The 1,001,339-nt window shown below is 47.6% G+C and overlaps 22 protein-coding genes, 10 long non-coding RNA genes and 2 other non-coding genes across 120 annotated transcripts; 15 read left to right on the forward strand and 19 right to left on the reverse strand.

Annotated features, from left to right (window-relative positions):
- Positions 1–13,898: 13,898 nt before the first annotated feature.
- On the reverse strand, positions 13,899–340,247 carry ANO2 (anoctamin 2). Of its 4 annotated transcripts, none has more exons than XM_070269789.1 (25): positions 340,134–340,247; positions 328,330–328,514; positions 326,755–327,081; positions 270,711–270,809; positions 250,016–250,167; positions 246,655–246,709; positions 244,057–244,108; positions 232,797–232,852; positions 231,604–231,645; positions 221,740–221,804; positions 183,605–183,739; positions 177,933–178,093; positions 173,200–173,282; positions 166,631–166,741; positions 99,049–99,123; positions 88,574–88,769; positions 64,876–64,987; positions 62,292–62,349; positions 62,026–62,126; positions 48,041–48,186; positions 30,201–30,353; positions 29,819–29,871; positions 27,680–27,861; positions 17,224–17,329; positions 13,899–14,866 (listed from the first exon to the last, which is right to left on the reverse strand). In XM_070269789.1, the coding sequence occupies exons 1-25, from the start codon at positions 340,210–340,212 to the stop codon at positions 14,594–14,596; spliced, it is 3,057 nt and encodes a 1,018-aa protein (XP_070125890.1). In that variant the 5' UTR covers positions 340,213–340,247; the 3' UTR covers positions 13,899–14,593. The 4 variants fall into 4 exon arrangements, with proteins under 4 accessions (XP_070125890.1, XP_023498781.2, XP_070125891.1 ...); XM_023643013.2 differs by lacking the exon at positions 340,134–340,247 and adding an exon at positions 339,973–340,013; XM_070269790.1 differs by lacking the exon at positions 17,224–17,329 and having other exon boundaries at positions 340,134–340,220.
- Positions 340,248–352,323: 12,076 nt separating this feature from the next.
- VWF (von Willebrand factor) lies at positions 352,324–536,645 on the reverse strand. 3 transcript variants are annotated; one of them, XM_070269189.1, is made up of 54 exons: positions 536,325–536,645; positions 524,185–524,332; positions 505,541–505,718; positions 504,276–504,330; positions 502,615–502,779; positions 495,128–495,230; positions 494,690–494,898; positions 481,165–481,289; positions 466,058–466,274; positions 464,228–464,350; positions 463,220–463,331; positions 462,211–462,257; positions 454,104–454,240; positions 453,210–453,348; positions 451,975–452,075; positions 447,723–447,918; positions 446,846–447,061; positions 442,742–442,982; positions 436,667–436,761; positions 434,171–434,331; positions 427,052–427,155; positions 425,657–425,795; positions 423,012–423,146; positions 421,228–421,374; positions 419,574–419,714; positions 419,268–419,381; positions 417,602–417,758; positions 416,810–416,968; positions 415,991–416,126; positions 412,659–414,040; positions 411,338–411,454; positions 411,105–411,245; positions 410,665–410,808; positions 408,647–408,808; positions 407,647–407,690; positions 407,157–407,334; positions 389,267–389,487; positions 387,901–388,093; positions 387,364–387,705; positions 385,409–385,608; positions 379,948–380,050; positions 379,458–379,532; positions 378,133–378,237; positions 376,801–377,006; positions 373,360–373,509; positions 368,986–369,096; positions 366,496–366,676; positions 365,715–365,755; positions 365,037–365,153; positions 356,562–356,660; positions 355,759–355,887; positions 355,201–355,240; positions 353,162–353,259; positions 352,324–352,651 (listed from the first exon to the last, which is right to left on the reverse strand). In XM_070269189.1, exons 4-54 carry the CDS (start codon positions 504,328–504,330, stop codon positions 352,463–352,465), a joined length of 8,442 nt encoding a protein of 2,813 aa, XP_070125290.1. In that variant the 5' UTR covers positions 505,541–505,718; positions 524,185–524,332; positions 536,325–536,645; the 3' UTR covers positions 352,324–352,462.
- LOC138924761 (uncharacterized) lies at positions 531,867–535,159 on the forward strand. The gene is made up of 2 exons (XR_011439958.1): positions 531,867–532,668; positions 534,265–535,159. It is a non-coding gene; the product is annotated as an uncharacterized lncRNA (long non-coding RNA).
- Positions 536,646–553,487: 16,842 nt separating the features above from the next.
- Positions 553,488–585,790, forward strand: CD9 (CD9 molecule). Its single transcript, XM_023643014.2, has 8 exons — positions 553,488–553,755; positions 574,524–574,626; positions 580,756–580,853; positions 581,573–581,647; positions 583,132–583,230; positions 583,366–583,455; positions 584,062–584,145; positions 585,293–585,790. The coding sequence occupies exons 1-8, from the start codon at positions 553,690–553,692 to the stop codon at positions 585,356–585,358; spliced, it is 681 nt and encodes a 226-aa protein (XP_023498782.1). The 5' UTR covers positions 553,488–553,689; the 3' UTR covers positions 585,359–585,790.
- Positions 585,791–639,235: 53,445 nt separating this feature from the next.
- Positions 639,236–640,580, reverse strand: LOC111773906 (uncharacterized). The gene is made up of 2 exons (XR_002808618.2): positions 640,454–640,580; positions 639,236–639,522 (listed from the first exon to the last, which is right to left on the reverse strand). It is a non-coding gene; the product is annotated as an uncharacterized lncRNA (long non-coding RNA).
- Positions 640,581–651,413: 10,833 nt separating this feature from the next.
- Positions 651,414–669,576, forward strand: PLEKHG6 (pleckstrin homology and RhoGEF domain containing G6). 5 transcript variants are annotated; one of them, XM_070269792.1, is made up of 16 exons: positions 651,414–652,452; positions 654,432–654,661; positions 655,934–656,089; positions 656,656–656,820; positions 657,147–657,242; positions 657,497–657,547; positions 657,827–657,976; positions 658,882–658,992; positions 659,145–659,294; positions 659,513–659,650; positions 659,935–660,054; positions 660,443–660,575; positions 660,689–660,804; positions 667,600–667,745; positions 668,445–669,143; positions 669,348–669,576. In XM_070269792.1, the coding sequence occupies exons 2-16, from the start codon at positions 654,524–654,526 to the stop codon at positions 669,355–669,357; spliced, it is 2,379 nt and encodes a 792-aa protein (XP_070125893.1). In that variant the 5' UTR covers positions 651,414–652,452; positions 654,432–654,523; the 3' UTR covers positions 669,358–669,576. The 5 variants fall into 5 exon arrangements, with proteins under 5 accessions (XP_070125893.1, XP_070125894.1, XP_014596120.2 ...); XM_070269793.1 differs by having other exon boundaries at positions 651,773–652,452; positions 654,456–654,661; XM_014740634.3 differs by lacking the exon at positions 651,414–652,452 and adding an exon at positions 652,839–652,977.
- Positions 669,577–669,781: 205 nt separating this feature from the next.
- TNFRSF1A (TNF receptor superfamily member 1A) lies at positions 669,782–682,179 on the reverse strand. 2 transcript variants are annotated; one of them, XM_023643019.2, is made up of 10 exons: positions 681,720–682,179; positions 674,553–674,706; positions 674,174–674,302; positions 673,808–673,966; positions 673,496–673,574; positions 671,857–671,930; positions 671,624–671,737; positions 671,307–671,335; positions 670,838–671,114; positions 669,782–670,704 (listed from the first exon to the last, which is right to left on the reverse strand). In XM_023643019.2, the coding sequence occupies exons 1-10, from the start codon at positions 681,756–681,758 to the stop codon at positions 670,397–670,399; spliced, it is 1,362 nt and encodes a 453-aa protein (XP_023498787.1). In that variant the 5' UTR covers positions 681,759–682,179; the 3' UTR covers positions 669,782–670,396. The 2 variants fall into 2 exon arrangements, with proteins under 2 accessions (XP_023498787.1, XP_070125906.1); XM_070269805.1 differs by having other exon boundaries at positions 674,534–674,706; positions 681,720–682,006.
- Positions 682,180–685,819: 3,640 nt separating this feature from the next.
- Positions 685,820–708,844, reverse strand: SCNN1A (sodium channel epithelial 1 subunit alpha). Of its 8 annotated transcripts, none has more exons than XM_070269797.1 (14): positions 706,013–707,329; positions 705,478–705,848; positions 696,301–696,565; positions 695,279–695,472; positions 692,519–692,622; positions 692,000–692,163; positions 691,463–691,561; positions 691,143–691,260; positions 689,993–690,031; positions 688,230–688,308; positions 688,042–688,099; positions 687,829–687,884; positions 687,599–687,674; positions 685,820–687,242 (listed from the first exon to the last, which is right to left on the reverse strand). In XM_070269797.1, the coding sequence occupies exons 2-14, from the start codon at positions 705,831–705,833 to the stop codon at positions 686,862–686,864; spliced, it is 1,989 nt and encodes a 662-aa protein (XP_070125898.1). In that variant the 5' UTR covers positions 705,834–705,848; positions 706,013–707,329; the 3' UTR covers positions 685,820–686,861. The 8 variants fall into 8 exon arrangements, with proteins under 8 accessions (XP_070125898.1, XP_070125897.1, XP_023498785.2 ...); XM_070269798.1 differs by lacking the exon at positions 706,013–707,329 and adding an exon at positions 708,076–708,779 and having other exon boundaries at positions 686,768–687,242; XM_023643018.2 differs by having other exon boundaries at positions 686,768–687,242; positions 707,219–707,301.
- Positions 706,513–709,612, forward strand: LOC138924641 (uncharacterized). Its single transcript, XR_011439665.1, has 2 exons — positions 706,513–706,606; positions 709,132–709,612. It is a non-coding gene; the product is annotated as an uncharacterized lncRNA (long non-coding RNA).
- LOC138924640 (uncharacterized) lies at positions 709,541–715,482 on the reverse strand. 2 transcript variants are annotated; one of them, XR_011439663.1, is made up of 4 exons: positions 715,343–715,482; positions 715,036–715,210; positions 712,119–712,223; positions 709,541–711,276 (listed from the first exon to the last, which is right to left on the reverse strand). It is a non-coding gene; the product is annotated as an uncharacterized lncRNA (long non-coding RNA). The 2 variants fall into 2 exon arrangements; XR_011439662.1 differs by having other exon boundaries at positions 715,036–715,214; positions 715,343–715,474.
- On the forward strand, positions 714,454–721,110 carry LTBR (lymphotoxin beta receptor). Of its 2 annotated transcripts, none has more exons than XM_005610856.4 (10): positions 714,454–714,890; positions 715,007–715,103; positions 715,350–715,475; positions 715,554–715,706; positions 716,086–716,182; positions 716,322–716,413; positions 718,623–718,730; positions 719,046–719,071; positions 719,671–719,899; positions 720,219–721,110. In XM_005610856.4, the coding sequence occupies exons 1-10, from the start codon at positions 714,774–714,776 to the stop codon at positions 720,458–720,460; spliced, it is 1,287 nt and encodes a 428-aa protein (XP_005610913.1). In that variant the 5' UTR covers positions 714,454–714,773; the 3' UTR covers positions 720,461–721,110. The 2 variants fall into 2 exon arrangements, with proteins under 2 accessions (XP_005610913.1, XP_001492220.3); XM_001492170.7 differs by having other exon boundaries at positions 714,488–714,869.
- A 34,625-nt stretch (positions 721,111–755,735) lies between these two features.
- Positions 755,736–786,072, reverse strand: LOC106783291 (uncharacterized). Its single transcript, XR_011439664.1, has 5 exons — positions 785,935–786,072; positions 762,148–762,265; positions 761,363–761,471; positions 760,740–761,254; positions 755,736–756,314 (listed from the first exon to the last, which is right to left on the reverse strand). It is a non-coding gene; the product is annotated as an uncharacterized lncRNA (long non-coding RNA).
- Positions 780,245–787,172, forward strand: CD27 (CD27 molecule). 7 transcript variants are annotated; one of them, XM_005610858.4, is made up of 6 exons: positions 780,245–782,646; positions 782,838–782,969; positions 785,568–785,741; positions 785,954–786,127; positions 786,312–786,431; positions 786,688–787,172. In XM_005610858.4, the coding sequence occupies exons 1-6, from the start codon at positions 782,511–782,513 to the stop codon at positions 786,807–786,809; spliced, it is 858 nt and encodes a 285-aa protein (XP_005610915.1). In that variant the 5' UTR covers positions 780,245–782,510; the 3' UTR covers positions 786,810–787,172. The 7 variants fall into 7 exon arrangements, with proteins under 7 accessions (XP_005610915.1, XP_023498794.1, XP_023498795.1 ...); XM_023643026.2 differs by having other exon boundaries at positions 785,954–786,043; XM_023643027.2 differs by lacking the exon at positions 785,568–785,741.
- On the forward strand, positions 787,064–796,763 carry TAPBPL (TAP binding protein like). 7 transcript variants are annotated; one of them, XM_070269802.1, is made up of 8 exons: positions 787,136–787,401; positions 787,527–787,803; positions 788,610–788,831; positions 788,975–789,247; positions 791,535–791,873; positions 792,492–792,794; positions 793,978–794,061; positions 794,252–794,686. In XM_070269802.1, the coding sequence occupies exons 2-8, from the start codon at positions 787,743–787,745 to the stop codon at positions 794,317–794,319; spliced, it is 1,350 nt and encodes a 449-aa protein (XP_070125903.1). In that variant the 5' UTR covers positions 787,136–787,401; positions 787,527–787,742; the 3' UTR covers positions 794,320–794,686. The 7 variants fall into 7 exon arrangements, with proteins under 7 accessions (XP_023498789.2, XP_023498791.2, XP_070125903.1 ...); XM_070269803.1 differs by having other exon boundaries at positions 787,152–787,401; positions 788,613–788,831; XM_023643021.2 differs by having other exon boundaries at positions 787,064–787,803.
- On the reverse strand, positions 789,247–802,546 carry VAMP1 (vesicle associated membrane protein 1). 2 transcript variants are annotated; one of them, XM_070269810.1, is made up of 5 exons: positions 802,215–802,386; positions 799,094–799,220; positions 798,733–798,891; positions 797,974–798,025; positions 789,247–790,487 (listed from the first exon to the last, which is right to left on the reverse strand). In XM_070269810.1, coding segments are annotated over exons 1-5 (369 nt in total). In that variant the 5' UTR covers positions 802,217–802,386; the 3' UTR covers positions 789,247–790,458. The 2 variants fall into 2 exon arrangements, with proteins under 2 accessions (XP_070125911.1, XP_005610918.1); XM_005610861.4 differs by lacking the exon at positions 789,247–790,487 and adding an exon at positions 795,379–797,574 and having other exon boundaries at positions 802,215–802,546.
- A 15,074-nt stretch (positions 802,547–817,620) lies between these two features.
- Positions 817,621–818,907, reverse strand: MRPL51 (mitochondrial ribosomal protein L51). The gene is made up of 3 exons (XM_001495918.7): positions 818,568–818,907; positions 818,373–818,483; positions 817,621–817,936 (listed from the first exon to the last, which is right to left on the reverse strand). The coding sequence occupies exons 1-3, from the start codon at positions 818,644–818,646 to the stop codon at positions 817,740–817,742; spliced, it is 387 nt and encodes a 128-aa protein (XP_001495968.1). The 5' UTR covers positions 818,647–818,907; the 3' UTR covers positions 817,621–817,739.
- On the forward strand, positions 818,883–846,378 carry NCAPD2 (non-SMC condensin I complex subunit D2). 4 transcript variants are annotated; one of them, XM_070269811.1, is made up of 33 exons: positions 818,883–819,372; positions 819,410–819,711; positions 820,486–820,635; positions 828,123–828,198; positions 828,477–828,535; positions 829,002–829,183; positions 829,469–829,611; positions 832,228–832,355; positions 832,428–832,551; positions 832,733–832,880; positions 834,562–834,759; positions 835,110–835,244; positions 835,343–835,430; positions 835,512–835,692; positions 837,350–837,474; positions 837,739–837,975; positions 838,293–838,467; positions 838,725–838,809; positions 840,400–840,533; positions 840,866–840,998; positions 841,094–841,178; positions 841,256–841,423; positions 841,679–841,848; positions 842,653–842,764; positions 842,836–842,959; positions 843,040–843,195; positions 843,537–843,714; positions 843,798–843,892; positions 844,350–844,430; positions 844,577–844,760; positions 845,466–845,592; positions 845,691–845,846; positions 846,052–846,378. In XM_070269811.1, the coding sequence occupies exons 3-33, from the start codon at positions 820,509–820,511 to the stop codon at positions 846,135–846,137; spliced, it is 4,200 nt and encodes a 1,399-aa protein (XP_070125912.1). In that variant the 5' UTR covers positions 818,883–819,372; positions 819,410–819,711; positions 820,486–820,508; the 3' UTR covers positions 846,138–846,378. The 4 variants fall into 4 exon arrangements, with proteins under 4 accessions (XP_070125912.1, XP_001495990.1, XP_070125913.1 ...); XM_001495940.6 differs by lacking the exon at positions 818,883–819,372 and having other exon boundaries at positions 819,394–819,711; XM_070269812.1 differs by lacking the exon at positions 818,883–819,372 and having other exon boundaries at positions 819,394–819,711; positions 835,518–835,692.
- Positions 828,599–828,925, forward strand: LOC111774090 (small nucleolar RNA U85). Its single transcript, XR_002808932.1, has one exon. It is a non-coding gene; the product is annotated as a small nucleolar RNA U85 (small nucleolar RNA).
- A 2,600-nt stretch (positions 846,379–848,978) lies between the features above and the next one.
- On the forward strand, positions 848,979–853,337 carry GAPDH (glyceraldehyde-3-phosphate dehydrogenase). The gene is made up of 12 exons (NM_001163856.1): positions 848,979–849,014; positions 849,285–849,325; positions 851,102–851,201; positions 851,284–851,390; positions 851,510–851,600; positions 851,728–851,843; positions 851,949–852,030; positions 852,272–852,423; positions 852,507–852,585; positions 852,690–852,773; positions 852,860–852,957; positions 853,064–853,337. The coding sequence occupies exons 2-12, from the start codon at positions 849,303–849,305 to the stop codon at positions 853,131–853,133; spliced, it is 1,002 nt and encodes a 333-aa protein (NP_001157328.1). The 5' UTR covers positions 848,979–849,014; positions 849,285–849,302; the 3' UTR covers positions 853,134–853,337.
- A 921-nt stretch (positions 853,338–854,258) lies between these two features.
- On the reverse strand, positions 854,259–867,452 carry IFFO1 (intermediate filament family orphan 1). Of its 7 annotated transcripts, none has more exons than XM_070269815.1 (9): positions 866,622–867,452; positions 862,424–862,484; positions 862,191–862,286; positions 861,250–861,390; positions 860,111–860,292; positions 859,869–859,989; positions 859,509–859,601; positions 856,636–856,766; positions 854,259–855,355 (listed from the first exon to the last, which is right to left on the reverse strand). In XM_070269815.1, the coding sequence occupies exons 1-9, from the start codon at positions 867,392–867,394 to the stop codon at positions 855,256–855,258; spliced, it is 1,698 nt and encodes a 565-aa protein (XP_070125916.1). In that variant the 5' UTR covers positions 867,395–867,452; the 3' UTR covers positions 854,259–855,255. The 7 variants fall into 7 exon arrangements, with proteins under 7 accessions (XP_070125916.1, XP_070125915.1, XP_070125918.1 ...); XM_070269814.1 differs by having other exon boundaries at positions 859,509–859,604; positions 866,622–867,451; XM_070269817.1 differs by having other exon boundaries at positions 859,509–859,604; positions 860,111–860,268; positions 866,622–867,450.
- A 524-nt stretch (positions 867,453–867,976) lies between these two features.
- NOP2 (NOP2 nucleolar protein) lies at positions 867,977–878,364 on the reverse strand. Of its 3 annotated transcripts, XM_005610863.4 has the most exons (17): positions 877,457–877,586; positions 877,059–877,168; positions 876,135–876,263; positions 875,961–876,006; positions 875,695–875,783; positions 875,286–875,515; positions 873,903–873,958; positions 873,630–873,781; positions 873,333–873,532; positions 873,093–873,182; positions 871,896–871,983; positions 871,679–871,819; positions 870,947–871,086; positions 870,707–870,796; positions 870,398–870,520; positions 870,065–870,293; positions 867,977–868,750 (listed from the first exon to the last, which is right to left on the reverse strand). In XM_005610863.4, exons 5-17 carry the CDS (start codon positions 875,741–875,743, stop codon positions 868,098–868,100), a joined length of 2,241 nt encoding a protein of 746 aa, XP_005610920.1. In that variant the 5' UTR covers positions 875,744–875,783; positions 875,961–876,006; positions 876,135–876,263; positions 877,059–877,168; positions 877,457–877,586; the 3' UTR covers positions 867,977–868,097. The 3 variants fall into 3 exon arrangements, with proteins under 3 accessions (XP_005610920.1, XP_001496238.1, XP_023498801.1); XM_001496188.5 differs by lacking the exon at positions 876,135–876,263 and having other exon boundaries at positions 877,457–878,364; XM_023643033.2 differs by lacking the exon at positions 876,135–876,263 and having other exon boundaries at positions 877,017–877,168; positions 877,457–877,611.
- Positions 877,662–885,734, forward strand: LOC138924644 (uncharacterized). The gene is made up of 2 exons (XR_011439670.1): positions 877,662–877,987; positions 885,232–885,734. It is a non-coding gene; the product is annotated as an uncharacterized lncRNA (long non-coding RNA).
- On the reverse strand, positions 878,460–906,280 carry CHD4 (chromodomain helicase DNA binding protein 4). 15 transcript variants are annotated; one of them, XM_070269819.1, is made up of 40 exons: positions 905,966–906,280; positions 904,950–905,127; positions 901,288–901,409; positions 900,874–901,089; positions 900,536–900,654; positions 900,173–900,414; positions 899,803–899,930; positions 899,404–899,539; positions 899,072–899,250; positions 898,635–898,874; positions 897,786–897,989; positions 897,464–897,669; positions 896,958–897,089; positions 896,781–896,877; positions 895,645–895,836; positions 894,959–895,159; positions 894,638–894,775; positions 894,255–894,376; positions 893,955–894,128; positions 893,425–893,566; positions 893,200–893,331; positions 892,971–893,088; positions 891,694–891,818; positions 891,121–891,358; positions 890,781–890,956; positions 888,064–888,244; positions 887,893–887,979; positions 887,718–887,806; positions 887,484–887,617; positions 886,994–887,138; positions 886,714–886,879; positions 886,351–886,448; positions 886,118–886,247; positions 885,540–885,611; positions 885,088–885,225; positions 884,723–884,831; positions 884,482–884,614; positions 880,143–880,338; positions 879,261–879,424; positions 878,460–879,079 (listed from the first exon to the last, which is right to left on the reverse strand). In XM_070269819.1, the coding sequence occupies exons 2-40, from the start codon at positions 905,047–905,049 to the stop codon at positions 879,062–879,064; spliced, it is 5,739 nt and encodes a 1,912-aa protein (XP_070125920.1). In that variant the 5' UTR covers positions 905,050–905,127; positions 905,966–906,280; the 3' UTR covers positions 878,460–879,061. The 15 variants fall into 15 exon arrangements, with proteins under 15 accessions (XP_070125920.1, XP_014596046.2, XP_070125926.1 ...); XM_014740560.3 differs by having other exon boundaries at positions 880,140–880,338; XM_070269825.1 differs by having other exon boundaries at positions 880,140–880,338; positions 888,064–888,241; positions 899,072–899,211; positions 905,966–906,229.
- Positions 886,533–886,674, reverse strand: LOC111774088 (small Cajal body-specific RNA 11). Its single transcript, XR_002808930.1, has one exon. It is a non-coding gene; the product is annotated as a small Cajal body-specific RNA 11 (non-coding RNA).
- Positions 895,057–898,151, forward strand: LOC138924645 (uncharacterized). The gene is made up of 2 exons (XR_011439671.1): positions 895,057–895,185; positions 896,627–898,151. It is a non-coding gene; the product is annotated as an uncharacterized lncRNA (long non-coding RNA).
- Positions 906,281–912,495: 6,215 nt separating the features above from the next.
- Positions 912,496–914,070, forward strand: LOC138924648 (uncharacterized). Its single transcript, XR_011439676.1, has 2 exons — positions 912,496–912,636; positions 913,702–914,070. It is a non-coding gene; the product is annotated as an uncharacterized lncRNA (long non-coding RNA).
- An 11-nt stretch (positions 914,071–914,081) lies between these two features.
- LPAR5 (lysophosphatidic acid receptor 5) lies at positions 914,082–926,195 on the reverse strand. 3 transcript variants are annotated; one of them, XM_023643040.2, is made up of 2 exons: positions 925,891–926,195; positions 914,082–917,938 (listed from the first exon to the last, which is right to left on the reverse strand). In XM_023643040.2, exon 2 carries the CDS (start codon positions 917,721–917,723, stop codon positions 916,608–916,610), a length of 1,116 nt encoding a protein of 371 aa, XP_023498808.1. In that variant the 5' UTR covers positions 917,724–917,938; positions 925,891–926,195; the 3' UTR covers positions 914,082–916,607. The 3 variants fall into 3 exon arrangements, with proteins under 3 accessions (XP_023498808.1, XP_023498809.1, XP_023498810.1); XM_023643041.2 differs by lacking the exon at positions 925,891–926,195 and adding an exon at positions 919,653–925,126; XM_023643042.2 differs by lacking the exon at positions 925,891–926,195 and adding an exon at positions 920,765–920,924.
- Positions 926,196–927,431: 1,236 nt separating this feature from the next.
- On the reverse strand, positions 927,432–935,310 carry ACRBP (acrosin binding protein). Of its 4 annotated transcripts, none has more exons than XM_001496520.5 (10): positions 935,113–935,310; positions 934,572–934,790; positions 934,291–934,385; positions 933,673–933,790; positions 932,575–933,043; positions 931,973–932,105; positions 929,783–929,962; positions 929,493–929,660; positions 928,297–928,380; positions 927,432–927,772 (listed from the first exon to the last, which is right to left on the reverse strand). In XM_001496520.5, exons 1-10 carry the CDS (start codon positions 935,153–935,155, stop codon positions 927,650–927,652), a joined length of 1,632 nt encoding a protein of 543 aa, XP_001496570.1. In that variant the 5' UTR covers positions 935,156–935,310; the 3' UTR covers positions 927,432–927,649. The 4 variants fall into 4 exon arrangements, with proteins under 4 accessions (XP_001496570.1, XP_005610924.1, XP_014596214.1 ...); XM_005610867.4 differs by having other exon boundaries at positions 934,572–934,730; positions 935,113–935,266; XM_014740728.3 differs by lacking the exon at positions 934,291–934,385 and having other exon boundaries at positions 934,558–934,790; positions 935,113–935,285.
- A 798-nt stretch (positions 935,311–936,108) lies between these two features.
- ING4 (inhibitor of growth family member 4) lies at positions 936,109–943,724 on the reverse strand. 10 transcript variants are annotated; one of them, XM_023643044.2, is made up of 9 exons: positions 943,599–943,663; positions 940,312–940,383; positions 939,715–939,820; positions 938,153–938,319; positions 937,860–937,974; positions 937,585–937,693; positions 937,188–937,335; positions 936,856–936,917; positions 936,109–936,747 (listed from the first exon to the last, which is right to left on the reverse strand). In XM_023643044.2, the coding sequence occupies exons 4-9, from the start codon at positions 938,279–938,281 to the stop codon at positions 936,708–936,710; spliced, it is 603 nt and encodes a 200-aa protein (XP_023498812.1). In that variant the 5' UTR covers positions 938,282–938,319; positions 939,715–939,820; positions 940,312–940,383; positions 943,599–943,663; the 3' UTR covers positions 936,109–936,707. The 10 variants fall into 10 exon arrangements, with proteins under 10 accessions (XP_023498812.1, XP_070125944.1, XP_023498811.1 ...); XM_070269843.1 differs by lacking the exon at positions 943,599–943,663 and adding an exon at positions 943,510–943,559; XM_023643043.2 differs by lacking the exon at positions 939,715–939,820 and having other exon boundaries at positions 937,869–937,974; positions 943,599–943,717.
- A 2,242-nt stretch (positions 943,725–945,966) lies between these two features.
- Positions 945,967–965,679, reverse strand: ZNF384 (zinc finger protein 384). 11 transcript variants are annotated; one of them, XM_014740610.3, is made up of 13 exons: positions 965,488–965,545; positions 965,233–965,288; positions 964,303–964,362; positions 958,294–958,364; positions 957,759–957,996; positions 957,476–957,523; positions 956,940–957,273; positions 955,990–956,082; positions 952,087–952,311; positions 951,205–951,387; positions 949,600–949,678; positions 948,183–948,341; positions 945,967–947,595 (listed from the first exon to the last, which is right to left on the reverse strand). In XM_014740610.3, exons 4-13 carry the CDS (start codon positions 958,357–958,359, stop codon positions 947,197–947,199), a joined length of 1,824 nt encoding a protein of 607 aa, XP_014596096.2. In that variant the 5' UTR covers positions 958,360–958,364; positions 964,303–964,362; positions 965,233–965,288; positions 965,488–965,545; the 3' UTR covers positions 945,967–947,196. The 11 variants fall into 11 exon arrangements, with proteins under 11 accessions (XP_014596096.2, XP_014596094.2, XP_005610931.2 ...); XM_014740608.3 differs by lacking the exon at positions 965,233–965,288 and having other exon boundaries at positions 965,488–965,679; XM_005610874.4 differs by lacking the exons at positions 957,476–957,523; positions 965,233–965,288 and having other exon boundaries at positions 965,488–965,679.
- Positions 965,680–965,794: 115 nt separating this feature from the next.
- LOC102147794 (uncharacterized) lies at positions 965,795–969,614 on the forward strand. The gene is made up of 4 exons (XR_290426.4): positions 965,795–965,939; positions 966,262–966,388; positions 966,810–966,887; positions 969,470–969,614. It is a non-coding gene; the product is annotated as an uncharacterized lncRNA (long non-coding RNA).
- Positions 969,499–976,716, reverse strand: PIANP (PILR alpha associated neural protein). Of its 3 annotated transcripts, none has more exons than XM_001496868.7 (6): positions 976,209–976,716; positions 973,985–974,044; positions 973,208–973,722; positions 972,098–972,179; positions 971,077–971,298; positions 969,499–970,786 (listed from the first exon to the last, which is right to left on the reverse strand). In XM_001496868.7, exons 2-6 carry the CDS (start codon positions 973,999–974,001, stop codon positions 970,765–970,767), a joined length of 858 nt encoding a protein of 285 aa, XP_001496918.1. In that variant the 5' UTR covers positions 974,002–974,044; positions 976,209–976,716; the 3' UTR covers positions 969,499–970,764. The 3 variants fall into 3 exon arrangements, with proteins under 3 accessions (XP_001496918.1, XP_070125939.1, XP_070125940.1); XM_070269838.1 differs by lacking the exon at positions 976,209–976,716 and adding an exon at positions 975,738–976,121; XM_070269839.1 differs by lacking the exon at positions 976,209–976,716 and adding an exon at positions 974,287–974,324.
- Positions 975,910–999,887, forward strand: COPS7A (COP9 signalosome subunit 7A). Of its 4 annotated transcripts, none has more exons than XM_023643046.2 (9): positions 975,910–976,011; positions 992,602–993,018; positions 993,502–993,706; positions 995,039–995,114; positions 995,356–995,444; positions 996,467–996,669; positions 997,577–997,682; positions 997,835–997,986; positions 998,154–999,887. In XM_023643046.2, the coding sequence occupies exons 3-9, from the start codon at positions 993,545–993,547 to the stop codon at positions 998,191–998,193; spliced, it is 828 nt and encodes a 275-aa protein (XP_023498814.1). In that variant the 5' UTR covers positions 975,910–976,011; positions 992,602–993,018; positions 993,502–993,544; the 3' UTR covers positions 998,194–999,887. The 4 variants fall into 4 exon arrangements, with proteins under 4 accessions (XP_023498814.1, XP_001496931.2, XP_070125941.1 ...); XM_001496881.5 differs by lacking the exon at positions 975,910–976,011 and adding an exon at positions 979,263–979,450 and having other exon boundaries at positions 992,585–993,045; XM_070269840.1 differs by lacking the exon at positions 975,910–976,011 and adding an exon at positions 979,346–979,450 and having other exon boundaries at positions 992,585–993,018.
- On the reverse strand, positions 991,516–992,726 carry LOC106783270 (uncharacterized). Its single transcript, XR_001380950.3, has 2 exons — positions 992,435–992,726; positions 991,516–991,930 (listed from the first exon to the last, which is right to left on the reverse strand). It is a non-coding gene; the product is annotated as an uncharacterized lncRNA (long non-coding RNA).
- Positions 999,888–1,001,339: the final 1,452 nt, after the last annotated feature.

A 1,001,339-nucleotide genomic window follows, 5' to 3' on the forward strand; every position in this document is an offset into this window, starting at 1 on the left:
GCCAGAGGCTGTTGCGTGGTGGATAAGAGCCTGAGCTTTAGAATCAGACAAGATAGGAAGGAAGCCAGGCTTCACTACTTATAACTTTGACCAGACACCTGACAGCCTCCAGTTCTTCATCTGTAAAAGGGAATCCATAAAATCCACCTCATGGCCTTGATATTAGGATCCAATGAAACCATGCATATAAAAGCACCTGACTTTGTGCCTGGCACAAAGCAAGCCCACAACAAAGGAAACCATCCCACCTGAGGCTCAGGAACCTTGGCCAGAGTCTCCCCATTGCTCTTCCTCTGGCATTCAAGGCCAGTGATGTTCTGGCCCCTTTCTGTACAAGGAGTCTCACCTACCCCTAGTGCTTCTGTTTCACGCACCTTCAACTTCAAGCTAGACCTCGTCTCTCCTTATTTAAAAGTCCAGGAGAAGTAAGTGGAGGGATAGGGGCAGAGAGGACTAATCGTCTCTGCAAAATCTAGTTTCCTCTGTTCCCTCAACAATAGAACCTTGACTTTGTTGGGACATGGGGCAATGTGGCCAGCAAAGAAAACTGCATTTCCCAGGCTCCCTTTCAAATAGGGTGGCCATGTGACTAAGTCCTGGAAAATAATGCATAAACAGAAGTGACAGGGTGGGGCTTCCAGAAAGCTCTAAATAAAAGGAGGCTGACTTAGCTGGCTGTCTTCTTTTACCTCCCTCGTTTCTCCTTTTTCCCTCGAATAAAGTGATGGCTGGAGCAGAGGCCGTCTTGCACCTCTGAGGTGGCCTTGAGGAGAGAAGCCTGCCTTGAGCCTCTGGATCCTGCGAGGGAGCCTTGCGTTTGTTCTGGCTGTCTGCCAGCCACACCCATCCCCACGCAGCGAGGAGTACCCCTTCTAGACCACTATTCTCACCCTTACCATGGCTATAATGATCTGGCCCTGGGACTGGCCACCCCTGGCCGTGGACAATATGGTGTCAGAAGGCTAGTGTGCATTTTCTGTTCCAGTTGCCATTCTCTCATTCTTGGAACATGGTTTCCTTTCACTGGACTGATTTATTCTCGGATCCCGGCTTGTTTGCCCAGTTGATCTTTGGCGTACTCGTCTGCGATGAGTTTGATATGGTTCTTAGCCTGAGGGCGGGGGATGAATGAGGTGACCTCCAGAGGAATCTACAAGCCCCAGGAATTATCAGTGTGTCTCTGACTCATGCCACCACCAACCAGGCCTGAGTTTGGCACGTTTTAGCATCTTGGAGTCCTTTCTCAGCAGGAGGGAGAAAGGGGATGGAAACGAATTAAGTATAGGCAAGGAAAACAGTGTGAGCACTGTCTTCTCTCTCCTGGAGAAGATTTATTGCACAGAGAAGATAGCAGGTGTTCATTAAAATGGGCTTCTTGGTATTTAAATACATTGTACAGTGTTGAGAAAACATCAGTTGCCATGAGTGCAGATGCATCTTAGCCACTTAATCACCTTTGGAAGGACCCCGAGGGGCTCAGAGGATAGTCACCAGGACATAAGAAAGCCAGGGGATCTCCAGGGCTTTGGGGGTGTGGTGAAGGGCCAGCTGTGATTAATACATTTCCTCGGGACTAGATTAGGAATGACAATCACCTCTTCCTTTAGGAAGACACTAGGATTTGGGGAGACAGGGGAGGCAGAGAAGGGGGGCCTTGAGGAAGTGGAGACACACAAACCATTGCCTTTGCTACACTCTCATCAGGAAATCTGGAAGACTTTTTGATAAGATTTCCACAGAGAAGCCAACTTGACAGACGCCCAAGCCTTTCCCATCTTGGATCTCACTTGTGTTCTGGAATCAGGCAAAGGTGGGCAGCACCCGCTTGTTTCCTTTGGAATGAACTCAGGCAAAGTCCTCCCGGGTTTGTTTACGTTGGCCACCTGCAGTGACAAGAGCCTTGAGGCAAATGGGGGCAGCCTCCATTCAGAGGTTCTGAGTAAATTCCAAGGATTTTGAGCCACAGAAGGGGAGTTTCTGGGCGGGGTGGGATGGAGGGCAAGTGGGAACTGAAGAGATTGCCAGAATTAGGCATCCAGGAGCTGGTCCTTTTATGCAGAGATATTTAAATATTTTCACTTTGTGTAGCCTGGACAGATACCAATTATAGTGTCTTGAGGTTTCCTGCTGTGACAAGGATCACACTTTTCTTTAGCTCCAGGATCATAGGGAGGACCAGGGGGCCTCAAGGGAGTAGCTGGGGTGGCCTAGGAATACACTTGGGGAATTTGGAGGGGCAGTGGTTATTTATAATTTAACACAAAATTATTTCAATGTTTTAGTCCTCGGTGCAGCGCTGCTGGTGTGTCAGTGAAAAGTCAGCTCTGATTCTCTATGATGTAACTGTGGAGAGAGAGGCAACGAGGCATGGGAAGGGGAAGGCAGTGGCTGGTCTTTGGTCTTTTCCAATGAAAGCCTCCTCCTGAATACAGCAGCGGTGCTCCAGCCCCACGATGCTGCTTACTTCCCTCCCTCCGTTCCTGCCTGCCTTCCTTGCAGCAACCAACCTTTATCGAGTGCTGACCATGTTCCAGGGACTGTGCTAGGCTTTCGATCCTCAAAATAATTAACATGTGCCCATTTTCCTTTAGGGAAGTCAAGCCCATGTGTAAGGCATACATGCATTTCCAGACGGTGATGCTCTAACACTGAGCCTGCAGGTGCACAAGCAAAGTTGCAGCAGTTTGAGGATAGAAGAGCAAGGAGCTGGGGGTGGGAGAGAGAAGAGTGTCTATGAAATACAGTATAAAGAAAAGGCTGGCTATTCAGTGTGTGTAGCCTTGAGTAGGAATCAAAGGTCAGGAGTAAGACCATGGATTTTCTGGCAGTAAACCAGAAATGAGCATTCCAGATGTAGCAAAAGCCCAGGAAAGGAACACGGGAACATATAAGAGATGATAACAGATGGGTCTGGCCAAAGTTGAGAGTTTATATAATTAAATAATGGGAAAAAAGGCTGGGGAAAAAATTGATGGCAGGCTGGCATAGAGGAAAAGGCATGGCCTTCAAGACAGATCTAGGTTTGACTTCTGGCTCATGAACGTATTGTCTAGGTGTCCTTGAGTGAATTAGAGAATGTCTTAGAGCACCAGGTTTTTATCCATAAAATGGTGTTATTGTTATGGGTCGTTGTCAGGATTACATATAATGACTATGAAGTGCTTGGTCCAAAACAGATCCCAGTGAGTGGCTGTCACATATGTACATATCCACGCCCCTCACTTTCCCTATACCCCTTCAAATCACAGATCTACAATTTGTAAGTAATTCTCCTTGAGGAAGGAAAGAGGTAACTAGGAAGGTGTTTATGGAGGGAGTTAGTGGAACTCTAGGCCGACTGCCAAGTGGGCATGACCACAGTGGACCAGGAGTCTCGCCACATGTCTTAAGAAGCACCATGGAAGAGCATGCCCAGGAACAACGGATGAGGCTGACGCAAGCTTATAGAAGCAGCCCTGGGCATGAGAATGGAGGGAAGGGCGTAGATCTCAGCTGACCAAGGTTGTGCAGGTGAGGAGACAAGTCAGGCCAGGGCTGGGCACCACATGAGACACGAGTGTGGAAGTCAGGCAGCTGGGAGCCACAGCGAGTGTGGAGCAGCGCTCCTACTCAAAGAGGACGGCTCATGTAACTCAAGGGGTCCAGTTAGATGTTAAGTGAAACTCTGCAGCTTCTGTTGTTTTACTAATTTAATGAGCTGATAATTCTTTTCTTGTCCGTTACCTGACACATTCTGCATATAGTTTCTGATCTCTCTCTCCCTCTCTAGTTTAACTATCTTGTATATTATAATAGCAACTTCGAATCTCTTTTGAAAGTGGGTGATAGATAAAGAAACAGAAATATCTTCTGTTCTTAAAAATTTCTTTACCAGGGCTTTTCTCTGAGCCCTTGCTTTCCAAACCACATTCCACTGCCTACATCCCCACCAATGAGGGGCAGAGAAGAGCCTACATAATATTCTTCCAATATACATTCTCATCTGCGTTGGTGCTTTTCAACGTGCCTCTTATTCTTCATTTCTACCCTTCCAAAAATAGATTTGGACTTCCACCGATAGATGAAGACACTTTTCAGAGAGTCTATGCTTGGTTGCCAGCTCCCTAAAGGTCCTTTGGCATTTTCTGACTTAGTGATCTTAGAATATAATTGCTTCCATGTGGCATTCAGAACAGGCAGTAGTACAACCAGAGCTGCCATCTTGGATTCTAGATGTGCTGCGAGGCCATGAAGAAACCATCCAAAGATCAATAGAGAAACCAACTTTCTTCTGAGAGGATTTCAGTCTTGACATTGAAGCATTTCAATCCAGAAGTCTACCCTGCTCCCACAATAAACTCTCCTTTCTTTGGTAGACATTTGTAAGGAATCCTTCAAGGAAACCACAAAAACCATGAAAAATTAGTTTAGATTAATGCATTTTCTGAAAATCATGGTCTGGCGACTGAAACTTATACTTGGGCATCACTTGATATGTTTTTAATGGAATTGGTACAATGTTTTTTTAAAAACCACTACATACTTATTCGACGTCAAAGCAAGGCATTTGTTTTAAAAGCCAAGGCACGTTAACAGAAGTGGGGGAAAAGACAATCATTCTTTAGTGAATCCTGGGCAGTGACACAGCGTTTGAGGTCTTCCACAATAGTTTACTCATCTGGAAACCCAGCCCGAAACAGAGTTTAGCAAACATGCTGATGTCAAGAATACTAACCAGGCGGTGCTGGGTAATCTGCAGAGATTGTTCTGGCACGTAAACCTCCATTTCCTGGCATCTGTGCCAGCTTCTTAGAATAGCCCCACCTGGACTTCAGGTTTACTGTTGGCTACAACAGTATCTACCAATGGATCTCATACTAGACATCCACTTCTTTCAGGCACAGATGATAATGTTTGTCTTCTTAAAAATGTATACGTTATTTGTAATACTACTCCCTGATATTGATCTCATGCTCTGTGGCTTACTGAGGACAACTGTGAGAAGGAGGCAGGGCAGGTAGCATTTCCACGCTCGGATGGACAAAGCAGCTCAGAGAAGTTATGAAGCTGGCCCCACGGGGAGAGTGGGCACTAGAACCCAAGTCTGGCTCCAAAGTGGAGTGCATTTCCCATTAGAGTACCCTCCCTCAGCATCACACAAAAGATGCTCTCCCCACGAAGTCTTCACCCAAACACAGACAGCTGAGAACGTGCCTTCTCCCTTTTCTCCAATGAGTGGTTAAGAGTACAGGCTCTGGGGTGAGGCAGCTCGACTCCAGCTTGGCCACCTCCTTGCTTTGGACCCTTGAGCAGAGGCAAAGCTTCGCTGAGCCTCCAGTTCGATCTCTGTGTGACAGAGGGTTAGCATCCTCTGCCATCACCCCACACACCATCTCTACCAGGTCAGATTAGAGGCCCTGGATTCAGTGAAGGCTGACACAGAGGCTGCCTTTTACGTAAAAGATCCCAACAAAGTCGTGTCCAACTGCGCCACAGGGGCTGCGTCCCCAAGGGCTTTCAGCCTCGCTGCGTCTGTGCCCAATTAAGCCCCTCCCGAGGAACTCCCATTTCTTTGTCTAAGCCGGGCTCACCAGCCTGGCCTTCCCTTCCACGCAGGGACATCGTCTCGGAGGCCCTGATGGTCTTTCCTGCCACATTGATCCACTCTGTTAAATGCCGATTCTGGATGATGACTGGGGGCCTCAGAGTGTCCAAAAGCATCAGCCCGTTTTCTTCCCTCCAAACCAAGCTGAATGGAAGAGGGCCTCCCTCAGCATGAGAAGCTTCCATTCTCCCTCTGCTCGGGATCTGAAGCTTGGTCAGCAAGGTGTCGATGTGGAGTGGCAAATATCTCCAGTAGCATGAAGGTCTCTATGGGACTGGACAGGGGCCCTCCTGTTGGTCACCTGGGGTCTCCACTCCCGTTTCGATTCAGCAGCTTTGTTTTGACCTGTTTGAGTTTCAACTGGGCATAGAGTTCTGTTGCTATCAAGTAAACACTTGAAAATCTCCAATTTGGCTGAACCCAGTATCTGACGTTTAAGGAAACCTTAGCCAAGGAGGACTGAACACTCCCCGGCTGTTTCTTCAGGGGGTCTCTGAAAGCCCCTTTGGGTAAAGTAAGCCCTGGAGAACTTGGAGGAATCAAAGATGGAAGGCGTCCAGAAGGAGATAGCGATTACTATAGATTCTGTGGGCGCTCCAGGGGTTAACAGGGAAAAGAGGGACCTGCAGTCCAAGTCGGTGGGGTGGCTCACACTGGTTACGTGTAAAAGGAAGAGTGAAAACACCTCACAGGAGGTTGTGAGGACTAAGCAAGGTGATGAGCATACAGGTCTTAGCGCAGAATCCTGCTCCTCGCGAGTGCTCCACGGGTGTGATTACCATTACTGTTGTTGCTATTATTGGCCTCTGTCGCTCGCGTTACCCCATGGGCCTCAGGCAGAGCGCCCAGGACAGTGGGCTTCTAAGGGAGGTGTCATGATTTCAAAGAAACACAGGCTGGAATCTGCACCCCAGTGTTGCAGTCCTGGTAGTTGTGTGAACTCCAGGCCTCAGTTTTGGCGACTATTAAAGCTGGGCTAATGCGGAGAGGTCCCTGGACAGGGAAGCTGATGCAGTTTAAGCTTCAAGGCCCCTTCCAAGGGGCCCAGGACCATCAGGATACACGGAGAGTGGATTGAATGTATGGAAAGTTCTTTCAAATCTTAGAGCTTACATATGAAAGAAATTTGATAGCAGCTTTCTCAAATTTGATAATAATCTTAAAACTCACATGAAATCATCAAGAATAAGTTGTGGAGCTGAAAGAAACTTCTAAGTCTCTATTTCCTATCAGAAATAAAAAGCAAATGTTGACCACACTCTTCTCTTCTCTTTATTGAAAACATTGTTATGAAAAGGCAGTCAGAGAGCATGCAGCCAAAGACATGGAGGGAATGGTATTATAATATGATAAAGTGAGTGAGTCAGTTCATTACTCCAAAATGAAGCTATTTGTTATGGATTTCATGATGTTTCTGATGTTAGGCCAAAAGATGTATTTTGTTGTGATTTCTCTTTTCACGCTAAATAAATATTCACATTTGTACCTAATTTTATTTCACAATTTGGGGTACTTTTTCTTAAAGAGAGTCCCTAAAATTGTAGAAGCTTCTGGCCCACCAAACCAGGGTCTGCTTGTTCATGATACTGCTTTTGCTATAATGCTGCTGGAGAGTGCCCCACATATGCTGCCCACCGACATGGAGAGGAGCTTCAGAGGGGCTTCTGGAAGGAGACAGGGGCCACTGAGAAGACAGATAAAGGGTAAAAAGCCAGCCTAACGAAAACACAGCGGGCGATAAATTGAGGCAAAGAAAAAAGAATCAAAAGAGACAGGTGAAGAGCAGCAAAGTCGAGGGTTGGCAGGTAAGAAATCCATGTTTGAAGTTGATGAGGCAGACACCAAGAAAAGTTTCTGAGAGTGTAGCAGGAGTGAGGCCCACGGAAAAGGGTTGAAGAGGCCTATTTTAGGGGCCTCATCTGTTTCTCAACTAGCAGCTTCACTCAGACCAAGTAGATGTGGTTCTTGATAGAAGTTGACACAGACTCTCTGAAGAATTAGATGCAGGCCAAGCAGAGTCCACCGCGCCGGGAGAAAACTAGGAGCAGGTTATGATGTGGGATCCACGTCAAAAGACTGCCTCTTTCCCTTAGGGCCTATGGCTTCATTTCCCTAATTGAGGAAGACATCCTGGCTCGGAAGCCTCAGTCCTCTGCTCCTTGCTCTGTTAGGCAGACAGGAAGTGAGAGAAAAGTGAGGCAATAAAACATGAAGCTTCCTGAACTCATATGTAGAGCTGTCTTTTTGAATTCCCATCTGGCTTTTGCCTTGCACTTCCTCTCTGCAGAGAAAGCGGCGGGAGCCGTGGGAAGGTCGGAAGAATAAATGGGTTCCCCTGCGTCTGGGTGAGAGTCCTGGGGAGCGCGTCTTCTAGCCTGGTTCCGAAGGGATGTGGTTCTGGGGGCACTGCCATTCACTGCTGTGCAGGAGAACAGAGAAGAAGAGGATGGGGTGCAGGAGGCTAGCCCGCTGCGCAAAGAGGGCTGCACTCTGAACAAATGTCTGCTGTGTTTTCCAGGATGTGCGGCTAAGCCTTGAAGGGTGGGTTCTGCCCTCTGGCGCCCTCTACTGTGGCAGAGCAGAGCAGATCCTACTGCGGGCCCAGACAATAGTGGAAATTCAGGCTACACTTACCTGGGCTGAATTGGGTTAGGATATCTGGGAAACAGCTGCCCAGGGCCTGGGTTGCGAAAGATGAGTAGAATGGTACCGTGGAAGATAAGACTGAGTCATCCAACACTGATCCATACTCTTCATTTCTGCCATGCTGTGGTGTACGGGTCAGGACAGGAATGGATGTGAGCACTTGACCAGTCCAACCTCTTCATTTACTAGCAGGGAATGTATCATGGAAAATACACACTACGAGTCAAGGTGAGGCCATCAGAGGCACAGGAAGTTCAGAAGAGTAGGATTACAAGGAGTTAGAAAGAATCTTCACCTCTCTTCCAGATTATCCATGAAGGATTCATATAAGTGAGAGCTTAGAAGCTGCAGGAATAATCTGTTGGAGAGTACAGATGGATTGATTCTAGGGGGAAGGGGCAGAGAAAAGAGTAACATGGTCTTCTGGGAAGGGCGTGCTCCTGAAGTGACAGGATCAGGACAAGGACTTAAAATGTTGAGAAAGAAGATGATGGACATGAAGATAAGAAACTGGAAAACCAAGCTAAAACTCAAGTATTTTTCTAAAGTCACCAAAACAGCTAGAATGGATATGTTGGAATCCATTCCTGTGCTGAGAGAACACCTTTCAGAACTGAGAAAGAAGTGAATGCGCAGACTGAATGTGACCATCTTATTTCAGGCACGTTGAATAAAAGACACTCATATCAAGACTAAATTATGGTAAAATTTCTTAATTGCAAGAACAAATTTTAAAATCTTATTGGCACCAAGGCAGGAGGGGGAAAAAAAACTTACAGAAGAATATCAATCAGGCTTATTGCAAAGGTTTTTCCTCTGAAACCAGGAAGAACACGGATTAATTGCCATAGCCACAGTGTTTCGAGAGAAAGGATGGCGACCTGAGAATGGCAAATCCAGCCAAGTCATTATTCCAACACAACAGGAATGCCCTGCGTCTGAGGTCAGGTTCTCCAGGAAGCAGACTCTGAGACCGGGACCTGCATACTTGGCACGCAGGAGGTTTACTGGGAAGCGTGCTCCAGAACAATGCTGGAGGGGACTGAGGAAGGCAGAATCGGGCAGAGGGAGGAGGTGAGCTGCAGTGAGTTGCAGGGGAGACCTCAGCCATCCCATATGACAAATAGAAACGGTCAGCAATAGGATATATTGGAGAATATGAGGAAGCCATTTGGTGTAAACCTAATTCAGCCTAGCTTTGTTTTTTCCCAAAGGGCCTGACATGGCCATCGAGCATGCGTTGTATGTCTGCTTTAAACATTTCCTATGGCAAGAACAAATGACCTTAAGACAAAGGTGCAACTTCCCACCACATTGGCATTTCCTTAGGGATAAGCATCTTCCTTAGGCTAGGAACTGATTGCTGTGCTCACCTTTGACCATCCAGCTCACCTGTGACCACCCAGCTTGAGACAGCAGACCTGCCACCCTGCTGTGCCCACCAAGACAGCAGACCTACCTGCTGTGTTCATCAATCGCTGTGCCGACAGAGCAGTCTCGGGACTATTGTAAAAGGGACATTTCAATCATATGTGAAACATCCTCTTTGAGGGTATATAACCACTCTGTGCGCCCCACTTCTTTGGTGCCCTTTCTTCCTTCAGGAAGAAAGCCCCAAGGCCATGGTCCTCACATTTTAGCTCAGGATAAACTCACCCAAATTTTCATTTATAGAATGGTTATGGATTAATTTCATCGACACATAGGAAGCTCCAGAACTGAGGTAGCCCTTTAGTGTTGTCCCAAATTGGGGCAAGGTGGGCCTCTTCCCCCCGCAGAGAGGAGCTGCTGGATGGGGGCTGCCCCAGAGTAGAGGAGTGGCCGTGGCCCATGCAGCTCCCTACTGCTTAAGGCAATTCCAAGAGGGACTCAACTCTGAGAGGCAGCAGCTGGGGAATGAGCACCTCAGTCCTGAAGGGACCTGGGTGGCACCTGTAACACCACCTTGTTAAAAACGTTTCACCTGAAGGAGCACTCTGGCCAACTAAGGGAAGACTATGGCAATATGAAAAGACAGAGCGTTTTTCCTAGTTCATTTTTAACATCAAGCCCTGTTGGCCTGTATATTTCAAGCAGCCATGGGGCAAAGATTGGTCCCTGGGTTTCCCCATCTTGTTCTTGTCCTTGCTTCTAGAAATGCCTTCCACAGCCCGGTGGAATCTCCTGGTACAACTTATGGCCACTTGGAAGAACACCTGGTACGGTTCCCTCCCCTTTTTCTTAACAACGGCTAATCTATTTACAAAGTTAGGATACTACGCTGGGAGGATTAGCAAACCAAAAGACTTGTGTTTCTCTCACAGAAAAGCAAAGTTAGGTATGGCAAAGTGATGGCCGTTTTATTGAGGAGAAGTCTAGTGATGATTTTCTGCATCTTTAAAACCCTTGCTGAGGATAGCATAATTCCATTTCACAAGGGGGATCTTACTACATGCTGCAGGAGTAGGGAGTGAAGGAAAGGCTCGCCTTTTATTTCATATTCTTCCTTTTACAAGGAGCACACACAAAAAATAACCATCAAGATTATTTATTTACATCAACCATCAAGTTGATTCCATTTCTTTTTGTTCTTTTTAATTTTTTTGCTGAGGAAGATTGGCCCTGAGCTAACATCTGTGCCAATTTTCTCTACTTTGTATGTGGGTCACCGCCACAGCATGGCTGCCAAGAAGTCCATGGCCAGGAACCAAACCTGGGCCACTGAAGTGGAGCATGCCGAACTTAACCACTAGGACACGGGGCTGGCCCCTCTTTTTGTTCAGAGAGATTGTTGGACTGAGTGGCAGACACTTCACCAAGCCCTTCTTCATGATGCCCTCCAGCAAGGGCTGGGGCTGAATCTCTATTAACTAAGTGTGAAGATTAGTGCACGCAGCGTGACCTGAGCTGTGCATGAAAATCAGTGAACAGAAAAAAAGACTGATTGCAAAGCATCTCTTGGAGGTGAAAATTTAAGTGATTTAAACTTTTTCACTTACGTTTTACTTTTTTGGCATTCTCTAAATCTTCAATGAGTAGGTGTTACTTTTAGAATTAAACAAAACAGACACTATTACAAATCAATGTAAGTGACTGCATATATACCATAGGAATGCAAATAAACTTAAAATAAACCAAAATATTAACTTTTATTATTTGTGGAGAATAGAAATAACTTTTATTACTTGTGGGTAATGTTTTTTTTTCTTTTCAGTGTTTCAGACATTTGGTTGCAATTTTTGTTGTATTTCATAATAAAAGTTATTATTTTCTTAAAGAGCTCAGAGGAGGAGGCTTTGTTTTTAAATTAGGACTGCATTTTCCATTCCTCTTCCCAGCTTAACCAAGGCGTTGGAAAGTTCTCCTTCTTACTCGGCCTGAATCCCTATTGCTGCTGTGTATGGCAGGCATGTGCGGAGGTCCTGTTAGTCACATGGATGCTACTGAGATGATTCGGGCCTGGGGGTGGAGGCAAATCACAAAATTCCCAGTTCACCTGGAGTGGGAGAGAGGGAGAGATCTGGGTCCTTTCAGAGCGGAAACCTGTAGATGGTCAGATTAAACCTCCCTTCCTCATGCCGTCTAGACCTCCCCAGGCGGCTCTGTCTGACCTGGTCCCTAGGACGTGAGCTGTGGCCACCACGGTCTTCCACACCCACTCTGCACTCCGCAGCATGGTGTGCGGCAAGATGGAAACAAAGAAAGACCCATCTCTACAAGGGAAATAAGTGGCGGTCTACCCCACTCCTAATCCCCATCACCTCGCTTTACTCTTTCTGTTCTCCATAGCACTTATCGCCTTCTAACAGACTAACAGCTTATTGGCGGGTTCCGTGTTCACAGATTCAAGCAACTGCGGATTGAAAAGCCTGCGATGGTTGTGTCTGTGCTGAACATGTACAGACTTCTTTTTCTTGTCATTATTCCCTCAACAATACAGTATAACGAGTATTTATGCGGCATTTACATTATATTAGGTATTATAAGTAATCTAAAGATGATTTAAAGTACACGGGAGGATGTGCACAGGTTACATGCAGTACGACTCCACTTTATACAAGGGACTTGAGCATCCCCAGATTTGGCATCTGTGGGGGTCCTGGAACTAATCCCCCCTGGATATCGAGGGATGACTGTATATGGTTTACTTGTGTTGTCTATTACCTGTCTCTCTGCCCACCCACCAGAGTGTAAGTTCCACGAGGGCAGGAGTCTTTGTTGTGTTGAGTGATGTATACCAAGTGCCCACTACAGAGCCTGACACACAGTAGGTGTTTAGTATGTACTTTTGACCAAATGAAACTATGTTTATGAGATAAAAGGATTGATCAGATACACGAAGTGAAAAAAGGTAAGAAGACAGCATAAATAGCATAGTTGTAATAAAACATATGGATATGCTTGAGAGGGAATGAGGGTCTTGAAGAAAACACAGCCATTGTCGATTTTGATTGTAGATTTGGGGATTGTGGGTGATTTTACTTTCTTCTTCATTGTTCTGAATCTTTCTTGGTGTGCAAGTTTCACCTCTGGATCATATAAAAATGTTTAATTTAAAAAAGAAAAAGGAAAAAAGGTGGGGTCTTGAACCAGCCATGGGCAGCCCTGGACTTGGGTGTGGCTCGGTCAGTGCAAAGTGGGTGTCTTGGTGATGGAGACAACCTCTGGCTGTGGCCATACTACTTCCTGGAAATATCAATGCCACCCACACGGGAGGAGTCACTGAGGATATTCTCCTTTTTATGGGCCTAGAATCTCCATGCCATTAATGCCCCTTGAAGTGAAATTTTCCTCCCATTGGCCACTTCGGCCAAATTAGCTGAAGCCCATCATAAGATGATGCAATGTTTTTGTACCACTATCGTTTGAATCTAGGCTCATATGATAAGTTTGAATATTAAGATGTGATGTAATTAAAATTAATTGTAGGGTTGCATGAGTGGCCTGGGACATGGTTGCCTGCTGCTCTTCCTAAAAGCTGAATCCATGTCCCTGTATTCCCTTAAAAGAAGGGGATCACCTTCCAGAGCAAGGGCTGATAGGCAGTGCAATCCTGCATGTGCCCAGGAGGAAACAAGAAGCCATGGCGAACAGCACCAGTGACCAGCCCAGCACCTATGGGCCCTGGCATTACCACGTGTGCTGAAACATCAGAACGGTAACTCTCATTTCTCCCCTGGAGTATGGCCCTCCTTGCAGCTTCCATTCAGGCAGGGAACAGGGGACAAGTCCAGATCAAGGGGATTGTGCAACTGGTTTCTGGGCAGCAGCGGCAGTTGAGGGATGTGAAAGACAATGATAAATGATGTTTGACCCTTCCTTCCAACTATACTTGAAGATTTCACTGTAGGGCTCTGGGAGGCTGCTACCAATTGATGATGTTAGCATCGCAAGACATAACTTCTGAGCCATGTTCAGTTTGTCATTAACTTGTGTATAATATGGTAAACCCCTCACTTCCTGTGCCCTCACACTTCCTGTCTCCTTTATCCTACTTTACATTTCTCCATAGTACTATCACTATCTAAGATATACACATATCAGCTTATTGTCTGTCTCTCCCAGATTGTAAGGGATTTTGTCTCTTGCACTCTGCTCCATCTCTAGTCTGAGAACAATGCCTGGCACTTAGAAGGCATTCAATAAATGTCAGTAGGAAGAGAAAGAGAACAAAAGACGAGGAGAAGCGTTTTTATAAAGAATGTTTCAATTTATTTTATTATTTTAAATCTGAACCTGCATAAAATGATGGTTAGTTCCCTTTAGCTCAAAGCATCCTGGTGACATGAACTGAAGACCAGCCCAGATTCGGACATTTGTTACTCACCATCAGGTCCAGTGGCCACAGCAATCAGCCCTGTGACTTAAGGTGCATCCACTGAGGCTGTGACAGCCCCAGCAGCAGGTGACTCAGAGGGTTTTCTTGGGGTGATGGTGGGAAGCGGGTGGTGATCACTTACAATGGGTGCTAGAACAGGGCCCTCTCATAGCCTGTGGCCATCTGATGAGAGGGTACCTGAAGGGACATAGGGAAGGGTCCTGGCGCCTGGGAACTCTGGGCTAGAGAGACCCAGTTCTTTCACTGATGGACTCAAAAAAGGGTACCAAACTCCCAAAAGGATACAGCTCAAAAGAGGACCTACAAGAAACTTAAGCTTCGAGTTTCTGAGAAGCAGCATCATTTCTCTTCCTTCCTGTGCTCATTCTCTCGCTTGCTCTCTCTAATTCCTCTGTCTCTCTCTTCACACACACCCGCTTCAAGACCCCCTCAGGTCAGATCCAAGCAGACTGGCGGATGGACACCACACCAGTGTGGGTGCACTGACGTGCTTGTGCGTGGTCTCTCACTGCTGCAGCACCCCCTCGGCACCGAGGCAGGCTCGCTCACACGTTGGTGTGCTGAGAACCAGACGACGCGAGGCTGCCCGGCTGGCTCCAGCCTGAGAGTGCCGAGCTGGCGGCCCGGCTCCTCCTGCTGTGCTGCCCCCCTCCCTGGCTCCTCTGGGCCAGCTCATCCATCACCTTGAGCTTCTCATGCTCCTCTTTCAGGAAGAAGTCCACCAACAAGCTCTTCTCTTTCTTGATCTGGTCGCTGATGTCCGTGGGGATATCCGGGATCATCCAGTCCACGAGGACGCTCAGGAACATCACAAGGTTCTGCCGAAAGCAAGGGAGGGGAGTTGAGAGGAGAGGCCTGGCCCAGTGGGACACTAGCGCGCCACTGTCCACCCTTGTCCCATCAGAGTGACCGCCTCAACAGTGGAGCTGGTGGTATGGCACAGGGGTGAAGAGCACAGACCCAGGAGTGGAACGCCTCCCTGCTCTTCTGGCTCCACTACTTACCAGCAGGTGATCTCAGCCAATGAGCACAATTATATCTGTACACGGGTGTCCCTTGTGGTAAGTGGAATAGTTACAGTACCTACCTCCTGGCGTGGTGAGGATTAAATGAGTCAATGTCTCCCACATAGTGGAGCTTGGTCAGTGTTAGCTATTTCTTCTTCCCTTCTTCAAGTCCATCTCACATGTCCTCTTTTTGCTTCCCGGCCTCTAAGCCTCCAGACATGCCCTCCAGAGATCCAAGGGAAGAGGCACCGAGGCCCGGTGGCCTCTCCAGGGCTTGCTCTGGGCCATCTGCTCCTCTCTTCCTTCCAGCTGACCCTCTGTCCTCTATATCACAGATGGACCTTTGATTTCTGCCCTGACTTCTGGCCTCAGCCAACCTCACAGCCCCCTTACCCTTCCGTTCCACCACTCTAGTCACATTGGCTTGTCTGGGACCCCAGCCTCCAGCCTTCCTTCAGCAGTTTTAAGCTTTTGTGCACACTTAAAATTGGCTTTCTTCTCCCATCTGCTGAGCCCCATCCCCTCCCTTGTAAACACAGGACACCTTGTGTCATTGCGCTTCATTTTATTGTGCTTCACAGATACAGCATTTTTTGCAAGACCCTCCACCAGCAAAAAGATTACGACTTGCTGAAGCCTTAGATGATGGTTAGCATTTTTTAGCAATAAAATATTTTTAATTAAGGTACATTGTTTTTTTAGACATAATGCTATTGCACATTTAAGAGGCTACACTATAGTGTAAATATAACTTTTATAAGCACTGGGAAACCAAAAAATTCTTGTGACTCGTTTTAAAGCGATATTCGCTTTATTGTGGTGGTCTGCAATGGGACCTGCACTATCTCCGAGATATGGTGGCACAGGCAAGGTGAGGCCACCTTTCCCAGGGAGCATTTTCTGTCTGAGTGAGGGAATATATCACAACAGTGCCAGCACGACCCAGTAAATGCTAGCTACTTTTATAGTCTGATTCCCATTCCCTTCCCCTTTCCCCACGCTCTACCCAGCATTCCCCCGGGTGTGGCATTCTTCTCTACCTGCCGACTATATGCTCACTGTCTTCTCCCCTTTGAGATCCAGAGGACAGTGACTGAGCCCAGAGGGGATAGTCAGAGCACCGCTGTCTTCCATGCTGTAAACCTATTCCCAACTTGCCCTTGAACAATCCATGCTCCTAGGGGACCCAGGGAAGACCTTGGGAACACTCTGCTGCTTCCAGAGGCTCCCAGGTGCCCTAGAGCGGCTTCATCAAGCCATACACTCTTCTTTTAAAGCAACTCCTTCCTGTGTGCATGAATGTTACACGCGATGTACGGTAAAGTGAGGAGACTCCTCTGGGCGGGGCAGCAGGGGGATGTCTGAGCGATTTTTCAGATTTATCGCCCCATCTCTCCAGAGGAAGAATGGCTGTCTCCTTTAGGTGAAAGACTAGCCGATGGGCTTCTCCACTTCCTGGGCTGGGGTCCGGGGGCTGGATATTTTAGAGCTCTCCAGAGATTTGCCTTCGGGGAATACAAAAGCCTGAGGGAGACGGAGAGAAAAGGATCTGGGCTCATGCTGCAGCCCCGCTGGAAGGCCGGCAGGACCCCGAGTGGGAGCAGGGCCTCGCGCAGAGAATCTCGGCAATGCAACTGGAGCTGCAGCGATTGTGGGAGATAGGAATCGCTGAGCTCAAGTTTGCTATTCATCCAGGGATGGAGGGATGGCTCCGGGGGCCCTTCCCACCAGATGTCTCAGGGGGTCAAACAGCACTAACAAAGGAAGGAGCCAGGCGGAGCGCTAGAAGAAAGGTTCAGAACTCAGCTGGGGTTATTTGTCTGCTCAGGGTCGAGACTCTGGTTTCCACAGCTCTTCCCACTTTGTTCTCTTGTCTTAGGTTTAAATGGGAGTCTATCTTCCAGCCTGCAACTTACTCCACATCTGTCCTGTAACCTTACTCTGTGCTTTATTCTACTTCTTGCAAATCCATCCGTTAATGGAAGCCCTCTCAAGACAGCTTCCCGCCTCAGCCAGGGAAGGGAGCACTCACTTCTGCCTGCGCCATGCGAATGCCCCTCATGTCACGGAGTGCCATGGAAACTGGAGATGCAGGGCCCGGCAACAAGATGTGGCTGTCCCACCCCCGCACCCTGGCTTCTGGTTGACTCTTCCTTATCTGAACTCACCTGGAAGATTATGACAAATGCCAAACGGGCAGACAGAACGGACCAGTACTGTTTAGAAAACTCATATGGGTTTGGGGCCCACGGCGGCTCTCGGTAATCCTTAAACCTGCCCAAAGAGAAATGTGGTGTTAAACTCGGGCGAGATGGAGGGAAGGGGGCTCCTCTGGGCGAGCTCTCAGGGGCAAAGCAGTAGCAAGCCCTTGGCTCTCAGACTTGGGAAATAGGGGAGGAGGAGAGGAATCCACGGCCCAACCAACATGTGTCCGTGGAATAAAAGGACCAACGTCCGAAAAAGCCACTGTCAGCCTAGAAATGTCTTTTTCTTACTCTCTCTCCAACATCCCCCAAAGCTAGCTCTGGTGTCTGGATTCTCCTTCCAGAGAAGCCCAGGAACCATGAGAGGAACCTAGGACAGTGGCTCCCTCCTGGCTCCCCCTAGCCTGTGGGCTGTGGAGGGGAGAGGGATCCAGACCTCATAAAGTGCTCTGCAGTCTGTGGGCTCAGTGAAGACGCAGGTACTAGCAGACAATCCTGGGCGTCGTCCCTGGTCAGCTGCTTTGGGATTACAGCCACAAGAGGGGCCAGCCTTGCTCGAATGCTGCATTCTTACACCGAAAGGAGGGCTAGTTCAGACCCAGCTGAAGGCTGAGTGAATTTGGAGGAGGGGGTCGGTAGAGGCAATAGTCACGGTTGGGCAGAATCCTCCTTTACTAACCATCTTTATAATCTGTCCATGTGGTTTATGAAACAAAATGTCAGTGCCTGACGTGAGCTCATGCCTCCCTCTCAGACCCATGGAGAGGTCTAGGACTTTTCCTCATAGCTGGCTTTTCACTCCCATCGTGGGATGACTCATGTTAAAAATGGCTCTTTTTCTCAGACTCACTTTTTTCTAAGCCTGGAAAAATGACAAGAGTTGGTACCAGAATAATCATGACCCCACGTGGAACTGTTTCCTCCGTGGAAGTCAACGAATCTTTGATGCTCAGTAAAAGCAAAACAAGCCCTGGGCTGGGGGGGGAGGAGGTGGGGTGGCATCAGGCCACCCAGCAGGGTACATGGCTGTCAAGGAGGGCAGGGTGGGGACTCTGTCCGAACACCGGCCAAGGAAGAAAATGAATGCATACTGAACACACAGTAGGCGTTAATCCCTGAGCAAGAAGCTTTTCTGGAGGCTTTCTCATTTTATCTTCACAACAACATCATCAGGCAGGCATTGATATCCCCATATAACACAGGGGGAAACTGAGGCTCAGAGAAGTTCAATTATCTGGCCAAGTCCTCATGGCCAGCAAGAGGTGGGGTCAAGGTGAGAATCCAAGTCTGGCTGAATTCAGGCTTTTCAGTCCTAGAGCACCTCACCAATAGCTGCAGTTTGGGGTGGGGGACTCAGAAATGGATGCTCTCTGCCCTGAAGGGACCAGCTGCTCTAAAAGACCCATGTTAAAGTCCAGTGGTTCCCAATTTCCCAAGGAGAGACAAGAGAAGAAGAGAAAAAAAAAACGAGGAAGCTGAAAAGAGATGCACACAAACAGATAGAAAAAGACATCGCTACAGAGTCAGCAGCAGAAAGAGACAAACTGAGAACTGGATGCTAAGCATTTGACTAAGGCTGGGCAAGAGGCCAGGAGCTGCCCCCTCCCCACCCAACTCCCCCTGTTCCAACAGCTGATCACAGCTGTTGCAAGCTTGGTTTGACATCCGGATGAAAAGCAAAGCTAACTGCAGCCCAGCAAAATACCACGGGATTCATCAGATCCATCCGTGGCTGAGGACAGAAACATGGCCAGCTCCAGATTACGCTTGCTAATGGGAGAGAGGGAGAGCGTGGCTAAAGGAATAAGGACATCTTGGGGTGGGAAAAACTCAGACTCACCCACCCTCCTGCTGCCCCACAAAGGACCCCATGGCAGAAGGGAATTCATCCTAATCCTCTCAGGACCCTGGGAGGAGGGGCGCGACACACACGCCCACTCCTTCCACGGGGAAATCCTTGCCCGGTGTAGCCCAACGGCTCCTGCCGAAGCAGAGTGTGTCTCTCTTGTCCTCGAGCTTCATCTATGAAGGAACAGCTGCTCACTGACCTCGGTATGACAGCCATCGCTCACCCCTCTTTTCCAGTCAGAAAAGAATCCATAAATAATCTAGTTCTGCCCACCTCTGCAACGAACTCGCCACAGTTTTTGGAAATGTCACTTTTCACCTTTCCCTTCCTGAGTGTCCAAAACATGTTTTGAATCTAACAGGCACATCCGTCTAATCAAGGATGTGGGGAGAGATTAACACAGAGATACGTCCAGAAAGCTCTATTTGAAAACACCTCTGTGCGACAGACTTCGGGTGGTGCCGTTAGGAACTACGTGGCTCTGTTTGGAACTGGAGGGCAAGCTGTCCACAGAAAAGAGCAATCAGTAATTTAACGAATGATGCATCTGTTCCCGATTCTCTTTCCAAAGCCAACTTTTTAAAAACTGTGACCTACGGTAGTAAGAAATACATTTTGCATTAATGCACACATAATCTATATCACTAAGACAAAAATTACACTTGTTTTAAAAAAAAAAAAACCCTTATCCTTGCTGTGTGCAATGCACTGATGCTCTCCTGTTCTGATCTATCCTGTCTTATCCTATTCTACTCCTTAAAATGCTGATCGTGACCCGCCAAAGGGATTTCATAGCCCACTGACGAACACTGACTCACAGTTGGAAAAACATTACGTCCATAAGCCCCCGCCACCAGGTCAATAGTTGGTTGTTTACATTCCAATGTAAGTTAACTTTCATAATTTTTTAAAAATTTCCTCCTAAGAAGTCAAGCCTATCAAATGTCTTCACTGAGTACCTAGAAGATACTAATTTAGACAAAGAGAGAATTAGCTTTAAGACTAGAGATGTCTGCAGAAGAAAGAGTAGCTAATAGATTTAATTGCGTCCCCCAGGGTGACAGTTGTCTGTTTCGCACCTGAGCCCAGTGCATGGCATTGGTGAAAGCACGGGCTTTGGAGTCAGCAGGTGACGGTTTGATGCCACCTCTGTCTCTTTGGTTCTATGTTCTCCAGCAAGTTTCCTAACTTGCTAGGTTCTGATGGCCAAGGTCCTCGTCTCCGGAGTGGGCCTTAACTTCCCATCTCACGGAGCTGTAACGGAGATGAAATGCCAGTGAAGGGTGCTCAGCTGATCTGTCAGATACATACCCAGTAAACGCTAGGTGTTTTTTCTCCTCTGACTGAAGGTGAACCATGAAATACAGCTCTGCTCTTAAAGAGGACAGACCACATGTGCCCCTGCTCCCAGTTCCTCCTGGCTTTCCAGGAAGACTTCTGAGCACTCAAGCACAGACGCCCCAAGTTTCCCATGATGCTGATACGAAACGAAAAGAGTCAGCCAATGCCCCAACCGTAAGGGGCTTCTCTCAGGATCTAAGCCCAGGCAAACAGCACAAATTAGGCAAGTATCAGGGGAGCGGCAAGTAGAACTTCTGCTCCATTACCCTCAGCTCAAATGCTTTCCAGAACCAGACCGCTTCCCCTGGTGAGGGGGCTGGCACCTCCCAAAGTCCTCCTGAGTGGCCAAGCACCAGGTGAACCCCCACATCTGGTCACCTTCTGCATCTGCTGGCTGGGACTTAAGCTTGGGGATGTAATTGCAGGAACCATTCCTGGTTCTCCCCCTCACCCCTCCAAGTCCTCCTTTATCTTCTTTGAGCCATAACATTAATTTTGAGAGTTTCCTTGACCTTCTAATAAGGAGAGTCTTTCAATAATAAAACATTATTATGGAGGGTCTGAAAAGCAAGTGCACACTTGAGCAGCTGTCTCACTTACCAACCATAAGACCCTGGGGAACCTCAACATTCTCATCTATAAAGTAGAAATAATAGAACATGTATCTCAGTGCTGAGTACACAGAAGGTGCGCACTCCGGCTCTCTATCCCAACCATGAGTGAGAGAATATGCACGTGCACGCGCGCGCGTGTGTGTGTGTGTACATCGAATGTTAAAGGAAAAGACAGTGATAATTAAATAAGACAACACACGTGAATGTGATTTCTGGAAGCTTCCACAGAAAATGGACATAACGGTTTCTTCTAAGAGAGAACGACTGGGGTGTGGGCTGAGAAAAGAGTCTTTTCTTTTCCTTTTATATACATATCTAGATATACAGAATTACTTTTATAATAATAAAGGTTAATAATTTCTAAAGAAGAGTGTAATTAGTAGCAATATTCAGTTGACTCAAATATTTTGTTTTTGCTGAGGAAGATTCACCCTGAGTCAACATATGTTGCCAATCTTCTTCTTTTTGCCTCAGGAACATTAGCCCTGAGCTAACATCTGTGCCAATCTTCCTCTATTTTTTGTGTGTAGGACGCCACCACAGCGTGGCTTGATGAGCAGTGTAGGTCCACGCCCAGGATCCGAACCTGCAAACCTGGGCCGCCAAAGCAGAGTGCACCAAACTTAACCATTACACCACCAGGCCAGCCTCCAAATACATTTTTATACTAGGCTTTCAGGAACAAAATTATGGTGTTAACTGAGACAGACTCACATTGAATAAGTGAAACTGGTACAAAAGTCAATGTTACATTGTAGCTTTAAAATCACATTAACATTTTATCTAGACTTCTCTGACACCAAAAAATCACTCTGATTGAGTTGAATTTACACATGATCTAAAGAAATAAGGTTCCCACTAACTCAAAATATATTTCGTTGTTATAAAACACACCAGGAAACAGTGCCTTAAAGAGTCTACAAGTTCATTTTACGTTAATGCACGAAATACTGCATTTTCTTAGGAAAAACATCTAAGAAAGAGTCACATAAACGTATCATTGTGGTTATTGTTGGGAAGATGCTCAGGACTGTGCAGCTGGAGGCGGGGCAGAGCTGGAGAGTCTGCCTGTAATATTTATAATTTTTATAGGAATAGATTAATATATTATGCGTCATTAAATATTAATTTTTTAAAAGAATCTTTGGAGATGATTTATTCCAAGTTCTAATTTTTCCAGATGGGGAAACTGAGGTGCGGAGACAGAAGAGAGACTCCTGGCTCAGATGTTTTCCTCCCAACCTCACTTGCAGGGGTGACCAGTGACAGCGACATTTGCCACAATTCACCACAATACAAAATCATGGTGGGCACGCGGGTGCCAAAATAACAAACTGAGGAGCTGATCAGCAATAGTCAGTAAAGGTTTTGTTAAAAAATGAGATTTTAGTTACATTTAGTTACAGTTAGTAAATGCATTTCTCAGCTTCAAAAAGGGCTATGAAAATAATTTTTTTTGTAATAATCCCAATGGAAATTAATGTCATATTAAGGCTGAACACAATTACATACAATATTTTCATACTGTCTGAGCTACTTAAAACTGCCTTCTGAAATTGGCCTTTAACAAGGGAAAACAGTACAACAATGAGGAACTAATGAGAACCATGTTAGTTCAGTGCTTGATAAAAATCAGGAAAGGCAACAGCCAGAAAACCCGACTCTCCCTTGGGTTTCAGCTCGGAGCAGATGAGAAGCAGCCATGGACTGGAAGGAAACTCACCTCTTCAAAGACCTTTCACAGGACCTTGGGATGGGAAAGAACTTAGGCTTTGCAGAAAGACCCAACAGGAGCTCCCCAAGGACGCTTTCTGGATGCTCAACACCTCCAAACAGACCCAGTGGGTTGACCATGCCCAGTAGGCTCTTCCAGCTCTGGGACCCAGATCCCCGGTCAGGCCCTGCCCTGCTGATGCCTCTGGTCCCATCCAGCTGAGCCAAGAGCCTGAGCCGCCATCCATCCTCCAGGATGCAGTGGCCCTTCGACCCCGGCAAACAGTCACTAATCGTGCCTACAGACTGACGTCACGGGACTGTTTATGGAGCGGCCCTGTCGGAGCAGTGAGATGGCTGAGGCGAACGCTGCTCCAAAAATGCTTGGAATGCATCTCGAACGGGCAGCCAGAGGCCTGGCCTAACTTTTATGGCTATTTTTAAGATACCTCTATCCCTGGCAAGGCTGGGTCGGAGCCTGAGACCTCAGTTTTATTTGACCACATTTATCTCCGGAGGTCACTGAAAGCTAAGAATAAGAAGGGTCATCGAGTTCCCAACACTATTTGCCAGCAAATCAGGGTAAACTGCTCATTTCCCACCACAGAAGTGGTTTTAAAAGCTGGCTTTGGGGCTAGCTACAGAGCTGTGTCTGTTTCTCACAATCCCTCTCCTTCATAGTCCCTTCGCCATTCCCGATTTCTCTCTCTCTCCTTCATTTCTATTTCTCACACTCACTGATAGTTCCTGGCTTAGAAAGACATAAGTGGATCATAGTTCCATTTCCTAAATCTCCAGAGAATTTGGTGATGCCGACACGCCTGCACAGCATGCAGTGAGTAGGACCCACCTGAGCTAGGGACTCCCGTCGACAACTCTTCTCTTCTAGGAAAGGTCACCCCGAAGTACACTTCTTTTATTGTTACATCTAGGTGATATGCTGGCCCTGTTCTCTAGACATCTGCTTACACTGCAGAGTAAGGCATCTCACAATTTAAAATGTAACCCGCTGGTCTTCACACTGCAGTCAGTGATGCCACCAATGAAAACTTCAACTTCATCCCTGCTCCCTTACACCCCTTTGGGGGCTCCCCACTTCCCTAAGAGGGAGCCCGCACTCCTCCCTATGACCAACATGCTCTTCTTGGTCTGGCTCCTGTTTTTTCTCGCAGCCTCATCTCTCATAGCTTCCCCTCTCACTGCAGCTCTAAGCACTGAGCATGAACTAGCTCCTCTACCTGGAAAACACTGCTCTCCCTGGACCTCCTTCATGCCTTGACGCACCCCTTACCCTCCACCACCGTTCCTTCCAGCCTGCTCACCACCCAGGCTGGCTTGGTCATGCGAATGAGGAATATCGTCAAGATTATCTCTCTGGCCACCCTGCTGATTCTTCAGGTTTCTCCTCCCTTGAAGCTTCCCCTGAACACTGAAGTCTGGTTTTGGTGCATGGCCTCCTTCCTCAGGGCTCCCAGAGCTCCCTGCCTTTACCCTATTGTAAATTATTAAAGCTATTTTTAGTTGCTTGTTTACTTACTCATCTCCTCCATCTGGACTCCTTGAAGGAGGCGCTGGGTCTTGTTCCCTTATATAACCAATGCCAAGCCTATAGTAAGGTCTCAAAAATAGTTGCATAATGAACCCATAATTCTCACTGGTACTAAGGAAAAAAAAGTTTGATGTTCCAAGAGTCATTTTTTTTTTTTGATCCTGGAATGATCTATTTTCTGCAGATAACTTTTCTTGGCAGAAATATAGAATGTACTTCCTATGCAGGCACCCAGTGATAATTCAATTCTGCCACTCAGTGGCAGAATTTTTTTTAATGGGCCAAACATAAGCCATGATCCCATCTACTTAAATGGAAACAACGAAGAGAAGAGTTACTGAGCTTTGTAGCTGGCTGGAAGATCCACTGACTTTGAAGGCAGGTACAAGAAAGCCCGATCTGAGCCATGTGTGCTAACAGTACCTGGGGTGCTGGGCATGAGTTGTTTCAGCTGAGTTGTACGCATTCATCTTGACTTCTCACGAGGGAACTATCTCTTACTCCAAGATCACATGCTTCAGATAGAGGTGATTTCACTCCAACCCCCAACCCCAAGGGCCCCAACGGCCATTAAAAGCACCACATTCCTCCGGCTACAATGATTGGTTCTGGGTAGGTCGTGCATACTGATCCTAATCAGTGATCTTCAGTAAGACTTTTGCTGGGGTCATTGGTAAAGAGGTATGGGTCTTTCCTCACTGGACTTGGATCCAGTGTGATACTGGCCTGTAACTGCTGGTCTCCATATGGAGCTTGAAACTATAGTCAACATTGACTGGAGTACAGTTGGGAGAGGGAAAAAGATTTGAGAAGACCTTGACTGAATCAAGTGAGGCCTAAAATTAGGATTATCCTCAACTTTCAATATGGAAGCCATTAAAGTCCGTTTGTGGTTAGGGCCGTTTAAGCCACTGATATATCTGGAAAGCATTTTCATTGTGTTACTGGAAGATCTGTGGTCAAGCGCAAGGTCAGAGAACCTCGGTGCTCTGGATAGACATGTGCTTCTAGACCAACTAAAGAAACAGTGTGAGCCTCGTTTCATCACAAGACAAGTCATACTGGTGTTGCTCCCCACTGCACATGAGGTGGAGCCTTGTGTTCTTGGATAGATGTGAGTTTCACTTCAGAATCTGTCACTAGAAATCTCTATAATGTTGGAGAACTCTTCAACTTTCCAAGCCTCGGTTTCTTTCATGTAGAATGAGGAGTTTCAACATGATGATTTCTATGCTTTCCAGTTATAAAAATGATTGTAAAATTCTCATATTTCAGTGTCTGCTTGTTTAATGTAAACCTGTTGCCTAATTTCATGGACCCTGCTGGAGCAGATCTAGATGCTACAAGGAAAGGCTTCAAGCTGGTACAGACCCTCTGTACAATGGAACTATATCTTTTGGATCTAGCAGACCCAAATCCAGCACCATGGACAGACAGTCTGGCATGCCAGCCACACAGAGAAGTGACCCCCGGGCAGTGCATAATCCAGCAGCAAGTCTGCCTGGAGATGACTTAAGTCCAAGAGCCAGACTCTTTATAGCCCCCAGATACGAAAATACTTGAAACATACAAGCTGATATCAATTGATATCTATGAATAAATTTACTCATTTATTCTTGAGTCTGGCCCCTGATTTTGAGTCTTTTCTCAGTTGGCTAGAGTTGAACCCCAAAGTTATTGATCTTGGGGCCAGAATACCCTTCTATTTAAATCACAAATTGGCAAAGTTGTTTAACTCAGTAATCTGGGTTGGGAAGACCAATTAGGTTTCTCTCTTTTGTGGTCTCAGCCTGTGAATCTGAACCTAAGCAACTGTCTCACAAATGGCTGACCTTGGGTACCAAGGTGTCCCAGGTGGGCAAGCATGACAGACAAGCCCAAGGTCATCAGTGCTGCGAACACAACTGAAACATTGCTTCTTCAATGGAGGCATCGACAGCGTTGACATCTGACACTATCGGGGATAGTCTAAGGAAGCCCTACATTTTCCTAGCAGTACCTTTTCCTAGGTTTTTGTTATTGTTGTAGTTATTGTTCTGTTTTTAAAATATATAAGGTGTGAACTTTGATCAAGTCCTTCATGGGGATTATCACTTAACCCGGGTACAAAAGGGTTAAAGAATTGATTTCCCTCTGCTTGTCTTCTCTTTATTTGCTCTTATTGGGTACATAGTGAAGTTTTATGTTTCTTGGCTTCAATGATCCCTGTGCTGATGGCTTTCAATCATGACTGTAGTCTGGATCTCTCTAGAATTCCAGCTTAGTGTGACTAGGAGTTAGGTGAAAATTACTCCTTAGATTTCCTACCGTCATTTTAAATACAATATGATTGAAATCAAATTCATCATATGTACTATAAAATTAGATTCTCTTAGCATCTTCCCAATCCCTGTCAATGGACCCACAATTTCCCAGTCCTCTGACTTCAGCCCTAACTTTGGAGATCCTTGACTCAGACTCTCTCCAATGTCTCTTGTCACGAACTTTGCAATATATTATATGATATAGCTCATCTTCTCCCTTTCTCTTAATTCCTTCCACCACCCCTGTCTATGCCCACCATGGCTCATGTCTGAACACTGCAGCACCTCAGTTCCCCTCCCTGAGTTCCCCTAATTCTAGTCCATCTTTCTCTCTGAGACCAGATTAATTTTCCTAAGCCAACGTTTCCCTGGCACTAAAAATGTCAGTAACTTCCTATTGCATCACTTTAAAATTGCTGTAAGATTTCCCATTATCTACTTCATCCTACCTATTCAAATTCAGCAATGTGTTGTCTTATATGATCCTAGGAATTTCTACATATATTGTATCTCTGATATTATTCCCTATTAGTACCTCTCGAGCACTCTCCTTGCTAACTACCAAGCCCCTAAGTGTTATCTAACACCCCAAGTTCATGCTCACCCCCATGACTTTGCCTATGCTGACTCCCCATTTAGGATACTCTCTCTTTCTGTCCTACAACTCCTCGTGGCCCCTCCAGGAAGCCTATCCTTTCTATTCTAGCCCCCACCAACCTCCCTCTCCTCTGAACACCCACAATATTCATGGTCCATACTAGATATAATCACTGAATAACCTGCTATGCCTATCTGTTCTGCTTCTTTTCTTCCCAACCAGACCATAAACCCCTTAATAGCAAGGACGAAGCTATATACTTCTTTGTTCCATAGTGTCTAGCAAAAGGCACTCAATAAATATTTGCTGATTCATCAAGATTGATTTATAGCAATGAGGAGGGGAATAGGAGACAGAGGGAAAGGAGGATGACATCATTCTAGGTCATCCAGATAATTCCTTGGATCCACTGCTTCTGGTCCTCCGCTGCCCACCCCCTCCTGATTACTTTACCTGCAGAACTGAACTTCCCGGTCAAACTGTGAGTTTTCTGGCTGCGTTCCCTCCTTCAGCTGGCTGACATTGAAGAAGGAGAGGGTGTGGTTGACAAAGCCATGCAGAGTCCCGTTGTGACTGTAGGTGTACTGGTACACAAGGCGGGGGATAAAGTCGGAGGTGACGGCAATGACAAAAGCCTGAGGGACAGAACCACAAGCCCTTGAGGAGTGGTCAGGAGGGATGCTATCCAGGTGGCACAGAGTCCATCTGGCTGAGACTGTCCCCTTTTGGGCTCCCCATCCAGTGGTGCTACTCTGACTGACATGGATGTTTTTATCCCTGAGCTCATGCAGCTGACTTTCATGGCTCTTCCATCCTTGATACGTGTAAATAAATCTACCAGACAGTAGCTGTCACGAGAGTGAATTACAACCACTGCGGCAAAGGACGCTACGTCAGTGTGAACCGTTCCGTGCTCCGGGGATTAAATCACCTCTGAGACATGTGAATTGACACCGGCGTTGGCCAAGCCAAAACGGAGTGGAAGATTTTCTGAGAAAATTACTGACAGGATGAGAATGCCACTTCAGTGCAATGGGAAAGGACACTGAATGACCATGTACAGCTTCCCTGAGTGACACCAGAAAGCCGGGAAGACCAAAGACATGGTTCCACAGTTCCCTCAACTTGACCATCGTATCTCAGCACTTTTTAGCACATCGTGTAACGAAAGTTGTTCTTTCATCCATTTTACTGAGGAAAAGGGAGACACGGGGGGAAGGAGTGGGTCCTGCTGGATGGAACCACACATACCCAACATTGCGTCTGGCATATCTAAGCACTCTATAAATGTCTGTGGAGCAAACCAAATGACAAATGAATGATTGCATGTTTGAATGTGGAGGTACTTTCTGGAAAGAGAATCTTAAATCTTTTTGGCAGGTGTTTATACTGTATTCTGCACCAACAATTAAAGCCCTTTAAAAAACGTAGTTTAGGTAGTGTTTTCTAAATGTATATACGAGTGTGGATGGCCCTAACCATATTTGAGAATGAGTAACAACCTTATAATAATCATAGCTACCACTTACAAAGCACTTACTATATGTCCTTTCATCATCCCATTTAATTTCCAGCATGATCCTATCTGGTGGATACTCTTATTCTCTCCCACTTTTACAGATAAGTAAAGAGGTCTCAGAGAGGCCAGGGAAGTCAGCCTTCATGTCTTTCTGCCATGTAGATGGAAGTGCTTGGTGCTCAGGGCCTCTCTTCCAGTAGACATAACTCCAAAGTAGCTACGGATCTATTTTCCAAATTGCACCTTATTTCTCAGCCTCAAGATGTGTGCTTCCTACATCAAACATCCAAAATGCGATGGGCTGATTCTCTCTGCCTCTCCTCACCCCTCTCCAGCCATTTGATGTGTTTAGGGAACCAGGTCACAGCCAGAACCAGGCTTCTCTCCCAAAGGAGAATGGGCTGTGGCTTTCTTTGCGTGCACTGAGCTGGCTGATATTTTCTTGGGAGGTGGAAGAAGAGCCTCTGCTTGGCCACCACGCACACAGAATGCAGAAGCAAAAGGAGATATTGGCTTGGGCCCAGCAGGATTTCCTCTGAAATGTGGACATGTCTGGCAAGGCAGTTAAGGAAGTCACAACAGGTAGGACCGCTCTTCTTCCATGTCCTATCTTAACCTATGCAGTGCCAGAGTCCATGGGGATAATGAAGACTTTGCATTGACAACTTGGAGGAACTGTAATTAGGAATTGCAGCCTGGGCAACACTCCAGGTATTGTTTAGCTTAGGACTAGAAAAAGAAAGGAAAGAGACGGGTAGATATGTGGAATTCTTTCCTCATTATTCTTGGCTCTGAGGAAAGATGTGATTTTGACTTTTAAGGCCAAGGTATGCATTCTAGTAGATAATTACCTTTCTCTCTCTCAGTGAAATTAACGATAAAGTTGCACAGCCCTGGTGACAAGGTGATGAGTTAGAAGGCATGTATGAGCTATTAACCAGGCGACTGTCTTAAATAGAGCTCCAAATGGAAAAGGCCAGGAGGTAACAGGGGCTATTTCCTGCTTTGAAGCCCTCAGCTCCGTTGGAAAGCCCTTCCCACAGAGCTAGGGTGTCGTGAACGTGAGCACTTACATTGATGATAACAGAGAACTTGCCAATTCCGGAGAGAATGTCAAACCAGATCCCTGGAAGACAGAAAGGAGAGCGTCTGGCTCACTCCGCCCTCCGTGCAGTGATGACAACACTGCAGCTCAGGGTGAAGCTGTGCAGGCAAGTTACCAGTGGAAGTTTGCCGGGCCCCCCAGGAATGGGCTTGTCTGGAAAGGCTTAGGTGCCCCTCTGTCTGGAAACCAGGGGGACTAGGAGGGGAGGATAATGTGGCCTCATAGGCCTCCCAGCACCTGAAGATATGAGGATGAGGGGCTCAAAGGGCTGGGGGTGGGGAGAGGCAGAGGGAGGGCCGGGGGGGAGGGCGGGGGCTGGGCCTGTCACAGTCCTTCAGCAGGGAACATACCAATGTCTTTGGTTCTCACAGCATCTGGCCGTCTCAGCTCGGTAACAAACTTCTTTGCGTCAAGTCTCACTTCAATGACGTTGTTGAGTAGGGCAAACACAGGTGCCAGAGGAAAGGAGGCCACAAAGAGGGTGACGAAACCAAACTGGATGACTAGGAGAGAGAACAGCAGAAGCTTCACCAGGAAGCAGCAGGATTTAGATGAATTTTGCCTGGCAGCTATGGCGCCTTGTCTCTTCTTTTTTTTTTTCAGATTTTTTTATTTATATTTTTTTAAAGATCCCAGTACCTGAGCTAACATCTGTTGCCATTTTTATTTTCCTTCTTCTTCCCCCAAAGGCCCTAGAACATAGCTGTATATTCTAGCTGTGAGTGCCTCTAGTTGTGGCATGTGGGACACCGCCCCAGCACGGCCTGATGAGCTGTGCCCATGTCCGCATCCAGGATACCAGCGAAACCTGGGCCGCTGAAGTAGAGCCTGTGAACTTAACCACTCAGCCATGGGGCCGGCCCCCTTTGTCTCTTCGAACCAGGGTCTCTTTTCCACCTTGGCCTCTTAGCTCCTTTTTCCTCCTGCCCCACCATCATGGGTCTTTCTTTCTCCATCCTTGCAGGCCTAGTGCTCAATGCCAACGCTGGGGAGCAAAGCTCTGTATTAGGCACAGTGAGGAGATACGAGAAAAGGAAGTCTTGACTTTCCTTCCTATCACCCTGTAGCTCCAGTCACTACTCCTGGTCATCTAGCTCAGAGGTTGACAAACGTTTTCAGTAAAGGGCAGATGGTAAATATTTTTGTATTTGCAGGCCATATGATCTTGTCACAGTGACTTAACTCTGCCGTCGTAGAATGAAAGCAGCTATAGACAAAACGTAGACAACTGGGCTTGGTTGTGTTGCAGTAAAACTTTATTTACAAAAGTGGTAAAGAAAGTGGGCTGGGTTGGGCCTGTGGGCCGTAGTTGGTCAACCCCTGATGTAGCTTTAAAAAGATCTCCCAAATTTGGCCTCTTCTTTCCATATCCATAGTCACTGCCTTTATTTAGAAAGTTTATTCATTCATCACACATTTATTGAATGTCAGGCACTGTGCCAGGTGTTTAAGGAGGCAAAGGTCTGTTCCTGCCTTCAAGGAGCTGGGTGTAAAGTAGGAGACAGAAATATACACAAAGAAGCACAGCAAGGTTTGATGTGTGCCAAGAGAGAAAGAAGAATGCACCGGAGATAGCAGAGACCGAAAGGAGGGAGAGCTCAAGCCTGTCCAGGGTGGAGACTAAGAAAAGTCTCCATTTCAAACACCTAAGCTTAGTCTTGAAAGATGGGCCTGTCATTCCAGGAAGACTGGATTAAAGAGAGCCTTCCAAGCCACAGAGGCAGTGTGAGCAAAGGAGCGTTGGCAGCCTGTGCCCAACGGAGGGCTGTAAGGAGTCCAGGCCCTCATCATTTCTACCTGAACAATCACAGCAACCTCCTGACAGGCTTCCTTGTCACCAGAATCCTATGCTTCCAGAGTCTATTCACCCCAAAGCCCCCAGTAACCTGATCCTGTCACTTACCCACTCATGCAAATTTCTGTGGGCTCCCCTCTGTTTACTGGATATAATCCAAATCCTTACCTTGGGATGCAAGTACTTTACAATCGGCTCCCAACCTGCCTCTCTAGCCCCGTCTCCCAACATCTCCCCCTCAACCATCACGCTTCTGCCTCCCAGCACTCCGAACTTCTCACCCTCCTGATTTTCCCTGAACACGTCAGATCCTTCCATTCATTTGTGCACAAGCACTCATTCTCCAGCTAGCAAACGTCTATGCATCCCCCACACCATCCAGAAGCCATCTCGCTGGGAAAGCCCGTTCCCCCTCCTGTGCCTCCCCCAACTTTGTGCACGCCTCTGTTACACCCATCACCACGTGCTGCTGTGACTGATCTGCTCACCTGTCTTTCTTTCCCACTAGAAAGGCAGGGGGTCCATTCTTTCTAGGGGTTCAGTCCATATTTCCTGATGCCAACACAGTCCTTGAGTCCCAGGAAAGTCACAGTTGAATAGGACTAAGGGCAAGTTATTTAACTGCTCTATGTCTCAGCTACTTCAACTATAAACTGAAGATAATAATACCCACCTCATAGGGTTGTTATAAGGGTAAATGATATTGCATATATAAAGTGCTTAAAACAATGTCTGCCTCTTAATAACTGTTCAATAATATTACCTGTTACATGTAAGTTTAATTTTTTTGGAATAAATATAAACATGTGGTGACGGCTGCAATATATACCAAATACTTTTATGCTAAACAGACACAAATTTAAGGTGTAAGCACTGAACGAGGATCAGCCAGCCTGACTGCTAGCCTGGGTGTTTCTCACTAGCCGCATGTCCTTGGGCAATTCTCTCTGTTCCAGTGGGTTTCGGCATCCTCATTGATAAACTGAAGAAACCGGTTTAAACTCCCTTCAGGTCTGATTTGCTGTGATCCTATGATTCTCTTGGACAAGCTTCAAGATTCTAGGATATTCAAATAAAGAATGAAAAACCAGGATCCAAACTAAAAAAGAAAAATTAAAAAAATATATTCACAGAGGGATAAGCCTAACCACAGTAGAAGTTTCAAGAAACAGAACACTCATGGAACTTTACCCAGCACAACTGCTTTTGACGTGGCAGTTTGCTGGGGCCCACAGTTGTGGATTATGCTCTTGCTGATACAACTCTGTCACGGCTGTGGTTCTGGATGCCCGATGGATGCTCAGCAGGCCCTACGAGACTAGCAGGTGACAGTTGGTGGCACAACATACCAGAAGGCACAGATTTGCCAAGGTTGGGCCCTTGGAATGGCCGCCTTGCTAGCTGGCTGGCCAAAAAAGATTGGGGTGAGAGGTGGGGAGGAGAAATCTTCAAATACAAGCTCTGGGAGCCAGGTAAAAATGCAGGATCTGTCGCATCTTTTAAATGAGGCATTGCAAATGAGGAATTCTCATTGGAGTTGGGGGAGGGGGGGCGTTGGGAGGGCAGAGGGGGTGGAGGGGAATGGAATTAACAAGGAAAGCAAAACAGATGTTAGACTAGTTTTCTAAAACCTGTAAAATGCATGTCTCTATTTAAGTATATATATATATATATATATATATATATATATATATATATATATATATGACCGTGTCGTTATTTACGGAGTTCTAAGTTGGTCTTCTCGATTCTAACGAGCTCAGTTCTACAGGGCAAATGTTCTTCTCATAAGTGACTTCCTCCAGCAAGGCTGTGCAAACTCTGCAAAGCCTCAGCAAGAGCATGGCAAGGAGACTGATGGGGGTGCGAAGGGGCAGGTTCCTTCTGAGTGAGCAGGCCCTCACCACGCTCTTGCAAGTGGCGCTCAGAAATCCCATGTCCTTCCAGGATTATAAGAAAAATGGGACTCTCCACTTGCTCTCCTTTTTTCACAGGAACTCCAGAGGCAGCCATGAACCTCTCCTCTGGGGCTGCCCTGACGGTTTGCTTTTTTACCTTCACAAACTCTCCAGACACAGGCTTTCCTATATCCCTCTTCTGTTGACACAGAAAATTTCCAGTAGTGGCTCTCGAATAGTGCTCTCTACCAGTGTTCATAAATTATGCCGACTCCATAACACAAGTTCTCTTTCTCCTTGCCATGTAAGTCTATGTGTTCAGCACTGGACAACCTCAAGGGAGCGGGCTCAGCCAAGGTCAGTGGTGCTGGGCCTGGAGTGACAGGACACTCCTGTCCCCTCCTCTGATGTCCCTCCAGGGTTTCCTGGGCCAAGAAAAGCCACTCTCTGCAGATGTCCCATCACTGCAGGTGCTGCCTGCTTGGCCTGGGTACCCTGTGCATTTCCAGGAATCAACCCAGAGGCAGAAACAAATAGGAAGCTTTTTTTTATCTTGGGGAAAAAGTATAAAACCATAACCCTCTAGCATACAGATGCCAAACCCAAGACTTGCTCTTTTTAGTCACGGGTTTGAATGCTGTATCAGATGGGCGTCCTTCTGGGTTCACTTCAGAGGACAGAATGATACTGGCCTTCCCCAACACCAAGATTTGCTTCTAAAAACAGCCAGCAATGCCAGAAATCCTCAGGGCACTGCATAATAGAAGCCAGCTTGCCTTGACCAATAACAGGTTAGACCTGGCCAAGCCAATTAGGGAGGAATCTATAAGTTGATTTTCAACTAAATCTTTACAAAGCCTGCTGTAAATTGCTCCAGAGAGGCTGAGCTGGAAGCACAAAGACTGGAAATACTCCTAGGCACAAACCCCATTAGTTTCCTCTTCTCACCACCAGCTCTGTACTGCCCGATGCTGGAGACAATTAAAATCTGGGCCTTGATTACCTGGGCTTAGGTTAAAATAACAAGAAGGAGTGGATTAAACTAAATAGGATGGCATCCAGCAAGGACATTCCAGGACAATCTGCTCAAAGAAGAAAAATAGTGTATTAGGTAGAATAGAGTGGATCAGCCAGGACTGGCGGAAAAGCTCTTGATGGAACACAACTCTGATTATTTATTTAAAATTCTTCAGTGAAAACATCTACCCTCCTCACACACGCACACACACACACACACACAACACACACACAGCCTGGCATTCAAGACCCTTTGTGATATGACCCTAATTTACTTTTCTCCACCGTTGCTCTGTGCTTGGGGCTGACATTGAGCTGGTATGCTCAGAGATCAACTCTGCCTGCTTTCTAACCATGTCAAAACCATTTGTACTTCCCCAAGCTCACCATGTTTTCCACATTTCTGAGCCTTTCTACAAAGCACTGCTGTCTGTAACTTCCCTTCTCTTCTTGTCTGCTGGATGAATTACGACTTGTCTTTCAGGGTTAACTCAAACTTAACCTTCTCTACAAAGACTCTCCTCCACCCCATTCCCCACTGGGTCACCCAGGCAGAACTGGGCACTGTGGGCATCTCGCCTCCTCACACCCATAATGCCTTGCACATGTTGCTCTATTTGTTTGTTTGACTTGCTCCCTGGAGGGGAAGCCCCGTAAGACCACAGACATATTTGATTCTCTTCTGAGTCCTCACAATTTTGTGTGTGCCTATTCCATAGCAGATGGTCAGATCTGTTTCATAAATACAAACTTATTTTCACCAGCTGTAAACACAAAACAGAAAAAGAGGCAGAAAACTAAAATGCGTGAACTGAAAGCATTGTACTTAGTGATGGTGAGGCGAGGCGGAGGCGTGAAGTACTCACACCTACCCATCACAGTTCTCCGTGCACAGAAGATTTTAAGAAAGTTGGAGCAAAAACAGTCAGTTAGGAGAGTCCAATTCTAATGAAAATAATTATAGCTTTTTTTTTTAACTTTCTATAGTGTAGTAAAAGCAACACAGTTAGCTTAAGAAGAATTGAAAACTGGGGGCTTAACAATCCCCCGCTTCATGAGCCACTAATAAGCAATGCAAGGAAACAACTGAGGGACACGCTGGTGTGAGTTTGTCTCCTCACTCAGGAGGCAGTTACTGAAAAGACTGAGTTAGAAACAGCCCATTAAAGTAAACCCTTATGTAAAACACAGCAAAGAACGGTCATCCCTGTTCATTTCATCAGTTCATATTTCAAGGCTGTGTCCAGTGATCTCCTCCTGCTAAGGGCAGGGGAGGCCGACTGTGCTCAACACGGAGAGTGTCTGATGGAAGAAAGAACTGCAAGTGTTGATTGATCCCATAAAGAGGAAGAAATAATGAGAAGAAAGGGCATGAGCTGGTTCCTCAGCATGAGCCTCTATTGCTTAGGAAAATTGTAGAAGTCTTGACAGAAATGTAAGAAGATTCTCAATGCCCATCACTCACCATTCATTCATTCATTCATTCATTCATCCAACTAGCATTTATTGAACATAGTTTATATATTGGGCACCATGCTTGTTGCTGGAAACAGAGATGAATGGATAACTATGTCATCCTTCCAAAAGCTCAGAGTATGCCCTGGGGAAGGTAGACATGTAAACGGGCATTATGGAGTTAGAACTCCAATGGCAGCACTGACAGAATGCAGTGCAGCACCAGGCAGGAGTAACTCACTCTCACCAGCAGATCTGTGGAGGCTTCACAGATTCACAACCCCTGGGTTTGACTTGAAGGACAAGTAGAAGTGGCATCTGAAGATTGGCTATATGGTTGGGGGTTAAGATCTTTCTTGCAAATCCACTGATCCAAATTCAGAAACAAACCACTTAGGAAATAAAGACAATAAGTGGAATTCCCTTTCAATCTGCATGGAGTCACCTGGGGTTTATACAATGGATGAGGTTCAAATTCAGAAACCCTGGAAGTCATAACAGGAAGAAACAGGCTTGAAGTTAACAGCTAAGTATTAAGAGTTTACTGCACACATATCAGCACAACTTTGAGACAGATCAGCAAGGCACATTTGGCTCTGGCTTTTCTTCATTTCTTTATGATTAAGGGGACTCAGTCTCCACCTTTTCCTCACCCCACATGAATGGTGAAATATTAGCTTCTTCAGATGTAGAGAGAAGGACCAATGACTTCTTGAGAGTCCTGCTACGCAAGAATTCAAAGTCTACTTATAACAGTGGATCTCAGGTCGATCCTGTGATATAGCCAGTCCATAAGCAGCCCTCTTCTCTGCCTTGGGAACAGAGGCCAGGGTCATGGTTGCCTTCAGAGGTGGACCCTGCCAATGGTCACAGAAAAGGACAGGAGAATGTGGCTCTCAGCCGCAGGAGGCTTTAAAGGCCTGGACACTATGGATTTCTGGAAAAATCTACCCATTGCTCCCTTTCCATAGCCTCTGCTCAAAACTCCAACCCCTCAGAGGTCATGGTGCTTCAACCAACATTTCCTAAACATCTCCCATGTGCAGGCAGCATGTTCTCTGGTTCATAAAATCATCTCAGTGTCAAGTATTATTATCTCCATTTTATAAGCGAGAAAACTGAGTCTCAGAGAGGTGAAATAATTTTTCCAGGGCCACACACCTAGCAACTGAAGATGGTTTCTGATGCCAGTCAAATTCAATGTCCTCTCACCACACAAAAATGTAAATACTCAACCCAGGGCAACATGGTCCCTCCCCCCACCCCAGTTACTCTCACGCATCTTAGGTTTCCTTTATTTGATCCTCCAATCTTATTTCTAATCTTCTTGTCAAAGAATGAACTTTTACTGATACCAACATCACCATCAATATGAACAGATATTTTCACTCTTCAAAGTACCTTCATTCACCTATACCTATGTTCTACAGCTGGCACATTGCAGCTGTCCCTGCTGTTTTCTGTGTTATTGCTCCTGTCTGGCCTGCATTTGAGCCACCTCAAACATCTTACATCAATGGACCTATTTTAGCTTTTTAAAACTAGAAAGAATCAAGTTGGCGAGATGTACTGATTCATTTCCGATTTTCAGAGGACAGCTTGGTGAATTTCCAGTAAATGTTTATTGAGTGAACAAATGGATGACCTGGCTTACTCACTCTTGCTTACTTTATCCACCTGCAAAATGGGAATGTGAAGGCCAGTTATTCATTCATCCTTCTTCCCATCCATCCATCATCCCATCCACCCATTTGAGCTGTGGTAATGCAGGCAGTGAGGTGGAAGGGCAATGACACTAGTCATGATTGTAAAGAAGTTCCCAAGAAACAAAGCATCACTGAGGACCTTTGCTTTATTCCTTTGCCCTTACATCTTCCCAAAAGGCTGTGAAAAAGTCAAACAAAGAACACACAATTAGGTTTATGGAGTTTTAGAAAAAAGGTAATAAAGAACAGAGAAAGGAAGGAGAAAGAAATATGCAAACTTAAGGAGCCATAATGGGTCTATGGTTGAGCGATGGAGTTCACTTTGAGCTTCCTGGTTGTTAGAGCAAGAAGAGAAATGGGAAAGTGATAGAGTTCTCGGTAAGTTTTAACCTAAAAGATGGCCTTCAATTCATTCATTCGCTCATTCATTTCTCAAGCACTGACTGGACATATGCTGTATGCTGTATGTCAGGAGACTCTGTAGTACACTGAGGGGTATAGTATCCAGACATTCCATTGCCTTTTTTCTTAATTACTTATGGGGGGTGGGAGTCCGAGCACAGATGATGCAAACAGCGTATGCTTCAGAAGCAAAAGGAGAGAAATGACCTGTGACTCACCCTACTTCCCAGAAATACTGGGATGAGACCCTGGATGCTGCCTAAACTGTGTTTAAATGCCATTTGGCGAAGATGGCAGGTGCGTGATTATCCAGTGGGATGACTCAGTTTGTATAAACAGGATGGCTCAGGGAAAGTCATTTCCTGGTCCTTTGAGCCATTGACTTATAGCATAGACACTTGGAGTTCTGTGACAGAATATGCAGGCTTCAGTGCTGATGGCTGTGTGGCTATTCTGAAACATTTCATCACTTACAGCTAAGACACCCTTGGGACTAGTTGTATACATCCAGTCTCTGATGAAAACTTGGAATTACCCAGTGTGGGCTCTACCATCTATGACCAAAGAACATCACAATTGGAAGGAATCTTGGGTGTCACAAAGGCATCACTTATCTGAAGCCTCAGTCCCTTTACTCTTTCTTTAATAAGTGGCTGCTTTTACTTGCTCATTTCCAGAGTGGAATATCCAATGATGTCTGGGGCCAGCTGTTTCCATTGCTCTTTTTTCTCTGTCTCAGTTGTAAGTCACTGAGACGTTGAGGTGCTTGTTATAAAGCATTCTCATAGCAGTAGTTGACTAATACGTGGGGTATTTTGCCTGAACTGCATAGATAATTTTATAAGTCCATCAATTTGTATTGCTGTAGGAGACCTGCCCTTAGGAGGAGAGCATTCCCTGATTATGAGCACTTCAAAATAAGGGATCTTGCCCCCCCCAAAGGGGGGGGGGTCAGAGGTGGACTGTCCCAGTTAAATCAATACAGCCAGGGTGTCCGGAGAGCTTTGATAGTGGTGATGTCTGTAGAGTTCAATCGTCACTTTGTCTTTAAGGTCCTCACTATAGGATCATCCCTTTCATTCTTTACTCTTCTTCCTTCTTTATCAAACATTTATTGAGCACTTACTATACGTCAGACTTTGTGGTTAGATGCTCTGAATGAATAAGACACAAATCTTGCCCTCCAGAAGCTCCTATCATGAATAACATGAACCTAGGCCATCGGTCTTCAATCGAATCACTTATTTACCTGATAAAATGGTGATAAAACTTTATGAAGTGATTTTTTGGGAACTTGCACTAAACTCCTCTTATAGGATTAAATTCAGGCCTACGTTTTAATGGCAAATTCCAATCTGTAAAGGTCAAATGGCTGCAAGTGTCCAGAGAACGTAGCTTGCAGCTCTTAAAGCAACTGAAGAACTTCCTTTCCTCAGGCCCTGAGGAAAACTCCACAACTGGGCTGGGAGGGGCCTGCGGCAAAGCAGCCTTGAAGCCCAATTTTGAGGTTCGAGACAATGATGATTAATGTCATGGTCTGCTCCTGGGCCAGCATTCTTTCCTCCCCTCAGAGATGGGGGTGGCGGACTCCCCTTGAAGTCCTTCCTAGTAAGCTCCTCGGGAGAAGGGTTTGATATTGGAGATTCCCTCGAAAGCTTGCTGCTCCCCTCACAGGTTTTTCCAACTTAATCCCTCACTCTCAGGTTTCTCTTTGTCTGGAGCCAGCCCATCCCCACCACCAATCCTGCCCAGAGGTAGCTCCCTACCCCCAACACCCCTTCCTCAGGCTGACTTCCAGCCTTCCCCCCCGACCCCCAGCTTCCCCTTCACTTCACGGCCCCTCCCCCGTGCCGGCTGGGCCCTGGGCCCTGCTTCCAGCTCAATTTAGAAAAATGTAAATATAATACATCTCTCCCCGCTGCCTCCCTCAAGTGATGACCCGCCTCGCCATTACAACTGACAGGCTGGGAGTGGGCTCAGTACACTTCCTGTCTGCATGGGTGGTCCCGGGGATCACAGGGAAGGAAGCTGACAGCTGAGTGCAGGGCCAGGGATCACCATGTCAGGCACACCAGAGGGAGCGGGCAGCTTTGGTTTCACTGCTCTCATTTTTGTTCAAAGCCCAAGACAAGGGCCTTTCTGGAATTGGGGAAGTCTAGCCTATTGGGAAGGAAAGAGGAAACCCCACTCCACCCCATCCCTCCACCAAAGTCCAAGTTCCTATAGGTCCTGATGAAATTCTCTCGTGGAATGCTCTGGAAAGGGGCTCTAGCCTCAGCTCCACTAAGAGGTCTCTGGAGTGACCTTGGTTTCAAGGTGCATTGCTCAAGCTGGTAGGTATGAACTGGGAAGCCAGCATGGGAAGGAAGCCTGGAGGTTACCTGGTCCACTGGTTTGAAACTCTTTATTCTTGTCAAGACACTCAACAAAAAACGATTGTGTACACCACTCACTTCTGTTGGTGTAGTCAGTTCTGTGCATATTGAAACCTCCCTTGCTCTTTCATTCAAAAAAAATCTAGGAATACAAGAAAGTGAGGGTGCCATTGACTCTGTTTTACCTTACATTTTTAATATATACTAGTAGTAGTAATGCATTATTTGTGACCCATTACAGTTGATTATGACCACAGATCAGTGGGTTGTAACTCTGCAAAGAAAAACTCATCATCTGGTCTAATTCTCTATAATGATCAAGGAAGAAAGTGAAGCCCAGAGAGATGCTATGACATGCCCAAGGTCACACTGCTAGATAAAGGCAGAGCTGGATTCGTACCCGAGTCTCACCTGAGACCCTGGGAAGATGGGAAGGAGAGAGATTGCTTGCTCTGCCCTACAGTGAACATCTGAAGATAAAACAGCCTTTCACTTTGAAGACAAGGGTGCAAAGAAATCAGTGGTATGTAGTAAGTAGTGGTATGATTACTATCTCCAAGTCTTCGCTATCCATGGGGACGGCAGAAACTATGGCTTCCAGCAAGGTTTTGACATTGGTGGACTTCAGTCTTCTCTCCCACCGAGCTGTTTCCCAGAGCTGCTACCTATGAGCAGCACGGACGGCTTCACATTACGCCTTCTCTCATTTCACTGGCTTACTCACTGGAAAGGAGTACATAATAGGCCTGGGATGGGGGAGGGGAGAAGGCAGAAGGGGAGGAGGGAGAAGGAGAGATATGAGAGGAGGAAGTGGCAGAGAAAGAGAAACAGGGATAACCACTATTCTTGATAATCCGCTCCCCGGATTATCAGCCCATTAATAAATGAGAATTGACGGCAGCATTACTAGAGTGAGATTGTTTCAGCCTAGATAAGACAAAAGTGAAGCCAGAGAAATGACACCCTCACTTACTCAGTCACTCCTTTCCAGGTTTATCCAGTATGTCTTCAGTGCCATGTGTGTCAGGCACTGCACGAGGCCCTGCAGTTGGGGAAACTGCCCTTGAGGTTTCTCAGCTAGGCGCCTGGAGGGTGATGGGGCCACAAATGCGGCATAGAACTCAGAAAATAGTCATGGGAATTAAGTCGCCGGGCAGAAGAGCTGAGAAATGGCTCTCCTGAGATGGATTCTCCTCCCAGCCTTGTCCGAAGTCTCAAAACAAGCCTGAGGTGGCGGCTGGGAGACCGGCCTCTTGTTTCCAGTCCAGACTTGGTTCTGCCTCAGTAGGTGGGTACTCAAACCCAAAGAAGTTGGAAGAGCGGGTAAGTAGAGGCCAAAACAAACAAGAGGAGGGACAGTTCTCTATAACACACCTGTGCTTGGTCCACGGGAAGCTGCGGAGACCTGGCTGCTCTGAAGCAAACACAGCTGTATTTTTTCCAGGACAATGAGGCCTTTTCTTGTAACCGTTTGCACACCTTTCTCTGGCCCTAGACCCTAAGGTCCTGGAGGGCCCAGGCCCCATTTTTTCCCTCTGTGCCCCCAAGGCCTGGCTCAGGTCCTACACAGCACTGCCCCCAAGGACGGCCAGGAAGCGGGCGCTGCAGAGGGAAAGACGTGAAATTGGAGTTGAGCTTAAACCCCAGGCTGAGGGAGCGCATTCCAGTCTGTCCACTTCCACGACAACTCCATCTCTGAAGGCAGAGAAGCAACGGAAACCAGAAGTGACTTTTTCTTTGACTTTTTTTCATAACAAACATGGTTCACTTTTGTTTGGGGAATGAAAATTGTTGCATATAAAAAAATTCTATAAACATGTCCATGGTGAAAAGGGAGGCCAGCCCAAATAAAAAGGGATAAAGGGAAGTGAGGCGTCTAGTTCTCTGTCACTCAAGAAATACTTTACTGAGCAGTTACTATGTTCTGGGAACTGTGCTGAGTGCTATGACTGGAGAGCGATAAGACTCCGTCTCTGCCCCCACAGTGCCCCTGTTTTCTTCTACACCAAAGCAGGTACAGAAGAGGGGAGAGGACCCGAGGATGGGAGAGCTAACACGGGCTTCCAAGAGATGTATGTGATCCTGAACCTCTCAGCGGGAACTGGCTGCAGGCAGAGAGGCCGGCACAGGCAGGTGCAGACTGGTAGTCGGAGATAAGCAGGTGCACAGGAGCAGAACTGTGAAGGGAGGGCGGAGCAGGAGCAGCTCATGATACCCTGGGATGCTACGCTAGGGGATTTGGAGGATTTTAAGTAGAAAAGCGAATGTGCTCTGGTTTGCCTTTTTAAAAAGCCATTCTAAAAAGTGAGAAGGAAAAAGAGGGAGTGAAAAAGGACGCAGGGAGACAGGTTAGGAAGTATTTGCAATAATTCAAAGGAGGAATGGTAAGGGCTTAATGGGAATCCGAAATTCTTAGTAGAGGCAAACTCATAAGGAGCCACGAATAAAAAAGACTCAGAATCATCTTGAGCAGAGCTCTCCCCAGCTAGAGTTGACTCAAAGTCAGGGAGGCATCATGGAGAAGACAGGGTCTATGCCAATTCGTGGATGCTCCCCCTGAGCACAGGAGTTCAAATTCGCAATTTCATGGGACAACTTGGATGCAGCTACAAGGGTGCTGATGCCCTGGTCTCTGAGGGGGCCGCGTCACAAGCATTTCCATCAGCTGAGTGATTCTTACGGGTCTTAGTGGACATAGCCAGAGATTAGCGGAGACTGACGGCCCTTGGCTCTTCAAAATAACTATCCAGCTTTCACTCCAAATAAATGAATAAGTAACTATAATCACCAATGCACCTCCCTTTCTATGAGAGTTTGGCAAGATGCAACCTCATTACTAAGAAAAATGAGATTTCCTCTAATGACTATGTGAAGGACAGAGGAAATTCATCTCATCCCCCACGTTAATGGCCCCAGGGCCTCAACGCTGGGGAAGCATTTAAGAAGCTGGAAGAAGGTTCTACAGCGATAATTGAATTCCCAAGTCAGGAAGATAATAGTGCTTATTTTCTGGATGACTAAAGGAACAAAAGTTTGTGGGTTTTAGATGAACAGATGACAAGAAGAGCCCATTTGAGATGCCAGACTTGCCAAGTAGAGCCCCAGGGCGTAGACGTCTCCGAAAGGGCAAACATCTTGGAGTGTTTATGTCTCAGGCTTCTGAGTGTGATTCTTAGATTTGCCTTGGAGTCTGGTGCCCTCAGTTTTTAAACATTACTGCCCAACCCTGCACTAATGGGGCGAGAAGATCCTCCAGGGCTCACTACATTCAAGGGCTTCAAGCTGTTTTTAGTCACTGCCCAGATTAAAGAGAAAGAAATTGGAGTCTTGACAATAACGATGGTGGCCATTATTCACAGAAAGCCTATGCACACTGAGCACCATTACGTGACTACTCTATATTCATCGCTTATTACTTCTCAGAACCATCCTATAAGGCCGGTGCTATGATCACCAAACCCACTTTTTAGAGGAGGAAGCTGGGCCTGGCTGACTTTAAGTGTCAAGCCCAGAATCACGTAACTAGCTGCAGCAGGCTTAGGACTGGAAGCCCGGGGGTTTGACTCGAGGGCCCAACTCTAACCACACTTAGCCTGCACTGCTGGATGAAGAAATCATTCGGTAAAGTTTATTCTGCCGCCCAGTCTTTGATTGTACACAGGAGCAAATACTCCCTTAAAGAGTGAAGAGGATAATCTAGCGATAAAAGGAATGAAAGGAACCTGATTCAGAAACATCATGCTTGCATGTATACAAAATATGAGATAAAACAGTCATGTCTCTGAAATGATTGACAGCTTAGCAAAATGGCCTAAAGAATTCTGTGAGTGAGTTTCTGTGGAACCCAGCTTAGAAAACCCATGTATGAGCCAGGCTTCCTCCTTCAGACAAGACTGAATCAACATCAATTGAATTGTTGACTGAATTAATATCAACCTGAAATGTTGAAGAGATGGTCCTGGTCTCTAAACTTGTTCTTCCCTCTAGGTGCTTAATAAATGTTTGGTGAACGAAAGAAGGAATGAATAAATGAATGAGTCCACCTGTGTTTCCCTTAGTCTCACTATCCCCCTTCTGCACTTTCTCCCGATTTCCTCAAGGAAAACAGAGTTCACACGTGGTCACAGTATTGGCCAAGATTTTAAAACTGCTCCCTACGACCTGGTGTGAAATGCAAACTTGTCTGATCTTCAGGGTTCTCCATTAATCCCAGATCTTTATCTGACCCCCCCCCCCCCACCCAAAAACCACCATTTGCTTTGTCAACAGTTACTCATGGCCATGACACTCTTTGCATTTGTCAGTCCTTTTCCTTGGAACGCTCTCCCTTACTCTCATTTTAATCTGTAGACACTCAGAACCGGAAGGGACTTTGGGGATCAAGTCCAGCCTCTTACCTAGAGCTGGAAACCTCTTCAGAACATCCTTGACCCACCATCAACCAAATCCTGCTTTGAAATGATCCTTCATTTGCCACTTAAAATTATTAAAAACATCTCTATTAAGAAACCTTCCCTCATTAGTTAGTAAACTCATTCATTCACTCATTTTTGTTTATCAGACACGTTGAGTGCCTGTTACATGCCGGGAAATGTGCTGGGCTCTGAAGGATATGAAGATGAATAAGCCATGGTCCCTACTCATTGCTCTTTAGCATCTAATAGACTGGGTCTGCAGAAGAACAGATATGTCAGCCATATTACCATAATTCTGTAAAATATACCAGCAGTGTGTGTAGCAAATGCAACGCTGGACCAGAAAAGCAAATAATGATTCCTCTCAGGAGGAATGGGGCTTGGTCTAGGAAGACTGCACAGAGGAAGCACGGAAAAGCCAGGTCTTAAAGGATCAGCTGGAATATTCATGTCAACAAGGTAGAATGAGGCTGGCGTAGGCGGCTGGGAATCTCAAGCTTATGGTACACGGACAATTCTTCATATCATGTAACTTCAGGATACGGAGTCATTTGTACTCACTAGAAGAGTATTTCGTATATTGCCTGTGGCCAGGTGAATTGATCTAATCCTCTCAGAAAGCAATTTGGTAAAATAAATCAAGAACCATACAATAGCCATACCTCAGATCTAGTAATCACATCTTTGGGAATCTATCTGGAAATAATTACTAAATATGGAAAAGATTATATACATGAAGATAATATATATTCATTCACTAAAATAGGGGAGATTTTGGAAAATGGGCCTCCAATACGCTTCATTGGAAGTCAGGCAGATAAAAGTACATTTATTAGAGGGATTATTTATTATGCAGCTGTTTCGAATACTATAAGACAACTTGGAAATAATTATTCACATAACACTGATAACAGAGAAACAAATGTGTGCATATGATCACAACTTCATTTTAAAGATCATATACATAACAAAAAGGGTGCAAGAAATGGCACCAAAATGCTAATAAAAGTTGGGCTTGAATGAAGGAAGTTGTGGGAGACTTGTTCCCTTCTTTTCTCTATTTTCAAACTTTCTTTTATATGGTTGTTTTGCTCCCTTATAATCTGTGAGTAGTTTTTGTTTGTTTTTCTGACCTACAGTATGAATTTCACTCTCCACAATCTTGTTGGATGAACTTCTTCCAGAAGTCACCAAGTCTTCTGGCTCTTGTTTTTTTCCTCTTTTCATTACTTTGTAGGTGCCCACATTTGAACACATAGCGGGTGTCTATTCAGTGACACGGTGGCAGACAAAGTGCATGTTCCCTGCACTCTGCCTTCCTCAGGCCTCAAGACTGTTGAGAGAAACAACACTTGACACTTAACACAGATTTTATATGTGCTAGACACTCTTCTAAGCACTTCATAGGTATTAATTTATTAAATACAACAATCCCTTGAGGCAGATATTATTTTTATTGTACAGCTAAAGCAGATTGAGACACACAAGGTTAGCCACTCACCCAAAGCTGTACAGCTAGATGGTAATAGAGCCTGAATTTGAACCCAGGCAAGGAGCATGGCTCAAGGGTCGCTGCTCTTAATCACTCAGAAGAGGAAGCTTGGAAATAGCCAACTATCTGGACAGATAGGCAGACAGGTGTGTAACACCTACACAGATAATTGAGAGGTGGGTGGGGGACTGGAGTTGGAGGGCAGAGGATGAGAGACAGAGCTTAAGGATTTCTAGTGTAAGCTGCTTCCCAAATGGAGCCTCAATCTCTGGCAGCAATTTCTTTGTAAGAGGATGGCAGACATAGAATGGCATCTGAAATATGAGCAATCATCTCTGTGTAACTGTCTGGTTCAGTGTTGGAGAGGGACTGGAGGCAGCACTTAGCTAAAGACGAGAAGCATGAAGGAGCTATGGGTTTACATAAGCTGGGCTTTGATATTTTCTTTGCCTATTGTTCCAGAAGCAGACATAATGATGGTTTCTTCTCTGGTGAGTTTATTTAGAGTACAGAGCTCAGGCTTTGCCTGGAATTTTAGACACTCCAGGGCTAGAAGAGACATTTTGTGGCCATCTAACCTAGACCCTGTCCATCCCTCTACTCAACGTACATGCACACATTCTCATAAGCAGAAGAGATATAATATCCATTAGAAATAATGAGTGAGGTACCTGGTGTACAGGTGGCCCCCTACTAAAAGTGACTAACCCAAGGAGGCAGGAGCCATTATGCAAAGACAATGACAAGTCCAATGATATTAAGTATTGAGTGATTCTTTTGTTGGCTTTGATTGTTGTTTCTCCAAACACTCTAGATTGAGTAGATGTTTAAATGATATGTCTGACCTCTTGGTCCTATGTTTTCAATTCATTAGTTCCAAGCCTTGGAGAGAGGCTTCTCAAATATCCACTCCAGCAAAAAATCAGGATTATTCACAAATAGCCAAGAGTTTGAAGGCAGCTGTTCTAACTTAGGACACTTCTCATAATGGAGAACTCATGGCTTCCAAATCACAGCTGAAATGATTGTGTTCTATCAGCCTGTACTACACGCACTCCTGCTCTCAAGCCTTATACAAGAACAACCAGAGGCTCTGTACCTAGAAATCTACCCCCGACACAGAACATCCTCGACTTTTTTAAAGAAAACCTGCCATTTTACCCAGACCCACCTAATCAGAGTGGGGGACTCTCCTGTATTCTCCATATCAAAGATGTACATATCCTTCTCCCAAGTGTCATAAATCTACTTTACTCTTCCTTAATGGAAACTATATTCTTCAATTGCAGGCTTTATTATTTCCACTTCAGCTTTATTAATGATGGAAACCATGGGAAGGGACTCGAGAGACCAAACTTCTCATTTCCCCACAGATGAGGTTAGGAGGCCCAAGGAGAAGAGGGCATCATCCTCGTAACAAGTTGGTGATAGAGTTGCTCCTGGTTCTCATTCCAGGGTTCTTTCTGCCTCACCCTTCTCAAATTTCATGTGGCACTGAAGGTGCATTGTGCAGCCATGAAGGCCGAGAAGCAGCTGAGGCTCCCCTGGTCATTTCCCTAACCCCCTCCCCTTGCCCTTCTCCCAGACCCCTTGTCTGATCCTGCCCCAGTGGAAGGAAAGGTCATGGGATCTTACTCATTTCCATGTACTCTGGAGTCAGTCCAGTGTATGGTTCTAAGCTGTAGTCTAGGTCCCACTGCTCTGGATGCTTTGAATGGGCAGAATCAGTTTCTCCAGGTTCTGTCTCATCTTTCAGCTTCCGAAATAGTTTCTTTAGCTTCCTGGAATAGAAAGGGACCAGTCACCAAACCTGGGGAGGATAGAGTTAGTTCTATAGACAGAAAGAAATAAAACACTAAATTTTGACATTGAAGCCATTTCTGATCCAAACACAGAAGAACACTAAGGAGACTACGTTTCTCTTAAAGACACCTGAGGGTTCTTTATCAGGATAATGAAAGGCTGCCATGACAAAGGATCAGGTTTCTTCAAACCCAAAGAAACTGAATTCTTCCTGCTGTTGGATAAGCAACAAGAGAGTTGGCCTTTCCTGTCAAATACTGAGACCGCCCTATCATCTAACAGGTGATTTATCCACTCTCTTCATGAGAAAGAAGGGATGTCCAGAAAGTAGTAGAAAGATGCTCTACTCCCAGCTCAAACATTTTCAGGTCTTAATAACTTAAACAGCATCATATTTCCATGAAAGCCAAGCTAAACGCTGTCCACTACTGCTGTGGGTTTAATTGTACCCCCTCAAAATTCATATGTTGACGCTCCAACCCCCAACATGACTGTATTTGGAGATAGGACTTTTAAGAGGTAATACAGGTTAAATCATAAAGGTGAGGTACTAATCCAGTAGGATTGGTAGGCTTAGAAGAAAAGTAAGAGACAGTGATCAATCTCTCTCTCCACCATGTGAGGACACAGTGAGGAAGTGGTCATCTGCAAGCCAGGAAGAGGGCCCTCACTAGGAATGAAACTCTTCCAGTTCTTGATCTTGGACTTTCCAGCCTCCCAAACTGTGAGAAAATAAATTGCTACTGTTTAAGCCACCCAGTCTATGGTATTTTGTAATGAAAGCCCAAGTAGACTAAGTTAACCATATTTAGGATTTATTTTGGTCTAGAATGATAACAAGATAATAGTGGCCCAACCTCTCAGGGTGAGTATGATGATTAAATGAGACAATGTTTATATAATCCTTAGCACAATATCTGGACATAGTAAGCATTCAATAGGTGATAGCTATTATTATTTTTAATATTTAATGCTAAAATATGCTTGGGGGTATAGTCTTTTCATACTTCTCATTGATACACAATACATAGAGAATGAAACTAGGTGAAGGAGCAAGGTGCCAATTCTGCTGATAAATCTCAGAGAAAGCTTCTAGGAGATAGGAAGAGAACTAATAGAAGAAGAGTCAGAATCATAGACTTAAAGATGTTAAAGGAATTCTGAAATCCTTGCTCCATCCACGTGTAGGAATCCACACACACAGTTCTCACATGAGATCATCCAACCCCTGTATAGCTATTTCCAAAGGAGCACTCTTGATATCATTAAACATCTCAATCTATTCTTAGACAGTGTTTCTGACGGTTAGTGGAAATCTAAGGGTTCAAAATAATGTTTTGATCAGTGTCTTCTGTAATATCATTTGCCATCAAAAAGATGTAGTACAGTGTACGGGGTAAAATTCTGATTTTTTATGTCATAAAATAGTTGTTTAAAACCCAGTTTGACAACTCACCAGGTATATTTTCTTGGGAAAGTTATTAAAACTCCATAAGCTTTAATTTTCTTATCTATAAGGTGATAAAATAAATATTAACTAGCTCATAGAGTCAGTTAAAGGACACAATCTATGTAACATGCTCAATTTGGGACTTGTTACATGCTAAGAGCTCAATAAATGTATCTACCAATATCCTTATCATCATAAATAAATATATCTATCATTATGCCTATCATCATCATCATCATCATCAACATCATAGAGGATTTAAAGAATGAGTTGAGATCCATAGAAGCAGCAGTAAAATAAAATATTTCATAATAAAATAGCAAGCAATAATTCTGTGATAAGAAACTGAGAAAAACCTAGATGGAGACTAAAGATTCTGAAGCCAAATAGTGTGGACTGGCTGAGACCTTGTCTGTAAGTGAGGACAGAAGGAGAGGATGAAGAACAAAACTAAAGAAGAGAGAGAGAAGAAAAGAAGGAAAGAAAAGAAGGAGAAGAAGGGCGGGAAAAAGGAAGGAGAGGTCTAGAACCAGAAGTAAAATTGAGACTTTTCCTCAAGTACCAATAATTGTAAAACTTGGCCAAATCTTTAGTGAAGAATAATGAGTAGTTTTAAGTAAACATGGAAAATTGAACACATGTGTATATCCCTATCCACTTCTGAAATGCTACTAAAATGACAGTGAATGAATTAAAAAATGTATAAAACCACAAGGTTAAAGAAAATAGTCATGAATACAGTAGTGTATGAGAGATGTTAATAAATATCTTGGAAGATGGACAGTGGATGAAGGAGTTAGTAAAGCTGTGATAGCTGAATACCAAGTACCTATAGTGAAAGATGGCAGGGAAAAGCAAGCCAAATCATGCTGCGAAATTTCAAAAAGGCTCAGGACTTGCAGGTGCCAAGTGTCATCAAAGGCAGGGGAGAGTGACTGATCAATGCACTGTTTAAGGAACAGTAGACCCTACTGTCTCTGTCCACCTATATTGCCCAGGTGACTATCACTTCCCAACATGAGCAGGAGCAAAAAGTTTATTCAAAGGAGAAAACGAACTGGGGAAATTCTAGATCTGAAATAAATCCAATAAAATGACAGAAAGTTAAAAATCCATAAACTCTCAGGAAAAAAACAGAACAAAAGACAAATAAATGGACAATAGGAAAGAAAAGATAAGAAAACCAATCTAGGAACTCCAACATTTAATCAGAAAGAAAAGAAACAGAAAATGGTGGAGAAGAAAATACAAAAAAATATATAGTAAAATGTCCCAGAGGTGAAGGACATGCATTTTCTGATTAGAAGAACCTAGTGAGCATAATGATGAAGAAACAGAACCTCCACCAAAGTGCATCACCATGAGATTTCAGAACTCCAGGAAGAATGAAAAGGATTCTGGTCCACGGGGACAAACATAGATTCCTTAAAATTTATTTGGAATCAAAAAGATATTAGAATTCTCAACACCAGCCCTTGACACTAGAAAACTCTGGGGAAATGTGTTAACCTTGAGAAGCCAAATGATTCTTAGCATAGAATTCTATACCCAGCCAAAGTATACATTAAGGGCAAAGGCAAAATAAACACATTTTCAAACAAACAAAGTTTCAGAAAAGATATCCTTCCATGCATCCATTCTCATGAAGTTCCTGAAGGATGAATTTCACCAACCAAAGACATACAGCAAGAAAGAAAACAATATGGAATGCAGCAAACAAAGAATCCATCAGAAAAACGTGTTGTTGGATTTAACTGGGATTGGTAGTTGTCTAGAAGGTTTAGTGAAGACACAGTTCTGCTTTGAACAGGAGAATGGAGGGCTCCTAGAGCAAGGTCTCCAGGAAAAAATAAGACACCTGATGTCTTATCTAATGACCAAGAAGACACCTGATGTGTTTAATGAGGTGATCTAGCTGGAACAATGGACACTTAAACAAGTGTTACTGACAATGTGTAATGAGTATTATGAGGGGAGAATTTAGGCTAATTATGAAAATATAAAACAAAGAAACCTAACCCGGCCTAGGGCAGAAGTTTTCCCCAAGGAAGAGATGTGTAAACCAATCGAATGATGTAAGATGATAGAATAAGCCTGAGAAAGAGGGAGAGTGAACTGATGGGTAAAGGTATGTTCTAGGCAGAGGGAATTATTTATGCAACAGCCAAAGGCAAATATGAGAATGGCTCACAGAAGAGACTGAAAAGAGTTCAAAATGCTTGGAGCACAGAGTAAGAGAGAAGAAGTGACGAAAGATAAGACTTAAAAGGCAGTGCAAGTTCCTGGCATCGAAGGCCTTGTAAGCCATTTCATGCAGTGGTTCAGGTGAGAGAATATGGCAGCAGAGTCTAGGGGGATTGCAATGGACATCAAGAGCAGTAGACAGATTGAGACAGGCTTAGGAGGTCGAGTTGAGAAGCTGGTGGTGCATTGTACGTAGGGAGAGGAGAATGAGGAACCAAGGATGATCCCCAGGGTCTTTGGGCGTGTGTGTCCGTGGTGGTACAGCTTGCTAAAATAGGGAACACTAGAGAAGATGAGAGAGAGGAGGAGTTGTTGAGGTGGAAGATCCCATGGGACAACTAAGTAGGGATGTATAGTAAGCAATTTTATATATGGGTCTAGAGCTTTGAAAACAGGTCTGGGTTGGAGTTAGAGATCTGAGAATCATCATGGAAAGAGCAACTGAAACCCTAATAATGATGCTACCTGTGGCTGGAGCAGAAGGGAAGGACTATCAGCAGTTAAGGCTGGGAAGAGGGAAAGGGGACTTCAAAGGGCCGGGAAGGAGCAGTCAGAGGAACAGAAGGCCACTATGAGGCCACGTGGCAAAGAAGGCAAGGGCAGCAGGGGAGCTTCAGGGAGGACTCTGCGGTCAGCATGCAATCCACTGTGGGGAGGTCAAAAATGATGAGGGGAAAAAAAGCCACAAATAATTCTTATGAACTCCTCCTTCCCAGAAGTTTCCCTCCTGGAGACCTCAGTGACCATTAAAAAAAATTAATAAAGAAAGTCCCTCGAGAGCAGGATTTAACAGGAATCCTCCAAGTTGTATAACATACAGATGGGCCGTTTGGAAAACTTCAGATTATGATTCCGACCGTATGATGCACTCGCTCGTTAAAATAACTCCTTTGATGTTACTCCCTTATCCTTTTCGTCTGCTATTTTTCCATCCTTTTTTAATGACAAGTCTGAGAAACTCTGTCTGGAAGGCCCAGGTCCTTTCCTCTGCTTGCATCCCATGGGGTCACCACAAGCCCGTGGTGACTGTCACATTGTGGGCCTCCCTGCTGAGGGAATCTGGGCCCCAGGCAGCTCTTCACAGAGGCTGGCTCTACTCGCCTTGAGCCCCATCAAAGAAGGCAGAGCCAAGCCCTAAATGGGCCAAAGAAGAGAAACACATCAAGCTCTGAGCTGTGTATTCCCTTTCTTGACACCTGACAAGGTTCAAATTTGTTCCTTAAACCATTGATTCATGGCCGGATTCCACTGTATTTGAGAATACAGACTTCTGCCCAAGATGGCTTTAAAGAGAGACTGTTTTATGTCTTGAAATGTAATATTTATCACATTTACCAAAAAAAGAAGAAAGTTTATAAAATCTTACTGGCTGAGTCCAGGGGTATCTCACAGCTATTTTGGGATGTGATTCGGTGCATTTAGCAAGAATAGCGATGGGGGAACATTTTGTCAGTGGAAATATTCATCCGTCTATCTGCTCTGTCCATTTCAGACTTTGCCCAGGAGAAAATCTGGCACTTGAACAAGATAGCATTTACCTTTTTATACACACGAAAATCCATCTCTGAATAATAGAAGGCCCAATTCCAATTTTGCTTCAAGGAATACTGAAGCTAGTTTGAGATAAATGACGGCGAGGATTTGGGTTGTGGTGAGGCATGTTTAAGGGGCACCATGCAGTTTGGATCCAAAGTCTACAGGGAAAGGCAGTGGCGGCGGGCAGGGGAGACGAGGGCAACCCCACTAGCGGACTCGGGTAATAAATAGCACGAGATCAGATTCCATCATGCTGCTCGCCATGTCCGAAGTCATCTCAGAAGGAGCTTTCGATGAGCATTATTCTGGGGCCTGCAATGTTTAAAACATCCTCTCCAGAAAGCATCTGCCACCACTGTGTCAGCCCCAGGAGCCTGGGGTTGCGTGAGTGGGGACAGTTCAAGGCTAGACCACACAACACAGATTTATCTATTATCCTGTTCTCATTAGTCTCAGAGCTGCCTTTAAAGTGCCCAGTGCCCCAGTTTTACTGCCTCCCTTGGAAGCATTTTGTTTTTCCAACTCCAGGGCCTCTGAACCAGGCCTGGCAAAGGTGGGACATGTGGCTGCCTGGTAGAAGGTGCCTGGACAGAGTTGGGCTTCTGCAGTGGCCCTGTCTGGAGCACCTGCCAGATTTAGGGGTAGGAAAGGGACAGGTCTGAGAGAGCTGGTGAAGCTTATTCAAGATCCCAAAGGGCAGCTGTACAGAATTCCTGGACATGTCTGCCATCTGTGTCAGCTTCGTGGAGACCTGTGGGATTAAGAGGTGATAACAATGCTCTAAACCAATGTTTCCCAAGCAAAGTACACAGTCCACTGGCAGTCCATGTGAGCCCTTTGGAAGGCCTCTGCGCTTGGCCTTACATCTCATTTGAGCACCTGGGAGAGTTATTTCCTTTCCTGTTCTCATTTCGTCCCTCTGATGGCAGTCAGGAAGAAAATCCCAGTCTGCTGCTGGGATGCCGTTGACAACTCCCCAGAGCTTGTATGTCTTCCTTTTTAATAAAGAGAACGCAGATTTAGGCTAATGTCATTGGGTAATAATGTTTTGTTTTCATTTTATTTCTTTCTACTGTTATTTGCTATTCATGGTAACTGATAGTGTTAGTTTTCCATTTTCAGAAATGTTGTGGATTTAAATAAGAAGTGAATTGGTTTAAAGGAAATTAGTATGTAAATAGCTCTTTAGGTAGATGTGGGGAAAGAATTTAAATATGGGCTCACAAATGACTGAAGACGGGGAAACAATCTGATTCAAGAAGCCTCCTGGACTGTAAGATTCTCAAAGCCATCAGAATTGTAGTTGTGGTACTTTCTGCAACACACACACACACACACACACACACATACATGCACACAGAATCTAATGAGAACGTTGCACTGGCAGGGAGCTAGATAAATTATAGCTGACTACCTGACGTACTGAAAAGGTCAACTCAATGGTCTCTAACATTTTAAACTTTTCTTTGGAAGAATCTTAGAAAATTGCTGTCAGAAGTAGATGATAACTCTAAAGATGGTCAATCTTATAACCGTATTACATTATCCTATTTTTTTTACCCCAAATATTCTTATCTAGTATGATCACCTACATAACTCCTCAGTCTTGCTTCAATTTTTAAAAATCAAGTCTTGCCTTTAAGATTAATATTTATCTCCTTGAGGAAAAACTTTGATGCAGGCTCTGAAGGACGTAAGAGCTACACTGTGAACCGAAAGCCATTAGGCCCAGAACAGAAGAGAAAGCAGTGTTCTTGAGGTGGTCTTTACTGTCTCAGTCCTTGGACTTGAAACACTTGGAAAGCCCCATTTGTAAACACAAAAGCCAATGACACTCAGTAACACCTTGGCTACCTGTAACGCCCAAGAATGGCTCTTCTTTTCTCAGATGTCCATATTTTCTATTTTCTAGATGGCTGGGCATAGACCCAAACTGCACTTTTACATAACCATGTTGGATGAAAATCCTTCTAGAACAACTTTCCCAAGGTCACACAGTAAGTATATCATAATGCCTGGATTGAAACCCAGATGTGTTGACAATCTCTGCCGTACACAGACGTGCTACCCCCACCACTCCAGTGAGTCTAATTTTTATAATTTATACTACCCTTTCCTCACTGTCAGGCTCAACTGTCATTTCTCATTTGACTATGAAAGACTTCTTTTTTTTCTTGCTTCTTTTATGTTTCTCAGCTGTGTCCTACACAAGGATATTACCAGGTGGTTGAACTCTGGATTGGACTGGTCTAATCTATTGAGAGTGGGCTCTGAGTAGGGAGTGAAAGATCCAATAATCATAATCATAGTAATTTCATGTGACCAAACTCCAAACCCAACCTGTAGAATGACAGAGAACGTTGGGGATGAAAGGCCTTGGTCTTGAAGGTGGATGAACTTTAGCTCTACATCCCTGAATTTAACTACACAACTATGTTGTATGTGTCCTTGAGCAGACTAGAAACTAAAATGAGAAAAAAGTCTTTTGAAATAGAAATGACCTGTATTTGACATCAGCAGTGACTAGTTTAATTGAATAGAAGAGAGATTCATAGAACGCTAGCACTAAAACGAAAGCACCATAGAGATGATGACAATGCCATCGTGTTCATCAAGAGATGAGGACAGTGAGCCTTAAAAAAGTGACGGGCTCACAGATTTATGAGTTAACATGTAATTGCCATCAGTTAAAATGTGGCATATTAAACACACATCAGGCATAAGCAAGAAAATTCAGCCTTCAAGGCAAACAGCCATGTTAGTTTTATCTGTTATGGAAGCGATGGAGTTGATGGGTGAGGAACATGCCAACACACTGTCCAAACATATGTCTGAGTTCTTGCCTCTCTCACACTCCATAAAAGGCTTCTGGGTCCAGAGTAGATGGGCTAAGTGGTAGAGCAGATGTCCACGAATGAAAAAAGGGCATCTCATGCCCACAAGCTGTATACAATTCCGTCCAGAGCAGAATAGCAATGTACTGGAAGGACAAGTGTCTTCTCCAGATGTTTGAAAGGGAATGGAGACTTTCCTTTGTAGCAGCAGTGGAGGGGCTGGTGTCACAGCTTCAAAGGGGCCAGATGTGGCTTTGGTGCGTCTTTTTTGGTCTGTATATTTCCTGGATGTTTGTCCATAACAAATGTGGTCTCTCTGAGATGGTAAGCTCCTAGAGAAGAGCGACCATGTGCTTCACCAGCTTTGTTTGGTGACTATCACTGAGCGACTTTCAGTCATAAAGTTGGGAACAGGGCACAGTTTCAGAGGGTTGAGTTTCTCAAGATTGGTGATTTGCTGAGTGATGACCAGAGGCTAACTTACATAGAGTGGTGGAATGAGTCGCCCAGACACCAATGTCCTCACCAATCCTCTTCCAAGAAAAGCGCATGCCCAAGTGTCACCTGAGATTGTCCCAGTGTGGGGGCAGAAAAACACCCTAAGCATTCAGTCTAATTAACGTTTGGTATTGATGAGACCCATTCTGAGGATGGGGATGGCAAAGGGTTATGAGCGAATACTAAGGATTCTCCTTCCTTGAAGTAGGGCTCTCATTAAAAAGGGTTTTTCCTTCTAGGTAAACTAAATTTTCTCCACTATAACTTTAGCTCTGTAAGTGTGTTTCTGAGGAAGACCAAACAATAGCTTTTTCTGGGGACCTTTCAGACAGTTACAGCCCCCCATGGAAGCAGTGAGTCTGGTATAGTTTTCCATGGAGAAAGGAGTTGGATCATATATCCTCCAATGGTTCCATTCAACCCAAGGAGCTTAGGACTCAGCAACCTTTAAACAGATTGAGAGAGATTGTGGGCTCTTGCCTTTGCCATGACCCTGGAATGCCCTAAGATTTTGGGCAGGGAGCCGCCATCTCTCTGGGCCTTGCTTTCTCCATCTGTAGCCCACTTGGGTCAGGAAGTGTTTTGATAAGCTCGACTCAGTCTGTTGTTTGTTTAGAAAATATATCCACACCCAAGGGAAACTGCTTCTTTAAACAAAATAATGGCAGATCAACTTGTTACATATGATGGTGGCAGTCTTCTTTCAAGACACAGACAGAGCCTGGAGGAAACCCTTCTGCTTACAAAACCTTCTTTAACCGCTCGTGGCCTGACCTTTGCTTACTCTGAATTCTGAGTTTGTACCACATAGAGAGAACGCAGTCACATGTAGTCTATTTTATCTCCCAAACTAAAAAACTAAGCTCTGAGAAGATAAGGGCTGCTTCTTATATATAATTCTTTATTTAATTGAATATAAATCTTACATATAAGTTAAAGAAAACAGAGAGGCTGGTGGTATGGACTGGACATTTGTGTTCCCTCCAGAATTCATACGTCAAGCTCTAACTCCTAAAGTTAGGAGTTGGGGCCTTTGGTAGGTAATGGGGTTTAGAAGAGCTCAGGAGGATGGGACCCCCCATGATGAGATTAGTGTCTTTAAAGGAGAGGAAGAGATGCCAGAGCTCGCTTTCTCCAAGCACACACAAAGAGGCCACATGAGCACACAGTGAGACGGCGGCCCTTAACAAGAACCAAATCTGCTGGCACCTTGATCTTGGACTTCATAGCTTCCAGAATTATGAAAAGTAAATGTCTGCTGCTTAAGCCACCTCATCTGTGTTATTTTGTTATAGCAGCCCAAGCTGATGCAGACAGCTGGTTAGGCTCAGACTGCAGTTTTTGTGGATGTGGCTCTTTGGTATGCAATTCTCATCTTTGAATATATGAGCCATATGAGCCAAGATATGGAGGCAGTGGTATTCCCTGCAAGCCCTCCTGCAGTGTGGATCATATTATTCCTGATTATTGTAGCTCAGAGTCTGGCCTTCTGGCCCTTAAAGAATATTCTGTTAGCCACTTATTATTCTTAAATCCCTTTGCTGCTTAAACTAGCCAGGGTGAATTCCGATGTCTGCAGCTAAGAACCGTGGCCAATAGCATGAACAAATACAATTGGAAAGAAAGAAATTATACAAATGTCTTTATTGCAGAACTTCTCAGAACCATTAATATAATGTGAATAATAAATCTCCAAGAGGGATATAGAGTGTGTAGCAGTATCTTCACCTACTCCTATGGGCACTGTCTGATGATTGCATCTGAGAAGAATTAGCCTTGCAAGGGGTTTGCAAACAACCCTGGGCCTGGTATACATTGTCCATCCTACCCTCCTAAACAGAAGTGGCCCAGCCTATAAGAGTTACCTCCAATCATCTGTGTTCTTCCCTGGCTCGCTAATGCCAGGCTGGCTGAAAATATCCCCTGAAACAGACTCTTTTTAACACCAAAAAGCAATATAAATGAAAGGCAGAGGGGGTTACATTTTCCTTTGACCTGAGGGTAGATTTTCACTTGTTGTATCCTCTTTTCTTTTAGGTTCAATGCCTGTGAGTCAGTGTTCATTTTCATGACTATCTCAATGCGAAACTTAATTGAAAGAAGTTCTTCTATAAAATTTGTAAAACTACATGGGAGGGAAGGAAGAGAGAATCCACATGAAAATCCATTCTGTTTTATCAACTAGGCATCCTTCCCCTCCTGAGATCATATATTCCACAATTTCTTAGAGATTTTTCTAAATGATTACATTATGTTTCGAGCTTTCATATTCATCTGTCTACCACACTGAAAGATTCCTTTACTTATTCACTGAGAGAACAGACAGCACATAAAATTTTATGGATGGATAGTAAGAGACTACTATGAACAATCATGCATGACAAATTGAACAACCTAGAAGAAATGGATAAATTCCTAAAAACACACAATCTTCTAAGACTGAATCAGGAAGAAATAAAAATCTGAACAGACCAATTACTAGTAATGAAATTGAATCAATGATCATAACTCTTTCAACAAACGAAAGTCCCAGACCAGACAGCTTCACAGGTGAATCCTAACAAACATTTAAATAAGAGTTAATACCTATCCTTCTCAAACTATTCTAAAAAATTATAGAGGGAGTAATACTTCCAAATTCATTTTATTAGGCCAGCATTACCTTGATACCAAAACCAGACAAAGATACTATAAAAAAAGAAAATTATAGGCCAATATCTTTGATGAATACAGATGCAAAAATCCTCAATAAATATTAGCAAATTGAATTCAACATTACACATTAAAAGGATCATAGGCCATGATCAAGTGGGATTTATTCCAGGGATGTAAGTATGGTTCAACACTCACAAATCAATCAACATGATATACCACATTAATAAAACATTGTATAAAAATCATAGGATCATCTCAATAGATGCAGGAAAAGCATTTGACAAAATTTGACACCCATTTATGATAAAAAAAAAAAAAAGGCTCTCAACAAAGTGGGTATGGAGGGAAAATACCTCAACATAATAAAGGCCATATATGACAAACCTGTAGCTAACATCATAGTCAACTAAGAATAGCTGAAAGCTTTTCCTCTAGGATCACAAACAAGACAAGAATGCCCACTTTTATTCAACATAGTATTGGAAGTCCTAGCCACAGAAATCAGACAAGAAAAAGAAATAAAATGCATCCAAATTAGAAAGGAAAAAGTAAAACTGTTACTATTTGCAGATGACATGATACTATAAATAGAAAGCCCTAAAGACATCACAAAAAAACTATTAGAACTAATAAATGAATTCAGTAAAGTCGCAAGATATAAAATTAATATACAAAAATCTGTTGTGTTTCTATATGCTAATAATGAAATATCAGAAAGAGAAATTAAGAAAACAATCCCAGGGCTGGCCCAGTGGTGTAGTGATTAAGTTCCGGTTCTCCACTTCTGCAGCCCAGGTTTCACAGGTTCAGATCCAGGGCATGGACTTCCACACCATTCATCAAGCCATGCTGTGGCAATGTCCCACATACAAAACAGAGGAGGACTGGCATGCATGCTAGCTCAGCAACAATCTTCCTCAAGCAAAAAGAGGAAGATTGGCAACAGATGTTAACTCAGGGCCAATCTTCCTCACCAAAAAAGAAGGGCGGGGAGGAAGAGGAAGGAAGGAAGGAAAGAGGGAAAGAAGGAAAGGAGGGAAGGAAGGAAGGAAGGAAGGAAGGAAGGAAGGAAGAAAGGAAGAAAAAGAAAGAAAACAATCTCATTTACAATTACATCAAAAAGAATAAAATATCTAGGAATAATTTAACCAAAGCGGTGAAAGACCTGTATTCTGAAAGCTATAAGACATTGATGAAAGAAATTGAAGATGACACAAATGAAAGGTATACCATGCTCATGGATTGGAAGAATTAATATTGTTAAAATGTCCATAACTCTCCAAAGCAATCTACAGATTCAAGCCAATCCTTATTAAAATACCAATGGTATTTCTCACAGAAATAGAATACATAATCCTAAAATTTGTGTGGAACTACAAAAGACTTTGAATAGCCAAAGCAATCTTGTGAAAGAAGAACAAAGCTGAAAATAATAATGTTCCTGATTTCAAACTGTAGTACAAAGCTATAGTAATCAAAACAGTATGGTACTGGCACAAAAATATTCACATAGATCAATGGAACAGAATAGAGAGTGCAGAAATAAACTCACACTTATATGGTCAATTAATCTATGACAAAGGAAAGAATATATAACAAGGAAAAGACAGTCTCTTCAATAAATGGTGCTGGGAAAACTTGACAGTTAAGTGAGGAAATTAAAAATAGAACTACCATACAATCCAGGATTCCACTTCTGTATATTTATCTGAAGAAAATGAAAACAGTAATTTGAAAAGATATGCACCCCTATGTTCACTGCAGCATTATTTACAATAGCCAAGATACGGAAGCAACCTAAGTGCCCACTGATAGATGAATGGATAAAGAAGTTGTGGCATATACATACAATGGAATACTACTCAGTCATAAAAGTGAATAAAGTCTTGCCATTTGTGACAACATGAATGGACCTACAGGGTCTTATTCTAAGTGAAATAAGTCAGACAGAGAAAGACAAATACCTTATGATTTCACTTATGTGTGGAATCTAAAAAAACAAAATAAACAAACAAAACAAGACAGAAACAGACTCATAGAGAACAAACTGGTGGTTGCCAGAGGGGAGTGAGTGGGGAGGCAGGCAAAACAAGTGAAGGGGACTAAGACGTACAAACTTCCAGTTGTAAAATAAATAAATCATAGGGATGTAATGTACAGCATGGGGTATATAGTCAATAACATTGTATTAATTGTGTATGGTGACAGATGGTAACTAGACTTATTGTGGTGATCATTTCATAATGTATGTAAATGTTGAACCTCTATATTGTACACCTGAAACTAATATAATATCGTATGTCAACTATACTTACAACAATGCTATGCACCTTGAGGTCAGAGATACATGATTCTTTGCTCTGCCACTTACTTGCTATGTGTAATTAAGCAAGTAAGCCTGAAACAGCCCAAACCAGATTGGCAAACAAGGCTTGTGGGAGGAGCCCTGCATCATGGGAAAGTTACTGGCAAGTGGACAGAGGAGTAAATAGCCAAGCTATCTTAGAAGAGGAGAAGCCATAAAAATCCTGCTGAAAGTCTGGCACTGCTGGGCTAGGCCCTGACAGCAAGGAGGAGAATGAGAAGTGTTCATTACATACGGGACTCCGATCTCGAAGATGTTGTTCTGGATCAATTGCTTTCCCAACATGATGATGCTGAGCTGAATGCAGAGCTCCATGAGGCAGCCCCCTGGAGCACACTGCAGGGAGGAGAAGATAAAGGAATAAGCAGTTAGATCAAGTGGAGCTCAGAGAAGCAAGGATGTGAACTAAACCATGCTGCAGTGGGGATAAGGATGGGACTGGGGGAGCAGGCGCACCTACAAACCACTAGCCATGCATGAAACACCAGTGGCTGTACTTGCCTCTTCCATGCGGTAACCATCAAACACATAAACATAGCTTCCAGGTCTGCCCACAAACCTGAAATCGAGAAGTGGGGGAAGAGTTAGGGAAAGACAAAGTCAGGACTGCTTGAGGGTATGTATATCTTCTGAGTGGAATAGCCATCGCCCAATGTCCTCTAGGAAAGTACTGCCAGGGCGGGTGCTAAATCACCCAGGGACAGGAATTCATACCCTGTCATCAGCTAACAATCACCTATAACATCTAGGGCTCACCTCTTAACCAAGTCAAATTCCAAGGGATAGGGGCTGAGGATGGGGCTACTGTGGGGCTGGAAAGGTCACAAATGTCTGTGTGTGCGTGCATGTGTGTGAGTGTGTGCGTGATAACTTCTGAGCCTAAAGACCATGAAGTTTGGATTATCTCTAAGTATACTGTCTGTGTACCTTTTTCCCTTAACTGGTGTCAAGAATTGAGTCCTGATTGCAACGCCTCGGTGAGGGCATCTGATTTCCCAGGAAATGAAGGATAAAATGGTCTAAAGTTGCAATTGGAGATTCCTGGGGTCAGAAAAGAAAAAATCTAGACTTCTTACTGAAAATACTCAAAGGAATGGAAGAAGCCTACCTCGTTCCTCTTCTAAGACCTAAGTGTCTATTTTATTGGGGGATAAGAAGACTGGGCAGGAGGGGGAAGGAGAAAGGTAAGAGACAGGTAATCAGATGAATCCTACTGAATTCAAATGTCATCCCTTGTCCACCTGTTGAAATACTACTCATCTATTTGAGGCTCAGCTTAAATCCTTGCTTCTCTGCAAAGTCTTCTTGTCTTTGTTCATAACTAAGTGTCCCCCTAACACTTTTTCCACGCGTCTTATTACAACAGTTACTGCAGACTGCAGTGTGCTGTTGATAAGACTTTCAACATATGACAAGTTTATCTAAGGGTCAGGGCTCTATTTTTTTTTTTTTTTTTTTGGCCTGGAATATCACACCTATGCAGTTTGCTACTGATGTTAAATCCTGGAAAACAACAAAGAAGTATATAATCATTAATACGGACAGTTTCTCTGCTACTATAATTTCATGAGCGTCAAGGGCAGAGGTCCTAGGAAGGGGACTATGTTTTGGGTCACAAACACATTGATGAGAAATTATCAAATGTAGATGACGACAGTTCTTGCTATCAGTGCCTGGTTGATGAGCTTTTAGTTCTGGCGAAGCTTTCCTAACATAGTTGATGCCTATGGGGAAATCTCCTTATAGGTAGCCAACTGACCTGACCATGAAAAATATTTATCAGAAGGGATTTTACTTCCAGACCTATTGTACAATAAAGAATTTGAATGGCCCTTGTCCCTGGTTCCTGGAGGAGCCTCTAAATCGTTAGAGTTTCCCAAGAGGAGTGTCTTTGTTATTCATGGTTGGTCCCTGGAACTATACCTAAGTTTATGCTAATGAGATCATTCAAGATGGGGGACGCCATGCCAGAAAAACCAACCATGTGATTAGAGAGTTGGGGCTTTGAGTTAAGCAAAAGCAGCCTGACCTCAAGGGAGGGGCGGAGGACTGGAGATGGAGTTCAATCACATGACCAATGATTCAATCAATCATGCCTACATAACGGAACCCAATAAAAACTCCAGACACTGAAGCTTGGATGAGCTTCCTGCTTGGTGGTATACATTGATCATTGATGAGCCAGGAAGCTGACACACCCTGAGGACATGGAAGCCTCTTTTTAAGACCCTACCAGACCTTGCCCTATGTGCCTCTCCTATTTGCTGGTTTGGATTTGTATCCCTTTGCTATAGCAAAACTATAATTTTTTTTTGAGGAAGATTAGTCCTGAGCTAACACCTACAGCCAATCCTCCTCTTTTTGCTAAGGAAGACTGGCCCTGAGCTAACATCTATGCCCATCTTCCTCTACTTTATATGTGTGACACTTGCTACAGCATGGCTTGACAAGCAGTGCGTAGGTTTGCACCTGGGATCCGAACTGGTGAACCCCGGGCCACCAAAGTGGAACATGCGAACTTAACCACTGGGCCGGCCCCAAAACTGTAATTTTAAGCATAGCACATTCCTGAGTTCTGTAAGTTGTTCTAGTGAATTATCAAACCTAAAGGGTTACTGGTTGTAGCCAGTTGGTCAGAATCATTAGTGGCCTGGGAACCCCAGAGCTTGCAGCCAATGTCTGAAGTGAGGGCAGCCTTATGGAAGACTGTGCCCTTAATCGGTGAAGCCTGCACTAACTCTAGGCAGTTAGCATCAGAATTGCATTGCAAGACCTAAGAGTCACTGGCTATACGTGAAATTCCCTCTCCCCTCATCCTCAAAGTTGGGAGACACAAATTATTCTAAGACTAGCCCTGCAGAGCCCAAAACCAAATCCCTTTAAAGGCTCCATGTTTATCAGAATCTGAAGCCACTAATCCAAAACGATTTAGTGCTAATGCCACTGCTTCATGAACAGCCAGGTGGGGATGGGAGTGGGGAATGGGGCTGCGGATGTGAATTAACAATGGGGACAGGCTGACTGTAATGGAGGACTCAGTATTAGTGACCAATTGCTCTTCCATGTATGACACTAATATACTCACCTCCCCTTGAAAAAGGCCACGTAGAAGATGGGCGAGTAGGCATTGACAAACTTTAGCAAGAAAGCTTTGAGTATCAGACGCTCTTCAAAAGTCTGTTCTGTTTTTGGAACCTCTGAAAGAGAAGAGCAAAGTTGATAACACTGAAAGACAAATTTCTTACTTCTCCAGAGTTTTGACCCCGTGACATGAGCCATTGTCTCTCAGCTTACTCCTTCAGAGTAGAAACCAAGAGATCCATCTTCCTGGCACATTACAATTGAACTCATCTAGAAGGTCCCAAATGGCTTACCAGGCTACAGAAGGCCAACGGTACATATGATCATCACCTTTCTCCTTTCACTTCCTTTCTCTTATCCACTCAAGCCATGGTTTCACACTGTGCCCCTCAAAGAGGAGTCTGAGCAAGCAGAACTTCCTCCCACCCCGGCTGCTTCATCAAGGGGAATTCACTTTTACTGTATAATTGCCAGTTCTATAAGATTTTACTTGAAAAAAGGTCCCTGATTGAAAAGGCTTGTTCACCACTGAACTAGAGTCAAGAAGCAGTAAAGACTTGTCTTGGGCACCATGGCATTGTTCCTCATTCTCTTCTCCTTCATTTTTAGCTGGCAAGTACTCATCTGCATGTGCTCTGGATAGTTCATTGACTCAAATGATGAAGGATCATCAGATGAGTGAAATAAATGCAGCCTGAGCCTAATGTCTCAAACTGGGGCTCATAGAGCTGGTGTGTTCCATCAGGTCCAAGCAGAGGAGTCAGTCAATGCTCTCTAAAAGGACTCTGAGAAACAATGAGCAGAAACTTCAGCAGTGCCTTCAGAAGATTCGAGATCCAGGGCATGCTCCAGTGGACAGATGTGCAGAGTGCTTAGTGGTGTCTCCATGGACCATAACAAATAGCTTGGCAAAGATAAGACATTACTGGGCCACACTCTTCAGTGGTAGAAGGAAAATACTGATCTTGCATCACGTGCACTGATAAATATAGCTTGAAAGCGTGCTGAGCACAGGGCCAAAGAGCTGGGCTCATACCAGCCAGGGAGTTGTGTGTCCAGATGAGACCAGTGTGTAGACCCGCCTGACTTGTGTGCCCACCTGAATCACAGACAGTTTTGTAGGAATTATTAGAAAAGTGGCCATAAGGCCCTGTGGTCTCCTCTTGAATGCCCTTCCTTGACCCATCTCTTCATACACAAATCCTTCACATCCTTTAACATCCAGATCAAATGTTACCCATAATCTCCTTCCTGAAGCCTCCCCAGATGCCTTCAGCTGGTAATCTCTCTGTGTTTTCTTCTACAGTATTTTATATTTCTGTACATTAATTACCTATATCCATGCCCTTTAAAAATCACAATAGAGATCTCATCAAGATGGCAGCATAAGCAGCCTCTAAACTCATCTCCTCCCAAGAACACAACCAGGTTACAACTATTTTTGGAAAAATTACCCTGGATAGAAAACTGAAAACTGGATAAACAGAACCCCCACAACAAGGGACAGTCCTGACTAAGGTGGAAGAGGCAGAAATTCCTGCTGGAGAGAAAAAAGTCACCTTCAGGAGCAGCAGAGTTTCTCAGCGGGCCAAGCAGGAGCCACCCTAAGGCACGAAGCCCTCCCTGGAGGACTGAGGTCTGGAGCAGGGGCCAATATGGCTATAAGCATCCTTCAGACTCAGCACAACTGAGACGAAGGTCTTACTATCTGGCTTCATTGGCTATTAACTGCAGCAGGGATACCCCTAGAAAAGCTATTGGATGAAAGACAAAAAGACCCAGGTCTTAAAGGGCTCACACACAAACTCACCATCTCAGCAACCTAAAATCACTGGAGAGAAGGCTGACAGTCCTTTGGTGAAAAGACACTCACCTGGTGGGCTCTGGGTGCATCTCAGTGAGAGGAGAGATTGGGAGGTGGCCATTGTTGTGACCTGGTCCAGGCGTGCTGACACAAACCCCGGCAGACACCATTGAAATTCTCCCCCTGGCCTTTTAGCCCAGGGGGTCTACTAGAGCACAGATTTAATCCAGTTCAGCCAGGGCAAGCAGCCAGCCCTAGGGACCAGTGCTACCCAACAGCAAGCCCTCAGGCTACTTGTTGGCCTGCATTGACTGGGTATCTTGATCCTCTACAGGCAGGCAAGTGTGTCCGCCTCTGTGGCCTGTGTGAGGACCAGGTGAACTGTGGGGGACATTGGTGGAGAGGTGGGGGCTTCTGCAAAGGGGTGTCAGGGTATGCTCCAGGGGGTTTGGAAGTGTGCACAGACCAGGACTGTGTTGACAGTGTGTGTGGTCCTGTGAGGAGTGAGGCTTATCAGTGGCAGAACAGCTGTGCTTCACAAATAGCCATAAAAAGGATGAGCCCCACCTTCCAAAACCTGAAACAATTGAGTGCTCCCATGCCTAGGGCCAGCCCCACTCGGCTGCACTCCTAAGAGAACTGACAATAGCCTTGTAGGCTTGAGACCTATAGCAACTGTAAGCCCCTGAGCCTAGCAACAAGCTACACTGGGTACCTACCCAATTAGAAGGAAAACTGCAACAGAAGTGTGCTGTTAGACCTTGTAGCCAATGGTGCTGAGGCTCCCCAAACTGGATTTACAAACAGCTGGCCAGGGAAGGAAAGACTAGACTCCCTGGGTATCCACATTAAGAGCAACCCTGCCACAGCAGAAGGACACAAGCAGCCCACAAAGGGGTCACTTCTGGATCATTTAGACTGGTGATGAGAGGGAAGCACACTGCTGGGCCTCAAAAGGCATCTCTTACATAAGGCCACTTCCCCAAGATCAGGAGACATAGCCGACTCACCTAATACATAGATATAAGCACAGAGAAAGAGGCATAATGAAGAGACAAAGGAATACATTCCAACCAAGGGAACAGGACAAAACCTCAGAAAAAGGACTAAATGAAACAGAAATAAGCAACCTATCCAACAAAGAGTTCAAACAGAAACTCATTAGGATGCTCACAGATATTGGGAGAAGACTGGATGAACACAGGGAGCTCATCAACAAAGAACTGGAAAATATAAAAAAGAACCAATCAGAAATGAAGAATACAATACTGGAAATGAAAAATTCACTAGAAGAACTCAATAGCAGAGTAGAAGATACAGAAGAATGGATCAGCGAGCTAGATGAAAGACTGGAGGAAATCACCCAAGCTGAACAGAAAAAAGAAAAAAGAATTAGACAGAATGAGAACAGTCTAAGGGAACTCTGGGACAATATAAAGCGCACTAATATTCGTATTATAGGTATCCCAGAAGGAGAAGAGAGAGATAAAGGGGCAGAAAATTTATTTGAAGAAATAATAGATGAAAATTTTCCTAACCTAAGGAAGGAAACAAACATCCAAGTACAGGAAGCACAGAGAGCTCCAAACAAGATAAGCCCAAAGAGGCCCACACCAAGACACATGAATTAAAATGTCCAAAATTAAAGATAAAGAGAGAATCCTGAAAATGGCAAGAGAAAGGCAACAAGTGACATACAAAGGAAAGCCTATAAGGCTATCAGCAAATTTCTCAGCTGAAACCCTACAGGCAGGAAGAGAATGGCATGACATATTTAAAGTGCTAAAAAGAAAAAACTTACAGCCAAGAATACTCTATCCCTCAAGGTTGTCATTGGGAATGGAAAGAGAAATAAAGAGCTTCAAAGACAAGCAAAAATTAAAGGAGTTTATCATCAAGAAACCAGTTCTACAAGAAATGCTGAAGGGATTTATTTAAGCAGGAAAGCAATGACCACAAATAGGGATAAAAAAGTTATCAAGAAAATCTCCCAAAAAACCAGGCAATAAAATCACTGATATATGTAAAAATATAGTAAAGGTAACAGATCAACCACCTGTGAAGATAATATGAAGGTTAAAAGACAAAAGTAGTAAAATTACCTATTTCAATGATAAGAGGGTAATGGATAGACACACAAAACAAGAGATTAGATATGATTTCAAAAACATAAAATGTGGGAGGAGGGGAGTGAAAAAGTAAAGCTTTTAGAAAGAGGTCAAGCTAAAGAGTCTATCAACTCAATATAGACTGTTATATACATAGAATATTATATAGGATCCTCACGGTAATCACAAATCAGAAACCTATAATAAATAAGTAAGATAAAAGAAATAAAACATTACTAAAGAAAGTCATGAAACCACAAGGAAGAGAGCAAGAGAAAAAGAAAGGAACAGAGAAGAACTACTAAAACATCCAGGAAAAAAAAAGTAACAAAATGGCAATAAATACACATTTATCAATAGCTACTTTAAATGTCAGTGGACTAAATGCTCCAATCAAAAGGGATAGGGTGGCAAATTAGAGAAAGAAACAGGACCCATATATATGCTGCATACAAGAGACACACTTCAGACCTAAAGACACTCACAAACTGAAAGTGAAAGGATGGAAAAAGATATTCCATGCAAATGGCAAAGAAAAGAAAGCAGGGGTAGCAATACTTATATCAGACAAAATAGACTTTAAAACAAAAACTGTAACAAGAGACAAAGATGGGCACTGCATAATGATAAAGGGAACAATCCAATAAGAGGATATTACACTTGCAAATATCTATGCACCCAACATAGGAGCACCTAAATATATAAAGCAATTACTAACAGACATAAAAGGAGAAATAGACAGTAACACAATAATAGTAGGAGACTTTAACACTCCACTTACACCAATGGATAGATCATCCAAACAGAAGATCAATAAGGAAACACTGGCCTTAAATGACACATTTGACCAGATGGACTTAGTGGATATATATAGAACATTCCATCCAAAAAAACCCAGAATACACATTCTTTTCAAATGCACATGGAACAGTCTCCAGGATTGACCACATATTAGGCCACAAAACAAATCTCAATAAATTTAAGAAAATCAAAATAATACCATGCATCTTTTCTGACCACAAAGGTATGAAACTAGAAATAAACTACAGGAAGAAAATCAGAAAAGCCAAAAAAATGTGGAGATTAAACAAAGTGCTACTGAACAATGATTGGGTCAATGAAGAAATCAAGGGAGAAATAAAAAAATTCCTAGAGACAAATGAAAATGAAAACGTGACATGCCAAAATCTATGGGATACACCACAAGCTGTTCTATGGGGGAAGTTTATAGCAATTCAGGCCAACCTCAACAAAGACGAAAAATCCCCAATAAACAATCTAACAGCACATCTAAAGGTACTGGAAAAAGAAGAACAAACAAAGCCCAAAATCAGGAGAAGAAAGGAAATAAAAAAATCAGAGCAGAAATAAATGAAATAGAGACTAAAAAACAATAGAAAAAATTAATGAAACCAAGAGCTGGTTCTTTGAAAAGATAAAGAAAATTGACAAACCCTTAGCTAGACTCACCAAGAAAAAAAGAGAGAAGGCTCAAATAAACAAAATCAGAAATGAAAGAGGAGAAATTACAATGTAAACCGCAGAAATACAAAAGATAATAAGAGATACTATGAAAAGCTATATACCAGCAAATTGGATAATCTAGAAGAAACAGCTAAATTCTTAGAAACATACAACCTTCCAAAACTGGACCACGAAGAAGTAGAGAATTTGAATAGACCAATGACCAGTAAGGAGATCAAAACAGTAGTCAAAAACCTCCCAAAAAATAAAAGTCCAGGACCAGATAGCTTTCCTGGTGAATTCTATCAAACATTCAAAGAAGACTTAATACCTATCCTTCTCAAACTCTTCCAAAATATTGAAGAGGAGGAGAGGTTTCCTTACTCATTCTATGAAGCCAACATTATCCTGATACCAAAAACCAGACAAGGACAACACAAAAAAAGAAAATTACAGGCCAATATCACTGATGAACATCGATGCAAAAATCCTCAACAAAACACCAGAAAATTGAATACAACAATACATTAAAAAGATCATACATCAGGGGCTGGCCCCGTGGCTGAGTGGTTAAGTTCGTGCGCTCCGCTGCAGGCAGCCCAGTGTTTCGTTGGTTCAAATCCTGGGCGCGGACATGGCATTGCTCATCAAACCACGCTGAGGCAGCGTCCCACATGACACAACTAGAAGGACCCACAACGAAGAATATACAACTATGTACTGGGGGGCTTTGGGGAGAAAAAGGAAAAAATAAAATCTTAAAAAAAAAATCATACATCATGATCAAGTGGGTTTCATTCCAGGGATGTAAGGATAGTTCAACATCCACAAACCTATCAACATGATACATCACATTAACAAAATGAAGAATAAAAATCACATGATCATCTCAATAGATGCAGAGAAAGCATTTGACAAGATACAACATCCATTTATGATAAAAACTCTAAATAAAATGGGTATAGAAGGAAAATATCTCAACATAATAAAGGCCATATATGACAAACCCACAGCAAATATCATTCTCAACGGAGAAAAACTGAAAACCATCCCTCTAAGAACAGGAACCAGATAAAGATGCCCACTTTCACCACTCTTATTTAACACAGTATTGGAAGTCTGAGCCAGAACAATCAGGCTATCCCTCTAAGAACAGGAACCAGACAAGGATGGCCACTGTCACCACTCTTATTTAACATAGTAGTGGAAGTCCTAGCCAGAGCAATCAGGCAAGAAAAAGAAATAAAAGGAATCCATATTGGAAAAGAAGAAGTGAAACTGTCACTCTTTGCAGATGACATGATTTTATATATTGAAAACCGTAAAGAATCCACTAAAAAACTTTTAGAAATAATAAATGAATACAGTCAAGTTGCAGGATACAAAATCAACATACAAAATCACTTGTGTTTCTAAACACTAACAACAAAGTAGCAGAAAGAGAAATTAAGAATGCAATCCCATCTACAGTTGCAACAAAAAGAATAACATACTTAGGAATAAACTTAACCAAAGAGGTGAAAGATCTGTACACTGAAAACTATAAAACATTATTGAAAAAAATCAAAGAAGACACAAAGAAATGGAAAGATATTCTGTGCTCCTGGATTGGAAGAATTAACATAGTTAAAGTGTCCATACTTCCTAAAGCAAAAACAAATCTTCAACCCATAAAATTGTGAAGCGGGGGGCCGGCACCGTGGCCAAGAGGTGAAGTTCATGTGCTCCACTTTGGCGGCCAAGGGTTTCGCAGGTTCAAATCCTGGGTGTGGACATGGCACCGCTCATCAGGCCATGCTGAGGCGGCGTCCCACATACCACAACCAGAGGCACTCACAACCAGAATATACAACTATGTACTGCGGGGCTTTGGGGAGAAAAAGAAGAAGAAGAAAAAGAAGATTGGCAAGATATATTAGCTCAGGGGTCAGTCTTTAAAAAAGAAAATTGTGAAGAAGGAAAAAGAAATTTGTTTTAGTTTTGCTGTCACACCTTAAACAAGTTTGTATAGGGAAAAAACATAGCATATATAGGGTTTGGTACTGTCCACAGTTTCAGGCACCCACTGGAAGTTTTGGAATGTATGGCCCCTGGATAAGGGGAAATACTGTATTATGTCTCACTTTCACTGATAAAGGGAACTAAGGCCCAGAGATGTTAGAGGCTTGCTCAAGATCACACAGTCAGTAAGTGACAGAGGTAAGATCTGAACCCAGATCTGTGGGTCTCCAAAAACAGTTTCCACTACACCACACTGTGAAATCAGGATCTTTGATGGATTAATGTTTACACCGCACATCCTCTTTCACCTCCCCACCCTCCACCCCCCGCCTAACATGATGCACCTAAGAAAGATCTGTCACTGTTCTATTCATTGAGCACCAGCTGTGTGCCAGGTGCCATGACTGGATGAATGAAGAATTCACCACTTCCTTCAAGGAGCTGCGTTTAGCAAGTCTCTGTGAAAGTCTTTTTCAAACATCCAAGTCTCTTCCAGATTTACTCTGAGCAGCAAGGTGTCATCTCCCTCTCATGGCCGAAGAAGCTCCCGGGGAGAAGAATGCTGCATTTCTATGGTCTGCTTCCCCACCCAGCACGGTGAGCTCCTCACTCATTTGCTTGAGTATTAGGAGATGATGCCCAACAGCATCAGCGGTGGCCCAAGCAGGAGCAGAGGCCTACTAAGGCCACTGCAAGAGGAAGACGTGAGCCCCTGGTGCCCCGTGGCCCTGGGAGGGGACATGAGAATGGGAACACTTAGAGACCCTATAGGGCTACTATCACAATGGTGATCCTGGCCTTGATTTCTCCCTGAGGCTGGAAGGACCTGGGGAAATGAGAGGTACTCACTTGTCCTGGTCCCCATGAGCCCTGAGAAACATGGCAACACTCCTACAGAGTCAGCAACACTGAATACTGGCTCACTCTCCATGCGCCCCTTCATCCTGAAACCCACATTAGGGCACATATGTAGGTAAACAGCCCTGGAGGCCATGGCAGGCCATGCTGAACAGACAGAGCACCCCGTCACCCTATTTGTGGCTCAGCAGTGTGTTGAGGGGAGGGATTATTTGCTTGCTTTGTTTTGCTACAGAGATGGTTGTAAGGTGCAGATTTTAACATCAGACATATTTGAGCTCAAATGCAGAAAGTAATTAGAGGAGAGAAGTTATATAAAAATGAAAATGACACTGCCTCATAGGGTTGCCCTGAAGACACAATGGTAGTGCTTATAAAGCACTCAGCCTAGAGCGTGGCACATGGTGGCCCTCAGCAAACAATAGCTCCTCCTGTCCCGAACATCATCATCCTCACCATCATCCAGGTCCAGCAGCCTTGCTTTCAACAACACAGTTGGGTCGTCCATGCCCAGATGTCTGTTCCCATGTCTAGCCCCCTGAGGCTCTGGGCATCATTTCCATGTCGATTACTGATCACTTTCTACCTATCAATGGAGGGCATGGCTGGTGGGTGACACTGCTAGCACAGAGCTGGGAAAGTTTAATCAACAGGGCCCCTGTCCCCACCCCCACAGAACCACAGCCCAAGCTTCCTGAGGTCCTCCAGGCAACTCTGTCAAATCATTGCCTGCTAAGGAATCTGGAGACAACCTCATAATTCTATAGGAGACAAAGCTGGAAAAGTCTACCACGGTATTTCTCAGTTGGTAGACAGCCCTGTGGTTTTCTCCTTCCTGCCACGCCTGGGTGGACACACACACAGCCCATGAGCCCATGCACAGTCCTGGGCAATCCCACACTGCCTCGCCCAATAAGCACTGGATAAGGATTTGTACTTACTATTTACAGGTAACACTGCCCCTTGTTAGTTCTTCCTTTGTCTACATATGTTAGCAACACCCCTCAGAACTTCACCTTTAAGGCCTTTCCCATCCCCTCTACAAATCCTGCCCCTACAAAGAGGGCAGCGCCTCCCTGTTGATTTGTGCTTATCAGGTCCTCCCTGAGCTCAAGATCCACATCCCTTCTTCAGTCTGATTCTTATTCCTCCCGACTAAAGGAAACAGTTCCGCGGCCCAGGTGGAGATGCCTGCCATTGATTTCTAAGGTCACTTTCAGTTTTAAGATCTCATAACTCCGAACCCCCACGTGGCTGCTAACCCTATTACCTCCCTGACCTGCATCCCACCCTGGCCCCACCACGTGCAGTTTGGATGGCTTTTTATACAGTGAGCAAGGTCAGAGAGAGACATCTTCTGGGAGGACCACAGCTGTTGTCAGATATACTCTACTATGCGCACTTATCGAAGGAATGAATGACGTGAAAAAAACACTGTTTGAAATACTGACAAAATATTTCTCATCTACTAAAAATTCCCTGTCACCTTCCAAGGAGGGCAAATCCTAAGGAGGAAACTTTGCCTGTTGAGCAGAATAATGGGTATGAAGATACTAGAGGGGAGCTCCCAAAGCAGAGTTAAATTTCCCTTCTTAAGACAAGAGATGCGGGTGTTCGAGTCAGATGCAGGACCCAGAAAAGGCTAGAGCCAGTGCGATGGGAGGGGAAGGGCAGAGAGGGAGACGAGGTGGCTGCCGCCAAAGAAGAAGAAACATAAGTAACCGGGTGGGAGGCCCGAGATGCCCCGTAGAAATTTTCATTAACTTCTGCTGTGTAATTTGTGGTGTGACTCCCTCATTTGCCTCTCCACAGAATCTTCAGTGAAGAGTCGTTCAAACCCGCTTTCCTTACGAGTGCGCAGGGAATCCTGGATTTGTTCTTGGGAAGGCATGTGCTGAAGGACCGAGTCCTGCTTCAAGATGGGCACAGGGGCATGGACAGAGACTGCCCATGGTGTCCTGTCGTATCTGGGTTACAAAGGACAGAGACTGAGGAGAGAGAGAGAGAGAGAAGGAGGAGGGAGGGGGAAGAGGAGGGGAAGAAAGGAAGGAAAGAAAGGAGGGAGGGAGGGAAATTTTTCAATAGGAATTTGAGCTCTGCTCAGTATGCCTGAGGCAGCCGATTCAATCGTAACTTAACTGCATCTTGCCTCTCACTTTTAAATATTTTGGGGATAAGGAAATTAAAACTGATGTCATCTGAAAAATAAGTAATCAGGTCTGAGGACCTGAAAATTTGGAAAACTTAGCTTGTAAATGTGGCTGGAAGGGGATTAAGGATAAGGCACGGAGAGGCACGTGTCTTTGATTTTCTTTTATAATCTCCTTTGAACTCTTTGTACCCAGATCCCCCAATCCCTACAGGAACTTCCTCCAAGTTCTCTGGAAAGAGAATCCAGTCCCTTCAGAGCTCTTTGCTCCAACTGGAAGTGAGTGGCTCCCTTCCTCCATACTGATAAATCATGGGCCAGATTATTATTTATTAGTCTTATTCCTAAAAACAGCCTGTGCCAATGCTTTTAGGGCCATGAGCCACCATAAATAATGGGTATTTCCAATAAACAATCCAAATCCACTTGATAGGCCACTAAATCATCTAGGGGGTCCCACCTCAGAGAAGCTCCGTGGCAATGTTCTGGGCTTTGCTGAGCTTTCTGGGGAAGGAGGGCCTCAAGAACACCTCACGGGCTGTGAGAGAACGGGGGGCAGTGGGGGCAGCGGTGGGGAAGGGCAGAATGTCAAAGCCCTGGAGATCCAGTTGGACTTTTGGATCCCTTTTAACAGCCGGCACAAGGAGCCTCACCTGCCTACGACAGAGACTATGTGACTGAGAAATGGAAGAAGTTTTCGCAGCATCCACTTGGTGTGTGACGATGCCTATAGGATGGGTGGGGCAATTTGCACTTCAGGCCACCTGGTAAGATCCCCTCACAAGACATAGACCTCTCAAGCGGTCTGGATCTGAGCCCCATGGGAAAATGGCCTAGCCTGTGCTCCATGAAACTCCAAACAAAGTGCCTTTGGTATCAATCGCTACAGGGATATAAAGGAGGAGAGTCAACATGGAGAGAGAGTGAGAACGTAGAAGCAGCCATCACTCACATGCTCCTAAGATCCCACCTCCCCCAGAAAGCCACCCCAGGGCCATTAGAGGCCATCTGAGGTTTCACCTGCTCCCAACCCACTGGAACAGATTTCCAACAGAGGGCAGCCTCCAGGACCAGGGAGGACAACCAGATAGGATTCCTGTGCAGAGCCATTCCCCACCCCCTTTTCCGTTAAGTGTTAAACCTCTGGTGCATTGTGTCATGAAAAAATATGTGTACAAATGACCCAGCTGTAAACTGCCTTGGAAAATAATTAGTATGAAAGCCCAAGTTGGTCCCAGGCGGCAGCTCAGAGCTCAAAGTCCCCAGAGCTCCATCCTAATCATATGGAAACAGCATGGCCAGCAAGAGGATGCCAGCAGCAGAATCTGAATTTTGGAAAAGCAGCTCCTCCTAACTGATGTCCCCGACAATCCAGCCAGCAGATACATAATGATGGTGACAAGACAAAATGAGAAGATGTCCAAGTATATATTTCAACCTGTACCAGTCTTGGCCCCGCTCTGGGCAGAGGGATGGAGGGCCTGAACCTGTGTGGCCAAATCAGAAAGCAAAGGTGCATGCTCCTCTCCCTGCCTCTCCCCCAGGGCAGATCAAGCTTTTGCAAACAGCAGTGTTTTCTGACAGCCCAACCATCTGGCATTCCTTCCACTTGTGTATGTGCGTGTGTGTGCGCGCGCGGGGCCCAGGGGTGGGGGGTGCGGTGTGGTCACAGCCTCCTGTGCGATATTGTGGCCTTGTTTGCACCATGAGGAGGGAATCACCCTAGGAGAAGCCAGCCAGCTGGGTAATTAGGCAGCCAGTGCATTGCCTAGGGGAGCTGAGAACCCAGAACTGGAGATTAAGGATGGGTGTTCCTGAGATACTCCTGTAGCCCTAGAGAGTTTCTTAGCACAAGGGACCCCTCCCACAGAGTCAGGAAGGTGACTCTTTCTCCCAGACAAGGGACATGAGACCTACTGTGCTGTCTAGCAGCCTAGCCCAAGGTGACAGCACCCTAAGGCATCTCATTTTAAGGGAAAAGGAAGCTACGTAGGAAGGGAGCCACGGAAGAGAGAGAGAGGAGCTAGCAGCGGTGCGAGTAGCGTTCTGTTACGGGTCAGTCATGAGAACTCCATGCCCCGTGCCCACTGTGTGCCAGGCACTGGCATCGAATGGGATTCCTCATTTGATTCTTACAACTGCCCTGGGGATTTTCTACCCAAGGCAATGACAAGAGCAGGGAGAGAGCAAGTAGGCACTCCCAGCTTCAACTGCAGACACAAGACCAGTGAGTCATCTTGCAAATGCGCACGTGGGTCTGGAAACCAAGCCCCCACTGAGTAGGAATGGAGTAATTCCAACCTCTGTCCATCCCCTCATGTCTTCCCAGGGGAAGACCACTCAAAGAGAATGTTTTTACCTTTTCCATCATTATCTTTTTTGACTCAACAATTATCTATCAAGTACTATTATGTGCCAAGCTTTGGGCACTGGAAATACAGTGGTGGGCCAAACCAGTAAGCTCCCTGCCACGTGCAGTTTACAGTCTAGAAGAGAGAGGTAGACAAATAGGACCATTTCAGAGAGCACTGAGTACTGAAGGAACATGCAAGGACGTGAGAAGGAGAAGGAAAAGGTGACAGGAAGACTGCGTTAGTCAGAATGGTCAGGAAAGGCTCTGAGGAGGTCACCTCTCAGCTGTGACCTGAAGAATAAGGAAGAACCAGCATGAAGGAGATGGGGAGGGTTCTAGGAGGTGGCAACAGCAAGGGAAAGGCCTGGGGACAGAAGAGACCTAAGGATGTACAAGGAAGAGATAGGGCCAAGTGACTGGAGCATTCGGAGCAAGGAGGAAGTGTCAGGCAGTGGAGCTGGAGGGAGGGCAGGGGCTCGTGAACAGGGCTCTGCGGGCCACGGGACTGACTCCAGATTCACTGGAAGCACAATGAGAAGTCACCTTAAGGCTTTGCATAGGGGAGAGGTATAGTGACAGTAAATTTTAAAAAGATCACAGAAAATGAACTGTGTATGTGTGGTGAGGGTTGCAGGGGTGGGCAGAAGTGGAAGCAGAGAGAAAAAAACCAAGTGTAGAATTGTCCAGGCAAAAGATGACCAATATTAGGATGGAACCTGGGAAAAGTGATCCGATCTGGGATATGTTGGAAGGTGGAGTAGACAATATTTAACAGACTGGATTCTAGGGGTGAAAAAGAGAGAGAGAGCTCCAGGATGACGCTTGGATTTTGATGAGCGCATTTGAGTGGCTGGCAGTGCCATCGCCTGAGATGGGAAGAATGATGCAAAATAAGAACAGAAGAATGATGAACAGTAACAGGCTTAGAGGAAAAATTAAGAGCTCAAAGTTAGACACACTGAGTCCTTGGACCTCTGTGCTTTGGTCCCCCCTCCCCCACTGAGTCATGCCACAGGGCTGGTGGAGCATTGTATAAATTGAGAACTATCCTTCAAAGCACCTGGCCAGCTTTAAGGACTCAGAACCTCGAGCAAGTCTGGGCCTTGATGTGGAGGTTGGACTGGGTGATTTCCCAAGTCCCTCCTGCTTCTGCTCTTCTATGTTCTACGATACAATTCACAAGGCCATTATAGAAGAATACAGGAAGACTAGGCTGGAACTCATAAGCCCTTTCTGTCCCAGTGTCCCCAGGTAAGTGACTTACCTTTCTGAGCCTTGTCATTCTAATTACTAAAATGGCACCTTCCTTAAACATTTATTGTGAAGACCAAGTGAAAGAAAGTATGGGATGCACCGAGCATAGTATAAGGTCTCAAACATTTGCTTTCGTTATTATAGTTTAGCAAGGCACTCTATTAGACATTTCATCTGAACAGCTGTTTCTTCTTCTTTAGTGAGACAAATGGCACAAGGTACCTAAAAATCTCTGACAGAGCCCTCTGAGAAGGTCAGGGTGGGCACTTCGGCATCACTTGGGGTGCTGAGGGCCCCTGGCGTCACTGGGAACCACCTCCCTCAGAGAGAGGTGAAATGGGGTATCATCAGATGTATTGTCTTTTGAAAGTTTAAGAAGACAAGCTGTGGCTGGCACGGTGGTGCAGCGGTTAAGTTCGCACATTCCGCTTCTCTGTTGCCCAAGGTTCGCTGGTTTGGATCCCGGGTGGGGACATGGCATTGCTTGGCACGCCATGCTGTGGTAGGCGTCCCACATATAAAGTAGAGGAAGATGGGCACGGATGTTAGCTCAGGGCCAGGCTTCCTCAGCAAAAAAGAGGAGGACTGGCAGTAGTTAGCTCAGGGCTAATCTTCCTCAAAAAAAAAAAAAAAAAAAGAAGACAAGCTGTATGCAATTAGAGTGGATTTCCAAGGAGAGAAAGGAGTCCTTGGTTCTGGGTCTCTGTGGAGGATGATATGCTGGAAGTGAGGGTGTTTATGTGTCCTGAGAGCTGCAGTCCCTAGACTGAGCTTACTCTGAAGGACAGGACCAGGACCATCCTCCCTTGAAGAGCCTGGTGGCCTCTCCGGGACCTGCGGTATGCAGGGACTATCTCAGCAGCCTCCTCTGTCTGATGGGACAGGGCCAGCACCCAATAGCAATGTCGTGTAGCAATGAGATCTGAAGGAGTGAGGGCTGGTCATACTTCAGGCATTTCCTTGTTTAAGTGTGGATGTTGGCCTGACCTCCTCTATTAGTCAGGGTGCCAGCAGGAAATAGAATTCACCTCAGACGGTTCAAAGGAAACAATTCTAATGAAGGCACTACTTATAGCAATGACGGGACAAGGAGAAGAAATGGTGTTACTGGAGCCCAAGAAGGACCATGAGGGAGGCCACATCCTGTAGAAGCTGTAATTGAGAAAGGATGGAGTTTTGCCAGAGGTGAAGGAGAATCAGGAAAGAAATAGCCCCAATCCCTTCTCCTGTCCCCTAAGCTCCTTCCATTGCTTCCTACGGGCTGAACCCAACCAGAAGTCAGAGTCGGGGAGCTCAGGTGGCACGATCTGCTGGGGTTCGGGGGCAGAGAACCTGGTGAAGAAGAGATCTGGAGAGAGAACGTGGCAAACAGAGAACGAGCACCGCAACTCCTTTCCTTTGTCCTGGTTTGCGTCCCTGGGTTCTCAGAAAACTCAAAGAAAGGGAGAGGAACATATTGGACTTCTTGCTAATAGGAGAGAGAAGCGCTTTCATGACTAACTGGGAAAATGAAAGAGAGTTGTTCATAGTTACAGCTCAAATTTGGAAAGGAATTCTTGCCAGTTATATTCAACTATTATAAGTAGCACTGTTACTAATATTAGCTTCATATAACTGGAATGAATTGTTCCACAAACTTGGGCTACAACCATGAGTACATCTTTTTCATTATTAGTAGCAGCCTCCCGCCTCCTCTCTCCTTCCCAGACAGCATTTACAGTACTTTATCCAGCATCACTGAGGCGCCCTCAGACAGTGGTAGAACGCTCTTGCCCCACCCTCCCCTGGCCCCCAGATGGGCAGGCAGGCGGCGCTTCCTCCCCAGCTGCCCAAGGCCACCCAGGGAGTAGGAGCTGGTGGCAGAGCAGGAACACAACCCCGGCGACCTGACTCTCAGGCCAGATTTCAAATTACCACCACTATGGTCTCCCTCCCAGGAAGGCATAGGTCCCAGCCTGGCCCACACGCACCCACACACACCCACACGCATCCACATGTATCCTTGCTCTGGATGTAGGTTCCTGAGCAGCCTCAGGCTGCAGTGAAGCCGATGGCTCGTCCCCATGTTCTGAGCTAGTACAGCCAGCACTTCGCCCTGCGCTCTAAAAACATACCGCCCACATCTGATGGAAATTAGATCCATCCATATATACCCAAAGTGTTCTTCTTTAAGGAATTTTTGACATCCCGGCAGCCTTTGGTGCAGAGTTTTCCCCTCCTTTTCCCTTTCTTCCTTCTCTTCTCTCCTTAGTGGTAAGGTATTGACTTTTGCTGAGGATAGCTTAGAACTAGACACAAAGTTTTAGACTCAGGACTTCCTGGTGGCATTTCAGTTCTTTTAAAAATTTTTATTTTTTTTTAATTTAATAAAGCAGTGGGACCCCAAAGTCTGTGAAGCTATGGAGGCCTCCTCATGTACATGGACCTGGGAGGCAGGTGACAGTGCACTCAGAGCTTGCTCCCGCTGAGTGTCCCTGACTGTCCCCGGAGACCCCTACCACCTGACATTCATAGGGTGGGTGTACTGCATATGCAATCTTCTGGCTCCTCTGGAGTGTCTTATTTCGCTTTCCCAACACATTGAAAATTTTCTCAGGAACAAGGACAGCTACATATTACCAGGCAGTAGAGAGCCACGGTCTTAGCAAGAATGCTGAGGATAGACTCACTTACTAGCCACGTGACCTTGAGCCTATTATTACCTCTTGCATCTCAGTCTTCTCATCTCTAAAATGGAGGTGTTAAGACTACCTGCGCCATTGGGGCCGTTTTAAGGATTAAATATACTGATATACATACATAAAGTGCTTAAAGCAGTGCTTGGCACAGAGTGTGTGTGTGTGTGTGCATGCACGCACGTGCACGTATACGTGCATGCTTACACTACCTCTATTAACCATGTGCCTTGGTCAAGTTTCTAAACCCTTTCAGCTTCTCATAAGTAAAATGAAAGAAATGACCAACTGCCAGCACCTATGGTGAAAATCACGTGGGACACTGTATGTACAAGGCCTACCAGTGTCTCATACATGGCGGGTGCTCAGGAAAAATCAGGCTCTTTCCCCCATCTCTCCTTTTATTCACTTCCCTGCCCCCACTTCAGTAGCATCTGGGGCAGCGACACTCAAGAGCAGGATATCAACAATATTCAAACGACTCACAAATACAGCCATTTCTATAAGAATCAGAGACTATGATTACCTACAATAATCATTTTTTGAGTACCTACAGTAAGCCCAACCCAGTAAGTAGGAAAGGCTCTATGGAGAGCAAAGGACGAGTTGTACAGCTTCACACACAGCCCAGTTGTTTGCACGCAGTTTTGAACAGAAGAAGAGGGGGCTGTGGCTGCAGAGCTGGAGTTAGGGAATGATACTGATAAAGACAAGCTGATGGCATCTTGATTATTTGGCTTAGAAGCCTAATGTCAGCCCTCGTTCCTCCACTCTGCCTCTAGCTAGAATTCACGGAAGCTAGTGTGCACACAGGCCCCTCTCCAGGCCAAGCCTGACCTAGGCCTGTGTCACTGTGTTAAGACCCTACAGTTTTCAGGAGCACTAGAGAAGCTGCTCCCCAGCGTGTGGGCTCAGAAGCTCACTGCCTCAAAGGCACAGTATATCCCTGTGCCCAACTCAAGGAAGAAGCTGCTATGGTCTGAATGTTTGTGTCCTCCCAAAATTCACATGTTGAAAACCTAATGCCCAGTGTATTCGGAGGCGGGGCCTTTGGGAGGTGCTGAGGTCATGTGGGTGAGCCCTCATGAATGGATTAGTGTCCTTGTAAAAGAGGCTTGAGAGCTCCCTCGCCCCTTCTACCAAATGAGGACACAGTGAGAAGTCTGTGACCCGGAAGAGGGCCTTCACCCAACCCCACTGGCACCCTGATCTCGGACTTCCAGCCTCCAGAGCTGTGAGAAATAAATTTCTGTCATTTATAAGCCACCCAGTCTGTGGTATTTGGTATAGCAGCCCTAACCGACTAGGACAGAAGCATGCCTTGCACTGGTCTGCCCGGTGGCCACTGTTGACTTGCCTCATACCCTGGCCTCCGGCATATCTGAGCCCTCTCCTTTTCCCTGAGTATCTGGGGTCCTGACGTCTGCCCAGCTCTTGCTTCCTACCCCCAGGAACTGGATCCTTCCCCTATAACCACCACCAGTGACCCCTTCAGGAATGAACAGGTCATGGGGTGGAAGACAGTCCTTGCCCTACCCATTCACTGGGATCCTCACTAACTTCAATTACTGATGTTTGCTGAACTGGGCTACACATGTGGTCCAGTGTGCCCTGGACGAGAAGGCTCCAAAGCTTCCTTCACTTCCCTTCCCTAGCACCCCCAACCCACCAGCGCAGGTTTCAGCCCAGCCCCTGCTCCACCAGTGCTGCGTAGCCTCCAGATTATGTCGTCTTGCGCTCAAGCCCATGACTATTGTTATGATGGCAGCCAGGGAGACAATTACTGTCTTTATCTACCACTGCTCAGCCCAACACTCTCGAGGCATTTAACCAATTCTGCCTTTGGTCCTAAATATTTGTGGCAAGAATGAACCTCAGCTAGGCCTGACACCCAGGCCTCTGGAAGGATGCTCCGAGGAAATCGGTCTCCCATCACCCAGCCTTGCGGGAAACACTTGGGAACTTGTTGGGTTGTTTACACCAGCTGTTTGCACCTGGTGAGCCAAGCATGCAGTCCCAGCCTCTTCATCAATCAGGAGATCTGGGGCAGGAAGCCAGACGGGAATTAAAACCCAGTGTGAGAATGGTGAAGGAAGGGCCCTGAGCCTGGCGGAATCCTCATTCCATTAGGTGGCATTACCACAGCTTTATGTCTCTGTGGAGGCCTGGGGGACTCTGAAATCACACCTCTGCCTGCAGGTATGCTGGCCACCCCCTGCTGTGTATGACCAACTCTGCTCATGTGTGTACTCTTTGCCATGAAGGAAAATTCAAGTCTTCTCTTATCTTTGTTGTGTCTTTCAGTCACTGTCCCATTGTGACAAGTCTGCATTTGCCTTATTCATCTCAGTATTTCCTCAAATCCTTTTGCAAGCAGGCAGAGTTGAAATAATGAATACATGTATACTCACTGTAGCCTCTGCCATGGCTAACAGGATGCCTAGTCTATGAACACTCTGAAAAAAATTTTTTGAAAGCATGAATGACGAGAGAGATGTATTTCACCAATGATGGCATCTTGCAATTGCAAACTTGTGCTAAGATCCGCCACGGGGCAGGCACTGTGTAGGAGATAAAAAGACACATGAGACAGAGGAGCTGTTCTCTAGGGCTTTGCAGCCTGGTCGGAGTAAGTGGCAGAGACCTTTCCTGCTCAGGGAACGTCTGTGCACTTCCACATATTTTCCAACCTCTTCATGATTAGGCTGGTTCTAGCCAGCACGCTTTGACAGAAGTGATGGATGACACTTCCAGACGGAAGCATTTCAGAGCCTCTATGTGACCCTCCAGCTCTCTCTTCCCTTGACATGGCATCCATGTGGCCTCCATCAGTCTGGGTCCTTGAACAACTGCATGAAGCAAGGACCCCTGCTCCATCACATTAGACATGTAACGTGAGCAAGAACAAGTAAACAACTTCACGTTATGCAATTGAGATTTTAAGATCACTCTAGTACCTTAGCATAGCCCCGTCTATTCTGATGCTGGGAAACACACACACAAATACAGGAACGATATAAGACAGGACATGATAAACTTCCAGTGGGCTGAGTAGATAATCCTCCCCAACCTTACTCCCCCTTGCTGCTTTATAAGCCACCCTGCTTGTGGTATTGGGTCCTCTCTGCTTTTCCCTTGCTGTTGCCTCTTCTTGGAGTCCTCCATCCCGATCTCGGTGGGGCTGGTGCCCTCCTATCATTCAGGTTTCACTGTAGTGTTACTACCTCCATGGGCTTTTCCTGACCACCTGATCCAAAGTGGGCTCCCCATAGCCACTATCACACCACCCTGTTTTGCTTTCTCACCCTCTGTGGAATGCTGTTATTTACGCTCCATCTTGCCCTTACTACAGCGTAAATACAAGGAGAGCAGGGACCGTGTCTTTCCTATTTACGGCCATGTTCCCTGAACTGTGTCTGGTGCAAAGCAGGCGCTCAACCCACATCTGAGGGATGAGCAAATGAATGACCTGTGCCCAAGGAGTTCAGAAGTGGTGGGAGGAAATCCACTGAGGGCTGAGCGTCCCGAAAAGGATTCATGGAGGAGGCAGGCCTCCAGAGGCCCTTTAAAGGGAGGGTCCCTGGGGGTGGTTCCAGCAGTCATGCAGCCTGAGTGAGGTACAGGGGTGGGGACACACAGGATGATGTGGGGTGACCACGAGTTGGGTGAGTCAGCTGGGATGGAGGACAGTGAAAAGATGGTTGAGAGCCTCAAGTGCTAATTTATATCTGATCTCAGGGCAAAAGGAAGCTTTCTGCAGGGGCTGAATGGGCGTGATGCCTCCCCCCTAATCCAGCCTTGAGAAAGGCTTCCCGGGTGGGGATTTCCAAGATAGAGGCCCATTGAAAGAGGCTGAAGACAAGAGCATAGTCTTTAGGCTGTGACAATAGTCCAGATAGGAGTGATGATCCATGGACAGGAAGCAGGAAATAGTGAAGGAAAAATTAATAAAACTTGGTTCAGAGAAGTTCCATTTGTCCAATGCCACACAGCTGGGGGCAGGAGGGAGAAAGGAGCCAAATCTAGAACTCAAAGTTTCTTTCCACTGAAAATTGAATTCAGTGTCCTACTCTACAAAGGCAACTCTCCGAGCCCTGTGGGAACACCTAGGCTAAAGATAGACACGAGCAACAACCCAGGACAATTCCCACAAGGGTTCCTGTGTGGGTTCCCGAGTGGAGACCCAATACACCACTTCAGTCCAGATAGTAAGAAACTTTCAGCAAAACAGCATGGAAGATATTTGCACCATAGAGGTAGAATTTAAGTTTGAACCTTAGTAAAATGAGAATATAATGCTTCCCCTGCTGACCACACATTAGTTTTTGTGAAGATAAAATGAGACAGAATTTGTTTTCAATTTAAAAATGCTCTATGAGCATCGCTACCACAAAGAACAAAATGTGCTTGTTAGAATTTCGCCTCCTCTCCAGTGTGCAATTTCTTCTAGTGTCTTGGTTTAACAGCACGAAGGGGCCTGAACTTTTTGGGTGAGGGAGGGTGTGCCATCAGGAAGAGTGGATGAAGCCTCAAAGTGTAGAAACTGCTTTATGGCCCAATGCAAGGAGACCTTGCCCAGCCTTGTACATGAGACGTGTCCACTAACTAACCTACGTGTTAATGAGTTTTGGACTGTTGACCACTGTATTTATCTTCCATCTTTACCACTATGGAGCTGTGCAAGAAAAGTGAAATCAAGTAGTACAAACAAACAACAAGAGGACATTTCTACAGCATCGCTGATTCCCCGTGCCTCTTCCCCACCTCCTGCCCACACCCTCACTAATCTGCTTTATGTTGGGGACCCCTGCCTCTCTCTGCTCTGTGGCTTCCTATATCCCTACCAGAACAGTTGCGCAAACATGCAGCTCCCATCACGTCACACTCTTCAAAAAACCCCCAGTGGTGTCGCGTCAGGAGCCGTTGGGGAGATGGGGGACATTCCACCCTTGATGTTTCCCCATGTGGACCAAGTGAGATTAGCTGTAACGCCCTGCCTTGTTTCCCCACCTCACTCATTGCTCCTCTTGGGTGAGAGAAGGGACCATAGCTTATCCTACTGGTGGATCTGGAAGGTGACACTGGCATCCTTGTCTACCTACTTCCTCTGCCCTTCCTTTGTGGCACAGAGGGCCTGCAGCAAGCATGTGTTCTTCTGTGCCCCTTCCCCGCGTCCTCAACTTGCAGGGCTGTCCAGTCCCATGTTGTCTGCCACTGGGAGGGTAAGTCTGTATGGAAGCCCGTATGAGGAAGCCGATTTGGCTTTCTTGCAAAGCTGCTTCCTCCATTGAAGCCTTTTTCAGCTATAAAAATGAAATCTTGGTTTTTATCTATGTCTGCCTCTGCCTTATTTCTCAGCTGGTTCAAGAATCAGGCCAGGAAGGTGGGTACCTTTTGTTTGATGCCCCTTTGAACTCTGGTCAACAATTTTCCATTGTCTATGAAAATAAGCAGAGCCCTCAGCCTGGCATTCAAGGTCTTCCACCAAAAAAAGAGGTATTGTCAACTCTCTGGGCCTAGTCTCCCACTGCACTGTGGCCTGCCTGTGTTTTGGACCCTCGAGCAACCATGGCACTGAGCTCTCTTGTGTCCTGGACACGCTTCGTGGTTTCTTTCTTCCGTATGCTGGGCTCTGTTCCTTCGACTCCCCTGGCATTTAGACCCACCGAATCCCACCATTGTACAAACCCAGCCCACATGCCATTTCTCTGTCTGCCTTTCCTGCCCCGGACGGAGCCAATTTCTCCCTTCATTGCCTTATTTCTCATTCCATTTCCTCTGCCAGGAAGCTGCTTCTCATCCTGCCCACTCCCACCTCCCTCCACACAGGTCTGTCTGGCTACCACTTACCTCTGAGCTCTCCAACTGGACGCCTTCACCTCAGAAGCCTGCCCTGGGCCCCTGGACTGTTGGCTGCCCCTCCTAAGTGCGTCCAGAGAATCCTGTACACCACTGAATACACTGATGTGAAAGTCTCTGCTTACTTTTCTTAAGAAACTTATGAAGGAACATAGACAACACTTATAAATATGTACACGCCTAAAGAGAGCAGAACTGCCACTCTCCATGGTCAATTGCCTACATCCACATAGAAACCCAAAGTAGACACCCACTGTGAGCAGAGGCCACGCCAGGAGAGGCACTGAAGGGGCAACTGGAACCAGTGAAACCCTTCTGGAATTCTCTGATCCTTCAGGGAAAGCTCTCTTGAAGAGGGGGTTATCCTATCAACCGTCTAGCTTCTAACTGGTCAGTGGATTAAAGACATCATATCACGAATTCAGCTTCCCTGAGGTCAGAGAGGCTGAGACTCCTAGTGCCCAGACCCACGAGGGAAAGGGGTGCCTCGGCCACCCAGCACAAGCACAAAGAGGAGAGGGTCTTGGCTCTCAGCCTCCCCCCAGCTAATAAGCACAAATGCGGAAAAGTGGTGCTCAGGGAACAGCAGGTTGCGGCTCAAATGACGGGTCTGAATGGGTCTGAATATGAGGCCACTGCATTTTTCTCACTGGCTTGAAGCTTAGGAAGTCTGATACGCCTCTTTGAAGTCTGCTCAGTGCATGGGGAGTGTGTGGATTTTCTGGGCCTCTGACAATATGGGCATAGATAAGACCCTCAGGCTCAAGTGTCGAGAGGCTTTCCCAACTTGATAAACACTGCTGGGAAAATGAGGGGAGCTAACACTCTGCAGTTTTTAACAGGAAATGCTGAACCTGTCTTGCTTCTAGGTTTGGCTACAAAGAATAGACCCTGTGGATTATCCTCAAGGGAAAGTGAGGCAAAGGACCTGGGCCGGAGGACTATTGACAGAGAATGTCACAGGAAGGATTTCTGCCTTGAGGGGAGGCCCTTGGTAGGCCCTACAAGTAGAGAACTACTGTACTTACTCATTTATCCAACTAAAACGCACTGCACGAAACGTCTCCTTCCTGTCCTTTTATTCACTTTGGGTCTTTACCACCCAAACCCTTGCACATAGTGAATTGACCACATTCACAGGAGCCTAGGGCAAACATGGGGTTTGGTGACACAGTACCGATTTTGGTGAGCCACTTGGCCACGGCACCATAGATCTCGTCCAGGATGAGGATGACCACGAGGTTGATGATAACCGCCGTTGCTGTCACTGTCACCCGGACATTGGAGCGAGTGGCCTTGTTGAGAGACAGAGCAGCTGCAGTGGTGATCCGATACACAATGACCCCAAAGACAATCGAGAACGTCAGGGCAATCTGTTCAGGACAAATAGGGAGAGTCACACCTCAGCGGACAATTATTGAGCACCTGTTATTTGCTCAGCCAACAGTACTATCTGCTGTGTCAAGTGTATTAATCTGGAGGCCATGGGTAGGCAACAAAGAAACTGCAGACCCTCTGAACTCCCACGCAAATTCTCAGTGTGGGTGCGTTTTCCAGGAGAGAACGGCTGCCATTTTCTATCAGATTCTAAATGGCCGATGACACACCACGAAAACTAAGGATGGAAACGCTGGAGACTGTGGAATGTACAACACACACATGATTTCTTTAATTAGGGAGCTTTCAGTCTACTACGAAGATAAAGTGAACTCCTATTAAACCATAGTAAATAATAACCAAGAATGAATTAAGTGGTAAATGAAGACTGTAGCCATTAAAGGAACTGAGAGTACAGTGTGGCAAGCAGATGCGGGTGGTCAGGGAACAGCTGAACTGGCAAAGAGTTAGCCATTGATGATTAAGTAGCTAGGAACTAAAGGTTTGTTTCCTTTTTGCAATTACTGATTGTAGCTTTTAGCTGTTTAACCCGCCCACTGTTAACTGTGCTGCTTAGGCACTATGCTGTCTGCCTCCCACTAGGCTCCTATAGACAACATCTCCCTGGAGCCTGGGTCACCATGGTAATGGGTGTCTGAGCTGTTTTTCAGGAATTAGAACTCCTTGTCCAGCCCAGGCCGGTTGAGACCACCAACCCATCAACTGGGCTCACGCAGATGTCCAATAGGCGACCTTTTGACGTCAAGAGGCTAAAAACTCCACCCTCAGATCATGCTCACGCCGCCATTTTGTGAACATGGGTCCCATGAAGAGACATGAAGTCTGACTATGCTTGTGTAGATCATCAATTCCCTCACCTGTCCTCACCTCCAACCACCTCTCTCCACACTTCAGACCACCTTGCCCCCCATCCCATAAATATCCCTGAGTCCCTGTTTTTGGGGAAGTAGATTTGAGACTCGTGCTCTGGCTTCCACACATGGCTGCCTTGTGAGTAAACCCTCTCGCTGCTTCAATCTCATCGTCTCAGTGTCTGGCCTTCTGGGCAGCAGGCAAAAGTGAACCCGGTTCTGTAACACGTGTGGAGCAAGTGGAATTTAAAGTGGGCCTTCAAAGAAAGGAAATAGGGAGCCATTGAAGGGGTGTGAGCTGAGAAAGGGTGAGTTCGAGCTTAATGGGGTGGGTGTGGGAAGACTGCCCAGAGGAGAAAACGGGGAGAAATCAGAAATAAGAGATTTAGACTCTTAGTCCTCAGGGCGAATAAAATATCACTCTAAATTTCTCTACCAAGCAATTTGAAATGGAGGACTCAGATTTCTCATTTGGTGCAGAAATCTCTGGCTGCTGTGTTTAAAAGGAAAGTTTACCAGGCACTTGACCTCAAAGGGACCCCCCATTTCCTCTTTCTAGAACCTAAGAGTAATGAGGCGCTCTCCCAGGCAGCTCCCTCTCCTCTCCCATCACAGCCAAGGAAGGGCCATCTGCACAAAGCACAAGGATGTCAGGAGAAGAAAGTGCCCTGAGTGAGCCTTCGAGAGGGCAGAGGGAGGAGAAGGAACTGCGAGGGGTGGAATCTACTCAGAGCAAAATTCAAATTTGTCTCCATCAAGTGAAGTCTCTTTCTTAGAATTCTTTCTGCAAAGGACACTGTTCAGGTCCTGTTGCTTCTGGGGTCTGGGAATGGGGGCAGCACTGGCTGTGAAGGGCTAAGTGGAGAACATGGGGAGAAAATAGGACAGGCAAAAGGTTCCCTCTGATGAAACAAACTGCCCCTGACCCCACATCCCCTTCCTAGACAGGAGGGGAGGGGAGAGGAGGGGAGGGGAGAGGAGGAGATGAGAGAGGAGGGGAGGGGAGGGAAAGGGAGGGGAGGGAACTGTGTCTTGGGCAGTGCTTTGCAAGCAGTGTGAGTGACACTGTGGGCTGCCAATGGTGAATGGGTTGCAGACATGTCAAGGTATGGACGTCTTCAGGGTGCCCGGGGGTGCTGATGCCTGGGGTGTACTGGTGGCAGCCTCAGCTGTTCCTCCCGTGTGCTTTACGAATAGTAGTATTTGCCCTGTGGGCCATGGGGTGAAAAAAGAAGCCCTTGGTAAGAAGGCAGGAAGGCAGTTCTCTGGGTGGCAGGAGGGTGTGTGTGTGTGTGTGCACACATGTGTGTGCATGTGTATGTGCATGCATGCATGTATGTCAGGGTGGAGGAGAGGTTAGATGGGAAAAACACCCTGTGGGAGGCCCCTCTTCTGGTGCAGTGTCAGGCCGGAGCAGCAGAAGGCCCAGCCTCCAGGCCGAGGGAGGAATGACTCCCATGTAAGTGGGAAAACCTGGACATGACATCACCCTCTCCAACAATGTAGACATTTTCACTTCCTGGTCCTCTGGGATTGTCACTGCCAGACACTAAGGGCCTGGAAAATGTGGTGTGAGATTCTTTTCCCCCAAAATCACTTTTGCAGTGAAGGCCAGCGATGGAAGTATCAATGAGGCGGGGGACGCCAGGGCACCGAAGAGTGAGCGAGCGTATGTGTGCCTTTGGGATTGTGATGGGGGAATGACTTGGGAAAAGCAACAATGGCAAAAACATCCTTTGCTTTAGGGTCCCGGGGGTGGGGCATGGAGGGATGAGTAGGGAGGAGATCAGCTCTATTCTCCTTCTCTGAGAGGCCCAGCTGCTCAAATGGGGAAGAAACACTCTTCTTGCCACTCAGAGTATGATCCGGAGACCTGCCGCGTCAGCTGGGAGCTTGATCAGAGTCTCAAGCACAACTCCAGACCTACTGACTCACCACCTGCCTTTTAACGAGATGCCTATTCAAGCTGGAGAGGCACTGCTCCACTCACTTAAGAAAGCCCTTTGCCCATCCTGCCTTCCGCCCGGCCCCGCCTCCAACATGCTCCTCCCCAGCCCTCCAGTGCCATTCTGTGCCATCTGAACTTCTCTGGTCTTGATTTTCTATCCCGCTATATAGAAATCAGGATTTGAACCTCTCCCTCAGTGTTTCTCACAAGCACCTCAAGATTCACAATTTTAAAACTGGAAAAGCGTGGAGAGTACCAACCCAGTCCCATGATCATTTTGCAGACGAAGGAAGAGGTGTGGAAAGTGAAGTGATTTGTTCAAGGTCACAAAGCCAGGACTACAACCCTAGTCTCCTGAGTCATGGTAGGAATTAAGGAATTTTAGCATTTAGGGATCGTCCATGTCCAGCCTTTGCTCTCATATAGCATAAGGAAACGGAGACCCAAGAAGCAGCAAGTGGACTGGTCCAAGGTCTGGAGGGCACACGGCAAAGCTGAGATGCTAATGGTGGTAACAACATCATCAACAACTGGTAACCTATTTGTGCCGTCTCAATGTCATTGTTCAATGCACATCTTAGCTAGCACTAATCCTTGCAACAATCATGCAAGATATGCCTTTTGTAGATGCGATTTAGTGACACCCAGGAATTGAACGATGCTGCATGGCTCCACTCTATAACCTCATCTGAGTCATTAGAACTCAGTCTTTTGGCATTAAGTCCTGTACTATTTTCACCACTTGTGGCTGCATTATTGAAATTTTTAATTAAATTCAACAAATATTTTCCAATCACTTACTGTGCAAACCACGCGCTGGGTATATTTCATGTTTGTGATCAGTCTCCCCCAATTAGGCCAAAAGCAGGGATTAGTCTTGTGCTGCATTCTGTGTCTCACGCCATTTTAAAGAGGTGCCTCACGCGTGGAACCAGTTTGGTAAAGATTTGCTGATCCGTGTACATGGTCACAGTTTCATTGTCTCTGTTACTTATGGTGTTTTAATCCCATAGCTTTACTTTTGGGTGTAGCCAAATTGCAATGGAAGCAAGTCCAGACTCCTATTTCACACTACGAGACAGACAGGAAGGAGAGCTGGCCAGGTCCCTACCCTCCAGGACGTGCATTCTGAAGCAGAGTTGAGAAAACCATTGCATGCACGCAAGGATGAGGCTGGTAGAAGCTGCACAGAGTCACAGGCCTCAGCTGACCAGCTGCTGCTATGCTCTGAGCAGAGGGCACGGGGATTAGACAGAGAAACTCCACAGAAGCAGCTTTTTGACAGTTTCCTTTGGAAAAGGCTTGGAGGAAAGAATAAGGAGGAGCAAGTAGAAATGCACAAGGCAGAAGCCACCTCTACTGAACCAGGGGACAGTGCCCAGTCTAGGCCGTGGCACATGACAGCAGCTCCAGTCAAAAAAATGCACACACTAATGATTTTATCATTGACATATTAAGCTGTCTCTGGCATCTCTTTAATTAATTTATTTTCTCATTCAGTCATTCAGAAAATATGTCTTGAGTGCCTTCTAGGTGCTAGTCACAGTTCTAGGTGTCAAGGATATAAAAGTGAACAAAACAGATGGAAATTTCTGCCCTCATGATGTTGATCTTCTAGCAGAGAAAGATAGACAGTAAACTATGTAGTATATCTGGTGTGATAAATGCTATAGAAACAAATGAAGCACAGCACAGGAGCACAGGGACAGGCTGCAATTTAACACAGGCTCGTCAGGAAAGGCCTGGGTGAAAAGGCGACATTTCAGCAAGGACCTAAAGGAGGAAACAGGAGAGAAAGCTTCAGGCAGAGGGAGCTGAAGTAGACGGAGCAAGGGGCAGAGATGCAGCTGGAGCAGGAGATGGGGGCGGGGTGGACAAGGAGGAAGGTCAGCCCTGTAGCACAAGGATGTCGGTTTCTACACCTCAGGAGATGGGAAGCCTCTAGAGAGTTTTGAGCAGAGGGGTGACATGATTTGACCTAGACTGTAAAAAGGTCAGTAGCCTGCTGAGCTGTAGGGCACAGTGTAAAAGCAGGGAGAGCAGTTAGCAGGCTAGGAGGCTAATAACCCAAGTGACAGAGGAGGGTTTCTGATGGCTGGTTCCCAAGAAGTAAACACAAGTAAATGACTGTCATGGGCATAGGAAGAAAGCTCAGGCACCTAGCTCTAGAGAAAGGACATTGCCTCTGAGAATCCTTTCCCGTATAAAAAGAAAACAAAAAGAGGGTTAATTCAAAAAGGAAAGAAACTTTAGCTCAATACACTGAGTTGGAGAAGAAAGAGTAAATTCATCTTTGTCCATGCTGGTCTGTACCACAGGTGGGAAGATGAACACAGCCCCAGGGCATTTCTTTGCTCTCATCAGCCCATGAAAAATACCCGCAACTGATCTGCCAGACTGGCATCTGGAGAACCTTCCTCATGGCCATGGTCTCGGCATCTTCTGCCAAGGTTGAGTCACAGGGCGTGGAGGAGGGACAATATTCGACAGTAGATGCCTTTGGCTTACTCTGATTCCATAACAAAAACAATCTTTTATAAACACCATCCTGACCTCTTTATCTCACACCCCACACCTTATTCTAGGGAAACGCCAAGTCCTTTTCTTTAGACGGTTGCGGTTTTTGAAAAAAATGAGAATAGTGCAAAACAAGGACTTTTTAAAGTTAACAGGTGCAGACTATATAGTTTGTTGTCTGAACTGGAATATTTTTGAAAGTAAAAATGAGTGCTGTTAGTGATTCTCTCAGTCAATGAGCCTAACCCAGGACTAGCCTAGAGCACCTGATGGACAGCTGTGAACTTTGAACGGGGCTCTGCCCTATTCCCACCGTTCTACTCCCAGCTCCTGCTCCCACATTCCAGTTCTCACCACTTGCTGGTTACAGCTGGAGGACCCCAGGCATAGTGCGATTTTCAATTAGTTCTTGGTTCTGATACAGAATCTTATTTGCATCAAGACTTGGAGTTGGGTGGGGTTGGGAAAGGGGAGATAAAAGAAGAGATAATTATATATTATTTCTAAACAACACAGAAAGTTTTCCCACCTTCCAATCTAGGTTTAGGAAGTCTCCATGGAATTAAAAACAAAACTAGACTCTGGGGGAGAGGACCCACCACTGACCCAGTTTTCAGTATTTGTCAATGGGGATGCAGTCATCTATCTGCTGTTGACAGTGCTAACGATGACGATACAAGTTCTTCCCTCAGACAGCAGAGAAGCTTCTCTTTTCAGTCCTCTCCTCTCCTGACCTAGCAGTAGCATCTGACACAATAGACAGCCCCCCGCCTTGCCATCCTTCCTTGGCTTCCAGGAATCCCCACTCTTCCCTGGCTTTCCTTTGCAATCTTCTTTTTGGCTCCTCCTCATGCTCCCAAACTTTAACATTGAAGTGTCTTGGGGCTCAGTCCTTGGGCCTTTTCTCTCTCTGCTCTCATTTCCCTGGTGATCTCATACAATCTCATGGCCTTAAACACCATCTCTACCATCTGATTACATGATTAGGTCCCCAGCTTGGATGTCTCCTCTGAACTCCAGATTTATATCTATCAAGAAAGCAACTCCAGAATTCTTCCCTCTCTAAGTCAAGAATAACTCCAGCTTTTTCATGGCTCAGGATAAAAACCTTAGAGTCATTCTTGGCTTCTCTCTGTTTTACACCCCATGATGAAATTCTTTCAGGTCTCCTTTCTCTCCACTCATATGCAGTGCCACTTGCATGGATCTAACTCTTGATCTTCTGTTTTGTTGCCTTAATCTAATTATCTCTTCCCACAATAACACCACATTGTCATACTTACCGTTGTTTTCTAATGTTTCTATTTGATAGAGCAGCACATCCCTCCTTATTCCTCTTCAAGAGCGTCTTGACTATGCTTAGTCTTTGCACTTCCATATAAATAGTCAAGGAGATGATATAAGAACCTTAGAATGTTATTGTTCCATTTATTGCCCACCCAAATTATATATTATTGTTGTGTATATTTTAATTCTACTCTATTTTTAACCTCATGAGACGTCATCATTGCCTTCACAGTCAAGGTTCATATTGGCTTTCCCACATATTGACCACTTTGATTACTCCTCATTCTTCTTAAAACTATGGTTTTCCATATGGGATCACATCTGAAATACATTCTTAGAATTTCCTTTCATGAAAGATGCAGTTGGTGGAAAACTTTCAGTTTTTGTTTGTCTATAAATATCTTCATTTTATCCTCATGATATTTCTACATGATATTTTTCCTGGGGACACAATTCTGGGTTAGCAATTTTTTCTTTTCAGCACATCTAGAGAGTGTGTCACTGTATTCTGACTTCCAATTGCTCTGAGAAATCAACAGTCAGTCTAATAATCTCTTCATTGAAGGTAGTTTGTCTTTTGATTTCTGACCTTGTTTGAGCTTTTTCTAGTGTCTTATATATTCTATGTTTTCACTGTGATGAATCTAGATGTAGATTTCCTTTTTTCTGCTTGAGTTTCATTGGTCTTCTTTGACCTGTGGATTGGAATTCTGTAGAAGATTGGGAAACCATCAGTCATTATATCTCATTCACTAACTATTCTCTTTCCTCTTTTTCTAGTAGTGCGATTAAATATATGTTAAATCTTCTCACTCTATTTTGATTTCTCTTCTGTATTTCCATCTTTTGCCTTTCTATGCTGCATTACGGATAATGTCTTCTAACCTGTGTTGCAGTTTACAAATTATCTCTTCAGCTGTGTCTAATTTGCTATTAAGCCTATCCATGGTCATATATATATTTATTATAATATATGTTATATATATTCATTATTATATGTATTATAATATTCACTTCTAGCAGATTTATTGGTGTTTTCAAATCTTTCAAATAGTTTCTTATTCTTTGCAGATATTTTCAAGATTATTGTTTTAACCTGTGACTAATATTTCAATATCTTTAGTCTTTGCTGTCTATTCCCACTGGTTCTTTCTTATGGTGCTTTAGCTTCTTGTGTAATTGGTTATTGCTGACTCTATTCTCTTCATTGCCCTTGAAAAATTCTTTTGGAGGACTTTTTGAAGCCTAGCATAAATATGGCTCCCCACAGGGAGAACTCGTATTTGCTTCTGCTGGGCACCTGGAAGCACTCCTAGTCCTGGACCAGGTTCACACCCTGAGGCTCCCTGGCCCTCTCATGTGATGAGCCAGGCTGCAAATCCACAATGGGCATTTCCCATGCCCACTTCTCAGGGACAGGGTTTTGTTTCCTTTTTCCTCCATGTTCTACTTAGAACATAATTTTCTCTGCAGTCCCATAAGTAGGGAGGAGGTGGGTTTAGTTCTATTTCATCTTTATTCTGAGAGCACAGCCCTTTAAATTTCCAATTAAATTTGGTGAGGACTTCCTCTTAGAATCTCTACTTTGAGCCAGCCATACCCCATGACTTCTATCCTCGTTGCCCCATAAAACCACCAAAACCAAAGCTCAAGCTCGCCTAGATGGGAAGATGTCCTCGAGGTAGAAGCAGCATTAGCGCCCGGGTCTGTGGTTCCTCGGTTCCCATTTCCCTTAGCGTTTAGCCTAGTTCCCTACTATCCTGTCAGCCCTCGGAGGATTTCAGAAGATTGAAAAATATATTATCCAAATTGTTTTGTTATTTTCAGCAAGATGAGATGTTACAAATGTCCCACCCTACCACTACTGGAGATAGACGTCTATGTTACTATCTACTTTCTTATTTAAGGGCATATTTGTTATCTATAAACTCCTTAAGGGAGGGATTATTTTATTTTCTGCTCTATCCCCAATGCCTAAGAATAGTAAGTACATAGTTGGCACCCATTAAATATTTCTCTTTTGTTTTTTTTTGTTTTTTTAAGAGAATCATTCCACTTACAAACTTTTTTTAAAAAAGATTGGTCCTGACCTAACATCTGTTGCCAATCCTTTTTTTTTTGCTTCTCCCCATAGCCCACCATTACATACTTGTATATTCTAGTTGTAAGTCCTTCTGGCTCTGCTATGTGGGATGCCACCTCAGCACGGCTTGATGAGCGGTGCTAGGTCCACACCCAGGGCCCGAACAGGGGAAACCCTGGGCCACTGAAGCAGAGCGTGAGAACTTAACCACTCAGCCACGGGGCTGGCCCCTAAATATTTCTTGAATGAATGAATAAACTCTTTGACATCAATATGCATATTGTGGGAGGCTTCAAAGTGCTAAATTAAAGTTTATATCATTCCAGGTTAACACATTGCAATTACCCACGTATTCTTGAATAAACTCTACATGCCTTGCTTTTGTTAAGCAGTAAGAAGATAACAAACATAGCCTTCTAAGTTTTGGCAGGGCACCCATCACCTCTGTACTTCGTCTGCAAAATGAGGAGTTGAATTAGGTGCTTCCCTCACTTTTAAATTTCTGAGACTAGGACACAGTTCTTTTGTCCTCAATGAAGGACAATAATAACGGCAATAATAACCTCGGGCTGGGGTCAGAGTTACCTCTGGCCAGTAAGTCCAGAAAATTATTATGCTTTCAGCCTCAATTTTTGGAGTAAGCAATCCCTCCCCCAGCCACAACTAACGTGTGGTCCTGTTTAAAGACGCTGTAAGGACACAAGTCTCCTTTGTAAGAGAGAAGCTCCAGTCTTGAATACCGGAAGGAGTCTACCCATAAAAGGGGGCAGATGACTTAGTGACCCAAGGTGAGCCCTCCGAGAGGACTGCGTCTTTAGCTACAGTCAGGACCTCCGTCTTCAGTAACTGTTAGCTCACGCATCCTGGGTCCCAAGAATAATCTGCTACCAGTTTATGGATCTGACTCAAAAATGAATCACAGACTCCGTCCTCGCCTTCCCTGACACGGCTGAGACCAGCTGGGTCTTTCCAAAAGGCCTTCCTCAACTCTAAGGAAAATAAACACAGTAGCTACAGGGAAGCTGAATAACCAGGCCTACAGAGCCCAGGCTGGCTGTCTCCTGTGGCTTCCAGACTCTGTTCTATTCCACAAACCATTAGAGAGAGCCAGCTCGCACCCCAGACAGGCTTCACAATTCTGCAGCCATCTTACCTGGTTACTTCTTCCAAGGTTATGGTCTGTCTCAGTGTGGAAGGCACCATCTCACAACCCACCCCCTGGAAGTTCCAACTTCAAACATCTGTGGTCAAGGCTGGGAGGATAGAACCCCCTTCTACCCTCTTTTTTCTGGAAATCTAGAAGCCCCTCCTATAACCAGTGAAGACCACTAACCCCTCCCAGTTCTGGTTTTCTGTCTGGGGGAATCACCTTCCCCTCTTCAGGTAACTGATACCAGCTGTGGACTCACTATCAGATAAGATCCTACCCCTGTATGTAGGACTGCGGCTTCCTCTTTGCTAACCCCTCACTATGCCCATAGTGTAATACAATGACACACCACAGCATTCACAGAACAGGATCTAACATGCATAAGTCATAGGCAGTCATAGTTCCTCAAGGAAATTACCATGAACAAGATGGAGGCAAAGTTCATCAAGTAACCTGGGAAACGATCTTTCCAGGTCAGCTTATCTTCATCATCCTGGGGAGAAACAGGAGGGTAGACATAATCAGAAGGTACAAATAATAGATATTAATTTTCTCTCGATTTTGCATAAATTTGCATATTATTTATCATTCTTCACTCTAAATGGGCATTTTTCTAGTCTCTGATGCCTTACTGTCCATATCAATAATACCCTTCCTAATTTTGTGATTTCTAGACGAGCTGGTATAGCCTGGAAAAACTATGGTGAAAAGAGGACGAATTTGATTTCAGCCTCCTTTTGGGTTGAAGTTTTAATTCGAGATCAGCTGTGTGATCTTGGACATGTCTCTTAACATTTCTGATCCTCTGTTTCTTCATCTGTAAAATGGGCACAGTCATGACACCTATCCCGCCTACTGCACAGGATGGTTTTCTTTGTTTTGTTGTAATGAGCAACACGTGAACTTGATAAAGCAACGGCCAAATGACAGATACAACCCAACTACAGGGAAGCATCTTATAAATAGATTATCCTTTAAATAAAACATCAACCACTGCTCTTAAATCCTAATAATTGTGCAAACTACCCACAATTTTTATTCTTCAAAGAACCTTTATGTGGTATTACTTATTTCCTCTACAATGGCTGTGTTCTTCTGTGGTCACAGATGCAGACACTGCAAGGTACAGGTCAATCTGATGCTTTGCAGTCAGTCTGGCTGCGAATCTGAACTTTCCCCCCTCAGACTGGATCTGGTTCACACAGGCCGCTAACCCGGGACAGTCATATCACTGACCACACTCCTCCTTCTCTGCAGACCCTCATTTGGTGGGGTGATGCCCACAAGGTATGAATGCTGAAAATTTCTGCAAATTAATTGCCGTATAACTTTAGTCTGGGTGCTTGATCTCTCTGGGTTGCGGTTCTACAAACTTAGAATTGATACAGTATTCTGCCTACTGCCAAGGTTGTTGTGAAGCCCATCTGAAGCCATGTTTGTGAAGATGCCATGAAGATGGCCAAGCCCTCTGCTGGTAAGGTGGGAGTCCCTCTGCATTTCTGCAGTGAGTCTGAACCAAACTCAGCAAGTGAATGTGCAGGCCCGGCTCTATTTTCGCTTCCCTCCTCACCACTATTTCAGAACATCCCTGATTTGGCGCTAGCAACAGTGCCATCTAGCCTTGAAAGCTTGTACTGTAGACTAAGGGCCTTCTTGGCCTAAAAGACTTCTTTCCAAAAACCTCTGTGTGCCCGCTGTGTGCAGACTTTGGTACTAGGCTCAGTGGGGAGACAGAAGAAAGTGTATATAATCACTGCCCCTGGGGGCTCACAGTCTAATGAAACACAGGGAGCACCCACACACTCCAAGGATTCGAGAATCACTAGCTGGTTTGGGAGTGAGGGTTACCTTGGGAGTGAGCCTGTGGGGACCTTGAGGAAAGGAATGATGCATCTATCTCATTGCATGTCTGGAACTGAACACAGGGCTGAGCTGGCTTAATAAATGGGGGTGGAAATGAGTGTTAAGGCTGAAGTCATTTAGTTATCAGCACCTTCATTTACAGATGATGTAAACAGGGATACTTACTTTTTCACAGACTTAGTGATAGAATCAGGTCTCTAGACTGCTAGCCCAGCAGACTTTCCATTGCACAATGAGAATAAATACATGTTGTGACCGTTCTGACTGGCAGGAGCACATAAACTTATTTCTATTGGGACTAGAACAAGACTCATTCATATTCTTCTAAATTAGGCCAAACATTAAGAGAGAGCAGCATTTCTTTCTTTTTTCTTTCATATTAATTCTTAGTTTCATTCACACTAGTGGTATTTTCCTCTACGATTTTGATGCAGAAAACTGAAGATGGGCAGGTGGGTAATAACACTCAATAGAGACTCTGAAAAGAAATATGGAGATGCATGGTGGGGCTCTTCCTGAGGCCTCCCTAATTATAGTGAAGGATTTGAGGATTCTCTGATTCTTTTTCTGCCCTCTGGTCTAGAGATAAGAAGTTCTGCCTTAAACTCCAGCAAACCAGGTACGTTCTGAAATATCAGTGGTGAGTAGGGAAGAGAATAGTCCGGTTAACAGGGTCCATGTTACCCGTTTCTCCCCAGTGGGGCTCCCTGGGTAAAGAGCAGAGCAAAGAGAGGGAGAAAAACTTATGCTTGGTCCATGAGATGAGGGCGAGAAACACCAGTGAATAAGGTGAGACTGGGTTCAGAGTGGCCCTAAGAGTAGAGTTTATACAGTCCTGGGAGAAATGGGGTAAAGAGAAGTAAGTACAAGCAGAGAAGCAGGAAATATGGCCCCAAATGAAGTGGGCGCAAAGGAAAAAGGACAATTGTGTGAGATGCCTAACAAACCCCTGGGGGTAGTATGGCTCTGCGATGGTTTTGGCTAAGGTTTCTTGCCAGGTAGTTGTCAACCTCTTTCAGGCCAAGGGCCAAGGACGATGAGATGTTTTTAGACCAGCCTCTACCCTGAAGTGACAACTCTGTCCTGGAGAATGAGTTTTGGTTTGGTTCCCCTCAACAAACACAGTCTGGAGCACCTTGGATGGACTGGGCTTTGTGTCTGGATCCTGGGGACACAGTGAGGAGCAGGCCCAGCCCTGCCCAGAGGGAGCTCAGAGACCACTAAGGAAACAGGGAAGGGATTTCAGACCCAACTTTGGTAAGGATGGTGGTATTACTATTTTACACAAAAAGGAGACATAACTAAAAAGCAATCGAATTGGATGTCTGTTGAAGCAGCTATCTTACAGAAGAATACTAATTTTGATATAGACGTTTTGGCGTTCGTTGAAAAATCTCCCCCTCTCATGTTTATACCGATGAGCCCTTTTTTCTGAAGTCATAGCTTCCAACACACACACACTTCTCATCCATCCAGACACTATCCAAACACAAGAGGCCCGGAGAAACACAAAGATCACAGCCTGCCTTCCAAGCTCCCAAAGTCACTAATAAAGATGACAGGGAGCAAAGAAGCCTACGGATAATCACTGGCTCTGATGATGGAGGCTAATTAAGACTCTCCACTCACTGGCACGTCAAAGATGTGAAGATTCATGGCAAAACACCATTAATAACCACATCTGCATAAAAGCCGTGGAAGAATAGGAAGAGGAGTAGACCTGGAACCAGAACATCTGAGCTGAATTCTTGGCTCTAATACTTACTGGCCAAGCAACCTTGCAAAATTCCCAGAACCTCAGTTTCCTTATCTATAAAGTAATTATATTCCTGATCTGTAAAATGGTAACATCTATCAAGCCAAATTACCATGCATTTTGTATTAATTAGGCAACCTGTGGAGAGGGCCCAGCCAGTACACCTGCACAGAGAGGTCAGAAGTCTTGGCGCCACCCTCTCCTTTTAAACAGAGATGACAACACTTGTCCCACCTAAGTGGCAGAGGGATTGTGCAGACCACATGAGTTCCTGCTGCGAGAGAGCTCTGTCAACTATAAGATGTCATACAAAGTAAGGTCTAACCAGCTCGTGATTATATCAAAGCACACAGCTGACGTCACCATTGTCAGGACACGGCCCCAGCTGTGGTCTGTGCCTGTTTCTTTGTCTCTACTGTCTGGAGTCTGTCCCTGGACTATGGCCACCACTTCCAAGTCTTCAAACAGCAAGTCACCCAGTGACGTTCACGTAAAACCACAGGTGGCAAACTGAACGCTTCGAAATGAGATCACTGAAAATTCAATAGGTGAGAATACTATTCAACAAATCCCTTGGAGAGCAATTCTAAAAGTGGGCAGTCACCCTCGAGTTGGGTTCTTTGTTTCATTTTTAAATTAAGATATAATTTACATATAGTAACATTCACCTTTATTAACGCACAGTTCTGCGCAATTTGCTAAACATGTACGTTGTGCAACCACAACCACAATCAGGAGGTAGAACAATTCCATCACATTCAGTTTCCCGCCATGTCCCTTTGTAGTCTGTCTCCTCCCCCAATCCCCAGCTCCCGGCAAGATCTGCTGTCTGCCCCTTTAGTTTTGCCTTTTCCAAAATGTCATAGAAGTAAATTCGCACAGTGTGAAGCCTTTTGAGCTGACTGCTCTCACTTAGCGCAATGCATTTGACACTCATCCATGCTGCATCCCCAGGGGTTTGCTCCCTTCCGTTGCTCGTAGTGTCTCACTGGATGGATGCACCACAGTTCACGCACCGGTCACGAGCTGAGAGACGTTTGCATTGTTTCCGGTGTTTGGAGATTCTGAATAAAGCTGTTATAAGTATTTGTGTACAGGTTTGGTGTGAGCATAGGTTTTCATTTCACTTAGGTAAACACGAATCGCTGAGTCATAGGGTAAGTGTATGTTTGATTTTATAAGCAGCTGAGGGACTGTTTCCCAAAATGGCTGCGCCACTTTGCATTTTCACCAGTAACATGCGAATTCCTTCCTCTACTTCCTTTCTTCTCTTTAAATAAACTTTTTATTTTGGGATAGTTTTAGATTTACAGAAAAGCTTCCAAGATGGTAGAGAGAATATACATATATATCTCATTTATATATGTGTATATACACTCTGCATCCAGTTTTCCCTATTACATTAGCATGGGTACATTTTGCACAACCAATGAATCAATATTGTACATTATTATTAACTAAATAGTTTACTTTATTTGGATTTTCTTAGTTTTCATCTAATATTCTTTTTCTGTTCCAGGGCCCCATCCCAAATCCCACAGTATATTTCATCATCATGTTTCCTTAGCTCCTCTAGACTGACAGTTTCTCAGACTTGCCTTGTTGTTGATGACCTTACCAGCTTTAAGGAGTACTTGTCAAGTAATTTTAGAATGTTCCTCAATATGGGCTTGTCTGAAGTTTTTTCAAAGTTAGACTGAAGTTATGGGGTTTTGGGGAGGAAGACCACAGAGGTAAAGTGCCGTTGTCATCACATCTTATCAAGGGTACAGTCTGTAATATGACCTGTCACTGATGATGTCAACCTGGATGGCTTGGTGAAGGTAGTGTTCGTCAGGTTGCCTTACTGTAAAGCCACTCTTTTTCCCCTTACGTGCTTTACTCTTTAGACAGAAGTCACTATGTTCAGCCCACATTTAAGGGGTGGGGAGTTACACTCCACCTCCTGAGAAGGTAGTTATCTACAGATTCCCCCTGGGATTTAATCCAGATTGTTATATTCTGGATACACTTAAAGCAAGGCTCTGGAGAAGAGATGCTCAGTCATACCAATGTTAAACAATGCAGATTAATCTGAACCAAAAAAAGAAGAACAAAGATGAAAAATGCCTGGTGATCAGTAAGCATCATGCTTGGGGCACAACTGGATTGGGCCTCCGTGGGAGCAGGCTGTGGTCCTCTTTCTTTAGGGAGGCCTACAGCGGCAGGAAACTAAACAGCAGCAGCTTCATCATCATCATCTGCCCCACCACCTCCAGCTGATAACAAGTGATTAGGAATACACAAGGTCAGACCCATTTCTACTAGACTGTTCATACAATGAGCCTATGTTCCTGCAAATATTTCAGGGGCAGTGTCAAGGAGAGGAAAAAACAGTGGATTTGGAAATGCAAGACCTGGGCTTCATTCCCCGTCTCTACCTCTTTATTAGCTAAGCAAGCTTGGGCATATTATCTAATTTCTCTGTGCCCCCATCCTCATCTCTTATGGGAAGACTGGTAAACTTGCCCTACTGAGCATTCAATGAGTATACCACATATGTGATAGTTCTTGGAAAATTTTAAGTTCTGTATAATTGTGAGTTGTTAGTACTCCTGTTTCTATACAGGAAGCATTCACTGAACATCAGCTGTGTACTCAGCATTGTTCTTGCACTAGGCACTAGTGATATGCACAAAAATAGCTCATATTCTTTGCCCTTAAGGAATTCCCTATCTAGTGGAAGAAACTGAGAAAGATGAACATAAATTGCAACATGATATGACACATGTCAGGGAACACGGAGGAGGGAGTGACTACCTGCCTAGGGGAATAAGGAAAGACTTCAAAGATGAGCAGACATTTTACTTGTGATTAAAGGATGATAAGAGTTTTCCAGGATGAAAAGAGAGATGAAGGTATTCCAGAGAAAGAGCCATGTGCAAAAGCACTGAGCAGTCACAACATAGCCCTAACAAGTGGTTCAGTGTAACAAGAGAGGAGAGTGTGGACAGAGCAGGGTTTTAGGCAGGGAGAAGACTGACTCATCTGAGCTTCCTGTCTGTTCGGAGAGATGTCTTCCCCCTCCTGTTGACTGCCTGTCTCGATCTTTGCGAATCTCACCGTCTCCTCAAGGAGTTTGCTCTTCTTTATTTTAAACCAGTGTTCTCAGACTTTAGCATGCATTTTCAAACTCACCTATAGGACTTGTTAGAATAGATTCTGGGTGCCACCAAAGATATGGATTCAGCAGGTTTGGAGTCGGCCTGAGAATTTGCATTTCTAACATGTTTCCAGGTAATACTGGTGCTGATGGTGCTGATACTGTTGGTTAAGGGACCACATTTAGGTAACCATAATTAAACCATTTCCTTTCGGCTGGTTTTTGCCATCTAGCCTACAAACACACCAAACAACAAACACCACTTTTAAATTGCTTACAATGTGACTGACAATCAGCTAAGTGCCTGAGACATCTCCCATTCAATTCTTCTTGCAATAACCCTTGAAGTCATGATTATTGTCTCCATTTTATAGCTGGGGGAAGCAAGCTCAGAAGGCTGAGGAACTTGGTCCGTTGTTGCAGCCTGGAATCCCCTCGTCTGAGTCCAGCACCCTGCACTTTAAATAATGCTGCCTCTGCAGGGCTCCGTCATCTAAAAAATAAGTAGACCAAAAAGTAGCCACAGCATAGGAAGGAAACTAGAAGAGAGTAGTGCCACCAAAGCCCAGGGAGGGAAGTTTCAAGAAGAGAATGCAGGTCTTCTTGACAGAAATCAAGTAAGCCAAGAGCAGCAAAGCATCCATTTGAAATCGCCATTAAGATCATCTGCGACCTGTCAAAATTTTCAGGTGAATGGTGGAGAAAAACCAGGACTGCAGACCATGAGAAAGTGGATGGGAGGTAAGAGGAGTGAGAGCTGCTACAGTCTGCTTGCTCAAGAAGTTGGAGGCAACACTGGGTTGAAGCAGAGTTTAATACTAGCCTCCTTCATGAAATTATCCCTTCGCGGGTAAAATCATGGCTTTACTGACCACCCACCTGTTGAGGACTCTCAAATCTTTATCACCAGCTCAGATTTCTCAGCTGAGCTCCAAACACATTTGTCCAGCTGTCTAGTGGACATCTTTAGTAGAATGTCCCAAGCTCAAAATGCCCCAGAAGAATGGATCATCTTGCCCCTTAAACCTTTCTCCTCTTCTTTTATATCCCCTAACTCAGTGAACTGAACCATGACCCTTTGAGCAGGGAAAGCCTGCAACTGAAGTATTTACTTAGGCTATTTCCTCCCACATACTCACCTCAATCAGTCCCAAGTCTGACAGAGTCCACTTCCTTAAACATTCTCCTGAATTGCCCCTCCTCTCTTTTCGACAGCCAATGCCATAGTTCAGGCCCTACGCATCTCCAGTCTCATACCTTCTGCTATAACTATTGACTTTTTTGTCTTTCCTCCTCGTGGACTGCCACCTCCAGAGAGCAGAGGCCATGCTTTATTCATCTTCATGTACCTGGTGTTTAAGCACAGTGTCAGGTACCAGTGTAAGCTCGAAAAATGTTTGCGCAATCAACGTTCACGGACGTCAACTCTGAAAACAAACCTTGGTGACCTTTAACCAGCCTCACCAAGTCCCTCTCTGGGCAAAGAGGCAAGCAGGGCATGACCTACATATTATTAGAACTCCTGAGGGCAATGCTAGGTGAGAATAAGATTGACAGTTCCTCATCTCTGTCTTAAGGGACACTTGGTCTGCCTTGATTTTCTGAGACAAGGAATCCAACTATTACAGCATATGGAGGTCTTCTCTCAGCCTGGAGTTAACTGAAACCAAACCCCTTTCTGTCACAGGCAACACCATGGAGGACTGAAGATGGGGAGAGTCTGCAGTGCCTAGGTGGGGTTTCTTAAGGAAATCATTTGGAGAAACTCCCTGTTTCCCATAATGACTTGGGTAAACCAGGGCTAGTTAAATTGTGTGACACATGGGAGCTGGTCCCAGACAGGGGCCTCATGGAGGAGTAGGACTGAGAGACTGACTTAAACCAGGGATTAGGCAGAAGATTAAAGTCTTGATCCAGGTTCAACTGTGTCTGAATAAGGGTCAAATGGCAGTAGTTTGTTCCAGTATCGTCACCAAGAATACAAGCTCTCAAAGTTGAGCAAGCGCCGCTCCTGAGGTTCCTGTGCTGGATGCCTCCATGATGTATCATTATCTGACATGGCTGGCTGGAGGAGACACGAATACACAGAAAACCTGGAGCACGGTGGGTTGAGGGGGCGGAAAACTGGGGATAGAGGGACAATGAGAAGAAGGGCAAGGTACTTTTCCATTGGAGGGTCCTTGGGACACTGTCAAAGACAAGAGTCCAGGAAAACCCAGGGACTCCTCGGCTCTGGGAGAAGGAGAGGGGACACAGCCTGATTGCGTGTAGCTGCAGATCTCGGGGTTAAGGAGTTTTATGCGTTTTCCTGAGCTGGCCCATTGTGTGTATCAATTGCCCTGGGTGTGGGGAACACCTCAGTGCAGTTTCATGTGGAAATTAGTAACTGAGGCAGCCAATGTCATAAATTCAGCCACTCACAGGACAGCATGTGTTAGAGGGCAGAGATGGAATTTGGGTAACTTTCACTAAATGAATGAAAGCCATAAACTGATAGGAGTTATGTTGTGAATTTCCAAAGTCCTCTGGATATATGTTGAAGAAAACAAAGAAAAAGATAGTGAGGCTCAGGGTTGGGGCCAGCAACCTGTGAAATGGGGCCATGAAATTGCATTGGAGAAAAAACATTCTTTGCTCATTTATCTTCTTTCTCTCCTTCTCTCATCTCCTTTTTCTTTTTCCCTGCTAGAGCTGAGCATCCCGGCATCCTGGCTGGGGGAGCCAGTGGTACCCCAGGAAATTTGCAGTGTAGTCTAGCCTGGAGGCAGCTGCCTGGGTTGGACTCTCAGCTTGAATACTTATTGACCACATGTTACCAACTTCTCTATACTTCAATTTTCTCATCCTTAAAAATGAGATTGAAAATAGTGCCAACTATTAAACAATAATAAACTATTTAAACAATAAACCAACTATTAATAATTAAGATTGCTGCTGTGAAGGTGAACTGAGGTAACACATAGGAACATGCACAGAGCCATGTCTGGCATATAGTTAGAACCCAGTGCTTGTTACCTAATACTATTATCATCATCATTATTATTGTCTCATCCGCCAGAGACCCTGGCCCTAAGTGGGACACATCGGGTGAAGTTTCCTTGTCAAAGTGACAAGGGAACCCCCACTTCAAGTTGGGCAATGCTACCCACAGAACAGATCCAGGAGCCACTGTTCCTGTTCCAAAGCCACACAGCCATCCTGTATGACCTCATTCTGCCATTCTGGTCCCACTCTGCCCTCAGACACAGCTGCTCAATGCTCTGTCTCCAGAGGGAGCCTTCAAGACCTCTCACAAACAACACCTACTCCAGGAACAGAGATCCCCACCAACTTCACCATCTTCTCTCTCTCTTTAGTTCTCTCTTCTAAAGTAGCTCCTCTTCCAGGAAGCCTTCATGGCCTGACCAGAGGAGTGAGGCCAGCTTGTGACCACATACCCCTCCCTTCACTGAGCTTGAGTCCCCCATAGCTCCTGTCACCTTGATGTCAGCCCCCAGAATGGTCCTGGTCCCCACAGCCCAAGCACAAATGGCCTCTCAGGCTGAGCCTCCAAGTCTTGCCCCTCAGACCTATAGGCTTGCCCAGGACTGACTCCCAGAGCCATGTAGAGAGTCTAGAGACAGATAAATACATTTAGGGACAGGGCCTCAATCTAGGAGGGGAATCTTGGCAAAGGGGCATGAGGCAGTCACATGGCACAGCACCTAAGTCTACAGGCATGCCTGAAGCCCAGGACAGAATGCAGTGTAATTTGTGGCTAAAATGGAAAATATTCTTTATTCCTCCCACTGCTTGGTTTTCCCAGAAGACACAGAAAAACAGATTCCATCTCCCACTCTCCCCCACTGAGGTCCAGGCTTCTTACTCTTCTCCACCTGGCAACCCAGACAGCTTGCTGCTTCCCTTCTGTTTGCCGGCTAGCTGCCTTGGCCTTCCTGGGTCCCAGTTCTGGACTGAGCATCTCTGCTTCCTTTACCCCAATCCCAAACATTCTAATGCGTGCCCTGCCTGGATTCAGATTTCAGACAATCCCTCCTCACTCACCCTCCCAAAGTGAGACCCTTCTATATTGTGGTAGTGGTAAAATGAGTCTTAGATGGGCTACTCCCAAGAATGTATAAGAGCCTGGGGCAGGTAAGTCACTGTCCCTCTCCAGGCCTCCTTGCCTGTAAAGGAGGAGGCTGGCTAAACCCGTCAGTGCCCTCCACCAGTACTACATGCATGGATCCTTAAGATATAACCTTAGTGAGAACATCACACAAAGACCTAAGCTGAATGACCATGGACATGGAATACATCTAAACTCGGTGTCATGGCCTCCAAAACTTGACAAGCCTTGGACTCTGGCTTCTCTCAAACCTCATTTCCTACCATTCAATCCCTTGCTTATTTCATTTCAGCCACACTGGCTTCCTTCCTCTTCACCAAACACTCCACACTGGTTTCTACCCCAAGACCTTTGTAAGACCCATCTCCTACCTCTTTACCCAGCTAGATCCTCTCTCACCTTCTGTTCCTCAATCTAGCATCACCTCCAGTAAAGTCCTTCCCAACACCCCAGTCCACCTCCCAGCCCTTACTATTCTCTATCACAACATCCGTCACTCTCTGAAATTATCTCACTTATTTATTTATCTCCTCTCTGTCTCCTTTAGGAAAACATAAGCTCCACGGGCGCAGGCAGCCTCTGAGTCTAGCTTACCATCAGCCCTCGCGTGCTGTGATCAGCCAGGTCTGAGGAATTCACTTGCATGTATGACTCAGTGGGTGACTATCAATTTGGAAACAATAGACGAGCTCATTTTGGTAGCACTCAGTGCTCATAAGGTTGAGAGTGAGTATTTACTCTCTGGGTGGGTCAAATCTAGTTTCATACAGGAAGAACCCACCAAACAACTCTGTGCCATTGCCTCAGGTTACACACCAGTGCCAAAACCTAAAGGGAAAAGGCATACATTTCAAGGTAACCTTTCAACACTTTATGAGAACTAGTCAAGTGTGTGTCCCACAGGCATGTGCCAATAATAGCTTTTCAAATGGAAAACAATACAAGGAAGACTTTTAGCCTGTGAGTGATACCCAGCTGTGTTCTGATCTACCCTCCTGCCTCTGGGCAAGGAGGCCATAAGCCACCCTGTGCTAAGCATGAAAACCTCTGTGACAGAGGACACTCAGTCATCACCTCCTAGTGTGTCTTGTCCCTTTAGGTCACATATGATTTCTTAGTCTAACCTACAAGCCTCTAGCTTCAATTTGGGGCCTTTTCCTTATGTTCTAGCTCACAAAATGGAGAATTGACGTGTAGAACATTGTTTATAAACTTGAAGTTTCATGAAATCCTCCCTTATTCTTGCTTTCTTCAGGCTCAGTACTCCTAATTCCTTTTTTTTCCTACGAAACAAATACAGAAGGAAATCAGTGGCTCTACGCTTCTCTCTGTGTCTACTCTCTCTGTGCCAGGCTTACACTCTAAGGAGAATCCACACCTAACTGTGCTGGGGCAAGTGGGGGGACCGGAAAGCAGGTCCTCAGCCCTGGAGAACGGAAAGAAGTGAGTTGGTGGCTCAGCCCCTCATCGATGCTTGGGACAGAGGAGACAGGTTGCCACAGTGCAAAGGTGATGTTGGAATGGGGCACTGAGGGCAACGTCACTGGCTCCCACATTAGCTAAGTGTCAGAATCACTTAGGGGACTTGTCAAAATATGCCGATTCCCAGCTCTGCCCCAAATCTACTAAATCAGAATCTTGGGGGTAAAAGAATCTGGTTTTGAAAATGCTTCATGGGTGATGCTGTAGATCAGCCTAATTTGGGATACCGTTCTTCAAGGCTCCCCCCTCCCTTGCTGCTTTTGCTCCAGGGTCTATATTTTTGTGGCTTGTCCCTTTGTGAACAGATTCTCTGAGAGGAGCTCACAGAGTGGAAACAAGCTTGGAGACAATTCCCTCACGCACAGTGTCCACACAGAATTCATCACGTCAGCTGCACTGCTGGTCCCGCCAACTTTCCAACTGGCTCCCATCCATGCCTCCTCTCCCGCCACCCGCAAGCTGATTGTAGGGCCGGAGCAGGCACTGATCAGACTTGAGTCCAGGAATAAATTTCAGGTCCACTGTGCTGTCTCAGTAGCTCATGGATAAGAAGGGCAAGAACTGAAGGGGAGACGGCTGCCGGGTCCTAGCCGTGCTGGCGAGACCAGCACCGAGGCATGGTTTGACTTTCAAACATTTGTTTGACATGCCATAGAAGGCCTGACAGCATCTGATTATCTAACTTAACTTATGTAGTTACCTTGCTTTTCATGAACTTACTGGGCTTTAAAATCCCCCACTTTGCACAGAGCACTGTAACAAGCGCTATATTAAGACACAGTCACTGCCCTCCATTCAAAAGCAGAGGTGGCAGGCTTCTCAGTGTGAAAAAAATGACATTTGGAAACATGTTGGTAACTTTTATTTAAAGACTATGCCCTTTGAAAGATTTCACATGCAAATGAATAAATAATAAATCTTTTCAGTACCCATGTGTTCTGGTCAGAAGAGGAAAGGCACTGTGTTCATTGTTTTGTTGACATCAGTCACTCTGGCTTCAACCTGCTGACGGAGCCGTCCCTGTCATATCATGGTTAGACAACCTACATCTAAAATAGTGTTTGTTTTCAACTAGGACTGCATGAGAAACAATTTTCAGCAACTTGCAGCGACACTCTACTGGCAAAAAGACTATGCAATTAACTCTCATCATGGTATTTGGTGACACTGGCTCCTTTAGCAGGCAATGTTTGCTGGTTGGTTTGATTTCAGATTTTGTTAACTAATAGAGAATAGTGGTTAGTTGCTCCTCCTCTTCACTAAAAACAAGGGCCAGAACAAATGGGAAGAGACACCAGTAAGAAAAATAAGGTAAGACATGCAGAAGCACTTCGTAGATCTTCCTCAAACCTGGGGCCACTGGTGAAAGAGGCATCCTCCACTTCGCTTCAGGAGAATGGAGTGTTCTCCACAGCTGGGCCCTGGCACTTCCTGTAGACACGCCCAGGCCACTATGACACATAATGTCCAGTAACCTGATCTGAAATTAGTAAGTGACATCATCCATAAAAGGGATTGCTCCTTCCATTCAGACTGTAGGGGAGCTGAGATCCTGCCCCCGACACTCATGCCTTGTCTTTGGGTTCAGTGCTCTCCATCACCAGGAGTTGGCTCGGTCTTTCTAGATTGAGTTCATCCTGGACAGAGCCACAACCACAGTGACAGAAGTCAGTGTCTTCTGCATGCTCAGGTTTAGCTGGGCATGGGCCTCAACTCACTAGACCCTGGGACAGAGAGAGACGTGGAGCCAACAAGAGGAGGAAACATCCAGAAAGTGGTGGAAATAGAGGAGGAAGGGAGGGGATGGTTGCTCTGTGGTTGAATGTATAGGTGGTCTCTGCCCAGCTTCCTCCTTTCTTGCTATCACCCCACAGAGCCCAGGAAGAGGCTCTGCACACAGAGGGCTACTGAGTAGACTCAGCGTGTGCAGGCCCCAGCATGGGAGGCTGGACTGGGCCGACTCCACAATCCAGCTCAGACCCATAGCAACTGCTACATGTGACTAACCACCTCGCCAGGCAGGGAAGGGAAGGGCCTGGGCCCAGCCAGGAGTCCAAACTCCTGCCCTGTGGTGCTGATGGCAGAACCCACTGCCCTGTGCAGCGCATCCCACACTACATACACAGACCTTGTCATCAGCCCCTCCAGCTGCCTAGTCATCCCTGAGTTCAAAGGATTTATTGTTGATGCTCAAAGAGGGGTAAAGATACATTAATAGGCTGGTGGGGTCAGGCCTTTCAGATGCCCCTGGTGTGGTAGCCCTACCTGCCCAGACAATTGAGAAGGGGCGCTGACAAGTTCTTTTACAATGATTTTATAAGCAGCGACTGTGTTCCAGGGACTGTGCTGTGGCCTTTGTGCTTCAAGACTCAGTGCTGTGACAGAGACAGATGGGTAAATAGTTACAGTGCAGTGAAGAAGCTCCTAACTTTTATATCTTTGGAAAAGATTCAGAAAAATTCATGTATGAGTGCTCACACACACATGAGCACGTATGAAGGTGTATAAGCATGCACATTCACACACACACACGAACTCACGCTTGGTGGTCTAGGTGTGTCCCAGAACAATGACTCTGCCTAGCTAAAGTCTGGTTGTTCTATCTATCCACTCATCTATCCATCCCTCCACACATCCATCCATCATTTTCTGTGTGCTCACTATGTTACAGACTTTCTTTTCAGGATTCTTTACATATATCATCACATTTATTCCTCACAATAATTTATAAGACAGGAATTATTAGTCTTATTTTATTCACAAGGAAATTAAGACCCAAGAAGGTTAGTTACTTGAGCAGAGTTACACTAGGACACTAGTAAGTGGCTGAGTTGGGATTTTATCCAGATCTGAATAATTCCAAACCAATGTTCTTTTTATCTCTTCCACATTCCCCTCACTGTGTTCTTCAGAAAGCTGGATTTTCTAGGTACTCACAGATACTCCACACGCACAATCTCTTCTCTTTTAGGAAATTAAATATGCCAGTGCACATCAGAGGTTCCGAGAAGACCTGTAGTGTCTCGGTTTAATCCAGCATTCACTGACTCAATCATGGAACCTCTTTGATGACAAACTACCCAGTTCCATGGAAGTTTGAGAAAAGTTGCTTTATTCCCTTACCTGATCTAGGATCACAACCCACGACTTCTGCCCCCCCACCAGGGTATTTTCTTTCTTCAGCCAGGAAATAATGATTTGACCTTGAGCCAATCAATAATCCATCCTGTTGCATCTCAATGATGTCCTCCTTCCACAGATTCTTCACCTATATTCTTTCCCCAAGCTTCAGCATAGCTCCACAAAACACAGAGGGTAAAGGGGCATTAGATCCAACAGAAGTGATAGGTTTGGTCTGCAAGTTAGTGCTGAGCATACACTGGAAACTTATCATCCTGCTTCCCAGCTCTGAGTCTTAAACTGCTACTGGCCCACGGCAAGGACCCATCTTCATGGTTATTCTAGCTTCTTACCATCCACCTCAGACTCTACCATTGGGCTGTTAAGACAACAGCCTTGCTTTCTACAATTGGTCTCCCAATCCCCAGCTTCTGCGTTAAGGAGAATGTACTTATTTCTCAACATTCTCTTTCCATCCCTTTCACAGTTCTATTCCTGAAAAATGAGACAGACTGGCAGGATCAACCCAGACATGAGCAACCCATGTCCAGAAGGGATTTTACCCACTGCCCCAGAAAGAGAGACCGGGCCCGATCTCTTCCCACCTGGAGCCAGGAACCAGGAACCAAGGGTAGCACAGTGGTACATCCTCCTGGGGGAACCGCCTCCATTCTGCAGCCTGCCCCACATCCCTGTTCTCCCCGCCCCCACCCACAGAGCAAACACACGTCATCTCCTTGCACTCAAGGCCCTGACTCACTGCATTGTTGAGAAGTGACTGCCAGGAAATCTGCAGCCTCAGCTGCTCCAGTCAGGCTCACTGCTCTGAACCATAGGGTACAGCCACTTCCCTGTGTCGCCGGCTAGGGGATTTTTTTTCCAATGAGCTCAAGTCATCCCAAATGCTTAACCTCCAGGAGTGGCTGGAGTTGGCCCCCAGAACATGCACAAGACATCTTTTACTTACTGAACAAAATGCACAGCTTAACGTTAGAGCTTGCCTTCTCCTTGGTCTCACCGCCATTTATTATCTCCAGGCCAAGTGGCTAAGCACCCAGGGCTCTCTGGGATCCCACACAAGCCAGATCAGAATTTCTGAATGACGCATTACATTTTGATTGTTTCTGCTGCTGAAACAGAATAGTGAATATTGAGGCTGAGAAGGAGAAAGGAAATCTACCTCCCAGAAAATGGTAGGCAGCCTGGAAGAAAGCTCCCGGGACAACAAATGCCTGAGAGAAACAAGGAGACTCTCCTCCTTCCTCTCTCTCTCCCTTCTTTCCATTCTTATTCACCATGTAGTCAATAAATACTGATGGGAGAGAAGGAGGGAAGATGAGAGGGAAGGAAAGAGAGTCTCAAAATCTCCTGTTTGGCGGCATCCCCGCTGTTCTCTTCTCTCATTCCTTCTTGAGTCTGGGGAGAAAAACATCAGGCGGTTACGCTGGGGGTGCCCAGGAGTCGAGGGAGTTGAGGGCTCGTCGCCATCAATGATTTGTGTTGATGACGACTCTTAAAGTGGGGTTCTAGCCTCAGTTCTGCAATGTGTTTGCTGTGTGGCTATTCATGAGCCAGAAGGAAAAAAATTGTTTAAATTCCTCACTACCACATTTTACCTTGAAAAAGTAAAATGATTTTCAGAACTATGATCAGTATTATGTCCACCTCCTTCCCTCCTCAAAAGGTCCAGCTCCCCCCGAATCTGGCCATTGATATGCTCTCAAATGGGGACTCTTTGGTGGTTGTGTAGTAAGGAATTAACCTTAACCAAAGAGAGCTCTGGCCTTTCCCTCGGCTGCTTAGAATGCCATGCCTGATGGGAATGTCTTTGTTTGCCTGGGGGATTTGGCCACCAGGGAGTCTAATAACGTGATTCAGGGTGGGGCCTTTGGGCCACACAGTATCAGTTCTACCCCCAGAAGGGCTGGAGACTAAAGGGCAGCCACGCAGGTGGAATGCGATCAAGCCCCAATACAAACTCTAGACACTAAATTTCAGGGGAGTTTTCCTGGTTGGCGATACATTGTGAGCATTTTCACACATTGATGCTGAGAAAGTGATACTGTCCTGACTCCACGAGGAGAGGACACCAGAAGCTCTGTGTTTGGTCCTTTCTTGGACTCCACATTATGCACTTCTTCCTTTGACTGATTTCAACCTGTATCCTTTGCCTGTAATAAACTGTGACGTGAGTATAACAGCGTTCAGTGAGATCTGTGAGTCCTTCCAGCAAGCTACTAAATCTAAGGGTGTTCTTGGAGACCCCCAGACTTGCAATTGGTGTCAAAAGTGAGAGTAGTTTTGTGCAGACTGGTCCTTCCAGCTTTTCAGTTGGCTAACTCTTCAGCGTTGGCCTAAATTTTCATGGCAAATAATATTGATTAATAGATTAGAGTAGATGGTAGTTCCACTGGTGGAGCTAATCTTAATCTAGTGGTCTATTAAACTGATCTAATGAGGACTCTTAGTTCATGAAAAGATTACACGAATATCCTTAAATCTAGCAGTCAACTTTTACAATCGTTTAAGTGAAAGCACAGATTGCCACAGTGCCAGGGTTGCAATCTGTGGAAGTATTGATAATCCTTAGTGGAGACAACAGCCAGGCATTCCACACCCTTCGTCCACGCACCCTCAGCGCTTGGCTCATCCTGTCAACATGCACCCATCGCTTTCTGCTCTGTTTGGTTAGCTGTGTGCTGTGGTGCGTATGAGACTGTAAGCTTCCTGAGAGCAGCAATTATATCTTACTTATCCTCTGCTTTCTGGAGGTCAAGGCCAAAAGGAACGCACTAAGTGTTTGATAAATTGAGCTGGATTTGCTGATCCTTCAAAGACAGTAAGCGGTTTTGTCCATGGACATGTAGCTATTATACTCCCATAAACAGGTTCTCTTTAAACTGTGATCCACATAAAATTTTACAAGTCTCCTGCTCCTCCCTAAGAAGGTAGCCAGAAGGAAGAATCAACACAGAGGCAGCAGAGCCTGGAACAGCAAGCATGTGTGGAATTTGGGAGACCCAGGTCCTGATCATAGCCTCATATTCCTTGGCTGCATGACCTTAGAGAAGTCACTTGACCTAAGAAGACTAGGTCTTCTCATCTATAAGACACAAAGTAATATTGTGTCCTCTGGCCACCACAGATGCGCCAAGAGGTAATAATTATAAAGCTCGTTCTATTACAAGTTCAGATTCCACAGACATTTTCTAAGTACCTGCTACCTGTTAGGCACTCTAGCAGGCAACTCCCTGCCATTGTTTCATTCCATTAAGTCCTCATATTCTGGCACTGGGGGGTAATAACGGGCAGGGAGTCATGGGTGGGGGTATCGATGACACAAGATTTGTCATGAGTTGATAATTACTGAAACTGGCTGAGGAAATATGAAGGTTCACTCTACTATTTCCTCCATTCTTTGCATGTTTAAATGTTCCAATAAAATATGTATTTAAAACAATCCTCTTGGCAACAATGTGAGGTGGGTCTTACTAGACCCACTTTACCCATGGGGAACCGAGGCTCAGAGCTAAGGACATGTGAGGGTTCCACGGGATGCTGGTGGCAGAGTGGAGTCTAGGACCTGGCTTCCTATCTCCATGGAATTTCCCACACCTCCAGCTCCCCATCACTGAGGAGGATAACCGTCCCGTGTGGCTGCAACCCACTCACGCAGAACCACACTTGCCCTCAGAAAGGGGCTCTCTGAAGGCCTAGGTTTGCTTCCAGGGAGGTGAAGCGATGAGGAAAAACAACTTCCACCTTCCTTTCCTGTGCCAGGGACCCCTTGAGAAATTCAAGGAATGTAGGGACTCCCCAAAGTCACAGTCATCATCTGCAAACTTGTGCTGAGTCCCCAAGGGCACTGGGCATGTGTCACTGGAGGCTCCAAAAGTGTCTAACACACAGGCCTGCCCCTCGGTGACTTGCTGCAATCCGCTCACAATGACATTTTAAAATTTACTAGCAAACGGCACAAAGAGACTAAAAATATCATCACAATAGTCTTCAGCTTCCCAAGGATTTGCTCTAGCATGATGAGAGAGAGGCTGCCCATCTCTTCTGCAAAGGAAGAAACAATGCATGTATGTGTGTGTTTGTGCATGTGCACGTGTGTGTGCGTGTGTGTGTCAGGGCAGAGGAGGCAGATGAAGCTGAACAAAAAGAAACATGTATCTGCAAGGTCATCCTAAGGACATGCCAATCAAAGCTGCTGGGCTGGCTGCAGCTCAATTTGTTTGGAAGTTCCAACCTGGGATGTATGCAATTCTCCCCAAATAACCCCTTGAAGGGAAAAATGACAGAGTGCAAGTGACACCAACAATATTCAAAAGCATGGAGACATACTCAACCATTTTCTTTACTATGACCCTATTTTGCCAAAGCTCATGCCTAGAAATCTTTCCCCCTCTATTAGAGGAAAGTCACAAATAACCATGTTTTCTCATCCCATGTTTTAACTTTTTCTCAAATTCTTGCAGCAACACACGGGTTGGCCAAACCAGAATACACCAGGGAGCTTGGAAAACATTGCCCAGTCACCTCTCCAACCTCAGAAACTCCCACTGATGCCTGTGGTGTCACATGCCACTTCCACACACATCACTGTGCATGGCACTCCCAAGTGTCTCATCCTGGCTGGGGCTCGAAGTGACAGCCCCTAAAGGTTTCCTCCATGCGTCCACTATAAGCTCTATCTTGCTCTCTAAGTCAATGAACTCTTCAAGCCTAGCCTGGATTCCCCATGCACCAGATTCTCCATGGCGTCTCCAGGGCTGTCACGGAACCGAGAGATAACCAGCGATGCGACAGCTAATCCCATGACCCCGCCCTCTGCCCCCGTGCCAATCCAAGGGCTTGTAAAAATGTATCAACTGTAAAACACTGGGGGAAAAAAATCAAACCCGAGCTCTAGAATTGTGGTCCATTTACTAGGCATGTTGTGTTGTCAGTGCATTCTCGGAGAGGCTGTTCATGCCTCACAAAGGCAGAGACTGTGGACCATAACAGAGACCTTGTAATGGTCTGCAATCTGTGCCCTTCTGAACACTCTTGATTTGAAAAGCAGAGTCCTTGGGGTGAAGAATCAAGCTCTTTGAATAAATGCTGCCTTAGGCTCATTTTCCTTCAGGTTAAGTTCGGGCCCAGTGTGGAGGACCCCTGGATGCCATTTAAGGGAGTTTTGGTTTAAGGGACTCACCTTTCATACGTGGTGGGGAGGGGGGCGGAGACGACAACATGCACAAGTGTGTGTGTGTGTGTGTGGGCACACCCACACATCAACACACACGTTTGTAGGAATAAGGGAGTAGAGAAAGCAGCAGAAACCCAATACATCAAAAATCTCCACCAAGGAAGCTGGCCTTGAGGAATAACATCCACCTTGGGCGAGAGTCTAGAAATGAACCAGTTAAAACATAGTGTGAGAGCATTTCAGAAAGAGAAACAATGATCAGAAACAGCCAACGTCACCATCTTAGAGCCAAGGCGACTTCTTTTTGGTTTGAAAGTTCTACATAATATTATATCTGGATTTCAGGAAGGCTTTTTTCGTGAATCTAATTTTTAAATCGGTAATGGATTTCCGCGGTTCCTGGTGAAGATGTCTCCACGGTGAAGCTCTTCCTCCCGCCCAGGTCCACCTCTGTCCCGTTCTCCCTCTCTCTCTCTGTCCCTCAGAGGCAGCCACCATTGTTCACTTCTTGACTAAGCTGACAGAATGTCTTATGACTAGAGAAGCGAGTACAAATGCGCGTGTGCATCTGTTCATAGTTTCTCCCTTTTCCACACAAATGGAGGCCCACTACACACCTCGTTTAGTGCCTCGGCTTTGGGGAGGGCTGTGCTATCTCCACGGACAAGCTGGAGAAACGGGGACTGGATGGCGCCGTGCAGTGGCCGGGATGTGGCACAGAACCAGCACTGGAGTCTAGTTCTGTTGCCTTTCTGTCCCGGGTCCTTCCCACTGCATGGCCCTGTCTCCTGGATCTGCTGTCTGTGCACGTAAGCGAGCGCTTCTGAAGCACTGGCAGGCGTCTGTCCTCTTCAGCAGGTTAAATCAGCCCTGGCAGTCTTGCGCACACCATTCATCTGCTTAGTAAACCTTTTTCTCATAGATCATGCAAGGGTAAACTTTGAGCCCTGTGTTTTTAAATGACTACGTGACCTAACTCTGTGAAAGCCCCAACCTAGTACTTGGCACAGAGAAGCCACTTCATAAAATAAATATTAGGGGACTCTGAATAATCACTAAATTCCAATTTAATGGAACGTGGGTTAGGGAGATGAATCATGAAGAAGGAACTGACAGAAGCCAGTTGAGGCCCACGCAGTGACGGCTGACTTTGAGCCTTTCCTGAGCCAGTGGTCCCTTCCTAGGCTCCTGCCGGAGAAGCAGAAATAACAGTTTTCTTTGAATTCAATATTCATTTGGGGACCCCATGGATCCTAATGGTTACCTGCTGGCAGTCCTCAGGCCACCCACTGATAAAGCTGACTGAAGAGTAAGTGGGTAAGTAGGGGTCGGGGACAGAGCGAGGTTTGGGGAAGGAATGGGAAGTGCTCTCCCAGGGCTGCCTCTCCTCCCCTCCACGTGGTCCAGGGATGACCAGCCTCCCCTCTCTGCCTGTGAGGGACCCTCCCGAGGTCCTCATTCTCTGATCAGATTGATCTGGGCACGTGACCCTTCTTTAGGGCTTGCTTCAGCCACATGCAACAGAGGCTGGAGAAAAACATATTCACGCCCAGATCCCAAAAGTGAAAGCGAGTTCCCTGGGCAGTAGTGGTTGCTTCAGTTGTAGAGCGTGACCTCTCTCCACTCACCGCTGCAGACGATGGCAAATCTGCCGAAGAAGCTCGGGCAGAGGAAAGGAGAGGAGGCAGGACTGCCGTGGGCCGGGGACTTCTTTAACTAGCCCGCAAGGTACCATCTTTTCCAGGCCCCAGAGAACCTCAACTCAAGTGCCCAGACAGTGAACTGGGCTCTCACCCTCGCTTTTCCTTAGAGACCCAACACAGTCCCCAGGCACAGTCAGCCCTCCCCACACAGCCCTGGGGAGTCTCCCCCAGCCAGAAGGAGGCACTCACAGCTCTGGCAAGCACTGTCTCCAGAACAGAAAAGGGCTGGCACGAGGCTCCCTCCAGGGTCCCAGCTTCTGTCAGCCGTGGCGGCTGCCTCTTCCTAGAAGCCCTCCCTGGCAAGAGTGCGGAGCTCTGCTCAGACACGGCATCCCCTCAGCTGCCGGCTGCCAGCCACTCCAGCACACCCCGGGTGGACCACCTTGCGTGTAGAGGTCATGAGTGCTGGGTTTGAATCCTGGCTTTACTGCTTGATTCTGGGTCATAGTTTAGTTGCCTGAGCCTCAGTTCCCTCATCTGTAACCCTCTGCCTCCCAGGGGAGATGGAGAAATCAATGAAATTATCCTTGCAGACTGTTTAGCAGAGTACCCAGGAGGGTGCTGGTGCTGGATAAAATCACTTATTTTATCGTCATTATAGCTCTTAGGAACCCATAGCCTTTGTCCAGAACAGGACACCACTACCACCCCTCCACCACCCACCCCACTGCCTACTGCACCAGCTTGGACCCCGCTCACTGGCTTTAATTCTCTCCCCACAGGCCTTTCTCCAGATACCAGGGGAGTGCCTACCTTCCAGCTCTGGTTCTCTAATAATAAGAATAATAATAATATCATCACAAAAATGACAGTAATAGTGATAGCCTGTGGGTGACATTCACATGTGCTGGGCGCCCTGAAGGGCTTTACACACGCCTTCTCACTAATCTTCATCACACTTATCTGGGTCACTCAGCACGACCCTGTGAGGTAGGACTCAGTACTCCTGCTTTGAAACCGAGGGAGGCAAGGTTGAGCTGCCCAAGGTCACTCTGCCACTTCACTGGAATGTAAGCTCCATGAGAACAGGGGCCGCTGTCATATCCCCAAACCTAGAACAGTTCCATAAGTATTAGTTGAGTGAGTGAAAGAATGAATGAAACTGAGAAGCTGGAATCTGAGCGGAGGTCCGTGTGACTCCGTGGGCGGGTGCAACACTCCTCCTGCTACTAAGTGTATGTAAATCCTATTCATCCTTGTAAGACCAGCTCCTTCCGAAAGCTTTCCACCAGCTGCAGTTCAGTAGTACCCGTCTTTTTCTGCTGTGCTTCCATAGCATGCAAAACCTCCACCACACAACGTAGCACGTCATTAAACTCTCTGAAGGCAGGGACCACTTCTTAGTCACTGGGCTTCTTAATCTCAGTCTCAGTTTAAATCACTTCCTGGTTGACCGGTTTGTTTTAGGGGAAGGGATGCCAGTCATCACTTTCTCTGGGCCCCGACAACCCCAAACCCTACTCTTACAGAAAACAGGAAGTGAACTGAGCCTTATTCTTGCTGTTTTTCAAGGAGGGGCCACACTTGCCCTTGGCCACCTGCCCCAGTGCCCCACCAGCAGTCAGGACAGTTCTTAGATCTGCTCTGACACTGGGCTGCAGCAATAACTCTGTCCTGGGAGCCAGGAGTCTTTTCCCAAGCCCGAGGTCCACTGTTACTTGGTATAAGAACTTCGCCATTCTGGGACTCAGTTTCCTGTCTGTAAAATAAAGGTTCCATGAGCTCTGCCTTCTCATCTGCCTCAGCCATTCGTGCAGCGTCTGTGCTCACCCATCCTCAGGGCCATGGAGAGCAGGACACATCTCCTTCTGGCTGAACAGCCCTTTGAAGGCTGGGACGTCTGTCTTGTCCCACCCCAGGCTCTTTCGTTTCTGTAGCTGCCACAGAGATTTCTCTCCAGACTTCTCCCGGACCTGGAGCCATATCACTCCTCCCAGCATGGTGCTTCTGTGACCCGTCCCTCTCCCCGTCCTCATCCGGGCCTCTGCCTCCTCACCAGGGAGCAGACGGGCTGCTTTTCCCGGTCACAGGGGCGACAGGGGGCGCAAGGACAGCAGGGCCCTTAGCAAGAGCCACCAATGACCTCTCCAGAAGGGCAAGAAGCTCTCTGAGCACCAAGATACAATGATGAGAAATACATCTTGGAAAGGAATCAGCCACTGAAAGATCTTACAGATATAAAGAGAGAAAGGAAAAAAACACTCAGTCACGGCTTGGCCAAGAGACAAACACACCAGGCCGTCATCTTGTACAGATGGGGGATGAACGACAAGCGCGGCCGCTCTGTTTGGTTTTAGAAGCCCCATACCAAAAAGCAAGAGGCAGAACGGCTCCCTGTCCACAATAATTATAGGGTGAAAACTCAGGTCACAAAGTGTACAGTACATCCCATTTGATTTACATTCACAGACACACACATGCACACAAAGAGTAAAAGGAAATATACCAAAATGCTAACAGTGGTCACATTAGGAGTGATCATTCTTTGATTTTTTTAAAAACTTATCTGTAGTTTCAAATTTTCCTGCAGTAAACAAGCATTGTTTTATAAAGAGAAAAGATACAATAAGTTATTTTTAAATGTCCCTCATCCTAAGATTTTGAAAATAAAGATGCTAAAAATAAAAGATTTATCCCTTTACAAATGTACTGCAGGGGCCGTCCTGGTGGCGTAGTGAGTAAGTTCACTTGCTCCACTTCAGCAGCCTGGGGTTCGCAGATTCAGATCCCAGGAGTGGACCTGGCACCAATCATCAAGCCATGCTGAGGCGGCATCCCACATAAAATAGAGGAAGATTGGCACAGATGTTAGCTCAGGGACAGTCTTCCCCACAAAAAAAAAGAAGAAAATGTACTGCAAAGTTGACACCATATTGGAAAGATGCAAACATAATCTGCCGGCATGAGAGAAGAGATAGCTTCTCAGGACTGAGGGGGGGCACGATGCAGGAAAAGGAAGAAGCTCCAGGAGACATTTAGAGAAAGTGAGGTGGTTCTGGGAAGGCCCCTGGCACCAAGTGGAAAGGAGAATAAGGTGTGGAGAGCCAATTCTGTTCATACAGAAGTCAGATCCACAGGAGACAAATGGGAAACGCAAACCAACACCCCCTGGAAGGCAACAGGGTCAAGCCACTCACCGCTTCAGAATATAAGCAAAGAGAACATGATTTCACGCATTAAAGTCTGGAGGTGCAAGAAGGTATTATCCTTTTATTATTTATTTACTATCCTGTCAGTATTCATGGGGATCTGGAGTCCTCCTCCGAGGAAGGAGAAAGCTCACAGCATCCATTATCCCCCTCCACCCCTCCTCTTCTCCCCTTAGCAACGGGCGACTTTGCAGAAAGGAGAACAATAGATGTTCTAGTTCTGCCAAGGTCCCTGGTGAAGTGTCCCAGTGCTGCTGTGCCCTCCTCTGAAGTGCAGAGGTCACAGGAGTCCCACCCAGCTGCACCCCTTGCCTCACCACTGCACTACCCACATGATCCTACCCAGGGTCCTCTCCAAGCACTGGGAGCAGCGGAAGGCTGGGCCACCCTAACCAATGGCAATGACCACCCGTGAGGACTCACATCTTTCTAGAGGCACTTTGTTCCTAGGAAAGAAAGAAGGAACACTTGTCTCATCTTTTCTTCAATGGAAAATATGGTGCTCTTGCCTGGGGCAGCAACATCCCTAGATGGCCTCTCCTCCACAGTCCACACTCTCTTGGAACGTTGTGGAGGAAGCACAATGTACAGAAAGCAGAGTCACGTTTCAGAATGAAAGACTGTGAAAACAAATTAGCAGCGTTTGCATCAGATAAGCAGGAGGGAAGATCAGATAGAGGTAGGGGAGAAACCCACCCCAGGGAAAGAGTGAGAATGCAGACCCATTGCTTTCCTCCCCAAAGCCGTCAAACCCCTGGGCCCTGACTGAACCCGGCTCCCTGCTGAGAAGCTCCACTTTTCAGTCTCAGTTCAGAGGTAGTGGTCCCTGGATAATGGAAGCTGGCAGATTTCGACATGTATTTCCTAGGGGTGGCCTTGAGGATGTTCTGATGCTAATTGAGAAAGACTCTCAGTTGGAACACTAGCTGCATAGCTTGATCCCTATACCTCCACCGTCCACCAGATTTGACAGGATCATTTATGTTAGGAATTCTGAAGGGCTGTCCAACCAGACCCCTGGACTGGTGCCTAGAGGCTGGCTCCAAGCCCGCTCACACTTGAGCCAAAATCCTCAGGGCACCAACTAGGCATCTCTGGGCTCTGGATTAGGAAGCCGAATCGTCAGCAGCCCCCCGCCACAGGAAAGGCTGGCATGTCTGGAACCACAGTCTCCACGTAAACAGATGTATCAAGGCAAGCACTGAGGACTGAGGCTAAAATTTTCCAAAGCATTTACTGGAACACATGGCTGAGGTGGGCGGAACACCATCTTCTATGTAGGAATCTTCTGTACTACGAGGAATCAGATGAATTTGTAATTGGTTGAGTAAAAATACCCAAGGAGTATTGATTAGTGAAATAATGAAGGAGGGTCCTTGATTGTGTGCCACAGTCCTTTGCTTTTTCTTGGTCAATATTTTTATCAATGATTTGGATAAAGACAGAAACAGCAAGCTTAAAATGTGCAAATATCACTAGGTTGGGAAGAGTAGATAACACACTGCTTGGCAGGAGGAGTGTCCGTAAAGACATCAGCTGCCTAGTAAGATTGGCTGAAGTCAACAAGTTGCATTTGAATCAGACAGCTGACTCATTTACTGCCTCCAAAAAGCATGTGGGTTTGTACAGGCCATGCCAATGACAGCTCACATGAACAAGACTTAGAAGGTCTGTTGAATCTGAGCTCAATATAAGCCGAAAGCGTAATGTGGCCTCTAAAACTTACATTATGCTGACAGATGTGTCATATTTGGAACTAATCGGAATCTAATTGTACACACTTTTGGAGTTTTCTCTGGCACCCTCTTATTAAAAGGGACATTGACAAATAGGAAAGAGTGACCAGAATAGGAAAGGATCTGGAAACACTGTCAAGTAAAGAATGGGTGAAATAAATAGAGATGCTTTGCTGGGAATGGAACACTCAAGGGAGGCGGGACAGCCGCCTTCCAACATCTGAAGAACTGCCTTGTGAAAACAGCTTTGCCTCTGCTGTGCGGGCTCAGAGAACAGCACACAAGAGCACTGTGTACAAATCGTGGGATTCCTGATCAAAAGGGGGAGCAGGATGCATTATAAAGTAGTAAATTCTCCATCTCTAAATGAGCACCTGTCAGAGATATGGTAGAAATCCTACTGGAACCCCTAAGTTGTCACTTTCAGCTCTGGGGCTCTATCAACTCAGGGCCATGTAATGATGAAAGGAAAGATCCCAGGGAACAATAAAGCAGAGAGGGGATAGTGGTGGCTAGCCACCTGCTGGAATTCTGATCAGGTGGGATAATGGGAGGTGGTCTCAGGGTAAAGGAGAGAGAGAAGGTTAATCTTCTAGAAGCACTAGCCTCTGGGTGACAGACATGCTCTTCAGTGAAGAGTGGAAAAACTTTTCACTCCAGGCTCAAGCTGACACACCCAGCATGGAGGGGACATGTGTTACTTGTCTAAGGCCCTGGTGCCACTGGCACCTGTCACAGAACCTGTGCAAAGGGCTTTGCACAAGGGCACTACTTGTGCTCCGTCTGGAAAGGTGATCCCTCAACAGGAAAGAGACCTCAGATAAATCAGAGCAACAGGCAGCATTCCCATCAACAGACCTGGGATGGAGTCAGCTCGGCAGCCACGTGACATCAAGGAAGTGACTTCCCCCTTCTGCCCTTGGCGTTCTCTTCTGCAAAGGGAATGGGGGCTGGTGATGTCTAAGGCTGCTCCCTTCCCCCTCTCACACTTGCTATGAATTTTATGGATTTTGTGACTTTTGTTTCAGTGACATCAAGGACAGAAGAATCAGGGTGAGGTATAGTGTCCAAGGTGTAATCAATTTCCCACAAGCACAAAGCCAAAGCAGGGTGTTCCTGGAGAACCGCTCCTTGAGGACAGCTTTCGGAGTTGGGGCCAGGCACAGAGGAGACTCAGTGGCTGAGAGACTCGACCCTGTTCATCTTCCCACTCACAAGCCTGGGAATAATGCTAAAAGTGCAAATCCCACTGCAAGTTCATGAACAAATTCCCTACTCCTCTTGGGGTCACTTCCACCCAGGAGGAAATTTACTCTCCTCCTCTAACCTTTTCCTTCCTTATTCAGTCTCATATCCTCTTCTTACTCCCTGGAGCCCATTACTACGTATAGGCCCCTGTGGCTATTTTTCGCATTGACAGGCTATTTATTAAGCTCTTACATCTCTTCCTTGACAGTTCTCCTTTTCCATCATTTCTCTGTTCAACCCACAAACCTACACTTCCTTTGACCAACCCCCAGGAAAGCAGAACAGTCAGTCTTGCAAAGTTTCCTCCATGGGTCTGGAAGATAAGAATAGACTGTGTTGGAAAACAGCAGGGTGGGAAGCATAATTAGAGAAAATTATGGAAGAAGAGGCCCATTGCTTTACTTTGTAGATTATTTTAAAATGGTATCAGTTCCTTGTCTTTAATGGAGTTTCCTTTTTCCAAGGAAGAAGGGAGGAAACAGATGCGTAGAGCTAAATTTAGATCAATGGTTCTTGATTTCTTTATCCTAAGACCTGGGCCTCTCTTTCTAGGCTTCCTAGTCCACCATTTTAGATTCTTAAATTTTCCCAATTCTTGTATTCATCAAAACGAAAAGATAGGCTGGGGATTCTGGTCTTTTGAGATTTTAAGAGATAACCCAGTATTTCTACTAGAGAAATATTTAGGCTCTTGACTGAATTATAGGCTGTATTCTCTCTTCCCTCCCCTCGCCCCCTCTCCTCTCCCCTCCCCTCCTCTTCCCTCCCCTCTTCTTCCCTGCCCCTCCTCCCCTCTTATCTCTTCCTTTCCTCTTTCCTCCTCTCCTCTCCTCTCTGCTCTCCCTCTCTCTCTCTGTCTCTGTCTCTGCAGGGCTAGGCAAAGGGGAGGAATGTGGAAGGTCCACGATGACAATGGAAGATGGAGGCCTGGGCAGTGGTAGGTCTGGGGTGAAGAGAACATGCTCACAGCAGCCACAGGCAGCGGCTGGAGGCTAGGCTAAGCGGTCCTGCAGCCCAAGCTGTTCAGTTCCAATCTCCCGGGAACTTTCTGTCCCCAGCTCAGGTCATGTCTTGCAGGCCAAGAAATACTGTGTTAGGCACTAGAAGAGTCCTGTTTTTGTAAAGGTAGCTAAGCATAGGAGCAGATGACAGAGAAAGACTGGCCATCTCTTTCCCTGTGTATTAAGGATTTATTGAATTGCTGCCACGTATCTACTGCCGTGACAGGGATGGTGAGAAATGAACTGATAAACTATTGTTCTCCATCTTCAAGGAGCTAACCGTCTGGTTGATACCATCTCTGGGCACTCAAGAAAGATACTCACTTGAGTAGAATGGGTGGAGTTTGCTCTTATTTGGAGGCAGATGGAGGGAGAAGAAGACATTGAGTTTTTCTTTTCCACACCGAGATGTCTATACTTACCAGAAGAAGCAGAGAGGAATGGTGACCTATAGGACCCTGTGAGCATCGGAGCTGTGATGATGTCACCAGTATCCCCCAGGGCTGTCTCCTCTCCGCTGAGCTCTTGGACCCGTCTCTACCCTGTGTGTTCTAACACGTGTCCGATCCTGGACCGTGAGACACACTATCTCCAGCTCTCACCCTATGATCATTGTGAGCCTTCTCGTGCCCTCTCTCTTCATAACCCCACAATTAAAGACGGAAAACACAGCTCAGGCAAGATCTTGAATTATCTTACTTAGGGGGAAAAAAAACAAGAAACAGAGGAAAGACTCAGATGTCTCTCTCCCGCTCTCAAAAGCGTGGATGAACCGGCAGAGATCTGCAAGAGATTCAAACCATAAAGGGAGTGCAATGACACCCTCTTCCCTGCAAGATTCTAACCCAGTGCAGCAGACAAGGTTCAGACAAGTGAGGACTTTAAAAACAAACAGACATCAACAGATTTAAACGGGTAAATCAGCATCGGAGGGGGGCTGTAGAGTCATCTCTGTTTGACCACATCTAGTGCATTTTTCTGGACCACCTCAATTTTAACTTTCAGTTTCATCATTCAATCACATGTCCTGGTTTTCGGGTCATCAAATGGCCACCATAATTGTATGCCAAAGAGTCAAACAAATGAGACGTGTAAGAGAACTTCAGAGGAGGGAGGAAGGAGCACCCAGCGTGGCCAGGGGAGGTCAGAGAGGGCTTCATGAGGAGGCCACGACAGGACCTTGGAGGATGGTGCCGGTCCTTCAGTGAATACACTGGCTAGTCTCACTCTTCAAGGCTCGGTCTCCCATCTGTCTTGCCTCCACTCCTACTTTCATCTCTCTTGAGTACACTCCACTTGGGTCCTCCCTCTGCCCCTTGTGGCATAGTGTCCCCACATGTATAATTCACTGTGGCAGATGTGTGCAGGCACAGGAGGGAGTAGAGAGAAGACTGTAAACAACCCTCCCCATCACCACCCCAGCACACTCAAAGCATGGGCAGGCGCAGCATGTGCCCTGGGGCCCTTCATGCCAGGTGTCCCTCCTACACCCCCGCCAGGCCCTGGGGCTCCTCGGCTTACAATGTGGCACCAAGATCTAGCAGCAAGCAGCCCCGCCAGAAATGCCAGCTGATCTCGGGTTTTCAGCATCTTGGTCGTTGCCAACAGTGGGACCACTGTTCCTCTGAGGGATCAGAGCACTAATTCACAAACATTCCCTGGGTTCCCACCATGGGCTAGTCAAAGACAATATAGTACTGAGCCGGAGAAGGGATCTGCCATTGAGGATTGATAATCCACTGGGGGAACAGTTGAGTAACAAGAACTTGGTGTATAAAGCCTGGGCACCGTGCATGGAGCTGTCCCTCTCTGCAAGGCCGTGGGAGGGCTGGGGGTCTTGGCTGAAAGCTAGCCAGCTCCCTCCTGGGAATATCACTCATCGTTGGAGCACAACTTCTTCCCAACAACTCTAGTTGCCTTTGAGCTAGCCTTCAGTCTTGCTCAAAAACATGACTTCTTTTAGGAAACCTATCCTACTAACCACATTCCATGCTAAACCTCTATGTCCCTCTGAGCATGCAGAACATGGCATGCCACACCCATCTGCAGATATTTCTGGTGCCTCCTTCCCATGTGATTACACTGGCTCCCATCCCAACCATTAATCACTTGAGAATAAAGTCCATATTCTTCACTCATTTTCATCCTCCCTCTGGAGGTCCTAGAGAGGCTGCTGCTGAAACAATGGTTCGAAGCACAGGCTTTGGAGTCACGGGCCCTTGGTACAAATTCTGGCCCCACTACTTATTAGCCTAGGAGATGTTGGCACATTACTTATTCTGGTGAGCCCCCATTTTCTCCTCCATACAACGTATATAGTTAATCTACCCTGGAGATGATGTAAGAGGGATTAAGTGAGAAATATAGGGAAAAGCTGTAGTTCTGCGTCAGGCACACAGTAGGTTATCAAGAAGCCAGGGTTCTTTTGGGACCAGATCTGTATACAGTAGAGACTCAGTGCAGCCTGGAGACCGTGGTGCTCACCTTGGCTTGGTTATGAGGAACAAGCCTTCTCTACTCCTGGGATGGCTAGTGGGAGGAAAGGCAAAGAAGGCTCCAAAGATTTGCTAAGCCGCCCTGGAAAAGGGCCTGGATTTCAGAGTAGTGAGGCACAGGGGCTGTCTCTGAACTTAGCCACTTAGCAAAAGACTGGGGAAGAGCCATAGGAAAGCTGGGGGCTTACAGGGGACCAACAAGATTCTTAGCATGTCCCCAAGAGTCTCCGTGAAAATGAGAAAATATGGGAGGAGTAAAGTCAAGTGACAGCCCACCCGTCCTGGTCAGATCAAGTTCTTTCCTTCTCCATCATTCCCTTCCTCACCATTCCAGCTCCACCTATACCGAATAGAGGAGGGAACCCCAAGGGAGAGCCAAGGGCTGGACAGGACAACTGCCTGCGGCAACCGTCTAAAGCCAGCCTGGCTTCTGGAAATAGCTGCTCTGCCCACAGAGAAGCTGGCCATTTCTCTGAAGCTTCAGCTAGTGCAGCACTCCCCTCAAGTGGCAGAAGAGATAATTCTACTCAAACTGGCTTCTTCTCTTCTGGAAAACGGACAGTTTTGATATTAGGCATAGAGACAGGCAACGCCCCCAGACGAGGTGGGACAACCTCTACAAAGCAAGCAGGTGGGCAGATTTCCCCTCTCCTTACAGAGCCCTTCACACCTGTCCACTGCACCCCCAAGAAATGAAAAGCATACTTGAGTTTTCATAGACCATCAGCCAAATTTGTCAACCCCTGCAGAACTACTATCTACATCGTCTGCTTAAAAAATCCTTCTTGGGGGCTGGCCCCATGGCCTAGTGGTTAAGCTCAGCACGCTCTGCTTTGGCCCATGTTCAATTTCTGGGTGCAGACCTACACCACTTATCGGTGGCTGTGTTGTGGCCACGACCCACATACAAAACAGAGGAAGATTGGCACAGATGTTAGCTCAGGGACAATCTCCTTCAAGCAAAAAGAGGAAGACTGGCAACAGATGTTAGTTCAGGGTGAAACTTCCTCAGCAAAAAAAAATCTTTCTTAAACACTCATCCCCTTGTGATGCTAACTAGGTACCATGGACAGGAATTTCCAGAGCTCCTCTTACGGGCTTCGATATATAAAATTTCTATATTTCCTCTTTCCTTCCCAAATATTCATTCAGCATTTACTATGTGCTGGATTAAGGAGAGACAAAGACAAATTAGATGTGGTTCCACCCTCAAGGAGCATGTGTTCTAGAAGGAGAAATAGACTTATCCTAATAAACAGTGCCACAAATGTAGTCAATTGTTACTAGCAATAGAACAGAAGTACATTTAAGTACTGCGGAAGCACAAAGCGAGAGCATTTAACTCTACTGAAGGCCTAGGGACATCTGAAAGGAAGGCTGGGGCCTTCCTCCCTTGGGCCCTCTGCGAAGCCAGCATGCGGCACTGACTTCCAGTAGGCTGGGTCCCCATCAGTGGTGGGAACACTGTTTTCCTGAGGGTTTGTAATACCATTCAATGAGTATCCTTTAGTCCCTTCCTTGTGCATATGATGGAAATACAGTGATTCTACCCTGCTTCCTTGGCCTCGTTTGCATCCACCAAGTCCCACTTAATGTTTATGGAAATCTGGGTGTTTTGCAAGACAGTCTTGACAGCAAGGGTGAAAGAACCAAATTCAAGTGGAGGAGGCTCAGGAATGTGCGCGTGCGTGTGCATTCACTCTAACAGAGATGGAGGTAAAGGGGGATGGATATAAACACCGTATGGAGGAGAAAGTGAAGAAAAATAAGGAGGCCGTCTAAAAAAGTTTAAAAACATTTTAACCAATGGAGTTAAGCCCTTGGCATGTCTTTGACTGAGAATAGTTAAGAAACATTGTTTTACCGACTGAGTTAAGCTGGGTTATAAATGATTGGACAGGGCACGGTCTCCGCCTATCGGAATTACGCACAGTTCGTGTTATGCACTCTTTAATTATTTGCCTTTTCCACTCTTCCTCAGCTCAGAGGGTGTGTCCTGTTCACCACCTAATCCTTCGCCTGGTTAAGAATAGCTGCTAAACAAATATGAATGAATGACCTTCAGCTATGTCCCACTGACGATGGAACGAAAGGAAGTGAGAGTTCGTGTAGCCCCACACTGGGAAGATTGCCCTAAGCAAGGACTTCTGGAACCCTGGGATAGGCTTCCAATGAAACGCGTGCGATTTCCTTGCTTAAGAAACGCTGTGAATGGGATTGGCACTCATCAGTCTGGGCCGGTCAGCCGGGGCCCAGCATGGAGGCTGGGGGACACCCAGTTCCCCTTGAATGTTATGGATGCTCTGGCTTGATGCCGAATGTCAGCAGCACGCAAGGTGTCCTCTGCACGAGGCTGTGCTTCCAAGAACTTGGAGTCCTGCGCAAATACCCAACATCTGTGAATTTCCTCAGTACCTTTCTCCAAGGAATTCCACACACTTACAGACATGATCTCATTCATCCTCTCATTCCCTCTGAGGCAGGGAGGGGACCAGCGTGATTACCTCTATTAAACATGTGGGGGACAGGCACAGAGAAGGAGAGAAACTTTCCCAAGGTTACACAGCAAATACAGGACTGCTGAAAAGGAAACTAGGAGGTCTGGCCCAATGCCCACACTGGTTCCCTCTTACGTCTTTACCTTGACGTTGTGCTGAGAGGTAAAAACATTGAGGAAACGTCCATATTATGAGGATTGTTGTATTATCATCATGAATGTCCGGTAAAATCTGACAAGACTGATGCGGGGTTGGTGAGCCAAGGAGTCGAAAGAAAGATTTCTTAGACTCTTAAGATCTGGCAGTAATGCTCTTTTATTTAGAGAATAGAATAGCATGGGGACAGGACCCATGGGCAGGCAGAGCCACTGCTGCTGCCCCAAGTTGAGGGTTAGGGCTAATTTTATAAGGCCTGGGTATGTGAGTCATCTCTTCACAAGACAAAGGAAAGAACAGGAAAAAATAGTTAAAATGGTATCAGTGCAGGTGGGGTCTGGTCACTGGGTGATCCCATGACTTTTAGACAAGAATCAAATCGGATTAAGTAAAGGTCAGAAGCCACCACCCTAAATCAGTTACAGGAGATTGCCAGACAGCAACCAACTTAAGTTCTTGCCTTCCCCATTAAGAGTTTCTCGGGACAAGGTCATCTCTCTTCTTATTCCTGGTACAGAGAGGGAGGCACCTTTTACAGATAGAGATTTACCTTACAAATGTAAATGTGACCTAACAAAGGGCAAGTTCCATTCCTCAGAGCCTCCTTCCCTGTCCCAGTTTATCGAAAGCAATCAGCCCAAAACAATCCCGATGCCAAAGAGACATATCCTGGGGTGGCCAATTTCAGGTACCTACAAGGTTCATCCCCCCTTCCTTCACAAATGCAAATATTTCTCAAAGAGCAAGCAAATTCCAGTCCTCAGAGCCTGCTTCTCATCTTCAGTTTTTTAAAATTAACCAGCCTAAAATCCTCATCAAAGACCACTAAAAAGTAGCATTAATCATTGCTCCTAGCTCTCTTCTTCTTCCAGTTTCCTACTTCAATGATTAGGACTTTGTGGGGGAACAGAAATGAAGAGTAAAATGCAACTCAGGAACAAGAACTGTGGTGGGGAAGATGCCAAAACTCTACCCCTGAATCGGGGCCTGAGCAGTGGGGCTGAACCCATTACTTCCCTGGGGAGCGGGGATGGCTTTGGAACATGCAAAGCTCTGGGAAATTAGCAAAGGGAAGGAAGTCTGGCCAAGAGGAAAGACCAGCTGAGCGCTACAAGAGGCGTGGGGAAGGACAATCCTTCACAAGGAGGACCAGTCACCCCTCTCTGCTTTAATCAGCAGACTCTCTTAATTAACCCAAAGCCCGGGCTTTCACTATCAGCACGGATTTTCTTCCAGTCAATCCTTAAAGCCCCAGCTGCCTCCAGACAAAGGCTCGACTCCCACACTCCCTTTGGAGGCAGGTTTAAAGTATCGACTAATCTAATCCTGTCCGTATCTACTCAAATCCTTGGGAACCTGGATAAAAAGGGCTGAGACCCAAAAGGCGAGAATCTCAATTAGGCCTGCTGCTTCATCCAAACCCGAGGGACAACGACACATAGTTTAATCCAGATTTGCCTACTACTCTGCAAACAGGTCAAAGTATAACAGAGCCTGGGTGGCGCCCGGCTTATTCTTCTACTCAGTCCTTCTCATTAAAGAGAAAACTCTGACCCGTGCCAGCGCCCCTCCCTTGTCAGAGCTGTTCATGTGCCAGGAAGACTCCTGCCTAACATATTTTTGGGTGACCGGCACACCAGTCTCCGAAGTCCTTATCCTGCCATCCCACACAAAAAGTGCAAGTCTTCAGGGGCCAAGGCCACAAATCCATGATTCGATCTCTCAAAACCTGAAAGGGAGAGGCAGCGAGGAACAAGGAGGAAAGAGAAAGTGGAGGCCACAGGGCGTATTGATTAGGAAGGTGACCAATGATCGCTAGAGAGCCAGTTTCAGAAGACTTTGGGAGGGAAACAAATTGTAAAGCTATTAAAGGGCAGACGGGATGGAAGGAAGCAAAGGTGGGAACGTGGAGAAGAACAGCAGAAGGAAAAAGGGAGAGAGCGGTACTGAGGGCAAGGTAGCCTGAGGGAGGTAGATATTTGAGGGAGAGTTTGATTAGGAGAGAAGACGCTTTGACCTGATTCTGGGGATAGGACAGGAGATATTGAGAAGTTAGAGATCATAAATGTGAAAGAAAAGGGATCGTTTTTGAGCAAAAGTCCAGGAGCAGACAGGGAGAGAGGGGGTCATGAGCACAGAGACAGGCCTTCAGCACGAGGTGGGGGTTGAATCATTTCAGTACCTTCTTGGTGGAACCTGGGCTCTGCTGTTCTAATGAGGGCCTGGCCCCTTGGCTCCTCACCAGGTACGACCTCCAGGGCCAGGCTCCTTAGCTTGCCGATGGCGACCGAGATTCTGCTGCTATGATTCTGGCCCACTCCCATGACTGGCTCTTACTTTCCTCAAACCCACCTGGCATTTCTGAGTTTGGCTGTCCCACACCTCTGCGACCTGTTCCCCTTCAATCCCAGTGCAACACACGAGCAGGCGAACGTAGACTCCTGCAGGGGTCCCGTGGTGATGAGCAGGTCTAAGAGAGATGCTTGCCCTGCCGTGGACTTGGTGTTCCCTGTGACCTACCTGGGATATGACCTTGTCCAGTCACCAGCCCAGTGCCTGGCACATAGTAAACAGTCAAGAAGTAATTGTTGAACTTAAGCCTATAAGCATTCTTCCTCCCTTCTTCTAGTCTTTTAATGGGAAGTGATGCTTCCCAAGCAGGGCCACTAAAATGTCGGTTGCTAAGATGCTGACAAAAGACAGACTCCCAGTGTGGGCAGTGCGTGAGTCTAGTTGTGACATGTTTACGTCTCAGACCACTTGCAGAAACCAGCTGTCCACAGGCCCTGCCCAACCAGACACGACAGCGCAAAGCCAATTCTAAAACTACTCAAGCGGATTTTCTCTCTGACAATCAATTGATCAGTTGGACCTAATGATGAAGTCACTCCTTAACACAGGCACTCATAACAGAACTAACTTACGGGACTGACGGATACACCGAAGGGAAGGTGACAAGGGTCTCCAACCACTCTGAATCTAGTCCAAAGTCAGGATCCAAACCTGTGGCTTTGGAACTGTCCACCTCTAAGCCTCACTATATCCTCATTCAAGATTCCCCTGAAACAATAAACTCTTAAAAGAAAAAAAAGAAAGAAAAGAAAGCCAAAATAAGAGTAGCGAGTGCTCTGAAATTAGGGAATCACAGTTGCTACTGACTTTGGATCTCCAGGAGGAAAATGAGGCAGCCAAGGCTCTTGGCCAGCTTTGTGCTAACATAACTTGGCCAGCTGTGTGGATTCCTGAAAGTCTGCATCCTGCACAGGGTGAAACTCTCCTTTGCTCTGTGCCTGGCCTCTTCTAGCTCAAGCTGGGGCATCAGCCAATTCATCCTGGGGCAGGAGTTCCAAAGCGTGGCTGCCTGAGGTTTCGTCCTCTTCCAGGAACACTTTAAGCACCCCAGGTATCACCTCACCTTGTGGCATTGGTTGGTGGGAACCCATGGGCTGGGAGGTGAAGTGAGTGTACCCCACGACTCCTACCTTGGGAAAGAATGTCCCTCACACTAGGCCTCAACTGGCTCAAATGTTCAGGCAGAATCACCAACTTTTATTATACTTGGAACAAGTTACCCCATCCTGAGCACAAAAATAAAGCTGGAAACCTAATGAAAATCAGAAATCAGACCTAAAACTAATTTTGTCAGTTCAGATTATCAATCAGTCAGCAGTCATTTTTTGAACACCTACTTAATGCTCTGCACTGCTCCAGACATGGAGCACATGGCAGCGACAAGTCTGACAGACTCCCCTCTTCAAGGAGCTTACATATAGAGGCGACAGGCAGTCAGCAAAGAAGTAGGAAATTAATGAGATCATCTCGGGTCCTGATAGGTGCTATGAGGGAAATCACAAAGGCTAAGGCAGGAGGGCCACTATAGCTAGGGATGGGAAGATCTCTTTGGGAGAGTAATGAGCTGGCAGCAGAATGAAGAGAGCAGGCAGCCAAAGCGAACACTTAGAAAGAACTTTCCAGAAGAAGGAACAGCAAGTCAAAGACCCTGGGATGGATATGAACCGTTGTACTCAAGGGACAGATAAAAGAGCGAATGCAGCTCAAGAGTGATGAATACGGCGAAGCACCGTGGGAGAGGCAGAGATGGGGGTCAGACCTCGTAGAGTCTGATAGGCCATGACGGGGGAAGCCTCTGACGGGTTTTATGTGGGTGAGTGACTTGATCTGATCTATCCATCAGAAAGCTCACACCAGCTAATGTGTGGCGACTGGACTACAAAGGAATGAGGCCCCAGACAGAGCAGGCAGGTGGTTCTCGTAATAACCCGGGCAAGAAGTGATGAGGGGCCGGGCTGGATTTGCACAAGTGAGGAGGGTACTTATTTTCCTTAAACCACTAACTTGTTAGTTGGTTGACATCAGTTTAGTAGGGGGCATTAAACTCAAGAATATTTATAGACTCCTGAATTTATGTTGCCACTATGGGTTCACTGAAGCCCTTCCTCTATGAGATGGGTTCAAAGACGCTAGGTCCAGGCCTGGGTCAATTATTCGAGCCAGGCCAAATCAGGCTCAAATAATCGCAGTAATGTAAGTTCAGGTACTGGCAGCGATTCACAGTGCTTCCGTGTAGGGTGCCATGTTCCTGTTGTGCAATCTTAGTGTGAAACCAAAGCATCCAGAGCTGGCCTGGTGTTGTAGTAAGATGTCAATAGCCTTGGTGGTCTGCGAGTGATGACAAGAGGTCATTCCCTGTGCCCATTCCCAGACCAGAAGGTCGTGAGGCAGATAGCGCAAGGGAACAGCTCCACCAGGGAAAGGAGAAGACAGATTGAGAAAGGAGGAGAATGACAACTGACATTTTTGAGCACCAATCACACTGTAAAGTCCTGTCTAACAGCAACAATGGATGCAGTCAATGGCCCCTTCCTTCCTGAGACATCTTCACCTGACCCCCCAGGACTCCACTCTTTCTTGGTTCTCTTCCCACTTCCCTTGCCACTTCTCACTTAACTTTGATTGTCCTTCATCCTCTCAGTCCCTAAATGTTAGACAGATCCAGGCTTCGTTCTTGGGCATCTCTCTTCTCTAGCTTTATTTACCCATTTGGTGAGCTCAGAGAATCTCATGGCTGAAAAATCATCTAAATGCTGACGACTCGCCAGGCAGAACATTGCCCTGAACACATCCAAGTGCCTCTCTTCATCTCTGCATGGATGGCAGCAGCTGTCACAACGCAGCATGTTCACACTAGGATTTCCTCCCTAACCAATAGTCTTCCAATTGTCCAGGCCCAAACCGTGGCATCGTCCTTGATTTCTTTCATTCTCTTACACCTCACACTCGCTCTGTCAACAAATATTGAGGGATTTGCCTTGTAAATATAGCCAGAATATGGCCACTTGTTGCCATCTCCATAGCTCGTCCTCTAGTTCAGGCCACTATCTTCTCCTCTTGGACCACTGAAGTAGCTTCATATCAGTTTCTTCACCCTCCCCTTGCCCCCCATAGTCTAGTCTCCACAAAACAACCAGGGCGAACATTCAAAAATGCTAGTCTGATCAAGGGGGCCAGTCCCATGGCCTAGTGGTTAAGGTTCTGCGCATTTCGCTTTGGTGGCCCAGGGTTCACAGGTTTGGATCCTGGGTGTAGACCTACTCCACTCATCAGGCATGCTGTGGAGGCATCCCACATCCAAAGTAGAGGAAGACTGGCACAGATGTTAGCTCAGGGCTAATCTTCCTCAAGCAAAAGAAGAGGAGGATTAGCAATGGATGTTAGCTCGAGGTCAATCTTCCTCACACACAAAAAAAACAAGAAAATGTTAGTCTGTTCATACCAGTCCTTGCTCAGAGTCCCAGTGACTTCTCACCTAATTTAGAGTAAATCCAGTGTTCTCAAAAGGTCTAGAGGCCCCCCGTGATCTGACTCCAGCTACCTCCCTGCCTTCATCTCCAGCCACTTCCTCTCTCAAGGACTCTCTGGTCCGGCCACACTGGCCTCCTTGCTGTTCCTTGAGCACAGCAAGCTCACCCCACACCAGGGCCTTTGCACTTGCTGCTCCCTCTGCTTGGAACCTCTCCACCCACTGCCACCGGGTTTGTTCCTTCACTTGCATTGTTTCTGCTCAACTGTCAGTGTGCCAGAGAGGCCACTCCTGACCACTCCATCTGTGTCTTCACTGTTCACCCCTTACTCTGCCTTGTTTTTCTTCATAGTACATATTTCCACCGAACATATGATATGTTTGTTTGTTTACCCATTTATTGTCTGTCTCTCACTATTAGACTGCAAACCCCTTGAAGGCAGGGATTTTGTCTCTTTTTGTCACTGCTGTATTCCTAGAGCCTGGATCTGTGCCTGGCATAAGCGGGGCCTCCATCAACATGTGTCATTGTTGTTGTCGTCGCTGTTGCCATGAACCAGCAGGCACTTTACAAGTGTGCTTTCATTTAGTCCTTGCAAGATTCTACAAGGTCGGTATGATTGTGCCCCCCTTTACAGATGAGACAAATGAGAGGATAATCAGCCACACAGTCCAATATGAGAAAACCAGAGCGTGGCAGCTCTGGGGCTTGGACCAGACCCATTTAATTCTAAGACTCTCTCCACTACAAAAGAATGTGCCCCCTATCCCACACCAACCCCCAAAGTTTCCAGGATCTCTGCTTCAACTCCTTAATGGTAGACTTTACTTAGGAGACAGAGAGACAGACGAACAGAGAGAGACAGAGATAAAGGGACAGAAGGATAGAAAGTCAATAGAGGCAGTCTCCGTGGATTCTGTTTGGGGAAGGACGAGCTGCTCAGAGCCACACACAGAGGGGTGGGCCAGCTTCCTATGGCGACGCCAGGACTGCAGAACTCTACCGCACCCTCACACAGAGCGACAGCGGGGCAGGGCTCAGGGAACCAGAGTTTTTCTTTATATGCCATTAACTAGTGAACGAATCTCTTACCCTCTCTGGCCTCAGTTCCTCCATCTGTAAAATGAAAGGAATGGCCTCACACTGGTTCCAAAACTCGGCTACACACCAGAATCAACCTGGAGACATGCGACCACTATGGTTTTCAACGCTCTGTCGCTGGATGGATTTTGAAACTGGAATTCTATGGTGGGGCGAAGGAATAATTATTTTTAGCAAGAGTTTAACGTCAGATCTGTGTGGCAGGCAGCATCGTGGAACCACTGAGAGTGTGGTCCCTGGGATCAGAGGCTGCCTAGAGTCAATCCTGACTCTGCCACTGTTTCTGAAACCTTAGGATTTCATCTCTCCGTGGTCCGGTTTCCTCATCGGAGAAATGGGGACAATAATGATAATTCTGTCAAGGGCTGGTGTGAAGATCAAGTGCATTGGTATTTGTAAAACACTCAGAATGGTGCCTGGTACATACTTAAGTGCTACATAAGTGTCTGTTGAAGAATTACCCAAGCAGCTAGGTTGCTTCCAGCTGTGGACAACCTCTAACGGATTCTTCTGGTTTTGATATTCCAGAATTGTCTGCCACTACTCTCTAGAAGAAAAAGGGGACTGGCGCTCATTAAACCTGTCTTACAGTGGAGAGCTCCTAAGAACCACTTCACTCACCACTGAATCAGCCACAATGTGAATTAAGCCCTTTTAACTGCGACTTCGAACAACATGTCAGATCAGGCAGGGTTATTGACATGGACATGGAACCACTGAATCGCCAAGTTGAAAAGGGTCCTAAGATCATTGGTCAGGATTCTTTTCAAGCACACATGGAACTTTTACAAAAAAAATAAAAAACACATTCCAGGTCACAAAGCAAATCTCCAAAGTACCCCAAAAATCAATATCATACACACCACATTTTCTGAACAAAAGGCAAGTAAATTAGAAATAGCCAAGATATCAATCTCCCCATCCCACATCAATGGAAATAGAAAGCATAATTCTACCAAATTCATGGAATAAAGAATTGAAATAGAATTTTAAAATGTGAGGGCCAGGCTTTTTGGTTGTATTGTCCACTGATGAATTCATAGAACCTAGAACAGTGCCTGGCATGTAAATATTTGTTGAATTAAGGAATGAATGAATAAATGAACAAGTTAAGAGAAATTTATATGCTTTTATTAGAAAAGAAATAAGATCAGACATTAGTGAGTTAAACATCCAGAGATAAAGAACAACAGAGTAAGCCCAAAGAAAGAAGGAGGAAGGAAGCAATAAATAGTAGAAGAGCAGGAATAAATGATATAGAAGACAAACACTAGAAAGGATAAATTAAACCAAAATCTGGTTTTTTTAAAGATTAATAAAATAGATAAACTGATCAGATTTTAAAAAAAGAAAGATGACACAAACCATGTTTGGAACCACAATGGCAATGCAACTGCAAACACAGCAGAGAGAAGCAACTTCAGAAGGCAAATCCATGAAGAATGTCGTACCCCTAAATTTGAAAAGACATAAGAAATGGACAGTTTCCTAGGAAAATATAATTTAACAACATGGAATCAAGAAGAAAATAAAAACCTGAATAGAACAAAACCACTAAAACAAAGAGTCCAAAATTAAAAATCTACCCATAAAAACCCAGCAAATGGCCCAGACATTTTTTAAATGAGTTTTATCAGACTTTGGAGAAACAAATAATCCTGCCGTTCTATAATGAATTGCAGAGAATGAAAAAGAAGGAACAACCGACACCCATGACATGCAGGTTTTACAGTCTTGGTACCAACACCAGAAACACAGTACAAGAAAGGAAAACTCTAGTCCAGCCTCACTAGTAAACATAGATGCAAAAATCCTAAATAAAGTATAAGCAAACCAAATTCAGCAGCATACTAAAATAAGTACCAAATAATGACCAAGTTAGTTTTTGTTGGGAATACATGTATAGTTTAACTTAAGAGCTATATTAATGAAGTTCAGTAAACTCAAAGGTTAGAGAAGAAAAGTCACATGATTATTTGAAATTATATAGACAATGCATTTGGTCATTTAAATTATTCCAGCAAAACAGGAACAGAAGGAAACTTCCTTTAATCTAATAAATGGTAACAAAAAAACATAGCAAATATCCTGTTTATGGGTAAAATATTAAAAGCATTCCATTTAAAATCGGGAATAAAATAATAAAATGAAAAATCATGTGTTTATTCAACACTGTGCGAAAGACACTGGTCATACAGTAGGACAAGAAAACAGAAATAAACTGTAAGAAGTAGAAAGGAAAAAACCAAAATTGTCATTATTTGCAGAAAACATGACTGTCTACAGAGAAATGGTAAGAGGCCCTTCCATTTCTGGCAGTGCAGCAAACTCCATGTGAAGGAGACCCTTCCGAGTGCAGAGAACATACTAATGCTGCTTAGAATACATTAAACAGCATTTTCTTCAAGCATGCCCGAACAGTGCTACAATAAGGAAAGAACCAGCTGTAAACGAACGTGCCAGTCTACCAGTTCTAAATGACTAGGCAACTAACAACAATCAAAAATTGGTAGAACGACATGAAAAACTGACAAATTCAATATTTGACTATTACTGTTTTTTTTTTTTTTTTTTGAGGAAGATTATCCCTGAGCTAACATCTGCCGCGAATCCTCCTGCTTTTGCTGAGGAAGACTGGCCCTGAGCTAACATCCGTGGCCATCTTCCTCCACTTTATATGTGGGACGCCTACCACAGCATGGCTTGACAAGCAGTGCTGTGTCCGCACCCGGGATCCGAACCAGTGAACCCCAGGCCACCGAAGCAGAACACGCAACTTAACTGCTGCGCCACTTAACCACTGCGCCACCGGGCCAGCCCTGACTGTTACTGTTTAACTCCAATTGCTTTCTCATTTTCTTTTTTGACCCATGAGTTTTTTGGAAGAAATTTTTTTAGTTTCAAACATAAGGGGGTAATTTTGGTAATATTTAAAAATGTATTTCTAAATTAATTGCATTGTGGCCAGAGAATGTGATTTTCGTAATACAAATTTTGTAAAACATATTCAGATCTGCTTCCTTCTTGGTATGGTCAATTTTGGTAAATTTCCACCATAGAGGAGGTTTCAACATAACACGCTCAGTAATTGATAATGCAAACAGGCAAAAATTCAGCAGGTTATAGAAACTTTGAAAAACACAATTAGCAAACTGGATCTAATCAATCAATAAAGAACACTGCACCACTGCTATGGAATGCATACCCGACCCATGTTTTACAAGGAAAGTCTATCAAACAATCAACACAATGCCAATATTCATCATACGATGTCATAATCATAGTAAAAACAAGCCCCAGACTGGAGAAGATATTTGCAATGCATATGACTAACAAGGATAGTATCCATAATACATAAAGATCCTTATAAATCAATACACAAACAATTCACCAACAAAATGAGCAACCTAGAAACATGGCCAATAAACATAAGATGTTCATTCTTACCAGGAACCCAGAAAATGTAAAATAAAACCATCATATAGAAAATCATGAAAATTGGTCCCTACTGCACTCTATACACAAAAATAAATTCCAGGTAGTTTCAAGATTCATGTGGAAAAGCAATCTCTTAAAACTTTTAGGAATAGGGGCTGGCCCCACAGCCAAGTGGTTAAGTTTTCGCGTTCCACTTCAGTGGCACAGGATTTGCTGGTTCAGATCCTGGGCGTAGACCTACACACTGCTCATCAAGCCATGATGTGGTGGCATCCCACATAGAAGAACTAGAATGACTTACAACCAGGGTATGCCACTATGTGCCGGGGCCTTGGGGGAGGAAAAAAAGAGGAACATTGGCATCAGATGTGAGCTCAGAGCCAATCTTCCTCACCAAACAAGTATACTTTAAAAAAAAATCAGCAATAAAATAGAATATTTTTATGATCTTGTCGGGTAGAGAAGGATTTCTTAAACAAAACACAAAGGGGGCACAAATCAAAAGAAGATACTTTTGATTAAACTTCAATTTAAAACTACGAGGAAATGCCATTTCACAATCATCAATCGACAAAAGTTAAAATCTGCTATCAGCAGGAGCTGGTGGGGATATAAAAATTAGCGGAAGTATAAATTAGTTCAGCTATTTTGGAGAACACTTTGACTATATCCTGTAAAGATGTGTATCCTTTAGAGTAAGCAATTCCATTCCTAGAGAAATTGTCACACAAACGCTCCCAAACACACATGTAAGAGGATTCCTAACCGCATCGCTGGTGGCAGAAAATAAGGAGCCAACAGCGCCATTAAGCAGAAAAATGGACACACAGTGATGGAGCCTCATCTAAGGAATATGGTAATTCCATTCAAATGAATGCACTAGAGCTACACATCTCAAAATAATCTATGTAAAAAACAATGCTGAGCAAAAAAGCAAGCCACAAAATTATATGTATACCACGACACCATTTAGATAAAGTTCACAAACATGCAAAAATACCGTATAGTATTTATGTGCCTGTATGTTCAGTAAAAGCACAAAAATATCCTTGGAAATGGTAAACACAAAGTTCAGAATATTGGGAACCTCTAGAAGGGAAAGCGCAGGGTGTGGAGGGAAGGGTACACAGACGCTTCAGTTATATTTGTAATGACATTTAAAAAAAAAGATCTGAAGCAAATATGACAAAACGTTCTTTATGACAAAACTGTGTCACAGTTACATGGGTATTCATTAGCTTATTCTTTAGACTTTTCTGTGTGCTCAAAATATTTCACAACTTTAAAAGCCTATTACCAGTTTCCTCTAACCACTCGAAACAGAAATCCCTCATTTAATGTTTCTGGCATATCTCTTTGCCTTCTATTTGATCCCTTACAGAAGCGGGGAGCTCACTGCAATAGATCACCTGTTCAGAACGCCCAGGGCCTGACCTGACAAGGATGAGTGCTGTTTTTAGAATTTTTCAGCCTTAGATCTAAAAGACCAAAAAGGTTTTTTTTTTTTTTTTTAAAAAAAAAAGAGGGATTCATTGCATACAACACATTTGCAGAATTGCAATTAAATATTTCAAAGTATTAGTTACTTGCCAGAATATATAGACATCTGAAACCCCTGGTGGCCCCTGCATTATCAAGATTGCTGTCATCGTCGATCACAATCTGCAGCCACCCCGGCAATGTGGCTCCTGCGACATCACCACCAGTCACTCCCAGCTCAGCAGGTCATGCTCGCCATGTGCCATGACAGCAGCTCCTTCTTTCCTTTTTAGAACAGCATGGTTTTTAAATGGGCAGGCATGAAATAATGCTCTTTTTATAACAATCCTGTCATTGGAAGCTTCTGGTATTTACAAAGTCCTCAGAAAAAACAGCCTTTTACTGAACTTTGTGATGCAGCCAATTCTGTTGGTGGACAGATTTGACTGTTAAAAAAGTTCTTCCCTAAGGAATCTGAAATCTGTCTTCCCGGAAACTTCCACCACTTGGACCTGATTCTGCCCTTGGAATCCCCAGAGTGAGCTGCTCTAGCAAGAATAAGTGTGTGAGTGTGCGTGCGCGCGCGCGTGCGTGTGCGTGTGTTTTATATATACACCCTATATGTATTTCCTACATATTTTCAATTGTAGCCCTTGTTTTCTGTGCTTTTAGAGGAGATCTTCTCATTTCTGAGTCTGCCAAGATTCAGATATGAGTGAACTGCTGACAAAGAAACCTTGGAGGAGAACAAGAATTATTTGAAAAATACATAAGCCTTAAGGTGGTTATGTTTTCAAAACCTACCTACTTAAAGTAATTGAAATTGGAATATCAATTGCCTGTCACTTCTGGGAAAATCGTACCTGAAACTGGAATATCAATTGCCTGTCACTTCTGGGAAAATCGTACCTGTGATTGAGAAACATGATTTCACTAGCAGATTGTACATCATTATAGTTTTTATACAGTTGGAATCCAACAAAGTTTCATTAAAGAAAACTATGACACTTTACTTTCTTAAGAGCTGGTGATTTACAAGGACCACTTAGTAGGTATATAGGGTGTATTTTATGGGGAATGGAAATTCTGTGATGATATTTTCACTTAGGGCATAGACTCTGGGGGTGTGAAATGTAGGTAGTTATCTTATGAACAGTTATAATTTTAATAGAGGGTAAATCAAACGTTGGTTACGGTCCTCTGCTCATGGCAAGAGAGAACAAGGGAGGGAAAAAAGAACAGAGAAAGAAGAAAAGAGGAGGGCAGAGAGAAGAGAAAGGAAAAGAGGAACCTCAACCCATCGTAGACAAACAGTGAAGATCCTGGACTCCACAGCCAAGAACTAGAGCGTGCTCCCCTCCTCATCCTACAGGATCACACGAGCCGGTCCACACGGAGGAGAGCCAGGCAGAGCCCTCGGCCAGATGTAATCATCTACAGGACCAGCTGGTCCTCCGGAAGGGTGTGCAATGCAAGGTCACATCTGGGTACCCCAATTCACGCACAGTTACATCTGCTTAACCCATGCCTAATACTACACAAACAACCAGGAATTCTTACAAATTCTGCCTCTATTGCTTTTGGCCACTCTGTGGCTTCTTAAACAGATATTAAAGGAATTCTACAAAACCTATCATAACTGTTGGTTTTTCCTCTGAAGTCCTGATGTTTTAGTTTCTCTAGTCCAGCTCCGAGCAGAGATCTGTGTTTAATTTAAGACAATGTCTGCTGCCCAGGCTCAAAATGCTTTGGATGTTTGCAGTTCCCTTCTTTCTACCCGTTTAAGATGGCAAGCCCTCGGAGCTCCTCCCAAAGTCAAATGCTGGCAGGTCAGTGAGGTCCACAAAGCTCTTCGGCTTGAGAAGGAGAGAGTGTCCTTGACCTCGCTCAAGGGTCCAACCTGGTCCTAGATTGACACTGCGCCCCGTGCTTTCTGAGGGAGAGTCAGGATGCCGTGGAAAGATGGCGGCCTGGGGACACTGTGTTCTATTCTGGCTCTGCGGCTGCCCAGTCAGTTATACGACATGGAAATATTCTTGACCCTAACTTTCCGGTTCATAAAGCAATTTCGTGTGTATTACCTCATTTGCTTCTCACAGAAACTCTACCAATAGGACAAAGATTGTCACTTATGTCCCTGTTTAAAACCCTGCAGTGGCTGCTCACCCCACTCAAAACAAACGCCACAGTCCTTGCTGTGGCTAACGAGGTTCTACGCCACCTCTCAGACCTCATCTCTTCCCACTCTCCCTTTTGTCTTTTCTATTCCTGTCACACTGGCCTTAGCCTCCTGACTTCCTCAAACACATCAAGAAGGTTCCTGCCCCAGGGCCTTTGCACTTACTTTTCTCTGCCTGTATGCTCTTTCCACAGATATCCATAGTGTTTGCATTCTTACTTCGTGATGATGTCTGCTCAAATGTTACCTTACCAGAGAGATCTTCTGTGGCCACCCTATTAAGACATGGTACCTTTCCCTCCACCCGCTGTGACATTTCTCTCTGTTCCCTTACTCTGCTTCATTCTTCTTCGTGACACTTATCACTCTCTGATACATTATACATTTACTTCTTTATCTCTGCCATCCCCTGTCCTCCTTAAGAACAGGCCCTTTGCTCTGCTTACCACTGTAACTCCGTGGTCTAGAGCAGTGTCTAGCACACAGCAAACATTCAAGGAATAGTTCATACTGGAGTTAATGGTGTTACCTCCTAACTTCTATGTGGGGAAAAGGAGAGTCAGAGAGGTCAAACACCTTGCCCAAGGACATGCAGCCGATGGCCGCAGCAATGCACATCCATCTCACTGAAAGTTGGAAGACCAGGGTCTTCCCAACTCCTGCACCCAGCAGCCAGGTGACCTGGGAAAAATGACTTATCCATTCAGGATCTTGAATTTTATTTAACAATATAGCTGTTTAAATTTGCATAGCTTTGCAATTTCCATAATTCGTTTAGGTCTATGTCTTGTTTGTTCTTCGCAGTCACACCCCCTGCGAGTTAAATGGGACAGCTGTGTATCCTAGTCTTTCAGAGATGTCAAATGCCCTTCCAAGGTGACTCAGTTAGGAAGTGGCAGATCAGTGTGATCTGACTGTGAGGAACTCTGGGGGTGCCCAAACCTCAAGAGAAAGATGGCGGTGCAGCTCCAATGCCTTTGGCTGGTGGACAGAACTCATGCCCCTGCCCAACTGTTGTGTAAGGCAGAAAGCATCTTGGACCAGAGGGGATGAGCCATGGATGAAACTGCAGAAGAAAAGACATGGAGTGGGTGAGGGTCCGGGGGCCTGGGACAGTGGTGGGAATTGGAAAAATTACAAAATGAGAGTGAGAATGAAGCCAGAGGGCAGGGCCTTGAACACCTGTTATGCTGAGTGAGCTGAGTGGGGTAGCTGGGGGTGAGGTTTCAGTAGTGGAGGACAAATAATGACCAGGAGGCTGATGGCAAGGGAGTAAAGAGAGAAAGGTGTTAAGAAGAAGAAGTTGAAAGAGAGATTAGTGTGATCACAAGTTTTCCATGTGAAGCCCAAGATCCTAAGGCTTTGATTCCAGAATGCTGGCCAGTTGGTAACAGCTGATTGCCCTGGAAAGCGAGGACAGGTTGTGTCTGCTGCAAGAGCTCCTCAGAGATACCAATGGTTCAGTCAGCTCTACAAAGAGAAAGAGGCCTGGCACTCAGGACCCTTCTCTGTCGGTGACATAGGGCAGACATGAGTTGGAACACTTAAGCCCTTTGTAAATAGTTCACCCAGCATTAAGAATTAGTTGCATCTTCCCTTTTCTAAAACAGCTTGATTCTATAGGTTATCTCATATAAACGGTCTTGTTAATGTGGGTCGGGACAGGAGGTCTCAAAGAGGGAAGGCAATGGTTAAACAGGAGCTAGAAGTCACCTGCCAAATTCTTTTCACATTCGCCTTCTGTAAGCAAAGATGAAAACCCTCTGGATGATGTAAGCTTCATATTTCCAAAGGGTTATGAGATATTCACACGATTGCTTTATTTATCCAGGCCTGTGGATAAGTATGTGGCACATAGTAAGGCCACGTTAATTATTTGTAGACTGATTGGTAGATGGGATTTTGGACTCCTAGGGCAAATTCTAACCACAAGCAGACAGAGAAAATCAGGAAGTCAGAAGTTATGTTCTTATCAATTCAAGAAAAGAATCAAGTGAAGCCCAGAGAATAAAAGTTGCAGGTCTCATGAATGCAGAACACATTAATTTACTGACCAATTCCTCAAGGCCTGCTCCGCCCTTGAAAGCCAAGCCCTCATCTGAAATATGGGGAATGCGGGCAATGTCTGAATGTGCTCAAAAGTGTGAAACTGCTCCCTTTCAGCCATTTGGTAACTTTACAAACATGTGCATGTAATCATCATACACTAGACCATGCAGATTAGAATGTAGATGAACTAGTTTGGGTTCCTCCCTATGATTTGTAATATCCAAGGTCTTCCTTTGAATATTCTTTGAAATCAGTTAGTCTAAAAATGTGCTTCTGACCCAAACAAAACTGCAGGAACAGGTTTCTGGAGCTAGATAGGCTTCCCAGAGTGATGTCGTCCAAGTTCCTGCCTCCAAGCCTGCCTATATGGGCCCAAGCTAATGAGAAGAACGTCCTGATAGCCCATAGCTAGTTATTTTTTAAATGTAATGAAAATGTCATGCTGAGATGCAGCCAGATCCTGTGCTAGAAGCCAAAGATACAAAGTCAGAGAGCTGCCCTCCAAGAGATTTCATCCTGGAAGAGAGACAGGCATTTCAATTAATGCTTGAAAACGTCCACAGAAAACGCCCTCCTAAAAGGAATACACAGCGTGCTACAGGGCTACACCAGCTTGAATTGCGGCTCCCAAAATGATATGTCCAAATCCTAACCCCTGGAACCTGTGAAGGTGACTTTATTTGGAAAAAAGGTCTTGGCAGATATAAAGAAGTTAAGGATCTTGAGACGAGATCGTCCTGGATTTAGCATAGGGGCCTAAATCCAATACCCAGTGTCCTTATTAGAGACAGGAGAGGAGAAGACACAGACACAGGAGAGGAAGTCACGTGAAGACAGAGGCAGAGATTGGAGTGATGCTGCCACAAACAGGAAATGCCTGGAACCACCAGAAGCTGGAAGAGACAACGAAGGATTCTCCCTTAGAGCCTTCAGCGGGAGTATGGCCCTGCTGACACCTTGCTTTTGGATTGCTGGCCAATGAGAGAAGAGATTTCTGTTGTTTTACGCCACTCAGTTTGTGGTTATGTATTACAACAGCCCTAGGATATAAATACAAGGGCCAACAGCTGAGTGTGATAGATGGCCTCCCAGCAGAGATGACATTAGCCCTAAGTTTTCTAGGACAAGAAGGAGTACCCTGAATAAAAAGAGGCAAAACATATTCCCAGGAAGAGACTTGCGTGTACAAAAGCCACTGAGGCATGATTCAGCAAGATGTGCTCAGAGAAGTGCAAGTAGTTTGGAAACGTCTGGCAGAGAGGTTCATGGGGGACAGCGGGAAGTGAAGTTGGAGAGCTGGGTCATGCAAGGCCTTGTGGGTAAGGCCAAGAAGCTTGAAAATAATCCTGAACGCTCTGGAAAGCATTAGAGGATCTTAAGCAAAGGGGTGTCATAATCAGATTTGTATTCTGGATGGATCCCTCCAACACAGTTGGAAGGGGAGCTGACAAGGAGTGGGAGACTAGTTAGGGGGTCACTGAAGTTGTCCAGGCAAGATGTGATGAGGGCCTGAACTCAGGGGATGCAGAGGAAGGGGTAAATACAGGAGGCATTGAGCAGGTAGACCCTGCAGACACTGGGTTCACTAGATGAGGGAGGTGATGAGCAGGGAGCAACTGAGGACAGCTCCAAAGTTTCTAGATTAGACAACTGAGTCTTTCAAGATTTGTGTCACTTAACAAGAATAAAACACATACATTTATTCTTGTTTTACTTTTTTACTTATTTTTTAACCCAACAATATATATATTAGATAAACATTTGTGTTTTAAGGTCTCTTTGTGTCTCAAAGTTTTCTAAACATTTCCTTCCAGAAAGCAGACGGTCAAGTCATGGTTCCCATTTGGGGAAACCTTGGCAGGTAGCAAAGGGGAACACTAAATCCCCTTGACCCCAGGCGCCAACATTGTAATCAGCATTGCGACAACACATGAATTAAATAGCCAGCAGGGGTCAGCGCAAAGAGGGAAGTTCATGGAGCTTCCTGGAAGAAAGATGGAAGATGACACATGGTGGGCTCCAAGGAATTGGGAACGCCTGGCTTGTGTATAGAGCTGTTGTTACCAGGTCCCCTGTGGCGTGACTCACACTGGCAGCCACTACCTTCCAGATTTCAAGTGGTCAAACTCCTCTGCCAGCCCTCAAACAAGGAAAACTCAGACTGAATCCTTCTTCGACCACCTAGCATCCAAAATATAGGCTAAGAAAGCCTGGGGCCGGGGGCATCCCCAGCTCTACACTTCCTCCCGGGGCTCAGCTGACCCAGAGACACTAATCTCATTTTCTTGGGGACCCACCTCAGGCACACCTTCTGACTGCCAGCTCCTCACCTCTGCCAGAGAAAGGAGACAGAGGGAGAGATGCTAAAGCGGAAGAAACAAGATCCAATATCAGGACCTGGCTCAGAGCCTGCTGACTTTGAGTAACCTCCCTGCTTCTCTTAGGCCCGCCAAAGTTCTGGCCCGTTCTTTCCACTTTCCCACGTGTGGATTATCTGCCACTCTACCAGATCACTGTAGAATGACCTCTGTTTGGCAAAGGTTCAAAGGACACAGAATCATTTTAGCCAAATTCACACTGGTCCTCAATCTCTGCTTATGTGTCCAAGTCACTGAGTCCAAAGGAAGGTCAAGAAGGAACTTCAGATAAAGACTCACTCCACTTTCTGCCAACCACACACGGATTAAACAAGAACAGAGAAGGCAGGGAGACTGGCTCTCAGACCTCCAGCTGGGTTTGAGGCCATGGCTGGCTGTACACCACACCCAAGAAACATCAGCCAACCATTAGGCCTGACGAGCTTGGTGTTACTGCCAGCCTTTTGTCCTGCCTGGACCTCCAGAGAGCTTGAAATAGCCCCAAACAGTCCATTTATGGGATAAAGGCTCAAAACCATGGAGAATGATGTTATATTGTGGTGCTCATTGTCATCCCTGAGTAGTAACAGCCATTGTCCTTCCTACTGCTCCTCTCTTCCTCTTCTTTCTCTTTATTCTTCTCCTCGTCCTTCCTCCCGCCTCTCCTTACTCATATTCTTCTTTTCTGATGAGGTCTACTTGTTTTAACACTGATTAACCATTTACATTTTTTAGAATTTCAAAGGTTCCCAGTTTAGAATCGCAGCGTGAACTAGTTAGAAGCCACTAGCTTAAATTACATATGATTGGAAAAGCACAAAATGCATTCCAAATTCAAAGAGACCTAGTAGACCAGTTTGGGGGCTAATATTGCATTTTCATGATTCATCAAAAGGGTGTGAAGGTGCACCCTTGGTACCACAGGGAGATAAAGTAAGTATCAGTGGAAAGTTCACAGTCAAATGAAAAAGGTACTAAAGCAAAGAACATCATATTAAAGTATTTATCAAGTGCTCTTCTGTGGATTAATAACATTTTCCATAGGTCAACATTGTTTGTGTGTACATGTTGCAAAGCTGAAAAAAAAAACAGCATCTCAACAATGAGAAAAACTTTCCCTTTCTTGGAAGTTGGAGTGACCCTACTTGCCCTCTAAATTGTTTCCAGAAGTTTAAGTTATCAAAGGAAGTTTCATACTTTCTTGGTTGATCATTCACCAACCAGAACACATTTCCTCTCGGAGCTAAAACCATAGCTCACAATTTGTCCCACTGATTCCCCTGCCAAAACCTGGCCTTAGTTCAACAGATGAAATATCTTCATTGGAGAAGCAGTCATGATCCATCCATTGTCCCAGAATCATTTTTCCACATTAGTAACAGGGTTGAAAGATGGGGACAATTCCAGGATTTTATACAAGTAACCCACCCATTCCCAAGAGGTGACAAACAGATCCCTGGCCAGAACTGGACCCCAGAGTGCAAGATAATGACCCATCTATGCTCCAGAACATCTGCACTCCGATCTCACACACTAGACGAACAAAGGCCTTCTGCTCTCCCAGAAGGGGCACCCAAGTCAATGGGAGAATTCCAGGACATGGATTAAGTGACCTGACTGAGCCACACTCATAGTGAATGACTGAGCAGCAGCAAGAGAGGCAATTACTCTGCCTCTACATACTGGTCATGTGTCAAGTGCTGTGTCTATGTAGTTCCTTCACTAAGCACAAAATCCTGTGCAGCTAGGAACCCAGTAAGTGAATAAAGAGCTTCTAGTAATCTCCCCCATGAATATAACCCTCCTGAAATAACCCAAACCCTCCTCCTCTTGAGACAATAACTACAAGTATGTTCATCATATGTTCAACCATAGGATAAGGACTAAGAAAACTATAATACGTTCATATTATGTATTAATGCAAATAATACAAAATTCAGGAAAAAAATTGTAAGTACAAGTGTGTTCATCACATGTTACCTATAGCATAAGGACGAAGAAAACTGTCATACGTCTATATGATGAAATATTAGGCAATTATAGAAATGATGCTCACAAATGAAATTTAATAAGATTGGGAACTTCTTATGCTCTAAGACTAAGTAAAAGAATCACGATACAAAATTAAATACATGGTATGATTTTTTTCAACCATGTGACAATATATATTAAAAAGTGGTTTACAATAGTTTTTCTGGGAAATAAAATAATGGATGATTTATCTTTCTTCGTTATACTTTACTTCCCTTTTTAGATTTTCTACACTTAGCGCATATTACTTTTACACGTAGAAAAAATAAAGTTAGTTAATTTGACTCATTGATGGTTTTAGGGGGCTGATGATGAAGACACTGAAGGAGGATGTACTGAGCTGGAAGGTGGCCGGCCAACCCCAGAGTTGTTGTGATCATCACTGACCCCCCATCCTGACACTCCAAACACTGGAGATAGAAGAGTCTGGCGTGGCCCCGGTTCCACTCAGGGCTCTACAGTCCAAACTCTCTGGTTGTGAGCAAGCTCTCTATGACTCAGTATAGGCCCCTGGGCTGGTCACTTCCCTTAAAATAATCCAGCTGGCAAAGAGCTCACAGTGGTGTTGGGAGGATTCATTCATTCATGTTTACAGACAAGCTCACTGAGATTCTTGGATGGCAGTCGCTCCAAGCTAAGTAGTGCGAATATTCGGCTAAGTATATTTCCAGGGCAAACTTTTTGCCACGAATTCTCTAAACTAGATGCAGATGCCCAAATTCAGAATACAATTTATGTAAGTTGGCTGGTAGACTGTGCACCATTGTAATAAAAATGAATTGAGATGTCAAATGTCTACAGCCAGCTGAATACCACCACGTCTGGCCTTCCTGAGGAATCATAAGGTTGGGTCCAACAAGCCCAGAGGTGGGCAGAATTTGAGCAAGTGATGAGCAGGACTGCTTGACCCTGGTTGGATATTGACTGTTCCAAAGTTACGTGCATCTCCCGCAACAAGGATATAAATGGCCCAGGGTTCCATGGAAAGCAGCACAGGCCAACTGGCCCTAGACTAAGCATAAATAAAATTATGATGCAGAAAAGCACAGAAGTGGCATCAGAATGCTGGGAAAGCTTGCGTACTGTTGAAGAAAAGCCGCAGCAGCAGATGAAGAATTGACTTTGGACAATCTGTGGATGAAGAATGGCTCGTGGAGTGAGCTGCCCTTTTGCAAAGGCCGGCACTCAGTTCAGGCAGTGCTGCAGCCAGCTTCTGACAGTGGGAAGCAGCAATGTGAGGCACGTGTGGGAACTGCGCAGCGGCCTCGGGCACTCCTCAAGACTTGGAATACTGTTTTTCCTTCTCCATTCTCCTATCAGTTGGAGGACAAGCAAGTGCTCATTTGTCAGAGAAAATGGAATGCCCAAGTTAGCACAGAAGATATGGAATTGCGTTTCAGAACTTCTCTTCCAACCACACCTCAGAGATTTCAGCTGAAAGCCAAGATAACAGAAATAAGAAAGGCCCATAGAGAATTGTTTTGGACAGCTTCTTTCAAAGAAGTCTGATTTACAGAAATGACAGGTATAGAAGGCTAATTAAATCATGGCTTGTCTCCCTCTCTGCATCCCTCTGCGCCAGTCCCCTAAACGTGAAGACGACGTAAGACACTGAATTAAGTTAACATCCTCTGCTCGCCTCTCCCATGAAAGGACCACTTTCTTTTGCCTCTGGGCTTGGCACATCTACTGATCCCATTTTGGTGCATATTTCACCTTGAACTTCAGATTTGGCCTGCTGGGGACAGCAGAACATCATTGTCATAGCAGGTAGTAGTCTACGAACATTAAATACACCTATTAATATGATCATAGATGTTCAAAAAAATAGGAATATGGATCACTGTGTCCTCGGACATGTTATGAACTAAGTCTGCTATTAACTGAAGCCAACTCAGAAGTGGTAACCAAGGGACATGGGGACTGCCATCAGCTTTACTCTGGACTTTGTACACGTTAGCCATGAAAATCTCCCTTGGGCTGCCCCATCTGAAAGAACAGGGGACTGCACAGACGTCCTTCTTTCCAGGAAGGCTGGGAGATTAAATGGCATAACCACTAACAGCACGGGGACTACTGGGGGGTGGGGGGAAGGTTAGCATGGGTTCAGACTGCTATTTCCAGCAAATAGAATACTGACATTTGGTTTTATTGACCAGATAAAAGCCAACATGTATAAACGGCAATAACTCGAGAGAGAGAGAAAGAACACAGCATGCTCCAGGTTCTGAAATGTATTCTTCAAAATGTAAGGAAAGCTACCTCACTGAAACAGCAAAAACCAAACCTTGGCAAGAGTAAGGAAGGAGGACACAGACAAAAGGGTGTATTTAAGATGTGCGGCTTCTTCAACAACCCCAGTGACGAAGGCAGAGGACCTAAGGTCTTCCACCACTGAATAGAAGAAAAACAAAAGACACAGGGACGGCCCCCGGAGACTTCAGGTCGGGGTGAACAAGGGTGCAGAATATGTCCTTCCTCCTATCACCTATCCCTTCCCAAAATGGAGTCCTTGCAAATTCCTCAGAAATTCCCAGGGTCTGCTTTGGGGAACGACAAACCCAATACAGTCGTGCGGCAGAAAGAGCTGTGAGTTGGAGGGGAAAGACATGATTACGTCAGGTGAAGGGTTATGACTAGTGCCAATCCTTTTCCTGTTCCCTCTCAGATCTGCCCTTTCTTTGCACTAATATATAAGGTAGGGAAAGTGATTCCTGAAGACACATTTCCCAGACTCCCTTGCTAAGTGGCTTCTTAGATTCAGCCAATGGGAGGTACTGGCAGGAGACAGGCAGGCGGCTGGAGGGGAGAATCCAGGGTATTTCTCCCCTCTCTCTATCTGCTTCATGCAGTGACTGCCACTCCTCCATATTTCCAGCACCTGCCGGCCCGCCCTTTCCTTGGTGGCCCAATCTCCTACCTTGCAGCGTCTACCATTGTTCCAGTTCCCACCAGATAGCCCTGGACTCTGGTAACACCACCTCTCATCTTGGTTTCCCCGCTCTTGCTGCCGCTTCTCTCTGGGCTGCTTCACCACCCTGTTTAGCTTGTCAGCTCTTCCGACACCTTTCTAATTAACTCCCTGTACGGATTCCCCCTACTGAACTCCTGGGCTTCTGATTCTCTGACTGGACACACTTTAAGACTTAGGACCCCACACTCTTGGTGTCTACCCTAAACCTCCATGGGCCTTACCATATAGTTTAGAAGTCCGACTTGCAACTGCCAGCATCTCTCTCTGCCTGAAGACTTTTTTGTTGGTGGCCTGAGCCTTCTTCTCTGCTCATGCATGTCAAGGCAGGCCAGAAGTGCAGGAGGATTACCACACACACACAGACGCACACACACATATGGAACCTCTCTCAGTGGTGACTGTTGGGAGCTAGTGTATACCCAGCTCTCTCACCCCTCAGGCAGCAAAACTGTGAAGTGCTTGTTCTAGATCAGCTCCAGAATTTCCCAGCGGAATGAAGCTCCAGTAGCCGACTGCTACAGTGACTTGACTGACAACGTGTCCTTATCAGCCACCTTCCCTTCTCTGTCTCACTTTGCCACTCCACTGCTGGGGTTTCCGCCTCCCAAATAAATTCTGTGCTTGAATCACTGGCTCGAGGTCTGCATCTCGGTGAGGGAAGGATGCTTTTTTCTTTTCCTCTTAGTTCTTTATTCTTTGTGAAAGTTAAGAAAGTAATGTCTGGGGAGAAGACAGTGACGGGGCTGCAGATGCTCCGGGTGAGAAGCCCTTGCTCACTAGCAGGAGCACGGTGCCGAGTGGAGAGGGCGCATCCTGCACCCTCTTCCAGCTGGGGTAACAACTGTTAGAAGGGCACAATTCCGAGGCCTCTGTCTTCTCAGTCCGCGAAAGAGCAATTCCACCCATTTTTTTTGAAAGCTCCTTTTGACCATCGTATCACAAGAATCACAGGGACCCAGAACACCTTTTGACCCTGGAGGAATTTTTCTAACCAACACTTTTGATTTTCTGGCACTTGAAGGGAAAGAGAGCAAGGGAACTTGAAGGGCTCGTGTGTGCTTCCAGTGAATTCTATGGAAGTGAAATAATGACCTTGGCCCAGACAGCAAAAGACAAATTTAATTTACATGCTTCAGACCGTATTTGGAAAAATCATTTAGACCAAAAAAAGAAAAGTTCAAACTGCAAGTCAATAGTGGCAAACATCACACATCCCAGTGGTATGTGCTGGCCCCCATTAGCAACTCCGCTGTTCCAACACCCCAGTCATTGCACATATTTAGCCCTTGTGTTTTCCATGAAGGTCTGGTCTAAAATACCATCCTGAATTCGCCCAGCCTTAGCTCCAGGCTTGATCTGCTGCTTCTCCTTCCCCACCGCGCTCTCATTTCACGGCTGCCCGTTCTCCTAGCTTCTCCTCCATAGCCCAGGCCTCAGGGCTCTCCTTATTTGTAACTTCTTAATTTAGATCCAGGCCAGTGGAAATGTATACAACGAGCAGAGGAGAAGGTCTTATTTTAGCCAGAACTTCTGATGCCGAGAATGGGCTGTCAGATGAAGAGGGCCAGAGCCCCCAATCTGATGGCCTGGGCCACCCGAGGAGTCTCTCCTTGGGATGAATAATTCACAGGGCCCACAAAGGGAGATGTTTATGGACACAGTCTATGCTTCTCTAGCATCCTTCTCTATCGAGTCGAAGCCACCCTGGAGACCGTAAGTAAAGCAAAATCTTCTGGATAAGAAGCTATCAAGTTTATTTTTTAAACACCAAGGATTTAAAAGAATGTCCATAATCAGAAACCCTCAATCCCCTCCTAACACACATACACACACACAAAGGTATATACACACATGCAGCGACACAGAGAGACAGAGACAGAGAGATAAAAAGAGAGAGAGAGAAAGTCAGAGGCAGAGAGAGAATACCCCGGGGCAGATCTACTTTACAGCCCAAGGACGGAGTCGGTGGGGGCCCAGAGCAACTGCAGAAGAAAGCAGCCCACATGGTGCCTCCTGGCACGGACTTCGTCATCTCCAAATAAATTCCTGCAACTTTGAAACTCACTGTTGATCTGTGTCAACTTTTCCGCTCTTGGCTATCTGCGTTACTCCTACAGCTCTAGAGAACTTAGGAAGGCTTTTACGCAGCAGTTCCCGAACTTTCTCGGTCCACAGAACCCTTAATGTCTCAGCAGTGTTCACACAACACCCCTAGGCTAAAAGAAATACTTAACAGGTCAATTTACTGAGTAGTTAAGTTTAAATAATAAGTACTTATCTCCTAACAACTGAGTGGCCATTTGGGGAAAAATACATATAAATCGAAAGAAAAACTAGTATTTTATTTCATTCTCAACCCTCATTGCTTATTAAAAGGATGTGTTCATCTGCTGGACACTGTCCAGCTCCTCCGAACTGGGACCCAGATTGGATGTGACCGCTCTCACTGCCTGTTCCACGATGACTGCGTGCAAGTTGTACGGCAACCAGTGAAAGCCCAGCTTCACCACGATACGGTGACATTGAAAAGCACACCCACCGTGTGACCTAACGCTGACACTACTGAGTGGTTAGTTCATGTGCTGCTGACAGATGTGTGGACCCAGGTTCAAGCCTCACCTGATCTCCTCACTATGTGGCTGTTTGGCAAATCAAGTCCTTTCTGTTCTCCGTGTTTCCCTTTGCCAATAAGGAACCTTCTTAATCCCTAAGAAGAGTCTGAGAGAATTACTTCGATGTATTATTTTTTTTGACTCTGAAATGGTCATTAAGTCATTTATAGACCTCAAAAGAGGACTGAGGGCCCTTTAGTCTGTTCCACAGAACATTCTGATAACCTGCTGAGGGCCTCTGGGGAAAGCTGGGCCATATCCCCTTGGTCCAGAGTGAGAGCCCAGACAGAACCATGCACCCCCGCTCTGGGCCCCCTCCTCCCCTGCACCCTGACAGTCCTGAGCCGCCTGCTGCTGTTGTCCCAGCCTCCTTCTCATCAAAGGCCCTACAATTATGCATAATTTATGCCAAATGTTTATTTGTTGCGCCTGCCAGAGGCATCTCTTGTAAATGTTTCAATGCTTTAACTTTAGATGAGTTTTCTTTTGAAATAATTGTCCCGAGGGTGGTGCACTGAACAGTGAATTAACACCCATCTATCCACCGGCCTCCTCTTGGCACATGCTCCAGCTTCAATGCTCCACATCAAACATTCATCGAGTATGGCATTGCAGGCAGCACCGGTTCGTGATGGGAGGCCAGGTGGCTGCATCCACACTGGATAAACACTTGGGTGACAAGTCCCATGAGCGAAACTCCTGGGACCAGTTAAACAGGATTTTGTATTAAAGTCCTTCTACTGATGTGTTTTATAGGAGAAGATTCTTTTTAGACTCACATTTGCCATTTCCCCAGCTTGCTACATGCTCTTTGTTCCTTGACACAAAAAAAATGTTTTTCCCTCCTCGTTGAAGCCTTCAGATATCTGGTCTCACCTGTGTCATTCCAATGACACCATCACACACACTCACGTGTGCTCACACCACTAGCGCACATCCCCTCACTCACACAAACATCCTCAACAGCTCAGGAATGGTCTAAACAACTGGTCATTCACGTATTCATTCATTACATCAGTGGTCAGCATTCTTATGCTTTTCACCAAATTTGTATTTCTGTTCCCCAATAGCCTCTCAACTCCCCGATACAAGGACCTGGCTTAAGTGATCTGTGCCTTGTAGGTCCTGAAGTTATGCTGACTTACTGGCTGGACTTTTGTGCCAGTCCTTTGCCACTTGCTCTCAGATCCACTCTCTGCCATTCCCTTTCTCTACTCGGTGTTGCAGAACACTGACCCCTGAAAACATTATTTCCCAGAATAACTTATCAACTGACTTTTGGTTAGATTGGACCAGTGGGGGCACAGATATGAGACTGGAGGGCAGGAGGGGGAATTTCAGGGTGTTTCTCCTCCACTCCCCGATCTGCTTCAGATGGCATTTCCAGAAATGGCTGCCCCTCCTGCAGGACTCCAGCACCCATTCGTGGTCCCAGATCCTGGGTTCTGTTCATACTGCCTCCCTCCTTGTGCTTCCAGTCTTAAGAACGATAGCAATTCCTTGCAGCTGCTAATCTCTGGGCTGTCTCACCATCCCCTGTTTGCCTCAATTTCCCCAATTCTAACACCTTTATAATCAGGTCCTTGTATTATTTTCCCTCTATTGAACTATATGGGATGAGCTCTGTTTTCTGACTGTATGCTAACTAATACAAAAGTTACTGAAAGAAAAGGAGTTATGGGCTGGAATTAGAAGGGGCTGAGTGGAAGGAGAGAGGGACAAGAGGCAGAGATCAGGACTGATCCCCAACCCTGCCATCTACAAACACCCTGCCGTCTATACTCAGAGTTTTATCATCTTGTAGAAACAGAAAAATCATGCCCTTGAGGGAAACTTGAGAAAACCTCCAAATCTGTCCAGAACAGACTATTTCAGAAAAGATTCACACTGATCTAGCAAAAAGAAAAAAAGAGTCTACTCTTTTCTTAAAAGTTCCAGACCCTATATTCGTCATTGGAATCATAATCCATGTTTGTGTTGATATTCCTGAATTCTCCCTACTGTCTGTTGAACGTCTTGCTATAAACTGAGCTAACTCTACTCACTGTTGTCCTCACTGGAAATAGAGCATCACTCCACCAAAATTTATACAAAACCACTAAAGAAAAAGTGGGGTAGCAAATTTGTCTTGTACTCATCTTTCCAATGAATACCATAGTCCTTCCTGCCTTTACCATAAGAAAGAGAACTAAGCATGACTTTCTAGGAGTGTTTGAGAGTCTGTTGGAAGAGAGCATCTGAGAGACAGAGGACCACATGGTGAGAAGCGTTCATCAAGTGAATAGCGGTGCACAGAGGAGCTAGTGGTGAAGACCATTGCTCTCAAGTCAGATCGCCTGGTTCATGCTCCAGCTCTGCCACATATTAGCTTTGAGCAAGTTACTTATTTCTCTAAGCCTCAGTTTTCTCATCTATAAAGTGGAGATAATAATGGTTTTGAGACTTAAATGAAATAAAGCATTGAACACTGTGAACACTCCATAAATATTTCTTATAATTTTATCGTTATTACCATCCTCACGATGCCCACATCCTTAAAAGTCATAAGCATAGATTTAAGAATAGCCAAATTACCACCATCTAAGATAAATAAGGGACAGTCTACCTGCCAAAGTTGTGGGCTAACAACAAACATCATCTCTCACACCAGCAGAGAAAATCACTGACTCTCAGAACCACAAAGGCTATAATCCAATCTCCCCATTGATAGCTGAAGCAGAAGAGACCCAGAGATGGGCTCAGTTACCTAGTGAAAGCACCACAAGCCTGCCAAACTTTGGGCCCATTGCCCCTCCCCCATATGCTCATGTGGTTATCACCTTATTACAGTAGAGAACATTTCATTTCAGATCAGTATCATGTTGACGTGGTGAACTGTTCTCAAGGAAGCTTAATAGAGAGAGTTAAAAAGCAATGGGCCACAGCTAACATCATACTTAATAGTGAAAGATTAAATTTTTTTCTCCTAAGATCAAGAACAATACAAGGAAGTCTGTTCTCATCACTTCTAATCAACATTGTACAAGAGACTCTAGTCAGACCAATTAGGCCAAAAGAGAGAGAGAGAAATAAAATACATCCAGAGCAGAAAAGGAAGGAGTAAAACTATCTCTAGTCACAAATGACAGATCTTGTAAATAGAAAATCTCAGGGAATCCATTAAAAACTATTAGAATTAATAAATGAGTTCAGCAAAGTTGTGAAATACAAAATCAATATACAAAATTCAATTGTATTTCTATATACTAGCAATGAACAATCCAAAATTGAAGTTAAGAAAACAATTACACTGGCAATAGCATCAAAAAGAATAAAATAGTTATAAACAAATTTAGCAAAAGATACGTAAGACTTGTACACTAAAAATATAAAACATGTTGAAAGATATTAAAGAAGATCTAAATGAATAGAAAGCTAGACTATGTTCATAGATTAGCAGACTTATTATTGTTAAGATGGCAATACTTTCTGAATTAATCTACAAATTCAACTCAATCTCTATCAAAAACCCAGCTTGCTTTTTTTTTTTTTTTTTGCAGAAATTGACAAGCTGATCAGGAAATTTATACAGAAATGCATGGCATCCAGAATTGTCAAAAGAATTTTGAAAAAGAAGAACAAAGTCAGAGTCACATTCCCAATGTCAAAACTTACTACACAGGTGGGTGCAGTAAACAAGACAATGTGGTACCGGCATAAGGACAGTGATCCAGATTAGTGGAATAGAATTGAGTGTCCAGAAAGGAACTCTTACATTCATGGTAAATTGATTTTTGATGATGGTCTCAAGATAATTCAATGGGGAAAATAGTCTTTTCAACAAATGGTGCTGGCACAACTGAATATGCACATGCAAAAAGTGAATTTGACTTTAACTTACATCAAACACAAAAATTAACTCCAAATGAATCATAGACCTACATGTAAGAGCTAACACTATAAAATTTTGGAAGAATACCTAGGAATATATCTCTAAACACTGAATTAGGCAATGGTTTCTTAGATATGACACAAAGCACAAGCAACAAAACGAAAAATAGATCTATTGAACTACATCAAAATCTTTTGTGCTTCAAATTGTATCATCAATTAAATGAAAAGACAATCCACAGGATGGAAGAAAATATCCGCAAATCATTTCATCTGATAGGGGATTGGTGCCCAGATTGTGTAAATAAATCTCACAGCACAATAAGAAAAATACAACCCAATTTTAAAAATGAGCAAAGGATTTGAATAGACATTTTTCCAAAGAAGACATACAAATGGCCAATAAGCACATGAAAAGATGCTCAACAAAATTAGTCATTAAGGAAATGCTGATTAAAATCACAATTAAATACCACTTCACACAACTAGGATGGATAAAATAAGAAAGATAGATAATAACAAGTGTTGGGAAGGATGTGGAGAAACTGGAGTTCTCATACATTGCTGGCTGGAATGTAAAATGGTGCACTCACTTTGGAAAATAGTAGAGCAGTTCTTCAAAATGTTAAACATACAGTTGCCACATGACCCAATAATTCCACTCTTAGCTATATATTCAAGAGAAACGAAAACATACATCCACACGAAACCTTACACCCAAATGTTAAGAGCAGCATTATTCCTAATAGCCAAAATATGGAAAGCATTCAAATGTTCATCAACTGACAGATGGATAAATAAAATGAGGTACATCCAAAAAAGTGGAATATTATTTCGGCAATAGAAAAGAATGAAGTGCTGATAAAGCTACAATATGAATGAATCATAAAAACATTTTGCTAAGTGAAGGAAGCTAAAGGCCACATTTTACATGATTCCATTTACATGAAACTCTAGAATAGGCAAATCTATAGAGACAGAAAGTAGATTAGTTGTTTCCCAGAGCTTGGTAACTATTGGGTACAGAGTTTTTGGGGGGAGTGAAAAAAATACTTTAAACTTAGATTGTGAGAATGCACAAATCTGTGAATATACTAAAATTCATTCAATTGTATACTTGAATTTTTTGGTATGAGAATGAAATCTCAATAAAGATGTTAAAAATGGACTTGATATCTTTTTAAATTTAAAAAAATCAATGGGCCTTGAGGATCAGGCAGAGTTGAGTTTGATTACCAGCTCCCCCACAACTAGCTCCCTGGTCTTTAGCAAGTTCCTACAGCATTCTAGACCTCAATAAATGGTAGCTGTTTTCATTCAAAAGGAAAGAAAGTAAGAAGAGGTGAGGATATGCACCCTCAGGGTCACAATGAAGGCAGAGCCAAGGTGATCCTCTGGAATGAAAGAAGCATATCCAAGACCCTCAGCTAGACTTTGATTCCTATTCCCTGTCTATTCCTCAGAAGAAGGTGCCTTTCCTAAATATGCCACACATGATGGTGCCCCCGGGCCATGGTATGCAGTGGGTGTTAACCTCAACTCCTCCTGCAGGCGAGAGCAGCGTCCCTCCCACCGCACAGCAGCCTGCACTCCTCCTTCCTCTCCGACCTTTGGCTAGATGGACTGCAAGAACAGAAGCATTTACGATCCTAACAGAACCAAGGGAACACAAGAAGGATGCTGACAATCAAATTTGGGCCCATTTTTATCTTGCACTGCTCATTTGTGAGGGTCATTTTTCCCCCGAGTGCCCATGAGGTATTAGATGCTTTGAGCTTTGCATTCTCGACAGCGTAACGAAAATAGATGTTGAACATAAACATATGTATCATTCATAATGCATTCAGATGTTTTTCAATTATTCATGGTTCCTGAAAGTTATCTGACCCATCACGCATATATATTCAGGCAATGTTTATATCAGAACCACAGCCTCAATGTACGCAATTCCAGCTCCTTGGCATTCCCGTCTATGGAATTAAAATTAAATGAGTCAGCGGTCAATAAAAGTTACATGTGATTTCCATAAAATTATCCATTGTGTATTGCTCTAGGGTGGAGAAAGAAAGTTGCATGGAGTTGCCGAAGCTGAGAGAACACAGACGCTCACTCTCTGACGAGGGTGGTGGTGGTGATTAGTCTTTCCTAAGAATGAATTCATTGTTTCCCCGAATAATTGGTGGTCTTGGACTTAAATTTTCATCTAGGAAAAAAATAACTCAGAGGGCCACCCTCTTTCTCTTCTGTTTAAGTCATGTTTTCTTAAAAAAAAAAAAAAAAGCCAGTGTTCTGGGCTCAAAAACACCACTTCATTCTGTTTTGGTGCTTGAATAAATTTGCATGTTAATGTGAATGGTTCCAACTTAAAGAATGTAAAATTAAACGAAATTTGAATTCAAATCCAAGATGGGGAAAAGACACATGTAAAAACAACAGATTTTCAATCTTGTTGACTTTTTTTCAGGAATCAGATTAGGAAAGACACAAACACACACACACACTCTCTTGGTTTCAAAGAAGGGTGGCACTCGGAGGAAACAGGCGCTGCCAAAGAGAAGCCCCCCACACACCCCGACTCACACTCTCACTGAGGATTTATGGATCACAGCACAGATTCTGAAGCTCTATTTCAATGTCTGAATGCCACCATCAAACTCAGAAATATGACTCAGAAGACATGTTCACCATCACGTTCCTGCTTTTGGAGGCCCACCCAGATAAGATGAAATGTAAGGAACATTGGATGAGGATCTCAGGCAAAGGCAGGCGTGGATTTGCCTCTGCTGGCCCTGAGAACCACTTCTTGCTTTATCCTTTGACATCCCCATTGCTCTTGAAGGCCAGCATCGCATAGAGGTTAGGTGCACAGACTGTCAGAGACAGACCTGGGTTGGAATCCCAGATCCACCCACCATTGACTGGCTGGGTGACCTCTGGCAAATGACTTAATCTAGGGACATAACTTTTTTCATTAGTTTTAATTTACGTAACAATAGTGCCAGCCTCATAAATTTATTGTGAGAATAAAATAACATAATGCATCTAGAACAGTGCCTCGCCCAGAGCAGGCATTCCATAGGGTCGGCTGCCATTGTGCAGGCTGGTCTGGTGGTGGTGGTTATTATTATTAGATATTCAGGTAACAGAGTCTGGAGGAACCAGGCCTGAAACTGTTTTCTTCTTCTCCAATCTTCTCTCCCATTTTGTCCAGACACTACTACCCATGAAAAAGACACAAATTGAGTCATGGCAAAAGCCTGCTACCCATGAGCCCTTCTTGCAGGACAATGACAGATGTCATGCTCTCATTCCATCCTGTCCCACCCCTGTCACCTCTTCTCACAACCCAGGCTCTGCCCACAAAGGCGTTTCAAACGAAATGACGACAGGATCTTAAGAAATAAACAGACAGTGAGCAACAAGCACCAGCATCTTACCTCATCCTCACTCTCAGTCGTATTGGCTCCCAGTTTCTGGACAACTGACTTGTCACTTTCCTTTAGCATTTTCTCTCGAACTCTGGTTTCATACTCAGGCCGGGAGTGTTCCTAAAACCCAAGCGTCAAAGAGTGGTTAGTAAATAGACAGAAGAGGGACCTTGGCCTGTGGGTTATGACCAGACACCACAAGTACAGTAAAGTCAGGACTCAGGATCAGATGCTACTGGATGTGAACAGCCACACCACACACAATCACAAGGAGTCTAGACCAGGAACACAATCTAAGGGAGAGAGGGGGATACTCTCAACAATTGTTACCACACTGAAAACCAAACCTGGGCACGTTCCTGGGGATGGCGCCAGTGTTGAGAAAGGAAAGAGGACATGTTAACTGGGCAGCTGATACAAAGAAAAGCCACATGCTTTGCATAGCAGTTTGACCAAAGGCAGAGGGATGCATCTGGTCATCCCACCAACTATCCTCATACCTCAAACTTTAAGTTTCAATGAGCCAAATCCCAGCTGGAGAAACAGATGTGCCCCACAGCTGGGAGTTAAGGCAATGACAAAACTTCTTCCCTGCTCCACTATTCTGCAAGCTAAAATGGTGACCAATAAACATCAAAGTTAAAGGTGGCCATAGGGAATCTTAAAACTCACTTGCCTGGACCTGTTTCCTATACCGTCTAGGTGAATAACTTATTGGCACGTCCACCAATGCTCAAGAGACATCACTGGGCCATTCAGGAATACAGACCTGAACAGTGAGTCACCAGGCATGGAAAAGAGCACCTAACTAATCAAGAAGACCAGTCAAATCCATGCAGATGCCGACCGGGAAGACGCATGACTTACTTCAAAGAGAATTTAATAATGTACACCTGGCCTTATTGGCAGGTCTTCCCCGTAGTTTCCAAGGACGAATACCTACAGATGTAAGGACTTCACGGTCCTGCATCGTTTACTGATAACTCTGAGGCAGGGATTCAGGTGCCGGCTCACAGTGGACTCAGGGAACACACATTTCCTAATTGCTGCTCATAAGCCAGAGATTCCAAAAGCCACTAGGCTCCTGACCTGTCTCTGGCTTTCCCAAAACACACCGTGATGTTGGAAAGAAGAAACTATGCACTTGACTAATAAACACAACCAGTGTGACAGGAGGTGATGCTATTCCAGCATTTTTGTGGCCCCCCCTCATCCCCCAGTCTCCAAGGATGTAGCAGTCCCACTCCTTCCAGGAAGCCTTCTCACTGCGGCAACCCACCTGGTGGGGTCTCCTCCTTCTCGGATATCCGAGAGTTTTGTAGCTTACACCATGCGTAGTTCCTGATTGCATATTTTTCTTTTATTATTTCTTAGCTGTTTTGCATGTGAGAGTCTTTTTATCCTCATACAAAGATTTGCTACCTGGTCTGTATTATTTTGTGTTTCTCACAGTAATTAGCACCATATGGAGCGTCCAGAAATCTTTAAAAGTTTGTGAAGTTCATTTGATTTTGTCTCTCACCTTCATCCACTCTCCAGTACAGCATTTCCTAATGTGTGTGCCAAGCGAGTTTTAGCTAAAAAAGGATTCCAGGGTCTAAAGATTGGAAAATACCACATAATGTATCACCTGAGAGCCACAATAAAAAAGTGTAAAGACACTTGCTTAATTTTCTTAACCCATCATTTCCCACAAAACTCCTTTTGCCTCCAACAGTTAATGTCCGGCAGGAATCCTTTGAGAAACGTGGTTTGAAATTTTCCTCCATGGCCTCAGAAATTTGGTTGCTTTTCTTCTATAGTATTCCAAAGGAAGACTTTAATTAAAAAACAATAATCGTACCTTTTGGGTGAGTACCATAATGTGGGTTCTAAACCACTTCCAGCTGGAGGAGCTTCTACCCTTTCATACGCTGCAAAGGGGCTGAAGAACCTTCCCAGCTGAGTGGCAGGATGCTCCTGACCCACCTCTGGCTTTCCAAAGACACACCACGACATCACACAGAGGAGTGTCTTCACACCCTTCTAGTTGTGGCTGAGGCCGACCGCACCTACACTGGGCCCCAGTTCCGACCCCCATCATCTGTTTAGAACCCGCAGAGCATTCTTGACACAGAGACAGGAGTCCAGACTCTCAAAGTAGAGTCTTAGGCTGCTCTAACATTCCAGCTGAAGCAGGTCAGACAAAGATCTCCCTGTCTGTCGCCAGGAAGGTCGGGTGAGGTTACAGAATTCCCCAAAGGCAGGGAACTAGACAACTGAGCTCCTGGCCAAAGCAGAATCTAGACGCTGTGAGGGTTGCTCCAACACACTCACCCGACTCAGCCATGGGCAGGTCATCCTTATTCCTGATGCTCCCCAAACATGGCTTCCCTGGCTGAGAGGTCTGATGCCAAATCATCACAAATACATAACCCCTCCCACCAAGACTCCGGGAAATATTTCCCAAAGCCACTTCCACCAGGTTGGTTGCCTCAGGAGCTGGGCTGAAAGAAGGACCGTGGCCTGCTCAGGACCAGCCTTCACTGATCTAAAGAGGTAAATCCAGAGATCCATTCGACAGACTTATCAAGCACCTGCTGGACTCTGAGCTCTTTTCCAGGCTCTGAGGCTACAGCACAAGGTCCCTCTTCTCATGGAGCTTACCTTCAAGTGGAGGAAGGTGACAGTAAGCAAACAAAGACACAAGAAACTAGCAGATGGGGATAAGAACAACAGAAGATATAAATCAGGACGGCTGCTCCAGAATAAAGATTCAGGGAAGGCCAATCTGAGGAAGGTAATGTTTTGGTTGGGATGAAAAAGCCAAGAAAGAAAAGGCCATGTGGAGATTGGAGCATCCTAAGCAGAGGGAACAGCCAATGCAAAGACTGGAATGAGCTTGGGAGAGAAGGAAGGCCTATGTGGCTGGAAGGTCCGGGCAAGGCGGAGAATGACACGTGCAGAGGTCAGATAGGTATGCCGAGGATTTAGCTTCTTATGTGATGGGAAGCCATTAAGGATATCTAAAGCTTGATGTGTTAGACGAGGGGTGGCAGAGAGATGGAGGGAAGGGCATCTGTGTTCAGATAAGGCCACACTCTCTAAGAGCTCCCAGGAACACCTGGGGCCTGACAGAAGCTAATCAGGCAAGAGAGGCCCACTTCAGAGGAAAAGGCTTGAGGTTTGGCATGCCTTCCTTCAACATGCACAAACAGGATCCAAGGCGTCTTTCACTGAGTCCCTCTGCAGTGTCCCAGCTGGTTCCACTCGGAGGGCCAGCAGGCAGGGGCACTGACCCCGGAGCCTGGTTCTCAGGTTTGGTTCTTCACTCCTGTCCTTGCCCTGGTAAGAAGGCAGTCTCCTGGGGCTGGCCCCGTGGCCGAGTGGTTAAGTCTGTGCGCTCCGCTGCAGGCGGCCCAGTGTTTCGTTGGTTCGAATCCTGGGCACGGACATGGCACTGCTCATCAAACCACGCTGAGGCAGCGTCCCACATGCTACAACTAGAAGGACCCACAACGAAGAATATACAACTATGTACTTGGGGGCTTTGGGGAGAAAAAGGAAAAAATTAAAAAAAAAATCTTAAAAAAAAAAAAAAAAAAAAAAAAAAAGAAGGCAGTCTCCTGTCTCCTTGCACTTCTCCTTGGTTTGCAACCTGGACTTGGACCACGCTGCTTGTTCCACCCCTCCTGGACTGCATGTTAGGGGCACCACAGGTGGGAGGAACAGAGGGTGAATGGGCTTCAGTCTCTGTGTGAGCCAGCGCTCTCCTTCCCCCTAAGGAAGTAAGTGTTTCCTAGTGAAGACCACAGGGAGGAAAAATGTCTTAGGGTTACAGACAGCTGGCCACAGGAGTATTCCTGACATTCCTGATACCCGGAGATGGTGTCTGGTCAAAACAGAAAAACTTCTAATCGTGGACTTCAAGCACTCCTGCCCGCCTCTTCCCAGCACCCAAGTAGTATCTGCCATCCTCTCGCTCCTCACTGGAATGTAGGTTGAACCTGCCCACGACACCGCATGTAAGTCCTGGGACGCTTGTACAAGTCAGGAATACTTTCCCGTCTTGCCCTCCACGCCTTCCCGTGACCAACAGGAGACACAGACCGGCAATCAGCAGCCCCCTGACCTGGCCACCAGACTGTGTTTGCTGTTTTGTTCCCCACTGCATCCCAACCCATCCCCTGCAGCCAACTAGACTTTCCAGACATCTCAGCGGTTCTGACCCACACCCCCAGCTTCTCCGGATCAAGGTTTCTGCTTGCTGTTTCCTCCTTGCGGGTGCCCATTCTTCCCCCTGCTGCCATTTTAAAAGCCATTTCTTCTTCCTGCACTAGCCAGAAGGAATTTCTCTCACATGCTCACTATTGTATTCTAAATATTTAGAAGCCAGACAGCACCCTAGAGGTGCGTGACCCTTTGGAGATCAGAGACTACACCTGAGGTGGTTCCATATTCCATACTGAAACCAGGCACATAGTAGGTGCTTAATGCATATGTTCAGATTGAACTGAATTTTAAGAGTTTGATATCCTGATCCAAAATATAAATACGTGAAAGGAAAGAACAAGGCTGTCCTCCCTTCCTCTCAACCACACTTGGCCCTGGGCTTGCACACACAAGGCACACCAACCACTCTGTAGAACTGACCAGCCTTGCAGGAACCTCACACAGAAAGCCTACCAGGAACATCTCCTTGCGCCACGGATAAGCCCAGTCTCCGCCAGACCTCTCTCAGCCTGCACATGAGTTCCTCAAATCAAGTACCTCCCATGAAGTTACCACAGCTCGTTGAGTTAAACAGAAAACAGGAAACGTGGCTACAGAAAGAAAATGGATTATAATCCCCCTCCTGCCAGGGGCCTGAGACTGAGATTTCAAGGCATCATGGACGCTTTTCTCTGTGAGAGCGTGTTTATACTTCCTCTGTAACAGAGAGATTTGCTGGCTTCCTCAACTCTGCTTAGCGGATGCACTTAGCTTCTCTCTGGCCCCATGCAGGCTTGGATGCCAGGAGCTTTCTTATTCTCTTCTCTGGAGTCAATCTGGCCCTGCATTAGGAGAGTAGGAGCTGTACCCCCACCCACCTCACCATACCCAGCCACGACTCTCTTCCCTTTCCCTCCCTTCCTTTCCCTTCTCTTCTTCCTTCTTCCTTCTTCCCCTTTGCTCCTTCCTCCTTCCTCTTTCTCTCTCTCTCTTGAATCAAATGGAGCCAACAGGACAAAAATGTCTTAACCAGATCATCCACACAGTCCAGTTTCTACAGCTCTTTCTGCTGGAAGCACTAGTTTGGGCATTTTTCCTCAAGAAATGTGATTGCCTTTATTATTCTGTTGCTTATCTTCCTAACTAATTTGTATCCCCTACGAAGGCAGAATCCATATGTACATTCACTCATTTGCCACAGAATCCATGATGCTGTTAGTCTCCGGGCATATACTCAATGCAGATGACTAGAGTAGAGTGAGGGCCGGTAGTCAAGACATGGTGATGGAATGCCCATCTGCTCAAGGCGAGCTGACTAACTAGGGCATTCAGGAGAAGAAGTGATGTCACACCAGAGACATAGGCAGTCACATAGGCTTGAGAACAAGACTAAATTGGGAATCTCATTTGCTTGGTCATAAAACATCAGGGCCATAACACCCTGGCAAGGCACAGCGATTACTGTAGGAGTACAGAAAAGGTCTGCTCTCCATGTAGCCACCATAATGCCTGTGGCCAGCCTTTGCAAATGGGTGCTCAGGCAACTGGAAGTGCCTCCTGGTCCTTCCAGATACTACCCCCAGCACCTCATCGATGATGGCCACAATACTGGAGTACCTATTGATATTCACATTTGCTGTTCAGTCAATGGTAGCACGTAGGAAGAGACACCTGTGAGCAACCAGGCACACACTACTCATTGTCAACTTGCCGACATCGAGACTGGAGCCCTAGTTCTCAAAAGAGCACAGGGGGGAGGCTGATTTGCTTTCATCTTTTGAACATCATCTGTCCATAAAACTAGACTCTAGAAGAACCTACCCTCTGCCCTTAGCTCATGCTCCAGTTTCACACATGCTGTACTGGCTTGCACTGTAGTGCTTTAGTGGTTCTTTCTTCTTCTGTCGGCATCAAAGGCAACTGGCATCTGGCACCCATGCCTCTCCCTTGACCCTCAGTAGGCTCAGAGAAGCATTCTGACATATCCATGCTCTGCGTCACATGGGAGTGATTCCTATTCTCTGGCTTCATGTCCACTAGTACCAGTGAGGCAGGAAATAGAAGAATATTGAGTTAAATCTCATGGCTACCACAAAACTTGCCTCTGATGCCATCTCTTTTTTAAGAAAGTGTCACTAGGACATCTGGCCACTGATCAGGTCTAATATCTTACAACTAGAGAGAAGAGAGGGGAATTGAACTCTTGGCTTTGGTGCACATCAACCATGACTCAGCCCATGGAGCCAAGCTAGAAAAGCAGCCACAGTGAGACTCAGCCAATGACTGGCTGATGTGATAGCAAATGTATTTGGTTATCTCACTCAAGACAATCTATTTCCAGGGTCAAAGCAAAGCAAGCACCCAGAGAAGTATGCAAGAGAACTCACTTGTTCCTCTTCTATACCAGTCAGGTCCCAGAAGTAGCCCAGTCGCATCTGTAATCTCTTCCAGTTTTCGAGAAACATGGTAGCTTAAAAAGAAAGAAAAATTACTATTAATTTTGAAGACTAGATTTTGAGTACCCTTTGGGTTCACCAATGGAGGTGGAGGGTAAACTTATAGATTTCAAATTTTAAGGACTTTCCTTAAAGCATTTATTCCCTTCCTCCTTTCTCCTACTTCTAGCTGGAATTGCTCAAAATATTCCACATCCATGAGAGCCCAACAGATATATTTAAAGAGAGAGAGAGAAACACACACACAGACACACACACACACACACTTTCCCCACTTCTAGGTTTTGAGAAGAGAGTAAACCCTGATCTCAAGAAATGAAGGAAGGATGAAGAAAATAAGAATGGAAGGGTTTGTAGTCTTTTTTGACAAACCTCATCTTCCCTATACATACATTCTTTCTTCTCGCACCTTCCTTAGCACTCCCACTTTTTTCCCATCTTTCTTTCTGTCCCCAGCACCACTTCCCTTTTCTGGGCACTAATCATCTTTCTGAGGTTAGGTAGCAGTCTCCTAGTAGTCTTCCTGAGTCTGGACTCTCAGCCTTCCAACCCAGCCTGCATGCAGCTGATAGACTAATCTCTCTTAAGCGGCATTCATTCTTTCTTGCATTTGTTTAGCAAATACTGGTTGAATGCCTACCATATCTACACATTGGTCAGTTTGCTTGCTCCAACCACAGCCCCTTGAAGGGCCAGCCCAACATGCTCCAGAAAGAACTGACACCCTCTACTCTATAGCCATGGCTTGCTATACCAGGATTGACCATCTAATCCACAACCTGCTGATGGACCAGTCAGACACTCTCTTTTGAAAATTGAAACTAAGAGATACAAAGAGAAGCAGAAATGGGACAAACCATGCAGCCCTTGAAAGAAGAAAAGGATATGATTTCTCTGACAGCTTCTCCAGCTCCAGTTCCCCAGAGGCCTGGCTATATTTCATTTCTTGTATCCATGAGCTTGCTTCTTTCTTTCTTACAATAAATATCTTGTTATTTGAGCAAGCTTGAATGAATTTCTAATCCTGCAACAACACTAGGCCTGACTAAGGTATCTGCAATATACAAAACTCTGTTCTAGACATCATGAAAGAGATTAGGTGACTCTGATGTGGATTCTGCTCTCAAGTTGTTTATAGTCCATGAGGAGAGATAGCAAACAACTACAATCCAAGGCATAAAGTGACCGGGGCCTTAAGAAGGACACAGCTAAAAAGCTGTGGGCATGCAGAAGAGGGAGTGCTAGCTGCTAGAGAAGACGTCTGAGCTGAGTCTTGAAGAACAATGAGATCTGGGCAGTGAAGAAGCTGTGGGGACAGGAGGATACCAATACCCCGCCGCCTAAACTTTCAGTGGCTTCTTATGGTCTAAGTTCTCTCTGGCTATTGGGACTTTGCATATCTAGCCAGACCCATCTGTCTAAATCTATTCTCACCATCTGGCAACACACACCTCACACTGGCATTGCTGCTGACTTCATCTCCTCACTGTCCTCTTCATCCCCAACTTGTGCAAATTGTCCCCCTCTCTTATGCTACCCTCATCTGTTCCTGACCAGCTCAAGTCCCATCTCTTTCATAAGCTCAGGCTCACGGGCACCCTCTCCTCCACACTCCCTTGTGGCCTGGCGCCCTGGAAAGGGAAGAGATGTGACACACCCAGAGGCCACCCCTATACCTCTACACCACACCTGGTGAGGGCCAGGCTGTCCTTCACTGCATGCTGCACTGGACTGTTGGCTGCCAGCGTGGTAGAAACAGGAAGACAAACTCCTCCTCCGCTCTTAGCTGTCTCTGTCTACCTCGGACACAGCACAGAACTGAGCTTAACAAATACCTACAGACCGGCTGAATATGCAGTTACTTAAAACTAAATCTCTTTTATTTGACACTACATTAAAGTGCACTAATTTGTGTGCTTTCTCCCTTCGGTTTAAAGCTTTTCCATATGAGGGCGTGCTGACCTCCCAACACCAGCATTGGCCTAGGGATGCTCTGAGAACAAGGGGGCCGTCCCTCCTCTTCCTACGCTCCTCTCAGAGCCTGAGGAGGGCTCTGCATACAGCAGGGCTTGGAGTGCTTCCCAACCATGGTCTCCATGAAGGAGAGAAGTCAGACTGTGGGAACAGATGAGACACGCAAGAGTCACTGAAGAGGAGTCATGAGGACAAGGGAGGACCACCATAACGATGAAGAGCAGCTCACAGTTCCTCGTGCGTATTATGTGCCAGGCACTATGCTAAGTGCTTTGCACACATATCTCATTCACTTGTCACAAGAACACTATGGGGTAGGTATTGCTTCACCCTTTTTACATATGAGGACAGTGACGCTCAAAGGTTAAGAACCATGCCCCAGGTTATATGGCACCTTGGTTAAGAGTATTGACTTTAGTGACACTGAGCTAGATTCATACTGACTTGTTGGTATCCACAGCTGGTAAGGGCAGAACTGAGACACACCTTTAGGACTACCTGCCCCCTAGTCAGTGTCCTTAACCTCTGTTCAGAAAAGAGCCCAGAAACCCGGCCTTGCACTTCCCTTTTCAATAGGGCTTTACTCTTCTTCCAAAGTTCCCTGGGGTCTGAGGCCAGAACCACAGGGGAGCTGGGCCTGAAGACTCCAACAGACCAGGTCCTGCTGACCAGTGCCCTCCACGCGGTGCCTGTCTCGGCCACCCCCACTCCCACTCCACCAACAGCCTGAATCTCTCTGAGGACCACTTCTTCTTCCCAGCCTTACACCTGACAGGCTTGGGCCCTGGCCCAGGCCCACCCAGCACAGCACCACTGATCATAACAATCATGGTAATGAGAGGCATTACTATCATTTTTAATTGTAATTTGTAGGCAATAATGCCCAGGGGCTCTTGGCTGCTGTAACTGAATACATGATCACATAAAACACAGCAAGGCTGTTAAAAAAACAAAACCAAACCCTACCCTAAGCCAGGAAGCTCTGACATAATCCCACCCTTTTTCTTTTCTTGCAGGACTACAAGAGGAAGAGAGAGGAGCCAGAGGTGGGGGGAGTTAATCATTGCTATCTCAGAAGGGGTGGGAAGCATCTGCCCATCACAGCTCTTGAGGAAAGAGAAGAGGCAGTTGTTGGGGCTTGAAAGTGGGAAAGTACAATTGAAAACCAAGTTTCTCTGCAACAAGGAATTATTCATCCCAGGAAAGTTCTTAAGGGATCAAGGACCCACTGTTATTAAGCTTCAGCTACTCAATTATGGTAATATCTGCAAGACAAATTAATGGGAATTAGGGTTGCAATATATCAAACAATGAATGCATATTCCAGGTTCCAGATCAGTTCAACTGGATTTGGGGGTAATTACAAGATTCCCCTGCTTGACCAGGAGACAGAGCTGCCCATGACTTCCCAGGCAACAAGCTTCAACTGCAGTCTGTTCTCCTGACCCTTCCTGAGAACAATTCCAGAGCTATATGTGTATGGTCACAAGTGCCATTTCTTCCTACTCCCTGACCCTACTTCTTTGGGCTGACCACTGTTCATGTGTCCCCTGGTAGTGACTATTCTCCCTAAGAATAGAGAATAGAGTGTCCCCTGGCAATTTTCCTTGGTAGCCTAGTCATATGGAAATCTTTCCAGCCTGGTTCTATCTCCACCCAAGCAGAGGTCCCCACAGGGAAGGGAGGAAGGCTGCATTCAGTTCTCCCAGCACTGTTGAGAACAGACCTCTCCTCCTCTCCTCCTCAGACTTTCGGGGGTGTGTGACTCACAGTCCCATCCTGACGTCCTCCAGGCCCCACGGAGTCAGTGATAAATGAAGAAGCTTCTGCAGCAAGATCGTGGCCCTGCTGCTCTGTGATCCAATCAGAAAGCTAAGAGCCTGCACATCCAGCGATAAGTAAAAAGCAGGTGGCTATTCAAGATGAGTTGAAATATGTTGGCTTGGTCCTTTTTTTTAATACACGTGGGTGTGTCCTCTTGGAAATCTTCAGTTACCATGGGGTTGTTATTCCAGTTTGTGAGACTAGAAGTGTGTGTGTGTGTGTCTGTGTGTGTGTCTGTGTCTGGTGTGTGTGGTCAGATGGCTATGGCCCAGAGAAAGTTTATTACCCTGATACTCTGGGGGTAAGGGAGGAGGAGGAAAATGAAGGAACTATTTGTTCTTTCCTTCACAAATCCCTGTAGTGGGAATATTGAGAACACCACTCTGGCATTAAGTAAAATGTCTATAGTCTACACTCATGATGTCCTGGAAATTGCACTGAACCTGGAGTCATGAGACCAGGTTTGGACCCACCTTTACCACCAGCTAAGTCTGTGACCATGGCAGTCACCCCACCACTCTGAGCATTATACTGGATGATATCAATGACTTTACCTGTCGTATGGCTGTGCTATGGGTTTTCAAAACATGCACTGGTTCAAATTCTGAATAAATCATACACAATATTAATACGAGATTAACTTCACTATATCTTTTTAAAAAATACATAAAGCCATGGAGGATACTCCTAGTTCTATTCACAGATATGAGAGTAAAGGGGAGAAATCTACTATCCCTAAAATACTTCTTGAGACAGAAGGACTAATACTAAAGGAAGGAAACCAAAGGATATTGGCTTTAGAGCTTGGTCACTAAACTCACTTAAAGGTACCACCCATATAAGCAAGCCTCATGATGACCACTTACCCCACAGAGCCATGAAGATGGAGAAGAAGACAGTGGCAGGGTTGTCAAACAGGTGGCTGGCTCGTGCCGTACCACAGGCTGAGCTGAGGTTCCAGTAATCACAGGACTTGTCACAAAGGGGACACATGGTAAAGGCATTCTGCTGGTCACACATCTCTTTGCTGCAGTAGACAGAGACTTCTGGGTCAGGTGGAGCTCAAGCAAGACCCATCCTAAGCACGTCACTCCCAAAACATCTCCCACGTCTGAATCTATGGCTGAGCTTATCAACTCTGTAAGTGAGGTGTGTTAAAGAAGTTGGATAGGGTTCTTCACCGTGAGAGGGTGATTCTTGTATTTTGTCCAAAAAAAATGGAAAGGCTGCCCTCTGAGGTATGGAGCCCATTGTCACTAGAAGTGTCCCAATAGAAAGTTAGTGACCATATGTCAGAGATGTTGTACATTGAATGACACCTTATAAAGTCCCTTCAAAATGTGTTGAGTCTGTGAGGCTGATGAGGAGCATCAATAATTATGACTAGATCACTCATCTGAAGTTAGATTTTATCATCATCGTTCAAGTATAGGCTGTCTTCTTAAACTCTACTGGCTATCTCACAAATGTGTGAGACTGGCCACAAGGAGAAACAAACACGAGTGTGTGACTGGACCAACACAAGCTCTTACTTCCAAAAGGAGAAGCCATGTGAAAAATAGAGTCAAGTCTGGGTTAGAAGCCCCTTTCTAAGTGCATCAGCTGCATGACCAGTTGTAGAATAGGATTAATAGCCTTAACCTAATAAGAATTATCATAACCATGAAATGGGATTAGGGAGAATGAAAAAATAAGGTGAATTCTTCCAAAGCCTAGATTTTATGATTCTTGGAGAAAGAAGCATGAGTCACATAAACATCCCTATATTCTAATCTATTCTCAATATATTTCTATTTAATGGACTGATGAATATATTTGAAATTCCATTCATTCCTTAGGTTATTAGCTGGGTCCAAAAAGTTTAGGCTCATATGAGTGCTTACAAATAAGAACCAAGGAATTACCAGCCCTAACTGGCTTCCCCAATATCTCTCCACACTATATATTGGTAGGAAAAATTAATGAACTCATCATTCTGGTGTGTAACATCCCCCCAGGGGAATGGGTAGATGGTTAAGCTCATGGTTTGGGGGAAAAGGGTGGAGAACTCAAGGTTTCCTGAAAATGAAGAATTGGCTGTTCTCACAGACCAGCTGAAGACAGAGTGATGGGGAGGCAAGGGATCCTATGCTGAAAAGCACAGCTGTGTCTTCTCCAGAAAGAAGCAGCAGAGGGTGCTACAGAGCATGGCCGACCCGGGTGAGCACGCTGGCACCCTGTGTGCAAAAGCAAGCGCTTAGATGAAACCCGGAAATTAAAGGGATGCCTGGGTCTAGGTCCCCTTCATAAAGAAGTTGAAGGGTTTGACCGAGGGCCGTCACTGTGTGTCAAGTCCCAGCTTTCAGGCTTGCATTTAACAAGCTATTAAGTCCACTGCAGGGAAAGGCCTTCTGTGTGAGAGAATGGAAACTCTCGGTCTCCGAGGATAAACCCCAGTTCCTCCACCGCCTCGCTGCTAAGCTCTCCATTGGCAAGTGTCAATAGCAGTGACTCATTCACATCGACAACATTAAATGGTAATACTTAATAATACGTTCAGCCGTGCTAGTCTCACCTGAGCATGTTCTCACTGGTAACCAGAGAGCAAGGTTTATTTTAAGCCTTCTGGGTCAGACAAGTATTCACTGTGCAGTTGAAAAGGAGTTGCTACTTTCAGGGAAGAGAGTCCCCTCTCAGAAAACAGATTCTCACAGAAAATTATTGATCTGTATAATGCTAGGAAAGAACTGTGCGTTTCTCTCCAAGAACATACAAGTTCTCAGTGCTGCCCTTCAAGTGTGTGCGTGGGGGACGTCGCTTTGTCGGTCAGGGTCTTTTTACACATGGACCGGGGGGAGGGACAATCCTGTCAACTCCATCCTAATCAAACCTAGTCAATGCTAACAGGTCAAGAATGAAAAAAGTATCAGCAACCAGGTTGGTACGACACACTTTGAAACACTTGTGCTGCGTAAATTATTAGTTTCTAAATTAGAGTATAGTTACTATCAATCATTTGTGCAAAATGGCAGCCATTGTAACATGGATACCCCCAAATTATTTAAATTTTAACTCAGAATGCTTTATATGTATTGTGCTTTTTGTTTTGTTGGTTGGTTTTTTGTTAGTTTTGTCGACGCTAGCAATTTGAACAGAATTCTGGAGAAATTTTACCTCAGAATGGCATTAAAATGACTTTGTATTCTCTGAGAGAGGCTGCCTCCAGACAAGCTGAAAGATGAAAGAGGCTCTCCTAGAACTGAAATCATTCCTGGGTATTCACCAGCTGCATAACCCACAGATTTCTAGCTAGAAGTAACTGGGGCTACAAATCCAACGGCGTATTTCTTCAATCTATCACTTTTTCTAGAAAGCGTAAAAAGTCTGATAAATGGCCTGACAATCAGTTGAATCAAGACCCCAAACCAAGTGGTGTTCTTAACGAGTGACTCATTGGTCAAAAGTTAGTTGACACAGGGTTGGGCTAGCACAAAGGGAGAAAGTGCAACGAGGCGATTATTCAGGAAATTCAGACGTAACATCTGCTATTAAGGTATCAGACTTAAAGTAAGGAATTTTTTTTCAATATGGTTTAAATTAATCAGCTTTATTGTTTTTAATGCTCTGGTCTTTCCTACCCATGTAAGCCAATGCCTAACAAATGGAACCAATCCCTTGGTAAGGAGAGGAAAGTTCTATAGATGTATCATGCACATATGGAATTACTACTTACAAGTAATACGTGTAGCTCACATATCAAAGTTATTGGCAATAAAAGGTACCATTTAAAGTTCCACATAATGTAAATGTTCTGGTTTTGATGTTGTGCTATCGTTGCATAAGACATGCCCAGTGTGGGAAATAGCATGACGGGTACACGGGGCCCCTCTGTACTATCCTGGCAACTTGCTGTGAATCTATAGTGTTTTCAAAAGAAAAAGCTTTTAAAAAGTGATACATAGATTGTAAATTCTGGGCTCACTGCCAAAATTGGAAACCTCTGAAATAATCCCAGGAATAGTACGAGTTTTTAATCACGCTTAGGGGTGGCTGCTAGACACAGATCCTGAAAGGGTATGAATTTGTTTAGATTCAGTATTAGAATTCAGAGACTAGTAAATTGATTCCATAATCTGCTGATGGGTTGCTATCCACAGTTTGTAAAACATCACACACTCTGAGAGGCAATATGATACATCTGCAATGATAGTGATTGCCTTTTACATGCATATATGCCTGCACATATGAGTGTGCGTGCGTGTGCATAGATATTTATCATTGAAGCATGTGTAGACAATAGTCATTTCCAGCTGCAGTGGCCACTGTCACATGTATTCCCATGTGGGGAACCAGGGCACAAATTCTAAGTCCTGACGTAAACCAGCACACTGATGCCCCACCCACTATACTGGCTTCGGTTCTCTGTGCACAGCATGGAGTTTTCCACTTTTGATCAACCTGAGGCCCAGCTCTCTAGGAATCACAACTGGCCATGGAAAACATAGGAGGCGTGTTTCCTGAGAACGCAGCACGCAGGGCCAGTTGAAGCTACTGGGCTGCTGAGGAGGATATGAACACCTTGGAAGATTTCACAGCTTATTGGAAAAAGCAAAGCCTTTGGAGCAGAAAGCAACAGAAATCAAATCCCAACCCTGACAAGAATTAGTTGTTGAAGTTGTTGGACAAGTTACGTGACCTCACTTAGCATCAATTTCTCCATCTCTGTTAGGTGAAAATAGTAACACTTATCTTATGGAGTTTATAACGTCAATCTCTATAAGATCAAAGAAACTAATACATAAAAACCACCTAGCACCATGCCTGGCACAGGTAGGTATTTGGTAAGTATTAGTTCTTCCCTCATGCTAGATGGCCTGGGGAAGGAAGAACCCCAACAACGTATCTACTGTGATAAAGGTCCCAGAACTCCCAGTCAAGAACACTGGACAGATAATACCGGAGTTCTATATACAAAACATCTACTCGCTTGTCTCTTATACCAAGTTATTTAGCTTTATTCTAATTACTGGCAATGCCATCTCCAGTTTCTCTAATTTGCAAGACCATTTCTGTAGACTGACATAGTGCCAAGAAAAGCCACCAGGATTCTAACACTGGTAGATACACTTTCCTCAAAAGAGCCCAGCTCCTGGCCCTTCCTTCAGGATGGCCTTTACTTTTCCCATTACTATCCCCAACTCTAGCGGACACCCATAGTCTGACCAGTGTCCTCATCTACCAGGCTATTGAGGGAACATCCTCAATGTTACAGTGTGTTAAGAGTACAATGGTAGAGTGTGATCCTGCCCCACGGCAGCAACTGGTTGGCCCAGGGCCTGAGCCAAAATGAGCCAACAGGACTTTTTCACTTGGGACTAATCAAGTATGAAGCTCTAAGATGTAACACCCATGAGCTATTAGCAGCAATGTTTATATCTAGGTGGAAATCTTTGGTGAAACAAATAAATAACAGAGAGAATCAGAGACAAGAGATAAATAGGAGTCCCCATTTCCATTGTTACTTAGGCTGGCCACATGGCCGCCATGGGGTTCTCTGAGATACCACAGAATCCTTATAATAAATTCCCTTTTTTTGCTTAAGCTAGTTCAAGTTGCATTTCTATCACTTGCAATCAACAGAATATTAAAATAGACTAATCAGGCTTCAGTTTGCAAGGACAGTTCTGAAAATGGCGAGAGATTTACATCTATATATTGGCTGAGTGTCTCTTTTGTCTCTTGTACTCTATTTCCACATACGTTAATTCATTCAACTATCATTTATTACTCCTCTGCTATGTGCCAAACAATGTCTCCTTTAATTCTCATGACACCACCATGAGGTAGATGTTACTATTACCATCTTACAGCCAAGGAAGGTTAGACTCAGGGAGTGAACTATCCAGTCGCATAGCTCATATATAATGCTGTCAGTCCTAAAGGATGCTATTTTTAAGTGCTTATTTTCTTTGTGGGCTCTCTTCCCCATCAGGACCAGCCTTTGTTCCATCTCTTGCTCTCCAAGAGCCCCACCATGGGGCCTGTTACTTCCTGCAGTTTCTGACTTCCTGAACCAGAGGCTGAGCTTTCCTCAGTTCCACAGCTGCCTGCTTCTGCAGACAGCTTCACAGTATTTTATCCCAAAAGCCTTTGACCATATGGAAACGTGATCTCTACCGGATGCCACTCAACACTTTCTGCCTTGGGTCTTACGGGAAACCAGAGAAAAAAGTCACGAAGTTGAGGGAAAAAAGCATTTCTCAGGCATTATTTTTGTCATCAGGTATTATCTACCTGCCCACATCGACCCTGGTCCCGGAGAAGAGCTTGACCGGGGAAGGAAGTGGGCCACACCCAGCATGGCTCTGAAGCCCTTCCCAGAATCTGTAGCTCCCAGATCTGTCTCTGGAGGGAAGTTATGTGTGTGGTAAGGGAAGGAGAAAGAGAGTGAGGAGTTTGGAAGGAGGCATGTGAAACGTACTTGTAACTGGGATGAAACTCCGTATGCAAACTGATGCAGCATATGGAAATTGAGCCTTTTTCTTTCAAACCATCTTACCTGGGAATATCTTCTTCAATTGTTGCACATCCATAAAGAAACACAATCACCCCAATCACAGAAGACGGGATGAGGAATGACGTATATAACCCCAGCCAGGCAAAATACAGTCCAATTTTTTCTCCAAAATACTTTCTGGAAAAGAAAGAAAATAAAACACATATTAAAAACATTATATACTTTGTTCATTTCTATTTGTTCTAAACCTGACAACGGGCCAGCATAATTGAAAAGGAATGGAAGCTACGTAAGGAAAGAGGGACCTCAGAACAAGGAATCTACAACTGGTTTTTTCTGAAATGAATTACATTCCACTGGAATCACATATACACACCTGTCCTGGCTGCTCATGTGAAATAGCTGTGAGAAGGAATCCAGCCCTAACAGCAAACTAAAATTATGCCATAAATTTTGGCATCTTTACCAGAGAAACATGCATAACACATCATCATTTCATGAGTGCCGGAGTACTCAACCCACAGAAAAACACACCTTTTTGGAACTAGCTTATATAAACAAAACACACAAATTATATACTTCATGAAAAAGTTTCCAAAATTAATCAAAAATAGCAAAACACATATCTAAGAACTCCAGAGAACCCCAAACAGAATAAATACAAAAACAAAAGTAAACTTCCACATACCTAGACACATCAAAAACTTCTGTAAAATGAACATAGAAAAAGAAAATCTTTAATTAAGCTGGGGTGGTGTGGATGGGGGAGGGGAAGATGAAGAAGGAAAGATATTATATACAAAGGAACAAAGGTAAGATTTACAGCCAATTTCTTGAAAGCCAGAAGATAATGGAATGACAACCTTAAAGTATGGAAAGAAAAAGAACCAGTCAATCCAGAATACTATATGCAATATTGCCCCTAAAGGAGATAAAACTGATTCTTTGGAAGCCAAAAACTATCTTAGTTATGACAGTGATTTTTAGACCGCCAAAGGGCCACAGAACATAAATTCAACTCAAAAGAAGTAGAAGGAAAGAAATAACAAAGAAGAGAGAAGAAAATCAATGAAATTGAAAGCCAAAAAACAGAGAAGGTCAATGGAACCAAAAGCTGGTTGTTTGAAAGGATGAGTAAAACTGATAAATGTTTAGTCAGATTGATCAAGAAAAAGATAAAACACAAATTACCAATATTGGGAATGAAAGAAGGGGCATCACCATAGTTCTTATTTTCCATTACCATGTAATAATGTTAGTTCTCCTTTCATGGGCACTCACTTTACCCTCTCCACCAGTCCACATTACCCATCTCTGGAAGAAGACGGAGAAGAAAGAAAGCAGGAGAGAGACAGAAGGTGTAATAAGCACAAACTGACCTATTGCTTTCATCTGGATTGTTTTGTTTAAGCTCACTTTTAACTCTCACAACATCTTTTCCAGGTGAGAAAACTTCCTGGATAAACAGACTTGTCTAAGGTCACAAGGCTAGTGCACGGCAGAGCCAGAGTTCTATCGCTTGCCATCCGACCCCAGGATGTCTTGTGCTCTTGCCAGTATAACCACAGTCGCAGTAGAAACTGACGTTTATTGAGGACTAATTATTTGCCAAGTTCCGCTCTAAGATTATGAATATTATTTTATTTTTCAGTCCTCACGACTCCAAGGGGTAGTATGTTACTATCCTCAAATTATAGATAAAGAAACTGATATACAAAAAGATTAACACCCAAGGTCACACAGGTAGTAAGAAGCAGAGACAAGATTCAAATCCAGTGCTTCTAAGTTGAGAGTCCAGTTCTTAACCTGCACATCATACTGACTCCCAGGAGGGATTCAGAGAAGGAAAGAAAATGGTTGGGCAGAGGATACGCCTGGGGAAATTTGCTGAGTTGGAGAGGGACCACACATAGCCACCCATCCATCCCCCAGCCCCTGCCATGTTCCCGTGCTTTTTCCAGCTCTGAAGCTGTATCACCACAGCGGCCAATCTGAGGCATTCAGACAGTCAGAGACACAAGACTTCCCCAACCACTCTCTCAACCCATACAATCTATAAATCTTTTCTCCCACTGCCTCCTAGGCTTATGTTTAAGGAACCTATCTGATAAATTAAACCTTACTGGGGTACTTTGTCACTTCTTCCAGGAAAACATTTGCATTCCAACAGAAGCTTTACGGAGATACAATGCCGTCACCTCTTAAAGGATGGGGTAGGATATTTTGAAGAACTCTTCTAACTGCCCCACATAAACAGTTGATTTCTCTGTTTACCCATAAAAATGCTGCTGGCAAGAGAGGTGGACAGGGAGCCTGACCACAGAGCCTGGATACCTGGAAAAGGGAGGGAAGGAGGGCAGAATGCATTAAGATAGGAACAGATGGAGTAAAGAAGGAAACATAGTCAATTATGTCATTTAAGGAAAAGAATACAGCAGAGTTGAAAATTCAGATGCCCACAGGAACCGGGCGGGAAACATAAATGACAGAAGCAGGCCACGCATGACCAACCATAGGATCTCCTGTGGAAAACCAGAGGGCTCAGGTCACATTCGAGTGATGTGAGAAAATGGGGCCAGTGTTGCCAGACCCGACAACTTCTCCCCCCAAAAAGCTGGAAATCTGTATTTCTCCTAATTTTTAAATGTTGGCAACCAATTCAACTGAAAGAAAAATATACAACACAAACAAAAGACATCTGAGGACTGGACAAGGTCCATGGTATGTTAGCTGGCACCTTCTGTGGTATAACAGACATCACAGAACATGGGTTCTGGAGTGAGAAGAGCTGGGCATGAATCTGGCCTCTGCTGGTCTGCGATTTGGGAAAGTCTCTCAGCTTCTCTAAGCTTCATTTTTGCCATTTAAAATTATGTTAATGTGCAAGTTAAACGAGTAATGTCTGTGAAGACTTAGTAAGCAAGCAATAAATGTTAACTGTTGTAGATATTATTCCGAAAATTGACGCGACCTACGACATTAAAATGAAGAACTTCTGTTCATCAAAAGACACTAACGAAAAGATAGGCTACAGAATGGGAAAAATATTTGCACACACGTCTTCAACAATGGACTTGTAGCTGGAATACATAAAGAACTTTTACAGATCAATAAGAATTAGGCAGACAAACCAATAGAAAAATAAGCAAAAGATTTGAGGGGACACTTCACAAGAAAAGATACCCAAGTGACCAATAAGCATATGAAAAAGTGCTCAGCTTCCCTAATCATCAAATCATCAGGAAAATGCAAATGAAGTTACAATGCAATACCTGTCACACTCATGAGAATGGCAAAAATGAAAAACAGGGAAAACACCACGTGCTGGAATTTCTCCACATTTTTCCAAATGTGGAGAAACCAGATGCTCACGTGGTCCCGGTAGGATGTGTATAGGTAGAGCCACTTTGGAAAAACTGCTTGGCAGTATCTGCCAGAGCTGAGTACGGGCATCCTCTGGGACTCAACCACTCTACTCCCAAATATATGCCCAACAGAGATGCGTATCTGTGCACCAAAAGACCAAAAGACACATACAGGAATGTTCACAGCAGCACTCTTTATAATAGCCCCAAGCTGGAAACTATCCAAATGAGTATAAGCAATAGAATGGATAAATATGTTTTGATATATTTGCTGAATATCATACAGCAACAAGAATGAACAAATTACAAGAACACACAATAATATGGACAAATCTCACAACACAATGTTGAACAAAGGAAGCCGGACACAAAAGAATATATACTATATTATTCTATTCATATAAAGCTCAAAAGCAAAATAACTGTGCTAGAAGTGCAGATGGCAGTTAGCCTCAAGGAGGTAGTGACTAGGAGGGGGCAGGATGGGGGGGACTTCTGGAGTGCTAATAATGTTTTCCTTGATCTCCTGCTGTTTGTATGTGTGTGTTCAGTTTGCAAAAATTCAGTTAGCTGTATATTTATTGTATATACACCTTTCTATATGTATATTATCCTTTGATTTTAAAATAGGTTTAAGGAAACACCACATGTCCTATAACCTGCAGGCCAACGGATTCCCTGAAGGTCGTCTTATCCTTCCCCTTATCTTCAAGCCAGGCGGCATTCAATGCATGTCAGGCATACATATCACTCAGGCTCACATGTCACCAGATCTGAAAGGGGAGTTTCCACCTGTAGGAGGCACAGAAGGAAGAAGCCAAGCTAACAATAGACAAGGCTTCCGGAATGGGGCAGCCAGCCCTTAGATGCAAGGTCGGTGTTTGGCAAGGCAGCCCGAGGCAGTGATGGAGGCTGAGTGATGCCCGTGCCATTCTCAGGCGATCAGAAGTAGGACAGGAGATGGTTATTGTGGAGCAGAGGTGCCAGCAGGGTGTGTTCCAGGGAAGCCGGCCCTGTCAGCCGAAGGGGCAACCCCTGCTCTCAACTCCTGCCAAGCCCACATCGGCCTGGCAGGATGGCAGGCACGGCAACTTCCTTCCTGGTCTTACAAAAAGCTGCCAGGCTTTCCCGGTCCCTCGGGAGAGAGATTAAAGGCAAACAGATTCTGATGCTTCTAGCAGCATTGTGAGCAGGTGCGGGGATGCTAAAGAAAAGTTCTGAGCCTTTAATTAAAGTTCATGATAGTCGGTTTTCTGGAAGACAGCCTAGAAATTCCCAGCCACAGAAGAAGCCAGGCAAGCCAGCAAAGGCCTCTCCTTGGTGAAACCATGAGATGGAGCCAACATGGGTTTTGCCTTCTAAATCACCAATGATCCCTCCCTGGCCCCTCAGCCCTTGGAAATAATGTAAGCGGACTATGGTTGATAAGGTCTCAGCAGTGGAGAGCAAGGGGAGAAATGCATTATTCAGCATGTACCACATGCAAAGTTCCGAGTTCAATGCTTTATACACAGTATCTCATTTAATGCTTACGAAACATTCCAAGGCAAGTTAAAAATTAAGTTTTAGGATTAAGGTTACATTCAGATGTGCAGAACAGTTAAAGGTGACTTGGTCTCTTCAGATTTTTAACAATAGTCTCTTTGGGATGATTAGTCAATTCAAGGTTCAAGCTCACTGTCAGAACGGTCTCTCCCAGCTCAAAGAGTCTCCCCACCAAAGGCCGTCCCCTGGGAATTTCCTGGTCTAAAGCTTGGAGCTCTGCACTGCTCTCTGCTGCTCAGCTGCTGAGCTGGGCTGGGCTGGGTTGGCCCCCAATATTGTGTGGGCATCCACCAAGGGGTGCCAGGCCAGCAGGGTCCTACTGGGGCATCCAGCTGGCACCTACAGCATGCACTGCCTCTTTTTGTCCCAGCTCCAGTCTCTTCAGGTCTGCTGGCTCATGAGAATCTCTGGATGCTCCAGACGCTATCTCTGGGCTGTAGGCTGGAGGGGGCGCTATTTCAAGCTCATGTACCTAGACACCTCCTTCAGCAGTTCCTAATCAGCTGCCTGGGCATCGTGACGCTCTGGCATCATGCTGGATGCTGGGCTTCTCCAAAAGACTTGTAATTTCCTAAGGCTGCACTCTGATTTGTGAGACACAAACCCTGGGCACCAGGATTCACCCCCAAATCTCTAAGTGGTTCTACTCCTCTTGCTTCCACCTCCCGCTTCTATTCCAGAAAAGTTTGACTGCAAGATAGGAGGGGCCAGAATAATGACCTCTCAACCCCTACCCTTCTATACCCCTCTGTTCCTCTCCTTATAACAACCTTCCCTCTTTGGGAAAGCTTATTCTCCCTTCCTGGCTATTCGGAATTTCCCCCTGTCTTATCTCCTCCACCCCTCACTCCCCACCCCACTCCTAGGGAGTATTTGCCTTCCTTTTACCTTCCCTGGGGCGGGGAGGGGAGGGGAGGGGGTGGCAGAAAGGTTGTGGAGGGGGGGAACCTAAGAAGAGAATCCACGTTAAAAGGGATTTCAAACATTCTCTATACAGATATACTTTATATTCATTAAAGAATGGTGCTAATCAGTTTCTTTTCTCAGGACCCACAATCCCAGGACCTGAAACCCATGGTCCTTCTCTCCAGTGAGTACAGAATGCCTGTGAGGAAGGACCCACGGTCACAGGATGTCAGGTTCTCCAGGCCTCTCCCTTATCCCACCCCCCAGGTTCTGCTTTCTGATCATCAGCCTGGCAATCCGGGACCTGAATCCATCCCTGTGGGTGGGTCCCACTGGTTGGGGAACAACAGGTGGATTGTCACCCCTCTGCCAAAGGTGACACCAAGAACCAGGCTGCCTCCCTTCTGCCAGGCACAGGCCAGCAGACACCGTAGCTGACTCCTCTGATCAACAGTAGGAGAGCCAGGAGGCTCTGAGTTCTTAGTTTTCCCAGGGAGGCCAACAGAAGGTCCCCTTCTGAAACGAAAATTTTGCTTCTATGTGGCAAGTTCAGAAAGGACAGTAAAGAAAGGCCTAGGTTCAGGAAGGCAGGGCTTTGAAAGTAGGCTCGGCTCAAGTCCTGACATTAGGAGACAACACAGATGCCCCGCAATAGGATGGGAACCATTCAGAAGTTCCAGAGGGGAAAAAATACTACTTGGAATCAGAGAACCCTAAGTCTATGACACTCTCCTGGGCCACTTCTGTCAAGTGTCTCCTTCTCGCTGACCAAGTCCTCTTGTTTAAAAGGTTTCCAGATAAAGAGCTGTTGGATGAAGCATGGGAAACAGCAGGGCTAGGCTGACGGGAGGCAGGGCCAGGCCCAGGAGCCAGAACTGGCTGGGCCGATGTGGTCCATCACAGGCCCTGCAAGCAGCAGGTGTGTTCAGAGGAGCAAACAAGCCTGAAGACCAGGGAGGGCCAGGGAGCAGATGAGGGAGACACTGAGTGCAGGGTCAACCAGAGAAGGAAGATACAGGTGACAGGTGGATAGGTTAGGCAGAGAAGAAGTCAGAGCTAGGAAAGGAAGGCAAAGCAAGAAAAGCAAGGCAGGAAGAAACCACGCTCCAGAAGCCAGAGCGTTGGCAGGATGCTCTTCGTAATCCAGGAGGAATACTAAAGGTAAGTTCTGATCCTAGTCTTTCTGCCTCTTTGTATATTCCCTTCAGTGGGGGGACTGCGGTTAACACCCATGCCTCCCCAGCCCAAAGGAGACACAGAACTAAAAATATAAAATAGCTCTATTTCCGAGTGCCCACTTCATTCCAGGGACCCTGTCGAATGCTTTGCCTGCATCGTCTCTTACGATCCTCACAAGAATCCTGTGAGAGGATACAGGGCATGGCAAGCAAATGGTGTCCCTGTGTGAATGAAAAGATTCCTTCCTTTAGGAATACACAGCCCCCCATCACGGTACAAGGCTTGGAGAGCAGAGCATGGTCTGGATTTCAGCCTCTGCTCGCCCCTCAGCCAGGGATCTATGGGCGAGGCACAAAATTCATAAGCCTGAGTGGCCGTCCTAGAAGAAGCCACAGAGCAGGGGCTTCATAAGCACGTGTTTAATGGATGACTAAATCCTCACAATAACCCCACAAGGTGGGTACTAGGCCTGTCTCTCTGCTATGCATGAGGTGAGCATGGCTCAGAGAACTGAGTAACTTGTGAAAGGTTGCGCAGCTAACAAGAGAAGAATCCGGACCCAACTCAGGGCTGCCTGATTAGAAACCTAGACTTTACCCATGACATGTATCTCTTAAGTAACAGGGTAGAGGATAATGCAGACGGAAGCCTCCCAGTTTACAAAGTTTTAGGATTTATTTTCTATTTTAATGAAAAACTGGAGGGAATCCGAAAGATCATCTAAAATGGAGTTCTCCACTCAATGGTTTATAAAACCCTATGCCTCCCAGAAGCACATTCACACAAGAAAAGGCAATGACGGCATCCGTCCCAATTTCTATTTGTAAAAAAGCAATAAATAAAATGATTATTTAAACATTTCTGTTTCTTAGTGAGCAGCGTGAGAGCTGCCAGACACACATCAGGTGGTGATTAGAGACACATGCTCATGCCTAGTCCCCCACCATTTATCACCTAGGGGTTTGGGCCATTTTATACTGTTTTTATTTTTATTCTTAAATATTGTTTACTTTTTACCCACAGCCAATCTTTAAATAAAGATAGAAACATAAGGAGCAATGCTGGTGAAATATCACACGTTAATGCAGAGCCTAACAATGGGGAGAAAGAATGCAACAGATTTGCCTCCAGATCCATAAATTGCACACAACTGATGAAAATTATTATACAACATAGAAAGATGTTCTCATTACCGAATCCAGTGTTAAAAGGGAGGAGAGCTATTGTCTCCAAATATATCCAATTGGCTTTTCATTTACTGGGAGTTAAGCATTGTCCCCAACTACTGTGCATAAGCTACTGAGAAGTCCTTGCAAAAGTAGCCCAAAACTTTCTCTTTTAGCTCATCATTTGGAAATTAAAGACAAATATTAGATAATAAACCAGTTAAATTTTTAACTCGAAGCACAAACATACCAAATTTCAGGTCATGAAAATGTTTTGTTGTCTGTTTTGAAGCTGGAATATGATGATAAATATTAATCAAAGATTTTATATACATCATTACTGAAACCAAAGATGACATACTCTGCTATTTAAAAATATATTTGTTGTCCATGTCCATTCAAAAGCAGGAAAATACACATTCTTCTTAAGGACACATGGAACATTCTCCAGGATAGACCATATGTTAGACCACAAAACAAGTCTTAATAAACTTAAGAGTGAAATCATATCAAACATATTTTCTGACCAGAATAGTGTGAAATTAGACATCAATTACAAGAAGAAAACCTGAAAATTCACAAATGTGTGGACATTAAACAACATGCTTCTGCAAAACCAATGGGCCAAAAGAGAAATCAAAGAAAAATCTTAAGACAGATGAAAATGGAAACACAGCATACCAAAACTTATGGGATACAGCTAACGAGTTCTAAGAGGGAAGTTCTTAGTGATAAATACCTACATTAAGAAATGAGAGAGATCTCAAATAGACAACCTAACTTTATACCTCAAGGAACTAGAAAAAAGAACAACAAATTCAGCCCAAAGTTAGTAGAAGGAAGGAAATAAAAATAAGAGAGGAAATAAATGAAATAGAGACTAAATAGACAATAGAAAAGATCGATGAAACTAAGAGCTTGTTGTTGAAAAGACAAACAAAATAGACAAACCTTTAGCTAGAATCACCAAGAAAAAAAAGAGGACATAAATAAAACCAGAAATGAAAAAGGAGATAAGACAACTGATACCAGAGAAATACAAAGGATCATAAGAGACTACTATAAATAATTATATAACAACAAATTGAACAACCTAAAAGAAATGGATAAATTCCTAGAGATATACAAAGACTGAATGATGCAGAAACAGAAAATCTGAACACACCAGTTACTAGTAAGGAGATTGACTGAGTAATCAAAAACCTCCCAACAAACAAAAAGTCCAGGGCCAGATGGCTTCACTGGTGAATTCTACCAAAAATTCAAAGAAGATTTAATACCAATCTTTCTCAAATTCTTCCAAAAAATAGAAAAAGAAGAAGCACTTCCACACTCATTTTATGCAGCCATCATTACCCTGATACCAAAACCAGACAAGGGCACAATAAGAAAAGAAAATTATAGGCCATAATCCCTGAAGAACATAGATGCTAAAATCCTCAACAAAACAAGAGATAAAAAAGGGATCCAAGTTGGAACAGAAGAGGTTAAACTGTCTCCGTTTGCAGATGACACAGTGTTATATATAGAAAATCCCAAAGCCTCCACCAAAAAACTGATAGAACTAATAAATGAATTCAGTAAAGTTGCAGGATATAAAATTAATGTACAAAAATCAGTTGCAGGGGCTGACCCCATGGCCGAGTGATTAAGTTCGCGCACTCCGCTGTGGCGGCCCAGGGTTTTGCTGGTTCAGATCCTGGGCGCAGACGTGGCACCCCTCGTCAGGCCACGTTGAGGCGGCATCCCACATGCCACAACTAGAAGGACCTGCAACTAAGATATACAACTACGTACCAGGGAGGATTTGGGGAGATAAAGCATAAAAAAAAAAAAATTGGCAACAGTTGTTAGCTCAGGCGCCAATCTTAAAAAAAAAAAAAATCAGTTGCATTTCTATACAGTAATAAACTATGAGAATGAGAAATTAAGAAAACAATCCCGTTTACAATTGCATCAAAAAGAATAAAATGCCTAGGAATAAATTTAACCAAGAAAGTGAAAGATCTGTACACTGAAAACTATAGGACGTTGATGAAAGAAATTGAAGAGGACACAAATATATGGGAAATATTCCATGGTCACAGACTAGAAGAATTAATAGTGCTAAAATGCCCATACTACTCAGAGCAGTCTACAGATGCAATGCAATCCCTATCAAAATTTCAATGGCATTTTTCGTAGAAATAGAAAAACCAATCCTAAAATTTGTAAGGAATCACAAAAGACCCCAAACAGCCAAAGCAATCTTTAGAAAGAAAAGAAAACAGGCCATCACACTTTCTGATTTCAAAGTATATTACAAAGCTATGGTAATCAAAACAGTATGGAATTGGCATAAAAACAGACACATGGATCAATGGAACAGAATAGAGAGCCCAGAAATAAACCCATGCATAAATTGTCAATTAGTTCACAACAAAGGAGCCAAGAATATACAATGAGGAAAGATACTCTCTTTAATAAATGGTGTTGGGGGAAAAATAAAACAAAATAAAAATGTATTTGTTGGAACATGTTGGTTTTCTCTTGCATAATTTAATGTGATAATACAAACAGTGTGTGCCACCTCTCTTAAAAGGAAAAAAGATAGACTTGTCTTTATGTGCCATGAATTGTATGTAATGAATTTTATAGTATGACATCCATTAACATATATTTAAAATAAAATATTTATACTTAGAACCATCTCTTCATCACATGCCACATAATATTGACTTAAAAACAATTGCTAAGGATGTTCAACAGATTAAACGTGTTCTGCCATGAAGGTGGTTTGTGTGGAGCTGCAGACCCCCTCTCTACCCTGCTCCACCTGGTCTGTACCCCAGGAAGCTGACCTGTGTGGATTGCATCAACGAGGCCCCCTGGCTCTCTGGATGATGGGTTGGCCAATGGGGGGCACCCGCAGGAAATTGAAGGGTGGGAGAATAAAGATAATGGGGCATTGATACCCTCCGCTGTCTTGTTGTAAAGCCCAAGGTTGGCAGTTGGTGCCACCACTCCTGTCAGAGTTCTCCCCTGTATGGTAGCTTCAGCCACAGCTCTCTCTGGGTTCTGCAACCACAACTTCCTCTTGCCATTTTGGGTCTAGAATTGCTAACAATGCCCCGCTATTCCCATACCTGGAGTGCTTCCCCATCCCTTGTGGATTTCCCATAATCCTCAATTATCCATTAAAGTGTGTCACCTCTTTCCCAAATAATACAAGGTTCAAAACTCAAAAAAGGGAGTGAGGGGAGTGAGAAGTTACTGATCTGTTATAATCCTCTCACTTTACCATTTAGGGAACTGAGGCTGATGGACATTACCAGATTTGTCCAAAATCACCACCAATAACAAGGTGGAGCCACAATTAGACACCAGACCTAACATGGGAATAATAGAGACCATCCATCGTCAGGGTTGGAAGAGTGTGTGAGTTAATATCCATGAAGTGCTTGAAACAGGACCTGGCACACAGTAAACACTCAGAAATGTTAGCTAGCAGCAGCAGCATGATCATTGTCATCGCCATCATCCTGTGCTAATTCCCAATCCAGGTGAGAAAAAAGGGGAAATGGACTTAAAAATACACGGAATTTCTAGGATAGAAATTCTAAAATTAATTCTATTTGGTAGATGGAGGAACCAAAGCCCAAAAAGGTTCTGTGCAAGGAAAGGCCACGGCCCCTTCAGTATGAATGAGAAAGAGGCCCCGGGGCGCAGCACTCACTGAGAGCTCCCCTGTACCCCCTCGGCCAGGGGCCTGTTCAGTAAACAACCTGCACAGCTGTCAAACAAGGCCCTGATTCAAGGGCCCCCAGCAGATTGTCGTCACTGTTAAAGGAAAATGACCTTCATCTCATCGAGTTGTTACAAATTTCCACTGAGACAGCATACAAAAAGTGCTTTAAAAATTGAAAAGCAGAGTATTTCACCACAAATTACCATGGCCTCCTTACTCCACATTCTTCCAAAAAGAAAGCAGCCCAGAGACAAGAATAATAGGAGGCTGAAGAACTGTTTTGACTTCGCTATTCCATAATGTGTGCGGGTGGTAGAAAAAAATAAACTTGTTTTCCCTTGCAACAAAAATATGTTCTTTGGTGTTCTTCAATATTCTCAAGGAGAAATAAAGACCAGCACTATGAGATGTAACAATCACACCAAAGAAACAGTTATATTTTACACAGAAAGGTTGATAAAGAAATGTCTTGATATAAAGCACAGCTTTTACCAAAAGCTCACGGGCAGTGTTGGTGTTGATGTTTTCGGGGAACGCCTGATGCCGTGCTGGAACCTCTGTGAAAGCTGTGGGAGAGCCCACCCCTCCCAGAGCGGGGGCTGCTCTTCACCGAGACACAGGCCAGGGCTATCCTGAGCTTCTGCAGCCCACGTTCCCACCTCAGTGTGCATCCATGTGAAATCTCAACTGGGCTCTGGTTGTTTTTCTTTGAAATTCAAGATGCATTTCTCACCTTTAAAATAACCCTGTTTGTTCTGTTGCTGGGCATTACACCTCTTCTTGATGACTTCTCTTTTACCAAATTTGTTCCTCTTTCATCCATCAAAGAAGGAAAGCAAAGAACATTTATTGAGCACCTACTCCTGATTTTACAAACATAGATGCTTTAATCTCTACCCTATGAGTTAGGAATTACTCCCCCAATTTGCAGATAAGGAAAACAAGCTTCAGAGAAGTTAAGTCTCATGTCCAAGGTCCACATGCAGTTACCTACACGTCTGAATGTTCAACCAAAGCCTACCTATCTTGAAAATCTTTTATCCCTCCCACTGCCCCATTTTTCACTAATTCTAAACCTTTTCTTTCCACTGCTAATTGTACATCCCTCCTCCAGCACAAGAATATCATTAGTGGATAAGAGAACAGGAATGATTATTTATCACACACACACACACACACAGAGAAAAATAAATCCTACAAAACAGCAACAGTCTCCATCATCTCATCTTGGCCCAGAAGATCACCATGTGCCCATATGAGTCACATTAAAAATTATGGAAGAGTAACAATGAAAAACTTCCAAATTGTTTTTCCAACTATTAAGATGCATTACCCTGAGCACCATAAATCTTTCTTCAGGAGTTTGTCAGAAAAGTTTTCTCCCTCGGATCTCTCCACGATGGACTCTCTTTGCCCCCGAGAAAGTACACTCCCTCAGCTCAGAGAGCCTTCCCAGCCAATGTCCTGCCCGGCCCCGACTGCGGCCTGGTGTGGTGAGCAGTAAATAATCGTAAGGAACTGAGGAGCATGAGCTCAACATTTTCACATAGAAGTAGCTTTAAAATTTGTCAAAACCAGGGCCGGCCCCGTGGTCGAGTGGTTAAGTTCATGCACTCCACTTCGGCAGCCCAGGCTTCGCTGGTTTGGATCCTGGGCGTGGACCTACACACTGCTCATCAGGCCATGCTGTGGCAGCGTCCCACGTAGAAGAACTAGAATGACTTACAACTAAGATATACAACTACGTACAGGGGCTTTGGGGAGAAAAAAGAAAAAAAAACTGTGAAAACTAACACCATCTGAACCCCATCCTCACATATCTGGATTGAGGTTAAAGAAGCTTGGGCATGCCAAGGCCACATGAGACTCAACTAAAAACTCCTCTCCAAGCCCACCTCAGCTCTCCAGTCCAGGCTCTCCCTCCTCAGACCCCACACCAGCAATGGGTACTGTTGGCAGACACGTGTCTTCAGACCTTATCTGCTATGCTCTAGAACTTCCTTCCTCTGCGTTGTACTTCTGCTTTGTTATTAAGATCAGCAATACTGAAAATCTGCACAGCACTTTACAGTGTATAAAGTACCGTCACGCACTCTATCATATGCAATCCTCCCAACCACTCTTTGGAGAATAAAGTGAAGGTGATGGGGGTTAAACAACTGCCCTAAAGCCAAACAGCGATGGCAGGGATGCTGGGACTGATACTGTGTCTTCTGCCCCAACCGCCCGAGCACTTTCAGCTCTACTGCTTTCTTGTTACTTAAGTGATTGTGTCTTGTCTCCCTAGACTTACTGCAAGCACCTCCAGAGTTCATACAACTTTCCTCCCCATGTGGGCCTTGTACAAGGATCTGCCCTTCCCCAACACTTAAATCCCTGTTGAATGCAAGAATGAATGAACAGGGGAGGTGAGCACCTTCTCTGTGTCAAGTAATGGCAAGTAGAAGAAAGAAAGCTTCAGGTGATCACATGGGAGCCATTTAGGAACAAAGCCACTCAGGGGCAGCACCAGTCTCTGTGACCAGGCTCCTGATTCCTTAGAATAATCTTCACATGGGTAGGCTTGCCCCCCACGGCCTTTCTCCCAGCATCTTTTAACTTAAGGACTAGAGGATAAGGAGCTCCTTTGAGCTTAGATGCAATCCTGGCTCCAGCGCCTTCTTCTCATTGGCATACAAATGTAGAATCCTAGCAGAGCTTGAGCTGAAGCTAAAGGTTGCATGCTTTCAGATCCTTGGCAGGGCTCCTGAGGTGTCTGAGTGTAGAACAATGTCACAACCTAGAGGACCACTCCAAGGTTTGAGGAGAAGAACACCTGAATGTGGCAAGCCCCAAAGAACTCAGCTTCCAGATCTTAGGGAAAGGTCGTGAATCCCTTATGCAAACCTCCCCAGAGTTCTTTCAGAACCCAGGACACAAGACAGCAAACACATGAAGGATAAATATCTCTTCAAAGTATATACAAAAGGATTGAAGTGAATGAAAGGAAATGAGCTTAAAAATAATCAGATGTGGAAACTGGCTTGAACTTGGAGGAAATAAAAAAGCCATCGGAGTTAAGGAGTTCACAGGGGGCAATTAGCTGTAGCTTGAGGCACCAGCATTAACCGAGAATCCTCAGTGTTGCAGATGATAAAAGGAACGGTCTCTATAAAGAATCCTAAAATTCATATGGGGCAACCAAAGACCCCGAATTGCTAAGACAATCCTGAAGAAAAAGAACAAAGCTGGAGGTATCACAATCCCTGACTTCAAAATGTACTACAAAGCCATAGTGATCAAAACAGCATGGTACTGGTATAAAAACAGGCACACAGATCAATGGAACAGAACAGAAAGCCCAGAAACAAAACCGCGCATCTACAGACAGCTAATCTTCGACAAAGGTGCCAAGAACATACAATGGAGAAAAGACACTCTCTTCAATAAATGGTGTTGGGAAAACTGAACAGCAACATGCAAAAGAATGAAAGTAGGCCATTATCTCACACCATACACAAAAACAAACTGAAAATGGATCAAAGATTTGAAGATATGTCCTGAAACTATAAAATTCCTAGAAGATAATATTGGTAGTACACTCTTTGACCTCGAACTAAAAAGGATCTTTTCAAATACCATGTCTTGTCAGACAGGGGAAACAAAAGAAAAAATAAACACGTGGGAGTTCATCAGACTAAAGAGCTTCAGCAAGGCAAAAGAAACTAGAATCAAAACAAAGAGACAACCCACTAATTGGGAGAAAACATTTGCAAATCATGTATCTGACAAGGGGTTAATCTCCATAATGTATAAGGAACTCACACAACTGAACAACAAAAAAACAAACAGCCCCATCAAAAAATGGGCAGAGGATATGAACAGACATTTTTCCAAAGAAGATATACAGATGGCCAATAAACACATGAAAAGATGTTCAATATCACTAATCATCAGGGAAATGCAAGTCAAAACTACACTAAGTTACCACCTGATGCCTGTTAAAATGGCTATGATCACTAAGACTAAAAATAACAAATGTTGGAGAGGGTGTGGAGAGAAGGGAACCCTCATACACTGCTGGTGGGAATGCAAACTGGTGCAGCCACCGTGGAAAACAGTATGGAGATTCCTCAAAAAACTAAAAATAGAACAACCATATGACCCAGCTATCCCACTACTGGGTATCTACCGAAACAACTTGAAATCAACAATCCAAAGTAGCATATGCACCCCTACGTTTGTTGCAGCACTATTCACAATAGCCAAGACATGGAAACAGTCCAGGTGCCCATGGACTGATGATTGGATAAAGAAGATGTGGTACATATACACAATGGAATACTACTCAGCGATAAAAAAGACAAATTCATCTCATTTGCAAATAACATGGAAGGACCTGGAGGGAATTATGCTCACTGAAATAAGCTAGTCTGAGAAAGACAAACACCAGATGATTTCACTCATATGTGGAATGTAAACAAATACATGAACAAAGAAAACAGTTGAGTGGTTATCAGGGGAGGGGGGTGGGGGGTGGGCACAGAGGGTGAAGGGGAGCACTTATGTGGTGACGGTCAAGGAATAATGTACAACTGAAATCTCACATTGATGTAAACCACTATGAACTCAACAAAAAAATAAATAAAACAGACACTTTCACACCATATAGGAAAAAAGAAGAATGGTCTCTAGATGAGGTAGAGATAATCAGCTATGGCCTCATCGAGGCTTCAGAGAGAAGGGAAAAGTCAGTCGTTTGTCCTTTACTTCATGCTGATGATACAGAGAAGACAAGGTCTTAGGGAGAAAGGCAACACGAAAGAGGACAAGAGAAGAGAGCAGTGTCCCCTTGTGAACTTGATCCTCTCAAAACCTGGCAAGTGGCAGCACGGCCTGAAGAGATGAGGCGTTCAATATGGGGCTTGTAAAAGTGGCTCCTAAGTCATCCAGAGGCTCTTTCTCAACAATGCTGTCTTATTATTTCAGGGCAAGTGCATCGCAAACATATGGGTTTGATTGTACCTCCCCACCCCTATCTTCCTCTCCCCATGCTGGAAAAACACACACAGATTTCAAAATGAAAAGGAAAAAAACAAAAGAACAGCCAGGGACCAAAATGCATAGTATGGTTTTAAGCAAGCTTGGCGCATGCTAGGAAAACAATTGTAGCTGGTCAACAAATCCAAATGGCAGTGGCACTCAGCCCTGTCATTAACACTGACAGCCAGGAATGTAACTGCAATTAGGTGGGGGCAGACATGTGGTCTACCAGAGAGGACTAGAAAGAAATGGCCCCCAAAAGTCTAACACTTAGTTGGGTAAGGTAACGCATCAGTTCCCCACAGTTTCAAGACAAATGTGCAGGGGTGACTCCACTTCTGTCCTCAGACGTTATCAAAGGGTTAGTGTCCAGCTGTTCTCCATCTCCACTGGAAATGGAACAAAACAGCTTCCACCAGAGCCAAGGACATGCAATTTAGACATCAAAAGGAACGACCAGTTGTAACACATTCTCATGACAAAGCATACTAATTGCGTGCCTATAAATTAATCTATTTACAAATATTTATTGAGTGCCTACTCTAATAAAGATTGCATTATCTGTCAGACACTAAGCTAGATGATTTTCAAATGTTACTACCGATCCTCACAACAGTACTACAAGACGGGAATTATTAACTGCATTTTGTAGATGAGGGAGACACAGAGACGTTAAATGAGTTTCCTGAGATCATACAGCTAGGAAATGGTGGAACCAGGACCAAATTCAAATTTACTCTATTCTAATTTTTATTCTTTATTTCCTTTAACTTCAGCTAAGTGCAGAAGGGGATTCTTTGTACCTCCCTAAAAGTACTAGTACACCATTTTATGTTGAATAATTGCTGAATGAATGAATAAATGAACAAGCACAAATGACGGGTTCTACTACCCTTGTTCTTGTACCATATTTCATCATTTGAAATAGTCACTCGTTTCCACACCTTAACATCTCTGAAATTATAACGCAATTATAATAGGTGGCATAGCATAATTTAATTGACAACGTTCTCTTTTTTTATTACATGAAATAAATGTGCATCTTACAATCAGCAGACTCTTAGAATCAATGAAATATGACCATCTCAAACCAAGAACAGTTCCACATGAAAGCATAATGAACAATACGGGACTATGTTAAGTGCCAAATAAAATAAGTGTCATAGCCCAGACAGAGCAGTCCAAAAACAGTGGGATCAATTTTAGATTTAGAGGCTGACAGAATGCTGACGAGGGTAGGCAATGGTCATTTGAGGCAGCTCTCTCAGAAGTACATCGGTTTCTTAAAGGTAGGAATCTCTTCTGAATTTTTTTTTTGCTCCGCAACTTCCCACTTCTGCATTATAAAAAAAAGAATGGTGATATCTCCCCTCTGGAAGTATTGGAAAGGGAAAGAAAGCCCAATCCTTCTGACACCTAGTAATTCCTGTCCAGAGGCAGAAGGTTGAATCAGATGGACTCTGGAGAACCCTCCCAGAACCAGGATTCTCTACCTAAAACGGGAAATCTGATTGGTTGCCCATTTGATAAACCACAGAAACTTACTAAGCATTGACAGCATCAAATCAAGAGCTCACCCAACAGGAGATTTTGCTTATGCCTTTCTCTCCAGCCAAGTTTTTTCTCCCATTTCCACATTTCTGCTCACTTCCTGTCTCCCCAAACACACACATACACACAGTCATTTAAAAGTAAATTAATCTCCCTTCTCTATTCTCAATTTAAATAATCTTAAAAAGCCTACTTTCTTCAGGAGGTACTCCATGGTTTTAGGGGACAGGGACGCAGAACAATCACATACCAAGCAGAGCCTTTAATAAGAAGTGTCCTGCGGGCTAACAGTTATGGGTGAAAACTCGCTGAGGAACAAGATATTTATACAATCTCAAAGACTATCCTCATAAATTTCTTAATAATTACAAAGGAAAACCTGTAACCTCACAGTAGAGGCATCTGGTAGACGGCCCCATAACCCAGTGGTCAAAGCTAACATCACCACAAAAGGGATACACTGACAGCATGGGCCTCCTGTTGTGATTTATTGAAAAGGATTCCTACGAAATACACATTATCTGAATCCAGTCATGAGAAAACATCAGACAAACTCAAACTTAGAGACCGTCAACAAAATGATCCCTCATTCTTAAAAATGTCAGTGTCATGAAAGACAAAGAAAAGACTCCAAATTAAAAGAAATTAAGGAAATAATACCAATTATAAATTGTAATACAGGACATTATTGGGACAATTCAAATTTTAATACGGAGTGTGGAATAGAGAATGATATTGCAGCAATGCTAAATTTCCTGATTTTGAAAATTGCACTGTAAGAAAAAAAACCCTGTTTTTAGAAAATACACACTGCAGTATTTAGAGATAAAGAGGCATGATGTCTGCCATATTCTCTTAACTGGTTTAATAATAACAATATATTCATACATAGAAAGAAAGAGGAAATGGTAGAGCAAATGTGGCAAAATGTAAACAACTTGTGAATCTGAGTGTTAACAATAGGGATTTCTTTGGATTATTTTTGAAATTTTTCTGTAAATTTGAAATTATTTCAAAATAAAAAGTAAAAAGCAAATAAAACCAATTTCTCCTCATTTTACAGGAGTTATTTAGCCCATGTCTGGCCTCTAAGTAGCAATGTCTGATTTCTTAGACTCCAAAAGCCTTCACAGAAGAAAATGGAGAAATTTCCATTAGCACGTCAACACGTCCAGGCCTCCTTTGATTTTAGTGGAGACTCCAAGTAACAAAGTGAGAGTTGGAAATAATCATCTGAGCATAAAACAATTAGCGCAACAACCACAGAGAGAAAGTTAATAGCCACTTACGTGGCTGCAGGAGGATCCTTCGCTTGTAAACACACCAGCAGTGAAACTCGGCCAAACCCAGTCTCTGCCCTCAGGAACTGCAAGTCTTAAATCAAAGTTACAAGGCCAGGCAGGCAGTTGGGGCTGCACACATTTTGAAGGAGGCTCTGAAAACAGGAATAAAGATGTTCCTGGAAGCAGTCTTGGAAGAGGAAAAGGAAACCTTGATGACTTCTCGAGATATTGGAATAGGTTGAAAGGGGAGGCCAACAGGCATCCTTTCCTGGACAGCTTTAAAATAAGGGGAAGCCATCTAGGAAAATGTTACAATGTGTAGAATTTACTTTAAATACCTCATCATATGAAGTGTGAGAGTATGTGTCTTACATGACTGAAGCCACAACACAGGTAGCAGCCAAGATAGCCCAGGTGTTCAGCTGGCGCTCTATTCAGAAAAAGGAGATGGTGCTCATGCTCACAGGTGGCATTTCTGCTCTCCCTGCCTCTATCAACAAGCACAGCTTGGTTAATTAGCATAAAGTGTCAGAATTGGATTTTCGTGGGTAAAAATAATGGCCTGTTGACTAGCGTAACAAATGTTAGAAAAGGGCTCTCATTTGGTGAAATTAGAGGTATTCAAATAATGTGGACTCACTAGACATATTTCAGATGTACTCCCTTGCTTATAAAACCCTTGATTATAGACATCCATGGAGGCCTGTATCCACATTCTGGAGATGATGCCTTAGGCCAAACCCCTGAATGGCCCTGTGTCTAGCTGAGTCTCTGGATTCTGTTCCCCTGGCACTGGTTATAAGGGTGACACAATTCTGTGTCTAGAATTGAGGTGTTTGCCTGGAGTGAATCATTCAGGCAAGGAGATGGTCAGAAAATATAAAAGAGTGGTAAACCGGGACATCCTAAACAGGTTGTATGAGCTATTTCTTTTTTTATGCTTGTTAATATATGTATAGTTAATAAATGTCACATTTCAAGAATTCTTTAGAGGCTACCATCAAAAAAGAGTTGTGTATGACTGAATTGGATTAGATCATCTTGCAACAGATGAATGAGGTGTGCTTCTGCATAAATGGAGGGGCAGAAGGCACCATGAGCTGTGGGTAGGCCTTTTTGTTAATGATTTCTAACAATTCCATTGAGGTCTGAGGATATATGTCATATGACCTGAATTTTTAAAAATCATTGGAACTTGTTTCATGGGCTAAAATATCATCTATCTTGGTAAACAATCCACGTGCACATGAAAATAATGTGTTTGCTGCAGTGTGAGTGCAGGGCTCTACAAGCAGCAATTAGAACAAGTCCATTCTGAACGTTGCTCAAGACACTATATCTTTAGTGGTTATCTACTTGTCTATCAATTACTGAGAGAGTTGAAATCACCAAATATAATCGTGGATTTGTCTATTTCTCCTTTCTGCTTTGTCAATTTTTGCTCCATGTATTTTGAAGCTCTGTTATTAGGTACACACAAATTTAGGACTGTTACATCTTCTTAATGAGTTGACCCCTTTATCAACATAAATATTGTCCATGTCTCTGATAACATTCCTTGCCCTAAAGCCTACTTTGTTTGGTATTACCATAGCCACTTCAGCTCCCTTTTGATTAGTATTTACATGGTATATCTTTTTTTATCCTTTTACTTTTAATCTAGCTGTGCCTTTATGTTTAAAGTGTGTTTCTAGTAGACAGCATATAGTTGGGTGTTGCTTTTTTATTCAATCTAACAATTTCTACCTCTTAATTTTGCTATTTAGGCCATTTATACTTAATGTAATCACCAGTATGGATGGGTTTAAGTCAACTATCTTGCTATTTCATTTTGTACTTGTTCAGAGAAACTATAGGGCTAGCCTTATCCTTTCAGAAATTACCTGCCTGTTGTCTAATGTGTGAAAACAGTTATCACATATATTTTAACTAGATTTCTCACTGTTTACAGCAGAAAAACTAGCCCTATACTAGATACTCCCTCATGGCCAGATGTAGAAGCAGGGAATCTGTATTTAAAAGTTTCTCAGGTGATTCTGGTGTGCTGCTAGAATTGGGAACCACTGCTCTAAGTCAATGGTCACAAGTTGAAATGAGTAGGGGAAAGGCAAATAGTGGAAATGTGAGCTGCTGGATATAAGATGATAGGGAGTATTGGGAGCTGTGGGAAACCAGAGAGCATAGTTTACAACTGAAAATACGCACAGTGAATGTTTTTAAAACATCTTTTGAACGAAATAAAATGTGGCTGAAATCTCCCCTGGCGTCACCAATTTGCAACATTCGTGTATCTTCTCTAGTGTCAATGTACCTTTTAAACTAGGGTGCCCAGAATTGAGCACCATCCTCACAGTGGACTGACAGCTCAAGGTTGGTGGTGACACCATAATTACTCACAACTCATACCCCTGGAGTTCACTACTTCAGTGTAAAACAAGTTCACGCTTTGGCAACAAACTGAGAGTTCACATGAGGCTGCGGTCAACTCACCATTACTCTTCATTTCTCTCACACAAACGCCTGCCAAACCAGGTTCTCTCAGTCCCGCACTATTGTAACTGACTTTACATTTACCACTATTAAATTTCACATTGTTGATTTTGGTTCAGGGTTCCTTCTTGTTGAAACATTTTCCATCTTGATTCTGTTATTCTTCAAGGTAACTACTTTACCCAGTTAGGTACCGGTGGGAATCTGATAAGCATGCCTCCCATTCTCACAGACCCAGAGCTAGTGACTAGCTACCATGACACAGCCCCCTTGACTGATGCTGGCCAATCAGTGCTGCCTTTGTTCTTCATAATCTCTATCCCCAGGGGATCAGGGAACAGAAGGAGATGAAGCACAAATAAGTAAAACCAGCTCTCAGAAAGTATCATGGCAAAATGCCAGGGTGATGGTGAATTTGCAGTCTGCATGCAGATTCTGTATAAATGTTCCCATGAATACTCCTGCCGCTCCTTTCCACAGGTAACGGGCAATGTTGAAAATAGAGCAGATAGTGCACCCTAGGGTGAGGCTGTGAGCTCATGACTCCCTCACTCAGAAGCTCCAGTTCTGACACTAACTAGCTGGGTGGGCTTGAGCTACTGAGCTGTCTTCTCTGATCCTCAGTTTCCTCAGCTGAGGCCTCCCCCTCCACGAAGCTTTGCTTCTCCCAGCCTGGCATCCTTTCTCCACTGGAGACCCAGCCTACGCCCCATTTCCATGAGGCCTTGCTTTGCCTTGGCTATGACAGACTTCCGGGTGAAGTGGTTCAGGGAACTTTCTCCATCCTTCCAACAACACTCTTCAAGTCTGATCTTGCCAGTTTCCTACTTAAAACCCTTCCACAGCACTCGAGCTAAGCATTTAAGGCTGGCCTTATGGTCTGATGCCTATCTACCTCCCCTGCCTCACATCCCGGCCCACCCTCACGTCTATTCTTCATCCCAGCCATACAGCTCCCTGCAGACCCCTGAATCACTGCTTCACCACTTCATGCCTTAATTCATGCTGCTCTCCCTGCCTGGAGTGCCCATCCCCCTCTTCCACACCCAACTTACATCAAGTCATTATTCAAAACTCAGCTCCGTCATTGTATCTTCCAGGAGGCCACCTCTGACAGATTCAGGAGCCCCTCCTTTGTATCTCCTAGGGCCCACTGCACATATTCTGTCTGAGCATTCGTCACACATTGGTAGACATCAGCTGACTTATCTTTTCTCCAAGTTAACCATAAGCTCCTTGAGGGCCAGGGTTTTTCATTACCACTGCCTAGGACAGCGCCTGCCACAGCATGGGTGCTTGCTGAATCACTGCGTAGACTGAATGATGAGTGAATCAATGAATGAGCAAGTTACCTCGCACAGGTGGCTGCCCACCTCCCCATGGCAGCTCGTGCTCAGGCTCCTGGGACTCCGCATCACAGCACAAATCTAAATACAAGACACCTCAATGTGACTCCCCAGGCCACTCACTCAGCTCTCCACCCTCTTTCCAAACCTCCTCTCAGAACAGGACAAGTTAAATGGAAGAACGACTAGGAAATCCTCTCTTCTCTCACAACCAAGGAGGAGCCACACTCCCAGATGTGCTGCCCAAGAGAGATGCTCCGGTGCCTGGAATCCAAGAAGTCGGGAAACCTCCTGGAAAAACATCAGTCAGAAAATCCATCCCCGGCCAGCCCTCAACAGGCCTGTCTCCTGCTGAGTTTGCTCGCTCTTGAAGTCTACAACCCACGAGTTGTTTACGTTCCTAACCCTGAGCTCAGGGGCAGCTGCAACTTAATTTGTGCCATGAGTTGACAGGGCTGTTCTCTGTTAGAGTTGCAAGAGCATAAACAACCTTCCAGGCTGAACTCTGTGTGGTGTTCCCCAGGACCACCCCTACCCTGGGCCTATAAATACCCTCTATCACTTTCCAAGGTCACCTGCAGCAGGCCTGGATGAGAATAACTTGTCCCCTAGTCTGGAAGACGTCACTAGGAGTGAACAGGTATAGAGTAGGTGGGATGGACTGGTAAGGAAAGGAGATGAAAGGGAAAAGGATAAAGCCTGAGGGTTCTTGGAGGAGGGAGAAGGAGAAAGTTCAAGGGGACCAGAGAGGCTTAGAGGGAGATGGACACAGCTGTGTAGCCTGCAGATAAATGCTTCAGTCCCTGGGAGGGTGTGAGAAGTGCTGAGGAGCAGCCTCTGGGGCACCATGGTGAGATCTGAAACACCTAACCAGGAGTCCAGCTCTGAATGAATGGTAAACAGAGTTGGCTGGGCACATCCACCCTTCCCCTCCACCTACAAAAAGGAGAAAGAGGAGGGGAGCAAGCGTGACCTCAGTCCTTCAGAATCCCTCTTGCACAGTCTGTCTGCTTCTACCACCACCATTCTTCCTGCCAAAAGGATCTTCACCTACGCAGAATCATGCCAACACCCTCCTGCCCATGCCCGGGATTCTGGGGATTAAAGGCCAACACCGAGGGAGGGGGAATGGACCGCAAAGAGAATTCTGGGCATGTTCTCAGCCCACTCACTTGGGAAGACCACTTTGTATCTTATCCATCCTCATTGCTCACTGGTCCTGCCGGGCAGCTCACTGGAAATTATTGTCACCTTTCACAGACAGAGCACCACTTTGCCTTTCTGCGCCATGTCACATTCATCGCCCATTGTCTACCTATAGGGGACATACCATTGGTTTGTTACCAGACATGCAGATAAGAGCCCCAGTTCTTGGGGAGCAAAGCCCTGAAGGCAGCATCCCACAGCAACAAGGCCAAGGGGCACTTTCAGTCCTCTCACACACACACGCATGCACACATATGCATGCATGCGCACACACGCACATAATTCCAACACACCAACCCACTGGGACAACTCAAAGCCATTTGGAGCAGTAGTCCCCAGGCTGGGCCTCTGGGTCTTCCCAGAGAGTCAGCCCTCATGCCAGGTCCCCTGCCATGCAGCTGCCACCCACCCTCCAAGGCCAGCAGCTCCTGAGATGCCACGCAGACTTTTCCACTTGTCCAAAGCTTCTTAAGTGCCTCTGATATACACCATGTGTCCCAACAGGAAAACACACACTCATCAACTCTACAAAATGCTCCAGATGTGATCAAAGCCGAGAAGCAAAAGCAAAGAGAGGTGGGGGTGTCCAGGAACGGGAAGAGGTCGGGGGAGAGGAGAGAGATATCCTGGGATATGGCGGTGGGGGTGCCCCAGGCAGAGGTGAGTTCAGTGGACAGAGGCCAGAACTGGGGTCCAGGCTCCTGGGTGCTAAGCCCTAGTTCAACTTGCCTCCTTGTGAGACCTTGGGTCTTGCTCCTAGACCAGCTTCAAGATTCTATCCTGTGGAGCCTAGAAAGTTGCCCCTGGGAGGGATGTTATAGATCACCTGGACTAACCCCTTACTGTTAAGTGAGGACAGTAACAGGTAAGCCAGCCTGCCTGGAGCATCATCCACCACCTCTAATCCACACATCCTCTAGCTCTCAGCTCTGTCTGCATCAAATGTCAGTAGGTTATAGGGCACAGATTAAAGATTCCTTATTTAGAAGTGGCCTCAAACATGACACCTCTGTCTCTCTGCCTCGTTAGTTCTGTTGGAGGGTTTTCGTTCCTTTTTTAATAAAATGAGAGGATGGCTTTCAAGGACTCCCAAATCTAAAATTCTTAAGTCCCTACTATCTATGACAACACCCCCTTAAGGAACCAGATCTGTTTTATTCTAAAAAATCCCAGAGTCCCTTCACCATCCCATGTGCATGTCTGACCTCGCTTGTCCACTATGCCCCACCATCGCCGTGGGGCCCCTTCAGAAAGCAGTGCATGTGTCTCACCAACACGGTTTTCAGCCCCTAAAGTGTACAAAGGCAGTTAAGATCATGAGCTCTGGAGCCATACAGCCTGTGACTTGGAACAAGTGACTTATTGACTCTGTGCTTCGGTGACCTCAACTTGAAAATGGAACAAAGATTGTGCCGACCTCGCAGGGTTACCTTGAAGATTCGACCAGATCCTACACAAAAAAGGGCATGTGAGACTGGGACACGGTGAGTGAGGGGCAAGTGCCATGTTAGTGATGCTCATCAGCATGCCCACTGAGACATCCACCACTGGTGAACAGCGAGAGACAGTTCCCATCCACTGTTACAATCTAGCGCAATCTGTGGGCTAGTTAGGATGTGGAGGGTGAGGATAAGAAGAGAAAAAGAGACTCTGGGTTCAGAGTCATATGCCCAGAATGCCCACAAGTTCTCTCGGAAGAACAGGGGACATCCAGGAGGACATGCTGTTCTTCTCCCCAGACTCCCCACCTCTCCCTTCCATCCTGTTTGGCATAAAACGTACAATCTCGGGTCCTATCTAGTGCCCCATGCAGAAGAGCCTCAGGTCCTTCAAAAGTAAAAGCCAACCATGTCAGCTCAGGGATGCCCACACACGTCCAGCCACACAACCAAACCCTCCAAGGACATACTCTTCTCCTTAGAATAAAGCCCCAAATCCTCAACTGACCTATAAGACCCCTCCAGGACATGGCCCCTGCTTTCCCCCAGCCTAGTCCCCTGTAACTACCCCCACAACAGACCTAATGGTCCAGCACCCCCGGCCCCCTCTTCCAGCAGTAGGGCAGTGTACACAGCGGCGAAAATAACTGACTCTAGAGCCAGACTTAGGAGTTCAAATCTTACCTCTTATTTACTAGCTGTGTGACTTTGGCTGACTTAAAAACCTTTTTGTGTGTCAATTTTTCATCCGGAAAATGAGGATAACAGCATCTATTTCGAAGAGCTGTTGTGAGTTAGCAAACGCAGAGGCACCCAGGAAGTGCCTGGCATCCAGGAAGTACCATGGAATGTTAGCTACTGTCATTATCCCGTTGATCTTTGCCTGGCTCATCTTTGCTTTCTCTCATGCACCAAATCTTAGCTCCTCAGGGAGGCCTTCTCCAAATAGGTAGATTGTCCTCCATCTGTATTCCCATTATACCCCATACTTCCCATGTCACACTTACAATTAACTACACATTATCTGACTTCCCCACTAGGTCATAAGCTCTATGAGATCAGACTAGGGTGGGCCACAGGTCCAGATGGTCCTGGAACAGTCCTGGTTTACCCCTGTTGTCTCAGTGGAGTAGGTTAGATTGGAGTCCAGCAAATATTAACTCCTCTCCCCTTAAGAAAAACTGTCCTGCCCAACAACATGGATTTGTGCTTGTCCATGTGACTTCTTTGGCCAATGGAATACTAGCAGATGTGATGGTAGCAATGCCTTAAGAGGGACTGTGTGTTTCCATTTCTTTCATGCGCTCTTGTGATTGACCATGAAAGGAACATGCCCCAGTTCGCTTCTGATCATAGGAGAATGTGCAGACCTGTGGAGACCTAAACACAATCTGAAGCCTGGAGCCAAGCCCAGCCACCCCTCAGCCTGAAGCAGAGCTTTTCCACTCAACCTACAGACACATGAGCAAGAAAAATACATGACTGCCCTTGTAAGCTGCGGACTTCAGGGGGTTGTTATGCGGCATTATTGTGACAATAGCCAACTAATATACTCAGCATAATTATTAACAGTGTCATTTTTCACTCTCAAAAGTGCCCTGGTTAGATGGTAAATTGCCTAATTACCCAAGGTCAGTCCATGCTATCTTTTTCATCACTTTAACTTTAGCACCTAAAATAGTGCCTGGCACAGAGAAGGTGCTCAATAAATATGCCGGGTGAAATTGAACTGAATTATGTTTTCTTAGATCTCTTTCCCAAAACATTGAGTTTTCTTGCCAACTGGATGGTAAAAGGTCTGAGTTTGGGGGCTCTGCCTTCTATTTCTTTCACATTGTCCCCATAGAGATGCTTCTGGCAGGCCGCTGGACCATCAGAGTGCTTAACCTCACAATTCACAGATGTTACACCTTCAGAGAAGGGCTAGTATGTCCAAAGGGGGATACAGTCCCCCAGGACTTGACAGAATGGAGAAATAGAACGTGGGGTGAGCATGGAGAATGAGCAAGTGTGAAAGGGAATGAACCCCAGCAAGAGGAATCTACCTGAGGCATCGGGTGGAGCCTCCAGGGTGTGGAGGTCCCTACCCGGGGTGAAGAGACATCGTTAGTGTCTGGTAATTCACTTCTCTCCACTGAGCAGCTGCCGTCCTGCCCAAAGGCTGAGAACTGGGTAGAACATCAGCCTAAGGAAATACTGCCATTTTGTTAGAATTGATAACAGCTGGAAACCAAGCCATCGTCCTTACCCTCCTCCAGAGCAAAATGCCCAAATAAGTTCAAAATGCCAGTCCTCCATTCCCTCTCTGTCTCCCTTGACTGTGTTCAGTTGAATATGGATTCTATGAAAGAAACCGACAAGGTCGAGCCAACAACCCTGACGCCTGAGCCCTCAAGGAGGATTCCCTGAGTCCCTTTGATGGGCTGGGTGACTCAGGCTGAGTTCCACAACCTCTCCGCATCTGAGTCAATCACTCTGCCAGGGGCAGACAGCAATCCTTGGCAGTTACCCCACATCTTTGAATACCTCGAGATAATCCGGAGAATGTACTGGAGGATGGCAGTCTCCCAGGCAGGGATCTTCAAGTTTTTTGTTTTGGTTTTTTTCTTGCTTATGTCTGTGACTTCCAGACCCACAAAACGCTGTAGTTTTCCGTTTCTAAAACAGAGGCATGTGCCTGTGCGAAAAGCCTGCGTGTGCCGGGCTGATTAAATTTAGCTATCCTGCGGTTGTTGTAACGTGTGTTCCCATGTTACTCAATGTGTTAAGAGGTTTTCTGTTTATGTTGGTTACATACCCATGTGGGGTAGGTGGAGAACATCACTCAAAGGAACATCATTAGCAGGAACGGGGAGCTCATGAGCTCCAGAGAAAAGTGGTGAAACCGCGGCTCATGGGATCAAACAGTCAGGCTGTGTCCATGGAAATTCATCCACGTGCTAGCCCTCCTTCTAGGACTAGATCAGTCCCGCAGATCTACCTGAGGTCCTCAGCTCCCACAGACAGAATTGCACCTGCTATCGCTAACTCAGAGATTTTGTGGAGGAGATGCAAAGATCCCTCTGTCAGGGAGAAGAACTTCACAAGGTCCAAATGGGCTCAATGACTTGCCCAAAGTTTCCCAAGAGAGAGAGTGAGTGAAAACGGAACCTCCAGGTGTCCACTCTCACCTCACAGCTAGGGGAAGTCCTCAGACCCTCACAAGCTCTGTTTTGCTGCCTGCCTGGATTCCAGAGAAACCACCTGACAGCATCTCCTCTTGGTCCCCATTGTCATGATCATTTCTTCTGGACTTTCTTCCCCCGCCCTGTCTCAAATATTGTCTCCAAGCAATTCCTGAAGCCCAGTGCTTTCTTCTCAGCCCTTCAGCCACAGCCCATTCTTGAGTTTCTCCTTCTTTCAGCATCTCCTGACCAAGAACGCTTCAATCTGAATCTTGTGAATCTCCCAACCATATTTCTCCTCTCCTTCAAATCTCTGCTTTCTATTCAAAACTCACCTGCCCCACAAGTCTCCTTTTCTCTCATCAACCACACTAAAGCTTCAAAACCTTTCACTGGCCTTCCCCCAGCACTTCTCTGTACAGCTCTGTGCATCGGTTACCCACTGGGCACTGTCCACAGCTCCGTGACCACCTTCAGAAGGGTTCTATTGTGCACACGTATACCCCATCCTTACACTTCAACCTTCCTGTTTCCCCCCTTCTTTTGGCTTTGACACCACACCCACGACAAAGCTCTGCATCCAGTGGACCCTTGATGTAGGAACTGACTCTTGTGTTGTTAACAGACTCTTAGCTCTATTTTAAGAAAAATCTTTGATGGTATGGATTTCTCATGACCTCCCAAAACAAGCAAGAAGAACAAAATGCAGCTCTTGATGACAAAGGCACCTGCTGTAGCACATTCTGGTCCAGTCTCTGGGGTCACCCAAGCCTCAGAAACACCATTTCACTCTCACTGGGAAATGAAAAGAAGATATTTCCATGACAAAGACAGACCCTCCAGGAAATCCCACACCTACAGGAGGCAGACTCTGGGACAGGCTGCGGAAGGGTCTCACCTGGTGCACAACGCTAACCTGCACAGGTGTCTGCTTGCTAAACCTGTGACTGAGACAGAGCAGCGAACTGGAGTCTCAGCTGACAAAAGCAAGAAGTGACAGCTGACCACCTGACAACATGGAAGAAGTCAGAAAGAAAGGACTATAAAAAATAGAAACGAGAAGTCAAAATCGTGGCATTCTTGGGTCGCTTAACAGAGGCACTAATAACTACATCCAGCTCAACAGGCCCTGAGCGCGACGTGTCACTCCTGCTAAGCACAGAGAAGTGTTCAGAAGGGTGGCCCCATCATAAAGCATGGGCTGACCACGGTCGGTCGGTGAGCTCCACTTACCAGCAGACCACACCAGTGCTCCTTCAGAGATGGCTAATTGAAGGGATTAACACTAGAGAGCCGGAAACCTAGCCCGCCTGACATCCAGCTGGGTGGAGCTCTGCCACCTTCAGCCACAAAGTACAAGGGAAAAAACAGTTTCTGGAGTCGGACAGGCCTGGGTTCAGATCCCAGATGGACTGGCTTCATGGCTTTTGGGAAGCTTCTTATCTCACTGAGTTCAGTGTCCCCATTCGTAAAATGGAGGTAAGAGCAGCCACTTTGCAGGGTTGCTGGGAGGCACAGAGCGCACACATACAGAGCCCATAGTTACAGTGCATTGATTTATAATAAAAAGTAGAGTCTTATGATTAAACAATATTTGTCAAAATTCACTAGCTAAAGAACTGCACAAAATCTTGCTAGTTTAGGGGATATTATAATCTTCCCCCAGGGAGCAGATAAGTAATAGCTTTACTCAGCCCAACCTAAGTCCATCGCCACACTCTCTGTGCAACACTTTATCAGAATCCTCGCAGTCATATTGTGGGGCAGGTAGGACAGTGCTATGATCCCTATTTCACAGCTGAGGAAACTGAGGCTCAAGAAGGATGCCCAAATATTACATCAACTAGAAACAAAGCTGGAGCTAAAAGTGAGTTCTTTCCATTCTTAGCCCTCTGCTCCCACTCTAAAGGAATGTCCCTAGATCCCTAGGCAAGTGCCTCCGGCTCTAATAAACACGTGCACGTCACTCTACCCATCTTTGAATTTAAGAAGTGCCGGCCCCACTCCTCCATTTTCTTCCTGGAGAAGGGGGCTCTTATTTGTTTAAGTCTATCTTCCTATGGATGCCTCTCCAAATCTTTGATCACATTACTTTTCCTTTCCTGAAATACTTCCCGCCTGGCAGAGTTTTTCTTTGTGCACGATGACCTGAGTTGGACACGTGAGGTTTTGCCATGATTCAGTAAATCCCTAAGTGATGTGATTCCAGAATGTTTTCTGAGAATTTCTGGGGTCTGTGGATGCTGCAACATATCACATGGATGTTTCTAGAAAGAGTTAGTCACCCCCAACAATCTTTGCCTGAGGCATAGCTGCTACCCATGAACCCAACATCACATCTGACTGGTTTGAGGGTCAGTTTCCCCCATCGTCTCTTCCATATGCTGTTTTTCTTCAGCCTCAGTTACATGTTGAAAATTCTCTCCATGAGCTTGTCCCTTCATTTCCCAGAAAAGCCCAGTGGTCATATAGGAGCTTCGAGATTTGACTTTGAACTTCAGCTCCTTGAGAATGAGGTCATGCTTAATTCATCTCCAAACCTCCAGCACCAGTGTCTGACATACGGTCAGCACAAAATAAAATGTGTTGGCTTAGCTACACCGGGTGAGGTGTGCGGAAGGACCCTGCTCTGAGTTTCCCGGGCCAGTGTGTCCCAAAGAAGACAATCATGATGATGAGGCTGTTTGAAGACCCTGCGTCACATGAGGACACGCAGAAAGGTCAGGAGCGTTTTGTGTGAAGGAAAGCAAGCTGAGGTCTGTGAGAATTATCACGGACACAAGAGGTGTTTTCAAATACTCAGAAAACTGACGTACACCACAGGGTACTCTTGTTCTGTGGAGCTCCAGCCAGCAGAACTGGAATCAAAGGGAGGGAAATCAGCGGAGTTCTGGCTCCAGCTCCATGACCACTTATAGTGGCTAAAAATGTCCAACAAATGAGCCGCCCCCGAGGCAAAGCACTCCGAGGGCAGGAAAATCAAGCAGGGGCTGGGCATTCGCTAAACAAATGTGCTGTGAGAGGAAGTCTGCATCCCTTTGCTCCAGGCCTGGCACTGAGGGGATTCACCTCTACGCTCGGTCCGCCTCTGTGACGCCAGGGTTTGGTCTCAGGGATTCTAGATAACTGAGAATTTACTGCACACAAGGGCCAAGGAGACATGAAATATATAGCTTGTTATATAGTTTTAACTAAAATCACCTTCTCTTCCTCCTTGAGAAATAGGACATGACATAAGAAGTCAAGGAGGCAATGAACTGGGGAGCCAAATAGCTCATACCTTCCCAACTCTGCCCATGGAATTCTGGGCGGCCATGGGGAGCGTTTGCAGCCTCCTGGTGCCTTAGGATCTGCCATCTGTACCATATGGCTGATGCTACAGGAAGGAAAATTAAAAGTTGGATCTAAAACAGGCGCCACGATCTATGGAGGGCTGTTCTGAGGCTTGGGAGGCCTCCCTCAGAAGACCAAGTCAGCCTTTGGGTGCAGCCTTGGGCTGGAGCTGAGAGCACCGTACTCCAGCTCCTGACCCACTGGCCAGCCCCAGGCCAACTGCCTTCCCTCCAGAAGGGGACAAACCAGAGGAAAGTGGCACTCAGCGGGGGAAGCAAGAGAAAGGAGAGTGGGATAGAGCCTTTTCAGAGCTAGATTTAACAAACAGCCTGACTTATTTCCTGATCTGTAAGATGGGCCAGAATATAACAGCACAGAACATTAGTATCCTTATTTCTGCCTTGCTTCAACCAGCTCCTGCCTGCTTTTCTCTGTCCACTCTGCTCCCACACTCTCAGAGGTAAAAGAATAATATTCTCAGGCTCGTGAGATATTATTTATTTCCAGCCTGCAATACGTTTCCCAGTTAAATCAAAAGCTTCAAATGCTGAGATCTGTGCAAATACCACAGGTATTTGCAAATCCCAAACTTCATCTCTCCTTAGCCTCCTCTCCTGGACGCAGCCTCACCTCCTTCCAACCCTGGATTCTCTGCTAACTTACAGGGCAGAGCAAGGGGCACGGGCCAGGCTGGCACAGAATCCGTACAGATGATCTGACAACTCCCAATCAACAGTCAGGAAGGATGTGGCTTTGGGTCCATGTGATCTCTGGCCGTCAATATCAGGCTAAACAATAAATCCATATATGGGGCAGCCCAGGCTGGTGATGAAGACACATATAGGACCTTTAACCTCAGTCCTTCAGAAAACAACATTTCTAATTCAAGTGCCACCTCTTCCAGGAAGCCCTCCCTTATTCTGCTAATAGCAATAACTTTTCATCTGTTCTGGACTATCACGTCTGTACTTACATCATAGTCCTTATGAGCCCTCACTTCTTCCTGCCTTGCACATGTCATTCTCCCTACATAACTGCTGGGTCCTTAAGGGCACAAACTCCACCTTACTCATTGCTGCACCTCCCCATGCTGCCGAGCACAGAGTCTTGCTCACTGTACGCATCAGTAAATGTTTATTGTGTTGAGCTGAATTGCTTTTATAAATCCCAGGGAAGGATCAAGGAGGAGGCAGCAGGACGCAGGAAATAATTAATCACAGGTTGATCAACATTTTTTCCTCTCCATTCCCTCCCCCAAACCAGCTGTGGCCAGTCCTTCTCGAGCCTGGCCTGCTAAGAAGCCTCCTGAGAAAGAATGTGGCTCCCTCTGTCTCCCTCCTGGAGGCATTTGGATGAGCCACCTTTTAGGAGGGTAGAAGTGGGGCCCAGGGATGGATCAAATCACACAGCCTTCTAGCAGCCATCCTGGAGAACTCTGACAAGGACTGGGGCCTCTGCCTTGCAGTAGGAGGCGGGACAGCCATTTCTGGGAGGCCAGGGTCTGGATGAACTCTGCACAGATGGGGCTGGAAAGGTTGGGAGTCTAAGATGGTAGAGATGTGTAGCAACTTGGGGACCACTCTTGCTGGCCACAGATGATGTCCAAAGGCCATTCGGATGGTAGGACCCTATGGACATCATTCTCCGGTCATTGTGGAGGTATTCATATCTCAAAGCGAGGCATTCCAAGGGGACTCCAGAGCTGCCACATGGGTTTCATGCCCAGCTCCTGAATTTAAGGAAGCCTCACCCATGATGTGGGCATTCCTGAAAGAGGTGGGAATGAGTAATCGCCATTTACCCATCTCTAGGCTGTAATTCCTATGTGATGCAGTGAATGCTACCCATACACTATGCCCTTGGTGAATTCCCCAAAGTCAACCGGCTGCAATGCCCCTGAGCCTAGTAGACTTCTGGACCCCTCTCTTCCTCATGCCGTCATAGGTAGGCAGTGGCAGATGCTAAAACATAAAATTTGTGTACATCAACTTCAGCAAAGTATAGTTAGGAGCTAAATCAAACTCACATGTTTAAACCCTATTGTTTTGTCTCATCCATATCAAAACCTCCAAGCTAAGAAAATCCGCCTGTGAGCAGACATTAATTTTAGTGAAAAGACAGGCCACGGCCCTAACACTTGATCACATCTGCATGGATCCAAAGGCCCCAAGCCCCTGCTTCCCAGAAACGAAAGGCTGTTTCCGCCCAGGAGGTTGGGGAGTTACCCAGAGCAGGACAGGCAGAAATCTGCTCTTCTGGCTGCAGGGACCCTTGTACGGCTCCCAAGGGACTAGAAGAGCCATTTCCCTTCAACTAAGACATCATCTCCCTCACTGTCCTAATCACAACCCTTTCTGCCAGGGCACAAGTGCTGCTGGCTGGAAGTTCCGGGAAGAATCTACTGGAAGTGGGGTCCCTGCTGGATACCTCTGCGGGAACTTTCCAGGCAACACAAACACTCACACACACACACACACACACACACACAGAGCTCAGGCTTGCAGGCCCGAGGTTTCTAGAGCAAAGGCAGGATCCAGGGTGGAGAGCCTGTGGGCTGGGAGAGAGCCATCGGCAGTCTCACAGTGCAGCCTGCTGGGCAGGAACGCTGGTGCAGTGCAGGAGGCGGGGGGGAGGGGCAGAGAGAGCCCAGCCTCCCTCTGTCCACTTGCAACACCTGGGGAAGCAGGCTGGCACACCAAATCTCGAGTTTAGGCTCGAAGCCTGCAGAAGGAGAAGAATAGCTAGTCCCAGAGCTTCAGAAACGCACACAGGTACCTCCCCACCCCCACCCCGGCTGAGCTCTCAACGGCTCAGTGCTTTAAGAATGCTCCAAATGATGGGCACAGGAAGGAGCAGCAGGGATTCATGGGAGAGTCAGAGGCTCAGCGCTAAACACTAGAAGCTGAAAGCCTAAGGAAATAGATGGGAAAGACCTCTGCCAGGCCTCTGTGTGAATTCTTCTCTCCTTGTATAAGACTCCGCTGCTTCTGTCAATCTTTCCACACAGACCATATGGTTGCGACTTCTACATAAAGGCACCAAGAGGGTACAGTGCACATTAGTAAGTAGTAACGAATGACACTCTCACAGTGGGAGGCCAGTGACGGTTCAGGGAAGGTGGCCACAGGCTAGGTTGTGTGGGCCAAGTCGTCCTGACAGGTGGTGGCAGGAAAGATGGAGAAGAAACAGTGGAAGAGAGAAATGGTGCTGAAGAAGCGAGCCTGGACCTGGTGTCAGACTAGAGGCTGGCAGTGCGAGTGCGGGCAGATGGTGAAGGAGAGGAAGGAGGTGACTTTGACCGCAGCAGGAAAAGCAAGATGGGCCCTTTGGAAGGCAGCGTGAAGCGAGTTTAGGGGGAGCTGCTGAGTTGGGCGGTTCCCCACACCCTCCCCCGGCCCCCGCCCGGGGTTTCTCTACCAGCCCTCCAGGTGCCTTTCCTTGGCTTCCCTGTCTCTGTCCCCTACCTGTGCTCATAATGCCCCTACCCCTTCCCTCTCCCCACTACTGTCACTTTCTCTCTTTCCAGCAGCTCCTTGAGGTCAGAGAGCTCCTTGTACCCCTGTTAGACAACAGCCCCCCACTCCCCCCACACACACTAGCCAGTGTCCCTTCCCTCCAGCCAATATGTGAGAGATGCTGGAGGCTGCAGCCTTCCCCACTCCCAGCCCAGCCGCTGGCCTCGCCCAGGGGCTGTGGGAGCTCCCTAGCCGCCTGATCTGGGAGGAATAGTGGACAGCCTCCAGCTCCGCAGCACACTGTGCCCCGTCTAGACAGATCTGAGCTCTCTGTGCTCAGGAACCGCCAGGCCCCAGAGCAGGGCTCTGCTCCAAAGGCAATTCTTCCCCTGCAGGTGAGCCTGCTTTGGTGGCCAAAACTGAGAGCATATTGGAGCCATTTCCCACTTAGCTGGCAGCCAGTCACCTGAAGTCTCTGGGGAAAAGACAGGGCTCTCTGGAAGGGAGATTTTTTATTTTTTAATCACATTTTTTTAAAACGAATGAGTAGTTGAAGAAAACAGGCGACAGAGTGGGTGGCCACTTGAGATGCAGAGAAGAAGATCAAAGCCCACCAAGCATGGAGGAAGCAGCCTTGGTGTGGCCCAGAGAACAGTCTAGGTGGCCTGTCCCTCGTAAAAGGCAGGCAGAGAACGGGAGGTGCTGGGTCAGGGAGCCTCCGTCACAGGCACCCATGGCCCTGCTCCCTGACCCGAGCGCTTCAGTTAACGGTCTTCAGCTGGAACAAACACCTGCTGTCAAGAGACATCCAACCGAGCTCCCAGTTCCCTGGGAGGGCTGTCGCATCTCCGTGTGGGCGGCGAACCTGCCCTGACTGTGGCCCCCAAGCTGCTTTCTTCTTCCAAGAAGAAGCTGGAACTCCTCCCTCTGCACTCAATCCTTCTGGCTGCCACCCCTCTCACGATCCCAGCCCAGGGCAATCAGCCAGGAGCACTCTCTGTGTTTGCCGGCTGATTAATGAGCTCATTAGAAGAGCCACAAGTGACTGTGTGGCAGTGTGCCCCTTATGCCAGTCACGGGGCTGAAAATCCCCATCTTTTCCAAATGAGCATGCTCTACCCAATTTCCTCTCAGAGCCCTCAGTTCAGCCTCCCAATTTAGGACTGCAGGATCCTGAAGACCAAAGAGGGAATGTGACTTGCCCAAAGAAATAATAGCCCGCAGTGGCCAGGCCTGGACGAGAACTCAGTCTCCAGACTCTCAGCCCAGTGCTTTCCCACTTCACGATTAGCCTCCGACATTCTAGCTGGGAAAGAGGCTGGGCTCTAAGAGCCCATTGAGTTTCTAGAGCCATCAACCCCCTTTAGACTAGTCAGACCTACTGCATTCTAGTAAGTTCTTTAAAAGGACTTTTCACCCAAGTTCTGTAGAAGCTGGGGAAATTCTCAAGGTAACGGGACATCATTTTAGGGGCAGTACTGAAAGAAAGGATTTTAGGATCCAGTCTCTCCTCTCTTCTAATTTGGAGAAGCCATGAAAAGTTCACAGTCCCTCTCAGACCAGCCAGTTTATTCCTCGTGATTTCCCAGGTGTTCCCTTCTCTTGGTCAACACTTGGCCACTTGGACATAACCCAAGCATCTGCTTCATCCAGATCCTACTCTAGGACAAATTTGAAGGGCAGTATAAGAGAGAGAACTCCATTCACCCCTTTCCCTACAATAGGGCAGGCAAGAGAAGAGAGACCATAGTGCTGAAGACCCCAAGATGGAAGTCACGGCACATCACTCTACATTATCTGCTGCCCCACAGCCTCCATCCCCCTAGCCTGTCCCTGAGCTGCTTCCCCATCCATCAGACATGGAACAGAGGAATCCTACAACTTAGAAAAGCAGATCCCTCTGCCTAGCCAACAGACTGCCAGTGGCTGAGAGGGTCAACACATATCTTTCAGGATTTGCATCTCTAGGGTCCTCCCAAGAGTCCCCTCCCATGTCTTACCTGATGAGGTCTATAGGTTGAAACTTATAAAACACTCCATAGCGTGCCCATTCTTGATACAGCAGCTAAACAGAAAAAATAGGGAAATAGATTAGAGGTAGAGGGGAGCCACTGTTCACCTTCCTTTGTCCATCCTAGCAAGTCAAAGTTGAATCCTCAAAGCCCAGCGTCTAGGAAAATTCTCGTGAGACATCCACAGGAAAGATGTCCAAAGGCAGGAGAACTGACTTCTCCTTCCCCAAATAATAAAGCTGACCTTTATCAAACTCCAAGGCAGTGCTACAGCTAGTAATCATAATTCCTCCTTTATTCCCTTCTCTTGCTTAATCCAGCTTAATTCAGCAAAATGAGCCCAGGGATTCATTTGTTCACTCATTTAACAAGAATTTATTGAACATCTACTATGTGCCAGGCACTGTCCAGACACTGCATACAGCAGTAAACCACACAAATTCACTGCTGTCATGGAGCTTGCACCCTAGTGTGTGGAGACAAATACAAACACATGAACATATAAGACATATAAATGCTATGAAGAAAAATAAATCAAGGTAAGGGAGTAGAATATGAAGGAGGGGACAGCAGGGCACTACTTTAGATGGGAAGGCTTCTCTGAGGAGGTGACATTTGAGCTAAGACTTGAAGGAAGTAGGAGAGTGTTCCAGGGAGAAGAACACTTTTCCTGCGCAAAGGTCCTGAAGAAAGTACATGTGGTATCTCCTGGGAAGGACAGGGAAGCAGTATGGCTGGGACAGAGCAGGGGGAGAGTAATGGGAGATGATGCCAGAAAGTACTGGGGTGGCCAGAACATTCAGGGGCTGCTAGGCCATGCTAAAATTTTTGGACCTTGAAGGAAGCCATTAGGAGATTTGTGGCAGTGGGGGAGAAATGATTTTAACTGCAGATAGCTCACCTGGCTGCTGTGTGGAGAATACACTGAAAGCTAGCATAGGAGCAAGGATATTACTGTAATGGTCCAGGGAGGAGTTGATGGTGGCTTGAACCATGAAAGTAGTGGGAGAAGTAATGAGAAGTGTTTGATTCTGCTTATATTTTAAAGGTAGAGCCAGTAAGATTCACTGTTGCATTGGATGTAGGGTGAGAGAAAATGAGAATGTGGCCTGAGCAATTGAGTAAATGGTGATTCCATTTACTGAAATGGGGAAGACAGTGGGAAGAGTAGGCTAAGAAAGACAGAAGCAAGAGTTCAGTTTGGGATGCGTTGGTTTACGATGCCCTTTAGGTAGCCACATGGGGATACTGAGTAAGCAGCTGGATGTAAAAGTCTGGAGTTCAAGGGAAAGTCCAGACTGGAGATGCAAATTGGAGAGTTATCAGAGAAAAGATTATTTGTGAAGTCATTAAACCATGGATGCAATTGCCAAGGAAGAGAGAGTAGGAAGAGAAGATGTCTGCCATCTGGGCCCAGGGTGCTCCAACGTCTAGAGGTCAAGAGGGTGATGAAGAACAGCAAAGGAGGCAGAGGAGCAGCTGGTGATGTGGAGGAGAACCAGCAGTGTGTGGTGTCCTGGAAGCCAAGGAGCGATGGGTTTCTCAGAGGAGAAAATGACCAGCTGCGTCAAATACTGCTGATGGGTCAAGTCGGATGAGAACAGAGAAGTGACCATCGGATTCAGTGACTTAAAGGTCACTGACGACCTTGACAAGAGTGGTTTCAGTGGGAGGGTGGGGGTAAAACCTGAGTGGAACACGTTCTAGAGGTTAAGGGAGGAAACGATGCACCAAACACATCAGGCCATGCCATCCTGTGATGTTTTCACACTACCTTTATCAGAACGAACATGTGGATAAAACCTGAGCATCAATCCCAGGGGCAAGCCAAATTTTAGTTCCAAACACCTGGCCAGCAAGCTTCACAGATTGTCCACAAGTAAATTAAGTAATTTGGTAATGAACCATCATTAGACATGATCTAGACATTCATGTTGAATAGACATAAGCACATAATCAAATCGTATATCTAGAATTGACAGACTTAGAATACAGTTGCTATCTTGTTATGTTCTTTCTTCTCCTTACACATCACATCTCCTTACACTTCACACAGAAGTCACATGGAATTCTGTCTAGGAAAAGCTACTCTAATCAGATATGTTGGATATCCAGCTGAACATCAGCCCCACAGGAAGCCATCCTTTTCACCTAAGACCCTGTAAAGACATGATATTAAAACTGAAGTAAGAACTGGCATTCCTACTTAATGGCTATAGACTTTTATTGTCATCATATCTCCCATCAACCACAAAATAGAACCAGAAATTATGTGGACCCTGATAGAGCAAACCGCATTCACAGTTACCACCATTTGCAAAGGAGGAAACCCAGACAAAACAAAAAGTGGTCGCACAGTGCACAGTGGGCAGAGGAAGGTCTCAGTTCCTGAGTTTTGATGCTGCTCATTCCAGGCAGGTGACTGCTAATCTAATCTTGTTATTACATCTCCTCCTCCCCCTCATCTTGGGTGCTTCCACTGTCTTGGGTTTTTATTCCCTCTCCCCAGTGCAAACCCTGGACTCACCAGCACCTGGTTGTCACAGTGACATCATTTGTGGCCCAAAGGGAGGCCAACTTGCATCAAGAGATACAAGCAAAGACTCCTTTGAGGGCTATATGACATCACCACCTGCCTCATAGGCTCTGACCTCTAGAGAAAATTACTCTCCAAGTCACAGGTCCAGGAAAACCTGAGCCTGAGGAACACCTATCTGCCACGGCCCTGGAGGGAAAAACTAAAAATGCTCCAAGAAGCCAGTGCGGCCCAGTTGGCTTGGGCCCAGACTGAGAGCCGAGCTCACAAGCCTTAACCCTGGTTAGATCCCGAACCTGCTGTAAGAAACCTCCAGAAAATCCCCTTCTCAGAGTGGCACCTCTAAGCACAAAGCTACATCCATAGTTTGTGGATACAGATGAGGATGAGCCAAGAGAGCTGTCTGAGCTCAGTGCAGACGGGCTAGATGGACAGAGAGGAGGAAATCATTAGGCAGCCCCTGCACAAGAGCTGGAGCTACAGAGCCCCAGATCTGAGAACGATGCAACAATTGTGCCTGGACGCCCAGGCCAGCTCACATATCCTTGCCAGGGAGGCAGGTAGAGGGGAAGAGAGTGCCATAGACCCTTTTCTATCTCTACAAATTTTTAAACACACGTAGTTCAAGACCAAGTGAATCATGCTACACTCCAGGTTACAGGGCTCCAGAACAGACCAGCAGTCAGGGTGAGGAAAGGCATGCTCTGGAGTCTCTGCCCCATGGGGTTTAGCATGCTGTGAGTGAAGTGCAGGACTGCCACAGTAACCCATAACAATCCCCTTAAACTTGCAGAGTCTAGAACCTTCTAATGCAGCTCTTAGCAAATCCATTTTCTCCCTTAAAGCTACGTTATGTTCTCTTCACCGACTGGCCAAGCCTGCAAATCGAGCAGGGTGGGTCTGCAGCTCCTTCCCAAACGACAGTGCCTTATTTCAGAGGCCCCGGATATAATTCCAGGCACGTCAGTCTGACCCCAAACCTTTGTGGCAGGAAGCAACAACCCACAGGGACCACCCCATCTAATGGCTCAGAACATACAAGCGGCCAGTTCGGCTGGCTAGGGATCACATTTGACAATGGGTCTGTTGATTTAAGTATTTCATGAGACTATAAAGGAACTCAACTGTTATAACCATTTGCAATGCCAGAGAATGGCAAGATATCTGAGACCCATGGCCCTCTGTGAGGCCACAAGCTCCTCAGCAAGCAGCTGGACCTGTGACAGGCAGAAAGATGCCAGCAGTAGCCAGCTGCGAGGCCTTGACAGGACAGGGAGGATCTGAATGCGAGAGGATGGAATTCCACTCCCAGATCCTGCAATGACCTATGACTTTCTGGCAAGTCACTTCAACCATCCAGGTCTCCTCCGTCAGTAAAATGGGAGCCGTGCAGGATGGGAAAATTAATCCTCACGGGAAACCAAGAAGAAAAGTACCCTTCTTGTCAGAAAGACAGGACTGACTCTCTTCCCTCACCTTTTGGTGGGTCACTGTATAAACGTTCACTGGAGCAGACAAACATCTGCAAAACCCAGGACCAAGGGTGTAAAAGCTACTACAGAAAAGCACATTCTAGTGTTGTGCCGGGTTCCCCATGTAGGAGGGTGGGGGAGCCGGAGGGAGCTAACGGGTCAGGAAGGCCTCAGAAGATGGCAATAGTCATTTCCCTGGGACACTTGAGAAAACCTGGCAGCTCTGGCTAATGTGGAATTAGGTAGCTGCTGGCAGCCAGGAGGGACCCATCCACACCCACACTGCTCCCTCTTCCTGCTGCCCTGCTTTCTGGAAAGGCGGGAAAGCCCTGTTCTCCAGAGGGAGGGAGCCTCTTCCTAGTTACCCTCCAGGAGGAGGGAGAGAGACCTGCAGCCCGGGCCTGAGTCATCACGACTGCACAACTGCACCAGGCAAGCTGGAGGGAAGGAGATGGTACTGCAGGGGCCTCTGGGCCTACCTGGGGTCTGCCTATGAGGAGCCTGGCCTCAGGGAGATCGTGGGAGCAGCCACAAACTGCAGGGAGTGAAGCGTGAAGAAGATCCAGGGACTGGCAGGGTAGGCAGCTTGGGATGCTCCTGCAAATCACCCTTAAAGGCCCCAGAGATCCTGGGAGATCCTGCACTGCAGCGCCCAACTCTTCTCCACGTGCTCCAGCAACAAAGGCAGGAGTTCTCCCTCGCATCCAGCCAAAACCCTTCTTGCAACCCTCTCCAAGAACACTAGACTATTATAACGTAATAAAAATGAAGAGAGTACATATTCAGAGGTTTGGGCTCTTTCTTCTTTAGGATACCCTTTAGGTCCCACCCATATACCACTGAAACTACAGGAACGAATCCAAGTGGCATGTGAAGTCCCCCTGCCGTACACAAGAAGCTGTGTCCACATGGCTGCAGAAAGCTGGCGGCACTTGGACACTGGGGTTTTGGTCCTGACTGCACAGTCATTTACGGACATCAGAACCAGTTTCCTCACCTTGCTAGGCATCAGTTTACCAACCCAAATGGACAGAAAAAAGCTTTCACTCTCACTCATGGTTTCTCTCATCCCCCATCACAGCAAACTTATTTCCCTAACCATGGTTCTAGAAGAGAAAAATAAGGACACCAGGACTGGCCAGCAAAACCAAGAAAAAGCTACAAAAACAGGGTCTCTTGTCTTACGAAGACACTTGTCCCCCCTCACTGAGCATCCTTTGCACATCAGCTTTGGGAATTATCTACCAAGATGCAGCTCTGGCCTGGCCGTCTCTCCCTGCCTCCTAGACTTGACCCATTTCACCAGCTGGAATGCACGCTGGGAATAACCATGGGCCTAAGCAAAACATTTCCTGGGAGGAAAATTTATTGTTAAAAGGTTTTGCTGTTAATAACAGTATAACATCATTCCAAAGACAAGTACACACGTATTTTGAACAGTCTACACTTTGCTTCTCTCTGCCTCTGTGCACATAACAGAAGGCTGGCTGTGAGTTTCTGTGTGTTCCTTATCTCTGGAATGTTCCTGTAAAGCGCTCTACCTTGAGAGGCTGGGGTCACCACCCACCAAGCAGGAGGTTTCTTAATGGGCAGTGGTGGTGATCACTCTTTAAAGGGGAGGAATGTGAAATTAGAGAGCGGGAGGACAGAAAATGGTCTGGGTGAAGGAGGTGAAATGTGGGGAGAAATGCTTCCTCCTTTTCCTTTAAATCTGATCCGGGACTTTTCAGGAAATTAAACACCGAGACTATTAGCATCAGATAGAAAACAGATGAGGTTAAGACATTGCAATACTACAGCAGATTCCCTGGGCAGGCAGAGGGGGACATGTGTAAGCAATCACAGCAGTATTTCTGGAAAATACCTTTTATGTTTTTAATACTTAACACTTCATAACAGCGACTAATAGGCAGGATAAAAGAAGGCTGCTCAAAAGGCAGCTTGGGGGATGAACGATTTTCCAGACAACAGAGCTTGGGGGAGGGAAACTTCCTGGGCTTCAATTCCTCACCCTCCCACCCCTGCCCACCCTCCTCTGCTTGGCAGAGTTGCTGAAGGCTGGGGGAAGCCAGGCAGGAGGATGGCATGAGGGACTGACGGCCAGACAGGACGGTCCCCACTAAAGAGACTATACCCCACTTGTCTGCCTAGAGAATAAGAGGAATAACTTAAAGATGACCCCTCAAAAAAGCCATAATGGCATGGATAATAATACATTTTTAGCAGGGACACTGGATTTGAGAGTGAGGGGTGTTCCAAACCCCATCTCTGTTTATTGTGGCAGTGTTATCATGGGCAAGCTGCTCAGTCTTTTGGTGTCTCAGTTTCCCTGCCTATCAGTTAAGGAATCTGGACTCAGCGTTTCTCAGAGGAGGCCCTCTTGTCATCAGGGGGTGGGATAATGCTTTTGTGTGGGACTGTCGGATATATTTCAGGATGGTTAGCATTGCGGATCCACCAGGCACTAAATGCCAGTAGCACCCCCATACACACAGTCGTGTCAATGACCAGAAATGGCCCTCATATTTCCAAATGTCTGGAGGGCGGGGAGCAGTGGAAGAAGTGCTGAAAGTATACAAGCAGGTAAACACCCAGAAGCGGAGCAGCTGGACCGTATGGTAGTTCTATTCTCAATTTTTTGAGGAATCTCCATTCTGTTTTCCATAATGGTTGCACCAGTTTGCGTTCCCAGCAGCAGTGTATGAGGGTTCCCTTGTCTTCACAACCTCTCCAACAGTAGTTATTTCTTGTCTTGTTAATTACAGTCATTCTGACGGGCATAAGGTGATATCTCACTGTAGTCTTGATTTGCATTTCCCTAATAACTGGCGATGTTGAACATCCTTCCATGTGCCTTTTGGTCATCTGTGCATCTTCTTTGGCAAATTGTGTGTTTAAATCTTTTGCCCATTTTTTAATTGAGTTGTTTGGGTTTTTGTTGTTGAGATGTATGAGTTCTTTACATATTTTGGCTACTAACCCCTTATCAGATGTATAATATCTTCTCCCAATTGTTAGGTTGTCTTTTTGTTTTGTTGATGGTTTCCTTTTACCTTCCTGAGCAAAACCTTTTTAGTTTGATGTAGCTCCTTTTGTTTATTTTTCCTTTTGTTTCCCTTGCCTGGTGAGACACGGTATACAAAAACATACTGCAAAGACTGGTGTCAAAGAGTGTACTGCCTATGTTTTCTTCTAGAAGTTTTATGGTTTCAAGTCTTATATTCAAGTCTTCAGTCCATATTGAGTTAATTTTTGTGTATGGCATGAGATAATGGTCTACTTTCATTCTTTTGCATGTGGCTGTCTAGTTTTCCCAACACCATTTATTGAAGAGACTTTCCTTTCTCCACTGTATGTTCTTGGCTCCCTAGTTGAAAATTAGCTATCCATAGATGTGTGGTTTTATTTCCAGGCTCCTTATTCTGTTCCATTGATCTGTGTGTCTGTTTTTGTGCCAGTACCATGCTGTTTTGATTACTATAGCTTTGTAATATATTTTGAAATCAAGGAGTGTGATACTTCCAGCTTGTTCTTTTTTCTTAGGATCCCTCTGGTTATTCGGGGTCTTTCATTGTTCCATATAAATTTTAGGATTCCTTGTTCTATTTCTATGAAAAACATCTTGAGACTTTGATACAGATTGCATTGAATCTGTAGATTGCTTTAGGAAGTATGGACATTTTAACTATGTTAATTCTTCCAATCCATGAGCACAGGATATCTTTCCATTTCTTTGTGTCTTCTTCAAATTCTTTCAACAATGTTTTATACTTTTCTGTGTACAGGTCTTTCACTTCTTTGGTTAAATTTATTCCTAGGTATTTTATTATTTTTGATGCAATTGTACATGGGATTGTATTCTTAATTTCTCTTTCTTTTATTATTTTGTTAGTGTATAGAAATGTTATTTTGTATAAAAGTGTTATTTTGTTAGTGTATAGAAATGCAAGTGATTTTTTTTATGTTGATTTTGTATCCTGCAACTTCACTGTATTCATTTTATTATTTCCTTTTTTTTTTAAAGCATTATTTTTAAAGTTATGCTTTGGTGAGGAAGATTGGCCCTGAGCTAACATCTGTTGCCAATCTTCCTCTTTTTTTTCCTCCCCAAAGCCCAGTACATAGTTGTATATCCTAGTTGTAAGTCCTTCTAGTTCTTCTATGTGGGACACCACCACAGTATGGCTGGATGAGTGGTGTGTAGATCTGCACCCAGGATCTGAACTGGCGAACCCCAGGCCGCCAAAGCAGGGCATGCAAAATTAACCACTACACCATTGGGCTGGCCCCATTTATTATTTCTAATAGTTTTTTTGGTGGATTCTTTAGGGTTTTCTAAATATAAACTCATGTCATCTGCAAATAGTGACAGTTTCACTTCTTCCTTTCCAATTTTGATCCCTTTTATTTCCTTTTCTCGCCTGATTGCTCTGGCTAGGACTTCCAATACTATGTTAAATAACAGTGGTGAAAGCAGGCATCCTTGTCTGGTTCTCATTCTTAAAGGGACAGCTTTCAGTTTTTCACCATTGAGTATGATATTAGCTGTTGGTTTGTCACATATGGCCTTTATTGTATTGACGTACTTTCCTTCTATACTCATCATATTCAGAGTTTTTATCATAAATGGATTTGTATTTTGTTGAATGCTTTCTCTGCATCTATTGAGATGATCATGTGATTTTTATGCTTCATTTTGTTAATGTGGAGTATCATGTTGATTGATCTGTGGATGTTAAACCATCCCTGCATCCCTGGAATAAATCCCACTTGATTTAATGTATTATTATATTCAATTTGCTAGTATTTTGTTGAGGATTTTTGCGTCTATGTTCACCAGTGATACTGGCCTATAATTTTCTTTTTTTGTGTTGTCCTTATCTGGTTTTGGTATCAGGATAATGTCAGCCTCATAGAAGGAGTCAGGAAGCTTCCTCTCCTCTTCAACTTTTTGGAAGAGTTTGAGAAGAGTAGGTTTTAAGTCTTCTTTGAATGTTTGATAGTATTCACTGGGGAAGCTGTCTGGTCCTGGACTTTTGTTTTGGGGGAGGTTTTTGATTACTGTTTCGATCTCCTTACTGGTCATTGGTCCATTCAAATTCTATACTTCTTCTTGATTCAATTTTGGAACATTGTATGATTCTAAGAACTTATCCATCTGATCCAGCTATTCCACTTCTGGGTATTTATCCAAAGAGCATGAAAATTTGAGTGCATAAAGATATGCATCCCTATGTTCACTGCAGCATAATTCACAATAGCCAAGGCTTGGAAACAACCTAAGTGTCCATCAGTGGATGAATGGATAAAGACGATGTGGTATATATACACAATGGAATCCTACTCAGCTATAAAAAAAGATGAAATCTTGCCATTTGAGACAACATGGATGGACCTCGAGGGTATCATGCTAAGCAAAATAAGTCAGATGGAGAAAGTCAAATACTATATGATTTCACTCCTAAGTAGAAGATAAAAACAACAATAAACAAACAAACACATAGATACAGAGGAGAAGGGGGGAGAGAGGAGGGTGAAAGGAGTGATGGGCACATGTGAACAGTGATACATAGTAATTAGTCTTTGGGTGGTGAACATGATGTAGTCTACACAGAAATCGAAATATAATGATGTACACTTGAAATGTATATAATGTTATAAACCAATATTACCTCAATAACAACAATAAAAAAATGAAAGCTAACTAAATTAGAAATAATATATCTATTCATATATGTATATGTAAGCAGATAAACAGAACATTTAGGACACTTCTATCTAGTTCCACACTCATCCATGGTCTTCTGTGCCCCAGGCACTCAGTGCAGCATGAGGCTGGCTTACCTTTCTGTCATTCATGTCATCACCTGGACTATCATATTCACCCTGTAGGAGAGAGAGAGATGCTGGATAAAGCCAATAGACACATCAAAAGCAGAGAAAGCATTTTCTTTTTCATTTTATAATGTCATCCCTTTTTTCATTTCCATTTGAGGAAGGTCAAAAGCATGACACGGTAAGAAGCCAATGTTCCACTTTCTTAGCCATCAGCACTTGCAATGTTTCCTGTGGAGAGCTGCTCACACAAAGATGCCCGACGTGTATGCTCCAGAGATCAGCCTGTGCCTCCTCAGAGAAAGTGCAATGGCAGGGCCTGTGCCCGTCAATGGGCTAGCATATCACATGAAATCACCCTATGCCGTGTCACGCTCACCCCGTCCATAACTGGCAGAACCTCATAGATGCCCACAGTGAAGATGTCAGTGAGGAGAAGATTGCCATTTGAAAAATTCCTCAGGCACTCAAGGATCCGCCCGCAGTAGCCTCAGTTGGCATTACTAGTGTGACAGATGCCAAAGACCGATCAAATGTACAGAGCAGCTGTGGGGGCAGGTGGTTCATGGGCCAGTTAAGTTCTTTGTGAATCGTCTTGAAGAATATCATTGCATTGTATTATGGGGTGTTTATAGCCAAGGAAAGCTTTAATCACAGTCTCTCTCTTTTCTTTACTTAACCAAACAATACTTTAAGGAATTTTGAGAGATTTCCTTCAAAATGTTAAAGTAAAAAAAACCCTACACTTAATATGTACTTGCATGTTAAGAACAAGGAGTTCCACATCTGCACAAAACTATCACATAAAAATATGCCCTTCAGTCACTGAAGGGTGTGGCAGTCCAGGTTGTATATTTCCAGGCCGTCAACTCTCCTTCTCCACCACCTCCTCCTGTTAACCACTTGCACGCCAGATCTGTCTTCTCACACCCTCCGCCCACAAAAGGCAGGGAGTGTAGGGAAAGCTCAAACAAAAACCAGTGCATTTTGCCACTGGGGAAATAATTAGACAGACAGTTTGGGACAATTAGCAAAAACCAAATTGGGGATTTTTGTCAGTCGTGAGCAGTCCAGAGTCGGTCAAGGCATTTTAATATCATGCTCACTCCTGCCTCGCCTCGCACACATTCACCCACTGTGTCGCCTGTGGTTTTCAACTTTTTGAAGACAAGAGGGAGCATGACGACGGAAATGGTACTTACGTCATGAAGAGGGTAGGCAGCCTCATAGATGTTGTTTGCTATCAGCGAGTTAATGCCTGGAAGAAAGGAGGATGAAAATAGTAACTCTAGGGCAGGGGTTTCTCAACTTAACCTTTGTCTTTTGATAAATATTAAGCCCCCACCCACCCCTCAGCTGGGAAGCACTGCATCCTCCTCTCCAGCCTCCCAGTCTGGAAGTTTTTGTCAAGTTTTAGTTCTTAGTATAAGACCAATATTTCTTTGTTCCCCAAATACAAAATTATGTTTTAATATCAAATATGCTCTCTCAGACTTCACACTCTTCCTGTCCTCACACATTCAGATCGCTCCAGTCCGAGCACTTCCACCTCCACCACCACCTCCACAGCCACAACTGTCAGTTGAGAATATCTGCTTGGTGACAGCATGAGAACGATGACAGGGGTTACTGCAATTGTGATCAACAAAAGTAGACATCACAGCATCCCACAGCACTTGATCTGAACTGGTTTCTGGCGCCTTCTTGTTCCTCCACAGGGGCGTGCTTATAACTGTCCATGACCCATCTGCCTGGGCCGTCGGATCCCTGAGGTAGGGACAGTAGGGCAGGAGTTCTCAGAGTGCAGTCTGGGGAAGCTGGGGGTCCTCAGGACCCTCTCAGGGAGTTTATAACGTCAAACCATTTCTATAATAGTACTAAGCCATGATTTGCTTTTTCACTCCTGTTTTCCCACGAGTATACAGTGGAGTTTTGTGACATGATGACATCATCGCCCTGACAGAAATGGAGTGTGTGCTTGTGTATCTTTGTGCTTTAAAATCTCCTCAGCTTGAACTTCTAGTCCAATAAATATTGATCGATATAACCCACCTAGACCAAAGCCCTTTGGGTGCTCTCAATAATTTTTTAAAGTATAGAGTGGTCCTAAGACCACAAAGTTTGAAAACCACACAAGGGATTCATTTTTTAAATCCCAACAGTACTTCACACCACTTGCTCACAGCAGACCCTACGAAATACATGTTAACTGAATGAACGGCTCTGTCCCTATAATTCCAATATACTCACAACGGAGGACCTTCTGCTCAGCACTGAGTCATTGCTGTTTTCTTGTTTCATTCATGGTTTTATTCAGAGACCATAAAGCGGTCTGTATGTTCTGTCTGACTCAGGAGAGTCTGTCCTGGCTCCCAGATGGGAGGGACTATATCCCACCAGCTTGCAGTACGGCGGATCCTGCCATGTGAGGATGCACAGTGAATCACGGAGAGGGAGGAGGAGGGCAAGTCTCTGGTACTCAGTGATTTCCACTGCCTCAAACACACTTTCTGCCCTGAGAGACTTTCTTTCCAGGGAGACTGTAGACAGTAGTGAGATGATGAGAAAATTGGTCTTGGAGGGAAATACGTATGATGTCCGAATGCTAAGTAATCTACATCTGCACCGCTCCGGATAAGACAACGAGGTTGGATAACAAATCTAGCCAACGGTTACTCATTTAAATTCATGGTTTTCCACCCCCTGTTCCCACTCAGTGCCCTACCCACAGGCTCAGAGACTGCAGAGGCTCTCAGACAATCCTCTCTCCTCCATCAGCCTCCCCTTCCTCAAACTTGCCCCTATTCACCTCAGTTCTAGGAGGCTGGATACCAGAAAGACCCACCATGGGCCCCACCGTGGGAGCAGAGGCCCTTGGATGCTGCAGGGGGCGCTCAGCAGAAAGAGCCACTCTTCCGATGAGTTGAGAGCTGAGTGTTTTGGTGCTGGGGTGTCACCAAAGGGCCAGCCCTTTCCTGATTTTAAGTTTCCTCCTCGGCATGAACAGAAAACATCAGAAACAACTTCGGGGGGAGCAGAGGGTGTGTGAAGGGACTGGGGACACGGGGAAGGATGCCCAGAGGCTGACGAGCTGCAGATTTGTCTTACTCATATGACTACAATTTCACTCTGAGCATCATTAATCAGTTCAAGAGCCATAACCACAGCAATGTGAAGCCACCCTACAATAATCAAGGGGAGGAGCCCCAAGTCGGGACAGGGGGTAGTAGTTCAAAGGTACAGAAGAGTAGCTGACATGGATAGAGACTGAATCATCACTGGCAGATAGAGCTCCAGCAGGACTGCACCCAACTCGCTACCCCACCCCATCTCTGCAGTCACGCCTGTGGTTGCCACGCCAGCAGCACCTACCTGAAGACAGGCCTAAAACTGATGGAAGAAGTTAAGCAGAACTCTTCTGCTAATCCTCAGCTTTGCTTATTAAAGCACAGTAGCCGAGAATGTAAGAGCATTAGGCTGACAACCTGAACTCCTAGCTCCTGCTGCCAGATCCTCAAAATGACTTCAAATCGTTGGAGGTCTAAAGCTACGCACACTCCCGCCCATCCCAAGTAAAGCTTCCTTTGTGCCACACACCTAAAGCGGGTAGCTCACTTCACTTCTACGACGTTGTCTGCCCATTGTTTTGTGTCCCCCAAAGGCCTACATGGTATCTGAAGTCAGAGGCACCCCCCCCCCCACTTGTGTCTCTCTGGCACCTAGTTCACTGCTGGGAACACAGACGGGATAATGGTCGTTACGAGCAACCAGCTCTGTGGCTACAGTTATCTCAGTATCTCTTCCCATTTACCCTGGGCACCCACCCTCCTTGCTGCTTCAGTCTTTTTTGGCAATCTATGCTGATGCAGAAACTTTAAACTCTGGTTGATTAGTCTGCTTGCTTAGAGAGGAAGCCCAGACAAATGGTTCTTTGCCTTGAAGCCAATACAACTCAGGTCACCAAATCTGAGTCGTCCTAACCCAAACAACCAGAGCCCCAAAATGCTGTAACTGAACGTGTCTCTGTCACTCAGGGTTGTGTACCTCCTCTTTTTCAGGGAGTATCATATGTGTCACCCCATCAGTGGCCGCTGGATGGAGGGAGTGGATAGTCCGTAAAAGGAGGAAGAATGGGCAAAGGGGAGGCAAGTGGAAAAGTAACTATTCTCTCCCCACTTCACCCAACAACGAGAATTTCTCTGGCCTCTTGGTTCACCCACAGACTTCACAAACCAAGATTCTACCCCGACACAAGCATGGAAATCAGTTTGAAAGAAGAAGAAAATAATCAAACGTTTTTTAAAAAGAGTCTTCGCTTTGAAAATTGAAATTCTGAATTTTTTCCTTTCTTTTAAGCAAAAATGGGCTAATTAGTTCCATCATGCACCATCCACGTGGCCACCATGGCAAAGCTTTCTTCTTCAGGATCGCATCCGTAGTCTTTCCTCTCTGCTCTAGACCCAGGGAGAGAAAGACACCCAACCTCTCATCCTATTACTCCAGGAGGGGGGCTGGGGAGGAGGAGACAGCTGGAAGGACATTTGCCTTTCCCTGTCCCTATGAAGGGAAGCGGTGCCTCAGCTCGAACAAAGCAGAGCTCACTGAGGACCCCTCACTGGTCCCTAAGGCCCTTCAAACCACCAGGTACATCATCCCTGTTGCTGTTAGGACTATAATCCCCAAAGGAAAAGGCTCAGACTTCCTCTCTGCCCAGCACTGACCACATTCGCTACACGGCCTGATCCATCCAGGCCTAGCAACACTGGTCCTCTGCATCGATAGTGTCAGGCCACCGACAGAGCAGGGCAGACTCAGGCCCCAGGACAAATACCCGAAAACACATACTCACAGCGCAAAACCTGGGGCCTAGCATTCAGCTCCAGAGACATCTCTGGTTTCCTGGGCACAAAGGATCAACCAAAGCACAGTTTATGGCCTGCCTCCCGAAGGGAGTCTCATCAAATCTCCAAGGGCCACTGGGGACAGGGCAGGGCTCTATTCCCTCCAGGCCAAATTCAAAGGGAACTTTTATCCATTGGGACAGGTACTTAGAGAAATGGTGCTGAATTCCTGAAAACCCATTTGGTTTTGATTCCCCGCAGAACAGGGCCCAGTCCGCCCGGCGTGCTGCTTTCATCCCCGTATTCCAGCCGGACATAAATCTAAACCAGAGCCCCCAGACACTGCATTTCACAGAGACTATATTTACCCATCACCAAATTGTCTCGACGTGTGCTTAATTACCTAAAGGCCTTTAATCCCAAGGCTTTTCTTCTAACAAAATATAAACCAGTTCAGCTGGATGAATGATAAACCAGATGTTTACAACGCACGACATGGTCTGGCTTCGGTCAAAATAATTAAGACATCGTCTCCTGAGAGGGGAGGGGAGATGCCCAAAACATACGTTTGTTTAAATGATGCTCTGACACAAAAATGTCTATGAAAATGTAGCTCCACCAATCTATAGCCGTCCGTGAAAAGGCAACAATAAGTTGCATAGGAAGGAGCAGGGAAGGTGTCTGTCCTTCTCTGATGTGCTCAAGGAGGCTTGGGTTTCTTTCCGCGGTAAAGTGCCCTTTAAAGGCATTCCTTGATGGGGTAAACTGGCAGGGCCCTGCCCACTGACCTTATGTTATGTTGAATAAGGAGACACTGTGGGGCTGGGCCAAGTTTGTGATCATTCATATGCTACTACCACCATGAGGAATGCAAACTCATAAATAAATCTGTCTCTGAACATCGTGTGTACATTAGTCCGTAATGCCTCACTTCCAGCGGTAAATAAGAGGGAAAGGTTGAGTTACAGAAAGTTACCGAAGAAAGCTAGGGAAGAAACCCCCAAAATTAAAAAATGAGACCAAATGCCAATCTACCCACACTTTTTCAAGGTCAGTTCCCCTTTCTTTGCCTTCTGATGCTAATTCTCACCCTCCTGCCTCTCCTTCCATGAAAGGAAAAAGAAGAAAAGAAAACAGTGACCGAAAGTCCAAGAGATCCTACTGCTGGCTAGGACATTAAAAGGGACTGAAAATCCATATAACAAATGTTAGAAAAATAACAAGAAAAATTAGGCCCTTTACAGAGATGACTTCATCATCCTCACTACTTCAGAAAGCCAAGGCTCAAATGCCTGCAAGGCAGAGCACTCCATGCCCTCCTCACATCCCCAGATGTAAGGAGGACAAGAAGCCTGTGACAGCCCGTCCTAAATTTATCTTCATCGAATGTTAGAGCTCCTAAGAATCACCTGGGTAGCTTGTTAAAAATGCAGATCTTGGAGCCTTGCCCCTACAGATTCTGATTCAACAAAGCTAGCGTGGGATCCCAATAGTGAGGTCTTGAACAAGTACACCAGGTGATTCTGACACAGATGGAGTATGACCACACCTGAGCAACGTTGCCCGTGGTCACAGGGCAAAGGATCAATATAGAAGCACAACCTTTACTTCCACCCCTCCTGGCTAGCAGTCCTGAACCCTCCCTGTTCTCACTTTCCCTTTCGCTGTAATCATCTACTCCCACGCTCTCTGAGGTCCACAAACTCTGTGCAACCGCAAGTCTTGGCTATGGCCCCAGGCCTACTCTCTGTGAACTTATAGGAAAGCCAGTCCCCTCTCTGAGCCTGGTTGGCTCATATGGAGAAAAGACCATGTTGCTCCTGCCTATCAAAGTCTAGAAAATGCTGGACTTAGAAAGAAGCTTCAAGAACACTAAAGGTGCCGCCCCCTCCCCCCTTTATGTTAAAAGGAGAGAAACAGGCCCAGAGAGGGAATGTGACTTGACCTAAGTTTCTCAACTTGTTTGTCCGAGAACTGAACTGACACCCACTCCTCCCCCCTTGCTGGTGTATCTATCTTCTTTTTGCCCCTTCTGGATATGTTCTCTCCCCCTCTCTATCTGACGTGAGTGGGCTCCCTTGCTCTCTGGCTCTCTACTGGGCTCAGCAGGCCAGAGGGAGGCGGGACAGTGTAAAGACTCCTGGCCTCCTCCCTGAATGGTCACCTGCTCCCCTCAATGCCACCTCCTCTACTGAATTCTGTCCATCCATGTTCCAGCAACCTCTCTCTCGCCTCGTGGATCTAGAGACAATAACAGCTGTACTGTCGCTAATTCTGGGTTGCTACACCATCCCCGACTCCCTGTCCACACCGTTGTAAAGGGTCTCTCTATTAACATTCCACCTTTGAATTATCCTAATTAGAGTGTCATTTGTTCCTGTTGGGGACATAACTAATTCTCTGGAGCGGCTCCCGCCGTGTCTTTGTCTTATTTGCTTTCTTTCGTGTCTCTCTCTTATCAGACAGGACATGGTTTAGCCCCTCTTCTCCACAAATGTCACCTGAAATGGAAGCCGCATAAGGGCAGGGGTTGGTATCTGTTGTGCCTGTTTCATTGACTACTCTATTCCCAGTTCTAGAATATGAAGGACACAGAGTAGGTGCTCAATAAATATTTGTTGAATGAACGAACAGAAGTTACAGTGAGAAGCCCTCAGCTTTCACCTCTCTGGAAAACCTTTCTCAATAACTTCATCCACCTATCAGTTGATTAATTTAAAGAGCACTGAAGAAGACCCAAGAAACCTGAGTTCTAAATCTCTAACCTTGGGGACTCAGTTAATCACTGTTGTGAAATGAGTTAACATCTGTTGAAACTATTTTGTATGGCAGTTTAAAGGATCAAACAAGATAATGAGTGTGAAAGTGCTTTGAAAAGCACACAGCTACACACGTGCGAAGTGTCCTTATTATTTAGTTACAGTAATACCTTATGTGTATGGAGATCTCTCAGCTGGTCATCCCAGTTCTCACCACAGAGGATCCAGAAGATGGAGAAAGTATCTAGATCTCATAAAACCTGTTCCCTAGTGTTATGTACCTTAACCACAGCAGAATCCATCAGGCCCTCTTTCAACACATTTTCACTCTCTCTTTACCCAAAATTTTAATAAGCTTGTCTTCCTGTCTTCCAAACAATAAAGCAACACTGAAATAGCAACACTCAAGGAGGGAGGTTATCAGAGTCAAAATTCAAGAAATCAGAGAATTTGGGGCAAACAACTCTAAAAATACTTTGAAGAAATATAAAAAAAAGCTTATGTTCTTTATGACGAACCTGATTCAGAAAACGTTACATACGCATTTATGTGGAGAATATGTGTTGATTCTATTCTATGTAAGAAGGCAGAGAACAGTACGAGAGACTTTAGAAAAATTTCCATACAAAAAGATGTTGCTGAGGACATCAAGAACTAAACCGCTAACCATATTCCCCTCTCACTCTGGTTCAAGGTCAGATGTGCCGCCCAACTGCAGAAGCCAGAGGGCTCTACGGTTTGAACATTTGTATGCTATTTTTTTCTCCTAGTTTTGACATTCTATTTTAATTTGTGTTTTTCCTGGTTCTTATTTAATTTATTATTTATATTTTGCTGCTTTATTGTTTTTCTTGTAAGCCAACTCAGAAATTTTGTGGAACAAGAGAGGAACATAAATAATTCAATACATACAACTTATATACAGCTTAATGCTTTGCAAAAGTAGGCACTGAAAAATATAGATACTTTCTACAAAGAAAAAAGGTGGTATTACTAAATAAACTGGAGTATTTCTGGATTACTATTATTTTTAGTTTATTTTCCATCTTCTGATTTCCATTGTAATTGGGTACAACGGGAAAGGGAATAAAGCTTTGTAAGTTGGTCACAAAAGTAATGACCATATAAAAGGCAATTCTAAGGGTGAAGGATCAGTAAAAATACCTTGAAAGATATGCCAAGCACTCTCTTGTTGTCCCTTTTTCTCTTCTTTTTACGAGGCAACAATCCTTGGGAGGAATTTAAGTCAATTCTAGCCACTTGTGCTTCTCTATAAACCAGAGAGAAGGGCAATAAAATCAAAAGTGACCCCATGGCTGCAGGTCCATATTGTCTTGAGGCTTCACACCGTTATCACGTTCCTCAGTCTCTCTGATTTCCTGAGTAAGATGGTAAGTTGGCCAAGGAGCTTAGTGGGTACTTGATTTTCCCAGGCCAAAGTCAAATTGAAAATTGGCCTTCAGGACTCTCGTCTGCTGGGAGGCAGAGTTCAGTCATATGTCCCTTGTCACAAAGCTACGAAGGAAATCAGCAGCTAACATGGAACTAACGGACATCGAAGACTCAGCATAATTCTACTGCTAGTTTGTAGCATCCCAAAGGCAGTGGAAGTAGGACTGGAATAAGGGAACCCAAGCTCTAGATCCGATTCTGACAGTGACCCAGCATGTGACCCTGGACAAGTCACTTATCCTCTTTGTACCCATTTGTAATTGAAGACGATAATTACTGACATATCTACTTTCCCTCAGAACCATGAAACTAATATTAGATCATTTATGTTGATACATAGACACATACAAGAAAGTTAACTGCTTCCTCCTCTGTGTCCTTTTGCACTCTGTCCCTGTCCCTCTTATTGTACCACCAGATTACTTCTTATCTGTTTACATGTCTGTCTATATGACTAAACCGAGAGCCCTTCAAAGGTATCAACTGGGCCAAATTCATCTCGGGATCTCTTGGTTTCTATCATATCATTTGACTTATAGAGGTGCTCAATAAATGTTTTCTGAATGTCAAAAGAGAAAGAAATTTGGGGCCAGCCTGGTGGCACACTGGCTAAGTTCACACATTCCACTTTGGCCCGGGGTTTGCCAGTTCAGATTCCAGGTGTGGACCTATGTACCCCTTGTCAAGCCATGCTGTGGCAGGCATCCCACATATAAAACAGAGGAAGAAGGGCATGGATGATAGCTCAAGGCCAGTCTTCCTCAGCAAAAACAAAAGGAGGAGGATTGGCAGCAGATGTCAGTTCAAGGCTAATCTCCCTCAAAAAAAAGAGAAAGAAGTTTTTGGAAACTACTCAACAACAACAAAATCCTTATGATGTTTGACTTTGGGACATCACAAAAAAAATGCAGATGCTCAAAGAAAAAGAAAACTTCAGTGTTAAAGCAGAGGGTCTCTAATAACTTTCCAACAATCTGGAGACTGTCCCCCACAATAAACTTTAGTTTTTAAGGACTTTCCAGTTTACAAAACAAACTAACAGCTTCCTATTTAATCTTTACAAAAACCTCTGGAAGATAGATATTATCATCCCCACCTTACATAAAAGGAAAACTGAATCACAGAGAAATTAAGCCACTTGTCCACAGACACATGTAGTCAGGAACTCACCAGCAACCGCTGTGGGCCTAGCAGGCCAAGCATGTCTAATTAATTCACTAAACCAAGTCAACTGACTAGAACATGCAAGGCAGACAGCTCGGTGCATTGGGGCATAAAACGTGATTCAGACACATCTCAAGGACTGTTTTGGGAGTCTGAGCCGTGGACACAGATAATCAGCAAGAAAGAGACTGGGTTCAATGGAAGCTCCGAGGAGAGGGGATTAAGGGCAAACCTGAGGGACAGTGACGTTTGGTCTGGAGACGGGCATGTGTGAGATTAGGGGACAGAAAGTCAGGGAAAGGGAACAATATGAACAAAAACAGAGAGGATGGTAGCTACATTAACAGGAAGAGAAGCAGGAGAGAGAAGAAGAGAGAGAGAGAAAGGGAATGAGATAGAAATGGACACGTTGATATACTGATTTGAAGGTTCTGGTAAACAGCTCAGTGGAGGTATCCATCCAGCAGTTGGAAATGCCGGGCTGGAATCGGTGAGAGAAGCAGGAAACAGAAATGCATGATTGCAAGTCATCTGTAGAGAGAGAATAAGGTGGCCAAGGAGACACAGAGAAGACAACATCTAAAATGTGGGAGAGGGAAGAGGAACCAGAGAAAGTGTGGTCCGTGAGGTAGAAACAGGACAAGAGCAGATCAGTAGAGCGGCAGCACCATCCTGGATACCAGCTGCAGAAGATGGAGGTTCGTAAAGAAGGTGTGGAAGGATGCAGGGAGCTAAGGAAGATGAAGACTGAGAAAAAGGCCATGAAACGTGGGAAGTAAGAAGTCACCTACAATATCTGAGGGAACACTTTTGGTCAAATTGGGGAGGGTGTGAGAGAATAAAAGGCAGGTTAGTGGAGTTGAGGAGTGAACTGGTCAAGAAGTGAGGGTAAATTCAAGAACTTTGACAGAGGTCATGAGAAATTACAAAACACACTCTAAATCTCTCGACTCCTCTGGTTGTCCTCGTAACCAGGGACAAAGAGCCACTCAGAGGGAGGGCTTTAGTCTGTTCCATGGAATTGAGCTGGGCTGATCAGTTACCTCGCTCGCTCACGTGCTCACCTCATCAGCCCCATGCTCCAGACAAACAACATCACATAGAAGATTTGATTTTTAACAATCGGAGGGTTATTTGGGATTGCGCGGCAAGATGGATGCATCAAAGCAAACAGAGCCATACATAATTGCCCCCTTGGGAGGTCCTGCGCTATTCTAAAAACACTATCACCACCCAAGACCTGTTCTGACTCCTTCTTCAGGACCATCCCCTTGGTACTGAGGCAGCTTATGAGCCCCACAATAACTCTCCAAGATTAGCTATTATTACTGTCATCACTGTTGTTATTTCTCAGCTTGATGGCCTACTCTGTTCATTAGACTTGCCTCTAATGACTTTGGACTCTTTTCAACTCAAAGCTGCCTCAAACTTATTTGCCACCAAGAGCATATTCTGACGGAAGTTCTCTCAAAGGTTTCAAAAGCCGTTCTGAGCGATGGAAAGAGTTCAACCTGCAGAGTGAGTCCCCCAGGAAGGACACGTGGTCTTGGAGGTAAGCTCACATTGGTACCTCTGCCATCGTGTGTGTCTTCTAAACAATCTGTCACAATCTGGACTGCCTGCCTTACACTGCAAGCTCCCAAATGCTGAGGTTCCTGCTTCAAAGACAAATACCCTCAGATGTAAAAACCAAACCACAAGGCAGATTCAGCCGGATTTGGTGATGAGAGTGTTGAACTGAGGAGAGGCACGTTCAGACTGCTGTGTGGCCTTAGATAACTCAGTCACCCTCTCTCAGGGGCAGTTTCCTCACACATAATGTGACGGAGTTGGACTAAAGGACCTCTAAGATCCTTTCTTCTTAAAAAACAAATAAATAAATAATTTGCCATATTTTGGGTGATTATCAAAAACTTTTGGAGATTCTGTAAAGACAGAGGCAGCAGAACTACCAGGACAAGGTGAAAGATGCAGGCACTTCAGGGAAAGGAGAGGACAGACGAGAGACCTAGGAGGCAGGTCTGGGAGAAGTTACCGCAGCCTGGGGAGCAGCCCCAGCCTCCCCCCAAGGAAATGGGGCGCCCGCTGCTACTGGGGGGAGCCTCCGTGGAAGCAGCCTCCTCCCCTCCGTGTGGGGCGTCTGTTTTGTTCTTTGCTGCCCACCAAGCGAGCTGTTGAAAGGACAGCCCCGGCCCCCTGGGCACCCCGTCAGCACTCGGCCCACGGTGGGGGGAAGGGGCTCTTACCCATTGTGTTGTTGGCTCGAGAACAGGCTGTGCGCTTCAGAATCTCATGCACCTAAAACAGACGACAGCAGGGCTGTGAGCGCCTTGACCACATGTGTCACCACCCTGGGGGGCAGGCGGTGGACCAGGCGGTTTGACCCACTTCGAGGGAGGAGGAAGCCAAGCATGTGCTGAGCTCATGGAGTGCATGTTAAACCCATTCAAACTTGAGTGCTTTGAGGAAACAAAGAATCTAACCCCCTCACACACACTGCCCCCCTCACTACGCCCTGAAAAAATAAAGAAAGGAAAGGCTACCCACTGACTGCAGTTGCAGGAGGTAAGGAGAACACGCCAGGGAGCCCAGACCCTCATTGCCTCTAGAGGGCCAGGGAGGAGGCGTCTGGTCTGGGCCAAGGACGTCAGGAGGGCCAGGAGAGGGCGCCCTCTCCACCAGCCCTGATTAGTGCCATTCTGGGGAAAGCGCAGGATGTGGAGGCAGACGAGCCGGTTCTAGTCCTGGCTGCTAGCCACAGGGTCCTGCGCAAGCTCTCCAAGGGACCTGGGGGTCCGCTGCCTCCTCTGTAACGGCACTATCTCACAGACCTGCTTTGAAGAACCATAAACGCACTTGGTAAACTGCAAGAGGCTCCCCCACATTTTGGCCATTGGTACTGTTCTGTCTCTGCTTTTCCCTGAGTCCTCATCTTATCTCCCCATCAGAGCATGCCAGACACTTCCTCGAGTCTCCCTGTCTCAGAGCACAACCTGGGCACGTGCAGGCTGCCTGCTCAACGTCTGCTGCGCGCCTAAATAGGCCGACAGACCACTGGATTCCGGGGCTGCAGGGGGCTCTGTCTCTCGTGTGGGAGGGAGGGGTGCTGAGAGTACTCCCTGCCGAGGAGACAGGGATGCAGGTGGGCCACGGCAAACCTGCTGGCCAACTAGTGCCCTTCAATGGGGCCCAGGACGGTGCCAGGCTATAAAGAGATGCCCAACAAGGCAGACTGCTCTGGGACAAACAGCTGGACTGCGCAGATGCCCACAAAGAAGGGGGCACAGGGAAGATGTTTACAGATGTGGACAAGGTCCTCAAACAAAAGTCCAGGGCAGAGTAGACCCCAAGACAAAACTCAAGGCTCTTTTCTTCCCCTTTTCACAGTGTGGAGTGGACTGGGGAAAGGGCAGGAGGGGAAAAAAGAAGCTTCCAGAACAAAGAGATGAATGAGAGAAGATGCGTTGTTCCATCATCATTCACAGTCCCATATTCCAGCCACAGACCTAGAGGGAGTGGTATCTAAATAACTTCCACCAGAATGGGGCCCAAGAATGTGTAATTAGCTTACAATACAATGTAGCAATTCAACAGCAATAATAATTAGGACCAGCATTTATATGGCATTGTATTATTTTACAAGCACTTTGAAATTATCGGGTAATCTCTATGACACCCTGTAACTCCCCCACAGATGGGGGACCCAAACCACAGGGAGATTTAAGTGGCTTGTAGTAGCACCAACCAAGAAAATGGGAAGTTTACACTTTTAAACATAAGAAGATAAAAGAAATCGTATGCCCATCTTAAACCTTCCTAAAACACTAGGCTAGGGGGCCTGAGGTGTTTTCTTGTCCATCTGGAAAGCAAACAGTCAAGGCCACGTTTGTAGCATGCCTCAGAATTGTTCTGTAGCTTCCTCTAGTCCTGTCTCTTCTTACCCTTCTTATCCCTTCTTATCACCCTATTGACTTGGAAGTCCTTCTAGATACCTAACCCTTATTCCTCCTCCTATTGAAACTTATGTTCTTTCCTAGGAATCAGCGGAAACAATCTGCCATGTTTCCACTGAGGCATGAGTAAGTGTCCAGCCTTCCTTGGGCCCTTTTCTCTCCTCTCTCCATAGACTGAATGATCTCTAGGTGGGTAGAGAATAAACTGATCAGTGCCTGGAGACACCCTGCAGCTCAGCCTGGGGCCACAGGGGCACAGGCCATATACAGATTTTCACTGGAATCAATCATCTGCAAAACTCAAAACCTATACGTCAAAAGGTGAAAAGACTGCAGAAGAACACTATGGTCAGGACTGTTGGCTTTCTATAGAATGGGCTGGAAAGTTTATTCTTGGCCAAACTGGCTAGCTGTAGCATTCCCTGCGATACAAATGCACAGGACTCTTTAGGGGTAAAAGAAAGACACACAGTGGCCCAGCAATGAGTCCACATTCAGACACTGACAATTGTATAAATTTTTTTTCAATTTGTTGTTTCTCAGAGCCTCAGCTTCCTCAACTGTAAAGCAAGGGGTCACCTGACTAGCTGAAGTCCCTACCAGCTCTGACATTCCCCGTTTTCATGATCCAAGAAGGGCCTGGTGGAGAACCTAAAGAGAAGACCCTGCTCTCAACCGTGAATGAGAGCAGTTGTTCGCTGTTTCCTCTGCTACCGGGATTGGGAAGCTCCTGGATACCCCTCTCTGTTGCTAGGCAACTCCAAGCAAACGAAGATGGGGGGTAGCAGGGAGAGCAAGGGAAAGCCCCACCAAACTGGGTACTCAGCCTTTCCCCATCCCTCCCCGAGCCCACCACACCCGGCTAAGCGCCGGATTCACCTATTTACTTACAATGCGGCTACGAGTGGCATTATCAAAGAAGGTGTCCTTATCCTGGATGTTGTACCTGGAGACACCAAGAAAGCAGAATGTCAACCCATTTCATTACCCTCATCCTAAGACCACTGTCACTCCCAGCCCAGAGCAGTCATAGCAAGTGTGTAAGACACACTCACTCACATACACACGTGTATACTCCTTTTGACCCAGTAATTCCGAAAACTTCTCATAGAAATGTATCATAGGGACATAAATTCAACAGAAGAAAAAAGTTCCATAAATAAAAACATTCATTACAAACTCACTTATAATAAAGATTACAGAGATGATACAATTCCAAAATCTGTATGATATGATAGATTATCATGCAGCCATTGAAAATTGTAATTATGAAACTTTATAAATAGAAAAATTTTGGACAATGATAGCTAACTATTATACTGTGATAAGTTTACAAAATGAAAGGATGTAAAAAGGATTCTTGTGCATGGACCAAGACAGTAAAAATACAATAACAACAAAAAAGAGTATAGTTTCAGGGTGTTGAGATTATCATAACTCTTCGTTTTTCAAAATTTCATTCAATGTTTTCATTTCAGTTTGATACCAAACTCCTAATTATGCAAAACCTGTGTCTGAAGACATGGAAGCAACCTAGGTGCCCATCAAGGGACGAATGGATAAAGAAGATGTGGTATTCATACACAATGCAATACTACTCAGCCATAAGAAATGATGAAATCCGGCCATTTGTGACAACATGGATGGACCTTGAGGGTATTATGCTGAGTGAAATAAGTCAGAGGGAGAAAGTCAAATACCATACGATCTCACTCATAAGAAGATAAAAACGATGACAAACAAACACATAGCATTGGAGATTGGATTGGTGGTTACCATAGGGGAAGGGGGGCCGGGCAAAAGGGGCGATTAGGCTCACATGTAAGGGGATGCACTATAATTAGTTTTCGGGTGGTGAACACAATGTACTCTACACAGAATTCCAAATATGAATGTACCTCTGAAAATTAATTAATTAATTTAAAAAATTACCTTTAATAATCATATTTAAAAAAAAAAAACCTGTGTCTGTTCTAAATTTTAAATATTGACCATTCACTCAAAAATACACGTGTTATTAGCTATACTTGGGGCACTGTGCTAGTGGACACACAGATCCAGGAAACATGCTCCCAGCCAGCCCGGAGCCCAGTCACTGGGGGCTGTGCGTTTCCTAATAGCCGAGGCAGAATAACACCTGATGCTGTGTAGACCATTGCTATAAAGACTCAGAGGATGGCGCACACTTTGGCTGGGAGAACGGAAGGTTCTTCAAGGAGAAGGCGTTTGGGAACTGGCCTTGGAGGATCACAGAAAATGAATGAATGGAGATGTTTTGGGAGGTGGCAGTTCAGATGTCAGCACTGGCATGAAGGAAAACCCAGAGAAGGGGAAGCGTGGAAGAAGCACAGGGGAAAACAGAACAGCAGGCCCGGAGGTCAACATGCCAGCTGCAGCCCAGACACTTAAGGCTGTGTGATCTTGGGCAGACCATGGACCGTGGTTTCCTCTCTATAATAAAGAGATGCTTATATCTTACAAGGGGTGTGATACTGTGATTTATAATAAATATATATTTTGGTCTTCATCCACTGTTCCTGGCACACAACTCCCAAAACCCTTGGAATTTCCAGAGTAATAAGAGCAATGGGGGCATATTTGTTATATTTGGTCTCTTGTCCTCAGTTCCTGAAGTCACCTCAGAGCTATAAAGGTGAAATGAGCATCTTGTTATTCATAACAAGTCCCTTTCTACCACAACTAGGTTTATGCTGATAAGGTGACTTTTGGAAATCCCCTAAAGATGAGGGGGCTGGTTATCAGGGGAACCAACCATGAACAAAGGGTTGGAAGTTTTAATCCCACCCTATGATTTCTGGGGAGGGGAGATGGGCTGGAGTTTGAATCCATCACCAATGGCCAGTGATTTGATCAACCACGCTACATAATGAAGCCTCCATACAAAACCCAAATGGAGAGGGTTCGGAGAGCTTCCAGGTTAATGAACCAGACCACTTCCACATGTCACTGTGCTGGGCCCCAGACTCCAGGAGAACAGAAGCTCCTTTGTTTGGGACCTTGCCCTATGTATGTCTTCATCTGGCTGTTGATTCATATCCTTTGCAATAAGCTGGTAATCTAGTGAGTAAACTGGTTACCTGAGTTCTGTCAGCCACTTTAGCAAATTAATCCAACCCAAGGAGGGAGTTGCAGGAACCTCCGGTTTACAACCAGTTGGTCAGAACACAGGTACCAACCTCGACTTAACGACTGGCATCTCAAGAGGCGGGCAGTCTTGTGACGCTGAGCCCTCAACCTAGGAAATTTTATTCTACCTCAGGTAGACAGTGTCAGAATTCAGTTGAATTGTAGGACACTCAGCTGGTGTCAGAGAACTTCTTGGTAGCGTGGGAAACCCTCACACACATTGGAATTGGTGAGCAGAAGTGGTACCAGAATCATTACAGGGCTAAGGATCTAATGAGGGGATACATGCAAAGGCACATCATACACATGTGTATAGAATTATTATCTAACAGGGCAAAGATGAGCAGGAGATATTCTCCAAGGAACGGCAGAAACACAGCTCCATGAACGCCATCTCTTCAAAGGGTCAGATCTTTGTATCTCCTCTGCCTTTCTACACCCCTTCCTTTCTCTTTCTCTTTTGATTCTCTTATCACTCCTGACAGTCTTATATTTTCTCATTAGCTCCTAAAACAGAATTAATGTTTGACTGCTGCATCTCCCACTTCTCAACCATGACTCCCCCTTCCAAACGTTTCCCAAATGGCCAACCCTGTAAAGAGCTCTGATTCCTTCTGCCTGGGTGAGGTGTGGGCAGGGGGGATCCCCTCAGAGTCAATGAGTGCATAAGTAGGCAGCTGAGAGCATAGAAGTCCAGAACTTCTCCTCTCTTCTCTCTAATTTATCACAATCTGTTGAAACCCTATTAGACTGGGAACTGGGCAGAATAGTTTCCACACAAAACGTAAACAGGTATCTGACCATTTTTCTCAGAGTCCCCAAGTATATGGTTGTCTGCACCCTGGTTCTCCATCCATCATGCAAGATGACTGAAATGACGGGTTTCCCCATCAGCCACTGGACAAATATTCGTGGGCTATTCGAGACAATCTCACTTAGGGAAGGAGATCAAGAAAGGAGACATAGACTATTTCACCATGAGAGCACACTTCCATCCCTTCTCTCCCAGGCACCGAGGACTTATTTTGTCAGCTGTTGCTCCGAGGTGCTTGATTTTCCCTCCCATCCTCTCTCACAGCCCTACCCCCACAGCTCCAATACTCACAGGTACATTTTCTCCCTGGAGAATGGGTAGGAGAGGTTTTTCATCTTGTTGTCATTGTGGTCTGGAACTCTGGGCTTCAGGGGCGAACTCAGCCTCTTCAGGATCTCGTTGAACTTCTTCGCAATGCTACCTTCTGATTTGATCTCGTACATCTATGAAAGGCAAACCCACAGGTCTGAAAAGGAGGCCACCTCCAACACTCAGAGCAGAATGACCTCACAGCCAAAGCTGCATGGGGCACAGATCCCCCAGAGGGGAATGCTCTGGGGAGAGGAGGAGACTGGAACAAACAAGAAGTAGAGTCCTTCCCTTTCCCCATTGCTTTCAGAATGACGTGGGCTCTGGATCCCCTCTCAATTATTTGTGTAAAAGGAGGTGACCAACGTACAGAAACAAGTGAGGAGTCCAAACTTTCTATATGATTTTGTTATATCATCTTAAGAGAAATGGAAGACCTACTAGGTGACAGTCACCATACTAAGTACTTTACATAAGTTAGCTCCAATGCTCACAGCAACCTAGCTAGGTAGATAATATTATTCTTATATGATGATGGGGCAATTAAGGCTCAGAAAGGTGAGATGAGTCAATAAAGTTCACACAGATAGTAACTGGGTAACAGCTTGGGTTTAACTCATGTCAACCTAATCCACGCTCTATACTCTACAACTACACCATGCCCCTATGTGATCATCCAGCTTCACTTTCTTTGTATGTTCCCCTTAAGAAATATCTGATAAATCAGTCTACTTTCAAAATATTAAACATCTAATGAGTATCTGCCTTGAACAAGGCATGGAGCTAGTACCAAGATAATTATTGATATTTCTAGTACATATAGCTTTTTTGTAATGCACAGAGTGCTTTCGCATACATACAGCTTTTGGTCTTTCTAATTTATAGATGTAGTCATTGAGACACAAAGGTCGTACTTCTCATAGCAAAGCTGTGATGGATTAATGATCGCCACAGGTTTTTTTACACTAATTCTCCTTTCCAGAGGTGGCATCTCTGTTCCTACTCCCCTTGAGTCTGGGTGGGCTCTGTGGCTGCTTGACCTGTATAGCAGAAGGGACACTATGACTATTCCATCCTTTAAGAAGATGGGCAGCTTCTGCCTTGGTGTGCCTTGGTCTCTTGAGTCCCTGAGCCACCTGTAAGAAGTCTGTGGAGAGGTGCTGAGAAGACTCAGAAAGGGAAAGGACTAGACTGAGCCCAGCCTTCCGGCTGCCCTGCCAGCATCAGGCATGTGAGGGAAGCCTTCCTGGACCCTCCTGTCCAGCTCCACCCCAAGCTAAATACCACCAAATGACCTCAGTCGACACCACATGGAGCAGAAGAGTCACCCAGCCCAGCTCTGCTCAAGTTCCTGACCGAAAAATTCATGAGAGAGAATAAAATGACTTATTTTAAGCTAATAAGTTTGGGCTAATTTGTCATGTCATAATAGAGAACCAGAACAAGAGCTGACATCCAGATCTTCTGCCCTGAAAGCCGGTTTTCTTCTCTATCATGATATCCGCAAATTGCTTAAATCTAGAGAGACCACAAAACGTGCGAAACACTTATAAAATAGACGGAGAAAAATGCCACTAAAGACATGCAAAGAGCTTTCAGGGTTCAAAGAAAGGAAATAGCACATCCAGTTTAGGAATCGGAAAAATGTTTCATAGAAGAAGCGGCATTTCTGTCAGACTTTAACAAAAGGTAACCTTCTTTGGTTATCATTTTTTTCTCTAATAAAATAATGTTAAGTTGGGGGCAAGGGAAGAATCTCCCCAATCCAGCAACTGAAACATAACCATAGTTTATTTATTTCTTCTAATAAATTTTTCCATGCATTTTTATTTAATTTTAATTACAAAATTAACACAATTATACAAAAGAACCAAAACCATAAAAGTATATTAACTAAATGTTAACAGTTTCCTTTCATTTCCAACCGAATCCTACCCTCCTCTCTGGAGGAAATATCTATTAACACTTTGGAGTATATTTTATCCCTACTCCTTCTACACATGTGTGACCGAATCCCTCTATAAACACAACTGTGATCGCACTGCACATATTGCTCTACGGTTTGCTTTTTTCACTTAAAAATACATCATAGATATATATCTTTCCAAGTGAGTTCAGGCAGAGCTGCCTTAAGAAATGCATAATATTACACATGAGACATGAATCCTAATTTGTTCAGTTATTTCCCTAGTGATGGGCATTTATTTGATTTTCTACACACGCTTTATCTTGTTTGATTATACTTCTATTAACATTACCTTATCAATAACTTGTGATGAATAAGGCTTGGACAGATATAGGCAAAGACATTCCAGGCGAAAAAAAAAACAAACAGAAAAGTTCAAGCTGGGTTTAAGAAGGGTTCAGTGGCCTGGTTCCTTTGGAACACAGGGTTCTGATGGGGAGATAGTGACAGTCATGGCAGAAAGGCAAACTGAGACCAGTGCATGGAGATGCTGCTGCACAAGGCAACGGGAAGCCAGCGAGGGGTGTGAACAAGGAAACAACAGCTGTGAATTGAGCAGATGGTCAAGTATGGTTGTGTAAGAAGAAAAATGAGCCAGCTTTCTGAAACAAGGCAATTTCTTGGAGCACATACCATTATAGTAAGCATCTCTTCCGTGCCTGGCTCTTGATGGACATTAGCACTAATCTCAAAGACATGCTGCAAACTAAGAGAGGAGTTAAGTATCTCAATCAAGATCACACAGATAGTGGAATCAGATAGTAATTGCCAGAACATTTAAGCCCCCTGGGGAAGCCAGTGTCCTTGACTGCTTTACTGGACTGCTCCATTTGCTAAAGCATGAGTTATCGTGGGGGAGAAAACAGTGTGCAACTTACAATATTGCCTCTATTGTCAGGTGGTCTTGACCATCCTGCCAGATCTCTCCTTCACACATCCATTACTGCAACCCAAGGAGCTCACCTCCCAGGCATCTTTGGGCCTGGAGGGATGGGAGCAGAAAGATGAACCCCTCTCACTGTCCCCGCACACATCTCCTAGGTCATTCATGGCAGGTTCTGACCAGGCGCACGCCCTGCACTGAGACTGCAGTGTGTTAATCAGATCCATAACCACATGTGTTTAAATGGCATGTGCGTGGAAGTTCAAGCTTCAGAGCAGGAGGGAAGCTGATGGACTCTGTCCTCCAGATGCCTTGGAATGACAGACGTGGGCCAAGCAAGAGTATTTCTTCTTCATCCACTTCTCTCCATTTCCACCCCTGGTTTCCTAGTCTAAGGAGCCTTCAACTGCAGCAATAACTGGTCTCCCCACATCTTCTCTTGCTTAGGGTTGCCAAACTTAACAAATAAAAACACAAGGTGTCCAGTTAAATTTGAACTTCAGATAAACAATGAACAATTTTTAGTATGAATATGTCCTATGCAATATTTGGGACATAGTCATACTAAAAAGTTATATAAGAACAGCAATAATTTTTTAGTGTATGTCCCTTGCAGTATTTGCACACACTTACACTAAAAAAGTATTCATTATTTCTCTGAAATTTGAATTTAATTGAGCATCCTGTATTTTATCTGGCAACTCTGCCCTTGCCCACCTTTAATTCAGTCTCCAAACTGGATCCAGAGCATGTTTCTGAAGCAGAAGTCTGATCCTGTCACCTCCCTGCAAAAAAGCCTTCAACGGTCACTCACTGTTCAAACGATAAAGACCAAACTTCTTAACACAGCCCACGGGACCCTGTAGAACCTCCACACAGCGAGCCCCTGGCTCACTGCACCCAACCACTGGCCATCTTGCAGTTTTCCCAAAGTGCTGACACCGTGTGCTACACTCTTCATCTCCTACCTCCCCCTTCCCCAACTTCTGGTCACACTTGAGGTCTCACTCAATTGTAACTTCCTAGGGGAAGTCTTTCCTAGCTTCCAGATAGGGTTATATCCCACCTTCACAGTATTTCATGGGCCCGAATTCCTCGCCTTCATAACACTTATCACAGTTGTAATTTTAGATTTATTTGAGTTATTTGATTAACGTCCAGCTCCCCATCAAACCACAACCTCCATGAAGGCAGGATACTGTCCACACTATTCCATATCTGTGAATGAATGAATGATAAATTTCTGGGGAATCAGCACAGATGACATCAGTTGCTGCCACTGGAGGAGCCCAGGCTGGGGACAGAACAGCCATAAGGTAACAGACCTTGGTAGAAATAAACCAAGCTGGAGAATGAAGCCAAAAGCCTAAAGCCGCTGGCTGGCTGAAAGGCTTCCCTCCCATCCCCCGAGCTGTGAAGGCACTCAGGATCCAAGCCCCAGCAGAGACCAGGAAGGCCTGCATTCAGTTGGTGCACATTAATAACCCAGCGATTGTCTCAGGGTCTTGCTCTGGCAGAAGGGTAGCTGAGAACCTCCAAGTCCTTCTTGACCGTCATCCTGGCAGTGGATCTGGCAGAGCTCACTTCGAGAAACAGGCTAAAGGGAGTGGGCGCCAGCGGTAGGTCTTAGAGGTGCCAGAAATGGGACCAGAACACATTTTGACTGTTTCTTGATAGGTGCTCCAAATCACTGAAAGTAATATCGTCTGCCTCCAGGAAAAATGTAAAAGGTGGAGAAGGCGAGAGTCCCACCAGAAACACCAAGGAAACACCCACTCCACAGCCCTTACCAAGACCCCACACGAACACGCCTAGGCTGAAACACCACAGCCAACTTGTGTTGGAAACAGGGTTCCCAGACTTCACGGACTCTCTGAGGATGGACAGACACGTACTCACCATAAAACACTGGTGCGTGGCCCCGTCGCACAATACCATGGACACTAAGCTCAGGGAGCAAAGGACCTGCTTGCTACCCCCACGCCTTTGCACGTGTTGTACCCGTTCCTGGAACTTCTCCCCTCCTTTTTCACTTAAATTATTCCTCCTCCTTCTTCACCCGTAGGGTCAAGTATCAACTTTCTCAGGACATCTTCCTTGGCCTCTCACCTCCTGTCATGCTTCCTTAATACTCTGTGAACAAATACCTGTGTAACAGATCATGGACTTCTGGAGAGCAGGGACCAGACCCTGTATGCCTGGCACCCGGTAGGAACACAATAATGTCTACTGAGTGAATGACCTGGGTCCTGGTCCTTGCTGACACTAACGAGCTGTATGACTTTGGGCAAGTCACTCCCCCTTTCTGTTTCTTCATCTCTAAAGAGAGAACTGGGGAACTTCCACTTCCCACTACAGTGGAGTAATAGGGCCAGATTTACCCCATCTGAAATGACCAAAATACCCAGACAAAAAACATGAAATAATGGTTGTTGTGGTCTGAATGTTTGTGTTCCTCCAAAATTCAAAACTTGAAATCCTAATGCCCAATGAGGTGGTATTAAAAGGTGGGCCTCTGGGAGGTGATTAGGTCATGAGGGTGGCGTCCTCATGAATAGGATTAGTGCTCTTATAAAAGAGATCCCACAGAGCTCCCTAGCCCCTTCCACCAGGTGAGGACACAGCAAGAAAGTGCCAGCTATGAACCAGGACAAGGACCCTCACCCAATCATGCTGACACCCTGGTCTCAGACTCCCAGCCTCCAGAACTGTGAGAAATAAATTTCTACTGTTTTATAAGCCACCCAGTCTGTGATTTTTGTTACAGCAGCCTGAACTGACTAAGACAATGGCTTTCGAGGTAGTGGACTTCAGGCAACAAGAGTTCCTGAGAGATGGGCACAAGCAAACTGACTCCCATACTAGCTGAGGGTTGAGGCCACCGGAAGCAAGGAGAAAGAAGTGGAGCCCGGCCGCCTCCCTGAGCCGAGGAGACAGAGCTCTAAGTCTGGGGAGACCAAGGCAGCCAGAGTTCACCGGACAGAGCACCCAAGAGGAGAGAGCTTACAACGAAGCCCAGAGTATTCAGCAGCACAGGTGTAAGGAAACCACCCAAGACTGGAGAAAGAACCTCTGAAAGGATTGGGAAGAGCACCTATTCCCACCAGCCAGAATGGAAAATCTCATCACTCACAGGGCACCAGGGAGAAGACTCAGGTCAACGGAGAAGTGGGGGATGGTCACCCTTGACTCAGCGCCGCTCCAGAACCGCTTAACAAATCATAAAAGAGAGAACTGGGTGGAATGGCTTTTCAAGCATTGTCCAAGTCTCACATTCTATGGCTTTAAACATTTAATGAAAGAGAAACATTCATTCGCAGCACAAACATTTCTAGGCACCTCCTAGATGCCAGGCGCTGAGCTTGGTGGATGCCTGTGCCAAGTGCTGGAGAAGCGCAGAGATGGTGATGAGGCTTTCCGTACCCAGAATACACACATTCTACACTGGATCCAGTTATTCCACAGCCCCGTTCATCAGGGTCCGTGACAACACTGTAAGGTGGGCCTGCCAAGTGGTATTAGCACCTCTATTCCACAGATGAGAAAACTGAGACTGGGAGGGGCAGGGACTGCCAGAGGCAGTGGTGAAACCAGGCCTGGAACCCAGGTTTCCCGACACTCCCATCCAGGGCTCTTTCCCTAAACCTTCCACCCTGGGCAGGGCGCCACACTCTGCCCTGAGAATGAAGCAGGCCGAAGCTCCCTTTCAGCCCCCACCAAACCCGCAGGCTGGGCTCTTCTCTTGTGTCCACAGGATCCAGGAAAGGTACCCCCCATCCTCTTTATTATTATTATTAGTACAATCAGCAATGGCATCATTATTACTGTTATTCTTGGACATCAGAGAATTATGAACATCCTCAGAAACAGCAAGGCACATGTCACCCAGCTGTTCCCCATTATGCCCTCCCTGGGTACATGATACGCCTTTCATGTGCTTAAAATCATAAATAATTTTTAAAGTATGTTGCTCTATTTTTTATTCCAGGGCTCAAATGTGGTTCTCATCAAAGCTCACTTTGGCCTCCTTGTCACAGTCTGAGAGGTTTACCGAGATTCCTCTTTTCTTACTTCTTTTCTCCCCGTGTCTCCCCCCGAGAGGGGCACAGCAGTGTGGGCTGAGGGCTGATTTCTTTCCTTTCTGCACTGAACTCACGTTCCTTCCCGGGATGCCAGGAACTAAGGCTGCAGTGACATCTATCCAGACAGATACATGTTACTGTCTCCATTTTACAGATAAAGAAATCAAGGCACAGAGAGTTTTACTAACATGCCCAATGTCACACAGACGTTAGGAGATCCAGCGACCTCAAAGATCAGGGAATAGGTGTAACCAGATGAGATACAAGCAATATAAGCTTGATTATCCATGAGCCACTTATCTGCAGTGACCTAAAACGACGTCTCCTGGCAACTGGTAGGAAAAGTCAGCAGGAAGCACACAGACCAGGCACAAACATGGAGAACGAGCCCGCCTGTGAGCACGTGTGTCTGCTCACATCACCAGACATGGCCCCTAACCCCTTCTCTTATCCTGCCTAAACTCTGACCTTTGTGTTTGACCGAATCCTCTCGTCTTCCTGCAAGGTGCAGGTGTCCCTTTATCCAGCACCTCCGGGCCTTGAGCTTATGTGGTTTTCAGCTATGCTCCAGGAAGGAGTTCTAAGCAGCAACCGCCCTGGACCCAGCTTCTCTGAAACAGACCAAAACAGACCAGCCCAGACCGCAACCATGAGACTGGCACCTGCATGGACAGGCAGAGAGTTGGACTAAAGTAACCTGCCCTCATTAACTTGGTAACTTCCCCTCCTCGGGGAGGGGCAAAACAGCCATTTTTAGGTCATGTGATGTACGTAAGAGCATGATTTCAAACCATGCTTGTGCAAGCTTTTGCCTACCTCTACATGTGATGATGAAACTCCCCCTGTGAATATTATCCCCTACTCCAAATACAGATACCCCTCTCCCCATGCTCGGGGAGGCATAGCTTTGTGAAATTATTCCCTATGGTCTCTTTCTTTGCTGCATGCCGCAAATAAAAATTCTGCTTTGTGAGACAATTACTTCTGGTGCAGTTTGATTTAACTCGCCAAGGAGGGGCCCACATTTGGTCTGGCAACACTCACACCCTACAGCCCAACAGACATTAATTCAGATTATTTGCCCCTTTTAATTTATTTGTGCTTTCCTCTGCTCCTTCAGTCGCTGAATAATTGAGAGTTCACTGTTCTTACTTACAGCATCTTGCTCATCTAGAGAGGTGGGGCTAGGCTAAAGATTATCATCACACCTACCTACTCACTTTTAATTTCAAAAGGTTCAGACATCCAGAAGTGTCAAACAGTGTGGCAGGTGGCACCACATGCCTCCATCTGGACAAGGATAGAAGCCTCTGGACTCGAGAAGTTACAAGGAAGAGAAGCTAAGGATGTGGCAGAATTCATCCACTGTTCTCATCCTCTGTTGGTGCCTGAGAGAAGAGAGGGAGGTACACATACACACACACACACACACACACACACACACACTGAACTGGACCTGAGGAGTTCCACACACAAGCACATTTACCCTGGCGAGTGAGTGTTAAGCCATTCACCAGTCAAAATGCACACAACACCGGGAGCCACTAAGATCAGCTGCATCCTAGAGCCCAGAGGGAGACTCTGCAAGCCGAGAACAGGAGCTAATCAGTCTCTTCATTCCCTACCTGTGCCTACAGGTGAATTTCCTGCCCACAGCAATGCGGAATGTGGACAGTGATATATTTACAAAATGCACGTTCTCTGACGTCCAACTCTGTGTTCATTTACAGGTTTTAATTCTGTTTCAGTACATCCTCTACACATGAATGAATGGTTGCTGACTTTAAAAATGTGGGATAAAATCCAAACTACTTACAGGGCTGACAAGGCTCCTATGAGGCGTGCTTCTTGCCTCCCACCACAGCCTCAGCCCCCTCTGCCCACAGTCTCTGTGCTGCATGCACACTGGTGCATTGGCGTCCTCTCAGTTCCTTACACAGGCCCAGGCTCCCTTACCTTAAGGTTAGAGGACATGTCCTTCTCTCTTCTGGGAAGGTTCTCACCTGCCCTCCTCACCCAGAAAACTCCTATCCAGTCTTCAGGTATCAGCTCACATGGTACCTTTCCTCACCCTGCCCTGCATCTAAATTGGTTTCCTCTGGTCGGCTCTCTGTCCACTCCACTCTTTTTCTTCTTTGGGTGCCTCCCAGCTCATAATCAGCAATCTAACTTCTGAATTCGCACCACACTGAAGCCACATAGGGCCAGGACCAGTTGTAGTCACCACCGAATCACCAGTCCTCAGCAGAGTATCTCATACATAGTCACACTCAATAAATATTCATTGGATAGATGGATGGATGGATGGATGGATGGATGGATGGATGGACAGATGAAAAATGTGAACTTCTAAAGGGCTAGGATCCCTTATACACAACCCAACCCCATTCCAGGTACAATTAGACTCTTCATAAATGTTTTTTAGTAACTGAAAGGGCTATTGAGGACCCAGGTCAGGGATGGCTACTAGGGTACATGTACCACTGTGTTGCCACCCCCACCCTGTAGACAACCCTAAGAGATCACAGCATTCCTTCCTGTTGCCCTTGGATGGGGCCTCAGAACCCATCTCCATATCACTCTCCAACAAGCCACCTCCAAAGGATTAGGTCTGGTACATAGGATCCATTCTTTCACTCACTAACAAATATTGATTTAGTGCTTGCTCTATACCAGGCACTTCGAGGTGTTGCTGATACAGCAAAACAAAATCCCCTCCCTTATGAAGCTTCCAACGCAGTGGGTATACAGACAATAAAACAAAGACATGAACACGTGACTCGGTGTCAGGCAGTGCTGAGTGTTAGAGAAAAGAAGAGAAGGGGATGGAGAGTGCCAGGGGACCTGCCTCGCACAGGGGGTCGGGGAGGTCCGTCTGAGGAGGGGACATTTGAGCAGAGATCCCAATGAAATAAGGGAGTGAGTTTATGAGTATCTGGAGACGGTCTCCGGGCAGAGGGAAAGGCAAGCAAAAAGGGCCTAAGAGGGAAACACGCCCAGCATTGTGGAGAAACAGCTAGAAGGCCAGTGTGGCTGGAGCAGAGGGAGCACGTGGCAGGGTGTGGGTTAATTTCTGTATCAGAGGTGACAGATACATCATCCATTTGGAGTCGCTGACATAGACATTGTCATTCCTGGCCCCTGGCTGACCAACAGCCCTTTAACGCACACAGGAGAATCACCTAACACACTCAGCTTCCACTTCCACCTTGCCCCCGCCATGGGAAAGATCTGGTCAATGGTCTCGTTCTGCCTTTGCACCCAGTTCCCATTCTTGGGGTTGTCATCCATGGAGTTCTGGTAAATGCTTACCAGCCACCTTGGGGAAGGGGGGTCAGGGTTGCTGATTTGAAACGTTTGCTGATTTCTATGGTGTAAATATTCCCGTGGTGGCCAATTTCAAGGCTATCAGTGGTGTAACAACCAGCTTTCAAAATTCCTGAACATGTAACAATCAGACCTCGAGAGCCATGATGAGCCAGCACACCACTGACCCCAGTTCACACTGGGTAAGAGGAGCTCTCCCCAAGAGCCCCAGGTGCCAAAAGCTGACTACCCCTGCCTGCTTCTCTGCCTCTCCCTTCCTGCTAGCCCCTTCCCATACATCCACGGGGCAACCATGGCCAAGCTGGGCCCCCTTCCTCCTCGTCTCCTATTGGGAGAGTGACCACATACCCCAGTTACTCAGAACAGTCCTGAGTCATAATTATCAATAGCTCTTTCACACTCAAAAGGGCCCCACTTTGGATGATGAATTCCATGGTCTGCCTATGCACTGCCTTCCACTCTCAGTGCCACAAGCACTGGGTCCAGCGTCCAGGACCCTGCCCGCCCATCTGGCATGTGCTACCCTCGTTCAGAAAGACATGACTTGAGGGTTTAAAAAAGAAAACCAGCACTTCTATTTCAATTTTTTTACTCATGAGTCTAAAAAAACTTAATTTAAAAAATTTAAATTCACTTCCCATTTTCATATTTTTAGCGTCACAGTTTTTGAGCCCTGAGTCAGGCTTATCTTGTCGGCCAGGCCTGTAATCTTACCAAGCCCTACATCTAGGATATGGCCACGTGCCATCTCAGGTTCCTCACTGAAACCACAGCACTCAGGTGGCACCAATTATTTTTTCTGATTTTTGAAAATGAGAACATTACAGAAAACAAAAAAGAAAATAAGTCAAAGCATTCTGCACCCTTCCCAGCGTATTTAAACAGCAATCAAAGAGCATGCACCAAAAAGCATAGAGATATCAAATACAAACCCCACCCTCTCAGCCGTGCCTCTATTAAAAACAAATGTTTGGGAACAGGCGACGACCACAAGATGGAAGGCCCCACCTACCGCCCCCCATGTGAACAGCAACGGTTCTGGCTCACTGAAAAGTTACTGACGATAATAATAAAAAGAATTTATCCTGAAAAGCATCTTGAAGGCCGAGTGGACAGCGATGCTTCTCCCCATGACTGAGGATCTACAAGGACTTCATCCTTAAAAGCTCATGGAGTTTCTCCTGCTTCTTACTGTCTGGTCACCAGGGAGGAGTCACTAACCCATCAAAATAGCCCCAAAGAGGAATTCAATCACCACCTGATGAAGGAAGGCATCGGTCAGGGTGAGGAGGGAAAAGAGTGTGACTCCTGCTCCCGAATTTCGCGTGGCCATGAGCTGAAATTCCTCCTGTTGGGCTGCGGATCACAGCCGCAGGAAGAGCCCAGTGCTGGTGGCGCAGGAATTATTTGGCATCAGTCCGTCAATCTAGCGTTCACTGAGCATCTATTATTTATGTAACACCACACTAGAGTTTTCAGGGAAGACACAGGAAACATAAACTATAGTTCCGACTCTCGGGGGGCTTATGGTACATTTGGAGACACAAGAAGAAGGCACTCAAAGCAGTTAAAGAAAAACTAACGGGGAGGCTGGCCCCGTGGTGTGGTGGTTAAGTTTGGTGCACTCTGCTTCAGTGGCCCCAGTTTGCAGGTTCAGATTCTGGGCATAGACCCACACCACTCAGCCATGCTGTGGCAGCGACCCATGTACAAAATAGAGGAAGACTGGCATAGATGTTACCTCAGGGCAAATCTTCCTCAGCAAAAAAAAAAAAGAAGAAGAAGAAAAACTAATGGGTAAGAAAAATACCAACTGTAGGTTGACTAAGAATCCAGAAAAGGTGAGATCTGTTCAGCTTAAGGAATAGAGGAGGGTCCATGAGGGAACTGAGATATGAGCTTGAACACCAAAGATGAGTTCTTTATTGTTTGTTATTTAGGGAGGATGGGGAGATCATTCTAGGCCCAGAGGCTAATAGTTAAAACATTTGAAAAGGCTCCAGCCCTGGAAGAGGAAGCAAAGTTCTCTCCTTTGGACAAAAGTCTAAATTAGAGAGCTCAGTGTAGACTCCACAGAGAGGCCTGGTTTGGAGGAGAGCGGTCCAGCATGTGCAGGAGAACTCAGAGAAAACCCAGTGATGCTGTCAGGCTCAGGGACAAAGGGCAGCTCCAGATGAGGATGTGGCACCACAGGCTAAGTGTACTACCTCATTTAAACACAGTTTGAAGAGGCAGCAGATGCTGGACATTCTTACTTAGATATTTGGACACAATCAGAGTGTGAATGACTCCAAAGGGTATCTGTCCCCAGCTAACAGCAATAGCAGAGGGACAGAATTAACAGATTCACAAGCTGTCATTCAGCTTACATGTGGACCACAGCATTTTAAAGTTATGACAGAGAACTTAGGGTCCAACCTCCTTACTTTACAGATAAGAAAGCTAAAATCCAGGACTGTGAAGTGACTCCCCGAGATAGTCCATAGCAATGACAAAATAAAAATGTTAATGCATTGCCTCTCTCAGTCCAGGAGCATTTCATCTAGGGTGGAATATCCCAGGATATTAGTAAGTATCCAGCAGGACAAAGGTTGAAGAAAATGGAACCATTTCCTTTACTGTGAGGCCTCTCAGAACTTTTAATTGGTCAGATAAATTATAATATTTAGTGTTTCTAGAGTGTGTTAGACCATGGGTTATCACTCTACAGTATAGAGTTTGAGAAACGCTCTTCCAAACCACGCCACCTCAGCCCAGTCATGGATTCTTCAATACAGTGAGAGAGTGGGAGTATGGCTTTGGAGTCAGGCAGAAATGAGTTCGAGTCCTGGATCTATCCTCTTGAAGCCATGTGACCTTAGGCAAGTTTATTAACCTCTCTAAGCCTCAGTTTTCTCATCCATAAAATGGGGCTAAAGCTAGTACCTACCTCACATTGTTGTGAAGATAAAACAAATAATGCACATGAGGCTCTTATCAAAGAGCCCATAGGAAGCACTACCTACATTTAAAACCTAATTAATTCAGTTACCCATTTATCAACATATCTGTGGTTACAAGTTTTTTATTTTAAGATATTTCATTTTGATTGACATTGTTGAGCATGGTTTTATGACCCTTCTCCTCAAAGTCAAATATAAGAATTATGAAATGTGGACAAGCTAACGTCTTTATTTACAGATACCCCTTACCAAGGCAGAAGCTTTTACTTAATCAAACCAATGACAATCTTTGGAAACAGAAGTATAAATGGGAAAATAACTGTTGAATTGAATAAGTAGCTCCTCTTAGCCACTAGGTCCCCTTCCAGCATGCGTGCTAAGGTGAGCCTCCACCGGACTCTCCAATGGCATCAAACCAGGAAGGGACGTGAAGCAGATGCAGACAGGCCATGGTTGTGCTGCAGGAGGATGCTACACAAAGGCTGCTCCAGACAACCCCAAAACCCAGTGTCAAAGACTGAACAAGGCCATTTCAAACAATCCTGGAAGAGGCAAAGTGGATTCTTGGGATGCACAGCCAGCCAATACACCTAGCAGAGACCCAGGTCGTGAACTGTTATTGCTCTCTGCCCAGAGGAAGAGGGTATTCATTTCCTAGAGCTGCCATAACAAATTACCACAAACTGGGGGCTTGAAACAACAGAAACTTACTCTCTCACAGTCGTGAAAGCCACAAGTCTGAAACGGAGGTGTCAGCAGGGCCGCGCCCCTCTGAAGGTCCTAAGGGAAAACCCTCCCTTGCCTCTTCCAGCTTCCAATGGAGTCCCTTGGCTTGGAGCTGCATCACTCCAATTTCTGCCTCCATCTTCTCATGGCCTTCTCCCCTATGTGTCTGTGTGCCTCAAATCTTGTTCTGCCTTTCTCTTAGGAGAATACCTCCTCCTCCCTGACTGTTCGAACTGGGACATTGGTCTTGTTCTGCCTTCAGACATCAGCTCTTCTTTGGTCTCAAGCCTGACGGGCATTTGGCCTGGAACTTACACCGTTAGCTCTCCCGAGTCTCCAGGTCGCCAACTGCAGATCTCGGGACTTCTCAGCCTCCATGATCACCTGGGCCAATTCCTTATACAGACACACACACACACCCCCTCTTAGTTCTCTTTCTCCAGAGAACCCTGATAAAAGCCTCAGATCTGAATAACTGAGAAGCAAGAGGTGCGGTGCTCCAGGCCAGGCAGAGTCCCTGAAGCTGGGTGGGCACCAGGAGCCAGAGGGAGGGTCTTTCTGTGGAACTTTTGCAACAGCCCTGGTTACAAATCAGAGCCTCTGGAGAGGCAGCAGGCGTATCTGAGAACCACTTCCAACAGTTCACACAGCTCAGTGGAATTAATATCTTCCTCCTAAGGGGCCAGTCAGGCTAACCAAAATGTCAAGTTCCTCTGCTTTTTAACTGAAATTATATTAGTTCAGCATGGTAACACTGATTCTCTCACACTGATCAGAAAATTCTTCATGGCAGTTATGTATGTTTTCAGTTAATGAAAATGAAAAGATGAATTATTCTTTAATAAATGCAGTTTAGTAGGTAAAAAATATTTCAAAACGTGGATTCCATGGAGACAAAGTATGAATGACCTTTCTGCTCTAATTTTTGTCTTTGAATCCTTTGCTTACCAGAAATTTACACGCATTGCTTTGTAGTGCAACTTTATATGTGGGACGCCTGCCCCAGCATGGCTTGATAAGCGGTGCGTAGGTCTGCACCCAGGATCCAAACCAGCAAACCCCGGGCCACCAACGTGGAGCACAAGAATCTGTAACTGCTATACCACCAGGCTGGCCTTTTTTTTTTTTTTTTTGGTGGGGTAGATTGGCCCTCAGCTAACATCTATGCCAATCTTCCTCCGTTTTGTGTGTGACATGCCACCACAGCATGGCTTGATGAGCAGTGTGTAGGTTGGCATGCGGGATCCAAACCCGTGAACCCCAGGCAGCTGAAGCAGAGCACATAAACCCAACCACTAAACACCAGGCTGGTCCCCATAATTCTTTTATCTGTCCTTTTAAAAAATGACCCATTTGTATTTCTGCTTTTGGTTGTAATCCATCTCAAGTCCTGTTTTGGAAAAGAGGCTAAGACATGAATCAAACCCAGGTTCACAGGGGCAGAGCCAGTAGCAGAACTCAAGTCTCCACTGCCACACCTGCCGTCTGTCCTTGAAGTGGGCCCGTCAAGCTCTGCCCGCCGCGCTGCGGGGCCTGAGCAGTCTTCCTACTGGCTTTCCCAGGGACTGCCTCGCAGCCCTCACACATGGAGACATTATGTTTACGGACACCCCAAGGACCCATGCTCTAGGAAACAGAAATCCCCCAGCACACAGTCCAAAGGCCATCTGTTCCCGCCTCCCCACCAATTCCGTGTCTGGGCTTCTGGCTGCCTTGGCAGATTTCAAGGACTGGGCCCGTTTTCCCTCAACACTGCAGATGCTGGCTGGGAAGGGCAATAGCAGGAAGGAGCAGCCCCGATCTGGTGCCAGCTGCGCTGCCCTACACACGGTTACCTATGTACAACAATACCAACAACAGTAGCAATGGCGGTTATCACATGTTGAGCACGCTTCTACGCTAGGCATCCTGCATACCTCGTCACTGCTCCACCACAGCCTCCACGACACTTATTACTCCTGTTTGGGGGATGAGGGGAGCTCTGAGCCTGCCTTCCTCAAAAGGTATGACTTGCTGGAAGTTAACAGCATCTACTTGCAAGCAAAGTACTCATCAGCTAAAGTCCTTCCAGGCTCCTGGGAACAGCAAACGTGACCCCCGCCATGTCAGTCACTCTATTAAGAACAGCTACAAAAGCTGTGACTGAGTGGACAAAAGTGATTTTCACCCATCCCAGACATGTCACGTTTTCCAAATTTACTGGACTCTGGCTGGATCAGCACGATTTCATTGACAAGAATGGACTCAGTTTCCTCCCCCTGGTCCATTTCCCACCTTGTCTCTGCAGGAGGCAGCACTTGGAGAATAAGTGAATGTAAGGGGTGAGAAAGAGGGGTGTTCATTCATAAATATAGAAAAGCGAACGAGAAATAAATGTGGAAGTTGACCACAATCTAGAAGGGCCACCGTGGTAATGAGCAGAGGAGAGGAGGCATCCATTTCAAATCTTCCCAAGCTGCTCAGGGACAAAGGCCCAGCCTTCCCGCCGCTTCCAGTGCATGGATGTTGAGTGTCCCTCACAAAACACTGGCTCTTCTGTTGTTGTTTTTGGAAAACAAATGCTTCCTTCCAAGATTCCCCGTCCCAGTTAATATCTGTGCTCAGAACTCCGAGTCCCTGGACGCATTACTATGGATTTGTCCGGGTTTGAGCTCTCGATTTCGTGACTTCCTCCCCATCTTCCTGGTCTCTCCGGACCGGCTGAGCTATGATGCAAACTTCCACAGGCCCGGAGGATGCTTAGCTGATCCCAGGCCGTGCCTCATCCTCCTCCATGGACGCCCTGCCGCCAGGATGTGGCTTTCTGCAAATATAGTCTATTCTCGCTGTAGTCATTCCCTACACCCACTAAAAAAGAGGAAAAATGCCACTGGACCTAGCGCCAGCCCTCTGCAGACTACGCTGCCTCATCCTCCCCCTCCATGCTCTTTTCTCATCTCAAGAACTGGGTTTAATGCCCACCCCCACCCCTGGGGTCAGGTTGTCAGGTTAATTTTTCCAAGCATATGCAACCCACGCAGCATACCAAGTTATATCTCCCTCTCCTGGTCATGACACCCTCTGTGAGCTCAACTACAAGCCACTGCATTCTATGGATACAAAGAAAGCCCAGGGTCATGCGGCTGGACTGCAGAAGGATGACAGAACAGGCCACCTGGGTTGAGTCTGGGGCTGAAAAGCTTTGGAGAAAAGATCTTTCTGTTATGTCTGAAGTCTTGTGGGAGCCACCATCCAGCTTTGCTCCCCTGGCCCACCATATTTACATACAGAATCTCCTCTGTGCTACCAGTTGCTATTTGACACAGCATTTAACTGGTGCTTTGATGTCTCAGGATGTGTATTTTTCCTGTTGTGCCCTTTGACTGTAAGCTCTCTGAGGGCATGGATGGTTTCTGTGTCCTTCAGTGTCTCTCAAAAGACTCTCTTACAGAGGGAGCTCCAGTGATGTTGGCTGCCTATTCCGTCAAGAAGGAAGTTGATTGGGGGAACAGGAATGGAGAATACACATACAAATATTTGAAAACACAGACACAATAATAAACTCCTGTATTTCCATAGCACTGGTTAAGAATTGGATTCTTATAACAACCTTCTAAGAAAAATAGGGCAAGTATTATTATGCCCATATCCTAGATGAGGAAACTGAGGCTCTCAAAGACAAAGTGACATCTCAAATCACACTGGAAAAAAGTGCAGAACTAAGGCTGGAAGTATGGTCTTCTGAGGACTCATCCAGTGTGGCGTCTACCACCCTATGCCACCAAAATGAAAGAGAAGGAAGTATGCAAACAACTTAAGTGCCCAACAGAAGAATGAATAAAGAAGATGTGGGATATATATACAATGGAATATTATTCAGCCATGAGAAAGGACATCCTGCCATTTGTGACAACATGGATAGACTTTGAGCACATTATGCTAAGTGAAATAAGTCAGACAGAGAAAGAAAAGTGCTGGATGATCTCAGATAGGCAGAATCTCAAAAGTCAAACTTCTCAAACCAGAGATTAAAATGCTGGTTACCAGGGAATGGGGGGGGTAGCGAATAGAGAGATATTGTTTAAGGGTACGAACTCGCAATGAGTAGTAAATAAGTTCTGGAGATCTAATGCACAGTATAGTGAATATAGACACAGTTTTGTATTATAATCATCAACCTCGCTAAGAGACTACAACTTAATTATCCCAAGCACTAAAAAGAATAATTATGTAACATGGTAGAGGTGTTAACTATCACTACAATGGCAATCATATTACAATACATAAACGTATCAAATTAACATGTTGTACATCTTAAATTTACACAAGTAATATGTCAAATATATCTGAATTATAAAAAAAATGCAAAGAAGAAAGAGGAGAGAGACTCAGAGATGGCCATGATACAGTGCGTCCTTGTCCTAATCATCTCATCTACAAATTCAAGAGCAGGTACTACCTAAACTACAGATGGTAAGTTCCACCAGGCTAAATGCCTAGGGGCACAGCAACTCTGAGGGCAGACCTGTCATTTAAGCAGAATGATGCTCTCAAAGATAAGAGCTTGTGAAAGGACAAGAGAAGACTAGAGGGCCTGGAGGTAGGCACTCCTTGAGGCTGAATCTGAATGAGGAGGAGAAGAAGGTGGTAGAGAAGTGAGAGGTGTGGTAAGATGTCCAAAGAACAGAGAGGGAGGCTAGGAGAAGGCATCAGGAGAGGGAGGTGGAAGGGAGAGGGAAGAAGTGACGGAAACGCATGAAAGTGAAGGAAGAATGGGAAGGAAAGCAAAGAAGAAAAAGAGGCAAAGAGGGGAGAGTAGAAGAAGGATGCACACGTCTATGTTTCTAGAATTCTTGCTAAAAGGATCGTCCAGGGGTATAGTAGCAATAGCATGGGCATTAGAGTTTTGCTTACCTTCTTTCCAGGGATCAGCCAGCAGAGATAAAAACATAGGAAGCAAGGTACAAATAGAATGAAATTAAGAGAACATTAGATATTCAAATAAACCAGAGAACGTAGAAGAAATATATATTGAAGTTAGACGGAAGACAGAAGAAAGAGAAATGAAATGGTTGGCCAAGTTAGGACACCCATAGGGAAGCAGAGGCCTCCATTCAAGGCTGACTTGGGTCTTACGCTCAGCAGACTGGGAGACCATCAGTGGAGGAGGAGCGGAAGCTCAGAACAAAGAGGACGCCTGCATTTGAGGACGGTGGCATTAGGAATGAGAGGTCCAAAACCAGGAGACAAAGAACACAGCAGTGCAATTGAAGGAGAAAAGAACACAGTGTGGCCCTTGTGAAACCAAGACACTCAGGCATGTGACCCCAATACATTTACCTTTTACTGGCAAAACGTTTGTAGGTAGTATTCATGTCTCTGTTTTATCATTGTTTAATGATCATTTGTCAACTGCCATGGAGGCATTATCCATCTTAATAAACCTATAAGAACAGAACCCACAGACTTTACCCTTCCTGAATAGGGGATTCATGTTACAATGGTATTTGATGAGTGATTTCAGATGGGGACAGTAGATCTGTTGGTAGTGAAGATGGTGTGAGCATAGCCAATGATGTTAATCACGATGGTGTTGCTACCAATAGTGAAGATGGGGATGAGAAGGCAGGTGAGAACAGTGGTGGTGCAGAAGGCAACAAATACGGAATTCTGTTAATAATGGGGAGGGTGGAAATTATGGTAACGGAAGTTAGAATAATGAAGATGATCTCCTCAAAGCTGCTCACCACTTGTGAAATGACACCACGGATGTGTGTCAGTGATGGGAGAGAGACAGAGACAGAGACAGAGAGATCACCCATAGATCACCCATGGTTAGACTAGAGTATCATCTGCCCCAGGACCCTGCCTAGAGGCATCTCAAATGATCAAAGCCCATAGGCCACTCCTTTCTCCTACAATGCCTAACAACAAAAAAAACGGTGAATCTGTAGACACCTTGCTTTTCTCTTTGGAGATGTTTGCTGGATTTTGTTTTACAAAGAGACTGTGACCCAGGAATTCCCTAGGGAGATTTTTAAATTATACATAGACCATATTGGCTGAAAAGGACTTCAAAAATCATCTAAACTGTGTGGCTCTTAACCCAGATGTGCCACAGAACCTCCTGTGGAACTTTTACACAGTACTGATGCCAGAACCTCGTTCCATACCCACCAACTGAATCAAAATCCCAGAGGTGAGCCATTGGCATGAAAATTTTGAAAACACTCCCCAGATTATTTTAACCAACTCGCCTGATTAAGAATCTTCTATTTTACAGAAGAGACAAGCAAAACCCACCATCACACAATACTTTGTGGCAGAGTCACAACCAGAATAGGTGTCTTCACGGCAAGTTTGGTGCTATTCTCCCTGCACGCTGCTGCCCGCATCAGCATGGCTTGCTGTCTGCTCTCCTTGCTACATTCACTCTAAAGAAATGCCTGGCAGTGTTAGGACTCCAAGAAGAGGGAGAAAGGAGGCATAACAGAGAAATCAAGAAGCTGGACCAGGGCAATGTTTGGGGTTTCTCGTGCAGCACATCCCAGGTGGAGCTCTGAGGTGAAAAGATCCTCCAAACCCCTCTCCTCTCCCCACCCCAAATCTCTTCCCCATCCCACCCACAACAGTGCCCCATACTTAGGGTCCCTGGGGAGGCAAGAGGGATTTCAACTTCACAAAACAAACATCCCACCTTCCCTGTTCCCAAATTATTTACATCCATCCAGCCCTCGGGAGGCCCCCAAACCCAGAAGAAACATGCTCATACTTTCTTGGTGGGAACTTTGATCTTCAAGAATTCTGCCTCTCTGGCCAGCACCTGCCACGGGGCATGTATCCGGACAAAGATGGATCCCTGGCTTTTACTCTGCAAGATACAAAAGAAGAAGAAATAGAAACACTTAGAAGGACATAGTTTACCTTCCTGGCTCCCCAACGCTCCCAAGCTAGAAGCCCAGACCTGTTATTTCTTCGGTTTCTGTTGGTTTTTTCTCTTCAAACTTCACCAGGGCTAGTCCCCTCCCGCCTACACCCCATTCACCACTCTTATTCCAGAAATGCTCTCATTAAAAACCATAGGGTAGTGATCCCAAAGCGTGGTCCCCGGAGTTTAGTGGCTTCAGAGGAAAAGAAGAGTTAAAACCATTGTGCTCACAGATTTGAAATGTAAGCAATTGTGATTTTCAGAAATCCCATTAGACTCTCAATATCCGTCAGTTTACCTCCACTAGCATTCGGTGAACAGCCTACAACTTGTCTACATTCATGTATTTTCATTGTTTATCGTTAACTTTGTATTCTTGTTCTACCATTGTGCTGTCACAGCCCCAAATCGCAAAAGGGGTTCACCTAAGCCTAAAAGTAAAGCTATAAATAACAATTTGAATAGGACAACTCAAAATAACACCATAAGCATAAATCTTGAAGAGGGCTCCCATATGAATATAGAATATGAATCTATGTCTCAGGACAAGTGATTCCGTGAGCGCATTAATTTCACCTGAAAAAGGAAAAGTAAGAAAAGGAAATGCAGTGATGAGCATTTAAAATTAAGTCTCATTGACTCAGCAATCCATTTGGCCCCAGTCGCAGTGTCTGTTACAAAAATTGGTCAGATTATGACGTGAAGCCATCAATTTCTTCTCATCTTCAAATAAAACCTCAAATTTTTTCAGGACACGCGCACACAGATAAAAAAATACTTTCTAACATCAATTCAATTAATTTTATCACCAAAGAATGAAAGGAGACCAAAACAAGTAGGAAAAACAGGCAAAAGCCCCCTTATTAGTGAGAAGCTTCGAAACTACCTGCAAAATTAGTCACAAACACTGTTATCCACAGAGAAAGCAGAACAAACTGACAGCAAAATTCCCTCATCAACTGAGTATTGGAAATCCCAGGAAAGCCTGCCCCACAGTGGGGAGGTGCCGGGGTGCTGGCTAACACGCCGCCTCCATTAAGATAAAGCCACTAAGGAGTGCAGTGAGAATCGGCCCTAGCAAGTGTGCTCGCAGATTCTCGCTCTGTTCACCCCCTGACAACCCAAGCTACAGAAGAAAGGGGGCTTTTATTGCATTGCTGGGTATTTTGTGAAGCAGGATGCATGGACACCAGCACTGAGCAGAGGTGGTACTGCTCACAGAAAAGCAGTCGTCCCTGGTGTTCAACAACCTGCCCTCTGGTCCTGAGTGAGGTTCAAGGTAGCAGTGGAAGCCAGCCACACACAGACTCTGACCACCTGCCTTTCCCGAGTGCCAGGCAGAGAAATTGCGGCCAAGAGAAGACTGCTGTCCACACTGCAGTGCAGACTACAACGTGCGCACGTACGCATCTGAAATGTGAATAACGTAAGGTGTTTCACGATGCTCCTAATGCAAGTGGAGACTATTTCCATGACTGTGAACGGCAGCTCCACAATACCTTCAGTAATTCAAACATCCAGAAGCCACTTTCACTTAAGAGATGAAATGCTCTGATTTATGAACGAAAAGAGTGAAGAATAAACCAGGATTTAAGACTGAACTGTGGTAGAAAGTCTTGGATAGTCAAGAGTTTGCAAATACCTGAGAATAATAACAGTACGATGCCTAGATACTGAGTGTGTATCATGAGCCAGGATGGAGCTAGGTGGTTATCTGCTTCAGCTCATAGAATATTCACAGCCATGCTGTCACGTAGGTACTGTCACTATCCCTATTTTACAATTAAGGAAATTAGGGCAGGGAAAACTTAAATAATTTGTCCAAAGTTATACAAATAGCGTGATTTAAAAAAAAAAAGTATTTGAATCCAGGCAGTCTATGCTCTATCTGCAATTTCTCTTCTCTCATCAGAGACAGACATGCCATGTTACTGAGCAGTGTTGAAAACCACATCCAAGGGTTGGGACAGAACATAAAGACATGCCTCTCAGACTAAAGTTGGATCAAAAGATGGATAAGGAATCTTTGAGGTCATCCTATGACTTTCGTCCCAGCTTCCAAGTGGACATAGTTCTGACAAAACGCTGGAAGTGGCCTTCAGCAAGAAATTTCCCCAATTTCTGCACCCATCCATGGTTGTGATATCCAGGACTACTAGACAGAGTCATCAATCACTTGCTGCCATTTCTAACTGTAATTCAAGCTTCTCTAATTTAGTGAAAATAAAAGGTAAGAAAAGAAACCATTTGTGAAGCTGACCTGCAACCCCACCTCTCCATCACGGCCCCAGAAATGATGATTTTGGTGAAAGATGGCAAACAGTACCATCCCTCTCACTAAGATGAAATCATGACTATTACTGATTTTAATATATTATGTTTTGTCTTTATTTTTAAATTACGATGAACCCTTTTTTTCTAACTCTAGAATTGGTGGCTTAAGTGTGTACCAAATGTCCACTAAGTGGCTACAGATGTTCAAAGTTTGAGAAAGGTTTGGGAGGACCAGGGTCTAATCCCATGGCCTTGGTGGCAGACTGCTAGCTGCCACCTGACAGCCATTCTCATTTTTTTCATTTTTTTATCTAAGCACGTGGCCATCCAGGATGAACACTACAGCTCCCTGCAGTTAGGTGCAACCCTAACACAATTTCTGGCCAGTGTAGTGTAGGTGGAAGTGTTGGGAAGCAGCTTCTGGCAACTCTTTTCAAAGAGAGCAAGGAGGTGCCTTTGGCCCCTTCATCTTCTTCCCTGCCCTTAACCCACTGCATGGAACATGGATATAAGCATCTGACACCTTGATGGCAAAGTCAAGGCCAGAAAGAGCAGAGAGAAGTGGGTCCTCACCTCACAGAGTGTCATAACAGCCCTGGCTGTCTCCGAGACTTTTATGTGAAAGATCTAATTCTACCTTGTTTAGCCACTATGGTTTTTAGAGGTTCTAGAGCTGCGGCGCAACCTTACAATAACTAATGCAAAATTGTTTCCCGATGTGGAGACGTTAGTTCCCTCCAGCGAAGTATGCTTGTCCTCCATTCTCCTCAAACAGATTTGTTTTAAATGACAACAAAAGCTGGAATGCAATTTTGTGGTGCTAACATCCAGTCATGTTCCTTTCATGCCATGTAATATTGTCACCTTCTCATAAAAAGAAAATCGTGCAAGCTCATGTGAAATATTAGCTGGTGTGACTGGCTATGTCTTCTAAAGAAGAAACAAATACTTGAAAATCCCTAAGCAGAGCCATCACCAAATGCAGAAGCTCTTTTTACTAACCCAAGAATCTAAAATTGGAGGTAAACATAGATTGAGCTTAAAAAAATTTCCTTGTTCCATAGGCCCAACTGACTTCCACTCTACCCATTCAAATTCAAAGAATTTGAATTCTTTCAGGCAAAGCAGGGGAGTGGAAAGAGCTTAGGTTTCAGATAAAAACAGATTAAGATTTTAAATCTGGATTTTACAGCTGTGGGATGTTGAGCAAGTTACTTAACCAAACGAGCCTCAATTTCTTTATCTGAATAAGGAAGAAGAGAAACACTGCAGGACTAATGTGAGGATTCAAGATAAGGTATGGGAAGTCCCCACTTTAGTGCCTGGAATACGGACATTATTCAGTAGATGTCGGCCATTACCATGGGGATGAGCTCTACCCAACCAAAATGATGGCTTCGTGACTGCAGTGTCAAAATGCACATATGCCTAGTTGGTTCTGTTTGGATCCTGTGACCAGTTCCTAAAAATCAGTAACCATAGCCCAGAAAGTAATTGGTTAACTTTGGCCAACAGAATTTAAATCTAGTTCAGTTTTGAGAGAATAATTCAATACCCTTAAGGGTCACTTACGAATCTTTTTCTCATGCCAACAACTAAACTTATTCGATCTTCCACTTGATCAGGAATTTTATGAAGACCCTGCAGGAGAGCCTCCCCATTCCTATCAGTCGCCCCTGATGCTCACTGCATTTGCAGATCACTGCTCCCTTTCCTAGGCACCTAATGCACCAGCACAAACTCATTCTGGTGCTCATACAACACAATGAAATTGAACCAGAACTGGATATATCTGGAATCTCTCTGCCTTCTGGCCTGATAAGGGTGTGGTAGCACTAAGGAGAAGAATCAGGGACGCTCTGGAAAATAAGAGACTTCAATTGTTAGTCTTTGGTATCTTTACTCACCAAGCATTAGACTTCCTTGGTGCCATTCAGCATCCTCATGCTGATAGCTCAAAGCAGAGCCAGCTGATGGGTACAGTGAATTTCAGAAGACTGAACTGATGTGATCAAAGGACTCTCGAGTTAGAAAGACCTCCAAGGATACCTACTTTCTTTCTCAAGTAACAAATGAAGACCTGGAGCTCAAGAGACTAAGTTGCTTGAGTTTGGATATATAGCTAGTTAGTAGCAGAACCAGACACGGAATCCAGGTCTCCTGAAGCCAGGGTCCATCACATACTACATGTGAGGGACAGCATCACATATCCCTGAGGGCTCCCAACCCATCTGAGGGCAACCCTGCAGCCCCTCCCTTCACAAGAGATTAGGTAGATGAGGGATGGAGAAATGAGGGGGAGAGGGGGAGAGCTGCACTCCCAGCCACCTCTCACCGGTACTCCAGCCACTGTTCAAGGCCCTCAGCAGGGACCAGAGGCCCACGTACTCCTGGTGAGATTATCCGTATTGTTTATGTCTTCTTGTTGTTATCCAAAGATTGCATGTGGCTTCGCAAGACCGCAAACTCCCTCTAGAGACAAGAGTGAATGGGAGGCAGCCCCAGCCAAACACTGGAAACCGATACTCCACAATCCTCCTTCCCACACAGTCCTGCCAAGCCACTTCAACGCTGACCCCAGACGCCTGAGTGTACTCTGGTCCCGGGCCCTGCTGTGAGCTGAGAACATCAGCTGCAGTACATTGTGGCCCAGGAATGGGGCTGCCAGAGGAAGGGTGGGGAGATGTGCATGTGGACAATGGAGAGGAGCAGAGAGGGAACAGGTTCCTCTAAGATATCACCAACCCAGATCATCTTGGATCAGCAAGAAGCAAAGGCATGTGGTCCCACAGTGAGGGTAAGAGAAACCTCCAGGGACTCCTACATTCTCAGATCATCATGGTTGATGTCCACAAGCTAAAGGAGTTATGCCAGGTGGTGCTGAGACTGTGGTCCAGGCAGCCATCATCACAGACTAAGGAGGAGTGGGGAGCGTAGCCTTGAGACTTTTTAAATTACAGCAGGAAATGAGATAGTCCTCACAACTCCTCCATTTGAGGAACACCATGGGCTATCCCTGTGTCATCATTAAGAACAAAGCCTTGACTTCCCTTCAGCTATCAGGAACTTCCAACCTATGACCAGGGAGCAGGCACTGCCTGGACCTCCCAGAGACAGAGTGGCTTGGAATTAAGCACACGGAAGAATGTCCCAACTGGAGGAGGAAAGATGAAAACTCACTTTTCTGGGAGAGCCCAGAAGAGAGCAAGGGAATCTCCTCTCCAAACCAACCCTCCCCAGGCCAAGGCCAGGATGGGTTAAGATCAGCAAAAGGAGATAGCCGGACTAAATGCCCATTGCACCCTGTCCCAGAGACCCAAAAGGTACCAGCAGCGTGACCCCTCTTATAGAAAAGGCTTCACCTAGTCCCCAGCCAAAGACTGGGGACAACCTACCCAGAATCCTACAGAAATGAAAACTCACCTCATCTTGTACTTTTTCCAAAGCAAACAGCCATTGCCAAAAGTCCCTGAAAGGGAAGGGCATTCTTGGCTGGGAGGATCCCTTGGGTTAACCACCAAAATGGACAGGCACCCAGAGGAGATGCTCTCTGGACCTGCTACCATAGTGTCTACTCTGTGCATTGCACCTCACTGCACTCCAGACAGGAGCCACCTAGAAAACATGCTCAAAGCCCATGTGAAGATGAAGTAGCGAGGGAGAACTCAATAAAACCAAGTCAGTGTCCCCTCCACACCAAAGGTAGAGAGAACCTGCTCCCCACCTAATAATCCCTGAGCCACAGAGGCCCCAAAGAGCAGCACAGCACCCTGGAAGGAGCACCATATAGGGAGTCAGCAATCGAGCAGGTTAAGTGTTCTCAGAGCTTTGTTCTACTTCAAAAATCCCACAGAAAGGGCTGCCTCATGGCCAAGTGGGCAGCCCGGGCTTTCACCAGTTCAGATCCTGGGCACAGACATGGCACTGCTCATCAGGCCGTGCTGAGGTGGCGTCCCACACAGAAGGACCTACAACTAGAATATACAACTATGTACTGGGGGGCTTTGGGGAAAAGAAGAAGAAGAAAAGAAAAAAAAATGGCAACAGATGTTAGCTCAGGTGCCAATCTTTAACAAAAACCCAAAAAATCCCACAGAAGAAATGAGGAAGAATCTTCACCATGTAGGATAGGTCATGGGAAGGCCATGGGTAATAGGACCTGAGGACCCTGTCTTGGGGCCCAGCTCTGTCACTTACCAGCTGCACCATTGTTGACAACTCACCAAAGCTCTTGAAACTCAGAGGCAATGTTAAAATAATTATAATGATTAATAACAATACCATCTGGAGGAGAGAAAGATGGGCACTGCAAAGGGACAGGTGAAATTGTTGGGGGGAGTAGATGTGTGCATTATCTTGATTATTATGATGGCTTCACAGTGGGTACATATGTCAAAACTCAACGGATCAGATACTTTAAATATGTACAGTTTATTATACATCAATTATACCTCAATAAGGCTAGGGAAAAAAGATTTGCAAAAATATAAAACAAAGCCACATTTCTCATAATTTATTTTTGTTTTGAAAATTATCACTATTTTTCATTAAAATATATTATTTGTCAAACATTTTATTTGTTTAATAATATGTTGTATATTGTTAGGTTTTAATTAAGAAATAAACATTCAAAAGTTAATAATGATTCCATGCTATCCCAGAATCAAACAAGATTATATACACTAAAATATTCTACAAACTATAAAGTATATGTAAAAGGATTTTTTAAAGAGCAAGACCATGGGCAGCCAATGCCAAATCTCTGCCGTGGTACTCAAAATGCAGAGCACGCACCTGCCATTTGGATCACAGAACACATGCCCTTGACCTCTACAGGGATCCTACCATGCTTCTTGGATCCCACCTGAGAGAAATCATAGCTGAGCCCTCCTTGGCAAAAGCTCCTGGCATGTACCTGCAAACACCGAGTGAGGTTAAAGATAAAAGAGAATGTTTCTCTTGGGAATTTACAATGCAGAAAGTAACAGGCTGAACAGAATCCAGAAGCCAGAGACCAAATTTCTACCATAAAAAGGATGAAAATCGGGGCTGGCCCAAGGCCGAGTGGTTAAGTTCGCGCGCTCCACTGCAGGAGGCCCAGTGTTTCGTTGGTTCAAATCCTGGGTGCGGACATGGCACTGCTCATCAAACCATGCTGAGGCAGCGTCCCACATGCCACAACTAGAAGGACCCACAACGAAGAATATACAACTATGTACCAAGGGGCTTTGGGGAGAAAAAGGAAAAAAATAAAATCTTTAAACAAAAAAGGATGAAAATCCATAAGCCCTGGAGATGTTGGCAGAAAGGAAAGGGCCTCTTCAAAACTAAGAAAGGCTGATGACCAGGCTTCAGGCACACAGGCCCAGTCCCAAACAGAGGGGGAAAGGTCATAGATAAACCATGAGGAAAGACCAGAGGGAAATGCCGCCCTTTCCTATTCATCAGAGTATAACTATTTCAGACAGTTGACATCCTGCAAGTGGAATCAGATGCTGCAGAATGCTAACTCTCAGCAATGTGTGCTTCCCACTCACCCCTACCAGGAGACTGTGAGCATTTCATTGCCCAGAGGAATGGAAGGCAGAGGCAGAGTGGTAGGCAAAGGGTGGTTGAGAGTTGGATGGTTGATAGTTACTCAAGGCAAGGATAATCAATAGGTCCTGGTTGGACTAGGTCAGTCCCGGTTTATTTCCTTGCCTCATCATCCCATCCAGCTTAGCAATTTAGGATTAACAAAAATGTCCCAGATTGGACAATAAGTCATAGGGTCACCCTATGGATCATCATGAGTACCACTAAATTCAATAGCTCTCAAACCTTTGGACATGAATGCCCAGTATCTCCTTCCTGACCTTCATTCCTCTGGCCTATATGATAAATGTCCCAGGGAAAGAGAAAGAAGCATTTCCAGGCACATCAAAGCCCACCACATCATCTCTGAAAGTTTCCCTATTTCTGATATCCCTCCTAACTCAAAACTTATGTGATCCTTTGATTTTGATACTTTTCTTCCCTCCTCGAGACACTTCTACAAAACCTTCATACTATTGGTAATTAACTCCCCTCCCTCCCAAAGGTGTGCTGTTGTTTCGTCTTAGTGGTGACTTATCTCTCCCTTAAGGAATAATTGCACTATTTCCTAGGATTTAATCATCTCAACATATTTCAATTCAACAAGTATTTATCAGGCAACAACCATGTGCTCAGCAATGTGCTAAGAGTTAAGGGCATACAGAAGAAATATAAGCCATCATACCATCATATGACTTTCAGTCTCTTTGGAAACCAGATAAATGGTAGCTAATACACCAGACAGATGAATAACACCATGACTGGAATGACTAATGTCCAAATGGACAAGACAACTAGTGAATGCTCATTTGTTTGTTGTCTCCCTCTCACTCATCAACAATTGCCAGATTTTGCTCCTCCTGGATCTCAGCCACATGTTTTCAACAGACTTGACCTCACTACCAACTCCAAGGATAGGCCCACTTAGCCTGAGCCAATCAGCATATCCATCCCCCTGGCCACAACAATTGGTCTGGAATATGTTTGTAATGCAATCAGAACCAATAAGATGCGAGGAAATGTTGGCTAGAGTTGGAGAAAGCAGCTTTCCCTTTCTGCCAGAATTCAGGAGAATAGCGGCAGTCAATTTGTTCCATAAAGGGAAGGCCTGGGTCAGCCAAGGGACCATTGAGTAAATAGAGGATGAAGTAGAACCTGCAGAAGGTTGAGCAGAAAGATAGAGAAATAGGGGGTGTTTGGAGACATCATTTGACCTGCTGGATCAAGCCTCACCAGACCTACTTATGGGCTTCCTAATTACATGAGCTTATAAACTCCCTTTGTTGTTTAAGCTAGTTTGAGTTGGGCTTTCTATCAATGCAACCAAGAGTTCTCACTGAGATAAGAAACCAGTGGAAGAGCTGACTCTGGGCCAGAGGAACCAGAAAGGATGTCATGAAGGAGAATGAACTTGAGTTCTACTTTGAACATCGTATGACCATATTTACACACACAAAAAGGGTTGTAAGTGGCAAGGAAGGGAAGGAATGGGATAAGCAAAAGTGTAAGGAGAAGTGAGTACAGCATATGGAGACCAGCCTGCCTGAAGCAGGGTGGAAGCTGGGGAGCCGGAGGGCTGAGATGTGGCTTTTGCTGGCCAAACTGCCCACTATGTTGCTGTTGCCTATGAACTTCACAACAGTGATCTCGGTGGGTCAACCCTGTGTGTTCACTCAGATTAATTATATCTTCAACAGGATAAAGAAGGACAAAAGTCCCCCTATCAGGGAGCCCTGAGAGAGTGCCTTCCTCTTTTCTCAATGGAGCTCAAGGTGGAAACTTCTTCCCATTCTCCAGTGAGACCAAGAAATGCAATAGATGGGCAGTGACTATCCATCTGCTCTGGGGTTGGTCTAGGCTGTGGTCAACCTAGAGAATAGAGGGGCAAGCCTCCCATGTGCCACTGTGACCATCCTCAGGTCAGAGGAGGCGGGTTCTTGAAGGTGGGGCTCTGGGTCTCCCTTCTAGGGGCCAATAATCCTTCATAACTGAGATCTTCTGTAGGGAGGCCAGGTACACTTTGAATATGTACAAAGAAGCCATGAAATCTTCTATAACACTAGCTACAAGCTTTCTTCAGCTAAAGGACCCTGTCTTCAAACCAAATATTTCAAGGGGCTACCCTTTGGAGAACCAGAGCTCCACCTGCTCAGCCTCCTTTGGCCCTGAGGTGGGCTTTGTGTCACTTTATGCAAACCACAAGAGCTGCACCCTTCCCCTTGGAAAGAGATGGGAGCTTTTGACTGTCACAATGAGTGGGGAGCACCACTACCATTCAGCGGATGGAGGCAAGGATGCAAACATGCTTGTATGTACTGGAAAGTCCCGCACAAGGAAAAAATCATCCCTCCTGAAATGCATAGCGCTCCATCGAGAACCACCACCCACGGCTCAGGGAGTGAAGCTGAAAACCACTGTGGGGCCCACAGATGTATCAGACGGGACATAAAAGCCGGTGTCAGCAATTATCACACCAGCCCCTGCTCCCACCACACCAGACTCAGACTTGAGAGATATTAAGGTGGAGCTTAAAGAAATTGGTTTATGAATAAAGGTTATTAAATTAGCTCAAATCTAGATCTTGGATCTGATATTGATGAGCTCATCAGGGACACTCAGGAAAAGACCCATCACTGTGATGATAAAAAAGAATAGAGCAGTTGATTATTTTGTGGGCTTCCCAAAATACCCAGAATTAGCCCATCTGCCAAGGGTGCCACGAAAATAACCCATTAGCCTTAAGGTCCAGGGGCCGGGGTCTCTGAAGTAGATGGGGGTCTTTGAGGAGCAGGGTACATTAAAGGAAGAGCTCAGAGAAACTGAGCTTAACATCCCAGCTCTGCCATTCACCCCCTGTGTGACCATGGGTATGTTATATAGTCTCTGAGGCTCAGTTTCCTTTTTGGTAAAATAGAAAAATACTACTCCGGAAGCAACAGTGACCTCGCAGAGTGCTTGTGAAGATCAGCAATGATACCAAAAAGGCATCAGCACAATGTCTGGCACGTTATAGGTGCCCGATGCTAATAATAATTGGATTTTGCAGATGGTGTCTTCTGGCCAGAGGAATTTGAATTGAAGGGGTTTGTGCAATCCAGTTTCCAGGAGCCTCCCTTTTTTCCCAGAAAAACCTGGCTCTTGGGGCATTTTTTCCCCTATATGAGGCGAGAGCCCAGTTTGGAACAAATCCCCTTTATGCAGCCAAAACAGGCTTTTCCACAGCCGTGACCCTGCACACATGCACGGCTGTCGAGCTGGCCCTGCCTGAGACCACCCATCCCTTCCCATGGTGTCCAGTCTAGAAGAAAAGGGGTCATCAACCATGCTAATTAAATCTGCAGATGATAACAAACTGGGCGGTGCTGCAAACAGCACCAGAGACGATGGGGAAATAAATGAGAAGGGACCTGGGGAGTTTAGAAAATATGGGACAGGAAATAACAAAATGAGATTCAATGCGGAAGAATGCAAGCAACACTAACTGGGGGGAATAATCAGAAACATAGACACTGGGGTGGGGGGAGAAGGAAGCTGGAAAAGGCTGAGGAGATGAGGGCTTGGGGTAGGGTGGATGACAGAGGGCAAGTGAGAGAGTAGGGAGCAAGAGGTGAGCAAGAAGGAGGGGTGAGAAGCCTAGAGGTGAGACCAAATGGAGAATGTGCTGGCCACGGCTGAGCTGGCACCCCAGGTCCACCCGCAAGGCCACGAGAATTCTCTAAGGCTCCCTTCCAAAGGTGGTCCTCCACGCATGCTCTGGCTCAAACCACACCTTCTCCAAAAAGTCCTTCCAGACTCCTAAAGTGAGTGCTCCCAGTCTCCTCACTTGTCAGTTGTCCGTGACATGCGGCTCCATGTTTGTCTATGGACATCTTTCCATGTCTGACTCCCTTGTCTCCAGGGGGACAGAGATCCAGCTGTGCAGCTCACTGGGTTCCTCCCAGCATCACCACAGAGCTAAGCCCAGTAGGGTTTCAACAAAAAGGAGGGTCAACATCATCTCAAACAACACAACAAAGAGAAGAATTTCTCTCTCCAAGCTCTCAGGGGTCAACATTATTTCTAAGGCTTCTCCATCTTTAACTCTAGTCCCTTGATGCTGGAGCAATGCCACGTGATTGGTGGCCCTGAAACAAGTGCATGTTGTCTATTTAACCTTTATTCAGGCCAGAACACAAGCCACAGGTTGCTCAGGGTCCAGGGGGAAAAGAGAATAAATGAGTCTGGGGAACACAATGAGGCATGTGCCCCTCTCGAGTGACGATGACCCTTCTGATTCAGCCGTGATGCAGGGAGTGGCTTGTCCAAGACAACGGTGGTCTCCCTGTGGCACCTGCTCCCTCTCAGCTGAAAACTTCACAATCAGTAATCATAATCAACAACAATCAGGAGAATAAGGTATAACTCATTCTCAGGGAACCTGAGTAAGGCTCACTGGCCCTGGAGAGAAACCTAGCTGCTGTTGGGGCCATTGTCAAGTCAAATTCCCGTGAGGAACAGCGGGAGCCCTCATAAATCCAAGATTCTCATAGTTCTCACTAAACCTGTGTGTTTGAAGGGATAAAAGAAGTAAATACCCAAAATTTATTTCAAAGTTCAGCCTACCCAGGCATTGAAGACAATAGGAAGGGAAAGTAAAAAGCCAAACGTGCTGAGAAATCCCCTTCAGAGAGGCAGACAGACGAAGGCGTTTCCAGAGTGCCTTCTGCACGGAGCAGGTTCTTTATGTCCCAAGCGGACAGGATACCCCGGTATTCTGAGGGGCCTCTGGAGAAAGGTGGCCCTTTCTTGCTCATCTGGACCAACACTATTCCAGCATTGCTCAGCCCCCAGGGCAGTGGGAGAAACCAGGGACAAGTAGATGAGACGTACAGACCCAGGTCGTGGGGCAAGCTCCGCACTTCCCATCTGCGGTACCTTAGGAATGTCACACCCGAGCCTCCCTGGGCCTCTGCTTCCTGCTTACCTGTAAAGTGACAAGGCTGAACTCAGAAGGTCCCCTCCCTCTGAAAGACCCTTTGACTTCATGAAGGGTGGGAATTCTCCTAGCACTTCAGCCTGAAGAAGTGGTCCTTCAATCATTCTACCGCAAATGTGATTCCATGGGCTATGAAGCTCCCAGCCTCCTGGGGAAGCCCAGGACTGAGCTACAGCGGAGTCACAGAGACTTCCGCCAACTGGATAGAACTGGGTTTCTTCTTGTCTTCCTTCCCCAAGGCTCCCATCCCTTCTTACATCCTAAAACTTGCAAAGAAAAAAGGTCCTACTCAGGGTGAGGCCCCTCTCCTAGACAAGAAATGCAGCAGACACCAGCCAGAAACGGTATTTCCTGAGCTCTAGTGCTTATCCTAACCCAGGTGGCCTCATGCAATTGTGCAGGCCATGCACTGCACAAAGATGCTACATGAAGGGGGCACCAACCCTAGTGAACACGCTTTAGAGGTGTATATGTGTTATGACAGTCTTCTGACGAATGGCAGCAAAGCGTCTTGATCTAACAAAATCATCAAATTAAGATGACTTTCAAAAAATGGAAATAAATCACCTTGAGAAAAGGAGAGCTTTTTCTAATTGGCACAAAGATATGGTTTAAGCTAGCTGTGACACCAATCTTAACCCTGGATGCCGACCCACAAGAAGTCGGCCAGAAAGAGGGACAACAGTACTTAGTTTCCTTTCCACTGCCCCAAAGCAAAACCTGCTCTCAAGAATATAATCCGAAAAAATCATCTGATGGGTTTTAAATAACTACTAGGTCAAAGCAGAACGCCTCTTGGGGATATCTATATTTTTTAAAGGATCAAAAAAAATCATGGTTTATTAAAGACTGGGTCCTTGTCTTGTTCATCAAGCACCTAGTCACCCAACACCATGCCCAGAGTAGAGTAAGGACTACAAATGGTTCACTGGAGCAAGTGGAACCAATGGGGGATTCCAGAAACCCATCAATGGGTAGAGGAGGAATCCGGGTCTCCTAAAGTCTTAGCCCATGAGGAGACACACTCGGGCCCCAGCTGTAAAGCCCAGCATATCCCACTTAGAATCCTCCACAGGCCATGCACACATTCTCGGGAAGCTTCGTGAATGTTTCTGAGACCAGAGAAAGCTGGAGATGTACAATCTTCTAAGCTCGTTTTATTCATCAGAGAAGAAATCCAGAAACCAGGCCCAGGGTGGCAGCCAGCTTCAACCAGGACCAGGTAAATGAGATAAGAGTAAACTATGCTTTCACTTCTCCCTCTGCTGGTAGCCACCTGTTTCTGAGAGATCTCCATGAGATCCTCCATCTGCCTCTGTCTTGCTCTGAAGGCTCTGTGGCCTGTACATTCCCTCATCCTGGCTTACCTGTCATATAACCCACATCCTTTCCAGCTAAGGGAGGTCTTGGAATGTCCTCAAGAAGCTCATAGTCTAAGCTCATGTCCCCTCACTCGGGAACTACCAAGTGACTAGCTAGTCCATCTATGACAAGGCAACCCTTTTGGGGCTGAAAGCCTCAGCCTGGTGAAGACCTGAGCCCACCCAGCCGAAGTGCGATGGGCTGTGAACGCTTTATCCCACCGGTCACTCCCAGCAGACACCCAGGCACACTAGAGGGCTGGTGGGGAGAGGATAAGGGTCCCGGTGTCTTTCTAAAGAGGCTCAAAGCACGCCGCCTGGTGATGGCTGCACAACTTTGTGAATACACTAAAAACCACTGGGTTGTACACTCTAAAAGGGTGGATTTTATGGTATAAGAATTATACCTCAATTTTTTTAAAAATCATGCTACCTAGACCTTCACTTCTGCCCACAAAGAGGGCCAGCCCTGTCAAGGCTCTGGACAAGCTTCCTAATTAGTCCTTTTCCCAAGAAAATGATGCACCCATGGTCCTGGGAGGAGGCACGGTATAATGAAAAGACACAGGCTCCAGAACCTGAGAGCCCTGCAGCTCTGTGTGCACGGCCTTGGTGGTTACTCAACCACTCTGAGCCCTGGTCCACAGAAGGGAGCACACGACCTCCTGCACGGGGCCGTTGTGGCGAGTCGGTGTGAAGAGTTGTGGGAAACAGTGGCCATGGGCATGCACATGGCAGGTGCACATACTTATTATTTCCTTTGGTGGTAGGGCAGTATTTGCACTGGGGGCTTTTTTTTTCCTGAACATTTGGTAATTTAACCTGGGCTGGACAGCAAGGCTACTGTTAGTGACCGATTGCTATGCTGCTATAAATAAAAAGACCGGATAAAGCAAATGAAAGAGAAGGGTGGGGACTGAGGAGTTTATAGGCCCTGCCAGGGTCAGAATTGCATAATTTTTGCCTAAAAGTGCCTAAAGCAGCTCTCTTTTCTGTCTGTCTGTCTGTCTGTCTCTCTCTCTCTCTTTGTCCCATGACACCTGGTGTCCCGGGCTCCTGAATTTTGGCCCATGTTCTCTGGCCCTACCACTGGGCCGGCTAAGCCGCTGACTCTGGACAACTTTTGGGTTGCTGTAGACGTGACCAGCAAGTCTGGGACTCCACGGGCAATACTGTCCAACTCACTGTGTACCACATACCTGCTGCATTCTCCTGCCCATCCTCGTCCCTGACCCATCCCTGCCTCTCTGGAAGGATCGGGCTGGGGCCGTCCAGCATGCTGGGGGAAGCCAAGGAGAGACTGCTCAAAGAACGAAGGAGGCTGAGAGGAGCATGTCCTGTCGATTAGGGATGGGCTGAGCTGGAGCGACGTCTCTGGCTGCTCTTCTAGCCTTTCTGTCAGCACATCAGGACGAATGAGGTGTTTCTGTCAATCGCCGAAGATATATGGCATCCCGGCTGAATCCTCCCTGAGCTGATGGGACTGCTTGGGAGACATCCAGTATTTGAAGAAGCTCCTTGTTCAGGGGTGGTGAAGCGTTTTGGAGGAAAGTCTCTGCAGGTGGCCAGAGTGTATGTGACAAACTTCATGGGGAGCTGCAAAGCCGGCTGGGCTCAGTGACAGCCTCGCAGCCTTCTGGAGGGGCCTTTCAGCCCCAGTGACACTAGCCATCACTGTTGAGAGGTAACATTGCCCTACTCACACTCCAGTCCAGGGACACCCACGGAAGCCCAGACCTCCCACCTGCATGCCCAGGAAGATAGGGACAGATGCCTCAATGCTCAGTGCTTTCACACATCCGGAGTCCTCACTATGAACAAGGAGGGACTCGGAGGGGAACCAGACACAGACCCTGCCCTCAAGTAGCTTACAGACTGGGAAACCCTACAGGAGGTAGGAAAAAAGACTAAGAGCCTAAGGGCTGCAGAAAATTTAAAAGAGGGGAGCCGCTGGGGAGGAATGTGAGGCTCCCAGCCCCTTCCCCTAAACAGCTAGATCATACAGTCAGTGTCTCAGGGTTCGGTTCACAACTGGGGAAGGGAGACAGGACTTCCACCTGACCTGCCGTTCACTAGCTGCATAAGCTTAGACAAGTCACCTCTCTTCCCTCCCTTCTCTTCACTTACGCAGTGAAGGGTGGGGTGAGACGTCTGTGAGGACCCTTCCAACGCCAGAGTTGTGAGCTTCTTTGATGCTTTGCATTGGGTCCGCGCAGCCCCTGTTATCACAGTCTCCTGTCTTGCTTGGCCGCTGGCCTTGGATTCCTTCTCAGCCCTTTCATTCACCTGTGAATGTTCACTTCCGGGTACACAGCTCCCTCCGGTCTTCATGCCTCATGCTCACCTGCCATGTTTTCTGACATCTCACTTCCAGTCAAAACCTTACACACGTCTCCAAAGCGGTGCCCCAGCCAGCTCCTCCAGTTCACCTTTCTCAGAATTCTGTGTGTTAGTTGCACACACAAAAGTCCAGAAAACCACTAAGAACAGGGTCTATGTCTATCTTTTATTCAGAACTCTCACCTGCTGGCCCATTGCCCAGGACAGGGGTCAGCAAACTTTTTCTATAAAAGGGCACATGGGAAATATTTTAAGCTTTGCTGGCCACCTGGTCTCTGTCACAGCTCCTCAACTCTGCTGCTGAAGCCCAAAAGCCATAGTAGACCAAACATAAATAAAGGAGCGTAGCTAAATTTCAGGTAAATTCTTTTACCAAAAGAGATGTGGACCGCATTCGGCCTGCGACCAGTTTGCCAACCCTTGACCCAGAGCAGGCCTTACTATGGATGCATGTCTACCTGCCCTTCTCTCATTACTGTGACTGTTTACATGTCTGTCTGCTATACTTGACTGCAAGCTTCCTGAAGGCTGCCTCTGTGCCTTTCAACTCTCGAAGCCCAGACTAATACTGTGCCTTCATGTAGTATGTCCAGTCAATGTTTGTCCTTTTACTGCTCTGATCTCAGGGTACATGTTTCACATCTCCTGACCTAGCGAGATCACCACTAGGACAGACTATGAGATTTCAAGAGGCAGACAAGTGCCAGTGGGAGGATGGCCCAGGGCCAAAACCCAGCCACACAAGTTTGTAACGCACCTACCAGAGAATACAGGGGAAGGCGAACTGGCCTGCTGGCCTCAACACTGCTCTGGGAGGAATTCCATTCTGGTACATCAAAGGGTACATCTCCGGATCAAAAGTTTGGACCAGACACTCCACCTCCTGGATCCATTCCGCTACCCCTCCCACGCTAACTATCCCCACTGACAGCCCTCCAGGGACTGGGATCAACCATGGAAGGCAGACATCTGCGAGAGCTTCCAGTCCTTTCATCTGAACCTGTAGCAGATGCCTAATATCTGCCACTAACACATTCTTATGCTGCGCAGGTAAGAGAGAGCATCCAAACACATCAGGCCACTTGACTCACGATACCCTGGTGATTACGGGTGATGATCCCCATTCTACAGAAGAGCAGGTGAGCTCAGGGAGGCAATGACTTGCTCAAAATCACTGTCTGGAGCAGTAGAACCAGGCTAGGGCTTCGCATGATGTGGCCACCATAAAAAGCCAATGTGGCCTAGGCCACATCTAGAATGACAGAGAGGAAGACTCCGCTTATTCTCACTGATGCATTTTAAGCGGGCAGACAAATCAGAGCCCACTCAGAGCAGAGAAATGAGCAAAGTAAAATAACTCAAAGCCACATCAGATGACAAATGGATGAAGGTATCTGACTGATGAGATAGAAGTCCAAGGCAAGGGCATGGGGAGGCATCATGGTGTCTGGTTTGGCCAAGGTCAGGGCTAGCTGAGGGGACGTAAGCGTCCATCTTAGTCCACTGTCTGGCCATGGTCCAAACCAGTCAGAATCATGTTCTAAAATATGATTAGATTCTCGGAGCATTATTTTAATTATTTCACCTGCCTTTTGGAATGACAGTAAATAAACATTCCTTCATCAATTTCCATTTTCAAGTAAAGAGCAAATGGTTGTTATAAGGTTGAATACAGTCTCTCCAAAATTCATGTCCATGTGGAACCTCCGAATGTGACCTCATTTGGAAATAAGGGTGCTGCAGATATAGTCAATTAAGAAGAAGTCATACTGGATTAGGGTGGGCCCTACATCCAACGACTGGTGTCCTTATAACAAGAGGAAAGGGTGCACAGAGAAGATGGCCATGTGAAGACAGAGACAGAGAATGGAGTGATGCAGCCACCAGCCAAGGAAGACCACAGATTGCTGGCAACCATCAGAAGCCGGGAGAGGGCCGTGGGACGGTTCTCCTTCAGAACCTCCGGAAGTTACCAATCCTGCCGACACCTAGATTGGAACTTCTGGCCTCTAACACTGTAAGAGAATAAATTTCTGTTGTTTTCAGCCAACACATTTGAGGTAATATTTTATGGCAGCCTTAGAAAACGAATGCAATTGTTAACTTAGAAACATTATTAGACTGAGCATTTTATGGAAAAGCAGTATAATACAGTGGGTAAGAGCATGTAACATGAAGTAAGGCTGCCTGAGTTCAAATCCCCAGCCAAAACTTCACCAGTTGTGTGGCCTTGAGCAAGTTATTTAACTTTCTTATGCCTCAGTTTCCCCTTCTACAAAATATTAAAAGTATCTACCTCATTTGATTGTTGTAAGGATTAAGCGCATTAATACATGTAACGCACTAAAGACATAGTCTATACCAGGAAACGTACACTATAAATTCTAGCTATTACTATAAGCTACAGCAGACCAGAGGGTTTGGGTTTTGTATTTTACTACAATCACTACTGTACTAGTGGACAGTTTTTATGACTCTCTGTTTACTACGTGTAAACCTACACCAACCGGATTATGTTTGATGTATTTGTAATTCTCACAGTAACACTGTAAGGGAAGTAGAATAACCCCCACTTTATAGATGAAGAAAGTGAGGCTCAGAAAGGTTGAGTAACTTGTTCAGTTACACAGTAAGCAAGAACACAGGACCACACAGTAAGAACTGAAGCAATCAAGATTCACACTCAGGTCTGTCTGACTTTCATGCTTTTCCATAGTATCATGCTGATCCCTTGGGCAGAGACCAACTCTGTTCCTCCACTGTATTACCAGCCCTAGTACAATGCCTGGATAATAGTGAGTGTTCCCCAAACACTGGATGAAGTTATCGATTCATTAACTATAATATGAATGCCCTGGATATTAGCCTTAGTGATTTTCTCTTAAGCTCAGTCCACGCAGCATAGAAACATGTACACAACACCACAAACCTAGATAGTGATCCCTCAAGGAGCCAACAGATTTATGGGAACATGACATTCCCGCACTGATTTATACAGCATCCTATGTGGATGCACAAACTTGCTGGAAAGGGTGTATTTTGTTACTTAGAGAAGCCAGAGAAGGTGGCACTGAGATTTAGCACTGCCCTGAGGGAACACACTGCCCAGCAACTTCATTAAGGGTTCAATTTTCCATGGAAAAGGAGCAGGCAGCACAGGCATACCTTCTAAAATTTTATCGTGAAGCAGATTGCTAATCACGTTCTGCTCAGGCTTAACATTTGGTTGGAAGAAAGCAAGTGGAAATGGCCATTGGGAACATTAAAATTGGACAGTTGGTGCACCCACAAGCGCAGAGGGCCCTCAAGAACATAACAGTGTTTCTTCATCTTCTCCATGGAAAACATGGCCTGATACTAAAGCCATTTGCATTCCTGCTCCCAGGCAGGAGGATGGAGGCAAAAGGGAGGAAGAAGCACCAGGGTCAGGGCGAAGGAGCCAAGTCATGCCACGTCCACATTAATAATTTTTCCTTCAAATAATGAAAACAGAAGATGAAGCTGCACACAGACAAATAAGAGGCGACTGTACCCAAACACAAGAAACAAAGCTAATTTCGGAAGTCCTCATGTTTTCTGATGGATTTCTGATACGGTAAGACAGATGACAAATCACTAAGTCTCTGCAGCTCAGATACAGACCAGAGAGGAGAAATGATCCTAGGGGGCTGCATAGCCATAAACACTTCCTGAGCCCTCTCGAGGTACAAGACCTATGTGAAGCGCTCAGCTTACAGGGATCACAGACCCCATCCCTGCCCTCCAGGAGCTCACTGTCCAGTGGGGAAACCAACGCGAAAGCAAAGTATTACAACATTTGCAGGGTGCCGTCGAAGTGGGGAGGTGGAAACCTAAGGGGCCAAGGAAGGCCTCATAGGAGAGACCAAGCTTGAGCCAAGACCAATACATCAAAGGAAGAAAGAGCATTCCAGGCAGAGGGAAGAGCACAGGCAAAGGCCTGGAGGCAGAAAGCAGCATGACAAGTGGTTTGCTATGAACGGAGCCCAGGGTGTGTGTCAGAGATCAAGTCAGAGAGTGGAAAGACTTGACGGAGATAAAGCAAAGGCACAGACTTGCAACTAATCACAGAAACCTGCTACAATGTGCTTAAGGAGTGTGCACGTCATCTTAGCTGCTTAGAAGCCATTGAAAGATCTTAAATAAGGGATTGACTTGATCAGATTTGCATTTAGAGAGCCCACTCTGATACAGCATGAAGAAGGTTTGGAGGGGTCAATGCGGGGACCGGTTAAGAGATACTGCAATAATTCAAGGGGAGATCATGAGTGCTGGAACGAGGATGGTGGCAGTGGGTAAGGTGACATGGAAATAGACATGGGAAATGGGACTGACATGACTTGGTGTTCAACTGGACATGAGGAGAGGGAGAAATGTAGGGAGGCTTCCAGACTCTGGCATGGTTGAGAAGGAGAATGGTTAGGACAACCCCCAAGACAGGGAACCAGGAAGGAACTGAATTGAAGAGAAGTTGCTGAGTTCACTTATGAGTTTAAGATGTTTCTGAACATCCAGACACTGGAGCACACAAAATAAGTGTAGGTTAAGTAAGAGTAAATGAGAGTCACCATGTGTAGGTAGATAATAACTCACACATGGCTGCAGGGGTGAAATTGCCCAGAAAGAGTGTTTAAAGAGAAGAGTAAAGGAAAGGGAAAAGAAGAAAAGACAGAGCTCTGAGAACGCTGATATTTCCACGGTAGATAAGGAGGAGGGAACACCTGAAAGAGAATTGAAGGATGCTCACAGAAGCAGAGGAAATGCAGGGGCCAATCATGTTATAGACTCTAGAAAACTTAGGAAGAGAAAATATCAAGTAGGAAGAAGTGGTCACCTGTGTCAAACACAAGAGAAAGATCAAGTAAAAACAGAATTGAAGTGTTCTTCTATTATCACTGAATAGAACTACTAAAAGAAATTAAATAATAGAGAGCATAGTTTCTAGAATTTAGTAGGCATTTGATAAATGATGGATGGATGGATGGAAGCACTTCCATATTGACTACCCCAATTGAACTCACTATCTGCATCACGGATTGTATTTATGCTGGTTTTATCCAGAGCCAGAGAGTTGGACAAAGGTGACCTCAGGGCATCCCTTCTAGTCTAAGTTATATAGCATTCTACCTATATCTACAGAAAAAGGAAATGTACAGTCCGCAAAATAACAAGAAAATAACTCATAGCTATTTTACCAATAAGAGTCTTCCAAAGGTCATTCCATCTATCCCCCTGCCTCTGGCAGTAGGTCAAGAGCAACTTTTAACACACACCATCAGGAACATAAAGAAACCCACATATGCATGAATCCAAATCAGACTTTCCAGAAGGAAGGGAGGGGTAAGTGTGTGTCTACCCTACCACCTCTTGCATCTGGCGGGGGGAACGGAAAACTCTTCATCAGCATAGCTGCTGCCCCTGGAGCCAACAGCACAACGGCAGAGCCAAGTTTCTGCGAAATGCATCAAATCAAACTCAATGATCAATAATAAAATCAACAGCCTTCCCAAAGCCAAAGGGGTTGAAATTCAGAAGGGGCAATCCTGTAATTTCTCCTGGGGCCACACAGCACACTCATTTTTGTGAGATTTACGGCTTTAACTAATTCTCTGACGCAAGACAATGTTACAGAAGTCAAACCTTTGGACTAGATAAGAGCCAGGGTCAGAGGAGAAGTGAAATAACCATTAGAGGAGCTTGTGAACCCCCAGATCCCCTTCTCCTGCCAGATCTAACAGAGAAATCCAAACCACTTATGAAGGGTAACCAATGAAACCAGAAAATCCAACAGCCATACAGCTCAGCTGGAAGACTGTTCCTTTATTAAACAAACAATGTGCCTGGAACACTTTTGGTCTCATTGTTCCATTCCAGGCTGGAGACTGAAGCTATAGAAATAAATTAGCCATTTCAATAATGCTCATCCCGGGCTGACTCTATTGGCAAATAGAGACTTCCTGGCTGGGGCTGAGAAGTGAATTAACTCTTTCAGGCTACAGTTGGAGGTGAGGGGTGGAGGTGGGGTGGATGGCTAGGGAGGCAGAGAAAGAGACTTCAAAATGTAAACAACTATTGAATGGCACCAAGAACAAACGTGGAGCCTTTCTCTTGAAGGGTCTTTAAGAATGGGACGGAAAGGAAGAGGCAAACATCTCTGGGTTCATACTGAGATTTTCCAACGGCAATTACCAGTAGGCCCTCACCTGCATTAACTCAGTCACTGCAATCCATCACTTCTGCTATGGTCTGAAAGAAATCATGCCCATCTCCAACTCAAGCTTCCATCAGGGGTCCAGACACACCAGAAGGAGGTAGACGTACACCATTAGGCTTGGGGTCTGCACTTTACAAACGGGAAACTCAAGTTTGGAGTGATTTCCTGGGACTGCTTGACATCAGAACCTTCTACTCTGCTCTATCTTCTCCACTGCCAGGGGGAGGAAATTTGGAGAGCTGTGGCCCTTAGTGATACCTTCAAACGGAAAGGCTAGGAGCTGCACTCCTTCCCACAGGCATGAAGTAGGGACCGTGCCAGCTTCAGGTCCTGGCCCACCGGCTGGCCAGAGGACATTCACAGCTTGGTCAGACATCAGAGGGACTAGTGGCCAAAGGACTGGAGTCATGTGACAGGTCTTCTTTTCCAAGATTCAGAGGAAACCAAGATCAAAGATGGGAGAGGCATTAGCTGGGTGGTCTGAGAGAGCAACTAGGGAGGAGCAAAGAAATGGAGAGCCTCGGTCACTCATATTCCCAAACACGGCCCCAGACAGAGCTGTCTTTGTTTTCTTAACTCAAAGCCCAGCAGCAGACGAAGGCCGAGACTTTGACAGGACTAGGGTCGGAGCACGGTCTAGTCCTCTCTGGGGAGATGATGGACAGGAGGGCAGAAGAGGAGACAAAAGTGAAATTCTCAAGAAGAGGATGAGGTCAGGAGCCGGATGGGGAGAGAGGAGAGCAAAGAAGTGCGCATGCGGGCAGAGATGCCTCCCCGTGGCTTCCCTGCTACCATTCCTCATGACCTTCCTTATCACTAGGAAGCGTTAAGTGCCTACCACACACCCTGCTGGAAACCCCAGGGCCACTAGCACACACAGCTTGTGCTGGCCTAAAATATCATGGCTCAGGTTTCCCTTCCCCGGCTTCCTGTCAGTCCCCAGCTAGGGTGCTGAGACTGAGATCCATTAAATAGCTGAGGCTCAGATAAGAGCCTATGCTTCCTCCAGTAGAACTGAGGTTCACCCAAGGAACAAGACACCCAGCCCCCAGGGGCAGGTCCACCTACTCTATAGCTGAACCAGACCTGGAGATGCTGTCTGCCCCAAATTTACACCCATTCTGTACAAACACTCATGGAAATGTCACTTAGCTGTTTGCTCAGTACGCATCCTGAGTCACTTCTCTTGCTCAGTCATTTACGCCCTTGAGTAGGAATAGCACAAACACTTGGGTGGGTTTGTACATGCATATGTGTTTCACGTCTGCTCAGCTGTCGGGTCTCTGGCTGTTCTGCAGGACTCTCCCCAGGCCTGGAGAAGAGGGCCCCGCGGGGAAGCAGTATGAGTGCTGGGAACTCAGGTCTTCACTCCAAGTCCCTACTCTTCCACTGCCTGGAATTGGGGCCTTGGCAAGATATGCCTTTCCTGGCCTCGGTTTCTCTATGAAATCAGGAGTTTGGATGAGACGACTGATGTCATAGGTCATTTCTAGCTCTGACATTTTCTGGGTTTATTTAATGCACTTTAAATAGTGCCAGCTATTTATAGTTAATAATTATAATAGCTAACCTTGATTAACCACGGCCTTTTACCTAATTAAAAGGTTTGAGCTCTGTAACATTGTGCCTGCATGCGGAGAATTGGTTAAAGCCATAAATCTCACAAAGATGAGAGCACTCTATAGCCCCAGGAGGAATTACAGGACTGATCCTTCTCAATTTCAACCACTATGTGGCAGCCACTTCTCTAAACCTCCTCCTGCGTTACCTAACTTAACCTTAACACCAGCTCCAACAAGCATATATCATAATCCCCATTTTACAGAGAAAGAAATTGAGGCACAGAAAAGTTTAAAATACCATCTAAGGTCACACAGCTAGTAAAAAATGGAGAGAGGAAACCCAAGTGGTCTACCTCCAGACACTGACCATTTAACTCTGACCTTATACAGCCCCTCTGGCAGTACATAAAGGGAAGGGCATTTTGAATCTGGACCTCTCACCAGTCTAGGTACCAGGCAACCCTAGATCACAGCTAATACAGGCAGTGAGTCCAGCTGCTGCCACAGGACATGGTATAATTCATAAGAGAAGAGGATGAAACTACTAGCATCCATTCGGAGTGCAAGGGCAGCTTCAGTTTCGGAGGTGTCATTCTCACCCGTCTACCTGCCCAACTTCCTTTATAGACTGACACGAATGCCTGTACAGTACAGACCTGAAAGCCTGTTCTTCTGCCTTCCTCCCCACCACTCCTTTCTGCTGCTATCACTGCAACTATCTCCTGATGACAATCACTGTGTGATGGCAAGGTGGCCTGAAGGCAAGGTCAGATCGCTGGGACCCAGAGGCCATCTTTTTCCTCTCCCAGGACAGCCTGCACTTTCTGCACCCTTCCAGAGGTGGCAAGCAGGCAACGGGAACTCCAGTGCCAGGAAGCTCTTCCTGGGGCCCAGGTGAAGGTGTCCAGCCTGCTTCCAGAAGGTGCCTCCACCTTGCCTAATAGCATGCATTGGAAGGAAACAGCAATCACTTAGGTCCTTCTTTCTAACCCATGACCCGGGACAACACACTGGACCTGCAGATTGCTCTAGACCATCTGGAGAGAAGACAGACAAAACAAAAATGAAAGGAAGCCAGCAGGCAGACCAACAAACCCACTTTCCTCCCCAGGCACGGTGAAGAAGGATGAACACAGCCCCAAAGCAGGGCTTCTAACAAAGAGGAGAGGAGATCCCAAAGCACGAACACCGCCTTCCCTTCCACCACCATCAGAACCATGTTCAAAAATCTGGTTCCTATTTGCTGCAGTCTTCCATTGCCTGATTCCACCAGAAAGCACTGCATTCTTGCTCTGCTATTTCATCTCCCTCTGGTCCAGTCTGCTCTGGCCTCATGTCAGATTAATATTCCTATTCCGTGGAAGCCGGACGAAATTTTCTTTGGTGGGGATGACCTCTCCAGTTGGCCCCAGCTGCCTCGAAGCTTACAAAAGCCAGTGGCAGCCACCACCCCTTACCCACCCCTGGGGTCCGGAAGTGTAAACACTCGGGGTGGCCCCTGACTCATATAGAAAGTTATTAGGAAGGAGTGAGGCTTTACAAGGTGTCAGAGCTTTCACCAAGCTTTCTGGTTGGGTAAGCTGATCTTGGGGTTTTACAGAAAGAGAGCAACTGACTGGAAATACACCAAAGACACAGACCAGGCTATATCTGAGGTTCGTGCTTACTGAGTAATAATCAGGGCTCACAAAGAGAGGTGACTATAAGAATAAAAGCAGATGATAATAACAATAACTAATATTTAATGAGCAACCTACCATATGTTAGGCACTGTACTAAGGGCTCCAAATAGATCATCTCATTTAATTCTCTCAACAAACCCAGCAAGTAGATACTATTCTATTTCCTACTCTACAGATGAGAAAAAGTGAGCTTAAGAAACATTTGGCAATACGCCCAGAGTATCAGTAAGTGGCAGAGCCAAGACTTGAACCCAGACAGTCAAATCCAGAGACCAAGTTTTTAACCACTTGCCAACACTACCAGTATGCCTGAGTTCTTTGGAATGTCCCTCAGAGCCTTGCAATCCTTAATCAGTGACAATGGGAATGATTTTGAGGACTGTCCAGGGCTAGTTAGGACCCCTGACTAGTATAGTCCTGCCGCCTCCAACTGGCTTACAGACCCTGACCATGAATCAACACGTACTCAAGAAATGGAACACCAGTCCATCAAGGCTAACTCCATCCAAAGCCAATGCAAACTTTCCCTTGTTTCTCTTTCTGGAGATTTGTGCCACTGTCCCTCTCCATGAGCAGGGAAACTAGAAGTAAGTGCAGATCCCACCACCAATGGTGCCCAGCAGATGCCTGGAGTGGGCCAAGAGGGCTCCGAATAGAGTCCTGATCTGGGACTTAAAACCTGCAGTTTAGGAGGACAGGCCCTGGACAGACAGCCTCTCTCAGGCCCTTCCCAGCTTACAAATCTAAGCTGCCCTGCTCCTTCCAAGTAAGTCTAAAAGCGGAGAGGAAAAGTAAGGACTCAAATGGATATTTGCACATCCATGTTCATAGCAGCATTATTGACACTAGCCGAAAGATGGAAGCAACCCAAGGGTCCACTGACAGAAGAATGAATAAACAAAACGTGGTATATACATCCAATGGAATATTATTGAGCCTTAAAAAGTAAGGAAATTTACACGCTACAACATTAATGAACCATGATATTATGCTAAGTGAAATAAAAGGACAGTCACAAAGTCATATGACGAATGATTTCACTTCTATGAGATACCTAGAGTGGTCAAATCCATAGAGACAGAAAGTAGAATGGTGGTTGCCAGTAGGAGCAGAGGGAGTGAACAAGGAGTGAGCGTTTAATGTGCACAGAGTTTCAGTTTGGGGAAGATGGAAAAGTCCTAAAGATGGATGGTGGTGATGGTCGCACAACAATGTGAATGTACTTTATGCCACAGAACTGTACGCTTAAAAATGGTTAGAATGAGCCACCCCTGATGGCCCAGCGGTTAAAGTTTGGTGTGCTCCGCTTTGGTGGCCCAGGTTCGGTTCTTGGACGCAGAACCTCACCACCTGTCTGTCAGGAGCCATGCTGTGGTGGTTCACGTAGGAGAACTACAAGGAGCTACAACTAGAATATTCAACTATGTCCCAGGGCTTTGGGGAGGAAAAACAAAAAGGAGAGAGAGGAAGATTGGCAACAGATGTTAGCTCAGGGCAAATCTTTCCCAGCAAAAGAAAGAGAAAAAAAAAAACAAGAATTTCTTATAAAGACTTTGGGGGAAAAATGGGTAAATGGTAAACTTTGTCATTTGAAATTGTATTTATAACGTTATGGTATGCATATGTTATCCAAAATATGTATATTTAACCACAATAAAAAAATTCACAGTAAATGTTATGTCTCTTGAATCTAATAATAATTAAGAATTAGGCTTGAGTCTGGAAAAAAGCAGAAAGGAATGAGAAATTAATAAAATCCACAGATGGAAAAGAGCTACCTTCACTAGCCTCAAATCCCAGTGAAACGGAATGATGGATTCACTGAAATATGGGAAAGTGAAAGTTAAATCTTCCAACATGAAATTATTTAAGTAACTCTACCTGACATAGCAGTGCTCTCAGTAAAAACACATGATTCAGGGCAGATCACACACACACAGGGACCCTGAGACCGACCCTGAGAATCCCCTGCTTCCACAGTGGGGATGTGGGTCCCCGGGGGCGGCCCCATTCCTCTACTCTACAACACATCGTTGTCACCAGTGTCCAGGGAAAGGAGGGCAACTATCCCAAGAGACCCAACTACCCATGTCACTGGATCACAATCAGTTTTCTTTCTTCAGTCATTTTCTTAGTCACTCAACCAACGTTTTATGAGTGCCTTCTCTGTGCCAAGCACTGTGTGAAGCTCTGGAAGCAAGGAAGGAGGAAGAGAAGGAAGGGAGGAGAGGAGCCAACTTTCTTCAAGCACTTGCAATATGCCAAGCACAGTTCTAAGCTCTTTATAAGCATTATCTTCCATAACCCTCAAAGAAATCCTGTGGGGCAGGTACCACTGACATGCCCTTTTTTCTTTTTTAATGAAAATGGAAAGTCTTAATCAGAGAGATAAAGAAAGCTTTGGGCAGATATATCAGGATTTGAATCTCCAGGCCTGTCTGGCCCCAAAGCATGAGTGCTTAACTACTCTTCTACACTGCTCGTGCCTAGAGATGCGGAGATTAACTCCACATGACCCCTGGCCTCAAAGAGCTTACACACAGCTGGGGACGGTAGGAGACGCAAGCAACCACACACCAAGAAGACACTTGCTAAAATATGGGCCAGGGTGCAAGTGCCCAGCATCCAGCGTCCTGTGGGGCATCAGGACAGCTCCACAAGGATGGAACTCCTAAACTGTAAGTATCTTATAAACGGCTTTATCTCCTTCCCCAGACTGTGGCTTTCTTGGGAGCCATGTCTCTTCTTCTCTACACAGCGCCCTGTGCCACACTGAGAGGGCCAGACTTGGAGTGTGCTGCCACTTAACAGACAATCAACCCAGGAATGACAAAGTGGGGTTCCCAAGTAGAGGAAAAATAAAGCCTTTTAGGTCAGTGCCTGACTGAGAAGTTAAGCCTTCCTTAAAAGGGGCATTAACTCTTTATGGCTTGTAGGGTTTCACTTAGTTAAGCACCCATCCAAGGCTCTTTACTGCCTCCTGGTGGCCTGGAGGACTCATGTCAGTTGTGCAAATAATGCAGGCCCTTGGGGCTGAGTTCATGAAAGACAGTCAGAGACGATGCATCTGTGGATAAGCAAGAACGGGTACACAGATGGAAAAATAGGACTCACCAGGTCTGTGCCTTCTCTGGTCTGTGGCCTCTGGGGCTTAAAATTCCACTCTTTTTTTTTTTACTTTTCAGCCCAGATCTGCATCTTGGGAAAACCAGTTCTGCCCAGAGGTGATAATTCCCACCAGTATTGAGTCCTTGGTAGCATGGAAAATTTTCCCCAGGGGTCTGGGGAAGGTGGCAAGGCCTCTTGTGGCTGCAGAGCTCATTCCTCTAGTATGAAGCTGCTCTGAAATGCTGGAAGTTTCCATGCCAGGCCGCAGGCCAAAGTAGAATGTGCCTCAAGCTGGTCGCACTGGAACAGCACACTGGATCATGGAACAAGACCCTATCTTGAGCATTCTGGGGCCCCAGCAGAAGAGTGTCTGCCACACACAGTCCAAGGCAAAGGTGCACATGTCAGAATAGATCAACAGACTGCTCTGTTTTTATAAATAACAAAATCTGAGTTAATTATTCTTAAGCAGCTCTATCTTCTAGGATTTTCCTAAAGTCACACATCAAAGTGTGAGACTGAAAGAATTCAACCCAGCAATCATTTACCAAGCACTGTGTTAGGGACTAGGGATTGGTACTGAAAAAGACAGAGTCCCCATCCTCAAGATGGAGAGGAACATGCAGTTTAATTACATGCAATTCAATCAGGTCCATAACAAAAGTGTGTATAGGAAAACATGGACATCACAGAGGCAGAAGGGAGAGGATTCACAAAGGTGCAACACCCGAATTGGCATACCATTGGTTCACAGTTAATGCTGGGTAAATACCTTGTGTGGCCTCATACACAAACCTGGGCTCATGTCCCTTTCCTCCAGCGACTGTGTTTCTCTCCAGTACAACAGAACGTCCAGCTATTCACTCACAGGCCAAATCACCTGCTGTTTCCTTTTGCAGTGACACAGAAAACACTGTTTGCCTTTACCTCATTCACAAGCTGCATCTCACACAGGACACGGGCCTCCCTAACTTCCTTCATTGTGTTTGCCTTTTCATTTGCATTAAGACCTCATCATATTCTCCTCTTTCTATCTTTTTCATATGTCTATTTACAATCCAGATAATGTTGTATAGAGCACGTTTCTCTTCAAAGCCTTCTCTTTCTTTGCCACCTCAGGATTACTTACCATTATCTGAATTTCTTTTTTCTAAAATTCCTATTCCTATGATACACATTCAGGTAATAGCTACCTTTTCTTTAATTAAAAAGATATATATCTACATGAAATTCTGGTACGTATATTTGGCCAGCAAGATGGCATGGACAACCGGGGTTCCTCTTTTGCAGTCAGCTTTTCCTTGTTATTCAGAACTGAAATGAAAATTTAGGTCCTCTAATTTTCTCTCCTATATTCAAAGACATAGCCCACAAACTAAGAAATTCAAGAGTTACTAGATGTTCCACGATGTTCTGCTTTAAAAAAATTATATTTAAAGCAGATATCTTAATAATGGAAATTCCCCATCACAACATTTCCACAAGTTCAAGTTCAAGCTTGTAAAGCATCAGCCATAGTTCCTATCTGGCCAAGTGATCTCTCGTGTACTCCACAATCTTCTACTTCTTTTAATCTCTTCATCTGCTCAACCAAAGGATTTCCACTCTCCTTTCATCCTCATTTTATTAAATAGTAAACCATTAGGCACTTAATATTATTAAAATGAAGGAACTTGATTTATATTCTACTCTGAATGAAGTTTCCCTGTCTTTATTTAATGACAGACCATGTCAGTGGTTCTCAAAATGTGGCTCTGGGACAAGCAGCATCAGCATCATCTGGGAACTTGTGAGAAGTACAAATTCTCAGGCCCTACCTGAGACTAACTGAATCAGAAACTGTCAGGTGGGGTCCAGAAAGTTGTTTTAAACAAGCCTCCCAGGAGTTCTAGTTCCAGGTAGATGAAGTAAGCACACTCTATGTGTCTTTTCCCCTGAATGCAGCTATAAAAGCTGAACAGAATTTTTGGAGCAGCTATTTGAGAATTCTGAAAAGTAAATAGTAGTAGGCAGATTGAGGAAGAACAATAGACTTTGAACTAATGCCAAACTGGTGTTTTTTTCCCTCCAATATCTTCCAATTCAGACTCAAGGCACTCCAAAACCCAAAAGTGGGCATCATTAGCATCAACAGAAAGAGCCCCAGGAGAAGTCCTCTAGTTCTGGCTTGAGAAATAAGAAAGGAGTCTCTTAACACAAGAGAGGGGAAGTAAGCACCCATTTTTGCCTTTTCTCCACTCTTCTGCACCCCAGCCCACAGGGCCCTAAAATTCTGAGGAAGAGGAAACTTCTTCTCTGAACAAAGGAGCTGTGCTCCCAAAACGGTGGAGCAAACCCCCCTTGCTTTTTCTCTCTCTGTCCTCCACCACTTGGCCACCAAAGAAGGTGCAATTGTAGGAAATGTATGGCAGAGGAGGGTAAGTGAATTCCAAGGTTTCTGGCTGGAGGATGACAAAGGGCATCCTGGCAAACTGAAAGGTACTAGGAAGATCATGGGGAGGGAGGAGCTCAGCAAAGTGACCCCAGAAAGCTGTTCATGAACTCTTTGGCTTACCCCTGAGCTGTACATGCATGGTTCTGACCCTAAACAGCATAATGCATACACTAAAGACTGAACTATCTGATAGATCCCTGCCCATGTCCCAAACTAGCCACTTGGTAGCATCTGTAGGACAGATCCAAATAGCGCAATGCTTTGAAAATGAAACTGATATTGAAACCAAAATCCACAGAAGGCTAGTCAGAACTTGCATCCTGAACCCAACCAGATAACTGCCTGCTAAAAGATGGACAGAATTTAAACAAGACCCAGAGTCTCATAATATAATATTGAAAATGTCCAAGGTACAATCAAAAATTACTGAGCATACAAAGAACTAGGAAATGTTTTTATGGGAAAAGACAATCCACAGATGGCAACTTGAAGACAAAGATATTTGAAATATCTGACAAACACTTTAAAGTAGCTTTTATAAAAATGCCTCAAGAAGTAAGAGGCAAATTCTCTTAAAACAAATAGAGAGACAGCAATTTTCAACAAAGAAATAGAAGACATAAAAATAAACCAAACAGAAATTTTAGAAGTGAAAACAATACAATAACTGAAATAAAAAGCTCGCTGATGGACTCAATAGAATGAAAGTGAAAGAGGAAAGAGTAAGCGTACTTGAAGAAAACAGCAGAAATTATCCAATTATCTGAACAACAGAAAGAAAAAAGATTAACAACAATGAAAAGAATCTCAGAGACCTGTGGGACAATACTAAAAAAGATCTAACATTAATGCCACTGAACCTCCAAAAAGACAGAAGAATAAGTGCAGTGCAGAAAAAAAAAAAATATTGTAACTGAAAACTGCCTCCCAAATTCAGTGAAAGATATAAACTTACAGATTCAAGAAGCTCAGTAAATTACAAACAGAATAAATCCAAAGAAATCCACACCCAGGCACATCGTAATCGAACTGTTGAAAACTAAAGATAAGGGAGAAAAAAATCTGGAAAGTAGCCAGAGACAAATAATGCATTACTTATAGGGAAACAATGATTTGAATGAATACAGGTTTCTCATCAGTAATCACAGAGGCCAGAAGGTAGTGGAACAACATTTTGAAAATGCTAAAAGAAAAGAATTGTAACCCCAGAGAATTATACAGCCTGTGAAAATATCATTCAGGAATGAAGGTAAAATAAACACCTCTCAGATGAAGGAAAACTAAGACAATTTATTGCCAACAGATTTGCTTTAAGTGAATTGCTAAAGGAAATTCTTCAGAGAGAACAAAAATGATATCAAAAGGAAACTTAGAACCTCAGGAATGAAGAAAGAGCCACAAAAATGGTAAATATCTGAGCAAATAAAATATATTATTCTTCTCATCTTGAGTTCTTTAAAATATATTTGACAGTGAAAAGCAAAAATTGTAATACTTTGTGGTGAGTTTTTCAATTTATGTAACTGTAACACACAAGAAAACCACAACAAAAGGCAGGAGGGTAAAGGGACTCATCAAACGGTAAGCTTACCACGCCACTTGAAGTGATAAATATTGATTCTAAATAGACTGTGGAAAATTGTAATCCCCAGAGCAACCACTAATAAAACCATACAAAGAGATATAATCAAAAACAAGTTCTCCAGGTGATTTGATAATGCTCAAATTTGAGGACCAATGGACTACAGGAAAGAACTTTAAGTCTAATTGAAATCCTGATTAGGATTCACTTATGACACTGAAACGCCAGTTTTAAGAGATACAGGGGATGATTTGGGCCTAGAAAGGATCTACAGTGATTATGAGGAGCAGGGCCTGAGCAGCGAGCAAACAGACCTGCTCCTCATTCCTACTGTGGAGTGAAAGGGCGGCTCTTTCCCTCCTCTTTTCCTCCCCTGGACTAGTACTCAAGCTGGGAGATCAGACGTTTGTACCTTGATGTTTGGAGGATCACCTGCGTTCTCTGTGACGGGACTTTGATGGAAATAATTGAGGGGCCATAGTCTAGGTTTGACCAGCAAGTGTGGTGGGAGGAATTCACGTGGTGTTTCTGCGCCTTCATTTTCCCCTCCTTTTAAGCCTCACACTCTAGATGGTCAGAATGAAGATGAAAACAGTAACACTGAAGATGAGGGGAACTTTAATAGAAAACTAAGTGGGATGACAACTAACATTTTCTAAGGATATTTTCTGTCTCTAAAGAGAGCAAAAAAAATTACAGAAATAATTCAGGTAATTCTCTCAACTTCCTTGTGAAAGAGAGAAATAATTCCTCTCAATTAATGACTTTTGGCAACTGAACCTCAGCTAGATGCAATCCCCTGTCTGAAGCCCCAGATGGCTTGGATCTAGGTGCATAGATAAGAGAAAGGAAGGTAAAGAATTCTGGATTCAAAAAATAATTTAGGAAGAGATCCTCTGAGGAAAAAAAATCTGATTGAGATAGTCTAGGATTTTGAGCTCTGAAGAAAATTCTAACTAAAGATATAAATTTGGGAGCTTCTCACCGTAAAGATGCCATCAGAAATGTTGGAAATAAAATAAATCATCTAGAAAGTAACTAGAAAATGAGGAAAGAAGAGAGCCCAGGAATGAGACTTGAAGAAGCCCAACATTTAAAAATCAGATAGAGCCAAATAACCCAGCCAAGAAGACTTAGAGGAAGTGGCCAGAGAAGTAGGAGGGAAATGAGAAACGTATGGCATCGGGAAGATAGTGTTTCAAACAAGAAGGAATTGTCAACTGTGCTGAATGTTGCTAAAAGTTTGGGAAGCTGAGAACTAAAATATTTCTGTCAGGTTTAGCACCAACTGGAGGACTCTGGTCATCCGTACAAGAGCCTCTGGGGCAGAGTGGAGGGTACGGAAGGCAGATGGAAGGAGCTTGACTAGGAGGTTAAGAAATGGAAATAATAAGTAAAAATAACTTTGATAGTTTGTGAGATACTTATTATAAAGTGCAGTTATTAAGATAATGAGGCATTAGCACAAGGATAGGGACACAGACCAATGGATACAATGGAGAGTCCAGAAGCAGCCCACACACTCGATTTATGACACAGGTAATGCTGCAGGGCAGTGAAGGATGATTCTTTCCATGAATGAGGCTGGGTCAAGTGGATAGCCATGAGGGGAAAAAGTTAATCTTGACTCGCATCTCATGCCATGAACACAAAAAATCAATTTTATGGGGACTGTAGATCTAAGTGTGAAGGGTTAACCAATAAAGGTTCTGGAAGATATCACTAAAGAATATATTCATCATTTGGATAGGTGATGATTTCTTAGAATACAAAAAGCAGTAATCATAAAGAAAAAGATCAATAAATTGGACTAAAATAAAATTAAGAACCACTGTCCACCAAAAGGCACAATTAGAGAGTGAAAAGGAAAACCACAGAGTGGAAAGAAGCTATTTGCCAAACAAATATTCAACACACGACTTTTACCAAGAATACATGAAGAACTCCTACAAATCAATGAGGAAAAGGCAGACAACTCATCTTTTAAAACGGTCAAAAGGCTGGAACAGCCACTTCACAAAAAAGGATATCCAAATGGCTGGGGAAAAAAATAGATGAAAAGGTTTTCATCTCATCCGTCATGAGAGAATGCAAATTAAAGCCACAGTGAGAGTCCACTACGCATGTACCAGAAACGGCTAAAATTAAAACGACTGACAATACCAAGTATTGCCGAGGATGTGGAGAAACTGGAGCTCTCATACCGCTGACGGGAAGTATAAAGGGTACAAACACTTTGGAAATTATTCAACAATGTCTATCAAAGCGAAACAGACACATACCATATGAGCCAGCAGTTCCACTCCTCAGTATATACCCATCAGGAATGCATTCACCAACAGACTTCTAAGAGAATAGTCATAGCAACACTACTCATAATGGCCTAAAACACAGAACAACCCTAACGTCCATCAACAAAATCGAGCGGATAAGTAAATTGTGCTACATTCAAACAACAAAATAAATACCATTACAGTAATGAATAAACCACCACTACACACAATAATATAGATGAATCTCACACACTTAATGTTGAGCAAAAAAAGCCAGACACAAACTATGTAGGGTATGATTCCATTTATGTAAAGTTCAAAAACTTTTGTGTGATGCTAGTCAGCAAAGTCATGACTTTTGATGGGGGCCTATGACGGGGTGGAGGTCCAAGGGGGGCTTCTGGAAGGCTGGAAACGTTCTATTTTTTCATCTGGGGGGCAGTTACACAAGTGTATCCACTTGGCGATAATCCATCAGGTTGTACAATTACAATTTGTGCACTTTTCTGATATATGTTATACTTCAATAAAAAGCTTATTTTTTTTTAAAGTTTGGCTATAAAGGGGAGGAGTGAGCAGGTCATAACTGGAGGGGTGATAGGGTTGAAAGAGGGATTTCTAAAGACCAAAAAAAAGGTGAGCATGGAAAATCAAGCCGCAGCCAAGAAGCTGGCTGTCTCTCGCTACGGTGACAGAGACTCCCCTGCCGCCTGCCCGAGCTGGGACTCTGCAGTTCCGCCCAGCACACAGCCATGCCCGGGAGGTGCACAGTAGACTCACGGATTCAAGTGACCCCTCAGATGACTCTTTCAGCTAAGAGGACCAGCCAAGATCTAACTGTCATTTCTGATCACATCTCAGGCAACTACATGCTTCACGTTATCAAGAATTCTCACAACTCAGCCAAATAACCAAATTGCATGATTTCCATCTTCAGAGAAAGAAACAGATGCACTTAGTGGGTTAATAGCTATCCCCCAAATCACACGGTCCATCAGAGACCGTGGATTCTGAGATCCTCAGTCAGCTAAGTCCCCAGAACCCAGGGGAACAAGAAGGTAACACGATGTCATGGAAAGTGCACGGCTCTGAAATGGAGTCCCAGCTTAATCTCTGAAGCCTCCGTTCTATTAAACGGGAATAATAATTTCACAACTGCTACTTCATAATAATTTTGTTAAGAAAATGTAAGTCTGGCATGTACTCGGAGGACCATAAATGTTTGTTCCCTTTCTCCTCCCCCTTCCCTAGGGAAGCAGAAGGGCCTTGGAAGAGAGAAACAGTTCTGTCTTGCAAAGAGCTCCACAAACCGGGGATGCAAAGGTCCCCAGGATTCCAGACGTGCGTTCTTAAGACAGTGCCGTCACCTGGCGCGGGACCTGCCAGTCTGCAGGACAGTTAATCCCTTTTCCTTTGCACTGTGGTCGCTCAGGTCATTCGTAGGGGTCTCTGTGTTTCTACAAGGTTCGGGTGTGTGTGCTTCTCCCAGATCAGGGAAGGAGGGACGGACGAGGGGTGGGGGGACACGGCAGCACAGCGCGTGTGTTTGTGTTTCGATCTGCAGCTGTTTATTTCCCCAGATGAATTTTTAAATCACTCCAAATTCATCAGCATCTTCTGAGGAAGCCTCCTAACTAGCAACATGTCTGAATCTCAGAGCCAGGGTGGAGTCGGGAGGAAGAGAACTCGGAAGGGGGACAGGATGCATGACTTCCCTTTTTAACCAGTGCCCCCTGCCACTCAAGTTCTGACAATCTCTCAGGAGCAGCATCCAATTCACCTCAATTCACACCCTTGAATTTCCATTTAATTACGGTGAACCAAGAGCACCGGGAGGCTGGAGAGGTACCACTGCACCCAATTCCACCTTCTAGCTCTGGTTCAAGGTGAAGAGCGAGGGAAGATGCCGGCAAGTGGAAGACACGGTTGTCTGGATAGGCATCCATTTCTGAGTCCTTCCTAGTCACCAGAGATTTAACTTTCCATGCCTGATACTTAGCACCCAGCTAGAGGGCAGCGGACCCTTTAAAATGCTTTTGTGAACTTGAGAAAGTTATTGAACTTCCATGGGCCTCCACCTGCAAACTGAGATGCACATTAAATGCACATTAAAGGCTCTCAAAGGTCTCTTCCAACGCTGACTTTGAGAGTCATCAAGGGCTTACAATAAAATAGAATAGAAAAAGCTAAAATAAAATAAATCTCTCTTTCAAAAAACTGGGGGAGCACTCACTCTCCGTCTGCATTTAGCTTGTGGCCCCTGCCATCCTGGCCCAGCCCCCTCTCCGGACAGGAAACGGCCCCGACCCTCTCATCTGGCACTCAGTCCCTTCATCTGCTGAGTATTTAATAAGAACTGGTGATGGCTGTTTGGAAAGAGTCAAGGCCAAGAGGGCAGAAGGGCCTCTCCTTGTTCTCGGACTCCGGAGACCAAGAGAAAGCCGGACAGCTGAGACAGGCCCCAGCCTAGGTCGTCCCCCTGCTGGCAGCATTTGACGGCTTTGCTTTCTGTGTTCATCAGTTCAGATGTTCTCCCCGGGAAGGCCTTGACTTCAGATTGGGTGGAGCTCCCCTCAGCAGGGGACCTCGCTCTCCCCCGCCCACTCCCTGCACAGTTTGCTTCCCGAAGGCTGGAAATCCACATTTCCACCCCGAGCAAGCCTGCAGCAGCGGCTGCAAAAGGGACCTGGAGATGTTAGCAAACCCAGGCAGGAAGTAACAAGGAGCAGATTCAACCTGGAAAAATGCAGCCGTTGCATCTGGGGATGAATAATCAGAAACACAAATACTCAGGTGGGAGGGACATGCCTGGAACAGGAAGCAGCCAGACAGCATTTGGACAGGAGCTTGCAATGTGATCTAGTGACAAAGAAATTGCTGGGGGATTCACGAGCTGGATCCACGGAGGTGAGACCCCAACGAGAACCAGGAAGGAACAGGGTGGGCCCAACAGCTGTTCTTTACCTCCCTAGGGGCCAGGACTAAGGGGACCAAGGGGCTGCGATGGCAGCAAGAGAAGTTCAAGTCAGACTCCAGAAAGAAGCTTGTCACTATGAAGCACAGGGAGATGTTGTCCGAGGTGATGGAGAAGGCCCTGCCTGGGAAGACGTTTGAAGGACTGGGACACAGGAAGCCTGTTCCAGGCAAGGTCATGGACAAGGTGACCTCCAGGCTCTCACGCAGCCCACCAAGGGACATGTAATTCTGCAGAAAACAGCGAGCTGACCTGCCTGTGGATGCCACAGGAGACAGGAGATGCAGGAACACTGAAAGGCCGAAACACTGAAATTCAAGATCGGAGATAGCACACAACCTGTCCTGAGCCTGAGAAAAAGCCAGGAAAAGTGCTCTGATCTGCAGACGGCCAGACTCCCTCCTCCTCAGGCGCACGAGGAAGAGATTTATCAGTCCTTTCAGCGGCTCCATTGCCTAGGTCATGGGAGCCTCAAAATGAGGCTTCCGAGACAAATCCCCATGCACTTTAGACCCAGTGGGGCCCACAGACGCCTGCCATCGCCCTGTTACTTCACCAATGCACGCTTGCTCTGGAGGGAGTTAGGCCGGAACTCAAGAAGCACTTCCTTTCTGAGTTTAGAGACACTGCACAAGCAAGCAAAAGAGGCCGTTTATACTCTCTCTTCCTCTAGTGGGTTCCAAGGCTGGACTGTGCTGAGAGTTGTAGGGTGTGTGGCATTTCTCCCTAAAGCGGAGTGAGAAAGGAACGGTGTGCCTCACTTCAAACCGACTTGAGGTGTGAAAGCCCAGCTTGAGAAAGCAGATAAATCAGGCTGAGTATTCACCTTAAGAAAGGACCCGCTGCAGCAAGCTGCCTTAATACACTTACAACTCGATGAGAATTTTAAAAATAGGTATCCCGTGTAGCAGACTAGACTTCCAGCTCAAACCAGGGCTCAAAGATTGAGGACCTGTTCATGGGCGCTTTCATGAAATGAAAAGGTCTCCAGGATTCCAGATGAGTCTTCCTAGGACCATTCAGCCTTCCCATAAGGTATTTGATATGGGGTCTTAGCCCTTGGGAGAGCTTTCCAGAGACTCCAGAAAGAAGAAAAGTGCCTTTTGAAGGGAGCTCTCCAGGGTATGTGGACAACAGGCAGGTCTTGGAGTCTCACACTGGTCCACGACCCATGACACCAGGCCAGAAGGGGAATGGGACTCATTAGGATGGGGGAGCGCATCTGATTTATAGACGGGTCAGCCTAGAGGCCAGAAGAAGACAACCGTTTTGGGGATCCTTGGACCTGAGATTAAGGAACTAGAATAGCAAAAAACTGAGCTTCTGACATATGCCAGGCACTGCGCTAGGCACTTGATGTATGTTCCCTCATTTAATCATTCGTTTCCTTGAAAAACATTAAGGATCCACAATGCACCAGTCTTCTTTGAAACAACTCAAAGGATCAGATGAGAAAACCAAAGTGGGAGGAGACATCACGTGATTTGCCCAAGGTTATACACAGCTCTGTGGCTGAGCCGGGTTTCAGATTCAGTCCTGCATTCCAGCTTTGCTTTATGCCAGAACTTTCTCCTTCAAGAAACCTCCCTGCCCAGTTCCAGTCACTATAGCAAGAGAGTTAGGATGTGTGCAGACGTATATATGCAGACGAGGTCTGTGCAGACCATTTGCATTCACCCAAACCAGTGAAGGGGAGTGGCGGCATGGCTGAACCGCAGCCCTCCGGTCCTGGAGGGAACCGCACTCCGTGTCTGAGGGAGGAAGACCCCAGCATGTCTGCCTGACTCAGCTTGGCTGAAGCTCAGATTCATGACTGAATTAGCCTCCATTTCCCGAGCACCCTAACAGCAGGAGGGAATGACCCAGAATGCAAGAGGCTGTGAGCAGATTAACAATTCACCCTCCATAAGCAGCCCACACACGGAATAAACCTGCACATTTACAGGCATCATCCTGCACGACCCCAAGAAAGTCTGCCTTCTGTTTCCTTCATGAAACACTGACCTCTCACATGTGCTGACTGTATCCTCATCCTCCTGCTTCATCCCAGACCAGCAGAGGGCTCTGCACATAAGGGGTGCTCCATCCCAAATGCTGCCCGGTTGTCACGGCATTAGGCTCTAACGTAAGCGGTTTAGGACGGCTGGGGTAAAGGAAGGAGGGAGGCCTGTCTGGGGCCATGATCCTTGAAAAGAGCACAAACCAATGCGGTGTGATTCCAGAGCCCTGCTCCCGCTGCTGGTGCCCAGTACACCACCACTGGCTAAAGCTTTGATCCCCGTTGAAAGTGCAGCTGCTGCAAAGCAGGGTCACACTGAAGGATCTGAGGAAAGCCCGGGAGTGGATGTGAAGGAGGCAGAGGAACCAGGCGGGGACACGCCACAGAAGAGGAAGGCCGAGCACACCCAGATGAACGCCTCCTGGGCCCACCATCTTCTGTCCTGGTGCCCTCCCAGTGCTGCTCCCAGGGGAGCTGACATCCTGCACTGGCTCAGTGTCCCTGCCAGGGCCTCCAGGTGGCTCCGGACATCACACCGGCCTGCGCTCCACAGCACCCCGTGCTCTTTCTAGTTCTTGCAGTGTCATCCCCCGGCCTCATCCTCCCGGGAAGCCCTGCCGCCTCTCACCCTTGCTTGCTGGCTCCAGACCCATCCAACTGTCTCAGGGGTAGTCCTGAGCAGATTGATTCTTGCCACAAACACAGCCCATGGGTAATTAAAAGGAACCTGCGGGGACTGAGCTGTTCCCCAACCCAGGAGCTCCCACCCAGGCAGGTAGGAGGGAAGACAAGGGTGGGCAGATCAGAACAAAACAGCAAGTAGAGGATACTCTGAGTTCAGAGGCTCCTTCTCCTCTCCCGAACCTGCCTTAGCCGCTGACCATCCCCATGGGGAGAATAAGGACCCCCTTCCCCACGCAAAGCTCAGATGGCAGAAGAATTATCCCCGGAGAGGCGGGACCCTGCAGTGTGTGAGAGCACACTGGCTGTGTGACCTTGACCAAGCTATGTAGCCTCAGTTTTCTTATCTGCAGAATAAGGGCAGTAATAGTAAATACTTTATAAGGTTGTTATAAGGATTAAATGAGTTACTTTATGTCCCTCTCACAGCAGAAGCGTTTGTCGTTGTCATCACTAGTAACTTCGAAAGCAGCAGGAAGATGCTCAGGGAAGGAAGGGTCCAGATTCCTGAGGCCCCGCAGCAGGAGGGAGAGAAGACGTTCCTGGCCACACTGAGGAGACTCCTGGCGACTGGATGAAGGCAGATCCCAATGCCAGAGAGGCCTCAGGAAATAGCACGGGTCACGCAGACAGTTCTTGACACACTGTCCACAGGAAATTGTGTCTTTTTCTGAAGAATTTTCTATTTACATCGTGGAGACTAGCCTGGCATAAACAAACATCACCAAGTCCATAACAACAGTAATCATTTGGGCTGTGGAATTCACCAGACAGCACAGAGCAGAGGAGCTAAAAGAAAGGAGAGAGGGAGAAGACCAGAGGAAGGAAGGATGGAAAGACAGAAAAACAGGCTAACAACCCCCAGGGCTCAACCTCTTCCCCCAGCTCAGCAAAATCCCCTCAACACTGGACCAGAGGGCAGCCTGTAAGGGCTCAGCTTACCCCACAGGTCTCCTGGCCCCCAGCTGTCTCTCTGTCTCTCTCTCCCTCCCTTCCCTCCTTCCTCTTCCCCTCCCCACTTCCCTCCCCTTTCTCTCTTCCTCTCCCTCCCACTCTCTCCCTCCCTCCCACTCCCCCTTGCAGTTTTTGCTCCCCTCAGCACTCTCCTCAGAGTGGGTGGCACTGAGGGGGCTGCAGATTGCTATGGTGCCTTCTTCCCTGGTTGGGGAAGGAGATGGGAGAAACAAAGGCAAAGCTGCTGCGGGAGAAGAAGTAGGCATGTGAGAGGGCTCAAGTGGAGAGAAGGGCGAGGAACTGCCGGGTGAGGCTCCAGGCTGCTGGGAGAGGGGGCGAGGCTGGGAGAAGGGGAGAGGGCTCCATCTTCTCTGGAAAGCCTTCCCTGCCAACCCCAGCTCTCGGGGATGTCTCCCTCCCCTGAACAACTCTACAGGCTATTGCCTTTGCTACACATCATGCTTTGAATCAGTTCAACGAACACTGTTGAGTATCTACTATGTGTCAGGCACCATATGAACCAACAAGAAAAAAAGAACAAAACACAATCCCTGTTCTCAAAGTCTGCAGTCTGTCTGGGGACAAGTGAAGCTCTGGGTGGTGTGCTAAGCATTTTGGTAATGCTGCCAAGCACCGAACAAGGAGCGTTAGATTATGGACAGATACAACAGAACATCAAATAACATTTTTAAATAATAAGAAAGTCCTTTGTCAATTATCTTGCAAAGATAAAGTCTCAGTCTGATGCTATGTCTTTAACCTCTCTGACACTAGCTAAGCTTCCTTCTCATGAAGAGAGAGCAGGCCCCCAGCCTCAGACCTTCTGCAGCCAACTGCATCCAGCCAGAAATTAGTGATGTTAATTTGTTTCTGCTGTAGTGTACTTTTGTACTTATTGTCTACTTATTGGCCAGTGAAATTGGTTCTCCATTTATGATGATGATATAATATTTCATTTTAAAATAAATTTAAGTTAAAGAAGTAAGCCAATTTAGCAAAAATACTCAGTAAATAGCAATAGAGATAGTAAATGGCTATGACTAAAAGCATTAAACTGGTAAGCAGTGGTATTCAAAATCATGATCATTTATTCAAATGACTGACATCGTGAGACCTTTTGCAAGGGGAATCCAGAAAAGAAGCAATCAGCCTACGTGCCTTGAATTGTAGGCTGTCTGTTCAGGAGCATCTCTCTCGTTCCCAACTAGACAGTAAACTCCCCGCACCTGGTCCCTTTGGGGACGCCTCATCCACACATTAGGCACGTGCATTCACTCAGAAAATGGGAAGGAAATTCAACTCGGTTCAAAAGGAAGGTAAAAATTTGGAACATTAAGGCAAAAAGTGGACAGGTGGGAGAGCCAGCTTGGGCCCACTGGCCAAGCAGAAAACCCCAGGCAGGAGGAAGCCCCATTCCATTCTGACAAAGAGCTGTGAAGACAGTGACCCTTCTTCATTTGATGACATTCTACAACCTGTGAAGCATTTTCACCCAGGAAGGTGTTGTCCAGATCTCAGATAAGAAAACAGACCCAGCCTGGCTAAGAAACTTGCACAAAGGCACACGACAACGAACTCTGCTCATTGCCTGCACACAAAGTTCTTCCCGCGGCACCGGGCTGCTGGAGAGGTCTGGAGGATGGGCAGGAGAGCACTCCTACCCATAGCCACTCGTTTCAAAATGTTCTGTTAACAGAGCTGGGACCCCCAGGCCAAGGCCGGAGTGGGTCTGAACGCATTCTCTGGAGCTCCACAGTGCACAATGAGAACAGTACATAGCAACACACACACCATGGTAACCACGGAGGGGTAGTGTGTACAGGGAGCCAGCAGCAAACCCACACAAACTCCGAGGGCCCCGGGGCTTCAACTCCAAAGCCTTTGAGGGTTCCTGTGCCTGCACTTGACAAAGAAAACACAGCAGAACAGCACACCCATCAAATTCCATTCCTCCTGACTTCCTGCTCCTAAAAAGGTGTTAAAACCCCACAGGCCATCTCTGAGGCCTGGGAAGCCTCGACCCTCCAAAAGCCTGTGGATGAGCTAAGCGTAAGTTCCCTGGGCTGGAAGGGCTCCGAGAGAAGGGAGAAACACAGCTTCGGTTAAAACATCTTCAGCCAGACATACCTATCCCTCAACACCTGACAGCAGTGGATCCCCACGCGGAAACTCAACAAGACAGTTCCAAGAATACCAGCACTTACCCAGGCCAGGCCCTCACTCCAACCCCTTGGACTGCCGAGCTGGACAGAGAGTCCAGCTGCTGGCCATGGTGGGGTGCTATGCAGCAGATGAGACCCCCAAACCAGCAACGCTCGAGAGATCGTAAACACGTTCTGGAAGATGTCAGAATGGACCCAGGATTCTCCAGGAGCCATCAGGCCATAAATGGCAATTTCCATGAATCTTGCCTTGGCTGAGCTCCCAGGCAAGTTGAGAGGGATGGGGGGACGAGGGAAGGTGGGGTCTCCACTGTGCACTGTCCACTCCAGTACACAGTGCCACGGCTAACAGCCCTGCCGGCTCCTCCTCCTTTCACTTCCCCTCTACTGTTAGCCTGTCCTCCTTATGGTCACTGTGCACAGAACAGGGCAGCTGGAAACACCTAGGGGGCACCACTGGTTTGTTTGAGGACTAGATGTAAACAGGAGCATTTTCTCCTAGAAGATAGGAGGAGAAAGGCCGTCGCCCCCTCAGACTCACCAACCTACTGCCCCCTGCTCATCCAGAACAAAGGTCAGCCTTCCTAGCAGAATGTATGGAGAGGCGCTAAATGTTCATGATTGTCCGAGCAGGCAGGGGCCTTGGAGACCCGGAGGAGCTGGGATTACCCACCCAGGTCACAGTGCTCTTTGCAGAACCCTTTACAATGGTCCTTAAAATACCGACGTGCTTAACGCCAACATTCAAACTAGGAAGGATTTCAGTGGAAGACAGAAAATCACAACCAAAACTAAGTTGTGAAATTAAACATGATTGGCCAATTCTAGGTTTTCCCATTAACATTCTTTTACTTCTCATCCACTTCTTTCGCCCTCAACAAGTACTTACTGGCAGACAAGGAGTAACAGCTTCCACAGGTTTAAGGAAAAGATACGTAAGAACAATTTTTAATTGAGAAAATTATCTTTAGCAGTGCAATTTTTCAGTAAATTGAGAAAACACTATCAATTTTTATTTTAGCACAGACTACCTCAGTCTAAGTCAGAAAGCCAGTACTTTTGGGTACCTAGTTTGAGAATCCCTGATTATGCCCAACCTTCTCCTTTTCCAAATGAGGAAGCTGAGGTACAGAAAGACGCCAGTTGGTGGCAGAATGAGACCCGGAACCCAGGTCTTCTGGCACTTGGCGCAATCCCCTTCTGCTCCATTTCCTTCTGGGATCCCAGCATACCATGGGCTGACCCCCAGGCTTCCAAATACAGCTAGCCACGCAGGCCCCGAGCGCATCAGCCACAGCACACGAGGCTCAGCTGATGTGAGGGGTGCTCCTGACATGCCCCACAATCGTGCCCTGCATCAGGACTCCCCGGGAAACTTCCCTGAGCCAGGCAGTCTCAGCGAGCAGGGTGGGTGTCCACATCTGGTCTCCCTTCACGCAGCAGCCAGGTAGGACTGCCACTCACTGCCTGAGGCTTCTTCTAGGTTTGGGGGTTATGTTGAGGTCTCCTCATCTTTTTTGGGCCATGGAGCCCTAGGAAAGTCAGATGAAATCTAGGGACCTCTTCTCAGAATATGTGAGATTTACACCTTTATTTTAAATGTGTAAAATAAAAATACAGAATAACAAGGAGACTAAGCATATAGAAATATACTTACCAAAATATTTACATATAAATTTGTGATATAGTAATAATAATACACTTGCTTCTTTGTCAACACATTAAACAGCAAGACCTAGCAGCACATCTAAAAGCTGTCATAATTTCAAGGGAGTGATGAGTGTCAATGCTTTTGGAGATTGTGCAACAACTATCATGTAACAGGAAACCACGTGTGATTTTTACAGGTGACAAACTCGCAGGAACTCCTAGTAAGGCAGATTTGTGCTTCCACCCTTAATTGAAGTGAACGGTAAGTTTCAGTTAAATTTTGGTGAAAATAAAATGCAATCTTCTACCATTCAAGCTCACGAATTCTACCCCTGAATTCCATTCACAAACCCCAAGGTTTAAGAACCCCTGATGCTGCCACAAGCCCCAGGGGTCATCAGACACAAGGTACTGCGGCACCCTATTGAGCTGGCCAGTGGTAGCGGGGAGATTCGTCTGCAGTGAAAACAAGGGGCTGCTCAGGGCTGCAGCAGCCCTAGAACCATCCTCACCATCTATCCAGCACCAGGTATAACCTCTGGGTGTCTCCAGACCTCAAAAGCTCAAGGAAAGACCCTGTCACATACAACACCCGCTTCAGCTAATCCTTCTAAACTTGCACAGGCCCGGCCAGCATTTCAGCCTGCAGAGGGTGATGCTTCCTGGAGACCTGATAAGAGTAGGAGAGACAGCCACTCACTAGTGCTGGGACCAAGCCTCTGGGGGCGAGGAGAGGGAAGATGATTTAGCCAAGAGCTTCAAGGTGGAAACAAGACTTCTCCGAGCTGCCCAGACCACGGCTCACTCTCCAAGCCCTCTCTGCCCACCACCGTTACTGCACTTTTAGACTCACTATGTGATTCTCCGTGGTCAGGTCTGTTTCTCTAATGGACTACGAGGTCCTCGAAGGCAGGGACCACATCTTATTCACCTCCATGTTGTTGGGTCCCAGCTGGGATGTGGCACTTAGTAGGTGCTCAGGAGAGGTCTGTAATGAGAGGCAGGAGTCCGGCAGGTCTCCCTGGCAGCTGCTTCCCTTTGGAGTGTCTTTATAGCTGAAGGGACTGCTCAAGCAGCCACTGGCTGACAAAGACCTTGAACTTATTAAATGACAAGTGGAGAAGGTTGTTTTTTCCTCCATGTTTGTCTCAGGACCCAAAACATCTAGCACTGCCATGGAAGGACGATTAGCAGGATAGTTTCCTAAATCCCTCTTCACCAAACACAGAGATCGATGTAAATGACAGTAGGAAGCACACGCGATACTCAGAATGTTTAACCACCAGCACAGCATATTGTTTGACAGTCATACCAGGAGCACCAGCCAGACCTCAGCGTCACAGGAAGATGACAGCAGAGCCACAAGGAAGACGGACCTAATAGAAGGGAGTGAGCCCCCTGTGACTTATTTGTTTGCGCAAACTCTCTAGAATCAACGCTTCATTACACTAAGGCATTAACTAGCGGAGCGGCCTCGTCCCAGTCACATGCCCTCTCGACCAGTTCCTGCTCTCTGACAGAGCTGGAAGAAGCGACCTCAAGCCCTCCTACTCTACTATCCTACGACCCCATTTTCTCGTACCTCACAGATGGCTCCTGGGAACACAAAGCCAGCAAAACACCAGCAGCTAAAGCAGTACCCAGGCCAGATCAATCACTGATCCCTGCCCTCAGCTACTGTAGCGTGGGATACGGCACATCAAAGCCCAGAGACCTCCTTCCAGCCCCTTTGGAGGAACCCTGGAGACCACTAGAAGCCCTTGTCCATAGAAGCAAGACCCCAGACACAGAGGTCTTGAGAAAGAGCCACAGCCCAGCTCCCTTCCACCTCTGATTAAACCCACAGCCCGCCTGTCACTGGACCCTGGACAGTGCTTATCTCCACGGCTGGGTGACCGTGTAGGCTAAACGCCACCCCTGGAGAGTCACTTGAAGAGAACAGCGGGAGCAGGAGTTAGAAGACCTAGTTTCAAGGCACAGCCGTGCTCCTTACCAGCTTGACAAGGCACTCTCTAGTTCCCATGAGAAGGGGAGAAGAGCCGCCTCAGTGGGGTTGCCATGAGCATGGAGTGAGAAAATGGAACGTTAATTTGTTTTTAATTTTTTTTAAGATTTTTTTTTTTCCTTTTTCTCCCCAAAGTCCCCTGGTACCTAGTTGTATATTTTTAGTTGTGGGTCCTTCTAGTTGTGGCATGTGGGATGCCGCCTCAGTATGGCTTGATGAGCGGTGCCATGTCTGCGCCCAGGATCTGAACCAGTGAGACGCTGGGCCGCCAAAGCGGAGAGCGCAAACTTAACCACTCAGCCACGGGGCCCGCCCCTGAATGTTAATTCTTTAATTATAAACTGTTTGAAAAAGGAAACAGATGTTGGCCCAGATTAGGGCACTCGGCTTGCCCTCCTTTGCTTCTCTCTGCACCCCACGCCAGGCCGCTGAGAGGCTGCCCCTGGGAGACCAGATCCAACCAGCCACGGGGCCTCTGCTCCACTCAGCTGTGCCATCCCAGGGGAGGTGCTGCTGGGCTGCCTTTGTTGTTCCCTGAACATCCCATGGGGTGGGAAAGAGAGGCAGGTGAGGAGCGCCAGGCTCCAGCGTGCTGCTTCAGGGTGCAGCAAGTGGGACAGGAACACATCCAAAGCCAGGGGGAAATCACCGCATTTTCCCCAGTGGTTAGTGCAAGCCAACAGCAGTGTGACTCCACCCACACTCATGAGAGCAGAGCAGCCATCACCAAGAAACAGTGTGGCCTTGGCATCACTGACTTCCACATTCGTATTCCCCACATTCGCTATAGTCTTTCCTAAGAATGCAAACCGCTTTCCGGTTCCTGAGGAGGAAATAAGCTAATCTTACAACCGGGTCAACAGGAGTCTGGGGACCACTACCCCACAGAAGTATGGCACTCCCCTCACTCCAGCACCCAACAACCTGCTCGATGCCTGAGGCAGAGCGGTGGACAGGAAGACCTTCAGGGACACTGTCACCCTAGAAAACCAAACAGCAAGGTTTTCCCAAGGACTCAGAGATTTCCTAAGTCCCAGTTTTCCCAGCAAAGCAGGATGTGAGAGTTATAAGAACACAAGCTCTATAAGCTCAACACCAGCTCTGTCCAGGTAACAGAGAAAACAGCGGCAGGGCCATGTTTCATCTGTGGGGCTGCAGATAGATACCGTGTAAGGAAGAACAGCCACCCAGGGCTGGCCTGGTGCTTCAGGAAGCCAGAGCAGCCTCCAGGAGAGCAAAAAGCCCAGACTGGTGGTGCTCTCTGCTCTGACACCCACATGCTCCTATAAAGGACGATGAGTGACCCTTAAGTCAGCCCCCTTTTGGATAAATAACTCCTGGTCCCTGCAGAGAACTCTGTGGATATTGGGGAAGGCAGAATAGGACACTGCTATCAAGGGCTTGGCAGTTCTCCCTGGGAGGACCAAGACCCCAGAAGGCAAGAGCTCAGATGGGGTTCAAATCCCAGCTGCACCACTTGGCAGATGTCACTATAGCTGAGTCACTGGCCTCTCTGAGCCTGTTTCCTCATCTTAAAAAGATGGGAACAGTACCTTCCTTGCAGGATATTAATGAAGACTGAATGAGGGAGCACAAGGGAAGGAAAGATCCCATATTATGAGACACACACAAGGCACTTAGGAAAGTCAGCTTCCTTCCCTAAAACCATAGATTAAATCAAACTCCAAAGATAGAGCAATTTCCCAAAGTCACCTGACCTCCGTCCAACAGCCTAAGAGGACAGATGGTCCTATCAGATGTATAGAAACTCTTCCCGAAGAGGAGGTGGGGAAAGGGGGTGATGACAAAGGTCAGGAAACAGTGGCCTCCAGTTTTAAGAAAGTGAGGAGATGTTCTGATATTCCTGGCCCACAATCTTCTCCTCTAAATGAGCCCTAGTACGAGGTCATGATGTCCCACATATCCCAGATATCCCCTAAACTATTCCTTTGACTCAGTGTGTAATTCAGGTTGAGACGTCAGATGTCCAGGCCTACAGGGTGAGCAGTCAGGTGTCAGGGACACCCTATGGCTTGTGGGGGGGGGGGGGGCGGTCTCCTCTCTGCAGAGAGACAAGGCATTTGGTCATTCCTGGGTTCCCACCTGATACCAAGTCAGAGTGGTGAGCACTGCCTTCTGAAAGAAGCTGTGGGTCTCTGGGGCCTCCCAGCTGGCACTCTGTCCCTTCCATGCCTGACTCTGTCAAAAGCAGCGCATAGATCTGCTGGAGATGCCAGACCATGCTGAATAAAGGCAGCTGCTGCTATCCATTCTCTGGTGCCCTAATCCCTAGAAATCTAGCACCGAGCATGGGGACACCTGGCCTCCTTGTCAATGCCCTCTCTTCTATTTCCAGTTCAGAAGATCCAGCTGCCCACAAAGATGAAGTTTGGGGCCATGCTTCCTGAAATTTCAGGGCCTGCATGGTAGGATAGGTCTTTACACCCAAGTCCACAAATATGCCCTCCATACCCATTCAGTACGTTGCACTGCACTTGGCTGTGGGGCTCACCCTTCCCCTAGATCCCCCTAGTGCCACCTGTATACCTGAGTCTCTGCCTCTGTCCTTCCAGCTCTCTGGGTCAGGCAGGAGGTTTGGGAGAGAGTGGGAGGAGGTATGTCACAGGAGGTGTGTCATAGGAGACCTGTTCAGCCCACCTACTCTACAGCTCCATCTGGAGGCTCAAGGCTGGGCAAGACCCTCAACTGTTTGCACTGGCCTCCCATTCGGCATTGATGCCCATCTTCAAACAGGTTGTCGTCTTTAAATGAAATTTTAACCAAATGGCCAAATGTAAGAAAACACACAGGCAGACTGTGATTTAATCATGCAATAAATACTGCATAGTCTTTAAAATATGAACATAGATGTGGAAATATGCACACAAAATGAAAAAGTCAAACACCAAATGGAAGGTATGCACCAACTACCATCCTGTCTAAAGCATGCCCAGCTATCAGCTAGGGTCAGAAATGAATTCTACAATATTGTGTCAATTAGAGTTTGGTGCATGCAAAGTTTTTTTGATCTGTAAGGCTAAGTGAATAATTTTTAATAGGTCTCTGATAGAAACCCATTTCCTCTCCATTTATCTCAAAATCAAAGTGAAACCAGAGCCTAAAAGACAGCCTAGCCCAAAAGGATGGGGACAACTAGGCTGGCGGGGCCACTGCACCTGCTTTCTAAACGGCCACCAGGTGCAGTCAAGCAACACCCTGCTCCTGTGAGGTGCCAGTTCCAGGCTGCCAGAGCATGAGCATCCTGATGCAGAGAAGAGTTGTTCAGAGCCCAACAGACCCCTAGAAGAGTTGTTGAGACTCTCATAGGCTCCGGGTGATGAATCTCCAACCAGCATTTAGCACCAACATGGCATGGGGGGGTGGGGACCAGGGAGAGAGATGGAAAAGATCAAGGACTGCTGGCCCTGAAGGAGGTTAAAATTCATTCTCAGTCTTGTTGGGGTGCACACAGGTGGAGACGACCTGGGTGCCCATTATCATTAGGAGAGTGACTAGGGAAACTCTGGTGACTGCACACTGCTCATCCATTACAGAAAAGGGATTAATGCACTTGCAGAATGTGAATGGTCTCAAAAATATAGTGCTGAGGGAAAAAACTAAGAAACAGAACAGGCTATAAAATAGGGTGCCTCTTACGTAAATTAAAAACGGATACAGTTTTGAGAGACTGTCATAGCCAAAAGGAGCCCAAGAAGGCACAACAACAAAGGTAATGGGGATCGTGGATGGGATCCAGGAAGAGAAAAAGACCAGTAGGGAAAAACTAAGGAAATCTGAATAATGTAAGGATTTCAGTTAGTGATAGTAAATCAATATTGGTTCATTAATTGTAAGAAGCGTACCATATTAATGTAGATGTTAATAATGAAAGAAACTGGGTGTGGGGTATATGGGAATTGTTTGCCCAATTTTTCTGTAAATCTAAAACTATTGTAAACAATGAAGTCTATTTTTTAAATGAAACAAACGTATAAAGCAAAGCCACACTATACATTTCCCAGAAACACCACGCATTGGAATGATTCCTTGAGGAGGAAGCAGACAGTGAAGAGCAAGGGGATATTTACATAAATAACGAGAGGGCTTTGTGCAGACCAATGATTACAATGTGCGATGACCGAGAAGCACAATTAGCTCAACTCTTTGCATCAGGTCCCAGAACTAACAATAATAATGAATTTTTAGAAAAATGAGAGAGAACACTGCAAGACGGCAGGTCGTGACGGCTCCGTGAGTGGTGGAGGCTCCAGTGAAGGTTGGCTTGAGGGAGGCTGACCAATCTGGAAAAGCCCCATGAAGGAAAGAGTTAAGCAAGCCTTGAAGCCAGGGATGGGGGCTGGGAGGGAGGAGCTTTTGGTGTTTATACAACAGGGACAACAATCCAGGACGCTCTCCATGTCCCCATCTAACAATGATCAGCCCCAAGAGCTATCTCTGGGTCTTCCTCATTCCCAACCAAAGCCAGGAAAATCCAAAAGCAATCAAAATGAAATATGTTGGAGAGCAGCAAAGATGGGCAGGGATACCAGTAGTACTAGTAAGAGTTTCCAGGACAGCGACATTTGAATTTTAAATCAGCAACAAATAGTTTTTTTAGTATAAGTATGTCCCCAATATTGCATGGGGCACTTGTGCCAAAAACATTATTTGTTGTTGATCTGAAATTCAAATTTAACTAGGCATCTTGAATTTATTAAATCTGGCAACTCTAAATAATAATAATAGCAGAGACATTTACTCATTGTTACTGTTCTAAGTACTTTGTTTAGTTGTCTTGCTTCTTCTTCATAACAACTGAATGAAGAATGTTTTGTTAATCCCTTTTTAGAGACATGGAAATTTCTATGAAAAAGAAGTCACAGAGCTGCACCCAACAGCAGGGATAGGCACCAAGCTCATCTATCCTTACACGACAGCCATGACCGCACCACAACAAGAGGATGCACACAGTCCACACAGGGGACACCCCTTGAGAACCAGGCTCTGGTGGCCAGAGGGGATTGTGCCTCTGGGCCCCACAAGACATCTCCTATCTAAGGCCACTCATTCAAGACTGAGATAGGTAGCTGATTTACCTAATATGTAGAAACAAACACAGAGAGTTAGGCAAAATGAGGAGCTAAAGAAATATATTTCAAACAAAAGAACAAGACAAATACTCATAAAAAGAACTAAATGAAATGGAGAGAAGCAATCTACCTGATAAGGAGTTTAAAGTAATGGTCATAAAGATGCTCACTGAACTCAGGAGGAGAATGGATGAACACAGTGAGCACTCCAACAAAGAGACAGAAAATACAATAAAGTACCAAACAGAAGCATAACTGAACTGAAAAATACCTTAAGGGTTTTAACCGCAGACTGGATGAAGTAGAAGAATGAATCAGCGAGCAGGAAGACCACCATGGGTTTCACTCAGACAGAGCAGCAAAATGAAAAAAGAATTTAAAAAAGCAAAAATACTTTGAGGATCTCTGGGACAACGTCAAGCAGAATAACATTCACATTATAGAGAGGGTCTCAAAAGGAGAAGAGAGAGAGAAAGAGCCAGAAAATTTATTTGAAGAAATAATGGCTGAAAACTTCCCTAATCTGGGGAAGGAAAAAGACATCCAGGTCCAGGAAGCAAAGAGAATTCCAAACAAGATGAACCCAAGGAAACCCACACCAAGACACATAATAATTAAAACAGCAAAAGTTAAGGACAAAGAGAGAATCCTGAAAGCAGTAAGAGAAAAACAACCAGTTACATACAAGGTAAATCCCCTAAGGCTATCAGTCAATTTCTCAGCAGAAACCCTACAGGCCAGAAGAGGGTGGTGTGACATACTCAAAGCACTGAAAGGGAAAAGCTTCCAACCGAGAACTCTCTCGCCAGCAAGGGTTTCACTCAAAATTGAAGGAGAGAGAAAGAGTTTTCCTGACAAGCAAAAGCTAAAGAAGTTCATCACCAAAAGCAGCCTTACAGGAAATGTTGAAGGGACTCATTTAGGCTGAAAAGCAATGGTGCTAATCAATAAGAAGAAAAAACACGAAAGTAAAAATCTCACTGGAAAAGATAAATATATACTAAATGTAGTGGACCAATCTCATATAAAGCAAGCACCAAGGTTAAAAGACAAAAGCAGTAAAAATTAACTAAAATTACAACAAATAGTTAATGCTGCATAAAATAGAAAGATGTAAAATGCGACGCCAAAAACATAAATAGTGGGCTGGGGAGCATAAAAAGGTAAAGCTTTGGGATGAGTTCAAATTTAAGTTTCTATCAACTTAAAACAGACTGTTATTTACGTAGGAAGTTATATGTGAACCACACGGTAATCACAAGGGAAGATCTTATAGTAAACATACAAAAGAAAATGAGAAAGAAATCTAAACATAACACTAAAGAAAGCCATCAGATCACAAGGAAAGAGAGGAAGTGGCAGTTCCACCCACAGTGGTAGTGCCAAGAGCTCCTTGTACAGCCCCCAAAACGTGCCACTACCTTGAGAAACCTTCCCACCAGACCCCAGTGAGAGGCACCAAGTGAGCTTTGGGTTTCAAAAAGTTAAAAGCAGCAAGGGAGCCCCAACTAGCCCTAAAAGAACATGCTGTCCTTACACTGCTGGAAAGAATAATGAGAGGAGTGACCTGACTAAGGGTCTAGATAGGCAGCATAGGTCAGCACAACAAGGGTCTGAGCCAGGCCACAGGCCATCCTGCCTGGGGACAGAGATATGGATGAATAACCTCTGGAGGTCCCTTCCAGTTTGGGGACAGTATTAACTTGAGTCTTACAAAACAGGTTTCTGATGAGAATGGAGCCCCATCCGTCAGCATTAAAATAATCATAGTGAGCACTTATAGGGCACCTACTATGTACCAGACATTGTGCTGGATGTTTTCCTTGCCCCGTCTGATGATGGGGCATATAAAAGTACAATCTAACAGGGCATTTATTATTTTGCAGATGAGAAACCTGAGACTCAGGGATGTCATGAGTTTATTCAACTAACACTTGTTAAGGTACCTACTACTTTATTGTTTAAACTCTGTCCTAGGTGCTGGGAACACAGTGGTGAACCAAACAAGACCCCTGCCTTCATGGAACTGGTGAGGGCACAGATAAAATCAAATAAATCAATCATGCTATTTCAGGCAGCAGTGCTAAGTGTGATGAAGAAAAGCAAAGTGGGGTCAAGGAATAGAGTGATAGAGGAGGGGATATTTTAGCTAGGATGGTTGGGAAGATGTCTGGAAGAGGGTAACACTTGAGCAGAGGTCTGAAGTGAGAGACTGAGCATGCACAAGAAGGGTGCCTGAGGTAGAGGGACAACCAGTGCAAAGGCCCTGAAGTGAAGGTGACCAACCACAACCAAGATAAGGCCAGTGGGCTGGAGCAGATGCAGGAGGGTAGAGGGGTAGAAGATGAGTTTGGAGGGGATGGTGAGGGTAGGTCATTTTTAAAGGATCACTGTGGTATGGAGACATGGATGCATAGCTGAATGAATAAATGGATGGATGGATGGATGGATATACAGATAAATGGATTTCCTTAGGCTGGCTACTGACTAGAGGTGAGACTATATATAGCTCACAAGTTGATAAAATATGTCCAGTGTTCAGTTCCGAAACAATCAACTGCCTCAGGGAGCCCCAGGCAAGCACATTCCTTAGAGAAGTAGATCCCCTATAGAGGAATTTTGATCCCAAGTTCAACAGGCAAACCAGGTCTTCATCCCAAGGAAACCATCAAGGAGAAGGCCACAGGATGGGGAGCCAGGAAGAAACGTCTTGCCTTCAGGTTCTAACTAGGCCAACTCCCCTAGAACAGATTGGGGCACCCATCCCCCACTACCTGAGATCACCTAGACGGAGACTCTAGCTATACCCAGACTCTGCCTCAATTCCTTAGGCAAGAAAATCTGCTTTGCCCCCCAGAAAAAAACATGCCACCTGCCAGAACAAAGCCGAGGCTCCCTGCTGGTGATGCCGATCACCAGGAGCCCAGCCTTCAGGGCCGTCCCAACCTGCAGCCCTTGGCGCCTGCCCAACCTCACCTCCAAGTCCTTCTCCAGCTCCAGCCCGGCCTCCATCAGATTGTGCTCAAACTCCTCCCGCTGCTCCTTCCTCTCCTCCTCCAGGGAATCGAGCGGGCCCAGCTCAATGTCGCCAGGGCCCCCAGCATGGGGCTCCTTGCCTGTCTCCCCATTGGAGACGATAGCCAGTGAGTGGCCGGGGGAGCCGTGGCTGGGGTGCGCGCCACGTTTCCGGTAATGGTAGGCGAGCACGTAGTCAACCTTCCTCTGGTTGTCATGGAAGTGCATGCGGCTCAGGCGGGCCTCCGAGGACACTGGCTCATTGGCATCCAGGTAGTTGTTGATGACCTGGCCAGAAAGAAGAGGTCAGGGATGGTGAGGTCTGGGAGGAATGGGTGAGAGACAGAGGGGGCTGACCTTGTGCTCTGGGCCCAAGTAGATGGACTAGGAAGCAAGCCCCTCAGGCCCAGAGGTCCAAGCCCAAGGCCATCTGCCGCCCCCCACCCACACAGCCCTCCACCCACCCACCCATGGACTGGGCATCCCACTCCAGCATCCATGTACACACGTATGCTGATACACACAGACTGCACACACAGCAGCAAACCCCTGCACATCCACACTGCCTGGCTCCACACACGGAGCCCCATGCCCACTCCTACACAGGCACACACAGTCACCTACCAAGACTCTGTACCAGCACTCCTGCACACACACCCATCTGTGCACACATACACCAAGTGCACTCAGACACACACACGCAGCCCTCCGCATGCACTGTGGCACACCCACACACATCCACCTCCTTGCAGATCTGCAGGCCTGCCTGAAAACACATGCATATTTACACACACAGAATACTCACTGGCAGGTGCTCTGGATCCATTGGAACAAAGGCCAATTCTTGTCACCTGGCTCACCCCCACCTCCCACCCCACCAGGATTCACTACACACTACACCCCTCAGAGCCCCACATCCTCCTCCTCCACTTCTTCTCCAGTCACTGGTGAGGAAACTGCCAGAGCCTCCTGCTCTCATCCACTCCCAGAGACGGGAGGGTGAGAGAAGAGGAGGAGACAGAATGAGGCTGAGCAGGGGAGGGACCTGCCTCCCCCTTTGGGTGTTTCCCTGTTTATTACTGGTTTGATACCCAGCTGCCTCTGCAGCCACCTGAGAGGTCACCTGGGCAACCAGCTGACACACCAGGCACAGGGGAGAGCCTCAGAGCCACCACAGCAGAGGTTTGGTTCCTCAGACCTGTGGGAGGGGAGCCAGGCAGTCTGCAGACCAACAGGTGGGATCACCTGGCCTGGCACACCTCCTCCTTCCCTGAGCTTCCTCTGCCCAGAAGGCTCCAGTGATGCAGAGACACTGTGCTGTCACAACTTGGAGAGAAAGGAGAGGAAAAGGCCCTAACAAAAACCCTGGGCCTCTCTCTCTCTCTCTCTTCCTCTCTCTCTCTCTCTTACACACACGCACACACACACACACACACACACACACACACACCTGCTCCCCAAGTGAAGGGTCCCCAGTGGAGAGGCTCCCTTGGGGGGCCCCCAACAAGGTGGGTCAACCCCCACCCTAGTACTCACAGAGCAGCTGTGGGAGCTCCCTCCACCGAAGAGCTGCTCAGAATCTTGGTTGGAACTGCCCGGCAGCCCCGGGGCTCGGGGACCCGGCACCTTGAGGTTTTGCTGTCCATGTTTGGGGCCCTGGCCCCCTCTGGCCACTGCCCGAGGGCTCAGCCGGCGTGGGGAGCCGGGCAGCAGGGGGATATCTGCAAGAGGGAAAGACAAAAGACAACGGAGGCAAAGCAGCTTCAGGTGATGGGAAACCGAGACGGGGAGACTGAGGCACTGAGGGACTGACAGGGTGGCCCCGGAAAACGGCCACGTCTCCTCACAGCTGCCTCCTCTCAGTCGTCACAGCTGTAGTTAGCCAGGGTCACACTGGCCACAGGAGAGGGGAGGGTGTAGCAGGAAGCGGGAGACGGTGGGGGGCGGGAGGGACTGCCCCGCTAAACACGTGTGCACTCGCTTGCGCATGCGCACACACACGGAGTCTGGAGCCACCAGCGGAGCTCCTTCGGACAATGGCTGTCATAATCTCTTATAATTCCCAGACAAGAGGAGGGGGTGGTGTCAGACGAGCCAGGGTGGGTGGGGCAGTGCCTGAAGAGACACCTTGAATTAATGCCAAAGGCTTAGGCTTTGGGGCCTCTCCTGGGGCAGCCAGACCAGCTGGCCCCCACGCCGGCCCCCACGCCCCTCGAGGAGAAACCAAGGACAGACAGACAGTGGGAACGCTGACGGCAGGGGCATCCTCTGACAAAAGGGCTGCCTCCAGGGCCCTTGAGTGTCCCCATGCACCTGCCACCTCCGCAACAACCCACAGCAGGAGCACAGTGCGATTTTGGAAAACTTCCAGCATCACCCCTGGAGGGAAAGGAACCCCATGGGTGATGGAACTGCAGAGCGTTCAACTGAAGGGGCCTGAGAGGTTGAACACTCCAACTCTGCTTTACACCAAAGCCCCAGACGGGTCTCAAGGCTGGTCAGACTCAATGTATTCCCACCTTGGAGAAACACTCTTTCAAGGAGAGCAGCCCAGCCCAGGGCACCTGGACTCAGACCTCAGCCCTGCCACTCGCCCGTCCTGAGACCTCCCTGAGCCTGTTTCTCCAACCACAAGTGAGGAGAATCCCAACCTTGCAAGATTGTAGTGGGAATGAGAACAAGAGATGTGCGTGCAAAGCACCCAGAACAGTCATTAGCCTATGGCCATGCAATAACAGGTGGTTATTATAATTATTCTTAGTATTTTCATTTTAAGCTCCCTGTGAGCAGAAATCACACCTTGTACATCCAGCTCAGCCCTTAGCCCCTGCTGAATGAAGGAACGAAGGAATGAACAAAAGGCAGCTCTTCTTGGTCTCTTGAAAAGCTTCTGGTCAGTTGCCAGGTTGTGGAGCCCCTTCTGCACCCAGCTCTCTGCTGAACAGTTTCAGTAAGCCGAGAACGTCTGATCCCTGCCTTGAGAGACTTAGCATCTCTTTACAAAGACAGAGCTGACATGCAAGAAACACGATTATGACCACCAGAGTAAAGCTTTCACAATTTATTTCTATATTGTGGTGGGTGGCTTCTGGAAGGCACTCCTGGGGACAGAATGTAGAAGGCCAGGAGTGGGCATGCATGCTGGTGGTGCAACAGGGGGGCCTCCAGCTGGGGATATCAAGGAAGGGGCTTCCTTCCTTCATCCCTAGTCTTTCCTCATCCCTCTCCCCTTGTGCCTCATGCCTGAAAACAGGAAGGCCTGAAACTTCCAGATGCATGTCTAAAAAGGCCAAGACCATCCTGATACGTAAGTGGGCAGATGATAAAGTGATGCCCGCTCAAGGTCAGCCCTTCCTTGACAGCTGTATTTGCTTTCACAATTGTGACTCGGGGTAGCCCCAATTCAGTTAGCCCAAAGCTTTAGTCAAACCACTATCCAGGAGCCACCAGCCCCCAAAGGTGCCACCTAGGGTTTGAGGCTGGCCTCCAGGGCCCCACTAGCCATCCTGGCTGCTCCCTCTGCTTGCCCTCTGACACATAGATCATGGCTGCCTGGGACCCTGCTTTCATGCCCACTCTCTCCCCCAACCAATGATTAGAGCACAGCATATGGTTCATCCTTCGGCTGCAGAAAGACATACTAGGTACTAATGACACAGATGTGGAGCGACCCGAAAAATCTGGGTTAAGCCATGAGATGAAAGCTAAGGGGCAATATGGTGAAGCCTGGCCATCAAGAAGGATAGGGCAGGTGAACACGCTACAAGGGAATCCCCTAAGAAGCTGAGAAGAGGTGACTTGAGGTTGATCAGAAGTAAAGGCCTCCAGACAAAGCCTACAGAATGTGTTATTTGGAAATCATGTTTCCTTCATTGACCATTCACTTGCCTCTTGGCACATGCTGCCTTGAACAACAGATGCCTAGTGCTCGTGAAATGGCTACCCTCGTGGATTATGGCTGCCATGAGACAGCAGCATGGCTTACCTATCTCTGGATCCATTAGATGGATTTTCACAAGCCTTGGAGCTGGAGCCTCTTCTCTACACTCTAACTCTTTCCCTGGGCACTCTCATCCACTCCCATGGCTTTAATTATCACCTACATGCTCATGGCTCTCAAAATCTTACCTTTAACCATGACTTTTCTCTAGCCACCAGGTCATACATTCACCTGCCCACCTGGCATCCCCGCCTGGATGCTTCAGAGCCCCTCAAAACCAGCATGTCCAAAACCAAACTTAGAATCTTCTCCACAACATGATTCTTTTTCAGTGTTCCCCAGTGCTATGGACACTGCCACAGTACGCTCAGTCCACAAACCAGAAATCTACAGACAGCCTTCTTCCCTCAGACCACATGTCCAATTTGTCACCAATGCCAAGAATTTTACCCCTGAATTATCTCCCAAATCCATCTCCCAAATTCACCACCTTCATGACTACCGCACTAGTCCAAGCTGCCTCCTCACTCACCCGGATCACCCCAATAGCCTCCCAAAGCCCCCTGTTCCCATCCCTGCTCCCCTTCACTGTTCTCCACAGTCAGGTGGTCCTTTCAAAATGTCAATCTGGCCATGACACCCTCATGTGCTTCCCACCGCCCTCGGGCTGTGAGACCCTGCATAATCTGGTCTGCCTACATCTCCGCCTCTTCTCTCTCATGTCCTGCTGGATCCCTGAGTTCCAGTCATACTGTTCTGCTTTCAGGGTCTTCAATGCCCCATACTCCCTCCCAGCCCAGGATCTTGTGTATGTTCTTCTTTCTGGCTAGAACACACTTCTTCATCTGGCTGTGGGCTCCTCCTATTTGGGTCATTAGACCCAGAAAATCAAATGTAGTTCATTCTTGTTTCAAAAACCTGCCAATCAAGGTGTGACAGGAACATTCAGATACTACTAGCAAAGCTAATTTCCTTCTATCCCAGATATGACTGAAGTTCCACAAGCTGAGGCGGTACATGGAGGGCTAGGTGGAGGTGTGGGGCCACGGGGACATATGTAAGGAGGTCATAGGAATGCCTTTGAGCTTCATCTAGTGTACTTCACTGGTCAGCCGGTAGCCAGAGAGAGTGGGGCTCAAGGAGCAGCATCTACTGTCTAGTGTCACTGAGTAAAGATAACCCATTGATGGCAGCCCATTGATTGTCTAGTCAAAGTGACTCCTTCTATGCCCCAAGCCTTTGTCTGGATTCCCAAATGACAACCCCAACTGGCCATCTCATATATGACTAGACCATCTTCCAACTGTCCAGACCCTCATGGCCTTCTAGAGCAATAGGGTGGGGGGGAAAGGCGAACCCTGCTCACCTAGTCAAAGTGTGACTGATGCGGAGTCGGTGAGCCGAGGAGTCGAAAGAAAGATTTCTTAGACTCTTAAGATCTGGCAGTAGTGCTCTTTTATTCAGAGAATAGTGTGGAATAGCATGGGGACAGGACCCATGGGCAGTCAGAGCTTCTGCTGCTGCCCCGAGTTGAGGGTTAGAGCTAAATTTAAGGCATAGGTCTGTGAGTTATCTCTTTACAAGACAAAGAATATGTAAAAAAGTTAAAATGGTATCAGTGTCCGTATGGTCTGGCCATTTGGTGGTCCCACAACTTTTAGATAAGAATCAAACCGGATTGAGTAAATGGCAGAAGTCACCGCTTGAATTTTATCCTCGGCTAAAGACAAAGGAGGATTTGTGGGGGGGAGGGTCAGTTACATGAGGTTGCCAGACAGTAACCAACTTAAGTTCTTGCCTCTGGCATTGATTAAGAGCTTCTAGAGATAAGACCATCCCCCCCTCTTCCTGGCACAGAGAGGGAGGCATCTTCACAGACAGAGGTTTCCCTTAGAAATGTAAATGTTTCCCAACAAAGGGGCAAACAAATTCCACTCCTTGGAGCCTGAATCTCATCTGTAGTTTTAAAACTAACCAGCCTAAAAATCCTCATCATAAGCCATTTTAAAATTAAGCAGCCTAAAAATCCTCATCATGACCAGATGAGACAACCAGAGGCCTCCCACTGAGCATGGACAAAGGGCAGCCCCACCTTGGCGGCAGCACCTGTCCACATCCACGTCTGCCCCCTAATCCATTCTCCTCCTCCACCCTCAGAGTGATTATTAGTATTCCACACATTATTCCATCCTCCCAATCAAAGCCCTTCAATGGCTCCCCCCTGCTAGAATTTAAAATCTTTACCGCAAACTGATTGCATGATCCATATAAGGTCCTCCAACCTTATTCTTGCCCTCGTCCCCATTGTGCATCTCTTTGAATCTAGAGACTTTCTGAATGTTCTTATTTGCTCCATTTGTGGGGACCTTGAGGCATAGTGGAGCCTTAGGGGCACTTGATGGGGAGGGAGGCTGCACTTTTTGAGGATGGGGAGCACATGAAGGGAGGAAGGGCATTCTGGTCTTGCTCAGCTGTTTGGAGGCACTGCAGCCTGTCTGAGTGGTCCAAGGCCACAGTTGACAGTCTTTGTCAGGCTGCTAACAAGAGAATCAATAAAAGCCACGGGGTCATTTGGGACTACATGGGTGTGGCACAGGGTGGGGTCTACCCCCACCTGAGAAGCACTGGGGTCCACTGACTGATGTCTCCTCCCCACTCTGCACCCCCCAGGACTGGCCATAGGTACTCTGGGCCACAAGGCAAGCCCCAAACTGAGCCAGGAGTGAGCTCAGCCACACTGAGCCTTGGCGTCTAGTTTTAACATTACCACAATTTGGGTAAAATAATATATTTTCTCTGAGCTTTGTTATGATTTCCATGATTCTGGGAAGGGTGTCATTATGGTAGTTTTTCCTCATAGGGTGAGAGTAATGATACGGTAAGAAAAAAGATTAAAAACCCGTGGAAGTACAAGAGCTATGGAAAATGCAAGAGATAATTATCAAATCCTGCCTCGGGGCCTCCTTGAAGTTTCCCTCATGGTTTTACTACCGTCTCGTAAGTAACCACAGGCAGGTGAAGTGTGAAGTGCCCTGAATAATATGCTAGCCTCTGTCACCAGCTTTTCAAGGCCACCGCTTCTGGCAAAACCAAACAAGCCAGGACTGTCCTGCCAGAAGACAGAGCGCCCACACTCTCTGAAGCCAAGAACAGGACCCCAGGCATGGATGGGCCTACTGCCAGGCAGGCCCTCTTGGAAGCCTCAGAGAGACCTGGGCACTTAAGATTTTGAAGGTGCTCACTCTGGACCCTCCCCAAGCATCCTAGGATGGATGGATTACATTTCAGTTAGGGTCAACATTTATGCTGAGGTCTCATCTTACTTTCCTGCATGAATCTGACCCAGGACAACAGTCAAAATTTGAGGCACAAAACTTGAAATTTAGACCCAGTGGCCCTGCTCATCACCCCACCCCTTACCTACAGTCCTGCTGAACAGCACCTTTCTCAGCCTCTGCATGTGGCCAGAGTAACAGAAGGATGACCCTCCAGTTCCATCCACACAAAAAGGACTATTTGCAAACCTGCGTCCTCAGCTCTGCTCTTCTTGTAGCCTTGGCTCAAAAACATCCTTCTCTCCCCTGAGGCTCAAACGTCCCCTTCCTGATGACGACACTGCCACAATTTGCACCCTCACCTTGTACCTGGATAAGAGCTAGCTGGCCTCCCTGCTGCCAGTCTTGCTCCCCTCCGATCCTGAGTTCACACTGCAGCCAGCATTACCATTTTCAAACAATCTGACCAAGTTACTCCCACCCAGTGGCTTCCCACTCTTCTTAGGACGAAGACCAAATTGTGTAGTATGGCTTACAGGGCCTTTCACTATCTGGCCTCTGCCCACCTTTCTGAATTGCTTCATCTCCCAATACCCACATGGCCAGCCCTACCCCTCCTGGCCCCTCCCTCATTGCACACACCATCGTGCCGTGCTCCAAGCACAACTGGACATTCTTCGTGGGGAAGAGGGGAGTGTGTGTGTGTCTATATACATAGATATAGATATAGATATATTCTTTCACATCTCCACTCATTCATGCCAGAACCATTTACCTTCCCAGGCATTGTATAATACATTGGAAATATAAAGTTAAACAGAACTTGGTCCTTTCCACCAACCCCTGGGAGCTCACAAGGAAGGTAGACTAATAAAGAAGGAAGAGGGACTAATAAGGAGATAATCTTAGGCATGAGAGGAGATAAAGTTGGAGTGTGAACAAAGACCTACAGAAGCAGAAGGCCTCATATCTGCTTAAAGATATCAGGAAAGGCCTCCCAGAGCACTTGAGTTTTGAGGTGCATCTAGAAAAGATAAGCATGCATCTTTCAATGGTCAAGAGAGGATAGGAGATTCCAGGAAGAAAGACAATCATTTGCATTGTCCTTTGCAATCAGCTGCCAAGCTTGGCTGCTTCAGATTGTCACCCTCCTGAGAGCAGGGACTGCCTCACTCCTTCTCCTCCTTTTCCATCCACGTAGTCCCAATAAGTGAGGACTGTGTGGTGAGATTTGAGAGGTATAGAAAGGACTCTTCTGATTTACACCACTCACTTTTTAACATGACTTACAAGGCCCTTTACTATCTTTCCTATCCATCTTCCCAGTATCAATCATCTCCTACTAGTCACTCTCCACTCACAGTCACACACAGACCCCCTCTAGAAAGACTCACCCACCTGCAGCTTCCAGAAGGAGACCTGATTTTTCTTGTCTTTTGTCTTTCAAATTGTTCTCCCTTTCGACCCTAAACATCTCTCCTCAATCCTATATCCACCCCCAATCCCACTCTGTTAACATGCAGGGTTCACAAGTTATAATAACAAAAAATTTTAAGTGGGAGAGCAACATGACTAGAATTACATTAGGAAGATCACCTTGGCTATAGTGAGGACAAATGGGGTGTCAGGGGAAGGAAGGATGGGTGGATGGATGGATGGATGGGTGAATAGATGGATGGATGATTGGATGGATGGATGGATGGATGGATGGATGGATGGATGGATCCCTAACTTCTTTGCTGCTACAGGTGACCTTTAATAAAACTTTTATTTCACTGGTCACTCTGCTACTCAAAGCAGCCAAACCCAGATTACTCTTACTTAAAACCAGATGTGTCCTCATTTGACTATCAGTGAAGTTTTGATCACCACTTTCCAAAGGACAGCACTAGAAGAAGTAGTTCTGGAGAAGGAGAAACAGAAGCACACAAGAGCAACTCTGTGGGGAGGAGGAGATAGGAAGCCAGACTTAAAATATTAGGATTCAGGGGCTGGCCCCGTGGCCAAGTGGTTAAGTTCGCGCACTCCACTGCAGGCGACCCAGTGTTTCGTTGGTTCGAATCCTGGGCGCGGACATGGCACTGCTCATCAAACCACGCTGAGGCAGCGTCCCACATGCCACAACTAGAAGGATTCACAACGAAGAATATACAACTATGTACCGGGGGGCTTTGGGGAGAAAAAAGAAAAAAATAAAATCTTTAAAAAAAAAAAAAATTAGGATTCAGCAATTGGGAAAGTGACCACAAATTGGGACACAGGGTGATTCTCAACCCCAGATGCACCCTGGAATCACCTAAGAAGCTTAAAATAGTGACATCTGGGTTCCACCTCGAGATTTGGACTTCGTTAGTCTGGGGTGCTCTACTGTGCCACCAGGGTTAAGACCACTGGTCTACAGCACCACTAACTTGTAAGCCTCCACTGTCTTGAGGCTTACAAAAAACTTGGCATTCCAAGACTCCCATATCTGGCTGTTATATGTCTCGGCTGCCTAATCCCTCCATCAGATAAGAACATTTCTCTTTAACCAAACACGTCTCCAAATTTATTCTCACACCGTGCCTTTGTTCATGCAGTCACCCCTGCTTGGAATATTCTCTCCACTTGTCTAAGTTCCATCAGCTAAAGTCCTACCCCTACACCAGCCGTCCCTAACCACTTAGGGAAGTCCACAAGAAGTCTAGAAGATTTGCCTTTTATCTTTGTATTCCTAGCATAGGACTCTAGATGCAATAGAGGCTTAATAAACATTTTGCGGTAATGATGTAGAGAATTAGAAAACCCATTCTTATAAGGGAATTTTGAAACAGAAGAGATTCCCCTCTGAACTGAACACAGACTTGCCCTAATCATAACAACAACTACAACACTAATCGCTGACACCTTATATGTGCTAGGCATTGTTCTAAGCACTTACCCGTATCAACCCACTTAATTTTCATGATAACCCTACGAGGTAGGTACTATTGTCTCCATTTTACTGACTGGAAGAAACTAAGGCATAGAGAGGTCAAGTAAGTTGCCCACGGTCACCAGCTAGTAAGTGGTGTACTCACAGTCCACACTTTTAACCACTAAGCTATCCTATGCAGAGGGAAGAGGGACAACCAAGACAGCTTGATAAGTCCCTTCCAGACTGGACATTCTTGACATCCCTCACCCCTTTAAAAAGGCCTTTTTACAAATAGTATTTATAGTCAATGCTCAGACCCAAGATCCTCAAAGTGAAGACCAAGGAAAAGAAAAGAATAAGAAATTCATTTCAGGAAGTGCTTCTCTCAAAGACAAAGTCCACGGATTGGGCCTTGAATGAGTGGCCCAAGTGAAACCTTCTCATCGGCAGCCCATTCCACACTGTGGTTTGGAGTACAGCTGGTGAGATTAAGGTACTAATGTCCCTGCCTCATATAAATACCACGAGAAAGTAGCCAGTCCACAATATAATTGGTCAAAACTGTTCCATTAGCTAGTTAATTATAACCTGTTTTGCAAGTACTTTGACACGAAAGAGAGTGATGAGGCAATGGTGAGCAAAATGCAATCCTTCCCCCAGTCCTTCTATACACAACACAACACACACACACACACTCACACACTTTAATGAGGTCGACTGACTCTTCTGTGAATTCTTAGTGGGTTCCCTCAATGTCCCTCATCCTCCTCCACCGCCCATAAACATCTCCCATCTCTGACCCTTCTCTTCCTCCCGGGTGTAAACAAGATTGATGATCTCTTTCTTATTCCCATCTCTCCAAAGAAGGTGAAAAAGATTTCTGTTGCCCAAAATGGACTGGGTCTGAGGTTAAAGCCTAAAACAGCTCTTCCACTCATAGCTCTCCATCTTAGGCTGTTGAGGTCTTCAGAGCTGGGTGAGATGCTGAGGATTATAGGATTCAGCAGATGTGATGGATATGGATGAACCTGAGAATTTTACAAAATATCTCAAAAACATTTATAGTCTACAGGAAATTGCTCAGAAATCTTCTCCCTTACAGTGTTGTTAACTGATATGAGTAAATTCATATCATACAGACAGCAAGCTTCATCTGCTGGGCTGTGCTCTCCTCAAAGAACAGAATAGTGCCTATCTTGTTCACCACTATATCCTTAGCCCTGAGCATGGGGACTGGCACATACTCAGCCTTGGGAGTGGGGCAAGTGCCTTCCCACAGCTTGGAAAAAGGGAAGTCTCAACAGCAAGCATCAGCTGAGATGGTAACACCATGTAGAATCTTGGAGAACTGTTCATAAGCACACTTGAGACACCCCAAGGGACTCTGATAATTACTGAGTGGGACTCTAAGGGAGACTGGCGATCCCATAATAACTAGTCAGGGAAAAGCTTGAGAGACACATGTTTTAATTTCTCATAACTTCACCTCTACCAGGCTGCTGTGGCCTAGCCAAACCCAGATTACTCTTACTTAAAACCAGATGTGTCCTCATTTGACTATCAGTGAAGTTTTGATCACCACTTTCCAAAGGACAGCACTAGAAGAAGTAGTTCTGGAGAAGGAGAAAGAAAAGCACACAAGAGCAACTCTGTGGGGAGGAGGAGATGGGAAGCCAGACTTAAAATATTAGGATTCAGCAATTGGGAAAGTGACCACAAATTGGGACACAGGGTGATTCTCAACCCCAGATGCACCCTGGAATCACCTAAGAAGCTTAAAATAGTGACATCTGGGCTCCACCTCGAGATTTGGACTTCGTTAGTCTGGGGTGCTCTACTGTGCCACCAGGGTTAAGACCACTGGTCTACAGCACCACTAACAGAATCAAAAAAGTGATCTCAGACCTAGCACAAAGTCTTGAAATATTAGAAAGAAGAAGCACCACCTGAAAGTTGAACAAGGGAAGCTTAGGACAAACAAAACAAAGGGCTGCTTAGCACAGTGAAGGTAAATATTTAGAACGAGAGACCTGCCTTGCCCTGGATGTCAAAACCTTGGGTGCTGCATGACCCCAGAAGCCAGGGAAGTCTGTCACTGGAGAAGAAGGAACAGCTACCATGCTTGGCAATCCATGAGCACACTTTGGCCCACTGGTTACAGAAGCTGTGTGTGCCTCAACCCGGGGTAGGACCCTCCCCTTTCACAGCTTCAGTTTGGCTCCCTGACTTCTAAAGCATACTTTAGAGCCTTGATCACGGTACCAGCTTGATAGTCAGATGGGATAGGAATGGGTTCTACACAATCCAAATAAATTCAAATGCTAAGTGTCATTAAACGGAGTTAACTTGTGCCTAAATGATGTGATACAGTTCACAGATGAGCTGGAGGCATGTCTACCTGCCACAGCAAAGAGGAGGGCAAACATCTTCCTCTAAATGGACAGCATAGACATGTGACACTCCAGGAGGAGCCTCAAGTTAAGTCTATAAGACCACCATAACACAGCACGCATTTAAAAAGCAACTTTTTAAAAAGATGACCCTCAGGTAGGATTTCATCATTTCACCTAAATTCAGAGGATCATAGCCAACTCTCATAACTAAATACCTTGTTTAAATCTTTCATAATGAAATTTTTATTATAAGAAAGATTTTTTCAATGTGCAACTGTATCTTTAGTTCGTATATTATTTTTAAAATTTCTCTTTTTGTCTTTCCCTTAACCTAATATATTCATTTCATAAGGATATGTACTTAAATTCTGAAAAAGATTGAGTTCCCCTGAGGAGAAATCAAATTCATACCTAGTGTCCCAAAGAGACAAATTCCTTGGGTTTCAAGGACAGGTGAGGTATGACGTTCACAGTAAAAGGAAAACTCACAATGTCTTCACCTGCTTTCTCTAACTCATACTAGGCAGAAAATTTTAAAAAAAATTTAAAGGAACAATTTTTTTAAATATTTTCTTAAAAAGAAGCAACTGAATCTGTTAGCCAACTACTGTCACACCAGCTCACCATTAATTAATTCATTCATTCAAAACCATCTAATAAGTATTTACCACATACCCTGTCTTGTCCTGGGTGGTGAAACTTGAAGATCTCAGAACCTACTTGGGGAGACAAATGCATAAATCTGTAACTTTAATACTGTAAAATAAACATGAATATGCCACACCAAACTTACCATTTTTGATAGGCCCCTATGACAGAGACTACTAGCTGCTTACCAAAATCCATGTTCTCTTCTTCTTCCTGAACACACGCTAGATCAAATTTCCCAGCCTCCCTGCAGTTAGATACGGCCATGAGACGGAGTTCCAGCCAGAGGAATGTGAACAGAGTGATATGTGCTATTTCTAGGACTGACCCACAGAAACCTTTCACGCATGCTCCTGCGTGCTCCCCCATGCTCTTTTCTCCTTTCAAATAATTGGAATGGAAACTCTCAGGGCCACCTTGGAAGTCATAACTGAAATTGGCTGAACCTCCATCACCCTAGGTCCGGAAAAGCCACATGGAAAAGAGCCACCCCGCCAACTTGTTCACCCACCCAGGACTATTATTTTAGGAGGAAGTGAACTGTTGTTGTGTTCTGCTCATTATTTATTCTTTAGTCTATTCATTAGAGCAGCTAGCTGAGCATTACCCTAACCAATATAGTACCCTTCACTATCGATGTGGATGATAATAAATAATTCCGTTTACAAGTGGAGTAAGTCAGTCCACTGAGATACCATCCATGTCAAATACCCATACTTCAGAGCCTTGCTCAACACAGCCTTTCCCAAACTTTTCCCAACCTGAGATTTTAACAACCCCCTCACACTTCTGCACACCACGAGTGAGGAGAGACACTCAAAGGTAGAGACTGGACGCCACCTTTGACCCTTACTGCAGCCGGACACATAGCAGGTGCTCAGTGAAAGAGGGGATGGAACATCGAGATGCTGAAAAGATGAGCAGAAAGGGCTTTCTGGGCAAAGTCCCCTCTTCTACGCTTTGTAGAATTCTGGAGCTTTGATTACATGGAGTCCAAGTATTTTTGAACAATAAGTAAGTTGTCTTTAAAGAAAAGTTTGGGGCTTGTCTGCAGGTAGTCCCGTAGTCTAACTCTCCATCAAGGCAAGATTAAGGTTTCTTAGCTTCCCATTAAAAGTAAATAAATAAAACAATTTCACTCTCTTCTAAATCGTGAGGATCACTTCTGAATTAACATTAGAGGGTCCTGTCATTTCTGGCCCTTGCCAACGGCTCACATCTAGAACTGTTTGCTAACAAAACACTTTTTGATTAAAAGCCTGTTGACAAGGACTTCTGCTTCCAGTAATGATAAAATAACTGGTACTGGGGTAGATATTCTTCCACAAACAAATAAAAACAGGACAAAATATATGGATCAACCATTTTCAGGCACTGAACAACCACCAGCACGGATCTGCATCACCCTAGAGAACAGGAACTCACCAGCGTAGCCCCATCGGGACAAGTTATGGACTGGGGTTCAGGGAGCTGGGATCCAACTAAAGCAAGGAGACCCCACTGAATCGAGGAGGCAGAGATCAAGATCTGGAGTGGCTAAAACAGCTGGAAGTTATGGGGTGGAGCACAAGAGAGGAGGAATCTGCCCAAAGGAAGGGCCCCAGAGCTCTCTGGGGATTCTTCTTGAGTCCTTGGCTGAGAGCAAGTCTTCACGGGCATAGACTAAGATATACGAGCCCCACCAGAGAGAGGCTGCCACAACACTGAGATCTGAACAGAGATGCTGGGGTCGAACAGGACGGGGAAGTGTTGAATCTTCATCCCATCTGAGTGGCAAGACCTCGTGAACATGTCCTAATGCTGCAGACATCCAGCTGAGACACCGGGGGCCTCATTTCAGGAGTAAGAACCACACACTGGAGAAAAGTTTACTCCAGACTGTCCCTAAAAGTTCTGAAGGCCAACCCCTGAAAAGATCAATAGGGGAGACAGAGTTGAGAGGTTGAAGCTTGCCAAGTTAGAGAATCTTGGGAAATACCTTGGATTTTCCACAAATATACTCTAACAAAGGAGAAAATCAAACCTAGATAAGCCCAAAGTGATCAGCCAGTAATTGAACTGCCTGCTGGAATTTTTAAAAAATTTTTCTTAACCTTCTTGAGAGGAAGATAATGTCGCATCACGTACAACATCCATTTTGCCATCAAAACTTACTAGACATGCAAAGAAACAGGAATAAGTGACCCATAAAAGACAGAACAGAAGCAGTAAAACCTGACCTCAGCCCTCTGGCCTTTTGCACCTGGTCCAGAGGGATCGGAAGCCAATTCACCCCAGCCCCACCCTCATGGAAGATTCACACCCAGGCTGTCCTCACAGCAAGAGGCTGGTGAGGCTGCTGAGCTGGCCTTGATCACACACACAGACAGAGCCTGTGCTGGATCTGGCCCTGTCAACAGACTGGTATCTTGTTCTCATCACTCCTTCCTAGTTCTGTAGTCTATGCTCCTAAAATAAACAGGGCTTGATCACACACACACACAAACTTGATCTCAAGAGAGCCCAGATGTAGGGTTCAGCAAACAAAGACTTTAAAGAAGCTAACATAAATATGTTCTAATAAGCAAAGATAAGCATGATCTAATGTGTAAAAGATAGGGAAACTGTGCAGAGAAATAGAAACTACAAATGTTACTATCCTCATCCTTCCTGATTCAAAACCCACTACAAAGCTCTTGTGGTACCGGCTTGTCTTGTGGACAGACATATAGACATATAGATCAATCGGTAGAATTGGGATTCCAGAAAGAAGCCCTTGAATTTCAACAAAGGTACCAAGAAATGGGGAAGGAAACGGGGAAGTGGTGCTGGGACAAATGGATATCCCATGCAGAATAATGCAGCTCGGCCCTTTCCTCATACCACACAAAATTAACTATTTCAAAACGGGTCATAGACCTAAATGCGACAGCTAAAACTGTGAAACTATTAGAAGACAACATAGGAGCAAATCTTTAGAGCCTTGGGTTAAGTGATGGCTTCTAAGCTTTTATACCAAGAACACAAGCAATCAAGGAAAAAATAGACAAATGGGCTTCCTCAAAATTAAAAAATGATTCAAAAGACACCATTAATAAAATGAACATACAGAATGGGGGAAAATACTTGTAAGTCATATGCCAGATAAACAGAGTATATAAAGAACTTTTACAACTCAACAATAAAAAGACAAATAACCTAATTTAAAAACGAGCAAAGGATCTGAATAGACATTTGTCCAAAGAAGTTAGATAGATGGCCAAGAAGCATGTGAAAAGATGTTCAAAATCATTAGTTGTGAGGAAAATGCAAATCAAAACCACAATGAGATCCAGTTTACACCCACTAGGATGGTGAGGATATAGAGAAATTAAAACCCTCATACACTGCTGGCAGAAATGTAAAATGGCACAGTCACTTTGGAAAATAGTCTGGCAGTTCCTGAAAAAGTTAAACACAGAGTTTCCATATGACCCAACAATTCCACTCCTAGGTATATAACCAAGAGAAATGAAAACATATCTACTGTCATCATTGCTTAATGACAGGGATACATTCTGAGATGCACACCATTAGGCAACGTCATCATTATATGAATCTCATAGAGTGTACTTACACAAACCTGGAAGATATTAGCCTACTACACACCTAGGCTCCATTATAATCTTATGGGACCACCATCATATATGTGATCCATCATTGACCAAAACATTGTTATGCAGTGCATGACCATACACACAAAAACTTTTACTTGAAAGTTCATAGCAGCATTATTCAGAGTAGTCAACAAGTGGAAATCCAAATGTCCATCAATTTATAAATAGATAAGCCAAATGTGGTATATCCATACAAGGGAATATTATTCAGCCATAAAAAGAAATGAAGTACCGACACATGTTACAATAGGGCCAAATGTTGAAAATATTATGCTAACTGAAAGAATTCAGACACAAATGCCACATAGTGTATGGTTCCACTTATATAAAGTATTCAGAATAGGCAAATCCATGGAGACAGAAAGTAGATTAGTGGTTGCCAGGAGTTAGAGAGAGGGAGGAAAGGTGAATGACAGCCAATGAGTATGAGATTTCTTTTTAGGATGATGAAAATATTCTAAACTTAGCGGTGATGGTTTGCACAGCTCTGAATACATTAAAAACCACTGAATTGTACACTTTTAAAGGGTGAATTTTATGGTACGTGATTGTATCTCCATAAAGGTGTTATTTTTTTAAAACAACAAAATTCCTTGAACTGAAAATTACAATAACTAAAAAGAAAAATTCACTGGATGAGCTTTACAGCAAACTGGAGAAGACAGAGAAAGGATCAGTGGAGTTAAAGACAGATGAATAGAAATTATCCAATCTAGAGATCAGAGGACCACAGATCGGAAAAAAGTGTTAACAGAGGCACAGGAGCCAGTGGGACAGCATCAAACAGCATGACATACACATGGTTGGAGTTCCAGAAAAAGAAGTGAATGAAAATACAGCAGAAAAATAATTGAAGAAATAGAGGCCATTTTCATCCTTACATTTGATAAAATACAATAACTTCCAGGTTCAAGAAGGTCAGCAAACTTGAGTAAGAAAAATACAAAGAAAATCGCACCTAGACATATCATAGTCAAACTGCTGAAAGCCAAAAATAAAAATGAAATCTTGAAAGCTACCGGATTAAAAAGATATTATACACAAGTAAAGTAATGAATAAAATACAAATATGAATTAAGGCTGACTTCTCATCAAAACAGTGGAGACCAACATAGTGACAGCTAGAGTGATGAAAGGAAACAAAACTCTCAACCCATTATTCTATATCCAGTGAAAGCATCCTTCAAAAATAAGGGTGAAATAAAGACATTTTCCGTAAAAACACAAGCTGAGAGAATCTGTCACCAGCAGAACTGCATTTCAAGAAATGCAAAAGGACGCTCTTCAGACTGGCGGGAAATGATAACAGATGGACACTTGGATAAGAACTGCTCCCAATGGAGGGTCTCATATCCATTTCTTACATAGTTGAGGTTGAGAGCCACTGGTCTAAGTGGATGACTAGCCATTGAGTTTTCTGCATGCTATATGCCACTACTTTCCCACTTAGAAGTTTAACCCAATAGTTAGTTACCTAACGGTTTGCAAATAGCTTTTTTTTAATACAATAGGGTGGAATGGACTAGAAAAAAATAAAGTGGAAATATCTCTTTTTTAAAAAAAATCAGAAACAGTATAATAAATGCCCATGTGATAAACAGTACTCTTTCTAAAAACCTACTAATGAAACTATAGCTCATTATGCTGGGCAATGTCTTATAAATATCACCAACATCACTGTGACTTTCTTCTTAAAGTTCAGTGTTGATAAATTAGTCCCCTTTTATTAGACAATGAGAAAAGGTAACTTATTGTCTCTTTTCTGGACTGCCTGTCAAGATGCTCATAGGTAGGTTTTGCTCAATTACAGTAGCTATTCTTAGCCTAGGTTTTGTGATATGACAATATGCCCCAATCCTTCATTATTCAACATTTGTTAATTTATCCTTGCATTAAGTTTTATTTTATCTAGGTTTTCTTTTTTGTAAATTGTTTGATGATTAATAAATAATAAATAGAAATAGAAATATTTATCGGATACACGCAAAAAGCAAAATGAGTTAAAAAGGAATTATGGCAAATAATAATTACCAAAGTACTAAAAACAGGTAGCTTTTACTTTTATTATTTATTTATCATTAAATTTTTTTCACAATGGATGTGTATTATTACTTTATTTTTTAAAAAAAGCTATTTTTAATTAGCTTATGATGCATAACAACCATCAATGACTGCTAGAAAGTAGGAATTACCCCTTTGTCAGTGAACAGTCAGAAGATGCAAGGGTAGTATGCTTTATACTTGTGTTTGCTAAACAAAGGGAGGATCTGAACCAGCTAATTGTGAGCATTGCAATTCTTTAGTAGTTTCAGCAGAAGTTAACCTAGAAGGAGAGTGGTCAGTCAGACAGACTTAAAAGTTATTTCCTTGAAGTTTTTGGAGAAAGAGCAGGATTGTCACTAGAAGCCAAAGACCTCTAGTACATCTTGAAATACCTGCAGTATGAATGGAGCTAATTTTACTGGTGTGGTCTGAACAAGACCATGCTTGACCCCGCCTCCTCCTTCCCACGTCCCACAACAGTGGCTGCAGCTGCTAAAGTATGAAGATCATCCTAGGCTACCAAGAGTCTAGAATGTAAGGTCTTGACAGGGAGCTGTGTGCCTTTGTACAGGGAGCTGGGGCTCTGTAACTCCAGCACAGTTACATGGCATACAGTCAGGCTCAATAGGTGTCCTCTCAACCGACTGGAGCCGCACTTAACAGGTGCGTAGTATCCAGATCAACAGAAATGATGATGAGCAGGGTTTGCTAGAGCCCATAAAGACACTGGGCAATTCGTCTGCCCCCTGTGGTCACTAGCTCAGTTTCCCAAGTGTCCCAGTCCTAGATGTGGAACTGAGGTAATCTGTGCACATTGGGGCATGTCCCCAGTGCAGGTCACAGTGGCACATTTCCTTGGGAGCTTGGTGATGACAACCAGCCTTCTTGCACTTGATCCCACTAAATAAACTAACCATGATGACTCCAGATTGGGAACATTGTCAAGGCACAGCCTTGCCTGGACTCTGACCTCAGCATTTACCTAACAGCCTTGCAAAATTAAGATCCCCCTTAAGGCCCCCATTGTCCCCACATTTCCCACCCCAATGTGCTGGCATCTACACTTCCTTCTAATGGCTTCTTGTGAACAGAACAAAAGCAACAAGGTGAGGTGGTGGGTAAAACAAGTTTGAATTCTGACTTACTGCTTCTGTGACTATTCGGTGGTTAACACAACGTCACAGGCATATTTCTTAACCTCTCTGAACCTCAGGTTCCTCTCCAATGAAGTGGACTTAATACTGACCTCCAAAGTTGTTGTGAGCCAAAGCGCCCAGCACAGTGTCTGGTACACAGTAGATGCTTGATAAACACTAGTCTCCCCTTCCCCTTTGAATGCCAACGACACGTGCCGTGGCCTGAGATGCAAGACTCTGCGTCATCACCGCTCTCCTTGCTCACTCTACTCCAGGCCTTTGGCTTCCCCACTGTTTTTGGACAGCCCAAGCACATTCCTGCCAGGGGTCTTTCACCTCTATTGGCTTTGCTAGATCATTCTGCAGATAGTGGCATGGTTTGTTCCTTCATTTAGTACAATCTCTGCCCCAACTCATCTCCTCAGAGAGGCCTTCCCTAATCACCTAATTACAAATAGAGACTGATTCTATTTTGTAACTAGAGGCAAGATGCTCATCTCTAGCAGTCAAATTTCTGTTCTACATGTGCTCTAGGAACGCCATGCATAGGGTGGGACAAGCTTCTCTCAGCCAACAGAAGGGTCCACAGGATGGGTGGATTTCCAGAAAATCAGGTCCTCACTACAGAAAATGAAAGACAAGCTCCACTTTAGGCCCCAACGCCTCTGGCTGTCTAGCCTTGCCCCACAATGGAAAATGGCAGAGAAGGTACACATAGAAACTGGACCAGAACCTGAGGCTGGTGTTAGGAACTCACGCCACCCCTCACTCAGCCTCTTCAATCAGCCAGCACACTGGCCCAGGTTCCTACATAGAGGCAACTCAGAGAGCAGAAGAGGCTCCTGGGAAGGACCACATGGGGTCCTTCGCTCCCAGAATGATGGGTGCCTGGCAAGACACAGAGAGAGAAGCAAATGGGTCCTGGATGCCCGGCAGCTGGGGCAGGGTGACAGCAGACAGCTGGGCGAGGGTTCTCATGTCAAGTCTCAAGAATAAAGTCCAGGCAATTGGAGGGGCCAAGAGTCTCATAGTCCTCTGGGAGAGCCCCCACCATGTCTATGATTCTCCCTCCACTTGCCACTTGCCATTGGGCTTAGAGCCAACCTTACTCAATGAAAGCTTCTGTCCTGGACCAGGGTCCACATGGTCCCTGGGCATATCTCTCCACACCTGCTCACAAGGTCTCAGGACTGTGACTGACACCTACCTTCCAGTCCCTTCAGCTCATTGCTCATGCCAATGGAGGGGGCACCTTCCCATTTCATGCCTCTCTCAAGAACCACCAGAAACAAAACACCCAACAAAATCCCTGTTCTGGGCAAGGTCTCTCCCGCCCAAACACACCTGTGTGCTCAGTATAATTTGGGAGGTGCAGCAGAATAACGTCCTCCTCCCCAAACTCCGCCACAATTGCTTTTCCTCAAGGAAGAGCCCCTGGGAAAGACGTGTCTGTGTTTCCCTGCGCCTGAGGTGCAACTGCTGCCATTCGCCCTTCTGGAGGGCAGGTGTGGGCAGGAGCCAGAGGTGACTTCCTAAAACTGAGCACAGTGCAGGGATGCCAAAGTCAAAGTTGCTGGGGGTGAATCTGAACCTCTGTCCTCAGCAAACTGTTTCTGAACTAAACTCCAGTTTGCTTGCCCTCAGACATGCTAAGCCAAACATCCAAGGACTTGTAACAAGGAGAGGCAAAATCGCAGGGGTAGGAAGCGATAAGCCATCACCAACAAGCCGCCCGGCCCCAATGCTCTGCCTCCTGTCCTACCTTCTCTCCCCTTGATAAAAAACAAATGTGCCCACAAGTGCTCACGTGTCCTTCAGCTTCCCTGCTCTGGGGGAAAAGGGATCAGCTCTCAGCATCATCCCATCCAGGTTCACTGGGGGTCACCAATCCCAAAGCACAGGAGTGAGGATGCCATCTCCTTCATCCCCAGGCCTTCTCCCTCCCACAACTTGCCAGATGCCCAGGACCTGGGACCCCAGCAGAGGAGACTCACCGCGCGGCCCCGGGGTGGCCATGGTACGAGCACATAGGACACGAAACACGACTGCCCCGCGGCTGCGCTCGCCGGACAGGCTTATTCCGCTTATTCCATCGCGGCTCAGCTCCGTCCGGACGCGCCCGCCCCTTGCCTGCTGCCGCCTCCTCTTCTCCTGTCCCTCCCCAGGCCACCTGGCCCCACGCCAACAGAAGCCGAGTCGGGGCTCCCCCGCTGCACCCTGGGCGCACAGGTGCTGGCAGTGCACAGGGAGTAAGGAGCGCCTTCCCACGGTCGGGGTGAGTCCAGGACACGCTCGAGTTAACGAAGCTGAGGGGCGAGTGAGTAAGTGCTGCCCGCTCTCCTCGACCCGGGGAGGTGCCACATAACCTGGTTCCCTGGTTCGGGTGTGAACATTCAGCCGGATTATCTCGTGAACAGTCTGGCTGATTAGTTTCCAATGCCGCGCGCAAAGCCTGCCTCCTGCGCCCTGTCCAGGGATTGCCCGGGCGGGGGAGGCTCCCTCCCACGGCTGCCTTCGCTCGACCTCGAGCCAGCTGTCCCACCCTTCTCTAGACTAAAAGGAGCAGGAGCGGAGGAATCCTACACAGGGACGGCTAGGGCAGGAGGAGGGGCAGCAAGGGGCAGGAGGAAGGGCAGGTTTTCAGGAGCTTCCCCGGGGAGACCCCAGGACTGGGTCGGGGAGCAAGACTGTGGAGGTTCCATCCCAGAGAACAGAGGCGAGCCTTGGATGGAAGAGAAGACCTCTGAAGGGCCGTTCTGGGGGACAGAATCTACAATTCTAAGACGCCCTGAAGCTAAACAAGTTCATTAATACCAAGGACCGAAAAAATGAAAGGTATTCTGTGCAGGTTAAGCAGGCTATCTATTCTTCAGTGTGAAGAATATCTCCAGCACCCATAAGGTAGGCTGGCCGTGACTGCTCCCCACTTTGTAGATGAGGAGCCTGAGGCAGGAAAAGGGAGTAGGCAACAGAATGAGTCAGGAGAAGGGCAGAAGGAAACCCGAAAGCAGTCTGTCCCAACCCAGGGCTTTATTCTGGCCACGAGGAGTAATCATGGCTTAGGTCTACACAGCGCTCCCCCTTCCTCAGGCACCCTTCTCAGAGCGGGGCCCTGAGTGATTATTTATCTAACAACAATTCCACGAGGTAATTACTGCCAGTACGCCCATTTTACAGATGAGGAGACTGCAGCGTGAAAGGTCAAGCAACTTCCTCTAAGAGGAATGCCAGGATCTCAAAGCAGCGCCTGCTCTGAGTCTGTGCGGGAACAATCTTCCTTTGGACTCCTTTCTCTCCCAAACAGTGCTCCTCTCGCCACTCACTCCCAGGGACCCTCCTCCAAGTCTTTTCAGTGACAAGAGGGGCGGAAAACTTTCCACCATGGTGCCTTTATCCATTCCTTTTCTTCTCTCCCTCCAGCACTTTCTTAGTCCCTCAGTCCCTGTTGACTCCCTCCTTGAGACTCCCCCTAAAGCTCTCTCTTTGGGGGACCCTATCTCCACTGCTCTCAGGGTAGGCACGAAAGGGTCCTCAAGACCAGAGGCAGACCCTACCCTTGGAACACCTGCAGAGGAGGGAAAGCGGCTGAGACAAGCCCACCGCCCGTTTCTCCTTCTGCACCCTTTTACCCTGCTCCCTGCCATTTTTTAAATCAAAACAGGCAGTTTTTCTGATTCAAGTTTTTCTTGATAGTGAATTGTCATGTGAGTAAAGATGAGCAGAAATGCAGGCTGTGGAGGCCCAGGCAGTTGGAAATCGACACCTCATGCTGAAGAGGTCGGCTCCCTGCCTGCATCTCTCCGTGGCCGATGGCTCCCATAACACCTCGTCCCCAGACCCAGGGTTAGGCAATCTGTCAGGAGAGAGACAGGCAGTTCCCTGCCCCTGGATCTGCTTTCCCATAGGGACCTTAGAGGCCACTGAAAGTCGGACGCCGGGTGACGGATGGAGAGTTAACAGCCTTTGAATTATTGGGCAGTTATCTAAAACTCCTATCCACTCTTCCTTCCCACTACCCTACTAAACTCCCCACCGAACCTACTCAACACCATCCGTGCCGTTTGCCTGTAACATATCTTCCCTGGAGGTTAGTCCCAAGCAGTAAAAGAAGTGCTGGAGATCCAGAAAAGCAGCAGTCACGGGTTCCCATGACAGCAAGGACTGGATCTGCAGGCCAGAGGGAAGCGGTGGCTCTGGGAGAGCAGCCTGCGAGTTCTTCAGGTGCCTCTGTCAAGGCATCTAGGGTCTGAACCTGGCCCTGCCATCCAGCAGCTGTGTGACCTTTGAAAGTCACTCGAGTTCTCTGAGCTGCTTTCATCCTCTATAAAGGGGCAGGGGAGTGGCAGCGGGTTGGGTGATACCTAAATCCTTTCCAGCTCCATCATCCAGTGCTTTCAGTGAGTTGAGTCTCTCCTGTGTGAAAAGGATCTGGAATGAAAATCATTTCTCCGTCGAACTCCTGCTGCGCATCCAGGACATCCCCTTAATCCTCACGGTGTTCTCTCTCCCACTAGAGTCTCCGCCATCTTGCCAGCATGTGCACGTGAACTTTTTTCAGAAATTTTAAGGAAGGACAATCTCTCCTTGAGAGTGACAGCACCTGTTAGTGATTTGGGGACCAGAGGAAGTTTGGTGTTATCTCCACACTCCCCCTTCCACTAAAGGATGTCTGGAGGGGGCAGGGACTTGTCATCCAGCATCCAGCCCAAAAGCAGCTCATTTCTTCCACCCCTTTGAACAAAGGGAATCCCTAATGCTCTGCCACTGATGGTAGCGACACTTATGCCCCTCTTTGAGCTTTGACTCCCCATTTTTATTCTTGTCACTTCTTATATTACTATAGAGCAATTTACAGCTGCCCCCGACGCTCAGGCTTACTTTTACTTCCCAACCCCATGAGTGAGACTAACATTCCTATTTTCCAGATGAGGAAACGAAGTCTGAGCACCACTAAGGGGCTTATTTGAGGCCACACAGGTGAGCAAGGGCCACGTGTGGAACCAGGCCTGCCCCCTAGTCTGGGACTCACCCTCCCATGGCTGAGCCTGTGTGGATGGGACCATGTTCCTGCCCCTGTCAGCACCCCGTTTGCAGGCCCCTTGGTCCTCAGCACCGCTCCCTCCCACAGGGGACACTGAGGGTACACCGGAACTTGATCGGCCAAGGGCTCAGAGAACCCCTGCACACCTGGTCGAACTCCTTCTCCAGAACATCAGCCACACTGACGAGAGCCGTGTCTGTCCTGGCAGGAGCCTGGCTCCAGGGCTGCCCCTCTGCTCTGCTCAGAAGCCCATTGCTTCCGAGATTAGAGAACCCAGTGTTCCTGACCAAATCCCCTTTACTTCAGGCCACTGAGCTGAGTTTCTGAGGAGAAACACTGTCCCCTCCCCACCCTGGGGAGGCAAAGACATCACTTTTTCCCAGAGGTGTCAGCACCTCCCGCAGACACTGGGGCTGGAGTGTTTGCACATGGGGCCTGTGCTCTCTCTCTCAGAACAGTCTCAGAACCCAAGCCCAGCCTACAATTGTTGTCTAAGCGTGGAGGACGCAGTGAACCATCAGTCTTTTGCAAGATGAGAGATTGACCTTTATTATGGGCCCAGGGGGGCACAAGAGCAGAGCATGCAGAGGACCAGGCAGCACCCTGGCCATCAGGCCGCAGGCGGGTGACAGCAGGCGTCCACAGCAGCAGTGGCAGTGGCCTCATGTGCTGCACTTCCTGGGGTTGCACGTGCACTGCATGGCGTTGAGGACCTCATGGTAAATGACGGAGCCATTGGTGCAGCGCAGGGGCACATGCATGGGCTGCTTCCGCGTCGGCGAGCAGCAGGAGCACTGCTCCTCCACATCCTCCGTGTCGATGGAGTACACGGCTTTGCTGGCACATTTACCCTGCAACGGAGCAGAGAGAGGAGAGGCATGGCGATGGTGGAGAATCCTGGGGTGCAGAGAACTCAGGCAGCCTGCTTCCGCCACCTGCCCTCCTCCAAGCAAGGGAGCCCTCGCCTCACCCAGAGAAACCCAGGACAGCTGGGCAATCTGTAAGGGGAGACCTCAGGGAGCGCCTCCATCCGATGGCACCGTCACACCCACACCCCCTCACTGCAGCTCCATGCCTGTTTGATTCTCCTTCAGGAAATGTAGCCCCCATCTTCCAGAAATCACTCTCCATTCTCTTACGGGACTTGTTAAGTCTTTCCTCAGTGTTTTTTTCTTCTGGGGTCAAAATTTCCCAGTTACTTCAATAACACAATTGCTTTAAAAAAAATTGCTTCCAGTTCCTTTCACTTCTCCTCTCTGTGACTTTTCCAGATCCTTCTAAAATATAACTAAAGAGATATCTCTAAACAAGGAGACTCAGCCCTCCCCACCCGGGCCTCAGTGAAGTCGGGGGCCCCTCACCTGGCAGTAATGAATGTCCACTTCCTCTTCGGACTGGCAGTCTCCCACTTTGACATACTGCAGCGTGGCAGTGATGTCCCTGCATTCGGGCGCCTCACCTACAGGACAGGGGAGAGGAGAGACCTGGGGCCTGGCTGGGTTCTGTAGAACATTCTCCACCCAGTTCCCTCACTGGGCTGGAAATAGGTCAATTTACTAACCAAATCACCAGACCCAGCAGCAGGGAGGGAATTCAGTTGTTCTGGTTCACCTCAGCTGCTCCCTGCCCCTCATATTCAGAGATATAGTTGTTGCTGGGTTTAACTCACTTAATGGGACAGCTTTAATTGCAAGAGGAGCCTAGAGTCACTGTGCTTTGAGGATGGAGATGGATGAGACTTGCTTTTATATAATTGTAGACTCTCAAAACCGTAATGACTGGAGCCATCCTTCATGCTTATAACATATCCAGAAGCTAATGGGCGATGAAGTAGCCAATAAATATGATAGCTATCCATCCCTGCCTTTGGGTCAAGGAAAGGCAAAGGTCCTGGCCATGTGAGGGCCCTCACTGCCTCTGTGGGGCCCCCTGTGGAGTTTCCCTTCAGGTATAGCTGTCTCCAGGTAACCGGCATGGGTTTCTTCACATACAGGGCTAGTGGCATTCAGATCTGAACCTCTACTTGGCCACCAGAGAACTCAGATTTAATGCCAGCTCACCATTCCTTATCCAAACCCTGGGAGCTTTCCATTCTTGGATGCCTCCAAGTCTAAATCACCCCTAACTACACATTAGCCTGCTTCCCAGCTTCCAAATAATTCCAGTTTAAAGTGAGAGCCTCCCAACTCCATAAGAGGATGAATAAGGAAAACACATTTAGGCCAACATACTCTCTTCTTTCGCTGTAGATTTAAATCTCTGAGCCTGGCTTACTTTCCCTATGAGGAGTCGCAGCCTCCTGAATGAGCTGACCAACAAAGGGCCCTTGTTGCTAGTTTTGCAGGTAACAGTCTCCTAACCAAACTCCATGTGCAGCGCGCCTAGAGAGAATTCATCTTCTCTGACGGTTTCCTGACTCCACGTTCTTAACCCATTCATACAGGAATCACAGAAAGAGATGCTTTCAGAGTGCCTTTCCTCAGGCTGCAGCTTGGTCACAGCAAGTACAGGGAGTGTCAGAGTAAGCCATCAAGAAAAGAAGGAATGATGGAACACTGGAGGTAATTCATGTGTTCACTCATCCTTTCTCTACCCAAAAATGAACATGAGCCCATGAACCCAAAACCAAAAGAAAAACTAAACTAAAAACAAATATTAGTCCAGGAAAGTAACTCTATATTCTGAGAATACAGCGTTAACACTGGGATTCTGAAAGTTACTTGTGCTCACGAACACAAGAATGTGTGCTAAGAATGCCGTCTAATGTGCAGACGTCTTGAGCCCGTCTCCAAAGCTCCTGCTATGAGCTATTAAGACCAAACAGTGTAGCATCACTACAAGGTCAAGAGGAGCTGAGAGTGAAGAGAGGAGGTTAATGCACTGAGACCCGCCTTATGAATCCTCGAGAGGACTCTGTGTTCCCTGCAGCCCCCACAGCTCACAGTGGGGGGCTAACGTTGGCCAACTGGTGGCTCCCCGTCTCTTCAACATAACTGTATGACACTCAGGGAATAGATGTGTATTGAGTGTCTGCTCTGTCACGATCAGGGACCAAGGGTGCCTGTCTTCAAGGAGCTCTGGTTAGAGAGAGAAGAGATTCTCTCATGATAGGACTATGGACAACCCAAGACTCTATGAGGGCAAAGGCAGATAAGAGGCTAGAGACAATAAGGAGTTTGGAGGAAAGAGAAGAGAGACTGTATGACAGGCATTGAAAGGGGACTGGAGCAAGCAGCAGCCTAACGCCACTCAGGGAGGGGCGGCACTTCCCTGCAGAACTGAACATAATGACTGGCCAGTGATCAAGAAGTATCTTTCTAGAATAAAGCTTACTCCACAGACCAGTCCCTGGACCTGGTCTCATGGGTTTCAAGGGACAAGCTATGGGTAATGTACTTACACGTGTGACAGCAGGTTCCTGGGACGCTCATGATTTTCCCCTAAAAAAACAGCAAAGTCCCACATTAGGCACAAATAGTGGTCAGATTACAAGTCCCTCTTCAGGCTGATTCTTGGCTCTGGACTTAAGCCCTGAGCCTAAGTTCCCAGACGTAACCTGTGTTTTCCCATCACAAATGTGAGCAGAATGACCACTCTACCTGACCAGGCTGACACAACTTTGATTACCCTGAATTCTCCTCCAACTGAGTCATCAGGGTCAGCATTCCCACGGGAGACTGGAATTCAGTTTGATCTCTCACCTTCCCATTCAAGGGTCACAGATTCAGTCTCCCCCAAAGGAAAGGTATTTTTTAAAGCATCATATAGTGCAGAGAGTCTGTCTCTCCATTGGGCTTTGATTTTGTAATTTCGTGGATTCTTAAACCAGGTCAGGGACCTCCCTTGGACACTAGGAAATCATGTCAGAGCTGGCCTGCATGCTGTTCAGGACTCTGTTCTTACAGTCAAAGATGGAGACAGTCAAGTGGAAAGCAGGACCTGAGCTCCAACTACTCACTCCCTCGGCCAGGCATTTGTGTTCATCGAAGGGCGGGCAGCTCATGATCCTCTTCTCCCAGATGTACTCTCCTCTCTCACTGACCTTGCAGAAGTGACTATCACAGCCATCCTGGAGCATCTCATCACGCTGAAAAGAAATAGGGGAAGTAGGTAGAGACAGTGTTTGGGTTACAAAGCCGCTTCAAACTGTGACCTTGACTCCTGGGAGTCGTTGAAACAATTTGGAGGACTATGGGACAAGAATGAGACAGTATGAAGTCTCCATACCCAGAACCCAGAATAGAGGTGGAGTCCCAGTTTTACGACTTATTTACTGTGAATAGGGCTGCATAAATGTAAAGAGTCCCCAAACTCTCCTGAAAGCTTAAAAGCTTAAAGAATTAAGATAGAAAGAGGGTAAACTGGTTAATCAATAACTGAACTAGAGGTGAACTAGGGTATCACCGCCCAGCCCTACCAGCTAATTCTGGCTTTCATAGGTCAGACTTTGTTTCGCCCTGATTGCCTGTCCAGTCTCATAGACAATCGAGGCTGGGGAAAACCTTAAAGATCAACCAACTCCAAATCATGGGGCCATACACCACCAACTACACTCTTGTCAAGAAAAGTGACAAAGTAACTAAATCAAAGAGAAAATTCTGTACCTTCTATAGATTATCCATCTTCTTTATAAAATCAGAAATAGATGGGAAAAGAAGCCAATATTGACCCAACCTTAGTCCCTCTCTCTTGATGAACAGATCCCAAAATAGGAAACCAGATGGTGATATGAGGGAACTCCTAAGTTCAACTTGCTCCCACCTTCAGTGTCATGGTCTGTCCTCCTCTTAGCTGAATGGTGCAAGCTGTAGGCAGACATCTCCCACAGCATTCACCTTGAATCTTCTCTTCCTCGTATCCCTGTATCCAGGAGAAAAAGCAGCCTTAGTTAACCTCCCCAAACATCCCAATTGTAAATAGGCTTTTTTTCCAGCTTCTTATCTCTCCTATTCAGCAGTTTCACCTAGAGTTCAGAAAGTCAACATCCAACTCTTAACCAACCTTTGTCAGTTCTAAATCCCCTAGAGAGCATTCCTTGTCCCTACATATGCATGTCTTACTCAAGTTCTAGCAGCCAGACCTATTAAATTAGACCTCTCTCCTGAGCTCCAGGTTTATAAATTGTTTACTTGACAATTGTGTATCTTATTGTCATCTCAAGACAGATACAGAATGCAACTTGATTTTCGTCCCAAATCTCATCCTTCTCCTGTCTTACCTATCTTGGTAAATGGTTTCATTACTCAGTTGCTCAAACCAGAAATCTGGGAGTCATCCTTGACTTCTCTTTTTCTCATCCTGCCACTCATCACCAAATCTCGCCAAAAATGCATTCAAATTCATCCACTGCTTGTCATGACCAGTGTCATCTGTCATCACCTAGTCCCAGCAATCATCGTCTACCACTGGACTCTGGTAATAGTCTTAATTTGTCTTCCTACCTCCATTCTTGTCCCTGTACTGTAGGTCTCCACACAGCTGCTAGAATGACCTTCTTAAAATATAAATCTAGTCATGTCACTGTCCTGCTTAAAAACCATCAGTGGAGTTCAGCTTCTAGCAATGTCAGAGTAGCTTATATTGGACTGACCCTCTGCAGATAACAATTATAAATTCCTGAAAAAATATTTAAAACAATTGTTTAAAGGTATCAGATGGCAAAAATCAGAGATAAACAATACGTTATTTGATTCTTGAAAGAGGAAAGCATAATGGACAAGAATTATGCTTAAATGGCTTTTCCAGTGAGAGCAATCTGTACAGCACTGGACAGCTGGAACTTGACCAGGAAATTATAGTTGTATTTGCCTGAGGAGTCAGAGGACAGAGCTTGAAACTGCTGAAATAGCTGGAAACTAAAGGGAGAAACCTCAGAAAAGAGGAAGTCAGGAAGGGAAAGCCCCCAAATCTGCATATAAATTCCCTTCAAATCCTTGGTTGGTCCCTGTATTATATATGCTCAGAAGAGCCTACGAGGAACCCAAGGACAAAATAGTTGGACAGCTGAAAGAGCTGGGCAGAAATTTCAGCTGCCACACACCACGGGGGAGCCAGAGTTTGGAGTGTGAATCCCACCAAGCAGAAGAGGCTAGATAAACACCTCAGGTTTCCATTGAAATTTCAGAAGGATCAAGCCTTTGGAGTAAAGACTATGTCTTAGGACTAAAATATTCACCCCTGGACTAAGAGAAATATTGAAATAGACCCTCCCTAAGGTAGTTTAAAATCTAGCCTTCTTTAGTTCAAGATGAACCAGCACTAATCTAATCACCTGCTAGAAGCAAACTTAATGTTCATCAGAGGAAACAGCAGAACTGAGACTCTTCAACACATCTTCCACCAGTGTCTAATACACAGTAAAAATCTTCATTCAAAGGAATGGAAAATTTTGATCTTCAGTCAAGAGAAAAATCACTCAATAGAAATAGACACACAAATAACCCTGATATTGCAATTAGCAGGCAGGAATTTTTAAATAATTATGATAAATATGTTACAGAGTTTAGAGGAAAAGATAGATATAATGGGAAAAGAGATGGGGAAGTTCAGGAGCAACTTGGAAACTTAAAAAAAAAAAATCAAATGGAAATTCTGGAACTAGAAACATGGTACCCTAAATCAAAAACTCAATGGATTAGATTAACTACAGAGAAAAAAGGATTGGTGATTTTAAGACTGATCGATAGAAACTGTCCAAACTGAAGCACAGGGAGGAAAAAAGATTGGAAAAAATATTCAGAGCCCCAGTGACCAAAAGAACAGTATCAAGTGGTCTGATATACATGTAATTAGAGTTGCAGAAAGAAAGACAGGAGAGAGAAAATGGGGCAGAAAAAAAATTAAAGAAATAGCTGAAATTTTTCCCAATTTGATCAGAAAATCAACTCTCAGGCCCAGGAAGTTCCACGAATTCAAAGTAGGAAAAGTGTAAAGAAAACTAAAACTTATGAAAACCAAAGATAAACTGTTAAAAGCATCAAATTGGAGGGAGTGTGAGGGGTGGATACAAACAACAATAAAAATGGCAGCTAACTTGTCATCAGAAACAATGCAAGCCAGAAGACAATGGAATAACATATTTAAGGTGGTAAAAAAAAAAAAAAAAAAAAAAACCCTTCCACCTAAAATTCTATATTCAGTAAATAAAGGCAAAATAAAGATATTTCCGGCTAAATGAAATCTGAGAAATATAATGCCATTTGACCCACACTAAAAGAAGTGCTAAAAGAAGTTCTTTAAGTTGGAGAGAAATGATATAACGTGGAAATTCAGATATACAGGAAGGAAGAGCACTGGAAATTATAAATATGTAGATAAATATGAAATACCATTTTTAGTTCTTTTCTTAAATTCTATGAAAGAAAATTTACTGGTCAAAGAAAAAATAATAGCAATGGCTTGTGAATTTATCTCATGTAGAAGTAAACCGTGTGACAACAAAAGCACAAAGTATAGGAGAAAGAGCACATTATGCGTGCAGTGGGATATTATTCAATCAAGGTAGACTACGATAAGTCCAGCATGCCTATCATAATCTCTAGAATAACTATCATTATCTCTAGATCAAAATATTGTCTATTTTCACTCGTGATTTCTTCTTTGACTCATGGATTATTTAAAAGTACTTTATTTAATTTCCAAATTTGGGGAGGGAAGTGTTTCTAAATACCTTATTGTTACTAATTTCAATCTAATTTAATTGTGGTCGTAGAATACACTCTATATGATTTCAAAGTCTTGACATTTATTGACTTTTTTTATGGCTCAGATTTGGGTCAAGATAGGTGAAAATTCCATGTGTACTTGAGAAGAATGTGTGTCTGCAGCTTTGGAGTGTAGTAGTATATTATTCTCAATTAGGTCAAGTTGGTTGGTATAATTTTTCAAATCTTCTCTGACCTTTCTCTCTACTTATTTTATCAATTACTGAGAGAAAAACATTAAAATTACCAAATAAATATATGGATAAGCCTATCTCTCCCTCTAGTTCTGTCGATTTTTGCTTCATGTACTAGAAACTCTGCTATTGGGTGCATACACATTTAGGATTCTCACGAAGGACCTACACTTTTATCATTATGAAACAACCTTCTGTATTTTTAGTAAGAGTCCTCATCTTAAAGTCTATTCTGTTTCGTATTAATATACCTATCTCGGCTTTCTTATTTTTAGTATTTGCCTGGTATATCTTTTTCCATCCTTTTATTTTCAACCTGTCTGTCTCTTCAAATTGAAAGAGCGTCTCTTGTAAACAGCAAACTAGTTGGCAATTTCCATTTTTAATTGGGATTTTGTTATGCACATTTATATTTAATGTAATTATCAATATGGTTAGGTTTAAACCTATCATTTTGCTGTTCATTTTATTTGTTGTCTTCTCTGCTATTTGTTCTATTGTTAATTCTTTTCTGTATTCTTTTGGTTTAATCAAGTTTGTTTTGGTTTTTTGTTGTTGTTGTTTTTTGCTGAGGAAGTTTTGCCCTGAGCTAACATCCACTGCCAATCTTCCTCTTTTTTGTATGTGAGCCACCGCCATAGTACGGCCACTGACAGACAAGTGGTATAGGTCCGTGCCCAGGAACTGAACGCAGGTCACTGAAACAGCATGCCAGCCAAACTTAACCACTAGGCCACTGGGGCTGACGTTTTAATCAAATTTTTGTTTTTCTAGTATTTTATCTCCTCTATTGGCCTTTTAGCTGTATTTCTTTATGTTACTATTTTAGTGGTTACACGGGTTTATACATTTATTAAACCTCATCAAACTATATATTTAATATCCATGCATTTTATTGCAGGTAAACTATACCTCATTTAAAAAAACAAATTTTACAAAAATTTAAAAAATAAGACCTTCTATGGCTTCCCATGCATTTAAAATAAAATCCAATCTCCTTAGTATGTCCTATAAGGCCCGACATGGCTCTTTCCTAATTTTCTGACCTTATCTTATACCGTTATCCCCTTGCTCTCGACCATCCACCCCCGTGCATCTTCTAGGACCATAAACATGTCAACCTCCTCACCTGAGAGCCTTTGCATGAGCTGTTACCTCTGCCTCGAATGCTCTTCCCCATGCTCTCTACAAACAGCTCTTTCTTGTCCTTTAGTAATCATTTTAAATATCATTCCTCAGAGAGGTCTTCCAAGACACAACACACACACACAACACTCTCTCTCTCTCCATAACACTTAACACAACTTGAATTTTTCATTTGTCTGTTTATGTGTTTTGTTCTCCCCGAGAGGCAGATAAATTCCAACTCCATCTATGCTGCTCATCACCCTATCCCCAGCACCTGGCGCGTACCAGCCAGTCCTCCGTTCACAGAGGAGAGGGTGCAGCTAGGAACCCCTTGACAGTGGCTTAAAGTGAGAGTCCTTCATTTACATCCACATTGGAAAAACAGCAGCTTCCAGACAGCAGGATTCCACTGTCTTGCAAAAATGCCCCCAAATCTGGGAGCTGACATAGGGTAATCAACTTTTTATTTTGCAAAGTAACAGTATTTTAAACAAAGTTAATAAAATAAAAAACCAAAAAGCTATCAGCTGTCTCATCATTGCAGTAAAATTACAGCTCTTTTAACTCTCCCCAACACTCCAAAAACAAGAGGAAGACAAGAATCTCAAAAATTTTTTAAAGAATAAATTTAGTTATGTGGGAAACCTACTATGCTGTCATTCTTTTTCTAATTTTGCCACATTTAATAATAACCACTTAGAGACTCCTTCACTGGGGTCTTGAGAGTTCTATGACTCTCCCAGGTCAGCTGGGAGCCCCGGGCAGAAGACTTGGTCCTCTCCACATGGCTCCCTTGTTCACTGCGTCACATGGGCTGAACGCCCCCCACCAGCAGGCAAGGTTCGGAGGCAGTAAGCTTGCTTAGAGACGAATTTGAACAATTTGCTACTCCTAAGTCAACCTTCTGAACTTGTCTTCAGGGTGCACGCAGTAAAGAAAGCAAGTGAGTACAGAGCTCAGACAAAAACTGGGCCCAGGCCACACATGCCCCTGGGAAAGATACCACTGGCAGTGTTTCACCCGTGAGCTTTAACTGTGTTTTCAAAAATGCACAATTCCCGGAAAGTATAGGACCGAGGTAAACGGCAGAGGAAGAAAAGAGTGAATACGAGTGGCCACAGCCAGAAGGAAATCAAATAGGGCTGAAATCAGGCAAGATTTCACGGGAGCTTGGATTTGGGGATTTTTTAGTGAGTGTCAGGAGAAGAGACCAGGAAATACCCTCCCTCCACTCAGCAGGCCCAGGAGAGAAAAATGCACGAAACCTTTACAGGAAAAATGAGGGGGTGGGGGACAAATGGAGGAGGGGGTTGCAAAGGAAGGGACAGGGGCGGTAGAGGCAAAATCCACCCTCCAGAGAGGCAGAGAGCAAGAATAGGAAAAGAGAGAGGGGGTCGTGGGAGGAGAAAGAAGAGGAAGAAGAGGAAGAGGGGAGGAGGGTAATAGGAGAGGGCAATGACTTGGGAGGTGTGGTGCGGAGTTGGGAAGGAGGGACGACGGGAGAACGAGAGGGAGCAGGCAGAACCCACTCACAGGAGCAAACAAAGAACACAGACCCTCTGGCATGTCCGCTGCCCTGGAAGGTGACAGTGCAGCTGCACCAGGTGACAGGCTTTGCTGGAGCCCTGCTGGGCTTCCCGGCCACTGCTGACAGCAGTTTGTATTCCATGTCGCCGTACATACACACGGAGAAGGGCAGAGCCGAATGGGCTTTGGCTGGAACAGCCAGTCAAGAGCAACCACTTCCTCCACCTGCCAGCCAAGTTCCCAGCCAGCCAGGGTTCACTTGTTTAGGTCTGAGCAGACAATTTGTCCTGCTCCCCCGACCGGTTATGCCCTGAATATTCTGCCTCGCACAGGTCTCATGGCCCCCTTTCATAAATTGCTTCGGCTGCTCAGGGCCCTTCGGTCTTCTCTCCCCTGCTGCTCTCCTTTTTTCTACCTCTTGCTTCTTTCTGCCAGTCTGTGCCCCATTCCCCTTCCTGGAAGGTCTTCTACTCTACATTCAACCCACTGCTCAAGGTCAGCTGGTGTCATGCCCTCCGTGATGCTTTCTCAATGTTCCATGTCAGGGTGACCGCTCTTCCTCCTGCTTTCCTTGAGAGTTCATGTGTCATCCTGACCACCCACCAGCACAAACCACTTTCTGCTGGTCTCCTCTTAGGTATAAGCATCGTCTCCCCTGGCAGCAAATGAAGGACTCACATCTCCAGTGATGCTAACACTCCAGTCTGATGTAGGCAGCTCAAGCAGACCTACCTAAGCTGAATTCACTGAAGCTCCCACCTGCAGGAGCCCTCACTGAGGCCCTTCACGGCAGAGGAGCATGTCAAGACCAGTTAAGGATGCTGAGCTAGAATGGGGGCAATTGAGGCAGTTTTCAGCAAAAGTTGAGAGATACATAGAAGGAGGGCTAATCTAGAGGTTCTCAAGAAGAAGGAGTGGGTACACTGCCCTGGGGAGATATGAGAATTTTAGAGGAAAGAAGAAAGAGTACACAAACCAAAAGGGGCCATGTATTTTAAAATATTTAGAAACCTACATCTAGATGGATCCTAAAGCTGGATTTCCATGGAACCAGAGCAGGTCACCATGCTGCCTCTGACCACCAGAGGGTGCTGGTAGAGTCTGCAGACCGCCTCCCCCCCCCCTCCCCCCCCCCCCCCCCCCCAAGCTCTGCTGCAGGACAGGTTGGTGTGGACCTCCCTGCGGTGATCCTGGTTCAACCGACCTCCAGGGTAAAAGGGATGCCACAGACTCCAGACAGCATTATTTCATCCCCTATGCGTGCCCAGATGCACTCAAGGGGAGTTGTTACACGCACACACACATGCACCTAAAACCCTAAAACATCAACTGGTATTTAACCAAAAAAAACCAAAAACACGTACTTAGTGGGCTTCTTTCTAATTGAGGCAGGAATGTTCTCTTTGGACCATTCTGTCAGCAAGAGCTGTCCCCTATAGACCCACTCACTCCACACACATTTTATTAAGCCCCTACTTAGTGTGACAGTGTGCCCAGTGCCAGGAAGAACACAAGTGCAGAACACTCCCTTATCTTCAAAGGCACAGAAAGCCCCTGAGCGAGTGTTCCTCGTCCCTGTCCCCACCCCCTCCTTTTGACCCCTCACCCTCGGCCCCCCAAGGACTCTGCCCCAGGCTCCAGCCCAGCCTCCCTGCCACCTCCCAGAGAGGAGGGGAGGAGCCTCCGACGGGGCCATCTGAAAGAGCTCCTGCTACACTCCATGCATCTTGCCCACAAGAGCCTCGTCCAACCAACTCCGTTCCCTAACACAGCAGGAGCCAGGCACAGGCGGCCGCCTGAGGTGTCCCCTCAGCCTTAGGTCCAGCTCTGCGAGTGGGCTAAGAGCCACACTTAAAACAGCGACATGCCAGGTTTTCTCTACCAAACTAGAAAGACTGATTCCGCTTCTCGGAATCCAGCCCCAGAAGGTATTCAGAACAAACATAATCACCGTGACCTGGCAAAAACAGAGTGAAATATTTTAAACCACCTAAATGTCCAATAATAAAAGCACACGTTGAGGCACATCCATTCCAAGGCATATTGGGTAGAACCTTGCCCATAGTAAGTGTCTCATAAATATCTGTTGACTAATAATTTTTTTCCTGAGGAAGATTAGCCCTGGGCTAACATCTGCCTCCAATCCTCTTCTTTTTGCTGAGGAAGATCGGCCCTGAGCTAACATCCGTGCCCATCTTCCTCTATTTTACACGTGGGACGCCTACCACAGCATGGCTTGATGATCGGTGTGTATGTCCACGCCTGGGATCTGAATCTGTGAACCCCGGGCCACCAAAGCAGAGCACACAAACTTAACCACTACACCACCAGGCCAGCCCCTTGACTAATTAATTTTTAATGTTTTCAAAGAATAGTAGTGATGTTTCTTAAAATGTTGTATAAAAAAGAATATGGAACTGTGAATATGGTATCATAAGCCTTGCAAATAATGTTTATTTTAAAAACACCATAAAAAGGGTTTAAAATTTACAAAACTAAATTATAATTATTTCTGATAGACACAATTTGGGTGGGTGACTTTTAGTCTGTTCATTACCATTGTCAAATATTGTCAATAACCAGAAAATCATGAAAGCTTTATTTAAAGACCCCAGCGAGGTCCTATTGCTTGGGTCCCACAAGTACCAGTCCATCCCCTGGGTGCCCGACAGACCCTCTCTTACCACGGGGCACGCCTCACAGGTGATCTTCCTGCACTCCAGCTTGAAACCAGAGATGGCCCCCACCTGGACGGTGCAGCGGCAAGTGGTGCATGGGTCAATCATGAGGCTCCTGCCGGGCTGGAACCAGAGGCACGAGTGTCAGCCCCCCAGCACCCCGACCCCTGACCTTCCCACTTGCCTCAGCCCCAGAAGCTGTCTGCCTTACGAGTGGGGGCCCGGCCACCCATGGCAGCCGTGAGCCACCACCGTGCCACTCCTCCTGTCTGCAGTGGCTGCTGCCTGCCCGCCCTGCCACCTCCAGTGTGGCAATGGGAAGAGTGAGGGCCTTCATTCACGCCAGAGAGGGGGCTGGAGCAGGAGGAGAAGGGGCAGATTGAAATGTGCACCATGACTGCAGAGCGTTTCTCTGTACATAGAAGAAATGCTCACATGCCTGGGGTGGGAGCCGGGAGATGAGTGACAGATAGCAGGGCCCCGCGCTAGAGAGTCAGGAAGACTGTGGGGGCCTGGGCTCCGGGATGCCTGGGAAGCCCAGGCGGCAGGGGAAAGTGCGGCTGCGGTAGGTCTCCCTGGCTCCTCTCATTTCCACTTTGGAACGAGCTGCCCACCCTTCCCACAGCATCCCCATTCCTGCTGCCCCTCCTCCCCCCCGCCCTGGAGAAGAAGGCAGCAGCTCACCCCAATGATGGTGCCGTTGAGCATGCAGGCCTGCACGGGCTCTGGGGGAGAGAGAAGGCGGGGTCGTCAGCGTGCAGAACACATGCCAGCAAAACCCGGCACGCAGCCCCTCCCTCCAAGGCCGTCTCCTCCCCACTGGGCCCCTCTCCTACATCTGCCTGTGCTTCTCCCCACCCACCCCAGCGCGCGGGTCCCACTGCCAGAGCCCACGGCGGCCTCGCGTCCCGCAGGCCTGCTGAGGAAGGGCAGGCTGCCTTTTCCTTCCACAGGATCCCTGTGCGCCTTTAGGGCTTGGCCCTTGTTGAAGTGATTTACACTTAAGGGGTGAGTGGGAGGATGTTTGGGCTCATGAAGGAATGAAATTCTCCTCTAAAAACGTTGAGGCCCAAGATAGAATCATGCAAAGAATCCAGAGCAGGCGGTGGTGCGTGTTTGCTCTTGTCTATTTGTTTGCTGGGGGGGTTGGGGTGGGAATCTGGAATTCCTCCCCCAGCAGAGGGGACACAGCGCTGATCAAGAAGGTGTCTCTAGAATCAGAGAGGCCTGTGGTCAGCCTCAGTTCCACCCTCACTAACTCACGTGAGCAATGGAGGTGCGAACAGAGCCTGCCTCACAGGGCTGTCGTGAGGCCACACGAGACAATGGTATAAAACCATCACCAAGCACCGAGCTGACCTTCAGGAAGTCGCTGCATTTCTCGCATCGTATCTGCTTCCTCACAGAAGCATGAGTAATAGATGGGAAAGAGGCCTGAAGATGGGGCCGGGACGGCATGCCTTACCGCAGTGACAGCTCGGGCAACACTCTGAGGTCCTGCAGCTCAGCTGGAAGCCCGTGGGGCAGGTGGTGACGTCGAGCTCGGGGCAGGAGACGTTCCTCTGCTGCACGAAGACCTCCTCCTTCACTCGGACGCACTCGTTGATGAGGCAGGGGTTCTCAGGGGAGGCCCAGTGAGAGCCCACCTGTGGTTAGAAAACCGGCGTTGGGCAGGGCTGGGACCTGAGGTCCCAAGGGGGATGCGCTGCTCTCTCAGGGAGCCAATGTGGGCCCTGGAGATGAGCCTGGGCTCAATGTCTAAGTCCCTCCCACAGGTAAGGCCCACAGAGGGAGTGAATGGTGCTCATCCCAGGTCCTTCAGTGAGTCTGGGCCAGTCGCCCTGACCAAGACCCTAGCTCAGAGTTATGTGTGCTCCTACAGACGTGGTCCTCAGCCACCCGAGGAAGCACCTGAGGGAAGCCTGGGGGCCTCCCTTCCATCCTCAGCATCAGCTGTGAGCTGAGCTCAGAGACTCTCAGGTCCTCTGACCAGGAAGCAGCAGCATGGGCTGGCATGGGGAGAGGAGGAAGGAAAACTCAACCACTGCCCAGCCTGGGGCCACTTCCCACTCATGTGGGGAGACAGCAGGAGACAGGGGATGCTGGTGTCTGACGCCGACAGCCCCACAATCTGCCCCTCCAGGGCTGCAGGTGGGTGGCCTGACCTCAAGGGTTGGCTCCACAGGCAAAGAGCACTGAGAGTGTCCAGAACATGGTTCAGAAAAGTCACTATGGAGGTTGTGCCTGGAGAACGTGTCCCAGTGAGCGCTGCCTGTGTGGGCCAGCTTCCCGATGCATAACTAGGTGCATGCTGCCCGCCCACTTCAGGACCTGCCCTACTGCTCTCAGCTCCTGCTCACATTCTTCTCTTTCTAGATGAGGAGCAGAAAATGCCAGACACCTGCAGCCACTCTCTGCACCCCCACTTCTGACTCACCCTGACCAAACCTTCTGACTGCAGGCCTGACCCCAACCTCCAGACCTCTCCCCGTTCTGATTATTTACCTGCTGAGCCTCGGCCACCCTACGGGCCCCTGATGTGGTCCCAGCAGCAGGGCCAGAGCCATTGCTGGGGCCCAAGTCTTGTAGGTAAGATGCAGACTTGGACTGGGGGAGAGAAACTCAGGCCCTCTTATGTTTTGTAAACGCTGAGGTGAGTCAGGGCTGTATGAGCCCTGGATGGAGATGAGAGATGGGGGGGGGGGGGGTGGGCGGGGTGGGGCAGGGTGGCTGGAGTACTGAGCATCAAAGGGACCAGGTATCAGCTCCTCCCAGGATGGAGCCGCCCCTCTGATCTGAGCTGGACCCTGGTCCAGGGGAGCAGGGGCAAAAGCTGCCTTATTTCAGGATGGATGAGGAGCAGAAAAACTAAAAGGGTGGGAAGGATGTAGGACACAAGAATCCACAGGTAACCTGGAATAGAAGGGGAGGTGGGACCCCTGTGGAAAAACTCAGCGAGTCACTCTGTTATCACTGAGGAGGAGAAAGGCTATGAGCCTGGGTAGGAGATGGACAGGTTCAGGGCAAGACAGCCAACACTTTGCCTTCCCTTCTAAACACAGTGCACTGTGTTCTTACTGGAAGGATCCGGAAGGGGAGGCCCATGGGGCACCTCAGACTCTTCCAGCACCAGCCTCCCCAGGCTTCCAGGGCTCAGCGCTACCCACTCCTCCTTATGGATCAGAGTAAAAGAACTGTTACTATCCTGGCATCTGGACTGAAATTCCCAAGGAGGGAATCCTTGTGTTTCAGAAAAAATCTTGATAAGCATCCAAAGCGAGAGCCTGAGGGCCACCAAGGAGACAGTTAAACTGCTGTGCTTTAGGAGAGGGAACGTGGCTGGCATGGGGGTCCAGGCGGGCGAAGACAAGAGTGGGGAAATGCGAGGCTAGCAACTCGGCGAGATGCTACAGCCCAAGCTGCAGAAATACCTCGGGGACTCTGGGGACAGAAACACAGCTTGCTTCTCTGAGTTATAAGTTTCTCCAATGGAAACCAGTGACAAGCTGAGAGGAGCCTGCCTGGGTTAATGTGCACAGAACAGTACTCGCAGCCCATGGGCTCTGGAGGGGTGGCGGGCCCACAGCACAGGCAGCATGGTGAGGCCAGCTCTACACCAACCCGAGAGGCAGCAGGACCTCAGATTCACAGGTAAACAGGAGAACATAAATCCCCCAGGAGTGCACAGAACTTCTAGGCAGGGAACTGGGCTTCTCCCCAAATTCACAAAACGGGAAGTCTGAGGCAGTCTTAACTAGTTCCTCAGCGGCAAGGTACTCCCAGCTGACACCTGGATAACACCAGCAGCCGGATTAAAGTCCCTGCGGGGAAAGCACAGGGCAGGGAATGAGCTTCTACTGCACAGATGAGAGGAGGCCAATGCTGGACCGCAGAATGGACTCCCAGGCTGGTAATCACTGCCCTCCTTCCTACCCCACCTGGGGTCCAGACTTACATTCTGCCAGTAAGACTGAGAGTCCCCCCGCGGTGAGCCAGTCACCACCTCACAGGCAGACGGCAGGCACCTTCCACAGCACTCGCCTTCGTGGAGCACATAAGTGAAGCCCTGCACAAACACAAAGAACAGAGAGTGAGGAAAGAGAGGCCAGCGGCAAAGGCACGGGTGTTCTGATCTACCCGACGTGTATACTGAGCCCTGGGGTCTTGCAGAGATGCATCTTCATCTTGGTCATCCACCAGCCTCAAGATCATGCTGAGAAGTGGCCAGGAAGCATCAACCATCGAGTGACTAAGCTAGTCTTACACCTGCTGAAGAGGCACAACCCTGCCCTCTGAAAGCTCCCACTGTGAGACCAACATCCAGTCCATAGGAGCATTAAAGACAGCCCAGAGGTCCCCCAGCAGCAGCCAAGCCAGCTGGCCTGATCCTCAGCACGGCCAAATCAAGGGCATCTCATCGACTGGGGAGAACATTCAGGATGCCTGGGCTCTAGTCTCTGCTCTAACAGACTTAACTACCTATACAAGATGAGCACCTTGATCCCAAGGCCTCTCACCAATGTGCAGAGTTGGGCCTCTCCAGGTAGTTACTTGACACCTACCTAGGAGTTTATGGGGCACAGTGAGATGAGAGAGCACCACAGACCAACCTCCCCAAGAAAGCCTGCCAGGAAGACCAGCGTCCTGCAAGTCTGCCAGCCCATCTTGCCGCCTGGAGGTCCTCCAATCTGGCCAAAGCATTAGGAACTTGGATTGCACCCCTCCACTGAAAACTCTGAAGCAACATATATGAATAGGCAAACATGGTTGTCCCGGGAGCCCAGGGGAGAAATTCCAGGACTGTGCTTCATCTTGGAGCTCTGTCCCTCAGAGAGAAGGAGTAACTGTAGCTGTTCAGGATGAGCGTGGATGCCAACCCTGCTCTGTGCCCCAAGCACGGCCACGAGCCCGGCCAAGTCCGAGGTGCACACGACACTCGCTGTCAGCCTAGCTGGTGCCTCTCTCTGGGGGAAGACAAACGCTCCGGAGACTTGGCTCAGCTTCACACCATCCCCATGAGACCTGCTTACAACCCGACTCGCGTCACAGAGGTGCCCAGTGAGCTGTCCCCAGTCTTTCATCAGCTGAGATTCTAATCCTTTATTGTGCATCTGTGACGTACTAGGTGGTTTGGAGGAGCCAACAAGTTAAGATGATACACTCTAGACATCCTCCACTCTAAGGCAGAATATACAAGGTGCCATAAAAGAAACAAAGTCTCAAGGGAGCACAGAAGAGAGTCACCAACACCTTTCGGGATCTAGGGTCACTCTCGTGTGCCTCTCTGAGAGTGCTCAGGGATCTGGATTTGCGCATCGTTCATGTTTTCTGCTGTCCCCCACCATGGACAAACACACTGTCGAAGTTATGATTGCCTTGTTCCCAAAACCCCACCAACGTCTTGTGCTCAGGAACTCCTAGCCATGCCACCAAATCCCCCAGCTGCCATCTCTCTAAGAGTCCCTCCACACGTCCAGCATCCCCATCTTCTTGCTGCACAGCCAGGTTCATTCTATATTTTCATCTCTCTTTCTTTTCCCACACTCCTCCAAATCCTCTAGTTTATATCTGTTCAAAATATACATCTCAGACCATTCTCCTAACTCTCTTCTCCATCCTGTTTTCACCGGTTTTCCAATTAGGAGTGGAACTAAGTGGGTCTAATATCCACCCAATCTGAAAACAGATGCCACCAAAAAATAAATTCCTAGTTTATTTAGCAGCACAACCCTTTAAGCACCATTGCCATGGCTGAAATGGCGGTGGAAGGCACAGAGCGCTGGGTCCCTTGGGTCTCTCCTGGATCAAACTGGTCCTTGCAATGCTGGTGTTACCAGTTGTGCTAGCCTAACAGAATGGGCCGTGGGCCAGGAGTCAGGACATTCCCATGTCCCCTGGCTTCAAGTGAGCCATAGAGCGATGGTCAACTTCCTTCCTGCGCTCATCCTCTGCTCTCTACCTGACAGGTGTGAGGAACAGCCCTGCCTCATCTTCCTTCTGGAGGAGTAGCATGAGGATGAAGAAAATGTAAAGCACTACATGCAGTCCCTCAGAACACAGTTCCTAAAGGCACGATTTGATGTGATTCTGGGGTCTAAGGGTTGGCGATCACGTGATCATAAGCCTTCAAAGATAAACTCCTCTAAGGTGTATACAAAGGAGCAAGAATTCCTCTTGCTGTCAACGTGGAAGCAAGGCCATGGGCATGTGGGCACGCCTATAGCATTCTCTGGGAAACCGGCAATGCTCTTGCTGCTTTACATTATCTTTCTGACATGAAGAACAGAGAACTATGGAGGTGGCGGGGGAAAGCGCACCTCTGCAGACTGGCTTCAGAAGGCAGGAATCAGAGGGTGATGATGACAATGTTGTTCCTTGTTTTTTTTTTTTTTTGGTCACAACCTAGACAACAAATGAATTCCGATAAGTGAGCCCAAATGTCCCTGGAGTCTGACCAGAGCTGACACTACTCTCTTTGAAGAATGAACTTTGAGGCCACCTCAATTCACTGAAGCTCCTACCTCAACTTAACACACAGCACAGACCAGAGCCCAGCCTCCCCCATCCCCTCAGCTTTAACTAAATCACGAGGCGTCCTCCTCCTCCCTAGAAAGTGTGAACCTTCAGTCTCTAAGAGAAGCCACTCAAGTTCTTAAAGCAATCATACAGTCAAGAGTCTGGACATGGTGCCTCCCCCACTCATTCACCTGACCTCTCTACCCGTCTTCTTTTTGAAACTGCCTCCAGCACCACAGCCTCTAGACAGCTGGGTTTATACCACATGACCTGCACCTTCTCCAACAGCTGACTGGGCCAGAGTGGGGACTGGACAGAGGACCCAATCCATAGGCTGGGCTGAGCTCATCAATTTTCTTCTTGAGAAGTTAATCTATGGCACACAGAGATTGAATAAGTCAAATGGACAGGGATGACCCCTGGATCTGAAAAGCCATGTTGAGTTGAAGCCAGATTCAATAAAGCCATGTGCAAATGAAATTTGTGAGAAAGCAAATCTTCCTTCCCAAGGAAGCTGGCCTGCCGTGAGGAGCTGGAGCAGACGGGCAAAGAGAAGCAGAGACAGGGGGCTCATGCGACAAGTGGAGAGAAATGTATGACACAGTGCCTACCCACATATCCTGCACTTCAGTTCTGAGAGATTTCCCCCGTCTCTTCCATAAATCCCCTGTTTATTTTAGCTAACTTGAGTGCATTCTGTTCTTCACGATCAAAACTCCCTACTGAAACACAAAATACACTGGGTGTGACTTCCAAACAATAAAATGACCTCTGCAGTGCACTCTCTTTACTTGATAGCAAGTTATTTCCATGCCTCCCATGGCCTGTGGGAGGAGATGGAGACCAACAGGTTTCCAAAACTTAGTGTTCCCAAAGGGCACACCTGGATACCACAGCATCATCCTCTCCCACAGGTGCCCATCAGCTCCAATCCTCCTCCACGCCAGCGAAGCAGGTAGAGAGTAGATGAAGTGAACGCACTCTCCCATTTCTGGATTCACATTCAGGACCTCCCTGCCATCATCAGACCACACACTTCCAAAACAGCATCAGGAGCGTTATCTTCACTGCTGTTAACATTTACAAAAGCAACCACGAGATGCATGGACTTGCCTGCCCTGACCACTCTTTTGTTATCATTATCTCCTGATAATATTGCAGTAATGATAACACTAGCATTAAGCCAGCAAGCAGAATTTGACCCACAATTCTCCCTGAACGCCATTGCTCCCCTTTTCTAGGGTCTGATCAGTCTTAAATGTGCAAGAATAGAGTGCCCCAGAACACAAAAGAGCTTTAGGGGCAGACCACCACAAGAAGAATTAAAAACTGAATTGGGATAACAGTGATCATGTTTTCTGTACCTCAAATTATAAACATGGTCTGAAAAATCATCAATCATCAACCTATGTGGAAACACTGAAGTACATTGAAACTGGGACAATCTCAGAAAATTTGGAACATGTATCTGTTCTAGGAATAGACTAAGGTCATGTCTAAAGTGGGAGGAGATACGAAAGAAATCAAGTCTTCTTTTCTAGGCATTTGATCCACATCTCTGCTCAAACCAACTCCACAGCCTTCTGGACTCAAGCCCATACAACAGACATGACCATTAGCTAAGGACCAAATCACAGAAAGGTGACAGAGCAATCCTTTTTTTTTACCCAGCCCCATTCCTCTCCCTTCCCCCTACCTTTAGCCTTGAACCAGAGTTTACCAGAGGGGCTGTGTTGCCCCTTCCTGGAATCCCCTCCCCTACTTCCTTACCCTGATTGCCCCATGTAGTGCCCAGCCCCTCTGCCCTCCTTACCGACCGGCAGCTGTCTTCACAGGGCTTCTGAGAGCACTGGGCCACACGTAGGCCCATCACAGCGTCCTCCATGTCAGTGCAGGTGCACACGTCACAGCCCTCCTCCCAGAACTGGCCCACAGGGTAGATGGTGCCTCGGTGGACACACACCTGTAGACACAAGGTTTCTGTGAGTGAATTCATTCAGTTCCTTTAAACAGGAGGTTAGTGAGCATCTGCTATATGTCGGAAGCTGCTCTAGGTGCTAAGGATACCGCAATAAACAAAACCAACATGGTCTCTGCCCACACAGAGGGATGCTGATGAAGTAGATTTTTCCCTCTTCCCTTCCCTGCCCACCGACCCTAGAAAGCCCATCCCCGGTCTACCCTGAGAGTGGCCCCTTTTGAGTCCTTTGTGGCCCACAGGCTCAGACATAACATACTGGCTGCCTGGATCTGGTTCCATCGCTGCCTTAACTGCATTTAATTCCTTCTATGTCACACAGAAAGCTGTACCCTAGTTCTTAGACCTAGTAATGTCCTTGGACTTGGAACCCATTATGTATAGCCCTCTGTCCTATTAGGAGTGGGGTGAAGATGAGGGGAGATTGGGCAGGGGCTCTGAATAACTGCCAATAACTGCTCCCTTGAGAGCCACAGGGAACATATCCAGTGAAGACTCTGAGGCACAGAGTACAGACACGTTTGAGAGACAAGGGATCCCATTTGGAAGCAGTATAGGCTGTGGAAGGGCGGTGGGAATGAGATAACAAAGCATGGCTGGGATCAGAATCTGCAGAGCCCAGAATGCATGCCATATACTGTGATCAGACTTTAGTTTTTAGTAGTGAGGGACTCAGGAAGCTGTTTGATCTGGAGCCTTAAAGCCAGTTTTAAAATTATCCCAAGTCTGCCCTCCCCAGCTACAAACAGGTCTCTACCCTCATTCACATAATAGCACTACAAATACTCTTAAACCATCATCTTATACCTTCCCAGTCCTCCAGCTTCTGTATAACAAACTCATTGAATGAGACCCCTTGTTCTTCTATTAAGAGGCTTGCTAGAAAACGTTACCACCCAGAATCTCACTTCTAGGAAGCTATCACAAAAGATACAGTGGCAAAAATACAAAATGACAGATGTATAAGGCAATTCGTTACAGCATTATTAATAATAGCAAAAACTTGAAGCAACTCAAATGTCCATCAATAGAGGACATGCTGAATGAACTAAGGTGCATCTATGCAATGGAATAGTACACAGCTGTGAAAAGGAATAAGGCAGATCTCTACATACCAATATAGAATGATATCTAACATACACTGTTAGGCAAAAAAAGAAAAATTCAAAACAGAATTTGTAATATGCTACTCTTTCTGTCAGAAATGGGAAGAAATATATATAATTTGCTTATATTCTCAAATAGAAAAAAAATAAAAGGATATGCCAAAAACTCAAGAAAATTTTAAATTACCGAGGAGAGGGAAGGAACAAGGTAGAGGAAACAGCGATAGAAGTCAGACTTCTGGGAATGCATCTTGTTTTATAATTTCAGTTTCAGAATCATTTGTGTTACATAAGAAAAATATTAAATCAAAAAGGAAATAAAAAGCATTCCATTCTAAAAATGTAAAACAAATTGAAATATCTGATTAACTGGATATCAAGTCAGTGGCACAGGGAAAATAATTACTTCAAATGATTTTAAAACTCCTTATTTCTACCATATATCCCTAATGGGTTATATTTTTAGGACAAGGAGAACTGCAAAGAAATCTTAAACCTCTCTCAATGGTCTTAAATCATTAGTAGTAATAGAAGCATTGTTATTTTTGAGACTATTACAGGTATATTGTAAGATAAAGCAAATAAGTACTTATGTTAGGAAACCAAAGTTTTCACCTGAGAAGAGAAGTGATACTAGTATAAATCAAAGAAGTGAAGACAACCCTGTAATCAAATTTGAATCAGAATATCACCATGAACATATGATATGTGTTTCCAAGCCCTGTTCACCAAAAAGGTGTAGAGGCAATGACAACCCACGAGCAGTAAACATCATTAATGCCAAGACTGCAGTGTCTAAATACTACTTTCATACAAAGGTACCAGGACTCTGGTGAAATGGCTGGTGCAAGGATGGGGGCAGGAAATGTCCAAGAGGAGCCTGGAACACCCTGTTGTTTCAGAAAGCGAGAAAGCAATCAAAGGCTAATGAGGCCATGCCAAAGGGCTCCAGAACCAACTTGAAGGGGCTCCCACTGATTCCGGATAGGAGAATTTGAGTATTAAATAAATGAGGACCACAAGTATCAAGACACATCAAATATATCAGCATCCGTGAGTTCATAATGACACTCAAAACCTCTTTGGTCACCATTGAAAGTTGCTAGGGCATCAGTTCATTACTCTGAAAATTGGTAAAGGAAAAGAATCAAGCGTTCATCCTCCTTTCCTAAAGTAATTCTATTTCAGGGTAACCAAAGGTGGTTGGGGGAAGTTCTTTCTCACAGAAGAAGCCCAACTAGTAAATGCATAAGAATGATAGAGTAGAGAAAAGTTGCCATTTTGCAACTCCTAATGATGTAATGAATCTTAGAAAGCAAAACATCCATGAGTATTAAAACTATAATTAAAATGTTCATGGGGGACCCTGCATAAGGGAGAAATGGTCTGATACCACCTGAACCCAGTAATGAGTCCTACCTTTAAGAGTGGGACAACGGAACATGACGTGCCTCATGGTACAAAGCAATCGGAAGCAACCAGTATCCTTTGTGCTGTATTCTAGTCTCTCCAAAATTGAACTTGAATGTAAGTAATTTCCTGGGTCTAACCTCTAGTTTACTGGAAATACAGGGGAAGGGGAACCCATTAAGCAATACCCTGAGGAAGCTATCAGGCAAATCCAGAATGCATGACCTTCTATAGAACAAATGACCCAGACTCTCCAAGAAATCAAAGGCATAAAAAATGGGGGTGGGGCTGCTACAGATCAGAAAGACATAAGAAACATTAATAGAAGAAGGGCAAGTAGGGGAGGCAAAAGGAGAAAGAACAGAGACATAAGAAGCAGCAACCCCTGCCTCCTAGACCTGCTCCTGCCTCTCCAGAACCTGGGGGCTTAGAAACTTGGAGCTGGAAGAAACTCTAGAGGGGACCAGAGGTCTAGAGCATTCCAGGCAAATGAATGTGTTCCAGCTCTGACAAGCTCTGGGCAAGATAACTCTGGCTCGTCCTTGGCATTCATTCCAGGGCTCACCCTCAATAATCCAGTAGCTGCGACTATGCTCAGGTCTTCCGGCTGCAATTCTGGCTCCAGATAGCTCATTCTGGTGGATCTCCACAATATAAGACTGCTATTTGCATTTGATATCTGTACCATCCATTGACACTTTATTGTATTCAGTTGATAGATTATCATCTTGTCATCTCACCAGAGCTGAGCAGCCCCTACCTTGTCTGGGAGGCAGGTGGTGGTGGTGCATCCGCAGTCGTTGGTGACAGTGGAGGCCAGGTACCCCAGCGGGCAGCTCACCGTGGAGTTGACACAGCTGCAGGCGCACTCATACTCGTCACAGCACTGAGTCTTCCGAAGGGTCGGGGTCCGGTGGGGGGGGCAGGCTGGTGGGGACTGCCTTGTGCACTCCTCCTTCCTGCAGGCTGAGGGGCAGCACGAGGTGATGCCCTAGTCCTGCCACACTGAGCACTGCACTCAGCCAGGGTTTGTAAGCACTCAGCTAGGATGTAAGGTCCCAGGAACGCTAGACCCCGAATATTACACCAGAAATGCACGTGAGCCCAGCCCGGGGGCTGTGGGATATTCAATCATACAGAAAAAGCAGTTAGTCTGCAGAAAAATAACAACATTTATCAAAAAGAGCTATGTGAAGCTAGGAAATCTAATGGAGGAGAAGTGAAGGCTGCTTTGCCCCCACTCTATCACCTTCCCGTGCACATCTGGAAGGAACAGGGCCCTTCTACCTACTGATGCTCAGAGACAGCAGATGTAGAATCTCTAAGACCCAGAGAGGCCTGGGCACACCACGGTCTGGAAAGTGTTTTTACATGCTGACAGCTTCGGTGATCCTATCCCACCTCAGTACCTAGGACAATACCCTACAGTTTTAGGCCCTCTAACACTGTTGAGGGAAAGAATGACAGCAATCCTGTCAAATCCACGATGTCGTTTTATAAAGGCCAAGTCCCATCTCTGTGTCCTTCACCTGTCCCCACCTTCCTTCAAATCCAGCCTGGTCTCCTCTTACCCTCGAGGTCTTAAATCTAGGAACTCAAGAACACCACCGGACTTAAAGTGGGTAGGTCCCAATTGCTAAATACAGAATTCATTTTCTTGACATGTCTTACTTTAGTCCAACCCTGTGCTTAAATTATAGTATTTAGAAATTAAAATATAAGCATACAAAGGGAAAATTATCTATAAATTTGGGAATAAGACTCAACGATGAGGATAAGCCAAAGTCACACTTCTTCTCCTCAATGGCATATGGGAGCATGGGAATAAACCAAGATTGGGTCTGGAGCCTTCATCTCAGACGCAACTGCCTCTTGCAACAATCCAAGAGGGAGGGCCTGCAGCTGCGCCCACACGGGCACACCTTCAGCAGCACGCAGCGGGGAGGGTTCCCAGAGAATTCAATCCAGGCAGGATTCTAACCCCCCCTTCCAGATGTACTCCAAACCTGGACTCAGGTAACTAGAATAGGATGCTTTCCCCAGGCCAGAGAGAGCGGCCACACCACCCCCTCCCCATCCACGGAGGCTTTACCGCAGGCGAAGTTGGGTCTGCACTCGCCGGGATTGGTCAGCGTTGGCTGGAGGCCACCTTCACAGTGAGGCACCAGGGGTGGGTCACAGTTCACCAGGTCACACACTGAGGGCCAGGAAAGAGAGACATCCACTCAGACTTCAGCAAGGTTATTCCTGTATTACCTGTAAGTGCGAACCCACATTCCTGTTCACGCAGACTTCTACTGCTCTAGGTAGACGCTGGTGATGAGATAGAGGCAGAGAGAGATGTGGTGGAGGGAAAGGTAGAGAAAGAAAAGAAGAAGAGAGGAGAGAAGAGAAAGAGGTAAATAGATGACACATAGATGGATGGATAGATAGATAGATAGATAGATAGAGATAGACTGATCCAACTCATCTGAGTAAGCTCATATTAATGACTCTTGTCATCTGCTACGACTTCCAGATCTCAGCCAAGTCACTTGAACCCCTCTCTGCCTCAGTTTCATCTTCTGTGAGGTGGGAACTCTACCTGATAGGGCAGTCTAAGGCTGTCATGAAGGCAAAGTGCCCGGCCCACTGCAGAAGCTTAATACTGTTTATAAAATGAGGGACTTGAATGAAATGACCCCTCCAGTTCTCTCTACTGTTAACATTTTAAGACCTATTCTACACAAATTGTTCTCAAGTCAGATGCCCCCCTGCCCGCCTCCAGGACTTCTATTCATCCCCATAAACTTCATCAGCATAAAGGAATTTCTCGGATGAGTGAATTCCTGGACCGCCCCTTGATCCATCTGCTCTCCCCCGAAGAGCTGCATCACTGCGAAGTTCACAAGCCTGTGCTTTCCGTCTCCATCTGCACAATTAATAAACGCAGTGGACAGGGATGGAGCACCGGCATTTCCCGTCATGTTAACCATAATTCCATCAGCCCTGGATTCATCTAATTATACCATTATTCCACCCATTACTCACTACGTAGTTTGCAGTCTATGATGAAACCTTCTGACAAATAATTCGCTGAAACCAGGGTGCCCTGTGCATGGCATTCTCCACATCTAGTGTCCTCAGACTCTTACTGGCATAGCTTTTCCTTCAGTAAGTCCCTGTGCACCCTCCCTACCAGTGATTACCCTATGCTTTTTTTAATGCTTTCAAACTTTACATTTAATAATTCACTGCAGGATTTTTCTAGGAAGCAAATCCTATTTTCTAGAGATTACTCTTTCCATTTTTGGGCAATCCAGTCAGCCTGTACCCACTCCTTTCGTACTCCCGGTGCCTGAGGCCCTATGCCCCCTTCAGCACCCACCCCTCGCCCCCGGCCACCTGGGCAGGGACCCGAGGAGGTGGGACACATACCGCACTCGTACTCCGGACAGCACTGGCCTGCGTTCTGGCGGAGGCGGGTCACTTCACATGGGCCGCATGTGGGAGCTGGAGGAGGAGAAGGCCATGGAAGTCAGGGAAGAGAGGATCATAACGGTGCAGCCTGGAGACTCTCGTCTCCTGGACCAGCACGGGCCCCGCACAGGAGGCCCACGAGGAGTCAGGCCACGGGACTCTGACAAATGGGTCTCCTCAGTGCATCCTGTGGACTCCTCAAATGTGCCCTCAGGAGACTCTGAGTCTGAGGGCCAAAGCAGGGCCAGGAGGGTGGTTAACCTCTGAGATGTCCACCCCCGGGGCAGCAAGGGGACCGGAGCCCAGCACAGTAAAGGAGGGAGGGGCTGACAGGGGAATGCAGCTGGCTGGAGGAAACCCACGTTCAGACAGTCCACGGGTCTGAAGGCAGCGGTTGCAGGGCCTGCGGGGGGCCCTTTGCCCCCAGGAGCGCAGGCAGCGGGCTCACCTCTGGCCGTGGGGCAGGGCTGCAGCGTGCAGTTGACCCTCCGCCCGCTGAGGCACATGCAGATCTGGCAGGGCTGGTGGGCCGGGACCCAGGTTTCCAGGAACTGAAGGAGAACGAGGTTCAGGGAGGGCCCAGGACGCTCAATACACAAAGCGCCGGAGTTCTCGTGGGTCAGTTCCCCCCACCTGGGGAGACTAGGTCTCCCTCTAGACTCAAGCACCAAGTTAAATGCAAAGTTACAGTTAAATTCAAGTTAAACTGCTCCTTTCGTCAAAGGAGAAGGCTGAGGCGTCTGCTCAGGGTCCCACTGTTGCAGCGGCAAAGCCAGGGTTTGGACCGGGAATCCATCTTTGTAAGACTGTGCTCTGCCGCCTCCCAGTAATAACGAGCATTAAGCATGTTCAGGATGTTTGTCTAAGGGCTTTACATTAATTCACTTTACATTCCTTATAATAACCCTATCAGGTAGGTACTGTTATTATCTACACTTATGAATGAAGCAGAAGGTCCACAGAGAAGGACCTTGACCAGGTGGTGCATCCAGGACTTCAGCCTGGCGTTCTGGCCCCAGACACCATGAGCCCTCCATACTTCAACTGCCTCTTGTCAGTAGTCACAGTGCCTGCCACAGCGGGTCACACTGTGGGGGTGACAGGCCCTGAACACAGTCCCAGCCCTGAAATGGCTGACAGCCAAGTCGAGGAAATAAGACTCACTCATGAAAAGTTGAATGAGATAAATAAGTTGTGATGCATCCACATCCTGGAATACCACTCAGCCACAAAATAAACCATCGAAACACACAGTGACATGGATGGGTCTCAAACGCATTATGCTGAGTGGAAGAAGCCAGGCAAAAAGGGAGCACATACTGCATGATTCTGCTTACGTAACATTCCAGAAAAGGTAAACGAAGCTATAGTGACAGAAAGCAGACCAGTGGCTGCCTGGGGATGGGAGATGGGGCTGGGGGATGCCTTAAAAGGGGGCATGAGGGGGATGGCCCCGTGGCTGAGCGGTTAAGTCTGCATGCTCCACTGCAGGCGGCCCAGTGTTTCGTTGGTTTGAATCCTGGGCGCGGACATGACACTGCTCGCCAAGCCACGCTGAGGCAGCGTCCCACATGCCAAAACTAGAAGGACCCACAATGAAGAATATACAACTATGTACCGGGGGGCTTTGGGGAGAAAAAGGAAAAAAATAAAATCTTTAAAAAAAAAAGGGGGTCATGAGGAAACTCTTGGGGGTGATGGAAATGCTCCTTATCTGGACTGCGATGATGGTTTTTCAGGTGGGTGCACATGTCAGAACTCATTGAACTTTAAATAAGCGCTGTTTGTTGTCTACCATATCTTGACAAAGCAGTTTTTTAAAAATGAAAAATAAAAGAGCCCCAGGAATGCAAAAGAAGAGTTCACTCGGGCTGCGGTGTTCCAGAGAGGCTCTCGAAGGGGCACCTGTGAAGGTGGGAAGGATGCGGCAGAGAGGAAAGGAGAAGGAACTCCAGGTGGGGAACAGGGTGAACGAAGGCGCAGAGGACGGAGCATCCTTGTGGGCAGGTGGGCTGTGGCAGAGGCACTTCAGGAAGTTGTGCTTCACCTGGTAGGCAAGGTCAGCAGGACCCTGCCTCAAAGAGACGAGTGGGAAACAAGGACACGCCTGGTGACAGCGAGCAGGATGGAGAAGGGAGGGCCTCCGAGGCTGGCAGCGGGAGGCTGGGCCCAGCAGACAGGGTTGGGGGAGAACAGCTCACATTCCCGCAGCCCGCTCTGCCCGGCCTCATCCCTGCTTCTTTACACTAACAGTAACGCCAAGAACACGGCAAATCGGGGCATCTGTGTTTAGACTTTTAAATGGCAAAAGTGATGAGATGAAAAAGGAGAGGGTTATAATTTTGTTGTATGTTTTGAGGGGTTTTTTCTCTTTTTAAAGAAACTAAAGAGTCTCTTGGGGCCAGCCCCGTGGCCGAGTGGTTAAGTTCATGCACTCCACTTTGGTGGCCCAGGGTTTAGCTAGATCGGATCCTGGGCGCAGACATGGCACTGCTTGTCAGGCCACGCTGAGCCAGCGTCCCACATGACACAACTAGAAGGCCCCACAGCTGAAATATACAACGAGGTACTGGGGGGACTAGGGGAGAAAAAGCAGGAAAAAAAAAAGAAGACTGGCAACAGTTGTTAGCTCAGGTACCAATCTTAAAGAAAAAAAAGGAGTCTCTTTTCTGTGGACTTCAGATGTCTAAATTCAAGCACAAATAATAGAACTTTCTAACTATCCCAAGAGTGGGCAACACCACAATAGGTGACCAAAAGCAGGTGTTAAACATCTTTTCCAGGAATTTTCATTTTCCCAGGAAGTTTTAATCGATCCGCCGTAAACAGACCACAGGATCCACGGCCCCTGATAAAGCCCTTTCAGGCCCAGGCTAAGCTGGTAAAAGTGCCAGCAGCCCCTCCGCAACCCTGGTCCGGTCGGGTCGGGCAGCAAACAGCCAGCAGATGGCACTGCTGCAGCAGCACAGACCAACTCCGGCAGGCCTGGCTTACTCCCCAGGTTCCCTGTCAGGCGTCACTATTACCAGGGCAGGAGAACAGGTAAGAGTGCTAGCTGGAGTTAAAGATTAAATAAAGATGACATAAGGATGGCCTACAGAGAATATGGCAAGGGAAAAGTGACATCTTCAAAGCCCAAGGTCAGAGAAGGCACACAAGCAAGTCATCACGCACCACCCACCACAGCCGAGGAACTGATGGAAGATGCAAATGAAACGGAAGGGCTGAGCCCACCACAGAACACCAGAGACCAGAGAGGAAACGGAGGCTCGAGGCGCTCCGTCCTGAGTGATGGAAGCAGTTCAGGCTGAGCTGCAGCCTGCTTGCCCAGCACAGCCCCCAGCCCCACCCGCCCCCAACACTGAGAGGGAGACAGCCAGTGCACACGGCTCTGGATCCCTTCTGAGCCGGCTGCAGAGAGAGGCTCACGTCTTTAGAGTGCGTATTGTAAAGTAACGAGAGCTATGGAAACTGGTAAATATTTTGCCCTTCAAGTTACCACAAGAGATTTATACCCTGGTTTATTTCCCCGAAGAAAAGTGTTCTAGGCTTTATTTTTCAGTTAAAAAAAATTTCATTTAACAGAAATGTTCTTCATGCTAGATTTTTATTCTTTCTCTGCTTTGAAAGTTGAAATTGCAGGTGGCTGGATAGGATACTTGTTTTCATCCATTTAAACTGTATTTTCTCAAATAACTAAAACTGACTGTAGTCCCTTCATAGTTTTTGATTAATTTTATGTCACTTGATTTTAAAACATATATAAGACTGTTTCTAAGTCAAAAATATTGCACTATTTGGAAGCAATGTGTTGGACTGAAGGTGAGGGGAGCAGCAAAAAGGGGAAATAGAATCAGAGAGGAGGAGTGTGGGGGGAGTGGAGAAACTAAGATAACACACACAAGCTCCCTGCTTTCAGCACCCTGCGGACCTCTGATGCTCCTGGAGCCAGAAACACTTTGCAAAGGAGCTTCCTTCTCATCACAGAATGCCAAGGAAGAGGGTAGAGACCATTTCTGCCTCCCTCTGAGAGTACCTTACCACTCCCAGCAAAACCAGTCTGAAATTGTCCCTGGGTGCCAGCACCACATGTAAGTGGTACCTATCATCCGAGCCCAGCAGGAGGCCAGAGCTGTGCAAATCTGGGAGAGCAATGTCAGGTTTGGTGAACTTGTTTGGAGAATATCATGGTTCAGGCAGTTACTAAATTTGGCAAGTTGAAACATGGCAGTAGAGTGTGACTGGGCTTCCCTCCTAGTTGATCCATTATACTGTGAGAACAAAGCGGATCCACTAGGATAAAGCCCAACAATAAAACAGAGCAGGTGGAACCATCCAAGTATAGCCTAATGGAGGCCATGCCTACATGGACACTGGCTAGTGCAGAGTTCCAGAGAGATCGGTGGCAGGGCTGGGACACTATGGGGTGAACTGCTGTGGTGAACAGGAAGCCTAGTTTTATCAGCTCATGCCATCTGAGCCTCAGTTTCCTCATCCATTCGATGGGACCTGTAAAAATTACCCTGTGAGGCTTTGGGGAGAATCAAATGAAACGGTCCATTTCTTGGCTTACAATGTCAGGGTCAAAATAGTATAGTTACTGGAATTATTGTTTTCATCATCCTCCAGATTGGATAGCTGGCTTTATCATGAGTTCACCTAGTTGTGATTAAATATAGTTTTAAGTCCACTGGTCCACCTAGTGAGAAAGGTCCTCCTTGGGGATGATGGAGATGTTAGGTCTTGGGTGGAGCCCATGATCCTAGAACACACTCTCCTTTGTTGGAAGCCAAACGTGCTCCTCCTTCTACCATGCTCTGTAATATCACTGTCAAGGATGAAGGACAGGACCACTGCACACATTCACAGGGGCACAGACCCACACTGCCCAGATCCTACAAATATATGTGTTGCCAGCCTTGAAGAGACATGACTGCCATCTTAGGCCTGGATGGAAGAATATCCTTTTGAGCTGTGCTCAGTAACTTCTAAAGGGCTAAAAGAATTGATGATTCAATGACTTGCAAGCAAATCAACCCAAAGAAGACCTAGCAAAAGGGAAATTTCATATTATTGAAAAGAGCAAGCTCTTTGGGGTCAGATAGAGCTTAAAATTCTGAGTCTAACTCCCAACTCCATCACTTACGAATGGTGTCCACGGGCAGGGTGCTAAGCTCTCTGAGCCTTAGCCCGCTCATAGAGGCTTTGTGAGTATTTATGAGATGACGTAAGATATCCCAGCGTGTTCTGTGGAACCCTAGTCCAAGGGGATGCTGCACACACACACACACACACACATACACACACACACACACACACACACATTCACTCACTCCACCACACATACAAGTTCCATGGTCAAATAAGTTTAAGCAGCAAAAACCCTCTTAAATATTTACAATGTCTATTAAAATCTCTAAAAGTTCCTGCAATAAATAAATTGTGTTTAGCTAGTGTTCTTTAAACTCTCTTGACTACAGGTAATTGCAAAACACACCTTTGAAAAACATTGAGATAATGAATATATAGTGCTTAGTACAATGCGAGGTAAGTAATATATCCTAATAATGGTAGACATCACCATATAAAATACTCTTTTCCCATTCCCTTCTGGGTTCCTATAGCATTCTTCTTGCATGAATATGATGATGAAACAGTAGTAGTAGTAATGTGTTGCTAACACTTTGGTATCTGGTCACACAGCTAATACATGACAGGCCTGGGATTTGAACCAAGATCTGTCTGACTCCAAAACCATTATGCCATGCTGCTTCCCTATCCCTCAATGATCCCGTGAAGCATCCACGCCTGCTGCCAAAGTTGGAAGGGGCCAATCACTGGGGAACACCTCGTCCTACTGACCCCAGAGGGAAGCAGCTCCATGAGGAAGTGAGAAGCCAGTCTCCTACCTGGTGCCGGACCCCATCCTCACTGACACACTGGGTGCAGGCCTCTTCGGGCACACAGCTGCCTTCCAGCATGACTTGGTGTTGGGGGCAGAAGCAGCCTTCCGAGGGATGATCCCCACAGGAGCTCGTATTGCCCTCACAGTGCCGGGGACAGCCGTGCTCACAGTGGTTGTATACCAGGGATGGTGGGCACGACATAGCTGCAGATAGAGAAGGAAGTCACTCTCATGGGTCCACACCAACCAGAGTGAAACAGGCATAGCTAATTAAAGGTGGCAAACCATCTGACACACTTGCTGGGGCAGAGAAGGCTAGTTTCCAACAATTTTTATTCTCCCTGTCTTCCTTAGAACTAGAACTTTTAGCTGGGCACATGATCACCCAGAATAAAGACTACATTTCCCAACCTTCCTTGCAACTAAGTGTAGTCATGTGACTAATTTCTGACCAATGAACTGTAAGAGGAAGTTTGGAAACCTACAGCAGCCTCTGGAATCTTTGTTAAAAGACAGCTATGCATGCCCTTTGTCCCTCTTCCTTCCTTCCCTCATCCTGCCTCTTGGCACATGGATGTGATAGTTTAAACCATGAGGAACAACCACACCCAAGTGAGGGCAGAGCGAAAACGGAGAATCCAGTTTAAGGCCAGGAAACAGCTGGAGTCGCCTCTCTGATCAGCTGTGAGACTGAATCTTACTTCTCTGTCACTTGTAGCCAAATTTAATCCTGATTATGCGAACCTGTGTGTCCTTAGGAAGTCTGGTGGTTTTTGCCTTTTGAATACAGGCATATTTAATGCTTTTAAAATCCTCTTAAAATTAAATAAGGAATCCACAGCTATGAAGAGTTGCCTTAGGAGAGAAGCTACAAGGCCACTCACTTCCCCAGCTCTGGCCCTGCTCAACCCCTGCCTCACGTTCTCACGGTGCCAAGGCAGGTGGCAGAGGAGGTTTCCAAGGATTTAGAGTGCCACGGGTTTTCCTGTATATGCACAATAAATAGCCAGGAGGTAGAAAAAGAAATTAGAAAGCAGAGAAGTTGCTATTGGTAACTCAAAAACTAACATTTGCCCCCTTGATCTGCGGGCGGATTAAAAGGAGGCAGTACCATACACATAGACTCAGAAAAGCAGAGCTGGAAGGAACTTCCGGGTATCTAGTCTAACTCATTCTAAGATGCAGAAACAGAGGTCCAGAAAGACTAAGAGAACAGCCGATCACCAGCTGAGCAGGGACTGGGAGGCCCGAGGCCTCCAGCCCCAGGTTAGAACTGCTGACAGCTCTGTGATAGACGACTATAAGACTCCAAGATGCTGGTACATATTGATTTGCCGCAAAAAAAAAAAAAAATTCAGGGGTTATATTCCATAATTGAGGATGTTGACATTCAGTATTCTTTTCACTCCAGCATCCCTTGAGGGTAGAAGCCATACCTGATTCACTCTGGTGTCCCCCACATGTTAAATGATCAATAAATGCCAACTCCAAGTAGGGAAGCTGACCTTGAAGGAGACATTTGTACCCTAGCAATCCTGTGGTATTTGTAATTAAGAAGCTTTTTGGTATTCAAATGGAAAAATTCCACTCACCCTACAAAATCCCGCTCAGGCATGGCCTACTCTGGGAGCCTCTGCCAAAGCTTGGTGGAATTTCCAATTCAATGTGATTGGTTATTCTGTATTTTGATGATGCCTATATGTGTCTAATACATGAAAATCACATTTGAACTATAGAAATACTAATAGAAAGGATCGTGTTTTCCTTTACCTAGAAATTCTACATTCAAGTTACTTATATATCTACCATCTTATTTGATCCTAACTGGAATCCTAGGTAATGGGAAATAAGGGATTTTGATCTTCATTACCCAGATAAAGAATTTGAGGCCCAGAGAGGTTGAGCAGGCCCATAATTAATTGGTCTTCGCAACTTTTGGGAGTCCATATGGAGACTCACCACAGAAATCAGCTGTTCTCCAGTCAACACAGACACCATTGGTCCGACAGAGGTGGGCATAAGAAGCAATTGCCTCACACACTTGCTCCTGGTGGCAACTGTCCTGCTGGCAGATGGCGTAAAATGTGGCTGGAGCAAGAATCTTGTGGCATTCAGCAAACAGTGCTGAGAGGAGGACCTGGCAGTGGGAGCTGCTGGAGACAGGACACTGCTCCTCAGGAACAGGCTGGCATGTCTGCCCTGGCTGCTGCACAGTCCATTCCTGGATGAGCCTTTTCCAGTCGGTGGTGATCGTGCCATCCCTCAGCATGAAGTCATTGGCCCCATTCTCATCACAGATCCCTAGAGAAACAAAGAAAGACAAGAATGGTAGCCCTGGGTGCTAACTTATAGATGCCAAAGACCCGGCCATTCTGCATCCCCACCAGAGTCTGAACCTTGCTACTGGACCAGAAATATAAGCACCCAAGAGTCTTGAGAGTAGAGTAAGGAAGGTTTATTACTATAAAAGGGGGAGAGCAAAGAAAATGTTCTTACCACAGAGACCAAACATCTGTGAAGCAAAAGTCTTGGGGCTGAGCTGCAGCTGAAACTCATTGTTTACTGGAGTGAACGTGAAGATGTGGCCAAGATGGTTGAATCTGATCTCAAACATGATGGCACCATAGACGCTGACTTCCATGTTCCCACCCACGTAAGGGACAGGGACCAGTCTCCCATTCACTGACACCTGCCCGAAGAAGAAATGACTCATCAATAGTCAGAGCAATAAGAAACCCTAGAATTTCACTCTTAGCTTCTTCCCAAAGTTACTGGCAGTCCCTACACACTCCCCACACTCAACTCCAGTGTTACCCACAAACCCTAACATTTGGCAGCAGCTCTTCTAAGATAAAGGGGCTTTGCAGAGGAGACTTGACAGGAGAAACGACGATTACAATACTGTACAGACGGCCATACACCTGGAACCTGAAAGCCTGGAGTTAGAGCGAACCTTGAGTCTGTGTGCACACAACAGGGAAGGCTGATCCCTCCAGGCAGGCTGGGAAAGCGCCATTTTGCCGACTCATCAGGGTAGTGTCTCCAGGAGCACCTAACAGGACTATTCTAAGTCTTTTTGGTTTATTTATTTATTTACATATATATACTTTTTGGTCACTAGCTCTTTGGAGGCCCTACCATACATCATATCAAACATATTAAAATGCACTCATATCCCATGAGGAATATAATATTTGCTGTAAAAATTTTGGAAAGCTTCTTATCCCTTTGATTTTAAAATTTTTGGCTAGGTGTTACTCATTTAATATATGACTAACTGCGATTTTTCAGCAATTACTCTACATATTCAAGAATTCTTACAAAATGAGAACATGTAACCTATAAGTCATTTTCAGGTAATGAAATATTTATGATTTCTAAATGAGCAAGTAAAGAAGTTGGCATAATGTAACCTTTTATAAACTTTTAATCAAACATTTCTTTATATCAGTTTTGTAGTTTTCTTCTTGAATTTTGGATCCATACATTTTGTTTAGGCCCTAAATATTTTCCTTTGGAAAGCTCACAGGGCCTAGGCATTGGGCTTATAACTCCTGCTGGGTAAACAGTCCTGGTGTCAACCCCAATTTTCTACCAGTGCAAGAAACTGACACAAAATTCACAATTTAATGCTACCTAAAATTGACCCTTTCTTCCAAATCTGGGCCCAGAACAACTTGGAATCATGCCAAAACAAGGGAGAGGGCAAGAAGCCCCTCCTAAGAAGGTGGTGCTCTCCCCATTAGGCAGAAGGTTGAGACCTAACAAGAGCACCAACTCAAACCAACTGCCACCAGGTCCACGTGTTTCCCCAAAGTCCTGCTGCTGCCTTGCCATTGGACCCGCAGAAAGCACCTCTCACCTCCATGTCGCTGTGGAGCTCAACCGAGAGGCCATTATGCTTCACCTCGATGGACTTCATGCAGGCCTGCCTCGCCCCAGGGCCGCAGGCACCATTGTGGAGAATCACCTCCAGGTCCTGCTCCTTATTTTGAAGTAGAACATATGAACAGTCTCCAGTCAGCTTGAAATTCTGCCCATCAAAGGTCACGATGTGCCGGGTAGAGCTGCCCATGCACGCACCTGGACAGGGAGAGCAAAGGATGGGTGGGACATTATCCAAACTCCCATAATGCAAGGAGGCAGACATTACCAAGTTGCACACCAATAAAAGGAGCTGAGAGCTGAATGGGCCCTTTGAGTTCTTATAGTCTAATTTCCTCCATTTTACAGATTAAGACACTGAAATTCTAAGAGGTAGAGGGGCTCAGGTAAGTAACACTTGGCCATTAAATAGTTTCCTAGAGAATGTTTGGAGGAACAAGCATTACATAAAAATGTGGCAAAATATAGAACCATACTTCCAAAAACTTTAAATGTGCAAAGTGAATGATCTACTCCACAGGGATCCCTTGGCACAGGACACAAAGTTAAGTTCCAGGGGTGTCCAGAACTGTTGAAATCACAAGCAGCTACACAAACCATGAGCTCATAATCTCATTGTAAAGAAAGTTCACCTAAAGACACACGTGTCCTTTCAGCTGCCAAGTGACTAATGGTACAAGTGGCCATGTGTCTCCATCCCTTAAGATGTCACACAAGAGAAATATTTCTGAAGCCAAAACAAATGGCTGGGTCTCAGCACTGCCTCATTTGCCACTCATTCATTCACATAATCAGCAAATTCTCAAGGTTCCCATTAAACATCTTTTGGGAATGCTAATCATCTCACAGCTACATAAGATGCTTATGTAAAAATCCCCCATGGAAGGCACCACTGCCATATATGATTTGAAAGCTAATCTCGGACCTAATGAAGTTGGAGATGAGCTTTCCAGACAAACCATAAGCACATCTACGGTGGTGGGTAAATGCAAGCACAAGAACTGAGAGGCAGATTCAGCGGGTCAGTAAGGCCACACTAATGCCCGCACTCACAGCCAGGCCTGGGCAATCTCTATCTGCACGTGTGACCTATATATCACGGCAGCGTGGTCACTGACAAACGATGAGTCTGGATACACCATTTGTCAGAGCTAAGCAGCCTCCCCAGGAGTTCTCTCACTCGGAATCTCCTAAGGCCCTGAGCAGTCAATCACTTCCAGTGGCAGTACTCAATACGACTGGCCTAGTGACATCCATGCTTATGCTGCAAATTACCCCAATACTCCAGCCTTAAATATTGTCAAATCTTAAGGAGTCCAGCCCAAATGCTCTGAGAAAGTAGTAAGTCACCATGCAAAGAAATGGTTCTAGCTCACACTTGGCAAGTTAATGGGAAGGGTTTGCCCACCATAAGATAAACTATTACAGTGAAACGGATACTTCAGAGCCAAAGGAACTCAGGATTGAATTCTGTCGCACTACTTATTTGCACTGTGATCTTGGAAAAATTACCTAACTTCCGTAATCCTCTCCTATGTCCTCTGCATAATAGGATTATAATAGCTACCTTTTAGGATTATTCTAAGAATTAACTGCAATATAGATCCAATGCCTGCCTAATAATGCATGACACACATGTGCATGTTTGACAAAAAAACCCCTACAAATCTTATGAACAAGTCAATGCCACAAAGGAAATCCAATAATTCATAGAAATAAGAAGGCTTCTGGATTGTAGATGTATGGAACTGGAGGTCCCCCTGCCCCAGAATACTGAACAAAATCACCTCCCAACAAACCATCACTTTGTACTCCAGTTCATTGATCAGTGTTAACGAAACATATTCCTGAACACATTCTAGTGTTCAGGACACAGAGAAAGTTAGGCTGAACCAATTACAATTAATCTCTGAGAGGAAAACAGTTCACTACAGAATAAAGTATATCACTTATAAATATCTCCTGAAGTCATTTATCTCCTCTCTCTCCTTTTCTTCAACGTCTTCCTACTCATCCTCTTTCTGAGTAACAACAGATCCATCTGTGACAGAATATTACATTAAAACTTTCAGCTAAAGTGTCAAAATAGGATGGATACCAGATACTGAAGCAAATTTTTAGACAGACAAAAATGCAAATGTTCAAAAAGACATCCAACCAGCCAAAGACAAAGGCAACTGCCCAGGTCCCCATGACCTTGTCAACCAAACCAGTACAGAGCAACAAGAGGAACAAACTTAACTTCATAGAAACCACGCCTCCAGCACAACTAGAAAACACAGAGGGCCCAAACTTTAATGTAACTGTAAATAAAATAGGAAGAAAATAAACACCAATCCCAGCAAACAATGTCTCATTCTCCTGCCACCAGCGTTCGTCATGAGCAAGGGCAACTGAGGGAAGTTGTAGAGAAGAGAGAAGAGAGGAGCTAGCAGCAGGCCCAAAGTTTCTCTAATACCAGCCCTAGAAAGAGAGTCCTCAGTGCAGAAAGACTTAAGAAGCAGCTTAAAACAAACCCAGGGTTAAGAGACCATCTGACAGGCTCAGCTTCTGGGGGGAAGAGCAAAAAGGCATGGGAAGGCGCTATTTGGCAGTTGAATGGTGATGTTAAAAAAAAGAAGTAAAAGGGGAATTCTAGGAAGAAAAAGGACTAAAAGTCAGAGGACACACAACCCCTCAGCACATGTGTGCACGCACACACACACATCACTAAGGAAACAATTTTTCTACACTGACAGAAGAGCACGTCAGTGAACCAGAAATCTTGTAAAACCTCAAGTACATAAAATGAACAGAAGAAAATTAAGAAAGTCTATATAAAGTTACTTCAAAAAATCAGAAAATGAGAATCAATACTCCTCAGCTAAGAAAATTCCACCAAAACAAACAAACCATGAAACAGAAGAAACCTGTAAGACAGCACTCAAGCTAACTTAAATATACTCAAACATTTGCAAAAATGAAAACCGCCTTGAATGAGAATTTTTAAAACTAAGAAATAGACAAAAATAAGAATCAATAAAAATTGAGCTGCTTGAACTCAGAGAAAAAAATGGAAGCAAAAGGCAACATCATCTCAGAAATAAAGACTAAATTATAAGGGCCCAAGGGAGAAGAGACCAAAAAAGAAATTTAGTGAGGCATAATTGAAGAAAAGCAAGAAACAACAAAGAGAATGAGAATGAGTTAATGACAGGAGTAAAAGAGCCAGAAAGAAAGTAATGAAAATGTAACACAGACAAAAAAAAATCAAAAACAGAGTCCTTGAAAAACAAAAACAAAACAACGGAACAGAACTAATATTTAAAGGCTACAATCCATGAAAAGTTTCTTGAAATCAAAGAACCAAATCTACATATTGAAAGCACATGCCAGATGTCCGGAAAAATTAACCGAGAACAGTCAACTCTGAGACATATTATGGTAAAATTGTTAGATTTCAAGGATAAAGAAAAAATTCTCTAAATCGCCATACAAAAAAATCAAATAACTTACAAAGGCAAATAATTAGATTGTATCAGAATTCTCAAAAACAATATATAAAGCAAAGCAACAATGAAGTAGCATTTTCCAAAAACTCAATGAAATAAAGTGCGAATCAAGAATTTTAAAGTGGGTGGTCCTGTAGCCTAGTTGTTAAGTTTGGTATCCTCCAGTTCAGTTCCCGGGTGAGGACCTACACCTCTCGTTGGCAGCCATGCTGTGGTGGCAACCCACATACAAAACAGAGGAAGAGTGGTACAGATGTTAGCTCAGGGAGAATCTTCCTCAGCAAAAAATAAAAAGAAAAGGAAAAAAAAGAATTTTATAACCAGCCAAGGTGTTCTTCCAGTATCAAGTCTATAGAAAAAGAGTTTTAAACGGACAAAAACTTTTGGCAATCTGAACCCATAAGCCCTTCTTGAGAAATCTACTAGAAGACAAGGTTCCTCCAACTGAAAGATGACTAAGACATGTTATCAAAACAACGGAAGATTTTATTTATGTCATCACAGATTTAAAACTAAAGCAAAGGAAGAGAGGAAGACTAATGTGCAAATGTTACGTGCTGTAACAAAGTAGAAATAATGCAACTAAAAAATGGGAGGAGAGGGAGAGAGAATGCTGCAAGCAGAATAATCTCATTGATGACGTATAAGCAACAGGTAGAAGTTAACGGATGCTATTAAAAGTTAACAAACCTGTTAATGAATGATTAAATAAGAAAACAAGGGACTGGGATCATTAAAAGAGGTAAAAGTACAAAGGTAGAGACTAGAACAAAAATATAAGCCTTCCTAAACACCAGAAAAAGGAAAAATTAAAAGACAAAGAATACACACCATGTAGAGAGAGTAATAAAATAAAATATAACATAACAAACATATTTATAAAATATAACAGAGTAAGACTAAATATAATTGGCAATAAATGAAAATATGCTTAACTTGTCCATCAAAAGAAAAAGATTTTCAATTTGGCTCAAAATCAAGATCCAACTCCACATATACAAAGGACATACGTAAAATTCAGAACAGCTAAAGTAAAGGGATGGACAAAGGATACCAGGCAATCAGCAACTAGGAATAGAGATTCTGATATCAGACAAAGGAGAATTCTAGCCAAAAAAAGTTGAAACATGACTAATGACAGCATTTGTGAATGCCAGAATTCACAATGTAGACATAACAGTTGTGAATATCTATGAATTGCAACCATCTTTATGAAGCAAAAACTACAGGAGATGCAAAGAGACATTGATAGACAAACTAATAGTAGGAGACGTTTACATACCACTCTCAGTATAAGACAGATGAAGTGGGCAAAAAAAAGTAAAGATATAGAAGACCTAAGAAACAAAATTTGAAAAGGTGTATCTTATGGATTATTATGGACTGAATGCTTGTGTCACCCCAAAATTTATGCTGAAATCTCAACCCACAATGTGATGGTTTTAGGAGGTAGGGCCTTTTGGAGTTAATTAGGCCATGAAGGGGGAGTCCCCATGAATGGGATTAGCACCCTTACAGGACTGTGAGAAAAAATTTCTGTTGTTAATAAGCCACCTATGTGTGTTATATATGTATGTATGGATGTATATATCAAACTCTACACCCTGATAATAGAAAATACACCTTCACAAAAATTGATCATATATTAGGTGACAAAGAAAATAACAGTAACATACCTAAAGTAGAACTATTACAAACAACACTTGATCACAGTGCAGTAAAACTAGAAATTATTTTAAAATTTAAAAGCATCAAAAACCATTACATTTGGAAATTTTAAATTCTGTTATATAAATCTTGGATGAAAGGGGCAATACAAACTGAAATTACAGAATTTTTTTTAAAAGTAATGATAATGCTGGTGCCAGCCTGGTGGTGTAGTGGTTAAATTTACATGCTTCTCTTTAGCAGACTGGGGTTCAAGTGTTCAGATCCCGGGTGCAGACCTACACACCGCTCATCAAGCCATGCTGTGATGGTGTCCCGCATACAAAACAGAAGAAGACTGGCACAGATGCTAACTCAGAGATAATCTTCCTCAAGCAAAATGAGGAAGATTGGCAACAGATGTTAGCTCAGAGCCAATATTTCTCATCAAAAAAAAAAGTAATGATAATGAAAACTACATATCAGACTCATTGGGATTCAATTAAAGTGACCATAGAAAAATTCATAGCACTAAACACGTCAATAAAAAAAAATAAACAAAATTCCAAGTTCTAAAAAACAGAAAACCACAAAAATAATAAACTAAAAGAAAATTCTAGAAAGGAAATAAAATAAAAAACATAAAAGCATAAATTAATGAGTTAGAGGATAGGAAATAGACATAATAAATTGAAAACTTGACTGTTAAAAACATTCACAACGACAAACAATGAGTTACCTTGAGCAAGAAAAAAGAATGAACGAATACACAAAATAACAAATCACAAAATAAAATAATTATTAAAAGAGAATTCTTAAAAATATATTATAAAAGACTACTTTCCAGACCTCTATGCAAGGAACTCAAAAATCTAGATGAAATGGATAAATTTTTAGGGAAATACAGATTACAGTAGTCCCTCCATCCACAGAGAATATGTTCCAAAATCCCCAGTGGACTCCTGATATGACAGATAGTACCCAATTCTTTTATACTATGTTTTTCCACATACATACATACTTATGATAAAGTAATTTATAAATTAGGCACAGTAAGAGATTAACAACAATAGCTTCTCTTTGGTGTATCTGAATTGCCAGCATCACTACTCCTGAGCTTTGGGGCCGTTATTAAGTAGAATAAGGGTGACTTGAACACAAGCGCTGTGATGCTGTGGCAGTTGATCTGATAACTGAGGTGGCTACTAAGTGATTAATGGGCGGGTTGCATGTACATTGTGGATCTGCTGAACAAAGGGATGGTTGATGTCCCAGGCAGGACATGGGACAGTGTGAGATTTCATCATGCTATTCAGAACAGTATTCAAATTAAAACGTATGAATTGTTTATTTCTGGACTTTTCCATTTAATACTTTCAGATCATAGTTGACTGAGGGTAACTGAAACTGCAGAAAGCTAACGCATGGATAAAGGGGAACTACTGTACCAAAATTGACTTCATTAGAGATAAAAATCTTAAGCAAACAAATTTCCATGAAATATTAGAAAAAACTAGCAAGGAACTACTATCTCCACAAAAAGTAAATAAGACAAAAATAAATAAAGTAAAATCCCTCTAGACCCAAACGTTTTCACAAGAAAAGTTTACTAAACTTTCAAAGACTTGATAGTCACAATGCTCTATAAATTGTTACAGATAATTGAAAATGAGCAGAAACTTCTTAAGGCTTTTTATGAAACAAGTCACAACATTGCTAACTAAACCAGATAAAGATACTACCAGGAAAAAAACAAAACTACAGGTAGGAAGCACCAGGAATGTGTTTCCCCACCTAGACAACAACTGCAGTAGCAGAATCTGTCTGATGCAATAAATCAACAGAAACTGTCCCTGAGAAGGACCAGATGGTAGACTTACTAGACAAAGACTTTAAAACAACTGCCCCAAAGATGCTCAAAGAGCTAAGAGGAAGTGGACAGAGTTGAGTAAATGACAGAGGAACAAAATGAAAATATCAATAAAGAGAGAGAAAACATAAAAAGAAATGAAAATGAAATTCTGGAGATTATTGTAATTTTAGTTTGTAACTCCAGTTTTTGTTTTCTATGTGATTTAAGAGACTAACTCATTAAAAAATAATTATTAGTCTATGTTTTTGGATACGTAACGTATAAATATGCAATTCTGTGATATCAATAATTGAAGGAGGGTGGGGATGAAGCTATATAGGAGCAGAGTTTTTGTATGTTATTGAAGTTAAGCTGGTATAAATTCAAAGCAGAGTGTTATAACTGTAGGATGTTAAATGTAATCCCCATGATAACCACAATGAAAATAGCTATAGAACACACACAAAATAAATGAGAAAGGAATTAAAACATTTCACTACAAAAAAAATCAACTAAACACAAAAGAAGACAACATGGATGAACCTCGAAAAGATTATGCTAAGTGCAATAAGCTAGTCAAAATAGGAAAAACACTGTATGACTTACATGAGGTACTTAGAGTCATCAAATTCATAGAGACAGAAAGTAGAATGGTGGTGGCCAGGGGCTGGGCAGAGAGGGAAAGAGGAGTTATTGTTTAACGGGTACAGACTTTCAGTATTGAAAGATGAAAAAATTCTGGAGATGGATGGTGGTGATGGCTGCACAACGATGTGAATGTACTTAATACCACTGAACTATACACTGAAAATGGTTAAAACCGTAAATTTCATTATGTATATTTTACCACAAGCTTTTAAAAATAAGTAATTTTAAGATTACACACAATATTGCTTATGAATATCAAAGCCAATGTACTAAATAAAATATTACCAGTTTCCAACACCACATTAAGAAAATAATATACTAAACCAAGTGTGATCAACATTAGGAAATTCCTTCAAATACTATACTGTATTAATATACCTAAGGGAAAAAAATCATATGATTAGCTCCACAGATGCTGAAAAAGCCTTCAACAAAATTCCACAATCACTCCTGATAAAAACACTTAAGAAAATGAGAACTGAGGGATACTTTCTTAACATATAACAAAATATATGACTCTGTGTGTGTTTGTGTGTGTGTGTGTGAGCACGCACATGTGTGTGTGCACTTAGCCCTAAAGTGAGTATCTTAGTGGGGAAATATTAGAGACATTTCCACTAAAATCAGAAACAGGCAAGGATATCTACAATCTCTACTACTATTCAATATTGTACTAAAAAATTTGTCAATGCATCAGAGAAGAAAAATTAATTGCAGACACAACACTGATAAAGAAGAAGTAAAACAATTCTGTTTGCAGATGTTACAACACTCCACCTGGAAAACCATAGAGAATCCATGATAAAACAAACTCGATAATTAAAGAATTCAGACAGTAGGATATGAAATCAATACCCTTCATATATGCAAACAATAACTAGTTAAATAACATAATGAAGAAGAAAATAATTTTAAGTAGCAACAAATAAATTTAAATATTTGGAATAAACTTAACAAAGAATGTGCAAATCCTACATGAGAAAACTTTAAAACACTCCTAAAAGACAGCAAAGTCAACTTGAGTAAGTGGAAAGATGCCCTCTGTTCATGGATAGGATGATTCAACATCATAAAGGTGTCAGTTCTCTCCAAGTTAAAGTATAAGTTTAACGTAATCTCAATAAAAATACCAACAAACTTTTTATGGAGCTAAACAAGTTGATATTAAAGGTCATGTGAAAAAAACAAACATGAAAGAATAGCCAGGACACGCTATACAAGAAAACTATGTGAGGTACTAGTCCTACTACACATTGAAACATACTATTGAGCTTCTGTGATTAAGACAGCATGGCACTGGTACATGAACAGCTCACAACCAGAGGAAGCAAATAAAAAGTCCCAAAATAAACCCACACACAGAAATTTAGTACATGATGAACGTGTCATCTCAGATCACTAGGGAAAAGATGGATATATCAATAAACGGTGCTAGGACAACTGGGTAGCTATTTGGAAAAGATGAAATTAGATCCATACTTCACACCATACACAAGAACAAACTCCAAATGGATCAAGAATTTAAATGGAAAAATGAAACTATGCATGTACTAGAAGAAAATATGGGTGAATTCCTCTTTAACCTCACAGTAAGGAAAGGTTTTCTATCTATAACTCAAATTCCAGAGACAATAAAAGAAAAGATCGATAAAATATTGACTACATAAAAATAAAAAATTGTATGGCAAAAGAATCATCATCAACAAAGTCAAGACAAGTGACAAAAATGGGAGAAAATATTTGTAACACATATATCACAGACAATAGGCTAATATCTCCATATAAAAAATGAAGAATAAGGATTAAAATCCAACAGTAAAGAAATAACGTCCAAAAATGTCCCAAATCTAGGGAAGGAAATGGACGTCCAGATTCAAGAAGACCAAAAGATTCCAACTAGGATGAATTCAAAGAAATCCACACTGAGACGTATTATAAACAAATTGTCAAATGTCAAACACAGAGAGAGACTTTGAAAACAGCAAGAGAAAAGCAACTCTTCGCACACAAAAGAGCCCCCAGAAGATTATGAGCAGATTTCTCAGAAGACGCCTTGCAGGTCAGAAGGGAGTGGGATGATACATTTAAAGTGCCACAAGGAAAAAACCTGCCACCCAAGAATACTATATCCAGCAAAACTGTCCTTCAAAAATGAAGGAGAAATAAAAACATTCCCAGATAAACAAAAGCTGAGGGAGTTCATCATCACTAAATCCATCTTACAAGAAATATTAAAAGGAGTCCTTCAAATTAAAATGAAAGAATGCTAGACAGCAACACAAAGGTATATGAAAATATAAAGCTTGCTGGTAAAGGTAAATATATAGACAAATACAGAATACTGTACTACCGTAATGGTGGTGCATAAAGCACTTTTAATTCTGGTATGTAACTTAAAGACAAAAGTATACAAAATAACTATAAAAATATATTAATGGATGAAAATATAAAAAGATGTTATTTGTGACTGATAACAAAGTGTGGGAGGAGAAGTAAGAGTAGAGTTTTTGTATGTGACCAAAGTTGTTGTTATCAGCTTAAAATAGATTGCTGTAACTATAAGATTTTTTTATATAAGCTCCACCGTAATGAAAAGAAAATACCTATAGATGGTACACAAAAGAAAATGAGAAAGAAATCAAAGCACGTCACTACAAAAAACGTCAAGGAAATTGCAAAAGAAGAAAAGAGGAACAAAAAAGCTACAAGACAGACAGAAAGAAACTAACAAAAAGGCAATAGCAAGACCTTCTCTATAAGTAATTACTTCAAACATAAATGGATTAAATTCTCAATCAAAAGACAGAGTGGCTGAATGGATTAAAAAAAGAAAAAGCAAGATCCAACTATATGCTGTCCACAAAAGATCCACTTTAGATTGAAGGACACCCATAGGCTAAAAGCGAAAGGATAGGAAAGATACTCCATGCAAATGGTAACCAAAATAGATCAGGGATGGCCATACTTACAATAGACAAGATAGGCTTTAAGTCTAAAGCAGTCACAAGAGACAAAGAAGGACACTACATAATTAGAAAAGAGTCAATTCACCTGGAAGATATAACAATTATACGTGCACCTAAGATCAGAGCACCCAAATATGCGAAGCAAACATTGACAGAATTTAAAGGAAAAATAAACAGTGACATAACAGTAGGAGATTTCAATAGCCCACTGTCAATAATGATAAAACTTTCAGATAGAGAACAATTAAGGAAACAGAGGACATGAGCAACACTATAACCAAATGGACCTAACAGACATACACATAACACTCCACCCAACAGCAGCAAAGTACACATTTTTCTAAAGTGCACGTGAAATAATCTTCAGGAAAGATCACGTTAGGTCACAATACAAGTCTTAACAAATTCACGACTATTGATATCATACCAAGTATCTTTTCAGGCCACAATGGAATGAAACTAGAATTCAGTAGCAGAAGGAAAACAGGAAAATTTACAAATCCGTGGAAATTAAACAACACACTCTTAAACAACCAATGGGTTGAGAAGAAATCAAAAGGAAAATTAGAAAATGTATTGAGACAAGTGAAAACAAAAACACAACACACCAAAGCTTATGAGATGCAGCAAAAGTAGTACTGAGAGAAGTTCACAGCAATAAACACTTACATTAAAAAAGACAGAAGATCTCAAATTAACAATGTAACTTTACAATTCAAGGAATTAGAAAGAGAAGAACAAACTAAGTTCAAAGTTAGCAGAAGGAAGGAAATAAAGATCAGAGTAGAAATCAGCAAAATAGAGACTAAAAAAAATAAATCAACACAAGTAAGAGTTGGTTTTTTTAAAGATCAACAAAATTGACAAACATTTAGCTAGACTAACTTAAAAAAAAAGAGAGAAGATGCAAATAAATAAAATCAGAAATGACAGAGGAGACATTGCAACTGATGCCACAGAAATGCAAATGACCATAAGAGACTACTATGAATTATATGCCAACAAATTGGATTATAAGTAAGAGGACTGAATTAGTAATCAAAAGTCTCCCAACAAACAAAAGTCCAGGGCCATTGAAAAAAGAATTAATGCCAATCTTCTCAAACTTTTCCAAAAAATTAAAGAGGAGGGATCACTTCCAAACATATTTTATGAGGTCTGCATCACCCTTATGCCAAGGCCAAAGGAAGACCAAGAAAAGAAAACTATAAGCCAACATCCTGATGAATATAGATACAAAAAACCTCAATAAAATACTAGCAAACCAAATTCAGCAGCACGTCAAAAGGATCATGCACCATGATGAAATGGGATTTATCCCTGGGATGCAAGGATGGTTCAACATATGAAAATCAATCAATGTGATACACCACTTAACAGAACAAAGGATAAACCCACACGATTATCTCAATAGATGCAGAATAAGCATTTGACAAAATTCAACACTCTTTCATGATAAAAACTCTCAATAAACTAGGAGTAGAAGGAAATTACCTCAACATAATAAAGGTCATATATGAAAAGCTCACAGCTAACATTATACTTGGTGGTGGAAAACTGAAAGCTTTCCCTCTAAGATTAGAAATAAGGGAAGGATACCCACTCTTGCCACTTCTATTGAACATAGGACTGAAAGTTCTGGCCAGAGCAATTAGGCAAGAAGAAGAAATAAAAGACATACAAACTGGAAAGGAAGGAGTAAAATTATCTCTGTTCACAGATGACATGATCTTACACAGTCATGCATCGCTTAATGATGGGGATACATTCTGAGAAACGCGTAATTAGGCAATTTTGTCAGTGTGTAAACATCACAAGGTGTACTTACGCAAACCTAGATGATACAGCCTATTACACGCCTAGGCTATATGTTATAGTTTATTGTTCCTAGGCTACAAACCTGTACAGTATGTTACTGTACTGAATACTGTAGGCAACTGTAACATAATGGGAAACATTTGTGTACCTAAACATGGAAAAGGTACAATAAAAATATGGTATAAAAGATAGAAAATGGTACACCCGTATAGGGCACTGACCATAAATGGAGCATGCAGGGCTGGAAGTTGCTCTGGGTGAGTCAGTGAGGGAGAGGTGAGCGCATATGAAGGCCTGGGGCATTACTGCACACGACTGCAGACCTCACAAACTCTACTCACTGAGGCTAAAGTTATTTTTAAAAATATTTTTCTTTATTCAATAATAAATTAACGTTAGCTTACTGTAACTTTTTTGCTTTTTAATTTTTTTAAGTTTTGGACTCTTGCAATAACACAACTTAAAACACAAATACATTGTACAGCTGTACAAAAATATTTTCTTTCTTTACACCCTTATTCCATAAGCTTTTTTCTATTTTAAATTTTTGTTTACTTTTTAAACTTTTTTGTTAAACACTAAGACACAAACACACTCATTAGCCTAGGCCTACACAGGGTCAGGATCATCAATATCACTGTCTTCACCTCCACATTGTCCCACTGAAACTTCATCAGGGGCAATAACACACTGAGCTGTCACTCCTATGATGACAATGCTTTCTTCTGGAACACCTCCTCAAGGACCTGCCTGAGCCTCTTCCTGAGGAGGTGTCACTCTTTTCAGAAATATGTCCATGGTGATTTGCTTGCTTTGTTCCTTTTTTTCATCATATCTTGCCTGTAAGCAGATAATGCACCATGAATGTTCCTCTCTATTAATGAAAACCTTTCAGCATCGGGGTCCATGTTTTCAAGCTTTTTAAGGAGCTTGTTGAGGTCTGCAAAAGCTTCTGCTAAACCCTTCACTGTAAATTGTCTTGAGGGGGTTCTTCACTTCACATTTGTTAGGATCACCATTATGAAAAAACAAACAGGGGTCAGCCTGGAGGCTGAGTGGTTAAGTTCGCCCACTCTGCTTCCGTGGCCCAGGGTTTCACCAGTTCGAATCCTGGGTGTAGAGATGGCACCGCTCATCAGGCCACGCTGAGGCGGCATCCCACATAGCACAACCAGAGGCTCTCACAACTACAATATACAACTATGTACCGGGGGGCAGGGGGGAGGGGGTGCTTTGGGGAGAAAAAGGAAAAAAAACAAAAAAAAAGAAAATTGGCAACAGATGTTAGCTCATGTGCCAATCTTTTTTTAAAAAAAGAAGGAAACAAACAGAAAATAACTGCTGGGAGCCGTGGCTACATCATTTGATCGGCTGTTTGACAGGGTCCAGCCGATTAACGCCGAGGGGTGCAGGGTCGCCCCTTGGTGAAGAATAACCGGCCAGCCCCTCACATAGTTCTGAAACCTGTGCTGCTTCTAATTGCCCTTCATTCCTTTTCCTTTCTTAACCTCCAGTTTTCACTCCTTTGGGTGGCTGCTTGGGAGGCACTACCTCCTGGGAAAATTAGATATCTTAAGAGAATGTGACCACCTGCAGGTAACTTTCAAGATATTTTTCAGTTAATTATTGGAGGAGCACACAGTCCCATTTGAGACAATCAGAAAGGAATCCTGCCCAGATAAGATGTCGAATCAGGTTTATGGCCTCTGTCTGGTTAATGTTTCCTTCTCCCTCCAGTTCTTTGTCTAAATATATATATGCATCGTCCTTCTAAGTTTGCTGGTTAATTGGATGATCAAGAAGTATCTACATATTATTCTTGACCTTCTGCTTTCTGTTAAAATGTTATAGAGGTTTTCTCCTAAAAGCAATAAATAATGAATAATTGATGAGTAGAAGGGCCGAGGGGTGCAGGGATGCCCCTCGGTGAAGAATGGCCGGCCGACACCCCTGATATTTTCTGAATTATATGCATGCTTTCTATCAAGGTTACGTGTATACTTATTTCTGTTTTTTATTCTTGAAGATATATAGTTTAGCTTAGTTTTTCAGCTCTTTGCTTTACTAACAAAGTGATACTTTCTCTGGCAGTGTGCTTAAGGGACTGTTAGCTCCACAATCAAAAAGACAAAGGAATGCTTCCACCCCCTAAAGGGCGCGAAAAAGTAAAGATGTTTAACTGCCCGCTGAGAATGCAGATAGCCCTGGGGATAAGACACCCTGGAGTCGCCTTTTGTTCCCATTAACCATCTACACTAATGGCGTAAATGATTGAGGGAGGCAGGGATGGCTCCACCAGGATGTAACCAGACGGACTGCTGTCCTGTCCGGAGGCCTGGACCTTGTCTCTTTGATTTAACTTTACCATGAATTACAACAGACGCCTAGGTACCTATCTCCTTTAGCTTAGAGACAACAAACACTAGTTAATTGCGGAGAAGACTACCATTAACCTTATGCTCTATAGAATAGAATGCTAATAAACATTCTTGTGCTCGTTTTTTACTTCCTTATCTCTCTGAGAATATTTGCAGAACTATTTCTGTACTAATCCTGAAAAATATATAAATGACACTTGTGCACAGTAAAGTCGGACTTGCTAACACCAACCCAAGTCTCACCTCCCCTTTATTTCCCCCTCACTCATCGCGCCAACACCGTCCATCCCTCAGGAACCTGGACTCCGCCGGGGCGGGACCCCGGCAAATAACAAGTGTTGACAAGGATGTAGAAAAATCAGAACACTTGTGCATTGTTGGTGGGAATATACAACGGTGTGGTCACTGGAAAATAGAAGGTGTACTCTGGGATTAAGCCAATATATAAACATATTGTGGATAATGGGAGCCAGGCTTCTCGCTGTCTGAGAAAGGAAGGAATAAGACATGTCAAAAGGACACAAGAGTCAAGTCGGAAGGCCTCTCAGTGGCCAAATCTGGGACCATTTGAACAAGAAAATAAATAATGCTGGTAATTCATTACACCCCATAGAAAAAAAAGAACCCATGAGTCCATATTGATACAAATAATTGAATTAATAAATGACAGAGCAGGAAAAACTCTTCCTTTCAGTGGAATTCCAACTAGTAAGTGGGGAGGGAACGACAGAAATCGAAATCACTATCTGGCAAACACCACAGTAAAAACTGTCTCAGGCAAGAACCATCAATGCACGCTAAACTGAGTGAGTAAAAGTATATTTCCACAGTGTCACAGTATCTCAGTATGTGATAATTATTAAATACAAGGAGGAAAATAGTAACTTTACTGTGGAGAAACCTGGTACACACCACCTTAACCAAGCGATCAAACTGAACATCACCAGTACTGGGAGAAACTGGTATCATGCGCCTCCTGATACATCAAAAAAGACACAGCATGTCTTCTGGAGTATTCTTGACAAAACGTATAGCCTGAATTTAACCAAAATTGAGGAACATTCTACAAAATTACCAGATAGAACTCTTCAAAATGTCAAGGCCACAGAAAAAAAAAAAAAGACTAAGGAATTGTTGCAGATTTAAGGAGACATGCAACTAAATGTAATGTGCGATTCTGGGTTGAATGCTACATTTGAAAAAAGGATGTTAGGACAATTGGCAAAAACTGGATAAGTTAATAGCATTTTATGGATGTCAGTTTCCTAATTTTGATCCTTATATTGTGATTACATAAGATATTACAGTCTGTTGGAAGGTATACAGGAATTCTTTGAATTATTTATGTAACTTTTTAATATCTTAAATTATTCAAAATAAAAAGTTTAAAATGTTTTTCAAAAAAATAGCCAAAATCTAGTCTCCTATCTAATCACTTCTGAAGACTTTCACTCATTTTAAAGGTATAAACAGAGTCAAGAAGGGTACTGAGGGATTGGATCTAAGAAGAGATTGATTTGAAGAGAGCGGCTACCACATTGTGAGTCTCACATCCCACATGCCCCACCAGGGACAAACGGGACACCCAAGCCGAATGAGCAGGACTCTCAGGAAGCCACTCCAAGAGATGGGTTTGTGTTCCTCACGGTCACAGAGAACACTGGACCAGTGTCTGACATGTGCCTGAGGAACGTAAAAGAAGGAGGCTCTGGCTATTGGCTAGAGGTGGCCAGGCAGCAAGAGAGAGATGTGCTGCTGTTTCAGGAAGCAGGTGTGCTCCACTCCAATGGGGGTGCCCAGGAGCATGAACCTGGGGTCAGATATAGGATCGACAGAAGTAATGATGGCCCAGGGTTGTTCTAAAAGTGGCCCTGTCTAAGAGAACTCCTGCGTTAGGAGAAGGAGGATCCCAAAAGATAAAGAGAACCTGTGAGGGGTTGAACGCAAAAAAACCCCAGAAGCGTGGCAGGGAGAAGCAGCAGCCACTCAAAGGATATAGACTACTTCTTCCACCGCACATCAGAGAAACGCAGCAAGGGAACATCTTAAGAAACCTCAAGGGAGCAGGCAGGAAAAGTGGCTGCCTTAACCACCCGCCAGGCCAGAGTGCAGAGCCCTCCCACAGAAGCCCCGTCACACAGGAACCTGAACCCCCTTCCAGCTCCTCCCTCCCCACGTTCTAAGCTGGGAGAGAAGCTGACCACGCCCCTTTCCCAGGGTCAGGCAGCCCTCACTGGGATAAGGGAGGTGTTTTAACTCTCACTCAAGTTCAAAGTCTTGATTGTTAGACAGGAGTGGTGTCTGATTATCAAATTGAGACTTTGTCTTATGACTTAAAGTGACCATAGAATTCTTTATGAATCAACAGAAATGACATGAGGTCTAGTCGAGTTCTCATCGAGGCCAGAGAGAAACTGTATCCCACTAAATAAATTCTAAAGGGAGAGTGAAATGTAAATTACAGCTTTGATTTCATCCCACAAGTTGTTTCTGTTCAGCATCGTAATTATGATCTATCCCCTGCTGAGTAGGGATTATCATGAACAGTCATCTCTCCCAACCGTGAGACAGAGGGCTAACCCACCCCCATGGATGAATGCTCTCCACAGGTTTGCACGAGATGGAGTTGACTATGTCCTCCTCTTAAACCAGGCTACTGTGACAATATAGCATTGCACTCAACCCACACACAGCTATGGATGTGATTGCAGCTTTCTGGGGGCATCTCGCCCACCACTATAATTCTACTGCCTAGATTCCTAAAGGCTGACTTGCCAAGAGCCAAGCTGAGCACTGAGCTCAGAAAACCAACTGTTCCTTTTGCTTATGCATAATCTGGGGAAGTGCCTTCCAAGGACACAGGAAGAGAACTGTGATCCCTGAGACGGAATGAAAGCCCATCCAGAGAATGGGAGAGGATGGGAATATGGGTGAGCGTAGCACGGTGCATGTGGTGAGGAGGGAAAGGGTGCCTCTGGCTGGTCAGCTTCTGGTCTACCTTTGTGCACAGCCAAGCTAAAAGCGCTGCCCCTTTAAACTGTCCAGGCTGGTGAAGCAAAGGACTCACAGGGGCAGGTCCAGCGGCAGCCACAGGTCTCTTCCACCTTCATAGGGGACTGGCCGTTGGGGCATGAAGGCCTCGGCCCTCGATCACAGTTGACCCGATGACTCTTCAGCAAGGTCTGGCCATCTGGCAGGCAAGTCACCGTGTGGCACTGATCTGGCAAGGTCCAGACATCCCCAGGCTGAGGAAGAAAGAACCAGATTCAGGCAGGGAATAGGATGAGGCACTCCAACTCTAAGCCCATCCACCAGGCAACTGACCCCCTCTGAGGATATAGTGACTAGGATTTGGACACGAGCCTAAATGGCCAGACACAGGAAGCAGAAGGCAAGATTTACAGGTGGAACCCACTTCCCAAAAAATAAAAAACAGGATATAACAGTAAGAGGGAGAAATGGACCAAGACCAGAAGAAGCAAAGTTAACCAGGGGGAACATGGGCCCCAAATATACATTTCTGATCTTTCTTTCAAGGTCAACAGAAAGGAACTTACCCTCTTCTCATTCCCATCCTCATCCATGCAGACACTAACAAACCCTGAAACAGACATGAATAAGGTCTGAGTCCCCATCGTCACCCAGAAATTCTAAGCTGTACACAACGTCTGCTTGGGCCACCTGGGCTAGTCCTTGAGTCGACTTAACTCCAAAAAGAATCTGTGTGCGCTTAGCAGTGAGGATGCAGGTACCCTAGATTGAGAGATGGCCATCCCATGCTTCTTCCCGCATGCTTTGTGGTTATTAATGATTATGGTGATAACAACACTGACAATATGGCAAGAACTACAGTTCATGATGCCTTTTCACAGTCAATATCTCCTTTTCCTCTTTCACATGTAGCTCAGTGCCCAGTGCAGGAAGAGGGGAGGAAAGGAGGCCATGAAAACTTGAAAGAGATCTTGGAGATGCCTACCAGGAAAGCTATCATGTAGCAGGAAAGGGCAATACCTCTGCAGCAGGTTTTGACTCATAGCTAATTACATTAGGAAAATACATAAAACCAGGTTTTAAAAAAGCACATATATGGTAAAAAAAAAAAAAAAAAAAAAAGTTTCTAACCTTAAATCAACTTAAACTGTGGTACTTTGATATGAGATCCTATGTAACTATATTTCTAAAGCCCTTTATGCCCATGCTGAGGGTGAGCACTGGGCATGGGGTAAGACCATGATGTGCAGGATGTTGGGGTTCCTGCTTCTGTCTTCTACTTCTTTTTCCCAAGATCCCTCTGCATAAATAAGCTTGGGCTTTCTCTGATAAAGTTTGGATGGACGGTTAGGATGGAAGGAGGACTATGCACAGAGAACTTTCTGGTAGCACCTTGGAGGTTTGTAGCGCAAACCTCCCATCAATAGAAACTTAAAGATCCTGGTCTAATCAGAATCTTCATTCAAGGTCAAATCTCGTGCATGGGCACCCTCTGGTCTCTAGAATGGGTTTTGCTATCTTTGGTTCTGTTTTTGAGGGGGTTAAGAAAGGTATTACAATACTCACCAGAGCACAGCTTGCGGAGGAAGGAATTGCCCAGCAGGACGGTGGAGAGGTCTTCAATTCGCTGGAGCTTCACCAGGTTGGAGCTGGCCCCTGAGCCTGCCAAGATCCTCAGCTGGGCCTCATCATACCGATCCCCAATTCCAATGGGGAACACTCCCACTCCTAGGGTTAGCAGAGAAAGAAGAAGGGGTCTGTATCCACTTGCTTTGGTCAGGTGGGCTCAAAATACAGTGGCCTGAAGTCATACCCAGCATCTGTCTACAGCCTCATGTTTTCCAGACTGGCCACATACACCAACCCTGGGAGAAGGACATTCGATCAGTCAAAAATGCTAACAAGCTCCCACTCTGTGTCCGGTACTATTCTAAGCTATTCTAAGCAATGAACCTAGCAGATCAATTCCCTGTCCTCATGGAGCTGACACCAGGGAGAGACACAACAAACACAAAAATAAGTAAATATCTAGTATTTCTGATGTGGATAAGTGTTTAGGGAAAACCAGAATGGGATAAGGAGGATGGGAGTGCCCCAGGGTAGGGATGAGGGTTACTGTTTCATACAAGGTGGTTGCAGAAGTATTCAGTGAAAAGATGATATTTGAGCAGAGACCTGAAGTGAGGGTGGAAGGAGCTAAGAGGATACCCCAAGCAGAGAACAGCGAGTGCAAAGGCCCCAGAGCAGAAGTACAGTTGCATACACCAGGGTGGCTGACACAGAGCAAACAAGTGGGGGAGTCAAGCACAGATCATGCAAAGCTTCATAGGCCACACTAAGGACTCAACGTGCTCTCTGAATGAAATGAGGAGCCAGCCAAGACTCTGGAGCAGAGGAGTGTCATGAGCTGACTTCAATTTTAAAGAGTCACCACAGCTGCTGTGTTGATCGTGAACTGCAGGGGACAAGGGAGGAAGCTGGGGTCCCAGTTAGAAAGCTACGACAATAGTCCGTGGGGGCTGGGGTCAGAGTGACAGTGGTAGAGGTTGAATGGTGTGGTGGGATTTTCAGTATAGTTTGAAGATGGAGCTATACTTTGCTGATGGATTGAATGGGGTGAGGAGGGAGGTATGAGAGAAAAAGAGAAATCAAGGATGCTGACATTTTTGACCTGAGCAACTGTAAGGATGGAATTGTCATTTTCTAAAGTGGGAAAGACTGTCGGAGGAGATTTGGGCGTGAAAGTCAGGAATTCTGTTTATACTGAGTTGTCCGCTAGAACATCTAGGTGGAGTTGAGGTGAGAGACCCAGGCTGGAGATAAGAATTTCGAAGTCAGTGGTATATAAATGTGTTTAGAACCATGATACTGAATGAGACCACCCAGGGGGTGAGTGTAAGAAGAGAAGAGAAAATGTCACAGGGCTGAGCCTGGAGCACGTGTGCGCCCACTTACAGATGAGAAACTGGGGCTCTGAATGGTTCAGTGACTCGCCCTAGATCATGTCTGTTTCCTCCAGACCACAATTGCTCCCTTTCTTGATGAAAGCCTTTCTTTGGATCCTCGATACTAAAGGAAAAACATCTCCATCCTGAAATTCCCCCAATTAGTTCTCCAGAAAGTTCCAGGTATTTGCAGTTTGCTTAAGGTTACAGCTGATTTTCTGCTAGCAACTTTTCAGCTCCTGTAAGCTGGGTGAATCATCCAAATATATATCCTTTCCCTTTTAGGGTCCTTTTCCCTAAAATAATCGATTTCATAAATATGTCACATTTATTCAAGAATACCACTTTAAAAACGCAAGGTGCAGAGGTGTGACCCACCCCTGGACACAGAGGGAAAATATGGAGAAATTAAAGGTTACAATCTATCTAAAGCATGCAGACAAATGAAAGATAAACACACATTTATTACTCTTTGGTTTCCAAATAACACAGGTATTGGACAATTTCCTGCTGCTTGAAACCAGCCCACATGTGGGCGTTAAGCATTTAAACTCAGCCAGGACATCCAAAAGTAACCCCCGCCCACTTTCAATCCCCTGGTAGTTTAGGAGGCCTCGGGATTGTACGCTGGACACTTACGGTTGGCTCTGGCCGCGTCGGCTGCTGCATCCACCACGTCCGTGGAGACATCCATGACTAGGATGACCACCACCTTAGAGGCTCCAGGCCTGGCACCATGGATTTCTGAAGTGACATATCGCACAGCAAAGGCCAAAGCATCCCCTGAGAATGGAGAGTAGACCACACCATGTCAGTCCTGACTGCAGGACACGGTGTTTCTGAAGCCACTGCGCAGCCCCCCTCACCATGGGTCCTTAGGTCATCGAAACTGAATGGTTCAGAGACTCAGAGAAACCTGTGAGTGAGATGTGGAAGGGCAAGAACCCCTAGGCCCTCACTTTACAGAAAAGGAAACTGAGACCAAGGAGCAAAGTGACTGGCTGAGGTCACCCAGACCCTTATGCCAAGAATTAGGACCAGATGAAGCTCCTGCATCCCACCCCGAGGCACCACGTTACCAACTTGGCTGGGGCCTCCCTCCCGCTGCATGAGGTCCACGAGGCTCAGTAAACTGGCTTTCTCCTGGGGCACGTTCCACGGCACGTCGATGGTGGTGATGCTTCCGTACTGGAGCACTGACACCCGAGTGAGCTGAGGACCTAACAGGAAAAAGAATATGGGAATCATGCTCAGGATCAGGTGGAGCCCCAAGACAGCCTCTTCCTAAACCTACTTCCAGAGCATCACTCACCTATATTGGCTTTTGAAATGAAAGCCTTGGCGAAACTCTTCATTTTGTCAAAGTCAGAAGCTGGAAAGCTGGAGGAGCCATCCAAGAGGAGGACCACATCCAGGGGCTGGCTGCAATCTGCAAAGAGACCAGGATGGTGAGCACACAAGCGCCAGCAGAGGGACTGGCCACCAGGCCCCCTGCAGCAGACACCTGCATTCACTGGGCTCCACGGGGCGCCACCGACTACACAGCACTGCAGAGGGAGGTGTCTGCTCTGCTTCTGCATGGTGGCAACACGGGCCAGGGATGAGGGAAGGGGACCCGTGAGCACCCAGATGTAGAGGCATTGGGAAGACTTCAGCTCCACCCAAAGGCTGTTTAAATGTGTGCAGAGGAAAGCAAGCGGTATCGCTCCCTCAGGCACAGAGTCACAATCACAGAGAGGAAGCAACGCTGGCCTGAACGCCATTCTGAGATCTTATAAGATGATGCTATCACTGTTCTCCACAGAAATATCACAAGAATTTAAATAAACCTGTGATCAAAACAAAAACGAAGATGACAAGTGCGAGGATCAAGAGACATTAAAAGAAGGCTAGTTATTCTGGGATGGTCCCAAACACACCAACTAAAGATATTCAAGAACTAGGAATCGATTAGACATTAGTATCAGTTAAGAGGGCAATAACAGTAGTAGCGGTGATTTGCTGAGCTCTTGATCTGTGCTGGGAACTATTCTGAGCATTGTACAAGTAGGTCCCATTATTATCCTCATTTTACAGAGGAGGGAACTGATATACACAGAGGTACTTGCCCAAAATTACCCAGCTAGTAGGTGGCAGAGATGAGGTTCACACTACGGCAGTCTGGCTCCAGAATCTGAGGGCTAAACCTGCTGTCACCTGACTTCCTGGCCTTGCCCAAAAAAATGTTAGCTACTGAGAATAACTGTATCCACCCAGTGTGGTCAAAAAGCTGACAGTCACCAAATTTAACAGGCTACCTTCTTGGCAGGGAGTGAGACTGGGTGGGGATGAGGCTGTGTGATAAATTAAGACTCGTATTTTTTACTCCATATCCTTGGTGGTGTTTAAATTTTAACAATAGATTTGCATTACTTTTGAATTTACAAGCACACACCTAAGAAAAGGTCGTCCCCCAAAAAAGGATGACAGATGCACCGCCTGCCTGGGAGGCGAGGAAACACAGGCACTCTGAAGGCAGTGGTTTGACGGAAGGCACAGAGTGGGGAAGCCAGGATTAGAACCCAAGAATCGCGGCCCCGCCAAGGCCACCTCCCCTCCCTCAGTCCTTGCATCTTCACAAGGCGCCCGCATACCTGGGGCAGGGGGGAGGGTGGGGATCTGCAGCCCCTCTCCAGAACAGCACCTCTGCAGCACCAGATCCGGAGCCTCTCGGGGAAGCGTCTCAAAGTCCTGGATGAGGATGGGGGCATTGGGCCAGCCGATTCTCTCCAGTTCCTGCACATCCGCATGAGGGCCCACTCCTATGGGCACCACGTGGATATCTCCAGGCATCCGCTTGATCACATCAGAGGCAGGGTTTCCTGTGACCATGTAGACCAGGTTAGGTGCCTGTTCCCGGTCCCCCTGGCTGGCCAAGAAGCTGTGCTCAGACAGGTACTGTAGGGCCAGTCCGGTGTTGGTCCTGTTGCCGCCCTGGTAGCGGATCTCACGCACACGCTGCAGGACGTCCCTCTTGGACTGTGTCTCAAGGAAAGTGTACTCCATGGTCACCCTGTACGAGTACTGCAGCACTGTGATGTGGATGGTGTCCTGGCCCACATCCATCCGCTGAATCACCTCCTCCATGAATTCCCTGCTCCTGTTGAAGTTGGCCTCACCAATTTTGTCCGACCCTTCCAGGACAAACACCACATCCAGAACCATGGAGTTCCTCTTGGGTGCCAGTGACGAGATTCCTGAGATCTCCGGACTCTTGGTGACTTGTGGCATACGGGGGCGCTGAGTAGGGGCAGGTGGTTCGGGGGCAAGGTCACAGAGGTAACTGATAATGTCGTCCCTTCGCTGCTCCAGCTCGTCCACACCACTGAGCACAAAGGCCTTGTTCTCTGGGGCCTGCTTCTCTATGAGGCGGATCTGTTTGACATTGGCATGGGGCCCAATGCCCACTGGGATCACGATCACCTGCTTCTTCTTCTTCAGGTTCCGGACGTAGTTGACCAAGTTCCGGGCCAACCTCGGGGGCTCCTGACTGGCCATCAGGAGCAAGGCGATGCGAGAGGCTTCTGGGCGGTCAATCTTGCCAAAGATTTGGTACAGCGTGTACTTCAAGACCTCAGTGGTGGAGGCCACCTCGCTGCCCGCGTACTTCACCTGGCTGGCAATGCGCCGCAGCTCCGAGGGCCGCTTCCGGTCCCTGAGCTCGATGTAGGCGTGGGAGCCATCATGGTACTCGACCACAGCCACGCGGATCCGCTTCTGGGAGATGTGCAAACGCTCCATCATCCCCACTACAAAGGCCTTCAGCACTTCGAACTCAGCCTCAGACAGCTTGGAGGAGCCATCTAGCAGGAAGACCAGGTCCAGCAGCTTGCTGCAGTAGAAGTCGTGCAGGGGTGGCTCCGGGGTGTCCTCCACATAGGCGGTGGTGGGGCCGACCGGGCCTTCCGTAGGAGGCACCTCTAGGACGCCAGCTTTCCCGCAGGCTTCACACATGAGGCTGACGCCATCGCAGTGACTGCAGCAGACAGGGAGAAATGGAAATGGCTCAGGAGGGACCTCTGGGCACTTCTGAGTCCTATTCGGAACCACTGCACATACTCCCATGGAACTGCCTGCCCACCCGAACCTGAGCTCCCACCATCACTCGCCACCCAAGTGAGACACCATTTTTTAACATATGTCCCCAGTAGCACTCCTGGACACACACACACACAGTTACAACAAAGCCTCCCCTTGATTCTAGAAGCCAAAGCTTTAATCCATCCTAGGACCTGAAAAAGCATCTTTCTGGCTCCTAGGCCATCCACACAGCCATTCAACGTTGATGTCTCCTCAGTGTACATCTCTAGCAATATAAACGTTTAATTATAATTCAAACCTTCTTCCAAGTATCTCCAAAGACAAATACTGCCCTAAAATGTTGACACTGATCAGGACTTATAAATGTCCTATTGAAGATAAGTGCTTTACAGTATTTATTATAACAGAATTGAAGCTGTATGAATTATGTACCTTATTTAATACATTGGGCCTCAAGGAATAGAAGAAAAACTGGAGCAAAAACATTTTGGAAAGATGACTATTCCAAACCCCATCTTTATCTAGCAGAACAAAGTACTGGGGAGTAGAATAGGGGGGTCTATGAAATGTTGGGGGAAAAGACAGTGGTTCATTCGTTTGTTCCTCCAGCAGACTTTCAGTAAGTCTATCACGTGCCAGGGGCTGTCTAACCCTCCGCCCAGCCCCAAGCACATCTCACCAGGCTGTAGCACAGCAGTGTCCCCACACAAACTCCTACACCACCAGGTGAATCAAGTCGCCCATGGTGGAGACCCACACAGGCTAGGACCTTCTCCTCTCTGTACCCTCGGCCTTTGAGGCAACTTGCCTTCAGCACCCCAGTAAGGAAAATAGGGTAGCAGCATGTTGAGCCCTGGGAAGTGTCCCCTGTGGCTTGCCTCTCAAGTGATGTCTCTAGCCTGCCTTGGAATTACGTCCACCCCTGTTTGCAGATGCAGTATGTGCCTGCTAGTTTTCCCCCCACAAGCCAACGGAGGAAGGCAGGGAGAGAGCTCTAACCTCCCTTGCCTTGTGGCTCAGAACCCCAAGCCTGCGTTGGGCTCACCCCTTTCTTTATTCCTCACAGTCTCCATTTCATAGAAGAGTGGACAGGCAGGGTCTAACTGGGAAGTTAATTCCTACTTCCTTGTGGTCCACATGATTTATTGCTTCAATCCTTGGTTAACAGTGTGTGAGCGACACTTTCTAGTTTCCTGTGTTTGCTAGAAAATCCACCCCAGGCAGTGTTCACTCTTGTTTGTACAGATGGCGGCGGCAGGCTCTGACTCTGGCAGCCGTGGCCACAGCCCTTCCCCAGCAATGTAAGTTCTCAAGTTTAAGTTCCCATATATCAGATCTGAATACATGTTCCCTACTTAGGAGCAGGACTTCAGAGGGCTTGGAGCTCACCCTGAGGACTCCTTCTCACCTCCTCAAAGGCCAGTTCCCAGAGGCAAACCAGGTGAGAATCAGGGGTGCAGCAATGGGCGTCTCCCTCCCAATTACAAAAGGCCCATCCTGGGGCAGTGGCTGTGGCCCCGTGGTGTCTCTGTTGCACTGAGGGGTCAGGGTGCCACCTCACTTTCCTCCGCTGCATCCCCACCTCCAGTAAAAAGAACTCTGACTTTCACAGATGCCTGCACCCAGACTAGATGTGACCTCCAGGGACAACAGGAGACCATACCCTTCCTCCAGTGAGAAGAGGTCAAAAACCTAAACCTCTTAAGAGAGACTTCCTGGGGAAGCGATCTCGTCTGCCCTCAAAGGAAGAGAAACAAGCTGAACAAAAATACTTTATGTCAACTCACATAGCAAGGAAGTTTCTCCCAAAACCTACACCTCTGAGCGGGCCCTCAGAGAAGACAGTCAGACCCATCCCTTCAAAAAACCACAGTGGCTATTTTACCAAATCTGGCAGTGCTGAGGGTCACTGGGGTTCAAGGTGACTTTCCTTCCGGGGGCTAAGCGCTGGCCGGCCACCTCACACGCGGGACAGTCTTCCGGGTCCACGCAGGTCTGCAAGAGCTCATCCAGAATCTTCCCTGTATGACAGACCTCTCATGAGGAGCCCAGATTCATCTCCCCACGAGAAGACTCACCTTTCAGGCCAGGGGCCTGCCCAGGAGCCAGCTCTGCCTGCCTCACCCAAGGGCCACCCGGCCACCTAGGGAGCAACCTCCTTCCTGGGGCTTCGATTTATCCCCCTGCAAAATTGGGAGGGGGATTGCTTCACGCTACCTCACCTCCCCCAAACCTCAGGGTAATTGAAATCTTATCTCCAAGGGCCTTTTTGCTCCACCAAAGAACATATTTGATAACTCTAGATCTGTGCTGTTCAATACAGTAGCCAGGAACCACATGTGGCTAGTTAAATTTAAATTGAAATTAAATGACATTGAATAAAATTGAAAATTCTATTCCCAGGACACACAAGTCACATCCCAATAGAACTTTCTCATCATTGCAGAAAGTTCTATCGGAAAGTGTTGTGCTAGATGATTAACCCATAAACAGGCAAATGGAAGCACCGGTATACGAGCTCCACTTGACAAAAATCACAGCTGGCCTGGCTTTGATGGAAGGACTCATGGAAACAGAACCTCGAGTTGGAGGGTTGGGGAAAGGGCGCCCCCAAGCGAGGCTGAGATGCAGAGAACAGGGAATCACCTCTCTGAAAAGCTCTCCCATCTCTCCAGCCTGTCCCCACCCAGGGGAGGTGCCTCACCTGGAGGGCAGTGCGCGTGGCAGCCATCCACACACTGCACAGGGCACGCCAGGGGCTCGGGGTGCTGGCATGTGATGGGACAGGCAGGAGCACAGCTATTATAGCGCCATTCACACTCATAGCCATTCTCACGGAGATTCCTCTCCTCGCAGTTCTGGGCTGTGGGGACAAAGAAACAGGCATGACCATGAAGGCACCAGGCAGCCCTGTGCAACCTGAGAAGCCAGGACTGCACCGAAGGCCCCAAACAGATGGTGGTGAGACCATCGGTGGTGATGGCTCTAGGGGAGGCAATGACTGTATTGGGGAACTAAGAAACTACAGAAGTCCCCAATATTAGAGACTTCTGGGTTATTAAAGCACCTAAACCAGGAACCTAGGGGTTCTGAATCAGTTTTCCATATAAAAACAATCAGCTGCATACATGCAAAGAAAGAAGACGTTACGTAAATGTGCGAGTTGATCACTCACACGGGCAGATATGACAGTGTCTAATTAAAGACATCTATTGGCCTCCTTCTCTTCTTCATCATTGTTCCTTCTTCTCCCTCTTCCAGAACTTCTCCAGATGAAAAATCTCCACATGTCAATGTCTTGAATCCCTGTCCCTTCCCTCCTCACTCACATCAGTGTCTTAACTCCCGTCAGCCCTCGGCCATCCATCCCCATATTAGAGCTCTACCTTCTCTCCCTCAAAGGTGCCCTCCTGCACCCCACTTTAGGGTCTTAATGTCTAGACATGTGAGGGGTGAGGGGAGCAGGCCTGGGATCCTGAGGGCTATCAGCACTCACGGCACAGTGTGGCCGTCCTCCAGGTCACCACCTTGCCGTGCTGGGCACACACGTGGGCGTAGGCAGCAATGGTGTCGCAGAAGCAGGCGCAGTCCCCAATGGACTCACAGGAGCAGGTGTCGTAGATGCAAACATCCAGGAACGGCTCGGGGTCCACCTGCAAGGGAGCCTCAGGGTGGCCTAGGCCTGCGACTGGGACTCAGGAACCCTGGCTCTGGGTCTGGGTGAGGATGTTCTGGTGGTCAGAGGAGGGAAATGGGAGCTCCAGGGCAGAAGGAGAAATGTAGGCCAATGCTCCCAAAGAGGGAAGGGTAAAAAGGCAGAATTCCCAGGTTCTAATCTGGATTCCAGCAAAGAAAAGTTGAATAAAGGAGTTTTGCCAGCTTTTCACAGAACAGATATGCCCAAGAAATTTTCCAAAGAACTTTCCCAAAGAACATTCCCTTCTGTCCATCTGCTCAGGCATCTATCCATCCCCATAATCCACTCCCAACCTCATTGGTGTTTGGCATTTTTACATAAATACACACACGCTGGTCACTTTCTTTCTTTGCCTCAATTCAGCAAAGAGAAAGAGGAAATACATCAGGACCCACTCTGGTCGCCTCCCTGAGGTGCTGTGAGACCAGTACGCTGGTTGCAGGATCAGCCTGGGTAGTCCTGGACTCTGATCCAAATCTACATGGTGCTGTCACCCCCTCCCATCCATCTTCAATCACAGTAACCACTTCCCACCTTCTTTTGCCCCCAAACATGCCACTGCTCACTCCGGCCTTTTTCAGAGTCGTCGTGATAGAATGAATTCAGATATTAAGTGGGTCATTGTTTCCAAGACACTCCAATGATCCAGATTCCCCTGACTCCTCTCACTTTCTTCACCATTCCAACTCAGATGCCCAGGGTTTCCACCAAACCCGGGAATCCTAGGTACCCTTTGGAGTCCTCAGGGACCACAAATCACTAGACGGATAGAAAGAAGCTGAGATACGTATTCAACCAGGCACTCCCACAGAGGTGGTGCCGCATGCCTTCGTACGTGGTTCTATGTGTGTGTGTGGACATAGACACATACGCATACCCACACATACGCCCAAATACAAGTGTGTGTGTACATTCACATAGAGACAGAGAGAAGACTGCATTTAACTTTGGAGAATTGCTTATCACCATTTGAGATAAAGACACAAAAAGAAGTCATAATACGAGAGCTCAGAATCAGTGGAGCTAAGGCCAGAAAAGAGTTTCTATGAGACGAGAAGTGGGAGCTAAAGAGTTCTGTGAAAAAGGGGTGGGGGTGCTCAGGTCTGGACACATAGTGAGTCACAGGAAAATGACATCCTTGGCTTGAGTGTTGGAGAGAAGATAATCTGGGGGGGAACAAACCCTAAGACTGAGGCCAGAAGAGCAGCATCGGCAGATGCCCAGAAAAGCTATGCCTTGCACAGAAGAAAAATGATTTGCCAGGCATCGCTCGCCTCATAAACTGTGATTATCCTTTTTGTTTCCAAGCCTGAAGCCAAGAAAGGGGGTAAAGAGGTGACTAGATGCAGATCATTTCGAAGGCAGCGTCCACAAGCAGAGGCTCACGCTCGGAGCGCCCAAGGCCCTGGGCCAACCCTCAGCCTCAGTTAGCCTCCTCTGTCTCAGTTACCCTGGCAGCCCTCACCAGCTTGTTGCAGTCCCGGAAGAGGTCACTGGTGAGGATCCTACAGGAGGAATCCACTATCGTCTGCTTCATGATGTTGTTGTGGCAGGAGGCAGGGGACGAGTCCAGTGGCACCTGGGGAGCAGGGCAAAAGTGCACAGATGAACCAAAAGACAGTCAACCACAAGGACCCAAGAGACCTCCTTCCCAAGCCCTGCCCACTGCAGTTCACGCCACCCACCACCCACCCTCCACCCCCAGGAGATGGAGTGACATTCCAGGAAGCAGGTCCCTCAGGCTCAGTCCACACAGAGATGCCAGACGTACTTTCCTGGTGTCAGCACACTGCGGGCTCACTTTCCAGGAATTCCCAAAGTCTACAGGGTTCTCCTCCACTTGGAGCCTGCTGCTGGTGAAGTCATTGTTCTGGATGCCATCGAAATTCCCACAGAGGCCACACACCTGCTCCTGATGGACAAGTTGAGAGCATGAGCATGGCCAATCTCAGTGCAAACTCTCTGACTCAGGGAAAGGAGGGTTCCAGGAGCAAAGGAGGCTTGGCTCATCTAAAGAAGAGGAGGACGGGTTGGGGAGAGGGCTGGAGACCCAGAAGGAAACAGGGTGATCAGCAAATCTTTGCCCTTCCAAGGCCTTTTCCCGGGCTTCCTCACTGACCATTTTCCATTTTAAAGCTAAGGACACAAAGGTCATTCACAAAGAGCGGGAACCTGCCCATGTCACATAGTCGGCCAAGGGCAGAGGTGGGAATTATGCAGCCTTGGCCCTGGAATCTCCAATATAAACCATCACCTCCTCACTAAGGGTCTGAGCAGAGAGAGGAGCTGGTTCAACACTACGTCAGCGTTGAGTGTAGAGGCCCAAGGAGGGACCCTTATAGTACTACTTCACTGTGGAACAGAACGGCAGCCTGCTCACAGCAGGCTGGCGGGATTCTGCTTATACCACATGCCATCAGGGCTGGCATAATGTCTTATCCATCTCCATGTTCACCTCCCACGGTGTGCAGCACACAACAAGTCCTGAACAAGTAATTACTGAATGAATGGAAACCACTATATAGAAGCTACGGGAAGAACTGGAAACATCTGGCCTGGAAAAGAAAAGGTTCTATGCTCTTACAACATATTTGGAGCCCTGTCCTGGGACAAAGAGATGTGATTTCTTCTATTTTGCTTCAATAAGGAGAATCTGGTTTGGTACAATGGATCTAAGTTACTGGGAAACAAAGAAGAATGTTCCCACAGTTGGACAAAAGGCCAAAGATCTCTATGTGGCTTAACATCCCCCATGGGATGGCCCCTGCCCACTCCCCGCCCTTGTTAACTACCATTCACTCCAAGTCCCTCCTCTCCAGCCACACTGGCCTCCTTGCTCAAACACTGTCCACCTTAGGGCCCTTGCACGTGCTATTCCATCTGCCTAAATTCTCTCGTCCAGATATTCACACGGCTCCCTCCCTCCCTTCCCTGAAGACTCTGTTCATATGTCACCTCTTGAGACAAGTCTCTTCAGACCAACCTACCTAAAGCAATCTCCCCACAGGATATGATCTCCACCAGCATTGTGGTAGGCAAAACTTGGCCCCCCCAAAGATGTCCACGTCCTAATCCCCAAGACCGGGAATATATTACCGTACATGGCAAAAGGAACTTTGCAGATGTGACTGGATTAGGATCTCGTTATAAGGAGACTGTCCTGGCTTATTTAGGTGGGCCCAGTGTAATCATGTGGTCTTATAAGGGGCACAGGGGGACTCAGAGTGAGGAAGGTGAAATGGCCAAGGCTAACTCTAACCTTCAGTCCATGGTCTTATCTGCGTGGGGAGGAGGCTGGACGACATGATGGCCCACCTTCCCCAAGACAGTGGGCAGAGGCAGCAGGCTGCTGCTTGGGAAGCTGAAGAACGTCCAAACAACAAGTCACAGACAAGACGAAGAAGAAGTGCAGAAACGCCACTGACCTGGTACGTCTGCTTCAGGACCACAGAGATGCCCAGGTGGTGGTCCCAGACCACAGAGAGTGCTTTGTTGACCAGCAGAATGATGTACCGGCCTGACTCCACCACCTCAAAGTGACTGTCATCCCTCATGGGCCTCTTCACTTTCACCTGGACGAGGATAAAGCGTGAGAACAGGGAGGTGAAGGACAGGCCTGAGGGTCCAGCTCTTCCCTCTGCCCCACACCCACGCCTGTCTCCACAGCCCTCCAGAACCACAAGTCGTTTGCCCCAGCTGGTCAGAGCTCACCCCTTCAGGGCCAGCAACCTGCCTGGATGTTTTTGTATCCATCTCACCTATCACTGTTCAAGAATCCTATGACTAAGGAACAATAATCGAACTGGTAGCAAAACCATAATTATGAGATTAAAATTACAATGAAACCAACTAGCAGAAGGCCACCCATCGCTTCACAAAAAGAATTTTTTTGACACTTGGTCATTAAATACATGTGGTTCCCTAAATAGGTTTTTAATGTGGCAATGATTTTAAGCACCTCTAGACAATTGATTTAAAAATCCATGCCTTTATGAACACGAGCGGGAGACTCTCTCCTCTCTGTCCCCCACCTCCACTCCCCAGAGTCGCTGCCATCAGGATCAGAGGTGACAGAGGACAGAGAGGCTGAGGGGCTCTCTTCAGCTGCTCAGAGCCCATTTCAGCACGCTCAGCTGACTATCGCAATTGTAAAATTGAGGCTGATGTTGAGAACCTGTCCACCACTTCACAAAGGTCCTCTCCTTGGTGACATACAGCATGTAGAGCTAATCATATGTGTACACCTCCTACTCAACATCACCACTGTCATCTGCCCTAAGTAGATCTGTCCTTTGAAGTGGAGATGACACTGCTGCCCCACAGCCCATAGTCACACTTCCCGAACAGTTTTCTTCCATAATGGAGGGGAACGCACTCCTGTCCCCTGATGTCAGTGGTAGGTATTTGCAAGAAGGCAGGGATGCAGGCTGGGGCCATAGAACGAGATGAAGACACCAGGACAGGTTTGAGCCCAAACCCTGGGTCTCTCTGGCAGTAGATGTAGTCAGACCAATGGAACCAAAACTACGGTCTACAGACTACCTGCCACTTTAAGTGCAGATCCCTGGCCCCACCTAGACCTACTGAGTCAGGCTCTCGGGGGGAGCCCAATAGCAACACCTTAACCCACAGCTCCCAGGTGGTTCTGTACCCCCTTCTGAGAACCACTCCCCAAGCTCTTGCTACACAGGGACTGAATCAGGTTACTTCTCTTTTGAGCTCTTTTAAAAAGATTAATCTGAAAAGAACTGAAAAACATGCAAGAAAGTAAAAATCCCCCAAACACCATCACTTCCCTATATATATATATATATTTGTGTGTGTGTATTTATATGCATATAGTATGTATTTTACATATACGCATGGTACACACACGCATGTAAAGGGATGGTCTGTCTGCCTGCGGCCTGCACTCCGCCCGCCAGAAGTGAGCGCTGATTCTGCCTCAGCTTGTGCAGACAGACACACATCTTCCCCGCACACATCTCTGAACTTTGTTTTACTAAAATGGGATCGTGCCATGTCCATCTGCAGCTTGTTCTCCTACAGACGTCGTCAAGGGCAGACGACACAGCTCTGTCTCATGCTCTTTAATGGCTCAACCAATTCCATCCACACAAGTTTTCAATGAACGCTCGACACATGCTCGTAATCAGGTGACAGAGGAACAAGGGGACGAGAGGCGGGAGGGGATGAGGCTGGCACTCACCTCCCCGTTAAACAGTTCAATCTCTCCTTCTTCCACCAGGATGGTGACCCGCTTCTTGCATTTCACTGAAGGGTAGACGCACCCCTCATTCGCTACCAGGATCCGGAAGGTTCCAGAGTTACTGCCACAGTAATCCTGGAGAAAAGGGGTGCCAGGAGAGAAGCATTATCCATGCTACCTCTGCCTAGATCAGAAGATTGGCATCTCAGCATGCATGCTTTTGAAGAATATGTGTTATAGGATGTTACCATGTCCGTGCAAGTGTGTATGTGTGTGTCTGTGTGTAAGAGAGAGACAGAGAGAGTGGAGGGAGGGACACTCCCAGGTGAACTCCCTCAGGTGTGTCCTCCTCAGCCATTCCGTCTGATCCAGGTGTCTGCAGTCAGTAGGCAGGGGCGGTGCTGCACACAGGTAGAGAGGGCAGGAGAGAGGGACCGGGAAGGTGGCATGCGGCGTGCTTTGCTGGAGACATCAGCCTAACGGCCCCCACCTAGAGCCCATTACTTCTCAGTCTCACCCAGGTAACTAAGGCAGTGGTCAACACGGCACTTTGCGGCTCTAAATTCTGGTTGGATGTCCAGGCTGCTGGACTGTGGGCCCAGAAATGTAACCCAAGGTCCTTTGAAACGGTAACACAGGTCCTGAGCCACCATCTCTAGTTGGGAATAGAGATGAGGGAACGCTGGTCCTTGATGGTCAATTGCATAGAAAATTAAGCAAAAGGGGACACGTTTCTGACAAATACCTCCTCATGACGGCTATCACTGTGGTGTGATGAGGGGGAAAAAACACTCAACTTAGAAAAACTAGGTGTGAGCCTTGGTTCTGCCACTATGGAGTAACACTGAGTAAGTCACTTACCTCTCCACCCCTCCCACTCACACACACTCACACATACAACACACAATCTGTGGCTCTAAAGATGCGATCAGCCGACTTAACGAGATTGTTAGGGTAAACGGGTTGGTGTTGGGTTAATGGGATTGCGAAGGTTAAAAGATGAGACAGAGGTGCAAGTTCTTGTCTCCAGCTGAGATTTTTCCAAAATTGAAAGAGGTGAGTCTTGATAATACCTTCTAAAGGAGGAAGGGAGAGAGGGGAGGAGGACCCATGGCAAAGTCTCAGAAGGGACAACAGCCCCAGCTGTGGGGAAGGGAAACAAGCAACCCCCAGAGGGTCACCATTTGGAAGGGGACTCTGCAACTGGGCCCGCCCAGGAAAGCTTTGCCTGGGCAGGGGAAGAGCTGGGGCGGTCCATCTGACCGGCTGCTTCTCGTCGCACTGAGTTAGGTTTGTTTGCTGGCTGCTCCAATCTGAAACTGGCCAGGTAGTTGAGCCCCAGAGCCAGTGCCACCCATCCTTTGCTACCAAGGTTGGGACACAGATCACCAAAAGACAGGCTTCCATGTATGATCTGTGGGAAAGGTCTAGAGAGGGACATACTGCACCAGGTTAATAGGTGTTGATGAAACCATTTCCATGGTATGCACACCCCGACCCCTCAACACGCTGCCCACCTCTCTGGGGCCAGACTGGGTATGGGAGGTGGAGGCTCATGGCTCACTCCCAGCATGCTCTGCACACGGCTGCCTGGTGCTGCTCACTCCCAGCATGCTCTGCACACAGCTGCCTGGTACGGCTGCTCACTCCCAGCATGCTCTGCACACAGCTGCCTGGTGCAGCAGCTCACTCCCAGCAGGCTCTGCAGACATGCGTGTTCAGTCACCCTCAGTGCCTGACTCACAGGGCCCTGCAGCTCAGACTCTGGGGCTGAGGCTGCTATGGGTTTGTGGTCCTCCCTTCAGGCTACACCAAGCCCCCACCCCTCCTCCTCCCAAGAATGGAGACAGAGAGACCACACTTGTTTAAAGCTTCGCAGAGTCAAGTCATCTCATTCCTTGTGAGAAAGGCACCCATAGCTTCTTGCTTACCCATTTTGGTGTCAACCCACAAGAGAAATTTCCAGGAATCCATGCATGGGGAGAGGGAGGCAGAGGGGCCAGTGCCCTCGCCCACCAGCTAGGGTTTCTTGGGCTCTTTCTCATCCTGCTGGGCAGTATGACTTTTCTGTGCCCCCGCCCCCACCTCCTCCCCATTCGGAATTGCACTAGGTTAGAAATGAAAATGGTGGAGCATGCAATACCATCATAGGGCAGGCAGTAAACTCCAGGGGTCATTTCCACCATCCCCCTGCCCAGGACAGCGGCACAAAGCTATGTGGGCTGTTCACTGCACAAGGGTAGAAGCAGGGAGGGTGAGCAGGGCTGAAACCCAGCCTGGGCTCCACCCCTCACTGTGCATCCCGACTGAGGCTGTGTCTGCCTCTATCTAAGCCCATTTGGGTGCTAATTTGGGCTGACGGTAACCTTGCCCACACACAATCCCAGTCAACAAATCAGCTTCCACCCTGGCAGCAAGTCTCCAGGTGAACTGAAGGAAGATGGACAGTCACTCTGAGTTTCAAGCCCCTACCTCTTGAGACACTTCTCTCAGGGGCAGGAAAAGTACTCCCACAGAAGCCAGCCCCCAGAGTTTCTCTGCAGACAGAACAGCAGAAGCTGACCTGGGAGCCCCAAAGTTCAGTCAGCACCTCCCACCCCTCCTAGAGACCAACAGTACCCTCCCCGCCTCTCCCTCACTCTCACCTGCACCAGGATGTACTGGCACTCCCCAGGGAACATGTACTTGAGCCCGTCGAAGGTGAGGTAGTGGGCCATGCCGATGGCGGAGCACGTGGCGTCGCACACGTGGTCCGTGCAGTTCCACTTCCGGTCCCGACAGACACTAGAACAGTAATGGCAAGGATGACCAGTTGGGCCCCTTGGGTGTGAGGGGCTCATCCAGGAAATGAGGAGACGATGAAGGAAGACAGAACGCTCCAGGGCGCCGCCCAACCCTCCTGGGAACCTCAAGAAGTAGAAGATCTGCGGCCTGTGGAGCCCGGGCCTCACAGAGTCCCGAACTGCAGTCCTGAATTGACACATTTTTAAAGCACGGGGCCCAGGAGGAGAGAGGGAAGCCATGCTGCTCTCCCTTTACAAGATGGAAACCACGGCAAAGAAGGGACTGGATTGTCCACAGTGATCCAGGCAGCCAGGGGAGGAGGCCCAGACCCTCTATAGACCACCTGCTGTACATTCACTCAAGCTCAGCCTTCCAGGAAGTTGCCTGAGAGCAGCCACGGGGTCATCACAAAACCAAGGCACTGAGGTTGAAAGGCCTCTGAGGCTACTGAGGAAAACTCAAGAGAATACAGGGAAGTTCCGAGCCGGGAAAATAGTGAGCACTGGGAACTTCTTCCAGGAGAGGTTTGGTGTGTACACAGCTACATGTTTAAGTCCACAGGGATTTGCCAGCTGCCACATGCCCCGTCCCACCTCCCCGTAACCAGAGCTGACCTCGGGAAGCCCTCTCTGTGCGTCAGAGGTGGTAAGCTCAGACCTCAGGCCCAAGAGACAGCAGGGCGCTTTCTGGCTCCCAGCCTTTCCTGCCCCTGTCCACACGGGCCTCTCCCTGAAGCTTTGCCCAGCCCCAAAGTCAACGCAGGGTGAATGAGCAGAGCAAAGGGCTGTGTGACGGACGGCCAAGGAGAAGGAAGCAGGAAAAGCAGCCACCCTCACAAGGTCCCTTTCCACATCATGCTAGTATAAGCACACTTGTGATATGCTTGGGGGCAGGAAAAGGCCAGAGAAGGAGCCTCCAGATTCCACGCCTTTGGCAGCTCACTCACATGTGCAATGACAGACACAGGGCAAGGTCCTTATCTTCCCCAGGCCCCATCCCCCTGAACAGAACACTTCTCTCTAGGAGAGGGTCCACGCGGGGTGAGCACAGGTGACGATAAAGTCTCCCCATTTCACAGATGGAGAAACAGAAGCACAGAGAAAAGGGAAAGCGAAGCCACGTTCCCAAGGGTGCGGGAGGCAAGTGCCAGAGGCCCTGTGCCCACGTCTGCTTCCACAGCATCTTGATCTGCGTCCCCGCTCCCACTCACTCCACCCCAATGGCTCTGTCCCCAGAAAGGCCCTCCAGGGCCTCACCAAGTGTTGCAGTCGATCTTCACTGTCTCTCCCGGGGCGTACTCTCTGCCCTGATGGAAACAGGGGCATCTTTCCAGGGCCACACATCTGTTCTCGTGCCGGACCTAGGGAAAGCAATCCAAAAGTCTTGGGGGCCATGGTGAGCGACCTCGAGGCCTGCTGGGACACAGCCTCGGCCACAGGCCAGGCCAGGGCAGCCACGCCCAGACTGGGGCTTGGCAGACACGGGCACCCGTCTACACAGATCCCCGACTCTGCCCACCCTCTGCCCTCATCCTCCGCTGGGGCAGTGTAACCTGGACCTTGGTGAGGACTCTGGTAACATGTGTCGGAAGCCCTGGAGATGTGCACATCCTTAGGCCCAATAACTCCACGCAGAGGATTTCTCCAACGGATATAGAGTTGTGGGCACAGGTTCACATAGAATTATTTGTCGTTGCAAAAAAATGGAAACAACTAAGTGTTCAACAATAGGAAAACGATTGAATTCACTGAGGAATCTCGATGGTGTCCCATGGAGCTGTTAGAATGGCCTTTGGAAGAATCTTAAATGAGGTGAGAAATACTTGTGCTGTTGATTTTTAAAACAGGGGACAAACTGTATACACCTATGGTCCCAATTATGAAAATATATATATATAGTTTCAAAAAAAGACTAGAAGGAAATACAGAAATTGCCTCCAGATGATAGGATTGGATGGGGAATGGGGAGATTTTATTTTCTTTTTCGGTTTTTAAATTTTTTTCCAAATGTTCTTCAATGGACATGTATTTTGTTTATAACTGAAGAAAACAAACAATCTATTTAATGAAATTAAAACGTGCTTAACCCTGGAATTGAGAGCTGAATGCTGGCCATAGGCAGGCATGGACCAAAACCGGTGTCTCAGGCTTCTCCAGCCCCACATGCCCCTCCTCCACCAGTCCCCGAGATTCTGACCCACCCGCCACGGGGACGCTCTGCTTCCCTGCCTTCCACCCACAAAGAAGTTACTACGTGAGCATGTTATATTCGTCAGGTCTGGAGCGGCCAGGAGGGAAAAAGAACCAAGACCCACTGGGCCCCGTGGGCTCAGGAAGAGCTGGCCAAGCCCACTCCCACCCCAGCATGTAGCTCTCCTCTGTCCCAACCCCAGGAAGGCAGCCCTGGACGTCTGCTCTGGTGTGGCCTAACCTCAGGTGTCTAAAAGAGCCCTGGGCCACCCTCAGGTGAAGGCACCACGGCACTTTGGTGCCAGGGCTACGTGAGGGGTGAGAAGCTCCTGTCTGGAGGCCTCAGGATCCGTGGGACCCAGTCACTCCCCCGACAAGACTAGACAAGGCCTGGAACTGGACAAAGCCCTGGGAACAGAGCAATCTTGGGCTGAACAAAGGACTTCCGTGTCAAGGACCATGGGCTAAAGTCATATGTGTGCACGTGCACAGGCGTGTGTGTGTGTGTGTGTGTGTGTGTGTGTGTGTGTTAGAAGGGGATGGGAAGAATAATCTCCACGACTTAGCCACCACCTTCACCCGACCTCAAGAGTGTCCTCAAAGCCTAAGCGACGGGCAGGATGGGAGTGCAGAGCAAGGAAGATGCAGGTCAGCCGCATTCTCCGCAGCTCCTAGGATCACTGTTCTTGGAAGACAATGAGCTTAGGCACCAAGCAGGGAAGATGGCAGCGCGGTACGAACAAGGAGGGGGTGAAGAGCATCTCTCTCCTGGAGCGTCAAAGGCTGACACAATTAGGGCTCATTCCCACACGCCCCTAAGCTTTGTCAGTCAGCACTGACTGAAGTCCGGGGCCTGCCACCTGGTGGCTCCTCTAGGAATGACCGGTGCATCCGCCCAGGAACCTTGACCAGCTGTCCAACACTCGCTCCTCCAGTTAACGGAGACGGGACAACAAGCCCCACTATCGGAAACATTGCATGAGACAAGGCAGTGCAGCAGGCACAGGGATGGATCCGGGAATCCCAGCCCGGCTGAGCCCCCCTCACCTGGGCAGAACACGAGCTGCCCGTGGCCTTCAGCAGGCTGAGCAAGGGCTCCCAGGCCTCTTGGCCTCCATGCTGGATGTTTTTCCCTCTCTCCAGGACACTCAACCCAGTAACAGAAAGTTCCGCACGCCCATGGCCCAGGCAGCCCCTGCCCTCGCCCAGCGTGAGTCCCTGGGAGCCCAGCCTCCTCCAGGAGACTGAGACTCGAATCCCAGCTTGGCCGTGAGGCAGTACGGCCACCTCTCTGCCCTGTCGCAGACACACCACCTGGCTCCTCTCTGCCCTGTAAAAGGAGATGCTAACTGACGGATTACGCCATTAAAATAGGACCCTGATGTTGAATGAGGGCTGTTATAAAGACAGCAGGGCGTGGGATTAGGACCCTCAGGCAGAGATGGAGGGAAGGCAAAGCATGACTTTAAAAGGAGAGGCAAGGTCCGGGCCACACCTCAGCAGCAGCTCCAGACTTCGGAGAGAAGATCGAATCACACCGGAGAGCCCTAAAGCCTTAAAGAAATTCAGGAGACGAAAGATAAAGGGCGGTGCAGGAGACAAGCAGGATCTCCATGAGATCTCCATGAGCAGACAAGTAGGGCCGGCCAGTGGGGCAGCACCTAAGTGGATATCGTGGCTAGTCACTGAAACCTCGTGTTTAAGATGGAGAGAACCACCTCCACTAGTGTTTGTCCCTGTGGGACACCAGAAGGATAATAAGACAAAGCCGACGAACGTCCTTCAGAAACTTCCGAAGAAAACAAGCAGCAATAGTTGTCACTATTGTTCATCAACTCATGACATCTGGAGGACGAATGGCTCAGGCTGAGAACATGCCACTAGGTATTAGGTCAACCCCAAGAAAAACTATGAAGGAGAAAAAAATTTGGTTTTGTTACTCCTCTCTGAAAAGGCCTCATCTTCCCCCCACCAAAATACCTGAACACCATACTGACCCGTTCTCCAAAATCCTTTTCGCCTTCCAACTGTCCTTTGTTCGTTCTCCCACCCCATGAGTACTTCCAGTTCAACGCAGCTGATTTCAACTAGATGTCTGCTAGGAGGGAAGAATCTAATCAAATAACTCATACTAAGGTGTAAATGACTTCCTAAGAGGACTTATAAGGTTGTAAGCTTTTTTAAAGCTGGTGCTTGTTAACCAAAATGAATTTATGCCTATAATATTTCAGTAGGCCTTCTTCAGTGACAAGCTGTAGGACGTGTAGAAGATATTTTTGAGACAGGAGGGCTTTCTTGGACGCTTTTGAAATTACATCTTGTAGGCTTTACAATGCCCACATGTGAGGTCCACTCTGGACGGGCCCCTGAGCCCAAGCTCTAGATTTCAAGAAGTGGCGCCAAAGTGAGAAAACTGGGCATGAAAGGACCAGGGAAATGAACACACTGCCCAGCTGCCAAGTGGCTTCCTAACACCAGCAGAACTGGGTACCAGTTTAGAAAATGTGGCCCCTAGATGTCAGAGGGTAAGTTAGCCTCTCCCAGACAGCGGTACCACATTTTCCCGGGAGCACCTCGTGGCTTCCCAGTGGGAGGCAAATAGGGCTGAAGGAGCCCAGGTGGGGGAGTCCGGAGACCAGCGTTTCCACCAGACATGCAGCCTTGAGTGAGTCTGACTGCTTTCTTTCCTCAGTCTCCTCTTGTGTGACAGAAGGAGTTGAAATCGCACCTCTTTAAGGGTGCCTTGTTGCTCTGCCACTCGATGGTGCTCCTGGAGATAATTGCGGCTGTAGCTGGAAAGAGGCAGGAGCGGGGCAGTGGGCTATGCTTTGCTGTCACCTCGTGGTGGAAACAGGTAATATTCTAAATTAAGGACAAGGAGTTCCCTCAAATTTTTGACCTATAGAAAAAGACTTGGGAAATTTTCTAGTGCAGCCCCCTCATTCTATTGACCCAGTGGGTCTCAAATGTGGACCCTGAGGTCCAAAATATTGCTCCCAGTGTGTGCTAATTTCCTATAGCATCTCTGTTTATAATATGATTCACGGCTTTCCTCCATGAGCTTCTCATAACCATGGCCATTAAGCCACCACTCACTAAGCAGCTTCCATGTGCCTGCCACTGTCACCCCCTGACCTCCAGTCAACCCTTCCAGCCCAATTTTACACCTGAGGAAAAGGAGACACAAAGATTTTAGGTGACTTGCTACTCAGTTGAGCAAACACCAGTAACCAGGATTCACACCTAGAAGTATGGGACTCTGATTCAAGGCCTTTTCCACGCAGCTTCTCCACCACCAATTTGTCGTGGTGTGGACCTTACGGAAAGCACCCCTTGCTCCACGCAAGCAGACCTTTGCACCAGTCAGGAGCAGGCAGAGGCTGTGACTCGTGGAGCTGACCAGAAAACCTCTGCTCTAAGCAGGTGCCAGGCCTGGAACAAGCTGCAGAGAGAGGGACTCCTTCACTGTCCCCAAAATCTTCAAACAAGTGCTGCTGGCCTTGCAATGGTCATTGGAAGCTGCCTTGAAAAAGGGAAGGAAGTTGAAAAAGAGCAGCATTGCTCCAAGTGTGGCCCTGGCGGGTGCCGGTCTGAATGATAGAAGGACAGAAAAGGAGAGCAGGCGATTGGAAAGCCATGTAGCAATCTGACTGAGTGAGATATCACATCCGCTGTATCTAATAAAAATTGGCAGGGGGGTTATATTTTGTAAGTCATTGCTTTTTCTTTCATTTTTCTATTCATTTCCATTCATTTCTATTGTATTTACAAAGCTTTGGTCCACGACAGACTGGAATTCAAGAAAACGGGCCCTTGCAGGCGTGGACAGGAGGAGGAGGTGATGGCACAGCCTCTGGGGAGGAGCCTCGCTTGTTTATGAAAACAGCAATGAAAGCTATTCCTGGGATTCTGTAGCATTTTGTGTTTTAACAGTGCTTTCACACACAACTCCTTCAGGCCCACAGCCAACAAGTGATGCAGGCGGAAGAGGAATTATGCGTCCACGATGCAGGTGAGGTGACTGAGGCTCAGAGAGAAGGAAAGATTGTGCAAGAGCCCGAGCCCGGAAGTGGAGGAGCCTGGCCTGAGGGCATCCCTCTGCGGCTGCCCTGCCACTGCCCCTGCTGGGGGCTCTTCCTGCTCTCAGCTGGTCTGCCCCCAGGAAAGAGCTGCTTCCTCCCCCCTTCAAGTCCTCAGAAGGCAGAACCCCTGACCTCCTCCCCCAGCCCTCGGCAGCCTGCCATACCCTCGCCACGCCACAGGGGCAGGCCCCAGGGAAACCCCGCCTAGAGGGTGTCTGCAGTGTCTGATGGCCCCAACAGGGGGTCTCCAGCTCCTTCTTCTTTGCCTTGTGGCCAAGAACACGTGTCCCGGGCAGCAGCCAGCACACGGCACACTTAATAAATCACCCAGACGTTTCTGCTTGGTGGAACCTGGCCTCAGCAATTTGCACATTTGTCGGCATCGTAATGAAGCAGTTGTGAAAATAACCCAATCTCTTACACCACGAGCTTTCAAGTTTATAATCCCCTGCCGTTGAGGTGAGAGTCACTTCGTTCTATGACGGATATCCCAAGACAGTGCTGAGAATGACGCCAGAGGCTTCAGGGGAGCCAGTGAGCCCTAACGGTGCATCCACATCCCATGCTTGTGCTCCAGGCCTCGCTGTCCTCTGGGAACTTGGGGCAATAATGCAATTATCATGGTTATAATATAAGACTATCTCTACTGTTTCCTTCATGAAAAAGAAATTCATTTAAAAGAATCCCTGATGCTGACATAACCTCCTGAGTGATGTCCTTTTTCTTGCCCGAGCCCCCTCTAGTGCCAGAAGAATTTCTCCTCTGGGTATGGTGAAGGGGTTGTCAAAGTAAGAGACCCTCAGGGTGAAAAGAGCAATAAACAAAGGGGAAGCTTCCCCTCCCCTCTCCTATTTCTTGCCCCTACCCAGGTCCTTATTAAAGGACTTCCTTGAATAGCCTCCTTCTAAGGCGCCAAATAAGACCCTCCAGTGTGGGGGTGCTCCCTGGCCAATCTCTAGCTCCCCCATTAGAAAAGACAGTTTCTGAGTCCTTAGCAGCTGAGACAGAGGGAACACCAGGGGAGAATAAATAACAGCTAGTCTCTGTCTTGCGGGGCAAAGGGTTGGAGAGAAAGGAGACAGACCATCTGCCCTGCACACACCCCAATCCGCAGCCTTCCTCGGGCCACTGGTGACGGGCCCAAGCTCCCTCTGCAGAATATTGGCAGTTCTCACTGCCCAGGACACTGCCTGAAAGCTGAGGCCTGGGCATCATTAATGCCCTTTACGGCCATATGACAGCCATCCTGCCCCAGCCCCTCACCACTCACTTTGGGTACGGGGAATTGGAGTCAGGGAAAGCAAGAAGGCAGGATGCATTTGAAAGAGAAAAATCAAGAAGTTGCATCCTTCGGGGTGATAAGAATAATATATGCATAATATATTGAATACAAAACAACCTAAGATTAGACTTAAGAGGGAGGTAAGGAGGCTTGGGCATGCTCAGACCGTTGCCACCACCAGGAGGCACACAGGAGCCAGGTGGCTGCAAACTAGCGTGGCCTTGGACCACTGCGGCCTCCAAAGAACTTCTGGCCACAGTTGCCTGTTTGTAGCCCCAGCCTCAGAATCAGAATGCTAGGAGCTGGCCAAGACCTCATGACTCACTTTACAGATGAGGAAAACAAGGCTCAGTGTGGGGAAGGGACTTGTTGGACCCGTGGCTTATTCATGGCATAGCAGGGATATCAATGTCTTCTCTTGAAATAAAAAGTTATACACATATATGCAAATCATATGCAAATATGTGTGTGGGTCCTCTCATCTTCATCCAATGGAATGCAGCCCTTGAGAAAATTCTAATGAAAATGTTCGCTTTCACTTGTAAGTATTTCTGGAAATACTTGTCTGCTAAGTTCTTGTATTTCTGTCAGACCTCATCAGGATCAACCCCAGGCACTGTGCAACCATCTCCCTCCCCAACTTTGGCAGCTAACCCAGCCACAAAGGACTCTCCCCCACCCCTGCCCCCATCCCCACCGCCACCCCATCACCATCCTTGTTTAGCTCTTGATTCTTCATCTCTCTGGCTCCATAGCCAGACTCGCTCCTCGCCTGCAGGAAAATGGAAGGCTGCCAGCCCTTTGCAGCTGTGGGTGGCTCACCATGCCTGGGGGACAGAGACACCCGGAGACACAGCCCATGCTCATGCACTCCAGGTCATAGTTCTGGCAGGTTTTGGCGCACTCGAGCCCTTCAGCCCTCGGGTTGTCAGCAGGACACACCAACTTGACCATGGGGGGCCGACAGGATAGGCTCCTTTTGCCTTGGGGATGGGAAAATCAAAGAGGAGATTAGTGAAGGATTCATGGATCTACCTTCTACCCTGTCCTTTGCTCCCCTAGGTGTAGTCGCTCAATTCCAGAGACTCAGAGCTGCCCACTCCCTGGGATAAAGTACTGCCCGACCTCCAGCCAGGTCTAGCCCTGAGCCAGGTTCCTTGGGTAGACTGGAACGGCAGCCTCATCTACCCATCTGAGCTTCTGACCTTGGCATACGCTGAAGGCGCCTCTCCTGACCTCAGCACCCCTCTGACGACCCACACTCTCAGCCCCCAATCCTGCTGTAGCAGGTTGCAGTGAATCAGAATGCATTGAAGAAACGTGCGGAGCCAGGCTTCAGAGGACCTGGGTTTGGGTGCTAAAAAGGAAACTTTGCAGGCACCAGCAGGACCATTCCTAACATGGTTACAACTAATTTAGTCACAAAAATTTTAAAGGGGCCTTTGCTCATCCTCTGCCCAGCCACTGACCATCCCAGCCACCCTACTGAAATCTGCAACATTCCCTCTCTTGACACCTCTACCTGCCCTCCCCGCTTTGTCACTCCGTCTGATCACCATCTGACATCACCGTCTGATGTCTGTCTATTTTACTTATTTGTTGATTGCCCACACCACCGGGCCCCACCCACCGGAATGTATGCCCCATGAAGGCAGGGGTTTTGTCCGCTCTGTTCATTGATATTTCATATTTCCTGACACTTAGTAGATGTCAACAGCTGACTGAATAAATGATGACAGCCGATGGGTGATAGAGCATCTTTCTTTCAAACACCCTGATGCACCCAGTAGCATTTCTATCTTAGTATATAGAGAGCTTACTGTCTCCTGTGGACTAGAAAGCTGGAATTTTCAGCCTTATTTTTATATGGAAACTTTTGTTAGAAAACTGACACCCTAAGAGGCTAAATGGCTTTTCCAAATCACACGAAATTCTAGGATTTTTCTGACTTCAAAAAAGATGACACTTTCCAGCGACTAGGTTAGAGGACTTTGAGCAAGAAGAAGCACAAACAGATCTAAGAGGAAGAATGCAACAGAGAGGGGTGGGGGCGTGGGAAAATGCTATAGACGGGAGAGAGCCAGAAAAAGAAAGAGGCAGAAGGATTTAGTGACCTTGAGGTCTGCTATGGTCTGAATGTTTTCGTCCCCCCAAAATTCATATGTTGAAACCCTAACCCCCAAAGGTGATAGTACTAGCAGGTGGGGTCTTTGGGGGTGATTAGGTCACGAGGCTGGAGCCCTCATGAGTGGATTAGTGCTTTCACAAGAGACCTCACAGAGCCCCCTGGCTCCTTCCACCACGTGAGGACACAAGAAGTCTGCGACTCAGAAGAAGGACCCCACCCAACCTTGCTGGCCCCCGGCCTCAGACTTCCAGCCTCCAGAGCTGTGAGAAATAAACGTCCGTTGTTTATAAGCCGCCCAGTCTGTGGGGTTTTGTTGCAGCAGCCCAAACAGAACAACACAAGGTCACGAGTTCCGATTTCACCTCGTGAGCCCCGACATGATCGGGAACTTGCCCCAGCCCTAGGCTGAGATGCTCCCCAGTCAGGCCCTCAGGGGAGCCAGACTTCTCTCCCAGGACGAGCTGAAGAGCAAACTCCTGGCAGGGAGGTGGGGCACTTGGAAAAAGGGCGTCTTGAGGAAAGTGAGAGGCAAAGAGAGAGGAGGCCAAGCTGGAGGTTGAAAATTTCCCATGTGTCTGCCCAAAGTCCCTCTCCCTTCTACTAGGAGAGTCCTTCCCAACCAAGGATGATAGACCCTTCTGGAAGCCAATAATGCCCCTGATCCATAATTGTGAATATGGTCCCACTAGCACCGGGTCCCCTTCTCCCTTCTGTGCCTTGTCCTTAAACAGTACAGTAACTGTTAGGACCTTCAAACAGAGAGCAAGGGGTCCAAACTCCCTCGTTTCAAATCCATCTGAGAAGCTTTCTCAAGAGGGGTCCTGGTCAGCACGTCCCTAGGTCAAAAGAGGCCACTGAAGGAGGGCCATTTTCACCACGATCAAGGCGACCAACTCACTCACGGCTGCTCACTGGGTTAAGGTCACCGTGGACAAAATACGGGTCTCACCGAATCTGTCCTGCAGTCTTTCCCCATCACAAAACAAGCTTCTTCCTGCCTCAGTAATGTGGACGTACACATGCAAAGGCATGTCTAGGCTTGAAAGTCACTCACCGGACACGGAAACTGTGCAGTCCCAACACGTGCCCGATGCACACACACATCAGACAGAGCAGCCAGCTCTCTCCCCGACCCCATGGGGCGCGGTCTGGGTAGGGGATGAGGAGCCCTTCCGGGAGACAGTACTCACTGCGATGAGACAGGGGACTGCTGAGGACCGCATCCGGCAACAGGCTTCCTGGGGCCCCGCTGGTGGAACAGTGCATGAAGCCATCCTCACAATAGCTGCAGAGAGAAAAATCACCGCCCGACTTCAGGAGAGCAGCCACACCTGCCATCTCCATTCCCTGGCCTCCCACTCCTCCGCCCTCTCCACGTGGGCTCCCAGGGCCACACACAGCTTGCTAAGGCCACCAATGACCTCCATATCACTAAACCCAGTGGAAGTGTCTCCAGTTCTTTTCTCACTTGATCCCCTCCAACAGCATTCATCACTGTTGACTTCTTCATTCTTCTAGAAGAAGAAAAAAATTCTCTCCTGGCTTGCCTCCTACTCTCCTGGGTGTTCCTTCTCAGGTTCACTGTAGCTCACCCCTCCTCTGCTGACTCCAGCCACACTCTCTCTTCTATTCATACGATGTGTCATTCACTCTTCCAGCCACAATTACGGAGATGACACAAATTTACGTCAGCAGCTCGGATCTCTCCCTTGAACCCCAGATCCACATATTCCAGTGCCTACATGATAGCCTCCTTTGGTGTCTCAAAGACACTTCAAAGGAAGTGTGTCCGAAACCGAGCTCAGACCCCCACCAAGGCCAGTCCTCCACCAGGGCTGGGATTCATTGCATGATACCACATCCACCTAGTTTCACAAACCAGAAACCCAGGGACCAGCCCTGACATGGCCCTCTCCCCACCCCCTCTATATGATCCATCACCAAGCCCTTGGACTTTGTTTCCGAAATGTCTCTGGAATTCACACCCACTTCTGTCTCTCCACTGCCACAAGCCACTTTCACCTCTCACCTGGCTGACGCAAAAGCCTCACAACTGTCCCTGCACCCCTTCCTGCCTCTCTCCAAACACACTCCTCTTAACGAAGCACCCTTTCAAAACCTGAGCCTGATTCCATCACATCCCAGCTGGGAATCCTTCAAGAGCCCCCTCAATAGGCCTTAGGACAAAGAGCAAACCTCCACCAGGCCTCCCAGCCCCACTGAGCTGACCCTGCCGACCTCTCCCCTCCATCCCCCGGCCTGCTGCTGATTTTAAAGGTGGCTGCTCCCTTCAAACTCAAGGGCTTTTGCACACACTGGTCCCGCTGATCTAACGTCACTTCTGCCCACCACACACACACACACACACACCCCGCGACACACACACACACTTAACCTGTGTCCCCATCCCATTTGAAGCTTTCGTAGACCATGTATTTCTCTTCCTACCACACTTGTAACTTTACACTACTATTGTTTGATGAACCTCTCTCTCTCTGTCACTGGCCTATAAGACTGAAGGGGTCAGAAGCCACGACTGCTCCTGATCACCATTATATCCCCAGCATCCAACAAAAGGCTTTGCATTTTCTTTGACGCCTCTCCTCCAATCCCAATCCCCCACCCTAACAGGGGCAGCTATTTTTATGCTATCTGGTCTCCTCAGTGGCCCCCAGTGATCCCTACATCCTGGTTCACACCCCTGTGGAATCTCCCACATTGTACCAAGTGTAGTCTGCGTGACCAACAGTACATGGCAACAGTGACATACCATATGTCACTTAAGATTAGGTCATAAAAGACTGCGGCTTCCATCTTGTGCCCTCTCTTGGGTTACTCACTCTGGGGAAACCACATGATGAGCAGCCCCATGGAAAGGTCCACGTGGTGAGGAACCAAAGCCTCCCGCCAACAGCCACGTGCATGAGCTGGGAACGGACCGTCCATCCCAGTCAAGTCTCCCGATGACTGCAGCCCTGGCCAGCAGCTTGCCTGAGACCTTTGAGAGAACCTGAGCCAAAACCACCCAGCTAGGCTGCTCCTGAATCCTGACCTTTAGAAACTGTGTGAGATATTAAACGTTTGTTGTTTTAAACTGCTAAATTTGGGGGCAATTTTTATTGCAGCAATAGATAACTAATACAATTTTATTCTGTTTAATACATAGCTGACTGTGTATATTCTTATAAAATACGTGATTGTTTGGCATGCATGCATGTTTAATGTATATAAATGGTATTAGCTTATATATCACACTGTGTTTTACTTTCTTGATTCAGCACCAGGTGTTTAAGATTCATCCCTGTTAATACATGTCCTATTTGTCTGGTGCTTCTAAGGCTGCACGTGTTCGTACTGAGCAGTGTGCATCCACTACATCTTACCTCTTCACCTGCCAGTGATGGACACAGGTGGTCACTTACTCTTCACCACCACAAACAAGGCTGTGCCCTTAAGAACCTGTGTGAGAACTTCTTTAGTATATATGGCCAGAAGCAGAACTGTGGGAATCATATCAGGTGTGGATATCTAATTTGCATACCCTGTGCCAATTGCTCTCCCAGGTGCAACTGACCTTGCGTCTGAAGGGAGCAATGTACCTTCAAGATTAAAAGAAGGCCAGGATGCTGGAGAGAGGAGAGGTAGGCAGGGGTCAGACCACATGGAGCCTGGGAGGCTGTTCAGGATTCGATCTTTATCCTGAGGCCTGTTGAGGGGAAGGTATTGAAGGATGCCAGGCAGAAATGTGACACAGTCAGACTTATATTTTGAAAAGAGACTGGGATCTGAACAAACCTATGTCCTATCACTAGCAGTTCAGGGTCCCATGTCCCACAGCCCGGCCAACACTTGGCATTATCCAGGGTTCTTATTTTCCCAGTCTAATAGATATGAAGTAATACTCATTGTTTTAATTTGTACTTCTCCGATCATAATGATTTCGAACATTTTTAATATTGCTGCTGTTCAATCAAAATTTGTTGAATGAACAAGAAAATCAGCCCTTCCTCCTTGGGCATATGCAGAAATTGCGCCTTCTGGTTTTTAACTAACTCTCGGTTAAAAAATATCCTCCCCCAAATGTCATGCTCTGTCTGTCATTTGGACATGACATAAAAGCTTAGTTTTACTTAAAAACGAAAAACCTTACACATGAGTTAAAAACCAGCTCCTGGCACACAGCCTGGTCCAGGACAGAGTGAGCCCTCCACTGGGCTGTTTGAAGGACCACGCGAATGATCTGAAGCAACTCCCAGGCCATGTGTGTTTGTACCACCCCTCCCACCACATTTTCACGGGCATCACTAGCATTTGCTCCAGCCGGACTCATTCTTCAGTGTATTGGCTAAGGAATAGAATAAAAATAAACAGCCACAGAGTTCTCTCAGGCTCATATTCTCCAATTTTCTAAATGAAATCCAATTTTCTAAATGAAGTGGAGAGACAGGACAGTCAATAGCTTTCAGCCCTGGTGCCTGACGGGGAGACCAGGAAGGGGAGGAGGTCATGGAGAGGTCACTGATGTGCAAACCCTGAAAACAGCCTGAAGCCAAGGCTGCGTTCACCCAGGAGCTTCCACACGCCATCTCTTACCTTCCTTCTGCCTCTGATATGGTCAAGTAACCACAACACTTGCTGCCCTCCAAGTCACCCCAGGCCCCTACCCTCTGGCTTCTTTCCTCATCATACTGCTGAAACATAGGGGCCACTATGACCTTCTGATCGCCAAATTCAACAGGCTATTCTCCATGTAATATGAAGGGTTCAAGAATCCCTGGGTTCTAGTCACTTGCTGGATGATTTGGGAAAGTGATGGTCTCTCTAAGCCTCAAATTCCTTACTGAAAAAGCAAGCCCTGGGCGCCTATCAGCGTTGTTTTAAGGTCCCAGAGAGAAACATTTTGAAAACTGTAGCCAGCAAACTAATAAAGCAACTACTGGGCTGAGGCCCAGTGCTCAAAGCAAGAGAAGACGTCATTACTCCCTGTCCCCTCAACTTCCATGATATGGCACCGTCCTGGTTCTGATGTTTTCGCTGGCCTTTTTTCTTTGGCCTGTCTCATGGGATCCTCCTTCTCCTCCCCTCGCCCTCTGAACGTTCCCCCAAAGTCTGGACTCAGATCTCTCTTCTGCTCTTCGGTCCGCTCCCCCTAGCAAGTGTAGCTTTCCCACGACTGTAACTGTCGCTGCCACTCAAACCTTTTTCTCCAGCCTCAACCTCTCACTCAAGTTCCAAACCCAAAATGCCAGCTATTGGTTCCGTTCATTCACCAAGATGCCCTTTTGGTAACTCAAAGTCATCCAGGCCAAAGCCAAACTCATTGTCTTCCCTCTGCCCACACAGAGCCCTCTTGCTGTTCGCAGCCTCACTGTCCTCCCAAGCATTCACGTTCAGATCCCTCGGGCCATCTTCAACAAACCTCGTCCCCAGCATGTTTACTTCTTCAGCGTCTCGAGCTTCTGTCTCCCTCTCCATTTTCGCTGCCATTACTCGGCCCAGGGCCTTACCACCTTTAGACCAGACTGCATCAACATCTTCCCACCACTGATCTCCCAGCCTGTTCTCATGCAGCTTCCAGAACCCACTCCCTAAATCTACACTTTGACCCCACTTCCTCTCTGCCCGAACATCCCAAGGTCCCCACTGCCTACTGCTCAAGCGTCGGTCCTCACGCTGTCTTTCAGACACCTCCGAGCCTGATCCCAACTTCCCTCCAACCTTTCTTTCCTCCATACAACACATGTTCCCCGCAGAGGACTTCCCTTGGTGACTGTTGAGTACCCCTTGTGCGTTTCAGTCCCTGGACCTGGACTCCACCCAAAAAGCCCTCCTCTCATCATCCCGCCCCACTCCAGCTGTCAGAATCCTCCTCAAAGTCAAAGCTGCCCCCTGCACTGAGTCCGCTCCAAACGGAAGCCATCCTCCCCTGCTCTGAATGAGTGGGGTTTTTCCCTCTCTGATATGGTGAGTCTACCAAATGTTACAGTTACTTCATCTCAGTAACCATTTATTGTACCCACTTTTTGCCAGAACTGTCAGGTGCTGGGATGGGGACCTAAGATACAGTCTCTGCTCTTGGGGAGGTTGCAATCTAGAGGGGAAACGCAAGTACGATAGCCATAAATGTTTTAGTACAGCGTAAACAACCTGCTTTGGGAGCATGAGGTGGGGAAGGGCTGTAAATTAACCTCACTGGAGGGATGAGAAACAGCTCCATGCCAAATGCAAGGTGCAGACCTTGTTTCAATCTGGATTTGAACAAACCGATTATAAAAAGATGTTTTGAGACTATCAGGAAAAAGTGAACATGGATTGAATGTTAGACATTATTTAGGAATTATCGTTAACGTTTAGGTTAGTAATGGTGTTATGATTAGGTTTTTTTAAGTGCTTATCAGTTAGAAATACATACTGAAGTATTTTCAGATGAAATGATATAAAATCCAAGGCTTTCTTTAAACTCTTTCAGACAAAAGGGGGAGGAGAGAATAGATAAAAGAGGAATGGCAAAGTGCTCATAATCGTTGCAGCTGGGGACGGACTCCTTAGGGCTCCTTACACTATTCTCTCTCTTTTATGTCTGTTTGAAATTTTCCATAATCAGGACATTGTAACTGCTCTCCCTAGCAGACTGTCAGCCTCTTTGGGGCCCAAACTGTCTGGTTCATCTTTAGATCACCGATCTCTAGCCCAGCATCCAGGACACAGCCGGTGCCAAGGAGGTGTTTGCCCAACAAAAGTTCCGTTTCAAATTTCTTCTGAGACCATGAAAGCCCTGCGTAAACTGACCGTGACAGAGGGCCTGGGCAAAGGGCTGCAAGAAGCAGGCATGACCGGCAGCTACTTCAGGGAGAGCATGAAGCAAGTTGGGACAGCAATGTACACGGAGGCAATGCCACTCGTTAGATTTTCTTCTGGCTCAAATGCTTTAGCCTGAGAACACTGACAGGAGGCTGAAGGGGAGGGGGACAGGGAGAGCTCCCATTTCCTGTCCTAGGAAAGGAAGACTGAGACCTGGGGCAGGGAAACGGGGCTCCCACGTGACACTGGCAATAAACCGCAAGAATTCCTACTGCCAGCCTGGAGTTCTAGTTCCCTGCACAGTAAGGAAGACGGAAGACATGGGTGAGGTCCCAGCTCTGCTTCTCACTTGCTGTGCAAATCCGGCCAAGTCACTCCCTTGCTCGGGCCTCAGTTTACCCATCAGTGAAACAAAGGACTTGGAGGGCCGTCCTCCTTTCCCTGGCCCTGCTGCTGGTACTTACCACATGGTGTGATGGTCTGAGAAGATGTCTTCGGGCTGGAAGATCTCGCCATCGTAGTAGCAGGGGCACTGGGCCTTGGGCACGCAGTCCCCCCTCTCATCCAGGTAGAGCCCTGGCGGGCAGAAGCAGCCCTCAAGGCAGACCTCGTCGCATTCCTCATCCGGGTGAGAGAGGGAGTGGCAGGTCCTGTTGCACGGGGTCCCACACTGCAGGTACACCTGGCCCTGTGGGCAGCTCAGCGCTGGAAGAGGGGGTGGGGAAAGAAGGCTTCAGTGGAAACATTAAGAGGACAAGGACTGTGGCTCTAGGTCTTGGGCCACCACCCCTTGCAGCTGTGACCCCTATTATATCTGTATGTTCGCTGCCTTCCTTTCCCACTATGAGCAAACTGTATTTTTACATGCACAAATATATATTACAATGAAGGAGGCTCAGGCTCCCTCTGCTTAACCAGAGGGATCATGCTCAGTCGCCTCTGGAGTCTCAGAGCCTAGGACATAGTAGAAAGCCTGGTGGGCAGCGAAGCTGAGGATATTAAAAAGAGCTGGGAGTGACAGGCAAGCACATTTCACCCGTGATGTTAGTAACAATCATGGCCACTCTTTATTGAATACCTACTGTATACCCTACTCTTCACACAGGTTTATGCCTCTTACTCCTCTCCCAGGGAGTTAGAACTCTTTAACCCCTTTCCACGGGTAAGAAAACTGAAACCTAAGCTAAGTGACTCATCTGGGTCATGCCTCCCAGGAAGAAGCAGAGGCGGGATTTGAACCCAGCTCTCTGTGACCCAAGAGCTCATGCTTCTAACTGTTATGTTCTAAAAAGGATCAGGCATGCCTTTGAGGACATTCCAGTCTAAGACACGCCAGGATGAGGGCAGGGGCACTCTTGTATCTGCCCCAGCAGAGTGGGCAGCACCCATGTACCCGCAGCCTTCACTCTCCCTGGCCCCCCACTGTGAAATAGCACAACAGACAGAAGCCAAGAGGAAGCACAGCGAAGTGACAATGCAGTACGAGAATGGGCTCTGTGTCCCCAAGTCGTGGTTCGAGCCCCAGTCCCACCATTGACCTCTGCTATGTGAGCCTGAGCAGCTCCCTCACAGGAATAAGATGATAATATCCACCCGGGTTGTAGCTCACTAACCTAACACGTTTAGAGTAATGCCTGGCATAGGGTAGATGTTTACTGCTATTATTACCATTATGATGACGGGGGAAACACAGCCCCGGTCAGCAGGCTGCAGGTGGGAGGGTTATTCCAGAGGAGGTCTAGGCCTGAGAAGAGCGGGCACTCCTGGATTCTGGCTGACACATACCCTATTTCCAGCTAACAGGAGTCTCACGAGCACCCTGACAACGGAATTCTTTACTGGGGTGTGGGGAGCACTTTATCCCTTCCAAATACTTTCCCGTTGCTGATCAGCTGTTGTCCAAGAAATGAGAACCTCACTCTGGGGACACCCCTCCTAGGACCATCCGAATCCATCCCCTCTCTGTTAGAACCCGTTTCTATGGCAGAAACCCACTGCAGAGGGTCTACAGAAGCTGTAAAAGGAAGCCATGCCCACAAACCTCAGAAATGGGGTGGGGGCCTCTAGAGAGCAACTGCTCTGGGCTTGGTATTTGGGGGGTAGCTGAAAAGGGAGGGGCTCCCTAACCACACGAGACACAGATTTTTCTCTGAACCAGCAGAGAGGTAGGGCCCTGGATAAATATTGAGAGAGGGCATGCTGGGCAATAAAGATGGCAATCCCTTTCAATCCATTGAACCTACATGATAAGGGCACATTTCACCCATTAAGGAGCAGCTCGAGCTGAGAGCTTTGTTTTCCTCTGACTGTCTCCAGAGCTGGCTTGGAGCCGTATTAGATTTCTCCTTTGGCCTTCTTCCCCAGAAGTAATGCACCTCTCCATTTAACAGATGTTTATCCTGTGCCCACTGTGTGGGGGGGCTGTGCTGGGCTCAAGGATGCAGAGATGGGGAGACTTGGTCCCTGCCTTCAAGGATCCCACAGTCTTGTCTTCCCAAAGGAAACATAACCAATTTACAAAGAAAAAAAATGTATGTGTGCTTCTCCCAAATCTCCTCACAGCATACCACAAAGCGGCCACGTGATCAGTCCTTGCTCAACGAGTGTCCCCAATTGGTGTGACCTCTTCTTATGGACAGAGTCAGTGGTGTAGGGAGCTCTGTGCATTTCTCAGGAAGGGAAAGTGAGGTACGGGTCCAGGAGAAAGCTGAGCCTGAGCTCCTAAGCTGGGAAAGGGGGGAGGCAGGAGCCCTGGAGTCCTGCCCACCCTCCTGGGGCTCAGAGGAGCAACCCAAGGCCACCTGGCCCTCCTTTCCTCTGGTTCACCTCCACATAAACCCGTAGAGACATTTCTCTCTTGTCCTTCAGTCTCCGGGGACAGCTCCCTCCCTAGGCCCCACACTTCCAGCTGATCAGAAAGGCCCAGAAGTCAGGAAACTCCACTGGAACCTCAGGCCCCTCTCTTATAGTGTCAGCCCATTCCCTCTGGCCCCATTCTCAGGGGAAGTTAAGAGCAGCTGCTCTTGAGAGATTAAAGAATCTTAGAGCAGACCCTCAGCCTTCCGGGAGAGCATCCTAAATTAGGAAACCCTTCAGATGCCGCAGCACACCGATAATGTGTAGTTTCTAACACGGGTGGACAACTGAAGCATGTCAACGATGGGACGCCAGCTACCCCACCCCGCGTGCCCGGACTTCTAAACAGCAAACGCGGAGGATGAAACCAGGGTTTGCAGGGCGAGGCAAGGGGCTCAGGTCACACAGCTGGGAAGTCACAGGCAAGCGGCCAGCAAGGCCTCAGACTCAGTCCTTCCAGCCACTAGCCTTGGACTCTCTGACATCCCAGAGCTAGAGGGACAGGGCCAGTGCATGTAGCTAGATGCCTGCTCCCTTTCGTCCTGACTTTTGTCTCGGCTTCTCTTTTTTACATGACTGCTGAGACTCGAAACATGAGTTGGCTCATTGGACCCCAAATAGTGACACTTCTGGAGCCCCATACCTCAAGCTCACGTCACATACATGATATTAAGTCCTTTCACTGTTTCACGTAGCTCCTATTTTCCTGCCTTTGTCAGGACCACTGACATTAGACTCCAAACACATCTACTTCACCCTAAAAATCAAAACGCCCACTACACCTTATCCTCGACGGATGCCTTCCTCACTTCTACGTGTCACTGCTACGATTCACCACTGGAAACAACTCTTTCCTGACAAGAAAGCACCTTTTCAAACCCTGGTCAAGTACACCACCTCTGGAAAGCCTTCCTGGGTTGCCCCTGCCTTGATCTCATTATCCTTGTGCTCCGGGAGAGGCTCCCAGGAGGGAGGCAGCTTCCAGCGCTGCCTCAGAAGGGAGGGCAGGCTCTCCAGCACCGCCAATGCCCAAACACTCTGGGTGTTCAGCAAATGTGGCCGGAGCAACAACAGCATGGTGAACACAGCCCAGCCGCTCCAGGACGAGAGTGTGGGGCAGATAGCAGTTCTGGTGCCAGGGACCCAACAGTGCAGAGGGAGGCCCCAAAGTCAGCCGGGGACAATGATGTCATTCGACCTTATATAACTGGATACAATGCCCGAGATTTGGGCCAGGAGTCCACCAGCGGTGTGCCTGAAGTTGTCAGCAAAGGATTGGTCCGTGCCTTTCCCATTGCTGTCATCAGACCCTCCAGGGACGCGGGCACCTGGGGCCCACTCGCTCAACCTGGCCGTGCATGGCTCCAACACTAGGTGGCAGCAGCCACAGGAAATCTCTTGGCAGGGACGCCAAGGTTCTAGGCCTCCAGGTAGGGCTCCAGCGTCCCTCCTGGAACGGGCCAGAGCAGCCAGACTCTCCTATGGGAGAGCCAGTCCCCGCCACCGTGTCCTGCTGGGGGATGAGAGGAGGAAGTGGCTGCAAATGAAATGTTCCCGCAACTCATGCTTGTCAAATGACCCTGGCCCATTTATGAAGACCACGATGTAGACAGGGCTTTGAAAAGGAGGCGAGCGCAGAGCGCGCGGGGCAGCCGCGGGGACTAGGCGGGGTTGCGTGGAAAGCTGGAGGCCGGGAGGGAGGGGGCACCCACCACAGAAGCCCGGCTCCCGCCAGCCGATGTGCACGCCCTTGCGGGCGCAGGCGGCGGCATAGTTGGCGACCGCGCCGCACAGGCAGTCCCTGCCGTCGGAGCAGGAGCAGACGTCGTAGCGGCAGTTGCGCAGGTAGGGCCCGGGGCCCACGGCGCCGTGGCAGGCCTCGAACGTGGGGGACGTCAGGAGGGCGCACGCCTCCTCCGCGAACCTGCCTGGAGAGAGAGAGGAGCGAGCGGCATGGCCACGGCCCTGCTGCCGGTCTCGGGGCCGCACCCCGGGGGCAGCTACAGACGCGCCCGGAAATCCTCGGGAAATCCTCGGCCCACCTTCCCCCTCGGCAGCAGGTGCTGCCAAAACAACTTCTCTCGGCTCCGGGAATCATTGCGATTTTCTTCCCCAGCCGATATACTTTCCTAACGACGTTTGGCTTAAATATGTAAGAAACTGCATTTCCAGGGCACACACGCACCCACAGAAGGGAGAAATCGCTCCATGATGAGTTGGGTAAGAGGGATAAGTCAATGTAGCACTGAAATGTTGCCGCAGATAAATCTGCACATGGCCACCTCCGGTGCATTCATCTTAGGATAATCTAATTCTGAATTTGCGGGCCTGCTGCTCCGTCAGACGGAGAACGTCCAGGGGCAGGAACTCTGTACCACTCTTTCCGTTCCCAGGGTTTGGCCCACGGAAGGGGTTCAACAAAGGGACTTTGAAGGATAAAGGATCCAGGTGCAGATAATCAAATGCTGATGGTAGTAACAAAGACCCCACCACCACCACCACCACCACCCCCGGTGGGTGCACTGTCCCCTGGAAGGCGCTGGAACGAGGGGGGCTCCGCGGAGCTCCCCTTCCCCCAGGGGCACATACTCAGGCGTGGGTTGAGGCTGCACGGATCGCTGTGCTGTTTCTGCAGGTCTTCGCAGTCCGCGCGCAGCTTCCAGGAGTTCCCGAAGGCCTCCACCAGGGCCTCCACCAGGCCCGCGGGCGTGAGGAAGTCGTCGCCCTTGTTGCCGTTGTAGTTCCCGCACAGGCCGCAGGTCTTCCCGGCGTAGAGGGGGGACAGCTGCGGGGAGGGGAGAGCACCTTGGAGCAGCTGCCGCCAAGCAGCAAGTGTTTCCTTTCACTAATGAGACGGTTTTAATCAAAAAAGCTCCCTGGGTGACAAATAGATATGAATTTAATAAATCGTAGCTAAGCCCCAGGCTGCAGAAGAGGAAAGAAGCTAACTGCCTATCAGTTTGCCGCCAGCAACCTCCCTGCTCTTAAATCAGTCAGAGACCTGTCATGTGGGAAGGGATTTCAGGAATCATCCAGTCGCTCAGAGATGGAGACACTGAGTCCCAGAGAGGGAACGTGACTTGCCTAAGGTCACAGATGTCGTGGCCCCGTCCAGTGTGCTGTGCAACCCTCGCCTGTCAGAGGAGAGACCCAAGCCAACGGGCCCAGACACCCATGGGAACCAAGTGCAAAGTCCGCATCCCTTTACTGAACACTCACATCGGTCGCACACTCGGGCAAGGCAGGCTGAGTCCGTTAGGGTGCAAGTCCTCTCAGGGCTCACATTTGGTGACAAAGAATAACGCCTTCCTAACTGTCTGAATTTAACTGAGCATCATTGAAGAGAAAAGGCCACCAGCCAACAAGGACTCTAGGGGCTGTGATTGGAGGAGGCGGGGGTCAGTGAGGACTCTGGGGCAGCCTGCTCTTGCAACCAGGAGGGGTACAGGGGCCAAACTCCAGGCCACTGGTACATGGCTTGTTCTCCATCCTTCTGAGCCCAAAGTGCACGTTCAGGGACGACTTGTTGAACAGAGCCTGCCTTTCACACTCTACAGCACCAGCATCTGCTGGTTCTGCTGAGAGGGCCCTGATTCAAAGATGGAGCAGGGGCTGCGACCCCCGAGCCCTGACACCTGTTCTGTGTGTAATGAACGAGGCTGCATGACCCCAGTGTTCTCAGACCTCCCCAGGCTGGGCCTGGGCTCCGTATGGTCATCTCCGGAGCCCCTTCCCGCTTCCAGCTCTGATTTTGCAGGATGCAGGATGAACAATCTAGTGGAAGGTTCTGGACCTATGTAAAGTGTACCCAAGGAAATATCACTGAAAGACAGAGGATGGAGCCCCACTTCCCTGTTTGCTTTACAAATGTCAAGTGCTGCCACATCAAGCGCCAGGCCTGCCCTGACCCGCCCCCCCCCGCCCCCCACCCCTCATTTCAAAAGTAAATCCTCCCCACCCGGCATTTCCTGTCCCTTCTCTGCTTTGTTCATCTGGCCAGGATTTATCATCTTCTCATACGCGATATAATTCACTTGTTGGCCTTGTTTATTGTCTGTCTCCCCTCATTAGAATTTACACTAATTGAGGCGAGGATCCTTGTCTGTTTTGTTTCACTGTTGTGACCTCAGCCTCCTGGATGGTGGCTCTGCACACTCAATAAATATGTGTTGAAGGAACAAATGGTTGAACAAATGATGGGATAAATTTGTGAATGAATGAGGGTCGCCTCTGGACGCAGCTGGAATGCAATGCCAACAGGGTGGGCCAGCCCTGAGCCGAGCAGCAAAGTTGGTGATGAGTCCTTGTTCTCCCGACCCGCACCTCAGCACCCTCACTATCCTCCTCGGTCTCAGACCCTGAGTGCGCTCCTGCTCCCCAAGTCCCCTCCCATCCACCCCCAGGACTGCCCACCATCCCCCACCCCCTCAGACTGTATCTTCTTCCATCCCCTTGGCTCCTCTCACAGGTGGGCTTGCCCGGGGTTAGAAGGCTGGACCACGGACCCCAGGCGGGGCTGGCCACGGGCCCTACTTGTCCCGAGATGGGGACTTGGAGAACGCACTTGGTATTTGAAATGAGCCTCAGCTCAGTGACACCTCTGATGAAGTGAGGACTGTCAGTGGGTCTTTTCTACACGGCTCTGCCTGAGGCCCAGCTGGGCCCACATCACAGCCAGCAGAGCCCCGCTGCCTGGACCGCCCGGCCCCGCTAGGACAGGGCGTCCCTTCCTCGCCCGGGACGGGGAGGAGACCAGAGGCTGCTGGCAGCGCCTCACCCAGCCTCCTCTCAGGTGAATGTGCTCGCTCTGCTTCTCCCCGGGTCCTGGTTCCAGCTGGTGTCCTCCACTTGGCAGACCCCACAAACCCCAGGAGCCAGCATGACCGCACACCCCACCTCTCACCCCATCCACAATGCTCCCTCCCCCCCCCAGACCCCCAAACATTAGGACATTCCTACAGGCCACGAGGTCATCTGACCGTGTCCTGAATCGTGACCAAGGAAATCCTCTTCTTGTTAGCTACACTGACCAAGCCTGCCCCCAGAGCTAACCCGACGTCACATTCCCACGAGAAGAAGTCTCCCCTTCTCTCCTCAGAAGAGACAAAGGATGGGGGGACCCGAGGAGGAGGACAAGGGCCGCCCAGGATGAGGCGGCACGGGCTGCCAGCTGAGGGGAGAACCGCGGGTCTAATGGCTGATGGGGGCACCTCCCTCGAAGACGGGGGTGCAGGAGGTGACATCAGACAGGAATCAGGAGGCCTGAGTCCTGGCCCTCACTCTAACCGTGTGACCCTGAGACCCGGGGCAAGTCACGTTCTTGCTCCTGAAATGATGGGCCCTCATTTCCAGCTCTCCGTGAGGGGTTGACAAGAAGACCTGCAAGACCTTCATGCTGTACGGTTAGAGGTCATAATGTTTGTTTTTTGTAAAAGAAAAAAGGTCATTTATTTGGAACTCGGGCAAGGACTGTAACACAAGAAAAAGAACATGACATCATGAGGATGGAGGAACCCAGGGTCTCATCAGGGACACCCATCACAGGATTCTACCAAGGACCCTGTGGACCAGTGAACCCCGGGACACGAGAGGGGGACTCTCCAGCGATCCTAGGGATGATCTCGGGCAGTGGTTCTCAAAGTGTGGTCTTGGGCCCCGCGGTGGGTCCCTGAGGCCCCTTCAAGGGGTCGGCGAGGCCAAGACTATTTTCATAATAATACGAAGACGTTATTGGCTTTTTCCCTCTTCTTCTCTTACAAGTGTGCGGTGGAATTTTCCAGCAGCTACATGACATATAATATTGTAAAAGATTGAAGGCAGAAGTAGCTGTGAGACTCCAGCTGTCTGCTATTAAGCCAGCTATTAAAGAAATTGGCAGAAATGTAAAACAATGGTATTCTTCTCACTACTTATTTTTGTTTTGGGAAACATAATTATTCTCAGAAAAAATGTTGTTTATATTAATGGGTAGTGTGTTGTTACTGTTATTTTAAAATGAATTAATAAATACATATTTTAGATGTCTCTGATTTAATTTCTAACCTAGTAAATATGGGTAGGTATAATCTTCATAGGAGATCTGGAGTTTTCAATCGTTTTTAAGAGTGCAGAGACATACAAAGACCAAAAAGTGAGAGGCCGTGGTCTAGTGGGGAGGACGTCGGGCAGAGAGCTGACCTGGCTCTGCCGCCAGTCAGGTGTGTCGGGCTGGGCACGTCCCCACCCCCCTGAGCCTCAGATGCTTTGTTTATAAAGCGGCAGTGATAATGTCTGCACTGCTCACCTGCCAGGGAAATTTCCACAGGAAAAAAGTGTACGGCAGCCCTGTGAAGTATACGGATCGCTATCCAAATGTGACTCCAGGCCACAGAGGCAAGGGGATGTGGTCCACAGTCAGCAGAGGCCTGGGAACCAGGGAAGGGACGTGGCAGCCCTGTCACAGGCAGCAGGGCGGATTTGTCCCCCAGGGTGCACCACCCGGTCTCACTGTGAGTCCCAATCTGGCTCTTCCCTTGCCACCCACAGTGGGCATCCCGGGGGACACCCCCTGCTCCAGGCCCTGTGGCAGCAAGGAAGCGGGCAGCAAGTCTGCCACCATCCCAGCCTGCAGGAACCCACCCCATCTGGAAGCCCCAGAAGTGAGAACCCCCAGGCAAACAAGGGGCTTCCAGACAGCAAACACCAGCTTCCTGTAAACAAGAGGGGCCTGTTCCTTAGTCTGGGGGCGTGTGGTCTGGGGAGAAAGGAATTCTTCTCCCACCGCACCAGCCACTCTGCCCAGAGCACAAGGGGCGCTTTGTAAGGGCGGCTGCAGGGAGGCGGCGCTGGGGAGGGGACCTACCTTCACCAGCAGCCTCCCACGGCCATCCCAGTCCATCTGCAGGTCCTCCCCGTAGCTGAGGCGCACAGAGCCCATCACCGTGTGCTGGATGCGGAGGTCACCTGGAACCCATCAGGCATGGGATTTAGGCTGAGAAGGGGAAAGGGGGAGGGTAGGCAGGCAGATATATCCTGGGGAGAAATGGGATATCTCACAAAGGACTGCAGCACTGAACAGCAAGGAGTTAGAGGGCAGATGGGAACCTCCATGAGGCTTTTGGGGGTCTCAGGAGGAAGGGCTCCCCAGGAAGGAGCCCCCTACCCCTGCTGTAGCTTGCCATTCCCCATACTGCCACAAGAGGGCGGCAGAGCTCCTGCATCCTTAGCTTGGCTGGTGCCCTGAGGTCAAGGGATCTGTGTCCCACTGAACCCCGATTCCACAGCATCTCCAGCCCCACTGCTATCGCACATCACTTCCAGAATGAGTTACTCAGTCCTCACGGCCGAGCAACGCCGTTTGCAAAGCCGAATACAGCAGTCCCCGCTGGAGATGAGGTAGGAGGCATGCCTTCTGCCTGGAGGGAGGAATCATCTCACGGGAAGACCCACACAGCATTAGACACACACAGACATGCTGTGTGTTCACTAGCGCAAGTCCACCTGCAGTGTGCAATGTCAGGATAACGGGCCACAGGTGCCTGGCGGTCCCAGAGAAGAGGAGGGGAGGGTTCGAAGGGCACTTTGAGGGTGAAGGTGGGGATTATGCTATGCAGAACCTGTGGTACAACCTGGCAAAGGGAGGTCCTTCCCACAGGTCACAGGGTCACCTGGCTTTGCCCCAGTGACATCCTCTGGTCTGACCTATGACCAGCCACCCCTGCAACCTCTCAGCATCAGCCTCTGCTCCTTTCCCACCTCAAAGTAAAACCAGAACCACCATGCTCAACCCTTGCCTCACTCCTTTGGCTCAAGCCAAGTGAAAATCGTCTTCGTTCCCTTTTCCCATCTAGGCTCTCTCTCACGCCTGGAGCAGCCTCCTAGTCCCCAGGCATCCAGTCAGCTTCCTCTGCTCGTCTTCCTCCTCCAGGAAGCCTTCCTTTCTTACAGATATGCATGCCAAGGATACCCAGCCTGCCCTCCAAAGATAGCTCTCCCTCACATTCCATAGAAGAGGTGGGCAACAGGCACTGCTGAGGGGTGGGGGCACAGGTGGTGAGCTGGACCAGCCCTATGCCTGGTGGAGGAGGATGGGCCTACCTTGTAGGAGGGGGATCTGGACGTCCTGGCCATCCATGGCAACTCCTCCACCGTGCTTCAGCCTCACGAGGCTGTTGTGCGGGCTGGGCAGGCGGATGGTGACGGAGCGGGTGCAGACAGCATCGGGGTCGTCGGCACACTGCCAAGAGGGGCCCGCAGAGTGACGTCACCACACCCCCAGCCAGCCCAGAACCCCAGCCCAGCGCCCATTTACTTGAGAAAGACCCCAGCCCCAGATGGCCTCTGGTCTCTCACGCAGAACAAGTGCATTCTCACAGAAGGACCTCTGAATGGGGCGCCTGGAGGTTCCAACCAAAAGAACCCGAGCCCGGCCCTCACCCCTGCCCATCTTCCTGTGTCTCCCACCCCCTTTCCCACCCCGGGCTGCTCTTTTCTAAGGGACTCCAGGCCTCCAGCTCATCTTCTTGTTCCTGGTGCTTCTTGTTCCAAAGGGAATCAGGGACTTCATCCTCGGGGCCTGTGCTCTCTATCTACCTGTTGCTCCGTTCCCCAGGGAAAGGAGTGCACACGTGCACCTCAGCAGCTCAGTTAAGGAGACAGACCCTCTTTGTCCCCACCCCGGTCACCCCCAGCTCCAAACAGCAGAGGTTTAGCCATAGGGACAATAGACTAGAGCTGAAGGGGCTGCTTCTCCTGGGTGTGGAGCTGAGGCCCCTGAGTGTGCATCATGGGTGGCAGGACGCCTTCTACCTCATCCAGGGATAGAGGATGGGCTGGGTTTCCGGAAGAATGAGGGCTAACTGAAGTCTGGAAGAAGGGGCCTCCCTGCTACGCAGGAAGGAGCTGCCCATGCTGCCCCAGGGAGCTCCCTCTCACCCTGGCTGCGGCCAGCTCCTCGAGCTGCCTCCTGCTCGGCCGGCCGGCAGAGCTCACCTGGACGGTCTCTATGACGATGGAGAAGGAGTGGTCCTGGCAGTCTCGGGCCAGCAGGTACTGGCAGACCCCACTGAAGGTGAAGTATCTGTTGTCAAAGCTCTTGAAGTGGGATTGTCCTGTGACGAGACATTCCCCTGGAGGGACACAGAAAGGGGGAAGGACGGGAGGAGGTGAGGAGGTCTCCTGGGGGCAGCAAAGGAGGAACGCATGGAGGAGCTGAGGCCCTCTCACCAACACGCCACAGACGTCCTTTCCCCACACTGGTCTAGAAACGTCTGCTACAGGAGGACCCCAAGTCAGGCGCCACTCCTCAAACTGTGAGAGGTCAGAGCTGGATCACTCAGTTCAACCCTCATTTTACTGACGGGGCAACTAAGGGATGTGCCAGAGCCACACCCAGCCGGTGGTGGAGCCTGGACCAGAACCTGCAGCTCCTGGCTCACGGTTCGCTCGGCTCCCAGCCTTCCCCACGGCTGCTCCCATGGGTCTGGCTCCGAGGGGTCAGGCGCGAGGAGCTTGCAGAGTGTTCAGTCCAGGGAGAGCCCTGCCCCGCACCAGCACTGTGGGGGTTCCTGGACGCAGCCCACCAGGGAGAGCCCTGCAGGCGAGCGGGCAGAAGGGCACCCAGAGGGATGATGACGGAGAGGTGAGGCAGGGAGCTCTCTGAGCTCGGCAGTGAAGAGGTTGCAACCCCATCCTCACCCCCTCAGCTGAGGGGTGGCTCTAAGGCCTCCCCATGGGCAAGTCGATGCTGTGACTTCAGTTGGGGCCAATGAGGGGCCAAGAGGCCATCTGTCCATGATCTCACCACCGCCCAGGCCAGCTCCCCAGCCCAGGCTGACACATCTGTGGGGGTGTGAGGACTCCCCTTCGTCTCCCAGCTGCCCAGGGCCCTCAACTCACCCCTCACCCAACCACCACTCCATCCTCCCCCAGGCGCCAGCCCAGGCCCCCTACTGCTGGCCCAATGCACCTGGGCCCAGAGCTCACACATCCTGGGAAGCACCCATGAGGCGGGCTGTCTGCCAACATCTCCAGTGATTCCCCGTCAGCCCCACCCCAGCTCAGGGCAACCCCATCGCCAGGGCTCACAATGGACCCATTGAAGCTGAAACAGGCATCTGGATCCCTTCCAACCTCCCTTTACGTATTTCCTCTCATCTTTGCCTTCTACTCCATAGAAAAACAAATATGTACACACACCACGGCTGTCTCTAAGTAGAGGGCCCTCCGCCCCGACTCAACTCCTGACCTCCAAACAGCACAGACATCTTGTCCCAGCTCTAATCCCCCAGAAGGGGCCTACAGCCAGTCCCACCTAGGCCCAACTCCAGGTCCTGATGCCGGGCCCTGCCACACAGTCAGGGGTCCCCAAAGGCCACAGGGAGATCCCAGCTTCCCATCCGTCAAAGCCAAGCCACACAGGCCCCCACTGCCTCCCACCTCATGCCCATACTTGCCCCAAAAAGCACCGCCGGCACAGTCAGGGGCCAGACCAGACCTCATAGCTCTGGATCCAGGCATGGCCCTGTCTCTGGCATGTGTCAGAAGGCGGGGGTGGGGCTGAGTAGCCCCAGGTTATGGTGAGTGTCTCTCTGCTTGGTCCCAAGGGCAGCTGACCCCTTCAAGGATGGCATCGGCCAGGAGAGCATGCTCAGCCCAGAAGAAATTAGGAAGAAGTAGGGAGGACCCAGATCATTCTATTAGCATCACCTTCCATGATAATAAGAAATATGGAGTTGGTCTTTGTCTCTGATTCCTGACACAGAGCTTCTAAAACCCTTGGAATTTCTTGGCTGACAGTATCTTTCGTTCTAATGAAGCCACTCTTGATGGGTCCCCAGATAGCTTCAGGATGGCAGTGCTCACCAGAAAGAAAAGGCATGACCAGAGGACTGGCACTTCCAGCCCCATCCCCCAACCTCCAGCGGGGGCAGAGCGGCCAGAGATTGAGTGAGTGATTGATCACGCCTACAAAATAAAACCTCCATAAAAACCCCTAAACAACAGGGTTTGGAGAGCTTCCTGGATGGTGAACATATCTACATGTTCACCGTGAGGTTCATCCTCCCCAGGAGGGTGGTACATCCCGACTCCACGGGGACAGAAGCTCCTGCACTCAGGACCCTTCGTGGACCTCTTCATCTGGTGGCTCACTTGTATCCTTTACAATATCCTTGATGATAAACCCGTAATAGTGAGTAAAGTGTTTGCCTGAGTTCTGTGAGCCGTTCTAGCAAACTGTCAACCTAAAGAGGGCATTGTGGGAACCCCCAACTTGTAGCCAAGTCAGAGAGAAGTGGGTACCCTGGGGCCCAATACTTGTGATTGGTATCTGAGGTGCAGGCAGTCTCGTGGGGTCTACACTAACTCCAGGAAGTGCCAGAATGAATTGAATTGCAGGACACTCGGTTGGTATCCAGAAAGTCAGAGAAAAAAAAACCCACGTCTTTGAGTTTGGGGTCAGAAGTGTTGTGAGTAAAAATAGATCATGCCTTCCCACTGCATGGCCCTCCGAGAGGGGCAGGAGTGAGGGGTCACTGTCTGTGGAAGTCAGAACAGAACGGGCAATGAGGTGGGGGCCAGAGTCACCGCTGACTGTGAATGTGCTGGAGCCCAACGCCGCTGATGTCACAGGAAAGCCTTCTTCTGATGGCCGTTTCTCAGAACCCACTATCATTCTATAAACAGAGTGAGGTGGCCCTTTGTGTCAAATGTCTTGACCCATCTGCAGTAAAATAGGTGGGAGTTCTTCCCCCAACCTTCCTCTGTTTTCTCAAGAGCACTCTTATCTGAGTAAGAAGTTGGACTCCCATTATCTTTGACAATGCCCAGGAAAAGACAGGTCAACGAGAAAATGTGCGAACATTCGAAAGCAAAACTTTCAGGGCTGGAATCTAATCCTCCGATCTGATTTCCTGCTCTGCCCCTCATTGGTCTGTGTTCCAAAGTTCCTCAGGAATCAGAAGTCTAAATATTATATTTAGCTTATCTCCCTGGTACAATTGAGGGATGGAGCTGCAAGCACAGGAAACCCAGGAACGTGGATGGGTGAGCTGCTGGGTTGCAGTTGGCTCCGGGAGCTGGAACAGTAGCCAGAACGATGGGCCACATGACAGTGCTCACCCATCGTCTGGCCAGAGAGGGAACCCAGGACGTTCCCAGTCAGTCGGTTGATCAGCTAAAGGCAGCCCCCAACAAAGAGCTGGCCCACCACCAGACACAGCAAGTGGGCAGTAAAAGTTTGATGAATGAATGAAAAGCAGGTAATTCTTAAAATAGCATGAAAAGCACAACAGCTAGAAGTTAAACAGATCCACTCCTACATGAATAAAGATCTCTCTCAACTGATGGAAACACATTACCTCTTCTGCACAAACACTGTGTTGGCAGTGAGTGGGTCCTGATGGGGCTGCTCTGCTCGGCTCCTTTGCTGCCGTCCTTCTCCACGTGGCTGCAGAAACGCCAGCCCACAGGCCTAGAGCAGAGCAACTCAGACTTCCTCCCGACGTAAATTTTCACCAACGCCTGCCTCTAAATCACAGTAACGTAATCTCCACCAAATATGCGAGATGCATTGCCAAGTGCTCCATGGGAACCACTGCATTTCCTGCTCCCGTGAGGTGGTCGCTGTCATCCCCACTTTACAGATGAGGAAACTAAAGCACAGAGAAACTCTCGCCCAAGGCCCCAAAGTGGTCAAACAGGACGTGGGCATTCTGTCCGCCTCCAGAGCCCAGAGCACTTGACACAACCCAGCACTGCCTCATGGGGGGCTCCTGCAGCTTCTCATAAGCCAAATCTTTAAGGCCAAGCCTCATGTCATCCCGATCCTGGGCACATGTGCCAAGGGGTATAAATACAACTGGGTCTGGATATGGAGCCTGAGCGGAGGAGAGCCCTGCCTATGAAAGCGGATGCGCTGGCCTGGCCTGAACAAGGTCTGGTGTGACTCCAGAAACCTCACATGGGCCGGGGTGGGCCACGGGAGACTTTCCATGGGCAGGGAGGGTCAGATCCCCCAAGCAAGCCCAGGTCCCTGGAGACATGTCTTCCTGGAGAGGCATCGGCCCTGGTTACTCATCGCTGTCTCTGATAGCCAGGGAAGAGCTTTGTCTTCCTTCCTGGAGGCTTCAGAACAGACAGCTGGAATCCCAAGGTTGAATTACAGGGCTGTGCTAGAATGCATCAGAAATTAGCCCAAACCAAATGAGGAACAAGCTACACCAGACCAGGCAGGTCCTTGGGCCTCCTCCCCACGCCCTGCCCACCCCTCAGCCCGCCAAGCCCGAGGAAGGCTCCAGCTCTCTTACCCTCCTGCCACCCCTGCCCCACCTGCCCCAGCCTCCCCCCACCTCACACCGCCTCTCCCCATTCCAGGTTCCTTTGCGCCTGTGTCCAGTCCTCCTGTTCCTGCTAAATGAAACAGCCGCAGCTGTGAAGATGGAGACAGCTAACACTTATTGAGTGCTTGCTGTGTGCCAGGTAACAACAGCTGCCAAGGGATGCAGATGCTGTCTTCACCCCTATTTTACAGATTAGGAAACTGATGCTGCCAACAATTAAGCAGTTTGCCGCCCAGGTAGTGAGCGGTGGGAAGTGGAATCCCAGCGGGCCACCAAATCCACAGCCCAGGCTCCAGCCCTAAGACTATGTGACCTTTCCACGCTCATAGGATTCGGGCCACTAATGAGAAGCCTTCCACTCACATCTTCCCAGCTCCAGAAAAGTACCTTCTGCACTCTTCTGGCAGGAGTTTGAAATTCTATAACCAGAGCTTTATCTGTTGGAGGAACAGTCCCCGTTAACAGGAACCCTTTCTTCGGCGTTGACCCCAACCAAAAAGTCATTGTCCAATGGGAATTGAACGAGCAGAGCGTCTCTGGGCAGCACGCTTTGCAGAGAAGGGAGGAAAGGCTCAGAGGTACAGAAAGGGAAGTCCCCAGGAAATGGGGAAACCACAGCTTTGCGGGGGGCTGCCCTAACTCCTAACCAGAGGAGAGGTGAGCAGTGAGCAAGGAAAGCCTAAAGTCACAGAAGCTCCACCCCTCCCCATACAGACTGTGCTCCCCCCGGGGAAATTTTCTCCCTCCCACCACCCATACCCAACATCTTCTGTGCTAGGCAGCCTCTAAGATGCCCCGCCATGGTCTCCACCATCTGTATTCATCTCTTTGTATGACGCCGTCACCTGAGTGGAGACTGGACACACTGACTTGTTTCTAGTGAATAAAATACAGGAGAGTGAAGGATGTCACTTCAGAGGTTAGGTTTTCAAAAGACGGTGGCTTCTGTTGGCTGCTCTCCCTCACCCTCTCTGAGGTCACTCACCCTAGAGGAAGCCAGCTGTCGTGTCATGAGGCAGCCCCACAGAGGGGTCCACACGGTGAGGGACCAGGGTCTGCCAACCGTCACATGAATGAGCTTCACAGTGATCCCCTCAGCCCCAGTGGAGCCTTCAGATAAGACCACAGCCCCAGACAGTAGCCTGACTGCCACTTCCTGAGAGACCTTGGGCCAGAAGCTCCCAGCTAACCACACCCAAATTCCTGACATAAGGAAACTCTGAGATGATAAATGTTTGTTGTTTGAAACTACTAAGTTTGGGGGTAAGTTGTTACACAGCAATAGACAACTAATATACTCTCATCTTATTCCGGAGAATCAAAACCCAGCTCTCTATTTATAAGACTCACAATGTCAGCTCCTCCAGGGAATGTGGAGAAGCCCCAGCCTGCTCTTTGTTTTACAACAGAGCCAACTATATACCCTTCCAGAGCCTTCCCATCAGAAGCTTTACCAGCAATGATCATACTGGGGGCATAAGACAGCCCCACTGCCAGCTGAATCATGTCAAGTTGTAGAAATACAGTCATGCACCACGTAATGGCATCTCAGTCAATCACAGACCACACATATATGACAGTGGTCCCATTAGATTAGTACCATACAGCCTATGTGTGTGGTAGGCTATACCATCTAGGTTTGTGTAAGCATACTCTATGATGTTCACACAAAATTGACTAACGACGCATTTCTCTGAACATAGCCCCATCATTAAGTGATGTGTGATGGTATACCTGTTTGCTGTAGGTAGAAATGGATTGGAACACAATAATAAATTAAACTCCAGAACTAGAAAGAGGGTCGAGAGGCTTTGAGTATGCAGAGCAAGAGCTTAGTAGTTTTGTTGACAAAATATCAAATCACCCAGTAGTCCACAGGGTTAGAACTGGTTACGTTCCCATTGAGGCATGAAGAAAATTTCTTGCATCCTTAGCAAAGCTATCTTCTATATTTTGAATTGAAGACCAGGGGATTTTATTGTCTCCCCAGACCAAGCATTCCATCATGTACACAGTGTGTATTCAAATAATTGTTGGATGGATGGATGAATGGATGGATGGATGGATGGATGGATGGAGGGAGGGAGGAAGGGTTAGATGAATGGATGGATGGAGGGAAGAGGGAAGATGGATGGATGGATGGATGGATGGATGGATGGATGGATAGAGGGATGAATGGAGGGAAGACCCTCCCTATAGAAAGTGGTTGTTAAGAATTCCTAATCTGGTAGTCAATCTGACAAAACAAAATAAGTTGAATTCCTAATTCCATTCACTGTGGTTCACAGATCTTATACAACGAGGGTTTATTCTTTAGATATTTCTTTTTTTCACAGGTTAATTGAAGCAACCTCATAGGTCTTTCAAAGGGCTCCTTAGGTCTTTCATAGGGTATGATTATGTTAAATTGGAGCACTGATATCACTTGCAAGAGCAATCTTTTGTCCTTCGTGCTTCCTTCAAGAATTGCGCAGAAGATAAACTAGTTGTCTGGTCATCCTGGGGCTAGACTAATTGATCTAGCTGTAGTGTCCACTTTCCATCTAGTTTCAGAATTTTCCCAGTATAGCAGGCCCTGGGTAAGGTCCAAAGTGACCCTAAAGCCATAGACCCAAAATATGAACCCTGGTATCCAAGCTCAACGCCTCCCAGCCCACCAAAGTCAACATGGCCTCTTGGGACCAAGGGGAGGGGAGCCTGTCGTCTGGTTGTCTGCTTTGCAGTTTTTTATTGCACTCGACTAACATGGGGACCCAAGCAGTAGTGTGGACCCATCCAGTGTGTGAACGGAGGCCAAGCTGGTCTTTAACTAAATGCAGGCCGTCTCCAGACCTCGTGAAGAATGGCTAACACCCTCCTGCAAAGGGACAGATCAAGGCCTCGGAAGGAGAGCTAGTGGAAGGGCAAAAGTAGAAGTCAGGCAGTTGTGACTGAGTCCTTCTCTGTCTCTTAGCAGCTGTGTGACTTTGGGCAAGTCATTTAACCTCTCTGAGTCTGTTTACTCTTTTGTAAAACAAGAATAAATTGTCCCTGCCTCATAGGTTGTTGTGATGAGGTGGTATATGCAAACTGCTTAGCACAGCGCCCAACACATAGCAAATACCACGAGTGACCACAAAGGGGAAACCATCAGGAGAAGCGCTGGGCCCTGGGGCTGAGGCACAAGGGAGCTTCACGGGGGCAAAGTTCGCAGTAAATAGAATAGGGCTAGGGCCAAACAGAGGAGAAAGTGAAGGGCAGGGATTATAAGGCAACTTTTCCTAAACAGATTTTTCCAGGGTATGAACAAGCTAGGGGGAAACATTTGGTGGCCTAATTTTCCTAGCTCTTAGACTATGCCAAGATCTTCATATCAGGCACTCCAGAAAATTCTCACTTCAAGTTTAAAAAATTACCAGGCTCTACTTCCTCTTAATTTTCCAAAGGATTTGCATCATCTTTGTTTAGTCAACCATGACTGTACAGTTCTTACAGCTCATTCAACCTAATCCTCTGCGCAAACAGGTGATGAGAAAAAGACACTAAGACCTTAGCCCAGGTGCATTCTCCCCTTTCAGCAACTGCAGGGCCTCCCCCTGCTGGCCCACCAGCGGTGAGCACAGCTGGTGTCTGAGACCAGAGTTGTGGTCGGGGGTTGTACGCAGCCTGTGCAGAGAGGCCACCTTCTCCGTGCCTTGACGTGTGGCCCTCCCGGTCTTGCAAGGGAGGACCTGCCTCTCCACTCAGAGCAGGGAGGGAATGACCGAAAGATCCCCTACCTGGGCACTCTTCGTTGCTGCAGATCCACAGGCTATTCCGGCAAATGCTGTTGGGGAGAGAAGCACAGGTCATGGGTAGTTCTGCAAACACAGAGACACGAGGGGTTTAGAGCTCATCACAGGTACACAGCCCCCAAAGGAAGGGATCTGAGAGAGGAAGGAGCTTATGCTAGAGGCGTCTTCATGAGGTTAAAGGTGTACCAGCCAGGGCTTGGCCACAGAGGAATTGTAGAGATAGTGCCAAGGGGATGAAACCCTGACAGAGATAGAAGAAAAAACCCTAGAGGATCCACTGCCCCTGAAAATCCACCCAGGCACTAAGCAGGCAAACTCCTACACACACACAGCTGGGGCAGAGAGGGAGGGAGGGCTGCAGAGAGGGTCACACCCAGAACCACGCTGGGCAGCCCACGGAGACTCCTGGAAGACTGCAACAGGAAAGACAGCAGAGGCAAGAGGTCTGGAGATGAAGCGAGAAGTTCTTTCCTCATGTGCAAGGCACGGCAAAGTTAGCCAGAGGAAACTTCCAGAGGAGCTTCTTGAGGAAATGCCTTGAACTAAGCAGCCCTGGCCAACTGCAAAGAGCCATGGAGGGCAGCCTGCTGAGCCCCGGCTGGGCACAGCTGCCTCCTTCCACCCAGTAGTTAAACGATCTCAAGGAGAGAAGAATCGCATGTGGCTTGGTGACCTTCATATAGTCCCTGTTCAGGGAGAGAGAGTCATCTATCAAAGCACAGTGTGAGAGGAAAGCTAGAGACGTTCTGTGCATGTAGAGTCCTTCTCTCCCTGACCCTCCACCTCCCCTGGGCGTATCTGTAATGTAATTCTTGCTCCCTATCATTGATTTCCACACTCCTCCCCAAACCACCCCCCATCTCAACCTCTTCGCCCTCAGCCCAGGCCAGCTCCTGTTCCACCTGCCGCCACCTCTGCTGCCCCAGCTTCCCCTCCCAGGAGCTGAAGGAGCCCCTGGCAGCTCGCCCAGACCACACCGCGCAGCCCCAATTACCAGGTGTTGCAGTCTTGTGAGAGGGAGGCGCCTGGAGGATACCGTTTCCCAGAATGCACACAGGGACACTCAGCACTTTCCACGCAGCGGCCTTCATCAAGGAGCTGTCCCTCTGGGGTCAAGGGCATTGAGGCAAAGACTCAGCCTTGTCATCAAGATTACTCAACTCACAACTCTAGAATCCCCATGGGTGATCGTTATTTAGGGCTCCTTCCAGGAAGTTCAAAGAACTGGTTGCGTGACGTTCACCTTTCACATTAGTGCCACATGAGGGAGGGAATTGTTAGTCCCCGCTCTACCGGTGAAGAAATGAGGGAGAGACTTTTGTTCAAGGTCTTGCAGTAGGGAAGCCGTGAGTCTAGGCCGAGGGCTTCTTCCAGGAAGCACAGGGAACTTGTGGGACGTTTCCCTTTCACATTAATGCCATGGGAGAGAGGGGGAAGATTATTCACCTCCATTCCACAGATGAGGAAATGCAGGCAAGAGTTTAGTGCAAGGTCTTCCAGGAGGGAAGGCATGAGTCGAAACGCACAGGACTCACCCTCAATAATTAAACAGACTTTTTCACCAAAAGCTCACAAAGTCTCTCCCGAGAAAGACATTCCAGTGCAAAGCTCCTCTTCAGCTGAGCTCTCATGGCAAACCCAGGAAACGTTTTAAAACATCTTTCTCCCAGACCAGTTCCCTGACACTCAACTAAGAAAACAAAGCCGCAGCTCAGATGGGGACCTGTGCTCCCCAGACAAACCTACTGTTGGAGCCCAGACCATCCTTCTATTCCTTAGTCACACGTGATTTCATGGATACAGTACACACAACAGGAAAACGTAAATTAAAAATAAATACGAGCTCAATCCTGATCCCTCTGTACAAAGACTTTTAAAAAAGAAATAAAAGCCCTCTGATTTCAGCAAAGGGGAATAAACACAAGTGGCCTTCATCTGGCTTCCCCAAGCCAAGGGCACTGGCAAGGTCTCAGATCTGTAAATAAAGTGGGAAGTTCATTACCAGGGCAGCTGCAGCCATCTACGCATTGCTCCTGACACACTTCATTGATGTGAAGGCTCTGGCAGGTTCTGGTGCAAGGGGACACACACTCCTTGTACTCCATGCCAGCAGGGCAGGCCGGTCCTGAAACAGAAAACCAGTGGTCCCTCCAGGGCAGCTCGCTCCAGGGCAGCATGTCACCAGCCACGCTGTACACAGAGCCTCCGTGCCCTCTTTGTCCTCTGTCTTCAGGGCCCCAGGGGCCATCTCCACCCCAATGGCACCCCAATGGCCAACATCCCCTCCAAGGCCGCCCCACCCAACCTCCCCTCCCCTGAAAGAACATCTTCCAGCTCAAGAAGCCCTGACTAAGACTCAGTGGGGTCCCCTGGACCACCACCCCTTCCCCTTGGTCATCTGCTCTTCGTGAACAACCTGCATGTTTTTGCTCCTCTCTCCTCTGTCTCTTTCACCTAAAACCCTCTCCAGGTGATACCAAACTCTGCTGGGCTGAAAATGAATGGCCTCCTGGGACCAAGCAGGGGGTGATAGTGTCCTCCATCACATCCCTGCTCTTAAGGGCTCCTCTTCCTGATGAGATTGGCCCCTGTCAAATGCCCCACCCGGCGCGGGGCACACTCCTTCACGCCTACTTTCCCCGCACGGTGACAGTCATCCCGTATTTAATCCCACTGTGGAACAGGACTGCCTTCAGAGCTTATCACCTCAGCATCTGTGCTCCCTGCTGGCCTCGCTCCCTGGGGTCAAGGACTGACTCTCCTCTCCCTCTCCACCCCGGGGCCGACTGACGCTCAGGCCATCTGAAGGACCGGAACATGCCAACCCTCTTTACTGGGCTTCACAACACCAAACAAGTGCCCCAACCCCCTCTCCTCCAAGACACCTCAGGTACTCCTGACCCCACCTTCAAAAACCAAAAAAACAGCCACTCAGCCTTACAGAGGAGAACCCAGCTGCTAATAACCACCCTTCTCACACCCCCAGAGCAAAGATGAAAGCCTCACATTTACAAGCTAAAAAAAACACAAACTGGAAAAGGTGTGCATAGTGTAAACATTTGGCCTGCTCTCCGGTCTCTATCAGTCCAGACGATCTGCAAAATTATTGCAAACTGGCTGTGCATGTACACGTGGAAGGTCTAGAGAGGGAGGAGGCTTCTTGCAAGGTGACCCCGGAAGCTCCACCTTAATCGTGATAATTTGGGGATGATGACAATGACAATGACTAGGATCCATGAGATTAGAAGATCAAAACCACAGGCACCAGGAAGTAAGGGGAAAGGAATGGGGAGCATCATGCCTGGAGGAGAGAAGGTTGGTTTAATGAAAGGGAAGAACTTAACCAAAGCCAGCCCAGATCTCCACGATCACCCCTGGGGACAGGCTGGCCAACTTGCTACTGCTTGTCCAGTCAGACAGGCAGTCAGTGGACATTAAATGATTTGCACAACTGTTGAGATTCTGGTCGGAGGCGGAGCACGTTTTCGAGTCCAGGAGATGGATTTCCTGGGGGAGTCACGGGGAAGCAAGAGAGGAGAAATGACACGGGAAACTTGGCAAGGTCTTTCAAGCCTCTCTCCCATTTTTAAGGGAGGGGACTCCCTCTGCAGGCCAGTGGTCTATGACCAGGTGGCAGAGGGCAGCAGCAGGGCAGGAACCGGGCCCAGGGACGTGGCGGCTTGGCAGGCACTGGCTGGCTGGGGGGTAGGGGATGTGGTAAAGGCACATGAGCGTGACACAGCCCGAAAGCTTCCTGAGTGACACCCCAGAACAGACACCACTCAGCCCCCACCCCAGAGCACCTCCCAGCGGGGAGGAAACCCTGACTTACGGCACGCGCTGTGGTCCGTCCAGCCATACAACACCATCCCCTGCTGGGCGCAGGCCCGCGCATACTCCAGGAGGGCAGCGCAAGAGCACTGCAGCCCCTGGGCACACGGGCACAGCGCCTTCTCACACAGGGCCACGAAAGGTTCAGGGTCCACCAGCGGGTGGCAGCGGGCAAACACCGAGACAGTCTTCAGAAGTTGGCACTGCTCCCACATGTCCTGCAGGAACGAGATGCTACCTCAGCAAAGGCGCAGCCAGGCGGCCCTGGCTCCTGGGTGCATTCGCATAGTGTCTCCCTGAGGGTGGCGCTGTGGAGACCTAGCCCTGCCTGGAAACCAAGGATGCCCCGCACACCGAGACGGTGTGGGGCTCCCAGTAGGTGCTTATCAACATTTGTCCAATTAAACAGTCCATCCTCAAAGGAAAGCTACTGGACTCCTGCTAGGGGAAACGGACCGACACTAAGCTATGTCCCAGAGCCCTGGAAATGCAGAGTGCAAGGCCCTGGGACTGCCCGCGGCGCAGGCAGCATCCTCTGAAGGGAAAGAGCAGAGAGAAGAGTGAAAGGAGTGCTGGACTTGGAGCTCACCGGAACTCCGCAGGGCCCAGGTATGCTGACCAGCACCTGTTCTGCACTGACCTGGTCACCTCCCCTCCCTGACCTCGGTCTGCTCCACTATAAACAAGGAGGTGGGACAGGAGTTTGACGAAGTCGAGATCCCCGGGCCTTGCCAGAGACTTAACCTCGGTCCGTTGCGGGTGCTGTTCAGCAATACATTTTTTTCACACATTCCCGAGGTGATTCCCGGGACCAGTTCGGACCAGTTCCCATCAGCAAAAGACATGCTAGGATCCTACGAAATGTCCCGGAGACACTGCCAGGCGATGGCTATCTGGGGGTATTTCCGCTTTGTTGATACCCTCAACTCAATAACGCAAGGCAGGTTTGGAATTGTTGTCACTGATCACTCCTGTAACACGGTAGTATAAACACTCCTCTGTGTTGTATTTGTAAACATCTCTGCATTCTGTGCTTTAATGATGCTAAATGCACATCTTTTTCACAGTTTAACATCTCAAAAACTGGGGCGCATCTTACAATCACAGCTTTAATTGGCAGCTTTTTCCTTCTTAGTGATACATGGAGCAAGGACGTGTCTTAGAATCGTCAATGTCTTGGATCTGACACAATCCAGTATTGTCGCTATAAGTGATCCCCAGTGGCTGCATTGGTTCCTTCATGCAGAGGCATGCTCTCCAACCGGAGGCCAGCAGTTAGTGAAAGGACTTCAGACAAAAAGAAAGACGAGAGTATCTCAACAGAGGGCTGAGTCCTGAAGGGGAAACCTGAGCAAATCAGTGTTCGTAAAGGGGACAGTGAGAAAAAAAAGAAGACAGAAATGACCAGTTTTGAGGAGAGGGAAATCCAGTCTGCTGGAACTGTACAAAGTACAGCCAGAGCAAGCCAGGAACCAGCCGGTGGAGCTCGTCTTTTGTGGCACCACAGAAAGCCTAGGGGAATGGAAACCTCACCCAGGGCTGCTCACCATCCACAAGAACCAGCCGGCAGCACCAGGGACGTGCTGTGGTCCCAGGGACATCCCTGTCCTGCCCACTGGGACCCTGCCCCCCGCCCAGGCTGCACAGATTCTGCCATCAGAACCAGGCAGGCAGGGCAGAAGGCTACAGCCGCACCTTGATCATCGCAGGCCCTGGGGGGATCCAGGGCAGGTCTAGGGCCCAGCAGGCCCAAGAAGTTGGGCACGGCTGGTTCCCTCTGTGACTCAGAAAAGCAGCAGCCGCCCAGGCCGCTGCACTGCAGATCCGCAGCTGGCCGACTCCCGGGCGAGCACGGTTAGCAGCTCTGCACACTGGGAGCAGACTGCTGAGAGCAGCACTCCCTCGGTGACCCGCCCTGCTGAGTGACCCCTCTGGGTTGGAGACTCCACACCTAAAGTGAATTAGAGAAGAAGTACAGGCTTAAGCCCAGCTCTGCCACTTCCTGGCGGTGGGGACTGAGGCAGATCTCCTCCTCTTGTTGGAGAAGGGTGTCCTTGAGTGAATGGGGACAATAGCAACAGGCACAGCCTCGTGGGTGGTGTGAAGATGCACAGAGCCTGGCGCCAAGCATGAATGGGGCCAAGTGGATGAATGAAGACTGCTGTCACAGGTACCGTGACCAGTGAGGTCTCAGGTGATGACACCCATCCTTCCATTTGCCATCTTAAGCACTTGACACAGGGGAAACTGAGGGTTCTGAGACAATGCCAGGAGGAGTCCTGCCCTGCACTTGTTGGGACTTCACAGCCCGATCCAAGTTCCGCCCCTTCCACAGGCTAGCTGTGTGACCTTGGGCTGTTGACTTGACCCCTCCTCCTCTGTAGAATGGGGCTAATACTGACAGTGCCTACCTGAAAAGACTGAAGTGAAGATGGAATGAAATAATGCACATAGAAGGTTTAGCCTAATGAATGGGGACCTCATATCATCATCATCATCATCGATATCCTGGCCACCAGAGAGATCCCTTCCATTGTCCCTCCTGCCATTAGGCTTATTCTCCAGAATGGTGAGCATGTCACCAGTAGGACAGAAGGACACCTTTGTCCCTTTCCCCATCTTGATCTCCCTGGGCTGTACAGGGATGAATGGTTGCCCTGGCAACATTATCAGTTCACTAGGCTCTTGGGGGCTCCATGGTGAATAAAGGGGCTTCTCTTGTTAATCTTTTATTTGGGAGGGTCACACTCCCCCAGGACACAGTAGGTTTCTTTCCAGTGGGGCATGGGTCAGGGTCCCGCTCTTCTTCAGAATAGGTGGGTCTAAAGATCTTCATCGTCACCGGCAAGTTGCGCTGAGGCCAGCGTCTGGTTCTTTCCCTTCTGCCATACCACCTGCCCCATCCCATCAGAAACACCCACAAAGTGAGGTTACTGGACTCCTTGGGGGCAGCTGAGGACATCCCCAAGGGGGCCAGAGGCTTGGGCTCTTGCCTACCTGCTTCCCTACCCACAATTTAGAACCAGAGAATAACTCTAAAAAGGCAATGTTATAGGGTTTTTCTAGTGACTGCTGCCATCACCTGGGCTGTAGGACTGTGGCTTGGAGCAGTCCCTGCACAGGACCAACTCCCTCAGGCACAGGGACCAGGTCGCCAGGGCTCTCCCCAGCAGACCCAGTAGAGCCAGAGGAAAGGAGAGACCCAGGAGCCCAGGTGTCCCCTCCCGTCTCCGAGCAACGGTGGGCAGAGCCCAGCATGGCCTGTCTCCAGCTGGCCCGCATTCATCTTTTTCCTGCTCAGAGGAAAAGTGGGAACAGTGCTCCAGCACATTTTCCGGGAGGTCCCTTGAGGTATTAAATGGTTTATAGAAAGCCTTAGCAAGAAGGGTGTTTTCTGCTTATTTGCCTGCAGGATAGGAGTGGACTTCTGCAGAAACACCACCTCCCTTCTTAGAACAATTCCTTCGGCCTCTACTGTACGCACTTGAAACCTGGCTAGGATTTCTTTCTCAGCAGAGTCAAAAGGAAAAGTCTGTACCCCCATCTTGCCCTCGAGTCTCCCTCTTCTCAGCCTTGGCCTACTAGAGTGATCACAGTCTGAGGGTCAGGCAGGACTTCCAGATGTCCGCCAACCCCTGCGGCCGGGCTGCCCTCTGCCTGTGGCTGCAGCTCGGTGGCACATCTGCCTCCCTGTCAGTGCCCCCCAGGCTTCCCCGTGCTAGCCCAGGTGGCCCTGCCAGGCCAGGCCAGGCCTCGAGACAGGACGCCTCCAGAGAAATCAGTCCAAGATGGAGCCGACATCAAGTCCTCTCAGACCAAGAGTAAAGACGCGGACCAGTAGGAGGTGACCAAACCTTCGCTGAACCAGCCTTGCCTGTGTGGCCTCTAGGTCTCCAGCAGTGTGTCTAGGTTGATACAAAGGCAACTCTGACTATGCCCCACTCCAGCTTAGAGGGCAAAGCGCCGGCCCATTAGCGAGGCAGCAAGGCCAGGCCTGCCACGATCTGAGCCCAGCCTAACTCTCCAGCTCATGCCTCCCCACCCCCACCTCCTGCATCACTGATGGCGTCCTGAACGGCTCCCGACACCGTGTTCAATTTGCTGCCCTGTGCCAGGCACAAAGGATACAACAGAAAGCAGACTTTCCCCCGGGCCTCACGAAGCCTAACAAGGGAACATGGCCCTCTTCCTCTCCCCATGGCCCTCCCCTAACTCCCCCTGCTTCGGGCCAGCTAACTCCTGCTCAACCTCTCAGCTCAGGAGCCACCTTTTCCAGGAAGGCTTCTCAGATCAGTTCCCCGTGTCCCCACCCCACCGGGTTAGATGCTCCCTCTTGGTGCGTCTACTCTTGTCCTGAGATTATCCATTTCTGAGGCCATCTCCCCCATTTCCCTGCAGTTTTTCAAAGACAGGAGCTTAATTCCCAGGGCGCACAGACTAGGCAATGAGGCAGTGCTGGATCAAACCCCCCAGTGACGAAGACAAGGATGTGTAAGTCACAGTCTCCAGTTCTCAGGGAGCTTTCAATCTACCTGAACCAAGTGTTTCCGTGGGGAACGTTCACAGAACAGTCTGAAGACATGGACTCAACGTAAGGGTGACCCCCCAGTGACACGGCCAACTGCAGCTGGAAGGAACCTGCATCTGAGATGCCAGGGAAGGCTTCCTGAAAGGAGGCGAAGTCTGAGCTGGGCTCTGGATGCTACACAGGCCTTCGGCTTCAGGGCAGGAGGACGGCCACGCAGGCAAGGCCGACAGCATAAGTTCAGGCAGGAGGAGAAATAGGGTAATTAGGGTCGAACCAAACCCTGAGACTGAAGCTCAGTGTTGCCAAGACACCACAGGAAAGGCCCAGCTGGCCCTGGGGCACCGTGCTAATGGGTGAGTGGCCTCAGCTTGTCTTGGCAGATAGTTGTGGCCCCTATCATATCACAAACCTAACCAGACTCTCCAGATAAGTTCAGGTTTCCTGCCCATGCCAGTCTGCAGACCCTTCATTTGCTACTCGCTCACTGAAGTTCTCATGGGCAGCTTTCTCTGATTCCCAGGTTACGCCACCTGCTTTAGGATTTGGTGAATGGACTTGTGTTCACTTTACCCAAGCCATCCAGCATTTTGGCACATCTCTACCCACCTCCCCCTTCCTTGGGAACTGGGCATGGTTACACACGGCACTGTGTCAGGTGGGCAGAGCAGCAGGAGACAAGCTCCTGGAGAGCTGGGGCAGCCCCTCTGGCTTCTCGCCCCCCGCCTAGCCATGGGAGGCTGTGACTCACAGAGCCCCCAGGCCAGAAGGCCCTCCGCAGAGTCTGCCCATCTTCCTGCTTTAGGGAAAGGCAGACACAAACCCTCCTCCCTCCACAGCTGAGCGCACTCTCTCCTAACCCAGCTCAACAAAGCGCTTCAGGGACACATCATCACCCCCTCCCAAAACCAGCTCTTCAGAAGCCTGAAGACGCCTTCGAAAAACACAAACTTCCCCGGGGAAAGGCTAGATAAACACAGTCTTTCAGATTTGAAACTGAGGCATGGAGAGAGTGAAGAATTTATTAGGTCGACGATTCTCAAATGTGGTCCGGGGACCCCCTACAGATTCCTAAGATCCTCTCAGGGGTCCACAAAGTGAAAACTACGTTCATAATAATACTAAGATCTTCTCTGTCCTTTTTGCTTTCATTCTTTCCTAAGTGCACAGCGGAATTTTCCAGAGGCTACATGATGTATGATGTCACAACAGACTGACTGCAGAAACGGATATGAGAATCAGCTGATTTCTCTGAAGCCAGACAGTAAAGAGATTTGCAAAACTGTGAAACAATGTCCTTCTTCTCCCGAAACTTTTTTTATGTTTGGAATGTATAGTTATTTTTTATTAAAAAATGTTATTCATGTTAAATATAATGCGTTTATTATTTTTAAATGAATTAGTATGCTTTAAACTTTTCAGTTGTTACCTCTAATATGGTAAATATCCATAGCTATCACCCACATAAACAAACCTCTTTGAGTCCTTATCATTTGTAAGAGGGAAAGGGTTCCTCGGACTACACAGTTTGCTAACCGCTGCACTAGTGAAGGGGTGACCATCAGGACTCAAACCCTGATTCCACCCCACAGGCCAGTCACCTGTCATCAAATCAGTGCCCAAGGTTTTCCTCGCCCTCGATGCATGCAGCCCTCCGTGCCTTGTTTCCTAACAATCATGTCAGAAGACAGTGTAGTACAGTGGATACAGCACATGCGTTAGAAACATGGGTGGGCTGGAGTCGCAACCCCATCACTTCCAGTGTGTGTGACGTTAGGAAAATCGTCTCACTTCTCTGCACATCTGTCTCCTCACCTGTTAAGGAGGGAGAGTGCAGGAGAGATTGAAAGGGACCCAGTATGTTCTCTTCTTTCTTCATCATAGGAGCCTCTGTTTTCAGTTTTCCCCTAGGCATACAGCCACTGGGAAGTGAGAACCCATTTCCCAGCCTCCCCTGCAGCTGGGGTAGCCATGGGACTAAGCTTTTCCCAGTAGGACATAAGCAGAAGGGTCATGGGCAACTTCCAGGAAGTGCCCTCAAAAGGAAAGGGCACTTCTTTCCCCATCCTTTCTCTTCCTACTGCTTGGAATGTGGTTGTGATGACTGAGGCTTGAGCTGCCATCTAGGACCATGAAGTAGAAGCCCCATGCTGAGGACAACAGAGAAACGAGACAGAAGGACCTTGGATCCCAACACCATGGGGTCCTGTACTGGCCCTGGACCTCCCACTCCAAGCTTCTTTACAATGGGAGAGAAATAAACTTCTATACTGCATAAGTTGTCGTTACTTTAGGTGTCCTGTCACTCACCGCAGAACTTAACTCCTAACTCAGAGAGAAATACCTACTGCAGAAGGTTGATGCAAAATAAAATTAAATGGGATTACGCAGGAAGGCACTCAAGTGCTTGTAACTATCATCATTGGCCAGCTGTGAATACTAGCCAAACAGTTCGAAAAGGCTTCTCCTCAGCTCTCTGCTAAACCATTCTGGCAGCGAGACAAAAAGATGGTCAGCTCATTTGCACACTTCCAGCATCTCCCTGGCTCCAGTGCCAGGCAGCAGCTCCTTCTATCTTCCTCCATCTCTTGTCTGCGGTGCCAGAGTCTGGCGAGAGCACTCCAGCCGCAGCTCCATCAATCCATGACCTCACCCTGCCTGGGTGGGGGTGCAGACCCAATTGCGGCCCATCTTAATCACATTTTCAGCTCATTAAAGAAGAGCAGGCCTCTTCCCCGGAGATGCCAGCCAGTTGGAGGGAGGGAGAGAGAAAAGAAGCACATCTCCCTGGTGGCAGGAGGTATGGGGGAGGAGAACAAGCAGGAGCAAGAGAGCTGAAGCTTAGCTGTTGTGTTTGTTCCCAAACAGCTGACAAAGGAGAAGGGAGGGGCGCATTCCTAGGGCTGATGTGAGCAAAGAAAGGAGAGGCTAACATACAAAGTGAAAGATTGTTCAGCCAAGCCCCGAGCTTTCCAGCCCTGGGGTGGGCGTCCTGCACTGCCCCTGGAGGAGGTATGGAGGCGCCTGGTGACTGAACTGGTCCAAAGAAGTGGGTTCAAGAACTCACCCCGGTGACAGGGCACAGTTTCTCATTGGTCAGCCAGCAAGAATGGATGCAAGAGGCTTGCTGATTCTATTTATAACTTCTGGCTGGACTCAGATTCCCACCCACATTCCACGATCTGGTTCACAAAGACCCCGTGAAACTGACTGACGGATTTCCTGCAAGTGGATGGTTTTCAAGGAGCTGGACGTTCCTTTCTCTGAGATAGTTAAGCAAGAGCCCTCATGAGAAGTAGGGTAACTGAATATGTCACAGAAGTCCCCAGAGCCAGAAGAGATGGCACCGAGGCCTCCAAAGGACCCGCCTCACCCTCCGCACTGGTCTCCTGGAGGCATTTGAACAATTCTCAGGGATCAGGACAGGCCTCAGCTGGCTGGGAGAGCAAGGGCCAAGTGCCAGCCCTGGGCTCCTACTGTGGGGTCTGCTGGAGCTCTAGGATGGAACCACTCCCCCTTCCTGCCCCCAGCAAGGAAAGGTGACAGCTCTGTGATAAGAGCTGATGCCCCTGAGCTGCCATGCCACTTACCATTCTTTTGGCAATTCCTTGTTTACTGACCCAAGATAGCATTTCTGTTGTTCTCTTTCCTGGCGGTTCAATTTCTCATATGTGTCTTGCCCCTTGAACAAGATTGCAAATCCACCTTGCACAGTTTTAGCATCACTCAAGCCATACAAAGCATCTCAATAAGTATGTGTGAATGGTACCATTAGATTCCTGCTCATTCTTGTCCTCACCAGGGGAAAGGACAAGAGAAAGAAAGCCACTCAGGGCATATTTTGTTCAAAGATTTTGAGATTGTTATGTTAGGGAGGCTTTTGAACTGAAAGCCTGAGTACACAGACCTTAGCTGACCATCCTCAAGGACTTGTCAAATAAGTCCCCTAAAGACCATGTTCGACTTAATTTGAGGGAAATCTTTGAAACCCTATGGCAGCCCCTGATCTCTGCCGTAAGGCTAGGCCCTCAAAGACACTGTGGCCAAGGTCACTCCTGTCCCACCACAAGCACATGGACCCACTGCCCCTTCCACCCTGCACTCGGTGAGCGAATTTGCTCTAAACGAAAAGCCTGCTCATTCGGTCAGGTGTAGGTAGAGCTCTGTTCGCCTTAGAGAGGGAAAACTGAGCTCCAGAGCGGGAAAGTAAACACATGAGGACACCAGGTGAAACTGGGGACAGCACCCTGGATGCCTGGACCTCAGCAAAGCACACAAAATAAATCCTCTCTCCTTAGCCTACACGTAACTCAAAAGAGACTCAAGAGGGCAGTTCTCACTCTGCAAATGGGAGAAGGGGGTGTGTGTAGTTGTGTTCACATCCCAACTCTGAGCTAAGCATCCCTGGGATACAGTGGGTGGACACCGTGTCTGTAAAACCAGGTCGGTCACGGTGCTGTCATCTGACGACTAACTCCTCTGGAGGTCCTGGGTCACAAGGGTCTTTCCTTGAGAACTGACCTTCCCTGGACCAGACTCTCAACCACAGTCTCTTTATCAATCACAACTGTTCTACCAAGCAAATGAATGTAACAAAATTTTTCCCAATCTCTGAGAAAACTCTACTCCAGGCCAAGTCACCCAATTAGGTGAATGGAAGAGGCTGAGAGAGGAAGGAGGAATGCCAGGAGTGGGCCTGGCCAGGGAGCCCCCAGCTCTGCCAGGGCATTCAGCACCTGGGCCAAGTGCCTTGTGCTTAAATCACCTCCCTCCAGGCCTGTGAGCTCCCTGCCAGCGTGCAACTGCGAGCAGAAACAGTCGAAAGAACTGGGTGTATACTTTGCAAATAAAAGGCTTGGGCAATTTTCATGAGGACGTGAAGAGTGAATAGCGTTGTTCCCAACAGAATGAGTCTTTTATGTGCCTCTTTGTGCTATGGAGGGGACGCATTATGGTTATTCAAAGTAAGCATTCAAAGTATTTACAAATGTTAGCTTGTGCCGGACAGGTGACTTCCTGGTGGAGAGGAATTACGGTGGACCTCACGCTGTTCCAGAGGAAGGGGAGAGGGAGAAAATGTGCAGACAGGAACAGCAAAGAACAAAGGGAATAAGCATTGTGCTCACTGAATAAACACCAAGTTCGGAGCCCGGGGAAAACAGGCGATCAAGGACTGTTAGGTGACCGATGGGAGTACGATTAGACGTGGACACCTCAATAAGACCCAGAGAAACCAACCTGGAATGATCTTGCTCCTCCAGTATTCAAGGCCATGAGGAAGGACTTTGTCTTCAAATGGGGATAAAAAGAAAGGAGAGACTTATCAGAGGCCCAAGAAGGCCACCTGGGACCGAGCTCTGCAAGATAGCTGGGAAGATTCCAGCAAGGACGTCTCAAAGACTTGACTCTTCAAGTCAAGGTTACAGCACCACCTGTCTACCTGGATACAGTTTGTGGAAAGCGTTCATGCAGGGGGCAGGGGGCTGGACTGGAGAGCTTCTAGAATCTCTCCCCACTCTGAGTTTTTATGAGCCTAAGATTCCTAACATTGATGAAAAGAAGTTTCTTCTGCTCCAGACGCCTGCCTGAGGTTGATGCAGTGATGGATGATTCCCCATGGGAAGGCTGAGTAATAATAACTGGCGCGCTCAGTCTGCTCAGGAGACACTGGTCATCTTGAGGATGAGTTCTGACGAGGTACATGGAGAGAGCTCTGCAGCCAGAGGCATGAAAGGGTCCTCACCTTCAGATGGCAGTAGCAAAAGCAGGATATGACCTCCCCTCGACTCAGGGGGAGGTGATCCTGAGCAGGAGAATGGTTGCAGGGCCTGCAGCTCCCAGCAGAAGCAAAGCCAAGGCCATGGCCATCGAGTATAGCTCCACAGGTCACACAATACATGGTGGCAACACACCACAGACGCTACTGTTCACATCGTAGACACACACATGCATACTTACATTCTAGGTATATTTTTAATTTTTATTACGGCAATTTCCCCACAGCTGGTGGTAAAGTGTCCTGAGGAAGGGGTGCCTGTTCTAATGAGCTAGAGCCCTACATAGGCTGGCTGCAGCCCGGTCCAGCTTCCTGGAGCCTTGGGCTTCGTGTTGCAGACAGGACTGCAGGACAAAGACAAGGTCCCTTTATGAGGTTCAGCCCTTGCTGACAATCCCCAGACGGACAGAATTTAAAAAAAAAAAGGAAAGAAAGAAAGTGACCTAAGGATCTTTCTACAATGCCCATTGTGTAGTAGAGTTACCTGCAAATTAACGTCAATTATTTGAGCATTTACGGCTTGGAGCTTTTTATTACTACGTCTACACCCTGAGCTCCAGACTCCAGTACTCTGTCTTCTGCTCGAAAAGCTGAAGAAACTGCAAATTTGCATGCAATCCAAACAAGCCATCATCAGCCCCAGGAGAGAGGCTCCGGGTTTTGTTGGCATAACAAGGAAATATTCATCCCCTAATGTGATCTGGCTCTCACAATGAGCAGACTCCTTGCTACCACCTTGGAAAGATGGAAAGTGCCAGAGAAGTGAGAGACTAGGCTCTCACAGAAAGTCCTTAGGTCAGTGTGGGCTCCCTCACAGAGCACTGTCACTGGGCCCTGGGAGCCACACAGCAAATGCTTGTCAGCGATGCCCATTTACCAGACCGACTTCTGACCCAGGGCCCCCTGGGACGGAGCAGGCTGTGAACAGTTCCAAAGACCAGGTTAATCACCTCCCCGGAGATGAACCATTGTGCTTCCCAGCCAAAGAGGGCGCCCTTGTCATGGGCAAACACAACCTGACCAGCTGGGACAAGCCAGGCCTCTCTTCTCAGGTAAACAATCTGAAACCAGGGGTTCTGAACTTGAAGGAGCTTGTGCCTTGGGAGGTCCACATGTTTGGGGGCCTCAGCCCAGCACGAAGAACTTGGTAACCAATTTCTTAAGCTGTTCCCAGGACACCGGTTAGTAAGGACTTGAACGCACCCTGGAGACAAAATGAGTAGCGAGAGCGCAGCTGGAGCCTCCAAAAAGCACCCCAGGAGACAAACAAGGCTCTTGGGGCCTCTCCCTCTCTCCCTCCACCCCTCCCTCCCTCCTCTTTGTCTCTGGGAGACAAAGCACTCAGTCTCCCTCCTCCACTGGCCTCAGTATCAGGTTCTCCATTTGAAAATCCTGTCTTCACCTCCCACTCCCTATGGAATAGTGAGAGTGTTCCCGTGTGCTCCCAGGGCCCAGGGACATTTGTCCAGCACCGAGTCTGAGTTGGCCTGTGTTTGCCAAATAAAGTGAGACCAAGCCCATGCCCTCAGTGTCAGAGGTACACACATACACAGCCCCCACCCGCCTCCCCAAGGAGGCCGCCCCTTAATCCCAGCCCTACCTAGAGAGCATTAAAGGGCTAGGGAGGGTGAACCACCGGCCAGCTACAGAAGTGTAAGTGTGGAGACAAAAGAAAGAAATGACAAAACTCGCTCCACCTCCCCTCCTCACTGCAGTGGTTCCTGAGCGTGCTCACTCTGCAAGTCAGGGGGCGAAGGAGCGGCTCCAGAAGAAGAGCTGGCTTCTGCCGCTGAGCCACCCTCAGTGTGCCTGTGTCTAGGGACCTTGCTCTGCTCCCAACCTCAAGCTGGGCTCAGCTCCCCAAAAGGATTGGGGTTATAATTAGGAGGAGGGGAGGAGAAAAACAATGAATTTGGGCGTCTATGCTTAACGTACTGTGTGTGCTTGGCCTGCTTCTCCCCACTCCGTCTCTTAAAGTGTAGGCACTCCAGGGCAAACAGACAGCAGGAGGAGACCAGGAGTCAATAAGCAATAATAACACAGCTCAGACACAGAGCCCCACTGGGCTAAACTATTCCTATGTCTACTTTACCCATTTGGAAACTGAGGCTTGGAGAAGGCAAGTGTCTTGCCCAGAGTGACACAGCCCGTAAGTGGTCTGGCCCCAAACACATACCCTCAGCACAATGCCGAGGCCCAAGGATGAGAAAAAATTCAAGGGGCCACCAAGGGCAAGCTTCCGGTGTTTCAAAGTTTTCCTGAAAAGGAGAGGAAACTACCCCTCTTCCTCACGACAACACCTTCCTCCCAGGTGTTAGAACTGGGTCTCCCTTTGTGAGTGGCTGATACTGGGCTACATTCCAGGTGACACAGATGTTTATGGACTAGCCGGAAAATCTAGCACAAGTGAAGCACTGGAAACCCAAGAAAAAGAGCATTTGGAATATATTTGCTTGTAAATTGGAAAGTGTATTTACAATCTAGGCAGCCAGGTTGAGCATCAACCCAGAATATTTTCCTGGGCCTGACATACTCCCTGGTTCACGAGACCAAATTGTTCCATGAAAATGGAAAAGACTCACTGAGTGAGAAACCAGCTAATAATGAAGCTCTCTCATGCTAAGTTAGGGGTGGGGGGTGTTGTGTGGGTGTGTGTTTTATTCTGCTTCTAGAGTAGGAGAGGGCTAGAGTTTCTCTACTTATATGCAGACTTAGGTAAATTAGACTTCTACGAGTGAAGGATTCGGGGTAATTATTGTTGGAGGTAGTCCCGATCCCTAGATAAATAACACCACCTAATTTGCATTCATCCATCCATCAAATATTCATTGACACCTATTGTGAACTGTCTCTCCAGCCCAATCCACAGGAACACACAATCAAAGAGTTTTAGAGCTGAAAGGAACCTTAAGAATCATGGAGCCCAATTCCTAAAGGAAGACACAAGGGCCACAGGTAGCCTGTGGCGATACAACCAGAAGAGAAGCAGGGGAGCCAGGCAGAGTGTGAACTCTGACTCTGCGACTTGTTAGCTGGTGACTTTGGGCAGCTACTTAACCTCCTGTGACTTCGGTTTCCTCATCTCTCTGTAGAATCATTCATGCCCAGACAAAGGGTTTACTGTGGCCTGTCAAGTCCCATCATGGCGGTGGTCCTGGATATAAGTGGGGGCCACCCTCTTCCTGTATGGCTGTAGGTTGGAAGAGTGTGGTTGCTCCCTGGATGAGGGGCAGGGAGGTAACACTGTTAAGTAATCAGCTCTGCAGGGGATGCTGGGTGCAGCGTAGATGCCCTTCAGAGCTGAAGGACTCACCCACCAGCAGCCAGGAGTGTTGGCTGCTAAGGCCTCACAGCTGAGTCACTCTGCAGGCACCGCCCTGAGTCCAGGGGAGCTGTCCAGCCTCCTCACCCAGAGGCAGTTTGCATCCAATGACTGACTGGTCAGCGTGGGCCCTCTTGCCCACTGGGCACCACCCTAGCTTTCAGAGCCCCTTGAAGGATCAGCTGGGCCCCAGTTGTAACTACATGGTGGTGCATCTCCTGCCCCCGCCCAGCACTGCTTCTCTCATCCTCTTATAGATGCTGCAACTGAGAGCCTCGCCAGTAACCCAGCACCCAGACCCCTCACAGAGTCTGCTTCCTGAATTATGACACCTCCAAGGAGCCTTGTTCCCCAGACGGTGAGTCTCTGAGCACAGCCTCAACAGAGAAATCCGTGCTAACAAGGGCCCTCCTTCATCCGGGAGCCATGCTGTTCCCTCCTCCCTCAGCCCAGGCAGCCTGACCCCAAGCCAAGAGAGGGGGTTGTCCATCACATGAGGTCTTCCCCTCCTGAAGCGTCATCCTCCCAACACCCCACAGACAGAGGTACAAAGGCCATCTCTCCCTGCAGAAGGTGGAGGCAGGTTCTGGTTAGTAAGATCCTAAAGGGCAATTCTGAAGGGAAAAGAGCTGCTAATGAGCTACCATCCTGGTAGAAATAGGGACTGGGTGGGAAGGGATGGGAGGTGCCACGTCTGTACTGAGTCTCAGGACAGAAGCACACACAGACAAGAAAGAGGCCATGTGACCACAGAGGCAGCAACTGGAGGGATGCGGCCAGAAGCAAGGAATGTCGCAGCCACCAGAAGCTGGAAGAGACCAGAGAGAAGTCTCCCCTAGAGCCTCCGGAGGGAGCGCGGCCCTGCCGAGACCTTGATCTTGGCCCGGGGAAACTAATTCGGACTTCAGGCCTCCAGAGCTGTGAGAGGGTACATTTCTGTTGTTGAAAGCCACCAAGTTTGAGATCATCTGCTAGCGCAGCCTTAGGAAATTATTACAACGTCCAGGCTGGTCACTTCAGGCCCATCCCTGCCCCTCCCCTGCTGACGTGCTGGTGAGACCTTGGGGCCCTGTGCTCCTGTTTGTACTTCATAATGACACTTATTGAACACCTAAAGAGGAATGGTTTTCTATTGCAGAATTTCAGACAGGTGGCAGGTGACGACGGCGATATTTGGGGAAAAGAGAGGGTGCTGGAGTGTAAAACAGAAAAGTATAGTCGCTCACTATACCAACTCATTAGACCAGACCCATTTTTAAAGTCCAAAGACAAGAGCAGTGTTAGAATACGTGTCAACCAGACTGCAGCCTCAGTTGGTTTTCAGGAGGAAAGGGGCCTGTGGGAACCCTACATTGACCAGCCAGAGGGACCCACAGGAGGCCCACTCCTCCCCCACATGGAGGACCTCAGACCAGATGTCTTCCTGCCTCTTAATTCCAGAAGTCCCACCCCAACCAGACCACACACAGCCTGGGCTGTCCCCACCTTCTGCATTTCCTCAGAGGAGACGTTGCATGGGCTGCTGGGAGGGGATGCCCGTTTGCACCGTTCTTCTCCACTGCTCAGGGCCCAGGAGTTGGCAAAGTCGTAGGGGTCCGAGGTCAGGGTCCCTGTGGAGAAAAGTTTCAGGAGAATGAAGCCACAGTCACGCCTGACCCAGGACTTCCAAGTGAAAACTCTAGGTCTGTCGTCACCAGAATCAACTTCCATTAGACTCATACATAAGCATCTGGGGTGGGAGTAACTGCTGTGCAGCCCTCAGCATAACACAACAAGGCACGGGCATCAGAGCTCAGCCAGTGTTTGGTGAGGGATGGCTAGATGGATGGGCACAGTGAGGAAGATGACACGAAGACGATGAGGAACATGCCCATCCACTCGCTGACATGACTTTGCATGCCTTACTCCCTCTGTGTGGAATGTTCTCCACCCCCATGTTACCTTGACCATCTCCACTCATTCTTTGAGATGCAGCTCCAGAACCATTTCCTGCAGGAAGCCCTTCTAAACTAGCTCTATTCCCTGTGGCCCACCCCAGCCTGGGTTGAGTGTGCCCTTCCCCTCTGCTCCCTCAGCACCCTGGCCATCCCTCTATTAAAACTCTCGTCATCCTTTGTGTTAGTATTCTTTTTGCTTGTATTTATCCCCCATTCAACTGTGAGCTCTTAATTCAGGGCACAAGCTATGTCTCTTATCTCTAAATTCTTATCCGGTGGATGGTGGGTACTTGAAATATTTTTGCAGAATGAAGGCAAGGATGTGACATGGAGCGTAAGGCCCGCAGTTGCAGCATCCCCTGTGCTCTCACAGCATCTATGACTCACAACAATCATTCCACTGTCAGCTACCCACAGTAGACTGAGAGAGCCTCATGGGCCTACATGGCCTGGTGCAAAGTAGATGCCTGATGACGCTGCTGACCTTTCACGAGCATTGAGGAAGCAGTCCTTTTGCATAGCCAGGTCCATAAGAGTGAAGCATGTTTCAAGGTCAAATAATGTACTTGGGAATAGGAAATAAACTAACCCTGGGAAAAGGAAAGAAAAGCAAAACCTTGAAAGTATAGGCAGTTGACATCTGGGGTGTTTTAAGCAGACAAAATGACCCCCCAACGTTATATTTACTTCCTAATTCCCAGAAGCCATGAAAATTACCTTATATGGCAAAAGATGTGATTATGTCAAGGATCTTGAGAGGAAGAGCTTATCTTGGATTACCTGAGTGAGCCTTAAATGCAATCACATGTATCTTTGTCCGAGAGAAGCAGAGGGGGATCAGACATACACACAGAGAAGGTGGTGTGGAGACAGAGACAGAGACTGGAATGATGCAGCCACGAGTCAACAGTGATTGGAAGAAGCAAGAGACAGATTTTTCTCAAGGGCTTCTGGAGGGAGTGCAGCCCTGCCAACACCTTGATTTCAGACTTGTGGCCTCCTAGAATCGTGAGAGGATAAATTTCTGTTGTTTTAAGCCCTGGAAGAAGCCAAGGGAAAGGAACTTAAATTTATGGATTTTCTACTGTGTGCCAGGCACTGCAAGAGGTGCTCTCTGGGTTCCTGCTTCGTGCCACACAGGCTGGTCCACTTTCTAACACGCCATACTAAGGAAGAGACAGAGAAGAGACTTTGTGTTGAGTGGGGAAAGACCTAGAGAGAATCAAGACCCTTGGGGTCTGGTCTCAGCTCTCCTTCTACACCCTACATGACCTTGAACTGATCTCATCATTCCTCTGAGCCCAGTTCCTCATACATAAAATGAGAGGTTAGACTAGGTGACCTCTAACCTCCTTTGCATCCCTCACCTTCTCTGAAGTGGAACTCTACAGGCTCAATCTGAGATGAGGCATAAGGATGTCTTATTAGATGCAGTTACAAATGTTCTCACAGAAAAATCTGAGGGCCAGAGTTACAGCCCAGCTGGGCAGATTCCCACGCTGGCAGGAAGCAAGGTTAACTGTTTGGGGACAAAAATTGTTGAATCTTCACCAACCAAACAGAACTAAACCCACAATCCTCTGAAGATAATTTCCAAAATGTCACCAGAGCCCTGACTTCTTGCCAACAGCACCACCTTCTCCCCATCAGCACAGGTTCCATTTTCAGTTTTTTAAACCCTGAAGCGTGGAATAGGAAAAAGATATCTCTGGGTTGGGAGTTCCATTTCCAGCAATATAGCAGAATAAAATAATCTGAAAACTGTGCCACTGCAAAGGAAAAGTAGCCTGTTGAATCCATGGTTAATCTCACAAAAAAGTAGAGGGACTTACAAGAGACATAAAGGAAGAATGAGAAAGAGAGGGAGACAGGAAGGATAAGGAAAGAAAGTTGAAAACAGAACTGGCGAGTGTGACTTGATGCTCTGACTGCAGGGTAACAGAGTGAGGGTGGCAATCCTACCAACCAAGGGGCCTGGGTTTGAACAGCTCTGTGGAGATGGGAATGAGTCTTGAGTCTTCATTATGTGGGGAGGTGGGCTGGAGATCCCCTTGTGAAGCTGGGACTCTTGAAGGACTACACCCTCCATGAGAAAGTTGAAAAGAAAAAATTCACTCTGAGAAACAAGGAAATAATAAGCAAGTTTGTTTCCTTGGTCTGGGCTCTGGAAAAGGAGGAGTAAAAAGTCTTCTCTGAGAATTTTTAGTGGTGGGAAAGTCCTTGATTGAGATTCCAGTTTATACTTCTTGTGAGATTCAGTAACTCCATATTAAAAAAATTAACATAAAATCCTTCTAAATATGAGCTCACAATCCAAAATTATGAAACATTGGAGACAATCTGCTTTAAGCAAGAGTCAGTAGACACAAAAATAGCATGATTAGAGCTCTCAAAACTTCAGATAATAAAGTTTTTGTATAGAAGTTATAAAACAAATATATTTAAAATTATTGTTATAAAGAAGAAATTGAAAAAGTGACATCAGCACCATGGCAGAATGAGTTGCCCCCTTTGTCTCTCTCCACTAAGTTATAGCCAGTAGGACATCCATAGACCAACAAAGGACTCTCTGCACAGCACACCAGAATGCCTAAGAGATCCAGACATCTATACACTGGAAGGTGGCTGGACAGGATCTAGGGGAGGCAGTGGAGCCAGGAGAGCACTGGAGGTGGCTCCAGAAACCAGAGGCTCCAGGAACTACAGCAGTACCCAAAACCAGAGGCTCCAGGATCCATGGCAACACCATGAACAGAGGCCCCAGGAACCAAGGTGGTGCCCACAACTTGAGGATCCAGGAAATACAGCACAGTCCATGACCCAGCCTCCTTCCCTCTCCCATCAGCTATGCCTCCAACCCCAGCCCCCTCAGCAGCAGGGGCTGCATCTGAGACTCTAGTCCCTCCAGAAGCAGGGGCAGTGCCTGTGCAGAAGCAGGGGCAGTGCTTCAGGAATCATGGCAGTGCCTGCAACACAAGTACCTCTCCCCCTGTGGAGGTGGCAGAGTGCCCACAATCCCAGCCTGCCCAGCAGCAGCAGTGACACCCACAAACCCAACACCCCCAGCAGTGGTAGTGCCAACACTCCCAGAAAACCTAGGAGCAGCAGCAGAGGCAGCATGTGCAACAGTGGCCCCCAGCTTTAGCAGGGCCTGAGGCCATGGAAAGTCCAGTAACAGTGACAACAGAGCCCATGAGCCCAGTCCCCACTGGCTGCCTTGGTGCCTGCAACCCTGGCCTCCTAACCTATGGCACCAGCACCTGCAAACCCAACATCCCTGGATGTAATGGAGGTGCCCTTGATCCTGGCTCCCATCCCACCTTTCCCCTACCCCCATTGCAGTGTTGGAATCCATGACCCAGGTGACCCTGGAAGGAGGAGAGGTGCTCACCAGCCCAGTGACTCCAGTGGGATAGCACATGACCACAGTGACACCAGAAGCAGCAAGGCACCAGCAACCTCAGAGGCACAAGCAGCACAATGAGGACACTGACCATACCTCTGGTAGAGGCAGTGGAGAGCAGAAAGTGTATGTTCTCAAATACAACCAGAACCAGCTCAGAATCAAAGTAGACAAAGCCTTATCTAAATAAGAAAGGTGTTTGCTACTACAAATGCACCAGCAGAGAAACAACTCATCAAGCACCAGGAAAAATTATGGTAACACAAAAAGAAAATGACAATTCTCCAGAAATCAAACTTGAAGTCATGGGAGGTTGTGATCTAACTGATACAGAATTCAAAATAGTTGTCATGAAGAAACACAACAAGCTACAAGAATACTCAGAAAGACAGTTCAATGAGCTCAGGAATAAAATTAATGAACAGAAGGAGTACTTCACCAAAGAGATTGAAACTCTAAAAAAGAACCAAACAGAAATTCTGGGTATGAAGAACTTGATAAATGAGACGACTAAAGTAGAAAGCAGTGGAAATAGAGCAGACCATATGGAAGAGAGAATTATTGAGCTCAAAAACAAAAATCTAGAAATGATTCAGGTGGAAGAGGAGAAAGAACTAAGATTTTTTTTAATGGATAAAAATCTATGAGAAATATCCAGTTCAATTAGGAAAAGCAACAAAAGGATAATGAGTATCCCAGAAGGAGAAGAGTGGGAAAAGGGAACAGAGAGCTTATTTAAAGAAATAGCAGCTGAGAACTTCCCAAATCTGGAGAAAGAATTGGATATACAAGTATATGAAGCTAATAGGATACCTAATTATTTCAATGCAAAAAGACCTTCTCCAAGACACATTATATTAAAACAGTCAAAATTCAATGATAAAGAATATTAAGAGCAGCCAGGGAGGAAAAACCAGTAACCTAAAAGGGAATACCCATTTGGCTATCAGCAGATTTCTCAGTAGAAACTCTATACACCAAGAGAGTAGAATGACACATTCAAAATATTGAAGGATAAAAACTGTCAGCCAACAATACTCTATCCAGTAAAGTTATCTTTCAAACATGAAGGAGAAATAAAGGCTTTCCCAGACAAACAAAGCTAAGGGAATTCAAGCCACTAGACCTGCCTTACAAGAAATCTTGAAAAGAGCACTCCTACCTGAAACAAAAAGACCTTTAAGCAAAGTGACAAGTAGACAGACCGAATCAGAAAATTGCAACTCTATATCAGAATAGGTTGGTAAACACTTAATTATAATGGAAAGGTTAAAGGGAAAGAAAGCATTAAAAATAACTATAACCACTTCAGTTTGGTAATGAATTCACAATACAAAAAGGAATAATTTGTGACAACAGAAACATAGAAGAAGAGGAAAAGGACAGAACCTGTATAGGCAAATGAAGGCAAGATGCTATCAGCAGAAAAATGACTATCTCATCTATGAGATCTTTTAAACAAACCTCATGGTAACCACAAAACAAAAATTCAGAGCAGAGCCACAAAACATAAAAAAAGAGGAAACTGAGAAACACATCACAGAAAACCAACAAACTAAAATGGCAGGCAGAAATACAAGGAAAAAGAAACAACAGAAATATATAGCAACAAAGAAGACAAAGATAAAATGGCACTATAAAGCCCTCATATATCAATAATTACCCTAACTGCAAGTGGATTGACTTCACCAATCAAAAACAGAGTAGCCAGATGGATTAAAACACAAGACCCAAAAATATGCTGCCTCCAGGAGACATATCTCAGCTCTAAAGACAAACGCAGGCTCAAAGTAAAGGAGTGGAAGGTGATACTATAAGCAAATGGAAAACAGTAGAAAGTGGGTGTAGCCATACTCATATCCAACAAAATAGACTTCAAGCCAAGAAAGCTAACAAAAAACAAATAAGGACATTATCTAATGATAAAAGGGACACTCCATCAAGAAGACAAAACATTTATTAATATATATGCACCTAACATAAAAGCACCAAAGTATACAAAGTAATAGACCTAATGGGAGGCATTGACAGAAACACAAATAATACTAGGGGAGTTTAATACACCATTTATGCCAATGGATAGATCATCCAGAGAGAAAGTCAATAAGGAAACATAGGCCTTAAATAAAACACTAGATCAGACAGACTTAATGAATATATATAGAACATTCCATCCAAAAGCAACAGAATACACATTCTCCTCAAGTGCACATGGAACATTCTTAAAGGTAGACCATATGTTGGGAAACAAGGCAAGCAAATAAATTTAAGAAGATTGAAATCATATCAAGCATTTTTTCCAACCATGATAGTATGAAACTAGCAGTCAACTACAAGAAAATAGATGGAAAAGTCACAAATAGGTAGAGACTAAACAACACACTACTGAAACACTATTGTATCAATGAAGAAATCAAAGGAAAAATCAAAAAATATCTGGAGACAAATGAAAATGAAAATAGAACATACCAAAATTTATGGGATGCAGTAAAAGTGGTACTAAGAGGGAAGTGTATAGGAATACAGGCCTACTTCAACAAACAAGAAAAACCTCAAATAGACAACGTAACACTACACCTAAAAGAACTAGAAAAAAAAGAATAAAGCCCAAAGTCAGTAGAAGAAATGAAATAATAAAAATCAGAGTGGAAATAACTGAAATAGAGACTATAAAGACAATAGAAATGATCAATAAAACTAAGAGCTCTTTCTTGAAAAGATAAACAAAATTAACAAACCCTTAGCCAGACTGACCAAGAAAAAAAAATCTTCAAATAAATAAAATCAGAAATGATAGAGGAGAAATTACAACAGACATCACAGAAATACAAAAGATTACAAGAGAATACCATGAAAAGCTGTATGCCAAAAAATTGGATAACCTGGAAGAAATGGATAAATCCTCAGAATCATACAACCTTCCAAAACTGAATCAAGAAGAAATAGAGAATCTGAATAGACCAGCACAAGTAAAAGAGATTGAAACAGCAATTAAAAACTTCCCAAAAAAATAAAAATCCAGGACCAGACAGCTTCTCTGATGAATTCTACCAAACATTCAAAAAAGTTTTAATACCTACCCTTCTCAAACTATTCCAAAAAATTGAAAAAGATGGAATGCTTCCTAACTCATTCTATGAGGCCAATATTACCCTGATACCAAAACCAGACAAGGACAACACAAAGAAGGAAAGTGACAGGCCAATATCACTAATGAATATAGATGCAAAAATCCTCAACAAAAATATTACCAAATCAAACACAACAATACATTGAAAGGATCATACACCACAATCAAGTGGGTTTCATTCCAGTCAACATTCACAAATCAATCAGCGTGATACACCACATTAACAAAATGAAGAATAAAAGTCTCATGATCATCTCAATAGATGCAGAGAAAGCATTTGACAAGATTCAGCATCCATTTATGATTTTAAAAAATCTCAATAAAATGAGTGTAGAAAGAAAGTACTTCAACATAATAAAGGCCATATATGACAAACCCACAGCTAACATCAATGGTGAAAAACTCAAAGCCATCCCTCTGAGAACAGGAACAAGACAAGGATGCCCACTCTTACCACTCTTATTCAACATATTATTGGAAGTTTTAGCCAGAGCAATTAGGCAAGAAAAAGAAATAAAACGAATCCAAATTGAAAAGGAAGAAGCAAAACTGTCATTATTTGCAGATGACATGATTTCATATATAGAAAACCCTAAAGAATTCACAAAAAAAACTATTAGAAATAATTAGCAAATATAGTAAATTTTCAGGGTACATAATTTACAAAATCTGTTGTGTTTCTATACACTAACACCAAACTAACAAAAAGAGAAATCAAGAATACAATCCCATTTACAGTCACAACAAAAAGAATAAAATACTGAGGAATAAATTTAACCACGGAGGTGAAACACCTGTATGCTGAAAACTAAAAGACATCGTTGAAAGAAATAGAACAAGATACAAAGAAATGGAAAGATATTCCATGCTCATGGGTTGGAATAATTAACATAGTTAAAATATCCTTATTACTTAAAGCAATCTATAGATTCAGTGTAATCCCTATCAAAATCCCAATGGCATTTTTCATGGAAATAGAACAAAGAATCCTAAAATGTGTATGGAACAACAAAAGACCCCAAGTAGCCAAGGCAATCCTGAGAAAAAAGAACAAAGCTGAAGGTATCACACTTCCTGATTTCAGAATATACTACAAAGCTATAGAATTCAAAACAGCATGGTACTGGCAGAAAAACAGACACACAGATCAATGGAACAGAACTGAGAGCCCAGAAAAAAATCACACATTTATGGACAGCTAATTTTCAGCAACGGAGCCAAGAACATACAGTGGAAAAGTCTCTTCAATAAATGGTTGGGGAAACTGGACAGCCGCAAGCAAAAGAATGAAAGTAGACCACTACCTCACACCATAAATAAAAATTAACTCAACATGGATTAAAGACCTGAATGTAAGACTTGAAACCATAAAACTTCTAGAAGAAAACATGAGCAGTACATTCTTTGACATCAGTCTCAGCAGCATCTTTTTGAATATGTCTCTTCAGGCGAGGGAAACAAAAAATAAATAAATAAATGGGACTACATCAAACTAAAGGGCTTCTACACAGCAAAGGAAACCATCAACAAAACAAATAAACAACCTAACAATTGGTAGAAGATATTTGCAAATCATGTATTCCATAAGGGGCTAATATCCAAAATATATAAAGAACTTATACAACTCAACAACAACAAAAACAAAAAACCCAATTAAAAAATGAGTAGAGGATCTGAACAGACGTTTTCCAAGGAAGATATACAGATGGCCAACAGGCACATGAAAAGATGGTCAACATCACTAATCATTAGGGAAATGCAAATCAAAACACTGAGACAGCACCTCATGCCCATCAAAATGGCTATTATTAAAAAGACAAGAAATAACAAGTGTTGGAGAGGATGTGAGGAAAAGGGAACGCTTGTACACTGCTGATGGAATGTAAATTGATGCAGCCACTATGAAAAACAGTATGGATATTCCTCAAAAAATTAAAAATAGAACTACCACGTGATCCAGTAATTCCACTTCTGTGTATATATCCAAAGAAAACAAAAATACTAATTCAAAAAGATACATGCACTCCTATGTTGATTGCGGCATTATTCACAATAGCCAAGACTAGGAAACAACCTAAGTGCCCACTGACAAAAAAATAAAGAAAATGTGAGATATATATCATACAATTGAACACTACTTAACCATAAAAAAAAGATGAAATCTTGCCATTTATGACAACATGGATGGACCTTGAGGTATTATGCTAAGCAGAATAAGTCAGACTGAGAAAGACAAATACTGTAGGATTTCACTTATATCTGGAAGATAAACACATAGACATGGAGAACAGATTAGTGGCTACTAAAAGGGAAAGGTATTGCGGGGAGGGAGAAAGGGGTAAAGGGGCACCTGTGTACAGTGAAGAATGGCAACTAGAATTTTGGTGGTGAACACAATGTAGTCTATACAGAAGTTGAAATATAATGTTGTACACCTGAAATTTATATAACGTTATAAACCAATGTGACCTCAATAAAAAATAAATAAATAAAAATACGAAACAAAAAAAATAATTGAAACGATAAAAGAACATGACAATAATAAAAAATAATAAAGGTGAAAAAGAGCCATTTACCTCCTAAAATTATAAATACAGTCAATGAAATAAAAGGAAAACTCAATTGGATTAGACATCATCTGTCAATTACAGAGTTGAGAGAGAATTAATGAACTAGAAGATAGATCTCAGTAGTGATGTGCTGATAAGCCAGCTCTCTGGGTGAAGAGCAAAGCCCTGATTTGTAGGATTTGCTGCTTTCCATGGTATAAATACTCCCACCATGGCCAATTTCATGTTACCAACATGACATTCCTGAATGCAGAATTGGAAACGATGCACACAGTTGGTTCTCACGAGCCAGCATGAGCACTCTTCATGATCTAAGCAAACTACCCAAAAAGCAACAAAGGGGGATAAAGAGAGAAAAGTGGAAGTAAGGTAAAGAGGAAAAAAAAAAGAATGGAATAAAAACATCCAACATATGTCTAATCGAAAGAAAGAAAATGACTGAAACTTTTTTAAATCTGATGAGACAGGAATCATCAGATTCAGGAATCACAATAAGTCTCAAGCAAGATAATAAAAATAAAGCCCACATCTAGGCACAACATAGTGAAATTTCAGAATACCAAAAACAAATAGATGACTTATACATAAAGATAAAAGACATCTGATCTGCAAAGAAATAACAATTAGACTGATAGCATACATCCCAACAGCAAAAATGGAATAGCATGCTCAAAGTACTGTGAGAAGTAACTGATGCTCTAGAATTCGATGCCTAGCTAAAATATCATCTAAGAATGAGGAGTGTTTCATTTATCACTACCAGACCCTGAATAAAGGAACTACTAAGGGAAATTTTTTAGAAAAATGGAAATTGAATCTAGAAAAAAGAGTAAGATGCAAGGAGAAATTATGAGCAAAGAACCATGTTAAACATGAAGGCATATCTAAAGAAGCAATGATTGTGTAAAACCATAATAATAACACCAAATTTAGTGGTTATTCAAATAAGGTGGAGCAGTGAGAGTAGTAGGGAAAGAAGTAGCTTAGAAAAGGCAGTAACAGTAGAAAGCACAAAATAAGATGGTTAATACAATCCAAATACATTAACGACACAATTTAACACAAAATGAATGAAAAGAAGCAAAACTTTCAGTAAGAAAACAGAAAAGATTAGGTGACGTTAAAATAATAATAACGAGATACCGCTACTCATCTATTAAAACTGCTAAAATTAAAAAAAATAAGGTGACAATTTCAAATGCTGGCAAGGATAAAGAAGAACTGGAACTCAAACATTGCTGGTAGAAATGCAAATGATACAATCACTTTGGAAAACAGCTTGGCAGTTTCTTATAAAGTTAAACGTACACTTGTCACACCATCCAGTAATTCCACTCCTAGATATTTTACTAGAGAAATTACAGCACATGTCTACACAAAAACCTACATGTGAATACCACCTCACACTTATTGGGACAGCAACTATCAAAAAAACAGAAAATAACAGTGTTGAGAAGGATGTGAGAAATTGGAACCCTTGTAACTGTTGGTGAAATGTAAAATGACAGAGCGGCTGTGGATAACAGTGTGACAGTCCCTCAAAGAATTAAAAATAGAACTACCATATGATCCAGCAATTCCATTTCTGGGTATATACACAAAAGAATTGCAAGCAGGATCTTGAAAAGATATTTGTACACTCAGGTTCATAGCAGCATTATTCCCTGTAGCTAAACGTGGAAGCGACCCAAGTGTCCATCAATGCATGAATGGATAAGCAAAAAATGGTATGTACATACAATGTATATTCAGCCCCAAAAAGGAAACAAATTCTGGGCCAGAACTGGTGGCCTAGTGGTTAAGTTCAGTGCACTCCGCTTTGGCAGCCTGGGTTTGGTTCCCAGACACAGACCTACACCACTCATCTGACAGTGGCTATGATGTGGTGGCAGCTCACCTACAAAGAGAGGAAGATTGGCAGTGGATGTTAGCTCAGGGCAAATCTTCCTCAGGAAAAATAAAAAAGAAAAGTAATTCTGACATATGCTACAACGTGGATAAATTTTAAGGACGTTATGCCAAGTAAAATAGGCCAGTCACAAAAAGATGAATACTGTCTGATTCCACTTACAAGAAGTATTTGGCATAGTGAGAATCACAGAGACAGAGAGTGGAATGGTAATTGTCAGGGGCTGGAAGGAGAGGAGAACGGGGAGTTACTGTTTAATGGGGATAGAGTTTCAGTCTTGCAAGATGAAAAGAGTTAGGGAGATGGATGGTGGCAATGGTTGCACAACACTGTAAATGTACTTAACGTCACTGAACTGCACACTGAAAAATGAATAAGATAGTAAATTTTACGTCATGTGTATTTTACCACAATTTAAAAAATGGAGAAAAAATATCTATACAGGAAGATTTATAGGGGCTTTATTCACAATTGCCAAAAACTGGAAACAATAAAGTGTCCTTCAAATGGTGAATGGGTAGACAAATTGCAGTATTGCCCCTCAACAATAGCCAGGAAAGACAGCCATGTGACTGCATGGATGAATGCCTAGTGGAGTGTGTTACGTGAAAGAAGACAGACTTAAAGGGAAAATACTCTAAGTGCTATATGATTATACCTGTGGGAATTTTGGAAAAATCAAAACTATAGGAACAGAATAGTAATAGGAACAGATAAAAGATGAATGGCAACCGGGGCTAGGAGTTGGGGGAGAGTTGACTGCAAAGAGGCACAGGAATTTTGGGGGTGATGAAACTTCCGTAGATTGATTGTGGTGGTTACAGGGGTCTACGCTTTTCAGAAGACTCATAGAACTATCCTCTGAAAGGGTGAATTTTACTGTCTGTAAATCATACCTCAATAAATCTCATTTTTAAAAATAATAAAATCTGGCTGTGTGCTACTTTCATGAGACACATCTGAAAGAAAGCGACACAGAAAGGTTGAAATTATAAATATATATATATATATCAAGCACACCCTAATCAAAGAAAGATGGAGTATCTATATTAATATCAGAGAGATCTTAAGGTAAAAGGCATTGTTAAAAATGATGAGTCATTACATAAAAGGAACAATTCACCAGAAAGAGTCAACATTTTTAAAATCTAATAACAAAAGCTCAAAGTATAAAAAGCAAAACTTGAAAGAATTACACAAAGAAATCGACAAATTCACCACCATTGCAGAAAAATTTAATATAACTGTCTTAGTAATGGGCAGATGAAGCAGGCAAAAAAGTAGTTAATATATAGACGATTTGAATAACAATTAACAAACTTAATATACTTAATACTCAACAGGTATATATAGAATCTTGCAGCAATCAGAGAATAGTTCTTTTGGAGCATACATAGAACAATTGCAAAAAAGATCATGTACCTGGCCACAAACAAATATCCTCAAATTTCTAATTTAAATTAGAAATCAATTTAGTTACAAAAGATAACTTCAAAAATTTTAAACATTTGGAAATTTTTAACACATTTTGTAGATTAAGAATGAACTTAAAATGGAAATTAGAAAATTCATAGAACTGAATGAAAAAGAAAATACATTACATATCAAAATTGCTTTGGTGCAGCTAAAGTAATATGTAAGGAAAATTTATAGCCTTAAATGTACATATTGGACTATAAAAAGTTTGAGAAATGAATGTTGGAGAAGACAGAAACAAATGATCTTACTATTATGAAATCTTACAGATTTCATCCATGAAGTTTCATTGTAGTGGCTCGGGAGGGTCTGTTCAAACCATCCAGCATTTACCAACCGTCTACCATTATGAGTTGCTATGGGGAATTCAAAATTGAACCAAGTCAGGTTGCAGAAGCTCCAAGATCTGGTTTGGCAGAGGTCTAGGCAGTGACCAGAATGCTAAGAGACTGGGTTGGCAGGATAAACTCAGGTGAGTCATGGGAAGGCTGGAATGCCAGGAGAGGAGTGGTGGTGAAGGTTTGTGAGCAGAGAAGTCACAGGCACAACCACGCCTTAGAGAAATGGCATCCCAGATCAACTTACCTTCTTGAGTGATAAAGTCATCTTCAGCGAAGATGTTGAAGTTGCCACACAGCCCACAGGTCTTGTTGAAGTATCTGTCTGACAACAGGACTTGAAAGTTGCCGCCGCTGTCAATCCTGGCCACAAAGCCATAGGCCTCACTGGACAGCTTGTAGTACCCAGCCTCAGTTTCTAGATAGAGCCCTTTGGAGGCATAGGGCATGGAGACGCTGGAGGGACAAGGATGAGTTCAGGAAGTGAGGTTTTCACACATTTTCTGGATGTCCCTCTCACCCTTCAACCCCAACCCCACGCTACAGGGTTCAGCCTGTCGCTTCCTCTGGGCACATTTCCTTCCTCTCTCTGAGCTCCAGCTCCTTCATCTGAAAAATGAGGGGTATGGGCAAGGGGGATCCCCAGGGTCCTTTCTAATTCAGACATTCTGGGCGTCTGACTTACCTCTGGTCCCCCTGCAGCACGGTACCGTTGACAAACAAATGGATGTCAAAGAATTCCCCGAGATACACAGAGAGACTCACTCTCTTGCCATTTTGGAAGGCTCCTGAAAGAGAAAAGAATCAGCAGTGGTGATTATTACCCAAAAAACGTTCATAAATTTATTTATAATCATCATCCCTATAATCTTATCTCAGTGAAAAACTCCCAAAAAGACTTACATGGGCATCAAAAATCTCCCCAAAAATCTCATTTACTCACTCATCTTTCCATTCATCTAAAAATAACTGTTGAATGCCTTTCAGATACAAAGTCCTCTAATAATTTCTAATATTTCTCAAAAGGAAAATGTAAAAGCATGACTCCTTCCTTCTGCAAGTTTGTGATCTAAGTATAAAGATAAGATCAGTGTTAGAAAATGTTCTCTCGGGACAGCCTAACTCGGAGTCCCTGGGATCTTGTTTAAAATGGAGATGCCTGAGTCCCACCTCAGTTGACTGAATTTGATTCTCTGGGAGAAGTTTAGAGACACTGTAGGTAAAGTGCCTCACTCGGTGTGGGGGACTTAATCAGGACGCAATAAATGATCCACGCTGCCATTAGGGACAATTGAATCGCCAAACGCATGATAACGTAGTCTCTGACAACAGTCCAGTTGTGAGGGGCAGACACAGAGACACGGGTGATGGCAGTTGACATGAAAGCAGGAAAACAATCAGGAGCCCCATCCTGCAGCGTTACAAAGACTCAACAATCCACAGCTAGCCCTTGAGAACTGAGGCTTGTGCTGGGCCCTTGACATTCAAAGATAAGCGAGAGGCCATAGGAGATGAAGGCGCCAGGAGGAACAGGGTAGAGTCTGAGGCTCAAGCCTTCAAGACTGAGAGATTGATGGAAATAGGGAAGACGAAGGGCAGCCAGTGAAGACAGAGACGGAAGATGCCGGAGAAGGAGAGGCAAATGTGGGGACACAGTGCCTTAGGGTTCCTGAAGAAATGGGACCTAGGACCCAGGTGCAAAGGTTAACCTTGACCATGAGGAAATGTGCCTTCTCAGGAGAGGGTGGGCTCCAGGTCCTCAGCAAAGAGGAGGCAAGAATGTCTATGGAACTAAGCCTAGAAGACTCGGGACGGTTTGTTGACGTGAAGTGCTGCTGCCACAGCTGGGGCCACTGGTAAAGAGAACCAAGGAAGGGGTCGCCTCAGTCACAGCCTGGCAGGTCTGAGAGGGGGCCTGTGCTGGACCAAGGCTGCTGGAGGACGTGACCACCTGGTACACACACACATGCGCACGCGCACACACACGCACACACACACTCCTAACTAACTGGAATGAGCCAGAAAATAGACTTGTTCCTGGTGAGATCACAGTGAGGGCCATCGCATGTAAATAACCAGCCCATTCTCAGAACATGCTTGAATGATAAACTGCCAGCAGCTCAGAGACCACCAGGAAAGGCCCACAGACCACCCACAGTCCACAGCCACGTTCCACAGAACTGTGGACCAGCACCGTCAGGAGGAACAGGAGATGCCAACCAAGCGAAGGGGTTTGTCCTATTCGACTGAGAAGTCTTGCCTGCACCGCATCTTCACTTAAAACAAGCAAATCCTTAAAAAGTTAAGCAAACTTTCTGACAGCAAGAGATTAGCCAAGAAAAACAGATAGAACCAGATAAATCAGTGATTGAACAAACTAAAAAGTTAATGGCAGGGGCCGGCCTGGTGGCGCAGTGGTTAAGTTCGCACGTTCTGCTCCAGAGGCCCAGGGTTTACTTGTTCAGATCCCGGGTGTGGACCTACGCACTGCCTATCAAGCCATGCTGTGGCAGGCACCCCACGTATAAAGTTAAGGAAGATGGGCATGGATGTTAGCTCAGGGCCAATCTTCCTCAGCAAAAAAAGAGAAGGATTGGTGGCAGATGTTAGCTCAGGGCTAATCTTCCTCAAAAAAAATGTTAAAATAATAATAATAAAGTTAATGGCAGAATCTGAGTGATGGGCATATGAGGGTCCACCCTGGATGGCTGAGGGAGGACCTAAGGGCAGTCAATCCACATACAAGGCAGGAGGGTAGCAAGGGGATTTTGGAAGTGGGTCCTGGAGAAGTCTTCAATTCAGAAAAACATGCTACAGCAGCACAAAGGATCCTGGAGATCATCTAAATAAGCAGCTTTAAGACTTTTTGCAGAAAACAGAGTAAAAACACAATTTACTTCATGACCCAGTCTGCACACACTCACACATCTCACATAACAGTACCAACTCCTCCCATGTGCCATGCACACAGATACTTTCTGATGTCTTCTATTCCATTTAATTTAATTTTTTTTAATGCTGGTTACAACCATTAATTGATTTTAGGACGCCTAGGTTGTGACTCAGTTCGAAAAACACTAATCTAGACTAAATCCATTTTACAGATGCAGAAACTGAGGCCTTAGTTTACAACAGGGTTTCCCCACCTTGGCACCATTGACATGTGGGGCCAGACCCCTCTCTGTTGCACTCTGTGCGGGGTGGGACAATTAGCAGGATCCAGGGCCTCTCCCCACCAGATGCCAGTAGCGTCCTCCACCCCGCAATGTGACAACTCAAAAATGTCTCCGGATACTGCCAAACGTTCTCTAGGGGAAAAATCACCCCGGCTGCGAACTATTGGTTTACATGTTAACACGGGGCAGAGCCCACACTAGATTTCCTGACTCCAAGTCCAAACCTCCCTTCACAGCACGAAGCTGTCGCACAGGCACCTGAGTGCTCTGGGCTCAGTGAACCACTAATGCGGGGAGAACTCTAGCTTAGCCTCATATTTTATTTGTTTCATTCTCTCCCGCAGGACTCAGGGAGCATCTGATGACGTGCAGCCATGAGGAAGACGAGCCATAAGAAAGTGCCGGGGAGGGAGGAGGAACTCCCACACTCCACCAACCCGCAGGTTAGCACGTCCTGAAACTGCTAGGAAAGGGTGGGCTGGGTGTCCACCCAAGAGGCCAGAGCAAACCAGAGAAGTTCTCCCCTGTGGCCTCGAGTCCCGTCTGGGCTCTTGGACGCCATGACTGAGGCGCTAAGCGAGAAAGCAGGGCTCCCCAGCGTGTTGGAGTGAGAAGCATCCCGGGAAGCAGGCCAACTGTTGGAAGCAGATCAGATCTGGATGCTTTCTCCAATTTAGGGTGTAAACCCACCACTCTGCGTTTCTAATGAACACTTCACCCTCCACGCCTGTGATTCTGACACAGGTGAACACGGTCCAAACAGCGAGAATCAGCGATCTGGTCTAAAGGCACCATTTACTGACGTAGAAACTAAGGCTGCAGATGGGGAAGTGACTCAGCACATTGTTGGCTGTTTCTGGCTCTCTCTGGGCTGGTCTGGGAGCCAGGTCCTGCTGCAGGGCTTAGGAAGAGCAGTCTCTCCAAGCAGAGGGCACCAGGACTCCCGCCGTCTCTCCCTGGTCCCCGTGCTGGCAGGCTAGGAGACCCATGGTCTTGACCTGGGACCCTGGGGCCTGCCTGACCAGGAGCAGAGATTGAGGAAAGGGGACTTCCCTTTGCACCAGGTGGTCCTTCACGCTCAGACATAAACACTTTACCCAGGATGTGAACAAGGTCCACAGGCACTCGAAGAGGAATGTGAATTTGTGGTTCGGAATCGAGGAAACAGGATGTCATTGGAAAACAATGGAGCAGAGGTGTGTGCAAGGACACAGTCACGTGTGGGGAACTGAAGTGCGGCTTCCAAGCACGTTGGACCCCTTCCCCTGGGCTCAGGGCCACAGGCCCCTGAAGCAGCAGTGCCAGCCCACCCTCACAGGCCCAGCCTCCCAGATTATTCCTCTCCTCCCAACAACCCCACCACCACCAAAAACAGAAATGGTGCCACCCATTCTCTCTGAGGGTAGCAGCACGGTTTTCGGTGGGAATTAAACCAATCCACATTAAAGTGTGACTGACCCATAGCCCGGTTCAGGCCAATTACATGCCAGAAAAGTGACACGTAACAAGAGTAAGTTGTTAAAAGAAAAGACTACTGGCCCAGTAGGGTGTCCCCCTGGGATGTTTTGATGTTTGACACAGCCCCACAGTTCCTCCTTGACCACCAAAACTCAGGAAAGGATGGACAGAGAGGTCCGGCCTCTGACACAAACCCACATGGGTGTGTTGGAGGGTGTTACCCTGACCTTCATGGAAATGCCCTTGAGGTCCCAGCAGCCTCTCCTCTCCACCAGGTTCATGTCCAACAAGTGGACGCCCTGTGTCAAGGCAGCTGCTTCCAGTCACTAAGGTTTGGGTAACACTTCACGTTTGCAAATGAGGTATCTCCCCTAATCCTCACAGTATCTCCACTTTAAAGATGAGGAGATGGAGGCCCAGAGACGCTGAGTGGCTTCCCTAAGGCCTCTCAGTGAAGAGGAGAGCAGAGATGAGAGCCCAGTTGTCTGACTCCAACTCTAGCTGTTTCTATGCTTCCATTTCCTGCTGGGGCAGAGCCACCAGGTCATATGGGATGGAAAACAGCCCATCAGCACAAGTTGATGAGCCCAACGTTGGAGAGGCCCAGATTGGTCAGGGGAGCTTCATGGAGGAGGTGACAGTGACAGCCCAGAGGCACCAGCGCAGCCTGAGTCTCCCCGCCCACAAGGGCTACCCTTTAGCAGGGAGGGGTCCCAAGTTTGGCTTAAGTAGGGAGAGGGAGTTTTCCAACGTGCTGCTCAACTGCCTGAGCCCAGAATATGAACTCCGTGTCTGGTCCTAAGATTTCGCTACGTGCTGTTTACAAACCCGTCTCTGGGAGAAGGAGTTTGCAGCAGAGCCGAGCTCAAACAGATCATGGATCAAGACAGTAACCCCCTCCAGGGTACGCTAGTGTCTCCATGGGGTCCGCCTCCCTGGAAACTCCACTGAAGCCCAAAGCCATGGTGTGGAGACGGTGTCACTATTTCTTCTTTCAAAGCCTTCCTCCTGTCCCTCCTAAGCCTCCATTCCCAATGACACCCCCAGAGCCGTCTCAGGTAGAGGGTCTGTGTTACCTCCACTATGACTTCTAAGGTGAAGAAATTCACTTAAAGACAGGGGCCACCTGAGGTGGGAGGAGCTGAGCCTCCAGCTTCCCAGAGAAAGTGAAGGGGTGCTTTTTCTTCCCAGCTGCTGCCTCTGACGCAAGGTGTGTCCCCAAAGTTCAGTGTCCAGAATAGCTTCCTCGATTTTTCACGCCCTAGGGATGTCTCTGGTCCTTTTCACTGCTGCCCGGTTACCGTGGCCAAGGCCACAATGCCTCCCACCTCTCTCCCTTTCCAGATCATCTTGGCAAAGTACCAGCTCCCTCCGAGCCTTCCCCTTGTACAAGACTCTGTGCTTCCTCCTCAGTGCCGCCGAATCGAGAGACAAACTGGCCGTCAGACCATAGGACGCGGCACTCAGCCTCACCCTGTGACCCAGCATGACGTCCCAGTGATCCCCAGCCCTCTGCTTCTCAAAGCTTGGTCCCCAAACCAGCAGCATCAGCATCAGCATCAGCATCAGCTGGGAACTTGTTAGAAATGAACACTTCAAGGCCACTCCAGATCCACTGACGCAGAAACTCTGGGTGTGGAGCCCAGCAACCTGTTACCAACCAGCCCGCCGGGAGAACCTGTGACCCGTGCTAAGGTTTGAGAACCATTGCTCCAGCCACACTGACCTCCCCACTGGGCTGCATGGAATGAACATATGCTCCTTCTAGCCCCTTCCCCATGCTCAAGCTGTCCCCACTGCATGGAGCCCCGCCCCGGTCCTCTCTGCCCAAACAAAACCCCTCCCCGAAGGCTCCTCACCCACCATGCTTTTCAGAAATCAGCTCTTGGGTGCCATGGAGAACCAAGCTTCATGGATCCCCCCATCCAGTGTTAACAGAGACCCCTGGGAGCTAAGCACTGGCAAACTAAGATGAGAGATGCAGTCTTTGCTCTTGAGGGACTCATGGAGGAGTAAGAAAAATGGCAGTCCCCTGCAGTTCAGTCCGCTGAAGTCACACTGCCATGGGTTTTCCAGTAGGGGCAGGGCAGGCGGGGAAGACAGCACAACCAGGCAACCCAGAAAGCAGGAGAACCTCATAGCTATGGCCAGCAGACAGCTCGCTCAGCTCCCAAGCAGAGCCTAACCCAGCGCTGGACACAGAGGTTGCTGCAGCCAGCCTTGTTGACTGGCAGAGTGACAACCCCAAGAGCCCTATTGCCTGCCTCTCACATAAGGGTCTGGGTGTTGACAAACACTCTCTCCTTGATCAGACCTGAGTCAGGCTCCTCTGAGCCCTCTTCTCCGTTAGGTCCTCACCTTGGCTCTGTCCTTGGTCTGCTTGGTCCAGTTTTAGCAAGAAACCTGCTGGGTCAGTTTAGTGGAAATCCCCCACCCTCAATATCTAGTCAAATTCCTCACACCTCCCCCCAAAATCATATCCCCCTGACCTGCCTTCAGCAAGAATCCTGTCAAGTTGGCTTACCAGAATCCCCACTACTCCTGGTGCTTCCTCTTGATCATTTTCCATCCACTGACCCCCACCCTGCTCCTTGGTTATAAATCCCCACTAGTCCTTGTTCTATTAGATGGGGATAGAAGCCCCATCTCTCTCTCCCCTACTGCAAGCCCCCCTATTGAGTGGCCCCTCTTGAATAAAGTCTGCCTTACTGTCTTTAACAAGTGTTATGAAAAATTTTGCTTTAACAGTGTGGGTCTGTCCACTGCCATCTCAACTCCCGAAGGCTGAGAGCTCCACATTTGTAGGTTTCGAGGCATCCCTCCCTCACACACCACACGCATCTGATTAATTCTTAGAGAGTGATGGTCACCAAACTACAATTTTCCATCACCACCTCCAGCCCTACTCCCGGCCTTGGAAAGTGCCTTCTCTCCTCTCTTGACCTGAGAAGCCTAGGATCAAAATCCAGCTCCTCCTTTTATCATCTGTCAGCCCTTGGGAGAATCATGGAACTTCCTTGGGCTTCAGCTCTTCATTTGTGAAACAGGGGCGACTGTACCTGTCCCTACATCTCAGAGCTGCTCTCCGGGTGCAGAGGTAACATAACAGTACCAGCACTTTTCCAGGAACACAGGAGGTGCTCAACATCAGCTGGATACTCTGAATTCCACCAAGAACCTACAACGATCCCTCCCTTTTGCTAGGAACTTTGTGTGTTGCAATGCACCTTCTGGTTCACCATTTCTCCTGATGCTCCAGAGCTCCCAGGGTGGTGTCTGGACGCAGAGCAATGGACACACCCACTGGAAAAGCGTGAAGACTCTCTCCATCCCACCGTGCTCCCATGGGGAGAGACCCAGGGAGAAGCCAAGGGAAGCCCTGTGTCGTGGAAAGGCCATTCCCCTCCACACTCTCCACGGGGATCTTCAAGTTCAGGCAAGAATAGGTACCCTCACCAATTCCTGGCAGCGCCTACCCCAGGGTTGAGCTCAGCTGGTCCCCCAACTCTGAATTTCTCCCTCAGTGCCCAGAACTCACCGATAAGCGAGAAGGAGCGTTTCTGGCAGTCCCCAGCCAGGAGGTAACTGCAGTCTCCCGCAAAGCTGTACATGCTCTCATCAAAGGTGTTGACGAAGTCACCTCCAAAGAGGCTGCATCGGCCCATCGATGACCTGCCAAGAGTCCCTTCCGCACAAAAGGTCCCTGGAGGGAGAGGCCACAGGTGAGCACAGCTGGGACCACCAGCCCAGACCGCTCCAGCCTTGTAGAAATGAGGCCACATCTGACAAAAACTGGGCTGCGGGGAAGTACTTTCCATCCTAAGCAAGACTAGAGCTGTTGCTTTCAGCCCACAGATACGGCCCAGGACTCACAGAAACAGTGAAGGAGCCGTTTTTCAGGAAATCTATTAGCTCTAATGACATTTACTTACTGATTTAAAACATAGCACATGTTCATTATAGAAAATTTGGAGAAGATAGAAGAATAATACAAAAAAGTTAAATCATCTGTTACAAACATTTATCAACAACTGGAGTTGACATTACAGTGTTTGTCTTTCTGTTCTATTTTACAGCATATATACAATCAAGGATTTTTTACAAATTTGTGATCATCCTGTGCAAATTATTTATAACCTGTTTATTTCTCAATATATTGTAAGAATTGATCCATTGCATATACTTCCAAAACATGATTTTTAGTGGCTGCATTATATTTTGCAACTAAATGTGTATAGTATAGCTCCTCAATTTTAGGTTCTTAGCATTTTTCCAAATTTTCTGATATACAAATAGATTGCATATAAATAAATAGATTGTAAATAAATATATAATGAACATTCTTGTACATTAATCTACTTGTATATCTTGAACAGATTAACTTCTAAACAGATCAGCCTGTGTGCCTGACACATAGAATCTATGAAGTGACTTCTGCAGGGTCACATGCTAACTTCGAGGGGACCCGCCTGCCACTTTCACACTCTGTATGTGTATGTGTGTGTGTGTGCACGCGCATGCACAGGACACCTAGTAGGAAGATGTAGAAGGTGTGACAAATGTACATTTTGCCCTGGACCAACCTCAGCAGTAGGCTGGATGCTGCTGGCTTGAGCAGGCTAAGTGGAGCAGGCCAGGGTCAGAAAAGGGTCCTTCCTGCTGTTCACAGACTCAGATTCTCCACCAGGGAAGGAAGGCAGTGTCATGCAGAGAAAGGGGGCAGGCCTGGGACCCAGGAGAACTGACCTCTGATCTTGGCTCTGTGTCACTTTGGAGCAGTCATTTTTCCTCTCTGACCCTCAGTCTCTTCATCTGTACCAGGAGAGGTTCAACTAGATGACCTCCACAATCCCTTCTAAAACCAATAATCTATCCAAATCTTGGATTCCTTCTTCCCCATCCCCCATCCCCATCATATAGGACTGTTGTGTGTGGCCCTTGTGCTTCTTAATTCCCCAATCGGAGAAGACATTTACAGGCACCTGCTCCTTGAGAGACACAAGTCAAGGGCAGAGGGCTCTGCAGAACCTTCATAAGAGGAATTAAACAGGTAGCCACTGATTGTGGCAGGCCCAACACCAGCCTAACATGGAGCAGGGCACACAGGTGAGCTCCAGACACACCTGCTGATTCCTGGAAGAAAGTTGTTCCCAATGGCCCTCGGGCAGGAGGGAAGAGTGGCAGCACTTTGGTACCTACCTGGCAAGGTGAGGGCCAAAGCGAGCAGCACCCTTGCGAGCCTGGCAGGAACCATCTGCAGAGAAGCAGGAGAAATGAGCCAGTGGTCACTACCTGTGTAGGTGGCTGCTGGTCTGTGCTACTGCCTGTGTGTGACGTGGGAAGAACATTGTTTTTAAAGCAAGATAAGAGATTGACCTCTATTTGCCCCTTGAACGTGAACTGCTGGTCCCCAGAAAAAGCCCATGGCTAGAGCAGGGCTCAAGAGTAACAATCACCTGGAGCCAGGGCCCAGGCCACCTTCCCCCAAACAGCAGTCCCAGAGCCAGGAGAGGGGCGGGGAGCTCTGCCTCACCTCCATATGCCTCCAGACCAGCCTAACCTCTCATTTCCCTGCACTCCCGCAGCAGCTGAGAGCTGCTGCCCACCTGGTTCCTTCCTACCTCTTCATCCTTCCACACTTGGCAGCAAACTGAGAAGTGGGAACTGTCTTATGCTTCTGTTCCTACCACCAGCACCCAGACTTAGAGGACGCTCGGGAACCACGGATTAGACCACGGTTTGCTGCTCAGTCACCCACAGGGTTCCAGGGCTGCCTTGCTTCTCATCCCCAGCACTGAGCACGCTGGTGCCCGGCACCCAGGAGATGCTCCAGCAATGTTTGCTGAGTTGATCTGATAAATAGACAAGAGTCCAGCAGCCCTGGACCCAGGCAAGGTTCCCCACTATGCAGTCCCCCCGAAAGGGACGATTGACCCTGGTGGGCAGAGCACACCCCAAGTCCCCTAGAGCCCCTGCTCAAGGTTGCTAAATTAAGTGCAGAATCTGTCACCTGAGATTCACTGGGGGTGACTCCTTTCCTACCCAATGCCCCACCCCGCCAAACAAAGGAGAGAGAAACCCAATCAATTATGCATCTGTGGAAGGAACACTTTGATGTCATACGACCAAGTCTTGGACTCAAAGCAGCGTCCCCTCCCCTACAACCTCCCAGCACACAGGTGCATCAGGCTGCTCCCAGAGGGTACCCAGAGGTGAGGGCAAAGCTTGTTCCAGTCTCATCTGGTCAGGTATTACAAGCTGTGAAACCCAAGCCTGAACAGGAGCAGCCACAGGACCCCTCAGAGGCAAGTGGAGGAGGGGGCATTAGGATGGTCTCTAGCTTTGAATCACCCCTTAAACAAAGCCCCTCTGGTCCAGGGACAGAGAATCCCAGCCCCCCAAGAGTAGGATCAGCCCTGCATCTTCTCCCACAACTGAGCCAGCCCTTCTCCCCAAAGCCATACCTTCCTCTGCAAATGGGGGCTGCAGGGGTCTCCAAGTTCCCTGGGAAATGGCCTCGGCCACGCAGTGGGGCTGCCAGCCCTAGGCCATGCTCCCCAGTAGCTGCTGCTGCTGATGGGGTGGCTGCGGCTCCGGACTGTCCTGCTGTTGACTGACCCAGGGACTGCGGACTCCCTGCGGCTGGGGGAAATGAAGGCCAAGTTGTGACGTCCACCAACCCCCTCCTTCACCACCACAATAGCTGTGAGCTGCCACAACAGGGGACTGGCCTCCTCTTAATTGCCCAGAGGAAACAATGAACGGAAATGGTATTAGAAGCACCTCCAAGCTGATAAGGCTTTGAACAGTTTGGTGGGAGACCTCTAAGCAGCTGCCATAAGGAGCTGCCTGCTCTCCCCATGGCCCCCACCCCAGGTCCCTGGTCCTCCCCACACACTGTGCTCCATACACGGATGGCCAGGAATGCTGCTTGTACCGGGCAGGCTGGTCCAGGCCAGAGAGGAATCCAGACCAGACCAACACAACTTCAGGATCCAGCTTCCAAGCCAGACCCCAGGGAAGTCTGGAAAACACCTCCGCCTGAGCCAACGCAGCAGCCATGTTTGGAGGAAGGAGAGAGTTAATGCTTCCTGTCCACGCCAGGTGTGAATGATCCAGTCCTGGCCCCTGACAAAAACAGCCCCTTTGGGGCCTGGCTGGGGCTAATGGACCAATTAAAGATGGGGGGCCTGGTCACAAGCCCAGGCCTCTGTAAAATGATGGCTGAGTTGTGTGATTCCAACACTCTCCCCAAAGACTCTTCCACCCTCTCCTGGTGCCCTGCCTCCTCCCCGACCACACACGCACACACACCCGACACACACCACACATAGACCATACACAACACACATCACCCACACACACACCACATATACACCACATACACACACCACACACACACCACACATATTACACATATACCACACACACACACCACACATATTACACATATACCACACACACACACCACACACACACACAAACATACACCACATACACACACACCACACATACACCATACACACACACACCACACACACACACACACAACATACACCACATACACATACACCACATCACACATACACACACCACATATATACCATATACACACACCACACACACACCACACATATCACACATATACCACACACACACCACACACACACACCACACACTCACACACCACGCACACAAACCACACACACATGCCCATCCTTCTTCCCAACCTCCAGTTCCCAAGAGCCAAATTCTCCACATCATCTGGGAAACGAATTCCTGCTGAAAGAGGTGGCTGATAAAACAGGGGAGGAGGGGCACTCTCTCCTGGTGGGACTCCAGGCACTGGGACAGGCCGCCTGAGCCATAGTCGGGTAAGGAAGCACCTCGTGGCTTCTCCCTTCACATTACCTGCCCTAAGACTTTGGGAAACCACATGTCCCCAGCTACCCTTCCCCACTCACATACCTCACAGTCCACCATCCCTTGGCCAGCCCCGGAGAGGAAGATGAGCATCCCCAAGAAAGAAATGACCCAGGAGAAAACATAGAAAAATCAGGTCAAAGAGCTCAAAATAAGATAGTACCAAAAATTCAAACACTGATAATCAACAGTAAAAAGAAAGAGATTACCAGAATGAATGTCTTTTAAAAGACTCACAATCCAGTGTTGATTAACAGACAGGCCTAAAACACACAGACACAAAGACTACACGGAAAAGCAAAGGATGACCAAGAGAAGGCTGACGATACTACCATCAGACAAGAGAGACCTTAAAATAAAAGTCATTATTAGAGGGAAAGAGGATAAAAAGGTGAATGCACCAGGAAGAGATAATTATAGATTTATATGCACTTCTTAAAATAAGCTCAAAATTTATAAAGAAAAAAGTGATTGAATTATAAGGCAAAGCAGAAAAGGCTTTGGGTAAAAGTCAACCACATCCACTTATGGAAAACAAGCACACAGAAACATCTTAGTAACCTACAAAAAGAAGGAAATGTCCTTGACTGAGAAATAGAGCAAACTTCACAATTATGGTAAAATACAAGCGACTTTCCCTTTAAAAACTGGAACAAGACAAAGACGCCCCATATTATCACTGCTAGTCAACAATGGGTCAGATGTCCAGGCCAGTATGGTAAAAAAGAAAAGGAAATATAAGATATATGGTTTTGAAAGGAGAAAGCAAAATACTTATTATTTGAAGATATGACTGTCTATATAAAAAAATTCCAGAAAATTCTGCATGAGTTATGAGTTCAGCAGTTTGCTAAAACAAGATTAATTTTCAAAATCTATGATGTTCCCATATAATTATAAAATGAAATCTTCAAAGTGACCCTATTAGTAAAATAAATACTGTAAGGCACTTAAGAATAAATACAATAAAATCTACATAATACCGTTATGCAAAAATCACAAATTTTATTGCAAGACATAAAAGAAAATCCAATGAGGAGATACACTGTGTTCGTACCTAATAAATCATAATATTGTAAAGATACCAATTATCCTCAAATTAGTCTATAAATTAAATGCAATTCCAATCAAACTGTACCAGGGTTTGTCACGAAATTAGATAAGCTGACCCACAATCCATATGGAAAGAAAAAGACTAAGAATAGTTCAGACTATTTCAAATTTAAAATTGTCAACAAGAAATGGACAATTGCTACTGTCAAAAAGACAAGAAATAACAACTGTTGGCAAAGATGTGGAGAAAAACGGAACCCTAGTGCACCATTGGCAGGAATGTGAATTGCTGCAGCCACCATGGAAAACAGTATGGAGGTGCCTCAAAAAATTAAAAATAGAACACCATATAATTCGGCAATTCCACTTCTGCCTATTCATTTGAAGAAAAAGAAAACACTAACTCTAAAAGGTAGATGCACTCCCATGTTCTTTGCAGCCTTATTTACAATAGCCAAGATGTGGAAACCACCTAAGTGTGCAACAATGGATGAATTGATAAAGAAAATGTGAGATAGATAGATAGATAGATAGATGGTGGATAGATAAATAGATACACACACACACACACACACACACACACTGGAATATTATTCAGCCATCAAAAAGATAGTGAAATCCTGACATTTAATGACAACATAGATGGAGCTTGAGGGTACTATGCTAAGTGAAATGTCAGACAGAAAGACAAATGCCAGGGGCTGGCCCCGTGGCCGAGTGGTTAAGTTCGCACGCTCCGCTGCAGGCGGCCCAGTGTTTCGTTGGTTCGAATCCTGGGCGCGGACATGGCACTGTTCATCGAACCATGCTGAGGCAGCGTCCCACATGCCACAACTAGAAGGACCCACAGCGAAGAATATACAACTATGTACTGGGGGGCTTTGGGGAGAAAAAGGGAAAAAATAAAATCTTTAAAAAAAAAAAAAAGAAAGGGAGAAACAGCCCAGTGTCATTAGATAAGTGATATAAAAAGGCAACTCACAGAAAAGGAAGAAACCCTGTTGGCCAGTAACATATGAAAAACCATTCAACCCCACTGGTCATCAGGGAAATCCAAAAAGAAACCACAGTAAGTTATCTCCCCACCAGACTGACAAGGATGTGGGACTACCGGAACCGCCTGCTGTTGTTAGGACAAATGGTGTATCACTTTGGAGAAAAATGTGGAAGTAGCTATTAAATTTAAAGACGCTCTCTGTCATGGCCCAGCAGTTGCATCCCCTGCATATGCCCCTGGAGAAACTTCCATCCATGTGCACCAAGCAACTTGCATAGAATGTTTACAGCAGCGGCGAATGTAATCACAAAAATGTGTAAGCAACCTAAATATACTTCAACAGCGTGACTAAATAAATTGTGGTACATTCATCCAATGAAAAGGCAAACAGCAATTAAAAAATAATCTAGGCTGCATGTACCAACACGGATAAATCCAAATAAGCAAAAAATAAACGCAAGTATCCACTTACAAAAGTTTTAAACGTTTCTCTTTGAATCTGTTGTGACGAATGTAGATCTTAGTCCACAAACTTGTATTTGCAAGATATGTCACGTCACTTTATTTCTTTAAAGCGAATTAAACCCAACCTTCCTCATAGTCAGGGTAACCCAAGAATCTAGAAGGGTGCTGGAGCGCTCAGAAGCAAGGTCAAGGATCTCAGATTCCTGGTCCTCCCTCTGGCTGTTTCCTCCTTCTCAGGCCCTCACGACTCCTTTAAAGACCAGCAGTCCAGCAATGTCCAGGCCCCGTGGGCGTGACCTCTGGGTCAGGCATCCTCTACTCCCCAGGCCGCTGCTTCAACTCCGTCATGAATGCCAAGAAAGTGTAGGCAAGGCAGGAGCAGCCCCAGTGCAGGGATGCCAGCAGAGGACGGCAGCGGGCTGAGCCAGAGCCCCCACCTCTCCCCTGTCTGTGGCCCCTCCTTCTTCTCGGGCCTCAGGCCCCCCAGTCAGCGCACTCAACTGCCTCCTGGACCCCCACTGAGCACACACCCACCCTAAGCCCACGATGCACTCCGGGATGCTGCTCGCCACCCACCGGCATCGCTCCCCAGACCAGACGGGCCTGTGCTTGGCTCACACGGGCCCATCACCTGAAACGCCCTGCCACGCCTCCCACACCTGCTCTCTGCTACTCGTCCTGCCATGTCCCTCCCCTCTGCAAAGAAAGGATTTGTCATTTGGTGAACTCCTCTGGCACTCTGCTAGGTGCTTCATATACATTCTTTTACTCAATCCTCCTATATTAGTCTCCTGGGGCTGCTGTAACAAATTCTCACAAACTGTGTGGCTTAAACAACAGAAATTTATTCTCTCATAGTTCTGTAAAAGAAGTCTGGAATCAAGTGTCAACAGGGCCACACTGGCTCTGAAGGTTCTGAGAGCTTCCTTGCCTCTTCCAGCTTCTGGTGGCTCTGGACGTCCCTTGGCTTGTGGCTGCATCACTCCAGTCTCTGCCTTCATCTTTCCATGGTCTTCCCCTCTTCTCTCTGTGGGTCTCCCCTCTGTGTGTCTCATACGAGGACACCTGTCCTTGAAGTTAGAGCTCACCTAAGTAAGTTAGGACGATATCACCTTCATAACCTTGATTAATCTGCAGACTCTTTTTCCAAATAAGGTCACGTTCACAGGCTCTGGGGGTTAGAATGTGGACATATCTTTTGGGGGCGTGCATTCAACCCACTGCACCTTCTAACAACCGTTTGTCTTACAGATGAGGATCCTGAGGTTCAGACAGGCCGAGCAACTCGCAGAGGACCACACGGCTACAAAAAGGCACCCAGCGTCTGAACCCACTTCCATCTGATGGAAAACCCATGTGTCTTCCTCTACACTTGTAACTCTTCTAGGAACCTTTTCTCCTTTCCTCCCTCCCTCGTATCCCACTTTCCTGACTAGAAACCGATTTCCTGCCTTTGAACCACCCCTGGACGTCTCTAGTAGAACCCATCTGGTCATGCATCTTCCTGTTTGTCTTATCTCCTCTATAGCAACAGCTCTGCTAGAACAGGGACCATGCCTTACTCATCCCCGCATCTCCCAAAGTGCTTGGCATGGAGCGTGGCACATGATAAGTGCTCCATAAATGCTTGGTGAACTCCCTGTGGTGTTTAATTAACATGTAATATTAAAATGTAGCTCCAGGGTTGAATCTGCAGAGAAAGAATTGCTCAACACCTGAGGAAGCTGTCAGCTGCTCTCTGATTCATCAGCACCAGCACCGAGGTAAAAAAGCCCTCACCACTGAGGCCAGGGGGATGGTGCACAGGGGAAGTCACAGGATTGTGCTGCTAGGGGACAGTGACGTCAGCCCAGGGTCATCCACCCATGTGGCATTCTGCAGCCGTAACTCGTATGACACTAAGGCGCTGCCTGTTTCTAAATGACACTGAAATTTCTATTTTATCGGAGTATAACACCCTTGACTGGAATATGAAGACTGCTTTCTCCAAATATAGGTGAACATAGGTGGACACAGCTGGGAATCCGGATCTGCCCAGAATAAAGCTGCGTCAACCGCCCAGGGCAGCGGAGGGTGCGGCCTGGCAGAGAGGGGCGCGCACAGGGCCGCGGGTTACGGACTCCCCAACCCCGACTCCGCTCAGCACACCTGGAATCGGCCGTCACGACCTAGACCAAGTCAGAGGCCAAGCCACCACGTTTTACATTTGACGGTCTAAGCCCAGTGATTTTAATGGATATTTTATATATTAAATGCAATTGATCAATTAGTAAATTTGAAAATTGCCCAGGGAGCCTTTCCTGAGTGAATACTTCCACCGAAGTGATTGGTTTTCCTGGGATCGTGTAAAGCTCTTGGCATGTGAAAGCATGCTACTGGAAACGACAGCCATAGACATTAGCCAACACGCTGAGCTATATGAGTGTTTGAGGTAGGTCTGGGGGCCTAGTTCCATTGGCCTGATGCTCCAACAGCCCAGAGCACACCTCAGCTGTGACCTGTGGTGACTTCTCCCGCCTCCAACCTCATACTACTCATGTGGCAAGTACGTACTATGCTTTTGGGCCATTTTTGTATTTTTTCATGAGCATGAGATGTACTGATGGCTTATCTTCTTCATCAGACCATCAGTTCCAGGAGAACAGGAATAGAGTTTTAAAAGCAGCTTGACTTCCCAGACTGCAGCCCACCTCCAGACACAGGACCAGGACCCCTAGCAACAGCGACACTCCATATCGCTGAGCCTCGGTCACCCCGCCCTGCGCTCTGGCTTCCTCCCGCGGGTTATGGTGGACGGGATATATGAGCGCTGCCGAGGGCAGAGAGCAGCCGTGCAGCCTCACACTAGGGAGACGGAAGTCTACACCTGGAGGTCGCTCTGTGCCAATTTCCTAAACAAAAATAAAGGAGGTCCACAAATGGTACTCAAGGGTCAACAGAGAGAGCGCCCACCTTCAGCCAGGAGGACGCTAGGAAAGGCTTCAGCAAGGGGCAGAGTTTAAATTGGCCTGGGTAGGGTGGGTAGCATGATTTTTTAACTTTAATCGCTCTTTTATTATTATAAAAATAATGTGGTAATTGTAGGGAAAAAAAGTATGGACAATTAAAATTAAGAAAATAAAAATCACCCATAATCCTACTACCCAGAAATAATAGTTTAGCGTGTTACTTTCCTTTTTTAAAAAATGTATAATTTAAAAATGTAATACAATTTTTAAATGAAATCTTCCTATACAGAGGGTTTTGTAATCTGCTTTTTCTGCTTTTGAATATATGATAAATATATTTTAATTCATTAACACTTCTGTGTTTTTTTGCTTTTGTTCACCATATTTCACTTCATGATATTCCACACATTATATAACCAGTTCCATATTGATGGATGTTTATGTAGGCTTGTTCTACTTTTTCTTTGTATTAACAATGCTGCAATAAACATCTTTGAAGCTGTATCAATGCACAACCCTCAGGATTATTTCCATAGTATGAAATTCCCAGTCGTGGAATTTCTGAGTCAATGGTCATCCACATTTTTAAAGTCTTTGATGATAAGGCCAAATAGGATTTTGACAGGTGAAAATGAGGGCAAAAGGCATTTCAGATGCAAAGAAAGAAGTGAAAGCATAGAAGCAGAAAAGGTCTGGGCATGTTAAAATAAATAACCGACTGAACAGGCCAGTAGTTAAAGCGCATAAAGGAGTCTAGCGGGGGATAAGACAAAAGGAGTGGTGAGACAGTGCGTCAAAGACCTTGAACCAGGGGAAGGGTTTGTGTTTATCCCGCAGACCCTGGGTGAGACACTCCAGCTGCAGTGGACACGGAACGTAGAGGAGCCAGATGGACAAAGGGAGCCCATTCAGGTAGCTGATGGACTCTCCAAAGAGGCACAGTGAGGGCCTGAGGGGAGCCATGGGGCTTGAGAAGAGAAAAGTAGATACAGCCAAGCACATTGTGGCAGTATGGAAGGCAGAGTGACGTCCCAAAGACATCCTCATCCTAATCCTTAAAACCTGTGAATGTCACCTTACTGGCAAAAGGGACTTTGCAGGTGTGATTAAATTAAAGATGTTCAAATGGGGAGGTTATCTTGGATTATCCAGGTGAGCCAATCTAACCCCAAAGGGCTTTATACGAAGGGGCAGGCAGGTCAGAGCCAGGGAAGCAGACGGGATCACAGAGGCGGAGGTTGGGGGGTAAGGGTCCTCGAGTCAGGGAATGAGGCCAGCCTCAGAAGCCAAAAAAGGCAAGGAACAGATTCTCCCTAGAACCCACAGAAGGACGGCAGCCCTGCCGAGACCTTGATTTCGACCCATCTCAGACTTCTGACCTCCAAAACTGTTAGATAATCAATTTGTGTTGTTTTAAGCTGCTAAATTTGTGTGGCAGTTTGTTACAGCAGCAATAGGAAAGTAATCCAGGCAGAGACCACATGCCACACAGCCCTGCTCTCCTGAAGGGTGTCCCAAGGAAGCTTTGCTAAATTAGTGTTGACAGGGGTCAAAGACGAGGGACCCCTACAGGCCAGGGTTAAGGGCCCCTAGAACTGGGCCTGACAGATGAGCCGAGGCAGAGAACAAGCACACATGGGCGGGTGTGACTTTTGGGGACAGTTGGGGCAATGCTGCCCAGAGGCAGGAGGGTGGACGAGTTGACCTCTGCCTGCCTGTGGAGCAAGTTCTCTAGGGTGTAACTAGCACAAATGCAAAACCTCAAGGGAGAAAAGACTTCCTAGCAGGGCTCATCTTTGCCTTTTCCTTACAGTTCTGTAGCATCTCTTCTCCTATGTAAGATAATAAATCTGTATTGTTTAAATAAATTTGTAAACTCCACAGGAAAGAGACCTTTCTTGGCAGTTCACTCCAAATAAACAAATGCACCAAATTTCTCAAGCCAGGTTACCAGCTCCCAGCACATACTGCCAGCACCTCAGCTGGAGGGGAACCCTCCCCCTCCACGTCCTCTCTTCTAGGGACCCAGACATTTATGGGCAAAACAGCATGATCATTTCCCTCCTTCACAATCACCAGCACAGTGATGATACGCCTGCTGTACAACGTCAAAAAAATGGTCCAACTTTAGACTAATCTCCTTGTGGTCTCAGTAACCATGACACCACACTATTATTGCCACAGAGTGAGAGACGGCTCACACCTCTGGCCGAGTTTCTGGTCCTAGTAGCACAGAAGGGTTCCCGAACCAAGAACCACCATCCCAGGGCCTGAGCTTCTAATTTTACAGACAAAATGTTATCACAATTCTAAACTCGTATGCCTCTTATAAAATACCTTCAAAATACATACGTTGATAAATTGACTTCAAAGTCTTTCTCAGTTATCCATAGGTCAAGCGGATAAAATCGCTAAAGATAGATTTTTTAAACAATTGTTAAACCCAGGAATTGTACTCTTGGGCATTTATGCCAGAGAAATGGAAACAGGTTCACACTAAATCCTATACATGAGTGTTTATAGCAGCTTTATTCACAATAGACAAAAACTGGAAACAATCAGATGTCTTTCATTGGGTTAATGGTTAAACACGCTGCAGTCCATCCATACATGAAATACTACTCAACAATAAAAAAGAACAAACTATTGGTACACACAACAACGTGTATGGGTCTCTAGGGAATTATGCTGAGTGAAAAAAGGCAACCGCAAAAGATTACAGAGTGTATGATTCCATTGATATAACACTCTTGAAATGACAAAATTATAGAAATAGAGAACAGATTAGTGGTTGCCAAGGGTTAGGAACAGGGGAGAAGGGGAGGCGGGTGAGAGAGAGGTAGTTAAGGTTATAAAAGGGCAACGGGAGGGATCTTTGTGGTGACGGCCATGTCTTGATGTGGTGGTAGATAACAAACCTACACACGTGATAAAATTGTACAGAACTAAATACACACACACACACACACACAAATGAGTACAAGTAAAATGGTGAAGTCTGAATAAGATGAATGGCCTGTACCAACGTGATTTCCGGTGGTGATATTCCATTATGGTTTTGCAAGACGTTACCATTAAAGGAAATGTGTGAAAGGGGCGGTGGATCTCTCTCCATCGTTTCTTACGACTGCATGTGAATCTACAATTTTCTCAAAATAAAAATTTTAACTAAAAATTGTTTTTAAAAGACAATAAATAAGTTTGATCTAATGTATCTGTTTGGAACTCTGCACCCAATAGTTAGAGAATCCATGTTCTTCTCGGGGACACACAAGGTAACCAAGTCAGCCCACTTTGCCCAGGACTTCCCTAATTTTAGCACTGAAAATCCTTCATCCCAGGAAAGCCCGCAGTCCCAAACAAACTGGGATGGTCGAGCACCTCAACATTTACAAAAATTAATTACACACAGTTCTCAACATAAAACAATTCTCAACATATTTCAAAGAATACGTAACATATATACCATGTTCTCTGACCACAATACAATTAAATTGAAAAGTCAACTTAAAAGATTAAAAAAATCCTCCTACATTTGGAAATTTTAAAACACTCTGAAATAACTCACAGGTCAAAAAATAAGTCAAAGAGAAATTTTGAAATACTTAAAATCAAGCGATATGAAGATACTCCATATTAAACAATATCCAAATTGTGTGAAGGTGCAAAGAACCGTGTTGGCTCTGCTGTCAGCTGCTAAAGCGGTGGGAGCATAAACACGATGCCTTTCTGTAAGGCAACTCGGCAACACGGGATGCACCAGACTGCTTTAAAGTGTTCATACTCTTGACCCACTAAATTCTACTTCTAGGAATTAAGTTAAGGAAATTATCTGCAATGAGGACAAAGATCTACCTCCAAGATAGCCACCGCCCATTGTTTCTAATTGTCAGAACGAAAGTGGAAGCATTGTAAATGTCCCAGTCTAGGAGAGCAGTCAAATAACTTCTGGCATACATGGGATGGATTATCACGTAGCCAGGAAAAACAATGCTGAAGAACAGTTATGGATGACATGGGGAAACACTTATGGTATAATCTTAAGTGAAAGGAGATAATATGCATGTGCAGTGCAATCTCAACTATATAAAATACATATCCAAGAAAACACGAGAAAGAAATAGGCTAATATATTTGCTCTATTCTCTAGAGGGCAGGAAGTTGTCATTTTCTTATTTAAACTCTGTTCTTTCCAATTTTTTCACAATGTGCTTGTAAGAGTATCTAATGTCTCTAAAATGAAGTTTACTTTTTTAGCGTTAAAAAAAGAGGAAGGAGGAGAATTAAACACTGAAAGTTATGGAGAATTCAGCTCACAAGGCAAGTTGCAGACGAGAGAAGGTGGCAGAAGGGGCGCCCTGTGACTTCCAAGGAAAAGGGATAGGCTCTTACTTGACCCAATCAGATTCTCACTTCCCTGGAGAAAAATTTGAAAAAAAATACTGAAAGAGCACAGTAAAAATTAGCTTGATTTATTTTCAACAGCTCTTTACAACAAACCAAACTAAACAATGCTTCTGTTGGTAATAGTACCAAACGGGAAACTACCCAAATGCCCGTCAACAGTAGAATGGATAAATCCATCGTGGAAACGCAATGGATTCTTATATAGCAGTGAGAATGATCTACAGCCGCACAACACAGTTTGGCTGAATCTCACAACTGGAACATTGAGTGAAGGAAGCGAGACCCAAGAAAATACTCACTGGATATTCCATTTACATAGAATACAAAAATTGGCAGAACTAATCTACACTGTTAGAAGTCAGGAAGTGGTTTCCCCGGGGAAGGAGGTAGCGTCCAGAAGGAGCACGAGAGGAGCTCATGGGATGCCAGTCATGCTCAATTCTTAACCTGGGTGCTGGTGACGACAGGGGCTGTTTAGCTTGTGAAAAAGTATTGAACTGTGTGCTTATGATCTGTGTACTTTCTCTAGGAATATTATATCTCAATATAAAGTTTTCAAAATGAAAAAGAAGAAATAATGGTGCCTGGAAGCACACTTGGAATTTATCTTTCCTTAATTGGATAAAAGTTCCTGAATAGCTACTGAGCTTCCTAGAATTTTTATTAATAGTTCAAGTGTCCCAAGCACTGTTCCAGAGAGAGCAGCATCTACTAAGATACCTTGTGTTCCTTGTTCTGAAACCCACTTCCCGCTCTGGCTGCCTGTTCTCGGGACCCAGAGCTGCTTTCCTCTCCCGATGGACAGAGGGTATCCCCTGCCTGCCATTAATAATTAGTTGCCGTAATTTGATGTAGACAGTACATATGGACATCAACATGACATCACCGAGTGGGACATAGCTTGGCTTAAAGGGGGAGGGGTCGGGGAGAAAAAAGTGCAGACACAGGGCTTATTGAGAGAGGATCCTCTCCTTTCTGGATCGCCTCATTCTGAGCATCCTAACCCAGGTACTTGAACCCAGAATCCCCGCCACCTGGACTTCTGAACGTACTCTGCAACTGAACCAAGTCTGCAATCACCCGCGTTTATTTGGTATCTGGGCTAGGCTCTGGGGAGACGAAGTGAGCAAGACGACATCGTTCTCTGCCCTCATGCAGCTTATGGTCTAGTCACAAGGGCTGACAGAAATCTAAACAAATTATAACTGCAAACAGTGATAAGAGCTCTGTCAACAAGATAGCGGTGCTATGGAAGCATAAATGTAACACAGCACTCCAACCGAAACTGATTGTGTGGGGGAGGGAGCCGACTAAGCTGAGCTCTATGTAAGGAGTAAGAATAAAACCAAACAAAATGATGTACATCCAAAAATAATTAATTAATTAATTAAAAAAGCAAACAAACAAAAGACACGGGGAGCACTTCAGGGCATAGGACCAGCAGGTGCAAAGGCCCAGTGGCAGGAGGAAGCTACCTACAAAGAAACTGAAAGGCTATCTGCATGGCTGGAACACAGACTACAAGGGGAAGCACAGGAAGTGATAGAGCCCAAGAGGTAAGAAGATGCCAGATGTAATGTGAATCCTTTCTGTGGTGCCCTTCAGTTTTCAGGGCACTTTCACAGACAACCTCTCAGAGCCTTATACCACCACCATGAGTCAGCCAGAGCAGGCAGGATTATTCCCAATTTGCAAATGAAGAAGTGAATTCTCAGTAAAGCGACTTGCCAGAAGCCACACAGAAAGGAAGTGGAAAAGCCCACGTTGGCCCTTTGCCCTCTGACTCCTGGTCCAAGGCTCTCTGCCCTACACCACCATTGCATCCCCCTGTGTCCACTCCAAGCTGAGCTTTCCTTATGGCCCAGCCCTCAAATCCCAAAGTGGAGACATCAGGTCTTACAGCTGGACGGGAACTTAGGGAGGGGCGCCCTCTCCAGGACCCTCTCAGTTTGCATCTTGGTAGAGCTGACAGGCCCCAGGATCGCTGGTAAGCGTCCCCAGTTTACTGTGAAACATGGACTGGAATCCTTTATCTCAGCTCCATTGGTGGGAAAAGGCTTTGGGATGCTATGATTTGGCCTGCCCAAGCAATCCCCGCTTTTAATTCAGTTAGTCCACACTTCCAGGCATCTGCTTCAAGACACAGAAGATGCCTCTGTGACCCAGCCACGTGCTCTCACGGGAGCTTTTACCCACACACTCACAAACCACGGGAACTTTCCCCTTATCTTTATGCCTTCCTGAAATGTAAACATTATCTATCTGAAATGACCTCTGTCATACTAAAAAGTGTTTGTTGATTTAGAAAAAAAACGCTTATCTCTTTCTTCTTCCCCAAATACTCAAGACAAATTCCTCTGTCCTAAACCTTCAGCTTCTCTCTTTCTGAGAAACGGAATTGCCTGCTATAATTTGCATGAAAAACTTCATGCAGCCTAAACTGTGGGCCTTGAGCCAGCTGCCACGACCCCTCCCTCAAGGCATTCACCCAGGATGGAGCCTCTTGCTCCAAGAGAAAGCCACGGACATTTAGGACACTGACCTTGTGGCAAGCGAACAGGGGATATAATCACGCCCCCAATTTGCATTAATAGCTGCATACGCTTAACCACAGAATCTCAGAAACAGGAGTCGGCTCAGAGTCAGAATCTCCACCTACTTCCTCCTCCACCTTGAGAAAGGGATGGAACTTCCCCGGCCTCGCTTTTCCCCAGAATAGTCAGAGGTGTGTGTGTAACCATGTGTATGTGTGAGCGTTTGTGTGTGTGCACATACGCATGTGTGTATTTAACTCCTGTCTGTGTTTTTAAATTTTGAGCCAGTATTAAAAACTCAGGATCCTTTACACTAAGATGTGGATTTCTGGTTCCCTGGGAAGACCGGCAGCTCTCCTCACTGGGCCACATTCTCGTGAGGGAACCATCAGCTGGAGAGGAGGGTCTTGTCTCTTTGCGTGGGCAGGTTCTCTTCAATTTGCCAGGCCTTTCTATGGGCTATTATGTCTCCAACAGTGAGTTTCAACACCAGTTGCCATTTATTATTCCACTTGCCCTGTCATTTTTTCCAGAATATAGAAACATTTCTTTGTAGCCACTTCTCTGTCAAAAAGTGGAAAAAATAAGACACACCAAGACAGCTGATTTTCAAGGAAAACAAGAGACCATATTTCTTTGTGGAAGCTGAGAAATATTCCTCTGCATTCCTTTAGCTTCTTAGTGGTTCTAGCTTAGGGTCTCTCAGATGCTGGCTGGGGCCCCAGTCATCTGAAGGCTTGACGGGGGCTAGAGTATCCACTTCCAAGATGGCTCACTCACAAAGCTTGTAAGTTGATGCTGTCTGTCATCAGGAGGTCTCAGTGTCTTGCTGCATGAACCTCTTCAGAGGGATGCTTGAATGTCCTCTTATCCTGGTGACCGGCTTCCTCTGGTGCAAGTGATCCAAGAGAAAACAATGTGAAAGACACAAGGTCTTTTATGACCTGGCTTCAGGAATCAGACTCTGTTATTTCCACAATATCCCACTGATAACACAAGTCAGCCCTATTCTGTGCTGGAGTGGACTACACAAGGGGGTGAATACTGGTGGACTAGAATCATTGGGGGGCTATCTTGGAAAGCTGCATACCACACATTTCTATGATGTTTACAAGAGACATACCTAAAATACAAAGACACGGAAATGTTTGAAATAAAGCTGGGGGTGGCTGTATTAATATCATAAGACTTTTGAAAAAACCACTATTATGGATAGAGAATGAGATTAAATAATGATTAAAGACAACTTATTAAGAAGATATGAGGGGGCTGGCCCCGTGGCCGGGTGATTAGGTTCGTGCGCTCCGCTGCAGGTGGCCCAGTGTTTCGTCAGTTCGGATCCTGGGCGCAGACATGGCACCACTCATCCAGCCACGCTGAGGTGGCGTCCCACATGCCACAACTAGAAGGACCCACAACTAAGAATGTACAACTATGTACTGGGGGGCGTTGGTGAGAAAAAAAAAGAAGATATGATTATTATAAAATAAACTTCATAAATTAGGTTCAAAATATATAAACCAAAAATTAATAGAACTCAGGGAGAAATTGATAAATTCATCATCATAGTGGGAGATAGCTGCACATCTCTCTGTTATTATTGGATCAAGGAGACAAAAAAATAGAAAAGACAGAAAATTTGAACACTAGAATTAATCGGTTTGATTTATTGGACATATACAGAATTCTGTATCCAATAATTAGGGATGACACATTTGGAACATTTATAAAAATTGACCAAGTACTAAACCACAAAACAAGACTCAACAAATTTCAAAGAACCAATATCAATGTGTTTCCCAGCACAATGCCATTAATTAGGAGTAAATAACAAAATATAACTATTTTTTAATTCCTATTTGCTTAGAAAATTTTAAGCACACTACCAACTCATGGGTCAAAGAAGAAATCATCATGAAAAATATAAAATTCAGTTATTATGCTACAATGCATGTAAAATTCAGAATATTATCAGTTGAATATGAAAGTCATGAAGGTTCATATGTTTAGGAGCAAGCTTTCTTATAATTGAAGAAAAAGTCTAAAGATATTTTTTAAAGCTGAAAATGTTTCATAATTGACATTCTTTCGTGCAAACAGTGGCTGACTTCAAGAACTGATATTCTTTCCAGTATGTTAAAGTATCTAGAGAAGTTGCAAAGGTACATCAAGAAGCAATTAAGATATTTCTCTAATCCTATTGCAGTGTATAAAAATATACATATTAAGATGACTATCTACTAGATCATATTTCTAGTTTTATTGAAACTAATCACTATTAGAAATAAATACCCTCAAGGACCTATTTCTCAAAGTAGGAATTATTAGTCTCAGGATTTGGGTCTACAAAGAATTGACTTCCTACGGCGCTGATGAAGGGGTACTGGCCAAAACTTTATTACGTGAAGGACTATGAGGGAGGCTGGGAAATACAATCTTTAGCTATATGTCAAGCTAAAAATTGCAGTTCTGCTGTTAAAGAGGGCCAGAAGAACTATCAGAGAATCATCAGCAGACTCTGCTGAAAAGAAAATTATCCCTAATTCAGACTATGAATCTAATATAACCTTGATGCCAAAACCAGACATGAACAGGATAAAAACAAGAAAATCCCTGACCGGACTTACGCATAAACACAGAGTAAAAAGTAAAAAATCCCAAACAAAATATTAGCAAGTGAATCCCATAGTATGTAAAACAGATAATACATTACAACCAAGTTTTATTTATTCCAGAAAGTTAGGAGGGGTTTAACATTAGAAAATCTATTATCACTAACAAATTAAAGAATAAAAATATAAGCATCTCAATAGATGCAGAAAAAGCATGTGACAAATTTATTCATTCATCATAAAAACTCTTAGCAAACTGGGAATAGAATACTTTAACCTAACTAAGATTAGCTAACAAAAATCTATGGGCTACATCATTCTAATGAGGCAGTGTAAGAAATTAAGGTCAGTCCCTTTAAAATAAAAAACAAAACAAAGATGCCCACTCTTACCACTTCTGTTTAAACTACATTTAAAGTCCTTGCCAATGCCACAAGACAAGAAAAATAAATTAATTAAAGTCATAAAGATTAAAAATAAAGAAACAAAACTATCATTAATAACATATGATTGTCCCAAAAGTATCTACAGACAAAATATTGGAAATCAATATAAGTTTTGATAAATTGTATAAATATTTGAAATATAATATATTGAATGTAATCAATATTTGAAAATTTACTGCATTTACATACACCAGCAGCAGTTAGAAAATATAATTGTAAAAAAAAGAAATTATTTCACTATAACATAGAACTGTAAGTACATAATAACAGATCTAACAAGAGATGCTCAATACATATGAGGAAAAAATAAAATATTATTAGAAGACATTAATTAAGACCTAAATAATTTGAGTCATAACAATGTCAGTTCTTCCCAAGTTGAAATATAGACCCAATACAATGCCAATCAAAATCCTAACATCTTTTTGAGGACCCCAAACAAGCTAATTCTAACACATACAGAGAGAGAGAGAACACAATGGGCCAAAACTGGCAAGATACTCCTCAAGAAAAAGAGTGGGATGGGAGGACTTACCCTACAAGATATCAAGACTCACTATAAATCTATAGCATTTTAGACTGAATGGTATTGGTACAGATATAGACAAATTGATCAACGGACTTGGATAAAGAGCCAAGAAACAGACCCACAGATATACAGGAATTTTACATATGACAAAGGTGACATTGTGGATCAATTGGGGAAGTTTGGCCCGTTCGACAAATGATGCTGGAATAATCAGTTATGCATATAGGGGAGAGAACAAAATTGGATCCATACCTCACACGATACTAAAAAATCTATTCCCAACGGACTAGGAGATTAAACACGAATGGCAAAACTTTTAGAAGAAAATATCTTTATGACCTCAGAGTAGGTTTATTTATTAAACAAGTGAAAATACTAGTCATAAGATGATTGATATATTTAGCTACATTAAAATTTAAAACTTTTGTTTATCAAAAAACAAGATACAAACCGGGAGAAGATATCTGTAAAACGTATAACCAACACAGAACTAATATCCAGAATATATAAAGACCTCCTGCAAATTAGTAAGAATATGACAAACAACATAATTGAAAAAGGGCCAAAAGATAAAAGTAGGTGTTTCAAAGAAAAGAAAATTCAACTGGTGAATAAACATATGGGAAGATTTTCAACCTCATTAATAATGAAGGAAATGCGTACAGAGGCAGGCATACAGAACAGGGAGAGGGCACACAGGCAGATGCAAACAGACTGACAATGCATTCACAGACGTTCATTTTGTTAGTATGTTTCATAAGATATATTTTACTTTTATTATTTCATACATAGAATTTGAAAACAAAAACATTTCCTTCCAAGAGAACAGTTACCACATTCCTAAGAAACAGATAAGGTCTCAGTTACAAAAGGTGAAAGACTTTAAGTTCCTGAAGCAAAAACTTCCAGCCAAATTTGACGTGGATGCTGCATTTGGCTGGAAGCCTGGGCGGCAAGATATGCAGATGAATCAAGCCAGAAGGCAGAGGATCATTCTGTACCCCGGGAAGTGGAGCAGGGCGTAGGTGCCCGCCACCACACAGCTCACTGACAGAGATTCAGAGTTCGTGGACTGACCGGCCATGTGCAAGGAGTCAAGAGGGAAGACGTGAGGGCTGATCTGTAGCACCAAGGCCAGCCAGCTGGGCAAGGCTTGGGGCTGCCACCAGCTCTGGAATGCATCCCAAGACTTACCACAATCGAATTCCTTCCAAAGCAGAGGAACAGGGACAAGCAGAAGCCTCGCAGGTCCAGTTGAGCCTCAGGCAAGAACCAGTTAGAATGTCTTTCCTCTTTGGGGATCAGGGTTCCTCAAAATAAAGATGCCAGAGACTGACTAGACCTGGAGAAAAAAAGGATGGAGGGGAAAAAAAATCTCACTTCAGGTTGGTTGTTAAGAAAAGGGTACCCATTGCACCTGATTTCCTAGCCTCTGGGGCTCTTTTCTCATCCCACCCCCACCTCCAGCAACCATGAGCCTAAGGCCGACAGTATTATCTCCTCCGTCTAATGGGGCAATTTGAGGGCCTAGACAAGTGGACACCTCCCCACTTGCTGGTTAATGCCTCTAATGCCACTGGTTTCTTAGTTAGGTTTTTCTCCCTTCCCTTCTATGTTCTTATAGCACCAAAGGGGCTTGTAACTGTTCTGTATCAATCATATGTTGTGATATTATGATATAATTAGAAATACATATTTGGCCTTCATCCACAGTTCCTGGCATGAAATTCCTAAAACCCTTGCTATTTTCTGAGTGATACAGATGATGGGGCATCTTTTGTTATAATACTTGGTTTTGGCCCTTGGTTCCTGATGGCAAGAACTTCTAAGACCTTTGGAATTTCCAGAGTGATGAGAATATCCTTTTGTATGCAATCGAGATGACCAGCGTCTGGGGGCCCCTGCACAGCTTCCGGTGGGGACTGACTGCAGAGACCACAGCATGATTAGAGGGTTGGAACTTTCAGTCGCACCCCTTCCGACCTCCAGGAAGAAGAGAGGGACTAGAGATTGCGTTAATCCCCGGTGGCCAAGGATTTAATCAATCGTGCCTATGTAATGGGACCTCCATAAACACCCTAAACAATGGAGTTCAGAGGACTTCCAGGCTGGTGAACACATGAAGTAGTGGGAGGGTGGCGTCCTGGGAGAGGGCATGGAAGCTCGACCATTGCCCTATGCATCTCTTCCATTTGACTGTCCTTGCATTGCGTCCTTTGTAATAAACTGGTAAATGTAGGTAAAGTGGTTTCCTGAGTTATGTGAGCCATTCTAGCAAATTATCAAACAAGAGGAGGGGTTGTGGAAACCTCCAATTTATAGCCCGTCAGTCAGAAGTGCAGGAGGCCTGGGACTTGCAATTAGCATCTGAAGTAGGAGCAATCTTGTGGAGTTGAGCCCTTTAACTTGTGGGATCTGATGCTAACTTTAGGTAGATAGTGTCGGAACTGAATTAAATTGTAGGACACTCAGATGGTGACTGAGAGTTGGTCGGTATGGGGGGCGGACACACATATGTGATGTCAGAAATGTTCTGTGGGTAGCAACTGATCATAGCATATGTTTTTCCTCATTTTATGATTATATGTCCACAGATTGCATTCCTTTTGCTGCGCTGTCAGTATTTTAAAGTCAGAGCCATATCTAACCTCTTTATATTCCAGATCAGCTTCCTTAGAATCTTATGCATAAATATCTCAATAAATATTGATAAAGTTTAATTAAACTTTTTAAATCTAGGGAAGTAAGACACTGTAAACTATGACTGTCATTCTCTAACCCTTTAGTATAAATTAGTTTTCAGAATTTTTAAAAGGTAGATTTTGATAAATCTGAGAACTGAGAGAAAGTTAAGGAAAAAAATGTTAATATGAGATTTCTTGAAGCAAAGGGGGAAAAAATATGTGTCCATTAAGAGAGATGATTTTTTTAAAAAATCATGATTCATCAATGCCCTAAAAATACTGCGGAGACATTAAAAATAACTAGATCTCTGTAGACTGACATGGAAAGCTATCAGATAGATTATTAAGTGAAAAAAGAAACTTGCAAAACATTTACAACATGATTCTATTTTTATTAAAAAATAAAACAAAACAAAAAATTACATGCATCTATTTAGAGCAGTGAAGCTAATTTGTACAATAATATAATGGTAGAGACATGTCATTACAGATTTGTCCAGACCCATAGAATGTACAACATCAAGAATGAATCCTAACGTAAATTGTGAACTCCGGGTGATAATGATGTGTCAGCGTAGTTTCACCAACTGTAATAAACGTACCACTCTGCTGGGGGATGTTGATATGGGGGAGGCTGTCCATGGGGGGTGGGGGGGGATGTGGGAAATCTCTGTACCTTCTGCTCAATTTTGCTGGGAACCTAAAACTGCTGTAAAAAATAAAGTCTTTAAAAATTATTTAAAGAACAAGCCAGAAAAACATCATGAAAAATTACATGCATCTGTGCTATGGAAAAGTTCTAAAAGATATCAACAAAATCTTATACAGTGGTTACCTCCAGGATCACATTTCTCAAACTCGAATGTGTATACAAATTACCTGAGGACACTGTTTTAAGTATTAAAATCCATATTCTGATTCAGTAGGTCTGGAGTAGGGCTAAGATTTTGCCTCTCTGACAAGCTCCCAGGAAGCGATAAGCTAGAATCAGCGCATACAGGCTTGCAAGAGCTGACTGTTACATTTCCAGGAATGTTGTCAATCAGTTATTAAATACAGTCATTATTTAAAATCAAATAATATAAGCTTATAATTAAATGACATGTTTAAAACAGAGATAATAAATACTCAAACTCATCACTTCCAAATTATTTTACATGTTACTGTTATCTCTACTCTCGAGATCAGACTACTGTATCTGTATGGAGGAAATATTGTATAATGGTGTGCCACTGTGCAACTCTTCCCAATTTTGCAGTCAGTGACGTCACTTTGGTGGCATGAAAATGTAGCCACATGTAGCCACATGTAGCCACGGTGGGAGTATTTACACCATGGAAATCAGCCACAGATCAGGGCTTTTTTTCCAGAAAGGAAGCAGTTAAACATTTTCCAGTGCACCACTGCTCCCAGACATATAGCACCGGCCTAGGGGATGGGATTAATGTGGCGAAAGGTTTTAAGAGCGAGAGGAGGAGAGAGTGCAGTACAGGGAGGCTGTGAACATTGATGTAAATTTTGCCACAAGAAGGTTTTCTGTGTTCCTCGCTTGTTAGTGGCATGTGGAGCTTAATAAACGTCTGCCAGCTATACGAGCAATGAATGCTGTGAAAAGAGCCAGGAAGAGTTTCCACTGGAAAACACAGGAGTGCCCACTTCACCTCCCAAGGGACTGGGAATGATGGAGCTGAGTGTGAGCTCCTGGGGCCCCGAGGGCGGAAGCCCAGGCTAGTGCTCTCGCTCCCTCCCACCTCAACATTTCCTGGATGATTCTGGTTCCCGTATCTGGGAGCCAGTGTTTACTTAACTCCTCTCCTAGAGTTCAGGAGAACTATCCAGCAAGAAAAGCCCAAGGCTGCCCAAACTACTGGCCAAGTAAATAAACAGCCCAGCCTGGAAGCAGACAGCAGGCGCCGCAGCAGAGTCCAGGGCGGCAGCAGCAGCCATCGTCTGGAAAAGGCTGGCCCACCCCCTACTCCTTCCGCCCACCCCCCCACCACCTCCTGCCTCCTGCCCCTTCCCTGCCACCAGAACCCAGTCTCTAATCCTCTCTCTCCCTCCTACCCCTACCTCACTCCTCTGACCACCCTGGGCACCCTCCAACTCCTGCCTGCCTATTCCCTTGTCACTCATCCAAACTCTCCAGAACTGAGGTCAGAGCAGTGGCCTGGCTGGCCTGGTGGTGAGCAGACCCAGGCTGAGCATTAGCCCACCCCCCCATCCTCCAAGTCTCAGGTCCACCTTACCTTCTCGGAATCCCAGGCAGAGGCGGCTCTACTTCCGCGCTCTGTTACGACAATTCGCCCAGCACTCCCCGCTCCCCATGCTGCAGAGGTCGGCTGAGCCCCGACCATGTGCTGGCAAGGTTGTAGGAGATGCAAATCCACAGTGTCTGACAATCCACTCAAGGAGCTTATGCTTAGTGGAGGGAGGAAGTCAATGAACAAGCGCCATGGACAAAATGTTCGTGCCCCCCAACCCCCAACCTTCATGTGTTGAAACCCAAACTCCCACTGTGATGGTATTTGGAGGTGGGGCCTTTGGGAAGTGATTAGGGTTAGAAGAGGTCATAAAGTGGGGCCCTCCTGATGGGATTAGTGCCCTAATAAGAAGAGGAGGAGACATGAGATGTCTTTCTCTGCGTGCACACACCGAGGAAGTCCACACGAGGACACAACAGCAAGGCAAACCAGGAAGAGGGACCTCCCCAGAACTGAGTCTGTGGCCCCTTGATCTTGGACTTTCCAGCCTCCAGAACTGTGAGAAATAAACGTTGCTGTTTAATAGACCAAGTCTATGGTAATTTGTTAGAGCAGCCTAAGCAGACTGAGATAAGAAACCAAATATAAGTCAGAGGTGATCCATGCTGGAACAGGATACAGGTGATGGTGTGCGCGGTGTTAATGCAGGGCAGTCAAGAGGGCCTCTCTGAGAAGGTGACAGGGGAGCAGAGGCCTGTGGGACGGACTAGTCGTGGAATATCTAGGGAAGAAAATTCAAGACAAAGAGAGCTGCACACAGAGGCCCTGAGGGGGGTAGCAGCCCTGCTGTGCCCAGGGCAGCCCCCTAGGGGAAGCACCTCCAAGCTGAGGCCAGAGAGGCCGGCCATCAAGCAGGGCCTTGGGCCACTGGAAGGAATTTGGAGTTTACTCTGGAGACGTAAGGAACCAGTGGAAAGTCTGGAGCAGGGAAGTGACATGACCTGGCTTGGGTTCTAAGAGGATCATGCTGGGTGCTCTGTTAAGAACTGACTATGGGTGAGGGGGAGGGAGGGAGGGAGCAGGGAGGGAGCCAAGGCAAAAGTTTAGGCAAGAGATGGTGGTGGCTTAGACCAGGATAGTAAGGGTGGTTCTATTTTGAACATAGGTCTGACAAGGTGTGCTGATGAATTCTTTATGGGGTGTGAGAGAAAGAGAAAGGTCAAGGATGCCCTCAGGGTGTGACTGAGTGGCTTGAGTCTGTATTACGCTATGCTGCGAAGGCAGGAACTGTGCCTTATTCTTGCTCCCTGTGTTCCCAGGGTACAGTGTGAATACAGTGCCTGGCCTACGATAAGGGAGAGAGGAAGACAGCCAGGAAGAGAGGGAGACATGGGGGGAGGGATGGGTGCCATTGATAGCCCTAAAGTCCTGTATCCCCCACCAGGTCTTTCCACACTGACCCAAAGAGGGCTGGCAGCTGGCTGGGCCCTTCTAAAGGGAATTCTCATACCCACCTGCCCTTCCGACTTCCCAACCCCACCTGCCATCCTTGAACAAAAGCAAAGCATTAGCAACTAGACTGTTGAGAACTGGCGTACCACGTTTACTTCACCATCGGGTTCACCTCCATATGGCTAGGTGATAGATCTGACTGCTTTAACAGGTAACGCAAATAACCATGATGTAAATGAGATGGAAAGCATTTCTCCTTCGTGTAATATTCTGCACAGAAGTAGTCCAGGCTGCTACAGCAACTCCACATGGCAGAGACCAGGCACCATCTATTTTTGCTCTGCCATCCCCGGGGGCTGGCCATATCGCATGGGCTCAGACAGCTTATCACCATATCTGTGCTCTGGACAGCCAGGAGGAGGAAGGAAGGAGTGGGCCAGGGGGAGTGGGTGGAGGGAGAGGTCCTGCCTTTTAAGGACATGTTCAGATATTGCCCTCAGCACTTCTGCTCATATCCCGTTGGCCAGAACTAGGCCATTTGCACATCCTGGCTGTAAAGGAGCCTTGGAAATAAAAACTTTATTCTGGGAAGTCATGTCGCCAACTAAAATCCAATGACTGTGGAAGAAGGGAGGGAGAATGCGGGGGGGGGGGGGGGGCATGTGGCAATTCTGCCACATGCGTATCCAAAACAGTTCCAACTGACCTCAATGTCAAGTTCCTGCTCCCTGCATGAGCCTCTCAGGATAGGGCCCAGCGCAATCCCTTTCATTTCACGTACAGAATTTTTCAACATGGGAAGCATGCTCACCCACAAAATTGTACTTGATCTTCCCAATACCCCACGAGGGAGGCAGCTCTATCAGACCTTACCAGCAAGTGAACCGCAGCTTAGAAAGGAGGGAGGACTGGCATGGGGCTGCCGAATACCTGGGATCTGAACTCAGACCTTCTCTCCAGATTCCTACCCTCACTGCTCACCAACAGGGCACTTAAGGGATAATTATTGTGATGTGAGGGAGAGGTATTAGAGGTGACTACTAATACCACCACCACTAGAATTTTCCAGGAAAGACAGTATCTAAAGAAAATGCAACTTGATAAAACAGACAATGCCATCATTCTTGCTGAAGAGGACAAATCCCCCCATCCCCGCCCCTCAGTGTGTGACCAGAGGCAGAGGAGGCAGACTCGAGCGGCCAGAACAGACCCCGGGGCCTGGCCGGATTCAGCCAACATCCCCAGCGCAGGTGGCCTTCTGGTCTACAGCAGCATCTGGGATTATGGGTTGGTGTCATCCTCCTCCATGACATCTGTTCTGGGTCAGTCCCAAAGTGTCCTGCCATCTTGGAGAAGCTCTCTGAGCTTCAAGTTCCACTTCTACAAAGGGGAATGAGCCAATCGTACCCCTCCCAGCCACCCCAGCTGGTGAGGACACAGCCCTAAAGACGTTGGTACAACCAAGAGAGGTGACAGCCACGCTCCTCCCCGGGCTCCTCTGGAACACCACCTGAGCCCTCGGCATCTGTCACCCCAGCAAGCTCCCTCCCATACCCACAGCCTGTCCATCCCAATTTCCACTCCCGAAGATACAGCACAGGGCAGGCTTGGAGGAAGTGGCAGAGATCACAGGGCCTTAGAATATGAGCGGAAGGGACATTAGAGACCGTTCAATCCCACAGCCACAGTGGCCCGGGGCGGGGCAGAGCCTTGCCGGGAGCACACGCTGTGCGGGGCACTGCCTGAGCTCTCTGCATGTTGCTTTACCTAATTCACAAGTGCTGCCTGGCTTTGAGCCCACCTCTGCCACCTGGAGCTGTATGGCCTAGGACAAATTAGGCAACCCCTCTGTGCCTCCATATCCTCATCCATGAAGTATGGATGATGAAGAGTGCACTACCTCACAGGGAGGTTGTGATGGTGAAGTGAGTTGATCCAGTCGGTTCTCATACTCACAGTGCGATGTTCTGTAAAGTCTTTGTGAGCTGAATGCGGGCCACAGCTCCCAGGGGGAACACAGGGGTGGGTGCCTGCGATGCTCTGGCCACCTTTTCAACAACCAATCACATAACCTGGCTTTATGTGTGTTTCTGTTTAAAGAGACTTTATTTAACATATATTAACATTGAACTCATGGCCAACAGCAGCACAAGTCATGCCTGACGAAGCTGATCTAATGCACACAATCTCCATAAGGCGCATCACAGCCGTTTGCACTGAGGACCACAGACAGCACTTCAGCACTGGGCTTGGGGGCATTTTAAACAGCGAGGTCACCAACAAAAGCACAACAACAAGAAAACCCGGCACCACATAGACCGTGAAAAGGACAGTGTGAAGCTGAAACAGGAAGGCAGCGTGTCGCCCTGTGAGACCTCAGCTGGGAGCGAGCGCGTCAGGCAGCTCCGATTCCTCACCACCCACACGTGTTCTCCAATGACCGTCCACAAATATGGACTTGGGGAATTACAAACAAATTTCAGCAAGTAGGCGGATTCACAAATACGGAATCTACAAATAGTGAAGACCAACTGTACGAGGAGAGCCCTTAGGAGGGCGCCTGGCGTGTAGGAAGTGGTGGACAAATAGTGTTGCTTTGCACGCTTTGCAACACCTGCTGAGAGAGCGCTTGCTCTTCCTTCACAGACGAGGAGAGGGAGGCTCTGAGAGGCGGAAGAACCGGACCTGCGTCAGGTCGTCGGCCCGTGGTGGTGTCAGGACTTGAACCCAGGTGTAGGCCTGGCTTAACTATTTTTCCTGCTGCCCAGAACCCAAGACCCCTGCTCTTCCCGCTCTGACCCGGCAGAGATGCATGGGCGCTGGCTGGATGTGACACAAACGCAAGGCAGGCCCCACACACATAGACAGAATCGCCTGTTTACACAGGAGCTGCTTTTCCCAAACTTCCTTAACTGTGAGACGCCTCAGGAACAGAGAGGTTTCCCAGCTTGGATTCCTGCCCGGCCATGGCCTTCCTCCCTTCTGGCTGCAGCCCTCCCATGCCTTTTCTCCTCCTTCTGCCTCACATCAGCCACCAAGGCAGCCTGGCAGAAAGGCTTGGGGACAAGTAGCCGATTGCGGATCCTCTCAGCTGGCTTTACCCGACCGAGAACAGAAGTCGCAGGAGAAAGGAAAGCCAGATGGGATGGTGAGGAGGCGGAGAGGCCAGCCCCACACAGCCCCCACGGGGCTCTCCACAGAGTCTGGAGCAGCAGGAGGCTGGAGAGCCAGAGGGGCAGGTGTGAGGGGCATGGAACTGCCCGTGGGGCCAGGCGCTGAGAGAGGCCCCGCAGCCACATCCCACTGGGTCCAGTAAAGCTGCATCCGCCTGGACCACACAGGTAACCCTGCCCGCCTCCTAGGCCCAGGATGCTCCGGGTGGGTTTTAGACCCCCTCTGAAATCTGGGAAGGCCAGCGGTTCTGCAGAAATTTGCACTTCTATTTACTTGCTATCAGGGCTGGTGAACCATGGCTGGCAGGCCAGATCCAGCCAGCAGCCTGTTTGTGTGTAGCTCACAAGCTAAGAATGGTTTTTACATTTTTAAAGGGCTGAAGAGAGAGAGAGGGAAATGGATACCACATGTCATCCACAAAGCGTAAAATACTTATTTTTTGCAGAAAAAGTCTGCCAGCCCTGACCCAGACAGACCTCGCTGTAGAGGCCCTGATCAAACAAGCGTGGGGCAGAGTCGCAGCAATGGCCCTGCCCCCGCCCATCCCTGCGTGAGACCTTGGGTGTGTTATTCAACCTCTGTAAGGCTCCGTTTCCCCACTGTGAAGTGGAGCAATGACAGTACCTACGTCCCAGGGCGGTGAGAGTTAAATCAAGGATTACCCACGCCAAGCCCTCGGCCCAGAGCCCCCCGGGCTCCTGCACGTGGCAGCTGAGCGCAGCAGTGGCGATAGCAGTAGAGGCATGGGGTACGTGCGGGAAGATGAGGAAAAGGGTCCCATCCTGACCACCTGACCCATCTCCATGTTACAGAGAAGTGGGGGAACTGAATCATAGGGGTGACTCATCTGAGGTCAGCTGGCTATAAATAGATGTCACCAGGGCAGCTTTCCACAGACTCAAGAAGGGCCTCGGTGCCTCCCTTCCACAGCCCCTTTCTGTATCTCCCTCGCCTCTGCTCTCCACAGCTCTGTCCACCACCCTTCTCCACACTTCTGTCTTGGGTCCCCCTCCAACAGGCCTTGACTTCCTCTGTTGTATTAGTTGCCAACTGCTAAAGTTATTTCATATTCTAGGGTATTTTCATTGAACAGGTAACTCCTAGACCCCCAATATCCACAGGTATTTACCTCTGATGGTGTGATGGCAGGCAGGGTGACAGGTGTTAGGAGCTGTGCTGAAAATGAAAGGTGCCACCTCAAACCAAAGTGTCCTTCATTTTGCCAGCTTTCTCCCAACACTGGGACCAAAGCCTCTCAGATCAACTATCCAAATTCAGTCTCACCCATTTAGCTCACACTCTGGAACAGACAGAAAAATGCAAGTGTGTGACACGGCCACAGAGTTCAGCTCAGCTCTGGTACAGCTGGCTCCCTGAGTCCTCTCAGGCCCCCAGTTCACTCTCACCAGCCTCACCACCTGGTGCTTGAAGGAGGCAGGGTCTCTCAGGGGTCACATGAGGGGGCCCAGGCCACTTCCATCTTTTGAGGTTATCAGTACATTCATTTTATGAAACAAAGACATGCCCAAACAGGGTTACCGAACTTGTGATCCATTTTAAATATTTACATTGGAAAATTTACACTTTCAACCTCAAAGTATACAGCAAACTAATGGTGCTAATCTAAAAAATAATTTCAGCATTTATAACAAATATTCCTTTATCCTGAACTCTTAGGGAAAGTGGCTCAGGTAAGATAGATGGGAGTTTAAAGTCGGACAGCACACTGCTTCTTTCAGTTCTGTCACTGTGTCTGATTACAGCATCACTTTATTGGGAGATGAAGTCTGTGAAAATGAGACCCAAGCCAAGTTCCTCTTGCCTGGCTCTCCAGGGAATGTCTACACAGCTCTCCTACAGCTGGGCTGGGCCGCGTGGCCGCCCTTGCCCGAATCCTGGACCTGGACTCTCTTCTCTTGCATCAAGCCTGACTCAAAGGCACCAGCTTCTCCTAGTCAAGTACAAATTCTTTTTCTGTTCCAAGAGAGCTGCCATCACCCTGCTCTTCCCTCTCTCCCCGCTCCCTGCTTCTAGGAGAGTCACTGGCTTCTTCTCCTCCTAGTGCTCAAAAAATAACACGTACAGTATCAGAAAGGAAGGGTAATTTACAGTAGACAAACACTACCTCGGCCAGGTGGTCAAGGTCAACATCAACTGTGATAGGTCATGTTGATAGTATGTACCCTTCAGATGCAATGAAAATGGCACTTTACCTCTGTGATCTTCTTCCCCAAAACCCATAACCCCAGCCTAATCGTGAGAAGAACATCACACAAATCCCAAATACGGAACATTCTACAAAATTCCTGACCAGTACTCCTCAAAATCGTCAAGGCTATCAAAAACAAGGAAAGTCTGGGAAACTGCCACAGCCTAGGGAGAGATGACTGCTAAATGTAAGGTGGTCTCCTGGATGGGATCCTGGGACAGAAAAGGGAGATTAGGTAAAAAATGAAGAAATCTGAATAAACCATGGACTTTATTTAATAAAATGTATCAATATTGGTTCAGCGATAGTCACATTTGTACCATGCTAATGGATGATGTCAGTCATAGGAGAAACCAGGTATGGGATATACATGAATTCTCTGTACTACCTCTGAGCAATAACCCTGTAATCTAAAATTGTTCTAAAGTAAAATATTTATTATAATAAAATGAGTCGTGACTGAATGGTTCTGTTTGATCCTACTCACCTCAAAAGCACAAAGTACCAGGCTCACACAGAGGGGAGGGTGGCGGGGTGGTTAAGAACATGGGCTCCAGCCTCAGAGATGTGGGCTCCAGGCCGGCCCTGCCACTCACTGCTGATTTTTCCTTGGGGGTGTTTCTGGGCCCTCTAAGCTTCAGTGTCCTTCATATTAACGGGAAGAGGGTGATAACAATAGCATTAGTTTCACGGAACTATTGGCAAGATTACTATGTAAAGCTCTTAAGCAGTGCCTAAGCCAGAAAATATTCGCCTGTGATGTTAGCATTTTGAGTGGCCAAGAGATAACATCTGGAAGGAGGGCTGCCCGTCAGGAGGAGAGCCATGTGGTCAGAGGCCCTCCCACGCCCCTCAAATCACACCACGAAGTGGCCGTCTCCTGCTGAAGAGGATGGAGTCCAGGAGAGGAGGAAGGAGGTGTCTGGGAGACCTCCCATAAGTGACCACACTCTGGAGCCTCCTTGGAATGCGGGGGAAGTACAGGCTGTTGCTGTGACTACTACAAAGGCATCCTGGTCTCTGTGTTCATGACCCGGAGCACTGGGGAGCACAATGGCCGGAAGAGCCACTCACAGCCCAGCAAAACACACAGTGTCTGCCACCTCTCCTTGCCGCCCAAGAGAGCTGCTCATCAAATCCTGCTGGAGCATCCCCCCCTCCACCAGGAACACCGGACGCACCACCCGCAAACAAACCACGGGGTAACCTGGGCCTCCAGCGCCCCCACCAGCCAGGCTGCAGCAGGCCATCTCAGAACGGCCAGGCCAGGCACAGCCCTGGGGCACCCTGGTTTCCTCTGAGCCCATGCCTCAGCATTTATGGAGCACCCTCTGTGAGCAAGTCCCTGAAGGGTGCTGGCTCTCCTGACACGTGGAGCAGAGGCCTGTGCTGGGCTTGATCTGGAAGTCATAAAATTTGGGTGTGAGTTCTGCCACAGTCTCTAATTAGCTGGATGGCCTTGAGCGAGTCAACTTCTCGATGCCTCAGCTTCCCCTCTGACACCCAGGAGACACGGCGCCTGTCTGAAATACTGTACAGCCTGGGAAAATCAAAGGAAATCACGTGGCTGAAGGTGCCTGGGGAGCCCTGAGGCACCACAGCTTTCTTACTCACCCATCGCTTCCAAGCAGGACTTGCAAGGCGGCCTTGCAGCTTTACACCTCTGCCTGGGACGCCGAAACGCACTTGTAAGGCATTTTGCACTCCTCAAAGTACCTGCACGTAGAACCCACTCATACTTACAGGTGAGGATTGACCCTCCCCAGCAGGGTAGTGACACAGCTGGCCCTGGGACTCCCCGTCCAGCAACTCGTCATCATCTCAGAGGGATGGAGCTTAACTGTTGGCTTCAGTTGAGTCAGGACACAGGATTCCTGGGTCTGCACCTCGCCTGCGGCTTGATCCTTCATCTCACTGTGACTCCATTTTCCTCATCTACAATACGGAGAAAACAAGCACAAAGAGCATTCAATTCAATTCAAATGAAAGCTCTGCGTATCTGATTGCCCACCTCCTTGTGTGAGGCACTTTTCCAGTCTCTGTGGACACACAAAACAAACCCTCAGTCACTTCCCTCAAGGAACACGTCACATAATAACAATACCCAAAACTTGAAGAGCACTTTACAGTTTATCTTTCCTTTTCTCACTTTTCCTTCAAAATGAGAGGCAGGTGTTACTGGCTCTGTTTTACAAACGCAGACTGGAGATGAAAGGACCTAGCCTAAGTGACGATCTGTGATATTCTGACCAAATTCCATTACACTTTCCAAGAAGGCACTGTCTCTTAAAAAACTAGAATATAAGACAAACTTTGATGATGATGACTATTGTTTCATTTATGACTCTCTTAAATGCAAGTGACAAAAAAAAAAGCAGAAACCAAATACGAGTTCATGCAATTGAAAAGTGAAGGAGCAGGGTCGTGCTGCCTTCTGGGTCAGCCTGACTGGGGTTTACACCCCCGCAAAGACAGGGTTTCCTCTCCATTTCTCAGCTCAGCTTTATCTCCTCCCTGAGCTGGTGTCTTCTCAGGCCACATGATGACAAAATGGAGACCGTGGTTCCAGCTTTTATGCTTCCTGGTTCAAGCTCGGTGGAGAGGAGCCCCTGCCAATCTCCCAGAAACCTCAGCCCAAGTCTCATTGGCTCTGGTTGGAGCCCAAGTGCCTCCCAGAACTCATCCCTGTGGCTTTGAAGACAGAACATGGCTATGGCCGATGGGGCGGCTCACAGAGCTGGACCAATCCCCCCAAACCACAAGGGCTAAGGGTGTGGAGGGGGGGAGGTTCTTAAAGGAAATCTGAGATACTGTTTTCCCCAAAGGGTGAATGGACTCTAGATGGCCTGACCGTGCACATGTGTAAAAACAGATTGGATGCAGTAATCTGCCTTGTTTTGACTCAGCGGCTGTGTCTCTGATTCTCGGAACCTCCTCTCACTGAATAACAATTTCGTCCTATTAGTATGGAAACCACAACCTCAGAGGGCACCTAATGCTTTCAAGATAGGAGAGAGAGGTGAAAACTTCACAGTCCTGCATTTGGACTGGAAATACCAGATTTTATAGTTTATTATGGAGCAACCATGGACCGATACTTTCTGTCTTCCAAGCAGAGTACCTGTAGGGGTTGGGGGGCGGGGTCCAACTTTCCCTTCTGCTCCCCCGTCTACCCAGTAAGTCACCAAAACTTGGCAGTCCTAATTCAGAGGTGCTTCTCACCTCTGGTCCCTTTCTCCATCCCAACTGCTGCTGCCTTGGTGCCTGCCCATCACCTCTCTCCTGACTTCTAACAGCCTCTTAGCTGGCATCCCTGCCTCGTCTCTCCCCTCTCCAGTCGACACCAGCACCAGGGCTAGCTCCCCACCAAATGCTGCATCAGGCAGCCTTCCAGAGAGAAACAGGGGCAATCCCCAAGGGTTTTCTAAAGAGAGTTTACTGCAGGGACGATAAGTGAACCCACAAGGGTGGAGCAGCACCAGGGACGAGGGCAGCAGGAGGCCTCTTCCTCCCTAGGCCTGAGGGACAAAGAGAGGAAGCCATGGTACCAGAGCCAAGGACAGCTAGAGCCACTGGAGAGGGTGCCTGCCAGGAGCTGTGGCCACAGAGGGATGCAGCCACCGCCCAGAATGTGACCAGGCAATGGGAGGATAAATATCCCAACCTCCCTCTCCTTCTGTCCCCCAACCAGAGGATGCACGGTATACCAGGCATTCAGGCCATGCGGTCTCCCTACGCCCTCAGTTCACGTTAGTCACCTCCCACCGCCCCCATGCCCAAGCCCATTACCCAAGACCTATGTAGCCTTTTCACAACTTCCCGCCTTGTCAGGTGCTAGTCCCTCTGCTAGAATTATGCTCTCCCAATTCCCCAAACTTTCCCCTTCTTTACATGTCAAACTCCTATTCATCCTTCAAGGCCTTTCTCTGATGGCACCTCCTTCATGCAGCCTTCACCACATCCCACACTCAGAGTATATCCTCTGCTCCCACAGCCACGTGCATAGACCCCATCAGAGCAGTGTGGCCTTGTCCTGGGAGATTTATTTGTCTGTCTCCCTGTCCAGACTATGAGCTCCTTGAGGTCAGGGATTGGGTCTATTCATCTCTCCATCCTTGGCGTAATCACAGTATCAGGCACATCATCAGCCCATAAATAGTCATTGAATCTATGAATATAAGATGAGTAGAAGACTTGTGTTTCCTTCTAATTCCACACTCCCCACCCCCCATTTTGTGCTCCCACAACAGAGAAACAGGGTGGGGCAGGAGTAAAAGGAAAGAAGAACATGTACCCCAATATCCACCCCATACTTCTCTCTCCCGATCCAGTCCCAGGCTCTGCCTTATACAGTATGGGATGCCTTTCTCCTTGGCCTTTCTATTACTGGACAAGTGCTAGCTTTGAGTTGAGTGGACCAAAGGAAAAGGCTTTATCCACCAGGGCCCCCGCCCTGCCCCGCAGAGCACAGGGCTGCCTGAGCAGCCTCTGCAGGACTTTCTGCAATAGCATCCACCCCGGCCGGGAGAGGCCCCAACCAGCTGGCAAGGTCATGAGAGGGACACTACTGCCCTTGCTTATTATAAGCACAGACATTTTGTCAGAGCATCTCTGACCAGGTGCAGGGAGATGAGGCTTGTTCCTTCCTCCTTCCTTCACGTATTCGTTCATTTACAAATATGGACTGAGTACCTCCGAATTGCCAAGCCCTGAGCACACATCAGTGAACGTGCACAAAAGGTCCTGGCTTCCTGGACCTACAGTCTAGTGTGGGACACCAATATTGAACGAGTTACAATACACGTGATGGGATGGGAGAGAAGAAGGAGGCGGCAAAGGAGGGAAGAAGCGACCGAGAGAACACATGGAAGAAAGCAAGCCAAAAGCCAAAGGGTCTTCACAAATCAACTCCTCCTCTCTCTTCCAGCTGAATTCCAGAAATCAAGGGACCTGGAGAGGAAGCATTAATGGACCAGGAGAGGTATTGTGCTCATTTCCTGGGTCTGTCATAGCAAAGTACCACAGACCGGGGCTTAAACAACAGAAATTTACCGTCTCACAGTCCAGAGGCCAGAACCCTGAGACCAAGGTGTCCGCAGGGTCGGTTCCCCCTGAGGCTCTGAGGAAGCATCTGTGCCCTGCCTCTTCCCCAGCCCCTCATGGTTTGCTGGCTATCCTTGGCACTCCTTGGCGTCCTTGTAGATGGCGTTCTCCCTGTGTCTTTGCATCATCTTCCCTTTGTACGTGTCTCTTTCTTGTCATGGCATTTGTATGTGTGTATGTGTGTGTGTGTGTTAAAATATGCACAACAAAGAAATTTACCATTTCAACTATTTTTAAGTATAGAGTTCAACGGCCTTAAGCACATTTACAACGTTGTGCAACCATCGCCACTATCCATCTCCAGAACTTTCCCATCACCCCAAACTGAAACTGCACCCATTAAACACTAACTCCCCACTCCTCCCTCCCCCAGCCCCTGGTGACCACTATTCTGGTTTCTGTCCCTTGGACTTTGACTATTCTAGATACCTCATAAGTGGAATCACACAATATTTATCCTTTCGTGACTGGCTTACTGCATTTAGCATAATGTCTTCAAAAGTCGTTCACGTTTGCTTGGTGTTCTTTTTACAAGGACGCCAATTCTATTGGACTAGGGGCCCCTCTAATCCAGTGTGACCTCGTTTTAACTTGACTAATTACATCTGCAATGACCTGATGTCCAGTTGCAGTCACACTCTGAGGTTCTAGGGGTTAGGACCTCAACACAGGAGTTTGGGGAGACACAGTTCAACCCATTACATACTGACCAAGACAGAAATGAAAGATACAGTAAAGGCAGCTCTGAGGGGCGGAGTGGGAGGGGTGGATGAGCAAGTTCTTGTTTTGTTGACCCCTAGCCCCAGTGGACTCCTGACAGGGGCCAGCTCCGTGGCGCATTTCCCCAGCCTGGCTGACTCACTGGACAGGAAGGGAAGGGCAGGAATGGTTGCCTGCTGAGCCAGGGACCCCTTACTTCTGGCCAGGCATAGCACAGCTTCCTGGGGAGTCCCACACACCAGCCCTCCCCACTCTATGTGTCCTGCCTGCCTAGCAGGTGGCCACTCAGCCCTCAGAGGCAAGCCACTGTCACATTCTCCTTTGACAGTGTCCTTATCCAGAGGCCCAGATGTCCTGGCTGAGAAGCTTCCGCTGCAAGTCACTCATCCATCCATATATACTAAGCACTCGCTTCCCTTTTAACAAAATTAACACCCCCTGTCAGCCCGGGCGAGGCCCTGGAGATATAACAGCAAACAAAAGAATAGCCATTGCTCCCTCGAAGTTTACAGTCAAGTGAAAGGAGACAGACAAAAGACAAAAAAATCAACGTGCACCATGTCAGGTGGCGATAGGGCGAAGGAGGGAGCAAGCAGGGGAAGGGGGTAGGGAATGGATGGGTGGGCTGGGCTGTGTCCTGTGTGAAGCCAAGAAGCCATCCCACAAGGATACATTGGAGCAGAGCCCCGAAGAAGGAAGGATCCTGGGAGAGAGGGGTCCAGGTTGGGGGAAGAGTGCGTCCCCAGGCCGGAGGGGGAACACCCACGAGCCCAGGGGTGTGTGTTGGGAAGGAGGCCAGGGTCTGGGTATCAAATCATAGGCCCTAAGCAATTGGGGTTTTATCCTTAGGAACTGGAGATAAAAAGGGATGAGAACAAAACTTTCCACGCCCTCCAGGAACTGCCCATCTAGGCTTCGGAGAGGAGCAACCCCCAGAAGGAGCCACGTTGCCAGTAGAATTCATGTGAAAGACCCCTGGAAGCCAGCCGGCCTCAGGAGAGAGGACCACACTCCACCAGGCCTGGGGAAACACTGCGTGTCTCAATTTAGAAGCCTGGCTTTCTGTGCCGGTGTTGGCTTGAGACTCTTTGTCCCAAGAGGATTTGTTTGTTTGTTCGTCTTAAATTTAAATTGAGAGGGAAAGTACAGTAATCTCTGGGTTAACCACTTTTGCCTCGGAAAGCAGGCTGACCCAGCCACAGCCAACCCCATGCCACGGAAGGCAGGCCAGTGTGTGTGTGTGCACGCGTGTGTGCAGGTGTGTGTGTGCACAAACACACCCTCCCCAGCCGGCCTCGCAGGCCAAGAAGCAAATAATGTTCCCTCCCACCATCTTCCTTTGTCCCCTCCAGCTTTCGGGTTTTCCTGGGAGAGTACTTCTCTGCTGGAGGCAGGGACAGGATGTGGGCACAGGAGATGGGGAAGGAATCGAGGAGACACTTGGGAGAGTATTTGTAGAAGAAATAGATGTGTACAAGCAAAAGAGGTGACTAGAGGGAGAGAAATGTGGGCAGAGCCCATGTAAATGTTGTGATCCCAGCACATTCCTGCGGCTCTAAGGATCTGGGAAAACAACATGCAGATCTGGACAAGTTCATGCAGAGATGGGTGCAGTGTGATGGACTGGGGCCAGAGCTAAAAATAAGGTGGTATTTCTAGGCCGAGCAAAAGCATTAGCATCTGAGGTCTGTGTGGCGGGGAGAGGAGGAGAGCCTCCCCGGCTGCCAGGCACAGGGAGGCCAGAGAAGCAGGAAGGGGCTGGCCAGGCTCGGGGCTCTGCAGTGCAAGAGGAGAGTGCTTCCCCTAGAGAGGAGAGGGGGTGCCCAGCCGGGAAGCCAAAGCAGAGAGACAGCCCAGGAGGAGTGGGGCAGCGAAGGACTGGGGCCAAAGACTGTCCCATAGCAGAAGAAAGATTCCATGCAGGCATGGCCGGCCCACCCTGGAGGCTGGCCCTATCAGCGGTCAGCGCCCTGCACTCCCAGAGTACCAGAGCGGGTGGGGCAGCCTCCAAACCTCCTCCCCAAGGAGCCATTAAGGAACCCAGAAGATGTGGCCTGGAGCCAGAGGGAGGGAGGAAGGCAGCATTTGCTGGGTGTTCACTACTTGTGGGATGCCTTCCGTAGGGTCCCACAACAATCCTGAAAGGTATTTTCATTCCTTTTTTACAGATTATGAAAATAAGGTTCAAAAAAGACTCACATAATCCCAAGGCCACCCAGCAAGAAAGCGGCAGAGCTAGGACTGGACCCTCTCATCTCTGCTCCCCAAGTCCTAGCCCTCCTGCCACCCCTCCCTCATCTAAAAGGCAGAAGGACTGCCATCGGGACGGGAAAGCAGACTCATTCCACACTGCTGTGGACGGGGTTAGGGGCGAGGGGTAGGAAACCTTTCTGATAACCAGAACTTCCCAATAGCAGAGCGGCCAGCCTCAGGAGTGGGTGAGGGCATGCAAAAGCTGGCTGCCGGGGACACTGAGAGGGATCCTGGAGGTTCCCATCACTCTGAGAAGCTAAGTCACGTGGGAGCAGCTCAGGCGCCTGCCAGGCTCCAAGCGTGCCCTTGACATGCCCTTAGCGTGGTGAGGAAGGAACCCCAGCTTTGCAGAGAGAGAGGGAGCAGGCTCTGGGAAGCTGCCTGTTCACACATCAAGCACTCAAGCGGTATGCAAGCCTAAAGCCCCAGCACCAAGATATCTGACCAGAGTCCCGGCCTCACACTGCTGTGTAGGGAGACAGGGCTCACACACACGGGGAAGCAGGCACGCAACAGAGATGGTGTTCACCGCAGAAACAACGGCGAAGAGATGGCCCGCCCCCTAGGTCTATAGGGAATCAAAAGAGAGGATGATGAGACCTGGAGAGCCCAGGGAAAGCTCCTTGTTATAATAATTACAATGTTAATAATATTATTAACAGCTGTCATTTTTTTGAACATTTACTATGTACCAGGCACTGTGCTCAATGCTTTGTATGCATTATATGATTTAACCCTCAGAGCAATCCTTGAGGCACGTGTTCTGATTCCCTTTTCATAGACAAGGAGACAGGCTCAGAGAGGTGATGTAACTCACCCAAAATTGCACAGCTAATATGTGGCAGAGGCAGGAGTCAAGCCCAGATCTGTGAGGCTCCAGACCCAGTGTACAACCAAGGAACTAATGCTTCTGCACTCTGCCCTGAGACAGAAACATCCCCGGGATAAGATGTGGTGGTTTTCCAACACTGCTGTGACAAATTACCACAAACTTAAACACAGTTAGCACATTGCCTCTCTGGAGGTCAGAAGTCTGAAGCATGGGTCTCACTGGGCTAAAACCAAGGTGTCTGCAGGGCCGCATTCCTTTCTGGGAGCTTTACGGGGAATCCATTTCCTGACCATTTCCAGCGGCTAGAAGCCGTCCTCATTCCTTGGCGTGTAGCCCCTTCCTTCAGCTTCAGAGCCAGCATTGTCGTGTCCCTCTGACCTTTTGTCACATCTCTCTCTGACCACAGCCAGGAAGGACTCCCCGATCTGAAGGATCCAGATGATGAGACTGGGTCCACCTGGATAATTCAGGGTAATGTCCCCATCTCAGGTCCTTAACCTTAATTACATCTGCCAAGCCCCTTCTGCCATGTAAAGTGACACAATCACGGGCTCCAGCAATTAGGAGGGGGCCATCTTTGGGGGGCCATCATTCTGCCTACTGCACGTGATGAAGAGGAGAAAAGCCAGCACACCAGTAGCAAGGTGCTAAAAAGGGGGAGAGGGGGAGTGAGTAATCACATGCTCTAGTGTCTGCATAAGGAACAGCAGGTGAAAACCAGTATTGGTCATTGGGGGAGGGCTAGACTGGCAGGGGACAAGGCTGGATGGGGATTTACCTTGCTATTGTGGAAGCATTCACACACACACTGAGAGAACAGTGTAATGAATCCCACACATCAGTCACCCAGCAACAACTCTTACCACCATTTTGCCATTCGAGTGTCGTTTCCCTCCCCACTCTTTGGGAAGGGGGCTGAAAAGTTTAAAGCAAATGCCAGACATCATATCACTCCAGCCATAAAAATGTCAGTACGTAACTCTAAGAGATAGCCTTTCTTCAAAAACATACCACAATGCCATTATCACACCTAATAAAATCAGCAATATTTCCTCAATATCATCTAATACTTAGTCCATATTCAAATTTCCCTAATTGCCTACAAAACATTTTTTTTTTGAGGAAGATTGGCCCTGAGCTAACATCTGTGCCAATCTTCCTCTATGGTATACGTGGGATGCCTGCCACAGTGTGGCTTGATGAGCAGTGCGTAGGTCTGCGCCTGGAATCCGAACCGGGGAACTTAATCACGAGGCCACCAGGCCTGACCCTACAAAACTTTTTTAAAATAATTTTTTAATCATGGATGAATGATGTTCATAAAAGGTAAATTTAGAGGAAAATGTAAATCTAACGCCTCATGAAGAGTTAGCCTCTCAAAGGGCCCCACAGGATAGAAGGTGAGAGAAAGCAGCCCAAGCAATGGGGACTTGGGGGCAGAGAGGATGGGGGGCAGAAGGCCCCACCAAAGCCCCAGGTGGTGGATGGAGTTGGGGAGTCTAGGAGTCTGGCATTCTGGGGGGTTTCCTGGGCTGTTTGGCACTGGTGGTCGGAAGGGTGGTGGGGACACCAGTGATGATCTAGCCCGGAGCAGCCTGAGGAAAGTTCCCCGAGCCAAGGATGATGCAATCATTCTAAATATGCAGGGTGGTGAGATATGCAGGAAACCCACCACCCAGCACACGGAGCCAAACCTTACAGCAAAGCACACCCAGACCGGAGAACAAAGGAAAGTGGAGGCAGCAAAGCACTAAGGATGAAGGGAGCCGACGAAACTGGAAGTCAGGAGACAGCTCAGATTCCAGCTCTGCCATCAGCTGCCTGCACTGCCCTGTGCAAGTGACCTACAGACACATTCGATTGAACAACCACGCTGGGAGAAGAGGGAGTGAGTCACAACATATTAGCATTTGCATGTATTTTCATACAGAAGGATACGTAAAAAACAAACAAGAGTCAAATGAGATCCTGAACGTGGAAGGGGGAATGGCAATTCTCCTCACTTAACAATACTGTGAAGAGCCAGATCCCCCAGCCCCACTGCTACCAAGTACCCCACATCATCCCTGATCTAAAAGAGAGGTTGCTGCAGGATGAACAGGAGTTTGATGGGAACAGGAAAGTTACTGGAGACAAAGAACATGACAGGGTCAAAGGAAGAGAGACAGGGGAATGAGCCGAGTGAGTTCAGAGAATTAAAAGGAATCCGAGTACTGAATCAGCATGGGATCTTGGACTGGCCTCTGGAACAGGAAAAAGACCTTAGTGGAAAAATTGACTCTGAGTGATATCTGAACAAAATCTGCAGTGTTAAGAGTATTGTCCCAATGTCAACTTCTTAGTTTTGACAAATACGCTGCGGTTATGTAAGATGTTAACAATGGGGGGAAGCTGTGCTATCTTTGCAACTTTTCTGTAAACCAAAAATTATTCCAAAATAAAAAGATTACTAAGAAAGAGAGAGAGAGAGAAGGAAGAAAGGATAGTGTAAAATGTCTAGAGCATATAAGGTGCCAGCAGGGGGTATGGGCGGCGGTAGCAGCAGAGGCGAGATGACCAGGGGCCTCCCGTGCCACACAGTGGGGTCCAGGCTTCATCGATCTGCAAGCAAGAACTCCATGCAATATTCTCCCTCCCTCTGAACCCTTCCCACAGGTCCCAGGTGGACATTAGTGACAGCTTCTTACCTTCAGGCTCATCTTAACTATATTTCACCTGCCCATATCTGCCAGAACCCACACACTAAGGTCCGAGGTCCTCACACACAGACGCACACGCACGCACACTGCCCCTCTAGGAGGAGCCCATGTCCAGCCCCTGGTCCTCCTCCTGAATCTAGTACCATCACCCAGAACAGAAGTCAGCAGCCATCCGCACTCCACGTGGTGCAGGAAAAGCAGTAACTCTCCCCTCTCTACAGCCGCGGAAAGGGGGGCTCAGAAAGACAGACAGCAGTAGAGGCAAGATAAAGGCGCACACTCACAGTCTGTCATCAGCCCCTAAGACTCAGAGAGTCAGTTTGCTGGGAGGCACCTTCAAGATGGCACAACCCACAGGGTATCACCTGCAGCCCCTTCACCCACCTCTAAACCAAAGGGCAGGGGGTTGGCCTGGTGGCCAAGTGGTTAAGTTCACATGCTCTGCTTCAGTGGGCTGGGGTTCTCCAGTTCAGATTCTGGGTGCGGACCTACATACCACTCATCAGGCCGTGCTGTGGTGGCATCCCACATAGAGGAACTAGAAGGACTTACAACTAGGATATACAACTATGTCCTGGGTCTTTGGCGAGAAAAAAAGATCTGACGACAGATGTTAGCTCAGGGCCAATCTCCTTTAAAAAAAAAACAAAAGAGCATTTTAAAAAAATGCAATAAATCAACGAGGAAGAAAGGCAAAGAGCAGTGCCAGCGTTAACACGTCCACTCACCCTGTGAAGAGGGAGTTTAGCACCTGGCTCTGACTCTGGAACACATGGGTTCAAATCCTGGCTCTGCTGCTCCCTCGCAAGTTAATTAACCCCCTCGTGCCTCAGTTTCCTGATTTGTAAAATGGAAATAATGAGACGATCAACCTCATAGTGTCGTTTGTGGATTAAATGAGCTCATACATAGCATGTGGCACATCATATGTGCCCACCCAGTTTAGTCCTCTAGACTCATTTTTTCATTAAGCGTCTGCAGAATACCTACTGCGGGTACTACAGAAGCTGATAATCTGGTTGGGGAGATAATTTTAAAAGATGCATGAAGGGGTTGGCCCTGTGGCCGAGTGGTTAAGTTCATGTGCTCCACTTCAGCAGCCCAGGATGTCGCTGGTTCGGATCCTGGGTACAGAGCTAGCACTGCTCATCAGGCCATGCTGAGGTGGTGTCTCACATAGCAGAGTCAGAAGGACCTACAACTAGAATATACAACCACGTAGTGGGGGGCTTCAGGGAGAAGAAGAAGAAGAAAAACAAAAGAATATTGTCAACAGACATTAGATCAGGCGCCAATCTTTAATAAATAAATAAATAAAATAAAATTTACTTTAAAAAAATGCATGAAACATGCAATTACCACCCAGAACAACATCTAATCAGAGTCTAGTGGGTGAATCAGAAAGAAATTGCTACAGGAGTGCTAAGAGGGAGGGTCAGAGTAGACTGGGATGACCACAGATGCTAGGGGAGGCAGGGTCCATGCTGGCCTCTAAGATGGGTAGGCTGCACACAGGGGAGAAGATAGGAAGATGGGCCAGGGGCCAGAGCTAAGGAAAGGGGAGGTGGGAGGCCCTGCATAGAGGTGAAAGTGTATGCAACATCCCAAGAGAGGTAACAGAATTGTAAATATAGGTTAAGACGAGAGAGCAGTGGGCTTTTATGATGATCTTAGAATTGGGACATTAGCTTTTCACACAGTCAATAGGTATTCATTGTGCACCTGCTGTGTGTCGGGCACTGTTCAAGGCACTGGGATCCATCCAGGAACAAGACAGTCAAAGCTGCCTGTTCTAGCGGAACTTACATTCCAGTGGGAAGAGGCAGCCAAAAAACTAGACACATACCAAGAAAATGCTCCACTCTCTTAGAAGGTGGGAAGTGCTCCTGTAAACAATTTAGAAGCAAGGGAAGTTGGGAGGTTTTTGAGCAGAAAAAATGAGTGGGAAAGAGCAAAGCAAATCTTCAGGCGTAAGACGAAAGGATGATATCAACTATTAGTTACTTACCACTTCTCCCGCCACCCAATCTTCTAAAAAGGGCAGATCCTGAGACCCGTGATTTGTTTTGCTGAGCTTGGGTAGTGAGAGGTGGAAGGTACAAACTGGAAAAGCCAGGTGAGAGCTACCTTGCTGCAGGACAGGGGAGCGAGGGTCAGAAGGCTAGCGGGGCTGGGCTGGTGCGCAGGAGACAGGCAGGAGTGGCTGCCATAGAACGGAACTTTGAAGAAAGAGACATCTAAAAGGGGTTTTTAGAATGGTGTTCTCCAGCATGCGAGCTCTCACCCCTCATCCACCTCTCCATGAAATCCTGATAAACTCCACACTCTACAGGCAGCCTCCGTGTGGACTATGCACGTGTTTAATGCAATGAAAAGAAGTCCTGATGAGAGCAGAGCTGCCCAAGCCCAATGACATGACGAGACGATGGGTCCAGTGACGTGTGCAGGCTGCACAGGAGAATGACAGGGAGACAGGAGCGAGCAGAGAGCGGTTGTGTGGGCTGAGGAAGAGTTTCGAAGACATGGCCCCCATCATGGGTGGTGGCAGGAGGAATGACAGCTGAAAACAACAAGGGGCTGGAATCACAAGTCCTGAGGTCTGACCTTTACTCAGCCACTAAGGCACTATCTCCTGCCTTACGCTTGCTTCCTCATCTTTAAATCGGACAGCCTCTGTGGTACCTCCCAGCAGGGACGTGAGAGATACTAGGAGGCGAGGCCCACATTCACGAAGCAGGTGTGGATTCGGGGGAGAAGGAGTCACAGGTGAGGTACCATTCAGTGCTGACGGATGGGAGAACGGGGAGGGCCAGGGAGAGAGGAAGTCGGCTCCGGGTGTATGGAGGCCCTCGGAGAGTATATGAGTTCTGATCTTGAGGTTTATTTTATTAGTTTCCTATTGCTTCTGTAACATTACCACACATTGACTGGCTTAAAATAACACATTATTCCAGTTCTGAAGGTCAGAAGCCATGAGCCAGCAAGCGCCACAGGGGTTCCTCCTGGCAGCTATAGGGGAGAACCCGTTTCCTCACTATTTCCAGCTTCTGGAGCCTGCCTGCATCCCTCAGCACGTGGCCCTGCATCACGGGGATCTCTGCCTCCACCTTCACATCTCCTTCTCTGGCGCTGACCCTCCTGCCTCTTCTTATAAGGACTCTTGTGATTACCTTGGGCCCACCAGTATAATCCACGATCACCACCCCCTCTCAAGATCCTTAACTTAATTACACGCACAAAATCCCTTTTGCTGTGTAAGGTGTCATCTTCATGGAATTAGAGGATTAGGACGTGGGCATATCTGGGGATCCAGTAAAGTGGAGATGCCCAGCAGGCCCTCGGATATCATGACAAATTTAGGGAGAGGTCAATTCACAGGAGACACGGTGGGAGGATCGAGAGGGGACGAGTGTCCAGTGAGAGATCTGAGAGAGGGGAGCAGGGGTGAAGGACCAGCCGAGGAAGAACCACTCCCTTCCGCTTTTCCACACGTCTTGGCAGAGAGCCTACTCCGGGCCAGCAAGGGACTGGGTGGGTGCCAAGGAGAGCACAGAAATTAATCAAATGCAAGGGCACTTTCGAGGAGCTCACCACCAAAATGTGTGCACACAAGAGAACAAGATGACGCTCAATGAGTCACGCAAGTGAGAGAGTCCAACACGGTCCTCCACGGAGCAAAGAGGAGTGTTCAAGGAAGCGTTCATGAAGTGGTGGTGTTGGAGCTTAGTAAGAGGAGGAGTACAGAAGTTTCTAGAAGGGAAGGGAGTGAACCAAGATGGTAGAGGACCGGGGACACGGATGGAGAAGTGTCTAGAAAGAAGGGATGGTCAGCAGGGTCAAATGCAGCAGCATCAAGGAGAAAACAAGCCCTAAAATGGCCACTGGTGTGGTGGCTGGGAGGGACTTTGTGGCCTGTGGGCGGGTGGGTCCTGCCTGTGGCCTCCCACAGCTGAGGGATGAGCAGTCCCAGGGCAACGGGTGTGGCCGGTCATTAGCTGGCGTGGCCCCTGCATGTTCAAATCTTACCACCAGGGGGGGCACAAGAGCCAAAGGGGACCCTAAGCCTGAGCAGAGGGCAGGGGCAGCAGCAGGAGCAGGGGCAGGGGAGGGGGCAGGTAGTTCCAGAAACAGGAAGCCCTGAGGGGAGGGAGGAAAAGTTTTCCCACTCTTTCACCGCAAAGCCTGGAAGCCCTGGTTGCCTCCTTGTGATCTCTGACTCAGGGGCTTACCCATATTTTCCCATTCCAGTTAAAGCAAACCATATTTTTTCCATCTCTCCCTTTCCTGGTTGCCTTTGGAACTAAAAGCCTATAACAAACACACTGGCCCAGAGGATCACTGCACCACAGAACGTCAGGATGGAGGGGACCTTGACATCTAACCCAAAATGATGCTCACTGTACCAGTGAGGAGACTGAGGCTCAGAGAGAGGAACTGACTGGTCCCAAATGAACCAAAGGGGAGGATCAAGGAGAGAACTCATGTCTCCTCACTCACATTATGAGGACCCCCTCGGGTGGATGTAATTTCGCGCTCAGCTACAGGCCCCCCCCCCCAATTGTTTCCTGAGTGTCAATAATAACAGAGATAGTAACAACAGCCAACATTTCTCAAGCACTCCTGTGGCAGGCACTGCACGAAGCCCTTCTGGTGGATTCCTCATTCAGTACTCACAATTACCCGAGAAGCACTTTCTGTTATAAGCTTAAATATTTACTAAACTCTTCCCACCTGTGCTTGTTCACGGTGGGGCTGGGGGGAGGAGAGGAGAATATAAAAAGATAAAACTCTTTTCCTTCCTTAGATCTGTTCTCCCAAGATCGGTGGACTGGCCAAGAGCGGCACAATGGGACATTGTCTGTTTCTCTACCTCCCCACAGTGCCTCACACACTGCTGTGCCCAGCCGTCCTCTGGGACACTGGGTTAGGGTGACAGGCTGAGGTAAAGCAATACCGGAAGTCCTCTGCTTGCCACCTCTCCACATTAGGCAACATTTAAGGGAACCCTGTTTTCTCTGCTTCTCCTTCCCGGTCCTCCTTCCTTTCCTGTCTCACCCACCACTGGAGTTTCCCCAGCGCGGACAGCTACCTGTGGTTTCATGCTGTGCCTTTGCACATGCAGTTTCCTCCGCCTGGAACTCCCTCTCCAGCCTTGTCTGCCGACCCCGCCTTCCAAAGTCAGTGGCTGCCGTGTCCCCAGCACTGGCAAGCCTCTCCTGACTCGGGCAGACTTGAGGACGCCCTCTGTGCCCCTACTTGTTCCTAGCCGCACCCGCCCCCCCCGCCCCCCGGCAAAGATTCCGTGGGCTTGTACCTCTCTGCCCTGCCCTGCGATTCTTCCCGGCGGGACGGAGGTCATTTCATCTCAGCGTACCTGGAGGCTCTGAAGAAACGTTAGCAGAAGAGCAAAGGAACGATGCTAATCCGGCTCCTGCTGCGCTGACGCTGATTGCCCCACAGACACATACACCTGGTCCCCTCCCCGGTTCTGCCACATGCTCTCCAGCCTCCCCGGTTGCCCCACCTTAGTTCGCTTCTCTTCGCCTCTATTCAACGGCCTCCTAGCTGATCACACTGTCCTCAGCTCACCTCTCATCGCCCGCTGCTTCCCTCACATCACCCAATTGCAGGGCCCCAGAAACAACGCCTCAACTTTCAGCCTAATCCCCTACAGCTCTGAGCCAAGGCCTGGAGATACAAACAATGGTCCTTATCCTCAAGGGGCGTACTGCCTGCCCCTTCTGCCTCCCCACCCAACCACCTAAAGCGCAGGTAGGGGTCACCCAAATCACAGCTGATTGAACCGCTCCCTGCTGGAACCCTTCAGGGGCCCTGCTTTCCCACAGCAAGGTCCAGGGCTCCTCCTCACCTCATCCCTAGCTAGGTTCCACCTTCACCCTCCGCACACCTCCTCACGCTGTGAGCTCCAGCCCACACCCCAGACACCCCCAGCCCTAGCCTCTCTCTAAGATTCTCCCGTGATTGCAACAACTTTCGCCGCGGTTCTGCAGCATCGCTTCCCAGTCTGAAGCCCCTCCTTTGAGACCCCGCCCCCACTCTCATCCCGGGGTCGGGCTGCCTGGAATCCCGCCCCCAACGGACTCCGAGCCCCTGGCGGGCAGAGACAGGATCGCCTCCCGCCCCTGAGAATGCGCCCTCATAAGCCGCTACTGAAAATGTTTTTGAATGTATGACTCAGGGAGACAACCTAACAAGGATAATAAACGGAGCAAAATAAGGGCTACACTGCTGAAAGTTGGAGTTACGTTCTTTTTGCTTGTTGGTATCCGCTGATGTTTCTGTAATGAGTAGGTTTTGCTTTTGTAATAAAAAGAACGCTCAAGGAAACTTCATTTTGGAAAAAATACAGAGGGGTTTTGACACTTCGAACGAAGAGGGAATCCCCGCATCCTTTGGTGTGAAACAGGAGAGGAATGTTTAAGGAGCCACAGAACTTCTACAGGTGAAGAGGGGAGGGCCAGCCAGTCAGAGGGCACACAGCACAGGCCACACGCTGGGCTGGGCCGCGCAGAGCTCTCTTTCCCCTGCGGGCGTCTGAACCGAAGTCCAGGAGAACTCTCGGACTGCCCGCCCCTCAACGTACTTTCCTCGGCGATCGGTATTTGAGAATTACTCCCATAAGCCTCCGACCCATCTTCCCACCTGGACTGCAAGCTTCTAATTCCTCCTGTTCCACAGAATGTGCCAAATAAGAGCGTGCTACATGAGCGAGCGTTTGCAAGGAGCTGCCCCAAGGAGAAATCCAGCCAGGCAGCTTCCCTTCAAACGGAGGCCCCAGCAAGAAGACCCCTCACTCTGCGGGCAGCGGCCCTGGGTACAGGGACTACCCCGATGACCCAGGGAAGGTCTCCCAAAGTAGAGGGCTCGGGCGAGAAGCCCAGAACCAACAAGGCGAGGACCGGAAGGGCGAGGCCTCCATAGAACTCCTAGGTAAAAGCAGCAGGGGGGGCGGTCTGGAAAGACCCCAGGACGGCGGGGAGGATGGCGGGAAGAAGCTTAGGGCCAACTGGTGGGAAGAGGGCTGAGCTGGGGGCAGGCGGAAAAAGAGGGAAGGGTGGGCTCAGGGGGCAGAGGGCTGGGGCCGAGTCCCCCGGAACCTGGCGGGGGCGGGGCGCGGGCTGGGGGCGGGGGCGGGGGCGGGGCAGGCGGGGCCGGGGGGGGGGGGGGGGCGGGTCCTCGGCACATGCGCACCGCGGACGGCCGCGCACCGTAAGGAGTGGCACTTTTTAAAAGTGCATCCTGGAGGCCAGCCCGCAGCCGCCAGCACTCCGGTCCGAAGCTTGATCCCGCCCGTCCCGACCGCGCGCCCTAGTCCCGCACCAGTCCGGCCCAGGCCAGTCCAGTCCTCACCATGCCGGTCAAAGGAGGCACCAAGTGCATCAAATACCTGCTCTTCGGGTTTAATTTCGTCTTCTGGGTGAGTGAGCGCGACTGCCGCCTCGCCCTCCTCCCCGGGGCCACCTGTTCGCCCCGGGGACCCCGTGAGCGGTCGGGGGCGCCGGTAACTGGCACTGCTCGAGCCGGGCAGATTCTGGCGGGAGGAGAGTGGGCACTGCGGCCGCCAGCTGGCTCCTCGGCCACGTCCGAGACGGGCGGGGCGGCCACGTTCGCAGGGGGCTCCTCTGAAGCCGAATGGGCAGTGGGACGCGGGTGCCTGGTGACCTGGAGTCTGGGCACAGGTCCCGGCCCTCTCCTTCACCGAGAGTTTGGGGTGGGGTTTGTGTCCGCTCCCGCCCCGAGCCCCTCCGAGTGCAGGAGGGGAACGCGCCAGGGAGGACCGAGCACTCCTCTTCTGGGACTCAAAACCTGGCAAGGAGACTGGCGGGCAGTGCAGTCTGTGAGCGGGGTGCGGTCTCCCAAGTGGCAGGGCCGCGAGGAGAGGAGCACGCGGGCGCTCTAGGGGACTTCGGCGGGGTGGCGCAGGCAGAGCCCAGCCAAGAGCCGCTGGCGCTTCTCCCCTGAAAAGGAAGGGGCGCGCCGGCCCCGCGGTGAGAGTCGGGGGCCGCCTCCACCCTCGAGGAGGAGCCTTCAGGCCCCGTTCTCTCGGGCTATGATTCTGAGCCTCGGTGAGAAAGTCCGAGCTCCCTCGGAACTACCTGAAAGACTAGCTTGTCTTGATTTTTTTTTCAAGCGCGATAAGTATCTGAACTGGAGAGGACTCCGGGAGAGCTGAGGAGGGCGGGCAGATGCCTAATGCAACTTTGGCTAGATGAGCCCTGTGTTTCTCCATTTCCGGGGAGACCGGGTGCCCGCCTCAGGGCCTCCGGCCTCGCCCCCACCCCGCCAGCCCAGCCAACGGCCAGGCAGGGCCACAGAGAGAGGACGGTCACCTGGAGAGGACACCAGGCCAGGGAGCTCCAGGACTCCCGCTGCTGGCCACGCTCAGCCTCTTGGCAGATGGCAAGTTTGAGAAGGGCAGCAGAAAAGGGGAGTGTCCCCTCCACACTTTCCCTTGGAGCTTAGGGGACCTCTGTGTCCTGGTGTTTGCCCCTCTGCAGTCAGGAAGGAGCTTGGAAAGGCAGCCCCTTTGCCACTCTCAGGAAAGATGGCTGTAGAAACAGGAGCATGTCACCAGAGGCTTGTAACAAAAAAAAAATGTACTTATTCCCCTGGGAGCTGGTCAGTGGAGTCCCCACAGACCTTGGTGGGGCAAATCTCCTGAAGTTTAATCCTCTCTCCAGAGCTGACGGGGTGAGAGACTGACCTGCCCTTTTGAGAGTTACCGCACCCAACACATGCTCTGGTGAGGATGTTACCCTCTGTGCCCCGCCCAACCTTGACCTGCTTTCGGGAGATCCTCCTGCAGTGGGCACCCCGCTTCCTGGTGTTCCCACCAGCAGGCCAGCTAGCTGCCAGGCTCGGCTTCCTCCTCTCACCAACCCCTGGCACCAGAAAAGAATGTGGAAGGCGGGCTGGCCCCACCCTGCCCCACCCTGTCCTCTGGGGAGTTTTCCTCTCCCCTCCCAGCACAGTCTCTCCCCTCCCAGTCTGTTGGTTAGTGCTCAGCTATCTGCCTCGGCTGCATCAGGGTTTGGGGGTGGAGGGTAAGCACAGAGCAGCAGTGTGCGTCCGTACCCCCATCTGCCCCACAGCACACGCAGGAGCCTGATGAGAGGCGCCCACAGCCACCCCAGTATCTGCTCAGGCTCTTAGTATCTCCAACCTGCCACCCCTCCCAGATTCAGAGCCTTGGCCAGCTGCTAGGTGATCAGCATAAAACAGAATGACTCACTCTGGGGTTGTTTGCATTTAGAATTAGGAGTGACTTTAGAGAGCATCCAGTCCAGCCCTCGTACTCACAGTGAGGAAGTAGAGAACCAGAGAGGGGTGGTTTGCCCAGGATCACAGAGACGGAGCCAGTACTGCAGCCCCTGGCCCCTTACCTCAGTCCTGTCCTCGTCCGTCTCCATCACAAAACCAACAAGGGTCCTGGCAATGGGTTGGTGTAGGGGGTAAGCAGTAACTGCGTTTTCCTGAGTTAATTATTGTTCAGTAGTCTTGTATTAAGGTCCCTGTAGAGGTGAAGTCTTCTGAGCTAGAGGGTGGAATAAAGAAATATCACGATCCGCTTGTGCAGCATTTTGCAGTCTGCGAAGTCCTCTTCCAAGTCCCCTGACAGAGCCAGAGCAAGAGGCATTATCCCCATTTTACTGATGACCAGGAAACTAGTCCCCAGAGAGGTTAAGTGACTTGTGCAGGGTCCTGTGGCGGCACAGCATCGGAAGTAGGTTTGAAGACAGATCTGTTTGGCTTCAAGTCCAGCGCACTTTCCATCCCAACCTGCTGCCATGCCCCGCTGGGTGGGAATGGAAGACGGGTGGGAACAGTCTCAAAAAACATCTTTTAAGGGAAGCTGTGATCCAAGGGGACTGCTTGGACTGATAGAAATCACCACCTCTCTTTGTCTTTTGAGACCAGAAATTTGTAAACGTGGCTCTTGGGACCTGATGTGGGCCTTGAACAACAGGAGTTGTGAGGCCCCGGGCCACCAGCACCTCACGAGCAGAGGATGCTGAGAGGGCTGGTCTAGCAGGGATCCAGCGAGAGGAAGCCCATCTCAGTGGCAGTGGGGTGATCGGGGCGGAGCGGGGATGGGGTGTACCTCTTCCCTGGCCCCCGCTCCCAGCCAGGCACCCTTGGTGTCAGCGGAGCCTGTGCTGCCTGTCCTCCCCAAGCAGGGCCTCTGATGCCTACGGCAAACCAGCAACCGGTCTGCTCTTCCAACGCCCCGGAACCCCAACTTCCCAGCTCTGATTCAGTTGTCGGTGGCTTTCCTTCAGACCTCCTGCCCGCCCGCCTCCAAAAGGGGCTGAGAGCGAAAACATCTTCCTGATGTCGGCGTGGTAGGCTCTCAAGCTGTAACCTGGGCAGCCGGGGCTAGGGCCAGGTCAGGAACCTGTCTCTCCCCACCCCTTCCCCTCAAATCCTAGGCCTGCATTGAGGGCCTGGTTCCTATCCCAGCTCCCTCTGCCCCCCATCTCACCCCTCGCCCTCCCTAGCTGATGGAAGTAGCAGGGGATTTCTCTTTCCCAACACACGTCACCTGGACCCATGGAGGCTTCAGGGAAACATGGACAGAGACCTGGGCTGGGAATTCAGAGACCTGGTGTTGGGCCAACTCTGTCCCCAACTCACTTTGAAACCTTGGGCAGGTCACTTTTGTGCTGCAAACCTCAGTTTCCTCATCCGTAAAACCAGTGGGTTGAACCAAAATGTCTTGAACCAAAATGTCTCAAAAGCTCCTTCAGCTCAGTCTGTGAAACCGGCCTCTCCCCTACTGCCTACAGCAGTAAGACCTTCCCACGCAACCCAGAATCAGAGCCAGGAAATGAAATGAGCAGTGAGTTCTGAGGTTTGTCCTCGGAGCTTGGCATCGTTTGACCGTTACCTCTGGGGTCTGCTTCGTGTGTCTCTTTCCTCACAGTTCCCTCTACTCGCCCTGAGTGGAGGTCTGTGTTTGGGGGTTCTCTGTTTTCATCAGCCATTTTTGGTGGTACTGCCTAGTGGTCAGAGCACCAGCTCTGGACTCAGTTTCCCCATCGCCAGATGCCTGCCCCATGGGCTGCTGCGAGGGTAAATGAGAGAATGGATGGGGTGCACTGAGCATAGTAGCCTAGTCGTAGATGCAGCGTTAACGTCCAGCTGGAGCTATTTTTATTCACCAGTTGAAAGTAGATCGCTGGGTAGGGTGGGTGCAGTTCCCTAAGAAGTGCGGCAGTTTGGACCACAGATGTAGCCAGGAGCACCCTGAGTCTGCACACCCCGCTCCCTTCTTGTCCTTCTCTTCCTGCTTCACTGCCAGCCTCATTCTTCCACCCGCCTCTGCGATTCCCACATCAGGACGCCGACTCCATTTCATGTGTGGCTACATGTGCGACTGTGGGGCGGCTCCACTTCTGAAAATAAAACTACACAGCAGAGAAACCCTCAGACCTCAGGATTCTGGGTCTGGGCAGGGTCTGGACTAGGGGGTGGTCTTGGCAGAAGCCCCTCCCACGCACCCTGCTGCCTCACCCAGAGGCTGTTTGCCTTCAGTGTTGGGCTGAGCAAGCAGCTGGGGCATTTGTGTGAAATGGCTTCCCACCTTTGGCACCCAGACAGCTGGAGCTCTGGGAAAGCCGGCTTGTTTGTACTGAAGCCAGCAGGTCCGGGGAGAGGTGAGGTGAGGCCAGGTGTCTGTATCTGCTAAGGAAAATAGGACTTCTCACCTGCCCAGAACCCTGGTGGCTGTTCCCCTGCTTTTCCCTACAGTGGTTGTCGACAACAAGGACCTGATTCCTAACATGGGGGTGTGGGGGGATTCCTCTACACACACCTGCACACACACACTCACACTCACACACACACACACACACACACACACACACTCTACACCTTTCTTTTCAAAGTGGCCCACAGCACCATTCCAGACATTACTCTTTTGTACTCGAAGGAAGTGACTGCTGTTTCAGACGCGAATTTGGAACCGCCTTGTAAAGTGGCCCCATGGAACGCCATCCTCGTGAGAGCACTTACTCTGCTAAATGAGTCTTCTGGGGCTTCAGGCCTCACAAGTCAGTGTGCTCACCTCTTCGTTTTGTGTCAGACGTGAATCTTCCCCGTTCACACACAGAGTTGAGTGTCCCATGTTTGGTTTGTCTGTTTTCCTGTTCGGCTCCATTTTATGAGGAGGCATCGCTTTTGGAACTGATCACACAGTTTGGGACTTAATAATATACCTTGGACTTACGAAAGCACCTTTTCTTTTAAAGAACGGAAACCTTGACTGTGGGTGCATCTGGCTGTGAGGGTCAGGGACCTGAGGTCACGGTTACCGTGGCTGCTGTGGTCCTTTTGCCTCCTTGGGGGTTGTGTGTTCTAGATAGACCTGTGTCAAGTTGGGGAGAGGAGAGTGGAGAAGTTTCAGGAAGCTGCGTGTGTATGTTGTGTGTTCCTCCCTTGCCCAGGTTGGGGTCAGTAGGACTTTATCTGGACCTGCCACAGGTCTTCTCAACCGAGGCCTTGCAGAAAAACGGTCTTTACCTCTCACATCCAGAAAAGCAGTGACTTCACTGTTTCAGGGTTTGGAAATCTGGGTCTGAGCCTGTTGGACCCGTGTTCTCAACTACCCTGAGATTTCCTTTGCAGCTGAAGGCATTCAGGAGACCGAAGGGCTAATCTTAACAATACATTTTTCTTAATTTATGGTTTTGAAGTCTGACTGCAGATCACTTGCCTGTTTCATCCTGTGGAAAAAGTCGTGCTGGTCCAGGGACATTTTCATTTTCCATCAAGTGATGGCATACAGCTGTGGAAAGCAGCGTCCTGTCTCCAGATGAGATAATTGTATAATAATTGCATCCATCCAATAATGCCCCTCCCCAAAAAATACTTAGTTCTGGATAGTTTTTAAGTATTCTGTGCTGTTATCACCAACTGGTGGATCTTACTTTCTAGGGAATCCAGTGAAATCGATGGGATCTGCCTCCAAAAACATGTTGTGCCCATTTTTTTGCTTTTTTTCTGGAGGCCCATGGACCTGAGGTTATAAATACCCCATATTGGTTTTTCTCTCTTGGTTTCCAGGCAACCCCTGCTCTGTCTTGAATCCCATGTTTCTGCCATGAGAAGCAGGTTGCCTCACAGCTCCCTGGGGGTTGCATGGGGGAATAATGGGAGGACTTTAAGAAAGGCTTTAGAGAGCCCTAAGTTCTCTGATCAAGAGCAGCCCAGACTAGAGAGCTGGCCTCCCCTCCCTGCCTTGCTCTGACTCCCAGCTTAATCATTGCCCAAGGAGTGGCTTTGACTCTCCATTAATTTAATGAGTGTTCTGTATTTCTAGTCCACACGAAGGGTCCAGCTTTATGAGCTGCCAGCCAAGTTTTGCGTCTTGGGCTAGGTTTTCCCATAGCGTGGGGATTTGTCTTTGTTCCGGAAGGGCAGAGTTCTGTCTTTCCTTCTTCTTCCTTCCACCAAATGGAGACTAGAAGGCTTGGCCAGCCTTCTCTCGCCTTACGCCTGAGTGCTTTGGAAAGGGAGAAACGTCTCCCAGGGGTCGTTTGGGGACTTGGATTCCTGAGGGGCCAATGTGCAGCCTGGTTAAGTAGCAAGGGAGGGCGAAGCCGGCTGACTTGGGGATGGACCCAGATTCGTGTGATTCCAGAGAAGATCCTGGGTAGAGGTTTGGGGACTACTGACTTGGAGCAAAAGTCAGTGAGTCCTTGTTCAATCCTCTCGCCAAGCATTGTGCAAGGGAGCAGAAACGATGGCTCTTGCTGGCTCTCTTAGGAAAGTAACTCTTCAAAGCTTACCCGGTGCATATTCAAGGTTCCAGGGAACCCCTGTCAGGCGAGCAGGCCGGCAGCCGTGACTTCTCCCAAGCTGCTGCCTCCCAGCTGCTCAGGAGGCAGCTCCTTGCTTTTGGTCCCAGTCTGAGCTGCATGTCAGTGTCCAAGGGCAGAAACCATACAACACGTGGATCCCGGGAGGACATCTTCAACTGGATTAAAATATGAGAAACTAAATCAGACAGTTTTATTGAATTTAAAACTCATTTCTATAGCATTTTAAGTTTTCATTTATCTTTTTATCTTTAAACCTACATTGAATGAATAGCATGATAAATGATAGGGTTGATTTATTAAAGCTTTAAATGAAAAGATCAGCAAAATCATACTTAAGTTGTGAACTTGTTGCTCTTCAAGTCAGTAGAAGTTTGGTGTTTTTAAAAGATAGTCTGCTATAGACTGAATGTTTGTGTCTCTCCAAAATTCACTTGTTAAGTCCTAAAGCCCAATGCAGTGGTTTCTGGAGGCGGGGCCTTTGGGAGGTGGGTAGGTCGTAAGGATGCAGCCCTCATGAATGGCATTAGTACCCTTGTGAGAAGAGGCCCCAGAGAGCTCTTCTTGCAACTACGTGAGATTATAGCAAGAAGACAGCCCTCTGTGAACCAGGAAGCAAATCCTCACCAGACACCAGTTGCTGCACCTTGATCTTGGACTTCCCCTCCTCCAGAACTGTGAGAAAACAAATGTTTGTTGTTGGTAAGCCCCCCAGTCTATGGCACTTTGTCATAGCAGCCCAAACAAACAAAGACACAGTTATTTACAGGTGCAAATCGAAAACCCCTCTCCCCTTCTAGAGGATCGATCGCGCTGTGCCAGTCTGCGTGCTCCCCTCACATCAGTGCCCCCTCTGATTGGGGGGCAGGGGGGCTGCCCTCACCCCCTCGGCAGCCCTGCTCCTAGTACAGAATGTGCACTTCAGTGATGGGAAACCCTTCCCACTGACTCTTCCTCCTGCTCACCCTCATGCAGTGTCATTGCCTTCTTCCTTGTGACGTGGGGCTGTGGATTTCAGTCTGTTACTGTTATGCTCAACCTTTTTCTTTCTTTTTTTTTTTTCTTCTCCCCAAAGCCCCAGTACATAGTTGTATACCCTGGTTGTAAGTCATTCCGGTTCTTCTATGTGGGACGCCACCACAGCATGGCTTGTTGGGCAGTGTGTAGGTCCTCACCCAGGATCCAGACCAGCAAACCCTGGGCTGCCAAAGCCGTGCGCACAAATTTCACCACTCAGCCAGGGGGCAGGCCACCATATGCTTAAACTTTTTAAAGCTTCCTTTCCATAAATCTGAGGGGGTCTTCCCATACTTTACTTTTCCCCACTCCAGTCAAATTACATCCCTGACTCCCTAAGACAGATAACCCTTAAGAGACCAGAAAACTCATTTCAGATGGAAATTAGATTCTCTTTCAGTGCTGGGCGTGGGGAGGAGCCCTAGTATGGGAAGCTGGCATTATCCTCACGTCGCAGGTGCCTCTCAAGACCCCCTGCCCAGGCATGTAACACAACCCTGCACTGATGTCCTCTCGTGCCCTTTCCTGCCAGGATGGTGCTGTGGGGAGAGGGCAGAGGCTCTGTCCCACCTTGGGGCTATTCCTGTAGGGAACTTGATGGGCCACCGCCCTGTCTGTGGACCTGGTGGCCAGCGGGCAGCCACAGCAGTGCCTGCACTTGCCAGGCTTGCAGCAGTAGTGACGCTTGGACGAGAAGAAAACGAGCCCAGTTACTCTGGAGAATCTGTTTCCCAGAGCAGTGCTTATGTCCACACTGGATTTCTGGCCAGTACAGCAAGGGCGTGGACGGAGCCCTCAGGCCAGCGGCCAGCCAGAGGAGGCGAGGCTCTATCTCTCTAGACTCTGTCCACCTGCAGCTCCCCCAGAGAGGCCGGGCTCGGCTGGCACCTCCAGGCCAGGTGGCCGTTGCAGATGCCCTCCTGTTGTGAGAAGGGAGGGCCCTCTGCTCTTGCAGCTGGCTTTCTCAGGGCCTTTAAGGATGGAAGATGCCATTTTTGAAATGGGATCAGACATAGCTAAGAGGGAGAGAGGACAAAAGGGGAAAATTCTGGCTCTGAAATAAAAGAAACGGATCAAAAAAGACAAGCAGTTTAACAAGTGGTCGAGGATTTGGGCTTTGAGTCAGTGTTCTGAGGTCCAGTTCTGACTCAGCCACTTGTTTGCCTGCAGGACCTCAGACAAACTACTTCACTTCTGTTCCTGAGTGTTCATCTGAAAAATGGAAGTGAATTTGACCTACCTGGTGGGTCTATGGTACAAATTAAGTGATCCAGGTGAAGCGCTTTGGGCAGGGTGTGGACATAGCAGAAGTTGAGGTGTTTACTATCGAACAATTAAGAGACCTAAAGTGAAGGCTGGGCTCACGGAGAGGGACAGGGCGTGTGGTAGTCAGACATGCGGTTGGGGAACCTTGGCTCTCGCAGCCTTGCTGGCTTGGTGCTCAGAATGTCCCGTGACGGGGAGGAGGGCCATTTAGCTGAGCAGCGCAGGGAGTGCCTTCTGCCAACACTGCCGATCCACGCACCACGTAGCATTGCTTGAAAAGTGTCAGAGAAGGGGCACCTCCCGCTTCTCAGGGCCGTGCAGGCAAGTGGTAGCTGGTCCTGCAGATGGAGTGAGAGCTAGCTGGTCCACATGGCTAGAGTGTCTGAGCGAGAGAGAGAGAGAGGGAGAGAGAGAGGGAGTGTGTGTGTGTGTGTGTGTGTGATCCCCAGACGTCTTAGTGAGGCATACACAATGGAAAACAAATGTGTGGTATTCTGGAATTGAAAGGAAAACATCCCCCAAAACAATCCCCCACATCAGATGATTTTGGTTAAGATCAGAATGCCTGCTTTCAGCAGAAAACGGATTTATAGGCTGGCTGGTGTGCGCTCCACGTCTGGCCAGCAGGCGATGGAAACTTGACATGAGATTTCTTGTTTAGAAAGAAGTTCCCTTGGGCGGAGGCCACCCTCCCGGTCCCTCAGCCCCAAAGTACTTAAGACCAGCACGTCGTATTAGCCGAAGCTTTCCCCTCTCTTAGGCAGAATAAGGGCTCTGGCTTTTAAATGATGCTGACTTTCCTCGGAAGGGAGGATTTCTCAACTCTTGAACTTGTTCAGACCAGGTCACTGCCTAATTTCCATAAAGGTATGCTGAGAACAAGCTTACAAGGCCCTTGGTCCCCTGCCACACCCCAGAGAAGGGACCAGGCTACCTCTCTTCCACCAGGAATGAGACACCATGTGCTTTGCATGTGGCAGAAGGGGAGAGCTGACAACTGAGGTGTCCCACACCTGCTCTGTGACCATGGGCGAGTTACTTTACCTCTCTGAGGCTGTGTCCTCATCTCAAACTGGGATGATCATAACTCCCTCGAAGGGTATAGCAGTCCCACCAGCGCCCTTAGATTCAGAAGGGGTGTAGAACTCTGTCTTCCAGAATTCCTCTTCTCCCGGGAAATCTCTCACTGTTGCTGCTACAAGGCGGAGAGGGATGGGCAGAGAGGGATGCCCCTGTTAGCCTGAGGCCAGGCTTGAACATTCAAGCACAATTGCCCAGAAGAGCCAGGCTCAGTAAGAGGATGACAGCTGCAGGCTGTAGCCACTGAGCCCCCTTCACCCCTCCGCCAAGAGGCCCCCACGTACGGCAGAATCCCCAGAAAGGGAGGTCCAAGGTCAGCAGCAGGCTGAGCATGTGCTTAGGGCCCCGCAATGCAGGTAAGCCCACGGAAGCATAGGAAAAGCCAGTAAGCACATTTTTGTACTTCTTTTACAGTTTTGATATTTTTTCGTATTGAATTTTATGAGTGATGGGGTAGGTGCCATAACCTTCTCAGTGTTTAGGGCCAGAAATGACCGCAAGAGGCAGAAGTCTGCCTCCCCAAGGACCTGGCTTCTCAGGGGTGGTTGGGTGTTTTGTTGGTGGTGTTGACCCCCCCCCCCACGGGTCCTGATGCTGCAGAAGAGCAGCATAGAGTAGCAGGGGGCCCTTTATGCCAAGAGTTGTTCTTAGGGGAAGGGAGGGGTGGCTTGTTAGAAATGTAGGTGGCGGGGGTGGGGGGAAGCAAATTGGTGACTCTGTTAGCCCCACTTTGCTTATTTGTGTAATGAAAGTAGTAATACAGGCAAACTCTTAGGGCCCTTAGGAGGAGTGAGGGGCTGTTTCGTGTAAAGCTGATATCGTCATGCCTGGCTCATAGCCAGAGCTCAGATGTCAGCTTCTGCGGCTGGTGCTGTAGTTACTATTCCTACTGCCTCTCCTTAGAATTCTTCAGAGGTTGAGGTTGTCCTCAACGTTCACGAGCATCCGTATCTTATAACTTCAGTTCTGTGAAGCTACATCAGACAGGAGTGCTCAAAGCTGAAATTTGACCACTAGACTTCATCCTTTCCGAAGATGAGTTAAAGGGCTTGTCTTTTCATCTGCCTACGAAGTGCCCATTTCAGATTTCCCCAATTTGTGCAGGTGGGTGAGGAGAGGGACCAGTTGTGCACTCTGCTGGAAATGGGCCCATAAGGAGCCCCGTTAGCAGAGGCTCCCCTGTGATAACGGGATTCAGCCTTCGGAATCGAGGGAGGAAACCTAGTCGGCCTGCAGACCAGGAGGGTGGGCTCAGCACCTCTCCTTCACGTCCTTCTATTTGCTTCCCAAAAGGAGATGGATTCCTCTTACCTAGAATTTTCTTGACACCTTGGAGAGCCAGAGTCACCATTGCTTCTGTGTGGCTACAATGGGAAGAAGAGAGAAAAGGGAAAGCTGGCCCTCGTGCATTTTCCCTGGGACCCAATGATGGTGGGTTGAGACCAACACCTTTCCCAGCCTCGACAGAGGGAGAAAGGGGAGGGGAGAGACAGCACAAATCCAAAGAAGTTAGTGGTGGGAGCCCGCCCTCCCTCTGACCTTCACCTTGGCTGGTGCAATGCCCTGACCCGGAATTCCCCGGCTGCAGCAGGCCAGGTAAGGTTTAGGTTAGATCGTTTTGCCAGATTCAGCATGTGCAGACCGCCCTCTTGGCCTCCAGGAAAAGTCCTCGGGGTTCCCATTCTTCCCATTTGCTAGCTGGGCAGAGAGGGAGCACAGTGTGTTGGGAACGATCTGGTTCAGTGTGAGCTCTGCCTCTTGCTGGCTGTGTCTTTTTGAGTGAGTTACTTAACCTTTTTGAGCCTGTTTCTTCCACGAGATAAGGATGATGAGAGGATTAAAGAGCCAGTGTACACACACCAGCTCCTATAATGCGGGACAGGCGTGGGCACTCAGTGACTTCTACTGTTGGTATATTACTGATCTTCCTTTCCCCGGCATCTGGAAGTGTTGCTAATGGACAGCAAAGCCTGCCAGAAGTCAGGTCAACACTAGATAACCTAAAATGTCATCAACCATCAGCCTCTGCATGTATTCTTTAAAGAAAATTTCTTTTTTCTAGAATTAGGGTGGTTTGAGGAAGAGTCCACGCTCATACATAACAGCAGCCTGACACAGGGAGAACGCAGGCTGCAGAAATTAGGGGGAAGTTTTTACCAAGAGCACCCAGCATCGGAGGCTTCAGGGGTCATTCTGGCTTCCTGGGGCGGGCGGGTCACGGGGCGGAGCCTGTGTGGTGAATGCACATTAGGAAGCCAAATGCAGGTTCTAGCTCCAACCATTTATGACTTTCCAGGCTCTGGGTTCGGGATGGCGTTGTCCGGCCGGTATCTCTGTTTCTTCCCTCTTGCTTCCTTCCCTCTTACCTGTCCTGTTTCCTCCCCATTGACTGTCGCTGTGCACCAGTTCACGGAGGTGTCTAGCCCCAGTCCCTGCAGGGCATCTGAGCCCACACCCTCCAGATGGGAGTGTAAAGTGGAATGGTGACATTTTGCTCCCTGTTGTGTGGAACCTGTGAGCCTCCGTGACTCAGATGGGGAAGCTCGAGCCCAGAGCAAGCTCACACATCTGCTCCTAGGCCGCACGCTCTTCAGCATTACCATTTAGAAAGCTCGTCTCTGGGCTCAGAACCCCCAGAGAAGCTTTTCCACGTCCCCCGGTTGTGCGGTGTTTAAATGAAGGCTGATCACAGTGGTTCTCAAACTTAAGTGAGCATCAGGATCGTCCGGGGGCCTTGTTAACACGCAGATTGCTGGGCCCCACGGCACTCAGGTTTCTAACTGAGTAAGTCTAGGATGGGGACCGCGAAGTTGCATGTCTCCCAAGTTCTCAGTGCTGCTGCTGCTGCAGCTGGTCTGAGGACCCCGTGTTGAAAATCCCTGGCCTAGAGAAAACTTTCCCAGCGGCCGTTGAGGATGCAGGCTCCTACAGATTTGAGCGCTGCCCTAAGATGGGAAGGTAGTATAAGCCCCGAGAGCAGAAGTTGTCTAGAGGGACGAGATGACCCCAAGGTGATGATACTCACAGGGAACTTGTTCTCCAGGGCTGTGGTCTCTGGGGCTTTTCAACTCGTCTCTAATAAAACTAAAGTTAATAATGTGCCCCTGTTGTCATCTTTAAATTCTGCCGTGTGCTGACAGTTTACTTGTGACTGAATGAAAGCAAGTCATGGCAGTTTTTTTCCTGCTGAGTAGAGTGGAGTCTGGTTTTTGTTGTTTTGCTGTACGCTGGGGCTGGATGAGGGAGGACTCCAAGACCTCTGCTCCTGCCCAAGTGGCTTTGCCCTTCCAAAGACAGCAGCTCAGCCCTCCTGTGGGGAGGACTAGAAGAGGCAGCGAGGACTGGGCTCCTGTTTGTTCTTGCTGGCAGGGCCCTGCCCAGCGTCCTGCCAAGTGAATCAGCCCATCCATCAGCCCAGCCGGGCCTGGCATTCAGCGGTGAGCCGGGGTTGCCATGGAGATGGGTGAGGCCCTGAGCCCACAGGTCTGGGTGGCCTGACTTGTTTGTAAATGTTGAAGCCTGTGTGAACATAGAGGCCCTTATCTCCACTTCTGAGGCTTTCTTAAAGCGTGACTGGTCTTTTGGGGCCCAGAAGAGCTGGTGGGGAAACTTGCATCCTGGGTGTTCAGTCGGTTGCTGACTTCCTGGGTGACTTCCTTAAGCGGCTGTGCCTACAGGTCTCCCAAGTCCAGTACGTTTTTTGAAAACTCCAAGGCTGATACGTATCTTGCTGAAGGAGAGAAGTAGAGAGAGAAAATCCCTTCTCTCTCTGTTATCTGCCCCTTTAATAACTCCTTTGTGCAGAGTTAATTCGCCCACAAAGCAGCCTGTGACTCATGGAAGGACAGAGGCCTCCAGTCTTAGCCCACAGCCTCCCATTAACCTTCCTTCCCCACTTGGCTTCGGCCATTCCGTTCTGATCCTAGGGGAGCTCTGCGGGGCAGCACGTGGGTGTGCAGAAGGTAAATTTATCCATCTTCCCCCACCCCACAAGCCTCACACAGACTCACAGAAACCAGAACCCTGATGTCCTAGATTGCCCTGCTCCCGCCCAGCCGCCTTCTCATATCATAGAAGGACACACAGCACGGCCGCCAAGCGCCATGCATTGCCCACTGTCATCGAATGTCTTTCTCGAGGTTTATTGTTGTCGCAAAGCTGGCTGGCTCTAGCATGTCCCAGTTTTCAGGGTGTTTCACACACATTGCCTCATTCAATCCTCACCTTCAACCTAGGACCCGTATCATACTGTCTTTTCTTAGAAATGAGAACACTGAGGTTCAGAAAAGCTGAGGCAAGTGCTTGGTGTCATCCAGCTCCTAGGTGGCATCACCAGAATGAGACCTCAGAGTCCAGGCCCGTGCAGTCGTCCAGTCATTCTCAAGAGGTGTGCGGTGGAGTCCCCTGGGTGGAGCTGAGGCGGAAGCGTGTTTAGAATTCCCCCAGGTGACTCTGACATCCACCCTGTGTGGGTGGCACAGGCATGCGAGTGACAGGTGACAGAGCCGGGGCCTCCTACTCCTTGCTCAGGTCCTTCTGCTACACCACCTGCGCCTCACTGAAAACTGTTGCAGCATCTCTGACCACAGGCTCACCAAAGTAATCAGACAGCCATTGCTTTCCCAGAAGGACTGTGGGAAGTGGGGAGGAAAGCGCTGCCTTCCTCCTGACCCCATCCTACCACCGCCGCCCCCTCCATCCCCTCCCAGTGTGACAGGTGCGACCACCTCAGGTCTGAGGCCGGCCTCAAAGGGAAACCACTTGTGGAGAATAATCTGCTCTCCACTTTCTGGGCTTTCTAAGACAGCTGGATAGAGAAAACGTACTGAGTAATTTGTCCTTTCAAAAAAAATGCGACCAGTCAGGTCGTATTACAGAAGAAAAGGGGACCTAGGTGAGATCACCCAGTTTGTTTGCCCTGAGAGGATTTTTTCCACCTGGGGATGCGATGCAGTGCAACACACACACACACACACACACACACACACACACACACACATACATACACTGAATCTCTTCAGTCAACCCGTTGCTCTTTTCTGTCTGGTCACCTCCTCGTCTTCTGCAAGGTTACTTCAGGTGTTTTCATCAGTGAGGCCGCCTGGATGTAAACACCTCGTCAGGTTCTAACTGGAACCAGTTTTGCAAACTTGGCATAGGGTCCAGAGCAGCCAGGTGCCCCCAAGCAGTGTGACCCTTTGATTGTTTTCAGTCCCCCTTTGGAACTGGTTTCCTTTAACGCCAGGTGTGTGCTTCAGTGTCAGGTTTCTGGGCCTGCCCCCGTAGCAAGATTTGTGGTGTGACCCACTGAAAGCCTGACCTGTGCGCAAGTGCCTGGTGTGAATGTGCGTCAGTAGCGAATGAATGTGCTGAGAGAGGAGATGGCCAGGAAGCTGTTCACCATGGCCCTGAGCTTGGGGCAGCGCTGGGTGTTCATGTCCCCTGAAATCAGCAGAAGCCCCAGGTGACTGGGTTCCCTGTGTGTTCATCCAAAGTTGGGGTGTCTAACTGGACTTTGGGGGGTGAGGACAGCCGTGCATGGCCTTTTCATAAACTCTCATTTTCAAAAGACTTCATAGGGATTTGTCCCTAATTCTCACTAGGACATTCATCACAGGTCCTCGTAGCTCTTTCTCACTATTTTCTCTGGGCAAGTAATTATTCTTTGTAGATTCTGACTTTTATTGTGAGATATTAGAAGACGGATCTGGATGAAAAGCCAGGTGGGAAAGGAGGCTTGTCCAAGGGGAGAAGACCCAGGAGAGGAAATTCTGGTGGGTTTCAGAGATTCTCTTTCATTGAAGTAATTATTCATCTATTGAATAATGAGTTACTAATGACTGTTCTGTTCAAGTGCGGATGGGGCAGAGGGGAGCTACTAAATAACTAAGAAACAGCCCTGCCCTCAAGGTGCAGATGCTCTAGTGAGACGCGAGATGAGCACAAGCAAGAGAGGGAGGGAGGATGCTGGGAGAAGAACAAATGTGGAGCTCGGGATTGCACTTCCTTGGGAGGAGACTGAGGAAATCTTGGGGAAGCAGCAGGCCTAGTGGCCAGAACAGCTTTCCAGGAGGAGGGACTTGCGTGATCGATAGAGAGGTGTAATGAGCAGAGGTGGGAGTACACGAGACTTATTTGGGAAACTTTGAGCAATTCCATCGAAGGAGCAGATGCAGAGCAGGCGGGGTGGAATGGTGTGCTGCTGAGAGACCACAAAAGGTTATGATGGAGCAAAAGCCCTGAATGTTGGTGACCAACCTCAGCTGTCCGCAGCCTTTCAGAGAAACAGCTGCAGCCCTGCATGAAGGGCAGCAGGCAGGCCGGGAGAGTGGAGCAGTGCCCGCTTCTTCATGAGGACTTGGAGGGGCCTGAGCTGCAAGCTCAGGGCTTGAAGCACCGAGCAACCAGAAGGAGCAGGGAGGCTGGAGGAGGAGAGGGTTTGGTGTTTAGGATAGAGACCTGCCCACATGTGTTGGCCCCGAGTGAAGCGGTGGCAGAGACTGAGGACAGAGGCAGGAAAGAGAGGGATGCATGCATGGAGCAGGTTCTTGAAGGAGACAGGACACTTTGAAAGAGAGGCCCCATCTTCATATATATAAGTATATATACACACACACTTTTAAAAAGTTTCAGAATAGTTTTAGATCTACAGAAAAAATTTGCAGATTACCTAGGGAGTTCCCTCATTCTCCTCGCTGGTTTCGCCTGTCATTGACATCTTACCTTATCATGTTACATCTGCCACAGCTGAGAAACCAACGTTGGTACCTTACTGTTCACTGAACTAGAGTTACTTACCGTTCACTTGTTTTTCCAGTAACCTCCTCTTCCTGTCCAGGATCCCATCCACGATCCCACATGACTGGTGTCGTGTTCCCTCTGTCCCCTCTGTTCTGTGACTGATTCTGGCTTTCCTTGTTTCTCCTGACCTTGCCAGTTTTGAGAAGCACTGGTCGAGTATTTTGTAGAATGTCCTCAATTTAGGTTTGTCCCATGTTGTTCTCATGGCCCCTCTTCAAAGAAAAAAATGAGCGTGCGTGAAGAAAAGAAAAAGTTTCCAATAAAACAATGGGGAAAAATATCCTTTTTCTCCCTGCTCTGTCAAATGGATGGGACCATTTCTGTCCTGGAGGCAAAGGAGCTTTTCTCAGCAAAACCAGAATGTTTCCCTTGGGCTTTAATTGGAAACAGAGGTAACCAGGCAGGCTGGGCAGGGCTGGGGCGGGGAGTAGCGGTGTGGACGTTTTATTTCCATCCCTGACAGACCAGGTGGTGATCTTGGGCAGGTCACTGTCCTCTTTCGAGGGCTCTGTGAGCAAAGAATTGTCTGAGCATCCGCATCCGCGTCAGGCCTGCTCGGATCCAGCAATGATTGGCAGGAGTGAGGCGGCAGCCATTGCAACTGTGTGGCTGACAGTCCTGCCACATGTCAGTGAATTCACCTGGAGGAAACCGTCAACTTCTTGGCCTCCCAAACGCATGTTTTCTTATTTTATGGAGTCCCTCAATAATTGGGCACCCTTTTTTAAAGGTTAAAGCTCTCTTTGGTTCCTCCTGGTCCCTTCTAATTTAGTTTCTCCTAGTCGTCAAGCAGCTGGGGGCGAGAGCCAGATGGGGGCTGGGGAGCCCCTCTGTGCCACACCAAAAAGTGAGTTCTCATGGAAAGTACTCTGAGCTCCTTAGATAGTGCTGCCTGCACAGCCATGGGAGCCATTATTAGGCGGTGCCAGTTACACATGTTTCGTGGCCCTGTGCCCCACCCCCCAAGCCAACTGAAGCAATTTCTCCAATAGCATTACAGAAATGGGGCAGCTGATAGCTTATACAGCATCCCCTCGCGCCAATTAACTCAGTAATTTAATCAAAAAGGCAGCAGGGCTTAGTCCTCTGATTTTGGTGAACCAAGTGCTCGCCCTCCTGGCCCTGACCTCCCTTCCCCCTGGGTTTTCTTGAACCTTCCTCCCCTCTTACGGTGAGTTTTTAGGCATGAGAGACAGATCCAGTACCGCTTTTTCCATTTCTCCAGAGTTAGCCACTTTTCTTTCCCCATCTCAGCAAAGTCTTCTGACGTTGACAACGAGGCAGCAGGACCTTAGGTTTGGGGTGGGGTCCAAACATGCGGGACTCCAAACTCCTGGACCTGGCCTTGTCCTTGGCCGGAGTGAGACCTGGACTCCTCCCCCTTCTGGTTCCAGTTCTCCAGCACAGGGTCCTTCTTGCCACCTGTGCAGGTAGACCAGATAAGTGAATAGACTTCTACAAATTGGCTCAGATGCTTGAAATGACGAAACGTAAGAGGCCTGACCATTGGAGGTTTGATTTGGGTGCCCTGCCGTTATCCGAGCATGGAGTCATTCCCAGGGACCCAGCTCCTGCCCGTGAGAAGCTTCTGTGCAAAGTGCAGCTTTCTCAAATCGTTGTAGCTTAGTTTTTTGGATGGGACTGTTTTTATTCTTTCCATGGTGACTTGCTTAAGAATTTGCCTGGCAGAGTAAGAGGCAGGTGGGTAGTTTTATCAACAGGGAGAATGAGATGCCTTGAGGATAATTCTTTGATAAGCACAAGCCCGGAGCAGAGGGACAGTAAAGGGCAGTGCCTCTCAGGTCCCAGGTGTTCTCAGCAACAGCACCACCAAGATGAGGGCGAGAGGGAGGTCAGGGTTTATGGCTAAGTCTAACCAAGACTTAGCCTCGGCCTTACAGGGTTCTCTTGGGTCAATGCCTTCATGGCCACAAGGAAGCCAGCAGCCTCAGTCTCCCATTTCCCTGGGGTCTGATTGAGCCTCCATGGGTTGAGGGGAAGAGGGGAAAAATATCACCTTATTTCTTCTGACTTTCCAGGACCCCAGGGGAGCTGTGCCGGGGCCTGCCCACCATGGAGTCTACACCCACTCAGTGTGCATGCGTCCAGTACCCAGTGTACGGGGAGGGACATCCCCACTGGGCCCCACAGTGCCCCTGTCCTAACGGCGGTGTGTCTGAATCAGGAGAACCCAGTCTGAACCAGAGTTTCCCTGCTGGGGGCAGGGGAGAGGCTTGTCCTTCTCCCCCAGGAGCCATGTGTGCTGTCTCTGGATTAGGCCAGGGGACCCTCACTCGCCCACATGTCTTTTGTTAATAAGGAAAACCTGACCCACATGTTTGAGCCCAAAGCTCTCAGGTTCGTTTTAACTCTAAATTCCTACTCCTTCAAGCCTGGCGTCTGTGAGTCTTTCTTCCCCGCACTGTCCAGCCCCGGGGCACTTGGCCTCGTGTGGTTCTTACTGATGTCTGATGCTGCCTTCCCTAAGATGAGGCCTGAGAGGTCTGGGAAGACGCGGACTGACTGTCCACAGGGGTGGGCGGGCAACACCGTGACCCGAGTGCTGACAAAGTCATTCTCCCAAAGCCTGTTTGGCACCTCCTTCAGAAGTACTTCTAGTGTGACCTCCTGTATTCTTTAGCCACACTTAGGAACAGAATAAGAGGCAAGGAATGGCCGCGTCTCACCGTTCCTGTTTTACAAATGTGAAAACGGAGCAGTAGCACTCTAAGCCAGGAATTCCAGATCCTCATTGTGGAAAGGAAATACACTCATGTCAGCTGCCACCACTGGGGGTCTAGGCAAGGTTTGACTCGACTGCAGGCTGATGACTTGCCACCTCCACTCTTCAGCCAACACGTCCAAACCTACTGCCAAGTCATGGGGAAAAGGAGAGGAGCAAAGAAGGAAAGAAAGAGAGGCCTGTCCACACCACAGGCTCTGCCAGCTCATGGGGCAGAGAACCAAGCTCACTGCCGAGCAGGGCTCTGACACAGGGCGCCTCTGTTGAGGAGGGTGGGCCAGCGAAACCTGGGGCCTGGGCGTTGGCCGGGAGCCCACACTCACGCATCCAGCCGGCCTCTACGCTGCAAGCTGTGAGTCACTCCCGGGCGAGCACTGATGTGAGCTTGAGAGCCTAGGAGCTCAGCTGGCGCCGGGAGTGGGGGAGGGCCTGGCAGGAGGCCTCCACAGGCGTCCAGTTCAGCAATGCCAGGGGCTCAGTTCTGTCCCTTACTGGGAAAGTCTGCCCTTTAGGGTCCAGTGTCTCAACCTGCCCACCTACGACAAGGGATTTTCATAAAATTGTAAGGTTAGAAGATTACATGGAGGTTTCTGGATGTTTATAAGGATGCCTGCTGTTTATAAGAATCACCTGTAAGGAAGCGTGCACCTGAAACCTGGAACTGGGCAGGTCAGCTTGTAAGGTTCCTCTGTGCGAAGAAGGAAAGGACCAAACCTGGGCAACTGAGGGGACACTGTGTGTCATTTACTGAGCAGTGCAGCTTGATAAGGAATCACAGCTGCCCTCATTGGCACATGGGTGTGCCCTTGCATGACTTTTTCTCCTTTTTTTATTGCATGGTATATATACAGAGTAGTGCATAAAACATGAACAGTTTAAAGAATAATCATGAAGTGAATATCCATGTTTCCATGACCCAAGTCAAAAGCTAGAATGGTGCCGGTGCCTGCCTCGGTGCTTGTCCCTTATCAGAAGCCCCTCCCTCCCCTTACAGGTCACTGCTCACTTGATTTTATGATAATCACTTTTTTTTCTTTCGTCGTTTCTGTGCACACATAAACAGCAAAGTAACTTTGAACTCTGTGGAATCATATTGTATGTATTCTGCGGCTCCTGCTTCTTTTGGTTAGCATCCTGAGAAGCACTCACAGTATTACTCTTAGCTACAGCCATTCATTTTCACTGCCGTATAGTATTCTATTGTCCATAAAGTAGCTGTCCTGCCACTGTACTTCTCAGAGATAATTGTTTATTCCCAGCTGGCGGATATTTTTAGCAAATGGATTGATTCTCCCACCCCCACCCTCACCCTGGCTGCTGCTACTCCCAGGGGCATGGAGGGGTAGGGAGGGACTGAGAGTTGTCCCAAGGTCCTTTGCAAGTTTCATCCTTCAGCAGTCGGGGACCATGCTGTCCCTGGCAGCCAGGATTAACGCTGATGTCCTTTGTACCTTGCAGCTTGCTGGAATCGCGGTCCTTGCCATTGGACTATGGCTCCGATTCGACTCTCAGACCAAGAGCATCTTCGAGCAAGAAAATAATAATTCCAGCTTCTACACAGGTGAGGAGGGAAGACTTGGTGCTTCCTCCAACTGTGGAGATGCCGGCCGTGTTGATCCAGGGCCTGGGCAGGGAAAGACTTCTGCTCTGCCCACATTGGCCAGTCATGTCACTTTCAAGCCATGCTTCTGTGTAGTTGTGCCCATGCATTTGCATTTGACTGTTATGGTTTCTTTTTCATGCTAAGTCTGGCATCTTGACCATTCCCTGATGTGAATTTGCCTCTGCCAAAGTTGCTGCTACTCTTGAAGGTTTAAGAACCTCAGTTCTCATCCCTGATTCTCTCTAATTTTGTATCTTCCTGGGCTTGATCATTTCCTTAATTCAAAAAACTTTCTCCTGGGGATCCCCAGTGCCAGGAAAAGGAGACATGATTTCTCCCCATTGGAAGTCTGACACCCAATAGACCTGCCTCTCAGATACTACAGTCAAATTTATACGAGGGACTAGCAGACACGCCAGCCCTTTGGACCCCTCGTGCTGGTGCACGTGCCATGGGTGTTAAGTTTTGTTTGTTTGTTTTCTAGAGTGCTTTTGCTTTAGGGCAAAGATTTCCGATTTAAACATGAATAGACATAGCAGGTTTATTTCTACACATGGACATCTTGACATCTTTTCCAGCAGCATTCTGTCACTTTCACCACCGTATCGCCATGCAAACACCTCTCCAAAAGGAGACGGAGCACTGAGGCCTGTCGAACACCATTCCGCAGTGTCCGAGTCAGCTCACGGGGTCTGTGGCTCTCCCTTCTGCCTGGTTTAGGCATAGAAAACACTTCATTTGCGGGAAACAAAAGCAGCCCCCTATTTTTAGGATAATGCTGTCATGTCATCAGGCTCAAAGTGTAAGTTTGGTCACTTCCTTCCCACCCACCAAACAAGTTATTTTTAAAAAGGAGAGAGAAAACAGTCTGAAGAGAGTGATCGCCCAGGCCTTCAGGAAGAATGCAGTGGCTGGCCAGCACGCGGACCCCAGCCTGCCCCCCGAGGCTGGACTTGATCGGGCTGGCACAGCCCGCTTGGTGGCATGGCAGGCCGTGGAGAGTTTCCCGCCTTTCATTGCTTTCTGTTGTTGTTATTTGAGATTTTAGGGTGTGTCTCCCTATTGTAAGAAAAAAAGTGAGGGTAGGAAAAACACAATATAAGGTTTTTTTAAAAAGACTGCACATACACAGAGTTTTTAGGGAGCAGGTTTCCATGGTGTGCTGACTTGTTTCAGCAACAGTGGGGTTTCTTTGTGAGCCTTCCTGGAATGCCGCCCTGTGAAGCTGGAGCAGTGGTGGCAGGAGGTGGGGGGGCGCTGGGGGAGGCCTTGAGCACTCTGGGTCATGTCATATCGTGTCGTGTCACACCAGGGAGCTGTGAAGGCTCTGTGGGGAGAGCAGATCTGCCGACAGCAGCGTGGAGGCAAGTGGCACGGTTTCAGGCTGGTCGTCCTGAGGAGAGCCCCCAGCCTCCCGCGCCCCGTCTCCAATTGTTCTCTGCAGGGGACCTGGCTCCACGCTCTCTGGCTGCTCCCAACAACCCGGTTTCCATCTTTTGTTGTCTAGGAGTCTGGCTAATTCTGTGTCTTTTTAGACGTGGGAGGTCAGGATCCCCTTGGTGAGTGGATGGAATTGGGAGGAACCACTCACATTTTTGAACCCTTCATTGTATGTCTCATTCCTCACACACATTGTTGTGCAATTTCATCCCCTGCACTCCTCAAGGGAGGTAGAATGATTCCCATCTCATGGATGAGAAAACCGAGGCTTTGAGAGGTTAAATAACTCGCCCAAGCTCGTAACCCTCAAGAGGCAGGGCTGGGATTTGAAGCCAGGCCTGTGACAGCTGCTTCTTGTATTATCCGTGCTCGATTGTGGGGGACTCCCCCTGTAGGAAGGGAAACTGTCTCCACTGACTGAACGTTCCCCATGGCGGGCCGGAGCAGAGGCTCCCCGGCCTTTTAACTCCCCTTAGACTGTAGTCAACAGAGAGAAGCCCCCAGCGCCGGTGGCCCTGGCCCACAGATGACAGGTGGGAAAGTCATACAGAGTCAGGAGAGTGATGAGCACGCAGTTGGAGGAGGCAGGGCCTGCCTCACAGGATTCAGCTCCCGTGGGTCACTGCAGGGCACCCTGGTGAGCAGTGGTCCTACCTGAAGTGACCAGGAGGGTGATTTGAAGGCACAATCCCAACGAGACATGGCAATCCCTAGTCGGGGGCCAGTGGCCGCTGTCCCCTTAGCTCTAACAGAGGACTACGGACCCTTTGCGCCTGGACCCCCTTCCTGGGAAAGGGCTCAGCTTCCTAGACTTAGTTCTGCTTGCGGAAGCCCAGGGAGTAGAGGGCGATGCGGTGACACTAGACCGTCGGCCAGCTGAGGGACCACTTGGGTCTGGGCCCTGTGCTGCACTGAGTGCTTTGGGAAACAGAATAATTGTCATCCGGGGCCAAAGGGCCAAGGAGGCTTCATTCTCAGTGTCCCCTCCCCCCTCGGGGTGTGAGATAACAGAGAGTGCCAGCTCTACCTGGCCACTACTCTCGACATCATGGGGTGGCTGTCCCTTGCACTGGGGCACTGACCATCTGTAGGGCAACCCACAGGCCAGCCTGACCACGCAGCTGACCCTTCAGGAACCCTGAAGGACCCATGATGTCTTTTCTCCAGCGGGGCCACAGCTTTCGAAGTAGAGAAAGAATGCATAAGCAGGCAGAGAAGCAAGTGGAAAAAGAAACTTTCCAACGTTCACAGCAGTCTATGGTGGATCCAGAACAGCCGACAGCCTTATATGGGCCTTCTCTCTGAGTCAGGCCGGGAGAGCCAGCCCATCAGCAGTCTCTGTAATCCTAGGCTGCAAACATGTCAGGGAACTTCATTTTCTTGGTCCCAGGCCAGCAGTCCTTCTTAACTCCTTGGTGTCCTTCCAGAACCGTAGCCAGTGAATGAGGGTATCTGGGGGGCTCCAGCCAGAGGCCGTGGCTGTCCACCCCTCCTGAGGACCATTCCCCATGGTGACCTGGGGCACTTTGTCATGTTGTCCTGTGCCTGGTTCTCCCCATCCTGAAACCAGCCGAGCTGATGCCCCCGCAGCCCTCCAAGGCAGAGAACTCCAGGCAGATGGAGTCCACCGCAGTGCTTATTAGTGAGAACAACCCTAGGTGGGACCGAGAGGGACCAAGAGAGAGCCGTTGGGGAGCAGCGTTAGGGTTCCTTTGAAGCCCTGATAGAGTTATTTGGAGATAATAAACTGTCCCACGTAAGTGGAGGCCAGAGGCTCTGCAGGATCTTGTTCTCATGCAGACAGGTGTGGCGAGTGCTGTTGGTGCATTGGGTCAGGTGGTGACAGGAGGCTGATGTGTCCACTCCTGCCGAAGCCGAGCCTGATAAGCAGGTGGAAAAGAATGCCCCATTTCTTGTATAAAGGACACCCTCACATATGCTCCTGCTGCACCAAACCCTTTTTTTTTCAACCAGGCCCATAATGTCAGCCTGAAAAAAAGCAGAATAAACAACCCTTAGCAAATTAATACAGAGATCCCCGAGAAGGCTCCGTGACAAATCACTTTTTCCATGAGTCAGACAGAAGCTAACATTCACTTGCTTTATAAAGGCGAACGTTTTGTCATTCGTCATCGCCGGCCTTTGCTAACGAGCTCAGGTGTAGAGGCCGGGTGTAGGTGGGGGGAGCCTGGCTGGGGGAAGCCCTGGTAGCCCAGTTAAGAAGCAGCAGCCCGAGCCCCACTTGCTTCCCTGGCTTCCGGGGCTCTGCTGAAATCCTGTGAACAGCTGCCAGTGAATTGCTCATCCTCATCCCCAAATGGAGAGAGTGAAGCCGAGACACCCCAGGTCTGCAGCTGTCCAAGGGAGATTTAAAGCCAGCAAGACCCTTTGTCCTCTTCATCTGCTGAGCCCAAGAATGAATATTTCACATTGACCGAGGCCCATTAGGAGAACGTTTTCTCTGTCCACATGGGAAGTGCTTTTTCCTTCCGTAGCTCCCTATTGCTGCTGACCCAACTCCCTGACTTCTGCCAGGGTTGCCCAGGCTGATGAGCTCGGATCTGGACTTAGAGAAAACCTGTCTGTCTGTTCATTCCCAGTCGACTCAATTTCATGTGCTTGTAAATCCTTTTGATCTCTTAATACTCCTTATTTATTCAGCCCCTGGTTTGGAGCTCAAAGGAGTGACCTCACGCCTCGTTCTCTTCCCCGGGGGGGGGGGCAGGAGAAACTGGGGCCGTCTGACTGCCTCAGCTCGCTGGTGTCCCCGTGTCAGAGCCCGGACCTGAGGGAGGCTGCCCCTGCCGCTGCGCTGGGCGTGGAGCTGCGCTGCCTCTCTGAGTCCAGCCTGTAGGCCCAGTCTTAAACGGCCTAGGAGGAGGGGACTTGTCTCGAGGACAAGCCACATTTGTCCCCTTGCCCAGTCTGGGCCGGGCAGGCACAGGAACAATACCGATATTCATGCAACATAGGGGTTTGCCAGGAAACCCACGTGACTTGACCTCACGACAGATGTGGGGGGAAAGGGGAGAGCCACAAATGCTCCCTTGTGTGCGCTCCGCTCAGTGCCGCCCGGGAGCCTCAGCTGTGGCAGACAGCACGGTTTGTTGCCTGCAAAGCCCCAGCCACATCCTGGGGGGGACAGTAAAGTCACTGCGACACCTGCCAAGGGTCCTCACCGCGGGATCCTGTTGTGTATTGTGGGGAAACGTCATAGACTCTGTCACTTTCAGCCCCTACTTCAAGGAAGTCTCCCTGGTGCCAGTTAGGGAACAGGAGGGAGGGAGCAGCAAGTATGTGAAATTTGTCCCTCTGATGGTTGGTAATCATCCATCCTTCGTATTATTAAGATTAACAGTAGAAGCGTTTTTTTGCACATTTGGGTGAATGTCACTTCACTTCACAACAGTCCTCGAGGCAGGCGTGATTACATCCCTGTCTTGCAGATAGAAAACTGTTGCACAGAGAGGCGAAGTGGCTTTCCCAGGGTCGCAGAGCTGGTGCTGTCAACAGGAGTCCCCCCCACGGTTGAACAGAACGAGTCTGTGACGCAGGGAAGCATGGGACTTTCTGCCCGTTTTGCATGGGGCCTGCATGTTGGAGGAGCCGCGTAAGGGGGTGGTCCCTTCAGGACGCTGTGCCTTCTCAAGATACCTCTGCAAGATGGGCTCCTCGAGGCACTCCCCAGGGGTAGTGGGGTGCCTGGGCCAGGGCTGCTCGCTGCGCCCCCCTGTCCTGGGCGTTTGCATTCTGGGGCCTAGACAGGGGTCTGGAAGTCACTGCACTCAAACAGAGCACTTAGAAACCATGTCACCCTCGCTCCCTTTAGCAAGGAGGACCCTTGTCACCCTTAACTTGGAGTAGCTGAATTGCACTGTAAGTCTCTTTAGTGTGCTGTAAGGGATCTTTTGAAATTTTCTAGCAACCAACATCTCATATTACTGATAAAGAAACTGAGGTCCAGAGAGAAAAGTGTCTTACCAGGATCACACAGCAGTTAGTAGCAGAGTTGAGACCACAACACAAGGGTCGTCTGACACCAGGCCTTGTTCTTTGCAGTAGAGCAAGGGACTCCTGCCTTTGCCAACGTGGGCATCACTAACTGCGTGTGGCTGACAGCCGCCGCAGCAAGGCGGGGAGGCCTCTCTGCGGGAATCAGGCGGAGCTGGCTGCACGGAGCACGGCAGTCTGCATGCGCACAGCCCCTACCCGCTGAAAGCTTGCTCTGACAGCCTCTCCTGGCGGCGCAGGCCAGCGGGAGGCTCGCCAGAGTCCCAGGAAGTTAGCCCAAGTTTGGAGGGTCTGTTTTAATCAGCGTGAGTGGATTCATCTTGCTGGAAACAGCTGATAGCCTGGACCAGCTCATGTGCTGAGTGGAATCTGGGGGTTCCCATGGTTCTTCTTTGTCCTGGTTGGGCGGTAATGGGCACCTTCCAGGAAGGCTGAGGGTGAGGTAGGAGTGAGGACTTGATGGGGCTGGGTTCCAGAAGAGGGGCTGGTGGGACGGAGACGAGCAGAGGTGGAGGAGGCTGTTTTTTGAAGGATGGGGGGCAACACAGAATCATGTAGAAGGAAATGGAATTGCCCGAAGTATCTGGGCCTCCACACTAATGTCTCCACGTCTTGTCCTCTCTCCTCTCCCTGCAGGAGTTTATATTCTGATTGGAGCTGGTGCCCTCATAATGGTGGTGGGTTTCCTGGGCTGCTGTGGGGCTGTGCAGGAGTCCCAGTGCATGCTGGGATTGGTGAGTGTCCCCCTGCTGCCCACAGCCACTCTGACTCCTGGACTGCAAGATCTCGTAGAACAGATGGGGTGGGATGAGGTGAAGAGGGAACCCCAAGGGCGTGAGCCATCCTCAGCCCTGCAGTGTCCCTGGGCTCCAGGCCCTGCCCCGTCTCCCAGCCAGGCAGCCATCTTGCCCCCTTCCCCTGTGGCGATGTGCTGTCCTCTTCCTTTCTGGAGCTTCTCTCTTGTCACTTCCCTTAGGCAACTAAATGCCAGGACTTTGTTTTTCCCTTTTTCGAGGACCACGTTTGCTTTTTTTCCCTGAATCCACAGGTACCTTTGCCTTCTCTTCTTACTTCAAAATTTGTTAGAATTTTTCTCAAACTCCAGAATATATTCACATTCTTTATTTCCTCAGATCTCTGGTTTTTGTGAGTGAGCGAGGGTATTTTATTTCTGACTGACTCTTAATTAACACCCTAGAATGGCCGATTCTGGGGTCAGCTGTGTCCAGTCCTTTCCTCCTAGTGAGAACCTCCCCACTAAAGCTTTCACCTCGCCTTGGCTTAACTCTCTCGGTTCTGTAAGCATCTTCCCTCCCCTCCAGGCTGTGCATTTGTGCCCCTAGATGCCCCGTCTCCAGAGAGTAGTCACTGTTCCTTGTTCTCCAAGTGCCCTTTGGTTTTCCTGGTCGCCTGGCTGGCATTGTTCCTCACCCACCCCCTCTCTGCCTTCCAGTTCTTCTGCTTCCTGTTGGTTATATTTGCCATCGAAATTGCTGCAGCCATCTGGGGATATTCCCACAAAGATGAGGTGGGTTTTTCCCATAAGATCTCTTGGGACCTGCAGTGATGTGGTTTGGGGAGTTGGGGGGTGGGGGGTGATGAAGGCGGACGGTGGCTCGTCGCTTTGGTCAGCCTTCAGCCATCGCACGTGCCGCTTACTCGACCACGTTCCCGCATGCCCGTCAGAGTGCGAGCTCCCCCGGGGCAGGGAATGTGAGCCATTATACTTCCCTGTGTGGGAATTTGCCAACCGCTGCTGGACGGTGCTGGCAAACAGCAGGCATTCAGGAAATACTCCCTGGGAGTGTGTGTCTGTCTCAGTCTCACAGCTCGGCAGCCCTTTTCTCGCCTCCTCTAGAAAGGTCTGAGGAACACCTGGCTCTGTGTGGGCTGGACACCCCCTACTTCACCTAGTCTATAAATTCGTGCTGCCATGAGCTAAGTGCAAGTGTCGTAGAAGTCGTTTACATCCAGAAGTCCCATGGGATTTGAAAAGGTTGGATGAGGAAGGGGCATCTCTTCTGGCTTCATGGAGGAGGGGACACTGACGTGAACCTTAAATGGGAGATAGGATTTCAGGAGGAAGGTTGGTGGGGGACAGGGGACTTCCCGGCAAAGGAAGGGTCTGAGCACAGCTGAGCTTGGGATCCCATGGGCAGCCACCGAAGAGTTGTGGCCAGGACGGGCCACATCAGAACAGTTTTAGGAAGGGCTGTCTTGTCATGTTTAGCAGGAGGGGAAAAAGAAGAGAGATACTGGATCCAGGAACCCTGTTTTTTTTTTTAATTAAAAAATAATTAATTAATTAATTATCCAGATAGTAAAAGCTGCAGCCATGGAAATAGGAGGGGATAACTATTAAAGCTGCTGAAGGAGAAATGCTGGATGTTGGTCAGTTAATTGATGTTGAGGGGAGAGGGGACCAAGGGACAGGCATCTGTTAGACTGGGATGCACCCAGGTACAGGAAGTAATAATGTAGCTTCTATTTCATGATGTAATAACTAATGCTTATTCCACATGTACCCCTCCTTATGAGACACTGTGCTAAGGGCTTAACATGCGAAAGCTCATTTGCATCCTTGCCATGACCTCTGAGGTAGGGACTGTTAGAATCTCCATCCTACGTATGCAGAAACTGATGTTTGGTCTCTAAGTGGAAAAAAAAAAGAAGATGGAAACCTGAGGACCCAGCCAGGTTGGGAATAGGATTTTTTTTCTTTAGCTTGAAGAGATTCAATTTTGTTCATAGGTAGAAGGGAAGGAGCCAAGTGAGGCTGAAGGGCCGGACCAAAGGTGCGAGAGAAGAAGGGAGCATGGCCACAGCAGGCTCCTAGAGGCTGTGGGAGGAGGAGGGAGGGGCCCCCGAGGTGAGAGAGGCCGTGCTAGGCCAGTGGCTTCAGTCTGCTCGCAATGATTTCTAGCCCCAGGAATTTCTTTGTGAACAAAATGGAACAGGTAACATGTGTTCATGAAAAACCATCTCTGCTCCTCTCTTGTGTGTCCATCATAGGTGATTAAGGATATCCAGGAATTTTACAAGGACACCTACAACAAGCTGAAGACCAAGGACGAGCCCCAGCGGGAGACGCTGAAAGCCATCCACTATGCGGTAGGTCATCTTTGCAAAGACCCTGACCCCTGTGGCCTTTCTGGTGGACGCTTGTGCACCTGGGATGCTTGCCACACGTCCCTATGCCGCTCATCTTTTTATTTGTTTCTCTCACCCCCATCCCTCTCCCTGCAGCTGGATTGCTGTGGTATCGTTGGGGGAGTGGAACAGTTTATCTCGGACATCTGCCCCCAAAAGGATGTACTCTCAAGCTTCACAACGAAGGTAACCTTCAGAGCAAGCCTCTTTGCCCCTGCCCTCTTGTTCTGGGGTGACAGGTACCCATAAACACCTCTTCTGCCTGTGAAAGGGCCCAGGGTGGCCATCTCATTTCTCCACTGCCCTGGGGCCTCTGCTTCCTTAAGGACAGCAAAACAAATAGGGGAAATAAGAAAGTGTTCTAGCTGCCTGCAACGATTTGGCACCGGGAATGGCCCGCTGCTGCCCCACATTCTGCCCCACGCGGCCCTCGAGGACAGCTGTGCTCTGAGTCCTGGCTTCCTGCCATAGACTCATAAACAGCTCAGGATCGTGCACCAGAGCGAATGTCCAAATTCAGGAGGACAAGTAACCCTGATAAGAGAGAGACCCCAAAGCGGGGGCCTACCCCTCTCCACTCCTCGCTCTCTCACCCAGATTTTAGGGAGCCGTCTCCCATATCTCTGTCTTGGTTCTCCTTTCTGTCCACCAGCCAGGACACCTGAACACTCCTGCCCCAGCCCTTTGTCTGGGGCCACCAGTGCTCCCGGTGTGAAAGCGGTGCTGTGGGCGGGAGGGGGTGTGCCCTGGAGCAGGGATTTGTGTGACCCGAGTCTTGCTCTGCCCCCTAAGCCCTGCCCTGAGGCCATCAAGGAGGTCTTCGACAACAAATTCCACATCATCGGCGCGGTGGGCATCGGGATTGCTGTGGTGATGGTGAGTGGCGGGGACGTTGGGAGGGAGTGGTCCTCTTAGTAGCTAACACTTAATAAGCACATGCTCTGACCAACTAATTTATCAACAAGTTTAATCCTCACCGCACCTATGAAGCGGGAACTATTAGTATTCCCACTTTACGGACTCGGCAGTGGAGGCACAGAGAGGTTGAGTAAGCTGATCAAAGTCCCTGAGCTCCTGAGTGAAGCATCTGGGATTTGAACTCAGTGTATCTGCGGAATCCATTCTCTTAACCGTTTAGGTTCAAGGGTAAATGTCAGGTGATGCCAGTGCTGCTGGTCCCCAGACCAGGCTTTGAGGAGCAAGGATGGACATCCCCGGACCTGTTAGTTATCTGGGATAATCTTAAGAACATGTTTTGCTCATGTACCTGCTCTTCTTTTCCCTGAGAAAGAAGTTCAGTAAAGCTACATGGATGTGAATGGTTTCACCTCCCCCTGTGTCCTGCTGGGACGGAAGCTTCCAGTAAGACTCTCTTGCTAATCAGCCCCCAGAAACCATCAAGGGCCAACAAGGTTCCCTAGGGTCACCCCCATTCCCCGTGAGGGAGTGATAAGGACCCTGTAGGGGACACACCCCTCACTGGGACAGCCTGGCTCACTAACATCCCAGAGTCTTCCCTCTGGTCCTCCTCTGCCCCTTGCAAGACTGCCCCAAAAGAGAGAATTGCTCCCTTCCCTATTGGTTATTTGCACCCCTCATCTGCATCTAAGAAAAGCTGGAAGCAGCTTTCAGGAAGAGACAAAACGATACCTTTTAAAATAGAATATACGACACAGACATAGAGAGATGGAAGTGAAAGTACTAACCTGTCTGGACTATTGGACTATCTGAAATTTGTGCATTAAATTTAGCTCTGAGCTTGTTTGTCTCACCTGCAAGGTCTTCAGGGGAGTTGCTTGTGCAGATTGCGTTAGCAAGTGACTGCAGACTCTCAGAATCCCACCAGTCAGCAGTCCTTCCTGTTGTCTAACCTACGTCTCTCCTGCTTCGGCACCCTTGAACTCATTTGGCCTCGTGGTCACCATTCTCCTTGTCGTTTGTGTTGGCCTGAATGACTCGTGTCTTTCCTCTCCCTCGGCAAAGCCCGCCCGTTCCTCATGTCCCTCCCTGCCTTGTCTTCCAGATCTTTGGGATGATCTTCAGTATGATTCTGTGCTGTGCCATCCGCAGGAGCCGAGAGATGGTCTAGAGTCAGCTTGCACCCCTGAGCAGGAAAGCTTACCCCTGAAGATTGTCGGTGGTTTTCTTGGGGTTTTGTTTTTGTTTTTTGTTTTTTGCCACTAACTGTAGTATTCATGCTGCATTTCTAAACACGAAAAAGTTATTCCGTTTGTCTTTTTAGTGCTTATTCAATATTGATATTTGTAGTGGAGGGTTTGGGGATTTGGTCTGCTTTGGTTTGGTTTTTTTTTTTTTTTGGTTGTTTGTTTTTGCTTATTATGTTCAGCAGAAATCCTGCAATGAAAGGTACTATATTTGCTAGACTCTAGACAAAAGATATTGTACATAAAGAGAATTTTTTTTGTCTTTAAATAGATGAAAAAAAAATGTCTATCAAATTTAATCAGGTTATAACTTATGTTGAAGACAATTTGATACATAATAAAAGATTATGACAATATCCCAGACTGCTTTCTGTTTTTCACTTCCTTTCTTTTTTTATTTTTTTAGAGCTATTTATTTTTCAGATGTCTTTCAACTGCTCTTTGCTCCGACTCATTTCTATGAGGAGGTGGGGAGGTTAGTCTGCCTACTTTACTAGTGAAGGAATCAAGGCATGGAGAGATGAAGGCATTGTGATCCAAGACCACACAGTTGTTGATAGTCAGCAGTGGAACCTGGCCCAGGACTCTGTCCTGCAGGGATTTGTCGTGTCTTGGGGACACAGCAGTAAACGGGAGCTCCCTGATGGCTTGGTTTCATTCACTGCTTACCCCCAGCACCTAGAACCTATTGTCGGGTGCATAGTAGGTGCTCAGTTAATATTTGATGGTTGAATAAATGAAGGCATACTCATCAGGGTTTAACCAGAGAAGCAGAATATTAAATATAATGCATGTATAAAATTTGTTAGAGGGATTGACCTTACACAATCCTTAAGCAGTCTCTATATGCCTGTTGTCTTTGCGTCTGATGCTAGAGCTTGGAGCCCACAGTGCAGACAGTTGGGAAGGACAGATGGATGGAAAGTGGGGAACAGGCTGGAGCCCGTGAGGACAGACAAATCCGTGTCAACTCCTGTTCGTCTGGTGCTGGGGGTGTGGGTCTTACAGCGGCTGGGATGCTTCGTGGTGGAGCTCAACGCACTGGCCAGGAGTTGGAGAAGGTGAAGTGAGCCAGCAAATAGGCAACAGCTTGTGGGAGCTACAGAATGACTGCCACTTCTTCCCTCCTCCAGACCCCTGACGAGGCTCTCCTTCCGTCGTGCTCCACCGGAACCAGAAGCATGCAGGACAGGGAACGCTGGGAAGTGTAGTTCAGCTTAACCAGCTTGCCTGCTCACCAAGCCTCCAGTGTGGGAGGTAGTGCCACTTGGAAGCCTGCCATCCAGTGAGCACCCGGAGTTAAGGAGGCAGTTCCAACAGAGGCCAACGCTGTGAGGTGACGCGCGGAGGCAGAGGAAGCCTGTTCTTATTTTCCACTCCTTAATTTAGTTTGGGTTCTTTCTTAACATTTACAAAAAATAAAAGAATCCAAATGGCACTGAATGCCACTGTTACATTAAATATCAGAACACCAGTGTCCACAGCAGCATCATTCACAAGAGCCAAAAGGTGGCAACAGCCCACATATTCATCAACAGATGAGTGTATAAACAAAATGTGGTAAATCCATACAATGCAATATTATTTCTCCTTAAAAAGAAATGAAATTCCAACATGTGCTACAGCATGGATGAAGCTTGAAGACATTATGCTGAGTGAAGTGAGCCAGACACAAAAAGGAAACAGTGTATGATTCCAATTATACGAGATTCCTCAAATAGATAAATTCATAGAGACAGAAAGTAGACTAGAAGTAACCAGGGGTGGGGGAGGGGAAAACTGTTTCATGAGAACAGGATTTCCATTTGGGATAATAAAAAGTTCTGGAAGCGGATGGTGGTGACGGTTGCACAACGTTGTGAATGGACTTAGTGCCACTGAATTGTACACTTAAAAATGGTTAAAATGGTAAGTTGTATGTTATGTTTGTTTTACCACAATTTAAAAATGTCAGGGTTAGCACCCTTGCATCTCATCGCTGTTCTATGGGCCCAGGTCCCTTATTAATTTGAGCATTTGAGGGCTAATTGTACTGTTTCGGCTGTGGAACCATTGGTTTTGTGTAAGAGTGGATGAGACTGTCATAATGCACGGCGTCAGGATCCTGATTGATTCTACTCTCCACCCTGTATTGACTGCCAGCACCTCTAGGAAAGGCGGGTCCCCTAAACACACTTTCTCCTCTGCCGCTTTGCTGAAGAATGGGTAGAGTCAGTGTCACAGATTGCCACTACTTAAATCGAAGAATATCTCAGGGTTGTACCCTGTCTTTCAGCCTATTGTAAATAATGGACCAACTGACTAGCTTAAGCGAAAGCGAATAATTTATTAAGAACACTAGTGGTGTCTCGTGGAACCCAAGAGTGGAGACACCTGGGCCACAGGAAGATCCTGGAACCATGGCCCAGGAGCTCGCGCAGCTCTCCACTTGAGTGCTATGTTTTGCTCTCCAAAGAGACCAATGGTGTCTGCTATTCAGTCCACGTGGGCTGGAAAAGGCTGGCCTGCAGCTCCCAAGCTTACACAGAGACAACCACCATTAGCCCCGTTTGAAGTCTTAGGAGAGAATCTGACCCAGTTTCACTCGAATATCTGTCCCTGGCCAGTCAGCTGCCAGGTGGGGGAGGGGTGCATGTAGTAAAGACTCGGCCACCCTCTGACCTGAGTGAGACTGGGCCCAGGACCAGAAGCGGAGGGATCACTGAGAGCTGGCAGACACCCGGGAAGGAGCCAGCTGGTCCCCGCTGCCCTCAGTCTGGCCGAAACAAGCCTGCCAGACTCCTGGCAGACGGTCCATGAAGCTCTGCAGTTAAGGCAAAACCAAGATGGTCCCCAGCGCTCAGAACCTGAAGGGCTTTGGGAGTAAAGGCCTTTAGGAAATTTTAGGTCACAAAAAGGCAATAGACTCTGCCAATAACAGCAATAGCTGTGGGTCCAGAAAGAATCTCCTTGAGGGGCCCGCCGGGTGGTGCAGTGGTTAAGTTCACACGATCCGCTTCTCGGTGGCCCGGGGTTCGCCGGTTCGGATCGCGGGAGTGGACATGGCACCGCTTGGCACGCCATGCTGTGGTAGGCGTCCCACATATAAAGCAGAGGAAGATGGGCACAATGTTAGCTCAGGGCCAGGCTTCCTCAGCAAAAAGAGGAGGACTGGCAGTAGTTATCTCAGGGCTAATCTTCCTGGGGGGGCGGGGAAGAATCTCCTTGAACAAAACAGGAATACCCAGCTGGGTCCGTTGGCCTCTTGGTTCAACTGTGAAAAACAGCCCAGGGGCAACAAATCTGAATCAAAACAGCTGGATAGTAAAAGTTACTACTTCACTCGGTGCCCTTCAAGGCCTGAACTTGCTTTGAATCCCCACCCTCCTGGCGCTCTCACAAGGCCCGGCTCCCACATGGCACGTCCCCCGAGAGTGGAGGTGAGCGGTGCGAGGGCGGAGCCAGGACCCCACGTGAATCCCAGCGCTCGTTCCCGCTGCCGTCCTTTCTCCCGGGAAGGGGGTCTAACTAGCGCATTAGGACACTACAGGAGTGCAGGGAAGTTTTGTTTTACAGAAGGTTAGGCTCAGACATTTCCTGAGCTTCTTGGGCACGAGATGGAGCAGTATGGGGGACTGACAGCACCATTAGCGGACCCATAGCGGGGGGAATACCCCACACAAGGGGAGAGGTCTCTGTTGGTGGGCTACGGGGCCCTGCTTTGCCCTATCATGGTCAATGTTTTAAGTGATAACTCAGAATATTATTAAATATTGTAGGTTTTACAAAGCTCTGAGGAATAGCCAGTAATTTGGGTTAACAGAATTACAGTTCTAAGAGATCTCGGGGTCTGGAATAATGGATTGTGACACCCAAAGGATGTATCTTAACAGGAATACAAAGTAAATGAAATCAAGCAATCCTATATGTCCAGCACAGTCCTTGATCCTTACACTTCAAGTAGCTGAGTTAGGTTAGGCACATATTTAGCTGGTTAGATAATACGGTTTTTCGCCTCATATATTAAGTCTGGAGGCAACCACAGGTGATGCAGCAGCTCGGTGCTGTCAAAATTGGCATCTCTGCGATGCTCTTGGCTCATCCCCCATGGTCACAAGGTAGCTGCCGCATTTCCAACCATCTCTACATTCACAGCAGGAAGTAGAGGAGAAGGGCAAATGCTCGCTACAACTATTCCTTTTATCTGAAATACAAATGCTTCCCCCAACAGACAAGAAGCCAATTTTCATTGGGCCATCATTGGCCAAAGTCTGTCACACGGGTACTCATAGCCATAAGGGAGGATGAGAATACAAATATTTAGTTTTTCCAATCTACAGTGAAGGTGGGAAAGGGACAAATAAGTTATGGGTGTTTTATTCCATTTTACACTAGGAGAACTTGAGGCTCAGAGAAGTTAAATATTTGCCCCAAGATCATACAGTTAATATACTGGATACAGATTTGAATCCAGGTTTACCTTTCTCCCTTGTCTCCATGTCTTATTGCATGTTTCACACAGTGGTGCCTCCCAGGATTAATATCGTAGGAGGAAATTTAACTGGAACATCTTTTGATCAGAAGAACTCATTAGATAAATGCAGGATGGAGAAACAATTTCATTTGAAAAGAGACGTGGAAATGTAGCTTACTACAAACTTAACAGAAGCCAAAACTCTCAGGTGAAGCTGTGTTGGGCTCCATCCAGAGAGGTGGGTGTCCAGACAGAGAGAGAGAAGAAAGCCACAGTTGCAGCAGTCAGACCCCAGGCGGTATTATGCTCCAACCTGGGACCTCCTCAAAAGTGAAGGTAGCCAACTACAGAGACCTGGAGGGGATGGACGTTGGGGAGGAGCCTAAAACCATGTCATCCAGGAGGAGAGTGAAGGACCAGGGAATTCTAACCTGAGCACGGGAAGGGGAGAACCCACCACATGCCCATCTTTGTTTTCAGATATCCAAATGGCTATAAAATAAACCAGGGGTATATATTGTCCCAGAGGCCACAATGAGAACTCAGAGGGGAACTCACAGGGAACAGATTTTGGCTTAATACAAAGAAAGCTCCTTAAAACCAGGGCTATCCAACAGAGTAGTGGGCCCCACGATATGAAGGAGGCTCCAGGAGAGGCTGGAGATGGAGCTGTGCCAATTCCTGCACCAAAGGAGACTTGAGGAACTCATACATCCCTTCCAACTCTAAGAGCTTTAACAATATAGGTCTCCAAGCAAATACTCAGGCAACAAGTGCTGACTCTTTTTTTTCCATTACTGGGGGGCAAGGGTGAGGGAAGGACCTCTAATAAAGGTTGAAGTAATAGCAACAGTGAATATTTCTATGGGCAACCCAAAAATATTTCAAAATAATGCTTTATCTCTGAAATTGTTGCATTTTTTCCATACTCAGTGCCACTGCTGGACTCTTCAAGACTCAAGGAAAAGAGCACCCTAACCCTTAAAAAATGGGGCTTGTTGGAAGGATATTCAGCATCTCAGCCTCCATACCATGACCTCTGCATTTCTGCACTTGCTAGCCTGGATTGTACCACAGGCCTAGTGGAGGCTGAGACGGTGGCGCATCCCAGCTCTGTATGTGGCACCTCTGCTTCTCTCTGCATCTCACACTCAAGCTCCCTGAGCAGAAAGCATCGAAACAGATAGTTTGGACCATCCAGTAAGAAGCATCCCTACTGGCATCTCTTGTCAGGACATCGATCCCTGGCCCCAGTGATTGTAGCCAAGGGAGAAGTGTCAATGTTCAGGATGCCCCATGGCCTTCCAAGCACAGGAAATTAAGCAGAAAGAATTTCCGGGGGCACCTTTCCTGGTTAGAGCTGACTGGCTCAAGGACTGCCTGGCACAACCGCCTTAGACGAGCCCCACCACAGAGTCTTTACACCCCGAGAGGATCTGCAATGGAATTCTCAGAGCAAATATGCCTGTTGAGGGATGTTCTCCTTAAATAAGTGTGACCACACCCCAGGAGAGGTGGGATTACCTGTGTGGGTCTTTGAGAGATGGAGGTTGCAGAGAGGGACTGTGAACCACGGAAGGTCAATGTCAGAGTCAACTGCAGGTTCATGGACCCCCAAGCTAAGGGTCATTGGAGCCTAAGGGCTTTATTCCAGCAAGCTAAGTTCCTTCCTCTCCCCCTCAGGCCACCCCACCCACCCTCAGTTTCAGCACTGGCCTGGAGAGGCCTGAGCCACTAATGTAATAGTTTTCACTCAAGCATTGGCCAGCAGACCCCTGGAGAGCTAATTTGATTTCTTTCCTTTTAAATTGGATTTCCCTGAACCATCTGCTGCTTCTGTGGCAACACAGGCAGGATCAGACCTTATCTCAGTGTAGATCTCTACTGCTCTGCAAGACTCCAAGGAGCCTGGGCTGACCTTCCGGCCAAGTGAGGCAGTGAGGGACCCTGGGGAGAGCTCTGACACACCCTGCAAGCAGTCACCTGTGCCCATAGATCTCATAGCAGAGCGTGGGCTGTCCAGCTGACCCTCAGTACTGCCCTGGGAGCTGGGGAGACATGCAGATTATTCTCTAATCTTAACACATGGGGAAACTGAGGGCCAAAGAAAAGAGTCAGTGACTTGCCCAGGACCACGAAACTCAAGCAAGCCTAGAGAAGCCCCATGGCTACGGGAGAAAGGATGGCGACATTGAAACAGATCTACATTCAATGACATCCCTGGCATTCAACTGGCATGGTCTTGGGCCTTGGTTTCTTCATGTGTAGGTTGGAGCTGATAAAACATATCTCATAGGGTAGTTTTGAAAATTAAAAGTATTAAAAAGAAATGAGCTATCAATTCACGAAAAGACATGTAGGAACCTTAAATGCATATTACAAAGTGAAAGAAGCCAATCTGAAAAGCCTACATACCGTATGATTCCAACCATACGACATTCTGGAAAAGGCAAAACTATGGAGATGGTAAAAACATTAGTGGTTGCCAACAGTTCAGGGGGAAAGAGGATGAATAGGTGGAACACGGGAGTTTTAGGGCAGTGAAACTATTCTGTATCCTACTGTAATTGTGGATACATGTCATTATACATTTGTGAAAACCCATGGAATGCACAATACCAAGAGTGAACCCTAATGTAAACTGCGGACTCTGAGTGATTATGGTGTGTCAACACCAGTTCATCAGTTGTAACAAATGTACCACACTGATGCCAATGTTTGATGGTGTGGGAGGCTATGTGCTGGGGGAGGAGATATTTGGGAACTCTCTGTACTTTCCACTCAATGTTGCTATGAACCTAAAACTGCTCTAAAAATAAACTGTCTATTAATTTTAAAAAATTAAAAGTTTAATGTAGGGGCTGGCCCCGTGGCCGAGGGGTTAAGTTCGCGTGCTCCATTGCAGGCGGCCCAGTGTTTCATTGGTTCGAATCCTGGGCACGGACATGGCACTGCTCATCAAGCCACACTGAGGCAGTGTCCCACATGCCACAACTAGAAGGACCCACAACGAAGAATATACAGCTATGTACTGGGGGTCTTTGGGGAGAAAAAGGAAAAAAAAATAAAATCTTTTAAAAAAAGTTTAATGTATATGTCACAGGACAAGATGGAAGTTTCAACTCAGATATCAAGATGCAGTAGGTATTACATTACAGAGTGGGGTGCCAGGTGCAAATGTTCTACAGATTCACCTAAAAACCAATTACATGACTCTTGAGGCTTCTTGTCATGGGGATGCTGGGTGGTGGGGGCTTCCATGAACTTCCATGAGGAGTCGGGGCTGCTCTGACACGTGGGATGATATGGTTTTGACTGAGGTATATGGTAAAGTCATAGCTTAGTTTAAGAGTACACTAAAAGTGGTAAAGTTCTGAAGCTTCTCATCAAAAATGTGGAACACATTAAATGAAGTCTGTTAAGAAGCATTAGAGAAAAGGTGGAGGTAGGAAGGAGAGAGGAAGGGAGGAGGAGGAGGGGAGAGGAGGAGAAGGAGGAGGAACTCACAACTCCAATGAAACAGTGGGGAATGGAGACAACAGATAATTGTTCTGGCATTTGGACAGAAGGCAGCAGCATTTACCGGGCTACCATTGCTTTGGTTTGGCAGTAAAGAGGAGAAAACTCTGTCTCGTCCACTTTTCTTAATCTTTGAAGGAGTTATTGGTGATCAAGAAAATGAACAGGAAAATGAAGATAAAATGCAAAGACAATATTCAGCAAATGAAAGTGAGGAATCCTCTGAATCTCTTGGAAACAAACCCAACCCCGCAATGTCAAAAGAGACCCAGGGGAAACTTTTCTCTCTCGCCCTTCCCCCACTAGGAAAACCTGGACCCAGATTCAGTGGCCACCACCCTTATTATCAGGCTGCCCCCTCATTTCCTTCTGGACCAGCACGAAGTCCCCATCTCCTCAACACTCCCAGACCCTTCTGACAATGCAAATAACAATGGAAGGTGTATCTGTAGTTCGGTCCATGATGACATATTGGGTGCCCTTTGGGCTTAGAGCAAAGGCAGAGAAGGAAGGTGATACCACTTCAACTAAGTACAAATCTCTCCGGGCCAGTCTGTGGCGATACTGGCTCAACACGAGGTTGACCTAAGTAAGCGAAGCCATATTGTAGGAAAGAAACCATATTGTAATTTTAAATGACCTCTGATTAACTAACCCAGACATGCTCTGTAGATTTTACTGCCCCTCCCAACTGCAATAGGTTGATAACTTTGCTCTTTTGAGTTCCCTAGGAATGTGATGACCCCCAGGCAGAGAGTCTATGCTGATAGCCATCATCAATGACAACTGAAAGATCAGGGTATAGGGCGTTGCTCCAGTCTCTGATGCACATCCAGTAAAACAAAAGACTCAGGAACTAAGACCAGACGTCTACCTCCACCTGGAGATCAGATGGATCTAATCCATCTAATCCACTGGGATCAGATCTATTTTTCAGGGTCTGTTAAAATTTGGGTTGTCTGTACTTCTTATCCTTCTGGTTGGATACTTGATTATAAAATGTGCCTCTAGATGTTGTTCCAAAACTGCTGAGCAAGGTATGAAATTCTAATAATGCAAAATGTCAACCTGAAGCTGGAATAAGAGAATATTTCCAAATGAGGGCTAAATACTTTCATTCCTCTAACCCAGATCTATGCCCCCAATTCAGCAGGAAGTAGCTAGATCGGTGGTCACTCTGAATCCCTCAAGAATGAGGAATGATCAAGGAATAAGTGGGATTGAAACCAGCAAAGAGTTAGCCATTGATGATTAAGTAGCTAGGAAGTAAAGTTTTTTTTCCTTTTTGCAATTACTGATTACAGCTTTTAGCTGTTTAACCCGCTCATGCTTAATGGTGCTGCTTAGGCACTATGCTATCTGACTCCCACTAGGCTCCTATAGACAACAACTCCTGGGAGCCTGGGTCACCATGGTAATGGGTATTTTGAGCTATTTTTCAGGAATTAGAACCCCTTGTCCACTTCAGGCCAGTTGAGACCACCAACGCATCAACTGGACCCATGCAGATGTCTGATAAGTGACCTTTTGACGTCAAGAGGCTAAAAACTCCACCCTCAGATCATGCTAATGCCGCCATTTTGTGCACTTGCATCCTACAAAGAGGCATGAAGTCTAACTACACTTGCACAGATCATCAATTATCTCACCTCTCCTCACCTCCAAGCACCTCTCTCCACATTTCAGACCCTTGCCCCCCATCCCATAAATATCCCTGAGTCCCCATTTTCAGGGAGGCAGATTTGAGATTCATGCTCTCGCTTCCTCACACGGCTGTCTTGTGATTAAACCCTCTCTCTCCTGCAATCTCATCCTCTCGGTGTTTGGCTTTCCAGGCGGCAGGCAAAAACTAACCTGGTATGGTAACAGTGGTTGAGTTCGCACACTCTACTTTAGTAGCCCGGGGTTTGCAGGTTTGGATACTAGGTGCAGACCTAGCACTGCTTGTCAAGCCATGCTGTGGTGGCATCCCACATAAAACAGAGGAAGATTGGCACAGATGTTAGCTCAGGGCCAATCTTCCTCACACACACAAAAAGTACAAATCTCTCTCTCCCAGGGAGAGGAGTATTTTATCAAACCCTGGGTGACATAAACGAATGTTTTATCATTTTCTCCACAAATATTGGCTGCTTTATTTAGTATAATTTGCATCTCCTTTCAGTTGAGATCAGTTAGAAATTGTTAAATAACCAATGTATTATCAGGGTGTGGTCAAGAAGGCAGAATCCAAAATGGGTAAAGAGAATTTAATATAGGGAACTGGTTAAACAAGTTTTGGAGGCCTGAAAAATAAAAAAGAACAAGGGAATGCAGGAATAATAAACACAGGAAATACCTACCAGCCTGGGGCGGGTGGGGGGACAGAGGGACGAGGTGGGGTTATGGGACCCTAGAAGCTCAGAAGAGGGGCCTTGCCAAGGTGGGACTCTGACCTCGGAGGAAGGCCTCATCCCCGCTGTTGCTGGCACTCGGAGGGCTGTGGAAAGGCTGATTCTGAGAGGACCACGTTCTGTGCCTCTTGCATTGGCCCGGGATTCCTAGAACGTTCTCCAATGGGGAGCTCAGAAAATGGAGTTAGGTGAGCAGAGGTGACCAAGAGAGAAAGGAGAAGCTGGCCACACCCGTTCCGCAGTGGCAGGCCCTCCTGGCACAAGGAAAGCGTGGTAACTGACTATAATTGGAGGCTTTGACTATTACCTGTGACTGAACCTTGTAATTCTGGAATGAAGGCTGTGTTTTGCAACTCGAAGTCGCTGTAGACTTTACCCTAAGTCATCAGGAAAGCCATGGGACTGCCATACGTCTAGAACTGCCCCCACGGAATGCAAGTTAGGAACAGGGCGAGACGAGAGAGAGTCGAGCAAGATTGCAACTCAGGGGCCCTGCTTGTCGGGCCTCCTGGGTGCAGACGTAAAGTGCCTGGCACGTAGCGGACACACAATAAACAGCCTTGTTATTACGGCGTCTCAGGGCTCTGCCCCTCCCTCAATGCTACACTGGCCGGCGTATAAGAAAGTTAGACCGCCACCTCGACGCAAGATTACAAATGCTCAGGTCGCAGTTGTGCAGGAGCAGGACAGTCCGGACGTGGCTCTGGGAGCTCACTGTGGGGTGCCTGGAGGAAGAGCTCACCGGAATCAGGATTCTCCTTCTCTGCGTGGGAGGGGCTGCCCCAAACTCAGCTTCCCACAACTTACCTAGGACTGCAACATCACAGGGGCGGGTCTCCAGGAGCTAGGCTGTCCCCAGTGATTGTCAACAGTAAGCACCCAAATCCAAACCAGCTGGCCCCAAGCAGCCTATGGGACCTTTCAGTAACCAGGTTGCTTTCGTATCTGCCCTATAAAAAAGGCCAGGGTCGCTTCCCTGGAACATGCCAACTTTGTCTTGCTGACCCTGGGCTTGTAAATTTTCCCTTCCCCCACCCCCAGTAAATAAATAAGGCTTGTTCCTTTAAGCTTGGGGTATTGTGGGATTCATCCTGAATCCCGATGCTTAACAGGTGGGGACCCAGACCAAGCCCATCCGCATACCAGTTCCAAATCACCCGTGAGGATCACAAAACAAAACAGATTGACCGGGACATTCAAGGCCCTCTGTATTCTGGTCTCATGCTTTCTACCCAAATTCGTATACCTCTCCACCCCAAATCGGTGGTCCAGTGGTCAAGGTTCGGCGCTCTCGCTGCCACGGCCCAGGTTTGTTTCCCAGTCAGGAAACCACACCATCAGTCTGTCTGTTGCCATACTGTGAGGGACAGGTTTCAGCAGAGCTAACAGACTAGGGAGAAGGCCCTGGCCACCCACTTCCGAAAAAATTGCCTATGAAAACCCTATGAACAGCAGCAGAGCATTGTCTGATAGAGCGCCGGGAGGTGAGAGGAAAGTCAAAAAGGCCAGGCAGGGTTCCGCTCTGCTGTTCACAGGGTCACTAGGGTCAGAATTGACTTGACGACACCAACAATAACCACCCCAAATGCAGGCCCTACCCGAATTGGGTCTCCTTCGCATTAGCCCTTTACCTCAGTCCACACTGAGTCCACCAGCACCCACTGAGGGCCCCTCCCTCTGCTCCTCACTAGGTCCCTCCCACCTTCAAGGCTCAGCTCAGGTGCTCCTCACTCCACCATAACAGCTTGTGGCAGAGACCACCACCTGACCGTCCAACGTCCCTGCTCCCTTCACGGTGGGTGCAATTGTCTCTGGAAGTCTCTGGTGCATTCTCCTTGCATTGGTGAGAGACTATGCGACCTCTTCGTGCCAGTTGAATAAAAGAGGAATCGCTGAACGTAACTTCCAGCCCAGAGTGCTTAAGAAGCCAGTGTGGCTTCCCCACACTCTCCTCCCATCCACCGGCGGCACGGAGAGAACCCCGAGGACCTAGAGAAAGGAAGAAAGGATCCTGGGTCCCTGAAGGACCACACGAAAGGCCACCTGCTCAGGACTGACTGTGCGCTGATGGTGCCACAGCGAGGACTGTCCTGTATTGTCTTGAACTCTGAAGTCTGGGCTAGCTGTTTCAGCAGCTGGCTGTACAGCCCTAGCTGCCACCAGCGGCTGCTTTGCCTGACCTTCCACACGCTCACAGGCAGGGCCATCTGATGCCGCATTCACCGCAATCGGTTACGACACTTCGGGCTGCAAGTATTAGGAGCCCAAACTCAAAAATTTTAGGCAATTAAGGTACTTATCGCACATACAGGAAGTCCAGAGGGAGAGCAGTTCCGTGATGCACCGTCCTCAGCACACTGGCCTTTGCCCTTGAGTTTGTCCTTTTGATACCGAACCTCTTAACCTCAAGTTCGTGTGCCCAATGCGCAGCAAGCCAAATACTGAGACACGGGTGCTTGGAGATGGAGAAAGGCCCCATTCGAGTTGGCCAAGACCAGAAGGTGGGCATGAGTTTGCTCAAATCCACCTTAACCAGAGCAAAAAGCAAGGAATTTCATAGAGCTAAGGGGCTTGGTAGGTGAGCTTCGGAGAAACAAACAGGTCACTCCCGACAAGCCCCTGGGCAGTCTGCAATGGCTGCTGGGGGCCGGCCATCTGAGATGGCAACCTCCCCGAAGGCATTCTCTTGCTTCTGTAAAACAAACTCACAAATCCTTGAGACCTGAGTCACCCCTCAAGTTAAACAGGAAAACAGCAAATTGACAAGATTCCTGACAAGGTCAAAAGGCAATCGTGTTCTTATTGAATATCTACAGTAACCCTCAGGTACCCAGCTTCACCTTCATGGTCACAAGGTGGCTGCAGCAACTCCAGGCTTCATCTCCTCCCACAACGTCTAGGTCTAAAAACTGGAAGAGAAAATGTTCCTTCATTCTGTCTCTTTCTCAAGAATATGAAAATCACTCCCAGAATCCCCTCAGAAGACATCCCCTCACATCTCATTGGCCAGAATTGATCACATACTCATTCTTAAACCAAGGCAAGGGGCTGGCCAGCGGCATGGTGGTTCAATTTGCACGCTCAGCTTCAGTGGCCCAGTGTTCAAGGGTTCAGATCCCAGGTGCAGACCTACACACTGCTCATCAAGCCATGCTGTGGTGGCATCCCACATGCAAATAGAGGAAGATTGGCACAGATGTTAGTTCAGGGACAATCTTCCTCAAGAAAAAAGAGAAAAAGAGGAAGATGGCAATAGATGCTACCTCAGGACCTATCTTGCCCACCAAAAAAAGTAAAGAAAAAAGTAATAAACCAAGGTAAGTGGAATGGAATTGCCATAACTGGGTGAGACAAAGCAAGACTCATTCTTCCAGGCCCAGGCCCAGGGCTGGGGAGGGTCCCAGGCCTCACCTGGGGCACACAGCCTCTGGACACCTGGAGTAGGGTAGGATGTGGTATTGGGTAGGCCCTAACATCTCAAGCCTAATTCATATGTGTCCCATATTGTCCTTTCATTATCTCAATCGGAGAGAGGCGTCAGCCGCTGGGCGGGAGACTCCGATGCTGACTTCACCAAGCTTTTGCAGGGGCGGTGCTGGAGGGAGCAGTGTTACCAGGTACTGAAACTACAAAAACCCTCTAGAAAGGACAGCGGGAGCCACCCAGGGTCTGTAAAGATCACAGCCGGCTGAGCCTCGCTTCTTGCTCTGAGACTTCCACTTCTCTCCCGCATTGTGACCCAGGCCTCGGTTTCGTCATTTGTTAATGTGGAGACTCCCTAAGTCCCCTGACTGTAGTCCCTGAGGCCAGGGCCGGGTCTTGCCTCCTTCTCTGTATGCCCAATACAGCTCTGGGTGCAGGATTGGCCTGCAGTGGGGACAGTAGCCATTCAAGAATTCTAATGTTTAGGGGCTGGCCCCGTGGCCAAGTGGTTAAGTTTGCGCAATCTGCTGCAGGTGGCCCAGTGTTTCGTTGGTTCGAATCCTGGGTGCTGACATGGCACTGCTCATCAAACCAGGCTGAGGCAGCATCCCACATGCCACAACTCGAGGGACCCACAACGAAGAATATACAACTATGTACTGGGGGGCTTTGGGGAGAAAAAGGAAAAAATAAAATCTTTAAAAAAAAAAAAGAATTCTAATGTTTACACTTCAACTCTGTGAGAGAACCTGTGAGATTGTGATTTATAGGAAGAAATGTATATTTGGTCTAGTCCCATTCATGGCACGGAGCTCCTAAAACCTTTGTAATTTCCTTAGTGATAATAACAATAAGGTGTCTTTATATTCATAACAAGCCCCGTTCAACCATCTGGGGTTATGTTTTGTTTTGTTTAAGATTGGCACCTGAGCTAACTTCTGTTGCCAATCTTCTTTTCTTCTTCTTCTCCCCAAAGCCCCCCAGTACATAGTTGTATATTCTAGTGGTAGGTCTTTCTGGTTGTGCTCTGTGGGAAGCCGCCTCAGCCTGGGTGCTAGGTCCACACCCAGGATCCAAATGGCAGAGTGCTGGAACTTAACCTCTCTGCCACGGGGCTGGCCCCTCTGAAGTTATGTTAATGAGGTAGGTAGCTTGGCGGTGGGGAGGAAAGCACCTAAGGATGAGGGCTGGTTGCCAGGGGAACCAACCATGTGATTGGGGTATTGGAACTTTCTGTCCCCACCTTCCTGACCTCTGGGGAGAGGAGAGGGGCTAGAGGTTGAATCTATAGACAATGGCCAATGATTTAATCAATCACGCCTCTGTAATGAAGCCTTCATAAAAGCCCAAAAGGATGGGGTTTGGAGAGTTTCCAGGTTAGTAAAAAAGAACAAATCCACGTACCACCGTGGCAGGCCCCAAACTCCTGGGGACAGAAGTTCCTGCCTTGGAGACCTCACTCTGCATATCTCCTCATCTGGCTGTTGATTCATATCCTTTAATATCCTTTGTAATAACCCAGTGGTCTAGTGAGTAAACTGGTTTCCTGATTCTGTGAGCCGATCTAGGAAATTAATCGAACCGACGGGTCGTGGGAACTTCTGACTCACAGCCACTTGGTCGGAAGCACAGGTAACAAGCTGGCCTTGCGATAGGCATCTGAAGTGGACGGCAGCACTGTGGGACTGAGCCCTCCACCTGTGGGGTCCAGTGCTCCCTCCAAGCAGATGGTGTCAGAGTTGAGTTGAATTGTAGGACACCCAGCTGGCACTGAAGAATTGCTTGGTGTGGGGAAAAACCCCACACATCAGAATTGGTGTCAGAATTGTAGAACCCAACACCCATGAAACGTAGTGAGCTGCAGTTGTACTGAAGTGTGAAATCTGAATTTCACGCTGTAAGGATGGTCTGGGAGAGCGAGTCAATCAGCTGGTGTGGAAGGCTATGGGGTTTACTGCAAAGGCTTCGCTGGGGACTGAAACAGACCTGAGTTCAAATCCTGACTCTACCGTGGAGTGCCCTTGGGCAGGTCACCCAGCTTCCGAACTCCGGCTCTTGTCTGTAAAAGGAGGGGTAATTTGTTCCTTGCAGGCTTGCTATAGAGCACACGCAGGCTCAGGAAATGGCGGCTGACCTCCATATTGCATTGCTATTCTCACTGATGAGCACCTTGGAGAGAACGAGAGGTATGAGGGAGGAAACCGGGCCGGGACTGTGACCCGGCGTGGGAGGCGGGTTGGTAGGGCTACTGAGGCAGGTTGGAACGCACTGGTGGGGAGAGAACCAGCAGCAGGCGCCGGCTGCAGAAGGGCAGGAAGGGGCTAGAACTAGAAGTTTTGGAGTATGGCGTAATGACCACCTCACGGCAATCATATGCAGACCCCTGGGGCATTTCCCGAAGAGTTTTCACCTGGTGAAATATCTTCCTCTCCGTCACTACCACTGTGAAGTCTTGATGATTTCAGGATTCACAGTAAAATCCTTCCAATGACCTGGGCTCTCAGTTCTTGCACCTCCTCATCCACTCCCGTGGCCAGCGGCTTTCAAACTTTTGTCCACAGCCCAATTATACATGTGACTCAGTACACACGTGCACCATACGTAAATACCCACGTACGTAAGTGAAATAGAGTTTCATAATCCAATGCTTACCCTCGCTACATGCATTGTGCTCTGCATTTCCTATTCTGTTCTATTTCATTTTTATAGAGACGCTAACTTAATTTTATGATCCACTGATGGGTTATGTCTCTCCATTTGAAAAACACTGCCCTAGGCATTTACATTACTTCCCTCCAGGCTTAGAGATCAAAAAGCTGAGGAGGAACCAGCAAAGGAGACTGAGAAGAAGTAGCCAATGAGGCAGAAGAACAGAGGCCCTTCATTAGCTCAATCCGAGTATCACACTTTCTACTCTCTTCCTGTCACTCGAACTCATCCCCTCTCGTACTCCAAATCCAACAATTTTCCAACCCCACCCAGACCCTCCTGTCCATTGACCTTCCACCTCCTCCCTGCCTCTCACCCCTCGGGATGGTGCTTCCTCTTTGTCTGGTTTAGATTACACAGCTCATGACAATAATCCATTAAGTGATTCATCCAACAAATAGTTACCAAGGATCCACTCTGTGCCAAGCAATGTTCTAGGTGCTGGAGACACAGCAGTGAACAAAACAAAGGCCCTGCCTGTGCAGGCTTTTCATTGGAGGAAAAACAGACAAGAAGCAAATAAACAAGGACATTTAAGCTCTATTTCAGTGTAACAGGCAGTACAAAGGCCCAAGACAGGTCCAGGGACGGCACTGAGGCCAGTGGAGGAAGCAAGAGGGACAGTCACAGGAGAGGAGGTCAGAAAGGAAACACGAGGTCAGATGGTCTCGGAGGCCATCCCAAGGACTCGGGGTTTTACCCTGAATGAGACAGGCTCTTATTGCAGGGTTTGAGCAGAGGGAGCATCCTGATCTGACTTAGGTCTTTAAAAACTCCCTCTGTCTGGAGAGTAGATTGTAGGGAGACCAAGGAGGATGCAGGTTAAGATACTATTGGATTAATCCAGGTGAGAGATGATGGTGGTTTGGACCAGGTGGTAGGGGAGGAGGTGATGAGAAGTGGTACGATTCTAGATGTAATTTTGAAGGTAAAGCCAGTAGGATTTGCTGATAGAATAGAGTCAAGAATGACTCCAAGGTTTTTGGCCTGAACAGTAGAAAGTATGAGTTGCCTTTTACTCATATGGGGAGATTTCAGGAGGAGGTTTGTGGGGAGGGAATCAAGAGTTGAATTTTGATATATTAAGTTAGCTATCCAGGTAGAGAAATATGCCGGGAGAAGTTCACCGCGTGAAGTTCAGAACACGCTCTGGGAAGAAGCTATAAACTGGGATATATTAGCGTCTACTTGATATTAAAGCCATGAGCCTGGGTGAGAGGACCTATGGGATGAGTGAAAACAGGAGAGACAAGTCCAAGGACAGAGCCAAGAGGTCAGGTTGTTGAGGAGAAAGTGACGAAGGAGACCAAGAAGCAGCCAGTGAGGTGAGAGGAGAGAGAAGAGCGCAGGGTCCAGGAATGCTAGTAGAGAAAGTGTTTCCAAAAGGAGGGAGCGATGAGCCACGCCAAGTGCTGCTGGTGGGTCAAGTTAAAGGAGGACGGAGATGCTCAGCTTTATCAGCAAGCAGGGAAACGCAAATCAAGACCACAAAGACCGATGGTTCTACACCATTTTACACCATTCAACTGGTGATAATTCTGAATCCTCACAAGACCGTATACGGAAAGAGGCTTTATTTAGATACAGTAACAGGCTCTCTTGTGTATGGCCAGCAGAAGTGTAAATAGGTACAACCACTTTGGGAAACAACTTGACATTTTGTATGGCATTCAGGATGAAGTAATTTCTCTTCTAGGCATCTACCCGACAGAAGTGCTTGCGTGGCGGGCCAGGAGATGCGTAAACAATGTTCGTAACAGTGCTGTTCATTGTAGCAAAGAGCGAGAACAGCCCCAGAGCTCTGGCAGGAGAGTGGATAAATAAATTGTTTTCTTCACATGATGGAGTACTATAGAGCAGGGAACAGGAATGAATCTGAGTCATGCTTTTAAAAATATATCAGATCATGCACCCTCTGCTCAAAGCCCCCAGCGGCTTTCCATCTCTCTTGGAGTAAGAGTCACTCTTTACAAGGGCCTGCAAACCCTCTGCCTGATCTGGCTCCCACTGCGTCTCTGGCCTCATTGTTTTCCCTCTGGCTCAGGCCAGGCAGAAGCCCCCTCCACCTCCTGTTTTTCCTTCCTGGAGAGCTCATGCCCGAGATGCACACAAGCATGTTTCTCACGGCTTCGCAATGTTGTCCTACAGTGAGGACTCCCAACTAGCCCTCCTTATTGAAATCTACCCCCTTCACCTGCTTTCCTTCTGTTCATAGCCCCTGTCTCCCCAAGTAGAATATAAACTCCTGGAGGGCAGGTCATTGTCTGTTTTGTTCCAGTGCCTGGCAAGGCACCCAGGACTAGGGCCGCCTCCAGAGTGTGCAAGGCCCTGGGAAAATATTCCTTTTCTGGGCCCCTGTCTAGAGGGAGAATTTGAGTCACACAAAATCAGCATGTCAGTACCATTCCAGCAACTCAGCCTCCCGCAGTCCCACATCAGCCAGCAGGAGCCAGCTGGCTATTCCAGGTTATTCCTCTGAATCTGAGGCCTGGCCATGGGGCCCAGGACAACCCCTGGTCATGAGTCTCAGGGCTCCTCAGGTCAAGTCCAGGCACAGGATAGAAGGCCAGAGAACACTCTGGAGTAGGAAGTGGGGAAATGGGGACCGGCTCAGGTCTGAAGACGGTACTGCCTAGCACATAGAAGGTATCGCTAAAAGTTAGCAAATGAATGCACTGAGCTTGATTTTTTTTTCCTTCTCTGCTCTTCTGTCCACATTATCTGGCTGAGAGACCATGGGTGTTCACCTACACAAAGGCCACCCACCCCTGAGAGCAGGTAGCCAGCTCACATAGAGGGGAGGCCCAGAGAGCAGCAGAGGGGGCCCCTGCCCATGCCCAAGGCTGGGTCATCTGGGGGTGTCGTCCAGGGAAGTGGAGCATCTCGACTTGTATGAATGAGCTTCCTGGACCCCCAGGGCTCAGCCTGCCAACCCACGACGGCTCACAAGAGAGACACAGTCCCCGCTGCCCTCCTCAGTGACCTTGACTGGAACCACAGATCAAACCTCAACGGCATCAAGAGGGGCTCTTCTAAGGCCCCGAGGAAACCAGACTGAGGGGTGGGTGGGGGCAACAGGTGAGGTCTCACTCCTCTTAGAGGCTGGAGGCTCCCTGCTCCCTGAACCTTGACCTGAACAAATAGATCTTGTGCTCCCCATATCTTGCCTTTTTTGTCCTCTCAGCAGCCCTCCTGAGGAAGGTGTTATGATCCCTCATAACAACATTTTTTACAAATGAAGAAACCAAGCCTCAGAGAGGTTAAGTAATTTTGCCCAAATCCACCCAGGAAGTGATGGAGTCAGGATTTAAGCCAAGTTTATTTGCCTCAAAGCCCACAGCACCAGCCTCCTGTCTCATACAGCTCTCAGGAACCCAAAGGCCTCCAGAGCCTGGGAATCAGAACTCCAGGGTGCTCAGTGTCCAGCCTCCAATGCCATAACAGGGCACAGGGTATGCAGACACCTAAGAGGCAGGAGGAGCCCCAAATACAAGAGCCCAGAGTATTTCCAGTGGAGGGGGATACTGTGGACTTTGTGGTAGGTGTTGACCTTGTTACCGAACCTGAAGTGAGTTCGCTCACCCGTTGCGCAGTAAGCCAATCTCTGACACCGGGTGTGGTGGAAGAAAGTAGGAATTTTATTTTTGCACAGCACTGAACAAGGAGAGAGGTCAGCTAACACTGAAATCCCAAACTCCCCGAAAAGCTAAAAGGAAGGGTTTGTATTTGGGGCTTTAGGTAGGGGAGGGGGAGCATATGGCCTTGCTGGTCGGAGCTTTCCCACCAGCCTGTCTTTGGCCTTGAGACTACTTGCAGACAGGAGGGAGCTCATGACCTTGCTGGTCAGCAGCTTTCCCACCAGCCCGTATCTCTTTGCAGGAGGAGATAGTCCAGGTGCTTGTCCTTGATGGTGTCTGTCTCCATGGAGAATAGTGGATTCTGGAGCCAGGAAGCCAGAGAGCAAGCAGAGAATGGGTGTTTTGCTTTTAACCCCATATATGCTGGGTTTAATGTGGGGAAACTGATATCAGGGTCGGTATCAACCTGAGCACAGAGGCTAACAGACACGAGAATGTCAAGTGCACTTTCCAGACCAGCCCTCCTGCCCTCTGCCCAGAATGTCCACTCACTGCAGACAAGTCACAGAGAAGGACGAATCACACAGTTGAGGAGAGTCAGAGCCTGGAGCCTCCAACTGGCGATCTGTGTCACAATGGAGATTGCCCTGCCGCAGGCTAGACAGGGGAAGGTGGCCATCTCGCCTGGCCGGTGCTAGGAAGGGCGGTGCCTGAGCTGGACTCGGACGCTGCCTCATCCCACCTGCTGTGGGTGAAGGAACCGGACCCCACCTTCGCAAGAGCACCTGGGAGGAGGAGGCCAGCTGCTTCTCGGAAGGAATTCTCAGGAAGCATCCGCCCACTCCCAGGACACCCAGAAGGAGGCCTGGAGCCAAGACAAACACTCTGGGCGAGAAAAGGCAGGATTTCCCCAAGAAAGAAAATGGGGGGGAATTTAATTTTTCTTTCTGAGAGGAAGAGCATAGTGATAAGAGAGGACAGAGAAAGGAAGAGGAAGAAAGCTGATGGAAGGGGGAGGAATGCCCAGCAGTGGGGAGCTGGAGCCAGGCTGGAGAATCGGCCGAGAGAAGCTTGTGTGGTAAGAACATGTGGTCTCATGTCCAATTTGCAGTATCACTGCTGCTCTGTGAATCCCCCGCATCTCCCCAGACCATCAGGAAAGCCTGCCATGGACACGGATGCCTCACGGTGGGGTGGGGAGGAAGCGGATTTTGAAATAAAGGAAAAAGGTTGCTAGGTTGACAAACAGCAACAACACAGACAGTGGTGATAAGATCGCTGCCTGGGGAGGAGGGGGAACTCAGGGCCAACTGACCAAGAGAATGCATCCCGACCTCCACCCCAGGAGTCTTAGAAACCTTGGGGAAGGCACTGGACTTTCCACAGTGGGGGGTGAGGGGCGAGGCAATCTTATCTAGGTATTGGGAGGTGGGGTGATCCAGCTGCCCATCCGCCTCCTTCCTGGTTAAAGTGTGTCGGCGCCTTCCATCGGGTTCTAATCATGACCTCACGCGTCTCTGCTCTGGTCACCTGGGTGTTGGTTTTCGAGTGTAACACCCAGAGAGCATTCTCTCGTCCAGTCTGTAGGAGATGCGTCTTGATCACTGCATCCTCCCGTAGCTCTGTGGCCCTGAGTTAACCTCTTCACTTCTCTGAGCCTTGGTTTCATCATAGATAGGAACCCCAACAACTACCTTACAGAAAGCCACTTAGAAAGCCGCTGTGATGGTTAATTTCATGTATCAACTTGGCTAGCCCACAGTGGCCTGATATTTGGTCAAACATTATTCTGGGTGTTTCTGTAAGGGTGTTTGTGGATGAGATTTACATTTAAATTGGTAGACTTTTCAGATTGCCCTCCATAATGTGGGTGGGCCTCCATCAATCAGTTGAAGATCTGAAGAGGGCAAAAGACTGACCTCCTCTGAGCAAGAAGAATTCTGCAGCCGGCAGCCGGCAGACTTGAACTGCAACGTCAGCACTTTCCTGGTTCTCCAGGCTGACAGTCCTCCCTGCAGATTCTGGGCTTGTCAGCCTCCAGCATCGCATGAGCCACTCCCCTAAAATAAATCTCTTTCTAGATGTATATACACTCATTCTGTAAGTTCTGTCTCCCCAGAGAACCCTGACTAATACACTCCCTCACTCCACTCTGCCTGCCTTCAGTCAAGGTTACTGCCCCCAGGGCTGCTGTGAAGCTGAAAGGTAACAAGCTTTGCACCAAAATAGGTGGGGTTCTATCCGCTTTGGGTCTTAATAACTCTTCCAGCTCCCTGCCAGTGGGAGGTAATCAGAGTCAACGTGATTCCCCAGCAGCTCTTGAGGGGTGACCACAGATTCCGTGGTCGGTGCTGTTCTGTCTGCAGTCTGCATAGACAACGTCTCTAAGCACCCCTCTGGCTGGGCAAGGGCGTGCCTCCTTGTGGGTGTGGGATTACCGGATGAAACATCGCCATCTTCTTTCTCTGGGAGAGATGTTCCCCGCTGTGTCGAGCGTCCAGAGGTAAAAATCTGAGAAGCATACATTGAGCTAAAGGAGGTTAAACATGGATATGCTTTGGCCAAGGCTCTTATTTTGCAGATAAGTAACAGAGGCTCAGAGAGGGGAGGCCACTTGCACAATGACAGTACGGGACAGAACCAGGAGCAGAGCCCTGGCCCACTGGTATCAAGCCAAGCAGTTTCAGGTAACTTACATCAGTGAGAAATAAACAGGTTAAGATCACACTGCAGTATGCGGTGGAGCCAGATTTGAACACAGGTCCACCACACTTCAAAACTCATGTTCTCACCACCCTTCAATGGGAAGGTACAAGAGAACCCCAGACAGGACCCACACTCACACAGCTATTTGCATCCCCATGCTTCTATGTCCATGCTCCACCCTTTGACTTCTCTAGAACCAAACCACCACCTTGCCATTCTTTTCCCTCCCACAGTTCCAGACAGATCTACGTCATTAAAACGTCACTCAGCACACATTTATGAAGTGCTTTCTGTATGCAAGGCACAGTGCATTTCAGATCTAAAGGGAAACAAACTCATCAAACTCTTACATGGAGGGAGAGGGGGGCACAGACGAGAAAATGGGCAATTATCGTCCAGAACAAGAAGTGATCCAATAGAGGCAGAAGAGGACCCCGAGAGCATGCAGGGAGGGTACCGAGGCTGCAGACCCAAGGTATTACAAAGGAGTTAACTGAGGAAGGGCACCAACCCACTGAACAGCACGTGCAGGGCCGGAGGCCTTCCAAAGCACTGATCTGATCAGACAGCTCATTCCCAATTAGCAGCCCTCCAGGCTCTCCCATTCCCCAAATGAAAAAATCCAACCTTCTGAACGTGGCATGCATGCAGCTGGGGCAGTTTTGAATATCTATGTGACGCCCAAGTGAGGATGGAGAGTAGCAATGGGAGCCAAGAGACTCGGGTCAGAAGAAGATGTGGGCGGGGGGATAAGAGGGAAGCCAGCACAAAACGATCATTGAAATGGATGAGCTCATCTAAGGAAAGTAGGCAGAATGGGAAGAGAAAGAGGAACACCAAGATTTAAGGAACCAGTGTCTCAAGCCACAGCAGGATGCGGGGTTGATAGGGATGCAGATGAAAACTCATGTTGGAGAACGCCTGAAAAGTGCCATCACATGGACAAGAAGGTCCTTGTTGACCTGGTACAATTGTTTTACTGGACTAGTGCATACAGACGGCAGGTAACGAGGTAGCTGACCACACAGGATCTCGAGGCACGCGGCCTGTTTTGGAACAAGCATTACCACTTACTTCCTGTGAGTGGATTGTACTAAGTGTGATCACGCTTAACCTCTCTGGCCTCAGTTTCCTCATCTGTAAAATTAGCTAGTAATCATACCTACCTCTTTGGGCTGTTTTTTTGAGGATTAAATTGGTCAGAATATGCAAGTGCTTAGAACAGCGCCTGACACATAGAGCTCAATAAACGTTCTATTAAAAAATACGGTGGGCTAAGGAGTGATGGAACTGGAGGAGGTGAAGGTACTGAGCATAAGCTACTCTTTCAAGAAGGTTGACTCTGAACTGGAAGAGAAAAACAGTGACTGAGGGTGATGTGAGGTCAAGGGAAAGTTTATTTTTTTATGACAGGAAAAGTCTGAGCATGTTGAAGTACTTACTGGAAGGAGCCAGAAAAGAGAGAGAGGTTGAAGATTTGGGGAGTAGGCAGATGAAGCAGAAGGTTTCAGGTGCCCAAGAGAGGGCAGGAGGGTGGTGAGGTGGGGCGAATGCCACTGTAGGTGATAACAAAATGGAGTAACATATGTCAAGGCTTCTAAGATGGAGCCAGGAGGCCATTAGGGAAGTGGGGCTTCTAGACATCTCTCCCCAGGTGGAATGTAACCTTTGAACTCTGCTTCACTGCTATCATCCTGACCTTCTTCCAAGAAATATGCTTACTCCCATAGATAAGAACCTTCTGCCTTACAGACGGCCTTAGCCAAGAAGTAACCATTGTTGCTGGCACCAATCAAAAGCCTTGCAAAACAATCCATGTAGTTTATCTTTTTCCATCTTTATAAATCCCTGTCTTCATTGTCTTCCTCAGAGCACATTTGAGTTCCTACTCGAATCTGTGTCTCCCAAATTGCAATTCTTGAGACCCCAAACAGACTTTCTGCTTCTTTTGCAATTTATGCCTCTTATAATTGACACCACTAAATGGGTAGTGAGTATGGGTGGGAGACTGAGGGAACCACTTCCTTTTTACTCCCTGAGGTGGAGATGATGCCGTCAACTGAGAATGAGGAGGTGGATGAGATGTAAGGAGAGAAGGTCAGACACACGCGTAAGGGGAAATGGAAGAGCTGTCTTCCGAATCTGTCAGGCTAAGAATAACACCTCACCCCATACAACTTGCCAATTCCCAAGACTGTTTCTCAACACATCCTCATTCCATCCTCTCTACAACCCCAAGGAATATTCTTGTCACACCTCTTTGAGGAAAAGAAACAGACTGAGGTGAGTTAAAGCCCCAGACTTGTTAGTGGGACCCCAGACCTACAATCAGGTTTTCCGAGTGGGGCTTCTGCACTGGGTGCTCTCCTGTGGGTCTTCCCAGAGGCGCACGCATGCACATAAACACTTGCACACACATGCACATGCATACATGTATGCATGCACACACACACTCCCCCCCCCTTAGGGCCTCAGCGAGCCCCAGGCGGCTGCTGTCCCGCTGGCAGGAAGAAGCTTTGGAATGCTAGTGTGCCAGGGTCACCTTGTTATGGGGATGACGTCACATCTTCTCTCATTGAGGGGAAAAGTTAGTTAATTATTCACAAATGACAAAAACAAGAGACTGGACAATGGGAATCGCATGCTAACTTTTGTGTAATAAATGGAGGGAAAAGAATGTGTATGTGAATATGTTTGCTTATATGTGCACAAAACATTTCTGGAAGGATGCTGAAAATTCAGCACTGGGGACTGCCAGACAAGTAGGAAGGAGACTTCTCCATGTAGGCCCTTCTGTGCCTTTCGTATTTTGAAATAGTTAAATAAGTAAACACATGCTTTAAAATACAAACTAGCGCTTTGACTGTTATGAGTAAGACACAGTTAAAATACCCACATAGCTGAGCCATATTGTGGTGTCGTGACTGAAAACCCCGTTGCACCCCATGGTCCCCTCTGGACCTTTCTTTCTCTCCCCCTTGGCTTCTAGTCCAGATCTTACGCCCACCTTAGGCTCTGGCCGTGAGACATCCCTATGCACCGCAGGAACCAGTGACCCACGTGTGGGCGGCCACGAGCTCCCAAGCCACCACTCCTGTGAATGTGGCAGAGCAGACCACTTCAGGCTCTTCAATCTGGGACTGTCCTCATTTGTCTTCCTTGGTCCACCATCACTCTCACTCAAGTCTGAAAATGAGGGGATCCTTGTAAGGAATTCACAGCCAGAAAGGTCTGAAAGATTCCTGGGAACCCAGGAAGAGCTAGACAGTGGACCTCGTAATTCAGGAGGAGGGCAGTGCCCAGGACCCAGCCACTCCAGAGCCTGGATCACCTTTCTGGTGGGCTGCCTCTTTTTCTGCTCTTTCTGGGCATCTTCCTGCTTCTGCCCCGTCTACCAGAAGGCCCAGCCCATCACCATCGCTCCAATATGGGCACAGCCCTGATATTAAAGCCCCATCCTGGGTCCTGGTCAGCCTGTGGTGGGGCCATCCTTGGGTGGGTGCCAATGGCGGACCAATCATCCATGGACCAAAGGAGGCAGGGCCACGTGGTTCAGGGAATTTCTCTCCAAAGGGGCTGCAGCCGGGCAGTCATATGGTATGCCGAAAAATCCCCAGGACACCTTTAGTCCAGGAGCCTTAGTTCACCTCTCCAGGCTGGCCTGGCCTCAGCTGACTCCAAACCACTGCCTTTCCTGATGCGTTCCTGTGAACAGAGGCGAGGACACCTTCCCCGAGTCAAAGAGCCAGAAGAAATATCTCTGATATTTGTTAGGAGGGAGAAGGTCCAGATTTATAAATACCTGACTACAAAGGGCCCACACAGGTACACTCCTGCCTCCCCCTCCTCCTCCACCACAGCCTCTGGCAGCCACCCGACTTGCTGCCTGGCCAGGACTCCAGCAGCGGCAAAAATATTTGGACAATCCATCCACACAAAAATAGAGAAAAAGAAACCACAGAAACAGTATGGGATTTTAAATCCGGAAGATCCAGACTTTATTTCTACATCTGCCACTTACTAACTATACGATCTTAGGCAAGTCACCTAACCTTATTGAGCCTCAGCTTCTTCATCTGTGAAGTGGGAGTAATGATCCCTAATTCACAAGATCGACACGAGAATTAAAAGAAATAATGCGCGTGACACAGCATGTGGTAGGTGCTCCACAAATGACTATCCCCAGCCTTTCCCTTCTCTCTCCCCGCAACTTTCTCTTTCGTCTTCCCTGCAATGAATTCCCCTGCTTAAGTTAACCAGAGCCAGTTTCTGTTGGCTGCAACCAAGAACACAGACTGAGCACCCCTGGCCCTCTCTTCACGCCTAGTTCACAGCCCCACATAGCTTTACAGTGGGACTTTGTCAGGTTTTCTTGCTGCCCAACTCCTTTGAATACCCTTTCTAAGTTTGGAGAATTCCCTTTCTTACGAGTTCTACTTTTCCAAGGTAGAAGCCAGAAAACTTGCTTTCCAGCCTGCTTTGTACCTAGGTGGTGGGCATATGACCTAGGTTCCACTAACCAGAGGTGAGTAAATGAGGTTTAAAATTGTGAGCGAAGAAAGAGTGTGAGGAGGCAGGTCTCCTGGTGATGGAGGAGACAGAGTCATCAGCATTTAGGGACTTCTGGAGAAGAGGGGTCAGTGTCTGGGGGACCAGGGTTGGCAGTACAAGATGCACTGCCCGTGACCAGAGATGGTGGTGGGCCTTCGCTGACATAGTCAGATAGGGGCTGTGCAGCCTGCAAGCTAGTTCTCTGGTCCTCCTGGAGGTTCCTTGGGAATCAAATATCCTCAGATAAATTCCTTTTCTGACCAAAACAAGAACGAGTTCTATATTTTGCAACTAAGAACACCGACACACACACATACACAGTACCCGATTGTTTTTATTTCAGCCTTATGGGGTACCATTGACACATAGAGTTGTAAGATATTTAAAGTGTACGACGTGGTGATTTTACACACATACACATCGTGGAAGTGTCCCCGCATCTAGTTAAACACGTCCATCTCCTTACGTAGTTATCTTTGTGTGTGTGTGAGAACATTTAAGTTCTACTCTCTTAACAATTTCAATTACATCATACATTGTTACCACCTATGGTCATCACGTTATACACTAGATCCTCAGAACTTCCTCATCTTATAACTGAAAGTTTGTACACTTTTCCCAACCTCTCCCTGTTCCCCCAAACCCCAGCCCTGGCAACCACTTTTCTATACTCTGTTTCTCTGAGTTTGGATTTTTTTCTTTTTAAGATTCCACATATAAGTAAACTCAGATTCCACATAAGTAAACACAAATATAAGTATTTGTGTTTCTCTGTCTGGCTTATTTCACTTAGCATAATGTCCTCAAGGTCCATCCACGTTGTCGCAAACAGTAGGACTGTGTCTTTCTTGTGGCTGAATCATATTCCATTGTCTATGTATACACACACATCTTATTTATCCATCTATCCCTCAGTGAACGCTCGGGTTGGTTCCATATCTTGGCTGTTGTGAATAATCCTGCCCTGAGCATGGCAGTCCTGATCTCTTCGAGGTCCTATTTTCCTTCCCTTTGGAGAAATACCCAGAAATGGAATTCCTGGATCATTTGGTGGTTCTATTTTTAATTTTTTGAGGAACGTCCATACTGTTTTCCATAGTGGCTGCACCAATTTACATTCCTATCAAAAGTGCACAAGGGTTCTCTTTTCTCCACATCCTCGCCAACACTTGTTCTCTCTTGTCTTTTTTATGACAATCAGTCTAACAGGTGTGAGGTGACATCTCATTGTGGTCTTGATTTGCATTTCCCTGATAATCAGTGAAAAATGCCATTGGAATTTTGATAGGGATTGCACTAAGTCTGTAGATTGCTTTGGGTAGTATAAACATTTTAATAATATTAATTCTTCCAATCCATGAACACAGGATATCTTTCTATTTACTTGTGTCTTCTTTAATTTCTTTCATAAATGTCTTGTAGTATTCAGTGTACAGATCTTTCACCTCCTTGTTTAAATTTATTCCTAAGAATTTTATTCTTTTGGATGCAACTGTAAATAGGGTTGTTTTCTTAATTTCTCTTTCTTATGGTTCATTATTAGTGCATGGAAACTCAACTGATTTTTGTATATTGATTTTGTTTCCTACAACTCTACTGAATTTGTTTTACAGTTTTAATCATTTTTTTGTTGGAGTCCCTAGGGTTTCCCACATATAATATCATGTCATCTGCAAACAGAGGCAGTTTTACTGTTTCCTTTCCAATTTGGATACCTCTTATTTCTTTTTCTTCCCTAATTGCTGTGACTAGGACTTCTGGTACTATGCTGAAAAAAGTTGGCAAGAGTAATCATCCCAGTCTTAGAGGAAAAGCTTTCAGCTTTTCACCACCGAGTATGTTTGCTGTGGTCTTGGCATATATGGCCTTTGTTGTATTTAAGTATGTTCTCTCTATAACCAGTTTGTTGAGAGTTTTTATCATGAAAGGGTGTTGAATTTTGTCAAATGCTTTTCTTCTGCGTCTATTGAGATGATCATATGATTTTTATCCTTCATTTTGTTAATGTGGTGCATCACATTGATTTGCAAATATTGACTCATCCTTGTATCCCTGGAATAAATCCCACTTGATCATGGTGTATGATCCTTTTAATGTATTGTCAATTTGTTTTGCTAATATTTTGTTGAGGATTTTTGCATCTCTGTTCATCAGGGATATTGGCCTGTAATTTTCTTGTAGTATCCTTGTCTGGTTTTGATATCAGGGTAATGCTGGCCTTGTAAAATGAGTTTGAAAGTGTTTCTCCTATTCTATTTTTTGGAAGAGTTTGAGAAGGATTGGTATTAATTCTTCTTTAAATGTTTGGTAGAATTCACCAGTGAAGCCATCTGGTCCTGGACTTTTCTCTGTTGGGAAATTTTCAATTACTGATTCAATATCCTTATTCAGATTTTCTATTCCTTCATGATTTAGTCTTAATAAGCTGCATATTTCTAGGAATTTATCCATTTCTTCTAGGTTGTCCAATTCTTTGGCATATAATTGTTCATAGTAGTCTCTTATAATCATTTGTATTTGTGTGGTATCAATTGTAATATCTCCTCTTTCATTTCTGATTTTGAATCCTCTATCATTTTTTCTTGGCAAGTCTAGCTAAAAGTTTGTCTAGTTTATCTTTTTTAAAAAAACAACTTTTGGGGCTGGCCCCGTGGCCGAGTGGTTAAGTTCGCGTGCTCTGCTGCAGGCAGCCCAGTGTTTCGTCAGTTCAAATCCTGGGCGCGGACATGGCACTGCTCATCAAACCACGCTGGGGCAGCGTCCCACATGCCACAACTAGAAGGACCCACAACTAAAAATATACAACTATGTACTGGGGGGCTTTGGGGAGAAAAAGGAAAAAAGAAAGAAAATCTTAAAAATCAACTCAGTTTCATTGATCTTTTCTATTGTCTATTTAGTCTCTATTCCATTTATTTCCACTCTATTCGTTGTTATTTCCTTTCTTCTACTAACTCTGGTCTTAGTTTGTTCTTATTCTAGTTTGTTGAAGTGTAAAGTTAGGTTGTTTATTTGAGATCTTTCTTTTTTCTTAATGTAGGCATTTATCACTATGAACTTCCCTCTTAGAACTGCTTTTGCTGTATCCCATAAGTTTTGGTATGTTGTATTTCCATTTTCATTTGTCTCAAGATAAATGAAGTATTTTTTTATTTCTCTTTGGATTTCTTCTTCAACCTATTGCTTGTATAGCAGCATAATGTTTAATTTTCACATATTTTGGAATTTTCCAGTTTCCTTCTTATAATCGATTTCTAGTTTCATACCATCATGGGCAGAAAAGATGCTTGACATGATTTCAATCTTTTTAAATGTATTAAGACTTGTTTTGTGGCCTAACATATAATCTATCCTGGAAAATGTTGCCTATGTGCTTGGGAAGAATGTGTTTTCTGATGTTGGATGGAATGTTCTGTAAATGTCTGCTAAGTACATCTAGTCTAATACATAGTTTAAGTCCAATGTTTCCACATTTATTTTCTGTCCGGATGATCTGTCTATTGTTGGAAGTAGAGAAGTCCCCTACTATTATTGTTTTGCTGTCTAGTTCTACCTTCAGGTCTGTTAATACTTACTTTATGTATTTTAGGTGCTCCTATGTTGGGTGAATAAATGTTACATTCTCTTGTTGGATTGATCCCTTTATTATATTATTTATTATATTATATTATAATGACCTTCTTTGTCTCTTATTACAGTATTTGGATTAAAGTCAATTTTGTCTGATATAAGTATGGCTACTCCTGCTTTCTTTTGGTTTCCATTTGTATAGAATATCTTTCTCCATCCCTTCACTTCCAGTCTGTATTTGTCCTTAAAGCTGAAGTGAGTCTCTTGTAGGCAGCATATAATTGGGTTTTGTTTTTTATTCCATTCAGCCACTCTAGGTCTTTTGTTTGGAGAATTTAGTCAATTTACGTTTAAAGTAATTATTGATAGGTATGAACTTACTATTGTCATTTTGTTAATTGTTTTCTGGCTCTTTTGTCATTCCTTTCTTCCTTTCTTCTCTTCTTTTGTGATTTGCTAATTTTCTGTTGTGGTATGCTTAGAATCCTTTATCTTTTGTGTATTTACCATAGGTTTTTGCTTTGTGATTACCAAGAGACTTACATAAAACATCTTATATTTATAACAGTCTATTTTAAGTTCATAACAACTTGGCTTTAGACATATACTAAAGCTCTACATTCTTACTCTACACACACACACACACACACTTTATGCTTTTGATGTCTCAATTTGCATCTTTTTACTTTGTGTATCCAATAACAAATCATTGTAGTTAGGCTTATTTTTGATACTTTTGTCTTTAACTTTCATATTAGATTTATAAGTGATTTACTCACCACCACTACATTAGATTATTCTGAATTTATATTTACCTTTACCTGTGAGATTTATACTTTCATATGTTTTCCTACTACTAATTAGTGTCCTTTCATTTCATTAAAAAGTCCTTTTAACATTTCTTGTAAGGCTGATCTAGTGGTGGTGAACACCTTCAGCTTCTGCTTATCTAGAAAACTCTTTCTTTCAATTCTGAAGGACAACTTTGCTGCATAGTGTTTCTTACAGTTTTTTTCTTTCAGCACTTTGAATATATCATGTCTCTCCTTCTGGCCTGCAAAGTTTTTGCTGATAGTTTTATGGGGGTTCCCTTGTATGTAACAAGTTGTTTTTTCTCTTGATGCTTTCAAAATTCTTTCCTTGTCTTTAACTTTTGACTGTTTAATTACAAAATGTCTCGGTGTGTGTCTCTTTAGATTCATCTTACATGAACTTTCTGGGCTCCCTGGATCTGAATGTCTGCTTCTTTCCCCAGATTGGGGAAGATTTCAACCACTATTTCTTTGACTATGCTTTCTGCCACTTCTCTCTTCACCTCCTGGGACTCCTATAATGCTAATATTGCTCAGCTTGATGGTATCCCATAAATCCCTTAAGCCACCTTTGCATTTTTTTGTTTGTTTGTTTTTTCTTTTGGCTCCTCTTATTGGATGAATTCCACTGGCCTGTATTCAAGTTCACTGATCCTTTCTCACACTTGATCTAGTATGTTGTTGAACCCCTATACTAAATTTTTCAGTTCAATTATTGTATTCTTCAGCTCTGTGATTTCTGTTTGGTACTTTCTTATATTTTCTATCTCCTTGTTGAAATTCTCACTGTGTTCATGCATTGCTCTGCTGACCTCAGTGGGCATCTTTATGACCATTATTTTGAACTCTATCAGGTAAATCATTTATCTCCATTTCATTCAGCTCTGTTTCTGGAGTTTTATCTTGTTCTTTTGCTTGGAACATAGTCCTTTGTTTCTTCATTTTGCTTTACTCTCTGTGTTAGTTTCTGCGCAGTAGACAAAACAGCCACCTCTCCCAGTCTTGATCACTCTGTCTTGTGTAGGAGATGAAACTTATTGTCCAGCCCAGCCTGAGTTCTTGGTTGTCTCTCAAACCTCTGTGATTGTCTGAGCCACCTTCTTTGTTCTTAGTGGCTCCCAGTAGTTGAGGGTGTGCCAAGACCTGACAGTGTCCCAAAGGGGAGGATCTCAGTCAGCACCTAGGTGCAGGCTGATTGGCAGCAGGATTCTCAGACAGCAGATTTAAAGTATGCAAATAGACCTCTTTCAAGGAAAGACTGGGAGATGGTAGCTCTGTCTGCTCCTTCTGAGCTGAGCCCTGGTTAAAAAAAATGTTTCTTTCTTTCTTTCTTTCTTTCTTTCTTTCTTTCTTTCTTTTTTTTTTTTTGCTACAGTCCTGTGGGATCCATGAACACAGCCCAGCTAGCCACCAGAGCCAGGCAATCAAGGGGTGTGTCTTCTTGGCAGCAGCTACAAAAGCCAGGGCACCAAACGTGTACAATTTCCTTCCAGGGAGACACCAACAACCCGAAGTGGGCCAGAGGGAGAAAGTGGAGACAGTGCCCACCAAGCTCCCTGGTTTCTGTTCTCTGGGAGGATTGCAGTCAGCTGCTATATATTTGCTAAATTAGAAGTCTGACCCTCAGGCAGCAACTTTTAAAGTACACAAATAGGTCTTTTTCAGGGAAAGACTAGGAGATGGGCATTTCTGTCTGCTCCCTCTGCACTGAGCCCTGGGGGGATAGTCCACTAACAACTATTTCCTTTTTTTTAACTTTTTTCTTTCATTGAGGTCACAAGGATTTATAACATTATATAAATTTCAATTATATGTCTTTATATTTTCACTTCTGCATAGACTGCTTTGTGTTCACCACCAAAAGTCTAGTTTCCATCCATCACCATACATGTGTGCCTCTTTACCCATGTTCCTCTCCCTGCACCCCCTCCCCCTGGGAAGCACCGATCTGTTCTCCATATCTATGTATTTGTTTGTTTATCTTCCACATATGAGTGAAGTCATATGATACTTGTCTTTCTCTGTCTGACATTTTGCTTAGCACAATACCCTCAAGTTCCCCCCATTTTGGGGTTTTTTTTTCTATGGCTAAGTGGTATTCCCATTGTGTATATATATATTTCCTTATCCATTCACCCATTGATGAATGGCACTAAAGTTGTTTCCAAATCTTGGCTATTGTGAATAATGCTGCAATGAATATATGGGTGCATTATGTCTTTTCAAATTAGCATTTTCATGTTCTTTGGATAAACATCCAGAAATGGAATAGCTGGATCATATGGTATTTCTTTTGCCTGTGGCTGTCCAGTTTTCCCAATACCATTTATTGAAGAGACTTTCCTTTCTTCAGTATATTTTCTTGGCTACTTTGTTGAAAATTAGCTGTCCATAGATGTGTGGTTTTATTTCTGGGCTCTCAGTTCTGTTCTATTGACCTGTGTGTCTGTTTTTGTGCCAGTACCATGCTGTTTTGGTTAATATAGCTTTGTAGAATATTTTGAAATCAGGGAATGTGATATCTCCAGGTTTGTTCTTTTTTCTCAGGATTGTTTTGACTATTTGGGGTCTTTTGTTGTTCTATATAAATTTTAGGATTCTTTGTTCTATTTCTGTGAAAACTGTTGTTGAGATTCTCATTGGGATTGCATTGAATCTGTAGATTGCCTTAGATAATATGGACATTTTAACTATGTTTATTCTTCCATGAGTGCAGAATATCTTTCCATTTCTTTATGTCTTCTTTAATTTCTTTCAATAATGTCTTATAGTTTTCAGTGTATAAGTCTTTCACTTCCTTGGTTAAATTTATTCCCAGGTATTTTATTCTTTCATTGCAATTGTAAATGGGATTCTATTCTTGATTTTTCTTTCTGCCATTTCACTGTTAGTGTATAGAAATACTGATACACTGTATAGAAAAACTATACAGTGTATAGAAAAACTGATTTTTGTATGTCAATTTTGTATCCTGCAACTTTACTGTATACTTTAATTATTTCTAATAGTTTTTTGGTGGGTTCTTTAGGGTTTTCTATATATAGAATAATGTCATCTGCAAATAGTGACAATTTTATTTCTTCCTTTCCTATTTGGTTACTTTTCATTTCTTTTTGTTGCCTAATTACTCTGGCTAGGACTTCCAACACTATGTTGAATAAGAGTGGTGAGAATGGGCACCCTTGTCTTAGTCTTGTTCTTATAGGGATGGCTTTCAGCTTTTCACCATTGAGTATGACGGCTGTGGGCTTGTCATATATGGCCTTTATTATGTTGAGGTACTTTCCTTCTATACCATTTTATTGAGATTTTTTATCATAAATGGATGTTGGACCTTGTCAAATGCTTTCTCTGTATCTATTGAGATTATGTGATTTTTATTCCTTATTTTGTTAATGTGGTGTATCACACTGATTGATTTGCAGATGCTGAACTACCCCCTGCATTCCTGGAATAAATCCCACCTCATCGTGGTGTATGATCCTTTCAATGTATTGCTGTATTCAATTTGCCAAGATTTTGTTGAGGATTTTTGCATCAATGTTCATGAGCAATATTGGCCTGTAATTTTTCTTCTTTGCGTTGTCCTTGTCTGCTTTTGCTAATAGGGTAATGTAGGCCTCATAAAATGAGTTTGGAAGCATCCCCTTCTCTTCAATTTTTTGGAAGAGTTTGAGAATGATAGGTATCAAATCTTCTTTGAATGTTTCATAGAATTCACCAGAGAAACCATCTGGTCCTGGATTTTTGTATTTTGGGAGGTTTTTTATTACTGTTTCAATCTCTTTACTTGTGATTGGTCTACTCAGATTCTATATTTCTTCTTGATTCAGTTTTGGGAGGTTGTATGATTCTAAGAATTTATCCATTTTTACTAGGTTATCCAATTTGTTGGCATATAGCTTTTCATAGTATTCTCTTATAATCCCTTGTATTTCTGTGGTATGTGCTGTAATTTCTCCTCTTTCATTTCAGATTTTATTTAGAAATTTCTCTCTTTTTTCCTTGGTGACTCTAACTAAAGGTTTGTCCATCTTTTTAGTATTTTCAAAGGATCAGCTTTTAATTTCATTGATCCTTTCTATTGTTTGTTGTTTTTAAAGATTGGCAGCTGAGCTAACATCTGTTGCCAATATTTTTTATCTTTCTTCTTCTCCCCAAAGCCCCCCAACATGTAGTTATATTCTAGTTGTAGGTCCTTCTGCTTGTGCTGTCTGGGATGCCACATCCCACATATCATCTCAACATGGCTTGATGAGCAGTGCTATGTCCACACTCAGGATCCAAACCAGTGAAACCCTGGGCCGCCAAAGCAGAGCACGCAAACTTAATCACCCAGCCATAGGGCTAGCCCCTCTATTGTTTTTTTAGTCTCTATTTCATTTGTTTCTGCTCTGATTTTTATTATTTCCTTCATTCTACTGACTTTGAGCTTTGTTTGTTCTTTTTTTCCTAGTTCTTTTAGGTATAGTGTTAAATTGTTTATTTGAGATTTTTCTTGTTTTCTGAGATAGGTCTGTATTGCCATAAACTTCCCTCTTAGTACCACTTTTGTGGCATCCCATAAGCTTTGGTATATTGTGTTTTCATTTTTATTTGTCTCCAGGTATTTTTTTATTTCTCTTTTGATTTCTTCATCGATTCAGTAGTTGTTCAGTAGCGTGTTGTTTAGTCTCCATATATTTGTGACTTTCCCAGCTTTCTTCTTGTTGTTGATATCTAGTTTTACATTACTGTGGTCAGAAAAGATGCTTGATATGATTTCAGTTTTCTTAAATTTGTTGAGACTTGTTTTGTTTCCCAACATATGGTCTATCTTTGAGAAAGTTCCATGTGCACTTGAGAAGAATGTGTATTCTGCTGTTTTGGGGTGAAACGTTCTATATATATCTGTTGAGTCCATCTGGTCTAGTGTTTCATTTAATACTAATGTTTCCTTGTTGACTTTCTGTCTGGATGATCTATCCATTGATGTAAGTGGGGTGTTAAAGTCCCCTACTATTGCTGTGTTGCTGTCAATTCTTCCCTTTAGGTCTGTTAATACTTGCTTTATATACTTTGGTGCTCCTGTGTCAGATGCATAAAAATCAATAAGTGTTATGTCTTCTTGGTGGGATGTTTCTTTTAGCATTATATAATATCCATCTTTTTCTCTTATCTGTCTTATCTTGAAGTCTATTTTGTCTCATATATAATGCTATACTGGCTTTCTTTTGGTTGCCATTTGCTTAGAGTATCATCTTCCATCCCTTCGCTCTGAGCCTATGTTTATTTTCAGAGCTAAGATGTGTCTCCTGGAGGCAGCATATTGTTGGGTCTTGTTCTTTAATCCATCCAGCCACTCTGTGTCTTTTGATTGGTGAATTCAATCCATTTACATTTAGAGTGATTATTGATATATGAGGGCTTAATATTGCCATTTTATCTTTTTGTTTTCTGGTTACTCTATGTTTCTATTATTTCTTTTTTCTTGTATTTCTGTCTGCCATTTCAGTTTGGTGGTATTCTGTGATGTATTTCTCCATTTCCTGTTTTTTTATGTTTCATGACTCTGCTTGGAGTTTTTGTTTTGTGGTTACCATGAGGTTTGTATAAAAGATCTCACAGAGAAGCTAGTCCTTTTTCTGCTGATAGCATCTTATCTCCACTAGCCTATGCAGGTTCCATCCTTTTCCTCTTCCCCTTCTATGTTTTTGTTGTCACAAATCAGCCTTTTTTGTTTTGTGAGTTTGTTACCAAATTGAAGTAGTTATAGTTATTTTTGGTGCTTTCTTTCCCTTTAGCCTTTGTGTTATAATTAAGTGTTTGTTCTTCACAGTGCTTGATGAGTTGTTCCCTTGCCAGTGCATTTGTAAACGCCCTTCTTATTTGAGTATGGCTTTGGTTACTTTGGTTCTGAGCTGCTTCTGGTTGTATTTGAGAGCCTGTACCTTCCACCTTCCACTGCCTCTGCCAGATGCATCATCAGTGCCCTCCTTTTGCTGCTTGTGCCTTTGAAGTAACTGGTGCCTTGCCACTTATGATGTTACTGCAGTCATGGTTATTGCCACAGGGGTCACCAGGGTGCAAGCACCTCTGCTATTTCCAGGGTTACCTGGGTCTCATGTTCCCCTACTGGCTCTCCACAGGTTCTCCACAGGCTGGGGTGTTGCTGCCACATGCATCATCTGTGCTGCTGCTCCCAGGTTATCTGGGGGTGCTGGCAGCACCACTCCTGATGGTACTGTGTTCATGGGTGTTGCTGCTGCTGCCAGGGACCCAGAAACTTATACGCAGCCCCTCCTGCTTGTTGAGCTGGTATCGGGGGTGCCACCACCGGGGACTGGATTGCTGGCACTGCTGTGTCTCCTGAAGTCTCAGGTCATGGGCACTACCCACCACCCCTGGGGAAGGAGCAGGGCTAAGCCATGAGTGCCATAGCTACTCCTGCAGCTTCTGGTCTCCAGCACCTGTGCGCTTTTTGAAACCTCAGGTCAGGGCACCACCACCACCACCCAGGGTATCTGTGTTTTGGATCACTGCCATAAGGGAAAGGGACAGGGGCTGGTCCCCTGGTTCCACTGCCCCCCAGAGCTCCAGATGTACAGACATATGGATCTCTCAGGCACTCAGGTGTGCTGTGTAGGGAGCCCTCTGTTGGTCAGTGGATGTCCTACTGATTTTAACTTTGAAAGGAGAGACAAAGGGAACAATTCATTTCACCATAATGCTGATGTCACCCTAGCAACCCAAAGAACTGTTTCTATATTTGTTATGGTCTTATGGGTCAGGTGGACACAAGCCTCATTGACTTTCAGAGGTAAGTGTTTTGGGGGCCCATCCCTCAGGTGAAAATCTTAAAGGTTGGGAGCTAGATGTTGGGACCAAATCCTTCACTCCTCAGGGAGAAGCTGGGAGTTATGAGTTCCCTCCCAGTCACCTGTCACCATGCTGGGCTGGGCTTTATGGCGAAAGTGTGTCTCAATCTTTCCTACCGTTTCGATGTGGGTATTTTCTTGTTCATCCAATATACAGAAGTCACTCAGCTGATTTCTGGATTTCTTTTAGAGGGAACCGCTCCTTGTGTAGCAGTAAATTCAGTGTGTCTGTAGAAGGAGGTGAGTTCAGGAGCCTCCCATGTCGGCATCTTGGACCAGACAGTATCTGATTGTTTTTAATACAGTCTCTTATCCTGCATTAAATCTCACCAGTATGGGGTTGATTATAACATATTCACTTTAAAAACTCCTAGGAGCCACATTTATCTCACTTATTAGGAACCCTTGCCTTCCTTATCAACTGTCTCTAAGATCAGATACACTAAGGAAACAGGAAGAGATTTGGCTGCTTAGAGCAATGGGGACAGAGCAAGTCTAGACGGGACTATGGTGTTCAATGGGGTTCTCCAGAGGGGGTGGCAGGCCTTGGAGGCCTCAGGGCTGAGGCAAGAGACCCTAAAGGTCAGCCAGGCCCAGAAAAGGAAGAAGAAGATATCATAGCAAACCACTTCTTCCTTGTTCCCTCTGCTCCAAACACACCAGCCTTTTTACTCTTCTTGACTGGTACCAGGCAGGCTCTAGCTATGGAGACTTTGCCCTGGCTGTTCCCTCCGCATGCATCTCTCTTCCCTCCTGAGAGCTGCGGAGCTCCCTCACCACTCCAAGTCTGCTCAAATGTCACCTTCTCAATAAGGCCTCTCCAACCTCCCTACATACCATTTCAGTAACACCTGCCACCAGCACTCCACATCTCCTTTACCTCGCTCTTTTTATTTTCTGTGGCACTCATAACCTTCCAACATCACATATATATATATATATGTATGTGTGTGTATATATATATATAATTTATTGTCTGTCTGTCTGTCTGTCTCCATGATGGGGATCTCTCTCTGTTTTGTATCCCAAGCACCTAGAACAGCCCGGAACAGAGCAGGCACTGAAGAAACATTGGTTGAATGGTGAATAAATTTACTCAACAGATATCTATTTAATCCTACTCTTTACTAGGCCCCACGCCACCCCTGTCTACACAGTGAAGACAGGCACAGTCCTTGTGGTCAAGCTTACCTGCAGAAACTCAGGCATGTTGAGAAATGAATGACTAGATAATGTGCTCACCTTCCCCGGGAAACGTGGGGGCTTTACAGAGAAACTTGTTAATCCAAGAAATGGCCCTCTAAATTCAGGATTTCGGCCTGGCTCTTTGTGGGCAGAGCAGGCTTCTGGGTAAGTCTTGGATTACACCTGGGAGGCTGGCCCACCCACACACCAGCCTGCCAGAGCCCTGATCACCAAGAAAGGAGTCCTGAGACAAGGGCCTTCCTTCCTCACTGTGAAGACATTTTCTGTCTTGGTCTCGGCAGCAAACAGAGAGACGCATCCCAAAGTGGGGACTTAGGAGTCTGTGGAGGGGTTAACGATAGAGGACTAGGCAGGGCTGAGGGGAGCCAACGAGGGATGGCACAGCATCCTGGGGCTGGCAAGAGCTGGAAGCCAACGTCACTGTAGGGGTGAGGATGCAGGGGGAGGGAGCAGGGCCAGCAAGGCCCGGAGCTGCAGGGGAGGGCTGCCTGCCTGGGGCTGTGGTCCTCAGGAGAGGAATGCTGCCCAGCAGCAGCCCAGCAGCAAGTGCACCGCCACCGGAATGAGCGCCCATCCCCCTCTCCTCTCATCCTGCAGGTCCCGCTGCTGTCTCCCATCGGCTTGCTGGAAGCCAACGGGCAAGGGAACCCAGTAGAGGCGGCCCACAAAGGTCAGCCTGCTGGGGCGCAGAGCAGGTGGAAGAGAGCGGAAAGAGGGTCTGGAGGGGCAGAAGGAATATCCAGCACCTCCTCTTTCTCTCCCTTTGGTCAGGCTGGGAAACTGAGGCTCGAGCAGCTACAGCTAAACCTGTGGGTTCTGAACTCCATACCAGGCGTGGGCCCGAGGGTGTCAGCATAGGGAGGAGAAGGCACAACAAACAGTCCTCAGTTCTGGGAGAGGGGAAGTGCAGTGTGCTAGTCTGGCCATCACCACGGTAACCACTCTAAGCCGCCTTCCAGGCCCACGTCCAGGGAATGGCTGGAAGTCACTTTTTCCATCACCCACCCATTCCATTCCCATCCCTCTTTCCTTCCTCCTCAAGCCCCAAACAGAGTGGTTTCCCTTGTTGCCTCCATTCCCAAGGAGAGTCTTTACGGGAACAATGGATGGCAGCTCTGGGTGGAGGGTGGGGGCACTTTGGCAGGAACAGACCACATTATGTCGGGGAGGGAGGGACTGGGGAGGAAGCAACAGAATGAGGTGGCACAGGGGGTGCCATAGAACCCAGAGTTGGGGAGAAAGGATTATGCGGGAGCTATCGAGGAGGGGTGACCTGGCAACCTAACACATTTAGACTGTTGTCAACAAGCAACTTTTTCTGTGTTGGCAACACAGGGACACGTTGATCCGTGCCTGCCCTGCCTCTGCCCTTCCAGTGGGAGGGGAGGAAGGGGCTTGGATTCGTCCTTCCTTGTAAATGCACCAAAACTGGTTCCTGTGAGCGGCAGATTCCAGAGGGGCAGGGCCCCAGGTCTCCCTCAGTGGAGACTGCTGGAAGAAGGATGTGACTTTCGGCTCAGAGAAGCACAGGCAAGGAGGAGAGGGGCCGGAGCATGGTCAGCCGACTGCTTGATGACACCATTTTTAGACATGCTGGTCTCTAAGAGGCCTCCCCGCCTGGGTCAGTCCTGCTGAGCCGGGTTACTCTACCCAGGGGCCAGGGGGCCTGCAGCTGGGGGGCCTGTGGCCGGACCTTCTCTCCCTCAGCCTCCCCCTCAGCCCAGCTCTCATCCACCCTCAGGGCCCCTGTGCTCACATCCCCCTCTACCCCCACCCAATTCCAACCTGTCCTGGGCTTGTCTGGCTCAGCTTCCTCCTCTGCATAAAGTATTTCTTCTCTGAGATGGCAAAGCGTTCAGCGCTGATAGCGCTCTGCTTCAGCCAGCGTCACTCCCTTCTCTTTCTCTGTGGATCGCCTTTCTTCTCAACAAACAGCCTAGGATCCCTTCCCACCGAACTCCATGCTGGGTACTCACAGTAGGCTCTCGAGGAGGACCTTCTGATTTAACCTGGAAAGGAGGCAAGATTCGAGGATATACCGTTGTTGGGGACTTTAATGCCAGCTGCTGACATCTTGGGTGTTCTCCAAGAAAGGGAAAGCTAGGAAAAAGAAGGCTCAGTTGATCCAATTCAGTGAATACAGAGAACATTGGCTTCCTCATTTGCAGTCCCCAAAGCACATCTTTGCAGACTATCTTATTTGAACCATACAGCAATATTGCAAGGTGGCAGGACATATCAGCCCACTTAACAGATGAGGAAATTGAGGGCCAGGGAGGTTAAGTGACATGAGCCAGGGCACACAGTCCAGAACAAAGGTCTCTAGACTCCTAGCCTAACACCTAGTATGTGCACCTGGCATCCAGGATACACAAGTACCCAAAGATAAGTGAAAATGGCTATCAAGCTAAGAGATGACAGACACAACTTTACTCCAGGGCAGAATGCCAAACTAAAGAGAGAGATGAACAGCATGAGGAGGCAAGGAGGCAACCACTGCACGCGGCTCACACGTCTGATAAGGAGTCCACTGGAGACCTGGGGGAGGAGACAGACAGGAGGGCTCACCCAGGTCCTCAGCCTCCAGCCTGGCTGCCCCGAGCCTCCAGAGTTCAAGGGGCCCAGCATCAGGTGACAAGCTCAGAAGAGTGACTGCCCTGCCCACAACCTGCCAGAAATGCAGCCCCTGAGCGGGAGGGAATACTGGGGCCTGATATGGAGAGAAATCCTTTAAACTGAGGCAGGGCCAGGAAAGGCTGAGAAGGGACACGACTCCAGAAGCAGCTCCCCCATGTGACACAGGCACTCCCGTTGGAAGAATCTGGGACACACTTCAGAGCCAACTGGAAGAAAGTGAGTTCTACACAATGGGTTTGCAAACACAGCTGCACAAAACAATTGCAGGAGCAGCTTCTCCAAAGTCCAGGTTCCCAGGCCACCTCAACCCTACAGACTCAGCCCTCAGAGCAGTGGTGCCCAACCTCAGCTGCACGCTAGGATCCCCACGCCCAGGGGACCCCCAGATCTGTTCAATCCCAATCTCTAGGGGGTAGGACCTCTGCCTCAGCACTGCCTCCAAGTCCACTGGGCATCCACGGGCAGTCAAGGTGGAGATCAGTGTATCCGGTGGGCTGGGCGTCTGCCTGTCTGACCTGCTCCCCCAGCAACTCGAAGACCCCCAAGGCCCTCCCACTCTGTTGGGAACCTGTGGTAAAGGCAACTTTCCCAAAAGCAGGAAGTGTGGTCTGCCGAGCCGGCAGGGGGCACAGCGGGGCCAGCGACCAGGTGTGGGGCAACAGGGGTAGGTAAGGCTGTAACAAAGAGGCCTAGGCAGGGGCTCGCTTCTGGCCCTGTGGCACCCAGGGGACAACTACAGAGCTCCCGCCGCTGGCAGGAGGGGCAGCGCTCCCCAGGCCTCCTCCCCCCAGTGCCGCATTTAACGCTGCTCTTCAGACACCCTGACGATGCAAACCGCTCACAGTATTACTGTGGTAACATAACAGCACTACAGTCCAGCGTTACTGGACTCCCCCAATATTGGAAGTCAGTCTCATGCACAAGCCTCTACGGTCAGGGCGTCTGGATTTAACCCCCACACTACACTTCCTAGCTGTGTGATCTCGGGCAAGTTACCTAACTTCTCTGAACTTCTGTTTCCTCAGCTGCCATCTGGGATAACAATAGTATTTACGTCTTAGTGTAGCTGTGAGATAACGCGTACATGAAGAGCACATGGAATGATACCCGGCACGCGGGAAGTGCCTTATAAAGATTAGCTACTCGGCGAATAGAGCGTTTCTGATGCATTACGTCTCACGGCCACGTGCGGGCAATGCTGTAGGCATTAGGGGTGGGCGGCCCGGACCCGAGAGCTCTGCGCCTCCTCTCCGAGGCCTTCGGACAAGTTGCTGCCCTTCCCGGCCGCGAACTCCGCAGCCAGGCCGACGGCCCGGGCTCTGCAAGGTCTGCGGCAGCGGGAACGCCCTCAGGTTCTGGGCCAGACCCTCTCGGGCACTTCCTTCACCCCGCAGCTAGGAGCCCGGGGTCCCTAGGCCTTCCGACTCACTCCGAGAAGAGGCGCGAAGCCCCGCGCCCGCGGGGGACAGCCAGGCTCCTTCGCGCGGTTTGGCACGGGGCAGGTCTCCCTGCGCGCGCCGCCCGCCGCCCGGCCCTGGCACCGAGAGGCCGCGGACTCCGGGCCCGGCCACGGCGGGGCCCTGACGCCGTTCCTAAGGGAAGCAAATTCGCCACGGAGGGCGGGGGACCCCGGATCGCCGCGGCCCCGTCTGCAAGACACCCAGCCCCGGACCCTCCCCGGCGCGGGCCGGGTCTCGTTCCCGGCGGGCTCGCGCGCGCTGCCCTGTGACCCGGGCGCCGAGGGCCCAAGTCGGCACGAAGTCTCTTCCCGAAGCCCTGGCGCCGGAAAGGGAAATTGCAGACCGCGGGGCAGGCCACGCGGAGCAGGGCGATCGGGAGGCCTGGGTCCCTGGCTCGGCCCGAAGACGAGGCCGGAGGCGGCCGGCAGAGAGCGCGGGCCCAGCGACAGGGCGGCGCCCGAGCGCCCGCGCTCTCCCGGGGTCAGCTCTGTGCGCGCGCGCGGGGGCGAAGCGAGGGACCGACGGGGCGCTGGGGCCCGAGAGGCTGACTCAGCCTCCCGCCGCAGTGACTCACCGGGCCGCCGCCCCACGGAGCGGCCTCTGTCCGCCCGCCGCCCGCCGCCCGCCGCCCCCTCGCGGCCAGCCCGGGCGCAGCCTGGGTCCCCGCGCGCCCGGCCCGCCCCTGCGCCCAGCCTCGGACCGCCGTCTCTCACCCGCTCCCGGCGTCCCAGCTCGGGCAAGATGCTGACAGGGAGTCTACGTGAAGACTCTACGGGGTTCGTTGTAGGATTTTTCCATTTCCTTGTAGATATGAGCATTTTCAAAATAAAAAGTTGGAGGGAAAGATTTCTGTCTCTCTGTCTCTGTCTCTCTCTGTCTCTCTCTCTCTCTCTCTCTCTCTCTCTCTCTCGCCCCACAATACACTTGTGCTTTTAAAAGATCAGTTTCTGGGCAGTCTCCTGGGACCCCCAAGCTGAGGCCAAATTGGAGCTGGAAGCTGGGACGGCCTACCCACCCACCCCAGGCCCCAAGGGGAAAGACCAGAAATACCCCTTAGCTTCCAGAGGGTGATCAACAAACTAACCCACCACCTACCGCTCCTATCCACCTCTGTCCCCACCTGGGATGCGGGCCCTGAGAACAGTGACCGCCTCTGTCCGGTTCTCCACCCTGTATTTTCACATAACAAGCCCTCAGTAAAAATGTACTAAAAAGGGTCCACCCCGTGGCCGAGGGGTTGGGTTCCTGCGCTCCACTTCGGTGGCCCAGGGCTTCGCTGGTTCGAATCCTGGGCGCAGACATGGTACGGCTCATCAAGCCATGCTGAGGGAGCATCCTACATAGTAGACCTAGAAGGAGCTACAACTAGAATTTTCAACTATGAACTGGGGGGCTTTGGGAGAAGAAGGAAAAAAAAGATTGGCAGCAGATGTTAGCTCAGGGCCAATCTAAAAAAAAAAGTACTAAAAGAATGAATGGATGAGGGACTTTGGGGCGCAACCGGGAGGGAAGCAGGCAAAAAGAATGCAGGGTCCTCATCCACTCCGCCTCCAGCTACACTTACCCAGAAGCCTCACCAGGCTTCCTCAGCAGTGGGCTTCTTGCTCCTCCTTCACCCCATGGAACTAGGACACCAAAAGTGAGTGCCCCGCCTGCGTACCTGCTCACCATGTGAGGCCCAGGCCCCTGGCTCCCAGCCCTCAGTCTGGCACAATTACTCCTTTCCCCTTCCTGGTGGAGCTGGGTCTTGAGACAGCAAAGAATTCACTGGAGATGAACAGGGGACTAATGATGGCGACCGACATGTACCCTGTGCCAGACACTCTGCTAAGCCTTTTATGCATGTTATTTTAATACTCACAATCACTCGGGGGAGGTGGTGCTATTATGTGTCCACACTCAGAAAAGGAAATGAAGGCTTAAGTAACAGCATAATGACAAACTGTAGAATACTTAGTTATTTAAGCAACACTTTCATTTAATTCCACAACAATTCCGGGAATGAGGGATTACTCCCCCACTTTACGGATCAGCTAACAGGCAAGTTTCAAGAAAAGTAAATGATTTATTCAAGGTCACACAGCTCCAGGCCTTAGACACCAAGTCCTGGCCCTCTTTCCATTTCCCTCCAGTGTCACACCCCCAGGCACCAAAAGTGACACACTCTTGTAATTCACTCCACATCTGGATCCCAGCACCCGTGAGTAACTTAACCTGCTGGTGGCTTTCACATCAAGAACAAACCTAAGGTGGTTCAGTCGTGTCCAGCAGTTGGTTCAGGCTTGTCCGGCAGGTGGTTCAGTCTAAACACATCTCCTGCTAGGAAGCCAGCTCCACGGGGCAAGGATTTCTTTGTGTCTGTTTTGTTCGCTACTGTCTCTCCACTGCCTGGAAGAGAGAATGTCGACATGTCTTGAGACTCAATCAATTTGTGTTGACTGAATGAAACCTCTACACCAAATGAAGCCAGACAGCCCCTAACAGACCTCAGAAAGATTGGGAGATAGAGAAGTGAAGGATTGGGGGTGGGGCAGGCTCAGCTCCTAAACTTCTCTGGGAAGAAAAGACTCCTCCTACCCCGTCAAGGTCAGAAATTCTTTCTCACATCTAGCCTTGAACTTATTCTCACATTCCCCACATCCTTCAGGGGCAGGAAGTGAGGTTGGTGTCCTCCTGGCTCTTCATGGATGCTTCCAGAAGTTACCTCTCACCACTACCGTCCCTGCCCACCTAGAAACATTCTTTAAGAATTCAGGCATCTTTAACACCTGTCTCCTCCTTGCTGTCATCTGCTGGTCTCCTGGCCACTCCCCATCCTTGCCTGAAGACTCAGCTCCTGGCTCACCATCTTGCTCTCCATCGCACGCCTCTCATTCTTCCAGGCAGCCTCAACATCCCGATGGGTGACTCACCCGTCACCATGGCCTCTCCGTTCCTGGTCCTCTTCCTGATGAGCACTTCTTCCACTGTAGCCGCCCACTCCTGGGCCACACCTGGATCTGACCGTTTACCTGACACTGCCCTTGCTCCCCAGGCACATGTTCCATCTTCCCACACTCTGGCCCCCTGCCCAGGGACTGCCTTTGAACCAGTTCCTTTGTGTCCCTCCCATCATACTCTCCTAACAAAACCTCGGCCCTCAATGAGCTGCTCCAGGCTGTACCAACAGAGCCAAGCATCACTGGAGAAAACACCAATCAGGCGGAGGGGGCGCTGCGATTTCTTGCTCACCACCCTCCAGGGCTCTATAGCATCCAGCCATCCTAAGATGTTTTTGAAGTAAGCTCCCTCTCCACTCTCCTTGTCCTCAAAAAACACTGCTCCTGGCCCGCTGGCCCCTCCCGAATTTCACCTGACTGCTTTCTTCTCACTTCACCAGAATGTAGAGCCAGCAGACAAGAGCTTTCTCCACTTCTTGTGACCAAATTCACCCACCTACACCAGACCCCATCACCCTTCTCTCTCCTGATACCACAGAGGAAGGGTCCCTCCTCCCAAAGACCAGCAGCCCACGGGAGCCCTGGACCGCGTGCTCTCACCTTCTCAGTTACCCCCACTCTGCCAGCTGCGTTGTCACTCTCTCCCCACCAGATCATTCCCTTCAGCATCAAAACATGGTCTTGTGCCAAATGCATTTTTAAAAGCTAAATAACCACCAAAACTCCCCTGTCTTTCCCTCTCGCTCAGGGCTGCCCCACATTTCCACCATCCTTTAGAGCTGCCTGCTTTTCTTGTCTGCACTCCCTCACCTCTGTTCTCCTTTCTGTCGGCCTCTGCCCCTACCTCTCGGCTGGAACTGCTTTTGTCCAAGTCACCAACAGCTCCACGCTGCCCAGCCCCGTGGGCACTGGTCCTCTTCCCGTCGGTGGGCACAGCGGGGCGCTTCACAGTGCACCACTCCCTCCTCCCTCGGCTCCTGGGCACATGCTTCCTGCTGCTCCTCCCCCTCCTCTGTCTCCTCTTCTGCTTCCACCTCCTCCTCCCAACTCCCAACAGCAGGGTCTGGTTCTCGGCCTCCCCGTCTTCTCCATTACACTCGGTCTCGGCCATCTTAGTCATCCCTGCGACCATAGATAGTTAAACCCTACCATGACTTCCTATATCTCTGAGAATAAAATCTGAATTCCTTACCTAACACGGAAAGCGCTGATGACTTCTGTTTCACTGTCACTCTTGCCTTTGCTCCTGGTTCCCTGCTCAGCCACCGGCTGCCTCTCAGATGCATCCCCAGGCAGCTCGCCCTTTCCTGGAAGGCTCTGTCTCCACCTCTGCCCACGGCAGGCTCCTTCATCCTTTAGTCTGAGCTCACATGCCATTTCCTCAGACAGGCCTTCCCTGGCCAACCTGTCTGTAGATTTCCCCACTTTTCTATGTCGCTGTCCTCTGTTTATTTCCTTCAGAGTACTTTTCTCAATTTGCAATTACATGTTTATTTGTTTACTGTCTGTTTCCCACTAACATGACCCCCTCCGCCGCCCCCACCTCCAGGCGCTAAGCCCTGAAGGCAGGAAGCAAGGCTGCTTCGCTCCCCGCTTGGTCCCTGGCACCCAGCACGTGGGCGGCTGGACCACACTCAGTACGTCCTACATCTTTGCTAGTCAACAAATGAGTCTCTCACTTTTTTTTCATTGTGGCAACAGCGCAGTGAGAGTCAGCCCTTCCTAGAATGACATCACAGCCTTGTCACTTGGTAGCTGTGTGACCCGGGCAAAGTCCTTTCGCCTTCTTGAACTTCTGTTCTTTGTGGGGATATGTTGCAAGGTAGTTTCGAGGATTATGTTAAATAACATATATGAAGTGCTTGAAGACGTAGACAACAATGACATAAGTACTTCATATCACTGTCTTCTACACCTTCAAAGAAATGCTACTGCTTTTGGGGCTGGGGAGGTCACAAGTCCCTTTGAGAGTTTGATCAAAACTATGAAAGCTCCCTCTAGATAGAAAAATGCAGCTAATCACAGGCATGCATATTTTACATGTAAATTCTAGATGTTCACTGAGCATCAGAAGCCTGACCAAAGTCACCAGGTTAGGAACTCTGAACATAAGAGAGAAAAACAAAATTAATATGATGAAAGAACAGAGTGTTGGGTAGCTGCTGGAAATCGCCTGGAGGAGAATACTACTAATAGATCCGCCGGGTCGGAGGCTGGCATCCCTGGTTCTACAGTGCCCTCTTGTGGTGGGCTGTAGCCATCGCATAGGACTCCGCGGCCAGAGGAGGAAATGGACTCCGTGGGAACGTGCTCCTGAGTCCCCTCTCCGAGTCTCCCCTCCACACTTCAGATAGCCTCTGTCCACCTAGCTGTCCTTGGTCATCTTCCCCACGGCCCGTCTCTGAGGAATTTAAAATCTCTTGAAGCAGTGAACTGTTTCCAAGGGCAGTTGCATCAATGGGTCCTCAGGAGACCAGTAGTTTCAGGGGGGAAAGTGATGAACGATTTTGTTCCCTAAGTTTTGCAAATTTGAAATACGGCATTGATGACGATATCACGGAAGTCTCACTGTGTTAATAGTTATTACGTCCTTAATCATGATTGCACTCAAAGTTTTCAGGACTGCTTTAATTAATAGGGGCAGTTTACCTTGGCTAATCTTGTTTTCCTGTCATATGCATGTTTTTGTTTATGCTTTAAAATGTGCTTTATGTATTCACACCGTTGAGCTATGTTACATCCCCAAATTACAAAAAGTCATTAATGGTTCAAAAGTGCTTCGTTGACTCATAAAAGTAGCCATGAAAATAGTAAGAGAGACGACAACTTAGAACAGTGATCCATAAACAGGGAACCAGATTTCAGGGTGGATAGAATATGTCCACAGGGGCTGGGAGGGAGGAAAAGGGAAGCGTGATTATTTTGCACAATAAGCAAAAGAAACTGCGGATAGAAACCACCGCAAGGATTATCTGGAAATTGAGCTTTATTGCGTAGCCACCTCTTGGCCCCAAGGCAGCATCGGCTGTGAAATGTCAAATCCTGGCTCAAAGTCATCAAAGCTTTTGTGTGGGTCACAGTCAGAGCCTACTGATTTTTTCCAGAAGAAGCACGAAATAGCATTTCCCAGAAGAAAAGTTTAATTTTGTGCCAAAGAGAGAGAAAGCCACCAAGAATATAACACATGACTCACATTTGCCCTCACGCCTCAGAGCAAATACAGGTGCGAGTCACGCCACGACAAACAAGACGGACAAACCAGTTGTGAAGTTAGTGACATAAAGACTAGGAGAGAAAGAGTTTTATCAAATGCCATTGTTGGATGTCACATAACAATGGCAAGCAGTCGCCATCACGTATGTATGTTGGCATTCATTTCTCTACGGTTGGCTAAAATCCTCTTATACAGACTGTGAAGTAGCTTTTAAAAGGAGGAAAACATGAGGGCAAAGTAGTCAGTGAATTTTTTTCTGTTTATCTCTAAAACTCCCTACTACTAGAGAAAAGTATCTTGTGCTGTTAGAGTTTATTTTGTGAGTGAAAAATACATGTTGGAATCAACACAAATGAGAACACTGGCTTTGGGAGCAAGAAGGCAGAGAGGTGAAATTCTAATAAAAGAGCTTGTCCCTCTCTCTGCTTCGGTTTTTTCCCCTGAAAATTAGGAATGATGATAATAATAGTAATAATAATTACTGGTAAAGATTAGTGAAGAAATCCATATAAAGGACTTAGGGCATTGTCTGGCATGTAGGAAATACTCAGTAAAGTTTAATTATTATTATCATCACATGAATGCCGGTTTGAACACTGTTTAATTCACAGAGAACCACTGAGAGTGCTCAGTAAACCTCCTGAACCCAATTTGGTGTGGAAGGAAATAAAAAATGTTTTCACCATGATTCAAACTGCAGTCACCAGACATACATTCTTTTCAACGTGTTCACGTACATTTAGGCAGCAATTACAAGAAACTGCTTCCTCCCTCAGCCCCTGCAAAGTACTGTCTTCAGAGGGCAAAGGTGCTCACATAAATTTCATTGTTTTGTTTTACCATTTTGACTAAGGTATAATTCACATAACATAAAATTCACGATTTTAAGATGTACGCTTCTGTGGTTTTTAGTATATTCACTATGGTGTGTAACCATCACCAGTATCTAATTCTAGAACATTTCTATCACCCCAAAAAGAAACCCCAACCCTATTAGCTGTTAGTCCAAATTCCCTTCCTCCTTCATGCCCCCTGGCAACGTGCCAATCCACTTTCTGGATCCTCCACTCTATGGACTTGCCTGTTCTGGACATTTTATATCAATGAAATCATATAACACCTTTTGTGACTGGCGTCTTTCGCTTAGCATAATATTGTCAAGGTTCATCCATGTTGTAGTACCTATCAGCAGGTCACTTTGGCTCTTTATGGCTAAATAATATTCAATTGTATGGACATACATTTTGTTAGTCTGTTCATCAGCTGGCGGACATTGGTTGGTGCTACGTTTTGGCAATTATGAATAATGCCACTATTAACATTCATGTACGAGTCTTTGTGTGAGCACATGTTTCAATTCTCTCAGGTATATACCTAGGAATGAAATTGCTAGGTCATGTGGTAATTCTATATTTAATCTTTCTAGGAACTGCCAAACTGATTTTCACAGCAGTTGAACCACTTTACATTCCCAGCAGCAATGTATGAGGGTTCCAATTTCTCTACATTCTCATCAACACTTGTTGTTTTCTCTTTTTTTTTATTATAACTATGCTAGTGGGCGTGAAGTGATATCCCATTCTGGTTTTGATTTGCATTTCCTTAGTTACTAATGACGCGAAGCATCTTTTCATGTGTTTTTTGGCTGTTTGTATGTCTTCTTTGGAGAAATATCTATTGAAATCCTTTGCCCATTTTTCAATTGGGTTATCTTTTTATTGTTGAGTTGTAAGAGTTCTTTATATAATCTGAACACCAGACCCCTGTCAGATATATGATTTGCAAATATTTTCTCCCATTCTGTGGGTTGTCTTTCCACTTTCTTGTAAGTGTCCTTTGACCCATGAAAGTTCTTAATTCTGGTGAAGTTCAGTGTATCTATTTTTTTCTTTGATTGCTTGTGCTTTTGGTGTCGTGTCTAATCCAAGGTCATGCAGACTTTCACGTATGTTTCCTTCTAGAAGTTTTATAGTTTTAGCTTTTACATTTAGGTCTTTGGTGTATTTTGAGTTTAGATTTGTATATGGCATGAAGTAAGGGTCCAAATTCATTATTTCGCATGTGGATATCCAGTTGTCCCAGCATCATTTGCTGAAAAAGCTGTTCTTTCTCTATTGAATGTTTTTAGCTGCCTTGTCAAAAATCAATTGGCCATAAACGTATAGGTCTATTTCTGGACTCTCAGTTCTCTTCCGCTGACCTATGTCTGTCCTTGTGCCGGTACCACGCTGCCTTGATCATTGTAGCTTTGAAGTAAGTTCTGAAATTGGGAAGTATGAGTCCTCCGACCTTGTTCTTTTTTTTTTTCTAGATTGTTTTGGTTATTCTTGATCCCTTGTAATTCTACACAAAATTTAGGATTGGCTTGTCCATTTCTGCAAAAGGATAAACAAAGAAAGCAGATTTGATAGGAATTTCATTGAATCTGCAGATCAGTTTGGTGAGTTGCCGTCTTAACAATATTGTTTTCCAAGCAATGAGCAGGGGAGGCCCACGGATTTATTTAGACTTTCTTGAATTTCTCTCAACAGTGGTTCATAGTGTACAAGTCTTGCTCTTCTTTGGTTAAATTTATTCCTAAGCATTTTATTCTTTTTGATGCCGTTATAAATGGAACTGTTTTCTTAATTTTACTTTCAGGTTGTTCGTTGGTAATGTACAGAAATGCAACTGAATTTTGTATATTGATCTGATATCTTTCAACTTTGGTGAACTTATTTATTAGCCTTAATCTTTTTTTTTTTTTTTGGTAAATTCTTTAGGATTTTCTATATGTAAGATCATGTCATCTGCAAATAAAGATAGTTTTACTTTTTCCTTCCCATTACATGAGTTTTTGAAATATGAGGTGATACTTCATGACGTTGATAATGCTAGTAGAGAGCATTTCTCCAATTGCAAATGGTTTGTTCAAGTACTGTACCTTGGTGATATATCAGAACCTATCACTCAGGACCAAAATGTCACAATTTTAATGTTGAGAATAAAATATCAGAATCTCTTAAAGCTAGAACTCTGGCACAATCAAAGTTTTACTACTTCCCAACATTTAATTTTTTTTTTTTTTTTGAGGAAGTTTAGCCCTGAGCTAACATCCACCTCCAATCCTCTTTTTGCTGAGGAAGACTGGCCCTGAGCTCACATCCGTGCCCATCTTATACGTGGGACGCCTACCACAGCATAGCTTGCCAAGCAGTGCCACGTCTGCACCAGGGACCGAACCAGCGAACCCCGGGCCACAGAAGCGGAACATGTGCACTTAACCACTGGGCCACCGGCCAGCCCCTAAATATTTTTTGAAAGAATTAAAATCATATTATTGGATATATTTTAAAACTACTTTGATAAAATGGTAAACTTTTTGTTCTGCATATTTTACCCAATTAAAAAAAAAAAACCACTAGAAATTCTACATTAGAACAAGAAGTACTTTCCAAAACCGAATGAAGCAAAGGATTGTCTAAAGAATCCATTCGCCCCCGCCTGCAGGTGGGGACAGTCACTCTGGCAACTGCCGAGCCTGGTCGTTGGGCAAACCACCTTCACTGAGAATGCTCCCCGTGGTTCTGAGCCCACATTCCGTCTGCTTATCCAAGACTGTCTGATGAAGCACTCAATGCTATTCCTTAGTTTTCCTAACTTAGTAGAAATAGAAAAAAACTGAGTGGATATGGGACTTGAGCTATGGCTCAAATTATCTGACATCAAGCTGAATGTAAATACTTTAGTGAAGATTACAAATAGTATCTTTCTCATTGATTTAAAACAAAGCCATTGTTGTTACTTTTTCAATGTTTTATTACATTATTTTAAAATTTGTAACAATTTAAAATTCATTAAGACTTCTGGCACTTTGTGTGTACCAGACATCCATTAAAACGGTCCATGGATGCCAAAGTTTGAGAAACATCGATTTAGCAGAAAAAGTACTGGACTATGAGCCTCAAGGTCTAGACTTTGCCCCAGTTTTGACCTGGGTTATGTTAGTCAACTTCCATAAGCCTTAGTCTCCCCGTGTTCGAATAGATTGGCATTTCCTGCTCTGGCTTCCTCACAGGCTTCTGTGAAAAACAAAGAGGAAAATGGATGCCCGAGTCCTTCGTAACCTGTAAGACTTTGTGCAAATGATAAGATGAGATAGCCAGCCCTGGTGGTCTAGTGGTTAAGACTTGGCGCTCTCACTACTGGGGCCCGGGTTCATTTTCAGGTCAGGGAACCACATCACCCATCTGTCAGTTGTCATCTGTGGTGGCTGCGTGTTGCTGTGATGCTGAAAGCTATGCCACTGCTATTTCAAATACGAGCAGGGTCACCCATGGTGGACAGCTGTCAGCAGAGCTTCCAGGGTAAAACAAGGGAGGAAGAAGGACCTGGCCACGCTGTGAAACAGCTGGCCGTGAAAACCCGGTGACTAGCAGCAGAGCGTTGCCTGTTACAGCACCGGAAGGTGAAAGGATGGTCAAAAAGACCAGGCAGAGTTCTGGGTCACTAGGTGCTGGAATTAACTCAACAGCAACAAAAATAAGATGAGATAATCTTTTAAAAGGCCACCTGTCCCTCTGGCTTCCCTTTCTTTTGGTTCTTTTGTGTACCTCCCCACCAGTTGTCAGACAGCCCGGTCCCTCTAGCTCTGCATTTGTAAATCTGGCTTATCCGTCTCCCCACACGCCATATTAGGGAACAAACTCTGCTCGTCCCTGGTGAAGACAGTGGCCAGGTCCCCCGAATCTTGCTGTAACTCTTCCGTGCCCCAGGGTTTTCTGTCTCTCTCTCCATTTCCTGGAGTCCTTCCATAATTATTTGGAGAGAACAGTTCTGATCAGTTTGGAGCCTCATGGTTCTCTCTTGCACACTGCACATAACCCCAGGCCTGTCTGCAGAGACCTGTCCCTCAACCCCACTCGGCCCCTTGCCCCAGCCTCTCTCTCGCCCCCTCCCAGGGAAAAGCACACCTGAGATTCTGTAGACAAAGACACTCTCTCCCCCACTCACCTCTGCTATAGGCCAGGAAGCTCTGCTGGGTTCTGAGCCAGAAAAGGAGAGGACAGCCCCACCCACCTGGGAATGGATTTATGCTTCGTTGTTGGTGGCAACCATAGAAACCACTGACGATTGTGAGTCAGATGGTAGTAAAAAGGATTCTTTACTAACAGAAGTTGCCCGGGGCAGCCCTGGGAGGGCGGGGCCCTGGATTTCTTGGTTTGGCCTCTGAGAACCTGCTAGAGCTCCCATACTATGATATTAGTTTATGCTAACAAGCACAGATAAATCCTCTGCCCTTCTTCTGGAGTTCCTTCTCCAGACCCCCAAGATTCCTTTGAGTGCTGAGTTCCCCCATCCTGAGCGTCTTTCCTTTCTTCAAACTCACCATGCTGTCTTTTGGCTTTTGACTTTCCTTCCTGAGCTTTCCACTCCCTGAAATTGTCTTCCCTCTTCTTTTTTACTCAGAAAACACATTCATCCTTTAGACCTCAGGCTCTTTAAATGTCAGAGCCTTCTCTGACCCATGGAAGCGTCAAGAACCCCCTAAAAGATGGAATCTTCTTCCTCTCTCACATCAATAAAGTCTGGAGATACAGAGCACTCTCCATGGACTCCTCAGGGTCCCAGGCTCCTTCCTGGTCGGCCAGTCATAGGGTGAGTCCCTCAGCTTCATGGTCCAGGATGGCAGCATCTGCATTCCGGACAGAAGGATGGAGACAGGAACAAGTGAAGAGGGGCCAAAGGTTGTGCTGGCTGCTATGTAAAACAGACGTCCTTCAGTCAGCCCAGGAGGACTCAGCACAATTGGAAGGCAATCAATTTCCGCTAACTCATATTCCCTATGGCCTCCTTCCTAAGATATCCCTGCCTGTGGTCAAAGCATCTGCCAGTCCTCTTGTCCCACCTATCTGTTGACATGAGCCATCATTGTACCACTTTATAAAAGAAAGTTAGAGGGCCTGTCCAGTGGCGCAGCGTTAAGTTCGCATGTTCCACTTCTCGGCAGCCCAGGGTTCGCCGGTTCGGATTCTGGGCGCGGACACGGCACCGCTTAGCAAACCATGCTGTGGTAGGCGTCCCAAGTAGAAAGTAGAGGAAGACGGGCACAGATGTTAGCTCAGGGCCAGTCTTCCTCAGCAAAAAGAGGAGGATTGGCAGTAGTTAGCACAGGGCTAATCTTCCTCAAAAAAAAAAAATAATAATAATAATAAAAGAAAGTTAGACCTCTTATCAACAATGTGCAAGAACAGGAGGGTGGGGACTGTGTTCCCCTGTGGTCAAGGACAGGCAATAGGGTGCATTGTCTGTAGAAAATTTTAAAACAGTAATCAACCAGAAGCCGGCTGCCCTTTATTATCACCGTGGCCAACAACTGTAAACAATATCAGCTATAAAACATTCCTCCTTGAAAAAATATTTTATTGGTCTAAGTTCTACAGCTGAACAAATGCTGTGGTTACCATTGGCTTTCAATAAAAGATACGTAAACTTCAAATCGATATATTTTTATAACTCATTCTTTAAAAAACATTACATTCCATGCAGAATTTCATCCAGGAAACTCCAGTTTTACAGTGGGCCCCTCACACCTGCCCACTGGGCCACATGTGCCCGTTTCCAGAATGAGGTTGTGAGGTCTCCCTCCTTCAGAAGCATCCAAGCTCCTTTCATTCTAGGTGGGCACCTCCATCGCCGTGGAATTAGGCGTCTCTGCATTGAAACAGTGGATTCAAAGGAAACAGCGTCAACACTACGATCATAAAAACAAAAGAAGTAAATTGAGTGATTGGTACTTCTGTGTACTTGGACTTTTTATTTGCGTTTAAAATTTGAAACAGTGAAGTGGAGGGCAAATTACAAGTTGTACTATTTTTGTTTAGTAAGGGCACACGTTAAATGTAGCCATTTCATTTCATGATTATTGCTGAAAATAATTTTGTCAAATACAAGAGGGAGGTGTTCAGAAATAACCCAGGCCATTGTCAGACACTTAAGTCACACCTCAGCCTCTCGTCCTTCCCGAGTGTTATTAAGATATAATGTTTGGAGTTTAAAAGCTTTGTGGCCCCAACAGAAAGACACCACAATGTCGGTTTTGATTAATCCTCTTTGAATCAAATCACCACAAACCTGTGGAAGGTCTTCATGTCTTCTCTGTCATGTATGTATTTTTGTTATGGGCACAATGTGAAATTAAGAAGAAGATATTTGGGCCTGTGTTGGGATGTTCTGGGTTCAGACATATCACAGAATGGGGCAGCAGGGGTGATGACAACAGTATTAATGCCCCAAATTGTCCAAGAAAGCCTGATTCCTGAGGAAGAATGCCTCGAGCTCAAAGCAATGCAACACTGAAGGTGATGATGCCCCATGTGATACAGATGATAAGCTCATGGCAGGGCTCCACGCCTTATCTATTTATCTTAAAAAATTCATGATTCTTAAAAAGCACCCGGGCATTGCCAATCTGCTGTGGGGCACACTCCGCACCCTCACTCGGTTCTCAGCGGGAAGACAGAGCCTGGCCCGCGCTCCCGCCGCCTGCCTGGGTCTGTTCTCCTTTGCACATTTGCATGACTTCAAAGAGGAGGAAGTGAAAAGTTTCACATTTACTTTCAACAGATGAACATGACATCTTTAAAGAAGAGGAACATGTATCAGAGGTACTCTAGTGTTTTATATTTTTGTAAACATTTATTGACGTGTAGAAAAAAGTTTCAGTAACCTTTGCCTCCAAATTATTGGATAACGGAAAGTCACGTTCTTTTTTTAAACTTTGGGTCCATGTCTCCTGCTTGCCGTCAGTCACCCATCACTTTTCGCCTCATTTGCTTATTTTTACCATTCCAAGAACATTCCTACTCTGTTCTTATTAGATTAATTTAACAACAATGCGGTGTGATTCTCCTGCAAGTGATGCATTTAACAACAATCATTAATACGTTTGTGAGTCTCCAACTTACTAGCAATACAACCTCTTCTTGTTAATTTGCTCTGAACCCTAATTATTCTAACAGTAAATAATTATTTGTCCATTGATGCATTCTACTTATATCATAAACATAAATAGTGCCTATAATATATCAGGTAAAATTCTAAGCAGTTTATAATCTTAACTTATTTGGTCCTCACCACAATCCTATGAGATAGGTGCTATTATCATGAAGATTTTGAGGCACAGAAAGATTGAATAACTTGCCCAAGGCCACACAGCTAATAAGTGGCAGAACCAGGATTCAAATCCAGGCTGCCTGACCCAACACTTGAGCTGAACAACTGCCCTCTGCTTCCTCTCTGAAAAGATTTAGGGAAGTCAGAGGCAAGCTGTCCTTCTCATCAGGGAAGTACAATCCCACTAAAATGTTTCTTTTTAAGTTTAATATTAATTTAAAATATATTTGTTTTTATCAATTTTACACTAATAATAATTCTAATGATATGTAGAGAGAGTGTGGGAGAGAGAAAATGGGCCAAAGTGTTAATAATTGATGACAGGAAAAGGGTATACAAACATCACTATATTATTTTGAAAAATTTTTATAAATTTTAGTTTTTAAATAAAAGTTTAAATAAAAGTGAATCGTTTTATTTTTAAATGTTAATATTGATAAGATGTTAAAAGTTACATTTAAAAGTATAAAGAAAATTTTAGATCTAAAAAAATATGCAAGGATGGGGCTGGCCCCGTGGCCGAGTGGTTAAGTTCGCGCGCTCCGCTGCAGGCGGCCCAGTGTTTCGTTGGTTCGAATCCTGGGCGCGGACATGGCACTGCTCATCAGACCACGCTGAGGCAGCGTCCCATATGCCACAACTAGAAGGACCCACAACGAAGAATATACAACTATGTACTGGGGGGCTTTGGGGAGAAAAAGGAAAAAATAATATCTTTAAAAATATATATATATGCAAGGACATCTCTAGGTTTCCAAGGTTCTTTTGGTAATGGCAACAGGTACAAAGTTTGAAGACGATGCTCTTAAGGAATATTTCAGGAACCTGCCATGTGACTCTTTTGCTTTCACCCCATTGGCCAGAGCTTGCCATGTGGTCACCTGCATCCCCACTCACAGGTGAGCTCCACGAAGTCAGACTTTAATCTGGAGATATGAATGGAAGAGGTTTATTGGAAACATTCTTGGATTCAATCCCTATGAGGGAGAAACGAAGCAGGACTGGGCAGAGGGAAAAGGGGGAGGAAGATGTCATCACGACAAAGGCCTTAGCCAATCCCACAGGAAGCTCTGGAGCCAGGATGGCCCAGCAGAGTTATCCCAAACTGGAACAAGGGGGCCAGACCTTTATCCTTCCACATCAGCCGCTCGCTGGATGCAGGCCGGCCCTGGGAAGGGGCCAGAACCTTGGAGAAGCAGCTGTGCAGCTGACGCAATCGCTGGAAGGGGAGACTCAGCTACAAGCTGTCAGCAATGTCCTCCACATCCCCCTTTCACAAAGAATTGGAGGTATAGAGAGATGAAATAGCTTGCCCAATGTCACAGAGCTGGTAAATGGTTGTATCAGTTGTCTGTTGCCACATTAATGCTGCCTAACAAACATCCACAAAACCTTTAATAACAGGCTGATACTAATCATTTACTTTTGTGCCTCAGTCTGTAGGTCAGCTGGAAGGTTCTGACGATTCCAGCCAGGCTAGGCTGACTTCACCTGGGCTCATTCACGCATTGGTGGCCAGGAGGCAGCTTTCCTCTGCCTGGCCTAGGAAGGCATCAGCTGGGATGACGTGGCCCTCCTCCACATGGCCTCCTGTCTTCCAGAAGGCTATCTGGGCCTGTTCTCATGATGGTGGGAAGGTTCCAAGAGAGAATGAAAGGGCACAAAGTCTTTTGAGGCCTAAGATTGGAGCTAGTATGTCATCACTTCTTCCACTATATTGGCCGAAATAAATCATCAGGCCAAGCCCAGAGTCAGTGTGCTGGTCCCAGATGGTCAGAGGATGGTCTCGGGTGGCACAGATCCACAGAGGCACGAGAACCCGGGGGCGATCTACCACAGTGATGGAGCCAGGATGTGCATTCCAGAGACCTCGCTCTTAACCATCATTCCACCGCCACCTCCCTGCCAAATCTTCTATTAGTAGCTATTCAAGTTCCATCAATTTGCGTGCCCAGAGCCTTGATGGCACAGTGGAGGGACAAGTCCTACTTTTAAGGTGCTTACAGACTGGTTAAGGAGATGAGACATCCACCACAGAAAGTTTGGTAACAATAAAAGCAAGACAAATGGGAGGCGAGGGTGCTGTGGACTGGAGAGGTCGGGAGTGGGCGGGAGTGATCTGTGTCTTGCAGAATGTGCAGAATTGAGTCAGATGGCGAGTACGGAGGGACAGATAACTCTACTTTTTCTCCCTCCCCCAGGTACTGATGCAGGGGAAGGAGAAGAGAGAGAGAAAGGGGACCCATGAGGAAAGTGGCTCTGTAAATCCCCTCTCGGTTGTGTCTTCAGCCTCTAAGGGTTTCCTTCTGTCTGCCCTGGATGTGTACTGAGTGCCCAGCATGCAAGGAACAGCATATTCAGTTCTTATGGGAGTTTACTACCCCCTGTTGAGCATGGTGGGTTCCCAGAAAAACTTTCAGTTTTACTGGGCAGAAGGGTAGACAGAGCTGCCAAAGGGAGGACGAGCACAGATGGCTTTATAAAGGAAGAGAACGGAGCCACGGGAGGGAGAGGTCAGGAAGAGGGGCTGGAAGGAGACGGAAGGGGAGAGGTTTGAACAGATGCTCTGAAGAGTGATATTTTGGGGACCGAGAGTGATGTGTGAAGAGGCATTTTTAAGGAAATGTTGCTGTGTGGTGGGCCACAGGACCCTGTGCTCCAGGACAACAGCGCCTAGCACAGACCGATATGGCTTCTCAAGGCTGCAGGAGTTAGAGTTCTGTTTCTTTAATGCTGAGATGACCTTTAGGATCAAAACAAGGCAGTCAGTTTTCTTTGGCTTTCTTGCCATATGGCAGGCTGATACACAGCAACCCATTCATTTTCCTATAGGACTGTGGTAAAGGGGTAGGCTTTGGAGTAAGACAAATCTGAGTGCACATCCGGGCTTTTCTTCTTGCTAACTTCCCCATCCTGCACGTGTTATGTAACCTCTCTGAGCCTGTTTCCTCATCTGCTGTAGGAGGATAATATCTAACTCCTAGTGGGGTTTTTGTGAGGATTAAATGAAATAAATTGTCAGGTGCTTAATTGTGCCTTGCACGTAGACATTGCTTTATTAAAAAGTTAGTGTTATTATTATAACGATTCTAAAATGTGATGTTATTATCCTCATTTTACATACGAGGATGGAGACTTAGAGAAGTCAAGTCTGCCTGTTCCAAAGGCCTCTGTGAAGGGCTTGCCTTTGAACAGAGACATCGACATGGAACAGAGAGTAGTAAAGAATGCATAAGGCCATGACTGAAGGTCATTTAGGCAGGCGGAAAGGATTAATGCAAAATGAGGGTGGAGACCAGCATAAATGGGAGCGAGCTCAGAGGAAGACTTCCCCTAAATGCTCATGGGGTCTCCCATTTGGAGGCTGGCGGTTGGACCAAACGCCTGCTCTAAAGCCTTGGTAGAGGTGGGGATTGGATCCCAGCTGTTCCATGTGCTGGCTTTGTGACCTTTGCCAAATTACTTTTCCTCTGGGACTCAGTCTTGCCTCTATCAAATGGGATAATACCAGTAGGACCTGCTCCATCGGGTTGTAGTAAGGAGAATGTTGATTAGTCTACACTGAGCATCCAGCACAGTGCCTGGCACACAGGCTGGTTCCTGAGATCTAGGTGCCTGCCCACATGAACCCAAACTGAGAACTTGAGTCTCTGAAGGATGGGGAAAGGATCCAGGGCTTCTAGATCCCGCTAGAATGACCCAAATTGTGGTTCAATTATCCAAAGGGGGGTTCATGATACAGATAGGGGTATTCCCCAGAGCATGAGGAAATTACTTTAAGCTTGAGCTGGAGGTATTTGGGTCAGAGATGAGAAAGAACTTCCTGAAAGTCAGGGTTGTCAAACTAAATTAGAAATAATGATTTAGGACTGTTGCACTAGCGTCTACTCTCAGAGTAAAACGTCTGCCCATCTTCCTGGGCTGGGTGCCATGTGTCATAATGAGGGGGCCCAGACAGTCAGTCACCCTGGGCAAATGAGCCTCAAAATACATGTGCCACCTGCAAGGGCTGGCTGTGACCCTGGACTAAGTGACAAAGGCCACAGAGGGAGTAGAAGTTGACCACAGTGGGTGGGCATGGCTGTTCTAGTTTTGAAAACATTTACAAGGACTAACCTGGAGCCTTAAATTTCTTAACTACGTGTGCTCAGGCTGAGACCCAGGCTGAGGTGGAGGCCCAGTGTCAACACAGGTCTGAGGAAGGACGTCAAATGACTACTTGGAGCAAGAGGGCTTGAAGGGAGTGACCATTATCTCACTGATCAGAGCCACTTGAACGAAGGCACAGACTCTGGGAACAGCATTGCTGGAGGTTATCAGGCAATAGAAGGGACATCTGCCAAGGACATTAGCAGCATTCCTGGGTGGGGAGGAGTGTTCGGTTGCAAGACCACATGGCTCCCGTTGAACTGGGACAAGCCAGGGCCTGGGGGTCTGTCCACACCCGGCCCCCACAACTGAGTCAAATCCAATTGCATTTCCAAGGGATGTCACTAAGGGAGACCATGGTCCCCAGGGGCCATGGGGCAAAGTTAGAGAGACATGAAATAAAACACCTCCAGAGATTATTCACGTTTGATTCGGTCTTGCCATTCTTGAAGGCCTGAGCTGCCTAGGAGGAGAGAGAAGTCGCCTTAGCTTCCCGTGCTAAGGAAGCTGCCAGGGATCCTGAGCCGTGAAGCCCCATGGTCTGGCTAAGATTCCACAGTCCCTCTGGTGACTGATCATGTCAGGAGCAGGAGGGGGCATGGTCAGAGCACAGACCTGGACATTCAAACATCCAAGGTCCGCCCTAGGAAATCCCAAGAAGGGCGACCTACCTTTGGAGCCCTCGGCTACTCTTCTCCTCACCTTCCCTGAGCGTCCGCCAGAGGCAAAAGCCCACACTCTCAGTCTTGGCTTAATGTAGGAAAAGCATTCAACAAACTACCTCTTCACATTAAGGCAGAGGAGCCCTTCCTCCCGCAAGGCAGACATTGCTAAGCCATCTTAATGCTCTTTCTTCTGAGCAGCCCCCTGTCGTCTACAGAATCCTTCTCATCATGATATTCTAGGAGAACCACTACCAATCCATCAGAAGTGGCGCAAACTGAAGTGGCGTGTTTGTCCCGAGGGGTCAGGAGCCTTTAGAAGGAGCACCAAGGAAATGCCAAAACGACAGTGATGAACCAGGAAGGCCAAACTGACGTTCCGGAAGAATTTCGGGTATCTAAAACCAAAGGCTGCTCCTTTGGGCAGGGGTGGAGAGATGACCGAGGAGGCGAGTCTGCCTACAGGTCGATTCTATCTGGGTCCACGAGCAAGTCGATGCGGTTCACTTCCACAATCACTGGATGCCGGTCTTGTTACAGCCCCTACGCTAGGGGCTGGTCCCTGCCCTCAAGGATCCTGAGTCTGGTGAGGGACAGGGGCATCTACGCAGACAGCAGCAGTAGTGGGAAGAATAAGAGTGGCGGCTTTTAGGGGCCGGCCCGGTGGCGCAGTGGTTAAGTTCGCACGTTCCTCTTCTTGACGGCCCAGGGTTCGCCGGTTTAGATCCCGGGTGTGGACATGGCACCGCTTGGCAAGCCATACTGTGGTAGGCGTCCCACATATAAAGTAGAGGAAGATGGGCACGATGTTAGCTCAGGGCCAGACTTCCTCAGCAAAAAACAGGAGGACTGGCAGTAGTTAGCTCAGGGCTAATCTTCCTCAAAAAGAAAAAAACGAGTGGCGCCTTTTGAAGAAACACAGTGACCCAGGCAGTGGAAAGCAGAAAGTGACCACTCTGGTTGGGGATCATCAGAAGTCTCCTGAAGGCGGCAGTCCTCATGAAGGACCGTGAGGGAGGTGGAAGTGGCGATGGGAGGACAAGGGTCAGACACGCTCTGCCAGCTGAGGGGAGGGGCCTAAGCAAAGGCATGGAATCAGGGCAGCCGAGGCAGGTTCAGAGAGTGGCCGTGGCCAGGGGTGGAGGAGGAGAGAAGCAGCTGAAGGTAGGAAGTACATTTGGGGTCATACTGGGAAGCCCTTAAATGCCAGGAAGACAGTTTGTCATCCTAGGCCCCTACCCGGGGACTGGCTGCTGGGAGGGTGGGATGTCCTCAGGAAGCCCTCGGGGCAGACTCTCAGGAGGTCTTTGGGAAAGGCTGCCTTTTCCTCCTTTCTTTTTAAATACATCTTTTTGTCTTTGCTCATGCTGTTCCCTCCTCCAGAAATTCCCTTCCCTCCTTCTCTGCCCAACAAACCCCTACCCATCCTTAAAGTCCCAACACAGAGTTCACCTCCTCTATGAAGCCGTCCCTGGTTTCCTTATATTGTTATTAGTCCCCCCAAAGTGTTCCCACAGCTCCTGGTTCATCCCTTCCATGTACAACATATATCAGTGTTCTGCTCACCTTTAGTCTGTCTGTCTCCCCGTTCGTCTGTAATCTCCCAGAAGTCACACACAATCCGTTACAGTAGGATTAGGACTATTCCTCATACTAGGAATACATATTCTGTATACTCCTAGTACGTTGCACAGATGAACACTGCCAATAAGCAGGGAAGGAAGGGAGGGAGGGAGGAGGAAAGAAGAAAAGGGAGGAAGGGCACCAGTTCTGGTCTAAGGCACTGGCAGCTGTGCCCAGTGGCCTGGCCTCCTGGTTTTCTCTGCCTCACATGACCTGGTGCCTCCCAGATCCAGCCCGCAACTTTCCCACATCTCCGACTCCGGGGGCAAGGAGGACACACCCCCATCAGCTGCCTCCTGTTGCTAGAACCTGCTAGCACCTCATTAACCCAGATGGCCTCCTGCCCTGAGAGGTGTGGGCTGGGCAGAGCTCAGGGCTTGAGTTAGGCTCCCTGACCTTCTTGCCTGTGAGGGAGGGGAGAAGGGACTTGGGGCTCCCTGTGTCAGCCCCAGAAGGTTACTCTCATGCTGTATCGGACAGAGGCTTTTGATCCACAGAGCTCCTACCTTGGACAGACAAGCTGGGGGCCTGATGAGGGGTGCCTGCACCAGGGGAGAAACTGAGGCATGGGGGAGGGAGAGGACTCAAGCTAGAGATGTGAGGAAAGTCCAGGGCCAGCCAGGAAGAAAGACAAGTATCCAGGTGTCCCTCTCTGGGCCACAGGCCAGGTGCTCCGAGGTGCCTCTCAGCAGAGGCCAGCCCCCTGGCCTCCCAACTCGTCAGGCTTCATTCAGCTCCTGGAGCTGTGTCCCCTCTCAGCCTGGGGAAAGTGTCTCCTCTCCACAGCATGGAAGGGGCTAGGGAAAACGGAGGCTATGAGAGTAACACTCTGACAACGAGACCAGAACAGAACAAGGAGAGCACAGAAGCAATGCCCTCCCTGGTCCCCGCACACCAGGCCACACCTCCAGCTTATAGACTCCAGCTTTCAGACTCCAGCTTTCCCTGGGAACCTCTCCTCCCAGGGAGGCTGAAGACAGGTCCTCGGGCACTGGCGGCTGGAGATTGTATCTCAGCCTTGAGGGGAATGAAAGGGTTAACTCTCCTCGTGGCCACTGGGCCAGTCTAGTCAGTTCACCCCAGAGGCTCTAAGTCCAGGCTTGTCGCTGGTATTCTCTCAATTTCAATTTCCTTCTTACTCCTCCTTTCACCTCTTTCTGGGAGACACTGGGAGGAGAAGCTAGGGGCCCTTGGCACCAGCTCTCTCTGGGGTGTCATTTAACACAGGCAGTAATCACAATGTCCTGGTTTATTAGCCCACTCTCCCTCATGCCTGCTGTTGTCATCCCTGGAGCTCTGCTCTCTCTCATACACTCACCCACACAGACACACACCCTGTCAGTGGGAGGAGGAAAGTGCCTCTCACCACAACAGTTCCTGCCTCCCTCAACTTCTCTCCCTAACACTGATCCCAGTCAACGGGGAGGCAGGAAGCAGGAGGTAGGATGCAGGGAGCTAGAGGTACAAAGAACTCTTCTGAAGCAACAGAGCAATCACATAATGCCAGCTCAGAAAAAGAGAACACTGGAGGGCAGACACAAGGAGGGCAGACAAAATCAGAAACCATCAAATGATAACCATTCCTCTCCCAACGAAACAGAGTCCCTGGAGCCGGAGCAAGGACTACAATACTTCAGATCATTTATGAGGTTAATACGCCAGACAGGAGAGAATGGAGATCCTCTCCCGCGGAGAGCAATGAGATTATGCTTTGCAAGTGTTTGTAAATTTCAGAAGCTCTACCAATGTCAGGAGTTGTATCAAGCTCGGCGTAGTTGATATGCCCTGGGCAGACCACAGGAGGGGAGGGCGCTCAGACCTGCCCCACCCCCACTACAGGGTCTTTGGCTTCTTCACGATAAGATTTTAAGGACCGCACACCCACGGACACTTCTTATTCCCAATGTCTAGCGTTTCTGTTGGATGACGTGTCATGATTTGGGGATGTGAAAATGCGGTCCCTTCATGGAACGCCCAGCAAGTGCCTTCCTTGAACAGTGTCTATTTTAGCAGCCCCCGTCGGTGCTGGGAGTGCCCTTGTGAAGCCCGGAGTATGCCCGTTTGCCAGTGAAGGGTGAGGGTGCCCCCATCTGATACCCCTGTCCTCCCACCGCCCGTCCTAGGTAATGGGAGAAGTGTTGGATCAGGCCTCAGCCTGGCACCGGGAGCCATCCATGGAGCAAAGGCAAAGTCCAGCCTTCCACTAGATGGCCAGGGCAAGCAAGGGAGAGATAAGGGTCACACTTTGGACTCCGCGGCCAGAGAGTAGTGTGAGCGCCTCGAGGGGTCCCTGGGCCCCCGTGCCCCTTCTGCTGGCAGTCCCGCTCCCCTGCCTGGTCGAAGGAGGAAGATAGGCAAGGGGAGGAGGGAATAGCCGGCCACTCACTGCACACAGAAAGCGAGGTGAGCATCTGCCCCAATCTCTCAGTCCTTACCGCCGCCGCTTCTTGCGGCGGCGCCCAGCCCCGCATTTGCGCCTTATTGCTCTGGTGCCTCGCGGGGGTCTGGCCAGGAGGGGAGGGCGCCAGGCGGTCCCAGCCCTTCCGCCCGGACCGGCTGGGTGGTGAGTTCGGGGTCGAAAGAAATACGGGGAGGGGGTCCCGAGAAGTGCGCTCTCCTTGCTCGGGGAGGATGGTGGCCGCGTCCCCGGCAGGGGCCCCTGGGTCCCCAGGGCCGCAAAGACGTCCGCGCGGAGCGGCCGGTCGGGTGCCGGCGGTGAGAGGGCGGCGCCAGCCCGCGTCCCCGCCCCTCTCCCGCCACCTTTCCTCCCCGCCCGGTCCTGCGCTGCCCGGGTCGTGCGGGCCGCTCGATCCCAGACCCAGGCCGGCAGCCGGGCTGGCATCGCTGCGGGAGCCGGCGGCCGCCGGGAGCCCCGCGGGCCGGGGCGGGCAGCGCGGGCCGCGGGCGCCGGGACACCTGCGCGCCCAGGTGAGCGGCAGGAGGGCCGGGCGGACGGGACGGGACGGGGCGGGGCGGGTAGGGGGCGGGGGGCGCGGGGCGAGAGAGGAAGGGAGTCAAAGCTCAAAAAGGACCGTGGGTAGGAAGAGGGAAAGGAAGACAGAGCCCTTGGAGAGAAGATTTTGGGGAGGGGGCCTGGGAGGCCGTGAACGTCTTCCTCTGCTGCTCACAAATCAGAGAAACCCTAAGAGGAGGGCTGGGCAGGGGCCTCGGGCCCACCGGGAGGGGCCCAGCGTCTGTTTAGGAGGCCTCTCCTCTCCAGGCCCTGCCCACTCAGGGGGTGGTTCCTCTATCCAGGGTTAGGGGAAGGATGGAGCCCCACACCTGGCTGCCCGCTCCGTGGAGGTTTTCCAGAGGCAGGGGAAGACGACACAGCCCGCTTCCCCTTGGTGTCTCTAAGGAAGCGGGCTGACAACTGGCCCTCCTTCGCCTCCTTGTCTGTGGCCATGAGGGTCCAGGGAAGGGGCTGGCAAACTTATCAGGAAAGGGGCCAATGGTAACTACTTTAGACTTTGAAGCCTGTGCTGTCTCCGTCACAACTAGCAGGAAAGCAGTCATAAACAATTGTAAATAAGTAAATGTGGCTGCATTCCAATAAAACTGTATTTATGGACACTGAAATGTGAATTTCATATAATTTTCGTGTGTTGTAAAATGTTATTCTTCCTTTGATCTTTTTCAACTAAACATGTAAAAAGCATTCTTAGCTTGCAGCCTGTACAAAAACAGGTGGCAGTCTCCAGCCACCCCACGCCCCCACCCCAGGCCTCCCTGTGGCTTGCCCCCCCCCCCCCGCGCCCCCATATAGGGAAGGAGAGGGTGTAACTAGGTGCAAGGGGAACCCTCCCACCTGGGAGCATCCAGGAAGCTGGAGACCTGTCCGTGACCCTTGCTCTCGGCGACTCTTTGGACTACAGCATCCTACGAGGCCAGCCTGGGAGCTCGCACCCCAAATAGGCGCACATGTGTGGGAGGAGGTGTAGCTCCAAGGGCCTTTCTACTTAGCATGTGGGGGCATACCCCACCCCACCAAGTCATAGCTGACGCAGCCACGCTCTTCCAACAAGAGACCAAGCCCTTGGCCCTCTCTTCTCCCACTCCATCCTCTTTCCCTTCCCATCCCCACTGCTTTGGTCTCCAAGCCTAGTGCCACTCCCTGATCAAGACTGGCCCTTCCATCTCTTTATTTTCTCTTTTTTTTTTTTTTTTTTTGAAAGATTTTATTTTTTCCTTTTTCTCCCCAAAGCCCCCCGGTACATAGTTGTGTATTCTTCGTTGTGGGTTCTTCTAGTTGTGGCATGTGGGACGCTGCCTCAGCGTGGTCTGATGAGCAGTGCCATGTCCGCGCCCAGGATTCGAACCAACGAAACACTGGGCCGCCTGCAGCGGAGCGCGCGAACTTAACCACTCGGCCATGGGGCCAGCCCCTCTTTATTTTCTCTTTGCAGCCTCAAGGGACCCCTCTCTTCTGGACATCAGAGTTATGATGCTTTGGAGGTGACCCAGGCGAAAAGGGATGCAGACCTTTCATCCTCCAGATGAAGGTCCCCTCCAAGGACTCGTGGCCTCCCGCATTGAGGCTTATGGGGGCCGGCATCGGGCCTCTGCCCAGAATGCTGCTGGCGGTCTCTATCCCCGAGGAGGCCTCGTGCTGGTGAGTCCAGGCTACGCCCTAAAAGTGACCTGGGGGGGCAAGAACGATGACACTCAGCTTTCAAGTCTTTGTCCCCTTGCAGGTTCGTGGGCTGCTCTATTCCTGTCCCTCACCCCTGGCTTCTTTCCTGGGTTGTGAGGGAGAGGAGGCCAGGGCTAGGCCAGGCTCCCAAGAGTCTGCACCCATCCCAGACAGCTGGGGCAGGCAAGGCAGAGAGCCAGGAGAAGCCAGGTCCTCAGAGAGGTGCTGTGAGACAAGTCCGAGGCATGGAGCTCGGAGAGGTCACCAAGCCCTGGGTTAGCACCTCCCAGACTCCCGCCTCTACTTGGGAGGAGCCTGTGGGGTCTGAGAATTGCCTCCCTCTGAGTCAGGGCTGGAGGAAGAGCAAAGGTTCAGGGTGTCCCTACTCTACAAGGTAGGGGAGGGGTGTGGGGCTGCACCCCAACTCCACCCTCCTGGCCCACCTCCAGTGCTGACCAACGAAAAGAGTGTGGAGGCCCCGCGGTCTTTCTCTCAGCCTTCAGGCTTCCCTCCACCTTGAGAACAGTTCTGCTTCCGGCTGGGGGTATCCCCTGCCTTACTGGAGGAGGATTTGGCACTGGGGAGACAGGGAGGACAGCTGGGGACTCTCCCAGGCTGAGGGCGGGAAGGGAGACTGGGAAGTATGTGGGTAAGTCAGGCCACAGGCAGGTCAAGGAATGTGACCAGGCCTGCCCGGGAAGAGACTTGTGGCCGTGGCCTCAACTTCTCACACAGAAGGGCAGCCACTCCCACTGGATAGGACACAGGCTGAATCCCCCTGGGGAGGAGGCTGCACATGTGTGTGTCATCATCCCCACATGCAAGGGAGGCTGTTCACAGACACGGGAAGATGTGAGGGACCCAGAGGGCAGTGTGCACCGTGCGTTGCATGTGCAAGCCCGTGGTACAGGGAGCACACGTGCGAGCGGACAGACACTAGGGGTACACGCCACAGCCCAGGCGTGTGTGTGCCTGTGCTGCTGCTCCGGAGGAGGGCCCTACTTCTGCCCCCGGGCCCACTTGGGGAGCCAGGTTGGCCCGTCTCTGCCCAACTCCCTAGGCCTCTCTGGCAGCAGCCGCTGTGACTCAGGGCAGGAGTGGCTCACACCAAACTGGTTTGAGGGGAGAGGTGAGCCAGCCCAGCTTGCAGCGGTGGGGGACACCATCTGGAGCCAAGCCAGGCCCCCTCTACCTCTCTGGAACTTCTGGGGGAAAGAAGGCACCCCCAGAACTTTCCCTACTCCTCCCCAGGATCTCGGTCGCCGGCGCCTCCAAGACTATGTCCCCTTTGCCAAGGGTTCCGGCCAAGCCCGAGGCTTGTCTCCCATGCGGTTGCGAGAACAGGAGTCCGAGAAGAGGCATGGAGTCCACTTTGCGGTTGGCCCACCTCACTCCCCCAAGCTCAAGGTAATGGTCCCTATCCTCTCCTCCCCACACTCACAGCCTGCGCTGTGACATCCTCCACAGAGGATCCGAGCCGAGATCATGGGCAGCCCCTCCAAGAAGCCACAGTCAGCTCTGTCTAGAGACCCCCTCAGGGATGCATCTCTAAGCTGTGTGGCCTCATAAAGATGTCCGTTTTATGGGCAAATGTGAAAATGTTGCCTGAGACCACTGGTTCCCTGAGACTGTTCTGGTCTCCACCTGGAAGTCCCTCTGAAGGGTTCTATCTCGGGAAACCTCTGGAAGGCACCTTTCTGGTCAGGGAGCCCAGGTCAGGCCCCTCTGTCCACGGACCTTTCTGCAGACCAAGGTGCCTTTCCATCCATTTTCCAGCAACGCCCTTTCCCCAGTAATCCCAGCCGAGGTTGATCCCTGTGCCCCAGGCCTCCATGTCCCCACTCACACTCAATGCTGCTTGCCACCTCCCAGATAGACAGGCACACACACACACACACATACACAGCCCTCTTGGGCCAGGTGGGCTGGGTGCCCAGGATGTGACAGGACTGATCCCCTTCTTGGCTCCCCAGGAAGTCACCAGGGCCCACGAGCTGGAGGTGAGGCTGCACACATTCAGCATGTTTGGGATGCCCCGCCTGCCCCCTGAGGACCGGCGGCGCTGGGAGATAGGAGAGGGTGGCGACACAGGCCTGACCATCGAGAAGTCCTGGAAGGAGCTGGTGCCTGGGCACAAGGTGGGCCTGTAACTCGGTCTCTGTCCCGTCCCGGTGGTGTTACAGACACAGGGAAAGCCCTCAGGAAGTGGGGTCATGTGAGGAAAGCGTTTGGAGACATCTTGCTCTGAGTTCAAATCCTGGTAGTGAGATCTTAGTCAAGACAGCATAGCTCTCGGAGCCCCGGTCGCTTCATCTGTAAAGTGGGAATGAGACCCCTACACACTGGAGGACCTGTTTGAGGATTAAAAAGGTCGTCTATGAAGGAGAGCCAGTAGTATTTAAGGAACGCTAGCTGCTGTTCTTGTCATCGTATCCCAACTGAACCAGCCCTCTCCCGGCCCCAGGAGATGAGCCGGGAGCTGTGCCACCAGCAGGAAGCACTGTGGGAGCTCCTGACCACCGAGCTGGTCTACGTGCGAAAGCTCAAGATCATGACGGATGTGAGCCCCTCAGCCCCAGCCCTGGCCCCACCCCAGCCGTTTGCCCGTCTACCCCCGGCATTATCCCCATTCTCCCAGACCAGAAGGGCAGGGTTGTTGGGGGATGGAGCCACAGGATACCGAGAGATGCCCCTGATTAGAGCCCTGGGGATCTTGGGAGAGAGGTTAGCGGCACTGAAGCTGGGGGTGGGGATGCCTTGAAGGGCTGGGCTGGGGTCCCAAGAGCTGAGCCCATTATCTCCCCCTACATCCAGCTCCTGGCCGCCGGTTTGCTGAACTTGCAGCGAGTGGGACTGCTGAACGAAGTGAGTGGGCGCTCAGGAGGGGAGCCTGGTACATCCCAGCTCGGAGCCCGGGGAGTTGGGGTGGGGTCACAGAGAGCTCTCCAGGCCACCCAGTCCGCATTTCCACTGCCCCGTTTTCTAGGACACCCCTGCCTTCCCTACTCCCCTTCCTGCTCCAAGCAGACAGCAGGTCCTACCCGACCACCACTCTCCAAGCTTAGCTGTCTTGCTTGTCCATGACCAGTACTGCCTGATGGTGACCTGCCGAGGCATGTGGCCAAGTTCTGCTCCCTCCTCCAGGTGTCAGCTGAGACCCTATTTGGAAACGTCCCCAGCCTGATTCGAGCCCACCACAGCTTTTGGGAAGAGGTGCTGGGGCCTACCCTGGGGGAGACTCGAGCCTCAGGCCGGCCTCTGGACCCTATCAGCCTGCAAAATGGCTTTCTGATGGTGAGCCATGGTGGAGGGCTGTGTCTGGATGGGGCGAGACTGGGAAAGCCCGAAGGAGTTCCTGTGTGCAGGGCATGCCCATTCGCCTGGAATCCTTCCGTGACTCGAGGGGGTCCAAGGGCACAGCCCCTCCCCCACAAGATCACCGTACCTCCTGCCCTTCATTCCACAAGTATGGCCTCTGTCCCAAAGGCTCTTCAGGCTTCTGAGCACCTTGTGAAATGAAAGTGCAGCTATTTCAGGAAAGGGCTATACCTAAGCTCTTAGCCGCTATAAAATCTTACTTCTTGAACAGAGATCCTTTGACAAACAGCAGAAAGCAAGAATGGGGCCTGAGCGAGGCATGCCTTAGCGGGCTGGGAGGAGGGTGTACAGGCCACAGGGGCACCCAGAGCGTGGAGAAGTGTGATAAGAGAAAGCAAGAAGCCTAGCACCAGACTTTCTTCCAGCTTTACCCACCCAGGAAAACGTGGGCCTTGCTGAGTTGGAATGGGGTAGAAAGGTAGGGGGACAATCTCCTGGGAGCCTTAAGTGGCCCCTTCCACAGGAACAGAGCTTCTAGGCAAGCCTCAGGTCACCACCCCACCATTGGGGTGAAATGGGATCTGCAGTGTCCTGAAAACGTTCCAGCTGAATTATTGACGGTGGGAGTGAGTCCAGAGCAGCAGGGCACAGCAGGGGCTGTGGGTGGGCCTCTCAGAGCCTCCAGTGCTCCTTGGAATCCGGAGAGAGGGGGCTGGAAGTCATGGGGAAGAGCCGTCACGGGAGGTCGGGATTGGCAAGAGCTGGACTAAGGGTCTGAGAGGCTCTCGGCCCGCCCTGCTCTCCACATTCTGCAGCTGGAGCCTGTATCTCATGACATTCTCCCCCTGCCTGCTCCCCTCCCCCCATATCTGTTCCTCCAGTTCAGCCAGCGGTTTCAGCCCTACATCCAGTACTGCCTGCGAGTGAAGCAGACCATGGCTTACGCCCGGGAGCAGCAAGACAATAACCCGCTCTTCAATGCCTTCGTGCAGGTAGGAGCGAGCGGGGTGCCTAGGGAAGCGGGGGGTCCTTACACAACCAGGTCATCCCTGGTCTCCAGCTGGGTCCAAGGCTGAGTTCATCACTAGGGTGGGTCAGGAGGGATCCTGCAGACCCCTGACCCCCTGCCCACCTTCCCTGGCAGTGGTGTGAGAAGCACAAGCGCTCGGGGAGGCAGACCCTGGGTGACTTGCTCATCAAGCCCCACCAGCGCATCACCAAGTACCCGCTGCTGCTCCAGGCTGTGCTCAAGAGGAGCCCCGAGGCACGAGCCCAAGAGGCCCTGCACGCCATGGTAGGGGGCCTGGTGGACCAGTACCCTTGGGAGTTGGGGGCTGGTGCGTGGGAACTGATATCCATGAACCCTTGAGGGTCTCGTTCTTCATATGCATGTGACCATGTGGCACTGACTGGCCAGTCTGTGTTGGAATGCTGTGGCTGCCAGTGATGGGGTGGGATGGACAGGGTGAGGAACTAAGCTGTCCCTCCTTCCACCCACCTGCCTTCACCTAGATTGCAGCTGTGGAGTCATTCCTGCGACACATCAATAAGCAGGTCCGCCAGGGCGAAGAGCAGGAGAGTTTGGTGGCTGCAGCCCAACGCATTGGGCCATACGAGGTGCTGGAGCCGTCCAGTGAGGAGGTGGAGAAGGTGAGAGAGGGCACAGGGAAGGGGCCCCGGAAGCAAGGTCCCCAAGCAAACGGGTGAAGCAGAGGCCTGCGGGGGAGGGGGCAGAGGCACCACAGAGGGTGTGTGAGCGTTCAAGGGGCGGAGTTCAAAAGGGTGAGGAGGAGGCACTGGGATGCTTCCTCTCCATCCAAGACAGGAAGGACCAGGAAGAGAAGGGGCTGGTGACAGAACCAAGAACCACCTTAGCTGAGAGGTAGAGACAAGCCCCACCCAGCCCCTGATCCTCTCCTCTCTGTATCGCTCAGAACCTGCGTCCATTCTCCACCCTGGACCTGACGTCACCCATGCTGGGGGTTGCTCCCGAGCACACCAGGCAGCTGTTGCTGGAAGGACCCGTGCGGGTGAAGGAGGGGCGAGAAGGGAAGGTGAGAGAGCTGTGGGGAGGAGCGGAGAAGATGGGAGATGGACTGCAGAGAAAGAACAGGGAGATGATGGAGACAGGATAAGAGTCAGAAAAGCGGGAAATGGGAGAAGAGGGGTGTGTGTGTCTGTGTGTCTACTGGGAAGAGGACATGGTTCCAGCTAAGCTCTGGTTGTATGCATGTCCCTGAGTCAGCCACTTTCTCTGCCTTTAAAGCGAGAGATGGGGCCAAATCGACACCCCTTCCAGCTCTAGCCTCCCACAGTTCTGTGCTTGTCCCTGTGCACGTGTGCACCCATGCAATTCACACCCGCGCATGAGCCCCCATCCCTGTCCAGCCCTTCCCCCTGCTCCAGCTGACCCTTGTCTCTTTCTCCTACGCACGACCCCAGCTGGACGTGTACCTGTTCCTCTTCTCCGACATGCTCCTGGTGACCAAGCCCCACCGCAAAGCAGACAAAGCCAAGGTCATCCGCCCCCCACTCATGCTGGAGAAGCTTGTGTGCCAACCCCTCCGAGACCCTAGTATGTCTCCTGCGGGGCCCCTTCCCTTCTCCTTTCCTCTTGGCAAAGGGAGGGGGAAGTCGGGATGGCGACCAAATAAGGTCCGGCCCTTGAAGCAGGCCTTCTCCACCCAGACAGCTTCCTGGTGATCCACCTCACTGAATTCCAGTGTGTCTCCACTGCCCTCACTATGCATTGTCCCAGTCCTGCAGACCGTGCCCGGTGGCTGGAGAAGACGCAGCAGGCCCAGGTATGTGAAAACCAGGCATAGGGAGGAACGGTCGGGGCCCTCGGAGCTCAGAAACGGGAGCACAAGAGGGGAAGAGGAGGAGAGGCTGAGGTGGATGCAGGTTCAGACCTCCAGCCCCTAGGCGTGCCCTCAAGAGAGAGACGCAGCCTTGACCATCTGCAGAAGAAAGCCTGGCCAGCTACTGTGCTAGTCCCTGGGACAGCCCCAGACAGCATCCCCTAAACAATTATACCCTGAAACAATTAACTTCTACACTTGAAGTTCCATTCAACAGACATTAACAGAGCCCTTGCTGGGTGCAGGCACTGGCTAGGTGCTAGGGAATCAGAAAAGAATAGAACACCATTCCCGCCCTCAAGGAATGTGCGCTGCAGCCTAGCTGGACAAACGAGTATACAAATAATAGAAATAATAGAATAATAATAATAAGAGAAATCATAGAAACATGTACACAGAAAGGAACTAGGACCAAGAAGAGAGTAATTCACTCTGTCTGGTGGCTTGGTTGGAAGGGCACAGTGCAGAGGGAGGGTACGCGGCGAAGCCTTCACAGAAGAGCTATTGTCTGAGCACCTTCTGCGGGATATCTACGAGTACATCAACAAGAGTGGGCGGGAAAGGTATTCCAAATGGAGAAGCAGACTGTGCAAAGGTCAGAAATATGAACCAGTTGCGTCCGTTGAGAGAACCCCCGGCCTAGTAGCTTGTATCTCTAGGGCATAAAGCAGAAGGGCGGGCATAAAGCAGAAGGGCACGCGTAGCAGCAGAGAGGCTGGGAGGTAGGCGCCACCAGATCGTGCCCATCTCAAGGAACTTGAACTTTGTCCTACAGATGACACAGAGCCAGTGAAGGTGTTTAACCAGGGAGTGACGTGGGCAGATGTACGTGATAAAAGCTAGAGGACTTCAGAAGAAGAGAGATGCGAGTGGAGCTGTAGTGGTTCCCTCTAAGTGGGGCTTAAATCAACAGAAACTTATTCTCTCCCAGTCTGGAGGCCAGAAGCTGGAAATCAAGGTGTCGGCAGGGCCGCACTTCCTCTCCAAGGCTCTAAAGCCTTGGAGGAGAATCTGTCATTGCCTCTTGCAGCTTCTGGTAGCTCCAGGTGTCCCTTAGCGGTGGCAACATCACTCCCCTCTGCCTCTGTCCCCACGTCGCCTTCCTCTCTGTGTGTCTCTGTGTCCAAATCGCTCTGTCCTGACTCTTATGAAGACCTCAGTCATTAGATTTAGAGCCCGCCCAAATCCAGCAGGAGCTCATCTTGAGATCCTTAACTTAGGATCCTTAACTTAGGGTCTCTGGAAAGACCCTTTATCCAAATAAGGTCACGCTCACAGGTTCTCAGGGTTAGGACCTGGACACGTCTTTCTGGGGCCACTGTTCAATCCACTACAGAAGCCGAATGGCCAGAGGAGAGCGGAGGTTTGAGTTGGACTTTTAAGGATGGGGAAGACCATGAGCAGAAGACTCAAGGTGGCAACTGGGTTGGATTTATTTGGGGACAGTGACCATGTCTGTCTGAGTCTGGAGCAAAGGGTTTGTGTGAGCGAGTGATGAGAGGCCAGGTTCTACAGGACCCCAAGAGCTACCGAAGAGTGTGGACTGGACGAGACTGAACTGAACTGGGTTGACAAGAGAGAGCCACCAGAGATCCTTGAGCAAGGGTATGCCAGGGTGAAATCACTGTGTTCTGTCTTGAAGTGTCAGGTGGCAGAGTGACAGGTGGGCTGAGAAGGGAGAGGTTGGTGGCAGGAGATTTACTGTACGAGAGTGTGGCTGTGAAACACTGAGGTTCAGTGCCATGGCCTTAGGGACACATTGCAGAAAAGAAAAAAAAGAAGGGAGAAGAAAGGGGCGAAAGAAGAAGGAAGGGGAAGAAGAGCCTTAGGGAGACTGTGGTTGACAGCCTAGACTGACAGAGTGCACGAAAATCTCGGGTCAGACGTCACTTCTACCTCTTCCTACCCTGCTGAGCGACGGTGAGCCATGTGGCCTCCCTGAGCTTCCATTTCTCCACCTGAAAATGGCTGCACATAATAGCAGTCCTTGCCTCGTACGGAAGGTTCAAAGGAATCATTCAGATTAAACAGGGAGCATGGCGCCAGCTCTGGGTGAATGCTCGGTAACTCAGGTCTGTGGGGACAGACATGATGTGCCTCCCAGGGTTCTTGCTGGAGAGACGGCCTTGGCAAAGGCACCCCTGACAGCAACGAAATTATTGGAAAGAGAAACCGTTTGTTTAGTTGTTGCTTCCTGGGAGAGGGGAGGCTAGGGTGGTAATACTTAGTTTTCAACAGAAGCACTTGGGGATGAGGTGGTGGGAGACAGCCCAGTGCAGACACCCTAGGGGCTTTTGGAAATATGGAAACGCAGACCTGGAGCTCAGCTGAGAAATAGTTGCTAATAATATGAAAGTCGCTAAGGGAGTAGATCTTAAAAGTTCTCATCACAAGAGAAAAAAAATTGTAACAATGTATGGTGACAGATGTTAACTAGACTTATTGTGGTGGTCGTTTCATAATACATACCAATATTAAATCATTACGTTGTACACCTGAAACTAATATAGTATTATATGTCAACTACACCTCAATTTAAAAAAAAAGAAAAGGCATTTGAACAAGGAAAGAAATGTTAGTGTAGACTATTTCTAAAGAATGCAACTTCATTATTTTTAAAGAGTTTAAATCAAATTAGTGGTTCTCATAGGGCTCACTTTAATGAATAGATAATAATGATTTGTCATTAGCATATTAGGGCCTCTGAAACTTTTGAGAAAGGGTGAAAATAGTCTTGTAGTTTAAATAATTTTAAGCATTCTTCCCACAGTCTTTTCTATGATACTGTGTCATAATGTGGAAAGCTTATCTGAGAAAAGGAAAACCAGAGCGTGGTCTCAGTTTAAGTACTGTATTAAAAATTCTGGGAGGCCGGCCTGGTGGCATAGTGGTTTAGTTCGCACGCTCCACTTCAGTGGCCCAGGGTTCGAGGTTTCAGATCACAAAGCCATGCTGGCCAAGCCATGCTAGCCAAGCCGTGCTGTGGTAGCATCCTACATATAAAGTGGAGGAAGATGGGCACAGATGTTAGCTCAGGGGCAATCTTCCTCAAGCCAAAAGAGGAAGATTGGCAACAGATGTTAACTCAGGGCCAATCTTCCTCACCAAATTTTTTTTTAAAATTCTGAATTAGGAGAGTAAAAGATAAATGAGGTTTTTGCCATAAAAAAAGATATAAGGATGAAAGATGGAACCTGAAAATCTTGTATCCTCCAGCCCTGCAGGGCTGCCACTTGGGGGTGTGATGAGAGCGGTCTCCCATCTGCTGACCCATGCTTCAGGCCCGCTCAGAGTCCCCTCTCTCTGCGTGGCAGGGGCCTGCCCTCCACACCACTCTCCCCAGCCCAAACACAGTGTCCGCAAGGCCAGACTGGCTGGCAACTGACATCACTCTTAGTGATTAATCGAGTTGCACTGAAGGCTGGGAAAGTGAGGAGCAGAGGACAAAACTGGAAACGAGCCTCGGGGTTCCTGGAGCCCCCCCTCCCCAGGACAGCAGGTGGGGGCCCTTACTGGCAGGCAGCCTCCTTTCTTTACCACCCCCACCGTCAGAACCTTCTCTTCTTCCTTTGGTTCCCAGTGGCCTGATGACACCCCGGTCCCACCTTCTCCCTTTAGAACCCCCAGGAGACCACTAAAAATTGTTGGTATTTTATTACGCAAACTAATGTAGCCCCCGGTAGTCCTCCTCCTGGCTAGTAGAGGTAAGGAAGTCATTTCTGATATGCTGCCAAGCAGGGCACAAGCTCTGGCCCCCCTTCACAAGGCAAAGAACACTGAAACCTCGAAATTAGTGTGTCCTGCTATTGTCTCAGACCACATTCTTGGGGACTGCTTCTCTCAATTGCCAACAGTGTTTATAAACTGAAGAGGGCTGTAGAATGTCCAGTGGTCTCCTGAGAGAGCCGCCCCCAGGGGTCACACTGTTTTTCTCCCCCTTACAGAAGCGTAGATGTAGATTTATTCCTCGTGGGTCTGACCACGAGGGCTTGAGCTTCTCAAGGGGTGAGAGACTGAATCTTGGGAAATGCCCATATTTAGGGGCGGCTAGAGGAAAAGGAACCAGTGACGGGAACAGAAAGCTGTCAGAGACAGAGGCCAAGAAACGAAAGGAGGGAAAGAGCCAGGCTCCCAGGGCGCCCCAGCCCATCTCTCAGTTGCTATCTGTGTTCTTGCGGAGTTCCTGCACTTCTCCAAGCCCGTCCCCATCTGGGGAATTGCAGCGATGATGGGAACTACCATGCAGGACAGACGGGAGAATTATATTTGTCAGCTGCTTGGCACCAGGCCCAGCACTTAATGGGCGCTCCATAAATGTTTGTTATTGTCCTCATTAGCAGAAAGGCTGGAGGGTGGGGCCTGGTGGCCCATGCTGGCTGGGGGAATGCCTGCACATCTGCTGCTTAGAGTCTGTGGGCACCTTCCAGAGATGGGCTTTCGTCCATAGTGGGGACGTCGGGAGGAAAGTGGGTAAATCTGGGAGCCACTCCAGAGGCAGCGGGAGGGGAGGCATTTCCTCCCAAGGCTTCAGTTCTCCACCAGGGCAGAGGAAGAAGAATCGTGTAGGGGAGCCCTCCCTTCCTTTTCCCGGCTTTGTGGGGGTGTCACATTCTGGCTCAGGCACCAATTTCCTCTTCCTTTCCCACCCTGCCCCCAACACGTCTCTCCTCTTACCCAAGCTGAGAAAACCCTCCCAGGGTTGTTGGGGAGGCTTTGGGGTGGCTGGGGGCACTTCAGACAGCCCCGGCCCCTGGTACCTGAGGTCTCCCACCTCTCTGCTGCTTCCCTGGGTGGGGCCAGAGGCAAGTTTAGCAGAGATGCTGGTATTGGATATTCTTTACAGACAACCCCCACTTCCTTCCAGTTCTTTTCTTCCACACACCGTCTGTATCCTGGATATCCCAAACACAAACTTGAACTTGGGTCATGTGGGGAAAAGGGCACTACATCTCAGCAGGACAGGCAGGCTGCCCCAGTCCCGCCCTGGCCTCTCCCGCCCTCCTGTCTCCTCTTCCTCCCCCACACTCCTCCTGCGCAGCTGGTAGATGAGGCCTGGGGACAGGACGAGGGGGCAGATCACAGGACCTGGCCCATGCTGGTTTCCTGCCCCTAGGCCCCATCGCCCCTTGCTCTGGCCCAGGGAACCCAGTCTGATGAGACTGCTAAGCATCTTTGCACTGCTTTGTCACTCACCAGGCTGACTGCAGAGCCAGGGGAAGGAGAATGGGAAATACAAGCTTGATGTCACTTTCCTATCCCTGTTCATCCATTTCTCCACGTCTCTTGTCCTGACCCAGCTACCCTCCTGTATTTCTGGACAGGCTTTGGGAAGGTCCAGGTGCCCAAGAGTTGCTGGTTCATTAGACCTCAAGCTGGGGAGATATTCAAAATATTTAATAACCAGTATGACATGGACATCAAATCAATCCGAGCGGAGCTTTGCGGGGAGCTGGGGGGAGGGTCCTAGGTCCCCTGCTGAGCCAGCTGCTCTCCCTCTAGCTGCTGGATCTTGGGGGCGGGGTCGTCCGGGGCAAAGGGAGGCGGAGGCTCCCACAGCAGCCCTCTGCTTACCAGCACGGAAGGACTTCAATATTTTAACAATGATACGGCCACTCCAGTGCGTTCTGTTATCAGCCTGCCCACAGCAGCCGCCACCTCCCTTTTGCCGAGCCCCACCTTGGACCTGAGTCTTCTCAGGTTCTGCTGCCTTCCCCACCCCCGCGAACGCTGTCCTTTAGTAACACTTTGCCCTTTGAAGCTGCCCTTGAAAAATAGTGCTGAACTAGGACTCACAGCAAAAAGCCCAGTCCCAGGTGTGCTTCTCTCACCCTGTGCCACCTTGAGCAAGTCCCTTCATCTCTTGTTTTCCATCTGTAAAATGGGCTAACAGCCATGCTTCCCACGGTGTGTATCAAATGACCCTGTGCGTGTGGGGGTGCTTTGTAAACCACTTCTCAGATGTCACCATTTTATTCTGATGGCGCTAATATGAAAATGTTGAGGGAGAAAGATAGAAAATAGTCATGTGCCGCATAACGATGTTTCAGTCAACGATGGGCCGCACATATGACTGCAGTCCCATAAGATTAGTACCATATAGCCCAGGTGTATAGTAGGCGATACCATCTAGGTTTGTGGAAGCACACTCTATTATGTTCGCACAACTACGAAATCACCTAACGACACGTTTCTCAGAACGTGCCCCTGTTGTTAAGCGACACATGACTGTATAATGTATCCTCTTCATTCTTGAGATGATCCTGCTTTCATCTCTGAAGGACAGCAGAGTCCTCAGCCCAGAACAGGGCCTGCCTCTGCCCACCCTGGTGGTAGGAAAAAGAGTAACCTGAGGGCCCGGCACTTATACCACCATCACCACCAATCAGGGAGGGCTTCCTGAAAGAGGAGACAGACAGGATAGAGAGCTTACCAAAGGGGCATAAGAAGCAGGAAGAACTGTACGGGTAGGAAAAGGGGCCCTCTATTCACCCACCCACCCCCAGGACCGGCTCAGAGTGCAAATCCTGCCTCACCCCACTTTCTTACTGCATGACCTCAGCAGTTACCTAACCTCAGCCTCCATTTCTCAGTAGTAAAGGAGTGAAAAATAATATCTGCCTCACAGGGTGGTTGTGAAGATTAAACAAGATAATGTATGTAAAGCACCTAGCGTGGTGCCTGGCATACAGCAAGTGCTCAATAAATGAGAGCTCTTAATGAAACGTATCGCCACCCCAGGTCACCCTGCAAAAGCTGAAGGCAGAGGAGTACGTCCAACAGAAGAGGGAGCTCCTGGCCCTCTATCGGGACCAGGACCGGGAGTCCCTGGGCACCAGGCCCTCCACACCCTCGCTGGAGGGCTCTCAGAGCAGCGCAGAGGGGAGGTAAGACCCACAGCGACTACAGGGCTCCCAGGGTGGGGGGTGCAGTCAGGGAGGGAAAGAAGTGGAACCCACAAGGCTGAGAAATGGCAGTCCACCTTGTAAGGGGATTGGGAATAGAGTGAGGGACCCGGCTACAGCTCGGAGTAGAACAGGTTGGCACCAGCCGTGCGAAGGGCCGCATGGGACAGCCTAGGGGGTCAGCCAGCCTAGGGATGGCACAGGGCGAGGCAAACAGGCACAAGTGGCATGAACTCCCTGAGAGGAGCAGGCTTCCCAGGCCAGGGATGGAGAGTGAAGGCCAGTATGGATTTGCACAACGTCGCAGCTGCAGGGTTCAGCTAGTCCAAATCTGCAGAGAGCGTGAGGGGGTCACCCAGAATAACTCAGCTGTTTGGCAGCATGGTGAAGGAGACGACAGATCCACTGAAGGTAACCTCAGGGGAGCTCAGGAGCCCCTCAGGAAACACCTGAGCGCCTCCTTGATACAAGGTCCTGGACCAGGGGCTATGGCTTAAATGCCTTAGCGGAGCTTCCAGTCTAGCCAGCGAGATGAGAAAAACAACCTCAGGGCAAGAGAAAGGTGAGACCAAAATAAATTTGGAGGAGGGGCCATTTCTGGATGGAGCGATCAAGGGAGACTTCCTGGACTTGAACTTGACCCCTCAGAATCTGACTCCTACCATTCACTATTGATTGTAGGACTCCTGGGATCTCGACCATCATCCCCCACCTGGTGGTGACAGAAGACACGGATGAAGACACTCCCTCGGGACCAGATGATACCTCAGACTCTGGCTATGGCACTCTGATCCCAGGCTCCCCCGAGGGGTCCCGCTCCCCACTGAGCCGACTACGCTCGCGGGCCTTCCGGCGGGACCCTCGCCTCACTTTCTCCACCATGGACCTCCGAGATGTTCCTCTGCGCCCCCGGCCTTCTAACCCCCAAGCTCCTCAACGCCGAAGTGCCCCTGAACTGCCGGAGGAAGGTATCCAAAGAAGAGGCAGTCTTCCCAGGGGAGACCCACCGACCTGGTCTGAGGAAGAAGATGGGACCTCAGTGGGAGGGAACGTGGTAGTGGAAACCTTGCATAGGGCCCGACTTCGGGGGCAGCTCCCCACCTCCCCGACCCACGCTGACTCTGCTGGGGAAAGCCCCTGGGAGTCCTCAGGAGATGAGGAAGAAGAGGGGTCCCTCTTCCTAGGACCTGGCCGCACCCCCTCCCACCGCCCTCTCCGGGCTGAAGACATGCTCAGAGAGATTCGGGAGGAACTGGCCAGCCAAAGGATTGAGGGCGTCCCTGAGCCTGGGGACAGCAGGCCTCGGAAGCTGACGCGGATCCAACTGCAGAGGATGCGTGGCTCCCACATCATACAGCTGGACACCCCGCTGTCCACATCGTAAGTGTGAAGGGGAGGTGGCATGGGAGGGAGCCGAGGGGAAGGCTAGCATGGAGGGGAGGGGTCCTAGAGTAGGAGGTCAGTGGGGAGGAGCTCATAGAGAAGGAGGGTGGTACCGGAGCAGGGCCTTGGCAGGGAAGGGCCCTGAGCCTCACCTGCACCCCACTTCTGACTTTATCTAACACCCACCTCCTTTCTTCTCAGAGAAGTGTGAGGACCACTCAGGACCTTTGGCATTTCTCCTGGAGGAAATCTCTCCCCAAGAGTGCTGGTCACCACCCCACCCCTGGACTCTACCTCAAGGACCACACTTCCCACGGAGAAGCCTGGCCCAGGCACCCTGCCCTTCCTGCTCAGAGGACTTGGGGATCAGGAGCAGTACATTTATGTACCATAAACACACGGGAGCCCCACATAAAGTTGTACATAAAAACGACTGCCCAGTCATCACTACATGAGAGTGGGAAGAAAGAGAATGGGGGTGGGGGGTCACAGAGTGAGCACAGGCTACTCCTCTGTCCACTGGCATCCTGGCGGTGGGGTACCTTGCCCAAGCTCCGGGCTTTTCCCATCCCACCCATCAGGACCGGGGTTTCTGCCCCAGCCTCCCACTCCCACCACTCAGGAAGGCCACTCCCTCGGCAGCACAGCTTTAATTCCAGAGTTTTAGTGTATTTACAAAAGTCCACAGCTCCAGCCTGAGGCCCCATTGTTCTGTGCTTGCCCCCGCCTTGTGACAGTTCTCTTACTCTGTGCTTGTCCAGGCAGGGGGCAAAGGCGTGCCAAGTTTCTATAGTGTAACATAATTGGTACAAAGATTGCTTATCTACTGTGAAAAATGCTCAGGGACCAACCACAGGCCCCTAAGCATCCTTGCTAGGTTTTCCAAACCCAAAACAGGCAGCGACGGATGGCACCTTTTATCCCCACAGTCACCGGCTTGGGCTCCTGGCACACTCAGCCTCTCTCACAAGAACACACACCCCAAGCCTTTCTCACCACCACACACACACACACACACACACACACACACACACACACGGCTGACCCTCAGGCGGCTGAGAAAAAGCTATGTACACCGAGGGAGTAGCACCAAGGAGGTGGCTGCTAGATCATGCCTGCCCCTCCAAGACCCTTCTTCTCCAGAAACAAGGAAGTCCAGGGGGCATCCTGCACCGTCCCTCCGGACTGTCCAGGGGGCAGAAAGCAGCTGTCCTCAAGGCAGCCCCCTCTCAGGGGGCGGGGGCTGGGCCTCATCGGGGAAGGCGGGGCGCGGGCGAGTGGGAGGCGGGGGCACACAGCTTCTCCTGGATGTCCTCCAGGCAACCGAGCAGGTCCATGTCGCGGAGCACGCTGCCCAGCAGCTCCAGCGTGGCTTCGCGCCGCGGCGTGCGCCGTCGCCAGGCCGCCAGCATACTGTAGTGCGCCTCGCGCAGGCAGCGCCCGTTCTGCAGCTCCAGCCGCTCGATCTCGTGCTCGCTCAGCCCCAGCCGCCGCATGAACTCCTTCCAGCGCGACGGGGGCACGCCGTCCACCACGGCGTACAGCGTGGCCGGGTCGGCTGCGGGCAAGCGGGCCACTGAGCCTCGAGCGAGCGCTCCCGCCGCGCCCGGATTCCCGCCCCGGCCACCCTCTCCCCGCGGCCCGCCCGGCCCCCTGTGCCCCAGCCCGGATTCCGGCGGCGAGGAACTCACTATCTGGGCGCTGCGTGTGGGCGCTGTCCTCCCACTTCTGAACAGGGGTGGAGAGGGGGCTGGAGGGTGGAACTGCGGTGAGGATGGGGCCCGCCTCTTGGTAGGGTGGAGCCATCTCTCTGGGGGGCGATGCAGCACTGAAATTGCGCCAGTCACTAGGCGTGAAATTGGGAATGGGGGTGAAGGTGGAGCTGGAGACGGGACTGTAGCCCGGGATGACACTTAAGGCCGCGGTGGGACTGAAGCTTGGGGTTGGGGCCAGGGGCTCAGGCTCCCCCTGAAAGAGAGAAGGCACAGCATTAGTATGGGAGAGGAAAAACAGCCTGGGCCTCTGTATTCTGGATGGGGCTTGGGGCTGGAGGGAGTGAGGGGAGCCCGAGGGAGAAGGGGGATTCCAGATGACTTGGGTATTACAAGATTATAATGGACAGTCAGGGAAGATCGGGGTAGGTCCCTGGTTTCATCTTACCTCTTTTACAGGTGTCGATTTCCCACAAACTGAGAAAAAAGGAACAAAGCGTCACAAATTTCACTTCCTCTCTCAGCCCTGGTGCCCTTAGTGGGGCTGGCCATGGGGACTTGTGGTGACATGCTTCAGGGCCTAAATGGCCCCAGGGACGAGAGAACTACTGATGCAGTATGACCTCTCAGAAGCCATTAGGGCCACCGCCTGCCAACGGAGTCCCGGGCAGTGAACGAAGGGGACGCTCCTCATTTCCCTCCTTGCTTGTCCATCTTTCCTGCCCAACCTCCTCCCACATCCCCACCAGCACCCTTTCGACTCACCAATGGAGCGGAGCTTGGGCTTCCACCGTCGGTAGCGGCACAGGAAACCGATGGATAGGAGGGATAAAAGGCAAAGACCGAGGAAGATCACCAGGGGCAGCAGCACTGTGGCCCCTGTCGGCAAAGCAGACGGCGGTGAGAGGAGGGGGCATCGGGAGGTGGAAGCCGATGGCCGGGGGGAGGGGCCCGGCCTGGAGAGGGCAGGTGAGCAGGCACCGGTTATTTCTTCTCACCTGGGTCCTGTCGGCCCGTCACGCTTTGGGTTGGGGATGGGCACAACTTCGTGCACTCTGCGTCTTTCTTACACCTAAGAGAAGAGAGAGCACAGGTGAGTAGGGGCCCTACCTTGGGAAGAACAGCAGGGAAAGAAAGAAAAAAAAAAACATATTGTTGGAAATTCTTTGCTTTACTGCTATTTTCGCTATCTCTTGATATAATGGAAATTACACCTATCTTGGGAATTAATGCAGAGGAATGAAACATGTTAATCACAGAATCATTTAATTTTAGAACTGGAATCAGATCACTTTTAGAAGTGATCTGATTTAATTTTAGAACTGTATAGAAAAGGAGTCCCGGCAGTCAGCGTATAAATTCCAGCCCACTCGCCAGGCACAGTGTGGCTCACACAGGTCATTTGACCTGTACACCTCAGTTTCCCCATCAGGAAAGCAGGGATTCCCGCCCCCCCCCCCCCCCCCCCCCAGCTGTCAGGATGGAGGAGTAAGTGAGATAGTCGCCCTGGCCTACAGTAAGAGCTCGGGAACGGTCGCTGTCGTTGAATTGGCATTTTATCGTTGTTTTACTGAAGAGAATCCTGTGGCAAAGAGAGGTTAGTTAGGGAGCTCCTTCTTGACATGACACTGCTAGTGACAATCCCTGACTTTGAGAGAGGGATCAAACGTGTGTGAAAATTTGAGAATACATATGCTGGGGGCAGCCGGAGCGCACTCTCAACCAAGCCTGCCCGCCTCTGCTGGGAGCCATCGATGGGCAGCCCGGAGTGAAGAGAATGACATCGATATCGGGGCCTAGAAGGAGCTTGAGAAGGTGCGTTCTCAGCAGGAAGCTGAAAGCAGCAGGAAGCTCTTTTGCCCACCTCACCAGCTCATGGTGACAAACACATGGAATGGGGGTAAAAGCTCTTTCAAGGAGAAGAGGAGAAACTGAGTGGAAAAAAGAAAATAGTTTCCTATCAGACACTTCGTCACTATTTTGTGGTTCTTACAGCTTCACCAAGTGGATGTCATTATCCGTACTTTAAGGTAAGAAAACTAAGGTTCAGAGATGTGAAGTAACTTGCCCAAGGTCACAAAGCCAGTACGTGGCTAGGCTGAGATTTAAACCCAGGTCAGTTCGACTTTAGATCCCTCAGAGCTGCTTCTTTGCAAGTGAGTGTGCAAGTATACCCTCTGTGGGGTGAGAAGGAGTGACGAGGCCTGGTCAAAGGGACTCAGGAGGGAAAACCACAGTGCATCAACCCTAAGATGCCATCAACAATAAGAGGCACCATTATACATGCTATACACACAAGGCTGCTGTTTAAACCACAAGACATCACCGGTTATTGTAAGATGCAGTCTGATTGCAGAGATGTGAAAGTGTGTGTCCTAGAATCAACAGCAGACCCTGTCCCCAAGAAGCTGAATGTCTAAGTTAGAACTGCACATCCTTGGGGACTGAGCTTCTGTCCTCAAAGACTTCTTAAGATTTGTCAAACAAGGTTGGGGGAGGGAGAAGGACTGTCTGGGCCAGTAGGAGCCAGAGCACCCTGGGGTGTCCGCCTTGCCCTGCTAGTGGCTCTCATCCACAGCCACTGCATCCCACCCCACATCCCCAATCCGGTGACCAGCAGCTGGCAGAGGTACTCACTTCACACAGGACATGCACTCGTTCTCTTTCAGAAAGAAGCCCGTGTGGCAGGTACACACGGTGTTCTGTCTCTCCTGGCCTGTGGGGAGAGGTGCAGCAAAGCTAAAGGAGGACCACCCTGCCCCCTGAGGACCAGAGGGAGAGCGAGGAGGGGCGGGGGGGCCAGAGTGGAGGCGGTCCACAGACTGCGTGGAGGGAAGGAAAGGAGGAGCAGCCTCATGGGGCAGGGGTGCAGAAAGGTAGTGAGCTTCCCCCCGGGCCAGGGCCTGTCCCTGGGCTGGGCAGGGCTGGGGTGGGGAGAGCCGTGCTCACAGGGGAGATGCACTGTGCCGTTGATGCAGAGGCTGCAGTCCAAGCACTGGAAACGAGTCTCACTCGTCTCACTCCAGTATTTCCGATACTGGTTCTTCCTGCAGCCACATACAGTGTCCCGGTCCACTGTGCAAGAGGAGATCTCCACCTGGTTCATTTCTGGTGGAGAGAGGAGATGGGGTACAAGCCCCGCCGTCACCACAGTGTGTGTCCCGCTCTCTGTAACATGCGCTCGCTCACATATGCACATGCGTTCCTCCAACCCCACCAGCACAGATCTGCACACCCTCCTGTGCAGACAGGCGCGCACCTCTCATCGCACCTGCCTGACACACGGTCCCTTGAGCGCCCTCTCCCGAGACTCACCCTTCCGGCATTTGGAGCAGCTGAGGCACTGTCTGAGGTGGTTCTCTGAAGCAGTGAAGGTACCATTTTCGCACTCCCTGCAGTCTGTGTCCAGCCCTGGGCCGAGACAGTCATTGTGCAGGTAGGTCCCTGTGATGGGGGTGTCAGGGTTAGGTGCAGCCGAGAGCTCCAGGAAGGAGCCCCGTGCTGGGAGAACAGCCATGACCACCTCCCTCCAGTCTCCAGGAGAGGAAAGGAGGGAGAAAACCCCAGCCCGAGAGAGGCAACAAGGTCAGGAGACTTGGGGCCGGGGACCCCAGGTTCTAGGAGGTCTGGAAAAAGCAAAGGAAGATGCAGGGCCCCATAACTGAGCAGACTCACCGTTACCACTTTCTCCTACCTTTGTGGCACTTGGTACAGCAAATGGAATTATTTTGAGGGTGGCTGTATTTTCCCTGGGGACACAGACTGTCTCTTTTCTCCCGGTCCCTGAGGGGAGGGACCAGGCCAGTAACCCCTGAGGGGTATATTTCCACCAACAGAGCCAGGAGCGCCTGGGGACGAATCAGATCACAGACCCTATCAGGAGAGGGGGTGGGAGTCTCCCTCCGAGGGAGCATATCTAAAACCTTCCCAGCTGGAGTCCACTTGTGGGACATTCTCCGGGGCCACTCCCGCTCACACTCATCCTCCTCTAGGCTCAGGCGCTTGACACTGTGTGAGCTGGTGCTTAGTTGTTCTCTAACTGTCCTGTGTGCTAACTTTTGTCCCTCCAACTCAAGGCTAGTGGACCCCAGGCCTGGGCTGTATTTTATCCTATTTCTCCATAGCAGCTAATAGTGCTGAGCACAGGGCAGATGTTCCAGGAGTGTGTTTTTGGTTGGGAAATGGCAGGTTAGGGGCCGGCCCTGTGGCCAAGTGGTTAAGTTCGTGCGCTCCGCTGCAGTGGCCCAGGGTTTCGCTGGTTCAAATCCTGGGCGTGGACGTGGCACGGCTCATCAAGCCATGCTGAGGCAGCGTCCCACATGCCACAACTAGAAGGACCTACAACTAAGAATATACAACTATGTACTGGGGGGCTTTGGGGAGGAAAAGGAAAAAAATAAAATCTTTTAAAAAAAAAAAGAAATGGCAGGTTACCTCAATTACAGCCCTTCCTTCCAAGAAGCAGCCCTAAAGACAGGGGGGAGTTCTCCATTGGGGGCTGCGTTCACCGTGCATTCACTGTGTGAACATTCATGGAGGTGAACGATTAGGATCTGTGCCCTTTCCTGTACTGTGTTATACCAGTAAAAAGGCTTTCTAGAAAACCAGATTGGAGCGGGGGGGGGGGGGGGGGGGTGGATGTCCCTGTGGGCACCGTTCCTGGGGAGCGGGCAGAAGTGAAGGCAGTTTCTTTATACGTTTGTATCAGAACCCTTGCACTCCATGCTGCGTCCCCTTCCACCGCTAAATCTGCACCAATACCCAGGTTGGCCAGGGCAGATGGGGAGGGGAGTAAAAGGGAAAGTGCAGGGTCAAGGACGGGCTGGGTGGGTGACAAAGTTTAGGTGGAGGCAGGGGTGGGCAAAGGCAAGTATGGTACACACACCTAGAGTTGGGCAGAGGCTGATGATCTGGCTCAAATGACCATCAAGTCAGGAGCTGAGGGCGTGCCAGGGAGTCCAGAAGCCCTTTGCACGTCAGGCATTCTGGAAGGCGTGTTTTACAGCCTCCAGCCGAGCCCACAGCAGCTGACTCACTTGCCCAGTCCTGGCCTCAGAGGCAGGGACTGCAGAGCCAGGAGTCGTGCTGAGCTCCAACCCAGACTTTGCTCTTTGACCTCCTACCACCCTCTTTCTGGCTTTCCTTGGGCCTTGATTTTTTGTTTTTTCTCTGCTATAAAAGCCACTTTATGTAAAGATAAGAGGACGTCCTCAAAGTATGTTAAACACAGGGAGCAACAGACTACTGAGATCACAGAATCCCCAGCCCGGGGCAGGAGGGCCCTGGAGCCCACAGCCCCCCTGCAACTGCAGCCGCCACAGGCAGGTCGCACCCCGAGCCCCCCACTGGGAGACGCTGCAGCAGCCCGGAAGCCCCAGCCACAAATAGGGGAGGGCGCACACAGAAGCACAGCAGCAACCCGAGGGCCTCATCCCCAGCTCGCAGGGCAGCAGGCTTCCCTGGCCCGCTCCAGCTCCAGCACTGTGCCTTCCAGGGCAACAGGAAGAGTGTAGGGTGGTTATGGGCAGAACTTCCCAATCCTGAAAGTGTGGTTCCTTTCCCCGAAGAAGAACTCACAGCACCTAAGGTCACTGGCACTCGGAATCTGTCCAGGGGGCTTGGAGCAAAGCTAAGCGGCAGAGACAGAGTCAGGAAGAAGAGCTGGGGGGCTCCAGTCCTGGGACAGCCTTTGGGGGAGTTTTGCAGGGACTGCTGGCCGGGGAGGAAAAAGCTTCCCAGGAGGGAGGAGAGAGGCTTTCTTGGGCCACGTGTCCCCCTCCCTCTCCAGCACTTTGGGGGTTAAGTCGGATCCGGGAAAGGGAAATCTTTTCCCAGCAGCTCCGCCCAGTGACTCAGGCCAGAGGGAGGGAGGGAATCCAGGGTAGGGGAGAGGGGACCGGCCGCTTCCCCAGCTCCTCAAGGGTCATGAGTCAGCAGAAAGACTGGAGGGACCAGCCAGCAAGTGGCCTCCATCTGATCCCTTCCTCCTGCGGGGCCGTCTCCCTCCAATCCCTACTCAGAGTTCCCTTCCCCCCCTCCTTCTCCTAAGAGCTGGGCAATGGACCCCTATCCCACTTGGCCTGCAGATTTCGGGAAATGGCTCCCTCTCCCATTCTATCCCAAAGGGAAGTCTCTGCCGACCCTTGGCTTCCTCCCATCATGTCACTACCCACCCCTCCCTGAGGGCCACTCAGTTCCTTCCCACTCCTCAGCATCCTTCCTTTAGACTAAGCCTTGCCCTGGCTCCTCCTTCCAGTTCAACCAGTCCCCTACTGATGAACCCAGTCCCTGGGTTCTGGCAGGAGCCCCCTGACACTCTCCAGTTCCAGAAGGAAGCAAAGCAAGGCTGCCCTCCCACCCGAGGTTCACTGCATTCCCACAGCCTGGTTCGTTCTGGCCAGTTGGGTTGGGTTTGGGGACCTCCCTGGGGTCCCCAGACAATCCTGAGGAAATAAGGCCCGTTCTGAGCCTCCACAGCCCCTCCCCCAAGCCCACTGGCAGCACAGGAAAAACTCCAGAGCCCTGAACACCCTCTTCCAGGAATGAGGGAGCGAGCAAGAAGGGATCTAAGACCACCAGCACTACTTCCCAGGTCTCTCCTGGCCCCCAGCCAGCCCACTCTGACCCCTAGAAGCCAGGACCCTCAGGCTCCCTCCGGTAGGCACCATTTCTTGGCCCCGGCTGGCTGGCTCCTCCACTGAGCACGTTCCTTAGCAATCACATCTTGCAGCAAAAACAGGTGAGCTCTGACCACCCAGCCCCCAGCCCAGGTGCCTGTCTCCTGGAGCAGGGCAAGGGCAGGAAGCTGGGGGGTGCCTGTGGAGAGACAGTTGAGGGGGTGGCCCAGCACCCCTCCAACTCCTCCACAACTTCCGCCTGGGGACGCTTTAAAGTGTGACTTCCTGTGCTGGGGCTGCAGAGTGGGGCGGGGAAGCTGAGAGGACCCTGTGGTCTGACTCCGACCCAGCCACCTCCCGGGACCACTTAGTTGTTCCCTTCCCCCGCATTAATTTGTTCACTAAATTAAAATGTGTTTGTTCACTTAATGTCATAGTCTTTGAGGAGCTCCTGACAGCTTCTCCTCCAAGGGCCCAGTGAGATCGCAGCTGCCTTCCCTGAAGCCCCCCATTAATGACACTTCCCCTAAACAAGCTCATGGTCTAATGAGCCCCTGGAAGCTTTAATAACATAAATTAACTATATCCACTTTGGGCTCTTATCGTAATATAATTATCTTGGGTAAGGAGATACTATCTCCCCAAAGAGACCATAAACTCTGAGATGAGAGGTCAGAAAGAGCGTGTTGGTCAGAGATAGTGTCTTATCCTTCTGGGTATCTTCTCAGCACCCAGAACTGGAGAAGCGAAACAAACCTGGGTTGATGGGTTAATCTAATGACTGACCTGTCTTCCACTCCCACTGAAGCCAGTGAGTCTCAAAGAGGGAGGCAGGGGTCAGTGCCCCCCTGTAGGAAGACATTTATGTCCAGGGGAGAGTTCTCAAACCCTGCCCCCTCCTACACACATCACACACCTCACTGGAGATTCTGACAAGTGCTCCTCTCCTTTTGAGAAGAACTGATGAGTGAATGCACTACGTACGAATGATACAGAGGCAGAGAGGAATTTGAGAACCTCTACTCTAGCCTGATAGATACACACTCCACTTAGCTATGCCCTGGACCCTTAACGTGCCCCAAACTATACTTATCAATCTCCTGCCCTAGGCAAATCTCACACCACCAACTTCTCAGCACCAATGCAAAGAACTTTGCCACCCTTCTCACCTCAGGGGCCCCATCCCTACCCCTGCTGCCATCTGTCTGTCAGCTCATCTGCCAGTCCTTCCTGTGTGATCCCTCAGGCCTCTCCATGTCCATGGGTTGCCTCACACCTGGATTATTGCAGCTGTCTTCCAGCCCATTGCCCTGCCTCCTTCCTGCTCCAATCCATCCTACGCTCTTTCTTATCTGCGTTCAGGCTTCAACTTGCACCCACTTATGTGGGAATCTTCCTCTCCGGGGCCTGACTTCAAACACTGTCTCCAAGGGTCACTCCTCCCTAACTTGCAGGGCAACCTCACTGCTATTCTGAACACATTCCTGGCGCAGCGGGTCCTCAGAGAATCACTTCTGAGTGAATGAATGACTTCCTCCACCTGGGACCACCTTCAAGAGTCTGTCTTCATCCCCCCACCCCCTGACTCCCTCCAATTTCCTCCTTCTCATTTCTTCTTGTTCCTCAACATGGTCCTTCCACTCCAGCCAAGGCCTTCAGCTTCCTGCCCCCACCACCACCCCCAACACAAAATCTCATCTTTCCATACTCTACTCTCCCTCAAACCAATCCCCCACCTTTCTAACCACCTGCTAATCAGTAACTTCAAATCTCAGCTCCAAATCCACTTTTCTATGAGGCTCTTCCTCCCTCATCCCATCTGACCAAATTCCTTCTTCCTTAATTTATTCAACCAATAGTTAAGGAGCACAGTCTCTGCGCCAGGTCCCATATGCAGAGATGAACGCACTGCTCCTGCTCTCAAGACCCAGTAGGGTCAGAGACAGTCAATAGAGACTCTCCGATCCCTGCAGGGACTCCTCCCCTGGTGAAGGACATCGGCCTGGGCAAGCACATGGATCTCCTGGAGCTGAGCACCACAGCTGGTATCTGCTAAGCAAGACAAGGCAGCCGGCCTGTGCTTATCTCCCTCCCCAGTTCTCCCTCCCATCGGTGTTCCAGGGCCCCACATCACAATGCTTATGTGGATGTTTTCCTCCGGGTTGTTCTGAAATCATGTTTTGCTGTAAGGTGTCTTGGACCCTAGACTGTAAGCTCTTTGAGAGCAGCACAATCCTAGGTGCTTTGTCACACTCTCTGCTGTGTTCCTTCCTACCTCCCTCCCCCAACACACAAACACTGCGTGCTCTGTATTGCCCGTTGGATGGTGAGAAATTGAAAGGTCATGTACAGCCTTATCCAGACGCTGCCTACCTCCTGTTTCCCCTCCAGCTGCAGGCTGAGCTTCTGGCGCTTAGCAGCCATAACCCCACCTGGGCCGATGAGCACCAGCTCCCAGGCTCTTTCCTTTATCTGTTCAGGCTACCTGCACCCTGTGTTTTCCAAACACAATAGCCACCGAGTAATTACTACTAACACTGCTAAAACTAATAATATAAAAGCCCACATTTGTCGCATGCTTTCTATTAGCTATACCCTGTTCCTCTAGTAGAATGGAAACTCCATGAAGGCAGAGATGTTGTTCACTGCTGTAATCCTAGCACAGGGCAGACACTTAATAAATTGAATACTTAATATATATCAGGCTATCTAATCTTTAAAACAACATTATGAGGAAATGACTATTATGTCCACTTTAGAGATAAAGAAACTAAGGCCTGGAGAGTCTCCATAACCTGCTCAAATTCAGGCAGCTAGTATGTGAAGGAGCCAGGATCTGAATCCAGGTGATCTACCCCCAAAGAGAGAACAAAAGTAAGATGACAGGGCAGCTGGATTGGGGTGAAGGAGGCTGGGAGACAGTCAGCCTTGAGAGGAGGGAGGAGAAGACGGGACTGCGGAGGCAGGCAGTGGGGGAGGGAGAAGAATAGCAAGACCCAGAGAGAAAGGTGCTGCGTGGGGAATTCAGGTCTAGAAACGTGGACTGGAGCAGAGAAGAGAGGTGGAGGGAGGGAACTAGAGAGAAAGAGCTTCAAAAGGAGACTAAGAAGTCTGAGAAGACTATCGGAGAGACTGACAGAAAAGGAAGGAATGATTAGGAGAGAAAGTGTAAGACTGCAAGGAGAGGAGAGGTGGGGGAGTGGCAGGGGGGCCAGGGAGGGGCAGGGACCCAGAAGAAACTGGTCAACACAGGCCAGGGAAGTCTGCCTAACTAGGTGGGGGAGAGGGGACTCCGGGTATCTGCACGGGATGACTCCGGGACACTGGGGAGATCAAGGATACATTGAAACAAGGTTGTGGCAAGAGACAGGGACATTTTCCAGTGACGAAAACAACTTTCTACCAACTTCCCCAAACTGAGCTATGGAAGAAGAAACCAAGGGATTGTTGTTTAGGTCTGTGGGGAGGGGGCTGGAGGGCAGGCACAGGGACACTGACAAGGTGGAGGTGGTGCTAGCTACCCAGAGACAGTTAGGCCAACAAAAGCCACCTACCTAGAAGCTGAACCAGAGGCAGAGGGTGAAGAATGCCCCAGGTGGGAGGCCTGGGCCTGGGGAGGGCACTGGGGACGCTCTCCACTGAGTTGCCCTGCCCCCATCCACTTTCCAGCCACTCCCCAATACTCCTGTCATATGGCACCTCAAACCAAGCCCACCAAGCCATCGCCTCTCCCAGACTCAGTTTCCCCACTTTACTAGCATCCAACTCCTTCCCTTTAACAGGGTTTGCTCAGCCAGGGCCCACTGGCAGCCTCACGTCTCCACAGCTCAACACACTGCCCACCCCCCCCCCCCAACCCGGCCGGCTGACCAGACAGACAGAATTGGGAATCTTCTGGAGGACTAACCTTCCTTGTTCCCCTCCTTTCCTTTTCCTACAAACTGCCCCACCCTGGGCCGCTCACCTGCCCCTACACTCCCAGACGCCCCAGCCCTAGCCCACTTCCTCGGCTGTCAGGGCGCGGCTCCCTTCTCCTCCCTGCCTTTCAAAGTTCTCGGTGCCCCTGACTCAGGGCAAGCAGGTGGATGGGCCAGTCTGAACTTCTGGCAGAGTCTGAGGTTAGGCCGTGCAGGCCCGAGGCCGGCCGGGGCCAGGCGTAGGCCTCGGCCCTCTCCGGAGAGGGCCCCCTCCTGCCCGCGGCGCCCTTCACCCTCCAGGCCCTCCGCCCTCGTCCCTGGTCTCACCAGCGGCGGCAGCAGGCCAGGCACGGCGGGGAGGCCCATGTCCGGCCAGCTGTGGCCTCTCACTCCCCCATCAGGACCCGGCGGCGACTGAGTCCCAGGTTGCGCGGGGTCGGGAGGTCGCCAGCGGAGCCCCGGCCTTGGGTAGGGACCTCGAAGGTGGAGACGGGGGCGGAGATCACGGCCTGGTGCCTGGGAGCGCAAACCCCGAAGGCCAGAAGCGGAGCCTGAGTCCGGAGAACTCCGAGAACAGTAAAGCAAAGAGGCGGTGGGAGGGGAGGGGAGAGTGCAGAAGGGGTGTTGCGACAGCGGGACAGGAAGAGCTGTGGGAGGAGGCAGGAGGAGGCGGCAGGAGGGGGCGAAGGTTCTTAACCCTTTGTCACTCGCTCGGAGGCGCCGGGCCGCCGCGTGCCGGCCGCCACCTGACCGCGCCGAGCGCCTCCGCGGCCCCCAGCCCCGCCCCGGACCGCACGGCCCAGGAGAGCAGCGCTGTGGGCTCAGATTCCCTGGGCTCCCGTTCCTAGCCCTCCCCTGTTTAGCCAAGTGGTCTTGGACACACAAGCGAAGCTCTGAGCCCGGTTTCCAGTTTTCAAAATGGGGAGACCCTGTGTCCCTGGTTGCCGCGAGGACTTACTGAGACAGGACGATGGGTGCTGAGGCGTGACGAGTCCTCAGAATGCCTCAGTAACTCTGCCGGGTCCCCAGAGCTCGCCACTGACACTCTAATCTCTCACTTTCTTGGGAATTTACCCCTCCAACCCAACCCTCAGAGGAAATCCTAGCCCTGGTTTTCTGCCCTGATGGGGGCCCTGAGGCCAGCCCCGGGTCTGGTCCTCTGCCAGCCTCCCGCAGGGGCTCAGCTGCTGATCCTGGCTCCACCACCAGACAATCGTGGGACTTCAGGCGTGACCTCCGCTGAGCCTTGATTCCTCTTTATTAAATGAGAGTAACAATGCCTAGCCCACCGACATGGGGAAAGGGATGTCATGAGGATCAATGAGATCCTGTCTGTGAAAACGCTTTGGAAATGGCAGACACCTCCATCAGGTATTACTAGTCATCCCCAGTGCCCTTTTCCCAAATACTCAGACACATCAATCGAATTGAGCTTAGAGACAAACTAGTCAGCCCCCTTGCTTTGCAGATGAGAAACTGAGGCCGGAGGACACCCTGAGCATGTTCCCTGCTGAGCCAGCTGAGACCTGGACTCCCGACTTCAGTCCTAGGGCCCATTTTGCTATGATAGACATATTGCCACTTTTCTATCTGTCCCCTTGAGTATTTTATGTCACCCGCATTTGTGTAGGACATCTCCCAATCTCACAACAAGAATACAGCATTCACCAGAACATCCTCTGGGCACAATGACTTTCCCTATACCCAACCCAGGCCAATGTCCTTCAGCTGCTGAGGTTGCTAGAAATGCAGGGAGACCAGAGAGGAGAGAGGTCCTAGCACTTTGTGACTTGGAATCAGAGTTCTTGGCCCCTTCTCCCCTTGATCCACCAGCTGACCCCCACCCCAGAGTCCACCCTCCCTGACTCTTCCTGGCCTCTCCTCTCTGATCCCATGGGTAGAGCATCTGTAGATGAGAATGGAGCTTGGCTGCCCCCACCTCTGGTTGACTTCACTTCACGCCACCTTCCAGCTTCTGAAGAAGCTGGACTCACAGAGGAAGGAGTTGCAACACACGCCAAGTACAGTATGAGTGCACCCAAAGCAGAGCTCTTGAAGAAGCAGTATCCTTAGAATCAAGCGCAAGAGTCAGATTGCCCAGTTTCCAATGTGAAGAAGCAAGGAGAGCCACAGGCTCCTCAACTGAAAAATGGGCAACACACCCCGCGCATCGTGTGCATTCAAGATTAAATGCCTGTAAAGTGTTTAGCAAGTATTTGCCACATATTAAGCATTCAATAAGTGGTCAATATTAATAGTTTGACTTAATAATTAATAACAATTTCAATGTCCTGTTTTTAATGTTATAAGAGATTTTTAATAGTCTCTGCCAACTGTTAAAGCCATTACACACAGCCTGGCACAAAAGGAGAATTTCTTTCATTGTTTAGCATAAATGCCTATTTGCTCAATAAGTTTGAAGTTTTGAGAAAGGTGGTATTAAAGTGTTCAATAAAATTCTGTTTAAAAAGAGAAAAGATGGTAAGAGGTGGGTAGATCTAGGAAAATGAAAAGCTAACTAGTCTCTTGGAGGAGATAAGAACAAGACCAGAATCCCTCCAGGGGAAGAAGCAATATGGTGAGAGAGAGAATGGAGAGATGGAGAACCAGGAGCGGGGCGAGTTAGGGCAAGACGGAATTGGCTGTTAGGGCTGTGGAGAAAAGGATGAAGAGAGCTTCAGACAGCAGAGACATCCCTCTCTCCATCACGTGTCACCACACCCCACAGCAGCACAGAGCGATCCAAAGGGCACTGGAGTCCAAGCCAGGGTGACGTGGGCTCTAGCCCCAGCCCTGCCGTTCCATCTCTGTGTGTCACAGGGAGACAAGGTGGGTCCTGTAGGGACGCTTGAGTTCTCCTGCTAACCCTCATAAGGAAAAGGAGGCAACTTAAATGCTTTCTTATCTAATGAGAATAATATCTAACTCTGATAACCCCATAGAAACTGTGAGACACAGTACCTCTCCTGGATGTGCTTATTTTGCATAACTGCTCATATGATGCATATGTGCTGATTACTGCCTACTTCAATAAACACTGTAGACAAATGCATGCCCCCTATTCCTGGGACCTGCCCTAATCCCCTGCCGACCCCCATAATTGGCACCCATTTGCTTCTAAAACTCACTTTATTTTGAATCACGTAAGACAAATATATTCTAATATAAGTTTTTATTTAATTTGTGATGCCTCGCATAATGGTCAGAAGGTTCATGTGTCTGTAAGGAGGAAATAAACTATTTTTAAAGCTTGAAAAAAACCCCTCTGATCCAGGAGTTAATGCACAGACAAGGGATGGAGAGAAGGTGGGAATGCAGCAGGCCAGGAGAAACTCCAGCCCGGGTTGGGGCAGGCGGAGGCGGGTGGAAGGGTAGTGTAGCTGATTGCTGTCATCCATGATCGATCCAGCTTTGCCCAGCAGGTCCTGCCCACCCCACCGGAGAAGAGGGAGCTGGGGATGAGGTGGGCAAGGCTGCGTCCAGGCTGTGGCAGAAAGCACACGAGACCGGGCTGGACCTGAGGGCTCTGACAGAGGAGCCTGTTGTGACACCACTGTTTTCCCCTCATCAGCTGGAGTCCAGGAAAGGGAAGTCAGATGTCATCACGTCAGTTCCTGGTCACAACCTTTTCTACCTCACCACTCCCTTCACTATCTCCTCCTCTTTCCCCAAGATTCACTTGGCTCCTCAGGACAGGGAGATTCTAATTGAGAAGAGTAAGACCAAGGCAGCAGGGGACATGTCCCCAAAGATGATGAGAAAGGGTGACTTCTGGGTTCCAGGTCTGATGCTGGAGTCGGGGAAGGCACCAGGGGTCCAAAGACCAGGGTTCCACTCAGACATCCCTCAATTTCTCCTTTACTGAAAGCTGGGAGGAGTCTCGTTGCTGCTCTCTCTGTGATGAAGCAAGAATGAGAATATACAAGGCTTTGAGGTTCCAGGAGAACCTCGGACTGACTGGCCTGAGTCTCATCCTCCTCCCCGACTACTGGGCAATTGATGGGGAGGTGGGCAGATGAAGACAATATGTTGCAGCTGGGTGGCAAGTGGTACTCAGTGAATGGAGTGGAGGATTATTGACGATAGTAACTAAAGTAGGGAAGGAAAAGGAGGTTCAGACAGTGGATGGGGGCGAGTCATCCCAAGCACTGCCCAGTAGGTCTCCTTGGGGGGAACGGGACCATGTCTTCACCCTCCCACACTAACATGGTGATGGGGCCAGAGGAGATGCTCAGCAACGCCCATGGAGGAGCCAGCAGGACAGTGCGTCTCTCCTAAGGCCCCTGAAGAACGGTCACTTCCATAGTGAAGCCAAGGGGTATGGGAGTCTGTCCTCTTCCCCAGCCCGGGACCCCCCAAGAGTCATCCAGGGATTTGCATCCACTCCCTCCCCCCTTCACTGTGCCCTCATTCCAGCTCTCCAGACATTCTTTATGCAACAAACATTTATTGATGACCTGCCTACTTGCTCCAAGCAGGACACTGGGCTAGACCCTGAGGATACATAAATGAACAAGACTCAGTCCCTGACCACAAAGAGCTCGCACTCTAGCTGGGGAGGCAGACACAAATGAACAAGAAAGTGTAATGCAACATCAGCACTCCAACAGATGTTATGGTGTGCTATGGGAGTCCAGAGGAGAGGGGAGTGATCAGTTCCAGGGAAGACAAGATGGGGCAGAAGCCTCCATAGTGGTGGTGTCTGAGCAGGGTTCTAAGGGATGCATAGGAGTTCTCCAGCAGATGGTGGGGGAAGCTTCCAGGCTGAGGAAATAACTTGAGCAAATATGCAGAGGAATCAAGAACACAGGGCACAGGTGCTGGGGTGTGGCTCTGGGGGGCACCGGGTAGATGAGGCTGGAAAAGTCCTGGGGCCAAGTAGGAATGGCCAAGCCTTCTTAATATATTGGTCTGCTCCAGCCCCTGCCCTGGGGAGTCAGGGAAGGGGAACTGCCCAAGAACTAACCAAGGGGGCTTTTGGGTGGGGTTCCCCACCCAAGTTCAAGAAGAGGAGCACACGTCTGTGTCCCTGGAAAGCAGTGTGGCCAGGCCAGCGTGGGGCTGGCTTCAGTCGTCTCTGGGTAGGAGACCCGTGCATGCCTTTGCGTGCCCTTGTTTGTTTTGTTCTGGTCGGCTGTTGTTTCCTAGGAAAGTTCCTTGTCAAAGCTCCAAGTTTGGCTTGACCGCTCCAAGGGAAAAGGAGACTTGTCTGCACTTGGGAAGGGAAAGCAGAGGGTTCTAGAGGCAGGACCAGGGGCTACAGGGCAGGAGCCAGGGAGTTCTGGGCAGCTGCCTTGGCCCCTATTCTCCAGGCAACTTCTATCGCCCCTCATCCATCCTGCTTCCCTCCCCCACATTAAAGGCAGCTGGGCAGCTCCAAGAGGAATCCCAAAATTCTTTAATCTTGCCAAGGCTGGTCCCCTCCCATCAGGGGAAGTGCCTGCCTTTTGGGGGACATTCTCCTTCTCTTCAGGGCTCCCCTGGAGTACAGGCAGAAGAGCTGGCCCCCGCCGAGCTGGCAAGAGATGGGCAGGGGCCCAGGGTGGCATAGGCAGGTGGAGGGGCTGTCAGGGCCGGGGAGGCAGCAGGGCCTGGTGGGGAGGAGGAGGGGGACGCGGGGTTGGGGCAGAAATGGGCAGGGAGGGAGGACGCTGGAGTGGAGGCCACCTCCCGGGCACCCCTGCGCCCTCGGCCAGGAGACCAGTATCGGCTTCGGATCCTCCGGAGCAGCATGAGGAATGTGATGACCAGGAGGTCAAAGATGAGCTCAGCCATCTCTACCACCGACAGCACCGAGGAGCCAAACCACAGGCTCCACTGGCTGCCCAGGTTGGACAGGAGGGTGACCATCTGTGAGGGAGAGAGGCACACTGACCACTGGGACTGAGGGCCCTGGGTGGGCTTCAGCAGAGGAGCCCCATTCCTCCTTACCTGAGGCCCTCACCCACCCCTCTCAGCCTCTCGGTGGCCCCCTGAACACTTTCTGGCCAAGGCATACCCATCTGGCACACCTTTCCCTCCCACCACCCTCAGACACATCACCCCCTAGCTGAGCCCCCCTTCTTAACCCTCCAACCTCACCCTTGACCTCTCTCCTTGCCCTGGTCCCCTACCTTCGAGGCCCAGAGAGGCAACTCTTGTTTTCCCTGACAGCCACCCCGCTAAGACCCCCAAGAGGACCACAGCCTCAGTGTGGCAGGACGTACCGTGACAGAGGGAGACTCAGAATTGGTTTTGTAGTTCAGCTCCTCGAAGAAGATGTTGAGTTTGGCGACCCCATTTCTTTGGAGTAGGGGAGGGGGTGGGAAGAAATGGCGGAAGATTAACTTCTCGGACCCTGGCATGCACCTTCCTCCAACTGTAGTAATTCCACTTCCCAATTCCTTTTCCCTCCCAAGAATTCCTTTCCCTGGGCCAGGACCAGGATAGGACTGACCTTTTGTTATTGATGGTGTAATTGTTCTGTAGGGATAGCATCTGGAAGACCCAGTCCTGGGAAAGAACGGGGGTATCAATGGGGTCACCCCGATAGTCTTCAGGCTTACAGGGTTGGGAGTGGAGTCAAACACACCCATACACAGCAGAGAAGATCACGGCATTACACACACACACACACGCCCCCCCCCCCCAGCCCCCCACGCCACTTTACCTGGGATGTCACTGAGGGCCATCGTGAGTAACCGGCAGAGAGCTGGTAGCTGGTCACACTGGGAATGGAGAAAGATGCTCAGTGACAGGGTGGGGCTCTTCCACTCAAAGGCTTAGCTGAGTACCCCAGATTCTACAGGTCAAGCAGCCGGGTGCCCAACCTGCACCCCAGGGGAAGGGGACGCTCACCTGCATGGCTTCCGGCACTTGGTGAAACAGCCCAGGCGGTTGGAGGCGAAGGCATCCTGGAGCTTATAGTAACAGTAGCCTGTGGGTGCAGAGAGGCGCCCGTTCTCCTCGGGCACTGCCACCTTCTCCACCCCACACCCAAGAGCTCTCCCAAGATCCCTGGGCACCCACTTCACAAGAGCACTAAGCAGCATTACAGAGATGCATCCTGAGTGGCAGCACCAAGAAATGTTTAAGAAATTAAGCTAAGTTGGGGGGGAAAAAAACACAACAGGATACACCTATGTAAGGATGTGTACAATATGGACAAAAACTTAAAAGTCAAAAAGAAAAATGGGAACAATTGTTGCATACGAATAATGAGATTAAACCACAATGAGACACCACTTCACACCCACCAGGATGGCTATAATAAAAAAAGACAATAACAAGTGTTGATGAGGATGTGGAGAAAGTGGAAGCCTCACACATTGTTGCTGGGAATGTAAAATGGTGCAGCCACTTTGGAAAACAGTCCAGAAGTTCCTCAAAAGGCTAAACATCAAGTTACCATATGACCCAGCAATTCCACTCCTAGGTGTATACCCAAGAGAATTGAAAATATATGTTCACATAAATGTTGCTAGCAGCACTATTCACAATAGCGAAAAAGTAGAAACAACCCAAATGTCCATCAACTATAAATGAATAAACAAAATGTGGTATATCCATACAATGGTATACTAGTCAGTCATAAAAAGGAGTGAAGTACTAACACATGCTGTAAGGTGGATGGACCTAGACGTTATTATGCTAAGCAAAAGAAGCCAGTCACAAAGGACCACACACTGTATGATTCCATTCACATGAAACGTCCAGAATAGGCAAAGCTATAAAGACAGAAAGTAGGGGCCGGCCTGGTGGCCGAGTGGTTAAGTTCACACGCTTCAATGTGGCAGCCTGGGGTTCTCTGGTTCAGATCCTGGGTGTGACCTACACACTGCTCATCAGGCCACACTGAGGCAGCGCCCCACATAGAAGAAGTATTCTTCTTCTATGTGCTGGGACTTCGAGGAGAAGAAAAAAAGAGGAAGATTGGCAACAGATGTTAGCTCAGGGCCAATCTTCCTCACCAAAAAGTATACTTAAAAAAAAAAGACAGAAAGTAGATTAGTGGTTGCCAGGGGCAGTTAGGGGGAAGGAGAAGGGACAGGGCCTGTGGGCACAGGGAACAGAGTGCTAATGGGTAGAAAATTTCTGTTTGAAAGTGACGAAAATATCCTAAAATTGATTGTGGCAATGGTTGCACAACTCTGTGACTATACTAAAAACTAAAACTGTACTGAAATTGAACTGCACACGTTAAAAAGGTGAATTATATGGAATATGAATTATCTCAACAAAGCAGTTACAAAAAAAGACTGGGTCTCTGGATCCCCTCTCCCCTATTTCCCAAGTTCTCAGTAAGATTATTTTCTCATTCTTGCTACTTTTAGTCACCCAATCCAAAGTGCTTCTTTGTTTCTGAGCCAAATTCCTCTGTCTACCAGGGCTCAGGGTCTTAATTAGGAAAATGGGAAGCAGCTGGACGCTTTTCTCTGGAGAGGAGGCAGTCCTCAAGGAAACGCCACAGACTGTTTTTCGCCTTAATTCCTCCCCCTCATCCTCACAGCTCCTCAGCAATCAGCATTGTTATTTTTCTCCCTCCAATCTTCAAACTCAGAACCACTTAGCAATCATTGTCTGGTAGCAGGGGAAGCAGCGGGCAGGGCGTCCTGGCTCACTCAGCACGTCCTGGGACGTCACGTCCTCAGCTTGCTCATCTGAGAAAGGAGAAGGGGAGGCCACAGGGCCTGAGTTTCCCTCCAGCTCTGATGCACTCTGATCTTCTAAGGTCAGAGAGACAGGAACCAGGAGGGCCTGATGGCAAAGTACAGGCAGGAGAGAGCTGTGAGGAGCAGACTCGGGAAGAAAGGAGGCAGAAAGAGCACAGACAGAGCCCAGACGGGGCAGACCCCAAACTCCAGGGTCTGCAGTGCCGCTCCCATGTCACACCCTGAGAGGTGTGAAGGCTATCTCCCCCAGCAGTGGCCAGTGCCCACCTCCTCTGGGAGATTCTGCCGGGGAGGGGCCTGGGGGCCTGGGGGCCAGATCAGAGCATGCGCACCAGGAACGCCAGCCCATCATTCTCTACAGTTTCTTGTTTGGGACTTTCTCTCTCAGCCTCCTAGCACCCGGCTTCCCTGCTGAATGACTCAGCCGAGCGGTAAGAAAAAGGGATTTGTCACTCCCAGACCAGGATAAGGAGAGTCCAGTGCTCTCCAAACTTTTTTAATTGTGCTCTCCTGTAGGTAAAAAATTCTTAAACAACTCTAATGTATATATTTGGTTTATAAATTACATACCTGCTACTAACGAATTGATACCTTATGTAATTATAAAACATACATAAAATGGAAGCTGTTAGGAAATGAGACAGATACAGAGGACTTCATGTGTCTTCCTCCTGCACCCAGTGAGTTGTCCTGGGCCTCGGCGGGCCGGCTGAGCCCCCAGGGAGGCTGAGGCAGAGCGTGCACTGAAACCTCAGCAGGCAGAGTGCGGAACGAGGGAGGTTTTCCCCATGTGCTCTTCCTTCCTTATGCCGAAGTTATTTTTAAATGAGGCCATTCCTTTCTAAACACACAGAAGCCAAAACAGAGAGAGACAGAAACTGTGAGGGAGGAACAGAGACAGAAGAGAGGGACAGAGAGTGAGAGGAAACTGAGAGAGGCGAGCCTAAAGGAGTGGAGAACAAGAGAGCGGGAGAATTAGTCAAGGCCAGCGGGAGCCGGAAGCCGCCCCACAGACGGCAGGCCTGGGCGCTGAGAGGGGAGGGCTCCGGGAAAGTCCTGGGGTCAGATGGGGCAGGCCAGGGGCTCCCTGGAGTCTCACCCCAGGAATTATGCTTCCTGTAGTCACAGAAGTCCACACCCGGGAGTGGCGGATAGAAGAGGTAGGCACAGCCACACTCCTTGATCATGTTCTCCTGGAAGCAGGAGTAAATGCACACCTGGAGGAGAGGAGGGTGAAGAGGAGGGGGGTTCAGGCCTGCCCTCCCCCAACACAGCCCAGAAGAGGCAGGGAAGGGAAGGACAAACAATTCTCTGCCTCCATCCCTCTTTCCACTGGTCGCCCCCGACACACACACCCTCCAACCTGGACCAACAGTGTAAGCCTGGGAGATGTTTGCCATAGAAACAGGCTGGCCTCACCTGCTGTGTATATTTGGACCCGTAAAGGTTCTGGACGGGGATGTCGCTGCCATTCTTGGTGCAGTCACCATAGGTACCCCCAAGTCTGTCCAGGGTTTCCTGTGAACCCACACACACCAAGAAGTCAGAGGTCAGAGCAAGTGGCCCAGGACTCTTCCTGAATTCTCTGTCTTCCCTCAGTCCCAGCTTGTACCTCCTACCCTGCCAGCCTCTCCTGTCTGCCTCACCATCTCAAAACATGCCCCTTGTGGCCCCCAACACCCATCCCAGTGCTACTTTTAAGAACACTGGGCCCAGAGCATCCCAGACTCCTAAGCATGTCTTGAACCCCTTCTCAGCACTCTCACCCAAGATCCACTCCTCAGGTCCCTACTTCCCGAGGCCCACTTTGCAGCACCCTCACCCCTGACTTCTGCTCCTGAAGTCCTCCACGTGCTCAAGGCTCAGCCTGCATGATTTCCCTCCACAGTCTTCTGGCTGTCAAGTCCACCTCCCATGTCCTCTCGCTGCCCCTCTGCAATGTGGGGCCATCCTTGCCTTCCTCATGCTGATGGAGGTCTCCACACCAGGCCGCAAGTTAAAGCCGCCATCATCCATAAAGGCAGGCTCATCCTGCCCGTGCACCATTACCCTGGCCCCAGTCACCGTGGACAGCAGCGGGATGAAGTCATTCTGCTCTGTGCGCAGCGTCAGGGACAAACCTGGGGAAGCAGAGTGGGGGGAATGCCTTAGAGAAGCGTCAGGGGATAGAAACCTCCCTCCCACCCTGCCTAGTCTCTAATGCTCCAAGGAGAGCAAGACCTGGAAGACCTACGGGTGAGCTGGATTCGGGGGCAGGTAGGAAGGACTGGGACAGGATTCCTCTCACACCTGGAATGGATTGTGTGGTGCCCATAGGGGAGAAAGAACAAAGAGGATTCCTTCCAGGATAGAGATAGGCATGTTGTGGTGAGGCCCAGAGTGCACAGCATCTCTAGGATGTGAGCTCCGGGTGGGTAAATGTGGGTGGCAAGGCTGTGAGAAGGTGGAGGACTAAGGGAACGGGGAGCTGCCCACCATTGTTGATCCCAGGCATGGAAGACATCCAGAGGTTGGAGTTGTTCTTGTCATTGAAAGTGTAGCAGTTCCCATACATCGGGTGGTGGAAGTGGGAGTAATTCCTATCCAGGAGAGAGAGAGCAGGGTCAGAGAGCAAAGTGTAGGGGTCAGGGAGAGTGGGACTTTCAGTGCCCTTTGTTTCCTGATCACCTACTATGTGCTGACACAGCACTGGGCGCTTTACCCACACTCCTTCAGTCACTCCAACCAACAGCCTGTGAGGGCATCATCCCCACATCACAGAAGAGGAAGCTGGGGCTCAGAAAAGTCAAGTAGCTGCCCAAGGTCACAAAGTGATAATGAACTTGGGACTCAAGCCCAGGTCATCTACCTTCTAGCCCAGGATCCTCCCACCAGGCCACCTGACCTCACTGGCCTTGTGACCGCTCTTGTGTCACTATGTTGCATTGCAAAGACTCTTACAGTGTCCCTAGCTTCTTACATGTCTAAATCTTAGTTCCCCCTTTGGATTGTGATCTCCTTGAGGACAAGAGCCACATCGCATCCATCTCTGTATCATCTCTGAGCTAACTGCACAGTTCTTGGCATACAGGAGATAGCTAACAAATATTCATTGAGTGAATGAAATGGAGAAACGGAAGGGAACAGAGTAGAGGGGAGAGTGAGACCAGTGTGAACATGGAGCTGAGGGGAAGAAGATCAGATCCCAGGGCAGGAATGAATGGGCTTCTGGTTGTACGGCCTTGAGCAAGTCATTTTTTCTGAGCTTATTCTCTTCAGCTGTAAAATGAGGACACTGGAACTAGATGATCTGGAATACTCCATTGGCCTCAAAAGCAAAGGCACAGGGTGTGAAATACTGGTGCACATTCTGGGAAATGCTAGGAGGGGAGGGACTTATGGAGTGACTGGTAATGGATCCAGGACTTCTTTTGGGGGTGAGGAACAAGTTCTAAAATTAGATAGGGGTAATAGTTGCACAATTCTGTGAATATACTAAAACAGGACCAACTGGAACAGTTAAGTGCAGGGCAATGAAGTAAGAACAGTGAAGTATAAAGCTTCCTGTGGCTGCAGAATGAGGGGAGAATTTAGAGACAAAAAGACAAATGGTGGTGGCAGGTTAGAGTAACCCAGGTGACAAATGATGAGGCTCTGAGCTAAGAAAGTGACCCAAGCTGCAAGACTGAGCTGATGGACTTTCCATTGATGGGGAGGTAGGAGCAAGGGACAGGCCAAGTGAGAGGACTGGTGGGAAGTGACAGTTAGACTCAGTGGCAGATGTGGGCTGACCCAGGCTCAGGTGCAGGCACCATCTCGCTTGCCACCTGGTAGCAGCTGTCCTCAAAGAAACATGAAGACTGGAGACAGGAACCAAACTGTGTGCTAGGCAAAGCGTGAGTGCCAGGTGAGGGGTAGGGGGAAGCAGGTGACACCTGGCCCTAACACCATTCTGCAGTGACATGGGAGGGAGATGTTGCCTCAGCACCCTACCCCAGCCAGGCAGAGGCAGGCAGATGGCACCTGAAAACCGAGAAGCAGTAGGGAGAGGAAGGAGGGGGAGGAGGGGCCAGAGGCTACAGAAGGGGACCTCCCTCACTCCTTGCCTCTCCCAGCCCTCAGAGAGCTGTAAGCTGCCGCGACCTCTTTGCAAGGTCATTACAACAGGAGTCGTGACAGAAAGAATGCCTGGCAGGCAGTGAGGCAGAGTCGGAAGAATCCTTAGCTGGGCTGGCCTGGTGGCAGAGGGCAAGTCACTGTTTGAGGGCACGAGATCCATCATTCATTGTGGTTTACAAAGCACCCTCCCATTTGCTATCTCATACTTGGAGATGGGTGTTATCATCTTCATCACTAGAGGAAAAGTGCCAAAAGGACAAGGATTACATATATTTTCCTCTTTGAGTTATCCTACATGCCTAGAACAGTGACTGGCACAAAGCCCAGACAGTCAAATATTTATTGAATAAGCATTGAATGAATCTCTCTCTCTCTTTTTTTTTTTTTTTTTTTTTTTTGGCTAAGGAAGATTGTCCCTGAGCTAACATCTGTGCCAGTCTTCCTCTATTTTGTATGTGGGATGCTGCCACAGTATGGCCTGATGAGTGGTGTGTAGGTCTGTGCCCAGTGCCCGGGATCTGAACCCTTGACTCCAGGCCGCCAAAGTGGAACATGCGAACTTAACCACTATGCCACTGGGCCAGCCCATGAATCTCATTTTTTCTCCATTTTATAAACAGTCCCTAGAGTGATGTGAGATGCCCAGGGTCACCTGGCCAGGAAGTCATAGAGCCAGAGCAGGAACTCAGGTTTACTATCTCACTCCATCTGTCCTATTTCCACCATACCACCAGGGCCCGCCTCATCTGAGAAAGTGGAGTAGGGGACCAGATGGTCTTCCAGGCACTTTTGAGTTTGATGGTGGTGAGAAAGAGGCCTTTGAAAGACAGAAAATCATACTTCTAGCCCTCGGTTTCTCAAAGCCAGACCTCAGGCCCCAGCCTTCCCAGAGCATCGTATGAAGCTGCCTCACTCCATGAAGCTGCCTCACTCCGACCCAGCCCCCAGGGAGCAGCAGCACTCCGGAAGCGGGATTCCTGGGGCGGAGGTTTGCACCTGAGGTCAATGCTGCCCCCTCCTCCCCATGGGCACTTATTTAGTCCACAAGGACTTCCTGGGTGTCACCCACACTGGGCCTCAGGCCAGCCCAGGTCAGGAGACCCGTGGGGAGCACACAGCCAGGCAGGATGGACTCACGCCTGGTTGCAGGAGACCTGATTGAAGCGGCAGGCGAAGATGAAGTTGTCCAGTTGGTCCTTCTCTAGGGACACAGAGGCGTCCACCGGCAGTCGCGACAGAATGTTGATATAGTGGAAGCGGTACCACTCCCGCACCGCATCCACCCCTGACGAGTATGTCTGGTAGAAGCAGTCCGATTTGTTCTGGTTGCACTGGATACAGAAACTAGAGTGTCAGAGGGCCAGCAGCAAGGGACAGGCAGCAGGGTGGGGTCAAGGTCAAGGAATGAGTGGTCTGGGGTCCTGAGGATGATGGACAGGCGTGGGGGGCCGGGATGGGTTAGAACTGAAGGCAGCGAGGAGAAGCCCCCAGCGGACCAGGAGAGCATGGGGTTAAGGGAGGGGAGGCCAGGAGGGAGGTGCACGCATTGCACTGCATTTCACAGCCTCCGCAGGAAGGTGGAGCAAGGATTCTTCTCCCCTTTTCACCGACGACGGGAAGACTGAGGGATCGAGGTTCTTCCCAGCAACAGTGCTAGGACCAGAACTCCAGTCTCCCGGTAGTGTGGCCCACTCTCGCTAAAGACGACTTCTCTTTCTTCTTCCCTCTGCTTATCTCCCTTTTATTTTTTATTAAAACAATTTTTTTAAGTCCCCCTTTTTACTGTCTCTTTATTCTCTGTCTTAGGCCGGCAGGGCCCCGGTTCCCCATCACATCGGGGGATCCCAACTGAGTCCCACCAGTGGAGACTGGAGTTTAGAAAGGTGCATTTCCACGACACTTCCATGACTTCCCGCCGCTTAAACGCTCCCACGGAGGCGCCCAGCCAGGGGACCCCACAAGCTGGCGCACAGAGAGATGTTATTTAATTTTAATTTTCAAAATTCATTTATTTATTTAGCCAGCCAGCCGACGAGGCCGCGCACCCAATCACTAGGCGGCCGAGGCGGGCCCGGAAAGGGAGCGGAGTCCCGGGAGTGGGTGGGCCCCGAGGACCGGGGCGGGCGGGGCTGCGCCCGCGGGCCGGGGCGGGGCCTTACCAGTTGGAAGCCGATCTTCCAGTCCTTCCTGTTCACTTGGGGATTGTTGTCCCGCACGCTGGAAGCCATGCGGGCTCTGCGGGCCTCGTGGGGCGGGGCCGGGCCCGGCAGGCGCTGCAGGGGGTGCGGCAGGGTCTCCCCGAGGTCGCGACGGCCGCGGGGATGGGCCACGAGGGTGTTGGAAAAGTTGTATTTGTACAGATCGTAGAGCGTCTGCTCTGTGATGCGGTCCAGCTCCTCCAGCTCCTCTTTAATTTTCGCGTACCTGGGAGGGGCGATGGGAAAAGGCTCGGACTGGGGGGGCCCCCGCTCGAATCCCTGGCCCCTCTGGGCCTCAGTGTCCCCCTCTGTAACCTGGGAGATCGGCTCATCCCGGAGAAGCCTGCGGGGAATAGCTCTGGTGTCTCCCGGGCTATCTGGTACCTGAGGGGGCGGGGGCGGGAGTGGGGGGGGACGAGGGGTGGACAGGTGTGCCCGCGGGGGAAGTGGAGGCGACAGTGAGCCCCGGCAGGGACAGCATTTATTGCCGCCTGTTTATGTAAGGGAGAGGCAGGAGGCGCCTGTCTGTGAGGCGCTCTCCTCCCACTCGCCCTGGCTCAGGAGGGAACCCGGAACTTGTCTGCCCTTTCCCAAGGTAGGAGAGGAGGGTGGCCTCGAACTGGGCAGGTCATCCCCTCAGAGGACTGAGCCGATCCCCTCAGGCAAGGGTGGCCTTTGGGCCCGTCTGCCACCCGGCACCTTCTAAATCAGGGGTTCTCGACTGCACTTCTAGAATCTCCCAAGGAACTTGAAAAATACCGATGCGGCACACTCCCTTCCCCCACCGGTCCTCCCACCAAAGATTCAGTTTTAATGAGTTTCGGGTGGGGCCCCGAACACCATAAGGTGAACACCATAAGGTATACACTCCCCGGTATAAATCGTCACATTCCTTCTTCTCAATACAGGGCCTGTTACTGTCTCCATCATGAAGTCTGAGAGTAGAGGAGGGCCTTAGGGATAGAATCTACCAAAACAAAACAAACACCTAGAACTAATCAATAAATTAAGCAAGGTTGCAGGACACAAAAGCAATATACAAAAATTAATTGTATTTCTACAGACTCGCATACAAATTGGAAAAGGAAATCAGGAAACACCATATTAAATCGCATAAACAACATCGAATACTAGGAATAAATCTAAGGAAAGATATGCAAGACAGCTACACTGAAAATCCTGCTGAAACAAATCAAAGACCAAAATAAAAGGAGAGTTACATAAGTTCATGGATCAGAAACTCAATATAGTTAAGATGTTTCCCAATTTAATCTTTGGATTAAACACTTCCCTATCAAAATTTCAGCAAACACTTTTTAAGAAATTGACAGGTTGATTCTAAGATGATATGGAAATGCAAAGAATCTAGAATGGCCAAAACAATTTTGGAAAAGAAAAGCAAAGTTGGAATGCTTACTCTATGTGACTTTAAGACTTACTGTAAAGCCACAGTGATCAAAACAGTGTAGTGCTCCTGTCAGGATAGACGATAGGTCAATGGAACAGAAGAGAGCCCAGAACTCAACTCACACATACATGGTCAACTGATTTTTGACCAAAGCACCAATTCAATTCAATGCGGAAAATAATTTTTTTTAACAGATGGTGCTGGAAGCACTGGATACTGTACGGAAAAAAAAAAGAAATGAACCTCAACCTCTGCCTTAGTCCATACACAAAAATCAAGTCAAGATGGATGATAGATCTAAACATAAAATTCAGAACCATAAATACTTTAGAAGAAAACGTAAAAGATAGCTTCATGACTTTGGGGTAGGCAAAATTTCTTGGAATAAGAAATATCTCAGGAAGAAATCCTGAAATAGAAAAACCTCTTACAAATCAACAATAAAAAGAAAAGTTGTTTTTAAAAGGAACCAAAAAAATATACAAATGGTCACCAAACACATGAAAAGGTGCTCAACATAATTAGTCCTCTGAAAAATGCAAAGCTAAACCATGATGAGGTACTATTTAACATCCATTAGGCTAAAACTAAAAGACCAACAACATCAAATGTTGGTGAGAAGGGGGAGCATCTGGAACTGCTGCTGGAGAGAGCCGAAAATGGCATAACGGATTGGAAGGATCATTTGGTAATTTCTTATAAAGTTAATGTACATCTACCTCGGGACCCAGCAACTTGACTTCTGGATCTTTTCCCAATTCCACTCCTAGCTATTTACCCAAGATCAATGAAAACATAAAGACTTGTACATGAATGTTCATAGCAGGTTTATTCATAATAGCCAAAAAAGCTGGAAACAACCCAAATGCCCATCAATACCACTCAGCAATAAAAAGGGACTCATAGTGTATGAGTCCATTTATGCGAAGTCTAAGCACAGATAAAACTAATTGATGGTGACAGAAGTCAGAAAGTGAGAGTAGGAGAGGGAGATGAGTTGACTACAGAGGGATACCAGGTCATGGAAATGTTTGGTATCTCAATTATCAAACCTCAATGAGTACCTGAGATTTGTGCATTTTAGTGGACGTAAATTACACCTCAATTAAAGAAAAAGTCAAATACCAGTGCAGGGCCCTCCTCAAGAGATTCAGGTTTAGCAGGTCTGGAGTGGGGCCCAAACAAGGTTGTTTTTGCAAGAGCCCCAGGGGGTCCTAATGTGCAGCTACATTAACCGCTGTCCAGGCCACACCCTCACAGCCCTTCTCCTCTCGGCTCCATTTCTGTCTCCCTCTGGAAAGTCCAGCCGGCTGGGCCGTAGGCATCAAATCAGCTCCAGCTGCCCCTCGTCCCCTCACAGGAGAAATGTAGCACAGGTCAGAGGTGTGTGTGACATTCTGTGAGACTTGTTTGTTATTGGTCATGAAAAGAATGACAATAATAGCTAGCGTTTACTGAGCACTCAATATGAGCCTGGCACCGTGATATTAGAATGTACGTTATTTAACTTAATCTTCAGTGTAATTGAGCTATTAGCCACTGTTAGCTAATACTTTTACAGGTGAAATACAGGTGAAAAGCCTGAGGCATGGTGGCCTCCTCAAGGTCACATGGCCGGGAAATGGGTCAGAAAGCACTGTAACCATCACACCACCCTCCATTCTGTCCCTGCTGGCTCTGGCTATTGTAGGAGGTCAGTGAGGTGCCCCAGAAAGAGCACCGGGGCCTGAGCCAGCTGGATGTGGGTCCTGGTGTTCCAGACACACACTTTCTAGCTGTGTAATGTTAGCAAGTAACCCAACCTTTCTGAATCTCAGCCTCAGTTTCCTCATCTGTAAAATGGACATTTTGCTAGATCTGCCTACTGCATGAAGCTCTTAGGGTTAAATGAGAAAACATTCACTGACACAAAGTGAAGAGGTCACCGAACATCAGGAAGACACAGACAGGAGCCTGAAGCCCTGGGAAATGAGGTTTCTTTCTCCTGGTCACATAGGAAGAATCCAGGTGCCCCAACTTGTCTGGAGTACTTCCACAACATGAGCCACCACACTTGGCTGGGCCTCCCTTTCCACCACCACCCCCAAGCTGTCTCAAGTCCCTCTGTGCCCCTCCTCAGCCCCCTCCTCTCCCTCATTCCCATCACCAGCTCCAAGCTATCACTTCTCGAGCCACGTCACTCTTCCCCATTGGGCCCCCGGCTGTCCCTGGGCCAGGCTCTCCCCTCAGTGGCCTTCCTCATATTCGGCTCCCCCCGTCTCTTCCAGAGAGGCCTCTGATGACCACCCCCTCCACTCCCACCTGTGACTAGGCCTCCAGAAGAGGCCAGGCACCGTACAGAACGCCCTCACTCCCCACGGTCTGCTTCTCTCCCTTTTTTTGGCTTAAAGCAGAAAGAAGTATCCCCGTATTACCCCTTCGGAAAAGAAATCTCTCCCTCCCTTTCAGCTGACACCTGAAGCTAAGAGAATTGACCTCTGAGTAACCCCACTAATGACTTCAGATCTTGTCCTGCAAGCAGGAGGGCCCTGGCAAGAGGAGACCAGGGCTGGAGAGGGGATAAAGAATGCCGACAGTGGCTTCAGCAAGACAGTCCAGGCTTCTAACCTTGACCTCCTACCCAGGTCACAGCCACGACCCTTAACTCTCATCTGCTCTGGCAGGCAGCCCTGCACTGGCGGGTGGGTGAACCCATGCACAATTCAATCAGGCCAGCATTACTAACCCCATTTGACAGTTGAGGAAACTGAGGCCCATCCACTAGACAACTCCTCTCCGGTCACTCAGCTAGGATGTGCTGGAGCTGAGATCTAAACCCAGGCCTGTTCGACTCCACGGTCCCTGCTTTTTCCACTACTTCTGCCTCCGGGCTTGGAAGCACTAGAGATCGGGCAGCAAAATCTGCTTTCCCCAAAGCTGGCCGTCTCCCCTCCAGCCCCACTTCCCTGTCAGGACAGACTGTCAGGGGCAGAGACACGGGGAGGTTTAGGGGCTGATACGTCTGCTCTCTTCCTGTCTGTGTCTCCTTATCCTCCCTCCCTCTTTCCCCTCCCTGGCTGCCTCTCACAGGAGAGCCCATGCTCACCCGCCAGCCGGGGATTTGCTCAGGCCTCCATCCCACCCATCCAGAGACCCCCAGTAGAGCATTCTCAACCAGCATTCTGGAAGTACTAGGCAGAGCTGGGTACTGGAAACTCATCAGCTTACTCCCCTGCCGGTGTGCATCTGGGGACCTACCCTGCTCCCTCCTTCTTCCAAGGACCACCTAGAAGCCTTCGCTTCCCTTTTTTGGCCCCTTCCCCAGCCCCATTCTCCTCCATATCCTAGCACTTCCAACCTGTCTCCCAGGGGGCATGAACACACAGCCTCAGTTCAGTCCCTCCACACATGACCCCGTGAGCTCAGCCTGCAGCACAATGTCTTCGCAGGCAGGTGCCCTCCAGCAGCCTCTCACCTGGAGCCCCCCCTGAGGACAGAGTCAGCCCCTCTAGAGTAGGTTCCGAGCTCTCAGCTCACACGTGAAATCCAGTCCTGGCTGGGACATGTTAAGAGCAAGAGATGTTCACAAAGCGATGATTGTTCAGAGGACAGCCAGCCAGGGTGGTGAGCGTTCTAAACCACCTCATGCCAGGAAAAGTGACCGGAGCCGTTGTAATCAGCTCTCCAGGCTCACGGCCTGGCCTGGCCACCTTTGAGGTTAGCCTTGGAGAAGTTACTGATCTTCTCTGTGCCTCTGCTCCATCACCTGTAGCATGGGCGTATTAATAGTCTCCACTGCACAGGGTTGTTAGGGGGACTAAATGAGTGAATATAGAAAAAGTTCCTGGCACGGTAGGTGCTATACAAGTGTTGCTGTTGTTCTTATTCTCATTACTGCCGTTCTGACTGTTTTCGGAGAAGAAAAAGTTAAGCAGGCACAGGAGCACTGCCTGCCGCTTATCCACCGTGTGACTTTGTGGTCTTAATAAAAGTGGAGCCTAAGACCAGATTCCAATTCTGACTCCTCCACGTAACAGCTGGGTGACCTCTGCAAAGCCCTTAGTTTCCTGGAGCCTCCATTTTCTCATCTGACTCTTTAGGTGACAAGCTCCTTAGGTTAGGAGGATCAGAATGCGAGAGCGGACTTTGCAGGTTGCCGTGTAGTTAGTGCTCTCCTAGGCGCGCCTGGACTGAGGGCTGTGGGGAAAAGAGAGGTCTTTAGGGCTGTTTCAAAGAGACAGACCGGAACCAGAGGGCAGAGATTATGATGCGGTAAACAGCAGCTTTCCCTAAGGAAGACCTTTCTAACAACAGCTGTGCAGAGGTGGTGAGGTTCCTGCCCCGAGAAAGAGTCCATCACTGGGTAGGGGTAAGGGTCAGCTTGAAGAGTCTGAGCTTTCTGTCCCGGCCAGGCCTGGCTTCCAGATCCTGCAGGGAGCACAGGGGCTCCCCACCGGGCTTAGGGACTCCAGCCTGGCTCAGAACCCCCCTCCCTTCCTGTAGCTTCTCTCTCCCGGGAATTGCCCCTCTCCTCACCCCCTGCTGTTGCCGTGTGTCCCCTGCTCTGCCAGCTCCGGGAAGGAAGATTCTATGACCTCCTTTGTTGTTTAAGAACCCCAAGTTGTTCCTCAGGTCCAGCCTAAATCCCTCCTGGGACTGGATGAAAAATATGCTCTTGGGTCTGTTTTCCGTGGATGTGGATGTGACTGGCCCTCTCCCTTGGGTGAAAAAGCCCTTTGTTGACCCGAAAGAAAGGGACTGCTGTGGCTGACCCTCCCCACTGGATTTGTAGCACTCCCTTGCTTAGTGTGGAAGGTCTTCGGCCCTTGTCCCCTCTCCTGGAAGTTACAAAGCAGCCCAGAACCCTGCACCCCCTTTTTCTTCCCCTCCCTCTGCTGGCCGTGCCCAGCTGCCAGCAGGCGGGCGTCAGCCCAGTTATCTGGCCAGCTCCTCTATCTATCTGTCTCCTGATTTCCCTCCCCCCAGCTCCCCACAGGAGTCACTCACCTCCCTCCGCCTCCTGCACCTGCTGCCAGCTGGTGGCCAGTGATTCACACTCAGGTCACCACCCGCAAGGCTGCACGAACCTGTCCACCCACCCTGCCCCTCTCCTGGAACAGGGGCAAACAACCCTGGATCCCTCCCTCCCGCACCCTGACAAGTACCCCTCCTCTTACTGCTGCTCTTCCCATGGCCTCCAACCAGCACCCCCACCCCTGGACACCTGGGCCTGGCCCCTCCTTTAAAGTGCAATGGGAGAACACACCTTGACATCAAACACGCTTGGTTTGCGACTCAGCTGCTAACCTGGGATACACTGGCTCCGAGGTAGGGGGCCCCAGGGGTGATTTTTGAATCCCAGATTCACCACCTGCTACCTGTGTGAACTTGGGCAAGTTTCTTAACCTCTCTGGACCTCACTTTCCTCATCCATAAAATGGGAGTAACACTGATATCTACTTCAGAGGTCTGTTGTGAGGATTAAATAATTTAACATAAAAATCTAATTTAGGTTTGGCACATATCAAGTACTGCGTAACTGTTAGCTATTATTGTTGTTATTACTTCTTTATTATTTGCTGTGTGACCTTACTCAAATTATTTCACCTCCATGTCCTCATCTGCAAAACAGAAATAATAACAATGCACCCCTCCTGGACTTGCCGGGATTCAGGGAGACCGTGTGCATAAAGACCCAGCGCAGGCCTTAACACACAGCAGGTGCTCAGTCTCCTTCCCCTGCGTGGGGAGGCTCCCCTGACCCCGCTGCCTTCCAGGGTGCTCCCCTCGCTGAGTCCCGCACAGCCATCCACACAGGAGGGATTTGTGCCGTGGGGATACCTGACTCCCCACCAGCAGGCCCCTGGAGGCAGGGGCCGTGGTTTTCATTCCCTGGGGCTTTTTCCTAGACTGTCCAGGGCCCTGCACCCAGCAGAACCTTAGAAAACATGCAGGCCCCAACAGGTTCACCCCTGCCCTCACACCTCCCACTCACGTGTTTCAACCACAAATATTTATTGAGAGCCTACTACCCTGCCTGTTGTCCCTTCCTCCCTGCTGGCTGGGGTGCCCAGTGTCCCTTCCCTCCACCATGGCCCAAGGGGGTGAGGGATGGGGAGGGAGGGGAAAGACTAGGTCAGAGGAGCTACAGGGGTGGGAAGTCTGGAAGGAGAGGAGCAAAGCCCAAGGGCACCAGGGGAACAAGGACTCGGAAAAGAGAAGTGAACATCAGATTGGAAACTCCATTGATTCCGAGCTGCACGTCTCGGGTGTTAAAAGGCAGGAGTTTGGGATCAGGAAAACAGGATGAGTCACAGCTCAGTCTCTATCTCTGTGACCTTGTGACCTGTCTTTCTCTGCCTCAGTTTCCTCAAGTGCCAAATAGGGATAATAATAGTAGCTGCCTCGGAGGACACATGGGAGAATGAATGGAGATGCTGCAGGGTACTTAGCAGCATCTGGTGCATGAAGCAGCTTCTGACTAAAGGGCCCCTTACTCTGGGCATCATATGGAGGCTAATCGAGATGGCCTGGCAGTTTTCTCTCTGAAGGACAGGACGTCCCAACCCTTATTAGTCCATGACACACCTCTGGACACAACAGACAGACTGGGGGCCTCCACCCCCAATATGTGACCAACCCAGTCATCCATACTCGCACGCATACCCTGTGTTTGCTCATACACACTCATGCAATCACACACATGCACTCATAAATCTCACACTCCTTGAAGACAGAGACAATAACTCACACGATTTTCGTGATACTTAGCACAGTGCTGCAGTTACTTGTTTACTTGCCTATCTCTTCCATCTCACTTTATCTTTCAATACCCAGCCAAGTACCTGGGCTTCGACAGAGACTGGATGAATTATTAATGAGCCCATTTGCCAGGTGCCTAGCACAGTGGCTGGCGGGCCGCAGGTGTTCCCACGGTGTTGCCTGACTGAGTGAACACACATAAAAGGTATATATAAACACCCAACCAGCCCTGACCTCCTTTCTTCTCCGTGGTTACCACTCCCCCTGGCTTCCGGACCAAAGATTGGCAAAGAGCAGTGATGAAACCCAAAACTTCAAGAAACACCCAGCACTTAAAAGTCAGGCACCTGGGCAGGTGAGCTGTGCAGCCCAGCAGGGGTCACCTGGGTCTTTGGGGAAACAGCTTGACAAGGGCTGCTTTCTATTCTGTCCTGTCTCCTCTGGCTCTGTAACTCTCCAGCCTCAGCCTCAAGGCTCATGGATTGCTTTGCCACCACCCCCTACTTTGCTTTCTCCAAAACAAACTCCCCTGCCAGGGCCCAGCTCCTGTCAGCTGCCACCACCCAGGGCCACAGCCCCTGCGGTGGCCTCAACTCTCCAGCAGGCTCTTCTCTTGAGGTGGAGGAGGCCAGTTCTTTGCTCTCCTCTTGCTCCAGGGAAGGGATGGGGAAGATCTCTACCCTGCCCTTTTGGAGTTATCAGCATCTTGACCTCCTCAGCACTCCCTCCCAGCTGTGGGGGGAAGGCGGGGAGGGAGGCGGAGGGGCCTCCTGGTTCAACAACCACAGCCCTGGGAAGGCTCCACTGGGCAGCGCTACCAGTCCATCCAGTGGGGCTCCCTATCTTGCCCGAAGGGAGGTCTGCCTGGGGACAGGAGTTTCGCCTCCTACCCCTGGGGCTGAGGTCTGCCTGCCCAGTGGGCACCTCTGTACCCTCCATACTTCCCTTGCAGGCACCACTGCCAGGATGTGGCAGAGGGACCAACTGACCTGTAGGGGTTGAGGGTGCAGATGGTAACGGCGGGAAAGACGAGCTTGTCGGAGTTGAGGTTGATGTTGAGGCTGACGGGGTAGCTGAAGTACTCTCCGAACAGCAGGCCGAACTGCCAGTACATCATGCCGAAGGTGCAGAGCCAGAGCACAGCCCAGAAGGCCGTCTTCATGCGGTTGTGCTGGGAGCACACCAGGCGGATGGCGCCATGGATGGTGGTGTGGTTGCAGAAGAACTCGAAGAGCTCTCGGTAGGAGCGGTGGAACTCGATAAGGGCCTCCTCCTCCTCCGTGGGCTGCTGGGGGGCCGTGGGTTCAGAGCCCAGCTCCTGCTCCTCATGCTTGTCTCCCTTCATGAGCCCCTGGGTAGGCTGTAGAGGTTGAGGGTCAGGGCTGAGTTCTGGGCTCCGGGTTGCCCTCACCCATCATCTTGAACCCAGAGGGAGGCTGGTCCTGGCCATGCCGGAATCCCACCCTGAGCCCACTTTCTCCCACTCCTCCCTCCCTCTACCGACCGTCCCAGGAGCCAGCTGACCTGCCGGAGTTGGGCCAGAAGAGCTGGAGCTGGGCTTCCCTGCCGTGGTCTCTCCTCTGCTTCCCTGATAAGGCCACCTTTTGGGCTCCCTCCTAGCACCTCCCTCTCTGTTGCCACAGTAGTCAGTCTCTTTCTTTGGGTCTTCTTCCTCCAGGATCTCCGTGTCTTAGTCTCTCTTTCTCTCTCTCTCTCTCTCTCTCTCCCTTCTGCTTCTCTTTGGGTCTCTTTCTCGGCTCTCTTCTTCCTTTCGTGCCTCCTCTCTCTGTACCAGGCTCTCTGATCCTGCCTCTCTTCCTCTTCCTCCCTGCCTTTCCCCCTCTCAGTCTGGGCTCTCTCCTCCTGTCTCTGGCCCTGGCCTCGGGCTGTGTCCTGACTCCCTCTCCGTCCCAGGGACTGCAGGGCTCCAGGAGGTCTGGGCTGCCTCCTGCTCCCCACTCCCAGGTGTGGCTGGACTGGGACTGGTTCCTTTCCAGTTGAATCTGGCAGCCAGTCCTCTCCTCCCCCTCACCTGACAGGTGCAGCAGCCGGGCCAGGGAGCCTGCCCGCCTGCTGGGGATGGAAGCGACTGAAGCCTCATTAGCATCTCAATTAAAGGTGAGCAGGGCAGGGGGAGGGGCAGAGGAGGAGTCAGAGCTGAGAGTTCTCCCAAGGGAGGGGGGCCCCCGAGGGCAGGTGACCAGGGAGTGCTGGCACTGCAGAAGGTGAGAGGGGGTCTGAAGGGAGACTGGAGAAGGGGCTTAGGGAGTGAAGCAGAGCTGACAGGCAAGGAGAGTGGGAGACAGAATGACAGGTGGGGCCGGAGAGCCTGAACAAGGAGAAGGATCCTGAACACAAAGCCAAGAGGGCAAAGCAAGGAAAAAGAACAAGCCAGGGGGAGTGAGGCCAAGGGGGGAGACCAGGAGGACAGGGAAGGCAGAAAAAGGGAGATGGATGGAGGAGGGCAGGTGAGCGACCGGGACCGGGACGGAGGGATGCAGGAGGGCACATGGGGAGGAGAGGCAGAGAGAGGAGGGTGAAGAGAGGGAGCCAGCCCCAAAGGGCCTCTCTACTCCCAGGCAGCAGAGCAGGGGAGGGAGCCCCACGTGGGCTTCCGGGAGCTGGGTCCCCTCCCTGGGGAATCCCTCCAAGGGCACCCCTGGGTCAGCCTCACCCCCAGATCTTGGAGAGGCAGGAGAAGGGGTATCTGCAAGCTTCCTTCCTGCTCACCAAAGTGGGAACACCTCCTGGCCCCCCTGGCCCTGGGCCCTGAGTGTGAAGCATCCCTCTGCCTCCCCTCTCAGTCTGTCCTCTTCTCACCTGACTCCTCACCACCACCCCTCACCTTGCCCAGGGCAGGGAGGGGCCCAGGGAAGCAAGGGACAGGGCGGGGCCTTGGGACATTCTGTTCTTTTTTACACCATTGGCTGCCAGGCCAGGAATGTGTCATGGCCCCTGTTGTGGTCACGGGGTTGCAGGAATGTGGGCACCGGACAGGCAGCACAGGGGCTAGGCAGGGCACTTGGGCACAGACCCGGAGCCCCCAGAGCGCCAGGGACAGCGGCACTGAGGGGCAGGGAGGGGCGTGGGCAGTGCTAGACGAGAGAGGAAGAGGGTGGGCGTGGCCCCGGTCAACACCACCCGCGGAGGAAGGAAAAGCTCATGGTAGGGGCTGTGTTTTTCCTCCAAAATTTCTGACCCAAACATAATCCAGCAAGAGGAGAAAGAGAGAAGCGCCAATTGGTGAGCAAGCAGAGGGAAGGGTCCGAGAACCAGGCCCAAAAAGAGGGCCGATGAGGCACCAGACAGGAGACCCATCCGCACAGCCCAGCCCTGCATGTGTGGCAGGAGGTCTGCCACCTGTGGCCCCGCAGGAGGCAGCCCTGGTGTGCGCCCCGGCTTTTCCTGCCTCCTCAGAGGGGCAGGCACAGGCTTCCCTGCCATGTGCAGACACAGGCCCAGCCTGAGCACTGACTTAGACGAGGCAGGAGACAGGCCTGCAATATCATAAGAAAAGGACTCTAGCGGCAGAAATAAGAACCAAGTGCTGAGGGAGCCTGGCTGGGGAGGGAGGGAGAGGCACTCACCCCAAGGAGACCCAGGAAGACTTCCTGGAGAAGGTGGCATCTCAGCTGAGTCTTGAGGAACAACAAAGTGTTTACCAGGCAAAGAGGGCAGCAGGGTACAAACTCGTCTCGTGGCTTCCTCTCCAGACTGTCTCTCGTGGCCTCTTCAAGTGAGAGCTGGCATCAGCCAGGATTCCAAACCCAGTCCCATTGCTTCCCTTGACGCCTGCTGAGACCCTTCCCCTGGGAGGGGAAAGGCTGGCTTTTTCTTCATTTTCCAGAAGAAGAAATGCACCCTCCACAAGAGAAGCCAGTTTTCTGAGGACACATTGTGAAAACACAATAGCCGCAGAGCGAAAAACAGAATCAGAATTCTCCTCGAGGGTTGTCTACTTAGGGCTTTTGCGGTTTGTTTCCAAGAGCAGATGCATGAGGACTGGGCCCCCTGCACCTGGGTGTGAAAGCCGGGAAGCTTCACGCGCTCACAAGCAGAGTCCGTGGACTCGTCAGCAGTCCGGGGCCTGGGTTCTCTCCCTGGCTCTGTGAAAAGCCCTCTACGCTGTCCCCACCTTCCCACAGGATCCAGATTCCCCTTGAAGCTCCCTCTCCCCGAGCCAGGTCCTTAAAGCAGGGATGACCCCACCTACACATGGGGCACATGGCACCCGCCCCTAGGATCTCAAAGGTTCCCAGAGGCTCCCCTCTGCCTTTTCTATTTGCTAGCTGGGGCCTGAAATCCGGCCGCTGGCTTAAGGCAGCAGGCAGACAGCTTTTGTCTCAAGGGCTCTGTGAGAAGAATTGCCAGGCCTGGTCTGGGCTCAGCCGCAGAGTGTGGTGTCCCTGTAACCACCTGCCAGGGTGGCAGCCCGTGCCTGAGACAGCAGCATTCCAGACCCAGAAGAGGCCTGACCAAGCTTGTTGTTGCAAGAAAAACAGGAATCTGAGACCTGCACTTTTTTTTCAAATAGCATTTATTTTGTTGTTCTCTCTTGGGTTTTTTTTTATGCTTTGGTGAGGAAGATTGGCCCTGAGCTAACATCTGTTGCCAATCTTTCTCTTTTTTTTTTCTCCCCAAAGCCCCAGCACATAGGTGTATATCCTAACTGTAAGTCCTTCTAGTTCTTTTACGTGGGACGCCACCACAGCATGGCCTGATGAGCGGTGTGTACGTCCGCGCCCAGGATCTGAACCGGCAAACCCTGAGCCTCTGAAGTGGAGAGCGGGAACTTAACCACTATGCCACCTGGCCGGCCCCCAAAGAACTGCACTTTTGTCAGAGCTCCATTTTAAAGATTATGTTTTAAGGTGCAGAAATAATACCCAAATACCTGTTTGTCACGATACAATTTTCCAACACTACAGAAGTGTACAGCACAATAAAAGCCTCGCTTTGTCCCATTCCTCTCCCACCCCTCGGCCCAGGGGAGCCACTGTAATCCTTGTATCCATCTGTATCTTTTTGTGTGTTTTTATAGACTTACATGTATTTTTAAAAAAACAAAATTTATTGCTTTTTTCACAAATGGTCCATGTAATAGATATTCTTCTATGACTTTCATTTTTGCTTTTAATCGATGTGACTTTGAAAAAGGCATTTTACCTCTCTGGGCCCAGTGCTCTCATCTGAAAAATGAAAGGGCAGGAGGGGTGGGTAAGGCAGCCCAGAAGGTTGCAAAGGCCCTTTCCATCTGACTCTGCATCTCGCCCCATGTTTAACGCATGAGGGAACTGAGGCCGCCGGAGAGGCAGTGACTTGCCCACAGTCACCCAGGGGTTCGGGGTGGGGCCAGACTGAGAGCTGAGGCTCCCCTTTCCAAGCTCAGTGCTGCTCCCCTGAGGTCCAGAGAAGTGGAGTCCGGTTCTGTGGGGGATCCAGGGCCTTGAAAGCTTGTCTTGGAACCCCTCTCACCCCTCACATCTCCCAGAGCCCTAGCCCTTCTTTCCTACCTGGGCTGCCTCCCCTCACCCAACACCAGCCAGCCTCTGACCCTGTGGTGTGGCCATAAACTGTGCAGAGGCTCCAGGGAGAGAAGGGAAGCCAGAGGGATGAGGGTTATGGGTTCAAAGGGTCTTCCTGCCTTTTGCTCTCTGGGGAACAGGGGACCATGGAAGGATTCACTTTCTCCTCCACGCTCCCGGCGAGAGCCTTATGTACTTGACAGCAGCACTTACAGCTGTGTACTGTTATTATCCTGGGGGGTGTGTCTGTGCATCTGTGCGTGTTTACATATGCGCAGATCGTAACACAAGTTCTCTGAGGACCGGCACTAGGCTTATTCGTCTTGGTGGCCCCACTGTCTAGTGGTCTCCATATGTTGACCCACGCTGCAGAAGACAGCAGAACTGGCATCTTGGGTAAGACCCAAGGTTAATCTTTGACAGAGAGTGATGTGCTATGAGAAAATATCCCCAAAGCATCAAGCATCCTAATTTCCTCTAATAACCCATTAATTTGTGGTCTATTGATTTATCTAAATTTCCTTCACTTTTCCCATTTCAGTCTCTATCCTTTCTAGGGTAAAAATGAGTCACTCAAAGTCAGTCAGTTTATTCTTACCACTTAGAACTAATTAGCCTCTCCACACTGGGCTGCCCACTGTGGAAAACCGTGATTTTTTTCTCTGCACTTATATCGTATGAATTTCTCCTTAACCTAAAACCATGTACCAGAAAACCCCTCCCGGCCGCTCCAGGCGGTCACTGCAGGATGCTTAGAAGCTCACCACTGGCAGTCTACTCCTTCAGGCTAAGGCAGGATTCCTGTGCCCATCCCTGGCCCCCACTGACTAGATGCCAATAGTACCCCCTGAATTGTGACAATCAGAAACTCCTCCAGATATTGCCAAATGTCTCCGGGGAGTAAAATCACGCCAGCTGAGACAGCTGGACTAAGAGGTTGTCCCCAGTGAAAGTGCAAACACTCTGGAGAAAGTCGACCCTCATCAGGTCCACATTTGTCAGTGTTCACCAGACCCTTTCCCAGGGCACCGGTTGGCTAAGAGCAGTGTGGGGAAGAGGAGAGACAAAAAGAATATTTAGAAGAATCCATTCCCAGCAACCCCCTTTTTGGATTCTTCCTGGGCCTCTGGGAAGAAGGATGTCTCAGCAATCCCCTCTGAAGAAGGCCTGGAGAAGAGCCAGCTCCCACACATTCTGCGAGTCTACGAGGCGCTCAGCCGGGTCTGGTGTTGCCGAGTGGAAATCAGTGAGATTTCAAGGAAGCTGGTGAAGAACACAAAAGGAAAGAAGCAGAGATAATGGCCTGCCCACAAAGAATTTGTGGATTGCTCCCCCCTTTGACTCTCCCTTCATCCTCCTGGAGAAGGTTGAGCAGGCATTATAATAACCACTTATGGAAAAGATTTGCCAGTCATGGTCCAGCTGGGAAACAGGAAACACTCTAAGTCTTTCAAACGAAAGAAATTTAACACAGAGACTTTGTACATGGGTGATGGGAGAGCTGAGAAGCCAACAGGAGACAGTGAGGCAACCCCGAAAATAGCAGAGCAGGAAGCAGCTACCATCTCCAGGGCAGGGAAAACAGCAGGGTGAGATAGCATTATAGACCCAGAAGTCCCCAGAGCTATTTGGCAGGAGCTAAATAGTGGGGGTGCCTGGTAGGAGACAGGATTATGGAAGGAGGGAAGGAAGACACACAACCAACTGTGGGAGATGGCAGAGAACAAAGAGAGAGGGGGAGAAATAGCCTGGTTTCTTCCCTCCTCCCACCCACCTGTCCTCCACCCACCTGTCATCCTAGTGTATGAACCAACCCAGAAGCCGGGGGAAAAGGAGTCTGGGAAATGTAGTTCCCAGTAGTGATACAAAGCAGAGCCCGGAAAGGGTGGAGAACGGATCTGAAAGCACACCAGCAGTTGACCGGCACCAAAAAATAGGCCCAGAGAGGTGAAGTGATGGGGCCAGGATTAGAGTCCAGATCTTAGGGCTCTTTCCTTAGGACCCAGAGAGACCTTGAAGCCTGAAGCGACTGCAAGAGACTGGCAGCAGCAGGAAAGATATAGTTCAGCCAGCTGGAGTTAAAAAGGATCTGTGATAGTGCTTACCTGTGAAGCAAGGATCTTCGACCAGAAAGGGCATGCAGGAAACTCTTGGGGTGCAGGAAATGTGGGGAGATGCACGGGAATAAACAAGGGTGAAAATTCATTGATCTGTATACATAAGATTAGAGTTACTTTATGACTTCATAGTTTATATGTTATATCGCAATTAAAAGAAAAAGAGTTCCTGTCTTTTTAGAGTAAAATTCTGAAATATTTTCAACTGAAATGATGTCTATCCGGGGTTTGCTTCAAAATAATTACGGGGAGATTAGACGAGCGGAGGAGGGTTATATGGAAGAAATAAGACTGGCCCTGAGTTGAAGCTGGGTAACAAGTAGACGAAAGTTCACAATATTATTTTTCTCTCCTTCTCCTTATGTTATGTGTGAATTTCCATAATAAAGAGTAAAAAGAAAAAAGAGAAAAAGGGGTCTAAGGCCATTACTCACACATACCTTTACGCATGTAAACACTCAGTGGTGAGTCCACTCTCAGCCCCCAATTCCCTTGACCTGGAATGAGCCACAGCCCTGAGCAGTGCATGCGGTTCTGACATTTCTTCCCTTCCCAGGCAGCCTTGGCCCATCTGTATAAACGTGTGCCAGCGGAGGGCAGGTCCTAGGCCTGCACCAGGGGAGGAGAGTGAAATGTCTAGGGCTTAGGCAGGCCCCTTCACCCTTCTGTGAGCCCTCCTGCCCGGGCACACCCCTGCACCAGGACTTCCCAGCTCGTCCATCAAGGGCCTGTCCAGCCAGTCTGACCAACCAGGGTAAGGATGAGTGCTGAACAAGGCCCTCCAGGGAGGGGACAGGGACAATGCCCAGGTGACCTATCTCAAGAGAGTAAGTCAGCCCCTCGTGCCAGTGGAGGCACCCCTGAGTCACAAGGACGTAAAGTGGTTACTGGAATGAGCTGGGACCCAGAAGTTAGGAGACTTGGACTCTAGGTTGGTTCTGCCAGGGACTGGCTCTGTGACATGGAGAAGTCATCGTTCATTTATTCCGTAAACATGTACTGGGCATGTGACGTGTGCCAGACTCTGCGCTAAGCACTAGGAATGCAGATTTAAAGATTCAGTCCAGGGGCCGGCCCTGTGGCTGAGTGGTTAAGTTTGCACGCTCTGCTTTGGCGGCCCAGGGTTTCACTGGTTCGAATCCTGGGCACGGACATGGCACCACTCATCAGGCCATGCTGAGGCGGCATCCCACATGCCACAACTAGAAGGACCCACAACTAAAAATACACAACTACGTACCGGGGGGGCGGGGGGGGGGGCGCTTTGGGGAGAAAAAGGAAAAATAAAATCTTAAAAAAAAAAAAGAATTTGGTCCAGGCCACCGCAAAGCCCCCAGCCTGGTGGTGTGGCAGACAATAAACAGCAGGTCACGGAGAGCAGTCTACCTGGGGGCTATGCAGCCTCGGGTGGGGGTGCTTCCCAGAGCCCCAGTGACACTCAGGGACAAGTGGGAGTTAGCCAGGAGCACAGAAACTTGGAGGCCAGAGAGGCTGGCACAAGGGAGAGGAAGGCAGGCAGCTGCAAGTCACCATGGGTGGGCATGGGGGGAGTGTTAATGGGTTGCAGGGAACGACAGGGAGAAAGGGGGCAGGGACCAGACTAAGACCCCTGGAGTCCTGGTCTCCTCTCCTTGGCACCCTGAGCCTCGGTCCTCTCATCCTTAAGGTGAGGGGACTGGACTGGTGGGCTGTCAGCTCCCTCCAGTTCAGAGGATTCAGAGGCTCCTGGCCGAGGAAGCTGGGACTGAGGGCTGTGGCTGCCCAACTCCACCTAGCTGGCCCCTGCTGTCTGAAACTCGTTTCTGCACATCCTTCCCATTCTCTAAGGACTGGGAGCAGGGGCCACTGCCCCCTCTGGAGTGTATTGTAGGTGACCTGTGCCCACTGATATGTGGCCTGGGTTGGGGAGAGGAGAGCTGGCTGCCGTATTCTTTTATAGCTTATTTAAAAAGTCACACAATAGGGCAGGAACCCACGAATCCAGATAGACTGCCAACCAGGCCCTCTGGTTCCCAGATGCTGCGTCTGGCCGGCGTCCCTGGGTCTCCGTGGCTCTCTGCACGCCCCATGTTTGTCAGGCCCAGGCCCCTCCATTTGTCAGATCTGGCGCCCGGCTGGACCCTGCTCTGTCTCAAGCCCCGCTGTTCCCTGGGCAGCTCTGCGCCAGCTGGGCTCCCGGAGGCCCATCTGAGGACTGTCCACTGGCTCTGCGGCCCTGTCCCGCTGGCAGGCCCGGCCCTGCCGTCCTCCTCTCCCTGTCAGACTTCCGAAGAAGGGAGGAGGCCGGGTTCCGGCCCCGCTGCCCTCACGTGCTTTCCCGGCCGCCCCCTCCCGCCCTGCGTCGGGCAGCCAAGCCTGTTCCTCTTCCCGGTTGCGACAGACAGCCGGCCTCAGCTCCCAGCGCTCCCTGTCCCCGCCCCGTGGCCGGCTCACTCCACTCCCACTTCCTGAGCCCGGCGCTGGAGCCCCTGGCGCCCCGGAGGCCAGGCCAGGCCCGGCCGCTCCGGCCCCCGGGGGCACGTCGGCCAGTTGGGTCCCTGCCCCTGGGCTCGGGAGGTTGCTGCCACCCCTGCCCAGCACATCCAGGCCTCCCACCTTCCTCCGGGGCCTCCACCCATCTGGTCCACTGGCCCACCGGCCGCCATGCGCTTGCCGTCGGCCACCTCCCCCTGCGGCCTGGCCTTGGGGCCACTCATGCTGGGCCTCTGCGCTCTGCTGGCAGCATCTCAGCCCAGATCGGTGAGGGAGGGGCCTGTGAAGGTAGGTGGGGTGGGCCTGGGTAGGGAAGAAGGGTCTGGGCAGCCCTCTCTCTAGTCCCTCTGCCCTCCCGAGCTGACCCCTGAATAATTCTCCCCCACTTCCACCTCCCCTTGAAGGTGCCCCCATACCACACGGAAAACCATACCTGCCAGGACGAGGAAAAGGAGTACTACGAGGCCAAGCATCAGGTCTGCTGCTCCCGCTGCCCCCCAGGTAAGAGGTGACGTCCCCAAGAAGGCTGAGACAGGGAGGGGGGCTGCAAGGGCCTCCAGTCCACCTCGCTGCCTCGGAGGGAAGATGGACACCATCTCCCAGGAGAGCTGGCTGGCAGAGACAGGCAATGAGAATCCCTCATATGTAGGCACCGAGAGGGACAGGCCCAGGGTCACACAGCAGGCGGCTGAGGAAAGGGTGGAACCCCAGTCCCCTGACACCCCCACTGCCCCACTCACATCCTAGGCACGCATGTCTCAGCTGAATGTACCCGTGGCCAGAACACAGTTTGTGCCACATGTCCCGAAAATTCGTACAACGAGCACTGGAACCATCTGTCCATCTGCCAGCTGTGCCGCCCCTGTGACCAGAGTGAGTGGGGTGTGCCTGGGGCGGGCTGGGATCTCCTGAAGCCCAGCCCCTAGGCTGAGCTCTCCCGTTCCCCACCAGTGCTGGGCTTCGAGGAGACTGCACCTTGCACTGGCAAACAGAAAACCCAGTGCCGCTGCCAGCCAGGAATGTTCTGTGTCCTTCGGGACCCTGAGTGTGTACACTGCGAGCCACTCTCTGACTGCCCACCTGGCACCGAAGCCGAGCCCAAAGGTCAGAGGTCCCTGAGGGCAGAGGGCAGGAAGGAGGCTGGGCTCGGGTGATTGTGAATGAGGGCAGGGAGCATGGCACTGTGTCCATGGTGAGCCCCCGGGTAGTTCTCTTTAGCGTAAAATGCCTCTTCTTACTCCCTGGGAAAGGCTCACAGAAGGGAGCTACAGAGAAATGGACCTGGAGCAAGCACAGGGGCTTGGGGGGACTCCTCGCAGCACTGGGAGAGCTGGGACAAGGGGGAGATCCGGAAAGGTGCCAGCTACAGAATGGGGTGGGTGTGCAGGGAGGGGGCATCCAGTGGGAGTGAAGGAAGCTCACAACTGGGCAAGGGCCTCCCTTTGCCCACTCACATTGGCTGGCCTTGCCTTTCTCCTGCCAGATGAAGTCTGGGAGGCTAACAGCAACTGTGTTCCCTGTAAGACAGGGTACTTCCAGAACACCTCCTCCCCCAGCGCCCGCTGCCAGCCCCACACCAGGTGAGCGTGCCCCCTCCATGTTCCTCCCACCCTCCCAGAAGCCCCAGCTGCTGACAACTCCATCCCAGTGCTCAACTCCCTGGGACCTGCCTTGCTTCCAGCCATCAGCCCACTTGAGTTAGGCCTCTTTCCTCCACAGGTGTGAGGACCAGGGCCTGGTGGAGGCCGCTCCTGGCACCGCCCAGTCGGACACCAGCTGCAGAAATCCGTCCGAGTCCCCGGAGATGCCAGGTGAGGGGCCAGGGTTGAGGGGTACTGAGCAGGGGTGGGGGGGTGCGGTCTGGGAAAATGCCTTAATTCCAACCATCTACAAAAATGGGGAAAAGATGAACCCTTCCCTCTCAGAATCAGGGAAAGAAGAAAAGTTCCATAAAGAGAAACTGGAGTATCCCTAAGCCAATTTACTTACACAAACACACACACACATACTTTTTAAGTTATAGATCACACGTATAACTTATAATTATATTAATATTATGCCAAGGAACACTGCCACACTGAGATGTAATTGTAACTGACATCATCGTCATCATTTTGGACATGCCACCATCATATAATCCGTTTACTAGACTGAATTCCTCTTTATTAGATTACACACTTTCATTGTTAGAGAGATGATCCTACATTTGGCTCTTTTTTGTTTTTTTCTCTGGGGTTATTGATTTCCTCGCCTAATAACGATTACAGGATGTTTTCAATGATGGCAACCGTTATTAACTGGGGGAGAATTTTTTTTTTTTTAAAGATTTTATTTTTTTCCTTTTTCTCCCCAAAGCCCCCCAGTACATAGTTGTATATTCTTCGTTGTGGGTCCTTCTAGTTGTGGCATGTGGGACACTGCCTCAGCGTGGTTTGATGAGCAGTGCCATGTCCGCACCCAGGATTCGAACCAACGAAACACTGGGCCGCCAGCAGCGGAGCGCGCAAACTTAACCACTCAGCCACGGGGCCAGCCCCGGGAGAGTTTATTTTATTAACGTTTTTAAATTACCAAATGTTTATAATCATAGTTTCCATTTATTGGGAGCTGTATGTCAGGCTCTCTGTGAACACTTGACATTCACTGACTCACTTAATCCTCTCAACGATCCCACGAAGCGGTCCTATTATTCTCACTGAGTGGATGAGGACACTGAGGCCCAGGGAGGTCACGTGACTTGCCCACATGGTAACTGGTGTTATGAAGACCCATACTGAGGTCTTACTCCAAAGCCATTGCCGTAGTGCATACTCACTGGAGAAAATCAGAAAATTCAGACACAAAACTAAAAATCGCCCACAGAGCCATTCACCTAGCGTAGCCATTCTTAACATTTTTGAATATATCCTCCTAGACGTTTTTCTATGTATGTCTATACATATCATTTTTTTTCTAAAAGTGGAGTCATTTGAATGTTTTGTAACCTGGTTTTTCATTCAACTCTGCCATAAGTATTTTTCCATATCCTCTTATTGATTTTTAACTATGTTTCAAATATGATTGGCATTTTAGAGAATGTGTAAGCTAAACTGCTTGTTTCACATATGAAAAAACTGATGCTCAAAGAGGCAAAATGACTGACGAAGTCACACAGCTGGGCAGGAACCCAGGTGTCCAAGACTCCAGGTCTCATTTTTTTCACCGTGCCTCCCATTCTGTCACCCCCAAAACACAGAGTTACATGGATCAGAAAGAGCCAACTCCCAGTATGTAAATATGCAAGCCTTCAGGCCCTTCCCCGATCCATCGAGCTGATGGCCCTGCAGACTCATGCTGTCGACGGCAGCACCAAGGCCCAGAGAAGGGCAGAAATTATCCACTACACATCAGGGCCTGAGAAACTCAACTCCCAGGCTCCCTTTCCCTTCCCCTTCTGGAACCTGCCCTGAGCGAGGGGGTGGCTCCCAGGCAGCCACAGGCAGAGTTCAGCCGCGAGGCTCCCCGACTCTCCCACCCCTGTAAACACCCTCACAGGTACAGGGGGCAACCTCGGTGCCTACCGTGGCCTCTCTGTAAGGCGGGCAAGTCCTGGGAAACGTGGCCCTACCCTGTGGCCTGAGTCTACTCACAGCCCCAAGCCCCACCCTCCCCATGCTGCCTCCCGCTCCCCCTTCCAGCTCTAGACCACCACCTGCCCAAGCGCCCGTCCTCACCCACAAGACTGCCACAGCCTGTCTCTAAGCCAGTGGGCGCCTGCACCAGCCCCAGACACCTCCATCCCTGACAGAGTTTCTCCTGGCTGTCAGGAGGGCCTCCCCGAGTCCAGCTTAGTTCCCTTTCTCTGTAACCGGAGGGAAGTTTCTCTAATTCTGCCTTTAGGGACCGCAGTAGGGCTGGAAGGGAAAAGCTGCTCCCCTTTCCTCTGTCTGGGTTGCCCAGAGACTGGAAAGCTGTCCCTACTCCCTTCCCCTCCGCCCTTCTCTGAGTTGTCATGCCCCCTCCTGTCTGCTGTTCTGGCAGGAACCATGCTGGTGCTGGCCATCCTGCTGCCGCTGGTCTCCTTTCTGTTCCTCACCACCGTCCTCGCCTGCACCTGGAAGAGCCACCCGTCTCTCTGCAGAAAGCTGGGTAGGAAGGAGCCGGCTGCGGGCCCGGGCACCTGTCCCCACCGGGATGGGGGAGAGGGGCTGCTGGGAATACGTAACTTCCCCAGCACCAACCCTTCTGGCCCTCCACACCCTCAAGCCTCCCAGTGCCTGCCCCCAACATAGACATCATCTCCATCCAGCCCCCCATTCTGAGACTGGAGATAAGGGTATTGGGAGCCTGTTTCTTCTGGGACCCCAGGATGGGCAGCAACACAACGCGGTGGGGTGTGGCTGGTGAGAGCCCGGGGTCTGAGGTCTGCCTGAGGCCCCACACCTATTTCATTTTCTGTTGCAGGATCCCTGCTCAAGAGGCGTCCAGAGGTACTGGGGAAGGCTGAGAAGGCGGGGTGCGGGGGGGGGGGGGGGGCAGAGGGGGATGGGTGAACCAGGTGAGGTTGGCAGGAAAAGGGTGTGCAGGCTTCCACATTCATTCATTCATTCAACTAATCATTTGTTGAGCACACCGTGTGCCAGCCACTGTTCTAGGCACTGTGGATATGGCAGTGAGCAAAACAAAGGACCCACCTTCCTGCACTCACACGCCAGTGGAGCAAGAATGAAGTTAAACAAATATGTATCAGGTGGTGATAACTGCTAAATGAAGCAGGGTAGAGGGACAGTGAGTGACAGTGGTAAAGGATGAGGGTATGTTACCTTAGCCAGAGTGGAGAGCTAGGGCCTCTCTGATAAGCTGATATTTGAGCAGAGAGCTGAAGAAACGAGGGAGCCAGCCATCAGGATATCCAAAGGAGAGTACTCTAGGAAGAAGGAACATCAGGTGCAAAGGCCCTGAGGCAGAGAGCATGATGAGGAGCAGAGGAGGGTGATGAGCTACCTAAATGTGGGGTGGGGTGTGGGAATTAAAGAAAGATGGGTCTGAGGCCCACATCATTGGTTGGTTCTCTGCCTCTCTGCTGCAGGGAGAGGAATCAAATGCTCCTGATGGAAGCTGGGAGCCTCCGAGGGTCAGCCCACATTTCCCTGATCTGGTAGAGCCACTTCTGCCCATCTCTGCAGACTTGTCCCCGGCCCTGGCCAGGCTCCCAACGACGCCAGCTTTGGAGGAAGAGGTGCTACAACAGCAGAGTCCTCTTGGCCAGGCCAGGGAGCTGGAGGCTGAGCTCCCAGAACAAGGCCCCGTGGCCCACGGTGAGCCTGGGGCAGGTGGCAGGGAGAAGAGGGGTGCGGAGGGTGGGAGGGATGGTGGCAGGAAGAGAAAGTGTGGGCCAGACAGAAATAAGAGGAAAACAGGCAAGACAGAGACTCCGACAGCTCTCCAGAGTGTCCCAACGAGAGAGAGGAAGGAGACGGAAAACCCAGAAACAGAGAAATGAGCACAGAATTCAAGAAACCAATAGCAAATGGGAGCAGAGACAGGGAAGGGAGAGCGGGAGGAACGGGGGCACATAGGCCTTCCTCCCTCAACAGTGCCCCCTCGGCCCCTCTCACGCTGCCTCCCTTCCCACAGGTACCAACGGCATTCATGTCACTGGCGGGTCTGTGACTGTCACTGGCAACATCTACATCTACAATGGGCCAGTGCTGGGGGGAGCACGGGGCCCTGGCGACCCCCCAGCTCCCCCCGAGCCTCCATACCCCATCCCGGAAGAAGGTACCCCTGGCCCTCCCGGGCTCTCTACACCCTACCAGGAAGATGGCAAAGCTTGGCACCTGGCTGAGACAGAGACACTGGGGTGCCATGCCCTCTAACAGGGCCAAGGACTCAACTTGTCACCCCTGCCTGATGGCGTCTGGGAAAAGCCCAGAGAAGGGAGGTGGAGGAGCACCTTCTCCCTGAGGCAGCCCGACCCACACAGGATGGACAGAGGGCCTGGGGAGGGCCCCTGGGGGAAGACCCTGAGGGGCCAGGCCTCGGAGAGCAAGGCCGGGCACTGGCTGGGTGCGGTGCCCACCACAGGATGCTCACCACCGCCTGGCAGGTCTGAGACTTCATTCACCCCCTGCCCCCTGGGGCTGCACCAGCTCAGCTTCAGGCACGGACAGGGCATCCGATGCTAACTGCTGCCCGCCATGGCACTCCGCACCCTAAGCACGGCACGGAGGGGAGCCAGCCACATGGTCACTTGCGAGGATGTCACCAGGACCTCTGACAGATTCGTGGTGCGCATCCCCAAGCTTCAGAGGCCATTTGAGGGCCCGCACTTCACATGGACTGAGGTAGACCCTTTATGAAGATGGAGTCCCATGAGGACTAGAGTTCCTAGAGAGGAAGGGGAGTCACTAAAAACTGGGGATTTGGGTCGGGTTACCAGGTATAGGGAGAGCTTTGGAGGGGGAAGAAAATGGTGAGTGTATTTATAAATTGTAACCACCTGCAAATAAAGAGGAGATTAAGACTAGATCATTGATTTTCTTGGGAACCCTATTCCAGGGGGACAACGTCAAAGACAAAGGTCAAAACCTGAAAATATAACCCCACGGAGCGATTTCTATGGGGGATGGTACATGTAATTCAGGCGATAACGCTGTTAGCCAGCGATGGCGGACGGCGCGCCAGGCAGTGTCCTACATGCTGTACACGTTGACTGATGTAATCCTCAGGACACCCGCAGGAGGGAGGTCCTCTTACTGTTCCCATTTAACAAATGAGGAAACTGAGGCACAGAGAGGGTAGGTCACATGTCCAGTTCAGCTGCAAATGGCAAAGCTGGGATCTGCACCCAGCCTGCCTGGCCCCAGAGGCCTTGTGTGTAAAAACTTCACATCCCACACCCTTAGAGAATGCCGTTGACCAGGTAAAATGTGCTGGTTTTCTCCAATCCGCCGCCCTCTGGACGTCCCACCAGCATTAAGTCTCAGCCAACCCTCCAACCTCCAGCCACAAGGCAAAGGGGAAAGTGCTCTGTGAGCTCAGCTCGGTTGATGGGAAGCATAGGCACTTTAGACACAAAGTGCGAGAGGCCAAGTTCACGTTCTGTTGGCACAGAGATCCGGGCCAGCCTCCTTCAACTCAGGAGCACTCCTGATTTTCGCCTTGTTTATTTCTTTTTGTCTTATTTTATTTTTTCCGAAAAAGAACTTGAAACCTTCTCAAGCTCTCTTGTGAGTAGATGTCTGGGCTCCCGTGCTGCCTGGGAGAGACGATCTTAGCTGGAAGGATTGCGAGGGGCACGGCAGCCAGCAGAGCGCTCCTTCCATAAAAGGCTGCCGTCTGGGTCTCCTGCAAAGAAGTCTGTTGCTGGGGCTCATCAAGACAGTGCGGCGACAAAACACAGCCCCCAGGAGTCGTCTGATCCAGCTGAGCGGCTGGGTTATTTCAGGTTGACCATGAAAGGGTTAGATCCAACCTCCTTTTTTGAGAAGTGAATAACAGTGAACTGCATCTGTAGGCAGAGTTAACCCTCCCGCTCTGGGAGGACGCCAGAGCCGGACAACGAGAATCCTTAGTAAGTGTTCCAACGTGTTCAGATAAAAACCAAATGTTATACATTTTTCCACAAAATAAAAGGAGAAAAATTTTTCAAAGAAATGGTGCTAAAGCACAGACTTACGTGACACCATTCAAATTTAGGATTACATCTGCCTGCATTGACGTGCTAGGGTTGCAAGTACTGCAGGCTAGAGGGTTCACACAGCAGAAAATAATTGTCACAGTCCCAGAGGCTAGACGTCCAAGATCGGCAGGGTTGGTGTCTTCAGAGGCCTCTCTCCTTGGCTTACAGATGGCCGTCTTCTCCCTGTGTCTTCACGTGGCCCTCCCCCGTGTGTGTCTGTGTCCTTTTCTTATAAGGACACCAGTCATACTGGATTATGGCCCACCCTAATGACTTCACTTTAATCATTTCTTTAAAGACCCTGTCTCCAAATACAGCCACGTGCTAAGATTCTGGGAGTTAGGACTCCAACCCAGGAATCTTGGAGGACGTATGAGCCCATCACACAGCACATGCTTATTTTGCTAGGACTGAGTTAACACAGGCCAAGACACATTAACAGAGCACATTATATATTGACAGGAGCTCCTGTCTAGAATGAAAGCTGATGGAGAATCAGTGAAGACAGCTTCTTGATTGTTGTCTACAAAAGTTAGAAAATATGGATTGTTGTCTTCAAAAGATACAATAGTAGTAGATAATGGGATAATTAAGTCTGAATCCACCTAGTCTCTCATACATGTTTGAGAAACATGGAGGAGAAAGCCAATACTGGGTCAAACCAATGTCAACCTGGGCGCAGGGAGGCTGGGGGCAGGCTGAGGCAGCCGTCCATAAGAGAGATGGGTATAGAGCGGTAGCAGTGGGAAATGTGGAGGTATGTAGTCCTGGGGTACTTAAGAATTTCTCTTTTCAAAAGATGGAGCGGTTCGTGTTGACAGCTGTGATGGACTCTTTCCACTACCGACCCAACAGACCTGCAGCTCTCCCAGGAACAGAACCTCATTTCTGTACTAGGGCAGAGAACCCATGATAGCAGGAGGGGAGGCCCCTTCCCAGCCCTAGGGGCCAGCAAACCCATTCCCCTTCACCAGGAATTGTTTTACGATGGGCATAGGATCCACTTCTGGCCAATGATGTATACAGGGAAGTCTTCCTTCCCAGGACAAAAAGCATCATTAGAAGAAAGTTTTTGGCTTTCTTTGTCCCTTCTTTCTTGTTGGGGATGTTTACGTGAGGACATGATGCCTGAGCTGTGACAGCCATCCGGCTATCACGAAGAAACAGCCATGAAGATAAAAAGCCAATTCTCGGAGGATGGAGGTCCTGGAAGAAGAGAGAGAACCTGGTTCCTGAGGCATCGTTGAGCAGCTGAACCAACACGGGTGAGCACCTGCTTTTGGACTTCTTTTTGGAGAAAAAAGCAAGCCCACATTTCTGTAAATCACAGAAGGTCAAGTTTTCTTTTTTAGCTTTAACTTTATTGATTTCCTCTTTTGGGGGTAGGTAATTTACTCACATGGCTCACAATCCAAAAAGTATCAAAGAGTAAACGGCAAAATGTCTCTCTTTTACTCCTGTCCCATAACTACCAAGGTCTCCTCTCTGGAAGCAACCGATGTTACTGTTTCAGGTGTATTTCCAGAGGTAATTTATGCATATTCAAGCAAATACACCACATAGATTCCTTCTTTTTTCCACAAACGGTAGCACATTCTCTGTGTATTCTTCCTCTTGCCTTCTTCATTTATCAAAATAGCTTGGCCATAATTCCATCTCAGTATCGGAAAACTTCCTCCTTTATTTTTATATCTGCACAGTATCCATTATACGGCTGCACCATTTAACTAGATCCCTTTGAGGATTTTTAATTCATTTCCAATGTTTACTATTAAAAACTATTCTAGGGGCCGGCCCCGTGGTGAAGTGGTTAAGTGCACATGTTCTGCTTCAGCGGCCCAGGGGTTCGCCGGTTGGGATCCCGGGTTCAGACATGGCACCGCGTGGCAAGCCACGCTGTGGTAGGCATCCCACGTATAAAGTAGAGGAAGATGGGCATGGATATTAGCTCAGGGCCAGGCTTCCTCAGCAAAAAGAGGAGGATTGGCAGCAGTTAGCTCAGGGCTAATCTTCCTCAAAAAAAAAAAAAAAACAGTATTCTAATAACCTATGTCATTTTGCACATGTAGGAGCATTGCTACCAAAAGATTTGCTAGAAATTGGGGGTAAAAAGGCACATATATTTACTTTTGATAAATATTACCAAATTGCCCTCCACAGAAATTAAACATCAGCAGTTTTTAAGAGTGTCCATTTCTATACACAAACATCAACTTTGATGTGCTGTCAAACGTTTTGATCTTTGCTAATCTGAAAGGTGAAAAATGTTATCTCAGTGTTAATTTTTATTCACATTTCTTATTGTGAGTGAAGTTTTTCACTCCATTGTGAGTGAACATTTTCACATGTTAAAGAGTCATTTGTAATTTATTTTCCACTAACTCTTCATCTCTCTCACAATTTTTTTGTTGAACAATTTCCAAATGTTATCTTGTTATCCCAAAATCATCTATTGAACAATGATTTTTTTTCTTCACTGATTTGAAACACTATCATTATCATAAACCAAACTTGTGTATGAATTTGAATTCACTTCTGGATTTTCACTTCTCTTCCTTTGACCTGTCTTTTTAATTTGCTAGCACCAGTCTTTCAGTTATTTTAGCTTTATATTTTAATTTCTATTAAGGCTCCTTTTAGTCTTTCAAAATTTTCCTATGTTTTCTTATTTTTTTTCCACATGAACTTTAACATCAGCTTATTTAGCACCCAAAAAACTCCTTTTGGTTCTTGTATCAAGATTGCGTCAAATATATAGATTAGTTAGGGAGAAGTGACAGCTTTCTGGTGCTAGTCTTCCCTTCGAGAACATGGTTTACCTTTCTACTTGTTGATTCTTTTTGTGTCCTTCAGTGGTATTTTATTGTTTTTTAAATATAGATCTTGAATATTTCTTCTTAAGTTCATTCCTAGGTGTTTTATCTTTGTAAATGCTATAGAAATGGGATCTCTTCTTTTAATTATTTTTACCCAGTCACGTACTGAATTTTCTTATCATCTATAATAGTTTTTCAGTTGATTCTTTAGGTTATCACCTATAAATAATGTGAAATTAATCTCTACTGTCTAACTTTTATATTTTTCTAATATATTTTAATCTTATCTAAATGCAGGGCCGGCCCGGTGGCGCAGCAGTTAAGTTGGCACATTCCACTTCTCGGCAGCCCAGGGTTCACTGGTTCGGATCCCAGGTGCAGACATGGCACCACTTGGCAAAAGCCATGCTGTGGTAGGCATTCCACGTATAAAATAGAGGAAGATGGGCATGGATGTTAGCTCAGGGCCAGTCTTCCTCAGCAAAAAAGGAAGATTGGCAGTAGTTAGCTTAGGGCTAATCTTCCTCAAAAAAAAAAAACTAAATGCATTGCCTAGTAGCTCCAGAACAACATTAAATAGTAATGGCATTAATGGACATCGCTGTCTTGATCTTGATTTTAATGAAAATACTTTTAGTATTTCCCCATTAAGCAGCAGTTGAAATAGATGTATTTATTTTATTATGCTAAGGAAATATCCATCTCTTACTGTTTCATTGCATTTTTAAATTAACAATGGATACTGAATTTTTCTTTTTTTAAGATTTTATTTTTTTTTCCTTTTTCTCCCCAAAGCCCTCTGGTACATAGTTGTATATTCTTCGTTGTGGGTCCTTCTAGTTGTGGCATGTGGGATGCTGCCTCAGCGTGGTTTGATGAGCAGTGCCATGTCTGCGCCCAGGATTCGAAACAACGAAACACCAGGCCGCCTGCAGCGGAGCGCGCGAACTTAACCACTCGGCCACGGGGCCAGCCCCAATACTGAATTTTTATGAGAGAAAAACAAATGTCTTTTAGGCATCTGCAGAGATGATTACAGCACTTTTCTCCTTGAATCTATCAATCTGATGAATTATATAAATCAGTTTCCTAATATTAAACTATCTTTACCTTCCTGGAATAAACACACTTGATCTTGGTGTTTTCTTCTTTTAATGTACCTCTGAGATTCTGTGTTAATATTTTATTTGAGACGTTCCCAAGTGAACTTGGTCGACAATATCGGGCTGTTTTATGTTCCTCATAGCTGAAGGCATTTGTGATGTAACAGTCCATCCTAAGGGAATGAGACCTTAGAGTTAATTTAGTTGAATATCCAGAAGTGCTCACCTCTCCCTTCCCCGGCCCGTTGTGAACATCCCCATGCAGACTTCCACTCCGCACAGTCGTATAGTTCCGTGTTAACAGATCTTCTTCGAGGCATCTGTTCGTTTTGAGGTGCTTATTAGGAAGAGTTACTTGGTCCAAGCAGTATACCTCTGAGATCCTCGAAGTCTGGAGTGACCCTCCAACACCTGTTTGATAACGTGGCTTGTTCAGTCAAATAGGATGATTTATGCAGAAGCCATTCCAGCACAACAAGACCCCGAAGGCGATTATTGTCATGCTCGAGGCCTAAATGGGGATTAGTCCCATTTATAAAACCTCTGTCAGCATTGTCCAACAGAACTTTCTGTAATGATAAAAATTATCATGTGTGCTGTCCAATATGGTAGCCACCAGCCACATGTGGCTAATGAACACTTGAAATGTGATCAGTGCAATGGAGGCATTTTAAATTAAATTTAATTTCGCATTTAAATGGCCACATGTGGCTAGTGGCCACTGTACTGGACAAGACAACTCTAAGTGGTCTGTGGAGAAACCTGACCCAATGGCCTGTGGTTGCCAACAGCTGGGAAGTCAACTGTGATGGCAGAAATAGCTCAGGCATTGAAGGATTCATTCATTCATTAAATCTCAAATATTTACCTACTGAGCACCTCCTGTGTGCTAAGCACTGTCTAGGTGTCAAACATAACAGAGCTAAAGAGAGAAAGTTCTTGCTCTCATGAGATGAAGCACATAATGAAAATAAATAAGGAACAATCAATATTATGCTGAAAACTGAAATAGGGAAAGTGATAGTAACTATATAGCTACTTTAGATTGAGTGGTCATGGAAGTCCTTCCTGAGGAGGTGACATCTGAGCTGAACAACCAAAAGGAACCAGTCCTGGGAAGACCAAGAGGAAGAATGTTCCAGACAGAGGCAACAGCTAGTGCAAAAGCGCTAGGAGCTTGGGACATCAGAGGAATTAGGAGTCTACAAGTCTAGGCTAGAATCTGGTGGGTGAGGGGGAAAGTGGTTCCAGGTGGAGTCAGAAAGTCAGACCACACAGGGCTTCATAAGCCGAGGTAAAGAGTTTGGTTATATTCTAAGTGCAGTGAAGACAGTGGAAGGTTTTAAGCGAGGGAAAGGCACAATCTCTCTTCATGTTAAAAAAGATCAATCTGGCTGCTATACAGAGAATGGATAACGGTGGATTATTACTTATAATAATCCAATGATAATGAATAAAGAACGGAAGAGGGGAAAGGGAGAAGGGGATATACCTTGGAAATAGAGTCAACAGGATTTGTTGATGGGCTTGGGTCCCACCTCATATTCTGTGGCCTTGGACTACTCATTTGTTAAATTAATCTAAGCTTTACTTTCAAAATTAACTTCAGTAAATATTAAATATTGAATATTTACTGCATACTGGGCATCTGAAAACACAACGACAAACAAGACAGACCTGCTACCTAAACTTCTGAAGCTTGAAAAATAATTGCAGTAAGATAAACGCTATAAAGGAGAAACACAACATGTAGTTGGAGATCTAATCTAAGCTTGAAGATCAGGAAATGATTCCATGGAGGAAATTTAAGATGCTACCTGAAGAATAATTAAGGTTAGCTAAGTGAAGGGGGGAGGGGAAGAAGAGCTCTCCTGATGGAGGGAACAGCAAGTGCAAAAGCCCTGTGACAGGAAGAATAGTGTGGCTGGAGCTTGAGAATAGAGAGATGAAGCTGGATAAGTAGGTAGGAAGCAGATAATTTAGACTTAGAAACTACGATAAGGATTTTGGACGTTACCCTCAGAGCAACAGGAAACCACTTAAATTTTTTTTCCTATTGTAGTTTTTATTCTTTTTTAATTCACATTTTATTAAGTCATAACATACACATAGTAAAGTGAGTTTCTTGTTAGTGTCATCAAGTTAACTCCAACTCCTAGCAACCCTGTGTACAGCAAAGCGGAACACTGCTTGGTCTTTGTGCATCACTCTCTCACCTTCCTGCGCTCTATCAGACAATACCCTGCTGCTATTCATAGGGTTTTCATGGCCAATTTTTTCGGAAGTGGGTGGCCAGATCCTTCTTCCTAGTCTGGAAGCTCCACTGAAATCTGTCCACCGTGGATGACTTTGCTGGTATTTGCAATACCAGTGGCAGAGCTTTCAGCATCACTGCAACATGCAGCCGCCACGCACAGACTGATGGTGTGGTTCCCTGCCCGGGAAACAAACCTGGGCCACGGCGGTGAGAGCGCCGAGTCTTAACCATTAGACCACTAGTCAAGTGTGCAAAGTGTACTGATCTTAAGTGTGCAGCCTGAAGAATTATTACATAGGTATAGAGCCATGTTGCCATCCCAGAAGATACAGAACATTTTCAGTACCCTGGAATATGACTTCATGCCCCTCTCGACTCAGTAACCCTTACTGCTGCACCTCAGTTTATATTCTGGGAGATATACAGGATATCTGAGATACATGATATCTCCCAGAGATATCCACTATTCGACTTAGGACTGCTCCTCATCAGTTAGTTTTGCCTGTACTTGAACTACATATAAATGGAATCATACTGTATTAACCCTTTTGTGTCTAGCTTCTTTTGACAAATGTCACATTTTTGAGATGTATCCTTGTTGCTAGTATCAGTAGTTTGGTTTCTCTTGTAAAATTTTGCTGTGTAGTGTCCCACTGTATGAATATACCTAAATTTATTTATCATTCTGCTGCCCCTTTCCAATTTAAGGGTTGTTTCACGTTTTCAGCAATTATGAATAAAGTTACTACAAACATTGTTGCACATGTCTTTTTATAGACAGAGGCACTCATTTCTCTTGAGTATACACCTAGAAGTAGAATTGCTAAATCATAAGACAGAAATATATATAGTTTTAGCAAATACTGCTAACACATTTCTAAAATGATGGAAGTAATTTACAATCCCACCTAAAAGGCATTAGAGTTCTATTGCTTCAAATATTCGCCAAAACTTGGTACTATCAGTCATCTTAATATTAGCCACTTTAGTGGGTGTATTTCTCACTGTGGTGTTTCTTTTCCTAATAAATTGTTTACTTTGGAATAATTTTAGAATTACAGAAAAGTTGCAAAGGTAATACAGAGAGCTTTGGTATATCCTTCACCTAGCTTCCTTTATATTTTTTTTAATTTTTTTTGAGGAAGATTAGCCCTGAGCTAACATCCACTACCAATCCTCCTCTCTCTCTCTCTCTCTCTCTTTTTTTTTTTTTTTTGCTGAGGAAGATTGGCCCTGAGCTAACATCTGTTCCCATCTTCCTCTATTTTATATGTCAGATGCCTGTCACAGCATGGTTTGATAAGTGGTGCATAGGTCTGCACCCGGGATCCAAACCACTGAACCCTGGGCTGCTGAAGTGGAGCATGAGAACTTAACCACTACGCCACCAGGCTGGCCTCCCAGCTTCCCTTATTTTAATATCTTCCATAACCGTGACACATTAGTCAAAACTAAAAAACTAACATTGTTAAAATACTAATTAACTAAACTACAGACTGTATTTGGATTTCACCAGTTTTTTCCCTAATGTCTTTTTCCTACTCCAGGACGCAATCCAGGATACCACACTGTATTCAGTGGTCACGACCCTGCAGTCTTCTCTGATCTGTGACAGTTTCTGTCTTTCCTTATTTTTTATGACCTTAGCAGTTTTGAAGAGTACTAATCAGTTATTTTACAGAATGTCCTTCAATTTGGGTTTGCCAGATGTTTTCTCATGCTTAGAAACTGCCAAACTGCCTTCCAAGGTGACTGCACCATTTTTGCATTTCCCTCAGCAGTGAGAGTCCCTGTTGTCCCACAGCGTTTCACGTGGCTTGTTGTTGACTTTAGCAATCTTAGTAGGTGAGCAGTGGTACCTTATTGTGATTTTAATGTGCATTTCTCTAATCACAAATGATGTTGACCATCTTTTCATATGCTTTTTTGCCATCCATATAGCTTATTTGCAAGTGTCTTTTGCCAGTTTTTACATTGGGTCATTAGTTTCCTTATTCAGTTTTAAGGATTCTTAAGTATTCTGGATACAAGTCCTTATCAGATATGAGATTTACAATTATTTTCTCCAGCCTGTGATTTCTCTACTCATTCTCTCAACGTTTCTGTCACAGAGCAAAAGTTTCTCATTTTGATAAGGTCCAATTCATCCATTTTTTCTTTTAGGGATTGTGGTTTTGATGTAGTATCTGCAAACTTATCACAAAACCCAAGGACACAGATTTTCTCCTGTGTTTTCTTCTAGATGTTTTACAGCTTTACTTTCTAAAGTTAAGCTTATGAGCCAGCATTTTTTGTGTAAGTATGAGCTATGTGTTGAAGTTTTCTGTTTTGCTTTTCGTTTTTGCATATAAATGTCCAATGTTCCAGCACCATTTGTTGAAAGACTGTTCTTTCTCCATTGAATTGCCTTTGCAACTTTGTCAAAATTCCGTTGACAATATCTGTGTGGGCCTATTTCTGGGCTCTCTATTGGCTCCATCGGCCTACGTGTCTATCCTCTTGCTAACACCACACTGTCCTGATTACTGTAGCTTCCTAACAAGTCTTGAAATTGGGTAGTGTAATTTCCCCAACTACTGTTCTTTTTTTAGTGCCTTTCAGTTCCCTTTCTTTTCCCACATAAATTTTAGAATCTGCTTGCTGATTCTCACCTCCCACCACCAAAAAGAAAAAAAGCCTGCTGTGATTTTGATTGAGAATGCATTGAATAGATAAATCAAATTGGGAAGAATTAACATCTTTGCAATATTACATTTTCCAATTCATGAACACAGTATATTATTCAACATCTTTGTTGATTTCTTTCATCAGTGTTTTGTAGTTTTCAGCACACAGATCCTGCACATAGTTTTTTATATTTATATCAAAGTATTTCTATGCAAGGGGGAGACTAGTATAAATTATATTTTTAAAATTTCAAATTTCAATTGTCTATGGCTGATACATGGAAATACGATTGACTTTTGTTTATTGGCCTTGCATCCTACAACCTTGCTAAACTCTCTTATTAGTTCTAGGAATCTTTTTGTAGATTCTTTGGGATTTTTACATAGACAATCATGTCATTTTCAAACAAAGATAGTTTTATTTCTTTCTTGCCAATCTGTAGGCCTTTTATTTATTTTCTTGCCTTATTACATTGGCTAGGAGTTCCAGTATGATATTGAATAGGAATTCTGGCCACAGCCTCCTTACAGCAAAATGATCAGACCTGTCAGAGCATTTACATTTGATGTAACATTTATAGAACAGAAATAGCAATAGTACCAACACAAATATGCCTAACATTTGGAGAAGACAGTGTGGAGTACAGAGGGGTGAAAAGAAACAACTAATATGTTACATACACAATTACATACATTTTTATATTCTTGTACTAATTTGATTACTCTTTCTTCCCCTTGATCTACTGCTATTTGTATCTTATGATAAGCTTGTGCAGAGAACTATTTAGTGCAGAAATTAGCTAATGGGTAGCTAGATCCAGTTCTTCCTCAGGCCAGTAATTTTCCACTGGTATTATATCCTGAGGAGGCTCTATTTCAATCTCCCAAAGCATTTGATCATCAGTATCAGTATTATCATAAGACTTATTTACGTGAGGTAGTTGAATCACCAACAACACCGGTATGGCACCATGTTGCAGAATGACCATGGTACAATTCAGTTTCATTACAGAATAAATCAGTAAGGACCACAGAGGTATTTGCTTTGCCTTCCCAACAGAATCTACCTTTGCCTGTATACCAGATATTATTAAGAACAGGTGTCATTATAATTGGCCGTGATTGGGTTATTTGTGGGTTCCAAGTTAATTGGGGTCAAAGCCAATCACCGAGCCCCACCTCACAGGCTTGTCTGAGACTGGTTTCCATTCCATGAGTGGTATTTAGGGTAGTCTCTATCCCTACTAACTATACTTACAGAATAGGTCATATTTTGACCTATTCTGGGGTGAGACAAGTACCCCAGAGAATTTCCATAAGTTTGCAAGGCCATAACATTCCCATGGGTGTGCCCCCTGAGTCTCAGCAGCTAGGATCAAGGGCCACTGCCCCATGGCCACTGTATTAAAACAGTCGAGAGACTCTGTTGGGTCAGGAAACAGCCCTTTCCCAACACCGGGTTCTAGCATTATCCTGTATTATTTGTCGAGTTGCCCTGACCCACTTTGCTAAAGCCTCATTATCTTTCCAGGTTGACTCTCATCGTTTGCCTTCCTCCTAAAGAGAATTCCCTCTAATTGCCTAGTCTGGTCAATGGATCTTCTTCCTCTGAATGCCACTCCTCATTAAAAGCAAATTCAGCCAGTCCCAGGATACCTAGACCAGCACCTATGCCCCCGGAGGCTGTCTTCTGTCTTGTGGGCCAGTGTTGTTCAACCCACCATGCATGTTGCTGCCATTGTATACTAAGGGCCCAAGTACACTTAGGATACATGTTTTGCACTCAAAAATGTTGTGTTCCCCCATGCTGGGGTTAGATGAGTCATAGTCCCACCTGGATGGAGTTAATTTGACTATGCCACAAAGCCTCCCACAGCCTTCCTTGTCTCAGTGTGGGGCCATTCCCAGAACTCACATCCACCATGTGATGCCCACAGCTTTAATCCCATCAGAGACTCATTGTTTTTCCCTATTTTGCTTAATAGTTTTCCATCCACAAAAACAAGGGTGATAAGTGTTTGTGGATAGCACACTGTGGCATGTTGGGCATGCTGCCATTATAGTTTGTCCATCACAACCAGGGACCTTTCTAAGGATTTAATCAAGATTTAAAGTTACAGAGCCATCAGTGTGTTGGGAGCTGTACAGCACACGGTTTGAAGTCCCAGTAGGAAGCAGTTCTCAGAAATTCCTTCCCAAATGATATCCTTTGTAACAGACATAGCCTGAAAAATAGGGGTTAAAAGATATTGGCACATTCCTAGAGTTCCATCTTAGTCTAGTTCACCATCGTATCATATCAGCAGAATTTTTCCCAGAGCAATGACACTCAGGTTTGCAGGCTGCCATCTGACCTTGTCAGGTTACAAAGCAGGGATTGTCTCAGCAAACATATAGCTTCGCCCTTTCCAGGCATCCGGTATAACTGTGCTAAGAGATAAAATTCTCTTGCTCTGAGCCTCTTGAGCTATTAAGACTAGGCTGGATTTCCCTCATTTCATTAGCCACTTATTCATTCCTTTACCCTCAACTATTATTTCTCCTGCTCTCCATTTATTTGTATCCAAACATTTCCACCTTTGGAAAGGACATTAGTTCAGCCACTGTGCTGGCCCAGATTGCAGGCAGTAATACTAATCTAGCAAGGGCCTCCCCCTCAGTCCACTCCCGTTCATATAGGGAAGGGTGACACACGTGCAGAACTAGTGGGCTATTTCAACCACTAGGGAACACAAAGCAGTCAGTCAGCCCCAATTCTGCCCGATTGGGTGAAGGTACAACCCACCCTATCAGGCCCTGAGGAATTCTGAGTTAGTTTCTTGCTTAGGAATCATCCCTGCTCCCGGCACCCACAGTAGCATCCCTGGTCCTGGGACCACTGCATCAGGAAGGAAAAAGGGAAGTTGCAGTGATGTGGGGGAAAATTGCATAGGTGTACCAGCATCCTCCCCCACCGCCTCTTTCCTAGATCCCCCAGAAAATCGGGGGGAGTCTATCCAGTGTGGACTCTCCCTTAGCCCCCTCTCTGGAAGGCGTGTAAGCAAGCCCCTCATGCCTTTATCTCCCCTCATTTTAGACAGCAAATGTTTCAACTACCTGTTCCAATTCTCTATTAGACCGGTACTCTGAGGATGACATACAACATGAGTTGTCCATTTGATGTTTATTTCCTTGTCCACTGTTGGACACTATGGGCCATAAAGTACGTCCCTTGGTATGAAGAAATGTAATCAGTGGCCCAAATTGGTATCTTCCGTATATAAAGGTACCAATCCTTTAATAGTATTTTGAGCATTTGCATCCACCATTGAGTATGCAAAGCCCAGTCCAGAGCAGGTGTCTATTCCTGTTAGGACCATTTATAGCCCCCGGGGCTACCAACACTGGTCCAGGGTAATCCACTTGTCAGCTATGTGCAGGGTCTGCCTCCCGGGGAATCTTCCCCAGAGCCATCTGCAGTCTCTGTCTCCCTTGTTGACTGACACAACAGTTCTTGTTGGCATTTTGTGCCTCAGAGAGGGCAAGAGAAATGTGTCTACATTCAGCCCCTCTCTGCATTGTGGCAGCCCCCCCAGGTGGCCACCTCAAGGAAATGCACCAAGAGGTCCACTTGTCCGTTCCAATCACTTTCTGAATCTGGAAAGCATTGACATGTCCTACTTTAATCCACCCCTTAAATTCCCAGAGTGATTTCCACAGGGCCGTGTCCCATACAGTCCAGTTTTCCATTGCCTATCTACTTTGACCATATGGCCAGGCCATTGGCTGCTGCCCCATGTGTCCATAAAAACCCAACATAGGGGCTTTTACCATTGTTCAATGCTTTCATCACTGCCAGAGAACAGCATGTAACTCAGCCCTTTAAGAGATGACCTTCTTCGGGGCCAGCCCCACGGCTGAGTGGTTGAGTTTGTGCGCTCTGCTTCGGCGGCCCAGGGTTTCGCCAGTTCAGATCCTGGGCGTGGACATGGCACCGCTCATCAGGCCATGCCAAGGCGGTGTCCCACGTACCACAGCTAGAAGGAGCCATAACTAAAAATATACAACTGTGTACCGGGGAGCTTTGGGGAGAAAAAGTAAAAATAAAATCTTAAAAAAAAAATAAAGAGAGATGACCTTCTTCAATCAGTCTTTCCATCCAACGGTCTCAATTGTTGGCTTTCCAAACAGAATACTGTCCATTCATTTGGAACTCTGATCTGTCAACCAAGCGACTCCTTGTTGGTGAGTTGAGAGCTGCTCACAGGGCGCTGTCCACGTGGCAGTAGGTTCTAGCAGCTCGTCAGGTGGTTTGAAAGTCGGTCCCAGAGGGAAAGAGGTTACCTGTTCATGGATATGGTGGATGCCTCCTTGCATTCCCCCAGTAGCATGCTCCTGTATAAACCACGTGCATTTTACTGTGGAACTCTTTTGGGTACTTACTAGAGTGTTTCTCTGACATCACCCCAGACATTATGAGTATCTCAGGTTTCACGACTATTTTATGTCCTCCAATCATTGAGACAGTCTCAGTTAATGCCTGATTGCAAGCGAGTAACTGTCTCTCAAATGGTGTTCACCAGGCAGCCTCATCTGAAATTTTCTAGTCCAAAATCTCAATGGTCACCTCTGGCAGGTACTCAAAGCTTTTGCCATAAACTCTAGTCTGCATGAGTGTGAGTGCCAGACACTTCTAAAATCACATCTGAGTGGGGCTCACAAGGGCCCAAAGGCATGGAGAGAGTTACCACTTTTGCTAATTCAGACATAGCCTGCTTTTATTCAGGTCCCCACTCACATAAGCCCCATCCAGAGTAGGTGTCTATTCCTGTTAGGACCATTTATAGCCCCGGGGGCCACCAGCATTGGCCCAGGGTAATCCATTTGTCCACCATGTGCAGGGTCTGCTTCCCGGGGAATCTTCCTCAGCAGCTCAGGGCGTGGTTTCAACAGTACTACAAAAAATACAACAGGCTACGGGAGACTGGTACTCAGTGATTGATCTTACAAATGCTTTCTTCCCTGTCTCAGTATGAAGAGTCAACCGCAGCTTGCCTTCGCATGGTAAGGAGCCCAATTTACGTTTACTGTGCTGCCACCGAGTTATCTGCGGTCACCAGGTTACCGTCATAATGTGGTCAGAAAGGATTTGGACCTGATACAGGTCCCGAGCATAATAATACACCATACTGATGACATCATGGTAATATCAGAAACTGAAGAGCGGCCTAGGACTGATTTGAATGCAATGGTGACTCGCATAACGAACCGAGGCTGGTTAATAAACCCAGCATAGATCCAAGGGCCTGCTCAAATAATACAGTTCTCAGGAATGTCCTCAGTAGGACCTACCCGGGATATTCCACAAGCAACTAAAAATAAACCACTGTCATTACCGCCCCAGCTTTTGGTGGGTTGATTTGGATTTTGGAGAATGCGTATTCCACACCGGGATGTGTTGCCAGCTTCTATTGATACGAAAGAAAGGCAACGACAGGGGTGGATCTTAGGGTATTGTGCTAAGTGAAATCAGTCAGACAGAGAAAGGCAAACACTGTATTACCTCATTTATACGTGGAATCTAAAAAGAAAAACTCATAGAAAAAGAGATTTGTGGTTTCCAGAGGCAAGGGGTGGGGGAGGGGAATTGGCTGAAGGTTGTTAAAAGGCGCAAACTTCCAGCTATAAGGTAAATCAGTACTGGGGATGTAACGTACAGCGTGGTGACCCTGGCTAACAGTGAAAATTGCTGAGAGAGAAGATCCTAAGAGTTCTCATCACAAGGGAAAAAAACACTTTTTCCTCTTCTCTTTTTTTTGTATCTGTGTGAGATGATTGATGTTAACTAAACTAAACTTATTGTGGTAACCGTTTCACGATATATGTGAGTCAAGTCACTGTGCAGTATACCTTCAACTTACACAGTGCTGGATGTCAATTGTATCTCAATAAAACTAAGGAAAAAACTTCATAACATCATTTAAAAAAAAGTGGTAATCTGCTTCTGCCCATCAAATGTTGCACGTTGTTTACATGAACCACCAGATGGGCCCAGGCAGGTCTAGTCGTTCCCATAAGCACAATCAAGACTGCCCTGAGGGTGGACTTGTTACACCACTAGCTAGGGGAAGCAATCCCCAGCAGGACGTGATATTCACCCCGAAAATACAGTCAGCTAAAGGAGGCGTTTGTTCAGAAATCCCAATTTTCATCCAAACTTTCACCTTAATTCCATCAGCTGTTGCATCTGCCCATCCTCCCAATCTAACCTTAGCCCTGTAAGACTTCACCAACAGGCTGTGGAATCACAGCGCACTGGGCTCCTGTGTCGAGGAGTCCCAGGAAAGTCTCCCCCACCCCCCGGCCCCCAGCCACTTCACCCACACATGTGCATACAGCCTTGGATCCCCAGCCAGGGCTGGGCCCAAGAAGACCCCGGCCTCCTGGTCAACCTTTACCTTGATTAAACTGTCTAACCATCACCCCACATAGGTCTCATTGTAATCTTTGCCTTCCAGCTTTTTAAATTCCTACAAACTGGGGTAAATGGAATAAACTTATTTGGGTCCTTTTAATGTTGGGCAACCAGCAGGGGGTCCCATTGGTACACCCAGCCTTCAATAGGGCTGCATCAACACACCTTTGTTTCAACACCATGGAAGTCCACCATCATTCATCGCATTCCTCAGTAACCATCAAAAGACTTCTACCCTTCTGGGACAGTCTCTCGATGCTCCCTTCTCTCTCTCCCCAGTTTTTTTTTTTTTTAAGGTTGACCCTGAGCTAACATCTATTGCCAATCTTTGTTTTCTTCTTCTTCTTCTCCCCAAAGCCCCCCAGTACATAGTTGTATATTTTAGTTGTAGATCCTTCTGGTTGTGCTATGTGGGATGCCGCCTCAGCATGGCTTGACAAACAGTGCTAGGTCTGTGCCCAGGATCTCACCCAGTGAACCTTAACCACTTGGCCACAGGGCCAGCCCCTCTCCCCATTTTCTTGTTACTTTAATGGTCTGGGTTTCAGTAAGAATGGTAAAAGGAAGCTGAGACAGCAAATCTGACAGGGCTTCTGCGATTGTTGTTCAATTTTGCAGCTGGAAGGTTATAGGGGGTGCTGAGACAAAAGGGCTCCCTTCATCACAGCATTTACCGAAACCTGGGAAATGGTTATATTCAGGGTGCACAACCCAGTCCCACATGGCTTGTATATGAAGCATATCAGCTGCTTCATCTGGGGTGTTCCTCTTGGCGTTTATAAGGAGAGTTGGGTAGCCCTTCTTCTCAGGGTAAACACACTTTATAGCGGCTTTTATCCAGCTCACCAGGCCGGCCGTTCCCTCTAGAATAACCTCCTGTGTATTCCTGGATCATGTACAGCCATGTGTGATTGTTCAATAGTTAACCGTGGGTCCTGCATCAACTCAAACATGCTCTTCCACTCTGCAGCATTCAGAACGAAAGACACAGCCCCGGAGTTCGTTAATTACAATCCACTTCAGTAAAGGTCCTTCAGGAAGCTGATGATACCAATCATCAAAATGAAACAACTCCTTCACACTATCTCCCCAGTTTCAGTAGTTTCTTGGCTTTGTTCTTCCCCCACTTCGACTACCTTCTTGGTGACCAGAGGCCTTAGAGGTACTTTCTGTTGTCCTGGCATAATTTTTCCCTTTGCAAGCGCCTTTGAGGCTAATAGACAAAGCTCAGACCGACCTAAATCTGAGCTTGGTCCGGCACCTTTCTTTTACTTTCACTTTAGCTGTTACCGATAACAGTAACCAAGGTACTATATCCTTAGCACACTTATTATTTTGCATTTCTATGTGTATCCAACGAGCCAGCTCCTCCGGAAGCAGGTCTGCCACCATTCTAAATTCCACTGGTAACTGATGGCAACGCAGCTGCAGTTTCAGACCATGAGCGACTAGGTAGCCATTCAGGGATCAAAGGTTCCTCATCTCCCACCCTGGCATGCTTTCTCTTCCTAAACCACATGTTTCTGTGACCCAGGGCTGTTCCAGCAAATCCCACTTCTCTGGCGTCAATTAATAGGATCTCTTTCTACTCACAACACTTCTGACACCAAACATACAGGTTTTCCACACCAAGAAATTCTCCAACTCTCTGCAGACATCAACTGGGTGTCCTTAAATTTATCTCAATTTTGACACTAACTACCCAGAATTAGCAGGTTAGCCACACTTCTGTTCAACTTGGCTACAAATCAGGGGTTCTCATAATCCCATCCTCAGGTTCAATAATTTGCTCTAACAGCTCACAGAACCCAGGGAAACACTCTACTTACTACTGCAGGTTTATTAGAAAGGATACAAATGAGCAGCCAGATAAAGAGGGACATAGGGCGAGGCCTGGAAGAGTCCTGAGCACAGGAGCTCTGTCCCCAGAGAGCTTGAGCTGCACCACCCTCCCAGCTCATGGATGCATTCACCAAGCTGGAAGTTCTCTGAACCCCACAGTTTAGGGAGTTTTATGGAGGCTTCATCACATTGACAAGATCAATTATTAACTCAATCTCCAGCCCCTTCCCCTTCCTGGAGGATGGGTTGGGAGGGCTGAAAGTTCTAAGCTTCTAACCATGGCTTAATCTTTCTGGTGACCAGTTCCCATCCTGAAGCTATCCAGGAGCCCACCAAAAATTACCTCATTAGAACAAAAGACACGTCTATCACCCAGGAAATTCCAAGGGTTTTAGGAGCCCTGTGTCAGGAACCAGGGTCAAAGACCAAAGATGAGAACAAAAGATGCTCCTAGCAGCCCCATCACTCAGGAAAATCCAAGGGTTTTAGAAGATCTGTGTCAGAAACTGGAGGCAGAGACCAAACATATATTTCTTGCTACATCACAGGAGTGCTGAGAGAGGACATCTTTGTCTTGTTTGCAATTTTCATTCAGTCTATCACCACTAGGTTTGATGTTTTCTGTAGGTTGTTCATAGATATTCTTTATTAGATTAAGGAAGTTTCCATCTATTCTTGGTTTGCTAAAAGTTTTTCATGAATGAATGTTGAATTTTGTCAAATGCTTTTTTAGCATCCATTGAGATGATCATATCATGGTTTTTCATTTTTGGGCTGTTAATATGATATATTACATTGATTGATTTTTGAGTATTTAACCAATCTTGCATTTCTGGGATAAGTTTCACTTGGTCATGATGTATTATCCTTTTTATATATTACTGGATTTGATTTGCTGATATTTTGTTGAGGGATTCTGCATCTGTGTTCATAAAGATCATTGGCTTCTGTAGTTTTCTTTTCTTGTAATATCTTTGCCTGGTTTTGGTATTATAACAATGCTGGCTTCATAAAATTAGTTAGGAAGTGTTCCCTCTTCTATCTTCTGGAAGAGATTCTATGCAGTTGGCACTACTCCCTTCTTAAGTGTTTGGTATAATTTATCAGTGAAATAATCTCAGCCTGGAGTTCTAGTTATCGGAAGATTTTTAACTACAAATTCACTTTCTTTCAGGTTATCTATTTCCACTTGGGTAGTTTTGGTAGTTTGTGTCTTTCAAGGAATCAGTCCATTTCATCTACGGTATCAAATGTCCAGCCATAAAGCTGTTCCTGGTGTTCCTTTACTACGTCTGTGGGATCAGTAGTGATGCTTCAGTGTTCATTGCTATTATTGGTAATTTGTATCTTCTCTCTCTTCCCCTCTCTTTCTTTTTTTTCCCTTGGTCAGCCTCTATAAAGGTTTATCAAGTTATTGACCTTTTCAAAGAGCCAGCTTTTGTTTTAATTGATTTTTCTTTGTTGTCTTTTATTACACTGATTGATCTACCCTAATCTTTTTTTCTTTCCTTTTGTCTGTTTTAGATTTAATTCACTCTTCTTTCTCGTAAGGTGGGAGCTTTGGTTATTGATTTTAGATCTTTTTTCTTTTCCAATATATGTGTTTAATGCTAGAAATTTCCCTCAAAGCACTGCTTTAGCTGCATTCCACACATTTCAACATGTTGTGTTTTCATTTTTCACTTTTTCAAAGATTTCCCTTTGACCTATACATGATTTAGAAGTGTGTGGTTCAGTTTCCAAATATCTGGGGACTTTCCAGATACTTTTCTGTGATTCTGTTATGATCTGAGAAGATGTTTTGTATGATTTATGTTATTTTAAATGCGTTAACATTTGTTTTATGGCTCAGAATATGTTCTATCTTGGTTAATGTTCCATACGCATCTAAGAAAAATGTGTATTCTGCTATTGTGGGGAAGAGTGTTCTATAAATGTCAGTTAGGTCAAGTTGGTTGATGGTGTTATTCAAGTATCTATATCCTTACTGATTTGCTGCTTACCTGTCCTATCAATTCCTGAGAGAGGGGTGTTGAAGTTTCCATTATAATTGTGAATTTTTCTCTTTCTTCTTTAGATCTATTAGTTTTGCCTCATGTATTTTGAAGCTATTGTTGGGCACATACACATTTAAGATTATTATGTCTTCTTGGAGAAATGACCCCTTTATCAATATGTTATGTCCCCCTTTATCCCTGATCTGTTCTTGTTCTGAAGTCTACTTTATCTGAATTAATATAGCCAACTTTCTTATAGTTAGTGTTTTCAAGAAATCTTTCATCATTCTTTTATTTTTAACCTATTGAACACTTTATATTTAAAGTGAATTTCTTGTAGACAACACATAATTGGGTCTTGCTTTCTAATTTATCTCTGTCTTTTAATTGGTATGTTTAGACAAGTCACATTTAAACTGACTATTGACAGAGTCAAATTAAAATACGCCATCTTGCTTGCTGTTTTCTATTTGTTCCACTTATCCTTTTTTTTCTTTTTTCCTCTTTGTCTGCATTCTCTGGGTTTAATTAAGCATGTTTTCTTATTCCATTTTATCTCCTCCATTGACTTGCCATTTGTACCTTTTTTGTTACCATTTTAGTGGTTGTCTTAGGGTTTAAGATATACACTTCTAAATACTTGAGTCCATCTTCAAACAGTATTATACTACTTCACGTGTGGTATGAGGACCTTACTGCAGCATATTCTCAATTCCTACCTCCCATCCCCTCTGCCACTGTCATCATATATTTCACTTTCACATATGCTGTAATCACACAATATATTGTTACTATCATTGCTTTAAACACTGCTATCTTTTACAGCAATTAAAAGTAAGAAAAAGTGTTATATTTATTCCATTTCTGATGCTCATTCCTTTGTACAAATCCAAGTTTCTGACTTTTACTGTATTTCTTCTTCCTAAAGAACTTCCTTTAACATTTATTGTAGAGTATGTCTGCTGGCAATGAATTTCCTGTTTTTGCTTATGTGATAAACTCTTAATTTCTCCTTCACTACTGAAGGATATTTTTGCTCAGTACAGAATCAGGAGTTGACAATATTTTTTCCCAGCACTTTATAGATTTTACCCCATTTTCTTCTTGCCTACATGGCTTCTGACTAGAACTCTCCCATAATTTTTATCCTGGTTTCCCTGTAAATAATGTGTTTTCCCACCCCTAGCTGCCTTCAGGATTTTCTTTCTCTTTGGTTTCAGCACTTTGAACATTATATGCCTCACTGTGGGGTTTGGGGTCGAGGGAGGTTGTTTGGGTTTTTTTGCTATTTATCCTGATTGGTGTTCTCTGAGCTTTTCGGATCTGTAGTTTGGTGTCTGTCACTAATTATGTATAATTCTAAGCCATTATTTCTTCAAATATTTCTCCTGCCCTGTCCTTTCTTTCTGCTCCTTCTGGAATTCTAGTTATGTGCAGGTTAAACCACTTGGTATTCTTGGATGCTCTCTTCCTTACTCTTTCTTCCACTCTTCTCTCTTTTTGCATTTCAGGTTGGGTAATTTCTGTAGACTTATATTCAAGTTCACTGATTCTTTCCTCAGCTATGTTGAGTCTACCAATGAGCCTGTCAAAAGTGTTCTTCATTTCTATGAACACGCTTTTGTTTCAAGCATTTCCATTTGATTCTTATCATTTCCTCTGCTGAAATCATCCGTCAGGTCTTAGCAGTTGTCTACCTTTTCCATTAAAGCCTTTAACATACTAATCATAACTGCTTTAACTTCCATGTCTGATGTCACATCTGAGTCAGATTCCAAAGATTCTTTGTCTCTCAGACTGTGTCTTATCTTTCCTTTTTATATGCCTTGCAATTTTTTGTTGAAAGCTGGATGTGCTGTATTGCACAGTAAATATTGATGTGATTATTCTTTATGCTTGAAGATGAGCATTGCTTTCCCTCTGCCAGCCCTTTAGTGTGGTGTTTCTGTTCACCTGGTCAGGAGATAGGCTGGGTTTGAAGTCCGCTGTTGCTGTGGTTACCCAGTGAACCAGGGGCTTCAAGTTCTCTAGTCATACCTTGTTTTTGTCTCCCCACTTGGCTTTGTATCTTCCTTTTGTGCTGTTCCCCAGAGACAGCCTTTCTCTTGCGAGCTCTCTCAGGTGTATCCCCTTGTTACTTTGACTGGATGCCTGTTAAGGTGATGGTGGGAAGTGGAGGAGGGTATCTGTTCCCTGGTGTTATGATTAAGCCTCAGTCTTAGGTAGGCCCTATGAATCTTGGGGTTGTGGCCTTCACCACAAGTGTTCCTGCCTCTCCTTCAGATGGACTGCTGGGCTCACAAGTATTCCTGTCCTCCCTCAAGGGAAGAGCCTCTTTTTCCCCCTGCCCCCCTCCTCCAGTTTCAGTGGGTTTCCATCAGTGCCCTCAGCCTACGGGTTTTGATGACCTTCCCCTTACGGATTAAGGCTTGTCCTGGAGGGGTAGCATTTTGACAGTGGCTGCTATCTGTTCCCTGCACCCAGCCAGCACCACAGAGGGTGGAGGAGGGGGGCTTTCTCAGGATTCTCCCCCATGTCCCCTATCTTCCTGTAGGTGATCGGTGGGATTCCCAGAGGAAAAGCCTGAAAGAGAGTGCAAACCTCTTCATGTCTGCAGCTTTATTAATTGGCAGGCCTTTATTAATTTGTTAAAAATTTCTAGTTTAGTCCTCTTTCTCAGGTAAGCAAACGCTCAGATCCTATTTCTCCCTGTAGGTGCCTGTCTCTCTCTGGATTCCAGGTTAATTGTTTGTCCTATGACCTCAATTCTCTGATGAGATCAGGAAAAGTCATTCATGTGCAGTTTTTCCAGCTATTTTCTTGTACAGATGGACGCAACACTCTTGACAGCATTTCAGTTTGGATCAGAAGCCCACTAAAGATTTTTAAGCAGAGGAATGAAATGATCAGATATGTAACTTTAAAATGCTATTCTGACTACAGCGGGGAGAATGGACTAGGTGTTAACAAGACAGGAAGGGTGTGGACATATGAGGAGAGGAGCCCATTGCTATCATTCGTGAAGGAGTGATGGTTACTTGGGCAAGGCTGGTAGTAGTGGGGATGAAAAGAACAAGATGTATTCTGAGATATTTGAGAAGTAGAATAAATAGAACTCGCTAACTGGATGTGGGAAGTAAGAGAGAGGGAGAGGACAAGGATGACTCCCAGAGTTCTGGCATGAGCAACCGAATGGGTGGTAATGTCATTTACTGAACTAGAAAACAATGAAAGATTAATAAATTTGATTACATTAAAATGTAAAACTTCTGTCCATTGAAAGACATTATAAACAAAGGACAGACTTGGGGAAGATATTTACAATTCATATAACTGACAAAGAATTACTATCCAGAATGTTTAAAAAAGAATACATTAGTAAGAAAAAGACAAACAATCTGACAGAAAAACAAGCAAAGAATATGAACCAGTTCACTCATATGTTGAAGATAAACAAACATGTGGGCAAAGAGAACAGATTAGTGGTTACCAGAGGGAAAAGGAGGAGGGGGCCAAGGGGGTAAAGGGGCACATATGTATGGTGACAGATAAAAAGTAGACTATTGCTGGTGAGCACAATGCAGTCTATACAGAAACTGACACATAACAATGTGCACCTGAAATTACACAATGTTATAAACCAATATGACCCAATAATTTTTTTTAAAAAAATATGAACCAGCAACTCACTAATGAAGAAAAACAATGTCAAAAAAATATTTTGAAAAGATGCTCAACCTTGGCAGTAGCCATGAAAATACATATTAAAATAACAATATACTATTTCATGCACATCAGATTCAGAAAAAATTAAGAAATCTGATGAAACTAAGAATTGGCAAGCATTTGGAGTAACCAGAGTTCTCATGCATTGCTAACGGGAATGTAAATGAATGAAATCACCTTGGAGAACAATTTGGCCATATCTTGCAAAACAGAAGATATATATCCTTACATACAATACCCATTCCATTTCTAGGTAATAACCTAAAGAAACTCTTGCTCACATGGACAAAGAAACATATACAAGAATGTTAATTTGGGCATTGTTTTGTAATAGTTTAAAAAGTGAAAACCAGAGCCAGCCCTGATGGCCTCGTGGTTAAAGTTTGGCATGCTCCACTTCAGCGGCCCGGGTATGGTTCCCGGGCAGAGAACCACACCACCCATCTGTCAATAGCCATGCTGTGGTGGCAGCTCACATGGAAGAACCAGAAGGACTTACAACTAAAATATACAACTACGTACGGGGCTTTAGGGAAAAAAAAGAGAGAGAGAGAAAGAGGAAGATGGGCAACAGATGTTAGCTCAGGGCAAATCTTTCCCAGCAGAAAAAGAAAAAAAAATTTAAGTGAAAACCATATAAACATCCATCAACAGAATGACCATATACATTGGGGGTATATTTATACAAGGGAATATAAATACAATACAATAGTAAAAATGAAATAACTAAAACCACATGTATCAACATGGGTAATGATACATGTACCTTTATTTCTTTCATTTTTACTATTATATTGTATTTATATTACATGTACATATATATATATATAACATATATACATATATATTTGAAATTTACCCATGTTCATTTATGGCATGCGATAGAGAGAGAGGTGCTGAAAAAAAAGCCACTTGGTAAAAAGATACACATAGTTTAATACTATTTCTATGAAATTAAGAAACAAGCAAAATATCATATATAGATTATAGAGATATTCATAGAAAAATTATCAAAATGTGCATGGCAATACTGAACCAAATTCAGAATATTAGCTATTTCTGGGGAGAAAGAGAGGGGAAAGGGATATACAAAGAGCCTCAATTTTATATGCAATGTTTCATTTTTTAAGCTGAGTCATGGTTACTTACATGTGTGATTAGTTATATTATAATCCACACTTTTTTATATGCCAGAAATATTTCATTAAAAATACTTTGTTAAAGAAAACAACAGAGAACTTCCAGTTTCCAGTAATAACAGACTAGGTTTTTCAGTCCAAACCTCTGGCTGAAAATGAGTATTTTTTTTAAATCATGGAAAAAGCACCAGAGAGACGACAAGACAGTAAGGAATTACCCAGAAAAAATTCAAGAGACAATGAGAATTCAGGCACACAGGTGACAAAAGCTAAACTCGCACTTCACCAAAAAGGTAATCAAATGGCTAAGAGACACATAAAAGGTGCTCAGTCTCATTAGACATCAGACAAACACAAATAAAACCATATACGCCAGATTGGCAAAAATTCAAAACTCTGACAGCACATAGTACTAATGTTGATCAGCGTGCGGAGCGACCAGGACCACCGCGAACTGTCCAGGAAGTGTGAATGGGTTCTGCTGCTTTGAAAATCAGTTTGGCCTCATCTACTAAGGCTAGCAATACTCTATGGCCCAGCAAGTCTACTCCTAGGCATACACCCTGAGAGATGCACGCATACAATTACCAGGATGCATACACAATAGGGTCAATCGAAGCAGCGGTCATAATTCCAGTTCCAAAAACTGGAAATAAATCGGATGTTGGTCATCATAAGTAGCGGCATAGTCTCACGACGGACCGCTATATCGTAGGCAAAATGGATGAAGTCCCGTGAAACACGGCAACAAGTACGAATCCCATAAACATGTTGTTGAGAAAAAGAAGCAACACAGAAAAGAAAACCTACAGTGTGATTTCATTCATAAAGTTTAAAAAAGTAAACTACATTGTTTAAGGAGGCATACGTAAGTGGTGAAACTGATACAATAAAATCAAAGGAATTCTTATCACTGAAGACCCTGTAGTCACTGCTCTAGGAAGAAGGAAGTTGATCACGCTGAGAGAGGGACGCGGGCACGACGTCTGAGCTTCCAGTAATGCTCCATCTCTTGATGTAGGTGATAGTGACATAGTCACTTCACGTTATAATGATTCATTAAACTATCCATACCCACTTTCATTGTTCTGCTAGGATGTATATTTCATCCATAAAGTAAAATAAAAGGGAACAGGTTTGGGTTAAGGATGGCAAAGGACCTGAAGGATTCAGTTGTGACCCTTTGAGTATGAGGTGCCCGTGAGACAATTAAACGTTGGTGCTGAATAGACTGGAGACATATATTTGAGAGTCCTGCATATATGGATGATAACTGAAGCAAAAGGGTATATAAGATCGCCTGTAGAGCGTGTGAGGGCCTAAGACAAGACCCCGTGGAACTCCCACATTTAATGGTCAGATAGACGAGGAAGAGCTGGCGAGGAGACTGAAAAGGAATAGTCAAAGAAATAGGAAAAACCCAAGGAAATATGATGTGTGGGAAAAAAAAAAAAATGTTTTAAGAAGGGAGTGGTCAACTATGTCAAATGCTGCTGAGATGTCAAATACAATGAAGACAGAAAAGAGCCCATTGGATTTATTAACATACAGTGACTGACCTTAGCAAGAATGGATCCAATGAAGAGAGGAGGTGGAGCGAGACGAAGACTGGGCAGGAGGTGAGCAGGGCTACCACACGTCACAACTACAGATGGCACCCCTCAAATTATGCTCCAGGAAGCACCATTTACACAGACTACAGCACATCGGGGCCCAGAGCGCTTTGCCATGTCGAGACCCTCAAGAGCAAATGGAGGCCTTGAGTCGAGTGATTTAAGAGCACTGCCCCTAAGTCCAGCAGCCTGTGCTCAAACACTGCTTCCACCTCTTACTAACAGTGTGAAGTTGGTCAAGTTACTCAAACTTCTTCCACCTCAGGGTCCAAATCTGTAAAAATAATACCAATGCAATAGGACTGTCGTGAGGAGAAAATACAACAATCTACACAAAGTGTCCAGCACATATGGTAAGCACTCAATAAACGTACATTATTATTTTCTGTGTTACTTAGACTCTTTCCAGAAGCTTGGCTATTACGGGAGGAGAGAAATGACAGTAGCTGGAGGGGGACATGGAATTGAGGAAATATGGTTTTTGTTTTGTTTTAATTAATAGACTTCATTTCTTGGAGCTTAGGTTTACAGAAAAATTGCACAGAAAGTACAGAGTTTCCATGTACTCCTCCTCCCCCTCCACACACACAGTTTCTCCTACTATTAACAGCTTGCATGAGTGTGGTACATTTGTTACAACTAATGACCCAATCTTGATACACTATTACTAACTGAAGTCCATAGTTTACATGAGAGTTCGCTCCTTGCCTGGTACAGTTCTGTGGGTTTTGACAAATGTATAATGTCATGTATCTATCAGGATAGTATCACACAGAGTAGTTTCATGGCCCTAAAAGCTGCCTGTGATTACCTGTTCATCCCTCCCTCACCAGGCCCCTGGCAACCCCTGATGTTTTCACTGTCTCTATAGTTTAACTTTTTCCAGAATGTCATATAGTTGGAACCATACAGTATGTAGCCCTTTCAAACTGGCTTCTTTCACTTAGCAATATGCACTTAGCGTTCCTCCATGGTTTTTTGTGGCTCGATAGCTCATTTCTTTTTATTGCAGAATAATACCTCATTGTCTAGATGTACCATAGTTTATTTATCCATTCACCTACAAGAGGATCTCTCAGTTACTTCTAAGTTTTGGCAATTATAAACAAAGCTTCTAAAACGTAAGTGTGCAGGGTTTTATGTAGACATAAGTTTTCAACCCATTTGGGTCAATACCAAGCTATGCAATTGCTGGATCATATGGTAAGACGATGTTTCGCTTTATAAGGAATTGCCACACTGTCTTCCAAAGTGGCTACACCATTTTGTATTCCCACCAGCAGTGAATGCGAGTTCCTGTTGCTCCATATACTCACTAGGGATTGATGTTGCCATTGTTTTGGACTTTAGCCATTCTAATAGTATCTTGTTGTTTTAATTTGCAGTTCCCTAATGACATATGATGTTGAGCATCTTTTCATATGCTTATTTGTCATCTCTATATTTTCTTTGGCAAGGTATCTGTTCAGATCTTTTTGACCATTTTTGGGGCCCATTTTTAAATTGGGTTGTTTTCTTATTGTTGAGTTTTAAGAGTTATTTGTATATATATATTTTTTAATTATTTTTATTTTTTGCTGGGGAAGATTTGCCCTGAGCTAACATCTGTTGCCAATCTCCTCCTTTTTTTTTTCTTTTTCTTTTTTTTTCTTTTTTTCTTTTTTTCTTTTTTTTTCTTTTTTCCTTTGAGGAAGATTAGCCCTGAGCTAACTGAAGCCAATCCTCCTCTTTTTGCTGAGGAAGACTGGCCCTGAGCTAACATCCATGCCCATCTTCCTCTACTTTTTATATGTGGGGCGCCTACCACAGCATGGCATGCCAAGCGGTGCCATGTCTGCACCCGGGATCCAAACCAGTGAACCCCAGGTTGCCAGAGCGGAATGTGGGCACTTAACCACTGCACCACCAGGCCAGTACCCTCCTTCTTTTTTTTTTTTCTTTTAATGTGAGCTGCCACCACAGCATGGCCACTGACAGATGGGTGGTGTGGTTGCATGCTGGGAACCAAACCCAGGCTGCCAAAGTGGAGTGCACTGAACTTTAACCATTAGGCCATTGGGGCTGGCCCTTGTGTACATTTTTAATACACGTCCTTTATCAGATTTGTGTTTTGCCAATGTTTTCGCACAGTCTGTGGCTTGTCTTTTCTCCCTCTTAAGTCTTTCACAGACTAGAAGTTTTTCATTTTAACAGAGGCTCATTTATCCACTTTTTCTTTCATGGATAGTACTTTAGTGTTAATTTAAAAAGTCATTGCCTAGGGCTGGCCCAGTGGCATAGTGGTTAAGTTCATGCACTCCACTTCAGTAGCCTGGGGTTTGTGGGTTCAGACCCTGGGTGCAGGCATACACGCTACTCATCAAGCCATGTTGTGGCAGCATCCCACATACAATATAGAGGAAGACTGGCACAGATGTTAGTTCAAGGCCACTCTTCCTCAGCAAAAAAAAAAAAAAACGTCATTGCCATACCAAAGTCACCTAATTTTCTCCTATATTATCTTCTAGCAGTTTTATAGTTTTGCATTTTACATTGAGGCCTATGATCCATTTTGGGTTACTTTTTGTGAAAAGTATAAGGTCTGTTCTAGACTCATTTTTTTGCATGTGGTGACCAGTTCTTCCAGCACCATTTGTTGAAAAGACCATCCTTTCTTCATTGAATTGCTTTTATTTCTTTGCCAAAAATCAGTTGACTATACCTGTGTGGGTCTACTTCCAGGCTCTCCATTCTGTTCCGTTTATCTATCTGCACATTCTTTTGCCCATCCCAAACTATCTTCATTACTGTAGCTTTATAGTAAGCCTTGAAGTCAGGTAGTGTCACCCCTCTGAATTTATTCTTCTCTTTCAATATTGAATTGGCTATTCTGGGTCTTCTTGCCTCTCATATAAACCTTAGAATCAATTTGTCAATAGACATAAAATAACTCTGTAGGATTTTGATCAAGATCGTGTTGAATCTACAGATCCAGTTAGGAAGAACTGACATCCTAACAATATTCAGTGGGAGGTATTTTTTGAAGGTGTTGAAAATATCGAGCATATTTAAAATTTAGGGGGAAGGAGCCAGTAAAGAAGAAGAGGTTGAAGCCTCAGAAGGGAGGGAATAAGCAAGAGCACGAGACTCCTGAGCAGGCCGCAGGAAATGAGGCTCCAAGTGCACGCGGAGGAACTGGCCTTAGACCGGAGCAGGGACCTTTGTCCATTGTAAAGGAGGGGAGGGAGAGAGGACAGACGCAAATGCAGGTGCATCTGTAAATCTGGTGGCATCTAGTTTCTTGCTGAAGATGGACACCAAGTCATCATGAAGTAGGACTTGGAAGTTTGAATAGAGGAAGTGTGAATAGTTATTGCATGGAGGGAAAGAGCAGGTCGGCCAGAAGGAGGTAGCAGGATCACCAGGCAGTGTTGAGGGCTCAGGTGGTGACCATGAACGTGAAGCACCAATCTAAGCCGACCTGCGAGCCTGCCCGCTGGGACTCAGAGACCCAGTTGCACACAAAGAGAAGGAAATAATTCAGTTCATCAAGGATTGGGGTGTTTCCACAAAGGTATGATTAAAGGTCAGAGAGGCAAGGGACCTTATAATATCGACAAGAGTGGCAGAAATAGTAGTAGCCTGTCCGATCTAAGATGGATAGAAAGGGAAGTGAAAGTGGAAGGAGCTGATGGCTGAAAACCAAGTGGCGGCAGCAGTGGAATGGTCGTCCTGAGTGAAGACCAGGCACAGCGGGAGCAGTGGGGCAAGAACCAGAGGCTGTGGGCAAAGCGCGTCCACATCTGTACGGGGGGGAAATAACAGACTTGCAGTGAGGATTCAGTGTGACAGGACGTGCGCGTCATGAACACCACACCGATGTTTGCTTGTTTGTTCACTAGGCCGTAAGCTTCCTGAAGGCAAGAATCACGTCTCAGACAGTCCTGCTCCCAGCATAAAGCCTAATGCCTCACAGGTGCTGAGAGAATCTGTGAGTGTTAGAAGGACGAATGAATGAACTGATTTCCCTTTAAGAGCTAGGCTCTGCCAGAATTTTCTGGACTAGAAAGTCCAGGAAACAGCTGGTCCTTCAATATTCTCGTACACAGACTAGCTGAAGTCTGACAACAAGGCTGAAAGATCAGACTGTGTTCTGATAATGGCAGAGTAACTTGTACTGGAAAATACAGATAGATATAGAAATATATATATATACTGACAAAATATAAAAAATAGTTATTTGAAGACATTGGAGAGTGATCAAAAGAGCACAAACTGAAAGAGATTTAGTGCTTAAAAGAGGGAAGACACACTGGGTGAGATCCGTATTTACCTGGCTTTTACAGGTTTTATGAGGTACACGGGGGTGGATAGAGCTCAAGAAGAAATCAGCGGTCTTATTAAGAAGTCAGAGTTTGGTGCTGTCAGATCAGCTGGAAATTGACAGGCACCCTCAGAAAAGAAGGAACAAGAACAGAGCCCCAGATCAGCACATGAACTCCTCCCGACCCTTAGCTGACTCCTGAACTAGGAGAAGGCTCCAAGGAGCCAGTCATAGAAGGAGCAGCCACCCCTCATCAGGCCTGGTTTAAGACTGACCCACGACCGACAAGGACGCCAAAATAATTCCAGTGGGAAAAAACAGTCTTTTCAACGAATGGTGCTGGGACAACTGGATATCAACATGCAAAAGAAAGAAGTTCAATCTCATCTTACTCGGTATACAAAAATTAACTCAAAGTAGATAAAATACCTAAATGCAAGAGATCAAACTATAAAACTCTTAGAAGGAATGTAACAGTAATCTACATCACTCCTTAGATAGGCAATGGTTTCTTAGATACGACAACAAATGCGCAAGCAGCAAAAGAGAAAATAACATAAATCAGACATCAGCAAAATTAAAAACTTTCGTGCTTCAAAGGACACCATCAAGAAAGTGCAAAGACAACCCACAGCATGGGAGAAAGTATTTGAAAATCACATATCTGATAAGGGACTTGTATTTAGAATATATAAAGAACTCACAGCATGGTAATAAAAGGACAAACAACCCAATTTAAAAGTAGGTAAAGGACTTGAATAGACATTTCTCCAAAGAAGATATACAAAGGCCAACAAGCACAAGAAAAGATGTTCAATATCATTAGACATCAGAGAAATAAAGTAAAGACCACAATGAGATACCACTGATTAGGACGGCTATGATAAAAAAAAAAAAAAGACGGATAATAACAAGTGTTGGCGAGGATGGAGAGAAACTGGAAACCTCCAACACTGCTGGCGAGAATGTAATATGTTTGCAGCCACTTTGGAAAACAGTCTAGCAGTCCCTAAAAAGATTAAACATGAAGTTACCATATGACCCAACAATCCTGCTCCTCGGTATACACCTAAGAGAAATAAAAACTTATGTCCACACAAAACATTGTACATGAATGTTAATAGCAGGATTATTCATAATAGAGAAAAAGTGGAAACAATCCAAATGTCCATCAACTGATAAACAGGTAAATAAAATGTGTTGTACCCCTGCAATGGAATATTATTTAGTAATACAAAGGAATGAAGTACAACTCATTCCTTGGATGAAGTTTGGATGAACCTTGAAAACATTATGCTAAGTCAAAGAAGCCAGTCACAAAGGACTAAATATTGTAAGATTCCATCTATACGAAATGCTGAGAATAAGCAAATCCATAGAGACGAAAAGTAGACTGGCTGTTGCTTAGGGCTAGGAGAGTTTGAGGGAAAATGAGGGGTGATGGCTAAGGGGCACGGGGCTTCTTTCTTGGGTAATAATGAAAATGTTCTAAAATTGACTGTGGTGGTGATTGCACAACTCCGTGAATATACTAATACCCACTGAATTGTACATGCTAAATGAGTGAATTGTATGGTATGTGAATTATATCTGTAGAAACTGTTTTCTAAAAAAATTTTATATGGCATAGTCATACAATGGGATATGATTTGACAATAAAAAGGAATGAAGTGCTGATATATGGTACAGCGTGGATGAACCATGAAAGCATTATGCTAAGTGAAAGAAGCCAGTCACTAAGGACAACAAATCATATGATTCCATTCATATGAAATGTCCACAATAGACAAATCCATAGAGACAGAAAGTCGCTTAATGGCTGCCTAGAGCTGGGAAGATGGGGGAAATATGGAGTGACTGCTGATGGCCACAGGGTTTCTTTTGGGGATGACCAGAATGTTCTAAAATTGTGGTGATCATTCCATGACTCTATGAATATACTAATTGAACTGTGTACTTCAAAAGGGTGAATTGTATGATTCGTGAATTATATCTCAAAGCTGTTACCAAAAAAAAAGACTGACCCAGAATCAGTCACATGATGTCACCACACCAATGGGAGGCAAGAGAGGACCCAGAGTTCAGAGCCTAAAAAGAGGGTAGGCTGACTGCCCTTGGAGTATGGGGGGTGACACAGCGTGCAGGACGCCTGCCCACACCTCTGCCCCCGTGAGCACTACAGAGTGGAGGCGACACCACAGTCATATTACCAACGGAGAAGAGCCAACCTGCAGGCCCTCACATTTGACTCAAGCCCAGAGGCCGGCAACAAGCTATGTCAACATCCCAGAGCCCTGAACTCGCCCTGTGTCCAACTTGAGAATCACCCAAAACCAGTGGACCAGCGCCATTCTGGTGTCAGGGAACCACACAGGATCAGGTCTGGTCTGGAGACACCCTGCCCAGAAGGCACTGCCAGGCTGGCTGGTCCAAGGCACTGGAGGGACTTAGAAATTTTTGAGGAAGGCACTTCAAAGCACAGAGCCCCCTGAAGTTGGGGCCCTGGACAGCCTTGCTTGTCTGAGGGCAGTACTGCAGAGAATACATGTAGAAAACAAATAAAAAGATGGTGGACTTAAACCAACCATACTGAAACTGTATTAAATATAAATGGACTAAACACTCCGTGTAAAGATTGTCAGACTGGATTTTTAAAAAGCAAGGCCAAATTATGTGCTAGTTACAAGAGACACACTCAAAATGTAAAGATACAGACTGGTTAACAGCAAAACGATAGAAAAATATATACCACATACACACTAAGCATAAGAAAGTCAGTTTCAAAATAAGTACATAGAGATGTTTTTAAAGGCCATTTCGTAACAATGAAAAAAGTTAATTCACTAAAAAGAATTGTGTTAATAATTAATAATACTAAACGTTTACACACTTTAAAACAAAGCTTCAAAATAAATTAAACAAAAATACCCTGCTTCTTATAGAGGAAGAAATAGACAATCACAGTTGGAGATTTTAAAATTCCTTTGTCAGTAATTGACAGACTAACAAAAAAATCAGGAGAGACACAGGAGATTTGAACAACACTATCCATCAGTTTGACCTAATGTACATTCACAGAACACTTCACTCAACAACAGCAGACTACACATTCTTTTCAAGCGTGCGTGGAACATTCAACAAAATATATCATGTGCTGGTCTTTAAGCAACTCTCAATCATTCGAAAGGATTATGTTGAATTTAAAAGACTATGTTCTATGACCTTAACAGAATTAAATTGGAAATAAGTAATAATAAGACATCAAAAAATCCCCAACTATTTGGAAATTAAGCAAAACACTTCTAAATAACCCCAGGGTCTCTCAATGAGACACCACCATACACCTGCCAGAGTAGCTAAAATTCAAAAGGTTGACAACGCCAAATATTAGCAAGTATGGAGAGCAACTGGAACTCTAACAAACTGCTGGTACAAGTTTAAAACGTTACAACTACTTTGGAAAACGCTTTGGGAGTTTCTTAGAAGGTTAAATATACACCTGACTATGACCAAGCTATTCCACTCCTAAGTATTTATCCAAGAGATACTTGTATAAGAATGTTCACAGAAGCTTTATTAATATTAACCAAAAATTGGAAACAATCCACATTTTCAAAAACAAGTGACTGGATAAACAAATTTTCGTATATTCACACAATGGAATACACTCAATGATAAAACGAAATTAACTACGGATATAGGCAACAACGTGAATGAATCTCTAAAACATTATGTTGGGCGAAAGAAGTTAGACAAAAATAATGATTCCATTTACATGAAATTCTAGAACAGGCAAAACTAATCTACGATAATAAAAATTAGAACAATAGTTATATTTGGGGGGGATAGATTGGAAATCATCCCAGGGTGATGAAAATATTCCATAACTTGATTGGAATGGTGGTAATATGGGTGTACATAATTGTCAAAATTCACTAAACTGAACGCTTAAAATCTGTGTATTTTATTGTACGTAAATTATACTTCAAAACAAATGTCAGCTTCTTAAAAAAAAAATCAAGCTCTTCTCAGGTGCTTCTGCATCCTGCGACATTGCAAATCTTCCCAGAAAATGTTGTCAGAGACAAAGAATGCATAATCTTCTATCTTTGGAGTATTAAGATTTAGGGATCCTGTTAAGAAATCAATTAAACAGTCACAAGTCAGATGTAGCTGACAGGCTAAGATGCTGTGGGGTGATCTAACACCTCACGTGGGAGATAATTTTGAGTACTGCCAACTGATTGCAGACTAGGGAAGTGATGCTAAGATTGGATGAGATCTGGCTTTGGAAGGAGAACCCCTAGCTGGGTAAGAGCTTGGATGAAGTGGCACAAAGGGTCAGGGTGATCTTTTTTGATGGGCGAGATTTTCACTGGGGTGGACTCAAGCGAGGAGGAGCAGGACTCTCGATTGGATTGCGTTCAGATGCAATATGGACAAACGCAAGCGTGACCGGGCCTTCGTGGCAATGATAGTGAAGCTGAGGAGTCCCTTGCCTGAGGCTTCCCTGACTGAAGCAGAGACACTTTCAGCTCCAGCCCAGCAGTCTGGCACTGAACCTGATATCAGCAAGGCCAGGAGCCAGCCTGATAACTGAGCCTCTCCTTTGTTTTTCTAACCTCTAACTCTGCCTCCCATTCAAATGTCGCTGCTAGAGCAAAGCCTCTTACCTTGGACTGCATCTTGAAAACTGAAATCACAGCCCCAGCCTGTCCCTTCCGTGGTTTCAGCCCCTGGCCCTGAACTACAGCCAGTGACAGTGATGTTGTGGGGGTAGTACCGTTGTTGTAATGGGACTAGTAATTAGAGTAGTCCTGTAGATGATGCTGTGGTTACTACAGTAGCATCAGTAGCTAATATTTAATGATGCTTAACTATATGCCAGGCCCTGTGCCGAATGTTTAAATGCTTTATCTTATTTAATCCTAACAGGTGTCCCTGTCTTACAGAGGAGGAGACAGCAACTCTTTGTAAATCCTCTGTTATAACTTTGTTCTTGTTGCATAAGTGAGACCCATTCATTATAGGAAAAAATTAGAAGATTCAGGTTAGCAAAAAGTATAAAATCAAAGTCACCCATCACCACATCTCTTTAAGTTATTCTTTACTACGCCCTACCAGGTATAAATTCTTCTATACATTTATAAAAACTGTATGATGCAGTATGTGGTTTAATCAGCTTATTTCATTCAATAACATACTGAACCTTTTTCCCTATTAATAAATATACTTTAAAAACACCATTTTAATAGCTATTTTATATTCCTTCACTATTAATCCAATACACTTACCCAATCTTTTATTGTTAGACATTTAGATTGTTTCCTTTTTTGTTTTGTTTTTTTTTTTTTTGCTGCAAAAGATTCCCACTGAGCTAACATCTGTTGCCAATCTTCCTCTTTTTGCTTGAGGAAGATTCGCCCTGGGTAACATCTGTTGCCAATCTTCCTCTATTTTGTGTGTGGGACATCAGCACAGCATGGCCACTGACCAGTGGTGTAGGTCCATGCCCAGGAACCGAAACCAGGCCGCTAAAGCGGAGCACGCCAAACTTAACCACTAGGCCACGGGGCTGGCTCCTAGATTATTTCCTTTTTAAACAATTTTTTTGCTGTTATAAAAAATGTTTCACAGACCGTCCTTATAGCCAAATCTTTCCACACCTCTTCCTTTATTGCCCTAGGATAGCTTCCTGGAGTGGGACGGACTGCCGAGTTGAAGAGTGTGGGCATTTTTAAGACTTTGAAGTCCTACAGCCCTGACCTTGCACCCTGGCTGACAGCATGGGACCTGAGGCAAGTCACTCCTGGGTGCTGAGTTTGTGTCCTGTGCTCCTCCTTCTCCTTCTGTTTGCTTCTTTTCACCTTTTACTGCTAACACTCTGTCCACAGGTCTTCTGCTCTTCCCTGATTATAACCCGGGGCAAGGCCCATGCACGTTCCTCACTGTATCCTCACCAGCACCCAGCGCAGAGTTCAGCATCCGGTTAGAGGCAGTCTGGTGCTGCAGAAAGAGTAACGGTCTGGAAGGAAGGCACCCGGTTCCATTCCCAACACTACCCCGACCAGCCTTATGGTCACAAAGCCCTTCATGACCTGGCCTCACTCACCTGTCCAGACTCATCGCCTCTCACGCTGTGCGTTTACACTAGCAGTTCTGAACTAACGGTTCTTAGAACACACCTTGCTTTGGCACATTTCCACGCCTTCGCCCGCATCTCAGGACCGGTAGCCATACTGTGCCTCTGCACCAACGAGGAAAAGGTGCCCCTTCCTCCCGGTGGTGTGCAGGCTGAATGCAGGCCCCGCCTCGCCTCGGCCTGGCACCATGCTGCATTAACCAACCTCACACCACTTCCAAAGCCTGGAACGAACACAGCTAGCCTGGCTAGCAAGCCCCTACTCATCCATCAAGTCTCAGCTCAAATGCTCCCTCCTCTGGGACGTCATCTCACTGGCGCAGGTATAGTTGGTTTTTCTGCTAAGCTTCCCCTGCTTCGTGAATAGCCCCCATGAAAGCACGGACCTTTATTGAATCATGGTTGTTTGTCTATACCCCTCTCCACCCCATTAGATTATCCTCAGTGATTTCCTCTTTTATTCCTCATACAAAGCCCAGTTACTGACACAGAGGAGGAGATCGATAAACCTGAACGGATGCATGAATGAAGGAATGAGTGGCATTTTACCTTTCTGGTCCTCACATTGTTTGAGAATAAAGAAATTAGAATAAGAGATGCCTGAAGTTTCTGCCAACTCTAAAATTCTCTTTTCCAAGATGCATCAGGTAAATATTCGGTGAGCGAATGAATAGCATCTAACCAAAAGAAAATCCCATTAAAGGGATTTTAAAGGTGTCTTAAAGAGACATGGATCAATTTATTTAAGCTTTCTTCTAGAAATGGACCATTGTGAGTTTTTAGAATCTCTTAAATATTTGCCTTGTCCCTGGAAACCTTTCAGAAACATTTCAGACCATCTGAAATAGAGTTTAAGAGGAATTGCTTTAGGAAACCCTTCCAGAGAGTGGCTTGCTCTTCATCTCATTATGTGAATGACCTGTCTCTGTTATTTGTCTTTCTTGGATATTTTCACAAAAGCAATGCCTATTTCTTGACAAAAGGCAGCATTTTAGCTTCCTTGCGGCTAACGTTACTTCTCTCATGAGAAGAAATTTTACCCTGACTCCCACTTCCCTCTCCAGAGATCTCGTCCCTAAGTGACACTGTCATTCTCCTCAGAAGGGCAGCAAAGCTCCCAAGGGAGTCAGGCCTCTGAGACACTCACAGAAGCAGACGTCTAGACTGGAGGCTGTTTTACAAACTTTTGGGATCCCTGGATAGTCCCCTATCTCCCTGAAATTCTAGTCACAATATTGTGTACATGTGCATTTTCTAAAGGAAGATCAACATCTTTCTTCAGATTCTCAAAGGATTCCCTTGACCCCAAAAAAGTCTAAGTAAGAACCACTGGTCTGGAGTGTGAGCTAAAACAGGCTGGAAAGTGCAGGGGCTTTTAAGATCAGATAATTCTCTAGTGCATTCTTTTGGGTTATACTAAAGACAGATTCCTCAACAGCCACAAACTGGTGTCCTTGGGACCGAGTCACTCCACCCATATCAGTGTCCCTCCCTTAGGGGCTTCCCCAAACCCCTAGGACTTGCTTAACACCCAGCCTGCTCTGCAGACACAGGACAATTCTGGGGGAATGTCAGACACCTGGCACCTCTACCCTTAAGTTTTAATAGTAATGGCTTTGGAGACAGAAGATTGAGTTCCTGAGAGGTCATGGGACCCTCTGAAGACCAGAATCATGATTCCGCCACAAGGGGGCACCCAAAGCCCAGGCAGATGGGAAACCGAGCATCCTGCCTCGCCGCGACTGTGGAGAGCAGAGAAGTTCCTCTAGCCCTGAGCCAAAGCTCAAAGCTCCTGGTTTTGCAATTGGCCCACAAAGCCCTTCTACCCCCACCCAGTGTCACCCGGGGGTCCTTGTCGCTCTCTTTAGTGCAAACTTTGTGTATGGTTCTTGCCGGCTTCAGTCCTTTCCCTAGAGGTGACCCTGAACCCCACATTCGTCCCTGGGGTCTGCCCTGGATGTGTAATTTGCACTGTGAAGATCCTGATCCTGGGGGAACGCCGCACACACACTTCTGCTCTCCATTCCCTAGAGCTACTCCTGGGGCCCTGAGGGGACTCACCCGGTGCTCAGAGTCATTAGCTGATTTAGGGGTTGTGAGCAGAGCCCAGCAGAGGTATGCAGATGTCCATGTCGTTAAAACATCTCTAGTGGCCCACTCAGACAAGAAGAATAAGGAAAGGATCATATTCACTTAGGCCAGAGGGAAGAGTTACCAAGAGTAGCTGCAGGTTGCGTGGGGAGCCCAGACTACCATGTGCTCTCGTGAGGTGAGGGTGCAGTTGAGATCCAGAGGCAGGATGCAAATCGAAACCTACCAAAAGGGTATGGACTTAGACAAAATCAAAAATATTAAACTCATAAAGAGAATTTAAAACATTTAAGGGACTTTAGCGTACTCAATCGAGAAGACTCACCTAGACGTATGCGGGCTCCAGTCGGGCATCCCAGCCTCAAATCTCTGACAAATGGACAACTTGAGACTTCTTGAGATGGTAATCACAGATCACGGTCATACATTGTCCACCTGAGATAGCAAAACTGTTCCCTAGTGGACAGGTGTCCTTTTAACTCCAGGAAGGTTTGGAATTAACGTGGAGGCTTTGTACTACGTCAGCTTAGCTAAAATGAAACCACGTTTCTTGGGAATCCCCCCGTGGATGGTTCCAGGTTAGGGCTGGTCACAAGAGAAATGTGTGAGGTGTGAAAGAGAGAAAGGCAGAACTGAAGCCGCAGCCACTGTGCTCTGGAGGTCGGTGTGGGGTGCTGGAGCCGCAGCAGTTCACGCACATTGTCTCTGCCCTGCTGCCTCACTTTGTCAGCATGGGTAGCGGCCAGTCCTGAGGGCCTCCAGCTCCTGTCAGATCTTCGGCTTCTCCAATGCCTGGGCCAGGCACGTGCGCATCTCCACGGCAAAGGGAGCCATGTCCTTCTGCAGACGACCCAAATCATCAAGAATAGAGGTGCTGAGGGACAGATACAGATCCCACGTGGCCCTTGCTCCTCCCCACTTCATATCCAGCATTTCTCCCCAACTGACCTCTGGTGATGTCACGCCTACCACAGATGCAGAGGCAACAGACCTCCAGACTCCTTCTCCAGTTCCTTATCCCATATCACTCAGGGTGGTTTCGCTTCTCTGGTCAAACCTCAGTTGACACAAATCAAAAGTGATGGAGCAATTCAAACTCATGCTAAGTTTCACATAAGTTCTAATCAGGGGCCGGCCTGGTGCTACAGTGGTTAAGTGCACACGTTCCGCTTCTCAGCGACCAGGGGTCTGTCAGTTCAGATCCCGGGTGCAGACATGGCACCATCTGGCAAAAGCCATGCTGTGGTAGGCGTCTCACATATAAAGTAGAGGAAGATGGGCATGGATGTTAGCTCAGGGCCAGTCTTCCTCAGCAAAAAGCGGAGGATTGGCAGTAGTTAGCTCAGGGCTAATCTTCCTCAAAAAAAAAAATAAGTTTTAATCATTGGGACAATTCATGTATATTCGGTATTTAAAGTTTTCGTAATGCTTAAAAGAATTTAATATAGAAGAGCTATAAGATTAGCCTCATTATTCTATTAAAAATGTGTGATTGAATTTCAATTAATGATTCTATGTGGAAGGGTGTAAAAAGTGTTGACTTTAAACAAAATTATAATGTTTGAGGGAACTTATGATTCACTGTATCTAAACGTTTATTAGACTTACAGAAAGTATTTAAGTATTTAAGAAGTTTTTTCTTGTTAGGCTCATAAGCTGTCCAGTCATGCCTCTGAGTACTTAAAAAGAAAATCAAATATGTGAAATTTAGGTACAAAATTTAAAATACTTACAGGAATTCAGTGGAATCTGGCTCCCCTCCCAGACAACAAGTGCACTGGCAGAATCCATCTGATGTAACTATTTTGGAACTCCAGAGTCTGTCAAAGGCTTGCAACTTCCAAAGGAAGACTTGAACAGTAAATTATGGTTAATTTTGGCCAATTTCAGCTATTAGCACAGTAGCAGCTACCCATCCTCTAACCCCAACCATGCGCCAGACAGCTATACACATGTTCCCAGAGTACTCTGCACACAGCTTGGGGGAACCAGGGCATACAGCACCCTGTCTTCTAAATATCGGGAATCTGTACTCTGATGGCTGCTTGCTGCTTCTGATCACAGAGGTGCAGACAAAAAGGCAGGTGGCCATTGTTGCTGAACCTCCTCAAATTGTTGCAAGGTCCTCCCTCTGTGGCTAAAATGACTTCAAGGGGACTTAAAGAGTTGGTACCCTTTTCATCTCCCTCTTCATTTTTCACTTTTTCCCCTTTCAGGAGCCAGACATTAAAGGCTAGGACACTCAAAATCAACTGCATATATGGGGGAATGAGAAAGTGACCATACCTGCACAGGGAAAGGTTCAGAAGAGACCTGAGAAGACCTTAGGTTTACCCCTCAGGCTGAGCCTCAGCATAGAGACAGCCTACAACAATCAAAACAACAACAACAACAAACAACAGCAAACCCTGGGGAAGGGGGAGAATCTAATTTCCAGAGTCACCACATTATTAGGTTCAAATGTCCAGTATTCAACAAAAAAATCACAAGGCATACACGGACACAGGAAAGTATGGCCCATACAAAGGGAAAAAATAGATCAATAGAAACTGTCCCTGAAAAAGATCTAATAGTAGATCTACTCAAAAAATACTTTAAAACAACTGTTTTAAAGATGTTCAAAGAACTCAAGGAAGATGTGAAGAAAGGCAAGGAAACAATGTGTGAACAAAATGAAAATATCAATAAAGAGATAGAAAACCTAAAAAGAAGCCAAAAGAAATTCTGGAGCTGAAAAGTACAACCAAAAATTTCCCTAGAGGGATTCAAAGGCAGATTTGAGCAGACAAAAAAAAGAATCAGAAAACTTGAAGATGAGACCATGGAAATTATTGAATCTGAAGAACAGAAGAAAAAAAAAAGAAAAGAAAAGCAAACAGAGTCTAAGGAACCTGTGAGATACCATCGAGAGGATCAACATATGCAAGATAGCAGTCCCAGAAGGCCAAGAGAAAGAGAAAGGGGCAGACAGAATATTTGAAGAAATAATGGCTGAAAACTTCCCAGATTTGAAGAATAACATGAATATAAACATCCAAGAGGGTCAACAAACTCCACGTAAGATGAACTCAAAAACACCCACACCAAGACGCATTATAATCAAGCTTTCAAAAAGCAAGAACAAAGAAAGAATCCTGAGAGAAGCAAGTCATCACATACAAGAGATGCTCCATAAGATCATCAGCAGATTTCTCATGAGATATTTTGGAGGCCAGAAGACAGCGGGCCAATATACTCAAAGTGCTAAAAGAAAACACTATCAACCACAAAAGCTATACACAGCAAAACTGTCCTTAAAAAGTGAGGGAGAAATTAAGACATTGCCAAACTAAGCTGAAGAAGTTCATGACCACTAGACCTGTCCTGCAAGAAATGCTCAAGAGAGGCGTGCAAGGTGAAATGAAAGGACACCAGACAATAACTCAAAGCTGTAGGGAGAAATAAAGATCCCAATAAAGGTAAATATGTGGGAAATTATAAAAGCTAGTATTATCACCACAGGGGCTTTGTAACTGCACTTCTTGTTTTCTATATGATTTAAGAGACTAATAGTCAAAGAAAAAAATAACAATTATTAGTGTAAAAGCTAGTATTACTGACACTTTGGTTTGTGACTCCAAATCTGGCTTTCTACATAATTTAAGAGACTAACACATTTAAAAGAATTATTAATTTACGTTTGGGGGCACACAATGTATAAAATGTAATTCTGTGACTTCAACAACTGAAAGGGGGTGGAGATGGACCTGTAAAGGAGCAGAGTTTTTATATGTTTTTTAAATTAAGCTGGTATAAATTCAAACCAGAATGTTATAACTTTAGGATGTTAAATGTAATCTCTATGGTAACTACCGAGAAAACAGCCATAGAATAAACACAAAAGGAAATGAAAAACGAATATAAATATTTCACTACAAAAATCAACTTAACACAAACGAAGACAGGAATGAAGGAAATGAGGGACAAAAAAGCTATGAGGCATATAGAAAACAAATAGCGCAATGACAGAACTAAGACCCTCCTTATCAGTAATTACTTTAAATGTAAATGGAATAAGCTCTCCAATCAAAAGATAGAGATTGGCAGAATGAATAAAAACCCATGATCCAACTATATGCTGTCTACAAGAGACTCACTTGAGATCCAAAGATACAAACAGGTTGAAAGTGAAAGAATGGAAAAAGATATTCCATGCAAATAATAACCAAAAGAGAACAGGGGTGGCTATACTAATATCACACAAAACAGACTTTAAATCAAAAAAAGGTTACAAGAGACAAAAAAAGGACATCACATATTAATAAAAAGTTCAATATAGTGGGCTTGGTCCCGTGGTGTAGCAGTTAAGTTTGTATGTTCCACTTTGGCGGCCTGGGGTTCATCAGTTTGGATCCTAGACACAGACCTACACATCACTCACCAAGCCATGCTGTGGCAGTGTCCCACATACAAAATAGAGAAGATAGGCACAGATGTTAGCTTAGCAACAATCTTCCTCAAGCAAAAAGAAGAAGAGTAGCAACAGATGTTAGCTCAGGGCCAATCTTCCTCACCAAAAAAAAAAAAAAGTTCAATACAACAAGAAGATACAACAATTATAAACATTTACACACCTAATGACAGACTATCAACATATATGAAGCAAAAACTGACAGAAACGAAGGGAGAAATAGATGGTACAATAATAGTTGGAGACTTAATACCCTACGCATGATAATGGGTAGAACAACCAGACAGAAGATAAGTAAGGAAATAAAGGACTTAAACAATACAATAAACCTACTAGATCTAAAAGGCATATAAGAACACTCTACCCAACAACAATAAAACACACATTCTTCTCAAGTGCATGCGGAACATTTTGCAGGATAGACCATACGTTAGGCCACAAATTAAGTCTCAAAAGATTTTAAAAGATAGATATTGTATAAAGTATCTTCTCTGACTACAACAGGATGAATTTAGTAGTCAATACCAAAAGGAATACTGGAAAATTCACAAAATTGTGGAAATTAAAGAACACACTCTTAAACAACCAATGTATTAAAGAAGAAATCACAAGGTAAATTAGAAAATATTTAGAGATAAATGCAAATGAAAACACAGCATGCCAAAGCTTTTGCAATGCAGCAAATGTGGAATTAAGGGGGAAATTTATAGCTATAAATGCTTACATTAAAAAAACAAGAAAGATCTCAAATCAACAACCTAACTTTACAACCTAACTAAGGAGCTAGAAAAAGAACAAACTAAACCAAAAGATAGCAGAAGGAAGGAAATATAAAGATTAGAGCAGAAATAAGCAAAATAGAGAATAGAGAAAATCAACGAAACCAAAAGCTCATTCTTCAAAAAGACCGAAAAAATTGACAAACCTCTAGTTACACGGACTAAGAGAAAAAGAGAGAAGACTCAAATTACTAAAATCAGAAATGAAAGTGGAAACATTACTACTTATTCCACAGAAATAATAAGGATTATAAGAGAGTAGTATGAACAATTGTACACCAACAAATTGGATAACCTAGATAAAATGAACAAATTCTCAGAAACACAAAACCTACAAAGACTAAATCATGAAGAACTAGAAAATCTGAATAGACCTACAATTAGTACAGTCATGCATCAGTTAACAATTGGGATATGTTCTGAGAAATGCATTGTTAGGTGATCTTGTGGTTGTACAAACGTCATAGAGTATATACACAAACCAAGATGGTATAACCTACTATACACCTAGGCCATATGGTACTAATCTTATGGGGCCACCATTGTATATGCAGGCCATCGTTGACCAAAACATCATTATGCAGCACATGACTGTAAGGAAATTGAATCAGTAATCAAAAATCTCCCAGCAAAGAAAAGCCCTGGACCTGATGACTTCACTGGTGAATTCTACCAAGTATTTAAAGAAGAACTAATACCAATCCTTCTTAAAATTTCTAAAAAGTTGAAGAGGAGGGAACATCTTCTCATTTTATGAGGCCAATATTACCCTGACACCAAAGCCAGACAAGACATTATAAGAAAACTACAACCCAATATCCTTTACAAACATTGATGCAAAAATCCTCAAGAAAATACTAGCAAACAGAATTCAGTAGCATATTAAAAGGATTATATACCATGATCACGTGGGATTTATTCCTGGAATGCAAGGATAGTTGAACATGAAAATCAATCAATGTAATATACCACATCAATTAAGGAAAAAACCACATGACCATCTCAACTGATGCAGAAAAGAGCATTTGAGAAAATCCAATACTTTTCATGATAAAAACATCAACACACTAGGAGTAGAAGGAAACCACATTAACACAATAAAACCCATATATGAAAAACCCACAGCAAATACCATCCTCAAAGATGAAAGACTGAAAGCTTTTCCTCTAAGATCAGAAACCACCTGAAGGATACTCGCTTTTGCCACATTGTTATTATTATTATTATTATTATTATTGTTATTAAACATAGTACTGGAAAGTTTAGCCAGAGCAATTAGGTAAGAAAAATAAAAGGCATCCAAATTGGAAAAGAAGAAGTAAAATTACCTCTGCTTGCAGATGATATGATCTGATATGTAGAAAACACTAAAAATTCCACACAAAAAAACCTGTTAGAACTAATAAATGAATTCAGGGGCCGGCCCCCTGGCCCAGTGGTTAAGTTCTCATGCTACACTTCAGCAGCCATGGTTTCACCAGTTCAGATCCTGGGTGCAGACATGGCACTGCTCATCAGGCCATGCTGAGGTGGCATCCCACATGCCACAACCAGAAGGACCCACAACTAAAATATACAACTATGTACTGGGGGGCTTTGGGGAGAAGAAGAAGAAGAAGACGAAAAAAAAAGAAGATTGGCAACAGATGTTAGCTCAGGTGCCAGTCTTTAAAAAAAATTTTTTTTTAAATAAGAAATAAATGAATTCAGAAAAGTAGGATACAAAGTCAACACACAAAAGTCAGTTGCATTTCTATATACTAACAATGAACAAACTGAAAAGGAAATTATAAAAACAATTTCATTTACAATAGCACCAAAAAGAATAAAATACTTAGGAATTAACTTAACCTGGAGATGAAAGCCTTGTACAAGGAAAACTACCAAACAGGGGGCCAGCCCCGTGGCCGAGTGGTTAAGTTCGCACATTCCACTTCGGCAGCCTGAGGTTCACCGGTTCCAATCCTGGGTGTGGATCTACACACCACTCATCAGGCCATGCTGTGGTGGCGTCCCACATAGCAGAACTAGAATGACTTACAACTAGGATATACAACTATGTACTGGGGCTTTGGGGAGAAAGAAAAAAAAAAGAGGAAGATTGGCAACAGATGTTAGCTCAAGGCCAATCTTCCTCACACACACACACACACACACTCACACAAACAAAAAGATGAGTTGTTGCTGTTGTGGTTAATGGTTACTTTAAAAAAAATAGAAAAAACACTTAAATAAATGGAAACATATCCCATGTTCATGGACTAGAAATTTAATATTGTTAAAAACGTCAATACTACCCAAAGCAATCTACAGATTCAATGCAATTTCTATCAAAATTCCAATAACATTGTTTGCAGAAATAGAAAAACCCATACTAAAATTCATATGGAATCTCAAGAGACCCCAAATAGCCAAAACAATCTTGAAAAAGAACAAAACTAAAAGACTCACACTTCCTGATTTCAAAAGTTACTACAAAGCTACAGTGTGGTATTGACATAAAGACAAACCATATAGACCAACGGAATAGGATAGAGAGCCCAGAAATAAACCCTCACATATATGGTCAAATGATTTTTGACAAGGGTGCCAAGACCATTCAGTGGGGAAAGGACAGTCTTTTCAACAAATGGTGCTGGGAAAACTGGATATCCACGTGCAAAAGAATGAAGTTGGACCCTTACCTAATACCATATACAAAAATTAATTCAAAATGGATCAAGGACCTAAATGTAAGACCCAAAACAATAAAACTCTTAGAAGAAAACAGGACAAAATCTTCATGACATTGGATTTGCTAATGATTTCTTACATATGACATCAAAGGGACAGGTAACAAAAGAATAAACACATCGGACTTCATGAAAATTTTTAAATTTTGTGTATCAAACGACACTATCAACAGGGTGAAAGGGCAACACACAGAATGGGAGAAAATATTTGCAAATCACATCTCTGATAAGGGATTAATATCCAGACTATATAGATAACTCCAATAACTCAATAACAAAAAAACAAACAACTGGACTCAAAAATGGGCAAAGGACTTGAATAGATATTTCTCCAAAGAAGGTAGACAAATGGCCAATAAGCACATGAAAAGATGCTCAACATCACTAATCATTAGGGAAATGCAAGTCAAAACTACAATGAGATACCAACTCACACCCATCAGGATGGCTACTATCAAAAAAGCAGAAAACAAATGTGGCCAAGGATTTGGAGAAACTGGAAACCTTGTGCACTGTTAGTAGGAATGTAAACTGGCCCAGCCACTGTGGAAAACATTATGGCAGTTAGTCAGATTAAAAATAGAATTACCAGGGGCCGGCCCCATGGCCAAGCGGTTAAGTTCACGAGCTCTGCTTCGACGGCCCAGGGTTTCGCCGGTTCGAATCCTGGGCACGGACATGGCACCACTCATCAGGCCATGTTGAGGCGGCATCCCACATGCCACAACTACAAGGACCCACAACTAAAAATGCACAACTATGTACCAGGGGGCTTTGGGGAGAAAAAGGAAAAATAAAAATCTTTAAAAAAGGAAAAATAGAATTACCATATCATCCAGCAATTCCACTTCTGGATATATACCCAAAAGAATTGAAAGCAGGATATCAAAGAGAGATTTGTACACCCATGTTCACGGCAGTATTAAACAGCAGCTAAAATGTGGAAGCAACACAAGAGTCCATTGGCAGATGAATAGATAGGCAAAATGTGGTATATACATATAATAGAATATTATTCAGCCTTAAAAAGGAAGGAAGTTCTGCAATATCCTACAACATGGATGAATCTTAAGGGCATTATGCTAAGGGAAGTAAGCCAGTCACAAAAAGACAAATACTGTAAGATTCCACTTACATGAGGTACTTAGAGTAGTCAAAATAATAAAGACAGAAAGTAAAATGGTGGTCGCCAAGGGCTGGGGGGAGGGGAGAATGAGGAATTTTTGTTCAATGGGTATAAGAGTTTCGGTTTTACAGGATGAAAAGAGTTACGGGAATGGATGGCCGTGATGGTTGCACGACAGTGTAAATGTATTTAACACCACTGACCTGTATACTTAACGGTTAAGATGGCAAATTGTGTTATACGTATTTTAGCACAATAAAAAAATGCCCCTCAAAAGTCAAGGTCATTGTCTTTGTTTTACTATATTATAAATAGTCAAACAAAATCTATAGGTTGAAATTAAAGAAAAACAATAAGTAAGCTTTTCAAATTTTTTGTAGATTCAAACTAGAATAACAAAATTTGTAATTTGAATTTAGCATAAAGAAAACTAGATTTTGAAATTGATTACTTTCATAAACTAATATTTGCTTAAAATTCCAGTGACTATGCATAGACTTTTTTCTGTGCCCTCGAATATCAAAACACAAACTTGCAATACCCTGCTTCTCGCAGCCGTCCCCAGCCAGCCGGGCTGATTCCTTTGGCATGAAAATGTGATGGGGGCTCCTCAGCCCCAGGCCTCCACCGCCCATGCTAAAGCTGTCATTGCTAACTCCAAGCTCTAGTTAAGGTGAGATTTGTTCCATATCTCCCTCCTGCTGGATTTCTCCACTCTTTCCCTTCCGCTGCGAGCTCTATGCCACTTCAGGAATCCTGAGCTCTCACACTGTCCCAGCCCCAAGAAGGAAAGGAGCTTGATGATCAACTCATACTCCAAGGTACTTACTGGCACCTTCTGCATCCAGCCCTGTGGAAGGTGCTGCCCCATGTTACCACACTTAACTGCTGACACCCATCCTGTGAGGTAAGCCTCAGCATCCCCATGTTACAGCAGAAACAGACTCACAGCTTGAGCAACTGTCCCAGCTAACAAGTGATCGAGCAGAGAAATGGCCTTGGACATGATCCAGGCAGCACAGATTTACCTTGAATGGTCCTCCACTTCTCAGATTTTCCCCATCTGGCTGACCCTTATTCTCTCTCCCCAGACTCCTCTGACCCCACCAGCCTCCAGGACCCTGCCTGTGCCTGTCACGCTCAACATTCCTCTATGGGCAACATGCCCATCAAAGGAGGGAGGATTCTGGCCCCACTTGCAGGTAAAAGAGAAGCCCTTGCCTCAGCCCTTGCCCTTTGGGAATGCCTTTGAAGGTGCCCCCAAAATCCCTGAAGGAGAGAAGAGTCAGCAGAAGTAGCGTGAGAGAGGGGGAGGCCCCGGCACTAACCCACTGTCTTCCTCTCCCAGTCGAGGGAGACGTCAGCAGCAAAGGGAGTGTGGGAAAGATGAGTCACACGTGTTTTCCTTTGCGTCACAAAGTCAACTCTCCATCTGTGACTTCAGATAAGTCACAGGTAAGCCCAAGCAATAGCCCAGCAGGTGTAATAGCAACACACCTACACCCCAACATATCATCTTCCAACCCGGTGGAGAAAACAACTGCCTTCTTTGAAAGTCAACATGTTCTGTGAACAACGAACGATTCGAAAATGAAACTAAGAAAACAATTCCACTTACAGTCACATCAAAAAAGAATAAAATACTTAGTTCTCAGTTCTGTCAAGTTGATTCTGATGCCTAGCAACCCTGTGTGCAGGAGAGCAGAACCCTCTTCTGTAGTATCCTCTCACCTTCCGGTGCTCTATCAGATAATGCTCCGCTGCTATTCATAGGGTTTTCATGGCCAATTTATTCAGAAGTGGGTGGCCAGGTCCTTCTTCCCAGTCTGTCTTAGTCTGGAAACTCTGCTGAAATCTGTCCACCAAGGGAGACCCTGCTGGTGTTTGAAATACCAGTGGCATAGTTTTCAGCATCACAGCAACATGCAGCCACCAAGGTATGACAAGCGACAGATGGGTGGTGTGGGTCCCTTACCAGGAAACCAACGGAGTCACAGCGGTGAGAACGTGGAATCTTAACCACCAGGGGTGCCTAAAATACTTAGGAATAAATTTAATGAAGAAAGTGCCAGACTTGTACACTGAAAACTACAAAACAATGTTGAAAGACATTAAAGACCTAAATAAATGGAACAATATCCTGAGTTCATGGATTGGAAGGATTACCAGTGTTAAGACGACAGTACTTCCCAAATTCATCTACAGACCCAACACAATCCCTGTAAAAATGCCAGCTGCCTTGTTTTACAGAAATAGGCAAGCTAATCCTAAAATTCATACGGAAATGCAAGGGACACAGAATAGACAAAATCATCTTGAAAAATAACAAAGTTGGACAACTCACACTATTCAAAACCTACTACAAAGCTACAGTACCCAAAACAATGTGGTACTTGCATGAAGACAAACAGAGAGCTCAACGGAATAGACTCGAGTCCAGAAATCAGTCCATACATCTACGATCAATTGGTTTGGACAAGGGAGCCAAGGCCATTCAATGTGAAAAGAATAGTCTTTTCAACAAATAATGGTGAGACAATGCATATCCACAGGCAAAAGAATGAAGTTGGACCCCTATCTGAAATCATGTACAAAAATTAATTCAAAATAGATCAAAGAAATAAATGTAAGAGCTAAAATCATAAAACTGTCAGAAAGAAACAGGTGTAAATCTGTGTGACCTTGGAATAGGCAACAGTTTCTTAAATATGACACCAAAATCACAAGCAACAAAAGAAAAAATAGATAAATTGGACTTTATCAAAATTTTAAAATCTTGTGTATCAAAGGACACTATCAAGAAAGTGAAGGGCCAGCCCTGGTGGCCTAGTGGTTAAGTTCGGTATGCTCTACTTCAGCGGCCCAGGTTCAGTTCCTGGGCATGGACCTACACGACTCTGTTAGCAACCATGCTGTGCTGGCAGCCTATATACTTAAAAAAAATAGAGGAAGATTGGCACAGATGTTAGCTCAAGGTGAGTCTTCCTCAGCAAAAAAAGAAAGAAAGTAAAAAAACACCCCATAGAATAGAGAAAATATTTGTAAATCATATTATCTGATAAGGGCCTAGTATCCAGAATACACAAAGAACTCTTACAACTCAACAAAAAAGACAAATAGTCCAATTTAAACATGATCAAAGGATTTGAAGATATTTCTCAAAGAAGAAATGCAAATGGCCAATAAGCACATGAAAAGATGTTCAGATCATTAGTCTTAGGGACAAGCAAATCAAAACCACAATGAGATATCACTTCATATCAACAAGGGCAGCTATAATTTTTTTTTCTCCCCAAATCGCCCCAGTACATAGTTGTATATTTCAGTTGTGGGTCCTTCTAGTTGTGGCATGTGGGACGCTGTCTCAACATGGCCTAATGAGCGGTGCCATGTCCGTGCGCAGGATCCCAACCCTGGGTCACCGAAGCAGAGCGTGCAAACTTAACCACTCAGCCACAGGGCTGGCCCCTGCTATAATTTTTTTTAATGGAAATTAACATGTGTTGGTAAGCATGAAGAGAAACTGGAACCTTCACGTATCACTGGCGGGAATGTAAAATGGCTCAGTTGCTGCATAAAATAGTTTGTCAGTTTCTCAAGAAGTTAAAAGTAGAGTTACCATATGACCCAGCAATTCCACTCCTAAGTATATACCCGAGAGAATTCAAAACATACATTCACACAAAACTTGTACATGAATGTTGATAGCAGCATTATTCATAATAATCAAAAATGAAAACAACCCAAACATCCATCAACTGATAAGTGGGTAAACAAAATGTGATATATCCATACAATGGAATATTATTCAGCCATAAAAAGGAACGAAGTATTGATGATACATGCTAGAACATGGATAAACCTTGAAGATATTGTGCTAAAGTGAAAGAAGCCAGACACAAACGGCCACATTGTATATAACTCCATGTCTACGAAATGTTGAGAGTAGGCAAATCCAGAGACAGGAAATAGATTAGTGGGGAGCCGGGGAAAGGGATGAGGGAAGTAGGACGGCCACCAACTGTTACGAGGTTTCTTTTAGGGGAGATGGGTATGTTCTGGAATTAGATAGTGGTGATACTTGCACAACTTTATGAAAATACTAAAAACCACCAAACTGTACATTATAAAATGGTTAAAATGTTGAATTTTATCTGATTTTAGAAAGAGCCAACATGTACCACGGAGCCCTTCAGTCTGGGCCGGAGGTCAGTGTAGTCCTAGGGAGGCATCTAGTGCTGAAGCAGAGGCGTCTAGGGGTCACCCAAGTCCCAGCTGCCACCTTACAAACAAGGTAAGGGATGCCACCCTGGGAAAGTCTGAATGACCTCCGCTAGCACAAAATGCTTCTCTCAGCCCCTAGCGCAGAGGGCAGGCATTGGAAGGGACCCACAGGTTGGCAGAGGCCCTGTAGCTTGGGTTACAAATCAGAGGACTTTTGTAGGAAAGAGCCAAGAGTGGAGTCGAGCACACTGGTGCTGAGCAAGGACAAAAAGGCGTCAGTCACAAAAGAGGAAACACGACTGGCGAGTGGTCACGGAGAGATGCTCAGCCTCGCTGCTAATCAGAGCAATGGAAGCTGAAAGGACAATGAGACAGCATTTTTCCCCAATTAGGTTGTCAAAAATGGTTTGTTAATATGAAAGCCTGGCAGGATGTGAGGAAATTCGTGCCCTCATTCCACTGCTGGTGGGCATGTGACATGGCAGAGCCACTGGGAGGGCAGCGTGCCAGTGTCTATTACAGTGAAAAACGGGCATGCCCTCTGACTCAGCAATTCCAGTGCCCAGTATTCATCCTACAGAGACACTCCCACGTGCTCAGGGAAGGACAAGACGTTTCTGCAACACCATTTGTAACAATGAAATGTTGGGAAAAAAATCTATTCATGAATCAAAGAATGGCTAAAAAGCTTATGTACATCCATTCTCTATTTAACAAAAGGAGTAGATCTAGATGTATAACATAAGATGATCTACAAGACACATTATCAGATTTAAAAAGCAAATTCTACAAGGATATATAATACTATATATCATTTATGAAAAAAACAAAACTCAGAACCTGTGTCCTGTGGTCCTTGGAGAATTTCACCCGGCAGCCTGAGATGCTAGGCCAATTAACAATCCTCTCTTTATCTGGAAAAAGATGGACTTTAAAAAGCAGCACAAGGGGCTAGCCTCAGTAGCCTAGTGGTTAAGTTCAGTGTGCTCCACTTCAGCAGCCAGGGTTCGGTTCCCAGGCACAGACCTACACCACTCAGCAGCAGCCATGCGGCGGCGGCACCTCACATACAAAATGGGGGAAGACTGGCATAGATGTTAGCTCAGGGTAAATCTTCCTCAGCAAAAAAAAAAAAAAAAAAAAAAGACAACACAAGAAGAATATGGAATCGCCAGGCTTGGGCTGTTTCATTTCTAAGCACACATTTTTTTTTAACAAGTGGAGAGAAGTGACGCAGGATTCATTTCTTAGGCTATACTTCTTGCCCTGTGTTGGGAGAATTACTGCAGGCTTGTGTAGTATTTCCCTTAGAGAAGAGAGGTAGCCTACCATGCCCCACTCAAGAAAGGAAAAGTTAAAGTTGGGTGTCCTCACTGTCAGTCATCTCAGGTATGAAAGAGGGGGTAAGCTGCTTGCCAGGGAAAAGCAGTGATCCCATGCCGTACATGAGGCTTTTTGCCCACCTCTCCAGAGACAGGGGGTCTTCCCTGCTCTTAGAAGTTCAAGCAGAGTGTTCTTAGTAGGTGAAGGGCTGAGATCAGAGTGAGATATATTTGATTATTGCTTTTTTTTTTTTTTTTTTTGCTGAGGTAGACTCACCCTGAGCTAACATCTGTTCCCAATCTTCCTCTTTTTTTTGCATGTGAGCCACCGCCACAGCATGGCCACTGACAGACATGCAGCATAGATCAACACCTGCCAAAGCAGAGCACACCAAACTTAACCACTAAGCCACCAGGGCTGGCCCATGCTTAATAGTATTTTAAGTAGAAAATAAAAGAGACTGCTGGAAAATCCGTCTAATTTTTTGCTGATAGATGTCTGTCTCCCAGGGCTCTGAACTTTCACTCCCTCCTGTATAAAAAGAACCTGGTTATTAACATACAGCCTAACAAGGGGAAGGAATCTTCTCTCATTTTCAGCCATGAATGTTCCTGAAATAATAAGACACATGCACATATAATTTACTTGTTTGTTTAGAAAAAGTTCTGGAAGAACGCTTGCTAATCTGAAATGGTGACTACTTCCGAGGAGGCAGAGAGAGAACCAGGGCTGGGGAGAAGAAGGCTGATCAAAGGGAATTTGAGTCTTATCTATAATTGTTCGGGTTTTTTTTTTCATTTTCACTTCTAATTTTTTAAATAAAAAAGGATGAGATAAAGTTGGGGAAAACAATATTTAAAGATAATATTATTTTTACTTATTTACAACATGAAAGATTTTTTCGCTTTCACTAAAATATTAATACATAAAATTTTGTACAATATAACAATATTTAGTAATAATATATTTAGTAAGAGCAATGTGATTTAATGTGTTTCATAATTTTTTAAATATCATGCTTCGATACTTTATATAAAGTGACTGGTAGATCTGGATCTAAATTCAAATATTTGGTTTCAGTGACTGACTTAGATGAAAAAGGTGCTCGAGGTCAAGCCGTTTCAGGTGTGTTTTTTCAGTTCGAATCGTGAGTCCATCAACCAGGCTCTTTATTAGAATACTTGGTGGCCCAGGTTGACTGCATAGCCTTCAAAGCGGTTTTGTAGTTGGTTTTATCAGACATTTTATTTATGTAATATATATATAATTTATATTTTTTAAAATGTTATAGTAAACTATATCAAATATACAAAACAGTATCTAGAAATAAAAATATGAAAACCCATGCTGAGATCAGAACATTGGCAGAACTTTAGAAGCTGTCCGATCACGCCCTTCCTTCCCCAACAGGGGGAGCCAGCTCTGGGTTGTGGCCACACTCTCTTTTCTTTCTAGTTCTACCATCTGTGTGGGTACCCCCAATCAACAAATTGTTTAGTTTTGCCTGTTTTTTCACTTTTATATATATGGATTTTTACTCATGCACTTTTCTGTGGCTTGCTTCTTTCACTCAGTATCGCTCAATAAATATCGTTTTATTTATTTATTTGTTTTTATTGTGGCAAAATATATATAACATAAAACTTACCATTTTAAGCATACAATTCAGTGGCATTAAGTACATTCACACTGTTGTGTAATGTTATGTTTTTGAGACTCATCAATATTAGTGCATGTGGCTGCATGTAGCTCATTCATTTTCCTTCATCTAAAGTGCTCCCTTGGGTAAATATTCCATTGGGTGAATATGCTGCAATTTATTATTCAATCTACCACTTATGGACATATTAGTTCTTTTTTTCTTTTTCTTTTTCTGTTACAAATAGTGGTGCTTGAATATTCTTGCACATGCCTCCTGGGGCACATGTGCATATAACTACTGGTGGAATTGACGGATTTTACTGGTTTAATTTTCTATAAAGAAATGATACAAATGTATTACTTGTATAATTAAACTTCAACTGAGAAAAAGAAAGGCAAGAAAAGAAGTCAGAATGGTTTCACAGGGCGAAAGGGCAGGGAACAGGCCCTGTGAGACAGGAAGCAGAAAAGGACAGTGAGGGCAGCTGAGACACGTGCACAGGCTGAGTTCCAAAGGTCTCGTCAAGCATCAACTCAGGCCCCCCCAGGGACGGAGCACCCAGGATGTACATGCTATAGTCAGCAGTGGACTGGGATCCAGGAGACCCGGGTTCTCTCCCAACTTTGCCACAAAGGGCAAGTCATTTCGCCTCCTCGGCCTCTGGCTCTGACATCTACCAAAGGAGGGAGCATCTAGCTTCTGGAGGCTTCCCACAACCCATGGCTCACAGCCCTCTTCTTCCATCTTCCAAGTCAGCAGCATCAGGCTGAATTCTTCTCGTGCTGACACTTCTCTGGTTCTCTCTCTTCTCCTCTCTCTTCTACTTATAAGGACCCTTGCTATCACATTGGGTCCACACGGATAATGCAGGATAATCTCTCCATCTCAAGGTCAACTGACCAACAACGTTGATTCTGTCTGCAGCCTTAATTCCCCTTTGCCATGTAACATAATATATTCGGTTCCAGGGCTGTAGGCAACATTGGAGTGGTCAATAGTCTACCTACCATATTACACAGAGATGACATTCTCTGACCACATAAAATTAAAATTAAGAAAAAGGAAAAATTTTAAACCTCATAAATCTGGAAATTTTTTAATGTACTTATAGGGACCAGCCCAGTAGCGTAGTGGTCAAGTTTGCGTGCTCTGCTTCAGTGGCCCAGGGCTTGCTGGTTCAGATCCTGGGTGCAAACCTACACACTGCTCATCAAGCCATGCTGCAGTAGGCATCCCATATATAAAGCAGAGGAAGATAGGCACAGATGTTAGCTCCAGGCCAATCTTCCTCAGCAAAAAGAAGAGGATTGGCGGCAGATGTTAGCTCAGGGCTAATATTCCTCAAAAAAAAAACATTAAAAAATTTAAAAATAAATAAATGTACTTATAAATAATATATGAGTCAAAAATAAATAATAATGGAAAAAATAACTGACAACAATGAAATTACAATGTAGCAAAATTTGTGAGACGTAGCTAAAGTAGTTCTTAGAGGGAAGTTTATAGCCTTAAATGAAAATGTTAGAAAAGAAAATTTTAAATTAATGAACCAAGCATCCAATTCAAGAAGTTAGAAAAAGAATGGCAGAATACAGTCAAGGAAAGTAAAAGGAAGGAAATAATTTAAAAATTAGACTAGAGTGTAAAATGAAACAGAAAACAAAGAAATAACAGGGAAACAACGAAATCAAAAGGTGGTTCTTTGAAGCAATTAATAAATTAGACATATTTCTAGCAAAATACATCAAGAAAAAAATGAGGAAATTATCAATAATATTGGGAGTGAAAAAGGGAAAATAACTACAGATCTAGTGGTGATTTTAAACATTCATGCCCATAAATCTGAAACAGATTAAACAGATAATCTCCCAGAAAAATAAAAGCTACCAAAACTGACTCTAGAAGAAATTGAAAACCTGAATGAAAATCTGTAGCGAAAAACCTGTCCTCAAAATACAAACAGGTAAATTCTACCAAGCCTTCAAGGAACAGATCATCCCTGTTTTGTACCATCTGGATATAAGAAAAGAAAAACTACCATAGATCAAAGAAGAGAAGTGGTCAAAGGCAGGCGGCTAGAGCGGTGTCTAGACACCCACACGAAGGAAGAGGCACTTCTCAACAGGGCAGGGAGCTGTCAGTGCCCACGTACCTCAGCTAAGCTTTGCTTCCTGGTCGAAGCACTCCCTAGCCCTCAGGTCCCCCTCTTAGGCGACAGGTACCTCTATCGCACCCCGACTCTCCCCTCCATGGTGCTGCAAAATGACCATGACCAATAATTTTACATTTGTCTTGGAGGTCATGTGATCAATGTCTGACTTTCTCACTAGTGTGTCAACTCCATGAGGGCAGAAACCACGTGTTTATTTTTTTCCATCTCTGTGTCCCATTACTTAGCTGGTGCCTGGAACAGAATGCAATAAATACTTGTCAGGTGAATAAGGAGTGGAATTTAGGATGTCAAAGGGTCTTGGGCCCCCTGAAATTTCAATTTTGTAACTGTGGATAGAACGATCAAGGAACAAGCCTGGGGCTGGACCATCTAATATTTGCTGAGTGCCTTATGTGCTAGGAGACAGTAGGAGCTGGGGCTAAGACACTGAACAGTGGGCAGAGGTTGGAAGGTCAGTCCCCTGTGTCACTCAGACTGAAGAGTCCCAGAAATGCAAATTACAGAACTGAGAGGTGAGTACCCCGACCATCATTAACCAGCTCACCCCCTTGTCCTGCCCAATTGGTCTCTCAAATGCTCACTGGGAAGGAGGGTCTAAAGTGGTGGTGGGGGGGGGGTGGCCTGGGGGTCATCAAAGAAAGTAGGCGTGGAGGAAGGAGGAATGGAATGGGGGAGGAAGAAGGTGAGAAAAACTAAGGGGCTTGGTTGATAAGGATCAAGAACAGTGATTTCTAACACCTACGTAATATAACAGAACTTCCTTCTGAGGAAAAATCTTGGAGAGTTTAGTTCCCTGCAGTACTTTAACTGGTTATAGATTTACAAAGGGCCAAGGCTGAGTTTGAGACTAGGGGCTGAAGAGAGATGAGGTTTGCTGCCTTACAGATTTCTGAAAGGCACTCAATGACAAAAAAAGGAGGGTGGAGGGGAGAGAGGCGTCAGCAAGATGGTCAGTGCCCTTACCGCTTTGCAGGGTAGCCAGACCACTGACAAATCTCTGGGATGGGAAGGACCATTGACAACAAGACTATCCACAATGCAATTTTAAGTTGTATCCTTAGGATATATAAAGCTTCAGTAACGACTCTGCCACCCTTAACAGCCTTCTGTTTACAGTTAGTTTGGAGGAAAATTTAAGAAAGCCTTGTTTCCCAAATTTGGGGCCTGTGGCAGGGCAGGGGTAAGGGACCAGCCAGGAGCAGAGAGGCAAGAACAAGACTACAGCTGAAAGAGGAACCAGAACCAGAGGTGACCACAACCTACTGGAATTTGCGCCAGTCGACAGCCCCGCCTCCTCCTCCCCACTCTCCCAGGACCCACCCTGATTGGAAGACAAGGAGCATCTTATCTAGATATTGAGGAGCAGGGTGAGCCAGCTGACATCCAGGCTACAGCCACTGCTCCAGACTGAGGGTTTGGTCAGGCCCTCTCAAAAGTAAGAGAAGTCATTAAAAAAAAAAAAAAAAAAAGTAATGGAAGTCATCAAAAGAGAAGCGATTCTGTGGATTCTGCATTCTGGACATGCAGGAAAGGAAGGGAGCTGTTGAGAAGAGGCCGTGTATCTCTGCGCCAGCCAACATGGGGAGAAGCTGAACCCCAAAAGAGCAAGTGGTGATGGAAGATTTTTAAGGGCGAGGTCAGCAGGTGGCACTCACACGGCCTGTGGACAAGAGGAAGGGCCTGTCCAGGGAACCAGCCTACGACAGCCCAAGGCTTACCAGAAGTTGATGCAAACAGCACAGAGGGCGGAGATGAGGTCATTCCATTTGCCAGACGAAGAGTAAGGTCCGGAAACCTGGCTTTCCTCCTCCTGGCCAGGGGTACTCCAGGAGAGCCGGGCAGATCCACACCTGCCCTCCTCCCATGAGAAGTGACGAGCAGAAGGGAGAGATGGGTCTTGGCACAGAGAATGGAGGCCTCGTGTGGGACAGCAGCTCAGGGTCCAGCCAACATTGTTAGTCGTCTTAGCATCCTCTGATTCTCCTTTCGGCAAGTTTCTCCCTAAAGGTCCCCAACTCTTCACCATTCTCCAAGGGTCTCATCCATCCCCACAGGGCCCCACCTCCCTGTGACCACCTTAAGATTCAAGATTACCAATGAAGATATTGACCACAACCTGGGAACGGGACAGGACTGTTCACGACAGCAAAATCCTCAGATCCCAAAGTTAACCCTCGCTGAGTGGGAACTCAGGCACCCCGGCTGGATAATGGAAACAACCGTTTTGTGTAAGTAACTCTTCACATCACACCCATGTGCGGCTTCCCGCTTGAGAGGACTCTCTTAAAGAGGAGGAGGGTAGGAGAAAGGCAGGAGGATGGAAAAAATGAAGAGAAAGGAAACGGAAGAGTGAGACAGAGAAGAGACCTAGCAGGTGAGATCACAGGGGTGTGACATTTTATGAGCAGTGTGGAAACAACTACAAAGCCCCCGAATGAAAACCGGCCTGGAGAAAGAAGGCCCCCCACTGCTCAGAGCCTGGGGAAAGAGGAGGCGGAGGCTGCCTGACCCATGTGTTCCCACGACTCAAGGGAAAAGTCCGGCTATTTCCAGTATCCCCAGATCACTCTTCCCAGGAGAACCACGGAAATAGGAAAGAGATGACCCGAAGGAATCGACCTTTAATCCCAAGTGCTCAAGGCTGGGAGAGGAGATGCCCCGGGTGCTCCAGGACACCAGTGACTGACTGACACAGCCAGAGGCGGGAAGGGAGGATAAGAGGATAGTGGGTGAGGAGGGAAAGCCAGGTGGGTCGTGGTGATACCTGTATCCCAGGCTGGCAGGAAGACGAAATGAGATCATACGTAGCAGAGTCCAGCAGAGGAGAGACACGGGTTTAAGTCCCTTGTTTGCAATTCTGAACAATTCCGTAGCAAACTCTTTTGGCCATAAAACCAGACCTCAGTTGATGCAAGGCTAGTTTTAGTTATCCTCCCCCCCTCCCCCCCCGACTTAAGCTTAAATATTCAATAATGTTGCTGCAGAAATGTGCTTGATTGTGAGTGCCACCTTAGCCCCGTGAGAGTGTCTTGTGGTGCTAGTTTCCCAAAGTCTGAAAAATTCTGAATTCTGAAACTTATCTGACCCCATGAGTTTCAGAGAAAAGTTTGGGGACCTGTACTCAGTGCTGGTTCCCCTTCCTTCTCAAAACTTCTGTGAAAGGAAATGGGGGGATGGGAGAGGGGACATGCAGACCAGCTGGTAAGCTGTGAACAGGCGGGCAATGTGGGCATCCTGTGCACAAGTACATGAAGAGGAGAGGCGAGTGACCATCCACACCCAATGTTTTGTAAAACAGGCAGGTAGTTCAGTTCCTCATGGGCACAAGAGAGACAGGCCGAGGAGAGGCTGGCGCGTTGGAGGGGGCGCTTTAAAGAGCAGCAGGTCTTCTGAAGAGTTTGCCCTTTAGTACTCTCCCTGACACCCAGAACCCAGCGCACGGAAAAGGGGGAGGGGATGGAGGTTGCTGCTGTGAGAAAAAAACAGCCACAACAGAGTTTCAACTGCCATCAAAGGTCGGTTTGCCACCTGCAGCTGCTGCCCAGGAGGAGCGAAGACGAAGCACCAGCACCCAGGTGGGAAGGTGCCCGCTCCAGAGGCCAGCAGTCAGCACCCAGAGCACAGGACGAGCTCCCTGGGCAGGAGCCATGGCCCGGCCACCTCCCTGCTGGCTGTGGGTTCTGGGGACCCTGGCGGGGCTCTCAGCTACCCCAGCCCCCAAGAGCTGTCCAGAGAAGCACTACTGGGCTCGGGGAGAACTGTGCTGCCCGATGTGCAAGCCAGGTAAGAGAGGAGACCTTGCCAGGGGCTGGCTGAGTGTGGGAGGGAGAGGACTGGGTTTGGGGTGAAGGGAGGCAGAGAGCGAGCCTGAGCTCAAGCAAGGAGCGGAATCCTGCAGTGCCTGAAAGGCACCACCTGGAAGAGGGTGGAGAAGCAGCCTTCCTTGGGTCTTGACCTTGGACCTCTGCCCACAGGAATGTTCCTCAAGGAGGACTGTGACGGGCACGGAAGGATTACTCAGTGTGATTCATGTATACCAGGGGTTTCCTTCTCACCAGACTACCACGCCCGGCCCCACTGTGAGAGCTGTCGGCACTGTAACTCTGGTGAGATGGGCAAGCATTGGGGGGAGCAACGTGGCAGAGCTGGGTGAGGAGAAGCAAAGAGGAGGGGGAGTCGGAGCCTCAGTCACGTCAAGGCTACACAAGTGGAGTCAACGCTGGGAACCAGGGCGCCCTGGACGGGGCACATATTGATGTGGGGAGAACTCCAGTGTTTCAGGAAAGGGGTCAGCAGAACTTGAGGGATGCTGAGAATGGGTCTACGGCTAGGATCAAGACAATAAAGAGGGGGAAGTGGCTCTAGGACCCCAGATTTCAGCAGAGCAACCCCCGCCAATGAACTGGTTGTGTCTGAGGTGCACGTTTGTTTGGAACTTGGAATACACCTTTCTAAGGAAATAACACCACCGGCCAGTGGCTAACAACCTTTTTTTTGCACAAAAGCCAATTTAGGAAAATGAGTATGCATGTGGCCTGTGTTTTTATTTATTTTGTCATTTCATCTTTTTTAAAATTAAGAAGTGTAATATCTGAAGCTGTTACGAACGCTTTTATTATTTCTCTATTTTAGCTAGAATTTCAGAAATTACGTCCCAGTATACACAGAGAAGCAGACTTTAGAGAGGCTTCTTTGAATAAACGTTCTCCAGCAGGACGCTTCTGAGGACAACTTAAGTGAACTGTTAAACTACCTGCCTGTAAAGCGCATCTGGCCTCACCAGGCCTTTTTATACCGTATTCTCTAAAAACTAAATAAAAGGTTTTGCCATTGCAAATGAGCAACATCTTAAACGCACAAGAAGTATTCCTCAGTCCACAACTTAAAAATATGGTCGTTAACGGATGCTTTTCTCTTCTTGGCAGCCACGCCAGCAGGGCTGGAACTTTTTTAGTCAAAGCCTCCCCACTCCCTCTGCAGGGAAGGCCTTTTCCCAATACCAAGCTGGCCCGCACTCCCTTTGCCATGTTCCAGCCCAGCCCAGCCCGTGACCCTTCTCTGGGAGACGCAGCCCACAGACCCACAGAGCACTCAGGCAGCCCCTGACTGCAGGGCTCCAGGGAGAGCAGCCAGCAGTGAGGGGACCGGGAGGAGGGTGAATGAGTCTGGCCCTCCCTGGACCTCAGTATTCCCATCTGTAAGATGGAGAAGTGCCTGAAATCAGCCTGGCATTTTGTGCACAGGTTATACATGGGGAAGAGAACTCCCAGCTCTCTGGATACTCATCACTGAAAACAATGGCATTTCACCCATTTTTAACCAATCGCAGCCCCTTCTTTAACCCCTTCCTTCCCTTTGGGCAGAGACTCTCATGGTCGCCTCTCCTTGATCTTCTTCACCTTTACCTGCCTCTTCCCCTCTCCACCACCACTGTTCCCTCCCCATCACCGTTCCTTCCTTGCAGATCCTTGTCCAGGCTGGCTCACAATTCCTGGTAAGCCACAAAGAAACCAAATTCTAGTAGCAACTAGGAGTCAGAATTCAGGAAGAAGAGACCATAAGGAGATAAGGATGGGAAGAAGGAATTTGTGTCCCTTTCCCTTTCCTGACCAAAGGCATTCACTGAAGAAATCATGCAAGTCGACAGTAGTCTTTGGCATCCTCCCACCTCCCTCTCTGCACCCCTCTTCCAACTGGCAGGGCTCCTCTCCCTGGGTGCCCACGAGTGTGCTGCCCTAAGCCCACCAGGCTCCCGTTCAAGCCTGGCCCCCATCTGGGTACGGCTGCCTTCCCCAAATCACTCTCCTCTGCTCAACCCCAACCAGCCGTGAGCCCAGCCCAGCCCAGCGCCCCTCACGCCCACTTCGCCCAGTATAACTGATGGGCAGCCACCAGCACCCAACCTCTACGCTTGAATAAAATGTATGTTTTAAAGGTAAAGGATGTCAGTAATCAAGTAACTCTCTAGTAAAGTTAAAAAGCTGTCGGGGACCACAGCAGCACTATTTCTAAGTGCTAAAAACAGGAAACTACCCGAATGCCCATTAACAGTAGAATGGACGAATAAATCCTGGTATAATCATACAATAGAATATGATACAGCATGAGAAAGAAGCAATCTGCAGTTACACTCGTTAAACACAGATGAACCTCACAACGAGTTGAGTAAAAGCAGCCAGACAGGAATGAGCCACACACGCATGATTCCATGTCTTTTGCACAAAAACAGGCAAAACTGACTTGTGGTGTTAGGAAGTCAGGCGAGTGGCTATTCTTGGGGGATTAGTGACCGGAAGGGAACATTGCTGGTCATGTTCTGTTTCTTGATGTGGTGCTGGCTACACTTCTGAGTCCAATTTGTACCAATTCTCAAGCTTCACACTTATACCAAGTGTACCTCACCGTTAGCATACTTCAATACGAAGTTATAAAAGAATCCATGAGCAAGAGAGAAAATCATGTAAGCTGTTTCTATTTCTAAACCAGGAATTTTCTAAAAGGTCCAAGTTTTTTCTTTAACGACAATAATAATAATGGCAAAGGCACTGGGTGACAGCGAGATGGGGCAGGCCTCTGTGGGGAGGGGGTGGGAGTGCAAAGGGCAGCATGTCCCTGGCGGTGGGCCTGGGACAGCGGCTGGGAGAAACCTTGCAGCTCTCTGAGGCCTCAGCATCTGTGTTCCTCGGGCCCTCCTCTGTCCCCAGGTCTTCTCATTCGAAACTGCACCCTCACCGCCAACACCGAGTGTGGCTGCCCCAAGGGCTGGCAGTGCAAAGACAAGGAGTGTACCGAGTGTGATCCTCCTGCAAACCCCTCGCTGACCCCTCGCCCATCTCAGGCCCCAGGCCCACAACCCACCCACTTACCTTATGCCAAAAGTAAGTGCCAGGCAACACTTTGAGCAGTCACAGGGGTAAGGTCGCACCGCAACCAGCACCCTCTCCAGGGCACCCACCCCCACATCAATCGCTGGGTCAGCCTGTCCGCCTTCCCATCTCATCCAGCACCTCTTCGTCCTCTTTGGCCTTCAGCCCAACCTTGCACCCTGTGCATTTCCCCGCTGCTGCTCACCCTGTCTATGGTTTTCCAGAGATGCCGGAGGCCAGGACAGTCCGGCACGTGCAGACTCTGGCTGACTTCAGGCAGCTGCCTGCCCCAGTTCTCTCAACCCACTGGCCACGTGAGTTTTCTCCCCGTTCCCCACTCCCAGAGAGAAGGCATACAGGAGAGTCCAGGACGGAAGCCAGCCAGAAAGCTCCTCGGGGTAAGGGCAAGAATAGGGAGATGCAGAGCCTAGGGATTAGGGAAGGGCTGGGTCCAACGGTGGGGGGGTGGGGGCGGGGGAGGAGGGGGTGGAGATGAGAGAGGAGAGGTGGCAGGAGGGCTGGGCTGAGGGGAGTCAAGGGCTAGGCCCTCCCCAAAAACTGTGTGGCCCTCGCTTATCACAGCCCAAAGGTCTCTGTGCAGCACAGATTGCATCCGCATCTTTGTGATCTTCTCTGGAATGTTTCTTGCTTTCACCATGGTCGGAGCCCTGTTCCTCCATCAACAAAGAAAATATGGACTAAGTAAGAGACAAAATACAGGTCTCCAGTCTTGTCCCTACACCCCAGCCCACCATCTCAGCTCTGCCACCCGTGCCCGAACCTCGCAGAAGCCTCCCTGGCTCCATGTTTACCAACCCTGCTTCCCGCCTACTCTTCCTCCCCTCTTAGCAGGTGTCCTCCCGCCAGCCCTCCCTCAGCTGCCCCTCCTTTGCTCGTCTCTTCTCCCCTCACCCCTTCCCGCACTGCGGCCAAGACTCATCTGATTCTCCTTCTGCAGACAAAGGAGAAAGTCCAGCAGTTGCAGAGCCTGGTCCTTACAGCTGCCCCAGGGAGGAAGAGGGCAGCGCCTTCCCCATCCAGGAGGATTACCGAAAACCAGAGCCAGCTTCGTACCCCTGAGCCAGCACAGAGGAGGAGGGGGTCATCACTCCAACAAAGCCCTAGCCTCCACCCCACCCCACTGGCCACCGGGGGAAATGAGACCTGGCACCCGCAACCTCAAAACCATCCTCTCAGCAGGACCCTTTCCTGTGTGCAGATTTGAGAAAGTGCCTTTCTGAGACGGGCGGTGACGAGGACACATGGCAACGAGGTGGAGGGTGGGAAGCAGGAGCCCGGGTGTGTCCTGGCCCAGCCAGTTTCACCCCTGCGCCGCAGGAGGGCTGGCGCTGTAGTTGGAAAACACGTCTCCGCCTATGAAAGCCCCGCGTGCTGTATCGCTGACCCAGAACCTCGCAAAATAAAGTGACAGACTGTCACACACTGCAGCTCTCCAGCTCTCTCTGAAACCCCAATCTCACCACGCAGGCCACTCCCACGCTCCGCTCTCGGATCAGGGATCTGAAGTAGGAGCTTTCTCCGGTGAAGACCTGGTGCAGGCGCCCAAGGCGGCACCAACAGAAAAGGACAGGTCCCCAGGCTAGTGGGGATCCTGCTTCTCGCTTCGCTCTCCCCGCCCCCCTTTCCGGAACTTCATCTCCATTTTCTTGGGGTTAGTGGGGAGCACACAGGTGCATGCAGTGAAGTCAGGTCTTGAAATCACCAGGGCATGTTTCGGGGGCGGGGGTGGGGGTGGGGGTGGGGAGGGACCTGCAAAGAAAAGAGAACTGTAAACAGGTCTCTGGCACCAGCAAGTAATGGCTTCACCCGGAGGCAAAGGCAGCCGCGGTGACACTTCCTCAAAGTGAAAGCGAAAGAGAAGCAGGCCAAGGACAGAAGAGAAAGCGGCAGGCTGAGGGCCCGCCTGGTCTCGGAGAGCCCCTCTGCCGGCCGGGACCTTGCCGGCGGCCGGCCGCGGAGAAGGGGCGGCGCGCGGGCCGGAGCGCAGCTTTCATGGGCGCCGAGGGCGGGTGCCTGCTGCTCTGCCTGGCCCTCTTGGCGGCGGCCGAGCCCGGTGAGTGGGGAGGGCCGGCGGAGGGGAGTGGGGCTAGGGAGCTCCAGGTAGCCACCCTCCCCGAGATTCGAGATTCCGGAGGGGAAAGGGGCCGGGGATGGCTTCCAGTCGCCTTCCAAGCCCACGAGGACAAAGGCTCAGCGATTGGCAAAGTAACGTGTTGGAGAGGGAGGCTGAGAACCCTGTGGGGAAAAGGCCAAATGAAGAGAAGAGGGGCCTCCTCGGTGATTGGGGCGGGGGGGGGGGGGGGGGGGGGGGAAGGGGGGGCGGTGCTGTCCTATGGGAGAGGCTCTGCCTGGGACCGACATCTTCAGAATAGGAAGGGGTTCCCTGGCCAGGAAATAAGTAGGGGTGACCCCGGAATGGGGGAGGGGATGACTACCCGTACCAGCAGAAAGCGGAGACCACGAGGGCTGGCAGGAAAGGCTGCCAACGTCCCCAGCAGCACAACATCCGTCTCCTCCCCCAGTGGCAATATTGCTCATTTATTTGCTTTTGCTGAGAAGTCCCTTGACTGGAGAGTTTTCCATTCAATAGTTGGGAAAGAGAGTAAAAACAGAAACCCCTCTGAGCAAGGCAAATCCAGGATTTTAAGTAATTCACACCAAGAAGTATGTACCTGGAGTAGCAGGTGCTTCCCAGAAAGCTGGTTTGGGGGATGACAGGAGAAGAGAGGGAGACAGAGACAGCTAGGACCCTGGAACACAACTTTTACCCTGTGATGACCCCACAGTTTGGTGACGGGATCAGTGAATACAGAGGTAACTTTGTAGACAAGAGGGCGCTCACCAGCCTTCTCCCTGCAGCAGAAAGGCAGTGGCGGGCAGTGGACGTGGTCTTAGACTGCTTCTTGGCGGAGGAAGGTGGGCGGCAGCATGGAGCTTTTGCCAGCAGTGGGAACATGGTGAAGGCCTTGCTCGTGCTGAGGCAGGTGCCAGTGCTGGATGATGGCTCCCTGGAAGGCTTCACTGATTTCCAAGGGGGCACAGTGGCCAAAGACGACCCACTTGTTACCTTCGAGGCCTCAGGTAAGAGCCCTCCACCCTGTGTCCCAGTCCTGGGCTCCCTCCACTAGGACAGCCCAGTTCCCAAATACACCCACCAGCACCTGCTTCCCATGGGCCCGGGTGTTCTCAATCCAGTGAGCCCTCCGTGCCGCCCTTCTCCCCAGTGAACCTGGTGCAGATCCCCCAGGCTGAGGCCTTGCTCCACGCCGACTGCAACGGGAAGGACGTGACCTGTGAGATCTCCCGCTATTTTCTCCAGGCCAGACAAGAGGCCACTGTTGAGACGGCAGCTTGGTTCATCACCAATGTGCAGGTGTCTGGAGGGGGACCTAGTGTCTCCATGGTGATGAAGACTCTTGGGGATACTGAGAATGGGGCTCTCCGGCACCACAGATGGAACTTGCCCCTGGGCCCCCAGGGGACCGTGCAGACTGCAGGTGAGAAAATTAAAAGCAGCAGAAAGTTTTGTTTTTCTAAGTGGTCAGATAGGAGGATAGAAGGAGAAGGAAGGGAACAAGTCCACCTCTATCGACATCAGTCATTTCAGGGTGTCCCCTAGGCCTCAGTGCTTTCTTCCTAAGGACACAAGATGGGGATGGTTTTCCCCTCACTGGTTGCCTGAGGAAATGAGACACATGGTGCTCTATTTACGTAGGCCCTCTGCAGGGATCTTACTGAGCCAAGCACCAGTTTTCTCCCAGTGAAGAGCCAGCCTGGTCCAGTGCTCAAGATGATTAGAGCAAAGCACGGGGACGAGGAACTTGTTCGTCATCTCTCATTAGTAAAACCCAGTCGTTGCCCTCTCCAACCCAGCACATCCCGGAGGGCACAGGACGTTGAGACCATGATGATAGGTTTCTCCAGAGTTCATCGAATCCAATATTTTGCCTCCAAAAGGAGACAGTCAAGTCCAGAGATGATTAGGGGGCTACCCTCCTATCCTCAGAAAGCCCCCGAATACTTGAACCTTTCTGTGGTCCAACCTCAATTTATCCTGCTCTATTGGAAAAGAGGGGTCCTCATGTCTGTCCACTGTCAACCATAGTCCTGGCATGGATAGATATTGCTCCCTTTTTATTTGGGAATATTTCAAACCTACAGAAAAGGTGAAAGAATAATATAACAAACACCTGTATATCAGTCACCTAGATTCACCAATTGTTAACATTTTGCCATTCTTTCTTTCTACAACTATACATATTCCCCCCAAACAATTGAAAGTCAGGTGCAGATATCCCAAAACTTCACCCCAAATGCTTCCATGTATATAGCATGTGTTCATTTATAACCAAAGACAAGGATATTCTCCTTCATAATCACAAAACCATCACCTCACAGCAAACCAGGTTGGGGAGTGGGCTGCCAGGGTGCAGGTTAAGGGGGTGCAGTGTGTGGAGAATTTAGGAACATATTCTCACCATTACCCTACACTGGCAATTCTGAACACTATCAGCAATACCTCTCCCTTCCAGGGCCATCTGTTCCACCTCCCCCCAACACTGCTTGATAGCCACTGAGCATCATACTTAACACACTTTAAAAGTGATACAATAAGGGCCAGCCCCGGTGGCCTAGTGGTTAAGTTTGGCGTACTCTGCTTCAGCAGCCCAGGTTCAGTTCTCAGGTGCAGACCTACACCACTCATCTGTCAGTGGCTATGCTGTCGCAGCAGCTCACCTACAGAAAGAGGAGGATTGGCAACAGATGTTAGCTCAGGACAAATCTTCCTCAACAAAAAAAACTTAAGAAGTAAATAATTGAAAAATTAACACAATACTGTAAAATATAAAGTCCAAAATCAAACTTCTCTAATTGCCCCAATAATGTTCTTTACAGCCTTCTGGGGTTCTTTTAAGTCCAGGAGTCCAACATGCATTGCATTTAGGTGTCTTGTGCCTTTAGCCTCTGTTAACTCCAGAAGAGTCTTTCAGAACACTGCCATTTTTTTAAAAACTTTTTTAATTTTTTCTTCTCCCCAAAGCCCCCCAGTACATAGTTGTGTATGTTAGTTGTAGGTCCCTCTAGTTGTGGCATGTGGGACGCCGCCTCAGCATGGCCTGATGAGTGGTGCTAGGTCCGCACGCAGGATCCAAACTGGCGAAACCCTGGCCCTCTGAAGCAGAGCATGTGAACTTAACCACTCGGCCACGGGGCAGCCCCAGAGCACTGCCATTTTGAAGAGTCCATGCCTGCTGTCTTGTAGACTGTCCCATCATTTGGATTTGTCTGACTATTCCTCATTAGATTTAGGTTCAGCACTTTTAGCACAAATAGGCCACTGAGTGCTTTTTAAACTCTTAGTCCTATTTAGTCTTCACAGCAGCCTTGCCTTAAGCAGATGACTTGGCAACACTGACTTGCACAAGGTCCCAGAGCTAGTCAGAGGAAGAACCAGGGTTCCAAAGCTTTCTCTGAGACTCCAGAGGTTCTCACCTGAGGGTCAACAGGAACCCATGATTTTGCATGTGTATTTTCCTGGTTAGAACTCCATAACTTTCATCAGATTGTCCAGGGCAAGTGGCTCCAAAATAGCTAAGATTCCCACGTGTGCCACGCTGCCTTTCCAGAGCCCCATTTCTTTGTGCTTCCATCTGATGGGAAATGAACTCAACCGGCCTCGTTGCCCAGGGGAGGAGGCAGGGGCAGGTGTATGCCCACAGCTCAGAGATCAGGTGACCTCAAGGAGCAAGCAGCCCATAATCACCACTCTTTCTCTCACCACAGTGGAGTTCCAGGTGACAACACAGACCCCGTCCCTGAATTTCCTGCTGGGGTCCTCAGCCTCCCTGCACTGTGGCTTCTCCTTGGCCCCAGGCTTGGATCTCACCAGCGTGGAGTGGCGCCTGCAGCATAAGGGCAGTGGCCAGCTGGTATACAGCTGGACCCCGAAGCAGGGGCAGGCCAAGAGGGAGGGCGCTACCCTGGAGCCTGAGCAGCAACTCATGGCTGGGGATGCCTCCCTCACCCTACCCAGCCTCACTCTGCAGGACGAGGGGGCCTACATTTGCCAGATCACCACCACTCTGTACCGAGCTCAACAAATCATCCAGCTCCACGTCCAAGGTGAGGCCGGGACAGGGGCATCCTGGGGAGAGGGGAAGGCATGGGCCTGTTGGGAATATTTTCCAGAATGGAATCCAAATACAGGGGCAATTTCCTGAGAGGCAGACTGCATAACCCCACAACCTAAACAGCACCGCCATCCAGGAAGCACAGACAGCATCAGACTGTTTCCTGTCAGACCCCAGGATAATTCCACCAAGAAATTCCCCAGCCCAGGATCCTGCTGCCCTGCCATGGCTAGCTGTCTCCAATCACCCCAGTCCTTTGGGACCACATCCTAAGGAGGAGCAGCAGCAAACCGAGGAGGGGCAGCAGGCATGGTCCTGACGGGGAGCAGTGTTTCGTCACTGACATCCTTTAAAATCACTGGCTTATTCTGACGATAAGTAACAAGCCAGCCTTGAGTTGGTTTTACCGTTGCTTTTCAGTTACCTGTGGGAGATGTCCCCATGATGGCCTGCCTCCAGGGTGGGCCCCTCACACTCCCCTTGCACGCCACTGAAGAAGAAACTTCAGCCTCCACATCTATTCTCATTCTCAGCAGGAAGAGAAGGCTTCAGGCAACTCTGCTGTCCCACTGAGTCCCTCTGGAATCTTACTCTTCATTCTTTCTTTCAGCTTCCCCCAAAGTACGACTAAGCTTGGCAAACGAGGCTCTGCCACCCACCCTCACCTGCACCGCTGCTGGCTATTACCCTCTGGATGTGACTGTGACATGGACCCGAGAGGAGCCGGGGGGAACCCCGGTCCCAGTCTCTGGTGCCTCCTTCTCCAGCCTCCGACAAAGCGCAGCGGGCACCTACACCATCTCTTCCTCCCTGATAGCAGAACCTGGCTCTGCAGGCGCCACCTACACCTGCCAGGTCACCCACATCTCTCTGGAAGAGCCCCTTGAGGCCAGCACCTCGGTTGCCCCACCAGGTACTGGGAGTACCCTCCTTTTCCCACCTCTACACTTGGGCTCATGGCTCTCCTGCCCCGAGCTTGCTTTGGCCTTGTTCTGCTTCCCACAGCACTTTGTTCACAGTCCCGGCTTTTTCTTTCCCGAGGTGGCAGCCAGGGCCACCACACACGCTGAGACTTCATTATACCCCAGGTTCCAGGGTCCCAGGGTGCCGAGAGCTGGAGAGCAGCGTTGAGTAACTCCTGATCCTGCCCTCAGGAGTCTGGGAGAGTCAGACTGGGCAGTCAGGGATGATGGCCCGGGGAGACATGTGAGCTGAGTTAGCTAGCTCAGGGGCAAGGGAGCACCCAAGGCAGAAAGAATGGCATGCGTGAAGGCCAGATTATAAAACAGCCCAAAGAGAAGCTGGGGAACTGCGCAGCTGGAGCCACGGGCGTGCGGGAAAGGAGAAGCGGCTCAGAGGCCTGAGAGGGGCGTCCACAACGGAGCCTTCAATGAACCACAGTCTAGACCCAGCACTGCGATGTGTGATCACAGGCATCATCGTGCCTCCGTTTTAGAGACAGCTCAACCGGCACTTACAGATGAGAAAGTAAACGGTTAAAGAGAACATGGGAGAGATAGGCAGCCCGATTCCTCCACTGTAGCCTGAGACCCTCTACTGCCATTAGGCGGCAGATCACAATGGGCCTTCAGCTGGAACTTCATCCTGAAGCCACAGAATGTCATTGAAAGATGTCGAATAGGAAAGAATCAGCACTAGAAATGCAAACGGCCAGGAGCATTGGGCATTATTTGGTGGCTCACTAGACTAAGCTTCCCAGAAACTGGGGTTTTGTCTCAGCTCACAACATCCCACAGCTATTTACAAAATTCCAGTTTAACTGTCAACAACTAATCTGACCTAAATCTCTCTTGCAAAGCAATTTAAAAAAAAACCAACGTTATTCCAAGGTGGGAAGAGGTAGAGAATTCTGTGTGGAATAACACACAAACATCCAACAACCCTGAGCAAGTACGAATGGTACTGTGCGCCCAGTTCCTGAGAACAGAACACTTGCTGCGAGCTCCTCAACCGCGGACGCACACTCACTCTCAAACACACACTCCTTTGTCCCTCCTGCGGGGTGGGCACTGCGGGCGCGGGCTCAGAGACGACTCCTGCCCACTGACTCCCGCCCACGCTGCCCTCACCTACAGAGCGGAGGATGGCCTTTGGAATCCTTGTGGCCAGCAGCCTCTTCCTTCTTGCACTGTTGTTCTTGGGGCTTCAGAGACGGCAAGGTAAGAGCCTAGTCACCCTCAACTGCCCCTGACCCACACGACGTGTAGATCAGCCTGCCCTCACCAGCCCCCCCCCCAGACCTGGCATGAAGCCCAAGCATCCCAAGCTCCAGCCAGCCCCACACACAGCCCTCCGCTCCCGGGGTTACCCCAAATGAAACCAACCTCGTTCCTTCTTGTTTTCTCTTAGCTACCTCACCAAGGTCTGAGGCCCTCTGGGTAGACACTCTCCTGCCTCACAGTAAAAAGGAAGAGTAGTCACGTTCTCCCAGGAGGACTCTAAACCAAGTCCCAGAGCTCAAAAAGGCCCCAAGAAAGGGATGAAGAAGGCACAGATCATGGGGGCCCTGGCTCTGGGTATGTGCAGGCGTCTGCCTTCCCTCAGTGTGTCCCTGGGCTGACCACCAAGGAGAAAACACGAAGAGACAAGAGGGCGGCAGGAAGGCAGGATGTCTCGGTGGTTAAAACACGAGCCAGATTTGAGGTGTGATGGTAGGAAAAGAAAAGGGGAAAAAATTACGAAAGGAACAAGTGAGGGACGGGGGCAAGATGGTGAGGGTTGGGCCACTGCACCCAAATATTGAACTCTGTCCAAATAAAAGCCCCCTGTGGCCTTGGAGACAAAGCTTTTTCATTCTCCTGTCTTTCCCGCGCTGGGCCCCACTGACCCCTGTCCCCAAGCCTAGCTGCTCCAACTTGCAAAGTGCTCCAGGTATGAAACAAAGGCCCCCAGAGGCAGCCCTGGGGCTCCAGCTCGGCTGCTCTGTGTAACCCTGAGCTGCAATTAAGGTTCTCCTTTAGACGGGAGCTGGGTATTTCAGGATACCTACAAACTCCGCACTCCCTGAGGGGCAGGAAAGACATTTCTCTGCTTGTTCATTTCGAAAATGTGCCTGGTCACTACAGTGCAACTTGGGACCAGAAAACTGTATATAAGGAGGATGGGGAACAGGGTGTGTTTGCCGGAGGCCTCATCTGGGCCTGGCCCCTGGGGCAGGCCGGGCAGGCCGAGGACCTAGAAGGAGGTAAATGGGAGAAGTCTGAGGAAACCTGCAGTGTTTGTCAGTGTGAGATGCCCACTCAACTTCCTGTCATCACTTCCTCTCACTAGCACCTAGAAGAGTCTGGCTGCTTGAGGTATGAATGCTGACGGCGGAGACCACTTCCTCTGCCAACACACAGGTCTTTAATCTCGAGAAGACCACAGAGCACACAGGAGCCAGCCCTTCCAGCCTAAAGTAACATCAGACTACTAGAAAGAAACAACACTCCCCCGCCCCTCCTCAGTTACTCCGACCCAAACAACAATCAAGTCAGTTTAGTGGTAGGAATTTGTATTTTTTGCCTTTGTTCAGAATACATGAAATTGATAAATAAGCCACATGCCTTTGGTGGAAACACAACTGTTATCATTCTATACAAGTATGAGATTGGGGTTAGGGAAAAAGACAAAGAGGTGACGACAGACACACAGTGGAAACCCCACATCATCTCATGGCAAACCAAAGAAGGAGGGGATGTGGGAAGCTCGGCTTCATTTGACTGCAAAGTCCCGGGGTTTCGTTGCATATCTGCTCATGCACATGGGTGGTGGGAGGGAAGGGAGACAGCAAAGACACAGAAGAGGGTACTGGGTGGGGTGAGAAAGAAAGTAGAAGGGGTGACATCCCCAAAAGAACAAAGCCAACTACTTCTGGTGTGCCTCAGAGGGATGGAAACCCAGGAAATAATTCCTATGAGAGGGCTGAGTGGGCCAAGAGGGCGAATTTGCTCCAGGCTTGGGACACATCCAGGACAGTGGTGGTTCTTCTCCAGCGGTGACCCCCTGCATTAGGCAAGGAGGAGCCAGAGGAGAGTGGAGACCTTCGAGGGGGGCCGTTGGGAGGGTACACTGACTGCTTTCTTCCAGCTCTTCAGTCCCGCCCTGGGGCAGGACGAAGGGAATGTGGGAAACAGGGGCAAAGGGAGAGGAAGGATGGTTTTGCGCAATGAAATGCTGCTGCATGGAAAGTGAGCATCCAGACTCAGCCCAGCCTGGCCTCAGCCTCTTCCTGCTTGTGGATCAGAGGACGGAAGGAATAAAGGGTCATGGGCGTTCCCCCTTCTGTTCCCAGCCTGCCCTCCTCCCCTCACACCTCAGTCTATCCCACTCAACACCGTGTCCTGAAGCCCAGCAGTGGCTCCCAAGACAAGCTGAGCAGCTCCCATCCTCAGGCTCCACCGTCTGCACCCAGAAACCATGCAAAAAGGAGGAAAGGAAAGAAGGCAAAGTGGAATTCAGGTGGGCACGGGGGGTTTAGAAGAGGAACATACCTTAGGAAGTACAGAGAGGCCCCATGACAACATGGCAATACACGAGCACACCTGTCTGCAGACTGCCCTGCCTCCCACCCCAAGACTTCTGTCAACACTCAGAATGGGCCAGGCCTCAGGGAGGACCTCCTGCCTCATCCCTCTCTTTGGCAAGTACACAGGGATAGTGTGGAGGAAAGGAGTCCCTGAGAGTCCAAGATCCTCACTTCTAACACCCTCACACTCCCTTATCAACGGGAAGGGAACAGGACCTTCCTTAACAAGAGGGCAAGAGGGTTCCCCCGAGCTTGTTATTCTCAAATTAGGCCCTCAACTCACTGTTTTTCTATAACTAACAAGCACTCCCTCTTTATCTAAGCCAACAATTAAAACTAACTGAGCGTCTCAAACTTTGGCTTTATGAAATTATTTGGGGTTCTCATGAACAATCCAGAATTCTGCAGAAAAGGTGGACAAGAGACAGCCCCTTCCAGTTATGAGCTTCTGGGACTGCTTCTAGGATGGGAATGAGGTTGGGTTTTTTTTTGGTATTTTTGCTATTTTGGTATTTTTTCTGGTATTTTTGTAATTAATACATGTTCTCCAGGTCTCTGGAGAACAAAGTAAAAGACTGCAAGATCCCTGAAGACATAGACAATCTTGATCTAAATGGGTATGCCACCAGGACCAAGATGTACTTTGGGCCCCCCTTCAGGCCTGGCAGAGGAGAAGAGCTCCAAGGGATCAGGGCAGCCCTGAAGGAGCCGCCATTTTCCCAGCTGTTTACAGCTTCCTCCTGCCAGCGGCCTGGCCTTTCCTGGTGACACTGTAGGCACTGATATCCTTCTCCTCTCCTGCTCTTGGCACTGTCTTGGGCATGTCACCTCAGCTACGCTCCTTCCCGTTCCCTTGGCCTCCACCTCTTTTTGGCTTTGGGGGAACTTGTGAGCACATAAGAAGGAGGCAAGGAGGAGGCACCAGCTGTTGCTCCTCAAGTAGTTGCTTCAAGACTGCGCCACAAGCAGCATTTCTAGCGTTGAGGGACATCGTGCAAATGAAAGCAACAGCAAAGGAGGAATGGGTGATGGAGAAGCCTGGGCTAGGATGGAGGAAGGCAGACAGGGAAGTTCACTGAGAGAGCAAACAGAGGGAGGGGGACATGAGTTTGGATGGCAATGGAGAACAGGGAAGGGGTGGCACATTCTTAAGTAAAAAAGTAGACTGGACACAGGAATCAGGAAGTCCCAGATGGAAAAGAGAAAGAGACAGGAGAAAACAAGAGGGAAAATTACATCAAGTTACTAGACATTCAGGTCTTTCTGTTGTGGGCGTTCTATCCCCATGGTCTCCCGCTGACCCAAGCCAGTGACAAACAGCACAGCCCCACTCCTTCAGAACAAGAAGGACCGTCTTCCCACAATATCTTGTAGAGGGAAGGCTTGTCCATCAAGGAAGTCCCTTGTCTTTGCCCTTCCTCCCTCCCGAACCAGGTGATGATCCCACAGCAGCCATCTCCATACCTCAGTCAGAGCAGCCCCATTCCCCAGGCAGGCGGGGCTGGGAGAAGACTCCAGGACCTTCCCACCTCTTCACCCCACCAGCAACCTCAGCGATACTTACTTACAATAACTACCACGACGATGGCACAGATAGCTCCCAGCATGATCATCATCTGAGGAAACATTGAGAAGAATGGGCCCATGGATTTGGGGAAGGAGGAATGGAGCCCAGACTCGAGATGTAGGAACAGTACTTGCTCCATCCTTGGGACAGGGGAAGAAACCACCCATCCAGAAGATGTGCAGGCCTCTGAGGACGGCCCAACCCTCTTGCTTCCCGTCAGACAATAACCCCTGCACCACAGCTGAGAGTCTCAGAAACCTCGGAGCATCTACAGCTTGCTCCTTTTTGCTTAGTTCCTGTTGCCTGAAGGCTTTGAAAGGAACTCCAATGGAGGTGCAGACTTGGGATCTTTAGTCAATTGGTTCATTTTCATCGTGAAGTGTTCAGCTCATTCCTAAAAGCCGCAGGTATTTACATACATATCTACCCAGCCATTGTGTCGATGTGGGATGTGTCTGAGGAAGGGCCAGGTGAGAATTTTTCCAGGGGTCCTTTGGGGAAAAGCACCTTGCTAACCGTTTCCAAACTCCTCAGGGTTATCACTGGCTCCCAGTAGGTGATTCTGAATACTCTAGCCTACCCTGGTGGCCAGATCAGGGTAATGCATCTCAAGGAGGCTTTCGAGATTTCCCCCAAAAGTTCTGCAGGGCAGAGATCCTGAGCCACTAGAGGGAAGGGATGTAGAACCTGAGGGTTTCCTTGCCTTCTGTGAGTTGAGGCCCAGGAAAAGAAGTGGGAGAGGACAAGAAAATTCACCTTGCAGTTTTTCCACCAATACTTCCTCTTTAGCTTGGCAGCGCTGCTCTCAAATTGCGACGCTCCCACCTGCAAGGCATCAGCTCGGTCATCCAGCTCTGACAGTATCTCGTCCCTCTTCAGGACTTTGTCCACATTCACACGCATGATGTCTACCACCTGAGAGGGGCACAGAAACAAAGCTGCTAAGCTCCCCGCTAGAGACAGGGGAAAGAACAAGGACCAAGGAATCCTGGGTCTGGCCCTACGTAACTCTAAGGATGCTGTGCCTCCCAGAGCCTATAACTACCCCTCCATGAAAAAGAAAAGTTTCTAAACTTCTATGACTTGGAAATTGTCAGAGAAAAAACTCTCCACCTACCTCTTCCACTTGTGCCTGGGTTTGCTGTAGTCGTCTGTTACTGGTCACATTAGGAGGAGGGCCAGGGGGACCCCCACCTGGGGCAGTCTCCTCTGCCCCCTCGGTGGGTGGCTGAGCCGGAGCAGACCTGTGGAGAGAAGTGGACAGAGGACACAAAGTAACCGAGACAAGAAAGGGTCACATATATTCTCATTCCAAACCACCACAGCACTGGCGATCAGGTTATATGCAAACACAAGAGATTCCAGCTCTTGGCAATATCAAGTAGGGAGCTGCAGCATAGATGGGAAAAAGCAAAAGAAGAAAGATCCTGTAACAACATTTAGACGGAGCTTAGGGACATCCAGGGTGGCATCAAGATCTTGTTTGGGCTATCCTCTGATCCAAACTCCAACACATCTTCTGGCACAATGGTCACAGGGACAAATGTGCCAGCCTTGGCCTAAATAGCATTTCCCTAACTGTCAGAAGCCTTTCACATGAAGTGAAACTGGAAACCTCCAATCCAGGTTAGGAGAAATTCATACAAAAGACTAAACTCTCAGGACAAGCCTGTGGACTGAACAGCTCTTTTTCACAAGGCCGGAATATAAAAAGAAAAGGCAAGCTGACAGACTCTGCTTAAGGTGATCTAGTTATCAGCTATGTTTCAGGAATGATTAGTATATCGGGGCTGCTATAAGGACAACTCAAGAATCACCAAAGGCAAGGCCTCCGCAGGTGGAGTGAATCAGGACTGTTGCTTGCTTTGTTTTTGGCACAGAAGATGGGAGTTTCACTTAGAACTGGGGCCCAAAGCAACTGCGTTAGTTCTGAAACTGTTCCAAGAGCATCGACACGAAGCAAAACCATGGGAAACGGTCCTCAGTGTACACGCATCATGGACATTCTGTCCCTTCCTTTTCTGGATTTGGCACCGAGTCTTGGGAGACTCCTCTAGTTCTGCACGTCCCAAAGAGAAATCCTGGTTTTCACTACTACACACAGAGACCCTTCTCTCTCTCCCTTAGTCCAAGAACGGATTAATCTAATGTGGCGTCTTCAAGATAAACCCCTTTCCATGTCCCAACATGTGGAGGCTAAGTTCACCTCCTAAAGAATTCCTAGAAATCTAAACAAAGGCATGAGACTTTTCTTTCCCAAGGAAGAACCCAATGGCAGGAAGGAGATCTCTCAAATTTGATGGAAAATAGAAATTACAATAAGAAGTCCTCAAACAGGCAGAATCTCACCAAACATACCTCCTGGGAGCAGTCCAAGAGCAAATGCACGAGGGATTAAACCACCACAAAGTCACCAGAAAGGAAATACTTTGACTACTCACAACAGAACTAATACCCAGAAGTTCCTCCTCCCTAAGTGAATTACTTTCAGTTTAAAAAGAGAGAGGCCGGCCTGGGGCGGAGTGGTTAAGTTCATGCGCTCCGCTTCGGTGGCCCAGGGTTTCGCTGGTTTGGATCCTGGGCGCAGACATGGCACCACTCATCAAGCCACACTGAGGCAGCATCCCACATAGCACAACCAGAGGCACTCACAACTAGAATATATAACTAGGTACTGGGGTGTGTTGGGAAGAAGAAGGAAGAAGAAAGAAAAAGATTGGCAACAGTCGTTAGCTCGGGTGTCAATCTAAAAATAAATAAATAAATAAATAAAAAGATAAGAGAATAACCACTCAGAGAGGTTCTACTAGCAGATTACACCCAACTCACCCCATTTAAGGAATCACTTTCTTATTTCTTTCTAAGCCACAAAGGAGGCAAAGGAAAGAAAGATACAAAGCTATGGAAGCCACAGGACTCTTGTGATACCACTGAGCTAAGCAATCTAGCTCTCTGACTGAAGGTGGAAAATTCACTGAGCAGGTAGCAGCCGGTGTTTGGTCTTGGAAGCAGTCCAGGATGGTGGCACCAACAACAAGATTAAGGTCAGAGACCCCGTGATGCTTTTTCCATCTTCTTCCATTCATCCCACATGGGTGCTACTGGGAACCAGTCAGCTGAGATGGATCCCCCTCCCCAAAATGAAAACAAATGAAATCCTAGGGCTTGGTCAAAATGCACAGAATATCATATACAGTTACAACTGCAGCAGAAGTCAAATAGATAAAAAGCGAAATGGTTATGAAGCATTTGAAGGGACCATTTCACTTACTCTTTGTTGGCAGGTGGGAACATTCAGCAATAAAATACTCAGGGATAGTTACAACATTTACGTAACATAAGTAAATCTTTTCCCTTTTCTGTCACTAAGAGAAATGACAGAAATATATCTAGGATCAGAGAGGACTCCAGGCAGTTAATAAAAAAGAAAAATCTCCATTAAACATATTGTGGTCCTAACAGGGAAGTACTTCATTTGTCCAGCGGTAGCTCTCCCTCGGGATCTTGGGATGGGGTCGTGATAAAGATGGTCAGAGACTATATTGAATGTGTTGGGAGAAGGCAGGGATCCTCAGCTCTATTTCTCTTCCAAATACTTGGCTAAGACTCAGTAACAGGAAAACACCTCCTATACGGGTGGCCCTGCGATGAATGGCTGCTTGGAATCACATGTCACTGCCCCTTGAGTCTTTCTGAGCTGCTCACCTGGCGCCAGAGAGCTGGCAGATAAGTTTCTGGAGCTTTGCTCACTGCCAAGAGGCGGGGTACACGCCACAGTTGGGGTGAGGGGCATACACAAACCCAGAGACAGCAGGGTAGCCCAAGCTACTGACTGACAGGTGCACCTGTGACTGTCTTTCCAGAGGCCCTAAGTACAGATTCAATCTGACGACGAGAAAGGGCCTCGAGCCCCCTACCCGATGTCTCTGCGCCCCACCTTCGCCTTCCCCGGAGCTCCACTATACCGAGACGGGAATGAGACGCCCAGCAGGAGAGAGGAGAGGTGCAATGAATGTGGGACCCCCACGCCCCTGCCCCGCCCGTGGGATGCTGGCTATGGCTGGTGCAGGAATGGGGTACTGCCTCCCTCCCGGGGGGTGGCCCGGTCTTGGGGCCGCGCGCGATGGAGGTTCCCCGCGTCGCTGCAGCTGCTGCAATGCGCCATTTTCCGTCCTGCAGAGTCCGGTGCTGGGGGTGAGAGTTGGCAAGGTGTCCAGCCCCCAAATCAGTCAACTCACATTTCTCTGACAGATGGGGGAGGCGTCCGTCTCCTCTCCCGAGGCTGCGGCGAGACACCTGGCAGAGGAAACGCTGCGGCTGAAGTGGACGTAACCCCAGAGCTCCGCCTGCAAACAACCAGCTGGAGCCCCAGCTGCGGCGGAAGCGACTGCAGCGGCCGCGCCGCTCCCAGTCTTTATTAGTACTGGCCACGCCTCCCGGAGAACGCTGACAGGCCCGCGGCCCAATCGGCGCCCGGGACAGGCGCCCAGCCGAGGCGAAGCCGGCTAAGGCCGAGCCCGCCCTGTCCCTCCAAATTGGCCAATCACAGCTCTCCTCTCATCCCGCTATTACAACTATGATTTGCTTACCTGTCTAACTAAGCGACCGGGCGGGGCGGAAATATACACCACCCTCTGCAGGGGCGGGGCCAACTGTTTAAATTAGGCCTGTTTGGGGCCTCCCAGCCAATCGCAGCAGTTCATGAGCTGCGGGCCCGCCCACGGCCCCCGGGCGCTGGCCGTTCCAGCCAATCACGCCGCCTTCGCCGACGGCCGTGGGAGGGCCCCGGCTGGCTGTCGCCCCGACCGTAATGCCTGGGAGGGGCTGGGCGTCCGCGTTCGCTCACGGCTCTGGCGCCCACACCTGGCGAGCGATGGCCTCTGCCTGCCGGACCCGGACAGCCGGCTCTGTGGAGGCAGAACCCATCCAGGTAGAGCCGAGGCTCCTGGGACCAAGTCTCGGGCGCGGGGTTCGGTCGGACCAAAGCAAATACGAAGGCTTCGTTCGTCCGTTTCCTTCGACGCAGCCAACAAGCCCCTCGCCAGTGTATCCTGAATTGAACTTCCCCCCACAAAGCCTACTCCTATCCTACCAGACAGGTTACCACGTCGATTCGGTTGCCCAGAATCCTGAACCAGAAACCTGGAACCATCCTAGATTTCCTCCCACTTCATCTTTACCCCTCCTCTAATAATTCACCACGTCGAGGCGATTTTTCTCCTTAGAGTTTCAAGAATTCTCTCCTCTCAGCTCTCTGTCCTACTTCAGATTATTGGCCCTTGCCTGGACCCATAAGCTATGAAACTCACCATTATTTTATGTCCCGCTAAGAAAAAAGGTAGCAAATAACCTGTGACGCAATGCTTTCTTATCACTTAGAATTTTCATTTTATATTTATTGAAGGTGTAGATTTATATAGTATAGATTACCATATTTCACTCTCGCGCATACATAAAAAGGAAAATAGAAAAGAATAACATGCTAACACTGTTCCACAAACTTCGCGTTCAGAAGCTAACTCTTACGATTCAGTTGTTTGACTCAGTCTTGGATGTCCATGATTTTCCACACAATTTAGTCCTCTGGGCGTGGCATCGAGGGCTTTGGTGATGCAGCATTTCTTAAAAGAGTGTTCCTCTTCTGTCTCTGGAATTTTCTTCCAAGCCTCAGACGCCCATTTGGCAAGTTTTGATTCTTATGAGTAGGTATGACAAATACAGTATGACTGCTGTCTGGCTAATAGTTATAGTGAAACATCCCAATTTAGATATTAAAATGAAAAAAAGTGCCTCTTAAAAATCAATGAAATGTAATTTTCTGCTTTAGTCTTGCTCTCCCTCCTATCCACTGTCTGAGAAACCACCGGGGTGATCTATCCAAATGCCACAACCTGGCTTAAAACCCTTAAACAATTACTCTTAGAAACATAATGGATTGATCATATCTGTTTATCCCACCCCCTCTTGAAACTACGTCAAAATGACAATTTGTAAAAATTGAAAACAAATTATAAACCCTCAAAGAGAAAAAGAATGGGAGGAATTGTTTCTGGCAGTATGAACACCTGAGTATCCCCACCAATTCACCCCTGAAAAAAAACTTACAATGGCTTAATTTTTTTTGAAAAATTAAGGCATTTTAAAACTTAAAAAAATAATAATTATAGATTTATATGAGGTGGCAAAAAAAAGTACAGGGAGGTTCCCCTATACACGTTCACTCAGTTTCCTGTGATGGTAACATCTTGTATGACCACGGTACAATGTTAAAACCGGGAAATTGACGTTGTTACAATCCACAGAGCTTATCAAGATTTCACCAGTTTTACACGCCTTCATGCGTGTGTGTAGTTTTATGCAGTTTTATCACATGTGCAGAGTCCTGTAACCATCACCGCAATCAGGATACAGAACTATTACATTATTACAAGGCTTCCTTGTGCCACCCCTTTACAGCCATACCCACCTCTATCCCTAACCCCTGGCAACTGCTAATTTGTTCTCCATCTCTATAACTTTATTTCAAGCATGTTACATAAGTGGAATCATATCATATGTAACCTTTTAAGACTGGCTTTTTTCACTCAGCTTAATGCCCTTGAAATCCATCCAAGTTGTTGTATGTATCAATAGTTTTCATTACTGAGTAGTATTCCATAGTATAGATTTATAACAATTTGTTTAACAATTTGCCTGATTAAAGGACATTTGGACTGATTCCCGTTTGGGGCTATTAAAAATAAAGCTGCTAGGGGCCGGCTTGTGGCCAAGTGGTTAAGTTCACACACTCCGCTTCAGCAGCTCAGGGTTTGCCAGTTCTGATCCTGGGTTCGGACCTACGCACCCTTCATCAAGACATGCTGTGGTGGCGTCCCACATAGAGGAACTAGAATGACCTACATCTAGGGTATACAAATACGTACTGGTACTTTGGGGAGGAAAAAAAAATAGAGGAAGATTGGCAACAGATGTTAGCTCAGGGCCAGTCTTCCTCACAAAAAAAGAGAGAGAGAGAGTGAATAGGGTGTTATTTAAAATAAAATAAAATAATAATAAAGCTGCTATGAACATTTACGTACAGGTTTGTGTGAACAAAAATGTTTGCTTCTCTGGGATAAATGCCCAAGAGTTCAATTGCCAAGTAGTAAGGTAATTGCATGTTTAGTTTTATAAGAAACTGCAAAAATGTTTTCCAGAGTGTCTGTACCATTTTAGATTCCCAAGAGTCTATGAAGGATCCAGTTTCTCCACATCCTCACCAGCATTTGATATTGTCATTATTTCTTATTTTAACCATTCTGATAGGTATGTAGTGATATATCCTTGTGGTTTTAATTTTCATTTTCCCGATCGCTAATCATGTTGAACATATTTAATGTGTTGATTTGCCATCTATATATCCTCTTTGCTGAAAGGTCTGTTCATGTCTTTTGGCCATTTTCTAATCAGATTGTTTGTTTTTTTACTGTTGAGTTTTGAGAGTTCTTTAAATATTCCAGATAAAGTACTTTGTCAAATAAGTAGTTTCTCCCAGTTTATCATTTGTCTTTTCGTCCTCTTAACGATCTTTTATAGAGCAAAGGTTTTTAATTAAGATCCAGTTTATCGACTTGTCCTTTTATGGATCACACTTTTGGTGTCAAGTCTAAGAACTGTTTGCCTAGGCCTAGATCCTGATGATTTTCTCCTATTTTGCTTTCTAAATATTGAATAGTTTTATGTTTCACATGTAAATCTGTGATTTATTTTGAGTTAATTGTGTGTAAGGTGTGAAGTTTAGGTTGGGGTTCATTTTATTGTCTCTGGATGTCCAATTGCTCCTTGACCATTTGTTGAAAAAGCAGTCCTCCTTCCATTGAATTGCTTTTGCACCTTTGTCAAAAATCAGTTGGGCATATTTATGTGAATCTTTTTCTGGGTTCTCTATTCAGTTCCATTGATCTATGAGTCTATCCTTCCACCAATAACACACTGTCTTAATTACTGTAGCTTATGATAAGCCTTAACATTGAGTAGAATTATTTCTCGCACTTTATTCTTTTCCAAAGTTGTTTTAACAATTCTACGTCCTTTGCCAAAAAGGTGCCATAAAAAATGTGTTTTTGAGCTGGCAAGAAAGTAAAGACTCTGTAATGACCAACAACTAAGTAAAGGTTGGTACCCGGAGAGGTAAGCTGAGCACTGAAGTCTGTTTTGCCTTGAGGGCACTGCTAAACCGTTGAATTTAGGCGTGGTGGCCTCCCAGGGCTTGCCCCAGGTTGGAAATCTAATAAAAGGCTCCTACCATAAAGCTGGAACCCCAAAGGACTATATTCTCCTGTAAGAGTGGATTTACAGTATGCTAATACCCAAACCGCCCCTAGGGAACTGCCTAAAAAATTGCTTTTCTGGAACCTAGGTGCCTACTGGAGATCTTGTTTTTCTTTTAACTATTTACAGAGAATTTATAACCACAAGCTGTGGCTTTTCTGCCTGAATTCCTTTTTGGTCCTAAAAACAAAATGGCAAGAACTTAATGTGGGGGGCCTGCCTGGTGGTGCAGCGGCAAAGTTCACACCATCCACTTCAGTGGCCCAGGGTTCGCTGGTTCAGATTTTGGGTGTAGACATGGCACCGCTTGTCAAGCCATGCTGTGGCAGGGGTCCCACATATAAAGTAGAGGAAGATGGGCATGGATGTTAGCTCAGGGCCAGTCTTCCTCAGCAAAAAGAGGAGGATTGGTAGCAGATGTTAGCTCAGGGCTAATCTTCCTCAAAAAAAAAAAAAAAAGAAGAAGAAGAATTTAAAGTGGTTCTGGGTTGACAGTGCCACCAAGCACCTGGCAGAAGCAATGCAAATCCTCTCCAGATGAGCTCATTTTCAATCTAGGCCTTGGGGAAATTCCACAGCTAGTGTTCCAAGAAATATAAATTGTGGTCAAAAATTGCAAACAAATAAGGCACAAGGTACCAGGAGCAAGAGCCAACAGAGATAGAGATAGGAAATAAGAAAATTAGAAAATCAAGCCAAATAGTCCAACGTCTAATTAATAGGAGTTCCAAAAAGAGAAAACAGGATATGAGAGAGAGGGAGAGATTATAAAAGAAATACAAGAAAAATTTCCTGAATTGAACGAGTCTTTCTAGATTAAATAGTGTGCTATGTGCCTAGCACAATGAAAGAAAAAAAATCACATGAAGACACATCTTTGTGGAATCTCAGAATATTAGGGAAGAAGAGAAGATCCTAAAAGCTTTCAAAAAGAGAAAATAAAAGGAACAGGAATCAACATGGCATCTCAATGCACTATTGGAAGAGAGAAGACAATGTGGCAGAGACTTTAAAATTCTGAAGAAAAGTGATCATTAACCTAGAATTCCAACCAGCCAAACTATTAATAAAAGATGCAGGTAGAATGTAGACATCTTTCAGATATGTAAGGAGTCAAAAATTTACCTCTCTTTCCAAGTAGGTTACTACCAGATGTGCTCTGGTAAATAGGAAAGAGAAAGGCAATAGATCTAGGCAATGGGATGTTTGATTCACACACAAAAGTGGTGAAAGAAAATGCTTGGAATGAAAGCTATGCCACAGACCCAGAAACAACTTGTCCTGACTGAAGTAGGATAGAAAATACTGCAGAACAGTCTCCAGAGAAAAAAACTGATAAAGTCTCTGACCTGTTCCAATATTTGAAAAATAATATGAACAAGTATTTTACAGATCTGATGGGACATATGGAAGAAATTAGAGCTAGATACATAAAAGTTATTTAAAAGAAAAAGAGGCAATTATTAACTTAAGGAAAAACAAAAAGTTCAATGCAAAATAGAAGTCACCTCACATTTATGTCAATTGATTTTGGACAAGGGTGTCAAGACCATTCAATGGGGAAAGAACAGTCTTTTCAACAAATGGTGCTTGGACAACCTGATATCAACAAAAGAATGAAGCTGGATCCCTACCTCACACCATATGCAAATGTTAACTCAAAATGTATCAAAGACCTAAATGTAAGAGCTAAAACTGTAAAACTCTTAAAAGAGAACATAGCTGTATATCTTCAAGGGCTTAGATTACGCAATGATTTCTTACCCACAACCACAAAAGCACAAGCAACGAAAGAAAAAGTAAACAGGCCATCAACCAAATTTAAAGCATTTGTGCTTCAAAGGATGTGATCAAGAAAGTAAAAAGTTAATGCACAGAATGGGAGAAAATATTTGCATATCATATATCTGATACAGTACTTGCATCTGGAATATGTAAATAACTCTTCCAACTCAATAATAAAAAGACAAATGACCCAATTTGAAAACTGGCAAAGGATCTGAATAGACATTTCTCAAAAAAAATTTACAAATGACCAATAAGCACAAGAAAAGATGCTCCACATCATTAGCCATCAGGGAAATACAAATCAAAGCCACACTGAGATATCACTTTATACCCACTAGATTGGCTATAATCGAAGAGACAGATAGTACCAAGCATTGACAAGAATGTAGAGAAATTAACCCCTCATACACTGCTGGTGGGAATGAAAAATAATGGAGCCAATTTGGAAAAAGTCTGGCAGTTCCTCAAACAGTTAAACACAGAGGTACCATGTGACTCAGCAATTCCACTCCTAGGTCTATACCCAAGAGAAATGAAAATATCCACACAAAACATTGTACACAAATGTTCACAGCAGCATTATTCAGAATAGGCAAAAAAGTAGAAACAACCCAAATATCCATCAACTGATAAATGGACAAATATAATGTAGTATATTCATACAATGGAACATTACTCAGAATAAAAAGGAATGAAGTGCTAATACATGCTACAACATGATGAACCTTGAAAGCACTACGCTAAGTTAAAGAAGTCAGTCACAAGGATCACATATTGTGTGATTCCATTTAGAGGAAATATCCAGAATAGGCAAGAATCTATAGGGACAAAAAAGTGGATTAGTGGTTGCCTAGAACTGGGAAGGAGGGGAAATTGAGGCCAGCGGCTAAGAGACATGGGGTTTCATTTTCAGGTAATGATGAAAATGTTCTAAAATTGTGGTGATGGATGCACAACTCTGTGAACATACTAGAAGCCATTTGGGTAAATTGTATGTGAATTGTATCTCAATAAAGATATAAAGAGTTTTTTTTATAAGAAACATGTTATCCCACAGTATACCACTTGGCTCAGCAGCAAACAATATTTACATAGCCCTAATAATGTAAACACTGTCTACTGATTTTGTCACCAACTAATTGCCCCGAGGAACTCAAGGGTGCATTCAGGAGCATTTAACTGTTTAAGGGATGCAATCACCAACCACGCTGAACCAGACCAAGCCCCACCAGACCATGCCCCACCACAAGAGCAGGCCTGTGACCTTTGCCTTATTTTTAATGCTAAGATCTTTCCAGGAGGAGCTTAGGCCTTATGACCATCTCCTGCAGTGTATGTGGGAGCATGTTTTCCAAGTAAGCCTGCGCAAGCAAATATCTGCCTCTCCCTTTTGAATATTCATTCCCCATCCAAAATAACAGCTCCCTGCTTCCCCTTGTCCTGGGACACCATGACTTTGGAAATGATTCCTCATGGTCTCCTATTTGCTGCAAATATACTGTACTTTGTAAGACAACTATTTCTGATGGAGTGGCTGATTTAACTCACCAGGAGGGAACCCACTTTGGTTTCAGTAACAATTTAAGCCAAAATGCTGATATAACTATAATGAAGAGGAGTGAGGGATAAGGGCTATTAGAAGGGAGGGAACTGAGAAGTGTAACTGCAGTTTCCTGACAAGAGGACTAACTAATAGAGGCCACTGTCTCCCTTTTCCAAAATCAAAACTGGAGAATCTATCGAAGCTATAAGGACTCATGAATTGCAAGGACTAACAACAACAACAAAAGCATAAGAATGCCTTGGGGAGACCGAGGGCTATTGTTATGGGTTGAATTGTGCTCTCCCAAAATTTTTGTAACCCCAGTACCTCAGAATATGACCTAATTTGGGAATAGGGTCGTTCCAGATGTAGTTAGTTAAGATGAGGTCATACTGGAGTGGGGTGGGCCTCTACTCCAGTATGACTGGTGTCCTTATAAAATGGGGAAATTTGGAGAGACACACACACACAGGGAGAATGCCATGTTAACACGACAGCAGAGATCAGGCTGACACGTCTGGAAGGCAGGGAACACTAAAGATACCTATCAAACCACCAGAATCTAGGAGGGAGGCATGGAGCGGATTCTCCTGCAGAGCCTCAGAAGGAACTAAACCTGCAGACACCTCGATCTCAGCCTTCTGGCCTCCGGATCGTGAGACAATAAATTTCTGTTGCTTAAGCCACCCAATTTGTGGTACTTTGTTACAGCAGCCCCAGAAAACTAATATAGCTACCTCGAACTAGCGTATATACCCCAAAGCCAACAACAAACAGTATACATATGTTATACATATTCATTACACATACATGTGTGATAGGTGGTGGGAATACCAAAAGTGACTTGAGAGTGTGCTAAAATGTTTCACTCATTATAAATGCTGGTAAGTTTAAGAAACCAACAGGAGTAAATAAAAGTGTGTTTCTTAGAGTATAAATCACCCTAAAGACAAACATAGAACATTATTTTTCTGAGGGACCTCAGGTACAAAAGGTGGAGTTAATCAGACTCTTCAATTCATGACACATGATCTTCACTTATCCATAGAAGGACCTGCCTCATTTAATTTTTTTATTCCCTTTTTCCTTATTCCCCTCCCCAGCCATCCACACATTATAAAGTGATATTTATAATTTTGTGTTTTTGCAAAATGTGTATTGTTTTCTGTGCATGTATTTTTAATTTACATAAATGATAACCATGTTTTAAATCTCATTGTTTCTTTTTTCCACTCAGCACTAAATTTTAAAGATTCCTGTTCCAGACAATGAAAATCATATAATTTATAAATGACCACAGTTTGATCTTTTTCTTCCCAATCTTCATATCTATTTTCGTCCTTTCCTCCTTTCTTCTCCCTTCCTTCCCTCCCACCCTCTTTCTTTCTTTCCTTCACTCAACATTGACTAGGACCTTCAGCACTAAGTTACTAAGGTGCAGCAGTGATAGTGGGCGTCCTTGTCTGATCGCTGATCTCAAAGGGAATACATGTTCATTAAATATTTGTTGTGGATCTCTAGTATATAACCTTTACCAAATTAGGGAATTTTCCTTCTGTCCCTAGTTTAACAGGTTTTCTTTTAAATCATAAATAGAGTTGAATTTTTTAATTCCCTTTTCCATATCAACTGAGATAATCATGAAGAGATGAACCTTCATCTTTCATAACAGGAAGCTAATAGATGTCTAAAGCTGATAAACCATGAAGAGCAGTAGGGAGCACTATTTCAAATTATGATGATAAACACTAGAACAGTTCAAAGAAGTGAAAGCCTTTCACTCTGGGAAGGTAGTCTAGAGGGTAACTAGGCTGAAGCCGGGGACTGTTCTTTTTGTCACAGAACTTTCCCTTCTTTTTGATTAACTATATGCATGCATTACTTTGAGGTTTAAAAAACAAAGCTTAATTTAGAAATAAATCTTCAGGTCTCCCACTCCATTTTTTAATTGAGATATAATTCATATACCATATAATTCATTCATTTAGTATATATGTAAATGGTTTTTTAGTATATTCACAAGGTTGTGCAACCATCACCACTAATTCAAAACATTTTCATCACCCCAAAAAGAAACCCCACACTTGTTAGCAACCATCCCCTATTCCTCACCCCTTACCCCATCCCATGGCAACAATTTATGTACTTTCTGTCTCTGTGGGTTTGCCTATTCTGGGCATTTCATTAAAATGGAATCATACAATATGTAGCCTTTTATGACTGCTTTGTTTGATTTACCATAACGTTTTCAAGGTTCATCCATGCTTTATTATGTGTCAGTACCTCATTCTTTCTTACAGCTGAATAACATTCCATTCTATGGATATACCACATATTGTTTATCCATTCATCAGTTGACGGACATTTGGGTTGTTTCTCCTTTTTGGCTATTATGAATAACGCTGCTATCAAAATTCGTGTACAAATTTTGTGTGAACATGTTTTCAATTCTCTTGGGTATATATCTAGGAGTAGAATTGCTGGGTCTTATTGTAACTCTTTATTTAACTTTCTATGGAACTGCCAAATAGTTTTCCAAAGTGGCTGCACCGTTTTACTAAAGGCTAAGTCTTAATAGTTCTTTAGAGTCTTCCTAACGATGCAACTCTTGCCTCCACCTCCTGCCCTATCTTTGTATACACATGAGCTCCACCAATAAACATCATTCATAGCGTTCTCATACACGCCATGCTCTCTCTCTTCTCTGGACCTTTGTTTCTGTTTCATGTGCCTGGAAAACTGCTAGCCTGCACTCTGTGAAGCCAACTCAGAAACGCCCTCCTCCAGAAAGCCTTCCCTACCCCAACTCCTGCAGTATAAGTGTCCGTATTCTCTATATTTATGTACATAGGTATTAACAAGCTTTAAATGTTGTGATATAATGAATTTTATAACTAGGTTTCTTTGCCTCCTGTGCTAGATAGAATTCTTTAAATGCAGGAGTTGTATCTTTTTTTTCTTTGTATCCCTAGCACCTACTGGTGGCCTTCAATAAACGGCTGTTGAATGAAGGCCTTCTACACATATTTATCGAGGGCCTATTAAGAGCCAGTATACAGAGACCAGATATTAGACTACTACAGTAAGCAAATATGTGCAAGACAGTCCCTGCCCTCAACAGGGATGAGGCCAACCTAATAGGGAAGACAGACACAGAGACAAGTAAAATCAAAGCAAAAATATGAGTTCAGAGGCTCAGACAAACCCAAGTAAAGTGACCTTAAGAGTCATTCCCTTTCCTTTTTCCATTCTCCAAAGCAGTGGTACTCAACCCTGATTTAGAATCTTTTGGAACATGTTTAAAAACATGAATGCTTGGGACCCCAGGTTGATTTCATTGGTCTTAGTTTTTTGTTTTGTTTTGTTTTGTTTTACTCTGAGAAGAATTCTAACATGTAGCCAGGATCAAATAGCTCCGGTCTACGAGGGTGGGGGGGAAATCTAAGCTGTTCATCATGGTTGCATTCAAGACTCCTAGTTATTCCTGTCCTAGACTCCTAGATTTCCTATCGAAACTTATTTCCTACTATTAGAGAAAGCCTACCTGTGTGTTAACGATCATTAACTTAGTTTTATGGACCTGTGTCAGTAATTTCCACCTTTGTTCCCATGTCTATCTCTCCATGAGAAGGCTGTCCTTCTCTCCTCATTCCCCTCACCCACTGGAATTCTTTCCTATTCTTCAAAGCTTCTCCCCGTAAGTATTATTGTCCATACTTAACATTGATTTCCCATTTCCATCAGCTGAAATTTTCCAAGACTTAGTCCAAATGTCATCTCTTCAGCAAATACTTTTTCTGACCTCCCCTAGCCGGAAAAGAACTCTCACAGAATGTTCTAATTTTCCTATGCAATTATCATATGCAAATTCATTTTCTGCAGACATACATATCTCTTAAGTAGAATGAAAGCTATTAAGAGTTAGGAACCAACCCTGACTTAGTGGCTTATGTCTCTCCAAATAACCTTGCTCATAATGGTTCATTGTTTATTGAATGAAAATGTTACATAGTTTCACACAGAAAACAAGATTGTTCTGTCCTTGAAAACAAGACATTTTGTGTCTTCACAGTAGGAAGTGTTCTATAAATGTCTGTTGAATTTGTCAATTTCCTCCTTGCCAATAATTACGTATTCTACTAAAAATACGTACCTATATTCTTCAGAGCCCCTTGCACTTAGCAGAGTCTCAAATATGTGATTTTCTCCTCTCCGGCTCCACCAAATCGTGTAAAGTATCCTTGAACCACTCATATTTCACACCAACCTCTCCATTCTTACACCCAGCTCCTCTCCAGAAATCCCTTTGAAAACTCACTCCCATATCAGAAGACCTGACATTCTCATACATACATTTCCATAAGACCCAGGATCATAATATAAGTTCACGTATATACCCATTGTTAGCTTAAAAAGCAAATTCGCCCATTATTTTACTTTCAAAATGAGTTTACTCGGGATTAGCTAAAAGAATTGCAATTCAGGATCTGCATGCCATGGTGAACTATAGACAAATCCAGAGAACAAAGGATGGGAGTTTGCTTTTATGGAGAAAAAGGAGCAGGGAGAGGCTGTTTTAAAGAAATGTCCATTGGGAGAAAGTAACAGTTCAGGGTGGCAATGATTTCTCATTGGCTGAGCTGTGGCATTTCTCATTGGCTGGGCTGTTGCCTGAAGGGGAGAGACATCTTCCTTCAGTAGTAAATTAGTTCTACTTTCCGTCAGAGACGCAAGCAGTGCCCAGCCTAGCGGCAGTGGTTAAGTTTGGTTTGGATGCTGGGCGGACCTACACACTGCCCATCAAGCCATGCTGTGGCAGAACCCCATGTAGAAGAACTAGAAGGACGTACAACTAGGACATGTATGATAGGGTATGAGAGCTCACCCTACAGGCCTTCTCCACTCCAATTTAGTGGAGGTTTCTCCTATTTATTTCACACTATCACTCATTTCTCCAAAACCTACTTTTCACTTAACTTTTTCAAGGTTTTTTGCTGAGGAAGATTGTTCCTGAGCTAACATCTGTGCCAATCTTCCTCTATTTTGTGTTCTTGGTGGCCACAGCATGGCTGCCAAGGAATGGTCTAGGTCCACACCCAGGAACCAGGTCCACCAACCCAGGCCGCCAAAGCAGAGCACACCAAACTTAACCACTAGACCATGGGGCTGGCCCCTACTTTTCACTTAATTTAACAAGTACTTATTAATCTGGTTTCACTTTTTTTTAAAAAAAAAAATGGCACCTGTGCTACCATCTTGTTGCCAATCTTTTTATTTTCTACTTCTTCTTCTCCCCAAAGACCCCTGGTACAGTTGTATATTCTAGTTGAGAGTGCCTCTGCTTGTGCTATATGGGACGCCGCCTCAACATGACCTGATGAGCAGTGCCATGTCTGCGCCAGGATCCGAACTGGCGAAACCCTGGGCCGCCAAAGTGGAGCGCACTATCTTAACCACTCAGCCCCGGGGCCAGCCCCCTGGTTTCACTTCTATTGAGACTTCCAGAAGATAAAGTCCCAAAAAAGACATGAAATGTTACTGAGGTACATTGTTTGCAGATATGGTTGTCAATGCTTTCTCACAACCCTGTAATTACAGGCTGATTCTCTGATCCAAAAACAGAGTGCATTTCCTCATAGCCTTCAAAGCTGGGCTGGCCTGTGACTTACTTTGATCAATAGAATGCAGCACAAGTGACACGATGTGATTTCTTGGCTTATGTCTATCAAGCCTTGCAACTTCCATTTTGCCCTTTGGGATAAAGCCTCTGTGTGAAGAAGTTTGGGCTAGACCACTGAATAATGAGACCACATGAAAAAGGAATTTCAGACACTTCAAGTGAGGCACTAGACATGTGAGTGAAGACATCTTGGACATTCTAGCTCCAGCCAAGCTCCCAGCTGAATGCAACAACAACCAACCCCAGCCCACACCTAATGGAGTAAAAGAATTGCCCTGCCAAGTCCAGATAACCCAGACAATAAGAATTAATAAACTATCGCTTTCGGTCATTAAGTTTTCGGGGGGATTGTTACGTAAAAACAGATAATTGAAATAGGTACTTATTTTAAAGAATTTGGATCAAATAAGAGACCTAATCACCCTAACTCCTCTACCTTCAAATCCCAACTTGTATCTATAAGTAACTCATTTTCTTTAGTTTGCAATACTACTTTTATAAACAAAAAGTTAAAATCATTTTTAAAACCTATTTCCATTCATTTCTTCAGGTTTTTCTAATTCTTGACAACTACACACACTCCAGAGGAGTGTCATTACCATTTACACTTGCCAAACTCTGCACTAAATATTTTATGTGTATAATTTCATTTATTCCTCACACAACCCTGAGAAAAGTATTGTATTCCTACTTGACAGGTTTAAAAAACTAAGGCTCATAGAAGTTAACTACTTGGCCTAGGGTCACATAAATAGAGTGGTAGGTTTGAGTTTAAACCCACTTGTCTGATTCCAATAGCCATGTTCTTAATCAAGTCTAATACCAGAGACTTAACAATATCAACCTAAAAAAGCCTCCAAAGGAACACAAATCGCACTTTCAATCCACATAAAAGACTTCTTTAAAAGCAGCATATCAAATACTTTCCTTATTCGAGTCCGCAAATATTTACTGAAAGCTGACTTTAGGCACTGGAGTTTTAAATTTAACCCTAATCAATACACGATTCTAGAAATTGTAGCAACACTTTTCTCCTCTCAATTGAGTAATGTTAAACATTTGATTCACAGCCAAGTACATTTCTAAAAGAAAGAAAAGCAGATAGTGTCATACGATGCTTCATCACAGCTAGATGTGCCTCGCCATCTCCCCACACACCTACGTTCTCTCACCACACACCGACACTCACTCTTGCCTTCCCACTGGAAATGCTCTATTCTCTCTGCTTACTGAAATCCAGCCTCTTCGATGAAGCCTCTCCCAATTAGGCCAAATACACTCGCTCATCTAGGTCACTTATCGTCCACATGAGTGGTTTCCGCACATGGGTGAAATCACCTGAGGGCTTTTAACATTAGAATGACCTAAAATTAAAGGAATCATACTTTGAAAAGGCAAAAGCCTGGAAACAATCTAAACATCTATCAAAAGGGAACTGGCTAAATCATTATGGTACCTAGTGTGAGGATATGAAACAACATCCAACTTATATTAAGCAAAAAAGAAAGGTACAGAACAGTGTGCATGGAATCATTTTTAAAGTAGATTGACAGATAGACAACATAAACTTTATATGCCCAGTGTACATCCAGAAGGATTAAAAAGAATCTTGTAAGAGTGGTTACCTCTGAGAAACTCAAACACGCCATGAGAAAACTTGTCATCTGATTACTCTTTAGTAATTTTTAAATTTTCTATTGTATGTATAGATAGGTTTTTTATAATTATTTTAAAAAGCACGCATAGATGCATAAGACTCAGCTCAGCTCTACAGATTAGACATCTTTGGGGGCAGGGCCCAGGCCAGTGAAACTGTTAAACCCCCTAGATGATTCTGACGACCAGTCAGGTTTGGGAACCACCGACGTGAACCACTCACATAGTACTTAATGCCTTATATTAAAGCACATGTGAGAATATAACTTGATACCCCTAACTAGAAAAGCACATGGGGAGATGGGGAGGATACATTATGCTTTCTTGTTTCTCCTACAGTTCTCAGCTCAGAAGAGGTATCCAATAAATAGTTTTTTATGAGAATAGTATAGAAGTACAATTCCACTTTCTATTACATTTCATCCCAGTGTGGAAAGGTTTTTAAAAGCACATTAACATAACAGCACTATGGGGCAATTAAAAACTACCACAAAAAATGCCAACAACAACCTTTCTTTTTTAAAGACCACAGGTATGGCTAGACTGCAAAGGGCAAGTGGTGAAGTCCAAACCTAAGACTCTAAGACTTAGGGATGGGTCAGAATGCATAGTCTATGTAACAAGTAAAAGCAGCATCTGGAGGAAAATAAAGTGTGTGGACAGCAGATTCCAAAGGAGCCCCATTTTATTACAGAGTCTACAAATCCCTTTCTTCATAAAGTAAAGTACTGTCCCCCCTCTCCTGGGGGATTGATGTGCCTCTTCCACAGTTGCCAGCTTTCTCTTCTAGCGATACTTTCCATGTCGGTTAAAGTGTTTGTAGAGGTAGCTGATGCGTTTGTTAAGGTTGTGCAGGTCATCAATGAACATCCGATTTCCAACCATCTTCTTCTTTCGGATACAACGCTGCAATTCATTCCCCTTCCAGCCTCGAAGCCATCTGGGGCCCCTGATCAGTTCTTTGGGGTGCTTTTCAAAGTTTCCTGTGTAATGTGAGAGAACATATTAGTTTTAAGACGAGAGAACCCAGCCTCCACCAGCTAAGCCTTCAACACACAGTTGCATCTTCCTGAGCAGCACCTATAGAAAAGACACATTACACCACAATATCAAAAGCACACACTCTGGAACCAGACTACCTGGGGTTCAAATTCTGTCACTGCCATTTCCTAGCTTTGGAAAAATTACTTAACCTCTCTGTCCTCAGTTTCCTCACCTGTAAAGTGAAAACGTTATTATGAGGATTAAATGAGTCAATATATGTGGGGCACTCAGAACAGTCCGGAACACAACGTAAACAGCCACACAGAGTTAGCCCTTACGACTGAGGAAGGTACTATTCCCACACAGGTGAAAAAAAGATAGTCGTTACGGCATAACTGCCATTCTGAACTCCTGTACCATGGAGTCGAGTCTTACCCAGGATCCCGATGTTGTCATACACCCCGAACATGGCCCTCTTCTCGTTCCAACGATCAACCACTTTGGGGGGCGGGAGGGTGACCCTTACATGGAACAATCCAGGAACACCTAGGGATGGGGAAGAAAAGGAATGAATCTGCGCCGCTTACTGAGAAGCAGTTCTCGGGACGTTTTTCTACGTCAGCCACTTACCCAGAAAGAAGCTTCTACAGGCCAGGGGCACCCAGCCCCCTAGGCCCCTGCCAGCCACCCAAGAGAGGCTCCCTGCCATGGCTCTCGTCTCTCCCTTACAACTGCACGCCGCACGAGCAGAAGAGTGAGAGCCAGGTGTAGCTTTCTAGGAGACGACAGGGACGGTCCTGGCCAGCCTCACACGCGTACTACGCGGAGGCAGCCATCTTGGGCCTTACCCAGGGAGCTCCGGGCGCAGGCCCCGCCCACCCCAGCCTCAAGCCCCGCCCCCTGTGTTCCGGAGGCCTTGACACACCCACCCACCCCCGCCCACCTAGGCGCTTCCGGTCTGCCCGCCGGAAGTTCTGGAGCGCCAGACTTGCTGAGGGGTCGTATCGTCGTCGTTTCGGGCACCTCAAAACTAAATTTCAAGAGAATTCACCCTTTCTTGTTTCTTTGGACGTCCCTCAACTGTGAGGGAGATGAGACTCCAGAACCTGGACCCAAGACCTTCTGTCTCTGTGCCTCACAGCAGCTTTGCGCTGTAGCTGGTATTTGCCCTGTTCTACAGGGGAGGAAATCTGAGGCACAGAGAGTGAAGTGACGTGCTGGACATCACACAGCAGACGAGATGGCGGACCCTGGATTAGAGCCTAAGCCTTCTAACTCCCGGCCTGGACACGCCGCCTGTCCCGGGGGTGACTGAGTGGGTCACCATCCCAGGGGCACTACCACCGCCCAGCTAGATACGCGGCGTCTCTGGCAGGCACTGCCCGGGCGTCCTCCCCAGCACCCGGGGCAAAGCGTGACCGGGAGGCAGGAGGCAGCCGCAGGTCGGGGGGCGGGGCCGGAGCCGAGCCTAGGCCCCGCCCCCCCGGAGGCGCCACCGGGTTTTCCCGCTCCTGCGCTGTGATTGGCCGGTGTCTGCGGCGAGCGTCGCGATTGGCCCCCTTGCGGCCGTTGAGATTTGAACTCCACGTTGGCGGCTCTGCCCGCGCGGCGCCCGGCCTAGAGGCGGGCTTTTGCCTCTGGCTGCTGGGGATTGGCCGGTTTCTCTGCCTGCTTGAGTGCTGCCTAGCTGATTGGTGGATGTTGTGCACTCCGTGTTTTTTCCTTTACTTCAGCCCCACGAGCCGAGTCGGAGGAACGGCGGGGGAGCTCTCCGGTAAGGTGTGGTGTTCGTGGGGAGCGGGGAGTGAAAGGCTGGGGAAATCGGGGACGGGGCAGCTGACGGCCCTGGACAGCGCTCGAGAGGCGGGAGGGCTGCTGGGTGGATCCCTGGGGTGCGATCTGGTGGAAACAGTCTGACATCTGCAGCGGAATTTGGGCAGATCGCTTAACCTCTCTTAGCTCGATTTCCTCATCTGTAGATTGGGTTGCATTATTACGCACCCCATGAGATTGGGATTTGGAGAATTTGATCAGATATGATAGAGTCAAATAGCCTAACCGAATCCAGTGCAGAGTAAACAAGCAATAAATGTGAATGCCCTCTTATCTGGAGCCAGGAAACCCACTAGCCCATGCTGGGCCACTGTTCTGGCCTCAGGTGAGACATTCTGTACGTAAGAAGTTTTGCCCATAAAAACGGAAATACTAATGCTAGTTTAACGCATTGATGTGCCACTTTACAGTTATTTAAACGCTTTCATACCCCTTGACTCATTTGATCCTCAGAGCCGCTTTGTAAAGTAGTCAGGGACTAGTCACCGCATTTTACAGATGAGGCCCCAGAGGTTAAGTGACATGACCAATGGCTGAGTCACAGCCAGAATTAGATTCTAGTTCAGGGTTGATCTCCCATCCTCTACAATAATGTTATCAGCTGGATGTAAGACTAAAGAAGCATTATACATTGGAAGAGGGGGTGAAATAATAGGAACAGATAAAAAGACAGGCCTTAAATACAGACCCTGACCTGTTTGCTGTTTGTTTCCAGCCCTGTGAGCCAGTGGGAGAAGGATGTCTCCCCAGCTGTTTGAGTTCCATCTGCCCTTAGCCCCAGAGGAATTGTTGAAAAGTGGAGGGGTGAATCAGTATGTTGTTCAAGAGGTACTGTCCATCAGAAATCTTCCCTTGCAGCTTAGAGGTAAGACTCCGTAGCTGCTGCTGTGCCTAGCACTTCAAAACAACCATCCCACATGTAATTACGTCATCTGTCTGCCCCACTACACCACGAAGCTCCACGAGGGCAAGGAACACGTCTTTCCTATTCCCTGCTGTTTTCTCCCTAGCATTGCATGGGGTACGTGGCATACAGGAAGAGTACACTCATTGACTACCTTCTCTCACTTCTTCAGTAAACAGTCTTGGTGTGTATGGTTACTTTGGGGGGAAAAAATTGTTTTAGATGTTTACCTCTTACCATATGCCAAAATAAAGTCCTAGTGGATTTAAGAATTATAGGAGGAGACAGCTTTCTCAGAATGTCTGGGACCTGACCTGACCTGAACACTTTTTGAGTCTAGATCTCTTGTTTCCAAGAGTGTTCAATAATGGGAAAAAATCCGTAATATGTATGCACAGCTGCAACACTACAGTATATGTACAGTGCAATTACCCATTGAAACCTATAGATGACCAAGAACAATTAATTTATGCATTATCATCAAGACCCCATAATGTCACTGTACTTATTGGAAATGGTCTTGTGTCAGTTAGATTGCTTTGGAGAGGTACATAAAGGTTAAGAGTCTGGAGCCAGGCTGCCTGAATTTGAATCCTGGCTCTACCTCTCTGACCTTGGACAAGTCACTTATTCTGTATATCTCGGTTTCCTCATCTGTAAAGGTAGGGATAATAACCTACTTCATTTATTATCTCCTACTACAAGAAGGGTTAGTTAATGCAGCAGCTTGATAATGTGACTCCAGCTTGTCTCCTCTTGGCTTCCCCATCATGGTTGCCAAGTGGCAGCTCTTTGCTCTCATGTCCAGAGGTAGAAAAGGGGATTTTCTGTTGTTCTTTTTCTTCTTTCCTTTTTTTAAAACTTTACCAGAAGCCTCCCAACCAGAATTGGACCATTGCCTATTGCCCTAACTAATTACTGGTAAGGGAAATGGAATTACCCAGATTGGCTAAATTGATGGAGATTATTACCTAGGAGCCTCCCCAAACCTGGACATAACAGCATTTGGTAAGCAAGAAACAAGGCAGAGTGTGGAGGTCCACTGATGGGTGGTCAGCCAACAGTGTCCACAGATACACTGTTCTCTCCATATTGCGTGGATATGTGTATCACCAATTGCACATGCTGTACACTATAGCAAACTGTTTTCAGTTATTATAATGCATTATTTTTTAAAATGGATGATCACTGTCTTTAAGCATTCTTTTTATAACAGTTGCATTGCTTTTGGTGTTTAGAACCCTAAATAGAAATTCTACTGTAAATATACAAGATACAATCATTTAGTTTGTGTAACAGGTATTTACTGATGATATGCTATGTGCCAGGCAGTGTTCCAGGCACTGGAGATACAAGAGTAACCAAAACAGACAAGATGACAAAGTTCTTTCTCTCAAGGCTCTCACCAAGTAATAAATAAATATGGGGGCTCTCATCAAGTAATAAATAAATATGGAGTATGTCAGATGGTTGTAAGTGCCAAGGAGAAAAATAAAGCAAGATAAAGAAGATACAGTGTGCCAGGGTAGGGACTGGCATTTTATGTTGGATGATCAGAGAAGGCTTGCTGATAGGAGACATTTGAACAGAGACCTTAAAAGTGAGGACTATGCAGATTCTCAAGGAAGGGCGTTCCAAGCAGACAGGAGAGACAGTGCTAAGGCCTGAGATGGGAAAATGCCGATATGGTTGGAGTGGAGTAAGCTAGGGAAAAAAGAGGTCAAGTGGGAAGTGGTGCAAATTATTCTAGAATCTTGTCCCTGAAAATGTGGTCTTCAGACCCACAGTATTATCATGATTTAGAAGTGTATTAGAAGTGCAGGATGAAGACCCACCCCAGAACTACTGAATCAGAAAATCCGTATTTTAAGAAGGTCTCCAGGTAATTGGGATGCACTCTTACGTTGGAGAAGCTCTTATCTAGAGCCCGATAGGTCATGGTGACAACTTGAGCTCCAGTGTGAGTGAGTTCGAAAGCCTTTGGGTGTTAAGCACACGAGAGATATAGTCTGATGTTTTAAAAGTGTCACTGTCTGCTGAGTTGAGCAGAGACTATAAGGAGCAAGGGAAGAAGCAGAGGGCTAATTAAGAGGCTGATACAATGATACCAGGTAGCTTGACTGGGATCATACCAGTGGGGGTGATCACAAAATATATCCTGAATATATTTTGAAAGTAGAGGGGCCTGGCCCCGTGGCCGAGTGGTTAAGTTCGCGCGCTCCGCTGCAGGTGGCCCAGTGTTTTGTTGGTTTGAATCCTGGGTGCGGACATGGCACTGCTCATTAAACCACGCTGAGGCGGCGTCCCACATGCCACAGCTAGAAGGACCCACAACGAAAAATATACAACTGTGTCCTGGGGGGGCTTTGGGGAGAAAAAGGAAAAAAATAAAATCTTTAAAAAAAAAAGTAGAGCCAACAAGATGTTGATACATTGGATTTATAGGGTTAGAGAAGGAAGAATCTAGGATAACAAGGCTTTTTGACTTGAGCAGCTAGAAGAATGGAGTTGGCATTTGCTGAGATGGGATAGATTGTGAGAGGAGCAGGTTCAGATTGTAGGTTAGATGATTGTGGAGTGCAGGGGAGAGGTGCCAGCTGAAGATAACCATTTGGGATTTAATATTCAATGTGCGTAGAGCATTTAAAGCCATGAGATTGGAAAGAATGTAGATGGAAAAGAAAAGCCATCTGAAGATGTAAGACCTGAGACAGTGCAACATTTAGAGACTGGGAAGATGAAAAAGAACCAATTGGAGCCAGCTCCGTGGCTGAGTGGTTAAATTTGCACACTCTGCTTCAGCGGCCCAAGGCTGCCCTGGTTCGGATCCTGGGCATGGACCTGGCACCGCTCTTCAAGCCATGCTGAGGCAGCGTCCCACATAGCACAACTAGAGGGACCCAAAACTAGAATATACAACTATGTACTGGGGGGCTTTGGGGAGAAGAAGGAAAAGTAAAATCTTTAAAAAGAAAAAGAACCAGTAGAAGCAACTAAGGACCAGTCATGGAGGCAGAAAGTGAACACAGGAGCAAAATGGAAGGCAGATTAAGAGAAGATTTCAGAAAGGAAAGGAGAGATCAACTGCAAATTAATACTGGACTTAGCAATGTGGCGATTGCTGGTAACCTTGAGAGAGACTGTTTGAGAGGAGTGAAAGCCTGATTGGAATAGGTTAGGAGACAGTGGGAGGAGAAGGTGATGGTGAGTTGAGGTACCTGGTTGTTTTGCTTTAAGGAGAAGCAGAGAAATGAGGTGGAAGCTAGAGGGGGGGCTAGAGTCAAAGGAAGGTTTTTTGCAGCATTACGTGTGTATGTGCTGACTGGGAATGATGGGAGAGGGAAAAGCTGATGATGCAGGAGGGAGAGGGAGCGATTGCTCGAGCAATATCTGTTAGTGGGTAGGAGTAGGTGATGGTGCCCGGGAGGAGAGGGTTTTCTTAGTGAGTAGTGAATGTGTGATAGGAGCTCAACAGTGGAAACACTATACATAGAAAATAGACTGAAAAAATTAGCCAAGTGTTAACAGTGCTTGTTTCTTTCTCTTTCCCACTTTTTTGTATTTTATTACAGTATTGACAGTTTATCCACAGTAGCAAAAGAGAAGGCAGAGTATACGGGCACAGATGCAGGGAGTGTGGGGAAATACAGAGCTTGGGGCAGTTGGAAATTCTCTAACGTCCAATTCTATTTTCTCAGTGAGGTGAGAAGTGAAACCTTTAGCTGAGGGTGAGTTGGAGAAGAAGGTCTTGATGTTATGAGCTCTGGAAAGGTGTGAAATAATTGCCTAGAAGAAAGTGAATAGGCCTGGGAATTTGTAATAGGCTTACCAGGAAAAAGTAAGGTCCCACTGGAGGTTAGTGGTCATAAGTTTAAAGTGAGAATGGTCAGTACGGTTGTGTGTTTTTTCCAAGCCATTTTTATTTGTGTGGTTACATGAATGGAGTAAGCAGTCAACTGGATTTAATCCAGATTTGCCAGGGGAGCAAACGTGTTGTTAATTAGTGGGAAAAATTAGGAATATCATGTCTAACAATAGAGGAATAGTAAGTTAATCAGGATATATACATTCAATGGAATGTTATACTACCATTAACAATTGTCCACAAAGGTTTTATAATGTCCTTATTAGAATATAGATTTTAAAAAGCAGAACAGTGAATATGTGATATGACCTCAACAATGGAAATACTATGCCCAAAAAATACACTGAAAAAAATTAGCCAAATGTTAATAATGCTTGTTTCTTTTCCTTTTCGATTTTTCCGTATTTTCTAGATTACAGAAGGTTTCTAAGAGTGGTAAAGAGCTTACACACACTGAGTTACATTATGTGCTAAGTATTGTTCTGACTGCTTCACATGGATCCCCTCACTTCATCTTTACAAAAAAATTCTGAAAAGCCTTAAAAGGTGTGGTCTGTTATTACTCCCACTTTACAAAAGAGGAAACTGAGACTGAGGAAGCTGAGTAGCTTGGCCTAGTAAATGTTCAAACCAGACGTAAACCTAAAGCAGTATGACTCTAGACCAGATCAGCGGGTAATGTCTCAGAGGCGTAAAGAGGGACGTGGACTGAGGCAGTCATTCGCTGTAATAACAAGTGGGTAATTGGTAATCTTTGAGATAATAGTCATTGGGTCAGTAAATCTCAGAAACTAGATTTCAGGAAATTGAGAGAAAGATTAGACAAAATTTAAAAGGGATATGATAGCAAGGTCAAATGAAAGGTGGTGAGCATTTTTGTTTGTTTTAAGGAAGGGAGGCCTGAGCGTGCTGGCAGGATAAGAGCAGTCCCCGGAGAGGATAAAACAAAAGGTGAAAGCGAGGGGAGGTACATCTTTGGGACAGTGGGACAGGTTAGCTTTAGAGGAGAAAGTCTTTCACCTGAGACTGAAGCAAAGACTGGGAAGACGTTGGCAGAATGATTTGTTGCTAGGGAGGCAGGATAACATGAGGGAGCCCATGCTTTGGGTCTCATTCTTTCTGGTAAAGTAGAAAGCAGTCATCTACTGCAGGGGGAGAGGCAGAGGGTAAGAAGAGTGAAAAAAGAGGAGAACTTGCTGAGTGTAGTGCTGGGGAGTCAGGAGGAAGTGGAGGAATAAAATGCTTGTTAAAAATCGTGGAGGACCGGGTTCTATTTGGACAGCGTAACGTGTAACAAATCAGTTCCGTGCCAGCAGTGATAATGGAGTACAAGGTTCAAGCTTTACTTTCCAGGCGAACCAACTTGCTACTGCAGAAAAGAAGAATTTGGTGGCATTCTTTCCCTCACAGAAAGAGCCTAGGTATACAACTTGGTTCAAAAATTCTCTAACCTCTATACTGCCTTGCCACTCTTAGATGTTATAAGGCGTAATTAGACTACTCTCCTTCATACTGAAGTCTTTATCCAGAAGCAGTAGAGCCAGGATGAAAAGAGCACTGAGTTTGAGAATCAAAAGATGCTGGGTTTTCAAAATGTAACATAAGTAGTAACAAATGAACCGAAATCTATTACAAATGTTTGACACAATCACAGTGAAGGAGGAGGGAAGAAAAGAACTAACCCAAGTAACTTTGAGAAGCAATATTTTGACTATATACTGTATACAAAAGAACTTGACACAATTATTGTAAGCTAGTTAGTAAATTTATTTTTTACAGGAATGTAGGTTAGCAATTCTGAAGCTGCTTTATGTGTATACTAGGATTAAGCAAATACATAAATGAACTTGTGTTTTTCAATATATACAGTGATAAACATAGATTTAGAGGTGTGTAAGCTTGTGTGTGTGTGTGTGTGTGTGTGTGTGTTCATACATGTTTTTCTCTACTGAGAGTGCCTGAAAGCAATGACAGAATAGCAGTGAGCCTATTCAGTGCCTAGAATTGGTTCCTACTTACCATTCTCCATGAAAGGAACCAGGACTCCTCTGAGAATGTTGACTGCAGGACAGGGTCAGGGAAAGCACAAGATGAGCTGAAACGTCTTGTGGTACAAGAAAGTAAGAGAGCACTAGTGAAGAGAGCATGTCAGAAGGACACAGGCCAGGTTGAAGAGCTCCTAGTGGTCAAGTATGGGACAATTTGAGCAACAAAATAAATAGTAACAGGAATGGATTAAAACACAGGATAAGAGAAGTATCCATGAGTCCATTTTTATATAAATGAACAAGAGGAAAGGAACAGCTCATCCTTGTAGTGTCATCCTTCCCATTAGTAAATGTAGAAGGGATGATGGAGATAGAAAAATCACCAGTTAGTAAACACCACAGTAATAATCATAGCAGGCAGGAATCATCAAAAGATGCTTAAATTAATGGGTAAAATGTGATGAGATATTTGCATAGTTTCAAAGCATCTCCCCACAAAATACTTATTAATTGCAAAGGGGAAAATAGTAACTTTACAGTGGAGACACCTGGTAAACACTACCAAGTGATCAAAGTTATATCTTGCACTTCCTGGGCTGATGCATCAGGAGGACCCAACCTCCCTTCCACGATAATCTTGCCAAAAGCACATGACCTTGATCTAATCACGAGAAAATATCAGACAGACCAAATTAAGGGATATTCTAAAGAATAACTGGCTAAAAAGTGTCAAGATCACAAGAGACAAAGATTGGAGGAGACTAAGGAGACATGACAACTGAGTGCCTTGTGGTAACCTGGATTGGATCCTGGACCAGAAAAGGGCATAAATAGTACAGCTGGCAAAATTCAAATGAGGGCTGTAGAGTAGTTAATAGCATTGAATTAATTAATGTTTCTTGATTTAGAATAGATCCTTATACTATGGTTATGTAACATGTTAACATTATCTGGATGAAAGCACGGGAACTCTGTACTGTTTTTGCCACTTCTGTAATTTCAAAATTTTTGGAAAAAAAGACCCTGAGTTTGTGTTCACTACTAACTACCATAAGTTGGACAAGTCACATAAGTACTCTGACACTTAATTTCTGTTCTCATAAAATAGGCATAATGCTGTCTGCTTTATTTAGCTCAGAGATGTGGGAAAATTCATGTAAGACTTTAACTGTAAAACAGGACAAAATGTAAAATATTGTTCTGTTGAAATGAACTGTCTCCTCTTGAGATTCTACTAATAAAAGCAGTTAACTCCAGGGGCTGGCCCCGTGGCCAAGTGGTTAAGTTCGTGTGCTCCGCTGCAGGCGGCCCAGTGTTTCGTTGGTTCGAATCCTGGGCGCGGACATGGCACTGCTCATCAAACCATGCTGAGGCAGCGTCCCACATGCCACAACTAGAAGGACCCACAGCGAAGAATATACAACTATGTACTGGGGGGCTTTGGGGAGTAAAAGGAAAAAAATAAAATCTTTAAAAAAAAATTAAAAATGAAATAAAAAAAATTAAAAAGCAGTTAACTCCATTTTCTGCCATGAATAGAATTTACCAGAAAGGCCTCTCCCCTCTGTATTAATTAGTTTCTTTCATCTTTATAGCATTTCAGGCTGCCTTCCGAGCTCAGGGGCCCCTGGCTATGCTGGAGCACTTTGATACTATCTACAGCATTCTACAGTAAGTGAAATACCTGGCTACGACTTTAAAAAGAACTGGTGGCTATTTGCCCTAACTTTGCATGCTAGTCCTGAAATTCCAGATTATTGGTTCACTCATAAACGGTTCTGGGTGCTGATATCTCTGCTGATGAGCATTTACCCCAACTTGCCACCGTGTTTATTCAGTGGGGCAATTTCACATGTATTTTTAAGCGGTAGATTCTTCGGGTTGGATCTGATCTGTTGGAACGGCTCTGCAGGGTCCTGTCTCACCCCGGCACTTTCTTTCCCTCATAGTCACTTTCGAAGTATAGATCCTGGCCTCAAGGAAGACACTCTGGAATTCCTGATAAAAGGTGTCTGTGGGTCAGGGGGATGGGGATGGAAGGTGTTTGTTTGCTGTCTCCTACCTTTAATCAGCCACATGATGATATCAAGGCTGTGGTGATTCAGTTGGTTTGGCTAAGCCCGGGGACCTTTGACCTGTTAAGGTCTGTAATCTTGGTGGGCAATACAGAGTTATGTGTGTTCGCTGTAAGGGCAGACCAACAAGAAATTCTTCCTACTTTTGAACTACCTCTCTTTAGTAGAGGTGATTTTTCCAGTTGCCAGGGAGAACTTCTGGTAACTGGAGTGAGAGAGTGGGGACAGGGCATGTCAGAGTATGGGGTCAGGGGTCCCAAAGGACTTAGCTTGTCTTGTGGCCACTGAGAGATGAAACACAGATCTTTGGTAATCTGATGGCTGCAAGTACTGGGTGTTCTGAAGTTGGGGTATCTGAGGAAAGTGAACGAAACCGACTCCAGATTCTGCCCGTTGCAGTGGTCTCCCGCCACTCCCAGGAGCTTCCCGCTGTCCTGGATGACGCAACTTTGAGTGTGGCCGATAGAAGTGCCCACCTCAATGCCCTCAAAATGAACTGCTATGCTCTGATCCGCCTCCTGGAGTCCTTTGAGACCATGAGCAGCCAGACGAGTCTTGTGGACCTGGGCACTGGTGGGAAGGTAATTTGGAGTTCCTGGCTCATTTATTAAGGGGCCTGGAGGGATAAGGGAATTGGTGGGAAAGAGGGAATCCAGTGATTTTGCCCTTATTTCGGGTTTATGAGGAAGTGCTCAGAACTATCCCAACATAGCCCTCCCTGACAAGCAGCTCTTTCATGTTTTGGAACGTGTGGCACTTCTGTGTCGCCTTCTCCCGGGTCTCGACCTGCACTCAGCGTAGCAGATCTTGACCCTCTTTGTTTCCTTATTTTTTCCTAAATGTATACATGATTTTTTTCTTTCTAGGGTAAGAAAACTCGGGCCAAGGCAGCCCATGGCTTTGACTGGGAAGAAGAGAGACAACCAATTCTTCAGCTTTTAACACAGTTGCTCCAGTTGGACATTCGTCACCTGTGGAACCACTCAGTAATTGAAGAGGAATTTGTCAGGTGGGTAGTGAAGATGGCTGCAGATAAAACTGAACTGTGAGGAGTGAGGACTCTGTTGCTAGATATGCCTTTTAAACACTTCATTTCATGCCTCAGTTCTCTGTAATACATAGAACAATACTCATAACAGTGAGTTGTTAGGAAGTAGATAATGAAATGTTAGAAACTGCTGTGAATTTCTCATCTCCCATGCCCATTTATTCATTCATGAACCAGTGTTTGCTGAGAATCTGCTAGGTGCATGGCTGGTATCGTTATAGCCGCTGGGAACAAAAGTTTCAACCCTTTTAAAGTGTATACTAAGGAGCAGAAGAGAATCTTTAAAATATATAGTATGTTTTATGATTTATTACTATGGAGAAAAATAGAGGAGGAGATGGGAAGTTGGATGGAAGAAGATTGTAATTTTATTTTATTTTTATCGAGGTCACATTGGTTTGTAACATTATATACATTTCAGGTGTACATCATTATATTTTGACTTCTGTGTAGACTGCATCATGTTCACCGCCGAAAGTCTAGTTTCCCTCTGTCACTATACACATACGCCCCTTCACCCCTTTCGCCCTCCCCCTCTACTAACCACCAATCTGTTCTCCATATCTGTTTATCTTCCACATATGAATGAAGTCATACAGTAATTGTCCTCTCTGTCTAATTTATTTCACTTAGCATAATACCCTCAAGATCCATCCATGTTGTTGCAAATGGCACAATTTTATCTTTTTTTATGGCTAGGTAGTATTTCTTTGTATACATATATACCACATCTTCTTTATCTCTTCATCCGTTGATGGGCAGTTAGGTTGCTTCCAAGTCTCGGCTATTGCTAATGTTGCTGAAATGAACATATGGGTGCATATATCTTTTCAAATTAGTGTTATCATGTTCTTTGGCTAAATACCCAGAAGTGGAACAGCTGGATCATATGGTATTTCTATTGTTAATTTTTTGAGAAATCTCCATACTATTTTCCATAGTGGCTGCCCCAGTTTGCATTCCCACCAGCAGTGTATGAGGGTTGTGATTTTAAATGAGCTGTTCTAATGATGCCTCTTTGTGATGGTGACATTTGAGCAAAGACCCGTAGGAGGTAATGAGAGCCATGAGAATATCTGGAGGTAGAGCAAGGGCAAGGAAAGGGAACAGCAAGTACAAAGACCCTGAGGAGGAAATGTGTCCAGCATGTACAGGCAATAGCAATGAGGCCAAAGAGATGGCGGCTGAGACAGGGTGGGAGGGATAGGCTGTGAGGTCCGGGGAGCAGTGGGGAGCCACACTGTGCAGATCATTCTGATGACTGGCATTTTCTCAGAGTGAAATGGGGCCCCTCGGGGTTCTGAGCAGGATAATGAGGTGGTCACTGACTTGCACTTTTACAGTGTCATCCTGGCTGTTGTGTTGAAACAGACTGTGTAGGGGGAAAACGGGCACAGGAGACTAGTTAGGAGGCTGTTGCAGTAATTTGGGCAAGAGATGACGGTAGCTTGGACCACAGAGTGGCAGTGGAGGTGGGAGAAGTGGTTGGATTCTGTACTTTTTTTTCTTAAGCGAGAGCTTACAGGATGAGCTGATGAGTGTGTGTGAGGTTTGAGGAGAGTGCAGTCAAGTATGACTCACCCAGCGTTTGGGCCTAAACGTGTGGAAGAATGGAGTTGCTAGTAACTGAAATATGGGGAAGCCTATGGGGATGTGTTTTGTGGGGACAGTTAGTTCTGTTTGGACATGCAGAGTTTGAGGTGCTTATTAGACATCCAGGTAATGTTGTCAGATTCGGATGGTGAATGTACAGATCTGGGGTACAAGACAGAGGTCTGGGCTAGAGGTACATATTTGGGAATACAACATATTTATATAAATGGTATTTATAGCCATGGGACTGAATGAGATTACTAAGTCAGCGAGTATAGCTAGAAGAGAGCAGAAATCCAGGGACTGTGCCCTGGGGCACTCCAGCATTAAGAGTGTGAGGAGATGAGGAGGAACCAGCCAAAGAAACTGAGAAGGGAGTCTGGCATCCTGGAAGCCGAATGAAGCATGTTTCAAGGAGAAAGGAGTGATTGACTATGTCAGATGCAGCTGAAAGGTCATTTAAGATGAGGACTCATTGGTGCCAGCCCTGTGGCCAAGAGGTTGAGTTCACCCACTCTGCTTCGGTGGCCCAGGGTTTCGCCACTTTGGATCCTGAGGATGGACGTGGCACTGCTCATCGGACCATGCTGGGGTGGCGTCCCATGTGCCACAGCTGAAAGGACCCACAACTGGAGTGTACAACTATGTACTGGGGGGCTTTGGGGAGAAAAAGGAAAAATAAAGTCTTTGGAAAAAAAAGATGAGGACTCATTGTCCTTTCTATTAACAATGAGAAGTCATTGGTGACTTTGTCCAGCCTTTTATCATGTGTATATTCAGGGTCTGATAGGCATCATAATTGGTTGAATGATGATCATCTTGAAGGCCTGAGTACCTATCTGGGGTCAGCAAAGCAAAGCAACTTGGTGTAGAAGGTGATTAAATGAAGAAAACGTTGGGGACAGTAGAGATAGAATGAATGATGCAGCCCCAATATAATTGAGTCCAGACAGCTGATTCCATCATCTCACTCTCTTTTCTCAGTTTGGTTACTGGCTGCTGTTACCGCCTCCTGGAGAACCCCACCATTAGTCACCAGAAGAACCGGCCCACCCGGGAAGCCATCACATGCCTGCTCGGTGTAGCCTTGACCCGTTATAACCATATGCTCAGTAAGTGAGCCCTCCGCTTTGCCTCACCTTTTTCGTTTTGCCCGTAATTTCTCATGTTTAGTGCTTCCACAGGTGCCACTGTGAAGATCATCCAGATGCTGCAGCACTTTGAACACCTGGCATCTGTACTGGTGGCAGCTGTGAGTCTGTGGGCGACTGATTATGGAATGAAGAGCATAGTGGGAGAGATTGTAAGGTGACTCTTCCTTCCTAAGCTTCTAAGTCTCCTTTCTCTCTGGGAGAAGATAAAGAAAGATTGGAAATACTCTCTGTGCAACGCTAGATTCCTTAGATGTTAGATAACAGTCTTACCTTCCCTGTCTGGGAACTGAATAATTGAGTTATCTTGCTGTGGCTGTGCTTTTTTCCCTGTATAGAGAGATTGGACAGAAGTGTCCCCAAGAGCTGAGTCGAGACCCGTCAGGGGCAAAGGGCTTTGCAGCCTTCCTGACAGAACTAGCAGAACGCATCCCAGCCATCCTGATATCCAGCATGTGCATTTTGATAGATCATCTGGATGGAGAGGTAGGTGGTCCCCTGGGGATCTCAGGTTTTTCTGTTTTGTTTTGTTTTTTTTTAAGTTATATGTGAGTGATTTTTGAATGTTTTATATTATCCATGTGTACTGCTAGCCTTTTTTCCTCCAGTTTCATTAAGATATAATTGACATATAATATTGTGTTTAAGGGGCCAGCCTGGTGGCGCAGCAGTTGAGTGCACACGTTCTGCTTGAGCAGCCCAGGGTCCACTGGTTCAGATCCCGGGTGCGGACTGGCACTGCTTGGCAAGCCATGCTGTGGCAGGCATCCCACATAGAAAGTAGAGGAAGATGGGCACGGATGTCAGCTCAGGGCCAGTCCTCCTCAGCAAAAAGAGAAGGATTGGCAGAGCTGTTAGCTCAGGGCTAATCTTCCTCAAAAAAAAAAAAAAAATTGTATTTAAGGTGTACAACATAATGACTTATGTATATTTGTAAATGATTACCATGAGTTAACATCCATCAACTCAGTTATAAAATTTTTTTCTTGTGATGAGAACTTTTAAGATCTACCCTCTTAGCAACTTTCGAATATACAGTACAGCATTGTTAACTGTAGTCACCTACTGTACATCACATCCCCAGAGTTTATCTCAGCAATGGAAGTTTGTACCTTTTGAACACCTTCACCCGTTTCCCCCACGCCCCTCTTTCTAGGGGTTTTAAGTCCATTCTTGAATGGCTGTTTCTTAACAGGAAGGTAGCTTTCACATGAAGTCAAGTTGGCTAAGCTCATCACTGTGGCACTTCCTTCCTGCAGAGAAGCAGATGAAGTTTATTGAATAAAGAGCCATTTATTAACCCTATTTCAATATCACATTGGTTTTATCAGGTCTGGTAGAGGAGATGATAGTTCCACAGCTGAAATCTAGTGAGAGGGCCTCAGCTGTGACTCGAGTCCCGTCCGTTCCTCAGGATGAAGCCTCTTCCTACCATCTGGCTCACCTTGCTTTCTGCAAACAATGAGCATTCTCAGATCAACTTATGTCATCTCTCTCAATTCCCTCTTATTCCTGAATGCTAACCTGGTTGCTTCCCAAACAGATGCAGAGCGCTCCTAGGTGAATATCAAGGACAAAGCAGTCTACTCGCTCCTCTAATTTACTTTAGCCTCTTGTGCAAGACCCCATTCTCTGGCTCTTGGCCTGGTAAAAACCCCAGCCCCGTTCTCCACCAGATTCTGTCATGGACTTGCTTGGCACCCTAGGGCTGATTTCTGCTTCTCTGTGTCTCATTCTCTGTCTGTAAAATGTGAGAAGGGGAATGGGAGGGAAAGTGTTTATTAGTAAGGATTAAAGGTTTTGAGACCTCAGATGAAAGATAATTAATGCTTTCCAAATGCATGTTGGTGGGTAGATATGATCTCACATTCAGCTCCCACCATGGTTACCTGAGTGAACCTTATGGGGAAAAATTGTTTTGGGCTCTTGTTTATTTTGTCCCTGTGTTCTCCTCTGAGCAAACAAGGCCCCCCTGGGATTCAGCTTTTTCCAGTGACCTTGGGGGTGAATACCTAGGCAGTTGACCAGAGAAAGTCATGGCTAAGACAAGTTTAATCTTAACTAAAGGCCTTTCCCCTTCTTTGTGCCTGGACAGGCACAAGAGTTTAGGGAAAAGAGAGATCGTATTGGAGTGCACAGGCTCATAGCCACTTTATTTCTCTCTTAGAATTACATGATGCGCAATGCTGTGCTAGCAGCCATGGCAGAGATGGTACTGCAGGTTCTGAATGGTGATCAACTGGAGGAAGCAGCCCGAGACACCAGAGATCAGTTCTTGGACACTTTGCAAGCCCATGGCCATGATGTCAACTCCTTTGTGCGGAGCCGTGTTTTGCAACTCTTCACCCGAATCGTCCAGCAGAAGGTGAATGACCTTCTACATGATAAAGACATGTGGTACCCCTCTATGTCCAGGCCAAAGAAAAGAGGAATCTAGTGTCAAAGAAAAATACCTGTTGCAAAGAAGAGTCTAGAACTCAGGTTGTTACTACCAGTAATAAAGGTCTCCCTCTCCCAAGGACAAGGATGCCTGGCTCCATTTAGGCACTGTACTGTCTTAACCCCTACAAAGAGTACTCTTCAACCATTTTAGATCCCACAGAAAAGTTCCTTTTCAATGAGTGGGTTGCTCATTTAGACTTTACTTCAAGATCGTCTTGAGGACAATGGATGAGGTGGGATGTAAGCTGATCCTTCTCTTTCTACCCTACATAGGCTCTCCCCCTCACACGTTTCCAGGCAGTGGTGGCCTTAGCAGTGGGACGTCTGGCAGACAAGTCGGTGCTAGTATGTAAAAATGCCATCCAGCTGCTGGCAAGTTTTCTCGCCAATAATCCGTTTTCCTGCAAGGTAAGTAGGCTTAGTTCACCTGAAAGAGAAGTCATTAAATGGAAACAGGGATGAAGTTATGGGACTTGGTGACCCTGATACTCATTTTACCTTGATAGCTTAGTGATACTGACCTTGCTGGACCACTGCAGAAGGAAACCCAGAAATTACAAGAGATGAGGGCCCAGAGGCGAATTGCAGCTGCCTGTGAGTAGTTACTGCATAGGAGTCCTCGCCCCACAAGTCGCCTCCCTGCAGTCAGAGGCTCAGGGAGACTTTCTCATTCAGCCGCAGTGCTGGACCCAGAGGAGGAGTGGGAAGCCATGCTGCCAGAGCTGAAGTCGACCCTGCAGCAGCTGCTACGGCTTCCCCAGGAGGAAGAGGAGGTTCCTGAGGAAATTGCTAATACAGAGACCACTGAGGAGGTGAAAGGACGCATCCGGCGCTTGCTTGCCAAAGCTAGTTACAAGTATGTGAAAGAATGACGTATTTTCTCACGAGCTGTTTAGATTTAGAGTCAACCTTTGAGAAACCATATTTCTTTAAAATGAACTTCGCTTAGGGCATGCCTCCACTGGAGGATGGCAGGCGTTCTCATTGTAGTTATGGTCCGAATACCGGACTTATACCGAAGGCATAGTCCACAGTTAAGCATGCTTTTCTACTTTTACAAATGTTTAAAGAAACTACTAAAACAACTAAATGTAAACAATATTAGATTATAATTAAATATGACAAAAGTCCTCCTTTATTTGAAGGGGAAAGCCTTTAAGTATAATTCTAGTTGTGTAAGCTTAAGTAACTTACTGAAATTTTCTGGGCCTTGGTTTCATTATTTGTAAACGAAGAAATTGATTGGATCATGTGATTTGTAATGGGCCTCCTAATTCTGAATTCTGTGAAAAATAAAATGAAAAATAAGTTCTGTGAGCTAATAAATAATATCACCCTTGCTTAATCCTACTTTAATCTTTAAATCAACCTGATATGAATCCTGCTCTTAGAGAAAAGATTTCTCCCACTGATTCTCTGACCCTAGACCTGGAACAGCTTGGCAACAGAAGTCCTGACAGCTGTCCGCAGGTGCTCCTAACCCTCAGCCACAAGTCACTTCTCTACTTCCTAGCTAATTGAGCTGTTGAAAAGGCTAAAGAGAAAGTGGCTCCCTGGCTCTCCAACTCCCTATGTCTCTCTTTACTCTGCCAAAGCTTAACGAGAGACTGTAGTTTTATAACTGCTGGTTCTTCCTCCAAGCATTCTAGTATCTTCTCCCATCAGTTAGGAAGAGGTTTCTTCTCATGTTAAAGCTGTCATCTCCTTCTTCCGAAATCTTCAACATTTGATGCTGGGTTAAGTTCTTAGTAACTGAAGTTTTGCTTCCAATTACTAATTTAGACATATGTTAAAACTTGTTAAAATAACTTTTTTCATGGTTTAACTTTAATAATTTTTTTAAAAGCAGAAATCTAATTTAAAAAATTAGTACATTCACAAAATTTTAAATTATGAAAAAGACGTGCCATGAAAAATCTCTTCCAAATCTGTTTTTTCCCAGCCGCTTAGTTCCCCTTGCCCCAGGGAAATGATGTTAGGAGTTTACTGAGCATCCTTCTACATATATAGCGTACAGACATACAGGCAAGCATATGTGCTTTTTACACAAGTGATGGAATTCTCTACCCACTGATCTACCACCTTGTGTTTTTCACTTAACTGTGTGTCTCAGTGATTGTTTAATATTTATACATAAATAGCTGCTGCATTATTTTTTTATAGCTAGTAAAATCCCATTGTATAGATGGACTGTAGATTAACCAATTATTGAAAGTTTATTTTTTCCAGACTTTCACTTAGCAAAGTTTTTAAACAAACGTTTGGAGTAGGTTTGTGACTTTTTTTATTTAAAAAGCCTTATTTGAGTTTTTCGAAGACTGTCTGTAAAGCCTTGTCACTTTGGAAATAGGAGCAGTGTTTTGAGCTCCACCCCTTAGTGTAGGTGCCTCTCAGCTTTTTCCTCGGGGCAGTGGGTCTGGGTTTCGGATGGGATCATGAGGTAGGCTCCCTTACATCAGGCTGCAGTCACACTCTCATGGGTGCCATGTGGTGACAGGTTCATGCTCTTTCAGGCGGGCCATCATTCTCACTCGAGAAGCCATAGGCCACTTCCAGAAGTCTGAAGCCTTCAGTCAAATGGACCCAGAGGAGGCAGAGGAGACCAGGTTCCTGAATCTCTTGGGAGCTATCTTCAAAGGTAATTCCTTTCCTTCTTCAGTCGACAGACAGAACATTTCAACTAGTGTTTATGGACCGTTTACTTTATGCCAGACACAGGCAAACAGAATCCAGTGCCGCGAGAGGCCAGAGGGGAGTTGACTACACTTCTGCTCCTGAGGGGAAGCAGCCCGCAGGCCTAAGATTGATAGTCATAGGATGTGAAAGGGTATTTCCAAACCATATATGGGATTTCCCCATATACCCTTGAATAAAACCCATCCTGTAATTCTCTAACTCCTAGACCCAGCAGCTTCCACACAGAAGAATCCCCAGGAGTCTGCAGAGAACATGGGACCAGGACAGACTGATGGTAAAGACAAGCCCAGTGTGTCAGAGCCTGAGAAATCCTGGGAGAAGGATGAACTGGTGAAGCAGGAGATGCTGGTGCAGTATCTGCAGGACGCCTACAGCTTCTCGCAGAAGATCACAGAGGCCATTGGCATCATCAGCAAGATGATGTATGAAAATACAGCCACAGGTGTGCCACGCCCCTTTGTGTAAGGACTGCGTCTTGGGGTTGGAAAAACCAGTCTTGTCCATATTTTATTGATACCTGTCCTTTAAAAGTCAGGGATTCTGTATTTTCATTTGCTTTGTATTGCCCATGGAGCTTATCTGTTTTAACACGTGTAGTATTTCATGATAGGGCATTATAGATTATGGGAGGAGTCGACGTTCTCAGGGAAGATGAGGAAGGCCTCCACTTGCATGTTGCCATGTTAAGAAAGGTTCTATCTCTAAGTATTGGGAGAGTTTTGCCAAGCAGATGGGTAACATTTGTGTCTCTCCTCTCAGTGGTACAGGAGGTGATTGAATTCTTCGTGATGGTGTTCCAGTTTGGGGTACCTCAGGCCGTGTTCGGAGTGCGCCACATGCTGCCTCTTATCTGGTCTAAGGAGCCTGGTGTCCGGGAAGCTGTGCTTAATGCCTACCGCCAACTTTACCTCAACCCCAAAGGGGACTCTGCCAGGTATATGGCGTACTTCTGCCTTTGCTGACTTTTCTGAGATCAGTGTTCTAGTCTCCTAAAAGAATGGGGGGCCATCCTTCTAGAGCAGTTCTGAATCCACAGGCAGGTCTGTAATGGGGCTGAGCCTGGACTGAATTTCCAGTGAAGCCCATCCTACCTGGTTATTTGACACCATGCTGGGATTAGCCCTAATAACCTCTTTGCCAGGTTTGAATTATCAGTCTTTGAATGACCCCTGATCTCTGCCTCTCCCACAGAGCCAAGGCCCAGGCTTTGATTCAGAATCTCTCTCTGCTACTTGTGGATGCCTCAGTTGGAACCATTCAGTGTCTTGAGGAAATTGTAAGTCTCTTCACTTCCTCTCTTTAGTCATTCAACAAGTATTAGTGAGTGATTGCTGTGTGTTCAACAATTTACTCACCTCCACAAAGAAGTATCATTTTCTTTCAAGTTCCCAGCTTAAAAGGAACCGAGTCTACTTGGCAGCTGTAGAATATTGTCTGTTTGTAGAACAATGCAACAGATAGATAATTAAGTGCCAGAGTCAGTGGCACAGGTAATGGTTAGACTAGCAACGGTAATACAGCCATAATGACACTTCCCATACACCAGGCACTGTTCTTAGCACTTACATGAACTTGTTTAACCCTCACAACCACCCTGTGAGGTAATATTATTATTACGCACATTTTACAGTGAGGAATCTGAGGCACAGAGGGGTGGAGGAACTTGGCTAGTTACAGCTAGTTAGTGGCAAAGTTTGAGATTCAAACTCGGGCAATAAGAGCTCCAGAAAACATACTCTTAACTTGTGTGTTATGCTGACGAGCACAGAGTGGGAAAGAAAGCGGTGTTGGGAGGATGGTCAAGGAAGCTTTCTGAATGTAGTGGGACTTACGCTGGCTCTTGATGAGTAGGATTTAGAGAATTAAAGGAAGGAAAGCCAAGAAAGAGCACCACCTATGTTTTAGAATGAGAAAACTGTTCTGGCTCAAAACTGTTATCTAGAAAAGATGATAGAGGTGTGAATGTAGGTTAGAACTAAACTGCGAAGGCCCCTGGATGCCTTTCAAGAGTCTGGGACTTGAACCTTGTCAGGGACCCCAGCATTTTAGTGAGGCAAATCTGCTTTGAAGTGTTTGGATTATGGGGACCAAAGGTGGAAGTGGTGCTGAGCACCAGCTTCCACTGGGAGGAGTGCTACTGCAGGAGGTATTTTTCTCCTCACTGAGGAAAAGAAAAGAGCCTGGTGGTGGCAACTGGCCTGAGACCCCATAGGCTACTGGTCAGCAGCCCCTACAGCAGGCAAAGGAGCGTTGTTTCTAACTGATGAGCAGGGGAGTGGCGTGATGGACCGGATGTCTGGGAGACGGACAGGAGAGGAGGCCAGGGACAGGGAGGTCCCTAGAGGCTGCTGTACATGTATGGTGACAAGGGGCTGGACTCAGGGGTGGGAGGAAAAGCTATAGAATTCTACCTAATGGAAGACAGATTTTAAAGGAACAAGAGGTAGGACTAAGTGAGTCAAAAAAAATTAGTCGACTGTGAAGTTTTAAGCAAATGTGACTAAGAGTGTGTTGGTGCTATTGGCAACATGACAGGGCAAGGAAGGATGGTGGCTTCCAGTTTAGACATGTTGAGTTTATGGTAACTGCAAGCAGACCTACTAGAAATCTCCAGAATGTACTCAGCACTACAGATGCACACAGAACTCAACCAGGCCAGTTTCAGCTTGCCATCTCAGTGACCACAGTTGGAAGGCAGGCACAGGAGGACCTGCCCGAGCCCCTGCTGTTGGCGCCACCTCCACCCTTTCTTAGTCCTAAATTTGCTCACACCTGCTTCAGGTTCTCAATATTCTCTTCAGAGAAGTGGGCCCAGGAAGGGGCAACTGTTACTGTTTGCCCTGAGCCCTTTTTCTTTTCTCTTCAGCTCTGTGAGTTTGTGCAGAAGGATGAATTGAGACCAGCAGTGACCCAACTACTGTGGGAGCGGGCAACCGAGAAGGCCCCCTGCTCTCCCCTGGAGCGCTGTTCCTCCGTCATGCTTCTTGGGATGATGGCACGGTGAGGCTCAGGTCCAGACAGGTGGTAGGATGAGAGAGGGAAGCAAGGGTCTGAGAGGGGGCCCTTTTCTTCAGTAATGGCAGTGAGGCCCAGCTGAGCTCTGCGTGTGACTTGGCTACCTAAGTGGAAAATAAAAGAATGACAGTAGCAGACCCCCTGTCTATCACGGATAGTGGGACTCAGAGAGCAGGAGAGATCCAAGGGGCCAGCCCGGTGTCGTAGCCTCTCTCTAGTGCTCCAGGGTTCTTGCAGCCTGCTGTTGGGTGCCAGAACCTCCTCCATCCAGGGGCCTGTGCATGACTAGCTGTAACTCTCTGGCTTCCTTCCCCCAGAGGAAAACCAGAAATTGTGGGAAGCAACTTAGACACACTGGTGAGCATAGGGCTGGAGGAGAAGTTTCCACAGGACTATAGGCTGGCCCAGCAGGTATGCCATGCCATTGCCAACATCTCTGACAGGAGAAAGGTATGTGGGGTGGCTATGTCCAAACTGAGGAGAGCGGGGGTCCTCTTATCCACCCTCAACACACACCCACATTCCATCTTTGCGGTTCCCCACAGCCTTCTCTGGGCAAACGTTACCCTCCCTTCCGGCTACCTCAGGAACACAGGTTGTTTGAGCGACTGCGGGAGATGGTCACAAAAGGTGAGCTCTCACAAAGGGCCTGGGGCAGAATTGGGTCCTTTGACTGCAGTGGGCAACTTCTCCCTTCTTCTATACAGGCTTTGTCCACCCAGACCCACTCTGGGTCCCATTCAAAGAGGTGGCAGTGACGCTCATTTACCAGCTGGCAGAGGGCCCTGAGGGGATCTGTGCCCAGATATTGCAGGGCTGTGCGAAGCAGGCCCAGGAGAAGCTGGAGGAGAAGAACCCCACCCAGGAGGACCTGCGTAAGTGGGCAAGAGGGGCGACGGGCCGAGTGGGCAGCAGCCAGCTTCTGCTGCTTTCCCCACCGGGCCAGAAGCCACTGCCACTGCACTTCCCACTCATTGTGGTACAGTCATACCGCCATTCTCCCACCCCCATCTTCTTCTTCACTAGTTTTTGTAGCACAGGAGCGAGAGGAAGATCAGTAAACACGGGGTGCAGGGTCCTGGGAGACTTGCTTCTATCTTTTCTCCTTGCTTCCCTCTCCGCTCCCCCAGAGGACACACCCACGCTCCCCGCTTTCCTGTTGATGAACCTGCTCTCCCTGGCCGGGGATGTGGCCCTGCAGCAGCTGGTACATTTGGAACAGGCTGTGAGCGGAGAGCTCTGCCGGCGCCGAGTCCTTCGGGAGGAACAGGAGCATAAGACTAAAAATCCAAAGGAGAAGGTGAATGGAGCTGGGCGTTTGGGTTCGTGTCCCACGCATTTCCCAGATTTGTTCCATGACCTCTGGTCATTGTCGTTTCCTCTGGGAGTCTCTGCATCTCTCCAATGAAATGAAATGAAGAGGGCACTGCCTCATTGCTGCTCCTCTGTGGGAAAGATTAGTGAGGACGAAGATGGCGCCATCTGCCCATGGCCACCCAAGGAAGGGGGGGAGGGTTAGGTAATTACAGAGTGTCAAGTGAGGGCCTCAGCATAAAATACAGGCTCCTCCCGAGGCAGCGTTTGTTAGAACAGGCATGCATCCACCCCATTCCCATCAGCCTTGGTTCCCAGGCCTGCCACCTGATGGGGACCTTGTGTTCTCTCCACTAGAGGCAGTGGTGTCTTGTTGACAGATAAGGCACAGAGCCTTGCAGCAGTGGCATAAGGTCTGACCTCTGTGACCTTGAACCATTGTCTGGCATAATCCTTCTGTTTACTGTATATAGGAAATTATATACTTTTATAAGGATGAGTTTAAAAAATGTAGGAGTATGCTTTGGTAACTTAAAAACAAATATAGGGATGTAATTCTTTTCTTGTTTAGTTCAGGAGTCCTTCCTCTTACAGACATATCTGACAACTCTGTGAGTGGTTTTGTAGAATTGCCTTTCCTCACATCCTTTCAGGCAAAATGAAGTTTAAGCTGGAATCAAAAATGTCATCTCTGCACCTGAAACTAACATAATATTATCTGTCAGTTATACTTTAATTTTTTTAAAAAAAGTTTCTGATCACCCATGATCTGTGGCTTCTTTCCCGTTAGAACACAGGCTCTGAGACCACCATGGAGGAGGAGATGGGGCTGGTCGGGGCCACTGCTGATGACACAGAGGCGGAACTCATCCGTAGCATCTGTGAGATGGAGCTGTTAGATGGTAAGAACTGCTGAGTGCCCTTCTCCCCAACTGAGATAACCTATCCCAACCTGGAGTTGTTCTTCCAACAGGCAGACAGATCCTGGCTGCCTTTGTTCCACTGGTGCTTAAAGTCTGCAACAACCCTGGCCTCTACAGCAACCCAGAGCTCTCTGTAGCCGCTTCACTTGCCCTGGGCAAGTTCTGCATGATCAGGTAGGCCCTGGGCGTGATACCGCCTCCCAAGGAGGATGGGGATGGTACGATTTCCCTGATGATCCTCTCCTTGCCCCTAGTGCCACTTTCTGTGACTCCCAGCTTCGTCTTCTGTTCACCATGCTAGAAAAGTCCTCACTCCCCATTGTCCGGTCTAACCTCATGGTTGCTACTGGGGATCTGGCCATCCGCTTCCCCAACCTGGTGGACCCCTGGACACCTCATCTGTATGCTCGGTAAGAGACCCCTCACCACGCCTTAGCAGGCCCTGCCTAGGAGGCTGTAGTTAAGTCCGGATTAGAATCACTTAGGCTCTATTCTTTGAACCTCTACTTGATACTTGACCTGTACAGGCCCTGGCTAAGTATGGCCCCAAAGGGACTGATGCCTCTGTCTAAAGCCTTGGCTACAAACTTGGCCTCTTGCCCCAGTCCCAGCTTGCAACTCTAGACAGCTCTCTAACTGCTTCTAGAAAGGCACACGAAGAAGGGAACAGATCCCTGCTGAGGGCTTTTCCGGCTAGCGTCAGGGTGTAGCTCACGGTCTTGGTCCCAGTAACTTGAGATTGTATTCCTAGCCTCCGGGACCCAGCTCAGCAGGTGCGGAAAACAGCAGGGCTGGTGATGACCCTCCTGATCCTGAAGGACATGGTGAAGGTGAAGGGCCAGGTGAGCGAGATGGCTGTGTTGCTCATCGACCCCGCGCCTCACATCGCTGCTCTGGCCAAGAACTTCTTCAGTGAGCTTTCCCACAAGGTGAGAGGCAGCGAGCAGCTGAGGCCTTGCTGCCGAGGGAACACGAGGGTCACCTCCCCCTGACATGACTCTCTCTCCTACAGGGCAACGCAATCTATAATCTCCTTCCAGATATCATCAGCCGCCTGTCAGACCCTGCGGGAGGGGTGGAGGAAGAGCCTTTCCACACCATCATGAAGTATAATTCCCTGGGCCTCGGGGCACGTTTTCATGTAGCACGGGCTCGGGAATCAGACAACCCTGTATTTGAATTCTAGCTCTGCAGTTTTTTAGCTGTATTGCCTTCAGCAATAACTTAACTTCTCTGTGCCTATTCCTCATGTATAAAATGAGACCAATAATACTTGCCCCTTCATTCTTGAAAAGATTCGATAAGATGAAGTTCTAACGTGGTGGTAGGCACATAGTAGTATCCATAGATGGCAGCTGTTTGCTATAGATTTCCACTCACCGTGGACATTCCTCAGGAGGCCATGGAGAAGGCGGGAGGGACGGTGAGGCAGGCGTGGGCCATGGCAGAGGAGATTCTTCTCTGAAGGACAACAGATGCTGGTTCCAGGCGAGGGCACGGGTCGTCTTAGTGACGGGGAGGGAGCCGCCCCTGGGAGACGGCACATCCACCTGTCCCCCTGCAGGCAGCTCCTCTCCTACATCACCAAGGACAAGCAGACCGAGACCCTGGTGGAGAAGCTGTGTCAGCGCTTCCGCACAGCCCGGTATGCCGCCCACCCGCCTGCAGGGCTCTTTGCTGAGCGGAGCCCCAAGGGAAAAGAGCATCACTGGGGCTGTGCCGGACGATGAGGAAGGATGGGCCTTTACTTCCGCGCCTCACTGCTCCTTACAAAGCCTTTCCTGTTTGCAGAACCGAGCGGCAGTACCGGGACCTGGCCTACTGCGTGTCACAGCTGCCCCTCACAGAGCGAGGCCTCCGAAAGATGCTGGACAATTTTGACTGCTTTGGAGATAAACTGTCAGATGAGTCCATCTTCAGTGCTTTCCTGTCAGTTGTGAGCAAGCTGCGGCGTGGGGCCAAGCCTGAGGGCAAGGTGAGCAGCCGGGCTGGCGCTCCGAGGCTCTGGGGGCCACCCGGGCGTGGCCTCACTCCTCCCAGCTGCACTGCAACCAAGTAACCATAGTGCCCTGAGACGTTCTTTCTGTCTCCAGTTCCTGCGCCTGTGTTTATTTCTCTTTTCAATAGGCTATTTTTTAGAGCGGTTTTAGGTTCAATGCAAAATTCAGTGGAAAGTATAGAGTTCCTCCAAATGTCCCCTGCCCCTCGCCATGCACAGCCTCCCCCATTATCAACATCCCCCACCAGAGCAGCACGTCTCTGACAATCGATGAAGTTGTGTTGACACGTCATTACCACCCAGAGTCCTGAGTTCACACTGGAGTTCTCTCCTGGGGGTGTACGTCCTGTGGATTCAGACAAAATTATGATGACCTGTGTCCACCACATAGTACAAGACAGAATAGCTTCACTGCCCTAAAAATCCTCAGTGCTCCCCTATTCACTTCTCCCTCCTCCCAAGCCCTGGCAACCACTGATCTTTTCAATGTTTGGACAGCTTCGCCTTTTCTAGAACATCATAGAGTTGCAATCATACTGCATGTCCCCTTCTCGGATTGGCTTCTTTCACCTAGCAATATGCATTTAAGGTTCCTCCATGTCTTTTCATGGCCTTGTTTTCTTTTTAATCCTATAAATAACTGTATTTCCAGGCCTGCTCTTAATCTCGCTTTCCCTCCAGGCTATAATAGATGAATTTGAGCAGAGGCTTCGGGCCTGTCACACCAGAGGGCTGGATGCAATGGAGGAACTGGAGATCGGCCAAGGGGGTAGCCAGAGAGCCCCATCAGCCAAGAAACAATCCACTGGTGTGTGGGGCAGCCCCGCGGGGGCCAGAGCGGGCCCTCCCCTCAGATGGAGGCTCCTCGTTCTTCTCTTTTTGGACTCATGCCTCTGCCTTCTCTAGTCTCCAGGCACCAGCATCTGACCCCCGCAGCCTCAGACAATGACTTTGTGACCCCTGAGCCCCGCCACCCTGCCCGTCGGCGTCCAAACACCCAGCAGCGAGCTTCCAAAAGGAAACCCAGAATTGTCTTCTCAAGCGATGAGTCCAGCGAGGAAGGTGGGGCACTCCCTCCAGCCCGGCCCGGGAGGGACAGAGCTTGTGGGGGCTGGTTTGGAGGGGGCTGCTGTGTAGTCTCCACCTGCTCCCTCGAGAGCATTTTATTTCTGCAGTGTGGCCTGGGGCTGTCCCATTTGTTCTCTGAGGTCTGTTTTCACCATCTTTGTGACTCAGCTTTTTCTTATTCCTCCAATTCTTTGAACAGAGCTTTCAGCAGAGATGACAGAAGATGAGACACCCAAGAAAACAACCCCGATCCGCCGAGCATCAGCTCGCAGGCACAGGTCCTAGGGGTCGGCTAGCCTGTCCCATCCCTGCTGTGCAGGGAATCGTGTGGGTGACCTGGCATTCCATTCCCCTTGTAAAATACTGGTTTGCCTGTCTCCTTGTTTTTTACTGCATAAGTGGTCTGTATGACGTGAGGCCTTTCTCTTACACTTCCCTAACTGAACCGAGTTCAGCTGCTTTCCTGGCAATGTATGTTCACCAGTCTCCTTGTTTTCTAATGAATAAATGTTTTTATATACTTTTAGACATTTTCCGTAAGCTTTTGTTTTTCATCTTTCACATTAGCCCAGACGCAGGCAGCACATAGAGGGTTATCAATCCAGAAAGAGAAGAGCCCAGGACTCCTGGGGCCCCAGAGTGCCTCATCTTTCCCTTCTCGACCTCGCCACCCTGCACAAGTGACAGGATTGCTCCAGCATGCAGAATTTATGCAGTGTCGAGACTCCAGATCAGCGGGGGTGATTTTGCCTTCCAGAGGACATCTGGCAACGTCTAGACTTTTTTTGTTGTCCCAAGCTAGGAGGGAGGGGTACCACCAGCATCTAGTGGGTAGAAGCAAGGGATGTTGCTAGATATCCTGCAATGGATAGGACAGACCCCACAACAACAATTATTCAGCCCAAAATGTCCTTCAGTAGTGCTGAGGTTGAGAAACCCTGCTCTCGACCAGGGGCTGGTGTCGTCCACCGCTCCCACTTGTGCTCCCTAATCCCACCTCTAAAGATGGGTGACTGACCTGGCCAGGCCAATGGGAGGTCAGGGCACGATCCCCACCAGCTCTAGACAGTGTGTGTCTCCCAGGGACTCCTCACTGTGTTCCAGGGTCTGCAGGAAGTCCAGCCCCCAGGTGCAGGCACTGCTCGTGTGCTGCCACCTGGAGCTGTACACCCCCTCCAACTCCCTAAGTCGTCTCTGCTGAGTCACCTGGAACAGGAGGCAGTGAGCCTGCTGTCATGACAACACGGGTGTCTTTGCTGTCATGACAACAGCAGACTGCGTCAGTAATGCTCTCTGGGCACGGAGCTCCCTCTTTTTTTGGCAGAGAACAATAATGAAAAATGACAAGCATGAGGCAAAGGGGAAGATGGTACCTCAGACACTTGCTTTGAGGGGCACAGGAGCGTGGAGGGGCTCCTAAGGCCCTTCTCAGGAAAGGGTGAAGGGTCCTGGTGGAGCCTAAGCGGGAATGGCACAGTAGCAGCTGAGCCCTCCACTTCCAGCAGACTCTGCAGTGCAGCCTTCCCATCTCCTCACCAGTAGGTGCCCTATGGCCCTGCTCTTGCTGGTCGTGAAAAGCCTGGGCACCAACCATGCGGATGGCTGCCAGACACAGGCACAGCGGTGGCAATCCCAGAAAGGGAAGGGACTGGGGCTGGAGTCGGGGTGCGCGACAGTGTGCTCTCTGCCTTTTAAGCAAAGGTTATCACCAGGCCGGCTAAACTTAGCCACAGGCTTTTCAGCTAGAAAAGGGGGCCGGTCTCAGGTTACGCTGGGCCAGCAAAGAGGGCCCAGGATCCCTGTCCCCCAGCACCTGCTGATGGGCACGGTCCATTCCACCCCACCCCCTTGGAAACCTTCACTCTTTTCAAGTGCTCAGAAGCAGCCTTTCCTCCATCCTCAGCTCACAAATCGGCACAGCTCGGCTCCCTGACCTCACTTGGATACCTTCCTCTCCCTCACATGTGGGAAGGGGCTAGGGGCCTGTTCCCACCATGTACCCAAGACTCCCAATTACTTCCTCTTCTGGACTCCTCACCCTACCCCCAACATCGCCTGGGCGCAGCCAGAGAAGGGGAGGCCCTGGCTCCAGGGCTGGGCTGCACGTCCCAGAATGGGGAGGGACTTCCGCCCTCACGTCCCGCTCTCTGCCTTGGGCTGGAGGGGGTGAAAGGGGCATTGTCTCCCAGCCTGGGCGGCACGGCACGCGGAGTTCCCAGGAGACACTTTGTGGGAGGCGCCGCCCAGCCCTCCACAGTGATCTCGTTCTCCCCTGGGGCCCCGGCCTGGGGGAGAGCATCTGGTGCACACGGGGCCTGGTTTGTCTGCCCCAATTATCAGGTCTCCAGGCTGCCCGAGCTGCAGGACAGAGAGACCTTCAGTGCAGAACCTCTCCCCCGCCACCCACCCACCCCACGCCTCCTCCTGAGGCTCCTTCCTCTCCAGGCCCCACTGCCCAGCGCCCAGCCCTGGCCCCCAGCCCAGAGAAGGCGGGAACCAGGGGATGGGGAGAAGGAAGCGGGGGCCGGGAAGGGCCCCGCGGGAGGCGGATTGGCCCCTCCTGAGCCTTCCACTTGGCAGTTCCTGTTTCACTACCGAAGACCCTCGAGGAGAAGTGCCTCAGCCGTCCCGTTTCTCAGCCTTGGCAAGAAAGGGGAGGGCGTGGCAGGGTGCAGTAGCGAACCGCCCCAGGCTCCGGCTCCAATTCCCCCTCCCACCAGCTCCTAAAGTCCTCCCGTTTCCTCCGTGCAGCAACTTGAACGTCCCTGGCCTCCTCGATGTTCTCAGTTCTCACCAGGACCCCTGTCCTCGAGCCCACAGTCTCCTGCAGGCCACAGTCCCGTCCTAGACACCATCACCGATCACCTCCTCCAATGAGCTAGTCTCAGTCCCCTCCCCCATCCGTCCCCAGCCCACACGCGTGGTGCGTGCACATTGGAAGAGCGAGGCGAGTTTGAAAAAAACACGCGGGCCCGGCTACTCGCGGTTTTACGGGCGCACGTAGCTCAGGCCCGGGCGCCCTCGGGCAGGGCCGGTGGGGGGGCGGGCCTCTTCCCCACGCTCCGGCCCCGCCCCGCCTCTATAAATAGGGACCGCAGCCTGCGCCTGTGCTCTCTGCTCCTCCTCGTTCGACAGACAGCCGCTTCCCTTCCGCACTGCTAGGTAAAAACAGGCAAAGCGGGGCCGCCGAAGGCTCGGCCGCGTTCCGAGAAGCGCACAGGGCTGCGCAGGCCGGGAGCAGCCTGCACGGGGCGGGGGCAGGGGCGGGGGCGCCGGGCCGGGCCTCCGCATTGCAGGGGCGCGACGTGCCGAAGCGCTGGAGGGGAATGGAGGCCTGGGGGAGGGGGAGGAGGGGAGCGGCGGGGAGGGTGATGGCCAGATCCCAGCGCTTCCCGCCCCCGGGCGCTAATGCTCCCTTTCCTGTCCCCGCAGCCGCCTGCCCGCGACGCGATGGTGAAGGTCGGAGTAAACGGGTGAGTTCGAGGATAGGGTAGGATGCGGGGCATTGAGCCCTGCGGCCCCCACCAGCTTGCCCGACGCGGGTCTGCAAGCTCCAGGGGAGGTGGATGGGATGGTCGCCCCCCCCCCCCCCCACCACCAAGGAGAACTCAAGGTCAGCGCTCAGACCTGGCAGAGGCTCCTGCTTCAAAGGGCCTCGTGTCCCCCACCCCCAGCTGTCGCGCCTGCTCTAACTCCGCCCCTGCAGGGACAAGTTATCCGGAGTCTTCCACTCCACCGGCCGCAGATGAACGGGAGAACCCCCAATTCTTGCTCTGGACCCATCCCTTTAATCTCCTAGCAGGGGCTTCTTTTTTTCCTTCGCCCCCACCTAGCCAGGCCCAGGCACGGCGCGGGGATGCAGGAGGCATAGCTTAGTGCATAACCAGCTGGGAGGGCTCATTTGCGGTAACCCAGCCGCCATGTTGTAATTGGGAAGGAAATGAATGAACCGCCGTTAGGAAACCTTCCTTAGCTCTTCAGTCTTCCTCCTCCTCCCTTGCCTGTGGTTAACCCTCCGACTCCTGCCTCTTTGGGGTGGAGTCGCCTTTATCCGGTAAACCTGATGAAGCAAGGTTTTCCCCGATCTTGCTTTCAAAAGAGCTGGACCTCAGATCTCTGAGCACAGTAACCTGGGACCATCCCTTAAACGACTAACTAAATTTCCTGTCAGGGATGATACTTTTCCTGGATGGTTCTCTGATGAATCGAAAACGCGGGTGCATGGGGGTCCTCTTGCGTCCTTTTCTCCTCGCGGAGACGTGGGGTAGCTGTGGCTCAGTGCCATGCTGGGGGAGCTGAGTCATGAGTAGTTAGAAATTTTCCACCACAAAATGGCTCCTGCAGCGCAGCCCCTTTCTTCACAGGGGCTCCCCCCAAAGCTGGGCTCTTCCGTCCATGCCTAGAGCTGACCCAACCCTAAATGCCAGGCTGTAAAGGTCACTGGGAGGATTGGGTGTCCCTGAGCCTTGGGTATCTTGCCCCTCTCCCTGTTCCATCTTCCAGAAATCAGATCCTCCACTCCACTCTAATCTGGGGTTAAATATAGCTGCCTGACCTTTTTGCAGCTGGGGGCCTGGGCGTCTGCGCTCTTCATCTCCTTCCCTCTCACACACATCTGTTGCTACCACTCCTGATTTTTGGAAAAGAGCTAGGAAGGATGGTGACGTTTAGCAAACTAGAGCCCCTGGCTTAGGGCATTGAAAGGCCACGTGTTCCCTGGGTCCTTCCCTTTTGTGGGAGGGCCTTCAAGGAGGGGTGGGCTTTCCCCATCCGGTTAACTTCTGACCTTTACTCTTGCCCTTTGAGCTTGGTGATGCTGAGTGCACAGGTCTTGCTCCGGAGAGGGTGTAACCTGAAGTTGGGCCAGACGGGAGCAAGCATTCCCAGGGCAGATAGTGGGGGTGATGAATGCCATGTGCCAGGCATGTGCACAGACTTGTGGGTGGCAGCAGCAGTTCAGCCCGCACTGCCCTTTCTCCTTGAAGGACCAGGTGGCTAGGGGGTTGGGCAAGTCTGTGCCTAATCACCTCTTGGGCAGGAGGGGAGCTGTCACTGTATGACCATGCTGTGAGGCCAGCCTGCCTGGCAGGGTTGCTCAAGGAAGATAAAATCAGACCTTGTGGCTCTGGGAGGATGTGCCGTCCCCTTCCCTCTGGAAGAGGATGAGTTGGCCTAGGGCTGCTGACACACATAGCAGGCTAGAAGTCTCTCCTCCTTTTTCATGCCTTCTCACCTCTTGTCTCCCTCAGATTTGGCCGTATTGGGCGCCTGGTCACCAGGGCTGCTTTTAACTCTGGCAAAGTGGATATTGTCGCCATCAATGACCCCTTCATTGACCTCAACTACATGGTAAGTGCCGCCCATGCAGAGGGTGTGGGGAGCAGGGCCCGGCTGAAGCGCAGCCCCTTGATGCCCTCGCTTGTCCCTCCAGGTCTACATGTTTCAGTATGATTCCACCCATGGCAAGTTCCATGGCACAGTCAAGGCCGAGCACGGGAAGCTTGTCATCAACGGAAAGGCCATCACCATCTTCCAGGAGTAAGTGTGGAAGACGAAACAGGAAGAAGTTTTGCCTCGGTGGGGGCACTAGAATGGGGTGACCACCTTGGGTACATAGTACCCGACATCCCTGAACTGTGTCTTGTCATCCCTTGTAGGCGAGATCCCGCCAACATCAAATGGGGCGATGCTGGTGCTGAATATGTTGTGGAGTCCACTGGTGTCTTCACTACCTTGGAGAAGGCTGGGGTGAGTGGCAGGGAGGCTAAAGATGAGGGGAGTTGACCCTGGGATTTGGTGTAGCGGGATGACCAGGGGGAGCTGACTTGGACCGGGAAAGATGGAACGTGGGTTTATAACGCCTCCTCTACTGCAGGCTCACTTGAAGGGTGGAGCCAAAAGGGTCATCATCTCTGCTCCTTCTGCTGATGCCCCAATGTTTGTGATGGGCGTGAACCACGAGAAATATGACAATTCCCTGAAGATTGTCAGGTAAGCATGGCAGCGGGGAGCTGAGAGGGGAATGGAGAAGTGGTCAAATAGTGTACTATGTGTCACAAGATGGAATGCTTGCCCCTGAGTTGCCTCTCTTTTCAGCAATGCCTCCTGCACCACCAATTGCTTGGCCCCCCTGGCCAAGGTCATCCATGACCACTTTGGCATCGTGGAGGGACTCATGGTATGAGGGGAGGAGGTGACCAGAGCACATTCATTTCTCACCCAGGACTGGATCCTGCTCTCTCCTTAGAACATAGCCTTGGTTTCTGGGGGCCATGGAGGCTGTGGGACATTGAGGGTTCCGAGGGATTGGCTCAGGTCACTCTGTCCCTTAATTCTTCCCAAGGGGAGGAGGAGGGAGATTGAAGGGTGGGCAGTGTGTTGAGCATGGTGCAGGGCCTTCACTCCCGCCACGTTTCCAGACCACAGTGCATGCCATCACTGCCACCCAGAAGACCGTGGATGGCCCCTCTGGGAAGATGTGGCGCGATGGCCGAGGGGCTGCCCAGAACATCATCCCTGCTTCTACTGGTGCTGCCAAGGCTGTGGGCAAGGTCATCCCTGAGCTGAATGGGTGAGGCTCTTTGCTGCCTTTCTGCCCTGGGGATCTGGGGAACCAGGAGAAGTGGTGCTGATCCTGCTTCCCTGTGTCTACAGGAAGCTCACTGGCATGGCCTTCCGTGTCCCCACCCCTAACGTGTCAGTCGTGGATCTGACCTGCCGCCTGGAGAAAGCTGTATGTATGGATTGGAAGAGCTTTCGGGGGGCTGGGACTTTATGTCTTTGGTAGAACAGGGGCAAGATTGGAACTCGAGTGACCATCTTGTTTTACCCTATTAGGCCAAATACGATGAGATCAAGAAGGTGGTGAAGCAGGCATCGGAGGGCCCCCTCAAGGGCATCCTGGGCTACACTGAGGACCAGGTACTGACAGGACAGGGAACTTGGTGTCCACATGGTCTTACTGAGCAAGACTGAGTTCCCATACTTGGCCTTCCTCTCTTCCCCAGGTTGTCTCCTGCGATTTTAACAGTGACACCCACTCTTCCACCTTCGATGCTGGGGCTGGCATTGCCCTCAACGACCACTTTGTCAAGCTCATTTCCTGGTATGTGGCTGGGGAGGAGGACTGTGCTTAAGGAAGTGATTAAGAGTCTGGTGCCCTCTGATGGCTGGCTCAGGAAAATAACCCTTAACTCTTGATCTCCTTCCAGGTATGACAATGAATTTGGCTACAGCAATAGGGTGGTGGACCTTATGGCCCACATGGCCTCCAAGGAGTAAGAGCCCCCTGGACCACCAATCACCCAGCAAGAGAAGGAGAAAGGCCCTCAGCTGCTGGGAATGCTTGTCCCAACTTGACCCCCTAACATATTGAGAGTCTCCTGACCTCCACAGTTTCCATCTCAGACCCCCCTGAAGAAGGGGAGGGGCTTGGGGAGCCCTACCTTGTCATGTACCATCAATAAAGTACACTGTACCCAGCCAGCTCCTTGTTGTGTCTTATTCTGGGGTCTGGGATAGAGGGGAGGGAAGCTGGGCTAGTGCCAAGGTGACGCCAATCTTGCTGAGTACCCAGGAAGGGCCTGGTGTGCCCTGACCAGGCGTAACACAACCGGAGGTTTAGAGCTGGGGGACTGAACATCCCTTGCAGAGGGGTGTGCCCAGGCCCCGCTCCTCTGAGGAACCATCTGTCCTCTGGGTGCTACAGGGAGCCAGCCGAGCCCCTCAGAAGGCCAGACCATTTTCTCACCAGGCTCCAGCCTGCTACTTGCTGCAGGCTGAACACAGGAACCGCCTGGCTGCTGCCCTGGGAGGGTGACGTCGGCACAGGAAGTCAGGGCTTTGGAGCTGGGCTCCCAAGTCCATATGGCTTCCACTGGTTACCCAACTTCTCTGCAGCAGGGCCCTAGTGGGCAGCATGCATGCAGCCCAACCACTGGGTGTAGATGCCAGCCCTGCCTCAGCTATGAGGGCTCGTGTGTGTTACTTCCCTTTCTGTGCCCTAGTCACTCTCTGCAAACAGTATCTGCTAGTTCCCAGCTCTTAAGTTCTTCGGAAGGATTATATTAGGTTGATTATGTATTGGGCTAGAACCACGCCTGATACACAGGAAGTACCACAGAGTAAATAAACCGGGAAAAAGAGTAATGTGCGCCTCCTGTAGTCCCAGGGGAGTGGCAGGATGACTAACACTCCCATCATCACCATGGGTGAGGCACAGGCTTGGCGCCAGTGACCCGGGTTGAGAGCCTGCTGCTGCCACTTGAGGCTCTGTGACTCTGGGCAGGTACTTTAGAGCTCCCCCCTCAGTCTGCGCCTGCATGTTTGTAAAACGGTGGGAACAGTGCAGACTTCACGGGATTGCGTAGCCACCTCCAGAAAGTGCTTGAAACAGTGACACGAGGGTTCAATAAATACTCGCAATGTCATTATTATTAACGATTGCAGTCGAACATCAGCTCAGCATAGCCTCCTCGGCAGTTATGCTGAGGTAGCCTCAGTCACGTCTCCAGTTTCTCCAAGCTTTTCCAAGTCCGGGACATCTTTCTCAGCCTGGTGGTCTCAGGGTGTGACTAACATGGAGGAGGCACAGCGTCGGCTGATAACAAGATACTGAGACCCTGAGCACACGTGCATGCACTCACCCATGTGCACGCACAAGCAGCTTTGCCTTTCTCGCACTCAGCAGTGACGGGAGACAAGCAAGAGCGCCCATTGCCCTACACCGTCCTGCACCCAGTCAGACCGAGGAGCCGCCGAGACAGGGCACGAGGGCCCCTTTAATGCATGGCACTTCCAACAGGGAAGGGTGGTACCATGTTACTCTGCCGTCCACAGGCAGGCACCGGGAGCATTTGGACGACAGAGGGAGGACAGAGCACCCTGCCCAGCCCCACTTAGGACACAGAGGGAAGTCCTCTCCCACTGCGTGTGTTGCACAAGCCACAAAACATCCAGCCTAATCCACTTCATACCAGTGCCTGGCCAGTTAGCACCAGTACAGAATCAGACAGTGAGCTGGCTCTAGGCCACAGGGATGGAAGGAATATCTGACAATCACATTCCTTACTCGATGGAGAAGGTAAGGGGCCACAATCGCTCTGGCAGCATTTTAAAGATGGGAAGGTAGCAGAGGCCCACACATGAAGGCAGCAGAGCCCCGGCTGTGGCAGGAGTTGCCCGGGAAGGGCAGGCCAAGCCTTGCTCCAGACACCCTAGAACCCTGGAGAGGCCAAGGACCAAGGGAGGAAGCCCGAGGGAAGAGCGCCCCAGTCCCCAGGGCCAGGCTTGGTGCAGCGAAACAAATGCAGCTCCCCTTCTGTGAACCTCCGAACCCTCTGCTTCGGTGAGTTCCCAGCAGGGTGGGGCCCCAGGGGAGCCAAGCCGGAGGCAGGCCCCTATCTCATGGAGCTATCAGATGAGACATCGCGATCGGAGTCATCAGTCTCGCTTGGCGGTGGCGGCGGCGGGTCGCTAAGCGGGACCGCAGTGAAAGCAGGAGACTTTCTAGAAAAAAACACCAGTTGTCACCTTGGGGAAGGCAGGGATCCTGAGGAGGCTGGCATGTCTCTCCCCGGGCCTTGTTCTCTGGCAGGCAGGTGAGTAACATCTTCAGCAAGGGCAGGAGGACCACAAGGGTGAGGGCAGATGCAGGGCGAGGGAGTGGGGAGGGGAGGAAGAAACCTCTCCCCTCCCCCGCCCAATGGGGGAACCGGTCCCTGTTTTTATCTTGGGGACTCTGGGAGGCTCAGAGTTCAGAAATATCTATAGTCACAGTATGGGTGCCAGCCCCGTGGCCGAGTGGTTAAGTTTGCAAGCTCTGCTTCGGAGGCCCAGGGTTTCACTAGTTTGGATGCTGGGCACGGACATGGCACCGGCCATGCTGAGGCGGCAGCCCACATGCCACAACCAGAAGGACCCACAACTAAAAAATATATACAACTATGTACTGGGAGGCTTTTGGGAGAAGAATAAAAAAAAAAAAAAGAAGACTGGCAACAGTTGCTAGCTCAGGTGCTAATCCTAAAAATAATTTAGGGGCCGGCCCAGTGGCGCAGCAGTTAAGTGCGCACGTTCTGCTTCGGCAGCCCAGGGTTCGCCGGTTCGGACCCGGGTGTGGACATGGCACTGCTTGGCAAACCATGCTATGGTAGGTGTCCCACATATAAAGTAGAGGAAGATGGGCACAGATGTTAGCTCAGGGCCAATCTTCCTCAGCAAAAGGAGGAGGATTGGTAGCAGTTAGCTCAGGGCTAATCTTCAAAAAAAAAAATTTTTAATAAATAAATAAAGTCACAGTATGAGAGATGTCACCTGAGCTGAGTGCACTGACTTGATGGCCCCAACTTTATGTCTATCTGAAGTATTTGTGACTTTTTAATCGACTTTTTTGTGGAGGTATAACTTACACAGGGTCAAATGCATGAATCATGGCCCTGACTTTAGATAAAAACTTGCCCCACGCCCCTTCTCTTCCGTGCGTTTTTAGCTGCCTCTAACCAGTGGAACCATCAGAGTTGGTGGCATTGGGAGGTTTCAGCTATCCGCCAGAATGGACATACGTATCATCCACTTCCAAGGGAAAGAAAGCTGTCAGGCTGGGCCAGACATACAAGTGACCTCCAACAAGAGCCCCGCATCAAGACGTGACTGGGTCACTGCCGAAGGGGGTTCAGGGCCTGCCCTCCAAGGGGCTCTGGCCCACCGCTCCCTCCCTGCATGCACCCTGGGAGGGAGGCCCGGAGGAAGCGGGGCAGGGCCCAGACTCCAGGAAGGCCCTCACCGGTCTCCAGACTGGGTGATGAGCCGGCGGCAGGTCTCCATCTGCACGTCCAGGCCTCGCTTCATGCTGCACATCTCCATGTACTCGTGCAGGTGCCGGTTCATGTCATTCTTGGCCGTGGCCAGCTCCAGCTGTGGCAGGGGCAGGGCAGGGCCAGGGTGTCAGCAGGGCCCCTGCCCCCTACCCCGAGGAGACTGACACCCCCCCCAGAGCACCACCTGGCAGGAGTCCCAGGCAGCCGTGCAAGAGGGCTCACATTTAAAAATAAATCAGATCAAGGCCGAAGGCACCCAATACACTATCATTCCTTCTAGTTTTCCAGGGGAAAAGACTTTGCTTACAGAGGAATGCAAAGGGATCTGCTACAGTCCTGCACCCCTTTAAAGGACTCACTGATGAGAGCAATGAGGAAAGGAATGTAAAAGGGCAGGATGGAGAGGAGGGACATTCTTGAGAGCCCTGGGTGGCTATCTGTGGACAGCCTTGCTCCCTCCCTGGGGTTCCTACATGGATTGGCTCATCCCTCATTCCTTGTACAATGCCGTACCCAGCCTGTATCCCTCACTCAAATGGGAGCTCCTGGAAGGGCTGGCCATGGGTGTTGTTCATCTCTGCCTGTGCATACCCAGCACCTCCGTGGGAAATTAATTAACTTAGGGAAGCATCTACAAGACTCATGGCACAAAGAACACCTGTCTGCAGTGTTGAAAGGGGCTCAATTCTCTTAGCATCCATTTCTGCGTTTTACTTTATTTTCTCACTTGTAAGCCATTTTCAGAGACTAACAGAGACTCCCTGCCCACTGAATGTCCTACCGGTTCTAAGATGTATCTTGATTTGAGAAATGTTATATGTGAAAAATGAGGGCCTCCCTCCCAGAGCCCGACCCTGCACCGCAGGCTTTGAGGCAGAGCGGAGAGGTGGCACAAAGGCCATAAGAGGCCCGGGCCAGGGACAGTCTGCTGCCTCTCTTTGTTTGGGGTACAAAGGACAGAGGGGAGGCCGAATAAAACTGCTTGGCTGCCTGGGAGCAAAGAGCAAGGGTAGGGAAGGAGCCGTGAAGCCTGTGAATCGGACGGCAACACCCCATAACACATCTGAAGGGGACAGACAGGACGGAACATGGAGAAGGAAACAAATGGGTCAGAGGGCATACAAGAGAGGTCAGGACGGCAACGTTTGGGATGAGACGGTGGCCGGGGGTCAGAAGCCCTAGTGAGAATGGCCTGAGCGGCAGCCTTGGTACCAGAGCTGGGATTCCAGTGGGGGTCCCACGGCAGCCAGCCAGAGGAGCGGGACGAGCTGACTGTTCGATCTCGGAAGAAAATACAAGGCCACCAGCTCTTATTCAGATCAGCTACTGCCTGCACTCCATTTTCTCCACCTCAGAGAGCCGGAGTGGAAGGGGCTGTCTCTGGAGCCCATCCCTCCATGGGACGGGCAAGAAGGAAATGAACCAGATCTATCCTATGAAAAGACAAGGCTAGGAGTGCCACCAGCTGTCTCCACGTAGTGGTATGTCTCCCCTTGATTCACACAGTTATAGCAGGGAGGGGTCAGGACATGACCACACCCATTAGGAGGTGTCTGCAACACCCCACACCAGAAACTCCAGACCCACTGTGTGACCAGAGGGGAAGGGAGGGCTGGGACCGGATGGAGAGAGGACAGCACATAGGGGAGAAAGAACTCCCTCCCACCCTCCACCCTGGGCCTTGGCTTTCCCATCCAACAATGGGAAACGGTCTTTGCCACCATCTTGGTGACTCTGAGAGATCACAGGTCACTGAGATAAAGGGACCTCAGGTGTCCCAGATGGATCGCCAGGAGCAACACTGCCACCTAAGCCACCATGTCAGCTCTGCTAACATCTCTCCTAAGGTCACTCTCCTGGGAGAGAAGAGGAAGACAGCGAGATGGGCGCAAATGAGTGAGTGGAGACCAGTTCTCCCTTCCCATCTCCTCGGCTCGTAGCGTCAATCTGGCTGTGCCTTAAAACTGAGCATCTGTCTCCCTGGGCAGAAACAAAAGAAGGTTTTGCTTAAAGGAACAGGACTATTTGTTGTGTGTTGGGAGAATGAGCATGTAGGAAATAATTTCTCAACTTCCTTCTCAAAACGCAGGCTGTGTGAGCTCAGGAAGAGTGGAAATCTGCCACGTGGGCTTGAAGGGAGGCTGAGGGTTAGAGCAGCCGCCAGTCATGCCCCCGGGTCAGAGTGCTCAGGCAGGGGCCCTCTCCCGCACAGGCAGGAGGGCTCACGAATCCCCTCCGACCCTCCCCACAGCCCCCTTCATCCAGGGCACCACACATCCTTCCCGGTTTAAGCACCAGCTCCACTCGCCATCTCTAGAAGGTTCCTCGGGGCTAGGGAATAAGAATGGAGATTCCCCCATTAGCTCAAAGGCTGAGCTGAAGAAGCAGCGAAGTTCAAGACCCCTCTCAGTGGCCTCTGCTGCAGCCCTGACAGTGCAGGCAATGAAAACAACAAGCTACAGGATGGCACGCTTCCTGTGAGACACACACGGCCTGCAGCTCGACAAGTGCATGATCTCCAAACAGCCCTGTGAGGGAGGCATTACTCAGCTCCCCATTTTACAAATAAAGGAACACGCGCCGAGAGAGGCAGTGGCTTGTAAAAAGTTCTAGCGGTAGTGAGTAAGCGCCAGAGCTGAGATTCGAAGCTACATCTGTCTGCCTCCCTCCAGGGCCTGAGGTCTAAAGGCACCAGAGCTGGGAGATCACTCCTCCTCATGAAAGAAAAGGGGAGGCCCTGGGGCCTGGGGTCCCGCAGGACTCGAGAGGCCACGGCACCTGCAGCCTAGTCATGGCCCACTGGGAACCCGTGTCCCTCAGCTTCGACTCGTGTCCTTACCTCTATCTGGTCAATGGTTTCCTGATACTCTTTCTCCCGGGTTTTGAAGAGGGACTCGGTATCTTTAATCACCTTCTCCAAACTGTCTTCCTGCTGCTGGAGTAGAAAAGGAAGCAGCGGGAGGCCAATGGGCAGGGACCGGATGGGGGCATTCCGCAGGGCCAAGGTAGGGGAGAGAGAGAAAGTCAGGTTAAAGGAAACTAGAGACAGAAAAGAAAAGGACAAAGGAAGAGGGAGAAGCAGGTAAAGGATGATGGCTACAGAGGGAAAACAGTGAGGAGTGGAGGCGGCAGGCAAGGACAGGCCATCAGGCTGGAGAGGCAGCCCTGGAGGGGCCCCGAGGCCGGGAGCGGGGGTTACCTCTCCCTGGGCCTCTGCAGCTGCCATGGCATAGCCTGAGAAATCCTCCCACAGCAGCAGGGTCTCCTCAGTCTCCTCCCAAGTCAGGCTGTCACAGTCGTCCTCAAAATCATACTCCCTCCTAGAGACAGGGAACCCCTGTGTCAAGGAGGGTTGGGGCCTTCCTCCTGGCAGAGGGGGCTGGCAGGCGGGGGAGCTCTGGCCTCTTGGGGGGCTGCTGAGGATGGGCCTAAGGGACTCACAGCTGGTTGAGCATGCGCTGCATCTCCTCGTTGATGCTGAGGGCTGTGCTCTCCTCCTCATCCCCATCGGGCTGGCGGGGCCCGTCACTCTCCGACAGGGAGGTGTCCTCCTCGATGGCAGCCTTGCGCTCCCGCTTCCGCCCCCCCATGGATGGGACCTTAATGGGAGACAAGTGCAGAGACTACAGAGACGAGGCCGGGTGCATGAGGAGAAAGGGCGGGTGGGTGCCGGCAGGGCAGGGGGGAGGGGAGAGGCATGAACCAGCGGGAGGGTGGGCAGACAGAGAGAGGAGACACAGTTACAATGACAGGAACAGAAACACCAGAGTCACCAACACAGGCAGACAGACACAGATGGGGACAGAGCTGCAGACTGAGAAGGAAGAAAAAGGAGAACAGAAAATAGAGCAGTAAGATACGGGGAGAAACGGCTTGTTGGGACCACATTAAGATGGGCATAATGGCTAAAGAGGATTTCTTTTTCTAAAAAAAATTCTTTCTAATGAAATGACTGAACTAAAAAGAAAGTCTTAGGCTGCAAGAAGGAGGAGGACACAGTGTTTACAAAGGAAAACCTGAATCACACATCCAGATTGGAAAGCCAGAGGGAGAAGGGCTAAAGAGAGGAAGCAAAGAGAAAAAGAGATCGAAAAAGGGAGAAAGAGCAAGGAAAATAGAAAGGGGAGAAGAAATCTGTGCTGAACAGCCCAGCGGGTCAGGACTGACGGCCAAAGGCCTGGGTGGTTTAGAAACTAGGACTAGGACATTACAAAGCTTGCATGAGAGCCAAACTAACCAGCTTCTTCTGTGGAGAAAGCCAAGAAGATGAGAGGAAGAGAGAGGAGAGGAAGAGACAGAGGAGAGAGAGAAGGAGGGGAGAGATGGCATTAGAGACAGCTTCCAAAACCTCTCTTCAGAGGCCGTTCCTTGCCCCCCAGCCTCATCCCACTGAGGCCCCCGTTGCCAAGGTAAGGACCCCAAGAAAGAGGGCAGGGCCTGGCTCCAGGCCAGCAGTGACGGGCGGTTCTTCCCCTGCCCCAGCCCTCCCCTGAGGAGCTCAGGCCCTGGGGAGGTGGGGCTAGGGAGCCCGGGGCCAAAGCCTGCCCCCTTCCCGGGCCGAGGGCAGCACAACCCCTCACCTGGAACATCTTGATCATGTCCTCGCAGTTGCGCTGCTGCGCCACGTCACACAGCTTGGCGGTGATGTCGATGCGGCGGCAGATATCCATATCGACTTTCATGGCCTTCTCCTGGATCTTTGTGTCCAGCTCTGACAGGTTCTGTCCGGGGGACACAGGGAGCAGTCAGGAGGCACCCAGCCCTCCAGACACACCAATAAGGCCCTGGCAAGGTCCTCCTCATCATTCCGGTCACACATCACTGTCACCTCCTCCAGGAAGACATCTCTGACTCTTCCAAGCAGAATGCATCACTCTTCCCTCCCCACATCTGCTCATACATTGGGCTATCCATGCCACTGGCTCCCTGGCCAGATGGAGCTCCTCGGGGGTGTGGCCCTGTGCTGGGACACGCAGGGGCTCCCTCCTGGAACTTATGCTCCCAGAGAAAAAGAGAGACCACTGGGAGAGATGAGAGTGGAGAAAGCACTGTAACAACAAGAACAACAGCTAAGACGTATCTAGCACTGCGCATGTGCTAGCACTGCCCTAGGGACACCATGTCTCCATAATCCCCCTGCAGAGCGCATGCCCTTGTCATCCCATCCACAGATGGGGACAGAGAAGCAGAGCAGTGAAGGAATTCGCCCAAGGCCACACTGCTAGCAAGTTGCAGAGCCGGATCTGCGTGTTCTTCACTAACTGCTTAACACCTTCTAGTAATGATGGAGGCTTCACTGCCTCTCAGACACAACACGGGACTTTTGTTCCTTCTTTTGCTCTTGAACTGGGAGGTGGCAGGGAAAGAAACAGGAGCAGAGCAAAGTTGGGGGAGGGGCAGTGGGCAGGAACTGAAGCGACCAAAACCAGAGGGGCCACTCTGCCTGCTTTGAGACAGCCTAAGACTGGCACAGAGGAGCCCCGCCCCACAAGGAGGACTGCAAGCCGTGCACTGTGCTCACGTTGCTCATGAGCCCCTTGAAGACCACCAGCTCAGCTTTCAGTTGCTCCACCTTCATCGCCAGCTCCTCTTGGCAGGCATCAGCCTCTTGGGCTTCCTACAGCCAGGGAGAGAACGCTGCCATGAGCACACTGCCAATGTAGGAAGACGGTAAAGACACGGAGGGGCCAGGAGCCGGCCCCAGGCTGAAGGCCGGGTGGGGTCCGAGGGAAGCACAGGCGGCGGGCGCCTCACCTCTTGGAGCTCGTTCACTCGCTCCTGCAACTGTATCCGCACGGTGTACTCTTCTTCCCACCTGCAGACACGGGAAGAAGGGAAGGAACGTAGGTGCAGAGTCCTTCCCTGGCCCCACAGCACCCTGTTCCCCACCTGGCTCAGGCCTCAGCCCTTGGGTCTGGTTCCCTAGCTGGGGAGGAGCTGTGGGCAGGAACATTGGCCGGCCAGCGGTGGCCAGCTGCAGCTGTCGGGTGGCTCCACGCTGCCTGGCAAGTGCTGAGCTCAGCAGCTGCCCGCCTGGAACCTCCGGGCCACCTACCAGGAACTACTTTTAAGAGCAACTGCTGCTGGCTCTGGTCCTTCGCTGTGCCCGACCCGCTCAGGCCCTGGCCCAACCAGCTGTCTGGCTGGCCTCACCCCCACCTCCTGCCCACACCAGACCACCAGGCCCACCCGGCCCAGTCTCCCACCTTCAGTCGCACAGATCCGGTCTCCCGCCTCCTGCCTGCACCAGAACAGAGCTCCTCTAGCCCGCTGCCCTGCCTCTTGTGGTACCATTTAACCCTGTAAAAGCAGCTGCAGGACACACACCGCATCAACAGAGTTGGTCAAGAGCCTGGTAGGAGACGCTCAAAGTCCATCCCCAACAAGCTCCAGAAACTGCCCACCCAGAGCCCCCTCTAAGTAAGTTGTTGAGAGGGCACACGGCTGGCCCCAAGGCACTAAAGCAGTAGAAAGCGGGAGCCAGGACTACTAAGCACCAAACCCAGAGAGAAAGGGAAATTGGAGCACGAAAAAGTGCCCCATTAATACAGTGGAAAAGAACTAGAAGCGGCGTCTCCTGGATGCAGAACACAGAGACGAAGAGCACAAGTAGGCTACAAGATGCTCTCGGCCACAGGCAGGTCTATTTCCCAGGGCTAGGTTTTCATACAGGGAAGTCCAGGGTCAGCCAGTGCATACTGCATCACACCACAGAGGCGGAAGGCGGCGTGGAGGGGCGATACCACTGCTTAGGATTTCAAGACCCTACAAGGTTGCCTGGAATGGCAGACCTTCTCAGACCCCATTCATGTAACCTATCACTTCTTGTCACATTCTGGAAAGGCTTCTCCCAGTCTGAGAGAGGAGGGGAACTGCACCAGGAGAAAAACTTCAGGAGAAGAAAGATGGTTAAGAAGTGGCAAAGAGGACAGCAGGAAAATAAAAACCTGAGAGAACATGTTCCGTAGACAGGATTCAATCCTTCCTTCCCCGTCCTTCCATCTTTTCCCACCTGCCCTCTGCCCTCTGCCCTGGGCCCTCCCTCCAGGCCCATCTCCCCTTGCTGCCCTGTCCCTCGCTCAGGGCCGCACTGCAGTATTCCTAATAATAACTCCTAGACATCAGCGCGGCTGCCCCTCCCGGTTGGGCAGGAACGAGGCAGCCAGCCAGGCCACCACCCTGCCGGTTCATGGCGCAGCCCGGCTCTGGGCCCTCTTGGCTCCCTGCCCACCCCTCCCTGCTTGGCCCCCATATCCTTCTCCTTTTTGCTCTGGCATTCTCATTCAGACAGTCAGGGCTAGTGAAGGGCTCCAGCAGCATCAGGTTATATATTTTCTTAGATAAGACCTCTATCTTTTCTGGGCCTTGGTTTCTTCATCTACAATATGAAGGCATGGGATGTGGTACCCTCACGCCCCTGGAGTCCATGAGTCCCTGGAGGGAGAAAACAGGACTGACAAGGGAACAATGACCCTGGACAAGATGCATCAGGAAGGGCAGGAAACATCGGTGACAGTGACCTCAACAAATTCATGTAGAAACTTAAGTAAGGAAGTCACGTAAGGATTAAGATTGATAAATGTTACAGGGTAAAAAAACCTGAAAATAAGTCACCTGGAAGCTCACTAGAATGCTCTCCAGCCAGACTGTCCCACAAACAGGCTCGTTTTGACCTCCATTCAAATCTGGCCTCACTCACAGTCCCCTTAGCACAGGTGGAACTTGTGCAATTCCGTGTATTCCACATTTACTGAACACCTCTCTTCCAAATAAACAGTATCCTGGAGCGAAGTGAGAAAGCAGGGGCCATTCCTACGTCAGAAAAACTGAGGCCAGGAAAGAGAGACCCACTCAAGGTCACAGAAGGCCAGGGAGCTGAAAATAGAACCCAGGAGGCCTCATTCCTTCGCAGTTTAGTGCTCAAGCCTTGCCCCTGCCTTCCAGGCCACAGACAGGAGCTGCAGTGTTGCTATAAAGAGAACAGAAAGAGGGCAGGGGATCTGGGGTGGAAGAATGAGTAACTGCCAGTGTCACGTACCACCCAACTCTAGCTGCGGGGCCCTCTGCGCAGCAGCCTGCTGCAGAGTGATGAGCTCATCAGTCCCCAAGGAATAACTCTTTGCTGCCCTGGACAGCTGGACCAAGGACAAAAACTCTTTCAGTTTTTTTTTAAAAAAATGCCCCTGAGAATAGCAGTTGTTCCTGTGGTAATGAACGCATTCCAGAATTGTCCATGTTGCACTGCTGACTGTGTTAACCCCTGCAGGGGCAGGGGCAGGGGCTGGGGCAGGGGCTGGGGCAGGGGCAGGGGCTGGGGCAGGGGCTGGGGCTGGGGCAGGGGCTGGGGCAGGGGCTGGGGCAGGGGCTAGGGCTGGGGCAGGGGCTGGGGCTGGGGCAGGGGCTGGGGCAGGGGCTGCGGCTGGGGCTGGGGCAGGGGCTGCGGCTGGGGCTGGGACAGGGGCTGGGGCAGGGGCAGGGGCAGGGGCTGGGGCTGGGGCTGGGGCTGGGGCAGGGGCTGGGGCTGGGGCAGGGGCTGGGGCTGGGGCAGGGGAAGGGGCAGGGGCTGGGGCAGGGGCTGGGGCAGGCTGGTTCTGGGTGGCATTGGAATGATGGTTTTTAATTGAGATTCCCAAAGACACTTATACAGACTACAACCAAGGAAGCCAGCATGAAGACAGGACTCAGCCTCAGAAAGCCTGCTGAGCTGTGATCTACTAGACTCTGGCAGGTTACAGATTGCTGAAGGTTGATCCAGACGGTAATTCCCCGGAACATTCAGCCAGTCCCCAGAGACACCAATCTCTGCTACACTTCAAGGGAATTCCCAGGCCTGCCCACAAGGGGTCAGAGTAGCTGATTAAGGGGTTAAGAAGGCCCCCAAACCAAAGCCTCCTTCTGACCTGTCATCTCCTTCCCCAACCATGGCATGAGTCACAGAGCCTACAAAGTGCTGGCTGCACTCGTGCTCCCGTCCTAAGGGCCTGCTTATCAACCCTCTAAGGTATCACTTGGTAGACAGCCAGCGCTCCAGCATCACATCTCTTCCCCTGGTCCCTCCTGCTGCCCCACCAGGTTGCCTGCAGAGTCCAATCTTCATCCTCAGAACGCACTGGGCCTGCCCCCAGCTGCCCTATACTCACAGGGTGTGTCCAGATACCCAACTTCTTCCTACTCAGTTCCTTCACTGGCCCTGTTTGCATTTCCTCCAGCTTCAGCTCTTTGCACTCACAGATTCTCCCAGCTCCCACTAGCCCTGTGACTTCTCCTTTCCTTAGGGAATTCCCTTTACTCTTCCCTTTCCCATTTTTTTACCTACTCCAAGCAATGCCCTGAGGTCCCCAAAGCCTTTCACATGGAACTAGAGGGGATACCCACTTTCCATGACAGCTCTGGGAAGCTCTGGGCAGTGGCGGGATCATCCACTGCAAGGTCCAGCCCCTCCCTCACCATCCCCTTCTACTTCTCTGACTCCCTGATTAGAGCTATAGCCTTTGCCTCTTACTTGTGATCAGTATATGGAGCTGATATCACAAAATTGTTCCAAGGGCTGAGGCTGGTGGGGATAAGCAGCACCCCAGATGTGACCTCTCAGACCTCCAGCCCTTTCTCACCTCACAAAACCCCACAGTTTACAGTTATCCAAACACTGAAGCCTAGATGAGACAGAAAGGAAAGCCAGACCAAAAGTATGAATTCCTCCCAACATCCTGCTCTTAGTATCCTTCCTCCTGTCCCAAGTCCGACTTCTGCCCTCTCTGTGGATCTTAGTCTCCCAGTATCCAATTCTGTCTGTCTACTTCCAAGCTCCTCCTTACACAGCTGGGAACTCTCTTTCCCGATTCCTCCCTGATTCCTGGGCCCCAACTGCTCTCCTCCCCTGGACCCACTTCGAGTCCCGGGCCCTGTGTGTGGCATGAGACACTGAGCCCTGTCCCACCTTCCTGGTCCCTACCTCCGCTTGTACTCGTCCCGCTCGCGCTTCACTTTGGCCAACACGTTGTAGAGCGCGCGGATCTCAGGGGTGATGGTGTCGATCTGGACGCCCACCCCGTCGGGGTGCACCCACGACAAGCCAGGCCCTTGCACCAAGGTGGGCTCCAGTCCCGGCCCGAGCCGGCGGGCGTGAGAGAAGGACCAGATGGTGCCGGGCATGAAGCGGGCCGACGAGGAGTAGGCGGTGGAGGTGGAAGTGGAGGGCGACGAGTGGCCGGCGGCGGAGGGCGCGAGGGGGCCGGCCGGCGAGCGCGCGGGCGAGCCCAGCACCCGCGCCGACGGGGAGCAGACGGCAGCCGGCCGGGCGCCCAGAGGCAGCCCCAGGGGCCGGATGGGGCTGACGAAGCCGGTCTGGACGGCCTGGTCGCGGCGAGCCAGGCCCCGCCGGCCCTGCTTACCCTCCTCCAGCGCCTGCTGCAGCTGCTTCTCCAGCAGCCGGTTGCGGCGCTCCAGCTCGTGCACCTTGGCCAGGAAGCAGCGAAACCGGAGGTTCAGCGTCTTGAGCACGTTGATGTTGGAGCCCAGGTCGTTGCGGAGCGCCATGGCGGCTGGGGGCGCCGGGCCCGGCCCGGGCGGCGAGTAGGGGGCCGGGCCGGCCGGGGCGAGCGGCGCCGGGGGCACGTCCCCTCCCCCGGCGAAGGGGTCGCCTCCCAGGGGGTCCCCCAGCGGCCCGGCCAGGCCCTGCTGCTCCTGCTGTAGGAGGAAGAGGTTGGGGCCGAATAACGGATTCATGGCTGCGCCTTCTGCTGGGAGATGGAGCCCGGTGCAGGAGCAGGGATGGAGGGCGACGGAGAAGAGCCAATGAGGCGCCGGGGGGACGCGGGGCAACCAATCAGACGGCCCGACAGAAGGGGCAGAGGTCAGAGGGGCGGGGGAGAGAAGAGAGGAAGCCAATGAAAGGCTCAATCCGAGGCTGGCAGCGGGACCTTCCCGGGCCTGAGGCCGAGCCCAGAGCGGAGCGGCCCGGCCAGCCTTTCTCCGAGCGGACCCGGCCCACGCCCGGAATCCAGCCAGAGTGGCAGTGGACCATTAAACCCAGGTCCCCCAGAATTCCATGGGTTCTGGGGACAGGAAGCCCACTTCCTTACACTTCTACCGCCGTCCTCGCCCCAGAGCCCAAACACCCTAGTTCTGACTCACGGCTCCTCCCCTGGGTCCCTGGGGAGACCAAGGATCTCAGGAGCCTGAACCTGACCCGACTTCTCAGTACACCACACTGTTCCCTCTTTTCAGAGGATCTCTGTCCCACCCTTCCACCTCTACCCTTAAAGCAACAAAGCCAAAATCCAGTCCCCTCAAAAAAAACACAGCATCAGAGATTGTGAAATTATATTAAATTTCATATGCACAGCGGGGAAGCCATCCTCACAGAGGTAAGAGTTCCAACCCAGTGACAACGGCCATGAGCCACCCTGGGCTAGTCTCAGCCATCCACCTAGGACAGCAGTGGCTGGCTGCTGCCTCTGGATTGAGATTTTCTCCTCTTGGCTGGTGGGGGCTGGCTGGAACTGAGGGGGAACATGGTGGAGGTCTTAGTTCCCTTGGGGGTGCCATTCTCTTTCTGGAAGGGAGCTTTCTTGAAGGGCTGCTCTGACAACTGCTGCTTTACCTTCTCAGCCCCTTTGGCATCCCCAAGGGGCTGAGCACGGTCCTCCGGCTTGAGAGTGGCCTGGGTCCTGGAGGATAGCATAGCAGGTGCTGCTGTGTCTGTGCCCTTGGGAGGAGCACTGTGCTTCGGGAAGGCAGCTTTCTTGGAGGACTGCAGTTTAGGTGACTGTTGCTTTAGTTTCCCCAACACCTTCGGTTCCGTGATCACTTCAGCTTTGACAGCTGGCTGGCTGCTATCCTGGAGCTTGGAGGAAGCCCTGGCCTTTGTGACAGAAGATAGAGCAGATAACTCTGAGTCTGCCCCTTTGGAGACACCATTCTGCTTCCGGAAGGTGGCCTTCTTGGGATGCAGCTGCTGCTTTGCCTTCACAGCCACTCTGGCCCTCTTGGCAGGTTGGCTGCTGTTCTCAGGCTTGGGAGTCACCTGAGCTTTCAGGTCAGGCAAGTCTACTTCTGCAGGGGTGGATGCTGCAGAATCTCCTGGGATTAAAATTAAACAGATGGTTTGAGAAATGGGCCTCATCCCTAGGTCTCGATCATGAGTGGAAGAGATAAGTAGAGGAATCAAATTAAGTGTTTCACACAATTGGGACAGTGCCTAAGAGCAGATTACCTAGATTCACATTCCCTGTGATCACCTGGCCTTCACTCAAGTTGTATTTGAGCCTTGTATTAAAGAGAAGGGATCACTCCCCATCCTTGGGCCAAAAGGTTTGTCAAGGAAGCTTGCCCCCTTGAGGACAGAAGGTAACAAGACACTCTAAGGAGGAGGTGAATCCTGAATAAACCTGAAGCACTGGGCTTTTTTTTTTTAAATCAGAGAAGACAATTTTTTTCATGTGGATTTTGATGAGATGCAGGAAAATAAGAAAACACACAGCAACTAGAAACAGGCTAGTATGACATAAATGAGGGCTGACATATTAAATATGCACTTTTAAAATTACAAAAAAAGGCTACAGCAAATTTTTTTTTTTTTTTTTTTTGGTGAGGAAGATTGTTGCTAACATCTATGGCAATCTTCCTCTATTTTGCATGTGGGACACCACTACAGCATGGTCTGTTGAGCGGTTCACAAGTCAGTGCCCGGATCCAAACCCATGGACCCTGAGCCGCCGAAGCAGAGCGCACACATGACCCCTATGCCACTGGGCTGCCCCCAAACTGTGCTATTTCTTAAGGTTTTTGTTTTGTTAACATTCAGATGTGACTTTAATAAGGCGCATTATTTATTTAAAAAAAAAATCAACTCAACGAGTCAAGCAGATTGTATTCAGAGAAGCTCGCCTCCCTGTCCTCCAACTAGACCCAGGATCATATCCCAGCACGCAAAGCCCTCAAGCCTGTTTCAGAAAACCCCACCCTTCCCCTTGAGATCCAGGCCAGACTCCTCAAGATGGCTGAGAAAACAATCTGCAATTAGTGTGATGGACTCAGAGAAATGCTGATAGTTCTGCGGAGTCCTGTGCCAACCCAATGCTGACGATGCTGGACCAGCAGAGGTCTATCAGGAGTCAGGCAACCCTCAGCCAAGAAGGAACAGAAACCACAACCTGCACTGGGAATGCATTTATTCCAAACAACTGCAGCCACTTGGCAGAATCGAGAACAAGGCTTCCATCCATATGAACGCCTAAACATACTCAAATGGGGCCAGGCTCGGGACCGATTCTAGCTGGGATGAAAGGGATCTCACCCAAGCATGCAAGGGCTGAGCTAAGAGCGGCAGAAGCCCTTCCCTTCCCTGCAGTCACTACCCAGCCTCGTGAAACATAGAAAGAGCACGTTGCTTACCTGTCTGGGACTGGGGGATAGAATTGGAGAATTTCTTGAACTTGGCAATAAAGAAACCATCCATATTGTGGGTGTGAGGGTAGAAGCGGCGGGTAGAACGCAGAGTAGGGTGGAAGCGCCTTTCTCGAAAGCGGGTAAAACCCTCCTGGCCAAAGTCGAGACCTGTGGGCACCAGCCGCACATTCCTCTTTTTCAGGGCATAGTCTACCACCCACTCATTCTCTTCCACCTGGACACGTAAAGGAGACAAAGACGGAAGGACACGCAGAGCTGGAGTGAAGGGAGCTCTAAGGAGCAAACAGCCCCCCAGCCCTGTGCTGACAGAGGCCTCACCATGATAGAACAGGTGCAGTAGACGAGGTAGCCTCCTGTCTTGGAGGTGGCATTGACGGAGTCAATAGCACTCAGGAGCAGCTCCTTCTGCAGGTGAGCACAGCGCAGGACGTCCTTCTCATCCTGTCCAGGAGAAAGAAGGAGGGACCCAAGGGGGTCAGAATTTCAAAACACAGCCTGGGGAGGAGAGGTGAGCTACTGACTGCTCAGAACGGTCCTCCACCTCCCATTCCAGTTCTACAAGGCCCAGCCAAGAGACCTCTCAGCTGGTGCCAAACCCCCTCCTCACCCTCAACCCTGGTTCCTCACCTTGTTAGTCTTCACAGCTGGGTCCTTGGAGATGATCCCAGTGCCACTGCAGGGAGCATCCAGCAGTACTCGGTCAAAGCCCCCCACCACCTGGGGAAAGAGGGTAGGTAAAGCAGATGTTTTTGGCAACCTGTACTGCAGCATTTATTTCCTAGGAGCAAGTTTAAACATTCTGATGTCAGGAAGGGGGCAAGTGAATTGGAAGACACCTCAGGAGAGACGCACAGAGGGGAGAACAACCTTGGGGAACTGGCGCCCATCGTAGTGGCTGACAATGGTGTTGGTGACTCCCAACCGGTGCAGGTTGCCCACGACACTCTTGAGCCGCTCAGCATTGGCATCGTTGGCAAGGATCACACCTGTGTTCTTCATCAGTTGGGCTGAAGGGAGGGACAGCGCAGTGCTCAGCAGCCAGCTCCTGTGCCTCCACACTTGCTGGCCACATTCCAGCCCAGGAATCCACAGGTGAAGCGTCATCACTTCAAGGCAAACTTCACTCCCAAGAAGCCCTGCTGCCCCGTTTACTGTAGAGGCCTTGCCCAGCCTGCACTGGCCCCTGGTGATGAGCGAGCCTGCCTGCCAATGTGGTTTTTCCACTGTTACTGCACATCTTTCTGGTCCTACAGAGGAACTTAATCTAGCTAATAACAGTTTAACAAACGTCTGTGACTAATTACGTGCTGAACACTGTACCAAGGACTTCTGCACACATATCTCAACCCACACAACATAATCGCCAACCCAAACACAACTACTACCCCATTTTACAGATGACGAAAGAGGATCAGGGGCCTGTCCAAGGTCATAAGGGCGGTAAGTGGCACACATGAAGCCAAGTCCAGAGCCTGTGCTCCTCACCACTCTGCTAGCTGCCTGTGCACCGTTCCTTGAGCCTAGCTAGTCACTGACCCCAGCCACTTTCAAAAGCAGAGTCAGACGAATCCTTCCTACCACTGCCTGCCCTTCTCATACCTATGTAGCTGGTCTTTCCTCCAGGTGCACAACACATGTCCAGGACCCGCTCATGCTCCTGGGGCGCCAAAGCCATAACAGGCAACATGCTGGAGGCTCCCTGCAGCATATAGTGTCCAGCCAGGTACTCGGGAGTAGCGCCTGTGGAAGAAGACCCATCTGTGACATGCTGCGACAAGGGCAGGAGCAGAAGGGCTATTGGGCAGGGAACACTTACCAATGGGCACTGAAGAATCATACACCACTAGTCCAGTCTTTGACCACTTGCCCAGGGGATCCAGGTTAACCCCACGATTGATTAGTGCCTGAAGATAAGAAGGATGAAGATTTTAAAACCTCACAGGCCACGGTACCCAAAAAACAAACAGAGATATGTCACCTGGTCCTATCAGGTGATCTATGGCACCACAACTCCTAGAGCTCTTAGGACAGTCGTCACAGACTCACTGAATGCAGTTTCTCCCATCCCATCCCATGGGGTCCTTTCCTTAGCCCCAGGCTCTAACTCAAGGTCTGAACTCGATCACAATAGAGCAGACTGCCAGGTCCTGTTCTTTTATTTCCTGGAAGTGGGCTCTAATTTTCCAAGAGGCTCAGCCCCCTTACATCCTAATATTTAATGTTACAACATATTAACGACAATTATCAGGTGGTTTTTGCACCAGGAGATACACAACACACAGGGCCACACCACTGACTTTAGAACAGGGTCTTAAACCTAAGGTCCCTGAACCCTTGGGAACAATGAGCTTAAAATACTGGGGGCCGGCCCTGTGGCCGAGTGGTTAAGTTTGCGCGCTCTCCTTCGGTGGCCCAGGGTTTCGCTGGCTCGGATTCTGAACAAGGACATGGCACCGCTCATCAGGCCACGGTAAGGCGGCATCCCACATGCCACAACTAGAAGGACCCACAACTAAAAAATATACAACTCTGTACTGGGGGGATTTGGGGGAGAAAAAGCAGGGGAACAAAAAAAGAAGACTGACAACAGCTGTTAGCTCAGGTGCCAATCTTTTAAAAAAAAAAATACTGTTTGTGCATGTGTGTGTGTCTTTTTCTTGGGGCAGGAATCAGTTTCACCAGCTTCTCTGTGATGTGAAAGGAAGACAACTCCCTCCCATTTCTTTCAGAGGGAGCACTTTCCTCCCGATACAGATGTCTCAAGTCTCTCACAGGGACCAGAGGCTGAAGGGACAAGCCTCTCACTCCACAGAGGTCCCGAACCCTGAGCCGGTCAGACAGACCCAGGATGACACTATGCCTGTCTAGGTCTGCCTCCTGGGATCATGCCTGCACCAAGAAACACTCAGGTACTAAGATCCCAGCCCAGTTAGAGGGGGACAGGGGGAGAGTCTGCAGTTAGCAGAAGTTGGCACTTCCCTGAAATAAGCAAATTTCCAAACCCACCCCTCACCTGAGCAAGGTCTCGGCGCCGGGTTTTCAAGGTATTAGTCCTGAGAGTGATGGGCCGAGGCACCTCGTTAGCTTCTAAGAACTCCACCAGCTGGGAAAGCAAGAGGGAAGGGGACAAGTCAGGCTGGCCAAAGAGCTCAGCCACAAAGAAGAGAGCAAGAGGGCTGACTGCCTTCCTTAAACAAGGTAAGAAGAGAGAAGGCAAGAACAGAGAAGGAGCACTGGATTGGCAATTCAATACCTCAGACAGCGGGAAGAGGTCCATAAGCTTGCCAAGCAGGAAGTCTCCATAGGAGTAATAAATAGCCAGGTCCTTCCGAAGCCGGTGCAGATATTCGGAACGAGATCGACCTTCCTCCCGCTGAGTCCCAAAATCACGCAGCACTGCCACAATATCTTGGATGCGCTTGTGAACTCGCTGCAAGTCTGGAGGCTGCGCATGTGGACTTGCTAAGGAACTATTTCATGATGTCCCAGAGCCTGGAAACCCCCTCCCAAGCACCTCCCCACTACCCCTCAGCCTGTGCGGGAAGGATATCTTGCTCCATCTCCCCAGCAGGGGGGAGCACAAAAGGCTCCTCCTCATCCACGTTGATCTGTAGGCCCCCATCCGGCTCATCATCCTTTTTGGGGCCTGACTCAGGGGATATTTCCTCCTCTTCATCAGTCTCCTCCTCGATCCACTGGCCCCTAGAAACAGATCCAGGAATAGAGTGATTCACAGATCAAAACAAGACAACCCCTCCTTCCTCATAGTTTCCTTCATCCCAGCCACTGCCAATTCTACGTCCTAAGAATTTCCAAAACTCACCCAGCAACAGCTTCCTGGGCCTTCTGCTTCTGAGCAGCCCTTTCAATGGGCAGCAACTGAAAAAAGAGACAAGGGGCTGGTAATGAAAGCCTGCCCTTCCACCACCCCACGTAGTACTATCTACCCTTGTATTTTATTTTTTCCTAAATGCAGATGTAACACTTGCTCTCACAAGAAAATACAGACCCTAGAGAAGTGAACATAAGACAGGCACAATGTTAACCATCGCTGAAACTAAGTGATGGGCTGAAAGGGTTCATTACATTATCTTCTACATTTGTGTGTATTTCCCTTTCCATTAAAAGGTTTACATTGACTCTGGGGGGAAAAAAGTTTCAAACAATACACACCCATATGTACACAGGGGGAATAAAAACTGCCCTCGGGCATCCATTTTGCCATATTTTCTTCCAGACTTACTCTATATTTTTCACATAGTTAAAACCATAATCTATTTCCAACTTTGCTTCTTGCCTTTCCTCATTCACAATTAGATCACAAGCATTTTCACAGACATAATGGCCAGGTGTTAATCTAGCATATGAACGGACCATAATTTATTTAAGCATATTGAGTATTTTGGAAGTTTCTGGAGTTTTTGGCATTATGATCCACACAGTGCCTGCAAATCTCCAGCAGTAACTCTGTAGAGAAAAAGGGGATTGTGAGAGAGAGCTGCAAATGGGAAGCTTTTCATTCTACATGACTCTATATTGCTTGAATTTTCTAATAACACACTTATATACTAATTGTGTAGCACACAAATAACTTATTATACCTCAGTAAATAAATTTTTGTCCACATTCTGGATGATCTTCCTAAATGGAAGTAAGAAACTTTTTAAGGTTCTCAGATACCAAATGCTTCATGAAAATCGTGTGTGCATTTTTATTCCCATCAATGGGGTATACAGCACTGAGCAGTCTCATGTTTTAAAACGCTCTATTCAGGGGCTGGCCCAGTGGCGCAGCAGTTAAGTGCGCACGTTCCGCTTTGGCAGCCCGGGGTTTGCCAGTTCAGATCCCGGGTGCAGACATGGCACCACTTGGCAAGCCATGCTGTGGTAGGTGTCTGTCCCACATATAAAGTGGAGGAAGATGGGCATGGATGTTAGCTCTGGGCCAGTCTTTCCCAGCAAAAAGAGGAGGATTGGCAGGCGTTAGCTCAGGGCTAATCTTCCTCCAAAAAAAAAAAAACCCCGCTCTATTCTACAGCTCTTTTAAACTTGCAGGTGTACTGAGAGGACGTAAGATAGCAGAATAGTGATGGAATACTAAAGTCCCTCTTCTCTACTCAGGCTTATCCTTGTCACAGAGGGATAGTCTCAAGGATGTGGAAAGACTCTAAAAGGCAAGGCTTCCTTCCTGAACAGATAAATCTCACCTCTTCACCTTCATCCTCATCTTCATTCTCTGAGTTGGAGTCAGCTCCGTAGTCATCTCTCATATCAGCATCGCTGTCCTCAGAGCCCCAGAGGTCCCCCTGGTTCCCCACACCATCCTCTTCAGACTCTTCCTCCTCCTCACTGCTATGGGTTGGTGCAGGGCGCTTCTTGCCTCGAGCAGTATTTAAGAAGGACTGCGGTCCCTTCTTACGAGGTGTCTGGACAACTCCTGCAGAGATCCCGAAGGGTTTGAAGAATCCTGGACTGATGGCAGTCACACACTGAATGAAGCCTGTATTTTCTACCCCTAAGAATGTCCTCGGGTTGTTCCTTTCACTCTAGAAATGCTCAGCAAGCCTTTCTCTACCCAGAACCCTCAGGTAGCACCCAGCTCCTATTTTCACTGACCTTTTGGTAGCTTTCCAGGCAACGGTTTGGCCCCAGGAGACTTATTCATCTTAGGGCCTTCAGCAGAGCCCAACTTCCTCTTGGCTGCCCTGAAAAGACATATGGAGTGAGGAAATAGAACATATCTCCAAGCTCTGCCATTTCCCCTGACAGCGAAATGTGACAGTGCCCAAACAGCCATTCCATCAGCATGATCACATGCGATGATGTGGCTAAAGATGAGCAGTACCAATTTAACCTATGTAAGTCTAGACATCCACACTCACCTCTTTCGAGCACGACTAGACAGCCTCTTGGAATTTTCATCACCAGCTGTTAAAAAAAAAAAAAAAGGAGGCAGAGCAAAAGATTACAGGTGAAAGGAGAAAGAGCAATGAGAAAAGAAATAGAAGTGGGGAAAGAATTAGTACACTAATTAAAAGGAATAGATTGCAACTCACTCCCATGGCTTTACCAGGAGCTGGGTAAGAGATGAAAAGGAGATGATCTCCATCTGGTTGTTCATCAACCAAATCCAAACGGGGCCTCCCTCCAGACTTCTGATTTCAATAAATGGCATCATCACCATTCTGATAACACAGACGCAAAATTTATCTTTCCTTCTCCCCTTTCCTTTACTCTCAATTTAATCAATTACCAACCACAGTAGCTTTTATCTTTTCAACTGTTTCAAGCTGCTTTTCAAACATTCACCAAGAAATAAAAAGTTTAAATCTCGGCCCTGTCATTTAATAACTAACTATACATAAGTTACGTAACCTCTAAACATCTGTTTCCTTAACAATGCCTCTCTCACAAGAAACTAAGAAAATGAAGTGATACATGTCCAAAGAGTTCAGTACAGTGCCCAGCACTTGCATTAGCTCAATAAACTGCACCTTTTATCCAATGCCCAACAAAAACTACCTGTCCATTCTTTTCTCTCACCCAGGCTTCCATGCAGCAGACTACTCACCATGTGGGAACTAGATCTGTGCTTTCCCATCTCCATCCCCTCCACAAAGCAGTTCAGTGACTGGCCTGTCCCCTTCTCAACTTCCACTTGCTAAAATGTCACCCATTTTTCAAAACCTAGCTTCTTAAAATTTTTTTAAATTCTCTAACTGCATGGGATCCCCCTTCTTCCGAACTCCCTCAATGTTAAACCGCACCTCTTCTTGCATGAGTACTCGCATCCCTGTAGCATCTTCCCTAACTTCTGGCTGATGACAGTGAGTGTTTCATTCATTCTTATTTCCTAATAATTCATACAATCCTACTTGAACAGAAAGTGAACAGAGACTAAGAAACGGAAGAGGTTACGATACAGATCTAAGACTTACACAAAAGCTGGAGGATGAGGAGGGAGCAGGCCTGACCCTTACCTGCAGGCAAGAATCTAGCGAGTTCGGTTTCGGCACCCTTCTGTTTCCGGGCCTTTCGGCCCGGCCCGCGCTTCTCCTTCTTCGTAGGGTCCAACTTGCGCCCCATGGTACTGGGGAAAAGAAACATGGGAGAAGAGTCGCGCGTGTAGGAAACGGAAAAGAAAAGCGCACACTTAGCGTATTAGAGTGGGAAAGGGCATCGCGTCGACCAGAACCTCGACCCAGCACCCCCGACAGCCCCTCGAGGCCTAACCAAACCCCTACTCCACGAGGAGCTCCGGACCCTAGGTCCCAGGCCATCTGTATGTACTGCCTCCCTCCTCACGCCGCAGTCCCGGTCAGTGCAATCACCCTTCCTTCCCCGACTTCCTCCAGACCCACCCGAAGCCTCGGCTCACCTGAAGGTGGGTCCGGGCCCGAGACGCCCCCGGGTACGCGGGACAGCACTCCACGTGCACTCCGAGACCAGCGTTCGGACGCCGCACTCCACGGAAACGTTTCGCGCAGGCGCACAGAGCGCGCTCGCCTGGCGGCCCCGCCTCTTCCGGTCGCTCCTAGTCGGCCGCGGAACTCAGAACGCACGCTCGCGTTGAGAACGCGCGCGGGGCTGGCGGCGGCGCGGCCGGGGGAGGCTGGGAGGCGGGCCGCGCCGCGCTCACGCTCGCCGGGAGCGGAGAAAAGAACGGGCACCGCCTGCCTGCTCTTCCCGCAGACGTTGGCTTTTCGCGTCGCTGCGGAGTTCAGTCGGAAGTGGAACCTGAAAGCCGCCCCCTGCCTTCAAACCAAGGCCTAAGAGCAGAGCCCTCCTCTTGGCAGCCTCCGCTCTACGTCCAGTCTCGGGGTGGGGGAGCCCCACGCCACTCGCCCACTCCCAGGCCTTGGATTACGAAACCCTCACCTTTGACCCCAGACTCCCCTCAGCCCGCGAGGTAAGGTTCCTCTACCTAGGTTCACATCTGAAGGTGGGAGGACCCCTGGCGTCCTGATTCCACACAAGTTAACGAAACTTCAGCGTTCCTTCAAATCAACACTGAGTGCTTAGCAGCTATTAAAAACTGTTCCAAGCACTTTACTGGTTTTATCTTCACAGCTCTGTTAGGAAGATATCTTTATTTTATACATGAGAAATCGACAGCCCATAGTAGTTCACTTCCTCAAGGTTACAGAACCGGTAACCCGCGGCGCAGGTATGACCCGGGCGGTTTGGGAGCTGCTCATCTTCCACAGGTGCTGCTCATCCTTGGTCCAGGGCCATGGGACACATGCACGCAGGCGGTCCGCGGCTCTTTTGTGAACTCCAGAACACAAGGTAGCCCCCTAGTTTCCAAACTGCACATGTCCCAGGGCTCCTGTCATACACACTCATCCACCTGGACCTACACTCACACTGAACCAGAGCACTAAAATACAAGGAAACTTTTATTTTCAATTTTCACCAAGAAATTTGCTGTGGTTTTTTATGCTTTTGGTTCTTTTCCTTTTTTTTTTTTTTTTTCCACTTTATTTTATTCTATCTGCTCAGTGGCTGGAGCCGCTGGGTTCCTGGTATTAAAAAGATGCCAACAGAGGTAGCTGTGTCTCGCCCAGGGGCCCGGCCCACTCTGAATACCCCAAAAAAGGAGAAAAGGAAACACAAAATAAACCAACAAAATAAAACCAAAAGGAGGAAGAAATTCAGATCATTTTCTTCAAGCCTGGCGGGTCCCACGACAGTTTGTGTGTAACAGACGTTACAGTGGGGAGAAGCCAGGGCCCAGAAGGCCAGCCCGCCAGCTCCCTGCAGATGGCGCCGGCGCTACTGCTGCAGTCTCTCCAGCAGGAAGGGCACCACTGCCCCTCACTCCCTCCCCTCCCCCAGCGCACTGGGGGCTGTTCCTTTACAACATGGAAGATGGGGCAGAAGGAAGGAGAGGGTCTCTCAGGCCCCCACATGAGAAGCTGGGCAAGGGAAAGTGAGGAAGGTCACTGCTCAGCGGTGGAGGTGGTATCATCAGTGTGGATCTTCACTGCTGCTGGGCTACCTACAGGAAAAGAGGGCAAAGGGAGTTAGAATTCCAGACCACAGGAACCCACCCGGTCCTACGGGAACTCACTGGTAAGGCAGCCCCACCTGCCCAGTATGTAAAGCTAGGGTGAGAGAGCAAAGTCACAAGTTCCAGAACGGCTCTGCTCGAACCGTTGGCCAGAAGAAAATGGTCATACCTGCTGTGGAGTAGGTTCAGGTGCTCGATTTGCCAGGCGGCTGAGAATGTTACGCTCTGACATCTGTAGCCGCACAGCAACTGGGGGAATTCGGGCAATAGTAGCTGGGAGTCGAGTCACATCGGCTTTCATGTCACTCAGCAGCTCTTCTAGCTGTTTCAGAACTGCACAGGAAAAAAAAAAAGTGGTGAGCTGTGGCAGTCAAGACCAAGATCCTTCTTACCACAGGGGACCCCCCCATCACTTCTCAGTGACCAAGGGACTAATGTGCTGGAGTGCTGGAGTATTGTCTTTTGTCACTGAATCATCTGACCTGGCCTCCACCATGCTCACATTCCTGTCCCTCATGTTCCACTTCCAACTGTCCATGATTCTGTGCTTTTCAAAGTCACCTAACCCTCACTGTCCCTTGCTCCCTTTTGTCTCTATTTTCTCCACTTCTTGAGAGAAGTTTCTATTTCCTTTTCTCACTGTCCTTCTTCTCCACCTTTTGGATGTGTCTCCCTCCTTCTCTAGAACAGTCTTCCTCATTTCATCCTCCACCCCTCTCACAATGTTTTAACTTAGAAACAAAAAGTTGAAAGGGGTCTAGAACGTGACAGGATCTTAAAGCACCTGAAGTCACCTCTAAAGTAGCCCAGATGACAGTCTATTATTCTGCTTTGCTCTCCACCTCCAAGAACTTGACTATATTAAGAGTTAAAAGAGGCAAAGAACTACTGTCTTTGGTTGCCTCTAAGACATTAGCTTCCCCAGGAGGAAGGCTAGGCTCCCCGAGGAAGGGGCTCTGAAGAAGGCTTGGAAACACGCAGCAGGTGTGTCGGTGAGGAGCAGAGGGAGGAGAAGGCTGAGTCTGGAGGAGGCAGGGGAGCCACTGGCTACCTTTGTGCAGGACTGCATTGGCTGGCTTGTTTCCTGCCATTGACTCCTTGGACAGGTGCTGATGACTCTCCGCCAAACACTCCACCTCAGCAAAGCGGGTGTTTAGGGCCATGGAAGGGTGAGAGGGGTCCTCTGACATGTTCAGGTAAGCTGCCCGGCGCAGCTGTTCCTCAATCACCAGGGCTTGTTCTAAGAGCTGGACAAGGGATAGAGAGGAAACAGAGGATGAACCGACCCTCACTTTGCTTATTTCTGATGGGCCTCTCAGAACCTATAAAGAACCAGACAGATGGCTCCCCCAAACCCAAACAGTCTAACATCGCATTGCTTTTTTTACCCCCGCTTTGGAGGTCCATGTTTTTTAAACTGTTTACCTCTTTACTGATTCACTTTTACACAAAAATGATAAAAACTCAATTTAGAAAATACAGAGCAGGGGCCGGCCCAGTGGTGCAGCAGTTAAGTGCGCACGTTCCGCTTCAGCAGCCTGGGGTTCGCCGGTTCGGATCCCGGGTGCAGACATGGCACCACTTGGCAAGCCATGCTGTGGTAGGTGTCCCACATATAAAGTAGAGGAAGATGGGCATGGGATGTTAGCTCAGGGCCAGTCTTCCTCAGCAACAAGAGGAGGATTGGCAGCAGATGTTAGCTCAAGGCTAGTCTTCCTCAAAAAAAAAAAGAAAAAAAAAAGAAAATACAGAACATATAAAGAATTAAAGTCACAAATAATTCCACCTCCTAGAGGTATTTAACATTTTGAAGTTTTTCTTTGCATATATATTTTTTATGTAATTGAGATCATTCTACAATAGTCCCCACCCTTCTCCACGGTTTCGCTTTCCGAGGTTTCAGTTACCCACAGTCAACGGCAGTCCAAAAATATTAAGTGGAAAATTCCAGAAATAAACAATTCCTAAGTTTTACACCAGAAATAAACAATTCCTAAGTTTTACACTTCGAGCTGTTCTGAGCAGCGTGATGAAATCTTGCACTGTCCCATTCTGTCCCTCCCGGGACATGAATCATTCCTCTGTCCAGCATATCCACACTGTATAGGCTACCTGCTCATGAGTCACTTGGTGGTCATCTTGGTTATCTGATCAACTGCCGCAGTATCACAGTACTTGTGTTCAAGTAACCCTTATTTTACTTAATGATGGCCCCACAGCCAACTTTATTATTTATTATTGTTAATCTTTTTTTTCCCCCCGAATCCCCCTGGTACATACTTGTATATTTTTTAGTTGTGGGTCCTTCCAGTTGTGCCATGTGGGATGCCGCCTCAGCATGGCCTAATGAGCGGTGTCACATCCACGCCCAGGATCCGAACCGGCAAAACCCAGGCTGCCAAAGCGGTGTGAGTGAACTTAAACCACTCGGCCACAGGGCCAGCCCCCAAATTGTTGTTAATCTCTTACTGTGCCTAATTTATAAATTAAACTTGATCATAAGTATGTATGTATAGGGAAAAAACATGGTATATATATGGTTCACTACTATCTGTGGTTTCAGGCATCCACTGGGGGTCCTGGAACATCTCTCCCATGGATAAGGGGAGACTACTGTATAGACATACCTAATGTTTTCAAAGTTACATAGTAAGAATCTTCCTTTATTATTAACTGCTCTTTATAAAAGATGGTTTTTAATGGTTGCATGGTACTCCATCCTATGGATATACCTACCATATCCTATCATTTGAGTTGTGTTACTCTAAAATTATTTTTGTTTCTTTTCTTTTGTCTCCGTATCTTACTCTCATTCCTTTCCTTCCCCAATAGGCAAACCTTCTAATATACTTACTCTGTTTTTTTGTGGGTGTTTTTGAAGACTGAATATTGTTTCATGTGCACATTTCTAATTTATAGAACCACATTCTGTACATAGAAAATGCTTTTTCTTCCTTTCCCCACTATATCTTTTTAGAAAGCCCATTTACGTTGTTATAGCACATGTATTGTGTTGCTTCTAACTGTTGCTTAATGCTCCATGTGAATCCACATTTTACCTATCCACACTCCCAATGTCAAACATCTAGGTTGCCTCCAGGTCCCACCACCAAAATTCATACTGCAACAAACACTCTTGCACATTTCACCTGGTGGAGCTTCGAAAAGGTTCTTTAAAATATATTCCAAGGGACAGAATGTTGATTTATAAGTTATGAGACTTAATTTGCTGAAGTATCTACTGGTTCTTAAAGAGAATGAATCCATTAGGGGTCAGGAAAAAACGACAATGTGAGAATAATGGTGGTGGTTCTTTCTTCTACAAGACCTGGCTCCATCAGGGCCTACTAATTTACCCCAAACAGAGCATCTGCTGTCAATCTCTATATACCCTGTCTCCTTCACCAACTCCCTCCTCCCGCCCCAAACTATGAGCTTTCTCCAGGATCAACCCTTGGCTTGCTGCTGTTCTTTTAAAGTATTCTGCCAAGAGATTTTTCCTCTCCTTGCGTCAACCAGCACCTCTAGGCAAATGACTTGATGGTTTTCAAACCTGCATCTGAAGCACTGATTGTTCTGATCCCTCTGTATGGTTGATCACTCTTTGATCCCACTTGTTTATGGGGAGGGGGGAGTGGGAGGATATTTACTTGAAACACCAAATGACTTAATTGAACTTATTCTTTTCTACACACTGCTCCCTCTCATTTCCTTGATCTGCCAATGATAATTTAATTTTGTCAGTGACTCAAGCTCAAAACTTGAGTTATTTTTGGCATCTCACTCCTTTGTAACTCAAATCCAGTAAGTTAGAAGTCTACAAACTATGGCCTGTGGACCAAATCTGGCCCGCTGCCTATTTTGTATGGCCCAAGAGTTAAGAATGGCTTTTTACATTTTTAAATGGTTGGAAAAAAGTCAAAATAAGAAGTTTGTGACTTCCTAACAATTATATGAAGTTTGAATTTTAGTGTCAATAAATAAAGTTTTACTAGAACATATTCTTGTTTATTTGTACCTATGGCTGCTCTCACACTATGAGAGTTGACTATGTACAATAGAGACCATTAGGTCCCACAAGGCCTGAAATAGTTACTATCTGGGCCTTTAATAGAAAAGGTTTCCTGACCCCTACAATAAATCAGTAAATCCTGTAAATTCTTCGGTGTTTTGTTTCCTTTATCTTATCCTTTTCCTTTTCTGCACCAGCATCACAGCCCAGTCTTTACTACCTCATGACTATATGATAGTTCTATAACCTCATGAAGTGTTGTGTTTCCATTCTCCTTGGTCATAATAAAACACTTCAGAAACCTTCAAGGGCTGCCCACTAACTACAGGGTAAAGTCCAAAATCTCTTATCTGGTGCCAAAACCCACCTACTGACCTCTAGCTCTTACCTCTCTCCAGCCTACCTCCCACCATAACACAAGTATCTTCTACAGCCCAGCTGGGCTATTTACTGTTTCCAAACAGCCTAAGCTCTGCTGCCTCTCTCTTTGCCCAACCTAATCCCTTTGGTTCAAAAAGCCTTCTGTTTCTATCCAACAATCTCTACTGCATTCATCAAAACTTAATTCCAATGCCATATTCTCCATGATGAAGCCATTTGTGAGCTCTCTCCTCACTCCTCAAATTCCCTCTGGAGAAGTTTCTCATGGATTCAGCAGTCTCCCTCCCAGTACACAGAATGGCATTCATTTGATCACACATTTGCCTCTAAGCTGACAGCTCCTTGAGAATAGGCACCGTGCCTTATTTTTCTCTGTGTCCCTATGTCACTCAGTGCTTGGCGCATAATGTTTAAAGGTTCATTAGGGTATATTTCTTATTCTCCCAATTACACTCAGTGTAAGAGCCACGTGTCTTGTCTCATGGTATCCCATTTTGATGGTCTGCACACAAAGTGGCCTCCATATACATTTGCTGAACTCCTGACTGAGAGTCCCTGCAGTCCTGGGCTTACTGGCCCTCGTGACTCTGAAAATGGAGCTCTACCTTTCCCTCTCCTTTGTGCAGCCACCCCACCCTCTATCCACACAGGTACTCTAGTACCGCCAGCCCACTGACAGCCCTACCTCCTCAGAGATCCAATTCAGTCCCACCTCTGCATCTTTCCTGAACACTCCAGCCTACAGTGTTCCCCCAGCACTCCCACTGCACTAGTCTGTGTCATTCATTAGGCACAGTCATCTTCAGCCCTTGAACAGCTGGTTTATTTTCAAGTCTGTATGTCTTGATCCCTAATATTTAAAATACTTGGGAGCAAAGCCTTTCCCGGAATACCAAAAGTTATACAGGAGAATGACCAGCATGGCTAAGTGAACAGAGTCCCTGCTGCACTTTAGAGGCTGTCACGTCAGTGCTGCATTCCTCCCCATTCTGCTCACCTTGAACCTTCGGGCTAGGAATTTATTCTTGATCTCTAAGAAATTGCCACGGTTCATTTCACCCTTGAAAGGCTCATTGAGGATGGCATAACGTGGGTCATTCTGGATGTCCTGCCACCGAGCATAGCCATGGCTATTGGAAAAGTGCTCAGGAAAAACAAAAGGAAAGTAAGAACCTCAAACTGTGGGACCATGAGAAACCTGCTCCAAGAACCTCAGCCCAGACTCAGGCAAAGGATACTTTATGATGCCAGCCAGCAGCCAGTAGTCATGCCGTCGATGCCAGATCTCGTAAGTCTTCTTGGTGACTGTGGCTGCCCGCTCCTCATTCTGCCAAAGGGAATGCAACTCTGAGGAGGAATTTGGGGAAGGTTGGGAAGAAAAAGGCAAACATTTGTGAGAATTCAAAAAGCTATTTACTCCTTCTCCCCAGACACCACCTTAATAGTAACGCCTCTGGCTTTCTAACACGGAACCAAGAGGCATATATAATCAGCCTGGCATTCCCTCATCTAGTAGAGGTAAAGGCTCTATACCCTGGCTTCTGACAAGAACCCTAATTTCACCTTAGATCCTTCTAACCCCAGTGGGCCCTCATTTTCATACCAGTAAAACCACCATCTGCGATGTTGAACATGAAACGCTGCTTAATATTTTTCTTCTGCTTCTCATCATTCAGGTCCTTGGGAGTCTCTCCATTCTGAAGCATCACCTCTTTTTTCTCTTCTTCTTCTTTCTTCTCTTCTATAGGACATGCAAAAGAAAAATGTCAGCTCTCAACAGAACCCAGCGCCTTGGCCCTTACCCATGGCACTATATGCTACAAGACATCCATCTACCTCCACCCTTTCTCCACACAGGTGTCTCTCAAACTCAGAAAAAGGTGCCACCAGCCCATGGACAACTAAATGTGAGGACAGAGGAATCTTTTAACTTGGGATAAAATGGCTATATGGATACAGATGAAGAGGCTGGGGGTGGGTGTGTCCTGAAGATAAAGTCCTTGCTTCTAGTTTTAGAGTCCTTCTAAACCACAGTCAGTTTCTCCAAACACCCACCTTTGTCCTCTACCACAATGGGGGTGAGATCTATTGCTGACTTCTCCTCCACCTTTTCCACATCAGCAACACCTGGGGGGAAGAGACAGCATTGAGAGTGTATCTAAACAATGTTCTCCTCTGTTCCACACTATATCCAACTGAAACAGTCCTAAACCTCAATCGCTATCATTAAAGTCATAAAACATGTCTTAAGAGAGGGGAAAACTCCATAATTTAAACTCAAGGGTCGGGGCTGGCCTCATGGCTGAGTGGTTAAGTCTGCGCGCTCCACTTCGGCAGCCCAGGGTTTTGCTGGTTCGAATCCTGGGCGCGGACAAGGCGCCGCTCATCAAGCCATGCTGAGGTGGTATCCCATGTGCCACAACTAGAAAGACCCACAACTAAAAATACACAACTGTGTACTGGGGGGTTTTGGGGAGAAAAAGGAAAAATAAAATCTTTAAAAATTAAAAAAAAAAAGTCAAGGGTGCAGGGTTCTTCAGTATGTCACTTCCTCCTGACACCTCTATAGCCTGGCTAAAGTCCAAGAGCAACTGTGGTTCACAGGGATCTGCAGTGCTTGAAAATGTGGATACCTTTGGGCTCTGTCTCCATAGGTTCGTCTGTTCTCTCCTTCACCTCTGCCTTTTCCACCTTCTCTTCTCCCTCAGGAGGTTCAACAAGGACCTTTTCATCCTCTGAGGCAGGGGCAGGGGGCTGTGTACACTTTAAAAGGAGAAAGACAAAAGTTGAAGCAGGCAGGCCAGCACCCAAGAGTGGGCTTATCCACTTGCTTTTGGTGTGGCATCCAGTCAGCGCCATCTCTTACCTCAGCGGTGGCCTCAGGGGCTGCAGATTTAACCTCCTTTTCTCCTTCTGCACTCTCCTCTTCTTTGACGCTATTTTCCTCTATTTTTATCCCATCCTCTGCAACCAACAGAAAAGAATTAATTAGGAAGAAGGGCCTGGAGCAGAGATAAGATCATGCCTTCACAGTTTGTCTCATTTTAAATTGTCCTCTCGTGCCTTTAAGAGCCAGACCTATTCTCAGGACGGCCCTCCTAAACTGAGAGGGAGAGATTGCTGTGTGTCCTGCCAGAGGCCCCTGTTAGAACTGAGCACAGGCGAGCAGAGAAAGCATAGGCCAGGACAAGAAGAGAGGGACAGAAAAGGACAGTGCCCGCAGACTTACCGGCAGGTGGAGCAGGTGCAGGAGTATTGGGTTGCGTGTCCCCTGGAGTGGAGGGTGTAGGAGTCTTGGGGGAAGGTGACCCGGGCTGGGACATTTTTTTGTTTTCCTCTACTTCAGCAAGTTCAGGCATGCTCCAGCGCCCATTAACATGTTCAAACTCCTGAACCTATAGCAACAGGACAAGAAGTTGAAGACCCAATTCCAGCTCTAGGCTCCTTTCCTGTTGGCCCTCCAGTTTCCCCTAGAAACCTTGAACAACAGAGAGAGGCTCAGGGCTTACCTTCTTGCGAATCAAGGACATAACACCAATCCTGGTAAGAACGTGCTGGCGAGACAGGCCTTCTCTGGGGACACCATCAGCAAAGGTCTCAGCCCCATCTGCTCCCGGCTCACATAAATGCCGCATAAAAAGAGAGACGTAAGCCCTGTAGAAAATAAGTAGAGAAATGAGTTAAACAGCAATCCTGCCAACCCCTAGATCGGACTGTTTCCCATCCCCACTTAGGCATTATCCCAGACCACGACTGTGGTTCCATGTTGAGGTAAAGCCAAACCGGCACAGTGAAAGCTGATCTCCAAACTCCATACCATGCCCCAGGTTCTCTTCCAGAGAAGCTAGGGAACACAAAGAACCCTATTACTAACAGCTTTGCCTGCCAAATTCAGCAGAGGAAACAGCGAACTTCCCTGCTTAGCCTGGACTAGTACTGTAGAATGACCAGAGATTAGAAGCTCTTGCCCTACATCAGTCATTCCAGCTCTCAACTTACTTGAACTCTTTCTCTGATTTGCCTCGCAGATCTCTCACAAGCCACTGGGTGGTAAAAGCATCCTGAGGTGGCATCCCATATCGCATAATTGCATTAAGAAAGGCTTTTCGCTGACGAGCATTAAAACCAAGTACCTAGGGGGAGAAGGAACCTAGGTGAGAGGGAGCAGGTCTTACTCCACCAGACCCAATACCAGCACTCACCCAACCTTCCTTAGAATTATATGACACTTACTTCAATATTCCCACCAACACGGGCCAACAGAGGAGGCAATGGCTTATCTTTATCGTTCCGCAGGCCCTTACGACTGGGCCTGCGGGGAGCTGCAAGAAGAAAAGGTTGCATGAGGGACACCGGTAGGGTATAAGACAAAGTAGTATTTTAACCAGCAGAAAGGCATAGGCCTCACCTTCTGAACGTTCATCAAAGTCTTCATCACCTTCCTCTGAGGCCACTGAATAATCGGACTGGTTGTCGGACTGGTCGTCCTGCCAATCTGGAGGGAGAGAGGGCAGATGAGCGGGGCCCACTGCTCTAGTGGAACGGCCCATGGGTGGGGGGCGGGGCCGGCCACACACACCTCGGTCCTCCTGGGAGCCATCATTGTAGTTGACCTGTTTACGGATTCTTTTTCCTTTGCCCAGATTTCGGGCCAGATCTTCTTGCTGCTGCTCATAATGGTGCCGCAGCAATTTCTCCCAGTAGTCAGGATCCACACTTTCTTCTTGTTTTATGATTTCCCGTTCTACCTCCTCTTCCTCCTGGGACAGAGGGAGGGCCAGGACTCAGGAGTGCTGAAGTCAGCACCACCAGCTACCCCTGGTCCTCACAGTTCCCATTCTGCTAACTCCTTCTCATGACTGGACTCGGAAATACTTGGTGTGCCTGCTCGGACCTAAGAACTTAAAAGAAATTTAATTGACAGGACATGGCTCCTCATAATTATGTACAGATGAGCAGTCAACATAACTAAAGAAAAACATGGGATGGAGCTGTTATCACAAGAGAAGGATGAAGAGACAGTATGCTTTCTTCTAACTCCTTTTACTGATACATATATAGTTAGGAGACAGAAAATGTAGAAAAGAGAGATTAGAGCCTTAGCAAGGCAGAATGGAGAAGCTTCTGAAATACTGCAAAAGATTTTCCTACGAGAGAAAGTAGAAGGGCCATAAGCCCTTCTGTTCTTCACAAACTTCATCAAAGTTTACCAACTGTGTGCAAAAAAGAAAAAAATTATACGGGCCGGCCCAGTGGTGCAGCGGTTAAGTTCACATGTTCTGCTTCTCGGCGGCCCAGGGTTCGCCAGTTCGGATCCCGGGTGCGGACATGGCACCACTTAGCAAAAGCCATGCTGTGGTAGGCATCCCACATATAAACTGGAGGAAGATGGGCATGGATGTTAGCTCAGGGCCAGTCTTCCTCAGCAAAAACAGGAGTGGCAGTAGTTAGCTCAGGGCTAATCTTCCTCAAAAAAAAAAAAATTACATACATATATCCTCTTATGTCCCAATAATGTTTATGATCCTCTGAAAGTCTTATATTTTTTTCAGACATTTCAGGCCACTAACTGGTTCCAGATCCCTTACATTAGAAGTAAACTGCTGCCAATAGCATAATGCTAGAATCAACCTAAATATCCATCATGATGTAACTAATTAAATAAATTATGGGGGTTGAGGGTGGGTGAAATGGGTGAAAGGGGGGTCAAAAGGTACAAACTTCCAATTATAAAATAAGTAAGTACTGGGAATATAACGTATAGCATGGTGATTATAATCAATGATACTGTCTTGCATATTTGAAAGCTGCTAAAGAGAGCAGATCTTAAAAGTTCTCATCACAAGAAAAGAAAATTTTGTAACTATGTATGGTGATGGATATGTAGTTGTGGTGACCATTTTGCAATATATACAAATACAGAATCACTATATTACACACCTGAAACAAATATAATGTTATGTATCAATTATGCCTTAATTTCTTAAAACAAATAATGGTACTTCTAAACAAGAACATATTATACAGCAAAAAGAAAAAGGTGGGGGAACTCTTTATGTACTGATTTAGACTCTACAAGATTTTTTAAGTGGACAAAAGCAAGGTAGAGAACAGTATGTATACGAAACTAATTTTGTATTTAAAAGGAGAAGAAAAAAGGCGTTTGTGTGTGTATATATATACGTGTGTGTATGGATGGATAGATATGTAATTTGTATGCATATAAAATATTTTTAGAAAGAGACAAGAAAGTGAAAATACCATTTATCCCCAGGAAGGGAACTAGGCAGCCAGACAGGGGTGGAAAAGACATACCTTTGTATCTTTTGAATTTTAAACCATGTGAATTACTATTTATTCAAAAAGTAAAATTTATAAATATTATAAACAGCAGCTGCCACTACACGAGAGGGTCATTTGTATACCTATTCGTCATGAACAGAGATTATCAACAGGTGGGAGAGTACCACCCCTTCCTTCCCAACCGCTCAGAAAGTGCTGCCCCAGTCAATCACTCCTACATGCAGCCACTGCCCTGACAGAGCGTAGAGCACCGTACAGGAGGGCAGTCAGTCTACAGACCTATCAGACTATTCAGCCACAGTTACACATAACCGAGGTTAGTAGCAACACCTTCAAAAAAGAAGACAACAGGTATGTATCAGAAAAACACAGCAAGAGGGATGGTTCTGAGTTACAAGGATGAGAAAAGATGGCAAAGACCACCAGAAACCTATGCCAATTCAAAGTCCCCTGAGCTGAATAGTTTAAAGAGAACGCAAATGTTTTTCATTTATACCCTACTTTATCATTTAGGAGGAAAAATTATTATCCAAGCCATGCATTTATCATGATTTTAGTATTTGTTTTTTACTAAAAAAGACCAAGAAAAGGAAGAGGAAAGAAAAACGGCAAACAACAATTCTAATGTTTTAAAAAGCATAGGGAAATAGGCTGTCTAAGTATGTTTCTTACCTCCTGCTTTTTCTCCAAAGAGAGTTGAAACAGCAATCAAAAATTTATTTGTAGGGTTAATGAAATGAGATTCTGATAAAGAGCTAATATAACTGTTTTGAGTGAGAAATTTGGCTGTGAGTTTCCTGACAGGCACGGCAAAGAAGAGAATGTGATTGGTCATTTTATAGTACTTATTTTCATGGAAAGAGATATATCAATTCATCCATGTACTTACTAATTTACCTACAAATGTTTTCCTCTTGTCTCATACCATCTTGGTCTCAGCTCCAATTTTCAGACTAATCACCAAGCACAAGATTGCCTTGGACTCATACTCACCCCCATTTCTTCTTCCCGCACCACATACTGGGCCACTTTGAATGAGCTCAAATATTCATTCATGCCCTGCAATTCTGTATCTTCAGTCTCATCCTGGTTACGGTCCAGCAGTCTTTCAATGGCCTTATCATCATAGTGGATAACACTACTATCTTCTCCCTCTTTGTTGTCTCCTCCTACAAAGAATCAGGAGTCCATACCCCCAAAGTCAGCTTCAGCAGCTGCAGTGGAAAAAGCAAGTCCCAGAGGACCCTAGGTCCAAGTCTCAGGACCCTAGGTATCAAAGATACCCTTTAGAGAGGCCAAGCCCCACACCAAAACAAGTTTCTGACTAACGTACCTCCATCTGTAGCTTCGTCCTTGAATAGTTCCTCAGTGCCAAATTTGAGGATGTCGTCAAGCTCCTGTTTGGACATGGATCCAGTCTTGGAGCCCAGCCCAGGCCGAACCACTAGATGCGTCAGCATCATCTTCTTCTTTGCCACCTGCGTGATGCGCTCCTCCACTGACGCACGGGTCACAAACCGATAGATCATCACCTTCTTATTTTGCCCAATACGGTGAGCTCTGCTAAAGGCCTGGAGTTGGGCACAAAACGAAGCCAGAAAATGAAGTAACCATATTTTCCTGCTTTCACTTTTGCCTTGACTTACACATAATAAGCTAAATCCAGCACAAGGCAGGAGCTGCAGCTTGCCTTCATACAAAACTTCCTTTTGCACCCCTGCCCCAGACACCACCCTCTATCACGTTACCCAAAATAGGGCCATGGCTAACCCAAACGTTCTGGCTTACAATAAGGTAAAAGACTTAAAAAGAATCCATTGTTTCCCCATGAAACAACTAATTCCAGATGGTGGAGTCCTCACAGAGAGTACTGTGTACTTCCAGTAAGTTACTGTACTCTGCTCACCTGGATGTCATTATGGGGGTTCCAGTCAGAGTCATAGATAATAACTGTGTCAGCAGTGGCCAGATTGATTCCAAGGCCCCCAGCTCGAGTGGAAAGCAAGAAGCAGAACTGCTGAGCACCCGGTGCTAAAAAAAAAAAAAAAAAAAAGGAACCAAAAATACCATTAGAAGCGTCTCCTGAATTCCAATTAATAAATGTAGAAGGAATGTCAGAAATAAAAAACCTCATTAGGCAAACACCACAGTGATAATCATTGTAAGCAAGGTCCACTGATGGATACAGAAATCAGCGTGAAAGTTTAAGGAGAAAAAGGATGTTACTATAGTCTCAAACATATCCTTCAAGATATTTATCGATTACAATAGGAAAAAGTGTAACTTTACAGTGGAGAAACTCAGCAGACACCACCTGAACCAAGTGATCAAGGTTAACATCACCAGTAATGGGACGTCATCAACATCATGTCCTCCCCCGATGTGATACACTAAAAAGGACACAGCATTGCTTATATTCTTGCCCAAAACACCTACCCTCAATCTAATCATCAGAAAACATCAGACAAACCCAAACTTATAGACATTCTAGAAAATAACCGACCAGTAATCATCAAAAGTTTCAACACCATGAAAGAAAAGGAAAGAATAAAGAACTGTCACAGACAGGAAGAGACAAAACTAAATGCAATGTGAGATCTAGGATTGGATCCTGAAACAGGAAAAGGACACTAGGAGGACAGCTAGTGACATTCAATTAGAGTCTGCACTTCAATTAGTAGTATGACACCAGTGTTAATTTCCTGGTTTTGATAGTTGTATTGTGGTTATATAAGTTGTTATTATTAAGAGAAACTGGGTGAACAGCATACATGAACTTTCGGTATTAATTTTTTGCAACTTTTCTTTAAATCCAAAATTATTTTAAAATAAAAAGTCAAAGAAAAAAGTAGTGGCTACTGGGACAAGTCTGCCACTAACTTGCTATTTGAGCTTGGATAAGTCCTGGTCCCTTTCTGGGCCTCAAGATAAAATGAGCAAGGTTAAATGAAATGCTCTTCTTTCTAGCAGAAAGGACAAAGACATCAAAGGAAAAAAATCCTCCTAGGAATAGTCCAATACATTCCTCCAATCAAGATATTCAAAAGCTTTACTCTTCCCTATCCATTGACAAAGACCCAAGAGAACCACACAGGAAAGCAAATGCATGAGAACAACAAGCGACCGGTCCAAAGACACGAGTGAATGAGGATGTCTGGACTGAAGCCAGTCCTTCCCTCTTACCATTGAAGCGGTCAATGGCCTCTTGACGCATGTTCCCAGTGATTCCACCATCAATACGTTCATACTTATAACCTTCATGTTCCAAGAAATCCTCTAGTAGGTCCAGCATCTTGGTCATCTGGAAAAGGAGCACAGTTTAATTATCAGTCAGATAAAAATCCCTTTTGCCATGTCACTGAGACTTGTCTACTGCTGTTCCCTAAAGCTCCCAGCCAAGCCCACATAATACCTGGGAGAAGATGAGTACACGGTGCCCACCCTCCTTAAGGTTCTTGAGCATCTTCTGTAGCAGCAATAATTTCCCAGATGCTCTGATTAGGGCACTGCCATCATACATGCCATTAGGCATCTTAGGGGCTTCCTGAGGAAAGAAAGAAATAAGAAAAAAATACTGAAAGAAAGCCCAAATGGAGCAGTTCCAACCCAGGGATGAATGAGAGGTGGCACGACATACCATTGCAGCTACAGGGAAGAGATATGGGTGATTGCAGCACTTCTTAAGATCCATCACCACATTTAGCAGAGAGACCTGGTTGCCACCACCTCGAGCATTGAGTGCCTCAAAATTTCGAGTGAGGATGTACTTGTAGTATTTCCTACATGGCAAGATAGAAAGATAAGTCAGACTCGAGAGCTATTATGTGACTTACAACACAATCCCAAGGTCTAAGATCTTCCTTCCAACATATCTCACTTTGGGACTAAGGAAGCCTAACAAGAAGCACCAGTATCACCATCAGTATCAGTACTATCAGTACCACCACCACCACCACTACCACCAGCACCATTTTAAATAAGCTAAGGTATTTAAATAAGAATATGGGCCCCAACCCCACAGCATTAGGTGTTTCCTTAGGCCTTGCTTGCTCCCATCACCAGATGCCTTGAAGTGGAGCATGCAGAGGAATAAGAAACACTGCAGACTGGCAGATGTCTAACTGTTTTTGCAAAATGAAGTCAATGCTTCTGTCCCTTCTGACTCACTTCTGCATAGGGCTCAGTTCCACACGCACAATCAGCTCTGTCTTGGATGGCATATTCTTGAACACATCAGCTTTGAGCCGCCGCAACATGTGAGGCCCTAGCATGTCATGCAGTTTTTTAATCTGGTCCTCTTTGGCAATGTCAGCAAACTCCTCCAGGAAACCTTCCAAATTGCTTCAGGAAGAGAAAGGAAAAAGTTGTTGGAGAGGGAAAAGGAAGAAAGGAAAGTGATACACAGGAAACGGGCAACAGGAAAGAGAAGCAGAATTATGAACCGATTGTGGATCAACACACACTTACTGGAACCTCTCGGGGGTGAGAAAGTTGAGCAGATGAAACAACTCTTCTAGATTGTTTTGTAATGGAGTCCCAGTCAGTAACAGCTTGTGCTGGAGTGAGTAACCATTTAAGACCCGGAAGAACTGGTGAAGATGGAGAGGTGAAATTCAATGAAAAGAGGGCTCCAGCATATCTCCGCAAAACTCTGAGCTATTTCACTGCCCGGTAGTTAAGCCCCCTGCCCCTACCTCCATCTCTTTTAAGGCCTGGCCACCAAGGGTATGACAAGGGAGGGAGGCAGAGACACTTCTTCCCTTTCCCCTCCTCCTAGGTCTCCCCTTAATGAGTAGGTAGTACTAGAAAACTAAAACTGGAGGCCATAACCTCCTACCCTACCCCCTCACCTTAGACTGATTGTTCTTAAGCCGATGGGCTTCATCCACGATGAGGCAGGCCCAGTCAATAGACCCCAAGATAGCCATGTCAATGGTGATCAACTCATAGGATGTCAGCAGCACATGGAATTTCACAGATGCCTCTTTCTGCATAAGAAGGCAACCTGGTCACTAATGTTCAACTCCTCCAGCATAAGTAAGTCCATAGAGTTTTTTCCTCCTCCCAGCTGTTTTCCTTTTGCCTCACCCCAAGGACCAGGTCAAAAGGAGGCAAACTAAACCCATAGCAACAATTCCCTCTCTAGGGTGGTCTCCCTCCAACTGAGATACCTTCATGCGAGAGGCCTTCTTGCCACCACGAATGGCGTTGTCTTCAAAGGAGAACTCATTCTCTCGGATGATGGCACGGCTATCTTTGTCTCCCACATAGGTCACCACATACATATCTGGAGCCCACATCTCAAACTCCCGCTCCCAGTTGATGATGGTAGAAAGAGGGGCACTCACTAGGAAGGGGCCTTTGGAATGACCCTTGGAGGAAGAAGAGAAGCAGCAAGGTAAGGACTGAGGGTCCCGTCACACTACAGCCTCAGCGCCCACCTCTACCGTCTGTCCCAAGAGCTAGCCGAGGACTAACATGTGCACTGCGGCTTCCACTCTCACCTTTCTCCACACATGCATATGTCCTGTCTATTCCTTTCCACGAAGCCATGCCCGCCTTTACAGAGAGCTTAAGACGTCACCCCTTCCATTAAGTCTTTTCATACTAATTCCACTCACAATTCAGCTTATCGCAACACATATCCATTTCCCCAGGACTGAGGCTCTGATTCTACCCAAGGCACCACTCCCTCAAATCTTTCTCTCTGCACCTGTGTCTATCTTACTGTCATTCAAGCATGTTCCTCAAGGTCAGCGACCAATTTTTTCTTCCTTTTTCTCTCTCCTCAGAGAGTAAGAAAAGACCATGAACACAAAATACCCACACAAAAGACTAACAGCCCCAGCTTTCCTACCTCCTTGTAGAGGGAATAGAGGAAGACTGCTGTCTGGACAGTCTTCCCAAGGCCCATCTCATCAGCCAAGATGGTATCAGTGCCCTGAGCCCAGGAGAAGCGCAACCAATTCAAGCCCTCCATTTGATAGGGGTGCAGGGTTCCACCTGTAGCATCCAGGTACTCTGGCTGTCGCTCATACTTCACTGTTGGCTGAAGGATAAAATAAACAAGTCAAGAGCTAGCAAGAAATTCGCCTCCTTCCATGAGACAACAGCTGCCTGGTCCTCACACATCCTCACTAGATGCTCCTTCAGAGAGCCACAAAAAATTGCGGGGAAAAAGATCCCCAATTGTTACTGTAACTTTTGTGTTTGATTTAGAATCCTGTAGGGGCCGGCCCAGTGGCGCAGCGGTTAAGTTCACACGTTCCGATTCTCAGCAGCCCGGGGTTCGCTGGTTCGGATCCCAGGTGCAGACATGGCAATGCTTGGCACACCATGCTGTGGTAGGCGTCCCACATATAAAGTAGAGGAAGATGGGCACGGATGTTAGCTCAGGGCCAGTCTTCCTCAGCAAAAACAAGAGGACTGGCAGTAGTTAGCTCAAAAACAAGAGAATCCTCACGACAGCAAGGCAATTAACCTATCAGGCAGCAGAGATCTTGGTCCCACAGATCTCTGAGGAAAGATACATCACAGCCTCCCTAGCAATACGATAGTTCTGCTAGTCAAGATCCACCAGGTAAATAATTGTATGTCCCCCTAGATTCATCTTTTTAACCTTAACCATCCTCACATTATATTACACAAATAAAACCCAGAGGAACTGAACCATGAATTAAGAGTCAGCAACCCAGGTTCCAATATAAGTTTCATAAAAGCTTGGCTGTGTGATCCCACCCTTGATAACACTTTCTCAATCATATAAAACACCTCCTCCTATGTTTTTATTTTTCAAAGGATAAAAAAAAAGTAATCGTATTATCTTCTCTCGTTTCCAGAGATGTGGAGAAGTGGGGAAGCAGACGTATGAAGCCGTCTCAGCTATGGAGTTATTACTTGCAGATCATGACTCAGAGCACCATCGCTGGACTGGAGCACACAGATACATGGTCCTACAACCAACGGTGCCCTCCCTCTTCCACCCCAACTCACATCGACTGTTGGAGTTTCAGGAGGCCTCTCCAACTTCCTTAGCTTCACCTTCTTGAGTTTCTTGCCTGGTCGTCCTTCCTCACCCCTCATTAACTCCCTAAAGAAGAAATATGTCACACAGCTGCCTAGCGTTCTTCTCAATAAGAAGCAACTCCACTCCTCACCAAAGTCACTCACCTGTGATTCCAATAACTCTGCTTGAACAGGTCATAGTCCTGTATCTCCACATCCTCACTCTCCCAGGATGCCTGATCATAGGGCAAATCTCGCCACTTGATCAAGTAGTGAACATGGCCCTTCTTGTCCACACTGCAAGGTCAAGGAGAAAAACCCTCAAAGCCAGAAGGCCACCCTCTTCTCCTCCTAAGTCAGCCTTGCTCTCAAAAACTGCCAATAACCTATGTTCCAAAACAGACCTTTAGGAAGGACAAACCATATACATTCAGAACCTCTACTATACCAGTCTTTGGACCAGAAATTAACTCTAATCTATAGTCTCCTATGGCTCAAATACAAGGATTCAGTCAGTTAATAATAATATATTGAGCGTGTATCTCTTCCAAGTCTAAGTTACTGGTGATGTCCATTTTCTTAATCCCTTTGGCAAGAGTCTCCCAATGATAAGCTGCCTAACCTCCCGTAAGCCCAAGACAACTACCAGTCTGGCCCAACTCCACTGGTACCTGTGGTTGAGAATTCGGTGGATCATCATCCACTCAGGTTTTATCCCATAGCGATAGAAGCGTTCCTCCATCTCTGCAAATTTAGGGTCCTTGTTCTTTCGCTTTCGGCTCTTCTCTTCATCACCACCAAAGTCCCCAGAAGGTGGCTCATCCATATCATTCTTCCGCTGATAGTTGCGGAACATCACTTGACAGTGCAGCTCCAACTACAAGCAGAAAGAGAAATAACTCACCAAGGAGTTGCATTCACTCTTTCACAAGGCTGTTTTCTCACTACCCTCTTCACTGTAGCCCCCACATCTCTAGCTTATGCCAGGTTTACCTGCAGTTCAGACACCCAGGAGCAGTGCCAATAAGACATGCCTTGCCATTTCACAAAGAACTGCCGCTCTGGCCGCCCCTCCAACGGCTTGGGAGAGGGAGTATTGGGATCAGCATCTGGAGGTCGAGGCACCGGTGTGGGAGATGGTGGCTGACCCCACTTCCAGATTAGGATCTTCTGAACTTTGCCCTTAAGAGCTGGACACTGAGAAAAAAAGAGATGATCCAACACCAAATCATTACCATGGGGAAAAGACGGTACAGCTCACACCCTCAACCTTACCAAAGGATTATTTCAAGTAAGATCTAATCCCAGGACCCTTCTAGGGAGAAAATAATAAAACTCTCTCTCTACTTCTGGACGTCATCCAGGATTTGTGTGACATTATCACTCCTATATGCTTAATAAGCCAGTAGCTAGACTTCAACAATAACCCAGAACATGGAAGCACAGAAAACCCACAGACCTAGAGCCCAGAATTCTTCACTTATGCAACCGAAAAGCAGTAAGTGGCCCTATTTAAACCATTCTAAACTACCAAGACCCTGAGGCTAGGTGTCAAGCCACTGACGAATGTTCTGGGATAGAAGAACACTGCTCCATCCCCCTTAAGAGAACTGGCAAAGCATCAACTCCTCTGTTCAAAGTCAGGCCTACATTTTCCCAGGAAAAAGATAACCCAAGACCACAGGAGGAAGGAAGATACCTATCTCGGGGCTGAAAGGTCCATAGTTCTCCAACGACCTCTCTCTGACCTCAGCCTCATGATGCCTACATATAAAAGGCGTAAACCCTTCTGCTAGACTACACTTCTCAAATCTCTCACCCTAGCTAGGGTCAGTCACTCACCGTACAACGGGGACAGAGCCATTCACCATTGGGGATCTCTGGAAGCGGGGGGTTCAGGCAGTGGATGTGGTAGGAGGAAGGACAAGTGTCACAGCAGAGCAGCTCCCCACCATCCTTGCAGACCCGACAGAATTCCATATGGTGGTCATCCTCTTCTTCAGGGTCTCCCCCAACCTCTTCCAGGATCTCCTCTCCCTCTGAATTGTCCTCCTTAGCCTCCCACTGGATGCCTTCCTTCTCCTGTAGTAAAGGACCACAGAGTCAGATCCTTACCACCCCCCACCCACTCAAGTCTGAACCCATTATTCCTTTGAATGCTTCCCAAAGCCTACACCAGCAACACCACCATTTCTACTCCAACCCAGGCCCAAAAGAGCTTTATCTCTCCCACCCTTCCTCTTGAGGGTTTCAAAGGGCCACAATGGCTGGGTACTCACACAGTGGGGGCAGCTCCACTTGCCCTCAGGAGCCTTCTCCATATCTGGATCCAGGCAGACCATGTGGTAAGCTCGCGGACAGGTATCACACAGGATGATCTCACCGCCTTGCTGGCACACCTCGCAATAGTCCTGGTGGTCTGTCTCATAACCATCCACAGCAGTCACCTCCTCCTCGCCTGGGCAAGGAAGAGGGAAAGCCCAGTTATTAGAAAAAAATCTCCCCCCCACCCCCACCCCCACAATAAACCCCACCCCTATCTCCTTAGGGAGATTCTTCACCAATCATTCCACCCCATCCCATCACATACAGATACAGAAGAGAAACACACCTTTCTTTTTCTTTTTAGTGGTCCGGAGTTTCTTGCGGCTGCGGCTACTGCGGCTGGTGGAACCATCAGAAACAGAATAGCTATTGATACTGGCATCATCGAAGTCAGACTCCACATCCAAGTCGTCGTCCTCACTCTGACAGAATGAAAAGGAATAAGGGTAGAGGTTCATGCCAAGGGGAAGGAGAGAGTGGTGGAACAGGGATCAGAAGGGATCACTCCCTTACTAGTGGTACCAGACTCCCCGCAAGACTGTGATACATGGAGCCTTGTCACCTTGTTCTGCGGCCAACTCCCCACATTCTTATGTGCCTACTGTGAAGACTAGATCCTGAGATAAGGTAACACCGTCTCTATCAGACATGGCCCCCTCACCAAAGGGATGGGCTGAAATCTCACCGAAGATCTCTTACGCTTAGAACCAAAACCTCCCAGCTTGATTTTCAGCGGAGCTACTTTCTTCGGTTTAGGCTTCTTGGCATCAGGTACACGAGGACTGCCTTTGGGCTTCCTACGAGCATTAGGACCTAAAATCATGAGAGAGCAAGTAAGATCATATAATCCAAATATACAGCACAAGGCAGAAGATGGGGAAAAAAAATACATTCTCCATCTCAGCTGGTTTCCCCATGTTCAGCTTCCCAAATACAAGATTCACTCCTCCCTCCTATCGTCTATTTTCAGGCAAACAGAACAGCATTCCCATGCTTTCTGTGTCTTCAACATCCTAAGCCCACACTAGTCCCCCCTGCAATGAATCCCATCTCACCTTTGCCCTCCTTGGTCTTGGCTTTGCGGATAGGCACCTCCACAGGGGGAGGAGGTGGTGCAACCTCAGTGGCTGTCACCATGCTCTCCACCACAGCCACTGCTGCCGCTGCCGCCGCTGCCACTGAAGCCCCAGAACTGCCTTTGAAGGGGTTGTTGGTGCTGAACTCCCGCCACTTTGCACCCAAAACCATCATCATCTTGGACACAGCAATCTTGGGGTTTTTGGCAGCAATGAGGGGTCTGGTGGAAAAATGGACAAGAACAGAAAAGAAGAAAAAGTTTAAGAACAAAAGAGGGAAAGAAAGTGAGATGAGATTATAGAAACATGCTGCTCCCCTTCCCCCGCAGACCTCCTATTTACCGGACAAACTGGCTGAAGGCCTTGTAGTTGGTAAGGGTGCGATAATCCTCCTCTGAGAACACATGGTCGATGTCTTCCATGCCCCAGTCTTCCAGGAGCTGAGCAGAGGATTTAGGTTCCTGCAGAAAGAGCAAAGTCAAAGACCTGACACCCAGTACCCACACTTGCTAAGGGAATCTGAGTTGAAACTAAGGCTTCTAAGTCCAGGGTAAGAAAGCTGAGAGGGAATCAGTAGAAATAGGTGGACAGAAAATGTTCTAAGGGGCAGCAGAGTGGGAGTAGAGTGGGAAACGAAGGACAGAAGTTAACAGTACAGAAGAGGACGGAGGTCCAGGCACCTTTGAATCATCATCATCGTCATCCTCCTCCTCCTCCTCCTTCCTCTTGGATTTGCTCTTCTTTTCTTTCTTAGGTCCAAGCTTCTTCTTCTTCTTCTTGCCAGGGGTATAGTCGCTGCCCTCACTGTCTGAGCGCAGAGCCACCTCTTCCTCCTCCTCCACAAACTCCGGCCCCTCCCCAGAGCTGTCCCCCAGCTGCCGGCATAAGAGCATACGCTGGAGCAGGGAAGGGGGGAGAGGGAGACAGACACACACATGCTACACACATGCTGACCTCAGGACAGCCCTGAGGCTCATCCCCAGGACACGACCCACCACTCCAGAGGAAGAAACAAACACCCCCAGTCCTTGAACCCTTCTTGGAGCTCCTTCCTTCTTCCTCTTGTCCCTCATAACATCCAGTCACCCACTCACCTCTTTTTTTTGGCGCTTGCTCTTAGGGATTTTAGGGTCCCGCGGTTTCTTAGGCTTTTTCTTCTTCTTGAGCTTTGGAGTCTCCGTTTCTGACAAATCCTCTTCTGGGTCCTCTTCGTTTTCTACATATATTTGGCAAAGAGAGGTAGGCAGGGAAAAGATCAATAGCAAAAGGTTAGAGCTTAATCCAGAGGCTTTAGACTTTATTCCCCCACCTCTTGTCCCAGATTCCACTAAAGAGAACTGCTATACTCTCCACAGAAGGAAGCTGATACTCAGGACAAAAACAGACAAAGAGAGAGCTGTATATACCCGAAATAGGCCTTCCAGGCCAAACCAGGCCCACCTCGGGCAGCTGTCCAGACCCCTGCCTCCTCTCCCTCATTCCTAACAGGAGTCTTCTATATGTTCACCAGTGCAGCTGAACCAAGCTGCTCAGTGTCAACCAAGTAAGAGAAATCAGTTTAGTTCTCCTGTAACTGGCCACCAAGTACTCTATAAACCAGGGAATGAGAATGAAAGGTCCTACCTAGAAGGCAAAACTATAGAATACACCCCCACCATCTTCTCAGAACAGTGTCAGTTCAGGGCTCCCAAAAACCACACCCTTCACTAACCCCTTTGGGTCATCACTCCTCAAGACAACCAGAACCTCTAAGAGCCCAGTTCAATTGCCAGCCCAACATCATATCCACTCCCAAACGTAATTTCCTTTCCCCATCTCCAGCCCTACTGTTCCTCCCCAGCTTCTCCTGGGTCAGTAGCCTCTTCTCCCCAGGGGCCCAAATCAGCCCAGCTGTCACCATCTCCTCCACCCCCCATCCTCCTCCCATCTGGCTCCACCTCCTCCCCTGGCTGGGAGCACACACAAAGCCTGGGGTAATACTGAGAGCTCCTGGGCAGGGATAGGTGGGAAGGGGCACGGAGGGGGAGGAGAAGGCCAGGAGGCAGGTTGCTTTGTAACAGACATTCACACCAGCACACCAGCTCCCTCCTCCCTTTCTCTCTCCTTCCCAAGCCACCCCCGCCCAAGGAGGGGGGGAGTGGAGAAGGGAGTGGAGAGAAGGAGGGAGTGCCTCACCCACTGAAGAGAGGGAAAATGGCTCCTGACCGCAGAAGCCAGCCTAGGGCACCCAGCTGCCAACATAGGACAGACAGGAAGTGGCAGGGGAGGGGGGTGGGTTGAGAGAGGTAGCCGGGGAAAGACTACCCTCACACAAGACTTCCCAAATTATTACCTGGCCCCAGGTCCAAATACCACCTCTCCTAACAGCTACTCTGGAATGACACAGTTCTCAAGAGGTCACTCTATTGTCCTAGGCAAGGAAACCCAAGACAAACATGAAGGGTAATACCACGAGAAGGACTGGGTTACTCCCTCTATCACAATTACTTTTTCAATCATAAGAACTAAAATTTAACAAACGCTCAGCGGAGCTGTGGTCAGAGCATACAACCTTCTCTCAAATTTCTGATACCCAAAAGATTTACCTTGAGGAATGGGAGCCCACAAGAAGTCTCTGACGCTCAGTTTCCTCATCACCCCTATGCAAACTCCAGGCCACAGATCCTAATTCCCTCTTATAGATTAGAGGGAGCCACCTATCCAACATACGGGAGTCATCATGCCCAAGACCAAGAAAAACGGAGCAGCGTCTAGATAGTGGTGGACAACATGCTTCCTTCAATCCTACACCTGCTCTTAGCTCCTGACACCCAGAACTAGCCTGAAATGCCTCTGGCTCCGCCCTTCCTGAGTGAGGCAGATACTCGGGAACAGGAGACATGAGCTTGACAAAGCACCATCAGGCTCCCCCACTCAGCCTAGCATCAGGCCAGGCACAAGAAAGCCCCTCCTATTCCCTTAGGAATGAACACCAGCCTGGATCTCACCAGAAAAGAATCATTTTTCTTAAAGGCTTCTCCCCAGCTATCCTCATGTTGCTCTCCCCACCCCAATCAGCTACATCTCTTGGTTCTTCCTCTTCATTACCTCCATAAAAGCTGGAAGTGGAGACAAGGATAAACCCATGGAAGCAAAGGGGACACCGTTCCATCCATATAAGACCCCCAAACTTCCCAAACAGATAATATGCTGACATGGCAGGTGGCAAACTGAGATATAGAGGAAGATTTGGGAAAGGGGCAGGAATGGGGTGTGGCAGATGGAAAAACTGGGTCATGCTACAGCTTGGGGCAGAGTTCACCGTGGGAGCCTGTACAGCTCCCAGTCAACACAGGGGCAGCCCCAGACCAAGGGGCCAATGGGAAGCCAAAATGTGGAACCAACACTGGCTGAATAGCACTACTATTTCTCATGCCCCTCACAGAAAGGACAGGATCACCTCACCACCACCTCAGGCAACAACACAGAACTCTGCCACTTGCCCTACACAGTGATGAGACTCAAGCCTAAATTTCTTACCCCAACAGCTGAAGACTCAGTAATAAGACTGACCCCTCTCCTAAGTGGTCTTAGGTTAAAATAGTCTTCCAACTCAGAAAATGCCAAATGTGGAAACATCTCTCCTAGATGAACTCAACTGGCCGCGGGAGCTGAGGGGAGAGAAGGCAGAAGTGAAAGATGTTCAATGGGAAACAAAAACAGGACCAGCAGGCTCCAGAATTAAAGGAAAAACATAAGCAAGAGGATAAAGAAACGGCATGTAGAAAAAAGAAACCTAGAAAAAAAGGTCAAGGAAACAAGTAAGTGACTTAGCAAGGGCTCTGAAGGAAAGACAGACAGAAGAGAAACATCCACTTAGAAGCATGACATCAATCATCATTTAAGGACAGACAAGGGCTCTTCCAATGAGGCAGGGTGGTTATAACCATATGGGTTTGGTCAGTCTAAGGAGCCACTCCACAACACAGATAGGCAAAACACCCAATACACCCACATCAACACGTCACACCACCAGCCCAAACCCCAGGCTACCTGCACAGAGGCAGAAGCCCCTAGGAAAAAAATCCAGGATTATGTCCACTTGCTAGGGGATGAGAGGTGCAAAGGGTGTCGCCTCCCTTCTTTTGCTCCTCCTAGTCTTATTTGTCAGGCTATTACATCCTACTCCTAGCCCCCATCATTTCCCCACTCAAAACATTCCAGCAGTCTGCCTGGCTAAAAGCGCTGCAGATCCCAGCTGAGGAGCGCAATTCAAACTTCACACAGTTCAAACAGCAGAGAAAACCAGTAACTGATCAAAAGCTAAAAATAATCAGATAGACAGCAACCAACACTCCCTCTTTCCTCTCCATGGCAGTAAGCACAGGATCCTACTAGCACCCATGCTCTGCTGGCCTCCTCAAACCCTCACCACCAACCACCACCACACAGCCTCCAAGGAGTCCCAGCTACCTGCATTCCTCCAAGGACCCACACAAGGTAATGCCTGCCAGCTCAGAGAGCTCCCTCAACTGGGAACTGCATAGGATTCCCGAAGACAGACAGTGCAGCAGGCTTGCATCTCAGCCCGCGGAGCCCAGGAGGCACATGGCTCCCCCCACCCCCCACAAGAGCTCTGCAAAGGCAACCACTCCCTTCGGATGCCCTCCACCTCAGACTGCACAGACAGAGAGAGAAACTCAACCCTGCCTCACGAGAGTACTAGGGAGGGCCGAAATGCCTCCTTCCTGCCCTGGGCCCCTGGGGAAGATGTTACCTGGGTGGGGTGGGGGCAGGCTGTTGCTCAAAAGTGCATCCATATCCTCCTCCTCACTGCCCGCCGAGCAGGGGGACGGGGAGCCCAGGCCCGACGCCATCCCCTTCCGCTCCCGGCCAGGGAATTGGCCCAGCTGCTCTTGCCTGCGGCCTGGGGCCCTCTACACTGGCCCGAGTCACTGTGCGGGGGAGGGGGGAAGAAAGAGAGAACAGTCAGTGACGCGCACTGCCCCCCTCCCCCACACCCCCCGCTCTTTCCGCCCACCCCCACCCCGGCCCCCCCACCCGAGCAGGGCACCCGAGCCAGTCAGGCTGAACTTAGTTCCACACTCCTCGGGGGCAGCCCGGAAGCCGGCTCCCCAGCTGGAGCCCCCAGATGAGCGGGAGCGACGCCCCCGAGGGCAGTCTGGTGCAGGCGGGGGGAGGAGAGAAGCCAGGCTGGACGGAGCAGGGTGTGACGGGGGGAGGGGGTCCGAGTGGCCGCAGCGCGGGGGGGGCCGGGGGAGGCGGCAGGCGGCAAGGCGCTCGGGGACACAAGGTCACTTGGGGGTGGGGGGGCGCCTCCCTGCGCCTGGGGAGGGGCTAGTCCCCAGACAGGGCAGCTCTCCAAAGGCTGTCCTCTGGGACAACTCAGGTTCTCCTGAGGAGCCGAGGGGAAGAGGGGGCGTGGAGGCTCGGGCACTCCTGGGGGCTCGAAGCAGGGACGCGGAGGGCGAGGGAGCTCCCACCGGGCAGGGGGCCGGGCCACGTGTCCTGGGGGGCAAGTGAGCAAAGGGCGAGGGGGCGGGCGCCGGGCATTGTGGGAGCCCGCGCCGGGGTGGGAGTCGCGGGGGGCCAGACTCTGGGTTAGGGCGGGGGGGAGGGGGCGCCCTGCAGGGAAGGGAAAGGTCGGCTGCTGCGAGCAGGGGGCGGTCCGCGGGTCGAGGGACGCCTGAGGAAGGGGTAGGTGGAGGGATGACCCTTGGGGCCGGTCGGGCTGAGAGGGGTGACTCTTTGGGAACCCCGCTCTCTCCTCACCCCGAGGCCGCCGCAGGTCGCACTGGGTCCGGCCCGGTGTCACTCCCGCTCCGGCTCCTCCTCGCCGCGGCCGAAGGGGGGAAAATGGCTCCGTCTCCGGCGTCGCCTCTTAAAGGGCCCGAAACACCGGCCGGGAAATCCCACCGCACAGGCCCCGCCCCCCCACGGACAGCCCATAATAACCTCAACCAACTCCAACCCCCCCTCCACTACCGCCACCCTCCTCCCTAGATCTCCCGGGCAACCCCCGCCCCCTCGTCGCTCAGGCAACCATTGGCCACGCCCCCTTCAAGCGCGCGCGCGCGCGCGCGTGTCACCCGGGCAACCACCCACCTCCTGCCCATCCCATAATACACATGGACACCCCCTACACATACACACACACACACTCCATACTCATATGTGCCAGGGCTGTTGACATCTCATAATATCGCAGACCTTTTGCAACTAACCCTTCGGCCTCCCCCCCCCACTACATCCCATAATAGCCATCCTTTGCCAACTTCTTCACTCTTGGCCCCAATGCTAACATCCCATAATAATTCGTCACCTCTCCCTCCCCATGGCCATCCCATAATAAGCACCCCTCCCAGCACTTCGGCCTCACATCCCATAATACTCATCCCCATCCCCCCCCCACAGACATCCCATAATAACCACTCTTCATCCACCCCCAGGTTGATATCCCATAATACTCAGAACTCCCCCCCCCCCCCCCCGCACGTCGAAGGACACTTCGGCCTCCTCCCACACACATCCCGTAATAATCAGTCTCCACTTTCTATACTGACATCCCATAATAAGCAACCCCCTGGAGCTGCCCTCAACCCCTGCAGGCTAGGGTCTGGAACCTCACACCACTACCCCCAGGCTTCACACACTCCTTCTAGCTCCACAACCCATAAGAACCACTCCTCCCCTATCAGAGATATCCCATAATGATCAGCAGCCCTACTGTCACCCCACAGATGAACATCTAATCTCCTTTCCTCAAACACTGGAAAGATATCCCATGATTTTACTCCCCCACCCACACCCTGACATCCCATAATAATTGCAAGGAGCCCATGGTCAACCAGACATACCATAATACTCAGCACAACCCAGAGTTACATCCCATAATGCTTCATCTCCTCTCCACCGCCCCATACCTTTCCAGCCAGGCATCCCATAATATTCACAGTCATACCTCCCCCATCTCCAGGCGCTGTCAGTCTATTCTAACTGACAGTGTGAAGCAGGCTACCCACACACTGCCCTGTCCTCACCCTGTCCTTGCCCCAACTTGTACACAACTTCCTCCCTTAATGGGCCAAAGCAGTATCCTGGCGTAAAGCCTCTTGATGTCTAGGATGGACCCTAGCATCCCTCATCCCATCATTTCCAGACACTAAGGAACTGAGAGTCAGCCACACCCAATCCCACCAAAATCCAGATATTCTCCAGATGCTTACCTCCAGCTCTTAAATTTTAAGTAAGACCAACCAAATACCATGCTGGCCAGATGAGCCATTTACATATAGTTTAATTCATCCAGAACATCCCATAATAATTACAAACTACCATTTAAAGACTATTTCTCAACATTCCAGCAGTCCTCTTCCCACCCTACCCAGCCTCCCCAGGTCAGGTGGTCCTTTCATCAACACCCCTAGGCTACTCCCATGAATGGACATCCCATCATGATGTGAACTGAGGATCCTGCTATATACATACTAAGAGCCAAGACCTGCCCTCCCTCTACTCACTGCTACTCACTGTCATTCAACAGATGTTGACAGAGTACCTAGCAAGGTACAGAGCTGGGCATGGACCGTGAGGAATGCAAGGACCACAGGCACCTCCCTTCAAGAAGCATAAACAACCAAAGTATGAGATGAGACAGAATGTCTAGTGTCAAAGGAGAATAACCGAGAGCTATTTCCCAATTTCCTGTTACAGAGAATAAAACAAATCCCAACTGATCTCAGGAGAGATCAGATCCCAGTAGAGGTTCTTAGTGGTTCTTCTAAGGCTGGAAGGTATTCCAAAAGGATTTACGAGGTAGATGGATGATCAAGATAATCTCTTATCTGTTCCCTACCTACTAAGGGATTTTGATTAGAAAGCAATGTTCATCCATCCAGCATTTCTAATAGTGAAATCCTATATCATCATGTGCTTCCTTCTTGAGAGACTCATCAACATGCCAGAATTGTTATTCTCATTCTTGAACACCAAATTCTGCTCACCCTCAATGTCCCATATTTTTCCGCCACTTTCTCATTCATGAAGTCTCATAATACTTCCAACTGCCCCCATCCTCATCTTGTTGAGGCCCCATTCTCCATCCCCAAAAAACCCTTTGTTGTATAATGTTCACCATCTTCCCCTCTCCGTGTACAAGTCAACATTCCAGGATGAATGAAGAATGAAGAAAACTTCATTCAATTATGCTACAAGGTAGCTTCTCAATATATACCATCCCCTTCCCTAACTGCACCTACCCCGCAGCCACCCTGGGGACCCAGCCTGAGAAAGTCAGAGAGCACAATCTTAAAACCTTTTGGCCCTTGGAGAAGCTGAGCCCGTAAGCCTGACACTATTCCCTCTTCCTGACCCCCAGAGAAACAGGACCTCAGTGAAACCCAATGTCCCAAAACCACTGCCTTTCTGCATCCTACCCCCCCCCCCCCCCCGCCCCATAGCGCCCCCAGGCCAGAGATAATGTTTTCCTCTGCCCTCATGTGCCTTTTCCACACAAGTCCAAAACCTATGGCAGTGGGACAGGTTGAAGAGAAACGGGAACTTCCTCCTAGGAGGGGCCCTTCCTGACCAGAAGTGAGCAGGATGAACCTCACACCTTCTCTACATTGCCCTTCTAATCTCACTTCCCTAAAGAAAGGGCCTGGCCAGATGATTCTCCCCTCCTCTGGGAACCACAGGACTGGAGAACTGGCAAGGAGAAATGAGTTCAGGAGAGACAAGAGCTTGCTTCAGGAAATCACCATCCCTCTGCTTGCAAGCAGAGCACCAGTGATGCTGATGAGTCTTTCCACCAGCTCCTACCTGACTTAACTCCCTGGGGCATCCTTTTGCCACATCGATTGTGGCGTGCAGGCCATTTCACCCATTAAATCCTCTTGACATAAGACTGGGCCCCATTCATTTGTGCAAACCCTCCCCCATGCTTATTCTGAGTACTAAGAATGAACCTTGTGCTCCTTTCTTGGGCGAGAGGAGGCAGCTCTTTTAAGATACCATAATGTGAACATACCTCCTTTCAAGAAGCTTCTCCTTGGTATATAGAGCTGCCAGATACCTATTATGCCCTCCTGTCTCCCCATTTCCCTAGGGGATCCAGCCTGCCTCTGGGCCTCAAATTCCCTTCTGTAATATCTCCATCTGCCCCATAGCCTTCTCTTCTCATATAGATATCACATCACTACAGTGATTCATAATATAAACCAGGAAGAGAGTTTTAAAACTGGGGAGTCACAGCCTCTTGCCTGTGATTACAAACACTGGTAACTTCTGTCCACTACAGCCCTTTGCCCCATCCCTGCAGGTTCTACCCACTCGTCCCCTTGCTTCTCTTACAACCCCTGCCTCCCATACCATCACAAGGAAGTTAAAGTCCCTTCCTCTCTTCTTGAGTTCCAGAGAGGGCTAGCATGTGTGTGTTTGTGTGTTGCTTTTGTGGTCTTTATTCTTCTATGCTCCCCCTCCCTACCCTGGCCCCATGCTACTGTCCCAGATCAATTATAAATAAACCCCTAGCATGATTGGTCCACAGAGACTAAGGGTGGGATAATCTCTTGATTAATGCACCCAGGGGAACAACCTCTCTAGCCAGTTACCTTAGAGTTCTGTTTCCATCCCATGGTACAAAAGAACCTAGAATAACACTCAGAGTGGGTTGTCCAGGGAGATTTCAGCACATGCTCTATAGTTCCTCTGTCTCTGTCTCTGTTCTGTGTGAGCCCCAGAAACTCTGTTCATAGGAGGTCTAAGGACCAGTGTTCTCCTGCTCTGTCAGCAAAGGGGCTTTGGGAAGATAACCTAAGAAGAAAAGCCTCCCTGACAGTGCACTCTGATGGCCAGACAGGATGCAGGTCATAGGGGATTGGGGAGTGACCCAACAGGCATTTGTCCTTCAGGAGCCAACAGTTCCTTGGGTGTGATGCAAGGCAGCAAAACTCCCCTGGCCCAACCCCCTACCTGAGCTATGGTCCCAAGGCTCAAATCCAGGCAGCTGAAGAGGGAGAAGAGTATTTGGGTGCTGTGATCACCAGGTGTTCTTGCTGCCAGCCAAGCACTGCAGGCCCTAGACTCAGCAAGTAGCTCACAAGCTGTGAAAGGACCCAGGTGTCCAGGGTTCAGATTTGGCTAGCTCTGGCCTGCCCCAGGGCCCCTTCAAACAGCTGTCATTGAAGAACCTCTCCAGCCAGTTACTCTTGCCAGGCCTCAGGTCTGGCTCCAGGGCTCACCCCACCCTCCCCAGCTCCTTCCCTCCCTCTTCCTTCCTTTCCTTCCCATCCCCCCCTGCCCAGAGCTTCACCTACCCAGGACAGCCCCACCCAGCTGTGCGGGGCACATCCCATAATAATTCTTCTCCTTGTTAGCCCCCACCCCCCCAAAAAGAGAGGCGGCCATCCCATAATAGCCACCCACAAGAGACATTCCGCGGTGACCGCCCCCTCCCTGCAGAGCTGCCGGAGCAGCCATCCCATAATAGCTGGCCGCCTGTTTTACTGGTTACGGCTGTGGAGGGAGCTGGAGAGGAAATGGAGGGGAGGGGGGAGGGGATGAGGACCAAGGGCCCCCACTTTGTAGAAGGGAGGGAGAAGGGGAAGGAGAGTAGCCCAACGAGATAGGCAGCTAAGGGGACTCCAAGCAGGTGGGAGGTGTGGTCCACTGGCCACCACTACCCTGCTTTGGGGCCTTCTCCCCATCCCCAGGGGCTTCCCTTTTCTCCTCGTACCCCAGAGATGGCTGCTAGTTAGGGGAGATGCCTAGGATGGGTTGAGATGCCCAAAGTGTGTATGTTGGGGGGGGGGCGTGGATTTCAGGTGTTCCGCTTGGGCCGTTTGAGACAGAAGGCAGACCTTAGAGAGGATGGCAAGAGAGTAAGAGGTGGGGGGGGGTTTGAAGAAGCGCTCCTCAGGCCCTCCCCATTCTGCACCACCATCCCATAATAATCCCCCCAGCCCCACTCCCCCTCCCACACACGACATCCCATAATATCTTCTGGAGAAGCAGTCCCCGCAGTAGGTACAAAGAGCTATCCCATAATATGCTCCCCCACCCCCACTCGCCACCCCCCCAACGTGGCCCCCCCTCAGTCACATGCAGCCGGTGCCATCCCCCGCTGCTCCCCCCTCTGGCCACCGAAGGCCCTGCCAGCCCATAATACTCTTGCCTCTGGTCGCAGGAGGCCTCCAGCCCATAATATTCCCTTCCACCACCACCCCTCCTTCCCGCCCCGCACCCCTTCCTCCCGCCTCCAGTTGGAGCCCGGCCTCACCAGCCCATAATATTCCCCAGTCTCCTAAGGCTGTTCCAGCCCATAATACTCTCCCTGTCTCCTAAGGCCTCTCCATCCCATAATACTGCCAGACGCCTGACCTGTGGGCCAAACCCCAGCCCGTTCCACACATCGAGGCTGTGTCAGCGCCGCCGGTCTCCCTGCCTGTCCCTCCCTCCTCCCTCCTCGGCACTCTCCCTCCCAGGCCCTCCCGCCCTCCTGCCCTGGGCCCCTCTCCCAGCCCCACCCTGTGCCTGCCTGGGCCCTTACTTCCCCTCCAGCCGCCTCTCTTGCCCTTTCTCCTTTGCTTGGCTCTTCATCCCATGCCCCCTCTCCTCTCCCTTTCAGGCACTTTCCCACCCACTCCTCCGTCTGTGGGATGGACATCAGGCCCAGCCCGGAGAGAGAGCCCCCAGAGGGCAACAGGCCAGTCACTGCCCCTGGAAGCTGTCCACTTGACCCAGCACCATGGAAACCCGCCCAGCCTGCCTTGCTCCCCCATCCCCTGGCCCTAGTTTTGATAGCTGGAAGAGCTTTGTCTGGGTGAGGATTCACCTGGAGCTCTTGCTGACTTCCAGAAACGCTCCCCATGGACATCACAAACCAACTTTACCAAGGGCATCTCCTCCTCATGCTCTTGTTGGGAAGAGAGCTCCCCCTTACGGGATGCCTGTCAGGTGCCTTTCAAAGGTGATCTCATTGACCCTCATGACAATCCAGTAATAAATATTATGATCCCCGTTTCATAGAGGAGAAAACTGAAGCTCAGAGAGGTTAACTAACTTGTTAAAGTCACATTGCCAAGAAGTGACAGAGCTGAAATTATTACCTGGGTTTGTTTGATTCCAAAGTTCTGAGAGCCTTTGGGATTCCCCAAGCTGGGTGAGAAACTTCACTTTTCAGTGCTTTCGGTGCCCCTCTGAAAGGACAGCATGGTGAGAATTGCCGAGCCTCCCTTGGTCTCCAGGGTCTCCTAAAAGAATGGAGAAGGAAGGCTGAGTGTGAGACTAGCCTCCATCTCCCCATTTCTTTCATGGGAACCCAGGCAGCAACCCCATGGGGATTTCCCTCAAGATGGTTCAAGACTAAGAGAGAAGCATCGCTGACCCTTTGCGAACTCGTACCTCTGCCCTGCTTCTCCTGAATTTGTTCTATCTCAAGACCGGTAATTATTACTGTTCCACCAACTACTCTCACTGTGTGAAGGGACCATCCTACAGAGGAGATGGACTTTGAGGAGAACCAAGGGAGGTCTCCTGTTCAGTTGAGTTGGTGGACAATCGAGAGTGCTGCCTAGGAGAAGTTGGGTACATCCCAGCGGGGAGAGGGGAGTCATGGCCAACTGCACAAAGCCTGAGCCATCTGCCTGTGCATGCCACCAACTAGCTCCCCAGTTCTGCGCCCTCACTGGGGTGCACTGTAGGGCCCAACACGATTGGAACCCTGAGTGAGCCCAGTTCTCAACGCTCACACACCACACCGTGTTCTGCACAGGGGCCTAAGACAAGTGGAGAGAGAAGGGGCAGGTGTGCTGTAGGCTAAGTGGGTAGGAGCATGGACAAAGAACTGCGAGTGGAGGCAGAGATGAGACAGCCAGATTCAAGGCGAGAGAGGCTGTCGAGACAGGTGGCCTGCATGAGGAGGGAAGGAGAAGAAAGGAAACCAGGGAGGGATGGATGTAACAGAGCCGGGGGGTGAGAAGGTGGGAAGTACCAGGAAGGGAGATACAGTAGGATCTACTGCAAAGAGTAGAAGGTTGGGAGCCACATAGATACTGTGCTGCGTCCTGGTTGTGTGACCTTAAGACCTCAGCTTCTCCAGGGTTTCATCTGTAAAATGGGGATAATAATCGCCCCTAACTCAGAGGGTTATTATAATAATTAAATAAGATAGTGCATTTTAAGCCCTAAACTAAGATCCTGGCATACAGAGAGTATTTTCAAAACTTGTTAATGCTCTTCTCCCTCTAGCTAAGATTTTCTTGTTTTCCTCCTTTGGGTTTTCCTAAGCCTCAAATGGGGTAACTCCAGGACTTGAGGTCAGGGCTCTGAATTTCCCGCATCCTGTCTCCATCCTTCTGCCCACTCAGTAATTGGGGAAACCTGTGGAAACGGCAGTGGCTAAAGGTTTTCTTAAACTTCCCCAGCCTGTTACTTGTCAGGTTCTGTTCATTCCTCCTCTGCCTGCAGCGTCCCCTTATTCTATTCTTGCCTCTCTGTTCTCATGACAGAAACCGTTTGGATGTACTGAATGTGGGGAAAGAGTCCACCAGAGCGTAAACACCGGAGATTTCTCACTGCAGACAACCCATTTCCAGCTACCTCCGCAGGCCACGGTCACACTTCTCCTGGACTATTTTAACAGCTCCCTGACCAGTCTGTCTTTCCCCTTAGATGCTCCCCACCTCCCTTCCCTACAGTCTGTCCCATGCTGCATGTCAGGATGAGCAAAACCTCCCTCAAGAAGCTTTAGGGGCTTCCCTTGCCCACTAAATTAACTGCCACACTTTACCCTGTGTTCTTGCATGTTCCGTCTTGAATGATAATTATTGTTGACTTGTTCTGTGGTCCCCACTAGATAATAAAGTACTTCACAACAACATTCAACTGCTCATCATTCAGCAAATATTTATTAAGCACTTCTATCATGCCAGGTGCCGTTCTAGATGCTGGGGATACATCAGAGAAGCAACCAAACAAACATCCCTGCCCCCAGGGAGCTTACATTTGTCCAGGGGGGGAAGACAGACAATAAACTATACAAATTATAATAAATAAATAAGTAAACTATATAGCATGTTAGAAGATACTTGCTATGTGAATTTTAATTACTTTAGAATTCATTCACGTATCTCCATATAAATACTCCAGTAATTTTTTTAAATTGTGTTCAATTCAATTCAGTTTGGATATGACCTTTGGTGCTACAGGGCTGGAAGGGCACAGGTCCTGAACCCTAAGGATGCAGTAAGGTGGTGCAGGTGCTAACCACCAGGCCTCTTCTAGAGCAGTGGGAGGTGAGAGCCTGGCCCAGTGCTCTAACCTGGGACCAGATGGTGGAAGGTCCGGACATCACAGCTATCACTGAGAAATCTGGGTCAGTTCTCTGGTTTGGCCACCAGGGGTCATTTTTCCCCTGTAAATCACCATCTGGAGAGATCACATAAAGACATACACAAAAGGCTTTTTCCAAACTAAAACACAGAGACATACACAGGAAAACCCTGACACTGTCACACACACACACACACACACACACACACACACACACACAGAAACGTACAGCATTGAGAGACAGGGGGACAGAAATGTGTACAGGACACATGCATGACAACAACTCCCTTACTAATGTCAAGGTCTCTAGATGTCATAGTGCCAAGTCTGCAGGCCCTCCCAGCCCCCTGACTCCAACTCAGTAAAGAGGGAAGGAAACAGTAGGTGGCCCAGAAACTCCTTCCATCTCCCTGGCCTCCAGCTTGCTAAGAACAGCCAGCCTATTCCTGTCCTCCCATCACACTCTTACTTCCCGGTAAACTCTTCTTTCCTGTCTGTGGCACGGTTCCCTCTTCCCTCCCCAGAGAAGCCCCACCCCTTCCTCCTGTTCCACCCCCACCTCAGGGCTGCTGCTCCAGGAAGCCCAAGGTAGTGTGCCATTGGGTGTGCAGCACCTGCCAGCCCACCCAGGAAACCCCAAGCCTTAAGAACAATTAGCAGTTGACTGTTGAGCACTGTCCTGGTCCTACAGTAATAAAGAACAGTGTATATAATGCCCTGGGAAGAAGTTACACGTGGTATAGGTACAGCTCTCATTGTGTGATCTGGGGACCGACTCTTTAAGGAAGCCCGCGAGGTCAAAACTATTTTCATAATACTACTACTACTAAGATGTCATTTGTCCTTTTCACTGTCATTCTCTCACAAGTACACTGTAGAGTTTTCAGAAGCCTCATGAAATGTGATGACATTTTTGCTCTTGCAGCTAATGGAATGTGTATTTGTTTTAAAAACTTGTTAGTTTTAATTTCTAATATGGTAAGTACCAAAAGAACAATTTATAAGCAAAAGCTCTCTGGACTCCTCAATTTTTTTTTTTTTTTTTTTTTTTTTTTTTGAGGAAGATTAGCCCTGAGCTAACATCTGCTGCCAATCCTCCTCTTTTCGCTGAGGAAGACTGGCCCTGAGCTAACATCCATGCCCCTCTTCTTCTACTTTATATGTGGGACGCCTACCACAGCATGGCCTGACAAGTGGTGCCATGTCCGCACCTCGGATCTGAACTGGTGAACTCCGGGCCGCCAAAGCGGAACTTGCGAACTTAACTTCAGCGCCACCAGGCTGGCCCCTGGAATCCTCAATTTTTAAGAGTGTAAAATGGTCTGAGATCAAAAAGCTTGAGAACTGCTACTTTAGTACAAAGAATTTTCCCCTTATTCTAGATGAAGCAGCAGAGACAGAGAATTTAGGACCTAGAATGGAGGTCTCAAAAAGGGGGTGGGGTGGAAGGAGAAGGGACCACCCAGAAAGGAGAACAGGGACCACGATCTCTGAAAGGAAAAACCCTGTAACTCAGTTTTGCCCAGCCCCCAACCACTCCATGCTGGGTGTCAGGTCTAAATTGTTACAAGTCACTAAACAAGAAGGAAACAAATTTTGTCCATATCCATTAAACTCTTGTATTACGCCTTAATACTGGGCAGGGGAAGCCCAAGCGGGAATGAAAGTGGGCGGGATCCATGGCGATAAGTCCGCTGTGGTCCACCTAAATCCAGATTACACATTTTCTGCTCCATCTACCAGCTCTCAGTAGTGCTTCATGACCCCTCAAGGGCATTTCATCCAGTCTTCTGCCTCTGCGTTGGCAGGCTCACAGCATCACCTCCTACCTACTGGGATGGGATCCTCCCCATGGTCACTATCACCACCAATTTAAAGAAGACATTTCCACCAGCACCCTTCCTTCCCTGTGCTCCTTGCTCCCATACGCTGTTCTCTTCTGCATTTATGAGCTGTAGCTGCCACCCAGAAATCCAAATGCCCAATCCACCTCCCTCACGTGCACACGCTGAAAGTCTGCACGTGTGAGAGGTGCGATTGGGTAGGGATGTCAGGTGACTGCGCCATAGCAGGATCTGTGCGTTCAGAGGGCCGAATCTTCCGGGCGCTGGGTAAAGGGCCTCCCGGGGTTGAAGGGCCTGAGCAGCTCCTGACTGGCGGCGAGCGGCCCAGTGGTGCGGATGGTCTCAGTGGGCCGTTCAGCGAGTGTCCCCTGAGCACCGTTGGTGGCCAAGGTCCTGGCCCTGAGCGGAGTGCCCAGGCCGCGCAGGGTGTTGCGGAAACCGTCGGCGCTGAAGTAGTACACCAGCGGGTCCAACACGCAGTTGGCGCTGGCCAACAGCACCATCACCATCAGCACCGAGCGCACCTGATCGCGGGCCGCGGTGCTCGCCACCACCAGGTTGCTCCGCAGCAGCCCGTAGACTGCCAGCGTGGCGTTGTAGGGCACGAAGCACAGCAGGAAGATGACGAGGTTAGCCAGCAGGAGGCGCACGGTCTTCCGCCGCCGATGGCTCTGCGTGGCGTCGAACCGCGCCAGGGTCCAGAAGACCCGGCCCGACGAGTAGACCACCGCCACTAGGGGCAGCAGGAAGCCCAGCGCCTCCGCCAGCAGCACGAGCGGCAGCAGCCTGCTCTTCCACAGCTTGTCGCTGAAGCTCTCGAAGCACAGGCGCACCGGGCGGCCACGGTAGCTGCAGGTCGACGGCCTGTGCACGAGGATGATGGGCACGGCGAACACCAGGATGAGCGCCCACACGCCGAGGCAGAACAGCCGTGCCACGCGGGGCCGCCGCAGGTGGCGCAGCCGCAGCGGGTGCACGATGGCGACATAGCGGTCCACGTTGATGAGTGTCAGGAAGATGCAGCTGCCGTACATGTTTATCTGGAAGATGGCGCCCGCTGTCTGGCACAGGAAGTCCGAGGAGGGCCAGTAGTGCAGCGCGTAGTAGGAGAGGCGCACGGGCAGCGAGAGGGTGAAAAGCAGGTCACTGGCTGCCAGGTTGCACATGTACACGCTTACCACGGAATGCACGCGCAGCGCGCGCAGGAAGACCCAGAGGGCCAGCGCGTTGAGGGGGAGCCCTGCGGCCAGCACCAGGCTGTAGCCCACCATGTGCAGGCGGTGGGTGGGCCGGTGGTCAGGGCACAGGGTAACAGAGTCGTTGGTAGAAATGTTGGCCAATGAGTTGGCCAACATCCTGCCAAAGTGTGAGGAGGAGCTAGGCTGGGGGCATCATGGGGCACACTAGGGTCCCAGCATCATGTTCATCACCAGGGTGGTGCCTGGAGGCTGCACAGAGCCAGTCCCAGAGCAAGCAGAGGCAGAGCATGGGAATGTGGGCTATGGCTGCAGCCCCAGGTGGCTGCCAGGGGGTGGATGCCTTTGGTCACAACTTCATCAGCAGTGGAGACCTGGAATACAAAGACGTACCAAAAGTCAAGATTATGCAAGGACAGGGCCAAGGACACAAGTGTTTATCTAGCTAAATTGGCTGGCCTCTGGAGTCTTTTTTCAGCCTCACATCTTTTCCTCATCTTCCCTGCGGCCAGAATAGCTTTCTGCAGCAGGGCTGTATAGCACAGTGTTAAATGCCCAGGCTCTGGAGGCAGGCTGCCTGGGTTTAAATTCTGGCTTTGTCAACTTGCCTAGCTTTTGCCCTCGGAAGAGTGATTTAATCTCTCTGAACCTCATTTTCCTTACCTGCACAGAGATAAGCCCAGAGGAAAAAAGGAGAAGGGGTCCTTCCTTCATGAGGTTGTTAGATTAAACGAGATGATGTATGCAAAAGTGCTTAGGTTGCTGTTATCTAATAATACCTCTCCCGTCCTTCCTTTCTTTCTTCTACCAATGCTTCCTGAGCCTTTAGAAGGTTCCAGGAATGTTCACAGCAGTGAACACAACAGAAGCCTTGCCCCTACCTACTGTGCATTCCACCGAAGGGAGACATAGTGAAGTGCAAATAAACAGGTACCATGTCAGGCGGGGAGCAGCGCCACGGAGCACCTCCCCTGGAACAGGTGCCCTGCTGGCTCCCCGTTATCTACAGAATAAAGTTCAAGCTCCCGTGTACAGTGCAAACTCCCAGCCTCACTCATCACATCCACCAATGCTCCTTTGTGGGCTGGGTTTGTGGCCAGAGCAACCCGGGCTCAGCCTGATTGTCTGACCTCTCTCTCAGTTTCTTCGTCTGTAAAGTGGGGATAATAATATAATGGGTCTCCCAGGCTGATCGCACACCAGCATAGTCCTGCCAGGCAGGGGAAGGCCCTGTGGGTTGAGCTTCCTCAGATGCTGCCTTGGAGGGTCTGATTGGGGAGCTTCTCAGATGGGGTGCTGTGATGGGGGGAGACGGTGGTTTGGCAGTGAGGGCTCAAGGGGAGCCCTAAGCCCAGAGAGCGGGGCAGTGTGGCGAGGAAGTACCGCCCGCTGAGAACGCTGCTGGAGAGAGCAGACCACAGCAGCTGCAGTCCTCAGGCAAAAGCTGACAGAGAAAAGATATGGCCAAGAGGTAGAGGAGCCAGAGGACAGGACAGGGTCTCAGCTTCCCCCCTTCCTTAATGCTATAAGGTCACAGAAGCTACCTCTCCATGGCAAGCCCCAGATGACATTTATTTTGTGTGTGTGGTAAAACAGACATAACTTAAAACTTACCATTTTAACTATCTTTTTTTTTTTTTTTTTTTTGAGGAAGATTAGCCCTGAGCTAACATCTGCTGCCAATCCTCCTCTTTTTGCTGAGGAAGACTGGCCCTGAGCTAATATCCATGCCCATCTTCCTCTACTTTCTATGTGGGACACCTGCCACAGCATGACTTGCCAAGCGGTGCCATGTCCACACCCGGGATCCAAACCTGTGAACCCTGGGCCGCCAGAGTGCAATGTGCGAACTAACCGCTGCACCACTGGGTCAGCCCCTTAACCATCTGTAAGTGTACAATTCAGTGACATTGAGTACATTCACAATGTTGTGTAACCATCACCACTATTTCCAGAACTTTTTCAACATCTCAAACAACAACTCTATACCCATTAAACAATAACTGCCTATTCCCCTCCCCGCTCCTTCCATCCCCTGGTAAACTCTGTCCTACTTTCTATCTCTATGAATTTGCCTGTTCTAAATACCTCATAGCAGTGGAATCATACAACATCTGTCCTTTTGTGTCTGGCTTATTTCACTTGGCATAAAGTTTTCAAGGTCCATCCATGTCGTAGCATGTATCAGAACTGCATTCTTGAGGCCGGCCCAGGGGCTCAGCGGTTAAGTGAGCACGTTCCGCTTCAGTGGCCTGGTGTTCGCCGGTTGAAATCCCAGGTGCAGACAAGGCACCGATTGGCAAGCCATGCTGTGGTAGGCGTCCCACATATAAAATAGAGGAAGATGGGCACGGATGTGAACTCAGGGCCAGTTTTCCTCAACAAAAAAAGAGGAGGATTGGCAGATGTTAGCTCAGGGCTAATCTTCCTCAGGAAAAAAAAAAACAGAACTGCGTTCTTTTTTAAGGCTGAACAATATATCCCATGGTGTATATACATATACATATATATCACATTTTGTTTATCCATTCATCTGTTGATGGTTACTTGGGTTTTTCCACCTTCTGGCTATTGTGAATAATGCTATGAACACGGGTGTCCACATGCCATCTTAGGGAGAGAAGTTGTCTGGAGACACTCAGCCGTTATCCCAACATACTGGACTTACTCCTTTCAAAAGGAGCTGCTTAAATTCTTACCTGGGACCTAGATAACTCAGACTATAACAAGTTTTCTTGTGGGTTTTTGGATCATTTGTTCTCCCTGCAACCACAACTACCAGCAATTTAAGACGTGTAAGAGGTATAGCAGAACAGTTAAAGGAAATAAACACTTTCTCTGCAAAATACCATTGTCAACAATGAAAATAATAATAAAAGATGTTTAAACATGGGGCCAGCCGGTGGCATAGTGGTTAAGTTCATGCGCTCCGCTTTGGTGGCCCAGGGTTTGCAGGTTCAGACCCCAGGCACGGACCTACACACCACTCATCAAGCCATGCTGTGGTGGCGTCCCATGTACAAAGTAGAGGAAGACTGGCAACAGATGTTAGCTCAGGGCCAATCTTCCTCACCAAAAAAAAAAAAAAGCCTTAAACATGCTGAAAAGCAAATAAAACCATGATGTCTTCCTGGCACACACCTCACCTCCCGTGCTCCTTTGCTCCCGTCACACCAAACTAATAATAATTTTGCACATACCTTATGTTTTCAAGACTCTGTCTTTGCCCATGCTGTTTCTTCAACCTGGAGAGCCCTTCCTCCCACTTTCCGCCTGGCCCACTCAGTCATCCCTTAGAGCTCAGCGAGGCCTCTCCTGACTCCCTCCCTCCCTCGTCCCTGCAAGGCAGATGTACTCTCCCCACTGGCACTTCCACTTGCTGTGCAGGTTTGTCAGAGCTGCTCCCACCTGCACGGTAATTGGCTGTTCTTAAGTCTGCCTCTCCCACTAAACTGTGAGCTCCTTGAGGGAGGGGCTGTGGACGGTGACTTATTCGTCTCTGTATCCCCAACAGCTACCTCAATAAATGAGTGAAAAATCACAGCTATCATTTACTGATCATTCACCACGTCCCAGGTATTTCATATGCACCATCTCTAATCCTTCCAAGAGCCCTTCGAGGTCGGCGTTTATCTTCATTTTTACAGGAAAGGAAACAGAAGCTCGAGAGCTCAGTCAGTGAGGAGCAAAGTCAGGATTCAAACCCAGGACCGCCTGGCTCCAAAGTCCAAGCTGTCCCGGTCTGCCTCCGACAGGAGTGGACGGCTGGATGTGAGGATGGCGGCCGCCCGGGCACTTGCCCTTTTACAGCCGCCTATATGAAATCTGTGCCCACAGATACATTGTTTGACTTCCTCATTTGTCCAATTGAAACACATACTTTTTAATAACCCACTTCCTTCTTTGTCCCACTTCCAACACTGGTAACCCTCTCTCTGTCACACACACACAATATACCCCTCCTTCTGATCTCCCCTTACCTACTTCAGCTCTTAGTTTGCTGCTTTGAACTCCTCATGTTGTGTGTATTTGTTCCATTTCCCCAACTAGATGGTAAGGTCTGGGCTGGGGACCACATCTCCCACTGCTTTTCTTCCCAAGCTCACTCGCACCTCTCTCTCTACTTAGCAGACCCCTGGGATACTCACCGGCTGCCCCTGCCCCTGCCCACCCATTCTGTAATCCCATTATCATCTCTCTCTCAGTCCAGTCAACTAACTGCTGCTTATCACACTCCTGACTCTCTTGTCCACATGAATAACTCACTTGGGAAAGGACCACGGCCCTTAAAAGGTCTGTTTGGAAGCAGCTTGCATTGAAATTTCAACAACAGGGCTAGCCCGGTGGCGCAGCAGTTAAGTTCGCATGTTCCGCTTTGGGAGCCCGGGGTTCACTGGTTCGGATCCCGGATGTGGACACAGCACACCATGCTGGAGGAAGATGGGCACGGATGCTAGCTCAGGGCCAGTCTTCCTCAGCAAAATAAGAGGAGGATTGGCAGCAGATGTTAGCTCAGGGCTAATCTTCCTCCAAAAAAAAAAATTTTCAACAACAGTTTACACTATAATTACAATAACACTTTATCATTCTTAAGCATTACTTGGAGAATCAACAGCTCCCCACAACTGGGAGGCACATACTACACACTGAATGAGTGAATGAATAATTATCTTCCAAGAATCCCAAGTCTTCCTGTCAACAAAGTTACAATGTTAAACAGACCAAAATGCATTAGGTGAGCTGCTACTTAAAGTTAGGAATCCTCCCGTAAAGCAAATGACGATGCTCTCCTTACTCTGTTCCAAAAGGGAGACGTCCTGGCATTTCTTTATAGTGGAGCCTATTTGTCAAAAAGTCACCCCTTTCTGACAGACTTGCACAGAATGGCCCAAGCTGAGTGTGGAGAGCTGCCAGGCCCCTGCCCTGGTCCCCACCCCATCCGCCTGCTTCCCTGGGGCTCCTGTCAGTGGAGCTGAATGGGCACAGCGCCAGGCCAGATGGCAAAGATGGGAAAAACTGCCAAAAAGGAGGCAAACAGGAAATGGAAGGAGGGCTCTAGATGTGGGGGAGGGGCAGCCAGGCCCTCTCCCCAGTCCTGTCTTGAGAAAGAGGTCAGGTTGTGGGGAAAATATGGGAAGCCAAAAACACAGCAGCTGCCCCAAAAAAGAACAGACACTGGGGTTTCATTCCACCATGGAGAAGGAGAGACACGGAGGCCCACATCAGCCCAGTACCATCGACACATACTGACGTGGTAACATAAGTATACCATTATACACACGTGCAAGGACACACAGGCATATGTACACTAAGGGATGTGCACACAAGATCCCTAGCAATATGCAAATGAATGTAAATACACTCCCTGTAACACTCAAATATGTGCATGCACAGAGGCACGGACAACTGGGCCAAAGGAGGAAGAGAAGCAGGCACAGCCCCTACCTGAGGGACAATATCCTCACACAGACACACATAGAGTCAGGCAGCTTTCGGAGCACACACACATGCAGATGTGCATAAACAGATCCCAGCTCCAAGGCACTGAGGGGCAAGGAAGGCATCTACACATGGAGGCACCGGGGACTGCCCATTCCACGTCACAGCCCTCCACACCACTCACATACCAGAGCACATGCAGCCATCCTCCTCCCCCGTGTTTCCAACCTCAGCTGCCCACGTGCACATCCCGGGCCCAGGTTCTTTACGTCCTCAGGGCCTCTAAGACATGTCCCATTGCCCTCTGAGCTGGGCTGGGCACTGCTCTTTGCTGAGATAAGCCAGAGGGGCAGGGCTATTTTCTGCCACAGGCAGGAAGTGAGAACGAGACAGTAACAGTGGGCAGGAGGCTGGATCACGATCATTCCCCTGCTCTCCTCCACACAAACTGCCCGTGGCTTCTACCCTTCTGGCATCTGACCAATGACGCAGAGGGGAGCTGAAGAGAAAGGAACAGGCGATTAGGGACAATGATGGGGGCAGGGAGGGGAAAAGAATGCCTGCGCTTTGTCCAGCTTCCTCCTGTCTCCCACCCTCTCCAGGTGCTTCCCCCACCATCCAGCACATTCACCAAATTCCTTGCTCTTTCAGCACCCCCTCTTTTTAGCAATTCACACCATTCAGAATTTTGAGAAGAAGGAATCTGACATCTCTTCATCCTCCTTGCCCAAGAGATGGGCTCTACAATAGCCCCAACCTCATTTTAGATTCTGGAGGCCACAGCTGGAGGCAGGCCCGTCAGCATCCCACCTCCTAGGGCGCTTCACCCAAAGCCCACTTCCTCCGCGCTGCGCTCAGGCAACCTGGGGAGGATGCAGCCTCAGCCACAGGCAGGCTGACTTACAAAGACCTCTCAACATCCGTATACTCAGACTCCCCAAATGAATGCAAACTGTGCTGAGCCGCCAGAAGAAGCTCAACACAGTTTAAAGGCTTTGTGAACAGCTCTGTCCAAGAGCAACTTTGGGGACACCGATGAATCCTGCTCACCAGCTTGTCCTGGGTCTGGGGGGTCTGTGGGGTGGAGGTAGCATGAGGTGACCAGGCTGAGGGGGCGGCCTCCTCCTGCCCCAGGGACCACGTTCTTCTCAAGGAGAGGAGCCTCTCTGGCCAGGCCCCGGGGTGTCGTGTCTTATCTCCACCCTCCCTCCTCCCTGGTCCAGCCCTGCTCTGCTTTCTCCAGCCAAAATTCCCCCTCCAGCCTCTTGCCTGCCTTCCCCACCTGAGCCTGTCTCTTTCTGCCTTTCCAACATCATCCTCAACCATGTCTTCTCCCTCCCTGGGTATTCTGACCTTCTGTCTCTCAACACTTTTCTGGGAAAAGGCAGAAAGCAAAGGCAGCCTACAGCTCAATAGTCTCCTCGATGTATGATGTTACCTCGCCACCTGCACATCTCCCTCCACCCTGTTTTCAAGAGCTAGAAAAGAGGAAATAATGTCCCAATCAAGAGAAGTCACTCAGACAGGATGAGCCTGCACAGCCATGTGCTCTCAGTGGTCTGTGTGCATCTTGCCCCTGCTTTGGGGCCTGGCTGGATCCCGCTGCCTCAGAGAAATCTCCTGGAGCCTTTTGGCCTCCTTGGCTTTGCTCTAAACTCAGGCAGGACATTCTTTGCCCCTGCTTTGGGGCCTGGCTGGGTCCCGCTGCCTCAGAGAAATCTCCTGGAGCCTTTTGGCCTCCTTGGCTTTGCTCTAAACTCAGGCAGGACATTCTTTGCCCCTGCTTTGGGGCCTGGCTGGGTCCCGCTGCCTCAGAGAAATCTCCTGGAGCCTTTTGGCCTCCTTGGCTTTGCTCTAAACTCAGGCAGGACTTTCTTTGCCCCGTTGCCTTCAGCTCTCATCCTTTTGGCCGTCTCCCTCACTGTGGGTTTGGCCATACAAGGTCTCCGTGTTGCTGGGCTATGTGTGGGGGTGACAGGTGGGGACAGCTGATGGCAGCAGACAGAGCCGGGCTTTCATGTCTCTGTGGCCAGGAAGTGAGACTTTTCAGGAATGAGAAAGTTTCTCCTTCCCTCTCCATCCTTGCCTCCATCTGCCCTTAGGGCTACGATTTTAGCTCACCCTAAAAGAAGCTGGAGATACAACCTGGTGGGAGGCCCCCATAAATATGGGTAATAGGTAGGCAGCTGACCTCGTGGGTGTGATGGAATGGTATCATGAGGCCTTGCCCACCCTCAAATATTTCTCCAACCTGTGCTCAATATCTGAAATGTCATCCCTTTCATGCCACTCCTGAGCCACATTCTATCAGACCCGTAGGGACATTCGAGACCATCTCATCTAATCCTCTTCTATGGATGATCACACTGGGTTAAGGCAGTGGGTCTCAAAGACCCCACGAAAACACGCTGGTTAGCTGTGAAGGGACAACAATGGGAACACATCTGTGCCAGTGGACCCCGTTGGTGGAGTGTAATCAGATTCACTGTCCTCGAGCAGAGGGCCTGGCCCTTGCGGGTGAGTGGGTGTGGGGGTTCAAGTTTTAACTGAGAGAGGGAAAAGGTTGGGAACTGTCCCCAGAGGGCCTCAGTGGCCTTGGGAAACCCAGGTTCAGCATGACAGGGGCCTAAAGCGTTAAGAGGAGAGCCCAGCATCCCCGCGATGCCCCAGTGTGGGGGCTTCAAGCTTCCAGGGGCACTGCAGGCTGTGCCCTCTGTTGGAGAAGGTCCATCCATCCGAGGCAGCCCCCTTTAGCTTTTTACTCTATTCCTAAAGGTCTTTTAGGGCCCAGGGCTCACCCTCATCTCCATCCCCACCCACCTTCCCCATTTCTAAAGAAGGGGTGCCGGCCCTTGTGAGGTTCAACCCCACTGCTGAGCCCCCATACCTGTGCTCCCTGTCGCTCTGCCGCTGCCCAGCCGCTTCCGCTGCCTGCTCTGGGCTGGGCTGGGCTGGTAGGACCTGCTCCTGGGGCGGGTGGGGACACACCCACCTCGGCAGATCTCAGCAAATCCCAGTTCCTTGCACTCACCCAACCCCGTAGTGGGCAGGGAGAGAGAGAGGAGGAAGCAGTGCCCTCAGAAGCCTTCACGGACTGGCCAGAGAAGAAACTCCAGCAGATAATGGCACTTAATCCAAGCCCCAACTCTTGCCGACTAACCACTGCCCCCACCTGTCACTCATGCACTCCCCACAGTTTCCAGGAAGCCTACCTGGCACACCCACCCACCACCGCCAGATGACTAACCCCCTAGTCTCCCCTGGGTATCTCTTTCTTATGGGTTCCGGTAGATGGTTTCGCTCTTGCCATTATGGCTTATACCTCATCCTGCCCAGGGCCCCTCTGTGTGCCAGTGTCTGCTGGGCCCTCTCTCATGGCAGAGTGCATTCAGCTCCTCCATCACAGCGGTTCCCAAGCTGGACGGCTCCTCCTTGCCTCTATTTCCCCTGGGCAGTGAGCTGGGGGTGGAGTGAGGTGGGGTCAGGGGAGAGCTGCTTGTCTCCCTATCCTGGGGCTGAACCCCTCGTCTTCTGTATCAACAGGGCTGGGCATATTGTCCATGCTCAATACACAAAAACAACTTCAAGATTTTTTAGTGGTAGGTGAAAAAGGATATTGCGGTCAAATGAGTTTGGGAAATACCAGGTTAAACAGGTTTCTCTATTACAGGGGTTCTCAGAGCCTTTAACATGCCATGGAAAGACTGATCACACGTTGATAAGGGAGGCTGGGTTAAGGGTGCATGAGGTGCATTAGACTTTCTATATTTGTGCATATTTTAACTTTTCCATGATAAACAAATTTTTCTTTTAATGCCGTTAATCGCTGTGAACCTATAGAAGAGGGAAAGATTGTACAGTTTCCCAACACACGTGTCTCCAGAACACACTTTGGGAGATCCCAAATTATTAAAAGCCACTGCTGGTGTCACACCTCAATGTAGGCTGTCAAGATGCAACCACATCAACATGCAGGTCATCTGGCCCATTGCTGGAGGTCAAATCAGGGGTTTCCTGAGCTCCAGTTGTTTCCTCCCTCCTGATAAAGTACAAGTTCTGCCCTATTTCCCTGGGGTTGGTCCCCGTGGACATGATCTCAGTCAGGCTCTGGCCTTTATCCTCCAGAGGGACAATCCTGCACTCACATCTGAGGTCATGGGGCCCAGGGCTTCAGGAATGAAGACATACACGCTCTCACAGCCCACAGGATCCCTAAGACCCCAGCCATGGCCTTCTTCAATCCAACTCCCTGCTTCTTAGGGCGTCTTCTCCCGGCAAATAGCTGCTCCCCTGAGTACCATTCCCATCAGGTTCTCTCACCTGCAGATGGATCCATAAACCTGGGGGGGGGGAGAAGGGGGTGTCGATTCCCATAGGGTAGGGTGGCAGTGCTGAGGATAGGATCGTAACTAAAATAGGCCACACAGGTTGAAAATAAACACTTTATGTAAGGACATCCTTCAAGGTGGGTGGAGTTCCCCTCATGGATCTCTCTGGGACTGCTGCCCCAACCCAAGGAAAACATGAGTAGGGGCCAGGTAAGAGACTCATAAGGGGCAGCCTGGAAGCAAAGCAACAGATGGGGTCTAAAGGTGATGGCAAATGTGGAAAGGTTGGGCTGGGGTGGGGACAGGACAGACCCCAGCTCATCCGGCTTGGCCTAGAGTCAAGGTGCTAAACTCCTGGCTCCATTGAAGCACAAGGTCCTCACTCTTGGCCTGACTCAAGATATTGTAAGTCTCATTCTGCAGACAGCGCATGCGGGACACCTAGACAAGGATTGGATACACACAGCTTGTGTCACAGAGCCAGGAGCCAGAGGTGTGGAGGCAGGGAGGTGTCAGAAGTCCCACAAGAATCAGAGGCAGGTGGGCACCGGCACAGGGCAGTAGAGGGGAGAAGGAAGGCAGATGCTGGTTTTTAAAGCTGCAAGAGACACCAAGTAGCCCAACCCCCTCCTTTCAGCAATGAGGAGGCTGAGGCTGGAGGAGGAAGTGACTTGTTCCAGACTTGGTGAGAAAGAGCTGAGCAGACTGAGACCTCAATAGCCAATTCCAGACCCAGCTTGGGGGGAGGGGTCTTCCTGTGGTGCCTCAGAGCCCTCACCTCTTATCCGCAGCATCCCTTCCTGACCCCTCCGGCCCCTCCGGCCTGGGAGGGCCTTGCTTACTCCAAGCCCAGAGGAGTGGAGGAGAGAGCTCTGGGCTAGGGGCTGGCGGGCTTGGAACAGACCCGCCTGTGGTGACTGATTGAGGGGCTGGTGGAGGAGGAAGGGGCGGGGTGAGGGGCTCACCTTCTGATGCCGGTTTCTCATCAGACACTGATGGCTTTTGAAGGCACAATAGTTTGGGTATTGCACATAGTCTGTGTCACAAATCTAAGCCAGGAACCAGAGATAGGGAGATGGGGAGGTCTCAGAAGCCTTACAGGACACCAGCCCTCCAGAGAGTGCCCATAGTGGCAGAAGCAGGGGCGGGGTGTGGCCCTTGAGAACCAGACCTTCCACATGTGGGGTCTCCTCTCTGAGGAAGAGGCCTTTGTCCCCTCACCTTTCCTGTGCCCTCACTCACAGTTCAGTTGCTGGGAAGAAGCTAGTAGCTGGAGAATGAGGAGTGGCTGCCCTGCTGGTCAGCTTGCTGGGAAAGTAGATGAGGATTGGGGACCTGGGAAGGGGGACACTAAGGAGCCAGAACATTGGAAGGGGGCCCAATTAGTGGTCCAATCTCAGGAAGCCTTCTGGGGATGGGTAAGTGAAGGAGAGGGTAGGAGAATCTCTAATGTGTGACCTTGGGTGAATCACTTCCCTCTGGACCTCACCTCCATCTACAAATCTAGGGGAGTGACTGAGATGAGATCTGAGACCCCTTCCAGATCTAGGGCCCAGGGATAATGGCTGGGCAGGGGCCTCAGCTCAGCTACCAGCCCTTTCTGAAGCTGCCCCTCCTTTTCCTTGCTTTGACTATTCCTCCAGGAGGGAGGGCATGGCTCTCAGCTACAACAGGCAGTTCCACAGGGGAGGTCACTCTGGGGAGAGGGAGCAAAGTGGATTCCACTGGGCAAGGCAAGCACGGGCAGAGGCAGGGAAGGAGCCCATCAGATGGAGGCTGGGAAGTACTGGGCCACAGGTGGGCAGCCCCTCAGGTATCACCTAGTCCTGTGTTGTAGAGATGAGTATGACCTTGGCCCACAGTGGGAGGGGGCTTGACCAAAGCCCCTCAGCAGGGAGCTGGCAGAGCTGGGACCAGAAGCTCTGGCTCCTGCCTCCCAGTCTTGCGCTCTCCCACCCCTCTGGCTTCCTACTCCTTTGCCAAGCACACTCCTGCTCTATTGCGAGAGTGCCTATTGGAGAGAGGCAGGAGGCCCAGTGAGGACTAGTTCTCAGAAGCCAGGGGTCCAAGCCCCTTTCCACATCCCAGGGCTACCCAGAGCAAGTAACCAAAAGGAACTGGGGTGAGTGGGGCGGAGCTGAGCTTGGCGAAAGGCTCTGACCTTGGTGGGGAAATCCCCATCCTGGAAGCTAAGGAACTCCGTCTGGAGCCAGCCGGAGACTCGATTATCTTCACAGCCCTTTGTGGCTAGCCGGGCACACCAGAAGTCCATGCCGAGCCCACCGTACAAAGCCAGCCCACGAAAGCGGCCTGATTTTGCGGTCCCTACCTGTGTGGCACAGGGGACGGGGAGAGGTGCACAGCCCTGCCCTCCTGCAGGCCTCCCTTCCCACTGCCCGCTCCTGCCTGGAGCCTGGGGCCTTCCCCATGGCCAGCTGCCCGGCTAAGTACCTGGGTACCGATGGACATGCTCTGGGATGCGAGCAAGGGGCTGATGAAGGGTGTTTTGTGGGAGTTGTCACACCGCTGCCGCTGCAGGTTGGCTTCTGAGAAGCATTGCTCCAGCTTCAGGGAGCAGAAGTCACAGAGGGGACAGGTAGCTAAGTGTCGCCGGCCAAGGCTGTCACAGACCTGAGGCAGGAATGTGGTTGAGAGTTGAGGCTGAGCCTGGCGCGTCTCAGCCCTCCAGAGCCATCTCTGCAGAGCGTCTTTGCATTAAGGCTCTTCTGAAAGCTTCTCTGGCTTTTCTCCCTGCCCCGCTCCCAAGGGTTCCTTCCTCAAGGACCTTGCCTCAGTTCTCTATTTCTTCACCCTCTTCCTGGATGATTCATCTACTCCCAGGTAATCTTCATCTCTCTGCAGGTGACATCCAAATCTTTATCACCAGTTCTCTTCTCTTTCCGGAGCTCCAAATCCTCATTGCCAAGTCCCTGACAGATGTCTACCAACGGGTGACCTACAATCACCCCACCTTAGACTATCTGAAAAGAACTCATAACCCTCCCTTTCCCTCTCTCTGCTCATGACAATGTGAATATTTACAAAGAGCTGACAGTGCTAGGCATCATGACCATAAACACCATATCTCATATAGTCTGGACAAGAACCCTATGCTAGCACAGCTACTAATAATATCTCCATTTGACTGATGAGGAAACTGAGGCTCAGTGAGGCTGAGTAACCTCCTCAAAACCACATGTTTAATGGATAGTGGAGCTGGGACACAGATCCAGGTCCTTCTAACCCCAAAACCTATACTCTACCCAAGCACTTAGGTTCAAAACTTCCAAGTTCTTGAAAGACATTCTTTAGTGTGAAGTTGCCGGTCTCCCAGCTGGACTCTCCGTCCTGACTGAGCATCCTCAGCATCATCAGGAGGGTCTTGCTCAGCAGCATCTCCAGTTAATCCCATCATCCTCCTTCCTCATCCCTGGGTACAGCACGTCACAGTGCACAAAATCTCTTAAGTTACCGGTCTCCTCCTTACAACAGCATGTAAAGCAGGCATGATCACGTCCCTGACCAAAGATTGTTGAATTCTTTTCCTATCAAATTAAATACAAGCGCTTCAGACTGCCATTTGGGATTGTTCACATCATGACCCTTGCTATCTCTGACTCCATCTGCTGCTGCTCTGCTCCGGGTAAAATGGGCTCCCTTAACCAAGCCCTAAAATCCAGTGAGCTCCCTGTGACTCCTGAACTTCCTACAATGAAAAAAAAAAGCCTCTCTCCAACATCTCCACACTCCCTTTGTAATGCTCGGAATCCCCTAGTGGGGGAAGGGGGCAGGAGCAGTATGCTCATTCTTGGTCCCCCATGAAATTTCTTCTTTTTCTCGCCTCAGAGCCTTTGCATATACTATTCCTTCTACCAGGAACCTTCTCCTAAGCCCCTTCTTTTGCCTTGTTAACTTCTTTTATCTTCAGGTCTCAGTTTTGAAACATCAGTTCCCCTAAGAAGCATTCTCTGATCCTCCCAACATGGACAACAGTCGGGCTCCCATCTGTTCTCTCTGCACTTTGTTATCCATCACAGTGTTCATCCCGTCACACTGTTCTGCCTGTTTCCTTGTCTGTTCCTCCCACTAGACGCTAAGAGGACAGAGGACTGGATCTGTTGTACTCATTGCTAACATCTCACATACCTAGTACAGAGTTGGTGCCCAGTCAATATTTGTTGAGTGAGTGGATGGCACACTAGCTCTCAACAAATGTTTGCTAACTTGTATTATTTGCAAACTTCAAGGATATTTTCCTGGGAATAGACTTGCTGGGTGCTGAGACTGGAATCTCTCTACAGATCCCTGGAATGGGTTTCTGAACCCTCTGGAAAGAAGAGCTGCATTTAAGGCAAAGCCAAGTATTGAAGATCAAGAGATGACTCAAGCCTAACAACTTAGGGATCCCAAGAAGGAATTCCGGGTGGGAACGGATTCCAGACCAGGTCTTGAGCCTTCCTCCTTTAATAAGCTGGAGATGTACTTCCACAGAAAGAATTCCCACCTGGAGAAATCTCTCTAACGATGATGCCTCATGCTTTCTGTATTCCTGCCCATCCTCCACTCCTAAAGCCTAATATAGTTCTGAGACCCAGAGGATGCCCAGTGAGCATGTATCTGTTAAATAGCATGGGAACCTACCGACTTCCCGAAACCAAGGGTCTCTTCCTCCATGTGCTGCCAGGCCTTGGCCGTGGGGGTTATGATGCAGGTGTTCTCCACAATCGAGTAGCACAGCACAAGCAAGGCCTCCACGTGTGGCAGCTGCAGGAGGCTGCAAGAAGACAGCGCTGGCTGGTGGGGATGGGCCAGAGGGCTGGGGCAGAAAGCCACATCCACTTTCCCCCTCCCCTTAGCATGCGGTCTTGGTCATACACATTCGGCATGCTGGATGGGGCCTCAGAGGCCTCCTGACAACCAAGACCTCCTTTTACAAATGAGGAACTGAGGTCCAGAAAGGGGAAGTAACTTCCGCATAGTTGCAGTGCTAATCAGGGCCAGAGACAAGAGGAGAGCCCAAGTCTTGGTGGCTCTAGGCACAGGGCTCATCCCACTACGTCACACAGAGAACAGGCGTCAGGGCAGTGCTTAAGCCAGTGATGGCCACACAACAGGCGAGGCAGGCAGCCTAAAGCCCAAGGGTCTGAGTGGGTCTGGAGGCCGAAGCTGGGAAAGAGGGCTTGTCATTCCCAAAGAAGGCAGGGGAAGGGGAGGGCCGGCGGGGGAGCTGGAACTTCTTGTACCCGCCAGGGCTTTGGTTTTTCCAGATGGAGTCCTCCTCATATATATCATTCATTGCATCCATTTCCTGGGCTGTTCGAATGAGCTCCTGGATGTTCTCCATCATTATAGGAGTAGACTCCACTTCCCGCACCCGAGGAGTGAAGGAGAAAGGGCTGGAAGGTAAAGATTCAGACTGGAACTTGGGCTCTGAGTCTGTCTGCAGCCGAGGCATGGCCTCCAGTGCCTTCTCTGCCCCTTGTCCTTCCTCCTGCTTTCTCTCCTCCTTCCGCTCCTCCTCTTGCTCTTCTTGCTCCTGTCCTTCCTCCTGCTTGGACTCCTGCCCTTGCTCCTGCTTGTGCTCCTGCCTTTGCTCCTGCTTGTGGTCAGGCCCCTGCTCCTGGCCTCCCAGGGACAAGGAGGATTGTAGGAGCTCCTCCACATTGTTGTTAAGCCTCTCGGGCCAGGGCTGGAAGGCCGGGCGCTCTGTGGCTGCAGCACGGTTTGGGAGGGAGGGAAAGAGAATGGAAAGGGATGGTCAGTCAGGTTCTGGCCCCCGAGTGTCTTTGTTCACAGAGGGACACACACAGAAACACAGAGGCAGAGGAAAGCAGCCCAAAGCACACTTATTCACACAGTCAAGTAAAAAACACAGAAAAGAATACAAATATCAAAACAAAGAGTATTACCATGGCGACTGCGGTGGTGGTGGGCTGTGTCCCCTTTCCACCTCCACTACAAGTGCTCCTCTTCCCTAACTGCCACCTCAAACACCACCTTTCGTCCCTCTCACTTAGGAAACACCAAGTGTTCTGAATAGCTACTAAGCAATCCTTTCCAGAGTGAAGACTTCACCTTATAAAAGTCCCAGAGGACTTCCAAAGGCAGGACTGTCTTTGGGAGCTAAGAAAAATGGATTCAGGGCAGAATTGTAAGTAATGTCAGAAGATGTTGGGGCGGGAAAGGCCTAACTTGTATTCATACAAAGCAGGCTCTCCCTTATGTAAATAGCTGCCTGCTGCCACCTCCCACCCAGCTCAACATTCTCCCCATTTCCCTACCACTGATGCCTTGAATCCTGGGCTCTGGAATTTGTGGAAGGCTTGCTGGGAGGGTCTCACCTGTGATGTGGGATGACATGGGGGAGGTCATTGTGGTGGGTGGGATTTCAGGAGAAGTGTCAATCCCCTTGAGACTGTCAGGTGAGAGAATTGAGACTGGCTGGGAGCATCGGACTCTCTGCAAGAAAAGAGGGAAAGTGGGAACGCCTTCCCCAGAGGACGGACTTCTACTCCAGCTTATTCCTCAGTCCCTTTTCCAGCACGTCTCCTCTCACAGTTCCTGGGCAGGGATGAAGGGACATGGTCCCTGGTGGAAGCCTTTAGACCTGAGAAAGAGTTCCCCTGCAAGACAGAACTCCATGTCTGGGCCACACCCCTGCCTTCACTCTTTTGCATTTGACTTGCATGAAATCATTGATCTGTTAGAAGAAACGGAAGGGCTTATCTCTTTGCCTCTTCCCATCCCTCTTCCCTCTTCTCTTGCAGTGGCAGGATTGTTCTGACAGTCTGAATGCCCAGGTGAGACTGTATTCATGTATAATCTGGGCAAATACTGGCAAAATGGCAGGGAGGGAGGATCTAAGGATGGCCCTCCTGGAGCCCTTCCTCAACTGCTCACGGCCACCACCTCTCCCTTGGCCCTGGGACACCAGATCCAACCTTTGTCCTGGGCCTCACCTTGGCATAGTAGACATGGTTGGAGCAACGATACTGAGTAAACTGGCAGAAGGACTCAAACCAGGAGGCATAGGGGAGGTCAGAGCAGACAGCGCCTGAGAAAGGGCAGGGGTGGAGAAGGTGAACGCCCAAGGGGGAACTCCTTCCCAGAAGGCAGTGGGCTCCTTGGGTCTGGAGAGCAGTGAGTATGGGCTCAGGGAAGATGCCAGCCATACCCCGCCTCTGTCTCAAGTGAGCACAGGACTGCCCCACTAGGTGGGCCCTCACCGTAGGGCCCTCACCGTCGGGCACCAAGCCGTGGTTTTCATATTGGTCCAGCTGGACCAGGGTGGGGTTCCGGCAGCCGTGGGTGGCACGGAGGCGGCAGGTCGTCTCTGCCTTCCAGGTTGGGGTCAGCAGTGCGAAGAAGCGTTCATATTCGGTGGCAGAGAGAGGGCTGCCTGGAGTGGAGGCCGAAATTGAATCCTGGGCTGGGGCAGGTGCCAGAGGCAGGAGCAGCACTGCGGGGCGGGGAACAGAGGGATGGATGGACCGAACTCCAAATCCTGCTCCGGGCCCGGGCAGACCCAGACTGGCGGGGGGGCCCCGTGTAAACTAGGAACTAGGGGGTGTCTGGCCAGTGCCAAGCAGGATAAGGGGATTCCACGGGCAGGGGCCAAGGTCTGACCCCGGAGGGAGACCGGGGAGGAGCTCAGAAGCTCGGGAGCAAACCCAACGCGACCATCATGAGAAAGCGGTTCAGAAACCGTAAAGGAAGGAAGGGCTCCTGGGGGTCGGAGGGCTGAGGCCGGCAGGAAGACTGAGTAGGCGGGGACCTCTCACCCTTCAGGAGCGAGACTAGGAAGCCAGCGGCCGGCTTCCTCATGGCCCCGGGGGATCCGCCCGCGTTTCCCGGACCAAAACGGCCTCTAACCGCCAAGGCAGAGCACCGGCGGGCGCGGGCGAGCCTCAGGGAGTAAAGGCGCGGCCTGGACGTCACAAAGGGCCGGGGGGGCGGGGCCTCGGGAACGGACGCGGCTCTGTATGGGGCCTCAGGTGTGTCACGTTCCAGCTCCAGAGGATGATGATGGCATATCATGACTCAGGACCTTCGAGGGAGTAGGCCCTGGGTTGTTCTTTATGGGTATTACCGTACTTTACTTCCAAGGTAATCCCATAAAGTGGATCCTATCATTATCCTATTTTACAGATACGGAACGCAGGCTTCGAGAAACAATGTGCCCGATAGGTGGTGAGGCCTCGATTTGAGTAAAGGCAGGGTTCTGGGGCAGGCAGAAATGGAACTACAAAACCAAGTCACGGCCTACCTGGGTAGGAACTAGAAAGGAAGCTTCCAGGAAAGAAATGAGCCAAAGGGGGAAACAGGGGCAGGGTTGAGTGAGGAGCTTGTGTAAGGACGGCTTAGCCTAAGGAAGTGGTTTCCAAGTGGGAGGTGAGAGAGACAATCCATTGGAGTAGGGGAAATGTTTTTCTATTTTGTGTTTAAAATAAGAAATCAAGCTAATATTCAGCATAATAGTACATGTATAAAATACAAATACGCATTTATTGGAAATTAAGTAGAAGATGTTTTATGGAGAAAAGATGCACAATTTTAAAAGTTTTGGAAACCCCTGGTCTGAAGCACACCCCCGTCAGTCCGCTTCATCTTTCCCAAGTTGAGAACTTGTAGATTCTGGTATAGAGGTACCACTTTTGGTCCCATGTCTTGTTCTACTTCTGGCTTGTCATCCTCTCACCTCTTATCCAACCCAGAGGATGCCAAAAAATGCTTAGCACATGTACTAAAAAAGTGTCTCTAGAATAAACACAGCAGGCCAACATGTATAGCTTTTATTCACCTACCCAAATTCTTTTACATGGGAGTTATCTGCATTCCACCTTGCCCCCTTTCCCATTCACAAGGCCAGGATGAATTGAATCCTCTTGGCACAGAGGAAGGGGTACCCCTTCAACTAGGGCCACAGCCCAGATGATGTTGGGGAGCCCATGGGAAAAGCAGGAAGAGAACAAAGAAAGTTTATCACACCATAGCGCCCCCACGGGGGAGTGAATTAGGAGGGCTGGGGGAGTGCCCCCATGCCCCAGTCCTTAAATACAAAGCAAGGGGAGTTCAGAGGACCATCCCTCAGAAATACAGCACCAACCTCAGCATGGAGGCAAAAGGACAGTGGGCAAGACCACTTCCCTCTGAAGGGGGCGGGCTGAATGAGAGCACATACCATTATGGCTGCGGCACCCCTCCCTACCAGGGTGTGGATGCAGCCTCAGCACCAGGAGTGGGGAGGGGGAGGAGAAGGGGTGACTGCACCATCCACTTCCCCCTGAGCCCCCTGGCCCCAGCACAGGCATTCCTCTCCCCACTAGCCCAGGTCAGGGGATGTGGAAGAAACTCTGTTGGAATCCAAGGCCCTTATCTATTTCTTCTTCCGTTCTTGGGAGCAGCGTGGGCAAAACCTAGAAAGGAACATGACAGAGAAGGGGAGGGAGAAAGTGGGTGAAAGGGAGAATGCCCTCTACCACTCAGCTGCGGGGCAGTCCAACTCCTACAACTCTCTCACTCACCACTTCCCCCGAGGCTTGGTTGTCAGCCCCACACAGGCAAAGTGGAACCACTCGATGGAACACTAGAAAAGAAGATAGAAGGAGTAGTAGTCAGGGGTCAGGGTGGGGCAGAGGAAAGAAAAGAAGCCCCCAACAGATTCCTTAGGAGTCCTTAGGGACTACTCCTAAGGAATCTATCCCTTTGAAGAATTCTTGGAGGTCCCAAGGCCAACCAACTCTAATCACCTTCCTCATGTCCTGAAGTCCCACTATTCAATCATTTTTTTCCCCTTTTGTACCCACTCCCTTCACGTCCCCCAGAAGACCCCATCATGAGGCAAAATGGCTCTCACATCAGGGTTGTCACAGCCAATCATCTCTCCATAGGAGACCTGGTGACAAAGGCAATAGGTGGGTTCGTTGGGATCCACAGGCATATCCAACACATCAGAGGGGTGGACACTGCCAAAGGTCACTGAGGGCATCCCATACTCAGGACTTCTGCGTGCCAAAAGGAAGAGAAAGTGTCACTGCAGGAAGGAAGGCTACAACTTGAGACTCTCCAAGGTGGTGGAAGGGGATCCTGGTGGGGCAAGTGATCTGCGGCTTCTACCTCCAGCAGACACCAACATGATAAGGAGAAGAGTTATTGGCACAGAAGATAAAGTGGCAAGCGACAGTGTGGGGTGGGAGTGGGGCGGCAGAAGAGGAGAGTAGGTCATTTGGCAAAGTGCTCCCTGATACACTCACGTGCGCACGAGTTTTAACTTTTTCTGGGCAGCCTTGGGGGCTTCTTCATCTGAGTTTTTCCCTTTGGAACGAGCACGGGCAGCTTTCTTCTCCTTTTGAGTCCGGCCTTCTAGGAAAGAGGGGGAAAGCCAGAAGGCAGGGAAACAGAAAGATGGGTTAAGTCCTCCTTCCTCCCCCTCTTTCCAACCTGGTGCCCCTCCCTCATAGCTGAAGAGCCGGCTTCTTCTCCCTCTGAATCCTCACCCCACCTCTCACAGCCCCGCCCCCCTCCTCACTCTTTTTGCCTTTGCTGGAAGAGCTGTCATAGTCACTGGACTCAATCTGTTTCTCCTTCAAGTCAGCCTCAAAACGGGCCAGGTCTGTGTCCAGTCGCCGAATGTGTTTGTCCACCTGGGTGGGAAGGAAGGAGAAGGAAGAGGTACATGGCTGGTTTCAGTGAAAGAAAAGAGGCTAAGGCAGATTCTGTGGATCTCCCAGACCCAAAACAGATCCCAACACAGCTGAAGGAGGGGTCTAGACCCCAAGGAATAGATGGGAGGTAGGTGGGGAGCCATGAACAGGGCCATACCATCTCATAGGTCTGCATGGCAAGCTGCACCTTGTCGTCACCAAATTCCTTGCACTTGCCATAGGCTTCCTGGATCTGTTTGAGAAGGGCCAATTTTTCCTCGGAGCTCAGGTTGCGGGCGCTACTCATATACTCAGTGGCCAACTTGTCAATTTCAGCCTTCAGGTCTACAACAGAGACAGAGGCCTGGTCACAATGGCCCCTGAGTGGCTAGTTGAAATACACTTCTTCCTCTTGTTCCTTGGGCCTTTTCCATTGACCATCATAACCTTCGAACTAAAATGTACTGAGCGTTCATAGGTACTGTGCCATGTACTCAAGTAATGCAATGTATTGACAATATTTGTTTTAAAGGTGGCTTCAGGTGCTGAAAACATTGCTATCATAGTTGGAACTTAAATTATTGAAACATAATGAAGGATTCTTTGTACACTGCACTAATATGAAGTATATTTTTGTTGATGTCTGGTGCTTCTTTGTAGGGCTTGCTGCTCCTTGAACCATGAATTTTGTCTCAAAAGCTGCCTGGTTTCTCATCTTAAAAACATCCCACTGGGGCTGGCCCGGTAGTGCAGCGGTTAAGTTCACACGTTCTGCTTCTCAGCGGCCCAGGGTTTGCCGGTTCGGATCCCGGGTGCGGACATGGTACTGCTTGGCACACCATGCTGTGGTAGGCGTCCATGTATAAAGCAGAGGAAGATGGGCACGATGTTAGCTCAGGGCCAGGCTTCCTCAGCAAAAAAGAGGACTGGCAGTAGTTAGCTCAGGGCTAATCTTCCTCAAAAAAAAAAAAAAAAAAAAAAAAAATCCCACAATAGCTCTGAGCGCTGTAAACCAGGCTGGGTCATCTGCTGCTGCCGGTTTCCAAGCCTGTACATCTGTATCTCATCATTTAAAGTTAGGTCCAAGTTTACTCATGTAACAGTTTTTCTACTTACTGCCCACCCCATTTTGCTCATCATCTGCAACTTGTTTATATTTCCCATCACTTTTTTTCTGTTTGTTCATCTTAGCTATCACTCTAAACAATTTAATATTGGAAGGCTGGTGGTGTCCCAAGACAGTGAGACTGGAGATGTCTACTGCCTGATATTTGGTAGGACTCATAGGTAATGTCGATGGAAAGAGACAAAAGTATGCCTGTAACATAGAGCAGCAACAGAGAACAGGAAGGATCTGCACACGCTATGTTCATGCTCCACTTAATTCGAGGCCCCTGGAGGACGCTGAGAAAGCATGTAGTTCAGTAACTTCCGACTGGTCTTCCCATGCACGAACTCGGGAGCTGGAACTGTGTTACAAAGAAAGCAAGCTGGCTCTCGGCATCGCCAGGCAGTTCTCAGGAGACGACAAGTTCTCCAGGATTTTAGATGATGTTCACTTTTCACAAATAAACTTACCCAGAGTCACTTAAATGACAGCTTTAGGTATTCTAACACCAGCTTGTTACATCCTTGAACATGGCTATGTAAGGATGGAAGCTTTCTTAGTCAGACCTATATATCCTTCAGCAGGCATGGGGGACAGTTCCAGGAGACATCTTTGACCTTGAAGAGACCAACCTGACCACTGCAGTGTAGCCTCAGGCTCCAAGTGAATGCCTCAATGCAGCCAAACTTGCTCAATGTCCAAGGAAGGCCACAGACGGTATCTAGTGCTTCTGTAAGGCTGAAGAATACAGTGTAGAGATCCTGACGTTAATTGCTGCTTTGGGGTTTTTTTTCATTCTTTTTAAGAACTTCTCCTACATGAAAGCTCCTGTCTACCAACATGAGTTGCAGTCTAAAGCCACAGTGAATTTTGTGATAGTTAACGTTAACAATCCAGTGAAGTAGAAACATTCTAGTCTTCCTGTAAATATACTGAACATGCAGAACAGAAATGATTCTAGAGTGGACTCTGGTTTTTTGTATTCTTCTTGAGGGAGACACAGAGAACAGAGCATCTCTGAATTCTTGAGGCATTGTTGCAATACTCCATTTGTTATGGAAAAGCTGATACAGAAATGTGGATCATCATTACTCTCCTTTTAAGAATTGCAAGAGAGTTAAAAAGAGAGAGAGAAGCCACAGTTCTCCAGATCAGACCAGATGATATGGTAACACCAAACAGAAAAAGAAATGATCATCATACACATGGGATCCTCACTCTGTACATACCCTCTGTTCTTTGGTCCAGGTCCCTCATAAGCTGAAAGTTCCTCTGCAGTTCAAAGGGGAGGTTTTCAATACCTAGGGAGAAGAGGAGAAACTGAGGATCACTGGACTGCACAGGCCTTATAGCTGCTTTCAAAGTACAGGTCCAAAACAGGACTTGGTTTTCCCTCCTTTGAACCGCTGGATTTATCTGTGACAGTGTTCATCATTCCTTTCTCAGAACAGCCTGTGTCTGCCCCTCTCCAGAGCTAACCTCTCCACCTCTTCACAGCTTTCCCACTCTTTCTCCCTTCAGTGACCTTACTCTACAAATCAGCCCTTCCCCCTTTTTTTTTTTCTTGAGGAAGAGTGGCTCCGAGCTAACATTTGCACCCATTTTCCTCAATGTTATATGTAGGACGCCTGCCACAGCATGGCTTGATGAGCGGGGCATAGGTCTGTGCCTGGGATCCAAACCAACAAACCCTGGGCCACCTAAGTGGGACACCCCAAACTTAAATGTTGCGCCACTGGGCCACTCCCTTCTTTCCTTTATTTTCAATCTCTGCCTCCAAACTCCTTGCCCACAACTGAGAAATACCCTTCTGTATCCTCCACCAGTCATCATACACATACTTCCAATATGCTCTCCATATAGTAACCAGAATGTTCTTTTTAAAAAAGCAAATCTGATCAAGTCACTCTCCTGCATGTAACCCTCCAATAACTTCCTATTGCACTATTCCTATTCCTGTTCTGCACTTTCTGGCCCTTGCTTACCTCACAGGAGCCTTAACTCATGTCAGCCGCCCCTTTGCGCTCTCTCCGCTCCGATCATACTGCCCTTTCCAGAGTGCCTCGAACCTGCCAGGGCTCTTCCTGCCACTCGGCTTTCCACATGCTGCCCCCTCTGCCTGGACTACACTGCCCAGGCTTCTTCACCCCACCTCCACCAAACCTTCTGGCACATTCCTCTTCATTCTTCCAAGTTCAGCTCAACCCTGACTTCCCCAGACTTCAGCAAGTGCCCTGGATTATGCTGTCAAGTTATTCTAGCTCTACCCTTTTTGGCATTTATCCAATTCTAATTAAATAACTAACTGTGTAGTTAGTTATTTGGTATCTGCCTCCCTGGCCCTCCAAAGGGCTGGACATGCCTGTCTTCTTCTCTCCTATTTCCCTAGTGTTTAGAACTATGACTTGTATACAGAGGGTCCTCAATAAATACCTGAATAAGTGCATGAATTACTTAAGTCTCTCTCACAAAAGAAAAATCTCTTCCCACGACTCCACTTCAAACTTTTAAAATGCCTCCACTACTTTAACCTATAACCTCAGGTCTGCCACCATCAGTTTACTGAGATTAAGTCACCAACAACTTACCAGCTCAAATGATCTGTTATCAGTCCTATCCTAAATATTACGTCGCAACAGTTGCTACCATCTTCTCTCCCTCGAGTAACTTTCTTCTTCTTAGGATTCCAAATCTCATCATATACTTTCTGGTAATTCCAACACTGACGTTTCCTTAGCCTATTCCTTAAACTTTGGTGTTTTTCTTAAGATTACACTTTAATCCTCTCACTTTCTCATTCCACTTGCTTTCCCTGAATGATCTCAATCTCATTCACATTCATGGATACAATTATCATTCCTATGCGTAAGTCCAAACTGAATTAAATATATTGCTGTTAACTCCTGAATTTCCTGTCTTGTTGATATATTGTCTACCTCACTTCCCAAGCAGGAAATCGAGAGGCCACCTTAGATTCTTCCTTCTCTCTCCATTGTTCATTCAGTCAGTCCTGTCATATGTCACTCCCTGAGATCAAGTCCTCATCTCTGACCTGGACTGTTACCACTAATTGATCTCCCTATTACCAATGTTATCATGCTCCAGTGTATCACACATTAGTTGTCTTCCTTTATAAAAACCACTCTATTTTAAAAAGCTGTTGGTTCCTCACTATTTAAAGTGCAAGCTTCAGGGCCGGCCCTGTGGCCGAATGATTAAGTTTGCGCGCTCTGCTGCAGCGGCCCAGGGTTTCACCGGTTCGGATCCTGGGCGTGAACATGGCGCTGCCCATCAGGCCATGCTGAGGCAGTGTCCCGCACGCCACAACTAGAAGGACCCACAACTAAAAATATACAACTATGTACTGGGGGGCTTTGGGGAGAAAAAGGAAAAATAAAACCTTTAAAGTGCAAGCTTCTTAGCTTAACAGACCTTGCACAATCTAGCCCTAGCCTCTTTTGCCGGTCTCACTTTCCAGTCTTCTGACTTTTGAGTCTTATATACCTAGCACTCTGACCTCACTTCTCCCTGACCTTGCCACAAACCCATCATACCTTTGCTGATGCTTCCCTCAACCTGCGATTCCCTTTCCCTCCCCACGCTGACAAACAAACACTCAAGCTTCAAGACTATATTCAAACATCACATCCTCTGAAAATCTTTACCTACATCCCCAGTAATTAGTTCCTCTTTCTCCAGTGTCACCAACTGTCCTTTTAATGTATTTCTATTATTTCACTTGTCACAATGTTTTATAATTACTTATTAGCAGAATCTGTTTCCTACTAGACTATGAGCTCTTGAGGGCAGAGGCTGTGTCTTACTCATTTTCGTATATCCTCAGTACCTGCCATTATGTCTGACCCATAGCAGGACCTCAATGAATAAATGAACGAATGAATGACTTTCAATACTGTAAGACAAATGTAAGCATAGAGGATGACAGGTTTGTGAAGGGGTGGGTTACACGAATGGCAAACGTAACACCAGATTTCCATTTCGTGGGAATTGGATTTTTACTCCAAGTAGAGAAACGTTCCAGTTCATCACATGACAGTGGTCACTCACAACCCCCCATCCCCATGAAAAGCCGCTTCTGAGAAACAACTGAGCGGAGGAGCCGCGAGCAGGTCTTTGTCGCTGCTCCAAATGGTGGTGGGTGATATACCAAAACGACAGATTCGGAACCATTTTGAAAAAAACAACAAAAAACATCCTGAGGCTGGAGACCCTAAAGATGGGGACAGCAAATATCTTCCCAGCTACGCCCGTTACCCGTTCAAGAGACGTGTCTCAGCCCCACCGCGCATCCCCTCCCTCGTCTACACCCCAAAGCGAGGCCTCAACCCTGCTGCCCCGCCCCCTCCTTCTTAATAGCCTCCCACCCTTTCTCTCACAGAACCCCTTCACAATTGTGACCCTCTTACCACCGGGACTTCGGGGCCATAGATCTTCTCAGCCCCGATGCCCCCCACCACTCTATGACCCCTGACCCCCTCCTCCAGCCTGCTCTTACTGTCCAGATAATGTTCCAAATACATCCCCGCAGCCATCTTGAAGCAAAACAAAGCAACTTCCGATCCGCCCCGGAAGTGACATAAACGCGACGGGCGCTGAAGCTATTATTCTTGGGGTAGAGCCTTTCCGCCCTTACAAGGAGGACTTCCGCCCTCACTAAGTTCTCCGCCCGGACACATCCGCCCGACGTTGAAACTTGCCCTTTTGCGTAGGGAGCCACGACGGCCGGTAACCAAGCGCCCTGAGGCGGCTTTAGCCCGCTTCCGCCCTCACTGCGACCCCAGGACGCGACCGCGGCGGGCATGACGTCGCTGGAGGTCGCCATTTTGCATTCTCTATCAAACTTTTTTTCCCTCCAAAACGGGAATTTGCGGTAATGAGAGAAACAACACTTGTCACTTTAGGATTGTATTACAGAAATATCCTTTTTCAGCAACTGAAGAATCTTATTTCCCTTTTGCAAAATATGCATCTGGTGCCCAGCGCAGGTCCCACGAATCAAGACTCTCCAAGGTAGCTAGTTTCTTAAGGAAGTTGGGAGGTGTCGCTGGTGTTGCGAGATTTAGACCCTCCGCTTTTCTGTTCGGTCGCACGAACACCAACTCCCCAGGGTTATTTTTTAACTTGGAAAAAAATTCACTATTTATAAACTCTACTTATAAATATAAAGTCACACAATGAAGCTATAATTCTCCACACCTTTTGTCAGGGTTCCTGTCCTTGAACACTGGAACACATTCTCACATATAAAATGACAGAGTACTTGTGGTCTTGCCCTCCTGTTTTGTCTCCTTTTATTCGAGTTTATATATGACGTTAACTAGCCCCGTGATCCTGAGAGGATTGGGGCTTGGCGCTCTGTCACAACCGGGCCAGTTAGGTGCCAGCCACCACCCGACAGTAAAAGAAAACCACGTTTTTCATCGAGATGGACGGCAATCGAGTGCATGAAGGGCTGCCTCCACACTAGGGAAACGGAGCTCAAAGCCCATAAGCCAACAGCGGTGTTAGTAAGACAGTGTTTGGGAGGTCACTGTCACCTCTAATGCACACATTCTTGGTAATTACGAGTGTCACATGGCAGGTTTTATGGAAGTTTTCAGCCACGTACTTTAGACCAAATACATGAGGAAGGATAAGGCGAAACCCCACGTTTACTACTGAGCAGGTGGTAAGATACAGCAACAGAATCTAGACGACTTCACTCTAAATTATAAGTGTCACACCCCTGGGTAAGTAATTTAATGTCTGTGCCTATTTCCTTCTCTATAAAATGAGAATAACAGTACCTACCTCATAGGATTGTTGCTATGAGTGCGAATGTATCCTTAGAAAGAGCAGACTCTGGTTCTCACGCCTGTGATGAAGGTAGGGCCGTCAGGGCCTTTTCAAGAGTTGGTGAGAGCAGGGGCAAAACCAGGAAATATTTGGGAAGCTAACAGACACTAGCACATTTGGTCATACGTGCTACATTCATTAGAAACACACTACAGACTGAGACTATTTTGGATGCCCACACAGGAGACAGAGTCCTAAATTAAGTGGGCATTCCTTTGCTATCCACCCTCCACTAGGTAATGAGCATGGGTGCCCAGCAGTCCCATGGAGGAGAGCCGCAGTATCAGATGGGGAGCTGTCACTCTTTCAGTGCCTAAAGGTTTTTAATTCTCAAAAAGGAATAATCTAGTCCAATTCCTTCATTTAACAGCTGAAGAAGCATCTTGGCCAGCACTCGCTGATGGCAGAGCCAGGGCTGAAGTCCAGGGTTCCTGACCACACTACTCCTCGGCACTACAACTGTCCTGTGTCTTTATTCGATCCTGGTTATGTTTTCCACCACAGGAAACCTCTGGTTCTAGGTGCCACAGAATGATGAATACATGCATGTACACACATGCCAACTGCAATTAGCACGGAGCCCACTGATGCTCAGGCAGGGTATAGATCCTTCAAGAAGCCATGCTTCCACTGCTTTGATAGGGAGCTTGGTGGTTTTCCTAACACATGACTGAAACCTTGCTCTCTCATATTTAGGCATTGCAGTCCCCATGACAGGATTTGTGTGTAGAAACCCTCATAAACCCAGATTTCACTTCAGAAATATCAAATCTGAAATATCAAATAACACACACTTCTAAGCCACTCGACCATTTTGGGGATCTCTGGCCCCGTGGGGACCACATCTCAGCCCTTGCCCCTTTACAAATACAGGGGGTTTATGGCTAGGTATACACACAGAGCCTCATCACACAGCATTCGTCCTCACATAACACACACTCTAGTGTAAACCCTTAGAACTGGCCTCGAACACCTCCCCAATAGCTGTTTCCCATGCTCACTCACATCAGTAGCTCCACTGCCTCTGATCCTTTTACACGAATTTATTTCTATACAAGGCTCTAAAAACACCCCTTGGTTTGTACATAAGTTTTTTCTTTTTTTCTTCATTTTAAATTGCTTTATAACAACTGGTTTCCTGATTTTTTTTCCATTTTCTCTTTTCTCTGAAATCTGTCATGATTAAAAAAAAAAGACAAAAGAAAATAAAAATGCCATTGGCCAGGAGACAGGGTGGAGAAAAACAAAAAGGACAAAAATAAACAAAACGTCAAATATGAAAATTCTCAGAGATAATGCATTTATAAACACAGAAATGGTTACAACAAAGATGGCCATGATGAGTGGGTATATATATATATATTTATATATATTTATATATATATATAAATTTGTGCCCGGCAACTGACCGTGGCACCTAGGGAGCTAAGTCCAGTCCTTGTGTTTGCCCTGAACTCTCCCTTCTCTGCAACACCCCTGGTTTTTGGGTTTCATAACGAACACAAAGCTCCCACAGCTCCTTAGGTTTGGGGATGGGAGACTGAGAGTACAGGGCCTTGGTTGGCAGAGAAGGGGAGAGGCTCCAAGGAAAACCATAACCCACACTTCTAAGCCACCCTTGACCATTTTGGGGATCTCTGGCCCCTTGGGGACCACATCTCAGCCCTTGCCCCTTTACAAATAAAGGGGGTCTGACCCCCACCCAGATCTCCTTCTTCCAGCATTAGGTAGGAAGTGAAATGAGACCATGAGGGGAAGAAAACGGCTCCTAGGGATCGGGGCACACAAGAAACCTGTTCTTTCGCAGGCAAGAATAGAACAGGAGGCTGGTTGCATTTAGGGCTCCCTTCTCTCTGATATTTGGGAGGGCCAGCCTCTAGTCTTCTATCAGCCCAAACCTTGAGGATTATGAGGGTAAGGAGAGAGTAAGTGCCCACACTGGAAAAGTTTCTATGAGGTCATAGCAAATCCCTCCCTTGAGCACCAACCCCCAATTTTGAAAGCTATGCTTGGGAGGGGAGGCTGCTGGATCACACTACCAGCTCAGTATTCCTTTGCCAATCAGGAGGCTGATGTTCCTTTTGAAGAGGAGTTGAGAATAAAGATGGTATCCTGTGAAGGAAGGCCATGCCTGAGGCCCAAGGAAATGGAGCCAAGGCCTGTCAAGGAAGAAGAGGACTTTTCCCACCAAGAGGAGTTGGAGAAAGAAGGGACCAGAACTTCTTCCCCCTCTTCCCAGTGGGTGGCAGCACAGGTCTCTATGAGCTGGCCAGGTGCTCCACCTGGATGGTGCTGGTGGTGACAGTGAGGCAGATGTCCTTATGATGCTCCGCCGTCTTATACGGGGTCAGGTCAAAGGAACACTGGGGTGGAGGGTTGGGGTTGCTGTCCCCACCACCCCCACCCTGGGGGGCTGCCCCAGGGGACTGGAAGTGTGGTGGCTGTGGCTGCTGCTGCTGCTGCTGCTGCTGCGATGCCTGGGAGGCCTGGGCCTGGGCCTGGGCCTGGGCTTGGGCTTGAGCCTGGGCTTGGGCTTGGGCTTGGGCTTGAGCTTGAGCCTGGGCCTGGGCCACTGCTGCCGCCGCTGCTGCTGCCTGCACTTGTTGCTGGAGATCAGGAGGGTTGTGTTTGCGCATATGTTTCATAAGGTACGTTTCCTGAGGGAGATGGTAAAAAGGAGTTGAGGGATGAAAGAGAAGGAAAGAGGTCACTTGTAACTAGCATCCTGGGCTCTTACTTTGCTTTATATAGTGCAAGACTTATTACAAAGATATTCTGGAGCCAGGGCGCGTTGTCCCCAGGAGCCACTTTCAGTGCTCACTATTGGGTAGAAAAGAAGGGGAACCTTTAGTCACCATGGGCTTTCAACTGGCACAGAGAAAGCTGTCATTTTCTCAAAGATCTCTGAATGGAACAACTTTACAACCTTTCTCTGGAATCTAATGGAAAACATCTAACTGAAATCTTTCTCCTCCCACAATTTCAAGTTGCTTTATTTTGCCTTATGTTTAAATAAAATGAAGAAACATTGCTTGGCAATCCCTATATGCTTAAGGGATCAGGCATCCCTTTTATTCCTCAGCTACAGGTCTATTTAATTTCTGTTTTCTTTACTGATTGGGTAAGTTGGAGCTAGGGAGGTAACATATTCACTGCAACAGATCTTTACCAAGAAAGATGGGGTAAAGTGGACTATAGTCTTACAGGCCCACACGGAAGGAAAGAGAAGGCACTGAGCACTCACCGACGTATATGCCCGACTACAGATAGTGCAGGTGTACACCTTGGCATGCTTCACCGTATGCGTAGATAGGTGTACCTCTAGTGAGGTTGCGTCTGTGTACGCCCGATGACAATTGTGGCACTTGAAGGGTTTATCTTTGTTGTGCTGCCGTCGGTGGGACTGAGAAAATTGGGGAAAATCAGGATGAGTACATCGGACTCTTCCCTCCTGCCTCCTTGACCTTAATGGAGAGCCCTGAGCTGGGTGTCAGACCTCCCAGGTTCTCTTTCCATCTGTAGGCAGTAGAAATTGCTTCAAATTAAGGGGCTGGCCCCGTGGCCGAGTGGTTAAGTTCGCGCGCTCCGCTGCAGGCGGCCCAGTGTTTCGTTGGTTCGAATCCTGGGTGCAGACATAGCACTGCTCATCAAGCCACACTGAGGCAGCGTCCCACATGCCACAACTAGGACCCACAATGAAGAATATACAACTATGTACCGGGGGCTTTGGGGAGAAAAAGGAAAAAAATAAAATCTTAAAAAAAAAAGAAATTGCTTCAAATGAAACTTCAGGAGCTGCAGGCTAAGGGAAGAACACACATGCAGAACACACCGGGATCCTGAAAGTTAGAGTAACAGCTATGCCTGGTCCCAATAGTAGTTTTCAAAGTGAGGTGCGGGGCTTGCTAGGGAATACCAAGACCTTTTCAGGGGGCCCACAAGGTCAAAACTATTTTCAAAATAATAATAAGACAGTGTTTGGGGCCAGGCCGGTGGCGCAGCGGTTAAGTGCGCACGTTCTGCTTTGGTGGCCTGGGGTTCACTGGTTTGGATCCCGGGTGCGGACATGGCACTGTTTGACAAGCCATGCTGTGGCAGGCATCCTATGTATAAAGTGGAGGAAGATGGGCATGGATGTTAGCTCAGGGCCAGCCTTCCTCAGCAAAAAGAGGAGGATTGGCAGGAGTTAGCTCAGGGCTAATCTTCCCCCAAAATAAAAAAAAGACAGTGTTTGCCTTTTCCCTCTCCCTCTCACTACTGTACAGCAATAACACAACGTGCACCAGACTGAATGCAGCAGACGGGAGGGCATGGCCATCTTCTGGTAAGCCACACGTTAAAGAAACGTGCAAACATGTAAAACAATGCCATTCTTAGCAGCAAAATTGGGGGGGGGGTGTTTGTAAATATGTTATTTATGTTAACATGCAATGGATTTACTATTTTTAAACAAATTACTAAATATTTTTCCAAGTTTTTCAGTTTCACAACATCTACGTAGATAGGTATTACCCACATCAACAAAAGCTCTTTGGGTTTCCTAATAATTATGAAGAGTGTACAGGGGTCCTGAGAAAGTTTGAGAATCACTCTACTAGTCAAATGGCACGTCGACCCCAAGTCTTAGACTCAAGGTCTCATGTGGAGGGTGGAACATTTACCTGCAGATTGGAGAGCTGTGTGAAGGCTTTCTCACAGCCCGGGTGTGCACATTTGTATGGTCTATCACCAGTGTGGATTCTGCATGGGATGAGAAAAGAAGAAAGGGAAAAGATGTCAGTGAGGCCACTTGGGGATTGGCTCCACAACAAACCTCCTCAAGGCCACTCCTGCTCTCCTATGGGAGTACGAGGTCTCCAGGAGGCACAGCCTCAGCTCCACTCTGACACGGATCAGGCCGTGGTGCCTGCTTTCTGCTCACTGCCTGCATCACTCAGCTCAAGCTGGGCTCCTCTCTGCAGGGGAGGAGAGACTGGTGGCTCAGCAGCCAAGGGACAGGCAGTCCACAATATGGCATACAAGTCAGCTCCTACAGTAACTGTCCCTGATGAATGTTCAGAAACATAAGATAAACACAATGGTAAGGAAAAAGAAACACATAACACTTCTTCCTTGGCCCCCACCATACAGTCAGAAACCATGCCCTCAGCCTTGAGCACCACTCTCAGAGAAAGTTCTGGTGTCAAAGAAAAGCAGAAAGTTATGCTAATTGTGGAAAGTAGCAGTGATATCAATACTCGTGGAAACTCCTTGGGGCTTTTCCCAGTCCAGTCCCCTAACAGCAGGAAATGCCAAGTTTAGTACCAATTTGACCTCTTTCCCAAACACTACAGGGCCCTCCAGTGAGATGAGCCAAGGACTTGAGGGTGCGTGGACAGACACCTGCTCCTCTTCAGACACTTCAGAACCATCTTCATGATCAGGTGCTTTTGTGGACCTCTGGTCTAAAATCTTGAAAACATCGCAGGCCATGTCTCCTTATGAAGAAAGCCCAACTCCTCCTCTTTGCAAAGCAAGATGTCTGACCACTTTAGGAAAATCATCACATTCGGAAGCAGCTGGGTGAGAAGGCCTATGGCCAGTTAAGAGTCTGGACTCCAGTTCAACTTGAGATACCACTGAAGGAGAGCATCAGCTCTTGTAGTTGGCAGGTTCACTTCTTGGTCACTCTAGACTCACGGGACAAACAGTGGGCATCCATATGCAGTACAAGCCTTTTCATTTTGTTTGCCTGTTCTTCGTGAGTATTTAGGATGTTTTGTTTGTTCTCTACTCTTGGCGTCCCTTGGAGCCTTGCTTGTTGCTGTAGGTGTCACCAGGCTGGTACCCAGCTAAAGTCTGATTATATTTCCTGTTCATAATTGGTGCCCTAAGGGCTAGAGGTATGGTCTTCTTCAATCAAATGCCCCAGCTTTGGCATCAAGGAGAAAATCTTGCAAGATGTGTGCATCGGTGTTTTCAGGGAGAGAAATCAAGAAAAGTTGTCTCTGCTTGAGGTAAAAGTCTCCTCCTCCCCAGATCAGGGAACATTACAGTCCTTGCGTCTCCGTGACGCAGCTTCCGCCCCAGAAAGGCTGAGCATCCACTTGTCTCCAGTGTTGTTGCTTGTTCTTTCTCCCAGACGCCAGTCGCCAGTCGCCAGTCGTGTTCTCCTCCAGCCAGGCCTCTCCCCCGCCCCCCGCATGCGGGTTGTTGTGTGTGTCCGGGGCGGGGGTGGGGAGGGCATGCCAGCGGGGCGGGGGCAGTAGCCCGCCACTCTCCCTTACCGTGTGTGCTGCTGGAGGTGGGAGAGCTGGCGGAAGGCCTTCTGGCAGTAGGAACAGTTGTAGGGCTTGGCCCCCGAGTGGATTCGGAGGTGCTGGGCCAGGTAGGAGGTGTTGGCGAAGGTCTTGGAGCAGTGCGGGCACTTGTGGGGCTTGATGGTCTCCGTGTGCATCTTGGAGTGGATCCTGCCGGGGAGGAGAGGAGGGAAGGGGGGAGGAGGAAGCAGTTCGACACCATGGGCTCAGCTCTCTGCTGGGTGAAATGATGTTGCTTGACGGATGAGAGCACCCCCTCCTCCCTCCTCCCAAACGCATTCCGGCCTGGATAGGCTAATGAAGAGGACACCCAGATCTAGGTTGTTGCTGATCTTAAGTCGGTGGCTAGAATGGCAGTGAGATGATGAAGAGCTGTAACCCCTGGCTCTTGGTAACCTTAGAAATTTCAGTCTTGTCAACCCTCCGCTTTATTCTAAGGTTACACACTCACCAGATACCCTGCTTCCAAATAGTAATTTGAACAAAGACCAATACCGCCTGTTCCCCATGGACCTGAAGTTGAATGCACACCTTGGCTCTGAACTGAAGCATATAGTAAAAGCAGGGCCTGCTCTGCAGAAGATTTCCAAACACAGACACACAGAGAAACCACAAAAATTGTTCCAGACTTTGGGATTGGAGACCACAATTTTCCAGGCCCCCCGCCACGAACTGCTAGGATATATGCTTTATTTTTCAGACAGTAATGGGAGAGCACTGAGGCTCCCAAAGGGCAAAGTCGAAAGGGAACAAAGAAAACACATGGAGAGAAGAGCAGGCGCAGGCACCGTGGCCTCAGGGTGAGGGGTTCACAGCCAGGTGGTGGGGTAAAACCAAGAGCAGCCTTACCGGGTGTGCTGCTGGAGGTGAGAGAGCTGGCGGAAGGATTTCTCACAGAAGTTACAACTGTAGGGCTTAGCCCCTGAGTGGATACGGATGTGCTGGGCCAGGTAGGAGCTGTTGGCGAAGGTCTTGGAACAATGTGGGCACTTGTGGGGCTTGGTCTCGGTGTGTGACTTGGAGTGGATCTGCATCTCCGACTTTGAGTAGAATGTCAGTGAGCACATCCGGCACCTGGGCCAAGTGAGGGCAGCGATTAGAAGCCTTCCCACCAAGAGGGCATTGCTGAACCCTCCCCTCCACTTCCAAAGAAGCCAACCTATCTGATCTCTCTCCTATTTCAACTACAGGCCCTTGAGAGGAGGATCTCTCTCTTATTTTTCTTTATGACCTAAGCTTCTAGCACAGCCAAGCACAATCTATTCAATAAATGTCTGCTGAATGACTGGACTCCCTAAGTGTGCACAAAAATAATTCAACAGATAAGACAGGAAAATATTATTAGGGTCTCTGGGCTGATGTAGATTTCACTGGGCCAGGAGTATCAGTTAACTTCTGTCTATAACTCGATTTCAAACTTTTAAAGAACTCTTTTCCCCAATTTCCCACGTATAAGGTACATCCCTCAGGTATTCCTCAAGCTCCCGAGATGACAATGAGGACACATTGACTAGATTCCCAGAAGGACTTCTCTCCTGCCTCCTCAGATAACTGTCTTCTCTCAGACTTTCTCCTACTTCCCTTTTGCCAGTGATTCCTAGGGATGGGGGTGGGGAAGTATCAGACGTATTTGGAAGGGCTTTTCCAAACCATATACGTTTGGCCTCTACCCTGTATCTGATGTTCCACCAACCACCGCCAACTTCCAGCCCCTTGGCAATCAAGTGAGAGCGACTTCTGCAAAGAGCGAAGGTCACTGTTGGAAGTGGGTTGTATCCCTCAAATATTTAGGAGAAAGTTTTACAAAACACTTGAGCATTCCATGCTCAATCTTCCCTCTTTCCTAGCACATGGAGCCAACGTCAGCACTTTGGGTTGACATCAACAGCATCTGAATATACTTTCACTCATCACCTGAGTTGGTAAGCTTTCTTCCTGCTCTGACACTGCCCAAGAATATCAAATAATGAGGCCTCTGCACCAGATGAGCCACAACTATTTAGGGGGTAAAAAAGCTATCTGTATATGACCTGGAATCCTATCATTCCTAAACAACTCATCAGTGCACGATGTGGGCTAGTAGAAAGGGCAACAGCCTGGAAGCCAGGCGACTGGGGAAAGTCCCTCTTCTCTGGGTCCTCCCCAACTTATCTCCATAGGAGGGGCTTGAGATGGTGCCAGGGGATGATTTCTGTTTTTTTTCTGATCCCAGGAGAACTGTTAGAGAATAACTGAGATCAAGACTAAAAAGAACTCTGAGCTCCTCAGAGAAAAAGATATCACTGTTGGTTGGAAGTGTGATCCCTATATTAATGCTTCTACTAAAATTCTAATCATTAAAGCCAATTTCTACTTCTCTAGTCACTTGACAACTCTGAAGAAAATCTGATTACCAGTTTACCAATCCCTGGCCATTGTCTGGGATGCCCAACCATTGTATGGGAGGTAGGGAGGGTCTGTTTATAGTTAGCATGGTCCAAAGGACACAGCCAATGGAAGACAGCCAATGGAAGTCTGGACACCTGGGCCCGACTCAGCGTTCAGTTATAGGCTTGCTCATCAGTCTAGACCTCAATTTTCTGGTCTGTAAAATGGAGAGATAACTATCTGCCCCTAGAAGGGCCAGAAAACACCCAGGACAGTCAAAGGTAAGCCAAATTTCTCTAATAATAAAACTGCATTAATGTTAACAGCACAAGTGCTGATGGCTGAGCTCATGCTGCTATATATTTCACTAAGACTGAGGTTAGAAACTGGACACATTGTTACTTGGAGGGGAACTGTACTAAAATTACAAAAGAATTTCCTTTGGTTGCTAAAATTTCTCAGACAGGTAGAACACCACATTCTTTTTAACTCAAACAAAATTGCATTAGTTTGTGTGTGAGTGTTGAACACACAACTGTATCCTTAATATGCAATTAATTATAAAAGAAAAATAACCCTCTTCATCAAAGTTTTCAACTAGAGAAGAATCTGCAAAACTTAAATTCATCTATGATGGACTGGCAACAAAATGAGCAGTCTCAAAAGTCCTAGGTGTAATAACGATGATGACAATAATGAGAATAGTTGCCGCTTGTTGTTGTGCCCGATACTGCCAGGCACCCAGTTAGGCACTTTAAACACATTGTTTCCACTCCTCACAACAACCGTGCAAGTATTATCCCTGTTTTACATAAAGGAACACAAAGGCTCAGAAAGGTTAAGTAATTTGCCAAAGGGCAAACAGTTATTCACCACAAAAAGGTGATTCTAATCTAATTTAAGATTCCTCACACCAGAGGTATTCAGGAGAGCCTGGATCAACAGTTACCAGGAATGTTCAGAAAACCAAAACTACAGAGAAGGGACTGGCTTAGGTGACCATTAAAGTATTTCCAACTCTGAAATCCTAGGAAGCCAAATAAAAGAGTACAAGTCCTTTAATGCAAGGTATTGGGTGGTCAGAAAGAAATGTGATTTAGCAGTACGCAATTAGCAGGGGAGAGAAAGCCAGCCCCTACATCACTGAGTAACTCCTGCCGCATCATTCATATCCGACACAAGAATGGTGCCCCCATGGAGGCACACAATGCAATGGCCTTAGTTACAACAACCACTTTAAATTATCATCCCACTTTTTTCTAAGATGTTCAAACACAATTTCAAATACTCTGATTTTTCCCTCAAAACATTTCCACAAGATAGATGAGGGCCATGATTATCTTCCCATTTTACAGATGGGAACAAAGAGCTAGAAATATGCTGACTTGCCTAGACTAACAGAACCCAATTCCCCCAAGACTCAGTCAAATGCCACTGACCACAGGAATGGATGTGGTTGACCCACATGTGCATCGAAATAGGGATTCTCTGTGATGAAAAAGATTCCTTTGAACTTTGGAGTTCTGAGTTTCTAAAGAAATTCTGTTCACCTACAATATAAGTAGCTGCCCTTGCATTTCAGAGTTCTCTTTAGTCACCTGGGCTTGGGGCCTGTCAAGAATTCCAAAAACACTGAGGGTGTGGAAAATCCTATCAGTGCTTCTTTCCAACTGTATTTTCACATTTCTTTCCATATACACAGTTTGGGAAGTCCAGAGATAGCTTTAATGTGGGTCCAAAAACCAAACAAACAAAAAAGCCTTGGCAGAATCAGAGGACCCTGATCAATGTGAAGGGCTCCACAGGGTGCCAGAGAACTCTCCCACCACTCCTACAGCAACAAATTTTGTATGGGTGTATCTCCATGTCACAATAACCTTGCTTTAAGCAAATACATAAAAATCCAGATGTCCCCCGAATAAACTTAAAAGGGATTTTCATTTTATGAAATGATATATAAAAGAATGCCTTTAAATGAATCAAACTTGTCAGGTACCTTTATAATATGATATGATGTAAACATTTTCCAGGAAGACTTTTATTGTATAAAGTGGGGTACACCTGTAATAATAAAGCTGTAATGAACTTTCAGATTATGAGCTGGAATTCTGCAGTGCTCAATACTTTCTGCATAGCAACACTCCCCTCATTTTCACTTACAAAGAAGGATTTAAACGCTCTGTAGTCGTGGCTACTCTCCACAGTATAAGTGTACAACACAAAAATAAGTGCTAAATGACGACTATTTCTTATCGCTTTCTTTTGAAGTTCCCAACATTTCAAACCTTATCTGATATATACTCCCAAGAAATGGGAGGCATAAACAGAATTCTCCCCATTTTACAGATGAGGAAACTGAGGCCCAGAGAGGGGAAAAGGACTTGCCCAGGGTCACACAGCAAGTTCGTGGTGGAGCCAGGAACTGAATCCATGAGCCCAAGGCTCTGTCCATTTCCTGTGCCGCAGTTCCCTTCGCTCCTAAAATGGGAACAACATTGCCCATCTCGGTACACTAAGGACAGACCCAGTCTCCCAGCCATGCACATCTGCCCCTATCTGCATGAAAGCTGTGACAGTAGCTACCCCACTCTGTACACTGGGATTAAACTCCCCAAACCCACTAGATCCCTTGATAGTTCTCAAGGGGATTAGGACATTTCCAACTTTCAAAGGGCAAGGAGTTTAATTATGTAATTATTTTTGTATAGTACCACATGCAAATATAATGCTTTTTGGCAATGGACAACTTAAAGGAAGTGGAGAATCAAAATGACTTCCCATGAACTAGAAAGTGCACAGTCATTCTATAAGCATATATTCCAAGGGGGGGGAAGGGAGGTATCCTGGTCCTCCAACTTTTTCATATAGATCCCTCCCGTCATCCCAACCATGCAGGGTCAGGCAGGCGCAGTGCTCAAATATGGCCCAAGAACTGGTGGATGGATGGCACACGGGTTAAGGTTAGGGCCTTACGAGAAAGGTTTCTCGGAAAAATAGGAATGGAAATTGTAGAAGGCAAAAAGGACCTGGAGACAGAGTCTCAAACCCAGCCTAAAGCCTTATTATAAGAAAGAAACTCTATTATGTCACTCAAAAATCAGTCAATGCCAATGACCCCAAAAAGGAAGGGGTGAAATGGGTTTGCATCCTGGGAGAAGGGGCACCAGAGAAGCGCCAGCTCTACCCTCCTAGTCCATGCCAGAACACCTGACATGCAAGTGGATCTGAGGTGGAAAGCTGTCAGGGCAGAGCCTGGCTCAGGGCTGGACAAAGAGGAGGGAGGGAAGCTGAGGCAGTGATCCTCACCCGATCCTGTCCCTGGCTCTGATTCTTACCTGTAGGTCTTGCCGTCTTTCTGATGGTCATCATCATCCTCAGGGGAGAGGACATAAGGGTCATTCATCTCAGGCAGCCCTGATTCTAGCATCCGTTTCTTCTTTCGGCCCCGGGGGGGCTTAGGAGCCACACTGCCACCTCCACCACCACCTCCACCTCCTTCCTCTGTTAGGGTGGATGCTACCTTCTTGGAGAGGTCAGGGACCACCTGCAGGGCTTGTGAGCCAGGGGGAAGAGCTGAGACAATCATGGGAGCCGAAATGGGAAAGGTCTGAGCTGATGAGGCTGTGGTCACAAGGGAGCCTGAGGGGGACGTGATTACCAAACCGGGACCTAGGGTTGGGAGAAAAAGGAGATGGTGTCATGTTGTCCAGTCCTGATCCTAATCCTGTTTAATTTCCCCCAAATCATTGTCTAATTAACCCCACACCACCACCCCCCAGCCCAGAGTACAGAGGAAACCCCAAACCCTATAGAAAAATAATGGTCTCCTAACCCCTGTCCCCACCCCACCCCCAGTAACAGTGAGATTTACCCCTTGATTGACTCCCTTCTCTTCTCCACCTCTGAGAACAGGAGACTCCTTGATTCAGAGAAGGAAAGAATGTCACCTCCTCAAAGGCAGGGACCGCATCTTCTACTTCTTTGTATCCCCCACAATGCCTAGCGCATTGCTAGGCACACAGTAGGCACTTAATAGAAATTTGATTGAGTAATCAAACACATATCCCACTCCCCATGTCCTTGGAGCCCGCCATCCTGGGGTACTGATCATGGAAGATCAACACCTCAGATTGGAGAAGAGCAGAATTGCTCACCAGCAGTCATCAGTCCTGTAGACGGCACAGGGACCACCGTGATATTCTGGGTAACAGACGCCTGGCTATGTGGGGTCAGCTGGTCTGACTTGGACTCTGTGTCCATACTGATGCCTGAGGGCAGGGACACCGAGGCAGGCACTGTTAGCAAGGTGGGGTAGTGGGGTGGAGCCAGCCCACAGCCTTTCTCTGGCAACAGCTGATCCTTCATCTTGTTGATGAACATCGTGTTCTCAATCTGAAAGAAAAGGAAGGGGGAGGCGAGCGGCTTTTCAGGGAGAGTCTGATTTTGTCTGCTCCCTAAGTACTCTGCATTGTCTGTCCTCCTCCGTGGAGATCAAGGAACGAGTAGTTAACATCTTTGTGCTTCCAGAGAGAAGCCAAGACAGAAACACTACATAATTCTCCGTGATGGATGACCCAGTGAAACAGCATGTGATTTATCTTGCTTCAGTCTCCAAAGTAATAGAACTTACTACTCAGAGTTGAAAAAAGGACATAATAGGAAAGGAGCAAAAAAACAAACACCACCTACCTGTCCTGAGACTGTGGGGATAGAAGGCCAGAAGTATGGGTTAGAATTGAAGTGAGATTCTTCCATTCTACCTGAAGAAAGATAGACCACATTACACTCAGGAATAAATCTTAAGAAACTCAGCAATGGAGAAGGGGAATTGAGGCATTCCTGGTCTCTTTCCTGGCACCTGACCACATGGCTGGAAACTAGCAGTCAAGACCCTAGAATCTAAAATATTAGTCTGTTTGGTCAGAGCCACTCAGCACTAAATCTCCATCCAACAGAGGCTATCCTAGTTAAGATGCAGATGAAAGAACTTACATACATCTCATTTACCGATAGAATGTTTCCCATACCCTAAAGAAACAGAGGGGAAGGGATGTGCCCAAGGTCCCACAAATCAAACCACTGATTGGTCTGAAAACAGCCAGGGTACCTATCATTGTTCTTCTTTTCCTTCATCCCTCAAATCCATCTTCCTTGAAATAAAAAATTTCGAGAATTCCAATTGACACATCTATAGTTCTATGCAGCTTGAAAAGGTTCTAGGCCAGAATACAAAATACCCAAGGGAATTAAAGAATGAAATCGGCAAAGATCAGAATCGAGGTATTTTCTGAGTACCAGATAATACCTGGAGACCACAACCCATCCATGGTGCTGCACTGGGTACCACATACACTGGGCTGGGCAGCGAGAATCTAGGAGTTCCCAGTTTAAAAAAGGGTTCTAGCACCAGCAGTAACAGCAGCAACCCAGATTTCCACCTAAAGAGATTCAGAATAGGGACAACAGTAGGCCAGAACACATACACATTACTAGATTCCTGCTTTATAGTCCTCAAACACTATGGTTCTAAGAGTTCAAGTTCTTCTCTGTACGTGCATAATAACAAAGCTTAAAACTTTGGGAGTGAGGAATACGCAAGAAAAGCAATCCCTCAGAATCACACTGCAAGTCACAGATGGGTACCAAATCCAGGCATCCCACCACTCATTTTCACTCTGATTACTTCTCCCAGCAAGGCTTAATTGGCAGTATGTTGGTCAAGAGTAGCTTCCCAAAATCACAGACCAGGAAAAATCCAGCCCAGCAGAAGGCAGTTGAAGAGGGAGTATGAGACTGAGGGAATGGGGAAGGAAGTGAGGAACAGCAGGGAACGAACATTATCATCATGCTGCTACTCTGAGCCTAAAAGCAACCAGGACTCTGGTGGGGAAGAAGGACCTGTGACTTAGAGCCATGGTCCCAGTCCTGCTGAGGATATGCTGAGGCAGACACCAGACATACTAACAGCTGGAGGGCAGACTGGGCACAGAAACTGGGTTTCCAGTAGTGACTATAGAAACTAGGAAAGCTCTTCAACAAAGGAGCTGAAGCAGAAAGGATATCCCTCTAAATGTCACCCTGTTCCTTATCCTTCTCCAGACATCTCATCACATTTCTTACTCTACTAAACAGCACCCTCAATTTTCATAAATCCTATAGAGGGAAGCATAACTGAATTTCAGCCTACTTTTTCCTAGAAAGTAGCAAAGGAGAGGAGTGGAATGCACCGAATCTGTGACTACAACAGCTTCACACATACGAGGCTCAATATTACATGACTGAGGATCAACCACAAGCAAATCCTGTTTCCCAAGTTATAAAATAGAGTAAAACCAGACAGTCTCGGAAACAGGCGCTAAGCTTTCTCCTTCCAGCATTAGCTTCACAAAGGGGCCTCAGGTTCTCCTCAGGCAGGAGAAATCAAGAAACAATCAGATCACAGTTTAAGGGGATCCAATCTTGCCAAGCTTTCTGGGAGGCAGGGATCTTGTACCTCCCAATGCTCTCTAATGTAGGACTCATCACCCAGTAAGCAATTCCATATTTAATAAACTGAATGACAGCACACTCCATACATACTGATTTTGCAAATAATGTTATGAGCTCAAACCTTAATCTATAACCTCCATCGACCTTCTAGTTGAGAGAAATAAAACAGAGAAGAGTGGTGATGTACAGTGGAAATGAAGTAGAGAATGAGGTAAAAGAAAGGAGGGTCTAATGATCATTTCTCCCTAAAGAGTCAAAAAAATAAATGTACTACAGATGTGAAAATTTAAGAGGGAGGAACTGAGAGCCTGAAAATAACAACATTCTCAGACAGGATTCTTGCAAACAAGGCCCTCCCTCCCAAAAAAGATTACATCCATTCATATTGTCCTACAAGTGGCTCAGGTGAAGCAGCTTCTATCACCTGTAGGCTCTTATAAACGGGGCATGCAAAGTGATGTAGTAGACAATATCCCCATACCATCACCATTAATATCTATTAAGTGCTTAAATTGTCTTCAAGGTACTGTTCTAAGCACTCTACGATTATAACATCATTTAATCCTCACAACAATTCTATGAAGTAGGTATTGTAATCCTCATTTTTCAAATGAGGAAATTGGAGGCACAGAGTCCAACAATAAACAGCAGAGTAGGCACCAAAGGGCAAGTTAGGAAAAGGGGGGTCTACAAGAGACTAAAAACCTACAACTGAAGCACACTCTCTAATGTTGCGGCTTGACTCATGAATTAACATTGAGAATATTTCCAGGAATGGATGGACTATACATTTTTCAGGTAGTTCTCAATAAATGTTTACAAAAATGAAGTTTGTGATAATAGCAAAATGCAGTTAAAGATAATATTCTCTGTCCACATCCTGTGAAACCGCACTTGGCCACTAAGATAAACTATTTTAGAATGATGGAGTCTGAGTAACAAGGCCAGACTGTCCAGGGGGGTAAACAGAATAAAAGGCCCCTGCACTTCCCCGCATACCCAGTTTATCACTCTGCTTTTTGTTTTTTTATTTAAAGATTTTATTTTTCCTTTTTCTCCCCAAAGCCCCCTGGTACATAGTTGTGCATTTTCAGTTGTGGGTCCTTCTAGTTGTGGCACGTGGGATGCCACCTCAGCATGGCCTGATGAGTGGTGCCACGTCAGCGCCCAGGATCCGAACCGGCAAAACCCTGGGCCACCGAAGCAGAGCACGCGAACTTAACCACTCCACCTCAGGGCCGGGCCCCTATCACTCTGCTTTGGGTCTTAAGAGAACAAAGCTGAAGACCAGAACCACAGCTAATCCTAGGACAAAATGAAAAATGTGTCTTGTGGGCTTCCAATAAATATGTCAGCCCCAAAAGGGGGGTACATAGAGAGTACTGCTCGCCCAACTAGAACAAAATATTTGCCTGCAAAATGACACCCAAGAAATGCTACACCACTGTCCTAATAAGACTGACTTAAATCTCTGTATCCCTGAAATGAGATCAAACAGAGAGCCAAGAAGGAAGGCTCTTTCCAGAATACAACGTAAATGGCACTCCCTGGAGTTGTGTGACAGATGCCCCTGGTGCCCAGTCACTCAAATCCCTCTTCACTGTCCGTTTTGCCACTTATCCTCCTAACTCTCTATCTTTCATGGAGGAACTCGCACCAAACCATCCCAACATCCAAGCAGGTACATATCAACATTTTTTTTTTCTTTTTCTTTTTCTCCCCAAACCCTCCCAGTACACAGTTCTATATTTTAGTTGTGGGTCCTTCTAGTTGTGGCATGTGGGACGCCGCCTCAGCGTGGCCTGATGAGCGACGCCACATCCATGCCCAGGATCCGAACCAACGAAACCCTGGGCCGCCAAAGTGGAGAGTGAGAACTTAACCACTAGGCCACAGGGCCGGCCCCAATATCAACATTTTTAAAACCCAAAGAAGCCCAATGATATTATGGGGAAACCTCATCTCAACACAGAGCACCAGTTTTGATAATTATGCCAATACATTAAAATGAAACAAAACTGGTTTCCCCTAGACTGGGAAGGAAGTGGAAGGCTTCTATCACAGCCCCAAAGAGCAGGAAAGAAAGAAAAACAGGTGGAAAGAATGTTGACAGATTGAAAACCTGGGTTCTAATTTCAGTTTTACCACTGCCCCATGCCTCCATGTTCTGTTAAAAAGAAGTCAGGTTTACCATAATTACGTTGGACAATGCTTTTCTTTCAAAGGGTTCAAGGAACTATATATTCCCTTTCCAATCTCAAAAGAAATCTTGGAAGCACTGAGGAGGTGAAGAAAAAAGAACATCCACGAAACGCACAGTCGGACTTGAACTCTTGCACCAGAGCTTCATTCACCTGTCCATCCTTCCACAGAGCTACCAGTCATCCAGGGACAAAGATGTCACTGCCTCCAGCATGGGACTTTGGTGAAGACCGCTACCTCTTTCCCAGTACTTACTGCAACTTTTTAATTGTTGTTCTCAAATAATGCATGATTTTCTTTCCTCAAGAAAATAAAATTCCCTTAACGCAACTAACCTTTAGGAAAATCATGAAATACTCACACCAACCCAGTTTAGTGGCTAGAGAATGGACCTAGGAATCAAGATTTCTGGAATCTAATTCCAGGTCCTCCATCAGTGGATGACTGAACAATTTACTACTCTACTAAGTTTCTATTTGGGCAGAGGATGGAAGAGGACAAACCCTTTAAAACAAATTCCTAAGGCATATGGTGATAGGCTGGAGGCAGCACAAAAAAGAAAAGAATAACATGCTCAAAAGTGGTCCTGAAAGGAAGAGAGCTGGAGAAATACTTCCACGTGATGAGGACTATTAGTGACAATTAGTCAAAATTATATAAAGACCACGTAATTACAAAGGAACTACCCAAAATAGCAGATCCATAGCCTCCAGCTTACTAATCACCAACTAGAAGCACTAACAAGAAATAGAGATGCACAGAACAATCAACTCAAATTCAACTACAGAAAGAACTTGACCCACGGATCTCAGACACACTGTTGAGAAAAACTGTTCCAAAATGCACAACTGCAGAAAGGCTGCAATAGGTAGCGAAGGACTCAAAGCGAAGAAACACAGAGAACCATTTTTTTCTCAGTAAGAAAACAATCTTTTTCTCCGGTCCTAAGGACATTCAAGAAGGGTCATCCCAATAGGATTTGGGGTCTAACCACTATCTGCAAACTCTTCCAAGTACAAAATAACTTAGAACAGGTTGATGCCAATTCTACGAGGAAAGACCAATACACCATGCCCAAAAAGACCAACAGGACCAATTCGACCAGGTAGTGGCAATCTGGGCCAGCACCTTCTATGCTGGGCATTGCTGGAGCACTGTGCCCTGTACCCTAAGGGAAGAACAGCAGAGTGGTTCCTCTTGCTCTGCCCATTCCACTATAAGTGATAGATCTGGGGCAACGCAAGGCAGAAAAAAAATGTCTGGAGAAAACAGGATATGCACCTAATATTTAATCATCAACTTGGCTCAGAAACCTATGGGGAACACATTTTATAAACCAGCCTGGAACTGGTTCTTAGAAGACACCTATAGAATTATGAGTTCTGAACTCACTCTTTTGGGTGGATACACTGTCATTTTCAGGCTACCTAAAACCCCATCACCATCAAGCCTCATAGTTTGAATTCTTCCAGACCTACTTTGGGAGTCCACCCCCTATGATTTTATCTACTTTACTCCAAACTACCCATAAACCAGTTTTTTCCTGAAAACTTCACCCTGCCACATCAAATTCAAATAACCCTGTGTCACAGATTCTAATCACTCAACAAATCCACTCCAACACTCTGCTGCAGTGTTAAGGATATGAACCCCACTCTAAACTCTGCTTGTTCCAAATACAGAAAAGCAATCCCATAAGCTATGCCACAAGGACTATACTGGCAACTAGGGCCCATTTGTTCCCCCACGCAGACAAAATTTCTCAGCTGGACACAATGTAACACTACTCAGTGATTTCATGGGATAGAGTGCCAACTTTTTACCCAAAAAGTTCCTAGGCACCCTTAAGAGATAATAAGAAAAGGCTGATTTCTCTCCCACAGCAAACACCAGTATTGCAATCGCTATCACTTGAAGAACTGTGTCACATTGTCCAAAAAAAGCCCATTTGATTATGACCCCTTCTCCCCCCAAACCAGAAGAGCCATTAACCCAAAATTGTCTTACCCTCTCTCTCTCTTCCTCCTGTCGTCTTATTCTTTCTCCTTTCCAGGGCTCCTGAACTTTCTGTAAACAAATTGTCTGGGTTACAGGGGCCAGTCAGGGTGCAGCCACCAGAGAACTGTGGAGAACTTCAGGAATTCTCTGACTGTCAGCAGCCAGTCAGGAAGGCAGGTGGACCCTCCACCAGCAATCCAAAGATGCAAGGATGTAACAAGAGGAGTGCAGTGCCACCCCTATGTAGACACAAGGGAAATAAATCCAATTCCCAGAAACTAAGATGAACTCTACACCAGTGTTTGGGTTCCACTCCTGGGCTCAGACACTGGTCCTTCTTCTTTCCCCTGGGACACAGGTAAGCAGGGTTCAGAGAACGGAAGAGTTGGAAGAAGAGAAGGGTCCCTGCCCCCTGAGGAGTGGCTCAGAAGGCAAAGCTGAGGACTGGGATGCACAAGCCCTTGTGTCAGGCACGGTGCCAGTTCAGGCCCAGCCACTTCCTCTGGCCTCCCCCCCACTTCTGCGAGGACTTCGCCCCTGCCTACCCAAGGCCTTGTGCCAAGAAGTACCTCCCTCAGCCTGCACAGTGGTCTATCTACTGGAGACCCCAGCTGTCCCCCGAAAACCACCTCTCCCCTGAGACAGCCCCTGGGAGCCTTCTCCTGATGTCGCCCCCCACCCCTTCCTCAAAGACCCTTCTTTGGGACGTCCCTCCTTCCCCTCCAGGGAGCTGAACTCCGCCACCCACCAGACAGACACCCGCCCCCTAAGCCCCCCCATTCCTCCCCATCGCCCGCTCCTCCACAACCACTTCCGGTTCCGGGACGGACACACATACAGTCCCATCGTGGACCCCCCCCTTCCCGCCCCCCAAGGAAAAGGGGAGGGGGGAGGAGCAGAGAGCTTGGCGCGCGCCGGCTGCAGCGGCGCGAGACTCACCCGGCGGCGACGGCTGCGGCGGCGCCAGAGCCGGAGCGCGGGAGGGGCGGCGTTTGCTGGGAGAGGAGGGAGCCGAGTGGGGCGGGAGGGCCAGGACGGGGCGCGGGGAGGGGGGAACGCGGCGGAGCGCGCGGGCACGCACTTTAGGCGCGAGACAGACCCACACACTCACACGCACGGAACGCGCGCGAGACACCCGCAGGGCGGGGGCGCGAGGCAGTGGGTGGCCCCCTCCCTCCCGCCCCTAACACTCACCCGGAAGTGGTACTGCCGCTCGTGCTCCCGGGAACCCCAATTCCTCCACGCCCCCTCCCTCCCCCCACAGGCTCGGAGGAGAGCCGCGGCGAGGAGAAGGCGGGAGCGGAAACGAAACGGGGGGGAGGGAGGGAACTAGCGTTGTAGAGGGGGCGGCGATGGGGAAGGGGGGGGAATGCAAAGGTCGAGTCACTTCCGGGGACGGGAGCGCATATCCGGCGCTGCTAGCGCTCCGGGACATTCAGGGCAGAAGTTACGACAAGTGCGGGCGGAAGTGGCTTCTGCCAGGGGACGCGGTAGAACCCTCTGTGGATGTGACGGCACGACGGAAGTGCAGGCGGGTTCTGCTAAGGGCAGAAGCTGAACCTTCGGAACGGTCCCGGGCTTCCGGAAGGGACTTCTGGGGAAGTGGGAGGGTGGAGACGCGACAGGTTCATGAATTATGCATCAAGGTACGAGGAGAGGTGTGGATTCTTAAAAAGACTAGGGTCCCGTTTCCCTTCCCTCGGAGGGGAATAGGCTGATGTCGGAAGTTACCGTTCTTTTTTCTCATACTCTCAAGAATGTCTCAATACTTTGAATATGCGGGAAAGGATAGGATGTGGTTTTCTGAGGTCCCTACTTAGACCCAAAGAGTAACTAATAACCTCTCCCAGCCATCAAAATGTGACCCCTCCCCGACCACACCCCTTACTCTCCTTGCTTCGGGCTCTACGTTCGTGTTGTCCTCGTCCACATCTCTCTCTCCTCACTCTGCTTTGCTTTTAAATATAGCACTCATGGCTACCTGATCTTATATTGTTCGCTGTCCAGCTCTTCCCACTAGAATCTCGGCTCCGTGAGGGCAAGGACTTTGAGCTGTTCTCTGCTGTATCCTCAGAGCCTGCCACTTAGTAAGCAGGTCAGTAAACGTTTGTTGCATAAATGAATACTAAGGATGAAACACTTGGGGAAGCCTTCCTTCATTGTTTCAACTCATAACAGTTCTTTTCTCTGAATTCCTACAGCATTTAGTCTGTACCTTTTGTTCCTGTTTTAACTAACTCTTCAGTAAGGTTGTCAGCTCCTCAGGGAAGAAACTGTTTCATACATGCTATCCTTCCCACTGCTTTGCTCAGTACTTAGTAGATGCTGAATAAATATATGTTATTTGAGTAAATGAATGCAGCCACGAGCCCACATCTTGATCTGGCCAGAATCCCTCGGGCTCAGCTCTATTTTGATTGAAGCAGAATTGAAGTCCTTCCTATTAACAGTAATAGTGCCTTGCTTTAGAGAGCAAAATAACCCTAATAGAAATAATTATAATGCCCATTTTACAGATGATGAAAATAAGATTCCGAAGATTTAAGTGATTTTTCCCAAGGTCACAGCAAAGAAGTAGCGAAGGACACCTAAAAGTAAATATTTAAATTAAATGTTTAAATAGAAAATACATACCTTTGGCTTGTAATCATAGTTTGTATCTTTTTAAAAGTGTCTACTGTCTTCATCACATTTTTGGGCTCTGCAGTTAGGCTGTGTTAACTGAAAAGCAACCGTGGGCAGGATAAGGATCTCAAGGGCTCAGGTGTGACCAGACTAGTTGCTGCATGGGTCAGAGATTGATGATTGGAGAAACTTTGACTTTGGGGGCTGAGATAGAAAAGTGAGAGCAAAATAGTTAAGGTTCTTCCCTATTCTTTTCCTGTCTACATTAACTGGTACTCCCCGGGCCTCAGTGTCTCCAACTGTCAGCCCTGGTCCTACCCTTGCTGTAAGAAGCAAGTTTTAAGTGCTTTGAAGTCCTTAGAGAAAAGCTTTAGATAAATAAATGTGGGGTGTGGGGGAGGAGGCCTGTTAATTTTAGCCTGGGGTTTTCCAGCTGGCGTTACTGTTTCCATCTTGAATCACTTCCACACCCTGAGCTCTGCCTGGGAGATCCCTCCTCCTGGGGGCTTCCCCATTCCCTGGTTTGGTCTGAGCCATAATGGTAAGTATTCCAGAAAAATGCTTAAGAGAAGCCTGGCTGAGTCATTTGATGCACAACTCAGGAGGCACAGAAGACGTGGTGATGAGAGACACTGGTCCCAGTGGGGCCTATGATGCGTGGCCCCCAAGAACCAAAAGGGTAGTAAGGCCATTGTTTATGTTCTTCGTCTGTCACTAAGCAGTGACTCTCTGCTTACCAGTTGCAGGCTTCTGAGGCCCTCCCAAGGCCCCATAGTCTCAGTTTCAACTCCATGAGAGATAAAGGTTAAGATCTGTTCCCCAGAGCCTCACAGACTCTTCATGGTTAGCATGACAATGCAGTTTAGTTTGGGATAATTCTTTTAGGACAACTCCTTTCTCTGTCTTTCTCTGTCATCTGATTTTCATGGGGAAGAAGGGCATTTAGGGAGAGGGAACAGGTAAGGATCTCCAGTGTCTTGCTGGCACATTTAAATTTATTTTAAATTTAGAGAAACAGCAGTCTAATCAGGCAATAATTGATTCCCTCTTCATTAAGGGCCTTCATGTGTGGCTTTTGCATATGGATGAGCCACCGGGTCACACTGTCCCTCTGAAGAGCGATAGTCACAAAAGTGATAGAGCCCAGGGTGCCCTCCAGGCACTTGAGTGCCTTCCATTTCTATGCCAGTCATGTGGTCTGTGTCTGTCCATCCATCGTCCCTCCCCTCTTCCCCCCCACCCCCCACGAGATTCCTGTGGGGAAAGAAGGGGAAGGTTAATGAGGCTTCCTCTCCCCTCTCACTGCCCCCAACCCATCCCATCAGCGCCTCTTCCTGCACCTTCAGGTTCCATCCAGCCCTCCCTTCCACCAGGGATCTCCTCAGCCCACTGGGTTGACTGTGAGCCCTCCTCAGCAGCTTGTTTGCCTCGCACCTCTGCTTTGAGTTGGTTCATCACTCCTTCGCCCCCCCACTCTGCTTCTTTCCTCTGTAGCAGTCTGTCAGTTTCTTAGGGAGTCTGACACCCTGAATGTACGTACTACTCTGGTCCTGAGAAATCCGCTCCCTCCTCCCCACTCGCCATTGTGTGCTGCGTGGACTCAGCCACACTTCCCTGGATACACAGGAAAGCTCCCCAACTCCTAAAACACGCACCTACCCACACATATACATTCCTAATTCTAGCTGCAAAGATAAACGCATGGAGGCAGACACAGTCCAGGGCAGCCCAGACTGCCCTCTCGCGCGTTATAGTCTCCTCTCCTCCTGGAGCTCCCCCATTTCCAGGGAGCAAGTGGGGCACAGATGGGGGTGGGGGGAGAAATGGGACCTGGGTGGTTACCATGGTAACAGAGCCTAGCAACAGCTGAGAGGCTGATGTGTGGGCTTTTGCAGGGCTGTTAGGAGAACCAAACCTAGACTTAGGGGCTCAGAGGTGACTGATTCCAGCTGGGCAGCCTGTGTGCCCTCCCCCGGACACACCCCTTGATGCCACCCCCACGCCCCAGCAGTGCCTCTCTCAGAGGAGGCAGAGTGCGGAAAGCTAATGAGTGTTAACCACAGGGCTTCTAATGCTGCACAGCTTTTGGGGGGCAGCTGTGGGTGGGGGCAGGTTAGGGAGCAAGGCTGAAAATAAACCAGGCCAGGCAGCCTCCTTCCTGTGGCTCCCTCTCATCTCTTTCCCATCGCTCCATTTTTCTCTTCTCCTTTCACCCTTCACCTTTCATCTGTCTTATCAGCTCTCTCTTCTTCCTTTCCTTGCTTGCTCCATTGCCCGTCCTTCTACGTAATTTTCCCTTTTCTTCTTTCTCCTTTCTCCTGGTCTCTCTTGACCTTCACTGGCAAGTAACAAGCAAGCCACTCTTCCAATTTCTCTCTTGCTCCGGCTGCTCCTCGTCATCAGGACTGCTCCCTTCAGTTTCTCTGCCTTCCATCCTGTCCCAAGTCAATGCCCCGAATCCCAACAGAGCAAGTCTGATGGGGTTACCCGCTTCGTCCTTCTTTCCCTCTCTCTTGGCTGCCCATTGCCTCCTCTCCTCTCCTCTCTGCAGGGCTCCTAAGGCAGAACCAGGGACTCGAATATCTTGCAAAGGCTTTATTTGAAAATTTTGAAACTTACATCCCACAAGAATTCAAGATTATCACCACAAGAAGAAAGAGATAATACAAAAATATATATCACAGCATAGGAGCCAGGTAAGAGAGGAAGAAGGAAGGAAGATGGAAAAACAGAAGTAGGACAAACCTCAGGGGAAGAGAGAGGGAAGGGGAAAGGTGGCAGAGTGGAAGAACCAAGGAGGGAGGAAGGAGGGGTGTGAGGGAGCCTAGGAAGGGGAGGGTGGACTGGGAGGCAGAGCTCCCCATGGCCTTGAACCAGTGGGCTCCAATCCCTGGCAGCCTGGGTGGAGTTAGGGGGGCCCTCAGGGAGGCTGGGACGTGGAGGACTGGCTCAGGGGCTCTGAACTCCAGAGAGTGACACACATAGACAGCCAGGACAGATAAGACAAAAGGGACTTAGGAGGAAGGGAAGGGCAAATGGGAGCCCCTTTCTCATGTAGTGCAGCAGGTGACTCCCCAAAACCCATCTCCCAGACAATTGAATTTAGCAGTGGGGTGGGGGAGAAGTTGGGGCCTCACTACCCCTATTCCCGTGGGGGAGCCCTCAGGGTAATGAGCGCACCCTTGGAGTGGGATGGGGGAGACAGTGAAACACACGACATGGAATGGCATGGGACCATGACAGTTGGGGGCCCGAGGAGCCCCCAGCTCACCTCCCACCCACCTCTGGGGCAGCATGCAGGGGCCACAGAAACTAGATCAGTGGGTGTTCCTGAGGGAGAGTGTGAGCACGACACGCAACACCACAACATGGGGCCGGGAAGTGCATGAGAGAGGTGACAGTGAAGTCACCCACTGACCTCTGAGTGACTGAGCTGAGCATGGAACCTGGGAAGAAGAGAAAGTGAAGAAGGAGAAACCAAAGGGAGAAAGGGAGGGGTCAGCAGAGGGCAGGGAGGGAGATGGGGAAAGGGTCTGGAGACTGGCTGTACAAGAGCATGAGTGTGTGCAATGGCCTGTGAGGGTGGAGGTGAGTGTGCAAGGCTTTCATGTGAGTGTGCAAGGGTAGGGATGGGGGTCCAGAAGCCACAAATATGTGAGGCCCCCACCTAAAGAAGGGTGAGCAGGTAGGATCACCTATGGGCCAGTAAGTGTTCCAGGGTGCTGTGCAAGGGCGGGAGCCAGGAGCACCTGTGGCCCCAGCTCCCACAGCTGTCCCCCCTAATGGGATGGGGGCTATGCCAGCCCCTTGGCCTCCTGCTTGGTGGCACCCCAACGTTGAGGGGCATCAAAGATTCACCAGGGGAATCCTAAGAGGAAGAGGGAAAGGGCACAGTCAGGAACCAAGGGGTAGGTGAGAATCGAGAGAGAATCAAGGAAAGTCCAACAAAAAAGAAAGGGAGTCAAGGTTAAGAGGGCTGAGTTGGATTTAAATGGCAACATGAGAACAGGACATAGGTCCCCAGAGAGGGCCAGGGGCTGTGGAGGCACCAGGCCTGCCTGTTCCCCACCCACCCAGGAGGCAGCACTCCAACCACAGCCCCGGAGACCTACATTGCTTCCCCTCCCCAACCTCCCATCCCTTTGCCCCTGCCCTCACCGGTTCAACTGGAAGGCTGGAGCCCCCTTGGGCTGGGGCATCCCAGGCCGGGGTCCCCCTCGGGGCTCCTCATGGTCAGGGGTGGGGGTAGGCGAGTCCCCAAAGGCCCCCAGCACAGTGACCCCGGCTGGGGACAGGTCTGTCAGTGGCTGCTGGCTCTCCTCCTGCCTCAGGGCACCCTGCTGCCCTGAGGGCCTGCGCCGCTTCTGGCTGCGGTCCCAGCTGGTGCACAGAAGGAAAGGTTATCTCACACGTATAAGAAGCCCCCGTCCTGGGCCAGCAGTGCTGGTCACCCCTAGCCTCCCTCGGGCACCCCCAACATCCTACAGCAGAGAAAACGGCCTCTAACAGATCCCAACACCAAGCCTCCTGAGACTGTGTGTCCACAAAACCACTTCCCCTACACCTCAGAGGGCTCGGGGATCTAAACCTCCTCCTGACCTGGTCCAGATCCACAGAATGAGTATGTCCTCCCCACCAACAAACAGAGTCCCCCAGAATTGCCCCCTCCCCCATGCATACCCAGAAGGGCCATTTCTCTCCTCAGCAGGCGCCTGGCAGGTTTAGTTCTGGATCAAAGTCAGCTAATGACTGGACACCTGAGTCTAATGATTCTCTCAGTAAAGTGTGAAGGAGTGAGTGACCCATTATTAAATGCATGCAAAGAAAACTCCAGACTTTCTCCCTCCTCTCCCTTCTGAAGGGGCTCTGCAGAATGGGTCCGTTTTCTCTCTCTTGGAGGAAATGGGGACATGGGATGCCCACCAGAGCCCCGAGTGCACATAAATAATTCCATCTCTCCCATTATCCTGTATTTCCCCGAGAGAAGGAATCTGCCTGGATTTCTCATTGTCTCCCCCCACCCAAATCCTTACTGTCTTTCCCCAAAGTCTTGCCTTAATCCACCACTTCCTATCCCACCTCCAGCAAAATTGCCATCTTTGCTCCTTTCCTCCTTCCTGCCTAAACACTGCCAAACATTCAGTCCCCATCTGCCAGCACCCTCCTCTGCCCAGCTTACCAGAACTTGAAGATGATGCCAGTGGCCACAAGAACAATGATGATGGAGATGGTAATTGTGACATAGAGCTGGGGGTCCACACCTGATTCGGGTGGGGAGAAAGTTTTAGGGAGGCTTGATGTGGGAGGAGAGGGATGCAGTTCAGGAAGCTTAAGGATTTTTGCCATTTGAATTCACATTGCCAAGCTCTTTCTGCTTTTCTGGAGCCTCCCCACTTTATACTTTTTTCCTTGGTGAGGAAGAGTGGCCCTGAGCTAACATCTGTTGCCAATTTTCCTCTTTTTTTGTTTTTCTCCCCAAAGCCCCAGTACATAGTTGTGTATCCTAGTTGTAGGTCATTCTAGCTCTTCTATGTGGGATGCCACTGCAGCATGGCCTGATGAGCAGTGCTAGGTCCACGCCCAGGATCTGAACCGGCGAACCCCAGGCCACCGAAGCCGAGCATGTGAAGTTAACCACTCAGCCACAGGGCCAGCCCCTGCCCCTTTATTCTTATCATCCGCTTTCCTGAGAGTTTTCAGCTCATTTCCTCCCAAATCCTTTTCCTCTACTTTCCCAAGTCTTCTGATACCTGTGATGAGGAGGAGGCTCCAAGGTCAGAGAAGACCCCTCTCTCTGCACAGAAACTAGGGGGTGGAAATGTCCACCTCTTCCCTGGCTCCACCCTCAAGCCACTGGCCCTGTCTCAGCATTCCCTGAGCAAGATCTCACCCCAGAGGTCCCTTTCATCCATGGGGTTCCTCTGCATGGAATACTCCACTCCCACTCCGTCCTCAAGGTCCAGCTCGAATGTCAATTCTTGGAAGGGGTCCCGATCCCCAGGCAGAAGTGGTCCCTCCCTTCTCTCCTTTCCTGAGAACATGCTGTGTGTGCCTCTGTCAGAGCATTTATTACACTGACTCATCCCCCGAGTATGTACACCTCTGTCTTCTCCAGTGGACCCAAGCTCCTTGAGGGCTCGGCTGGCATCTTCATCTCTGCCTCCTGTGCCAGCATAGTGCCTGACACGTCTGTGGAAGGAGCTAACAAAGCCTCTGTTGCTGCCCTCAGAGTCTTCACCCAGCCTGCCCGCCCGTCATATCCCTACCAGCCTCTCCCACTCCCACTCACCTTCCCCACGGCCCCCGAACAGGAATGGCCGCAGGGTGGCAGGTGCTTCTCCAAGGATGAGCCCATCTCCATCACCCCGCATGGAGTCTGAGTTGGGATGCGGGGTAGCCAGCCCATGGGGGGCTGCAAAACCATAGTCCAGGGGCAGAAATCCAGGATTGGCAGAGTTGGGGTCCCCCCCATCCTCTCGAGACACTGTAGGGCCCCATACAATAGCCCAGGGATACTGGGATGAGGGTGGTCCCTCCTCAAAGCCTGATGGGGTGGCAGGGGGCGCAGTGCCCGGCAGGACTTGCCGACGTGACCTTGGGACCCGAGGGGATCGGCTTGGTGGGGGTGCCCGCTCCCACACGCACACATGGCGTGGGGCTGAGGGGCCTCCCCGGGCACAGGGGGGCCGGGCTGGGGCTGGTGGGGTTCGAGGTGAGGAGGAGGAAGAACCTTGAGCAGGTGGTGGGAGGGGTAGCAGCAACAGTGGCCAGAGAGAGAGGAGGTGGGACAGCAGCAGTGCAGGCCTGCAAGAAAGGAGAGAAAGTGGCTGAGGCACAAGCCCATCTTGGGCCTTTGTGTGGGGAGGACAGGCTCATCCCAGAGATCCCAGGCTGCCTCCCTCCAGGTTTCTCTGCAAAAGCAGGTGGGCCTTGGGAAGACCGGCCCCATTTCCTAACTTCCTGGGGTCTAGCCCTCAGGATAGAAGGCCCTGGGTGGGCATAGGAGGGAAACAGCCAAGACCCCAGGAAAACGGCCTCCAAGCTCCCCCTGCTGTGCCAAACTTACCACATCCTGGACTCCATGTCCGAGATCTTCCTCAGCTGTGACCCAGAATTTCAGCCTTTACTGGAGGAGAGAGGGAGTTGTCACACCCTAACCCTGCCCTGAGTACGTCCCCAGCTCATTCACCCACCAGTTCTACCCCCGTCTCCCCTCCCAGGCTGCCGGCTGCCACCTATGCTGCTGCCACCCAGGATTCACTGCCGCTGAGCATCCTTTTGGGGAAAAAACTCTCAGAGTGGTTCTCTCTGTATCCCCTAGCCCCTGTTTACAACTTCCCAGGTCCCCACCCCAGGGTCTACTCTCACTTCTCTGGCTTCCTTCCTTCTCACTTCCTCTGCCCACAGCTCCGAGCTTTTCTTGGATCTTAATTTAGAGCCAAGAACCTTGTGATTCCTTGAGCACCTACCGCTAGGGAGGGAGTCTGAGGGTGGGGGAGGGAAGAGGAAGTCAATCTGAGTGAGTGAGTGTGTGGTGCGTGCACAGGGGGAGCATCCCAGCCTACCCACCCCACTTGTAGTCCCCGGCATTTCTCTTATGATTGGCCCCAGGAATCTGCATCTTCAGGAGAAGGGGAGGAGGAGATGGAGAGATGGAAAGAAAGAGACAGAGGAAGAGAGAGGTGGGTGGGAGAAAAACTACAGAATATAATTTTTGCTCAGTGTTTAATCATCGAAATGCATAGGTGCCCTCTGAAGGGAGGTGGAGTTGGAGAGAGGCCACCCCCTCAAATGTAGCTCTCCTGGGGAAAGAGTCCTGGGAGAATCAGGATGGTTGGTTTTGAAAGAGGAAGGACATATTCTCAGAGCTGAGGGTGATGGATCCAAGGGGACCAGGCTTCCCGAGTGAACAGGGATCTGACACTCTGTGTCCTCTGGATTCTGGGTCTAAATCTGAACATTAAGAACTCTCAGAGAATAAGAGGGGAATAAGATGGAAAAGTCTGGGAAGGGGATGGGAAAGGGGGCAGTGGGGAGAGATAAAAGGGGGAAAGGCTGAGAGAGGGAAGGGTGGTGAGGAGGGAGGAGAGAGGCGAAGAGGAAGCGGCCACACAGTGCAGGGTGAGGAAGAGGAGTCAGTCCTGAAAGGGAATGGACTGGGAAGGTGGGTACAGAAGACTGGAAGCTTGGAGGATGCTGAAGGGAGAACAGGACAGGAGTAAAGGTCAGAGAGGGAAACTGAGAGGGTGAAAAGGTCACAGGAGCCAGGAAGAAGGTGGAAAGGCTGGAGAAGGAAGGGAAGGTTCAGGCAGGACGGGAAGCGGAAAGAATAGAAGGGGAAGAGAGTTATGGGGTAGAGGAGACCAGGGATGGAAGAAAGGGAATGGGAAAGCAGAGAGCATAATACTGAGGACAAAATGAGAAGAGGAAGGGACCGGGCCGAAAATGGGAACAGCAAAGATGGAGGAGTTGGAAATTGTTTCTTCAAATTTAAAGGGATATGGAGCTCTGGAAAGAGATGGGGATGGGGACATGGTGGGGAGAAGGGAGCGAGGGACGGGAAGAGAACGATGCCGGAGGGAGGGAGGAGTGTTAGAGCGAACCAGTGAAGCGGAGAAGGGCTCACAGGGACAACTGTGGCCAGCAGACTTCAGGACTCACTTGCCTCTCCGCCTGTGCATCGCCCCCCCCCCCCCCACGCCCCCACCAACGTCAACTTCAGTCCCCGGACCCCGCACTCCCATTAGCCGCCCCCTCCAGGAAGCCCGCAGTCCCCAGGCAGGCGCGCCACCCCCACCCTCTCCTCTCTCCTCACCGACCTGTTGTGCGCAGGAGACAGCTGGGGGTGGGGCGGGAGCCTTGGGGTGGGGGAACACGGCCGCATCCCCAGCGTTGCCCGGAGCCCACCCCTCCCACAGGCCCGTGCTCCCCGGGCAGGGCTGGAAAGCGGCGAGAGTGAAAAAACGAGGACGAGGAGGTCGGCGAAGGGACTCCGAGGGAGGGAGCGCCGAGAGCAGAAAGAGAACCCTAGGCAGGAGGATGCGAGGAGCCGAGGGCTGAGCCGAAGGCGGGATGGAGGCAGCTGCGGGGACGGTGACCGCTGCGCCAGGAGGGCACGATGGAGTCGGGACGGCGGAGGGATGGAGAGCGCGGCGGGGAAGGAGCGCTTAGGGGCTGGAGGCTTGAGCCCGGGGACCGAGGACTGCGCCGGGAGGGGCGGGGGGCGCGGAGTCGGGAAGGGCAGGGCCGGGGTCCTTGGGGTGGGGGCGTGGGAGGTCCCTCTCACTCACCTGCATGCCTGGCGCGGTGGCGCGACAGCTGCGGGCGCTCAGTGCTGCGCGGCGCTGGGGGCTCGCGGGAGCGAGTGGGGCACGGGGCATGGTCAGGGGCTTTGGCCGGCTGCGGGGCGCTGGAGAGGGTGGGGGGCGGGCGCCCGGGGCGCGGGGCGGCGGCGGCGGCGGGAGATGCTCGGCTCGGCTCGGCTCGGCTCGGGCGGCGCTCGGCTCGGCTGGGCTCGGCGCGGCAGCTCGGAGCGCTCGGTCTCCGCCTCTCCCCCTCCCGCCTGTAGGCCACGCACGGTTTAACCCTCCCGCCGCCGCGCCGCAGGAGTCACGTCCAGCTGAGTCCCAGGTAAAGGGTTGGAAAGGGCAGCTGATGGTGAGCGACCGTCTGACTTCCTGGGTTCCGACAGCGGGCTTCCCCACCCCTTTCACCCCAACTCCATGGACACCCGTGGTCGCCCTAGTCAGTTTCTGAGATTCTGAGTCACCCAACGCTCTTCATCCCTAACTCTGTTTCGCCCCTGGCGGAGCATGCCTAGTACCAGAGATCAAGGTGGGGATGAAGATCCGGCACCATCCTTGGATTATCCCTGAAGTTTGATCCCCCGATTCCACTCTGGCCTTGCTACAGTGTGTTCTTCTCCAAATGCTCTTTGAAATAAGTAGATCCAGTCGCATTACTCAGCTTTTCTAGCACTCAGAATATCCAAACTCCTTACTGTGACTTACAGGGCCCTATATGACCTGGCTCCCACTCTGATCTCCTCTCCTAACACTCCTTATGCCCCAACTGAACTTGACCTGATCTTTGTTCCTAGAACTAGAGGAGCTTAACCTGCCGCAGGGCCTTTGCACTTGCTGTTCCCTCTTCCCGGAATGTTTTTCCCTGATTTTTCACAATGACTCACTCTTTTCGTTAAAATCTCACTTGGATCCAATATCACCTCCTCTGGGAAGCCTTACCTAACTTCTCTATCAAAAGCAGCTTCTCCTGCCTCCACTCTCACCCCATCCCTCTTTATCATATTACCCTGTGTTATTCAGGTTGTGCTTCTAGGACATGACACTCTCCTAGTTTCTCTCCAACCTCACTGGTTTTTCTTTCTCTGTCCTCTTCCACTCGACCTCTAAATGTCAGAGCCTCCTAGGGCTTAGTCCTTGGCCCTCTTCTCTTTCCACATTCTCTGTCCAGTGATGTCATCCAGTCCCAAGGCTTAAATACTATGTAAATGTCATCGAGTCCTAAATTTATATCCAGAGCTCCAGACTCATTTATTCAACAGCCTACTTGACATCTCCACTTGGATGTCTAATAGCCATGCAAAGCTAACGCAGCTAAAATAGATGTCTTGAATTCTCCCCCCACCAATCCATTCCTCTTCCAGTGTTCCCCTTCCTAGGACATGCTGACTGCTACTTGTTCAGGCCAAAAACTTAGGAAACGTCCTTCCTCATTTTCCCTTTTCTCACTGATCCCACCCTCTATCTAATTCACCCGCAAGTCTTGTGAGCTCTGTATCCAACATGTAAGAATCCATCTACTTCTCTCCATCTTTGTTGCTATCATCCTGGTCCAAGCCATCATCTGTCATCTGGAATATCACGATAGCTACCTAGCTGGCCCCTAGCTTCTGCCCTTGCCCTTTACAAACTAGTCTTCACATTTTCTAGTAATATTTTGAAAATCTAAATCATATCGTGCTCTTCCCTGTTTAACATATTTGAGTGGCTTTTCTGGAATAAATCTGAACTCCTTGTTAGGAGAGGCCCCCCAACTTGTGTTCCTTCTCAGTGTCCAAACAATGCTCCTGCCAGATTGGACTTCTTTATGTTCTAGAGCATCCGAAATCATTCTCTTAGCACCCCTGCACTTTTGATTCCCTCTTCCTGAAAACCTTTGTCCCCACACCCATTTCCACCTGGTTGGCTCCCTCTTGTCATTCAGCCACCCACTCTGTGTCATCTGTATGTTTCATTGTCTTTCCAACTCATCACTCTCTGAAATGATCTTACATTTGTTTACTGTTTGTTGTCTGCCTTCTGAGCCCCACATACACCGGAGAACACAGATCTCATTTGTTTTATTCACCCTGTATCTTTCCTCATGCCTGGAACACAGTAGCTGCTCAGTATTTATTGCTTAGTGACCTTCACCTGGGACCCCTGCCCACTCTGAACTCGTCATTCTCTCCTCTGCTTTCCACCTGCCTTTCCTCTCTATCTGCCTGCCGTCCCTGATCTCTTTCCTGTGCCGAATGCTTTAGGCTGAGTCTCTGCTCACACCCCCGTCCCTCTAGACTCTCGCCCTTCATCCCCTGCGCTATCACTATCATTAGCCTGGCACTCACGCCTCCCGGAAGGAAGCCTGCTGTTCTGACCAGCACCTGCAGCGGCTGCCCTCCTGCTTGCCTGTCCCTGACAGCCCTTCATTCCGAGGTCAGAACCGGAGTGAGTGAGCCATCCTCCTAGTGTCTCCCAGTGGCAGGGGAAAGACGGTGCACACTGGATGTGAACTGGGCCATGTGAGGCAGGGTATGCCAATCCTGCCATATCCTGGGCCCCAATGAGCCCCAGTGCATCCTGAGGATATGCTGTAAGAGGACGCATTGTGTGATGGGTGTGGGTCCTATTTATCAAGGGAATATTCACTACCAGTGTAAGTGTCTTTTACACTGAGGACTTTGGGTCATTATCAGTTATTTCTAGTATCTTGATTCGTTCATTCCTTCAATGACTATTCTTTGAACACCTCCTACATGCTGGGTGCCATGCTACGGGCTGGGGATACAGTGGAGAGCAAGAACAAAGTCATCACTCTCTTCATGGAACTTCAAATTGCATGAGGGAGACGCTGAAATACAGAGTGATAAGTGTGTCTTCAGATGAATTTGAGGACCTTCTCACACTCCACAGTCTATAAATTCTCTCCCTCTCTCTGGCTCTGCTGGTATCTTTGTCAGTATCTCCAGGCTCATTGGGGGTCTCAGTATTTGTCAGGGTAAATTTCTCTCTGTTTCTTCTTCTCAAATGTCCAACATCCTTCTGAACTCTTCTCACCCGCAGCTGATGATTTTGCTTGCTGCTTTTCTGAGAAAATAGAAGCAGACAGAAGAGAACTTCCCCACTTTCCCCACATCCCAGCCCACCTCTCCTGTCGGGGATCCCAGAGCTTTTCAACCACCCGAAGTCATCGTTCCAACGACTGTCCGTCCCTCTCGCGCAGCATCTCTCTTGATTATTCCCAGCAGCTTGTAAGTGCACTGTCATTTCCTGCATCTTAAACAAACCCTCCATCCTCTGCCCCTCTCTACTTCCCTTTATAGCAAACTGCCTCCTAAGATGGTCTCTATTCGTTGTCTTTTCCACTTCTCCTTCCATTCCTTCTCTTTTCCTTTTATTAAACTATTTAATTTTTGTAATTCATTATTTTGAATTGGTAATACATTCACATGTGCAAAAAAAGTTTTCAATATATTAAAAGACATATAAAGTTCTCATTCTCACTTCTGCCCACCATCTTTCCAGGTCCCATCCCTGCCCTCGATGTGACTAATTTCTGTGTTCTTCCAGAGTTTCATTATGCATACACAAGCAAACAGTAGTATGCAGTCTTACTCTTTCATGTATTTTACGTAAAAGTTGGCACACATTGTACACTTCTACATCTTTCCTTTTTTTTTTAAAGATTGGCACCTGAAGTAACAACTGTTGCCGATCTTCTTTTTTTTTTTTTAATTGCTTTTTCTCCTCAAATCCCCCCAATACATAGTTGTATATTTTTAGCTGTGGGTCCATCTAGCTGTGGCATGTGGGACGCCACCTCACCATGGCCTGATGTGTGGTGCCATGTCCACATCCAGGATCTGAATCAGTGAAACCCTGGGCCGCCGAAGCAGAGTGGGCGAACTAACCAGTCAGCCGTGGTGCCAGCTCCTACATCTTTCCTTTTTGACTTAACAGTGTATCTTTGCTATCTTGCCATATCAGTACCAATCCATAGGGAGCTTTGTCATCCTTTTACACAGCCTCATGGTATGCGGACGTGTGGTTGTACTTCCTAATCTCTCTTGAACCCACTACCCACTCCTGTTAGGCTTCTGCCCAAAGTACCCTGCTGAAATTCCTCAAGGAATATGACCAGACCTCCATATTTCCAAATCCAAAGGTCAATTGTCACTCAGTATAACGGTCCCAAGATTTAGCCATCCTGTGGCATGTAGCTGGAGTCCAGACACTTTCACTGGAATATAATGTGCCACTGTGTGAATACACCAAATATATCGTAATTTATCTATTCTCCTCTTGATGGATTTAGGAATTGTTTCTATTTTTGGCTATTACAGTGGTGCATCCTTGTTAGTATGGTAGTGAGTATCCCTGCCTATCACGCGGGAGACTGGGGCTTGATTCCCCGACGGGGAGGCCAGGTGCATCTTTTAACAAAAAAAAGACCTGTCATTGCCCCTGCAAGGTGCTCCATGACACGTGGAATATATAGATGGACGAGGAGCTGTACATCCCCATTGTGCCTGGAACTGTGTAAATTAGGGCGCTTCCGAAAGGTACCCTGCTGCCCCAGAGTGCAGTGAGTGAGAAAAAAAAAGGGGGGGGCCGGTCCTGTGGCCGAGTGGTTAAGTTCGCACGCTCCGCTTTGGTGGCCCAGGGTTTGGCCGGTTCAGATCCTGGATGCAGACATGGCACCACTCATCAGAGCATGTTGAGGTGGCGTCCCACATGACACAGCTAGAAAGACCCACAACTAAAAATACACAACTATGTACTGGGGGGCTTTGGGGAGAAAAAGGAAAAATAAAATCTTTTAAAAAAAGAATATTTATCAACCCTTCATTTTATGATTATGCTTTTTGTATCTTGAATACGAAATCACTCTCTACCATTCCTGGTCAGAAAAGTATCTTCTTACATATTCTTCAAAAGATTTCTTTTTTTTAAAGATTGGCACCTGAGCTAACAAGTGTTGCCGACCTTCTTTTTTTTTTTTTCCTCCTACTTTTTCTTCCTAAACCACCCCCCCCAGTACATAGTTGTATATTTTAGTTGTGGGTCCTTCTAGTTGTGGCATGTGGGACGCTGCCTCAGCATGGCCTGATGAGCGGTGCCATGTCCACGCCCAGGATCCGAACCAGTGAAACCCTGGGCCGCCAAAGCGGAGCACACAAACCTAACCACTTGGCCACAGGGCTGGCCCCTCTTCAAAATATTTTAAACTTCTCCCCTTTATGCTTAAGTCCTAAGTCTCCCTAGAATTGACTTTTGTGTATGGTGTGTTATGAGAATCAAGTTTTCATTTTTGAATATGGAAAATCAGTTATCCCAGCTTCATTTAGTGCCTAGTCCCTCCTTTCTGCCTGATCTGCTTTGCTAACTCTGTTATGTAGCAAAGGTCCATATGTACATGAGTCTGTTTCTAGATACTCTGTTCTGTTCCATTGGTCAACTTGAAAAAACCTGCACCGGTAACACACTTCCTTAAATTTTGTAGCTGTAGAATGAATCTAGATCTCTCCTAGAGCAGACACCACCTTGCCAGTAGATTCTTCTTCAGGAGGATCTCCCCACTTCTTGGTCATTGCTCTATTTGAGAATCAACTTGTCAAGTGCTACAGGATTTTGATTGGAATTGCATTGAATCCAAAGTCTAATTGGAGACAAATTGACATCTTTTTGATATTGAAACTTCCTATCATGGATTTGGGCTACTTCCCCATTTATTTAGGTCTTTAATGTCTTTCAATGAAGTTGTATAATTTTCTGCATACAGATAATGCACATCTCCTGTTTTATTTATTCCTCGGTACTTTATTGCTTTTCTGTTATGGTAAATGGTATATATATATATATTTTTTTTTTTTTTTTTTTTTGGAGGAAGATTATCCCTGAGCTAACATCTGCCGCCAATCCTCCTCTTTACTGAGTAAGAGTGGTCCTATGCTAACATCTGTGCCCATCTTCCTCTATTTTATATGTGGGCTGCCTACCACAGCATGGCTTGATGAGTGGTGTGCAGGTCCACGCCTGGGATCTGAACCAATGAACCCCGGGCTGCCAAAGCAGAGCACACGAAGCCAACTGCTACAGCCACCAGCCGGCCCCAGTAAATGGTATTTTTAAAGATTACATTTAAAATTGTCTTTTGCTGGTATATAGAAATGCAGTTGATTTGCCATATTGATTTTAGAGCCAACCACCTCGATAAGCTCTCTCTTCTGTGTAATAATTTTTCTATAAACTGAATTTTCTACAAAGACAATCATATCTCCCAATGATGGCAGTTTGCTTTTTCCTTTTCAGTACTAGGCCTTTAATTTCCTTTTCTTGTGCTGGCCAGGACCTTTAGTACATGTTGAATACAAACAGTGATAGCTGGCATCTTTCTTTTGTTCCTGGTTTTAAAGGAAACACTTCCAATATTTTCCTAGTAAGAATGGTGTTTGCTGTAGTTTTTTTTTTTTTTAAATAACTTATCAAGTTAAGGAAGGCTCTTTCTATTCCTAGTTTGCTAAGGGTTTTATTATGTATGGGTGTTGAATTAAATGCTTTTTCAAGACCATTTTTATTGTGAAATATAACACAAAGATAAATGCAACAAAACATAAATATAAAGGATATTGACTATTTATAATGGGAACACTTACAGAGGGAATGCTAATACTCATGTAACCACCATCCAGGCTAACTGAAAGAGCCTTCCCAGTATTCAAAAGAGAGATGTGTGTCCCTACTCCATCATACGCCATCCCCTCCTCACCATAGCTAAGTAGTTTTCTGACTGTTATGGCAGTCACTTCCTTGCTTTTCTTAATAGTTTCCCCATATGCGTGTACATTCCTTAACAAAATAGATTCTTTTGTCTGCTTTTGAAGATATAAATGTAATAATACTATATGTATTTGTTGTATGCGTAGATGTGGAATTGCTGCATCATAGGGCTTCTTCCATTAGATAATGCTGAACTCTTTTCCAAAGTGGTTAAACCACTTATACTCTCACTCACTGTATATGGGAGTTTCTTTTGTTCCTTATTCTTGTCAACACTTAATATTTCAGACTTTAATTTTGGCTCTTCTGGTGCACACAATGATATTTCATTATGGCTTTAATTTGCATTTCTCTGATTAGTAGTTACTAATTACTAATGAGGTTGAACACCTTTTCATGTGTTTGTTGACCTCATGGATTTCCTCTTGTGAAGTGCTAGTTCAAATCTTTAGTTCACGTTTAGAGTTTTTATTGTTAGGAGTTTTTTTCTTAGTCATTTCATTATACATCCTGGTCACATCCTTTGTCAGTTATGTATGTTACAAATGCTTCCTTCGTTTTTGTTTTTTTTTTTTTTTTTTTTGAGGAAGATTAGCCCTGAGCTAATATCTGCTGCCAATCCTCCTCTTTTTGCTGAGGAAGACTGGCCCTCAGCTAACATCCATGCCCATCTTCCTCTACTTTATATGTGGGATGCCTACCACAGCATGGCTTGACAAGCAGTGCCATGTCCGCACCCAGGATCCAAACTGGCTAACCCAGGGCCACCTAAGCGGAACATTCGAACTTAACTGCTGCGCCACCAGGCCGGCCCAAAATGCTTCCTTCTATTCCATGGCTTGTCTTTTGATAAACAGTTGTTCTTGATTTTAATGTAGTCAAATTTATCAATCTTTTCCTTTATGGTTAGTATATTTGAGTCTTAAGAAATATTTCCCTACCCTTGATGTAAATTATTGTGAATTTCAATTAAAAAATATATATATAAAAAGAAATATTTCCCTACCCTGAACTTATGAATATATTCCTCTATATATCTTCTAAAAGGGTTTAAATTTGCCTTTTACATTACTCTATAGTATAGTGTGGAATAATTTTTGTATATGGCTTAAGGTAGGAGTTTGGTTTTATTTTTTCATATAGATACCCAGTTGTCACAGCAACATCGAAACATGTGTCCTTTCTTTCCTGCTCAAAAGTGCAACCTCTATCATAAATCAAGTGTCTTTTTTTTTTTTTTTTTTTTTGGTGAGGAAGATTGGCGCTGAGCTAACATCTGTTGCTAATCTTCCTCTTTTTGCTTGGGGATTGTCCCTGAGCTAACATCTGTGCCAATCTTTCTCTATTTTGTATGTTGGACGCTGCCATAGCATGGCTAGATGAGCAGTATGTAGGTCCACATCCAGGATCCAAACCCGCAAACCCCAGGCCACTGAAGTGGAGCACATGAACTTAACCAGTACACCACCAGGCCAGCCCTGTCAACTGTCTTTTTATGTTTGAATCTTTCTGGCCTCTGTATTATGTTCCAGTGGGCAACTTAGGTAACTATCTTGTGCCACTCCTACACGGTCTTAATTATTATGGCTTTGTAATTATGTCCTGGTATCTGGTAAAGCAGGTCTTTCCACCTTGTTCATTTTCAAACAGCTATTTGCATTTCCATGTAAATTTTAGAATCAGTTTGTCAGTTTCATAATCTCACAAAAAAGCCTGTTGGGATTTTAATTAGGATTGTCCTGAATCTATAAATCGCTTTAAGGAGAATTGACTTCCTCATGATATTGAGACCTCTAATCCATGAATGTGATAATATCTCTCCATTTGTGTTAGATCTTTCTCAGTGTCTCACAGTAAATTCTGATTTGCTGCATATAGGTCTTCCACATATTTTTTTACATTTATTTTGTATTTTACATTTATTTTGTAACATTATTACACATATTTTGTTACATTTATACCTTGGTATTTGATATTTTTCATACTGTTCTAAGTGGTAACTTTTACAATTATTCATTATCTAATTATTTGTTGTTCATATATAGATATATAATTGATTTTGTATTTTTTTCTCAAGCAGCCTTGTTAAACTCTTATTCAATAATTTATTTGTAGAGTGTTTCTTTTTTTTTTGGAGGAGAATTAGCCCTGAGCTAATATCTGCTACCAAGACTCCCCTTTTTGCTGAGGAAGACTGGCCCTGAGCTAACATCCGTGCCCATCTTCCTCTACTTTATATGTGGGATGCCTGCCACAGCATGGTGTGCCAAGCAGTGCCATGTCCGCACTGGAATTCAAACCGGCGAACCCCGGCCTGCTGAAGCGGAACGTGTGCACTTAACCTCTGTGCCACTGGGCCAGCCCCTATTTGTAGCGCCTTGAATTTTATACATATGCTATCACATTTTCACATTTTCTGTAAATGGTAACAGCTTCATTTCTTCTTTTATCTAATCCTTTTACTTTTTTTATTCTTGTCTTACTGCTCTGGCTAGGATCCCCATTACAAGACCGAACAGAATTGGTGATAACAGGCATTCCTTTATCAGATTAACAAATCTCCTTCTAGTTTCCTTTCTTTTTTTTTTTTTTTTTAAGATTTTATTTTTCCTTGTTCTCCCCAAAGCCCCCTGGTACATAGTTGTATTTTCTTAGTTGTGGGTCCTTCTAGTTGTGGCATGAGGGTATACCGCCTCAGCATGACCCGATGAGCGGTGCCATGTCTGAGTCCAGGATCTGAACCAGCCAAACCCTGGGCCGCTGAAGCAGAGTGTGCGAACTTAATCACTCAGCCATGGGGCCAGTCCCTCCTTCTAGTGTTCTAAAAGATGCTTTTTAGATTTCATACGTTTTGTCTGTATTTATTGAGATAATTGTGTGATTTATTCCATTAATCTATTAACATAATGAATAAAATGAATGTATTTTCCAATACTAAGCTACCCTTAATTCCTGACATAATTCAAGTTAGTCAGTATATTATCTTTTTTGCGCATTGCTGGGTTCAGTTTGCTAGTGTTTTATTGAAGATTTTTGTATCTCTCTTAATAAGTGAGATTGGCCTGTAATTTTTCTTTCTAGTATTGCCTTTATCTGGTCTGGTTATCAAAGTAATTCTGGCCCTATTGAATGAGTTGAGGAGTGTCCTTTCTTTTCCTGTTTTCCAGAAAAGTTTACACATAAGATTAAAATGATCTGCACTTTGTAAGTTTGGTGCAACTTAGGTGTATGATGTCATTCTTAACTCTTTCTTTTCCTTTCACACCTCACATCTAATCCATTTGCAAATTCCGTTCCCTCTAGGTCTACATTAAATTCAGCATCCCACTACTTCTCACCTCCACTGCTATCACCTTGTCTAAGCCACCACCGTCTCTCGCCTGGATAACTGCAGTAGCCTCCTAATTGGACTTGTTGCTTCTGTCCATGCAGCCATTATGATGTTTTAAACATATGGGTCAGATCCTGTTACTCTTCTGCTCAAACCCTCCATTGGCTGCCTCAGAGTAAGAACCAAAGTCCTTACAATGGCCCACAAGGCCTGATATGATCTGGCCACTTTGTTCTCCCTCTGACCTCATCTCCTACTTCTCTCCCCTTACTCTGCTCTAGCCACACAGGACCCCTTGCTGTTCCTCAAACACATCAAGTATGTATGTTCCCATTTCAAAGCCCTTACACTTGTAGTTTGCTCTGCCTGGAACACTGTCCCCTCAGAAATCCACATGACTTGCTCCTTTTGTTTTTTCAAAGTCTCTGCTCCATTGCCACGGTGTCAGCGAGGCCTCTCCTTACTACCGTATATGAAATAGCAAATGTCTCCTGCGTTCCCCATCCGCCTCTCCTTGCTTTATTTTTCTTCATAATATTTATTACCTCCTGACCGTTTATGTATGCATGTATGTATTTATTTATTGCCTGAGTCTCACCACAAGAATGTAAATACCAAGAGGACAGGTATTTTGTGTATATCTCTAGGAACTAGAACAACGCCTGGCAGTAAGAGGTGCTCAGTGTACTCCTCTTGAATCAATGGTGAATATTTTATTATGTGTCTGACTCCTTGAATGTTAGTCAGCTTCTCTACTCTATTTCAGGGCATCTTGTTTTCTATCCTTAGCATTAAAAACACAGCACCTGGCACAGGGCCTTGTACATAACTGTTACTTAGTAACAAACGAGTGAATGAATGAATGTTACAGCCTAGGCTTTGCTTTAGTCTAATTAGCTCCCATCCTTCCCTTAGAGATCATCTTTATTTTTCTTCCCACTTTCCCCCTTCTTTCCTCGTTTCCATCCCTTTCCCTTCTTTCTCACATCTATTCCTCGTCCTCTTCTCTCTCTGCTCTTTCTACTCTCCCTCCTTTAGTCCACCCTCTCTCCTCTCTTTCTCTAAATTCTACTTCTCTACTTATTAATCATTCTCTCATTTTCTGGTCTTACTCCTCTTTCTCTCACAAAATCATAAAACATCAAAATCAGAATTGGCCTTAGCGATTCTGTTGTCTGACTGCTCACTTTGCAGATGTGGAAGATGAGATGCTACGAGATGGCACAATTTAAGGTCACAGCTACTTTAAGGCTGAATCAGAACTAGATTTCAGGCTCTCTCTGTCTCCCTCCTCTCTTCGTTTCCATCCCTTTCCCTTCTTTCTCACATCTATTCCTCGTCCTCTTCTCTCTCTGCTCTTTCTACTCTCCCTCCTTTAGTCCACCCTCTCTCCTCTCTTTCTCTAAATTCTACTTCTCTACTTATTAATCATTCTCTCATTTTCTGGTCTTACTCCTCTTTCTCTCACAAAATCATAAAACATCAAAATCAGAATTGGCCTTAGCGATTCTGTTGTCTGACTGCTCACTTTGCAGATGTGGAAGATGAGATGCTACGAGATGGCACAATTTAAGGTCACAGCTACTTTAAGGCTGAATCAGAACTAGATTTCAGGCTCTCTCTGTCTCCCTCCTCTCTTCTCTCTTCCCTTTCTGCTTTTTCTTTTCTTTCTTAACACAGCGCTGGAATCAGACAAACTTGCATTTGAATCTCAGTTCCGCCACTTACACTGGTGATCTTCAACAAATTATTTGGGGGCTGGCCCGGTGGCACAGCAGTTAAGTTCGCACGTTCCGCTTAGGTGGCCTGGGGTTCGCCAGTTCGGACCCCAGGTGCGGACATGGCACCGCTTGGCAAGCCATGCTGTGGTAGGCGTCCCACATATAAAGTAGAGGAACGTGGGCATGGATGTTAGCTCAGGGCCAGTCTTCCTCAGCAAAAAGAGGGGGATTGGCGGCAGCTGTTAGCTCAGGGCTAATCTTCCTCAAAAAAAAAAAAAAAAAAACCAAATTATTTAACTCTGTGATCCTGTGTCCTCACAGATTAATTGAGATATTAATAGGCACCTCAAAAGGTTGTCATAAAGATTGAATAAAAAGTTGAACAACAATAACAACACAAAACTGCTACAGGTAACATCATACTTCATGGCGAGAAACTTGAAGTTTTCTCACTAAGATCATGTACAAGGCAAGGATGTCCCCTCTCAGGACTCCTTTTCAACATCGTACTGGAAATCCTTGCTAATGCAATACGGCAAAAAAAGAAAATAAAATGTATATTGATTGGGAAGGAAGACATAAAACGGTCTTTGTTTGCAGAGAACATAATCATTTATGCAGAAAATCTGAAAGAATCGATTAAAAAACCTCCTGGAACTAATAAGGAGTTATAGCAAGGTTGCAGGGTAAAGGGTTAATACACAAAAGTCAACTGCTTTCCTATATGCCAACAATGAACAAGTGAATTTGAAATTAAAAACACAATACCATTTACATTAGCACCCCAAAAAGAGAAATACTTGAGTATAAATCTAACAAAATACATATATATAAGACCTATATGAGGAAAACTACAAAACTCTGATGAACAAAATCAAAGAAGAACTACATAAATGGACAGATAATCCATATTCATGGGTTGAAAGACTCAATATTGTCAAGACAGCAGTTTATCCCAACCTGACCTATAGATTTAATGCAATCTCAATCCCAATCCAAGCAAGTTATTGTATGGATATTGACAAACTGATTAAAAAATTTATATGGGGGCTGGCCCCATGGCCAAGTGGCTAAGTTCACGCACTCTGCTTCAGCGGCCCAGGGTTTCACTGGTTTGAATCCTGGGCGCAGACATGACACTGCTCATCAAGCCATGCTGAGGTGGCATCCCAGATGCTACAACTGGAAGGACCCACAACTAAAAATACACAACTATGTACCAGGGAGCTTTGGGGAGAAAAAGGAAAACTAAAATCTTAAAAAAAGAAACGGCGGGGGGCTGGCCCGGTGGCGCAGCAGTTAAGTTCGCACGTTCCACTTCTCAGCGGCCCAGGGTTTGCTGGTTCAGATCCGGGGTGCGGACATGGCACCGCTTGGCAAACGCCATGCTGTGGTAGGCGTCCCACATATAAAGTAGAGGAAGATGGGCATGGATGTTAGCTCAGGGCTGGTCTTCCTCAGCAAAAAGAGGAGGACTAGCAGTAGTTAGCTCAGGGCTAGTCTTCCTCAAAAAAAAAAAAAAAAAAACAAATTTTTATATGAAGAGGCAAAAGACCCAGAATAGCCAACACAATATTGAAGGAGAAGAACAAAGTTGGAAGACTGACACTACTTGACTTCAAGACTTACTGTAAAGCTACAGTAATCAAAACAGTGTGGTATTGGCAGGAGCATAGACAAATAGATCAGTGGGACAAAATAGAGAGCCCAGAAATAGACCTCCATAAATATGGTCAACTATTCTTTGACAAAGGAACAACGGCAATGGATCAAAGGTAGCCTCTTCAGCAAAGGGTGCTAGAACAAGTGGACATTCACATGCAAAAAAAAAGGGAATCTAGACACAGAATTTACACCCTTCACAAAAAGTGACTCAAGATGGATCACAGACCTAAATGTAAAATGCAAAACTATAAAACGCGTGGAAGATAACACAGGAGAAAACCTAGATGACCTTGACTATAGTGATGCTTTTTTAGATACAACACCAAAGACACAATCCATGAAAGAAATAATTGATAAGCTGGACTTATTAAAATGAAAAACTTCTGCTCTGTGACAGACAAAATCAAGAGAATTAGAAGACAAGCCACAGACTAGAAGAAACTATTTGCCAAAGACACATCTGATAAAGAACTGCTCTCCAAAATATACAAAGAACTCTTAAAACTCACCAAATAAGAAAAGAAACAACCCAATTAAAAAATGGATCAAAGACCTTAAACACTTCACCAAAGATATACAGATGTCAAGTAAACATATGAAAAGATGCTCCACGTCATATGTCACCAGGGAAATGCAAATTAAAACAACAACGAGATACCACTACACACCTATTAGAATGGCCAAAATCTGAAATACTGACAACACAGAAAGCTGGCCAGGATGTGGAGCAATAGGAACTCTCGTTCACTGGTGGTGGGAATGCAAAATGGCACAGCCACTTTGGAAGACAGTTTGGTGGTTTCTTACAAAACTTAACATACTCTTACTATACGATCCAGCAATTTTGCTCCTTTGTATTTACCCAAAGGAGTAGAAGACACATCCACATAAAAACCTGCACATGGATGTTTATAGCAGCTTTATGAGTAATTGCCAAAATTTGGACACAACCAAGATGTCCTTCGGTAGGTGAATGGGTACATAAACTGTGGTACATCCAGACAATGGAGTACTATTTGGCACTAAAAAGAAATGAGCTATCGAGCCATGAAAAGACATGGAGGAACCTTAAGAGATTCCTTAAGCCAATCTGAGGTGGCTACATGTTGTATGATTCCCACTCTATGACATTCTGGAAAAGGGAAAACTATGGAGACAATAAAAAGATCAGTAGTTGGCAGGGGTGGGGAGTGAGGAAAGATAAATAGGCAGAACACAGAGAATTTTTAGGGCAGTGAAAATACTCTATGACATTATCATGATGGATATATGTCATTACACAGGTGTCCAAACCCACTGAATGTATACCAACAAGGGTGAAACCTTTAGTAACTTGTAGATGTTGGGTGAATATGATGTGTCAATGTAGGTGCATCCTTGGTAAAAAAAAAAACGTACCATTCTGGTAAGTGATTTTGGTAATAGGGGAGGTTATGCATGTGTAAGAGCAAGGAGTACATGGGAAATCTCTGTACCTTCCTCCCAATTTTATTATAAACCTAAAACTGCTCTAAAAAAGTCTTTTTTTTTTTTTTTTGAGGAAGATTAGCCTTGAGCTAACATCTGCTGCCAATCCTCCTCTTTTTGCTGAGGAAGACTGGCCCTGAGCTAACATCCATGCCCATCTTCCCCTACTTTATATGCAGGACACCTACCACAGCATGGCTTGCCAAGTGGTGCCATGTCTGCACCCGGGATCAGAACCCGTGAACCTCGGGCCGCCAAATCTGAACGTGCAAACTTAACGGCTGCGCCACTGGACTGGCCCTGAAAAATAGTCTTAAAAAAAAAGTTGAACAAATAAAGACCTGACACATAATAGAACATATGTCGGCTCTTTTCTCATTGTTTCCTCATATTTTTATTTTTACTTCCCTCTTTAAATTGATAAGATTGTATTCATTCTTTGGTTCCTTCAAACTTTGGATATTTTATTATGCCTTTGATCCCTTCTCCTCTCTTATACTGTCATCTCTTCCATCCATTTCTTCTTCTCTTTCTCCTCCTCTGCCTCTTCTTCCTCCTTTTTCTTCTTCTCTCTCTCCTTTGTTTCTGCTTCTCATTTTCTATCATAAACCAAGCCACGTGTTCCATAAACTTTGAGCTTAAAGTCCCTTCAGCTCCAGCAGTCTACCAGTCCTCTGATTTCATCTTCATTTGTGTTGTCTTTTCCCACTTTCTCTCATTCCATTACTTGTAAATTATTTAACTTCCCTGGGCCTCAACTTTTCCATCTGTAAAATGGAAATAAGATTGTTATAAGCATCAAATGAATTAAGGAAAGCTCTTAGTGCTTAACACAAGGGCCTCCAAGAAGTCATTAACTTTATTCTCATTTGACCTGCTGCAAGCCTGGTATGAAATATAAAACTACGGAAATGTTAGCTGTTTATTTTTTTCTTAAGGCACAATGGTGAAACGGAAAGACGGCTTCGGGTTTGAAAAGACCTAGGTTCCGGGAGACTCTCTGGATTATTATGAGCCTCAATTTCTTCATCTGTAAGACGAGACTAATGACATATGCCTTCCTTCCACCTGGGGTTTTTTCCTCCCCCAGGAATTAAGAGTCAATATACAGGAAAGCGTCACTCTACAAGTACATGTTGTAATCATGATAGACGGTGTCCTAGATTCACACTGGGGAGGCGGTATAGTTACGAGGATTCAATAGGATAAAATTTTTAAAGATGCCTGACCAATAGTAAGCACTCGATACATGTTAGCTATTATTATTTTACCTTTTCCACTTCTTTTCCCTTGCTCCTCAAAAAAATGAGTGAACTACCCACGTGATCTCTGCTGCTAAACTATTACTGATTATTGTCTCCGTCCTCTCCTCCTCATGCCCCCACCGTTTTTTTTCTTCTCTCTCTGTCTCTCCATTACAGCTTTCCTCTCTCCTCAGGCACCCGTGCAGCCTGGATCTCCAGATCTCAGGCAGCTTAGAGCAGTCACTTCCTAGAAGCACCCGGTACCTGCCTGAGACCAGGGAGTCCCTTTGCGTTTAGCGTCTAGCGCTCGTCCAACAATAAAGTTTTATTGAAACAAAGCAGAGAAAAAGGCGCCCGTCCTTCTTGCCCTAACAGCCAATCAGAAAGTAGAATGCCTGTGTCGCTCACAGGCGCTTCAGAGTCGGAAAGCAGGGGCGGGGCATGTCGCGCTTGAAACCCGCCTCGTAAGAGCGGAAGTACGGCCGGAAGCCAGCCATAGAGTTTAGTGGCCAGAGCGCCCCTGCGGAGAGGTGTCAGGAAGGGCTCGGAACAGCTGCCGGAGGTGACGGAGCGGCGGCCCCGCCCGGTGCGCTGGAAGACGAAGCTTCCAGGTAGCGGCCCGCAGAGTGTGATCCAGGGTACGACCGGGCAGGCAGCGGGAGCCCACCGTCCCTTGGCGGCCTCTTTAAGGGAGGGGGCGGAGCCACGTGGAAGGAGCGTGAGGGTGAGGTCACGTGGCTGGGGGCACTTGCGGGGCACCAGTGGCGATTTGAGGCAGCGTCGTCGTTGGGTGTACGCCATGTGACACTCCTTCCCCACTGCATCCTTGCCTTAGGATTCAGTGGGGTGCACGTGGTGGGGCTTGGGATATAGGCCCAGGGATGGGGGAGGGTGGGCGTGGCCACCCTGTTTCAGCCAGACTTGCGTCAAAGGGGCCAGTTTTAGGATTCCTTGATCCGAGTTTTAGACAGCTCCATCTCTGTCTCCTCACTGGAGAAGTAACTCAGTGCCTTTGTAGTCCACTCCCTAGCTCTTGTGCTTCCCATCCTCCCAGTGTTCAGGGACCTGCAGCTTCACATACTCTTTCCTTGCAGCTCCAGACATCCTGAGCCCAGGTCCCCCCACCTCAGTGCAGCCATGAGTGCCGAGGTGAAGGTGACAGGGCAGAACCAGGAGCAATTTCTGCTCCTGGCCAAGTCGGCCAAGGGGGCAGCGCTGGCCACACTCATCCACCAGGTGCTGGAGGCCCCTGGTGTCTACGTGTTTGGGGAACTGCTGGATATGCCTAATGTTAGAGAGGTGGGTTCCTGGCCTGAATAGCCCACAGGGAAGCTTGGGGCTAAAGTTTCAATTTGAGAATGGGTGGGCAGGGCACATTTTGTAACCCCATAACCATTCAGTTGAACAAGAATATGTTGATGATTAACTGGCAGCTTGCAAAAGTAACTATGCAAGTAAACCTGCTTTCCCCTTGGGGACGAATGAGCTGTAAAAACCCAGTATTTTTCATTTTTAAGCAAAAAAGCGTATGATTTAGAATAGGAAACCTGATTCCAGCCTGTCTCCACCAGTGTAACACCTCTTAATAAGCATGTCACCTTGATCGGGACACATATATTTTAGGGCCTCCGTTTTCTCTTTTAAAAATGGAGCTGATACTGCCTCTCACTGTTATTGTAGGAATCAGGTGAGATTATGGGAAAGTGTAAAGTCTGGTACAGGTGGCAGGAACAATCGTGAAATTGGCATGCCCTCTTCTCCCCCTTTTGCAAGGTAGCTGACACACTTAAGTTAAAAAACGTAGGAGGTGTCTTTTTCCCAAACACATGTGGCTAGAAACACAGCAGAGAGAACTGTTTACACAGAAGTAGCAGTGTTAAGAGTTTAAAGTTCGGAGTGGATGGGTCGTTAAGATGTATGACACCAGCAAGTGTTTGTTGAGAGAACCAACTACATGCATAGCTCTGCTTAGTGGGATACCAGAGCCTGGGTCTGTAATCTTGTTGAAAAGAAAGATATTCTTAGGTGACAACCTTAGGCACAGTTTGATTGATGAAATGCCAGAATGAGTGATGAGTGTTAGGAGGAGAGGAGATCTGGGTGGGCTGGCCCAGGTGATGAAAGCCTTCTGGGTGAGGGGGGTCTGAAACAGAGGCCACAAATTCCAGTGCCCGCCTAGGCCATGCAGCTGTCAGAGATGAGTGAGGCTGAAGCAGGAGTCTTTGGTGAATTGGGGAGTACAGCAAACTGTCTAAAGGTATTCAAATTCAGAACTATTAGACACACTCTAAGGACCAAACAACACAGTTTGTAATGTCTGCCGTGTGTGTACATTAGACACTGAACACTGAACGTTTTCAACTCTGAATTTAGGGTAGGAATTGCAGGCATGTGGAGGAAGAGGGCATTGTGGTTTGGGGGAATAGTGTAAGCAAAGGCCTGGAGGGGGAAATGAGGCCTGCTTATGGGGAAGTGATCAGAGAGGCAGAGAGTTCCTTTTGGTGAGCTGGGAGAGCTAATGTTGGAGGAGAAAGATGGGGCCAGAAAGTGGAGTTCAAACCAGATTAAGGCTGGGAGGGTGGAGAGAGAGGTCCTTCCTGTCACCTCTTCTCTTTCCTCGTATTCTTGCAGCTGGCTGAGAGTGACTTCGCGTCCACATTCCGGCTGCTCACGGTGTTTGCTTATGGGACATATGCTGACTACTTAGGTAACCAGAGAGGCTGCAGCTCTGGAGTCGTGGAGGTGGGAGAAGGGCAATTTCTGGAGGGCCTTAGAAGAAATTCCTGGCATACCTTAGTTAGATCCCCTAGGTTCACAGGGTCAGGGTCACCATGTGAATTGGCATGGAAAATGCAATAACAACAACAACAACAAAAGAGCAGGGGAAGGAGGCTAGGGCTTCCCACAAGGCGAAATCAGGATTTCCTCCACTTTGTCCTTTTTCCCAGCTGAAGCCCGGAACCTTCCCCCACTCACAGAGGCTCAGAAGAATAAGCTTCGACACCTATCAGTCGTCACCCTGGCTGCCAAAGTCAAGGTGAGTGACAGCCCTGGTCCTGGGCCAAAGAGCACCCTTCTGTGTGTCCCTTCATAAGGGCCCATTTGCACTCAGCCAGCCTTCAACCACACTGTTGCTTCTTCCCGCCTTCCCCCGAGGAGAAGTGTGTCTAAGGTCTGTATCTCAACTCCATTACCTGCAGCCTTTTAGGCTGAATAGTGTTCTCTTAGTTTTCTGTTTTGTTTTTATTTTTCAGTCAACTTAAGTTCTAGGTAAAACATCTTTTGTGTTTTGGGTCAGAATGGCAACTAGGATGCTGTTGGCTGTGGCGTTCAACAGTCACCCTCCTGCCCACCGTATAAAGTCAGCAGTCTCAGTGTGCAGAGCTGGCAACGAGGCTGTCTCTCCTGGTGAAGCGCTAGGCTTCTGTTTGCTGGAATAAGAAACATAACCCAGAAGTCTCTCTGTATTTCCTGTTAGGTTCAGTATTTTGTTCACTATCCCACTCCCTCCCATCTGTGCTCTCCCAGTTGTTACTTGACTCTCCTGTCATTGTCAGGATTTGCTTAGCTCAGGCTCTTTATCGTGAGATGCCTCTCTGCAAGGAGGCTGAGGAGAAGTGGTAAACAGAGTAACTCCAGACCTCCCACACCTTATGTCAAGGTGGGCAACCGTGGTTGACCAAGGCTGAACCAAGGTCACCCACACATTTTATTAAGGTGATCTTGCCCAAGGTCTGTGTGCTATCCTGAGCTGTGGCCAGTGGATTGACACTCAGGCACATGTCACTTTATTCCTCTGTGGTGTGGGAGGTAGGCGTGGTAGGGGAGCATAAATCTTATATTTTGTTAAGATTGTCCTTCTCATGATGTTATTTTTCAGGTGGGAATACTTTTATTTATTTTGCCTTAGAACCAGCCTTTTAGAGAAAAGGATTTAGGAGTAGGAGTGGAGGGCAGGCAGGTGAGCCCAGGCAGGGGGAAAGGAGGGAAGCAGAATCTTGGAAGGCCCTCTCTGCTGCGGAACCTCACAAACGCCAGCCCAACATCCCTGGGCTCCAGTGTATCCCATATGCAGTGTTGCTGGAGGCCCTTGCCCTGCGTAACGTGCGGCAGCTGGAAGACCTTGTCATTGAGGCCGTGTACGCCGATGTGCTTCGCGGTTCCCTGGACCAGCGCAATCAGCGGCTGGAGGTTGACTACAGCATTGGGCGGGACATCCAGCGCCAGGACCTCAGTGCCATTGCCCGAACCCTGCAAGAGTGGTGAGAACTGTGTCCTGGCATTGTCCCTTCTCTTCTCACCCCAAGAAAGGGAGAGGCGCTTTGAGTGGGAGAGGGCTGGGCTGCACTGCAGAGGTGGAATCCAAGAGGGTGAAGGGAAATGAGCTCATTCCTCCAACTGCTTCTGAGGAAAGGAGTGGAGGAGGGCCTGCGGGGTAAGAGGCAGGACTTGGTGCCCTTGGTATAGTAACTGGAGGAGGAAAAGGGGAATGGTACTCTTCAGAGGATCCTCACTGGGAGGTCGGTCAGCTGTCAACCCCTGGGTCTGTAACTAGCGCTGTCATAGGCTGTGGGCCTTTTCCACTTCTTCTCTTTGTGTTCTTGGCTAACTTTAGTTCATTAATACACCTTCTTTTTTTTCTCTTAAGTATCTCCTACCCCATTTTGTTTTTAGTTCCTACTGCCATCTTGCACATCACTCCAGGCACTTCCTTATACCTCTTTCATCCTACCTGAGTGTCCTTCCAGGTCCTGAGAATATTGTTGCAGGTGGTTTCCAGGTGCCCTGGTGAGGGTTCCTAATTCAGACAAGGGTTTGGCTGCCAGGATCTAGGGTTCTTTCCTTTTTTTTTTTTTTTTGAGGAAGATTAGCCCTGAGCTAACTGCTGCCAATCCTCCTCTTTTTGCTGAGGAAGACTGGCCCTGAGCTAACATCCATGCCCGTCTTCCTCTACTATATATGTGGGACGCCTGCCACAGCATGGCTTGCCACGTGGTGCCATGTCCGCACCCGGGATCCGAACCAGTGAACCCCGGGCTCCCAAAGTGGAACGTGCACACCCAACCACTGCACCACCGGGCCAGCCCAGGGTTCTTTCTGATTCTATTTTTCATGAGCCTGTGATCACAGCCCTCTTCCGCTGACACTTCTCTCTCCTGATTCCCACAGGTGTGTGGGCTGTGAGGTAGTGCTGTCAGGCATTGAGGAACAGGTGAGCCGTGCCAACCAGCACAAGGAGCAGCAACTGGGCCTGAAGCAGCAGATTGAGAGTGAGGTGAGGAGGCAAGGGGGCAGCATGGACCCAAGCTCCTCCACCCTGGGCCAGTTGTCCAGTTGGACAGTGGCTGCAGCAGACAGACAAGGTGGGCAGGGACTGTCAGGTTCTGGAACCTTCCTCATTATCCCCTATTCCTTTCATCTTGGTAGGTCGCCAACCTTAAAAAAACCATTAAAGTTACAACAGCAGCAGCAGCCGCAGCCACGTCTCAGGACCCTGAGCAACACCTGACTGAGCTGAGGGAACCAGCTCCTGGCACTAACCAGCGCCAGCCCAGCAAGAAAGCCTCAAAGGGCAAGGGGTGAGCCAGTGTGGCAAGAGCTGCTCGCTTCTGGAGTGCCCTGGTTTTACTTCAGAAACCCAGCTGCCATCATTCCCTTTAGTCATTTGCAAGGGGGTAGGGAAGGGGGCAGGCTTCAGGGGTCAGGGGATTCCCTGCAGCCTCTCCCTCTCTCTTCCCCTTGCCAGGCTCCGAGGGAGCGCCAAGATTTGGTCCAAGTCGAACTGAAGGGACTGTCGTCTCTTTCCTGGGGATGTGCTTCCCAGCTGCCTGCCTGCCCTTTAGGAGTCCTCAGAGAGCCTTCCTGTGCCCCTGGCCAGCTGATAATCCTAGGTTCATGACCCTTCACCTCCCTTCTCCTCTTCCCCACCCCCAAGCATAGATCACACCTTCTCTAGGGAGGAGGCAAGTACAAGTGTGTTTTTGTTGGTACTTTTTGTTTTATGTGACTTTTTTACGTGTCCATTGTTCCCCTCCCTGCCATGCTCTCTTCCCTGTTTCTTTCCGAGCCAGCATCTATCCCTGTTTATTACATGTCATTCAGAAGGTGGGGCTGCTCCTTCTCCAGCATAACACACACGTGTTCCTTCTCCCACCACCCCATCCCTGCATGCCTGGTCCCCAGTTCTACTCCCAAGCCCCAGACTATTTGGGCAGCATCTGCAGAGCCGGAGGGCTCCCACCTTTATTCCCACCCTCAGAGTTCCAGGAGCCAGTCGGCCATTCTAGGAGTCACTGGACACTTTCATCCTAGAATCCTGTCACACTACAGTTGTTTCCTTTCCTCTCTCTTCCCCTTGGATCCTGGGAATGCTGCTGCTTCAATGACCCCAGAGCCTCAGAAGGCTAGCTGTTTCTTGAGACGTTGAGAGATGGTTCTTTCTTGGCCCTGGCTATCTTGGAAAGCCTGATGGCAATCCTGGAAGGATTTATACTTCCTTTAGTGAGTTTGGTGGGGAAGGGAAGGGGATATAGATTGTATTAAAAAAAAAAAAAAGTATATATACATATATCTATATACAAGATGACACAGAAATAAATCTATGAGAAGTCTATCTACAAACATGCCCTGAACTCTAGGTATCTTCTGTCTTTGATATCTGTGGATGGGAAGAAGGCTCATTCCCATTCCACTCTAAAGCAAAGTGCTGGAAAAAGAAGAGAACCAGAGAAGATGTGCTGAATCCTGGCCTAGAGGCCAGGAGACCTAGATGCTGGGCTCTGTGACTTTGGACAAGTTTCTCAGTATCTCAGCATCATTCAGAAGCTGTGGATACTTACTGAGCACCAACGTGTGATAGGTGCTGGGGATGCAAAATGGCGGTCACTGTCCCTGCTCCGGAGGAGCTTGAGTTCAGCCTGTTTCATTCCACCTTATAGAATCGTAAGGGAAAGAGTTGACGATAAACTTCAGTTTTTGCATCAGAATCACGCAGAACTCTGAGATCTGCAGCAAGAAGTAGCAGTCGGGCCACTGTTCTCTGTCCAAGGCAGAGCTTCCCGAGTGGTGTGCCGGAGGATTGGTCTCCTTGGCCTAGCGTCCCTGGAGTTGGGAAGCTCTAATGTAAGGGACAGTTGACCCCTGCTTGCATGTGAAGTGGTTGCCTCCTGAGGGTCCCAGTGTTGACTGAGCTGCCCTCCAGAGCGTGCGCTGTTCTCTAGGTGGACATTAGGACAGACCATTCTTTACTGGTCCTAAGGCTATCAGTCATAGAACTAGAAAGTGGGGGAGTTTTTGATTAAAAGTGGGCTGGATGAGCCTATTGAGGCACTGGAGCCTTAATGGGACCAGTCCAATGAGCCCTGTTTCAAGAGTTGACACTCTTGGCTTCTCTTTTTAGCTTTGCCCTAGACAAGCTTGTTGAGCCTGTTGCATCTTGGTTCTCAGTCTCTACCTCTGAAATAAACTCCTTCCTCCCATACCTTCCAGTGTGTAGAAGTTGCTCATTCATGGTGCCTTGAATCTGTCTCCCCCTCCTCTGCCCATGTCCCAGTTTTTCTGTTGAACTTAGTATCTTGTTTCCCTGTAAGCTGCTTCCAGCTAATGGCTCCATAACTTCCCCGACCTCTCTAGTTCCAGCCTTCAGTGGCTGGCTCTAAAGTCTACTGTAGGCTGGGCTGGGACTGGCTGGCTTAACACCCAAAGAGGGAGGGGGGCCATTCACAGCTCCAAAGACATGCAAATATAATTTGTCTTTATTTTACAAAGGCAGGGCTCTTGGCGAAGGGGGAGTACATTATTTGTAGGCTTAGTTTTGACCATGAAATTTGGTTTAGGATTTAGGGATTCTATGTATAACCAAGCCCATGGCACCAGGAAAATCTTCCCAGACAAGAATCTTACCACCACCTGCACTGTCTTACACGCAGATCTCTACCGTACAGCAGTCTTAGGTGATCTTAGGGCTGAACCACTATGGTGAGAGGAGGAGGAAAAGAAGTTGCCTTCATGAGAATTCATGCACCTGAAACAGATACTTGAAAGATTAAGCCAAAGTCTCTGAAGCTCAAAACAGCAGTCGGAGTGGTGCACATCTTTATGCACAAGAGCAGAGACATTGTCTCCAGTCAGTATGTTGTGAAATCCTGTTAAAGAGAGATTAGAAATTCTCCCCTTAGGTGCATCTTCCAACACGGATGGATAGAAGGGAGTTTAGAGGGGCAAGTCTAGGCAGTGTACTAGTTGTCAATTGCTGTGTAACAAATTACCCTAAAATTTAGCGGCTTACAACAACATAGTTATTATCACAGTTTGGTTCAGGAATCTGGGCACAACTAAGCTGAGTTTTCTGCTTCAGGGTCTCTCACAAGGCTACAATAAAAGTGTTAGCTAGGGCCATATCATCTCAAGGTTCCAACGGGAAATACTTGTTTCCAAGCACACTTGATTGTCAGCAGGATTCTCTACCTTATAGTTGGGTGCACTGACAGTCTCATTTCCTGGCTGATTGTTGGTCAGAGGCCACCCAGGTAGTCCTCTCCATCAGAGCAAGAGGCAGAGAGACCACATCAGCAAGGCGGAATCACAATCTTGTAACCTAGTCACACAAGAGACATCCCATCAGTTTTACCAGCCACCAGTTCCGGCCTAGTGCCTCAGAAGGGAGTAGAAGCCATGTCATAAGTTTCCTACCACAGGCAATGTTTCTGTGGGCCACCAGCATCAGAATCATCAGGGGAGCTTTTGAAAATACATATTTCTGGGCCCCCCTCCCACCCCAATTTCTGTTGAATTAGAGTCTCTGGGAGGTGGACTGGAAATGTGCCTTCACTGCCCTCGTCGACTCAGCTTTGAGCCATGAAGTACCATTTATATAAGCAGACTTGCCCCAATTAGTGCTAACGGGTCAGCTGGAAAAGCTGCTACTGCCAGG

The sequence above is a fragment of the Equus caballus genome, chromosome 6 (assembly GCF_041296265.1).
Source record: "Equus caballus isolate H_3958 breed thoroughbred chromosome 6, TB-T2T, whole genome shotgun sequence".
Lineage (NCBI taxonomy): Eukaryota > Metazoa > Chordata > Mammalia > Perissodactyla > Equidae > Equus > Equus caballus.

Bases quoted from the DNA above. Each gene is read 5' to 3' on its own strand.
- ANO2 (XM_070269789.1), bottom strand. From the start codon at position 340,212: ATGGCCGTATCTAACTGCAGGGAGGCTGGGAAATTTGATCTAGCGTGT. The intron at 250,168-270,710 runs GTATGAGCATGT...TGCCTTTCATAG, and splicing joins TCAAAGTTCCCACCAAGAAA to ATGTACGAGATCAAATCAGA. The intron at 62,350-64,875 runs GTGAGTATATTA...TCTCGATTTCAG, and splicing joins GTGGCCTTTTTCAAGGGGAG to GTTTGTGGGCAGACCTGGAA.
- VWF (XM_070269189.1), bottom strand. From the start codon at position 504,330: ATGGTTCCTGCCAGGCTCGCAAGGGTGCTGCTCGCTTTGGCCCTCACC. The intron at 436,762-442,741 runs GTAAGTACCAGC...TTCTCTCTGCAG, and splicing joins TCAGACCATCACACCATGTG to CTATTGTGAGGATGGCTTCA. The intron at 352,652-353,161 runs GTGAGGGGCCCC...GCTCCGTTGCAG, and splicing joins TGGACATTCATTACTGCCAG to GGTAAATGTGCCAGCAAAGC.
- CD9 (XM_023643014.2), top strand. From the start codon at position 553,690: ATGCCGGTCAAAGGAGGCACCAAGTGCATCAAATACCTGCTCTTCGGG. The intron at 574,627-580,755 runs GTGAGGAGGGAA...CTCTCCCTGCAG, and splicing joins TAATTCCAGCTTCTACACAG to GAGTTTATATTCTGATTGGA. The intron at 583,231-583,365 runs GTAGGTCATCTT...CTCTCCCTGCAG, and splicing joins TGAAAGCCATCCACTATGCG to CTGGATTGCTGTGGTATCGT.
- PLEKHG6 (XM_070269792.1), top strand. From the start codon at position 654,524: ATGCAGACCTTTCATCCTCCAGATGAAGGTCCCCTCCAAGGACTCGTG. The intron at 657,548-657,826 runs GTGAGTGGGCGC...TCCCTCCTCCAG, and splicing joins GAGTGGGACTGCTGAACGAA to GTGTCAGCTGAGACCCTATT. The intron at 660,805-667,599 runs GTATGTGAAAAC...TCGCCACCCCAG, and splicing joins AGAAGACGCAGCAGGCCCAG to GTCACCCTGCAAAAGCTGAA.
- TNFRSF1A (XM_023643019.2), bottom strand. From the start codon at position 681,758: ATGGGCCTCCCCGCCGTGCCTGGCCTGCTGCCGCCGCTG. The intron at 674,707-681,719 runs GTGAGACCAGGG...ATTCGTCCCCAG, and splicing joins CTGGCCTGCTGCCGCCGCTG to GCGCTCCTGGCTCTGTTGGT. The intron at 671,931-673,495 runs GTGAGTACCTCT...CTCTTCTCTTAG, and splicing joins GAGTGCATGTCCTGTGTGAA to GTGTAAGAAAGACGCAGAGT.
- SCNN1A (XM_023643015.2), bottom strand. From the start codon at position 706,595: ATGCTAATGAGGCTTCAGTCGCTTCCATCCCCAGCAGGCGGGCAGGCT. The intron at 705,849-706,520 runs GTGAGGGGGAGG...CAACCTCTACAG, and splicing joins CCGGCTGCTGCACCTGTCAG to CCTACCCAGGGGCTCATGAA. The intron at 695,473-696,300 runs GTAAGGCCCCGC...TTCTGTATCCAG, and splicing joins GGAAGATCGGCTTCCAACTG to TGCAACCAGAACAAATCGGA.
- LTBR (XM_005610856.4), top strand. From the start codon at position 714,774: ATGCGCTTGCCGTCGGCCACCTCCCCCTGCGGCCTGGCCTTGGGGCCA. The intron at 715,104-715,349 runs GTAAGAGGTGAC...CTCACATCCTAG, and splicing joins CTGCTCCCGCTGCCCCCCAG to GCACGCATGTCTCAGCTGAA. The intron at 719,900-720,218 runs GTGAGCCTGGGG...CCCTTCCCACAG, and splicing joins ACAAGGCCCCGTGGCCCACG to GTACCAACGGCATTCATGTC.
- CD27 (XM_005610858.4), top strand. From the start codon at position 782,511: ATGGCCCGGCCACCTCCCTGCTGGCTGTGGGTTCTGGGGACCCTGGCG. The intron at 785,742-785,953 runs GTAAGTGCCAGG...ATGGTTTTCCAG, and splicing joins CCACTTACCTTATGCCAAAA to AGATGCCGGAGGCCAGGACA. The intron at 786,128-786,311 runs GTAAGGGCAAGA...CGCTTATCACAG, and splicing joins CAGCCAGAAAGCTCCTCGGG to CCCAAAGGTCTCTGTGCAGC.
- TAPBPL (XM_023643021.2), top strand. From the start codon at position 787,743: ATGGGCGCCGAGGGCGGGTGCCTGCTGCTCTGCCTGGCCCTCTTGGCG. The intron at 789,248-791,534 runs GTGAGAAAATTA...CTCTCACCACAG, and splicing joins GGGGACCGTGCAGACTGCAG to TGGAGTTCCAGGTGACAACA. The intron at 792,795-793,977 runs GTACTGGGAGTA...CCTCACCTACAG, and splicing joins CACCTCGGTTGCCCCACCAG to AGCGGAGGATGGCCTTTGGA.
- VAMP1 (XM_070269810.1), bottom strand. The intron at 798,026-798,732 runs GTGAATTTTCTT...ATGTTTCCTCAG, and splicing joins ATTGGTGGAAAAACTGCAAG to ATGATGATCATGCTGGGAGC. The intron at 790,488-797,973 runs GTAAGTATCGCT...CTCTTTCTGTAG, and splicing joins CGTCGTGGTAGTTATTGTAA to GTGAGCTGCTGCGACAGCAT.
- MRPL51 (XM_001495918.7), bottom strand. From the start codon at position 818,646: ATGGCAGGGAGCCTCTCTTGGGTGGCTGGCAGGGGCCTAGGGGGCTGG. The intron at 818,484-818,567 runs GTAAGTGGCTGA...CCCCATCCCTAG, and splicing joins CTGTAGAAGCTTCTTTCTGG to GTGTTCCTGGATTGTTCCAT. The intron at 817,937-818,372 runs GTAAGACTCGAC...CACATTACACAG, and splicing joins TGACAACATCGGGATCCTGG to GAAACTTTGAAAAGCACCCC.
- NCAPD2 (XM_070269811.1), top strand. From the start codon at position 820,509: ATGTCTCCCCAGCTGTTTGAGTTCCATCTGCCCTTAGCCCCAGAGGAA. The intron at 835,693-837,349 runs GTATGTGAAAGA...ATGCTCTTTCAG, and splicing joins CTTGCCAAAGCTAGTTACAA to GCGGGCCATCATTCTCACTC. The intron at 845,593-845,690 runs GTGTGTGGGGCA...TGCCTTCTCTAG, and splicing joins AGCCAAGAAACAATCCACTG to TCTCCAGGCACCAGCATCTG.
- GAPDH (NM_001163856.1), top strand. From the start codon at position 849,303: ATGGTGAAGGTCGGAGTAAACGG. The intron at 849,326-851,101 runs GTGAGTTCGAGG...TGTCTCCCTCAG, and splicing joins GTGAAGGTCGGAGTAAACGG to ATTTGGCCGTATTGGGCGCC. The intron at 851,391-851,509 runs GTAAGTGTGGAA...CATCCCTTGTAG, and splicing joins GCCATCACCATCTTCCAGGA to GCGAGATCCCGCCAACATCA.
- IFFO1 (XM_070269818.1), bottom strand. From the start codon at position 867,394: ATGAATCCGTTATTCGGCCCCAACCTCTTCCTCCTACAGCAGGAGCAG. The intron at 862,485-866,621 runs GTAGGGACCAGG...CCGTGTCTGCAG, and splicing joins CGGGACGAGTACAAGCGGAG to GTGGGAAGAAGAGTACACCG. The intron at 862,287-862,423 runs GTGAGGCGCCCG...CCCTGGCTGTAG, and splicing joins GAGTGAACGAGCTCCAAGAG to GAAGCCCAAGAGGCTGATGC.
- NOP2 (XM_023643033.2), bottom strand. From the start codon at position 877,164: ATGGGGCGCAAGTTGGACCCTACGAAGAAGGAGAAGCGCGGGCCGGGC. The intron at 873,782-873,902 runs GTGAGTTTTGGA...ATCTGTTTCTAG, and splicing joins GCCCAGGAAGCTGTTGCTGG to GGGCCAGTGGATCGAGGAGG. The intron at 873,533-873,629 runs ATATCCTTCCCG...TAGCAAGTCCAC, and splicing joins TGCTGGGGAGATGGAGCAAG to ATGCGCAGCCTCCAGACTTG.
- CHD4 (XM_014740559.3), bottom strand. From the start codon at position 905,049: ATGGCGTCGGGCCTGGGCTCCCCGTCCCCCTGCTCGGCGGGCAGTGAG. The intron at 899,931-900,172 runs GTGAGATGGGAT...TCATGATTTTAG, and splicing joins CAAGACCAAGGAGGGCAAAG to GTCCTAATGCTCGTAGGAAG. The intron at 893,567-893,954 runs GTGAGTCAGAAG...CTTGCCATGTAG, and splicing joins GAACTGAGCCCTATGCAGAA to GAAATACTACAAGTACATCC.
- LPAR5 (XM_023643040.2), bottom strand. From the start codon at position 917,723: ATGTTGGCCAACTCATTGGCCAACATTTCTACCAACGACTCTGTTACC.
- ACRBP (XM_001496520.5), bottom strand. From the start codon at position 935,155: ATGAGGAAGCCGGCCGCTGGCTTCCTAGTCTCGCTCCTGAAGG. The intron at 929,661-929,782 runs GTACTTAGCCGG...TGTGCCACACAG, and splicing joins GCATGTCCATCGGTACCCAG to GTAGGGACCGCAAAATCAGG. The intron at 927,773-928,296 runs GTGAGCCCCTCA...ATCCTTGTCTAG, and splicing joins TGAGAAACCGGCATCAGAAG to GTGTCCCGCATGCGCTGTCT.
- ING4 (XM_001496567.7), bottom strand. From the start codon at position 943,635: ATGGCTGCGGGGATGTATTTGGAACATTATCTGGACA. The intron at 940,384-943,598 runs GTAAGAGCAGGC...TCTTCTCCCTAG, and splicing joins TTTGGAACATTATCTGGACA to GTATTGAAAACCTCCCCTTT. The intron at 937,975-938,152 runs GTATGGCCCTGT...CTTCCCACCCAG, and splicing joins CCATGCAGACCTATGAGATG to GTGGACAAACACATTCGGCG.
- ZNF384 (XM_014740608.3), bottom strand. From the start codon at position 958,359: ATGGAAGAATCTCACTTCAATTCTAACCCATACTTCTGGCCTTCTATC. The intron at 957,274-957,475 runs GTAAATCTCACT...TCCCAACCCTAG, and splicing joins AGAAGGGAGTCAATCAAGGG to GTCCCGGTTTGGTAATCACG. The intron at 947,596-948,182 runs GTGAGTGCTCAG...CATCTCCCTCAG, and splicing joins GTAGTCGGGCATATACGTCG to GAAACGTACCTTATGAAACA.
- PIANP (XM_001496868.7), bottom strand. The intron at 972,180-973,207 runs GTGAGTGGGAGT...CACCCGAATCAG, and splicing joins GTTCGGGGGCCGTGGGGAAG to GTGTGGACCCCCAGCTCTAT. The intron at 971,299-972,097 runs GTAAGCTGGGCA...TCTGTGCACCAG, and splicing joins GGCATCATCTTCAAGTTCTG to CTGGGACCGCAGCCAGAAGC.
- COPS7A (XM_023643046.2), top strand. From the start codon at position 993,545: ATGAGTGCCGAGGTGAAGGTGACAGGGCAGAACCAGGAGCAATTTCTG. The intron at 995,445-996,466 runs GTGAGTGACAGC...CCTGGGCTCCAG, and splicing joins CCCTGGCTGCCAAAGTCAAG to TGTATCCCATATGCAGTGTT. The intron at 997,987-998,153 runs GTGAGCCAGTGT...TCCCCTTGCCAG, and splicing joins AAAGCCTCAAAGGGCAAGGG to GCTCCGAGGGAGCGCCAAGA.